At 39.0% G+C, this 957679-nt stretch overlaps 6 protein-coding genes and 1 long non-coding RNA gene across 33 annotated transcripts; 4 read left to right on the forward strand and 3 right to left on the reverse strand.

Annotated features, from left to right (window-relative positions):
• Nucleotides 1–120706: 120706 nt before the first annotated feature.
• CACNA2D3 (calcium voltage-gated channel auxiliary subunit alpha2delta 3) lies at nucleotides 120707–672289 on the reverse strand. 5 transcript variants are annotated; one of them, XM_063348451.1, is made up of 41 exons: nucleotides 672161–672289; nucleotides 670471–670610; nucleotides 669322–669450; nucleotides 644447–644539; nucleotides 577774–577855; nucleotides 483939–484055; nucleotides 442415–442474; nucleotides 403953–404115; nucleotides 382109–382240; nucleotides 380669–380729; nucleotides 380429–380579; nucleotides 371602–371676; nucleotides 357165–357254; nucleotides 351308–351421; nucleotides 286563–286641; nucleotides 280718–280851; nucleotides 257290–257307; nucleotides 244772–244843; nucleotides 243895–243975; nucleotides 239821–239895; nucleotides 227059–227142; nucleotides 220842–220913; nucleotides 220550–220611; nucleotides 218573–218640; nucleotides 216689–216734; nucleotides 216438–216535; nucleotides 215538–215631; nucleotides 213727–213822; nucleotides 212304–212425; nucleotides 211629–211709; nucleotides 168576–168637; nucleotides 167581–167625; nucleotides 161470–161532; nucleotides 157808–157878; nucleotides 148767–148842; nucleotides 145018–145070; nucleotides 143367–143422; nucleotides 139424–139535; nucleotides 122763–122878; nucleotides 121974–122053; nucleotides 120707–121114 (listed from the first exon to the last, which is right to left on the reverse strand). In XM_063348451.1, exons 6-41 carry the CDS (start codon nucleotides 483975–483977, stop codon nucleotides 121022–121024), a joined length of 2994 nt encoding a protein of 997 aa, XP_063204521.1. In that variant the 5' UTR covers nucleotides 483978–484055; nucleotides 577774–577855; nucleotides 644447–644539; nucleotides 669322–669450; nucleotides 670471–670610; nucleotides 672161–672289; the 3' UTR covers nucleotides 120707–121021. The 5 variants fall into 5 exon arrangements, 4 of the variants coding, with proteins under 4 accessions (XP_063204521.1, XP_063204517.1, XP_063204519.1 ...); XM_063348447.1 differs by lacking the exons at nucleotides 644447–644539; nucleotides 669322–669450; nucleotides 670471–670610; nucleotides 672161–672289 and adding an exon at nucleotides 578473–579548; XM_063348449.1 differs by lacking the exons at nucleotides 257290–257307; nucleotides 644447–644539; nucleotides 669322–669450; nucleotides 670471–670610; nucleotides 672161–672289 and adding an exon at nucleotides 578473–579548.
• Nucleotides 194337–198957, forward strand: LRTM1 (leucine rich repeats and transmembrane domains 1). Its single transcript, XM_063347763.1, has 3 exons — nucleotides 194337–194463; nucleotides 194961–195557; nucleotides 198524–198957. Exons 1-3 carry the CDS (start codon nucleotides 194337–194339, stop codon nucleotides 198955–198957), a joined length of 1158 nt encoding a protein of 385 aa, XP_063203833.1.
• Nucleotides 672290–672327: 38 nt separating the features above from the next.
• Nucleotides 672328–674727, forward strand: SELENOK (selenoprotein K). Its single transcript, XM_063348453.1, has 4 exons — nucleotides 672328–672484; nucleotides 673020–673110; nucleotides 673881–673961; nucleotides 674631–674727. The coding sequence occupies exons 1-4, from the start codon at nucleotides 672466–672468 to the stop codon at nucleotides 674725–674727; spliced, it is 288 nt and encodes a 95-aa protein (XP_063204523.1). The 5' UTR covers nucleotides 672328–672465.
• On the forward strand, nucleotides 673917–687588 carry ACTR8 (actin related protein 8). Its single transcript, XM_063348452.1, has 15 exons — nucleotides 673917–673961; nucleotides 674631–674723; nucleotides 675823–678446; nucleotides 678605–678775; nucleotides 679660–679770; nucleotides 680015–680119; nucleotides 680756–680929; nucleotides 681502–681595; nucleotides 683383–683515; nucleotides 683826–683979; nucleotides 684527–684622; nucleotides 685220–685360; nucleotides 685780–686044; nucleotides 686350–686513; nucleotides 687144–687588. The coding sequence occupies exons 3-15, from the start codon at nucleotides 678324–678326 to the stop codon at nucleotides 687285–687287; spliced, it is 1875 nt and encodes a 624-aa protein (XP_063204522.1). The 5' UTR covers nucleotides 673917–673961; nucleotides 674631–674723; nucleotides 675823–678323; the 3' UTR covers nucleotides 687288–687588.
• On the reverse strand, nucleotides 678784–691087 carry LOC134521707 (uncharacterized). Of its 2 annotated transcripts, none has more exons than XR_010072844.1 (3): nucleotides 690990–691087; nucleotides 690714–690821; nucleotides 678784–679468 (listed from the first exon to the last, which is right to left on the reverse strand). It is a non-coding gene; the product is annotated as an uncharacterized LOC134521707 (long non-coding RNA). The 2 variants fall into 2 exon arrangements; XR_010072845.1 differs by lacking the exon at nucleotides 678784–679468 and adding an exon at nucleotides 687795–687932.
• Nucleotides 691088–701871: 10784 nt separating this feature from the next.
• Nucleotides 701872–758881, forward strand: CHDH (choline dehydrogenase). Of its 5 annotated transcripts, none has more exons than XM_063348344.1 (10): nucleotides 701934–702007; nucleotides 702839–702903; nucleotides 704185–704310; nucleotides 707714–708522; nucleotides 708939–709090; nucleotides 712774–712903; nucleotides 713573–713707; nucleotides 714834–714976; nucleotides 715824–715926; nucleotides 716495–720370. In XM_063348344.1, exons 4-10 carry the CDS (start codon nucleotides 707769–707771, stop codon nucleotides 716911–716913), a joined length of 1836 nt encoding a protein of 611 aa, XP_063204414.1. In that variant the 5' UTR covers nucleotides 701934–702007; nucleotides 702839–702903; nucleotides 704185–704310; nucleotides 707714–707768; the 3' UTR covers nucleotides 716914–720370. The 5 variants fall into 5 exon arrangements, 4 of the variants coding, with proteins under 4 accessions (XP_063204412.1, XP_063204414.1, XP_063204413.1 ...); XR_010072824.1 differs by lacking the exon at nucleotides 702839–702903 and adding an exon at nucleotides 758797–758881 and having other exon boundaries at nucleotides 701946–702400; nucleotides 716495–718553; XM_063348343.1 differs by having other exon boundaries at nucleotides 701946–702400.
• CACNA1D (calcium voltage-gated channel subunit alpha1 D) lies at nucleotides 720550–921637 on the reverse strand. Of its 18 annotated transcripts, XM_063348338.1 has the most exons (50): nucleotides 921307–921637; nucleotides 918797–919115; nucleotides 916258–916363; nucleotides 847613–847752; nucleotides 843938–844080; nucleotides 842387–842539; nucleotides 841247–841443; nucleotides 828322–828425; nucleotides 814302–814471; nucleotides 805391–805478; nucleotides 804630–804656; nucleotides 798525–798685; nucleotides 797703–797928; nucleotides 797351–797558; nucleotides 795329–795449; nucleotides 794155–794269; nucleotides 793378–793447; nucleotides 792679–792748; nucleotides 791727–791871; nucleotides 790544–790673; nucleotides 787673–787732; nucleotides 787533–787592; nucleotides 783200–783306; nucleotides 782009–782096; nucleotides 781406–781513; nucleotides 781180–781232; nucleotides 780791–780937; nucleotides 779866–780067; nucleotides 778550–778708; nucleotides 777142–777252; nucleotides 771571–771654; nucleotides 771159–771242; nucleotides 759284–759322; nucleotides 758737–758865; nucleotides 758037–758102; nucleotides 756499–756590; nucleotides 755441–755600; nucleotides 754107–754234; nucleotides 753896–753992; nucleotides 752225–752327; nucleotides 751019–751120; nucleotides 745645–745775; nucleotides 735180–735296; nucleotides 733297–733664; nucleotides 732960–732986; nucleotides 731898–732047; nucleotides 730004–730167; nucleotides 725517–725638; nucleotides 724426–724746; nucleotides 720550–723463 (listed from the first exon to the last, which is right to left on the reverse strand). In XM_063348338.1, the coding sequence occupies exons 1-50, from the start codon at nucleotides 921341–921343 to the stop codon at nucleotides 723170–723172; spliced, it is 6603 nt and encodes a 2200-aa protein (XP_063204408.1). In that variant the 5' UTR covers nucleotides 921344–921637; the 3' UTR covers nucleotides 720550–723169. The 18 variants fall into 18 exon arrangements, with proteins under 18 accessions (XP_063204408.1, XP_063204395.1, XP_063204393.1 ...); XM_063348325.1 differs by lacking the exon at nucleotides 787533–787592 and having other exon boundaries at nucleotides 791727–791868; XM_063348323.1 differs by lacking the exon at nucleotides 787673–787732.
• Nucleotides 921638–957679: the final 36042 nt, after the last annotated feature.

Here is a 957679-nt window from a genome sequence, read left to right on the forward strand (position 1 = left end):
GAACTAAAGATGCAGCTACCCCAGAAGCTGCGTAAGAATTACACAGGAAAGCTTAAAAAGATCTCATAAGAGAAAACAAAGACACTAGATTAGCTTTGAACCTGGGAGCTTCCCACACCGCAAATCAAGTGCATTGTCAGAAAAAGCACAGGTGTACACCACATGTACAGGTTAAAATGTAGTCTTGAGTGCCATGATGACAGTTCTGTGTTCATAATGTATATATCTCAAAGAGTATTTATGCATCTGTTCCAAATTCAGGTAGGTTAGAGACAGGGGAATTTCTTTCTAAGTTACACTATTGTAAATACAGCGTTGGTCTATTGGTATCAGTGAAATTATTCATAGGTGAATTTGTCCCAGAGGTTTTCATTTTCCTTGTAATAATAGTTTTGTAGACACCAATATTGAAATACTTCTGTATCTCCCCCACTTTAAGACACGGAGAAGGGTTATCTTGAGACTTTGCTGTGGTCTGATAAGAGCAGTGAGGAATTCTCTGCGGGAGCAGGTCTCATATGTGGTAAGGATAGAAAAGGGCTGAAAAGCCCTTGGAGGTTTCCCAGCTTTCTCAGTGACACAATGCAGCAGAGATGGAGGAGATGGGTTAAAACAGACCAGGAGTCTGAAGAACAAAACCAACACAAAGCTGTTTATGTCCTGTTGCCAAAATAAAAATGGTTTTGCGTCTCAAACATGCAGAAACTTACTTTTCCCATCTGATACCACAATGTAGGTGTTTCAGCTACAAAACCGCAACCGAAAAACTCGCTGATTTTTTCCATAATTACCAAAAGCATGTGCTAGTTTCAGCTGCTGTGCTACATACGAAAATTAGCTGGGTCCACGTGATCAAACATGATGGGCTCAAACTTTAAGAGCTGAAGCCTTTTGGGAATGTGGGATGTAGGGGACTGAACCCTTCCAAAAACCCCCAAAATTCTGGTGCTTGTGTTTGTGAGAGCCGCCACCCTGGATCCTGACAAGAAAGGGGGAAAATTTAAAGAAGGACATCTTATGCCAACTCCATGAATGAATCACTTTGTTGTTTTTATTCATAGCGTGCACCTAGAAGCACTGAGTCAGCTTCAGGGCGGTGTACCGGGCACTATATTCCACACATAAGAAATAAGGCGGTTGCTGTCATCAGGCTCGTACAGGCCAAAGAAAGATTTGCCAAATTGTTCTGCCATAAGAATGAGTTTGTTGGCCGGGCTGGAAATGAGAGAGAATTTGATCAAGAACCGAACACAGGTTTTGCATCAGCTCTGGTTAGTCCAAGCAACAATAATACTGAAAAAAAAAGAAAAAAGAAAAAAAGAAAAGATAGTGACCATTGTCCTTTAAGCATCTTTGGGAATTAATTGAAATACGTGACAGTGTTAGCAATGAGCTGCATGAACTTTGCTAAAAAGCTGATCAATATTTACATAATTTGTGCGTCTCACTGCGTGAGAAGCTGGCAGTCCGAATAGCACCACTTCTCCATAATACTACTGCAACAGGAAAAGGAAAATATTTTCTACATCCTGAATCAGTTATTTAAGCCCTCTCTACCTCCTTGGGAGTATGACAGAATCGATCAGCCAAGCTGAACAGCACTGGCATTGCAAACATTTATTCATACCATCTGGTACAGAGTCAAATCCAAGTAACAAAGGCTTTTATTTTCCCACAAAGGCTGAAGGTTACATAAATGTTACCCACATACTTGTGGCATCCCAACATGTTATTCTCACGTGCTGTAGAGAGATTGACAATTCCCAGACCAGAACAAGACAGCCAGCCACGAAGATTCCTGCAGCACAATTGCTTACTAATACCACTAAATGCACATTTTAGACCCCTTGAAGAGCATTAAGTTCCCCTTGTTCCTTATTGCGCAGATAATATACATGGTCCAACATGACAGGCAACATCTCCAGTGGTTAAATGCGAGGCTAGTAGTGTCGGCGTTGTTTTTTTACTTATCTGGGATGACCACTTACTTGAACTCACTTACGGCTCTATTTCATTCAGCTGCTCATAAATTAGCTTGGCATCCTGAACTCATCAAAGTAAATACATATTTGATGCTTCACCAATGTATCGTCAGTCTCACTTGCTGCTTTTTTTTCCCAAATATTCAGGTGCCCACATGAAACTTGTTATCCTTCATCATAACTATAAATATCCTCTGAATGAGTTTTAAGACTTAAATGCTTTGTGAGGGGTTGTTCAAAAATAAAAGTTTAAGAAATACAGACAGTCCTTCAGAAAGTTTAATGATGTGGGGTAACCTGTTAAAAAAAATACGTATTTTTTCATAACTTCCAGTTCAGATTCTGGTGCACCTTATTTACAGCATTACAATTAAGACATTTACATGAAACAGCTTCAGGCTGTTAGGGCACAAAGATAAACAGCTCTGAAACATAGCACTTTTCCTCACCTGCTGCCGCTCTCTCCTATTTCCGAGATGCTCTAATGGGCCAGTTCCTCCCGCACCTCCTGCTCCCTGCAAGGGGCCGCGTCCTGCAGGCGCAAAGCTGCCAAGGAAATTTTGTATTTGAGCATTCAGAAAGATAGACCTGGTCATAATTGTTTCTTTCCTGATGGAAACGTTAAAGGAAAATAAAAATAAAAACAGGAGGGGGAGGGAGTTCACATATCTTTTTTTGGGAAAACACAGATAGAAAACTTTTTTTTTCAACAAGAAATCAACGTGTTTGGCATGAAAAATGGAAGATTTGTTTCTCCAATGTGCAGTTCATGCTTCTATTTTCATGATAATAGATGAAAAACCCAGCACATTCTCACTGCTTCCTGAGATACGTGAGACATCCTGAATCTCTCTGAATGAAGAGCATCAAATGAAATTATTAGGGAATAGTGGCTGCTCTGCTTTGCTGGGAGCAGGATTTTAACCATAAGGCCAGGCGGATCACTATGATTACGGGGCACTGTATTCCCTGGCTCTGAAGACAAATCGGCGAGGTAGCATACACCACTGATTTCTTTTTACAGATTTAAAAAAAAATATCCTAAATTCAATTCCTTATGAAGCTGCTGAGATCGCGTGACGGTAGTAACAGAGAAAATGGGAAAATCATGATGAGAGCGTAAAAACTTTCCAATAACCCATTAAAGCTCTTCCTTTTAAAGCTGATCCGCGGCTGTTTTTAAGAAGCTGCTGTGGAAATTTCCGTTCTTAACAACAGGCCAAGCTCTGCTCTTGCCACATTCAGATGAAGCAAGATCTATCTCTTTTGGAAAAACTATTAATGTCTCGATTATGTGACAGGATTGAGTTTTATGCCTTGGAAAACAACTTAGGAAGTCCCAAAGCCCGATACTGTCAGAAGCTGCAAGGGCTTCTGGAGGAAGAAATCACTGTATACCTGCCCTGCTTATTTATTTCTTTTCTTTAGCCAGTAAAAACAGTTTGTTAGACAAATGTCTCACCCCCAACCAGGAGCATGTTTAAGAGTTTGAATTTCATAACAGCCCACAGCTTTCCAGGACAGGTAAAGCCTGGATGGTACCAGGCACTTCGTGCCTGCTAAGGGCAAATGAAGACTTTAACTTTTCTCTTTTAACAACTTTATCTCAATAGAAAACCTCCTACTGTCGCTTGAACATTTTATTGTTTAGTCAGTTAAATAATGCAGCTGGCAAAAAAAGGACCTAATTTATCCTTGTCTGACTGATTTCCAGTCACCTAAGAAAAGAAGCTGTCAAACGGAAAGCCAAATCCTGTGACACCTACACAACTGAAGAAAGCAATGGGAATGTTCCCTGGGAGATCAAATAAGGACTCGAGTGTTTGATTTCCATAGCAAGAATAGTGCACAATTTCCAGATGTTTATGACTTTGAAGAAAAACTGGTCTAGAGATAAGGATCTCGGAAGCGCTCACGCTGAGTGCCGAGTGCTGTGCGTATGAGACGTGCGATACTTCAACCTCTGATCCGTATAATAAAGGACAAGACATTCATTTAAGGCCCCAGACAAGACTGTCTGTTGGTCATGTAACTCAGAAGTGTCTTAATGGCAAAATTGCAGACTTCTGCAAAGCTAAAAAATCCCCAAAAAACAACACAGAAGCCCAGCCCTTTCTGCTGCCATTATGAGACAGCTTGGTCAAAAGATTATCACTCTTAACTGTATTCCGAGCTTATTCTTCAGACAGTGCCAGGTCCTACAACACACGTTTCATAAAATAGTATATTTGATTCATAGTCATGTACTGAATGAGCTGAAAAAAACCATTCTGATAATTTCAATTATTTTCTTAAGGTGCTGTAAGTAGATAGATTAAAGTTCAGGTATACAAGAAGAGCATTGGAGCATTGGAGAGAATATCATTATTACTTTCAATGTTTATATTGCTGTAAAAAGAGAAGGATGAAGAGTTTTGCAGGATAGAGATAAGAATGATAAAGAAAAAAATGTTTCAAAACAAAGTCAACCTCTTTTGTGTAAAGAGAAATCATTTTGCCAGAACAGTCAAAAGCAGGAAATTAATAATTTATCATTTGGAATACGATGGCTGGTGGTTTTTTTCTTATTTGCCATATAGCTGAAAGGTAGGAATGTCATATTGCCTTGGTACCTGAGCTCTAACCCAGAAACTCTCCCTCCCTAGGCGGAGAGTTCAGAGACAACACTGCAGAACTAAACTGGAGGACCTGATTTTTCAGAATATTTGGCTTTTATGTTTGGAGTTTGATAACATCAGTTAATTATGAAGGAATCTTTTATCGTTTCTCAATCTGGTTGACCCTAAACCATGCAGTTAGGCAAGAAAAGAGCAGTTCTCATAGTCTGCAATTAGAAAATAAACTAGTAATCAGATAGAGATTACTATCAGAGCAAAACATTTGGATTGAAACTAAACTACTTCATATACTTGTGTTTAAGTACCATGAAACGTAGCACATGCTTAAGTGTATGGATTATTAATCAGAGCCTTGAAATACACCCCCAAAATAGACTTCAAGGGATTCGTCCTTTCTTTTCCTAGAGATGAGAAGGGGATTGTTACCCTTGCTACGGGGAGACCAGCCTCGCCGAAATACCTGGAAGCCCATATCCGAATTCACTGGGTTCGCAAGTGCCGGGGACTAAGAAGCTTGCACAGGCCAGGACGGGGCTTGTTGAGGTTTTAATCTGATTTTAACACTTTCATTGACCAGGCTATACAGTTAATATTTTAAAATACTTCGCTCCTTCTCTCCCTGTAAATGTGCAGTTTAAAACAGGCATGTCCTTATTCAAAGCTTCCGTAAGAAAGAGGCTCTTGTCTTAAACATTTGTGTCTCACTGCTAGCTTTAAAAATTACTCATCTTTAATAAAGTTACCACAAACGGCACAATTTATTTTTGCACAACAGGAGTCTATCTTTTTTCCCTTTCCATAAAATATACAAAAACAGGTGGCTAGATTTCCTGAGAAAAATCTATTTTAAATGTTTACTTGTTTAAGGTATACTTAGGAATTTTAAATGCTCTTAAGAAAAACTTTTTATTATGTCAGGTTTCAGTAGTACTTTTTCTTTTCACCTGTAGTTTTAAACTTTCTCTAACTCTACATCTTATTTTATTTTGTGTGTGTGCTGTTCATATATTATTTTCAGATTAGGAAAAAAATTCTTCAAATAACAGTTGAGAAATACAGCATGCGGTAATGTTTTTCAAGTAGTTTGTTCAGTGGTTACAGTTCATAAGGAATGCCTAAACACATGGTTATGTGGCGTATTTTAATTTCTTAATTATTGTAAACAATTGATACTGTAAACACAGCACAACATGTGATAGGACTCCAGTGGACATTGTAGAAAAATGCTGCCCAGCCTTTTTTAAAAGTGTGAAAAGTCTAATACATTTCCGATGTATTTTCTTGGGTTTGGTTTTTTGTTTTGGTTCGTTGGTTTGGGTTTTTTGGGTGGGGTTTTTTTTTGCTTTTCATTGAAAGGTTCTGGACTGTAAAATCTGGATTAAACGAAGGGAGGTTTGGTTAATAAAACAATAACATCTTTAGAATCCATATTCCTAGATGATATCATAGTTTTACAAAGAGGCCTTTTTCCCAGTGAAGTTCACAAATTAGATTTTGTTACTGGTTATGTTGCCATTTTTGGCAAACTAGAGTTTTATGAGCTTTTTTGGCTGAGCCGCCCTGTAAATCTGAAATAGCTTTGCCCTCCCCTTTTCCCTCCTTGCATACAACCATGAAACGATGCAAAATATTGAGAGAAGTGAACCCTTTTTCCACGACAGCTTCCCAGCAGGTGGATGGCACCGTGGCCCCAGCAGCGGTTCCCGGGCAGCCTGGGATGGAACAGGATGCACAACAGCTTCTGCAAGTGCCCGAGCTCCCCGCTCTGCTGATGTTGTTGGGATCTGAAGGCATTTCACACCTTGCGGTCAGTCGCGTCAGGCCCCGTGGGCTCAGATCACCCTGCTTGTGAGGACTCCAGGCTCTTGCTTTCCATCTGGTTCTGCGCAGTGCTGCCACTGCCTGAACGAGCCACTTTTACTTCACGAGCCTCTTCTGATTTATGGATTTAGACACGCTTTTCATAGGCCTCCGAATGGAGGGACGTTAATCCATGATCATAGAATCACAGAATGGTCTGGGTGGGAAGGGACCTTAAAGCTGATCCAGTGCCACCCCCTGCCCTGGGCAGGGACACCTCCCACCAGCCCAGGCTGCTCCAAGCCCCATCCAGCCTGGCCTTGGACCCCTCCAGGGATGGGGCATCCACGACTTGTCTGATCCAAGTGGAGTGCCAGTTTGCACTATATTGCAGTTACTGGGTTAGACCCCCTGTTCTCTGGTATTTCTCTGTTATTTCATTCCTGGGTGTGTATATGAGTGCATCGTGCCGCACTGCTACCCGGGGATTTTCCTTCATCAGTGCAAATAATAAACTATCGAATAACCGTGACTTTTTTGATTCCTTTATTCTCATGAAGAAACAAATGATCGGATCCATATCAGGAAATCCCAACACGGGTTTGCAGAACTGAAGAAGCTGCGGGTGGGGTGGGAGAAGGGGAAGGCGAAAGGCAGGCGAAAATTTATTTCATCTTCTTTTTCTGGGAAGATGCCACGAATGTGGACTGCATTTCTACATAGCAAATTTGCAAGAGTGTTGTGTAACTCATGTTCAAAATAGTAATTGAAATGTATAGTGTTTATTACATTCCCATATGTTTGTAATCGAGGTACAACTCTAGTGGATGGGAAGCAAAAAACTATAATTTGCTGCTTAGCATCAGAGCTGTTGCACATTCATTTAAATAGCTTTATTTATCTTCTTCCCCATAAAGAACCTTCCATACTGTAAATTTATTGAATGGTTAATGGCCCAAAAGTATGGGGTTCATTACAAAATGAAGTATTTATTGCAGTGTTAATTAAATAAAAGCATTGTAATCTTTCCAAATTGAACAATTATGCTCATTTGAACATTTTAAACAGAAAATCTTTTATATACTAATTGAGTTGCATAATGAAAAGCACGTGTAATGGAAATTTTAATCAAAACAAATACTGAAATAATTTGAACACTTTTTACAATATAAAATGTCTACCTCAGTTTTTATTAGAAATATTATAACAGCCAGATTAGTTTCAGGACTCATGACCTTTGAGTGCGGTATATTATTTCTGAGCTGATAGGCCACCCTCGCATACCAGTTGGCTAACCCCTTAAACATCAAAGTTACTGCTTGGCTACCAGCCTCAAACCATGACAGACTGGCTGCAAGCCCAAAACTTGACAGCCTGGCGCTAGGCCTGTAGCCTTAGCTGACAGCCTTTTCTGCGAGGGGCTGATGAATGATTTCTGGCAACTGGTGCTGCGCTCTGACTGACTGGGAGAACAGCATTCAATCAGAAAAATGTGCACGGAACCTCCGAAGGTCTGTAAGAGATGGCGCTTTGCCGAACGCCCAGATCAGCGGCGTGTTCGCACCCAATTTTTTATTTATTTATTAAATTTCACCCGGCAAGCCTAGAATATTTGCAACTGCAATTGTATTTCAAATAGCTTTGCCGCCTAACATCTAAATTTTATTCAGAATTCAAGACTATTCTTTTGCTTCTCTCTGCTTCCTGTTCTGAACCCTTGTAGGCCGAGTTGGCTTTGTTTTTTCATTTGCGGACAAAAGCTGAATAACGCGTATTCATTTGTGAGTCTGAATAAAATTCCTAAAAGATGAAATTGCATGCCACGGGCTTGCAGCTGGATTTGTTTCTGTTCAGAGGAAGGCATGTCACCCAGCCTCTTTTCCTGGGAGTTTTCCTGTTTGTAGACTGGCATTTCCTAAATTATATTCCCATTTAACAATTCTATATTATTAAATTGAGGAAAAAGGAGAGGAACCATTTAGATCCTTTTCTTTGCTTGATATAATTGCACTGTAAGGGGAGCGGTCCATTAGTTGACATCAAGATTTTGCTGGGATTATCAAGAGATTTACGGATAAATCTCTAGAAAAAAAGCCCGTGTAATGAAAAGGTATGAGCAGTAAGCTGACAGTATGTTGATGAAAATGCTTTGGAAGCAAATTCCTACTCACTTTATCCTTAAAGTGAACAATTATTTATAGGAATATGTAATAGTAATCCCTTACAATGACTGAACATAGAGGTTTTTATAATAAAATGGGCCTAATTGAATACAAGTGAAAAAAAATGTAGTGTTATTAGGCAAAGGAGCTATATCCACATGGTGCACCGTGTCCAGAGAATGGCCACGAGGATGATCAGAGGGCTGGAGCACCTCTCCTATGAGGACAGACTGAGAGAGTTCGTCTTGTTCAGTCTGGAGAAAAGAAGGCTCCGAGGAGACCTTCTAGTGGCCTACCAGGATCTTAAGGGGGCCTACAAGAAAGCTGGGGAGGGACTTTTTAGGATGTCGGGTAATGGTAGGACTAGAGGGGACGGGTTAAAACTAGAGATGGGTCGATTCAGACTGGACGTTAGGAAGAAGTTCTTCACCATGAGGGTGGTGAGACACTGGAACAGGTTGCCCAGAGAGGGGGTGGAAGCCCCATCCCTGAAAGTATTTATGGCCAGGCTGGACGGGGCTCTGCGCAACCTGATCTAGTGGGAGATCAGTAGGGTTGGAACTAGATGATCTTTAAGGTCCCTTCCGACCCTAACAGTTCTATGATTCTATGATTTTGCCTCTGAACCGCAACAAACACTGTGACCATGAAATACATGTATATAAAGGGATTTTAATGGAGCTAAAAGAATATCTAAAATGTGAATTTGCAGTCGTGGTGAAAACACCTGTGATGGTGACTTTTTTTTTGCCCAGCGTACACTGACGCAGGTACCCGGCTCTGCAGGATAAAGCACGTTATTCCCTTACCTGTGCTGGTAACATGAAAGTCTATGTGCAGTAGCAGTTTTTTCCTGTTGCACAATATGTCTTTGTAGCTGTTTGAGCGACAGGTTGCACGTTCACGTGAGCAGGCATCCACGTGATACTAGTAAAGATGAGTGATTGCCAACGCATTATGACACGGATATTTCTAGATCGCGGCTAATGGGCTATGACAAGCCCTAGTGAAGAGTCAGCTACAGCAGCCTTTTATATTTCAAAAACCATTTTCATCCCTTCTCCCAGAAAGTCTGAATGAATTAGGAGAGGAACCTCTTGCAGCGAAAACTTGTTCTTATTTTTCTGATATTAGTGTGGAATAGATGTCCTGCTGTTCAGAGCAGAGAGTCGGTGCAAGCAGGAGGGAATCCAGCTGTAGGCTTCCTGAAACGATCCCATCACGATCTAGCAAGCTAGATGAAAAAAAAAAAAAAAAAAGCTATAAATGTGAAGCAAATATGCAGAACAATATATAAACAGATCAGAAAGCCTAGTACTTTTTGTGCATAAGGGTGATAAATGCAATGACCAAGGATCGTGTTGAAAACATTACCATGTTATTATTTATTATATAAAGCCTTTTCCACCTCAGACACTGCAGAAAAGATTCTTCTTTCCTGGGTTGCAGAGGGAACATTTCCATCCCAAAGAGATTTGACTGTTTAAAAATCCGGGTGAGCAAAACTAGAATGACTTCACTGAATAGTTTAACATAATATCCCGAGTGTACTTCCTAACCAAGATATCTAAGTTTCACTAAAGAAACCAAAAAGGAGAGGGAGTTTTTGTCGCCTTTTTTTTTTTTCTTTTTTTTTTTTTAAGGTGGGGAAACCACTTGCCGCCTTATTGTAACCATCTGTGAGAAACACCAAGACAAGTGAAGCCGAGTTAGAAGGAGCAGCAGACAAAACATCCCCGTGTGCACCCACCAAGGAGCACGTCTGAGGGTTCAGCAGCTCAGGGTTCAAGCCGGGGCGCGGGGGGGAGGCGGGCAGGCGCTGGCAGCCTCTCGGCAGGGCTGGGCTGGGGACGGCCTCCAGGGGAGGGGAAAGCGGGGGAAACACAACCGTGGAGAACTGTAACGTTTGCTGCCAAGGCAGGAAGATGAGGACGTTCCTCCTGGAAGAAGAAACTCTTCCTTCTCTGGGTAAAAGCTGCCACTCTGCAGGCTCTGACCTCCCGCGGGGCAGCACCCACCTGGCTTTCCAGGAGCGGCACAGTGCAGGTGTCCTGCCTTCTCCCAGGTCTCGGGCAGGAAAATAACAGATTGTTGCACCCAGGTTGAAAATACCATCCAGATGAATATGCTACCGATGAGCTTTCACATGCAAAACAGCAGAAGCAGAGTAATTTTTGCCTATAAGAACGAACATATTAACTGTTATCCTGCTAATAACTACTACAAGAAGGTGTAGGAGCTGCATTTCCATGGGCTGTCCATGAGCTGTGGCAGCAGCTCCCGCAGGTGAGACCTGCACAGGGCTTGCTGTCTGCTCCCCTTGCCCACTGAGGCAGGGCTTGGGGACCCACCAGCTCCCTCCTCTGCCTGACCCTCGGGGCTGGCAGCAGATTTGGACCTGCTGGAGCCTTTCCTCCTGTCCTTCCATGGGTATTCACAAGCGTTTCATTGAGAATAAAGAGGTAGCCCAGGTATTCCTGATCCCTGCTCGTTGCTGGCTCTGTAGGAAGGCGATGGGATAAAGAGAGGAAGCAAGCAAGTACCGTATCTGCCAAAGTGTTATTTAAATTGTGCCTGAGCCTGATGGAGCGCTGAGACTGTAGGGACCTTCACGGCGTTGGTAAGCCCTGTTCTCTAGGCAGAACTATATTCCATCAGAGAAACAGCTACAAAAATCTCTCCCCAAAAGCAAAAGCCCAACAAGATACGGGAGGGAGGAATGAGGGTTACACGATAGATCTCAAACGTATTAGCAGGTGTTGAAGGAAACTGAAATTTGCCTTCTTCCAGGGGTTATTTCAGGATTATGAAAAAGTAACATAAAGAAGGGCTGTTTCTCCTGCAAATTGCCTCAAATTAGTCATTTTAATCTTATTCTTACATGGTGTCTCACGTTACTTGGGATCAGGAGGTCAATCTCCCAGTTGTTCCCGCTAGGCAGTGTGTTTGCAGAGCACGAATCCCGGGGAGGTGTGCTGCAGGAACACCGCCGGGGCTGCTGGCACTGTGCGTCCCGGCCACGGGACCAGCCCAGTGCACATCCCCTTGCCCCCGGCCACGCGCCCAGGGTTGGGTTTGGGTCCGCAGCATTAGATCCATCGTGCCGGCACCGCTTGCTTGCTGCCACAGACACAGTCAGGAATATGCCCACGCGGAAGGGGCAGGAGCCGCAGCTCCGCAGAGCCTGCTCTGCCCTCACCACCCTCAAGGAAAAGGGCCTGTTCGTGTGCCCACCCCCCGGGGACCAGCCTGCAGCCCCAGCCGCCCACCTCCCGGGCGAGGACCGGAGCCTCAGAGGCTTTTATAGCAGCTCTGGGACCTTTTATGGCTCAAAGGTTTTGATACCGTTGAGGGGCCTGTCATAGACTAGTTTTTTAAATTTTACCCACCTGCCCTCCCAAATAAGAAAGCCCTTTTGCAAGCATTTCTATTTCAAATACGAAATTAAAATCAAAAATGGACAGTGGTAGCTGTCCGCTGGTGTCACTGCAATTTCTAGGTTTTACCATTTCTTTGCATTAAATTACTTCAGTAATTCCCAGTCTCGGTCAGGATTAAGATGGTCCCTGCTGAGCTACCTGCAGGGTGGAAGAGCGGGTCATCTCTTAGCAATCCCCTTTTTAAAGTACATGAAATGAAGTGAGCTGAGGAGAACCCAGGATGACGGTCTTACAGAAGTCAAGTGCAGGGACCTGAGTAGTGAGTGGCATATGGGTGTCAGAACAAATCTCCTGCTTTGCCAAAGCTGTCTAATGTGATTTTTTTCATCAGTCACTTCGGTAGGAGTCACTAAAGATGTTTAAGACTTAATTCTCATTGATTTTAGTGAGAGACAGGCATTCGGATCCTCCTGAAAATCCCAGAAGGCATGCATCTACGTTCTTAGGTAATCATATATAGCTAAAAAAACCATATTACTTCTCTGTTGAATGGAGAAAATATCTTCCTCACAGAGAAATTTGAGTTAAAAAGGCTAGAATATACTAAGATTGTTGGTTATTACAATGACGTGAATCAGCTTTAAATACCTAAACTGGACAGGAGGGACGGGGTCCCAACGCTGGACTGTTAATCACTGGTGTGGTTAAAATGGGCCAAATTCTACAATCCTTACTCAGGCAAAATTCATGTGAAAAATCAGTATAAGGTTTGCCAGGGTAAAGATTTGGACTTGCAGTGGGTGATTGCTTAGTCTTTTATCGTTTGCTAGATCAGCAAACTCCTCTCAGCATGCCGCGTGCACACAGGATATAATTCAGACCACCTACGGAACAGCTCGTCTGACTCCTAACTGCAAGCCATTAAAAACGAGAATGTAAATATGATATTTGAGCCAATAGTGCCATCAACGTAGGATGGATTTCTGCTGCAAAATCAGAGGCACGTCGTGCCTGACTGGATTTCACAACCCACCGTGTCTGTGGATGATCTGGAGACTCTGAAGCGAAAAAGACCCAGAGCTGGTAACACGCTGCAGGTTGAAGGACTGTAATTAGCTCAGAATACAGCCTGCCGCTGGAAGAGCTGCAAAAGCACAGTCGGAGCAAAATTCTTCTCACCTGGATGCTGCTGTGGATTAGGAGCAACTCAGCTTACAGCAGCTCCTCGGTGGTGCAGAAGAGCGTGAAGCCCGGTCCACAGAGCCCTACAAGAACAGTTATTTTTAATTAGTGCGAGAATAGGGCTTCAGGAGCTAAGTGAAGTTTAAGACCCTGTTCTCTCAGGAGCCATACGCGTGCATGCTAGGCCTTCAGAGCTGAGCAACGGGGGCGACAGCTGTGTAACAACAACCACTTTGGGCGCTGGAGGGAACTGAACGGCCGGGGAGCTGAAGCAACCTGCGTCTGAGGGCGCAGGGAAGGTGATAACGCACCCGGCAGCAGGTGCCGGGACGGCAATTAATGCCCCACGTCAACTGCTCCGCGCTGCCTTGGCTGGGCTCGTCCTTCAGTGGATGGCGCGTACGCTGTTCTTACCGTACTCTTGGCAGTTCGAAGCACTCTACAGCCAAAGCCGGTTATAGCATATGGAATTTCAGTGGTGTTTATATTTCCATGTGAAAACCACTGATATGATGACTTAGTCATTTATGTAACATCAGGGGATAGATGAAGATGGGGATCCTGGCCTTTTTCCACCCTCAAACATGTCTTCTGTTTGTAACAGTATGCCACGTTTCCCTGGATGTGCTTTTGCTGCATTGATGAATTTGTGATTAATGAGGTTTTATCATAAAAATTCTGTACACAACTATAAATTACATGCAATTATATGTGCAGAAACAAAGTAAAAAATATTTGGGTTGGAGTGCACAACTTTGATTTGGCCACATTTACTGGTTATATGCAACCAAATCTGGTCGTTTTTCTTACAAAAACAGAGTAATTAAATAACAGTAATGATACTTTTGCATGCAGACTGAGTGACATAATGTGGCTTATTAATGAGAACAACAAAGAACAGTGGGATTAAATGCATCCCTGGTGTAACACAGTTGCTAAAAATCAACATTACCACTGGGACTAATTTGGTCTAAAATGGATTGTTTCCCAGAGGGCGTTGCTATGTGAAAACTTCTTATCTTTGAGGAAAAAAAGAAAAATGACCTCACTTTACATTTGCTTTCTTTTTCACTTGCCTGTTTCCACTGGTTTCAGCGTGATTGTACAGGTGGAAGGGGGGGGTGGGGGGGGCATGATTCCATCCCACCATGTAAGTAGACACAAAATTTAACGTCCTGCTGGGGACACAGAATGCTTTGAATCTGCCAATTTTCAAAGAGTTTGCAAACAACGTAGCTATAAGATATTAGTCTAACAAATATTTCCAGAGATTGTATTAAACTTGTGAGCCTTAGACAGGAAACACCGTGTTATCTGGAGAATAAGGGATTCCTAGAAGCTTCAGCTGTACCTGGCAGGATGAAATGACTACACATTAAATATATATATACACACATACATTAAAAATAACCCTTCTTTCAGATTTTGGAGACGACAGGTCCAAATGACCTAGTGTTACCCTTGTGGTGGTCACGACTCAAACTCTGTAGGTCCAGGGTAACGGACCAGTCAAAAATGCACCTGTGTTCGGAGCATCGCCTGGTGCACGGCATTAAATTAATTGTGAGCTGCTCACCGAACAGGTTGTTGTTAATGGTTCTCAATGACAAACTTGTTAAATCCAACCTGCTTTGCTTGCAAAAGTGTAGGTGTAATTAAGGCCTAATCCCCCAGTCACTGTCCCTGGGAAATAATTTAGTTCTGCTCTGGACGGAATAGCAATTCCAGTGGCTCAGGATTCATCCAAGTGCTCTGTGTCGCTAAATCTTTATGCATGTGTGATACAGGAAAAATAAATTTAGAGAGGAAACCTATTTCAGATTTAAGTTTCTAAGAAGCAATTATAGGCAACAGTGAATAAAAATAAATTTAAATTATGAAGAACAGTTTGATGGTTTCCACTTGACAATTTAAAAAATAAATCTATGCATGGGATTTTTAATATAGACCAATAACACTGCGCCTTCCTGAAGGCTAGGGATTGAAAAAGAATAACACATCAACGTTATACTGATACAATACTCTATACCCTAATTTTCTGCAGAATAACATGTTTTTATTGGATAGAAAAAGTTTGTGTCAGCTCTTAACCATGTTACAGTTTCTTCTGGCATCCAGACTTGGGAAGCCAACATTTATCTGGTCGGACCAGTAGCACCTTACAGCCCAATCTGAAACTTTCTCTAGCCCTCTACTAAATAAACTTAACAAGGAGCCTGGGAGTCATAGTTTTCTCTTTACAGATGCCCTTTAACCTTCCCGACTGTTCCTAGCGATATGTTTGTTTACACAGAACACAGTACTTCTGTGAAGCGCTAGTCTGCCCACCTCTACGGTCGTTTCCTACGGAGGAGAGAAAAAAAGACGAAAGCTTGTTGATACACTTCACTTTTCATTTGCCTCAGTGTAATCATCTTTGGTGATTTACAGTCTGGGAGTATGTTGATCTTCCTTGCATCACTGTTTTAAAGGAACGATAACGTATACACAGCCAGCTTTTGGTTCACGAATTGGAATAACGTTAATTTTAATGTGAAAGTGCCCATTGAACAGCTTGACTTACAGCGTACCTCCGCTATGGATGCTGGTAACGGTTGGGATGGCGTTTTAGAGAGGCTAAAACTACAGCCAGCGTGGCTAACCATTGAACAGTTGTCTTCAGTGTAAAATTTAGTTTGAAAGTGTCTTACATAGGGTTTGGACACAGCAAGACTTTTAACGGTCACGCCACCAAATTTACCCGGAGCGAGGACATTCGTCAGACTCCGGCATCCCTTTCTAGCAGGCCAGTCACTGGGTGATTGTACTGCAAGACTACCTAGGTGGTAAAAAAAGTGAAATAATGATGAGATTTAAAAAAGAAATAAATCCACATACAACTTGGTGTCCTCGCTGTTTTGACTTCGGCTTACTTGGTCTGCGTCAATGCGAGGTGCTGCCCGGGGCTGCGTGACCAGTGCCCGCTCCATCCCAGGCTCCGGGACTGGCAGGGACCAGCCGGGGCCCCTCGCGGGAGCCATCCGAGGGAGGGGGTGTCCCCGGGAGAGGGACAACTATCCCGGCCGGGGAAGGGAAGCCAGCGGCAGCGCGGCAGCGCCTGCTTGCACCGTGCGAGCCCTCCCCATACGCATCTGTTCCCACCCGGCGCGCGGCAGCCGAGTGCCATTCAGTGCCGCGGCCGCGGTCGAGACAGTGTGTTTTGAATTCCAGAATGCCTCTATCTTCGTTTTAAGGAAATACGATCCCATAGATAATTATTTCACTGCTGAAGGATGGCTTTCCAGGCATGGTACCTTCCCTTTTATAAAACCTATGTCTATTTTATCTAAACCACCAGAAATCATAATAACTACCCTTCCCCCTTCCTCTTTTTTTTTTTACACATAAATTTGCTATCATTCCTTCTCATACTTGAATGTTCTCCCACCTGTCCTCAATTTAATCCGTGAATGTAAGCACATAAATCTTCATGACATTTTGGCAGAAAGTACCTATTTTCAGATGACTCCTTTAGGAAACTCTGAATCCAGGTGTTGTTTTTTGCATAAAGTGTTGCAAAAGGGGAATTTTAATGTGACCATACAACCAAAAAACTGGTTACATTTGAAATTCTGTACAGGGGTGGGCTGGCATGCGTGCGAACTTTGCATATCTTTTCCACACCCTGAGTTATATTCAGAGAGCTAAATTCTAATTACTGCGCCATCTGTAAAGGGGAGGAATATGGGATTTTACTGCTACAAGCATGTGATTACACACACTTTGCTATGGGTAACGAACACGCACGGGATGTTTAAAAGTCCTTTATCACATGTGACAAAAAGGGATGAAAAGTGGAATGCCGATCTCGAAACATATTTTTGGGATGGGGTGGGAAAAAAAAAAAAAAGAAAAAAAGTGAGATGAAACAGTTGGCTGTTTTTCTTTGGCCAGATGGTTCCTAAACAAAGATCAGAATCTATTTGAAAGGCTGATCATAAGGTCCGCACTAAATAGTTTTGACATAAGGACTGCAGGATGTGAAATTTGAAAAGCCTTTTACCTTTAGTTACTGCGGGGCCTATGAGAACCCCAGCGTTGTTTAAGGCTGTATGCCGAGTTCCAGTCGAGGTGCTCACGCTTTGCTTTCCACCAGCTTTTACAGACTGTACAGGGACCAGATTCCTTAGTAAGTGCGTGCTGGTCTAACCACTGGGGAAAAAATCTCACTCTTTTAAAATTAGTCTAATTTGTCACCAAACTGAAAAGGCCTCCCAGATAACTGATCACTAAAAAAATAGCCTGTGTACCTAAGCATGTGTGTATGGCTCCCATATTAAGAAAATACAAAAAAGTCCTTTGTTTCTGAGGTGGTGAGGAGAGCGTGGTCTTTCGCAGTCCACAGTCTTCTACTTTTCTCCCAAAGGTGGGATTAGCTGGCGGGGGTGCTTTCTCTATTAATGGGACAAATAACTGACTGGGAGAAATTCAAAAAGGGGAGGAAAAGAAAAGACTACCAAAAAGAAAAAAGTAAAATAAAAAAAAGAAGAAGAAACTTCGACAGGGAATTAGTTGGCTTGTCTTCCTCTGATATAAAATCTTAACACACACAGCCCTAAAAAAAAAAAAAAGTCCTATAGCAAAGCAGCTCTACATCTCACCCACACCTTTTTCTCCTGCGAGCGGACGGAGGAGCGGACCACACAGGGCAGCGGTTTCGCGCTATCTCTCAGCTCACGCTGCTGGCAGGCAGGCAGATGCGATGGAGATAAGGGCGGGACAAGGATTTAGGCGGAGGATAAGAGCGTGCATTGTTCCAACCTTGATATTCCCCACTATAGACAGCCGATTATTTTTTTTTTCTTTAAATCCCGTAATCACTTATATTTTGCAGAACAACAACAAAAAAAACCCTTTCTCCTTTTTGCTTCTAACGGCCTAATCCTGCAGAAAGGCTTTGCTCTGAATTCATACTTTTCTATAGGGCCACAATCTCTTTTCTAGTGAAAAGGTTAATTCAGAGGTCTTTTGACCGTGCGGGGCGGCCGGGAGGGCTCCCGAGGTGGCGGCACAATTGCCGGCGCAGGAGGGGAGAGGCAGCTGCGGCGCCCGCGTCTCAGCACCCGCTCCCCGCTGCCCGCAGAGTTTCTGGAGTCGGCCCCGACTCCGGGAGCCAAGATAAGACACCGGCGTAAGGAAGATTGATGCGTTGATTGTGCTGCGTGAGGCCGCAGCGTTCAGCTGCCGCCGCCACCTCCTCGCAGGGCTTTTAGCACCAGCCCCGATCTCTCGGGGGCTGCTGACACAAAGGGGAGGGAGAGGCCGCGTCGGGGCGATCCCAAAGGGGATGCCTGACGTACCTGCTGCCACCTTTACAGGCCACCTCGCATGGCACCCTTGCAGGTGAGCAAAGCCAGCCCCTCGCACTCGGTCTCCTCAGCGCACCTTCCCTGAGAGACAAAACGCAGATTTGGATGGGCCCGTGGCGTTGGCGGTTGTTGCTGCTGCTTTTTTGGCATCATCAGAACAATCCCTTTAAAATCCCAACTTCCCATGAACTTACCCATTCTGATCTGAATTTCGGGTGCAGGGATTCCCGCTGGCCACCCTAATCTCCCGCTTGGGCAAAGGATTCTTTTCATGCTGATGGCACAAAGGACTTTGTGGCAAGTTTTACACAGCATGCGCAAATGAACTGATCTTCTGTTCGCAAGCAGGAGGAGAATTTTCGTTCTTTCTTTCTTTCTTTCTTTCTTTAGTATTCAGTTCATAGTGGTTTGTTCCTTTTACTCACTCAAGCTATCCCAGGGTAGAGAGCGAGTTTCTTGCCAAAAATAGAAGCATATTCTACTTTGGGGTGGGGGGGAATAGCTTTACTATTCAGAAATAGCACTTTGCATTTGCTCTAGCAATCCGTGACAGTTTATAGAGAAACATTATGCTGCTGATAAAAACAATTTATAAGGTGAAGTTATGCCCCAGGTCCAATGGGACTTGTCCGTGAACATCTGAGAGCAGAGATTGTTTCCTGAAGGCTCATGTTGTGCAGTTCTTTGCTGCTGAACATCAATTCCAGCTATAGCAGATATTCCCAAATGGAAAAACTTGCTCTCTAAGGTAAAGATAAACTGAACAGGAGGCATTAAAATTAATCTCCAAAAAGAACAAAAAAAACCCAAAACAAACAAAATAAAGGATAAAAGAAGTATGTTCTTCTAAAGGAATGGTAGATATTTCTGATGTCCAAATGGGACTGCGTCTCTTAGCGAAACTGATCTGATGTCTCCTTTGACACCAGAGCAACGCTGCTTTCCAATCTCATAGACTCATAGAATGGTTTGGGTTGGAAGGGACCTTAAAGATGATCTAGTGCCACCCCCTGCCCTGGGCAGGGACACCTCCCACCAGACCAGGTTGCTCCAAGCCCCGTCCAACCTGGCCTTGAACCCCTCCAGGGATGGGGCAGCCACAGCTTCTCTGGGCAACCTGGGCCAGGGGCTCACCCCCCTCACAGCCAAGAATTTCTTCCTGATATCTAACCTAAACCTCCCCTCTTCCAGTTTAAAACCGTTACCCCCCATCCTATCATTACGCTCCCAGATAAAGAGTCCCTCCCCAGCTTTCCTGGAGCCCCTTTAGGGACTGGAAGGGGCTCTAAGGTCTCCCTGGAGCCTTCTCTTCTCCAGGCGGAACAACCCCAACTCTCTCAGCCTGTCCCCACAGCAGAGGGGCTCCAGCCCTCGGCTCATCTTCGTGGCCCCTGTTCCAGCAGGTCCCTGTCCTTCTTGTGCTGGGGGCTCCGGAGCTGCACGCGGTGCTGCTGGTGGGGTCTCAGCAGAGCAGAGCAGAGCAGCGGGGCAGATCTCCCCTTCCCACACAGTGGAGCCGAGTCAGGCTGCAGAGCGGTGGAAGCAGATGCGCGTTGCCCAGCCCCAGCGAGGCAGCACGACGCCCCTGGGCTCGCCACCCCCCGGAGCCTTCCCGCTCCCAGACCCTCTGTGCCAGCCCCTGACCCTCGGGCACTGGTGCCGTGACCTTCCCTGGACACAAGCCCGCTGGGGCCGTCACCAGCCAGCCAGGGGCCGTCACCTGGCTGTTCGCACCCACTAACTGCTGCTGGCCCTTGGGGAAGCGCTCAAGCATGAAGGTTTTCTGTCTGTATGGTAATAGCAGCAGCTAATATCAGGAAGAAAATCCAGCACAGGCACTTTTTTCTTCCTTTTTTTCTTTTGAACTTTGATTTCTTGAAACTGAAGGTGGAGGGGACTGGATTTTTGTCGGTAAAAGTGCATATGACAAAAATCACACCGGTCTCAGTGGCAAATTGGGCTTTTCATTTTCCCAGCTGAGTAAAACTGTCAGCAATTTCCAGGGCTTAGGTCCAGCCTGAGCATTTTCTAGGCGAGTATCCCACCGATTCCTCCTTTCCTTTCATTAGAAAGACTCCTTCATAACCAGTGCTAAAATATTAATTGGGGGAGGAGAAAATCCCCAGATTATTTCATTTTGCACCAATTATTAAAAATTTCAGAAGTTCTTAATAGAAGAGAGGACATATTTTGGACAAATATATTTATGTTTTCCCTAGTGCTTAGCAGCTCCAGAAAAGGATTAAAGTTAGTTTTTGCATTTTTTAAAATCTCAGAACTGCATAATACTCACAGGCTGTCCCAGCATAACGCTTCACATCTGCCATGCAGTTTTCATCATTTTAAGTGCTTTAGTAACATAAAGAGTAGTATTAGCAAGGTTTGATGTATAAAGCAGGTAGTTGCAGCAGTATAGTCAGTATTTCTCATACCAAGAGTAAATTAGCATGGTAATTAAATTCGTGTCTACTTTGTATTGTAGCTGAATTTTTGCTAATCTAAACTAATCATCTTGGAAGGTTATAATTACTTGTCTTTGAAAGTGCATCTGCTAGCTGGCACGGTGTGGCAAACCACAACCGACAGTTGTTTTGTCATCATCAGTACCTTTGCAGTCGGGCTGGCGCGCAAAGCAACAAGAGTCACCCCTGAGGTCAGCTGACGGCCCTCGGTGGGCTTTGGGCAGGGTTTGCTTTTCAGGAGCGAGGGAAGAGGCTCCATTTCTGACACGGCGGCAGCGTTACTACATGACCTTGCGCATCCCGTGCACGCTGGTCCCACCCCTTTCTTCTCTGCTTAGTCTCACTACAGTTCCTACGTGGTGATGTATTTGAGAATAAATTCAGCTGAACAGATTTTCCCCACTTCTGAGCCGGACAGTATACGGTTCAGGCACGTCTCCTATTCACCAGTCTGGTGAGTTTATCTGGTTATAAACCATTTCCCCCAGAGCTGGTACTGGGTACAAGCTGACAGGTCTTCCAGTAGATGTTCCGCTGGGTGCTTGACCAAGGTAGAGCCACGGGTATCTGTGGACATTTCTGCTGGCTGCTCGCTCCTTGCTCGCTGGAATGAGAAAGCCTCGTCAGCCCGATTCCTGCTGCTTGTTGGAGCTGGGGTCGTGTGTGTCCCCGGATACTCAACGCACTTCAGCCAGCTCTTCATCTTCAGTCCACGGGAGTTTTCCAGGATGATTACAAAAATAGCACTGTTGAAAACTGCAGAAAAAGCGTATCTTATTGCTGCGTATGTTGCAATTGTCTTCGGTTTGCAAACCAGAATTGATCCCTGTCTCTAGTAATGGCATTAACGGGTGCTTAGGAAGTGGCTTTATTGCAGGAGAATGAACCATTTCTGCACGTTTCTTGATGTTGCATTATCTGTTACAACAGTGACCAAATAGGACAGTGTGTTATCTGGCGAAGAAGAAAGCGTTCTGTATTTAGCATTTGCTGTTTATGCATTCTCATAGCAGTTTTTCTTAGGAAACCCATACTGGACCAGATCTTCCTTTACTCAAGCTGATGCAGTCTCATACGTTTACTAAATCAACAGAAGAGGAGATACTGTTCTTAATTAAGCAAACTAGTGAGAAAGTAGCGGTTGTGAGGATCTTAAAAAAAGGCAAACACATCCCTACCTCTGCATTTCAGTCCCAGATTCTCTCCGGATTAGAGTTGCTTCATCTAAACTACTGACAGCAATGTAATGGTCCTAAAATAGATACCTAGATCCTTCCTGTTTTCATTGCCACACTTCATGTAACTACTGCTATTTGTTTGCTCCTGTCTTTAATTTGGCTATTTTTGATCTGAGCTCAGTGCAAACGGCAGAGTGTTTTATGACCAAAAAAGCAAACGGACGGACAGGTGGCGGTGCCCAGCCCTCTTGGCCACCCTGCAAGTATCTGCGCTCTTGCGTGTTCGGACTCCGTCGCGGTTTAACCCCAGCCAGCGACTAGAACCACGCAGCCACTCCCTCCCCCCCTCCCTGTTTCCCCCACCAGAAGGGTGGGGAGAAGAGGAGGAAAAAAGGAGGGGGAAGGGAGGAGGAAAAAACCGACTCGTGGACTGAGAGAAAGACAGTTTAATAGAAAAAAAAGTAACAGAAAAGGAAAAATTAGAATAATAATAACAATAATGATAATGCCACTCTCACCGCCCAGTGAATTGGCGCCGTCCCGAGCAGTGATCGCGGGTTCCTGCCCCCCCCAGCTCACCCCTGTTTGTATCCCGAGCGTGATGTCTATGGTATGGACATCGGCCGTTCCACTGCTCTGTCTATGCTGTATGGGAAGCTGGAAAAAGTCCTTGAAAAGTGTAAACATCACTTAGCAACGACTGAAATCAATGGATATTATTGACATTCCTTTCACAGCATCACTAGAAAGAAAATTAACTCTTTCCCAGCTGAAACCGGGACAGACTCTCACAGAGATGCCGTGGCGATCCCTGTCCCAGGCGTGGGGGGGCGCTCTGTTTCTCTTGCATTGGTGGGGAGAAACGATAGATGAACTGCCGCTGCTCTGCCACGAGCAGTTCTGTGTAAAAGTGACCTTTACGGTTGAGGTGGATGAAGTTTTTGGACAATTTGTTTTACCCCCCCCCAAAAAAAAATCTGTTCAGGTCAACGAAAGCTAGACAGAAATAATTTCACTCAAAAAAGAAACTAAACCCTAAACACTTCAGTTGGAATGAAATACTTGTCTGGCCCCAAAGAAAGAGCTTTGTCCAAGTTAATGCTTGCTTGTTTTGGGGTAGCTGAAAATTCAGTCCTAACGTGCTCACTCCCATTATTTTCCTGTTTTGCCAGCAAACTGTCTGCCCAGTTCTGCTTTACAAATTTTTGTCATTCTTCGGAGATGTGAAACAACCCCAGGCAACCACCACCAACATCCAAAGCCCAAGGTTAACTGTCTGGTTGTCCAGTCCTCCACCTCAAACGCCCACTGGAGGCAGGAGTTACCACCTACGGACCTCGCCCGTAATCTGGGCTGCTCGAGCCCGTAAGTGTTGGACAACACATTTAGGCTTGAGCACATACTTATTTAAAAGCTTATTGCGTTTTACCGGAGGACAGCAGCAGGTGTGCTCGGGCTGCAGGTACAATGCAGGGTGCTGGAGGTGGGTGATCCCATCCCTGCGCTTGAAATACCAGCACAGAGAGGAGACGCAGCTGATGAATATCGCTGAGAAGCAAAATTCCAGTGCCAGATACATCGGTGCCAACTGGAAATGACTCACCTGCAACCACTCGGGTCATTCCAGATTTATATGTACTAGGGGAGTGGAATTTGATCTCTTAGTTCTTGATAACTTTCACACCATTTCAGAAAAAAATCTCCTTTCTCTCTTCTTCTGCAACAGTCAGGCTTCGCTGTAGGAGGGGACAAGCTCGGAATTTCTGAGATGCGGTTTGGGAATTAAAACCCCAACAGCATGATACACAGTGTTATGCCCATTTGTGCTGTATAAATAAATATCCCAAAATGTTTTTGAGATTCTGCCCTATTACTGAAACCAAAAGCATTTGTGCTTCCAAAATGATCCTCAGAGAGTTGCTTTGCATTTACAGAGATTCTGAGATTGGCAGGGAGCCACCGGGCAACTTACGGACAGTCACTGAACGCTAGAAGCGATGTGAGGGTTAGACACGGAAGCACATTTTCACAGATATTACAGGGCCAATTCAGGCTTCGATTACAGAGGAGAATGAGGGTAACAATAACACACACTTCATTATAAAATAAATATATTTATTGTTCCAAAAATATCCCTATTACCACTTCTATACCTAATATAATTCTTCCAGATGAAAACAATCCTCAAAAGAAAAAAAAAACCCCAACAATTCTGCTAGCTGTTGAGTAAAGCAATCACGAGGAGGACAGTCAGGGTGCAAACACCCAGCTATGTGATTTGGTTTTGCAGAGGTTAAGGCTGAAAGTATGAACTACAATTAATGAAAAGTTCTTTTGTTTTGTTCACAATTTTTTTTTTTTAGAATTATCCAGTCTATTTGTTCAAAATTACTTGCCGTTTCTTCAAAATATTGTTTTGCTTTTTGAATAGTACACAAGTGATTCACTGCAAGGGTTCACTATTCAAATGTCAGAAGGCTCGGCGTGGTTAGCTTCTGAAGCGACGTGGTATTGTTTCTGGCTGCTGATCGGGTGATTTATGGACTCCAATGAATTGCAAATTGCAAACATAACAATGGAGAATTAGTGCTATCTTCGACAATGTGACTCCTCATCCCTGTACGCCTCAAGTTCTCCATTTGCAAGTGGTGACAATCGCATGCAGCACGCTGGAAGGAGGTGTGCCCGTCTGCCGAGACGCTGTGGGGACTGGGGAATGAGAGGTGTCTTTGGTGGGAGCCACCAGGAAGAGCTCTGCTGAACTGCGGCGCTTGCAATGACGTTTGTCTAAGCTGCAGCTTTAAATCCAGCCCAGTTAGCTGCTTCACGGCAGCTGTGTCTTGTCCCCCAGGCTGATTTTCTCTTGGACCATCAAAGTTCCGTGGTGCTTTTACAGGGCCTTAGCAGAAAAAGGTGGCTGTTTTGACTAAAGCAAAGGAACCAAACTAAGGGAAATGCAATCCAGAGCCACCTGTGTGGTCCGTGCCCACACCTCGTAGCGGCAGGGGGGCTGGGTGCTCCCGTCAGCTCCTGTCCCGAGGGCCGGGCAGGCAGCAGGTGGCCACGGCTCCCCGCGGTCCCGGGAGCACCAGGTCTGGGGCAGGCGCTCCTCTCCCTCTCCCTGGCCACAGGCAGCTTGTGGGGCTGGGGGAACCCCCGGCTTGGTCCCAGTATGGCAGCCATAGGGGACCACGCGACCCCACACACCCTGCCCGCACCTGCCACCGGGCCACCACACACTTGTCCCAGGTGCCCTCGTTTCTCCTCCTGGCACCTCCCTTCAGTTTCCACGTAACCTGAAGCACATGATGGCTCATCAGCAGAGGTGACACACCCGGGAGTTCCCTAAATCCTCAGAGGTGAACCAGTATTTAAATTCACTTAGTTCCTAATCTCCGTGCCTAGCTGGGAAGCAGGAGAGGTGGCTTCAGGAGCCGCGGCTGCCCAGCACCAAACCTTGCAGTGAAATTAAGTCATGCTGGGTCACAGGGGGTACGCTTCCCAAGGACACGTGTGATTATTTGGTCTCTTTTAAATAAGATATTTTATAATAATAATCTGCCCCCTTCTGAAGCCCATGGGAGGGGTTTCTGTGGGCCAGTGGTTGGGCGGGATGTAGGGAAGCAGCTGGAGAGGGCAAAGTGCCACTGATGAGACTGGGCAATCTTACCCTTAGTTCTTAGAGAAAAAAAACGTGTCCAGGTCAATAAAGGAAGTGAATCAAACATAATCTACATCAGCATGCGGAAATGCACGGGACCACATGAGGGATGATCGGTACGAAGAATGTACTTGAAAAATAATTCTGCCACAACTGATGAAGCAGGTTCAGTATTAGTATAACTGGATAGAGGATTTGGGGGTCTAAAGAGGGGGCAAACGCTATTTAAGGACAAACCAGTCTGTATCTGTGACTCTCACGTATTACATGTTACAGATCCCAGCCTAAAGGCTGCAGAGCGACAGGCACGCCGGGTGCATGGCAACTTTCCGGGCAAGCGTTGGCCTGTAATCCCCTGCTTTGGCTATCTGATGGGAGTTGCTGTTTCGGTGCTACACTCAGCACGCTAGATTTGCTTTGTCACCAGCGTCTTGTGCTAAGACTGTGTGCTAAGCTGACTTTTGGCAGGGTGCAGGGGAGAACAGCTGTACAGCCAATAATTAATTCCGTAATTGCTTTAACCTAGACCAAAACTGAGACAAACCTTAGACAGAACGACAGTGCTGGCAATGCTGTGATCAGCTGCCTGCGGAGCCGGGAAATGCTAATGAAATAGGCTCAGCAACATCAAGAGAGAGCTCAGCAGACCTGATCTCCGTCAGTAGAAATGCAACGGGGCCTTTTAAAAGTAAGGTTTCCAAAACACGCGTATGATTCGTTTCCCTGCAAAAGTTAGCAAATGGTCCACGCTGACTGAAGAAGCCGTGAAAGGCAGAGATGAACCTTCACAGCTGTGTCCCTCTGGGAGAAGCTGTTGCCCAGCCTTTGCATCTGGGAGCGTAGTGGACAACACAAATGTCTTCTTTTCATAGTTTCTGCCTAGACGATTCCTTCACGCAGACTGCTTGGGTGTTGCCAGTCCCTCAACCGAGATCGAACTTCCTCTAGACAGAGACACACCAAGAAACAGATGTACTTTTTTCAGTATTTCTTCGCTTTTTTAGATATTTCTGCCAAAGTTGCTTCCAAACGGACCGACGTCAGTGCGTGGTTTGTGCGTGTTTCTGGTCCAGCTGCACAAGTCCTTCTCATTGCCGTACACATCCTATCCCAGCAGTGACACCCACAGCCACTCGCGTAGGCCTGAAGCTCAAGACCTCTCATTTAGACAATGAGTATTGGTGGGGTCAGACCTTCTCCTCTGGATCCAGACCTGCAGGATGCTCTTGTGCTGCAGCCTCCTGGGGACACGACAGACCACGCGCATGGGGCAGCTCTGGGGGTGGAGGGAGCGCTTCAGGCACAGGCAAGAGGCACGAGCAGCCCCTCACCTGCTCGCAGCGGGGCACTTTCTAAGCTTTGAGTGGGATTTTTAACCTGTGTGTTACCAGTAACCGTGCAAAGAATCCACATGGCAAAAGCTCCATGCAAAGAGCTGAATCGGCAGCTGATGGTGAGCTGAAGATCTTGAGCTCAACTGTCCTGTCCAAATGAATACTATGCCAGTTTTCTTATGAGATTCTTTAAATAACTGCATAAATAAAGTAGCTAACATATTTTCTCAATGCCTTTGGGTATCCATCTTGGATTTTAATTTTCTGCCTCATAGAAAATGATGTTTTTATATTACAGTGGTGAAACATCATCAAAATATCTTTACATGATACATAAAAAGGAAACCATATAGCAGAACAGAGCAAACCGTCAGTAACCGCAATACCAACTATACAGCCTTTCATTGCAGTGCTACTTGCCAGTAACGATGCCTTGCATGTATAATTGCTAGTTTCTAAATGTATTACTGGCTTTCAGGGGGAATTACTACAGAAATGATCCACAACAATTTTTCTGTGTTTCATTTGTACGAGTTCCGCAAGCTTTGCCCTTTCGCTTTGCTGTGAAACAGGAGGAAACTGCTGGTCTCCCCCTGGAAAAAACGAAGGCACTCATAGTCTGAATCCCAATGCTGGTATTTGTAATGACACCCTCAACAGACTCATTAAAGTGCTGTTTCTGGACAAGAGCTGGGCATGAAATAAAATAAATATATATATATATATTAAAAAATAAAAATTATCTACAAGTATTTATGTGGAGGTATTTGCAGTCCCTGACCGTTGTGCGCTGGCAGGCAGGTGCCCAAGGCTGCCGTTTAAGTGGCTGCTGGCTACCATGGCAGGGGTAGAGGCAAAAGCGGAACGGTGGTTGTATGAAGAAATGATGAAAAACGCCTGCCTACGATGAGAAGGTGGCACATTTGCTACGGCTCTCTGCCCTCTAAGTCAGTCTGTCCTTCGCAAGAATCAAGAAAGCTTAATAAACACCCGTTACCTTTTAATTTACAGTCTATTTAGCGCACTTCAAATACGGAAGCTTATGAAACCAGGGGTTTGGGTTTGGCCTCTCTTGACCAGTTAAATGCATATCATTTACATATGCAAAGGAATTGAAAATACTGTAAACAAAGGGGCAGTTCCTTCTGTGACAGTATCAGTCTAAATGGGGGGAAGTTTCAGTTTCATTGATGCTCTTCCCCCTTGTCAAAAGTATACATGAGCACAGATTCCATCTTTCCATGCTATAATCCGTGAAGTATTGTTAATTCATTATCTGGTGGACTAATGAACAACAGACATTTAGCTCTTGTTCGCTGCTACTTCAGAGTTATACTGTGCTTCCCAGAAGTAAATCACTTTACTCTAAACTAGAGTTCTGGAATTTATTATTTTTTCTTCTTGTTTCTGATGACCGCAACTATTTTTCATAAGCAGCCCCATTTCTTTAGTTTGTGCCAGCTATGGAGAAAGGATAATGGGGGGGAAATAAATCACAGACATGACAATGGTAACAGCTGGCATGGATGTCCTTTGCCAATGCACTGCATTTAGCTCCTCAATTTTTTGCAAAGTGCAGACATAATTCTTCATTGGAACAGATCACAGGAAAATTGACTATCTAGTAAAAGACGAGAGGCACCACAAAACAGACACGTTAGTAGCACAACGACTACTACAGCTGTTGGAATACAGTGGCGGCAACCATTGGTACCATTGACCATACTTTGTAGCTCTAAATCAGCAATTGAAGTTCCTGTGCCCTGGGAACGGCACCGCAAAGGTTTTGGTCCCTAACTTCTATTCCTTTCATATCCTTTCTATTTAAAGAGATCTTTTACAAACAAAAATGTACTCACTTTATACTCTGTGTGGGCTGACCACGTGAGGGCAAACGCCACCCCCATTCGCGTCCAGCACACGTGGCATAATTCCCCGTGGACGAGACTCAGCTGAGCTCAGCGCCCCGGCTGCCCCCAGGGATGGACGGGAGCAGGGGGTGCCTGGGGGCGGACACGGACACGCATTTTCACCCCCCGCAGCGAGGGCAGGTACGGCTGCCCTGTGCTGCCCTGCTCTTCCCACTGAAGGGGTCGAACATCGTCCACCACCTTCTCCAGAACACCTCTATGTTACCCAATCCAGGCTATTACCAGAGTTGACATGGTCACTCATTACAAGCGAGCTTAAAATTCAGCGTTGGAAATTTGTTACTGCACGTAATTTTGTCGTCACATTTCTGTAAGATGCAGTATGACTGACAGTATTGTAGTGCTGAGAGTTACCTGTTGTGTTGTGCTTCATGCTTGTTTTCTATCCAGATGTACGATTTGGGCTGAATAAATGTTTGTATTTCCCTTGCTTTTCCTGTTAACTACTTTTAAAGTAGCTAGTTTAAAATAAATTAGTAAAAATGGAATCTCATTAATGAAACAGAGAGGACAGGACATGCTTGTATTGAGATTCATGTCTGCTTGCATCAAGAAAAAATTCTAGTTACAGTTTTGCACCGACTCAAATCCGGAGAGATTGCAGCTTCAGTTTTGACTCACCTCAGTGATGCTGGCAGAGACGGCAGAGCCCAGATCACATCCTCGCGCCTCCCGTGAAACGTCCGAGTTTCACAGGCCAAGGGAAGGGAGCAGAGTGAGGGTCTGATCTTGTGAGCTTTTCTCGAGGGAGATTCCCGTCACACCTGTGAGAGAATTAAGCTAAACAAGTCAAATGCGCGGTTAACATTTATATTGATTTTTTTTACCAAGGAAAGAAGTAGGCCGAGGTCTAGGCTTAATCTAGTTGGCCACTGGATGTCACTGATGGCCTCAGAAATACAATGGTAGTATGTAAAAAAACATGAACAGGTATTAAAAGAAAAGGGGAGATTAACAGCATCTCCTTAGCTTTGAAAGATGTTACCACTGGAGCTTTGAAGTCGTTGGTGCGAATGTGTGCAAAACTTTCTCAATGTGGTAAAAGAAAAATGAATTCTTCATATAGTAACAGAATAAAATACCTGTCGTTTCCATAAGTTGGCACGGAACCTTGTTACGATCACAGATAGCCAAACTGGTCAGAGCTGAATTGTATCTGAGACTCACCCACCTCAAGGTCAAACATTCGGAAGAGGTCAAAATGCATAAAAGATTTTTTTAGTTTAGTTCTTTTCTCCCCCTTGTATAGTCCCCCTTTAAGTCTGAGTGGGATCGCCAATCTATCAAAAAGGAAGATGCCATTTGCGGGATTCCTGAGCCAGCCTGAAGCAGGAGGTACCAAAGGTCTCGTTTTGCTGGCTCGGAAGTTTGGGTAACTCAGAAAACTCCTCTGGTGTTTTGGGTGCTCACCCATGCTGAGAGGAACTCCCGCATTTGGGGAGATTTGCTAGTTGTCACTACTTCTAGCTAACGTGCCCTTAACTGACAGGAAAGAAAATCGCCTTTGTTTTGGTAGGTGAAAATACGTTAGTGCCTAATGCCTTAGTCCTCTGGTGAGGGAGGAGAAACTCCCCACGAAATCAAGCTCAGGCTTGTGCTCTGTAGAGTGGTTTCACCATTGCTGAACATCTGCCGGGCCTGTTAGTAACTAAACAGATTTCTGGAAAGAGCAAATATGATTGTTATTTCCCTACATTTTCTTGGGATAAAAGTTAAATGAGGTTGCATGAGGCTGCGAGCTGAGTTACTTCTACTGGGGTGCCTCAGCAAAAAAGAAGTGACAACTGCCGATGGTGACTGTGTGAACAATATCTTCATTAAACATTTAAACACATCCAGTGTTGGCCAAGTTACTTCCAGAAGGCAAAGCAGCTGAGCTGCTTCCCTAGCAATGCCAGGAAGACAAGGCTCCTGAATGCATGCTGAAGGGCTAGAAGGCTGCTGAAACCAAAAATTCAGGGGTTAATTTTCATACTAAGCTCACATTTAGAAAAACATGAAACAGATGTTCATATCAAAATCTGGTATTTTTCCGTAAGAGCCAAACATGAAAAAGAAGTGAAGTTAAAGCATGCATGCTAATAGCTCCTTTCAAATAGTTTAGTCTTTTTCAAATGCATAGATGTTCAGAAAATCTCAGTCTAAGCAATTCTGGGTAACGTAAAAAAAAGGTCTCGGCTGGCTTAAGCTAACAGAGTTGCTGCTTTATCTCAACAGGAAAGAACTTTTCTCTTGGGGTCTTCTGTCTCACCGTCGAATTCTTGCGCTAAATTAACTTATTAATCGACGTGTACATATGTCCGTATATATAAGGATAACATGTGGCGAACAGGCAACCTGCACGGGGAGATACCGACCACGCTGAGGCTGCTCACGGAAAGAACGGCGCAAAGTGTAGTTAGAACGGTCCTTTGCCAGGTCCCTCTATGATCAAAGCTATAGTTATAGTCAGACATGACACCATAAATGAGAAATGTAGCACGAGTGATACAGAATCAGCTGTACTGTACTCAGCATTTTTCCAGCACTTTGCTGTATGAGTACTTTGGTCATCTGAGACCCGGGGCAGCCCCTGGGTCCTTGGAGCCTCTGCAGCTGCTGCGGTCGCTGCAGCCACCAGACCTCGACGCAGCTCCGGTGACTGCACGTGTGAATCCCTGTCTGTACGTCCAGCTGGCTTCCACATAGACGCTGTAGAAAATTGGAGCTGCTGCTGCTATTTTTGTAAATCTAGAGAATACTTAAAAATAGAAAATTGCGTAATTATTGTGGGTAAAGTTAACGTCACTGACACTGGTATCTTTGTGAATGACACTGAGGATACTGCTTGTGCAAGCATGTTTTTGACAAAGTCTGCTCAGAACTGCTCTAGTTTGATCTAACTGCACCTCACCACTTCTACTGGCTGCAATCCTTTACCCAAAACATTTTTTCCAGCTGTGTTGACTGGCTCTTTCAGAGATTGTGGACATTTCCTCACTGTATTCTTCTCCCTACTTGGCCTGTCCTCTAGGTTTCCTTGCAGCTACTCAAGGCCATGCGGATCTAGCTCCATGAAGGATTTACACCTTAAAAGCCCCAACATGCAGGTCCATCAAGAGCTGCATTCTGTCGCTGACAGCGCTAATAGCAAGGGGATTGTGCCCTACCCACTCTGCAGGACTGACCCATTTTCGTAACCCTCTTCTGCACCTTTTCTGGTTCTACTGTTTTTGAAATGTTGGACACCAGGACCGTACCTGCTATTCAAAATATAAGTATACAGTGTTTTTTTTCCTTTCCTAATAATTCCTTATGTTCTAGCTTGACTGTGAACAGATGTTCTCCTGACCATAGCTATTATGGCTCCAGCCCGCATTCCTTGGGAGTGCTGGTAGGTAGGTCAGTGCCCCCCTTTCAGGCTGTGCAGGGCTGGGTGTTTGTTGCCATTTTGGCACCCAGCCACCCGGTGCCATACAATTCTTCTGCAAATGGTTTTGTTATCGTCCAGAACCTGGTATCAGAAGCGGATGTTGCCAGCTCCTTTGTTATTCCTTTTCCAATTCACGGTGGTTGCAAAGTCAGTTTTCTCTACTAGGGACTTTAACAATCTCTGCATTTGGTTTAAGATTTGCAGGTTTGCAGAATCTATTTTTTATGGTTTGGGAGTAAGGAGTCTGGCAGATTTAAGTTGGTCTCTCTGGCACGATAATTATACATGGTCCAGGGTAGGGTCAGTGAACCATCTAGGATACGTTGTGTGAAAAATAGGGATGCCACGTGGGGAATGCCCGTATCTATCACAAAATAGCGTGAGTGCACTGTATTGCTGTGACTGCTAGGTGAAATGGGAGTGGGAAGGAGCACACCTTCCCATGGTTATGAAGCCACTGTGTTTTTAAGCGACTTGGGCTGAGTAACCTAACTCAAGGCGCTCCAAGAGCTGCACCAGGACATAATTTTGCTAAGTTACAAAGACACTAGTTCAAAATTCATGGCATTGGGTTCTGGCAGGAGCAGCCAAGGCAATGTGAAGCTCAGTTCAGGTTTGCTGCAGAGGCATTATCCAAGCCTAAAGGAGGTAACAATTGCAGTCTGGGCACTTCCTAAGCCCGGGGAAAGAGGCTGCTCATTGTCGCAGCGAGCAGTGAAGTGACAGGACCTGTGCACACAAAGGCTGGGAAAATTACAATAGTTGGGCAAGGGGGAAGGAGGAGGGACCAGGTACAGTCTTTGGAATGACTAGGCTGACTTTGGGAACTGCTGCCTTCATTTTATACTGTAAATTGGTGTTGCTAACAGAGGACTAAAGCACATCTCACTCACTTTGCTATGGAACTCGAGACCAAAGCGAGCAACTGAAGAGGTATTTGTAAAGTGGGGTTTTCTTATTGAAGAAAAAAGAAGAAAAAAACCACCTGATGCTCTCTCACACCATCTAATACTCAAAAAGAGCCCTATTAGTATTATGACAGAACACAATGCTGAGCTTGCTCTGAAAAAGTAAAGCTGAGTGCCAGAAACACCACGATTGTGTCGGAATAGCCGTCGGTCTGGCCAGAGCACCTCTGCATGCCCCTGTGTTTTCTTCCCTATGCACATCGCTATTCCTAATCTCCGGAACCAAGTGTCAAGCCAGTGCCTTTATCTAAATAAGACTGCTAATAAAAATAACAATAAGCAGGTTATAGGTCCCAGTCCTGGACTTAGGCCAGGCTTCCACTACAAACTACAATATCAGTCAAAGAATATTATCCCTTGTGGTGTCAGCAAAAGTCCCTGCTGTGGACTTAGTTATGACAAAACTGTGTATTCACCAGGGTAGCTTATTTCACCCATATTACGCAGCGAAAGCGCAGTTTTGCCAGAATAAACATGTCTACGCCAAGTGCTAGGACAGCTCTCTAGAAATAGCTACACCGGGAAAGCACTCTGATATGGCTCAGATTTAGGCATAGGGAGATTGGGAGATCCTGCCCTAGCACAGATAAGACTACAAGGCATAAGGTCAGACAGTGAGAGACTGGGAAATGTCCCAATTCCTAACGTTACTGTCTCCTCGCCTTAGTAGCAATGAGGTATTGGCAGCTTGAGACAAGCTGCCTCATGCGGAGGAGCTACAGGCCAAGGGACGCTAACTATTTCTGTCTTGTTTAATTTGAACGCTTAAACAGTTAATCCCTTTGCAATGTCATTTTTTGGCATAGATACCACATCTGTCTATTTCTGAAAAGATCTTTTTACTAATGCAGCTTTTTAATATATGAAACAGTTTGCATCAGATTACAGTGCTTTAACAGTAGCAGACCACTATCTGTAGGCACGCACGCAGACGGACGGACGGATGTATGCATCCACACGTGCACATTACCTCTAAACATCTCTGCTCTGTCCCACCTCCTCGTTCTTCTCTGTGATGCCCGGTTTTCCCTCTTTGCTCCCCATCGGAAACAAAGCAGAACATGCCCCAGGCAAGTTGTATTCCTATGTGCTAAGCCTTTATGTGCAAAATCCAGGGTGTAGCAGATTATCTTTGATATTTTTTATTTGCGCAGCTTTTTTGATCTTCTGTTTCACTGACTGTGTTGCTGCCTTATTCAAGCATGTTTATTTAACCTAGGCTCTGCTCTAAACCCACCCTTACTTGCAAATATTGGGCATACTGGAGAGAGATCAATGAAGGGCCACGAAGATGGTTAAGGGACGGGAGCACCTCTCATGTGAGGAGAGGCTGAGGGACCTGGGACTGTTTTGCGTAGAGAAGAGAAGGCTCATGAGAGATCTCATCGCCCTACATAAATACTTGAAGGGAGGAGGTAATGAAGGTGGAGCCAGGCTCTTGTCAGTGGTGCCCAGTGACAGGACAAGAGGCAATGGGCACAGGTTGAAACACAGGAGGATCCATATGATCATCGGGAAACATTTTTTACTGTAAGGGTGACCAAGCACTGGCACAGGTTGACCAGAGAGAGTCTCCATCCTTGGAGGAGTTCAAAAGCCAACTGGACATGGTCCGAGGCAACTGGCTCTAGGTGGCCCTGCTCGAGCAGGGGGACTGGACCAGACGACCTCCAGAGCTCCCTTCCAACCTCAACCATTCTGTGACTGGGCGAAATAGGGTAGGAGGTTAGTACTTGTATTAGGTTCATCAGGGCATTGGTCCAGGAAATGAGTTTTTCTTCTCATTTTGTAAGAAGTTTGGGACAGCTGCAGGGCACACTGAAATAATTTGAACTTCTGCAGTAACAGCCACTGGAGTAGACAGTATATAAGAAAATGACTTTCATAATTAATATCAACATGCGCAATCCTGGTGCTGAAGAAGCAGCATCTGTAACTAGAAAAACAGACAAGAACAGCAGTGGATTTCTCTTCCACGATTCTTCTATTTATCCCTGCATTAAAGTGATGAAATGTCAGCTGTTTTCACATGTGTGAAAAGATCTTGCACAGAGGACTCATGTCTAAGAACGTGCACGTGGTGTTTTTACAGCAAAAATAATGTTGGTTTGCAATGCCTAGGTATATAGTATTTTTACTAGAGCTGTGAGAGTTTAAAAAAACATCTGAGAAGACATGCATGTGTGTGTCTCTTTTCTTGTTCTTTTCTAAAGAATTTAATTTCATTTTAGTCCATTCAGAAATAAGGACAGAAAAAGAGAGGGAAAGGGAGAAGAATGTAGACAAAGAGGGAACGAAAACCGAGCATAATTTAAATAGGAAAACTGAGTTTCACCTGCACTTTGGAGTTACTGTGAAAAGACTTGTCTTTCCAACAAACTGATTTTGTTTTAAAAAGGACATACAAGTAATAGGCCATGGGAAGGTTATGGAGTAACAGAGTAGCTAGAGTTGGCTGAAAAGACATTTAATTTGGAGCTTGCCAGATACCCTTCTGGCAACTTAATATTAAGGTTTTTATATACTGTGGGGTGTATCTTGTTCCCTGGGTCAAATTTGGGTGCATTCTTTTGGTGGAATGCATTCTGTGGCAGCTGAGACACATTATTCTCTGGCTATGTCTTGTGAAAGTAAAAGAAGTGGGCAAGAAAGATCTTTTGAGATAAAATTTGATGGAGGTATTGGGGTTTAGACAGTGAATACAGAAACATGCTTTGAGGGTTAGAGAAGACAACTCAAAACAACAACAAATCTGCAAGGCAGAAAAAAGAAAACTGTTGTGAAATTGTTATTAAACTGTTATTATAAGAGAAAACTGTTATTAAACTGACACTAGTCAATTTACTTTCTAGAAGAAGGTATGTAAAGTTTTCATTATCTTTCATGTCCTCAACTCTTATGCCACACTATTTAAGTATTTATGTGTACCTTATAAACCAGGTATATTTGATATTCACTAGTCTATGTTGATTCATTGTTTGGGGTCTAGTAATTAAAAGAGAAATTGTTTACAGATTGAAGTTGGTTATTCTGTTCTGGGCTGGCTAGTATGTTAGCTGTGGGTTCTGATGCCAATGACTTAATGGTTTCTATTAAACGCTGAATAAAACCCCTTTAGGGAAGCCAGCTAGAAATGCATGACTTATTCAGTGTGAGGTATCTGCAGATGATTGATTAAATAAAACTTAGCAGTTTTGGGCCGAGGAAGAATTTTAAAATAGTTTCATCTCCAAACATACAATGAGCAAACCGTTGGATTGTTTTAGATGTCAGCGAAAATGCTTGTATGCGAAACTTTGTCTTTATTGCACATTTGTTTCATAAATTAGAAAAAAGATCTAAGGTAAACGTTCAGCTCATCTGGTTTGTAACAGAAACCATGACTATGGTGGATAGGGTACAAGGATGAGCTCATTCAAGAATTCTTCTGAAACAGTAATTTATCATCTAGGTAATTTTAAAAGTTCCTCATGTCATTGCAAGGGTGGCAGAAGCATGCTTTTTGAAAAATATTATTTGTAGTACCCTGGTAAGCTGATGCCAAAAAATGGAGATTTCACTAATGACAGACTTCCCTTCTTGTAAATATTGGGTAAAAATTCTCAGTATAAAAATCTGTACTGAAATGGATCATAGAAAATTGTCTCTTCTTCCATTAAACAAGGATGACTTCCAGTATCATTAGCAATTGTTCCCGAGAAGATTCTGGTTTGGATTATATTATATATACAATGGGAATTTATTTGAGGTTTCCCAAGTTTACTAGTTCCATTCCCATGAGCTAACAGACAGTAGATCAAGTGCTTAACAGTCAAGTATTCCCATGGCAAATATCCACCAACGTCCCTTTCATCTGATGCAATGGCATGGTGCCCATTCTTCTGCTTCATCATTCTCTTTCAGAGCGCACAGTGTTCCAGGAAAGGGCCATATCATGTATTAGACTATGCGGGAGACATTAAGCCTAATCTTTAAAACCTTATGGTTCTGTTTCGGTTTTTGCTGACCACTGGAAACAATTACAGCACAGACAACACATGAGAATGTCTGACAGCTTCTTCAGTCCCTTTGCACTCAATCGCTCGGTGAGTCTCGGGTTTTGTTTATTATAACCACAGTCCAAAGCCTATGTTTGCATCAATATCCTGAAAACGAGCAAGAACCAGGCAGCTGGTGGTCAAGGTGACTGTCATTAGATATCTATCAAATAGGTAAAATGTATTTTTAAACAGACATTTTCTTATTTCTGTCATTATGCCAGGCAATACATTAACAACCACTCATACCCATTTATCTGCATTTTTTGCGCTTGCCATTGCTGAAAGCTCATAGCCTTTATGTTGGTTATAGTTATCATATCTTTAAAGCATAACGATAAAAGTTTATTTACTACTGGGAAAATTTTTCATAAGCTTGGCTTTCGCCTAACAGTTTTCAAAACAAGATTAGGGCATCCAGCGTCCATAGAAAGTAGAAAAATACATGGAGTTGGTAACTTTATATGCAGTACTTCCAAGAGATGCCATAGCTTTCATTCTAGAGAAGCAAAGTCTCTATAGCAGGTGCCTTCGCTGGAACACGAGAGTTAGATTCAGGAATGTAGAAATGGCATAAGGAAGGCTGACCTGTTCAGAGTGCTCAGGACCTTCTGAAGGAGAGTTTGAAGATGAAAGTCTAGAGGCTGTGGAAGTGAAAGGGGTGACAGCTGATCAGTTTAAAAAGAGGATCAAAAACCCCCACCAGCTAGTCAGGGAGACAAGCAATTTGCAGGCAATTTCTTGTAGGACAAGGGGAAAATGATAAATTAGGAGGACAGCATTTACTTTCCAGACGGGTTCCAAATCCTGACTAGGAACTAGATACTATTGGAGATTCTCCTACCTACAAGCTACTGAAACTGTGACCAAGAAGTGTGCTGCTGTTGGCAGAGCTCAGGGATAAAACTTGTGAGGGCTGGGTACTTTTAGAGGTTTGCCATTAGCTGGAGAAATTCTTGTTAATAGAAATGAGAAAAAAATCCCAAAACTTCAGGCCTTCAGAGACGTTTCCTCATTTTCCTCAATTAAAAAAGGGTAAGAAGCTATAGCAGCATGTTGGTTGGTGACCAAAACATCAAAACTAATGAAGAGGTAGGGATGGAGCTAACTGTATTTTTGAAGTTGAGCATACGGTAAGCAGATACTATAAGTCTACCTGAACTAAGATACAGACAAGACTCATCTCTAAGTGCTTCCGTAAGTCACAATCTATTTGTGCTCCTAAATTTTCCCATAATGTTTCTCATGTCCTGGATATTGCGGATGCTTTACATCTTCTGAGACTGGCAGGATGGCATCACGTAAGACCAGCCGTGTGACAGCTAAACAGGATAAAAGCTGAACAGAAAAGTCTCCAAATGTATTAACAGGGATAGTTGTAGGTGTACTCATAGTGTGCTTTTCAAAGGTTTGGTCTCTGTTTATTTTTTAATAAATAACCTAAAATGTGGCTACTTGCTGCGACTTTTGCAAACATCTTTGTTCTAAAGTGGCATGAAATTCAAAGAAAACTCAGATGTTTTGCAGACATTATTATTGATGGCTCTACTTTAGGCTTTGACCCCGTATACACTTCATGCAATAGCTCTGTCCCACTCTAATTGACATATAAATAGGCAAAAGCAAAGAAACATTAAAACCCCTGAATTTCTTAAATTATAAAAAATATTGGATTTCATTCAACTTTTTGTTCAAAGGTAGCTTGGTTTTCATGTTCCCTGAATCAAAGAAAATTTCTTCAGATGCATTTTTAAAAAATTAGTTTAATCAGAGTGTATTCTGTACCTTTGATCTGGTGTGCCTGCGTCTGCTTTCTTGAAATACCTCATATATAGAGGCCTTTTGATGCTTTGAGAATTTTACTTGAAATAACAAACATACACAGCTAAATTAATGTGAAATCCCATTCTCTTTGAGCATGGACATTGAATGAGACAAAGAAAAGGTCTGGTAGGTTTGTAAATAGTATTTCCAGAAGGATTCTGAAAACCAATACCTTGCTATAGCTTGCCCAAGACTGTCCTTGTATTATTTCTTTATAAAATAGCAGATTCTTGAAAAAATAAGCAGCAATGTGCACCCAGTCTCTTAGCACTCCTTTCTAGGTAAGGTTCCCGGTAGCCCTATTACATTCAGCAGAAGAACTTGTTTAATGTATAACTCTGCACAAAAGTGAAGTAAAGATAATAAAATAAGAATGGGCAATCTCTAGAAGTAATTTAATGTTTCTTTTGCATATGTGAATGATGATCCATTCTTGGCTCAAGAATAGTATAAATACACATTCCTCAGAGGAGAGATGAAGGATTGATGTGGATTTTTCAAGGAATTTTTTTTTAAAGAGGACATTTTGTTGAAAATGATTGAAATAAATTACAGAGGCTAGGTGTGTATTCTGTTTCTATCATTCAAATGTCTGAATAGTGACTGCTCTTAGTAGGAAAAAAAAGATGGCAATTATTCAGGCACTGAATTCATATGCTGTTCATAGTTACTTATACACTGTAGTTCTTTACAAATAAATTATGACAGTAGAGGTTACCATCACGCAAAAATAAAAGCCTACTAAGCACCACATATATAGCAATGATTATTTTGCAAAAACTGATCTTACTGCAGATTAAGAAAGACTCAAGTCTCTTATTGGTCTTCAACAAATCACAGATTGTTCATAGTGAACTACATAGTGCCAGGAAGAGTGCTGGCGTACTACAGTGTTTGGGCTCTTCGTTCATACTCCATTAGGATCCCTGGCAAAAGTGCAGGCAAAGATAAATTGGCTTTTTTGTATATCCACCTCAATTTGTTGGCCTGCCAAAAGTATGCTTACTGACAGATGATGTAGGCATTGTAACTTAAAACGTGTAAACAAAGAAGACTGGGCTGTATAAGGGTAGCAGATCAGAAGACTGATCCTGCCTCAAGTGTAATAATGCTTTGCTCTGCACGAAGTCCTACTCATTTCATTGAGCTGGAATAAAGCACCAGTCAAATTTGCCACGACAGAATTAAACCCATATACAGAATTCATTAATTTTCTGCTCATTTTACATCAGCGACACAGTTGTAGTAGATCTGTCCCACATGGGTCATGAACCAGCTGATAGACCTGCTGGCAGACCCCTTTTCTCTCAAGTTTACCCTGACCCAAGTGGGGTCCAGCACTGTCCCTTCCCCAGACCCTGGCACACACCCAGGCTGCATCTCACTGCTCCAGAAATGGGGTCTCTCAGCCCTCCTGCTGAAGGCTTTGGGGCCAGTGCTCCTCTTACAGACTGGCCAACATTTGGCGTGGGTTTTTTCCATAGCTCCAGGCTGTTCAGGGCAGTTATGGCACAAGTACTTTATAATTTAGATGATAGTGCAAGAAATTTAACAAGCAATGCAAAAATCAGAAGTCACTTGAATGTAATTTCTTCCTGTGAATTCTTTACTTCTCTTGGAAGTTCCTTGGGTTTAGGAAGCCAGGATGCTTCCTCTCGTCTGTTCTTCGCAAAGCTTTTCCTTCAGAGCCTGCCACCAGCCCTTACTTTGAGGCTTTGCCTCCTGCTTCACTTTTTGTCTCCTGTCATACTGCTCGCTCTGTTTCTCTTCCTTTTTCTTTTTTTTTTCCTTTTTTTTAAAAGGTGGTGAGAGATTCTTTCGTTTTGAACGGCCTCAGCCCCTCGGTGAAAGGATCAAAGCTTCCCACTTTGCTCTGTCTCCCTTTGCTCCTCTGCCTCCCCCGACTTTCTTCCCACCCTTTTGCTCTTTTGGAGTTCAGAGATGAAAAAAATGGTTTTGTCCTAAGTGGAGCAATTTCTTTGCATAAGGAGATTCCCTTCAAATGGATGATTAGCAACGTTGAATGGCCTTCAAGTATTAATCCTATGCCAAGCATCAGAATGTCTTCTGTCACCACCTTTAGGTTTTAATTCAAAGTAAAAGCAAATACAAATGAGGCACTAATAAAGTCCTAGTCTCCCGAGTGGAACATTTGATCTGACATAAATGTAATATGAAACAGAATGCTTAAATCGTACATGGAAGGACACACTGAATCATCAGGCGTATGACGTTTTTAAACCCTGTGAATCTTTTCACCTGCATCTTTCCTGCATGTTTGTACATCATTTACTGCTATTTTTTTCCCTGGAGTATGGAGTTGGATAGCATATTTTACCAAAGAAGGATCTTAACAGAAAACATAGCTGCATTTACATGGGATTTCCAGTGAGTATTCAGACATTCCTTGGCTAATAAACTTATTTACCACAAGTGGTAATGTGCAGGTGTGCATTCTTAAACAAGCAAACATCAGTTTAAAATGGGTTACACAAAACCTGTGAATACAAGATGAATCTTGCATACTGTGAACTTTCATATGGCTTTCTTTTATGGTTTTGTGTATATCCATGAGTGGAAAGAAATTTGATTAAAATAATAAAGAAGCATTGCAATAAAGGAAACTCTCATACCAATGGCTCTTTTCCCACCTTATTGGGCCTGAGATAAAATGTTCTTCGAGGAGACGATCTGATATATACTTGGCCTTACTGGTGGCTGTTTGTCTACTGTACCCAAACTGTATTTTGCATTTGTACTTTCTTCTGTTTGGCTTTTTAAAAAGAAGTGGGTGCCTTTTGATACCTATTTTTGGACCAAAGCCAAGCCCATTTTACATTTACCTGGCCCAAACATCACACCGTGAGAAACCCAGTAAGGACAGCTAACGCACAGAAGAGACCACACTGCCGCAAGGATGTTGTTGAGCAGGGAACAGGCTTCCACAGCTCTACCGGCCTCGTTTTGTTGGCTCAGCACTGCTGTCCCAGACATATCGGCTGCAATGCCATATATCAGTAATGGCTTGTCCTGTCATGCCCTTCACAAGGCGACTCAAGTTTATAAAGCCTTAGCAGTCTCTTCACCAAACAGAACCAAACTTGGGATCCCTTGGGTGAGAGTAGATTGACCCACATGGCTCCGGACTCCTGTTACCCTCCTTCAATCTATGAAAAGCTGTGCCAGAGGAAGCATGGTGGTCGTGTGCCCTCTTATAATTAACACATTTCTCCTATGTACAGCGCTTACCTCCACTCCAAAGTCCCAATCGCAGCAAAACCTGTGTGACCACAGATGTGAGGTCTGGAGGAACCCAGTTGACACTGCAGAAAGGTGCAGATCCCCGCAGGTCGCGGCACAAAGCTGCTTTTGTGGTCCTCATTCCCATGGTGATTCTCCGATGGGCAGCACAGAGGCAGACCTTCCAGCTGGCAGCATCTTCCGCTTGTAATTCCAGTTCCTGTTCGAGAACACGTAACACCCTGGGTTAATAGTGTGCATGAAAGTCAACAGGAAAGGAACTAAAGGATAAAGTTATCACAGAGGGTAGCGAACAATCACAAACGTAGGTCTGCTTTCAGCACCCACGCTCTATCACGGCTTGGCATTCTTTGATCACCAGTGGGAGATCTGACAAATGTTAAAGGAAAACAAGGGGTAGGTTTTAAATGCTTGTGAGAGATTTCAGTTCTCTGGAGCCTGTTTACCTAAACCAAAGCAAACATTATCTTCAGTGACTTGTGCTCGTGACTTATTTCCCATACGCACCATAGATTAGTAAAGCATGTTTTTAGATTTGTTGACATTTAATAAAAGCTGAACACTCCAGGGGAAAATAAATAGCTTTTATTCTGTAGCCATAGCTGAATTTCCTTTTGGTTGGAATCTTAGCTGGGTGCTCCTAGCGTTTATATGCAATTAGAATCAAACATAGCCAAGAAAACTGAAATCAAGAAGCAGGTTTGTATCTGTATATGGAGATCATCATTCTATGACATCCTCATGTGCATTAAGAGAAGAAAATATATTCCTATTAATTTTACTTGTATTAAAGTCTTAAGGAAACCTGGCAAAAATATAGATTTGCATGAGTAATCAGAACAGTCATTTGGAGGTTTAGAAACTGAATCACTGAGTTAATCCATATGTTTTAGTTGGATCTACGAAACGTACCGTGCTTGTTCTGGTCTTAAGAAAGTCAACTGGAAAAAACATAGCTAAGTTAAACTTCAAACTATCTGATAATAAAATATGAAACAAAATATGGGATGTTTATTAGCAACATTTGCAAAGACAAGGCATTTATTGTGGGGTTATGCTAACGCTATTCTCTTGGAATTTTATTTTGCATTTCATAGAACATAACATAACCCATTGAATGTAATTGTACGAAATAATTGGTGGGAGGATATCTACATGCTGGCATCACCACGCTGCCTGTATTTGTGTTCAGCATTGTAAGGGTTTAAAAAAGACAGCTAAAAAGGCTGTAATACTCATTAGCAAGTCTTTCCACAGCTTTCAGGCCTGGCCAAACAGAAGTGTTAAAACACATTTTCACCTAAGACCATTCGAGCTGATCGCTTCAATGGCATCAGGAGGCATCAGGCAGGGAATGAAAGTATTGTAAAGTATGACTTGAAAATGTAAGCATTTTATGAACATTTAATACAGGAATATATACATACATGCACACACATATATAAACGTTTCATATTTAGTGTTAATTTTGGAAACGACAAGTAGAAAATTTCTTCCCCTTTAAGTGATTTATAACGCCCATGTGCCAAATAATCTCTAAAGTAGGCATGTTGAACCGAAACTGTATTTTACACTTTACTTGAACTACAGAGTTCCTAGTGTTACTTCTTGCTTTACCAAAACTCGAGAACTTATCTCAGATTTGTGTTCTATTTTAATCATAAGTTTTTTTCATTTCCATTATCCTGTGATCTGCTGCAAACAACCACCCCACTTACTGCTGCTAAAATAGGCTGGCTGTTACATGAAAGGACAGTGCTGGTAGTGAGCTGGATATGAAAGGTATGTTCTAGTAATAAGAAAACCTTTTTCTCAGGACCACTTTTTCTTACTCGCTCATAGTGGTGGAAAGATCAAACACTGTCTTAAACACAGTAGTTCTATACTTCGGCAACAAAATGCTACTTTATAATGCGAAACCAAAAAGAAAAAAAAAAAGTCTGTTGTTCAATAGTCTCTCTGAAAAAGCGTTGGCTTCTTCTCTCATCTCTGTATAATGAACTCCAAATCTGTGCCCTATTACTTTGCAACTCTGCACACGTAGCCTCCCCCACACGTCTTCCCACCATCAGACATTTAAGTCCTAGGCTAATAGCAGATCCACAGTGCTAGTATTTGTTTCCCTGGGATTTGGAAAAAGCCTTTAAATAGATTTTTATTGGTTCTTAAGAACAAGGTTATTTTGTGTTAATAATGGGCATGCATTAGGCTTTAGATAATTGCTTTATGTAACGTAAAGTTTTGCCTTTCAGCTAAATAAACACTGTATGTGTTCACAGGTGTATTGTCCTCAAGGGCATTCTGCTTTTCAGGGTGGCAGCTGCTGCCAAGGTGTTGCTGATACAGCTCTGTGTATAATTTATTGGAAACAGGTGCTGGCTTATGATGAAGATAGACAGGAAACTAAAGCAGACAACATGTTTAACCACCATTTTAAAAGTTCAGGTTCAGAGAGACAATGTGTCTGAGATGTTTGGTTGATGTTGCCAGCGTCTTAGTGAGAGTTTACAAGCTCCCAGAAATCACCATAAGGAACAGATTGTCCAGGAACTGCAGGAATTGCATTCTAACGAGCATTGCATGCGATGGCGCCAGTGCTTATTGATCACACAAATCCTGTCATTTGTAACTAACAAAAGTTATGGAATGTATTCCTGGGCTGATGTGAAAAGTGACTCTGAAACGAGGTTAATATCCAGAAGAACTCGCAGGCGGAGGGATGCTGTGTGGTGCGTAACACTGTTACGTACACATGCACAGCGGGACATTGGTGCATTTGCAGGATTCTACGATTTTCCTCCCATATTCTGCTGTGTGAGGACTATAACGAATCACTGGTGGGCACTGATATGCCACAGCAAAAGTGGAAATCTGACTCAAATTTACAGAGGAAGGAAGGACACTCCAGAGAAGAGTTCCTTTGCCACCAGTAATTTAGCCCACGATCTATGTAAGGCATACGGCAGATGAGTGGGCTGCTGCGTTACACGGGCTGCTGCTGCGGCCCAGCAGCACGGCACAGCGAGGGAGCAGCAGAGCAAGGACCGGATCCAGTGCACAGGGGAATAGGTGGAAAGCCTTCTTTTGACCTCAGTGGGCTTTGGATTAGATCCCAGGAGAAAAAAATGAACTTCTTCATTTTCTGTGGCCAAGTTAAACCATTAAAGTTACTTAAACGTTGCTTTTTCCTCCCCCATCTTACTTCCCTTTGCTTTTATTGTAGTTTTAAACAACATTTTTTAAATAAGAAACTTTCAATAGGAGTTCATGAGGATGTTTATTCATGGACAGCAGTTTGCATATTTTAGCAAGTAATCTCCAGTTTAATCTCTAGTCTCTATAAGATACATATGTAGTAAATATGCATACTAAATATTTTTAAAAGAAGTTGTTAAAGTGTCTGCACAGTTCTCAAACCTCAAACCTTAAATATCTCAATGATTTACATTTAAAAAAAATACCCAAAGGCATTAGACCACATTATGGACTTAATAGTCTGCCAAATTTCATTTTTTTGGAAATGTTAGAGTTACGATATATGAGTGTAAAAAGGCAACTGAAACAACAAAATTTAGTCAAGAAAATATTGACCCCAGGCTGAGACCTTGTATGCCAAAAATGTTGACAAAACTTTATACCAACCCTAGCAGGCATGTCATGTTTAATATTGGCAGTACATGGAAAAAAACTTTGGCAATTTAATGCTTGTATTAATTTGAAAAACTTTTATGCAGCGGGTATAAGCTTTTACATTACCATTCTTAATTTATACCAGCCTTCCTTTTCTTTCTCAAAGGATAAACGATCTCCAGTAGTGGGGAGAGAAGGGCATGGAGAGAAATACTCTGAACGTCTAAACCAATGAAGCCATTTGCTGTACCCCACCCAAACCCCCATACCTGAGTTGGAGTGACCACCCCTTCCATCGGATGGGTAATTCCATTTTCATGCCATTTACGCTTCTGGATTATTTTTTCACATAAATTTTTCATAGGAAAGCAAATAGTTGAAATAAAAGTAAATCTTTTTTTAAGAAATATATGCAGAAAATCTTTATTTATATTGAAACCTCTTCAAATAAATATTCCGTTAACAAACTTGCATAAAGAATGATAATGTTTCATACCCTACCAAGTGATGAAATACAATGCCACAAAACAAGTGGAGAAATTTGATGATTGATTATTAGACTCCTTAAGCAAATAAATGTGCACTAGTTAATGATAGTTCTTTGTGATGGGAGTTTCACTGCACCAGTGCTCCGTAAGGAAATAAATGAATGGCAGGAATCGATCAACTTTCTAACCTAATGCTTTGCATTTTAGAGGTCTACTCTCTGCCAAGAAATCATGTTGAGAAATGTGGTGACTTGAGCTCACACATCGTTATATACCAGTGATTAAATGATGGTGATCAGGCTGCAAGTGCAGCATGAAACAAGGGGTGAGCACGCCCTCTTAGGCCATGCTGCCGCCATGCCCTTTGTAGTCAATAGGAAGGAATTGTGATGGAGCTGTGTGTCATGACCACACGTGATCAAGTTATGCCCTGATGATTGAAGACTGAGTGAAAAAGGCCCCTGCTTGATTACTAAACAAACAAAACAAACAAGCTCCACAGGACGAACATGGTGGCAGCTGAGAAGGGGCAGGACAGCCATTTTCCCAGTGTTGGCTTCAATCATTTCAAAACACGTATTCACAGTTACACACCCAGGTTGCATTCTAGCCAAGTACTGGAAATAATTTAAAAAAAAAAGGATAATGCAGACATTAAATATTTCATTAGGGCCAATGCTGTTCTAGGATACGTAAAACCCACCTGTATGGTCTGGGCACACCTGCTGACCTCGGTCCTGCTGGTCCCAAATCAAGCTTAATTCAGAGGAGTATCTTCCAATGTTATGGAAACCTGGCCTGCAGTCCATCCTAACTCAAATCAAGAAGGAAACTTGTTAACATTGTCTACCAGCACTGTTCATCCTTCAGCTAAAAGATTTGTGACCTGAAGCAGCGAGTGACTGCACTTGGCTAGAGGTGTACACAGTCTACACTGTGATAACCCAGGCATCTGCATGGGCTTCGTAGGTGCTGCTGGGACCATACTCAGATGGCGATAGTGGGGGGGTTGGGTCTATGTCAGGTGGACTCCCCCCTTCTTGGCATTATTATGATGGGTGACTCATTCAACGTGGTTGAATAAATAGTTATAAACAATTCCACACAAGCAATTAGAAATTAACAAATGACTGAAACTCATTTCCCAACAATCTCATCTGTGAAGATTTCAATAATTCTACTTTCAAAGTGGTATCCTCAGTAGATGCCATTTTCCAGTATTGTTTGACTTAAAAGTTTTGAATGAGGTATTTTATTTTGCATCAGGTTAGGTGCATCGTATCAAAAATATAATCAAAGTCAAAATAGAACATTTCAGTTTTGACAAAGCAAAATGATTCAGCCAATCTGGTATAAATTACTTTTCTCTGACATTTTTCTTCATTGAACATTTGGAAATTTTGGATCTTTTTTCCAATTGGGAACAAAGCCATATTTCAAGACCTTGCATGAGATGGATCTCCTATGTTTGACAGAGCTCTAATTTGCATCTTTTTCTACTATAAATAGAAAAAACCCAAAGTGTATACAACTGTTCCCCTGCTTCACTCACTGAGCCTTGTCGAAAGTGAGCTCTGCTCAAGCAATAACTGCAGCAAACTTGTACTTTATACCCATTATTCATATTTTCATATTCAAGACATGAAATCTGCATGCTCCCTGCACCCTTCTCATGGTATGTAAAATTCAAAGCTTACCCATCTTCCCAGCAGAATAACTGAAAGCAGTTATTTTTTCCTTCTTCCACCTCCTTTGCTAAACAGGAAGACAGTACATGTAAAAAGAAAAAAAAAAAAACACCAGAAATAGTGAATCTATTTAAGGTATGACTGAGGCTATATAAACCAAGTGCAAAAGATAAAGCTTTCTGCTTACTTTAAGACAGGGACAGAGGACTGTGGCAGAAATAGGAGAAGGGTGACTTGAGTTGTCTCGGTGAAAATGTGCAGTATCTTCCTCCTCCTCAGACCTGGTGGAATTCATGCCAACGGTCACAAAGCTTGACTGTGACAAACATCTGAAGGCATTGCTGAAGAGTGAGAAAATAGTTATGCCTGGAAATGAATGGAAAAGTCAGTCACCCCTAGTCATACATTGAAAATCTGACAGCAGACAATGAGCAGGCTTTGGGCAACACAAAGCAAGAGGTACGGACTTCAGACTTCCTGGAATTTAAATAAGGTTACTGAATAATGCATGTTTATCTTAGACATCATTCTTAATTTGCCTGCTTCAAACCCTTTTGTTCCATTCCCTGCCCTAAAATGCTACAGAAGCCAGGAGCATCTCTCAGAAGCATGGGTGGCTTTTCATGATGTGTCAAGCACATGGGGAGTACTGGAAGGGCGCTTTGCTTCCCGTATCGGCTAATGCTATGCAGAGGATAAATGGAAATGAACAAATGAGCAGCAGACAAAGAATAACAACCAGCATCTTGGCTCCCTTCACAAGCACTGAAGACACAAAGGGATTTTTAATAATGTTAAGGGTGCCTTAAATAAAAAATTTAACTCATCTTACTGGTAAATGTTGACATTGCTGTTTTCCTTGAGGCGGTTCAGGTATCTTAGAGGTGACTGCTTCTCTTTTGTGGTTGAGATTTGCAAATGAACTGCCTCAAAAACCTCTGCTATATTTGTGACTGAATTCAGAAAAGGGCTCTTGGATTCTGAAGAACGAAAGCAGAGGAGAAAATAAATGAAAAGATGCATTTCTAATTAAAATTCTAATCACTGTTAAGATTTATGTATTTCAGCAATTAAGTATTGTGGAAAGGAAAATCTGTTGCCATTCTCCATCACGACAGAAATGCTGAAATCCACCTATTCACCCTCATATCTCTTTGTGGCCATAGAAATCATAAAATGCTGCCTCTATATTTCAATAGCAAAAAGGCATTTTGCACTGAGCAGTGAAGTATGAACAATATTTACTTCTGGATTTGTATGTACGCAGTAAGGAGCTACATGTTTGCAACAGTTCATTTGCCTTAACACGTCTGCAATGTGAAACTCACGAATTATGCGTATCACTGGTGCCAGCAGTCTTAAAAAGTGATTAAAATTCTGAAGTTTATGTTTCTGGAAACATGTGCATCTCCAGAAGACCTGCAGAAGAGGCTTAAATCTAAAGATGATTTCAGGAGATCAGATCTACTGGATTAAATGATTCCACACCAAATTCAGTTACGGCATAAACAATGCAAATCATTTTTGCTTTACACCTGCTTATTCCACAGCTTTGTTTACTTCTCAGTGATTAAGGTGCTTGAAAAGGAATTCGCATTTACACAAAGTGATGTTCCTTGCAATTTTAATGTCTTATTTTCATGAATCGAAACATGACAGACACCTTGATACCTAATTGGAATAATTTACTCTTTTGCGTAATGACCAAAACACACTTTTTTCTTTTTTTTTTTTTTTTACCCAAAGAATTTGTATCTGTTCAGGACAGAGGTTAAAAATTTCCATACTTTCCATGGATATCTTACACATTAGACACAATCCTCCTAACGATTTCCTTAGGTCTTCCTTGTTGGCATTCTTGAATGTCAATATAAAAGTAGCTTTGATTTTTTACTTTCTACCTAGAGCCACAGCAAAAAGAAGTGCTTATAATATTTATAGAGTAAAAATAATTTAGTACATACCAGCTCAGTTTTGTCCTAAGCAGGATGACACCATTCCATAGGTCCCAGTCCACCTTGTCCATACAGAAGTTATAGTGTATACTCCATAAGTGCTTATTCAGCTAGAAGTCAAAAACATCAGACTTTTCAGAGTATCAATCCAGATAAACACATTGTGTTTTAAACACTTATGAGACTTGCTTTATGAAACAGAATAACGTGTTAGAAATGTGACAGAATAAGCTGTCTAATTATACAGCTACCACATATAGCATGGGAGAGGACGGAAATTTCTATATCATCCTCTTTGAGTTTATACCAAATGATAGTATCTAATGTTATCTTTTTATTATCTTATTTTCTTGATGGAGGTTGGGCCATCTTTACCAAAAAAGAGGGCAGCAGAGAAGGCAACTAATTTATGATCCACCCACCTTTCAGGCATATTTACCTCTGAGCCTTCCTCTTTCCCTTGTGATGGATGTGTGACTGTGTGCTTTTTTGTTCAGGTAGGAACAGTGAGACCAGGTCTATGCACATCTGTTCTGTAGCAAATAAAGCATAACTCCATGCAATCAAGTCTTTGATGTTTTGAATCCAAAAATAGCGGAGCAGAAGGTGGTACAAGGTGGTCCGGAGAGGTAGTGTTGGCGCTTGGAGCTTCAGCATTTCTGACATACAGACACATTGTCACAGCAGGCTCTCGCAATCATCTCATGCTGAGGACATGCCAAGGGAAGTTCAGAGCTGTACTGGCTGCCTCATGCTCTCAACGGCTTAATATGATCCCTAGCTCTTGATTCATGCTGACTCTATAAAGATACACACTTCTTGTCCTTATTAGTGGCCAAGATATTTCCTGGAAAAAATGTACATTCAACGTTCAGAACAGGTCCCTCTTGTCTGGAAACCTACTTTTGGACAGAGTCCACAGAGGTGGCAAAAGCTACTGTAAAACACCTCTGTGATGGCTCATCTGGAGATGCACTGGGTCTTTTCTGGTTGATTCAGAAATAGCAAAGAGAGAACCAACCTGAAATTACACCAGCAGGAATAAAATTCTCCAGGGACTATTCTGCTGACAGATCTGTTTCGAAATACTGCAAATTCTGGCTGTGTCCCATCACTCTCCAAACACTAAAAAGAGCAGATGTCCTAGAGTGGCTAAGGAGCACGATGACTCCCCTATACCACAGGATCACCAGATGTCCTCTCCAGGCAGCTTCAAGATTGCTTCTCAGTGCTGGGCCAGAGGAAAGGTCTGGCATGGCTTTAGAAATTATTTTCCTCATAAGTGTATCCTGTGGTTTTCCTTTGCTCCAAAAACAGAGTCCTGTTTGAAAATAAAGTCTTTAAAATATACAGGCAGAGATGAGTGTGCAGCCTCCCTTTATTCCAACAATTTCCAGGGCTGGTCCTTCTGCAAAGCCAAAAACGTTGGTCCCTAAACTGGAAGGATCCAGTTTTCTCTTGGCAGTCTGACCCAAATGTCATTGATTCTAGCTAAAAGCGCAAAGACCTTAGAGGAAGACAGACAACAATACCTCTAAGCGACACAGTACTGGAAAAAGAAAAGAGGGTGGGGAGCAGGCCCCAAAGGCATTTTGAAACAAAGTGAGAAAGAATTGAGACAAAGAGACCGTGAGACGCTACCCTTACGGGACAGTGAGAAATGGAGGAGAAACTTAGTTCATTCTCAACAGATGTTAGTGAGAGAAACACGAGAGGCTTTGTTGCCCCTGGACTCCTGGGCCTGCACCTTTCTGCCAGGTCGGCTCCCGCTGCTGCGGCCGGGGCCCACACGTACCAGCACACGCCTCGAGGAAATCGGCTCCGCGGCAGTTTTCTTCCCAAACACCGTCCTGTCACCTCCGTCTTCCCCACATGCCAAACGTTACGTTTAAAGCATGGAACAAAAGCAATCCGTGAAAAAAATGAAATCCATGGAACGGCGACTGATAAGACAAAAATGCAGCGCTAGCTCTGACTGCCCACAATTAAGTTTTCAAAGGCCTGACTGCTGACTGAAAATATTACCCACTCATCTTCTCCCAGTTTTGTTTAGAATGGATTTGACAATTAGGGGTGATATTCTTTTGTCAAAACAAGCCTTTTGTTAAGCCTTTAACAGGCACTTTAGGGATTCTGGCGAAGTGCTAACTTTTTGTACAGTTTATCTGGAGAAGAAACCTACATTTTATCAGCTGATGCTATAAACTGAGGTGAGAAAACAATTTACTCTTGATTTTTCTTTTGGTTTCCTAATTCAAGAAAATAGTGAATCTGCACATAGGATGGAGGGAATCTAAGCAGAGAAAAATGCTTGGAAATTTAAATCAGTGTCAGAAAAAAGTTTTAAATATTTTCACAGAGTGAAATACATGTCTATATACACACCAGAATTTTTTTATTTGTATACAAATCTTACAACATTTACATACATTTCGGCATGCAAGATTCACATAGTGTCTTACAACAAAGTTCAAAGACAGATGGGACGGCATCCCACGCCGGCTGCTGAAGTAGGAAGAGGCCGGAGGCTAAAACTCCCCACGGTTCCCCAGGAGGCCACCAGACCACAGCATTTTTAAAGCACACTGTGCACACAAAACCAAGATAACACAGACTTACAACTTTGGAGGGGAAATCCGTTTATGGTAGAGACAAGCACAGCCAGCACGATCCATGTCGCCTCACTCAGTGCCTTCTGGATCCTTGGGTCCGTGCCGTGCTGTGGCAGTACCATGTGGCATTGCTTTCAAGCCAGTATTTTTTCACAACATCCATTTCCTCACAAACATGGAAAAATGGCTGCTGCTCTGGAACACAACAATCCCCAAAGTGAAAAAAAAACTAAATAAAATGTATTCCATACAAGCAGGAAATTTCAATTGGCTTGACCCAAGGGACCCGATGACACCAACGGGAGTACCACCTCCACTTTATGAGTGCAACAAATGGGTGGCTTCTCGTGTCACAAGGGGAACATGGGTAGGCCTGAAATCTTTATAGTGGACCAGGGTAACAAATTTTTCAGTAAGTTAGTTTAAAAACCTGTAATTACAGACTCGTTTCACATTCAGTTACAGCAAAATGTACTTGTAAATATGGTTCTGATGCACAAGATCATCTCAGGAACAGTATGACTGGTAATGATTTTTATTGTTTTTTTAAATACAGCAGACATGTTCTTGGTGCAAGGAGGTCAAAGTAATACCTTTTTCTTGTCTGTGAATGGAGTTTGGATAAGCATCTGAATGAAAGAAAAAATTCCCAGCAATCAAGACACTCTTTTTTCTTTTACTTTACTTGATCCACCCAAGAAGGAATACAGAAAAAAAAATATCTTAAAGTAGTTGTCACTTTGAAATTTTCCAGTGTTTTAATTAAGTTCCAGAGTCTGGCCAAATTTGTCAAACTGTCCCTTTGAAAATAAGGCGGGCTTAACCTTCAAGGCAGTTTCCCTAGGTTGGTAATACAGCTCTGACCAAAAGTTGTGTTAAGTAGCGAGGTAAGACTAGGTGTGCTTCACAGCCTTTTGAAGTTGATGGAAAGACTCCTGTGGTCTTCAGTGGGCTTTGAGTCAAAGTCAGAATTCTAAATTTAGGTTCATTTATAATCGTCCCTTTTCCTCCACTAAGTGCTCCATAATTAGCTTTTTGCTTTTTTTTTTTTTTAAGTCAGAAGACACAGAGAGAAGTATTCTGTCCCTCTCATGCATATTCATGCTTAGCCCAGGAAAAACACCTTTTTACCACCCTTTGGATGAGACTATGTATTTTCACTAGAAGAATGAGAAAAAGATTGGAGGCAAACGAAAGCTGAAAGAAAGCTGCAGAGGCCTCACTAGCTGATGCACAGGGAGAGGACAGAGACTGAGACAAAACAGATAAGATGAAAGAGAACAGAAATGGTGGCATCAAGAAAAATAAGTCAAAATTCAGAATCTCATTTCCTTGGTTGGAACATTATTGAAGTCAACAGTCATGCACTAGGTTTAAATTAGCATAAACAAGGGTGGAATCTGACTAAGATTGAGGCTGGGACTCTAAACAGTTAGTCTAGCCCTAAACTCTGTCTTCTGAGGGGTTTTAAGAACTAGTCTCTCTTGGTTTTGACAGTCCTTATTCAGGAGTCAGAGCTGAGCCAAGAGCTCGGGAACCGGTGGACTCTGCGGAATCTAGTGGGAACATTTTTGTGCGAATGGCTGCTATTCTCAGAGCTTTGCTTTCTTAACAAAGGTTTTCTTTTAAGAATAATACTTGAAAAGGACAGATATCCTAAGAGAAATTGACATTAGAAAGTTGATCTTGTGTTTTTCTTTGATGCAACTTTAAAGGTGAGATCTGCATTCCACAGCGTGAGGACAATAGTCCCGTGCAGGTGGCAATGTGATTTGGCAACCCAAAGCTGCATATCAAGACTTTAGCTCTTGGCGACAGATGCACCATTACGCCCGGAGTGCTGTACGGGGAGACAACAGAAAACGGTTTGGCATGTAAGAGGTAATAAAGCCCAAGTGACTGGAGATTCCATAGATAAACCTACATTGTCTATAAAGGGAAGGCCTTTGGCATGCTAGATAATATTTGAGATTAATTAACAGTTTGTTTAATAAAGCTGCAGCCAGACATCTTTAATCCAAACACCTTTGTAGAGCATATTTATATGCAGAGCTGTGGGCAATTACCGAAAGTATTATTCCATAATAAGAAAACAAAACTCATTTATGAAATAATATACATGTGTTAATACACAAAAACAAAGAATAATATACACTTACATATAACATAAAAATAACTGTACATGCCAGACACTTTTGACAAGATCTCCTGGACGCTTAAAAAGCACAATAAACATCTGTTTTATATCTGAGTGCCAAACCTTAAAAAAAAAGCGCACTCTTGTTAAAAGTCCAGCTCCTTATTTTAACTAAATTACCAGGTGTTTATAAAATATCATTCTCTTGTGAAGCTACAGTAAACAGGAGAGATACAAACCCCAGTAAATGGAGAATGCAGGCTTCAGCTGTCAGGGTGTCATTGGCAAGCTTCAAGCTGCTGTGGTGGTACGCATCGGTGCAGTGACGGGGGTACACTGACCATTTGAAGGAAAAGTGAGTGAGTTTAGGAGAATAAGTAGAATTTCCAAACAAGTCATGCTTAAACAAAGGAAAAAAAGGACAATGGAAAAGGAAACAAAGAGGAGATTGAGTTGAGGGTGTCTTATGATCTTTACTGGAACATACTAGAATAAATGCTCTGGGCTGTAAAATAACACCATTCGGCACAGAACGGATTAAATTCAGTCAGAACATCTTTTCTGATCATTTGATTACATATGAGCAGTGTTTGTGATTATGTCTCTGTTTTTTGGCAGAAAACACCAAAACATAACACGGCATTGCTGCATAACATGGAAAACCTTCTCTCACTTGTATATATGTACATACACATATATCAAATTAGACAGTGTTCTCTATAAATTACCAATGAAAAAAATGTAGAAATATCATAAAGAAAGATAAGGAAATATATGTTGCTAGGATCAATAAGAAGGCTTTTCAGGACTTTACTGTCTCCCCTGCAATTCCTTAAAACGGTATGAACATACTGCTGGATTGCTTAAATCAACAGTGTTATTAATATTATAGATAAGACAGAAATAATATATGCTGTATACAGACACATGCAGACACACACACTCTACTGTTCAGTATTTGAAGAGAAAAAAGATGATACATTCCTATGACACAATGATAATAAACTCCCTTGCATCACATTGCCCAGGAAGTCACTGTTAAAATCCTTTTATTAGAGGTGAATATTTTTATATCAAAGAGCCCATGCACTATGAATCCAAAGGTTGCCAGAGAACAGTAGAAATATGCAACGTTGCCAAAAGCCAAAGAGAGGAAGCAGAATGATCACAGTAATTACAGGTCAGTTAGTCTGGCATCAGTCCCGAGCAAAGTAATGGAAAAGCTGATAAGGGATTCAATTAGTATAAAATGAAAGGGTGACAGTATAATTGGTGCCAGTCAAGACACCTTTATGGAAAAATAAGTCTCATCAAACGATTTGACGAAGGTAACTACACAGATGTGAGACTTGTATAAGACATTTAACTTAGTACCTCTCTACAGCCTGATTAAAGCATTAGCACTGAGTAAAGTAGTTCATGGGAGGAGTGGAGAATGAGGGAGATACCTGCACGGGGTGGCAACTGCCAGTCTCCTGCCTGATATGGCTCTTGCTAACTGTGCGGAGTCAGGCTAACCGTTGGCAGGGGAAGCGAGCAGGGAAGGAGACCAGAAACAGTCTATCGCCAGAGGACCACAGCAAGAAACAGGAACGGAATCCTGAAGGCAGCGGCAAAGCCCCACTACTTCAATAGGGATCGTTTTTCATATAAGGTTTGTAAAGAAACCAAAACCGAGGAAACTTCTGCAGAGTTCGTTTTCAAGTAGAACGTATTATGAGGCATGTACTTAAAATCTGGATGGAGATCAGAGTGTCCTAAAATCTGAAGTTCAGTCCAGAGTAATGGACAGGTTCAGCTTTTGGGGGGATTTGTGGCAAAATATATAGACTGATTCCTTAAAGTTACAACAGGAGATCGGAATCCTAGTGCATTCCAAGTCCTACCGAACAACTAAGTCTAGTCCCAACAGATTTTGTGTATGTACATCACAACACAGATGCTTTCATGTCTCGAGCCTCTTGGGAACACTGTATGTTTTGTCTGCTTTCTTTCTTAATGATTTGCAAACTTTTAAAACTTGGCTGTGTTGCTACTTTGCTTGTGGGTTCAAGAAAAGACAAGAATCCATAAACCTTTGATCCACATGCTACAAATGTAACAGGAAAAAAAGAAAAGAAGAGAAAACACAGTGCTGTCAACAGGAAGATATAATGGTTGGTGTGTATGAATGGGGATAATTAGTTCCAAGAAATGTGATATGGGAATTGTTTTGCGTGTTTTTTCTTTCTGGAAAATATATTTCTTTGTAAGAAGAATTTTGATGTGAAGTATTTTAGGCTACATTTTATATCAGATTAAACCACAAAGATACTTTTTCTGGTCTTGCCACGAAGCAAAGAAAGGATGTTGGGTTTCATGGTTAGCTGCAGGAAAGAATATTTTAAAAAATATCATTAATGTTTTTATTAGCCATAGGTGTAATACTCTAAGAGACTAATAGATCGCTTAACAACTACACTTTGAAGTATCACGTTTCAGAAAGTATGGGCTATGATTTTTGTATATCTCACTGTAAGGAATTCAGCCTGCCTACAAGAGAAACACAAAAATCGCACTCAGAGGCACCTCTATTTTAATAGAGAAGTTTAGGCAGCAGAACATGCTGCTGTGCAGCAAACAGCCCCTTAACTGGCTGGTCCAGCTGAGGGGGCAGTGGCTACCTGAGGATGGCAATTTTCCTTCACCTCATCTAGATGGCTTTGAATTTAATCCTAAATAAAAGCTGGGTTTCTGGTCCAAGCCAGTTGTCTTGGCTCCCTCTATAGTTGAACAAAAGAAATAGGCACTTCTGGATGGCAATTAAGCTCATTAATACCAGCCGTCTCTCTTTGGTGGAGTGACACGTCCTGATCCCCGATGACCACAGAGGGAACCCCGATGAGCAGCTTAGACTGGAACTCAAACCTTTGGCAGTCAACACCAGGTGAGATGAATTATAACGAGTGGTACAACTGATACACATGTTTAAAGCCAAAGTACAACTGTGCCCATTAATTTAGTCACGTGGGTCAGGTTTCAAGAATCCAGATAAGCACTTGAGATTTGAATCAAGCTTTATAAATATCCATTTCATATTTGAGTCAAATGTAGCTATAAACTGAAATGTGAGAACCTTATACATATATGGGAGAGGAGCGTTATGAAAATCGCTAGCTGAGAGGGGAAAACGAGGAGGGTGCTTTATAGCTTTCCCTTGACTCAAGGGAGGCAATGGGGCGAGGCTGCAGTTTGCAGTTTGCCTACAGCCCTCTCCAAGAAAAACGGGAGGATGCTTGTTCTCAGCTGCTCCGCTTTGGTACAGGGTTTGTGCAAACTATAATTTGAAAGTAATTGTGGTAATTGCTGTAACTACAAAAGTTAACACACACAAGCTTAATTTTGTTCACATAAAGCTGTGCCAGTAATGGCACCATTCATCATTTTCTGTTAAAACAGTAACAGGTGTTAATCTCTACCCAGCAATGGGTGCGATGCGAGTGAGCAATAAGCAAAGTGCCAAAAAAGAAAAACCACCGTCAAAGCTCTCTCTCACAGAAAAACAATTTCTAGTAATATCCTTGTAATTGGAGTCAACTGAAGAGTGAAGATTTATTTGACTTTTCAGTGACGGAGATTGTTAATGAACCCAATTTTTCTCTTCTACCTTGATTAGCTTTCTGTAGGAAGATCCATTTTAGCTCTGTACAGTGTAGTTTGGAGTAACAGACACCCAGCTGCTGTAATCTTGTCAGTCCTCTGATTTACAGAAAAGTAATCTTTTTTATTTCTTTTCTCTTTTTGATAGGCTGCTGAACTATTACCAGGTTTTCAAACATAATGGAAAACAGTGCAGAGTAGAATTTAAATAGGACTTTAACAGCAATTTTGCTATTTTTCTGGTTTTAACAGAAGCCTCATAAGATTTTTAAATGCCTTACACACCCTCTCCTCCCAGGCACATAACCTGTCCTTCCAGGGTTCTGGATCTTACCGGTGAGGTACCTTGGCACCGTATTGTTCAGTCTTCTGCTCACTGCCATGCAATTCTACCTTCCAGAGCAAGAGGATAGCCAAAATCTGTGTGTTTGACTGTGTATAAACTAGTTCAGTGGCACTCAATTTATCTACGTGGCTCATTTTAAGCATGTAGCAAAGCATTTCCCGTTTAGTGGACCCAGCACCAGAGCGGTGTACTGCACAGTCAGTTCACCCTACGGATCTGAGGGAGTCCAAAAGGTAACGCCAGGTGCATCTGCCTGGTTTTGCCTAAGTAAACGAGTGCATTTGTGCTGCCCAATGCCCGCACTTTTGGTATCAAAGGCATACTCCAACTGTGCACAGCCAAGAGCCATTTGGGTTCAGAATGCAGCCTGGGATCCTGATCTTGCCTGTCCCGTGGCACACACTGCAATAGCGTTTGGGAAAGAACAAAGTGAGGTGTCTGCCCTGCCTCCTGCTTCAGGCCATGAGGGTACTTACAGCCCTGTCTGGAGAAGCTGAGTCAGGTGAATCCAAACACGATACGCGCTGTCAGAAAGACGAGGTGAGATGCTGGAAAGGGTGAATGCTTCCTGAAATGTAGGCAGGAAGAAGCCTCAGGGCACAAGCTTTTGGGTAGCTTCATGCTTCTGAGAATCTGGTCCTAGAAGACATGGTGAAAAAAAAAGAGCATGATAAGAAAGACCAAAACAATTTTCCATAAACAATTCATGATAAGTCAAAGTACTTCACAATGCAAGACCTATATTTCTCCCTTTTACAAAAGAGGAAAACGAGGCACAGAGAAAGGATGTGAATATAGTATATAATATTGACTAAATTCTTAAATTCGAAAAGAACTTCCTACTAATATTGACGTTGTGCTTTCTAAAGATGATTAGAAATCAGAACTTACAACTCAACGGCTATTTTAGAATAAAAAAAATTATTGCAGGGCATAAAAATGAGCTGAAACATCGATATTGATCTGAGACTGAAAGCTGCAAGAGATTGAGTTTACAGCCACTGAAATATTCTGACTGTTATTCATCATTGTGTTATGTTACAATCTTAAACAGATATAATTAATAATATGGTATAAAAATCAAATGCAATTAATTAAAATGATGAAACATTTCTTATTGTAACATCTTTCTCAGTAAAAAGAAAGTGTTGGTTTTTTTCTATCGAAATTATTTTTTATATAAGCACATTTCTGCAAAACTTTTCTACTCTGAAATACTGATTTTTTTCATAGAAAAAGGTTCGGTTTAAACTTTCTCTCAAGTCTTGCATGTGTTGATATTATATTGGGTGAGTTTTGTGCTGTGGAATTACTGTCATGTCCAGTGACATCAGCATAGACCATGTCATTAATTCAGGGGTTCACCACTCAACCACATGTTTGGCTTTCTGGGTTGAAGGGTTGGAGAAATTTATTCATGTTGCTAACACAGGATGAATGGAGATTTAGGCTGTCGAAGCATAAGTGCTGTTTGGAAAAGATGTGCTATTTACATTATACACAAAACTATCTGATACACAGAGATATGAATGAATTACTGTGTATACATCTGATACAAATACACGGCATTTAAATATTGTGTGCTTCATATATGTCTGACAAAATGGGATCTTGTTAGACAAAATTTTGGGTAACGATCGTACTCAAATGCTCCAACCAAACAGCACACTTTGAAGAACAGATTTTGTCCTAAATGGCAAAAGGAAGAGGAGCTACAATTTAACTGAAGCTGCTGAAGGACAAACTAAGCCACATATTTGCCATCAACAACTTCAGTGTCCGAAGACGCGTGCAGTGATGCAGAAGCAGAAGGGAGAAGCGCAGCCGGCTCAAGCACAGCTGGCACCTCCCCGGGAACGTGCCAAAACTCCCCTGACACGCTCCCGGTGCTGGAGAGGACCGAGAATACAGGGGTGAAAGCTGGCAGCTACTTATCAGCAAATGAGTTAGGGACGTAAGAGATCTAAGCATATAATTACATTTTCTTAATTCCCAAAACAAAACACAGACTGCTGGTGCACACAGCTCTCTTGGACCACCAGGAAGGAATTGCGTGGACTTTCCAACTGCGGGATAAAAAAGCTGACATAGTCACAACGATGGCATTCAAAACAAATCACAAATACGGCCTATAGCTTGGGGGAAGAATGATGGAAAACATAAGAAAGAAAAGAGAAAGCGTTGAGGTGGCAACACACTGTTTGAGTACAGGTGAGTTAATAAAAACATCTGCTTCTCTCGCTTTGGATTAATGCAGGACTCCTAGCCATACCTAGAGAGTGTCTTCAACACACCTAGCGACACAATTGGACATATGATTAGCAATGAACCTATTAACATACAAAATATATTTCCTACGTGTTTCAAATACTAAGACTTCTATGTATTTATTGAGAAATTGAGCCAGTTTTAAAATATCAATGAAAAACAACCTCTGTATAGCGTTGCTTCTGGCGTGAAGGGATGTAGCTCCTTCGGTTTCAGTGAAGTCGTGGCTGCGCGGAGCAGCTGGCACGTCTGATCTTCATGCATGGTCTCCCCTTGATTTCACTGGATTTGGGATCAGCTGCAGAGAGCACACGCATTTGGATAATGGATCTGCCTCATTTGAAATTTCAGGCTTTGAGAAAGACCAGCAGCCAAGCAGCACAGCCGCAAACTTCAGCAGGAAATGAAACTTTTTGCAACACAGAGGAAAAAAATGTGCATGGGTTATGTTTATATGAATATAATTCGATGTCGTAGATATTCCTTCACCTCTCTGGCTGATCCTTACAGATTAATCAACGAGCGAAAGCGTTCCCAAGTGATCCTGGGTTTGTCTGTTTGGGTTTTTTAAAATTTCTTTATATTTAAAAAGAACTCTGAACTGTAAAATCAGCCCACATCTTTCTTTAATCATAGATCTTACTTAAAACCTGTTATCAATACTGGAGATTTTAAAAGGAGACCTAACAAAAAAGATTTCTTGCTCTGTTTGAGAAAATCATTAAATGCAAAACAATGTAAATCACAGCGATAGCCTTAGTGCTGACAAACGGACAAAACCCAGGAAATTTAAATGTAAATTCCACATTCCTTGTCAAGAAAAGAAACCCTCCAAAAAGATAAGAAGAAGGGGTCATCGCTCATTTTTTCACAATACTCTATTAATATAAATGGCCATTTGTGAGGTAGGGGAAGGGTGCGTTTAGAGTGGTAGCATATTGTGATATGCACTCAACTTTCAGCTTCATAATTATTTTTAATAAAGAAGTTTAAAAATACCTGTAATTTTAGCTGTTTATTTCACAATTTGCATATTTTTTCTTATGCCTTTCAACTGCTGAATTTTTTCTGCCAATTATTTTTTTTTTAATAATAAATTTCTGTGCACAGGTAGATTAAATAAAAGAAATTATGTGTGGGATGTGAGCTCTCATTATACAAAATGTTTCTATCCCTCTGGCTTTAGAGATAACTTTCCAAACATAAATTGCTTCAGTAATTAGTTTTCCTGAATATATTACATATTATTGCATAAATTTGTGGGGAACATTTATTGTCTGAAACACAGAAAACTTATACAGAGAGTCCTAGGATAAACAGAACTGTTTAATCCAACTTAAAAGAAACCCCCAACACTACAATATTTTTTTATAATTATGAATCTTTTTTACTTGCATATGTTTTAATGCTGTCCTTGTTTTATATGGCTCTTTCAGTCATCTTTAAATTAAAAAGAATTAAACATAAATTGCACCTTTTTTTATGCTGTTGTGGCTTAGCTCTTCAACTGTGGTAGTTCTAATTCAGGAACTACAACAGCACTGACTGTCCTTTAGGTGTCTGAGGACAATTTTATTTCCTTTCTCCTTTTACCGTTTGCATCTCTTCAGAGGACCTGAAACTCATAAAATACAGTAAAATTCTCTGCATTTCACTCTGATTAATTTTCAAATGATTGATTATGGAATGCCCATGCCCTAGACATGGAAATCGATTTTTTTCTTTTAATTTTGATATCTGCACTGTTGGTTTTGATTGAGTGAATTTAAAACCTCGGGCAGCCGTGTGCCGCGCAGCTGCCCCTGGGGCGGTAGTGAGCTGCGAGCCCCACATGGAAACTTTGCTCCACCTCAGTGCTGCAAAACAAAGAAATCAATAAACTGAGATCGAATTACAGAGAATTTGGTGCTATGAAGGAGGAGGGGGTCACTAGAAAAAGAAGTTTGGGATGGGAAAATGAAGTAATATAGAGGACCCTTATTTAACCTTTTTGAGTCAAATGATGATCCCATAAAAATCCATGGTAGCTCTTCCACAGCCTTGTGTGGGGCCTGGATTTCATCTTCTACAGCCATGAATACCCTACAGCAAATATTTTTGTCTGGGAGGAGAGAAAAGGAAAATACCGTGCTAGTATTCCTAGCACACAACGTGAATGGATTAACAGCATTTAAGCCTTCAGAATAGAACAAAATCACGTATTTTTATTTTTTAAAATACTACAATCGTGTGTTGATATGTGCAGCTAAGGCATTTCTTTCTTTCTTTTTTAAATATTGCATAATGACATCACTTAATGATGCATCACTTCTCAGGGATTTTGTGCAGAATCTTAATGTTTACACTTACAGCGTAATTTAAGAAAGTATCTTATGTAAAGCCTTGAATCTCCTAGGGTCTAGGAATGAAATGTAATGCTAATTTGATTTAGTAATTTGTTCTCTCTCCCCAGAAACACACAATTACTGCTTTTGAAAGACTTTTTTCTTTTTCCATCACGCCAGGACTAAATTGAAAGTTGAGTCGGCAGCAAAGCCCGGGCTGGGAACGGAGCAGCCCTCTGCTACTCAGCCTCCTACCAGCCAGAACGTACAGTGCCAGGAGATTTAGTTCTGAAAACCGAATGTTCATTTTTTTTCTTTTTTTCCTTACAAAAAACGGAACCAAAATAAGTCTTCTTGAAATTCCACAATAATAATCTAAATGGGAAATGCGAGCTGAAAATGACACGTGCCTCCGAGTGTCTAAAAGAGAGAGGGCTTGTAGCTCTCTGTGTGTCTGCAGGAGAGAAGGGGGAAGTTGTGTGTGTGTGTCTGTGTGTGTGTGTGTACAGTAGTGTAGAAATAGTTCATCAAATGAGTGGTTTCCTGTCCTGACCTGTAGATTTTCTTTCTTCCATGAAAGGAAGTGGAGATAATTGACCTGACTTCCATCAGCACATAAAAGAGATGGTGGGCAATTTGTTTTCTGCAGGGCTACTTAAATATATGGTGATGTAGCAGGCAGAAAAGATCACCCACAAATTCTGCAGCAATCACAGCTACATGGTAGGCACACCCAGGGGACCGATGCATTCTGTCATTTGCAAAGTATGACTTTCTTTTCTTTTTCTCTCCCTCTTTCTTCTCCTTTAAGGATACACGACGTCCCTCCAGGTTCTGCAGTCTGGGTTTGATTAAATAATTATAAACTTCAAGCAGCAGATCTATCATTTACATTCCTGAACATGCCAACATATGCCTTTTGTGGGGATGCCAACCAATACCAAAGCTTCTCTCATTATTGTCATTGAAAATACAGTGGTTCAATGTTTGTGCTATTTCCTGGATTTTGGCGATATAATGTTGCCCAGCAATTTGCTGTCAGTGCCAACAACACTAAAGAACTTCATAATAAATCCTTTCTATATTTACTCAGTCCACCACTGTGTCACTGAAATTAGCATTTTACAATCTCATGCTCCAAAGCACCTATTTTCTCTCTTGTAACTCCATACTATTATGAATCCTAACAGAAAATCCATCAAAGCATGGTTTGCTTCAGCTTTTCTGTGTAACGAGTGCTGTCAGTCATGTTTATTTTCTGAAAGGATGCGGAGCTCGTAGCTTTGTGGTAAATGATAGTCAAGATAAACCAAGCTAACAAACAGGAAAGAGTGTTTAATTTAGAGATGTTACAGAGGTATTAGCTTAAAGCATCGCTTCATGCAAGCTAAAGTACCGAAGACAAAATTTACAAAGATACCACAATGCGATAGGACCAGATCCTGCTCTGAGGTCCAGACAGGCCAATTCCGCTCATCTGAGTGAGAGGCAGAGTGAAGAGAGGGGGGTTGACTCCACTGAATGAAAATATCACGCAAATGGAAGAAAATAATAACCAGTGCCGGGGCTTTAGCAAAGGACGCTCTCAGGGATACTCCAGCCAACTCTTTGCAGAAACCGTGGGACCACTGGGCCTCAAACACTGTTTTATCTGGGTAACGCGGCCCTTTGCTTAACATGGTGTGGAAGGCAATAAAACAGTGCCTTTTGCCCTGAAATCCTCAGAGGGGCAACTCCTGTGAACCCTGAGGTTGGAGTCCTGTCCAGGTGGTCAATAAGGGGCCAAATTCCGCTCGTTTGTGGTCTTACCAACGGATGGTGCCACTGTGGGGTCTGCCCATTGGGAAAAAGAATAGGTATGGTTCGAGCAGGGGAGCATCTGGTACTAAACAGATTGAGGGGAAGATGAGAAGCAAGGATTTTCTAGGAAAGGGAACAACAGGTTTGACAGGAGGGAGAGCAGAGGGAGATAGTTCTTGTTTTTGTAGTGGGGAAAGTAAAAGCAATGCTTTCTGGAAAGAGGAGCGTGACTGGAGAAGAGGAGGACTGTGAAGAGACACGCTGATGAACCCACACTAGTTTTATGTGTTTCTTGCTGAAATAAACGGCGGTTGCAATCTTTCAACTAATAGGAAGAGCATCATCGCTATCCTCTCATAACCCCCACAAAGCTCAAAAGATTTTGCTGAATGTTCTGGCGTAGAGCAAGTCCACCAAAAAAAAACCCTTATCCCCCAAAACGGAGTATTTTGGAAATGTGCATGTGTGCGCGCGTGGAGTCACGGGGCTGGGAAGGAAACCGCTCTGTAATCTTAACCCTCGTGGCAAAGCAGCTCCCACAGCGCCGTGTGATGTGGGTGCACGCAAGCTGAGTTACAAGCTTGCACAGGCACAACCCATCGTTACGAAAATCTCACGGCAGAGAAGTCATTTAAGCCGTCCTGTCGTGCCCCCTCACAGTGGTCCGAGTGCCACGGCTGCACCGGCATCAGGGCCACTGCGTAGACCCACAAGGAGAGGACACGCTTTGTAGGATCAGTGCGAGCATTTGCATTAATCCCAGGGCATTTTGAATAACAAGGATACTTGCAAGGGCAATAAGATACTGCATGGCAAGAAAGACTGATTTATAACATAAAAATAAGGGTTATTTGGCTCAGCAGCTTACAGTGCCTACAGACCCCCCTTCTCTCGGTGCGAGACCCGCGGGATTTGCAGCAGGGTATCAGCCACCAGAGGACACTCTCATTTCTCCTGGAAAACAGTGCTCTGGGCAGCACTGAAACACCAACAGGAGACTAAGCTGACAGGCTCTTAAAGCCGAAAACCAACCTGATCTTCAGGTCAGACCAAGATCAATTTTGTAAACAGCTTCCAGAGCATAATCTACATTTTGCTTTTCATGAGACAGGATTTTCTTATACTGGGTTGTACACCCTTGGACTAAGCCACCTCTTAGGCTGTTTACTTAAGCGTGATAATGAGACAGGCGCATTTGATTACATGAAGAAAATGTTTCATCTGGTTGAATTGTTAGGGCAGTAACCTAGCTTTTTCTCTGTTTTGGAGTTTTGTCATATTCATGCAACAGTAGTATTTTCATAATTTTGTTTTAAGCCCCCACAGGTGATGGAAAGGGGTGGAAAACAAACAAACACAGAAAACAAAAATGTTCATGCAATTCTGCCTGCATAGCTGGCTGTCAGTGTATGCAGTTTAGCCCTATGTCAAATGTCAAATACATGCATTAGGTGAAGACACGGGAGCAGGTACACAAAAGTGCCTGGTTTATGCCTCTGCTGGGGCCTCCTGCCCTGGCACAGGCGTTCAATTTCCAGAAGCTCTGGGAAGCCAGCATATAAAAGAATAAAATGACACAAAAAAGAATCCAAACAACAAAACCCACCCTGGTTTTCTGTTTCTGATTTTTCTACTCCAGATGTATTGTTCAGATTCTTTCCTGGTTTAAATCTGTTGAGTTCAGGGTGTCAGGGCTAGAATTTGCATGGAAAGGCATTTCTGCTACCATTAGAAAACACGCCAGTCTCTGGGATAAAGAAATCTCTTCCGGTGTGACGCGCTATCGCGGCTGTATCGTGCTTACAAAAGGATGCGTCGGCTCCTGCCTGTCGGCAGCGAGGACACAGGTAGGGAAAGGCGGAACAGGGGCTCGTGCATCTGGTTAGAAGTAACCCGGGTGAACGGGCGGGCACGGCTCCCAGCTCATCACAGCAACTCCCCTCAACTACGCGAGGAGCCTACACATTTTATGAGTTTAAACAGTAAGCAGAGACTGATCCCTAATTCTCTCGACTTGTGGTGTGACCAGAAACCACCTCCTTTTCTGCTTCTGATTTTCCTCAGTAGTAAGGAAAACTGAGCTACAAGAACAATATTTCACCAACAATTTCTTCTAAAAGTATTCTAATAAAAACATCCTGAAACTAGCATTCAACTACTTCCTTTTATAAGTTCTTTTTTTTTGTTCTCAGTTTTAAGATGGTGCTTTAAATCAGTGGTTTTAAGCTTAAAGAGCACAAAACAAAGTAAAAATTATTACTGAAAATAAAAAAGTTTTGCCGTCTCACTTACGATTAAATTACTAGCTCAATTAGTTATGGAAGTTATAGTAGTCCTTCCCTCAATTTTTCATTAAATGACAGGCAAAACATCTGCGTTTTTAAAAAATCTTAATATAAGCAACCGGAAAAAAAAATATGGGAAACTTTTCAGAGCCTCTGAGATACTGGGGAATACAGCAGATAACAACATTGTTCTAATTTATTTTGTCTGCTTCCATCTGTGCACACTGTGCTGTTGGTTTGTTGCGATGCTTGATTTGTTATTTCATACCTCTATGTATGAAGGTCACTTACTCTACTTATGTTTTCACTTATGGGACCTCATTCGTTTCACAAACCACTACTGCTAGGATGATAGAAAAGTCTGTTGAAAGATATGAAATCCCTGTGATACAAAGGTGGCAGTGATTATTCTCACACTGTGACCACTGGGAGGAAATTTCCCTGGGCTGATCTGGGCACTGTGCTCCTGGATTGACATCTTTGGTAGATTAGCAGCAATACAGGTTGCGTTCTACCAAAAGACCTTCATTAACAGTGTGCAAATACCCTTTTAAGTTGTGCGATTTCTCTTCCCATCACCTTTGACGATACTCAGGCATTTCTATGTACTGCTATGCCCAGCAAAGCACTTTAGGTGTGCTAAAAAAGGAAGCAATGGCACCGATAGACGTTAACAAGAGCAAACATCCAAAGGAAGCAATGGCACCAACAGACATTACCTTCAGTCCGTTTCAGGCTTTGGGAATTGGAGCTTTCTCACATCGTTCACCACATAACATCCAGATGTCACGTTGTCACCGTGTGCCCCTAGCTTAGCATGCTGCAACCCTGATACGGAGTCCACTCACACAGCTCAGTCATGCGACCCAAGGACAGCTGGGCAGAAGAGTGTTGCCTATTTCTTAACAACAATCCCTTCATATATCTATCTCCCCTAATCTATCCACAATGCCAATTACTATATCCCTATTTGCCGCTTCTCCAGCCTCCTGAATCCCCGTGTTCGTGCTGCCCTATCAAACATGGTATGACCTTCTAGACTGATTCTCCAAGCCTCTTCCAAGTTGCTCCTTTAGAAGCATAATCTCTAGACAGGCTCTAAGAAGGGAATTAGGCAACTGTTTTGGTAAAAATTCAGTCATCCTCTTAGAACTTCCTGTGTCTTACCTTAGATATTCATGGGCGGAAAATGAAGTATGTTCTTTTCCACTTGCATCCCTGTTCTTAGCCATGTTAGTCAGCGCACATCTGAAAGTGGAGCAGAGATGCATTTCAGGCCCTCAACTCTGCCTTTCCTGTTATTCTCTCGAGCACTTAGTACTCCACTGATGCTTTCTAAAAAAAAGTTTAAAATAAATGCAAGATTAAACAGGACTTTTTTTCCCTAGTGTCTAGCAAGAGAATGCTTTACGCTAGGAATTACCTCTGCCATGATCATCATTAAACAAATATTGCTACAAGCAAAAAATTACATCGTGCAAACCAAATAAAAACAAAACAAGCCCATTCAATCCCTTAGAGTTCTTTCCACAATGTCGTCTCCAAAATCATATACTTACGCTTCAAGAAAGTAGTGTAAAAAATCTGGTTTTCTGGGTGGGTGAGGTCTTCGCGAGTGCTGTGCCATGCCATACATATGGGATTCTGCCGTGCTTGCTGGGGTTTTTATCAGGTAAAGAGAAGAAAAGTACATGGAAGGCAACAGCAAATGGCAGCCTACAAAATAATCAAACTCCTATCTATCATTAACCTTCCTAAAAAAGACAACTAGATGTAAGAACAAGGCAGCAGTAAGTGAAAGAGTCTAAATATCAATGATTAAAAATGTCGTAAGATGTACACAAGAATGTATGCAATCTCAGAGCTATTTGGGGACTCAGTCCTCTGATGGATGCAGTACACACTATTTGCGGGGTTAAGTGGAGAAAAAAATACAAGTTATTTTGCAATTCACATTTGTTTTATCACTTTGTGGCATATTTCCATTTATTTACCTTAAATATTAGTTATATACCTTTATCTTTCAAATACGCCATTGAGTACACCGGGATAGATTACAGATGTGTCACTGTGTCGCCTCAACCCTCTTTAAGGCACGCGGGGCTGCAATGAAGTGGTAGGCGTGGATTCTCTCACCGTGTGGCCCTGGAAAACATTTTCTCCTGGGCCCACCTAATCCAATGGAAGAGTCTCTTCCTTCAAGTACTCATGGTCACTTGGCTGTTAGCGCTTGCTGTACACTTTAACAAGGGCTTTCTAACCTGTTTCTACCCGGTTGGTATGAACTTTCAAAGGCCTATTGCATAAACTGTTTCAAAGGACCTGGCTTGTTTTAGGGCTATAAGAACTATAAGGCTGAAACAGTGCATTAGCTCTTAAAATCCAGTCACCTGAGAGCCTGGAGAGTATTTGTCTACGCAGCCCATCCACCGTGGCCTGCAGTGGTTTCTCAACACCCAACTAGAAAACTCAAGAAGTAAGGTAAAAAACAAAAATTACAATGAACTTCATTAAGAAAGCCGGCGGTCAATGACATCACCAAAACCCTATCTCCCCTCGACAGCAGAGTTTATTAAACGCGTATCCAGAATCTTTTGGGAATTGGCTTGCATACCATGACACAGAAGAGCTATTTTTTAAAGAAAGCACAGCTCCCAAATGCACAGCCTCACGGGCCTGGCACGGAGGGAAAAACTTCCCCCTAGCTCCAAACGGGGAGGCTGGCTTTTGCCCCGGCTGAAGGCACCAGTCAGGCACCGGGGAGTCGCGCGTGCCTGACTTGCTTGCTGGCAGCGACCAATATCCCCAGAACTACCGGGTACAGCCAGCAAACCCCAAAACATTCCTGAGAAGCCTCGTAACTCGTGAAGGCCCCCACAGGTGACCAGCGTAAGCAGCGTTTGCCCATGAGCTCGGAGGCAAGCAGCCTGCAATGCAAACGCGTTTTCGGCAAGAAGGAGCTGACGCCTGACCCTGCACCAGCCCGCGGGACGAGGAGGAGGCACCGCGCTCCGACAGGCAGGCGTGTGGGCAGGCAGGGCCGAAACACAGTGTGTTCCAGTAATTTGGGATGACAGGGGAGACATGGCAGGTTATTACATCTAGCGCACATCGGAGCTTTGTTTTGTCTAACTCGTGTGATATTCTGGGGCTCAGTGCTCTCGCCCCAAACTCTGGGAGGAAGTATGGGGGGTAAAGAAAAGGTAGCAAAAAGGAACAAAACCACTACTATACTCACACCGGCCCAACACAGAGACGGGCCACATTTGGGACTGATTTAGAAAGCTATTTGGCAGCATCTGTGGAAAATGGAAGATCAAATGACACCTTTCTCTAATCTAAGTAATTTCTACAAGTTAATGTGAAGCACCCCAATCAGCCACAGCGATAACCCTTCTACTGCTGAGCTCATATTGTCTCCGTTTGTGGCTGTATATGTCCATAGCTAATATTTGTCAGTCGGTAGGGCCTCACAAATTTCACAGTGGATATGAAAATCCTGTTCAGAAAATGTGAGCCTATAGTAATGGATGGGCTATTTCAGTTACTTCTGGAGGTCCATTAGTGTTAGTCCACGGCATCACTCTCTCCCCCTAAGCACCTGAAAAATAATTGGGTTAGAAAAGGGATACCAGACTTGATACCTGAGTTAGAGGTAAAGCATCGCTAAGGTTTTTGGTAGGACTGAGCAGAAGAACGTCAATGGAAGAGAGGTCCTTGGGACCATTCCTTGAAGACCATTCCTTCACTCTTGTTGTGGTGACGAAGTGAGTGAATATTCTCAGAGATAGTTATTCTGCTGTTGAAAGAACACGGGACAGAGAGCTATTACTGTCCCCATACAGGACAGTGCTTTAGTCTGTGTGTTTTTATTAGAGCTGGGAGAGTTTAAGAAAAGAGCCCTGTAACGTGCATGTGCCCCTGGTGAGTTTGTGCATGCTCTCACAGCTCTAATAAAAACATACGATGAAGGTAAATTAGGGCAGACGACTGCTTCTGTCAACACTGAGCAAACAGCATCTTTAAGGTTTATGTGTGACTTAGAATTCAAGAATGCAGACTTTGTTTTTCATTGATGGGCTTGTTAAAGAAAATACTTTGATAGTTCCAGAGGAAAAAGAAATTATATAGAAATGTGAAAAGATTAAAGAAAAGAAAGAACCTTGACATCAGACGGGAGCTTGTTTGATTAGGTCACCCTATAGACTAGAAATAATTAAAAATAAAGAAGACAGATGGAGGATGTCAGGTGCTTAAAACAACATCTCGAGTCTACCAGTGCTTGTGTTTGTGCGAGCCAAGACTTCAGGCTTCACAGATGTCAAACGTGTCTTTTGGCTGAGGATCTCAGGAGGATGGGGAGAGGCACCAGAATGTGGTGTGAGCAAAATGGAGATTGTGCAAGTCTGACAGCAACGAAGAACATTTGCTGCTATTAACAAGCAGAGAAGGAGCTTTCCCATCCCTCTTCTGGGGCAGGCAGACAAGCTTGCCTCTAGTCTGGTTCCCTGTCTTTTGCTCCTCACCTGCTGCTGATTGCTCAGTCTGCCTTTGAATTAATGAAGTGGGTATTTGCCTTAAGGAGCAACTTGTTGGGGTCCCAGGGGAGCTGCTCCCGCCGGCCTGGTGGCTGCAGCGGCAATGCCAGCAGCCTGGCAGGTGGTGGCAGATCAAAAAGAAAAACTCCCACAGAGCTTCTGGGGATTTCCTCACTAATATGCTGATACATACATTAGTTGACTGACTGACACTGCCTAAATATTTGTCCTTTACTGCTATGTTTGGCCATGATTTTATAGCAACTTTGGTGGTTTGTGACTTAACCCACTTTATGCATGAGCTCCTTTGACTTTTGCCTGCTGCCCATCCGCTAATCACCGCTGCAGGATTAGAAGGGCTGACATCAGGCCATTTCACCTGAGTTTTCTCTTTCTCAGTGAGAAACGAAGGAGTTTTCACCTCCCACCTAAGTGCTGCAGTCAATAATGGAACATTAATGGACTTTGACGGAAACTAAGGAAGTCTATACCCGTTTATTTACCTTGCACAACACTATATATTAGTCCAGAAGCAGGAAGGAGTTCTCGGTGTCTGGACATCTCTCCAGAAGGCATTTGTGTGTTTGCTCAATTCCCACTGAATGGAGGAGCCTGGAAATGGCACAGATAAGCTACTGTTTCCCAGCCAGCACCAGGTTCAGCTGCAGCCAGAGCCCAGGGCTGCTCCATAAAAGACCAAGACAGACCAGGACTGTTAGAGGGAAACAAAGCAGAAATATCCTACCTTTTCACTGTAGTCACTGGGAAGCTTGATGCTTAACCAGGAGGGACAAACAGGTGGCATGACTCTTCAGGTGATCCTGGAAATATACACGTTATTTATCTTCCCCAGTCCGACATTACTTAGAACAGATACCACTTGTCCTACTATATAAAATGAAATAGGTAACTTCCTTTTCTTTTTTAAAAAAAAAAAAGTCAACTCGATAGGATCATGCGTGGTATTTAACTGCAGTGATAAATACATATGGTTTAGGAATTCAATTATGTTTAAGTTCTTCTCTAATAAAGCTAGAACAGCTGGCTGCCAGATCCTTGGAGTGCTTCAACTTTGTCAGGAGCATCCAGCATATTTTAAAACCATCTCTTGACCCTACAGAGGAGGTCAATGTTTCTCCTGGCAGCCCACTAGTTATTTTTTAAGTGTCTTGATTTTTTTCTGTGGCGTAATGCAATTTTACTCATTATCACTACAGATGTCAGACCAAGACTAGCAAGATTACAGCAGTAGCTGGAGCATATGGTTGAGTCATATGAATAATAATCATAAATCCTTTTTGACATTGGCCCATTATTACATCCTGATCATGTCCCCTTGGAATCTCTTGTTTGGTGTAATGTTTAAGTCATTATAAGGTATCTCTGGAGGCCTAGATTTATAGAGATCTCTATTGGAGAAACACAGTATTAGCAGTATGTTTGTACAAACATAAAACACATGAATATTATACAACAATATATCTACACGTAATGTTTATGGAGACCTACAGGAAAAGCAATTAATGATTGGCAGTCACTAAAATAAATGTCTCTGATGACATCTTAAGACCACTGTGTAAGTCAGGATGACAGACACGTTGCCTGAACTGACGTTGTTAAAAAAAGAAAACAAAGTATACACATATAAAGAAAAGCGGAAAGAGACAATCTTTATAGTTTTAAATGGTAACATTTTTCTAGCTTTTACGTTTTATTTTGGGAGAAAGAAGGGTGGAACAAGTTGTGAAGGCAGCAATAAGAGTAAGGTTCTTCATATCTCACTAAACGACGTTTGCTCTTTTCAAGAGGATTTTACAATTAGAGGCTACCAATTTCTCGGCCGTCTGCAGCAGGCAGTAGTGACGGGTCAGAAAATCCCTGGGTAGGAGAAGTCCAAATTATGGGGAGGTTTTGATCCAGATTTGAATTGTGATGCTCACTCACTGTATCTCTAATGACCTGACACAATATGCTAAATTAAAACCCTCAGGGTTTTAAAAACCACTCAATCTAAGTATCAAAATTACCAAACTGAAGTCACAGTAGTGTGACAAACCCTGAGCAGCTTTCCCAGGGATGAATTTTTGTGGCAGGAGCCCATGCCACAACTACAGTGAAAAGAGGCTCATTTAAGACTAGTGTCAGAGCAGCCTGCATCAAATCCCCCCTCAGACGTAACAGGGATACCCTAAAACTGAGCCTTTTGGATTAAGAAAGAAAGGATCTGCGCTGAGATACCATGTAGTGGGCAGTCCAAATATTTCCAGGCTAAAGCCAACACAGATGTGGTAACTGAGCATCATTGGTTAGCATCATTGACTAAGATGTGTTGAAAATGACTTCATTTTTGGTAAAGGATGTTTCCTCAATCGTGGCAGATTTCTTTTTGTAATGCCCACCCCCCAGCTGTCCCGTCTGTGTTTGAAAACCCACGTTAGCTGCTGAGCCGGTCTCGCCGGTGCCCGGGACGACACACAGCCGCACCAGCCAGCGCTGGGAGGTACACCCTGTCTGTTCTCCCTCCCGGTGTCTCTCTCCCTTCCCTTTTTCCTCCACTCTTCTGCTGCTGTTCCGTTTTTAAAGAAGGGGAATATTTACAGCAAATTTGTACTGTTCAAAAACTATTCAGCTTCTTCTTGCAGTGACTCCCCTTTTTTTCACTTAAGCCGCTAAGCTGGCGTACCAGCAGGCAGCCAGAGCATTCACCTGTTCTAGGCTGTGCCTCAAGCGCCTCTTACACCGAGTTTTCATGAGACGCCAGTGGGTAAAACCTGGGCTGCTTCCCCGCACAGGTGCGCGCTGCCTGCGCACAACACCCACCGGCATCCGTCCCGCAGAGCCCAGGGGGAAAAGGGCTGCACAAACACGTTTCATCCGTCCTGCGGATGAAGCCTGGCGAGAAGGTGGCCTCACCACTGGAAGAGGGAGCCTACATCTTCATTGGAAAGGGGTTTATTTGGAAAGGACACCTTTTTTTTGTTCCAAGCACAAAAGTGATAAACGGAGTAAAAGGAGTCTAACCACCAAAATATAATAAAAGGCAGTCTCCAGGCCTGACCAGCTGTCCTGGCCCTAGCTGAGAGACCAGCCAACGTGGTACAGCTGTGATCACTAAACACGCCGAGGCAAGGACCTGAGTGCTTGAAATGAGACAACATAGTTGTGTTGAAAAAAACAGCCCGGCTCTTGAATTAAGTGCAAGAGTGTTGTGGGTTTTTTCCATTTTTTTTTTCTTTTTAATGGAATACTTCTTATTGGGAACTGATTCCCAAGAGTCAGTGTGCTCCATTTTTGTTTCTTGCAAATAAGCGAAATATTTTGGTATTTGACAATTAACAAGGCTTTTGAAACCGCTTCCTATTTGCAGAAATGAAGCAGATTGCGATATCCAGAAGTTATCCAAGAGGATACTTTAGACAGATGCACCAGAGATGACATCTCTCTTGTCATCAGTAAAAATGATACAGAGCATATTGCTGAGTTATTCAGCAATTTCCAAAGAATCCTCTTTAATGCACAATAAGAAACAGACCTCGGTTGTCTTTTCATGGATGTCAGACTTAAACAAAAACACAGAATGCACTTGCAACCATTGGTGTGAAAGGGGACTTTCAAGTGCAGGCCTATTAACTGAAACATTCTGCTATAAGATATCAAAAGGCTGCCTATTTGCCACAAACTGCGCAAAGTTATACTCATTTTTCTTAGTGGCAGTAAGTGGTTTTAATGCAAGTAATGGAATTTAAAACCAGAAAGTCCTTATTACAATTCAGAGTGCCCTTTGTCCTTTGATAATGAACACCATATTAGCGTCTTGAAGAAAAACCAAACCTTAAAACAGGGCACGTTGTTTCAGCATTTTGAACTAAGTGACCAAAACTTTAGTACTGGAATTTGATTGCATTTAATTGCATATAGACACAAATCTGAAAACAAGTTCCAAATTCTCAGTTTTTCCAGCAGTAAGAACAAAATGAAGATGGACTAACATACTATGAACCAGAAAAATATGCCAGAAAGGGATAACCTTTGTGAAAAAAAAAAAAAAAAGTCATGTGTGATATTTGGTATAAAGCAATTGTATTTGCTGTGCTGGAAAAAGACAAGAAAGGAAAGGAGGGAAAGGCAAGGCCAGGCAAAGCGTGAAGTGCATCCCAAGAGGCTGCTGGAACCAAATGTATTGCAATTTTAATTACTCTTACCATAAAAATCTCTTGATTAAAAAATGAAAGTAAAATCTTGAACTTAAAAAATATTTCAGCTACAAATGTACAACAGGGATATTCCATTTTTGGCGTGTGTAAAATTGATTATCATACTAAAACAGAAAAGTATTTATTTATATAGCATGTAGAGTGTTTAAAAAAAAAAAAGCATTTGCATCTAAAACATAACGTGAAGGTTTAAAGCGTATTTCCCAAGTAAACAAGCTCTGGGACACAGAAAAAAGGAGGGTAACAAATTGTCCTTCCCACCAAATCAATGAATAAGGAATACTCCTGAGATCAGAAATTTCAGTTAATTCCAGAATTATTTGCAATTCATTTAGACCAGATATATGTGTTCCTACCTCCATATATACATATGGCACATATATACGGCTTATGAGATTTCAGTAAAATATTCCTTCTCCATAAACTTGCTTGATAAAATCTCAGAAGTTTGGATGAAGGTTTTTTGAGAAAAATATTCTGAAATGAACAAATTTTCACAGGGATTTTTTTTTTTTTTTTACCTCAGGATATTTTGAAATTTAATTTATAACCTAAATTTTTCAGGCAGAGATTTGTATCTTTTCTTCATTTTTAGTTTGTGGCCGATGAGTAGAAGTACCTGGCGTACAAAACTGCCGATGCCTGACATGACACAAAGTAGTTGTGATTGCTGGCTCCTCCTCAGCGGGGACTGGAATACGCTGCACAAGGATCAAGAGTGGACAGACAGACACGAACCTGAATTCCACTAATCTCTGCAGAAGTCTTTGGACTACGTTTAAGGGGTTCACAAAAGAAGATAAAGTGGAGCAAATCCATTACCTGATGCTGTGGACCTCTTAAAAGGAGTTCAAAGGCTTCAGAGCTGTTGTGGACTCTTTTCCAGCACGGCTCTGGTGAGTTGAGGTCCCTCATTAACCTCCCGGCATCGCTCTGCTCTGGACCATGCAGACACACCAGTCACTGCGGAGTTTCTGCTGGTGGTGTAAAGTGCTGTCGGGGGTGGTTAAGATGTACCCACTGTGAATGAAAAGAACAGAAGAGACTTTTAATCAGATGAGCCCTTCTCCTTAATTAAAAATGAACAGACCATAATAACTATGCTATAGTAACGATTACTATGATTGAAACAACACAAACTACTGAGGAAAAAAACTGGTTTAGAACAACAAATATGTTGCAAAATTATAAATATATCTAAAGATTGAGAACGCATTTCGCAATTCTAGAATAAAAATGCTGGGGAAACCTCTTTTCCCCAGGATTTTGATTTTGTGTAAAATTTAAAAAAATGCTTTGTTCCTATTTCAGGACGAGTTAATGTTTGTTAAGAATTGGGCACTTTGAATACTAAGCAATTTTTAAAAGAACTGGAAACTGTGAATACTGATTTGCCTAAGAAATGGAAAACGTGAACAGTGACCAACTCAAACGAGTTTCAGCTGAAAAGTCTGAGGTAGGATTATTCTTGAAAGTATATTCTCCTTTATTTTGTGTACTTCACTTCTAAATCAGAGAAGTAAAGGGTTATTCAGTCCATCTATTTCCAGGTTACTGCAGTGTCGCATCATCTCACCAAAGGGGGAAACTCCCTCTCGCTTTATTCCTTATGGCTCTCCTGCTTGAATTCATCCCCCAAACGCTGCCTGCCAGAGGCTGGCGAGGGGCGCAGAGGGACTGGCATGAAGCTGGAGTCCCACTGCAGCACACGAAAGCTCCTCACAGGGAGCGTGGCCACAGGCTTTGCCACTGCCTTCTAAAGGAATAAAGTTACAAAGGAGAAACAGAGTGATTTTGGGAACCAAATCCCACGTAGTTGTGATGAAGTCTCATTTGAATGCTCCCCGGATCGTATTTAAGTTTCCCCAAAGCAACACCCTGCTGTGGAAGGTGACGGAGTTATGTCACAGTTCCCTCAGGTGACCTGTGTGACATTACCCTGCTTGACTGCCAGGAGTTAAACCAAAGGAGGCTCCTGAGGCAGAAACACAATGAACACACACACACACCCCAAAAATTGGGGGGGTGGGGGTGGTGAGAAAGAAAAAAGAAAACAAGCAAGAACTTGGATAGGTCCGAGGTAACAGGGGTTCCTGGGAAGTAGAAGCCCACCTGGCGCCCTGCGGGCTGGTCAGGTCCACCCATCAAAGAGCGTAGGCTTTGCATCAGAGGTGGATGGAAGCCTTCTGGCTCGAGGGGAGGAGAGCGGCGGCAGAGGCGCGAGCAAGTCGAAGGGGATGCCAGGGAAGCGCAGGCGGGAGGCGCGGGCAGCAAGGCAGCTCCCCCCAGCCAAAGGAGATGGCTGGGGCCACCTGCCCGCACCAGCTGGAGGTCCCAGGTCAGGATCAACACAGGAGAAAGGACTCCGTGTCCTGCAGTGCTCCTGGCCCTGGCACGCAGGGACTGCTATGGTTTGAGGATGCTCTCTCTAAGTCACTTTAACCAGTTGCTACCCTGGTTGTCAGAGGAAGTACTGATTGGAGGTGAACCTTTTCCATAAACGCGAATAGTAAATTATGGGCGACAATCTGGAAAAAATGGACATAAGAGTAAGGAGCCAGAAGCCAAGCTATTGCATCAGCTATAACCCCAGCAATGAGAAGAGAATTGGATGCAGCTTGCCATGTAATGCCCAAAGCTGTTATGTATTTAAGGAAATGATATTTACTGGAAGATAACATTCTTCTACCACCATCTGGATTACTGAATGTAACATGTAAGTCTCTAAAGATTTACAATTAAGTGATAAAGCAATGTTTTTCCATGAATTAAAGGGTGTCTTTGATTCTCCTGGCGATGTGATGCCATCTTACCGTGACGAGATTTTTAAGTGCTCATATAATTTTCATTATTATTCTACTGGAGGATGCACACAAGCTCTCTGAGAAGAGTACAGTATGTATAAGGAACGGACAACACTATTGCCTGTAGGAACTAATATTTCTTTAATAGCAGTTGAAATATTTATTGCTAATCAGCTATATACGGCTTTATGCTAACTTGAAAGACAAGCCAACTTTGTACAGACACCACTAAAGGTACGAGACAGCTTTCCTGTCATCAGCAAAATGATATACAGCAAACTATTGAATAATTCCACTAGAAATGCTCAGAGATCACCTTTACAAAATATGAAACAGAACCCCGAGTCTTTCTTTGATGTTAAGATTTTACAGAGCAACAATAATGCGCTCTGGATGAAGAAGGACATCGCTTTGATAAAATATATGATATTCGGTCCTACATACCTTTTTAGCCATGTAACACTGCATTCCCTTTACAAGACTATTTTTTTTAGTGCTATAGACACTTCAGAAGAGTAAAAATGTGATGTGTAATAAAGCTGTGACACACAGAAGAGTAGTAAAAGACTAGTCTATATTTCCTGGCCCCAGCCAACTGACAGGGTTAAAAAGGTTAATACCCTGACACAGGACACCAGCGGCTACTGTTATATGGGGAAATCTTTTATTTTTTATGTTACTTGTCATAAGAAAAGGCAAAGAACATCTTAAAGCTCTTTAAATCAAGCCAAGCATCCTCAAACAAACAACTCAAAAAAGATCCAGACCTAATGGAATTATTATTTATTTTTTCAGTGTAGTTTAGAGCTCAGTGCTGCTTGAAAATAATCTTCTAAAACTACTAGAAGATATTCTCGTACATTACGCGTGATGGTAACAACATGATTGGACTTCTGACTTTCTTTTTATGGAGTTTCAGGTAGTGGATTTGCTTTCATGCGCACACTGTTTAAGGAATATGACTGCTTCCATATTCATTTTTTTACACTTTAATTAAAGAAAAAGTTGAAAAAAAAATGCAAAATTCTTAAGAAGCTCAGATTTAAATTAATAATAAATAATAAAAATAAACACTGATTTATACTTATGGTCCTAACTTCCATTTAATTCCATGGGATTTAGGTGCATGAATAATTTCAAACCTCTCAAAGGGACTTATATCTACTTAAGCATAAAATCTCCAAATTATTTGCACAGAAAGTAGCTTCATAACTTTCTCTTTTTTCCACATTATATATTAATAACTTTGTGTAAAGTTTGAAAGGTGCTAGCTACTGCAATTTGCTATTTGTATGGAATATTCAGTGTAGTTTTCACTGGAAGTTATAAGCCTTTGGCTTCAGAGACACAGCATTTCCAAGGATTCCTTTTCAAAGAGAAATTCCAGCCATTGGTCTGGTAACGATACAGCCCTTATCTCAAAAAAACAGACCAAGAATATTTATGCTTGAGGAAAAGACCTGCCCGTGTAAAAGAACGCTCAGTTTTTCTGTATTCACGTTTATAGGATCTCTTGCAAAACACTCTGGAATATATTATTGGAGCTGGAAATAGAGCCATCAGAGCTGAGCTTGCTTCACCCCTCCTCGCTGCAGAAACATCATTTACTATTAAATCCATCCACAGAATTCTAGAAAAGGCTTTTTAAAATATTGTTGTTGGGGTTTTTTTGGTTTTGTTTGTTTGTTTGTTTTTAAATCAGTCTAAAGGCAGCTGCATTATCTGAAGAAAAACATTTACATTTGGACAGTATTTTATAGAAGGTATTTTTAACTTCTACTTCAGGCTTCTGTTTCCAAGGGAAAATCTCTTGTCTCTCATATGCTAAGATGATTTGAATTTCTAATGCACGTTCTTGCATGTATATTTAAGTGCAAACCTTTATATCATGACTGAGATCACTGTTACGGGAGTAACAACAGGTTGTGCCGTATACAAATAGCCCATATAATGCCTCCAGAGGGCTACACGGTTATCCATACATCCCCTAACCCTGCACCCTTACCACAGAGACACCCACGGCAAGGAGGATAACTACCACTCCGGTCATCTACTATTCGTGAGCTACATTGTTTCTTTCTCCAATAATAAAGTAAGAATTGCCAATCATCATTTTATCCTTAGTTGGGTTTTCATAAGGGATTGGGAGAAAAAAATCTCTAACAAGTAAAATCATGAAGAATCCAACGCAAGAATTGCAAAGAAAGAACTGCAAAAAGAACTGCAGAAAGAACTGCACAAAGAACTGCCCAGAGCGGCAAAGAACTGCATAAAGAACTGCACAGAACCGCGCAAAGAACCACAAAGAACCGCACAAAAAACCTGCGAAGAGCTGCAAGGAACCGCACAGAACGGCACAAAGAACCGCAAAGGCGGCGCCCCCGCCGGGAGCCAGGGCTGCCCGGGTCCGGCCCAGCGGCGCTCCCGGGTCACGCTCGGACGCCGGCCCGGGCGGGGGCGAGCGCCGCAGGGACGCACCGGCCGCGCCGCGGCAGCGACCTGCGCCCAGCGGGGACCGCCCGCGGGGGACGCTCGGCCACCGCCGGGACCCCCCCCCCGCGCCACGGGCCGCAGCGGGTCCCGCAGAGGGACCCTGGGGGGCAGCGCGGATGGCGGGGGGGGGGGCGGGGGGCGCTGCGCCCGCGCTGAGCGGCCGCGGGGGCAGAAGGGCCCTGTTCGCACAGCGCCTTATCGGGGCGAGGAACCGGCCCATTCAGCTGCTCGGGGCCGCGGCAAAGATAATCCCTAGGCCAAATAAGCGACCACGGCTCATTGAGGTTTGACAATGCAGCATTATTCACTGCAAGTCTAAATTATCAACACGGTGTATTTATTCTGACTTGTATCGTTAGCACCGTCCACGATACTGAGGTCCTGGGAGCGGCTTCTGTGGGACTGAGCTAACTATAGTACAGCCCTTGTTAATGATGCATAAACCAACCTGGAAAAAAAAAAAAATCAAGAACTGCTTAAACCTTGAGCTGACGCTCCAGCCAAGACAAACATTTTCTGGTGTATGTAGCTACATTGCTGCTCTGATTTTTTTTTTTTTTAAATACGTATAATTTTTTCTATTCTGCATCTCTCTCTTTCTGCAGGTCACCTAGCTCTAAGGCCGGTTTCCATTTCATGAGTCGAGATGAAACAGCAGTTAGGTAGGAAGGCGTCTGTTGTGCTCTCTGCCAGACGCTTTGTTTCTTTTCTTGCTGTTGTTAATATTTGGTTCCTCTTTGCCTGTCTCTCTTCGATCTAATTTTAACGTCACAGACAGTGTAAATCTGAGGTTGGGTGGTTTTAGTATGGAAAAATATGGATTTTATTTATTTTTTTTTAAGTTCACTCACTTTGGATGATAGTCATTCAAGAAAAATGTATTTCAAATAACAGGCTATTTTAATCAAATATTATTTTGTCTGGTTTTACTAGATGCAATCAGCAAGGAATACAACGTACGTAAAGCACATTTGCTTAAATAAAAGCAGCATTAAATACTAACTGAAACTCCAGCTAGCAACAATTACTCCAAGTTTCCTCCAGCACCATAAAGTCATGGGGATCTTATTTCCCAGGTCAATACATTTGGCATCTCTTGGGCCCGAGAGATGCTATTTTGTGAGTATGTTGTGGACGTGAGAGGAACTGATGCTTCTGCAGCCTCGCAAGCACCGACCTGACTTGTGGGGAGAAGAGGACAACAGTCCCCTCTCCCAAAGACAGACTTTGGAGGTTCCAGTTACCTGGTTTTGGCCAGTCAATTTAAATCTAAATGATCAAAATAGAGAGGAACTAGAGAAAAGGGGAGTGGGACATTCCAGGCCTGGTGGAAATGGCAAAACTTCTGCATTAATGGAAGAGGAGATCTAAAAGTAGAAAACTGTAAAAAGGTTAAAAAGCCAGACGCCCCATGCTTACTGGAGTTTGGCACGGCACAGCAAAGCAGGAGTGATAGACAGAGCTCCCTTTAAAACTATTTTCCGTTTGATAACAGTTAAAAATAATCCTTGTAAATTTTACAGTAACTTTTATTCAGGTGAGAATCCCTAGCTCGTTACCGATGCCTCTGGAGTTAGTCGCTGCCACAGCAAATTAGCAAGGGAAGGCAAGGTGGTGACTTACCCCGGCGGCGCGGCGCTCGCCACCCCACGCAGCACGCGGGAGCAGGACCGGCGCGAGGAGCTCCAGGGCTGGGAGAGTAGGCAGCCGATTCCAGAAACCGATTTTTTACTATGTCGAAGTGACCCTGCATGTATGTATTTAAGAGTCAGGGGAGCCAAAGCAAGCAAATTGAAGAGTTAATGCGAAGCCAGACATAAAGTGAGCAGCAATGTAGCATTACAGCTACCCAGGCTCCCTGCAGATTATCGCCACGCAGAGAAACTATGTCTTGTGGTTTCCTGACATGTTCTTTAGTGCACGATCGGGCTCCAAACGACTCCAGCCGCATGGTGCCAAAAGCAAACCTTCTCGAATACGCTGCGACCTCCAACAGGCTATCGGTGCCTACGGAACCCACCAGCCTCACCCGCGCTAATGCACACGGGAAAACAACAGCCCTTGAGCCGCCTGCGGATGGAAAGGCTCCCTCGGGTTTCCATCACAGACCATCCCTGCCCAGGTCTCCTCAGCTTGAAAGTCCCGGGCTGGCGTGAGCCCAGCTCGTCCTGCCTGCGGTGGAGGAGAAGAGAGATTGCACAGGGTGACAGGTGCTTTCTCTCCTCTTTCTCCCAGCATTTCTGGCATCTTCCGCAACGCATCACACTGTTATACCAAGGAATGGGGAATAAAATTGTAACAATAATTTTTATCCCCAGGGGAAGATTTCATATCAATGTTCCTTGTTTTATAGACTGGCTGCAATAAACTACAGTGGAGGGAGATATAATGGCAATATAGTGTGGGGAGAGCACTTGCCTTTCTAGCAGGTAGGAAGTAGGAGCCTCTCCTGCGGCTGCTGGCAGGTGTGGCCACCCACCCTCCTGCCAAATACTTGCCCAGAAGCACGCGAGGAATGCCCTTGCCAGCTGCCAGCAACAGCATCTGTGGGCTGTGGATCAGATCGTTCCGTGAAGGTAAACACGGACATTCCTCCACCAGAAGGTGATGTTGCAAGCGCTGGCACACCACAGCTCCCGGCCATCCTCTCTGCCCACCCCCTCGGAACTGAGGATCACTAAAACCCCAGTGATTTCCCTGACTTGGCAATAATTAAGTATGTGGCTACAGATGGCTTATATTATCTGATAATTAGTTTCAAATGAAATGAAATGAATGGCTTTGAGGGTGTTTTTTCTCCTCCTTTTTGTTAAAGATGTTCTCCTGGGAGGACATTGTGATTACACACCTGCACTAGGGGACACGAGAGCGTGGGGCAGCAAGAACAGAGAATGACAAAGAAGCCGGGACATCCTTGGCTCTTCCTGGCAGTGGTACTGCTCCGCCGTCTCAACAGGCTCCCCTGTAGAAGGTCCTTGGCACCGACTCTGTGTTCTGGGGATACAGTTGTTTAAAGCAAAATTGTGATATTTATCCATCTCCCATACTGAGGTCATTCTGCAAATACACTAATTTAAAAGAAAAGAAGAAAACAACAACAAAAAGGCAAAATAAAAGCTCATTTGGTTTCAGAGCTTCAGAGCCTCCCCAAGGTTCCACGCTTGACCTGCAGGATGCTAAAGGCTTCTTACGGATCTTTAATAAAAGTGCAAAGTACCCCTGATAGTGGTAGATACTTCAGCGCCCAGAACCACGTCTCCAGGCAGGGTCGTGCTGCCCGGGAGGGGAGCGGGACCCGGGACTGTCCTAGCCTGGCTACAGCACAAAACGAGAAGGAAGATGACGAAAGACGGATTCCAGAGACGTATAACCTCTACTATGCTGGGGCTGTTCGAAGAAATCCCATAGAAAAATTAAGAACTGTTAGGAAACAGTTCTGGAGTGGGTACATGCCGACTTCACTCACTGCTGTCCAGTTGAAACGAGAAGAAAATTACTTCTGTAAAATTAACATGTAAAAGGAAATTTTACATTTCTCTTTCTGTTTGTATTAATGTTACTATAAAAACTAAGAAAAGCCAAAGGCTCCTGACGTAGCACCCATATAACTCCTAGCGTAGTGGAAAAAAATTCATCCTAGAATAAGGTTCTGTGGCCTGCCAGCTGTAAGCCCTGCGTTTTGTGGGCTAGTACTATTCAAATGTGTTATTTCTTTTTAATTATCATGCCAAGAATAATATTTCTTCCATTATATAACATGCTCTTGCACAGGGAAGGAAGAACTCTTTGTTACGTGTATATTTACTTTCTCACACATCCTGAAGACATTTAAGCTCAGCAGAATTCCTAGGAAAGTGCTTTCAAAACGTGTGTTTTGAAATCCACGGTTTGCTTCGTGGTTTGTACTGGGGAGGGACACACACCAGGGGGAGAATAAAGCACGTTGTAAAGGCACTACCTGAAAAATACAAATAGATGGTCATTCTCTGGCAACAAAATTAAGAGGAAGTTTAAAGAGGATTATATGCAAATTCCTCTGTAGAAATGAAGCTTGTATGTATCAGAACTTAAAAAAAACCCATCAAAACTAGACCTTGACCAGTTACCCATGTCTGATATTTTGTATGACAGTCCCAGCCCCTTTTTTGTTAGCAAACTATTTCCGAGTTTAGCATCTTTTACAAATCCATTTACTTAAAAATCTCCTGTTAGCTAAATGAAACTACAACTCCCCTTGGGGACTGCGGAAGAGCTGTTGGCAATGGGCAATATTTCAGATTAATGGCGTGTGATAATTACTGCCCACCTGAGCCCCGTGCTGTCGCTCCCTTTGCAGATTAGAGAGTACCTAATGCAGATACGGTATCCAAGATAAACAGACATAGAATCGCAGCGTACATATTGTGCCTGTACATGTTTACAGCCTTTATTCTTCCTATCGCTATGCCCACAAATGATAATAATTTTAAAATCCCTTTTATGAAAGTTTAAAGAAAGTAAATGAAATGAAGTGCTTGCAAATACCAAAATACATGAACAGAACACTATTCAATTCCTTTCTCAAGCAGTATTCACTCTGCCTTATTTGAAGAGCGTACTAAGAGAAAAATGCACTTTGACCAAAGTAATCCCCACCAGAAATTAGAGAATAAGCCATCCACAGAGTCCACTGAAAAGAGGAGTTGAGGCATAAAAACTACTAAAAACAACTATGGTAAAACAGCAGGAAAAGGAGAGAAACGATGACCGATGCTGAAGGATGGCTCCTACTGTGAGTGGCGGCTCCTCCCTTTTCCAATGATCAGTGAACCCGGCGGCGTGCGACCCGGGGGTCTCCGATCTGCCGGCTTCTGGGCTGGGTGTAGTGGCAGTGTCACTGCTGCTCTGAGATGCCCCTTAGTGTACGACAACGGTTTTGAGGAAAGCATTGCTATTTGAAAGGGAAGATTTTAAACAGCGTGTTAAGGGAAATCACGTATTTCAACTCAGATTTCATTTGCAAAGCTGCTGGGGGGAGCACATCAAACCTCCTCACAGGGGACCCAAAGGTGCCCCTACAGCAGGAGGCTGTAACGCTGCCGTGCCCGTAACGCTGCCGTGCCGTGACCGGCTGACAATGCAATGTGTATTGCAGGGTGGCTTTGGAAAATAGCATCTCCGGCAGCGTCTCCATGGGTAACAGTAGGACACAGGGAGGCAAAGGCAGGAACGGAGGCATGTACATCACTGAAGGACGTTTGTAGGTACAGCACAGGCACTAAGGCAGCTCCTGCCGTGCCGCTGTTGGCTGGCGCTGGGGAGCCGCGGTATTTCCTCAGACTATTCCTAACGGCTCCTGCTGCGCCGGGCAGTGGACATGTGGGATGTTAACTTGTCCACAACGTGCTCCGTTACTCTTAGGTAGCTGAATACTCCCGTGCATCAATTTCCTTCCCAAAAGCCGGTTTCTGTCATATGTCCTCCTCCTAGGAGTAACTGATCGCTCTGAAAATTATTCTCATTTTAATACTTAGAAAGATATATGGTTTTAACTAATTTGTGGGTTTGTTTGGGTTTTTTTCCAGGCTCATTCAGGAAACTCTGAAGTAGGTAGGAGTTAAACATTTTTGATCCTACTAAGATACGAAAATAGCACATCTTCCAGAGTACCCATAAAAGTAAGCAGAAATAAGAAGGATTTTAGCATTCTTTAAAAATATAATTTCTTATCATCAACCTTATACATTGCAGCAGTCATCCAAAAGGACTAGAAAAAACAAGTGGCAACGTAATACTACAATGTAAAATAAAAACACAGATCAGTAGCAGGAAACTACAGACTGACTGTTCCATCTGAGATTGCGTGGGGAAGTCTCTGAAACTATTTTAAGTGACTCCAGCTTTTTTATTTATGGGAAGTACTCGGATGTTGACATTGAAAACAAGTTTTGCAAATTCTCAAATACAGAATCTACAAGAGCAGTAAATAAAGGAAAAAGTTGCGAGATTAGAATCAACAACAAATCCCCCAAACTTTTGATCTTTAACTTACATTGACTAATGGATGAGAAAGTGACTTTCAGTTTAGATAACAAGAGCCAGCTCTTTGGATCAAATAAATGCACAAAAGAAAAACCAGAGCCCCGTCCCCAGCCTGCGAGAGACAACAATAAAACTCTACTGACTGCAAAGGAGAAGGAACAAACCCTTGAAGTAGACAACAGCAGAGAAGCAAAGGCCTCTCAGATAATGAAAACAACCCGTAATTTGACTCCCAGGTTGCATTGCTGTCAAAAGGCAGAGTCTTGAGAGAAATGGGAACTGACAATATTGCCTGCAGAAAAATCACAATTGTTGTAATGGGGCTTAAGCAGCAAGAACAGAGTCACTTCCTAAATTGCCAAAAGATATTCAATACAAACAATTCAATCACTCACTCAAAAACTCAGTCAATCCACTCTGCAATTTTTAAACTTAACAGGGAATTAAAAGACTGGCCCGCTTCAGCAGCGTGCTTGTGTTAATCACGTGGACAGTAACATGCACCTTCCTTAGCTCTGCTTCATTTTTCAAGGCAGTGTTTTTTCCCAAGAAAATAATCCTTATTGTCTTCTGCCTTTTTTCATGGTATCTTTCTGTCACCAAAACCAGCACAGACTCATGGATTTTTGAGGCCAAAAAGAGCCATTACAACAATTTCCTTTATACCTCTATAACGCAGGCCATACATTTCATAGAGCGGTCCATGCCTCTGGGACAGCGTCTCGTAGATTGAACCCAAACGTATCTTCTACGAAAGTTATACAAATTTGATGGTAAAACTTGCAGTGGTAGAAAACTTACCACCTCTTTTGGTAGTCTGTTCCAAATACCAATTGTTACTATTCCATGTGCAAGATCCCTACATTTGCAAAGAATATTTATAAATAATACAAAAAGAATTCTATGGCTATATTCTTGCATCTAAGACCAAAAAAAAAGGCCCGTTTATTGGCAGTAAGAGCACCTCTGCCTATTAGCATACTAAACTTGAGGTTACAGGTCTGAGAAACTTCTTCACAGAGATAAATGAACACCTGAGAAAACACGGGCTTGTTAAAAAATGAAGGTGTGTGGCTCTACTATGTGGCCCTGTGCCAACAATATGAAAAAGCAACTCCCAGCACCTGCACGTGCATGTACAAGTTTGGATTTTAGCAGATAAATGAGGGTGCATGCCACCTATTAAAGTGCTGGAGAAAAGCTTTGATCCCATTGACATCTTATATGTGTGTGTGCATGCGTGTACCTATTATATATATTAAAAGGTATTTTAATAATTCGTGTCGGAGCCTTTTTTAAGATGCCATTTTGTTTCCTCAAGATTTTTGTGTTTATCACTTAGTGATACCTAGGATGACTGAGAAGTTGAGAAGGAGGGAAGGCCTATGCTTTGTAATTTTATATGCTTTATTGAGCAAAGCAGCTGGAATGCAATGCTTGCTCTATCAAAATCAGAGCCAAAACTTCCACCCATTTCAGCAGGGCCAGAATTTCAAACCCAAGTTAAAAGGTCAGCTCAGGTGCTGAAAGTCAAACATCTGCTTAAGCAGAAAAGAAAGTTCCCTCAGTGTTGGCTCAGATGCATGGACAAGACAAGTCAAGACACAGCAGATGAGGCTAAATAGCAGGGTGAAGGTTTACTTGTCACTCTTAGAAATAGAACTATAATGAACAATGTCCAGGGCCTGAATATACGGTCATTAGAGATACCAGAATCCCTAAATAATTATTTTGGAAATATAAAGATTTATGTGAACTGAACCAAAGGACCTGAAGTTCTCCATTGCCTCCATGAGACGTGTTGCCCCCAAAGCTCCTGCGCTGCTGCAGCGCGTCCCGAGAGCCGCGCTGGACCTGTCTCCAGACCTCTCAATACCCTGACTCCTCTTGCGCTGTGGCACATGAAGCAGATACTCTTTCTATTTTAGCTTCCCTTCCATGCTACAAAGATCAGGGGGTAGCGGGGGAAGAAGGTTCAGTTTTTACTAGTCTTGGCAAAACTGGCCTCTTTTGGCTTCTGCTACTACAGACACCTAAATGCTCAAAGCTCGACTGAGCATAACTCACCCTTTAATGGTGAGTGTGCTGGTCTCTGCTGTTCACTCTCACCCCAGGAACCAGCCGAGCACGTTCCTTCAGCGAGTTATGACCTCTGAAACCTCCTGCTTGCCTCCTTCTCCCGTCAGTTCCTGCCCGGAGCCTGCTGAGGAACAGGAACGGAGTCATTTACCTGGGAACAACTCAGCCAAATGCCCCAGACAGCACCAGAGAACGGCAAAACTTTGCAACTCAGAAATGACTCCTAGGCAATCTCTTTTACTTACCTGTTAGTTGGGTGTCAATCTTCTACACTACGTTTCTAAAAGCCCCAGTCATTTAATTTTTAAGTGTCTGAAGCAGGAAGACTTCCGCACTGAGTTCCACGCTCTCAGCTCTGCCTCTTCTGCCTTCGTCCCGAAGTGCTAAGGCAGCTCCTCAATTTCAAACAATCTGCTGGAACAGCAGAAAACCAGAATTCCTTGCCAGGGAAGCCTTAACTCTTAGGGTAAGAAGAAGAAATATTTTCTTCTTACGGGTATGACCCTTTTTTTCTTCTCTGTAGTTAATTGCAGGGATTAAAAAACTTTATCTACAAATAGATTTTTATAAAAAAGGCAAGAAACAGAGTCAGCTTTTCCTGCATACCCTACTGCTTCAGGTACTTAGGCTCTGGTTCAGCCAGCGAAGCAAGTAAGCATATGCTCCTCTGCGTGAATTTAGTCTCCCATGTCCAACAAGCTCAGAACTGTTAAAGCGGGAACAGCCCTGATGAGGCCACCCCACTGGACAGGCTCCACACGACTCCCTTTGATCCGAACAGGCAACAGTGACGCTTTCTTACCTCCTTCTTACCTTGGCAGATGTCCTTCGCACAAGTGCTCACGTACTTTGGGAAGGGGCCTGGCGTCTGCCTGCTGCCCTGCGTTCCAGGAGCTGGCTGGCCTTCTCCCTAGACTTACCCTGGCTAATGAAAGCCCAGTGATGCTGGTTCAAAAGTCAAACTCTACAGTTCTCCTTCTCAGGGACACTTGAGAGCAGACGGAAATGAGGATAACCAACTGCACAAAGTAGTAGTACACGATCTCAACTCAGCCAAATAGGTATGCATTTTATCCTTCACGATTCCTGATCATTTTCAAGCAGTTTTTGCTTAAGCAAGAGTTTTAGTTCCTTTCTGCTCAGTGCTTTCTCACCAGACATCTGTGGCAAATCAAACCAAACTTCCTCCTCACTGACCAATGTCCTTATTTGATCCCATATTTAAAAGAAATCTCAAGTCCAAGATACGAGCATTTTTTCCAGCCTTCTGAACTCATCTTAAATTTCTTAAAATTCTCAGGATTTCAGACTATATTTTCCTCCTCCTATTCAAGAATTTTTCCATTCTTCAGATTTGCTGCAAACAACTGACATGAGATGTGGCCGTTCCCTCACTCAAAAGAGCTCACACCTGGATGGACCTCCACCTCTTCAGGAAGGTTTAACTGTTTCGTGATCTCCAGTCTGGGGATATCACGTGTCGTGGAGTCTTTGCCACAGTCATTCAACTCGTGTTATTCAATCCAGAGGCTAAACACTGTCGTTTCATAAATTTGAGATGTCTCAGGACATGTTCTTAGGACAATGATAAGCAAAGCTGCCTAGGGGATGCTGAGAGAAACTTCAGGAGTCAGTCTTGCTGGTGAGAAGGACGAAACCATAATCCTGCCTATGTTAAGACCAGTCTAAAGATGGATCATTGGAAGAGTTTTGTCCATTTCTAGGAGGAAGAGTACAATCTCATGAAAAAAAGAATTTCCTTTTGTCCTAATTATACTTAGCCAAAGTATCTAGATTACATTCAATGGATTCTGACCTCATTAAAAGTCAGAACTGGGAAACAGTAGGAATTTCATGACTGATTTCTATGGTTGGGTTTTCACTACTTTTTGAGGTGATTGCTGCGTCTCCATAGTTTTGTGTTTGAAGAAAGACAGGGGAAACACTGTCATCTGAAAGTGGTTAGACCTACTGTTTTCTTCCAATTGAAAGTTGACTTTTTCCCACAGAAGGACCATATAAGTCTCATTCAATATATATTCAAGGTCAGCATATAATAGGAGCAAGACGGTGCCTTTCAGAATTGGGATGTTAGACTTGGAATATCTCCGTATCTAGTTTCCTGCTTCTGTGCTTCTGCACTAGCATCTTTGTTTAAATCAGAAAATCAAGGTACATGAAAACCAAAGGAGCTATTTTGCCTTTTTGTCCTTTCAAGGATACTGCATTTTCCTACACCTTTTGAACATTTTTGTCTACAATTTCTTTAACTACCTCTTGAATGAATTGATTTTGCCACTCTTAGTGGACCTTTCTTATAATCCGTTCAATATGTGCATTTCCCTTTGGATGAAATACAGTAGTTTCATGTTGAGTTCCTATCTGCTCCTAATTTCCTAGGATGTGCATTATGTCATCTTGTTTTTGTGGTTTTGCCAGTGGGAAAAGTTTGTCTAGGTCAATTTTATCAGTCTTCTGCATATGAGGGAAAGGATCAATTAGCTCACCACAATGTCTCCCCTTCCCTAGTGAGAACAACCTTATTTTCCTCAACCACTGCTCGTTACATAAATCTTTCTGGTTTGCAAGTGCCATAGATTTTAGCATTTGATACAGAGATTTAGATCTTATCACAAAATCACATGGAAAATTTGGATTTGTAGGTAGCAGCAAGAACGAAACTCAACTAAGCAGCACGCAATTCTTTGGCAACAACTGGTAACTTTTGCTCTCAAAACAGAATTACTAATTTTCACTATCTTGAATTTCATGGAAATATCACAGAGAGACGCTTGAGGTAAACATGATTAAATGATGATCGTATTGTAGTTTGAAAAGTCACACATTAAGTGGCAACAGGGGTTACCATGTTTATTGCCTCTCTGTGGCTTCCAGATTAAATGTGAACAGCCAGTGAGGTTTACAGCAAACTTCCTAACCACGTTTATTGCAGTTTTTCTCCATGAAACTAAGGCTCTAGCTTTATTAAAGTTCTCACCATTACCAATACATATAAAACTAAAAAAAAAAATTAGCAAATGTGCCAGAGGAAAAAGAAGAGTTCCACGATCCACATTTGCAATGACCAAAACACCATTCAGCATCTCTTTGAGAAAGACAAGATCAGGAGAAAGAGACCTTGAAGAACTGGAAAAGGGAAATACAGGATGAATTTTTCTCCTCAGAAAGAATTTCTTTTTCTCTTCCACTGGCCAGCTGAAAAGAGGAGAGAGACAATACGTTTGGCATCCTTTTCCATCAGTAATTATGATGTTTGCCTCGGTGTCTTGGCCCTGTTTAAGTCCATCTGACACGGAGGGATGCGTTCTCCTCAGCTGCTTTCCAAGCCTGTAGGATATGAGCTGGCTGGTACAAAAGCTGCGTAGCTGCTTTAACCTGGCACAGATCCCAGGCTCGTCAACCCTGCTGTTTGCACTTCCCAAGTGTGTTAAATTTCTACTAATATTCTGCAGAAAGAGACTGCCAGCAGAAATATTTGCTGATACAGCTTTCAGAAGTGACCACGGTGGTATTGAACACGAACGACGTACTCACAACAGCTCTCGCATACCAAGTACCATCCTCACGTACCCCACCAAAAAGGATGGACTCTGTAACCTGTGTATCATAGGCTGGGCAAGGTTTAACTATGACCGAATTGAGAATTCATGTGTATATGTATTTTAAATAACCAATGCATTTGATCAGATAAGCTGCCCAGTAAGTTAGCGACAGAGTAGTGTTTCTGATGTAACTTCATACACTTCGTCTGGGACAACAGCTACAAGAAGAGTTAAGAGTCCAGAAAATGTCAGAAGAACTATGAACATGTTCTGTTTTACTGACCGTATCCAAAACTGTTTTGTCCTCAGATCCACTCTGTATCTAGCTTGCAGCTGAAATCTTTCTGGAGATAATACTATGATCATTGTCTTATGTGGGATTCACTCACTATCGACATGTTCCTTTGACAGATACACGTGTACTGCCGGGGGTATTGGTTATATCTACCATGATACCATCCACAAACTGAAGTCAGCTGATATATTGCCTCTTTTCTAACTTTATTTGACTACGGTTAAAGGATTTTCACTTGTCTGAATGTTTCCTAACTTTCCTAAGGCTCCCCGTTATATCTGTGAAATGCTCTGGTTTGTAATGCCCGTGTGCCCTCAGATGGGCTTTAAAGCCAGAATAGCAATAGCGGCTTTGCAGACTGCATGCGCTTTCCTCAAGATAAGCAACCCTGAGTGTAGAATTACAATTCTTTTAAAGCTTTTGTAGCGCACAAATAGTGCACTGGGGGAACACAAAGCCCCCCATTCACATTGATTGCCTTCTCTGTGTCATTTCTCACTTACCCGCACGCTTCTTGGGGCATTTTGACAAGCTCTGTGGATTTAAGCATTTTAAAAAATTCGTTCATCTGCAAAGTAGCGGTTTGTCTCTTATTTTCATTCTCTCAATTTGAATTTTCATTAATCTCTCTCATTTTTCTAGGTTAATGCTCATATTCAGAGGCACAAATGCCAGGGTTTGTTCGATGGGTTAAATAGTCTCACCGCGTGACAGATCTGTTTGATGAAAGTCACCTTCCTTCCTGCCCATGCAACACTTCTCCATATTCAGGAAGCATTTTTTAAGAGGAGACAGCACTGAAGTAATTCTGCCCCTACTTAAATCCCGTGACACCCATATCCGAAACTTAATACATGTAGACCTGAAAATAAGAGCTCTTTAAAAGCCTAAACTCCTAAAAAAGGAGTTAAGAATTACACACAGGAAGCATTTAGCCCTTTCGCTTGCATTTTTGTCCTTCTCCTACCAGGTACGGCAGGCAATTCTTTCCTCTGTACTCCGAGCACTGAAGTGAATGATACAGCACCACAAACATGCACAACACTTTTTCACTCTTCTTTTTTTTTTTTTTCCCTGACACATATGAATAGAAAGCGGTAATTTTGACCTGTACAGACAATAGCCTGCCAGATAGTTGTGATACAAATATCAAGGAAGAATGAAAAAAGACAGATACGCGTGAAATCCTGGCTCCATTGAAGCGGATGGGAATTTTGCCATCGATTTGAATGGAGCCAGGATTTCATTGCGAAAGCATCGTTCAGCTGTAAACGTTGTCACTTTTAAGTCTGTACACCCTCATGCAATCAGTCCCAATCTCCTGATGGAAGGATTTGTAATTTTTCATATTGCCCAAATATTTTTTTTAACGGCTGACCCTTTCTCTTACTTAAACACAACCTCCTTCTCCAAGACATGCACTGAATGCTTTTGTTGATTTTAATTTGACTTTTAGCAACTTTCCCACATTCCAGCAAAGCCTACTTGAGCTATTTGCTTCCACTCAATTCCTCTTCTTGTTCTTTTCACTTTTATTAAAATCACTGTGGACACAACTGAAACTACCTGACAATGATACGGAACCTGGTTGGGCTGTGGCACTTTCTGGCTTCCTGATAGCAGCAATAATTTACCATGTTGTCTGCTTTTGTTCTTGGCAATACATTTAGATACACTACTTATCTACTGCTGTTATCTTCATTATGCCAAACACGTAAGTTACAAGCGTAGGGGTGGATGTTTGGGGAACTTTATGTGGTGGTTTCATTGGGGAAACTTCTTGCTTGCTATCTGTATGGTCTGCGCATCTGTTACCCTCATGCCTGACTTTTGGAGAGGTAAAAATGTGGTTCCAAGAGGAGAAAGAAGAAAGCAGAGGGCAAATATTTTATACTACGCTGAATATGAAATAGTCATAGAATCACAGAATTGCCTAGGCTGGAAGGGACCTTTCAGATCATCGAGGCCAACCGTCGACCTAGTCAGTGATGTAACCTGCAATAATGGAACATCACGTGACTTCCACAAACAATTACAGCGAGCTCACAGAAGGAAAGGCTATTGCATTATTTATTATCTCATAAAAATAAATAGATCACCCAAACCAAGCAGAAATAACCTTAGACAAAATAGCAAACGTACAAGCAAAATACCAGCACAGCGGCAGTGGGGAGCTTGGCCTGGGTAGGCAGCGCGGGTCCGACAGCCCGTGGGGCAGCTCGCAGGAGCGCAGCGAGCAGTGCCCTCACCTGCTGGCAGCTGCTGACAGCCTGCAGGAACGAGAGCCCTGGGAGGGTTTCCCTTTAGACGCCTGACAAGGAAAACTCTCCTCCACAGAAAGATTTATACGAAAATGATAATCGTGTGCCCCACGCCGTCACTGCGCCAGCATACACTAGAGGAGTAAGATGCCTGCCTGAAATGAGGAAGAAAACAAACATAGAATCATAGAATCATAAGGTTGTAAGGGCCCTCTGGAGCCCATCCCGTCCCACCCCCTGCCAGAGCAGGGTCACCCAGAGCAGGTGGCACAGGAACGCGTCCAGGCAGGTTTTGGATGTCTCCAGAGACGGAGACTCCCCCACCTCTCTGGGCAGCCTGTGCCAGGGCTCTGCCACCCTCAGGGTGAAGAAGTTCCTCCTCATGTTGGGATGGAACTTCCCATGCTCAAGTTTGTGCCCGTTACCTCTTGTCTTGTCCCCGGGCACCACTGAAAAGAGCCTGGCCCCATCCTCCTGACACCCACCCTTTCAGTATTTATAAGTGTTGATAAGATCCCCCCTCAGCCGTCTTTTTTCCAGACTGAAGAGACCCAAATCCCTCAGCCTTTCTTCATAAGAGAGGTGTTCGAGTCCCCTCATCATCTTGGTAGCTCTCTGCTGCACCCTCTCCAGCAGCTCCCTGTCCTTCTTGAGCCGGGGAGCCCAGCACTGGACACAGCATTTATGCTCCACGCTTCCTGCAGACAAAATGGGTATGATGGCTTTTAAACAGCCGCAGCAACCAGCAGCAAGGCAACAGCCAGACTCTGCCTAATGCACCACAGGGAGCTTCCTGGGCGGTCTCCACCCCTGCACCTTTACTCAAACCCAAAGGCAGCCGTCAGCTCTTGGCCCTACCTGAACTTCTAGGGTCTGCCGCGCATTTTCCCGTACCTTAACGCTATGGCAGTGGTTCAGCCGTGCAGAGCCTTACATGACCCCAGCTCCTAATGAACGCTGAGAAGCACCCTCGCACAGATGTCAGAAAGGCGGTGGCGCCTGCCGGGTTCCCATTTACGCCAGTGGGCGAGGAGAAAAAGTGAGGGTGAAGGGCTCCTCCAGCCACCGCTCCGGCGAGCGCCAGCTCTGCGTTGGCAGGCTCTGCCCAGCAGCCGATTGCGGCCCAGGGCTCTGCCCTCCCCCCACGAGCTCCTCCGAGGCGAGGGAATGCGGCTATTTACCAGCCCGATGCCCTGACTGGAAGCTCAAGGTGGTTTTGCCAGTGAGACAACCGAAGGGAACCCTGCGAAAACATGCTTCCCAGCTACATCCAAGAGAAACCTACCCCAAGAACCAGTCACGTGAGTTTAATAAACACATCCTTAAAATAGTTAACACTTCTACTGAAAATCTTCCAGTGATCCTCGCCCCTGATGGAAGTCTCCTCGGGGGTACACCTATGGCTGTCAGATTTGACATATAAAATCAAGTTAATCTGCTTCAAATTAGATTTGAGGAGAAAGAGTAAAAATTAAACACAATTGGTTTAGAATGAAATGGCTACTTTGTAGTTCTTGACCCTTTTATTTATAGTAAATATTTGGCTTGCCTTGGAGTAATTTTTATTTTGAATGTCTGTAATTAATGACATGGTTCATTAGTTGCAGGGAAGCTAATGTAGCTCTGCTATACAGTAGTTCACATAATTGTGGGAGGTAACTCGTTCCACATGCTCGAACATTGTAATTTCAAAATATTTTCCTAATAGTTCTCAAATAGAAATATTTCTAAGTGTGCATCGAAAACTGCCTATATCCAAGTAACATTAACAGACATAGTTTAAGCATAACATACCAAGAAGTATTATTTTTGGCTGTAACGTAATTGATATCACATGCCTTTGCTATTTTATATACTCTTTTCCTTTTTGCCTTAACTTTTATTATTTTATATGGGCACAGGTATTACCTGAGGGTGACTTTGCATAACAAGATGTAGGTGTGTACCAAGTACTGGAGTTTTAGCCATTTAGTTTTCTTGTTTCAAGCTGCAACAAATACATGAAGCAGTTAAAGAAACTAATCTAGTCGATACTTCCCCTTACACTTGGCAGAATAAACATAATTTTAACATGGCATTTTAAAAATCAATGTAGATAGGAAAGTGAAGTACAAGATCTAGCATAAGACTGAATCTGGAAAAAATGAACGCAGTGAATACTCCTATAAATCTCACTTTTATGTAGAGGTATTTGACTTCAAATATTTCAGCTCTTTTGTCCCCCTTACCTGTAAGGTCTTCGTAAGCCCGACAAATTGCAATCCGCATCCCGGTGGCTGGCTGGGTCCTTACCCAGCCTTTGGGATGAATCAGACGCTCATCTTCCACCCTATAAAACTCTTCCTCTGTGTGCCCACTTAAGATGTAACCTTGTCAGGCAACGGCAACACTGCGCGCCCAAGCTACGGCACAATTACGAAATCCCAATAGTGGACCCGGCAGAGGAGATTACTCCTGTTCATCCGGCAGCTATTTAATGGGGGATCTGGAGGGAGAGCAGATACGGCACAGTTAAGGATGTGAAATATTTCCCGGTGTTTACTCTCAACAACATTACATAGATGTGATAGTGTCGATGTAATAACACTGATGTGGCGGTAGCGGATATTACTGGTTTCATAGACACATGAGAGGGACGTGCTGTGCATGTGTTTTTAAAGCAACAGTTGTTAAAGGCTTTTAGGATATACTCACAACTGTTGGCTGCCTAGCTACTGAAACAGAAGGATTTACTTCCAACCCTGCTAAGTAAATAAAGTCATTATGTGACCCGGCTTATGCTCGAGTCTTCCCTGATCGTGCAATAAACTCATTAACAGCCCCAACCGACCCAAGATCGATTATCAATGCTTGCCATACTTTGAATACTTAATATTAACTTTGAATAACTTAACCAATAACTTAACCACACCTGACCTCCACACTTCAGGTTGAGGTGTAGATCTCATTAGGAGCCCATCCCCCAGGCTGAACGGCATTTAGGTCGAGACACTCTCCGGCTGAGGGCAGAGTGTGTTAAGTGAGGGCTGACTCACTTAACAGGTGTGTTCCTGGCTGTGTCCTGACTCCAGAGGGTGGGGACAACCTGGTCTCCTTGGGATGGAGCCGAGACACACAGGCCAGGCAGGGATCCGGACACTTGCTGAGATTTCACGGTCTGGGCAAGTGAGAGACCAAGACAGAGGTTGGTACCTCAGGGGTTACCTGTCCGGCCATGCAGAGGTGGCCTCTGGAAGTAAAAGCAAAGTTACAGACCTGAAAAAGCACCAGTACGTTAAAATGCTTTAAATACACATTTTATACACACAGCTGAAAATTTGGTTTCATTCTGGAAAACTTTAGAGAAAAGTGCTAAGTGTGGCTTATTACGATGAACAGGTGTATTATGTAGGCAACGCCATTTTTCAGGAAACAGGACTGGGATAAAGATGATGAAGAAGTGAGAAGTGTTTGTCCACTTCAGGAAAAAAAACCCCATTCAGTGAGTTTGCTATTTTCAGGTTTGAGCTATGTGTCAGTAAGACTGAATTGTCTCACTTAATACCAAGGATCCGTAGTGATCTTTCCCGTGAAGGTCTGTTTCTTATTTGTTTGCACATTCCTATTATATTCTACCTAAAATATTTTGGCGCCTTTTCCACATTAAGGTTTGATTTCAGTAAGTATTCATAGACAAATTAAATTCTGCAGAAGGGAAAAATATTTATATTTGAAATAGCCAAATGCAAGAAAAAAGTTGGTGCTATTTTCTATACAATTCTTATTAATTAGAAAATTAGCTAAAATAATTTCATTTGGATAAAATCAGAACCATTATATATAAAATTTTCTTTTCACCTTGGTGTGAAGTACAAAGTTCTTCCTAAGGGCATTTTAAGACAAGCGTAACGAACAAGAAAAATACTAAAATTAGTATCAATTTTTATAGTAGCAAAATAGTGGTGTTTAAATAAAAAATAACAGGGAAATGTAAATTACAGAAATGGTCATTACTGAGAGCCTCCTCTCCAAAAGCTTGTTTTCAAGATTAGTTGTGTGATAAGAATTACTACTATTATTATTTCTTTATAGAAACATTTCTATTATACAAACAAAACAAAAAGTCCCCAGCCAAAAGCTTATCTGGTGCCATGAAGCAAAAGAGAAGTTTTTCTAAAAATGACTATTCAAAGCTGCACGGATTGCCTGGGTTTTGCCGTCACCATTTGGGCCGCAAGGGAAGGTGTTAATTGCATATCCCGGGAAACACCCCCAAATTTTACCCCTGCATCAGCAAAGCAATGAAAAACATAATTCATATGACACATTCAGGTACTTCGAAAAAATCATTTTGTCTAATTGTAAGATTTTAGAGTACAGAACTGTAGGGTTTGGAAGGGGCCTACAGAGATCACCTAGTCCAACCCCCCCACCAAAGCAAGATCCCCCAGAGCAGGTTGGACAGGAACACAATATATTAGTTATGAAATCTCACGTATAAAATTAAAGGGCTTCCATGTCGACTCAGTATGGAATTCCTGCACAGCTTGTAAACCGGTGCCCTTCTCCCCTTTTTCACATATTCTCAGGATAATCCATCTATCTCTTATTTTAAGCAACAATCAGAAGTAGTGCGGTTAATTCATAAAGAACTACGGCAAGTATTTTCCACAAATAGATTTTACACTAAGGCTTTCTCTTCAGAAACTATCTTAGAATGTGTAACAGCAACATCAACGTGAAACAAAGCTATTTTGTGTGCACTTACCTTAGCATTTTTTTGGGATCAGTTATGCACCTGTTGAAGTGACTCCCCCACTTGCTCGGCTGGGCTTCACGCCGTCAAGCTGTGGAGGAACCCAGGATACGGATGACCCTGAACTGGAAGCTGCTTTTCAGAAGCCCCAGTAAAATAACGGAGCTGTTGATGGGTGATCTGCCACGGGACTGGGCGAAATCTTGCCCAGAGTTAAACTCCGGGCTTTATCCATACACTGGGACGTCAGATCCTCTGCACCAGCCGTGTCGCGTTGCAGACTTTCTCCTGCTGAGCACACGGCTTGCAAGTGTAGATGCAGCGTATGTTTTTCAAACACAAATGATGCAGTTTTACTAATTACCAGTGATCTGTTTCCAGAAAGTCACATAGTTCAGCTTCTACAATGCTCGGAAAACAGAGCACTTCATTCAGTAGGAGACGTATTTTTTGCCATTACAATGGAATTTATTTGTCCCACATTCGCCAGAAAACATTTTTAGGTATCCCGAATACTAGTATTTACCAAAAAATAATTTAAAAAACCCCAGACTCCCTCAAAAATGAAGATGGAAAGACAGTATTAACAATGAAAGAAAGAGAAGTATAGCTAGATTATGCCTAATTCACCATGATTTGCAGTTGCAGCCCAAACCCTTTGATACCAGAAACACAAGTTGTTCTACTTATGTCAGTTTGTTTTGGACTGGGACTTTTATTACTTAGAAGGGGAGTGCTAAACCGTGGTGTTTCCTAACTCGTTTAAATCAAAGGGGTTTTACTACTTCTCATGTTTGATTCGGCAGCGCTGGAGCTAATGGAACTTTGTCCTCGGGTTCCATGTAAGCTGATTCAAGGGTTACCATTAAAAATGTCAATATAAACCCACAGATACTTCGTAAGTACTAACAGGGATTTGGGACTTCTATCCTAAGTCATATATAAAATAATACCTGAAATTCAGAGATAGCATTGTTTAACTGTTGGGAAAAGATTTTTTTTTTTTTCCTAATCAAAGTCACTGTGTAGGACATCCAAAAAGTTGTCGTCTTCTTATCCATATTTATGAAGGAAATTCTCTATTTTAAAGTTCCTGGTAGAATCCAACCACTTGAGCTAATTTTAATTTCAGAATGGATTAGGCCTGAAAACTCAGCTGGCTATACCAAGAGAACAGACTTCCTTGTCTTTTCCCCACACACCCCAATTTTGGATGTATTGAACATAAAGCAAGACAGGCAGACAGTCATGTTTACTTATAGCAGAGACATTGCCAAGTTTATAGAAACAACCTTTATCAAAAGTTTTTTTGTCCGTTATATTTCTCTTCCAGATACATTTTGAATTTTCATTTCTTTTCATATTCCCTTAGATACTGTGTTGATTTTTCTGTCTTGGCAACACAGTCTATCATTATATCTTGTTTTAAAATGTGTTGAGTGATTCGAGAGGAGTCAGCGCAAAAATAGCAACAGCCGTGACTGCCTGTGCCTGACCGAAAACACCCAACACTGCGCCTTCAGACACATCGAGCTGGTGAGGCCACCCTATGGTAACGTCCGATCAGAGCCAGGCTCGCCGAAAAGCTGGATGGCAATGATAACACAGCATTAGCCAAATTAGGTTTTCCGTCTCTCCTTCTTCATTTCTCTGGGGATAAAAAAAGCCTATTTACTCACCCTGGGTAAACTACAGGGGACGAGTTCAGGTCTTTCTTCTCTTCTCTTTCCTCTAAGCCTCTATTCCCAATTAAAAAAATAAATGAAATAAAAAAGCTCTTGTAGCTAACTGTCTGTATCATATATATTTCCTCATAACGTAGGTATCCACCACCCCCCTCCTGGTTTTGTTCCTGATTTTGCAGAGACGACGCCTTTCAGTTTTTCACAGAATGACCCACCACCCAGAGACTCACTCTCCCTCTTAAACCCCATCACAGAATTACCCAACAGCCAGCAATCTGCACTCTGATGATGCTTTCACAGTTTGAATTGGTTAAAGGCCTATCCCTTAAATAAAATAAAATTTTTTTAAAAAACCACAATTGGGCTTTTCCCAGCAAAGCCACTGTGAGATACAGGGGGCGTTTATTTCACATGTGCATAAGCACAAATCATAACTTCATTCCCACCCACGTGCCCCCAGTCTATTACCTTTTCTGCCTTTAAATGTATTCGCTGATTAAGTTTGTTTTACTCATCATTTTGTGTCCCTTTCTCATAACGGAATTCTTGTCATGGTCTTTCTACAGATTTTCAGGATAAAAGCAAACCAACTACCATATTTTCTTGTGGATGAAGCTTTGTGTCTTGGCCAAAAGCCATTTATAGAAGGAATACATCAGTTGGAGGCCTTCCTCTCCAGTCTAAATGAGAAATCGCTCCTTATGTTGTCTTTCATCTTTTAAATATGCTCTGATCTGATCTGAGCAGCTGTCTACATTAGATTTATTCCCCTGCTTGTTCACTGATGTTCTCATCTATGCTAATCACTCTTCCTTTGTACATCTTGAGCATTATCTTCTTAATCAAGTTTATTTTCAGACCCCATTTCTTGGCTTTCATGGTCCAGTTCCTCCATTAATTCTTGTAGATTGAGTTTTCAGACCAGCATGATATCTGACAATCTGATTTACTTAATTTTTTTTTTTTTTTTTAATGCTGGGTGTTCATTTCTTTCATTCTAGACATTCCTTTTAGAAAATTGCTATAGAATATCTGCAAACAGCTTTAAAACAGTAATATTACATTGTTTCATTCTCTCTCCCTACAAATACACACACACGCACATATATAAATAATCCTACACAATTTAAACATGTGGTGGATGTTTCACATTACTGTGTGCTTCCTGGAGACACAAAAGAGTGTAACATTTTTATGTGCTTAAGCTTTTCGAAGCTCTGATTTTCGAGTTTTTCTCCGGCAGAACAGCTATGCCCGTGCAGTTCACGGACACCATACAGAATAATAGTTAAGTCTATACTTGTTCTCCAGTAACTCATTAATCATTTGAGTATTACCCGTTACAAAGCGCCCAGAACAAAAGCCCGTCTGTTCCCGTTGTTTAACCAGTCGCTCCAGTGTGGCATTCCTGGAGGAAGTGTCCTTACACATTCCGTTTCTGAAAGGACCCAACCCCACCGAGCTTCTGGTCCGAGGCATCGCTGACGTGGTTTGGAGTCCTCCACAACCCCCAGCATTAGTGTTTCTGTTTGCTGCCTGGTTCATTGCTGCTTCGTCTTTGGGATTACAGAAAACGCCTGTCATGATGGCAGAAGGAAGACACTGGGACACCAAAGGGACTCCCCGTGCAGCAGGCAACTACTTCCACTCGGTGGCGGGGCTGCGGGTGGCTACAGAACCGTTCCTCCTTGTGTCTCACACAAAGCTGAAAGCGCTTCAACCAAAGAGTCAAGGAGCTGGCTTGTCTTGCTTCATCCTCCTCCCAGCACCATTTTCCCCAGAGAAATACTCTTCCTCTTGTCTATCTCTTCTCTCCCAGGCAAAATTTCTGTAGGATTTTGGGAGAGGACGGGCAAGCGCCAGAGCAGCTAGCTCTGCACTGCCCGCCGCCTCAGCTCCCCACCCAGGCCACCTCCTCCCGCAGCGCCATCAAAGACCTTCCTACAAAGGGGCTGGGGGTTGCAGCATGGGAAGCTCGTGCCTTCGTCCTGCAGCGCCGAACCCTTGCTGCCAAACTTCCCAGCTGCTGAGGAGAGGCTTCACCTGCGGAGCAGCTCCGTGGCAGTGCTGCCATTGCCATGCCATAGTGCAGGCACACGGAGCGGCTCCTCTCGGGCCACCACTTACTGCTCTCTCCATACTTCTGTCTTTCTTCAGGCACTCTGCCTCTTTCCCCAAATGCTTTAATTCAATGGAAATTGTGAGGGAAATTTGTCTCCATGCCCAGGACCCACAGAGGTCCCATAAACCATTTCAATTTTATTACCTAATCCTGATTATTGAGTGTTTTGCCACTTACCTATAGTTTGCCAGGGTTTGGGTCCAAATGCGAGGCTTAAATAGTGCATCAGGCCTTGGAGTGGAAATGAGCTTCTCTCTTTACTTGAAGGAAAGTCTTGACTGCTGCCACTAATGCCTGTCACTCCCTGACATAAATGTGCATTTCATCAAAAATTCTCATCTTCTAGCAAAGAGCATGCAAGCCACTGCTTTTATAAGAGCACTGAACTACACGGCACTGTAAGAGAGACTGCCAAAGAATCTTTAAAAAAAAAAAGGTGAACTGGCTTTGTAAAACCCAAGTGGCAGCTACAAGTCAAACACAGTGGGTGGCTTCCACCTACCCTGCTCTAATGCCACAGCAGGATTTATGGCAGATCCCCTTCACGGTTGCAGCTCAAGGTGCTGTTCTGCGCTTTCACAGCCCGGGAGCCGCGTGCTTTGACATCACCAGCCTGCGTCTTCCTTCGGTCTGCAACTCAAGATCAGAGAGGGCAGACAAATCGCGGGGGGGGTGATGCGCTGGAGGCACCCCCAGCACCCCCTTTCCCACCTGAGCCAGCAGGGCGATGGCCGAAGCCCGGTCCGTGCCCACTCGCTTCCCTTAAGGGGAGAGTGGAAGAGATACTGATTTAGGAGGGGGCTTTGTTGGCCGCCCTTGAACAGCATGGGGCAAACAGATGTTAATGCTGAAGTTCCATTGTATTTTATTGTGGGCTTGCCTCGATAGTGTTCAATTACACCCATGCGAAAAATAAATAAAACCACATAAGCACATGTCTGGTACGGCTCAGGCCAGTTAGCGTCAGGTCCCTTGTTTATTTTCTTTTAATTGAAGATGCTTAGGCATTTAATAGCTTAAGACAGAAAGAGGTCCCTCTGCTGGCTCGTGTTCAGGCTCATTTGTATTCAAATCCACATTTTGGAACAAAGAATCCAAAATGAGCACATATCGAAGTCAAACGATGCATCAGTCACTGCGCGTGGCTCTGGAACGCATTGTGCGTATCATCTCCCCGAGCGGGGTCTGCGCAGCGCTGGGCTTCGAGGGGGTAAAGCCCCTTGCGAAGTTAGGCTCTGCTCCAGCAGGCATTTATGCACATGCTTAATTTTTAGCAAAAAAGCTCTTCTACCAAAGCTGATGGAGCTGTGCATGAATCTGAACAAACCTTCCAGTTTAGTGCTTGCTGGATCAGGGCCACCGACGGTTACACTGCACCACAAAGGGGGAAACTTAGGGAACGGGAACAGCATTTGCTTTTAGGAAAGTGTCTCATTCTTCATCTGCTTTTCCCAACGCTAATAATCAGACATCTGAATTCTATCTTCTTATTCAAACATGCTGCTATTTATATACACTTGAAATTTTATGTAGTTTTACAGCTCTCAAGTTAAAAAAAAAAAAAACAGGTAATCAACAGAAAGATAACATTTCCCATTCTAACAACATGACGTAAAATTTAAAATTACACACTTTAAGTGGAACAGAAACTGTTCGTTTTGTTTCACAACGTCAGTTCGAAGCAAGCATTTTGGGATTTTACTTTTTCTTTTTTTTTTTTTTATAGAAAGAAATGTTGGGGTTTTTTTCCCCCAAGGAAAAAATATTTTCCACAGAAAGAAAAAGGTTACAATAAACCCATACTAAAACTTTTTGTCCAAAAACGTTGACCACAACTTAATACAACTTAACAGCTACCCGTATTGTTGTACAACTGCCATCACTTATTCCTGCGGCACGCAGGCTTTCCGCAGAATCTATTGTGTCTTTTATCTGTAATGTGCATAAATGATTTTTTAAGAAGTAATGCATTGTGACAACTGCCAACACACAAGCACATTTAAGCTGCCGTGACATTTAAAAAGACTACGACAGTTTCTGAGAGAGGTACCGTAATTGTTTTTCAGAATCAAACAGGAAATAGAAAGCCAAAGTGTACAGTGTATTATACATAATTGGCCAATCATCAAAATGACCAAAGAGGTTCAGGACTCAGCCCGTGTGTTAAACACAGCTAAGGAAGTGGCATAAATTAACTAAGCTGCTGTATTTTATTTTCGTTTCAGACCATATTACCAGAGCTGTAAGAGTTTAGGAAAAAACAGCCTGGCAGTACACACTTCTCTAAGAAGCTCTTCAAGCTGTAGAGCCTCGGGAGAACTTCATTAAAGCCGCACGCTATTGCTTTTACATATGCCTCCGACTTCGGTTCAAGAAGTTCTGCCTCTCTGTGCCAAAAGCTTAAGCATCCATTTTTAAATGAACAGTTTAAAACATAATAATTGGAAGTTATATAGCACATCTCATCCCAAAGGATCCTGAAGCACTTTACGAAGCTAATCAGACTAACGCCACCATCGTCTCGCAGCAGCCAGATTTCTCTTACCTTCAGCTGGAGGTTTGCCTGTGCAAAGGCAGTCAGAATTAGGCCCCACAATCAAGTGAGGAAACATGAAAGTATGAGAAAATAACTGAACTTGCAGCTGGAGAATGAGACAAAGCGCATCGCTCCCTGCAGAACGCCCCTGCGTATCACAGGCAGTTCTGCCAGCAGTGGAAAATTTCTCATTGGAGAAACGATACGCAGAAACTATCAACCACCAGCCATTTCTCATTTCAAGCGTTGTTGAGAAAAGCAATAGAGCTGAATTAAAGCATTAGCATCCATCTCTGTAAATCATCAGCTGTGTGCTTCTGCTCCCTTTGAATCAGCGGAAGACATGCGCCTCATTTGTCAGCTCTAGATTTTATCTACAAATGTTGCTACAGTTTCTGTCTGATTTCCCCAATTCATTACTTACTGTCTGCAGCACTCGCTGAATTGTGATTAGAAGTCCTTCCCTTCTGGATGCGTTCAACAATTTAGAGGATTTATTCACTTTTTGGGTCTCTTTTTCTGAAGTTGCAAAGGTCTACTGATCTTTTATACTATTTTCAGTGGCCAAGATCTAGTATCAGAAAACCAGGGTTAGCGTTCCAAAAATATACATGTCCTCTAGCAATTCTTCCATGCGTAGTACAATGCGTGTTCCTGGACACAGATTGATTTGTAACTATGAAGAGTCAAAGGGTGTTTCCCATAACAGCTAGCTCTCTAAGTGTATACAAATTCTATATACAGTTTAGTAGACTATTCTACCTACTACTAAAATATAACCAATTCTGAGGTCAAAGGTTATCAGTGCCTCTGACAGTAGATGTTTAAATATTTATAGAAATTGTCACAAAGAATGAGCACTTGCTCAAAATCTTTCTGTACCTTTTAAACTACCCAGACAAGATTTAAATATCCACATCCTTCCTTAACAGCCATCGGGATTAAGCCTGAGCAAAACTCCCCCACCTTCCATCCCTTGCAGAACTCCAACTTCCATCCCAACACGTAAGCTCCAAAATTCGTAGAAAAGGATGCGTTTTGCAACGTGCCCTCAAGATCAGCACCCTAAAGCTCTTCCAGTAAGGGATGACATTAACGAAGGGTTCATAGACACCTACCTCCTTTCTGCAGAGTGAAAGGGGATGCTTTAGCTCATGTTACCCATGAAAGTATGGTGCCGGAAAGTCATTCTCTTCTAGAGAACAGTCCAAAGCTGTGTGGAACTTTCTAAATCAAAACCAGCGTCTTAAATTCAGTCTGGGAGCTAATACCTGTAGGTGAAAAAGCAGCAGGACTTTGTACTCTTACAACATCTATCAGGTAGCAGAGAGCCTTCCTTATCACGCTCCCGGAGCGACGGGCTAACCAAAGGTGCGCTGCAGCAGCCTCACCTGCGAGCGGCAAAGGCTCCTGGACCACTCAGAAAGAGCCGGTTAAGCTCTTTGCCAGGCACGAGTGTGACCCGAAGAAGAATCCCGACCAAGCACCCTTGAAAAAGGTGGGGAACACCAGAACACCAGACTGGCCACATCATCTCCCCATCCCCCCCCCATTCTACAGCTCTACTTTCAGTTATATTAGGAACAGGTTTCAGCCCGTAAAGGTTCCCCTCTGACCTCGGACTCACCCCACGTCGCACTAGGCACAAAGGGCTGCGTTGGACACGGTGTTGTTTTAAAGCTGGGTGGCATTAGCCAACTGAAAACCTTTCAGGCTGTACCTCCTAATTAAGGGCTTCTCTACACTGGCAAATTTACCAGCATAGTTACAGTGGCTTAATTATAACTGTTATAATCGGGATATGAATATAACTCTCTACTTGGACATTTGTATAAGGACTGTGAGTGCTTATCTCTGGTTTAGCTTATGTCACTTTGAAAGCTGTTTAAGGAGAAAAAGATATCTTTATTCCATACTAAATATATCCAAAGGAGGAGTTATACTGGCCAGACCAGTGTAATTACAACTGGTGTAATTATACCAGTATAACCAAACCAACAAACGTTGCCCTGTGGACAAGTCCTTCCTAGCAGACTCACGTACATGTTGAGAGGATGAGAAAGCAGAAGGAAGCCCGTGGAGTCCCACCTGACAGTCTCCTTGGGCAAGACGTGTCCTTTGTCACTCACCGAGACTGTGCAGCAGGGGACAGGGACAGACAGACTGACAGCGGGCGACACCGGGAGCACCGGCTACGGATACTTTGACTTGCCAATTTTATTCGCGCAAAGTGCCAGCATTCAGCAGTCAGAACCGATCAAGAACTCTACTCGCATCTTAGCGAAATAGGAGCACTTGCAGCAGCTGGCCAACGCTCGGAGCCGGGAGCCGGGAGCCACGCCAGCCGCGCAGAGCTCCGCGGGAGACTCGTGCAAAAATACAGGCTTCTGTGGTGTACTGAGGAAGCAGCTCTAATATTCTAAATCCTCTACTTAGGAAGCAGCTACAGTGTGAATCCAGCATCACTATTATTTGTTTCTTTCACTGATAAGTTCCTGACACGTCAGATTCTTACGTACAGACACGGCCCTCCATATACGATTAATGTTGGTCTTCATATCGACAGAGGTGCACAGAAACTGGAATCTTTTTGTGTTCACGGAATATTGAAAAACTTATTAGAATATTCATTCAAATTTTTAAGGAAACATGTTTAAACTAACCTTTCACTGGGCTCGATCCATTATTTTTCTCAACAAAACAATCGGAAATAATTGCTGTAATAGTTCTAAGTGAATTCTGAAGAATATGCATCTGTCTTTGTCACAACCTGATAAACACTAGCAATATGCAATACCTTCTAAGACTTTCACAAGAAAGAAAAATATCTTAGGATATCATTCGCTGCCAATTAGTTAGACAGCTTTAGCTCTGTTTCTTTTTATCCTATTGGACCAAATAGATCTCACCTGGTAGAGAGCTGTCTTTGAACGGAAAATCAGCTAGACTCTGTTTTCTGCTCAGAAGCCATTTGCTCGTATTTGCATGATCTCAGTTGCTTTTGATTGCTAAAATTTAAGAACTCCAACTTAAAGCAAATGAATTTCAACCAGGCAGAAACCAGTTCCACCTGGAACAGGGATACAGAGCCCATGGCATGGGTGAAGATTGGATGACATATTGCTAACTTTGGAAATCCAGGAAATCATCTCCTGAAAACCCAGGAAGATTTACGCCTTTCTAATCCAATCATAATTCACTTCCACAAAACATGGAATGAAATCCACAGAGAATCATCCAAGGAAATTCTTTGAGCAGACATATGGGGAAATTCCTCAGTAAAGGTAAAAGGTCATATATTAACCTGAGACAACTGAATAAAAAAAAACAAAAACAGAACAATCGTGCTCTCCAGTCCTCATAAGAATGGTCATTTTTGGAGAACTGAGGAGGTTCTCCAGGAGGAGGTGAAAAAAAGGGGGAAAATATAGCAGCACCAGACATATAAATAGCATTTTTTCTTGCATTTTTGTTAACCGATAGGTAAAATTCACTGCAGTTGAAGGAGTTAGCAGAGCAGTGAGCCTGAACCAGCAGACCTTAAGAAGAGCCAGGAGGCTAACACGTGATTTAAAACTCTGTTAAGAAAAACAAACTCTAAGTTGCAGGCTCCCAGAAACAGCAAGGTTCCAGTCCTACAGTCAGTGGCCACCTCAAACACCCAATTCTTGCAATGGAATACAGAATCAGGTCTATATGTACTTTTTTTTCCTGCTGAAATTGCTCTTAGTAAGCGTAGGTGTCATTGGCCCTTCCAGCAAACTCAGCGGAACCAGAAGGAAAAAGCATTTTGTTACAGTCAAGCCTCAAGATCAATCCAATGTCTTTTCTTTCCCTGAGACCAAAGGAAAGATGAATCGACAGGTAAATCTTAAAGCACTATACTCTATATTGCATTTAAGAACGTAATTTTAAAGTGCACCATGGACTTCGGTTACCTCTGAACGGTCCTGCCAAGCCACTTCAAGTAGGGCAAAAGTGCTAAAGAGCACATTATGTGAACGTATAAACAGGGACTGAACTTAATTCTCTCCAACAAATCCTTGAAAAATATCAAGTGAAAGCAAACAGAACTGAAAAAAATGTTGTCATCTGAGGCTACTCCATCGACGTTCTTCCCTAATTCTGCCCCCCCAGCCCAGCCGTTGCCATGTTAGAGGCAGGGCACGTAGGGAGGGCAGCTGGGACAACGCGCAGGGAGCCTTGTGCAGGGCAGAGGGAATGCTGCCGCACTCTTCACATTCATCGGGGAGGGAAAGGAGACAAGGATTTACATTCTCTGTTGAAGACCGGAGCAGGAGATTGTGGAAGAGTTATGCTGTCACTTGAGAAGCCAGCTTGAAATATACGTGGCCGATAATATTTCATGAATTATTGCACTCCAGTGCATAGGTATAGACTAGGTTAAGAGGGTGTAATCAGAACCAGAAAGTAAGGATGTTCTAGGATGACATGTTGCTTATCAATATCTGCATATAAAAGAATGGTCTTTACAACATAACTTTTTTCCAGAACTGTAATATATACAAATATATGTACATATATGTCCACACACACATCTCCCCTGTAGCACTGTGAAAGTGATCTTTCTGGTTCTAATGGTAGCAGACTATATGTAAAACTCCAAAAAGATTCATTGAGCCCTTTTTTATCTTCTTTGATCTGATGCTAAGGTTTGGTGGTTTGTTGGGTGTTTTAGGATTTTTTTCAGGACTTGTGGAAAAAAAGTAAGTAGGACTAGAAACACAAAATGGAAGAATTTAAAAGGATCTAGAGCCCTATAAGCTATGGCAAAAAAGATCCATCATGATAAAACTATGGAGAAGAAACAGATGTGGAGTACAGCAGTCTCTAAAGACTGGAACAAAGAATGATATGTCAATTTTATATCCATTTGCTTTCTCTTTTCTTCTTCATGAATGCTGTGATTGTGTTTCCTCAGTGATTATTCAGCTATTAAAAAAAAAAAGCCAAACCTGTTCTACTGATACGTTAAAGCGTTGTCTGTTTGATAAGCACCTGTTTTTCCATTTATAGGAGATGCAAATCTCTTCCAGAAGACAATGCAGGCAACAGGAATTCATGTTTCTAGAAGTTCAGTAACAAATGGTCCGAGATGCTTGTTGGGAGTATTTTGCAATGTTACGCAGTTACCTAGCTATGTTAAGGCTTTAAGAATAGTTTAATATTCTCTTCTTCCAGAAAGTAGACTTTTAGGATATTACACTTCACGTCTCACAGGTATCAGTCAACACTTCTTTCTTTGAGAGAAAACGGGACTCCTGATAAGCATCGTAAACATGACATACTTTAGGAACTATTTTTCAAATCAGCTTCTTTATTTATAGCACTGATTTTAAGATAACAGATATTTTAGATTAAGGACTTCAATGAACTTTAGCTGGGAGCATATAAAGACATGGAAAAAGATACCTGCACCTATACCCTCTTATCTCTATTAAAACATTGATGAGACTCTAGTAGCATTTGCAAAAGATATGAGATTTCTCACTTGATTTCTTACTCTGGGTCCATTTAAATGATTATCCTACCTTGTCCCAGGACGCTGTAATTTAATAGGTAAAATTTGATAGGTAAAACTCTTTTCACATCTATTTACATTGCTTGGTCACAACTGACTGAACAGGCTCCTCAATTTTAATTCCTGATTTGATCAACGTAGCGTTTCAGAGGCAAAGTATTTACAGCCCAGTCAGGTCGAGCGCGAGGCTACTTTTACTTCCTGATTGAAACACAAACGCAAAATCTCCAGGGCCTCACGTCCTGAGCTCTCTGCATTTCCGTCTCCCCAACCCTAAAATGAGGCCAACATGGGAGACGAATTCAAGAGGAACCCTCTGCTGAACCAAGACCAAACCTCGCTCCGTGGGCAGCTTGCCTTTTTGTTCTTCTGTTTTGCAAAATTTACTGGGAGCCAGCTTCCCTCCCCTGTTCCCTTGTCTTCAGCTGCTTCAGCCTTGAGTCTGTGCTGTCTGTGCTGCTGCTCATTCGTGGGCAGCAGATGAAGCTTCTCGTAAGATGCCTTGCTCGTCACACACACGCGCATGCACCGAGTTGCCTTGTCTGCAAGTTGGCACTGAGGCACGGCCTCTAATAATACACGGTTGTGTCCCTTCGCATAAAAACTGCTTTATACTAAACCCATGAAAACGCTGTCTAAACAAAATGTCATTTCTCTCTCTAACACCTAAAAAAGCTGAATCTTAGATGCCCTACCTGTTCAAAGGCAGTTTTCCCAGTAGGTCTACATGAAAGCAAGAGTATTTCCAAGAACGTGGCACAGATATTTCTTTTGACTGTTACAACAGGACAGGAGGAAAAATGTGTCATTCTTCCCTTTCAAGAGGCCATAATCTTTCCTTTCTACGCCTGTCATGTTACAAGGGACTTTTCTTCTCGCGTAAGACAGGCAAAAGCTGGACAGGCAGGGAAAGCTGTATAAAGCAGATGTATTTTCCTGTTTGTTTTGCTCATAGAGGATTTCATTTTTTTGCAACGGGGTATCCTCCACTAATCTTAAATCTGTCAGACGCTAATGAAGATAGGGTTGCTGTACTTGGAAAGGAATGGGCAGGACAAATTTCCAGGTTTTCTGCCATGAATATCAGAAGGATAAAGCCTTCTTCTCTCAAGTGAAACAGTTAAGAAATTCATGGTTTGTCCTAATCTGAAACAGCATTGCCTAGAGGTCCCAAATGCAGAGCTGAAAATATGCATCAATCTTTGGTGCATTAGGAGTTGTAGATCATTTACATGCTTGGCAAGGCAGTTTAAGATCATTGTTTACTGTTAAGAAGTTCTCAAGTGTTTATTGAAAAATATGTTAAATGTGAAACTTCTAAGTATCTTCTATTAGGAAAAAATCTTTCAAGATAGACAGATGCAAATACATAATGACTGCCATATGTCAAAAGGATTTCATGGTTAAGAAATGGACTTAAACAATGCCTCTCTAAGTTCCCATAAACCCAAGGTTTTAAAGTTTTTTCTTTTAAATAAAATCTGGCAGTTTTCTGCCAAGAAAAGTTTTATCAGTGGAAAATAACAATTCTTGACCTTCCTATATCTCACAGAATATTTATCTTCCTACAGAGATCTCTGCTTATATCATTACTAGCGGACCTAAAGGATATTAACTAGATATCCCTTATTGAGGCCCTACTTGTATGAATTTAAGTGTATCACATTAACTTCAGGTTTTAAGTCGAGTTCGAAATACTCTTTGTTCACTGTTTCTCCAGAGGACAGATTTCCTGGGAGTTCCTGAAATTATCTGGGTTTGGACTTTGAAAGACCGAAGAAGAAATGGTAGGAAGAACGTCTGCTTTAAAAGAAAATGCCTTTCTGAAACCCACAGAGATCTGATGACGGGAAATCACAAGCCTCCATTAGAGTTTTTATCACTAGGTTTTGCGTCCTGCTTTTTCAAGTCCGTTAGAGATAATGAAATTACAAATTAATTGTGGCTCTGGTTTTGGTTTTGATGCTTAGAAACTAGCAATGCAAGTACATTTTTTTTCCCTAAATATTTCACTCACATCCGTAGGTATGAAACAGATGTACCTAAACAGCTTCATTAACTGTAACTGATAATAAAATATTGACAGGAACTTGGGATTCTATCTTAACTATTGCACATATCACAGTAACGCCTCAGAGGCGGTATTAGAAGATCTAGGAACGCAGCTGGCTGCTTACAAATTAATTCTATTTTTTTCCCGACAAACATGGGCAAAAGAAAAATAATCTTTCATTTTCCAGCTAAACCCAACTGCCCAGTGCCAGAACACTAACAAAGAAACGAAACAAAACAATTCTTTATTTCCTGTCTCAGGAGCCATCTGCACATTTGCATGTCTGCCAAAAGCATTCTCGATTAGTTCAGCTATTCCAACGAGTCCCGACTAGCTTTCCCTACCAAACGTGTAGCACTCTGCCTAAGACATTTCAATGGCTGATTCAAAACACTTCTTGCCATGAGCTGAAACCTGATCTTCCCTTTCTCCTGCAAGTGAAATACCCAGCGTGCTAAAGCTGCAAACTAAATCCTAACACAGTCAAACAAACCCAGCATTAACCACTTGAACTTCTGGTGTTAAGGTTCAAATTTGACTCCGAATTGTCAAGTGCAACCTTTTCTTACAAGGCTGCTTTAAACACATATAAGTGCAGTTCAAGACCGCATCTGGAACAAAAAAGCCAGCTTTCAGGTTTGATCTTACAGAGGCCCTACTAGCTGCCAACTCCTTACAACCTTTTGATAAAAGAATTCCAGTAAGAGATAACCAAACTCCGCGCTACTTGAACGAACTGGAGCTCGACTCTCCGCCAAGCCCCTCGGATGCTGCAGCACTCTGACACGGCGACTGGAAACTCAGCCTCCGTTCCGTTTAACGTAAAGATAACAAAGAACTTTCCGTTAATAATAAAAATATCACAGGGAACACAGTAGCTTTCGTGCCACTTATCTTGGTACTACATTGATTTTTTTTTCAACCCTATTTTGTCAATTTTGGGTGAATTACCTATAAACCGCTGCATCAACAAGGCGCCCCACGTGCTGCCAGAAACTGTTAGCAGCAGAGCAGAGAACAAACGGGAGCTTTTGACACCCGGTGAGGTGTCAGAGGGTAGCTTGACATAAACACAATTACCTGGTTATCTCTGCCACAGCGATGAGCAATCAAATCTGTTAAAACTATTGAAATGGAAATCGTCTTCTTAAGGTTTCAGCATCTCATCGCTTGGATGGCTGGTTCAGTTCACAGCTCTACAGGCTACTCTTAAGTAAGGCCGCCTTCAGACATAGGAGAAAATCATAAAAAAAATTTAGTTACCACCTTTAATTCTTTTTTTCTGTTTAATTAAGGGTGCCTTTTTTAAAATTAGAGAACTAGAGGAAGCCTCAGTAACTAGATATATAACATAACCATACATGGGAATGCAATGCTTTCACAACGAAAGAGCGTGCCGTGTTTACACTCATTTCAGTTTCAATTAGATCTAATTCTGCAAATAAAGCTTCACGTTCTTCAAACTGATCATTAAGCGGTCATCTGGCATTTAACGAATGTTATGTAAGGTATATATTTTTTTTAAAATGCACTGCATACATTTTGTTAATACTAGTTACTGAAGGGTAATATACATTTGTTTTACCATCTTTAACCCGGATCTAACTCAACCATAATGCAAAAGTACCTCTTGTTCCACGAAATGTCCAATGAAAGTCAACGGGTTCTTTCTAGATTCACATCATGCTTTGAAATTCTTCACAGCATCTACCAGGCAGAGCTGTGGAATTTTAAAATCATTTGTGCTGTAATTGCAAACAATAACATTTGCTTAGTTGACCACACTTATTATGGGAAGAAGAAAGAAAAAAAGTCTGAAAGAGTTGGAAACATATCCTTCCACTCAGAGCATCACTAGAATACGCTACGACTTGGTATTTCCATGTTATAACATCCAGATCCAAAAGTATTCTTGGGAATAAACACAGGACTGGCTCTTGAAGATGAGGTAAATTCTCCCAAGGAACTATAGCAAGAATATTATTATATTGGAAGAAAAATGATCTGAGCGTAATGGCCAAAGGCTAAAGAGGAGAGAGAAGAAAATTGCCTTCAGACTGGACTGTGATAAACTCCAGTGAGATCTTCTGAAGATGCTGTACATGGGAACCATATCTCTCTCAGTAGGTACATGGGAGCTGGACCTGTCAGAGAGAGTACACTGTCGTAAAACAGAGGAACAGCAAGTCAGGTAAATACATACGTGAAACCTTCAGAACCATGCGGAAGAACTTGGACAAGAAGAAGAAAACGTACTAATGGAAGTATCTTGGACAGCTCAGGGAAAAGAATAATCAAGTAGGAAAATTAAATAAACCTAATATTTTCCACAGTTGTGAGATTTTGATGCAGTCTTCTGCAGAAAACTTTCCAATTGTCAATGCCTATTCACAGTACAGTTGGCACTAGTCGGAATTTCTGAGGCACAGAAAGTCCCAAGATGTTCAAAGTCCTCAGAGGCCATAAAGGGCTCAGGAGACAAACGGAAAGAACTGGCGTCTTCTAGCCGCAAACCTTCCGAGCCAAACTTCTATCTTGCCTTTTGAACCCAAAGGGCGAAACAGGCCAGTGCCTTGTTCTGGGGCTCTTGCTGTCAGAAGAAAACAGTCTCTTGAAGCCATTTAGGCAATGCAACGATCACTGCTGCTTTTAATATCTTCTTGCCCTAGGCCACCACCTGTTTCGCCTAGCATATATATTGCAGGATTGGCCCCAGCAGCAGAATGCAGCGGGTCAGGCAGTCTCCGTGTCACAAAAACAATGAGAGGAGATAGCACAGCTGCAGAGACCTGCCCGAGGCTCTCTGGCTTACAGGATTTTAAAGGAGCGTTTGCAGCACGGACAGTTATGGGCAGACACTTTTCCCACACAAAGCCGTTAGAAAACAGAGTGTCCATGGCCAGCCCTGAGCCCCCAAACAGCTTTTGCTGTATCGAGATTAAAGGAAGAAGAGGCAGCTGGGGCTAATAAGTTGAAAATCAATGCCATTAGCAAAGAGAGAAAAAAAGCAAAAAAAAAAAAAAAAAAAAAAATCCAGGCCCTGCAGAAGCTGAGGCTTTCAGCTATGCCTATTGCTGTGTAGAAACAGATTGTGTCTGGTTCTGCTTGGATTTGACCTCAGACTCAGGGAGATCAAAAGTATAGATGATGTCTGAATTTCCTGCTTATTAAAAATGCGTATAGTTCACGTTCATGCGGCTGCGTGTATGCATACGTATACATCTGTGTTTTGCTATTGACTACATCGGACTGCACCAGACATTGCATGCTATTTTTAGGAGTAACCCCTAGGATTGGTGAGGTTATGAAACTGAATTCCACCTTCTGTGAGCTGCCGCAGGTTACGGTATGACAGCACAGACCCCTCCACGCTATCTTCACGCTTTCTCAGTGTTTCAGCACTAACGATGACATAGACTGGTAAACTCAACAAGAGTCGGGAACATTCCTGTGCGTTAGAATGAGACCAGCTTTTCTGCAAAACTGTTTCGAATACCCCTTGGCATGCTTTCCGCCTGGGTCAGCTAGCTGTGTCCCATAAAACTCGTGATCATCCTTTGTGTGTTCGGACATAGGCTGTTCGTACTGCTGCTATCCCGTTTTGGAGACCAAGAGACCTCACTAGCACGTACGCACACCACCCCCAGCCAGTTGGCCTCAGCGCCACGAGGTGTTCCCAGACACGCTCCCTTTACCAGTAAAGATGCAGCCAATTAGTTCCAATAAATAGAGATCTCAGCATTATCACTGGCCCACTGTCGAGCTGTTTCATGCACTCATGACTGATGTCGGAAATTCTGAAAAAACGACACGAATGTCAGCGACCCAACATACTCAAGTGAGTATGCGGACCTGTACAGGCAAAGATCCACAAACGTCAACCCAGGGCAACACTTCCATTTCTCCTAACTGCCGGCTTTATGAACCTGAATTCACACTGCGTCAGAAACTTCTACACGAATAAATATAAAATTAAAAAGCTGCCTCCGTTACTAAAGAAATTTCAACTCGTAAAAAATGTTTTTACACTTAGCAACTTACTTGGATTATTCTATTTCACATAGCGGCTTGGTTGTGTACACCAAGACACTCTGTCTTCATAACTTTGTCTTAATGCCTGAAAATGAGCTGTCACATTTCTTGGAGCAATACTCATTTACATACCCATACTTTAATCTTTTTCACAATATTAATTTTTACTGTCATACTTTAATCTCTCTTTTTACTCCCTGGCTCCTTTCTAATTACAAAACTGTCCACCTCCTTCCCAAATTAACAATTAATTATTATTATTTTCATCTTAGTTCAGTAGAAAGAAATTTTCTCCTTTAATGTATGTCTTTTCTTTGTAAGAGCAATGATGATTTATACATCCGAAAGGACAGGCATTTGTATGCAGAGCTTGTCAATGGCTCTAAGGAGAAAGATTTTTCTTTTCGCTTTCTAATAACAAGGAAAAATCACCTGGATTCTGTTGGTTTATAAACATTTCCCTATTTAAGTTGCCTTGAGGAAGACCAAGCGTCAGACATACAAACACATTATGAGGCTGTAGTGTTGTGCACCCCGGAAACTCAAAAACTAAATTAAAAACTAAAATACTTTATTTATAAAGTATTGAGATTAATTCTGGGGAGAATGATGGAGGGTAAGGGGGAACGGTGTCCAGAGAAAAACCAAGCAAAGAACTGCAGGGCATCTGCGTCAGTCCAAGTGTAGAAGCAGCCCTGAATTCCCAATTAGCCTAGCAAAGAGAGCACGGCGCTAGGACAACGGATCGACTGAACGTCAGCTGGAAAATTATTCCCACAGTGAGTGATTTTGAGACCAACAGGGAAGGACAGAGAAGTCCGTAGGAAAACACTCCTAACCAAAAAAGGTGAGGAAAATAAAATCATGAGTGCAGACAAAGATCTGCATGGTTTCAGAGGAAGTACAAGCGCATTTGAACCCATTAAAGCATTGAAGTGGAAATTTTATTTCACTAGTTCTTCCTCTTACGAGCTGGATAGTATTCCTCAAAACAAAGCCCCTCTCAGTGGCTTAGCTCCCTATTCTCACCTAAGATACACAGCAAACCTGCTTAACATTTATCGAATGCTAAAAGCATACTTACTCCCAATCAGGAAACTGCGATCTTCAAGCACCAGATCTAAAACAGTGGCATTTTATTTTGCATCTAATGTATTATACCGTTAGAAGGTCAAGTCGTTCTCTTGATAGTATTCTACTTCATGTAAGACTCCAAAGACAAACGGAGAGATTAACAGATTTCGAAGATCAAGATCTTCAGCAAACGTATCCACAACAGGAACATTACTCCCAATTACAAGAGGAATACAGTCGTTATACTGGGGTAGGATAAAGATCCCTCTTTGTGTAGGGTTTTAACAGACTCAAAAATCTTATTTTCTTTATCTTCTCTTTTCCTTTACAAAGAGGAACGGTAAGGCCTAGAATGAAAATATTGGTCTTGATCTTTGCCCACTGAGGGCGAGCCTCAATGAATTCTCAGTGAAAACCATAACGAGTTCTGCTGACGTGCTCTAAGTGTTGTAAGACAAACTTTCTCTGCTTATGCACTTCCTCATAACGAGCTTCTGCTAGCTGACATGGCATCTACATATATCCATTTATAACGGTTATTTTACATATCTTCCCACAAACTGTCACAGATTAGAAGTATTTAATTTTGCCATCTGCAACCAAATCGATCTAAAGCTTGCCCAAGTTAGGGAAAAGGCTTTAATCGGGTTTTGGCTCACCTTCTAAATGTGGCTGAGATGTTTTATAGCTATTTCCAGAAACCAAACCTTCACTATAAATCAGCACGGCATATTACCTGCTTAGCTTCATACATGCACATGTGCTTCCTGGACTTGTTAATAAAAGCTGTTTTGCCTTATTATAAAAGCTAGCTCCACATTTTCGTCTCTGAATCTTTCCAGAAATAGGCTAAAAGCATAATAAAACATCTTCCATTTGTTTTATTCTCTTCCCATCATTAATTAATGGAACAAATATATTATCATACTTAAAATACACTGAAACTGTGATTTTAATATACTTTATTGAAAAAAGTACACAGTTTTAAATTGTTTTCAATGGGACAAAGCAATGGTCACCTCTATCTACCAAGTCCTTTTTTGATGAATCATGACTACCATATGCCAAATTCACATCTGCATGACTTGCAAAGTAAAAAGATAAATCTTTTTTCAACATATCTTTAAGAATTTATATCACCAACAGTGTAAAATCATGAAATGCTGATGCTCTGACTATATTTCATGTCCTCTATGTTGCACCATTTCCAGGTTCACAGTTTATCCATGTATTAGCATGCCAATTGAACACTTCAGTCAATGTCACCTTGAGAAAATCATCAATAGCAGAGGAAGAAGAACAAGAGGAGGTTTAGCACTAAGGCCTGAGACACCACCACATTCTCTTGCATTTTCCTAAAGTAAAAAAAAAAAAAAAAAAAAAAAGGAAAGGAAAATAAATACAAGCCATCACACTCAATTGTGATACATGATTCTTTACCAAACTACGCAGGCAGAAGAGGATTGGTGCCAACAACAAAACCCATGAACTAAAGACAGGCAGGAAGTAATACAGGTACACGTTTTCACGTGAACAAGTTTAGATTGTAGACTGAAAGTGAGTGTGGTCAACCAGCATTACTCAATCCCTTCCATGCCATATTTTAGGTTTCATTATACATTGCATTACACCGTCGAAGGCATTAAATGAAGTTACTCCAGAGTAAAACAGACGTCTGTGAACATGTGCTGTACAAGCCACTGTAATCACATGCCGGTCTCTATCAGATCTCCTTGGCACTGTACAAATAAGAGTACTACGCAGAACAGAGTAGTAAATATGCGTATTGATGCCTCCCAAGCAATATTATGTGTAAACATAATGACTACAGCACGACAGCTGAGATACTGAAGCTAGTTACTGAAAAAACCAGTAACAGCACAAGATTCCCAACCATCTCCAATGAGGAATCTTGTGGTCAGTGCTTGCGCCAGAGTAAGTTCTCAGATATTCCTGGCTGCCAGTTTGTGCTCACATCCTACAACGTCCTCTTATATGATACAAAACAGTCTACAAAAGCAGCAAGTCAAGACAATGTCTACAGAATTACTAAAGAGATTATTTGCAGCACTTCCCTTACTACGCTGTTCTAAGTGTTCAGAACATTACCTGATATTTCATCTTAGACGACAGTTTACCTATTTTTATTTTTTTTTCAAAGAAATAACACATCTACCAGAGTCCAAAAGAAAGGAAAAGTAGATAGAAACTTACTTCAGGGTGAAATCCATGACAAGATTCTGGGCGTCTTCTTATCTTCTGAGATTTCAAACGTTCACATTTAAGGGATTCATTATGTACAAGGTAGTTAAGGAGAGATGTTCTGAGCATTGCATTTTTATGTGTTTTGAAATGAATATAGCGAAAAATCTTTCAGCTCTTTCCTTCCTCTCCATCAAAAACCCAAGGTGATACGAGCCGTCAACACAAGAAAAGGAAGGTAATTCCAGTGCGTTCTCCTCGGTGATCCATAGCTTAGAGAGCACCGTTTGCACTGACACTGCCAACCTCCCCTTCTGTGATAAGTCTGCCATAGAGGCACGCTGCGGGCTGCTTTGGGTAAATTCCATCTTACGTGAGAAAACAAATCCTGAACTACAGAATACCGCAACATAAAAACTGGGGCAACTAAAAATCAAGTGACATTTCATTTGCTACATTTTGGTATTTTTGGAAAGTGTGATTCTGAAACATTTTCAGTACCCCAGTCCAACCCTAAAATAAAAAACAGGTAACGGCATTGTAAGGAGTTTTATAAGTTCCAATATCAGGACCTTCGTTCTTACAAGGAAATTACATACTTAGGGCCTAATCTGAAAGATGTTCAGCTGCCTAAAGATGACCATGACCTTATGATACTTAAAGATGTACATACATGTCTGTGCTTATTTTGTGTTGGCTTTTCAAAAAAAAAAAAAAAAAAAAAAAAGCCAAAAAAACAGTGAATTCTCCTTGAAAATAAGTAAGAATGCCTCCTCTCTAAGAACTTTGTAAATAAAAGGATATACCTTATTTCTATAGGTGCCATGGTAATCGGTGGGACAGAATCACAGAAGCATTCGTTATCTACTACCACCATGAACAGATTGCTGCTTGGGATTTGCTGGATAACAAAAGACCTGCAAAATAAAAAAAAAAAAATTAAAAAAATCAAATAACGGTGACATTATCTGTGTCTCTGAGCAACAGGTTCTGTCAGGGTTTTTTGAACTTGTCAACAACACCTGTACTACAGTCACAAATATTATTGACTTTATATATCACACTATCTCTCCACGCCTTGTAGAAGTAGAGGGCCTTGGGCAATGCTTCCCTCAGTTCACAGAGTAGGGCCGTCCCTTCTGAGATGTACCTCACGCAGGGGAGGCAGAACGGACAGGCTTGTACTGCCACTACCGTGGAGACCGGGACACAGCGGAAGCGCCAAGGAGTTTATCAGATTTTTCTTTTCCAGACTTCCATACTGAATCTCTGCTCTACTATTGCTCTACCTAGCTACGTACTTATGATCTGGAATTTTTAAGTACACATGAAACGGATCTGCAAAAATAATGACGGTTCTTCTGCAACCACGTAGCGGTAACTCACGGTCCCTAACTTTCGCCACTGCAATCACATTAGGGGCTTTATTCACCCTGGGTCTCGCTTGAAGCAACATGAACTACTGAGAAAGATCTCAGCTTTCATCTGTCCTCTTGAGAGTCATTTTATTACTGAGCCAACAAAACAGAGATTAAGCCTCAAAATCTTCCTAAGCGAGGAGATTTATTTTAGAATAATGACGACTATATGGTACAAATATGGTGATAACTCAGCACCACATTCAAATTAAGACAAAGTAGGCAACTCAAAGGGAGAGTGAGAAATAAAGACATTGCTTGTAAGAAGGAAAGCACCCAGGGGAGACCAGGGAAGGATCCTGTGGGCACTATTCAACGATCCCCATTAGTTACAATGAGCTGAACTCTTAAGCACATATCAAAGAGCAAAGGGGGAGGAGGCAGAGCCAAACAGGCACTGTTTATCCTTTTCTTTGAAATTCAGGACACGATACAAAGAAAGGCTTTAAGGCTCAGACCCAATTCTCGATATTTTTTTTTTAAATCTGTCCGAATTTATATATTGTATCAACAGAATATCTGCCGTATCGAATATCATTGGAATCTGGCAATTGCAGGACGAGGTGTTTTTCAATGTGGTATGCTGGTAAATGTACAGAACATTAAGTGAGGGTTTGAGCACCAGGAAGATGTGGAGAGAAACATATTTTTCCTCAGACATCTTTATTTAAAATACATATTGTCTTACTAAAATAACTCCCTGCTTTTTCCAAAGATCACAGAAGATGAAATAGCGGAGGGGGCAGGGAATTATTCAAACCTAGCTTCAGAGAAAAAAATTTGGGAAACCGACTATAAAAATGTGGCCAACGGAAAGATTAAACACTTTTCAGTATTTTTTAAACTTACTGAGCCTCCATTAGAATTACACTTAGAGTGATCTGCAATATGTTAGCTTTATGTTTATACATGAAATATACATTTATGGCATAATGTAAAAGGCTGAACTTTATAAATGTACCTACCAAACAGCTGGAGCGTGTAGCAAGACTGACATCATTGTAATGGAGCATCTGTGGCTTTGTGGATTTGTGTGTGGGAGAAATGGGGCCAATAAAAGGAAAGGAGGGGAAAATCTTTAACAGACAATTACACCAAAATTGTACTGCAAAAATTTCTCAAAAGAGTTATGAATAAATCAAACCATAAAGGATAGAAAAAAATACTAATTTTATTCCCACAAAGTGGCACAATTTGGATTTTGTGCAGTCTGAAACTTGTATTTATTGTACCTTTAAAACTAGCTCAAAAAAGGACCCGAAGGGCATAAAGTGTTGTAACGATTAACCGTATGCTAAATGATCCGTTCCTCTCTTTGATGAGAAGGGACTAATCACTCTTCGGTTGTGCCTGTGGTGTGCCTGACTCCAGGTCCTTTGGTGACCCCCAGGTGAACGACAGAACCCTAGGGGTGGAAGGGACTCTGGAGATCATCTAGTCCAACCCCCGGATGGTGGGGGGTTGCCCACCACTGGGCACGGGAATGCTGAAGCCTGGGAGAAAACCTGTACCACAGAGCCAGGGCTAAAGGTGCCGTTTCATGAAAGGTGGGCACATTTCCCATTTCGTTTCTTCTTTCACCCATTTCTCTGGGGTGGCATAAGGGCTGTCCAGTGCAGGCTATTGCTTCCCCAAAGAAGAGAGGGTGAAAAAAAACCAACCAAACAAGTAAAAAAGATTTGGGAGCTTTTCCTATCACTTCAGTAGCCGAAATGAAAAAAAGAAAGCACTTTAACCCAGACAAAAATTTCCACTGCAGAACTATGATGCTGGGTAAATTACTATATGGCTTCTCAGAAAATAAAGTCAAAACCTACAAAGGTTTGTAGGAATTAAGTGATACGGAAAATTTTGCTAGACCTGGTAATTTGGGGAATGCAATATACGCATGGATTGATGGAAATTATGAATTAAAGGAACTGCAAAAAACAATATATTAGGTTAAGTCAAAAAGCTTTTCTACTTTAGGAATTATATGAAAGATATCGAGTAATTACACTGGTTCGGTTTACCAAACCGTGACTATTTTTACACATCTACAGTCTCTTTATCTATTACAGATGTTCGTGAAGTATCTAACCTTATGATGACTGCCACAGAACATGGGACTGTCATCTAAAGAGCCATAAAAAGATGAAACTTTTGGCTCACTGCAGCGTTTTTTTCCACGGTGCACAATAATATCTTAACTAACATCTTGCAAAGCGGAACAACTAGCTTCTCCTCTACCATACTGAAAGTACATCTAAAAGAAAATGTTATCTTCCACAGGCAGTAAATGAATATTTTCCCTTTCGCAATTCTCAAACGTAATCCTGAAATGAAGTTGTAAAGCCAAGCGTGTGTCCTCACCGGTCACTGCCTTGTGAGGTCACAGGCAAAGGATTAACATATCAGCAAGCGAAGACAGAGGATTGAAGACAGAGACTGAGTAGAGCAAATTATTAAGGGTGAAAAACATTGATGTCCAATTTAGCTTTCTTTTCTATTAATAGAATGTGCCCAAGCAAATTGTACTTCTTTCAGCTGCTGCAATTCAAGATCATTTCGCAGTCACGAGGCGTTCCTTCCCTCGCTAGATCAACGGCAACGAAGTTTCCGCCAGTCACAAGCCCTGCAGTTGCTCCGTGCCTGTTCCGGTAATTCACCCGGCGCTGCCCCCGTGCCCACACTGGATGAAGCACACGGTCATCCCAGCAGCGTCTTCTGCTTGAGCTCCACTTGCAGTTTCCACGGTGACGTGCACACGCGTCTTTGAAATTCATTTTGAGTGAACGTTCATGCCGGTAAGTCTCAGGAACTGAACATTCACAGAAAACAAGGGGTGCATAAACACAGTCAGAACGAAGCTTTCAAACACTGAAGCGTTCCACCAAAAATTTTCCTGGCGTGCACCAAGATTCTGTTGCAAGGGAGGAAAAGCTCTAGCAAAACAGCCCCCATGGCCGCAGCGGGAACTAAAGTAAGTTGCTGACAAAGTAATCAAAATGGTTTTGTCGTTTAAGTGAGCTCCACTGTGAGTCTGTAAGGCGTACGTTACAATAGGCATTTCTGGACACCTGCTGGCATTTGCGTCACTGGCGATAAGGGAGCCAAATCTCGGGGACAGGGTAAGGGGGTTTATTACTGGTTTAACAATCAAAAGAAAGTCTGTGTCTAATAGTCTATGTTTAAAAACATTACACGTTTAAAAGGTAAAGCTCTTCTTGTATTAAGTAATGTAAATCTTTTGATTTAAACCTTCTTCCTTTACACCAGTGTCATCACCAGGATTTGACAGGGACAGCCCAGAAAAAGCCTTGCCTGTGTCTCCATACGTAAAACGGGATAAATGGTTAGCGTTCCTGTTATGTTGAAGCCACACTGAGTCTGTAAGAACCTTACTCATAATTTCTCCCCCATCTTTCATCCGCTGAGGAACTAGTTTGGTTTATTTGATGTGCAGGTTCAGAGGCTTAAAACAGACCTGAGCACAAACTGCTTCTTCACTTTGCTGGAAAGGTGAGGAAGGAAGAAATTTAATAGTTGAAAGGTGTAGAGAGAGAAGGAGGAAGAAAATCTAGTCATGCCAAGCTATTTTGTTAATGAAGAAAAAATAAGAACAAAGAGTAAATCGGCAAGAAAGTCTGTATCTCGAGTCAAGAGCCTTACACAACGCTCTTCTCACACTGCACACACTTTATCTGTTTCTTTCTGACCTACTTCTGTATTGGCCCATATAAAAACATCTACAAAAATATCATACAAATTGTTTTGGAAAAAAACCCCATAGCTTCACATTTTACTTGGAAATCGTAATTATTTGCTCAAAAGTGCAAATATTTATTAATCTGTTCCTTGAAAATTATTTTTTCATTGTGGAATGAAACAGGAAAAGACTTGAAATTCGAGTACTGCTGCGTTCATAATTATATTTGCTAAAGTCGGGCTTAGGAAGGCACGATAAGAAAGCACGCTTTCAATGTGTGTCTGCCGGCTAAATGACTTCCCACAGAGAACCAGTTCTTTCTAATCTCTCAAGATAGCCTAGAATTTGGGAAGCATCATATAGGGCTGCAATAGAAATCTTGGAGAGCAGTCCCGCCAGCTGCCTTTATGCGCGGCCTTTCGTTGGGAGGGTAATCACCTCCAACTCTGAACAGAGCACCTGCAGAGACACGGGCTATTCAGGGATAATTCGGAGCAGGAGCTTGGCTTCGGTGACGTGAATCATCCTCCGCAGGAGGGTCTGTCTCTCTCTCCACGGGCTGAGTAGTGATCCTGCAGAGAAACGTATCCTGAACGGGGTGAAATGCGGTGCCAAGAGCAAAGTGCAGACGACGGCACCTGTTCTAAGAGACCCACACTCTACATCCAAACCCGGTTGGTTTTGTCTTTTTTTTTTTTTTCCAATTTGAATCTTTTCCTTTTGCTTCTAAGTTTTCATATATTTATAATATATATTTTACTGTTATCATAATATTTTTTTCCACAGCAAATGTCTAAAAAAACTAACCACAAAAACCAACCTAATTTCAAAAAATTCAGCTCTTTTCCTTATTATAAGAATTACTTTCTCCTGTAAGGAGGAATAATTAGAAAATATACTCAGGGCAGTGAGGAGCAGGGACTGAGCTGACACCACCCTTGCTGCAGTATCCTCTTTCCACATCGTGTGCTTCTTTCTCTTCCTTTCATCTTCCAGCCTCCGAACTTCTGGGGTGGCAAAGTATCAGTAAGGCAAGTGGGAGAGGGACAACCCTCCCTGGAAAGGAGGGAGATGTTCCAAGACAGGGGGAAAGGGCAGGGATGACAGGACAAGCGGTGTCGTTGCCCTCTGGGAAGGGGACAGAGGGAAGAAGGTTACCAGTTGCTGCAGCAGGTGGCTTTGTTGTGGGGCCTCCGCAGTCTGTCCCCTTAGGAATTTCAGAGCATCTCCCGCGTTGATGAACACCGGCACAGCAGTCGCAAGGCAGGGCTACACCCTGTAAGTCCCTTATCCTTGCTTCACTGCAGATCGTTGCTTCACTACAACTACCTGAATCATAAGGTGCAAAATCCGTGTGCGGCAGGCTTAACGTCATGTCTCTGAAACGCTGCTGGCTTCACTTCCCTTTCCTACCGTAGCTGGATCCGTAACAGGCAAAGCTACGGTAATTCAATTTCAAACATGCAAGAGATGTGTCTTGTCCAGCTAAGCAAACTTAACCTTTAAATTGTTTAATCTCTGCTATTTGACTATAACATCTGCTATTAAAGGAAATCAATGTTACTCTTGAACAGCTTAGTCTCTGTAATTCCATGCAGGAGAGATAATCCATGTCCTCGTCCACTGATGTTAAGTTTTGGACAGGATACAAACCGCACACACACCTGAGGTTTCCCTACCAATAAGCGGCCGCCTACGTAGCCCCAGGCGCCTCCAACCTGAAGGACCCGCGCTGAATGCAGCACAGCGTGGCTGGGACTGCGGGCGGCCACGCATGCGGAGGGGACGCAGCCGCTTATCGGACTGCTCAGACCGAGCACCCCAATTACCACCATTTGTCGGTCACTCGCACTGAACTGTTTTCCTTGTCCTGGCTTACAACCATGCTGCCGTTAGCTGGTGGGCACTGCCACCGCTACACCTCTTGTTTCAACAACCGAGAACGGTAATAAACCTCCTAACAGCACAGAAATCTCCGATTATCGGGCTCATTTCCCCCGTCTGTCTTCAGACAGTCGCAAAGGTGGCAAAGTGTCTGAGGGAACAAGACGAATGACGAGCAGCATGGAACTCTGAAGACACTTAGAGGGTAAGACTACACTTGAGGAACCAAAAAATTTAGGGAAAATATCTTCCCATTGTCCTTCAGCATGGAAGATACTTCTTCGTAAGTCGAGGATGATTTGAGCACAGCACCAGCAATTTAACTTGCTTAAAAACAATGCTGTGTGTTTCCAGCTAAAACCTAATTCCTGTTTTCTCTCAGAAATACTGCATTATTGTGCATTGTTTTAAAACACACTTTCTCATAAGTAAGAATTATTGATCCGTATGGTGCATTTTTGCAAACAATATACATTTTTCAATCTTACTTAATACGCTGCTGTTGTATCTGTGCTATGCAGCGGAGTATGTGGTCATGACAAACACATGGCTTAGGCAGGATTTTAATCCTATAAACATTTAAATGGCTGTTCAGATTCATCTTTAATTTCATGTTCAGGAGCTTTAACAGCCTGATGCAAGAGGGGAAAAAAATCCATATGTGTATTTTTCATTTGTTTCTCTAATGACCATAGGAACACTTTAATACTATTGTTTAATGTTAGTGATGACTGTGGGACTTACGTTCAAACTATGACCAGAATAATATCCGATTGTTGGCTTAGCACACGTCCCTCCTGCACATACTTAATCCTATCAATCATTTTAGGGGGCAACAGAAAAGATCTTTTAGCTACCAGCCGTTTTGCCCATGCAGACGAATCCTACAAAGCATGGAAAAATTTTACTGTGAGTAGTTTGAACTGAAATAAACGTAGGGCAGTATTTTCAAAGTGGCCGCCTAAACACAGGCCCAAAGACGCGGAAGAGCAGTCTGAATTTCCATGGCCCTCGACTCAGACAGCCCCACCGGGCACTCTGATGCTTGAGCATCTCTGTAAACTCAGCCATTTCCCCCCGGGCCTTTCTGCGTATTTTTTGAGCGCAAACCTGTATTAATGAAGTTTGAGTATTTTGAATTAAGATGAGTTGTTATTTTGGGAATACATTTCATATCTGTCAAATTTGATCTTTCCTATTTTTTAGAGAAAGAAAAAACATACCAGCACCAGGGTACAGTAAATGGAAAATATTGTGCACTCTGCACTCAAATATGTGTTACTCACATAGCTGCTGGTCGCAAACGTTCAACCCTAATGGTCTGGAACAAACTTTAAGCGTTCAAGTGAAGTGCAGATATCCGCTGTGCTGTTTCCCAGCTCCTATCATGTGCTTTCCAGGCTGCTGGCTACATTTCCTAACCCACATTTCTCTCACTTATCACATTTTTTAAATGAATGAATGAAATGTTTATATCACAGTCAAGTTGGGCTACTTGTTTTTTGTGTTTGTTTTTTTTTTTCACATAAATGATGATAGAGAATGGAATATCTTTAATGCAATTTATAAAAATAAGATATATGCCAATAACAACATTTCTGAGAGCTGGAGCAGTTAAAGTGTATGAAAAAAAAAAAAAGGCAGCTAGTGGTTCACTCGTATAAAAAGAGACAGATAAACTCTCAGCCTCAGGCCTGTAACCTGACCCCATGCTAGCAAAATACCGCTACCACGTACAGCCTGGCCGACTGTAGCACAATTTGCTGTCAGTATAAACCTACTTACTGAAAGCAAAGTTTATAATCAAGGATTTAAATGAGCAATATCATCCTCACCATTCCCACGCCTGCCAAAGGCTTGCAAGCCCAGAGAGCCGCGGCACGGTTGGCAACCACCCTGTTTCAGCTAGGAAACCCCAGAAGTGCCATTCCCCTTCCACCATCCATCAGGGATGCTGTCTCAAATAACCGACGCTCAGACAAGAGTACCTTACCAACTGCATATTAGAAAGGCTACAAACATCCAAAAGCTTTGCGCGTACAGACTTCAGGATGCAAAAAAGTACTTTGTGTGATGAGGAATTTGACAACCCTCCGCAGCTTTCTAGCCCGGCCACCCATCGTGAGAATGTAAGATAACAGAGAGGTTCATATCGCTAGGTTTAAAACAGGCTGCAAAACTTTTGCAAAAAAACCAAGCTCAGAAATCCCACAAACCTCAGAGTCAAGGTTCATCCCCCTGCACAAACCCGCGCGGAGCGTGTGCCCGAGGTGGGTCTCCTTAGGCAGAGCGGGTACCTGATTCTCTGAGAAACTGCTCACAACGAACAACAGAGACACAGCCATCAGCACAACGCGAATCGTATCAGAGGTCTCTTAAAGCTCGGACTTTGCTTTTTGACAGCGGCACCCGGTCAGCAGGACAAGGACAGGGAGGCCAGAGAAGTTATCCGGACTGGAAAATGCAGTTCTACTATAACATGTTAGCCAACATGTGTTGTTAGCAGAGTTTTTTTAGACTTACTTCAGTAGCCGTGGTTCGTATTGAGAGACATCTCAGATGATGTTTTGAAAATACTAGATGATTTCTAAGCTAGATTCTAAACATAATTTAAAGATTAAAAATCCAGTTGATTTCCTCTGATTCAGGAAGGCTCACAAATATCACACGACGTTGTAAAAGTAACTTTTGAATTTCGTTAATTGGTAATTACTCTTTTCCACAGCTTCAGGTCTAGTCTAACCTACGAACACGATACGGCTCTAGCAAAGAGCTACGCAACACAAGCTGAAGTATAAAAAGCAGAGAGGATCAGGAGATTCACATTGAAAGCGTAATAAATCCTAGAAGTACAGTGCTCATCAGATATGCCCACAGTGTGCTTTGCGAGGATGTTGTTAATTTATTTCTGTAAACATAAATTTTAGCAATGATTGAGAAGGCCACATCTGAAAGAATTAAGTACACTGCATGTCATCTGTTCCATAACTAGTTAAAACTCGATCATATTTTAGGTAATATATAAATGTTCCCTGCACAGAACTCAAACCTTAAGATTCATGTTGTTTTTCCAAGTTAAAGGCTATTTAATATTCATTAAGCTCTCAAATCCTTCAGAAAGTGCTACATGTACAGATGCCTAAGTCAGTCATGTTTGCAGTTTTTCATCAGGCTACAATATAATATGAATATATTATAAACTGAAATGAATTTCCTAGTATTAGCAATTTTTCACAAGTGTGCCTGGCTTTAAAAATTCACTGCAGTGTTTTCCAATTTCAGTAAGTTTTCCTGTTCCAAGCCATCTTTGAGATATAGATATTACCACTCAGCTCTAGATTATGGCATTCATACAACTTTTTAAGTCTACTGTCATTACAAAACATCCTTTCATTGTGTCAGCTCCTATCTATCATTTGTTTAATATTTATTACTGCTTGTTTAAAATGTAAAATTATGCTAACTTTTAAGTAGAGTAATATTTACATTTTGCGGCATTACTGAGCTTAACTCTGAAGAGTGAACGGGTGGAGATCACCACCTTCCCACGCAGCTTTCTTTAGAAACTTCTCAAGCAATTCAGCTCTAGGCTCATTTGGGAGACGTAAGTGGGGCAGCGGGGAGTTAGGAGAGAGGGCACATCTCATCCTACTCGTCAGAAAACAACCTACAGCGGCACTAACGACAACGTTAATGGGCGGAATTGCTCGGAAGCTGACCCGCGTATCTCACAGTGGGTACAGGTGGACCCCTGGGCAGTGCTATCCCGTCTCCTAATGAAAATGGTGCACACATCTGAAAGAAAAGACCGCTGTACGTTTCCTCATCTTTCTCTTCCTTCTAGAGAGCATTCCTCTCATTCAATACACGCTCATTGCCATGAAGAATGCCCTTTGAAAAAGATTACTATGGTTAGAATTTTTTTTACATTTAATATGCTTTTTCTCCTTTGATGCGTCGTGATATTTTTTTAGTCTCTAGCTTTTTTATGATTATTACAATGCTGAGCAAATTGAGAGAGAATCTGTCAATTTTTTGTCAACTAAATAAACAGACTCCAAGGTTTTGATTTTGGTGGGGGAACACTCTGATATAAAAACTGAGATAATAATGAAAGACTATTTTCAGTATAAGGTGACATCCTGAGTATAAGCAGCTACAATACTCCAGAATTCAACAAGCACACTAAAAAAGTTCTGAAACAACAACAAAAAAAGAAAATTTGTCTATTTGTCTTTGTCTATTTAAAAACAAAAAGCCTAAGCAAACAAAAAACCACCCCAAAGCCTTGAAAACCCTCCAAAGGAATGTTAAACTAATGACTGGCAGGCACAAACCTGCTCTGTAACTTATATGTGTCTTGCCCTATTATTTCATATACCTATTTTCTTAAATGAAAATAGTAATTTACAGTGTTTCCTGAACTGGTCATTCAAAATATACATTATCAAAGGGTAGAGTTAAATTACCCATACAGTGACTTTAAATTGCACCTGCATGACAAACAGTATAATCACTGTTGCCTTTGGAGTGAAGAGGAAGTTACGAGTGGAGATGTGTGGGTAACACACAATATAGGATTTTAAACTAAGTATAAAGACCTTTAATAAACAATTCCAGCAGCTTAAATTGCATAATTTGATACTTTTTATAAGGAAAGAACAGGAAAAAGAAATCTTTTGGGATCTTCTAGAGTTTTGGGGTTTTGGCTGCAATAAGTTTCTACCAATACTGCTGTTACCACAAATGCAAACAGCTTTTAACACGCCGAAGTATTCTGCAAGTCCGAAGGTCTGACTTTCAAAACAGAGGCTCAAGGTGACTCTGTAGACCAGCATTTTTATTCTTGAGACTTCAACATTTAACTCCTGAGCCCTGCAAAATACTGGGTCTCCCCTGAAGATCCTGAAGACACACCTAAGCGAGTGCCCAGAAACTAAGATCTGTTCAACGTTGCCGAGACCAGCGGTGAGCAGTCTGACTGTAGCCCACCTGTGACTCAACACGGGCATGGGCCAAACCACCATCTGTGCGTGGTATCATACGTGGACTTGCCATGAAAAAGCCAAGCACGCAAAAACGGGCAGTCTAAACAAAGTACGGTGAAATACAGAGAACACTTGGTTCTCCTCAGGGTCCCACAAGATGAACACAATAAAAGGAATACAACCCGATATGTCTTCTAGAAGACTGACTGCAATTTACTGCCCAAACTACTCCAGGAAATTTATAGGGATATTCTGATGCACATAGAGAGAGCTCCAAATGAGAAAAAATTGGCCCTTGATGCTTTGCTTGTTTTATGTGGCAAGCCGATTTGTTTAGAAATAAACTAACTACATCTGAAAAGGCAAATGATTATTTATTTCATGGGAAATTGAACTGGGTATTTATTTACACATTTTAAACACGATCAAGTACAGCAGTTTGGCAAGCTTCTACTGAGAAAGAAATGCATTTTAGCAAATGGTGGTATGTCTCAAGATAAAGTGGTTTTAAAAACCATTACCATTTTAATGTCTGCAGATTTCACTATTCCTGACACTAATATACTCATGCCCGAAACAATCTGAGTCTAATTTGTATCGTTATTTATCTGTTACTGCCAAATAAGTGCGTTCAGTGGACAAGTCTGAAATCTGCCATTATACATCCTACATTAAGGGTGCAGTGTCATCCTGAATTAGAATTCCGCTGCCATTTACCTCTTTTTATTGACAATGAGCAGCATGCAATGCCCAGTCTATAAGAGAGCCAGAGAAGGCATTTGGTTTATTGATGATTTTCCCTGTTAAATAATTATCTGCTCACTAGCACTCCAGTGGACCAAATATATAATACATGGGACAGTGTTTAATCAATTAAGTAGTTCCTATCGATTTAACAGGCGATTTCCATGTGATACGCATCAAAGTAAAGGGAACACTTACATTCATCTTACATAATTAAAACACCCACGTAATTTTTTCCCAGGGTTAGGATGATTGTAGCTACATACTTCCTTGTTTCCCTAGTGAGAATATGGCTTTCTCACGTTTCCTTCGATCTCTATTTTGTGTCTTAAGACTGTGCACAAAGAACCAACTGGGAACAAAACAGTTTCTTTGGATTTTTGGTACTGACCTTGCGGACCCATGAGGGCCGCAATTAAGAGAAGGGGGCTTTGCTCCCTGGGTCACTGGAAGTAAGGCCAGATTTTTGATCTGCATCCAAGCCCAATATGTCATCACACATGAACAGGAGAGGTTAAAAGGGCAGATTTTTAAGCATTTGACTGTGCAACTGCTGCCTGATCTGTATACCCACAGCTTTTACAGTTGCACACGCAAATTTGGCAACTATGCACTCAGATGGCCCCTCGCAACTTTGAAATGTTAAAATACATCCTTAATGGATACGCAGTCAGATAAGTAAGTTGCTGTGCCTACAGGAGATCTATACACACATTCATAGCAGCCTGAGTTAATGCGAATTTAATGGTATTGTCCTAAATGAAGACAAATGAAAACATACAAATTTTCATGCAAAAAGAAGATTTGCAATTAGAGAAAACTTTTTTTGTTTATTCTACAAACAGGTGAGTGGATATACTAAAAAGATCAGGTAAATTTCTGACATATATATATTTCTGACATATATATATAACAGCCATCATCCTTTCCAATTTATAACAGCAGCTTTATCTTTCTAAGGATGCTTTCCTTAGACATTTTTAGTGCTTTTATAATACCAGCAATTAAACTCTGCAATGCTGACATCACCAGAAGCAGAAACTGGTAATGCCCCCAGTGAGAATTGCTGAAGAACCCTGGTTGACACACTTACTTGTACCAAAAACTGGCTAAGGCATTGGGGCAATACCTCGTAAAACGGCAAGCGGCATTGAGATGCTTATTTAGCCGAAGACTTCAAATTTAACGTCTAAACAAAAACACATCTCCAAGCAGCACACCAGCCTTAAAACCCATACCAAGAGCGTTTGGCATCAGCGTGGTTCTGACTCAGCAGAAAGAGGGCCAGTTGACATTGATAAAGAAAAAACATTTCTTTTTAGCAATTAACTATTTCCAACACTGCAGCTGCCATAGGACATTCAACAGTCTATCATCTGAGTTTTCAGAAGTAATGCCTTTTTTTTTTTTTTTTTTTTTTTTTAAGTTTTTTGCCATAAAAGGGAATAGCTTACTGGAAAATATGAAAGCATTTCAGATTTTTTAAAAAATCCCAGTTTTTCTCTCTTGTTGACAGTGCTTAGAAAATGTGGGTTGACTTGTTTTTGATTGCTGTTTAAATAACAGATTAATTTAATAATAGTTGGGATATTGAATAACAACAAATTATGGAGTGGGACAGCCAAACCCCGACCCTAATGACATTCTTATGTTAATTCTTATTTTCTTTTAGGCTCCTGCTTTCTTAATAAACCCTATATTTTTGAAAATCATTTTTAAACATTGCAAATTATCCCAAAGTAGTATTTATGCTTCACTAGTAAGAGATAAGTTTACATACAAAGAGTGTATTTTATAGGTCTGTATACATTTAGTGCCAAAGTCCACCTAAGTATATAGGTGCCCTTCCATTGACTGAACAAGTTTTCAGCGATGGCTGAAAAGGCGAGCCAGCTGTTTACGAAGTAATTAGCATGCAGTCCTTTCTACTCTGTGTTATTTGTGAGGATACTTTGATTTAAATCCAAGCACCCATGATTAAAAATTGTGATTGGAAACATTTATAAGGAGAAGGCTTAGTTTTCACAACCGCAGTCGGGAACTGCTCCCCTCGGTGACTGTGAAGCGCGCGGCACTTCTGTAAGATCAGTAACAGCACACCCAGGACGGAATAGAGCCTCTGGCTCTCACTACGTGACCTTCTGGACTATGACTGTGACTTTGTTAGCAATAACACGGTATTTGTGCTCCAAAATGTCTTATCTAAGTAACGTTATATGGTTTCAATTAACATCAGTCATCATTTTTACATCTACTAAGAGACCGCTTTTGGTGGCTTTTTTCAGACAAGGGCTCTATAGTAGTGCCTGACATCGTAGGAACAAAAGACAGTGACTTGAATGAGTAACTTGTGACACGAACATTCTTACGGCAGAGCATTTGCACAACTTTTGCTTGCAAACCTCTTCACAATATACCGACTTCTTCAGTGTCTTTCAAATAGGTTTGCAGTATTAGAGTGGGCATGTATTCAGCTAAATATTTACAAATATCTTTTCTATTCATAATCAAGATTTGCAAGTACATATCACAAACAGATTAATCTATAACATGATCCAAGGAGGACACAGAAAATAATCCCGCTGACTCAAAGGGACGTGAATCGAGAGTCCAGCACGCAACCGATGCCGTGCAGAGCAACCACTGAACACAGCGTCAGTGCAAGGCTCACTCTATAAAAGGCCGAACCCTAAATTTTGACTGATTGAGCCCATCGTTCTCAAATTACAAGTATTAAGCAATACACTTGCTTGTAAAAATATTTATTGGGACTGAGGCTATGAAACAGAAAACTGGGTCAGAAGATGTAGGTCTACAAAGGACTTTGGGTCAAATTCCTTAGCTGTTCTGCGGGAAAGTGTCCTGGGTTATAACAAAAATATTTGGAATCCAATGCAGTCTGCAATCTTAGATGCAATTTGTAGATTGTTAATGACAGTGGGTAAACGGTATAACGAAGAACTTTCCCATGAGAATCTAATAGTTCTTCTGGATTATTTCTTTAGGTTTTGCCATTGCTTGTGGAGAAAAATAATGGGTGCCTTGAGATCAGTTTGTAACTTACAGGGTTTTCTTTTTATTTTTTTGTTCCACTGTGGAACACAAAATGTTTTTCTATGAAAAAGATCTTAGCGCATTATTTTTGAAATACTATAATTTTCACTAAACTCAGTTTCCAACTCAGTGCTGTCCAAGTATTGCAGAATTGTGTTATTTTTGAAAGTTATTTCCTTTGACCTGAAGTTACCTAAGAGGACAGACTGAAATCTGCATTCCTTTGAGAAAACCTGGTCCTGTTAAATTTATCCTTTTTCATGGAATCATGTCTGTTTGCAATATTTAAACGTAAGAGAAATATGATAATTTGTTGCACAAATTCTCAGTAATCTTCTGTAAATAGTCACAAAATAAGGCTGCCTGAATTTTACAATTCTGGCACGAAGCCCTTACAGCAGTGTAACATACATTGTATTTGATATGTCAAGTGGAAAAATCACGGCTTGATTTTGTTGAGTTTGTACTTTTCAGGCAGTGGGACCTATCGTTACACTTAAAGGGCTCCCTAGGACCAATGTCCAAAGCACTTCCATACTACTATCCCACGAAGCCACACCAAAACAGTTATTCATACGAGACACTGATGATTTCCTTAGAATTGAAAGTTGGTCAGCAGCAAATTAAAAGTGAATATTAGCCCTCAAAATATATCTCCAGTGTACTTCTGTTTCCCGTTTTAAAACAATGAGGATATTGAGGAGAAAATTTAGGAGCAAGTGCAAAAGCACACCTATTGACTTCAAAGAGAAGCTTTCACCTTTATTTGCTAATTGCATATTGATTTCATCTAGAAAGGGAGAGTTGCAGCAATTTTTGTTTAACTTAGAAATACTTCCTGACATTTATATTGATAGACAAATTATTGCTGTGAAGACTAATCTCCTTTGCGATGACGAACTCTCAGCATAAAGGAAATCCAATTAAGAGACTTACTGAAGTACAGATATTGCATGAACAATACCTATGCAATTCTTTAATTAAGACGTACCGTAACTACAGTAAAAACGTCACTGCACATAGGCACTACATGCAGAGAAAAGACATTTTCAGTATGAGGGAGGAAGGCTAGACTGGTCTTTCTCTTCTTCTAACCGCAGCAGGGACACCTCTGCAGCAGCGCCGGTAGAACTGACGCGGCTGCAGCACCGACACGTGAGAGCTGTTACGCGTAACTCGCTTCCCAGCACTGAAAGTCTGGAGGACAGATTTAATCCTCTCCCACTCTTTCAGACTAACAATTCTAAGAAGGAAACACTGTTTGGCATTCAAGTGAAACAACCAGATCTCACTGTACCACAAGGGAACTTCTAACCTATCCAGCAGGGTTTCGCTCCTGTCTAGCAGAGCTCACAGCGCTACCCTTTTTGTATCCAAATCTTTACAGAATATGCCCTTAAAATGCTGCCTGTGTCCAGGAAAAGTCTTAAAACATTCACTATTCCTTGAAATTAGCATAAGCCTCTACTGGTTTTACATTTATTGGTAGAAAATAACAGGCACTGCTTTAATTTAAGAATATCAAACATTTAAATGACCCCTGTGATAAGAGAAATGACACCCTGACAGAGGTCATCATACAAGATAAAACATAACAGACTCGTACGTTCTTCAACATAACCTTGAATAATTCAGTTTTATTGCTTTGTCACAAACAGTTGTATAAAAAAAATTGAAAGGGCTTACTTGAAACAGTCATCGCAAGCAATATTCCCCGTGGTCTCCTTTATAGTGCGTTCGGAAACAAAAGCTGGATATTCAGTATCACAGGGCTCTAGGGTTTGTTTCAACCTCTGCGCTATAGGCACAGGAAAAAATATCTTGATGTTAACATGGGAAGAACAGCACACAAAATTCTGAACAACATGAGATGCGGTATTACAGAGCGCACAGAGAACGGAAATGTTACTCAGCTTCTGCCACCCTGTGAGATTTCCTAGGCAGTGCATAACACTATATTTTCAATTAAAAAAAAAAGAAAAGCTTATCCATGGAATGTAATTTTGTAAGACATAACTCTTAAAGTAGTTATTCATGGTTTAGCCATTGCCAACCTACTTTACATTTATGCTCCAGCTTTTATTCTTTCTCTGTATATTCAAGACGGACTTACTGTCGGTTCTGTTTCAGTGGTGCCGTGCCTCGCTAACAGTTACGTATGGGGCTTTACCTTTATCTGGTAACTAAACTGTGGTACGTTTTACTGAAGCCAAAATGCTTTTTTGGATTACAGCTTGGGGATCTCTGCAGAGTTTCATCAGTTAGAATAACTCTGCGGGTGGGGGGCAGAAGTGTTACTTTGCCCCGAACCAATGCTTGTTACCTGCTTCCCAAAACAGTAATAATTAATACTCCGTAACACTTTTAATCTGAAGCCCCTGCAGCGCAAGTGATGAGAAAACGTCACTATTTAAATCTTAAAGGCTGGGAAATTGAGGTACGAGGGAGCAGGGAGACTGGGTCAAGGTCAAACTACAGGACAGTGGGAACTGAAGGCAGCTCGCCTGCCCCTCACCCCGATGTATCTGTGGACAATGTCTCTCCCTCTTTCCCTTTCTTGTTCTTCCCCCACCCCTTCATTCTTCCTGAACACGGAGGTACACTTGCACATCAGCACAAATGTTAAGCCTATCTTAAACTAATTGCTAAGTGAGAAAACAAGACAAGGTATGACAAAAATAGATTACACTAACCAGGCTCTTGGACTCGACAGATCTTCCATTCAAGAGAATCTGTTCCAAAGGCAGTGGCGTATCTATTGCCCCGCGCCGGCGGAAGGAGCAAAACTGCACTTGCAATCACGCACTAGGACACGCATTTCTGAACCGTTCATAGTTTTTGTATATAATTTAAAAATATTCCCCCAAACGCACAGAACTCAAGGAAGGTACTGAAGCTGGTCAGAAAAGTTGTGTTATTTCCGATGTTTTCACGATGGTTGTGACATATTTAACAATTTAGCATTTTCTTATGAATTGTCTGACTAGCTCTACTGCACCTTCTCCATTTCTCTTCTCCTTATCTGTTGCCAAGAATGACTGAAATTTATCACCTGTATTTTGGGTCCACCCTCACTTGTATCAACATATGGCTTGTGTAACAGAGAGACCGCCGGAGATCCATGGGTCTCAGATTTCCAGCACCTCGTTGGAGTCCAGAAGATGAGGGGGGCTGCCCAAGGTTTAGGGCATCATGTTCTTCTCTCTCACTTACAAACGTGATTGAGATTGCAAGACTTTGTGCAGTATTTTTCATACGAGGGTTTGGTAAATTGGCAGCTGCGTGGGGACCCTCTAAGATCTTTGTAACGTGGTGTTCCATTAGTGCCGCAATCTGAGCAGGAAGCAATTTCCCCATTAGAGGAACTGGGTTTTTTCCTGAGCTTTGTTAAACGTTGTTAAGTAAAAGAAATGTACGAGTTCATTAGTCTTAATTTCATGAAGTGCAGTCGTAATTATTACAACTCTTTGTGGTAAGGTAGCATCTACAGGAGAACATCGTTAAGCATGTGCTTTCCTCTCCTGCTGCCCTCTCTCCTGTGAAATCGCTCTTGCTTTTGCTTTGCTAACACACGTTGGTTTCCGAACAACTGTCCCTTGCTCCCTAACCAAACCTGAACTGGGCAAGCAGTACCACAAAAACGATGATATTCCAATGAGCACGAGGGGGTAGTTTCAATACTCTTACTCATCAAAGAAATGGAGTAAGTAGTTAAAACTGCACTTTCAACTAAAACATGAATGAAAATCCCTCAGCCACGCTTGTCTGTCAAAGTGCTGTAACGATAGTTTTATCTTTAAGAAAGTTATTAATGCCTGTCTTCTGTAGCTACTACATGCTTAAAATATAAAACAGACATTCATTTGGATGAGATGAAGAGGGATGCTGTCTTTAAAGGGTTATTTTCCCTAACATACAATGTAAGTGCCATGGGATGTTTCATGTCAGGATATATTGAGGCAGATTTGTACAGTACACTTGAAAAAACATCCCAAAAGGTTACCCTTTCCCTACTCAGGCTGCACTGCGCTGTTCTGCAGACACCAAAGACTAAGACCGGCGTACCTGCCGTTCTTCTTCAGATACAAGGAAGAGTTTTGCGTTTTCTGGGTCTAGCACAGCAAACCCTACTGTCCTTCACAGCCATCAGCGTAAGAGACATTCTTCATCGTGGAGAGGGAAATCACTGGAAGCTTGGCCTTGGTGTTTAGCAGATCTGTCTAGGCCCTGCTGATTACGAAGCAGCCCTAAAAGCCACGAGCGTCTGGCTGGTTCTCACGAAGCTCCATTCATGTACCTGCATCCGATCTACATCGGGCTCACAGTCCGTGTAACAGAGGAATTGGTCTGTGTTGCAATGCGGTGTACACTTTACGTCAGTATGGGAAAGGCTAAGTTCATGCACCTAAATCTCCAGAAGGCTCTTATCAAACCTTCACCTGCCGCAGACGCCCGTCTCAGCCCCCCCTTCTCCCTGCACAGCATTTGCCACTTGTCGGGCAGTAGCCAGACACGTGCTTTGCCATTTACTGCCACACTTCCCCGTTGCTCCAGGACAGCTCTTTCTGCTAGAAGAGCTCCACCATCTTATTGCTCCAGGGGGTACTGGAATATTCCAGGGCTTCAGCACGTTCCATTTTCCCGATGCCTTGACTTCAGACAGGGTACTATTTTGGCGTAAAGACAGCCCAGGACCCAGGCAATGCAAATATAAACTGAAGCCTAAAGCAGCGATTTTATCCCCTGCTTTGCCAAGGAATATGCGAATCTGAGGCTGCAAATGGAGTTTAAGTCCCTACACCAGTAAGCGGCGTGCGGCACAACTTGCCTGTGAAACAGCCCACTGAAGAGCACTGCTCCTGCAAATTACCTCTGTACTTTTGAGCAACACTTCCGAAATGCGACAAAAAGTCTGCTAAAGTATAAGAGACAGTTGACATTGAAAACTTCCAGTTCTTATGGGAATTGTTAAAATTTCATTGCTATTTCAAATGAAGCCTCCACATTTTTAAAAATTATTGTGAGTAAATTGAATTTGAATTCATCTAGATTTTATTACTTTAAAATGTCTGTTTTGAGCGGAATGATAAAACAAAACGCAGTTTTAACCAGTCTTGCTTAAAAATAAAAGCATAACATTTATTATCTTAGGCCTTAAAAATCATTTTCAAATGAAATTATATTGAGATGGCTGTGGACTTTGGTTGAAATGGCATTTTCCAGCACAGTAACCCCCTACATATTACAGCAGCTCTAGAAAAAGTATAGTGTGAGCAGAAAAAGGCTACTGTAATTGCTTTATTCGCAAAGACTGTTTTGGAATGAAGAGAAACATTTCAAAAAAACCCCCATATTTATTCATTATCTACTATTTTAACTTCTCCATTATAGTAGTGTAGTGTATCCCTAGAGTACAGAGAAGCACTTTGTGGTTATTCGTAGAAGATCTTAATTATCTTGTGTTTTGGGAAACATTAACGAAGAAGAGGGTGCTGACTCGGGAGACAAACTATTGTTATCAGATGTCTGCTATTTAATCTAAAACATTTTACGCGTATCTGAATGTAAAAAATCTAATTTAATCTAGCCATTTCTGTCATCATGGCGAGGAAAAAAAAATTACACTTACCTTTTGCTGTTAGATCAGAGTGCCACCAACTGCATAGATTAAATTCCACAAGGAACCTAAAGAAATCATCAGAGTTTTCATATTATCCCACAGAATATTTCCAAAACTCTAAACTGGCAGTAGTTCGATACCATTAATCCGATTTTAAATAAAGGCTAACACAGAACTGAAATTCCTGTTACTAGCATAACTCCGGGATTATCAGCTGCTGCTATTCTCGTATTTCCACTGCGTTGTATCTTGCCACCGAGAATCTATTCTGAAATTAACCCCATCTATAAATAATAGATTTACCTATTATCCATTTAAATTATTAATCTTATTTAAAGTGTCCAAAAAAATTCTCAGTGCATGGCAGCATACAGTGTTTTTACTGTTCAACATTATTTAACATTACTTCTTCGTTACGCAGGGTATTTGGACTCTAGTGAAATGGCACAGGATTACAACTGTCCTGGCTCAGTACAGGAGTGCACAGGAAATACTTGCTCATATTAATTCTGGAAATAAGATAATAAACCGAATTTATTTCTAGGAGCAGAAAAGATTGATTAACCAGTGTCTAATCAACTCTAACTAGACGTGTAGAGGACGCATTTTCCCACTAAAATACACTGCAAATTACTTTGAAGGATGGACTGAAACGCGTCAGTCTATCACTTATTGTAAGCGTAAAGAATGCGAAACCAACATCCAGTTTATCATATGGACACGAAGCCACAATACTTATAAGCACAGAAAGTTTCTGGAAATTTCTGAGGCTGTTATAGGTAGCATCAAAGTCTCATTTTAACATTATTTCTTTCCCTGACACTTACTTTGAAAGCTACATTTAAAATCAATCTCTGCCTTCTGGCAATAGCCATTCAGTTAACTCTCCTTAACGCTCATTCCAAACTTTGATGAAAGCTCGTATCATTTACAATTAAAACAAAATGACTACAAGAAAAAAATTATTTCTATTTAATTAAAGATAAAATTCACTTAAATCTGCAACTCTGCTCTCTGATAAGAATAATAAAATATATAGGTTAATAATACAAGATTCATTTTAAGGCTTCCTGTTCTGCATATGCTATTTCTCTCTGATTTCTTAAGCAATCTCTCTTAAAGGTGATGCTCATTATGTATTAACTTGAAATTTTAGAAGAAGATGAAAAAATTCAGCAACATCCAGAGTACACCTTATCTGGCGCATGCTGTAGAAGGCCCATCCTACAGAAACCCGCGAAGCGACAAACAATGCAGTGAGTCGCTGCAAGAGTTTGCCCCGCGGACGGCAGCCCACCCAAGCAGCGTTACAAACGGCCAGGCGTTTCTGTAACATTTAACAGTAACCACAATAATAAATTTGGGTTGTATATTGCGATCTGCTAGAGTTACTAAGCAAAGACATACGGTTATAAGTGAAGACCGTGAATAATGTAAAAAGTGCAACTGTGCAGTCGTACAGCCAAAATTTTGTCAGATTTTAAAAATGCAAAATTGGAAAGCAAAAAATTAACAAATATTACTATATTTAAAATCATATAATAGAAGCAGCACAGTGTATGTAAAAGGCGAGAAGTACAAAGATCATTAAGTATTCAAAAGTACAAATATTCATTAATTCATACAAATATTCATTAAGTTCTTGATGAAATTTACTTACAAGACAAGCTCGGTCATAATCCACTTTACTGCAGCAAAGAAGGCATTATAAGGCTGAAGAGAAGCAACTCGTTTAATGAAAGGGCAAAGCATACAGCATTTATATCTTAACTGAATTCTTCACATAAAGACAACGTTATGACATTCAAATGCATGGCTAGCATGAGGAAAAAGAATAACAACTTTTTTTATGAAGAAGAAAATATTATCGACTACTATATGAATATTAAAATATATAATAATGAAATTCCCTTTTGATGTAGTTGGTCATATACACCGATTATCAGTTGGAAAAGGAACGTTTTGCAAATGATTCTTAAATATTTAACCTCTAGGGGTTCCTATTTCCCAGGCTATTGCTGGAGGAACAGCTCTGGTGGATAATATGGGCTTTTCTTAGGCTGCAGTTCACGGGCCTGCCTCTCTCGAACGTAAATGTCCATCACCTCCGTCTAATTACACTAGGAAAAGCTTCTGAAGTTTGACTTTATCTAAATTAAGTTATCCGTGTGTTTCATATTGAAGGCCCCGTTGTAAGCACTTGAAGGAGTTTTTAAGATTCTTCCCTTCTCCCTGTGTTTTTCTGGATCATAACAAATACAGAAAATACTTTGGAAAACCTCTGTTTACAGTACTTCTACTGCATTTTGAATATTTTATTTTTGAAAAGAATATCAATAGGATTATTCTTTTATGAAAGAATCGCAGGCAGAAAAGTCAGTTTCCAGAAATCCGGAAAGGAATCTATCCTTATCTCACTCATTTGTGTTAGGGTCTCCCAGCTGCATAAAATTTCACAGACTTTTCAGATTCAATATCAACAGAGTATTTTAGCACGTGTAAGAAGTCATATCGACTTTAAGAGAACTACTCGGATATCGAAAATCAAGCTCAACTGTCCTGAATCAGCCCCTCACTGAAGCAGTGCCGCTTTGCACAGCAGTAACTGCCCATTTCACGTTTTGGGAGGTCACAAAGGGTATTTCTGCACGGGGCTGATAACTCACGGAGCCAGGGCCCTCGCGTGGGTCCGTGGCACGACAGGCTGAAAGCGCCAGCCAGCCGAGTGCAGAATGCCCCAGACACTAAAGATTTTCACCTATTAAGAAACGTCTTGTAGGAAAAGATAAAAAGCAACAAGTCTTTCCTGGAGATGAAAAGAAAACAAAATTTCAGCCCTGTGCGACATCTTATTTATTTTCATTCCAAATCAGAAAGTCTGAAATTTCACACCCAAGTAATTAACTTTGTTGCACACTTTTGTTTTCATAATGCCAAATGACTGAGTGTAAAACAATATATTTATTATTGCTTATGAACAATACATATTTAATGTAAAATATGCATAATATAATATAATGTAATAGATATAATATCATTAAACTATTTTAATATGAGAATTAAAAGAATAGAAAAAGAATAGAAAACGAGGAAAAAAATTTGTTTTGACATTTCAGTGGAAAAATATTTAATTACATTGATATAAATGCATTCTCATGAAATACGATTTTCCTATGACAGCCTTTTCCACTCAAAGACCGTTCCTTCAAAAACTGCAGCAAAAACTGCAGGAGTCTTACTTATTCTCTGTGTGTGCGTAACCCATCACCGAGAGTCACGGGAACCGAGCCGGGCGACTCTACGGCACTGACACGTTTGCAACAAAGCGGTTCTATAGAAACTTACCTAGGACTTGAATAAATTAAAACAAGAAAATATGCTAAATAACAAAGTATCCGGATATCTTTTAAGAAGCAATCCTACGCTGGTAAAGACAAGGACCAGATGATCTAGAAATCTCTTCCATCCCTCATTTATCATTTTAGTCCCACAGCCTAAAAAGCTGTGACAGAAAGAGGGGTCCAGCCCTGACAACTGCTTTCCACCACTTTGGCAGAACGCTGTGACAGACCGACCCTAGCAGTCCTACGGTCTGCGGTGTCTATGCTCCACTTCAACGCTGTTTAATACAGGAACTTTTTAAAGAGCCTAAGTCTTCCGCCTATATCTATTCCTCTATTGATAAATCCATAATTCTCAAAGGGAAGGATAAACATTTGTGAACAAACATGTTGCTTACGTAGAAACTGTACCAAATGCTGCCTAATAACCTGATTATATGTACAAAACTGGACATAAAACCAGGAAAAAAATACTTTTGAGGAACCTAGCCCTACCTGCTTTTAACGTAAGTTCTCTTTATACTTTCTCTGTAGCCACGGCTACTAGGAGTGACTGAATCAAAAGGAAAATAACAAAATAATCAAAGCTCTGCCCATCTTTCACACCGACCACCATAAAAAAATCACTTGAGGTTTAAAGAAGAGTTTGGCTATCTTTAAAAAAATAGAGAAAGAATACGCTCGCCATATCTCCCACAAGAGTTGCAGTTTTTTTCTCTGAAAACACAGCACGGACAAAAAGTGGAATAGCGAAAATCTCTTGGATTAAAGTCACTTGTAAGAGCTCCACGTGCCGGGTGCGTATGCAAACTGAGCTGAAGCCCCAAAGCCTTGGGATGGAAGGTCGTCGCTAACAGTTTTAATATATTTTAAGCATTTTCATGCAAATATGATTCACAGCATCCTGTTCTATTGCACTGACAATTTAAGTCTCATTGCACAGTCTGGTACTTATTATAATGTCAAGATAGTCTTGTTTCAGGTTTAGGCTGTAGCAGAAAACAGCCTGATAAGTGCAGTAAATCCAGACTTGTAGGTATTTGAAAAACAGACAGTCATGTAAATATGTAAATGAAAACATCCCAAAACCGCATATGATTATTAAACAAATCATAGAAGCTATATATAGATATTTGGAAGTTACCAGAAATTTGATATTTACCCAACAGTTTACGCATAGGCTTATTTTTTCTAGGTAGATCTCTGTGCATTTAAAAATACTATCAGATAACTTTTCCAGACTGGTAAAATTGCTAGTGTGTTTTGCTGCTGTCTTTACATGAGAATTTTTCTTGCTGTTCCTGTCATATATTTGTTAAAACGGTTCCTTTTTAATATGCAAAATCTATACTTTATCTAACACCTTATCTGTTCTGATAGATTACTATAGTAATCAGTAAGACATATACATGATTATAAAATACCCTTGGGCTTATAACCTAGAAATGTGATTTGGCAGGAACGAAGCGCTGCCCTTGCGAGACCCACCCAGCTGGACCCTGAGCAGGTCTTGGGGAGGGGGGCGTTGTGCTCAGGTCTCGTTGCAAGGCCTTCAATTCAATGCGCTGAAACCGCAAAAAACCTTAGAAGACGTCTTCTGTAAATACTAAGGAAAAGAATGGGTTAAAATCACTGACTTGAATGCCTTGACAACGAACCAATCCTTTCATATAAAAAAAAAAATAATCTCAGTTTTTAATTTGCATTGCATTTCTGCATTTGTGTATGCGTTCACATACGGTGATTCCAGTCCCCCAAGCAAAGCACAATCTACAGCCAAATTTACAAAGTCATAAGAAGGAGGATTTATACGGTGCAAAGAACATTCTGACATTACCTCAGAAACGGTGGCCCAGTGTTAAAAATGAGTGCAGGGGTATTTGAACTTGAAAATGCTTAACACTTTGCATTCGTTTATAATGAAGCGTTCCCTGTATGCACTAGGATAAACACAAGAGCTGTAAGCATTCCAAACCAAAATGATGGGCTTACAATGGCGATGAGATATTTGCAACAATTTTCTTTGATGATTGCATGGAAAGGTGCTCAGAAAATTTACTATACTTACGTCCAGTAAGCTATGGGCACTGTCGCTACTCTCTTTGTTTGTTCTACACATGGCCTGGTAGTCATAAAGTGTAATTCTACAGAGAAGAACAGAAAACTGCTTGACTAAAAGAAGAAAAAACAGTGAAACACAAATGATGATATGCAACAGGCTGCCCACAAAGTAGACAGGAAAATAAAAACTGTAACGGCAGCAGGGAAAAGAGGGAAAGCGATCATTAAAATACAGGTTACACAAAGGAGAATAAAGGTAAGAAACACTATGAAAACTTTGGAAAGATTTTATCAGACTCCAGAACAAAGCAAAAGCATAACCGGGAGAAAACAGGGAAGATACACATACAGCGTGACACACGATGATATAACCAATGCAGGGAGGAGGAGAAGACACATTCAACACGATGCTTAACAATTGGTTCTGGACTGAGATCAGCACATTTAGCCCCAGAAGGTGAAAGAGCCTATGCATCTGAGGGGCTTCTCACAACAGACGACTCTCCAACTCCAGTAAAAGCAGAAAGACACTTCTACAGTTCCAGCATCTCAGTGCACAACTGGTTTGCAAAAACACGGTGTTACTTCCCAAGAAGAGAGAGGATTTCAACGCATTCACAGTACGGATAATTGAAGCAGGATGGGTCTGCTTTTGCTTCTTTTCATGAGGGCAAAATACTCCATGTCAGGTACCTGCTCTAATAAACATATGCTAGAAGCCTCCTCAGATGCATAGTAAACGGACATTTCTTTCTGCTTGTGATTTTACACACCATTGATACACCTCAGAGATCTAAATGTAAAATCCAGAACTCAGTGCATGGAATTGTGATTATTTCTCTAAATCTGTCTGTCCATAGAACAATTAATTAACTATATCCATCCACATAAAAAGCATTTAACATCTACGGCAGATGTAAAGAATCTTTAGCTGATAAGTTGCAACAAGCGTAAATATATAAAAGTTACTCGTACTATTTGAACATATCCATTTGACTGTTGCATCATCAGAGGGACAAGGGAACACAACTGGACATAGATGGTTCATAGATGTATGAGATGGGACGTCAACGTTTTGCAATGTGTGCCTTGCTTCTAAGTGAAGAGGAAGGGAGAGCACACAAATTCGGCTACGGAAAAGATGTCCCAGAAGCTGCCAAAAACAGGTCATGAAATGCATTCAGCATCACCATGAGGCATTCTGCACTGCATGCCATGAAACCTTGCAACCTGTACCAATAAAATGTTGTAATCCATTGTGGTAGAAACTGCACATAATTTTTCTGATCTAATTTTGTGACAGCAACCATCACTAAAAGCTTCTTTATTATGCCTATATGTTATTTTTTGGCTTACAGGCAAAATATCTAACATAATGGATCTCGCAGCTTCAACTAAACATTCGGTACATGGTCATATTGCTCACATGATTAATTTTATCTTATGTTCAGAATAGAAATGGCTAGGAAGCCATTGTTTTGTGGACCGGCAGAGAGAGGCACATGGTAGACAAACGCATAACTAGAGACCTAAACATGGGTGTAAGGTGAACACTGACCATCTTTGGCAGAATCACGCCCACAGCCAGATCCGCGCACACAGATCTGCCAAGACAAACAGAGCAGTACATGGTGTAAGCTGTGCTGCCTGTATGGCATGCAGTAATACACCACTTTCCCTAGCTCCTTTTTTGTTTTCCTTTATTTTTCCCCCCTTTAACCGTGGCCAGAATCCAGCCCCTGTAAGGTAATCTCTACAGCTCAGCCTTTCCAGGCTTGGTTGGCTTGACTATTTTATTGCCCTAGATCCAAGGACCGTCTTGCATGTCCCCTTGGACCCCCTAGCGATGGTGGCAAGTGATACGTGCACAGACAAGGGCAGCTTTCAGATGTTCATGTGCTCTCTGCAGAGTAGTCAAGGAATTCTATATGGATGAAATGGTCCCATCCTGCTTCATTCGAAACCTAGTGTTACAAGTAGAATAGCATTCAGTCTTGTCTTTATTCTTTATAAACAGTGTTTCAATAGAATAAGTTTGGTGACCGTGTTTGGTGTTCGGAAGCGTAATCGATTTCTCAGCTTTCACCTTCACACACCAGAACTGCTCAGTCAATCTGCGGACTACGTTCTGCTGCTAAGAAGTGTTAATCAAATACTATTATAGAGCGTCATGTGGAACATCTGTTATAATTTGAACTCCAATTTAAATATTGGAAAAAGCCTTTGCCCTCCTCAATATTTGTACTTGGATTATATGTCTTATGTAATTATTACATTGTAATAGATGCAATAGTTTCTTTAAATGTTCAAAGGTAAAAAGTCATTAAAAGGTTCAAATACGTACGCACACAAATAACCAGAAATATAATTAATATTACGCCCCAACATGCTAGATTATATTTTTTGTAGATTGTCTGTTGTACTGGAGGGAGTATACACAAGCTAAGATTGTATTATGAGCAAGAGGAACAAAAGTGATACATGTACGTAGTTAAAAAACTTTCCCTTTAACAGGGAAAGAAATTCTAAGCTTTAGAGTAAAGGCAGAGGGGAAGAGTTGTAATAAACAACCTCAAGATCATTGTGGAACACTGCAAAATTGTTTGGAAATACCTGAATATCAGCTGTGCATGATATTATAATGAGTTTAGTTTTAGTAAATACATTTTAACGTGTTTCCAGTGTGAAGATTCTGGTCCAGGAACAAAGTAGAAAACAGGTAATGTACCCAGGTTAAAAAGAAAAAAAAAATTAAAAAAGAGCAAATCCTTAGAAAGGTACACAGCAGGCAGAGATTTCTTAACCAAAGCCGGGAATGAGTTCTGTTTCTTGAACGATGTATTCCCATCCCAGTAACTTTCCAAGTGGGCAGGTTCAACACCTATCTGAAAGCTCCTAAAGATGATTCAAACAACTATAACACGACGTGCAAAATATGCCAGCAAAACATTATTGCCAAATGATCTTAAAAGACCTGATTCTTCCGCACTAAAAACAAATAGGGATTTTGCCATACACGTCGAAGATCGGTGTATAAAGCCCATAACCACGTTGAAATCTGAACACTGCAACATACTGGATAAATTCTGGAAAATCTGTCACTATAAGCTCATTATCATTGGGTTCCGAGGCATTCACCAATTCAAATCCAGTTTTGTTCTGTTTTTATTCTTGTAAAGGTAATAGGAAGTTAAAAGTCTTCCAGCCCTATTCTTTATAATGGGGACTACAGTATTTGTAGTCAAAACAGTGGCATAAGACACCGTGGTGCTTCTGTACTCAGGTGTCGTTTACAGAGTGTTATTTTATTGCTAATGTCTTTCTAAAATGTAGAGAATAAGCTTTCTTCTCACTCAGAGTTAACTCACTGGTGCAGAAAGAAAGGCTTCCAGATTGCCCCTTTCTGAAGTTATTGTGTTACAGTTTTAGATAACTGTTTGCAGCTAACCGTATCCCGTTCAGCTGACTATGGTTAGTGAACACAACTGCCCGCTCCCCACCATCCCGTCTGAAGTCCATCCCGGTGCCCAAGTCCAGGCATCAGCACGTCACAGGAGCGCTCTGCTGCTGCTGCGGATGCCGTCCTTCAGACTTGCTGACATTGCCGTGCTCTGAACTGCCACAGCTGCCCCTATTTCCACACCTGCGACTCAAGTCCACAGAGCAATTGTTTTCTACGTCACTCATAGGACAGACGCGGACTACGTACAACCCTCTTTAACTAATGGAAAATAACTTACCAAAACCTGAATGTGCACCTCCATTGAATATAACTTCAGGGGCCAAATACACTTGAGTAAAAACCTTTTTATTGTCAGTTTCCTGATACAGTAAATTCCAGTCTTGTACTCTGCAATGTAGTTACAATTGAGTATGAATCTGGCTCAAGAAAATTAAACTTCTAAGACCTACCAGCAGCACAGGCTATATTAGCAGATACACTCTATTGCTTTCAGCTAGATTTTCAGCACAACTATGGATTTCTTCTTGGTAGTGCAAAATACCCTCACGGGCAATTGTAACAGCTGAAAGGTCTTCAACGCATAGAATTTCAAATGTTTTGCCACCAGTTCAAGATTTGGGGATTTTCATATAATGTGTAGGAATAATAAGCTTCTTACCAGCGAAGTAAATGTCAATTCCATTAAAAAAAAATCACAAACAATAAAAACCCCAAACAAAACAAAATAAAACAACAAAACAACAACAACAACAAACAACAAAAAACCCCCAAACAAACAAGGAAGAAGTGCTCCAAAGAATCAAGCGAAGGAAGCCAATAATACGGGATGCCCTGCCTGCTGACACTATGCTTTACTCAGTCGTCTACGGCAAAATTATTAGTAACTAGAGCTCACTTGTGGAGGAAAGACGTCCGCTAACTCAGACGCAGGGTCTGCAGCCTGTCTGGCATTCTCGCAAGGAGGGGGAGGATACACAGCGTTGAACGGTACGGAGAGTACGCTGGTTTCTAAAGCCTAGAGAGGGTCCTCGTGGGGAGGCAGCAGGACACCGTAAGACATCCCATACTGTTGCTGCTCTGTCTCTCCCGCCTCCATTGACAGACAGATTATTAGTGTCCAGAAACTGTCAGATTAACACCCTTCACCACCGAGAACATCAATGAAAAGCATAAAAACAAATTACAGCATCCTGACAAAACAAACTTGTCATCACATATCTTTCCCCTTATTGTTCAGCTGTCCCCAGCTGCAAAGGTGCTCCAGAGCACAACACGGATAAAAACTACAACTCAACCTGTATTTCCAGCGCACAGAATGAGAACTCATTTATATGGCACCCATGCCGGGGTTTCTTCCTGAAGTGGGTAAAACAATTCCCGTATACTAATACACTGCATTAAATGAATGGTAACATTTACAGAGCTATAAACTCTAGCGATGCCCAAACGCAGTTTTAAGACATTAATTTTAGATGTCACATGGACAAAGCGTGAGCAGAAGACATACCACACAGCAGTGTGGGAGTTTCAGAGCACAGGTACCAGATGCGCATCTGATAAATGAAAAAATAAAATAAAATATCAGAGCGGAGCTGCTCTTGTTGGTAATGACGAGAGGGAAGTGACAGGTATCATTTGGTTCTTTTGTACCTACTTGTAAACCTGTACTAGACACTCTGCTATATTGTTGGCTTTCGGACAGCCGTTTCGATGATGAAAATGGAGCCATCCTTCAGGGCAGTACAATTACGTATAATTCATTTAGAAATCGAAGATTAAGGGTGCAGGCCTCATACCTGCTCTGCAGTGGGCACGACAGCTAACACAGAAGATAATGATTGGAAATAACCTGCTCATTTTCCTACCTTGATAAGAACTGCTACTTTGCAGAACTGCTATATCACAGCTGCGTTTGTCTAATACCAAATCCACTAACTCCAGTTTGAATTGTTCCTTCAGTCCCCCACTGATCTCCAAAGTATACATCTACCTCCAGAAACACTGCCAAAGTAACAGAAGGTCAAATCGATTTAACACCGTCACCAAAAATTCAAGAATATTTTATTAAAATGAATGCTTAAATAAGAAAGAATGGCCTAAACTAAACAGAAAAATAGCCTTCATTTGGAGGGTGCGCTGCCTCGGTGGAAATTAGAGTCCTGTTGGGAAGCAACGAGTTGCTGTTTTCATGATTTGGCTTTGGGAATGTTCTGCTCTTTGCCAGTAGCTTAGTAAAGAGTTATGAATTTTTTTTTATAATCTTATAACCTGGAGGCAAAACACTTGCTAGTTTTTGCTTATGAAGCAAATCACGGCAGAGAGATGAAAGCCTGCCTCTATGTGCATGCATTTGGAGACACAGGTGAAGGGTCTGGGCTGTACTGTGCCGTAAGGGCCCAGGGAAGACGCACTATTCACTAGGAAGCACGTCAGTAAAGACAAAGGAACAGAGCAGGAAAAAGCGAGGAACAAAGAGCTGCTCTCAAAGCAACAAGAACTTATTAAAGAGAGCCTCAGCATCTGGGAAGGCTGGAATTCAGGGGTGCACCATCTCAGTCACATCTTCTGACAGCACGGTGAAATACCAAAGCATAGATGCCTCTTCGGAGGCCAAGAGGATGCCTGGTGGTGAGAGGAAACGATGCCGCTTCCAGACCTGTCTCACAGAATCGCTCAGCGTTCCTCCTACTGCAAAGGACTAAAGTGTTTTGAAGTCACGAGATATTTAATTTTCTCTTATAGATTTATTAAGTTCATTTCTTCGGGGATCTCATTCCTCCTATAGCCCTTGATTTTTCTGACGTTCATGTGGTTTATTTAGATTTTCATGCTTTGAGCAGTTGAATCTATTTTTTCCACTGTTTGTGGAAAAAAGCGCTGAGGAAATTATAAAGAAACTTTTTTCTAAGTTATGTGAAGCAGATACTTTTCCATAAGCACATCCTAATTTATTTAATAATGAATTTAAATTATATTTAAATTATTTAACTTCATGCAATATTTAGGGTAGAAGATAAACATCATTTTGCTAAATGAAATCACAGAACATGTCACGTTGCTGTGGAGGCACTGATATAATTTTTCTCCCTAAATATAAAACCCATAAACTAAGAAAATATACATACATACATATGTACACATTATTTAAAAGAAGTACTGAGTTTAAAGAAATTAAGGAGGGAAGGAGGTATTTAAGTTCAGTTTAAAAAATAAACAGCTAACACAAAAATTGAATTTCATCCTGCTGCAGGTTGAAAAGAAATATAGTCAGCAGCAAACAACCCCCTTTTCTTTAACACTTCCAGCTCAATCCTAAAAAGAACTTCTATATCCCTCCAAATTAGCGGTAGCTGAGCGAAGGCACAAAGGGTTATTTCATTCCTTTTGTGGGCAGGGAGTCTGAAAGCTGGCACGGATCAGCGAGGTGGTGGCACCTCTCTGCACTGCCACCCAGGTCACTGCGGCGAAGGCAGAACGGGCTCCCACCCCCGCGGCTACCGGGGAGGTTCGTAAACTCTCCTGCAGCGAAGATCAGACACGACAGAACCTTCTAAACTGAACAAAAAAGGAGCAAGACCGGATCAAAGCGGGCAAAGTTCTGTAACTCACGTGCTGGATGGCGGGCGCTGTGTAAGATGACAGTGCAAGAAAGGATGGCTCTGGATATTATCAGAATGAAAGCTAACGAAGAGAGCTCGCTCTCTGGTGGTGTCTGCATGGTAAGAGCGATGACAAGTATAACACGTGCAATAACCATATTGTTGTGCTCTCCTGGAAATGGCGCTCGTAACAGATTCTGCCACTGCATCCATTCAGTGCTTTTTTTTTTTTTCTTTTGTTCTTATTCCATGTAAAATAAAATTTGGAAAAGCAAAATACAACCCCACCCAAACAAATTAGTAATCTTCAAAATACGGTGTCTTGACTATTTTTCATGAGAGTCAGCAAGGATTTCTTCTTCATACTGCTGGAATAATTGATTTTAAAGGCCTCATCTAGCACAGCTCAAAGACAGTTTGGGTTTTTTTGTTGCTGCAGAGAGCTATCTGCTGTACAGCGGGAAAAGCAGGTGGCTCATTTAGTGCAATTACACCACTCTGATTCTCTCCCATTTTTAAGTGATTGGCAATGGCCAGTTTATTGTGTTTAATAATCGGCTCATCGTGTTTACATTGTCTTTAGCATGCAGCTCAGTTGCACCGAGCTAGTGGCTTCATTATCTGTAACTCCCTCGGAGCTCAAGACCAGCAAAATCATAAGCCAATGATCCGTGCCAAATTGGCGCCCACCGCAGTTTAGATGGAATACTCGAGCCACGCAGCCTTTGTTTTCTCAATGGTGGTGCCTACTACCATTGATTGTTCAGCAGAACAATCAATTTTTTGCTTTGCTAGGCAGGAGAAAACAAATTGGGACAAATTAAAGCATTATCCCTTGATTTTGACTGTATCTTTTTGTTTGCGTTAAATAAAATGTTTCATCTCTTGTATAAGCAGATCTTCTCATTGTAGAACCCATTCTATAAATACGTATCACTTCACTTCCTTTTACAGCATACGTTAAGAATGTCGTGCTAAACACAGAAGGGTCGCCACCCTCAAAAACTAGGATTTGGGATGATTCAGTGAGTGCTAGATCTTTCCATTTCAGGTTGGCCATTTACTGGACGTGGCATTCAGCTATAATGTGCGGACGCGGCACGGAAAGCTTTCTGCCCGTAAGAAAGCTGGTTTACCAAGGAAGCACACCAACCGTCTGTTTTGGGAGCCTCTGTATACACCCTCACATGCAATAACTAATTTTAGTGGTTGATGGGACCAGTGATGTGGCTCTTTTTCATTTATACTAGAAATGCGCAGGAGAATAAAAGGGAAAAGTATAATACATATAGTCTGCACTTCTGCCGTGCTGTAAGAGGACAAAGGGGTAAGGAAGAGTTCTTCGGCTGTGTGAAAGCCATGAAGATTCCAGTGTTGAGTTACAGGTTAAAGGGAAAAGCTCTTTCTTACTTCCCCAGGATGCATAATTTATTTCAAAGGATGACACATAAAATCACTATTACTTTTTATTGTCATCTTGATAGTAAGACCAGGTCAAGTCACAACAGTGTTCCAAGGTGAGCCAGCACGTGAATGAAAATTAATTACTGGCAGACCACTCTTTCCCTTTAACAGTAGGGCACTTTGCACCGCCTAATTTGAGCAAGCTCCAACTTTTTACAGGTCAAAATGTTTTAACGTTGCATCAATGATCTGCTTTAGAGCCATTTAGAATTGTACCGTAGTAGATACGGCCGAATCTCTTTCCCACTTGAGCACAGCGGGAACAGGAAAGGCACACAGTTTTAGCTTCGTAGTCAAATAAACTGTTCTTTGAACAAGAAACTCACTGTAGGCTGTCTCCGATACTCTTAACATTCAACGTGCATGGCATCGAGTTACACTCAAATCATATGGAAAAGGGGTATAATGAGAATCCGGTCACACTGACAGTCTTGGCCTTCTTTTACATGACTTCGGGGTTGTTTTATTTCATTTTGTTGTTGCAGCATTTTTTAAGAGATAGAAAGTTGAGTTAATTCTTACCTCTTGAAAGAGCCCATTGTTAGTAACTTGTTCATCACAGCCCCTTCGACCTCCCCAAAAAAGTAACCAGTCTGCAAGGGAAAAATGCAAGAAGTTACCAGAAGTCTGGATAAATGCAAACCAACGTTGGATGCAATTTAAACTGGCATATTCTAGGATCCGACAAGAGTGGCTTTGACAGTCACACAGATGGGTTTTCAGGACTACTGCTACATAAAAACCGAAGAGGACTTCGCAGTCATGGCAAGTGATAGGGATTACATTATTACCCCCGAGCAGATGCGAGGGCTTATACAATATATTGAGGTACATTATATAACATCTAATATCAGAAATAAAAGCCTTTCAGACCCAAAGCTTGCAAAGAAAACACACTAATCTGATCACAACCCCTTGTGATTAAAATGTTACTCAAAAAATACATAAACAGGCTTTGAGAGGATTTCATAAACAGTCATAAAAAAGCATTGTTTGTAATTCCTGCATGACCTGTTTAAGGAGCTGGAACAGTACATTTCATCGGTCCTGTAAATTTTAACTCCATTCAGAGTCATTTCATACTTAAAACCACTCAGCCTGATGAATTACTCATTTCGTCCTTGTTCAGTAAATGTGGACTAATAAAAATAAATCTCTGTTGAGAAAACAAACATCCGTGTTATGAATTTGGTATGTAGTGTGGAAGCGACTCCATCATCTGCAGCCATTCATATGACACTGGAAAATCTTGCACGTACAGCCTTTTTCTAGCTTGGGAATACATTTTTTATTTTAGAGCCTCAACTCCCAGAGGGATTAGACGTGTTCTCCGCATTGTTTAAAGGGAGAAATCCCACAATTTATGGGGGGGAAAGGGCACTACACTCTCAAATTGCACGGATTCCATAGGTTTTGTATGAACTAAACCCCAATTCCATTACAAGGAACTTAGCTGACCTCAAGTATGCACCTGGGAGTTCGCAGGCAGAAAAGTTACAGCCCCAGCCAAGAAAAGGCATTCCTCCACCTAAAAAGCAAGTACTGCCTTTTTTTCTTTTCACTCAGGGGAAACTTGGAACATTTTCCAAAACATGCGGGTGTGTAAAGTCTCCTAGAAACAAGAGGAACATTTGTAGCTTATATGACTAAAAATACTAGCTTCAGTAGCCCTAGCTGACTGATGAGGAAAGATTAGCCTAACTATCGGAGAGGCAGTCAATGTCAAAAAGCCCAAACCATAAATGACTAGTATAACCTTAGATAGTAATAAACCCGATTTATCAAGTTGTGTTTCGTTCTCACAGAGACATTTCAGTGACAGTTCTCTCCACAAAAACTCCATTTGTAAATGCGAGTTCTCCTCCAAAGCAGGAACATCTAGATTATCATTATTTTTTAATACATTAGGATTTAGTAGTAATTCAGATGAAGAATTACACTGCCCCTGAACAAGATTCCTAGAGTAGTGCAGGTAATTTTTGGAAAGTCCATAGCAAAACAGTGCTGAAGCAACCCAGACAGGCGAGTAATTGATAATGCTTCATCCCACCTACCTCTTTCCCCATCTCCAATAAATATAGAGTATATATGTACATACACATATAAAATAAATAAACAAACACATACTATTATAATTATTGCTGGGAAGCAGCTCTGAGGAGAAGGACCTGGGGGTCCTGGTAGACAGCAAATTATCCATGAGCCAGCAGTGTGCCCTTGTCGCCAAGAAGGCCAATGGCATCCTGGGCTGCATAGGGAAGACTGTGGCCAGTAGGTCGAGGGAGGTCATTCTCTCCCTCTACTCTGCACTGGTGAGGCCACAACTGGAGTACTGTGTCCAGTTTTGGGCTCCCCAGTTCAAGAGGGACAGGGAACTACTGGAGTGGGTCCAGCGTAGGGCAACCAAGATGATTATGGGACTGGAGCACCTCCCTTATGAGGAAAGGCTGAAAGAGCTGGGACTCTTTAGCCTGGAGAAGAGAAGGTTGAGGGGGGACCTGATTAATGTTTACAAGTACCTAAAGGGTGGGTTTAAGGAGGACGGAGCCAGGCTCTTTTCAACGGTTCCCAGCGACAGGACAAGGGGCAATGGGCACAAGCTGGAACATAGGAAGTTCTGTTCAAATACACGGAAAAACTTCCTTACGGTGAGGGTGACAGAGCACTGGAACAGGCTGCCCAGGGAGGGTGTGGAGTCCCCTTCTCTGGAGATTTTCAAGACCCGCCTGGATGCAGCCCTGAGGGATGTGCTGTAGGCAGTTCTGCTCTAGCAGGGGAGTTGGACTAGATGATCTCTAGAGGTCCCTTCCAACTCTGAAGATTCCGTGATTGTAATATTACTCTAGAGTTATATAAGTATAGAGACAACTTTACTGTCCATCTTAGGCTTAACACCTGCTTCTAACGTAATGCAGTCAATATTTAAGCAATGGTACGTTTTTAGTTCACATGGGATGGAAGAAATACATTTAATAAAGTAAAACAAAATAATAAATTTTGATGCTCAATTTTGCATATAAGAATATCACGAAGAATGACTACTGCATGACACAGTACAGCATGCTCAACAGTTAACGCTCTAGTACATGTTGGAAGGATAACAGTTTCAGAAAAGTTGTATTTCCCTTGTTTATTACTTGCTTACTGACTTTCCCAGGTCTCCACCAAAATGGAGCAAGGAAGAAAGGGATCACAAGGAAACATGCCATTACTTTTGCACTATGCAAATGTGAAAAATACCTGTATCTTTTTACTTTCAGAAGTGCCAGATTTGAGGTGGCAATAATTCAAGCTTATAATCTAAAATCAAAATACTCAGTTTGGCTTCTTTTTTGCCATTCACTTAGAGTTTTTTATCTCCTCTCCAGTCACTCTTCCAAGTCACCCAGAGCTCCTTCCAAAAGCCGTTTCTCAGTAACTAACCTAGTCGTAACAAATTTAATTCACCTGAGGCCTAAGCAGGAGTATGGATGTTCCTATCCACAATCCCAACACATAAAAGAAATTCAACTTCAGACAATTCTGGCATAATTGGTGCACCAATTGGCACAGTTTTCAGGCAAAAGTTAATGAGAATGGTGGTGGTTTCCTCATAAGGTTTCCAGGACTGACCAATTATACATTCGTTTTTCAACATTTTTTTCCATGAAGTCAAAACAAATTAAAGTTTTGAATGATCTTCTCATTAATCATGATCCTTGTCCTCCCCGTTGTGATGCTGAGTGCTTATTTTTAATCCTTCAATGACTCTAATCTACTTCACAACACAAACTCCTCAGCTAATGAAATTTTACAGAGCCGTTATCTCAAGTTTAAACGTGTAAGCTCTGTGTCCCCAGCGTCCTCCCTCCCTCCCTCCCTCCCTCCCTCCCTCCCCAACCTTTCCACGTGGCAAAAATGCCACAGGGAATCTTTTTTCTTGGGCTAAAAATGTTCTGTGGAAGACAGACACTTCTGTGGCAAAAAAGCCCTTTAAGAGACCATTTATGAGCTTTAAGAGCAGACCCTGCCCCAATGGGAGACAGAAACTGAGCTCCTGTGAGAAACCGCTTACATTCTTTGGTGAAGGATTTTATTTAATTTTATGTTACTGATTCCTTAACATTTTAGTGGCCCATTTAAAAAACAAGTAACTTTATATAACGTGTTACATGAGAAGATTGGAAAAAAAAAAAATTACTTACCTGTCTATAGTCTTCAGACACTAAAATAAATCCATTGTTATCTATTAGGTAACAGTTGATTGCCTGAAAAATAATAAATTCCAAAATTAATTTTTTATTTTAGGATACAGCAATAAGTTAATTACTTCCTTTACCCTAATTCCAAGTGACTTCTAAATGGGTGAAGACTTCATGTTGTTCTAATGGCTCACATAACTTCTAAGTGAATGCAGTCTCAGCTTACGGGATGTTATCCGATTTAATTTTTATGCATTTGATTCATGCAAAACAAAACAAAGATGTGTACAGAAAGGGAGGATATAAGATAATTATAAGCAAACATAAAAAGAACAAGGTCATTGTTTTTACAATCCATTCTTAAAAGTTTTCCTTACAACTAAGTTTCCAAAGGCATAGAACTTTGTTACTCCTGATGGCTTCTCCTGCGTTTGGCGAAAAACATCAGCACGATGTCATTACCCTAATGATGTATTAATGAAAACACAGTGTCAGCCTGGAGGACCAACAGGGGACCAGGTAATATTTTTTAATTTGTTCATTGGGGGATGGGACCAAAGACTTCTGTGAAAGAGGCCCCACAGGTCTCCTAAAGCTTTTCAAACTGTGGTTTTAATTGGGAACTGGATTTAGAGTTAGGACTGTTAGCTTTTCGTAGGTCAGACGTATAAACTGTGTAAAACAGGGTAAACCCAAAGCAGTGCTTCCCTCCATACATGCATGCACTATTTTAACCTCAACTGAATTACTTGCTACAGGCAAAGTTTTAATTACTGCGCTTCAGAGTCTAAACATAAGGTTCAACTCAAACCTCGATATAACTCACTTTCTCTTCAGTATTGCCAAATACCTACCTCAGCGTTAAATCTTTAACATATTTCTATTGTTGGTCTAAATCAGCAAACATTTTATCATTGTTTCCTGAATTCTATGTGAAATTTGTGTAAAAAAAAAATGAAAACAGAGTATGGCTTCCAGTATAGGAATCACCGTGGCTTTGGTTTTAATTCAAAACCTTTCCTGCTGCAAACGGGCTGCACAGAGATATGACAACATACGCTTTCTGCTACGCTCTGCACATCCAGCAAATCTCTCTACAGTTGTAGAGAGGAAAGCGGTTCCGTACAAGAGCCGTTGTGCAAGATGTGGTGAAAACGCAGTCTGATTTTCCAAGAGATGCTTAGATGTGTCTGATTCTCACTCTGGCCACATAGCAGCACTGTTCGGTGGGGCTGAAGAAGAGGAGAGATTGGAAGAAATGCTGGCTTGAAGCTTAGTTTTTAAAAAAGCAAAAAGCCCAAATCGGGTAAAAGTTTGGAATGAATGTCATTCCCTAATGCAAGTGCAGGGGATTCATCCTAGGAGAGGAACCTAAGCTACAGACACCCCCAGGGACAGAAAATCTGTCAAAAAAGAAGTTGAAACAACTCATTTCCAACCTTTGATTTGCTAGAAGGCCAAAAATTGGCAAATGCAATGTGAAAAGCTGACGATGCTGGCAAAGAACCGAGTAGAGCTAATGCGTTCAGAAGAGGCAGCTACTTAACCTCAGTGGCGTGCGACGGGTGGAATTTCAGCAGTCGGCTGTAACACCGCAACACTGCTCTCCCCAAAGCCCGTCATAAGCCTCCCACCAACTTTATTGAGAGAGGAGCTAAATCAACACAGAGCTCTTTTGAGGATACACATTTGCAGTCCTCGTGCATGAAAGATTAATCTAAAGATAGTGCTTTAGAAGCAATATTTCTCCACAGTATAGAAAATAAATAAAAGTAGTTATGCTGGGCAAGAAAGAGTGTAGGCTTAATTTCATAGTTTATGGATTAGACGGTGTTGGGAAAACCCTGCCCTGATTCAAGAATTAGTGGCCATGTCTCAAATCTCTAAGCTATAGTCATTCACTAGCATCGTTCAGAATTTAAAAAGGTGCTAATGTTTTAGCGTTATTATTGAAAACAGGCATTACGCAATAAGTGGAATGTAAAGATAACAGGGTTTCTATTTCAATCCATTTTAGAAACATTAACAAGGGAAAAATATTCATTCAGGACCATTCATTCATCTGCTTGCCAGCAAGATAAATAACGTTCAACATTCCGCACTACCTTAATCAAACAGTCTGCAAATTAAACTTAGCACTGACAAAGGACAGTGAGGTGCATTTCCTTGTCCAATACTTTAGCAAATCTCACACAGAAGATTTCAGATACAAGATTAATGCATTGGATAACGGCATTTGCATAGACTAGAGCCGTACGGAAGAGGTTTAATTCAGAATGTTTCACAGGTATTGGAAATTAACTATGCGCAGGTTTGCCTAAAGGTTCAAGTTCAGCAAACTTCAGATTTCAAGGGGAACGTTCTGTAGGTGGAGAGTCCCTGAGCTTGTAAAATAGAGTCGGCATAGAGTCCAGCATAAACACGGGAAGAATGTTGACTGAGGTCTGAGAACACGCTTGGATTACAGTAACTTTGATCAAGTTCAAGTTCCCTATGTATTTTTCACAGCTCCAATATATAATAACAATAATGGAATGTAATATGGGTTAAGAAACCAAAAAGGAAGAAGAAAGAAAACAGAACATTAAAGTAAAATGTGAGACACCAGGAAAACAAGAAGAAACGAGCAAATTCAAAGCTCTTAAAAAAAAAAAAAAAGGAAGAAAAAAAAAAGGATTTCTAATTAATTGTATGTCTGTAATTTAGAATCAAAAGTATCACACAAACTCAACTAATTCTCCGTATGACTATTGTGCCACTCTATTTGCGTTCATGTCTTAATACTTTTAAATGCTTTGATTTATACCATAACTGTTCAGCAGATATTTTCTTGCCGTTGAGAAAAGGCATCTGTGAAAATTAACAGACTCAATGGAAGAGCTGTGATATTTGATTGAGTCCTATCAACAGTACATTTTGCCATTAGAAAAAAGTCTGGAATCTCTAAATCACCAAGGTTCGCACCATCACTAAATTTTTCCATATGTTTATATGGCTCCTGCTGGTGTCGAGTGAAAGTAGCTGAAAAGACTTTAGACCGCTTGCATTTTCTGTGCACGCGGATGTAAGACCAAAAGAAGTTCTGCATGAATATTTCGCAAAGTATACGACTATTCTTCTTAACTGCCAACGCGATAAAAAAGGAGAGTGAATTGTTTCTGGCTGCACTCTTGGAATCTTTATCAGCGTGTACTTGCCTCTTAGCAAGGTCAGACCAAACAAATTTTTGCAGTCATGATGACATCCTTGTTTTGATGAAGTATTTGGACACTTTGTAGCAGGAGCATGTCTTAGACATGTAATATTACTACCCTATTGCAAAGGTTACTGCAAATGAAGGAAGCCACCTCTGCCTAGTTTTAATCCCCAAAGCATGGTGGTTTAGGCTAAACAAGGAGATTTTATACGGCACTCTGCCCAGACTGCCTGCAGTTCTCCCTCTCAAGCTGGTTGGCTCTGACTGGAAACCCACTGATGAAAATACTTAAAGCCGCTGGAGACAATTCAAGGTAAAGTTGCACGTTAAGTCTGCAGCAAGCTACGGTAAAGCAAGGCCATGAAACTTAAGTAATTAACAGTTCTACAGGCCTTCTTTGTCAAGGGATGTCTGATCGCTCTTAGGAGAATGGGGTAATAAACATTGTAAGCTCACCTTAAAATCGGTTAATGTGCAAATGGCAGCCTGGAATTCGGGCTAAGTAAGCACTTTCGCCCACACCTGGGTGGAATCTGATTTGTTTTTCATTACTTCATATTTGGAGAAGTTTACTTAATGATTACAATGATACAAGCTTTAAATGGAAGAGTCTGTAAATTGTTAGAGCTGGAAATGCAAAAGATATGTTGACTCGTGTGGTCCATTCCATTGCTAAAGACGGCATGATCATCAGGCCTTTGTGTCTGGGCTTACTGTAAATTTTATTTTCTAGTATTTATCGCTATCACTACCCTGCAGCTGTTAGATCCCAGGGTCCTAGCAGATGAATAATAGTTTGCTGTAAGTTTTGCTGATTTGGTATGCTGAAGAAGTCAGTGTTCCACTCTTATAACTGCTGATGTTTCAAGTTCTGTCTTTCTTCCCGGAATGGTTTTTGTGATCTGAATCTCATATGAGCGCAGACACGTATTTTAAAAATTTTATCACTGCGCCTCTGTCCTGCACTCGCTTTTCAATAAAGCACTTCAATGTCCCAGTGCATGAGGTTGTGTAGTGGCATCCCAGAAGTGAGATTGCTAGGACTGATGACTTAAACTTTTTACAAATTAATTTACACAAAAGTAACCAAAAAATTAAAACGACGTTGCGTGCCTTAAACAACTAAATATCCAGTACAATAACGGTGAATGTTAGAAAGCACTCCTCAAACACATCCATGAACTTGTTTTTAGCGCAATGATTTAGAGTTTTGAATTACCTATCCTTAGGAAAGCCCAACTCTGCTAACTTGCACGACAGGAAACCTCACACACTACTTTATGCAACTATTATTCTTAAATTTTTTTATGTGCTGGAACAGCCCTGAACAAACTTAGTGCTACACAACACAGAGCACGCTCCAGATGAACCGACTAGCGCACAGGCGGGAACACAGTCAGGGCAGCAGTTCAGGTGGTGGAAGATGTGGAGATTTCATTGGAAATACACTAACACATGGGGAGCAGCACCTCCGAGATAAGAAGTGGGAGTCTATTCCAAATGCTGGGACACTCAGAAAGAGACCTGTAAGGCAAGGCTATAAGAAAGATAAGAAAAGACAGCAGAGAAAAGGGAAATAAAGACTTATGGAATAAGTGCTAATAACGTACGTGGGTTCCTGTTGTCAAAAGTAGGGACACAAACGTGTGAGAACTTGAAGATATTGAGAAGAAATGGCTTCAGAGAAAAAAGAGATGAGAAGGCACTGGTTAAACCCCTCTGTTTGCAATGGCGGGGGCACCTGCTCAGTTCTTGCTGCTTCGCTCTGAGTACCATACGTTATGTTTTGTTGAAAAAGGTGTAAAAACTAGCGCTGTACTGCCTGCTGACTCTTGGGGACACAGAGAGGAGCTTTCCTGAAAGCAACTAAGCATGTACAAAAAACTGAATAAAACTGGATAAAAACTTTTAAACTATATAAAAAAATGTTATCCTACTTAAAATAGGATTGCAAAACATTGCATTACCAGAAATTACAGAGCCAAACAGGCTCTTGCCTTTTATGTATGTTTTGCAGAAGTTCTTCTGGCCACTATGTGAAAAGTATCATACAAATACAGCCTGCAGGTTTTTTTTCCAGATGTATGAATTTACATTTTCTCATACTTAATTCATATAGTTTTTTCAAGCAGAGTTTATCAGATGATCCAGATCTCCTCAAACCGTTCACTCCGCTTAGAGATAACACGCGGATGTTATCAGTAATTGCTTTGTTTGCTTCCAAGTCCCTGATAAGAACTATATGCGATACAATATCTCAAACCCACCTCTGATTTTCTAGAATCTTGTATGCCTAATTCCTCCCCATATAGCAATACAGTTTGTTCTTTGTCTTCCACTTTTTAATTCATTTAACCTGTGACGTTGCTTAACCAAAATATTATATGGTACAATGTGAAATTCTTTGTAAAATCTATGCATAAGATATTAAAAATATTATTTTTATCTACCAAATTAAATTCCATAAAAAGCTACTGTGGTGAGTTCACGAAGCCAAACTGCCTGAAGTTACTTCCTTTTTTATTTCTGAAGTGCTATTACTGTGTTAGTGCTGCATAGATTCAACTCTGAATTCATGTCTCATTCTAGCGTGAACATCAGAGATTAGCTTCTAAAATGTACGATAAAGTAGTAAAAAAATGCCTTAGAACAGCTTCAAATGATTTCCAAAACTGGATTCACAAAGCACAAGTTATTACGATGCATATTTGAGGTACCACTGTCAGCCTTGCAATTAAACGGATGTGTGTAAGCAGTCATAAAAAAAGCCTCACTATCTAAATAGCATAATATTCAGAAGGTGATTCCAAATTACACCAAGAGATTGATTTACTTTGAACATCTCACTGTACATTATGATCAACTTTATGTTCTACTGCAGTAGAGACAAAAATGGTAAAAAAAATAATGTTACTTACGTCATCATCACAACTTATAGCACATCTGCCATCGAGAGACGCACACTAGAGACGATATCAAAAATCAATAAAACATTGTAATTTCGAGTTTGACGATTACAAAATAGGACATATTAAAAATCAGTATGAGCACACTTATAAAGAAGTTGATATTGATTGCTTTTTTATCTGACAGCCATTGTTCTAAAAAAGACTGGAACAGTTTTAAATGTGTTCACCAACCCTGTCGCGTTCCTCTCTTCAGAGAAAGGGTGCATTCACACTGTAACGATTCAGCTCTTTTAAACACCATCCTCTCCCCCATGTGTTAGAGGCTTTGGGACCATTCGTAGACAAGAACACAGGACTTTCAAAAAGGGGTGGGGCAGGACCTGCGTTTTAGGGGTTATTCCCTGAAAGAGTACAGTTCCAATCTCGTCTCAAAGTAAGGATGGCACCTCCTAATCTTTAGAAAGTACATGATTATCCTCTTCAGTAAGTACAAATCCTATATCCTGAATATCTTTGGTATAGTTTATTGAAGACCATGAATGCCAAGTATGATTTAGTAATCTAGTTTAGTTAATTAATCTGTGTGATACTTCAGTTACTGAATGTTAGAGGATCAGTTCCTAGAGTAAGTGAGGAGGCGCAATTCTGCTATCACTGAAAATGGGTAAATTCCATAGTTCAGTTAGCTGTTTCCCCTTTTTCTGAGGGAGAAAATTAACGTGTGTCAGGCCAACGAAGTAACTCCCTACGTATAGGGGCCTAAAATTCATAATCTACTTGCTTCCGTAAATATGGGATGAAGCAACTGGTTTTGACCACTGAATTCTCTTTTTGGTGACGATGAACTAGAATGTAAACCAGAAGAACTAGCCATTACACATTTCAACCACGTTGTCTCTGTACAATAGTTTTGTTTGTGACATAAAAACCTGCAGATCATTGTCTGAAAACTTAGAAAGCTGTTGTGGATTCAATGACAAAGAAAATTTCAATTTAAAATGTACCTGTCTGCTTGCAGTCCAAAACTTCCGCTGGAAAAATTCAAGTTTCATCTGGATACCTACAGCTGGGAAACACACAGATAAAAACAGTGTGTTATAATTCCTTCAAAATGATTGTTTAAAATTAAGCAGAAGGGAAAAACAGTCCTAAAATAAAAAGGGAAAGTAAGCCCAAAAATGCAAAACCACAAGTAATTAAATTAAATTGAAGAGATTACACAGTCACATCTTAAATCATTTACAGTTTGGTTAAACATGAAGATGTTGCTAATATAATCTGAAGAATACACAAGGCAAATGTCATTCAAATAGCATAGGTCTCCACAATTAACATAAAACCCCACAAACGGAACATATTTATGTTCGCATCTATCTCAAACGTGTATTTTATTGATAGCAATATATTTGATTTGTGCAGGAACTATATGAAAACGTCGGTTAACGTTTCAAGCCAACATTTTTTATTCAGTCATTTAATCCCTTAATTATCAATGGAACACAAGAAGCTTATTTCAAACATTAAAAACATCTTTAAAAAAACGAAATCAAGAGCATTATGTGAAATTCTGTCAAATGAAAGTATTTGACAGACATCGCTGGTTTTCAAATTTCAAAAAAAGGTGGTTCTTTTTTCAGAATGACTCATGAAGATACCGCTGGTTTAAACAATACATTTCTCAATACCTCGGGTGGGATTATGTTTTTTCTAATATCAGTAAACCTTTCTTCCGCTCTAGTCTGAGGTTCGTATCAGCACTAGTACTACATTGCATTCTCTCGTCGTTCAACAGAAACAGCGTGGTTTTCATAAGCTCCCGAGGCACTTGATTCTTCTGGTTTCACCCGCCTGTACTACGAGAACGAGAACACATCCACCCACCTCTGCTGGAAATTTCTGAATTAACTTCCTCTTACTTACAAGAAGTTAATATGATGAAGAATACGGCAGGAAAGCAGGGAGCGAAGGCCTAAAGACATCTGCTTCGATTGTTCTTACCAGCTATTGCCACATCCCTGGATCTTCCCCGCTGGCGCTGATCAGAGCACGCCTTGTGCTGGGCTCGTCTGCAAACGCGTTTCAGGGCTGGCCCCGTACCAGGTGCTATGCCAGCTGCTCAGCACAGTTTATCAACGGGTTCTAGTTCAGTGCCCTACAGCTCCTGGTCAGCTTAGAGGATACCAAACTGCTGGAGTAAAATGAGTGAACTCGGCCCTAATGACTGATCTGTAACCTTAGTATACCATTTCTTCACAACAGCTACACTTTTTAAAGCCTTGAAGGTCTGAAGACCTAACTTCTAGCAAATTTATTGCTACCATGTTTTGTTTAAAAATAAGCAAAAACTTAAAAAAAAATCTAGTTGTTTTGGAAAATTGAAGAAAATGTAATTTTTTCATTCTTCCTCTAGAATCCACATCAGGGATCATTTAAAAACATATTTACATTTAGATTATTTGTACTTGCTTTTGCAGATGTACGTATGCTGCTGTCATGAATAGATTTTATTTTGTGCTAGCAGATAGGGAAAAGTATGTGAAATTAAATCTGTAATGAACTGATACAATGGCATGTGAAATTACATAAGGAATTCTCTTATTATAAGCAGGTTATAAATAGTTTTCTGCTATCTGTAACTCATGGACATTTTTGCTTAAGAGTGTAAGTAGATAAATCCATTTCTCCTTTTGAATAAACTCCAGAGGAAACTCTCTCCAGCTACATTTTATTATCTAGTAATTTATTTTACGGTCAATGAGAAGATGCTATCTGACAGCCGTGCAGCACATGTTTTCTTCATCTGTTCTTTGCCTTTAGGTTCATTCCTAGCACGCAGGTGACCTACACGTTTTAACTCCTTTTTCTGAAACTGAGGCAAAACACACACATTTTCAGGAACTTTTCACAACTTTTCCGGATCCTCTGTCAGCATTTGAAACATCAGTCTCATATGACATTTCTACTGATCTATTTAATGACATAAGAATTAATGTAAAACCATTTGTATCAGTAAAAGTCGTCTTGATTTCAGCAAGCAAAGTTTATGCCTTGTTTTTTGCATGTGAATGTTCCTGTTGAATTCCGTGAATAAAGCCACACGATCAACATTAGAGACACAGATAAGTAGGTACCTGTTGAATCAAGGCCTAGATTTGACTCTAATAATCTAAGACTCCAACCAACAAAGGAAGCAGACTTCGGGTGGAAACACTAGCTTTCTGATCACGGAGGATCAGACTTGTTTTCCAAAAGATACAGAATGAATAAGGTTTCTGAGCAAGAAAGAATTAAGATATATATCCCATAGAGCTGCACCTTTCCCCGAGTGAGTTTATAATGGCATCTTCTGTTTTAAATGGCTGAGTTCCTGAAAAAAAAGTATTTTCAAAGTGTTTACCTTCTTAAAGAAGCAGATTTTCAGAAGTGTTTATGCAGCGTAAACTCCTACTAATTTCTGTGGTTCCGTAACAAAGCAGGTTCCTAATCTGTTTAACTATTTCTGTAAACCCCCCAACATGCTTGTCTCCATCGCTGGACTTGCCTTAGGAATTCTGTTCCTGACTCATTCATAAGCACTAACGACTTCAACCACCTATACTTCCTATAAAGTACCTCTCAATAAAGAATCTCAAAATACTCACTAAATGTGGTTAAACCTTAAGATTCTTATTTTACTGCTCGGAAAATGACGCATAAAGCAGACGAATACCAGAGTTCACACAAAGATCTAACAGAGAGAGTCACAATAGCGGGGTTTAGAATGAAGCGCAGATCTGTGCTCCCCAAAGCCTTGCTCTATCCCTTAGAAATACGGCTGCTCTTAACAGACATAGAGGAGTGGACTGTGGTTAGATATTGTTCACTTTAGGTCCTGATAAGGCCAACCCTTTGGAACTCGCACTCTAACTAGGGACACGACCAACCAGAGCAGCGAAGCAGTTGTCAAAACTGAGGAAATTATCAAATTCATTATCCTGACGATGTAAAAGAACAGACTTGTTATCAAACGTCAGTGTAAGGTTTAAACCTGTATGAAACATTTATTAAGCTTTAAAGGATGAAGACAAGATCTATTCACTATGTTTATGGAAGTTCATCCATTTGTGCTTATATATCCAACACACACAGCATCTACCCAAGACCTGTAGTAAATCCAAACTGCAAACTACCCGTACAGATGAGTAACAACGACACTAGAATAAAAAACATTCCACTACATGTCAGTGATAATTCTCCATAATTTAGAGCTTATTTGATCTGCCATGGCTGGCCTGTTTAAAACTGCTGTCAAAGCAACTTTTGATTAAACGTCATTTTTGTTCTTCTAAACTATTAATGAAAGTATAATAAAAATTAAGGAACAATTAAACCCACTGTTGTCCCATAATGAAGTTGTGAGAGATCCTCAGGAGATCCTTCGCAATATAAATTATCTTATGATTCTAAGATTTAAGTGTAAATGTTTTCTAAAGAAGTGCGAAATACATAGCCTACGATCTTCCTTAAATAAAAAGAAAGTGAATATGTACCGAAGGTTGTCTAGTGTCTGGTATAAATTACTTACCACATGAGAGAGAATCTGAAACAGTAACAAGATAATTACAACAAAGCTCATCCGTAAAAGATTCCACGTGCATGTTGTAATGAACGGCACAACGGAATGCTGTAATACAAAGACAACTGAAATACTGGGACTCGTGTCTATGAAACGTGGAGCATTTCTCTTTATGAAGATGAGAGGAGGCAGGCAGCTGCAGTTTTGTTTTCACAGAATTACTCCATGAATTTTGATGCCTTCTTGGACAGACTGTGAGGGGAAATAAAAGATAGTGAGAAATACTGGGCTTGCTCCCACTTGAGCAGATTCCCATAATTTCAGCAACAGTTTGTGTAGAAACTGAAGGCCCGGGCATTATCAAGTTAGTTACTGTCTTCCTCTTTCACAAAAGAGTCGGTTTGTTTCTCTACCTAACTTTTACAAGAGCTGTATCACTAATCTCTGAGGTACAACACAAATGCATCTTATCCTTGGTCTACTCCGGTCAAGGTAACACAATGTAATAACGGCAGCCTTTTACCTCTAACACACCACAGATCACCTGTTTCCCTTGTGAAGTACTTCCTCAGTTAGACTTTTGTAATTCTTTTACTTGTTATAAAATAATGAAGTGCTACGGGATGGTTGGACTCGATTCAAAACCGTTGGACTCGATTCAAAAACTGGACGCGTTCCTGTGCAACCTGCTCCGGGTGACCCTGCTCCGGCAGGGGTTGGAGGAGACGATCTCCTGGGGTCCCTGCCAACCCCTATCGTTCTGTGATTCTGTGATCTACAGTTGGACTCGATGATCTTAAGGGTCTTTTCCAACCTAAACGACTCTGTGGTTTGTACCCACGTTGCAGGACAGGAGAAGAACACGCCGCTCCTACAAATGCAGTACGGTGCAGGCAGCAATAAGCATTTTCTTCAAAGAGGGATACCTTAATGTGAGATTTTAACCTCACTGGTTTAGTTCCTTTACATTTTGTTCCTTGCACAATTCCATATAGAAACTTCTCTGTAATCTGAAAGAGTACCTTCTAAATATTCTATATCCTATGTAATACGTAATGAATGACAATTATGAATGCTTCCTACAATTCAGCTAATTGCATTTGAATGCCTCTATATTCAAAATTATTAACAATGTTAGTGTATGGGAAAATCATTTTCTTTTCAACCTCTGAGGTGATACTAAAGCATTTTTGCAGGCTTTTTTCCCCCTGAGCTTCTCAAGAACACTGTAACCAGTACAGGACATTTTTTGGTCAGGTCCTTTAGCGCTTTGAGAACCATTCAAACACACTGCAAAAGGTTTTAGAGCCAATACATTCGACTGAGCCATCCCTCGTCTTTCAGCATTTCAGAACTTCAGAATGAAACAGCTGTGCGCCAAGCTGCTTTATATTTAAATCTGTTTTACAAACTGGCTACATGTGGAAAAGAGGGAAAAAGAAAAACTTCAGAATTCTATCTCCCATGTCACCAATTCCTCGTTAAGCCCCCTGGGTGTAACAGTTACCACAGAGGTTAGAGAAAAAAAAGTAGCGTAATCGCACTGATTTTTTTCTAAATACTGTTCAGCAAGGCATCCAGATAACACCCACATTTTTAATTAAAAAAACCAAAACATGAGCAACAAAAACAATAATTGATCTTTACATGGAATATGTATATATAAAAAAAAGTATGCTTCAACATTTGTAGGCCTTGTTCAATCAAAATGGCCAAGGGATACAAATTGTATCATCCAGGAAGAAATGAGTAAAGATGAGAAGAAAAGGTTTTGCCTTGCTGCCTTTCCTTGTAACGTCCCTGGGGAGCGTGGGCTGGAGCTAGAGGTATTCACGAGAGCCGCTAATGTGAGCTGACGGAGGGGTATTAAAACTCTTTCTCCATGTAACACAAAACGTGTCATTTCAAATGAATATTGCAAATCCAATTTTTTGTTTCAATCATATTAATGATTTTACATAGGCGATTCCAATGAATATCTTTAACGCTGCCTATGGAAAACAGTTAACTCCCTGAGATTTCTTTCCTTTGTTTAATGAAGTGGCTGCTATTCTGTAGCGCATCCCCTATGAAATAACAGATGGTTGAGAATTAGAAAGTTAAATTCTTGGCTCAGTGATAATTTTTGTTAAATAAGTAATTTCCTTATGCATTCATTTCATGGCTGAGGGTAATATTTCACTCTTTTTGTGGGATGCTCTGAGGACAGAAGCATCGGGAAGTGTTCAACTGCTACATACCTGGGGGCTGCTTAGTGTCAAGGCAAACATGAAGGAAAGCAAACAACGACTCAGAACAGATCAGGATTGCTTGTCCGCATTTCAAGATCTCCTCGGTTAAGCAAATGGACAGAAAGATAAGGAAAACCTCAACAAATTACTTCTGTGCACAGAATTACAAGAGCTCTTAGGCTCTAAGTAAAAAGAATCATCTCCTACTTAAAATAAGAAAGAAAAATAGATTAGACTGATTTATTTCAGGCAAGAGAGGAGCTAAATCTGCCTATAAACCTGGCAGAGGGATTCCAAATACATAATTAAGGGAGAAGCAGTAAAAGCTAAAAGGATTTCCATTCTGTGAAACATCTATAGAATGTTATACTATATAAAAGCACTATATCAGCAAGGTTAGAAAAATATCTTACGGTCTCCATTCCCTTCTCCCACGGAATATGGTATACGCTAAGATTCTTTCTCATACATAAAAGGCACTCAACGTTTTGAGGACAGTCTGGGCCTCCTATTTCTGATGGAATTATCTTAAATGAGGTTTAGCTTAGCTTCAAAAGAAGAAATCTTGGAGACAGATTTGTAGCAGTTTTTTTTTTACTCTATATCGCCTTCGTGTATTAAGCTTAGACTCATGATTCTCTTCTTTCTGCCTACTCATATTACCTATTACTATCTTTTAAAATATCTAATAACTGATGTGAAATATTCCGGAACACCTTTAGCTACTTAAAAAAGGTTGACTGCAATTCTGTTGTTTACACTCTAGATCTGTTTCACTTCAAAATCGCTCTGTCTTCAGTTTTTAGCTTAGCCAAAAATGAGACACTGAATATTACACCCCAACACATAACATGGAGACACCGTAACTGCCAAAAAGTACCTCTATTATAGATTAATGGAAAACTCCCACCACCAAAGATGGTGCCCTTAAAAATACTTATAAAACGTATGTGTTATGTACTGTAATTAAAAAGAAAATGTACAGATTTTTTCCCCTCAAATCCAAGAGGTCTTAGCTAATAAGCTAGAGGTATCCCAACAGGCACTCCTACAGCAGTACAGTTATGCTCCAGCATCATCCAACACAGCCACACTCCCAGTGAAAGCCATTCTTTCAGCACGTGCAGGATATACAAAAAAATATGAATGAGCACTCATCCAACGTGCACTTCCCAGACTACTTCTAATCCCAGTTTCAGTTTACTTGCACAGTAAAATGCAGTCTCACCCTTCCAAACTTCACACTTCATTCAGTTTCCTTCTTGATCTCGGTGGGCTTTTCCATTCTACCTATACCTTCCTCTTCTCACTCCAGCCTCTTTTCTTCAGCTCCTCCCTTCAAACAGTAGATCCCCAGAATCTTCTTTTAACGTGAAAAAACATTAATTTTATTATCCAGAACGTCTGAACCTGATTCAGACACTCAACGCAAAAAAAATCAGCCTAACAGTTTAGGTCTGGCTATTTTCTAATATAGTGAAATCATGAGCTTATAATTGAAAGCGTTGGGCAGCCTCAGTGCTTGGTGGTGATACCAGCCACCTTCATAACGAACTGTTCCAAGTAGCCCATGATGAGTTTAAAATTGACAAAAAGCTGGGCCAAACTACTGAGTAATTGTGCACTTTTTTCTGTTTTTCTTATACTAAAGCATAGTTCCTACCCCAGCAAAAATAAAACATCAGTTATGCATTTGGACGAGATACGTTACTCACAAACTGTCCTCTGCAATGGGTTGTTTTGTTGGTTTGGTTTTTTTTAATATTTCATTATTTAACTCAGTGGAGATTTCTGATGTCATTTACAACTTTTCTTGTAGCTTCTCCAACATGAAACCTTCTTGTCTAACTTCACAATGTTTCTACTGAATATTTAGGTACTTTTAGATTATTTTAATACTAAATCCATTTGAAATCCATACAAACGTGCACCTATGTTTTCCATCTAAATTCGAGCTACAGTGCCTCATTAACATTTACAGACTGATTTTTCCAAAACAAAGTCTTTTATTAACCTAGATATACTGTAAAATACGAAAAATCTCGAAGTGCAAATTATCACATATTTTTGGATTCTAAGCAATATTCAGGAAAAAATCCTGTATTATTACTGGTATCTTAATGCTATCTTTTTTTCATCAAATAAGTGGAATGACTGCACATACACATACATTTGTAAGTCCTATATAGTGATCAGTTTGTTATGGAAACGGTTTTCACATGTTGTAATCTGTCGTAAGGAATTAGCAACACAAAGAATACTTCCTTCATCAGAGCTATCAGGATGCAACATATTAATGAGTAAATTCTTCTTAAAGACAACAATGGAAAGTTGAAGATCTGCCTCTCTACTCATGGACCTTAAACCTGTTATTTTCTTCCAGAAGATTTTTAGAATTAGTGGTGGAAGCAGTCGTCTGGATGGAAACTCCCAAGACAGAGGGGAGGCAATGGCAACTGGTATTTCCTGGAGGCCAAGCTCAGGCAGAAGGGGAGGAGATACTGGGAAGCTGATGTGAGGCCAAGCTGAAAGGGGAGCAGGATGATGATTGCTGGGAGGCCGAAGTTCATCCAAACTCAAACCACCAGGGAAAGCTGAAGGGCTTGGTTTGCAGCCAAGCCCTGACAAACTGAACTGCGGAGGGCAGTCTGTGAACATCATCATAAACCAGACTCCCTCTGACTCCCCGACGTAGCTTCCTTCTGGAGGACTAATGAAGTAGCAGCAGGAGCAGGAGGAAACACAAAAAGGATATAAATTGAGTGAAAACATAAAAAAATATAGATACTGTTGACTGAAAGTCCATTGCCTTTTCCGGAGGCTTCACGGAGAAGCTTGGAGGGAAACAGGTTATCTGTAAATTATCATTCAGGCAGTTACGCTGTATTCCAAACTTTACAAGATAGTCGCCGATGTGCTGCCAACGCTCTAACAAAGGGCTCCCACAGAAATCTACTCACTTACCCCGTGACAAACGTTGTGTACCAGGAGCACAGCTCAAGGGAGCTAATTGTGAATCCATTTGTAATTTAAAAAACAAACAAACAAACCAACCCCATAAAAGCAACCAACAAAATACCAAGAAAAAACCCCTCCCATAAGCCTGGAGGTAGGTAACCACTTGGCCTGCAAAATTACACTAACCGCACTCTGCTGGAACAATATATACCTTGCTCTGAGAAACACAAGGAGCACACTGCACTGACAGCGTAAACCAGTGCCTTCGACTGCACGATGTGAAGGGGGTGAGGTGGGGCACGGTTAAGCCCTGTCTGGTGTCTGGAGCATCCTCCCTGCGACTTTTGGAAAATACCTGACACCTACTAACGCCTGGTTCGTTGCATTACCAAGAAAGACAGAAAGAAAAAAAAAAAGTGGGTAGGGTAGTATTTTTCTTAGCCTCGGGAACGCTTCGGTAGCATGCAAAGAGAAGGCAAGTGCCGTCATAAAGAAAACTGTACTGGCGGCAGAATTTTTATAAGGAGTTCCTATGAGCCTTCAGCTTTCTTGCAACATCCCTATACATGGCCACTGGCCTGACAAATATTTCTGAATTCTGATAGTACAGGAAGCGTGGGAAGACTGAAATCTGATCACAATAACACTAAAATAATGAAGCAGTGATGGTATTTTCATAAGTCCCTAACCATTTTTTAATTTTATAGGGTTTTCTTGCTCATTTTTTGGCAATATTCAAGTATATCCCATGGCTGAAATGAAAAATAAGAGCAATATATATATATTTGTAAGCACATATATAAATCTTAAGGGAGGAACCATGACTTGTCAAGTTCTCAAAAAAAGCTTTACTTCTCACAGCTGAGGTCCTAGTTCAGAGTAGCTTGGCCAGTATGCCTTTCACATCTCAGCCAAAAGGCTGTGGTTTCGAGTTTGCAGCTAGTGAACCCTAAGAGGCTCAAAGTTCAGACAAACATCTAGAAAGTAGGATACTTATCTGAACTCTTGGAGACTGCGAACAGATTCTCTTAGGACATGTCAGGCTTCTGCTTCCACTTGTAACTAAAATACACCACGTTCAAACCTTGATAGCATTTTGGTTTTTTCAGACTTGATCCTGGCCACTACCTAATCACGTGGACAAGGAAAGTCTGTAACTACATACCTCAGCATTGTGAGAAAGGCTGATTTCAGAAATGGGCAACAGTTCTATTGCTGTCATTTCCAAAGAGGTTTATCCCTCCCAAACTGAAATCCTACCACAGCAGAACAGCTACAAGTTGTTGTACTGCCAGGCAGAGGATGCTTGGATGAGACATTAAAGAGAAAAGCTAAGGCATCCACTGCAAAACCAACTCATGAGGTCTCTGTCCAGTCTTTCCCACGTCAGTTCAATACCTTCTCTCCTACCACTGACCCAGGAGCCACGACTTGGAGATGCCACTGCTACCAATCTTAGCACAGAGGGGAGAGATGTACGGAGTTCAACACTTCTCATCTCCAGAACACCCCGACTACCAACTGCCTGCTCTGTCCAGTGATCATTGTGGGTACTTGCGTGCATACAAGGTCTGCGAGCACAGGAAACCCCAGTAGTCAAACCAGTCTTCAGACACTGAGTGAGAAAACACCAACATTTTATCAAACCGCATAATTTGGAAGTAAGTCTTAGATCTCTTATTGACAGAGTTAATAATAATAGCGCCATTCTCTACAAACTGCTTGTGCTATACTGTGATTAACAAATTACTTTGAGTTACTAAAAATATGAATGATGTTATTTAAAGTCAAATAATAAATCAGAAATGCCTCACCGTGAATACAACTCTCCAGCCTTTCAACACCATACCTATTGGATATTTTGTAAGTTGAATATTTACCGTACCGTTCCAGAATCGTTTTCATGGTTTTATTTTCCTAACTTTTTTCCTAAAAAAGTTTTATTTTCCTAAACTTTATTTAACCACATTTCTGCTGTTTAACCACAGGGTGGTAATCTATAGTTTTAGACAGCTACCAAAAAAAGCATGTTCCCAAAAAACTCAGTAGGCACATTCTCACGTGTTTGAAATAGACTTGAGCAGCAACACAGTATTCTGTAGTTGCAAATACAAAGAAAACAGCGCTGGTGGATGTGCAACCCACCTGTATTATGTTTGTGTCTTTTACTGAGCAATTTTAAAGGACAGTAATAGCAAAAGATACAGACATTACACTATTCCATGAACAGTATTATCTGCAAAAGTGGCTTTGTTTGCCTGTTTTTTTCATTCTTGGATCAAAAATGCATTTTTATTGAATCTCTATAGAAAAAAACTCAAGAAAAATAGGAGCTAGTATTTGAGCTGGAAACCAGCGTGCTTGGAATATCCTGAACTAGAGATTTAAACCATCTCAGGAATGGAAAGTAATCTTAGATTAATAACGCCGAAAGATTTTCCAGTGTATTGAAATATAAATTTCCTGTTTTTTCATATTCTCCTACTTTGTATGTATAAAAGAAATGAAAATACCATCTTTCAAGATGTATTCAGTAGATTACATATAAACATCTCCTTAATGCCACAAAATACAAAGAACAATCTATTGACTAGAAGGAGGGAATCTATTGACTAGGAAGGCTCTACAGAGGGACCGGGACAGGCTGGATCCATGGGCCAAGGCCAACTGTGTGAGGTTTAATAAGGCCAAGTGCCGGGTCCTGCATTTCGGTCACAACAACCCCAGGCATCGCTACAGGCTTGGGGCAGAGGGGCTGGAAAGCTGCCCGGCAGAAAAGGACCTGGGGGTGCCGGTGGACGGCCAGCTTGACATGAGCCAGCAGTGTGCCCAGGTGGCCAAGAGGGCCAACAGCGTTCTGGCTTCTATCAGGAATAGCGTGGCCAGCAGGAGCAGGGAAGTGATGGTGCCTCTGTACTGGGCACTGGTGAGGCCCCACCTCGAGTGCTGTGTTCAGTTCTGGGCCCCTCTGTACAAGAGGGACATTGAGGTGCTGGAGCGTGTCCAGAGGAGAGCGACCAGGCTGGAGAGGGGTCTGGAGACCAGGGCATGTGAGGAGAGGCTGAGGGAGCTGGGCATGTTTAGCTTGGAGAAGAGGAGGCTGAGGGGAGACCTCATTGCCCTCTACAGCTCCCCAAAAGGAGGGTGTAGAGAGGTGGGGGTTGGCCTCTTCTCCCAGGGGAATAATGACAGGACCAGAGGAAATGGGCTGAAGCTGCGGCAGGGGAGGTTTAGATTAGAGATTAGGAGGAATTACTTTACTGAAAGAGTGGTCAGGCACTGGCACAGCCTGCCCAGGGAGGGGGTAGAGTCACCATCCCTAGAGGTGTTTAAGAAACGTGTAGATTTGGCACTTTAGGGCATGCTCTAGTGGCAGAGATTGTAGGGGTTTTTGTGTGTGTATGGTTGGACTCGATGGTCTCAAAGGTCCTTTCCAACCATGAAGATTCTATGATTCTACTTTACTATGGACTAATTCATGGCCAAATACATAATTAATAAATGTTTTGAACGGATACTCCAAGAAAACAACAAAGAAAGGATGCTATTTAAAAATGTTGAGACTGATAAAATTAAAAGGGACTGACAGATTTTTAAAATTTCTCAATAAAATATCATCATCATCATCCATGTGCCAAATTATGACCATAAGTGAACTTCTCTGGGTGAGTTATTAACTTCTGGAAATAGCGTAAGCGCTGACACGACTTCCACAAGAGAAGTACAAATGTAATATGCTTACATCACATAAACCATTATCCAGATGCTTCAACAAGTAGTATATTACAATTTATATCCTAAGGATTAGTAGGATTTAGCTGTCAATACAGCAGTAATGCATATTTTAGAAGTATAAATTAATGATTTTTGAGGAAAATCAATATCATGGATAACAGCTGTAATCCTCTTTAATAGAATAGCTTTGAAATAAATCAGGAAGGTTTGCTGAAAGGTAGCTGTCTTTGATATTCCATTAAACCAAGGATTTATCATACCAAGTAGCTTCTGTTTCTGCTAAGTTGCAAGACAGGTGCAGATTCAGCCGGGGCTTCTGCCTGAAAGGTGCTGAGCACTGCTAGTGCTCACCGAGGTCTGAGAGCCCTAGGGGACGCCCCGCATGTGATAAGAGCACTCAGCACCTTCCAGAATGGAGCTCTGGAGGATGCAAAAAGTCCTCAAGTCCCCACTCATAAGAGGATTTTTGGCAAGAATTTTCAGAAATTATGTTGTCGTATAAAGGCAAACCTATTATTGACTTACAAAGAAAGTTAGCCTTCCAAAGGCCAGATTTTTATCGCTGTTAAGGTATATACCGAAGGAAGGCTGATACTGATGGCGTTGCCAGAAGCACTTATTTCACACTGCAATTAGCAAACATTAGGTTGTTATTCTGAAGTACCTACTGTATTCCTAGGCACCAAAATAACTTTGAAATACCACTTTCCAAAATGCAGACATTTCTAAATTACAAAGATTCTCTTGGAAGTGTTGCTATAACACATTTTATAAAACATATTTAATTTTCTAATAGGGTCGATTCAATCAACTTTGCATTTTACGGCTATTTTACAAAAAAGGATGCCAGAATCTTTTTCGGAATTAATAAATTTTCTCAGCATGTCTATAAGGGAAGCAAAGTTTATCTTCTCCATTCTTTCAGAGTACAGAGCTGACACGTCCTACCCTCAGGGAAAAGCCCTTCTCACTTTCATTAAAAAAAGGAAATCAAACACGTCCATTAGAGATGCAGTAAGCTACAACCCACTTCAATAAAATATATTTAAACATATGTATTTTAAATTCTGATCTTGATTTTTGTACTTAAAAGGGTACAACTGACCATAGAAGGAAAAAGAGAAGGGTCCCACACACATTTCCCTGCTTTATTCCCTGCTTGTACGTGCAGTCAGAAAGCATCTATTAAGGATGGAAGACTAGGACTGCTGCATGTGTAAAGATACTTCTATACCGCGCTGACTTCATAACTCAGACTTTCATTTTAATTCAATCAGATTAGATTGTGGTGCTGATTATGATCATATCCACAAACAGCATTTTAACCGAGTTTCCACGGAAACACTATATGCCCCTGTTTTCTTTTTAGACAAGGCTATGCCTGTTTAACAAGTTTGCCGAGGACAACATGTTTTGTTTAAGTTACATTAACTGGAGCCAATATTTCCTAATTACATTACCAGAAGAAACATTTACAGCAGTACTTTCACCATGGGAAACCCTCCATCGTCCAGCCCATCTTAATCTCTGAAAAACAGGAAACATCAGCACTGCCATTTCTTAAAACGTGTTAACTGCTCTTACATCTATAAAACACTGTCTTTTATTAAATGACAATATTGGTCTCGTTCTACAGTCTTCAAATATAAGGACGTTATCCCATGGCATCTGGATTTCTGTGAAACTTCCGTCAGAGAGCATCTGCCTACAAAGAGAGGGGGTCCAGTGGCCAAAGCACTGAAGTGGAGTTTGAAGGCTTAGGGTCTGTTCCTCCCTCTGCTCTTTACCTGTTGTGCAACTGTGACCAAATCACCTGAACTCTTCTGCGCTCCATTTCCCTGTTTGTGGAAGGATACTTCACATTCCATGAAAAGTGATTTGAACTTTATGAACGAAAGCACTAACAGCTAAGTATTCTTACAATCAAATGTTATGGACTAGGGCGCAATGCGGAAACAGGCATACCAACTTGCATGAAGCAATTTGGGGCGAGAAAAATATGGCAGGATTTGATCTTTCAAACTGCTAGATGGAATAGGAAACCTTTTATCCAGAAGCAAGGGTCAGTCTTTCAAAACCACTGGACCTACTGCTTTATAAAAGGTCAGAAAATAAGAATCTTTTCAAAGCATATCCTCATGAACAGCACAAATAGCCTGTAGCAATCTTTCTTTGTCTCCTAAATAGTGTACTTTCTCAAATCACATGGAGGGTGTATACTAACTCTAATAGAAGGTGATCACAAATAAAAGAGGGTGGTTTCTTACTTGTGGTTGCAGAGAACAGCTTGAACATCTGAATCCTAAAAGTCCGAAAAAAGAGAAAACACAACAAATAGGTTTTTTCAGAAGATTATTAGAAGTTCCAATTTACAGATTTTACACCATTGCTCACCACACTGGTAGAAATAAAGGAAGTCCACTCATAAATGGTTTCCTTCTTCTAAAGGCTGACGTTGCCTATTTGAGTGTTCTCTCTTGTTGTCTCTTACCTTCAGTGGACAAGTGGAGTATTGATTAAAAGACTTATTTTTGTCCACCATAATTATTTTTTCATCCTAATTTACCCTAATTATCCATCTTAAAGATACTATATAAATAGCAATAAAAATCAAACTACTACTCTCTTTCAGAAGCGAGGGGTTTTTCCCATGTTTAACCTCACAAGAACTCTAGAAACCTAGGCCTGACGGCTGCCATCATCTGTCCAAAAAGGCCCAAAAAGTTTTGTATCTTTGAGTGGTCAGTTTTGTTTACCATTTCATCCTATTCTTATTCAGAAAAACAGAAAGGTCGTATCATACTCACACTCACAGTTCAAATAGCATGTTGATGAAAGGGTACAAATTACACTTCATCTTATCTCCACTGAGTTCAATGAAAGATTTCCCTAAGATTTTAGAAGAACCAGGCCCAAAGTCTTAATTCAGAATACTTAAAGCTTCAAGACATGCCTTGAAACACTTTTGCTAAAAGTACTGTGACATTACAACGAAGAGGATTGGAGACAAACAGTTTTTTGACTTCTGTAGTGCAGATCTGCACTGTACTACGATGTAACCGACATGTCGTTCTCGGCTGACAGATTTCAGCCAAGTTGCGTTCAGATGAAGTATTACAGAGAATCAAGCATTTTGCAACTCCTTCACATAGACTGGTGTCTACTGTTTTCACATTTTCAATTTACGGAAGTCTGCAGAACTGTCGTTCTAAAATAGGTATCTCTTAACTCCAAAGTTAAGAAAGCAACAATATGTAAAAATACGATCGGCTGATGGTCTATACTAGAGTAGACTAAGTATTTCGTTTCCATGGAAAAGCCTGTATTACAGCTCCTTTCAGTTGCATGAAATAAAAATGTTCGCTTAAGTGCCCGTGTTTGGAACATGACGTCTTCAAATCATCACGAGCTACAAATTGCAGAGACAGCGCTCTGCGCTTTCTTCTTTCTAAAGGGTTTATAGAAAGGAAACTTGTAGCAGTAACTAACAAAAACCTATTTAAAATCTTACTGACAATGAAAAACAGAGGTATGGAAATGATGAGTTTCACTAAACTAGGCATATGATGCGTAACTTCAGCTTCTAAAAGAAGTTAGCCTACTTCTATCAATGAGTACTTTAAGAAGTGGCAGAGATTGTTGGTTGTTTTTTGTGTGCGTGTATGGTTGGACTCGATGATCTCAAAGGTCCTTTCCAACCATGAAGATTCTATGACTCTATGAAAAGGAGAAGCCAGTGGTACTGTTCTTTGAACTCATCTGTTCTAACCCTGCTGAGACACAGAGATGGAGAGAAAATGGACACTGAGCAACGTACCGTTGTTTTGAAAAAGGAAAAGGATAAAAAGTCTCAGCCAAAACATGAGTAACCAAGGTTAGCCTTGCCATTATGGTCCAAAACAACACACTGCAGAAGGGAGTGAAAGCAAACAAAGCAGATCAAAATACACCCTTTTTGACCAAGAGGTCATGTAGCTACATGGACAGAGGAAGCTCAGCTAGGCTGGGAACTTTTGAGATCATACCCTAAATTAAATAGTATTAAAATAGAAGTGCCTTTGATAAAAAGGGATTGTAAACAATGATAATACATATTGCCTGTATACTTTAGCATCACTCAGTGGTGATGAAGCAGAAGTCAGATATAAACATTGAAGACAAAAAGATGAGGTCAACATTAAATGTTGCATAAACTTTAGGAGTAGTAATCTACTTTTATACGGTATTTTTTCTTTATACTTTGCCCACAGGCATTCCAACTGCTGTTATAAATTTGTTATTCCCTCAACTAATGCATGTGCTTGACCTGGAAAGTTCATCCTTCAGCATCTTCGGGGACAGTAAAATAGAAGCCACAGTTTAAAGCTTGCAGCTAGCTTTGGTTAGTACACACGAAAACTAGGATGGCTCAGTATGATGACTGGCAGGACTTCATCACTTACGCCAGTCTTACTAGAGCACTTTGCTTCTTACCTAGCAGACAGCATGTCAGCCGTTTGGTATGATCCTCCTAACAGTTGTATTACACCTCAGGAAATAATTTTCCTTTTCACTTAGTCAAGAAAAGGCAAATGTTATACACTCCGGATACTTTGTATATTGTAAACACAATTGAAAAAACGTAGTCTATTAATGAGAAAAGAAATCATAGAACGAGGGCCTTTTGTGATTCTCAGTATGAAAATAGAAAACCAAACCAGACATACAGAGGAACATATAGTCAAAACAGACAAGATAATAATGAACAGGTACAGAAGAATGTAAGAATAGTGAAAACATGATATTCCTTAAAGATTTCAGTCTTCAGTGTCCTTTACTTGCCATTAGATTATCCCAGCCAAGTGGCTTCATTACTGCTGGTATAAACCACACAACTATATAAACAGGGTTTTACTAAAGCTTTTGTTAATATTTTATAGCTATAGGATTTAGGTTTGTTCTTTTTTTTTTTTTTTATTAGCTTCACTTAAATGTCTATTGTTTTACTCCTGCATATATTTCCTCCCAGGGTATCTGAAAACCTTAATCATCATCCCAATGCTTCTCTCCCACATTACACTTTTAGAATCGAGTTCCATGACTTTTAATAGTTATGCTTACGTCAGAGGGATCAAGAGGTTTAAATTTCAGTACCTATTAAAGGAATTTAATTATCCAACCAGTTCCATTTGTATACACTGTTACTGTTCTCTGCTAATCTATACCAGATTTTTCAGTATTGTAATTCTCATTAATAAAAAGCCGTCTGAAAGAGTTATTTTCTTTTTCTTTTAAAGACAAAAGATCTATCGGTGGCCTATTTTACAAATTCTGAACAGAAACATCATTATCCTTTATAATAGCTAAGTTTCCCAAAGATTTATCATGTCTGAAAACAGCACAACTAGCTAAACTTGAGCAATGAGTTGTTTATCTATATATCTGGTTTACTCTGTCACTTCTTTTAAAAAATTTTGTGGAGAAAAAGGTATTTTAAAAACGCACTTGGTGTTTAAAACCTGCTTACAGGTTAAAAATAGGAGAGGGGGAAAAAAGGAAAGAAAAAGGATAACAGCATGCCACGTGATCTCAGAGGGCTTTTGGTGCCTGCTGCTGTACAGGGAAAGCAGTAGGGATGACACGGAAATCCGGAGAGAACAAAGAAACAAGAAAAGCAGCAAACCGTGTCCTGCCTTGCACAACTCACCTGCTATTGAAATGAAGAACAGCAGCAGCCAGTGTAGCGAATCTGGCGCATTCTCGGTCGCTGGAGTCACACGGAAAAGTTTACCCTGGCTCTGCTTGTGAAACGGCCCCGTAAGCAACGGCCACCGACATTCCCGCTTCTCTTCACCTGTCGCGTTCCGAGGCCTGCCGTGACACAGCTGCCACAGACCAGCACTGAAGAGGGTCCCAGTCTGGGATCACGCGTGTTGTCGTGTACCTGGTGGATGGTACACGGCACTGTACCTACTGCAAGCCAAGTAAGGCTGCTTCAGGAGTTACAGGCTTCAAGCTTTTCCCTCAGAAAAGTTCCAACAAAACAAAATACTCCATTGAAGCTTGAATCCAAAGCCATGAGGACATTGGTCCTGATCCAGTAGAATACCTAAGTATATGCTGACGTTTAAATCCATGAAAATTACGTATTTAACATTTATCAGCTGCATAATTTTGATGTCAGGCTATTTAGTACCTTGCTTAAATTAATGAAAAAAATTCCCATGGCTATTTCAAGTGTTGCAAGTATTACATAAACTTAATTATTTGACTTTTTACTGCAGCAAATGTCATATCCCTGCTTCTGCAAGTTCTTGTGTTCAAGTGACTGCTGTGTAGATACCAGGGCAAAGAGAGAGTCCTTTTGTGCCTGTAAATACAGGAGTTCCCAACATCTAACACTGACTTTTACTTAACTACTACGATTTGCCTTAAAAGCACAAAAGGAAGTAATGAAGTACGAGCAGCACAATTGGTGAGCAGCAGTTTAAGAAAGAGCAACATCCTTCCAACTCCGAGAAGAACTGGCACACTAAATCAGCCTTTCAGAACGCACAGGCAATTTATGTTTTGCTCTTACATTTGTGTCCAGGGTGAACTACTACCATGAATAGAAATTTCTATTAAATATAAAAATATGAAAATAAAAACACTAAGTAAAAGCTTAGAAAAGAACTTTATCTTCAGTGTAGAATGAATAAGCTGCCTAGAACAATAGTGAGTGATCTCAATTTTAACACCTTTACGAGCGGACAAAAAGCACCTAAAATGTCGAGTTAAAACAAAATGTACACCTGGCCTCATTTTTGCATGTATTTTTCTAGCTCCTGTTTTTATTCCTCTCATTTCTGTCAGCTTTATGTCAAGCAATATATTTTTCTATTTACAATAACGGCAAAATGAATTAATTAATTACTCTGACTACACTGGAGATACATTTCATCTGTGGATGCTCAGCATCCAAGAGGTGGTTGTCATTAGCCAGGAAATGATCAAAAATTGAATCTGCACCCTTCTCCGGCTATTTGTGATGGAACAAATATTCTGCTGACACACAATCTGCCCCTTGCTGCAACTTCATCTAATTTGCAATTAAGGTAAAGAAGCCCAGCATCTCTACTCCCGATGTTTCTCCTCATTCTGAAGGTCTTCCACCCCTTCTAATAGATTTTCTACCTACCAAAGCACACTGTAAGGCTGCGCCTTGAGCAGTTTCCCAGAAACCTCTTCTCACCTTCATACATTTCTGCTCATCTAGTTATGGGAAAAGGAGTACAAGCTGAACCGACTCCTAACGACATTGCATTAGAGTTATAACGTCGCAACAAATGGCTGACTGATCTCCCTAATGGACTGAAAGTCTTGTGTCACTTTAGTGCAGAAAAAAACCTGAAAAAAACTGCAAAGAACCGATCCAAACAGTTGTCTATAGATTACCAGCAAAGGATATGAATGTTAAAAGAATGTTCCAGTCCAGACCAGAAGAGTAGTCTGGGGGGGAACAGAGTTCTGACTAAACTGAGAAGGCGCTCAGGCAGGCAGCCCCAGTGACACCGCGGGCCACCGCAGCGCCCCCCTCCCCAGTCTGCAGCTTGCTGCCACTAGCAGGCTGCCGGTCCCCCCATCCACCCCTTCCCCCGCTGTAAATTTCCACCTGGAATGCAGCGTGTTCCAGCTCATCTAGTCCACTATTACATCTCACACACTGGCCTCTTCTAGAGGTGTCAGAGGAAGGCGTAAAAATTCCCATAAATAATAATTACGGAAAAAAACCCTGCCCAAAGGGAAAGGTTTTTCTCCATAATTCGTGTCATTAGTGGCTGATTAAAGCCCTTAAGAGTGAAAGTTTATATCCTTCTTAATGATTTTTTTGCCCCTTGAGGTAACTATGGCTCCAGATTATATATGAATCCTACTAATCTTTTGGCCCAAGGATAACTTCCAACAATGCGTTTCATAGATTAATTATGCACTGTACAAACAAGTACCAGATGTATCTAAGTAAGGCAAAACAAGCCACTGAAAAGAAGAAAACTGGGCTCTTCCCTTCAAAGTCCGTCATCCAAAATACAAAATCACAGCTCCCTGCCTGCTTCCTCATTTCTAGAGTTACAAAATATTGTTTCTCACCTTAAAGGACACCACCAAACAACTCACCACAACTGCCAAGGACAGGCATGAACAACTTTTTAGACGTGATGGTGCCTGCTTATTCTGTCTGATAACCAGTATTTGATGTTATTAAACCCTAGCTGGTATTACTCTCCCCTTATCCAACCTAACCTATAAGATGTCTGAAGAAAACCGCACACCCACCTCTTCTGTAAAACACGGCCAGCTTCTTAAGGTATAAATCTTCCTCAAGCCAAATTTGGTTTGATCCACTGGCTCATACTTCTCCTGTGAAAGGTACGCAGAAGTAGGATCCAGGGCCTTCCTCTAATTTTTGTTCAACTTTTGAAAACCTAGTACCCTGCCAGGCAAAAGCTGAGAGGCTCCTGAGCCCTCAGGGTGCAAGGACTACCTTTGTAGCAAGAAAAGCATGAGGGATGCAAGGGTTCCTGTGCCCTGTCGCCTTCGTTTGCGCTGCATTGTGACTCATAGCTGGGAAACGATAACATCTTCTTCCATGATACAGTACTGTATTTTTTTAGGTGTCAGTTTAAAGACTTTTAACAACAAAGGAATGGGGTGCTTCGCTAACAAACATGAATTATTTTGTGTCCTGACCCAAAACGAAGAGGAGTCCGCACTGGAGTTGAATTTAGGGTCTTCAGCAAGAGTTTAACTGTTTTTCCAATCCGGAGACACGTTAGTAAGGAGAAAGCTCACACCATTTCCATGTAAGTGTCGCAGTTTTAATACCTCCCCAACTCAAAAGCATAAGGAAAATAAAATCTAATAAAGAGAACGTACACAAATTGTCTGCTGTGGTCTTAGGAACACTTTTTTATATAATCATGTCTGCCTGATCTCGACATCCAGTGCAGTGGAATCCAAATGCTGTAGCTTTTAAATATTTGAAATATTTATATCGTTTCCTTGCTGCTAGAGTTTAACTAACATAGTGATCTTCTGTAAGAGATGATTCTCACGCATAAAGCAGACGGCAACAACTGCTGCAACAAAGCGTACGCTGGCAAAGCAAACCCTGAACTGCCCCCACCAGGCAAGAGGGACGGGATATTAGTCCGTTGGGCTGTCTTGCCATTTGCAATGGGAAACATATCTTGTTACAACAGCGCATAAGTTAATTTAAGCAGTCACAATAACACAGTTGCTGCACCACATCAGACAACTGCAAAGAATCTCGCTGGTTGTTCAGAAGGCCAGAAGCAGAGCAGATTTCATGGTTATTCCGTTTCTGGCAAATCTCTACCTGTGTCACAACTATAATTTTCACCACATCAGACTTCTCTGTCATAACCAAAGTATTATTACTAATAAATGGGAATAGGACATGGATTATAGGTTGGGGAAACTTCTGTTTACAAAATATGTGCATTCAGAGTTCTCAATATAAGGAAAAAATAGCCACGTCTACACGAAAAGCAAATCGACAGATTTAATCATAGGTTTCCAAATCTGAACTCGGCATGAAGATTTAAAAAGAAGTAATAGCTTCTTCTACCACAATTCAGAGTACATAAAACAACCTCTGCATTATTGTTGGAACTGAACCTCCCACAGTGCTTAACTTTCAGTGACCTTGTCCTACAACATCTCTTTAATATGGCACATGCTAAAAATAATACAATTACAGCAGCAAAGACTTACCTAAAGTAAGAAAGGCCGTTAACAGACATTCTTTAAGCCCTCTGTTAGAAGACGCAAACTGCTGTGGGAGCTTGTGACCCACCTGGTCAGCAAACGTTAGTTAAGAAGGCAAAACAACTGAAAAAAGAAACCTTTTGAGTTCATGAGCCAAAATAAAATTTTAGATACCAAAGGGAATTTAACAGTCTTATCATAGCAGAAAACAGTAAAATAATAGCTAGTACCTCCTGCAAACCAATCAAAAGCCATGAAAAGGGCTATCAGTGATGTAGGGGGTGAGTTACTGCAAGGACAGAGGGATGTCATCTCAAGCAACAAGTACCTGAGATAAATTTGTTCTTCGAAAGGGCAAGGCAGAGTATCTGCAGCTAGCGAGGCTACCGCTTCTAAGGACGATGATATTTTATAATAGCCTTTTTTACATTTAGTTCTGTCTTCATTAAAATGATTCACTGGTACTATTTAAGATAGGTCTGTTTATATGTTTGTATATCTGTGCACATACCTGGGTTGGGAAAGGAAATAGCAAATAAATGTATTGTGCAACAAAGGCGATAGGAGAAGAGGAAACGGCCTCAAGTTGAACCGGGGAGGTTTGGACTGGATATTAGGGAAAATTTTTACACTGAAAGGGTTATTAAGCGTTGGAACAGGCTGCCCAGGGAAGTGGTTGAGGCACCATCCCTGGAGGTATTTAAAAGCCAGGTAGACGTAATGCTTAGAGATGTGGTTTGGTGATGGTTTTTGTCAGAGTTAGGTTGATGGTTGGACTCGAAGGTCTGAAAGGTCCCTTCCAACCAAGGCAATTCTATGATTCTAAAGGTTCGAGAAGCATTTCACTTTAACCTGACCTTCGTTTAAAGTACATTGCAGCTGATCTTTAAGCTTATCTCCCTCTCCCTTTGTAAAGTTGGAGTTATTTAGTATGACTATGGTACAGGTAATCTGTATCTACAGCATTCCTCTACACTAAATCGCAGACTTTCATCCTCTATCAGATGATGTGTCATTCACCAAGAGTGTCAAGGACAGTATGGTCTGCCATTGGTAGCAATAATCCGAGTACCCTTGATATGAACAGTCACATTTACTTTACAGAACATCGGTTATTCTGCGTTCTTCATTACACAGCAGGAGTCACTGTTCCTTCGGGGACCCTGATTGGTGTCAGAAACAATTCAGCAAAGCATACAATAAAAAAAATTACAGCTCTCTCCTGTGGGTGAGGGTGGCAGGGATCTAAACACAGACCTCCAGTACCCAAAAGGCAGCTATGGAGAAGATGGGGTTACTTTCTTCACAAGGATGCACGGTGACAGGACAAGAGGTGATGGACACCAGCTGCTTCAAGGAAAGCTCTGTCTGGGTGTAAGACAAAATTACTAAGGCTGACAACAGTGAACCTTGCAGTAGGTTGCACAGAGAAGTGATGGAATCTCCCTTGCTGGAAATATCCGAGCCTCAGCTTGACAGGACCCTGGATAACCTCATGGAAGACCCTGCTTTCAACAGCAGTTTGGACCTGATGATCTCACTTTTCTATGATTACTACCGTAGCATTGCCTATAGCATATAAATTTTGCCCTAGAAAGCGAGCTTTCTTTTCAAAAGCACCTAAAGGCCAAATTTGAACCCAAGACAGCTGTGTTACATATCGGAATAGGTCTGAAAGCTTTTGATTGCACAACTTCCTTCTCCACAGGACAGCTAACAGACGGAGCGATCGTGTGGCCACGAAAGAATCTATGATACACCAGATCTCTCATTCCTTTAAACACCTTTGAGTTCCTTCATAGTCACAAGTCATTAATCCTTTTATTGTTGCAGAGGTACGGTACGAATGAGTTATACCAAAGAAGTAACAGAGGGATAAGTCAGGGCACCATACAAACACATGAAGTACAATTTTAATATCGACTGCCATTTCTTTCCAACATCTTTGAAAATAAACAAATCTCTTCATTATTCTTGGTGATCGTATCAGCATGTATGCCATTTTTACATACGGAGACCCCAGTCCTGTGTTCCCGCGCAAGAAAAGCCTGTCAGCACAACTAATGGATGTCAGATGAATAAGCTTAGAAGAGCAAACAAATGCACTGTCAAAACCATGTCATCAACCCACGGGCCTATTCGTGGTGATATTATACACTCCACTGCCCCCAGTCTCAGCCCAGGATAATCAGAATCCATGTTTAGAGTCAGCTGATCTTGCAAAAAATTGACAGAGGACAGCTAATAATCTACCACAATTCAGAAACTATGCCGGATTTAAAAAAGCAGCTTTATTTTTGTGCCTTGCATTTGAGGCAGATTAAATAAATGGAAAAGGCAAGGCTATCAGGTCATTATTTGTGTGTTACAGCTGTCCAGCTGGAGTTGACAGATACTCTTTGCATGGCCTGCTGACTGATTAAGAGGCAGAGTAACTCTCTCAGAGTCGTAAATGGACGGGGGTGGGGGAGGCGAGGAAGACTGTGATAAAGAAAAAAATCAAAGGCTGATGGAATAACTCACTAGAAATAGTTGCATTTCTATACAAGCCACAGATACCATCTAAAAAACCCAAAAAAAACGCAGAAAGGAAACTGGACGGACACATCGCAGATTTGAAGTGGGAATCAGAGCAAAGTATTTGTTACTGTTCTACTTCCGAAAACTGGACTGAATCTTCGGCACGGTGAAGAACGAGCAAAGCAGAATGAAAGGTGAGATACTGAAGCATTCAAATTAATAATGAAATTTTTCTGTTCTCTACGCATCTCTTGCCGAGTAGTTTGTTTTAACTCTACATGGGAAGCCGCGTCTGTTTCTGAAGCCGACTGTTGCAGACCAATGTAACGAACTGACGGTATTGCTTACCTTGCTCGCCAGAAAGCTCACTTCTTTCAAGTGAATGCTCAGTGCGGAACTGAGTCATTGCAAAAGATTATGTATCATTTTAATAGAAATACAATTTCATTTCTGAGTGAAAATTAATGAGTGGTTTGTGACAAACTAGTCTCAAAATAAAACTGTCATTTATACATCTGTGATATTCGATGTTACAGTCATGCACTGTTATTCCTTTAATATGGTGTTCCCTGTTTCTAATTAATGTTTGATCTCATTTGATTAATCATTTGATTAATGTTGATAAGAAGTACGTCTAATTTCCAAAGGTTCCAAGCAGTAACAAACTAAAATGTTTTTCATTTTGAAACAGTAAATAGTAAAAATGATTTGAGGTATCTCAAAAACAATACTACAAAAGGATTTATCATTCTGACTCTCTTTTGTCAAAGAAAATCTGATTATTCAACATCATCTGATTATTTTTTTTTTTAATATTTTGTGCTGTGTATACAAACATGGCTTTAAGTGGCACCTTGTTTTCAAAGCAAGGTCATTAGCAAGATACGAGAGGCAAAAACTATTATTTTTTCAGTTAAAACTGACCTGAACATCAGGGAGCAGATGATAATTATAAATACTAAATATTACTAAGTAGTCCTGTCACTTCATTTATCTTTTTAACAGCTTCTTGAAAAATGTTTGCTGATTGTGTAGAAACTTGTATCGATGGGAAGTACAGCCGGCATTCGGATAAGGGAATTAAAGCAATAAGAATAAACATAGCTATTTCAAAGGACAAAGAGAATCTGGAATGCCGAAAAAGTAACATTAACTGTTTTTATAGCAGTGTCTTCGAAGCTTGACGGCACACTAACTTAATTCTTTTTAGGTAGTACAATTAGTAAAAATACAGAAAAATAAAATTTCTACTTGCAATTCTTCTGACCTAAGATGGTTCAAAGTTGTTACTACCACAGGAACATTCCAATTTCATAATTTTAGAAACTGCTGCATTCCCTTCAAACATCACTGCTCTGCTGACGGCAAATCCTCCTGAAAACCGTTTGTACTTAAGAGAAAGCAATCGTACGTACTTCATTTCAAGCCCATGGAAGCACTAACTTCATCTGTGTTATAGAAGTACTTCAATACTACCTGTAATTTACTCATGTATTGTAAAATAAATTAACTCTCTTCATACTATCTACATTAATGTTTATTACGGAGCCGTATATCCTTGGCCCTTGTTAATGACCTGTATATAACCAAAAGACAAACATCTTCAACTAATGTTAAATCTCCTTTTACTTGTGATACAGGCAACTGGCACGTGGTTTTGAGCGTCGCCTTATTAATACACACAGCTCACGGATGTCCCAACAAATGCCTATGCTACACAGCTTCAAAGACTGCAGACTGCAAGAACAGAGGATTTACTGAAATTCCTGCCCATTTACCTCCTGAAATTCAGATACTACAGCTGCAGAATAACCGTATTTGGAGAATCAACCAAAATTCGTTCACTGGAACACCGCTGCTCAAAATCTTAGATTTGTCTAATAACTCTCTCTCAAGTTTGGCACCAGGTGCTTTCCAAAAATTACGGTATCTACAGGTCCTAAATCTAACCAGAAATTTGATTCATTATATAGAAAACAAGACTTTCAGTTTCCTCCCACACCTAAAAGAGCTGGACCTGTCATCCAACAGCATTATACGCTTGCCTGAGACTTTTGGGAACAGCACAGGGAATATAACGTTGCTGTCTGTGAAGCGTAACAAACTGCAGAAAATGGAAAGAGTTCTGCTGGAGTCACTTCCAAACCTGAAAGTGGTTCTTTTCAAAGATAATCCCTGGCAATGTAATTGCAACGTCTTTGGCCTGAAACTGTGGCTGGAGAGCTTTTTATACAGAGGTAAGGAATTCTTCTCGGTACGTACAATGCACACGGAACACCTAACCAGCACCAACTGATCTGCACCGCCATGGCGCAGCTATTTACGCCACGCCTTAGACCAGCCCCTCCAACAGGAACAGTAAAACACCTTCTCATTCACAGGTCAGAATACAGGTGCTTTCATAAATACAGGCGGCCAACTAGAATCACAGAGGAACTTTATATTGGCACGGAGCAAAAGAGAGAAAGCACGCAGGCACACAATCACGTAGTATGTATGGAATTCTGGGAATACGTATGCGTAGTGCGTGCATGCGCATGTATCCACATCTCTATATAACAAGCATACTGGTGCACATACACTTTAATTCTACCAACTTACTCTATAAAAGCGTTTTACCTGATGCGTGGGGGTAAACATCAAAACAGATACCAATACCAATTTCACTTTAGAGAACTCAGGATTCTAATTCCTCTACAAATTAGCATTTAATAGCTCTTAAAATTTTTTAAAAGAATACTTTACTTAAAAATGTATGTTACACCTTGGACAAGCTTACTCTTGCCTGGTATTGCTTTCTAATTTGTTGTTAACCAGAAGAGGTAGGAAATCCATTGACAATTTCCTGACGGAAAGGCGTAATGCCATCACGTGGGGGAAAGTGAATTTTATAAATAAAAGTAGCCTCATCTTTTGGTCACACCCGCCGTTAAACACATTCAGGAGTTATGCTGTAGAAAAAAGAATATGATTTAATTCTAAAGGAAGTAAGTATGAGAAGAAATTAATTTTTTTTCTCCCAGGAGGCACGTTCAGACTCTGGGAATTCAGAACAGCAGGGCAATTTGCTTTTCTCTAACTCAGGCTTTGGTGCGCGCGTGTGATCCAGCTGCTGATTACCCAGCTGTGTATGGAAGTGACGTGGAACATGCTGCCAGCCAGCCTACGTGAAGACGGTCCACGCTGCCCGTGAGTGAACGCATTGCCGTTTCCAGGCACCAGGACTCTACAGGCCAGCTGGGAAACGGTACTGGCCACGCAGGGACACAGTTAATCCCAGAACAGTCTCTGAGTGAGGAAAAGTCACGGCCAGAAGCAACCTTTTAGAAAAGAGAAAAGCCTAAACTCCTCTCAGGGTTAAAATCTTAATATTTTGGACTGGTAAAATATTACATTATCCCAGAGCTTTAGTTGTATTAAGCTGGAACCATTCCCTAACAAGAAATTCCAGCAGGGGTTCTGACTTCTCTGTGCAGAAGAACGTAATGATCCAAGATAAACATATCAGATTATCTTAATTACTCTGCCAGCAGCATAAGTATTATAGCTTATTTGAAAAACCAACATTGTTTAGAAATTCAGTGATGCCCTTCCATCTTTCCCAACATTGCACAGATTACCTAAACTAAGTGACTAGAAATTACAAATTCATTTTAGCAGCAAGCTTTAAAGGAAGCCCAAATACTATGTTCTCGTCTACATTTATATTTCCATAAAATTTCTTGTGTGAATCGCGTGAAGAAAAATTAGTTACATTGCACATTAATCTTTCCCATCACTTATGTTATATACGTATGATAAAACAGTACTGTGGCCCTACTGATATTTCTTGCAAGTCCTAACAAAACATCGCTGGAGACGGAACATTGTCTGCATTTAAAAGTATTGACCGTTGTGTCCAATACAACTTTAAAAGATCTCAGTATTTTTAGCTGAATCCAGCTCAGGCAACTGTCACGTGATGCCTACTCACAAATAATTACAGAGAATGCTTCGGTCCAGGTGGGACTCCAGCCTTCTATTCCAAGTACACCTATCTGAGTTACTTAAAACCATAAAAGAATCACAGCTGCAGGAGCTGGAGTTTTATCTATATTCACATTCAAACTAACACACTGGAGGTGTGTCTGGAACCATGCTTTGGGTTTGGCTATTAAAGACCAAGAGACAAGTTGCTACGCTTGTATCTCTCTTGGAATATCATCAATATTTGGGGAGTCATCTCCAGATGTCAGTTTGGGTCCATCTGTATTCACTACTTTCTCAAAGTCTTTTCAGGATGAAAGTTTCTATGCCTGGCTTTAGCTGAAAGGTGGGTTATTTTGGATAGAGAAGAGGAAGAAAATCCAGCTGATTTGATTAGTTAATTTTTTAAAACACGTAAACGTTGGTTTGGGCCTTGTTGACTCCTTGACACACTACAGGCCTAAAGCCGTGGTGTATGCACTAATTAGAAACCTGAAGCCTTCGCTGGGTGTGTGTTCCTCTGTATGCCCAGAAACGACGCCTCATTGGCCAGGACTGAGGCTTCCTACTTCCCTTCCCATTATACTCAAAAAGTCCTTTGGGAGAGAACAGAAGCTGGCTCTAAGCAATCACAAAATTTACCATTTGAGCAGGGTAATAGATTGATTAATCTTAACTCCTTTAGACCTCAGTATATTTTCTCACCATAAGCCTCGCTTCAAAAAATTGCCCACGCAGACGTAGAACTTCCTGAACTTCCTCTTTGCTTCGTTACAGTTAGCATATGGCGTCAGAACCATGGCTATTTCATGGAATATTTGAATCAAGTGGGAAATCTTTACTAAGTATATTGTTTCCATTTCTCTTTATAAAAAGAAGTAATGGTATGAATTTGAATGGAATGACTTGGCTGATAACAATACCTCTTCGTTTTCATCTATGACTTATTTCTTACTTTTATACCACTGTTGTTCTTTACTTTTACATCCATAAAAACATAGATTACTTAATTCCTGACGAATTCCTTCTGGCAAATACTCCCTTGTTTGAGTGATAAATTGTAATAATCTCACCACTGATCTAACTGGAAAAAGATCTTAAAGATATAGTTGTAAATCTTTAGAAGTATAAAGTCAAAGCTGACGGTAAATTTACTTCAGGTTTCTGTTGATTTTACGTTAAGATAATTCAGAAGCCACCAGAATTTAAGACGATAAATCTGTGGTGTTTTTTTCAGGAGGAATAAGCGATGGCATTATCTGCTCAACGCCAGGGATTCGGAAGGGAAAGGACCTCCTCAAAGTCCCCTACGAGCTATTCGGAGCCTGCCCCCTCAGGACAGCTCACGTCCACCTGGCCAGCGCTCACCACCACAGCTTTGAGCACAGAAGTTCTCCGAAGTACGCTCACCACAACGAACACGGGGAATACAGCCGCTCCAACTGCGAACCCAAACCAAAGCCAAGGCCTGTTAGTTTGCGTCACGCGATCGCCACTGTCGTAATAACTGGAGTTATCTGTGGAATTGTGTGTCTGATGATGCTGGCAGCTGCCGTTTACGGTTGTGCCTACGCTGCAATTACTGCTAAATACCACAGAGAACATTTGGCCCCGGCCAAACAGCATGGGACTCCTGAGGAAAAAGAGCCATTTGATAGTTCCTTGGCTTGAGTTACTTTGTCTTTGGTTTCTTGAAAATAAAGCCCCCACTTCAGCTAAAAAGCCTGGAATCTAAACAGGACTGATATAGAAATGACTGCTTTTTTTGTTGTTGTTGTTTTTTCACATTTTTTTTCAATGTAAATATATATATTCTTTGGAATATATATTAAGAATTTATGTAGAAGAATGTAACTTTATTTATATTTTGTGCATGTATAGTCTGAAGCCACTATTTAAAGCTGAGTGTTTGAGATGATGAAACCCTGACGTGGCCACTGTAAAGCAGCCGTTCTCCATTACCAGCTCTGTGTAATATTAGTACAATAGATGCGTTATGGTGCAGCTACAGTCAGCAGCTCACACGAGTGAGCTTTCTGCAAAGGAAAATACAAAATAGCTACAAACGTCTGACTACATTTTCAGATCTTAAAATACCTGGTATATTTCCAGAAATACAATTCACAATCGGTTTTAGAACCAGTCAGCCTATAGTCTGCGGTCACTGCCACTGGTAACTTAAACATGTGTTAAAAACATTTCCACGTTTTTTCCACCTTGCAATCGGCCCTAGAAGACAACAATTAAACATTACGTCCGTTACCTACCTTAGAAAATAGGAAGTACCTTGTTAACTATCACATTTCATTTTTAAATTACTTAGTAGGGAAGAAAGAAGAGAGCTGAGAAAATGCTGAAGAAAGAAGAAATGCTGCACTGTTCAACGAGAAGCAGTGACAGGAGCACATAAAGCACACACGGAGAGAGGTGACGCTTCCCCTGCTGGCACACGTGCTTGCTGCAGACATCTCTGAAGCCTCTTATTCCCAAATCCACACACAAGTGTTCCATTTTGCAGATGCCACGACTGCAGCTGCAGCTGCCATCACAGTGCCGCCCTTCAGCGCGGAGGACAATGGAGTTGCATGTTTACGCGCTCCCTCTCAGAGAAAACGTTCCGCTGAATTCATGCAAGGCTCCCCCCGACCTTTCTGCAGCGCAGTTTTGCCATCAGAGGAAATCAGAGCCAAAACCACTTGAGTAATACAAGTTTAGGACAGAAAGAGTATTTTAAGTGTGCAGAAGTATTTTTTAAATAATTATTAGAAATTATCTTAAAGCATCCAGCAGAGATCAGTAACTCCATCTACCTTTTCCGAGACTAGAAAAAACGAATCTAGGCTATTTGTGACAGATATTTAACGCGTTTTCTAAATCTCTCCAGTGACACAGGGTTGAAGACCTGCCCAAGTAGCTAATGCAGAAATCAACTTCGCTCACAGCCTTGGGGATTTTCTCAGCATCTATCCTCAACCCCTGGCGAAAACCTCGTCAGTTTATTCCACTGGGCAGAAAACTAGAGGACAATGGCTGAGCATCAGCCTGCAGCACGGGCATCCAGAGACCTCCCCTTCCCTTCCAACAGATGGATTCCAAGACGAAGTTTCCAGCAATTCTATTAACAGCCTCCACTGAGTGATGGGCTATATGGCAGGAGTCACGTAACCCTTGCTCTTATCTACTTAGTAATAATTGCAACCTAAATATTAAAGCCCATTCCTCCATCTGTAGTTACTTTCATGTCCAGAGAAAATTAAGCATCTCACTCTTCAGCTAAATCTAGCAGACACTGAAAACAATTAATTACTGTCTAGTGGGTTTTTTTAACTGCTAAGTACTTCATATTATTATTAGGCTCTCTTCATTCCTCCCTGTCCTGAACTAAATAAACCAAGCTGTGTCAAATTTTCCTGTAAGGCCAGATTCTCCAAACTTTTATTTTCCTGCATTTTCTGGAACTTTTCCGGTTCTTCTATTTTTTTATTTTTAAATGTGGTACCCTACATTGGGCATATTACTTCAGCTGAGACATCATCAGCACAGATTTTTTAGAATATTTATATTCAGGCTCTTTAAATCTGATCTCTTGATGATGTATCTCAGAAGCAACTTTGTTTTTTTCCTTTTAAATATTCAGTAAAGCTTAATGAATAATCGATTTTCAGAGCTAAGCCATTTGAGTGTGTAGATTACATTTTCTAGACTTTTATCGCAGTAACATTTTACAAAGCAAAACATAGTTTTTCAGACAGAGAAGACTGAAGTAATACAGGATAGAACCTTACTGCCCATGGGCCAAAAAACGAGTTCAGAGCCAAGCCAAATCAGTGCTTTTCTGTGGTGACGACCTAAAGCGACCACCCTTGCACTCAAAGCGCAGACCCTAAGACGACAGCTAATAAACCTCTGATGTGCAGAGAGATTTCACCCATGGTGTTTCTAATAGGCCCAGGTAGAGCCATGCCCCTCCCATCACACAGGCCTCCACGCTGCTGATACCTTCAAGCAAAGGAAAACAAGAACTGACTTGATTTTTCCTAGTCAGGAATAACCACAACATCTTCCTAGTCCTTAAAAAACAGCCTATCAACGAAAACCTCTCAGGCTTTCCTTACTGTAAGACAGTTTAAAAAAAAAAAAGAAAAAAAAAAGAAAAAGGTGAGGAAGAGGCAATGAAGGGCACAACAGCATTTAAAGAAACTCTTTCTAAGTCACATTTAAGATGCTTCGGGGATTTTCATGCACACATAAGGCTGTAAATTGATACAGAGTTCTGCCAGAAAGCAAAGTAAATCATATTTCCATTAGTTCACTGTGCTATGGGAGTAAAGCAAGCCAACCCATGCACAATCTGCTTTATACTTCCTAACTTGCTATTTGTTAAAGGAAAAAAAAAAAAAAAAACCCACAAAAATCCCAGAGAAATTTTTCATTTAAAGTTTGTAAGACTATATGTAATATTTACAAATGTGTCTGCAATTAACAAATTCCAGTTATTTCTGATGATAAGCTAACAGCAGACATTCAATAGAGAAAAGTATTGATTCAATTGCCTAAATTGATAAATGCAAAATTATTTGGTTTTCAGTAGAGGAAACAGAATGTTTGACTACAGAAAATAGAGACAAAGGGCACAATTTATTGCCCATAACAATTATTGACTACGACGAGTGGAAGACTGGGTATAAGGATTCCCCACACAACTGCCTTAATTTGTAAAGCTTAGCAATGGACATCTGCTGCTGAAATAAGTTGTCTGCACAGATTAATTTTTCAGATAAAGGTTCCTGAAAAAGCTTTGTTATTTTTCCAGCAACCTCATGAGAGGTATTATAGTGAGCACGGCATTTTTTTATAATCTCTGTGAAAAACACTCTTCCCCCCGAAGTCAACAAAATATGAGGACGCGCTGCTCTGCAAGGTATTTACAAAGCCAGAGAAAGTCCAGATACGATTGTATCCCTGCCTTTCATACAGAGGCTCACCATACGACTTTGTTCTTGGAAAAAGAGGCTTTCTAAAAAAATCAATTAACAGAGATTAAAAACAATACACCGATGTTCTTTACAGAAAATGTCCTTAATATCTATATTGAAAGAAATGAAGCTTAAACTGAAACATACTTGCTTGCCATATGTGCCTCTCCATCCAGAGCTTGCAAAAAGTCAATCAAAATTCAGCTTCATTATTCCCTAGTAATACAACGTCCAAATAAAATCAGGATCCCTCTTCTTGAATATCGAAGTCAAACATTTAGCGACATTATACATAGCTTATCTATCATTAAAACATTAACAAAAAAATACCAACTGTTGCCTACTAATAACCACCTATCTTTGCTGGCCGGAAGACAAAGACACGCAGGCTTTAGTTAAGCAGAAAGTACGTCTACTTTGCCAGCTTTGATCGTTGAACGTGGCTGAAAGGGGCACAGCGATAATACTCGTAAGAGAGTCTCGGTACCTCCTGGGTTTATATTACCTGAAACGTGACCGTGTGCTCCCCAGATGAGACAGGCAGCAACATCGGTCACCTGGATGTGGCGGTTAAGCCACAACAGGGGAGAAGGAGTAGGAATTAGAAACCCATAACAAACAAAGCAACAACTACTACTTCGTAACTACCTCTCCCGGAAGCTGCCGTTGCTCGCTCTCACTGGTTACAGAGGGATGCCCCGACGTTTTAGGGCTGCGTACACTATACGCTCAACGTTTTGCATAAGGCTGCCATCCTCTTTTCAAGACACAACACACATGAGAAAAGACTGTTAATATTTGGAAATACAGTCTACAGGGGAGGGAAATAAATCGGTTAATCCACAGTACTTAAACTGGTATTAATGTATTCATATACTATGTCATTGCCGCTTCCTAATTGCACAGCTTTATTTGATTTTTTCAAAAGGACCTGACAGCTCATCTGCTGCTTTGCTCTGAAATCAGGGATTTATTTTGCTGGCAGCAGAATTATCTAGTAGAATGCCCCTAGAGTCTGATTGCTACTAGATCACAAGGATCTTCCTCATACCGAAATTACGTAGTACTAAAATCCAGCCAAACAAATAAAAAGCCCCAACTGCAAAGTGCAGAAGCAGAGAGCAGAATGCTCTATGCGATTTACTATACGTGTCAATTCTATACGTGTCGGGATACTGTTCTAATTCAACCACCGAGCTCCAGATTCTCTGAGAACAAGTGGTGAGGAAAGCCCAAGAAATAGATAAATAGGGGTTAAATTCTCAAGACAACGCTAGCAGAGAACTATCTTTAAAATCCCTGATATTCAATTATTTCACACGCTAATTCTGTATGGTAAAAGGACCTGAGAACGAAGACAAATGATTACGAGTGGTTGGGGATATGCCATCTAGCTTCAGATTGCCCGGTCAGTCAACGGAGAGGGGCAGGACGGTACCACACGCGCTGGAGCATCCTGGCAGGAGTCACCTCTCTCCACACATTACCTACAAACCCCTTCCTAAGCCACGGCTCCTAACCGAAGTCTGGGAGTTGTTTAACGTTAGACTGTGCAAATGCACATTTCAGTTTTCCTGAAACTGAAAACATTAGTCTATATACTAACATTAGATTTATGAATACAAAGAGAATATTCAAAATGAACAAGAAACTCTGGAAAAACATAAACTAGTGGTTTTCCACCAAAGCATGAAAAGCATTTTGAGGGATTTACTAAATGCTACCGCTGAATATAATCTTATGTGGCTTATAATGTGGAGTCAAGATTAAGTAAATCACTGTCTTGCCTGACAAGGAAAACATCTATTTTAGAACGCTTTAAAAATTTGGTTGGTGTGTCATTGTGATGACATATTCATTTTCCCTTAGGCCTTCATACTAAAATGCAATTTTATAGACGGTATCATAAATTCTAAGGACCGTGTATTTAAGGACAGTGACATTTGCTTGAATGTTTTTAATAATATAGTAAGACCAAAATAATACATGTGATAAAAAAGGAAAAAAAAAGTCTAAGCAGTACAGAGCAGATGCGTTTACTCTATGTGCTATTGTAACAACAGCAGATTTAACTATTTGTGAAACATTTACTATTATCTGCCGCTCTTAGAAATATCACTAGTTCAAGCTACTATTTTGATTAAATTATTGGGAGCCCTTTTTTCAAAGCATGTTCTGGGATCTTGTTCAAAGAGAGATGTGCTTGCAAACTCCATTTGAATTCACTCAAAAAAACCCGGAATGGAGTGTCGAGGTCACATTGTATATACAATTATTAACACACTCAAAAAAAAAAAAGGAAAAAAGGGGATGAAGAACAGAATTTTTGTATTATAAGGGCATTTGTTCTCAGATACAATGTGCTTATTTCCCTCCATGAAATCATAAAAGAATCTTCCTTACTCAGAGACCGGCCCACCAGCAGCATCGGTTCCAGAAGACTGTTATATGCACAAATTTTCCTTTCAAATTGCTGTTCTGGAGAGGCCGATTCAAACAGGAAGATTAAAAAACTGAAGCGTGACCAGCCTCAGTAAGACAGATCTGTATTTTAAAAGTAATATGAGATTTTGGACCTTTCCTGTTTTCAAGGCAGAGTTTGAAATACCTTAAACAGCAGGATCATCAAGGTCACTTCACTCTGACCAGAAGAGAAGCGTTCAAAATTGCATGCCATTTTTAACAAATTAGTGACGAAATGAAACCTTTACCATATCTGCTTCAGCTTATGGATGAGAAACAAAAAGGAGAACCTAAATCTCCAGATCTTCAAAATCTTCAAATTCGAAGTACTTGAGCGCTTTTTGCATCTTGACTAGGAATATTTAAGATGGACCAACTGAATTTATTATTATACTAACGTTTGTTCTTAAAATGATGTAAAAAGGAAAACTATGACGGTGATGGATGAGGACACTTGTAAAAAATCTCTCTCTAATGAGGGTTTGGAGAAAAAAACCTCGAACTTGTATGTGGGCTGGTTATAAAAATAAAGGATCAGCCTTGAAAAGTTAAATACTGGAAAGGGAAAAGATCCTGGCTTTACTTGGGACAATTTGTTTGCCAGTACAATAAGGATTAGTTGTTTGCATAATAAGAATTTTTGGTAAAAGCATTTAAAATCAAAACTGCCAGTGCACAGAAAAGGGTCAGGCTGCCTTTTCTTCAGATTCGGTAACACCTCCTACATCTGACTACAAAGGCTTGCTTATTATATTTTAAATATATATTTTTAGTGTATATTTAAATATAGATAATATGTACATAAAGTAAAACTTAAGCATGATCTGAAGTTTTAGCAGAAATCAACAGTACTATTTTAAAAGGTGTTGTTTTTATTCTGCTAAGCCGTACGGACATGTTTCTTTCCAAGAAATCTCACATGTGAGCGGTGACGTCTCAGTGTCACCGCACTGCTGTGTGGCAGAGAGCACGGCAGAACCTAACACTTACGGCGCCCTTGGGTTATGCCACCACCTACTACGGAACTAAAGGCACCTGCGCCCCACTGAAGGGCCGACTGCCTGCAACCTTCTGTGCCACATTCCTACATAAAGACCAGACACTATATAAAGACATGAGTCGTGGCTGGTAGAAAGCATCTCCCATTTTCTTCTCAGCTTTTACTGCTTGGCAGCAGAAAATAATGGCTGCGAGAAAAATTTGGCCCTCCGTAATCATTCTGAAATTAACAGTAAATCTATTCTCTCAAAAGGACTGTGTAACTACAAAGTATATATACATACACTACAAAGTATGACTATTATTCAACGTGTTCATGGATAGCAGAGGCTGGCCCTTATGGGTCTTGTATTCTCACAAGAGCTGTAGACTTCGGTAACCTTCGCTGCAGAAGATCCTGAGAGTGGCTGATCTTCAGGCCATCTGGATGAGAAATGTTCAATACACAGACGGAAAACAAAAACACCCATCAAGAAGCTTGCAACTGCGAAGGAAAAGAGGGTTCCCTCCGTGCTGATTTTTTCTCTTCTGTTCAAAAGGGAATTACTGCAGTCTTTCTTTTTATGTAGCTTCAGCAGAAAAGAATGAGTGCGGGTAGATTCACAGAGCTATGGCAACGCCTGAATGCACATCCCAGGCAATCACTCTCCTTTGACAGAAAATGACTGTAGAGATGCCCGTGCACAAGAACAACACGGATTTCTGTTCTTTCCAGAATTATGCTGAACAAGAGAAATCTCCAGATTGCTGGAGTACTTTCATTTCTCTCTGATTTAGCTACACTGGGTTTCCGTTAATCTACTTTTCCAGTTTCGTTGACACGGAGCAATGAGGGCTAGCCTCTTTTCTGAAACTACAGGTCCGACTCTATTGGTAAATGCTTTTCATGTTTTTAAAATGAACAAATTAAAATATTACTTGATTTTGATTGAGAGACCACAGAAAAGCATGTGTGCAGGCAGGACTCATTTAGTGTTGTCTGTGTCCTCATTTCAACTTCGATAAATAGGAAGTCCAACACAAAACTGATCATAAAATATTCTGGTAGAAAATAAATATAAAGCCACTTTATATATTCTTTACTCTTTGGTACCATAGAAACAGAACTCCTTTGCAATTCTACATTTTTATCAATAGGTGGCAATGGTAATAAAAACCACCTGGTTTTCTATCCAGTTACTATATGTAGTTACAGCTAATAGTTTTACATCATTTTCTACTTCACCCTTTCCATCAAGGAAAAAACATGCTAATGACACTCGCACTGGGTTTCAGAGTAGTAGCATCTTTTTATATGCCTATTTTTCAAATCTATGTTCTTAGGTCCTTCGCAACCGACAGCAGAGCCGTCAGTTAAAATGAAAAGACTCCCACACCGACCCTCGGTAACCTCACTAACTCAGTAACTCACAGTGCTGGGCTGTGTCCTGCAATACTGGAAACGCAGGCACATTCCATGCTCTTTCTGTGACAAATTTGCACACCTATTTGCAACACAGACCTGGTTTCATAAGAAAGAGAAAACAATTATTTATTTTTGTCCAGCCTGGAGAAAAGGAGGCTGAGGGGAGACCTTATCACTCTCTGCAACTCCCTGAAAGGAGGGTGTAGAGAGGTGGGGGTCAGTCTCTTCTCCCAAGGAACAGGCGATAGGAGAAGAGGAAACGGCCTCAAGTTGAACCGGGGAGGTTTGGACTGGATATTAGGGAAAATTTTTACACTGAAAGGGTTATTAAGCGTTGGAACAGGCTGCCCAGGGAAGTGGTTGAGGCACCATCCCTGGAAGTATTTAAAAGCCAGGTAGACGTAATGCTTAGAGATGTGGTTTGGTGATGGTTTTTGTCAGAGTTAGGTTGATGGTTGGACTCGAAGGTCTGAAAGGTCCCTTCCAACCAAGGCAATTCTATGATTCTATGATATTTTTCTACTGTGAGGGTGGTCAAACTCTGGAAGAGGTTTCCCAGAGAGGGTGCAGCCTCTCCATCTGCGGAGACATTCAAGGCCTGCACTAGCTCAAGATTCTGCTCAAGATCTAGTCCACTAGGATTGGACTAGATGATCTCAAGAGGTCAATTCCAACCTCAACCATTCATGTATATAACTAGTCTGCACAAAAACAGGCACAAAAGAATTAAGGAAAATTTGTACTTAATTTCAGAATTTTTAAGCAGCCTTGTCTTAAACAAAAATGGACTATTTCTCCTCATCTACTTCAAACTCTATGTTTCAAATGACTATGAGACTAAAGACTGTGCTGTGTGTTATTTAATCCTTCATTCTTATGACTAGGTGTCCAGAGCTTTTTACTAAGCATTGCTATGTACTTTTTCAATGAGCTTTGAAATTCCAGGTTCTGCTTGTTCTATGAAGAAAAGTTAAGAGATCTTGACAATTTTCATCACATTTTTTTTCAGTGTTCTTTAATAAATTTTTGCCCTAAAAAGATTATGTCAGTTCTGTTATCTTTAATTAAACATCCCAAGGGTCTAATTTTCATGCTTTCTGGGAACAGCGATAGCCTCTTTCAACATAAAGGGCTTTTAGGGTCCTATATTGTACCGTAGCTTTTGAGCTAAAACGCATCTATAGGGAAGTACAAACATGAAGGTTCATGTAGTCTCTCAACTCTCTCAAAATCATGAGAAACATTTTTCATTTTTTAGAGCCTGCCTCACTCCATGATGACTTTCGTTTGCTTGCTTCCGTCCCCATCTCTTGCCCAGAACTGTCTGGGTGAACAGCATCTTTAAAAAATCTATTTCAAACAAAATCATAATGATGAAACCTTCACCTTTCCACAAAAGACTGGAAATAAAAAGAAGCGTGTACATAACATATACAAATCCTATGCTGTTTTTACCCAGATGCCCATATACTCACTACTTCTAAATAAAGGTTCAAATAAGAACGTGAAATGCGTTCACCCACCATGCAGTAACAAAAAATACAAGACTGTTATGCTAAATTCTATTAACAGGTAGCGTGAAATGTACTGTCTTTCACATGAGCGTTGGAAGAGATATTTCAGTCTTAACTTGCCTCATTTTTAATAGCTAGATTACTACCTAAATTCAGATATCCCAGATTGACTGGCTTCATCTTCATAATTGAAAGGAATAGTGATCTTACATGAATCTCATGGAATTTCAAGACTAGGGTGATTCTACAATTTTTAGATCACGTTGAAAAGAATAAAAAAATAAAATTCCACCATCTTTTATTCTCCCTCACATCGTAATATGCATAGTTTGAAGAAACTTAACATTTCAATGTAAACTTGATATAGGAGACATGGTCATAGAGAACACTAAGACAAGGCAATTTTGAGCATAAATGTGTTTAAATCTAAAAAAACCCCTGCATTCAGCACTACTGTCCCTTTCTCTCCTGCAAATAAATTGAACTCTACATACACAGTAATAAATATGATGCTACTACACTTATATATTAAATACTTATCTCGTTCTTCCCCATTTTCTATAGAAATTTGCATTCATTTAAGTAAAAAAGAAAAATCACAATCTCAATTGAAAGAGGCAGGAGGGATTTTAAAAACAAATTACATGGGGTTTTGCCGATAATCAAACACATTCTGACAGTGAACTGGTATTAGCAGGTACAGATGGTGAAACAGCAGCACTCAAGTTCTCTGGAGCAACAGTCTGGAGACTCATTGATTTTAGGATTTTCTGCCTATATTAAAGGGTTGAGTCGTCCCTACTTGCAATAAGCCTTAGTGTAGATTTGCATATCAAGTCTGTAATAACTGATGTTTTTCTACAAAAATCAAATTTAAAAAAATTACAAAGAAAATAAAAGAGACCACAGATTTTGTAGTAAGAGTTGGTTTTGTTCCTTTTTTCCCCTTATGGGCAGGTCTAACTCAGGTTTCCATTTTATAACAATGTTCTAGTTTCTCTCTGCCAGTTTTTAAACTCTTGTAGTGATCTGTAATAAACAACATTCTGGCACAGCTTTATTTTCAGTCGAATCCCTCTAGGGAAGAGAGTGATTTTACACGAAATGTGTATCCCATCCTGCTGCTTTCTCTAATCCACTCAGACCAAATGGGGATGAGGAATACTTACTTCACACAAATTAAAATGAGAAGTTTTCGCCAAATTTGAACTTCGATGTAGGTATTTGAAAATGTTACCCATAACCCTATTTTACTCTCCCAAGTCTGGCTAATAAAACTTCAAACTTCTTCCACTTACCACTTATCCAGTTTCTGCCTCCAAATCCATTTTGCTTAAAACAGATTATTATCAACATTATAATAAAACCTAAAAATTGAACTAGATACTGGGTACTTTGTTGAAAGCCTTCTGGTGGAAAAAGTAGGACTGACAAGTTGGATTTATGACCTCCAATTTAAAGAGGACAAGAATAATACATATACGTTTTTGTCTCTGAATAGCTGTAGCTGGCTGAAAGATACTTTCATGGAAAATGGGGTGTACGGATCCAAAGAAGCCTCCCCCACTCTCGAAAAAACCCTGAACGCATGCAACCATACATAAGGGAAGGCAAAAAATATTCAAAGCAAATTCTTAAGAATGCTTCATACTAAAAAAAAAATCTAGCGGACGGTTTCTAAAGTTTACAGAAACAAAAGCAAAAATCCACTGATGTGCTTCAGAATACAAATACACTGCTCTCATCTTTCATAGCATTATGCATTTATAGCTATCATGGAAATCTTTTACAAGCTTTGCTATTAAAAGGCTTTCAAGACCCTGTCTTTATTTTAGTTAGACAGTACGGGACCCAAGGAATTTTGCATGTTTGACACTAAACATGATTACAGGGGAAACGGAAGCAACATCCGCCTCTCTCTTTTACAACTACTACAAAAAAACGCCCGAGCTTGTTGACACAGTATTAGAGTTGGTTATATGTCATACCTGCTCCAAGCCAACAGCAGCCAGCTCAGGAAGTTGTGAAGAATGTTTTCACACAAACTGGAGTGAGAAGGATACTTTCCTATTGACCGTACAAAATCTATTATTATCAACGGAGGTATTCGGTGTCAGAGGAAAGAGATTAGAGATTTCCCAATTATCTGGCACATTCTTGTTCTTTCAGGATTCTATTCACTGAATCTTACTGCATTTTAAATCATATTTTAAATATAAGAAAAACAGGCCGGTTCTTGTTATGTGTGGTAGGTACCTAATTTTCCCTGAGATAAGGGTGCCTGGTTTCTGGCACAATAAAACATAAGACTTCTCTAAAGTAATTCATCTTTCAACGTCAGTAACCACTGGGAACTAGAGAAAACTATTCAAAAACGCATCTGAATGTCCAACAATTTACAAATTACCTACTCTCATTTTTAAATCTGTGTGGTTTATTTCCAGTCTGTAGTTGTCAAACTTCATCTTTTAGTTGTAGAACTTTTTTATTCAATTTATATGCTCTGATAAAATCACATCTCTGGTAATCTAGACAAAATGACCGCTCTGTATCATTTGTGATAGGACAGGCTGCTCAAACCCGGCGACTGCGTGGAACCTTTATACATGAGATAGATCTTTCTTGTATTTCCTTTTTCTTAACATAACATATTCTGATTTATGATGATATAGAATTGTGTCTACCAAAAACACTTCACTGATAATGGTTATTTCCATTAAGTCAAACTCCAAACCTCACACAGAGCCCGGACAGTCAATTAATAAAGGATCAAGTTCTTAGGGAGAGGCGGCATTAAGTGTTCTTTACACTCAGTCATTCAATTATATCCTATAGGTGCAACTGCATCTTTCCCTCCTCCTCTCTTCTCAAACGATGATATTCCCACATTAAATTCCTGCCAACCTGGAGTTACTGTCCTGAGTTACAAACTCAGACACTGCTTTAAAAAAACTTCACAAAACAAGTAAAATACAACAATTTTACCTGCAACAACTGGAGATTTTCTGTCATCCAACAGTTGAATAGCAGTACTGGCTGTCACTACATTGCTTTTGTTTGCTGTTTCTGCAGGGTGTATTAAGAAAAAAAAAAAACAAAATAAAACCAAAACCAAATTAAATAACATATTGCAGAATGAGGAAATTGAGCTTTTACCCTCTGTTTTGAAGTAACACTCCATGTGGATTTAGTGCTCAGAAAAATAAGCTAATAAGACAGCCAATGCCATGTTCTACGTATGCACAGAACATACCGGCACTGGCATTTCAAAATTCCCCAACATCCAACAAGAAGCTTAAAACACTGAAATTAGTAGCCATTTTTTGCCTTCTCTGTTAAAAGTGGGAACCAAAGTGACAACCGGTAGGGCTTCTCATTAATGCGGACGCTTGCTCTGTTGGACTTGTCTTGCTTGAAACACTAGGCTGTAAGTTCAGCCTGTGCAAATATTAAATGAAAACTGTTACACCACATCTCGGGGCTTTACGTGGAGCCCTATAAAAGATGCACCTGGTCAAAGAACCAGTAAATTAGCTGCAATTTTCAATGCACATTTTAGATTAACATTTGTGATTCGCTACAGAGCCCACTCAGTACTGACATGGAATCCTTTCAGCGTCATACGTGGCTCAGCACTTAAAGAATAACAAAAGAACAGACCTGTGCTGAACGGGATTGAATAAACAAAGCTCCCAGGTATTTGCTCAGCCGCTCTTCTGTACCAGAGTGGAAAGTGGTCAGCATTAAAAATGTTCTCCTTATCTTCAGCTGTCAGGAAATCTCTTGAGAAAGAAGAGAGAAAAAAAACACTTGTTGTTTGTTGCATGGCACACAATAGTTTCTAGCTTTGAAAGGCAAGAAAAAACAAAACACAATCTTCTGGGAAAGAACATGGTTTTGGACAATTTTTCTAACACCATTTGTTCGACAAAAGATTAACTTTAGCCTCTAATATTGATTTGTGACGCACTTGCAATTGCATTTGTTGTGAAGGATGGAAAAAGTACCAAAAAAATAGTGCCTCTAAGTACCATGAAAAACATTCACACTGATGTGTACAAATAAAAACGCTTTGTCTAAAGAGCCTTTTTCTCTCAGCACAACGCAAGCTCTGTGAACCGTGCAAAGTGGACAAGACACCGGAGATCTGGTAGTTTGCTGCCACTGGTATTCATTCTTAAGTAATGAAAAAAATTAATTTAACAGCCTACTTCCCAACTAATATGTAAGGGGTGGTAGCGGGCTGCTACGTACTTCGTTCTTCAGTAGTCCCGGGCAATGTCGACAGAGGAAAGTTCGTGTCAGTGAAAAGAGCGCGCGCGGTCTCCACACTATTGATCCGGTACGCTGGCTGACCACGACAGTGCTACCGATCTCACCCGCAGGCTACTCACGCTACAACAGTATTTTGTGGTCATACAAGCACCATATAATTTTATACTCAACAAACTTAGTTTATGGTAAACATCAAGTGCAGATTTTCTTTTACATGCATAATGCACGTAGATTTGCCTGACAGTATCAAATTGCTGCCCGAAAAAACGTCATTAACTATGGGACCTTATTTTATAGCTCTCCATTTTAAGAAATCTGTACCTCCGCTAGATTACATCTTCTCCAAGCAAGATAGGAAACTTCTGAGTGATGACGTGTCCTAATAACTCTTTCACCCAGTCCACTTCTGTCACTTGGCTTTATTTCAACACCAAAATTTTCCACAATGATGCAAAATCCCTGAAAAAGCCTACAGATTTTTGGTTTTAGATGGGATAGTAAAAGAAAAACCATCATCTGCTGATGTAGCATATTCATAATTCTGCTCTGGAGAATAAAGATGCGAGGCTAACCCCAAGGAAGTGGGTGGAAAGTGAATGTATGTACTACAGGTGTAAAATAGCTCATTGCTCCAAATGTTCTAGCTGAGGGAAGAATCGAAGGGATCCTATAAAATCCTAATTCATTCTATTTATTTTAGTGTGCCAGTGGAAAACCCTGGAAGAAACAGTAGGTGGGCTTCCTAAAAATGAATATATTTTTTTTCTTCTTTTCTCACACGGTTGCCAAACGTAGCTTTGTTACTTACTGATTAGTAAGCTGCTCCGGACCCACAAACAGGTTGATACGAGATAGTCCAGTCCGTGTTCCGAGGAAGGCAACTTCCACTCCCTTGTCAGAGTTTCTGAAATAGAGCAGAACACAAGCAAAGATAACGTTTCCAGACAGTAAACAGATAAAGCTATATTACTGGTCACAGAAAGTACAAGCGTTCACATTTTTGAGAAAGATTATTTTAAGTATAGCTCCCTTAATTTTTTATTTTTTTTTTAAATGCTGTTTTTTAAGTTAAAGTCATGTGGATTTTGGAAAACATGCAGCGTAGAAATGCTATTTAGACCAAGAGTCACTAAAAGTTAATGACAGTAAATTTTGTAGGATTTGTGGTGAGGGATTATATGGAAGCCATAGAATAAAGAGGTGTGGCATAGTTACATACCATCTATTTAATAACCACTGGCACCCAGTGATTCAAGATGGGCAGGAATTCCAGATCTCGCCCCCCGTCCATTCAACACTTCTGCAGTACATCTGTGCTGCAAGTCACAGGCGGGACTGTTGCTCAAGGAAGCACAAGCTAAGCTCGATTTAAAACAGCTAGCTCCAACGTAGCTGCCCTTAGGACAGGCCTAAGCCTCCAGACCGTAGGAAGAAAACGTGGCGGGCAGCTCAGGCCGAACTCTGTTGCTGCACTGGTATCAGCGCCAAGCCAGCTACTCTAAAACTAGTGCTCGTATGGCTACAAGAACTTCAGTCCTAGCACAAAACCAGGGGCCATAGCCTTAGCCCTCTTACTGTCTCATGCTTCATCCTTCAATAAATGGCCCGTCTCCTTAGCGTAAGTCAGCATATGAAAGGGGATCAAAAGTTTCCCGCTAGTATCTCTCCACAGGTGTTTACTGGATGTTCGTGTTTACTGGATCTGTTATTTAATTGTGGAGGAGGATTCCAAGAAACCTTATCCCTCTATATAAATTCTTCAATGTCTAAGTATATCAGCATGCAACAATTTCTTATCTTCTAAGAGAAGACTGGATAATCCTTACTTCGATGAATCAGATCTTATTCACATTGATTTTACTCATTCAGTATGAGTATGTGCTTCACAGCAATATATTTTTTCATTCAACTTTTTTAAAATGGTTCAAATTTAACAAAATCTAATCAGGATGATCTCCAGAACTGCCCTTCAACCACAGTATTTCATGCAAACTGCTAATCTTAACACCTGTTTTCATTAATATATAGAACAATGTGTTTCTTCACGCCTTAGTATATCATAACATAAATTAATTAAGTAAAACATATAAACTCTAAAAAGGACCAGCTAATCTCCTGATTATCAATCTGTAACAGGAACCTAGATCCCAGTTAGTTCAGGAAAACAAACAAAACACACACACACACACCCCAAATTATTAAATAAATTTATTTTACCAGTACAGATTTTTCTATATATGATTTGTTCTGAGACAAATTACCAATTCCATCAACAATGTTTGTAAATTTTGCATTAAATTTCTCAAGTACTCTAAACCGTTCGTTAGAAATACTCAGAACGGTAAGGTGTCATCAGTATGCAATTTCATTAGTATACAAATTAATTTATTGAGAAAATTGGGTAACCCTAAAACTACTCATCATAATGTACACTGCAACATAAACACTTAACACTGAACTCAGAATTGGTGTTATGTGGGACCAAATGGTTAATAAAATATTTTCATGCATATCAGGATTTGTTAGGTATTCCACCAGTTCACCAACATAACTATTAAAAGTTCACCCATGACGGACACATAACGACTGACACATAACGACTGACACAAAGTTGCTCACTCTGATTTATTTAATGCCAGACTGGTCCAATAAGCTTCAATTGGTGCACTCACGACTGCATCAAACAGAACTTCCTGGATCAATTCTTTATCACCTATTAAAATACATTAAAATCGGTAAACATATGTTCAGAGATTATTTTTTTTTTGTTAGATGACTATACGATAATTTTTTTGACACTGTACTATATTTTATCTGTGATATGCATTCAACTTTTCGCACTATTAAGCATTTACTACGTAATATTACATGGTATTTTACCACAATGCAGTTTTTTGTATAGCATTTCATTGCACTACTAACAATTGTAGATTAAAAAACAAGAACGTGATTCTCCACTTCATGGAACGCATTCACGTACATACTATCTAATGCTCGCATTTGCATATGACGTAAGGTTAAAACAGTTCCGTTTACTAACAGTCACAAGCGTTCTACAGTTCTGCAAACAGACATATGCAGCTATCCATCTGAACTTTTTTTATTCTGCTTTGCAGTTCAGAAATGTTAATTGCATACATATTCTCCCTAAAATACTCATGAAATATCTGGCATATTCTTTAGAGGCATGATCCAAGGATTGATTCAGACCAATCCCGTTCAACTTATAAAACCAGACGGAGCGATACTATCGCATAGTATAGCCACACCATCTGAACAGAAACTTGAGTGCTTGGCTCAGGCGTATTGTTCACCGTAAAAGTCAGAAATTTGTGTTGTCGATATCATCATCGATACCCTGGAAAAAGCTCAAAACCAAATGAAATTCCAAAATGACATCAGCCAAGCAATCCAATCTCAATTTATCACTGGTTAAACTACTACGTTCTGTAGAAGGTTGAGTACGACAGTGTTTAGCTGGGGGAAAGCCTACTCATGCACATGTAACAAAATACTTGCATTGGAGCAATGGCTCTTTTCCTGTGAGGTAGCGTTTAATTGCCTCTAACTGAGTCATTTGACGGTGCTCAGGATGTAAGTCAGTGTTGCAATAGGACCTGTGAACATGTTGTCAAAGCATTAAAACGTTAATATGTATAAGCATGATCTCTCTTTGTCTTTGAACATAAAGAATCAGGCTCAGCAAGCACAAACAATATGAAACCAAGAAAGGTAACAGACACCAATTTCATGCTTTGTTTAAGGCTTACCATTCATCTGCTAAAGATACATCAGGGTGTTCTAAATCATGTAAACCTGTAACAGGAATAATGATGGGTTATTCAGGGAGCAGTCTGGGTAACAGATGGTTATTTACATACGCTCCATAACATAAACCCTTCCTTCTTGGAAAGTGCATTATTACCACAACGTAATAAATCACAGTAAACTATGTTCAAATACGCTTTAGGGTCTAACAAACTGGCAAAAGCCAACTAAATCAGATCTAAAACTGAAAAGGTAGGAAAAACTTTTTTTTTTTTGTGCTGATATGTTTAACTCATACAAATTACTCACATGATGTATTTGAAGTTTAGAAGAAAACTTGAGCAAAGAGAAGGACACAATGGTAACAGACTCCTATTTGTATTTCCTTGTTCTATTTGACTAGTGAAGTTATTTATGCTAAAATACATACTTCTCATTTCATGAGAGTTGTTCTCTTTCTCTTTAAAAAAAAAAAAAAATCTTTAAAAACAACGATCCCCTCAAAACCTAAGTACACAGCCCATAAACACAAGCAGCAATTTACGGGATCGGTCAGAATAGGTTTATTGTACTAACAGGTCACGCAAATGCTTGTAAATAAGAACTATATCATTAGTTATATAGCACAATAAAAATGTACTTTGGCCATTTTAAAAACTCTTAAAACATTTCTCAATAGACAATAAGCAAAGAGGGTTCAGAAGGCAGGGTCTGGGTTTAAACCCTCTGAGCACACAAGCAGCAATGACAGAGAGGAAAGCAGGGAAGTCAAAACGGGAACTGCAATGACAGTCCTTGGGGAGCACAGTGAGGTGCCAGTGACAGGGAACCAGCGAAGGTAAGAGTGGGAGAAAAGGAACAGTCACTTCTGGTTTTGTTAACGTTTCTGGTGATGCGTCTGGGAGGAAATGTCAGCCAGACTGGCTGCGACGTACGGCTGGGTTACAGAAAATAGGCAAGAGGTATGTTGGGAACAGTTGGAGGGTCGGCAGCTCCCGTCTCCTGCTGTGCTCTTCTTCTATCTAGACGTGGATTTGCTGTGCAAATGGCTCAAACTTTAAAACATTTCTTTTTACATCTCTCCTGGGAATGGGAACATATTCATTCCCAAAATACAGCTGAGGAACAAAGACCTGAAGAAATCAGCTATCTTGTTTAACATCACTGACAAAACAAGAAGCAGAATTGGAAATGGAGACTTAAGCACAAAATCAGAAAGCATTCCTCTACTGAAACATCGTTTTGCTCAGCAACTGCTAAAACCTCTCAACCCTCTCTTCACTCCTACGAAATGTCTCTGCTCTTCCTTCACCTTCAGGAACTTTGGTTTTGATCTGATTGCCAAATGACTTTATCACCACTCACAGCTGACTCCTCCACGCATTTTAATTGTGGACTTATCAAAAAGCGACACCATAAAGAAAGAAGAGTTCTTCCCCCAGTTACTTCTACTGTTATTATAAAAATGCAAAATGTAAAATCCCGTGGACAACGCCCAAAGTGGTTATAGCTCTGAACGACTTCACAATGTGCAGTCTGGGAACAAAAAAGCCAAAACCATTCCAGTGCTCTCAGTGGCTACTTCATTCAGAAAACACCACAAGTAATTAACATTGGACCCTGAGCGATTCTCCGGAGCACAGGGAGGGGAGGACGGAAGATGATGCCCATCTAAAGAAGCTTCACAAACAGTCCGACTGTGCTTAATATAAACGAAGGGAAAAAATCCTATGAAGTAAAAGATCTTTAAAGAGAAAAAAAAAAAAATTGAAAAAACCCAACATCTAATTCCCTTATGGAATCTGCAGACAAACATACAAGTTTTAGGTCTACCAAATCAACAATAAAACTACTGTGTAAGCAACATGAGAAGGTAGGTATCTTACCTTCTTCTACAGTTACATTCCCTCTGAAGAAATATTTTCCATGTCCTCTAGAGAGAGCCACACCTAAACTGTGCAGAGAAATAAAGCAGACCTTGAAATCTGGGAGACAAACAGTAACAGACATTCAGAGCTATGTTCATTTCTAACGTTTCCAGCTAGTGTACTGTGACTAACTTGAAAACTGTTTGTTTCCAAACCCTCACTGGTCATATTTATTGTTCAACTAGCTGCTTCAATGCTGTCTCAGTTCTGGTGCGTCTGCGAGAATCGGCTGTATTTATGTGTTCTTAGAGGTGCAGTAAACCGTTATTCTCTGGCAAACTACTAAACGCGCCCCTCTAAGCTCCCTGCTTCACCCAGCGTGAGATTTCTTCAGCTGAGTCTTGAACATGCCCATGGCCTTACAATGAAGGAGACAATTTTTTTGTAAATCAGACTAAGCTGTTGAGAAACTACATGAGGGTGGGAATCAATGGAGCTACTGAGAGGAAAAGAATTTCATATGTGACAACAGCATCATGACTCCTCTTGGACTAATTTTTCTGTGATTCATATTTTTAGCTAGTTTAATGGTTTTTGCATTGACTTCAGCTTCATGAACTCTCAAGAGTTACGTACCCAGTTTTGGTTTGGATTTTAGTCTACCACTTAAACTACTCAAATTGAATGAACTGGCTGGGGGATTCCACGCCTCTTCCTATCGAACACGTACCCGGAACACCTTCTGGCATTCATTCGCTCATGGGGATTACATGAGGCCAGGAACCTGCCAGCAATCGGTACGACTGAAAACGTACGGGCTGGTACTTTAGGTACGAAGAGGCACCAACTCCTGGGAGCACCCACGCCGCAATCAACAGCTCGATCGGGAAATGGGCTGAACAGTAAACATCTCTGACACTACAGTATATATTTTAATAACTGTTGCCCCCCCGTCTTCCTGAATCTGAACTCCTACCCACCAAAACCAGATACAAACCACGCTGAAAAAGGCAGGACAGTTTACCTACTATATTTCTGTCCTAAGAATCAGAGCTCGCACTGCATGCATACACGTAGCCCCATATCTCCTTACTAAATAGGATAAGAATGCCAGTGTCGCAGGAAAAAAAAAAAAAAGAAAAACCCAACACAAAAAAACCCACAAACAACAAATAACAAAAAATGCCCTAAAAAAAACCCCCAAACAAAAACAACACTGAGTTTTGCCACCTATGTGTGAATTTTAACAAGAATAAACACATGCATTATAGATCAGAGAAATGTGCCTATACTTTCTCTATGTGGAAATGTAGCTGAGGTTCTCTGAAACAGTTCCATTGAAGAAAATTTCAGTTGAGTATTGCAGCTATCAGACTCCTGCTTTAAGCATAAGGAACAGTTAGTATTCTTTTATTAATGGATTATTTCTAATTCAAATATGAGCATTTTTAAAGTGACTTCCTGTCTTTCTTTCCTTTTCTTTTTTTTTTTTCCTCCTAATGCATGCCAAAATAACATGGCTGACTTACTCAGTTTTAGTTATACAAATACACTGAAGGTAGTTCAGAGAAACAAAATATCCAAACCTCAAATTGGAAGTGAAATACTATCTCATTTTACATTACATTTTTGTTGTGGAAAAAAATGAAAATGGGGCTCAATATGTAGTTACTTAAATGGATTATAGTATTTATAGCTCTCCAAGCACTTGCTAAAGCCTTTCGTTCAATGTAAACCTCAACTGAATATTTTTTTAATGAAACGTAAGCCATGACAAACACTGTGAGTTTGCCTGTGTGAGCTTGCACAAACTTTCCATCCCTGGAAAAGCTGAAAGGAATGCTGGTAGGCTCCTTTGCCTTGCTATTTTCAGCATTGTCCAAGGATATTTCATTGTCAGCTTTTGCTGATGAGCTTTTAATGAGATCACAAGCTCTGAACAAATGCAAGTCCAATGCGTCTGATGAAACGTCCATTTATTATGGTCGGCTCTACCTGAACGGAGTACCCTTGATGTCTGTGTAATAGTAGTCATTTGTCATCACCAATACCCGCTTCTAGATTCAGAACAAGAAAGGCAGAAGAGGAGGGGGGAAGAAGTTAGTTTGCTATAACAAATGTATAAAAGATCAAGTGGTTAGTCACGGATAAAATTACAAACGATGTTTATATTCAGTGAGTGAAAAAAAAGATACTGCAGTGAATCATATTTACGGCAATCTTAAAAGTTGTTAAAAAAAATGAACTGCTTGCTTTATACTTAGTTGGAATATTTTATACATTGTACCCCTTTGTCCACTGTCTTCTTAACTTCCATGGAGAATTTCCCTGTTTTCCGATTCACCATTGCATTTCGGAGCTGAAACGAAGGAAATGCATGTCAATTCCTTTACTTGCATTTTCTGGAATTCTTTCGACTCTGAGCTTAATTTTCTTCATGTCTTCATTTTCAGTAGTTCTACTACCCACTGAACAACCCTCTTACAGATTTTATTATTGCCTGTATAGGCCACACGCTTCAGGCAAGTTGCTGAAGTACTCGCCTAAAGCATCGGCATCCTTCATGGTAAATCAGCTTTTTGTGTAGTAATCTGGATCTCATGGGGGATAAACCGGGTAACTGACCACTGTTCTGCAGCTAACCCCCTAGGAAGATAAGGACTAGGTTCCCAGCTGGATTTAGCTGAAGTTAGACCAGGGTTCAGCGTTTAAATACATCAACAATTATAACCAGAATAAACAAAGCAAAAAGAGGAAACCCCACTTACCCTACACTATTCGTTCTGCTTCTGCTTGATACTCAACAATGGGCTGCACCCTGAAGCAGCACTAGAAACTGCACCCTAGCTGCGCCAGGAGTTAGAACTCGCAAAAGAATGCCAGCCCATTTGATGAGCCACCTGTCTCAATGCGGGCACACAGCTGCCGGGCCCTGCGACTCCCCCAGGCTGCCCATCGGTGTCCACGTGCCCCTCGCAAGGTAATACATTTTCTCTCTGTAATGGAAGCCCTGGGTCAGTCACAGCTTTCAGAACTGGCCTGGACCTCTCACTCTCAAAGTCGTCCAAAAGACTTTTTAAATCACCTTCAAAACAGTTTTCATTACTATATAAACGAAAAACTCGAAGCAGCTAGGGAAAACAAAAAATAAACACAAGAGAGTTTATATACAGTGATTTACCTGCTGCTCTGCAAGTTAGATCTGTTGCTTTTTAGATTACCGCAAGCACCGCTTTTCAGTAACTTTATTCTTGCCTCTACGTGAGCTGCAGGCTCCCAGACCTGTGCTGCAAAGTCCCTCACCCATCACCTCCAAAAGGTCTTCCCTCGGCACACCTATCTGGTGTCTAGGAAAGAAGTGCCTTCCTCCCAGAGGACTCCAGCTGACACAGCCGCTCTCCCAGGAGAGCATGCCGTGACGATGAAGAGAGAGTAAAAACCCCAACAGCTGCCCACCAGGCCCCCGAGCCGAAATGACCTGCAGCGTCCCTACCAACGAGGCCACGCTGGTCTGAGAGCCCGGTCTCTGGGCTGAAACTGCAGAACAAAACGACAGGGGTTTGGAGAAGTCCTCAGCCTTAGCGTTTTGAATTTGCCTATTTATCAGTTCAGGACTTCAGGGAAGAAATAAGAAAGTTAGTGTTCAGCAGTGATACCATCCATGTATGGATGTATTCTATTTGAATGCTATTAGATTTAAGAACGGAAGCAGCGTCTTCTTTGCTTATATTTTTAATGGCACAGATGCAGAAAGTTTAAGGTGGTTGTTTCAGGATATCTTCAATTACAACTGAAATCGCTATACTTGTGGGATTATTTTTTTTTTTGTGGTAAGAAGCACCTATAAATCTTTCGCAGCTGTAATTTTCATTACAATAGGGAAATTCCACTGTCACTAATCAATTCAGATTCCCTCGTCAGGGATATTCAAAATGCAGAATAATACTGACATAATGAGCATTTTTACGTCTCTCCTACTGCTTATCTAACTGAACACAATTTTGGATATTGTGTTTTTGCTGAATAAACATCTCCTGTTCTCCAGTACCTCATGCCAGATTGGGCAATTCAGTCAGATTTTAACGAAAAATTGTGAAGACGATCATATCAGTGCACTCTGCAGGCTTTTTGAGTTAGTGTGGAGTGAAAAGAGGATGCCCAAACCTGCCAGTGAAATACCTGGGTTTATCCTCACGGACGAGCTGAGCATGGCTGACCTATCAAAAACTGCAAACTTTGCAGCTCTTTAAATTTAATTCTGGGGCATCTAGATTTGAATTAACAGTCTTACTCTTCTGTCAGTGAGTGTAAAAGAATAATTTTTAGCTGGAGGCATGTATAAAATAAAGCATATATTTCACTGTAGATTTTTTTTAACAATACATAATAGGCAATTCTGGAAATATTTTCCCATTTTAAGTTTTGTGGTTTGGACTTGGAGATCTGGTCTTAATTAACCATCTACTTTCTAACATTTACAGAACAGTTCCATTTATCTTTAACATGGTTTTCATTTTTCTCCTATTGGTGCCTGCAGTTGTCTCAGACCCATTCCTCCCACAAGCCTCAGGCAAGTCATAGATTTACTAGAAGGGCCTCCAAACTCTCAGCAGTGTTTAAGATCAAGTCTGCATGTGGGATTTAGAGTTTTACTTTTCTTCTTTTTTTTTCCTTGCTGTGATTACATTTCTTGGCTTTGTAATCTGGTTTCTCGGCTCTTCTGCAGTTTCATCTCCCTCCTCAAATGCATAAAATAAATACTGCCTCAGTTGGCTTCAAGCCCCAAAACATTCATTCATGGTCTTTTTTATTTGGAAAAAAATATTTCATTCAGCTAGAAATTATAATAAAAGAATTTTAGAAGTGAGTTAATGAGAAAAAGGTTTCTGTCCAAATTGAAACTTCTCGTCTTTGGTACTGCGTATTCCCAAGCTTTGCTGGAAGACACTGTTAGTTTAATAAGCTGTTAAGATTTCTATTTCTAATAAAACGCAGTGACAGCAAGATAGCAGGTACTGTTAACCTGGAAAATGAACTGATGAATATTTATCTCCACCAACTCTATTTCACAGTGAAAAAAAATTCCAGCCTTAGTTCTGCCACCTTTTCCTTCCTGGATGACTAGAGAAAACCTATTTCTTCACCTCTTCCGAGTAGTACGCATTACTACTCCTCCAACTAAATACAGCCAATCAATTGCTAACACCCCGGCTTCACTGCTACAGTACGAGATCATTCTATGTTCTTGGGAAACTATGTAACCATTAACTTAATGTGGTAAAAAGTAAGAAAATGTCTTAATCAGCTTCCACATAAGTATTTCGTGGGAGCAAAATACACCATTAGTAGCCTATGTTATTAAAAGCGGCTACGTGAATACATCAATTCTTTCCCTCTACAGTGGAATAAACAATGCTTTACTACCCAAGCTTGGAAAAAATCAAGAACATCAAATCCAAGGCCTTGGGTGAAGCAGAGCCACATGCAGCGCTCAAGTCAGTAAGTTACTTCACAAAGTTTTAAGTCTCCTACACAACATTTACCATTTTCACTCAAAATTAACAATATTTAGGACCTGCCTATTACAAAAGATCAACAAAGTAACATACACTTTTTGGACGCTCATTTGTATCCTTACATCAGAAAAGCTGAATAAAGAGTTGATTTTTACTACAATAAACTACATAACTTCCTTCAAATTTCATTCCCATTCTAGCCGTAACGCTTATAATGACTCTTCCTGTAGCTCCAATACTACTTTATATCACATCTCTTTCTGTTTCATTCTTCCATTAGTATTTCTGGCCATCATCTCCTCTGAAGGCTGGACTGACATGGTATGCACACGTACACGACCTACGCAGTATTTCACACAAGCACAAAAAAACTTGTAATGATATTCCAGGCTTACTCTTAGAAATACCTGTAAAAATATTATTTGTTTGACATTGCATTTTTTCCTATTTAGATATTTGCACAAAGGCGTCCACCTGTGTGTGGCATTGCTGAAGTATTAGGACAACGTTTGGAATGTTAACACATTTTTCCACAATATTTAAGCTGCTGTTTTTTCAGAAAACACTTGGTCACTAATCCTCAAACAGTAGCTGTGTAGGCTGTTTTACCAAACCTATCTATTGGGGGATCGTTTATCAAAGAATGCACTAATGAATTATGAGCACTGACAGATGGGGATCGTTCAAAGCGGTCACTACAGCACACCTGTATTGTACACGGGTACTGAAAATCGTGTTTACTGCTGCTCCAAGGCTACAACAGAATATCTAGGGGGTTTTTATTATGTATTAAATATTTATCAAAATTTATTTCACTTACAATTTATCTTTTTTTTACTCATACATATTGGGCAATGGACCTGGATCTTTTCTACAAATGTAACGCTCCATTTAGTCTATTTGTAACGTAGTTTAACTTCTTTTCTCCTTCAAAAGATGAAACAACTGGAACGGTGAAACTGCTTGTTTCTATGTTACAATTAAAAAATACTTTTTAACAAACTTTTTTTTTTGGTGAAAGGAAACAGATAAAATTTATGTATGTATCTTTCATCAAAACGTGAAATAAAACTTCTTGCAGCCTACGGATAGACAAAACTCGATTTTTGCTAAAAATTTCCAAGAAGTGGTGACAACTCGGGTCTCAAACAAAGGAAATACTTAGAAAGAGCTGAAGCTGAAGAACTTTTTGCTTTCATGTGTATTCAGATATAATCTCAGTTATCAGTAAAACTTAATTTTCAATATCACAGAAATAGCTCAGCGTTACATTAACTGAACCACTGAATTTCTAACTAAGATATGATTAAAAATAGGGGATTAAAACTGTAAAAATGAAGCAGAGAAAGTACTGGAAGAAATAAAAAGGGGGAAAAAACCCAACACAAACCGAAGAGAAATAACAAGAAAAAAAAATTCGTGAAGGTTTAAAAGCTGTACTTAACTACAGCAATAACATTTGAAAGGAGAAAGGAAATCTTAAAAGGTCATTTGCAGAGGAACTGGTTGAGTAATATGTGGTCAAGGAGAAGAGAAAAGGCAAGGTATAAAATATGAAGTCCAAGTGATTGCCAAGATTGCAGAAGGCTGCTACAGAACATGAAAATCTAATGAGGAAGCCTTGAGTAGAGCAGGCATCGAAAACTGCACAAAGCTATACAAGAAACGTGAAAAAAAGTTGGAGCGTACACTCCAACAGAAAACTTCAAATGGGGAAGTAAGATGGGCTCCTCGGAGAGGATGAGGACAATCTATCACCTGATGAAACAGACATTGCTTAAAACAGAAACGAACTGTTTCACTGTTCACAAAGCGGGTGGAGAGAGGGAGGAATGCAAGATATATATTTTTTAAGGGAGAAAGAAAATATAGACTTATGTCAGAACAGGGATCAAGAAATTAGTACATCTGAAGACTGACAAGACTCCAGGGACAGCTGTACGTGATCCATCCCAGATTTCGGAAGGACATGACAAAGTAAATATGGGAACCTTCAGTGGATACATTCAAAACCTCTCTGGAAAAGTAGAGGTATGAAGGACTTGAGAGAAGCTAACACAGTGCTGATATTTGAGAAGGGATCGAGGAGACATCTATGAAAAATAGAGACATGCAGTCGTGACTTTGACAGTAGGGAACTTATGGGAAAAACTAAATTACAGGACAGAAAGGGGAACACCTGGAAAGTTACGATTTAATTAAGGACAGTCAGCACAGATTCACACAAAACGAATCATGCCTAACAAATCAGATTTATTGAGGAAGTAACAGAAAGACCAGGCAAAGGTTAAGCCATGGACATAAGGAAAGCTTTTGATACAGTACTGCAGAAAAGGCTAAGCCTGCAAGGTAAGAAAGAATAAGATAAAGAGAGAACTACAGAGTCGATAGAGCACTGAAAAATGAGTTTAACGAAAGGATTGTGTGCATAACAGCTGATAGACAGAGAACGCACGCTTCTGCAGCCACCCATATGTCTGAAATTAGGAGTTTGGAGTGAATCTGTGCTCTGAACAGAGGTCAAAGAATCCCATTTTGTTTATTCATCTGATGTTTTTTGATTTTGTACATTAAGGAAAAGAGCTCTCGTTACTCCCATTAAGGAAAGAGGGATCTCACGGAGACAAGTCAAACTCATTCCTTCATTTCTGAGTTTCAGCAGTTGTCGGGGCAGCCCTTAAGAGATATTCTATTCCCTTCTCTAGCACTATATTTGCTATCCAGCAAAAACACGCAGTGGGATGCCTGGAGAATGCAAGGGTGATGACTTTTACCAAAGGTACAAAGAGTCTGTGTTTGGGGTATATGCATACGTAAGGAAGAATCAATACAAAACAGTTATAAAATTCTAAATGAAGTAAAGGGGCTACTGTCCTTTGCTTGCTGAGAGCAGCCAGACAGCCTCTCTAATGACTGCTTAAACGGTTTCCAGGTCCAGTGGTGGGTGCAACAATGTCTTCTGACAGGGTTTTAAAACACATCACTTACCACATCATCTCTGTCTTCCCACTCGACCTCAGAAAGATCCACACTACTGTAGTTGGGCTTTCTTCGTTTCTTCCCCTCTTCATACTGGCATAAAAAGGGTGAAATATTTAGCACATGCTGGTTTATTTGCACAAAGATTTTGTATCAAAAGATTTAAAAAATCTGCTGGACGCATCCTAATTGTATGCAATACACATAACAGTAGGTAGCTTAATTCATACAAAGCGTGCCATATTGCTGCACACACGTTGCCTGGGAACTAAAACCCGACGTCACACGTGATTATTTGCATGGTCTCTTGCCATGATACAAACCTTTTCTTGATGGACACACTGGGAAATCAAACTCCGCAGTTCTACCTTCTTCTCCCCATATGGAAAATACATGAGACCTTGAACTTGTAGTTTATGTTCGGTGTTTCAAGCTAGCTCTTTCAGCTGTACGGGAAGTTGTATTTACTATAATCTTATCAACAAGATGTTTACCCATTTCTCTTTAAACAAGATAAGATGCAAGTCTTGTGAAGTATGGTGTTAACATTTGCTGATACTACATTTTATCTACAACTTCATGGGGGGAAAGTAATATACTAATAATGCTAATTTATAGGGGTTTTTATCACTAGTCGCTGTTACACTGTAAATTGCACATTTAAAATAAACATCCTAGTGACAAATTCATTTGACATCGAGGTGTTTATAACGTAGGAAATCCTGCCCTCTGCTGAACATTCAAAATCAGAGAGCCTACCAGTGTAAGAACAAAAATCTTGCTTGATGGAAGAAGTAAAAAGTATTTAGGAAGATCTGTGAATAAAGAACTGCTTAAGAAAAATTATGAGAATATATTTGAAAAAAATTGAATCTGGGAGAGGATCAGCGTAATGTGAAATCTGGTCTCTTACCTCGTATGATACAGATAAGGGGGAGGGAAACCCACAAGTCTTGCTATGAAGTATGAGAGGAGACACTGGGACATTGTGAAAAATCCCCAAATTGCTTTTGTGACTCCCCAACACCAGCGTCACAGAAGGAGAGAAGAGGTAGCTGTAAGGCAGCACATGCAGCTGATTCTCCTCCCTCAGGGCAGGACCAACCGTACCATAAACCAAAGCTGTCAGTGCTCGCCACAGCCAATCCATCACTGGGGCCAGCGGTGCAGGAACCTTCAATCCCATTCAGTGAGACTAGCGAGGCCGAAGAAAAAAACTTGCTCTCTGGGCATTTAGAAGGTTATTCCTATCCTGACTTTTTCCTCTCTAAATTAAAAGATTCTCACGTGAATCCCACAGTTGCTTTTGTAGACCACAGTATTTAAAAATAGGCATGACAAAATCTTCCTGAAGAACAGCAAGTTTTTAAAAATATTGACTACCGTATCATAATCACAGAGAGATTTTGAGATACTTGCAGCACTGTTTTCTTCTAGCACAGGCTTCACGGAGCCTCCTTAATTTTGCTTGTAATAGCTTGGATACTCCAATTATTGCTACAAATAATTCTTTTGGGAAACTACATGGGACAAAATCCTGAATCAATTCTCATTCTTCTTTTGAATAACAAAAAATCCTAGCAACTCTGTTGGTGTAACTCTTAGTCTAAGTTCTGAGAATTCATGCAGACGCAACTGAAGAGTACTTTCATGTGCTTTTTTTGCTCCTCTGCTAGAAGCCACCATTCTTGTAACAACAAGGTTATCTACTTCTGGGCCAACGCGTGGCGAGACGTAAAGAATGTCTGCTTTCAGCACGTGCTTCTACACTAGACTGTGAATTCACGCAGCTCAGTGCTACGATTAATTCTTGCTACATGACAGCTCTGATAGCCAGAGAGAGAACTATACCCATATAGCAAAGGACAAAATTTGCAGCTGATATAGTTAAACCTCACAAGAATAAAATATGAGAGGATAACATCCAGTTCATTAGCAAGGCTTGATTTTTGCAGCTGTATTTTGCAGACCTTTCATCATAGCTGCAGCTATATCAACATTACCTTTAATCTACTCTCCGTGGCTGCACCAATTACCCAAGCAAATCTTTGATCTGATTTAGTCATTCTAGTATCGAAATGGTTATAGTCAAGCTCTGAAATACTGAGAGCTGAAAAGTGTTACATAGAAGTTAGCTGGGATCATTTGAGTAGAGCAAACGGCTCCTGTACTGGTTCCAATGTTTAATTACATCCTCACCCACAGATGTGGAAGAGCTTCTGGGCTGTGCTGCATTCTCAGACACATGTGCAAACCCTTACGTACGACAATGGAGTTGATGTTGTGTGTCTGACAGCAGAAGTATGCTTCAAACATAAGGCAAGCCACTTCCATCATACTGATTATGGGGTTTGCTTTTATGTTAATCATCTAGATCCCACACCTTGCACTCAAAAGAGCAAAAACAAAATCCAAACCAAATCAAATGAAGAGCTGGATAAAACATTCATAGTTCTGCAGCAAAGCCAGAATTGGAAGCGTTCACGTCTGAAAAATTCAGGTAAGCAGCAGCAAAGCCAAGCAAGGGTTAGGCTCTATAAGCACTCAAAGGAACCAAAAGCGCAGTTCTTAAACACATTTAGGACAGGAACTAATAAAGTATTGAGACGCCTAACCCCTCATTCAGCTCTCACACTTTAGGGGCTACTGTTTAATTGCCTACACAGGAATCCAATACGTGAGGAGTAGATTTATGTTACAGTTCAAAAAAGGATGGCACAAAAAACAAAAACCAACTTCCAGCGAGGAACAGATACCAAAAAATAGCAATTGTTTGTACATCTTGGTAATTTTGCTTATAAATATAATCTTCTTGGAGATACTACCTTATTCACAGCAGTAAATTTACATATCTTTATGCTTATGTAAGTAGGGCCTAAAACATAAATGCCAGTGGATCAAGTCTAAAATACTTCATGACACTACTGTTCAATTGGCCATTCTTCTCTAGCTTCTTTCTAGCTTTATTGCGTAACTAATTTCTTACTAAAAGTTATTCGCGGACATGGAAGCAATTCACCAGCTTTTAAAAATGGCATCCATCTATATCTTTTTCTCTGGTAGCAAACCTAATCTAACGTTTTGTCTCTGAGACTCCTGGGTGAAGTATAAAATACTGCTTGAAGGCTGAAGCCAAACCCATCTGCAAGATTACTACAAAGCGTTGAAACAAATTATTAAGGGACCCACTGGGAAAGATAGAAACTAGGAGCTCTACCAAATTACTCTGATTTAAGTGCATGAGACAAAGAGCTGGATTTAAACTGTTAATCTACTTTGGCCAGTACAAAATGTGTGGTGATATTATACAGTAGCTCACCCCTTGGGAGAAAAAAAAAAAAGATACTGAAAAATTTTTAATATCTGGACTGCAATTGAAGAATCGTTTACTCTGCTCAACACTACATGATAGCTCCAACATATTTTTGTTTGTGGAAAGAACACAGGAAATTATTTTGTTTAGTAATCAGAATGAGCTTTATCTTCCTCGGGATCTTTTACGTGAGGCCTGGCCAAACTCTTCGAGCACCGGATGATTCAAACAACATGCGACGTGTACTGTTTAAAGGCTGAATCACATTTTTTCACCACCCCGTATACAACCATTTACATGTGCCATTATTAAATGCTTTGCTTTGATTTTTTTTAATTTTTTTTTTTTTTAAAACACAGGCAGTCCCATACCATCTGCATTGAGTGTGACCTGCCACGTGTTTATAGAGTCAGAGTGCAGCCATCTGACCACGGGGGCAGCAAGCTACATCTTAACGGCTGCAAGCCTTGGCTCTAAGGTGACTGGAATTTCTTAGGCGTGCTCCATCTGGATAACGGGGAGGTAGGAGAGAGTGAGCTGCTGTGACAGCAGCTTTGGAAGCATCAATAGATTTTATGAACTTGCTTAGCCACACTTGTGGAATCATCCATGAGAAAATATTATAGCAAGGAAGCATCTACTAATCAACAACCAAAAGCCAGAGAGGTGAAATAATTTCAAGGGAAAGCTCTTCCTTGCCAAACTACTATCCTACATACAAAAGCAAGGAATGAGGAACTAATAAACGTAGCATCAATCAATTAAGTTTCACCTTTTTTGATTAGTACTTCAAAGTCAGGATAATGCATTAATCTAAACAGGATTTGAGAACTGTCCCTTTTTTGTTGTTGTTTAGAAGAGACAAACTTAAACATACGCAAACATGTTTTGCTGGGCTTGAATTCTACATAATACAATACACAATCCAGTTGCACGTATAACTGTAACTTACATTAAGCCATCTTGCAAAGGTATTCTTGTCTACAAAGTTCGATAGGAAAGGTCGAATGAACAAATATCGGAGGAAAAGTGTCATTAAGTAAAATTACACACTTTTCCATATAGTTTTAAGTAAACAGACACAGACTGAATACAGTGTCATTATTGCAATGCCCCCGGGCCAGCCAGTTATTCAGGGACCTCCCTTCTCTAAGAGCCGGGACACTAACGTTACCACTTACTGTCTAGTGTAGCTCTGAGTGACACAATGCAAAGACTGCAGCTGTTCGAGTGGAAACTGCATTGAACCTGACTTTACGCGGCCAACGCAAGGGCTGGTACCGAGACCCTTCCCAGCCAGCCCCGCACAAACTGCTGCCGCGTCACACTGCTCCTCCTTGAGGGACCCCGCAAGGAGAAAGCTCGGATTACGCCAGCTTCTGGAGCAGAATCAGCCGTTTCTGCCACCAGTCCTTCAAATGTGGCACCTTTGCCCTTTGCATAGAATAAGGCAGGAGTATGTTGCTGCTTCCTCCCCTGGCTCCAAAGGGGCGTACGTCTCCGAGTGTGGTTCAGAAAGAGCCACGTCCCTCTGCTACGTAGACGTGCACAGAAAGGAAGGGGAGGGGGCACTTCCTTCCTACTTTTCAGCAAGGACTGTATTAATTCCGAATTGCAAATTCCTTTACTTATGGATTAAGTCCTTCCAACATTAGTCCATTAACAAAATAATACTTCTACCATAAAACGTTCAGAGTTTAAACGCTACGGGACAAAGTCCAGATAACGTCTTTCCACGACAGAGGAAGGTCGTGGGAAGACAGGGGAAGGGATCACTTCAGTAGACCGATTCATACTCTGACTTTTTAAAAAACAAAAAACCAGTGAAAATTTCCCTTCACCGCTTCACCTGTCACCCGCCGTGACTGAGCTTTCATTCGCCATGTCCTACGTAGCTCCAAAACATTCTGCCTGGGAATACCTGTGAAGCAGCACCCTTTCTCAATGTAAATCACTACTGCTTGGCCTTTCAGCTCTTTATTTCATTTGGAATCTTTTTTCCTGCTCACATGATCCTGATCTGTCTTTTGTGATACTTTTATTTCATTATTTGTATCTAGTTTGCAACCACAAATGATCTTTTATTGATCTGCACTTACTCTTGAATTTGTAGAACACTCACAGGTGTCCAGTCAAAAACCAAAGTTGCTTTCTATAGGAAGCTCCTTATTTTAAGATTTAAAAAGGTCACATCTTGGTTTTCTGAGGAGAATAGGAAGAACAACTTCCCTTTCCAAAAAGAGACTTTCATGACAAGCTTACTATTTACGATGTTAATCCAGAAGTCCCTAGGTTATGGTTGGCAGCAAAACCCAGTTATTTTGGAGTGATTTTTCATGTCAGATGGCAGTGAAAAACTGTCACACTATAAAATTTGCAGAAACACTGCAGAGAAAAGCTGATGACAGGAGCCGTGTCATTTGCTAGGGAGAATAATGCAATTCTAAGTTTCCAGGCAGATAAAAAGTAGGAACAATTAGATGTACCATGCGCACAGAAGAACCGTCTAGCGAAGTAATAGAAGAAGAAAATTCTCATGCCACGAGTATTTAAATTACCCCCTCTACTTACACTCATAACAAGAATTTGCAGTGCAAATGGTGCAGTAATGTTTAGATTGATAAAACAAACCATGGAAATACACAGGGTGAGATAAAGGGAAATACAAAACCCAGCTTTAGTCCCACACCTCCAGGCTGGACAGAGAGGACGTGGGCTGAGCTCGCTTCTTCAGGTGGATCGCAGCTGATTAGCAACGCGACATGTCTGTGATTTGCTCCACTGAAAAAAACAACTCCTCCATTTAGGATTTTATTTGCATTCTCAGGACCTTATCATTTGGGATTATGTAAAACTGGCAGCTGCTTATAATTATTTGGGGTTTGAGTAGAAATAATTAAAAACATCTGCCTTTATCTTAATACTACCAGACTTAAACCCATGAGCTCGGTTATACCTAACTTCAAAGCTGAAAGCAAAGAATAAAAGAAAGCTTCACATATTGCTAACAAATTTTCTGTGATTCATTTATATGTACAACCAGTTATTCAACAGCCTTCAAACCTTTAATTATCTTTTAAATATATGTAATTTTGCACTTCTAATTAGATAGCAATTTAATGCTCTCACAGGGATTCAGATGGGCTGTCTTTTTTGAAATGTAAACTGCAACAGGAATAATCATTGGCATTCAAGTGATTGAATTCTTCAGTTATTTAAATGAACGTGAGGCATTTACACTGTTCAAATCATTTAAATATTCTGCTGTCAGCTACAGCTGTAGAGTTTTATGGAGTTGCTGAATAAAGCAAGGGTAAGTGTAGGTTATCTTACGTTCCAGGCGGGACTCCCCAGAGAGAACTGAGATTTGCTGCTTATGAAAGGCTAACACTGCTTAAGTGGGGCATTAATGTCTCCCCCGAGACTTGGGTTTCTCTGTTTTTCTATATTAGGAGAAACAAATTTTCCCAGAATTTACAGCTACAAAAGACTTAATACTGTTCTAGCAATCTTTAAATACTGCAGGTCCTTTACCTTAATACGATGTATCGGGACAGCCAACATTTTAAGTTTAAAATGGTGACTTACTCAGGCAGCTAAACCATCCACATATTTCAGTGAGGGGGTTGTGACGGATACACGGGCTTTGATTTCTATGTATAACTTTCCCTATTAAGACCGAGGAGATTAAACAAAAATGTGCATCATTTTAAAGAAAGCAAGTTATCAACTGAATTGCTTTACAGTGGTAAAAAGAGCATTCCCGTATAACCATTCAAAAAATGACCATTACCAGCCTTCCAGAGCTTACACTGAGAGTTCAAATATATGCCTCGATCTATTCAGAGAAACGGAGCATTTTGATTTAAACTCAGAAATATTACAAAATTCTCAGTCATCATGGATGTTATTAGATTAATTCCTAAGTCATAACACATTCCTAATCTTACATTTATCAAAAAAATCCAGAATATGAATAGAAGATGCAATTTCATTCCATAACACATGCATTTGTCTTTAAATGCATATTTTCTTTAATTAAGGAACTTGAGCTCCTTGTTCAGGAACTTCAAGTACCCTAATTGAACCTAATAATTACCAAAAAAAAGAAAATCCCTCTTTACTCCCCAAACAAAAAATACAAATTCCACTGCCAACTGTAAATCAAAAAAGCCACAGACTTCACAAAATCTTCTAGCAATCTTGCTATTATTCACTAAGAACCACCCAAATATTAGGCTTGAGAGCAACCATAAAACCCCTAACACCAGATAAAATTCACAAAGGTGTCAATCTGTCTGTGGCAGACACTGATTGTTCAGTGGCATTCCTTAATTTCTCTGTAATCCCACTACACTTTCCTAAGAAAGCAGTTTTCCTCTGGCACCTACATTTAACAGATTGCACGGTGACAGTTACGGGAATTAATACGGTGGTTGCTTTTAAACGTATGTAAAAAGTACCTATGGCTTGTTTACTACTCTTCCTTTACATTCAGTAAGCTCATTTCTTTGGCAAACCGTAACATCATCATACCGTATTTTGCTTTTTAAAATTCAATGGAGTAACACCTAGCGCACTGCAAGTGCTGGCAGGGTACTGAGAAGCAAGCAAATAATCTGACATAACTGCCTCTGAGAAAAACTTTGTCCTCGTACGCGCTTTTCAAGCGTATGTGAGGAGCCTCAGGAGCCAAGTTGCTGCCTTGAAAATCTGAAAATTCACTTTTGAACTCCCAAGCGATTCATTTTATTTTTTTTTTTTCTAAACAGTAAGTCATGGTTTCAAACTAAACATACAATTCAAAACTACATCACGCAATTTGCAACACGCTCTCATGGAAAGTAAAGTATTCTCTCGTGGAAAACAAAACACTATTCTCTGAAAATGCAGACTTTTTAATCAAAATGCAGCATTTTGATAATCAAGGAGCATTCTGGTACAGCAATATTTTTTTTAAAACAAATTTCGAAACATCATTACCATCAGGTATAGTTCCTTGAGTTACCAATGGAGTATTTTGCATAGGAAATGCACCCTAAAAAGGGTGTAAGTGTGTAAAAGGAAACACACACCCTAAAAAGGATATAATGGGGAAAAACATTTCGAATGCAATTTAAAAAAAAAAAAAAAAGTCCGAAAGCCTTTTTTTTTTTTTTTTTTTTTTTTTTAATAATTAAAATCCCACCGGAGATGAGTTTCTGGATTCTAACCCCGCGGTTTGGACCGCGGGATGTCGCGGAGTGTCGCGGTGCTGGGGCGCCACCGCATGGCGGGATGTTGCGTGTCCAGGGTTCCGCCGGCATCCGCGGGTACCCGCCCGCTCCGCCCTCCGCGCCTCCCGGCTCCGCGGATGCCGGCGGAGGATGCTGCCATAAACTTCTTCAAGTACCTTCCTCATCATCCCTCCTTCAGCGACTCCCCCGCCAGCTGCCCAACCTAAATTTATTCAAAAAAAAAACCCAAAAAAAACCAGCAAAAGAGGAAATCGCCGAGGGAAAAAAAAAAAAAAAATTAAAAAAAAAAAAACCGCATTTTTAAACATAAACCCAACAGGATAATCAACAAAGAAAAAAACAAACAAAAAAAACCAACGCCGCAGCTTCATGACAACTGGAAGCACTCTCCCGCAGCGCCCGGCTGCTCTCCCGCCTGCCTGCTCCGCGTCCCCTAAGACGATTCCTTCAGAAGCGGTACGTCAGGTTCGGGACTAACAGATACGGCCGCTGGGGTTAGCAACTCGGGAGCCTAGTAATATCCCAGCTTTCCATCGCCATAGGAAAATCTAACAGCGACACAAACCAGCGCAGATCGAGTCAGTAATGAACGTAACTTGAACGTAAACTCTAACTCACCCAAATAATTTTACTTTTAGATAGTATCTTTGGCGAACTAACTCTAGTCCTACACGCCTGTTTTCACATACTTGCTGTCACAAATTTCATGCAGTTTTGCCACTTGGTACAACGGTATCAGGGTTTGGCCTGCAATATTAATGTAAGAGCCCCGGCCAGCAATCACTTCGCTCTCCAAAACTCCACTGAAGTCCACAGAAGCCTCCCACTACACGCTACTGACAGAACCCAGAGGTAAAAATGACTCTTCCCAAAAACTGGAGTGAACAGACCATGAATATATCACAATGAGCTCCCCGCAGCTGACAGCTTACGGGCCACTGCCCAACATTTTGATTTGAGAGAGAGAGACTGTCGTATAAGGTAAGGAAATAAGTACCTTCAAGATGTACACTGGGGCCAGGAACAGAAAACCACTTTTGCCTCACTAAAACGTGCCACCACAGAAGAAATAAGGAAAGAGGATAACACCCTTCGTCAGTCTACCTTAAAGCTCTCTGCTGTTCCTGATTTTCATTGCCTCCTGTTTATTAAAATATCTAATCGGTCATGAATAAATACTAATATTTTTGAAGGAAGTAATTTGCCAGAAAAAAAAAGGGACAGTACAGCGAATGCACGTGCTGTAAACTCTGCGATGTAGATAAGGAACTTTCAAATACATATTCCGATGGCTGGCAAATACAGGCTGTCGGATGTACCTGGGACGCTTGAGGGTTTCAAAAGCATTTTTAGGAATCAAGACAAAGGCATGATTTTAGTATTATGAAAACTGGAGAATGCCATAAAAAACACTGCATTTATATCCAGTACAGAGTGGGATGTTGGAAAAATCCCGTGGATTTTAATACATACACAGATAAGGAAAAAGATTGTGAAGGTAGTGGCCGATCACGAACTAAACCCAATCTCCTATCGCACTTTCCTGTGCAACAACAAAAAATTTTGAAGATAACTTCTCACCACACTGGCATCTCACACAGAAAAAAGAAAAAAAAAAGGTTTAATATAAAAAGCTTACATTAAAGCAGAACAACACGTATTTCAGCATTTTAGCCACTGAGGATAATTAACATAGCAAAATAAAGAAAATAGCAAATATATGTATATACAGAATGCTATGACAGGTAAATTTTAAATTGAATCAGTTTTCTTGTAACTTTGGCTCTTTAGAGCAATTTTGAGGTTATGTCTATGACGCGGCTGGATGTGAGATAAAAGCAAAGTTACAAGTAGTCACTTGCCAGGGACGAGCTGGCTGAGGTAAGGCGGCAGCGAAGATGCAGCAGAGGAGCCTTTAGTCTGTAATCCAGGTGCTCTGAAGAGGTTCGTACAGCCCTGGGGCCGCCTCTTCTCTGCTACGGTTACCAAATACAGCCCAGCAGGCAATCGCGGGCAGAAAAGCGAGAACACGGAGACTGGATGACAAATAAGAGGTCAGAAAAATACAGAGAACGCGACAACAAAAAGCCAAAATGCAGAAAGGCAGGAGTAGAAAAAAATTACAGCAAGACTGAAAATATTGTTTGCTTACTGTGATAAGAAGATTCAATGAGATAACGATCACGTATTATTACAAAAAGTAACAAATTGAAAAGAAAAAAAAATAAATCAGGAGCTCCTGCTTTTCACATTCATAATATAAAATCTACTTCTCATGAAATATCAAAATTGAATTCAAAATAAAAACTCAAAATAAAAAATTAAAAAAAAAACCCTGCATAAAATGGTTACAATTTGGAAAATCATTAGTGTGGGAAGTGGGAAGTTGAGAAAAATGAATAAGTTCATACAGATAACAGAAGTATCCACTATAATGAGTCTTAATGTTAAAATATCAAAATGAAATGTTTATAGGCAGCAGCCTATCTGAAACTGTGAGAAGTTACACTGAGTGCTGTGAGATTTTCCACATCCTCTAACCAGTTCCTGCATCTTCCTCAGGAAGAGTCTCCTGCTGGATACTGCTGGCAATGGGATTCTGGACGGGAGGGTCTAGGCGAGGTGACTCAATCTCCCGAGCGCTGTACTTAAACACCCGACCAGTACGTACCATCTCCCAGAGACAAAACACGTTTTGCCTGAGAGGTGAAATGCTCCAGTACCCATTTAGAGCTTTCCGTCTTCCCTAACGGTAAACTGCTCCTACTGAGGCTGGAAGGTTTTGACTCCCTAATATTTACATATTTGGGTAGCAGAGCTCCTGCTTCCCATAAAATGAGAAGATACAAATTCATCATTATGAGACATCATCTGTGGGGGCTGTGGAGGTGAAAAAAAAAAAAAAAGTCCGTGGAGCATGTTACCTTAACTGAGCAGGGTCTGAGCTGGCTATACCGGGATACATAGCTCTAGTGACTCACCACCGGAATGGTAAAAAAAAAAAAAAAAAAAAGATTAATTTGCAAGAGCCATTTCTGAGAATTATTTTCCTTATTGATCAGTGATTTGCCAAATTCTCTACAGGTATTGTCTTCCTTTCCACAGCTGTGAAAAATTCTACCATGCAGAATCACGGGTGATATTCTTAGAAGAAAAATGACAATTAAAGCATTTATTCTAAAACTCCGTCCACGATACTGCCTGCTCTGTCATTAGATTGTACGCCTGTTTTACAGTGAAGTTACTGAGAAAATGTTTTTCCATTGACACATGGGAGTCTCCCTATTGAGCTTTTCATAAGCTCTACTCCGCTTAAAAAATAAGTGGGGAAACAGTAAGTGCAAATACAAATGTTAATTGTGTGATTTGTAGCCCAAATCTTGGAAAGACAAATTCTTTTCCTGAATGGAAAGAGCAGATATGCTAATGACTCAATAAATCATGCTTTTCAATAATTTTATTTTTATATGAAATTATCCATCCAAAAACTATTTCTGTTTTCTACTAAAATATTGTTGAAATCGGACATCACTTGAAGTGTCTGCATGGGAAATACATATGGCATCCACGCGTACACAGCCCCGGAATCAGTCATACCGGTGCTCTGCAAAGAGCCGGCAGTGACGGAACACCGGCAAGTGCTGTCCGAAACCACCGTGCCATCGCCAATGTACCGGTCCCCTGGGGTGTTAAGTTGATAAACATTTGCGTAACAGGCACTTCTATTTTTCTTTCTGTGATTAATGCAAACAAGATGATACAGGAAACTAAAGGTAAAATTTGCTGCTATTTCTCTTTTAGCACAAAAATCCCCTGTCCCCTGTTTTGCTTAAGAATATGCTTTATTGAAATTTCTGCACATATATTAAATTAGCTTAACCGCTTTACCATGACAAACAGGGGTTATTACACAGCAAATCCAGCGTTCCATTTCAATGTAAAATGAACATAATTATAGCAATTTTTGGCTTTGCCATTTTGCAGTAATGGAGGCCTGCATCTTTTGCAGAAACAACTTGTATATTTATTTTCCTTTATTTTTTTTCATGCTAGCCTTTGCTTCCAGACGTAAATTTACCAAGAATTATATGTTTTAAAGCAATATAAGTAACTGGTCTGTTGTATTTAATTTTTAATGAATATTACATTATTCACACTGAAAGAAAAACAAACATGACGTATATAGCTAGATAAAAATAGATCAGTAAATAGTATTCTTACCAAAGGCCTAAGTTCTGGATGAGTCAAAATATATCCATTGTTCGTAATTGCAAAAGCGTATCCATGAATACCTAACTGTAAGAGTAAATGAGAAAGAAATACTAATTAGCATGGTCTTGAGGATATTCTTAAACAAAAAAATCAGGCAATAATTTAGTTATCAAGGGCTTAAAGCTGGCATTCACAACCCTCATCCACACGGTATTTCATTTAACATATGCAAAGCTCTGATCCTTGACATTTTGTGAAAATGAGAACCTGTCGTCGTGATGAGTTCAGCGTATAGCCCGATTTACAGTCGTCACACACACTTTGCTACCTAGGGCACCTATTTCTATGTGCTTTAGAGCCAATTCGATGTACGCGTATACGTGAGACACCATACAATGTGCCAAAGCAAAGGGATACCAGAATTTAGCAAATTCACGTGTACCCGGGAGCGGCTAGGCTCAGCCCCCCGCAGTCGCTCCAGCGCTGCTGTAACAGCATCATCTACATCAGTGGCGAGCGTACAGTTACAGCGAGCGAGCAGTGGCCTGCCATACGTGGTATTTACATCCACCAGTCGTAAAGGTATTTTACTTCTCTGTTAGGTCATCTGGAGCCCCAGAAGAAGGCATATTTCTATTAAAGAAACTCATGTAGTTTACATATTTGTACCAAGTGGAACTATGGGAGATCATTTGAGAGCAATGAAATGCTTTATGAGGCCTAACGGTATAGGTAGTCAAATTTAGCACTGGACTTATTTAAATAACAATACTAGTCTTTTAACTATATGGCTGTTACACAGTTGATTGCACCCACCGAATGCAATAAATGTGCCTTCAAATCATTCACGTGGTCATTCAAACACCCCTTCTTAGCATAAACTTGCTGCTAACGTAGACTCTTTCTGCAGCTTCAGTAGGTAACTTTTACCACGCAGAGTATCCATTTTTTTTCAGTTCTGAAGTGACGTAATATAACATCCCATACACCTTTATTTAAGCATGCTGATGCACTGAGGTATTAAAAAAACCCCAAACAAACAAACAAAAAACCAAAACCAAACCCCAGACATCTCGCTTTGGCAATTGCTTTACATTTCTCACCACTAACAACCTTTTTATTTTACTTCAATACATTCCTAAACGCTTTGCTGAAGCGGGCCCTTAGGAATTTGTCTGGCATCAAGCAACGTGAGCAAGGCTAAGTCAGAACCGTTTCTAAGACACAAGAAGGACAGCAAGTCTGTTGGCTTCTGTGATTTTCTGGAAATATAAACCAGAGTGTGATATTACGGCAAGGTCATAGAGAAAACATACCAGATCCATTCATACCGCGTCTCTCTGTGAATGACTGTGTATGGCCAACTGTATCTGCCATATAGAAGACACTTTCACAAATTAGCCATTTTCCTAAAGCAATAAACTTCAGTGGAAGTAACAGAAGGTGATATGTTCTTGGCATCTCTTCATAAAGGAGAGATAAACAAAATAATAACAGGGGACGTATTTTACTTATTCTGGTATGACAAGTGAACTAGCCGCTGGCTACACATCAGATCTCAAGTATCACTGTCTGTGTTGGTAACTGCAGATCGACATCCAAGCAATGGAAGTCAGGTAAGGAAACAAATGTGGGTGGTACGCTTCAGTGGAAAAAAATATTTGCCTATTTGAAGCATACCCAGATTCCAAGGGTAGAATTTTATTGTGTGTTGTGCAGTATGTGAAACTGCACGCTCTCTGCACTTAAAATGCTTTGATTTGAGAGATCCTACCACTTACAGCAGCATTGCCATTTTAAACCTTGAACTCTGTCTCTAAATGACAGATTCAGAAACAAAAAACTTTTTCTAAATGCCGTAAAATGCCACGTGAAAGCTAAGTATTACTAATTCCAACCCTACCTTATTCAGCAGAACCTGCCACTGACATCTGGGGAAGTTTAGTCTAGATAACGACTGCTGAAAACAGCTCATTGTTATTATTCATCTTCCTCGGCATAAAATCCACCTCATCCAAGCTGAGAGAATTCCAGGTCAGCAGAATTCTATTTCCAACCAATCATTTTATATCCCTGTGTGAATTTTATTTCACATGCTGCCTCTACAGGAGTGGGTCCCGGGGGTGATTATGCACTTGCAATTGCATGGTCTTTTTACTGTTCAGAAATGTTTATGGTATGTGAGACTGGAAGTTATAACTCCGGTGATTTCGCTAACCTAAGTGTATTGCATGATACCGCTGCCTCCCGTAATAATCCTCTCTTGCACTACATCCTGTAATATCAAACATACCTTCAAATAAAAAGTCTAATATTCAGAAAGTGGATCGTATATTACTTCCATAGAAAACTAAGTCTTAAAAAATATAATGCCATATGACAAAACCAGAAATTTCCCTGCCTATCATCTTCTTTTCTGAATGGCTCTAACTCTGCTGCAGTATCTGTTAGTCAGCCCCCACGCGCTCTCTGGGTTCTTGCATCCAGACTACGTCCAGACTTTACACGTGGCTTTGGAGTAACATCACTGTGATATGGTCTTTTCTACCCAGCCGTGCACAGCCAGGCTTTCATTTCTGCAGTTACTACAACATTGTTCTTCCTTCTCATTACAAGTGAAACTTGGTCTACCCATAGCTCCTTAGAAGGCTGCTCCGAAGATCGTTCTCCATTGCCCCAAATTTTGCAAAGGAACCAGTTTTGCTCCTTTCTCTTCTACCTTCTACTGAGTCTGTACTTTTGCATCCACAAAAGTTCACTAACTCTGGTGGTTGCTGTGCTGAGACTGTTCTTTGTTATTTGTCCTGACCAGCAATGACTCCGTTCGCTGTGTTCTGGTTTCGGTCTGTGGTCACCTGCTGCCTCTTCCCATAGTCTGCAAAGGCATTTCCAGTTGGGACAGCCTTCGGGGTCTCTGTTTGCATAGCATCCATCGCCTAGTGGGACCCAGGCCCCAGGAAATTACTCCCATAGACACTATCAACATTACTGCCAGTATTTTATGCATTATTTTTATCAAATTCTCATTTAATTTAAACTTTCCAGTTATTGCATATTGATCTACCAAATCATTTGGTAATTGCTAATGTATTCAAATTAGAATTAAAATCACTAGTAGGATCTTTATTCCTCCTAACTAGAATTATCTACAGAGACATATAGGAATATACAAAGGCACTCACAAGTCAGCTTATCCTTCCACCCTCTTAGAAATCAGTAAATGAGAGCGTGGCAGCCAATTAAGAGGGACGTATGACATACGCATTTATGGTCAGTACAGGTACGTGACAAAATGTAGCTCTTCCAATAGCTGGCCTCTTTAGTAAAGGCCGTGTACGGCTTTGTGTTATGTGTTCGTTTGTCTTGCAGAAAGATTCTGCTAGGAACTAACTGGAAAACATTCGTTTAATTTTCATTTGTGACTAAAACAGCACTCTAGTAGAGCACTTCAGACCTAAAGAAGTAGTGAAATACCAATGCATTGCATCAAATTTAAATGAAAAGTAATTAAATCTTTGCATTTGCCTGAAGCTTACTTTTACTGAGTTACAAAACATTTCGTGATAGAAGACATGCATCAAATTTTGAAACTTTTATGATAATTATTTTTTAAGAATTTTATAGTAGAGTTGTCTGACTTTGGAAAACTAAGTAGAGGGAAATGTCTAGCAAATACTGGTTAGGAGAGAAGAAACCATGAGTCTGGTTAGGCAGGAACTAAAGCCATGTTAAAGATAGATTTTAATACAATTTCCATACAAAGTTATGCAAATTTTCTGTATGAATTCCTGGTTATTTTGTGGGGTTGAATAATTTCATTGATTTCATTATGGACAATACTGATACTGAGCACACTGTGACCTGCAAAAATGTGACAATCAAGCCCTATATTAATTCTGGCATTAAAACCTGCACTTGATCTCAAGACCAATGACATTTAGCCATCGGACTATACAGAGCGAAAATTCCTGATGAAAATGAGTGAAATAATGGAGCTATATCAGTATAAATGACATTAACATGCTGAATAAATTATGTTATATTATATCACGTGTAAAGGAAATAGTATCATTTGTGTATCACCTTGTATTTTGGAATAGTTTTTAAAAGCTCTTTAACGGGAACATCTGTGCCAACGACTCCCAGAAGAATCCCTTTAGATCTCTGAAAAGAACAGTAAAAGACATAGTTGGAACCACAATAATAACGAACATTCTCACCGCTCATTTCACATTGCGGCTGCTCTGCAGAAGTGAACAGATAACAGACGAATTATTAAAAAAGTGGGGAAAGCAGAGGCTGGTACGACTCATCTGATCAAATAATCACTTAATCGATAAAATTGCTTCATTCTACTTTATCTGCAATCCACATAGAAAAGGCATGCGAACTGTTGGTAGCTGAGTGCCTCAATAGAAAACTTCCTCATGCAAAATAGTTTTTAAATGAAAAACTACTGTTAAAAATATGTTACTCCCTTCTTTCCCAATTTCTCCTGCCATTTGATAAACAAAAGAGAAAGATCAACCATTAAGGGGAAAGTCATGTAATTTTCTAATAACCTGTTAAATTAGTAAAGATAAACAGATCTATACATAATATACATATGACTAATTAAATTTTGAGTCTATGATATAGAAGCATATCAATGCAAAGAAGAAAAGGATATAGGTTATTTCCCGTAAAAATATAATACAGAAATAAGAAAACCCTAAGGCTTAGCATCACCTGAGATGTACTCTTAGACATAGGGTTTCGTTATTTTACTATGATTTCTAGAGTATAGTTATTTGAGATTATTTGTCCACATTTTTATGCTAACAAAGGGATACTAACTGCAGACAAAATAATAAGAAGAGAGGAAAAAATTTTAGGGTAGGCTAAAATCTTATTAGGTCTCTGAAGCAACTTCACTGCCATCACCCGTTTATCACATGACAGAAATATTCTGAGTACTTACAGTCTCATTTTGCTTACTAAATACTGGCATGGCAACAGTTGTCATCAACACCAATCCCTGATCATCAGCAAGCTATATTTAAAAAAGAAATACTATCTCTGAGAACTAAGCAACAATTACAGACACGCGATTGCATTTTTCAATTACATTCTCTTCATTTTCAATGATACGGCAGTTTATCTAAATGACTCCTATGCAGTTGGACTCGCAGTCAGCGCACCCTGCCCAGCCCCGTCTCAGCTGCACCAGCTCTGCCCACCCCACCATCTGCACCGGCGGGAAAGATGCCCCATCGTCACTCCTATTGCAGTCTCCCACCAGAGCTACGAAGGGGCTGAAATGCGGATTGTGGAAGCAGCATGTGCGGCAGCAAAGCAGCTGGAGCTCTGTTCTACATCTTTCCCAGCGTCAGCTCTGCCAACATTGCCTCGGGCTGTTTTCTCCCAGCAAGGAACAAGAGGTCATGAGTTGTATGCACTTTGTTTCTGGTCCAGACTCAGATCTCATCAGTTAACACAGCGGCAGAAAAGATGACAGCCAGTTAGTATCCCAGGAGCATCTTTGCTCCATCCAGTTTCAGTTTGCCAGACAAAGAGATGGCATGAAGCATTAGCTGATTCCGCACATCAGGTTTCAACATATTTCTTCAATTTAGGGAGAAAACAGACCTCCTGACCTTGGTTCCATTCAAGAGAAACACGTAGAATGCTTATCATTGGCCACAGGAGAGTGACGTTGCTCAGACTGTCCTCTCTTCACACCTCTGGCCAGGCTACATCCTTGCCAGAAGGCAAAGGCTGAGCGATGCTCCAGACCAGCAGCGCTCTGCGTGCTGGGGGCCTTCACCACCTACACACAAAGATAACTCACGCAGGAACGGGGGCGTTACTGTTAAACTCTTCCTGCCCCTGTAATTTGGGAAGATGTTTAAAGTTGAAGAGGCTTACCCAATATTTAACAGCATGACTTATCCAGTTATAATCACAACTGGAGATTTTCTAGAACACAGTTAAAGTCTGCTTTGATGCATCTGTGTTTGGCCAAATGACCACAGAGAAAAATCTTCCAGAGAACTACTGCAGGCGGCAGTCATGCCCAATTGCAACTGCGATATTCTCCTACTACCCCTGCATCAGTAGCACATTTTCTGTACTCAGGCAGTATTTCCAATGATTATTTTTTTGAGAATTGTTGCAATTTTGATTTTTTTTTAACAAAGCTTTTGTTATTAGTGAAGCAACTGCTATCAGCTCCCCAAATTTTCAGAACACAAGTCAAATATTATGACCAAGATATTTTATGAAGCATGTTTCACATTAACAAATCAGACAAATAAAATCCAGAACATTGCATGGCTTGCAGCTCCCAGTCTGCTTCAGGAGGGTTTCGGTTTCCCAAACAAATCTATTTCCTGAAGCATGGCACTATCTCACGGTGAGGAGGAATGTTTGCAGACATCGGACAGGAACAGAAATGGAGTTTAGGATCAAGAAGGTTTACATCTGACGTGGAATCAATAGGGACATGAGGTGGAACCAACAGATGATCATGTTTGCTTTTTTTTGGCTTGTTTTCCTTTTTAATAAGGAGAGATATTTCACGCCCTGATATAATCCTTGACCTATTAAGCAATGGTACATTATTAAATAAAACAACTGTCAAAAAACCCAAACCAAAACAAAAACTCAGCAAAACACTGGAAGTTCAGAGGTTGCACTTGAAAGTCAAATGCGCCTGAACTAGCGTAAGAATTTGCTCTCCTTGGCCAGAGTAGTACAGTCAAGCACGCCGACGTGATTCGTGTGGAGAGGAGCCTTCTGTGGTACAACAGTCAACAGTCCCAAACACAAGTACACCAGGAAGTGAAAAAGCCTTTTGCTGATTATGGGGTGACATCTTGGAGCGTTTAGAGATTTTATATGATTGCCCAGGGTTGTTCTTCTCTGACATTATGTATTTGTCAAATATCAGTACGGTATTATTTTACGAGTCCGCCCACTCTCAAGAGATTACTAGAAACAATTTATTGGATAGGATCCCAGCCAAGGGACTGTCAGTAAAGTTTTAAGGTGTTTCAAATTCTTTAAATGCAGAAAGAAAACCAGTCTGGAGTTCCTGTGAAATTCTGAGAGAAGAAGCCATTAACTCCCAAAACTAACTATGGGCGCGTGCAGAGAATGATTGCCCTGTCACTACTACGCCTGCCCAGCACCAGCCAAGGGCTGGCCGCTGCAATCATTTCCACGGAAGCGCAATCTTACAGGCCAGCCTCTTTGTTTCTTTGTTTGGCGGACGAACAGGTTGTTGGCCCCTTCCATTAGTGCAGTCAGCAACTAACTGGATGATAGAAGGCTCGTACTTGTGGTGTTTCACCAACTCAAGCTGCAGTTTGCGCTTCACAAAAATCGTTAGATTGTGTGCCATTATCTGCTGAGGAGAAGCGCAGCCTTATACCCTGGGCAATGACATTTTGTCAGGAATACTTTGAAATAGTAGAATGCTAGCCACTGGGTATTTCTGCTAAGACAATTAATGCTAGAGTCCATTAATAAACTGCAAAGGAAGCCATGATCTAGGTATTTTGCATTGTTGCTTTGCAAGTCTGACAACTTCTTACATATAGCAGAACTGTGTAATGGCTCATGCAAGTTTTTGAAAAATTTAGTGATTCTGAGGAAAAAAAAAAAAGTAATATGCTCTCTAATGACTGATAAAACTTCAGCTTATAGTAGTTACATTCAGAAAGAACAAGTATCACTGATATCCCTCAGGACTGGCTAGGAATGAGCGTTGCCTTTGGTTTTTTTTAGTATGCACAAAATGCATGCTTTTAAGCAGGCAACAAATAGCTTGGTTAATCAGGGTTTTTTCGGTGTTGTTAGCATGATACTTATCCTACTATAATGTAATAACATCACCAGACGGATGGTTACTAGTTACATACAGTGCAGGGTCCTCGGGCATGTCTGAAACTTGAGGCACCATGAATTTAATCTCCATCTTTAAATAGGCTGTACCTCACCCGATTTTGTCCTTCCAGCCTCTTAGCAATAACTAATACGAGTAACTAATACTAGCAGTTACTGCCATTTTTACAAAGGCATGCCTCATGTGGCACAGTACTTCCCCCCAGTCTGACGATTCTATATTGTTTAAAGCTAGATGCTGGGCTTACTTGGCTCATCCTTACTAACCCCCGCTATTCTGGGGGCTGGCAGGGTTCATGGCAAACAAAGAGCAAGGTTGGACAAAAATATAGTCACACAATACGTTTGTTACGTATATGGTTTCTGCTGGAACAAAATGCTGCTGGCAGACAAACCTTGTTCACAAATAAGGATTAAGCTGAACCAAAGTTCACCCAAATGTTGGAACCTCATCTAAATATAAATGCAGAGCTACCGATCACTTTCAGTTCCTCCAACACTCTGTTTTGAGTTCTTGTTCTGTTCTGAAAGAAAACCCTCTATTTCTCCTCTTCCTCTCTACTACTGCACTGGGTTTTTTCCAGTGCTTAATAACGTCTCTTTAGGCATCAGTCTAAGCATTAACAAATCAAGTTCCTTTCTATCTCTTCAATTTTTATACCCCTAAGAAGTGTCTAAGTTTATTCCTTACCTGGGGCACCATATTATTAAACACACATAGGCTCTGACTGACATTAAAGTCCTCTCTCTCACCTATTTAGCAGCATGTCAATTACTGTGGTTTTATTTCCTTCAAGTAGTTACACAATATCAAGAAAAAGGCAAGGAAACAAAAGCTGTGCCATCCCCAATCCTCCAGGAAAATAAAAATTCCACTGGAAAGGTCCAGCGCTTGAGGCTACCAACAGATGTGAACTAAGGAAAACCTGTGTGCTCTGATGTGCCTTTCGAAACACTTTATTGCTCAGTAATTCTCCTATAAAATTAAATATAAGAAGCAGCATTCAAATGCATCTAAACACTTCGCAGATTCAGCACATCATCCTGCAGGGTAAAAGATGGAACCAAATCAAAATTGTTGGAATAGTACAAAAACAGTCTCCAATAACGGTTTTGTTGGATATTGCTGCCTTTTCCTAGGGATGAAATTTTCAAATATGCTTCAGGAAGTCTAGTTTCCAAATACCACTGACCTCTGCCAGGACCTGGGATCTAATTTCATTAGGCCTCTGAAAATTCTAGACAGCTGCGACTTGCTGTTGCCTTTTCAGGAACATTGCTAAAATATAACCATAAAGTAATCACCGAAGAACAGATTTAAGCCAGTGATGTTATCTGTGCACCAACTTAGAATTTTGTTCTACTCAAAGGTATCTGCACAGACAAACTTGTTAAGGTCCCTTGCAACGTTTCAAGAAAGTACTTCCTTGTTTCAGGAGTGGACGTGAATTCCAGTTTCTTTAAATTCTTGGGTTTGGACTGCTGGAACCGGAAAGAAACTAACACAAATAAAAAATATGATTTTCAGAGCAATGCTTCAGGCATTGTCAGATGCTTCAGTCAGCACATTAAGATTAGTCAAATGAAAAGAAATGAGAAAACAGATAGAAGTCACTTTCTTAGAGAGTCATTTCTTTAAAAAGGCAAATGGGGTCAGGCCTGTGTTATTTATTATTTATATTTATAGAATAAATTTTGATTTCTATTTTCCTATATTTATTTAGATCAGTATTTACAAAAGCACTAACCATCTTAAATGTCTGACATCAGCAACCCTCCACTCTTGCAGAGTAAGTCATCTTCACGCTAAACAAGGCAGGGCTGAGCATATGCAGTACGGCACTAAGTGCCGGCCCTTTCAGATTTTCCTTACTCTGTTAAGATATTTATTCCCCATAGAATAGCAAGTTCCTGCTTTTCCCAAAAGCCAAATTAGCGTGCTTACATGAGCCTTATGCATTTCAAAACAAACCCCCGAGTTTACCTCATCACAGGAATTCTGCAAAGGCATTTTATTCAAGAAACTGTTTATCCATCCAAATATTGGAATGTTTTAATTTGCAAGCATGGAATGTAATACGGGGAAGTAGGCAGCCCCATAAAACAAAGTGGTCACTGTTTAGGAAAAAAAAACAACAAAAAAACAAAACACACAATGAAGAAAAAAAAAAGAGAAAAAAGAAATTACCTAAAGTTTAGTTCAGTTTCTTCTGCTCCAATGCAATTAAGTTGTTCTCCAACTGATTCATTTTGATTAAGGACTGTAGTTGATGAGTACTGTAATCAGCATTTGCCTTAATGAATCAGGAAGATACCTTCCTGAGAGGACGCACAGGCTGTCTGTGCCGGTTCAGGTACGAAGGCATCTTCCCTCACAAACACAATCAGTCCGTGCTTCCTCTCCTAAACGCAGTTCTCTCGCACCTCAGCAGCCTCCACTGTTCCACCAGCCAGACTAATCTATTGATCATTATTGGTCTGCCCATTTCCTCAGACGGGACAGAACCGGTGGACGTGTCTGGGAGTCCCCAACAATGTACGAGACTTGAGGGGCTTCTGCTACATCAGTGGTTTGATCCTGAATAAATTCTCCACAGTAATCTGAAAGCAACGTGAAGGCCCATTCCAGCCCTCGTGGCAAAGGCACACCACGCACCGGAACCCCTGAAGCCTGTCTGTGCACAGTTCCTTTGCAGAAGGTGTTTTTTCACGTTCAAGTTTCTCCTCTGAAAACCAGAAAAAGGACTCCTCCCTGTGCTGAACGAGCATCTCTTCTCCAGTACGCTTAAGTTTTCATACCGCAGCAGCTGTTGTTCCACCAGCCATTTCAAAAGGTCTTACATTTTCTACCTTTCTGCTGAGCTGTTAATTTCTGATTCAGTTCTACATTTGAATACACTTCAAATTTCATCTTCTGCTAAGAATATAAACTCACAATAACATAATTCCCTCTAGGGTTTATTAATAAACCAAAAGCAACAAAACAAGCCTTAATTTAATCTCTTTCTGAGCTTAGCTTCTGCTCAATTCATTTTCTTTCCTTCTTGCCCTTAGCAGAAGGTACTTCCATCTCTTTTACATCACGAGTAAAACTAGCGTACCTCTTCCGTCAGGTGATTCCGGGAGTATTTAAGCAGAACCACCATTAGAAGAAAAATACAAGACAACTTTAGTCTCAAAGAGCTACGAAATGCCAGTGATTTGACAGTGCTTGACTGGATAATGAACCTACAAAAATGTTAAATTGGAGCAAGAACTCATGGGAATTCGGTTCAGTGAAATATTAAATGTGGGTGCATATGGCTGTACGTGCTTATGGGAGACTACTGAGCTGTACAGCCCCTCAGATGTTTCTTCTTCCTTCAAGTCTGGAAAGACACCCTCACATAAGCACAAGCAGTTTAACTGTTATTATTCCTATGACTTTCTAAAACATGGGATTACAATGGTAGGGTAAAAATACATGTATTTCAATGCTTGAGTTTGGTTTATTTGAAGTCTGAATGAATTATGCTATGGAACATTAATTTTTCAACATGTTCATCTAATAGAATTGCAGAAAAGTAAGTTCTTCTAGTTTCTCCAGCTTGCACCAGCATGTTTTGTCTAAGAATTGCTAGGCTACGTTACGTGACGCGGGCAAGAAAAACTAAAACTAGACCTCCAAAGAAAAACACAGAGTTTTCAACTAGATCCCAGGATTTTGTAAGTTATCATCTACAGTCGAAAATGATGAATGAAAGAGACAGTGTTAGTGGTTTGCCCCAGAAAGTTATTCTGTTGAAAAGACCTAGTGGTAACAGTTTGAGGCAGGAATCTATACAAGGGCCGCGGACACGCAGCTTGATAAAATGCTTAGCAAACAATAACAAACCTTTAAAAATCATCTCAAGAAGGAGGAAAAATGCATTCCCAGGCTAAATGACTCTTGGCTGCTCAGAATAAGGAAACAGAACTTACTCTCTGAGAAAGTCACAATCTGCAATGCCTAGCAGTAATAGTTTTATAATTGGAGAAAAACTTCTCTATTTTAGAAATAGATTTAACTGCTACAGTTTTCCCTTCAACTCCTTGCTGTGCAGGGTTACCCTCCTCAGAACATCCCCAAATACACCTCCAGAAACAACAAATAAACAAGCATGCACTTAATTCTCACATGAAGCCTATAAACCAAAGAGAGTTTAGCCTCAGCTCTAGCACTAACATCCCTCTCCCAGGACAAAGAATCAGGCAGACTCCAGAATTACTCCAGAGCCACTTATACAGGAAAGAATATCCATTTCACGAGGTGTTTCCATGATGGTCACAGGAATTTGAGAAGGATCCCTGAAATATTTTCCTTAGGAGTGTACAGTCAAGAAGATTTACAGCAGTTGTCCAGAATTTCTGACACGGAGTTAGCAGTGTCCCTGTCTATTACCGTTGATCCTGTCTACACATTCTGTGCCGTGGCTGTAACGAAACAGGGCTCTGCCACCGATGGACCGGTGGATGTCTCCTGAGATGGAAGAACAGTAAGGACAGAAACAAAGCCCACATCCTTTTTTAGATGCTATTCCTCATTTTTTTCAAAGACAATGTGCCATATTGTTTCACTTTAGATGAAGTGGTATTTTTATATTTTGTTAAATATACACGTTCTGGAATTATTACTGATGAATGAAAAAATGCAAAATAAACAATATATAAATTAATTTAAATAAAAGGCAAATTTGATGGGGCAATTCTATATTTTGTTGCTAATTTTTGAACTACAATTAGTCACAGAAAGGAAACAAATTTTGAGATCTAAAACTCATACTTTTTCCAGTATCTGAAAGAGAGTTTAGACTTTGTGTTTTAGAAAACCATAACTTGCGTCAGGGTTTCTAAAATTTTTCACCAACTTCCACCACATTAAAAAGATTCTATTCAGTCTTAATTTCCCAATTTAAACAATGCCTGGCAAAACAAAATGAATTTTTTTCCATTAACTTTTTTGTTCCTTGACATATTCCTCATTTTTGCGCTTACATTGGACCGTAATAACCACAGTGCATTTCCACAGGACAGATCACCTGTTGCAGCAAACAGCGTCAAGTAAAGCAAGATTCATCTTCCCTCAATTCTGATTCATGGAAACCGCCAAATAACCACAGCAATGCCCAAACTTGCTCATAGACTAATCTCTAGCCCAATAATATTCCTTTGCATTCTAATCTCTCTGGATCTACAGCGTTCCTAGTTGATTTTTCACCATCCCACACAGGAGATTTGATTTCCGCAATATCTAAATACATTACCAAGAGGCTGAAATGCAGAAAAGGTCCACAGGCCATTATATCTAGAGGACAGAGCTTAAAAGTGGTGCTAACATTCGGAATCAAAAACTGAAGCAAGGTTAGGAGATATGATGGGGCTACACAGAGGCACTTGATGAATCGTCTGAGGAGGGCTGTGCAGCTACGCTGACACAGGAACCTTTGGTCTGTAGACCTGGAAAGAAATAAGACTTAAGGGACTTGAGCAAGGAAAAAGGTCAAAGTGAAGGTCTGCTGGCATAACCTGTACAGCCTTGTGAAAAAAAAATATTGAAAAGCAGGGGAGAAACGCTGGTTTATTCAGAGGGACTGAATGTGGGGCGAAACCGTGGGGCACGGGAACACTGCACACCCTCCGACAAGGCACCAGTGTGAAAGTGCTGATGAAACCTTACCCATAGCAGACAGCAGTTCTGTAGGGATGTATCTGAAGTATGAGGTTCACGCTGAAGCTTTTGGTTTTTCTTCACTACCTTGTTATAGCCCTGGGACCTCCCCAAGCCACCCCCTTTCCTCATTTCCTCCATCCCCATGGGCTGGCTTCAGGAGGTGGTGTCTTCTCCTGCCAGTGCTGTGCTTTTATGTGCTGAGTAGAGTCATAAGGCAGGCTGGAAGCACCACAGAACTGGAATTTGACCATTTAATTGTGGTTTATATAGACTGCATGAATAAGGAATAGCTACTATTTTGGCTTAGATTCAAATTATGGCCTGGGACGATATAGGAACCTGTGTGAATGTATGAAGTTCGACAGACATTTCTGTGTTTACCACACAGAAATGAAACACAACACACCCCTCATATTGTAAAATAGTTACTTAGAGTTTACAAATTGCTGACTCAAAAATACTATTACAAGTCAGCTTGCTCATTGAGGAATGCGAGAGAGAAATTTGGAAACTAAATTTAACACGTAAGCGCAAATTTTAATGCAGTTTTCTGAACGCATCACTCATCTTTATATACACTCCAAAACTGAAAGACAATAGCCTCTCGTCAGCAGAAAAAAGATCCAAAAGAATGCTAAATTAGGGTCAAAATGTTTACTTTGTGATTATTTTGTACTTCATTAGATTCAATTTCTCTCCTATAATTTTATAAAAATGCTAAAATCACTAGTCATGCACTTCAATGAAATAGCAGCTTTGCAAATTTTCTATTCCCAGTGACAGTTAATTCAACACTTCAAAGTATAAGAAGGTAAATGATGCAGGGAATGAGAAATGATGCTCCCAAATGGCTGAAAGATGATAGCATCAAGGTAAAAGGAGGGCAAAGCACTACTTACAGAAGTTAAGGGATAACACGGAAAGAGAGAAGAAAGCTGTCAGGAACTTTTGGGCAACAAATATCATCAAAACATTTCTACATGGAGGAAATACGATTCCATTCATGAGAGAACCATTACAAAGAACTTTCCTAACTGTTCATAAACACAACTATCTGCTTCTGATTTGTGTGCCTAATTTATTCACTTCTACCTCTTCACACAAGCTAAGTAGGACAAAACATCACAGCAGGAGGAGGACAACAGATTTGGAATCCTGCTGTGTTTGCTCAAGGAAGCAGCACCTAAAGCTTTCCTACTCGGAAACAAAACACCTTTCTGAGCTATTAAGGAAGAATAGCCTTTTCTCATCGATGAATACAAAAGCTGCTTTTCAAAAGTGTTTCAAAGATAAGGGTCATTTTGCAAGCCAACCCAAAAAAGTCTGAAGATCGGTACATTTGAGTTATTAGTTTGTTTTGTTACTATTTTCACAGCCCCGCAAGATGCTTACCTAAAAACGTGCAGAAAAGCAACATAAAGGACATATAAAATTCACATTAATTTCTTCCATTTGTCTGGATAGTGGCTCTTTCTTTTAGATACATTATATCTTCTTAGATGTATTTTCTTCTGAAAGCTACATAACCATATTAAATCAGCATTTCTGTCACCTGAAATTATGGTGGGTTTGGGTTTTTTTTGTTTTGAAGTATTTTCTATTTTAAGTATCGGTATATTACAAAGATCTTTTCAAGAAAAATATCATGATGCAACAGACAGCCACCTTAAACTCCTCATACTTCATTTCACTTCGATTCTGAATTTGCAACAATTTGATTTAGAGCAGATAGGATAACTGGAACAGGTTTTAATTGTTATTTAACTGCCATAGACAGTCCAGAACCTACAGGTCTTGAAAATCAATAGCTAATCACCATAGGACATTGACTAAACACTGACAAGACTGTAGCCAAAGTGCTTCATATAAAAGACATAACACATTTCATCAAGACGACCAAGTATTTATAACAGATATAAAATAGTAAAGGTAAACTTGGAATGCTACGTTTTTCTTTCAGATCACTCAGAGATTAAAGGGAGCGTGTTTAGAGAGACATGACTGTTTGAAATGTTTATAGAGAAAACATTTGCAGGATGATACATAGATTCCAACAAAAATACAGTACAAGTTCAGACACCATATGGCAAAACACGTACACTAGTGACTAAGTCATTCATAAAGGCGTGCATCAGCCCTGGGCCGCTTCCCTTCACCTCGCAGGGAGCCAGAGATTCTCTGGGCTTGTCCAGACGCTGTTAGCCATGCCTAGGAAAAGGCTTATTTCTTACCTGAAGCTACCAAAAGCCCTTGTGGATTACTTGGATCTCTCCTCTCTCCCCATCCCCTTCCTTCCTTCCCTCCCCTCTCCTTTTCTCTGCATTAAAGTAGTACATAGTCGAGTAGACATTACGCACACATGTGCAAAATACATAGCTTTAGTTCTGCATGTTTGCTCAAGGGGTAAACAGGCTGAAAATTGGCATTTTTGACCTTCCATTAAAACTGTGTGCTTTTTCAGTAACCTCAAACTTGAGTAATTTGTACCAGGACATTATTTACTAGCTCAGAATTGTGGACATGAGAACATACAATACAGCGCCACATGACATGACGTGCCAAACAGCCTGGCTGCTTATATCTTTCTGCGCCGTCATATTATGACCTCGCTCTGTCTCTTTCTGCAAACTGTTAAGAGAAGCATTTGGCATAAACTTTTAGACAAGTACGTGAACATGAAAAAGGCAGTTAGTCCATCTAGCAGCCAGTCTTTTAGTCTTACTTTTCCAGGAAGCTGTAAACAAAAGATTTATTTAAACTATATAGTTCCAGAAGAAAAAAAAAAAAAAAAGCAACAATTTTTGTTGCCACGTCCCATTTGGTAAGCTCTGCAACTATCGAAACACAAGAAGAAACTATGGACACATGGACAAATAGCATACTACCTGCAGATTTGAAATAGAAGTTTCTGAGCTCCACAAGCAAGGAAAATTCAAGTCTGCATAGCATCATAAAAATAAAAGCTCCCATGCTCTATTTCTTGCTTTTTAAACTAAAAGTAGATGAGATCCATTAATTAACCATTTTCAAGTTCTGAGTTCCATGCACACCCTCACCATTCTACAAAAGCTATTCATTGAAGATGACTTAACTTATAAGCTTTCATTAAAAACTGAACTTAGATCATCATCCAAGACCGTTAATAACAGTGATCTTTAACTGACTAACTGCTATGAGTCTTGGACAAGCGATCGTTGCTATTTCCCAGTATATTCCGTTCATTTTTTCATTTTAATATTTTTCACCACAAACCAGCATCTAGATTTTCTATTTTCTGTAAGCTTTAATTATATTTGTGAAATATAGAAGGATGATGCAAAGGGCATCAAGCAATTCTTTGAGTGTGCCACAATCATTGTGCTATCATGATGTGCAGTGGTGACTCTCGTACCATACCATATCGATGCAGAAATTGTTTAAAGGCAAGAGCATATTATATGAAAACTGTATGCAACCTATTCGAGAAGTCAAATGTGGGATGTATTCAAAGGTGTGTCGACAGATACAGTGGGGAGCAGCGAAAGGGCACCAGCTATACCGTGGGTTCTGCAGTCTCTACAATAGAGACAAAACGATCCAGAGATGTTTCTCATGGAGTAATGGAGTGATTTTTTTTTTTTAATCCTTACTATTATTTCAAATTGTTGATAAAATAGCCTCCCTGTGGTTTTAAAGTTGTAGGCTACTATATGCCTATGATTTTAAAATAATTCATCTGTTTGAAGAGCTGCTCGCAGCAAGTACCTTAGCTGGCCTTGATGTAGCTACCCTTCTTGCTGCTCCACCCCAGCGCCCCCGCGACCTGTTTGACTGATCACCACTGCACTATGCTCACACCACCATGGAAACATGAAGGACTGGTGACTACTTTGAATGACTAAGATTTGATTAAAATGTTTTACCTTTTGAGCCTGAGGGAGCTGGAAAACAACAAAACAGAACAAGCAATCATTATACATTAAATTAATCTGAACAGCTACTTTAGCTGTTGTATTCATAAAAATCACAAACATAGTATAAAACAAATAAGCTAGAGAAATTAGGTTTATATTGCCAATTGCTTCAACTTATTGAGGGCTTATTAACTTAGTTTATTAGTCGACAGCTTCTCTACTAGGTATCAGAAAAGCACCATGCAATTTGTTAAATACCACGACACTAAGAGAGGGACTGGTTTCTCATCAGATATGGTATCACACTTGAACTGTGAAGTAGTTCCATCTTCCTGTACACAAATATAATTCGACATAAAGATAGTTTTAGTTTTAAAACCAGCCATTCTTGGTTTGAAAACATCTAAACCTACACTTATTATGAATGAAATCAACATTAAGAACAGTTTATGATATTAAAGTAGGAAAGAAAAACAAAACGGTAATAGAGACTTACTGACTGCTTACGCAAACGTATTATCATATATGCATAATAGACAATAATGTATGCATAGGACAATACATTTCTGTACCGTAAACACAAGTATGATTATATGTATATAGATGCAAATAAAAGGTAAGAGTTTATGCATATATGCATTTTTATACCACACAGATGTTCTTAGACATATGAGCCATACCTGGTTGTATGCACAGTATTTACTGTAAGCAACAACGCCTGTGAAAAAGGCACGGGGAGCAGGCAGCAGACTCCATTACACATGAAACACCTTCTTTATCAAGAGGTGAAAAATGGGGTCTGTTTCCACTTTAGGAAAAAGAAAACCCATTGTAGGTAACGGAGAGGAACGCAGAAAAATAAACTATTACAGGCATAATCCAGTTTTCCCTTTTTCTGAATTCTTCTCTTTTTACTTTCGTACTCATAGAAAAATTGACCACACACAGCAATTTAGCCTTGTGCTAAAGCCACCTTCTCAGAAAATACCTTGTTCCAATACGAATTGTTTCTTTACAGGCATCAGCTGAACACAGACACAGGGAGGTGAATCAATACCCAATGCAAAAAAACCCCTTCAAGATTTCTAGTGAGTTTCTGACTGGCCTTTTGTCCTTGCTCTGAATTAAAATAAATAGAAAAAGTAACTCCCATACAGTACTCTGCTAAAAGCTCATCTCCACATTAGCACATGTCGGGAAAGAGAATGGCCACATGATCTCTAATGCACGAACACTGAGAGCAACCAGACAGAATTTCTCTGGTTTCACAACATAAAATGTAACAAATTTCATGGCCGGGAGAATTGCTGCAAGTAAAATTCTTTCATCCTAAAACTTGAATGATCCAATAGCAAAATACAAGCAATGATCACATTAAAGTATCATCTATATGTGTTTCTTTAAAAGCCAGTTGTTTAAATAGTTGATTATATAGAACAAACCACAAGGGTTTCTGCAGAAATTGCAGATACTTGATGAACTGTATGAGCTAAATCCTGTGTAAGAGTTTAAAGCGTTACTTGGAGCAGTTTAAAGCTTTTCTGAATGCTTATCTACTTAATAGTCTTTGACTTCGGTAACTACTTTGACTCTGCTAAATGGAAGCTTTTTCTTTTTTTCATTAAAACAAAAGGAAAAAGCTACAACATGAATTTTTAAATTTCCTATCGTGGTACTGAAAATGGTTTTCTCTCGAATAGGTTTTTTTTTTGGAGGGAGAGGTTGTTGGTTTGGGTTTTGTTTTTTTTAATGCCACCTTCTTGCTAAATACACGTAAAAATGACAAGCATCCTTTCATTGGTACCTCAGATGAAGTCAGGTGCAGTAAAGAACGATGTCCAAATTTCCACCTTTGGAAGAAATACAAAAGAACTCTACAGTTTGCCCGAGCCCACTACACATAGCAAACTCATACGTGTTGATAACGAGCTGTTTTGTATGCTGTATTCTACACACCAGTACTTCCAGTACAGGCATCCAAGGAAACATACGCAACGTTAGGCACACAAGTATCATCGCAGAAATACTTACTTCCAGATAACATTCAACCTAAAAGCTTATAGTCCACATAGCGTGGAGACAGGTTCCGTGAGGATGGGGGCGGTGGGGAGGTTGGGTGAGAACATTAAAAACCTGAACACACACAAAAACCCAAACCGCACTTGCATTCACACAAGCAATGCTCTATCGGGGCTTCAAATTTTAGTTGAATCTTTATACAAATATTAGTACTCTTTGATGTCGTTTTTACTACTCGTTTTCAGAACTTGAGTTTACTCCTGATTTGAGCCCACATCCCTTCACATACATACGGTTTGGTCAAGTTTTGCCATGGGAGGGAATTACAGTCAGACAGAACGCAAGCGAGGATTTCCCATTAATAATTACCATACCAACTAGATGCTACACACTCTTGTCTATGAAACTACCCCTATTGCTTCTACTGGGATTATTTTCAAGAGCACATTAATAGGAGTTCCACATTATCCGTTGCTGAATTCAGTTTGTCAATCCCATTTATACCCTTTTATAAAATCTAGACTGTTTCCTGGCTCTGAAATATTAGCAGTCAAAGCCTTGATTAAGAACAATAGGGTCAGCGGATGAGATTTACATTCCATTACGCTTTTTCCTGGGCTGGCATTCTTGTCACTTTTCACCTAAGCTTCAAAATCCAGGTTCGCAGTCTTTTCCTTAAAAAAACCAAGCCTGCTCTTTGTTACAGCCAGGCAAATCTTCATTCTGTTGCTGATTCGAAACTTGGCTGTTACAAGATCCTATATGTCAGCAATTCAGTTTAATAATTGCTACAAATTCCTTTGAAATAAACTATGGAGGTTTGCCTGACATTACCCCTTCTGGGAGGCCATAGGAAACAAATAATTTTCCTAACAATAACAGTAATAGTCCTTTGGTCTGACCCTTTATTGCATAGTCTAAAAACTGCCCGTCTCTGTGTAAAACCCAGCGGGTACCTCTGATTCCTGTGGTTCGCTTGATGTGCTGCCAAGAGGCAGTTCTGCAGTAAACTACGGGATCTTTCCCCAGCTCTCAAAAAGCGCTGCGGGTCTTTCTAGGCTCGTTGCACCTATGGTAGACTATGGAGTCTTTATGCAGCTCCAGCCATACCAAAGCATCTCCTGTTCCTATTTGTTTTCCATCCGTCTCTTCCTCCTGCTGGTGGTCGTCTCTAAAGAAGACAGAGATAGGGCACCCATCTGCTTCACTCGTTCCTAGTTCACCAGCTGGGTAACACGTGTTTTGTCAAGAGGACCGTGGCTGAGGCGCGGAGAGGCGGCCTGGCCATCTGCTGTCTGCTGGCCGCTGCGGGGGGGTGGGGGCAGCCCTCCCAGGGGAAGCCTACCTGCCCTTAGCAAGAAGGGGCTGCTGCCAGGGACAGGAGCCTGCAGACCTGTGAGCACCAGGGGAAACCCCAGAGGATTTTCTGATGTAGAAAAGCGGACTTAGGGATCTTGAAGGAACCATGTAAATTTTGCTGCAACCTAACAAAAATTAACAGATTAAACAGCAAGATGAGAGTATAAGGCCTCGAAGGACACAGTGAAGCAAAGGCAGGGGGATTTGCTTTCAGACTCTTTTAATTTCTCTTTCCCAGAAAACCCAAATTTTCTTTGCCAAACTAATTTTCTTATTCTATTTCGTATTGTAAAAAAATACCTTCAGAGACTGCAAGCCCCCTGAGGTTCACAGTATGCTTGATTCCAATAAGACACGTTGAGAATTCCACCTCTAAGTTCAAGTCAACTTGGTGTCCCGTCACACAACGTAACACAGAACAAATAATTGTAGGAGGTTTTTCAATACTGTTATTGCACACAGTGTCACGCTTTCCACATTTGCAAGTAATCTAGGATTGTTTTGAGCCCTTCATGGAAATGTGTTTGGCATTATCAGAAAAAGAAAAATTAGAGACACGACCAACGTAGTAAAACAAAGCAAGACAGGCAAAGGAGTCCAACAACAAGGATTGTATCAGGTGACCGTGAGGCCAACATGCGTGGAACAAATAAAACCATAGACAGATGTCAAATACTGTCTTCAGAAGCAGGAGGCACAGGTTACGGGACCAGTAGTTCTGCTAAGTACTTCGTGCCAGACCTCAGAGAAGCCTGTCTCCTTTTAACCTTAACAGAAGAAGTTCATAAAGACTGATTTTGTAAATTACTTCAAGATAATTCTGAAACAAAAAGGCCATACAATGCTAAAATATTTATAGCCATTTCAACAATTTATTCAAAACACGTAGCTGTATGTCCTAGATTTCCAAGAAAGCAAGCCTAGAGGTCTTAAAGGAAAACATACTAGAATTATAAAGTTATCGTTCTTTGGATTAGAATTCAACCTTACGTTTGTTTGAAGAACAGCAAACAAAAAAATCAACTCCGGCAAGACTAAATTATACCAAAAAACCATGATTTCTATTATTAGAGGAAAAAACAATAATAAAAATCGCTATGAAATTAATTTTCAATTTTCTGTTTTTCTAATATTGATTGCATGAAATTACATTTGTCAAAAAAATTATACTATTTTAATGTATTCATGTTAAAGCATTCAAAAATAAAGAACTAACTCTGCTTTTACACTCACTGATCTGATTTCCACAGCCCTATTCTCCTGCTGGCATTTCCAAGTCTCAGAAAAAGGCAACGCTACTGATTTGATTGTTCCATGATCAAATCCAACACAAATCAACAGAAATTAAAGACAAACGTGCCAGTAAACAATCAACAAGCACGCAGACAGTTTTGATAGTACAGCCATTTCTGCAAATAGTTTCTGGCCTGCACCAAATTTTACATCTATGCATAGCTACGTTTATGGTGGTTTGCAATGTTCAGACTCATTCTGTACGTGTCACATGTACGTATTAGAACTTTTACTTTTCGGAAATACAGTTTCAGGAAAGGTGTGAAATATTGGGGCAAGCATGTAGGTCCTGTACTTCCCATCACAGTAAGCAGGAAGATGTCGCACAGATCAGTGAAGCTTCTCAGAAAAGACTGAAGCAAAAAAAGAATAAACACTTATGCGTACGTGTGCCAGGTGCTCTATAACACAGGTTGTCTGCTCCCGGCATCATATAATATAATAAAAGGCAGGAGCAGATAGTGGTTTATTTACGTGTATAAAGAAATGCAAAGCATTTCATACATTGCTAAGCAGCCTTCCACAGCTCTTCCCATGTATGGCAAAAACTTGGGAGAGAATAGAAAGAACATTCAAACTCTCATTTTTTAGCAGAAAATGTAAATTTTCTGCTTTAAAATCTACTTAGTTGCTATAAGAAACAGCATTTAAATATCACAATTTTTGCAATTTTTCTTTTACAATCTACGCACTTATTCTCTACTTCCTAGAACCATGTAAATACTAGAGGCATTATAGATAATTACGTGCATACAGGGAGGAAGGAAAAAACCTCAGCCTCCTACTGGGATCTTCCTGACGGTAAGATTTCAGTATAAATATTAAAAGAGTGACATTAACCTGCAGCTAACTGGACCAATATCTGTAAGGAAAATGCACTTGATTTTTCACGGGATTCAATACCAAATCCTTCTTTGTTCACATAATTGTTTTACTGGGCTACCACGTATTTTGCAGTAACTACAGCAGTTCAGTCACGGACAGACTGTGCACCGCATGCAAAGTATGCCAGTCAGAGGAAATGGAAATGTTGCTATGGAGAAGGGAGTCATAAAATAGAGATAAAAACTACAATTCTAGTTCTCTCTTTAAAAAGAATTCCAAGATGACAGAAAAGAGAGAAGTTAGCTCTTGTGAAATATGCAAAAGAGAAAACACAGGAACCACAAAGGTATCAGACTGGAATTAAGAAATAGCAGAGCACACTAGAAAATTGCACATACATTCCAAACTTTGTAATAAAATGGCTCCACCCTTTGAAGTTTTTACACGTGTTCTAAAACACATAACTTTTTTCTAATGTAAATGACGGAATAATCTCTAATGCACCGTCTAGCAATCTTGTTTTTAAAATAAGAATCACTTACACCAAAAAAAATTAAATCTAAATATGCTTAACTTTTCAAATGGTTGACTAATTAAGTCATATCTGTCTGCATCTGCTCTCTGAACTTCGTGTTGAAGTTAACAGAAAAGAAAGCCGTACTCACAGGAGGATTCTTACATTTCACTGCGGGAGTGACCAAGGCTGGAGCACACTGCCCAGAGAGTTCGAGGTGATGCTCCAAACCCAACTGGACGCAGTCCTGGGCAACCTTGCTCCAGCTGATCCCGCCCGAGCACAGGGTTGGACCAGGTGATCTACGGGAGGTCCCCTCCCAGACTGTTATTTTGTGAGTCTGTGGCTGTGATGCGTTTAATTGCATCAACTGTTCTCTCTTTCTAATGAATACAAAATATTTACAGAAAAGATTGTATCTAAATTACCCAGAGTGATTACTTTAAACGTAAGGTTTGGTTAGAAACTTTAGTCGTAAATCATTATTTTTCTAAAAGAATTACGCTAATTTCACAAATAGGCCACGCGACTAAAGATCAAAGTAGCAGAACTGATTCAGGAAATCAGACACCCCATGGACAACATTTTGGCCTCATGCATGTGTGTTTAAAGGGAGTGAGTTCTAGTTCCATTATTACATCGATAAAGAAAAAATTGTTAGTGCAAAATAGATGTCCATTGTTAATTCTGCTTACATATGCAAACACATATTATGTATTACTATGTTTAGATTTCCCTATAGAAGTTATTGATATAACTATTCTCTTATCTGTTATATAGTAGATATTTCCTCCCTAATCAAAAACTGTACAAACATTAATGGATGGAATTGGAATATTTTCTAAATATAGACAACTCCAAGTAAAACTAATGGTTATAAGCTATACATCATGTAATACTAAGTGATACAATTTACATTAAAATCTGCACATTTAGTGCTTTTATCTCATACACAAAACACCGAAAATAACAGTTTCTAAAAATGGGATCATCAATATTAGAGTACTGCCAGTAACAGTACTAACAGTAACTTAAGAACAGTCTTTTCAAAATGCTGCTGCTATTTGTTTGTTGGATTGTTAAGGTTTATATTTTAAGGGTGACCTTCTTCAAGTTACAGAGACAACTAGTTCAATTGCACTTCAGCTGTGGACAAGAGGAACAAGAGAACCAAACGTGCCTAAGACATTTTCCTTCCAGCACAGAGAAATTTAATGCTGTTTTGTGAGACTGTGAATCATTTTTCTACAAAACCTGTTCTATTGGGTTGTTCTATGGGGGAATACATAAACCAACCTTGCATAAAGGGGGAAAATATTTATTTTAGGGGCTGGTGGTTTTGATAGTCCTTTTTGTATCTCTTCTTTTACTGTGCTTGCTTTTAGCATTAGTTGTTTTGCTAAAGCACCACAAACAGTTTAGAAAGCTCACAATTTAAATCACATACATTTTTATTCGGAAGATGAAAAATTGTTGGAATCCCTGGATACCAAAAAGGTGCAGGTAAGTGGATTAAGAGCTGGATATGGATTGTCAAATGATAACGGTTCTTTTTTCCTGCTGTAGGAACAGAATTTTTCAACTCCAATTTATAAGCAAATTTATCTTAAACGTTTAAATGATAACTTTTCAACGAACTTCTAGACATACAAAGAGAATAACCACAGAAGCCAGAGCAGTGTGCAGAAGTGAACTAAGGCAGAAACTGACAAAGAGCTTCTGATCATACCTCTAAAGTCTGGTAAAAAAACCAAACCACCCTCAACACTACACTCCAGGCAACCCTGTACCATTCAACCTTAAGAGCACTGGAGAGGTTTTGCTTTGTCTACGACAATAATACAGCGTCCCTTTTGTCTACACGCACAGGAGAACTGAAAACAATCCACCTACATTCTAGACAACAAGCATTTAGCCTCGATTTACTCATAATATCAAAAGGAAAAGAAATTTCTAAAACTGACCATCGTTACACATAACATGACACTGTATGATTCTGGTTCTCGTCCATGTGAAATTGCATCACATTATACAGTTAGGCTCTTTCTTTTTATATATCCTTTAGTACATACTCTTTAGTGTTCATTAGCATTTGTACCACCTCTAGGAGAACAGATAGCATCATTTTAATTATTGCTAATGCTAATAATTTCTAAATGAGACATTCTGAAAGACTGTTAGGAAGTCAACAGATAGCAGCATGAGAATCCTTCGCAGAGGAACAGTTCTAGTAACTGCATGGTAGTAAAACAAGAGCTAAAAAAAAGTCATACTTGTCTTTCAAAGAAAAAAAAACAAACCAAAAGCAAGGTCTTTGTACTATAAAGTCTTGTTCTGAATTACCAGGAGAGCAAAAGAGGGAAGGGTGGAAGAGAAGGAAGGGAAAAAAAAAAAAAATCAGCCTCAGAAGATAGGGGCATATACACATATTCATTTATTCATCTATTCTCGCATAAATGCCCTTTCGCATTTGGAAAAAGGGAAAAGTCTTTGACAGCCCTTCTAGAAACAAACATTTCTTAATCACAAATTCTTTTAGGAACCAGACACCCATCCTCTTTCTCCCACAATAAAATCCACACTGGCCTCAACGCAAAACTAAGCAAGAGCCTTACCCAATTATTAGAGTCAATGATCTTGATCTCGGTCTATATTAAATCTTACTTGCTCTACAAATCAATGTAAGACCAACATCTAAAGGTAACCATTTTCTGAGGAGGGATCAAAGTATGAATGTGTAAAGCAAGCCAGAACTTCTTCTAAAACTTAATTGTGTTTGTGATTTTTAGCATGTTACCGTGATTGCATTAAATGGGATTGCACTTCTAAAGCAGATGGATTTTTCGATAGTCTATTTTGTGATCATCCAACGTGCTTTAAAAAGGGAACAGCTATAAGAACGTCTGTAGCTCCATTATGTCAAACCACTCTTTTCTCCATCTTTTTTTCCCAGAGTACCACGTCTTTGGTGTGCCCAGAGTGCGGCTCTCCCAGAAGGGGAGGGTGTAGCAAGACGCTGCTTCCATTCCCTTACCCTCTGTCCCTCTCCCTTACTCTCACAGTCAGTCCATGCCTTTTAGGGGTACAACTTGGAAATCTGAGAACCCTTCCCTCCTTGCTGTAGTCAGTATTCACAACCTAACAGGAGTGAAGGAATTTACCATGATGAAATGTTTTTAGGACCTCGCTTTGAAAGTTTGTATTAAGCAAAATTCATACCAGACGCTCAGTGTAACCTTGTGGAACGTGCATTTAATAAGGAAGAAGACTCTTTTGCTGCCATTTACTGTATTAGGTGTAAACAGCATCATTTCAAGATCAGTACAGTTTGGACCGTGAACACAAAACAGGCAATGGAGAAACATATTGTAAATTACTTGATGTTTAGCAGTTTCCTGTAGAAGCAAACACTTACTTATTTGCAGGGACGCTATTTACAGGTATGAAGGCAAAACTGACCTATTAAAAGGTTTATACATCATTTTGTGTCAAGGACACAGGGTTAATAATAAAAAGATTTGTATTCCGTATAAAACCTGCCTTGACATCAGTAGACATAACCATTTACAATATTTAATTCAACGTGATTTTCCTTTCCATTATCTTTATGTAAGCTTCTTTTTGTTGCAGCTGTTGATTTGTTAACTTTATGATGAAAACCATGAACCTGTAATTGAAAAATGAAATGTTTGGCTAACGCCAGGACAAAAGCAACGCACTTGCAAAACTACTGTGGAACACTTAACACATAAACATGGGGGAAAAAATAGGGAAATTACGGATCAACTTCAAATGACTGAAGGTCATGGTCCTGAAACAAGGTCCTGAAACAACAGGACCACGAGAATCAGGCATAGGGGAAAAAAATCAGCACTGTGAATCTCTTTAGTAAAACCGTTACACAGAATAAAAGTCATCTATCTGCTCTTGATAACTAGAGGACTAAATTGATCTTGTAAAATCATGAATCTGTGACGCAAAAGATTCTAGGGATGTCAAAGCAAAGAAAAATGGAGCTGGGTTTGGGGAAGGGGAGGTAGAAATTAACTGGACTTCCTCTTTCTTACTTGCTTAGTAAACAAGTCCTTCCAAAATATTTTTAAATCAACTAGGTGTTTCTAATAGTCTGATGCAAAGACTGGAACGAGTACAGGCCTCTAAGTGCTGTAACAAATTACCTTTTACAATTAAAATACTGCATGTTTTTATAGAGCCTAACAAACACATTCACAATAATTATTATATTTTATTCTTTTTTTCCCATTAATCACTTCTGAATCAGCAAAACTCTTGGACAAGTTTTGTATTTCGCTAGCACAAAATACCTGGAAGGTTATGGCAGTAACCAATGGCCCAGAACGGCTTTGAAAGGCGCAGTATGCTGCAGGGCATGCCGAGCCAGATACCATCCGCTCCTAAGATTATCTGAGCTAATAAATAGGGGATGCATTCGAAAGGAAGAAAGAAGGCACAACGGTGTTAGCACAATTCCATTCCCTGAGTGGAAGAAATCCACAGATACGGTAATAGATCAAGGGCACTAGAAAGCAGCAGGAAAGGCAGCTTATGCACAACTACTAAATGAAAAGCTTCAAACAGTTTTTCAAAGGGAATCACCTTTTCTCTTGTTTATCAATTTGCCTCTGAAAGGGCAAAACACGATGGATCCATCTTAAGGCACATCTGCAAAAGTTCGGATAAAGCATAAAGAAAAAGAAGGAACAAATGGCATGCAAAAATACTGCATAAAAGCTGCAGTCAGAAACCCAGGAACTGAGCTCAAATAGATGTAGAAATGTACTGTTTCACTTTGTGAGGGAAGGAGGCATACTCCCTAAACGAGAAAACAATCTCCATAAAAGTTGTGTCTAGGCTTTGTAATAAACACTTGAGAAGCAAATGTCCAACGTGTATTTTGGAAATAAATTACCAAAATGCCAAAATGCTATTCTCTAGTAGCAAGGTGACCATCATGCGTCCCAGATTAGAAACGTGCCCTTCAGGTTTGCATGCACAAGCAAAGCCACTGCTTTTATTAGCTAACAGAGATGTACAATATCAGAAAGCAGGCTTCTCCAATGGTTACAAGCATTATTTTTAAAATATATCGTAAAAAAAAGAATTGTTTAACAAAGCTTAGAAAATACCCCATCATTTAACATTGTGAAATCCCTTACTTGGATAAACCTCTAACCTATCAATATATCCTTTCTCTTTTCTGTAATATTTTTATATCAGTTTGTGGGTAGGTTGGTACCACAGACCTGGATAGTGCTGTCATTGTACGTGATAAAACGGCATTTTCAATGCTGCTCCTTGTTCATTAGCTCTGTTTGGAGGAACAGGTTCTGTCTTCATACTCTCTGATAAGTATGTACCTAACGTATCTCACCCTTCAAGTTTTACACCGAGGTGTTATAGCTACACTTCATTAAAATAGCCACGGAGCATTTTATGGACTCTTCATGCTGCAAGTTGAATTCATCGGGCCCCATAAAGATTCGCTCACTCTGTCAAAAGAGCTACATTTCTCTTGCTTTTTAATTTTGGAAGAAGCTTTCTGTTGTTACTCCGCACAACTTGAAAGTTCAAAGCTTCCTAAAAGCCAATTTGACCTGACGGCCAATAGCTAAGATTCTGATTTGTTGGAAGATCATGAAATTGAGAGCATTTCTAGATGATCTAAGTTATTTTCAAATATTCAGTTTCTCATTATTTGATATAATTCTCGTGAAATCTAGCTCACAGAAGAGTTGTGGCCTGAGGCAAATTTCTTCATCGCTTTCTGCTCTTTTCACCTTATTGCATTATCTGGCAGGTCAAGAAAATGTTACCACTTCTTCACTCCTTCACTATAAGAACTCACAAGAAAAGGTCTCAAAATTCTTTCCGCTATCTCAGAGCTGGAGCTGTTTGCAGACATTAAGGTCATTTTTAGGCATGCTAGAACGTAAAATGTGATAAACCCACTATTTTGTGGTTGGCTACACAGCAAAAATTTAGTGTACATAAAAAATCTGATTATTGCAAAATCAGTTTTCACTGTATCTCCATTTGCTTAAACACAAAAGGGACAAGGTGAAGGAGGGAAGAAAAATTAAACTTTTCTTTCTTATGAAGGCAACTTGCTGTTCATTGTAACTCCTGAATTTTTGAGGCTTTAAGGCTTTAATCCAAGAAAGAAAATGTTAGAATTATTCCATCAGCCAGCAGAAGTATAATCCAAGCCCCTTAAAATGAGATCCAATACAATGAATCTGTCTTCTGTTTTACATCAGTATAACTCCAGGTACAGAAATGGAGATACTTCTGATTTACTGCAGAGTAAATTAAAGAAGAAGAATAATCAACAAATGTAACCCATATGGAATGCAAGTATATAGCTGACTTAGGTAGTTTACTTTTTTTTTGTTTTGACAGTTTATTAGGTATTAGTATACTGTTTCTAATGCGTATTTTCTTTTAGCATTTCCGTGCCACTAAATAAACACTATCATTAAAAAAAAAAGTTACGTAAAAGATGACCTTAAACGGAATGGCCCTGTAGGCTCCTTGTGTCAACACCCAGTACAGAGTCCTTAGGAATTTTAACAGTTTACCTAGAACTAGGCAATGTAAACTAATATTTAGGGTGAGTACATTTTCCTCCCAAAAAATCTGACATCGGTGCAGGTAAAACGGCTCTTAAGAATTCCAGACAAAACACTTCAAAGTGTTCTAAGCCTTCTCCTGCCGGTACTGATGTTGCTGAAGATCATGCATTTACTGACTGGTGAGGTCATCCTTCAACTGATCATTAAAGGAAATGCTTGCTTGGAAAGATCTGACCTGACAAAATACAACGGCGTGGACAAAGGTCAAATGCCTTGCTGTCACGCAGCAAGAACATCAGTTGGAAACATCCTATCATTCCTTGCACATTAAAGTGTATTTCTGAATAATTTCTCCAGAAATTGCTAACTTCGAAGTAAATATTAGTCATAATGACTGTGATAAGCATGAAGTTTAATGTGTATACTGCATTGTATGCAGGACTGAGTTGGTATGTGCAATCTCCTCATTATACGAAAAGGAGAGCTATAAATAACAACTTCAACATCTGCAGAATAATAGACAAGAGAGAAGATAATTTCCTTTATTCTCTCTTCTTCTTTTCCTTTTTGCACTGAATTCTGCCACTGCCGCAAAGCTTGAATGGCACCAATAATTTAATAAGTCTTTCTTATTATTTCAGGTTTTTACTCCAGCAGTGCAGATAAAGTGTATTTCATCTTCACCGCCCTCCTTCTTCCACAAAGTCAAAGAATGATATATATGAGATCAAAGGATGGGATTGTACTAAATTCATTGCTTTCCCACATTATCATTTACCCTAAAAAAAAAAAAATCTGTTATGTGAAAACTAAAGACAAAAATAGACAGTAAAAGGCAATACATCTGACAAAATAGCTACAATTTCCTTATAATTAACTCAATTTCACTCAGAGTGGAGGCAATAAGATCAAAGAGAGAGAGTTATCAGCTGTGAGCGTCTTTAGTTATTTTCACTAAGAATAGCTATATTCTCCTAAATGTTGGATTCACCATAGCGTATAGAGATCTAGAAACAAATTCTCCCTCTAGCTAGTGACTTGTCACCTTTTGATTTTTTTTTTCTGTGTCACAACAAAACCAGAAAACTCCCTGTGGAACAAGCTGGAAATGCAAAGCATTTTCTGTCCCCTCACCTAAAGGCACTGTATGTCACTGGCAGGCGGCAGCTGGAAATGGTCCCAGGCTGCTCTATCTCTAGTGCGCAGGTGTCCGCAGATGAGAGCAATACCCTTTTGCCATGAATACGCCTGTTAATCAAATTCAACAGCAGAGAAATTCTCTGTAATTTGTATATAGTCGCTGGTGGGAGAACATCCAGCAGGCGAAACCTACAGACATTTGGAATTCTATGGATTCTTTTTCACATACAGCCAATCAGTTTTCATGTGAGAAGAAACTGGAATTTGGTGCAGAGCAATCACGTCACAAGACACACCGTGCTTACAGCAAAAGCAGCAAAGAAAAGCTTAACAATTCACAACAAAGTCCTAACATAGTATCATTGCACTTGACAGCTCTCAAAACAGCAAAGCGTGTTCCTTTAACATTCAAAACTTACTGTATTTTACGATTTACAAAATTTAATCACAGAATGTGTTTTGTGAATGTAACCGCTTTGAAACACTATTAGACCTTTAAATACTGGATTGCCCAAATACTCCCATGAAATTAAGTTTCCCCAAACACAAGCAAGGGCTCCGTGCTTCCTAAGACCTGGACAAAGAACACTTGTGTGGGAGCCCTGCAGAAGTGGACACTACAATTTGAAAGACTTGAACCTGCATTTGTGTGTGTTTTCACACACTGCCCTTCATCCTTGAGATCTCATAGACCGATAAGTGCTTCTTGCGTTGACCTATACTGTCTTACTGTGTCCTTACACTCTCTGCCCTTTCTAAGCAACTGCTGATTTTTACCTATTACTTTGAATGTAAGCTACATGAGGAAGCTATCATTATTTAATCCTGTCATCATACATCATCTACCATAGTAGGACTTTAGTGGTTTATTAAAATTTGCAGGTCTTGATAATATCGGCAATGGTCAGTGACAAAATCGGAGTTGAAGTCAGTGACGTGAAGAAGGGGAAAATCCGCATTACAATGGTCAGCACAACCTAAAATAAGAGTGACCTTAGAAAAGAGTAAAAGACAGCGTGGATAGTCACGGCATCTTGTAGGAAAGGAAATGGCAACAGAAGAGCACTACTGAGAATTACAGTGTAAAAGAAACTGGGTTATTTGTTGAAAAAAATGATGATCAAATATGACAAAGTTTGTAAAAAAGTAATTTAGTTTAAATATCAGAACACGTAAATGAAGAGGTGGAAGAATGTTAGACAGATGTCAAAGCACTTGAACATGGTAAAACTTCCCTGTTCTCATTTGAGACCATTTAAAATCAAAAAGTAAATAGCACTAAAATATTCCTTTAGCTATCACATTCTGAGAATATTTCAAAAAGAGGTGAGTCTTTACTCTGTTTAAAGCAATGTTTCTGCGGGAACTACTCTGATTTGAAAGCAGATATTGAATCTCTCTGTGCTCCAGTGATGAAAGATGAATAGAAACCAAGGTCAAACCGTAGTTACCCTACCATATAAAATACTAGAAAAGAGAATTAATATATAGCTAAACCCAAGATGTAACACTGCTCTGATTTCCGTTCTATGGTTTAACATAACGCTTGCCTTATTTGCACCACACTGGGAGCAGAGCTGCGTAAGACCTAGCTTTGCCGTGGCATTACAGCTGCACGCTGATGTCTCAGGAAGAAGATAAAAATAAGTTCTATATCAAAGCCTCCAAGTGCAAAGAACTGTAAAATGCATTTAAAGAAATCAACTGCATATCTCAAAGTCTGAAAAAGTACAATTTGCATTCTGCATTTCTCATGTAAATGGACGCTAGGAAAAATAATTATAATAGTAATCCGTTTCAATGGAAATAAAGTACTGTAATATTTATAGTCTGTGCCAGAGTTATAATGACTGTGGGGCGAGAAGTGAAGTGTCTCAGCATGTTCCACATGTTTTTAACACTGTTTCTAAAGGCTCTGGAGGCTATTAAATTTAATGAACCCATCTGCTATGAAATAGAGGTCCAAACATAATCAGTTTTCTCAGTGCCATATAATACAGATGGCATTCCATGTTCCACATCCCCAGCAGGAAATTTTATGTTCCTCTTTAAGTGCAGGACTTTTGTTTTTGTTTTTGTTTTTGATGTTTTAAACATCTTTTTGATGTATCGCATATAGCATTTTATAGTGTAAATACCGAATACAGTGATACACATGGAAAGTGTTAATTCATTAAAATAAATATTGCTATTTCCTGACAACATTTTTTCTAGTGACTTTGACAACTAGCAATTAGCTCTCTGTAGTAATATTCTTTGCTTAATGCAATCACTGAAAATTGCCCTAACAGCATAAGTTCCAGCGCTAGCAGTGGAGTAAAGCAAACATGTAATTTATCAAATGAAGCAGTTTACTTCAAAAGCTGAAAGGTACACGTACGCACACATACGTGTGCAGAGGTGCTATCTGTGCTTATGCACGTCCTTATTCGTATATGCTGTCTTTGTGTGGAACAATACACAAATCATTCTTATTTAAAGTATCCGTATTCCCATTAGGTCGTTATGGACTTTATTTTACTTCGCACACCCCAATTTTCATTTCAGGGGCCTCGATTTGTGTGTTTTATTGGGGGACGCTGCACCACGACTCTTGTACTGGTGCGGGAGCGAGGGCTCTAAGCTCCAATTTAAGCGGCACAGCACTCTGTGCACTGATTAGCACCCTGCTGTCTAACATAAGTAAATCAGATGTGCATTTTCTAACAAAAAAGAACAACATCCATTGTTATTTTGAGCTGCATCTGAAAGATAATGACAGTGCATTAATTCTATTCAGTTGAGAGGTTTATTCATTGACGAACTTGAGCACTCACTATGTTATGGCAGTTGACACAGATCTTACTGAATTTGAAACAGTTAATGTTGTTAATGGTAATTCATTTATTCTAGATCCAGCAGTAAAACAAACAGATTAGAACTGTTTAGGAGAAAACGAGAATACTTAATTATGGCGACTGGAACTTTTGGGCCACAGAGCTCATAAAAGTCATGGCTCAAAGGTTTGTTTTATCGGACTGTCAGTGAAGATTTCCACAGACAGCCCACTAATCATCAGCATAAAGGGACGTTGCACCTACGTATAAACGTGTGCCTGATCTTTCTTTACTGTGTGCACAAGTAGCTGCATTGATCCCCACTGTTAATGTTTCAAGCACTGCCCCAGATCTGCAAGATCCCAGTGCAAATACAGCAGACCAAAACTGCTGGACCAGATGCTCTGCAACTTCAAACTGCAATCATGCTCTTATAGAAGCTTCAGAAAAGATTAAATGGTCAGAACTATTATATTTTTTCCAGGAAAATTAATCCAGACTGAAGTGCTGATAAGAAGGCATTCCCTGGGCTCCTTTCTACTTTTTCTCCCATATCAGAGTCTTCAAAAGACCACTATAGATCTGCAGGAGACAAAGCAGAGCTTGAAGAATCTCATTTTAAGAACAAACCTACCTGATGGAAGGGCTGATATCTACGCCTGGGATTTTCCTTCCCTAACCCAATTCATTCAAATGTCAAAGCAAGACAAGGAAATTCTCCCGGGAACCTGAGAGTCCGTCAGCAGTGATGACATTCTCTGATAAAGAGCTGTAAATTACTAGAGGTTAAGAGATGCTGGCCGCAAAGGGAGTGTTAGAGCATGTAACCAAGTCCAAAGTGGGACTGGAGAAAAAGCAACACAGATTTCTAGTTTTAAAACATTAAAAAAAAATAAAAATTACTGCCTGTGTGTAAATTTTCTTTTCACAGCTGCTGGTTAATGACATTTCCTGCCATTCAGTTCTGCAGTGATTACCAGTATTTACTTGCTGTAGACATACAGGAGCATTCTGAATACTCCGATGCCTTTTAATGCATACCAGTACTCCAATCTAGAAGTTAGTTTTGAAACAGAGGCCCAGGGATCCTTCTACTGAGATAAAAATGCTAATTACAGCCACTTATTATAATAGCACAATTAGCTTGTGCCACCAAAAGTAGTTGAAGATATCTCTGGGAATACAAGTTAGTGGAAACTGGGTACTATTTAATTTTTGTTACTTCATAAAAGCTCCTCTGTGCATTGAACACAAAGAAAACTGTGTGAATGGAAGAAGCACTAAACAGCATTTTTATGCCTCACCAGAAACTCCTGGATGGAAAAAATGCCAGCATAATAGCTCTCGGTCTGTAGGACTTTCTGTTATATCTCTGTACATTATACATCGGACTTCCCATACAGAGCTTCCCTTGCTTTTCTGGGACTGGCTGAGAATTCAGCCTCTGACAAAGAACTGTATCCCAGGACCTAAATTTCCATATTTAAAACATTTGGATTTTGATGTGACAGCTATCTGAGAAGCGTAAGCTTCCTACACTTCCTACTGAATTTCTGCAAAGAAGCTGAACCAGAGTAAAAAGTATGCCTATGTGGTATTTGATTTTATTTTTTTTAAGGAAGATGATGAATAAATTGAAAATTTTTGATCACATATGTAATAATGTAATTGTAACATCCATCATAAGCATTTTAGAAATACTTTGTCCAAGTTTTAGCTCAGTGGAGCTACCTCAATTTACCGCCCCCATGAAGGGAAGCGGGGTTCTTGGAGAGGTGCCTTACTAGCACACGATCAGCCTCTTGGTCAGAAAATATTTCCAAATCATCCCTGCTTCAAAAAATGAAATAAAAGAGGGTTATCATTTATATTTTTTCAACAGCAATTGTAGAATTGAACTAGAATCCACAATTTGTCTACAAGAAGGTAGAGATAATGCAAATGAAGAATCGACATATAGTACTTTAACACTGAAGAACAGTAGAAAAAGTAAAAACTACTCACCATTGATATTACGATGAATCATGACCTGTAATGACTTAGAATGCTTTTTTTTTTCAAATGAACTCTTAAATTCTGAAGCATCGTACAGTCATCTCAAAATACTAAATTAAATAATAATTTGCTCTTTTTATGCAACAGAATCCTCCAATTGGAAACTGAACAGAGCCAACACGGTACCGTATGCCTGAATCTGCTCACGGCTTGAAACTAATAGCCTGAAGGAGATGAACTCAACGGTGCAATGAGATCCAGAGATGTTCAGGTACACTTACGAGAACCAAATTTCACCAGGAAGAGTCAACAAAGGTCCAAGTAGGTCAAACTATATGCCCCAATAAACAAATTCTCAATCACAAGCTTTTAGACAGCGGGAACTCAGGAGCCAGTCCAGTCTTTTTTCTTTATTTCCTGCAGCAAAAAGCAATGTTTCTCTACATTCCAGATGTTACCATAAGAATGAGTTAAGGTTAAAGTCAAAGTTCAGTGCTTTATAGATGATTACGCACAATCACAAAAAGACCACCTCTATACATTACTTGAATATTCTGACGCCCAGGCAATTTTCCTTTTCCCCCCAATATTTTCACTTGCATTGACTTGCTGTAGATCCACAATATGCTTGAAATCATCCACCACTTTTAAATTTTTCCCTCCCTGAAATACTTTTGTCCTTTTAGAATTCTTTTCTACTCAGGAAAGAGCACCTTTGCAAGCTTTCAATTAGAAATCCAACTCTGGTTTTAGGCACCTATTAAAGTGTTTTATTTTCTGAAGCATTATGTACTTGCAGGCCTTACTGACGCTGACGCAGTGACATCAGATCCAAATGTGAGCTACTTTGGAGGCAGAGAAGTTATGTTGAGGCTGAGGAAGTGCTGTCCAGACCTCACCATCTGAGGCCCACTGTACACATGCCCCATCTGCAACCACCTAAGCCAGCCCTTACAGCACCTCGAGGCTATACAGCTGAATGTGAACATGGAGCAAGACAATCCCTTTTCCTACTAGACTCCACAGTCAACTCTTGACATCCCCAACACCCTTCCCCACAGAATTGCACAGATCCAAAAAAGCCTACCCATTTGCAGTGCGTACCAAACTGCTGACTAGAGAAGTACAAATGGAAGACAGACCAAGCCTAGGGAAAGGTGTGGACCTTGGGATCAGAGGACTTTGAATCAGAAGACTAGACACTGGCTGGCATATGTCACATACTTCAATCCCAACATTTTAGCCTGAAGTATTGGCAGCACTTAAGCTCCGAGCCTATTACAGGACTAACTGCTGTGAAGCCGACTTTAGAATTAGCCCAAGATAAGCCTGCAAAGACTACTTCTCAAGTGAATGACTAAACCAAGCACAATGAGCCCAGTTCTCCACAAATCTAAGTTCAAATGATTTCAGAAGTCTGAAGTCTCTCTGAGAGTCAGGGACAACTCGTAAGATTACATCACTCCTATGTCAAAAGGCCTTTTTTGGAAAGAAACGAGGGCTTGAGTCACTGATTATAACATTTCCGACATGAAATCCTGGGTTTAAGGGAAGAAACACAAAGAATTTTCTGATGGAGGATAACTAAAACTGACCCTAGGAGCTGGCTGATTACCTCTTCACGAAGGCAGGAAACACCGGGGAGAGATCAAAGCCTAGGGCCAGAAAAAAGGAAGCCAGTTCAGTTGCCTGCGAAGCGAGGAGTCACCCAGAGAGGCCTAGTGTCAGTTGGTTTATAATCCCTTCAGCTATCAGAGGTGCGATCCTGACAGTGTCAAAGGCAACACAGACCCGACATACGTACAGATTCCTCCATGTTACATTTTCTGCATATGGTATCTTGCCAGGAATTTACAGTTCTATAAATGCTGTACTTTTTTCCTAACAGTAAGTGAAGCACCTGAGAATGTCAAAGCTAGGCTGAAGAGGCAGCTGTACGAACATTTTGCAGACATCCTCTTACAGGAAAGATGAAGAGACGCAGGAATTAGATGCCTTGTTTTAGTAGCGAAATTCTTCTGGGAATATTCCTAAATGGTATCAAACACTTACATGATCTAACTTCTGGCTTTCACAGATGACTTTGTCCTGGACAAATACTGGATGAGAACAGCCTGGGGCACCAGGGGAAACGTTTTGTATCCTGAGACGATTCCTGTCCAGCTTCTTTCTGTCTGGATCCTAGTATGTTCCAGCCTAATGTTGCTTGCTCAGAAAGAGCACAGCTGGCCAATCAGCCTTGATGGTGAGAAGGGAACGGGGAAGTATACTCCATGCTGTTAGGGCACAGTGACACTGATTACAACCATGCATATATAGCCCTGAGAATCAAGCCATGGCTGTTGAGACCCAGCTGGGTGATAAGAGCATTTAAGCTGTCTGGAAATACACTACTATTTGTAACCTGGCAAGGTCCAAGCAGCAGCCATGGAGGAGCAGGGACACAAACCGTCTGTGAAAATCAACAAGTTATGGGATCAAGAGGATTATTTAGATGGCGCTTCCAATGCCAAGACACTAGCGATGGCCAGGGAATCTGTCCCTGAAAAGAGCACTCAGGCAGCTTTAGCTAAGGCACAAGCACATCTGGTTTCTTACAAGGTTCCCTTCATCGCTATTTCCAGAGTTTTGCATGTGACTGCCCTAATTTATCCTGTTCCTTTGTCTATGAGGTTTTTTGAGGGAGGAGGATGGAGGAGGGACAAGAAAGGTAGTTTGCAACTAAGCAGACCACAGTATTCTATTTTTAAATCTTTTCTTACAGCACACAACCCATTGGGATCCTGAGTGGAGTTTTCAGACACTTAATAATACGTGTGTGCATGTGAGTATGTATATGAGTGTGTGTGTATATACATGTATATATCCATACATATACGTGCGTGTGTGTGTATAGTGACATTAATTAGCCTTAGCCAAGAGAGTGAGAAAAGAAGAGAAAGAGAACCTGGAAGTATTTTATTTTGACTGCGGTAAAACAGCTTTTGTTTGGATTTAAACAGCTCCTTTATTCAAGAATGTAGCAGCTCCATTGTTTTTTTATTTTCCTGTTTTCTCAAGATTCCTTCTCTACGCTCCCTCTAGTGTTCTTAAGTTCACTTGCATTTACTCACCCCTGCTGTATTCATTAGCATTTCACACAACATAAGTGGCTCGTTTTCCTTAGCCTTTCCATAACCTGTGAGAGAATCACTGGAAGTTAGACTAACTTTTCTGAATATTTTTCTCCCTGCAATGGTTGAGAAAATACAGATTAATGGACAAAAGAGAGAGTAAAGTGTAAAATTAATTTTGAAACGGCGGTTTGTACTTTGTTGGTAGGTTAAGGGGAGGACTTGATGTTGAGAAAGGAGAAAGATTTTGTTTGCAGCACTTTCAATGCAAGATTCATAGGCAAAGCTCAAGGAGCCGAGTTGCACTTAAGTACCACTTACACCGTACCTCCCGCTACTTGCTCTTAGCAAATACACAAACTCCCTTCAACGTATACACACGCTGATTACTTCAAGCATGTAAAAGCAAGAAGTGAATAAGAACTAGGTCTTCCTAGTCATCTCCCCTGTTCACGGGATACCCTGACGGGACAGCGGTAACAGGTAGCTTCTGTCTGTCTCATCCTTATGTTTCAACAAAAGAAAGAGAATAAAGGGGAGACTGGATTAACATGGTCTTTAAAAAAAGGAAACAGAGGTAAGTAAATTCGCTCCAAAGCAATATTTCCAACCAACTTTTTGTTTCTCCTTCATAACTGCAGTTTTAGTATTTATTTACATTACCCTGGCCAAAACTGAAGAATAGAAAAGACCTAAGCAATTGTGAAAATGAAGCAAAATTCTATTCCCAGAGTGGGTTTTTCTTCCTAGAATATTTTTATATTGATTTAAAATGAAACCTTCTAGAAGCATTACAGACTCAAAGCAAAACAAACAAACAAAAAACCCCAAAATATCAAGATGGTGAGATTCTCCTACCTTGCCCCATCTTCATGAATGTAAAAATTTAAAACAAAAAGAAAGAAAGCTTACCCATTAATCTGTGATCTCCTATTAATTCTATTGAATGCTTGGCCTCACTTGTACTAGTGACAGATATCTGCTACAAACTCTTGTTTACAGATAATATACAAACTAAAACGTTTTAATTGGATCAAAAGAAACGTAAGAAAAAGAAAACAGATAAAAAGCTATTTCAGACCAACCCCTGAAAATGAACAACCTTTATCTGCAAATCTGATGATTTACCACGAATGACAGAGAAGTATGATGGCTGCTCAGTCACTGCATACCGGAGAGTTCTGTTTCAACTCTACATGCTTCTCAAGGATGTAAAATTAAAATTGGACGTTTATGACAATTTTGTTTGCATATCACCCATTCAAACCACTTTAAAAGGAGAATCCTCTCATTTTTCTTCCCCAAGACATCACAGTTGTCCCTTAGATGTTGACCCACCTTTATATACAAAAAATATCGATTCTTGTCAGTCTATGCTTTTATATGGACATATTCACAGACATGTTTTAAAATATGGTTACTCAATCTAATAAATTTCTGTTCAATCCCCACTTTTAATTAATGAAAGAAATGTACATTTGGAGGTCATAAATTTTTAAAATTATGCTGTTACTCATGTTTGTTTCAGTATTTCCTATGTAATTTACAACATATAATATATGCTATATATAACATATCTGCTGAAGTTCATTAATCTTGAATTATTTACTTGTAACATGCAGATAGCAAGTCCTGATTCTTACACTGAATTGAGACATTCCATCAACAGAAAGCAGATGCACAACTAGCGTTTCTACCTGCAACACTTCTGCTCCTAATTCCTCGTTATATGCAGTAAGCCTATATTAAATGTTTATCATGCAGACTTACTGTGCTGTCAATATATGCTTCAGTCCACACTACATCGTGCTCTTGGTCAATAACTTTTGGTCGGCTAAGAACATGGAGATATTCCATGACATTCTCTTGAACATCAGCTAAGGTAGAGATCTGCGTAAAAAACCCTGTGAAAACACACAGTTCCAAGTTATGAGCCAAACAGAACAAATTAGGGAAGACTGCAACAAGGAGTATGATGTGGTTCGTGTCTGTTACGTTTTCTGCCTGTTCATTTCCAAAGAAGAAATGCAAAGAAGGAATGTGTCATAAGAAGCAGCCTCAAACAGTAACAATCGATGAAAACTGCGAAACTTTTGCCAATCTTGAAGGACTGGGTTCCCAATATTGCCACGAACCACTGCACTGCCTGTCCTCAACTCTCTGTTTCCAGAAAATGTTTGTTGTTTAATGGAAACGAAGTTTGGGGTAGTGGGTTTTCTTAAATGCTGCATGCTTCAAAAGTTAAAACTGGTATTAACCTTGCTCAACAATGCCTCATCCAGTTTGTCCAGTTTCAAGAAACATTAGAGATTAGAACTACAGTAACAAAAGACTAGATGCATATGCTCTAAAAAGCCCACGCTTACCGAACGTGACTAAACATCAGATAACAGCAGTATGTTATTTACAAATGGCAGGTCACAGAAAACAGAGACTAAAACTAGAATTGCTTGGCTTAGTGACCACAGCTTTGTTAATCCTTTAAAACATCTCCTACAACTCGACAGCTCTGAGCGCAGCAGAGGCCACCGCGATTTGAGCTGTCACCACTTCCTTGTCAGTGCTTAGATGTCAAGTATCTTTATACACCACAAACTTGGCATCTGGAGCCACATCATGCAAGGGTGACAAAGGACTGACAAATTTCAAGGCTACAGCTTCATCAGGCCTTATTTAAATGCATCGCTTCCCCTTCATATACTTTCCTTTTCTTTAATGAGCAAAGACCAATACGGAATTTTCATGGAAGAGGCCTTGGTACAATTTGAGTCTCTTGACAAGATCACAACTTCTGCGGAGTTGGAATATTAAGCTTCATCAGAAAACATGGCAGCTGCAAAAAACTTTGGAGCTGTGTTTATTGCCAATTTTGGCAAGATCGCAAGGGTTCTCTGTAGCCTGATTCAATACACCTGCTAATAATTCCTGTAGTACAAACTGGATCTTTACACACACATTTCATCTATGCATGAATTAAGACACAGTGTAAGAACAGACTTTAGAGCAGACATCTACAAAATGAAACAAGTCACAGTAGTACCTTAATGCATATTTTCAACTTAATAAGAAAAAGGGGGGGTTTGCAAAACTAACTTTATTATACTATGATCTCAAATGTTCCTAGTGTCATATATATACTGTTAAAATATTCAATATTCTGCTTGAAGAATTTTATTTATTTGATTTTTTTTTTTTTTTTTTTTTTTTTGCTGTTAAGTCCAGTATTGCATGAGAATGTTAACTATTACATATGCTACCAAGGTTTAACTCTTGCTTCAAAACAGGGCTATTTTTTCTCTAAGGTTCTGGAAGCTTTTTCAGTAAAATGACTGACAGAAGTTTAATTAGGAGATCTGTACTTGAGAAAGCAGAATTCCATGTATACGTTAAAAAAAACCAAGAAAATTATCTGTGTGAATTTTCAGGCATTATTTTATATGCCTGAATATAAAATTTCATTTATATTTAATATATATAAATATATTTTATTTTGTTGTATAACAACAAAGTATGTATTTCTTGACGTCCTACTTGCAAACCGTATCTCTACACTGCACAATAGAGAAAACAGTTTTTAGCCTGATTTCCTAAGACTAAATGAGTAATTCTGAATCAATTGCATATAAACTTAGCAAAGAAATAAAGGTCTCAAAGACAACTGAAAATTTGCGTCTACCCCGAGGCTGGAAGAAGTGACATTGAGCAACGTGCCTGGAAATACCCAGATGGTAAGTCCGCACAGGTATGTGGGCAGGCGAGTCGCTGCGGGCCGGCCACGCACAGCTCCTTGCACGATGAGTACGACAGCTAAAACAGTCAAGGTTATCAAGTGGAAGAAACAGGGTGTGAAAAAAATGCTATTTTAATCATATCTACGATTCACAGATTTATTCATATATCAGGCTGTAACAGATGAAAAGGTGAAAGAAAGAGTGTTTTAGAGACTTCATTCCTTTTAATCAGGTTGCTTCAAATAACTGAGTTCAGTGAGATGTAAAAATCGCTGCTAAAGAGATGTAAAAGACAAGACTTAGACGAAGATGGTGTCAGAAGACACAACCATATGGATTCTCTGTAGGTTTTTTATAATGTGATCTCAGGGGTGGGTTTCATTCGTAATTTTTAGGAAGAGTTCCCTTCTTGCATTGAAGATTTTGTCTGTTTAATCTCCTTATAAATATGTTTTTTTATAGCTCACATTAGAAAAATCTACAATGGTTTTACAGTTTTCGTAACTCGTGTAATATGAACAGTTACCTATCTTCTGTGAATTTACTGTTCCTCTATTTACTTTGTTTCTACAAAGTATTGCTTTCCTTAAGTTTTAGCTTTCTTTACAAGTGAAAGGAATCGCAAGCACTACATGAATGATCTTTCCCATATTTTTAATGCTTGTTCTAATATTTATTTTTCGATCTTCTCCTAATGGGAAAACTCTACCGAAAGTTACTATATATAGGTAGGGACAGCATCAGGTAACATTCACAGTATATTACACTTTTTGATGATTCTTGTATTTGTAGCTATGTGCAACAAATGCCAAACCTCACAAGACGTAGCTTCCTACACCGCTGAATTTCTCTCTCTTATCTAGAGATCAGAGGTACCCCGTGGACTTAAAAACCTTCCTCTTCTGTACCAAGTTTGATCATCAGATAAAGACATGCTCTGGAGTTGGTGAGCGCAGCTGCTGAGGCCATGTAAGCAATAGCAGCAAACGCATGCTTAAATTTTAGCCTTCTAACACCTGCCTCTCAGCTCCCTGGTGTGGGAATGATGCCACCTTAGAGCCCCTTACAGTCAGTGCTACTTTTGTTTTCCTCCCCAGCAGGAAAAAAATCATGAAGGAAATGGGTAGGATTTGCTAATGACAAGCGTGAGATATGTATAATACTGTGGTTACAGACAGACACTTATGCTCTGCAGGTGGGCTGCCTTTCCATATTGCACAGTCCTTGCAATGGTTTTGGATGGCTTGTTTTTCTCTGCAATGTCCACCCTTCGACTCACAACTTTTCAAAATGCCCGGAATGGATTTTTGCGTGGAGTGCAGTATTTTCGTTTTCTGGACACTGTGCAAAATAGATGCAATGTTCTTGCAACTAATAAAATAACAGAATTAAAAAAATCCTCTTTGGTTAGTGACTAAGGAGGGAATTCACTGTTTCGCTGCAGCTGTAAAACTCCCATGGAGACCCCCCCGCCCCCCACCTAAGAGGCCTCTCAAGCAGGTGAACACTGTCCGTAACTGGCTGCCTGCCACCCCCCACCGGAGCCCGCGGTGCAGGGGGTGCTGGGGTCACGCTAATAGTGGGAATGGATGTGACCGGGGCTGCTGCAGGCAGCTCTCCTCTGCCGGTACAACAGCCCAGAAAGTGCCACAGCTGGGGCACGGTTGGCCTCGGGGCTGGTCTCTCCTCTGCCGGCAGTCGGGCAGGAGAGCCGCTACCAGACCTCCGACACGCAGAGCATTTTTCTCTACGTTTCGTTCTCAGCCTCTGCTCCTTTGTACTGATGAATCCGCTCCTCTGTCCATCTTACAATACGCCAACCACAGTGTTGATCCGTAATAAAAAATTTTTAAAAAAATAATAATTAAAACAGACACTGTGAAATTACTAATGCAATAGAGAATTTTACTGGGGAAAAAAAAAAGTTTAATCCTCATTGTTTTGTTAGTAAGAAATGCATTTAACTCCCATCTTTCCCTTTCCGGCTTTCTGCTGGAAGCGGCTGCTGAGGGAAAGGTAGCACCTGCTTACTTTAACATCTGCCGCATGCACGCTAAGCACTAGAAACTTTTACCTTTGTTCACTTCAGGATCTTAGTAAATCTTTAGTCTTTTCCTTTACGTGCACTTGCTTACGATACAGCAGAGGAAATCACCGCAAATTTCACAAATAGCTCCAGAGGGACTTTGGGGTTCTTGAACGTTTTAATGTATTTAGAATGGTTTGGTGTTTTGCTTCATTAAGCCATCTCCCTCTAGATGTGCCCTACTTATACATAAAAATGTAACGGAAAAACATGTTTGGGGTTTTTCAAGGTTTCACCATCACAATTGAGAAGCTAAAGAAGTTTTGCAAGGTGGTACGAATTTCCCCTGCGACCCGTTTTGAAGGCAAGGACTGCTGTCCACAGCCCAGTCAGCCGGAAACCCTGCAAACAGCCTTCCTCTGTGTTGTGCTTCCAAGTGGCAAATCACTGCAAGGAAAACTGATTTTAGGGTCATTGACCCTCAGTGACAAGAACACACTTTGGCCCACCCATGCGCGTAGTAAAGTGCCGTCCAGCCATTCAGCCAATCTTTAGACCAGCTTTACTACGCTCCTCATCAGTTGTGCTGTAATCCCTCATTTCTCTAAAAGAAAATGGACGAGCTGTAGCTGAAAACTGTAAGAAAAAAAGATCTACATCCATACTGCCTGACATAATGACTCATGCTGTTTGCAATTGTGATTTTCAAAGCTATAAAAAAGTATTTGATTACTGCTTAGAGGTAGAAGGTTTCTGCATTGCAAGCTATCAGAGGGCAGGTATTGTAACTATTAAATTGAGAGAAAAAAAATTCTAGAAGAAACAGCCATTAAACTGTTTAGTTGATTCATATGAGTAAGATTCTGTCTCCAAGCAGCATGGCTCCGAAAAGAACAAAGTGGTCTTGAAGAATGACAAAGGTGACCACTCTTCCCCCTCTGGGAATGAGGAAGCCGTGGACCAGATGATCTGCTAAGGCAGTCTCTATTGCCTGGTCCTAATTTCTGAGTTGCTGTACTTAGATCTTTATGAATCTCTAGAGCTGAGCTAAAAAGCTAAAAGATTTTGTTGATTAAATTGTCTTCAAAAAGATGCTTCAAAGGATTCTTATACTATTATTTAAACTAAATTATGGTGTAATATTAGCTGATTAAGACAAGACTTCAAACTGAGTAATTTCCATCAGCTGGACATAACAGTAGTTAAAGAAATAATGACTAAATGGATAGCACCTGATGCAATTCATCATAATGTAATGTGGCACAAAGGAAAAAAAGAATATTTTCTTTTCCAAGAGGAAAGGAAAAGAAAACCTGAAGATTAATTAGGGTTTGGGGTTTTTTTTCTGAATCGTTCTTACTTACGTTAGTCAATCCTTTTACTGTAGCATCTCGACATCTTACATGTTTTAATACTCCTTCCTTAAAGAATATAAAACTGTTTTTTCAATTACACTGTCAGTTCCTCAAGGGACAGGATGTCTGGTGTTTTAGAGACTGTGCCTAACTCAACAGGACTTGTACCCGATGTTCTTAGGAACCAAACTCTGACTGAGTAATAACAGCTATAATAGAACAAATGCTTTGAAATTAAAGTTTGTTCTCTGAACAAAAATTTAAGATCACATAGTTTAATAGCTTCATACATATTTTAAGAAAAAAAATACATTTCAAATTGTGTTTTTTGCTTTTTAAATTGTATGCTACAAAATACATAAGCCTCTTCATTTCCTGGAAAAAGCCAACCCATCCTCTCTGGTTAGTTGTCAGTGGCACCGTATCTGCAGGTGGTCAGTTATGCAGGAAGGCTCGGTCATAGGGTTTGAAAACAAGGCTTTCACAGGGGAAGGTGAACTAACCTTTGTTAGCACAGGCCATCCACTTCAGGTTATCAGCAAAAGCAGCTTCTCTTCCAATCAGATAGGTAAAAATACGAACCTGAAAGTACGATGCAAAAGACCAAGTCAATTAATACTGCATTTAAAACTTATACAGTGGAATTTCAGACACGGACGTGCAATTCATACGGATAGACCCTTTTTAAGAAAGTATCACAGGTTAAACAGGCGCAGTGGGTTAAAAAAAATAATTCTGTCCGTAATGTCTTCATGACAAGACGTGGCTTTTGTTCTGTGTAACAGAATGGCTGATCTCTTGGGATGTTTTTAGTATCTGACATTTAACTACAGTTTTGGTTAAAGCGTAACTGAGAATAAACTAAAACCAGTGGGGTACCACAAAAAACGGCATCTTTCAGAAATCTGTTCTGCACTTCAGAATTCAGAAAATTGCTATGGTGTGGAGGAAGAGGCATTTAATTATCAAATATACTTCCGTAGATAAAGGATCTGAAACCACCAGGCAAGCAAATTACCCTCAGTTTTCAAGGCTCACGTGACACAGCATCCTTGTCAACTTCGACAGGTACCCGCAGGTGGCACATGTGCTACCAAGTGACAAACTGCAGCATCAGGTAGAGGGTTGCCAGCTTTCCCAAACAGAGCTATATGTGCAAAAAGCAGTGCAGCTGGTGCATGCATGGGCGTGCACACTGACATACACGCAGAGACACAATCCAGAAATCCTAGAAAATTGCCGCTTTCCTTAAAATTCTGCCCAGATAACACTTCTTGGCAGAGAAGGAGGACATGCTTTGGAAACGCCGTACGCAGGATAGGCCTTGATAGATGCTAAATGATAACACTTGTTTGTCTGGACTCCACAGTTCCATGTTATAATACTTATATCAAAACTGCATTCTTGAGCAGCTTCAGACAGCTGCCATTTAGAAAGCAAAGAAAAGTTTCCAGTGAAATATTTCTCTCTTCACTGTACCATTTTCTCGGTTCCTTCTTATCAAATAGAGATAGCTTCAGGGTTGTGTTATTTTACAGCCTTGAAAACAGCTGCAAATTTGTCCTCACAGTAGACTGATGACAGCGTTTTCTACCTCGTACCTCCTGCTCTGAACCCTTATTCTATACACGGGAAACTACAGCAAAGATAATTGTGTGGGGTTTAGCTATATAAACAGGGAATGGGGAAAGGAGCGTGCTGCCCAGAGCCTCCTCTGCCTCACTAATGCAAGTCTGCGTGGCACTCACAGCCCCTCTGCTCAGGCTGGGTCTGTAACCCCAGCCCCCGTGTGTGTGCTGAGCAAAGAAATCAGTCCCGGGAACTGCCATATTCCCACCTAGAAATCCCACACGTACAGTTCCATACCTTTCTTCACCTACCATCTGATGTACCTGGGTAAGATGGAGCATCGCGAGTCTCACTTGATCCCCAAAGTTCCCAGCAAGAGAACTGGGACCTGGGACCTGACAGCTACAGCCAATATCCTGCCCACTGTAGCCTTTGCCATGCTAAGGCTTATGTCTCTCATTCCACGTGCCTAAACTTCCACAACCATTTTCCCAGTCCCTAATGATTTGTCCAGGCAAAAGAGGCCGGGTGCACCCTGGGCCATATTGGCAAGATTAATACAAGGTGATTATTTCCCTCTATTCCATTGTAAGACCAAATCTGGAGCACCGAGCTCTGGTTTTGGATTCCCCCATGCAAGACAAACGCTGACATACTGGAGAAGACAAACTCTTCTTGAAGGCGGACCCTAAGAGGACAACACAGCAAGGGACAAAGGTCCTAAACAATTAGGATTTGATACAAGGAAAAACATTTTTATCATGAGGGTGATAAAATATTAGAAACCATTGCCCAGAAATGCTGCAGAACCTGCCTCCTGGGAGATATTCAAAATCTGACCAGGCAAATTCCTGAGCAGCCTCATCTAATTCACTGCTCTGAGCAGGGCGTTGGACAAGATGATCTTCGAAAGTCCCTTCCAATCTAAATGATTCTATGAAATTAGCAATATTTTACACAAGACATTCAAAATGTCACTGATTTTATAATAGAATAACTTGCTCTCCATTTTGTGTATTTTGAAGCTAAAACAAACAAATCACGTTAGGATTGGAAATGGACAATTTGCACCTGCGAACATGGCGTGCTCATTCTGCGGGAGAAAGAAAATTATGAACTCCACGTTGTAACACTAAAAATTGCAACTAACCCCCACATCAGATCCTTTTGTCTTTTTATCAGTAAACTTAATCATCATTATCCAAACTTTTTACAGAAGCTCTATTATCATTACTAAAAAGCTGTACACGACAAAATATGCTCCAGATCATGTTATTCAATAGCTGACTGGATCTCACATTCACAAAACAGACACCCTTAAACTATACAGAAAGCTAATTACACAGAAAGAAATGTCATGATGTGCGAAATTTATGAAGACCTGATTTAATTCATTTGCAATTAAAGAAAAAATCATAGAATTAAATGTCATAGTTTTTTTCAATTAGCACTTCTTTCTCACTCACAGTGAGACATACGATTTGTAGAATATACCAACTTTATATTAAATTGCCGTAGTTTTCTTTTCACAGAAGTTTTAAAATGTCTTTGAAAGTTTGCCTCTTTACTGTCAGTTGTGATACTAAATTGCCTCACTGCCCTTTTGTCCATTTGCTTAGTGGAAAGATCCTGTTCCAGGCGTACGTGCTGTTTTGCATTATCATCATGCCTACAGATCAGATTTCAATCACAAAACTTTTCCATCTTTCAATTATAAAATGCACATAGAACTCAATCATGATTCATATCATTTAAAAAGTATACACACTGATTGTGTAGTGTCGTTAATTAGTTTGAATCAAACAGTATGCATAATCCTACTCTAAGACTAAAGAACGCAGCATTAAACAAAAGAATGGTACTTAAATGCTTTGCTGATGGCTACCAAAAGCATCGGTAAAGAAAACGTTTATTCTCTAAACACACGTGGAAGGGCACAGTGAGATTTATACCATCAAAATACGGCATAAATCACTGTCACAGTTTATCTTCCTGAAAATGATGCTCGAATATAGCCTACGATGAGACTGAATACATCTGAGAGATTTATATTTAATGATCCATTTTAATCTGTAAAGAATCAAACTACGCTGTGTTCCTAATAAAAGGAGACCAGCCTCGTCTAAAAGGATGAGTGATAAGCATGATAACAGGCCTAGGCAGCAAACGGTGTTAAACCTACAAAAAATAAAATTTCAACAAATCAGTATCATAGATCATCCTGAGGAATGGGCTTCCTCTGCGACGCTGTTGCAGGGATTGTGATTATTTTTCTCTGAGTACTTTATGCACATAGTTTACTTGGTATCTGCAGTTTTGCTAGAAAAGTATTTTAAGCATCATAAAAAATACTGCTAATTCTTTGGCATGACTTGAAAAAATAAAAATGAAAGCTAGAGACAGCTAGCGCTGAAGATGAGTGATCAGAGTTCACTGAATGCTGCTTTCCTTCCCCATCCCAACGAGTTGGGTATTTTTCTCTGTGCCCTGTTCATGTGCGTGTTATATAAATGATGTTCACCGGGGTCAACATAAAGTCTTTTATAAAATGCAATGTAAGGTAAACTATAATCTTCAAATACCATTTGTATACTGCTCATTACTTAATAGAATGACTTATTATTCATAGTAGCTTTATAAGAAAATAACCATGTAAGGTCACAGGAAGGTATTTTAGTTAAAAATAACGCCACTCATACATTGAAGTTTTTCTTTTACATTGACTGTAAGGATACATTAATAGGTTTTATGAATATTGTTTAATAATCCATTCAGAAGAGTGAGAAAAATCCTCAAAACCAGCTCTGATGGCAAACAATTCTGATTACAGCTCTACTTCTAAAAGTTTCATTTGATCAGCTCATTGAGCCCACCAATGTAAACTTAATTCACCGTAAGCTTGCAGTGGGAAACACTCACGAGCACCTAACCATTCATCGTAGGAGTCATTTTACAAAACAAATGCTTGCCATATTATTATCTGCTTTCAGAGATCATAGAAATGACTTAGGTAATAAATGATTAGAATTGAAACTTGCCTGAGTAAGTCCACATTCTAAATCCCATTTTTCAAAAGAAACTTGGACCTACATACCTCTTTTGTATTCTTCTGAATAGGTATTTTTTTCAATAATTCTAGATATGCTGGTACCATCCACGGTATAATACCAATTAAACAGGGACAAAGTTGCTGTGGTCATATACCTGTCTTCTGCATCTACATAAAAATATGTAGATATTTTTATATCTAATATTGACCAAGTCAATATCCTAGAAGTACTACATTAATTTAGCAGGATAAATTCAAATTACTTTAACTTCTGCGTGTGGTCAAGACCTATGCAGTAACGGGCTATGTACGCTGCAGAACAGGGCACACCACATCACAGTTACCACAGAAATTACCATTGTAAGTTGACCTGATGTTAGGCGCCAGATTTAATAGCCATCAGTACTCTCAGGTACCATGCAAGGTACACGTTGTTAGGTAAAAACTGTTAATAGTAACCACCAATTTTTCTTCCTTGTACATCTGAAGTAACTGAATGGAAAGCGTGTTAGAGCCGTTCTGCTCTGATTGCATGAGATGTCTATTTGATAAATATATATAGTACCGAGGCATATGATTGAAATCTCTACCACTTATAATAGATGATGAAGTATCAAGTGTGTCTCATTTTGTGGTTTGTATTTGATCTTAAAGAAAATAACACTATAGAAATTATGAGCTTTAATAAGTATGTACACTATATACCACATATACACCAATACACATATATCGGTATCTTATGGTACAACACTTACTGTGAGGACACTAAAAATTCTTTTGAATCCATATGAAGAGAACATTTTAATCAAGGCAGACTGAACAAACTCAAAATTGTTATGGGCCATTCCCAGAAGATCCAGTAACAACATTTACATAGTCTACATGTGCTCTGGCTAACTGAGTATAAGCCAAATGAGAAAAACACCTTTCAATATCCACGTGCTGTGACTGAATCAAGAGACCGTTTTCATCTGAGAAGGAATGTGCATCAGAGGCTATAAGTACCTCTCTGGCAAAAAAATATGACAGAAAGAGAACCCTTCAGTTCGCGATAATTTTGAAAGCTTCGAGAGGGATACCTGAATCGAAACATTTTCAATGTCTGACCTGTAAAATATGGTATCAACCATATTAAGGCTTAACATGAACTGTTAGGTGTGGAGAAAAGAAATATTCTCAGGCAGAAGCACTAGCTTAGAATTGTTACATCCTACCTACAAAACTGAAAGCTGTAGATGTTATCATATTCACTGAATGCGAAGCAAAGCTCACACCGAGAGCAAAAACTGTAATCTTTGAAACCATACTTGCTATTCCTGCACAGTACGTAGCTCCTACAGATATGCCACAGACTACTAGTTTTTTAAGCAAATGTCCACAGCAAATGGAGTAAAAGCTCCACGGTAACATTACAGAAACTGAAAGGACAGCGGAACTAGAATCTTTAGTAGTGCTTGTGACTTTCTCACTTCATATTTTTCTGTATTTTTCTAAAGCGGGTGCTGAATGGCGAAGAGTGCCATTTGAGATTGATGTATTTTAATTATCTTTAAAACAGCAGCTGTAGACACCTCTTACCTTGTTCTTGTGTCTCATTCCTGACCTGGAAGGATCACCTCTGGGAAAGAGCGCTCCATTCAGTTACTATTCGTACTAAAATATTGCTGCATAAACTCAAATGATTCTGAACGGTCGAATCATACTCATATTAAGCAACAGACTAATTTCAACCGCTCATTTTATGACGGTCAGCTTCTACGTACAAGCTCGGGGATTCTGGCGCAAACCTCTAGCCCATCGTGAGCTGGTGAGGAGCAGCACAGCATGTCAACAGCTGTCGCAAGTTGTGTTGGTAACTACTCCCGTGTACAGAGCCAAATTAAACAATATTAAGGCATTGAACCACCAAGCTCAGTAGCTCAGACAAAACTGGACACAAATCTTACACCGACTAAAATACTTAAATCAATATTTAGTAGATATTTAACTGCATATATTATCATTATTTTTAACTTGCTTTCTCTCTGGTTTTCCAGTCTCTTTGTTTTACGCTCTCGGCTTACCTAGGCGCAGATCACGGTGTGGATTACACAGATGGTTTGCTCTCTGTTCCTTGTTGCATTCCCTCAGATTTTGAAGAATAAGAGAGTACTGTTAACAAGTTTCTTGCCTTTACAGCTAGGGAATATTCTGAAGTTTGAACCTTTAAACTCTGGACAGACAGCTTTTATAAAAGCTCTGAGATGCATACACTCAACCACTAGTGAGGAAACCTAAGAATGATGATTTAAATGACAGCTATTTCAGTGCTAACCACTTCATCTGAAATATCCACTTAACAGTTTCATCCATTATGCATGGACTAATCTGCAGTCCCCGAACTGTCCTCGCCTCTGAAACTTCATTTAACTAGCAGTGCAGCAAAGAGAATAGGGACCTTCTTCTATCTACGTTAAGCAAGACGCCTCAATCTGCAAGATTCTACACACTGGAACTGTGAAGTCACATCTTCATGCCAAACAGCTGGTAAAATAGTATTTCCAGAAACTTGAAATACAGTATGGGAGGGAAAATGGGACTTCTGCTTGCAGCTGACAGTGCAGACCTCTGTTTGCAGCTGCAAACTATTTCATGGACACCTTCAGCAAAATAGTCTTTCCTTTCTGGCTCAGCAAGAAATAAAAATAGTCCTGTGGCAAGAGCGATGGAATTTAAGTAATAAGTGGGATACAGGGATGAAATTCAAGTTCCCATAGTTATAAGTTATGGTGGGCCAGAAACGCCCCAGCTAGTTTCTGCACAGATGAGCAAATGGACTAAATGGGAACAATGGATCAATGTGAGACTAAGCGATCACCTGAACTCCTAAGCAGTCTCACCACAAAGAATTGGCTTAATTGTTACAGGAGCTCTCAAGGTGGGAATTTGGGACGGTCCTTGAGGTTTTCCCAGGCAACGCACGCTATGGCTAGACCTCCTGATAGGCATTATTTGCATACTTCAGAGTGTTAATTAACTTCTTGGTTGAAGAATCTGGCCATCACAGAGACTTCTTCAGGCAATTCCTGCTGTAGAATTGGCAAAACTGTATAGAGAAAAGATACTTGCACAGTATCATGGTAGAAAGCCTGAGGAACAGTCATGTAGGAGAGTCTTTTGAACATACTTAAGATAGTTAGGAAATGTTTTGTGCATAATTTAAGATAATAAGTAGCGATGCATCATTCCTGTGCTGGAGCAGTGATATACAACCACAGGCCAGCTGGAAACAAAGATTCAGCAGAACAGCAGTTCAGAGCATCTCACCCAATACAGCTGAAGACGCTGTTGCAAGGACTCGTATCGTCCAGACAGCACATGACCATCCTGTTCGAGATTCTTGAATCCCTACTTGAGTATTACCCTACCCAAAGACCCCACAAAGTTTAATATTCTGGTCTTTGCAACACTCTCTATGATGCATTGATCAAAGCAGTTTGATTTTCGTTTGATCAACAGCTAAGAAAATGACAGTAAGGAGCAGAGGAGACCAGCGCTGGTCTAGATTTGATTTACATGCAGTAATTCAAGATTCACAAAAGTAATTCTCTAATTGATCTCTGAATTTTGTGAACCTAGTAATGAAAAAGGCTACCATTTATTTAGGTCTCTTGCACTTCTTAATAGAACTTTTCAAAAAGAAAAATCACCAGTCTCTCTTTAACATAGTTTAACCTGTGCTGCATACTGTCATCTGAAAAGTGAAGATGGGCTTCCAGGAAAAAGATGACTCATTTTTGTATTGACATTTCTTTTCCTACTCTGTCTAAACATACTCATGTGTTATCTGAAAGTCACTGAACATTTGCACAGGTTAGTACATAAAAAAAATATTGAAGTGTTTGTTTATCTGTGATTAAAAGCAGAGCAGAATGATTAACAATTTTCATTATGAGCTGGTGCCACTCCTCTAAATACAACCCCTGAGCTACGTTCTCAAAGTCCATTGCTGACAAAAAGCAAAATTCTTGTTCACTCTGAATATGACTAAGAGAGCACGTGGGAAGAATACAGGGAAAATTAACAGAGCCTAAGGTGAAAAGAAAAATGTTCATTTTGAAATTCTCATGCTCATGTACATCCCTTATGGGCAGATCCATTCTCCTACTCAGAAAAATAGCATTAGGGAGGTTCCCCATTCCTTTAAAGTCTACCAAGAGGCAAAAAAAAAAAAAATTAAAAAAAAAAAAGGGCAAAAATTAACTTTACAAGCTGTAATTTTGGTGGCAGAATAGACAATTACATCACATTCCAATTTGCCAGGGTTAACTTCTGATTCTATCCCTTTTGCTATTTCAGTTTTATGTTGTACTTGTCTCTTCAAACCAGCTTCTCTTTCTGTTGATTATGGATCTTTCATGCTCCATTTCTCCTTACCCTTCGGTATAATTCTTAAAATTAGTTACCCAGGATAAACTTATAAACTCTTCATCCTTTCAGACTCAGTAACTGGATTCTCTTCCTTGGGGTCCTGCTGCTTTATAATTTTCTGATGTCTTTTTAGGTTCAAACTCCAAAAGTAACCTACACTTACTTCCAAATTTAGAGAAAGCCTGAGGTTTTATTTATGCTTCCACTGCTTCTCACCCAACATTACACTGTGCCTGCCACCACTTCAAGATTCATCTTTAATATCACTCCTCTCTACATAATCTCATCCTCCCATTCTCTCTCCAGCACCCTTTGGTACAGTTCTACTTCAGAAGACACCAATGGAAAAAGGGGAAATCGATGCTGCGGTTGGTCCCTATGTTAAGGAGACAGCATTACCCTGCCACACTTCCCTGTGAGGAACAGTCTGGATGCAGTCATAAAGGTTTTTGAGAGTCATACTGAAGAGAGTCATACTGAATCTGTTCATCAAGACCAGATGATGAACAAAAAAAATCTGAATGCGCCACAGGTCTTTGCACAAGTAACCTTTCCAAACCTGAAAAGGCAAAAATGTTGAGTTTGTAAAATGTATTGATTTTTGAGATGTGTTACAGCTTCTAACTTTAGCCTAACTTTACACACACGACGTAATCCAAAAATAATACATGAATTCCAAGTGTACTCCAGCGTATCTGGTTGTTGCAAAGGGCATAACGTACAGGACAATGAACAAGCATGGGAAAAGAGCAGCAGAAGTACAAGGTCACTCTAGAAACTTTACCTTCTCTCTGAATGTCCTCCTAACATTTTAGTTTTAGTTCTTTTTTTTATTATGAAGTGGTGAAAAAACACGTTAAGGATCTATTTGCATTGATAAGTTAGCTGGAAGTTCCATTCAGATAATGCTTTAAAGGAGCACACTAAATTCTCCTGGTGAGGGCTCCACGGCCCTGCGATACCATGCACGATAGCACCGCGGCCCTGTAGTTCCTGCCCTACTAGAGACCTTTACCCTTTGAGGTGCTGAAAGGCTCAACTTACGCCGCACTCAGTGCAAGGAAGCCATGAAACTGAAGACATTACCTCATGAAACTGAATCTTTAAACATTAAGTTACTTAGTAAAAGGTTCTTCATTGTTATTTTTTCTCCTGTAGTATTTAAAATACCTCTTTTGGAAGAGCTTGCATTTGTACATTTCCTCATGTTTTCACGTTCCTGCAATTGCACATTGTACCCAGACAATTCTGTAACAGTGCTTTCTATTATAGTGATACCCGAAACACGTTGTACCCTAAATACTGACGGAGCAGTTAACAGAAACAAACCCCAAATAATTAATAGGTCTGTTTAACTGGAAAACAAGATGTTGTAAGGAAAAACAGTAACAAAGAAAAGCACTTAATCTGTCCGGGGATCATCAAGCAGCTGAGCCCTGCTTTCCCAAACATCCGCATCCCCAACAGCTCTTGGTATAGACCTACCTCAGAAAATACGTGCAGGGAAAAAGGAAACTGATGCTGCAGTTAATCCCTTGTGGTCAGGGGACAGCATTACCATGTCACACTCGCCTGCGAGGAGCAGTTTTAGATCCACCCTCTAGGTCTAGGGCTGCTGAGGGTCACTTTTAGAAAAGTCAAACAAGCTACGTGTTCTACACGTAGACATCAAGTGAGGATATTTCTTCTAGCAATGAAAATGTGTTGACATCTTTTGTTGATTTACAGAAAATTATAACACAACTCAAGATTTATGAAGAATAATCTCCCACTGTCAAAATTCACCCAATACATTAGGAATATCGTTAGCAGAGGAAGATGAGTTTACGCTATTTTTCACTGTGCAAGGATAGGGCAAGTGATGAGGAAGTGCCCAACACATATTAGCACAAGGCTTATTGCTTCCCTAAAGGAGTTTGATGGTTGACACTGTTCTGAAAGGAACGAGACATTTCAGGTCTTTTCCACGGGACACAAGGTCTGGCTGCTTTATACATCCTGAATTATTGGTCACAGAGAACTGAGCGGGATCAGTTCGCTCACAGGCAGATGAGCTTCAAATGGCACAGAAAGAGCTCATCACTAAAGAACTGTGTGTAAAGATTTGGCTGAGCAAATTGGTTGTATTAAATAACTACTTAAGATTTGGCATTTAACGAAAAAAAAAACCAAACATAAAACCCCACAAAATAGGTCTAAGAAGCATCTAATACTTTCTAGCTTATCTTTCATGCTTAGCGTGCAGCATATATTAATGATGTTAAATAAGCACCCAGTAATGTACAAAGTGTAATACAACAGTTTATAACTTGAGTGTACTAAATTCTTCTTAGCAGTTTAAATTAATTTCGCAAATAAAATTTTCACAGATTTTGAGAATATTAAACTTTTGGGCTGAGACCATGTCTGGAAAATGACATCCCAGAGACACCTTTTCAAAAAGTTATGGTTACTTCGAGAAAAAAAAAAAAAAAAGATATTACCAAAACCCAACTTTTTATCTTCACTGTAACTTTTAACACAACTTTTAACAACAAACTGTAAGATTTCTCCCACCTTTACAAATTACTTTGAGGCCAATGTGTTAAGTGTGTTATAAATATTTCAGATATATCTATAGAGTGCCAATAAAATCTTTATACAGCACCTCCGAATATCGTGTATATACTACACACTTCTACTGAAGAACTATTTTAGAAATATTTCACTGAGTTTTAGAAAATTTTATTTATTCTACTTTTTATATCTTTCCACTGGTAAAGCCAGCCATGACACAATGAATTCAACTATATGGGGCATAAAGGGAGACAAAAATTTTACCTCACACTTTTATAACTTCCAAAAATTACCTGACATCAGTTTTCTACCATAACAATATTACTATTTCAAAGTAAAATATGATACTATTTATTGGAGCTGGGAACCAGTTCTGTGCTCTCATCTGAAAAGCTAAAGAAATTTTCGTTCCCAGTCCTGATATGCAAGATTCTAGATCAGTCATTACAAACCATTAACAGCCAAGCCTGCATGAGCCACTGAAGGATGATTCAACTGGACCCATTATTGCCATTCTTCAAAATGCTGGTGGATTTGCTGGAATGTAGAACAGACGTTTTCTTCCTTAAATGCAAAACAGCAGCCTAAACAAATTAATTTGTCTGAATGGCAAGGAGGGGAAGGGATTACAGCAGAAACCATCCCATAACCAACTTTCTTGGATCTAACTGAAGCTTCTGTGGAAAAAGCAGGCTCATACAACTTCTGCTGCCACACTACTTAACTTTCTTGTATATCAACTAATACTTTTTTGCAAGAATCCATGAGAAAAGATCAAAATCGGCCTAAATTCTAAGTAACCAAATACTGCCAACGTCTCCATTTCTGTTATTGCAGAGTTCCAGGACGTAACATAGACCGACGGTAACTCACTGGCAGTATAGTTCACCGTGCATGGTGCAGACACAGATTAGAGGATGACATAATGGATAAAGCACTGGCCTTTCACCCCTGGGACTTTGTCCAGCCTGCAGTCCTATCAGATAATGGGTTTGGCAATCTCCACGAGTCTCTTTTGGACACTAATCCCCACTACAGAATCTCTATAATTCATCATATAATTTAATACACCTGGCAACCTTACCACCAGTTCATTCTTCTGTTACGTAATGGCCCAAAGTGAAGTCAAGGGTGGTTAATGCTCTGACAACCCGCTATTATCTCCCGTAACAGCTGATTTTGAGGGGATTATTGCAGTCATAAACCATTTTATATAAATTGGCAAGTGGGAAAGCAGTGTAACAAAATAAGGTGATATTTAGAAGTTTTAGCACTGATTTTCTACCAATCCGTAATGGAGTTTCTAGCATCCAAAAAATGCTGGAGAGGAAGCTTGAGATTAAAGGTACAGATCACAAGCCAAGAATCTGAGGTCTGAACAAGCTTATAGCCAGAAAAATTTGACTATTTTGAGGTTACAGACACTTTTTTGTCTCTTTTTCTGTATGATATATATAGACAGTATATTTCTTCTTTATTTTGTCTCAATTATAAGTTAACCTCTTCCTTTTACTAGCATTCTTCCCTTTTCACTTTGAAGAATTTCGCCACTGTTATTACTCCGGTTTTAGATCCGCAGCCTTGTTCATAAATGAACACGGGACTTCACTGCTATCAGGACCCGTTGCTGAGGATGTAAGGCCGTTGGTCAGGCAAGACAAAGGGGAGCTGTACGCAGTTTATGGGATAAGAAATCCGCTCGCTGCAACTGTGGGAAAGGTTAGGAAGAAGAGGAGCAGTTCAGACTCCAGTCTAAACTACACGGGCATTAACATATGAGCAAACAGACAATACTACCAAAGTACTGACAGTCAACCAAATTAGCGTGCGCAATTCTCACTGGAAATAAGAATCAGTTCCACAAATTTGTATGAAGGCTTTAAAAATTTCACCAGCTAAAAATCGACATAATGTAATCGGTGTCTGAGCACTAAATTCTGCTACCAAAGGCAAAACGATTTGGTGGACATCAAACTGGATCTGGATAATTGAAAAGGATATCAGACGCAAGGTCCTTCTGGGCTTTCTGGTAGGGTCTACCCAACTACATCTGTGCAATGCCATTTTATATAGAATAGGGGAGTAGCATTATTTGGATACTGTATATTTAATCAACAAAATTGTTTCAGATAATAAACTTTGCACAATGAAAAAAAAAAAAAGAATAAAAGCCAGAAAAATTTGAACTACAGCCACTCCTGCTCTGACTGAGAGGCATGACTAAAAATGTCTAGTCGAATAACGTATGATCTGTGTCGTGGAAACTTTACAGATTTGTATTAAAGTGAGCTTCTGTGTTTCATGACTCAGGATGTCGTCTACCTGTCTTTTTGCACGCAGACTTGACTTGAGCAAGCTTTCCTTCACTACAGGGAAATGTAAATCCCTGCCTGCGCTGTGAACCTACCACTTTAGGTAAAAGTCAACGTGGTGCTGAGCTCAACCGTGTAAGCCTATCCTTGCTTCTGTACAACTGAATTTTATGTTAGGTTTTACGCTCACTTCCATGGCGGCAGGTTTAAGCTCTAAAAGTCTAACCAGCAACAGGAAGAGTTTTATAGAACAGAAAAGTGTACTGAGGTCTACTCACAGAACACAAAGAATTTTGCAAATTACAAGCATAATAGAATAAAACTGAAGGCTTTATCTCCAAGAACAGGAAAAAAGGTTGCACGTGGAATTTTAAGATTATCTTACTAATTCGTTGAAACCAAAAATCAGCTAAAGCAAAAGCTGCAAATGCAGATGCTGCTCTGGCGGAACAGCAGACCCACTGTTTGGCAAACTCTGGTAGGAACGGGTGTTTATTGTTGGACTTCCTGCGATTAGAAGCACTACAATTTCTTTAAGAAAATCTTTCTGAAAATGCTGAGTTAGTGGATAGAAAAATAAATGAGATTTTACATAAAAACTGTCTGCTATGCTGAAAAATATTTAATCCTTCAGACACTGTGTATATATACCATGAATTGTTTGAACCATCAAAGCGTTACAGCAATGACATTAAATAGACATCATATTCCTTTATCTTGACATTTCAACCAACTGAAGGCAATTGCGGCTCAGACTGTTACAGTATACCAGTCAGTATTAAAATTACTATACAGCCTTTAAGTTTATCTTTGATTAAAAATTAAATTTAGCTCTACTTTATCATTTCTGTAGCCCTACAGCATCCATGTGTTCTCACAGTTAAGTCAAACTAAATATTTAATACACTGTTCTAATTAGCTACAAACTATTACCTGATTTAAGTCTGTAAATGAATGTGAAAAGACTCTGGAGGCCTAACGTTAACCTTCATCCACTCCAGTTATATGAGAGAAATTACAGGCTCTAATTAGACTCTTTAAACTGCAAAGAAATAGAATTTTCATAACCAGCTTATTAAAAAACGAAGGCCCCCTTGGGACAGGGCAAATTGCTTCTACCCTGATCCGCTTATCCTTGTACAACACCATACAGAAGACTCGTGTTGTCTGACTTACACAGCTCATATTTCTCCCAAATTAATGAGCACTCAAATTATTCCAGCTGCCCCCTTGGCACGGGGAAAAATTGAAAATCCATGGCTGCCAAGTGACGTGTATAACCCAGCTGCTAAATAAAATGTGCTTAAGGGGACACAGCTGTTGAGGTGCCTATTTACATTAAAGTAAGTCCATGGATACAGAACAAATGCCTGAAGACAGCAAACAGTGTATAACACTTTGCTTAACCCTTTCATTAAACCAGGTCACAAAAATTTGCAGCATCATTTATAGGTTAGACGTAAAAGCATGGCCTTTTCACCTTATGATTTATTTCTTCTAATTTGTCTAACCTTGAAAACTTTCGGATTTTTTTTTTTTTTCAGAACTGGTAAATTCAGAGGAATCACACTAAACAGTACAGTTCACATGTCAGAAAGGGAAGCTGATTTTTCAAGACAACTCTACTTGGGAAAAATACAGAAAATTTAACTCCATTCCCTGCTCCCTGCCCTCCGAACACGTGTGCAGTGCGACGATAAGCATTATCTTCCTGCCAGCAGAACTTCTCAAAATGATACTTGCAGAAGATTCACACAGACTTGCAGTGTCAGACCAAAAGGAGACTATTAAATTGTTGTGCCTTAACCTACACAGTTTGCCAACTCATTTCCGCATGAAATTGAGGATACCAGGTATCAGCTTTAAAATACTAAATAGTATAGGAACCGTCTTCCGTAAGAGTTAAGTGTCTTCTAAAATTCACGATGCTATAACTCATAGACCACCTTTTAAAAATGTTTTATAAAACGTGATTGTAATCCAGCTGACTTGAACATTACTGTGCCAGTTGCGGAGCCATTGAAATAATAGGGGCCAATACAAATTTTCTCTTTACTAATCAGGAATACTCGGCCAAAGGACACCTTAGATCTAGCACCAAAATGCAGTTTCAAATTCACACAGTCAAAAACGTTCGCTTTATTCAGCAAGTACGTACGAGGTCCAGGCCATAAGAAAGTTTTTATGCAAGCTAACTGTAACAAGAATTGTACAAAAGCCAGCAGATACTGTAGAGACAGTTCAAGTAGTCAATGGTTTATTTATTTTAGCCTTCACCAGAAGGTTTAACTTGCGCAGTCACTATGACACAAGTATTTTTAACTATGGGATTAGGAGCTGAGGTCATATTTGGAAAAGAATGGTAGATAAATAAGATGTGTTTAAATCAATGAAGCCTGCTAAAGTTTCCCATAAAGTATTCAAGAAACCAATCAAATGAATCTTTAAACCATTAGTAAATAGTTCTGAAGATCTGTGGGCAGCAAAGGAAGTGCGAAGGACAAGAAAGGGAAACATATTTTTGAATATTTTTAAATTTTATTTTCCAAACCAAGAAAAAGGAAAAATCCTGTAGAATTACTTCCTAGTTTTTACTGCCGAGAAAGACACTAACAAAAGTGATTAAACAATCAATTCACAAGCATATACAACATTATAATGTAGAAAGAAATAGCCAACACCAGTCTAAGAGCCATTCTGTTAAACCAATCTGATTTGCTTTTATGAGAAGTACCTTCTGTACTACATAGGAGAAAAGAGGAGGAGAAAGATAACTTGGTTAAATTCTGTAAGTATTTTTAGGAGAAACATGGTCACCCACACCAGTGTAGGACTCTTGGGCAGCTTATCATCCATGAGAGCTTCCAATTGGGATTGACAGAAAGCTAAGCCACAGCATGTTACCTGCTCAGCGATGTTGTCTACCTCTAAGGAATACTGGCCTAACGAGACGAACATAAGGGGAATGCACTTTTCAGACAGCTGTGCTCTCAAACTGTATTTGTTATTGTCATATTAGGAAGTGAATTTGGTGGAGGGGATAATGATCTGGCCTGTTTTGAGTGCAATTTAATAATTTGATTCAGGATTTGGATGACTGACTAAAGAGAACACTTAAAAATTTGTCAAATGACATGAAGTTGGAAGTCATTCCAAGCACTCTGGAATACAGAAGTAGAATTCAAAATAGTATTTTTGAGCAAGAGAAACAGGCTGAAAAGAACAGGATTAAATTCAGTTCAAATAAGTACATAATTAGGATCTGAAGTTATAATGCATTGACAAAAGATGAAGAAAATGTTAGTAGAGCACCCGAAAAAGATCTGGATTTTAGAAAGAACAACAAATTTATTGTGGGTCAACAACAGCAAATTACTGAAATAAAAGCAAATATCAACCACTTGCTGCATGTAGCTGAAAGAAAAGCAATACGGACTTACTTCACGTGAATGCAAGATAAAGGAGGTGGTTATTCAGCTCTACCCATGGAAAAAAAAATAAGGAAAAAATGGAAAAAAGCTTTGGCTGCACTTTGTGTTCACTGTTGAGCCTGAAACTTTTAGAAAAGTCTGTGATAAAGTAGGAACCCTGCACGTCCACAAGAGTTGGGGTTTTTTAACTTCTAATTAGCTATCCTAGCTAATTTGATAAGCATTGTAAATTAGAATGTCATCCAACAGTAAGATACATTTCACATAAGCCTACATACGTTATAACATAATGGTCATCCTAGTTAATTAAACATTAAATATAAAAAACCCCAGATCTACTTCATCATAATTATTAATTAATTCTGACTGCATTCTGAACAAGTCATTTAATGACTCCACCTGTGGCTGCCTCCATGTACCGTGGTTACGGAGCTAGATAGATGTGTGTCTTCCTATTGAGCCTTTTATAATGTTGACAAAACACTGGGGGTTTTTACCTGTCAGTTTGAATTCATTCATGTTCCAACACTTATTAAGTCTCAACAACAGCAGTTGAGGTGTTTGAAAAGAACTATTTTGGCTATTTTAAACCTGGTACTAGAAAGAATGAAGAATGAGGAACAGAACTTCTTTGGACACTAAATATGAAAAACAGCTTAGGGAGGTCCATCCTTCGAGACCCGAACTGCAGGGAGTGCTTGGGTTTTTTGGTTTTTGTTTTTGTGTTGTTTTTTTTTTTTTTTTTTTAACGTGACTCACAAGCTATGCTTTAAGTTCTGTAGTTAATGATAAAAACATGCTCTGTTTGCTCTCTCCATTTGCACTGCTGCTTTTGCATTGTCCAAACCATATAAAAGTATGCAGTGATGTCACCATATGTATCATGGACAAGAAAAACAGATGAATGCTCTATAAACACTCTTCACTCTTAGAACGTGTAGCCTAAACAAAGGGCTTCCTCCTCCTTTTAGGGAAACATGGGAAGAGTGAGAACTGGGAAACAGAACGAGGGCTTTGAGCATCAGCATACTTACATTTGACATTAAGAAACACGGGACAGTTAAGTTAGTGGTGAAAAATGGGGAACTCCAAAGTAAAGAAATAAAAATAATTCATTTTGCTGAAGGAGTTTTGACATTGAGCAACTGATTTCTTAAAAAACTTCCTGACACGCTACATCGCTGTATGCATGTTTCCTTGTGGCAATCTTTTTCAGAAAATAATTGAATCTATTCAAAGAGTACCTTTTCTGGCTTTTTACTGCCAATTACAAGATCCAAAATCAGACCAGTAATTCAGAACTCTAGGGCTTTTTTAACATGTAGAGTTGTTTTAAATAACTAAGAAACTCCTAAAACTTCAGTAATTTTTTATTACAGTTGCTTGATGCTGCCTTTGGGGCCCAAACGCAAATAAAAAACATTTTTCCCACAAGTAGAATGATAGTGGTCTGCACAGAGAAAATATTTTCAGGAAGCGACTGTCCCTTCAGCACACAGCACTACCCTCTACGCGGGTCATACCAAATCTGTCTGTGAGGCACGATTCCGTGATCCCGCTAGACCAAAGGCCAGCCTGGATTCAGGCCTGGGTTTCAAAGAGAGCTCAGATGCAGGGCAGACATGGTACTCCCAGGCGATAGCTTCCCTACACGGCAATACATGGCAGGAGACGGCATCCTCTTCACCCGAGCGCCGAAGGGAAGTAAAATGTCACAATTCTCAGGAAACAGTGAACTGCCATGCATGCTAATAGCACTTCTACATTGCAGGGTAACGGCTAATGACGGAGGAAGCACTGCTGAATTTGAAATAAGCTTTCAATACGTGAAATGAAAGCCCAGGCATATCACATCTTGCATGATTTCCTTAATTAAGTGAATTTCAGCTGATCATTACAGATGAGCCAGAACAAACCACCTACAATTCTGTCGTCTCCAGAGAAATTATGAGTGTTTTTTTGGAGAGACAGCTGTCTGTAGATGACAAATTTGTCCCTAGGATCAATTATCTTAAGGATAAAATAAGTGCTTAGCATATGTGTCACTACAATCATATAAAAAGGATATTTTAGAAATAAAAAATAAGATTAAAAAAAATTAAGAAATTGAACAGAAGATTAAGGGACTATATTGGAGTAGGGAAGTAAAGACAAAAGAACAAAGAAAATGCCCTCAGCGTCAAATAGAAGACAAGAGAAGCAAGAATGAAAGTAAGTCAGAAGAAAAGACCAAGACAGCATTAAAGAAGAAAACAGCTTGCAACAGAAGGAAGACAGCACTTTTGAGAACTGTAAAGGACAGAGTTTGCTCAGCAGAGCAAAATAAGTTTTCAGAAAACAGTGAGTTTAACAAACTGCACTGAAAACTAGACATTGAGAGCTCTTAGCGTCATGAAATAGAATAAACATCCTTAATGCAATGTCAGGCGACACAGGGAAAAAGTCCCTGAGACATAAAAAGGGAATGTAATAATAATAATAAACATTAGGAAGTCAAGATATGAGCCTAACATTATATCTTATGATCTAGTAAAAGGAAATATATCACTGCATATAAAATGAGAACAAAAAGACAACGGAAAACACACAAATACAGAAGAGAGAAGAGAACACGTGCGCGTGCAAGTTCTCTCTGTAAAAAGCATGCCTCAGGAAATGAAAATCTAATGTGCAACAAATTAAGACACAGATTTTATTCAACCTTTTAATGAGACAGCCAAAAGAGAAGAAGGGGTTATTCAATCAAAGGTAGAAGTAGGTTAATTAAGCCGGACAACGTTTGACACATGGAATTAAATCCCTGCCCAGCTGAGCCTGAGGGCCCAGCAGTCCCAGGGGCCACAGCAGGGACAGCTGTCACAGAGAGAGGGCACAGTCCCCAGGACTGATCCGTCACTCTGACAGAGGGAGTCAAGAAACGCAGGTGGGTACCAGAGGAAAAGGAATGGCCAGTTGGGGGCAATGAAACTCCAGGAATCCTGGCTGATGCCAGAGAGCACGGAAACAAATGTAGCTCCACTGAAATTGCTTGCCTGTCTGTCCATCATCCCCTTCCCATTCTTGTGCCCAACTCCACAATTCCTTTGGGTTCGCCACCGCCTTCCCCTCCACAGGAAAAATATCTGGCGTCTGTAGTATTTCCTCTCACCATCACGCACAGCATTTAAGGACTGCTATATGTAAACACTGATCGGAAATAAAGATATATGTGAACTGAAACACATCTACTCCTGAATAAATCCATGAGTAGGCACTTAATTCGGAGTAAAAATGCTGATGATGTTCTCAGTTTAATCCATTTGGAAGATATGAGGTTAAGAATATCTGCACGTGGAGTTCAGAAATGCTCATTCCAATTCTCCACAGATACTTCTCAATATTGCCATGCACAAGCTGTAATATATGGTGCTCTGCGCTACACCGATCTGAGATATATTTGTATAGTCCCACATATGTCCGCTAGAAGGATGAGGAAGGAAGAGGAGGCGCTGGACAGAAAAGCCTTGTTTGAAGTGAAGCACACAATTATGTTCCTATGAAGAGTCTGGTTTCCCAGATTATTCTGGAAAATACATTTTCATTTACTCAAAGTAAGAAAAAAACCAAAAAGCCAAACAAACAAACCCCCAAAACTTTTACTTGAAGATTATCCACTATAATAAAACTTTATATTCCTTTAAACTACATGCAAGAGCTCCATCATGTTGAAATCCAATAAAAAAGATGCAGAGATGACGTTTTTCTGAATCATAGTATCTATACAGCTAGCTCTAGTTCAGAAATCTCACAGAAGAATAAATACAACTTTCAAATAACAGTGCATTCATTTGAAGCAAATGGCACGCAGATGCTATCATCTCTCGGTTTATAGCTGTCAACTTTGACACTTCAGATCTCAGTCTCCGGTCAACCCAATGGCGCTAGAGACGCAGTTCAGAACGGACATGAACCTCCCTCCCCATTCAACCAATACCTACTGCAAATACAATGGACACACCAAGCTGCAAACATGTTCCATAACCTTTTTTCCAGGATAGCTATTTATGAGCTTTTACCCCCAAATGCCTTCCCCTACTGCGCTCCTGTTCCTACCTCTGAACTTCAGCTTGCAACGATATTTGGTGTATCTTTTATTCACTGCCAGACATTTTCTTTTTTAAGCTATGTTCTTAGAATTATGTTATTTCCCATAATAGCATACTTCCTTAAGTAACCTTTTTCTGAAAGCAGAGTGATAAATTGTACCAGGGTTTTATTTTAAAGCATTGCTAGAAGTAGATAACACATACAACCCTAAACCACAATTCAATGTATTCCTTAGACAAGGAGATGTAAAGAAGGTCTCTGAACATCCAGAAAACGTTAGAAACTCCGTATGTGGGAAGCTGCACATGGACTTCTAAAGTGCTCTTTCATTTGTTCTCACGTATTGGGCACATGGAGCCATTAGTCTCAGCCCGCCGTCTAAACCTCCCTCATCCAGCCAGTGCTGTTGGTTATCTGGGCCACTGTCAGAGGGAGATTAGGAGAAGGCAGGCAGTTAGCTGGCTGATGTTGAATCAGGAGAAAACTCAAATGATGCCAGTGTACTTGACGGAAGAAGTCAGATTATCCACTGAAAAGGCTATGTTCCCTTTTTATGCAGCATGTATTCCTACCATTTGTTACGCACATTACTAACGCGGGAGCTTCATCAGATCCCCCAGCTGCTCTGGAACCAGCAGCTGAGCCCAAGCAAGCTTTCTACATGGGCAATGAGCCAGGGAATTGCCATCATTTATTTCAGATGTCATCCTTTCTATGATCACTCTTTCTCAAAATCAGGTTATGGCAACACACTCCACACAGAAACACATCTTGAGTCAACTCAGAAATACAAGACAATATAGAATGTAATTTCTACGTGAACTTCAAGATGAAGGTTGAATCTATCAATCCCAAATAAGTGGAACAATGCCAATTTGAGAGTCTCATCTGGATTACTCTATTTGTAAAATTATTGAAGCTGCCTTGTCCTTTAATTTAAAAGAGGATGGCATAAGAGCATTTTCAATTAGAAACTCTTCGTTTTGGAACAGGTTCCATTATCTGCCCGAAATTGTCCAAAATCAATGACCTTCATAAAAACATAATAGAAGAGCCATCTTTTTATGGCAACTTGGAGCAAAGCGAGTCCCTCAACAAACACACATAGACAGAAAAAGAATTTGTTGTTCTGCTGGTAACTTAATATTGGTTTAGCTATTTTATGCAAGGATGCCCAAGGCATTTTACTATTACCTACATAATAAAAAACTAATAACAAATTTATAGAAGGCCCAATAATTGGATAAGTGAATTCATTAATATTTTGCCTCAGGAGATACTGGCTGACCTTTTACGTCACCCAGGAAACTGACTGTGGCTGCCACCCAGACAATAAAGAATAATGCAGGAATCTGGGATACAAAGACCCGACATTCGTTCGTATCCCTGTCGGTAACGTACAGAAGGTGTCTCTACATGCCTGCCTAATATCCTATTTGCAGTCTGACTGCATTAATCGAAGAACAAATTTTCCAGTTCAAGACTGTCTTTTCATACACATACACATCATTACTAACACCACAGAAAAAAACCAGTAATATGAAAAATAGAATTTTTTGTGTCTCACAGGAATCAGAGCAGCATGTTAGTATCAAAACAAATATACACCAGTTCGACGTTACAGGAGGGAGATGTATGACAAGAAGTAGCTGGTGTTATTTCTGGCTTACTCCATGCTATCATCGTTCCGCTTTCACGCATGCTAAATGAAACCAAAATTATAACTAATGAGATTTTTAAAGAACCGTTATTTTAAAATCAAGATGCTAAAATTCTTCATGGAGCAACTGAAGAACGCAATTTCACTTGAAAGGATTTAAGCAAATGGCAATAGGCAAGGACAAAAGCACTTCAGAGTTTGAGTCTTAATCTGACAGTTTATGTCTAGGTGCTGTTACAGAACTCAGTACTGCCAAGTACACCTATATGGGAATTTGCTACACAAAAGTTAAAGTTCTTCTGTACTGCACGACTTTCCTAGCTAGTTTCAGTAAACACTCACGGATTCATGTTTGTTACAGTACCAATAATTTATCTGGTAAATTTTGTTTCCATTGAATTTAACAGAGCTACTTTAGACTTTAAGCTATCTAATAAAGCAGACTTGAGCTTACCCTCTCGTTGTATGCATCTTTGGTACTCCTGTTCCAGAATCTTAAAAATAAATCCTTAATTCATTCTAATTTCCCCACATAATTCAGCCTTCTGGTTATTTCCAGAATCTCAAAGCAGACTTTGTAATCTCATCCTGCTTATCTCTTTATAACTTTGCTTCTGTCCAGTCTGTTCTACATAAAGTATTACCTCTAATTTTACCAACAAATAGGGACTTTTCGATTACTGTACCCCTTGACTTGGTTGCGGCTTCTATCAGGACAGACCATTTGCTTCATCTTTGGTTTTGCACTCGCTCTGTTGTTTCACCTCGCTAAAGCCTTTTTCTTCATTGAAGCAATCCTCCTGCACTGGCATTCCTGACAGTTCCGCCAGGGGCTCCGCAGGCCTGCTCCCCTGCTGGAGGGCTGGCTGTGCTGGCCTGGGCGGCACAACGCAGCACCTCGCCAAAATCAGGTTCCAAGTAGGAAAGTCACAACAGTAAAACATGTCCCACAGTAGAAAACTGGTCAGATTTCCTAGGGTTTTTTAGGAATAAAATTCACAGTCAAAATTAAAATTCTCAAAAAATACTTTCCATTCCAAAAGATAACCCAACGCAAGATTATCAGAAGTTAAACATTGCTGATAGTGTAAAGCAAAGCAAGCAATAATTTTTCAAATGTACATTTTCGTGTCCCATTTTGCTTTCTATCTTCTGGACTGAAAGCATGACTGCTACTCCAGGCAACCCGCTGCTTCTATCTAGTGCACCAGGCGTTATTTCCACATCAAGAATATCCCTTGGTTACAACTTTAATTTACCAACATGCTTCAATTTACTAACTCCAGAGCCATTTTACAAACAAAACGTGTAACAGCTCATTTTTACTCCAGGTTTTACTGTTGATAAAACTAAGAAAACACAGGAACTGTCTATCTGTAAGGGACAGAGAAAAACAATGGTAACTACTTTTGGTTTTTCCTTTGCAGTGTCTTCTCTCTTTCTTTAAATAATAAGCCCTTTTTAACCTTTAATTTTGTTTAGGCGTTTGTGAATCAGAATGGTGAAACTGTATTTCTATAGTTCGGATTACAGTTCAGCCGTGACATTTTGCCAAGATTTATTTATACAAATAAATTGGATTCAAAATGTATTTGAATAAATCAAACTTAAACTGTGTCTGATCTGAAACTGAAAGAAAAGCTACATCACCACATCTCCTTACAGTCTATAATTAGCAGGGGAGAAGAATGAATTTTAAGTGCTCGGCCAATTCAAGAGCTACATGGTTGAAAAGAAATGAATCACTGAAGACCTAGGAGAGTCTGTTTCAATGTTGATTCCCCACCAAGAACTCACTGGGTGGATAAAACTTCAGAATCTCTTGCGATTAAAATGTTTAGGTTATGTCTTAACTTACAAACATGCATTTTAAAGCATCCTGTCCTACAAGGTTTAATTGATCTGTCCCCTGTCCAAAGGGCAGTCCCTACTTTCTTGCATACTTTGGCATAGGTTGGGGGTGCTAAAACTGTGCCTTTCATGCTCCTCTCCTCAATCAACACATAACCTACGATAAACATCTCAAAGTCCAGCCTGGCAGTTATCCCAAATGCTCCAATCAAAGAGATGTTGTTCAGGTTTATCCATTCAGTGTTGGGTTTATTTTTGTTATTTTTTTGGTCATTTTTGTCTTTAGTAGCTGTAGAGACCCCAGAATCAAAGGGCCCACTAATCTAAACATTCCAGCCAACTACTTATGAATTTCCATATTATATTAATACTTGTATGCAAAACTTGGGCTACACTGAAACAGACCCCATATACCTCATTTCATTTATAGCAGGACAGACCTGCCAGGTATTTCCCATTCAAGTGGGGTACAAAGCAGTGAAATAACATGAGCTTCTGCAGACAGAATTGTAAAAAATGTGGAAATTTCATGGGTTTATTCATCCCTCTGTTTAAAAAAAAGCCAAGATATGCAAAAGCTCCAGGGGTCTAAGCAGACTAACTGTTGGCCTTAAGGCAGGAACAGACCTCAGAAGATCTCATTTTTGAGCCATGATCTCCATTGCCTTTTATTTCTTCAAACCTACTGTGTTTTAAGCATAGGGCTGATTTCACACGTACAGTGTTTGCAAACAGAGATTCAGATATGAAAATCTAGGCTGCAATAGACAACATCTGGTCAAGCCAGGGAGCAGAACACATACAAGTGAACCATGTTAGGTTTTTCATGAAAAAAGTTCCTCAAAATAAACTCTCCTGCTAACTTTACTCGACTTTACAAGGCAGATCACAGTAATGACGTATCACAGGGGAACGTTAATGAGAATTCTCTCTTAAAAATGTACAGGTTGTGGTTCCTGGCTCCTGAATAAAGTTTATGAAACTAAGTAGATAAATATCTGCAGAATCTTTTACAGGAAACACATAGTATTAAAACACAAAGAAAGCTGAGAAATTTTCTGAAAAGTAGAAACTCATTTTCTAGTTGGCAACTACATATATTATGTCAAATAACTATTTCGTATAACAACCAACAGCACTCCTTCCTTGCTTTGGAGACAGTAGGACAAGGTCTTTATACCTGAATTCACAAACTCAGGCCCTGAAGACTTGCACAGATATAGGCAAATACTTCATTTTATCTCCTGGAATTTTTCCACTGCCTACAAATACACTATACAAACCAAATTCACTACCCAGTCTTCCTATCTGACCACTCGGGAAGTTTGTCAGGCACAGGCTAAGTTACTATTGAGTAACAACTTTTTGCAGCAAAAATTCAGGGTGCCCCATGAATGTTTAATGCCAAATGGGTGGGTTTTATCACTCACTGCCTGATTTGACAATTCTCGTCTGTCCTCATGGTCACATTGCGCAGATATCATAACACAGAGAAGGGTATGGGGTGCCTGCTGGACTCTAATATGGACACGTTAGTAGAACCACAATATCAAATGATATCAGAATTATTTGGTACCATCATTGTCATACTACGTGAAATATCAGTTTATTCCCCTACTGCATATGGCTGCTATGTACCTGGGTTTCTACCCTCGTCCTAAAAGTTAGACAGAAATATTACATGTTCTTTCTTCCAAAAAGCTGCTGTTCTTTATTGATTCCCAGTGAAGAACAAGCAAAGGATAACCTTAAGCTGACCTCAGATATTCCATATGCTCGGCAGCTAGTGAAGCTGAGAAAGATCCCAGATCCTGCATCAATTTCTGATGCAATTCCCATCCTGAGGGAATCCTCTGGAGACAGTACCCAGTGCTTTCATCCCATCATGAGGTCAAAATGCTAGTGAGGTGTGAGCTAACGAGAAATTCATAGTCTCCTGACATACAACTCTTTGTTCAAAACTGCATTAATGTCACAATATTCTTTTTTAAAAAATTATTTTATGTGGAAGATTCAAATGGTTTCACCTATCACTATCCTCCGGTCAATAATATGTGATGCCAGATTTGATTTCTAGGCATCCTAAGCTCAAATAAAATTTAGGCGTCCGTGAGGGACTTACAACCAGTAAGGTTCCAAGGCATCTTAGGGAGATCTGCTCGCAGAAGCGGCAAACTCAAATCCATGTATACAGACAATGTCACAAATTAAAATGCTTTTCACGGAAGACTCAGAATATTCCCAGCACATAAAGCTAAGCACACGCTTAAGCCTTTTCAGCATCGCAGCTGCATCTTGACTTAAAACAGAGAGCAATGCCAAAAGATAAGAGAATTAAAAAGCAAGTTGGAACTACAGCAATTGTGTTTGGTTTTGTATTAATACATGCCTTATAGTGGTTGTTAATGATGAGTAATTAATGAACAGTAATTGCATTTCCCTCCAAATTACTTGCTAATTAATTGAATTTACAGTGGACATTAATACCTGAACATTGGGTAATCTTCCACTGACTGCAGCGATGTAGTAGTATCTTTTACGATGTATCTTCACCTCATTTTGGATTAATGAACCATTTTTTAATAACACCCACTATAAAGAGTTGTTGACTAATACATTTCTGAATAATGCCTTTAAAGCAAAACACATATATAAATATTAATAACTACTTAAGTATAACCAGCAACTAAAATGAAGAAAAAAATTTAAAGACCAAATATGTAAAAGTCACATGAAAGAAAGAGCCACCTCTTCTCTTACACCTCTAGAGTTTGGTAACTCTAGAGAAGAAAAATTTTCAAGTGACAAAAAAGGAAAAGAATTTGGAGGTTGGGGAAAGAGTTAGTACCTACCAGCATGAATCCAATCCACAAATGTCAAAAATTACCTGCCTTTAGTCTAGAACTCTTCACTACTCTGCAAATCCCTTCACTTCTTCCTCCCACATTCACAATGTGACAAACTACTATTTGTTCCATAGACGGTATTTACCTGATGGCCAATTTACAGATTAAAGAATTAGCAAAACCACTTTGTTTCAAATCACAAGAACATTCTTTTTGGAAAATCTCCTGCTAACTGTTTTTTATCATCACGCAAATATTCTGCAATTAAAGCTTTTAGACAGAGAGGCTCCTGTTCGTCTATTTTAGGAGCCATTCGAAAAATGCAGTTCTCCCTCCACCCTTATGAACATCATCAATGACAGCTAAGTACTAAACCAGGTACTTCCTTCTGCCTTCTTACTCCTTCAAAGTGCCAAACGTGTAATGCAAAGCTTGAGTTCTACGTTAGTAGTAGGCCGTGAAAAACGTCTGAATTTACTGTAGGCAGTTTGGGGTACTTGCTTTTCCTCTGCCCTATGCAAGTCTGTATTATTCTCATCATCAAGGGACCAATGGCCCCTATAAATGTTTCACTTATTTTGATAGTGTCATCGCCATACACCACATATAAACTTTCTAGATTACACGCATTTTCAAAGGTTTTCTCCTCCAAAAAAGAAATAAACCCTGCAATGGGGCAGCAGACCATAAAATCCCAATCTGGACTATACGCAGTTTTCTAAACGATGACAGAAAAACAGAAGCTGGAAATTACATTGTGCAATATCATAGCATTTACAGTAGCTAGCGGAAACGATCCAATCAATATCTTGACAGTTGGCATGTTCAAGGCTGCTCAGGGAACACAATGTGCTGACTAGAGAGCATTAAAAGGTATTCCTTTATTGATCATCAAATGCACGACAGTCTCCTTTTAAGTCTTGCTTGTTAGAGTTTACACTGTTCGCTGACATCAACTCAAATTGGACTGAGGCAAAGCATCGGTCGGGACTGTAAAGCAGCCGGTGAGAACAGTAACACGCTGCCTGGCTGCGGCAGAGGAAAATTTAGGCCACAGTTTAGATCACTGCCACGCTGCGTGCAAAAGTAGTGAGACATACGCCCTGCGCTGGGATCCCCCATTACTGCCATAAATAAATAAAATACATAAACCCTCACAACTTAAAAAATGAAATAAAAATAAATCAAGCTTTGCAGAAAATTCAAAATGCTGAAAACTGACAGAAATACATGCTTAAAGCCTCTAGGCTCGATCAGATTGACAGCTGTGTGTTTTTAACAGAAGTAAACAGAAAATTACCTGCCCCGTCATCTCCCTACTACAGCTACCCTCTTTGAAAGTAAAAAGTCAACCTAACGATCAAGAGAGGAAGTAAAACTTCCTATTTACACTACAGACAGAGTAGAGAGAGTTGCACATGAACAGAAACGCTCAAAGTACTTTTTAACCTCGCAAGGCCGATGCACAACAACAGCACAGACGCTGGTAGGAGCGGGGATGCAGAGCAGTTGTGAGAGTCAGCCCCAGTCCCCAGGGGATCTGAACCACCCCACTTAGCTCAAGTCTTCAACCCCTGCTGCAACACACCCACAGCCTGCCAGGGAAAGGCGGCTTTCGACCTTTCTTTCCCTGCCTGTCTGCAGCGCTGCCGTTGCGGGCGTCCCCCCAAAGCACCACAAGTTCTCTCCTAAACATCATAAATGCCGTGGCACGACACAAGGATTTTAAGTGGCATCGGTGCCACACAGGGAAGCAACTGACAAAGCTAACGCCCTCCCTTGTAGCTGCAGCAGGCAGCGCCGCGCTCCCTCAGCGCTTAGATGATACCCGGCTGGCTCAGGTAGGACAGCTATTGATCGGGATCCCTCCAAACCCACAGCTACGACGAGGGAACGGCGTACCTTGTGATGACTCGCTCTGCTTTCGTAGTAGCCACCACAGAAACATCTGTGTGCGTCTATATGCTTAATCATTCAGTACTTCAGAGATATTGCCAGTGTTAATGGGGTTTCTGTCAGGCTGCAGGGCTCAGCCGACTATGAGACCAAAACCATACAAGTACATATAGTTACAAAAAGCTACTTATAAGTAATGTGTTTACTTAAACATGCATACTGTCTGCTGGAGAGTGTTCTTTGCTCTATAACTAAAACTGTAGTTGTGTTGTACGTTCACCTGTGTTATCGTTGCATGGTCATTTCCAATGGGATGTGATCCTGGCTATATTACCAGTTCATGGATTTTGAACAAATTATTCTACCTCTCTGCAATTCTTTTTCCTATCCATAAACCAGGGATAACAAAGTATTTTGAGGATTTTGGATAGAAAGCATTCCATAGAAGCGATCATTATCACTATCACCTGGTCAAGTGTGAAAATTTCAAAAGCAATCCAAACATTTAGAAGACGCTTTAGAACATTTAGAAGATGTTATGAAGTTTATCATAAAAGCCGAGAGTGAAAAATGTTTCTAATAAAAATGTATAATACGCACTAAACTTCAGTTGTACTCAGAATATAATTTTAATTTATTCATTCCAGTGCTCTTTAAAAAAAAGACAATTTTCTATGTGATACTCAGAACCAAAGAATTTCATTTTAGTTTTAATTTTGACATCCCTCTTAAAATTTTAAGCATTTGACTTTTAGCATTGATATGCCTCTTAAAATAGGCTTCTCTTAATGAATGTATATATGTCAAACAGACGAAATCAGAAACATGACAAAGAACGATGGTGAGCCAAATAAAACATGTGTTGGTCCTGAACATAATTGTAACATTCTGAGCTAATGAAGAACAAATATGACTTGAAAAATTCTTTGACAGTGAGCACCGTTCCAACGGTCGTACAGCAAAGCGGTATTAACCACCAAGGGGCAACGAGGAGCCTGGCCCTACAGCTTTGAGCACTTCCCTCGGGAATCTAAGCAAAATCAGGCCAAAGCAGAAACAGCTCCAACATGAAACTTCACACCAGGCTGCTGACACGGATATGCTTCTTTGGGCTTGTTGCAAACCTTGAACCTTTTTTCCGTATACGACAATAAACCAAAATCTACTGCAAGACATTATTTTAATTTAGGAGCAATGCAAAGGTATTAGAGAAACAAATTGATGCTTTCTGCTAATGTGGCGAGAACCAGAAAAGGTTTGCACTTATTAAATAAAAATATTTTGGAGATACATACATATATTCAAATCCTTATATAAATAAAAATTACAAGAGTAAAATATACCATTCAGTCCTGTAAATAAGAGGATATTATACACTTGCAGCCCGAGTTCCCAGAGCAGCATTCCAGTTAAATGCTTGTGTAACTAGGGTCATTTCTAGCTATTCCCAACTCCGAAAGAGCGGGCAAGAAATTTTGACAAGCTACGATCTGTCACCTCCTTTGATCATCCATATATTCACTACAGCCTGTTCATTTTAAGGAAGATTTCTAAATTACAAAAAAAAATAAAAAAAGGTGAATTATTACTTTATTGTTACAACTCTGCATCTGTGCTGCTGTAGAAAGATGACTCAATTTTCCTTGGTATTTCTCTTCAGTAAACACTTTCTTTCCACTATCTCATCTTTTCCCCTCCTTTTCATTTGAATAATAGAATTTTCCTGTAAAAAATACATCTTCTTTTCATTAAAAACATTTGTCACGAGAAGATGGATCGTATTTTTTAAATCATTCACTTCCTACAGCTAGCCTAACTTTGGGTTGTGCCTGTTCAAAATCTAAAAGGAGGGTGGGGAAACACTATCACAATGAACATCAGATTCTTCTAAGCAGAATCCTCAGTACTAGAAGGGTTGGAGGATTCTTAAACAACTTTTTACCAGCAAACATAGTAATAACGTGAGTAGAAATATTATGAAAGCAGACACGTTCTGCTGCATTCTACTATTCTGTTTGTAAGATAGTCATTCCCTTCAGTATCTTCAGGGGCGAGCTGAGCTGTAACTCATCATTAAATCCGCCCCAACCCCCCAGAACTCCTGTATGCCAAAATTTAACTTCTCCCTTCATTAATTTCTACTGTAAGAAGCTACAGAAAATAATTTAGATATTTCCCTGGTGCTCTGTTTATTGAGTTTCTGATACCTTATTGTTTATTTCGCTCACACCTACACCGCAGTCTCCAGTCAGGCCAGAAGGAACAGACTGATAAAGTCTCATTTTCAGGAGATGGCAGATCAGTACATTACGGATGGAACCGTTTCTATAGAAATTAAGCAATGAAACATGACAACGTCAAAGTAAATGTAATACTATAGGTTGCGGAATTCAGATTCATTTCTGTACTACAGCACTGCATAGAAAACTATGCTACTAAATCTATATTATTACATAAATGGTTGCTTACTTTATCAATGAAGAAACATGATTTGCCAACATAGGAAAATGTTTTTCCCTCGTTCACTTAAACTCAATTTTATTCCTACTAAGAAAAACCTCAGTTAAGAATACGAAAACAGGGGAATCTACAAGTTTGCTGCTACAACTTCAGACCATTTAAGAAAATACCACACCCACTCCCCTTTCCATCCTCCAACAGTAGTTCTGGTATCTTTTAAAGTGTGTCACTTGAACAAGCTGAGAATAGCTCTCATCTATTCAAAATTAATTGGCCCAAACATCTTTGTTCTTAGAAATGCATGAAAAATGAGTGAAGCCTGTTCTATTTCTGTTCTTGAAATCAAGAGTAAACGCATGCACGCACATGCGCACACACAAACTATTTTAGGAGATACTCAAGACAATAGGTCAAAGACATCATTCGTGCTGCAAAGCTAGCCATTTTAATTCTATGCCAGGCAACTGTTACTCATCAGTGAAAGCTGGTAATGACGAATGTTCACTATGATCCTCTACAAAACTTATTTTGCTAATGGACTGAAAATTCTTTTTAAATTTTACATGTGGTCACAAAAATAACATCAGAAAAAATCCCCCTTCAAGAAAATATATCTAATTGTTTCAAGTCAGCAAATCTGGTAATTTAAAAAATGTTTTCTATTTTCCTTGGCTCTTCAAATCTCAATTTAAATTAGTAGCATATGATAAGGCACACAGTCAGGTCTTCAGATGCTGCTGACACACAAACACTGGTGCTTAGGCATGGCTGTGCAAAGGTAGAATTGATCCTTGCTGTGGCTAAAATAAGCCCCTAGACTCAAATCAGAGGCCATAAAGGAATAATGTAGACTGGGTATGTTCACATATATATATATATACACACACACACACACATATATATGGAACCAAAACCTTTGCCATTGATGGTTGCAACAGAGGATTGTACTGCCCGTATCTTTCCCACATCAAAGGCCAGTTTCCTCTGCTGTTGCCAAAAAGAGGAAGAGCGCTGTAAGAAAGCGCCTTTCAGTTCTATGACGCGCTGACACTCCAGCTAACTGTGAGACAAAGGTAAATGTGCAGAGTCTCCTAGAAGAACTACAAATCTGTGCTGCTCCATAGAATAAGTCCTTTACGCATTATCAACCTTTTACCTGCTCAAAGTTCTTTAAAAATAGCAACTAATTATTAACAAATACTAACAATACTAACTAGCAATTTCTAACAAATTCCTACAAATAGTAACTTAGCAATGGCCAGCTAATGCCATTTTCTTTAATTAATTCTCTGGCTTACAGAAGGAAAAAACAGAAAAGCAAGTCATCGGTATCTCTCAGGACTGAATGAAGTCTGGCCATCGTAAACTGGAGAACAGACAGAAGGGAGCTATTTTAGGCTGCTGGCGCTGGTAATATCACTGTTACAAAACCTCACGCTTGTTCAGAAGTGTATGAAAAGGAGCTGTGCTCTGTCACATCCCTCTCGCCGAACTCTCAAAACTTCACATGGCCTCCTCCTATTTTTTCTGCTCATACTTTGTTTCACTTGGAAAGTGACAAAAAAATTATTTTCAAGCTCTGCTCTTGCGCTGCTGGACTGGGTGCAGCGGCAGTGCGCAGAGCCCAAGCCAGGGGGGCACAGCGCACTGACTGGCGGAGAAACACACACATGTCTAAGGAAAAATAACCCCCCTTTCTTAATGCATCTCCCTCTAGGTTTCTCGCTTTTTCTCTTGTTAATACTGCACAGATGTGACAGCTCGAGTGGAATTCCTTCCTGGATCTCTCACTGTCAACAAAGTGATGACTATGTGTTCACTCCTCCTTTCCTTATAGTCACGATGACTCTCTTATTCCCTTTTTTGGATTCTGCTCTCCCCTTTCCCATTTCAACACTTCTCTCTCAACTTTTGTATAGCTGCTTCAGTCGAGCTCTAGCATGGTTAATGGCATGCATATATTTACTATTAATTTTAATACCTAGCTTCCTGTGCAGTAGATTGAGATAAACCCTAAGCCAGACCACAAGTCAAAGAAACTTTGAATATTCAAACACATATGTTATTAAAACAGCATGCGATGAGGTACAGGATTTTTCTCTATAGCATGATGCTTTTGCAAAAGGAACAGAAAAACGCTGCTGTCAATTAATACATTATGTTCTAAAAAATTCTACAGTATGCAGAAATCCTAAAGTTACAGAAACTCAAAACATTTGCAGTTAAAAATACGTCAGTGTCTTAATCCTATGGTATGAAAAGAAAGATTTTTTTTTTTCATTTGACTTACAAGAGAAAGATGCAAGAGTGTTAAGATCTCCCACCCTGACTTAAGAAGCGCCTTTTCAAGGTAACCAGAGGTACACGTAGGTGACACTGTGACTCCCAAACCCAACATCCACTGTGTAAAAGTCCTGAAAATGCCATCACCACTAACTACACATTTAATTAGTCACTGTACAGAACTAATGTGACTAATCAGTCACCGTACAGAACTGTGAGCATGTTAAGCATTCATGATTCCTAAAGACTGTGTTCTCTGCAGCAGCATAACTGCTCCGCGCAGCCCTGCTGGGAAAGGCTGCCCATGGGCTAATTAGCCCAGGCAGGTCAGCCCAGGGTTCCGACAGGCCAGCGAGGAATACTTCGGTCACTACCACTCTCTCTCAGATGCAGCAGCAGGAAGTGAGCTTAATTAGGAAAAAAGAATAGGGGTAAGACAACACTGTGCCACAGCCTTATTTCGTGTACTTTTGGCTCCTTATACCTCAGTGGACACTGGGATGCCTGAACCACGTTAAAAATCTGATCAAAACTTAAAGCAGTAAGATGGAGCTGTTGACATCTCCATTACATCTCCATTATATTACAGTGATGTCACAAAGCATTATTCTACAGCTTGGAGCGAAGCTTCGTGTACTCAACAAAAAATACAGAATAATACTATTACTCGCTTTCCTTCAAAACCCTTCCTTACGCATTGGGAACACGCTTCATGGTTAAGCCGGTGCTCTATATTCGAAAGCAAAGCACTTGCCAAGCACAACAGAAATCAGTTCAAAAAGCAAGATAAGACTGAGCACCAGCAACCTGTCATCCGATTTCCTAGACTGCAGACATGTACTGCATACCAGTGCTGCTGCAGAAATATGCTCGACAGCCAGAGTTAAGATTCTCACACTGCACAGTGGCGCTTTAGAATGCTGACATCTATGAGTCTGTTCCTACTTCTGTATGCATCCTCGGTTACAAAATTGAGGAAAACTGGAAAAGTTTGAGGACTTTCCTATTTAGGCAATTCTTCATAAGCCGTACAGATGGAAGATAAAAGATAATGCACTGAAATGAAGAGATCTAATATAGCTATGATGCTGTATTCATGTGTGCTATTTCACAGCCAGTGTACTATATTTGAAACCCCTGGCACTGGTTCCTGCTCTGTTTTGCTTTATGACTGCAGCTAGTTCCAGTGTTGAATTAAATATCTGTGTCTCGCAGAGGATATAATCCAAAAGAAAATGGAGCCAAATCATTGATTTATAACAAAAACTGACTAAAGTGCGAGACTTTTTGTGCATAAAACACAAAACTTATGTCCCTAAACTTGTATAATATGAGAGGGTACCGCTTAAAAAGAGAAGTACCTACAGAAAGCTTTAAGAGGCTTGCTCTCTACACAGTGCAAGGACTTCACAAATGCTCACCTGAGCTAACAAGAAAAGGAAAGGGCAAGTCTCCCCCTTCCTTTACTGTGAAGTAATCCAATAATGTTTGCAACATATTCTGATGTGGGAGGAGAAATGACAGAACTTGTACATCTGTTGTGACAAGTATTTTTACATCCTTGAGACGACCTGCCTTGGCTCCATCCCTGAGTATTCACACTTCTGTCCCAAGGGAAACACTACCCATTTAAAGGTCGCAAAAAAGAAAGGCTAATGAAGTTTGTACACTAACATGATCTTTTTATGCACATACTGCCTTATTTATTGCTCAATTTAGTTTTTCACTTTAGCATGCATCACTCATGATGATCACGAAGGTCTATAAACATGTCCTGGTTTCAGCTGGGATAGAGTTAATTTTCTTCCTGGTAGCTGCTGTGTTTTGGATTCAGTGTGAGAATAATGTTGATAACACATTGTTTTAGTTGTTGCTAAGTAATGCTTATAAGTAAGTCAAGGACTTTTTCAGCTTCCCACAGAAGCTGAGCGGGAGCACAGACAGGACAAACTGGCCAAAGGAACATCCCACACCACAGACACCATGCTCAGTATACGAGTGGGGGTTGGCCAGGGGGCAGGGCTCCACGGTCACCGCTTGGGATGGGCTGGGCAATCGATCATCGGGTGATAAGCAATCGTATTGCATCACTCATTGTGTATATTCTTTTATCGTTATTATTATTGTCTGCTCTTCCATTACTGTTCTATTAAACTGTCTTTACCTCAACGCACAAGGCTTCTTTTTCTCAGATTCTCCTCCCCTGTCCCGCTGAGGGGCAGGTGGAGCGAGTGAACGGCTGCGCGGTGCTGGTTGCCAATAGGGGTTAAACGACGACAAAACAAAAAGCAAACTAAATTCATCTTAAAAAAAGAAGTCTGGAATAAAAATGTTGTTGGGTCTGAAAAAACATGCAAGAGAACAGATGGTCAAAAGCACACTTTAAACTATGCACATATAGGTAACGCAAGAGTAATTGTTCTTCTATTAATTAAAGTTAAACCAATGCTTTAATTAAATAATGGTAGGAAGCAGACATAGTCATCTCCTCCAACCATTTAAAAAAAAAAAAAAAAAAAGCTTTGTGAGCGTTACCCAATAGAAAAATCAAAGAAAACATGAACATTAATATCTTAATGTGCATGCAAAGTAATTTATTAATAGATTAAAATTTTAAAAAGCTGTTCTAATGAGATGCAGCAGTAAGCCCTCTGATACGCAAGCAGTGCAACTGCCTTAGCGTATTGACTTCTTCTCTTAACGTTATTTGAATATATGCTTTGAACTAGAGATTATGAGCACTGATTCAGCAGAAAGCTTTCTTTCAGGAATATGTTTCTAGCTTCCTATTTTTGTATAATGATAATTGCCAGGGAAGCTTTTCTAGCTGAACGCTACAGTACAAGACATACATCTTCTTCCTTTTTATTCCAGGTGTTTTTATAGAATCGCTCTACTGATCAGGTAACTTATCCAAGAAACCCTTCACCTACCTTGATGTCGTATTCAAATGACGGATCAGAGAACATGCGGCTATTCAGACACTGGAAATAAAGGACTTGGATACTTTCAGAAATTTGGTAAAGTAGGGCTGTAGGATCAAAACCTAAAATAGCAGGCCATGCAGAGTATCAAATCTGCTACAACTAGCAAGCGTAATACATAAACCACCTACGAATAGCGGGTGGACCCGATGGTGTAAACATATCTTGATCACAGGGTAAAGGGGACTTTTATACCCCTTACCTTTGTGATATCTTGTTACGTAAAAACAGCTTTCAATACTATGAAGCACTCTGAACTACATCTTGTAGGTCCTGATCTGGAAGTTGCCTTCCACCTGCTGCCCACACCCACTAGCATCTCCACAGTATTTCAGCTGCTGTTCACAGCACCCCCGCCACTCCCCCCCTTATTTTTTTTAAGAACTAAATCAAAGCACTCTGCAATTCGATCAAATTCTGTCCCCATCCTCACAATTCCATCACCAGTTCTTCAAAGAAGGGGTAATGGATAGACACATCGTCTCTCCGTTAATACGGGTACAATCTTTCACTGCAAAAGAGATTCTGCGTTTTTGCCCCATTTTGGAGCCTTTTCTTGTCTCCAGTCTGGCAATAAAGAAAGAAAAAGACTCCTACCTGCAGTATCTCACTCAGTTGTGGATAAATTATATTACCAAGGGATTTATTTAATCTTCCATGCATTTAAAGATGTTTTCAGCATTTTTAAAAGATTTATCTCAGGATAAAAGGATTATAAAAAGTCATAAAACATCTCTCCAACTTGACAAAATATATAAAAGAAATCCAGAAAAATCATGCAGGAAAAAGATAAAAAAAATCTAAAACAATCTAAATCACACTTCAGAGAAATATATAGCAGTAGCATCACATGTGTACGCCTAATGATTCGGACAGTATTTCCAAAGCCCAAAATTCAATTTATAAATTTAATGGAACATCTCTGCATTAACAGGCTGCCAAATCTACACACATCTCAAGGATTCCGAATGCCTTCATCAGTGAGCTTGTATTAAGAAACAGTGAAAGAAACTTTGTATTTGCTTTATCCTAGAAGAAGTAGAGGCAAACAAGTTTAGCTTTTTTTGTAAGCAAATACCAGTTATTGAGCTGTTAGCATAGCAAACCATGCAGTTATCAAAAGAACTAAACAGGGGAAAGGAGAAATATTTTTGGGTTGCCAAAATTTAAAAGTAATCATCATTTGATCTTAGATTTATTGCAAATACTGCTTTACCTACTACTAATTTTCCTGTGGACTGGAAAGTAAAATTGATTGAAGCCACTGGTTTTTTTGAGATTTCTTAAGTATACCATAACGTAAAGGACACTGCACATCTGCATTAAAAAGAGGTCTTGCCCACATGCAGCTCTGAACACGGGAATTTCTCCATGATCTTCTAGCACGATTAAGCTAATGCCCTCAAACCGCATTTAGGACTTGCGTTATACTGATGCATGTTTTAATCGCATTTTTGAAAGGGTATTTGTTGCTAAGTCAATACTGACATCCTGATCTCCTGAAGATGGCTGGAATGATTTTCCTGCCAGCAGACACTTTGAGTAGGGTATACAAACATGCACTGCTGTTGTCAAAATCTTTGCATGCATTTCCAAACAGTCTTGTTAGACTTCCACTTTCTATTTGGAATAAGTATCTCTAATAAAGACACACTTAAACCAATGCGTATTTGAAACAACTACAATCTTAGGACTAACACTTCATAACAGAGATTAGTACAGTATAAACCTCTTTCAGAAGGTCATATTATATAAATCCTACTAATTTAAATGGAAATGTTCTCTTTGAACTGAGAAACGATTTGGCTTGTGAAACTAGCTTTTACTACTAATGCTCAGCACGTGTTTTGAGGCACATTACCATATAGACACAAGCCCAGAAAAATCAGGTTTGAGTGCCTCATCAGCCTGGTGTCCGAAGGCCCCGTACTTGCACACTGATGGCTGTTTCTGAACTCACCTGGGTAGGCCTAGGGCTATACTTCATGTATCTCTTCTAAGAAATAAAGACGACTGCTAGTTACCTGTGGAAAAGCCTGCTTGTCTGCCAGTAGGAATTTTGTAAGGTCACTATCCAGGGATAATTCAGTATGTAACTTCCCTGAGAAGCTGGCTACCCTCAACCCAGGCTGAATTCACATCCTAAACCAGAAGGTTCTGCATCTCAGCCTAGGAAGAGGGGATGGACCCCGGAACCCAAATACGCTAAAATCATCAAGTTAGATTTTAGTTCTTACAGGGTACGGGTAAGCAGGAGTTAATCAAGATAGACAAAGTGCAAGTGCACAATCTGTGATTAAAACATTTATGAATGGAACACAAGTGGGAGACAAATAAAGCTTTAACGCTGTGCAGCATTCTATAGTTTCACGCTTTCTACTCCACTTGATTTAGACTAGAAAAATGCAGCTATTCACATGCAAAGTGCACTAATTGATAGACGACTGCAAGCAGAGGAGCATGCCTTAATCACTTCTACCAATACTGTTTCTTTATTTTCTATAGGTGATGAAAATACTTCTTGGAGAGCATACATCTTGGTCTTCCACTTTCCAGGCACACGTCACATCATTAAAGTATACCCAGACAGACACTTCTTCATGTTCCCTCTCTTCTTCTCTTGCTGTGAACTAATGAATTATTAATTGTATAAAAACAGAACAGGTCTAGCAGGGAAATTTAGCGAACACTATACTTGTGTAGTGTCTAATCTGTATTATAGCTGGTTTAAATCAGAGACATTCAGTTTAAAACACCCACGAAAAAAAATCAGTCACAAGAATCGTAAATACTCTAAATTAAGTGGGTTTCTCTCCTACATGTCACTTTCATATATTCCTGCAAACCATTTCAGCTTGACTAATTTTACTTTACCATTTCTTAATTACTTTGTTTGGCAACTCCCAAACAGGTCTTTTAAGGTAGATAAAAATATATCCCTCAATATCAAAAAAACATACGGATTCTATTTTTCCTTTCTGGTCTTACAGCATAAAACATCTGAAGTCCCAAGCGTGACTGCAAAGAAATGTGACTTAAGTCCAGTGAGAGCAAAATCAAGTGAGACTCAGTGTTGCTTGCACTAGGAGAATCTTCACCCAACTAACAGCACCGTAAAATGACATGGCTTTAATTTTCTTGTTTCAATGTTGCCAAGCTGTGTATTTCTTCACGCATGTACTTTATTGAAGAAACTAAAAATAATACAAGTCATAAACACAGAAAGAAACAAACATGAAAAATACGTGGTAATGAATCAAGTTATTTATACCGAAAGCATTTTGTTTTATTATTACACAAACCAAAACATTCTGCCCCACCCTCTTCCCTTTTTTTATTTTGCTGCCATTCTTTTTCTAAATTATTATCCTTCCTCCTTTAAGTATTATTTTAAAGCAGAAAATTCTCAAAAAGTTATCCCTAGACATTATTTTGTAATACCAAGCGGAAAAGATATATTTCTCTGCATTAGAAAGGGGCTTGCCCATATATCCACGAAACCTTTCCAATGAGCGCTACAGCTTTTAACCAGGGAGAATATTGCTGTTACCGGTAGAACATTCAGCAGTAGTTCTACCAGATGTCCGGTAGTGTTTGCTACTGAAGAAAAAAAGGTTTACAATGTCTAGGGCTCCCCTACCCTTTTCTTCCGTGTTTCAGCAGCATCTACCCTAGAAATTGTGCTGCCCTGAATCCATTACATCAGCTTGGTTTCTCAGAGAGGACTAACTCAGTCCAGCCACCTGGCTGATAACTTCTGTCTACCTTACACAGACTCTGGCCCTCCTCTGACCCCCTCACCGAGACACGTTCAGCTCCCCAAAGCATTCGCTTCTTTTTGCTGGGTTAATTACAGCCTGCTCGCTGCTCTGAACTTGCTGTCTGATCTGCCAGGCAGCTCAGGATCGCGCGCTCCAAGGGGAAGAGGGAGGAAGGGGAAGGAGGGGACGTCCCTTCGGCAGCGGCAGAAATAGCTGCATGAGGATGCACGGGCAGCTGCTGCCTCCTGTTTGTTAACCAGCCCTCCTTGCTGACGGTGGGGTGTTACTGCTTGCTCTGGTCCAGGGCCACCTGCGGCCGGTCACAGCTTGCCCTGCACTGCTAGAGCAGGACAGAATATGCAGACAAGATGGGGTGGGAACGGGGATCAAGCCCACTTCCCTCTGCTGGCCCTCTCTGCTCCTTTCTAAACCAAACTCTCTAGGGATGGAGAATGCTGGCGCTTGAACAGGCCACCACGGGGCTGCAGTGGCACCGATCTGCTCCGGCTGCAAGCACGCGGCTCCTGGGAGCGCGGCTCCCCCAGACTTGCCCCCAGGCAGCACCACCTTGCTCCCTCCCTGCTCTCTCAAGCCCCACACTTCATCAACGACTCTAAACTGGCTCAATCGTCTCATCAAACCCCAGCCAGAGGGATATCACAATAAGTTTAAAACAACTTTAAACCATGGCGCTCTGCTCTTATGCTCTTGCCATCAAGCACGTGGTTTCATTCACCTTTTTGCTTCATATTTCATCTGATTGGTCCGAGTATATACTTTTTTTTAGTTTGGTTTTTTTACTGTAGTAGGACACAAAACACTACTGGCAGTAAAATGGAGATGATGCAACCATCCAACGGTACCGATGTGGTATCACGCAGTCAATGTGACTGCGGGTGGTACCACGTATTATAGTGGCACCGTAGTCTTAGATTCGTTTAAGCTGCTAATGAAATGGTAACTAAAGAGATCCTTCTTTAGCACATCTGAGACACAGGCACGTTGGCTAAACTTCTATGCGTAGAAAGTGCAGACTGAAAACTGCAAAATCTGCAGAGCTCAAACTTATTCTTGCTACATCACACCACCAAAAGCAAAATACGTTCACCTCTGATCCAAGAGCAGTGACTTCTAGGAGAAAGAGCGGACTTAAACTACGCTGAGTACAAGATACAATATGTGACAAGGAAAAGGATAATAAGGAGAACATTTTGATCTAAAATACTTTTTGGGACAATAAGATTTAAGAGCTGTAATTAACAATATGCTCTTTCACTAAGGCACCAGTGCATAATTTTTCAAAAAAATAGAAACGCATTTGTCACTCAGACTTGGAGTCAACAAAAGGCAATACTTTGGTGAAAGCCAGAAAAGATATAAGCCATAGGAATTGACACAATACTAATTTTACTTTCTTTGATCCTTCAACTTTGTAACTGAAAGAACTAAGAAAAGGAATTTACATAGAAACTTCATAACCAGCTTATTTCACGGCTGATGAAATAAGCACCACGAATTCTATGCATTTCACAAAGGCCAGCATGTTATCACTCAAGTTATAAAAACATGTATGTAGGAAAAAGCAGACTCACGAAGCGATACTGCACTATGAAAGGGAGCTTGTACATCAGCAAACGAAGTTGTTGCCATGACGCAAAAACTGTAAAAGTATTTTTTCTTCCCTGCATTTTCACGGATGCTGGCACAAAGCTAGTGAAAGTTTGTAGTGACTTCCATCACAAGACAGACAAAATAAAACCCACAGATAAGTATCTGTCGAGACAGCAGTTGAAAGGTATAATCTTTCATCTTGTCAGCATTCATGTATGGAAAGGAAAAAAAAAAGGATAAAACACGAAAAGCTTACAAATAGCCTAGGATTTGTACATTTGCTTCTTGTTCTTAAAGAGCAAGTAGGTTGCCTGAAGCTTTTGCTGCTTGTATATATTGGGAAAATTTGTATGCTGCTACCTAAGGACAACTTCAGCACTTACTTTTCCTTCTGTCCTGCAAAAAAAAAATTACTTTGCTTCGGGATAAATTTGAATACAGACATGATTGTTGGAGAGCTTTGAAAAAGCAGATTATTTATTTGTTTCTTTTTAAGCAATACAGAAAGAAGACAGAATTTTGGTGACGAACTGAATCAGAAAGGACTTTGCTGGATCAGGCACTGGCTGGACGGACGGTCCCAAAGAGTGGTGGTCAATGGAGTTAAATCCAGCTGGTGGCCGGTCACAAGTGGTGTCCCTCAGGGCTCGGTGCTGGGACCGTTTCTGTTTAACATCTTTATTGATGACCTTGATAAGGACATAGAGTGTATCATCAGCAAGTTTGCAGATGACACGAAGCTAAGCGGAAGTGTTGATCTACATGAGGATAGGGAGGATCTACAGAGAGACTTGGGTAGATTGGACCGATGGGCCAATGCTAACGGTATGAGCTTCAACAAGGCCAAGTGCCAGGTCCTGCACTTGGGCCACAACAGCCCCACGCATCGCTACAGGCTTGGGGCAGTGTGGCTGGAGAGCTGCCTGGCAGAAAAGGACCTGGGGGTTCTAATTGACAAGCGGCTGAACATGAGCCAGCAGTGTGCCCGGGTGGCCAAGAGGGCATCCTGGCTTGTATTAGAACTAGTGTGACCAGCAGAAGGAGGGAGGGGATTGTCCCCCTGTACTCAGCACTGGTGAGGCCACCCCTTGAGCACTGTGTCCAGTTCTGGGCACCTCAATACGAGAGAGATCTCGAGGTGCTGGAGCGAGTGCAGAGGAGGGCAGCGAAGCTGGTGAAGGGCCTGGAGAATAAATCTTATGAGGAGCGACTGAAGGAGCTGGGACTGTTTAGTTTGAGGAAGAGGAGGCTGCGGGGAGACCTCATCACTCTCTACAACTGCTTGAAAGGACGCTGTAGAGAGGTTGGTGCTGGTCTCTTCTCACAGGTCATTAGCGATAGAACAAGAGAGAATGGCTTCGAGCTGCAGCAGGGTAGGTTTAGGCTGGACATTAGGAAAAAATTCTTCCCAGAAAGAGTGGTCAGACACTGGAAGAGGCTGCCCAGGGAGGTGGTGGAGTCACCATCCCTGGATGTGTTTGAGACTCCTTTAGATGTGGTGTTGGGGGATATGGTGTAGGGGAGAACTTTGTAGAGTGGGGTCGATGGTTGGACTCGATGATCCCAAGGGTCTTTTCCAACCTAAATGATTCTATGACTCTATGACTTTCCAAATAGAGACAGTAGCAAGGGAGACAGGAAAAAACATATGAGAGTAGGAATCAGTGTGCAGTGGTGCTAGGTAGAAATCAGATTTCAACAAAAAGCAGCAAGAAGAGATGAATTTTAAGCATTTGGGAGTTCATGCAGGGGCAGACTTAGGATGAGAGGGCAATCAGTGAGCTGAGTGCAGGCAGAGATGACACAGACAAAGAAAAGTTTGCAACCAAAGGTGGAAAGGAGCAAGATCTCAAAGACTATTTCTGGTGCAGCACCTTATTCAGCCGATGACACTAACTATGCCACCGCTGTAATTTTCTTGGAACACTAGCTCATCTTTTACAAAAGAGATGACTTATTTCCCCATCTAGATAGTGAGTCTTACCACGTGTAACAAAAGTACAGCTCTTGCTGTACGTAACATTTCCACTCATCAGGTTCATTCACATCTACCTTTACTCTCAATTGAATAAAATTATTTTTTTCTTTTAAAGTTTTGTTTTCTTCTCTAATGAAATTTAGCATTTCCTCGCTGAACTGCAAACATACACCTAACCTCCTCATTCTTAGATGTTATATTTCATAGATGTCATCCACTTGCACCTCAACCTCATTGAAATGTACTTCTTCCTTCACCTTAATTATTGATATTCTTCAGCATTAACATTTCCCGAGTCATATTTTCAGTTCAATAGTTTAATTTTTTCTTCATCAAAACAGCCCACTGGAACAGCATTTGTTAAAAAAGAACAATCAGCAAGAGGCTTGCAGTACATAAATAATCTCCGGGGGCATTTTACAGCCAAATTTTCCAATTTTCTGCCTTAAATTATTTTGCTATAAGCTTTCTACACTGAACAATTTGCAAGTAATCAAGATCTTCTTAGTCTCTCTCACATCTTTTGGTGCTGCGATGGATTTGATTTCGGGTTGGTTTTTTTTCAGTTGTTTCTCATCTTTTCAGGGCTATCAGTGAGAGACTGGAATAGAGTGCAGCGGTACTCCTGACAGGACAAAACAACGCACTAGAAGGTCTGGCTAGTAGGTTTTAGTCTTACCCAAACATTAGATTTCCTCACATCAGATTTGTCAGGACCAGCAGGAAATCGCTGCTTTCCTCTGTAGCACACCACACTGTTTCCTAGGATCATTTAGACAGTTTCACCTAACAGTCCTGCGCTACAGCTAAGACTAGAATAAAGCTGCCTCCTCTCTCTCTTGCCCTCTTCCTGTAACACACCAGCATTTCAAAGCATTCTGGTATTTCATAGCAAAACTCTGCATTTGTCACAGGATTCCATAGACTGCAAACGTGTGTGGAGGGAGTATCTAAGTACATGCTCTTGTCAATTCTTTTGACCACCTTTTTACAGCCAAACCCTCCCTGACTGCTCCTTCTCACCATTCCCACACTTCATCTTACTCAAAACTGCTCCTTCAGGCTCCTTTCCCTTCCCTATAGCTATCCTTGCCTTCACTGACCAACGCACTCTTCGGCCCTTTCCCTTCCTTTAGTGGCTCCGGCAGGGAATTCAGCCCAGTAAGCCCAGAAGAATTTTTTAATTTGAGCAGCATTTGACCCAAGCTGTTTCTTCTCGACCTACATTCCTATTTTAGGATCAAGTATAGTTTTCATTATGTACTTTTCCATGCTTGCAATTTGGAAAAAAAAAAAAAAAGGAATACCACAAATAATAAAAGATACAAATAACTTTTGTAAGGGTAAAAAATATAATTTGTAAGTAAAAATGTTATAGCATGAGCATATAGCTTTCCGGTTGTTAATAATAATACAATTATGTAAAATTATAAACTTAGAAAAATAAAACTGAGTCCCTACTTTCCTGTGGTTATTACAGAACACTTGGTACTTCCCACAAGCATGTTACGGTGTCCGTATTCTGGACAGATCTGTACTCAGGCAATTGCATTCTCACTGTGTGACATAACCCTTGTAAAAATTTAAACTGGAAAAAAATAGGTTTTAGACCTTACCCATAAAAAAAACCCTGTTGTGTCAAGTTGTTGACACAGAGCGAATACCTGCAGTCCTGAGATGAACAAGTGATCTTTGAATATACGGCCTGTAAAAACTTGTACTGTAGATGAAGGGAGAATTAGTACAAAGCTGGTCACATTTAAATTAACATAAACGTACTTGCTTTCTCCTCTGATAGCCTTTCCATATCCTGCTGAATTATGCCTACAGAAACTGCAGCATTTCAGAATTAGAAGAAAATAGTCAAGGCAGAATAGTGAATGTATGCACCTAGAGACATTTAAAATACGTTGTGTACAAAATCAAAACGCGAAAAGCTGATGATTTGGGTGTCATCTACTCGGTGTCACTTGGTGGCGCTGTCGGGAACGGTACCCAGCCCCGTTTCCTGTGCTCTCACCACCTTTCCTTACCATACCGTTTTTGCAGGACTACCATAGTACTGGAAAGGAAGGAAGAGGGCAGCCCTCAACTCCTCCCCAACAGAAGAAAACCTCTTTTCAGTGTGTAGAAACCCAAACTAAGCCAGGAGAAAGTACTTTACCTTACAAAAGGAAGAAATCAGACACAACAGTGATATCAAGCAGGAAAAAGAATGGAAGAAACATGCTTTAAAATAGAGATGCTGTGCTACTGTTGAATGCAGAGCTGAGGCGGTCGCGAATGTGGAAGGTGCTTTGCAATGGGCCCTGGAAAAATCTTCAAGGGTACTTGGTGTGTATCCAAGTTGTGCGCTGCGAGGACTTTATTAACCAGTGAATAGCGTAACAGCAAAGTCAGACCTAAGAACTGACGATTTTTGAACAGGTGGGAAGATTATCTGGTCGCATACTGCCGGCGGCGAGGCAGCAGGCTCAGTGGACCCCCTGGCCAGTCTGAGGTGACGTATCCTGTATTTCTGCCCTACGTTCCTAAAGCAGAGTGAACCCCTTTGATCTATTTGCTTGTAACTAGTACACAGCATCTTTCGCGAGTGTTTGCTCTTTCAAGGCAGTAAATTTCCAGAAATTATTTTTTAAAAAGTTACTGTGAGAGACCTTAATACTATCACTTCAACGGCTGATTGAGCTGATTAAATCAATTCCTGTGCAATAACTAACAGCTCTCCAAATAATCTGCAGAAATCAGTTAAGGTAGCTTTTGATGCAAGAGCACACAGACTTGGTAGAAGGGCGGGGAGAACCTTGGCAGCACGGCTAATAAATGTAATTATAATGATAAAAGCTCACAAATGGCTTCATTCTACACTGTCACTCACAGCCCAACCTGCTATCGTTCACTCCTGCTGCACACAATGACCTTTGTCACGCTTGAGAAAACAGCTTCCCGCTGTGATTTGACTCTTACTGAGTGGCCAGATGGGGCAGTTTTGCTTCATTATTTGTGTCTGTGAAGTGGAAATGCCAACAGAAAGATTCATTACTGTCAAGATCATCTCTGCAAAGCTCCTCTGATTTATTAGGGCATAAACTGCTGTACTGGCTGTAATGAGACATAAATGTTCTGTAAGGCCTATGAACTCAAGAAGGAAACACACACTGCCATCAAGAGGCTCTGGGCCTAATTTATTAACCGCCTGTGCCAGTACTGTCACAGAAAATCACACAAGCAGACTGCAGCAGTTGGAGGAAAAGAAGTAACAGATTAGCCAATGACACGTTTACATAAAATAATTTCTTTCATTTTTCTGAAATTTGTACAGTGCAGACAGGTGAAATGCAATGGAAACGCAAAATACGTTAAAATAGAGCTACAAGATCACCCAGACTGTCCCCATGCAAGATCCGCCCCCGACCCCGACTGAAACTACCCTTTACAGCCCCGCCCGGAGGATTCTCTGCTTCCATCAGCCACTGGTGCCTCAGACAGTTGGAAAACCAAAACCAAGCAAACAAAACCAAAAGACCCCAAACAACAACAAACAACAGAAACAAAAACAGACAAAAAAAGCCACACGAAGTTTGCACAGCACAAGTTAAAACCGAGTCCAAACCTGCAACCATAGTCAGGTCTGTGCTGCACTTTCAGAAAGGATGTTTACACTCAATTAACACGTTATAGGATAAATGTAAACATCTCACTATAAATTTACACAGTTTACAGAAAGAATTGTACAAAAGTTCCGTACTGAAATTTCATTAATTTTTCATGTACCTCTTCCAAAATTTAGAGACATATACACCCACAGCGTAGGTCAATTTTAAAAAAAAATTTGTTTCCAAATGTTGTTTCAGAGAACTTCTTACAAGAAGTTACGCCTTGAAAGAACCTTCCCTAGTGGGAAATGTATCACAATCTGAGCAGTCATACACTGACAATTAAAACTGCATAGCGCTTTTTTACTGTTGGAATTTCAGCAAAATTAATTAAGTAAATTAAAAGTACAAAGATATCTGCTTATGATGGCACGGTAACCTTGCCTATGCTTCTAATTTAATAACCCAGTCTCACTTGGAGGGCAAGTACACTCTGTACTGACACAGCTCCTGTGAGTAGTTGGAGCCTGGTAGATACTGAAGTGCTGTTAGCACTTGATTAAATATTAATGTGGGAATGAACACCAGGCTCTTTTGCCACTCAACAACCCATTAATAAGTCGCTCTGGAGAAAGGGGGAAAAGACACATGTTTTGTTGAGCCACTTTCATTTGGGAAGGCTAAATCCATATATTAGAAGAAAAAAAAAAACAAACAACAGTTCATTAGCAGTGTTTTTTAACATACCTACACCGTTTGCTTTACAGTACTATTCCCTTATGGCTATTAAATGTTCTGACATTTAAAAAGGAGCAAACTAAACCATAACTAAACCAGGCGTTTACTCACCTATTTCTCACTAACTGATGGAAAGTTATCTAGATTGTTTTCTGCAAATCTGTATTTTATTTCACAGCTGACTAGCTGTTCAAAGGTATATCCTATAAAAAGTGATCTTTATATAAAAAATAGAGAACATAGTAACATTAAATGTTCAAACAGTTATTAAATTTCCTTCTGACTCCACTTTCTGTTCATTTCTAGTGATTTAATAGAGAATATGCCTTTGCAAAATGCTTTTTCACCGATACGCTGCATCATACATGTCTCTTGGACAGATAATACGGCATCAACGGTTCAGTGCAAATGTGGGAAAATTACCAATTTGCCTTATAAGTAAGAAGAAATGGTCTGGTTTTAAAAGATAAAAACAACCTTAATCGAGTCTCTTCTCCACAAGGTAAGATGAAAATTCAAGAATCATCCTTTTAGTTATCAAGTCGGTTTTACGCTGAAGTTCAGCCCGATTTTAGGGTCCTCGCTTCCAAGAGGGAACACTAGTGAGCATTTAGCTTCAGAGATACCAAAGCTTTCCAGCGCCCCTTGCAGCAAAGAAGGAACAATTGCTGTGAAACGCCTCCAAAATTTGTAGTAACTACTCTCCTTCCCAGAAAATTCTGGAGTACTGTGCACCTGTACAATTAGAGATGGAGCTGTTGCTGTATCAATCTTGTGCAGAATTCATACAAAAAAGGGCAAATAATATTAGGTTTGCATGAATGCAATAAAAGATCTTAACCTCACCAGGATGCGAAGCCCGTCTGCCATTTCCCTCCTCTTGTCTCCACACAAATAGAGCTCAAGCAAGACCGTATTGCCACCTTCCACTGTTAACATCTACCAGGAAAACCCTCTCAGAAATAAAACAGAACAACAACAAAATGAAACTTCTAAAATGCATGAAAGATGGCAACATTATCATCCCTTAGAGGCCGAGGTCGAGTTCTACTTCCCCCACACACACCTCAGCTGTGGTTATTTCCACAGCATGACCACGTGCCCGCTCCATTCCTCTCCTGTTCCTGAGAGTCCCTGGTGGTTCACATCGCGTGGAGATCCTGTCCACCTCTGCTCAGCGGTTAGTCTTAAAGGTAATACTTCGTAGTTAATGGAAACGAGCATCTGGCACAGAAGAGCATCTCAAAAAATTGCTCTGGCACAGAGCGGTACAATACTTATCAGAGTTCCCTAGATGGACTGAGGGGACTGATGGAAGGATTCACCTTTTCAAGAAAGGACTCTGCTAATTCCCTTAAAGGTTCAGTATTTCAGAAGTTGGTTCTGGCTTGTTGGCAATGATTAACGACTGTGATCTCCTTGCCTGGGAGAAGAGACGCCATTCTGAGCAACCTTTGTGAAGGGGCGGGGGGAGACATTCCCTCCATCCTTGCTGCTCTCTGACCAAAACCGGACTGACCTCGGTCTAGTCGTGTCTGCGAACATGGGGAGAGTATGTGAGGATTTCATTATGAACCAAACTAAGATTTTGAAAATTATGTTTATTATTTCCTATTGCTAATCCAAGTAGAGCACGCTCAAAGACTTCTTTTTGAGTTCCCCCTTTAAACACAAGTGAGTATTGCATGTAACGCTGGTGTAACCGTAGGGAAAAACCCACCAATTATATCCATCTACTGGCTTACTAGATGTCACTCTTGCTGCACACAAATGTAGAGCCAAGTGCATTTTTCTGGCTGAAATTGCACAAACATGACGTACCACAAAGGCATCCTCAGATGTCTGGCTCATCGCTAGTTTCCATACATGACCTTTTAAGGAAAATTTAGGTCAGCCTAAATAAAACAGTTTGCTTCAAAATGGGGTGCCATATGTCAAAACGTACTTAGTCAGCCAGTATAATTTTTAGCCGAAAATTCAGTATTATCAGATATGGTGCTGAAATCTCTGTACTCACAATTTTATCATGCTGTTTGTGTACACATTTGAATATTTTGTACAAATTTGGTTTTGTTTGCTTAAAATAATCAAAATATTAAAAAAATACTATCATAGTTATTAGAATCATACTGATATCATTGTTTGTTAAAATCATTAGTAAGTAATACTGCTAAGTTTCCATTATGCTTTTTCTGGACTAAGTTTTGTCACCCTTTTATTTTTTTAAATTCTAAACATTTCCATTTGCTACATAGATATCATGAGTACTACTCATCATTAAATCCACGACAAATTGGGGAGATAGTCCCAGAATAGAAGATAACGCCCATTTTGACAGGATTGTACTTAATAACACACAAGAAGGTGCCATAAACTACCTCTAGCTAAGAAAAGGAAAATTTATTTCACAAGGCAGCTAACAGGTCCCGTTGTCTTGGCAAGTATTCCTCCCTGTGTAGAAGACAAAGAGGGAAGGAAATTCCAATTGGTCACTTAAGTAGAGCTATTTTCTAAAGAAATTACTGTAGCAGAGAGGAACGCGACAGTATTGTTACACGGACCAAATCTCAAGCAGTGTGTGCTGCTCACATGCCAGTCTCCCAGGGACGGCACAGCTGAGGGCACAGATTTTCTGGTTAAACAAAGGAAACCCAGCTAGGATACTGGATGCGCCAAATACAGACCCAGCGGAGGCAGAAACACTGTACTAAAAAAGTGTGAACTCCTCTGATGAGCAGGCCCCATCAAAGCTATGAAGAGAGATTTTTAGATCCTCGTTAATCCCCACTGGCTGTCTTCCCAACACTGCACAGAACAAACGCACGAAGTACTAACACTATAGCACAGGAACAGGGGGAGCGGGAGAATGGGGGCAAAATAACTCGGTCTCAGTAAAAATCCATATCCATTGAAAAGGCTGGTTATGCCTTTTCAGTGCAACATAAGCCACGGGATCAGACTCAAATTCTACAGAAGAAAACGATGGGAATCTCAAACAGCCCGTACACCCTACCACATCCTGTGGTCCCCCCTCTAAGGTGCCAGCAGTACAACTGCAAGAACGCTACATCGACGGTGCTCCCACAGACTGGTGGCTGAGGAGGGACTCTCTTTGAATTGCAGGTGACAAGAAATGGGAGGACAGAAAGATAATCTTACCATAGCCATTTCTGCACACAGGATGAAATTCATCTTCCATGAATTTTTGCGCCTTTAAAACTCGATAGCGTGAATATTTGTTGAAAACTCAAGCCCTAAATATGATGTAAACTCAGCCAAAGCAAATGTTTACAGTTTTCACCCATCTCTACCACAGATGTTTCAGTATGTAGACAAAACTCTCATTTTATGGAAAATTCAGCCATTTCTTTTTCACAGTGAGAGTAAAACTAACAAATGCACACTCAGTTAATTTCATTCTTGGAGATTAAGTTAATAGAGTACATGAACTGCCTAGGGATTTTCCCCTTCATTTGTAAAAAGAATTGAAAACAACTGCACACCTACTACGGACCAACTTCAACAGTAATTTTCAGGCTGGTAGATGTCTGTAGATAACGCAAAGTCTGGGGGAAGTAGGTACCTCCGCAAGAGGCAGACTGGGATCTCAAATAAGTGACATGCTGCACTAACTTATAACCCAGCGTGATATGATGAGTACTTCATGTATCTGGGAGCATAAGGCACATTGGAAGGGGAGGCCCCTTCCAAAATTTGCAGCCCCAAATTTTATAACCAGTTTGTTGGAAGTCACATTCAGTGGCAACACCAGCCCACGGCTTGGCAACACTCTTCTTCCAGGCGTGTGCATATTGGTAATTGCCCACTGCCTGCAGCCAGCCTTCCATGCAACACCACAGAAGACTTTTTCCCAGAAGGAAAGAAAGTTGTGTGAGACATTCTGAGAAATCCCCTTTTGATTCGCATTCTGTTTACTTCATCTTCCTTCTTTCCCTCTCTTATTCTTTCCATTATCCCTTTTCCTTGTAATTTTGGGCATGATTTTTTACTCTTGGCAAGTCTAATAAACAGATGGATTTAAAAAATAACAGAAGTTAACTTTCAGATGGTCTTCCATAATTTACAATATGTTAAACCTGTTCCTTTTTTGCATGAGTTTGTTTACTATTTGGGGAAGAAAAAGTCTGTGATAATAGGAGTGGGCGTTCTTGAGTTGAAAACCTGCTCACAGCTTTCTACCTGACGTATTGAATATATATTTCAGTTTATTTATTTAAAATGCATATTTGTTTAGTAAGAGTTAAAGATGTAGACTGATCCAAAGTGATGAAATATAAATGATGAATTGAAAGATTAGTATTATTCTATCTTTTTTCTTTTCTCCATACCTAGGAAACATTCTTTATGGTTTTACTAATATCTCGTATTATTAAATCAACTAAAAACCACAGAGACAGACCATAACTGATGCTACCTTGGACATCACTAAAAAAAACCCAAACAATCCAAAAAAAAACCAAAACAACAAATTCTCCTTCATCAGAGGCTGAAAAACAGAACTATGTGATAGAAATTTCTTGGAGTAACTACTGTATTTCACAATTCCATCTTATTTTGTTCATACCAAGAAGAATGCCCAGGAACTTGCCCAGCAGATATGTCTGTTGTCTCCATTCACGCATACTTCCAAATTTTCCTTTAGGTTTTTCAAAAACAGAGCAGTCATCTTTCTGAGGGTGCTTTTTGTGGCAATGTTTTTTCTCAAACAAGGATAACCTGTTTCTATTTATTTTTAAAATAGGTGACATGAACATAAAAACGTTACCAGGAGTTGCTGAATATTTCCAGATCCTACTGAAGCATAAGAGGTATGGAAGTTGACTGTACAATTTGCAAGACACACAGTTCTCCACAAAACCAAACCCTAAGTGTCTTCTGTCTTGAATTTTCCAGAAAAGCCAGAATTAAAAAATAAATTCCTATTGTGTATCCAGTAGACCCCTCTCTCATTATCTCTCTCTATATGCATACATGAAAATACACAAAATGACCGGAATAAAGTTACGCTTCTGATCTCTCTTCCTCACAAAAAGGCCTGTTACAAGTCTCATAGGCCCTGTAGGTGTTCTATTTTATGAACCTCACTATGTAACATTTTGAAATTTGTGTTATAAGTAAGTATTTATAGCTTCTTCTATTTTCATAATGACATGCGGAACAGCAGCCATTGGGATATACACTTCACTACTATAACGGATTTTAAAGCCTTCTTCAATAACAAGTCCCAGATGATTCAAAATCCTACATGTTCTTTTCAAGATACAAATGTCTAATGACATAAGACAGCAGAAGAACAACTTCGGTTTTCCAGGGGATCTAACAATGCACTAAATTCAACTTCAGTGTTAAAATCCAGCAAAAGGGTTTCAGGAACTCATAAGGGGAAACCTCTGCGACTGAGCTTAAATCTTAACAGAAGGCGGTGCACAAGTGTTATCCCACAGAAACAGAACATACTTATTCAGATGTGCAAATCGCATTCTGTCCGTTTTGCACACAGACAATTACAGTAAGGGTAGTAGAGAGGATTATGAGATGATGGCATTTAGAATCTCATAGAGAAGAACAGGTTTGTATCAGTTTTGCAGCAGATGTCTGCATCTGGGAACAGAACACAAAAGTGAAGTCTACAGAGACTGCCACGTTTTTCAGAAGTCTAAGAATGTAGTTAATGCTGTTACGCCAGTTTAGAAAAAGTAGGCATAAATATAGTGAGATAAACAAACAGTGTCCTAAATGGGTATTCTATAAAATGCAGAACAACTAACACAGTTAAAGATTCAACTAATAAAGACTCAGCAGACCCACAACAGAGTTCTAAAGACCGGACTGTTTGGATAACTTGTTTAGTTCTTAATTCAGTAAAGCACTTTAATGTATGCCTGAATCCATTGCTTTGGTTAGCCGAGATGTAATAACTCACATATGTAAGCGCTTTGCTGAAATGAATACGAAACTACACATACATGATCCCCTGCATGTAATGAGTCTTCCGTACTGTCTTGATATATGTGCATGTATTGCAGGATTGTTCTATAGCCAGACACCGCGAAGGGTAACAGAGGTACTCGGGGAAAATGGTATATATGAATAATAATTTCATATATAAACAAAGTCTGTTATACTTCCAAACCAGCAGAATTTGGCCTCTCAGAGCAAAATGAGCAAGAAATACCATTTACCATATGTAATGGGATGCCAGCAAGAGAATACTATACCAAACATTTAACTTCCTCCCTTTGTAACATTCCCTTTCCAAACATCTCTTGAGGTTTGATATTTAAACATGCAATTTACCAACCTTCTCAACTTAATGTAAATATCCAACAGAAGTTAACTTAAAGTCTCAGTATGTAACGGAACAACACACTATGGCTTATTTTAATTCACTGAGAGTTATATAAAATAGAAGTATATGAAGATGTCATTAAAGGAAAAGCGATACAGGAATGAACTAAGAATGGAACATACAAACTGGGGAGAAATACAGTTCCGTACTCAGATGAAAATGTCTGAAAGGAGTTATTTCTTCGTGACAGCCTACAGTTTTCCAAGGTACTTACCAATTACCTACAGGCTACTTGGAATTGCCATACCTCATTGGACTAGCAATGAATCTGACCTATTGGTTAAGAAAAAGACACAACAACGGGTTTTCCTATTTAAGCCTCACCATTGCACTGGCTCCTCTACTTGTGTAACTGTGAACATTCTTGTTAGTCATAAAAATATCTTGAATCCTATTGATGCGTGTCCACTACATAATATTGTGTTTGATTCAAGCTTAACCTTGCATTTAAAAAAAAAAAATAGAAAATTGAAATTTTATTGCAGTATATTCTAAAGCTATAACGGAGGCCTAAAACATCATAAGGACAGCTTTTTAAAACTTATGCCAAAATACAAACTAAGATTTCACTCTTCCCTGTCTGTAGAATCACTGAAAAGTTTTCACAAGTTTTCTTGTGCTCTAGAGAACAGAAAGTGCCTATAAAGCAAGCAGGCTTGTAGGTCTACGACATCCTTCCGTTTCAGGCTATAGGTGAAGGAAGCAGAGGTGGCTGAGCACAACTCTAGTTTCGCCTCTTTCACCCATTTATTTTTCACCAAGGCTCTCCTCTGTAATGTAACCTTTAATAGAGACTCAGATAATTCCAACTGCTTCCAGAAGCCAAACTTCAAACCGGTAATTAAGGAAGACATTCAGTCTAACATCATCTTCAGGGGGTTTTTACTATCTGTACCTTTTTGTTGTTATTAATCCAAATTAATTGATTGGAATGCCGTGTTCTCTCTTTATTGTCAAAAGCAACCAAATGGGTTTATAGTCACCTTTTTGGGTATAGTCACCTTTTTATTGGTGGATTACTTACAATTAACAACATTCTTGATATTTTACAGATAATGTAGATACTCATCTAAAATCAAACAGCTCTGCCAGCCTTCAACATCTCTTTTCCGCCTGTCGTGTTTAAGTAAGAAGATGCATACATTATAAAGAGAAGTAATTAAAAGCAAGCAGGCTATGAACTGTATCCTGGCTTTCAGTATAATTGCAGTATTGTTCACTTTAAACCACAGAAACTAAAATACAGTTTTTTATCATGCTGTTGAAGAACTTCAAGAAATAAATGATCTCACTATTTCCCTAAGTGGATGACATAATTCTTCACAAAAAACCCCACTACCTCAAGAATATACATATTCCACAGAATGAAATGGGCATATTTGTGCAATTACTGTGCCTACTTTAGCTGTCTTGCTTCTGGCATAATACCTCCACAAAAATAATTTTTTAAAAAATTAAGACCTTACAGCAATTCAAATATCAGGTCAGGTTTCATTATATTGATTTTGTGGATTAGTAAACAGAATCCCTAAGATACCAGGTTCCTATTATGATATTTACTTACAATACTTTGGTTTCTCTTGTTAATAATGGCTTTCAGCCACATATTTCAGTGATATGGAGCTTATGGCAGATGCAACTAGCGACTGCTTGCAGTCATCTAGGCATGTTTTATGTACACATATTTTATCTTAAATTTTTGAACTCCTTATGTCTACATACACCACATAAATTTAACTTATTTTTTACAAGCAGAAGTAATGATTTTTGTGTTACTGGTACTCATGAGTTCCCCAAAAATGCTTCAGACAATCTATTTGACTGTGGATTATTGTCCATTCTGACTGGCTATTGTTTATAAGGTACTTGGTATGACTCATAGTTAATTTACTTTTGTAGCTAGTTCTGATGACATGACAACCATTAACAGGGTAACAGCACTTTGGATATACATTTACATGTGTATCATGATCTAAAACCCATGATCATCCCAACTAAAATTCTTAAAACATTCAAAAAGCATTAGCCACTATACGAGTCCAACCAACGTAACTCTGCATACGAGAGGCAGTAATCCTTCCTCTGGCAACCCACATACACGCTGAAGAAAAGATTCAATTACTCTTATCTTCACAAAAAACATCTCCCCACATTTTGTTTTTAAGCACTGCAGAAAGTTTCTTTACGGCAAATTAAAATTTTCCAAAAATAAAATTGCAGCTGGGGCAGGAAGCTGGGACTACAGCGTTTCTGTGAGGAGCTGTTTCTCCTTATCCCCACATCAAGAACTTTTGTTTGATCTCATACTCCGTGTTTCATAATACTGCTTGGGTGCCTAAAAAGACAGCTAATTAACGTAAGTTATGTCATAACTTGAAAGGCCTATAATGTGTCTGGACCTTCTTTTGTTCTGGAGATATCCAGTAATAAATAATGCACACGGTTTGTGTAGCTGTAATAACATCTGCCTTTAAAGTACTTCAGTCTTTTTAGCAAAAAAAAAAAATCAATTTTGTAACATCCAGACAACATCGTACTTGAGACACTCAATTTGCTGCACCGATGTTCCATGTTGCCAACATCATCAGGTTCCTAAGCTACAGGAACTTGGTTAAAAATCTGCGGAATGGTTTGCAACCTCGTGAATAGCAGGCAAAGAAAAAGATGGTTTGTCACCAATGCGATGCCACAATGCAGCCACCCAGTTTCTTGTAGCCCGTTTTCACAGCATCCACTTGATCTCGTGTTTGGTTTTAGGGTAGATTTGAGACAAAGGAAATGAAAACATGTGATGTTTTAATCTTCCTTTATTAAAGGAGGGTAAGGAAAACATTCTTTCCCATCCTATGGTAGAATCTAAACGGTTGAGCAATTTTACATATACCCAAAGCTCAGACTTCCATTTCAGATACAGCAGTTGAAGCCAATAGATCACTGGTCATCTTTAAACTCACTAAATAATTTTGAGTAAAAAAAAATAAAATGCAGAATTATTAAATATTGATTTCAGAGATCTCTAATATAAAGAAGCAGACTGAAATAAATACCTTTAGTGACCAAGTGACCAGTAGTAACCAGTAATGACCAAGTATTTCCTTAAGTATTTAAGAAAGCATAATGCTGTATATTACGAAATACGCTGTAAGTATTGATTCCGTAAAAAGTATGCATTAAAGTCCCACATAGCTAAGGAGTTATGAACTGATTATTATTGTCTGCAAATACAGGATATTATTATGAAATCAAATCTAAATCCAGCAAATTTGGAGGTGCTAATCTCTGGATTCAATTATAACTTTAAGTATTGTATGTAGACCTAGAGACCTTCCAGACTCTGAAATTTTTCATATAAAGCAGATGGAAAAGCAGGTATAAACACTTTAAAGTCGTGGAACTGTTTATCTTGTAATTTCAACAGTTCTGTTGAGACATAGGCAGCATTAGCTGTTCGGTCTTTCTGTTTCATAATCACTTAGCAGTAGGAATAAAGATGTTATTGCAGTTATTCTTTATATTCACCCTACTCGAAGTCTTAGTGGTGACAGAAACCATCTTAAATCTCTGCCTTGTTGTAATGGTTCATAAGCATAAAGAAAATATTTCTCTCCCATCCAAAATGAACTTTCCCCAGAGCCCTCAGGATAATAGAAGACAGACAGATGACGTTTTATTCCCTGTTATTTGCCCAGCAAGTGAAAGACTGCAGAATAATGAATAAGGTAATACGGTGAATGTGGGGGTACTTTTAACTCAGATTTAAAAACAAAATAAATAAAAGGAAAGCATGAATTCTAGAGTATAATCATCCTTCCTTCTTACCAGAGAAAAAATTCAGGAGAGAATTCTGGCCAAGCCTAGCTGGATTTGATTCTAGAAAATGAGGACATTTTAGGTGGTATTTTGGTTTTCTTTTCACTTTACTAAGTAGCGAAGGATTATTGCTTCTCTTTTTGCATATATCTACCATAGCATAGAGCTATTTCAGATGATTATGAAAACAAATGCTTTTCAGGATCAAAGGACAAACCCAAAGGGAAGGACATCGTTCAATTAATACAATGATTCTTTTGCTTTCTTTTTCAGATATTGCATGTGGTACAATGTCACCGTGAAGAGCTCTCAGGCTAAAGGAGCAGAACATCCATCTCTGAATGCTGCAAGTCACAACAGCTCACAAAGATGACATCCTCCTTGACCCCTTGTGAGTGCTGCATCAACCCATATGGAAAAGGAAGACTAGAATGTATGCAAACTGAAATGTCACAAAAATAGTTGCTTATATACCTCAATTATGTACCTGTTTCTCCTTGATCTTGATGGGATTTTAGACTCTGCCCTGAATCATGGTCATGGAAGAAATGCTTTTGGGATTCTCCAAAACAATGAGGAGATGGGCTTTATAGAAGTATAGAACTTGACAGTCACATAAAAACAACGGGGGAAAAGCGGAGAGAAAAGGACCCATGCTGCACACCATGCAGGCACTTGGTCATTTTAGCCAGTGGAGAAAAAGGATCACGAGACTCCATGGAGCTGTTGGTGAGTCACGAGGGTTTTAAAGTGCTTCCTCAAGCATTTATACAAAAGGATTTACTATATTATTTTTCTTTGCAGTGTCACAACATACCGAGAACAGTCTTGCTATATTTAAAATGCCAGAATATGTTAAATATTATTTAAGTAGTTATTTTCTGTTCCAAGTTTATTAATTAATGACTAAAATGGCTTTCAACAGAGAGCATGACAGGGCTTGTAGCTCTGATATCTCTGATCTCATTGTAATTTTGTTTTTAGATGTGCTATTGCATGTCAGCAACATTTACGAGGTTAATCTTCCTGGAGTTTTCCAATAGAGAGGAAGTAGGATTGTGTTAATTAAGGAGAGACAATTAGTGGTACTACTTACTTTCTGGGAGCAAATCTGTACTCATGTCTCTTTGCCTGTCCACCCCCCCCAACAACAACGTCTTTTCATGCTTTTAGATTAGAATAAGGCGCCTAGTGAAATAACGTAAGTGCAGTATTTTGCTTGGTTTCTACAAGTGCATTTGGATGTAATAGTAGAAGCAATAATATACTGTAAAAGTATGACTCTCTCTGTTCCAACTGACACCAAAAAGATACTTTGAGACTTAAAGGCTCCCTTCTGAAATAGGACCTTAAAAAAAAAAAAAAACGGGGAACGTATTGCAACTATATCACAGTTGTACTTGTAAACAAACCCTTTCTTGATGCTATTGCTTTTAAACCTTTATTTCTGCTACATGGTGAAAACATGGGCTTTTATATGACAGTGTAGATGGATTACTCTTTCAGATTAATTGTTCTGGTTTTGGTACTTCATTTGGCAGAGCTGTCACGAATGAAGTACAGAAACTTGAAAATACTGAATGTCAGTTTCATGAATGAGAAAAATCACGTACATAGCATAAACTTATTTATAATGTATGAGAATCTAGCTCCTTAAGGTGCAAGATTACATGTATGGACTCATAAATAAAAGGAAACAGACATTAACAACTTAGATCATGTCCAGAACACAGCACTATACCAGCTACTAGGAAGAAAATTAACTCTATCCCAGCCAAAACCAGGACAGATCCTTAGTCATACGAATAAAACCTAGTGTCTTATAAAAATAGCATCTACTAGATTTACATTTTAAGTAGTAGAAGATATTAAGAAAACATGGGGAATTGGCTTTTTTTTGTGAGGGAGATAGGGACTCGTAAAATATAGAGAAAAATGAAAGTGTTCTTCTTTCAAGGAAACAGTCTTATAGACATAATCCGGCTGATATTCCCCCCAAAAAACTCAATTAATTAATTTAAGCTACTCTGGGGTTTTAACCATAGCCATGTTATTCTGTTTCAAAACACAATTTTTATTCAATACATTATCAGAAAGAAGCAGCTTTTTAACCAGCAGTCAGGCAGAATACATCTACAATGATATGTAATAACATGCTCTTATCCCTGTTTACACAGTATCTTTTTTAAAAACAATACAGGTGGCGTGGAAAAAAGAAAATATAATTGTTGTATACGTCGTGACAGTAAGTTTTCACTCTCTGTTTCCAGAGATTGTCACTGACAAACTGGCAAGGCCTTCAAAGTTATATGAAAAATTTGTGCCTTCCTGTAAGAGAACAAGATGTTTCTGCTTGAACTAATGATGACATATTTAATATTATCTAACATTAGATAAAAGAGAACTGAAATAGGTACTTTGCTGACACAGTAACCGAGATACACAGAAACTTATCTCGGTTAGGGCTAATACTTTGTTCATCAGTGTCCATGACAGTATCAAAATGGCAGGAAAAACATAAATGATAAGAAAGATGGCAAGGCAATATATAGATGAATAGACAACAAAAAACACGAGGAAAAAAACCTACTAAGCAGTTCAAAGCTCTGATTTACAAATACGTATATAAAATGGCTCTGGAGAGAAGAAAGATGGTATAGTGAAAAAGTGGGGGATCGTAAGTGCACCACATGCATGATCTTCAGGCACACTGACATTGTGAACACGTAGAGTATTGCATTTTCAAGAATTCTTCCTTTCCAGACCAACAAAACCAACAAACAATGTTGAAAGCTCTAATGCATTAAAGCATACATATGGAAATCTTTTCATTTTTCATACTGAAATATTTCAGCTTGAGAAGAGCACAAGCTGATTTGATTTTCTTTTCTACGTACCTTTAATATACACTTTAGAAGCCTGCATAATGTGCTAAATGTTTTATGAAGTTGGGTGGAATACTGCATATCAAGTAATAGCTACTCCCTAAACACCATGTCCTCGCTGAACAAGGTAGGATTCTTCATGCTAGGCCTTTGCAGAATTATACCCCGGGGGAAACCTGTCCTGCTGCTTATTGCAACAGCTGTGCTAACTATTGTTGTCTCAGATATAGCTGTTGACTTGCACATGAAAGATATATAGCACGTGGTTTTGGGAAAATAGCTGACTGTTTCAGAGAGCTCTTTCCTTACTGATTTCATATGACAGAGACAGTTTCCCCGTGGCGTCTTCCCATTCTTGAGGGGAACTGACTTCATAGTGTAAGAAAATGCCAGATGTCAGAGGTACATCCTTCCGAGAGATTCTGTAAATCTCCTTAGGCATCAGTGTTTGCTAGATAAAGCAAAATGTTCTCATGGAACACCTGAGGACTTAACAACTTACTTCAGATAATATCCCATTGAATAAGAGAGGAAAGACTTTAAAAAAAAAAAAAATAAAAGACACCAAAAACTTTTAAGCCTCCTTTCCAGGAGGCTCCAGCCTACAAAGACACTCAATCCCATCAAAAATGGAAAGGAGACAAAATTAGTGGGAGGGGGAAGGTGCTGGAAATATTAATTGAAATTCTAAAGGTAATTTAGATGCAGTCATATTCCTCATATTCCTGAATTTACTTTGTTTTAATTTAATGAAAATTCCTCATACATCAACTGATCATGGAAATCTTGAACGAGTACAAGATTTAACTGACTGAAGTATTGAGTAAATATTGAAGCCTATAGCTGAAACTAACACTTTTCAGACCATCAGACCATTTCTGTAGGGATAAAAGCACGTGCAAACATCTGGGAATTACTCAAAATAAAATAAAAAAAAATTGTCTGTTGTTTATAAACATTTGTGATCTGAAGAAGCAGCTATTAAAATAATGATTTCACAATCAGGTTATATATCTTGTGTTTCTCTCAGAAAACATTTGGAAATAAGTGTGAATACGAAGAAGGAATTAAGAGATATATTGAGACCATATGACTACCATGCACATACGCGTATTACCAGACCATGTTACTACCATGCATTTATATAAGCACAGCCAGCTGATAGAGGACTCGCCATATAATATCAAGGAGTTACACTCCTTTACTTAGGAAGAAAAACATAACATATGACCTGTCTGATAAAAACAGATTCCATCTTGAGTACTTAGATAACTGAAAAACAAGCTACAGTCTAAATATGTTACCGTTTCCAGAATTATTCAGTAATTTCAACAGACAAATATATTTTATAAAGCCTGTACTTTCCAAATGTCTTATTAATCAGCAGAAAAATCAATAAAAGCTTTACCCTTGAGGAGTCACCCATCTTCAACAGTAAATACAGAATAAGAAAGGAGATATCTTCATGCAAATAGCAACAATAAATAATCTCAGTAAAAAGCACTGAAGAAAATTAGGGAGACGAGGATCAAAGGTCACGTATTCTCCCCTGATTTGTAAACAGCTGATCACCACATTTCAAGCAGGTACGTCTTGCACGTAACAGGGTAGAAACAAATATTTCTGTTCTATTTCAGCAACAGTGCCACTGCCAACTGAGATGTGACCCAACATAGTACAACAGACACCAAAACGGACAAAAGCTGACATCCAACGGAACTTCTTTCATAATATCTCATTCTACATCTTAATGCATTAATTCAATATTGAACTTCCTCATCTCTTCCGCTACACAAAGTCTAGCATCAATTCACGCAAAAAAGAGTTACAGCTCTCCTCAGAAAACGCAAATACTGATGCATCCTTGCATTCTTTTAAAGATGACAGACTTCTGGCACGTCCTGGTAACATCACAAAAAGTATGAACTTCCTTCTTTTAGAGAATGCAGTTACATAAAAGGAGTGAGCAAGGTATCGGAAGAGAAAAACAGATCTTCAGATTGCAGTTAATTATTACTCTACATTCTCTGAATAAAAACCTCGTAAGCAACAAAAAGTAGAATACTTATATGTCATTTTTGCTACACAGAATGACAGTAATTGACATAACATTTTCAGAAGATCAGTAAAAAAAATCACCAGTTTCCCATTTTCTCTTGCTGACTGATTGCTAATAGATGAGGTTTAGTTCAGGTAAACAAGAAAAGGGAGAACATAAAACAAATGCAATTTTATAAAATAGAGGAACGTGACTAAAAACTACAAATCAAACCTACTACTTTTTTCCACAGAATACTGAAACCCTATGCAGCACACTCATATTAATCAGTTACTTGTTCAAATTGCACTTTGAAGAGTGAGGTGGTTGCTTCTACAGGCATATATCATGGCACTTATCTCAAAAGACAAAAACTACTAAAATAGTCCCGAAATTTGCTTTAGCAGAAGATAAAAAGTGTAGAAGGAAATTATTTCACATCCAAACACGAGGCCTACTAGAACTTTTTCAACAGGAAAATTCAAGGCATTTCTGCACCGCAGTGTAACATCCACATGTTATATAGCCAGGTGATTTAATCCTGGGCAAATTTCTTTATACAGATAGATAGAACCAAATACATTTTTAATAAATCTCACCGATTGCCAACTCTATCCCTCACTTTGCCAACTAAAGAAATTAAAAAACCTGCGAACTACCTCTGCTCCTTCTCTAGTCCTAGTAAATTGGTCACTGGCCACAGTACGTATCCCTCTTTAGCTCCAAAAAGCACTGAATCATTAATTAGTGTTTTGGGAGGAGGAAGAAGTTTTTCATGTTTAACGATGTCTCACAGAGGAAGTAATATATAATGGTCAAAAACGTACCCTGGAGGGAAATATTTCCTTAATATCTTATTATCCTACGTTCATTACTACAGTAAAAGGCCATCTCTATCCTCAAGCAATATCACATAAGCATCATTTTTGTCATTAGTGAAACATCCAGTTATCAAAAATCATTTTCAGATTATTAGAAAGATTGTTACTGACTTTTCACTAGGCATACACTTTATATTGGATATGAAGCTTTGGGGTTTCCATCAAATAAAGGTGATAACACACTTACTTTTCTGTCTGGCCAATTATATTTTGCAAATATTGTATCGTATGTGTCCACAGCTCCATCGGTAATCAACATTATGGCTTGGCTGCAAATACTTCCTTGTCCCGTGTGATTGAACTGTGAAAGGAAACATTAATTTAGTTACAGCACATTCCTGTTGATGAAGATAGATAGGATCACGCTGGATAAACATGGATCTTGCCAAAAACCTAGCACGCTTAGAAGCAGGTGAAAAAGTCTCAGGTTGAAAACATTTTATCATAGATATTACGTTCTTACTGAACTGTAACTCCAGTTGTGTAACAGAATCTGGATTCACTATATATCCCCATTTTATCAGCTTGAAAAATAAGGAACATAGATAAATATAGCACTTCCCCAAATTAAAAGCGTATTCCCTTGTTTTAGATAGCTGATATGTGTTGATGTACCTACATAGGGTTTGCTTTGATTTATAGTTTTAAAAGTACAAGCTACTCAAAAAGAAGAAAAGAATGACTGATAATTTTACTGCAAAGTACAGAAAATACACCACTTAGAGAAACCTATGACTATTCATATGGCATTCATATTCACTCAGGATTACATTCCCTATGTTATTTTTCATAAAATGTTTCTCTGGGAGACCAAGCTAATATTTATATATTCCTAGATTCTCCTATTACTCAAAATGAACACATAGAAGTAATTCAAGCTGCTGAACTGCAGTACTTGAGCACAGGTACTTCGACAGCCACCTACACATCCTTTGGAGTACGCAAAGACAGTTTCATCATTGCACAGACAGGATTTTCTCCTGGTCAAAGAGCAAGTAAACTGGATTGAGCCATAACATAAGCTTTGATCTCTTTATTCTGGAGTTGATGCCTTAATTGTGAATCCATTTGTCTCCACTTGCTCTCATCACAGAACAGGTTCTTATTTGCATATGTATTATTTTAAATATACAAGGAACTTAGGTGAAACATCCAGCTTTTAGCAAAAAATGCAGAGCTGGGAAATGATTTGATTTTTACTTTGTACAAACACTAAAAGAAAAATAATCTGTGAAAAGATCAATAAACTGAGGCATTACACACGGCTGTATAGATTGGGCTAACATTTGAATACAAGCTAATGAACAAACAATCTCCTTTTGTTCTCTTCCTATGTAGTTTTCAGGTACATTTACCAACTTTGAGGTCAGACAAGGCCTCATCCTACCACCTTCCTCTTGGTACTGAGCAAACCGTGCAATAATTACCTTATGCCACCTCACCAGCCTATCTGTGCTGAACAGTGCCCAAAAAAGAGTGCTCACATTTGAGAAGCAGTATTTAAATTTAAAGGTGAATTACCTTGCAGGGACTCTGACTGCTCCTGGAGTCAATAACACTTATTCGGACTATTCTAGTTAAATTTGGGCTCTGCCTTTAAGCTTTCTGCAGTCTACTCGCCCTTACTTATTTGCTGTTCTTCCCAAACTCTAAACCTCTTTTTTCTAGAAAAAGTTCTTAACTTCTAAAAATGTCATCTTTGTAGACATGCCTGCAGTAGGAAAGGGAGCGGATGGTGGGTTCCAGCAGTGCTCTGTCTTTTTTTCTTCTGCCATCACATTTCCATATCTGAGTAATCACATCCACAAACATCACTCAACAATCGTTTATATCATCTGCACCTCTCCTCCAGATCACTTTCCTTTTGATCAAACAGGAACCTCAGCAAACAGTAATAGAGACACGTTACTTAAAGGGAAACTGATGTGCTTTTACGGAGTTAGCTCTATTTGGTCACTGCCTGTGTGAAAACTCTTATCTGTGATACCTGCAAAGCACTCTACCCTTAAAATTCTTCAGTCATGACCATTTTTCCAGTCTTAACGAGACCCAGAATTATTAAAGTGGGATTCCTTTGTTAGTATGATCTTAGACACAATATTTTCTCACCAGGATGAAGCTATTTTGTCAAGGGGTATATTCTTCATATGGACAACATGTTTTGAAGGAGACAAGGGAAATTAAATTAAAAGGGAAATTAAGGCAGGTGGAATGCCTTCGTATATTATTTTAAAACATGGTACTGTATGCATCTGCATTATTCTACAGTTATCTGTTTGAATATTTTGAAGAATGTGAATGCTTTGATGAGTAATATCTTCTCATATTTGTCTAGAACTTTAATTTTATTGAATAGCAAGAGTGATGAAAGTGTTTTCCATAATAATAACAATGACAAGGGCCTTATGATGAACTACAATTAACTCAGTGATTCATCAGTTAGCAGCAAAATTTTCAATGCATCCTGACATTTACAGCATTTGGTTGTGATTAACAGGCTTTGAAATGTCACAAAATTTTATTTAATTGGCTATGATTTTTTTTAAAGGTAATCACTGCAAAGACCGCATTTGTCACCAAAAGAGATAATTGCAGCCGTCACATGACACAGTAGGTGCCTAACTACTGTACCAAGCACTTCTATGTTCTTACACTGTATAATGAACACTGCATAAATTGATGATTGGAAAGAATTTGGAAGAGGATTTTTAAACATGCTTTCAAGGACATCAGTATCAACCATCTTCAAGTCTTAACAACCTAGGCAAATACTGAAAGGTAACTGCAAGACAAAAGTAACTGACTTTAATTAGGGTAACCCCTAAACCATTCTAAAATCCAACAAGAATTTTCATAGACTATTTGTGTAAAACAAAGCTTTCCCCCCCCCTCCTTTTTTTCCATCTTCCACCCCCACCCCCTTTTTGTTTTTTTAAACGTAGATGAGACATCCTTAGCTAAGCTATAATTCACAAGAATAGATTTCTGGCACATGAATGTCACATACTGTAAGACAAAGCGGAAGATGGTTAGCTGTATTCTTTTAAGGAGAGATTAAGCAGCTCTTATCCGTTGATAAGATGTCTGTCCGTTTCCTAAGACTATATTCAATGCCCACAACGGGATTCTTAATAAGCCCTCTACAAACACCTAGATTTTTCTTTACTTCATGCAGCTGTTCCCATTGTCGTTTTCGGCAGGTACCACATGAAGGAATTAGTTCCACACCGTCTAGGTGAACATCTGGGCAGTGGGTGAAGGAAAATCCTCATCTTTTCATTTTAGGATTTTATGCCCAGAAAAGAACTGATCAATATTGTACTTCAAGATGAATACAAAGGAATTAGAACCATTAATTAATCTACGATCCTACAGTATAAAGACAGGCACACTTGTCAAGTGAAACCCTTTGGAGAATATTTTGATTTGAGGTCTCACTTGCAAGGTACATCCTTCAATCAAAAGACAGTTTGCTACTCATTTGAGACGAGATTTCCTTTTTCCAGCAGACTTACAGATTTCATTTTTTTTCCCCAAAAAAAGAAATAGCTATACACTTTAAAATATTTTCATGAATATAAGCTCAGTTGAAAAAAGGAAAAACAAGAAGGAAGCAGAAAAGGAAAGGGGTGGCGGGGGGGAAGAAGGGAAAAAAGGAATCTGCTTGTTTTATTTGTGACTGAAATATTTCTTTCCAAAACAACTCTGTTAAATGTGAGTGACAAAAATAAAGTTTCTAAAAACATCAGTTGTCACAGCTCAGTCTTTATTCAATCTTCTGTTTATTTATGAGTCGTTACTAGTTTGTCTGCATTCTTAAAATCCAATTGAGGTTAGTTATGATGTATATTAATTCTAAAGGTACATGATTTTTTAAGACATGGGATTGACTAAGGCTAGATAAGCTGAAAAATAGATGTTAGGCAAAAAAAGAAACTAAACTGTCTTCATGACATGAAAAAACAAGTCAGAATATGCCTAAATTGCATCTTTTTTTAAAAGGAAAAGTGTACTATAAAAATGTTTTTCCAAGCTTTCTTTACTAATCCTTACCAACCTTAGTCGTAGTACAGCAAGTTTTACTGAATTTAATTTGTGAGACAGGAATTAAGTCCCTGAAACTTTTAGACTGAAAGAAATGTATCTCGGTTTAAAGGAGAGACACTGTAGTCTTTTAAACGCTGCCTCTTTTCAGATCCATACCTTGGCTAGAGAGGGAGGGTGCACTCGTCTCTAATGACTGTATTCCAGTCAACACTCCAAGGCATTGTTCAAACCCAGAACGATAAACCAAGCTAGTTCTGGATCTGAACTATCAAGCAGCAAGATAGGGGGTCTAAATTGTCATCCCTAAACTCAGGCTCTTCTGTCATACGCACCTACAGATCACACTAACAGCAGTTATTTGGAGCCCCCTCACACAGAGTTGATAGATGTCTCGGGAACAGGCTATCACGGAAGGACGTCAAGAGGCCAGAACCACTCTCAGTTTGGCTCACTGAGAAGAGATACCATGAATATGTCACAGAGGTTCAAGCGGTATGAAGGAAGCACCGATTTGTTTATTTTTGAAAGCTTGTGTCTAAACACTGTAAATTACTTTTTACCTTTAAAGCTGATATATACACACACAGATAAAAATATATATTTACTTTCCTGTATATGAAGTGTGAGTCTCTTTCGAGGACAAGTTGTTCTTAGAATGAAACACACAGTGGATTTACTTGGAAGTATCCATCACTAACATTAACATTATACAAAATTAACTACTACCAGTTGGACTGCCACCATGATAACCATATCGGAAGAGATTCATTTCTATCTGTAGCCAAACTAGAATTCCTAAATACACATGGAGCTATATTCTCATCGTAATATCAGCAGACATTCAGTAGAAGAAACTGATCATCTAAAAACCATAGTCCATACATTTCAACCCAATAATTTGGGCATCAAATCACTATCTTGCGTTTGAATCGCATTGCATTCCCCCTCTTTTGTTGCTTTAGAAAAGCTTTTAAAAGGCTTTAAGTAATCTCGCTTGAAAAACTCAAAGCAACAGAGGATTTTGCATCATCTATTTAAAAGGTTATTTAATGACCAAGAGTCCGCATGATTTTAATTCACCTGCCAGGAATTTGATGTTACTCTGCCTTTCTAGATGATACCTCCCTCTTCACTAAAAAAAATAAGTATCTTCCTCTACACATAGGTGTTCTAAATCAGGATCAACTCACCTCTTAATTGATTTAGATTATTAAAAAGAATACATACATAATCTTTAAATATGTTCTTTTCTTTTTTTAACAAAGAGAAAGATTTTCTGGAAACACCAAAGTATTTTCAATCATATCTTAAGCTGCTAATATTAACTTCTTCCTGGAGGAAGACATACGCTTATAATTAGTTATTAAAAAAAAAAAGCCAGCGCTCTCCTTTACGGAAACTCTATATCTGAACTGATGTTAACCGAGGTTGTAAAGAAATGGCTTTAGTCCTACCACACTATGTACGGTTTTCATTCATAATATCATGAGAAATATTTGATGGTGCATTTTATTTTTATTGGTTTTCTCCCTCATACTAATTCTCATTTGTTACTATTACTGTTCACTTTTCTCCTTTCTTTCCTTGAGTTTTCCAATATACATTCCCAAGAAAGTATATAGTCAGCTGAATCAAAATATTGCTAAAATTGTTCTTTGCTGGAATCTGTAGCATGACGGTATATTTTACCTTTGCCAGAAATGACAAAAAATCTCTCTGAAATACACTATATAAAAGTCATTGCATGATAACCACTAAGACTGATGTGCACCATTGGAGGAAAAGCCTTTCAGGCAAAGACTATAGGTCTGATTTTAATTAAAATATCCTTTGAAGGACAATTTCCTGGACAACTAACATTATATACAATTCTTGTTCTATAGATATTTTATGATCATCACATTTCTGAGTTCTAATTTATTATCTTAAAATTGACAGTAATTGCTAAATAGCAAGAAAGGTGTCAGAGGCGTAAATCTAAAAAAGCATTAACTTACTTCATTGAGCATGTTGAAAGCTTCATTTAAAGCAATGTCCAGCATTCCAATTCCTTTCGCAAAAAGTTTGTCAAGGTGTTCCCTGAAATGCTGAAACACGATCAAGAAGGGTTATTCGTCAGTATATTGTTACAATATACATGGTGATATCATTGATTCAGGATTTCTGAATCCTTCTTTAGACTTACTTCTTAAGCTTAAATGACTGCATACACTAATTCATAAACCAAAGTAGTTTCTCACTAAGCCTTTTGACTCTTGAAGTCACACTAAACTAACATATTTTTTGTTATGATCCCTCCCTACAAGGTGGTACACCCTAATCATTAGGCCATTGCAGTTCAAATGCAGTTTATCAATGTCAATATAATGTTTAGATTGATAAAGACTGCCCTACACAAGAAGAAAGACCGGGCTATCCGCTTGCTAGCCATATGTGACTATCTTCAGTATGATGTTGCAAAGTCACACTTCCAATTTTTTCAGTTTTCAAAGGCTCATCAGTTATGCACTGTCACACCTGCTGGCCATGAGCACGGGTAAAATTTTATAACTAGCAGTTCTTAGAGGCTGACGGGGCAGAATTCATCCTACATTTTACTCTTAGGTTTATAAGAAGCAGCAATATATATTTAAAAGCAGTATCACGAATCATGCTATCATAAAGGGACACTGTATGCAACATCAACAAACAAGTACTTTACTCCCCTGATTTTCCGTGATGGAAACATTTTTTTTCATTATTTCATAAAATAAAAAATAAAATAAATTTCATAAAATACACTGCTGTATATTGGAAGGCAGAGAACTTCCTATTTCATTATTAAATTTCAGTAAGTTGAAATAGGAAAATTTACATCCTAGCTTCCAGGCAATTCTGAAGCCACAAAAAAAGCCTGCTTTTTCAAAACAATTACTTTACAGTCACCTACTGAATGGGGTTCATTGCAGCTCAATACTTCGAATAGATGAAAGGCACGCTCTTATTTGTCTGCAGCTAATAGCCCATACAGCTAAAATGCAAAATGGTTCTATTTTTCCCCAACTGAAACATAGCTAACTTAATACTAGTCAGTATCTCCATCGTACTAGTAATTACTGTTTTAAATACATTTTAAAACATAATAATTAATTTGTAAGATGAAAATGAAGATATATGTGGCGTGAAATAACAGCAGAGGCAATGCTTTTGTGAAACGTTATTTCAGCCTCCACAACTGGATTAAAAAGTTACCTCAATAGGTTAGGAGGAGGAAATTTTTTATTTACCAGGCCATTGCATTATAATCAAGAAAACCAAATCAAGCTAATTATCTGTGTAGAAGAATTAAAATACAACTGTCCCTTGAACTATCCCTTTTGTGTTTTTTTACAAGCAATAATAAAAATAAGAATGCATACAAAATACCCAAACACTCAATAAATGCATCAACCTCTTCTTTTTCTATATCCAACTTGTCATTTCAAAGTACCTCTGACATTTAGGTACAAATTGATCAAAAGCCACATCAGCATATTCTTGACTTCAACTAATGCGGCCTGGAAATTGAGAGCAGCAAAGCGAAGGTGGCCGTTCCCCAGATAAGGGCTACTTCAGCTGGCACCAGCGCAAGGCAACGCCTTTTCCACAGCTACCTCAAAACACAGCAACTGAGCAACAGTCAGGTTCAGAGACCACTGACTTCAGTACTCAGGGTGGCTTTCATCCACGTGGCCATCGGTCCATATGCAAAAGGATTCACTACAGCACGGGATTGTTACGGTCATTAAAGTTTTTCAGAAACTCATAAAATACAACCGGTTTTCATGAAACATGTAAAGTTCATACGAATTTAAAATTGTTCATTGGAATTCTTCAAAAACAAAAATATATCATGTTTATAAAATTCTCCAGGAAACATCTCAGTAAAACTAGTTTTACATATAGCTGGTATTTTTAAACAGAAAGTGTTGTTAACAGTTAAAAAAATATGGAAAACAAGCAGTTTACTACTGTTTCATCAATGTCAAAAACAATTTCCTAACATCAAAGATATGTGTTGACCAGATGTTTCCGAGCTGCTGAAGCAGCCCTATGCCCACAGCCCATCTCTCCCAGATACACGGAACTAAGATTAGTTTACAGTTACCACATAAGGATCCACCCCGACACAGAGGAGTTCTCTGAAAACTGATAAAGCCAAATTTTTGTATTGGAAATAAGTTTCTATTCTTACCTTTTCATAAATCAGGTATGTTAAAATATTTATTACAAATCATATTTCTCTTTGGAATACATTACTGTTTTATAATTAAACTAGAATTATTTTGGTATTTAAAAACGACAATAGTTTATTAAACCTCTGAATATTTCAGAGAGAAGTACTGTGGAATGTTTACTACGATGCATACACATTAACAAGTATGAACATACAGCATAAACAGATTACCAAAAATTACTAGTAAATGGTATAATCTCTAATATTTAAATCAGTTCACATGATCTGTCAGAAGAACAAACATTTCCTCCTGCCATAGCGCTATAGATAGATAGATAGATAGATAGATACAGGTTCTGAAAAATACACTGTTGACATATGAAGAAACCTAATAGTGACGTTTGATACAAAATAGTAAAAATCTTAAAAATCAATTTCATGCACTATGAATCCTAACAAATCAATGTTTTCTGCCTCTAGGCTTCAGAGGGAACAGATGCTACAAGGTGATTCTGCAACAGGATTAAATAACTAAAACGCATGTGCGGTTTGGTCTTTGTTTGTCTGGAGGGGGTTTATGGGGCTTTCGCTTTGTTTTTTAAACCAATTCCATTCTTTGTCTTGTCTTTGTTTTTTTGAGAATTTCAGCACTTTGTCCACTGGAAAAATCCCATAGCAACATGCAAATTAAATTCCCTTTTTATTATACCAGATGCCCTGGATGTGTGGCACTAATTGGATCCATGCCAAAAGAAATCATATTTCATTTTACAGGCAGCTCAAAGAACAGCTTCCTCAGATTGTTCACTCTACATCTAGCTGAGGCTGTTTATTATTAAACAATCAAAACGTACTGTTCTAGTTTCATACGGACTGGGCTTTTACCCTCAAAGAGTGGTGCCTTATTCTGACTTCAAAGGACACGCTATTGACACAGCTATTATCTATCATGCTGCTGTTTTAAGGACAATTTCTTTTTAAAAAATCCAAGTCTCCAAACACTCAATTTTTTTCCTATTTCACATGTCCAGTTAGTACAGCAATGCCCTGCCAGTAATGCTATAGTGCCTGGTTTGTTACCAGAAAAGGCATTTTTTAAAGCATTGTATTGTTTGTGTATGAGAAAAACAAAGTTTCAAACTAGTACGTCTCTCAAAATTTCTCTGCAACTTGCCCACATGCGTCTCCAACTGCCACTCAATAATTTCATCCCTTACAAAAGCACTGCAAAAAAAAAAAAGAATATTTCAACCATACTAGTAATGAAAAAACATCAGGGCAGGACATTAACCACTGAAACATCAGAATAAGTGATTTTGGAATGAGGTAACAAACACCCCAATTCCTCTCTTTCAATAACTTTCAGAAATCAAACAGATTCCATAAAGCAGGAGCCTCCTGCTCATAATGAGTCAAAAAGAGTCTTTTAATCTCTACATCCTAAATAACTCTTTTAGTAATAAATTGTACAAGAAATAATATTGCTTTATCACAGCTTCTCTTTACTCTCCTACTGGAGCCCTTGTAGAGTAATATCTGAATTTCCTAGAGTTTGAACCGGGTATCTGTCTAACTGTGCGCACAAACATCCGCACGCAACTGTATGCCTGATTTCCATGTGCAATTACCAAAATGTGCAATAGCTAATTGTGGACTCGAATACCTAATTGACATGCATAATCTTGGCAATTCTGAATGCAAATTAGGCACACAATTATGACAATCAGACTCTGATGTCTGATTACAAAATTATAGGGCCAGAGCTCAACAGGAGAAGTTATGTCTCATTACAGTGAGGAAGTACAGATGTGTTCAGCTGTGGAGGTATCTATGATCCACTCAGAAGGGGCTGAAAACCATGAGCTGAAGAGAGTGAGGATACAAATCCACTTGGCATGTCAGCCCGGACAAGGTCTTTGGCATATTAGGTATCTATTATCTATCAGCGACGCATACCCTGGGTCTTGTACCCTTGCATGCTGCTGATTTTGTCTGGTTATAAACACTATCCACTGCCAAACCCAGATGGTGCCGGTGACCTTAACGCCTGATAATAATCCATGTATACAAATCAAAATGGTTCCCTCCTTTTCTTTTTAAGCTGTGTAAAGGTTGTTAGGACCCTCTAAGTCAGGAAAAAAAAAAATACATTTGACGGGCCTAGAATCAGCAAATGAGTTCTTGTCCTAGGTACAGTTATAAATATGCCTATCTGAAGAACAACAGGGTACACTGAAAGGCGTACACTGACACTGGTTTTCCAAAGATGAAAAATAATATTCGCACACCTATTTCTTCTTAAAAATCCAGTGGCCTAACTTGACTTGGACTATTTCAGAACTTAAGTGAGGAGGAACATTGAAAGATTTTTAATGGTCTTCCTATTGTATGCTTCATGGGACAGTTATACAGAATATTAAAATCACAACACTGTTGCATATGGCTTTGGCATAACTGAACAAGAGGATAAATTTATAACCATTTATCATGGCTGAACTTGGACTTTCTCTGATAATGAGATTATTGAAAGCGTTTTTTGGTACACCCCTGGGTATTCACCCTTTCTAGCCTCACAGCTTAATCAACAATTGTATGGATTTTGGACCATACTCAGATGATTACATTAAATTGTCAGACTTCAGGGATTAGGGTAAAATTGTCTAGCAAAATATGATAGCAAGTCAAATTTCTGTTACTTCATTTTTCAATTGCCTACTTTGGATTTATTAGGGTTTAATAGTGAATAAATTTAAATAATTCAAGTTAAGTAATTTATTTCAACAAATCTGAGCTTGGTAGATGATATGTATGATTTTGCAAAGATTCAGGGCACTTCATGATTTGGAACACAGAAGAATTTAAGGAGGTAGAGGGAGCTACACAAAGATAGGTGAGAATCTGATGTTCCTTTCTTAATTTCAGGTCACTGCAGGCAAATTAAAAACTCTTCTGAGATGAAGGCCAGAAAACTGTAAAAACTGCATTTTTCCTTCATGGCAGAAGCTCACAACTTTGTAGCCAAAATGACAGACTGGTTTATCTAGCCCACAGTAAAGCTGCAGAATAATTTTCTGATTTGGAGGCAATTCTGAAGAAATTCTGAGGCATCTCCTTTTATTGCTCTCTTCTCTTACAGGCTGTTCTAAAGGCTTCACAAGGTTTACTCTCCGAGATTATAAAAGCTGACAGGTATCTATAGTCACAACAAGACAACAATTTTTTACATTCTGGAAGCGAACAGAACCCGGTCACGCTCCTAACAAGTGAGAAAGAATCCCATGTCTGCGCAACAGGGAAATTTTTTGGCCCCCATTATGATAACATGAGGATACTCCATAACCTTCAAGGTTTTACCCTTTTTAAACAAGAAAATGAAAGGAGAAGAAAAAAGTACGGCCATCTTCATTTGACATCTGAGGAAAGAAACACATCTGAAAGGAAGGAATTATACATTAAAGAGAGAACCGAGTTCCAACTCTCAAATGCCAGGTAAGTGCGGTAGCAACCATGCCACCTCAGACGTATACAAAAAAGAGAAGACAAGTCAGCTAATGTGATCCCTAAGGTCTGGCATTCGTGTTTTGGTATAGCCTTTTTTTTTTTTCACTGTAGCAGCATTCGTGTTTTGCTATAGCCTTTTTTTTCCACTTGTAGCAAACATTTGCAGAATTTCACTGGTGGATTTTTTCTTGGCATCATGACAAAGCTAGTCCCAATAGTGGCGTGCTCGACTCCAGTTTTACTTGGCAGTCTGCAAGACTCCACAGGCTGTTTTAATGCATCTTAACATGAGGACGCCACCTAAAGCCTCACAAATAGAGATACATCACCCAGTAAATTCAGCTCGCTATGGCTTATAGCAGATGCTTTTTCTGGAAGACCTGAAAACCTGTTTGCCTTTATATCATATTTCTCTACCACTGACAATATGGAAGTACACTGGTAGTGAGTTTACTGTTGTAAACTTCTGACTTAATCAAGCCCCTATTTCTTATCTTTCAACTTACCTAGCTAAACCAGCCTCTTTTGGTTGTTTGGTTTGGGTTTTGTTTCCTGTTTTACAGCTTCTGAATTAGTTAATTGAGTTATGCCAAACTCCCCTTCAAACTTCATACAGTTTTCAGCATTTTTAGGACAACCAAGAAACTTTCCGTTTCCTTCTTGTTATGGCAATATGCGAGACAGTAGTCCCAGTACCCTGTACAGATACGTTTTATTACAGCTTACTTGTGATTTCCAAGAATAAGGTACTGTTTATGATGAGTAGGAATACCCAAATTAGATGGGGTTACAGGACCATGCATTCAAGTCTAAGTATACATGAATAAAGCATTTTCCACTGATTCCGAAGAGGGAAGCAACAGTCCACAACAGATATATGCAGCAGAGTTTATACAGTTACACTGGAAAACTATGATATTTGCTATTAATTGTCTGACGAGGGTGAGCTTCCTACAGAAAAAGCATTGTTAATGGGTTCGACATTCCTCCAGACTTCTGTTTTAGCGCAAGTTTTTGCTGCTTCTAGTATTAGTTCCCATACTCATCCATACATGCTGTAACTGTAAATGTTCCCGAGACATACTTGGCAAAGATTTATCAGATTTGAGAAGATGAACTACATCAGCATATAAACCAGTAAAAAGCCCCAAAACAATCAGGAGGCATATGTGTGAGGTGGGAGAGTGATGTTTACTGATGTGTCACAGGGAAGTTTACGCCCACATACTAACAGTTGATAAATGCGGATAAATTCATATCCGTAAAATGCATTTAGGCATCATCCCATTTAAAATCCATTGCCAGGGCAGTCCCAGGTTAGCTTGCTGGTGATGATTATCCAGCCACTTGTGTTCCCTAGCACGTTGTGTTGGCAGACTGGATTTTTTTCAGGAAAACAGTCCTGAAAATCAATGCTGAACAAAGACCTCAAGATTCAATATACTCAGATCAAAAACAAATTCTTGTTAAGTAAATTAGTTGCCTTGGGGCTGCAATAGAAAACTTCAGACCAAATTTCAGCGGTCTGGTGCTAGCTGAAAGTTTTGGGCGTCTATAATGGCTAGCCAGTTTTTAAAAAAGTACGATTTCAGTGAGACTTTCCATTTTGGGGTTTTTTTTTAACAGCTAAGCAATGCAGTCAACAATCTTTTTTGGAGATCTAACAGAGATGGACAGATAAATATACACCTAAGTAATTTGCTTAAATAAAATTCAATATGAAAAATTTGTATTTACCAACCTCTTATTGGCAACATCATTCAGCTTCATTGCTGAATCAGTCTTCTGGTTATTTAATTTCTGGTAATTGCATACCAAAATAGAAGCTCATTGGAAGTTATACACTACATCTGTCTATTTTTGCCATTCTAATTCACACAGGGGTAAGTTCTTGATTTAGTTTGGAGTTACTGTGCCTATCTGTGCATCTAGAAGATGATATATTTCATCTGGAAACATTTACAGAGAAATGTCCTCAACCCATATATAGTACATTAAAACAACATATAAAAAAGGAATGTATATTGTAATATTGTTACTTTAAATCTGGAGTTACATTAAATCAGATTGTCATCCGATTCCTTTGGGGTAGGTAAATTGTAACATGGAGTTTCTCAAAGACGAAAACCTCTTGGCCCAAGAAAACTAGTATTAAAATAGGCAGTTCCACATGTTTGTAATTTGTGGAGAAAGTGCAGACGGTGACAGAATAGTGTCTGAACTATTTCCCACTCTTTTTTAAATTTGTGTATAGCAAATTGATACACTTCAAGGTAGCAGCTGTTTAATGCTAATGCCAAATTATAAATTAGTCTGGTAAAATTCAAATATATGTTACATATTTTATATTACTAAACCACATTTAGGATCACAGATTAATTTCAACCTCATTTATGCTACTCAATATAATTACAGATTTAATCTTTGTGATAAATGAAACCTGAAGCAAATTTTGAAAATTAGAGATAGCTTAGAGCGTTCTGAGAATATGTCTCCCCATACCTAAACCGAACCTTCAATGCAGGTATGTGCCAACATCAAACTTCAATGACAAATGCTAGGGTATGAAGAATTTTAGAAATTAGTGGATGCAACTTGATGCCTACCATATCACCTGAAATTACAATTATTCTTAAAACAAATTAATATATTCTCCTACTGTAAAAATGAAAGCAGAAACACTGTATGTTGGAAGAAATTAGCACTGGGATGCCTACTTTTTATCTTAGTAAAACTGCTGGCACATATATTAACACCACTCACATCACACTGTCATGTTTTAAGTTGTAAGTTTGTCTTTTATAAATACGTAAACAGACTTGATTCGATAAGGTCTGTCAAAAGCAGTATGCTTTCTGAAGTTGCATCTGACAGAACTTCAAGGTGCAGTTCGATCCTCACTGCTCTGAAACCTACACATAACATAGGCTTTTACAGAATCAACAGTTCTGCAGAAAAAACCCAAAACCAACCAAACTTGATCAAAACCTATGGAAATTTCTAAACATATCATACTAGCATCTCTTCCTTGTAGGTTGTCGCTAGCAGTAAAAAAATAAAGTTAAATGAAGATTTACACTCAAGACTGCATTGCTTTGCTGTTTTTGAAGGTGGTAGGGAACAGCTTTAGATGCTTAGGAATCATCACTTATTTCAATGTATCCTCACTCTTTCTTAAAGAAAAGCACGTTACTTGATCAACACATTAGACATTCAGGGCTGAAAACTTGTTTACCCCAACCGTCATTCCCTTCCCACAACAAAAAATGCATGAATATGTTAAATGTTTAAATGCTTAATTATATTAAACTTATTTCATGTCCTTTAAAAATCTGCTCTAATGCACCAGACAGACACTTACTAGTGCTTTAATCAAGGAGTGATCTTGATTAAGTAACCCCAACAGGTACGATGAGGCTTGTTCAAAAAAAAAGAAAAAAAAAATATTCCTGCCGTCACTCCGCCAATCACTATGAAATCTGTACCAATCTTCAAAACATACATTCAGCTAAGTTGAAAGTTACAAAGGTTAAAGTACTCATGCTGTGTTTTCTAACTGCTCTCACTGCTTAACAGAACAACGTGGGATCTTTGGCTAATGTGGGCCTCTGTACCATATAAATTAACAAGTAAATCTAACTTGTTACCCCTTCTAAAACAGCTGTGAGAAGACAGACCTACAATATTAACTACAGGGGTAGGGAAGTAGTAATTTAAGTAAAGATGCAACCAGAATACTGATTGCACATTATAGAGGAAACAAATGCAGCTTCATCAATAAAGCTTCGTTGTCATTCAAGAGAAATGCAACTTCCTTGCTTTGGAGGCACTTTGTACAGATTTACACCAGCATCAGGCCCGTGTTCCTACCTGAAATACAAAGAGATCAATATGGGGGGGGGTGGGGGTGTAGGGAAATGCGGGCTTTATCTTTCCTGACGCTTGGAACAGAAAACTGAGCCACATTACTCAAGGGAGAGCGTCACCACAAAGTGCATATAAGAGGGTTACAATGTTTAAAACACTTGTTCATACTTTAACAAGAGTGGATTCTTCTAGGTAAGTAGTTCCCACACTGTGGTCCAGAAAATAACAGTAAGCGGTCTAGAGCCAATGTGTGAAACTACACTGTGTTTACAATGCTGTTTCCCCCCCCCCCCCCGAAAAAAGAAGAGATGCTGTGGAGGTAAAAAATAAAATAAAAAAAAAAAAAGGCAACAGTCACACTGTTTCACTGAGCGTGTAAACCAGACAGGAGAAGAGAAGGCTCCAAAGAGACCTTATAGCCCCTTCCAATACCGACAGGGGGCTACAGGAAAGCCGGGCAGGGACTCTTGATCAGGGAGTGTAGTGATAGGATGAGCGGTAATGGCTTTAAACTGAGAGAGGGGAGATTTAGATTAGCTATTAGGAAGAAATTTGTTACTGTGAGGGTGGTGAGACACTGGAAGATGTTGCCCAGATAAATTGTGGCTGCCCCATCCCTAGAGGTGTTCAAGGCCAGGTTTAATAGGGCTTTGAGCAGCCTGGTCTAGTGGGAGGTGGCCCTGCCCTTGGAAGTGGGGGTTGGAACTAGGTGATCTTTAAGTTCCTTTCCAACCCAAACCATTCTTCTATGATTCAGCACCAACGCCATTAAGAAGCACTCACTTCCCAAGCTGCTAGAGCCTTAAAGCTGAAACAGTTTCCTGTAGCCTACCAAAAAAAATTCCTTATGCTCCATTCCCTGAAGATGCTCCAGGTTTCTTCTTACCTGTGCAGGCTGTGCATGAGAACAGAATAGGCTCTGGCTGTAGCCTAACTGCATGCGGCAGCAGACTGCTGTGGGTGGCAAACCAAACTATTTTACTTATGCCTACATCTTCAAAAGCCAGGCTGGCGGCTACCGCAGCAGTGCAAGAGGTCAGGATGACCCAGGCAGTGTCTGGGCTGGCAGAAGGTGACCCTCCCACACTCAGCTCTCCGCAAGGACGAGGGAAGGAGGAGGACCCGATCTCTCCCCAAGTCCAGCCCTGGCCCATCTGCCCAACTTTAGTATAATTTAACTCTATTTAACTCTTCTGCTGAGAAGCTGGTTTGCCCTTTAGCTCACTACAAATGAAGTGCAAGTCACAAGGAAAGTCTAATCTTCTAGATTTTCTTTTTCTATTTCTTTGTTTTGTTCAAGTTTAGAGATGAAAGAAAACCTGATTTAAAGAAAGACATTCAGCATGTTTAAGCAACATACTCAGAGCAGAAAGATTCCATTTGAAAAAATCCAAGCCTTATATAAAGACAGCAAAGTAGTTCTTCAGTAAATACTCTGAAGACAAATGTAGGCTGGGGTGCTGATCCTGTGAAAGCAATTTTTATTTGGAGTTATTCAAACAGCTGCTTTCATGAGATAAAAAGCTCCAGTCAAACATCTCAAAGTAATTTCTTATCTCTGCTTCTAAGTACTAAGTATATTTTTTAAGGGTCATTTAATGGGAATTTTTGATACTGGCACTTATGTATTAAGGGTTTAAAAAAAATAAAATAAATATACTGCCAAAATGGTAGAAATTAAAGTTTATTCAGCATAAATTAATGGCTTGGTAAAACTGTTTTTAGGCATGCTTCCAGCAACAAGTGCTGCATTAAGAAATACCTGTCCTTAGAAAGGTCAGGTGTACCTACAGCAATGTAAAAGAGTGGTAGAGTGAACGGTTAAAAATTCAGTCCTTCCAATCATCAGCAACATACATCTCCTCTTTCACATAAGGGAAAACTATAGCAACATGAAATACCATTAGGGCAATTTCTAATTGTTTCTGTTTAAAGTTAGCATACGGGAATAGATATTTGCTACTTAAAGAAAAAAACATTCTAACGTGCTTTAAAATGCTTGTATTTATTTTGCTGCTAATAGAGCTTATACTAGTAGTAACAGATGTCTTCATCCTTGTTCCCATTCAATTGAGAAGAATATTTGACATTAAAAGATAAAGAACAGAAAATTCTAGAAGGAATATACAGTTACATCTTCAGACCTATGTGGGACTTCCAAAAATCAGGCACATATATAAACATATAAACTGAAACAATACTATGTGTTTTAAAACATTGCCTGTCAATCACCTGCTCTACCAATACAGAAACTTATGATGTTATAATGGCTGTTGGAAAAAATACATATTACAGTGTTTGTCATGATATTTTCCTTGTTTCTGTTTTATAATTTAATAAACAAAAGAAAGAGCTATTATTACCAGTGAACCACAAGAGAGTATTTACCTTATAAGACTGGTTGAGAAAGTGTAATTTCATCTACTTTCGTCTGATATTACAATGGACACTTGACAATCACACAGAAAAAAAAAAATACAAGAGAAGCCTGATATATCTGTCAGGCTCACAGAAATGAAAGTAACAGCCCAAATGATTGAATTCTTGTTATGAGTTCCAAAATACAGCTAGATACTCTGCTAGATCTTGACCAGTTTGAAAGTGCATAGTAATAACATTTTTCTATGGACCTGACCAAAGGACCCTGAATTCAAGAGAAACTGTTCCAGACAATTCAGTAAGTTTTTCGTGAGGCCCCCCAGGTAATTTTGCCGTGTTGGTATATTCAAATCACACAGTTTCAAGTCTTACAATAACATCAGACAACTCAGAAAACTGTTTGTAACTATGAATCAGGAGTGTGATAACCAAATTACTCAATTAGGATTAAGTGGTCGTCCATGTGCTTGACAATCTTTATTTTATACCCTGCGCTCTACTCATGACAATGACACTTTTGTGCCCTCCCAGTGTTTAGGCAAAAAAGTTGTTAACACAAACTAGAAAAATAATAAGAACATATAAATGCACAGAAATAAAGACAAAAAATTAAGACTGACAAAGCCATAGTACATAAAAATACATGGAACTATTACATGCTACCTCTCTCAAGTTTATTCTCTAGTTTTGTCCTTTCAAGGAAAAAATAACTAGTTTGCTAATATGAATAACTGGAAAAAAGGTCATATTTAGTTATTCTTCGAAACCTTGAATGTGTTATTCAATTTGTAGCAAAATAAAGCATAAAGTGATTCCAGAATTTAAAAAATAACAAAAATTTAGCTAACCAGAGCTTACTGGTTATCGAAGCTGGTTACTTACTTATCGAAGCTTACTCTGAAGAACAAAATATGAAATTGTACTTAGCTATTTTGAATAATTGAGCACTGTTAATAAAATCTGAGCATCATCTGGGTGGCATAAAAACTTTTTGATTAATTAAATTAAAACAAATCTGACATTAAGTAGCATATGGGTGTATGGTAATCTGCATTTTGATCAGTTGTAGAGTGATGGAAAGGTTAACAGGAGGATTAATTCCAGACAGTACAGCTGGGCAATATATTTGAATCTTTAGTTCTAAGTCTAGAACTTGCACAGCTTTCATATGGTTAATTAGATGCACCCAGAACAAAGCACTCATTTAGAAAACTGCATCACAGTTCACAAATAAGGGTCTTCAGCACTAAACGATTAGAAACAATTCATGTAATTTCACATAAAAACCAAATGATATTTAGATAATCTAAAAATTAACAGAGAGGAACATCAAGTATATTAAGGAAGCGACCCACAAAGAATAATTCCTATAGAACGTAGGTATATATGTAGGCAAAATGCAAAGAACTCCAACAATACAATGGAGTAAAGTTCAGCATAAACGAGACCAAATTCATTTTGTCTTGGTACACTAAAAAGACCTAAGACACTTAGAAGCTTCAGAGCTATGTTTTCTACTCCCTGCAACATCTCATTAACTTCTTGAGGAAAAACGAACCACCACACTGAACATTACACACAATTCAGTGCTCAGCTGAAACTCTTGCGATGTGCCTTCAGTAAAAAGAGAGAAGTATCTAAAGAAAGATGCAAGACCGTTGCCTTCTCCAGCCACAAGCAAGGCTTGGTATAGACAGACAAGTCACTTCAGGAAGAGGGCAGGCTTTGGCAGGGAGGACGTTCTACAGTAACACAAGTGGCTAATTTTAACAGGCCTTTCTCTCTACAAGAAACACAGGACTTTTCACCTATCTTATTTCATAATTTTACATGGTATAAACAATCTTACCTTACCCTTCTAATAAGTGTGATGCAGTAATGCTTCCACAGAGCAACTGCATTTACATGACAGGCAATAAACTAAATTCCAAGCTGCAGATTCAATCTCCCTTCAAACAAAATTTTCACGGAAATCACTGTATTTTTTTGTAATTTTTTTCTGAAAAATGCCAGCAGGATGCAATTAATTTGAACACTTTCACAGAACTTTCTTGAATAAATGCATTATTATTTTGACACATCTGTTTGAAATGCTATTTTTTTTTATTCTCATCGCATTATATTTGTTTTCATTTGCTTTGAGATTTTGTTTCAACTTTAGTGTTACTTTGTGTAAAGAATGCAATCTCTTCCTCAGTAGTTATTGGTAACAGAATGATAGTTCAATTTAAAGCAGCTGAAGTATTACTAAACTTTATTAACAGTATATTGTCAGCGATTGCTGTGTTTTTCCATTAAGTTTATTCAATGAAACTGACTAGGAGGTTATTTCTTTTTCTTCCTACTGAGTCACATAAGGCTCCTTTGAAATAGAATAAGAGAATAATTAATAAATTTTAATAATGGAAGGCATTGTACAAGGAAAAGATCATTATAGCACATTGTTAGGCACTGCATCCTATCTCTGCTGTTTTGTTACTTTCATTCCTTACCTCTTTGTTGGCTCTGTCTGCTTGAACTAATGTTCCATTCAGACACGGCTCTACATAGTGAAGTTCTTCATTATACTATAGAGAGAAGTAAAAATTATGATGAAAAATTTAATTAAAGGCTTTGAAAGAAACAATTTAATTTAATGATTTTGAACTATAGTGAAACATGCACATAAAGCAAGAACAAAAGGATTTGGTTCATTTTTAAAAAATGGCTGTGGTATTTTTTTTTCCTTTTACATGATTCTTAATGTTTCAGAAGTTTATACTTTTTAAAAGGAGCATTTAATTGAATGGATGCCAACACGCAGGTGGAGTTAATGGGTACTATATACATTAGCTGGCATAAATATCCTTCGAGTTGAAATCCGGATAGTATTAAGAGGTCATGTTTGATACATCACAGTCAGAACTCCCAATTCTTTGCTACATATAAAAAAAGTCCTGACAAATACTTGAGGCACTGTCTAACATTTTGGAAGGTTAATAGTGGAACAACTGTGGCAAAAAGCCTGTAAGCTTGAATCAATCCTGGACATGTCTGACAGTGGTCAGAATTTCAGTCACGCACAGTAGCTTATTATACACTAAGTCATGAAGCTGTGACAGATCTTTAAGGAATTATTTGCTCATCTTGCAAGGTCTAGGTAAGTTAGATATCCCAGTCCTATTTTCAGAAGCATCCTAAGCATTAAAAGAAAGTCTCATCTGCAGTCAGTAGATCTTGCAGACTCCTACATGCTTAAGTCACTTGATTGAAAATTGCACTTGACCGTTTAAATCTTTTAAACCTTTTAACACAGGTCAAATTAATACAGAAGTGCCTTCAAAAAGTCTACATTAGTGGTATAGATAGTTTTAACATAATTCCTCACTCATTAATCTACTCTAAAAGTTATCACAAATCAAACTATAAGGCCTTTGCGTTTAGGCTCTACTCAGTATCACCCTTTCATAGGCATTAAATGAATCAGAACACCCATAGTAAACAACAAAAGACAACACATTAAGTCAAGCAAAAAATAATTAGGAAAAACATTTCATTAGATTAATATATGCATTTACTCCCTTCTTCCTCCACCCCAGTGGGAATAAAAAAAAAAAGCCTTACAATGACTCATTACAGAATGCTCCTTAGACAAGATCCTCTGTCCCTGCAAGTTCTCACCGCCTCTGTCTGCCTGCAGCTCTGAATTTGTTCTACTCTCTTCAATTTAACACCACTCCTTTCTCTACACATATGTGTAACCATAGACCCCTGCAGCCTGTTCCACTTTGGACACCTGTCATCATCATTCATTTTAGCAGCGCCCTCCTCACCACACTCGTAATTACTGTTGCATAGGGAAGAGTGTTTAATTTGAACTGCATGAAGTTACCCTTGTGGCATCGTGCTAGACTCAGTCAGCTATAAGGAAATACAAACCCGGAGTAACTCCACTTACTATTGCTGGTTATACAGACTATTTACATCTTGGTTGGTTGTACAGAAACAAACAAAAATGCTCGAAAGATACACATAATTTCTGCAGCAGACTTGCAAGCTTTCCTAATTATTTTATTCCCATCAATGTTATTCCAGTATATGAGAGTCTGTGGACATGTCTATTGCTTCAAAGGTAATACCAAAAACAAGGCAAAGACTTCTGAAATACTTTAGAGTCCCTGGGAATGTCCCATGTGCATCTCTGTGTCATAACAGTTTATTGAGCTGATAAATTATGTACTTTCCCCTGTAGTTTCTCTCTTCAGACTGCCTTCCAATCTCTATGTCCTGACAGTCATTGCAAAATAATAATGTGAAATCTACACAGCATCTCTTATTATAGGCTAAAGTCAAGACCATATTCCATTCTATTGTAAAAAAAATACTGAAAATCTGTAACAGACACCAGTACCCCAGCCCCTACTCCCAAGCTTTTTCCTGTCTTCACACAGTTTTTTTTCAGCATGTTCTGTAATCAATATACTTTCTGGTCAAGACTCTTTTCTAGCTTGATTTCTGTAGCTGTCATTGGAAACTATATTAACATACATAATTTTCTTTACTTGATAAGAAGCACAGAGTCTATAATTGGCCAACATGCAATAAAATACTAAAGTCTACCTGTCTCTCAGTCACGGTCTCGCTTTCAAAGACCTGTATGCAAGCAAACTCAGAATTTTCTAACGCTGTAGTAGTACCATAATTTTTTTTCCAGGCCTACCACCACCTGCAAATAGATGAAACAACTTTCTAACCTATCAGACCTTCCATCTAAGTAGCATAATTTCACTCCATTACATTTCTATAAGATTTATTTTGACTACTATTTTGAGTAACTCATATCATAAGTCTATTCCCACAGATGCGTAGCTTGCATGTCTGCCAGCTGCACCATAACCCAGACTCCCAGTAGCTTCCCATTACGCCCAGTATAAAGCATGGCCAGACTTTCACAGAAGACATGCTTTAAGTCCCCTAGCAGCCCCATTTTACAGAATCAACCTACTTTAAAAAAGTATGAATAAAAACGTTCATTCACACATAAAGAGCACAATTTCATAGATGGCATGTGGCAAAGAACTTCTGCTGTCATTATGAACATAAGAAAATGTAGATATTCATCCTTTTGAAACCCAGCTAAATTGTGACGTTATTTGCATTTGTGGCATCTAATTCACCTTGGGATTATTACTAGTAAAAATATTTTAAGTAATCTGCTACGTATGGCAGAAGAAACTGAATTATGCCAAGGTGTGTCAGTGAGTATTTTATGTAACGGTGTTCTGTGGATATCAAGCATAACCTGGAAATGTTCAGTTTGTTAGCAGTTCTTCCTCTGCTGTATGGATACAAATAAAAGCACAGTAAGAAAAACCTTTGTATAAAAAGGTTTAGCAGTTCCTGATGGTTTGACTTCTTGCAATGGTGCATTTTTATGATATATTTTAATTTTTATACTCTTTGTTAATCGTATACACTTTCTTTTCCTTTTTAAGAAACTCAAATATTAAGAGATTGAAAAAAATTACTGGACAAAATTATTTCAGTTCCAAAAGAAATTCCCAAAACGGCAAACGTCTGCCTCTCGAAGTGCATGGAAACTGTAGAATTCTCATACGTGAAGGCATTCAAACAGTGTTTGCTGCTTAAACTAGCATATCCACCCGATAAGATCTTTAGTGTAACTGTCAGCTTCTAGTAAAATACCCAACGTGTGCTTCATAGCATATATTCGATTTCTTTGTCATAGGGTTTTTTGCAGTGTTCTTGGTGCTGCCTTTCTTTTAACCGTGCCAAACTTAAGCGGAAAAGGAAAAAATTCCACACACCCCCCACTTCTCACCATTTTATCAGCAATTTGAACTCAGTTCTGCAGCTTTTCTATGACATTTAAAATTTTGTATTTAGTGAAAATAGCTGATTAGTAACTGCTGACTTTGCCAGCAATACCCAGTGTAGATCTCTTGTTAATTTACGTCAGTAAAAGCCTGCATTTAGCTTAGCGAGTCTTGCATCACACTGTTTCCTTGTGTTTCCGAGCATTGCATAGTCCCATACCCCTACGCTCTGCCGTATGACATCTTTGTATGTTATAGCTGTGATGCAACAGCTCCTTTCTCAGCTCCTCTTCGAAAACCTCGGTCTACTTTCATCTCTCTTGTAATTCAAACATTTGATGACATTGGTTTTTATTATTCTTTTATTTACTTAGTTACGTTTATCTGTTTTATTAGCTCACATTATTTTGTCACTCTAGTTATTTCTTTGCACAACAGGTATAAAATAAAACGAGTGGGCTAAAATCTGAACTAGTATAGATAGTCAGCTGCTGACTAACACTGTACAATCAGATACTGTTCATGTTCTGAAAACATGACATATATATGGCTCTAGCACACCTACGCAAATTCCCTTATGATTTTTCATGTTTATGCTTTATGATATTTAAGCCTTCTGGAGCAAGGTCCACAGAAACAAATTAAATTCACATTTTGTTGTGCAACACCACACAGGTAAAAAATTTCATGCTGTATTAGGCATACTTGGACATCCGATACAGCCCAACCTAAGATCTGGCAGTGAAGCCAAACCAGCAAAGAAACCAAAGGAACTGATATTTCCAAAGTTCCACGAGTGTTACCATGTGCAACAAGTGGCACACGAGTGCAGCTGACTGCTTGGAGCAATCCTATGCAGGCCAGCAAGTGCCTGCCTTTCTCTTTCTCAGCCTGCTCACACATCAGCTGTACAAAATGTGATTATTCAGGCAGACTGAAAAGTAAGTTTATCCATAAAGTATTCTGTATGACTACAAGGAGTCCAAAGAAGAGACTATACAGAAACCATTCATAATGGAAAATTCTACAAATTAAAAACAGGGAAGTATACTACTGTGCTTTGAATTAACAAATACTTTTCTTCTAAACAGTTTTGCTAAAATGGTGTGACTAAAGCATTAAAATTAATTTAACATTCTTGGCTCAGTTAATATTTTGTTAATTTAACGTAGAGTCTACATTTTTATAAAAGCATTTTAAAAATTTCAGCATTTGGCAAAATTAGTACTCGTTTTATGATAATATTGTTAATTTAATGCATGACTTGGAATTATACTTCAAAGTGAGTTGGAAAAATAGGCCTTTTCTCTTGTTGCTGGCATCTCTGTTCATGTACCAGTGAACTGACCTTAAATTTTAACACAGGCAGCACAAAATCGCTTTTGTATTTCAAGACTTTTTTTTCAATTCAATCATCTAGTCCATCAATTTCAGATAGATTTTGCAACAAACTAACCATGAAGGCTAAAATGATTTTTAACATTATCCTTTTCTGTTTGTTCTCTGGGAAGACCTGAATTCTGCTTTCTGCTATATATACAGATAAAGTTAAAAATCAAATGGATATGAAACAACCCAGCTAATGTACTGGTAGTGGCTTTTGGGTTTTGTTCTTGGATGGCGTGTTGTGGGATTTTTTTTGGTATCTGACTGCATATTTATGAGCATTAATTGAGTTTTCAACTATGCTAGTATGCAGTGACCATAATTCCCATTACAGACAACAAGAATCCTAAACATCCTTTTGTATATGGAATACTGAAAGATATAACAACCTGAAAAGTATATTCAAAAGTCTTAAAAACTTTTTGTACAGTGAAATATTGTAAAGGGAGAACAAAATATTACCAGAGTTGATGATCACAAATTTTGCACAAATGCTTTTCAGATATCACTTTTTGATCTCCTGTTTCCTCTTCTTCCACTGACCCAGATACTGATTTTCTCAACGCTCAATTCCTTTCCATCCTTGACTCCCACTGTCGACACAGAGCCCTGTCTTACACCAGTCCAGCTTCTCTAACCTCATGTTCTCTTTTGGCTAACTTAAAAGTGCTCTCCGTTCTTACTGTAACACAAAAGTTTCTCATCTGCTTGCATAACCCTTCCACTTGCTCCATTCTGGCTGTTGCTCATCTGTAAGTCCTCTCTCACATCTTTCAGCACTATTTTCCTTGCATTTCTTTCTTTTGCCTCAAGATGCAAGCATGCTTTAGCGTTCTCCCCTCTTGTAAGTATACAACAGAGAGAGAGCTCCTTAACTTATTTGACTCCAAATTCCTAACCCAGTTCCTCACAGAAGTCTTCTGTTGCAAGTATTTGTTCTGTTAATCACTGTGCGTAATAAAGCCATCCTGACAATCACTCAGGCGCTTCAGCTGGTAAGTGTATGCTTTGTCCAGATTTCCCACATAAAGCTCTTATTCCACCTCAAATTTTGGTCTGGGAAGAGAAAGCGGTACTTGGTCATTTGTCTCAGACTTCCAGATGTCCAGCAGCCCTCACAGAGACACAATTTGGACAGGCCTTTCAGAAGAACATTCGGCATGAGCAAGTATCAGCTGTGTGAAGAGCCTTAGACATTTAGGCACAGTGGATCTATTTTTGCACACACTGCACAGCTGGCCAGCTCTAGATACAGAGACTTGCTATATACACACAGATCCATGTTACAAACGGGATTTCTCATACGGACATACGTGCATCTTACCTTCAAATTGAACCATTTTCACATCACCAGGCTGTATCTACATCATAAACAGGTAAGATGTGATCTCACTCCAACACATTTATCTATAGATAAAAGCTATGCCTTCACGCCAAGAAGCCTCTTGTGTGGGCTTTGTTGTCTCACGTTTTGATCACTCAAACATCCTCTCCAGTCTTGACAAAGATCATTTACCCTGCTGGCACTTACTCAGAGCAGTGCTTCAGAAGTAATTTTTGCTCATCACTTAGACCACAGTGCACCCTCACTATGTCTTCCTCTAATACATCAAATTTTAGGAGTTCATAATCCACCCCAGACTACCAATGCCACTCCTCATTGAAACGTCCACTCCTTCCTCCACAGCACCAGTCTCTGTTACCAGTTTGTTACATTTTCAAGGAAATAAGTTTTGTGTTTTCTTTACATTATTGTTTTGTGCCTTGTGAGAGAGCAATGATTATATTGTGACATTTAGCCCAAAACTAAGGTAGCTTCAAGGTGACATGACAGCACTTTCCATGCTCATTGTCACTCCTGTCACAGTCTCCCTGCTTTCCCCTGCGTTTCTGCAGTACCTCTTTTTCTATGCCGTGAATAATTTCAGGTTCACATTTGCACAGTAACTAAACCATCAGTGACCTAATGAAATTAAACAGCTGAGCTGGTAAGAATAAAACTGCATTCTCAGTTGCTATTTCTACTTATTTCAACAAATAAACACATATTCATCCTAAAAGAGGTTAGAGAGAAGAAAGAGCCTTCATATGAAAAAATTACTTCAGAAAAATACTATAATTACCACAGTAATTACATACCTTTCTAAATATTAAGAATTTCTTATACGAGCCAAACTACATATTAGGCGTCGGCAGGAGAGGGCTGCCACCGCAGGCCGCGTGGGACAGGCCGCGTTCCAGCCAGCGCTGACACGGCTCGGAGCAGCCTGTGAGGCACCAACCCCGCCGCAGCAGCAGGCCTGAGGCGGCTGTGGCATCCCCCCGCAGGCAGGCGTAAGGGAGAAGCCATCAAGGGCTGGAAACATTTGGAAACACCGCTGGAAAAGTGTCACGGTGAAAGCGGTGTGCTTCTGGACACCGTGGCCTGCAGGTGACTGACACCAGGGCAGGGACAGCCCTGAGGGACGGTGGCTATGGGTGACCCAGGCTGAGGTGGGGACCGTCCTGAGGGACTGAGGCCCATGGGTGACCCACACTGAAGAGAAAAAATAAAGAGCAGAGGAAAATCAGTGGGCAGGGAAGAGTGGCACTGAGAAATTAATATGCACAGAGCTGCTGGGAGAAACCTACACAGGACCCCGACCCCCAGCACCTCGCCCAGGAGAGGGGAGGGACTGAAACAGGCAGCGAAGGCAATGGGTGCCGAAACCAAGGCGCTGGGGGGGCGGGAATGCTGGGCAGAAGCCGAGCCCAGGCAAGGGGCAGAAAGGCTCGATTCGGTGTTTCTTTCCTTTTCTCAATGCCCGAATCAGTGATCAGAAGTTTGTGTTAATTACGTAAAAATTATGTGACTCCATGCTGTTTTATGCACAGCTCAGTTAATTTTCAATTAAATTTTAAATTGAAAAAAGTAGAGTTTATTTATTTCATTTTTGCTTTTTTGGAAGTATTTACACAGTATTTCTGCTGTACTACTTAGGCAAAATCATGAGTTTGGATTCTAGCTACATACATTTTTACATTTTTTGATATAGATGAGCTTTTTGCTTTTCCTGAAGTAAAAACTTCACTTAAAGAAAACGTTTCTTTTTTCTTCCTACATCATTCACAGTAACTGTCACAACTACTGATAAACACAGAGATTATACATCAAAAAATGGCTGGTCAAGTATCTTAATAATTACTTAGCTGAAATGTTCTTTCAACTGACAAAAGCTATTTAGATTACAGTTAATCACAATTTTTTTGAAGGATAGTAAATTTTTTTTATACAATATGTAATTACATCTTTCTACTACATGAGTTTCTGATAATTATGCAATTATCATGCAAGGAGATTAGTATGAAAGATACTCTGAACTAACTGCTTGCTATCTGTTGAAAATACAGCAAATGCACGTATACCTCAGGCTTACGTACTTAATTCTCCATACAATCTCAAGGATTTGCACTGCTGTCACTAAGGTCATTTATTTTAGTACACAAAGAGCACTTCCCTTGTAGCAAAAAAAGCAAAATCCTCCTTACAATCAAGTATTTGAAGACATTTTTAGGATCTATACATACGATAAAACCCCATGTTTATAAAGTGTTAGCAAAAGAATATCAGCAAAGGAGAATTTATAAAACCACTAATTCCTACTCCCTCTCCCTCCCCCTGCAAATTGTAGTTCTGATGTCGGTTTTGGACATGTTAAAGCCATCCTTACCTACATGATTAATCCCATTACTCTTAAATACTGTAAAACTAGCCTCTTTTCATGGATCTAAAACAGATACCTGTACCATGGAAAATAAACTACCATACACCATAAATTTCAGGCAAACTACGATGCAGATTATTATTCTTTGCAACTCCCAAACTCAAGAGTTTGGGGGGGTTTAAGGGGTTTCAGATTGCAAGTCATCGAAAAACACTTTGAAAACACTGTCAACGTGGAAAAGCTTGCATTGGAAAATCACAGTATCTGTCCAGTTGGTTCAGATGGCATCTTATATCCATCACCTGCCTGCAACATTGTTCAAGCGTATTGTGTGATGTAAAACATGACAGATAGCAAGAAATGATGGAAGAAAAAAAAAATTGGGGGAGGAAGAAAAGTCATGAGATACTCACAGCAATTATATTGAAGAAGTCATCATCTCCAAGGGTATCCAAAATAGATGAAACTGTCTGTTTTGCAATAGTCAAGCGAAGACCTTTCATACTGCCACTGACATCTACTAAAATTACCACATCTTTTGGAGAAGTCGCTGCCTGGATGTACCTAAGAAAAAAGACCAAACAACTTGTTCTTTTCAATACTGAACTTCTTCCTTTCAGATTTCTTTAACACTGGCAGCCATCATTACCTACCATTTTCGATTTCTGCAGTCAAATGCAATGACTCCATTCTCGTCGGGTTCCCATTTAATTCCTGTTTTAAAATACATGAGATAAAAAGATTAAATTACATTTTCCCAGTACCTGTTCAAAATGTATCTGTGGTATTGGGGCTAAGTTGCACTTAAGGGAGTTTCACACTTTAAACTAACAGGCAATGGTATTATAAAATAGGAAATACTGGGAAAAATAATTTAATAAAATAGAACCACCGGAAAAGATTTTTTTTTCCTCCTCTCTCCGTTTTAGCCTACTGTAAGGTGAAAACCTCTTCAAGCCTACCATGTTCATCATATTACTGTCACTAAAGAATTGTCATACTTGGTCACTAGTGCTGGCAAGCTTTATGGGGGCTTTATGTTTTATGGCAAGCTTTATGCTTGCCAAGTCCCTTTCAAATCTTGAGCGCTTACTGCCCATGGCCGACCTCCACAGGTTATGCTATCCTGCTTCACTCACAGGTCATAAACCTGATGCTTTGCTCACATCACTCTGAAGAGGTAATATGTCCTGGCTGTGGATCAAAACAAATATGATAAAAATCATCTCCAACCAAAAAAAAATAATTAATAAAATCGACAGGACAATCCTTCCTGCTTTTTACACTAATTTTCTAGCACAAATCAAGAAACAACCTTTAAAATAAGGACTATCTTCTACACTTGAAATATTTCTTCTACACTTGAAATACCATGGAGCTTGAGAACTGAACTATAATCTAGAACTAAGACAGATGTAGTAGCCATTACTTTCAGTTACTTTCAGACATACAAGCTTGTAGTAAACCTGCTCACATTAAACTCAAGACTTCAGGCTTAAAAATCCATGGGTTGCTAAACCACGTCCGCTAAAGCAACAGTTCCCACTATGGGCCTGATCCAAAGTTACAGGAGCTGAGGATCAGTTTATTTAACTTTTTAGTTTAGTTAATATGTAGTAAATTTGGTATGTGATTAAGCATAAAACTTAATTGTTAACTACACATTTTAACCTATTTCTATAGAAATAATACAAGCATTTTATTACAACTGGTGTGAAGTAAACTTTAAAACAAGTTTTTGAGATCTTTAAATGTAAGTATGTCAGGTTAAGTGGAAGTCTAAAAACTGAACGATAAATTACAATTAATTCTTACTGTATGCATCGATAGAGCTCATTATCTAAGTTCAGTACTATATGACGGGTCTAATCCTTTCACTCTCCTTCTTCACAGTCTGTTTAGAGTTTATTTTGCAAATTGGTAGAAAAAACCCAGAACACTGGAAACGTTGGTTAGATATCTCTCTCTCTGAAAACTAGGTAAAGTAAAATCAAACCTGCAAACATGAAAGTCACGATTTGTGACAACATTCAGTGGAAATTTGCAGCCATAGCATTCGTTAGTGTATTTTAAGTAAGAACTTTTATTCTTACCTGGATATTGTCTGAAAAATCCTTTTGCGCTTCCAAAGTACTGCCAGATGAGAGAAGGGTCACGATCAAAATTATCAACAAACACCTTATTTAAAGATTCTGACCAATAAACTCCATTTACAATGGCTGGATCTGGAGGGGCGGTGGGGAGAGGGAAAAAAAACAACACAAAGAAAAGTGATTTTACCTAAAAAGAATCCCTTGAACTCTGTCATCTTCAGCTTATTCAGTACCCAAAAATCTAGTGACTGCAAACTATTGCAGAATGTCTTGCGATTTCCTTTGTTAATTAAGTGATTCAAAATAAATGATACACTTAAATAATGAAAGTATGGTTAAAACACAGAAGAGACACCACATATACATTTTTTAGATAAGTTAAAATGGCTCATTAGACCATTTATCTGGAACTACTGTATCGCTTGTCTGGAGAACATAAATAAGTTAATCTAATAATAGATTATTTACTCAATTTACTTTCCTTAAATGCATGGAATGTCTCATGGCAAGACTTCATACTTTTTTTTTTTAATCTTCAACTTGGTAAGAACTTTCTCACTATATTTGAAAGTTTATGTATGGGAACAGAAAGTGAAATATCTTTTATTTCACACTTGAATGCATTACGATATACCTTCAAACACAAAATTTCATGACAAATGACACTAATTGTTATTTGGAAAACACTGGACCCAGATTTCACAACAATTACCTCATCATGTTTTATTCCCATAGGAAGAGGAACTACAAAGCAAAAAAACTAGATGTTGAAAAAAAGTTATTCTTGTTTAAACATCCCCATCTATCAATTCTTAAAAACCCCGGCTGCCCAAGTATATTTTAAGGTGCAGATTCAGTTTGATAGTGGGTAATCAGAAATAAATGAACATATCTTTAAAAATTACTCCAAATTGTGAATTTTGAAAGACGAGAAACAATTAAGATATACTGTATTCCCAATTCAATCTGTACGTGAAGTCAGCAGAATAGAAAGAACAAAACTAAAATCACAGATGTATTATTTTCATTCATGAAAGTGTGCATACATGAATACGCAGTAACATTTTCTCAAGCATTTGAAATGATGCTTCCATTAGCTTGCAAAATAATGTCGCTGTACTGATTTCAGAAGATTGCTTAGAATGTGATTTTAATGGAGTGGAAAAAAGGTGAATTGTTATCATTTCTTACATTCATCAAGAAAAACAGCAGAAAAAGGGAAATGTCTCAGCTACAAATCTGTGAATGTTGCTTTCTTCTAAATATTTAGGTTTACATAAATGGACTGCTGAAAAAGCAAGGTCAACAAAGCAGATGTTGTTTTTAAAACGTGTCTAGTATAGTTACTTGTTTCCCTGGAGGATGAAATATAGATTTAAAATCTGTCCAACTAGACACATATCAAACAAACCTATGTCACCAGTCTAATGGTAATACTTCAGTTTTGCCTAGCTGGCAAAATCCATTGTCCAGTTGCTTCCAACTCTGCAGTTACTCCAAGAACAAGCTGTTGATTAAGACATCACAAATTAACTGTCAAGACTGCCTATCCTGGGATCTATCATCAGTTTGTAAAAATATGCTGCTATTTCAGCACCAAAATATTGATCCATTGTTCAGCATTTAGACATTACACGAGAAACAATGCACTAAAATGAGAATCCTATTCTCAGTCCACTGGAACCTCCCAGTAATTAGCTCAAACATTGCTATTTTGGTTCTGCTCCTACACACAAGTTCTGGTGGAGTATCTTTATCACTAAAGAGTACAGTGGCATTATTGACTCAGCATTACAATATTAAGATAAGGTGATAAGTTTAATTCACCTTTGAAAAGAGCAACACAGTGAAGAGGGTTGGTTTTGTTGGGGTTTTTTTGTTGTTTGGTTGTGGGGTGCTTTTTCTTGGAATCGTTGCTAGAAAAGCCTGTTTATAGGAAAACCAAGGAACCTTTCCTCAAGCCTCTAGAGAGCTAGAAACTCTTCATATGCCCTTCAGTCATCAGGATTAGTTAAAAGCCAAACAAATCAAACTGATTAATTCTATCTTAATTTACATTTAAAATAAAGTGTAGTGGTTCTTAACAACTTATTATTTAGATCTCGTTCCAAGGCTGGACACTGTACCTTAGTATTTTACAATATCATCAGTTCATCAGATGTCTTCTATTCTGGATTCCTCAGAGGCTAGTTTTTAATTCCCTTTCCTGATGAACCTGTGCTATATAGTGCCGCTCAGCTAAGCAGAGCTTTCACTCTGCCTCCCAACCCAGCGATGATTTCCTTTGAACTCTGCATACACTCTGGCTCCATGAGGCCATGAAGTCATCCATCTGCTAAGCTCTAAACTGAATGTGAAATCCTTCCAGTGGCATTTCAAAAAATATATTTATATGTTTTTAGTTTTACATATATAAATTACTTTAAAAAAAAACCCAGACACATTAAACTATCCATGCCACCACAACAGCGGATTACTTTTTTTAGCCCATATATGAAGCGCCACTTAACATGTTTATACATCTGTACTACAGATTAGAGAACTCCGTGGAAATACAATCAGGAAATTTTCCTTGAGCATGACTGGTGGAGTCGATATGCTGATCACTATAAACATTAATCCAGTGACTCTGAAACTAATAGGAACTTTTTAGCTGAAAGGAGCATTAAGCAGGCATTTTAAATAAGAGGGCACAATTAAAACGTGAACTATGACGACTGGGTTCCTTCCTTCAAAATGAAACCCAGTGACAACTCACTACCTTCCTACACGCTGCGTATCTATTATGCTGGCTGTTCTTTTTATAATATACCAAATTACATTTTATGCATCAACCATTTTTAAAAGAAAGTAAGTAAGGTCACACTCAGTTTAATCCTTAGAATACAAAGAAAAGTGAAGTGGGGAAAAAATGTATGCACACCACGAAACTGCAGGCGTACAGACTTCATGCGGAAATCCCGTGTCTTTACTGGCCACTGCATCTTAAGGCAGAAGGATTTCAAACCTGAGCTCCTTGTTCTAAATTTGATAATGACTGTTATGTGGATGCATCTCTGTCCACACGCATCATCCTAAATACATCCGAGTTCCTGACCATATATCCTCATTAAAATTTTACAGTCTCATCTTCTAATAACCTATATGTTAAGTTTGTAGTTCTGGGCAATTTCCAAGTTTAGTAATTACACTTATTTGCTTAAATTGCCCCCAATACTTCATTTTGAAACAGTATTAAGTTTTTGTATTATTGGTGAATGCCATCTGCATCCTCAAAATAGTTCTATGTCAATAGTGGTAAATAAATGCTTGTGAATATTCAGAAATCTGGGGAGGGAGAAAAAGAATAAATGATAAAGCTTAATATAAATGCAGAATCATTAACGTGATATTATGGGGCTCAAAGACAATAAATGTAAATAGCTTCTGCCACCATTCCTGAAACATAATTTCTGCTTTTGCTTCCTGATATTAACAGCTAAAATATAATTAAAATATTCCCTTTCCCTCGCCTTTTAGATGAGCTGGCTTGCAATTATATGGGATTTTGCTCCACTGCTGTTTGTGTAGATGTTACCTGTTTTTTACTGATATTTAATATAGAACCAACCCCCAGGCAAATAGGTACACAGACATGAATCTGAAACAAAATCGCCAAAGAACAGTACAAATGCATGTAGCAATTAAGTTGCTGTCATAGATACTGCTGACCCACAGAAACAGATCCGAAGTCTCGACAAAGGCAACCAAGGCGCGCAGACTGGAAGACGTGCAACAGCATGCCAAAGGTTAGCACTATAATGAAATGTATTTTAATTCACAGAATCCATAAAAACATCTAGAGTAGAATAAGTCTATGCAATGAAACTAATACATACACAATGCGTTTTTCTTTCTAATTATTCCAGCAAGGTTTATAGAAAATAAGAGAGACCACTGAGGAATTCAGTGACTATGAAGAAAGTGTGGAATGCTTCTCTTTCTTGCCATACTCTGCTTTATTACCAAGAAAGAAAAATGTTACCAATGGTCCTTAGTTTTTTCACTATTATATTACCTCTGTAATATAATCACTAATTTCTCCTGGAAAGCTGTCAAAGATGCTGACATCCAAAATTATGTTCTTTCTTGTAATAACTGATGACCTCAAGAGCAGCCCCTAACGTTGCATAGCAGTACCATCATACAATGCAGCAGTACAAGCACAGCCTATAGGACCAAGCCCTGGCAAAGCAATGCAAAATCCAGCACCCTTTTGGCTCAAAGATAGCAACAATATTAGCTTAGTTTTGATGACACTGACAACATATTTAGTCTGGTCATATTTTAAAGAATAACAAAATCACATACTTTGCTGGGACATACACCAACAATCTAATAATTATACTACTCAACACTAATACAAATGCTTTTCAGGGTGGTCCAACATATTCAAGAGCTGGGGCTAGATGCCAATTTTGGCAACTGCCTTTGCTTTTTTCTTTCTCTTCCCCTCCCTCTGCCTCCACTGGGTAATGTGGACGCATCAGCTCACAGATCAAAGCATCTGTCCATCTGTAGACACAGAAGAAGGTGTTTGTCCATTTTGCTTCATGTACTGAGAACCATTCACCAATGTCAGAAATCACAGTCCCTCCTCATAAGTATATGGGGTGGTAAAGACTGTATACAAAGGCTTAGTAGTAGGTGTTTAGTTCTTTCAGCTTCCAACGTTGCCCTAATAGCATTCCCCTTCTCTTTTGAAGTGTCAGCAGAAGAACTGGAGTATGGCCAGATGTGTTTATTTTTATGATGAGTTTCATGAGTAGGTCTGGGGTTTGGGGGGGGTTGGGGGACTTTGTGTTTTGGTTGGTTGGGGTGGGGGGGGTGGGTTTGTGAACAAGGTGGTCTGAGATTCAACTTTAGTTTATTTGAAAGCCAGAATTACAGCAAACTTCTCACTAACACCTTTCTGGAATAGAGATTCAGTTCTGACTCTGCTAAGAGCTTGTCACTTAACAAATTATAAAAAAAAAAAAAAAAATGTCCTGCAGCAAATCAGTGTCACCCATTTGGCTCCTGACCTGGTTGGACCCTGCTTAGCTTATCACGTGTAATAGCTAAAAGCAACCAGTATGTGAGGAGTACCTGCGAGTCAGAGCAGAGCTCTCGAAACAGCATACAAGCAGGATCTATGAACACAGAACATTATCTTCTTTTTTTTTTTTAAATTAAAGGAAGAACTTGGAGCAAAAGTCAAATGCTTCCCTTACTGTCCACCCCAGAAAGAACTAGAAAGATGGTGCTTTAATAGAGCTGTTATCACAGGAGACAGACACACGGGGCAGTCACGCCTATCACTAGGACAGTCTAACAAAACAGGATTGCCTACCCAGCGATTGCTAAGAGGCCTTTAGCTGAGGAGAGCTAAGGTCAAAACCCAGTAATCCTGACAGATGATCACTCCATAAATTAATGTGACCACAGATACCAGGATATTTCTGTATTTTCGGGGAAACACGCTCATTTCCATGTTTTTGCAGGATGCAAATTGAAGACTATGAAACTTGAAAAATCAGTAAGAAAATACCACACCACAGAACAGGATGCCACGGTGTGACTGACAGACAGCACGAGCAACATGAAAAACCACTGTTAGAAACAGTTTTCCAAGTAGGAAAGGAGAAAAAAAATGCTCAGAACATAGGAGTTAACAAAATTGAATGGATACCCTATATGCACTGCAATTTCATCACAGAAGCAAAATTAGTCTTGAATACTGAAAAAAGAACCAGTTCTGACACATGGCAAAAAGAAATTTCTGCACTGGCTGATGGAACAGTGGCTATCAGCCACCAGGAAATCCAAACCCCTACAAGTGGCAGGGCAGGAAAGTGTCATGACAAACAATACAGAAAGCCAGTGGAACACACTGCAAATTAGAGGAAAAGAAAGTAAATGTGACTGCTGCTCAATGAAGTCAACTGCGCTCTAAAATATTTAACACACAACATACCAAAAGGGACCATTTTAGCAGAGCTGTTGTCGAAGTGATAGATGACAAAGGCAAGGCACAGCCTTGGAAATAAAAGTCATCCTTATGGAAGTTTCTCAAGGGCAGGCCTCTTCACAAATCTTTACAAAAGCCATTTTGACCACGCAAACTAACATTTCATTACAAATGTCTAATTCCTATTGCTCAGGCATTCAGAGAGGGACAAGGAATTACAGAAACAGGTCAACTTAGTTACATGACACAGTGCAGTAGGGACCAACAAATAATGCTTTGAACCGGAGATGTTAGAGACCTCCTAGTTTTATCAACACATCGTGCCTCCTGCATACAACAAGTGGCAGCATGAGAACCTTTAGAGAGAAAAGTTTAAGGCACGTAAAATGCACTACAGTCATACTGGGCCATAATAAACTACACCTCTACTCCGACATTCCTGGGGGTATCAACATAGTATGAATGTGCAAGGATCAGATACGAGAGCACACTTAGATATTAGCACGACAAGCCATCGTCCCTCATCCTCTAAAAATCAATAGTCCCTTACTGCTGTAGTGCTTTATAGTCCTTGTGTGGTACTTCTTCCTCGCACAAAAGGCTGTTTGCACAATGCGAGTGAAATGGAAGTTTTACTCAAACGAAAAATAGCTGGAAAAAGCCTCAGAGATAAGAAAATGTTCAGCTGGTTCAAAACCTCTGAAGGTAGTATTAAAACATACTGAAAACACTGAGCAGATGCACAAAAGCATCTTGAGATGAATACATTGCAAAATCAGTTATGGATTCTTAAACACTATTTGCTCCTTCAGGAATGTGCCAAATAAAAGCTGCAAGAAAGACACCTAAATAAACAAAGTACAGTGTAAAAATGTCTTTGTAAGTTTTTAGCCAAACAATATTTTGAAACAGTTTATATTCTAGCCAAGCATACTAATACTTAACCAGAAGAGCAAGCCACCTTTTCTCCTCTTCACACAACACAGATCCAAGAAAAATCAAAGGAGGTCTGTGTTATGTAGCAGGATGGAGAGACAAATTATTACTGTATTCTAAAATAGTAGATGAAATGAAGAAAATGTATCTTTAGATAAACTTCTGTAATTCTTTGTCAAATGTCAATCTTCTCCACTCCATACGAAACAAAAGCTACAATTTTTACATTTGCCATACAACCATTTAATCAATTCTTTTTGCATATTCAATCCTAAAGGTTCTCAGAAACCCAGAACTATTATATCAATTACCACTAAATTACCAGATTAAGAATGCTTTTCCAACATAGGTCATGGAGAAAAAGTCTTCAAAAATCTTTAAATAATGCAAAATAAACTGAAAAGCAAATAAAACTCCTCAATGCATTCCTAGAATATAAACTCAGTCCATTAAAAATAATCTTGTCTTGAATCATGAGATTTGTTTTTCATGCATATATCCCACACTACAAGATAGCCTGGGTACTTTTACTTGTTTGTTATTATAAGCCAATAACAGAACATACCCTGTTTCTCTGATTGCTTTTTTTCTCATTAAAATAATGAAATAAACACAAGTAAGGAAAATTAGCAGTTTAAAAGATAACAAACCAATTATAATTAATTTTAATTATTTTTTTAAAGGTATATTACTGTTGGAAAAGAGGGAAACAGTTTGCACGTTAGAGGCTAATGATGAGCAAAAGCCTAAAAGAAACAGACAGAAAGTGGAAGTAACTGCTCCCAAATAATAATTAGGCATATAATGTCAATAACATGTTTAGTGTATAATATATACATTTACATACACACGTATATAGCCGTAGACAATAGATGTATGGTGGGGTTTTTGTTTGTTGTTGGTTTGGGGTTTTTTTGATGACTCAAACCTTTCTTCGGGTTACAGAGTGATTATACAAAAATGGAAGACGGCACCAAGAAAACCTCAAACCCAGTATTTTTCCAGACTCAAAATGCAGAGAATGAAGATAAGGAGGAGGGTACCTTGTACGTTTAAAGCAAGTAAATTTCTTTGCACTTGGTGCAAGACAAAGGCAACTGCTCTTGGGACAGGACAATGATGCCCTAATTGATGTTCCTTGAACCTGTTGGGTGGAATGAATTCCTATTGCTGCTGAGAGATGAAGAACGAATCTTTTTGCAAACACAAACACTAAACAAATAATGCCTGGCTTTGGGCACTAACTTCTGCCGTGCTGATCACAAGGCAACATAAACCTACTTCAGTCTCACAAAAAGGAATAATTATGTTTAGAAATTATTTTTGGACAAAGTGAATTTCAAACTTTTCTTAAATTTAAAAATGTATGTCTAAATGGTAATTGATACCATTCCCTTTTTATCTTGCGATATAAAGTGTATTTCATGTAAGAACTTTTCACCATGGCATTACAGACTGACCTTTCAAACAAGCCACGTGTTACCAACACATCTTTAAAAGCCAAATGCAGCTGGATGTGGCAACACTAATTAAACTAGTCCAATACGTTCAACTGTCTCCTTACTGGTTCTGCAGTTATGACTGTCTGGGGACAGATTCCATAATTTCAGTGCTGACATGCTTAAAGTTTCTTTTTCATTCAGTGTAATTGGAAACAGGTGAGAAGAGAACTTGCTTCATGTAAGGGATGCTTGGGTAAAGTAGGTAATAATCAAATCAGGATAATCAAAAACGAAGCTGAAATAACTTTTCAGACTTCGATTCAGGTAAGCACCCCGAACACAACATGCCTCCAAATCAGAGCTGTTGAGAGTACGGACAGTAACAGTGCTTGGGTTAAAGCTGGTTACAAAGTCTCAGTTAAATATCGATTAAAATGCACTCCCTTCAAGTTCAGTAAATTCACTCCGATTCAAAGAGAGCTTGCCAGTGCCTTGCTGCTTATTCATGTTCTCAGCCTAGTGATACTTTCGCTTGTGCTTCATTTACTTCATTCTTGAAAATTTTGTCTTTGTAGTCCACACTCTCTCCCTATAGTTCAAAGGGTTCACATGCCATTTATACAACATCCCTCAAAGTAAAACAGGTGAATTACAGCGAGGACAAAATTCAGTTTGAACATACAAACCCGAGACGTTTTCTAGAGAGGTAGTGAGTGGGACCCAACGGGAACTCACGCTTAGGAAACCTGTGGCAACAGACCTCCCTGTGTGCGCTTACGCATCCACCCAGGAACGTGGGGCGCAGGGCCACGCTGAGATGTGGTTCCAGGGCTGGCAGTCACAGAGCTGAACTAGCATGGCAGCAGGCAGGGGCTAACGAGCAGCCCTGCAGCAGGATTCGCTATCTGCACCTCCGCGCTCGGCATTACCCTTTAATGCTCTCGGTTAAGCTCCACTACGTCCTGTGGGTATGCCTTCATACACTCCTGTATGGGTTACGCAGTACCCAGGCCCAAGTGGACAGGAATAACAGCATTAAACAGCTGTTGCTTCCAACTCTTCACAACGGGAACTAAAATGGTGGCTCCACAGCTTCGAATCAGTCATCAGAGAAGTTAATACTCATCAGAGACAATAATGCAGAAAAAGGAAAGATAAAAGAGAATACAGAGTAATTTTCTACCATTACAGGCCTAAGGTAAATTATTGTCGCTTTCTTGCCACTGGAACAAGAAGGAAGTAGGAGAGGCATTATGATTAACAGAAATGTCTCGGGTCAAAAAGCCTCTTAATATTGTCCCTGAAATAGTGTGCATTAACAAACCTTCGCTGGCTCGCGTTTGTCAAATGGCAAAACCCAGCGCCAAGTAACTAAGCAACAGCTGCTGAATAAGGAGTGGTAGAGAGTAGGGCTTTTTAGAGGAAAAACTTAATGTTACCGTGTAGCCTGTATCTGACATCTAGTTGCCATGGTGATGTGGATGTATTAGAAACATACAGATTAGCGCCACAGCCAGAGACAGACAGACTGGGATACAAGAAAGATAAAGCACAGTATACGTCTTGCGTGGTGATGCCAACATTTCCAAAAGGCTTTCTGTTAAAGACAGAGAATTGAATAAAGGAAAAAAAATATCTGTGAAGCTAAAGCCCTTTGCAAGAACAAAGCAGCAGCCTGAGTAGACTCTGGGAATCGGATCTGAGGCAGAATTTGAGCAAAAACAGATGGAACAAGTGGAGAAGTCTGTGCATCTTTGTCCAATAGCCAGTAAGAGTTAAAACAAAGAAATATGGGAAGATAGGAAATTCTCTGCAACCCTGACTCAATCAGTTAGACTAAGAAAGTTCCTTTTAAATTAAATAATGACCAAAGTTAGGAAGACAGTGCAAACACTGTTCTAGAGATCTTAAAATGTGAAGACAAACGATTCAGGGGAAGGATTTCAAAGCATAAATGTAGTGGTCCAGGACAATATGTGGCCATGACTATTTAAATAAGAACTCCAGGATGTTGAATTTTCAGAAGCATAGTCCATAAAATCATATATGACAGTGACAGACAAGATTTTATTTCTTAATTTCACACCTTGCAGGAAAAGGGTTTTACGTATCTGCTAGCTGCAGATTATAATCTTTCTGCATCACTTGAGAAATGAATTTTTTTGGTTCTAATATTCTAGAAAATAGGTAATCTCGATTTTGACAGCCACTTGGAAGGCATTGATAGGAAAGTATGACTGAACAATATTCATAGCTCTTTTTAAGTATCAAATTGAAAAAACCTCATTTAATCAAAAAATGGTTGTGGTTCATCACGTTTCAATATCTTTTAGAGAAGGCTCTATTACATGCGGCAGATTTTTTTTCCTATGCAAGCAAAACTTTTGATTAGAGTCTGCATTTATTGACTTGTACTGCATAAACTCATCTTTTAACACGCAGTGAAAATCATGCAGTGGAAATGCCATTTGACACAGGTGATATTCTTTGCCAGTCTCGAAATTGTTCAAGCGAAACTTAAAGATAATTTGTGAAGTCTAAGATCTGCTTTTACAATATTTCCAGCATTCAATAAGTAAACACGGTGAGCAGAAAAGCACAGACTAGGCCTGATGCTTTTGTTACTAAAGACACCGAGCTCACAATTATTCAAAGCTGTATTGCATTCATACTGTTTGTAAACTATTTCTTAAAGTACTAGTGATTATGAAGACAGAAAGATAGGAAGGAAGGAACCAACTGCAAGAAAAGAAAGAAAGCATCTTGCAACAGGACAAGGGGTATTGGTTTTAAACCAAGAGAGGGTAGATTTAGACTAGATATAAGGAAGAAATCTTTTACAATGAGGGTGGTCAAACACCAGGCCAGGTTGCCCAGAGAGGTGGTCAACGCCTCATCCCTGGAAACATTCACAGTCAGGCGGGACAGGGCTCTGAGCAGCCCCATCTGGTTGAAGATGACCCTGCTCATGGGCTACATGACCTTTAAAGGTCCCTTCCAACCCAAACCATTCTACAAGCCAGAAAATAATATGAGAGCACACGAATAATTGATTGCCAACTTTCCATAATAATAATTATTATCATAACACAAAGCTTTTGAACAAAGCTTTAAGTCACATGATAAAATCTCTACTTTCAACAGCCAGTAAACAATAGGTGACAAGAGAGACAAAGAGAGGCACGAACGACAGTACACACGTGCTACAAATAATTGTGTCATGAGCAAAGCTGTAAGAGAAATAAAGCCTATTTCTGCAGAAGAGTATCACAAGCTTGTAAAAAAAGACCAAATCAAACACATGAAGTCTTGGAAGAATGCTAAATATTGGCTGTACACAAGTAAAGCAACTGCATTGTGAAAATAACGAGAGCAATGATAAAATTTGAATTGAAACCTATAGGAAAATAAAGGATATTTATAGTCCTCTTGTCCCTGAAATGAGTGAAGTCCAAATATACTTCAAGACCTGTAAGAGACTTTTTAATCACTTCTTTTACAAATCCGTATTTACTCAGAGCAATCATTGTTGCAGAATCAAAACATTGCTAATACTTGAATGTGTTTCAAATACAACGGCGCTGAATTAGTGTGGTATTACTTTAAAGAAAAATCAATTTAGACTATTATTAATAAAGATGACTTTATCTTTTTTACATATTATTGAACTTTTAATTGTATTTTACATTCATGAACCATTTTTTTTAAAAATGCTGATGACACAGTTTGAGACTCTCAGCAACATATTGTGTGCCTTATGTTTGTTAGTTCGGTTGACATAAACCATATCTCCTGTTGACAGACATGCTTGAAAATATTCAAGGACTTCAGCATCCATCACAGAAGAACTTTGCAGTTATGGAAAGCACTGATAAAATCCCTTCCTGTACTTCAAAAACACCAGAACAGCAGCTATACCACAGTATGAGCATGGAAAGAACAGGCGGAAGACAGTCAGACAGACTTCTCTACGTTAAAATTTATGTTACTGCTTTTCTTTTTCAACGCAGCAGATTAACTCTTGGGCTGTATAACACTGATATCAAATTTTATTTTCTATCTTGGTTCTTCTTCTCTGTCAGCAAAGACACAGCAAGACCTTGCACTAAGGCTACTACTTCATTCGCTAAATATACCTGCACAGATATCTGACAATCTGTGATCCAGTGTCATGTGTGTTTGGGTTTGGGGTGCTTTTTTATGGTTAGTTTGGTTTGGGTTTTGGGGGGTTTATTTAGGGCTGGTTTTGGGTTGGTTTTTTTAACACCTCAAACCAAAAGGCTTTGGATAAATTAATTTTTCACCTGATTATGCCCAAACTGTTCTCCAGCTTCCTTAAAAAAGATCTTCCCCGTAACATACCTGTATTTCCTAACATAACAGTGATGTAAAAATGTGAAGATAATTTACACCTGACAATTTATGATAGCAAGGATTTCATAACCTAGCCGGTGTCTGGGCTGCTGATAGGTATTTGCCAAAGACGGGCCAACCTGATAATAAGAAAAAAATCCTTCTTAGTGCCAAAGCAGCAACAAGCAGAATGCACATATCACGGTCTAACGTCAGGGGTAGGAAAGAGGGAACTGTGATTAGGGAGAGATTTTTAAAAGTCAGTTATGGGTATTTGATTTAAACCATATTGTTCACTTGCTCCCCTTCTCAAATACATTATAGTAGGGAACAAAGACTTAAGTCAATTGCAAAATTCACAAAAACATAACTGTGACCCCAAAGTGTATTTCCAAATCACGTGGCAGTACTATGAAATATAACTTGCTTAGTGTAACTAAGGATGGGAAAATTCAGTCTTTTATACTGGTAGACATTACGAAATGTCAGACAAAGTTGTAGGAAAATGCTAAGAGAAATATATTCGGTATAAATAGTGTCAACATTAAAAAGAAATCAATATAAGCACTATGCTAAAAGTTCGGGTAACTTCCTTAATTTAAAATGTACTCACATAAGGAAAAGTTGAAACATGGTTCAATAGTATAAGCCCCATTCTCCTTTATAAATGAAAGCTGGAGAGTAACTTTCCAGACCCAACACTTTTGAGGAAATTTTATGCATTATTCTGACATTTCATTATTAAAATCAGTAATTGATTCTAACATAATTTCTTCTCCCTGCACAGACATACTTCCTCCCTGAAGCAGAGTCCACTGCCTTTCAGATGGGGTCGTCATTGATACCAAGTTTCTAAAAAAGGAAAATGCATTTGAATAACGATCTGCCCAGACATTGGTATTTTAATTCAGTTTGAGCAACAAGTAGGAAAGCGGAAGGTGCTTCCAAGTGGCTCCCTGAATCAGAAAGTCATTTATGGAAGATAGTTATTTTTGTGGACTTTACTACACGTAGTCATGTTAAGATGCTCCTTTTGCGCATTAACCATTACATCCTGCTTTTCCACACACCAATCAACATTTGACCTTGGGCACTTCAAATACAATAATCGGTTCTTTTCAGAGTCCAAGAACTACTAATTCCAAGCTAAGAGTAGACATTACCCTGGTTCAACAGGGAAACTGAACATACATTAACGTAAATCAAACTACGAAGAAAAATTTCCAAAACTAAGTCTGTTCAGAAGAAGCCTGTTCATGGTGCGTCTGCTGTGTGCACCTAGAATGACTGGCATTGAAGTATTTATGCGATATTCACCCCAGGACTTTACTAGGAGTAACGTGCAAAAAGCCCAAGCTAAAAGATGTAGATATCAGTTCCACAGAACTTTGAAGCACAGGCTTCCATCTCCCCGCACAGAGCACAGTAGTTCAACAAGCGTTAAAATTTAAGACCATGAAAATCAACGGAACATAACTGTTTGTGGGGAGGTGGCACGCACTTGGTGCTGTGCTGAACAGCCACGTCTAAAACTCTTCCATTGACACAGAGTTTGAAGTGAGATACTGTGCCTCAGGGAATACAGTGGAACCCCGCTGGAAACAAACTATGAGAAAAGAAGCAAACACTAAAATACTGGTGTACAAAAATATTGTATCTCCGAAAAGCTCTATGTCATATGCTCTACAAATGGAAGATCGTGCAGAGCTGCCATCTAGCTATCTCTGGATGGAAAGTAAAATAGAGAAATTAACCTTGTGCTGCACTTCAATAAATTAAAATTATTCTGATCCAGGACTCGACAACTTAGTTGCAGAACCATGGTCGCAAAACTGTCTTGCATCCATGATATTACCATGCAATACTCCAGTGAATCGTGCATCTATGTCAACAACCTTCGGGGTAAGAACAGACTGCACAACTCCGCACCACGTAGCATAGATGTTCCTGTACGTCTTTTCCTCTGACATTCACTAGTGATGAAAATAAAAATACATTTTGAATAATTAAGAGTATTTAGAATTTGAAAATCTATTGCTTATCTGGTAGTAAGTTTGGACTCTCTGCTCAAGGACTTTTAATAAATAGAAGAAGCTCAGTGGATAACTAAGTCTTGCAAAGCTGTAGAATACATTTAATTCCACTGTCAGCTGTGTTAATAGGATGAAGGTTTATCCTCTAAGACATATTCCTCCATTATAAAACTCAGCAAATAAAACAAGATTATATATATAGTAAACTAGAAATGACAACAAAGCAAAAAACTCCCATTAGTTTAAATCAACTTATGTAAACCTACTTCCTTTCTATTGCCAACAGAAATTATTTCTCTCTCTCCCTTTTTGGTTTGGTTTTTGGTTTTTTTGGGTTTTTTTTTTGTTTAAGGCAAAATCAGACTGATCCCACTAAAGAGATTATCCTCCTCCCCCAGTCTGCCTCTATTGGCACATGTCTACCTGCTCCCCATCTCTCGGAGACTACTGTCCAGAGCTGGTAGATAGATTCACATACAGTCAGTCACCCCCACCCTAGCTCTGTCAAAATTATTCTATTTTCAAACACTCCGCTAGGAGAAAATGCTGAGCTGATGCCTTTTACCGAGGCAGTTTCGGGAAGAGCGTACAGAACAGCTTACGACTGCTGGCTTCAACGGGACAGCAACACCAGCAAGCACAAGCGGCAGAGAGCAGTAATTTCTTATCCCCCAACAACCTGCAGCTGACATCGTACATCCAATTGTGCCCTGAGACACGTCACAACTTCTTTATAGGTAATTCATCTCCAAAGAGGGACTACAGAAAGCCTTGTCATAACCATAAGCACAAAGGAGATCAAGCAAGAACTAGCTCATACAGCAAACGAAGAATGAAATTCAGGATTGAAAATAGGAGAAAGTCGTTCTCAGTAAGCAGCAAAAAAAGTGTAATGCAAAAAGTAATACAGTGTGCAATTGCCAAAGTGTCGGTACAGGCCTAAAAGGGAACAAATGAAATAGTCGGTGCAAGGACAACACCGCGCAGGTTCACCTAAGAGTTAGTACAAAGCTCAGCCCGAACCACCACATTCATTCTTTGTGTCTTCTTGGGAAAACAAAGAAAGGAAATGGAGGTAGCAGATACCCAACTAGGACAGTAGAACTGGCCTCATTCTAAAAGGCACTTTTATTTTTTAAGAACATTTAGAAAGGTTTTCTTTGTGCGTGTAACGTTTTAGTCCAGACTGAATCTGGAGGCAGAGCCACAGTGAAGACTTTAGGAGACATAAGGTTTTTAGAAATAAATAGTATTTTTATACTTGAAAAAACCTCTCAGGCAGAGAAGTCTCCCTTTAGAACTAAATTTCTCACAGTGAAGGAATGATTACACTGAGCACATTTACTCTAAATAGAGTGGGGTTTTCTATCCAGCTGTGATTAGGACCCATTTAGTCTTGTTTTTCTGTTTCTACAGCAAACAGCCTGTGTGACTTCACTTTCCATTTTATTCATTTGTATCTAGAGGTCTGAGTGAGATAGTGTTTACCCACGTAAAAACCCAAATTGTTCAAGGCAATCAAATTAGAGAGTTACATACCTAAGAATCTTACTATCTACCCTTGGTTACCAAAGCAGAGGCCGTAGACACCGAACTTCTTAAAATCCAAAATTATAACTACTTAATTTTTGGTAACAACAAAAGGTGGTTAAACAAAAGACTTGATACTTTTTGAGAAAACATATAGTGCATCATCTGTCCCTTTAAATCTCTACAGATCCTTACACTTTACAGTTATTCTGGAAACGTACTGCACGTTCAAGTCCCAGAAACAGTCAAGAAACAGTGGAGTAATTCCCCAGAAACGGAACAGGATTCAAGAGCCGGCCAGCTGGGCAGGTGCCTGCTGTGACGCATCTAAGGAGCCTGTTTGCACTCCTAGGGATGGAAGAGGCAACTGCAGTCTAATACTGATTTTGCAACAATAATGTCATCGACTTCAAGAATCTGACCCTTCAGTTTGCAGCAGTGCTTGATACAGGAGAATTTACTGTTAAAATTAGAATTAAACTAGTTAGTCGATTATGTTAATTAGTGAATTAGTCTAACTCTTTTTAACGACTGAGAACTAACTAGGAGAATGAGAGAGTAAAATTTGCAAAATACAAACATCCACAACGCTGAGGATCTAAGGGTACAACAGAAAGATAGTTTAAAAGGCAAAGGGAAGTGTTTGCGTCTAGACATGTCGGAAGTATTGAAAATAAGAGAACCTGGGCTTCTCCCCTTTCTACAAACTACAAATGTAAAGTTTACCTTATCGTATAAACAAAGACTGACTGCAAAAGCTCAAAAACAGGAGCTGTTTTCAGTTGATATTGAGATAATGCATTTATCAACATCCTGTTGAATTTGCTAGATTTTATACAACGCTAACATAAGCAGATGAGATCCTGCTGTGTGTCCCTGCTGGTACTGTACTATGCTATACCTCACTCTTCAACAAGTCCCATATTTTAGAATTGTCTGAGTGTGTGTCACCAAGACACATTCGCCCTCTCTCTGGCTTTGGTTTTCACCCACATTCCTCTGAAATCCACATTTAGCCAATTACTCATAAGCCTCTTCCAAGAACTTGAAAAATGCTGAGTGTAAACTCAATGGCAGAAAACATGTCATTGCTCTCCACTGCTGTAGGTGAATACGAGGTGACCCAGACTTGGAGAAACAAAACTGAATAGGTTCTTAGCTCAGATACAGCACGTACTCTGGACAAAGAATGTAGGATTTTAAGAAGTTAAGACTACCTACGTTCTCATACTAACAAAAGGTAAAATGCTACCCCATATTTCTTTTATACACTGTCAATACCCGCAAGACCAGATTTCAGGGTTCTGAAGCCTCCGTTTACCATCTCCTCCTGTACATACATCCATTACAGAATCCTACTTTTTCCCAGCGGCAGTCCCACTGCCAGAAACCATGTTCTCGGCGGATGGTTGCCAGATAGCCTAGCCCACATTCCAACTGCCTACTTTTTAATTAGATGTCACATTCCTAGGTTCTTCTAAATATACTACTAGCATCTCAGAAAGTAATAAAGCAATTGTTGAAACTGTGTAAACTTTAAATCATTAATCATTTTTCATTATTATTAATCTCTTCCACAATAACTGTTTAAAATACACCAACTGATATGTAGAAAGGTATATCTGAGTATATTGGGAAGGTATACCTATGGAAGGATATATGCCACATACGTCTGAGACAGTAGTGTGTCCAAATCACTTACATTCTAAAATAATAGGAGAGAGAGAAAAAATAAGAGATACAAAAACTCACTTTGGTGCTGATATGAAACCCACGTAAACAAAATATTAAAAGCCACCAGCAGCTGAGTCAGACAGTGCCTAATACACGCTTGTTCTCACACCTGGACTTCTGCCTTGGTACTGCATTGTCCAAACTGGATTCACACTGATTCTGTGCTTTCCAAAACTGTAAAATTTCCCTTTAGTATGAAAAAAGTAGCTTTCTTCCTCCCTTCCTTTTTCATCTATGACTATACCCACGTTATACAGCTGATCAATTCACCAGGAGCCTTTTTCTGCACTCCCTGTCAGGAATCTGTACACAGTTGATAATTGCCAGTTACCAGATTTGTGGATGGAAGAGCGAGCTACAGCTTGCTAATACAGTTACCCCAGAACTCCTTACTTAATTATTTATTCATTGTTTAAAAGGATACTGCCTTGCAAATCCTGTGACTACAGGCAACGAATACACTTTGTGCTAAGAAACAGAATGCACTGACAGATTGAGAATCCCGATGGTGTGCTTAAACATTTCAAAAGCAAAACATTATCATAAGCAGTCATTTTCAGGAAAAATGAAGGTGTCCAATTCCATCAGAATGTTCTGCAGTTTAAATGAACCGCCAGCCTTGCTGTGAAACTGCCCAGCACCGAGAGGTCTCTCTGTAGCGACAGACAGACAGGCACACTTCTCTGTAAAGCACACACATCCCGCTGGTATGTTCTGAATTCCTTCAGTATAGGAACATTACAGGAATGCTGAAATAGTGTAAAGCCCCATAAGCTTTACATTCCAAAGATCAGTAACCTTTCTTTTTCTAACATTAATTGATGTGCGGATGAGGGAGTGCAGAAGAGGGCAATGAAAATATAAGAGCACGTCAATAACCAGACCTGCTCTTTGTATTTTACAATGATGATCAAGAGTACTGTAAACGCAAAACTATGATTCTTTATTAAATTCACTAATTTACCTTGCTTTCTACTTTTATATTAGGCGCATGCAATCTGTACTCAAAGATGGCACCAGCGTTACATGAATGCTTACAAATTAGGTTGGCATCCTTTTTTATTGGCTCTCGTTTTCCTTCTCAAAATGTTCCACATTAAATTTTAGTATCATAGTCTTGATGTTTATGGTATTTCAGCTTTCTTGATTTCATCATAAACATTATGAAATCTGACTTTTCTTTTTATTTTCAGGTTCTAAACTTGATGATTTCCTTAGAATGGGAATTATTTAGTTGTGTTGTTAAGCTTTTCCGGTTAAGCTTTCCCATGCAGAGGCTGAAAGAGCCAGAAGATACATCAAGAATAGCAACGTGTCCATGTACCATGATTTTTAAGCCAATCTCATGTGGAGCCCAACAAATGGAGTCCTCATTAGGGACCACAAACACTCGCTTCCGTGATTCTGCAGCTGGGAGGGGTCGCTGTGATCGTGCGAGCCGACCAGGACAAGGCTTTCCCCAAACTAATTCTAACCTATGTATTATTTCAAAAACAAGCAAAAAAAGAATCTGGTCTTGATTAACGGCTCGAGGGGGTGGACATGGGATGGTATGAGTAATTAATTAGAGATCGCTAGAGATCAACTAATTAATCCTTTAATCATCTCTCAAATAAAATAAGTGGACTGAGCTCCTGGAGTCTTTCAGTATAAGGCTCATTTTTTAAACCCTTTGATGAGTCCTGCGACTCTCCTCTGAACCCACTGCAAATCATCAATATCTCTATAACTAAAAAACCCGAAATGAAGGAAAACCCTTAGAATTAGCTTACAAATAAAAAGTTCATTTTTCTATGCCGCCTTGAGAGTCCTGTTTTAAATATTCAATGATCACGCTTGTCTGTTTTCAACTGTGAGTTTGGGCTGTGGTTTTGCCTAGTTAATTTCAATAAAACAAAACATAACCTGGAAACGAACAACAGGTATTTTCTAGAGAAACGGTGTTGTGCAGATGCTTGGTTGTAAACCTATCAATATCTACTGCCTGTATCCTCAGGCTAGGATTTAACTAACTTGTTATCACCCCTCCGCACTACAGAACCAGAACTGAAGAAACGGGCAGCAAAAAACCCTAAGTGTACAGACCTCTTCTTGGTAAGACTAACATTTCCAGACATTGTCAGTCTCCAAGCCGAGACTATCATGTCCACGTGTAAGGAAAATGTCAGCAACATACCAGATTTCAGCAGTTGGAATACATTTAAATGCTAAAAAAATGTTTTTCCGCAGCTGCATAAAGTGATGATTTTTGGCTGGTTTGAATTAGACAAAGTGGAAACAGGAATCATCACAGAGCTCCATCCTCCCCATCTCTACAGGCAGTCCCTGTATTAGAGGCCAAAACAAACGAACAAGCCCTTTGACTTCAGCCTTTACCTGTAATTAATCAGCGTATAAAAGTGTATTCTACACATAGCAGTACCACAGATCGCGGAACTGAAGGTCCTTTAGTTTTACCGCTCTCACTAACTCCCTCCTCAGGTCAGTTTGCTTCTCCACAAAGACACGAGGGCCTGACCTCTATATCTTTTTGCAACCATATTTTTTTTTTCCTTTTTTCTCCTCCTTAGCAATTCTGGAATGAATGAATGGACAGACAGGCTCAGTTAAATAAACATTAGCAGTTGCACAAAAAAATAGTTTGGTAGCTTTAGAAGTTTTAAGCATTTTCCAAATCCTTTCAAAATATCCCGTATTAATCATTTCGCAACCTTTCAAATACTCTCTAGGAAGCTTTGCCATTTTGTAATCCCTAATTTAAGACATTACTGTACAATTCTTGGCTTCTCAAGATTCTTAAGTCTGAATCATAACTTCGAAGAGAAGCTGTCATATCAATTGCTTCTCTTTCTAGCCCAACCTATCCGAATTAATTCTCTTTCCACTTGTGATTACACAATATCCTTGCATCAATTACCACAAATGCTAGCCTGGAATGTATCACGAGGAAGGGATTTAATGTATTTTTAGCTGTCTTTTAGTATAGTTAAAACAAGGAAGAGGAACCAGATAATGAGATTAGGCAGGTCTCTACAGACCAATGACAAATACACTGTAGACATTGTTTGGAAACTTTGGCGCTTTCCTTTTCAATTTTTCTTTTATTGCTGGCTTGAGAAAAATAAGTAGATGGGTGCTGCATAAGCACGGTAAACATTAGAACATTCTGCTGCCTGTTCAAAGGGAAGCAGCAAAAGGAAAATGAGTAAGCGGGTACCTGACTTCAGTTTGCATTCCCCGTTTTTAGACTAAAGTCCATCGTTCCTAATAGCTAATGGAGCCACTTGTTCGTGCTATGTGCTACCCAGTACCGATCAGAAATAGTTGGGGCAGGAGAAATTTTAATGTGGCTTATTCCTCCTAAATATTACCTAAAAACTCCCAGCAGCTGTGTATGCAGTCATATAGAGCTAGAATTACTCCCAGAAGCTTGAAAGCATAAAATTTCCCCTCCCGTCTACCCTGTATCTTTCCCTTCTAGCTCTCGGCAAAGACCGAATATAACTTGTAAGTGATAATGTAAGATCTGTTTGAAGATTCCGGAAAATAATTCATAAAAATAAATATATTGTGCCATATTCTATGGCAGATTTCATGCAAGTCCAATACGCAAATCATTGTTCGCATTACATTGCTAAATTGCCACAGAACAAAAGATATTACAAAACTGTCATACTTTCAACACTCTTCCACTGAAATTTCAGTTTAATTGCAATCTGGAAAACACACGCAATATGTGGTTATCAACAGCTTCATTTTAAAACTAAGGAAGTTCCTAATTTACGTTCACCCAGCAGAATGATGAAATGGAACAGCTCTTTTCTTACCCTTATTGTACATATTGGTGGGTACTTGGACATCGCTCAGACTGATGTTCACCGGCAAGTTATTGAAGTGGTCGTTTGGCACTAGAATGAACTCCTTCCCCAGCTCCAGGTAGTTTCCTTCTTCATCTCGTTCATTTATGAGCACAGCATTGAAGTATTCATACTGCAACAGAAACCCAACATTCAGTACTCAGAATTCACGTTCAGCATAAAAATACGTGGTTTGAATATTTTTACATATCTATCAATCCATTGATTAACATTTACGTGTATCTCCATCTAGAATAGGAGAACAAGATATTTGTATCGTCTCTCAGATTCCTTCTATACTCCTAGTACAGGTACCTTTCTGAAATCACATTTATCGACACATCCCAAGAAAACTCCGTATTCCCTCAGATCTCTGGCTGCCCCGAAAACGTTAAGGGCAGCCGAGAAAACAACCTGCATATAAAACAATGTATGCACTGATTTTAACACAGAGCTCTCTAGATATAGATCATTCCCAGGACAATTGTGTAATGATGGTCCGTTTGGCATATCTCCATCAGTTCGAGAACTGCTATCAGTGCTCAACTTAGGCCTTGACAAACTAAAAGAGTTTTTACTTCGCAGGAATATTAATTAAAGCTGTTGTTGCTTACCCGATGTGTGCTGACATTTCCTAAAGAAAAATATTTGCTTTATGCTGAATTTTACAAACGCACAGCAGAGTAGGTTTTGTAAAACTATATGTAAACTTAGCAGTGACTTATTTTGAACAAGAAATCATTGTCTGCCTGTTACAGATTCCTGAAGAATATTTGGCCGATTTTGTACAGAACTATAACCAGATAAGCAAAAGCAATTTAGATAAAATTATTGATTTCCTTACGACCTAGTTTAACCAGAAATTCTACCAAGCTTTGAAGGCCACAAACAGTGAAGGCTACTTCTTAACCTCTTAAATAACCTTAACCCTTGGCAAGTCTCAAAGAGACCAAAGTTTTGTATCTTTGAAGAATCTCATTAATTTAAATCCAAGTCTCTGCCCTAACTAGCCATATTACTAGAATAATATATTACTAGCATATTACTAGAGTAAATCAATATGAATAACATTTAGAAATAAATTCAGGCATTCATAGATCACATACATCTCTACAACCCGTACAAGGATAAATATAACACACCATTTACAGAGCTGACACAGACCAGCAAGTACAAACCCGTAGAAGGCTTTTCACGAGCGCTGTTTCCCAGTGTGATACGCAACTCGTTCGACTAAAACAAGACTTAGTTCAAATCTTACAATCTATACACCTCCATTAAAAGCTTGATAATTTAACCACTATCTTAAACGGAGGCTTACTTGGGAAGCAACTTTCCATATCCTGCTCTTTTAGCTTTTAAGTTTTTCAAAATGGCCAACCTGCAGTTTGGATTTTAAATGACAGTGAAATAAGCCACTGTGTATTAACTAGAATTTGAGGACCTTCTGTGTATGACAGAAATATTCAGACAGGTTCAGTGTTCCACACAGTAATCAATCACGTATAACAAAGACTGAGACACGCCAGTATTTGAAAATCAATTTAACAGAAATTGATCTGACATGATTAAACATTTGACCTTAACGTTATTTTACTTTAATTGGTTTATACTGAGATGAGCCAAATAATCTGCTGCATACATATCACAAATGTATTCAGCTACTGAATTCTAAACTTCTGGGGAAAACCAAGGTAGTCTTTTTTTTTTTTTTTTTTCTCCAGGAGCCAGAGGTAAAGAAAAGAGTTGACATGTAATTTCTATAACACTGCCGTTTCATTAAGTAATTAATTAATTCCAAAAATTGTTAGAATTATCTAACACACCCACAGATGTTACCCTTCTCTATACCATTTGGGGGATGTCACTGTTACAGATTTGATTCTTGTCATACCAAAAACAAAAGGATGAAGAAACGGGGTCGTTTCCAAGAAAACTCAGTTCTCATTCTGTTTGGGAGAAACCTTCTCCATCTCTGCTTATTATCCAGGTTTATCACGGATCATTAACTGCTCTGCGTGCCTGCCGCCCACGTGTGACAGCAGCTCTTTCAGTTCACCCTTTCTGCAAAAGCCAGAGACAGTTGGCAGAAGGCTTGAAAGCCCAACTCGTATTTCCCATTTTAGTAAGAAATAGAATATTCCTTCCAACATTAAGCCGTGCACTAATGACTGTTGTAAAATACATTCCTACTCCAATTCCAGGCAAGGAAGAAGTAAGCTGTGTAGCTTTTCCATGATAGATTAGATAGTATCTCAGCCGGGAAGAAAGGCTGATATTCCATCCCCTGGGAGTACAGTGATAAATAAAATTCTATATTTCATGCTTCTTTCTTGCCAGACACCTCCCTCTCCACGCCCCCTGGACGGCTGCGACCAGCAGGGTGAGGATGATTGTTTCGTCTTGTTTCCAAACCGCGTCTTTTCTTGTCCTTAAAGACATGGGTTTGTTTTCCTTCTTCTCTGTTGAGCACGAGATTGCCTCCACAACTGCTAGAGCTACAGACGAGCCACGCTGTTGCTTTGTAAGCCTTAATCAGGATCGTCACAGAGAAGTCAAAGGGGTTTTGGTGGTTTGCTTTGTTATTAAACACCACCGTTGAAAGCATTCGCAAACACCTAGCTCCAAATTTTAACACAAAAGTTCTATTTAGATATTACATTTTAAGCAAAAGGAGAATATATCTGGGGATAAAAGATTCTGTACGAAAATATGCAGCAATACACTCTTCCCCTTTAACTGCTTGTAAGTCATGTATCACGGAATACTTTCTACAGTAATTCACACACAGACTTCGTGACTTCCAGGATGTAAGTTTACTTTGCCCATGGGTTTGTATAATACTCTGGAAATTACAGGAAAAATGGACAGATTTCAAATAGGAATGTCAGAACATACATGGCAATCACCTCCAAAAGAATATTATTTCCTTTCATTCAGTGTGTTATTTCCTTTTCCAAAGGAGTTAATTAGTAGACATCCTCATTCATCATATTCTGTAAGTGGCAAGGCTAGCCAAGTATTAAAATCTGCTATATTCTAAATAAATGAAACCACTCGTTTCACAATTAAGGGTATTTAGGACTGATTGTTTCTTTGGTCGATTTAGTATTCACTGATTTATTGGTCTGAGTCTGTATTTTCTCTTTTCAATTCTACAAGTGTATACAAAATATTATTATTTATATGGGATTTTTTAAAGCAAATTGTAGCATGAAACATTCCTTACGGTATTACAGAAAATTAATATTTTCCTGGGTTTTTTTCTGTTTGATTTACGGAGCTTTGGGGTTAGGTTTGTTGGGGGCTTTTTGTGAGTGAGAAGCCTACAAAAATTACATCTTTAAGACAGTTGTGTAAATTCTAAGGATTAAACGTCAGGAAATATATACAGCTCAAAACTACTACTGAAAAAGAACAGCATTTAAGCAGAGCTGTTTCACAGTGGCTTCTTTTGGGCACTTTCCTGCCAAGGAAATTATTGAGTGCGACAGCTGAAAGGTGATAGAAGGAAAATTAAAAATAAAAATTGGAGGAAAAAAAAATATTAAAGTAAATCCACCTGGCATTCTGACACTGCATTGGAGATAATGCCCAAGGGAAAGAGGATCAAGTCCTGTTTGCTGACAACACAAATACTCTACCTGCTAAGCTCTAACAGAAAATGACTTCAATTTAATCTTGTCAATGGAGGTCGATCTTTGATGTAACCTTAACTAGGCGAGTTCTGAGTGTGCACAATATAACGTGCCGAAGAGTTATTAGTCTGATAAATAACAAAATAATTATCCAGGTTGGGAGCACAGCCGGGCTCTACTGTGACTTGGCCAACAGGTGAGTCTACACTAACCTTCCATACAGACTTGCACGGTGAGCAATGAACTAGAGAAAAAACAGTCGGGAAATGTCATTCCTGTAATCTATTATATGCATCTCAAGATCCAGACATTGACGTTTATACTTTTGTGCATTTAAATTTGCTCAAGTAAATACATTGGGGTTTTTGCTAGTACGTTCCTTAGCAGCATCTGCATCATTCTGAACGTCTGATCAACCATTTTGAGAGCCCCCATTGTACCACAACGAAGACGACCTAGAGCAAGGTCATAAAAACTGGGGACAAATAGGAATCTCAGCTTTCATGTGATCCTAATGTTTTACCCTTGCAAAGAAAGCATTCCCAATGCAAACCAACATAAACTGATCAGTCGTGCTCAACAGAACAAGCGCCGGACCATTCCTCCTCACCAAGGAGCTGACCATATTTGAGCCATCCCAAAGAACCACGTTGCTAACGGTCTGCAGGACCCCGGGCTGCTCTTACCTACTGGTCGGCCGCTAGCCTGAGACTCGCGGGGCTGTTAATTGTTTTACAGGTTCAGGCAGGCTGACTGGCAAAGGCAAGCTTTGTTTTAAAACACCGTAAGGTAGCCTGAGCCACAATACACAAGCGCTGTAGGATCTCTTACGCTGGCTGACACAGACCTACGTTAATGATGACAAAAATGAATCCATTCAAAAGGCGTCATCGAAAAATCGTGGGGAAGCACAAAGTTTGTGGTACGCAATGAGAACCACAGCAGTAGGTTGCAGAGGAGAACTGATCTGCAAGGCAAGAAAGAAACTCTGAGGCTATCTGTTCCAGTTTAGCCACTTATTTTGGCATGATTTCTCAAGCAGACAAGCACCTGGATTACAATGGATACTTTGCCGAGACAGACATCAGTAATTCACATACAACACTGAAAAGTATTGCGTGTCTTGCACAATTGCAGCATTGTATGAACTGTGGTAGATGAGTGACATTCTCTATTTCCATTGACATTTCTCTTACTGTAAACAAATATCTTGTGATGCTTAAATTATTTAGCAAATATTTGTTAACATTGTAAACAGCATATTTATTTAAATATAAATATTTACTGCGCAATTTAAAAGAAAGATACATTCTAATGCAACTTGCCTTTGGAACTTACAGAGTACTTGGCACATGAAGGTAAACATATATCAGTTGGTTTCATCTTATTTTAAAACCAAGTGGTTTGTTTTAATAGTATGAAACAATGCAAGCCACAGTTTTAGCTTGATATATATTTTTTTCTATAGTATAGAATTTTTTTTTTTTTTTCCCAAAAAGGCCCTAAAAGGCTCTCAAAAGTGTTTTTAGCAAGACAGCACTAAAAAAGTCCCATTCCCAGAGCTAAGAGGACTAGGAAGGTGTGAGAACACACCTGGGAATGATCTGCACTAATGGGCCAGCACTACAGGAGTACTGGGGTTACACAGATAATTTTTCACTACACGAGAACCATTTCCACAGTGTTTGTGCAACCATACAGCCCATCTAAAGACAAAGCTGGAGGTCTTTGGAAGACGCTCATTCAAGGAAGGTTTACCACATTCGCGTTGAACTCCAAAATGCTAGCAGAGAGAAAATGAAAAAGTAGCAAATAACATGCAAAGTTAAGACGAAAGCAAAACCTAGCATTAAAGAGCACAGGTAGCTAGAAATGAACAATAATTTGAACACTTTGAACAATAATGAACAACTATGAGAGTTTCAGCAAAGTAACTACTACCAACAGGGAGTTAAAAAAAAAAAAAAAGAAAAAAAAAAGGAAGATTCTTTTCTCAAGACTGACAAGCAGGACACATCCCTGAGAGGGCAGAAACGTTCACGACACATGAAAAGCAAAATGAGAAAGGTTATCCACTCTGAGGGAGGCTTTCCTACTACAAAACGCATTGACAACAGTCTCCACTCTGGTATTCATGTGCTAACAAAGCAGCAGATGTCTGAATGCCTATCAGTTTCTAAGGCTCAAAAACATCTCTTCCGACAGTTGTCCAGTAAGGAGAATTTATGTTTTGAAGCATATGATTAAAGCTCTTGTATTCAAGTACTTAGTCTGGTGTTTAGCGAGCAAGGATAGAAGGTCGTAAAAGCAAACTGCCTCAATAAATACTGTTCTGATTTTTAAAAAGCTTTTAAATTGAGAAAACTGGCATCTCTTGTGGTAAGATACAATCTTTGTAATTTTGGATTACTCCCTGAAAGGTTGTACTTGCTCCTCTGTAGGAACTTCCGATACTTTTTTCCCCTTTTTTTTCACATCTTTATAACAGCAAGGCTCAGCAAACACCTGGGATTTGAAATGTTGCGATCAGCCCCTCTCTAACCATGGCAATAGGACAGAAGTGTTACTTGCATCCTTGCAAAAACAACTAATTTGTTTTCTACACAATCAGATTAAGATGACCTTTCCCCAGGCTATCCATTCCCTCCCAATATGATCACCCTATTAAAATTGTCTCAAAACAGGTTAAGTAATACTTTATTATAGTATAAAATCAATTATACCAGCACGTAAATTGATAACACATCAAGGTCTCAGAGGTCTTGTAAGGATTAACTGACTCATTGAAAGTGGCAAGCAGTAAGTAATTATGATGGCTATTTTAAGTCATACCCTAAAGATAAAAAGAGTCAGTTTAGGTTACAAGTAGCAGATGAAGCCTCCTTTTGCTTTATAGATAAATAACTTTAAAAATCTCTATTTTTACATACAAAAGCTCACAAGATTCTTTTCTTTGTCACAAGGCTGAACAAAAACTCCTTGGTCACTTAAATTTAGTAAACACAAGGAGGAGAGAAGGTTTCCCTAGCAGGCTTTCGGTTTGACGTTTTGGACACCTGCCTCACAAGCCTTACGGAGATGGAATGTTTTCACTGAGGCCAGAAAGGCACGTGTTCAGCGCGTCCATTCTCGTGCACGCAGAAACCTCCCGGGCACACTTGCTGCTAAAGAGCAAAACACATCCCTACTCGGGGGGCACTGCGATTTCTCCCTTCTCCCAACGGCCGTATGTTAAAAGATACCCGTTACCTCGGTAAGTCAATTCAGAGCCAGCTGCGCTCCCACAGAGCTGGTGAACCACGAGGAAAACTTACTGAACATTTCTACAGCAACTTTAACCAAGAATTTCAAGACTTAAGTGAATCGTCTTGTAACCAGAATACACTAACGGTAGAGTCTGTGCATTTGGGAAGGTTGAGCATTTCAAAACCAAGTAATTACCAGAAAGGCTGCACCCCAGTCAATGAGCTTACGCTCTAATGCTTTGAAACAATAAACCGGCAAAAATCCCCAACCTGGAAAAAAATCTACCAGTACAGCAGTGCGGCCTTTTGATAAGGCTTATCATCTCCTGCACACATTGCCGAGCGAACACGACAGGACGCTTCTGGGGCTGGGGGAGCCCCGTCGCAGCTGCCCCCGAAAGGCTCCCTCCTGCGGTTCCAGCCCAGCCTTGGCAGAGCTCCCGTGGCTCCGCGCGGCTGCTGAGGTCCCACCCTCCCAACGGAACACAGCGGAGAATCCACACTTAATGCTTCCCGTTCAGAAATATACTAATAGAAGAGGCTCCTTTTTCTTGCTAATAAACGCGAGTGTTATTTAAAGCACACTATGGAAGAAGGAGCAATTAGCCTAAAGCTTTTCTCTCCAAAAGGAAAAGCTCTGTGCGAGAGCAAAGAAAACGAGGGAAAACTAATAAGCACTCCCGAACACTTGGAGGATGTTAAAACATTTTTGAACACATTTGTATCAAGCTTGCCATTACTTCCATGCTACAGTAAAGGTGATGACCCTTTTCAGACTAAGGAAACAGAGACACAACATTACACAGTAATAAATTAATATTTTTCAGAGCATTGAAAACCCTCACTATGCCTCATTTCATTTTTAGATTAGAAGCATTATCCCACTGATGTGGGCATGGCCAAAACGCAGATGCAAAACACCTACAGGAAAAGACATGCCGAGAGGCTGTCGGGATGCCGGGGGCAGCTGCAAACACCTCTGCAGGTTTGTTGGGCGGTTAAGACGCACTGACACTCCCCGGAGCAAGCTTTCAGCTGCTCTTCTCTTTTAAAGTCTAAAGACAAAAATAGAAATGCAGTTTGACACATAACAAAAACAGCACCTTGATTTATTTTATTTTTTTTAAACGCTTACTGAAAAAAGTGGGGGGAGGGGATCATTGTTTTTCAGCAACTGGGAAAAGAAGCAAAAATCAAGCAGGCGTGTGTTTTTATGGAATTAACTCCTGACTTTTACTGGCCATGCTCTGGGCATAAGGTTATAAGGGCATAAGGCACATTTTAAACTCGAACAGTATTGTGAAGGCACCTGACACATTTGAAAGATGCATCAAGTGCAATTTAAAGTTTGTTGCATTTACCCTCTCAGTCCTTTTCCGAAAAAAGCTGTGTGTCTCAAGCCAACAATCAATGGATTTCTTCCCGCTAAAGTCCACTAACACAAGTATTTCCAAAACCAGTTTTATGGGGCTGACCTTTTAAAACAAATTGTATCATTTGTGCATCTTATAGATGCAAAATATCTGCAAGACTTTGCCTCGTATTTAACACCATTTTCATTACTAGCTAGAAGCACAGGACTCCTTCATTTCTCTTAAGCCCCTGTAGATCATATCAAGCACCGAAGAGGCAGGATCAACAACTTCTATCAAATAATTCTGTAAAAGAATATTCTGTAAGAGAAAATACCAAAATTACAGGCTGGCTTCAAAATCAATGCAGTAATCTTTTCTCAAGTTTTCCATTTTACCGCAAGGTAAACAATGAATGGCATTCAATACAGAACATTCAAAAGCTCTCCATACAGTTGAAGATATGCTACAGAAATAGAAAAGCAAACTATTTCACAAACGGATAAGCTGAAAAGTTTTAGTGAAATCAGTTTAGCTCCATGCACGTTCAGCTCATCTGACACATTCAGGTTGATGACAACCTCAAGGCTGCTTCTAATTATCAGTGGCGACGTATCTGACTTCTTTGTGCCTTTTTACAATCCTGTGCCCTAAGTACTTCATTCCTACTTTCAAGCAGGAAGAAAAAAATATTTCTCAAGCTCCGCATCTTCTCCGTGTCCCATGAGAGGCCACTTTAAGCCAGACTCTTCACAGTCTGAGGCACGCATACAATGCTGCTCCGCACTCGGCCAGAGCCGTACCGTCTCCTCCAGAAGATATGCCCAGGGACAGCAGCCAGCCTATAGATGGTGTTTTGCTGGGTTGGGGGTCAATAACTGTCCCTAACAAGACAGAAAGTAATGACAAGTTCATATCCAGCAGTCAACAACATCTGAACACTAAGTGTGGCTCTGAATGATGAATTAAACATGTACTTTACCAGATATTTTTCTTCATACCAACAGGGGATAATCAAAATAATTAAATACTGAAGAACTAGAACAGAATAAAATTTCACGGTGCTCAGTGCAACCCAAGGTTTGTTTTGTCACTCCCAACCACCCGCCATACGTAGGAGGTTAAATTAATACTATTGACTACACAAAGGAAAGCAAAAGAACACATGCAACATTATTGAATTTATTTGGGAGTAAAGTGAGAGATGAGATGTTGAGCAACTGAATGTATACAAATCCTCTTCAAATGATTAATGACTCTCTCATGCAATATAGAAATTTGGTCAGCTAAGCCCACAGTTGAAATAACAAGACCATGACGATGAGTTAATTCAATAAAAGAAACACATGTCTCCCAAGTCACATAGTTCGGGGGGGTGGGGGGTACTCTAAGTCTTTTCTTGACTCCTTTCAACAAGCCTGAGTCCTAGATCGAGAAATCAGAGATCGCATAAACCAGCTGAGGCAGATTTGCCTCAAATACTAGTTTAAATCTGGGCTGGGAGCTCGGCTGGGGGACGGCGGGAGGATGGACAGAGGGGCAGCTTAAGAACTTGGATATCGCAAAATACATGTGTAGGTAAAATGAACTCCAGCATGCTATTCACTTCCTGAACTTGTGTGAATAAGTACAGTCCAAGAGTTAAGATTATGAAATATAAAAATGGTCTCTTCTTGTTCTCAACTTTTAACCATTCTTCGTATGGAGCAAGGACAGGATAACAACGATAAATATAACAGCAGCAATAAAGGAGCAACATTACATAAACTGAACCTGTCAGAGCAACACCATGAAACTACGTGGAATCTGTACGACTATTTCTTCACTACATTAAAATCCCAGATACTGATGGAACAATTCGCTAGTATGCTTCCTGAGCTGCAGGCTGCGTTGCTATTGTACCGCTACACATCACTCCAGAGCTACGGTCAAACCATAGCGTAGCGTAAGGCTCTGGGAAAGCAACTGAAGAAACCATTTAGATTTCCAGAAACATTATCATTTTCTATGTTCCAGCTGTAATTTGCGCACCGCTTTTACCTATTCTGAATAAAACAGCTAAACACTTTTAGAAAAGATGATCAGGCAAATGGAGGCAACCAAAGACATAACATTCTAGCTTGACCCCCGCCATCTGGGCAAGGGGATAACTGGCAGCTTTACGAACCATCTACCCCACAGTCTAGCTTGCTTCCCGGTCTTGTTTACAAGCATCAGAAGCACAGGCTAAAGAGGTGGGAGAGATAACATCTTCCAAAGGCTCTGAAGAATCCAAGAACCATCCCTAGGAAGGGCCTTGCGTGAAGCGACCCGCTGAGAGTCGAGGCAGCCCCAGGGGACGATGGCAGTCCAGACTGGGTACACCGTGTCTTTATGCGTTTCCCCCAGCTCAGCAGGGAAGATCACACACGTAGAGGCCTCTCAGCCATCTAAACAAATTAAAAACCATTTTGCAGCTCTCTTTAGTTACTCTCTCTAAACATCCTAATTTCCTATTTCACTGCTCCCTTCCTGTCTCTGCTAAAGAATAAATTGAAAACAAGAAGACATGAGGGAGAATACAGTGATCATTCAGTCACAAATGAGTCTGAAATGCTCATCTAGCAGAAAACATGAAGAACCCTTCATTCCTACCAGATGTTTATCTAAGATTCTGCTGCTTTTGTTCCCAGAACATCACATGAAGAATGACATTTTTAAGGACATACACACAGGAGTTTTTTTCTTAATTGTTACTATTCTTTAATAGAAAACATGATATACAGATCTATAAATTCCCCTGCGTGTGTCTACATTGAAGGAGAAGAGCTGAATGTAAAAAGATTATAAGTTGTTAATGATGATTTGCAGGAAAATCCTACGTTGCCTTCAAGCATTTATTGTAGAAACAGAGATTAGTACAAATATAATGTTCTCTCTTATAGAAAAGATTTATCAGTTCAATATGTTGGCTCTGAGCTTATTGTCACAGCTAAAACAAAATTCATAAAAATATAATCATACTTAATGTTTTTAAATGGTTATTCTAACGGACAATTACTATATTTCATGTCTCTTCTGTGCTTGCTTCATGTCAAGTCTGTGACAAAAATGACATGTAATGCCAACAGCCTTCCCTGAAAAACACCGGTCGTAAGCCATCTACCCACTGCAATTCAGCGTCGTCTTGAAGAAAAGGCTTAAGCAACAGGAGAAAGTATTTGAAATAATGAAAAATTTGTGAGGCTGACCCAGAGGTTATTAATTCAGGCTTCCTGGACATGAGTTTACTACACAGATGACTTACTGTATGTAGGTTCCAAGGGAGAAATTACACTAGATATTGTTATGCTAGTCTTCAACTGCCAGAAAAAGATCCTCCCTCCTCAATAAGGTGCCATGAAAGCACTTCGTTAAGCAACCAGCTTGTCATTAGCTATTTCATTGAAATAATATATAGAGTGACCAGACCACACAGGGATCTGAACAACAATACATACAACACATCAGGAAGAAACCCTGAAATGTAATACACATCTCAGCCATTTACTGATCTGTAGTTTAAACAAACATAAAGACTAAACCAGACTTATAAACTCCAGCGACAAAAAATATTTTCAAACACAGAAGGGCTTATGCTAATGGGTACCATCCAAAATACCTAATGTAACACACATCATCTTAAAAACAGAAACACGCCATGGACAATTCCTCAGCAAACATTCGGGTACTTTAAGTGCAAATATGAGCTCAGGTTTACCTGAGCTATACGCTGACACTGAAAATTTGCAGAGTCTGTTTATAGTAAAGCTGATTGGGAATAATGAAACGGCATCCTGAAATCTCCCCGGTTCCCATTCTGAGTATTACTATATTTAGAAAGAGTTTTACAACAGGAAGACTTATTATTAATACAAGATTATTTTCTAATCAGAATAATGTCTCTACTTATATATATATATATATGTCCTGTACTTTAACTGCTTTACAAATGACTTGCATATTTGTCAGCATCTTGGGTTCACTTAGACAGTGACAAGCCCTAAATACTTCAAGGAAATTAGATGTATTCAATTAAGAAAAGCTTCCCATCTCTGTTACAGCTATACAGAGACTTTGAATTCAATGTGAATGCTGGTTGCTGCTGCTGAAAACAATAGCTGTCCCTTTATCTTGAAATATATACATGAACAAGGAGCTAATCTGATATGATACCACTTTCATGTACAGAAGAATTAAGAGGGTTTCCAACTGCACATTTTAACCCCCACTCCCCAAATCCTCTGTATGAGTGTGCCTGAGAAGGTGAAATAATTTTGGCTTTTAGTGCTTCTTTGCAGCAGTAGTTCTTAACAGCTCCCAGGCATTCATACAGTCAGCAGTGGCCAACGAGCACATCACCCTCCTGGTCGTCACTAAGGACGTTCGGAAAGAGATCGGCGGTGCCGAGAGTTCAAGACTCACACGTGCAGTACGTCTTCCTGCGCTCCCAGCTCAAAGTATTAATGCCCAACACTTGGCATCTTCCAGACAAAGTTCAAGTGTTACGTTGGGCTTTCTCCTAGCTGAGCCTCACAGTAATTTCTGAAGGCCAGGACTTTGTCAGGCAAATATTAATAAATGGAAAAAGAGAAGACAGCCCTCAAAATACAGCCAGTCCCCTACAGTTCTCCATGGAAGGCAGCAAGATTAGCTCACCCACATTTTTCCTGGTCAGCTCAGATATTCACGTTTCTCAAACCTTCAGAGTATTTCCAATGGCGGTACTTGTACATCCCATGGTACTGCTGCCCAATGTTTCAGCAGACCTGCTGAAGAACTGTAAGATGATAGCAGGCGAAGGGCTTCTTCCTTTGTTTCTCTCTTATTCTATTCATTCTTTGTTTCTTTCTATTTTTCCTAAACCTAGCTTATACAAAACGCAGATGAAACTGAAGCAGAAAACATATCCGTCATGAGGCTGCCAGAAGTAAAAACTCGAGCAAGTCAGCTAAAATGAGAAACTTCTTACTTTACGCCAGCCTCACTGGAGTCTTACTATTTGAGGCTCTGCTATTATCTACAAATTAGTAGGTTAATGAAGTTCAAGCAAGAATTGTGACATTCTAAATGTTGTTTCTGAAAGTTTTCTGTCCCACTTCAAGATGACAGCAATTGCTTTTACTTCAAATTATAGACAAGCATGTCTATATATTTCCACAATGAAATCTTGCTGAAAATTGATTTTTCAGTAGATACTGGTCTTTAACCACTTTGTTAAAAAATGCAGAAAAACCCATCAAAATCAACATTTTGTCTCTCTCAGGGAAGAGACCAATCTTGATTCCCCAGTTGTAAGATGGGAATTATCACATTTGTCGTTCTTGCAGGACTGAAAAGGCCTGATGCGAACTGCTCCATAGCATGACCAGCCCTCCACAGCGTCACCGGTGCTTCCGCATCAGCAGATCCTCCATCCAACAGGCACCCCCAGCCGTACTCCCTGAGCTGCTCCCCGAGCACCGAACAGACCACGCTGCAAAAGCCCAGTTCAAACCCGCCATTTCTGAACGCAGCACCCGCAGCGCGTCACCACCCAAGTTCAACAGGTTCTCTGGGGTGAAACCTAGACACAGTAGTTTGCCTAAGACTTGGCCCAGGCAAGAGCAAACTAGCAACGGAGAGAGTTGAGTGCTCTCTCTCCGACTGACCTGCTGAAATAATTCCACCAATGCAGTCAGGTGATGGTTCTGTGTTCAGCAGCAACAGAAGAACTACCTGCCTGTGTCCCAGGCCTGAAAAGAAATCCTTCGTTTGACGTAATGCTTACAGGCAAGCTAATCAGGGCATCATTAACTCAGAATGATAAGTAATAAGACAGCTTCCTAACATGTTGTTAGCATCTCAGAATCTGTCTCACTTCTGTGGATGCAGGCCAGAAGACATCCTAGAATAGCTAAAAAACCCCTTATTTTTACATTTTCTACCAGCCAACAGCTTAAGCATCGCCATGAGTCACAGAGGTTGACTAGCTGGTGACAATCATGTGTTGAAATTATAAACGTCAAAAGGCTGTGATTCACTTAAATCAAGCGCCTGTGTTTAATTTATTTATATTAAGCTTCCACATTTCTGAGACGTGGTTTCACCCAACGGCTTCCCTAGGAGCGTAAATCACCATCAAAGTACAGAAGAGTAAATCTGCGGAGCATAACTGGCCTTGAATATGACGCACAGCAAACAACTACAAAAGCACATATACGGATTCATTGTTAAAGCTGCTCCAGCCTTGGAAACGCCTTCACATTTTTCCACAGTTTATGCAGGAATTTAGAATGTTGCAAGTATATAATTAGTATTAGATGTGATTAATTCATACTGTGGGAAAATAGAGAAAGAACTGAAATAGAGCTCTGTGGATCTCCTTCCTCTCCACCCAAACTGCAATCAAGCATATGCCTGTTCGACTCTCTGAACGTACTGCCAGAACTCAATTTGGGGAGCTGGCTTTTTTCTCCTCTGGCTGTAACACTGCATGTTTCATTTTTCAATGTCACACTATTTACCATGCACATATTTTAGTCGTATCATTTCGCAGTATGGTTCTGGGGCTGGCTGGCTCACAGCTTCGTTGTATCTATTTTCCTTCATTCTCTTTTTCACTTCTTTCTCACAAGGCTGTTTGCCAAGTCTTATTTGCCTGTATTTGTAAAATAGGAACAAACTATTATCAGTCCTTTGAAAGCCATATAATACAGAGTTCTAGGGAAAAAAGCTGCAGGTTTCGTCTGCGTGGTTTGAGAAGAATCAGTTTTGATTTCTACTCTGGTTCACTTTGGGTTTTGCTCTGAGCTGTGCGTCAGGATCAGATCGAAAAATCTTCAAAGTTTACTCCTCGTAATGCTGAAAACGTGAAACCCAAACCTTTTTAGAGTTTGATATAGAACAATAAATCAGTCCTCAGATTACTGCAGTGGGGCTCAAACGTGCTTGAAGAGTTCTGTGAACCTTCGCAAAAATCTCATGGAAATTTAGCTTTTAATGATAGCCGAAGTCCATCAGTGCTTGGCACGGTTCCACGAGTTTTAACATAAAGTTTGCAAAGCTTTGGCAAGCACGTGCTTTCACTGGTGTTTACTTACCTGCAATAAGCAGCAGTAATACATTCCTACGTACACTCACTTTGTGAATTTGGTGGGTATTTCACCGTGCTAAGATTAAGTGAAAGCAAGATGACAGAGAAAAAACTGATATAAGGAATAAAGCATGGGAAAATAAATTAAGACTTTGGTCCTACTCTGCCAAAATTGCATGTGCCTCCTGAAACGATGAGAAGTGAAATGGAAAAAATAAATGCCTGAGTGACTTAAATACTTAAGTTTCATTCTCAAATCTTGCATTTGGCTTTAAATTTGGAGCGACCTCTGCTGTGTTTCAGGATAACCGTGCTGTCCGACACAGCCCAGGGCAGGAACTCTCTTAATACGGAGACTAAAAACAGCGACCTGGAGGCTGTGTTACTTTGCCTGCACAGTACCGTGCCCGAGCTAATTGGCATCGTTAAGAGAGGAGCCTACAACATGGGAGGCAGCCTCGTACCGCTCAGACCTTCTGCTCTCAAGACCACGGCTAACGGCCTCCTCGTGGCGCCGCGCTTGGCCGCGTGGATAGCCCAGCACCTCACACGGCGTGCATCACCAAGGATGTCACAGACAAAACAGACTTGGGTGTTTCTAATCATTTTACCCAACAGTTAGTTACGAGGCTGCCTTTAAACTGTCCTGAGCTACCACTGTCTTCTGCAGTCTATTGCTGTACGACTCCCTAAAAAGAAGCATTCTGTACACTGGGAACAGAAAAACATATGAATAAGCAAATTATAATATTACAAATGGCATATCATAATGCTAAAAGTTATTTTATAACACATTTTGAATTCTAGTTACAACTTCCTACTCTGCTAATAAGTATAATTGTGTTGATTTTAATATAAAATAATCCCTAATTCTTTACTACTATTACTTTTATTACTTGTGTTAGCTAAAAAGCATATAGATCATTGATTATATTCATAAGCTGATCAATTATCACATTGTCGTCATTCTGTAGTAAATATTTTTAAACAGGTTCGACATATTAAGGGGTGCAAAAACTCTGAAAATAAAATCTGGCTCTTAACCATATTTGTCTGTATTTTTAGCCCACAGTTGTCCAGCACTTATTGGCCTCCAAGTTATATACTTGCACTAATGGGGCAATAAACCTCCTCGTCCCAGTATTCACTAAAAAAACCCGTTTGGTTATGTACTCCCCCCTTCTCTTTAGTGTTTCGTACTGTATTTGGCTTTATTTATAAATAAAAGGTTACGCTTACTGCAAATTCTAAGTCTTGGACAGATTTTATTAGATTAAAATTAATTTCCTTCAAAATGTCTGCCTTTGTACATCTGAGGAGAACATTCTAACTTAATATTTAGAGAGGAGGGAAAAAAATAGTCAATGAGGGGGAAAAATCCGCACACACGCCCCACTCTGACAAGAGGCAGACTTTCACCCTTGTGCAGCACAGCCTCCCGCCCCGCGGCTCCCTCCAGGCTCTGCCTGGGGCTTCCCACGAGGGACACCCCAGCACTGGCCGGGCCCTGCTGCCTCTGCAGGTCCCGCGGCAACTCCACCGAGCGAGGGCTCGCTGCCTCCTTCTGCCTACCAGCCGCTGCCTGCATGCCTGCGCTCCTGCCCCTCCACGCCACTCTCAGCCCGCTGCTCTGCTGAGACCCCACCAGCAGCACCGCGTGCAGCTCCGGAGCCCCCAGCACAAGAAGGACAGGGACCTGCTGGAACAGGGGCCACGAAGATGAGCCGAGGGCTGGAGCCCCTCTGCTGTAGGGACAGGCTGAGAGAGCTGGGGTTGTTCCGCCTGGAGAAGAGAAGGCTCCGGGGAGACCTTGGAGCCCCTTCCAGTCCCTAAAGGGGCTCCAGGAAAGCTGGGGAGGGACTCTTTATCTGGGAGCGTAATGATAGGATGGGGGGTCATGGTTTTAAACTGGAAGAGGGGAGGTTTAGGTTAGATCTCAGGAAGAAATTCTTGGCTGTGAGGGTGGTGAGCCCCTGGCCCAGGGTGCCCAGAGAAGCTGTGGCTGCCCCATCCCTGGAGGGGTTCAAGGCCAGGTTGGACGGGGCTTGGAGCAACCTGGGCTGGTGGGAGGTGTCCCTGCCCAGGGCAGGGGGTGGGACTAGATCATCTTTAAGGTCCCTTCCAACCTGAACAATTCTGTGATTCAATGATTCTACGGACTGTGAGAAACACTGCAGGAGGTTGTATGCAGTTGTGGGATTGGAAACGCCTGTACCAAGGTCTGTCCTCTCTCCCTTTCAGTTGCTCCAGAAGTGGCATCAGCAAGGTAGTTTTAATGCCCAACTAGAAGTTTCCTGACACGGGCAACTTGCCCATGATTCAAGGTGGGGAGACGTTACTCAGAGAAGACCCACCTTCACCACAGAGAGGAAGACTGTACTGGATACTCAGATTTCTTTTTTCTTTTAGAGACAACAGCAGACAGAAGAGGTGTTCAAACCATAGCACACAAACTGTTTCGGAGCAGTAAGGCGGTGCTGCAGGCAGGGCAGCAGCGCTCAGTCTTACCTGGATGAGGAGCCAAGGCTTCGGCCACCCCTGCCGCATTGTCCGCAAGCACAGCTGGAGCCCCTCCACCCCTCCTTGGCCCCGCAGCGCCGTCCCACACCCACGCGTGCTGCCCGCGTGCTCTGGCTGCTGGGAGAGGCGAGGAAGGATGCAGCCGGGGCTCAGCTGGGGGACGGATGCTGCTCGGGGAGCACAAGGGGCGAGCTGCTCCTCACCAGAGCTGGACGGGCTTGCGGTGGGTGTGGGTGAGGGTCCCGGCGTGGGAAAAGAGAGGGTGTACGCAGGCTGCCCAGGAGCTGCTGCTCCATCTGCAGACGGTGGCTCTTGAGCAAAACTGGTGTCTGCAAACCCTCGATGTGCAGCTCTCCAACTGAGGGCACGGAATTACCCTGGACAAAGGGAACTGCCAGCCATTGCCCCTCGGGGAGAAACAAACTAAATGCTTCCTCCCATCTGTGTGAGTCAATACGGCTTTGTAAGAGACTTATTTTCTCCAGGTATGCTACATGAAGACACGCTTTAGAGAAGCTGGTACAAAGACTCTCTTTTCACCACCGCCACTTAAATATTCATAGAAAAGGGAAGTAATGGGGAGCTTATTGGGAAGAGATTGTAAAGGGAAGATCTGACAGTAAAGGAGATCTACAGAGTGACCTTTAACAAATAACTGCCACGGTCCCAAGCGAGTTAATAAATTTGCAGACTAATTTAACCACATCCCCTTAACTTGCCCTTCAACAACTGCATGGTCAAGGCAACATACACAAACGGAGAGGTCAGCGTTTGCTAATGACCACAAAAAGCTTCCTCTCTGCAGTATTGCAGACAGACTGTAGTTCGAGACTTGAGCGCTGAGTCACGGACTATACCCTTCCCTACATGTGTAAGACATTAAGGGTTCATCACAGAAACTTAAATAAATTAAATCATTCCACTGCAAATGACAAAAAGGGAACTTTCAAGTTGCGCAGTTATTATTCCGAGATATGGAAGCAATAAAGTTAAGGTTCCACACGCATCCTTAGCTCTGTGCTTTGGTCTACATCTAGTGTGGTTAATTCCATAAACCACTAATAGGGGTTTTTTTCCCTAAAAAGAACAGAATACTACTTTTATCTGCATACAGTCTATAAACTCTCTAGAAAGACAGCTCTACTTTTATTTAAATAATCCCGTCTCCTCTTTACTGACACATTTTTATGCACTAAGATCTTTTTCCTGTATTTACACATTTTGACGTTCCAATCACATTTCTCTACACGGAGCCCCACCAACAATCCTTGCCTCTGAGAATCTCACCGGACTACAAAGGGCTTTCTCAATGGATGCATCCCTCTGCGTCTTTCTATCCATTCACAGCATTCCCCATACCCTGGAAAGTACTCAGATAAATCTAAATCCAACCTAATTGAATGTGCAGGAGGTCTTTATATGCCTATAATTTTTCATCGTTACACAGCCTTGTTATCCACAGGCTGTTGCAGGTTACTTACAAAACACTGCGTATTTTTCAAGCAAGCAGCTTCCATTGACTCCGGCTGGCATACAAGTAGTTTACAGTACATAGAAGCTCTCTCACATACACTTTTAAGGCTGCAATAAAAATATTTGATGCTATATGGAAAACTATTAAAATCACATATTAAAGGCTATATCAAATTCACACAACCAAAGGGGAATAGGTTCCATCTTACCAACAAAACAGGATATATTTATCCCTACTGACATCATAACAAATTTCTTTTGGTTTTCCTTTTCTTGCGAGACAGACAAGTTTGTGAGAAATTTTCTTATTGAATTTTGAGTGATCATTTTAAAAGACATTCCAGAATATGGAAACATTTCTCTGGAAACAAGTGACCGCTATATTCCACATAGTTTGCAAGATGCAGAAAGGAGTGATTCTTATACACGTATTCAGAACTCCACTGTGTTTTCTTTGGAAGACGTAGACGAACTTGGAAGAAAAGCTTAATATTTTAATTGTGCATCCATTTGGGTTGCAACGCTTCCTTTTATGAGATTAAACAAAGAAATTCAAATGTACTATAACTGAGGTCCAGGTCTGCATTATGCCTTGGGCAGATGAAACGTTACAACTTTGTTATGTTGAAGGTTGTAGGGTTTGGTTTTTTTAACTTTTCCTGTATTGTCTCAAATAACTTGAGCATTTTTACACTTATTCTTCATCAATTACCTGCCTAAGAAAACCCTGAAAGGTGCAAATTGGGGGATAGGCATCTACAGACAGGCAACTTGCATGGAAATGTCACGACAACTGCAGCAGAGAGATTGCCAATGGCAAAATCTGAACATACAAGAAGTACAAGAGTTTCCTACTGTACCTGGTGTAGAAAAAATACAAAGGTGAAGTTTTTGTAAAATCTGGGGCAAGCTTCTTGCACCGTAAGTGGCTGTGAAATCAATCAGAAACACGGATGAACACACACTTCAGAAGCTTGTGAATTCCACCCAAAGAGAAAAATGAGACATAGCACAACAGAGCTATGCAAGAGGCCCGCGACAACAAAATTGTCTTGGGATAGCTCTGAAATGTTTATAAACAAGTGTAACATTACTGAGGCGGGAAGGAATACTATAAACAATAGGGTCATATTGTAACTTTAATTTAAAAATTGCAAAATAGCTGAAATGCCAAGGGAACATCTTTAAAGGGCTTTGGGTGTGGGAGGGCGTAGTTGGGTTTTTTAAACAATCATAAATACTCTCAGAGTTGTACTGGGATGAGACAAGAGTGGCATCTAGTGGCTCGCAGTGTTATGGTACTTATTCCCATCGAACAGCTGGGACATGTTCCAGCCCCGCGTTCCTACAGTATTCATTACCATCGTCTGGGCCGTAAGTGAGTATCTGGCGAGTATCGGGGAGGGCGGGGGGGGAACATACAAAGGAAGAAGTAAAGAGGTATTATTCTCTGTTCATCCGCGCGTTGTTAGCGACCTACCTTAGAAGCAAGTTGATGGAATTTTTTATTTATTTATTTTTAAATCTGGCAAGAAGAAATTGCACAGTCTTTAAGGAAATATTTAGGATCGCTATAGGACTAATAGTGGTCTGCCCTTTATGCACGCACAGGTTTGGTCACCACTGACTTCCAACTGTAAAGAATGTTAACAGTGCACTTTCATACATCATACGCATGTTTGGTGACTTTTTCCAAAATTTACTTAATGCTATTTTATGAGTTGCATATTTTTACTGCAAAAATATTGGAAAGAAGTTCCCCAAATGGGAATTTTGGACATTCCTTATGAGAGGAGACAGTGTATCTGCAGGAACAGACTTCCTGAGAGTCATTCAACATCCCCTGGGGCAAGATCCCTTTGTTTGCCGAGGAAAGGGTACAGTATTATGGTATTAGGGAGACTTGATGAGTTCTTGATCCAGGTTCCATTTTAATTACGTATTATTAATCATTTTGCAGTTGGAAAAATCTACCATTGTCTATGCGTAACTAATTAGGAACTCATGTTTTTTTAAATTAAAGAAACATGTAGAGGTTTCTTTTGCAATCTGAGGCTGAGCTGAGAATACACAGCACTAGAGCATAAATTTTACTTCACAGTTCAAAAAACGTTCCTCTAGAACAGCAAATAAACAGGAAATTAAATTGCGTATTATATTCCAAAATTAGCGTGAGATACTACAGACATTCCTGATTCTTCAAATATCACCACTGAAAAGGCAATTTAAGTAACGTAACCTGCTTTGTGTTTGCAGTTCTTATCTTTTTCAAACTGTTTTCTGATAGTAAAAATAATGTCTCTAATAATCCCCGTACCCAGGAACCACACAAGCGTAAGCACATATTAATTGATGTGGCTGTTTCTGACTGGAAAGGCAATGAAAGGGAACGGTACGAAGGCTGCTATTACTATCAGCAGCTCAGAACAGCATGCAAGGAAGATCTGAATTGCAATCAGTGTCAAACACAAAGCCATTAAACCCATATTTATATTTAACCTATATTTAACAGAATTGAAGTGTTGAATATTAATACAGATATAAACAATGATGCAATGTAAAACATTTAAAAATTTATGTAACATAGAATAAAATACAAAATCTGTGTGTGGTGGTAATTCATTGTTTTAGAATTCAAGTTACCAAACTGTCTATACACTTTGGAAGTTATTCTTTTTATTATCAGTTTTCAGATTTTAAACTGAAACTTAGTGCTAAAATTTCAGGTTTAAAACTGAAATACAAAATTATTGCAGATTTTTAGAAAGTATTTTGATCCTGCCAAACATTGGCATTCACCAAGTCCAAATGGCAGTTTGTTTTCTTCCCCCTCCTCAAAACAAAAAAAAAACAAACAACTTTTGGTTAAGAAAGCTTACACTGGCTTAATACGGCTGAAAGCTGGAATTTAAATCCCTGGAAAATAAAGGATTTTGAAAGTGAGGAGGTTACCCATTTTCTACCGTTTCAATAATATAGCTGCTGACTCACAACACAATACAACGAATGAGATTTGTTGGCACAACTTGCTGGAATTGCAAGCTTTAAGTACAACCCTAGTCTCAGTAAAGAAAGTTTAAAATAAAGGCAAAGGCGAAGCCTTATTATTATTAGTGCATTATCTGACTGTATCGTGTACCTCTATCTAGTATTTCCAACATACCAATTTTACATCATTATAATGTTCTAGCTATTAAGTTTCCTGTATCTGTCCTTTGAGTATTTAGAAGACAACAGCTGTATGCCTTTTTGAAACACCCACAAAACTCAAAATTTAATTTGGCTTTTTAAAATGTATTTATTTTTTCCCACATAGGCCAGCTATCTCACTTTAGAGTGAGATATCTGGCTAGATCACCCATCCGACCTTCCCTGTAACCTAACGGTTAGGGCAGGTCGTGTGTCCAAGAGTTGAAGTACAGCTAAAGTGGCAACTGAATTGCACTATTTATTTGGGTAAGTAAAGAGCATGCAGGAGTTTGAGTCACGGAACAGGACTCAGACGTGCTGTTACAAATGCACATGCGACCACATGCGTGCATGCAAAGTAATCCCCGCTGTAGAGTCTTCCATGTAAACACAAGCGAAGAGATTAGACAGATAGGCAGGGACATCAGTAAATAATTAGGTAATACCGATCATGAAGATACGCAACGCTTTCAGATCATCAACCACCTTATTCGCCGGGAACAATTTGGGGGAGGTGGGGGGAGGAAGGAGAAGCACAGGATCATTTGTTGGAAAAGGATGATCAAAAAGAAAGAAAAAAAATGTAATTAAAGTGAAAGATTCGAAATGTAAAAACCAGCCAACTCCCATCTGTAATCACCCGTGAAACCCAGAAACAATGACTGCGCCGATCTCCAGCAGCGTTGGCTTTTGCCAACTCCAGTGAGCTGAAGGAACTGACCATCTGCAGAGACGGACGGGACCTGCCCCGAATGTGTGAATGACCGCTTTTGTTCAAGACCTGGAGACATGTTTAGAGTTAATGCAAGACAGTTCTACTGGTAAAATGTTACTAAATCAATTGTGTATCAATATACGCTCTGGTATCGCAGCAGTTACAGTTCAGCGTGTAGGGTAACAATAATGGAAAACAGAACTTGCCATTATGTATCATTAAAGTATAATCAATTACAGGAATCTGTTAGTGCTTTCCTTCGGAGAATCAATCACGAGGAAACACAATCTACTTAAATGTGCAGATAACAAACGGAAATGATTTTTAAAACAAGGTGATTGGGCTGAAAACATTTTTAAAGATAAACTTTAACAGATTTCCTGACCTCATTTTATTAATACAAAAGTCAAAATAGACAGAAATGCTGGCTTTACATTCCAAGAATGGAATATGAAAGTTCCTATTAAATCTGGGCCTGGAGCATGCATTTTCCAGCCAACATCCAAGATTGCATTTGCAGTATTCGTCGTTATATATTTGTGTGTATATACAATGATGTCACTGTTTATGGCACTATAAAGTCCAATTCAAAAAACAGTTTTTATGCTGTCCTTCTGGAGTTCACTTACACACAGGCTGAGGAGCAGGGCTCACCAAATTCACAAGTTAATGTCAGGGTTTAGCTGGAAAGAGGAGCCGAGAGGTGCCTGTACGCAGGGGCGAGCACGCTTGTGCCCTCGAGGAGCCAGGCAACCATGGTAAAAGCTAATGAAACCATCAGACACATCCTCAGACGTGCTCCGGAGGATCTCTCACTGCAGAAATGCTTTATCAGGGAAAAGCAGAGCTGAACTGCAGCCCGAAGAGAAAGGGTGAGACAACAACGAAACAGTTTCACACCCTGTAAATTCTCTCCTTGTGTCTCTGCCCAGATCTACCCCGATACACCAGGATCACTCGTGGTTGACCCAAGTACCGTGGGTACGAGCCACACGTGTAAGACACAACTGAATCAGCTGAAACACTTTGGACTCGACAACAATCCCACTCCCCGGTTCTGTCTCCTCACATACAACGGGAAAAATTGGAAGATGAGATGAAAACCCGTGTTGGGATAGGATGAAGAGAAGGAACAACTCTTGAAACGTTAGGGGTGGGAGGAAAAAACACTCTCCAATGGAGGGGAAAAAAAGCTACCGAGGCTGAAGAGCTTTCACTCCAGCCAGTCCCAAATGGTACTGAAAAGCATTACCTTTTAATTAAAGTGAGCAACGTTGAAAACCTGCGTTCCCCGGATTGCAAGGGGTCCTCTTTAAAACTGCTCTGTCTCCACCTTGTATTGGTCACTGCCTTCTTTCAGCAGAATCTCCCTAATTACCATTTCGTTTCTCCACAAGCCCAGCAACCCCCACTCAGAGGAACACCGGTGCTGCCAGCATGCAGAAAGGTCAAGGATTGGGACATTATTTGGAGGAAATACGTAGCAAGGTATTTACCAAGAGACCACAAGGAATTTTTTAAAAAATAACAATTTATTTCTCTATGGGGATAATTGTAGAATCTGACTGGGCTGCTACTTTGTGGAATTTGGTGCAGAACTTGGACCAAAAATGACGAACATGTTGGGATTCAAGAATTTTTATTGTACATACTACGCATTCTTATTTTCTGAATTTCAATTAATCTTTAAGAGATTTCCCTTTCTATAACCTGAAATAGATCCCAATGAATATAGATCCCATAAAATCTGCAAAAAATTGCAATTCTGAGAGATGGAATGTAGTAGGGAAGGGGAGCAGGTATAGAAATCGAGTAATTTTTCATAACACCACCATCTTATATTTTACCTCCTGTCTTTTCATATCATTGACCTTTTACAGGTAGTTAAAGCCTGGAAATTTGAGGTTTTCTGGGAGAACAATAGTCACTTGACCTCTAGAGAGCTACTTCAACAGCCACGTACCTGTACGGGAATTTCAGTAAAAATTAGGACAATTTTCAAAAGGTAACATAGGATTTACTTCTTCCCTGAGAGGTCTGCGCTTAACTTTGACCATCCCTACCTCCCTCATTAATCAGTGACACTTCATGGGACTATTAATTTCCGAAGCGTTCACAGGAAACATCTGGATCCCCAGCTACTACATGAATGCACTAGAAGACACGATACTTGTGTCAGGGAAAGATCTACAGGGATCTGAAGTGGTACACGGTCTTATGAAAAATAGTACACAGCTTGAGGATCCTCATGTAAGATTTGGTCAACGAACAGCCAGGCACTGTGCCGAATACAGGCAAAAATGCCCAGGGCAGCAGGCTGTCTATGCTGCCCACGGCAAGAGAGTGAAGATGAGCTAAAGGTAGCACACGCTTTTGCAGAGCAGATCCCCAACCTGCCTCCGCAGCCCCCTGCTGCTGCCGCTGCCATGGGGGCAGAATTTGAGCCAGGCACGCTGGTGAGAAGGGAGGTGTGACAGAAAGAAGAGACCACGCAGAAGAGTCCGGAAGTGTGCTAGGGTGGCAAGGTCTACCAGGGGGCTGGGGTGAACGCCTTGGAAAGCCAAGACCTCCCACAGCCTTTCACAACCTTAGGTGACCTCCATCCAGACCATTTTACGTCACCACAATTCCATACACCCTTTCCAAAAATCACAAACCCAGCATAAGCTCCCACAAGCCTGACAAATCGCACCAGATCTCCTCACCTTGCTGCCAACCAGCTGCCCTTTGCCAGCTCTATACCCAAAACCTCCACTGTCCCTTCCACCATGACACACACCCCCCAGCTCCACTCTTTTTCACTGCCAAATTCTGTTTTTCATATGATGCTGAAAGCTCTTGAGCTGACTTTGTCAGCAGGAGTTCCACACGTGCACGGAATATCGATTAAACCTTTCACTAATATCTTTGATAGACACATTTTGGATCCACAGTGATATTTATCTGAACACATGCTCCTCATTTCAGAAAGCTAACTGGACACAGAACAAGATTTCAACTCCTTTTTTACATCTACATTGAATACTCCAAAAGCTTCAGCTATATAGCTGTTAGCTTAAATCTGAAATATGAAACACATAAATGTAACATTAAATCAAATTAATGTTATTGTAATGTTGCTTTTTTTTTTTAAATGAACCACAAACAAACACTTATTTAAACTTGGCCTCTATGATTTTTCAAGGAACATACCATCATTTTTTCCAAGCTTTTCCCACAGGCAAGCGCATCCTCTATTTTTTATTTCATCTGTTCGTCTATTTATCCATTGCACTTTGTTGCAATAGCCCTGGGCCTGATATTGGACATGGTCTTTCACCAGAGGAGGTTTTTTGTTGTGGGTTTTTTTTGTTGTTTTTTAAGCAGGACATCTCCCACAGCACGACCCGCAAAACCAGTGATAAAGGTGTGTACACCAGGCAATATATGTAAGGTTGAAAAGCAGAGCATTCAACAAAATTATTAAAACATGAATACTAAACTAGGCATGCACATAAATATGCATAATTATTTCATACTATCAGTCACAGTCAAAACCGTTCTAGTACGTAGAGTACAGCGTAGAAGACTATACTTCTAAGTCTGAAGTTTTCACACATAATCACGGAATTGTCATATTTGGAAATTTTCAATTTTTTTTTTTCTTTTAAAAACCTGCAAACTATTAACTGTGGCCCTTGACATTGATCTACCTATTGTGTTTTCTGCTATTGACTATTATTCATGGAAAAATAACTGCTTTTATTTTTTCAAATAATTTTCAAAAAAACCTGAGTTTAAAAGTCACCAGTGACTATTTCACAAGCAGGAGCTTTCAACTAACCATTAAACAAATAGGCAAGTGTATTTTTCTGATAAAAAAACCCCATAGCTCACTGAATTCAGACAAATCCTGTATATTCTCAATCGACCAACCAAATGATTGATGAAATGATGCGTGAAAATAGAGGCAGAGACAAAATAACCTACTTGAACCCAGAAAATTTTCAGACAATAATCATTACCAGCTTTAATTAACTTCAAGACAAAAGCAGGGGCTCCTTCTGTTTCAAGTTAATGAAGCTCAACACACAGACACTACAATTAGAGACAAAGCATAAGGCTAAAGCAAGTTGTATTTTAGGATTGAAATAATGAGCTTGGTATTCTAATTTTGTAGTCAGCAATTACATGAGACTCAGAAACAAAGAAACAATACGCGCAATCGAAGTGTTAAGGTACAACTGTAGCTGGTTATCACTCAATATCTTTCTTATAAGCTAAAGGCAAGAAAGTAACTTTTTCGTACAATAAGCAGTATGTACAATACCCTGGAAATATTTCCACTATGATCATCTAAGATTTACTCACTTCCATACTACACAAGTCAGAAATGTGACCTCATCTAAAGCTACGAACTGCTCAGTGACTTCTATCTTGCCTTTCTCATATATATTCATTAAATCTTTATCTATAACACTGTTATTTCCATTTAAAATTATTGTTGTGTAGCAAAAAAGCGGCTCTCCCACAAAAATGAATAAACCTAGATTACTTCCACCCTTTTCAATAATTTGCCTATTCTTAAATACCAGGTTGGAAGAATATACGACCTTTAACTTAATCTCATCACCAAGCACCTCAAAAAAAAAAAAAGCGCAAAAAGAGAAAAGATGGTCTGCCATTTATTTCTTCCATTTATAGTTTATTAAACCTAAAGATAATAGGAAAAAGGTGGAAAAAAGCAGAGAATGTCTGGGCCGTAGTATCAGATATCACTGCTTATTACTGGCTATCTGCCTAGTAATCATAAATCCATAGGGTAATATTCTAAAATCTTTTGCTTTTCAGGTAGGTGTGAGCCAAAAAGAAAAAAAAGTTTAATTTTCTACGAAGAGCAGAAAACAGCAAGCACAGCACAATTGGGTACCAGGATGCATAAATATTCCTGATTACAAACCCTTTCACATAAAGCAAACAGGAAGAGTTTGAAGCTAACAGTGTGTACATCATGCAAAAGGTATCTCTGTCCCAAAAGATAGATATCACATAGACTATGAATGAACTGCTCCAATAAATTATATTATTCCTCAGAGGGGAAAGGAGAGCGATGTTATAAACAGTGACTTCAGAAAAGTGAGAACAATAGGGCATTGAATTTTGCAACAGTGAATTAAGGATCTTTTTTTTTTCCTGGAGGAGAGCTCAGTATCATTGACCAATGAGCCTTATAAATGAGAACATTAACTCCAGCACTGCCTGCTCCTCGAAGCGCCTTAGCATCCCGTCCTTTCAACGGATCAGAAACTAAACGTAGATACAAAGGACGTACAAGTAAGCACAGAAGTAAATAGAGGTTTCAAATAGGTTCTTTAAAATATACTTTCCAGACCGTTCAGAAAGGCTGGGATTCTGGCAAAACGCACTTCTCGAACGCACAGCTTTGATGATAGACTGTGCTGCGTGTCTTTGGTGGAGAAGTCTTAATGAACCACAAAACAACAATCTCTGTACACCACCTCCTTGTGCTGCCTGATACACACAGAATACCCATGGGTAAAGGAAAGCTAAGCCAGAGCAGCACTTTTCAAAAGGAATCTTGACAGGATCAAAATCCTCGGAACTGCCACTTTCCCTCAGCCTCGCTTCAAGCAAGGAGAGTCGTTTTGTTAAACCATCCACCAGTATCTCGACGGGAGCGAAGGAGCGTACAAGCAAACCTGACTGCCGGTGTGAGATTGCTCAGAAAAGGCACGGGGCTCAGAGCTCAAGCCGCTGAGCAGCTGACCTTTTCTGCGGCAGAAAGTTCAAAGCTAATTAGAAGGCATTTTCAGAAGGTGACAAGCTCTTTTTTTTTTTTCTTTCCCCCCTGAGAGAGGGATGATGACTAATTTCTAGGCCACAAGTCTCGACAAACGAGTCAAACGACTGCCCACCATGAAGTGATTTTTAGTCCCAAGTTCCTGTTTGCTATCACAATATGCCAAACGTTAAGCACTGGCAATTCTCACTGCATCTTCCATGGTCATTTCTCCTTCTCTCTGGCTCTTTAGCTGCTTTCTTGGTTACTTAGAATTGGAAATTGACAGTCCCATAAAGGTCTACTAGAGACACGTTTTTAAATGCGTCATCTCTGTCTGCTCTGACAATGATGAGACCAGTTTCTCTGAGGTTTATGGCAATCTCAAGGAACATATGTTTTTCAATGCCATTGTGATATTTTTCCTCATCTCCTATGCAGCGTTCCTCCCTCACATATTTGTTTTGCCAAACTTCTCTGGAACCCATTTTTAAATGGTATTTGATATTTGAATGTTACCTACTACTATTCTCTCCGAAGGTTTCTTTTGTTTTATAATGAAGCTTGTGTCAGGCAGCTTCTTACTGTTGATATGATTGCCTAAGCTGACACAGGGGAGGACAGAGGAAAGAGGGTTTTGTCTCCTTTTTTTTTTTTTTTTTAAAAAAAAAAGCTGAAAATGGTTTCTCCATTTTAGCCTCACTATAAGCAAAGGTAATGGTTTTAGAGAGACTTGCAAAAAGATTACTGTCAGTACTCTTGAAACACAAAGATATTAACACTTAACAGCTTTGCCTTTACGCATTATTTAGTTATTTCTCCTTCTCCAGCCTCCTTTCCTGCACTTTACGGTCTTCTGACACCTAACCTTTTACTGCACCGTGTCTGCTTTCGTCTGCGTCCTCCGCACTCTTCCTCTCACAAACCTGCCTCCCCTTGCTTCCCTTAACTCGGCCTGCCCAGAGCAGTGGACGTGGCCCCCAGGAGCTGCTCACCTTCCCAGACACCAGGCTGCTGTGAAACACAGGGAAAGCCACCGACTTCTCCATTAGAAGTTGTGGCACGCACGGATGACATGCTATTTGACCGTGTGGAAAGGCAATCGCATTGGCGGAGCTATTCTGGTTTGGGCGTTTTTGGAAGGAATGCTAGGCATTTTGAAAGAGGAAAATTTTTTGAAGCCTCCGGTGAGGTTCTTGCAAGCTCACACTAACTCCCAGCTCGATGTGACAAATTTCAATCCAGTTTTAAGGCTGCAGCATTAAGTATTGTTATTGATTTTCTGCTAAATGTTCATTTCATAATGTCGCTTTTTTCTTTCTTTTTTTTCCTGCTTGAAAGTGAACGTACCTCTTTTCATACGACTGGCTCCTTCTGGTGCATCACTACCCCGGTATCTGAACAATACTAGCTTATTTCTCTATCCATTCTCTTGGAATGAGTTAAAGAATTGCCTTACAAAAACAATAAAAGAAAGAATTCCGTGTTGCGAACTCCAAGTTTTATCACTATTTTAATGAGAACTTCTGTTTTAGTTATAACCTTAACCTGTGAATTTATGTGAATATGCAAGAATCGCAGCTTTTATTTCTTTTCAACATGTCTCTAATTCTTATAAGATGCTTACGGAGAGCATAAAAAAAGCAACCTGGAAATACTTAATGATTTAAGCATGGGAAAGGAAAAACTGTATATATGTATCATACGTATGTAAATAATTTCTGTTCCATCTTATTATTGCTGTTAGACCTGACCTGTGACTCTTCTTGGGTTTGGAACATACATTCCTTTTTTGCAGAATTGTGCCAGAGGAAAAGTCTTACACTGCAGTTCAAATCCACGCTCTGCATCCAGCCGAACAGAAACTCAGACCAGGGCCTCTGCGATCCAAAGCGACTGCCCCATCCATCAGGCTTTTCTGGGCCGACTGTCTCACAAACTCTTCTGCTGCAGTTGTTTCACATCATATAAATAATCTAATATTCACTAGAGAAGCAACTTGAACAGGTTTCTCATATCCTGAGAGCCCCACCTATTTGATTATGAGTTGTTCCGAAGCGGAGGCTTCTCTTGCTCAGGAAAACCTTTGGGGTATCTCAATGTTTAATCGGAAAACTAGGAATTCTGAAAACACTCATGGGATGAAAATGCTATTTCCTTCTCATTTCTAGTAGCAAGCGAACACAATAAAAGGGACAAACAAATAACAGGAAAAGCCTCAGGAAGACATCTTGTCTTCCGAGATTATCTGCTCGGTCATACAGTTCTTCGACAATTCTAGGTTTCAGATTTCTATAATTTTTTACAGCAGATTTCACCAGGCAAAAGGCACCGTGTCCATATTTGATGGCAGAACTGAATTTATAGCGTGTTCTTCATTCCACGTTTCACACGCTTCAGATAGCGATTGCTATCACAAGAGAGGTAGGCAGGAATAAATCCAGAACTGTCTGAAAACTACTTCTGGTAGCTGTTTAATGAGTCTAACCTGTTAAGGCTACCAAAAGGACGAGTCCCATAACTGCAGTCAGAAGAATGAATCTCCGGAACTCCGTGCCAAACGTTCTCAGAAGCAGAGCATGTTATTTGCAATAGCAAATTCGGAGCACGGCTGCTAGCTCCTTTGCTGTTGAGCCCCATAGATAGATAAGAATAACGAGTAGATAGAATAACCAGTCAACTAAACCAGCAGAGTATTACCCGTTCTTTTTGATGGCTCCCTTTTATAAGGCCGAATGGCACCAAAAAGCCAAACAATTATTTACAGCAGAAAAATTACAAGTTACCCGAAAAATCCACTCCTGCTTCTCTGCTTCTAAAACCATTAAACTCCATGCGTTTCTGTGCTTCGCTATCAAACTCACTCCTTGTCAACAGAAGTTATCAACATACATAAAAATAAAATAGTTCTAGTAATTTATATTTGAATTTTTTGCAGTAAGAGAACTTAGAAATTCTTAGAAAGATGCATGTGTGGAAGGGGGAAAAGTAATGAAAATTATGCACTTATCATAGTTGTTTTTAAAAGCCAAAAATTTCCCTCAATTCTCAAAAAAAATCTACAAAACTCCAAAGTGAAAAAAACTAATGAAGAAGTTCATCATTAGAAGATGAACTAAAATATCGCTAGCCTTTTTTTTTTTTCCTGGCTTCGTAAAACCTTGTTCTCTTTTTCTGTTCACTTACCACAGAGGCAGAAAACAGGTAAAATCTTGGAGATTAAAATAACCCAAAAGGTACATGGCCCCTCTTCTCTCCGTACGCTCTTTCCGACGCCTAATCCCTGCCACACGCGCAGAGTGAAAGGATGTGGAATCTTCCTCTGAAGGTTACCTTACACGCGTATCAATTCTAGAGAATTCTTAACCAGTAACATCCGAATTCACTGATGTCTCCACAGTCCCATAGTCATTTCAATTTTTCTCTTCCCAACCTCAGCAAATAAATAGGAAAGAGCAGACAAGCTAAAGTGCTCTCCGCTGAAAGGGCTCATCCTAAGAGCTAAAAATCTGGAAGTCAATTTGTTGCAGTTCTGGTATTACAGCAGTTGAGAAGTCCTTAATTTGAGCTCACAGAAATCAACAAGAATAATACTGAACTAAGAACTGCAAAGCTGAAGCTTCTGCTTTTTCTTTCAGAAAAAAAAGGGATACAAGTATTTTCTGAAAGAAAAAGAAAATAACAAAGGAAAACCTAAAACTGAATAAAGACTCTAAGAGATGCTTTTATCATTTAAATGCTGTGCCTTGTAGTTCACTACCTCAGTAGATGCTCATGCTTCTATTCCCTTTTGCCTTCCTCTTGGCCCTCAAAGCGCAGTGTAAATTTTAGGAGTTTGTGGCTTTGCTGTTGGTTTTGAACGGCATTCAGAATTCTACGCTTACTGTTTTTCCTTGATCTCCCTTATCTTTTGATCAGTACTGAAAACTTTCAACTGTCCAGAACACTCAATAACAACAAGACTTCTACAGGTCCTGTCAGCATTTCTACGTCACGGCTGTGTCCGAATTTTGCCTTCGGTTGGACGCACAGAACCGTACAGAAGAACCTCCTGCAATATCGCAAGTGTTAGAGGAACTCAAAGACGAGCCCCTTGAGAGCAAGTCCTGTGAGAGGCACCTCAGGAAAGAGTTCTAATGGCAGATTTTACAACTGAATAAAGTTTCCAGGGTTTCTAGCTGCTTCCGCAAGAGCTGCGCAGGGCAAAATTAACAGTTTAGATCAGTGCAGGTTAAGGATCTGTTCCTCGTGGCTTCTTACAAGCTACAGGTATGCAGTCCATATCCCGTTCAAATATATGTACCTTCCACTTTCCATTCACTTTGGTCCGCAAAATATTTCAAAGAAAGTCTAAAAAGGAATTTAGACTGTGTCAGGTCTCATATTAGGTTTTCAGGCTTGGAGTTTAGAGAGACTGATTTCTGATTGAGGGAGTAACAGCTGGGATAAATACCCCAGGACGCACACCAAACTTCAGATGTTCCGCTGCTGTTTGAAATGCGCTTTTCAAAAAGTCATTTCAGCCCTTGGTGCTAAGTGCTTGAAGTCCATGGACTTCCCTTTCCGTCGTGGATGTTCAGAACCCTTCAAGAGCTGACTTCAGTCTGTGGACGTTATTCAACAGCCAGAAAAATATTAATACCAATAGGCTGTAAATCTAGTTTTTATGTGCCTCATTCAAAATTAGTGAGATAATAAATATACAAACAGACTTTTCTAGAATACTAACATGAAAGTAATACACGGGTTATAATAGGAGTTTAATAACATTATGTAGAATAGCTATTCTCAATTATCTTTTATCCTCGTATTTTCCAGCAACTGATATCAATGTAATTACCACCTATTTGATTAAATTGTAATTAAAGACCTGAGAATTTAACAATCCATCATTATAAATTTTTGCATGGTATCATTATACTAAATAAACATCTAGGTCAGATTTTTTATATTTAAGTTATGGGTTTATGTCTATATTTAAGCTCTGTATCTAGCAGTTGAATTTCAAAATCAGGGCAAGTCAGGTAGCTGCCCCTGAAAGACAACCACCACCTACCCAGTAACGTTAGCACGTGAGGGATCAGGCCCAGAAGCCACCGAGTTTGTGAACTGGACTAATTCTGTTCCCCAGCCCTCTTTTGCGATTTGTGCTTTCTCCTTAAACCTTTGAAGTCTCACCTTTTCTAGACTTTCAAAAATCATTAAATGTGAATAAAGTACGTTGTTCACCTGTGCAAACCACTGGTAAATCCTTAACTATCCATCTGCTCATTTCACAAGATATTTTCTACAGCCAACATACATGCTCCAAGAGTAAGGATGGGATTTTCAAGGACATGAAATGCAATTAAGAATTAACAGCCAGCAAATACTGGCAGACAGGTACCTAACTCCAGTATAATTTTGAAAACTTCTTCCTTAAGACACAGCCATATGTTATAGATCTAAAAAAATAAAAAAAAATAAAATAAAAAAATAATGAAAAGCAGCCTTATACCTTTATTCCTTTTTTATCCCATTCAATTAAGAATATTCTTAGAAGAAAGTAACCCTTTCGTAAAAACTATTTTATTCATTCTCTTCGAGTCTTGTGACATAAAACTGAAATAAGGTCCACAATCTCAAAGTATTGGCACTTGAACCTCTCCTGTCTTATACAGAAAGTGAAAATACCACAATCTGAAAAGAAAACATGTAGTAATTCAGGTGACATCTACGGTGCACTAGTCTTGATTCTGTTAAAAAGAAATAACGTTGCTTTTTTATTATCACATCACACACGCGCAGCGAAAACCCAGCTGGAATATAAGGCGAATGAACTAATGAACTTAATTAACACACAGAAAATAAAAGAACTACCCTGCAAACGTGGGTGTATAATGAAACCATTCAGCAAATGAACCCGTAGTGATAACAAGATTTTGTATGAATCCCTCCTGTCACTGGGGTCAGAGGTATGAAAACCAGATAGGAACCAAGCATTATAAATCCTTATTGATCCTAAATTATTATTTTTTTTTAAACGTTTGTAATGAAGTGCAAGTTACTTTTACTGCTCCATTGAGAACTCCCACATCAGTTCCACTGCCGAGCATCCGCCTCCTGAGATTACTGAAAGCCCGAAATACTACAGCAGTATGATAGGTCTTGTCCTCAGTGTGCTCGGATGGTAACAGTGCTGTGTGCGTCTCTGTTCTGCGCTGGGTACAGCCACACGAACAGATGACGCTGTAGAGGACTCAGGTGCCCGCACAGAGCACACGGCTGCAGTTTAAACGTGCTTTACCTCCTCACTAGGAATTGCGCAAGAAGAGCAGCTGGGTATCACATCGGTGTATTTTTACACAACAAAATCTGCCCACTTTCCAGGGGGTTGAGGAGACGTGGTGGGAGGAGAAAGCCTCTAAACCTATGTGGTTGTAACGGCTGCATATGCAGTAAAATCTTAGGTGTATGACAGCTCCAGGGAAGAATTTTCCACTTCAGAGCCTCTTCCAGGGGTCTGAAGACAAACTCCACAACAGTGTTTCTAGGAATCGTAACAAGGCAGTTGGTATCGTAGGAAACACGTCCTCGAGCACAAAGGAAGTAAATGATCAGGGGGTCAAATTTCAGTTAACAGCAATGATCATGAATGATTTGAAATTTCTTTTTAATAGATCACCTCCTAACAGAAGGGTTTACCCTCTTTTTAATCTTTTCCCGAAAATTTTTCTCTGGCAAACAATTAAGTCAAAGCTAAAAAGTGATTCGAGAATCACTTCAAAATCCATAACATCCACTTTTGCTGGGTCTGTGCTTGGCAGTTGGCCCCTATATTGTTTTTTTCATCGTGTTAATGCCCCAATATCAGGAGGAATTACTCCATCTTAAACAGAGGCAAGCACAGAGACAGCCTCCTGTATAAGGCAAGATGAGCAAACCTTTAAGACTATAGCAATGTTGTGACAAGGCAACTTGCTGGCAATCCTGGACTGAGTTAAAGGTTCGAGTATAAGTAACATTCAGAAGGTCATTTCCTCTAGCTTGCTAAAAGCGCAGCTCTTGGTTCACATCCCTGACAGAAAGAAGAATCTCCTGAAGCCCAAATACTGCGGGATAAATCTTCAAAGTCAGCTCTCACCGATTCTTAGTTTGGCCATTACTCGAACATGCGATATATAATGCTGATGAGTTGAACATCATCTCACCCATTTTGATTTATTTCTTTCAATTCACTGGGAATTTTATTTATGTTTATAACGACGAGGTTTTTATTGGTGGTGCCAATAGATTCAGTCCAGGGATAGACAGTTGAGTGCTTAGACCATTACACAGCATTACAGTGTATTGATTAGAATACCTATAGGATAACTAAGGACAAAACTAACGATGGGACTAAGAAAAACGCCCAGAAAGGATCAGGTCTAGCTTAACCAAATCATATAGTTTCAGCATTGCTGAAGAGAACACCAGCACTCAAAAAGATGAACTTCCAGTTATGATTTTCTTTAAATTGGTGTTTTTTCACAGTCAATAAAAATATTAATATAATTTTATTTCTCCCTTACATCACTTTTATGTACTGACACAATATTATCTATACTGTTCTCAAGACATAGAAGGTGATGTTGGACCAATAAAAAGCACAAAAGCACTTTCTTTATGTGCTTTCTGAGTTTCCAGAATATCTGAGCACAAAGAGCGCAGACTGGTGCTGTGTCACATACCACTAATTCAAAGCATTTAATCCTGTCTTCCACACGTCAGCCAAGGCAATACAAATGCCAAAAACCTCCTCTTTGATAGCAGAATTATATACACTATTATATAAGCCTTCTGTCCCCCTCCACTTCAATGTACACTATCAAATCATTCTGGCCATTATTTTATATTGAGCAGATGGTATTATGAGATTTTTGATAAAGAACAACAATCACCCAGCAAGGGTTGCAAAGGGGTCGCTGAAACCAAGATTAACAATTGATTAGCTTTAATGGACCGTGACAGTAATAAACAACAGAGCTCTACACAAAGATTTGATTGTCCTGTTAATGCTGCTGACACAAATGGCTTTTAACTGGCTTCCTCAAAGTGTTAATATCTTCAAAGGCTCAGCAAACGAAGGACTTTGTCAAAGTGAGAACTATCCTGCAGTGAAAAAGCACTTACTGTAGACCTCTAAAAAATCTGCTATAAAGTGTGTTTCTGATTTATTCAGACAATAACTCCTATTTCTCCAAGGCTTAGAGTTCAAAGAAAAATAAAATGCTGCACACCTCTGCAAGGCTGGAATGTAATAGAACTCTAAAGCATTTGAATACAGAAGCCAGCATTCATTGAATACAACAATAACATGAATTATCACTTTCAATGCGCTCATTTTATCCTTACTCCAACACAGGCTGACAGATCTCAGTATCATAGCCTTCTAAACTAATTTTTTTATCTTTAGTCTGAAAAGTTCACTTTTTTCCCCTTTCTGCACAGAAATCAGTAATTTGCATCATATTTTTAATAAAATAAAATGTTTTATGATTACCGGAAGTAACCATGGTAAAAGCTGAGAACAGAACTTGCAGAACTGTGTATCTCAGATACACGCATGGGGAAAAGTCCACGCAAAGAGTCTCTGCTTCCCTTAAAGCTCAAGCTCAAATTTTAAACGGACACATGGCAAATATTCACAGGAGGGTTTAGAATTAAATCTAGATAGGCTAGAGACAAAGTAAACAAAACTCCACCTAACGCGGCATTCAAGAAACCAAGGATATAGGAATTCATTACAGCTAAGGAGGTATTTACTCATTTCTATTAAACTTTCCATTCTAGGTGAGATTACTTAGTTTCTAAATTATTTTTTTTTTTTACTTATGTGTCTTATTCAAGCAAAGGTTTGTCTTTTAAACATTTTTAACCGTGAGTTGCCGCAGTGCTTCTCCGACCCGTGTTATTCCTAACGGCAATGTTTTGAGACAACAATGGTATGGCTCTGAGGGCTTCTAGGTAAGAGAAAAAAGGGTGTCTGGGACTGGGATGCAAAGGGAAACCATTAGCACAAATCAAGGTCATGCTAATCCCATCCCTGTGGGTCCCACCCCATCTGCAAATTCAACTCTCTACAGAACAATTCCTTGCCAGTACACTGCAACGATGAAACATGCTGCTAATTACTGTGTTTAAAAATCTTGACCTAAGCAGACATGTAGGGAATTTAAATGAAATCTCTAAAAGAGTAAAATCCACCTGCTTGGTCTCCCAACACACAACCACTAAATGCGTGACCTGTCACAATACTGAGCCAGCCTTCATTAATTTCGTTTTCTGTAATCAGCATCCTTCTGCTACTCACGTGCTTGGCTTTCTACAGCAGTTCTTCAAGCAAGCTATTGTGTAAACTGTTTAGTATACTCTGATGAGAAATATTTAAGAAAATAATTATTAATTACCTGTAAGTCAGCATCAAACTCATGTTTCAGGTAGGCATCTTCTGCAGCTTCAACAAGACGCTGAAAAAAAAAAAAGAAAAAAAAAAGGTGTGTTTTTGAAATAATAGACAACATCTTTCAATCCAAGCGTTTCTTCCAGTATAACAACAGGCATCATTTGAGAATTGTGTAATTCATTGTCACCATGTGATATCAACTATGATACTTCATAAAACAGAAACAAATTATATTTAAAAACAAAAAAAACCAAAAGCCAACAAAACAAAAAACACCACCCAAACAAGTTTTTTAAACCTCAGCATCTGTGATTGGTGGTACAAAACTCTCAAAACAGCTCAACTGCCAATAAATAAATAAAATCACTTTTTCCACTAGTGCTCAACACCCTGCAGCTCCCATTCCGATACTGATTTCTGAAAGACCACCATGTAAAGTTGCTTTCACACTGGACCTTATTTTGCACACAGGTGACCTTTTAAAATCTCACTTGAAATAGCAGATATTTCCTAATAATGCACTCGATTGCAAGCAACTGAAATAAAAAGGCATTTCTAAACAACATATCAAATATAAAAGATTAGACGAATAGAGGTCAGGTTTGTTTGCTTAGCAGATGTTGTACATCCTGCCTTAACACAGTGCCTAAGCACAAGAAGATTTTTTTTCTGCCATTACAGACGTAATATTTACTGAACGACAGGACTTCAGTATTTTTCCTCTTAATATTCAGATCTCCCTGTAGTGTTCCTTACGCTACCATCTCAAGGAAAAAAGGGGTTGCACTAAAACACAGCGACTCGAAAAATTAAATTCACATAGGTGTTTGCTGCAGACATTCTCCTGTGAAAAGACATTATATCCTTTCTAAGGTTTTATTCAGGGTTCTTTATAGTTCTGAATATTTTAACTACAGAAGTAACTTTCTAGTTGTCATTTATTCTACCTGAGTATTCACATATGTACAACCCAAAATTAATCAAAGGATGATCTGTCACAAGAATACTCAATATGTTAGTTTTATTTTCTTGGATTTATCAGACACTGGCACAGATGTATATTTTCAAATATTTTGTATCATGAACCAAGCGAGCTCCAGGCTCTCATTAACGACACGCAGTGTGAGCAGCCTGCGCACGTTTGCTTCCCTTTTCAGCTTTTATCAAGTCTTTGGACATAAATCAAACTGGGATGGAAATACTGCTATACAATTTGAACTATAATGGAAACTGAACCAAGAAAAATATTTCTGGTTGCCAATTCAGAATAAATCATTCAACAAAAACCTGAGAGTTTAAGGCAGAGCCTGGTTGGTTACAGGGAACACCTGTGTTCACCGAGGTCTGCCATGTCACAGCCCCTCCTTCCACATCTCTGCCTCATGGCATCGCTCACCCAGGGCGAGCACAAGCCTCACTAAACCCTCCGTCCTCTGCTGGGCTTCTGCATCTTCCTGCAGACCCCGGTGGGAAGGATTTTCATACCTTTTTTCTTAGTGCAGCATTACAGATCTCAAAGATCTGATGACAAACCGGAAGCGCTACCGATGCCTAGGCTGCTGCAGGAGAGCAAGAGATAGCAGATGAAGGCCACCTTCCCAGAGCACTCTGCTGCGCCCGCATCCCTGTCCTGGGACTGTTTCCACCTTTAAAAATCTTGTCCCGCGTAAACCTAAAAGGGTTTGCTAAAACCTAAACTGGAACTGAACCGCAAAGGTTCCGACCCCCCGCAAATCAAACTGGAACTGAAAAATGTACCAGTCGCCTTCCCGCACAGACGTGCGCGGGCAAAAGAACCCACGACTCCCGATGCATCCCAACAGGCCACAGGAGAAAGCCATGAACAAGTACTTCAGATACAATGGCGACATTCTGTGGGATTGTTCCTACGGCTCCTGCACTCTGTGAACAGTGGTAAAAACACATCTTGCCATGTAAAAGGTTATCAAACGTTAATTTAACTCACAATTGTTTTGCATTTAGAAAATTAAAAAAGTAGCAGAAACTAACTATTCTGAGGGGGAAATCTCACAACTGAAGCGGATTCTTAAACATTGGAATGGTTTCAGAAGTCCATCTTTACACATTAGTAACCTGCTGAAGGTATTGTACAAATCTAGCCCTCATTTCTTAAGTAAGAAAAAGGCATTTTATGTAAAATAACTACCCTAATTCAGTGCATTTCTGCAGATGTGTACTCCTTTATATTAAAACCATAGTTGCAGTACTGCTCAGGGCACATCTAGTACAAAAGATCATGACTGATGAGTTTGAGAAGAAAAAAGTAAAAGAAAAAAAAAATTCTTCAAACAAATGAATACAGGGAAAAGAGAAACATGTTTTTCCTTTCTGTGCTGAAATATTTACTCATGGGAAGAAAAATTATTTTAGTATTTCATGAGATACCAGTGCCTAGATATTAGTACCTAGTGGGCTAGAAAAATAATTCATGACTTCTTATATAGTTTGTATTGATCCCAATGTGTTGCAATTACATTTTTGTCTCAGTGAAATAAATTTAAACTAAGATTTATCCCCCATGTAAGAAATAGCTAGAGAAGCATAAGACAAGTAATAGTAGAAACATCTGGTAAGGAGAGCAGCTCAGAAATGAAAAGTAATGATTGATACTTTATTGATTTATTCATTAAGATTTCAGCTGTCCCATTTTTTTCTTTAAAAAAAAAGGTACGTACATTTCAGCAACATTCTCTACTGAACAACAAGAAAGTAAACAATCTACTGACACGTATTTTCCTTGAAGATGAAGACACAAATATGCAGGCACACTACATGCTTCACCCTCACAAATCTAATAGGAAAACTACAGTTTTGGTACACTGAATGCACACAACACAAGCATATGCTGCATTTTCCAATGTAATTGTCCTTAACCACAGTTTGCTTTAAATATCTCAACACTGTTACGAAGGAGACTGTGAGAAACCTGTGAGAGCAACAGAAAATGTAAGCTAGAAATAAGCCTAAATCCACCAAATGAGATATTAGTGGATAGACACAGATGACACTTCAAACAGAAGATGGTGTGAAGAAGAGACGAGACGAGACTGCGGTGAGCAGAGACTGCACCAGTGAGCTGCAACTTCAGAAGGGGAACTGGAACGAGATGATAAAGAATCACCTGAGACAGAGGAATTGCATGGACTTTTGAAATTACTAAAGAACAGAGAACTGAGAAGTCGTGAAGGAACATCCAGACCCTCTCAGACAAAAATACCAGTTATGTAATGTTTGTTTTAACTGCATATACATGAGATTATTCCTTGTCAGTCTTTGCCCGCTCACCGAGGTGATGGCCCAACTCTGAGTTGTCAATAAAGCACACCTAGAGATACCCACCGTCTGGTGAAATCCTCTAACACGACGTGGCATGGATAAAAACAGGGCATGAACCAGGAGATGGAACAATATCACTCCCAAGAAGTCCCCCAAATGATCACCAAAACACCATGTCAGTGTTTGGTATTTTCAGTAGTACTAGTACCACAGATAACGTAGAGAAGGCTGAGAGAAGAGAAAGAAACGTCTCTTTCCTCTCAATAACATATAAAAAGGAAAATCACTGAGCTATCTCTGAATAATTTTCTTGACAAATTAAATTTTCATTTCAGTGAACTGATATTCCCAGATAAATTCTCATCCAAGTTAGGTTGTTACAGAGATAGCAAAGTGAAAGCTGAATGAAACAGAATGAAGGAGGGAAAAATAGAATCCAATAGAAAGTAAGGGGAAATGGAACAGGTGGGCAGAAAGGTGAAAATAAATGAAGAAGAGAATAACAGTTTGAAGGAAACATTCAGAACGCAGACTACCCATTTTAGCTTCTGAGAAGATCTTTACGTGTGCCTTGTAAGGGTTTCAGTTCACTTCTCAATGATTCTTTTTCATTAGAATCCTGTTTTGAAGTTAGATTAAGTAAATTCATAAGCATAACAAAGTTTGAACCAGTTTCTGAACAACTGAACAGCCAAGGGTCACCAACCTTTATCCATAAATGGTGAATGAAGTTATGTTCCTCCCTCTCTCTTCAGCTATCTTGAAGATGCACATTTATACTTCACTGTTTCCTTTCTATTTTTCTAAGATAAATCAACTGCTACACATAAAACCAGAAATGCTGCTAGAAATTGCTCTTCTCCAAACCAAACTGCTGCAGATTTTAAGAAAGAAGACTGCTCAACCCTTAATTATAACTAGTACCAACTAGCTACTGATACTATCTCAGTCCATAACAATACTTTATATTTCATAAGATCGATATGATAAAATTTCATTTCAAAAGAGCAACAAAACGCTTAAACAGAAAATTAAAGATCTACTCTTTCAATTGTAGCTTCTCCTTCTTTACTCAGTCCCAGGCTCAGTTCTGTTGGTTAAAATATGTGAGCTTGTCAGCAGCCCTTCTAAGAACATATTCTTCCCAAACTCATTAGACTATGCCTTAACGTTTCTTTCAGACCATCACGTGAGTCTCGCCAGTTACCTCTGTATTGTCTGGAGCAATGCAGAATTATCGCTTTAGGTCTATGAGAATTTCAATCCAGAGAACGCCCGACACGGGCCACCAACTCTGACCCTGCTCTGAGCAGTGGGATATCACAGTCTTTTAACAAAAGGGTAGATAAATCTGTAGGAGGCTCTTACATCCCAGCACCTGAATGCTAGCAACAGCAAAAAATAGCCCTCAACCCTAATAAACTTTCTGATTGCTTTCCCGTGGCATCAGTTTGAGGTTCAACTCCTCTACAAACTGTGTATGTCTTCAAGGTTGTTTTGAGGTTTTGGAAATAAAAAACAATTAAAAGCCATTCCTATTAAAAAAATGGCAAACAGTCTAAACTCAAGAAAATCCTATGAATATACTGCACTGAAAGTTTCTCTTGAAAAACAACAATATGTAAGAAAAAAACCCAGGAATTTATGTAACTTTAAAAGCTTGTCTCCCGTACTCCTACATATGGAATTGTAACAGGGATTTCGATCTTAATCAAACGTAAACAAACCTTGTCAACAAAGACAGCAGGGTAGGAAAACAACGGAAAACTAACGCCTGTTTTTAAGATCTTATTTCTGTCATATTTTGCAGCAAGTTTTCTGGTATATTACCAAGCAAAACGCAGCAGTATTCGATATATGGAAAATACTTACAACTACCAACAGTTCCACTTCTTCAGGTGAAATACTCACTGTAATTTTAATAACCTTACTATTGATTTGAACATCTAATTTCCAATCAAAATTTATGGTAATTGAGCTGTGAACATGCCAAAAATATTTCTTAAAGTGTAGCCAGATAACTATTTAAAACATAGCTCAGCAGTTGAGTATATTCCTGAGAGAGAAACCAGAACTTGTGTTTCAATCATCAGAGCAATTTTCTTCACTGGCTTCTTTGCGAGAAGCCTCTGCAGTGCACGTGGGAGCACTCAGTAATAGATTACCGAACTTTAAAAACACTACCCAGGTACCTTCCTGTGACTTCCCCATTTTGGGGTTCATTTCAGAAGAGAAAAAGGCATTTCCTTTCCAGGAAACCTGTAAGGCTGCAGGTGCTTTGAAAACTTCTGAAAAGGTTGGGCTGTTCGTTGGGAAAGAGGAAGATTTATTAGCATTAAGTAAGCTTAGGTAATATTCTGGCACGGGTGGTAATTCTGCCGCAAGTGCTCCTTACTTCCATCAGCGTTCTGGGGTTTGCTTCTCTCACAGTTCATTTAGTGGAGAAGGTAAAGGAAGCCAACAGAGAATATTGACGATGTTCGTCAGTATCCCTATTATTTCCTATGCTTGAAAACAGTATCACGTAACATGGCAATGACTGCACCGATGTGCAAACAGGCCTCTCGGTCTTACTATTTTATTGCAAATAGCTTTGCACATGTTTGCCGTAACCAACAGAGAAGCAGTGTAGATACCAGAAACTGAGGCTGACCTTGGAGGAATATTTGCAACCACCAGAAGCACGCGAGTTTTTAGGCAGGCCAATGACAACAAGACTTGCAATCAGGCTGGGTTTATCCTTGAGATTTGGGAGGAGGGGCGGGAGGAACACAATCTTTTTCAGAAAGTCCAGCAGCATATTTTGTTTCCCACTCTGTTCTCCTCAGTTACAAGGTATTTTCTAGGAAATTCTATCACTACAATTGCTGTTGCTGTGGCTAAGACGGACTGAAAATTATTTAGCTCCTGTTATCTCAATATTAGAGTTCCTAGAGCTTGTAGCTTAAGACAGATACCAATCTTGGAACTAATGACATACGAAAAGAAATGACTGGGCTATGACTACTATCAGATTCCACTACAACAACTCACTAGACAATGCTCTGTCACAGTAAGTGCTGCATCAAAGCACAAATTATAAATAAAAGAGAAAAATAAATTAAAAGCCTAGCAATTATTGCAAATAACTTCAATTATCCACTTACATTCATTCAAGACTGGCAGATTTTCAGGTTGATCGATGTTAAAGTGCTAGCTGGTTTTTCGAATCAACATAAGGAGTTCAGCTTGGCAAAGAGCTGGACAAACAGAAGTGAAACTGCAGATGGATTAAAGTCTGTGAAACTCACACGTTGCATAAAAGCAGCTAAGACAATCCTGGAGTAACTACACGCATTTCTAACTTAACTAGGTCAACACTATATTTAGTTATGGCATGCGGAGATTGCCATGGCGTGGAAGGAAGACTGCAGATGAAGAAGGTAACACATTTGTCTTGTACCAAGTTCTGCTGTGCTCCAGGCTGCGCAAAGCCAATATCTCAGATACAAAACATGCAGATTGTCAAATCTGCTCCTACCGTGTTATTATGTCTACCACAGAGCAGAAAGGAACGATGTACTAAATAAGGGTTTACTCCATACTTTTTATTCCATATGTCACAGCCACCAAGGAACCCATTTAACTTCAGACACAACTTAAAGCTGTTTCAGGTCTACTGAAAATGTGATTTGCCTCCCCGGGGTACAACAGCAACCAGCTCCTCCAGCCACCTCTCCCACCTCAGGGCCAAGGGGAAGTTTCTTCAGCATTCCACACCAATCATGTATGTGTCCAAGGTTGGGTAATTCTCTGGAAATACCTTTACGTATCTCTTTAATTCCACTTGCAACACGGCAACACAACTTGTAAAGCTTTGCTTTCAAAGAATAATTCACAACTGGCACCTTGCTCTCTTCCACATAAATTTAAAAATCCATTTACAATGTTATTTTGTAAAACATCTTCCAAAATCAAGCTGACCTGTGTATGCATCTAATTATCTACTTATGCACATGTATGTTTATATGTATTTATTCAATACTAACCTGGAAGTACCACTATGATCCTTATTCCTATCCCCGTGCTGAAATCACTAGATTACGACATCTGATTTATTAATCTTTTTCACACATTCAAGCTACCATAGGCCACACTCTTTACCCGACTGTCACAATCACTACCCTGTTTGGACAACGCCAGACTGTCTGCATTACAGTACAGTGAGGACTCACACAGTGCACACTCTAACAGCTCCCAAAGCTATTGCTGGAAGCTTGGCAGATATTGCTGAAGAAAGATTTGGGATAACTGTTTTCATGTGAGTTCACTTAATGCAAATTCTCCGTTGGTGGTATTTATCTCACCTAACCTCACCAATTTCAAAGTTAATCATCTCTCTACACAAGTTAACTAAACATCCTTCGTATGACAGAAAATTCGAGAAGTGCTGCTTGTCCCTTCTAAAATAGCTCGTAAGATATGGGAAGAACTTGAGCTTTTCCTTCACTCTTTCCTTCCTTAGATGTTTAACTTTCTATGAAGAAAGTTAAGGGACATGAATCCCACACCATATGTGCACCGTAAATGAGCTAAAGAAAATGGAAATATTCCCATGCTCGCTCAATAGGGAAAAGGAGTCTTGAGGCAAAGCTTTGTCCTGACAGCAGTTCTGGGACTAGTCGAGGTGTTTCTGTTCTGTTTACATTTAGAAGCACCAAGTGAAACCAATTGTCTTTGCTTTGTTCCCTCACCTCTGCACTAAGGTTCAATCCCCCAAGTTAATTCAAATTCAGCTTGCAATTTGTGGTCCAGTTCAACAAAATCAGCTATGATATACAGTCCTTCTTCCAGTTTCCAAGCAGATTACTATCACACAACAACAGCAAAAACCCCTCAAGATTTATTACTCAAAACAAAGGTCAGCTCCAGAGTTTGCAGGGACTTATTTCCCTTGCCTAGCCCGGCACTCAATCACAAGACACTGAGCCTTGTCTTTGCTTCCAAACCAAGACACGAAAACAGTAGGTATATTACACCCTCTCAAGTGAAGTCAATTGGGCTGTTGTTTTTTACTTCCTACGGGGTCAGGATTTCAGTTGCCAATAGACTAAATTAAAGGGAAACTTTTTTAAAAAAAAAAAAAAAAAGGGGGGGGGGATCAAACTCTGAGTTTTCTAACTAAAAGCTTCACAACTCCCTGTTGCAAGCAGAATTCTCTAAGTATTATTGCAAAAATGTGAAGAAGTACTTCATGAAGTAAGGGGGTGGTGTCTCTTCAATACATGGAGCCAGTTTAAAAAGTGGATACAGTGAAGATACTGCAGCAAATATTCCATCTTTCACAATAACTGTCCTGAGAATTTAAACAAATCAGTATTAGCATTGTTATATTTCTATAATTTTACAACAAAAACATTACACTAAAAAGTTCAAACACTATTATGGATGCAAAGCCAAACTAAGCACTCAGCTGGGAAATGCCAGAATGGAGTTGCCTCTAACGTCAGCCCCCAGTATTATAGTATCGCTTTGTCCATACGGTGTTGCTCGCTTAGAACACTGAATAATACCATCTAAGACCTCTGCAGTCCTCGCTAAGAGTGGTGGCAGTTGGCACCCATTTCCGTATGTATCAGTAACGGGTTCTGCAAGCATTCACTCAAGACTTAGAAACGCCGTGTAACATCTCAGGTTATACAGGTGCAGATTCTTTGGCCCATGTCGATGCTGCAACGCACCCAAGTCCTGCCTTCAAACATAACTATAGCTGACTCCCGTTTCTTTCCTATCTGACCATGGCGCTAGACATACTCCTATTTCTTTCAACATGTGAGCTCATTAAGCTCCTGCGGTGTGTCTCAAACTCCAATGCTAAGATCTTTTCATACTACTCTCCACCTCTTCTCTAGCACCTAACAATTATTCTTCCTTCTTTGTATAAGCCTTGGCGTCCAACGCTGCCAAGCTCGCTCATCGCCAGTCTTTTCCAGGCCCCTACCACTACCCCATTCCTCACTCTCTACAGGGAGTAGGGAAAATTGGAAATACAGGTTGGCCGTCTCATTGACCTCACCTAGAATATCTTGCGGCATTTATAATTCTAAATCCCAGCACAGTCCAATCCTATTCCCTTTGTCTCCCTAAACCATTTCATTATTCTCCATTCTCTGTTCCCCTTGTGCCAGTACCTTCCTCAACCTCTCCTAAACCCACCAACGGACTCCCTTAGTCGCTGACCCTTCCATTTTCCAGTGTCCTAACATGAACGCAGAGAGAGATGAGACAGAAATCTCTCTCCTTAAATCTCCTTAATCTCTCTCCTGCACCTAGAAGGCACATGGATGCACTGACAGTGCCTTAGGACAGAAAGACCTTGTTTCCCCTGCCTGCTGCTGGCTCAAGCCGTAAGAGACCAATGGTGCAAACGCAGGAAAGTCTTGTTCAACCATGTACTGAAAAATCACACCACAAAGGATTTTCAAAGATTTCACTTACAGACAGTTTTGCTCTGATACGTTTCTAGTGGCCATATGCCTCTACGTGCAGAGCTTCCAAATGATAACGACTTGATCCAGCTGGAACAGATTTTCAAAGAAAATCTTGTGTCAAGGCCAGATCCCTGCCAATTTCGAGAGTTGGCTCCCAAGCAAAGAAATGCTATAGACTTTTAATGAAAAGAACATCAGTATTATTTTTAAAAGACTAAATCAATGCATTTCCCCCTAGTTTGTTTCTTGAAAACAGTTGAAGTTCAAAGATAAAATTCACAGTTTTTTGGTCTCCTGAACTGTACTTTACCATTCTGAAGACGTGATTGCTGTTAAAGATGCTGGAATTAATTACAAAAGCAATTTTCAAAGTGATAATTTAGTCTTTTCATAATTTTATATATTCTGGCAGATCTTGTAAGAAAAAAGGCTACATTAAAGCGCTCTGGTCACACATTTATCTAACTGACTAACTCTGGGAGCTTACGTCTATACTTAGAAACTGGGCATTGGGCTCTATGTACCTAGAAGGATTTTCTGGTATGCTATGAATTAATGCTGAAGTCACAGAATAACACAGGGGTATCACTTCTCCCAAATCATGCTTATATACAGATTTACACACCTATATATAGGTACAGGCTCCATCCCATCTATTCATTTATTTTTTTTAAATAAATCTATTTTCAATAACATTATTTTTTGCTCTATCTTAAGAACAATATTAAACTGTCCTTGTAATTAAAGGAACATTTGCAAATTCCCAGATCCAAAGGAAAGGCTGCATTGCATAGTCAAAACCTTATCTGCTTTACTTTGTGAAGGTAATGAGTTCAAATCCAGCGGGTGTTTTGGGTTTTATTAAGAAAAGTCTTGTAACTTGTACTGTCCTAGCAACCAAACTATTGCTATACTTTCACCTCTTAATTAGTTTTTATCAACTGAAACATTCAGCATTTCATTATCATATGTAGCTTTATTTGGAAAACGAAGTGAAACATGCAAGACAGCACACCTCATTTCTATTGTCTGACACACCGCTAGATTTGCTATGACCTAGGGAACTCATTTCGTAGAACACTCCCATTTTTCTTAATAATTTTTTCTTGTGATTGTCAAAATACTTCTAAAATGCACTTGGGGAGTAATAGCAGTCTTTATATAGCTAACCAACACCTGCAGGTTGAAAAAGTGACAACCGAAGACTGCAACCAAGCTATCAAAAACGAATACATGATGTTTGCAGAGGCAGTGACCAAATTATAAAAATAGTTTTTCGCTTAGTTTCGATTGTAGGAGAGTAGCGAACCATCCCACGCTGCTGGCAAGGGTGACCAACTCCTCACCCACCACCATAGGCTTTTCAGCCATACATTCACCTACAACCAGCAAGCGTGTTCCAACCTTCAAAGCCCTAACAAGGACAAAACCACCAAGGTCGTTTACATTGCTACAAGCCGTTTTAACTCCCAGTCAACTCTGATCCTAAGAAACATGTGCAAAACACTTTTTTTCCTAACAAACCATGAAGCCCTGAAGACCTGTAAGTGCTGATGCTCCTTACCTTCTCTGTTTTTCCAATCAAACCCACACGCTAATGTTGGAGAATCACAAAAATGAGAGACGCAAAGGAGAAAGAAAAGATCTAAGCTAGCTCTTTGGTTCCATATGGAGGTAGATTTCCCTTTTATTAAATCCTTATTCCGTGAAATTGCCTACGCTTTGCAGGCTGAAGCCTCTGTGAACACCTTGACTTTGTACACTCCAATAAATCTATACCAGGTGCTGACAATGGCATGGCCAAAGCCAGGTACGAGAATGGGTGACAGTTCCTCCCGCTCAGGGTTTGTGGGGCGATGGCAGGAGAGTGCCATAAACCAACACGTAGGGCCAGGCCTTGGTGTAACCCCACTGATGCCAGTGGAAGGGGTTTATGATAGACCTGGTGCATTTGTGCAATGTCAGACCGTGAAATACTATCAGTTATTAAATCTGCTGGGCAATCTCTCTTAAAGACTTGGCTTTTAAATAGTGTCTTTCATGCCCTTTTAGCAGTCACAAGCCATTCCAGAGCAACAAACTGAATAAACTGATCTTTAGTACACGTCATGAAAAATACGTAACACTATTGAAATCAAGATTAAATGAAATATATTTTCTACAACAAAAACATTATAATTATTGTTTTTACTACACCAGGATACAAAGATGAGTCAAACATGCTCAGTAATTAGGCATTCATCACAGGCCCTTGAAAAAATAAACACTGAATTAGAATGAAGAACACTTCTGTGTAACACTAAAATGGTTCAGAATGTGTTCTCACCAACTGAATTTTTTCTATTTCTGATACATGACACAGTCCATATAAACAACAGAAGATCTCAATTATATAAGTAGCAATAAATAGTAATAAAAATTACCAAAAAAAAGACAGAGCAATGACTTCTTGCATCGGAAAATTTCTCAGTCATCTACTGTAACTATTGGTAGAAGATCTGAAATAAGAATTGACTGAAAAGCCTTAGGAGAAAGATTCAGTGTAATTATAGAGAGAGCATACAGAGATAGTGCATATATAATAAACACAAATATTCATAAAAGAAATTACAGCTCAGTTTACACTCTTCTTCCCATGGTTCTGTACCATCTTCAATTGTCTACGAGCAATTTGCCTACCACACTTTCCAATTCCAAGTGCGGAATTTTGAATACACGGGTAAGTTCTCCTAAAATTTCTTACTCCTTCTCATCTGTATCTCAATAACAGAAGGTCATCAACAAACGTTGTCATGTTACTAATTTTCCCAAGCCTTCTAGACTACTCGGTTATTTCCCGAGCTAACTAGAAGACACCCTTGCTTCAGTACAGGCCTGCCAGAGCCCTACCAAAAAGCCCATCGTCTCCGCACAACCTGCTCGCCCAGAGAGCAGACAGACAGCTGTTCAGCATTTGACTCTGCAAGGGGGTTTCAGCACAACGTTACCGGAGTGCAGAGGATTTTTCCAAGTTTTGCTTTTCCTTGATCAGTTTTTAAAGACACGGCTTTGTGCAGTCAAAGCCCACCCCTGGTGACCGCAGGGCTGCTGCAGGGGTCTAGAAGGTGCAGGGTTTGATGCAGACACTGTGCCACCGGGGCAGGGACGGCAGAGCTGACCGGGGCCTCGATGAGGCAGCAAGTGATGCAGATACGTGTCCTCAGCTGTGACTGCTACACAAATGCGGTGTATACAGTTGTATATATCACTGTCCTCAACTCTCCCCAAAAACATGCTTTAAGTTTTACCTGTGACCATAAAGACAACAATAGTTTCATATAAAATTTTGGTACTTTCTAGTCAATGGTTTAATATAGTATCATAGCTTTTTTTTTAGGTGTCTGTGTAGATACAAATAAAGGTAGTTAAACGTGATTGCAAGGTTGGAGTCTTTCTAAAATGAATAAAATCTTTTTGCTTGATACCCTCTCCAATCATAAAAAAAAAACTGAAAAGAACTACTTAAAATACTAAATATCCACCCACATTTTTTGCATGTCTTTAGCAAAGGCTATCATTTATCATCAGATACTTTTTTTTTTTTTACACTAATTTTTAAGGAAATGAGATGTGTTTTGCTGGGATCTACCTGAACACTTGGAAAGGAAAATCAACTACTGTACCATGAATTCTTATGAGAGGATTATTTCTACACATTTCATCATGTTGACTGATGAACACAACAACCTACTGATCCAATGTGCCAGATCCTACTGACAGCTCTAAAACCTGAAATACTTAAAGCACTAACTGCATCTGAAACGTCAGGAGTTCTTGCTCAGCAGTCTACTAGTGAAATGCTCTTTCCCCATCACTGCTCTCTTCCAAGTCCTGTTATTTAACACTCCACTGTCAAAATAAAATATAACTATAGCTATGTCACCCTTAAACTTTCAAATATCGGGTTCTTTCCCCTCTATGTCTACTTAAACAAGTAATTTTTTTTATCTAGTGTAGGTAGGAATAGATTATGGTTGCTGTACATAACATTTTCTAGGCAGCACAAAATTTTGGGGACAAATACTGCCACCTTTTGGCAATAGTCTATAACAAAAAAAAGCCTGTTTTCTTATGCAAATTAATACTGGTTTAGTAAACATTTTTATTGCTTTATTTTAGCAACTTGCATCTAGCAAACAAACTGAAGACCAAAACATAGGGTTCAACTGAAAGTAACATGAAAAAAACCCCAACTTTTAGGATTGCCATACACAAGTTTTCTTAGCGTAAATCAGAGAAATTGGAGCTAGGTTTTTTCCCTGGAAGACACCATAAGTAGATATCCCTGCTACACAATGTTGACTATTACACAGAAAAATTCATTTTTTTAAAGATAAAAATATGAAGGAAGGCACATATGAATTCTTTTACACACCATTTTCTTTTCTGTTTTAATTTTTCAATTTTCTTTTCCGTTCTAGGCATTCGCTCAGAAGACCTAAAGAAAAATTATTAAATAACTAACAATTGTATCATAATACAAATAATATATTGCCAACCCTAACTCTGGTATTTCCCACATTTTCAGTGTTTGACCTTGGAAACAATGACTTTCATTTGGGGGTTTGAGTGATTTTTTTTTTTTTTTTTTTTTTAAATAGCTGAAATACAAAAGGGGTAAAATCAAATTCCATCATCCATCACGACAGTTACACTGGTATGGTTACAACAGAAAGACCCTCACAGCTGGTAACGTATCTGATGGAAAAAGCCATCAGGGATGGTTGAGTCACCAACCCTGGAGATACGCAAGATGTGCAGATGCGGCACTGAAGGACGTGCTTTAGTGGTGGACTCGCTAGTGCTGGCTCAACAGTTGGACTCAATGATCGTAAGGGTCTTTTCCAACCTAAACGATCGTATGATTCTACCTCTTTTTTTGTCATTGGAGCAAAGTCGCTGTAATAGCAAAAGATGAGACCAGCATCAGAAAAGGAAAGGACAAAACAGATTCCCTAGTTTATGGACTTCCTATTCATTTGCTGATGGCAAAGTAACAATCGGGAGTTACGCTGCATTCTCACAGGAATTGTTTCATCATACTTAAAGGTGTGCACATGAATGGCCAGATGTACCCTGAAATGACATTAGTACCACATCTAAGCTTATGCTTATTGCCACAGAAAACCCCCAGGAGGTATTCTCAGGGACAAAAAGAACTGCAGGTGACCAGCCTAACTCACAGCTGTCATCTTATATAGCAAGGCAAATGACTTACTGCAATACAGAAATTAAGAGAACAGATAAGCCTTAGGATTCCTTCTGAGAAATGCAAAAAAAATACAGGTAGAACTCTCCTTCACAGGCAACCTAAAACATGGACAGGAGTTCCTGGGGAATGACTAGGAAATGGTTTGAGGCTTTAGAGCCTCAAAAAGGCTCACAGAGGCCTCAGAAAACACCGACAGAAAAAGAACAAACCAGCCCTTGTGTATGAAATACGCTGAGAGGTCCAAAAGGGGTAAGAAATAGAGGACAAAGGAAGGTCCAAAACAGGACAAGAGACGGCCTAAGGAAACTTTTACAAGTTTGTAAATCAGCAGCATGCAGAAAAAAACCCCAACATTGTTGTTATTTTTATTTTCACAAGGTAATGTAAAAGGCAGAACTTGCACAGACCAGCAGAGAAGATGAACTAAGATAGTAACAATAAGGCAAGACTAACTTGTAAGGATATCAGTATGCGAAGAAATCCTAGTACTAAGTTAAAGAATGAACACAGAAAAGCAGACATATTCTTGTTAAAACAAATGCAATTATAGAAAGATCAGAAGAGTATTTTACTGAGCTCCTCGATGCTGAAATTCACAGCAGCAACAAAAATCGGCCTTTTTCCAGACAGCTGAGCCATTTGTAGAAGAATGAAATTGTGAAGAGCTTCAAGAGGCAATCAGAATGCTGAGGAGCAACAAAAGCACCAGGTGTGAGTAATCTTGCCACTGAGTTATCAAGAACAAGAGAGGAAAAGGAAGTCAAACGTTTTATAGGGCTATTTGGTTGGTTTGAGTTTGGGGAATATTTTCAAGCATAAAAAGGAGAGATACATGCTGTGTTCCAGTTTTAAACCTTACAAAAACAATTCATCTACTCATTTTGCAGAAAACTAATCTGATTATTGGAGACCAGCATTTGGAAGTTTAGCTTAACACACTATTTTGAAAATCGGTTACATCACACCAGCATGTTAAACATGTATGTATCTTCTACAAATATTGGAGGGTTATTTGGTTGGGTTTTGTTGTTGTTGTTGTCGCTGTTGTTTTTAATTGTGTTAAACACACATAATTTACTAAAATGGGAACTTTAATAGAACTCTACTTCTAAGAACCTAAATATCTTCACAATTAAAAGCTCACCCACCTTTAAAGGCTAGCTGTATTGAAAACAAGTGACTAACCTCATACCACATGGAATTTCATTGATTTAACGGAACTTCAGCAGTATAATTCTGCGTTTACTAGTGGGAGTTATGAAAGCAGATGAAGGGTAGCAGAGCACAGCAGAGCCTACTACCTGTCTGGCACCACAGCCATCCTGCACAGATGGAAGAGGGATGGGTACAGGCTTCCAGGCTTCCACATCGCACAATTCGCAGCTCTTTGGAGCAGTGTGACAGTCCATACGGCTTAAACAGTAGTTTGCTACTGTCAGCAGGACTTCCATACGGAGATTGCCGTGTTCCCAATGCACATATTACACCACTTGCTGAAGAACGCGCCATTTACAGTCTTTTCAAAATCATGTCCTGGTGGTCAGGCTTAATGACTTTAATATCCTTCCCTTGATAGTTTTCAGCTGACTGAGGAATCTTTTAGGACTCTTAGATATAAAAGCTAGGCATAGGGGTATAGGAACAGTATCATTACCTTGGCAGCCTCTGATTTTCTGTTGGTATTGGGTTTTGGTTTGGTTTGCTGTTTGGGGGGGGGTGGGTGGGGGGGTACGGGTGTTGTTTTTTGGGGTATTGGGGTTTTTCTTCCACACGCTGCTTAGTCTGATTCTCATGAGTTATCTAAGCCTCTTTTTTTCCAGTGGGTGTTTGGAGTGTTTGAAAATTGTATTCAAATAAAAATACGTAGGCAAGATGTTTCACATGAATCTTTAAGAAGTATGAATGATGGCTAAGTCATAAACCAATAAAAATTGCAAGGTCAATTTTATTACACAGACTGTGTAAATGGTAATTAAATCCTTGGGTTTTGGAAGTCGTGATATTGCTTTCTTCTTCAGACATTCAGTAGGGATTTCCAAAAGCAGACACCGAAACCCACAGTTCTCAACTGATGTATCTAGGAAAATATTCCAGTTCCTTATTAACGCAGTTGAACAGCGTTTGACAAAGGATAAGCCCTTATCCAGTAGTGTGACAGTGCAGTAATGCAACACTCCCACGTATAAGCTTGGGTATTGATATAGTAATTCAGATCACATTTTGGTACAAAGGTTGCACTGACCACCGTGAGGCTTTACTATCTGATGAGATAAGGTACATGGAAGAATAGCATAATGTCTTAATTATACTTTATATACGTGTGTCGTATATATTAACTTTTAACATCTGCAAAAAGCACAGTCACAGGAAATTGCAACTCCAGCCCGTTTCCCCCTCCCCTGTTTGTGCAGGCACCAGACCCGCCTGACCACCCCCGAAGTAAGAAAGTTATTGTGCCGTAGTATTTTACCAGGCAGGTACTTTGTCTTCAGTTCTACTTTCTTGTTCTTATAAAGTGAATCAATGCAACAAAACCATCTTAAAAGAATGGTTTTGAGGAAGATAGCTAGGATAGAAGCCAACAGAAACTCCCAATATGATAATTTTGAACATTTTTACTCCCATCCTTCTAAGCAGTTCACAGATAATACTTCCATTTATGCAGATGGTTTGGGCTGGTTTCCCAAATCATTTACATTGTGATATAGGTTTCTACTGTTTTTAAAATAATTTTATCTCCATTTTAAAAGACTTGTTTTGTCTCCCATCTCTATTTTGCTTCATGTTTTACATTTTTTCTGATGCCACGGAAGTGCCAAAGGATATGGTAATGATAAGCCATAGTGGCAGCGACAGACAGCACTCTGCAGGTGCAATGCGTAATTCTCCAATCCCCTTGGTAGCACAGTCACCTTCCCCGAAACACAGTGCGGAGCCACTCTTTCTGCATCACACTACTCAGCCCCAGAAATTAAGAAACAAATCTCAGATCTTGGTCCTTCTTCTGTTTTTGTTTTAATACAACTAGAGCTAAAACTTATTTGGAAGTGTTGCTTCTTCAGAATGGACAGTATTTTGTTTCAGGTTCAACCATTAATGGATTAAAAAAAAAAAAGAGATACCTTTAGCACTGTAAGACAGCTACTTGTTTTCTGCAGGTATACTGGTAAAGCTGCACAAAAATATCTGTTCAGCCGCCTTAAATTGCAGTATTGAATTCTTGAGTTTTGCGTGGCAATTGTTATATTCAAATATTATTTATGCATAAAGATCAAACCTTGAAAAATTACGTGGTTTGCTCTGCCGAGATGTCTAACTATTTACATCCCCAAAGTAGTTTGGAGTCATTCATTTCTCAGATCATTTAACAGATTTTACACACATTTCTTCCACCTCAATTAATATTGCCTAAAACAGTACAAATTGTGAAATTCTTTCACATGAAAGAGAAAACAAATACTAGAAACATTTCCAAAAACCTGCATCTAACTACCATCACCTTGACGTTATAACATGAAACCCTACACTCTCTTCACATCACTTCACATTTTGCAATCAGAAAGCATACTTTATTCAGCCTAGTTTGTCTTTGCACATTATTGTAGGCAAATGTTTTAAAAAGCTTTTCTCTAAAAATTCAAATGCAGAGGAGCCCTGTGTTTTCAAGCCATATATTAATATTATTGCAGCACAGATTTTTCAAGCCATATATTAATACTATTACAGTACAACTGCAAGAATGAGAAGTTTACATATACTGACCAATTTGTGTTTAAAAAAAAGAGATGTTAATAGGCAGTAAGAGAGCTTAATTTCAAATATGAATAGGCTCAAATCGCACATTTCAAACCCGAATCAGGATATTGTACCACCTCTGACACCACCCAGCAGCGGCAGCACGTTAGGTTCCAGCAGCGCGCGAGCCTCCCACTCGTCACAAATACACCCTTTTCCTCTTCCCAAAAGAGGATACATATGCAACAGCTTCTTTTTAATTTTAATAATGCGGCTTGAGTTGATGTTGCTTTTTAGCTGTTACTTTTCAGTCATTCATGCGCTTTCCTTAACCTATGCATTAACACTGCCTACAGCAGAGAGAGCAAGGACAAAGGAACGTGCTTTATACTTGGAGTGGACAAAAGGAAAATTGGAGGCTATTTGCCATGCATTCCTGGGAGAGTTCATTCTCCTCTTGTGAAAGGTAAACCTACCTCCCGCCGGCTTTTATTGTGGAAAGTTCCACTGCACCACAGAAATGAAGCCATTAATGATGCTTTTCATACTGGAATTGCATATTCGTTCACAGCCATTTGCAAATCTCCAGTGGCAATTTGAAAGCAATTTTTCCCGAGTCCCCCGAGTGTGGAATTCACTCAGGGACCTCTCGGAACTGCCTCTGGCAGAACCCAGATTTCTCCATCCCAGGAGTTTAGAAGGCAAGCAGTCAGCGGTCAGTATCGGCTACAGAACACATTCATTCAAAAAGTTCGGATTCATCTTTGTCCAAATCAGGGTTTAGAAGTTTGTGAACACCAGACAAAGCACCAAGAGCCCCACTAGCTCTGGGTTCCAGAGAACGAGTTTTCCCATATGAAAATTCAGTCAAGTTCCCAGAATAAACTCCTCACGTTGTTCACGTTGCCTACCGATCAAAAGCCTGCTCAGGAAAGCCAAACATAAAATCACTTTCTGAAAAATGATTGCAAATCTTTTCTTTTGCTTTTTAAAGAAAAATAAGAAAGCTCCAAACTGACGTAGGGTGACAGCAAAGGCATTTGCCTGACTTGTTCGCAAAGAGCTCTGCGTCACCGGGGCTGTGCGAGGGAGCCGGCACGCAGCTGTCCGAGGGTACAGACTGCTGCCAAGTCCTTTCGGAGAATTCTGTGTTGTTGGGGTTGTTTTACTTCATTCATTTTGGTTCCCTAAGGAAGTAATAAGTAAATAAACAGGTAAAGATTTCAGAGTACTTTCTATCAGCTCCCGGGGTAAAATAATCACCTGCACAGAAGCTTTAACAGCACCGAGAGGAGCCGGTTCCGTCAGAGAAACAGAAATCATTCCCATTTCAATTTCACGTCAAGTGTTAACGAAGGACCTCAGAGCAGGCGTCTCTGACCCAGCCGGCAACTGCTCTGGTCTCAGAGCGATCTGCCTTCCACGGAGGCTCCCTTTCACAGTCACTTGTTGTAAATCTCTTACTCAGAATACAGGTTTGGGGACTTCAGAGCCCATTAATTCTGTCCTTTATTCCAAGAGAAAAATCACAAAGCTTACTGTGTCTACAGCCTGACTACGGATTCAGGCAAACAAAACAAAATCAAACAAGCTGTTCCTTCAGGTAGCAGAGGAGGTGCACTGTGGAGGGGGAAGGCTGAGGAACAGCATGCCTTGCTCAATAAGAACACAGTTAGATTCATATCACAAGTACATCTTCTGTAGCTGTACTCGTGGAATTAGCAGCAACCAGCTAAAGAGCGCGTGCAGAGCTCTCTAGATCCTTCCTGGGCATACGGGGGCTAACATCAGCCAGAGGAGAGCCCCAGGGATGGAAGAGACCGCTGCTCACAAGCCCCTCTTCGCAGAAGGCAGCTACCTAAGGAACGCAGCACGGCTAGGGGAGGGAACACTAATTCTGGGCTGGTTTATTACCCGCTTGAAGTAATGAAATGAGCCGGGGTGGCACTTCATCCTTGAGGTTTAAGGTTTATTTTCAAATGCAAAGAAAATGAAGTTCCAGGATACTGTGAACTCAGACTGACAGGTTTCACACAGCTTACCCCAAAATTAATAAATGCCTTGGTGGTATTCCTTTCTTTCTTTTTTAATTAAGTGATTTCCAGACAGAGTAGATCAGAGTATTAAAGACTACACCAAATCTTATTACTAGTTTCGCTGTTCTGCAAGTCCAGTGAGAATTTTACCCTTTCTAGAGCTCTCTATATTTTTACTTAGTTTTTGTCTTGTTCTGAGGCAAATATGATGCCAATTCCAGAAGATAGGGAAAGTGCTATACAGAATTAATTTCAGCTGCAATTCCTATTTCAAAGTATCTCTTTGAAGGTAGTACATGCAGCAGATTTGATATTCTCAGAACATATGCATCACGGCATATCTACTTTGCCTGACAGTTTAAGTGAGATACTTTAGAATTCTCTCTTGATTGCAGTATTCCACGTTTCACCTAAGTCCCACAAAATCCTTTGCTGTCAAGATTTCCCTGCTATATCACACAGTACTTACCATGACACATTCTGAATTACAAGGAACATCCACAGAGCAGAAGTACTAGGTATGCCCTATGGCAAAAGTCCGATTAATTGCTAAAATGAGAAAAAGATCCAAAACACTGCCTGGGGACCCCTTTACAACAGTATCTCTTGCAATCGTCAAAGGCAAGTTTCTAGGGAAGAAAAAAAAAAAAACCAAACCAAAAAAAAGCCAGGTCCTTTATGAACCCTTTAAACTATCAGTACAAGAGCTGCGTATACATCAAAACTACAGAAAAGGAAATAGCCCTCAGGTTTAAAAATAGAGCTTGATAAAAAGAAAAAAGCACAAAGCTGACTTTTGTCAAGAATTAAACTCAATTAAAAACTTGTCAGGTTTTTTGTGTGTGCAAGAAGAGAAGGGCATTTCTAGCAAAAATGAGACCTCTGAACACATGACAGCCAACCAGTGGGGGCTCTCATCCAAAGACCTGGGAAGCTTCATTCATATGCTCCTATTTGGGCATTATGGATCCTAGATTGGAGCTGACCTTATAAAACAACCTCCCTGCAACAGAAATTGATGAGATCTAAATTTTTCGTACTTCATTTTAGTTTAATCAGCTTTCTGCATAGAAATCTATTTCCTTACTGGCAAGGTGCTGAGTCTGGGCTTTTCAGGCTGTAACTACTGCAGAGCTAGACTATACACCTCCTCCTGCACCTGAGAGCAGGCGCGCGCGCTCAGGTCAGGGAGTCCATCTAGACCAGCATTCGGGCTCAGAAGTGGCCAAAAGAAGAAATCCAAGGAAGCACAAACTAAGAATGTAACTATAAACAGTAATGCTCCAGAACACCCTTGCCAGGCTTCCAGTCTGCAGCTCTGGGACTTCAAGAGAACTGAGCACCCCCCCAGGCATTGCACCGCAAAACCGAGCGGCCGCTTGGCCCTCCACCTTCCTCCTGCCATTTATGATGGTACCGACCCCTTTCATACACCCCGTCCCTCAGTTCTCTTATTTCCAGCCTGAGGAATCCACGTGTATGTAATCCACTTGCATGCAGTTATTCAAACCCACGACTGTCTTTCCTTCCCTTCTCTGGACTTTTAAAGTTCATTATTGCCTTCCTAAGACAGAAAGACCCAAACCACGCACTGCTGAAGGTGCAGCTAAGCTGTAAACTCTGGTTTTCCTTGGCAGACAGCTTGCACAGAAATTAGGGAGTTCACAGTGGCCTTTATCACACCAGAAAACATGAGGTGAAGCGCCTCGGCATAAACCAGAACACAGCTACCAGGGCGCGAGTGAGGCTTTGAGTGTAAAACACCATCACACAGACCGATCTGATAAACCCAAAGGCTGGAGACGAGCCGGGTGGCTGTCCGTGCTGCGTCCCTTGCTGGTCCCATAAGACCTTGGCCACCACTAAATGAAAGCTTGTGGTCTTTTCTGTTACCTCACTCTTGCATCACGATGCCATTCGCTATATCACAGTACCACTTCCACTCACCCACTAGAAACATATACACATATTTGAAAAAAAAAATAAATCTGTGTTCTAGGATTTCGAATGTCTTCCCTGAGTATATACTTCAACGAGAAATTTAAGAACTAAAGTCTGTATTCAAATAATTTTTTTTTTTATTTCATTTTCCCCCATCGCAAATAAATGTCAAGTTTGACCATCCCCAAGGCAAAAATCGGTTCCTTGTTACTTTGAGGGTGGGATTGTCCCTGCATTTTTCACTTTTTAAAAACATAATCTAGCTTTCTATTACCTCACATCTGAGAATCCCACCCTTTTTAAAATAAAACAGTTGCTTTCTCTTCTGTGCTACCTATTTTGACATCAAAAGGAATTAGAGAGAACAGAAATATTGAAAGTGCCGTTCAGCAGTAACGGGAGAAAGTACTTTTCAAGACAAGTGAAGCACTGAACAGGCTTCCCGCGCCCCAGACAGGGATGGGGAAATCTCCAGCTCTGCATTAAGACAGCGAAAGTTAAGGCATGGAATTGAGTTCCTCTTCAACTGTTACACATTTACTGTCTGATATGGGACATTTTAATTTATTCCAGTTTACAGTTTATAAAATAAATAAAATAAAATTATTTCTCTATTCTCTTCTCCTAAAAAACTGGATAGATTGAAAACTCTGAGGTTCACAACAAGCCTTGAGATCTTTAGGGATGATTAGATAGAGAAGCATCATTTTGGCAGCATGATTGAGGACGTTACAAAAGCTGAGAACATCACCTTTATCAACAATGAGATTATATTAAGTTTAAAAACTTTAAATGGAATGCAACTTTTACTTAACATTTATAGACCTTTTCCTCAAGACTCAAGACCATAAACAGAATGTTGCCCAACTGCCTGTGCTATAAGGTCTTCGTGGAGCACAGATTTTATTTTTTTTCTCTTTCAGTAACTACAAAACTCCATCTTGGTATGAAACTGCCAATGCCTGGGAAAGACCAAGTTTATTTACGCTGGAATTTGGTAGGACAGTGGAGCACACCTACTCAGAGACTGCCAGGTTACGATTCACTAAGCAGAGTCAAGGTTAGACCCAGATGCCAATAAAGATTCATTAAGTATGAAATACAATATCAGCAGTGTCTTTGTAATAACCTGAGCGCTAATTTTGGCTCAGAGTACTCCAATTCCCCAATGAAAGAAAGACAAAGGGGAACAATTTAACAGCTTTTAACCACAAATGTGATAACATGTAAAACATTTGAAAAGATACTGGAAGCTATATAAAAGTCAGAGTAGGCAAGTCATATACAACATTGCAAATTCATAGTGTTTACTTAGATTTTTCTTTGTTTATTATAGTGCAAAGAATGATTCGTTTTCCTAGTTATTTTAATGTTGTTATGATTACCGCACCAAAACAATACATTAAAATTATTTGCATCATCTAACTCATATACCATGCCATTCCAGAAAACTAAACCAGTTAGCTAATGCAAGAGCACCTGGAGAAAGGAATAAAATTCGTGCATAATTGGTCTAGTCTCAACTCTCCCCAAATAGATAGCATGAGAAATAATCAACTAGTAGAAAAGGAAGGGTGAGTTTTCAAAAGAAGCATAATTATGTGGGAAGAAATACTGAGGTTGATATACCCTTTTTAAAAGAAAACCAAAATAAAATAAAACAACAAAAAGCAAGCTTACAAAGTTGGTAGATTAATAGCTTTGTGGTTTTATTAAATTTTATAGGCCGTTTTCATGCCAGTAGGTTATACTTGCTTGTCTCCCAAGAAGCATTATAAGCAACCAATAGTGAAATCAGACTGAATGAAATTTCATCCTGGATAAAATTTTATGTTCTTTTAGTTTATACTGAAATTAAATTTCCAGCCCACTTTAGATTGCAGTGCAATTAATTTCTGGAGTAACAATCACCGTACCACTTTCTCATTTCACTTTTTAAAGCATTAGTGTTTTGTACCACAAATAAGGGAAACCGAACAGCAGACATTTATAAGAGGTAACGAAGCCCTTTCTCTTCCAAAACATTTTCTTAAATTCAGTCCCATTAGCAATAATTCCAAGTTACCATTGCAGGCTGGTCAAAATCCTCTGTGAACTAAGTTGCCGGCCCTAATAATTTCTGACTGGACAAACGTCCATATCGCAGTCAGTGTCACCTGGTAAATACACGTTAGCTTCGACAGACGCAACGCAGAGGATTAACTAGGCTTTGCTACTGTCACCATAAAGATAATAACTAAATACAGTCACCTTTACAGTCTGAAAAGATGCTTTCCTCGATATTGGCACTAAGGAAAACATGCAAAATACTTTACATGATTTAAAGAAAAAACACTTACAACCGGTTGGTTGTTTGGGGTTTTTTTTGGGGGGGGGAGGCAGGCAGACGTTTATACTAATGGGGCCATCTGAATGATAAATTTTATATAGGCATCACAGGCTACACTGGAGGTTTAAACCAGCTTTTGCAGGATCACAATCAGTGAACGTCCGTGAGATTATCTTACCTTTTAATTGCCCTGGAAGACTTTTACTCCAACAAATTAAAATTAACCTGAAGCTTAGTGCTTATGATTTTTATTATCCCACGTACTTACCTCTTCACACTGGACATTTATGCACCATGCAAGAAGAAATAAAGCATACCATCTACATCAGTACGCCCAGGGATTCCAGCCTTGTAAGATCTGCATGAACAGCATGGATTTGTCTTGTCTGGGAGCAACACAGAGGTAGGGGTATGCTGCACGGAGCTTCACGGGACTGGCACTAAATTCTCCTTGAAGAAATGCACAATGTTTATAGCTACTTATAAATTCCAGGTCCCTGTCTGAATTCTGGAACGACATTGCAGAGTTTATATTTACACCTGGAATGTTGTGCATCCCCCTGAGTCTGTGCTCTACAACATAATCAGAATAACGTAAGATCGACTGCCTTTTTGACATGAAACATGACATTATACCATGATTTAAGACTGCATCTAATCATGCATAATATATGAAAGGCATCTACTTTTGACTTTGTCATTTTAGATGCAGTATTTCAGTTATGGCATACAGAAACCCTAGATTTTGTGTTGACTGCATCCTGCATCTCCTGAACATCTGGAATGCTCAGCAGGAGCAGCCGGACCGTTGCAGTTTCGCAGCCACATAAGAGAATGTTTCTCCTATGCCTGCCACGCATCCTAATGACACACTAGCAGTAAAAACATGCGCCTATAAATTTACACAATAATATGTTAATATAAAATCTTTAAACAACGTCTAACATAGAAGCCATTAATTTGTATTACTTTACTTTTTACCATTTTAAAAATCTGCTCTTTTTCTTTGTTGATCTTGTAGTCAGATCTGTGCCATCATCGGTATCACCAAGGGTCACGCTGACACAATTACATTTTTTCACCTGTTCCACTCTAGTACTCCCATCCCTACCAGAAAGAAGCCTTGCAAAGTCAGTCTGGGTTATACCTGCATGGTAAAAACTGACTTTCAAATCTAGTCATTAGCAAATTAATCTTTAAAAATATTCTACACTCCTCTATTCCTCCTTCAGTTCCCAGACCATAATAATTTGTAATCATTTTTCATAAAAAGTGACTTGCTTCACTAAGACTTTCCAGACACGTGGCAGCACAACAGTTAAATAACTGATGTTTAAAAGTGTGTATCAATATACTCTGACTACAAAACCAGTTTGAGATAACCCAGTTCTACACGCAGGGAGTGGCTGGAACCATTCCCAAATTCATGATAGCTTTCTTAGGGGACAGACTAATGATAAAAGCTAACGCTACCAAACTAAACCAAACCACTATGCCTTAGTCATGACTATTTTGTATAAGAAATACTGAAAATTCACGTAGCTTCAGCTACAATCGATTAGCTTAACTGGTTTAATTTCAGTCATCATTTCTAGCACTCTTAAAGGCTAGAAGCCTTCTTTTCAAACCCTTACCTTCAAAATAAATATCTCTTTTAAACACAAAATGTGTCTTGTGACTTTTTCTACCTCTTCCATTATTATTGACAGTTGGAAAGGTACAGTTGTCTTTATTTCTTCATAGGAAAAGTACCTGTCCTGCAAACGCAGGCACTGAAAGCAACACGCACCATAAGGGCTGACAGCCATTGCTTCTTTAGCAACGAGTACGCTCAGACAAGTATCAAAAGAGAATTTCACCTCAGGGTAATCACAACACACTCACTTTGCGTTATCTGTTCACAATGAACACAGAATTCTAATAAGATATGTTATATTCATAAATATAATGTACATCTGAAAGATGAAATAAGAAATGCAATGCTGATTTCATTAGGTTTACAATGGCAGAGATAAATAACTGGTTTAATTACGTGAGAAAAAGTACACCATCATCGTTTTAAAATATTTAAGAAGCAAGGCAGTGGGTAAACAGATCAGAATGTAGGATGAAGCCTCATATGAGAAAAACCCAGCACTGCAGACAAAGTCATCTTAAGCACGATTGAGAAAGAGTAGTTTAGAGGATTGAAGATAAACAGGGAAGAAAATCAACAAGTAGCCCAAAAGTTAAACATCCAATAAAATCTTAGAAAGGCAAGAGAAGTTCTTTAAAAGTAGGAAGCACGTTGGCAGGGAAGCAGCCAGACCACAGAGGATCCGGGAAGAAAGTGGCAGACAGGACTGGCGTAGCATGGAACCCGTGAATTAATTGCCTCAGAGTTCAGCACAAAAGCCACAAAACAGTGACCAGAACCCTATTTATTTTTCTATTTTAATGAGAACATACGCTTAAAAAAAAAAAAAGAGGGAAGAACTCAGGTAATTAAATCACTTATATGAAACTCAAAACCAAGAGTTACAGTAGCTGCTGAAAGTCGATCAAGGCACTGATAATTCCTTTGGTGAAGACCGTCACTTGGAATGGCCTAAAACAATTAGCTAATCTCCTTTCCTACAGCTTCCCAACTACACACACCATCTCCTTAGTCACGAAAAATGGCAAGCAATTCTGTTAAGTGTTTGTGTGATATATTGCATTACAGTAACGAGGAGAGAAATGGAGTAATAAAATGTATTTCTACCAATTAATTGTGTCCTCAGTGGAGAACAGAATGTAAGATACTGCTGTATTCTCACAGAGATGTAGACCTGGTTGAAACAGTTCAACAATATTTTATTGTATCTACAGTAATAATATACCTCTTTTTCAGCTGATCAAGTCCATCAATGTTCATGGTACTCTGTAACAAAGCTGAGTTTCAACATCAAAGAGAGAATGTAAAAAAAAAAACCCAAACCGCCACCCAAAGACCTCAGACCATTATAAACCAAAGGCAGCTCTGTTTTTCTACTTCAGGGTTGTGCTGATCTAGTTCTAAGGACCATTTGCTCCATTCTTATCATGCCGTACTCATGAGCTTCTCCTGAGCGCTGCTCTGGGTTTGCACAAAGCCAAGCCAGTGCCATCTGCCTCCTCCGCTTCTCTCTCTGGGCAGAAAAGTAAGAGCTGAAGATTCAGCACGTGGCTGTGTCTGACACCGTATCACACTGATTTGAGCCCAGAAAACAAGACGATGAACAGGGAGAAGACAAGAGACAGAAACACGCAGCATTTTGTAAAATAAAATGTAACTTTTTAGTTAAAAATTACACCAGCTCCCACAGAACTGTATCGTAAGCTCAGCAAACTACTTAGTCTTTCAACAGCACAGCGTCCATCTAATAGCTTTTTAAGTTCAGCTCTTCAAGATGTTTACAGAGCCACAGCAGCGAGTCTAATGTCACCACACCACCTAACGTCAGCACGCAAGAGGCGGCCCCGAGCCCCTCCCCAGCAGCGCTCAGCAGCACCTGCTTAGGGAAAGAACTTCAGAAACAGAACAAAATCCTTTTTTAGTACACCGTTCCAGCTTACGGCAATCGGTATTTTATGGGCTTCTTGAGTTAAAGCTTGTCCATCAGTATATTAATTAGCCACCTATGGACTCATCTTTTATGAATTTATCCAATCCCTTTTTGAACTTCGGTCAAAAATAAAGATCAAGAGGTTACCGACTTAATTTCTAGATCGTGAGCACGGAATTATCTAAAAGCAAAATGAAAATAACTATTCTCATTTCTATAATGATTCATAGTGACATTTAAATGAAAACTGCTTAATTCACAAGTCAAGGCAGTATTTCCATTTTTATATGTCAAAAATATTTGCATTAAAATAAGATAATTTAGTCGTCTTAGACCCATCTCAAAAATAACACTGTAGTAATATTTTTCAAGTGTAAAGAAGTAAAACTCCATAAATATCCATAAATGTAACACAATTAAGATAAATGCAAAATTAATTATTTAAGAATTACTAATTTACTGGCACATTTACAAAGCGCTAAATTATCATCTCACCACAAGATATGAGAAATGAGTGATAAAATTATTTTCCTGACAAAACTAATTTTTTTTTCCCAATATAATGAAAACTTACAATATAAGCCAATCTTTTTTAATTACAGATTTTATTCTAGTCTGCTCAGTGTGTTAAGGAGGACAAAACCCCCTCATTGTGCTAGCTCCAAATGGTACCAAAACCAGCAATCCCACTGGTGAAACAAAGTGAGGTGTAAACTAGCAAATAAATCTGTTTACCAGTGTCGTCTCTTAAAGCCTTCCCTGCCTGCACCAAAGATTTACCCGTAAAGTGGTTTTGAATAATGTTTTATCCTTACTATGAACTAAAGACTTAACCTCAGGTATCTGGCAAATTTTTTCTGACACGTATAAAAAGTAGTCCCGCGATCCGTTTGAGGAGGTTGCAGTGTATGGCCCATGCTATGGTAAATCTGGAAGGGTGATGTGAAGACACATGAAATCTCTAAGTGCAGTTTAAGCGCGTTTTTCTGCAGCAGAGCTTGCTTCTCCAACTCCAGCTTGTTTTTAAAACAAAGACTCACAGGTACAGAGCAGTCATTTTCTTTTTTCTGGCATATAATGTTTTTGTTGCATTTTTTCGCTGCACTGAAATGACCCATCAGAAACACGGGGCAGAGGATTTTTCTATAATGTAGTATTTCTTTAGTGCTTTGTGCCACAATGATTGCTGTAATTTAACCTCTGTAATAAAAAACAGATTCATCAATAAACTGCAATTTATAGTATTAGTTTGGAATGGTTTATTTCTTCCATGAAATACATTTTTTCTTATGATTTACTCAAACAGTTTGTCGCTCTGGAGTACTTGCGCAGCGTTGCCAGAAACAATCATCGAAGATATGCTGTGCTATCTTAAAGGACAGAGAACTGTGTTTAATCCAAGAATACATAGCTGTATCTACTTATAGGGACAGTAAAATAAGTTATAAAGTGTTCTCTGTGATTTATTGTTTGTTGCCTTCAGCGTAACTAATTTTAAAACATATACAAAAGTTAATGTGGCATAATTACATGGTACTGAAATCAAGATGCCACCTGAGATAAATGACTACACTGTTGTTCTTACTATTGGTACAGCACAGAAGACAAAGCTCCAAATGACACAACACTTAAGGAAGTTTGAATGTGAGCTACACGATATTCTTCCTTCCAAACTTAAAATACCACAAAACCAAAAATCAGACTTCTGCTTCCCTGCCCGCCGGGGATTTTTAACTTTGTACCATCTGAAAAGAGAAAAGCAATCTCACGCACCGGTGTCCCGCTCTGTGCTGCTCCTACAGAAGTCGCTGCAGAACTGCTTTACGGAGCTGCGCTCCTCAGCTGTTCCTGCCACGAATCCTAATTCTGCAACATAAACGTTTCAGGATCCTTTTGTCTGTGTGCGCGGACAGAATCGCCTGGACGTTCTCATGGAACTCCACATTCAGAGTCCGTCTTTGGAAGTGATTTGAAATCGACTAACATTATTTTTAAGCACATTTTAATCACTCAGTAAAATCAATCAATAGCAAGGCCATGTTTCTAGCAGGATTCTCTCCGTCCCTCGAGCTGGTTGATGTCCAGTGTCAAACACTGAAGTACCATCAGAATTTGAGCACTATGAGATTCAGGCTTCAGTGGGTTTATGTTGTTCCAGGGATGTTGCCCTTTTGCCTAGCAAATGCCTCAAACCTAACAATCAATACCTGCTGTGTTTGAGCCTTAGTCCCTCAGAAAGTGAAAGTTCAAACCTTGTTTCTTTTTCCTGAGGGTCTAGATATTCAGGTTACCAATTGGAAACATTTTTGATCAAACATCTACAGGTTGAGCTAAAGCGCCCGGCTTTCTGCGGCTAACGTACGTAAGAAACAGATTATCTGCAGATGGGCTGGAGGAGAAGCTCACCTGCAACAGGAGGGAATGCAAAAGCAAAAGAGATTTAGCATGGTAACACATACAACATCAGGCCCGAGGCATCTCATTTACAGACAAATGATTAGACAGCTTCCCTAAACAGCTGCGGAATCGCCACAGAGCTTAAAAAACATCCAAACAAATAGGAAGATGGATCAATACGGTTTTAAAGCCATCGCTGCCAACCCCACAAGAAAAAAAAAAAGCAGCGTCCACCATACGATCCCACTCGTTCCTGCGTCCTGTCTCCTTCCTCTGCTTTGCTGTTACAAGTATTTTTCATCTCATGCAACGAACAAAATCTGGACTAATCTAAGGGAAAGAAAGCCTCTCTTAGGTTTCTGTTTTGGGGTTTCTGGCCTGGATAATGATTCAGTCTTATAAGTACAGGCCAGCACAAGCCACAAGTCTAATGAGCCGCCTTCTTGGTATTCATCAAAATGAAGATTAGTTTTCTAGTTAGAGCATCAAGTCCGATGTCTTATTACAGTTGCGTTTCACACAGCTGTTAAGAAACAGTTCAAGCCAAGAATGTTAACTAAATGCTTCATTTATCTCACCCTCAAGAAAACCCCACTTTTCCAGTTCAAAAAATAGCATCTCGCCTCGCTTTCAGTCTGCTTGTGTCTCCCAGAAGCGTTTCACGCAGCACTAGGCCGGCCGTGATAATCCTGCGCTCCCCACTGGCTCGAGCTGCTGCGAAGAGCTGCTTTACCCCCACCTTCGCTGGCAGCTGCCTGGAAAGATGAGAGCGCCCGGGCACCCCAGCAGCGCACCGCTAGAGCCCATTTAAAGCCTTCCCAGCCTTAAAGAAACTGTGCAGCTGGCGGAAGGAGCATGATGGGTTTACTGGACAACTCTATAAAGTAATAATTCTATTCAAATAAGAAGATAAAAGTAAATCCAGTGTCCAGGGCAAAAGAGATGTGGCAGAACAGCTTTGGAACCAGTAAGTGTTAACAATGCAAAAGGCAAGAGAGCAACTGTGCTGACCAGCGCTGTGTACGTGTGGAATAAAAACCAGCTCTTAGAGACGACATAACAAATCAACTACGCTCAAAGTACTTTAGATTACGCAGGCATCTTCCTACCCAATTACACTGAAGTCAACTAGACTAAAGAAAGGTGGGAGTGAAGAGGATAAAGGGGTATTTGCCCTCTCTTATCCGTGCAGGAGGCTCTTCTCTCCCAGCGGTGTCGCGGGGGCAGTTAGGGCTAAGCTAACACACTCAACCCAAGGCAACACCCGCTGGAAGCTCTGGCACGAGTAAAGAGTGGGGTGAAGAGGTAAAACTCTTAAAAAACACTAATGAATTCCCTTATACAGCTCTTTTCATTGAAATGCTTCTGAGCACTTTGAGAGCTACTCTGGAGGAAGACTTGTAGCAGTTTTAGGTGGACACAGACTTAAACTGCAAACAACAGCCAAACTGTTTTGCCACTAGTTTATTTCTAGCTCAGTACAGCCACTTTTTGCTCAAATCATTTGAAACCCAGCACATGAGACCTGATGTACCTGCTGACCCAACACTGGGGTGAGGCAGGACAGCAAGGCGCGTTTGGGAGGCAAGCGACAAGCTCCAGGTGGCTGTAGAAAGCAGTAGTTACCCAAAGCACACCCCAACGAGCCCAGGAGCACACTTCAAAAACTTCACAGAGTCAGGGCTATACCATTTCTGTGAGGGCGGTGAGCCCCTGGCCCAGGGTGCCCAGGGAAGCTGTGGCTGCCCCATCCCTGGAGGGGTTCAAGGCCAGGCTGGACGGGGCTTGGAGCAACCTGGGCTGGTGGGAGGTGTCCCTGCCCAGGGCAGGGGGTGGCACTGGATGGTCTTTAAGGTCCCTTCCAACCCGAACAATTCTGTGATTCTAGGATTTAATTCATTTCACAAAATGAAGAATCACACAGAGGTGATAACCTCTCTCCTACTCAACATATTGACAAACAACCGTTCGGCAAATCCCTCCGGGAAAGCCATTAACAGGCTCCTCCTTACTCCTGCTCCCAGCACTCCCGCGTCCTCCGCAGACCGCACAGAGGAGTTCGGCATCATTCGTGCAACCAGAGAAGGAGACAGCAGCTTGAAAACCTGCTCTGTACAAATGCAGCTTACCCCGAACTGAGCATTCTAAGAAGATACCTTTTTCATTATCTAAGCATTAAATAGAACGTACGCGAAGTTTCAGGAAACAGGCTAACGTTACACGAACAGCGAGCTACAGTGTGTTTTCTCAAGAGAGTATTCATGGACAATCAATAACAAGTATCAGTAAACACTCTAGAAGTGAGCTGACTCTGAACATTTTTCATTTTTTTATGACATGAAAGTACCAGTATTAATAAAATTTGATAACCAATTTTATCATTCCAAAAATAGATTTGATGATATGTATATACAATATGAAATAAATAAGAATTATAACTGAAAATTAAACACATGATAGTTGTGCAAGTGGAATTAAATTTTAATTATAATACATTACTATTTGAAGTGACTAGTTTAATTCACACATTGAACAGCAAGTTGGACAACAGGACTATTTTTGTTAAAATATTTAATGTTAATGTAAAATATTTAAATATGCTAATACCCTAAAACAGTGATAAGAAAGCAGGATACACAACGCTAATTTATCCTACTTCATTCTTCCAAACCCACTTTACTGTTTTCTTCCTGCTGTGTGGAAAGCTATTTTATGTTGTTGTCGGCAAAGACTGAATGTTATGCACTTTTGCAATGAAGTCTAATACAAGAATTATTCTATGAAGTGGCTGGTTTGATTTTTCTCTCTGCCTGTATTTTCAGATAAGTGTTCTATATTCGAGTGTGCTATCTTTAAATACTTTTCATTTCTTTTCTCAGCACTGAAGATGAAACCGTCATAATCATCTGCAGCAGCAAATGCTTTTAGGTTTTCTCTAAAAGTCTTTATTTCCCCCTCCCTTTTTCATAAAAGTATATTTTCTTTTTTTCTAAATTTTAACTTCCAAAATAAATTCACTACATTTTCTAAGACTGGCTAGACTATGTGGACTTTTTTTTTTTTAAACATACAAACATGCCAGCATTTTAAAGTCAGCCAAAATTCAAAGCATAGTTCAAGTTGCTTAATTTTTTGTAGATATTTATTTCAAGCTGTACGAAGACAATGCAAGCTCCGATTTTGCACAGCCATAAAAGCGAGCAATTAGGTAACACTAGTTCCTAGATACTGCACGTGCCAGGTTACGTACGTGTCTCCCTGAACATCGTGGCAAATATATTGCCCCGAACCTCTAGGCACGATTAACATGAACTACTGCTCCTTCCTCAAAAACCATACCTAGCAGGTTCCCTTTCTCGGTTGAAGTTCTCTTTAATACATATTAGTACTTGGACACCAAAAAGAGAAAATTCATTCTGAGTAGAGAAAAAAAGTTTGATGTACAAAATTCTTTTGATCTAATTGAAGTCTTTGCAATGAAGGTATTCCTGAACTGTTAAAAAAATAAATTATTAAGCATCAGATGAAAGATGTCCCTCAAGTTTTTGTTGGTTTTCTTTTTGTTCTGTGGAAGTTATAAACACTGAGAAATGCAACGCATGAGAAAACACAACTGAGTTTTTAATGTTTTGCCTTCCTCACCCCACCTATTTAAAGAATAGCTTTCTGTAGACTCCGCTAACCTGGATTTTAGGACATAGAAGAGTTAGACAAAGATTTCATCAATGCACTTGGACTCTCTGCTACGATTCAGAGAGGTCCACAGAAAAAATCCCTAACTTTCATTAAACCGATCTATTCCATTACACAGGTATGAGATAAAACTGATTGTACCTTTTCCCTTCGTTTCTCTTGTTCACCAGCAAGACGCCCGAGGATGGTCTGAGCACTCATACTGCAGTGATGTGGTGGGAACGAAGGCTAACGGGAGAGAGAAACCTACCTACGCTACACTCCAATAAAAATAAATATTCCCCCCACCCTCTTTCAGAATTCTTAGCAGTAACTGTTTGCAAGTTTCTTGGGAAACTCAAAGAACTAAAAAGCAAAGCAGCAATACGTGATCTAGCTGATCTGCCCTAGAACAGGTTTGGCTAATGCTTCACTTGTCGAAGATCCCAACTGCTACACATTCGGCAAAAGCAACCCTTAACTCCACTGGCAATAAACAAGCAAAATATTTGCTGTGCCTTTAAACATCCTTCGAACTATGACTGCCGAGGTTATGTATTGTGCTACTGCGTTCTCCACGGACTGTCAGGGGATTACTAACCATCTTTTCATTTTCCAGTGTAGTCTAATTTGCCAAAAAGTAAATAAAGCTCAATGCTTTCAGAACAGAAATTCGTCACTTACATAGAAAATAGACCAATAGAACTGTGAGCAAAATTCAAATTGTACCAAAAGTAACCAGCAACAATTACAGTTAAAATGCTAAACGTGAATACAAAAATATTGCTAAAAACCTTTAATTTCTTGGCAGTAATTAACACAACTGTAGCCATACCTCCTTTATTCATTATGTCTTTTTTCTGTCATTTAAAACTATTTATAGTGACACTGAGTTGGTTCACCCTGATTTCCTTCCACCCACAACCATTTATGGTTTTTTCCTCCAGTAGTTTTATAAATATAGTGGTATTTCTTTCATTTCCATCTGCTAACAAAAACCAACCTGTCTTACTATATCAAAAAAAAATATTAATCTGGGGTCACTGAGCTGCCATTGAGCAGCATAATTTTGAAGAATGCGTGTTGATACTCATTTTCCTTTCTTCTAATTCTGCAGATGCAAATTAGCTCAATGAGGGAGCAGCGTGGATAGTGAAAATGTGTTTATTATACATTTAGAAATAGTGAGCGTAGCAAAGTAATACGTTTTGACGTTTAAGACCTTTCTATCTTCTATTATACTATATGAATATGAAATGTGAATGATTATTTGCCTCTCTTCTCAAGAATGCCATTCCCAATCTAGCCTCGATCAAAGTGATTTAAAATACACAGTGGGTACTGAAGAGAGTGTACATTTAAAACAGTCTAAAAAAAAAAAAAAAAATTGGTTCCAAATTCACCTGGAATATTCCTCAGCGTTGCCTCAATTTTTCTTTAGGCACTGCAGGAAGCCACTATTTTTTATCTCCCAAGTAACAAAAGTACAAATTAAATTACTAAACCCCACCATGCAAAAACGTTCTGTCTCAGTAAATGCTCTTAATTGGCGTAATGACATAGCGGTGACAACCCCAACTTCCCTGATTTAATAGGTTTTACAAAATTCTCCAGCATGCACGAATGTAAACTGGAGATTACACTCCAGCAACTCTTAATTCACAGCTACAGATGAAGAAATAAAAGGTAGAAAATTATGTATATGACTGTTATTTTAAAATCCCGTTTAAAAACCACAGTGGAAGGGCTATCAAACAGATTTGTTTATACATAATGATGTCTGCACCAGAGACACCTGGCTGTGAGAAAACAGAATACACAATGGACCTGGGACACTGGCAATGTCTCGTCATATGTTACATTCTGACATATTTGCTATAAAAGTAAGATAATGATACTGCTGGGAAGTGTTTGGAGCCGAAAGGTGCACAAAAGATCTCCTTTGTGGACTCTTCAGAAGGGAGGCCCAGGAAGACCTGAATAGGTTTGAAGAGTGCGCTAACAAGAACCTTATGAAGTTATGAAGAACAAGGACAAGTGTAAGGTCTTGCACCCGGCAAAACGTAATCCAGAAGTGCAGCACAGGCTGGGGAGCGGCTCTGTGGAAAGGGACATGGGGGGTCCTGGTGGACAACAAGCTCAATAGCAGTGGGCTGCTGCAGCAAAGAAAGTCAACAGGATGCTGGGTTGCATCTACAAGGGCATCACCAACAGAGAGAAGGAAGTCATTATCCCGCTCTACTCAGCACTTGTCAGGCCACGGCTGGAATACTGCATTCAGCTTTGGTCCCTACTGTACAAAAGAGATGCGGACAGGCTGGAGAGGGTCCAGAGAAGGGCCACCAAGATGATCAAAGGACTGGGAAACCTGCCATATGAGGAAAGGCTGAGAGAATTGGGTCTTTTCAGCCTTGAGAAAGGACGGTTTAGGGAGACCTTATCACCACATTCCAGTATTTAAAGGGTGTCTACAAAGAAGATGGAGATTCCCTTTTTAAAAGGCGTCGCATGGAAAAGATGAGGGGTGATGGGTACAAGTTAATTCTGGGGAGATTCTGATTGGACACAAGAGGAAAATTTTTCACAATGAGAACAATCAGCCATTGGAATAATCTCCCCTGGGAAGCGGTGGATTCCCCAACATCGGACACTTTTAAGATTCAGCTGGACAGGGTGCTGGGCCATCTTGTCTAGACTGTGCTTTTGACAAGAAAGGTTGGACCAGATGATTCCTGAAGTCCCTTCCAACCTGGTGTTCTGTGATTCTAAGAATATCGCCCTATTAGTATCTGAAAGCAGTTTGAAGACTGGTGTAAAAATCATTGGTGGAAAAAAAAAAATAATCCATTTCTCTTCATTGCAAATGGTTGTTAAATGCAAATGCTGATATTCCACTCATTGGAAGAACGTTTGTCTGCATGTGGAATTTCATGATAAAAAGCTTTAAAGTCCCAGGTTTCTCTAGATAAACCCCACTGGCTTACTGATGCATGAATGCACTGGAATTGAATTACTGTACAACAGCAATTACTTTTCACAGTACTGTTATAACGAGAATCAGCTTCACAATGAACACCAGGTAGCGACAGTGGGAAAAGTTAATAAAAAGAAATACCTTTTATTTGCATTTTCCGCTGCAGCAATGGTAGTTGCCTTAAAGAAAAATAATCCCTAACACTTGACTTGCCATCTTACAAGGAAATCAACAATCATTTTTACAGGATTCTCCTTACTTGCAAAGAAACACTGATAACAATAGAAATTTAACTGCATAGCTAAAGTTTAATATTAGCTTTTTGACTATTCCCTAACAACTTATCTATCTTTCATTTTGCTTTATTTTTCACTTCCTTCTGTCCCCCTTTTATTTTTTCCTATTACACCATTAACCAGGAAACGTAAAAGCACCAAATGAAGAGGTTTAATTCCACCCCTTTTTAACTATCGGGTTTGTTGCAGTAGTCATGTGTTACTGAGCATTATGTCATGGTGCTCTGTTCTCTTGATTTTCAAATGAGTGAAGTCACTGAAGTATCATAAAACCTTCTAATTAAAAAAAAAAAAATATCACAGCTAACTTTAAATTAAGACTGATCAAGCACATTTCCCATGAGTGAAATCACTAAAAGTCCAGGAAAAGCAACTGAAGCAATACCACAAGTGAAAGCGGACTACGCGAGGCTCTCAAAGGGATTATTTGGGTTTGGCTGTAACATTAAACCCACTGCTGAATAACGGAGGAAACATTTCCACTTATCCCACCTCATGGGCAATCAGATTTTTCCCCACTCAAATGCCGTAGTCCTAAAGGTAAAAGGGATACATCTGCATTCGTCACAGCTACAAACAAAGCATCAGCGACATTGAATCAGAACTACCCTTCAGTGGTTTTAACTTAAATCATGTCACAAATAATTTAAAATAAAATCTGAAGTTGCCTCTCTGAAATTCGATCAAGTAGGGCTGTATTAGGAAGGGAATGGTTAAAAGGAATATCCTGTACTGCCACAAATCTAAGGTAAACAGTGAACACTGTGGGGGGGACGTCGCTTGCGAGGGTTTCCATCAGCAAGTAGATGACAAAAGGTTATATAATTGGTTTAGCACTTTCAGTTTTCCATTTATTTTATGTATCTGACAGCACAAAAATAGGACATTCTGTGATAGGATAATTGCATACTGAAGGGTAATTCAAACAGGGGATGAATATGATAAAAATCACACTGAACCAACTAATCACTATGAAAAGTGATGAGACAGAAAAGATAAAAATTCAACCAGACTATAAAGGGGGAGGAGGGAGAAGAGAGTTCAAACATGATTAGTAGCTTTGAACAAGTTAATGTGTTTGAAAGCATAAAGCAAAACAAGAAAACTGAAGGCCTTTCCTGTTCCTATACTTACAGGTCTTTCCTCTTGGCCTTTTCTACAAATTAAACGTCTTGCATACTCTAGCTTTCTGAATAGTTGTCACAGATTGCTACACATGCAAGAACCTGAAAAAAGTATGTCGATTACAATGCTTTATCTAAAAAGTATTTTAAATTAAACCATGGATTTTGATGTCTACGTGAAGCTAACTCAATGAGCAATGCAGGGCAACAATTTGTGATAACACTGGAACGTGTTTTCTGAGCGCTTGGGTTTGAACCCTTGCAATGGCTGCCCCAATATTTCTAGGGCTGAGAGATGTTGTAAGGTACTCTTCATTTAGTACTTACCCTAATATTACCACCAGCATATCTAAAAATCTAAAAATATTACTTGAAAGCTAAGTTTCAGTGCTCTTCCTACAAGTTGCCACCAAAAGCTTATGTCAAAGTTCTATTATTTTAGCGGCGAGGGGATGCAGTATTACTTTGTAACTCCTATCTTGCCTCTACAGATATGAGAAGAAAAGCAGCTATGATGTACCAAAGATGGAACTCGTGTAAAATGTGCACCGTACCAAAGGATTTTGTACTTACCAGAACATAAAATATTGAGCGCTACTGACTGCCAGAACTTAAAAGGGGGATTGACTGCTTCTCTGCAATGCATCTCCAGCAACCAAGATTGACCACATCGTGTAATTGTGCAAAAAAGAATAACTTTATTGGAAGGCACACTAAACAGATAATTTTTTAAGGTGACCCTGTCCAAACCAAGATTCTAGCTTCCTTTCCAAAGACGGAAACCTTCCAAAGGAGGCTCTGGATTTCAGTCAGTTTTTCCAGCACTAAAACCCTTTCACACAATACTATACACAGAGTTTAATTTCACAGAATTTGGTTTTATTTTCACTCAGAGCACGGTGGCCTATATTGGTCCTATGTTTTTTTCCACCTTAGACAAAAACGCCATCTGTATGAAGAGACCAAACCAGTTCTGAACACTCACAAACATTAGAAAACGTTCACTGGCAGCTCTAATCGAGAGACAAACTGCTCCTCCCCACAAGCACTCCACTGACCGAACAGAGCTCCGCTCCCCGTGTGTGCAGCTTGCCGGTCACTCCTCGCTCTAAACAAGTGCTGCTCAAAGAATGGGTTTTTCACATCGTTATGGTCTCAGGGCAGCAGTTTTCTCTGCTAAGGAGCAAGGAAAACAACCTCCCCCAGAGCCAATATTCTGCAGGCTTCTAGAAGCTGTTGCACACATCTTAAAGTGCAGTTTTTCTCTGAAAAACAGACTGTAAAAATAGCATTGCGGGGTTCCATGTTTATTGTCTTTCTCTACTTCCCTGCCAAGTGTGCTCAGTTTGCAAGCTGAAATATGGTTTACTTTGCTGCCAGCCCAGAAAATTCAACCTCTAAAACATAGCCAAATTCCTTCCTCCCTTTTGCACCATAACAGAAAATAAAAGGCTGAAGGCGAAATTGTATGTACAGTTACACAAATGGAGTCCCTCTCCTTGGGCGATGCCTTAAGCTTCACAGTCAAGACAAAGACCTTCAACTCCACTGAGCAGACAAATCTGGCTGAAATAGAGCAGCGGGTGGCAAACAGAATCACCACATTGTCCTGTTATTCTGCTGACACGGGTGATGCAACAGGAACTACTGTTACAGGCAGTCTCCTAGATTTCTAGCAAAGAATAACACAAAATGAAAACTACAACAGGAACACCTGTTATTCTTTAGCACATACATGTTACAATGAACTTCTATTTGATATAGTAAAACATAGTATTCAGAAATATTTTTTTTTATGGTAAACCTAGATTTTTTTATGGACAAAGAAGGATCAGAATGGAGATTAAAAAAAAAAAAAAAACAAAAAACAAAACAAAAACCAACCAACCAAACAAAAAAACCCCAAAACCTACTTATGTACAGAAAGCTCAGTATAGCTACTTAATGATCACTAATGAATTGCCTTTAGAGTGCTGTAGTACTTACCACAGTTAGAGGAATTTGCATTTAGTCCCATTTGAGACATCTCATCATCTTCTGGTTTTGAACTAAAGGACAGTTATTAAACTCAGAAGACTCCCTGCACTACTATTTTTATAACAGCGACCAGTGAAATTAAGTCGCTTTGGCTTGACATTTTGAAATCGAACCTTTTAATGCACAACCACACGTAGTCATGTTTTACCGAGTACGAGTGATACCTTACAAACTCATATGGGAAACTGTTGTCCAAACCTAGTTACACTCTCTCGCATTTATCTACTGACGGTTTAAATAATTTAGATCTATTCTCTTTAATACTGATCCTAAAATACTTCTGAACGCTTTAGCATTTCCATTTCAGCACCCTCAATCGCTAGTACAGCCTTCAGAGCAGAGCCTAAATTATATATTTAGTTTTACATCACAGAATGAAACAGCAGATTGATCTGCTGCTTACCCGTACAGCTTCAGACTTTTTATGAAACATCTCTTCCATATTCTTTGCTAACTTCTTCACAAGCTGGAGGCCATCAATTTCTTCTATTGCAACATCCTTCTCATATTCTTTGTATTTCTGGAAGAAAACAAATGAAAAAAGAATTAGGGAAAAGTTATTCAGAGTGAACAAGCTGAAATTTTGACAACTAATTATTAGTTTCATATTACACTTTTGCTGACATTCTTCATTTATTTGATGTTTATTCGTGTGACAGAAGGCTGCTTTGTGCCAAGATGCAGTCAACAGTGAATAGAACAATTGGGTTAGAACCAGAACTCCATTAAGAAAATAACAGAAATATTTATCTTGTGCCCTGTAGGAAAACGATAATTCCCCTTCACAATGTTTAAATTAGCCCTCCCCGCAACTGAACAACAGCCAAAAAAAAGTAGTAAAAAATGATTTTTGGATGGGATATGAGGATTTAAAACCAGTGATATGCTTGGTGACCCACTGTGCCTTAGCAACCTAGAATCCTCCTCCTCCTCCTCACTGAACTCGTAGCTGTCTATTTCACGAGCTTTATACAATGCTTACATTACGAATACTTATACTACAAACTTATCTAGACATTCTTAGCTTTCCATGCAAATAAAACCCTAAATAAACTACATAAACATGAGTCTATCTAAACACAAGCTGGAGAGTATCCTTTATACAATATGGATGAGCTTATGGTCTCCTTTCACAGTGTGAATAACTCTCAGACTGCCTAAGCACTAAAAATATTTTCAAAACAATTTTTATCCTCTATTTTCTACATTTTTTCTTTATCAGTGTTTACAATGAAGCTTCTAAGAATATCATATACCAAAAAAAAAAAGCATAATATTCTTTGGAGTCAATCTTCAAAACATTTAGTACCGAGAACATTCCTCTTCCCCGTATCATTCCCCTACAGTCTGTACTCTAAGTCAATAAAATGAGCTGGTATTATTAAAAAGATTTATCAATAAAATTTGCCTATGGAATTACAATTATGTCCAAACCTCATATAACTCCAGAGAGAAAAGAAAGAATAACAGCATCAAAAACACTGGCTCAAAGCACCTGGATGAACACTGAAAACATCAGAACAGTGACAGAGTCAGGACCAGCCGCGTCCTGGCTGACGATGGAAGGACGGACTCTATTGTAAGCGAATGTCTCCACATATTGTACCCATTTCTCCTGACAAAACTAATTTTCAAGACAAAGTGACATTTTGGAATTCCTTTAATCTTTATACTTCTCTGTAAAAACTTGTGTGAATATTTTGATAGGCAAATAGTATTTGATAAAACATCATTTGCAGACAATTACATAAGAACATTAAAATATACAAAGTTGCCGGTAAATACGTAGGACGCTAAACTTATATTCTGTGATTTTCCCATTTCAGTAATAATTTCATTTTTTTCCACACTATTACCCGTTATGAGGCTTTATTCTAGCTGAGATTTTAACATTAGACTGAGTAATCTAAGAACCCTCAAGCAGACCACCTGCCTTTTGCTCCCTGGAGGCAAGATATTTCTTTCCCCTTTTTGGTCTGCATTTAAATGTCATAAGCAGAGTTCTGATTTCAACTCTTCAAGTCCATTTACGCCATTACTAAACTCACTACTCTCCACTCTGAAAAAATTAATTTAGGACAGCACGGTTATCTGTCTAAAACAGAAAATTATGTGTTTTATTTACCGGAGAAAATACAAGAACACAGTAGACAACAGAGAGGTAAATGTTATTGTAACAAATACTAACTGTGATAAAATGTAGTAAATTAAAAGTAAATTGAAAACATTCCCAGTTAATTAACGGTGTCAAAGTCTGTTCACATCCCACAGGATTTGAAGCTTTGGAGAATTTACAACAAATGAAATAAAATGCAGTGTCATGAACGACTATCATATTTGTTATGCCAACAGATCCCGTACAAATTTGAATCGCGTGTTCCAAGCTGCACAGATCATGTTCAACATATCAAGTTCTGATAAAAATGGTTTCCTTCAGACTTGACCTTTGAGTTCTTAGAAAGTGCTCTAAAATGCATCACTTCAAGAGACTCTTTTCAGGTCATCAGATTTATCGATTTAAGCTTTGCCATCAAGTGAAGAAAACCAGGAGATTATTCACTGCGTTTCTCTGAGAACTGGATGGTACGGCTGAAGTCGACAAACCGTCTAGGCACAGAGAGTCATACCATACAGTCTATTAGGCTGTTGTGAGAACATCTTAAAAAGTCACCCTTCTCATTTTTGAGTAACTGGTGCTTTTGAAAATTAATGATGACTCAAAACAGATGGGAACGATTTCTTAATTAATGATTTATGATTTTATAATTATGCTAGTTCATAATACTACGTTCATTTATTCCTAACTTAAACGCCAAAGTGCCAACGTTTAAAAAAAACAAACAGAGGAAACAGAAGATATTATTTAAATTGTATTTGAAAAGACCACACATCTGGCAGGGCACGTCTAGTCAATCGATGGAAACCTTCAAGAACATTTGCAACAACCTAGGAGTGCTCAATTGATTTGGAAAACCTTGGCAACCCAGAGGTTTACATAATAAGAGGTTTACATAATATGTATTTTACATTCGGTATTTCATTGCCATAAAAATACTTCTATTATTTTTTCAGCCACTAGTGGAAGGTTCCAAAACAGGAGAAATTATGTGGTTGGAAAAAACACCAGCTGTTTTTAGTATCCTTGTGCTCCAGTGATTGTGTCTGGAGGGAGGAGGTGCCAACTTAATCTGTGCGTGTCTGTGCACCTTCTCGTAGTACTCAACGTGCGTGAGGCTGGAATTCAGACTCCATCTAGAAAGCAGCTGATTTTATAATAACTGTCAATGCAAGAAACCTGAATCACAGCAGACAGGGAAAAAACAAAAATGCAATAAAACTGTAACAAAGGACATCACTGATAACAGATTCTCTTCCTTTCACTGCAGAGGCTGTCTGACCTCCAGGCTCTCAGCATTTCCCTATCATTAGATTTTACATACTAAATTGGTTTCTAATTTAAATAAATTAGCTAAAACAGTAAAGACATAGTTCTTTCAAAATAAATTTGAAATAGTTTTTGAATGAAATTATGTCTTTTCTTTTAATGTAACCTTGAGAAAACAGCAATGTGCCACTAGGGCTGCAATTAAGCAAAATGTTATCACAGACAGTGGTGAAAAAACCTAATTTATGGGCCAAGTGTCCTTTATAATTCCCGGACTTGCAAAGTGGCTTGTAGTACTGTTACTCTGACTGGATATTCCAAGCGATGATTTGAATAGCCATTTCCCTCCACTCCAAAAAATATGAAGTTGATGATAAAGTTTTTTGGTTTGTTACTTTATTGAAAAAAAAAATTAAACCCTCGCTTTTTTTTTTTCAATATTCTATAATTTTATTCCAGTAAGAGATACTGAAAAAATATCAACATTTGTAACGTACCCAGTAATACATTTGTACTGTTATTAAAAGGAGAGAAAACAGCCTTAACTTTGCTATAAATTATTGACTTGCATAACAAAAGGGTATGAAAATTTAGTCACAGCTAGACTTTTCTTTAGATAAGTGGACTTCCAATTGTCTAGAAGATCGAGCAGATAGAAATTCTGATTTGCTGCATTATTAAAAAAATAAAAGATACCTGAAGCGCCGATTCTTTCTGCTTGCGAAAATCAGCATTTGTTAAGACGACAAGAACATTTATCATTTGAGAACGCACACAAAAATACATTATTTCTTCAGTATCTGTTTTGCCAGACCATTTCACCCAAGCGTCAGGGACAGACAGACAGTAATTCACTGTCAGAACTCTTAACACTGTTCATGGATTTAGGCGTGGGGCTTATTTCTTGCATGATAACTGATCATCTAGAAATAACCTACCAGAAAACAATCACACAAAGCTCAGGTCTGAAGCATTTTGTGCAGTCCAAGTATTTGGCACTGAAACACCAACACACACACAAAAAACCCACACCAAAAAAATCCAAATAAAAACCAAAAACAGCAGCAACAAAAAAAAAAAAAATCAGAAAAAACCCCCCAAATTAAAAAAAAAAACCCAAACAAATAAAACCAGCACACCAAAACCCACATAGTTTGAGTGACCAAGAGAGGAAAGAAAACCCACCCTCTTGAAGCAAGACAGCTTCAGAAAGGTGCCATGTCAGCTACAGTTTTTCTCCAAAGAGCGGCATGATCTTTGTTTTCCTATTCGTATTTGTATCTATTAACTCTTACCAAAATCAAGATAATTGCCTTTATGCCGTATATAAAAGTATTTTGAGTTACTTACAAGTGTGTAAACAGTTCTTGGTCTCAGCCTTTCAACAAGCCCGCGGGTGCTGTGTACATGAGCAGAGCAATACAACATTACAATGAAAATTCTTCCCACTCCCCAGGATTTTCAGAGCAATAAACATCACAACCATCCAGCTTAAAGAAATTTACTCACTCAACAGGAATGTTATAATAATCCTTTAAAAGTAATCTGTCGGTTTGTGTTGCCTGTTAGGAATTGATGTATGCCTCTGAGGTGTGTTCACAGCTGCAGTTGACGTTGTTGTACGTACTTTACTAATGTTGCTATTTGAGAGTGGGTTTGTCACATTCATGTTAAATACGTTAAATAAATATATATGCATGTATACATTTTTTGTTTTATAATGAAAAAGTAGAGGCAGCATGCAAATGAAAGTTGAATTATCCATTCAATCTCTCCATTGTTTAAAAAAAAAAAAGTTTAGTCCATGTCATTTGAAAACAAAACAAAACAAAAAAACCCAAAAAAAGGCCACGCAACAAACCACCACCCCAAAACCTCCAGATTAAAACCACTTTCAGATGTTCAAGTGCAACGTAAAACAAGATTACTGGAACACACACTTTTGATTAAACCACCAACTTTTGATTTCAATGAATACTATTGCCCAGCAGAAGGGCTGGGCTAGGCATTGCTTGAACTGTTTGAACATGCTTCAGACACTGCCGCGTAAGTCCGCACAGGGACTCCCTCCACTGCACAAGTGCTGGTCTGAAGCGCCGCAGGAGCCAATTAGCTTACTGGAAATATTTTAATTCTATATTTGAGATGTCCTGACAATCAAATGTAATCGATGAATGAGTCTGCAAGGCTACAAAGAGCTTACAGCTAATACAATTGGCAGCTCAATGTGGTTTCTTTATTTACGGAGTCAAAAGCTATGTCAGTCTTAAACAGAGTCCTGTCTCAGTCAGTTCTTAACCCCTAAACCCATGGAATTCTTCAATGTTGACTTTCCTACCCAAAGCAAACTTGGATTTTTAGGTGAGGTTCTTCTAGAGCGTAGGGATCAGAAGGCTGATAGTCTACTACATTTTCATGTACCAAGAAAAAAGTTTTTTCTTTCACTAATCTATTCATTGCAATCTAAAAATAAAGCTCACATTCATTTTTATGCACTTCTCATTGTATAATAGCTTTTTATTTATTTATATGTTTTTAACACTACTGCACAAAATTTAAAACAAACGGCATTTATTCAGGGTGCAAAACACCTATTCCTTTTTACACTTTATAGGGTTTTATCGTTTTAAATTATAAAGCCCTAACCTAAATCTATGTGCAGCAAACTGACAGCTTACACCATTAACAGTCCTGTTGAAATTAAAGGAACTACGCACGGAGCAAGCCTTCCCACTATTACCAACACATGGCTCTGAGCTTTTGAATCAAAACTAAGAATATAAATTGCTCTTGACATGGAAAATCAATCACAGCACTTTATAAGACAATATTATTTTAAAACAATAATATCCACATTCAAATTGATGGGACGCAAACCGCGAAAGTTCAGACCTTATGTGGCTTAAGTTCTTGTGGTGCCCTACCACAGCAGCACACATCCCTTCTGCACGCGAGAGGTGCTAGAGTAATTCCCAGCAGAAGACTTAAAGATATCCTGCACAGCCTCTACATGCTTCATCACAAGTGAGGGGTCGCTAATTATATACACACTGTCGTAATAAACCTGAATTTGAAGCCAAATAAAAAGCAGCCTCCAGAATTACACGTGAGTGGGAAACTGAGCTTCTCCACTGAGCAGAAGGGTGCTCAGCTGGCACCACCACAGCAGAGATACCAAATACAGATGGTGCACTCCTCTGGCAGACTCATCGGTGAATCTCTCTTTAGTAAAAGATTTTGTGTTTTCCCGTTGTCACATTGACCCTATGATGGTGTGGGGTTTCTAGAGTGCCGCCATTATGTTGTTGTGAGCTGGTCCTCCATAGTCTAAAATGCATTCAGTGGAGCAACTTTAAAGGCCTTAACAAAATAAGCAACATGAAGAGCTGGGTTTATTTTGTTGTTGATGGCTGGTGAGCATTTATAAACAAAATTATTTTATTTCAGAGCCGGTATAGAATTTTTCCGTCCATAGAGCTCCAAAGACTTTATAAAAGGAATATATATGATAATCTCTATTCTGTACGTGAGGATATTGATACATAGATGAATTCAGTGACATGCCCAATGTCACACGGCAGTTCACGACTACAAAGAGAACAAGCTCTCTTGGTTCCTCTGCCAGTGCCCTGCCCAATAGACCACAGATAACCGCGTTAAGTTCAGGCTGATCTGTACGGAAAGATGAGTCACAACGGCATATTTCTCCTCACCTTGACATTAGAGAACTCCTTGATAATTGGGAGTTTGTGTTACACCACATTACACACTCCTATTAACCTTTACTGAACCTCTTTGTGTTGATGAAATCCATCAGCAATGACCAATGTGATGGCACACTCATTTTCTTTTCTGCAGAGAAATTTTTATTCACTTCATCGAATGACTCCAAGGAGCTCTACATTAGCCTGTCACGTTTGACTCTTGCCATGCACCGGTGTCCTAGGAACTCCTGCTCTCTCAAACTCCCATTTAGTTACTCCATCAAATACACTTTGCAATGCAAAATATTGACATTTTTGTTGCATACTGTATTATTCTGATTAGCTACTCAAAGCTGTACCTGGTATATTATAGCCAAAGACCAGCTATCCTGGGAAATTTGTTATCAGCAGACTTGACAAGGATAGTTACTGCTTTCTTTGCAAAATAATTTACACACAATGTAAGTATTTTACAGTCATTGCAAGGGCACTATATCCTCAGCATATTTAGTTTCTACAAAGATATTTATTTCTGGCCTATTTTTACCTCATTACTAAATGCAAGTGCTACAAAACCAAAACAGTTAAAGTATTAAGCTGAATGGTAATCAAAACCAAACAAACTCAATACCTGATTTAGCAATATTCCTCTGCCATCTCTGTGAAGCATGTCCACACAAGATACCTCCTCAGACCTTTGCACAACTAGATACGTGCAGGTACAGCCCGTAAACAGCAATAATGGCAAAAGTCTTGAATATACACCGGGTCAGAACAGCTGCGCTAGTGTGGAAAGACACAAGCGCTGTAGATACTCTACGATACAGGGTATTTCTCATCACAAATAAAATTTAAAAGCAGCAGTCATATCGGTAATGCATAAATTATAATATTCTCTAACAAATAAAACGATAAGGAAACACACTCCGGGAGTTTCAAATACTTGCTCTCTAAGACTAATTCAGTATTTCAATTTTTACTTGAAGTAGTTAATAAGCCTCCACCTAAACAACCATCACCAAAACTGGGTGACCCAAATAACAGTCTAGTTAGGAGATCTAGTTCTAAGCCATCGAACAGAGGTCAGGAACACGCTCCCATCTTTCCCTTTAACGGAGTTGCTCCGGGTCAGGGCTGACCAGAGGAACGAAGACCGTTGGAGAAGGTTTGCCGTGCTGCTGCCTCCAGCGTCCAGCGGCAGAGGCTGCTGCAAAAGGAGCGCCAGCTCGCCGCCCTTCCCAACTAGAAACTCAAACGTATGAAAAATGGCTGAAAAAGCAAACTACTATCTTGTAAATTCTTCTAGCCATCTGAAACACCTTCACAAGCCAGCATGGGTGTCTTAAGAGCCAGTTAGCCAAGACTATTAAAATCTGCTTTAGAAATATATTCTACAGAAGCTATGAAATTATACATACCTTTGCTTCCATTTTAGAAGAGAACATAAAGCCCTCACTTAAACCAAAAAAAGAACATTCTGGAACTGCCCTGGAGACTCCTTTTTCCATAAAGATGTACTTAATACTCTTGAAAACTCACTACAGTATTTCACATGAACTGCTTTAAACAACAAACAAAAACCCCACCAGTATAAATCTGCGGAATCACAATATGACCCAGCGGGCATGTCCATCCAAGGCAAAGCCATCACTATTATTTTCAAGTGAAAGCAAGTACATCAGAGGCATGTACACCTAATCTGGTCCTCGGAAAGTCTGAGGAAACATCAGAATGCACTCCTTTCATCCCGGAGAGTTATTTGAAGTCACTGAAGGTTCCGAAGTAGGGAACCTGGTAACTTACTGTGTTCACCAATTTCTCAGCTGGGATGAGATACTACGACATTTTCTTTTGTACACAAACTGCACTGGTCTTCTCTGAAAGCCTTTACGGTTACTGGAAACAAGAACAACCAAAAGAGACAGCTTGCTTTGTGCTGTAAGGTCACAGGACACATCCGCAAACTGATTCTTTCAATCAGACATTCTTTATAATGTTTTTTCTCATTACACTTCCTTACTTCACTGCGTGTGTCTCTCCCCCTCCTTTTTGTTCCATTTCTGTGGACCTGTTCCTGCCTTACGCCCAGCTGTTGTTCGGGTTTATTAAACAACACTTATTTTCCACTGCAGGAAAAACCAGGCAATTGTCTCCCCACCTTCCATGTTTGCCCCTAAATGAGCAATAAAATAAAATGAGGAACAAAGAACGCTAGAGACAAAGTGAGCATCGACACAAAACCTGAAGTGCATTCTGAAGACAAACCTTCGCTCAGCAATACCTGTGTCTTGTGACAAGATTTAAAAGCACTGCTCGTCTAGAATAGCTAATGATAATTTTTCCTCAGAAAAAGAAATGTGTAATCTCATCTCCTTGTGACACAAACTTTGTTTGCAATATGCAACTTACACGATAACTAACATTCATCTGCTTCGATAATGCTTCCAGAACTTTACCCTGTGCATTGTGCGGGACCTTCAACACTAGCTCTAAAATGGGCTTTATTTCTTTGTTTGTCACTCTGAAGGACATGGCATTGATCCCTGCTGCTATACCTCATCGTTGCATTTCTCTGCATCCACCTGATAAACGTATTTATATTGATTTAGGGTTTTACACAGGTATCACAACACTATGTATCAAAGTGGACTTGTAATAACAAGAAAAAGCATAACATCGGAATATCTGAACTCAGATGCCTAAATTTAGGCTTCCAATTCTTCATTCCATCACTGAATATGAAATTTTTTTTTTTTTTTTTTCCCAAAAATCTAAACTCCCCTCAGCCATATCAAAGCCAGGACTGTCAAACATGTTCTCAGCACCTCTGAAAACCAGACCACCTGCATGTGGTCTGCGTGCAGACCTCTTGAGAAGGATTCAGCAGGCTAACCATAGGAGGGGCGGGGGAAGAAGAGGATGTGGAAACCAAACTGTAGTATTTGGCACTGCCTGGAAGTGTAAAAACACATTTGTGTTTTTGCCACACAAGCTAATGCTTTTCACTTTCACGTGTGATTCTCAGTCCCTTATAAAGGCACACGGGACACAAGACTAGCCTTTCTGTACACGCAGGCAGAGTAGTATATTCACCACGATTCCTTTCAAAGCCTCATAAAACTAACTGGTAAACACACAAGGAAAAACAAAGGGTTCGATCCAATATTTAATAACTGCATTTGAAGACTGTGATAGGATACAAACTAATGCCCTGTACAACAGGACATGCCCGGATCTCTTTCTCTTTGGACCATTTGGCTATAACACACATGTTCTTAGACGGGCATGCTGCTAGCTCCCAGTATGTTTTTTCCTCTCGCGCGCTTTTAAAAATAAAGCTTGAAACCTATTTAAGAAAAAGCCCTGTGCATTAAACAACAAACACATCAAAACTACAGCCAGGGCTCTGTTTGTAGCTCTTGCTTTGTTGTTTTTTTTTTCTTAACGAGAACTGGATAAATAATCTACAGAATAATAGCCTTTGTATCATATCACACCCATGCTATACCATAAGCAGGTATTCCAAAATACCAGTACACAAAGAGTAAATAAACACACTGAGCAATTTAAAATTTTGTAGAAAGGAGGGTGAAGAACATCAGCCTCAATCTCAGCCCTTATTTTTCCTTGAAACCAAAAACATGACATGTTACTAACATGTAAATAGTTCCCTAATGATTTCACCTTCATCAAGATGTATGTCAAAAACTACCCAGATTCAGACCCTCTGCTTAGAAATTTGTATAGTCTCATGCCTGTGTTAGTCTTGTAGTCTCTCACAGAAAAAAAACCCAACAAACAAAAAAACCCCAAGCAAATAAGTTGACTACCAAGCTAGAGTAGATTTATTTTTGTGTACTTACATGTCAGTATTTGATTAAATTGGAAACATCTCAACAAATCATCAGTTCAGTGCTGTTTTTGCAAAATTATAAAACTTTTGCCCAAATTTAACAAAATTCAATCTGATCTCAAGTTAAAGTGTAGGGCACATTCTTCTTCTCTTATTTACAGAGGCTTCTACGTGCAGTTAGTTGTACCACACGTACACAAACACGGAGATGTTTATTCAGCTCTTGTCTGATGCTCAAAGGACAAGAAAGTATCTGTAATTTAGGAACTCATTACGTTACCAGCAGAGTTTGGCTCACCAAGAACTAAAGCATATTACACGTGGCGCCACAGTAGGCCATCGCCATAGCACACAGAAACAAACCACCTGACTCCAGAGCTTATAGTAGAATGCGTGAACTAATACATTTACCAGAAAAAGTACGGAGCTTTTGCACTAGAAAGGACCCAGCAACAGCTTTATTTTGCTTGGTCAATAAACCACTATTAATGATAATGTATCTATGAATTAAAGATGCATCAATCTACATATCAGAGAATAGAGGCCATGAATAATAGCCAAATCAATACTATGAAGTCGTAAGAAATACAGTGTGCTCTCCTCAGGCTGATGGCAATTAATTTACTTTTGCTCCCTTCACACATGAGGAAGCTAGTAGAAGAACACTTTTATCACATAATAGTTGTTAATTAGAAAAAGAACACATACTGTTATCTCCTTACTGTATCTTTTCTGTTCATATGCTTATAGCACTTTAAAAAAATATTACTTTATTTGCACACATCTAGAGAAAACAGCTTGTGTTGTAGGACCATATGCATATACTGGCTGATATTTTCAAGTACTGCAATTTGAAAGTTTGTTTCTTAAATAAAAGATCTTGTTCTAGTTGGGATGTTCATTAGTATAAACAGTCTAATATCGCATTTCTGCAGCACAAATATGCTACCAGGGAATATATGTATAGAAATGTTTTAAGCCTTACGTGCTTCACTATAGCATAAAGGAAAGCCTTAGAACTGAAAAATTACGTTTGCTGATGTTTGGGCTTAGTTTATTTGACTCAACTGCACTAGTTAATTTGTAACGAAAATGTGCCTTTTTTTGTAACGAAAAAGAGACCAGGTTTAAGTGATCAGCATCTAATAGAGGCATCCCCTTCCTGGGAACTAAAAAAGATTTGGTGGTCCCATTACTTTGAGGGAATAGCCCTAGACCAGGAAGCCTCTGGAAGAGGAAACAAGACAAAGCTCCAGTTTTAAAAACCATGCCATCGCTTTCTGAACAGAATTTTAATATTCATTGTGTTTTAATTCTTTTAAGTACTATTTTTGCACAAAGTAAACTTCAGATTACTACAATTAACAGTACATTTTCACAAAGACCTCAAAATTAAAGTTTCCATTTTTAAGATGTATTCTTCAAGATAACGTTCGAACGGCCATCAGCAGACTGCTACTATTTCATAGCTTAATAAAACCACACAATTTCACTAACCCTCAGAACATCAAACAAAGCCGCCTGAATCACAGGTTACTGCTTATTGATACATTCCTCTCTGCTCACCACAAAGCAGTGACCTTCTTGATGAACTGCGCTCAAGCCTCTAAGACAGCGGAGTAATTAACGTGTACTAAAGTTAAAATCACAAGTGGTCCAACTGAAGCAGGCAGAACGAGTTGGCACTTAAAGCCATCTGGGTGTGAATTAGGGTCCCAGTGGTCGTTTCTGACTCTCAACACGTCCTTATGTAGTTTTGCTAAACTCACGTCATCAAGCTCAAAAACGCCAACGTCGGAGACTGAGCTTGACCTTTGGTTGTTTACCAGCAACTGCGTAAAAGGTTCATAATGCAGGGTCACATCTCCATCTTGCGAGCTTTCTGAAGAAGTTTTGCTGTGAAAGAACGTAATGCACATAACCAAGGGCAGAACGCTCTCTAAATTTCCCACACCAGAGTTTGTCATGTTAACTCACTGAAAAATTATAATTTAGATTCTTGTCAAACTCTACCCTGCAACGTAAACACCCTGAATTTACTTGCAGGTTTCCTCCTTTCACAAAAATACAATTTGTCCCTTATTATTACAAATTAATTATTACAAAGAACCATTACATCAATAAAATATATTTGTGGCAACCAGACGTTCTCCTTGCATTTGGAGGTAGGGCAGAGCCTGTGCTGCACGCCCAGGACTGCCAGAGGCAAACATCTGTTTGTGCAGTTCTAGTTCAGTAGTTTAAGGAATGAGGGATCACCTCATTACAGAACTGCCATGTATGAGTGAATTTGTGGAGCCTGCCCTCCTCACGGTCAGACAGTTCTAATCTCCTGCAAACCACGGCGGCGGCACGGAGATGAAGTGTTAAGCTTATCAGGCCTCATCTGTACCATCACCTACTTAGTTAAGCCCAAGCCATCCATTTCTCTGTCATTTCTTTGTTCCTGAGGTGCCCGAATGCATAATAGCCACTAGTGAAAGATACAAGATATGTTTAAGGCTTCACAAGAACACAACCTACCTTTTTTTTTTTTTAAATGCAAACTCAACACAATTCACAAGCACCATTTCAGTTGTAGGCTGCACTACCTGCATTTTTTCTTACGCTAGAATTCAACCTTGTACTATCACAACATAACCTGTTACAATAAAGCTATTCATTTATTTTATATTAACTCGCAATGTTTGCATAGAAATGCCAAATTCTGAAAAAGCCTGCATTCCTACTACAGAACAACAGTTGGGAAGGGTTCTGGTAACTGAAAATCTCATGGCATAATAAAAACTGCTTTGTATTCAACTGTTCTTTTTGGGCATCATCAAGAAATCAACAGAGTTTCGTTTCAGCCACAAAATAAGGACTGTTTTTCAGTGGCTTTAAAGAAAGGAATGAAAAAAAGGCTGTCGTTAATTCATTCAAAATAAAGGTCCCTTTTAAGCATTTCTTTGCAGTAGCACAACTCTGCTTTCAAGATCATAATACCTTATGGATTGTTATTTCAGGAGTAAGGTCTTAAACTTTACATGTAAGCAACTGCACCCACAAGAGACTAAACACTTGGCAGAGAAAACTTGAATTGGCCTCTAGTGAAGTACTCCGAGTTGGGCAGAAGACTTGCCGCCAGATCCGAGTCGTTCCGCTGTGTCAGGAGCACCTGAGCCAACACGGTAGCCTCTTGGTGACAGGTTTGACCACAGGAGACTCCTCTTCCTAAGCACCTTCTGGAGCCAGGGAACTAAGATGGACTAACCTCCGTGTTCCCAGTCACCAGCTGAAGGAGACTTTTCCTCTCTCCCGCAGAGATGGCAGAAGGACAAGTAAACCGGTTTGATTAGGCTAGTTAGCCAGACCTGCCCACCACATCTCCTTCTGGTTTAACACACCTTCCAGATTGCTGTTACAGGTGTACAAGTGCCACTCAGAGGTACATATGGGGAAACACCAACGCCACCAGAGCCAATGTCACCGACAGCTGTCCACCACAAACAGGGAAAAGCGATTACAGGTGTGTTCCGCCTCTGTGGTGCTGGGAATAGACAAGCAGCACGTTGCTTCTCCCCAGGTAGCCTGTACAAACAACGCAGCAGAATTCTGATCAGATTACCTGTCACGTACACCAACACCCATCTGAAGGGATTCGGAAAATGGGAAAAGTCCTTTTGCAGGAACAGCCCAGGCCTGCACACAACACTTCACTAATGCACGTCCACAGAGCCTGTAGGGATTCCTGAGCATTATTTATGCTTTAAAAGTATTGATGGTGCCACCTTACATCTCTAGATGTCTCTAGAACACCCTTACCAGCCCTACGTTGAAAGATGCTTTAGTTGAAATATTTTCTAGCTTTTAAAACCAAAAATCACACTGTTCATATCAGCAATTTGCTTTTCACTAATTCTTCAAAAATTTCCCATTCCAACTGGACATTAAAATAAGAATTCTTCCAATCGCTTCATCGTTAGCTCCTTGCAAGTCAGAAAAATAAAATTATATGTTTATAAGAGAGATACAAACAGAGAGGGAGCATTTATTGCAGTAAATTAGATAATTTTGCAATAACAGCTTATATTAAAGAATGTTAATTTGATTCACGTCAGTTTTACAGCTTTCTGTCGATACTGCATTTGACAAAAACTCAAGGAGTAAGCACGAAAATATTCCAATCACACTCGAGCCCATTTATATCCTTGCTTCAAACGAAGAGGTTTTGGTGATAGCTTTAGAAGAGACATGTGGTTGATGGAAGCTCATTCCCAAAACAATGAATAGAAAATTGCATAATCCACTTGCTTAAGTAACTACCTAAAAATCAGAGCTTAGGTGCCACGAGGTGTGAAATAGTACACACTACACAAAGAGCCAGGAGGAGCCCCAACAAGGTGACGTTACTAAATAAAACAGTGGAGCAGAAATGGAAGAAGATGTAGGCTATCTAAACGTGCTCTTTCTAATCTCTGGTACTCGGCATTAGAAGTGAAAACGTGCTTCTAGCAAACTAACCCTCTACCATATATTCTGGCTTTCCAGTAAAAGTAACGATGAGTTACCAGATTTAGAACTCATTGATGACCCTGATGGCTGGGAAAATATCCTCCGCTATACATGATGATCTCTTGCCAAAACAGACTGAGGATATCCAAGTTACCACTACCTATTTTTGAAGAGTGACTCACTTCACCGTAAACTGTTTATTTCACAATTAGTGGTTAAAGAAATCACCCATCCTCTACCACTTTTGGTGAGCCATTAACATGCCACCAAGAATACCAACACTGGATTATTTTCTTCTCCCCACCTGGTTCTGCTGACCCAGTGTGTACGATTACTCTCTGGAAAAGAAAAGCCCCAGGGACCGAACGAGGCATGTTTCTGTGAGGCCCTCATAAAAGTCTCTGGCTACTGCGGGATGACAAGAGGAGAAGTGCCAAAGCACACAACAGCACAGCTGACAGGAAGATAACGTCCTGACGCAACCGTTCCCGGATATTTTACTGTTATTGCTTCTGTAATCCTCATCTCTTTGTTCCCTTAATTAGCATGCAGTGGCTATAATCCTGTCCAGAAAATGTCTTTGTTCACAGATAATAATTTCACTAACAAGCAGAAACATTTTTCAAATTTTATAACAACAAATACGTTAAGGTCATAATCTGCTGGTCATCTTTGGCTTTCTCTGGAATTCTTCCCTAATCCAATATCTAAGTAATATCAGTTAACTCTTAGAGCACAGGAAAGGATCAATAAATTTAGCAAATTTAGATTCTGTGACTCTTAGAGACGAACTTCTGTCTATTGTCCATAAAAAGGTCGTAATCCCCTTCCCTGCCTTCAGAAGTTGGAGGTGGGTTTAAGGGTCATATATGGACAAAAAGAAAGGATAACCAGGTCCTCTTTTTTGCCCTGTACACTAAGAGTCAAGGCAAAGCACTCGCTAAATGACAACCGGTAGGACACCACAACGCTAAGCGGCGTGGCTGCCTTCCCAGCACTGCAGCAGTCTTCCGATGGAATTATTTTAACTTCTCTGTGTCTTCATTTCCTCATTTGTAAAACAAATTAAACTTGTTTTACAGGAATAGTTTGATGCTGAAGTTGCTATCATTCTTCAATATCCCTGTACAGAAAGGATGTATAAACAGTTAAAATATATTATTCATTCATCCACTAAAATATTTACAAAGATCTTCTGAAGATGTTTGAATTTAAGATCTTCTGAAATAGTTTCAGAGGACCAGGTATTAGCATACATTGCAGAGCAAAAGGAATAAGAATGAATAAATATCCAAAAGTACCGTTAAATTTATTTCTGCTCCAGCAGGATATCTTAACAAACCAGATCTTTGAAGCTGTATCTGAAAATTGAGTTATCTCGAAAGTATTTCGGTAAATAAAAGACTAGCTTTTTTCCTAAGACAGCACTCTCACATTAGGTATACATTATTTCAGACTTATTTAATACTTCTGTTTCTTTCCCAATAATTGTAGTAAGCATGTTTAGACTCCTAATTATTTATTGTTCTTCCAGTTACCGGTCGTGGCTTTTTACCCTTTACCAGGGCTGATTTGCCAAAAAAATCCCATATTATTCCAGGTTTAGTTTCACAAGTTGCATTTGAAGAAATCATCATTTTGCTCTATACTAAAACATCTTCTAGACAGGCAGCATATGCTCGTGCTTCATTTTTTTTGTCTTGTATATGAGAATTTTAATTCTTTAAAGTGAGAGCTACAATATAAATCACGTCTGAGTCAACTGTCCCTTTACAGAGGCTTTAAATTTTAGAATGCTGAACTGTCACATTATTTATAATTTCTTCAGAATTTAGCTTTCATTTTACATATAAATATAAACCGACAGAGAGAATAAATATATCAAAACTACGCTTTGTAGTTCAAATACTGCTGAGATAAACACGATCTGTCAGGCAATGGCTACAGTAAATAATATAGTTATCTGTAATATTAGAGGACAGACAAACGGCTCACAGACAACATAGAAAGTCTTACTATTTAAGCTTAAAGATGCTTTGAAAAAATCAGTTATTTTACCAATGAATACGACTTAATAATAGTCAAACAGATTTTGCAGAAGCAGTTTTTAACTCCCTTATTATTTGAGAGCAACGATGGAAAATTCAAGTCAAAAGGATTTCGGTTTTGCAGTAAAATTAACGTAAGTGAAATTTGGGGTTATAACGGAGGCTACAGTCGTAGCGGAAGAGTGGTCTGGTGGTTGAGATATTAACCTTGGACTCAAAAGAACTGGGCTCAGGTCCCAGCTCTGCCACAGAGTTTTGCATAACCTTGAATTAGTCACTTAATTCCTCAGTGCTTCTGTTCTCAAGGTATTAAACAAGGATAATAATATTTCCATATTCAGCTTCACCTTGCTCTTAGGCTTAGTCTTGTAAATCAGGCAGAAAACAAAAATCTGTGAAAAGCCCCCAGCAGCCTCCAAGAACAACCTGTTCCAGGGCTGAGAATTAGTTTCTGTTCTGAAGACTTGCCATCAGTCTCAGTTCGCACGGCGCGATCCCAAACACCATCCAAAATCCCCGGAACTACAGTAATAGAAACAGTCAATAAAAATAACATCCCAGCAATAATGTTTATACTTACATACATAGACTGCGTATATTTATACTTACATACATATACTGCATCTGCATAAAACACAAAGGTTTATTACACCGCGTGCTAAAAAAAAAAACCTAGCTAGCTTCACAACTCATATAAAAAGTCAAATGACAAATAAATATTTGGTTTTTAATAGATTACTGTATTTTCAAGGCTCTCTGCGTGTATGTGTTTAAAAAGTGAAAAGAATACAGAATTTTGAGTAAAACTTGCATCTGATGGAATAAATCTTACTTTGCATAATTCACGTGCAAGATATACACAGACTAAGAAGCAATGCTCGTGATGTAGCAAGAGCACAAAATACCTGTCATTCTGAAATACTGTGATAAATCCAAACATAAAAAATTCTTTGTGTGCTTATCTACCATGAAATGTTTATGCACATAACCAGTTTGCAAAAATAGTTATCTGCTTCCTGAGCATATGGTAAATATCGTGAAGCATCTCAAGGACTTTATATCACTTAAAAATAAAAACAATAGTTTTCAATATAAATGCCCTATTTTTATTTGCCCCATCAACAAAGAATTCTTAAGAAATGCACCAATAAAAGTATTTTCCAACCACTGCTTAATTGAAAACTGCACAACTCCACAAGAAATGGAGGCTCAAATAATTGCAGTTAGAATCACAACACACTTATTCTCAATTTAGATTCCATAAAATCATGCACATATCAAGCTTAAGCTTTCATCAAACACAACATCAAAATTTAAGCTGCCTGATGAGCAATCAAACTTTGGACATTTAAAAAAAAGACAGCACTAAAAGCATTCCAACTATAGCTTAGATGTTAGTTTGCAGGAGTCTGAAAATGAAAGCGATGACTGATCCTATGCATAAGCTTAGAAGAAAAAGAGAATAGAGAACGCACGTGAGAGCGCTCACACCGTCATACGGCCGGAAGATGTAGAGAGACGCTATTTCAAACGGGAAAGGAGGTGAGGTTCACGTGTCGAGCAACAAAAGAAAATGACATGAATTTGGAATTATCAAGCTTGGAGGGGAATTAATTCCTCTCCGGGGCTTCAGTGATGGAGCATCACAAACCACCCAAGCTTTGCATTTGAAGTTTATGTCATCTGCAGAACTCCTCAGTGGAATTACGGGTCTGTAATTCACCATTGTCACTATTTATTCTATACATTATAGTTGCCCGAACTTCATTTGCACAAAGCATGCACTCACACCCTCATTACCCATGGACCATTATGTACTGGCATAAATCATCACTTCTTTTCTTGTAAAGCAGAGCGCGCAATCCATCCCGCTGGAGAAACAAAATCCAACTGCATAAGCAATTTTCTTGTATGTCAGATTTCTCTAGTCCAAAAATAATACAGAGAGAATTCTGCACAAACTATTTGCTTCTCCTACAAGCTCCCACTCAGCAGTACAAAACGTCTAGCAATACTCAGTTTCTTGGAAATTATAATAAATAAACCAAATGGGGAAAAGAGATTCACATATTCTACCAAAATAAACCACAAAGTTAACAGATCAAACTTTTTTATTAACCATAGGTAAAAACCTCTGTGAAAGTGAGGAACAAAGGTAAAGCTAATATTATTAAAACAGTTCGAAAGAAACCATGACTTTACTAACCAGTTCCGTAATGCTACTGTGGGGGGAGAGGGGAAGGAACGATAAAAAAAAAGATTATTTAATTAGCCTAATAAAATTTCTCAGGTAGGAGTGGATGAATCTTTTTTTTAGGGTTGGTTTCTCTTTTTTTTTTTCTCCATAAAGATAGAAGGAATATTATTGCTTAATGCATTTGATGCAAGTGTTGTGAATCATTTTAAACGGAAAGAAATTTGCATACAGCATACGATACATTCCTGCAAACCCTCCTTCACCTGCTTGATCAAACTGACATCAGCACAGCTCCTACTTGTGCAAATAGTACTCACAGGAGTAGGACTGCCAGACTGAGATCTTTAAATTTAAAGGCATATATAGACAGCATGAACTAAATAGTCCAAAACACTGTAAAAGTAGTATGAAACAGAAGAACCTATAATTCAAGCAGCAGCAAGAATCAGACTTACATACGATATAAATGCAACACAATGCAAAGAGCAAAATACTACTACAACTAAATAAAAGCTGTGAGTGGTCTACCATGAAGCCCCAAAACCTGCAGAGGTACTGCAGCGAAACGGTACTTTACAGCACTTCACAGAGGGATAACAGGAATATTTTACATTGCTTTTCTTTGATGAATATATTTATATTTTATCTACCCCAGTTGCAGTGCTTGCTTACTGCAGCTTATGGAAAAGGCGAGAGGTTTCAAAATACAGTTATCCTATAGTATCCTATAACCAGAGGACAATTCAATATTCCTGCTAAGACTGAAAGTGTACTAAGCAGTGCCTTGGTGCGATCACTATCATCAATTTCTATTAAAGCACTGTAAGAATCCCTTACTGCATTATGTATTTTGCACTGTGTTCTATTTAATCAAAGCATAAAAATCAGTTTTCTCACTATCTGAAGAGCTCATTCAACAATTACAAATCGCTACCGAAGACTGTATTCTTTTTCAGGAACTGACATTGTACTTCCCATTCCTACAGCGTCTCCAACACCCTCACTGGCAATTTTGTTTGAGGACTGCAGGTCTGAAAGTATACCAAACCAGTCCTCTCCTTGAAAAAACACTGAAAATACAGATCCATAAAATTCTAGCTCGAAAATTCAGTCATCTGTAAACAGACATTCATCTATATTTACTATACGGAGCACTGATCCAGATCCAAAGAAGTGACTACATTTTACCGTGACAATTTGGCAACCGTGCCTGCTCGATAAATCTGCCACTGAAATTTTTTTGTTGGAAATAAGTTCCGGCACAGACACGATGGCTGCTTTTCAAAACATAACAAACCAGGTTCATTTCCATGTATAGTTTGTTTATATATTTCCTCAAATTTCTGGTGTAAATTGTCCATATCATGCACTGAGTCTTCACATTTTCAACTCCAAAAAAGGACAAATCGTGAAGTCTCTGCTTTGGATCATTTTAAAAACTAAAAATACAAAATACATTACTATACTAGAACCTGGTGCACTATTATTTTCAGCTCTGATACCAAGTACATGAAAGAATTAAAAACTTTCAACTTCTGTAGGGCAGAACACTGGGCTACACACAATACCATCAGCTATACACGTACAAATCAATTGAAACCAGGAATATTCAACAGCAAACTGGATTAGGAGGGGGAAAAAAACCAAAAACATCTCAAGATCCTTCTGTGGCACAGAGCTTTTTCATTCCCTCCAGCCTCCCCCAGCTGCTGACTGGGCTCCACTTCGCCGTAGCCGCAGCTGCCTCAGGAGCCGTTCCGCCTGCACAGGCCCGTCTCACATCCAACAGACGCGCTGACAGTGCTCCAGGCGGCCCTGCTGGCGAGAACTCGTGGTAGCAGGACAGCTATGTTCCTGCTGCCTTGATGGCTCAGACCAAGGTGAGGAGCCCTCACCCCCGGGTCAGCGCGTGGGGGTCGGCGTGCAGTAGACGGTCCATGCCCGGCCCATCTGCCCCAGCAGGAGCTAAGTCCCTCCTGCGTTTGTGCTACATCTGCTCTCGGCTCCTTTGCTCCCGATACAGTATTACTATGCATTAGCTCTGACTCAGGACAACAAAACAGGAGTTTTCCAGCATAAAGCTGAGGGTGTGTCCTCAATGCCTTTGGGAGTATGGGAACATCTGAGCACACACGACCTGCTGTGACACCTTTGAGGACCTCCTAAGTGGAGGGACTCGGTCTCAGCGCGGTACACAGCACTCCTGGAGGGCAGCCTACAGCAAACCAGCGCCCACAATTCATCTTGCAGACAAGTCGTCAGTTGCTCTCAAAGGCAGCCCAAAACTAAAGTCCTGGAACAAAACAGGGAGCAAAACACGTTCCTAGTGTAGGCAGAGCTAATGTCAGCAGAACACACCCGTGTTCATTCGCTGCTATGGTGCTAACACGTCCAATTGCTCCAGCTTGTCTGTTTTTCAAAATCAAGTCACTTTAGCTTTATTCCCCAAATCCTCCGATAATAGAGGCATAGAGAAAGAAAAAAAAGTAATTCCTACTTATACACTAAGCTTCAGGCAGACAGGCAATTCTCAGCTGACAGTGGGTATTTTGTGGCCATGTCAGATGCAAAACCAGGACCTGTGCAAGACAGATTTATGATGGTTGACTCGAGTGAATGAAAGCGGAATTTTGATCCATTTTTCTAACAAGTTTTAATCATATGATGCACTGTATGTGCCTCCTTTTATATTATCCAGGATTACAGCACAAATAAGGAAAGAAACTACAATTTCTGAAAACTAGCATATACATGCAGGTTTTTTAGAAAAAGTGTTTTCCAATTCCAAAACAGACAAACATAATCCTCAAATCTGCTAATCCGATCAAAGGAGTTATATACTGAGCACTTGCTACTTCAAATACGGCTGTTGGGAATGGAGACAAATTACTAGTTTTAATGGCAGCATTAGGTCCAATATCAATAACACACTCAAGTACCATAACTGTACCAGACCCAGAGCGTTAATAGCCACAAAATCCCCTCTGTCCAAGTTTTTCCCACTCACTAGTATTCAGCTGTGCGTTTTTCTTTATAGCTGCTTCCCTTCCTTTATTTTTTTAAAGCTTCTTGCTCTGAGTAGGCAGCCTGTTACACAAGAAGGGTGAATTTCCACTGCGTATCACAGTGCAAAATGGACTTCAGACGGAGAGTAAAAGAAGTCAAGGCACACCTGGAAACACTCTCCCACATAGAGACTCTTTTTTTCTTTCTCCTTTGGTTTATCAATTTGCTCTGGACATTACAGAAATAAAACAAGCCTCACAATTTCATGTAATATTTTCATTACGATCATATTTTAAACAGTAATTGCATTAACACTAGCGATAAATGATAACAGAATTTTTACATAGCAAGCAGCCTTTAAATGGAAGGTTTAATGCTGATTTCAAGAAGAAAAAAAAAAACATGACAAAACCAAGAAACAAAACACAATGTGTGCAGGTAAACAGATCAGCCTGTCCAGGCTCAGAAAATAGCAAGCTCTGTTTTTATCATGTCTAAATTTGTTTTGATGTTCAGTTCTTAAGAATTCATAGCCAGTTTTTGTTAAAATGAAATATATCAACATTTAGTAGTGAACTAATACAATTTTCTTGTTTCTAAAAGAGCACCAGAAAAAAACCCCAGATGCATACTGCTACACACACGAACAGGCACAAAACGCTATAGAGAAGAGAAACTAAAGCAGTAAACCAGCTGTGTAACGCTGTTCGAATACAAGACCCGCCAAAAGTGAGCATCTTAAAGACTTTCAACAAGAAAACTTCTTTCTGCCATTCAGAAATGGAAAGCATTACTTGAAATTCAAGCAGGGGGATACGTTCTCTGCCCAGAAAGTTTCTGTCTCAGGTGAAGCTGCCCAGACTGACAATAAATAGCCGTTATCCCTGTCTTTGGGGCAACAGCAATACACTTCAGCATCCTCGGTCCTACATACCTGTTACTCTACCCTGCAACCCCCCCTCCTTTGATCTCAAACGGCAAACCATGTATTTTGATTTTCTTTTTCTACTTTGTGTAGCTGATATTCCTTTCCTATGAGAAACTAGAGTTGTAAGACATTTATCAAGCAAGCAAGCTTTTGAATTTCTTCTACATACAATTTAATAAAACAAGCTAAAAATCAATACATGTAGAAACAATCTTAGAACTATAAGTGACTGAGGGTGTATTATATTTGATACCATTGATAAAACAAAACTTGAGCGATCACAGATCACACACCATAATGGCAACAAAGCGGACAGGATTATGGTAATTAAGAAGTAGGTGGATCAATGGAATATCTGTTATATTGGGGAAAGTCGGCGAGTAGCAGTTAACTTTGCGTTTTTGACCTAGAGAACAGCCTGATACATTTTTTGTTGCTGTGGCATAATCTATCTTTAGGAAAGAGCTTTGTTGTGTGTTTGGCCTACGGATGAATTAAAGATAAATGTTAGATTTCAGTGAGTTCGTTGCAAAAAACAATTACATTCACGACAACCAGACAAAGCTCAACAAGAATAATGAACTTCCAAAAAGGAAAGAGTTAGGTGTTTGGGGGAAGAGTGTGTTCTCCCCCCCCCAGATTTTCAATTCATGGAAGCACAACAGCAGTTGATTAATTTGTGTGTGCACTTCTTCAGGAGAAAGCATCATTTTTGATAGATATATACACCTGAAATTGTATAGCAAAACACAAAAAAATCAATTGAATTTCAGAAGTTTTGTCTCAAGATATAATTGAAAGAACAAGATCCCTGCTGACAGTTTTTTAATATTTTTATATTTGCTAGAGTTGAGCCACAACTGGCCCTGGGCTTACGTCATTTGTTTTTGATTCATGCCTGCATCCTGGGAATCCAATTTACTGGTTCAGGCAGAAAGACACCTAAAATCTAAACAATTAAAAAAAAAATCCTCTCAATTAACACAGGATAAATTTTGAGCCAAACATTTCATAAAAGACTTGGGTTTTCTTTCGGTTATATCATACAACTCAAAGTTGGGGGGTTTTTTCCCCACATAGGGAAGCGGATTTAACCAAACCACTTTTTCCAGGGTGTAACACTTCTTAATTCTACTCGATTCTCTGGACCTGCTGATACGCACTCCTAACCTCACACCTTAGAAGGAACCTCTGGGCTCACTCACAGCAGTATTGTCTTCTATACATAGCTCATGAACACTTGGAAAACACCTTTTAAAAGTTTTTGGTGGATTTAAAAATAAGTTCTAATTAAATGTACATTCAATTATTTGCTATGCATCCTCAGTCTAATCTTTATTCCTTTCCTATTTTCTAACATGAAGCAGTATTAATGACTGCAAAAACCAGCTTTGCCGTTAGACAAGCGTTCCATCAATATTTTGTAAACATTTACTCAGGAAACACCTTTTCAGCAAAAGCAGAGATTTTCAGTCACAAGCAACACCCGTCTTTCCAGTCATTTTACACTGGATCATTTTCCTTTAACGAATCCTCGTTAACAGAGATGTCTCTAACATCAACGGGATGAGTTGAGAAATGCTAATTTAGAACATCAAGCTCGAGATGTTAACTGGACGGTAGGTTTAGACAAGGATCAGAACTACTAGATATTATTTCCTCTTACTGCGTTTTCCTGAGTCTTATACAATATTTAAGATTATTTCCTCTCTGTCATTACTTTTAGGCATATAAAGTTTAAAAAAAACCCCAAGACTTCAAAATCCAGCAATACAGCACTACCAACTACATCACCCACTCTTTGCTTAGGGACAGACTCTCTGCTCTTATTTTCATTAGGGGGCGTTCCATTGACATTAGAGTCCAAATTTGGAGGCCAGGCCTGAAACCCACCCATAAGCAAACTTCTGCCAGTCTGAGTTCAGCAGTTACCTCGCGATGCTCCCGGGAGCACGCTGGCTGCTGCCTTACTGGTGTCCACCACTGCCTTTCTCCCACCACTCAGCACTGCCCAGCCTCCCCCGCGTTCCAGGTTTCAAACAGGCATCACCTCTAACCTCATCACTACAAAAGCAAGAGGGCGTACACGCTATATGCTTACATACTTGCTGTGAAAGACAGAGCGCGGAGTTGAATGGTACAAGGTGAGGCCAGACTGGATGACATGGTTCAGTGAGATACAGCATCCGTGACATTTGTTGATAGAAACTATTGAGATCATCAGTGCGTAATAATTTTGGTACTTAACGTGTTAGACTAGGACTACGTGTTACAATGCTACTGCTCATCACCAAAGCGTACGGCACAGCACCAATGTGGAACACGTAGCACAGGGCACAGACGAGGAAGAGGCCTCACGGGATCTGTATGATAAAAGCTGTCAGAGTACAGCTCAAGTCCTTGAAGAGTTTTGTCGGGCAAGAAGCAAAGGTTTGTCTGTTAAGTGATATTCTTGGAAAATAAACCATCTGTGCATCTGCTTAGGGAATACTAAAAACTTGTTGGTAGTATTCCATCACTGGAGGATTCCCGGGGAAGACCGTAAGACAGCAATGCCGTTGGTGACATTGAAACATGATGAACTCACCTCAGCAGCGCAACTCCCCCCCCCCCCCACCATTTTACACAATATATCTTCAAAGCACTGGAATTACCGTCACAAGAAACCTACCGAGCTCAACTAGATAAGCAGTATTTAAAAAGATTGACTGCTTCCTGTGCTGATAGTGGCTTTAAGACAGGACTTTTTTTTCAATAAGCAGAAGAGACATGAACCTTTATATTTATGAAAATAAATCAGGGACTTTGTGCTGGGCTCTTCCTTTCTGCAAGAAGGTTTTTCCCAGCAGTTCACAACACAAATATTACCATCATCCTCAAACATTTAAGTCCGACACTGACAGGATGGTAGACTGAGAAACGGCCAGTGATTTCCACAGCTATTTCTGTATTTTCCATATTCAAACCAGTTTACTCACACCCAGTTATGGCTTTATTTTGTTAGATTTTAAACAGATGCAGCAAACTTACATATGCATAGGCGCATGCACACCATGCCAATTTATAATAAACTTCCCTTTCCATTGAGAGAGAAAAGCTCATATAAAAGAGAAGAAAATGACAAAACAGAAAAGGATAAAGTTGAAAAGCTTTGAGTTCAAATATTTTACTAGCATGAATATTCTTTAACTAAACCTGAAGCTGAAACATAACATCCTTAAAGTAGAAGCACCCAAAGTGTTAAGGGGAACACAATTTCGTGAACTGTACTAATAACCATCACCACATCATCACAATTAATGCTGTATTACTGAGCTTCCATTACTTAAGAAACCATTTGTCCAGCCAACCATCAGTAGACCATAGTGGTGTGGCACAGTTTCCAAGTACTTGCTTTCACTGAATGCAGTCCCCATTTTTCCACCAAGGCAATTTGAAGATAACATTTTCAGTATAAACATCCATTTAAAAAAAAAATAAACTAGAATGATGCAAAACTGCAGATGGAAAAAAAAAAATCAGCTTCCAAGCATTCTCTCTCTCTGCTATACTTTCATATACAAGGATTTGGGATTTTCTTGACTCAGTGTTACTCCTATATTTTAAAACCTTTCAATAGTTTGGATCATAAAGCCTATTTTTCTCTTGCCAAGATATGCAGTTCCTTCCTCAAAAACCTGAAAGGATACGAATTTTGTCCGAGCCCTTGAGTCGTGAATTCCTTTGCTTATGTTTAAAAGGGTGAAAGAGTCGATCTTGTGGGGAAGAGACAAAGACCAAGAAAGCCCCACCTAACATGGCACCAAGGCTGTCCTGTTCCCAGGCTACACACAGCAACAAATTACTCTCTCAAAAGAAGAATGCAGGTCTTACATGAAGTGGAACAATTAATTTCACGCTTGTCAGCCCAGTCTCAATAGTGTGTTGATTTGAATCAGATATTTGTGGCGCATTACTGCATGCAGCGGACAGTCTTGATGCCTCCTGAGCAGACATACTGCAATGATGACTATCATTGTAAAACAATCCATCAATAAGAGTAATTACAGTATTGATCAAAATGGCTCGTTGTTTCGTATCAGAATCAATTCTCAGGAGTTGCCAGAAACAGAAATATCTAATGGACTATTCCATCACCGCAGCAACTGAAACAGCTAATATTCTGGAAAGCTCTTAATAATTACTCATTGACTCTAGATTTCTGCTTCAGTGGTTAACTATACCCTGCTTACTGTTGCTTGAAAGTCAGTCCTGGTGGTTGAAATAAGATTCCAATGCAAATTTATAAAGTGCTAACATCTGCAAAAAAAATTCAAAACCACCTTCTATAATTTCAGTGTGTTCTGCTAATCAGAGAATCTAATTGTATTTCTTATTACATTGTTTCTGGGTGAGAAACTGCATTCTGGGTGCCGACAGCTCATTTTACAGTGGCTGCTCTTACAGTACTCCACAATAGGCAGGGTGGAATGCATTATGTCCCAGATTGTAAACAACAGAAAGCATAACACCATTAATGGGATATTTTCGTGTAAGTGTCACTCACTGAATTACGGATGGTGTTGAGATAGCACCGGCTCTTAATGCTGCACTATAAACCCTAGCAGATATCTTCGTAACGTGTTCCTGTTTCGTTTCGGATTCGTCTCTCCTCACACCTAAACTAGTGAACAACACGTAATTAAGACTATATTAAAGTACATTTGCATAGTTATATAATTTTAAATTGCCAATAAAACCATATTTAAATTAATAAACTGGCAGATTACACAGGCACTGCGAGAGACGGTATTACACCATTTCTAATAGAATGCTTTTATATAACGCATTAGCGTTATCATCAATTGGAAATCACTAATATTTCCTCTGATGTTTGCTGAAGTAGCATTAATTATGCTCACTTTCTTTTGGTATTCATGTACCATCAATGTAATTAATTTGGAGTTTACTGAAGTGTGAAATGTTCTGCCTGATAATAGATTTCCCAGAACCTCGTAACAGCCGTCGACCTTAAGCATTCCGGTTTTGCTACGGCTAAACAGAGAGGTCGAGTTCAACACCACAGCATCCTCACTGGTAAAGCAGCAGCATAGCAAACAAGAGCAATCTGGAAGCCTTGTTTTTAAAATATTTTGCTGATATGGTTAGCATAAATATTTGGGTATCTCAAGAGACGAAAAGGTAAGCTGAAACATGGAAAGGCACCAGCGCAAACAGCATGGTTGAGATCTGACTGCAGGGTGAAAAGAACTCGACTGCTTCAATTTAGCTTTAATTCCTAAGAGTATCCTTTGGAAATCATTGAAGGTCTTAGGACTGGACGTAACAACACGGAACGTTTTGAGCAAGGATGCTTAGGGCAAAATAAATGAAATTTTGCAAAGTAAGAACAGCAAGGAGCAATTATTATATTAAATATCAGCCCCCACTTAGTCTGTCATTGATGGTAATGAGGAAAGCTTATATAGGACCCATTTCACATCCCACTGAAGTTGAGAGGAATTTTCTTTTTTACCCCCATGTAGGACCAGACCGTATAATACAGAGGTCTCCATAAATAACACAGTGAGAACATCAAATATTTTAAGTATTTAGATATCTAAACATTTTTCTCCGTATTGTTCTATTTATACTAAGTTGTGCTCCACTTAATTCCATGTTACTAATGGGGCCTTGGTTTTTTTCCCAAAGGGATTACATTTCCACCTTAACGATATCATCAGAAAGTTAATCTATGGCTCATCCAAGATGCTTTAATCACTTCCTGCACCTAACAGCTGGCAAAGTCTGTCAAATGCAATATTTAAAAAGCCCAGGAAACTTAGTACACGAGCTGCCTGACACTGCTGCTCTCACAATTTTGTAAAGTTTAATTGGGAAAGCACTACAGTAGCTCAGATACTACCAAACCACTTCTGATAAATACTGACCCTAAAATCACAAGGATGATTGACCAGCAGTTTGGAGTTTGGACTGTTCTCATTCACCTTGCTTCCTTCAGAAAAGGAAAGCTTGGAAAGAGCTTCTCCAATTGGAATGCCTAAAATTTACAAAATTAAGTTTAAAAAAATACATCCCTCAGAAATCCAGAATACAAAACCAGACAAAAGAAATGGCTCTACTTCTTTAGAGAAGAGGTGTTTTCCTCTGTGCTCCCCATCCACACGTATTGATTCCGTGCTAAGGGTGCGGAGCGTGGCTTAGCGTAGCAGGACTGGCTTTTACAAGCCCAGACTCCAAACACAGGAGCAAAGCAGGCTAAACAAAAATGTTTATTCTGTAAATGCAGGTAAAATTTTATGACAGTACGCTTTCAAGCTATGACAATAAAGAGTGTTTGTGAGATAGCTATAAATCGTAGGATGTTTAGAACCGACAGGGAAACTCCCGCAAAGGCAGGTCTTCTCTAAACCGAATTCATGCACCGCACTCAGGATATGCATCCTTATGTCTTTATAATTTATACTTTTAATTCATCATAATATTATCTTTTTTAAAAACCTTCTTTGAGCAAAAGCTGTGCACAGCTGGTGAACGAATGTCATAAAATCCTTGCCCTCTGAAAACAGCTGACAGAGAAAACAGCTAATGATGCCTGAGGTGTCCGTGTGCCACCGTTAGCACAGAATTAGTCCATTCTATTTCAACAAATCATGCCTTAAAAAAATGTAATTTTAAAATGCTAGTGAGACACTGTTTGCTTGCTATGCTGTAGGAAAAAAAAAAAGTACCGCTTACTTCCCTATATTGTTTATATCACTATCATTTAAAATTACATTTTAATAAACACAATAAAAATGCTGACAGTGGCATTTATTATTGATAAAGACAAACAATGTTATTAAGCAGGGAGATGTACTTTTAGTAATTTACAATTAGCATTAGATTTCACTATCATCACAAGCCACCTTTACTAAAAAGTGGCAAAGGAATTCGGTTTGTCTCAACAGTTTTGAAGCAACTCTCTTTGCCTCAGCATTTCCAGTTTCTACTCATTTCAAAGGACCAGAATTTACAGGTAAATAACGCCTAGAGACAACGTCACAGTGTTACTGCCTTCCACAAGGCTGCGTTTCACAAAAGCCACCGGAGACCAAGGTTTGCAGGCAGGTTATACGCCACCTGCCTACATTTTCCTACCCTAATGTTTTACCAACAGGTATCAAGGCAAAGCAACAGAGGCTCCAGAGCTCCTTGAGGGCTCCTGTAACACAAGGTATATGCTCTGAGAAGCTCCCACCTACTGTCCATGTAAAGCGACGCAGAATTTGTGACACATAATCAGAAAAACATTTAAGAATTCTTCAAATTTTTGGACAGATTATTATTCCAATTAATTGTCTTGGTTCTACAGATTTGACATTATAGATTCAGTTTCATATTATTACTTCGGACAAAACATAAGTGGTTTAATAATTGAAATTTTATCTTCCCACAACATTTTGTGGATTTAACCTTTGTTTAATGACACAGTTCCAGTAGAGGCATGCGCGCTTGTGCAGACTGCTGATTTGGATTTAATGCTGACTCAACAGCAGCTTATTACACACAGAGGAAAATCCCCATTGCTGCACCAAAGAAGGTGGTAGAAACTGCTTGCTTTCTTGAGGCTCGAGACATACAACAAAATTCGGTCTTGTAATAAAAGCATCATGTTCTTACGGGAAGACAGCACGTCTGACACGTCTCTGCTCAGCCACAGCGTGAGCAACCTGCACAACTGAGAAACCTGCGGCACTACGCCTGCCAGCACCAACACCCGACTGTCCTCTTTGAAAACAAGAGGAGCAAAATTCATCTGTCATAAAATGGGCATAAAAATACCGCTTATATGAGAACTAAGCCGGGGCAAAAGGTTAAACACTTGGCACAGCAGGTATGATGCCGTCATATCCGAGTAAGAATATCTTCCCTGGTCCTGTTTCCTACGTCAAGGTATACTGGACAGTGACAAAGAGGCAAGAGAGACTGAGTGGATGACCAATGCTTCCAAGAAACCAGGAAAGAAAGAAAACAATTAATATTAAAAAAAGCCCACGTTATCATTCAAACATACCCAAATGCTAACATGCAAAGCCACCAGCGTTTTTCAGTACAGTCACCGTTAAAGACAGCAAAACATACTGTGTACAAACAACAGATGCAAGTTTTTACAAAACCATTAATTATTGCAACTCGCTTTCTTGCCATCAAAAAGGGTGAGATGGTGGGCAGAGCAGCACTCCCTGTGTCTAAACACATACAAGAGTGTGGGTACCTGCACAGACACCTCCTTACAGTTGCATCTGAAACACAAAGCACTGGTTTAGCTCTTCTCTGAACTACTTGCAAGAGTTGAGGCTGCACACACGCTTAGCCCAACATCGGAACTAGTGTTAAGTTCTGGAGCATCTTATACTCCTTCCTATACTTACGAGTGCAAAGCAATAATGTTGTTAAGAAATATTTGTTCTTTGGGGATTCTTGCTTCATACGCGTGGAGCACGCCTTGTGGACCAAGCCTGCTGGATGCAGGAGAATGCAGAGGCACACCCCTATGAAAATTAACTGGAAGCGGGTGCAGTAAATACAGTTGTCAGATATTGCTCAGAGTTACAAAAGACTAAAACCTATTAAAAGTTTTTATGCAGAAAAGTGATCAAGTTGTACGGTATTTCATTATGCCCTGAAATTTGTTAAATACCATCCTCTACACTCCCCTGCTTCGCTTTATCCTTATAGAAACCTCTACCGTTTTGAGGATAGCATACCAAACTATAAGAGAAACATCTTCTTCTGAACCAGTAAAGAGTGGCAAGAATTGCTTTTATTTTTTAATACAAGGATTACTATAAATCACACATTTGTCTTTTTCTTAAACTGCCTGCTGGGATGATCTTTTTTTCTCATCTAGTAAAGAGGATAGGTTCAAATCATACAATTTCACTGGAACTACTGAAGTATGCACAATGTTTGGGCAGATTTGCCCATTCTATTAATTACTCTCCAGTTATTAAGGCAGCTGTTTATGAATAAGGGGGTTATAAAATCCCATCTGAGTAGAAAGATTCTGAAAAATAAGTTAGCTTATTTACAAACAACTCATGATGCAAACCCACTGCTCCATTTCTAAATAGCAATACAATTTCAATGTGGAAGTTTCAGCTCTTCAGCGTACCTGCAATTTCAAAGCTATTTCTACCTTTTCTTTCCAAGTTATATGCCTTTCACTGCTATTTACGGCGCAACAGCAGTTTCAGAACGGACCGGCTTTTAATGCAAGCATTAAAATTTCTTTTAATGCAAACATAAACCTGTGAATCTAAGAAAAAGTGCAAAGTTACTGTTTTGCACTAAAGGGCAACATACTTTTCTCCTCCAATTGTTCTTAATTGTCTCAGCATTTTGAAATTCATTAAAAAAAAATACACAGTAGCAAAGCCATTGAAGCTGAAATTGAAAATGCCCAAAAGTCTACAATGCAAGACTTTCATTATCTTCACTCATTTTCTTACCACAATCAGTACAAAAATTTCAGGATTCAGGGTAGCGGTAATTTCTACTCAACCAGTCGTAGACTAATTTTTCATATTAACGTTAATGCTTTTTATAAGACTGGTGAAAATGGTTTGGAATAAAACACATTACTCTCCAAAGCTAGCCAAAACAACATGAGAAATCCATCAAGACCTTGTCCTTTACCATGGCGTTCCCAGTTTTCTCCTTTGGGGAGAAGGAGAGACACATAAGGAACCTGTAGATCCCTGGAATTTAGACTTCACTGATATCTGCAGTCCCACTCGCTCTGAGTTACGATAAAATTACAGTTTTCAGTAGAAATAGCTTGTAGCATTTAACTGCTCTTCTTTTTATCACTACAGCCACATGAAGCCTTTACAATTTTCAGTTTGAGAGAAGCAAAAATTTTGATTTAGACTACATATTGTGAATACTCTTGTTAATGTCTTATACTTTTCCCTAGTATGATAAACAAATAATCTACATATTTTTGTAAAATAATTTTCAATGCTCATTTTCAGGGCACCATAATTTATCTGAAGAAATTCAAGGATTAGTTTGAGGCTGGCATATCTTTTGTTAAAACTGCTGTAAATGGGAACAAATTAAAAAAAAAAAACAACAATGAACATTCTATTTGTCTTGCAAGTATGCACTTGCAACACAAAATATTTCTTGCTATGTGTATGTTGAATCAGAGATGTTTTAAAAGAAGTAAATTATTAGTTCTGTAAGTAAGACTGCATGCAACACTATTTGCAGACGTGCAAGAGGGAAGATTCCATGCTTACAGAAAACTACAGGCATGGTTAGTAGTAGTTTTCATCTAAGTGCCTAATTAGACACGCAAGCGTACTATTTAAGGCGTGTTAGTTGGTAAACTACTAAACTAATAGTAATTAAGGTAAACACTAATAGGAATAGTTAGCAAGTGTCATTGATGTACCTGCTGCTATACTCTGGAAGCACAAGCCTAATTTATCTTCTATGCAAAAATTGCCTACGTGGAAGAGAAAACTAATAGTTGCCCACAGTGACACATAAGACACGGCTCTACGATGCATTTCATTGTGATTACATATGGATATTTGCAGATCGGACAGGGGAAAGACAGAATTAGACTAATTCAGGACTAAATTTAGCCTTCATCTGACACAGACAAATATGCTTTTTCCCAACATCAATAGTACAGGACGTGGCAAACCGGGGCACCTATAACCTAAACCAGACTGCAGCACGCCATGCATGACAGCAAAGCTTTGCCTGCAAATTATTTTTTCCCCTTCCACATCCAGAGCATTATGTTAAATAAGCTGTTCCATTACATTTACCATAGTAAGTCTCTCCAGTTCCAGTTTTTACCACGTGTGTTACTACAAAGCACACAAATGCAGATTAACTCCGCTAGTTCAAAGAATCTCGCTTCTTCTAAAGACACATAAGAGGATGACAATAAACAGAACTGTTTATCTCCAGACTCTCCCCAACCACATTGCGAAGATACATCCTCGTGTTGTTTCAGCCACTAATAATTTCTCATTTATCGATCTGACAAGTCATAAATTCACTTGTAAGCTTTAGGACAGTAAACCAGAGAAGCTAAACTCATGAATGTCTAATCCACTTTAAACTTTGCTTCACGTTGGTGAGACAGCTGGTGTGCTGTGACCACTGCTTATTACGCTAATCACAATTAGTTCACTCTTTCTAGAGCGCCTGTGCCGCTGCAATGTCCAGCTGTTCTCTCTCGTGTTATATTCAGACTGCAGACTTCTGGGGCTGCAATTGTCTTTTCATTGCCCATATGTAACTACACACAACCGAACTCTGAGATGCTCTAAAGCAAACGTGTTAAAATAATTCAATAAAACATACACAGTCTGAAAAGTCTATGATTTTCATGCTGTCTCAGATTCGTTGCCAGTATTATTATTCGTATTACGGAAGTTGTACAAACAATAGACTTCTCAGTTCAGTGGCTAAATAAATTACTTCAGCTTGGGTCAGGATGAGCTATGCCCTTCTTGTCCTTTCGTTTTGAAAAGGAAATACAAATGTCAATTCTGAAAGAGAACTGGAGTTTGGAGACACATTTTGAGGGCTGAATTTTTACTTTTCCAAAACTTCCTGAAAATGCAAGAATTAAATGCTTTACATTTTAGAATACCTTCCCACTACTGAATTCATAATCTCCTGGGTACAAAAAAGAAACAAAATGCAACTCTGTGTAGGAGGAAAAGACAGCAACCCCTATGTTTACTTTGCCTAAATAAAAAACTCCTGTGATCTTTCCTATTAGAACTGCTACTGTTTGCTGCAAAAGCTGTCGATGTTCTCCAAGGACGAGAAAACAGGCTACAGTGTCGCACTAGTTTTCACCAAGATACTACAGGACAGTAATGCGGGAAGAGCTTCTCCTTTCTCTTCCTTGGATTTGTCAAAAGCGTTTTACCTTGTCACCTCGTCAAAGTTAACACTGGAAAATGAAAACTGTAAATTTCTTAGGTAGTGGCTCCCAAGATCACTACCACCAGCACCACCCTCGAGGGCTGGGAACCCTTGGGAGGGACGAGGGCAGCCGCACGAAGGGCAGAGAGAGATCCAAGGCTAGAGGCGCCCTGTGGAAGCAGCACAGGACCAGAGCAGCTTAATGCCCCAGGTGGCAGCCCAGTCCATCTGTTTTTCTCGGCTAATCATCTTCTCGAGCCACGGGCCACTACCATCAGTCGGAAAGATTAAGTGCTCACCACCGAGCAGCCCTTGAGATCCACCCATCACGGGGTGTTTACAACTGGAAACACAGGAATCTGTTTGAGGCTTTATCTTTGAAAATGAGCAAACAAAAACCCTCAGGGAAATAACAAATGAACAAGCTACACTAAAAAAACAATTTAGCTGACGAACTCAAGCACTTGTACACTAAGAAAAGCTGGATTTACAGTTGCAAAAGCATTTGAGCCTGCCTACACAAACGCTTTACGATGTAAGCCTAACTGCTTAGTCTGTTTCTTCATCACAGTGACTTTCAGTGCATGGATGGTCTCACAATCTCACAAACTAAGGTTTCAAATGTGCAATTTTGCAATTGTAACGATGCTTTTTATGCAAAATTATTATATTTAATTGCTATTTTATTTCTATTCAGTTCTAATGTTTTGCATCAAGGAAACATTTCTATGGATGCAGCAACATTTTATAACTCCAGATGTAGAGCTGAATCATTAACAGAACCTCAGAGAACCAGACACTAATTCCAACAGCTGAAAATTACTGTGAATAAAAGCAAAAGCTGCATCCTATGTACTCCTATAAACCTCTTAAGAAAATACACCCCTAAAAAGACTTGCCTTTGCATCTTTCGTTTGAAAAAGAGATGCTTAGTGGTTTGATTCTACCCACTGAGATAATCTTCCACAATTGAACATGACTTTCCCAGAAAGAACTGTCTACAACCTGTATGAAGGTAAACGGGTTGAATCCTCGATTTCAAAAGACGACACGCACAACTGATCTCAGAATGTAAAGGTGGCCAAAGAGCAGCTTTGTGCTCTTCAAAGCCGATGCTCAAGGTGCAAACTGAGGGTGACCTAGTTTCTGGATACCGTCTCCCAGTTCTGTGAAATAGCTCCGTACTGGTAGAGCTGCAGAAAACGCAACTTCAAAATTTTATACTTGTACAGTACCACAGGAAACGTCAAAAAGTTACTTTGGCAAGTACTGAGGCTCTCAAGGTACTTCTGTAGAAAACCTAGAGGTTTACAGATTTCCAGCCCACTGCCAAACCGGCAGAGACTATCAGCTGCAGTGACTTTATTATTTAAACTAAAGCAAAAATCTCCGTGTTAATGAGATACATTTGGGAACGTAGGGTCAAACCCTATGATGGTTAACACAGTGAAAAGATACGAAACATCACAAAGCACTTGAGGGGAGTTCCTCACAACATTAATTTTTAGCCTGGCAGAATAATACTCATTATAAGATCCCACAGATGAAAACTAATGTACTGTGAATTTTATACCACTTCATTATAATTCAAATGACTTTTTCTTCCTTCTTACATTTTCATTGTTTGATATACTAAAATGCCTCTGCTCCTTTTATAAAGCATAGGAATAGTGTCAATGTTCATCGTGTAACGTATTAAGTAAGTAATATTCAACAACTACATATGGCTGAATATTATTGAACTATGTTATGCTACAAAATTGTCATTTCATATCAAAATATGACTTACATAGCGAGGCAAAGAAAAATGAAAGAGGCAAGTGTTCTTTTAAGGGAAAGAAAAATCAAACCTTTTGTATTAGTCACGTACTGTTTTAAAATCTGATTTTTATGAAAAGAATTTCAAAGACACTCTCAAACTTTTAACATTTCTTTTCAAATCCTCAAGTCTTACCTACTAAATAAGCATATTAGGTACATTAAGTCAGAGCCCAGCTTTTTGTAAGCCACTGCGTTTTACACAAATTCACAGACCATCCTACTGGATCGTGTACTTCTGGATACCTGATACTTACTCAGCACCTTCCTTATTTTCACAGTAAAAAGTCAGTTTTGCTGCTCTTCAGAAACCAAAGAGATGTTTCAAGTATTTGTGTATTTTGCCTCTCGATACCTTAGCCTGCAGTCTATCACAAAAATATTAACCTCATCACTATAACCATACAATTAGGTTGACAAACCATTTTCCTATGCTAATTTGCACAAACTCAACAGTTCACTCCCAGTCTCTTGACATTTTATGCGCAGAGTGTGAAAGGTACTGAGCTTCTCCCAGTGCTACTGAGAACAAAAGTGTTTCATTGTGGGCAAAACAATTTCTGTATCACACCACGGAATGGCTACTTTCTTTAATCTCTTAACTTAAAATCCTTCAAACTCTACCACTCCCCAATTTACCATGCTTACTGGAAGCTCTGGGATTTTCTGTACAAAAGTAATGTCTTTCATACCTCTTCAACTGCATACAGTAAGTTTTTCCCTTGCTTTTCAGAAAGTGTTTTTGAGCCGTAAGTATAAAACAAATTTACAAGTGAAACAAAATATAATTTATCCCACAATTACGTGTTTGCTTTTACACAGATTTTTTTCAGTAGGTCAAAACCTTTTAAGTGAGTGCTGACAACTGAGACAATTTTACTCCATCCTTAGAGTCCCTGTGTGCTTATCAATCGAAGTCCCAGTCTACCCATGAAAATTTGTCTGGGCAAGACAGGGTCTGGCCTGGCTCTTGGTCAGTAGTACAAGATCCAGCCCTTTAAAATCATTTTCAGTGCTTCCTCAAAGAGCCTGCGGAGGACAAGGGATCTGCAGTTCAGCACTCCCCTTGTGCACTCCCAGTTTGCCTCTAAATTCCAGCCGATCCGACCAACGCTCTCCATGCAGCGATGCGTATCAGCACCATTTCCTCGTCAAGGGCCAGGGTTTACTGCCGCGACAGGCAGCGGTGCTTTGAGTAGGCTGCTCCTAGGCTGTGTGCTGCGTTCATTTACAAAACCAACTGAGTCTGGTGTAACCTGCTAACAGCTGGAAGAGAGACAGGGGAGGTGAAGGGACGTTGCTCCTTTTTAGGTGGCCATGGAGTGAGCAGCTCCAGAGGTAGTGAGTGGTTGAGTGGAGGCGTGAAATGGTCTCAGCAAAGAGCTGGTGGTCTCCCGCTTAACCAGAGACACTGCTGAGAGGAAGCCATGCTTCTCTAGTTTACAAATCCTTCTGTGAAATTCATATGGGGAGGATTAAGCCATCAGAATACGTCAGAGTCTTATCATAACAACCTAGATAAAAGCATTAAGAACATCTTGGCGATTTTGGAGCATATTTGACTGACTTGGGAATGTCAGTGCTATTGGGAATTGGGGGTCAAAGATTCTTTAGAGACAGATAATGCCCCTGTTCTGGCTCACAACTTTGTATGGGGGAGGAGGGGCATTTTCCTCAGACCACTGGATCAAAGATATGGGAGGCAGGGGAAAGGCACTCTGCCAAGGAGCCACTGGGAGCGGAGCAGCATGGGCAGCTCAAGAGTGGGTGGCTGGGCAGGAATCATCTAGGAGAAGGAGCTAGAGAAGCCCAGGGCAGAGGAAAGCACCAGGAGGACAGAAGAGCAGAGGGATGAGGCAGCGCCAATGCCAGCGAAACCCTCAGCAGCTGCCTGCCCTGTCTGCCCACAGTGCCTCTCCTCGGACTGCGTAGACCTTGGCCACCTCCACCCAGATGGGTCCGCACGCCTCCTTCCCTCAGCTAACCAGAGATGCACCAGCCCTTAAAAAAAGCGCACGGTCTGCGCCTTTCACTTAATGGTTCTCTGGCTGTGCAGGACAGAGAAATGACAGGTGGAGAAAAAGTTTAAGATTCAATGCCTCGGCGCCAAAATGTCCAGGGGAACAAATTATCTCAGTCTGACAGCACTCGCGCCGGGAGGGCAGACTGCTTTAATGCTGCATTGCTCCGGCTTACGGTCTGAAACAACCTGCAAATAGGCACTTTTGAAAGTATCGTCTTCTACTTAATAACACTCATTTTCTCAGAACTTCATTTTCCTGCAAATTCTTGAAAATTGCTTTGTTCCAATGGAAATGTCTGCTAGTGACACACAACCCTTTAAAATATGCTGACCATGTCATGAACTTCATTTGCATATTAATAGATCTCTCTTTCTCAAGGGATTAATTGCTTTCCCAGTAAAATCACACAATCCCGTTTATGCAGGTTTATTCTGGCTCTGGGATGGGGGTGGGAAGTTCGTTGACTGCAATTCTATTGTTTCAGAATTTGGGATTTCTCGGCACTTACCTTTTTGTGTTCTTAAACACTTCTCAGTGATCATGGGCAGCACGAAATAGAGATGGACCTTTTAAACCAAGCTTATCCAATTCAACACTGGTTTATATTCTGCAATTATTCAATTTATGATTTTTAAAGAGGATGGCAAATTAAATCATTCGATTATAGAATTCTACAGAGTGGATAAATTGCACATTAAAAAGTAATTGATATACATTATAAATGTGAAAACTAGAAATTTGAGTACAGTGATAATCTAGAACTCCTTCCTTTGCAAAAAGATAAGTCTATTGAGACAATGTGCTGCCAGGTTATTCTCTCACACAGGCTGTTCTCCTATTCTCGACTAACACATGCTTAATGAGGCCACATGTTTGCGGTCTCTCCTACGGTCAGTTAGGAGGACATTTTAAAGCACCCTCGCAATATTCTCTGACTGAAATTATCTAAATGTGCAATAAAATTCATTTGTACCCGAATCCTGGCAACCATGGACTTTGCAGCTTAAACTAAGAAAATATCTAGCATACACAGCGTTCATTAGCGAATATGACAGAGGCTACAGCAAATTTCTAAGCTACTGCAGTGACCTGCAATACAAGAATACGCCAGGCAGATTTCAGATTCCAAAAAACCTCTCCCAACGACAACCTATTTACTTTTCCCTTAAAAGGGATAAATGAGGTGAGGGGGACCAGAGCCTATTTCAGATTAGACACTAAAACCTCTTCTGTCAGAATTATTGTAATAACCTGTAATAATTGTAATAACCATTAATTTATTACAAAATCATTGGGAAAATATGTATTCATCTCAGTTTACCTTTTTTTTTTCCCCCCAAAGTATTTTCCCCACTCACTCCTCCGGTTCATCCTTTCTGTAAATAGATCCAATACCAGTTGAAACACTTTTCCAAACGCACAGGCAGAATTTCTAGAATATTGTGCTTGGCACAGCTGGGAATACACTGTCTTTAATGACATTCATCTCAGTGCTTTTTGGGCCCAAGGATATGCAGATAATAATAGCAGAAAGTAGTTTTTAAAAAAACACCACCACTGTCATTACCATATCCTTTTCTTGCACTACTGCTGTTTCAAAGCCTCTGTCACTCCTAGTTAGGGCATTTCAGAGGAAGCAGATAGTCATAATAAAATTCTCTGCTTTGCTGTTCTGAAGTTATCTATGAGCAACTTTGATAGACTTCATAACAAAAACATAAGATTTTAATTAGCTAATAATGAAAGCTTGGTTGAGGTGCACTTGGTATTTATCTCAGATAGACCAGGGAAAATTATTTAAGGGGATAAGGAGGAATAAGCATTAAAAAAAAAAAAAAAAAAAAACAAACCAAAAAACATTATTCAAGATTCTAAACATAACTCCAGCATCCCTCACGCAAAGATCTACAGCACTTATGTATGTAGCCCAAGGGTGCCCTATATGGGTAAAAGGCCAAAGACACCGCCCCAACAGTTCAGGAGGAGAATGCCCATCTCTCACCTCCTCCTCTAACATGACGTCACAAACATGCTCCTGAAAGACGCCAGCCAGCAAAGCTCCCCACCCCACCCACAACTTAACTCTGGAGTCCAGGGATCGTGTGCTTCAGAGTCGTGCCTCCAACTACTCCTTACCATTAGGCGAAATCACCTCAGTGAGAGCTATCGCAATGGCTACGCTTACAAGCTGACCCATGCGCAGCGTAACTACAGCAACTCGAAACAGGTGAGATACTGCTAACGTCATTTGATAGGATATAAACACTTAGACTTGAAAACTGGACATTTTCAGGGCATTTGCTCCACCCCAGGCCGGGCTCCTATGCATCAACTGGGGCCTGCGAGTTCCTTAGAAGGGTACAAGGCTCATTTTCTCACCAAGCATCTGCCGAGGTCTGAGCCAAGATTCCAGAAGGATTTTTTCCCTCTCGCTATTCAGAGAAGCGGAGCGTTTGATAGACTATTTATCCTGCCCATTGCACTCTGTATCAACTGGCATTACTTCCATGCTTTGTAGGATGTCTCAGGGTTATTATGCAGAAGGAACCTAGAAGTGATTTTATAGTTTTAAAGTAACTTTTAAAATCCACTTGAAATAAAAGAAAGCAGAATTTATGTGGTCAAAAGGTGTGAAATTTCACACAATACTAATTTTACGACCTCTAGACTTTCCATGGATTAATTATGTGATTTCTCATGATAATTGTAATAGGAAGCTTTTAAATCTGATGCTTTCAATACTATCAATCTTATACTTTCAATACTTAGAACTTCAATACTAGAAATATTGTGTTGGGATATTTCCCTTGGTAGGAATGTACATAAATTGCACTAAGAGACCGCAAGCCAAATTCATACAACCCTTTTTGGCTTTACTACAGCTGTAGCTTTAGTGAAGATTCAGAAAGGCTTGAAACTCCCGATCAAAAAAAAAAAAAAAAAAAAAGGATTGCAAATCCTATTAAAATGGATTAAGGGAAACACTGCACATTGCTAAAAATATCAAGCATAATTTAAAAATCCTTCAAATGTTGCCATTCCATTACACTGATAACATTTTAGCAAAAAAATGCTAAAAATGAAGTTTAAAAAAAAAATAAGAGTTGTGTTTCAGTTTAAGCATGCATTTCCCATGGACTTTATAGCATGTATCATCTGCCCTACTGTCTTACAAGCCTCTGTGCAGTTGATGTGTTATCAGCAGCAGCTTTTTTCTGCAGGTTTCAAACTGTTCCACAATCACACATCAAAGAGCCGTCTAACGTTAAAGACACAGGGCTACCTACTGGCACAGGCACGGGGACCGGCTTCTGCCTGGCATTATACCCTACCTTGAGGTGGAGCAAATTTCACACAGGAGCCACTGATCCGTTGCTAAAGGCTGAACACCCTGAGAAAAGCTGGCAAGTCCGAGATGGATCTTTTTAACAAGGTCCGGTATATATACTGGGTTTTCTTTTTTTTTTTGTATTTCCATATTTACATAGGAAATGCAACACACAATCAATAAAGACTAAAGGCAATTCTGTAATAGGTTCATTTTGTTGAAATCAATTCAAGACACAGTAGGAAATATCTTGTCTATTGTTATTTTACGTTTCTGTTCCTCATGATAGTGCCTGCATGACATGCGTTCTCATCTATTTTGAGCATTTGATGTGGCTTTTTGGAGTGAGCCCTATGTCTATAGTACGATTATTTTTTCAGAGATCTTAGGTTTTGGGGTTTAGGTTATTTCAGGACTTGTTTTATATTGTAATTGGTTAGGATTCACAGAATACAGGTGCTTTTATAAGAGCTGACAATGCTTGCCACTAGCTTTCCTGGGACCAAACACAGCTTTGTGGTGACTGTAGCCTTACAGCTGCATTAGTCAGCTCTTCATCAGTTTAGTCACTAACCCGTTAAACAATTCTGCATGGGCCAATGGGACCATTTATGTTCAGAAAATTCTGCACTTCCATGCCTGTTTATGGAACAGAATTTAATACATAGCAGTCCCAATTTTCCTCTCATTTAAGGCAGGAATGATTCAGAATATGTGTAAAGATTTGCTTACACTAAAACTCTAGACTCATTAGATGTAGTTAATCAAGATATATGCAACTATTTCATCGACATACACTTTATATTCTGATATAGCCAAAAACAATTCATCCCTTAAAAATAGCCAAAGGCAAGATTTGTCACCCTACAAAATACACTGAAAGCAGCTAAAAGATGACAGTCATGAAACACAGACTTAGTACAGTCAAAGCCAGACTACCCCCAGTTCTGCTGGCTTCTCAGATTTCTGCAAAAGAACAACCTTAAACAGAAGGTGCCTCCCTGCTATCATCCAAACCCAACGTTCATTTAGATGGGCATTGCAAACACAACTTTAAAGAAAAAAGAGGATCAAAGTGCTTCTCGCTTCCAGCTGTCCACTCGGTTACACCGAAGGGATGCTGAACAAGACAATTAAATTTGCTTCAACACCACAATTGACAGCTCAGGACTTTAACACAGGATGGTTAAAGGGGTCATCAAGCTGCACAGAGATATTAGGTGTTACTCCACCTCCTCTCTACCATCTTGCAGGGGCTGCAATTTCCAAGAAAAGCTAAGGGCAGGGCGGCAATAAGCATTTAGCAATCTCAGTTTAATCTAGCACACAAGCAACTCCCATAGTCATTAAGAGCTTTGGTCCCCGCCATAAAACACAGTGAAGATGACTTTCACAGAGTGAGATTATGCTACTTGATGCCAGTTACAAGCTTTTGCTTGAATAATACTACATTGATATCAGATAGATCTGTAAAATTCAGTACTTGACAGAGTTAAACAAACAGTGTCAACTAACCAGTTGTTTAAACCAGCACTTGTTTAAAAAGCTGAGGCATTAGGGACTCAAAGCAATAAACAAAAACAAAATATATCAGAACAATTTTTTGCCTGCAGCAGTTAGCAGAAGCAAGCGTCCAGCCAGTATGCAGGAGCAGAACTTGGTGTCTAAACTCATCTCCTGCTCAAACACCTTTTCTACTAAGTACAACAAAGGCAGAAGCGGGTCATTTATTTCGCGAGGAGGCTCCCATCGGCCAAAGAAAGGGTTTAGCCACATGGCCTTCAAGTGAAGTAAAAAGCTCAATCCTTTCTTTGGAAATGATGAATGGAGCATGAGGGAAACAAAGCCAGTGTGCCTGCACCTCCAGCAGCCTTTGCTGTTCCTCCTCCACAGCCACCAGTGGCAACCCACACCCGGAGACAGCGAGAAGATACTTGGCATTTTGTTTTGGTGACGCTGCAGGATACCTGCCTGAGTCAGTCTCCTACCAAGGGTGGAAATCACATTACGAAGAATTAAATACATTGCAAAATAACGTAGCTTCCTGCATAATATTGGCTTTGTGCTGCTCTGCAGGCAAAACACCCTTGGAAAAGGTTTTTTTGAAACTTTAATACTTAGCCCCGTTCATCTGCTAATACTTTCGGTTCTAACACTGTTACAACAGAATGCTTTCTAAAGCCATTTTTTTTCCTAGGATTTGGGGCTTATTTCCTACAGTCACCAAGACATAGGGAATATGGGAGTTGGTTAAATTGCGGCTATGTTCGGGATGCGGGTGAGACCTGCTCCTCGGCTGCCGGAGCGCATCACAGCCATCTCCTTAATTCGGCCGAGATTCCTTGAGCAATGCCAGCAAAAACACACGTCTGTGATTACGGCCACGGGACCAGAAAAGGAAAAAGGCTGTTATCATCTCCAGACAGACTCTTATCAACACTTCCATTAAAGCACAGTAAACTGCTACCAACGATAAAATTACCAGTAAGGAATTTTAAATGCATTATTGATGTACTCTTGGGGAATAGAGAGAAGTTAACCCTTTGCAGTAAGCATAAGTGCTAATACCGAGTGAACAGAATAGCACTAAGCTATGATTATTTTTTTTCCGGTTAAAATACTTTTCACTGCTACGGTTAGCGTGCATGTTTCCAAATACGCATTGCTGTGGGTGCCCTCAACGTCTTTTTAAGTAAATTAAAGTTGAGAGCAATCAGCATCTCATAAGTGATCCTCAGTATCTCACTACATGCAGTTCCTGGGGTTTGGTGTTTTGGGGTTGTTTTCTTGGTTGATTGGTTGGATTTTGTTTTGTTTTATTTTTTATTTTCTAGTGTGTGGTGCTTTGTTTTGTTTTGTTTTTAACAGAAAAGCAAGAGACTGAACATATCACACCTATTGCAGACATTTCTGTTACTTTCATCCACAAAAATCTCATTTGTCCTATTTCAAACAAACAGCACATGCAGTTACTTTTTGTCTTTGCAAGCGGGCATCCATTAAAGCACAAATTAACCATGCATGATAAATCACCATTTGTCTGAACCTGTAAATATTGATGGTTGTTTAGTTTACAAACCTTACTGTAATTATTACTTGGTGCTGTTTTGAATCACCGTGCCCCCTGGGTCCATTACTTCACCATTTAGTTTTAAAATAATTTTCCAGATAAGGTACCTTCTAAACATTTTAGTTTTCCCTCTAGATAAATCATTACACTAACTGTTTATCTGAAAACTGCAGGCTGCCACTGGATTAGGAGAGAACAGAGGGGCCATATTTAATTCTATTTCATAGAACTCAAAGGGGAAAAAATTTTAAAAAATTCAAAACTGGAAGTTACATATACCTTTTCTTCACAGGATCAAAACTGAAACAGAATAAATAGGGACACTTTCTAAAATAATTTTCTTGACAAAATACAAATTCTAATAAGCAAAGGGTGAAATGTAACTAATTCCCTTAAAATACAGTATGGATACAAAACTGACTTATGGTCAGAATATTTAATTTACAACAGAATTTTTTTTTCTTTTTCCCCGTAGTTAACTGCAGAGTGAAGATCTAGCAATCATTTCATTTCATAGCTTTTATGAAACTATTAATGAAATCATCACTACGGTGACTTTTACTGATCAGGATGCGCAAAACCATCTTACTTGATTGTTACGATTTCCAAGAGAGAAAGAAAGGCCACAAATGGAGAAAAGCAAACACCATCACCCTCTTTTTTTATTTTTCCCGGCAAATTAAGCACATCTGACATGAAATTCAGAGAAACTCAGGTCAACAGTATTCTACAGCATTTTTTATACGATAGCAATATTTTAATACACCTACTTCAAAGGTGGTCACTGAAAATTTATACAGCTAACACCTACTTCTCCTCTCCCTCCCCCCCAGTAACATGTATTTGAAAAAAGACCTTACTAAATTGCATGAATAATGACTGACTAGTTAGGAAAAAGATAACTAGTGTCCTCTAAAGCATTGCTCCACTTCTTTCCTCTTTAATCAGGCTCCAAAAATGGGCGTAAATACAGTAAAAGCTAATGACTGGTACAAAATCTTTAGACTTTGAGGCCTAACCAAATAACATAAATGATGATAAATAGGCCATCACACCCTTTGAAACTGAAATCCAGTGTACTGTCCATTACAGTGCTTTCATTTTTATATTAATGCTAATAACAACTTCGCTAGCACCAGCTTTTAACCCTAGATGGCTGAATCTGCTTTTCAGGATCAATATGAACTGCTTTCTATCGTCTAGCAGGTATTTTGTTCTCTATTGTATATTAGTTCAGGTTTCATAACTATTCTTTTTAATCACATCTGAAATTCAAGCCAGCCAAGTTCCTGCATTTATGAAAAGATCTCAGGGAATGAAAAAATTTGAATAGGTCAAGTGATGTGAATATGCATGGAAAATCATTATCTTTCTCTTCTTCTTTTGGTAAATGGGTAGAGGAGAAACATAAATCATTGCTCAGCATGTATTCAGCTAGCTCCTCTTGACTCAGGGACCACCACCGTCTGCAGAAGCCTGCATACAGGAGTTAGACCGCTACACACCAAACCGTACTATGGCTGCTTCGTTTAACTTGTCAGTTTAAAGGGTAAAAAAACCACCAGATTTTAAACATATGTAGAAATTTATCTTAAAATTGAATTAATTTAAAGCTGCCCTTTTCCATTTTCCCTCCCGGATTTCAGTGCTAAGCACTGAGCCCTCTACCCCTTCAATTGAACAAAACGTGCATATTAACATTACTTACAAAAGTTTTCCTGAAATAAATACATATAGCTCGGATCCAGACCTGAACTGTATATTCTCCTTTTATGGAGCAAAAGAAAAAACTTTCCAGAAGAGACATCAGTTCTCACACTGCTTTATAAATAGGGGAAAATGAAACACTTCCAAAATACTTGTCAGAAAAGGGATACACAAAAGGTTTTCAGGCATTTGCTTTTTCTTGCTGAATCCAAGAAAGAGAAAGGGGGATGAAAAAGTTAAAATTAATCAACTGAAAAAAAGTAACAGCTTTCCAAAATAGCCTGGCTGATAAGAAAGTTCTCTGATTCTTAATTTGGTAAGAAAGACTGATTATAAGTATCTGATGGCAGAAGCATATTATCCCTCAAATTTCCTAAACAAACTTTTTCTAACTTCCACCAATTCATTTTTATTTTTTTCTTCCAGATGTTGCTCAGAAACATGGTGACTGTGAACTGGGCGGACATTACTGAACAGTCTTGAACAACTTCCAGCATTTCTCCATTCGTGCCTCATTTTGTGTGCTTTATGAAATACCTTGTTCAACCAAGTACGGAGAGAATTTTCCTGGAATCAGTTCTCCCAAAGCCACATGTCACCTCTGCGTCTCAGCGCTGCAGTGTTTTACAGCAGATTCAAACGTGATGCCTAAACAACAAGTGAACTTTGCCAGCCCAACTGAGTGAAATAAGTAATACGGAAAACGTATCAAAATAAATACGAATGGTTAGGTAGAACTTTAAAGACTCATCAGCTTGAATAAATAAGTGGCCACGCTCTCCGGGAAAAACGCAGAATGAGACTTTAACACATAATTGCCAGCATAGCTTTAAAACGGGTGCAGAAGTACTCTCACAGCATGGGAAATATATTTTGCATGCGAAATAAAAACTGACAAAAGAGCTATATGCCCACATTGTCAGTGTGTTCCTTGCTGCCAAAAACCAGTCTGCCATCAAATAGATTACGTTCATTTGGCCTTTGGGAACGGTGGCATCTTAGAATTTCAATTTCAAAATACAATTAGAAAAAGGGGGGAAAAAAAAACAAACAGAAAAGCCACAAACATTAAAATGGCTGGAGGAAGAATACCTCACATAGAATACTTAATTCAGGATCAGAATTTTTATTTGGTATTTTACTAGAAACCAGTGAAGCACCTGGAGACTGGCACATACAAAATGTTACGCCAGTACTGCACAGAGCTGTTTTCCTCAAAAGCTCAAGTATTTCAATGGGAATAGGAGCAGTCATTGTGCAAGTCTGGGCACGAGCTGAAGTACCAAACTTTAGCCACAAACCCACTCAATGAAGAATAGCCATGCGTACGCAGAAAATATTTCCACTCATTAGAAAGAAAGTTAAGAGTGATGGTTCAAAAAAAACCAACCAAAACCAAACTCTGCTTTTCAGTTTCTCCATCTAGGTGACGACAGGACTACGAGGAATGTTATCTAATACCGCACTGATTTTTTACCTCAGAAAGCAGAGATAAATGTTGAAATATGTTTAAAAAAAACCCAGATGGCTCTAAGTGAATAACAGATTCACTTAACCAAACATTTTATTTCCTGTATCTTGAATAATTAACAAAAAAAGTGTTTACCAACAATTATATAACAGCTTTTATAGTAACACAAGGAGGAGAAAAACATTTAGCACTGACTCTTATAAATAATTCAAAAGGTTTAATTTACCATAATCATGTCTGGCATTTATCTTCAGTAAATAATGTATTAGGCGTATACTGTGCACTATTTCCTACAGTAAGTACTAGAGAGCATTAGGAACAAACCCATCTGTGTTTAGCGTTCTGTAAATCAGGCCAGCTCTTGCATGCATAAAATGATTGCTGATGAAGCCATTTACCTACGCAATGGATAGAAATGACATCTTTTAATGTTAAATTAAATAAAAATTATAGAAACTGCAACACAGATGAGGTTTTTCGTATACCATAAATATTCATAGCTTCCAAACTGACAAAGCATACCTCAGAAACCATAGGAACCACTCTAGGAAAAGAGTTGGGTCTTCCACATTCACTGTGCCACTGACAGGTTAATTTGCATAAGAGCAAATTAACATCTCAAAAGCCTTGTCTTTGCTAGCATTTTCAAGAAATCACCCACTATTACACTAAAACCACTGCAGCTACCTTGGCACAACAGAGATGGCAGTTCTAGCAGTGGTCCAGACTCATTTGATTGCTTAAAGCACCACCGTCCGTCCCAGCTCCTTCCTTCTACAGCGGCAGTTCCGAATCCCCAATAAGCGGTAGCGTACACACAACCACAACCAGGTTTCAAGGTTTTCCTCTTGGTTTTCGATTATTTCCTATTTTGCCTGTCAAGTCTGCAATTTTCAAACAACAGAGAATTTGAATTTATCACAAACACACCTCCCTAGAATTAAGGGATAATCTAACGCAATTACACTCAAAGTGATCAGCCACATCCTCAGTTTGTGCCTTACCTATCAGTAAGAATATAGAACACAGTATACAATCTGCACAAACAAGGATTACTGTTCTGTTAAAAGGTCACTTCCTGTTTTGGTGGGGGTTTTGGAGCTTCCCCCCCCCCCCCCAACGCTTTGCAATGTGTTTAACAGATATTCAAATGTAAGCAGACGCTTCCAAAACTCTGTGCATGTTACCTCTTCGTATGATTTTTTGTGTTGTACATGCCCAGGACTTTGTAATAGAATTCTTACATTCTGGAAAATACATGCCTGAGTATGAAGTTTTATATTAATGACTCCAGTGAAATCAAGAGCATACTTTCTCACATAAATAGAAGATACCAGGCAGCTAAATTAAGTGATCTAATGAAATTTCACACATCTTAATAAGCGCTAGCCTTAAGATCTCCAGGAAGCCTACATTAAGCCTGCCATGGAGTACATTCAGCAGGATTTTCTGTATTTTTCAAGCACATTTAATTTGTGCTTTGTATTTCTTTATGCATGTATGCTATTTCTTAGGCATGTATAAACACCAATGCACACCACAGCCATGTATTTGTCCACTCCTCTCCTAGGCTCATTTCAGCATTTAAAGAAAGGGTTTAGTTCTATGAAGTAGTTAATGTTTCACTTTAATTACAGCATATATTCCTGTATATATTCCTTTTGTTAAGACTCATTTTCTGAATAGTAGCACTTTACATATTCTCCTGTGAAACGAACCAGCCTATGATCATGAATTACATAAGAGGCATTCCAGAAGATAGAAAATGTAGAAATATTTCAAAAACTGTTGCTTCATTCACATTATTTTACATTACTGGACCACTGAAAATTGGTTTTAAAAAGCCAGCACAAATGGGCAGAATAACTTTTTCTTTTATATGTATATTGAGAGACCAGGAAAAAGTGGAATACCTGCAGTTTCCAACTGTCTCTCGGTTTCTTCAAAGCTTAGGTGGAAACAGGGCATGTTAACATGAGCCAGACTGCAAAGAACAGAGCGCCAGAGCGTGGCTCAGCCCACCACAACCCACCAGAGGCCAGGCCTCAATGGCAGCTCAGCAGGATGGAGGCGGCCTTCATTACTCAGCCTGTCTGAATGACAAAAAGGGTGCATGAAAGAAGATGGCCTGCTAGTTATCCTTACAATCTCCATCCCTATTTTTTCTGCTGCTCAACATTATCATCGTAAATTGTTTTTTTGTCATCGAGGTAGTAAAGTTTTGTGGGACCAAAGCCAGTGTCTCCAGTGGGCTAACACACCAGATCAACGGGAACTCAATTCAACCTAGGTTAAATAAAAACATCGGAATGTTGGCGTGTAATAACCACCAAACAGACACGTGTTGACTGAGGCCTCCCACTGACAGAAAAAACACCTTTTTAATCGGAAAGAAATTCTAAATACATTTGATTACTGAAATCTTTAGGTCTCCATAAAGAAATCACAGAAGGATATTTTAAAAATGGAAATAAGCATCTTCAGCAATAGAATAAATAGAGCAGGTTAGATGAACGCTCTGCATCTTGTCGGGAATCACACCTCTATTACGTACGGCGTGGGGAGAGGTGCACCCTCGTTGTCAAAGAAGGGCCCTTGAGAACAGACAGAAACATACAAATACGCATGCTCCAAAGACTCAGTCAGAGAGCAAAAAGCATAAAGGTAATTTACAGAGATATTATTGAAGGCAATACAGTTTGGATGACGCTATATAATTTAATCACACACAATGCCATAACAAGGCTTGCATCAAAAATATCTTTCAGTCATGAATCTCAACCAGCACAAAAATCTCAGTTAGTTGCAAGCAGTTTCTTAACCCTTGCTTGTTTAATTTCCCTTTTAGTGTCAACGCTGGTTGAGAAACTCCATATGGAGCTCAACTACGAAGTATCAACAGTGCAGAAAATACTTCCTGTAACAGAGAAATGTTTCATCTGAAGCTACTACGTATAAACCAAATAAAACTGCAAACACATAAGTTACTACATGTAAAACAGAATACAAATTACAGTTGTTCATCATGGCATTTTATAAAGTCAAACCAAGACCTATCTCCAGCTTCAGCCTCCTCATCAAAAAAGGAATCGCTTTCACAGTAGAAATGCCTATTGTCAATTTGTCAAGTCCAGATAAAACCTAATTTCATAATCCACGAAAAAAGGGAAATCATAGCAGGAACCCAACAACAGAAAATTATACTATCAGGATAAATGTCAGGCACTAAATAAGCGTGTCCATGAAAACTTCATGCTGTAGACTGCTGATATCTCTGAGCTATTGCCATATTCTCAAACTGAAGGACAAAGGCCAACTGTTCTGATGCCTAAACAGACCATAAAGGAATTAGCGATTAGAGGGTCCTTTCACTAATAGACTTCAGTATAAATAGGCCACCGTGGCATCCTGTCAGTAAGACCGAGCTAGTAAATAAATGGGCGCTGAAACCTCTGAAAGCCAGGAACTGTAGGATGTGGGACTGATCATCAATAGCACCCTTTTGGTGGACAAAAAAAGTAAAATAAAAGGCAGGCAAGAAGACCACTTGAATAGTCAGTTTTCGTCATTGTAGTTGTCTTTATAAAACTACAAAATGAGCTGCCTACCATGCATCTGTCATGTAAAATTATTTAATTACAGATTATTTTTAGATTCTTATCATTGTATTACAACCCACCTGTATCCCTTACCACACAAAGACCATATCTACTCATGCAACACTCTGAGACACCTCTAAAACATCCTTTGTACCCTCACACTCACAGAAACAGAGGAAATCCAAGACAACTCTCTGCATACCCGCACAGAGAGGCATAAAGACCTGAAGGAGCTTTGATCCTCCTTCCAGCCCTCATGGGGGCAGGCAGATCAACAGAAGATTTAGAACTGGAGTCTTCTAAGATTTGGGGATTTTTTCCTCCACAATATATACACTGTCAAATTCCTGAATAGCTAATCCACACACAGCAGCTGCTTCCTCCCAATTCCAATACTTGCTACCTATTTCCACATCTATTTGCATCTTCTCTTAGATAAGAACATGCTCCTGAAATTCCTTCTGCCAGGGCGGTCACCAATACTTATATGGAAGTTACCGTACAATGAAAGTTTATTTTAAAAGACAATCCAAAACAAAGAAAAGCCAGAGTTCCCCCGCAACTCACCTGTAATAATATTGTCCATATCAGGATTAAACCATACAGCTATTATAAAACACAAATCTACCTATACCATAAAAGACTAAACTCAAACCCAAAATTCCTCATCATATTTCTAGGATCTTTTTAGGGAAAATGCTGGTTTCTCTGGATTAAATTTTTAGGGGAAAAAAATATTTTGAAAGTAATTGCAACTGCTATGCAGACTCTTGATTGAATTCACATAAGATCATGTACTTTTTAAAAAATACCCCTATTTCACTATTCTGAAAGCTTTTATGTTTAAATACTGATTTATAAAAAAAAGTACAGTGCAACACAACCAATAGATATAAAATAATATAAAAAATAATGTAATATAAAACCTAACAATATTAATTTATGCAAATTACATTAAACACAGATGAAGTCACTAATTTAAAAGCCAAGAACAGTTACAGACACAAGGTAATAGCAACAGAAAACATTTGGGGAAAAAACCCAGCATCTTAAAATCTGCGAGTTGTAAGACTGTATGTCCTGAAGACTGAAAAAACCCTTCGCCTTTTGTTTAACCCTCGTAACTTTGCAAGATGCTGCTTTTCAGCATCATACACAAAATCACACATTGCTACAACGTAGTTCACAGCTGTTTAACCTCCTTCAACAAGAAGCGTGCCTCTTGAAAACCGAAGTGACATTCAAAGGCCAAACAATAATTAGAACATCTCTCAGTTTCCTTTTTCTAAGCTAAGCTCCCCTGCAGCACCGTAACTCCTTACTGTCCCCTGTATATCCTGGGCACTAAGCCGCATTTGCCAATCTGTCTTCCGCCACCTTAAAACAAATATTAAGACCAGAATTAGAATTGAGACCCCAAAAAAAGCGTTCTCTATCTGCCAAAGTATCACTTGAGTACTCCACTGTAAATAATTACGGTTGGAAAGCAGAGAGAGCATATTTCATTGTATTAACCCAGAATCACAAAGGCTGTACAACTGGATTGAAGCACGCGCTGAAGATCTCTTTCATGGAACACGTATATCACAAGTTGCACGTACAGATACATACAAACACTTTGAGGAAAATGGAAATGCCCTAAAGGTTTAATCTTAAATCTATCACACGTTTGCCTTCTACTTTTTATCAGTTCTCTGTGAGCTACTCACAAAGTTCTGTCTTAGATGATGATCTTGCAATACAAACAGTAAATGCCAGCCAGGAGCAGAAAGCAAGCAGTGAGACCAGGTGGTCTTTTGCCCTACGGTGAATATACCACGTTTTTAAAACATGAAATAAACTATAGTAAGTAGGTAAATACTTGAAACTAATGGAGTGATAATCTCTCATTTTACTCCTCACCAGAGGAGGGAAATCTGCAGCAATACCACTGCTATATTAAACCTATTGTTTATTCTTCATCATAATTACTGACTTCAGTTTAAATTGTGTTAACCATTCTATAGCAACAGCAGGTCGTAAATAAATGTGGTCTTACACGGAGAAGTTAACACTTGAATATAAAATGAGTTTTGGAACAAGAAAGTATGTTAAAACATAATTTTAGCAACTATCACAAAGGCATAAGATGACAGCTATAACCCACAATATGCCTCCACACATCTGCAAAGGCTGCTGAAAATTAAGCACATTAACAATTCAGTCAGTAAAATACCTTGTTCATGTAACCAGAACTCATCACGATTGAAACAGCTCTGCAGACTGGCACTGCAAAAAAGACTATACATTCTAAATGAGATTGTTTGAGTGCTCTTTTTATTATGAAATCCAATTTTATCTCTTTGTCCCATTTAATAACAAGTTTTTGACAAATATTGTCAACATTTATTATATGTGTGAAATGTAAAAAAACGCCTTCTTAGCAAGACAGTGCAGTAAATGAAATTACAGAACTGATGCTGCAGTTCTTAGTTGATATTTTGCATTAAACAAGAGCCTCACACATTCTGCCTGGTTGTTTTAGAAAAGAGAGTGTTTAAATCAGACTGTATTAACAAATCTAAGAGGTGCAAAAAAAAACATGCTCAAAACTAGTGGTGTTAACAAGGGGAGCAACATGCTACTAGACATCACAAAGAGGATGAGATTTCAAGGAACGCAATTTATTAATTGTTTGTGAAATACAGACAGATACTTTTTAGTTTGGAATATAATTCTTATATTCATTATCAGTTTGATGCAGCTAAGTTTTCTGAAATGCTTGACAGTAAATTAGCTTTAATAAATGCTGTGATATAACACTGAACTCCAAGTTTCCAGAGCAGAACAGCATCTGCCACATTTTCTTATTCATCGTTGGAAATCTTAAGCTGTTTGATGCCTTTTGAAAGGCTGGTTTTCTAGGCAAAAGAAGCTATTATATATAAATTGAGTTCTAATTGAAAAGTATTATACCGATTTCATGATTTTAGAGTAAGTCCTGAAAGTTGGTCAACTCCAAGATTAAAAACTAGCAGAGCAAGTAGGTGCGATGTACGGGTTCTGTCTCTAGTCCTCAAGCCCACCTCTTGTTTTAAGGGGACAATCTCACAATTTTTAATTGCTTAGGACTGGTAATATTAGGCAAGAATGACGTATTTCCTTATTGCTTGCTTGATAGCCTAGAAATAGATCCAATGGGTAGGACAACAAGACGAGTCACACGAGCAAAGAACTCAAATTGCAGCCTTTGCCTTTCTCACTGTGTATTTTGGAGCTTCAATTCCTTTTGGTGCTTTTTCAAAAACAGTAAATCTCTCCCTCCTGAGTATGTGAACCACGGCAGTTTTCAGAGAGGGCCAATTCTGCCACAACTTTGTTACAGACAAGCAAAGCCTTTAGATCACTGAGTGTTCTCCTCCACTCCGTTTCACTTGCTATTTAGAGGTAAACTCACTGTTTCACAGATGTATAAAACCAGTTTTGGACTGTTTGGACTCAGAATGCAGGGAACTTTCCTTTTTAAGTTATTGCTTTCTTTTACGATGATTACCTAAAAGTAATCTCAATCTTCAAAGCTTATTGGAACACAAGAAAAAGAAAGCCAAACCTAAAAATCCTTCAGGATTTAAGTGATAATTATTCTCTTCCTTTGGTAACTTTATCACCATATGGTGGTTTTAAACATCTATTTCACTTGAGAATATCCTGTTAAATAAGCCACTATTTTATTTAGCAATCCATAAAAGGGAACGGAAAAGAATATATCCTAGTTTGCGCTTTTCCCCAAAAAGCAAGAATAAATGCAGTTGAGGCTGTAACAGATGCTGTGGTCTAGTCTCATTCAGTGCAGCTGTAATTATATAATTTTAGCAATTAATTCTGACTGGGGCTTTGCTCAGCTCTGACTGAATGTTCCGTGGCTGGTTCAGAAAGTGGCCTCGTGCGATTCGTTTCCTCTCTGCAGTGCCACATTCAGATGGCAACATTCAGAAATCCTGAAAACTCTTTAGGATTCCAGTGATAATTTGAAAAGCACAAGCAAAGCAGCAGACACGGTTTCTACTCAAATCCTGTTAAAAAAGAGAATGGTAGAATACGTTCTGTATATATCAGGGTAAAGTTGAACTTCAGATTTCTGCCACAGCTCAGAGAGTTATCTATGAAAATGCTAAAGAAAGACGACGCAGATGAATGGAAGAGAGTTTAAATCTCATTATTTGGTTTATGGCACTGGTCATCCAAATAACTGTATTTGTTTAATATTCAAAATTTCTTAAGTGACTGAAAATTAATTCAGAGAGAGGAATTAATATGGGAGAATGGCTTTCAAAAGTTAACGTAGCAAATGACAATGCTAAAATACATACTATTTTGGAGATTAAATAATGACATTAAGATCTTTCAAACAGATACGAGATCTCAACCATTTTGCACAGTTGCTACTTGACAGGAAGGTCTCTTTCTTTTCCGCGAACATTAATGCTCTCGGGGTCAGAGCATTTTCTGAAAAATCTGCAATTTGTGAATTATTTTTGCAGTCTCAAGTGGAACGCACAATTTTCACGTTGCACATCATTTCGACAATAGAGACTGCCTTGCAGTGGTGCTACGCAGCAATAAAATACTCTGAGATCCACTGCCTCTACAGTTTCTGATTTTGGTTTGGTTTTTCTTTTTGTTTGTTTGTTTGGGGGTTTTTTGTTTGTTTTTTAACTTACATCAAATTCATTAAGCTACTCAGATTTCATACAGAAAGCTTCGGGAATTACAGGAAGTATGAGTAAGACCCAAAAAAAGTATCTGCCACAGAACTATTTACAGAGAATTTCAGTAAACTTATGTGAAACCCTGTAAGTCATGACGATGCCTACCACACAAGGAAAACAACGTTAGAAACTTAAATTGTAGAGATTCATTAAAAAGATGCGCAAAGACTTCTCTTTCTGATCAGTTGGAACATGACACACCGTTCTCATCATTTGCCAGTATATCCTTTTCATATTCTCATACAATGAGAATACAGCTCCAGAAACAAGAGGATCATCTTAAGAACGAATACTAGAACTCTCTGTAAAATATAACATCACAACTCACGAGGAAGACAGGAAGAGACAGTGAAACTCGGGGTGATGCACGTGTTCCCAGAGCACGCAGGGCAAGAAAGTTTCTCATCCATCATACTTTCCATTATAAGTGTTTCTAAGTTAACTTGGCAACATTCGCTTCCAGTTGTCATCTCATCAAATGAATGTTTCGGATTATAAAGCTCACAAAATCATATATATGAATGTGAACATATGCGCATTTCTTCCCCACAGAAGTTTAAGTTCACAGTCCCTAGTCCATGTTAACTACGGTTGTAATGATTAATAGCACCACAATAATTGGTGTCCAGTGTCTATTCATCATAGGGGTTCCATTTCTTCGTGGAGTTCCTCTTTATATAATAAATATAGGACTTTCACATTGTACCTGACAGCTTGATTAATGATGGTACACTTAGTTTCTTACACAATAAGCATGGGGTAAGTATTGTACGTGTCAGTTGTTCAGCCCAGTTTCAAGTCGATTTACTGCTCTTCACCATTAAACAAAGGGTAAAAGAGGTGAAAAAAAGGTGTACATATTGTAAAGTGTTCTTTTAAAATTAATTGTAGCTATACCCAGGCTCTGCTATTTTAGCTATAAAGAAAAAACATAAAGAAGTCACCAATACCTAATTGGTTAAATAGACTACATCAGCTTGTATTTCCGATTTGTTTTGTTGTTGTTGTTTTACAACACAAAAAAAAAATGCAAGCAATAAATAGTAAGGAACTGACGTGAAATGACACAAGAAGAAACATTCAGACATAGAACTCCTAACTCGATGCCTTTCACAGTGCTTCGGCGCAGGTTTCCCATGCAAGTTCATTGTAGATGGGCTTCCAAATCTGCATATCCAGTTTTGGTAGTGAACCAGGCACTTAATAGTGTCTTCAAAGATGTTTTTCATCTTCATCAGTTTTTCAGATGCCAATTGATTTCTCTGTGGCTAAGTAATTTTAATTGACCTTTCCAAACAGTCACACTAACAAATTATTTTATCAACGAATTTAAAAGTAATTGAACCAACAAATGTAATCCACAACGACACAGCAAATTACTCCAAGTAGCAGCAGTAAGAAATTGTTTGGTGCAGTTGACAGTCGACAGCAAGAAGGCAGTACCTGTTTTATGTCCTTCCTTTGATGTTTGTTAAGGATGCCACATGCAGTTCAAGAGAGACGCAACGCAAATAAATCGTTCCTCTAGCCTAGTGTGCAGCGATCAAAGACGAGTTATACTAGAACATTACCAAAACTTCCAATACAATGCTTAAGTCACACACTCTACTCAACAAGCTAACACACACGCAAAACACACTTACAATGGAAAGCAAAACAGTCAAGCTGTAAAGAAGAGATACAAGGCCGCGCTGTGGATTTGTTTCTGTTCGGCACAGGAAGTTGTGCCCTGACTCCGTTACTCTTCATTGCCCTGAAGCAACCACGAACTATGTTGTCAACCAAAATTAGCATAAACGAACAAGATATTCTTTATGTAGCCTACGAATAATCATTATGAACACAATAATAGTCATACTGCACGAACACAGTATTCACTGATACAGTGTCCAGCAGCAGATGCTTAAATAACATGCTATAAAGATGAAAGAAATATGTGTTAATATTCTCCCGATACATCCTCCTAGGCATCAATAATCTGTGATGGAAGAACATCAAGACAAAACTAGCATCTGCATCAATTTAATATTTAATGCTCTTTGGTAAACCTTTCCTCTGTGCACTTGTCTAATTGTTTTTTGAACTTATTTATACTTTGGCATTGGTAATATCCCATGACAATGAATTACACATATTAATTATGTCTAATGGAAACAGCATATCCTGAACTTCATATGATGCTCTTCAACTCTTCTGTTAAGAGAAACTGTGAATAATTTCTCGATCACTTCTTTCCTGTCACCAGTGATTTCACACAGCTTTCAAACTATCCTTTCCTCCCTTTTCACTTCTTTTATATGCTAGTCTTAATTTCACCCCACAAAGGCGTCCTGTTCATCTCATCATTGTAAAGATTTGCGTCTACCTTTTCTCGTTCTACTGTTACCTTACTGAGATGCATATGGATGCAATATGGATGCATATTTTATTCAAGATTTGAGTCCAACATGGATTAATAGCACAGCATAATAATTTGTTTCATCCTCTGTTCCCTTCCCAGCAATTCTTACCATCCTCTTTGTCACTTTTGACTTCCACTCTGCATAAAGTGTGGCTCTACAGGTCTTAGTTGCACCACCAACATCGCTCTTGCTGTAAATTCATAGGTAGCAAAGGGAATCAGAGGGTTCAAAAGAGCACGTTGTCTCTTTGTGAGCTTAGTAGTAGTGCATCCCCCTAAGAGATGCAAATTTCAGAGAGATGGAAGTTTTCCTCACCTGAGATCTAACCAGGTGGAATTATTACAAAAAGGTAGAGATCAAGACTGACCATGGCGTTTGTTGAACAGACACCGCGGTGTTTGTATTATGGAGCTTGCAAGCATCAACTCAGTGTCATAAAGCCAACACTGTGATTTAGCAAAACATAACTGTAATGTAGCACTTCACTATTCTGGAGTCTGTAAGTCTACAGAAGTAGTAAATACAGGAACTAGGTCACACTTGAATGTATTAGGTACGCTAGTGGATTGCACAGTTTCTGTATTGCGCTGCTTTCTAACTGTAAGGCATATAACCAACCGCACATTTAAAATTGCACTTGGTCACATGAATATGATCCCATTTAACTCTATTCCTTGGAGTTACTGCTTTCAGTAGTAATCTTAAACTCAGGAAAGAAATCCATCAACTTTTTAAATCTTTCACCTTTAAGAATATACTAAAATATGCCATCCTAAGGAAAAGTACTGTTTCAATCTAATTTTTAAATATAAAATACGACAGATTTCAAAAATTAGAAGAGCCAAAGTAACTGAAGAGATATTTTTAAGCTCATTTGAAATTCTTTCATCTTTTCACTAACTCGTGCAGCTGAAGGAGCTCAGTCCACAATACAACTGAGTTGCTAGGCCTTATTTCCATTTCTATAGAGGCATCTCTTGAATCCAGAAATAAATAGCAAAGGATTTAAAATAAGCATAATTCTTTTTCTGCACATGGTCAACATCTGAATGGATCTCACTTCTAGAGCAGAGCGTAAAGAAGAAATACGAACAACAGAAAATATTAACCCAAGACCGGAACAGGACCAAAGCACTATGATTATGACCAAATACAGAACGTCTGATGCGTGCAAGCAATACTGTATCTCCATGCTACAACTCAAATTCCAGGGCTGATACAACAAGAGATGAGAGAGAAAGTCTGAAAACAGAGATTAGTTCTTTGTAAGCGTTGCTTTAAGCCGTACTGGTGTTCCAGTAGCATGTACACTTCCCTGTCCTTTTCCAGAGACCGCATGTTAAAATTTAAGAACAATAACATTAAATGAAGCAATTAGGAAAATAATATATATACACACACACGTTTTTGTTTTAAACAGTTTGAGTTTTAAGAAAGACAAGGAAAAAAGTAACCAGCGATTGTCCTAGGGACCCTTAAAATTGTGCTAGACTTTTTAGAAGTCTCAGCCTGACCTAGCAAGAGTCCTCAGATTTTTCAGCTGCAACATTCTCCACACATGTAGCATTAAGCGTTTAAAAAGCTTTTGCCTGAGCAAAGACTTATTACTTTTAATCAAACACTGCAAGCTTTATTGGTTTCTGATATACAACACAGAGAACACAAATTGGATAAAATGGCGCAGGTACACTTTGGAGAAAAATGATATTTACGGGAAAATTAAGAATTGATTCAAGATAAGTTTTAGGAAGTCCTGCTAAAGAAGATCCTTAGAAGCTTTTTGCATCTTGAATCATCCTGGAACCATAGAAATATTTTGAGAACTGTTATTCCTGGCAGAGCTCTCTGTACCTTACAGAAGATTGTTCCCATTGAAGTTTGCTCAACATGATCTCCAATTATTAGAATGCTATCCTCAGATGTCTGAGCTATTGCAGTTGCTATAACGACTTAGCTCAACCACTGTATCACAGGCCGTTCTTAGAAATATATAAATAAGTATTCCCAGAAAGAATAAAATTCCATTGGCAAATGATGAACACTGACAAATGAAGCAATCCAAATGATCAGTCTGAATTTTGCCCTGCAATTTCAAGTTACATTTCCTATATCCTGCAACTACCCATCTTCCATGCCAACAGCAAAGTCATGTTTCCGTGGGTTCTCCGATACCTGTTAAGTGAAAACTGCTTTTCCTCCCGTAGCATCTATTCTGTAAGGGCTCCGATTTCACAGCAAGTATGAATTCCGAAGGGTAAAGCTTTTCTGAGCATTTGCAGCCCGCCCCTTACAACAGAAGCCACTTTGCAGTGGATCCATAACACTCACCGGAATGGGGACAATTATTTGGGAAATCCAAACTCTGTGCTGCAAACTCGCTTTTCTTCCCGTAACATTCTACATAAAATGTTCTCTAAATGTATTCCCACTATGTTTCTTGAAAAAACCTAAACCAGTATCTTGATCTATAATGTACACAACACTAGGCTTGGAGCACACCGAAGTCCCTGCCTGTCTCTAATAACGATGAGCTTCTTTCCAAAGCGGGCAAAACAGCAATAACTCCCCGGCAAGCCTGGGGTGCTTCTCACCACCTCACATACCCTCCTCCCCCCAAGATTTTCCGTGGGGGAAGGTCAGAATGTATTCAGAAATATAGAAGGAAAAAAAAATACTTTACAGAAATTGAATAGTATCCATTAGAGACAACAGCTTTTCAGGAGAATAACTTTTTGTGAGAAGTCTGGCTTTAGTTGTTGGTGATAACAGACCCTTCTGTACACTCCAAAATATGAAATACTATGTCAACTATCGATATTGAAAGAAAACTTCATAGCCTGGCACAAAAGACAGCAAACAAATATGGCTAAGTCTAACTTTGCAAATACAATTGATTTGAAAAGCCTTGTCCAAATTTGGAACCATGTGAAATGAGCTGAAACCCTTTGCTGCTTTCTCAGAGCTGATCCTAACAGGCTGCTTTCAAGTTTAATCCCTTTCCAAGACTATGGCAGAGAATGCCTGTGCTTTATACTTTTCAAACACCTTCCCTCAGTTTTCAGAAAGTACTTTACAAACATTAATGTGCCCATATCCACAGGCAGATAAGGAAAAAATTTAATAACAGAAAATAAATAACTTTTACAAACTCCTCCTAGCCGAAGCCAGTATCCACTAACTGCAATCATGGCCATAACACCAACCAAGAGATTTTCTGGTTTTCTGCGTCAAGAGAGAACACTACGTGACAAGAAGCAGCCAGGGAAGCGCATGCCCAGGAGGGGAGAGAGAAACAACAGGGGTGGGGAGGAGGGAAGTAGCACAAGGCTGTACCTCTTTTGTATGTGTCACCTGTCCTCCTCCTCCAAAAAAGAAAACAAAAGCCAAAACAAATACCCCCCCAAGGCAAAACATTATTTGTCTCTCACACATTGAAAAAAATGACTGTAAACTCAGAGTAACTATTCTATTATGCAGTTATTCCAGTACAATAAAGCATCATACCCTACAACTGAGACACATGTACAATCGTGATTATCAGAACTCATAAATTTAAATTATATGAAAGACATTAGTTCGACAGAAATTAAATTGCAAAAAGAGACAAAGCAAGACCTGTTAATTCAATATTTTCATTTAGAACCAAAAGAATAACTCCAAATTTAAATTCTATTTTCAGAAGCAACTTCTAGGTCTAGATAAAAACCTCCAAAAAAATCAGTTTGAAAAGACTTAGCTGTAAAATAATTAAAAATATAGGTTGTAAAATACTTTTTTTTTAATGTAAAGCCCATCTTTTTCAGGAGATATCCCTTTTTTAATTATCAGCCATATTAACAAGCCAATAAGTTTATCAGACCGCCCTCTTCATTCTTTGAATCAATAGGCATCAGGTGTACATAATCCTAATTTATTCTTTCCTAAGCAAATTTTGAAGGTTGGCAATGATGATGCTAAATTCTTCCTGCAACCACAACAAAGCAATGCACATAAGAGTCCGTAAGTCTTTTCCTAGCAGGCTCATGAACTCAGGAAGCATTTCAGCTTCCAGAATCCAGCACGGAGTGCTGTGAGAAACCAAAGAGAATAGTGGATGCAGGGGGGTGTCCACTTGCTAAACCAACCCTAGAACATCCTGGTGCCTCTGGTGATGAAAAAAACCAACCAAACTGGGGAAGATAACTCCTTCAAGATACCAAAGCGTACGATTTTATTATTTACTTCAGTTACTACCTAACAGCTGATCTAAAACAATACTTTAACTGGCATTGTCTCCTTCCTATTGTTAATGACAATTACTGAATTTAGTAACACATAAATTATATATTTTCAGTATATAATACTAGACGTCAGGATACTTTTCATTTTTATTCACAGGTTTTCAAGGTGAGCAGCTAATGACCTACAATAAGTTAAATTACTCACTGAAGATTAATGGTATTGAGTGTCGAGTGTAACAACTGAGCGCTGCAATCCTTCATAGGATATATGGGTGAATGAACAAGATAGAAGACACCTGCCAACGGTCCTTGGGACACACAGACACACATGGTACCAAGAAGTGACTTTTTCAACCTTGGGTTTGCCCTTTGGAATAAAAGATCCTAAGTACAGACTATGTTCATGCACGGAACTTGCATTTCGCTTCCGCACTTCAGCTACCTGCCTAGTAAGCAACAGTAACGGACTATATCCACCCAGAGATGGCAACTCAGCGCTGCTACCCTGAACAGCACAAAAAAGGACCTACTCCACCATTTAAAAAAAAAATAAAAATTTAATGACTAGCTGAGCATGCTGTTTTAGTAATTCAAATAACATTTTGATCAGGCAATTGTTGAACTCGACAGAAAATTTAAGAATCTGATGCAAAAGCCGGTGAAGTCACATGATTTTTACTGACTGCAGCGTCCTTGGATGAAGTCCTTAGATGCTTTAAAAGGCTGTTTCTCCATTTACTTTTAGAATGGCGCCATTAGAACTCTGCATCCTCTCAAATCTCATTTGCAAAAAACTTACTATTGGTGAAAGTTGTTGTTCTTTCTGGTTCCCGGTATAGAAGGAACAGCAAGCATTAGAACTCGTGCGAAATATCTCACATCACGTAATCCACCTTACTGCACGATAATAGCCCACCTTACAGCAGTCCTTACATTGAAAGGAAAAAGTGAAACATGCATTTCAACCTCTGTAAGCATTCTCATACATCAAGTCATATACAACCAAAATCACCAAAAGCCGTGTTGGACTGTGAAAGGTTAAACAAAGCTGTACACAAACTGCAGACAAAATAAGGATAATGTATCTAAAATCTGCAGAACGTTAATCTTTCTTTTGATGTTCAGCAATAAACTCCAGTAAGTTTAAACACTTGATTTGCATTCAACTACGCCAGTATATACAAAACTAGAACTTTATCCTTTTAAAATAGGCTTTGAATTTAAATGAAGAATAGTTGAATTCTGTATTTCTAAATTTATGAAAGTGGTTTATCTCTCTCATGAGATTGCAGAAAAAGAAATCTGGTAAAATAAAGAGATAATCTTAGGCAAATAAAAAGCCAGTCACCAATAAATAGCATCACAGATATTAAAACCAAAACTCCATTTAGGAATATAAGTATCGGAAGGAGCATTCATAGTTTTCAGATTACTTTGTACCAAAGATTTAAATTTCTACTACACATTTCAACACAGTATTTTTGGTAACAATTTCAAAATAAGCTTTGGAGATTTCACTGTGTCATTTTTCACCTCTAATATTTTTCAATTTGAAAAATATTGGCATGACACATTAAACCTGTTTTGCATACTTTTTTCACACCCGTTTCACTGATAATTCTCTTCGAACAGATTATACCAATTTATAAGCAGATGTGAATACTCTCTAACATTATTTTTTAAACATAATTTTCATGAAAAACATTCAAGGACATCTTTCACCATAGTACAAAAACCAATGCAACCCCAGAAGACAGCAGAGCCATCGCAAAGAGCTATAGGCCAAGGTGAAGATAAACCCAGTAGTTGTGCCGAAGTTTAATATTAATCACCAGCCTGGAATTAAAGTCTTGTTCTCTGTATGTGCCCAACTAGCAACAGTATGTGTCTCAGACACCACCAACTACAGAGCAGATACTACAGAACTCATCTCCATTATTTGAAATGAAAATAGTGCACTCCAAGTTCAAAGTCAATCATTTTCTTTGGAATCACACAGAAAGTTTAAAATTACATATTCTAGTCAAAATAGTTGTGGATGGCAGTGTAATAAATAGAATCATGTTTGTTAATCAAATCAGGCTTTCTTAAAGGCTGGTGAAAAATTACACTGTTTCGACTCTTCACATACTCAAATCGCAGGCATCCGGTGTGCTATCTGGTGCACTTTGACACCGCAAGGCCTAAATCACAGGCATCCGGTGTGCTTTACCACTTCAAAGGGAAGAGCTAAGTTGTGCCATAAGCTGAAAAGAGTCTCCCCAAGGACACTGATAAAGATGAGGAGCCTTCAGCCTCACGACCACCAGGAGGCGGGACAAGACCGACCCCCTGGCAACACGTCGCTCAGACACAGAATACACCAGGATTGACACATATACGGGAACCAGAAGAGTATAGAATCAGCTACTTTCGGGACGTGGGCGTGCGCCATTGGCGGAGCAAAGACTCCCCGGCCGCCCAGCGCTGTTTTGCTTGCTGCCGCTTGCTTAATAAACTAATTTGATTAATTGGACTGGTTCCTGTCAATTATTGGGCCACGATCTATAACAGGCAGCTGCCTGGAGCAGACTGTTGAAGACAACATTTGGTTGCTTTTTGTTGAAAAGACAAGTGCTGTTCCTCACAGTCCACTTTACAGCTCAATATCCCACTTTAAGGAAAGGAACTAACCAACTCAAGCGCTGAGTTTTACAGTTGTCAGCTGACGTGAAAAATGCAACATTCAGGTGTTTTGCAATACCAATCTGAATATTTTCTTTGGTCAACAAAATAGCATGAGAAAATTCAATATTCAGCCACCCATAAGTTTATCTTCTCTATTAGTATTTTTTACTGTGTAAATTTAAATTGTAAGTGCCTTCAGGAGTTTGTGCGATAACTGAACTGACTTCACTGAGCCAGAGCCACGTCAAGGCAAACATTTCAAGAACTCTGTGTCATGAATTTCCCCAGTTCTCTCTGAAGAGTGAGAAGTTACACAAGCTAAAGACGATGTCCAATTAACATTTCACTTAAGCTGATTGTGCTCCATTTTGCAACTGTGATGCATTTCAACTATTTATATCAAGTAGCTCATTCACTAGCTTATACATTACTAGCATATACTTGTTTTCCTTCTTGCTTCGTTACTATTTTTTAGTGAGATTACTGGTGGCAGCACACTCTGATCCTGCCGAGAACTCCCACATGCTCCCTGTTCCATACAGTTGCTTCTGTAAAAGACACAGACTTGCCCAAAATTCAGCTGAGGAAATAAATGTTAACAAGTTGTCATTCTTAGTTCTTTCTTTCCAGGGGATCTTAGAACGTGGACTTTGCAGCTCTCTAGTTATGCTACACTGAGATCCCTTTATGTAATACCACTTACTACTGTTAGAACCTTTAACCAAAAGGACAAAATAAGCATAATTTCTCCCTCCTTCCTGGGATACTGAAAGCCAATCTCCTTATGCTTGTACTTCTTCCAAATATGCAGAAATAGCTCTGTAAAAAAAGAGGCCGATAAGAAGATTTGTGTATGTATTTTTATCATTGCATAATAAGGTGTACTGTACAAAGCCATTTTTAGTGAAAGAGCAATACAGAATAACTAGAGATTTTAAAACTCTCTCTCTGGTTGATTCCACACTTCTTCACATGGAAATGTCTGGAAAATGGCAAAATACTTTTCGCTCTATTTCTGCTCATGATACCATCGTGGGGCAAGGGATGAGCTCCCCAACAGAGCCAGTGGAACTGCAATAGTACGATTTGCTAATGGCTGTGATCTACAAGTAAAACTAATGAACATAATGAAACCACACATATTCTCTGCATAAGTAATGGAAGTAATTACTTTCAATTTCTGGTCACTGCTAGCACAACATACAGGTCCTTGAAGATGGCAGACTCATTCTTATGCTGCGTCAGCCTCGCAGAAGAACGTGGCCACATTATCATTTGAAGAGGCCTAACAATGGTTGGGGGATATATTCAACTGCTCCTTGTATATCTAATAGGCATATTGTACGGCATCAATAGATGAAATTGTTCACATGTTTTTCTGTGAATACAAATATACTACTAGCAAGAATGTCAAACAAATTAGAGCTGAAATAACACTCGATACGCAGAAAATGAATAGGAAGGACATGAACCACTAACAGAATAAAATGGACAAAGTAATAGAGTTTGTAAATGTAAATCTGCATAGTGAGCAATATAGTTAAAGCCTCTAAAAATTACTGGCAGCTGGGAGCACTACAGAGCAAGTTCGCTTAGATCCCTAGCAGCAGCAGCAAAGCACCATACTGCTGTTCGATGAACTCTCCAGTGGACCAGAACCAGCACCGATGGCATCTGGAGGAATAATGCAGAGCCCTCTTCAGCTGAAGGGGGTCTTGGCTTGATGCAGGATTGGAGATGATTGCAGAATTCTTTGATGCTTTCAAAAGGGCCCAGCAATTCCCAAGAGGAAAGCGACTAATAACACCACAGAATTGATCAAAGACATTGTTAGCTTTGTGGTTGATGCAGCTTTATGTGAGAAGATACGACAACCCTAAGTGGTTTATAGCAGAATTCTCTGTAGGGACAAATGAAGATCTGATATGGAAGCTGTCTGCAAGGGAAGAGAGATTACCTAGTCAGAGTCACACTAAGTGATACGTGAGCACATGTATCACCCAAAACTCACAGGAAGTCTAACATCCCCTCACCAATTCCCCCCTTCTATTGACAATGCCCTATAAAAATAATTCTTGTTCCTACAAAAAAGAAAATAAATAGATCTCAATCTATTGCATTGCACCATTCTGCTTTTACTGCTAATAGCTATCCGGGAAAACAGTTATTTTGCATAAATAAATACTAGGAACTACATAAACAAAGTTGATTCTTCATATCATGCACCAAAATTCTGCATAATTGGGTGGTTTTTTTCCCCTTACGGTAACCCCATTCCAAAGTTATAACAACAGTTTTTGCCTGCAACCCAAAGCAGAAAAGAATAAAAGAAAAAAGTTCATTGATTGTTGTTTTGGTTTTTTGGTTTGGTTTTGGGGTTTTTTTGGTTTGGGGTTTTTTTTGGGGGGGAAGGGGGAATTGTGGGGGTTTTCCATTTTTTTTTTTTTTTTTTTAAAGATGCCTGCAAGCTTCTCAGAAAAAGAAAGGGAGATTTGCTTCGTTCATCTCTGATTGAGAACCTCATTGGAAGGGAAAAGAGACTGCACAAGACAAGTCTGGTTTTCCTATTTGTGTACCTAACATTGAAAATGCTCGCTTGCTTAATCAGTAACTGCCAGAGCTATTCTGGAAGTTGTGTAACATGATGGCAAATGCTGGTTTTATTTCAGACTGAAATTGCTTCCTGTAGGCACAGATGAACCCAGACCACCCTCTGTACCCAAGCCATGAACCTCCAGAAGGCACAGCACTTTACCATGAAGACGCATCCTAGGATCTTTGTATTGAATTCAGAAGAATTCCGACTACAGTCCAGAGAGTTTTCAGGAGGAAAACATTTTTTTATTTGTATCTCTCAAAGTTGGAACAAGTGTTGCAAGCCTGAATCTTCAGTTATAAGGCTCCTAAGCACAACGGTCAAGCAGGACACAAAACCAGCAGAGAGTATAATTCAGAGGAAACTGAGGCTGTTAAACTTGGAGAGTTTAGATTTAAGTAACAGAAGTAAAATCTAGAAGTATTAGGTCATGAAGAGAAGGCAGCTTCCCTCCATTCGTATCCTAGCTTTCTAAATCAACCGATTAAGGCGAGAAAAGTCAATCATAATTCTGTACGACTCAGAACACATAGGTACATGTTCAAGAACTGTTTAACCTGAAAAACAAGTGCTTTTTCAGTTGAGAAAGTTACAGGCTCATTTGTATTTTTAGAAATATAGTATATTTTTGAGATACAATCACTGGACCTGACGTGGGGATGTCTAGCAGTAGTAGCTGGCCTACACAAACCTGTGATTTTGTGAGAGCTCTTCCCCAGGACCTGGTGAAACCAATGAGCAAGTAACTCATTTGAAAAATGGGTTTGGTCTACAAAGTTCTACCAAGCTAAGCTTCCCCAGCGTTCAGGGATCCAGGCATTTGTTTCAATTATACGTTTTATGAAATACACTCACAAGCCAGAAGTTTGTGACCTAGTAACGAAAAAGATTTCCAAATCATATATAAGCATGCTCAAAATGAACCCTGGATTCTAATCTGGAAAATAAAAGGCCAATATATAAAAAATAAGTTAATACCATTTAAAAAGTCTGATCTGAATGGAAACTTCATCTTTCAAATGAAATGTTTATCCACTTTATCCCCTCACAATTTAATATTCAGATTATACGACGATGTATGAGCATTAGATATTCCCAGTCTTTAGGACGGAAAATTATATCTGACCCCTCCCCTTGCAGGGCAACAAAGCTAACCCTGTACAAATCTTTAAAACATATCAAAAGGACTCAGCGCTATACCTTCTTAGGGTCTTACACATGCTGCCATCCTGTGACAGAAAAGAGTAAATGCAAGAGAAAACTTCCACAGAAAGACACCAGACCGTTATCAAAATACTTCTGAAAATCCTTCCCATTTTCTAAGCTTAGAAGAAAGTCTTGCATTAAACATAAAACTTCAAAATACAATGCCTTAAAGGGCTGTGTAATTGCTTTATCATTTTCACACTGATAAACTGACAGTTCTCCTAATCTCTATTATGAAATTGTCACAAAAGGAAGAAAAACTACTAAATGGGTCAAGCTAATAAAAGCTTATTATGGATCCAGCGTGGGCTGGGGTGCGTTTTTTCTGCTATAACAGCGTAACAGGTAAAATTTTCTTGAAACACCTTGCCTTGTGGCAGTGACAGAACATTAAAATGCTTCTCCTGACTCGGTGAAATAAAGTACCCATAACACATGAAATGAGATGGAACTGGGCTGTAAGGAAAATCTACACATTAGGCTGAGCCCTCCTGAAAAGAGGAGCATACAAGCAGTTCCTCCAAGTCAAAGTTTAACTGAATATTCTTAAGGTGTTTTAATTATTCCTAGAAAGAAATACTAGAAAGGTAAAAGAGTTTCACAGTATTTGGGGTTTTTTTCCTGTGTTGACAAAGTACCAAGTTCACTGTTTGAAACATGACTTGAGAGCAATGCAGGTTCCCTTCGAGTATGAGCACATCAGCAGCGGCACTAAAACCGAAGGAAAGGGACAAGTGGTATAAGAGACTCAAACGGTATATAGGATTTCTCTGCACCCTACAAAGTCATCAGAATCTTCAGTGGTTGAAAGAGAATCTGGGCTTAGAGGGAAAAAAAAAGTAAAAAATAATACATACAGGTGACAATTTTTTGGGAAACATCAGGACAAACTTAATGACAAGCACCCACCTTGTCTTACAGAGGTCATGATGCCAGACACCCACTGAGCCACTGAGTCACCTCTCTTGAGAGGTGACAAGCCCTCGGACCAGATCTCTAGACAGGCAACCTGAAAATACAGCTGGAGAATGCCTTTGGGACCACAGAAGGCGTCACCTGCCTGAGCATGCCTGGCGGCTCCCTATACAGTACAGTTCAGTAGCTTAACACGCTGCCCAGGATCTTCCGACTGGCAGGCTGCAGGCAGGCTGCTCTCCAGAGCAGTCACAGGAACGGAAAACGAACAGCTCGCAGGCCATGCTGTTCTCCAGCCGCTCTTACGGCGGCCTGTCATAAGGCTCTGTGGACACAGGCTTTGAGTCTATACCTTATCCGAGAAGAAAGGCTGGCAGTTCGCCTACTGGAGTCAAAGCAGACTGAAACAGTCTGTAGGTATTTTCATTTGTACTGAAGATAGAAACTGTCAAATTCCACAGCCACTAGCCAGAAGTTTAAAAAAAAAAAAAAGGAGGGGGGGTGGGAAAGCACAGATCGTAGATGGAAGATGCTCAGGCAACTACAGAAATGCTGAAGGGTTTATTTTTAAAAGTTGAGACAAGACAGATTAGCTAAAAAGTCTGTCTTGTACATGGCACCGGTTAAGGAGAACCTCCTGAAAAATTGAATAATTTACCTGAAAATTTGCATCCTTTAAGTAGGAGGAGAAGGGCAACTTATCTTGAGTTATCAAAATAGATTAATAAAATGTTAGAAAATGAAATATTGATCAGTGCACAAAAAGATATTTTGCGTGTTCACAAATGTGTAATTTGCATGTTCGTAACTGTCTCTTGTTTATTGCTCCACCCAGGTGAGAAAGGCCCGACACAGAAACACGTACGGCAGTGCAACCTGAATACAGGAAGGGTTCGAGAAACAGGGATGAAGTTCTGGAAGGCTTTTTGTCATTAATTTGATTCCAGGGATGAAACTTAGTGATGCCCAGGTAAGGACGTGCTCAAAGACAACGTGCGAGCTGGACACCAGGGATGCACTGCTGAGGTACTGGTCTTAACGCAGTCAGTGCAATGAAGATTCCCAGTGTGACTTAATACCTTCTGGCACTTCCACAGTTTTACTATCAGCCGATTAACTAAAAGCCAACTGTTCCCAAGAGAAATACATTTTCCTTTGGAGAGAGGGGGGGAAAAAAAAGGGACAGAAGCACACGCAGACAACGAGACAAACACCTACTGTTAGAGAAAATTCTCCATACTCTCCACAAAGTTCTAAAATTAAAGCCTCAAATTCCTAATGAAAACAAGCGCTTAGAAGAGACACCTAACAAGTAAAAAGGTGTTTTATACAAAATATAATACTCTTTTATTCAGATACCTCTATATAAGTAGGTCTTAACAAGTATCATTGAGTGGATAGCATAGCCACAGAAAAATACAATTTTCATTTTTAGCAGCAAAAGATCCCCAGATTTCTTAACTCATATATTAGTACAGTATTGTATATTAATCCAGTTTATCTGAAACTTACATTGACCTGGTTTTTACCTACCCAGAACAAAAATGTTTGAAAGCTAAAAATATTACAAATTTTTGACTTCTTTTACCTATTCCTCTTGCGGTCATTTCTCCTCAGAATATTTTGGTACTGAAAACAAACCTAAGAGTCCTACTGAGACAGGCATGAACAGTCCAGCTACTAATTGATGATTGTAATGCCCAGAGGTTTCTTTTCCAGAGATATAATGTAGGGTTAATGTAGGGTAGGAAAAAAGAAAAATAGAAATCAAACCACATACAAAGAAGTGACTCTGTGCTACGATTTTTCAGAGTAAGAACAAAATTAACAAGGATCACAAAATGACCTACAACTAGGTCAACTTCAAGAGCTCAAGACTGAGTCAAGAACATAAAGTGTCCAAAGGTTTCAGCTTATCTGAAATAAATCAAAATAACCCAACACATTAGAGCTTTCAACTAGTCTGGCAATTCCCAGAGACAGTCTTTTCCCACAAGGTTTGACTCCAAACTTGCACAGAAACGTGATAACACCGCAGCTTGTTTTACTGGCTGCCATTCCCAGTTCTGGAACAGGAGAGCTGAGGGAATGAGAAATGAGTACCCACTCTGATCTTCAGAAACACATTTGTCTGTGTGTCTGACGCACAACGGGCAGCGTACATCAAAAAATATGTGATAAGTCATTAATAGGCAGCCTTTGATTAAAACTTTAATCTTAATTTGATTAAAGTTTTAATCAAAAAATTGCTTCCCTTGGAGCATTTGCTCTACATTCTGATCCAATAGCATTTGGGGCAAAAAGCAATCTCAGACTTGCTGAGGGTGACACAGCCACCCACGGCACGCTTCTGCACTTGGCTACAACGCCAGCCGTACAACCTGAAGACTCCTGCGTTCATAACCCTCTCCTTTTCCAGTATTTTCTCTCAGAGGTCAGCTACACACCAAACCTTAGGAGGAGGACAATTCCACAAGTCAAGTTTTCTTTACAATTTTCTATTTTAGTTTGAATTTGTTTAAACTGTGTACCAAGCAAAATGAGAACTTTATATACCTATACCCCCAAAAAGCATACCGGTGAGGGGTAGACTAAGGGAGCCCTTTCGCCTCCCCCGCGCTGGGGTTTTTGAGGACTATTTACTCCTGAACCCACGACAGAGCAGCAGCTCTGGGCTCTGCAGTTCCCCAGGCAGCAGCTAAGCACTACTAAAATACCACTGCTACACTTACTCGATGTACGTGGTTTAAGTACCTAATTGCTACTATGCGCAATAGTTTAATAAACTTGGGGGGGTAGGGGGGTGTCAGCAAACAACAAAAACAACTCATGAAGCCAAGCCGCGCTCCAGGCTCCCCCCGCCACTGGTCAAAGTCCTCACCCCGGCGAGGGAGTCGGCGCCAGCCCAACGCGGCACTGACCACCGGTCTTTACCTCCTGCTGTCTGCATCGCATACTTTCAACAGTGTTGTGCGGCACATTCCAAAGGATGGAGACCTTTCATGATAAAGCACACAGATGCTCACACGTATACTTTTTATGTAAAAGCATAGTTAAAAGTATAGTTAAAGCATTCTAATATTCTTCCACTGTCTCGGGACAAGAAAAAAGGTCAAATTACTTTTATATCTGTATTGATAACATTACCTTTACAAACCATTACAAGTCATATCCAACCTCAAAAGCTTCTCAAGCAACTTTGATTAGAGAAGTCAGACATTACGGATTTTGCCTTCTCCTTCAGCTCAGCAAGCTTCAAATTCTACTTTTGAAGCTGTATTAATGTTGAGTGTTTACATTTAAAAAATGGAAGCCTAGCTCCACATATTTTAAGCTAATAAAGCCATTGAAGAAAATATGGCTAAATACCCATTGTCGTTAGTTTAAAATAATACATATTAAAACAAATAAACTTTATCTCCCAAATAAAACACCCTGAATGAGCTAAAGGGTAGACCGATTTCTAAATAACAGATTCAGTATTTTTTATTTTGAGAGGAAATCAAAATACTTATAATCCAGCTGATTAAAACCTTTCCAGTGTATTTTAATCTCTAGAATGTTTTTTGGTTGCTTTTGTGGGTTTTTTTTTTTGTTGGTTTGGGGTTTTTTTGTGTCATTGCTAGCTTTGCTGAAAAACCTTGCAAAATTTCAGTGTCAAGAAACAGAAGCGAGAAGAACATTTTTCCACATGTATGGGAAAGCGATTTGTCAAGCAGTTTAGCTCAAGAATCGTCTTTTTTTTTTTTTTTTTTACAAGTATGCAACACCTTCTCAGTAAGGGAGCTGCAAAGGGTATTTTTTATATGCAAAGGAATTTTCCTTTGAAAGGTCAACAAAGGATCCAGAAGATATCTTGAAAAAAAAAAAAAAATAAATCCTGCTCTGAGAAGGTCAGACAACAAGAGACTTGGCTTGTCTAGTACAATGAACCATGGTATCCACTATCGCCTACTGCCTTTTTCTTTTTCCTTTACTTCTCTGTTTCATAATGGACTACCATTAATAGTTTTATAGCACACACAAAGCAAATCTTTCTTCGCAGTTTCTCCACATTCCAGAAAGACCAGAGTAAGGGAGATTTTTATTTTTTTTCCATGCCTGGCTGAACACCACCTGCAATACATCTTGCTGCAGTACTTGGGTATTTTTATCTCTGCACAGGTAGAGCAATCCTTGAATATACAATGAATACATGGGAGGGTGGGGAGTCTGTACAGGGCTGGTTTTTTTCTATCATCCTTTTTCTTGTCCAATAATGTGGTTATCCAGGCTACAAAAATAAATAAAAAGTTTGTCCTGTAATCCTTGTCCAAAGTTGGAATCATATCACAGTTCTATTATTTGATTTTTAAGGACTATTTAGATGGAGGAAACAAAGTACAGACAACACAGAAGGCAACAAGGCAACACTCAGTGATAAACTTCACAGATCTCAGACAATAAGGTGTATTAAAATAGCTCTGTAACTTTTTATATCTTCTTTTATCTAACCTCATAACGCTTTACATAGTTACATATTACAGACAAATTAGTACAAGATTTTCTGAGATTTGGAGGGGGGGGAGTGTTCATTTTGGTTTTTTAAGGATGGCATAAGGCCACTATATGACATATCTTGTAAAAGCTTTCAGTCAGTAGCAATGAGAGAAAACTTAAGATGTACATAGGACAAGTAAATAATTTAAAAAATGTAATTTTAAACATGGAATAAAAAAAAAGAGGCATAAAACTATACAAAAGCTATTGCTACCCCTTTTCAGGACAATAGTTAGCTCAAGGTCATATGATTTTTGCACAAAGAAACCAATCCAATTATCTGGTTTTTAATGGCAACCATGTTCATTTAAAGAAAAAGATTCTTTTTCTAGGGCTTTACAATTGCAGGTTGTTTTATGCCTCCTCTATTCCCTTTTCCATGGAATTAAGTGTTGTTTCTTACTCTTCCTCAAACACTATTTCAATATTTCAGAGCCCAGAACACTCTTCCACAAGCAGTCTGGGTTTTCAACTGATCCTGAAAAGGGCTATTGTAATGTGACAATCCTGTTCTGCTTCTGTTATGTAAGAGTATTTTAATTGCTTTTAACACTCCTCATGAATAAATAATGATGGTTAGCCTCCTCCACTTCCAAGTTTTATCCAAACACAAACATAACTATTGCAGACGAGATCCAGAAAAACAGGTTCTTGAGGGGGATGGGGGGGAAGTGCAATAATAAAATAGGAGGGAAAAAATACTATTTCAGTAAGAAACCCATCTTTCCTACATATAACAAATCGCTTTATTTAAACCTCCAAAATCTCACTACTATACATTCAAATACCTCTATGTTCAACGAAGCCTGTGGTTACAAAATATGACCTATATACATAGAGAGGAGTAAGAATAAAACAAAGCGAGACTATGAATCACTCTTGAGAAAGGCAAATTAAGTTAGAAAAAGAAAATCTATTTTGAATTGGTCTTTGAACTACCTGGAGTTACCAGAAACTAGCGCAGTGTAATTGTGGGGTTTGCAGCAAGCGGCAACAGGTGACAGGAATATTCCGAATCAATCATGCTGGAGGACTGGGCTCCGATCCTCCTGGTAACAGAGACGTAGGTACAACGGCAAGTCAAGAAAAAATTTCAGAGAGGACCTTTGCAACTGTTTGGTAGACGCAGAGCTCCAGATAGCTATTTAAACACAGAACTGAGCTAGACTGTCAAAGACATCGCTGCTGGACAGAACGGACGAAGGACACAATCATTTGCTCAAAACCACCCCGCAGCTCTGGTGACACGCGTAAGTAACAGGACTTGGGTCTCCTGCAGTCCCATTTCCTTATCATCAAATTAAAAAAGCCACCACTAAGGAAGTTAGTAGTGAGAGAAACAGTATGAGAAATAAAGAATGTTATGAAGGTTTTCAGAATTTTCCTTTAATGTTTCCTCTTCCCACTCCCTCCTGCCTGCCCTCCTTTGTATCCTGAACAATTCTTTCAGCTTTAGAAAGCTCGAAGAGTGGTAAATTAAAAACATATTTTCATGTTTTACTACTTTTTCCACAATTTCCTTTTGTCTGGAAGTATTAGTGGGGCACTAGAGATAACAGAATGAATTTAGGGCAACAGCGAGGAAAAAGATTCACCATGAACAAACAGAGAATCATTTACACTTCACAAACAAGATCACATTCTCCAACCAAGGAGGCATTCTGGACTAAATGTAGTCAAAAGAAAGAGGCATTTAAGAGGTAGAATAAGACTAGTAGAGATGGAGAGGTCCATGTACATCAATGCTAGATATGTTTCTTAAGAGATAGGTGTTGGGATACTTCAAAGAGCTGAGAAGGTACTAATGCTTCAGAATTCATCAATATAGTTTTACTACACATATGTACATGTATATATTTAAGTTAATAAGTAGGAGTAAATCTGAAAACAGGGTTAAGAAGAGTTGTATTCTGAAAAGCCAATTATCAAATAATATCAGAAATCTGAAGTGAGGGCAGAGGATTTGGCAGAGGCGGGGGGAGGAAATTAAAAGGTATCAGAAAGGAGAAGAAAAATAAATGCTTAAGGGAGAAGATACGTTCTGTATCAAGCCACTCATATTAAAAAGGAAAAAAGCAATTCCTTATACATGACGTAACGAAGGAGAAGAGCTAGTGCCATAGAAGGATTGCCAGCTCCTCCAGGAGGGAATGAACAGAAGAGTTAGTGCATACACTGAAGTCACTAGGTGAGAGAATCTTATTGTTCACCTACAAGAAATGGGATTCTATTCCAGTTACTTTTCTTTTTAGGCAATTAAACAAGGAAACAAAAGCCATTTTTCAATTCTAACCTCCTACCCACCAAGGAGAAAAAGTAAAAATCGGCAAAGTACATACACTTTTGCAATTAAAATAAATTGCAGCTTGGCTTAATGTGAAGCCATCAAGGAGATTTACAATTACTCTTCGTATTTAAACCGTAGCATTTTTCCAGTCTAAAGAACATTGCACCCTCAAATGTCCTACACCTCTTTTCCAACAGAATACAGTCTCATTACAGGTAACAGTCTCACTACTGTGTATGACTACCGTGAATATAAAAAAACCTTCCAGATTGCAGATCCAGTCCTTTTGCAATTTATACAATAGTCAGCACTCTAAGTACTAGTTCAAAGGCTTGCAAGGTGGCATACAATCATGGTAGATACAGACCCACTCACATACCCTAGACATCCGTGGAAAGTATTTTTCCACTTGTGTGTACCTTAACTAGCTGCCAGTCCAGCAGCACTTCTTTTCCTCAGCTTTCTTTACATCATTTCTCATCAGCAGTCATGTCTTCAGCCCTAGACAGTCAACACAGAAACAGCTATTCTTTTACAGTATTTGAGCTAATCAACATTTTATGCAAGTACTTTTCATTAAAAGCATACATACTGTTACCAAAAATGACCTTATTTCAGGCACAAGACTACTACAGAGGTGCTATTCCTATCAACAAGCAAAGTAACTCCCACCTGCATTTGCCTCTCTCGCTCCTGAACTGATGTGAATTCAAACGTTGTGGTAATTAGTTTATTCTCAAATGAGACTGAAATAATGATGTTAATCCTGCACACATCTTGTTTTCATTCAAGTTCCTAAGCCTTTGGAAACCAATGCTATATTATCCAGGCTCCAAGACTTCTTTTTTGACAGCACTGCTACTGTATGGGAAGTTACAGAAAATTGACCTGTTCAGTCAACTAGGTCAATCATTCATCAATACATATTAGTAAGTGATATTTGATGTCATTTTATTTAAAAAAAAAAAAAAAACAAACAACAAAACCACAAAACTGAAAACACCGCACCAAAAAAAAATAAAAATTCACGCCACAACAGCAAATTTTACAAGCAGGCTGTTATCAAAGCCTCTTTTTTAAACTGCAGACAGTAAGCATAATTTTCCACATCTTTATAAATATGGAATCAGAGATGTATCAGAATTGATTTGCACAAGGTCAATCAGCAGGTCAGGGGCAAAACCAGGACTATAGGTTTTTTGGAGGCTTCTAAAATGGAAGGAGCATTTAATTCAACGTAACGATTGCATCAACTAACCAACAACATATTGACATTTCAACCAGCAACTAAGATGTGAAAGGATCATCTCTGCCAAATTACAGAGCTGTCCTATAATACTGAGGCCTTTCTTTAAGCACGTGAAGTTCAAGCAACGCACGCCACAGTCTGCCCGGATTTGTTGTCCTCCTAGCCACCAGACAGCCACGGGTTTTCACCAGGCTCTTGAGAGGAAGATATTTAATAGGCACAGAGGATTTGAGGGAGGAACAGAAATTTTCTACTTTTCAAGACACTTTTTTAGGTTGTGCATTTTACTGAAGATTCTTGAGAAGAGCTGAGTTGGCAGCTGGTTTTGTCTGATAAATTATGTTCAGAATAATTAGAGTTTTCAGTTATACAACTCCTGTATATTTATAAACCAAGATAAATAAACAGCATGCAATCACATAAATTTGGCCATACTTGTATAATTCTATACACTAACATTTGAATTATTCCAACACATAAGTACAGGTCCCAATCCCACATATAATGCTGTTTTCTACCATGCTTTTTCAGACAAAATTCCCCAGACATCTTGTAACGCTGAGCAAACATATATTTACATTAATAACATGCTTAAGGTGGACTGGACAGGATTAGTGACAAGATACGAATGTAGTTGAACTCTATTCCCATTGCTCTGGGGCTGTACAGAATAAAGGACTTCAGCAGAGCAAATGTCAAGTTTTTAGAAGTGTTAGAGCATTTAAGTTTTAAGCATCTGGGAAGCCAAATACAAGAGTCAGAATTATGTCATTACTAACACTCAGTTTAATTTCAGATGCCTTTCCTGAATTGAAATTTATGTTTCTTAGCACATAATTTGCTCTTAATTTTAATTCTTGGCAAAAGTTTTGAAATCATGTGGTACTCAAGCATTTCAAAAATAGCAAACTTGACTTTCTGACTGTGGCTTATATATTTTTAATATGAAAATTTTTCATTTAATAGATTTGTCAAAAATGATTACCAGAATACAGATATTGACTGAATTTCCTACAAATGTATTTTTGTCAATTGTATTAAACCATAGAGAAAAAAATACCACTTTCTTCAGTCATTCTGCGTCTTTGCTCCCAACACGTTCCATTCCTCTTCACCTCACTACCTTTACATGTCCCTGTTCTCACCTTTAGCTTCCTCATTCCCTGCAGTTTGGATTGTCAGAAAGATGCTGTAAAACTTGCCTCCCCTGCTACAACAGAAGATTTCCATTTTATTCCAAAGAGCACCCTGTCTCCATTCCCCGCCCCCTCCCTTCCTGAACACACCAGCCAAGGAACAGCCAAGTATATCAGCTGTTACTGGGGATACAATAACCTTCTCTTTCCAATAACGTTCACAACATGTAAGATGCGTCGGTAGATCCTAATGTATTTATTCTTCCTTTTAAAGGTTCAATCATCGTAACTTAATGAAAAGATAATTTTAAGAATAGCACTTGTATTTGCATAACCTTCCCCTATTCTTATGTATTAAAGTGTTATTAAGCCATTACTCATTTTATTTCTGCATATTTTTCTCCAGCTGACCGGATCCTCACTGCAGCATTATGATTACATCTGCTCAAGGCACTGAAAAAATACATTAATGGTAAAAATTTCCAGAGGAAAAAAAGCAACAGCTATAAACAAGTGGGGGCATAGAGAAGGACAGAGTGAGAAAATACGCATAGAAAATAAATTTCTGAGGTAATTGCAATACAGACAGAAATAATCAGCTACCCATAAAAGGATAAAGAAAAATGTTTGATTCTTAATTTAACTGCATTTGACATTTGTGAGTTTGAGTCTCGGTGGTTGGATCTCACTTAGAAGAAAATCAAAAAAGGTCAGAAAAAGTCTGAAGGATCTAGATGGAAAAAAATAGTGCCAAACTGTAGTTACGTGGAAAATGGATAAGAAAAAAATACCAGGGTGGGGAAAAAAAGAAGTAGTATAAGGGAAAGAAGAAAATGTTTGCAAAATTGAAAATTGCTTTCTAATATCAGCATAGCATATCACTTTCTAGTCAAAGCACGGGAAGAATTAATTCTCTGACAAGAAAGGGTTCAATTTCACTTGAAAGCACAATACCATATGGAGATTTATTGCCAACTACAGATACCAAATACCAACAGCAGAAATAAGAGGGTTTCTATCAATTTTGTAGTTATTCAGGACTGGTACAGGAAACCATTTATCTTTTCAGTAGTGAAAGAAGTTTTATTTAAAAAGTGTGTTAAAATTAATGCTTTGTAGCTCTCAGGGCTGATCCATTCCATGTACTTTGCTTTACTTCCATATCCATATGCTAATGCTATTCTTCACCACCTGATCCTCTCCATATGCCAAACGCTCTACAAAATGCGTTGCTCCTGATCCAAACAATTTCAAAGTTTAGAAGTTTAAAGAAAAAGGCAGTATTTCTAGGCCCTTTTTGCATGGAAAAGTTAGACAAAGATGCCTCCATTTGGGGGTGGGGGGCAGATGACAACGGGACAGGTGGAATCCTGCTTGCAGTTCTAACATTCAATTCAAGGCTTCTGGCGCTCTGGATGAAGTCCTGCCACCACCACCACATGCGCCGGGTTTTGTGTGTGACATTACAGGTTCAGCGTTATCATGCTGAAGAGCTTCACTGAATTTTGGCTATCAAGATTACTTGGCCCAAGCAGACCATCAAGAAAGTTATCACAGACCTAGAATAAGCAGCCAGATATATCCGAAATTCAGTTTGCTGTCTTGATTTTATTTGGGAAATTAAAATCTGAGTCGGCCAACAGAAATCCTCACGTTTTCTTTCATATTCCCCATTCCTCCCCCCACAGTGTTTTTCATGGAAAGTTCCAGAGGAATATCAGAACTCATCTCTGCTTTTACTGTGAAATTGCTTTGCGGTTGTTAGCGATAGGTGGAAGTCTGAAGTGAGTACTCAGATTTTTTTGTATCGTGGCATCTATAATATCATCTTTCTTGTTGTACTTTGTTGAAGAAATGGCAGAAGATATTGTAAAGGGCACGATGTGCGTAGGGGGTAATAAATCTGTTGGATGCAGATAGTCAATGGCTGCAAGTCATAACATAAAGCTTTACTTTTAGCCTCCCACCAGTTTTCATTATCAGTGAAAATTTCTATTAATGTAATACGATAGCATCATGTACAAACAGCTCGGCAGTCATACATTTTGCACAGCTGTCAAAATGATAGTCATTTAGCTTCAAGGTAAAGCTGAAGTTTGGATATTCCTGCTTTTCATCTTTGAAGCTTTGTGACTTTAGAAGATAATTATCTAATTTTGTGACCAATGATTGTTCCCAACACATCAAATTTTAATACCCATAGTATGTAGATCCTTTTTTGGTCTTGAAAATTAGCGACTTAGATAGCTCGACGCAAAATCTTGGAAGTATATCAAATAGCCAAAAATTACAATAGGACCTAGAGGAACAATAGGAACTGTGTCCCTGACCAAAGTTTTCAAAATGCCTTCCAAATGGCATTTTCACAGTGCTTTCATCTAACGGGCTAGAGATACTATGACAGCATAATTTTGACTCCTGCATTTTAGGAAAGCAAGTCAAATCCTTGTCTGTGGATAAAAGCACAAAGAAGCTCCTCGCCAGCTACTGTAGAATAATTTAAAGTAGAAACAGGTGATAAGACATAAAACCTTCTACCAGCTAACAACACTATTGTGTTACTATTTCTGTACAACGCTAACTTCACTTAAGATACCGTGGCTGATAAAGATAATAAAAGAAAACGGCTACTGAAGGAACTGGAGCTAAAGGGTTGGGTTAGCCCTAGATTAGAAGGAAAATGCCCATGTTACCATGACAAATTATTAAAAAAAAGTGAAATAAAAAATCTTCTCCAATTCATGCAATCAGCTTAGTGGAAATTACTCTTGAGACTTCGTAATTATGAGAACAGCTACATACAATTGTGAGGAACAGGAGTGTCTGTGGAAAAAAGCCCACCTGAATATTAAACAGCAGAGAGTTCAGTTTAAGGGCTTGTAATGTTAGTGCAAACTATTTTAAAAGAATGGGTGAAAAAATAAAGTGTTGAGACCTGATGAAGCAACTAAAAGGTGGTATAATATTGTCTATCACTGAGGCCCAAGAGAGGCCCGTCATGACAAAGTGCCATGCCTTTCAATACCTACGAGGAGGTTGTGGAGAAGATGAACCAAGGCCGTTTCTGGAGGTACACAGTAGGAGAACGACAGACCACCATTATAAATTGAAATGGTAAGTTCCAGCTTCGTTACATAACTTTTCAACCAGAGTCAAGCACTGGAACAAAAGAGGTTGTGGGATCTCTGCCCTTGAAGGTTCTCAAGATCAGACTCAACAAAGCCTCAAGAAATCTGCTCTCATTTCAGCATTGACCTCACTTTGAGCAGGGAGTTAAAAGACCTTCTAAATCTACCAAGATGACTTATTCTAGGATCCCAGATATTAATAAAAAACAGAGTTCCACAGTGGAAGAGAGTAAGACAGTTGTACAAAGGGGTAAAATGAGGGTTTTTTTCCAGAACCAGTTTTGCCAAGTCATTAGTGCCAAACACAAAAGTCTCAGTTATAAGAGTACAATAAGAATTTTAAAATTCAGTATCACTACTCAGAAGAACATTAATCAGAGGAGGTCTATTCAACTTTCTCACTATAGAGGAACAGTGTCAACATAATATATAATCTGCCAACTGCACAAAATTCAGGGAAGCCTCTCAACTCTACCTTCTGAGTACACCAAAGGAAAACATTTCATGAGGCTACTAGAAGCTCACAGGTATTTTCCACCTTTTCCTAAAAACTAAGAGCAAAGCTTCAATGAGGAAACTACTGTCAGTCATGCATATAAGCAAGCTAACCGATGAAACAGTGAACAGGATCCACGCATTAAGTCCCGATATACTGAATGAATTATACATACATACTTCTTTCATTATATCCCCAATGTCATAAACTAGATTAGGTCACCGTATGATTTGTTTTGTTAATGGACCTGAGAACAACTTTTTCCTTGCATCTTTTACTTCCTTAACTTGGGTGCGCTAAGATCTTATCATCTAGTTTGAAGGATGAATAGTAATAGCTATCTTTTTAAGTGCCTCCTGTACTGCAAACTGATTTATGCAAAACATTTGGCATCAATGTCATAAGAAAACATCTCTCTCTCTGGAACATCTGCCCATTTTAAAACTCAACTATAAGCTAAATAAGGTGGTTCAGAAAGAGGACAGGAAGAGAGAGACAAAGACAACAATAAAACATCATGTCGAATTAAGGAAGGCAAAAGCAAAACACAGGAGTAGGACCAAGTGCTCCAACAAGGAGAATGCCTTCTAATATTTTAGAAATTGTTTTGATCACATTAATGAAATGAATTGGTTTAACTCTTTATGATTCTCTCGGGAATCTCCACAGACAGAACAAATGGCTAGAAACAACCACCTGTCAAACAATGTTCTGATTAAGAGTCGTTACCAGAACCTATACACCTTTGATGACTCTACCAAACCAAACAGGCTCTACTAAGAAGGCAAAAATTCAGCATAAGCAGTGCTTAGGAAGAACTCTTCTCAAGAATAAGAAGAGATAAGAACAAACTTTGCTAAATATCTACAATTGCTGATACCAAAGCCCTGAACATATAAGCAGATACATAAGGAATAAAGCAGGAGTTTACATCTAATCAGCTATTTCCTCCTCTCTCATTGATACATGGCGCTTACAACCCCTGGTGAAGTGTACTTCCTAGTTATAGCTACCATAAGAACGCGTTGGAACATCTTGAAGAGCTAACCCTGCTGAAGTCTTACCATGCAGTTGTTGGACTTCAAGTCAAATGGATGAAGACTGCTCCCAGATTTAATCTGTTATATTTTAATATATTTATCCTTCTACAGTAAAAAGCCATATATTTCAACAAGATCATTTGAATGTATGCTCCTGAAGGGTAAGGGGGGAAGCAAGCATTCAGCCAACCTGCACAGCAATAATTACAGTGGTTTATAACTTGTTTCTGCTCTGAATGTTGAAGGACTCCCCAGCTGTGTGTCTTAAGGAGATAAAGGCACAAAGCTTAACAGTGCACAGATATAGACATCAAAGAAGAAATACAGTTACCTTCTTTGCTTATAGTCCAAAATAAAAATAAAAAAGGACTCCAAAATAAAGGATTATGTAGCTCACCTTCCTAACTTAAGGCAGTTCAATGAGATCTACATAATGGCAGGTAAACTGTTCCGAAAAGCCACCCTGCAAGAGTTCCACACTATTCCACTGTTTTCTCTCAGTTTAAAACAAAAAAAAAAAAAAGTTTTAGATTGCAGGAAACTAATTCTTGTGTTTAAAGACCAGTTATTGTTTATCTACCATGGATGTAGAAAAGACTTTTCTTCTTCTTCCTGGTTTTCTGCACATGAAGGCTGTTGCTGTATTTCCTTTCAAGTTTTCACTAGCTTTGCTCCGGCACAGCTTGGCCCGTAGCACTAAATCACTGTCCAGTGAAACAGGCCTGGTTCTCCTTCCTCTCTTTCCTCTCCCCCGCCCTGTTTATGTTTCTCCACACTTTCTTCCTCAGTTCAAAAGGAAATAGACATTTTTTTTTTAGTTTGGGGGTTTCACTACCTCCAGTTTTCTAGCTTATTTGAAGGTTATTGTCTTTTTCACACAACACACCTGTCTGCATCAGACACTGAAAGTGGTTTTGGAATTCAGGACTGGTTTTTCCCCTCTGTCTAGATGACATAAGAATCTTACCTTTACGGGTTTCTACAGTTTAGAACATTTCTAGTCTCATAAATATGGATTTGACATATGCTTTATCACACATGAGGTTCCCAGTCAATTCTCAGCTCTCTACAGAGATTAAAGACAGCCACATCAGCCATTTTACCAGAAAATATGGAAGAAATGGGGAGCAGGTAAAACGTGTCAGATCAGATGAATCTTTGAGAGTAAAACATTCCTCATCCCTCAGTATATTCACAATAGCCACAGATACCAGAAGCAGAAAGAACACCTGGAATCTGTGACCTCCTCTGCTGACAGCTTCTGTAAATCAGTGTCTTGCCACATCTATAATGGGTTATGATGGGTGGAGCTGGCGGGGGCTGGGAAGGGTGAAGAGAGAGAGGGGAGAGATTAACCCTTGCTTATCATGTGCAAAGGGTATTGGTGTGAAAAGCAACACGAGAGAACTGATTTGTGCTTCTAGCAAACAGAAAACCTGAAGTATAACAGAAAGCTGGTGCAGGAGTTTGGTCTCTCTGAGGGCATCTATACAATATCACAAATGTCTACTTACATAAATTAGTTTAGGAGCAGAGGCAACAATTCTGCCCACCTCTGCCTCAAAAACTCTTGTTAATCTGCTTTCTCATAGGGTTTTGAAAGAGTCTTCTCAAAGAAAAAAAAAAAAAAAACAAAAAAAAACCCCAACATTTTCTTGTGTTAGGGATCTTCCAGGAAATAAATTTGAACCTCATGTGCATGAAACGAAAATCATATTCCTATACAAAGCATCCAGGAAAGCATATTGTGTCTTCCACTACAGCAGTCGCCTTCGCCTCCTCAACCTCTATCTCCTTCCTGAGAATTGCCTGGCACTGGCTGTTGCTCAGGCATCCCTATTTTGAAGATACATTTAAAATACACACACCCCACCAACAGGTTTATCCAAGATTTGAATCCGGATCATTTCAAACATATAGTGAAGTCAGTGTTAGGTGCATCACTGTAAATTCAAATCTGTTTCTCCCTTTGTTCTCAAAGAGCACCGCTGATGAAACGGCCTTGTTTTACCTTTGTCTAGCTAAACAATTATTTTCTTCTAAACTTGACTTCTATCGCTATCAAGTCAAGTCTAGCTCCTTAAAGCAATCCAAGACGCTCTAGCTACTGCTAAGACCCTGATAAAGACTGCATGAAGCCAACTCTCTTACGAACGAGGGATTTATGACAGGTTAATTCTGTACATTGTTATAGCTCTGTATTCTACTGTCTACTATTTTATTCCCACATTAAATTCAATACGCTGGTTGTAACATCTGTACTGTGTGAACAAGTGTCTCTCTTGACCAATCACTATCTCCTCACGTCTCATATCACCATCTTCAGAAACAGCGTAGCAGTTAACTGTAAAATGGGTAACTCCACCTGCATAGTCCTAAAAGATCTGAGAGCAGGATGCTTTCAGAAAGTACCTGTCCCTGGAATTCATCACCTCTGGAAAGGCTTCCAAGACCCTTCCCAACTTCTCCCTAACTATGATTAAAAAAAAAAAAAAAAAAAGGCATTTTTGCACAACTTCCCCTTTAAATACCAACCTTGCAATGTTTTTTCATTCACTCAAAAAAAAAAAAAAACCAAACAAACCCAAAACTTAAGCTTTACAAATGAACTGGTTAGATGCTAAATAGGCTCACAAAAACATTATATGTAGAAAAGGCAAAATGGAACTTCATGAGAACAACATATTAATCAAAGTACTTCATGAAGATCTTTCATTGAAGCTTCTGCAGCAACCTAAAATACAGTCTATCCTATCAATATATAACTTGTGTTGTACAATGTGTAACCACTTATTATCAGCAACAAAAAATTGTACCCTACAGAACAGTAATGACATTTGGAAGTGTAGAGTATTGATTAGCAGTTGCTTAAAAGTGAATCACCACTACAATGCGGCATCTGTTCATGGCTCTACATACCTTCACTGTCAAGATAATTTGCATGGAGGCTGGCTCTTTTAACCTTGAAATGTAAGCATTTTCCAATACAGGATGAGAAAACAAGCAACCATAGATGCATTAAGTAAGGGAATTAGCATTCATTTCCTTTCAAGATCTGATGTTTTCCAGTTGGATTGTCCACTCAATAATTTCCATATTAAAAGACATTATTGAAAGTGTAATGCATGTATCATAAACTTACTGAAGCCATCTCATATTTCTATTACGTATTAACAATAGAACATATTTACTTTCAGTAATACAAACAAGAGGATCATGCTGTGCTTGCAAAACCCAGAAAGACACAGAAAATACTGCAAAATATAGAGTGCTGATGGCAGAAGAGCATGGATACACCATGGCTTAAAACAGGGCTTTCCTTTTAAAGAGAAATATAAAACATAACGATTGATATTCAGGCAGATTTAGACTACGTTTGAAAACGTTACCGACACCAAGAAGTTATTAGTCCTGCCATAACATTCAGACAGGAGATGAGAGTGAGCATGGATCATTCAAGGTGCAGGTCTAACTTCATTGAAAGCAAAGAAAATTTTCCAGTACCTTCAGAGAAGGCAGAACTTCATCACGAGGAAAAACTCTTCTCTGTTATGGAGAAAAAGAGACCACGCTATTGGAAGTTTGATAGCACTATGATATTTTCCTCTGCAGATCAATATGCTACCTGAAAATTAGCATTGGCCCCAGGAGGTTTTTCCACCTAATACATTAGTAGCATATGAACGCATTTGATTATTTTTTCTTGAACAAAGAAAAATTAAAATACATAACTAAAATAATTTACACCTTTATGTCTGCAGATAACAACATTAAATACTTCACCAAACACACTAAAATGCTCCATAACTAGTTTGGCACGGAGAATAACCTTGTGATTTATGTAGCCCAAAGATCTGTAAGAATTAAAGGGGACGGAGGTTCAAGCTCTGCAAGTTGCAAAACATCATTTGCATTAATCAACAAAATTAAACTGATTTAAGATTCTCAGATGCATATTTCTTTTATTTTCTAATGTTTGATTTTAATTCAGTGCTAGGAGACACATTTTACATAATCCAGACTTCCGGAGTTTGAATTATAATGAATTAACTCTGAATCGAGCTTTTGGTAAGCTCTATACCCTTTGCCTGGCTGGCGTTTTTTTGAGTTTGAGTTTGGCGGGGGGGTTGAGGGGGGAGGTTTTTTTGGTTGGGGGGTGGGGAGGTGTTGTTGCTGTTGATTTTGGGTTTGTGCAGGGGGTGGTGGTGGTTTTAGTTTTTTTAAATCATAGTCATGTGTTTACAGGTTTTTTGGATAATTTTTCTCCTATTTTTGATATAAAAAAAATCATCATTATTTTTGCAGTTTTAAAATTGATCAGCTGGCAAAAGTTTAAATCTCTATCCAAGGAGCCAGTACATACATAGATACACCTTAAACTGCACATCTCAATCTTACTGACCCTTCCTTCAAAGCAGTAGCTGCAGCGTCTCAAGCAAAGAAGAAACAGCCTACAAAGACCAAAACCAACATAAGGCTGAATAAAAGAAAGGCAATTAATGTCAAGATGATTGGACTAAATTTCTCTAAGAATTTAAGGCACTATTATATGGTTTAAAACTAAAGATAGATGTACTGCATGAATCAGATACACCAGCTGAATGCTAATTGTTCTAAATAACCCTGTTATATTAGTTTTGCACTGACATTTCTGTAGTTGTAAGAAACTAACGAGGTACAGCACCAAATCTAGTCGGTGAGACGAAATGCAGTTCTGAACCTTTCAAAATAGGAATGCTATTCTGATTGAAAAACCTGCTTTGAGAAAACACCGTGATTTTGAGACGTCCTAACACAATGCAGAATCTGGTGAGAGGAGCAGAGAGATGCAGACTGCGACTGCGGAAGGCCCGGCAGCCGGTGCTTACCTAACAGCCCGGGCTCCCGCGGACGACTTACATAAGGAAAACCTGAGACAGCCTTGAACAAGCTTGTCTTCAGTAAGAAACCTCTATGGCCAAACCGATAAATCAAAGTTTCTTTTCAGTTAGAAACTGTCACTACATTAGCAATAAGATACTATTGATGATTTAGGACCAAATCAAGGATTACCAAAGCTCAGAATATGGGGGGAGGGGAGTAAGTAGTCTCTCCGAGAGAAATCTGAGGAAGCATAGACCACCCTGCATTTTTAGAGAATCAGACACTTCACTGATATTCAAAAAGCTTTACTGTGTAACAACAATTGTTTTTAACATTAACAGGAAGCACATTCCCTGCATTTTTTGCTTCCATTTTATTACTACTATTATTTTGCAACAGCGTTGAACTGAAAACATACTATTATCATGGACACTATAATGTGAACAGCAGCATTCCCCAAAGTGTCTTCCTCCAAAATTCTAATTGCAGCAGCTGAAGTGAAGAATATTTTCCTGGCGCCTAACCCTTGCTTTGCATCCTATACTTAAAGCCTGGCTTTGCCCGCAGGCTGCTCTCTCGCATTTACTACACTACTAACTAAACATAATCAGAGTATTTTAAAAAAAAAAAAAAAAAAAAAAGATTTTAAAGAAGTGTCAAGATTCAAATAAGGCAAGAAAAAAAAAATATAAGCACCTAGGAGACAATTAAAATTTGAATCAATTCCTAGGCCCCAGCAGTATTTACTAACTAGGTGAAGAGTATGCACGTCTCTACAGCACCAAGCAGCTTCTTGTTCGCTGCCAAATCTATGAGACAACTGTAAAACCTCCATAAATCAGATAACTTGGGCATAATTTTGTCTTATTTTCTTCTGTATGGTTTTTTGGAACATTGAATCATCTTCCTTCGCTCTGAAAACAAGCAGGAGAACATTAAAATGCTAGATTTTTAAGTGCTAATTTTGCTTAAATGCTCATCATCATTTCTGAAATTATTTACTGAACCATTATTATTAATTTTCTGAGTTATTTACAGGGTTTGCATTTCATCTAAAGTCAATTTCGTGAAAAATCATATATCATATATACTCTTAGGAGACATAGCAACATACTTGGATAAGATTATCATAATACAATAAAATAATTAAACATTCAGTTAAGGCAAGTAGGTTTTTTTTAAAAAAATAGTTTCAAAAAGTGACAAAAATATTCTTACGCATCTTTTTGAAACTCAAGAGGACAGCAACGCTGGTTACTCATTTGATGTTCACAGTACAGAAAGACTTAAGAATTGTAGTAACTAAATCAATATTCACAGCTATAACCTGGCAAAGTTTTGCTTTACTGAGTATCTCGCGTAACTTCATTTGCTGAATGAAACTGTAGTATGGGTCAAATGACTCTTAATGTGTAAAACATTTGGGCAGCAGAGAGTGTCAATCATGCCTGGATTTCAAACGCGTTCCTTTGGAAGCGATGCTCACTATATATGCTAACAAAATGGGTCAAGTAACCTTTGCATTAACTTTTCATTTAGCAAGCCTTTATTAAACTAAATGGCACTACAAAGCGGTTGGTAATTGAGAAATCTGTACTGCCCAGATACATAATTATACGCATATTTGGTATCTTCATTTGTTTAACGATGTTTAATTCATAATCAGAAAATGCAGATTCCTCCAGTAATATGAGAAGTCGCACTGCTTCTAAAAGTGGAATCTTGACTTTAAGACGATGTTGAGTCTGATCACCTCGAGCTCACAGCAAATACCAAATGGATTCTCGATGCCTGGCTAGTGGGGAGGGACGGGGGGAAAAGCGTTTGCATTTAGAGCCCTACTGTGCCATCACTTCCTTAATTACTATGACAACTTCTGCCACTGACTTTGCATGTTGAAAATACTTGTAAATCTTCAAGTTTGGTATGTTTTTATTCGCACAAGTTTGTAGAAGAAATGTACTTTATAGCAATACGAAAAGATACATGTTAAAGTCACCTGTCATCCAGGCTCATTTGCCACAATCAACAGCAAGGAATAGTGAGCTTAAAAGGACAGAGACCTTAGAGTTTTAAATAAAGAGCACCAGAGGTTTCCTAAAACCACTGTAACCAGAAGGGAAAAAGAAAAAAAAAAAAAAGAATAGGGGATGTGACAAAGGAATAGAAGTGCTCTAAATATCTGTCAAATCTGCGTTTTGTCTTTCCTCTTTCATTCTATACAGAAATATCATAACAAAGGCAAGAAACAAAACCAAAATAGCTTGGAATGAATATACACTGTCCACCTTCAAAAACAGGAGCACAGATTTGTTAGTGAAATAGAAAGGATGCTGATGAAAAGGTAAAATGAATAGCTTCCAATTATAACAATTATAACAACCAATAGGAAGAAATCTTGCTACTTCAGAAGGAAAAAATGCGTTACAGAAGGGACGACAGCAGTATCTACTATGAGGAAGAGAAGAACAATTAAGGGTATCGTACTAATTCTTTGTAGATTTTAGCACAATTGCAAAATGCAATATATTCCATATTTTTCTAGTAAACATTGGACTATCTGTATTTGGTAGATTTCATTTTTAAAGCCATTTTGGTGCAAAAATGGCTGCATGTGGAACAGCTCCAAAGTTAAATAAAGATACCTGTTTGTTATGGCCCAATAAAAAAATTAAAGCCTTTTAATAATACTTGACTAGATACTAATCAAAACTGAAGGGTCCATCTGCTTTATAAATTTAAAGAGTTCATACAAAAATGTGATGATATAAGACTATACATACTTTAAAGAATGTGAGCTAGAAGTATAATAAATACTGAATGTCCAGATTTTCAGATTAAAATAAGACCCTATACATTGCCCTATACATTGAAGTGAAGCTATTGAATGGCCACGAAAGGTAGTAAGAGAGCTCAAATATTTCTGTTCTCAATACCTCTGTATTTTAGCTTAGTGAAGTTCATGTTTTGCATTCCTGGGTATACAACACCGAAAAGGCAAATACTGTTAAGGAACTCATATGCCTTTAGTAATCACTAAGTCAGTTCCTTTCATTTTACATCGATAGCATAAGCTTTTTATTTTAACTGCTACACATACTGTCCGTTACGTAATTTCACACATATACAAGCCTTCCAAAATAAGTGCTACAAGCTAAAGGAATCATTTCCTTTATAATCAGACCAAAAAAAAATTTATACTTTAGTCAGAACTAAAAATCACATCTAAAAAGCCAGCAGAAATTTAACATATGGGTTGAATGAGGGTTTCTGTTGTCAGTGAATGTCTCAGTGTTTTTCCATTTCCATATTACATTTTGAGGATAACATTAAATGCTGCAAAATCGCAGTCTTAAAGTCTTTAACATATTCCTCTTAGTCTCTCATTGTATTTTTTTTCAGTAACTGCTGTAAAATAAATTGTCTAGAATACAGAACTTTACTATAGGTTGCATATTTAGAGTAGACACAGTCTTTGGTATATACCTAATACTCAAATCCGCTTTCTCATTACCCTCTGCCCTAATTATGTAGACTTACGCCAATTTCTCAAGTTTTTGCAATACTTCACTAGCTTATTACCCAGCTGCGCAGCTGAGCAGGAAGATAACCACATTCATTCCTCTTATCTATAATGATGTAATACATCCCAGCACTGGGTTGAGATGATTGGGGGAATAATGGGATTGTAAAAACTGCAGAGATGACAAACAACAGTGCAGCCGCCTTCTCCCGATACAGTGAATTGCGTACATACAGCACAGGGTGAAAATACTACAATATGCACTAATTCTGCTCCTTGAATGAAGTTAACATCTTTCATAAGCAGCAGCTGTTTCTACACTGAAACATCATCATCACAATGCAACAACCAGATTAAATACCCGCAATCTAGGCTGAAGCCTAGACTTCAAGAAATAAAAGTGTTTGGAGTTTACTTTCTAATGGTAACAAAAAAATTAATCCAAAAAGAAAAATATCAGTTTAATCAAGGACTCTCCACATAGTGCAGTGCAATGCAAAGAGTCATCAGGGACTAGTATGCAATACAAAAACAGATCTTGGACCAAAGCATGTACAGCACTGCTTTCCTATTCATTTAAAAAATTAAATCTACCTCCATTTTCTCTGTTAAAACCTTCCTCGTTACAACTGAAGAGATCCTTACCTTCTGCAGGAGCTGGGAACCTGAGTACTTGGCTGCAATAGATTTGATCTCCCCACCAAACGCTGAGGCCCAGAGCTTTACACTGTGAAGAAAAAAAATGAGACAGGAAGAAATGTAATACACATGTCATAGCAAGCAACACAGACTGTAACAGCTTCAGCTGCACTCAGAAGGATCCTAGCAATTTTGCACTGAAGAGCTCACTAAGGAACCTAAGCACAGCAAAAGATTTGCAAAGCTGTTCAAGTAGAAGCACAGACTAGATGCTGTGCTAAGGTAAGGCCTCTGATATCAAACTACCAAACCCGCACTGTTTAAATTTAAAGAATCGACTTGTACAGAAACATGCTTTGGCATAATACAACACATATCCATTTAAAGGAAAGAAGCAGATAAAATGGCAGAACAGTTCCAAATGATAAATTCTCACATGAGAAGTTAATATAACAGCATCAACTTCAGCAAATACAAACACTTAAGTTAAGACTCTGCGTCCACAATACTCCACCGACACATGGTCCTACAATGAAATTAAAGTAGTGCTAAGCGCGTTAGAGACTATCACTTTAAACACAGCTGACAGAGAAGCAAAGGTGCCTTGAACAGTCAAACATCCGCAATATAAAGAGATAAGAACTTGAGCAGTCAAGTTCTCATGCTTGAACATGGTCCTGAGAGCAATAGCATGAAAGCACTTACACAGACAAGGGGATCTGCTGCTCCGATCCAACCACATCCACTAAGGCTGTGTTAAAAGCTGTCCAGAAGATAAAGAAAAAACCCCAAAAAGCCCGAAAAAGATTCAGATTCTCTGGCATTGTGCCTCTCTGTGCCTGGAAAGATTTGGGGAAATTCAAGTAAAGCTGAATTCAGCAGCAGTGGGGTTTTGCTTCTAAAGCCTCTTTCCCCACCCTTACCCCCTCCACTAGAACAACACTGGAAGAAATCACAGCTCCATCCTCATCCCTCCAAAGAATGAGACCCTTCTCTGCGTAATGGAAGGAGAGGACCAGAAGCGAAGCTCTAATGACTTGAAAACTATTGTGTCCCTGGTAACAGCAAAGCGTTTTCCACCACTACTGCAGCCACTTGCATGTAGTTCTTTACAACTCCGCAGTCAGCAGTGTGCTGGAGTTACTTCAGTGACCTACTGCTGCTCCAAAGTGCCCTTAGCAGCAAGAAAGCAGACTATTGATTCCAACTGGGGAGGCTGTCTTCTTGCAATTACTGCTCACTTTGCAAATGGAAAGCTGCCGAGAGTTCTCCTTTCCCTCGCCGGTAACCTCCAGCCTTCATCCCAGATCAAGTCAGCCAGTGCATTGGTTCAGCGGAGCGGGAGCAGCAGCCTTTTAACGGGATAGCGCGGAGACAGAGAGGCAGGCACAGGAGGAGCTGGACCAGAGGGAGGGTGCCTCTGGATGGCAAAAAGCAGAGAAAGTCTAGAGGAGCTGAAAGTGTTGTTGAGCCCTTCCAGGAAGGCGAGGAGAGAGCGCTGCACATTGCCGGGGGCTGAGCTAGGGAGGGCTCGGCGGGGCTGGCAGGGGAGGGGGGTGGAGGGGGGCCGTGCACACCCACCGGGGACCCGGCCAATTCAGGCAGGGCACCGCTGCATGACAAGCATCTGTCACACAGCCCGGAGAGGCGACGGACGGACGGAGCTCAGCTCTTCGCGCCGAGGGCGCCCAGCATCCCGGCCGCCGAGCCGCACCGAGCAGGGCGCCGGCAGAGGGAAGGAGGAGAGGAGCGATCCCCGCCGCGGCAGCATCGCTGGTGAGCGGGAGCAGCGGGTTCCCGGAGCCAGCCCCGGCTTTAGGGCAGGCTCGCACATTTGGTTGAGGCATATAGAGCACGTCCTTGTGCATAAAAAGGCAGGTTTGCTGCTTCCTCCCACGCCTGAGCGCTGCAGCGAGGCACTATCCGAGAGATCGGGACTAGCAAAGGCTTATGAATGAAAAGAAATGCAGCATAAGTAAATCAATGCGGGCTAACGGACTCCAGCCTATGAATAAATTATTAATTTGTGCTCATAGAAGAATCCTCTTGGTATTGCAAACATAAGATTACAAGCTCCTCCACGGAGAGAGCAACGTGGGGAGCAGGAGGGATTGGTCCAGGTATTTTTGTTGTTGCATTTTAAAATCTACCCTCCCTCCTTTTGCTTTTATTCTTCTCCTTCTGCTTGTTTCTCACCTTCTTTTCCACTAAATGCACAGACTTAAAATAGCAATTGAACTTTAATGTAAATAAGTATGGCGAGACCTGGAGATGATCTGAGCAAGGGCTGAGTCATCCTTGCATCATACAATATAGCTCCAGTGCCCGCTCCAAAATCCTGGTTTCTTCCCTCTGTAGTTAGAATTCACACCTCAAAATATTCAGTCTGCCTTTGTATACTGTTCTTATCTTAACAATTTCTGTCTTGAAGCTAGATATGTAGTACCGGTATTTTTTCCACATTAACATTTCTAAGAGCACTGAACAGTTTGCTTTAAATATCAAAACCTCTATTCAACACCTGGCTGACAAAAGCTTTCTGCTTTCTCAGAAGAAACTAGAAGTTTAAAGACAGAAAGACTACCTCAGGGAAACCGTGCAGAACAGCGTAGCCTGGTACGCTGCAACTTTCACCACCCGCTGGCTGTCCCCACCAGGAACAGTAAATAGATCGTATTTCTGTCTGTACTATTACTTTCATATGAAGACAATAATGAGAGTTTTGTTAAAAGGGACACATTTTGTGTATTAATCAACCATTTTGAAAGTCCTATTATCTGTGCTGTTCCTGTGAATTTTCAAAGCAGTGTTTTAAATAGGCTGCCATGTCACCAGGTGTTCAGCCTACCTACAGGCAGAAACGTAAAAATGCACATGGCTGACTAACCGTATACAATGAATTATGTGCCCCCTTGAACATATTCTATAAACAAAAGTATCTTTTCAAAACTAGGAATGAAACAGGAATTGTGGACTGTCTCACTACTTGTGCCGTTTAGCTTTTTTACATGCTAAACAGAGAGATTCATAAGGCTATTTTTGTGGAACCCAAACTTCATTTTTACATTAACAACAATTCTTATCTGCTTCAAGTCAACACAGGGCACTGGTGACAAGTAGCAGCTAACTTCATTCTTCAAAGAATTACTGTAAACCCTAGAAACTTTTTGAAAGCACATACAATGTGCCTGTGTTCAATAGGCCTGAGAAATTTAACACGTATTAAAACCATCCCTAATTATTGGCAAGAAAAGATGATAAAAGTCACATGTCAAACCTTGACTTTTTTTAACATTCATTATGCATTCAATACCACATCAGATCTACAACGTATGCATTTGGCATGTATAACTGGGCACTCACATTTGTTTAATATAGAAATCCTATTTCTACTATCGCTAGTCTCAGGAAAAAAAATTCACTTGAAAAAGAAATTTCTACTTGACAGTACAAGTATGGACACCTCCTTTTGTGTTAGCAAACACTTGTATGCATTATGCCATAGAGCGCTTTCAGCATCTCTCATTAATGCACAGTGGTTATGTTCATGCAGTTATTTGCTTCCTCTTGATAACTGGGTGAATGGAAAGCGAGCCTATACTGTAACAGTGCTTTAACACATACAAACCATACATATAAACACCACCACTTTCCATCAAGCTACTGTATCCTGGCCTGACCACTACTGACTATTTCTGCTCTGCAGATCTCGCTGCAGTCAAGACCCCGGTTCAAAACTAATGTTACCATATCCCCCATGCTGCCCTGGTGAGGAGGATGCAGAAACTTTCCCTAAGGGGGTTTGCATTAAGGACCAAAAAAATAAATAGACAAAAAGCAGTGGTAAGATCTGCTGAAAGGTTCAAGTCTTTTATACTGGGGATATAGCAGTGTGCTTCATTATTTGGTGTCCTGGAGCAGCCAGCAGAAAGCTAAGTCTCAAAGAAGCACAGCAGTGAGTTTATATTTTGGACGTAACGTGACATTTCTATCATATCCTGTTATGGACAACTGCCGAATCTGGAAGAATCTGTAACTGCTGGTCCCACTAGAAAAACGCACATGCAGATAACTGACCAGAGAAGGAAAATGTTTATGCACTTAGCAAGTTTACATTCTCAAACCAAAGTGCATCTTAGCAGCAAGTGCAGGTAAGTTATTACATGCCTGTGCTCGCAGCAGCAGAGCTCCCCATACAAGCGTATTAAGTTGGATCGCCCGCCCCCGCATTTTTAAGGGATAAAAATGGCATCTAATCTCCTGCTGTGTCTTTGATGATCAAGTACAATGGCGCATTTTAGTATGTCACAGAAAATGAAAGAAGGTGTTTTCCCCATGAAAGCAGAAATAAAATTTGGACACGCGAGTCATCAAGTGTTGTAACAGAAAGTCACAAGCACTGTCACAGACAGCTGATGAATCCCCAAAGCTTTTGCAGTGGACCATATTCAGGCAAATAACCAAGGGACTGGGGGGAAAATAAACAACAACAAAAAAACCAAACCCCCCACAAAAAAACCCAACCAAATCAAAAAACCCCCGCCAGGTCAAGGGCAAAGGGTAAGATGAAACATGACACAAAGGCTGAAGTACAGAACACAGACTAAGGGAAAGTCCTGTACATAAATACTTACAGTAACTTTACCTGACAAATTAATCCCATTGCTCTTTCCTTTGTCTACCTCCAGATATATTTACACTTATGAAAGGGTGCAGGAACAGGGTCACATTTCTATCATCAGCGCATACTTTGAGGTCTTCTGATAAGATACATATCAAGCCGTAATAAAAAAAATTAATTAAAAAAAAAAGTCAATCGAGAGGCATAGAGAGAAGAGAACATATGGTGCAAGGGAGAAGAGTAGGAGGAAATGATATAATTAACACAAATGTTTATTGTATTTCTTTTTTCAGCTGCTTATCTACAACGAGTTCTAAACAGAGGAAAAAATGCAGAAGGCTAAAGTGCTAAAAGCCTTGCTGAAGATGCAAGCCACCTCCAAAAAAAAGGAAATACGTCAGTTTATCTATATTCCACATATATTAGAAGATTCAGATACTGCAAAAATAGACAAGTCCTAACTACACTGCATGATGTGGTGTTAATACTTGCTTTGTAGTATATTCCTCAGCAGTTCTAAATACTGAGATTATATAATCCTCAAATGTGTTCTCCACAGTGCCTTTTTTTGGTTCAAAGATTAAAATGCCCCTTCCCCTCCCTTTTCCCTTGTTTGAAATACTTCTCTTAAAAAGTGATCCCTTAAATAAAGGTAGTGGGAAGGCAAAAAAGGGGCAGAAGTGAAGGGATATAGCCACCTCATGCAATAAACAATTTAATATAATATTCTGTATTGAAAATCCTTCCAGCCTTCAACAATTGTATGCAACTTTTCCCTTACTTCTCTGCAAGTATTATATTTCACATACACTTACACATAGAAAATGAAAACAGGAGAAGTAGAGGGATAACAAAAACCTTCTCAGCTTCACAAAGCACTTTGAGATTGTCAGATGAAAGGCAAAATCTAACATTCACGATTTATTATTTGGCAACAACCCAACGGTGGAAGGATTCATCAAGTAGTGTTTGCATGCTGTGAGAACACAGGCTTACTCGTTTCAAGTGAGCTGTACATCTAAGAAAGAGCAAGAGACTGCGCATTAGACCTATTCTGTAGAGACTTAACACATGTACAGGTATTCTTCGAATTTTATGAAGGTCCCATGTGTATAAATCTAAGTGTTTCATTGGTACGGGAATGCCTAGTTATTGACCAATTCCAACCCACTTACAGAGACTGAGGTCAAGTAACATTACTCACTGGATTAAATGAACACAATTTCACATAATGGGCATGAGCTAGTGACTTGTAGAAATAAAAATACCGCAAAAAATTCTAAGCCATGCCTGTATTTTGTAGGCAACTTGGCAATATTATCATCTTGTTTGTGTATACTGTTCAGGTCAAATCAAACGCTAGTATTTCAGTTCATGAGAATATTAAGGGTATATGCAACCTACGTTTACATATACTGAAAAATCAGGTACATGAAAATAAATACAATCTCTAAAGATAGAAAGAAAAAAACGCCCTAATATACACTCACAATTAATATGTTGTAAGTACAGCATTTTAGGTTACTGTCACGTTATCTATAGCACACTTCAACACCAAATAAACCTCACAGTTTGCCATAAACCCCCCAAGGAATGCATGGTTAATTTAGCTTCTACAAAGCCTATGTTCAGCTGGCTTTAGCATCTCCACAAGGAGTTAAAATGTAAAAGAGCAAAGCATTATCACATCCCAGCCTATGAGAGCTCACACTGCACGGTAAGCTGGAGTGCTTTAAGCTAATGATGTTTATAGCTAACCAAATCCAATTTCAACAGTCCACTGTAGCTCGAGTCTGTTAGTGCCATTTTACATAAGCTTCATTTATTTTGAATTTTCAACTATTAAGACAAAGTCCACATTTGGCTTCTTTCGAGTGCCATGCTAGGAAATGAACTCTTTTCTAAGGAAATAAATTACCTTTTTACTCCCAAGGCTAGTGCTAGGTTGTAAATGTTAATGCTCTCAATGCATTCAAAATACTTGAAAACGGAAAACAGAACTTAAAAATGAGAAACTGTAACTGACAGCTCTAACATAACGGACAGAATACTGTAGAAACAACCAAACCTAGCATTCTTCCTCTGATGATACAAATGAAGAGTACAGGTCACAACGTATTTAAGTGCTAACCCATTGCTGCCTACACACTAAAATGAAACCTCTAGTCGTATCTATAATGGCCTGTGAATGCTCCCCCAAACCTTGCGAATTCCTCAGAGCCACTTTAAGGTTATCCTTGTCAAAGCCCAAAATACGCATTTCAAAGGTTATGGAAAGCATTACTTTTGCTTCAGATCTTGGCAGGATTAGTGACACACTGGGTACCCAAAATGATGTATTTGAGGGGGGAGAAAGAGGGGAAGTAGTACTGAGCAGACTCTCTCGGAGGAGAGGTCCTTTTGCATCACTAGACGAAGCGTCATCTATTGACCCACTGTTATCAGTGAGGTTAAATTTCCGACCATGCAGCTGAAAGCAATCTGCAAACTTTAGACTAATAACTATTTTCAAAATACTGTCCTTATTGCAAAGTTGAAAATATAACATAGCTTTTGATCCAAGAAACAGTGCTATGTCAAGTAATTATGTAAAGCTATTAGGTACTTCAGAGGCCTATAATTCTGTCGCTCTCCAATTAATTCCTGCATCACAAGTATGAATTTTGAGGTAGAAATGTGACTTTTCTGAATTCTTGAGTATCAGGTCAAGAAACTGGTAGTTTAGGCAGCATAGTGCTGCTTATGAGATGTTACAGAAAATGAATTTTGTGATAATTCTATGGCAGCAGTTGCTAACCTGTGATCTAGTTCTGCTCTATCACTTTGGTGAGCCTGATTTATTTATCATGAACATTGACTGACGCTGAAAATCAAAGTTACCTCAAAAGGCTATTGGAATTGGCATATATTAAAAAGTAAACACATTATGGTAATGAATTCCAGTATCTTGTTATATTAAAAAAATAATACATCAACATAAGAAAGAGTCCTGAAGAGGGAGGATATCAGACTGTCTGAAATATCTGATCACAATTGCAGAGTAAGACCACCAGGAATTATCAAAAGGCAAACAGGTTTCAGTAAGACTAAGATAATATTAGGAAGTACTAAATACATTTCTTAGCTTTTCAGAGTTTAAAATTGATTTTTTTAACTTCAAAAAGAGCATAGGCAATTCATTAATTGTCTTAAGGCCACAATAGCAACCTGATAAAACCTAGTTAAGACTTGCTGCTGTATGCAAATCAAGTTTTGCCTCTTCAGCGGTTACTGTTACTTTGGGTAAGAACCAAATTTAAGATTGCACGTTTTGCCACCAATGCAAGTGGCTACTTGTTCTAGTGAACATTAGTTGAAACCTTGCTACCTGCAAACAGATGAAACAATCTATTATCAGGGCATTCCTACGATACCCTAAATCAGTGGAAAAAAAGTGGATTTGGGCATAATGAGTAACTCCAGCATCACATAGAATAATACCCTACCACAGAAAAAAAATTCAAGATAGTCTCTTACTCCAGGGTTTCAAATTCTGACTTGTGTACAGTTCTATTTTAATAACATAGCTTGACATTACCTACCATGCAAAGCTCAGGCTTCACCTGCTGAAGAACAGCAGATTTACTAGGTTGTTGTGGTTTTTTTAAAATACATTAAAGCATGATTATGCTTAAAAGATGCAAAGTAAAAGCAAAATTTATACCCAAAAATATACTAATAACTGTCAGGTAAAATATTTACCAGAGCATGCATTTCTATTTTACAGACTGTTAATCCATCATAATGCCACTATCATCGCAAGAGACACACTCGTACTGCTACGCTCATTACTTTTTAATGTATCACTCCATTTTAAACACTAAGACTAACAAGTTCAGGCCGTAATATAGTCACCCTTCCTATGACTGACAAAAAGTAAACCCCATCCACAAATGCCACTATGATTCTACTTATAAGCAACCAATATTAGATAGACTGTAAAAAATACAGGAAAAGCAGCAAAATTCTGAGGCAAACTTGTTATTACTTGGTGTTATGCCACTCCAATGCTTTGGTTTACTTTTTTTGTTTGGTTGGTTTTGTGTGTCTTAAAAACACTTTTGCTTAATCTCCAATTTGTTAATAAAATGGGGACTAATACACTAAATTTAGATAATGGATTCAATGATATTTGATCAAAGGCCAGTGACACCACCCCTTAACACAAATGCAATGTTTTGTTAATAAATAACATACACCATTTATCAAGAACCTCTTAAATAAGCATAACAAAAGGTTTGTAAGGTTCGTGCACTGCAGTTCAGCCCTCTATCTCTCAAACATTACTAGAAATAACTGTCCCCATTTTAATGGATGATGAACTTCTTAACTTTCCCCAAACTGGTATTTTTGGAATTAGCAACGGGCTGCTGGAAAAAATCCACAGGACATCTTGTCAACGTTTCACAGGAAAGCTTAAGAAATATATCAGACCCTAAGTGCTTCTCAGCGTTACACAACCTGATACATAATTTGGTACTTGAAAACCAAGGCTCCCTATTTTTCCTCTAATACATTTATTGCCCCACCATCTTTTTTTTCCTGCAAACCCATTGCTATGTGTCTCTACCTTCAGTTCTCACCTTCATCTATCGCAGGTCCCACTTTTCCAGGCAACAGAACGGTACTGCCCATTTTCTCACAAAAGCGTATAAGATTCCCTAAACAGTTTTCTGACTTCTCTGATCCCTAAATTCAATACTTCCATACTCCTTTCTAAATGTAGTAAAGGCTGTTTCATTCTACATACCCTTCCAACTCATGCAGTCTGCTGCCCATAGACTTACTGCTCGAGAAGAGAAAGTCATCTAAATCACAGCCTATGCTCAATTCTATCTAAAATTACCATAAATCCAAACTGCAGAAGCTGCTCAGCCTCCAGAACAGGAGGTGTCAGCAATGCATGAAAAAGCCTTCTTTATAAGGTACCCTGTGCTCATCTGACACTTGCCTAGTAATCGAGTGGTAAAGCTGCAAGCTCATAGGAGTACCTATTACCATCCATCACCAAACGAGACCACTGACCCACTCATCAGTGCGCTGCTAATTCGCTTTGGTTTTATTTCTCACCAGGGAATCTCCACCCGAGGTGTCATCTACTTACACTGTTTAAAACGCTCCTCCCAAGCAGCTGTTCTAGGAAACTCCTTACTTTGTTTCAAGCTTTAAGAACTAAAGCGAGATCTTTTTAGCTGCCAAAGGAAAGCAATACTGTGAGCTTTTTGTTGTTAAGGAAAAGAATTAATAGTTATCACTGCAAGACTTCAATAGAACTTCTTATTAACAGGTTTGTGGTAGTAATCAGAGAGAGAAGATAGCTGCATTTCTGGAGATGCTTCGTATCTACCTATTTTCACTGAACGTGTTAACCAATACACATACTTCAGTGCATTTTTATTGCAGATACCTTTGTAATCACAGCAATGGATTCGATTGGTTATCACTTCCTAGATTCAGAACAAGAAAACCTATGAGGAGATTAAAGCAGCACAAGACATCCACATTCTATACAAGTTTATATAATGGTTGAATATGAGAAATCATTGGTAAGTCAGCATTCTTGCTGGTGTGTTTTATCAGGATGCTGCACCATGCCCTACAAAGCTGGTGCCATTCCCTCACTTCCAGATAATGAGTCTCCAAGCTACTCAGTCCCGATGCAAACATTGCATTCCTAAGTCAGCTTCTCCCCATACAAACTGTGCTTCCTACGCATAAGAGAGGGAGTAATATTTGGAATTACTAGTTCTCCTATTCTTGCACCTACCCTGCCAAGAAGTGACTAAAACTAAGTTTTAGGGAAGGATAGAAAAGCATATATATGTGTATATATAGAGAGAGATACATGTCTGTCTATGTATCTGTGTACATACACGTAGCACCGAGCGTAAGAGATTGGGGAGAAAAAAGTTACGACTAAATGCCTTTTCTGGACATTTACTTTAGTCCAACAGAAGTTATTCACATCAATAAAACCGTAACTGGAAATTCTGGTATTGCATTTGTTATAAAGTTACTGGACCTACTCTGGTTAAGCTATTGCTTAATCAAATCGCACCTAGGCAAAGAAAGACAGCCATGGCACACAGCTGAGAAGCTGCAAATTGCTGAAGAAGTAAGTTCCCCAAAAATCAGGTAAACAAAATGCTTCCAACAATTTCCTGAGACAACATTTAAAGTTATCCTGGATATAATCAGCACATGCCCAGCCTTTAACGAACCGATGCATATAGCCAACACAATTCTTTAGCAAAGCTGAACAGCTCTTTCATGCTACCCTGGGTAACATCTGATACCGCGGTTCCGTTGCCAGGGAAAAGCAGCACTCCCCAACGGCAGGCACTTCGAGCAGCACTTCTCAGAGCAGCAGTTACTGCTTCAGGAAACAGGCAAGACCAGGGAGCTGCAAGAGTTGAAGATGACACAAGTCATCTTTCTGGGCATCTTGCCTTTAATGTATTACCGAGAGAACTGGCAGTTTACGTTTTTAAGAATTGTAGATGAAGTGACTAAGGATATATTTGGAAAAACTAGTGTCCTAATTGACCTTATTTACCACAATTGGCACGGTATGCACCACCCAGCATACTGCCACCCCCATCCGGAGACTGAAATACAGTAGCGCACACACACTTCAAGAATACAAATTGCCAACGGGGAAAAGTAATAATCTCAAGGCTTGCATCATTTCACAGCCGAGTTGTTTGAAGACAGGCTAGCCATTACATAAAGCAGCTGTGTTATCTGGCTTTTCTGTTCATTCATTTATAGTCTCGAGCCGTTTTTCTAAGTCAGTTGAAACTATTCTCCTCATTACAGGTTTTTGTTCAATATGCAAGGAACTTAGCTATAGCAAAAAAACCCACAGAGGCTTCCGTTCTGTATATGTCAATATTTTAGAGACTTTGTTAAACTGGAAGCTTGTTCGGGTCTTCCAGATACGTTACGGTATTGGCTGGAATTCACCACGACACAACAGAAAGATCTGTCTTCGCAAGCTTGTGCAACCTTCCATTTCACAGAGCTGACTAACAGTATGTCATTGTGCCTCTTGGTGTTATCGAACCATGTAAGGAGCAAAGACACTATCCTTTATTTGCAAAACAGAATAATCCAACAGTAATGAAAAAGCAAGTTTTCACACATTTAGTTTTCAGTGCCCAGAAACAAGGGGCGTGCTACATTATTCCAAGTAGAAAAGCTTCACAAAAACACTGCAATCTGAGGAATGAGTGTTGCCAGGTGTTTTTTCATTTGGCTGAGGCTTTTTTTGCATGCCAGCATGCAAAACTTGGGCAGAAAGCTGCCATTAAATATGAGAAGAAATTTAAAACCATATTGTCAGACCCACACACAAAAAATCATTATCTCAGGTTAACCAGGATATCTTTTTAGTTCTTTAATATTTCATTCTTCACGATCCTTCACCAACAGAAGACCTGCTTACATTTTTCGAACTGGAATGCAGTGCTATTACTATTTTGAAATATTTGTTGATATCTCTGTACCAGTACTAACATACACAGATAGGGAAAGAAATACTTGAAATAAACCCTATAAAGTTCAGGATTTAGGAGGAAGCTTCCTATGTTTTAGGCATCGTTCTGGTATTACCACAAACAACTGTGCCTTTTCACTTTAATTTGTGCTCTTCTCCATCACATCTTCTTAACCCTCCGTTCTCTTTCCCTTTGTTTAGGGCATTACGCGTCTCTTTTTTAAATCCCGCTCCGTTCACCTTCCATGATCTAGATGCTTAAAAAAAACAAATAAAGAAAAAGAACAATACAGTCTATCACACCAAATAGCCCTTTGGTTGGTCTTGTGGCCTGCCATCACTGCTGAATCAGCATTTCTAAATATTTAAAAGCATCATCTCCTTTCAGTGTCTAAGAATTTTTCCACTGAACCACTGAGCTTCTTGGAAAAAAACTGGGAAGTCCGCGATGAAAGGACCCTTCCCCCGTCTCCCCCCAGCAGTAGGTGGTTATATGTTTGAAAAGTCAGGATTGTTCTCTCCAAGTCAGTCCAATTTACAATAAAACGTTCTAAGTTGCATGCTTAGAAGCCCTGCTCCTAATGGACACTGTTAGATTGTTTTAAAAAACAGTATTCTATGTAGGAGAAAAATATTCTGCAAAATCCATTACTACTCCATAAAAGTCTCATACAGAGGTATTTACATAATGAACTGCAATTACTCACATTATATTTATCTAGTGAAGAATGAACCTATTGTGTGCAGTGAAACATATCTGTTCTGCACTAATACGCGCACACAGTAAGTTACCTAGCGAAATAACACATCAGTCACAGGTTAACTCTAAGCCCGCATCCGTATAGTGCCATTTCCAGTTCATTAAAGAAAAACAGCTGCAGAGTCTGCAGTTGTGCCAGACTGTCAAGGCTCAGCAAGAGGTTAGGAAGAGATGTGCAGTGAGCTTGCCAGTTGTTTGTCGTGGGCAGAGAAACTCTTTCTGTTGAAAGTGCCATGACAATGACCATTGCAGGCTGTAAAGATAATGCAAGCACTGTAAATACACCTCCACTGGAGCAGAGCCCTCGGCTCCCGGCTAACAGGCATTATGATCTATAAATAGCACCACAGTGATAGCTGGAGTAGGAATCCACCAATTGCTGAATCCAAACCCTGCCAGCAGAAGTTATTTTCTTCGCTGACACCACAAGCCTGCATACGTAATTTAAAATTTAATGATAACTTGACAGTGAAAGAGCCTGCTCTTCTTAGTTCGAAGTTCACAGGGTAAGGCTGGGTGAGCCTTTTGTTAGCATGTGTGCAACATTCAAAAACGCACATAAAATCTGTTGGCAAGCTGGACCTTGATTTCTGGATCGGGAGGAATTTGATCAATTTTTGCATGCATCTGAACATTGTCAGAATTAGGTATGCACACTTTTACTCTACTTTGGACTTCTAATAGTACATTCATAAATAAAGAATCATTCACTAGGGAGTACATGCAGATCAGAGCGGTTCCCTCTGTACTGCATCTTTAAGCGTTTCTCCTCAAAAGAAAATATTGGGAGACTATGAAATCCCTTCATTTTACTTGTCAGAATGAGACTGCACTTAAGTGCTCCAATAAAACAATAATCAAGCCACCATTAGCCTGAAAAGCATCAACCAGATACGTTTAGAGTTTTTGTAGCATTTTTTAATTCTATTCTTTAGTATTAACAAACTCCATCATTTAGCACTAATTTTCCTCTACAATGGTGTTTTAAAATGACACGATCTTTGCATGGTACCTCCATGTGTGCAGCAGGTCTCCACACATATAAAGACTCTCACACTTTGTTAAAAGAAAAAGTAAGGAAAGAAACTCTCACTTTAACAACTCCATGCAACTGCTGTTACAGCATTTCACAGCACTAAGGCACGGCTGCCGAGAGGCGCGCTCTGGGACAGAGGAGGGGAGGAGAGGCAGGTACAGAAGTTCGGCACATGTTGTAGGCCAAAGCAAAGTGGAGTTCAAGCAGCTGTAACCAGGGATCTTTAAACTCAGAAAGTTATGCTGTTAGTTCTATGCACACGTCTCAGCCAAAAGCAAAACTGAAACAAAAAATATTGCTACAGCAACCCACCTTTCCCCTTTTCAGTGGTCTTTAGTTTCCCTTTCCACGCTCACCACCACAGCTGGGCAGAGTCAGTGGCTTGGCTCTCCTTGGCACGCCACATGCTGAGCAGGTCCTTTCCCCCAACAATCAGTTTCTCAGATACCTGCTCATCAGCAAGGGCAGGAACTCCACTTACAGCTATGCTTTACCCATCTCATTTCTCTATGGCTCTGTATCTTCAGCTACCCCAATTAGAGAATTTAAGAGATTGATTAAAATATATTGAAATTACCTTCACAGCATCCATTTGAGATTCATAGGAATGTCAGTTTACGGTACCACAGAGCCCATAATCTACTGAACTACAATACAAGATTTCAAATTAGTGACATATTTCCTTCCCCCAGCAGTCCTAAATTTTCAGTGCGAGAGTTTATCTTCACGATGAATTTCTGCATCCTGTAAGTATTGACCAGCAGCAGACATTAAAACAGCAGAGAAGCGGTCAAGCAGAAAAAAGGATGACAGTTGGGAACTGGCAAGCAAAAGCCATTCTAATTTTACCTATGGCTTCAAAAAAATTAAAACGCAGCAGAATCACCTTCTCAAATCAGGATCTGCAGACACAACAGAAACAGCTTCAGGGTGCTTAAAGGAAATCAAACCGGTCAGTCTGCTCTTCCTTTCCTCAGCCACTGCTCTTTCAGGGATTGGATTAATTTACAGACAAGCAATTATCTACTGAAATAAAAATTAATTTTCATCCAAATGCCTTCAGTTTAAAAAAAAAAACATTTTCCTCAAAAAACAAAGGTAAATTGCAATTCTATGTAAGAAGAAAAAAAATCAAGCTCATATTGCATTTTTTGTCAACAATCTTTTTCACTTTCAGAAGTACTCAAAAAATACTCTGAAGTTCAACATCCCTGTTAAATAAACTCATCTTCCCACATAGGAGGGCCAACACAGCGAGAGACTATTGCATTTGACAAACGGGTTTGTACTGTGCGGGTCAGCAGAGCCCCTGACTCAGTTTTGTACTTTAAACCACAAGATGAGTATTTCTGAGATAAAGCATAAGGAAAGTCACGAGTCTATTTTTCTCTTACTGAAAGTTAGTGAAAAACCTAACACAGAGCAAGAACAATGAAGGACAATAGAAAAGAAGAACAGAACTTTGTCACAGTTGTGGGAAATAGGAGCCTGGACGCTAAACCAACAAATGCACTGCCATGCAAGACCCACGGACAGTGCCTGAGCGCAGAGAAAGAGATAACTGCCCCAACAGCCACACGAGGAACAGAGACAGCAGTTCTTCCCTTAGGAGTAAAGGGGAATTTGGTTACTTTTGCAACTAAGTCAGACTAAAAACACAGTGAAAAAGAAATAAAGTTAATTTGAATAAGGTATATAAACATAAAACTTCTGAAGTATTTTGACAACAGCTATTTGAATCAGATGAGATAAAAATATGGGTCCTATGAGAGGAAGAGCGAGGTACACGGTTAAGAATGACCAATGAAACGCTTAGTCATAAATTGTAATTAAATACTTAAAAAACCCACCAAAACCTAGAAGCAGATCCTGTTTCAACTACCATGTCCTTAACCGTAAAGGTGAAGGATATTATTCTGGCTGAGACAAGCAAGTATGAAAGACAAACAGAACCCTCACCCCACAGGGGGGCAGGTCTGTCAAGCACAAGGAGATGCTACCAGAGGAGTAAATTAAGGGTACTAATAGCTCTGCTTCCCCCCCCCCGCACCCCCCAAAATGGCACTAGCTCTCTTTTAGTAGTTCAAGCTCACACCTGACCTGTTCTAGTCAACCTCTGCTCTCCCTCCCAAGCTCCGCCTTTAGTGGAAGCTAATGTGAAAGGCACACTTTCAGTAACAGAACTTTCAGAGTTCCCCTCAGTCTACGCAGCCTGGTTCAGACCCACTCAATTACTGTTTATTAATGGCTTGATACAATGTAATTCTAGGACTTGATTATTTTAGTTGCTTACATCACATTTAAAACTCAAAACGTAAGGTTCAAAAAACCCCAATCCACTGCTAAATACATCCTAAAAACAGGAGAGAAAAAAAAAAGGTGCAACTGAATCACGTCTTACAGCACTATTGGCAGGCATGCCTGCCATCAATCGGTAAAGTTAAGACTACTCCCAGTAAAAAAAAAATAATAATAAACAAAACAAAACCACAACCAATTTTTTTATTAACCCTGTGAACCTGATCACTGAGGACATGATGTACATGAGCCCTCTGCAACAGAGAAGGAAAGCACAATGTTGGGTCACAAAAATGAAACTGCGTTTAACTGCACTATGTCCCACATAAGTCCAAGAATTCACATACAATTTTTCACGCTCGCAGACACACAAAGTAAGTTTTTATGAGACAGTCAGATACAATAAACAATTCCTTACAGTTTTATAAAATCTGTAAGTCTGCTGCTTAACAATGCATGGAACTAGTACACAACAGTGGGAACAAGGACTAAGTTGATTTTTGTTGGGTTCTTTTGTTTGTTTTTAACAACTAGAATTATACTTTAAGAATTGGACTACAGCTAAAATGAAGCTACTGCACACTGGAATAACAGCTGGAACTAATTCATTACTACGGGTCTCAAATAACACTACGACAAAGCATATACGAAGTTATTCATTTAATGGATACAGGATTGCATATAAAAACTTTGCATAAAACGAAACTGCAGGCAGATATGTACTCTCAGCATCAGCAGGTGGCATTAGCAGAGCATATTTAACGTATTTCTTCTTAGCTGAAGCCTTAGGCTACATTGAAAAAAACTTGGCAACTTTGCGTTAATTCACTTGTAAAGTGGCAAACAGTGATACTAGTAATAGTTATACGCCCGCAGGAGCCACTGAGGAACAGGCTGGTAAACCTTCAGATTGAGAAAAGCCTATTACCTATGAGTGGGAAATACACAGTACTTCCTAGTTCTGGCAGCCGAGTCCCTTCAGGAGAGAATTATTCTAGAATGAGACTATAGAAAATACAGAATAACCTACCAGTTAAATGTTAAATACTCCTCCTAGCATCGTGGTTCACGTAACAGTGCCAATCAATACAGAAATATTTAGGGTAAATGTGTTATTGCTTAAGCAGGAGTTCACAGTATCAATAAAACGGAAATCTTAGCTAAAACTTGCAAGGCTTTGAAGCCACCAGCTCAAAAGATCTTTACTTCAGAAAAACTTGCCATTGCAAGATACCAATCCAACCAAAACAGCACACTAAAGTTATCGAATTCTTTTCACCAATTTCTGCTTTTGTTTTGTGCCCCGTCACTATACTTGCTCTGTAATGATTACTAAGATACTACTACAGCAGTACTTGCCTAGAAAGACAACTTGTTCTTTCCTCACTTTACCTGTGATTTATTTCAAATTCTTTCCAGACTGAAGACTCAGAAAGAAAATGCATACTTTGAAGAAGACACTTTCACACCTATTCTAGGAATGGATTAGAAAAAGGAAGTGCTATACAACGTATATGCAAAAGTAGGACAATCCTGTTAAACAAGGAAACAGTGCCATCACATCTGCGTACACTCGTCCTCAAGAAAGCGCCCATCCTACTGCACAGTACCTCTGGTAAGGCATCGAGAGAAACAGCAGCACCCAGTCCCTCGGGAAGGCACCACAGCCCAGTCCCTGACCACCACCACCCACCAGGGAAAAAGAGGTGAGGCGAGACAAGTACTTTTGCAAAAAACTTATCTATTATCATTTGCATGCTCCTCCCCATTTCAATCTGTTTCAGATCTTTTTTGTTTACTACAGCTACAAAAAAACCCTCCCACAAAACACCACACACAGCACACACGGAGTTCCTTACAGAATTTTAAGCTAACAAGCTGTTAGTTTCACATGCCATACTAGGCAAATTCCTCCTAAAATACAAAACACTTACAAAACCCATTATATACTTTTAACATCCTGTAAAGATTGTCTCATTCACTTCAAATTTGGACATTCTTGCAAGCAGTTGCAATCGCAATCGTGAGCCATTACACTTAAACAAAGACCTTTACAAGTCAGCTAGATGTAAGCCTAGCTTCTTCATCACATTCTTCCTACAGAATGAGGAAGCCAAAAGGGGGTGGGAGGGAGTACAAGACTATTTGAAAACAGCTTGGTTTGGTTTTAAGAAGCTACAGCCAGTTTGGGTTTTCAGGGGTTACACAGATACACTTCTACATACAGTGCTCATTCCAGAACTTTTCATTGTGTGAACTCTAATTTAGCTTTATGAAACTGTCTAATGACAGAAGTTCTATTAAAACTCCAAAAGCAGAACTATAAACTATGTCCTCCACATTATTAGAAGGTGCTGACCAAAGGATACTCAAAAGAACTTGCATCTACCATATCACATAATCCATTTTTATTTATGAAGCCTGCCTCAACACTCCCCTTGCTCCTTTAGTAACAAAGAGGAAAGCCTGTGCCTCATAATAGATGAGGTAAGCTTTTGTACAAGGTACATATTTATTAAAAACACACTTTTAACAGGACTGAATGACTTTGCCTTTCTCCAGCTTCCCACATTTTCACAGAACCGAAATACAATTTAATCATTAAACTGTCTCCACAGTGAAGTACTCAAGCAAGACAATGCTTCAAACGCCACACAGAAACCCAGAAAAATTGAAAACGAAACACAACAAGAATCCATGCTACTTTTAATAAAGGATCTTTTACAGCTAAGTAAATATCTTCCTAACAAAGAATTCTAGATTTATCTTTGAGCCTTGATAGCACCGACCTGCAATTGTAATACAATCGTCAGCTCTCCACTTCTGCTAAAGAACTACAGGCTGGCATCTGTCGGCAGTTCAACGTTGAAATAAGTATCAGCTAAGTAATTTGCCCCATTTTTGCCTACACCTTTTCCACACCACGCAAATAACTCTGCTCTTCCTTTTGAGGAAGGCATCAAGCTTACAGCCATGCAATCGTGCATCCGTTTTGCAAGAGACCTGGGGGAAATAGCAGCCAGGCATACCAGCAGAAGGGTGGTTTGATGGTGATGTGGTAAGAGCAGCACAGCAGCAACCAGCTCACACCGTTCCTGCACTCTCATGACAAGTTGCGTTAATTCAAATCCTGTTCGTCTGGAAATACAACTTTGAGAGTTCTCTGTTCTAGAATTGATATCAAAAGGTGAGTGGTTAGTCTATGCTTGCCAGTCAGAAATCCATTCCATATGGCTAGCATTGCTGCTGGGCAAACATGATGCTGTACCTTCAAATTTTGTATTATCATAAAAAAACCTGCTTACCAAGCAGCAAAAATTGTCTTTTGTGCAGCATAGTTATAATATATGGATGGGAAGAAAAAGTTAGTTGGAGCCATTAAAGTGGCTAAATGAGTTAGAAGGCTGGATTCACAACCAGCCAGATGAAGCACACAATGAGATTTAGCTACAGTGTACATATGTGCACCGGGTGACATAGCCCAAGCAAGAGATTTAAAACAATCAGTCAATCAGACCCTCCCACGACCAAACAAGCTATTCTACCAAACGACAGAGAACACTGAATACTGGGGAGACAGATGGGAATCTTCAGCTTTGGAGAAGAGAAGCCCAGAGAGAGATCTGCAGGGCTAGAACCATCCCTGCCTGCTACAGTCCTCGAGGGCATCTAGGGGTACTCGGTATCCTCCAGCAGCGGCAGTTCAGTGCCATGCTAAACCAGGAACCATCCTTTGAGATTGAGATCTTTCACGCATCTATGAATTTCTGAAGAAAATCGTAGCCTGTCTATACACACCCATAGCAAGGTAGGTCTGGCTGCTCTGGTTCAGGCCGAGTTGCAGTAATCCTGTGGTCTACATCCAACAGTATCTACAAACAGATGGTTAGTGAAGAATGGTGCCATCCTTTCACCAAACATCAGTTACAGCTTTCAACTCTGAATATGGCGTATTTCCTTTAGATTTAGACTTTACATACTTAGACTGATCGAATTCTGTAAAATTTGCTCAAAGGAAAACCATTCAAGTGCTGATGACAAGCAGCACTTCTCTCACGTGACTAATAGCTCGCAGTACGATCTTCAGAAGTACTCTCTGGTAATATACTTTTCATATAGTATATAATAAACTTATTAAAAGATCTTATGTTACTTAGTATACACAGAAAAACAAGCTAATTGGACAACTGTCTCACCTGGTCACTTCATACATTGCTCCACAATTTCTATTTTCCCCTCATTGTGCTATTTGAAGACCGAAACCTCTCATGTACCACTTCACACAAGAAACAGACTCTTTGTTGAAAATTTTGCAAAAAAGGGAGAAACATCTATCAGATAATTTTAAGTTATCATAAGATAAAACAATAGATCTGTGAAAAATCACAATCATATATCAACTTCTTTTCTGCTGCCATGAACGTAATTGTAATTAAGAACAGTTTCCTTCCTGAAGGCCCAGTATGTAAAATAATTATACTTCAAAGCATGCAAATTCGTGTAAGTTTTAAACATTTATTTCTTCAGTCCATCAGATTCTTCTGGGAGTAACTGTTTCATTATCCTGGCATGTGGTGCTAACAACAGTACATCGTAACACTTCAAATTTTAAGTACATTCTGAGAGATAAGTTAAGGGATATTTCCATTCTATGCCACATTTAAACAAAAAACATACACATAATTATTCTAGGTGCCTACTGCCCCATAAAAATTAGATATAAGAAAAATGTCTATGTAGTAATTCACCTTGCAAAGTAATCTTGAATACATTAATAGCACCCTTTAAATCCTTGAAGGTTGACTAATTTTTACCACTTCCATGGTAATTTTAATGACTTCTTTCTCACTTCCAGAGTTTTGTTTCACTGTTAAGCTGCCGTTGCCTCCCATCCATTCATAACCTTTAAGAATAAAATTATCAGATGGACTTTATTCCTCATGGGTGAATCATTTATTCTACTAAGACCAAGCAGGCCAGGTGGCAGAACAACATCTGAATGGCTAACAAAAGTGGTGGGACAGAATTTAAACAACTTAAGTGAACGGCGTAGGGCCTTTAAGATGGCAACAGATGTTTAACAGCAGCTCACTGGAAGGCACCAACCCCCAAAGGATACCCAATTTATCTGTCTAGTTACATCGATGATTATTTTGTTACTCTCTGTGCAAAAGAGCTGGAAACAAAGAATACTTATTCTGGCACAGACATCACCGAGCTCCCAAAGCTTTGAGCCCCCAGTGGTCCAATCAGCAGCAGCTTCAGGATTTTCTCTTAGGTTAGCAAGCTTGCTGCTTCAGCCTAACCCACATGCTTTTTTATTTTATTTTATTTTTTCATTTTTCTGTGGAGCAATGGCCAAGGGTTCTTGGCAGGGAGTTCTGGACAGCATCATCCAGAACATCAATCAACTTCATCCTAAAGGTCAGAGTCACCACATGCCAAGGCCCAGAAATTTTCCATTTCACTGATGAACCTTCTTTCACATCCCAAAAAGGAGTTTCAACCAGAGGAAGCAAAGGGAAGGTGCCTGCCAAACCACCATCTCAAATTAAGTATTCCCCCAGCTATTCCTTACCACTCTGTGTGTTTTTAGGAAAAAAACCCAAACCAACACCGCAGCACCAGAACCTCACAGCAGCCACCTAACCGACTCTTAGTCCTCAGCAAACATAACCGATGTCATCTATGGGAATATCAAGTAGAATAATTGTTTCGAGAAACCCTCAGTAGGAGAAAGGAGAACAGAGTTAACTAAAAAGGTACATCTTCATCAGCTACTGTTTGAAATACCCATTACCTTATATTTAAATTACATTGTGGATGCTTGACACTTCTATCCTCGTTCCAGAATTTCTATTCCAATCTCTGCAAACCAAAATACAGGCAGTGGACATAGTCACTGAACAAGCCCACCTGATCATGCCCTTTCTGGTACTGGACAGGGAGGATTAGATGGTCTATCTGAAGTTCCCAGCAAATTAAGGAAAATTAGATTTAAGTGTGTTTTAACTAAAATTAAAAGAAGTAGGGTATATTCACAGAAAGGTTTATCTACTAATTTTTCTTGAAGAAACAAGAACGGAAATAGCCTCACAGAGGGAAGGCTTCTGGAAAGAGATGACAATGGAACAAAGTAGTCCGAGGCTTTAAGGTCTGTACTCCTATCATGACCAAAGCAAAGACCTCCCCGCTCAAAGAAGGTACACATAGCCTAGACGGGTAACAGAGATGTTGATGGTGGTACCAAAGGTAAAAATAAAAGTAAAATCCGAAATCACTTTTATGAGTGTTTGTATGTAAATAATACCATGAGGAAGAACCTTTGTTACTATTTCAGTGAACAGTAAGTTTCTGGTAATATCCCATTGTTTGAAAGTAAAACATCCTGCAAGTCTTACAAAACAATGACAGCATTTACAGAAAACAAGTTAATAAAACAGATAATCTCTGTAACCACTTCAATTTACCATGAAGGTTCTAGAGGAATCTTCAGAGGGCTTTTAGCTTTTTCAGATCAGATTCTGAATTGTTGTTCAAGCACCTAAAAATAGAGTTGGACATCTGCTAGAATTTTCAAAAGCATCTAGCACTTCAGATGCCTTACTTGGTGAGAATTGACTACAATTGCTTTCCACTCAAAACCAGCAGCCAGCATTTCCCACCCAACAGAGTAATGATTCTTGTTCAATTCATCTTAAGTGCTACATGAAAACAGTGACAGGCTCTAAAGTCGATAACCATTTCCAAAACAATACCAACCACTTTCATTAATATCAGTGCATGTTCAAAGCACATCAGAATAAGACCAACCACAAACTGTACATGCCAGCACCAGCAGGTGTGCATGTCCTGCGCACCCACGTAACCCAGAAAAATGTTTATTCAGCATTATGTCATCGTGTCTTTTAGACAAGTAAGTTAGCGTGTGAGCTGTTTCCAGAGCACGTAGCGACACAACTATTAGCTGACTTTACAGTGAGGCAAATTTGTATGTCAACAGGATCTACCACTGAGAAAGTGCTGACGATTTGGTTTTTGATTTTATACTCCAATTTTGATTGTAAGTTTTTCCAATTACAGAGTCAGTTTTAGTTAAAAATTAACTGGTTTGTACAAAGAAGTTTCCTATAATCCAAGAAGCGTACCTTTTACAAATTCTATTTTACTTTTTGAATAAATGCTTTATTGTTTGGTAACTGAATCTTTGCAACTGAACCCCCTAGCATCTTTCTTTTGTTTCCTACCACACCATCATATACACTAGAAATGCTCCCCAAATGTGAGAGTTATTCTATGTATTCCTGCTATAGACTCTTTTTTTATCCTGCTGTGTTTTCCAAAACAGCTGCCACTGATCACTATCAGATGCAGGTAGTGAAGCAGAAGAACCGCTGCTCCAGTCAGAGATGACAGTTTCTAGGTCAGCGTTTTCACTGAAGGGAGTAAGTCAAATGAGATCCAAACACCAGGCAGCAGCTGTTTATACATTACACCAACCTGTACAGAAGTAGTGCATCCAACTTAATTATTTATTACAGGCTTACAATAAAGATGACAAGAAAGCAATTGTGACTAGACTTGACTAAACATTAAAAATAATTTTGCATCACTGTTTATTTGGACCTTTAAAAGCATTTGCTACTATTCTCTTTTCCCTTCTTTTCTATCCTCTTCACGGAAAACTAAAAGAAGGTTAGAAAAATGAAGTCTCAAAATGGAAAAGGCAGGTCTTGAATGCTCTAGTATTACCTGGAAAATGGAGAGTTGTATTCTGCTACAGAAGATAGCACTGCAAATTTGAAAGGTCAGCTGCAAAGCTTGGCTTCGAAAGCAACTCACAATCACAACATCAGAGAACAGAAAGAGCTCTTCCTGGGCCAGAGAACAAGTACAGGATCCTGGGGATGATTGTTTTCAGGCAAAACTGATGACAGAGCCAAGCATTTCTTGATGCAATCCTGCCCATCTTTAGTGAGACAGTATAAAGTCCCATTTCCCTGAAGACAGCAAGAACTAAGCAACAGGAAGGCATTTCCCTGCTCGTTGCCCCTGCTCCTTTCCCAACAGCTACAGGCACTTGCGCACTTTGCACTGACTCCTCTCCCCTCCCAGCTGCAGGCTTCTAATGCCACTCGTCAGGAACGGCTTCCTCCACCAACCGATATATATTGCTGTTCTTTCTACACCCCGTCTTCCTCAAAGGTCTCAGTTATTCCCATGCACATCGTAAATGGTAAGAGGATCTAAACCACCAGTCTGAGATGCTTGAGCCCAACCCTTCCCCCGCATTCACAATAAAGCAAAGTTCCAATGTAGAGGCAGATATGGAAATGGTAGCATCTTTCTTTGATGAAATTCACCAACTATAGGTCTGTTAGGCTGATTTTTTTTACCCTCCCCAGTAAGAGCTACACATAAGAAATTCACAGCGTATTTCGGTAAATATGTTTATATTTATCTAATATAATGTTTGTTTACACTGGGCATGAGCATTGAATAGTTAACAGTCCTCATTCTTTGCAAAGTAATGCTGAATCCGTCACCACTCACCTAGTACGTGTTGGGTAGATTACTACTACTGATTTATGAATAGTCTACTACCAAAAATTTAATATAAAAAAAGGGTAGCCCTACAGTGACTGAAAATTATTGTGTAATACGATTTAGTCTGCCAGAGCCCATAAACGTCTTCAGTGGTACTCGCAGACAGCAGAACATTACTCTGCAAAGCCACACATTTTGCCCCCCCCTTTTCATGTTGATTCATTTGATGGAAGGATCAAAGCATTATGTCATTTTTTTTCACTCCAACTAAATCAGGCAAGGAATTCTTTGAAGTATTTTTTTTTCCTTTCTAATTCCCCCCCTTCGTTTGAAAGAATCGTTCCAAAAACATCCTGACATTCTGAAGTTTCGTAATGCTAATTCTACAACAGGTGTGGCACATCTCTGAAAGCAATGCTCTGATGGTTTATTTATGGGCTTTACTCTTTCCTTCCACTTAACAAGAGACCTTGAATATGTTTTCATATGTCCAACATATATTTAGAAACTCTAAAGGCAGCATCCATTCATCAAAAACATAAAGACTAAAGACAAGAGTTCAAATAAAAAAATCTAAAAAGCCATTTGTGGCTACAGCTTAAGGCTGTCACGGAGAGAAGTATATCAAAATACCCCCATTAATGATTGCCTCGCAAGCACTGCAAAGTTGAAAGCCTGTTACTAAGGTTTTTTTCTTTTCTGACGTAAAAGGTGAATAAGAAGAGATGCAAAATTCAAAATGGTTTAATTTCAGAAGTGTAGAAATATGGCACTTTGTTCAGCAACACAAAAGAAAAGACACCATAATTTTTTCCTGACCCTTGGTAACACAGAGAAAGCAGGAATCATCCAAAGCAATAGGAGCCAGAAAAGTCAATAATCACCGACAATCTGTACCATTAAAAAAAAATTGCTGAATTGCTGTATCGTTAATGTGTGCTCGTCACTGAAGATTTTTTAACATATTTCAACATCCTCATTACAAAGAACAAAACCCACTATTCTCGTTTTGTAGTCTGACCATATTTTGAAACTGTTTCTTAATTTAAATAGGATTACTAAACCAAAAAGCTAGCAGAGGATGTTAAACTGAGAACTAGTGCATGCTGGCCAAGTGGCATGTTCATAACAGTCAAGAGCAAATCAAGAGAAGCGAGCAGGAGAGGCACAGCCAGCCAGCAGAGGTCACAGGACTCAGACCTAAGCAACACCTGCAGTACCACGCGCTTCTAGTTGTTACAGAGCAACTGCACAACCGAACAGCCTCCGTTTCTCCATCCAAATGGTGGCTTAATGCCTCTTTCTAGATCAAGGAGAGTTGGTTGAGATTTATCTTGACTTGTTCCCCACAGCTGATACCACTGAAGAAACATCTGAATGAAGAATCACACACCTTGGAACGTTAAAACATGCAGCTTCTATAATCATTCAAAAGGATGTTGAAGCTGTTGAGTATATGGGGTTTTGAAATAGAAGCTTTAATCATAAATACAATCTGATTTATTTTAATAGCATTAATTTACATTCATATAACACTGGGGGGGGAGAAGAGGGAGACTTTAAAATTTCATTATTCCCTTATTCAGGCGGAAATTTTTATCACCAGCTTGTAGACCTTGAAACTGAGGTATAGCAATTTGCACAAAATCAGACACACAGGTTTTAAAAGCAAGGAACTGAAAACCTGGGAGTGTGAAAAATACAACTAGTGCTGTGCTCTCACAAAACAAACCCACATTTGATTTTTTCCCATTTTTACATCTTCAAAGAGACTCTTCAAGTTTACAGTGGAATTACTAATTTAAGTGCAGGATAACAGAGCAGTGACCTTTGAGTTCAAATGAGAGAGAACCCTGATAAGAATTATCATGTGCGGTTATTTCTGAACCATACTCATTATGGAACGAAGAAAAAGCAAGACCTGTTAAAAACTCAGACCTATTTCATCTGGGAAGAATCTCTACAGAGTATAAGACAAAGGCGGGGATAAGAGGAACTAGAAACTGCTATTGGAAGAGAAAAACAAGGCAAGCATCCAATTCCCTTGGCTTCATTTTCTGTGTAAGCAATGGACAAAAATATATCACTTCAGTAATTTTGGCCCCATAGCTTTTATACTGTGTTTGGTTATTTTAGATTTCTTTTTAGATTGCCTTCATCAAGATGCATGAATTTAAAAGCAGTTCTTCAATATCAATGTATTCCCTCTGTCTCTTTCCTCGGGGCAATACAGGGTACCGTGACCCAGTGCCTCCAGCTCACAAAGACTGATGCTAATGGTAAATCCATTTCATTTAAACTGTTAATTCAGCTGCATAAGGGAGGTCAGAAGGTCCCAGCTCTTGTTTTAATATTGTCTGCACATTTAAGATAGAAATCAGTAATGCATTTCAAGATGTCATCCAGTTTCCCTTAAAGCTCCACTGTAAACCTCAAATGAACTAGCAAAGTTTGGAGCAACACTTGTTCCAAAGAACAAATAGCTATTTATAAAATAAGTGTTCTATAAACAACAGAAAATTTATATATACAATATAATAGTATATATAAAATAGAACATGTATAGATAACAATTGTTCCGTTGTTATTTTTGTGAGTTACAGCACGACAAGGACTCAAAAACATAGGCAAGCTTTAAGAAGTCTAACATAAACAAGTGATAGCTCCAGAAACAGGCAGGCAAACAAAAAAGCCATCAAACGCATGACGCTACTGAAATATAACAAGTGAAAACACTTTGTGCAGGTCAAGGATTTTCTTATCCCTAGTCACTTAAACATAAATTATGCTGTTTAAGTGCATTAGAAACAAAAAATACAAACAAACAAAAAAATTATGGTTGGCTGAAAGGATGTTCCTTTATTTCTTTGCCTTTGTGGCTTTGAGGAGCACCAGGCCAAAATACCCACAAGTAACACGCGGAACTAAAGAATGGAATATGTGCAAAGTCAAATCTTTCAGGATGACAGTAAGGGTTTTATTGCTCTGCTGTAAGAGTTCAAGCAGTTTTAATACCTTGATATCATTGAAACTAAAAACTTGTGAGTACTGCAAGAACTAGAGGATTGTGTGTTCGTCACGGTTTAACCCCAGCCAGCAACTAGGACCACACAGCCATTCACTCACTTTGCACCCCCACAGTTTAATAGAACAGTAACGGAAGAGAAAAATAATAATAATGGTAAAAGAATACACAAAATAAAGTGATGAAACACAAATTGCGCTCACCACCTGATGGTCGATTGCCCAGCCCATCCCAAGCGGTGACCGTGGAGCCCTGCCCCCTGGCCAACCCCCACTCGTATACTGAGCATGGTGTCTGTGGTGTGGGATGTTCCTTTGGCCAGTTTGTCCTGTCTGTGCTCCCGCTCAGCTTCTGTGGGAAGCTGAAAAAGTCCTTGACTTACTTATAAGCATTACTTAGCAACAACTAAAACAATGTGTTATCAACATCATTCTCACACTGAATCCAAAACACAGCAGCTACCAGGAAGAAAATTAACTCTATCCCAGCTGAACCCAGGACAATATTGTAATACCTCACCAAGATATAAATTATGGTTACAATAGTTTTTAAAAGGCGAGTCAGTTGCACACACACCAAGAATAAAAATATGGGTTCATTAATGCCTAGCTCCATTGCCCAATATTTGATCTACTACAGCACCATCTGCAAACTGTTTTTACTGTCATCCTTTCCAAGGAGTTATCATAGAATACTACTACATTTGTTGCTTGGGTTTTTTTGTTTATTTTATACTGGCCATTTGAAGTTTAGATTTTCTAATTCTATCTTCTTTAATTATCACTGTTGTTACATAATTCAACTCATACCAATATCAACTTGGTATAAGCTTGAAGTTTCCATACATTAACCAATCACATAAGTTATGTGGAACTCAAAAAAAAACAAAAACCCACTCACAACAAAAAACCCAAACAAACAAACCACAAAACCCCCCCAGTTTCTTTCTGTGAGGTGACACAGGCCTGTTATTATCTATCACATCATATAGTACGCAAACTATAAATAGCAATATTGAGTAGACTTGATGTTGTATACAGAACAGAATTTTTTTTAATTTATCAATATGATCAGCTATGGGATCTTCAAAATAACATATTACAGTTATTGGCCATTGCTTCCTTACTTACTTTAAAAGTGTTTTCAAGTACAGAGATTGCTTAACTAAATGGAAAACAGGCCCATGCTGACACTTGCAGGTCCAAGAGCATACAGCTTTACAAGAGATATTGTTTATTATACTTTATCTTCACCTATCAGTCTTAAGAAATCCCTCAAACGTATATGAAGACATACTTTAATTTTTTTTTTCCTACCTTCTTTTTCTTAATTCTTTTTTATGTATTCTTGCTAAGGAATTAAACCCCAATTTTTATGCACAGAATTCTAACAAGCCAAGATTTCTCATGAGTACTATGGAGAAAAGATGTCTACCCACCAACAAAGCGTGTGGATGTGTGTGGGGGGGGTGGATGTGCGTGTCTCTGCCTCCGTGTGTGTCTCTACGTCCGTTTGTGTCCCTGCGTCCTCCAGGCCTATTAAAAGCTATGCAGACCACTAGCATTGCAGAAGACTTCCTTGTGTTGGTTGGGTTTTTTTGTTAAAAATATGCCTGTAAATAAAAGTGAAGCTAGCTATGTGCAAGATCTCCCAGATGTTAATTCTGTTACAGGAAAAAAAAAAAAAACCACACAAACAACCCTGCAATACCTAGGCAAATTGATAATGCTGTTTGCTGAACTAAAACATGATTTTCCAGGTAACTCCCAGTAACAGCTTAGCTTTTATGAGTGACAATAAAAGAGCATATTGTAACCTTTTTAACCTACTTTCTTTTCAAAGAAAATTACAGCCCAGAACACTTTTTCCTTCTTGCACTTTAAGAAAAAAAAGAAAAAATTTTTTTTCAGCTGTGGTTAGTGTTGGTCCATAGACCTTCACTTATTAAAAAAGGAAAAAAAAAAAAAAAAGACTGAAGTGTGTTTTATAGGTAGCAGAAAATTGGAAGCAATGGAATAAAACTAGCAAGTCATTTCTGCACCTGGGAAAGCATTATCCTTCTACACCATACGTGATGTTTCATGAAAAGGCTAGCTAATGGTTCCACTACGACAGGACTCGCTGTGTTATTTTTAAATGTAAAGGTTCAGCCTGTCAAGTTACGACTCATCTCTATTTCCTGTTTTCTTTTAAAAAAGAAAAGAAACAAAAAATTCCTTCAACACCACAATTCACCATACTTTCAGCACACACACAACTAATTCAAGCACTGAAGTAGAACAAAAGTATCTCATTACTTCCTAATTGACAAGTCAGAGGTACCTGTAGTTTACAGGTCTCCAGAACCACAAGCACTGAAGATCATCCGTAGAAAAATGGGACTCGATAAATTCTCCACTACAACCATCCAAGAAAATCCATAGGTTTGAAACTTATTATTAAATTGAATTCTTGGAATAGCTGGTTGTGCTCCAGATGGGCTTTTATCTGCTATTTTAGATATGTACAAAGTCACAGTAGATTTCAAGCTAAGTATTCAAACTTTCTTTCATGAGTAGTAGAATGTCCATAAAAAAGGAGATGATATTTCAAAAAAGCATGAAAGATCCTGAAAGTTGTTGAGTACTACACATCTGGTGCTCCTACAGATAAGCACCACCTTTGTGCTTTACTGATCACTGTGAAGAATGTTTTTCTTTTCTCAAACTCAATTTCTTTTATACTTTATGTTCTTCTGTGCTCAATTGGAACTGAGTACAGAATTCCAATATACTATAAATATATCAACAAATTACACAGAGAATCCAGAAAAATCCAGACACCGGCAATAGACAGGAAATTACTTATTTTTAAATGAAGATTGAAACCATTCATCAGTATAGCTTGTCTAACCAACAGGGAAAAGGAAAAGCGGAAAGGTGCACTGACTCCTGTCAGCACACCAAAAAAGAGTTGGTATCATTCAAAATGCATACAGCTTTCAGAGTTAGAATACACAGAGTCAAAAACAGACTCTAAATTGAAATTAATAGTCATTTTACTTCAAGCTGTGCTAAACAAAGAAATAACACGCTGAGTCATTTCAAAGAATAATGAACAAAGCTTTGAGGAATATACGGCCAGATTCACCAAAGATAAAACTAAGTATTTGAACAGGTATTCTCCTTATCTAATATCTACAAAGCTATTAAATTGAGAGACACATCTATTTCTCATTTTAGGTGAAAATACTACAGTGATGAAGACAGGTAGAAATAAAGACGAATAAACCTGCACTTTGACTATTTAAATATAATTTTTGCATATTTCAATGCCACCAAAAGGCTTCTTTAAAGCAATCCTATTTTTAAAGGGATCTTTTATTTCTAAGAAATGAGATTTCATCTACACATACTCACTTAAACTATCTTCAATTTGCATAGAAAGAAAAAAAAAAGGTAAATTAGAAAGGAGAAACACCATGATGTTTCACAAAAAAGAAAGCAACCAAATTTGAAGTACATGTGTTAAAAGGAGAGGTAAGTAGATACAGATCACATTAACGGCAAGGTTTGTTAAGAGCGTTGGGTTTTAAGTCATGCAGAAATCAGCTTTTCCTTGCTCCCTAAAGCAGTAGATAGTCTCTGGTTCCAGAAACTTGCCCATGACTCTTCCAGGACCTTCTACACGGGCTGTTACTGCCCCAGAGACTGCGCCTCAATACTGCTGTTCTATCAGCTGCTTCATGAAGCGGCTGTTGAAGCTAGTGAATGACGACACAGTTGCAGGAAACAACCTACTGCTGCTACCGTTGTTCTTCATATAGAGACTAACTACACCATAGTGCTCCAGGTAGCAGAATATGAATTTGTTACCCCTGCTACATTTAAGGGAGGAAGCCTACAGGCTTCAGAGAGAGAGAATCTAAACTGGAACAGTCAAAGCAAACCCACAGCTGTATACATCAAATATCTTACTCATTTTTGTTTCTATAAATTCTTCAGGTACCAGCTTCTTTCTCAACTTTAGCCAGAACTGGAAGCAACTCTTCTAAATAAACGGAGTAGATGATCTTTAAAAGTCCTTTCCGACCCAAACTATTCTATGATAAATACATACTACAGTCCCGCTGGTAGTTTCATCTTACCATAGCCTAGACTAAAGCTTTTTTCCCCAAAAATGCTAGTGAAATGAAATGATGACATTTATGAAAAAGAACAAGTTGTATTATGAAATTATATTTTTATTGGCACAGATGTTTATAAACACTTGTACATAGTAGCCATGAAGTAAAGTTCATGTACTTGAGAAGTCTTAAAGATTATTTTTCATCAGTAAATTCCTAATTGTTGAGCAGAACTGGACAGTTTCATTAGCGAATTAAAGATATTCATACTTTTATTTCTATTCTCACAATTTAGTGTATGGTACATTCTTCTCTGTACCATACATTACTGTCCTGGCAGAAATGCTAGTACGTGGCATTTCCTTGTTGATTTTAAGACAGTGACATATGTTGGCGTGTACTCCTAAACTCATTTTCATCATTTAAGAAATCATGCTTTTCCTGCTTGCCTGCCCACCATCCCTCCCAAAGTCATTCTTTCCTTCAACAGAAAATAAACAGATGACAATGCAAGGGCTAGAGAAAGCAAGAAACAGCATCACTTTTTTTTTTTTTTCCAAATAAATGAATAAAATGCATACATACACAGGTTATCTGACATACTAAAAGCAGATATATGTAAACTCAGTCACCACGAGTATCACCTGCACACAGATTTTTACTTTAGGATTGCATAAGACATGCAGAGCATGAGCACGTCTGCAAACTCACTGCTGTTGGCTTGACGGCCAGTCGCGAGTTGTGCAGCTGTCAGCTGCAGCCATCTACCAGAGTCAGAGTCTGCAGCAAGCAGATTGTAATTTGGTCCCCAAGAGAACCGGGCAAGGGATGCCAAAGGTAAGTCATGTTTATCCAAGGACTGGACTGAAATGCCAGGCATAAGCAAGGTATTATTACATCTCCTTTGTTTTCCAGTCCTTTTCTTTGTCCAGTCTGTGTTGCTCGGTAAGTGAATCACAGCTTTGTTCTGAAGAAGCTTTAACATATATTTAACTTTGTATTTCCTACTGCAACCCAAAGTAAAATTCTTACAGGTACCAAGGTCACTGGACCACTTGATCACAAGCAAAGGCACTAGCAGATGACACAGGATGATTCAGCAGCACAAGGAGTTAGAGGATAATAACTGAACATAATAATGCAGCAATCCAGGCTGAACTGCCACCTCAGTAGGACCCAGACTAGGAGGAGCAGATGTAATTAGCACGGGAGGGGGGAAGAAAGCAGCTTACTGTATCAACTAAATTGGATGGCTTGTGATGAACTTGAAATTAATGGTATACCATTGAAATTTCCTAACGCTTAGATGCGCCTATGTCGGATTGTAAACTTAAACACCACAAAAGTGAGTGAAAAACACTTCTCTCCATACCGAGACAAGAGAGATTCCTGTAAACAACAGAAGTCCAACTTAAATTCTTAAGTCTTAGCAGTTATGCATTCCAACAAGATGCCACTGCAAAAGTAATTACTACTAATTGCAAGACAAGCTTTTCCTATCAGGACTCCAAGGTAGTAACTACATAACCATTGGATGAGGACTTAAACCTTCAGAGCAAACATACCATATGAAGGAAAGGAAGAACGAAAGAAGTCTCATGAGTCATTTTAGAGACCAGAAGGGCATTGCCTGCTAAGTCAGAGAATACGCATTTATATGATTCAGCAGGAAAGTTATAGGCAGGAGAGGAAGGATAAGATAGCCCCTAGGGGATGCCCTAAGCCAAACAGCTTTTAAGGAGTTACGAAGAAACTACAACAAGGAAGTTCATGCAGGTGCATTATTGTCTAGATCAGTCATTTTCAGCTGTTTTCAACTAGATTCCCCATAGAGCAAACACAAGTCTCCTGATGGTACCCTACTTTTTCCTCAGTTACCTTTCAATCACCTTTTAAAAGTAGCCCACAGATATCCAATGTCACCAGTCTATAAATAATTCTAGTGCTTTATGACATGAGGTGTAAGGGAAACTAAGCAATTAGGTCCAGTTCCCATGCAGTGCCAATAGACAGAGATAGGTGACGTAGATGGAAAACCTAGTACAGTTAATAAAAGATGCAAGAAGTGAGAAAAGTTGTATCATCAGCCTTAATGGTTCTCTAATAACCTTTGAGAAAGTCTGATGTAAAGCACATGTCCACAGCTAAAGACTAATAAGGCATTGAGTGCAATGCAGAAATGCCCAAGACCGCTCATCCGGACAGGCACAGCATTTATACCAGCATGAGCAACATCTCAACACCAGCACAAGAGCGAAGAACTGGTTCGCTGAGACCTAGGTCTGCACTGACACACCTACATTGCTCCCTGTAAAAATCTGAGTAACAGCAGTTTGAGATACTTAGCGCTGCACTTCATTCATGCAGCATAGTCCTGCCCTTAGACCAATAGTTTGGAATAAGTGCTTTTCAAATTACAGTTCTCTGCAGGACAAGCACATGAAAAGCTGAACACGGTACCTACCCACAACCAAAAAATATCAAGGAAGGGAACAGGGAGGGGGGGAAGAGGAGAGCAGTTTACGGGGTAACATATGACTTGTGGCTAAAGTGACAAGCCTCTATTTCCATGCATTTATGAAATCTCAGAATGTTTTCTCATGCCTGATCTTGTCAGCAATTTTACACTTCTCTTCTGCATAAATGCAAAGCGTTATCATTACAAGCGGCACTTGGAAAGGCAATGATGCATTACTAGAGACTTCTCATAGCACACAATAACATCCAGTCTACTCAACTTAGAAAGAAGAACTTCTGTACCAGGAAGGAAATAGTAGCGGACAAAGATTATTAACCTCTTCTTACTTGCTCCCACTACAGTACAACATTCCTCTATCAACAGATCACAGATTTTGGGTTTATAATTTATTTTTTTTTTAAACACCGTTGAGCTTTAACTTTATAGGAACTCAGAAACCTCATAGAAAGCATATTTGCTCTTCATAGTGTGATACTTATGGTCTAGAAGCAGCACATCTTGAAACATTAGTGCTCAATGCCTTAATCAGTAGGCAATGTTAAGCTGACCCTTAAAACTCAGAGCAATATGAACAGCAGGCGGTACTACCATGTGCACCGTTATGAGGAGAAACTACTGAGGGCTGCGTAATAACGTAGACAAGTTTTATGAGGCAAACGGACCTCAGACATTTCTGTTACATATGATAATGGTATAAGCAAGAAACACGATTTTTTGTACAACTTTGTAGGGAAATGATGGGTATGACATATCTACGCTGTTCCAAAACATATTAGAGATAGTAAAGAATGTCAAGGTGCATGTGAGAAAAACAAACAAACCCTAAGAAAAGTTGTTTCACTAGAAAAATTGATACAGCATAGCTACTTCGGAAAAGTATTTTGTTTTAAAGAATTATGTTAATAATTCAAATAACTTTCAATTCTTGGCAGTACGTCCATACATGAAAACACAAGCTGGCTACCCAGTTATGCTTATACTGCCAGGATACTATAAACTTGCCTCCTGACACTAAGGACCGAAGATGATGCAACCACTTTAAGACCCACAGCATTCAAGTGAAAACATTTGAAAGTGAGCTACATACAATTTTTAACATTCAGTTTAAGTATACCTTGCCCAAAAATAAGTTAAAGCTACAGTTCGATGTAACAAGTTCACTTGAAATAGCAACTAGAGACTTTATGCAAATGTGGAGAAAAGACATACGGTTGTATTTTTCACTAGTTGCTATATTAAAATTTCTTATTCTTACAAAGCTAATTCACTTGTTATTGACATTTAACGAAGCAAAATCAAGATCCCTGGAAGAATGATCAATGGGTCTACCCATTTTCAGTTTAAAATTATGAACCCAAAAGATTTGGAGATTTTTAAAAAAGGGGGAGAGGATAAAGGGTATAAAAGCCTGTGACAGAAGCTCTGAAGATCTTTTAAGCATTATAAAAAGAAAACAAGAAGAGTTAGATAATCCGGAGTCAGAATAGAGAAGGAAAGCTTACTCAGAAGACCCAGTTTGTCAGAGCTCTCTCACAATATCACCACACATCATTGTTTTCACACCCAAGACAGAAAAGTCACAACCACTACTGTTTTGATGCAAAACTAGGAATTCTACATCACCTTACTGCATTTTATTTTTAAATAAAAAGCAATATTTCAACAAGCAGGTCTAATACAAAAACACTGCTAACTACATACACCCATATACAAAGGCTACTAGAAGACTGAAAACCACACTTACTTAGCTTCACAAACAGTTAGACCCAGCAAAGCCAGGATGAAGAGAAGCCAGGCAGACAGCAGGCCTACACAGCAGATAGGGATAGGACCCTGTACTCACCCACACGCAGGCCTCACACATCCTCTCACAAATCACAAGAATACATCCTTCTCACAGCAAGAAGACTCAACAGCACAAACTTCAACAACTCCTTAGTATTACACTCTACATTCTCTACTCACCAGCTTTTTCTTCCACTGCACCTCTTTCTCCACAGCCAATACACTCTCTGATTACCTGGGCTGTTACTTCTAGATCACCTGAATCTAATGGGTTGATTAGTACCAGCTGGGGAAGATAATGAGGCACTCTGAGGTCCACATGTGTGTGGTACTGTTTTTTAAAGCAACCACATAAAATCTGTTAAAAGATTTTTACTAGCTTATACCTTTCTGGAGTTACTTACTACAAATTGCATCTCTGCAATTCATTCTGTAAGGTGAACCTGAACTTAAATTAAGTTTTCCTTACTAAGTGAACATGCTATTATGAATGCTTTAGAAATAACCCATTAACCTTCGGGAATTACCGGATCCATGATATCCAACAATGAAGAATTTTTATTGTTGAAAAAACTTTTTATTACGATGTTTTCTTCAGGTGAAGTTTTTGTTTGTAATAGTAATTTATTTTACTGCTCTAGAGAGGAGCAATTTGAATATCCTGAATTAGTGGATTCCTATTTCTTTACAAGCAGAAAAAATCTTGCCCTCTAACAGAAGAGCCAGCTGAGGCACTTTGGGGGCACGTGTGATAAAACATCAAAATAAAATATCTCTAACATTATCACTGATTTGTGTCGGTCCCTAGGCACTACTGTGATGAACATGAGTAACCTGAGCTCAAGAATGTGGATTATCTCAACACATGCTGCTGATAATAGGCTAAAAATATATAATAGACATAATTTGGGGCCAAATAAATGTAATAAACAAAAAATATTTTTCAGTTTCAGGTTTAGGTGGGTTGAGCGTGGCTGGACGCCAGGTGCCCACTGAAGCCACTCTACCGCTCCCCCTCCTCAGCTGGACAGGGGAGAGAAAATATAACAAAAGCTCGTTATAACAAAAGCTCGTTATATAACGACAGGGAGCTCACTCAGCAATTACCATCACAGGCAAAACAGACTTGACTCAGGAAAATTAATTTAATTTATTGCCAATTAGAAGTCAGTGTAGGGTAAAGAAAAATAAACCCAAAAATCTTAAAACAACTTCCCCCCACCCTTCCCTTCTTCCCAGGCTCAACGTCACTCCTGATTTTCTCTACCTCCTCCTCCCAACGTTGTAGGGGAATGGGGGCTGCATTCAGTTCATCACACATTGACTCTGCCACTCCTTCCTCCTCAGGGGGAGGATTCCTCACACTCTTCCCCTCCTCCAGTGTGGGGTTCCTCCCATGGGAGACAGTCCTCCATGAACTTCTCCAACATGAGTCCTTCCTACAGGCTGCAGTTCTTCATGAACTGCTCCAGCATGGGTTATTTCCAGGAACAGATTGCTCTAGTGTGGGTACTCTGCAGGGTCACAGGTCCTGCCAGCAAATCTGCTCCAGCACAGGCTCTCCACAGGGTCACACTCTCCTTCGGGCATCCACCTGCTCTGGTGTGGGGTCTTCCACAAGCTGCAAGTGAACATCTGCTCCACTGTGGACCTCCATGGGCTGCAGGGGGACAGCCTGCCTCACCATGGTCTTCACCATGGGCTGCAAGGGTATCTCTGCTCCAGCGCCTGGAGCACCTCCTCCCCCCTCCTTCTTTACTGACCTTGGTTTCTACATAGCTGTTTCTCTCATTCCTCTCTCCTGGTTGCTGTCATGCAGGATTTTTTCCCCCTTCTTATGTATGTTATCCCAGAGATGCCACCACCATCGCTGATGGGCTCGGCCTTGGCCAGCAGTGGGTCCATCCTGGAGCCAGCTGGCATTGACCCTATCGGACGCAGGGGAAGCTTCTCACAGTTTCTCACAGAAAGCAGCCCTGTAGCCCCCCTGCTACCAACACCTTGCCATGCAAACACAATACACAGACGTTCTAATTAAAATATCTGAAGCCATTATTGCTGTATGGCAGCACCGAACTCCATGTCTAAACACCCAATACACGTATCCTAATATTTAAGCAGTGTTCAGGTCTCCTGACTTGAATAAAAAAAACCTTTGCATGCAACATGTGCAAATTAAGCAACTTTACAAGTTGCCTAAGTACAAGCTTACATGGGTGTGTTACCCTAAATCTTCCATAATTCTATCCTTAATATTACTGCATTAAAACAAGCCTTCCTTATTCTATTAGTGAATGCTGGTCTTGTTATAGCATAAATGTTTTATTTTGTTCTGAGGCTTACTGTAAGAGAAATGCAGGAGTTAACCAGATAATTTAGATCTAGCAAGACGCATGCCTATGAGAAAAAAGTCAGAGTATAAGCACTTATCCAAAGCCACTGCTGTGACCTTAATAAAACAAGGCTCAGTCTCCCAAATGCAACTGCCAGAATCATTAAAGCAAGACCTTAAACACTAAAAAGTATTTGCATCTATCAACCGGGTCTAGTGGAAGGTGTCCCTTCCCATGGCAGGCGTATTGGACTAGATGATCTTTAAAGGTCCCTTCCAACCCAAACCTTTCTATGATGCTATTCTATACTTGAGTATTTCAGCTGGTGTCCCCAAGAGGCATTTGGAGTTATTCAAATCTGAGATTCTTTGCTGCTTCTTCCTTGTTCTCTTTCCATTTCCCCAACCAACCAAATTCAAAATTATGTCAACTTTCATAAGAGTCATGGCCATCTTAAAATGAGTATATATTACTGTTGTTCACAGCTTAGTCCCTGGTAAGGCCCAGAGGAAAAACAAATCATAGATGTGCTCAACAGAGTGCCAGAACAAAGAGCTCTTTAGTAATTTTTCAATTTCACATCACTTAAAATACATCCAGAAAAATAATTCCATGGGGAAAAATAAGCAGATAGGGTGGCTTAGTGAGATTACATGGATATGTAGTCTGAAACCTCTTCCTTAGAATCTGCTGTGCATAAGCAGACAATCCTATACAGAAAAGTCTTAGTTGAAGTTATGGAGGTGCTTGGGGGAAAAGGCTGGCATCTGCAGTTTAAATGCAGCTAAGCAAGCAGAGACTCAATGCAGTTGTTATCCCTGGCTATTGTTCATTGCTCTGTTTAGTGTGACCGTTTATCCCACTCCCAGTCCTGTAGGATAGGTTTTCACATCAAAATCACTATTCCTATCCTTAAATTCTCAGTAGAAATGTAATCTAAACTCTAATACCAACTCAGTGTTTCTCCAGGCTGAGGCATTTCATAGAACAATTTACAGGGAACTTGCATGAGTATTGGTTGTGCATTATCTGCTGGAAGGATAAATCAAGGGACTTCTGACTCCATAGGTAACGATCAGTTCAGAACTCTTTACCAAAGCTGAAGTAGCACAATGAAGAAATGAAATAATTCTGCAAACAAATAATTAAACATGTAAAAACCGTAAAAGAGGCTAGAGGAACTTTCATTAATGAAGAGTCGGTTAACCAGAAATGGAACATATCTCTGGATGTCTGGTTTCAGAACAACATATATTTGCTCTAAAGATTCTTTGGGGGGTTTTTTCAACAATTTTGCCATAGGCTTTACAATTGACCTAAATCTGCACTGAAGTACTTTCAATGCGGTTTCTATTAAAAGTGACTGTGCAAAAATATCTTTCATTTATTGAGCAAATCTATAGATGAGACTTTTTATTAGGTTCTGACTCAAGAAATGAGTTTTGTCTACACAACGTAGAGGTTCAATCTAATCTCTATTTGAATTCTGGACTGCTTTGTCTAGCAGCTGCCTTGCTGTTTGCCCAGTGCTTTCTAGTCTTCTTCACACAATAACTTACATGTTCTATTTTTTATTAAGCATTAAAATACTTACCATATATGACACAGATAATTGTAATATATATTTGAGCTAATGACATTTTTCCATCTTTTTTTTTTAATGTAATTGAAGTAAGAAGTTACTCTCTAAGAGCCTCATCAGCATTCAGCAACTGAAAAACACCTTTGGCATTTCAGGGATTTCATTGCAAATTCCTCATTAATCCAGATATTCAGAGGAAAAATTGTAAACCAATGCCCAGTACAAGTGAGTAGATTGGAAGCTGCTTTGTACTGGTAAAAACTACAAAGTAATGGCAATACAAGAATGAGTGTTCTATCTGGAGCAGGATGTGAAAGACACAAAGGAATATGAGGTTACAGTGGCTTTCATGTTTCTCTCAAGATACTCAAAGACGGACACTTTAGCCATTCAGATGGCTGGGTCCACGACAGCATAAGGAATCTTTGCTATAAACCTTACCACCTTTGACTTACTTTCCCTCTCTGCTCAACGTAGGGAACAACTGCTACTGTGTTTGACATAACAAACAATACTACCTGCAAATAAATCCACTGAAAACAAATTTTAAATTCATTGTTGACATCCTCGCCTTTCAAAGATACTCAGACTTTCAATGTTCTGCTCTTCAGTTCTGGTTCTTTTTATGAACAAGGTGTTTGTCTTTTCTAAGCGTGTCCAAGCATTTAATTCTGCTTTGGTGTTTCAGTTTATGGCTGATGTATGTGCTTGCAAGGCACAGAGGTAAGAGATAAAATTAATTTACATCTATAAGATCCAGAAAAGGAAATGGCTATTCAATGCAAAGAAATATTAGTGTTCATTACTATACGTCATATAGTTTTAGAACCCACATGGTTATAGAAAATGGCAAAATTTAAAGAATAAGAGGGAACTATAACATGCTGCTTTAATAGTACTTTAGTGATCCCAAATCAACTCCACTCAACACAGTTGTGTGTATTTTTCCCAAACGCCTTTACTATGTATTGGAACAAGCATTCAGAGAATTATTTATGACGTGACCAGAATAGAAATCACTGAAGTATTCAGCTGTAGTAGTGCTTGAATGTGTACTAGGTTTCCTGCTAAATTCCTCAAGGCAAAAAGAAAAGATGCACAGATGGGAACTATCTCTGTGCAAACTGATGCATTAGGAAAGAAAAATCTGATTAAATCACAGCTAGTCTCACCCACTTCATGAAAAGCAAGAGACCTATAATATCAGTGGTTGTAATTTAAACCTATCCTTGCAAAATATTTGTAAAAAGATGATGATATTCAGGTACTTTGATATAAACACTGACAAAAGATTTGACCAAGGCAGGGATAGACACACTCTGAGACGAGCAAGAGATTGATCAGAGCCAGATGAAAGGGGTGCACGTGCTACACTAGGTCGTTCTCAGTTTCTTACACAAGGTTATGCAGCGTTTGCTTCCTCAGGAGATAACACAGACTGTAGTGTTAGAAGCCTACACCTACCAAATGTCATAGGAGAGAAGGCAGAGATAGAAGCTAATGAAGAAGCAAATGTCCCATGTTTCTTCTCCTCCTTCTCTCCAGTAAATCCTTTTTTTGGGAAGATCCTAGAAATGAATGAATGAATGAATGAAAAGATTCATTCTTTTTAATGAGTTTTAAATCTAGTTTGCCTTCTGCATCTAGCCAGGCATAGCAGCAAGGGCATTTTCATTTGTATGCAAAATTTAACTCCTTGAAAAATAAATGGTAACATAAATAAGAATGGAGCCAACCAGATCTTATAGAGTCATTTCAGCTTTCATTTACAATTTCTACGGTCTCCCTGCATTATACGCCACTGGTCAGTGTAGACATACCTTTATGCTGATATTTATACATTATTATGACATTTCATGGGAGCAAGATTCTATGACAGTGCAAAATACTTACTATTTCATGTTTATATTAAAGTAAACCACACATTTAATAAACAGCTTTAGGCTTTTGTACAAGCACAAAGAGAGCAAGAGAATGTGGGACCCAGGAGTGAATACAGGTGGAAGCTATTTGGTAAAAGTCTGCATTTAAATCCCTGAACACCTGTGACAGAATTCAGCTAAGTGCTGCACCAGTGTGTTTCAGTTTCAGTCCAAAAGATTTGAAAGCATTTGAAAGTAATAGCCATTGCAGATAATCACGCAAAACCAGCTTGGAAACTGTGAACATTTATTGACGAGGTTCCTTTTTATTCAAGTCCTTCTAGTACTTGCTGGATGTTCCAGCCTTAAAAAGCCATTACTAGGATCTATAGATGTTCTTTGTGATGTGCTTTCTCCTACTGATTTATCATCTTCTATTTCACTGTAAAACCTACACTATAGGACTGAAGTGATTTCAGATTTGCACCCAGCTTCACTAAATTATTTTAGAGATACTTCAAGTAGCATTAAATCAAGGCATTTGACCTTGGCAAATCATTTTATTACAGTTTTGTTAGATGTCTCATAAAGATTACCCACCTTTCTTACTGCTAATTTCTCAATACAGCACACATTTCTAATTTTAGACTTACAGAGCTATTCAATTTCTCCTGAAAACAAAGTATCTGAAGTCCTTCCAACACCCAGTCTCGTTCTCCTTTCCCCTTCTTCTCCTCTGTCCCTGCGCATTTTGACTAGCATAAGAAAGATATTCCTTATTCAAATTGACCTTGTTCTATTTCAATGAAAATAGCCAAGTTTTATCAGTGTCATTCATTGCGTAGCAGCAGCCAAAAAGATTTCCATACCTCAAAAGAAAGAAAAGAAAAAAAAAAGGCAAGGAAAAGAATGTAGGAAACAGCTCCACTGCAGTTTTAGGTTTGAACGAAACAGTAAATTAGTTTCTAACCTGTGCAGAACTAAGCTATTTGAAGAGAATTAGACAATAGTCTCTGCCATCTTAAACAAAATTCACTTCAGCTCAAGTAAGCCTTCTAAATTTTTCATTAGAATAAAATACTTAACTTTGCCTAGATCCTTGAATCCCATCTTACTTGAGTCTAATGACATTTTTTTATGTAACCGATATTACTATTAAAAAAGTGCGCTTGGGTCTATATAACTCCAAAGGTAATGAGAACACACAGTCACTCACACGTACTCTCATTAGTATAAAGCTATGTGAAGTATATTTAGGCGATGGCTCTGCAAAAATATTTTGTGTTAAAACCACAAAAAAATTAAGGGAAATTTTTATAATATATTAAATATGACTTTTCTTAGCCTGAATTTTCACTACTAGGGAACATTTTTTGTGCAGGTGTGTCATAACATTTAACTTTAAAATTGCTAGGTCTATGTTTTTCAGACTGAAAGTGTGAGTGCAGTTATGTCCGCTGTCCTGCTTCATATGTCCATATGTAAATGTTGCAAAGCTAATCTTTATATGGTTTTGGGAAACAAAACATTTTGAAATCTGGAAAGTGTCATCGTCTCTGTGGAATGAAGTATCTTAGTAACATCTACTGCAACAGCCAGGCTTATATTTATTGATAGCAGCTATTCCCTGAATCCACAAACTTGTTTGCATAGCAACAGCTTCCCCATTAACTCCCAGTCAAGAAGAGTTGTGAGAATGACTTACTTCTCCCATGACAAAACACATTTAAGGTTCACAATTTCTGGCTTTCAATCTTCACCACGTAGGCACCTTGAGTGTTCTCTTTACTTTTTGCCTAGAAGCAACAGAATACTACAATATAAGAAACTGGTTTCTATGTGTGTAATACAAGCTTGCAAAAGAAATCACAAGGTGCTCATCATGGCAAGTCCCTTGTAAAACACCGTAGCAGTTCTTGGGGCTGCTCTACCTTGCAAAGATGACCACATCTGTCCTGGATGCACCAGAATGAAGTAGAAGCAAACTGGATTAGCCAAGGGAAAGCAAATCCAGGCAGACCCCATCACATGACTATTTAAAAGCACTTTACCAGTAACACCTTCACCTATCTGACAAGTGACCCTATGGGCTAGTCAGTATATATCCAGTTACGGGCTTCCATGGGCTACTGGATGACATTGATCCCGGACTTTGTCAAAACGGCCATAGACAGAATCCTTTTCACCCCATGCAGAGCCATACATCTACTGAAGTATAGGTTCATCCTAGGACTTCAAGAAAATTCATGGTTACCCTGGCAACTTCATGTATTTCCCTACGGATACAACACACCCACTTAGAAGGAACTTGCCTTTATCAATATGACAAATTCATCAGTTGTTTCTAAATCAAACATTCAAGCAAGTCAGAATAAAGTAGCTATACTGTTTGAAAGATCTAGTAACTTATTCAGACATATTTCAGATGCTGCCTTGGATGCCTCAGTGTGTACTCTGTGCAGCTGTATAGGTGTCCATAGACACACACGCTTACCTATATAAATTGCATCTCCAGGAATTCAGAATTCCACAAGTTATTTAAAAAATATAGTCTTATGGTAGCTTGAGAAATAATACTGACCTTATTTTCTAAGGTTTATTTTAGTCATCTGTGTACTCCTGGTGTTTAAATCACTGTAAAATCAAAAATCCACCTCCCTCAAAAAAAAAAAAACAAACCCAAAAACTGAAGGGGAAAATCATATAATCTTCATGATCCGAACATGAACATGTTCAGCAAAACCTGCTTTCCTTCAGTAGACCATGCAAGTGTGACATTTTGGTCATTTGCATGCAGCCGTTCTGTCATTCCTCACTTAATAACTCTAATTTTACATACGTAGATGTCAGAACTGTAGAAGATTTAACCTGACCTGTATATAGGCTTAGAAGTGACCATAAACCCCAAGTAACCAAATGCAAGCCAAAATCCAGCATACATAATCACATGTTCCGATTCAATTTCCAATACTCAATTTTTTATTTTTTGAGGTATTTTGGAGAATCAATAGCTATCTTGATTTCTTCTGTAAATAGTTTCCAATGATTCTGACATACGAGTTAAGTTGATTTGCTTTGCCTGAACTTTTTGTTATAGTAAATCCCAGTAGCACTTCTATACCAATTAATGTCTTTCTGTACTGCCAATCACTGTATTTGAAACTTGTACTTTGCTTCGTCTGCAACCCACTGCTACCTACCTTCAGTTTCAGTATTTGTTCTCTGCTTTTGAGTGTATTTCAAATCGTTTGCTTTGCAGAGATATTACCTTCCAGAGGCAGAAAAGGCATTATCACTAATGTCAGCTCTCTTTAGTTTTCCAGAGTTATTATTCACCATAGCTGCTTCCTGTAATGCTCTTTCCTTAATGGATAAGGGAACGGTTATCCAGGGATATCCATAAGGAATGGATAATGGCTGCGGTTCATTCAACTGTTCCAAACTTTCTTCTCTTCTCATTACCTGCCCCTTCACTAGCATGTAGTAAAAGCAAGCGCACTTCATAGGAACAGGCCTCCAAGCACCATTCACGCCCTGAAAAATAGTATCGATGATGAGTCTGTGAATGGGTGAATAGGAAGTGCTTCCTTTTCCTGAGACATCATACGTGATAACTTTTATTTTCTTCCTTTTACTTTTTGTCCGTAACCAAGGGACAGAGTACATCAAATCCCCTACCAACATTTGCTCTTTCTCACCTTGTTTTTTATGTAATCTGTTATGCTGGAAGATGTGTCTGAATGAGAAAAAATTCCATTTTGGAAATCCATTTGATTTTAAAACAAGCCAAAAGATCCACCTGACCTATACTCCTCATATATCCATTTAAAGCAAAACTAGTATCGAGTAACTACATTTCTCATCTAGGAAAAAGGATGTTCACAGTTATTTGGAAGAAATAACCTGCCTTCCATGGTCAAAATCTGTCAGATTTATTAGGTCAATGAGAGACCCAGGACAGACATATTTTGAAGATGAATTTGGATACAAACTAGTGCCACAGAGACCAGAAGCATGAGCGAAGACAGGAGTTCTGTCATATCATCAAACAATACAGCAAGATGATATTGCAAGCAGCAGATGATATTGCAGAAGATTCCGTGACTAAAATATTTACAGTTACACAGGGACAGAGGTTTTATTAAGAATGATTCGAATAAGAATTCTGAATTGCACTAAGGCCAAAAGTTCATTTAATGCACGCTACTGTAAATCTACCACTCTGGATTCCTGCAGAAACACAGACAGATGAAAGGCTTCCTGAATTTACCTTGAGCTGTCTGATACTTCAATGTCTTGCATTTTTTTCTACATATTGACTTGCTCATACCAAATACCTTCTCTAAGTTATAGCTAATGTCGAATATGCAAGATTTACCTATGCAAGTACCACTGAAACTACTAGGGAATTCAATCTCTGAAACTAAATGAATTGCTCTAACACTTTAGTCATAACACAGAGGAATTAAAAAATCTGTCACTTGGCAATTTTCATTGAGGTGTGTGATCTTTGAATGATTGCTCTAAAGGCAAATCAGAGAGGCATTTTCACTATTTGCATTCATTACTTAAACTTTTATATAGCATTTGTGACTGCAGGCCAACAGACTGGGAGCTACTGTGGCAAGACGTATGGGAAGTGCCCTGCAACGGGAGCTGCAATCAGAACGTGTTATCCGCTGATATTTACAGAGAAACATGAAAAAGGACAAGTGTCTTATTTTTGTCTGAACATAAAAGCTAGCACAGACATGATGAAAGTATTGATCTCAGAATTAGACAATTAGCTTGTTGACACTTTTGATACGAGATCAGAGGTTGGCCATGCTTCTTCCTTTGTAGGGCAACAGTGACCTGTTGGATATGAGAGAGTGTTAATTGTGAAAGACCTTTATTTACCTAAGATTTTGATACAGTCTCACATCACACCTCATTAGTAAATGAGGGATTTAAATAACATCCCCTATCACATGGCAAATGGTTGAAAAGCCAATCTGAAAGAATATTTCTGGAGGCTACACCTAATGTGAGTCCTGCCACAGTCTTTCCTTTGTCTGAAGCTTCAGCAATGGATAACTTGGACACTTGGATAACACCCCGCTCACCAGGATTATTCATCATGCATAAAGCTATCACTCCAATAATTTCCTTCTAATGTTTTTCCATGTAAACAATTTCTGTTGTCATAATACTCCAGGTGTTTGCAAATGATGGTGGGAATACTGCAAAGTTGACTTCTCAAGCTAGGGCTCTGATTCACACATACCAGTTTCTGAAGCCACTAACAGAAAAGAAAGTGGTATAGAATCTTTAATCCCTTGTTATAATTAGTTTGACTGGATTTGCTTTTTCATCTCTAAATCCATTCTGGGATGCCATAATTACCCTAAGTTTTGGATGAGGGCACAAAATTATACCATTACAAAGAAATTTGAGAAGAAAATGCAGAGCACACTTTGCATTCACTTAGGTTTTGTTCTTAACATTCAGCTAATAGACAAACTCTCATGTCAAAGGACATCTGACAACTTTTTGGCTGAAAACTCTGGGATGACTGATTGGCAGACCCTAAGGGTAATGTTTATGTGACTCATTAATATTATTTGTTGATAATGTGCATACAGTTAGCATTAGAGATCTTACATCTCAATTATTTTATAAAATAATCAATACTGTTTATTCACTTCAGAAAGCATTTACACATTATACTGAACTAATTAGCTGAGGATTTTATCTCCTCTGAAAATGATGACTATGTATCAAAAGTATAAGATGAACATAAAGAACGAAAACGGAAAAGGTCACTCATCTCTCCCTCTCCTGACTCACCACTCCTTTTCTCATGCAGTCAGCCTGTTCTTCCCTAATGTATAAAACGCCGCATCTACAAATTTTCACCAAGGTATATCAGGTTGCATCACCACAAAAGAATTCATCTTAGATGATCTGAATATTTTAGGGGAGTGCGTTCTTTTAAGACCAATTATTTCAGATCAAAAAAGCTTGCCACAAAAGGTAAGTGATAATTACTATAATAGGTTAACTACTGAAAAGGTAAAAAACCTCATGAATAATATATTGTACATTTACAGAAGATGTATCCACCAAAAGGAAATTGCCTCTCATACAATTATAATTAATTATATATTCATCTACATATGTTACTTACGAAAAGAACCTCCATTTTCTAACAACTTCCCTATGCTGTTTGGTAAAGTTTCAGTATACGTGGCTGTTTCAGAACTGCAAGGAATAAAACACAGCCCAATACTGAAGAGATGATTAGCAGAACATGCATTCAAGTATTTAAAAACTTGTACAGGAAAACATATTTGGGGGGCGAACTGGAGAGGGGAATCTCCATGTGTTGTGCTTACAATATTTTTAAATCTCTTTTTTCCATTATTTTTATTTTCCCATAGCCTCCCAAACTTACTCAGAGCTGCCTGTATACACCCAAAAGATACATCAAATTTATATCTTCCCAGCTCACACAAATTGCTGAAGAAACAACTATTAAGGACTAAAACGTCTTTTCCCATTACTGTGCAGTTACTCATTGAAAAATGTAAGCACTGAAGACAATAGGACTAAACAGCCAACAACAGGAGTAAGGCAGTCACAGCCGGGTCCTAAGTAATGAATCCTCAGTTTCTAAGATCTCCTTGAGTCGCTCACTATGAATTCTGTAATGATCAGATAAACAGAGTATTTTTCCATAAAAGATATCATTACCACATCAGTTGTCATCTTTTTATTGGCCATCACTCCATGAATATTCACAGAACCCTCACTAACCTCTCAAAGCTTTCTTTCAAGAGCCATTAAACTCACTTAAAATTCAGAAAAGATTTTGTCTGTATCATCTTTTCTTTGATTCCAAATTCTTGGGAAAAATATCTAGAAAAGAGTCTAGATGCAAATAGATGGATACAAACTAGTGTAGCATTACTGTGTTTAATGTTCTGTTACTAAAATATGGAACCACAACAATGATTAACATTTTAACTGTTTGCACAATAACAACAATATTATTGAAGCAGTAAACTAGAGAGTCTAAATTACCATTTCACTACTACATTAAGCACATTACAGCCAGAAGGGCAAGTCCAGTCCTTGCTATTATTCACCACCACATGATTCTATCTCCTTACCTGGAGCAGACATTAGATATTCTATCACCCTGTGACATGTCAGATCAACTTGCCATTTTTGCAAACGCTACCCCTGTGGCCACATCATCATCGGTGCTAATGCAAGGGAAACAGCGGGAACATACAGATGAGGATAAGTCTTGGATCTGCTCAGTCCCCACCTCTGTGACATATCTGACCCATCAGGGGAACGCAGACTAGGGCAAAAGTTTTCCTTAAACACTGAGAATTAACGATGTAGCATTTTCCAACAGAACCGTGTTTTATGGGATAACTCCTGTCCAGGTCTACTTCTGTGTTAACTCAAACTGACATTTATTCCATTTAGTTCAGTTTACATCTGAGAAGTTCATAAATATTCAGTAAAGGGGCACTTACAGAGCATCTGGATTTAAACACCTAGTCATCTGAGTACATCAACTTGAGTTACAAAATTCAAAACTGCGTAAGAATTTTCATTAAGAAAAGTTCATTAAGAACTTTTCATTCACAACATTTAACAAAGCTCAACAGAAAAACCTAGATGTGCCAAAAAGAAAAAAAAAGTTATTGTATATATTACAGAACTTAAAGCCAAAAGTCCAAGTTTTCCAAACTCTGACACCTAGAACCAGTCTCTGGCATCTATACCATGGAATTCCATCTATACAATAGAATAGTTTCCATTGCTATAGTACGGCTTACTGATGCTCAACTTCATGAAAATAAGGCCGGTTACATTTAGGCACCAATCTATGGACTTTGAATCTGATTTCAGACTTCTGAATTGAAAATTTCCTTCAATATTCACAAGACTCTACTCAATGTTCTTGACAACTAATAAAATGACCAGAGAAAGTTGAAGTTTCAGTCTACATAAACTTTCACTATCCAAAGGATATTGATGCAGATAATGGGGCTTTGGCTTTCCTTCTAGCATTGACTGTATGGATATTGTATTCATTTTTCCATATGATTTGAAATATATAGGTTTAGTAATTTTGAAAATAAAGATCATGGTAAGCGATAAAAAATGTGTACAACAAAAGCAAAATAAAACCAAGCGATAAAGAATGTATTCTGTCTTCACAGAAACATGCATCTCTACTTCACCGAATATCAAATCGCATTCACATCACTGTAGCTGAAATATAAGTCTTTCAGAATACAGAAGGATAAGAATACTAACATGGCACAGCTTCCTCAGCAGATGCTATTAACCAAACAAATCCAAAAATGAAGTTGCACAGAAAGCCAACAATTCTGTTTTCCACAAGTACACTATTATGAACACAGTAGGTTTAGTATAAGATGGACTGTATCTTATATATTAATATATGTTTAATATATGATTTATAGTACAGTTAGGACCAATCAAATTAAAAACTAGCCCTGCTGTGCTAGTAATGTTATGTGTCTGGCAACATTTATATGGCATATTGTTGCCAGCACGCAAAAACTATATATAAGGAGTTAATATAACTGTCATTCTCTCTACTAACCAGTTCTCCAAAATTAAAGTACCACAGTCTATGAGTATTTGCAATTAAAGTACCACAGTCTATGAGTATTTGCAATTAAAGTACGACAGTCTATGAGTATTTGCAATTAAAGTACCACAGCCTATGAGTATTTGCAGAGAAGGTAATCATAACCCCTATCAGAGACTGACAACATCATAGAACACAAAATTTCTGAGAGTAGTCCAAAATTAACTTCCCACAGGTCTAGCCATGGCTCCTGTTGTTTGCTGTCAGAAAGCTTTGGCAAACGCAAATGAGAGGACAGATTTGGGAAAAAAAAAAAAAAAAAAAAAAAGCTTACAGCACTCTGGGGGGTTGTCCTGAGATGTTTCTAAGCAGCAAACACCAACAGACAGCCTTACAGTGTACTCTGCTTTCTCAGAGGCTCCTGTCTCTTCCTGCTGTGTCTGTGATAGGTGACCTCACCTCATCTCCTCCTGACTTCCATGCATTGTATCCATTTCACTAAATAAGAAGTATTAGGTAACAAACCTGATAAATTTCTTACAGCAAGGAGGAGTTCTTGAAATAAGGGTTTAGGCACGGGGAGTAATTTGCAGGGACCGGAAGGAGGACACACTTGCTATCAATTTCACAATGGGAAAAATTTATTTTCGCTTCAGTCATCTGTGCAAAGCTGGTACAAATCTTGATTAAATATATTACTGGGTCTGAGATACAGAAGTCAAGGTAAGAGCTGAAAATTCTCCATACTCTATAAACTCTTAGAGATTTCAGGCAGACATTTTTTAAATCTACACTATCACCAATAAAAAGTAATGCTTCTTTTGTTCACCTCATGTTAGGTCTAGAGAAAGGCTGGTTATGCTTCACCTATAAATAAGAAAAGGAGGTAAGAATATATTTGGATTGGAGAGCAGCTGAACTTCCAAGAGAGCTTTTTTCCAAAATAAACTCTTTTATACCAAACATTTTTTATATTAAGGACAGAAATTGCAGTGTCAACTCTGATGGCAACCCTGCTTCTCTTGTAAAGAACTCTCCATCTTTAACAGAAGAGTAGTGGAATCATCCACTACATGAAGGAAAATAGCTTAAAAGCTGGAACAGGAGCAAGAAGAAAGAAAAAATGCTACACACTCATGTAGCGACATAAAGCTGTAACAAAAGCTGTCAATAACTTGAGTGAAACAGAAAGCCTCCTTCATCATCAGTTCTTCCACTGTATCACATTTGCTCTATGTTCGCGATGGGGGAAAGAAGTTTAAGAAAAATCTTTGCAAATTCTTTGGTATTACTGCAAATATTTTATGTTTAAAAAAAAATTTCCATCCAGATAGTTTCACACAAGACTAATGCAACATATAAAGCGTATTATACATACTTACTCTTCTGTGACTAATTTCTCGAGTGTCAGATTTGTTTTAGAAGCGACATGCAATGCCTCATCCTACCACAAAATCCAGATGAAGGATTGTATTTTCAAGTCTGGGTTAATTTGGAATTAATTGTAAATACTCAGAATTCACAGCAATATATGATGAACATCCCCTTAGACATGTCCAGTACAAAGGGCACTAGAAAATATAGGGAATCTGTAGTTGCCCGATACGTTGAATGATATAATGTTGCTTGTAATTTAAACAATATTTTTTCTCTTTTTTTCCAATACTAGACTAAAAAAATAGCTGACATACAAGAAAGTGAACAAAACTATATGTGGCAAATATATTTTTATTAAACAAAAAGGCTCAGTCATGAAGCTTGATAATAAAGCCTAGTATATTATTCAGCATTGAAATTTCTAAAATTATAATGAGATGGTTCATGAACATTCTCATTATGTTAATCCAGATTCCTTCAGGAACATCCAGGATAAAAGCTGAATCTGACAGAAACCATTTGTGGCTAAGCAACAGTTTCTGCACTCACATATCTGAAGCGCATGTTAGTTCTGCAAAAGTGCTTTGTTCCTAATCTTTTGAGCTGTTCTTCATTAGACATGCAAAGCTCACTCTTGTATAATTTGACTGAGTTAAAAAGGCAAACCAGAAAAATTGTACATACTATACAACTATAACAGGAAATCTGCAACTGAAATTCTATTCAGATGGCCAAGCAAGGGAAGAAATCACTTATTCTTTTTTGCAAAAATCCCAGTACAGTTTTCAGAGCGCTGTGGTTAGCACATAATGATTAAACCAGCAGCAGCAGCAACTTCATTACGTAACTTCAGCTATTATTTCTTAAACAAAGTCAACATACGTGTATTTTGTCAGCCGAAGAAAAGTGTTTCACTGCTGCAGGAATTTGAAGACATTTCTTCTTGCGATTTTCAAAGGGACAACATATGTTTTACTAATTATTCAAATATTGAACAAAGAGTTTAAGGAATAATTCTAGTATTACAAAAATTTTCCTTCTTATTGGAACCTCATGGTCCTTAGTCTTGTAGCATAATTTGCAAACCTTAATTAAAGTTGGCATTAAAAATGCCTCTTACAAGCTGGAAGCAGAGTCGTTCCTTTTGCAGTTAGCAACTTTCCAACTTACAAACGCAAATATTTCTTAAAACTCTAGCCAGCTTTTCTCCCCTCCAGTAAACACACAAAAGGATGTGAAAATTTCAGGGAACAACATATTTACATTTTTAATCTCCTCACTAGAAATATAGTATCTTTGTGCTTAGCAAATACAAACACACTTTCATGAAAAAAAAAAAATCCAAGAAATAAAAGATCTTCTCTTGATGGTCAGTGGTATGGCACCCTCACTAGAATCACCAAGGCCACCAACAGCTGAACATGGATCATACTCTAATCTGACCTCTGATCAATATCATAGTGAAGAGGTTTTAGGAAAAAAGCCGTTGGAAAAATAGTAATGGCGTGCAAACCAATGCTGACACCCCCCCCCCCATTTTTAATTCAACTACAGTAGTTTATATTAAAATAACTGTAAATGTGTCAATAGCTACAAGACTACAAATCTTTTCCAATTACTACGTTTACATTGAAGGAATTAGCTGTCTTGCCTGCTTAATATTTAAAATTTCTATGGAATTCTCCATACACGAAAGCATTTCAAAGCATTTACTATAATTTATTTTAAATTAATCAGTGTCTTGGGAATATAATTATAAGATATAATCCAGTACTTTACTTTTTCAAATACTGAGAAATATATGTATACACGTGTTATATGTCATCACCAAAAAAAAAGGAATTAACATCTGATTAAATAGCTAATAAAGCTAAGTGATAGAGATGAGTTCTGTATATCTAGGTATTAAAATTACGCAAAATGTATCACAGCTTCATGACCAAAATAATCTAGACCAAATTTTTAATCAGCTGGGTTTAAATTCAATAAACATTATATTTCGTGATAATATGTAGGTATTTTTCTCAAGAATCATTAATAGATTCATATCTTATTCTAAAAGATGCTGGGAGAAGATGCCAAAGAATGGCTGCAGGTAACAAAGGTAGCTCTTTCCATGAGAAGGGGCTGAAGGCAGCGCAATCACGAATGGAAAGCATTTTTCAAGATCTGATCCTTTAATTATGCTGGAATAAAGAATGCAGTTGGGCAAAAATGCTGGATCTTCAGTTGTTGCAGTGAAAAAGAAAGTTCTTCAGTACTTCTACTTCAACGATCCATACCATATAGAGTAAGGAGAAAAGCAAGTTACTATGGAAGAGTAGTAAGCACTGAAGTGAATATAAAGTCATTCAACTTTCTATTATAAATAACAGCCATGTTACTATCCCTAATTTTCTTATGTGTTATATACATTTTCAAGCACTAACAGTCCCAAAATCATGCAAGTTTCATAACACACCTTTTACTAGTAAGTAAACAAAACAGGGATGCCTGACTACAAAATTCTTTTAAGAATACGTAACACACAGCCTAGTGACATGATCTTCTATCATCATCTGGCTCAGGCTCTACATATCTAGAGAGGTTTGGGGTTTTTTGTTCTTGCCGCACACGGTTCTGCAAACCTGTATTTGTTTTGCTGTGCCTCACTACCTCTGCTTTCCTTTGGGTTTAGGTACCACAGTAATATATCATCTACAATATGAAAAGCTTAACAGAGCCCCCTGGCATTTAGAAATTTAGCCTTATAGTGAGTGCCTAAGGAAAGCTAAGCATGAGTACAAGCATACCTGAAGACAGCAACTGAAGACCAAATGTTCTAAAGCAAAAAATTGAAGTGAAAGAAGATATCATATATTTACAAATATCTAGGTAAAGCTGAAAAATTAGAATCATCGATATGTAAAGAACTTCCTGTTTTTCTTTAAATGCCCCTGACATATGTACCTTACTCAAAACTATTGCATATAATTGATGGGCCGCTGCAGTGAATATAATGCCAAAATGCCACATCCGGAGGGAAGTTCTCTCAAAGCAGTTCTGCCTTCTGACTATTAGGAACTTGTACAACTTAGCATTCTCTGGCTATCCAAATAGCACAAGAAATGAAGAATATTTGTCTACCCACCCTCGTTTTCATTTTTTGTCTTATACTAAATTTGAAACACTGCAACAGTACTCATTATCACATTATGGATAGTGTTTGGACTTAAAAGTAAACATTCTTGCAGAATTGTATCTAACTGTGGCTATCCATTTTAGTGTAGGTTTGAAAGTAAACACTTGTGGAAATTCCAGTGCTGAAATAGTACAGTATGCAGCAGCTTATCTTCTAGACAACATGCGACATAAAGAATGCCTCATGTGGTCATTTCTTATTTAGTTACTGATTTAGTCCTCAAGTCTTATTCTCCAAAATATGATATAGTCAAAAATTCATAAACCCAATTTCAGAAGCATTTGTTCTCATCAACAGCTTCTGAGATTATGAAAGAAAAAAAAAAAGGAAAACCAGCAAAAAACCAACATCTACTCTTGCAACGTGTTAGCAGTCACAAAGAAGAATGATGACTAAAGACGAAGAGTACTGTTTCAGAATCCTGGTAGTATTCAGACTCAGTGACACACACACCTGATCGGTTACAGAGAAAAGCTTTCCTACAAAGCTTTGCTGGAAAGCAAGACATAGCATGTCTCATCCTTTTCCAGAAAAGAACACTCCTGGATCAAGGCAGACATAAATCTGTATTATTCATGCTAATCATGGAATCACGGAATCTTCAGAGTTGGAAGGGACCTCTAGAGATCATCTAGTCCAACTCCCCTGCTAGAGCAGGACTGCCCAGAGCACATCCCTCAGGGCTGCATCCAGGCGGGTCTTGAAAATCTCCAGAGAAGGGGACTCCGCACCCTCCCTGGGCAGCCTGTTCCAGTGCTCTGTCACCCTCACCGTAAGGAAGTTTTTCCGTGTATTTGAACGGAACTTCCTATGTTCTAGCTTGTGCCCATTGCCCCTTGTCCTGTCGCTGGGAACCGTTGAAAAGAGCCTGGCTCCGTCCTCCTTAAACCCACCCTTTAGATACTTGTAAACATTAATCAGGTCCCCCCTCAACCTTCTCTTCTCCAGGCTAAAGAGTCCCAGCTCTTTCGGCCTTTCCTCATAAGGGAGGTGCTCCAGTCCCATAATCATCTTGGTTGCCCTACGCTGGACCCGCTCCAGTAGTTCCCTGTCCCTCTTGAACTGGGGAGCCCAATACTGGACACAGTACTCCAGTTGTGGCCTCACCAGTGCAGAGTAGAGGGGGAGAATGACCTCCCTCGACCTACTGGCCACAGTCTTCCCTATGCAGCCCAGGATGCCATTGGCCTTCTTGGCAACAAGGGCACACTGCTGGCTCATGGATAATTTGCTGTCTACCAGGACCCCCAGGTCCTTCTCCTCAGAGCTGCTTCCCAGCATGTCCGCCCCTAACCTATACTGGTGTTTGGCATTCTTCCTTCCCAGGTGCAGGACCCTACACTTGCTTTTGTTGAACCTCATTTGGTTCTTCTCTGCCCAGCTCTCCAGCCTGTCCAGGTCACGCTGGATGGCAGCACGGCCCTCTGGAGTGTCGGCCACCCCTCCCAGCTTGGTATCATCAGCAAACTTGCTGAGGATACACTCTGTCCCCTCATCTAGGTCATTAATGAATATATTGAACAAAATTGGACCAAGTATTGACCCCTGAGGGACACCTTACATGTTTTGATGAGTTACCAGCAAGGGATCTAGAACTTAAATGTGGAAGCTATTACGAAACAAAGCACGTGAACATCGGCACCATTTTGCATTGAAAAGCTCAAATTTTTTCAAATGTCAATAAGGTTCTGTTTCTGGCAGATATTTGAACAACTGAATTATAAATTTGAGTATAAGAAATAATAAATAAAAATTACATAAAGGGTATGAGTTCTTATCCTTGGACTCCTGCAACAGTTATTTTCCTTTATCTGGTGCTATTTGGGACCACTTCCTTTTCTTTGCATCCATTGGTCAATTTTCACTTTCTGTGAGCCAACACTTTTATCCAAACCGATTTAATCAAATCCATTCCGTAAGTTCTTTAGTATACAGCTGCATGCTTTAAAAACAACTTTCTTCTCTCTCTTGCGGCATATGCAATAGCCTGCAGTTATCAACTACTCACAGCTACAAAGACTGACAGGGCTATTAATTGCAACGTATCTTTTTAGTGAAAAATTTCACTTGCCAATTTATGTGCTAATCTAATTGTTTTGAACAGGAAAATAAAATATATTTTGTTATAAACATGATTTACAGTAATGGAATGGATGAGCCCAAATAAAGAATGGATAAGTACACTTGAAACAATTGTAAAGAAAAAATGCATAGGTATGTCCTCAGCCATTGTGATTATTTTTTAAACCAGCCTTAGAACCAAATTTAACATTAAATCTAGTTCCTTGCTCTTCAGTATACGGAAGACTGACTGTCAAAATAGCTAGCAGTTCTTATTTTTAAATTACACTAACAATATATCATGACGTCATTAAGAAAGTATGAGTCTTCACATCCTTTGTATTTTAATATGGGGGTTTCAAAAGTGAGCATGGTGGGACAGTAAATTAGTATTAACAAAATGCTTAGACATTTGCTGTCTCTGAAGACAAGTGACATTTCTGGTAGTATTTGGTGAGCATAAATTGAACTGACCTTGGAAGAAACCTTGATGTCCTCATGTGCATAAACCAGTGAGGAGCTATCTATATGCAGTTTCACACCTCATGAACTTTTACACATTATTCATTTGAATCAGAGATCCAAATACAAAATCTGGCACTTGGGACATCACGTGGATTTCTGATATTCCTTGGCAAACGTAGGGTCCTGAAACGAATGGCTGTATTTAAATGATTTACAGATGTAGGGGTAGGATAGTGGGGAAGAGGATTATTTTCATATTTTATTCCAGATGCATACCTAAAGTAGAGATAATCATTGTTCTGCCTAAATGGTGTTTCAAAACACCGCATTTGAGAGAGCACAATGGCGCGGAAACTGATTATACAAAACATGAGTGGAGACTGCAGAATTTCCTAGCATCTGGCATACTCAGTTAAATGAAGAGCTTGTCATATGCTGGCTTTTCAACTGTGGCATGTCACCTAAAGTCTGCAATGCTACAGCGTGGGTGAAATGACACAGCTGATACGCCACTACGTGACATACCTTTAATTTCACATGCCATGCATAGCTGCATCCCCCACTGGGAAATGTTGCAGGGTCATATATTTTAGGTGACACTACATTGTTTTGCTGGACTATTTGCTCCAATTTAAAGTCACAATTAGCATTTGAGATGAGAGGAAAAATGTTAGCCAAGCTGTTTGAATGGTATACTTTAACTGGAGACTGTTTTTTATCCTCTCATAATGCTAAGCACCATTGCTACAGTCATTTATTTCATGTACAGGAGATATCTGAATTGCTATCAAAGAAGGCACGTGGTAGATGCATGATAGAAACCTCTACATAACTATTTTTGGCAGAAGTTGAAACAAAATAAAATGGCAATATATGCTCTATAATCAATATACACAAGTCAACAAAATATGTGATTTAACACAATATTTCCAGTAATATGTTACGCTTTCATACACAAATGGCAAAACATACAGAACAAGACTGCTTTAAAAAGCTACAGCAACAGCAGAAATACCAAAGGAATGTAGTGCCATGAACACAATTACAGAAATAATCTTCCATGTTGTGTCATTCAAATTGTAAAATAGTAAAAAAGATTGTAAAAATATAGTCACAAACACATAGCTGAAACAAAGTTTTTGATAGGGCTCTTCATAAAATGACAGAGCAAAGACCTATATCACTTTGCTCCGAAACTTTAGGTATGATGTTATGCAAATGAATAGGCTATTCTCAGTCCCCACTTCAGGAACTTGCTTCTTTAAACATGACCTGCATCTGCACCTCATGTCTGCCTTTGCATCTCGGGTTGGAAGAGTATTTCACGACTTTATTTGAGAAGGAATTTAAAATGCTGACCACTCGATGATTAGCAAACAATCCAGATAGGTTATGGCTTTATTTTTATAAGTATGCAATATTAAAAAAAAAATCTTTTTCTAAACAATAAATGTTTTTTTAAAATATAAACAAAATTTAAATACTCCTATAAGTACTTTTTGAGTAGCAATGGAAATTTAAAGTTATGTTTGAGAGGACAGGTCCACCATAAGGAAATAGCCATAAAGGCTTTAACACTGACCCGCAATATACCTCAGTCGTTGTCTGGATGTACCTACCGTAGGGTAACTCTGTCCATGCCTATTTAGTCCTTGGTCTTTCTGCTAAAACAAACATGTAATGTGAAGAGTGTCTGGCAATCCAAAGGATTTGATCTGTTTGCCACAGTGTGGATCAGTATCACCAACTCAGTCACTATGTGACAGTCGGGTGAGCCAGTGTCCAACTCAGGCCAAAGTAAAAGCAGCTGAATTAGTGGCAAGCTCCGTAACCTATTGCTGCTCCAATAATCCCATTGTCACCATTTTGATACAGTAATGGGGAAGCTAACAATCCATTCAGGTCTGACACTTCATCTCTTCAAATTCTAGGACCTATAAAGCATACATACAGTCGTTCCCGCATATATGTAGAAAAAAAATCACTACTCCCTTCTCAGAGAAGAACAAATGGTATTGAATCATCAGTAAATGCAATGTGAGCAGTCTGTAAAATTTACACTCAGAACTATCAGAGAAAATAATTTTGAAATATAAAAAGAGCTCTGAAAACTAGATAAAAGAATGTAAACAAAAGCTATTCTTTTTATTCTGAATTACCCACCTGACTCAGTGCCATAATTTTCTAGGTAGGAGGAGGAGAAAGAAAAGAGAAATATCTTTAATATCTTTCCCCTTTACTCTCTCTCTCAGTGAAGAAATAGCTGAAGAAAACATAACAATCTGAAAGGGCGCATTTTCCATTGTGATTGCAAAAGCCGCTATATACTGTAAAGCCTGGTACCTTTTAGCTGTGTTCAAATTTGTGATGCTACTTTGAAAATGAATAATTTATGAAAAATTATAAAATTAAAATGCTTCCCACAACTCCCCTAATGATTTCATGCAAATACCTTAACTGCACATCCCTTGTTATTCATCTCCTATTAACCCTTTACAGTGGAATGAGGAGCTCTCTACACTGGGTTGTATGTAACCCTGGGCACGAACAGCCTTGAAGTTAAATTCGTAGACTGGGACGTTTCTCTCACAACAATGATTATGCAGCAAGAAACCAGAAATGCATTGATTAAATTATTTTTCCTAGAATTTTAACTGAAACTATCATGCATTTAACGTAGTGTAGAATGCATACACAATTAAAATGCAAACAAATCTGTGTACCACACGAGTACACTGTAAATACTTCTCCACCAAGACTGGCTGAGGAGTGGGCTGGCTGCGCATTCATTGGTCTGGTCTTTTCACATAAATCATAGCTGTCCAAAGTCTAATCGGATTTACACTGGCTGCCAGCGTTCCCAAAGGCTTCTGCACTAGCCAGCTTGGCAGTTCTGTAAGGAAGGCCCAACCGCACACTGTACAGCCTCCAGGGAGAATCCTTATGTTGAGCACATCCCTCCATGGCCAATTAAACTGGCTTTAGAGTCACCTTGCACTGCTGGCATGGTGCAAAGCGCCTGCAGTGCAGCTGAGGACTGGGGCCAAGGTGTTGTCAGTTCCGATCCTAAGGTTGGGAAATGCTCTATTAGAGAAATTTTAGAGTTACTTTCACAGCTCATTGCAAAAGCACCACACACATAACCGTCTCATAAAATAAAACCCTTCCCCGTGACAAAAGCTGCAAATGAAAGCATTCTCACCTCAGCACAGAGCAGCTCCCACACCCAAGAAAGCAGGACTGGAAAACATTATGGTTATGGCTGTTGACTACAGAAATTTCTGAAAGAAGCCTCAGAAAATATTACATATATCTTTTGTAGGTATAACAGATGAAAAGATATTTAGAAAGCTCTTTATTCTAGGAAGCATTTTAAGGTTTATGTTGCTTGCAAAAGTTCTACATTTATTATATATACATATATGACGTTATTCAGTACAGCACTTTTACTGCCACACTATACAATGACAATCATCTATAAAATGCTGACTAACCAGCAGCAGCTGTTGAAGAACTTGCTGGAGTTGCAAACTGACCTTTCTCAGGAGTTTGAACTACAAGCTGAGAAAACTGAAGTATTAAGGAAAGAGTAAACAGAAACAACAAATAAAAACCGGCAGCTGACTTCACAGTTGAAGATTCAAAATCTAACACATCATAGTCACCTGTAACCTCAAGAACCTTATGAGAGCATTATAAAAATATGGAAGTACACTAAAAAGACTCAAGGAAGCAGCTGTTTAAATAGTAACATAAGCATTGCACATTAATTAATAGCCAAATACAAGCACAAATTATTATATGCAGAATTCTTTTTAATTAATATATATGTATATATCCATTTATGCCCCTGCATCTGTGTGTATATATACATATATATTTAAATGCAAAGCCTTTTTCATAAGGTCATTTTTTGAGCTGAAGCAAAGCTATTTGCACCAGAGTATAGACGGCTGTATCATGTATTTCCTATTCATGTGCGTATATATGGCACGGCTCTTCTTGGCTTTAGTAAGAATGTGCTCGGGCTCTTTGTCAGCTAATTAGTTAGAATCAGGAAGCTGTGTGAATGTCTATTATGAATTTAATTAAAGCAAATTGCAGAGATTTTCTTTGAAGCATATTTTTAACACGTGTAGCACAGCAGTGTTTCATGTTGTTTTACACATCTTCACACCAACACATTCCTCTGGACCACCAGTCCTTTGAAATGCCAGGACTACACTTTACCAGGCATACTCATCAGTCCTGTACCAATTTCACAATGGAAGGATCTTTCCTTGCCTCTTATTTTACTTTCTTTGCATCAAATTATAGCCTGGCTTATATTAAAAATGATTGGGTGTATTTAGCAAAACGAAAATTAATGTCTTTAACACACTACATGTTGGTGACATTTTTCTATGCATAATATACGTTCATTTTCGGTCATGTACTTATGGTAAGAAGAGGCAAAGTCAAAAGCAGAGAATATCAAAAGTGGACTAATTTGAGAAGCTTAATAGCATCAGGACTGTGGAATTCAAACCCAGATCATCTATTTGCTCTGAGAATAGAGCAAACACCGAAAGGCAGACAAGTCTGCATGCGTTCACATTTACTTTTGAAAGTGTCCTTTCTTGAATGGAAACGGACAGTATTTCTTTATACAAGTGGACTCCTAGGGATAAATGTCTCAAATCTTAAAAACCCAGGCAAGGGGTATACTGACAGAATTATTTACAATTGCCATGATGCAGTCATAGAAATAAATGTCAATGAGCTAAGATACCTTGTAGACTAAAGCAGTATGTATTCCTTTATGAACAATGTGCTTCAGTCACAGATAGCAGCTCCTGAGAGGCTGCTTTCCAATGCAAATATCATGGATTCTTACAGGATATTCATTTCATTCTTTTGATCATTTTCCAAAATATACCACTTAGGCATGGACACGCTAAAATGAAATTTTTCTTTATCCTTTCTAGTATTCTAAATAGTACTCAGAGTAAAGTAACAGGGACATAAAGAAAAAAGACCATTTCTTTGTCTGAATCCAGATATTGTTTTCTGTAGCTGAATTAGTTTCATTGATACAGTTTTTGCTGAGTATCAGGAAAATATACTCCATCCAATAAAAAAAAAAAGACAATTATTGCTATTTACTATTTAATAATACACGGGAAACACAAGAGAAACACTTGTACATCATACTGTGATGAATCACCATCCAATCAAAAAGTTTCTTTCTTACAGTCTCTCTCTCCTCTATGCCTCTCAGCAGAGGGAATGGGAATTTGAGATTTTGCACAATGTCAAGAGCAAAATCAGCACTGAGTAGAAATAATACATTTTTCTCGTTGTAACTTCATGGCACAAAAAACCCGAGCAATTTATTCCAAACAAGGAGAGAACTCAATCTTCATATTGTGGATTCAGTAACTTATGCTCATTTGCATTTGTTACAGGGTCCTCTATTAGCAGGAACATGTTCTGTTTAAACAAAAGTAGGGGAAAATAACATCTTGATTCCCTTATATTTCAAATAGGAGATGATAAGGATCAGCTATGAATACTAAAGTAGGAGCGTAAGAGTCCACATTTGAGGTTATTTCTAGCTATACGACAGCCTTTTTGTGGACTCTAAGTGAACCTTTCTGCTTTTATGCTTCAGCTTTCCTATCTGCAAAACGGGAATGAAAAGTGTTCTTCGGATGTATTTCCATATTTTTAGAAAACACCAGGCATATGAAATGCCATAACACACTGTTGGTGGGATAACAAAATTATACATTGTTTAATATATACAGCCATATTAAAACTCTTAAATATAATTAATATAAGAAGGTAGGTTACAACTGACAGTTTTTGCATTCAATGTGTCTCGTGGGATACCCAACAGAACATGGACAAAAAGCATTTGCAAAAAAATCTGCTTCAATTAATTCCAGTGTAGTTGCATACAAGGGACAGAAACTATAAGCGAATGATGGTACTAATGGAAAGATTTTGTTTCCCTATTGATTCGTTCAGAGAGACCACAAATGACACTGTCTATCATCTGTGAATATAAAGTTGGAAGCATGCAGCTGCAGAACTGTGTAGAAGCAGGCATGGTGTATCCACTAAATGTTATGCCCTGTAGACCACAACTCACTATAAATCCATCTATCTAGCAATTAGACACTGCAGCCTGAAATTTCTGTTAAAAAGGGCACTGGTACAGCTTGTACTGAAACTAATAATTATTCTCACACATGCCAATTCATAGCACGTAGAGAAAAGAATGTCTCAGGAACCGACCATTAAAGGCTTTCCAATGGTACACAACAGTACCACCAGTTGCATCTGTCTGTGGGTTTTTAATGAATGTATTGTATGTTCTCCTGATGAAAATTAATAACAATGCTTAGTTGAAAACTGCTTTTTCTTACAGGAATATTCATGAAACACAAGAGCAATTGTTTTGGTGTGAACATTGCTGAAACACATGGAGAAATGCTTTGATATAAACAAGCACATTTTATTCCATGTTCTCTCTCTCCTAATCGATAAAATTTGCAAAAGGACACAACACTGCTTGCTGGCCTGCACGCCAAACGCAGCAAGAAGGTAACCAAATCAATAGGGAAGTGACTTTGAGCTAAGTGATTTATAAGCTGTGTTTTACTATCCTTTCAAAAATATATCATTAAAAACACACGTAGACTTGTAAAAGAGAGAGTTCCACTAACTCTGTTGCAACTTCCATTGACCTGCAGCAACATCTCTATACAGTAGGTTTGTACTTGCAATAGAGAGGGGAAAAGATGGCAGACCCTGAAGGGAAGTTAATAGGCAGTAGATTGTCTTTTCATTACAAAAGAAACTGATGAAATCCAGACAATAAGGGATGAGGAAAATGCCTACATCGGCAATCTGGTATTCTTCTTATATGGGTTCATGTTAGAATTTAGAAATAACATCCATTTCATTGTAGATTTTTATTTTTTAAAAACATAAAATTCCAGACAAAAACTATGAACGAAGAAGCTAATGGTTCCTGATGAACTGAAAGACTCCTTTTCTCAGCATTAAAAGTTCAAAATGTTCAACATCCATTCAAGGGTTTACTAGTTTACCAGTCCTAAAACAGATTTCCCTCAGTGCTACCCAGCTGTGCCTCTACATCTATGAGCTGCTTAACAGCTAGTTAAATGTATAAAACAAAACTCAAAGATCTACAGAGGCAGTTCAAAAATGTTTCACTTCACATAAAGGAAAAAAAAGTAGGTTTAATACATTTTTTAATCTCAATCGGTTTACTTATTATTTTTTTTTGTTTACACTGGTCTCACTTGGTTGACCTGTCAGGATGCACATTATCACTATAATTTACAATTAGTATTACTACGAGGTAATAAGATTACGGAACAGCAGATCCCATTCTACACGCTCACCTTTGACCTACTTTGGTACTTACAGTTCATTGCAGCAGCAGCCTAGGAAATACTTTGAAATTTTTAACACTTAAATTTTTCCATTGTATATTTACATCTATCAAGGACTGAATATGGATTCTTAGACTACCACAAAATGGTCTTTTACTGTATTACATGCCACAGATTTTCATCCATTTAGCTCTTTAAAGAGCTCTTAGTCAAGTATAGCTGATGCTAAAAAGAACCATCCAGTATTAACATGAAAACCATCCAAAAAAACCATCCAGTATTAACATGAAAACAAGGCATGTAAAGCTTTACTTCCCTTGGGGATGTTTCTCCTAAGCTTCTTAGCCATACTGGTTTCTTGCATGGGCTCTTTTGCCCAGAAATCATACACAGGTGAGGTTCTCAAGGTGCTCTTAGGATTGACATTGCAGTAAGAGGCCTTCCAGGATACAGCTTCCCCCTTTAGTCACATAGTTGGAGGGACTCACAGGTGTGAAGTATTTCACTAACTGAAATGCATTATGTCAACAGTAATCCAAATGGTACGACTGATGCTGGAATTAAACCTACCCCAAAGGTCTGTAAGAACTGCAGAGTTTGGCAACTATGATGAAATGATACCTCTTCTGATTGTCAGAATTATTGATCACCCCAAAGAGAACCTGGATTACAACATGTATCCTGTCTACCATGCAGAGGCCCTTTGGTTTCACCACATCTGCAGAAAGTGTCAGTGACAACTTTTTGTGACCCCAAACAAAAAGCAAAAGTGGATGGATAATCTGGTAGGTACTTCTGCGCGACACTGTAGCCAGCATAAGGATGCTGGAAGCCCTGACAGTGTGGGTGTTGAGAGGAAAAAAAAATAAAACTATCAGGACAGAAGAGTCTCTCTGTCACGGTGCTCTGGAGAATACTAAAGAGCAATGAGGATATGGCCATTATGACTGCAGTTCAGAGTGTGGCTGAGAACCCACACCCAGGAGAAATGGGCTCCAGGGATTACATGGTGGTTAGTTGATTTCAAAGCTATCAGTCATTGTCATTACAGCGTGAAATAGGAACGACTGTCTGTAGCCAAAGGTGAAACAAAATTATAAAATGCTAGCAAATATCTAATTCAAAAGAAGGGTCTGGATCAGAGTTCGGTAACTAATGTACAGAGGATTTAAAAATAAAAGACAGCGGGATTTTGGAATTTCTCTTTCCATTGGAAACCCACTTCCATTTTGACACTACGGTGGGACAGGAATTCCTCAAAGTTAGATCAACACAGAAAAAATAACTTTATCAGCATGCATTTCTAAATACTTTGGTGAACGGAAGAAAAGTCAGCTGCCACTCAAGGCTTCAGATCTGGAATACAGGGTTCATTTAGATACGCCCATTTTCTATAATTTACTGTTGAACTGTATTCAAAATATGCTTTTTAGTATTCACACATTCCCTCTCACGTATTTGCTTTGAAAAGAAACACTGCCTGAACTTCCTACGTAGTGTGGAGACACCCAGTGGAAAAAACAACGTAGCACAGGACTGAAATGACACTGGTAACTCGAGCTGCTATAAGGAAAAATGGGCTGTATCTCTTACCTATGCTGCGATTTCCAACAATTTGACTGTTGCCTCTTGGCTATCAATTGTGAGACTAAGAAGTTCTCATTTAAAAGCCTTCACAATCCATACCTGAAATAAACAATACGTTTTAATCTTCCCAATAGCGATTTCTTCTTTGAGATTTTTTTTTTTCCTGTGATTTGGAAGGAAGAGGTGGTGATATAAAACTACAGAAGAATTAAACCTCATACTTTTTCTTTTTTAACAATCATAAAAGTCTCCACAAAATTTTTTAGGTTTATATTTTGAATAGAGATTTTGGTTTTCATTCTATTTTCCGATTTCATTTTATCTTCCTTTCCTTAAAATGTACTGTAATGCAGAAATGGGGAAACAGTTTAAACACAGGCATGCTACTTACTTGGGTGACCCAGAGAGAGGGCAACTTACCAGCTGCTCTTCTCTGTAGAAATCTAAACAATTAATTTCCTATTTTAAAGAAACATTTTGCGTAAAGTAAGTACTCCTTTATTGTATGTCTCGTGACTAATGAGATCCTCACAAATCTTTGTAGACGTTGCAGGAGAAATAGCTTAAAATACTTAGTTTCACATTTCCCCAATACTTTCTTAAATTATTTTTTTAATTGGGCAACCATTACTCAGAGAAATGGTAGAGTCCAAATTCTTCTTGCATTAAGTTCTCTCTTACATTCTTCATCTGATCAGTGCAGCAGATGAAAAACAAGGAAATAATTAGAGAGCCACAACTCTGTGGGCAAGCCAACACCAACCTAATGCCCTAGCAACACATGCTTTTCATAAAACATTACACGTCAGCTGAATTAACAGATCAAAATTTTGTCCCTCTTCTGATGTCAGAGAGGCAGAAGTGTTTGGAGCAGAAGCCAGCTCTGTGTGCTTCATTCCAGCTGAGAGCTTTCCATCAACAGAACAATTCTCTACTGATTAATTACAGCCAGCATCTGGCTCCTTTATATCACCTGAACAGTAAAAGATGTCAGATCAGTGTGGAGATATCTGTCCTTTCATGTAGCAGTTAGTGAAACCAATACTACAGGATGTAGTAGTTAATTATTACATACTACGTAATTCTTTGAATAAATTAATGGTACGAATCACAGCATTAAGTGTCAATAGAAATGACTGATGGAAAGGAATGGCAGATTAATATAAAACAAAACAAAGACAGTCAAGCTTCTCACTTTACTGGGTATTTTCAATTAATTTTTGATATTTAAGTATCTTAATTTTCTTTGACTCATTTACTTTAAAGGAACAAGATGGTCACAAGAACACTTTTAATAAAGTTTTTTTTCCAAGGTGGATTTGCTAAGAAAGAAAAAAAAAAAAAGCACATATGTTTCATCAAAAGCCACTTGGAATCACCCAGTGTGTAAACCTTGAGCTGACCGTTTTGCAGAACCATCCAGAATACTTCAGAGATTGTTTTTTTTTTCTGAATAACAATAGCCAATTTAAAGATCACTGTGTGGATCTATATTTGGTTTTCCATTTCATATTACCTGGCACTTTTTGAAAATTTGTTAGTATATTACTACATCATTCAGTACCCAAAGATCCTTCTCAAAATCTCTGCAGCCAAATTAAGTTTTCACTGTTTAAAATAATTGAGGAAACAAAATTTGCTGTTAATACATATTATTTACCCTTTTTGATAATAATTTATGAAAGTATAGAATTATATAGAACAGCACAAGTCTATTGACAGATCCTTGTGGGACTTCGTGAGTAACTTCATCATGAACATGCATAATTCATTCCTCATCTCTCTTTAAAAAAAGAATATTATTTCAAATACTCTTCTAACCATTGTTAAGCCACAGCAATGATCCTTTTTCAATGATCCTTTAAATGTACGTACATTTGGAAAACGCACATCTAAATCTTAATACATATGGTTTTCTCTTTGACCACTTGACAGGGGAAAACACGAAGGTAACAGGAGTATTGAACTACAATTCCATTAAACATAGGCCTTGCCTCTTTCAATAAGCACAGGTAATCACGTATTCAGTAAACTTAAAATAGCCATCCAATAAAAAAATCATTTGAAGAGAAATATGCAAAATCTTACCCTATATGACTAAAATCCAACAGATTACACTAGCACTGCAGCTTTACAGCTGGATCTCTAGACACCCATTACATTTTGTGAGCTGTTTGTACTGTAGCTTTTGATATTCTTAAAGGATTGACGGCATCCATTTCCTTTCAAATAAGGTCGTTTTCAATTTAGCAGCATTCAGCAACCTGCAAATCTGAGTCTGCAAGGCACTCTTAAGAATATCACTTTCAGACGATGGATGTTTTCCAGGTGGTTTTGCAGAGAACCATGAAATGCAGCTGCTACAAAACCTTTGATGAGACATAAGTAGAACAACATCAAAAGTGCGCTGCTTTTTGAGCAAATACATGAAAGCACAAAACTAGCTGACAGTGTCACATCATGGAATTCATTTTAACTTGCAGACAGAAACCAAGAGGAAAGATGATTTCTATGGCCATTGCTTGGAGCATGGCCTATGCAGTATCAAAACACAGAGACAGATTTTTAACTCATTATATAATCTGACGCAAAGCAAGAATTAAGCCTTTCAAATTGAAATATATACACACACATAAACACATATATCTATATATGTATGGTATCACAGATCATACCAACTTCTCAAAAATTTCATTTCACTGCAAACAGCAAGGTGCATGAACAAAATTCCCAGTGTCAACTCTCCTCACAGCCTCACCCAGCATCCCAAAAGGTTCAGCAGCTGCTATAGATAGCAATGCTCAGTAAGCCTAAGGCAACACAGTATACGTATATTCATTTATCTAGTTCGTCAAAAACAGCTCAGTCTAAGTGCTTCATCAAACATTTATAAAACAAAACACTGGCTGCTATATAAAAGGTCAGTTCTCTAGGCAGAAATAATTGATTCTGACTTTATTATATGCTTAAGGTCCTAGCATATATTTCTTTATATCCTTTATAATTTTGTTTGGAAGATGGGAAGTTTAGATGAAAAAGACACCTTTCTGAATTTCCTGTGCACGGTTGGACCCAGTAGACTTGTCTTAGTTATGTGCAGAGATGGACAAGATAATCTTATCTGTAATTAAAAATAATTTTTTAAAAGTCTGTTCATGAAGAAAGTATAATCTAGGAAGTACCACTGGAGGTATACTATTGAGATATACTATTGAGGTATACTATTCAACTCACAGGACAAGATTCTGTGGGGAAACACATATTTAAAAATTAATGCCTTGACTAAGTAAACTTGACAGTGAGTATTTCACCCACTTTGAATGCATCAGGCTTTATTTTGATCAGCATTTGGGACCATCCTGATGAATGAGAGGAACCTGAAACAGTGTTTACCTGAATTCTTGCAAAAGTTGATTCCTAATTCCAGAAAAACAGAAGGATTTCTTAACGTAGGTGTGGTTTATAGCAAGGAGAAAATTGTTGCTATTGCAGCCACAAGTGTATGTTCCATGGCAAGGACCAGTAAATAAAATCTTTTGCTTTAATTAAACTACAATAAGCAGTGCATTTTGTTTCTACAGTAAAGGATGTCAGCATTTCCACTGAAACCCTTTATAGCCATGTATGTAACCTAACTACAAAACATGCTCAAAGCTAGCAACTTGTACATCTCAGCTACAGAGAATTTCCTGTATTTTCTAAACATTTCTTTCAACCGTTTTTCTCTTAAAACTTCTTCTCTGGCTAAAACCAGAAGTAGGAGATTGACTGGAAGATCTGCCACTGCCTTCGGCAGATATAAGTTGGATCCAAGGTAAATAGGTACTGGGTATCTCTGCTGCTGCTAGAACTAGCCATCACTGTAATCATATCTCCAACTCTACCACTCATGGTCTGCTCATGAGCACACTCTACACCAACTGAAATGGAGTTTTAATTTTTACGGACCGATGATACAAACTGATTTTTCCCCACAGGAATCCAAACAGACACTTGAAACAAAAAGGCTGAGCAGCTTATGCAAATAAGCTTCTGTCATATTTCTACCGGCAAATTTTATACTAGCAGAAAATCTGTATGCCAACCTTTGGAAAAACACCACTTGTTTCTTTCTGGCCTTCATAAGAGAAAAATCCTAAAGATTTGCTTCTTGCCTTCGGAAGGAGACTTTCACAGCTGATCTATAGAGACTGTTCTTTTGCTTGTTATCCTGAAACAAACTTGATCCTGTAGCAAGGATGAGAGCTACCAGGCTGTTTTCCTAATTATGATTAGGAAAAATATTTTTTAAAATTTAAAGTGTGCTTTAACTGTATAGTTAGTCATTTTTTCAATATCTGGATATTTTATTTATTTTCACCTTAACACATATCTTTATTCATATTTGCTCTTCACTATCACTGCAGTTGTAAGTACTGTATTTTATTTTAGTCCACTAAACTCCCTCAGTATTTTGCACTGAAAAGATCAATTTTATTGGGCTCAGAAAACAAAACAAAAAAAAGTTTCATTTCAGTGCCATTTACAGCCTCTTAATTGTTAAACATTAAGTATAAGGTCATTTCAGATCTGTTATCCTGCAAGAATTTCTTCCAATAAAAACAGAAACTGAACATACGCAGTTCATGGAGTCACCTACTAAATCACAAAGTCTTGGCAGAGTTTCAGTAGTTCTCTCCCTTCTATTGCCACTATCCTCAGGTACCGTTAGACTTCCTGCCAACACCCTTGCCAACACACAATGGTCTCACAGCCATTCACAAGTTTCTTGTTCTGGTCAAACTCATTCATTTCAGCTTTTTCTATTCATGGTTCTTACAGAACAGCCACAAGAGCAAAAGGGTTCTCATCCTAGGCTTGGCATACGTATCCCTTCACTCTTGTCTATACTCCGTGTTATCCTGTTACCCTATCCAGAATTTCTAAAATATTCTTGTGGTTTGGGCTTTGTTTTGTCTTATTTTTTAAGAACCTCCATCATAGTGATAACTTTAGCCCACAAGACATGTAACCAATTATTCGTATGGCTTAGTTGAGTCTTGTATCTGCAACAACTTTTCCATTCAATTAACTTTTCCAAGCTTGTCCCACTCACATGCAAAGGTGAATTTGCAAGGCGCTTGTGATTTTTTGTGCATTTTACACAAACTTTTTCACAAGCCGAAAAGTAAGTGTCCCATTTATGGTGCTAAGTAATGACAAAAGGCAGTGAAGAGGATATAACCTTTACAGAAAAGCTGCAAAGCAGCACAGAAGCACAGCAATGTATTTCAGAATGCTATCCAGAAGGCTAACTTTAATATTGTCACTCTATGTCCATTATCAGAAAAATGTCTATTGTCAGTATCATAAACGTTCAGCCTGGCTCCGGAAAACTATATACAAAGCACTTCTTGATGAGCACAGAAGGAATTTTTTACTTGTTGCTTTAGGATATTTACACTTTCAAGGACGCCCTGATTGGAAGCAGCACTTAAAATACATCAGCAATATTTCTTTGACATCTGTCATACACATTTCAGCATAGTCCTTTCCAACAACACATTCTCATGAATCATCTACTTAAAATCTACCTCATGTGCCAAAGAGATGGTGATAATGGAAACCTGACAGTTTTTTGGATTTGTTACACTGATGAAACCAGGAGATATGCTGAGACAAGTCCAAGCACCTATAGCGAAGGGGATGGAACGATACAGTTGAATTCCATCTGTGCTACAATTATCTGTCTTTTCCACATGATAAACTAAATTATTCACATTGCTTCCTGTTCCACACCAGGTTAGCAACTCAACCACCACTGACCATCTTAAAAACAGAGGAACTCCAGTTCTAACCAGGTAGCCTAAGCTTGCTGGTAGAACCCCAGCAACCAAGGAGACAGCAACACAGATATTTTGATTCAAGAAGATACAAACTTATTTACCCTCAGTTCAGAGGCTATCACCAGCCCCACGTATCTGCTAAGTGCTGAAGCACCCATAAGACATTTGAAAAAGACGTTGTTACTAAATAATTTTAGATTTAGATTTTCTGGTGAAAAACCTTAAAGTATTGTAAGAACCAGGCATAAGAATCTTTGCATTTAGCTAGCCAGCCAACTCAGTTCCCTGCCTCCAACAGATACCAAGGGTGGATGTAAAGAAAAAAACCTGAAAAATAACTTGGAATGATAATTCCAAAGTACACTCTCCCAACGTACAGCAGTTTGCAGCTCAGACTTCTTGACCCAGAGGTTAAATCTTTGTGCTTCCCCATCCTTCAAGAATTTTTCTTTCACAAATTTGCATAACCACTACTGGAATTCACATAAAATCTACAACATGATAGAAGAGTTCCACAGTCTAATTGTATGGTGAGAACCACACACAGTTTTTTTGTAAGCCTGCCACTTGCAGCTCTTCTGTGCCAAAATGGATGAAACCAACTGGAGTTACTTCTGCAGTGCATGCTATAATGGAACTATTACAGCATGTACTACACACAGATTATCGATCAGTAATTTGGAGATGATCCCTGCAATGAAAACCTGTTGTACAGAATCTGCCAGGATACAGTTAGATAAATGATGCCACAGATGATCTGCACATTTAGTGAATAACTAGATCACTATCCTTGAGATTATGAAATGAACTGCATCTGCACCTGCCAATCAGTGAATGCATATGCATTAACCACAGACTGAAACAGAAATATGCAAGCTGCATGTTTTTTTTAGCGACGAGACTGAGGAGAGGAGGAGAGCGTGAAAGGTCATTTCAGTGAAGATAAGAAAGAGGATACTCATGTTTGAAATGTATATCTAACATCTTATAAGTGCCTCACATTACATCTGTAATGCTTTCATGAAAGACCATCATTACAATGGGCCTCTTCAAATAACACTAAGAGCTGACATTGTTACCTTACCTTATTGACTATTCATTCTACAATTTTCTCCATAATCGCTATTTTACAATATAGTCCACAAGTAGCAGGGTTTTTTGTAGATGTACTTCTGAAGTTCAGTATTACTTACATGAATATATGCTTTGCCTTTTAACAGTTGTTGCTGGGATTTGTTTGCTTGGGTCTTTTGACAGTTTTGATATTGCTTCTGACATTGAGTTTGCAATGATGCAGCGAGAACACGACAATCAAATTTTGTTGCTCTGTAAAACTCTGAAATCCCAAAATGCAAACTGATGTCCATTATCTGTGAGGATACCCACTGGAAACTCATGCTAGACAAGCCATGTCATGGGACAAGTTTCCATTACAGCAGGAAAAAGACCTATGTCTTAATTGGAAAAGCAACAAACTATCACAAAGTATACTTGATTTGTTTCATGCTACCCCACTCTTCCTAATTTGCTGGAAACCTATTGCAGACAGTGCATTGGCTTTATCGGTTTTTATGCCTAAAACTCTCTTATCTATAATGAATTTGCTTTGCAAAGGAAATTAACTTGATGGAAAAAGTCAAATATGGATTGCACAGGAGGGCCTGAAAAGTCTCCATTTTTAAGATTTTTTTTTTTCCCTAAGTTTTTCACAAACAGGAACAGCACATGCAAAAGCGACCTGGAAAAGAACTTGTGGTTTTCACATGACAATAAGTACGAGCGTTAAAAAGAGAAGCAGAAAGGTAGTTATTAAAGGTAGTCTCTACAGACGGACTTGGATAGATTGGACCGATGGGCCAATGCTAACGGTATGAGCTTCAACAAGGCCAAGTGCCAGGTCCTGCACTTGGGCCACAACAACCCCACGCATCGCTACAGGCTTGGGGCAGTGTGGCTGGAGAGCTGCCTGGCAGAAAAGGACCTGGGGGTTCTAATTGACAAGCGGCTGAACATGAGCCAGCAGTGTGCCCGGGTGGCCAAGAGGGCCAATGGCATCCTGGCTTGTATTAGAACTAGTGTGACCAGCAGAAGGAGGGAGGGGATTGTCCCCCTGTACTCAGCACTGGTGAGGCCACCCCTTGAGCACTGTGTCCAGTTCTGGGCACCTCAATACGAGAGAGATCTCAAGGTGCTGGAGCGAGTGCGGAGGAGGGCAGCGAAGCTGGTGAAGGGCCTGGAGAATAAATCTTAACAGGAGCGATTGAAGGAGCTGGGACTGTTTAGTTTGAGGAAGAGGAGGCTGAGGGGAGACCTCATCGCTCTCTACAACTACTTGAAAGGACGCTGTAGAGAGGTTGGTGCTGGTCTCTTCTCACAGGTCATTAGCAATAGAACAAGAGAGAATGGCTTCGAGCTGCAGCAGGGTAGGTTTAGGCTGGACATTAGGAAAAAATTCTTCCCAGAAAGAGTGGTCAGACACTGGAATAGGCTGCCCAGGGAGGTGGTGGAGTCACCATCCCTGGATGTGTTTAAGACTTGTTTAGATGTGGTGTTGGGGAATATGGTGTAGGGGGCAACTTTGTAGAGTGGGGTTGATGGTTGGACTCGATGATCCCAAGGGTCTTTTCCAACCTAAATGATTCTATGACTCTTGTCTCTACCCAGAATCACCATAACTTTGTATGCATGATGACAGCTACTGGCATGTCTGTTATCTGTTAGTTATCTGTACACATACACTGATCTTTCTACTGTTCTCGCATGCCATTTAGTCAATGTAAGTTTTATGTGACGTGGCCACTAAGCTCCAAACATTCCAATACATTTAGAATCAAAGTCACAACGTAGTTTGAAGTGCTAGCAATAGCTGTGAACTAAGCAAATTCCCTAAGAAGAGATGGTATTCACAATGAAGGGGCAATGCACACAATCTAAATTATATCTTTTTTTGTTCACTTTTATGGTACAGTTATTTTATTTTACTCATTTTTCATTTGAAACATTATGACCATTTTATTCTGCTTATAAACTACTCCACATTGATTTAAATACAGCTGCTTAAGTCATTCTTTCTAAGAAGCCAATAAAAGCAATTTATAGAAACAAGAACAAAAGCACTATCTGACACTTAATTTATAAAACAGGTTTTCATTTATTGTCATATTTTTAATTGGATGCATCTCTAATTTATTTATTTTTACCCCAAGAGAAAATATATCATAAAACGGCTACATATTTATGATGAATACGTTGATCAATGAAAACAGTCTATGCTGATTATAGAGGTTCTTAAAGTTGGTGTAGTGAGTGAAATTAGCGAACCAGTAATGAATTAGCACCAGGATATTAGACAAGAGATCCCCACAAACTCTTTGCTATGCCACACTGACCTTAATATTATTAAATAACAGTGCTTGTCTGCAAATAACATTAACTGTACTTCCAAATGTCTAGGCTAAAAACAGACAGAACTCCCTAGAGTTCTGTATTATTCTGTATTATAAATACTGAATGCAACACTAGTAAGAATAATAGTTTAAAAGGCCTTGTCTAGAAAACACAATTTATGCATGTTTTTATATACTCATCTCATTACAATAATCTCTTCTAACCTTGAAATGCACATTTTTTTTCAGTTTGCATCATTTCCATCGGAAAGATTTGAAAAATCGATCCTGGGGATAATTTTTCACTAGTCTGGGACCTAAAGTCTCTTATCGTCAGATAGCTCTGTGCTCTCTGAGGAACTAGTAAGTTCATCATATCTGAAAAAGAATATATACACAGAATTTGGATATTTTTTACCTGAACCTACAAAAAATAATATCTAAAGGTCTTAAGATCACTGCATAATGCTTCTTATCTCCCTGAATTTGTTTAATGTGCCACAGATCCTTTGGAATGAAATCAAAGCAGGCTGCTACCGCTTTATCTTGGAGAGATACATCACAGAGTCATTCCTTTCTTTTTATCCATTAACGAAGCCCACGGTACCTTCACACAAGTCTGCCTTTCTCTTCTTGTCTCAGGTGAGGATTTCACAGGGTCCCTTTTTAGACAAGTATCTTTTTACTTCCCACCTGCCCTCTACGTTACTCATGACAGGCACATACATGCCATAAAAAAAAAAAATATTCAAGGTCCAGCTAGTTTTCACAGAAAAAGAAAGTCCTCTGGGGACTTGTGAAGTATTTTAACTCCTTTCAGTTGATTGCTGTGCAGGAAAGCCTTTGTTTCCTTAAAAGACATCATACTGCTTCAGAAAGATTAAAATACTAGTTGTCTGAATCAACCAGTTTGCTATGCACCTGAGTCAGTTTTAAAACATTAGGTGTGGTGTTGACCCTCCCCGGTGCTGATTGCCCAGCCTTTTATATGGTGAACACTACAGTGAAAGGGGCCAGACATCTGCCCCTTGTAAGCAGATAAGCTGTGCAAGGAGCGATAGACACCTAGAACTTCCGATAAACAAGTGCATATTTTCCCAAGCACCCGGAAAAGGGAATCTCCAAAGAACATTTGCTATGTTTTAAACATAGAAAATTTTGTTAGTATTTGAGGAAGATGCAAAGGATAGAAGAGCACAGATACCTACTCTGCACAAAAATGTATTTTCTGGAGGATTTTGCCCAGAAGAGGTCCAATTTTCTCACAAGGATTGGATTAGCTCATTAAAAGGGAATTTTTCTTAAGTATTATATATTCTTGATCCGAATTTTGTAAAAGTTTGGAAATGTCCAAGAAGTAAGAAATTATCCTACCTCCCACCCTCCCTCCAAAAACATAAAACACTAAGAGAATCTATTGGGAAGAAATTTCTAGAACTATGTGACTATTGGATCAAACAAACAGCTGATGGACCGGATGCTTTAAAAATCACTAACTAATGAAGTGACGGTCATCACAGATTAAAAACTGAAGTTAATCTGCACATTAGAAACTAACCATTGCCAAGATCAGACTGTGCAATATGGAATCTGTAGAATACATCTGGCTAGAGCCACAAGAAAAACTCCATCTTCTTTGGTACTTATCAAGTCAGATGATTCTACAGAACTGTGAAAGTTCCCTCAGTTTATTTCAAGATACAAAGTACTGCAGACATATGCTTTCAAAGGCCGCCTAGACAAAAAACTCCACAATTTTAGAACAGAAGGGCTATTAGAGGTAATTCAGTTTATGGTATGCACCAGGGCTGAAAGTGAATAAGCGAACCCCTATCCAGAACTACAACCATTTCTCCAGAACGTATTTTAAGGAATGACGCAGCTATGAAAAAAGTTAATTAACACAACACGTCTCCTGCTCTGTGCCAGGGAGACAGAATCCACTATATTCTTCACAAGGTCTATAGAAACAGTTTTGTATTCATTCCATTCTGACCTTCCAGGCTGAATTGCAAAACATAGGGAATTTTTTTGAAAATTACAACAACTTGGGGGGGGACAACCCAGGAAGAGGTTGAAAGCAAGCATAATTATTGACATGTAGATTTTCACGTAGACTAGTACATAAAAATATAACACTGCCTGTTCCAGAAAGAGATCCAATTGCTTTATGTGCTTCATAGGTTACACATTTTTAAAAAGAAGTATCAAAAATAAAATTAAATGTTTTCACAATCAGTTTACACTTTGATGTGAGCTCTTCTTGTATTTAATGCAGTACAAAATCTCACTTATTGAGGTCTTACCTTTCTTTAGTAAAGCTACCTTAACGATGATGACTGTTCCTATGTATACAAGCCCTTAAACATCTACATGCTTTTCTACATACGGAATGCTATAAGCTAGGGAGGACTTCACAGTGCCCTCACCAGTCCATCCTAACTCCCTTTGGGGCATTCTTTTACCATTCACTATGCACAAAAGAGCCTACTCTGATTTCTGCAGGAGGATTTATAAAGATTTAATGGAAAGTCAGTAGACTGTAAGTGCTCAACTAAGATTTTTTTCTATTATCACCCTCTGAAAATCATTCCAGGCATATCCGACCAATCCCCCAATTACTCAGGTTATATATCTTGTTTTTCCATAGCCATGGCAGATTGCAGATATGGTGGCCTAGTTACGTATCTCCTTTTTCCCACACAACGTCCCTATGCACAATCTCCCTAGGCTGGAAACGGTCTGTGCCCCTGTCTGCTAGGAGCTCTGGGTGCCCTTTCCCATATTCCTGTTGACTCCTACTACTCTCTTTTTGTCTCTGCTTCACATTGCAAGGGCACTCTATAATCTGCATGATAACCTGCAGCCTGTGTACTGGACACTATTCTTAACTTCTCTATTTCTTTCAGATGAGATCAATACTTTTTTTTTTTTTTTTTTTTTTATTGAGCTTGCACTCTTGCATCATTTGGTCAAGAACTCCCACCTCCTATCTCAGAGTTGTGAATGTATTCTAATCTTAGTGGAAATGAGTTGGCAGATTAATTTCCACACTAGTTTCTAACCAGCTTCACATGTCATGGTGGGTGGACCCAACATCCTTGAGATTTTAGTATCTGTCTTTACTTGGGAGAGTTTTAAAAGTAACTTGAACATTTGAAGATCATTTCTGGAATCTGCTACCAGACATACGTGCTTACTCAATGCTTTTCTAGGAATTTCTTCAGATACAGGGCCACATAAGGATACTTCCTCTTGATCTTAAGTTCAAGTCCAAGCGCTTGTTCCCCTAAGATTAAATATATGCAAATTCTAAACTAAGAATTTATTTTAGTCATTTTTCTTACTCTTGTCCTCACATGTGAAAAGTGAGAGGGGTGATAGGCTTGTCTGCAATAACGAAAAATCAATGCACTCTTTTTTCTTCTTTTCTTACAGTAAGTTTCTAGCATACAGATATTTTTATATGTGATATTAATTCACTTCCTTTTTTCAAGTACACGACGTATATTTCGTAAAGACTAGAAGCCACCTGCCTCAACTGCTACCTGAATAACTGTTTCTATAGGTTCACTGCTGTGGAACTGACATCAGAACCTTTCCCCAAGTCTCTGCAGAATGAACTTCAGTTACATGAACATGAATTATCGGGACAGTTCCAAACAAGAATCAGTTTTCAAAAACCAACCAATTTTCTGTGCATTTTTTGCCACTATTTATTTATAAAACAGATTTAATCTGTATCTAGACATACTACCCACTGCTGACTCACATCCAGGCACCCCTTATAGCCACCTCCATCCAGTCCCAAGAGTTCTTACTAGAAAATCCAGCATGCCTTGACCTATCTTTTGAATAATTCTGCTTGAGAATTATCTGATGATTTCTTCTGAATTACCTTGCATCGTATCCTTTACAGGACCTACAAACAGCGCTCTTGGGTTTTTTTTTTTATTCTAAGCAACCTTGAAGGTAACCTAAAAGAGCATCCATCAAGATAAAAACCACACACAACTGGCTAAACATCAATAGGTTTGGAAATTACGGAGCTAGAGATGCTTGCTATTATTTCAGCATGCGTTTCAAGTGCCTAAGGGATATAGAGCTGAATTTTTCTTCTCCATTTGGTCCAATATAATTCCTAATACATGAACAGTTCAATGTCTTGAGAACTAGAGAAGCATTAATATATTCTTGATCCAAGTGAATGCTAAGTATTAGTATCTTCCCTAAATAAGGTAAACGCAGTAGGGAGAACATGATGACAGTGTTAAAGTTAATGACCCAGTGCAATAGTATTTAAAACAGATTTGGCGCTAGCTTAATCACATTAATTGCTACATTGGACAAACTGAAGAACAATGAATACATTGTCCCCAAAAGTCCTGAAGCAGCATCTTGTCCACTATCTTAAGGATGCAGTGACATTCACGAACTTCAGGTAACTGGAACTTTGAGTCTACTTTGTTTGTCCTGCTACATCAGCTAACTATGAATTATTAATCTAAGCAGCCTTCAAATTATTTTTTTCATACTCTGTGAAATACCTTTAGTGAGGCAATCTGTCTCCTAATCACAGCAATACTGGTCAAAGACTACTACTGATTTTGGGATAAGATGGTAAGAACAGGAGAGAGAGAGATGTAATCTAGTGCTACTTCCCTAAAATGACTGGCACTCAGCTTAAAATACATGCACTCTTCTCTTTTTTTTTTTTTAAAAATTCCATCATGAAGGAACTAGCTTGTCAGAAAGCACCAGCAGCCATTCCCCCCAAAGTAACCACACATACTTCAGTTCCACCATGGTCAAGACAGTCTGGGAAGATTACAGAGTCTTTTTTAATGCGTAGTTTCAAGATGATTTAGAGCAGTTGGTCTGTGGTCCTAGAGCAGCCTATTACTGAGTACCACTGCAGTCTCACACTACCCGTAGCCATCTGAAAAGGCTGCGGTGGTTTGGCTTTGGGGTGGTGGTGGTGATGTCTTTTTTTCCTTTGTTCCTACAGTCTCAGGTAAGCATATCAAAAAATTCATGGTCCCTCAGACATTCCTCCCCCAAGACTATCTAGCTGTCCTGGGAGCATGAGAATTCCCATAATTCCTCCAGAGGCCCAGAAACAAAGAATGAGTAGACTAAATAAAAAAAAAAAATTAATTATAAATAGCACTGTCTTGCTAGCCTCTGTGCAATCACAGGAAAAGAAAGACGTGGTAGCACTGAACTAAGTCAGAATGCTATAAAACAAAAACACAACGTGGCTGATGACACTTAGATATGGTTTGGTTAACAACAATAAAATAAAGATATGTAAAACAAGATACGTGCTGGGACAGTATGAATCAAACTTCACATAACCTGACTGCTATCACAGCTGCCACGTATTTAAAATAGGATCCTTGACAAAAGGAAGAAAGGAAATAATTGGAATACGATTTCAAACAATACAGCGAACATGGTCAGACTAAAATGTCCTACTTTCACTTAAGAGGGTGTAAGGACACATACTCACTGATGAAACAGATAATATAATTAATCCGATAACTTTATAGAATAAAGAAAATACTCATTTTTTTTAATTAGATAAAGGTTTGCATGAAAAACAAAAATAAAACCAAAATCCTTATTTTATTTTCTTTTTTCCTCAGTAGATTTGCTGCATGAGATGGAATTAATAGATATAAAAAAGTAGAAAAATCTGTATTTGTTCAGATCTCAGCGCAATTTTTAATAACAATTTCTTAGAAAAAAAAATCAATATAGTTACCCTTCATGTCAAGTTCCTAGACTGTAGCTTATTTTTCCTCATTCTTCATAAAAGCAGTCAAGTTTGTGTATAGGACTATCTACACATTGTTTGAGCTACAAAGATAGGAAGCCTTTTAATTACATCCAAGGTCATAGAACTGAAGTGGGCAACAAGTCTTTCAGGGTTTTTTTTCTGCTTACACTACCATATTATGTTTTCTTTTTGCAAGCATTATCTGTTAAGGGAAAGAATCTGCTGTCAGCAACTGCAGTAGTTTCTGCTAAGTCATTCCACCACCTTGCAAAGACATTTGAAAACATAAAAGTGATTTACAACAACATTTTACAACAAAACACTGCACTAGTTATATGAGAGATGAGCACAATATATCAATATGCAAAGAGTAGGAAAGGTCCTGCAAAAAACATTAACAATCTATAGGAGTTCCGCATAGTCACGGCAGGCCTAGGAGCCCAAAGACCCTTATGATTTCAAATAGTAATACCTTCTGATGAAGCAGTGATAAAGCTTAAGAACTCCGTAAAGACCCTGCAAAGACCCTACCTGAAGAATTATGAATTAGAAAAATTAAACTGACCTTACAATACAGTTGTGAAAACTATCTCTAATAACATACATGTAGTAATTTCTTCAGACAAGACAGATATACTTTTGCCTTGTACTAGCCAGTAGAAGCCACAACATAGTCTTATAGAAACAAATTCAGTTACAGACAGAGGCTTGAGGAGCCACAGCCATCTACTTCAAAGGGAGGGTCTGCAGACTTCAGAGGAATAACTCTGAAGAGGACCTGAGCTTTCAGCGCCATCCACACCAGCAAGGAGACAGAAGTAGCTGCGGCACAGACATAAACAACCACCTGTCCGGAAAACACTTTTTTCCTTTGTTTCTATATTTTATTCCTTATTTATATGCTTCCTCTAGTTTCTGCTTATCCCAACTGTTCTGTACTTGCCAGTGGCTATACACAGGGGCCGTAAAATACTGCAGGAATTAACTGCTGAGATGAGGGTAAGTGCATAATTTGCAGGGTATCTATTACTGCAGATGACATATTGCAAAGGAGATCTATACTTCCCAGTCAGGGGAGAGAAATTTTAGGAAGGCCAGCAAAAGGAGAGGAGGGGGGAACAACCCCAAACTTGCAGGAAGGAAGGAATGACGTACAAAGGAAGCTCATTTTATGTTGAAAGACTGAGATGATTATGGATCCCCACAATATCATTAATACAAATTCTCTAGGACAAAAATCACACTATAGAACTAAAGTTCTTTTGTTCTCCCTGTTAATATCTATTGAATCTATTCTGAAGCAGTTATGTTTTCAGTGCACCAGCTGCACAGAGGGAAAGTTTATGTGATGAAATGGAGAGCATTGCAATCCCTGTTCTGTCCCTTTTAATTCTGGCTTTTCAAATGACATGAGGAACCCAGGTGGAAAGATACGCTCTGCATGTCTAGCCATGTGGCAGAGAGGAAAACATAATTGATTATTCTTGTTAAGGAAACTGGTTTTGCCAGAAGTATCAAGTTTATTCAGTTTCATCTTTAAAATGAAATATGAAGCGTACTTAAATATTCCATCTTTATTTTATACATAGCTTGAGCTGACTGTAAGTATTTCAATGATAGCAATAATGACAAATGCAATATTAAGTTAATTAGAAAATTAATGGAAAGAGAAGGAAGGATGCTGTGATCAAAACCTCAGATTTTTAAATGCTGATAATCCATATACTCTTACTGCTTCTGTCTATAAAAATTTTAAGTTGCCTCAAGACCACCAAAAGGGAGGAATGGCTAGAAAAAGACAGATATATTCAACGTTAAGAGATTCAAACTGGCTTCAGAGAGTGAAAGGAATAAGCTGTCTTCCAGTTTTTCCTTTATAATAATCTAATAATAAAGAATTAATCTTCTGTGCTTAATCGCTCTTGGCAGAAATATTACTTTGTGGGTACCAAAATACTGGATATATTCAGACACTGGATATGTTACCAGTGTAATATTTGTAAACGTATCAGAATCTGCTGAAGCTAACGTTCAAGAAAGATGTGGAACCATATGAGCAATTTACCCAACAAAAGAGACCCTCAGATTTTTATATTGTTGTTAAGAAAACACTCAGAAGAGATCTCTACATTTGCATCCCTAAAGGACACAGGCTTTTCATCAGTATACCAGGAGTCTACTATTGGCTATGCAAATTGGGTAACTTACTATGAAATTATGAAATTTCCATGCAGAAATATAGATTGCATAAGCTACTATTAAACTTTTATTTTTAAAAATTTATTAGTGTAGTCAGGTGCCATCTGAAAGACAGCTTTAGAAAATAAGCCTTAGACAAAAAGGGAAAAATCAACACATGATGCTGTTAAGTAATGAAACATATCTGAAATTTGAAGGCAACAGCGTCACTCTTCTATGCATGGAAAGCTACTAACCCAAAGTAACAGAAGGAACTTTAAGAAGCCCTTAGTGAAGTTTCTGTCTCTTCAGAACAGCTGTAATTGACAAAAGAAAGCATCCTGACAAAATACAGCTCACTGGTTCTAGAATTTAGACTCTGCCTCTCAGCATTAAGCAAGTAAAGTCTGATGGGACCAATCACATTGCAGCAGAAGAGCAAGTGACGGCCAAAACTACTCTCTCTATTGATTTTTTATTTTTTTTATCTTGCTCTCAGGAGCAGGTTTTGAACAGCTTCAGGAGGAGAATCTGTAAACATGCACTTTCTAAAGTCTATTAGGCTAATAAAGCATTGTGATCTATTGTGAGTTCAATTATTTGGAAGCTTCCCTCATATCATTTTAGTTTTCATTTCTCTGACCAGGACTACAGTGATTCATGTACCTGGCTAACAGCCTCGAAGAAAATCGTGTAACATAAAGGAGAGAGAAGACCCTACAAATAAGTCTTTTTTGAAATTGAGAAATAAGCAGAATAGAGAGCCAAAATGTTCAGGGTGGAAGTATAAGCCCAGAGGAACCAATTCTCTTTACCACTTGTCTCTCTTTCTTCATGACTTAAAATTATGAAAGGTTTAAAGGGTGCAGAAAGGATCTTTAAGTTAAGGAAATACCCAAGAAAATACAGAGGTTCATCACCAACTATCTCCTACTTACCTTGCTGCCACACACCTGGAGACTTTTTGCACAGTGACCAAAAGCAGATGTCTCAAGCCTGGCACCCTTGTCCTTCTTGTTCTCTAGCAGCTATGTGAAGGGCCTTCTTTGTTACTTACCAGGGAACGCGTCTGGTGTGTTGGGTCTGGGTAAAGGCTAGCCTACAGGCTCACCTTGTACGTGGGGATCATTCAGGAGCACCTTCTCCATGAGTCACACCCACCTAAAGCATTATACAAATTATATCCAATATCATTTAGAGAACTTAAATAGATATTGTAGCCTTGCTGCTTTGGCAGCATTTAAAGTTCGATTGAGGTATATGCTTAATAAGAAAGACAGCCATGGGACCCTTTTGTTTAAAATGCTTGCATTTACACGCTGGTGCCTGATTTCACTCTCACAATTAACATGAACTGATGCTTACTGGTTCTCAGCAAGACCATGCCACACAATGGGGCCATGCAGTACATTATTATCTCGCCTGAGAAACAAGTTAGACAAACACTGCCAAGACAGCATGTGGAAACTGCTGTTAATGGTGAAAAAAATGAAGCTGTAACACAAATAGAATGAGAGAAGCAAATACTCCAGAAGCCTGATGACTGCTTCTAATATCCCTAAGAAAGGCTGCAGATGTGCAGCAGTAAGGTAAGCAGGCGGCAGCAATGATGACTGGAAAGTCTCTGAAAGGAATTCCAAGCATCAAATGCTTTGCTATAACTCTTTCCAGTACCTGACATCAGATACTTCAAAGAAATGTATGAGAGATACCATACAAGATAAATACAGCAATAAGCTAATTCAGTCAAACGTCTCAGCTTAATTCCTACTGCTTGGAGACTCAGACGCGATTATTTATATCCCTGACTTTTTCTGAAGCATAAATTAAAATTCTTTTCTTACTCAAAAGCATCCCATTCATTTTGATTCTTACTGATTTTTATTTTTTTTGTCCCAGGGCAACAAGAATGAAGGAATTCAATGCCTGAGGAAAAAAATGGGCTTTTTTAAAAACTCACCTCTACTTCTTCCAAAAGAAATTTCACAGTAGCCTAGAATGCGAATATCCTACTATGAAAGCATAAAATCTAAAATGCTTGTTTTCCAAAGCCTTTTTAAAGAAAAATAGTCTTACAATGCAGGGTTTGGTGGGTTTTTTGTTCGAAGAAGCACAACCTCCTTCTGCCTGGAAGTGTCTTTCTGGCAAGACAGTATGAAGGGCTGTCTGATACCTGTTATCACCCACTAATTTTCATTGACATTAGATGTTTTTGTTACCAAGGAAAATGCAAAACTTTGCGCTGCTTAATCTATTTACATATATATATATTTCAACTCTCTTGTTATTCATCTTCTCAGATACTTAGGTATTACTACATATCTGGTTTTATGCCTGACTTTGCTTCTAAAAGAAATCAGCTTTTACTACCATGCTCTGTACAACTATAGTCTCTTTTTTATGATGCAGTAATTAGTACTCAACATACTACTCTATGGAAGAATTTAACGAGAAATTTTATCGTCTCATAATATAGACTGACTTGCATTCTTTTTCTCTACCATTGCAGCTCAGCTTTGTGCTGACTGGATTCCCAAATAACCTTGATTTTTACCATAGTTATTGGTGAATGACATCAGCACTTATCAATTCTTTACAGGCTAGGTTTTTTTCCTTCCTTGAGTGTGAAACACAAGACAATTCAGTTGCAATTAATTGTCAACATAAAGAAGTTACTGAGGATTCTTCTCAATGTCCTGAATTTGCTCCTTCTGATTTAAAAACTACTTATTTAAACAGGCAGAAAAAGGACAATTTTTAAAGTCAGGAATATGTGAACGTAGAGAACTGAAAGCATGGTTTTGTCACCCACTCTGATGGAGTGGACAAAGACATTAAATAAGTTTATATGCAATTATTTCTTTCTGGGCGCTAGTTCTGCTTCTGATAGCACTGAGCCAGTGTACATTATGTTCTAGATTATGAGGTATAATGCAGTGCACTACCCTGAGAAAAAATGGAAAGTACAATAAATAGGATAATAAAGAATTTCAGCTCTATTTTAAAACCAGATTCTTTTGTGTCCTCTAGCATGTGCTAATGACAGAAGCAAATGTGATATTTAAAAGCTAAACTGGGGGTGAGATACATGTTCCCCAATTAGATATTACATAATATTTCTTTGATTAACTCTACTATTAAAAGTCTCATATGTGCCTACATTGATTTCATGTGGTAACTCAAAACTATTTTTGCAGCCCAGGAGACACTGTACAGCATGGTGTACCAATCTCCTGCAAAATGTGGAATTTTTCTGGGAGTGTGTTGTCCAGATTACTTCTATAGCTTTGTCACTGTTTAACCCCAGCCAGCAACTAAGCACCACACAGCCGCGCACTCACTCCCCTCACAGTGGGATGGGGGAGAGAGTCAGAAGAGCAAAAGTGAGAAAACTCGTGGGTTGAGGTAAAGACAGTTTAATAGGTAAAGCAAAAGCTGTGCACCCAAGCAAAGCAAAACTAGGAATTCATTCATTACTGCCCATCAGCAGACAGGTGTTCGGCCACTCCAGGAAAGCAGGGCTGCATCACACGTAATCGTTACTTGGGGAGACAAAATGCTGTAACTCCGAACGTCCACCCCTTCCTCCTTCTTCCCTCAGCTTTATATGCTGAGCATGACACCGTATAGTCATATGGAAGATCCCTTTGGTCACGTGGGGTCAGCTGTCCCGGCTGTGTCCCCTCTCGACTTCTTGTGCAGCCCCAGCCTACTCGCTGGCAGTGAGAAGCAGGGGTGTGTACGCAGGGTGGTGTGAGAAGCAGAAAAGGCCTTGAGTCTGTAAAGCACTGCTCAGCAATAACTATAGCATCGCTGTATTGTCAACACTGTTTCCGGCACTAATCCAAAACATAGCCCACACTAGCTGCTATGAAGAAAATTAACTCTATCTCAGCCAAAACCAGCACAAGCTTCTAGGGGATTTTTCCCACCAGAAGACCATTGTTTTAAATACGCCTTTCAGATGAGGCAATGTATTTTTGCGATTAATCTTTGGTCATGTCTGTAGCTTCCCTTTTATGTTCGTTAAAGCCAAGAACAGCAATGTTGCCTACAGAGAAACACCAAAATCAGGAGTAATAAGAATGGAGTAATAAAGCTGCAACCTCAACACAATGTGCTTTTAAAACCTCTACAGAGTCATCATGTTAGCACCCATTCCAGGCTTCACAGCATCCACATCTTCCCAAACACCACGTAACAAATCATAACTACGTGCTTTTTAAACATCTATGCTTCTTGCACCCATGTAAAGGTTTTTCAATTGCATGAACATATTCCATTAAATTAATAACTTTTCAGAATACAAAAATTCATATTAATACTTCAACACAACCTTAAGAGCTCTCCAGAACAATGTGTCAATTATCACATCGCTGTTTTATTCACCAAATAGATTACAGAATTGGCTTCATCCACCTACTTCTGACAAGTACCTTAACTGTTATTTTTATCTTGGCTGTTAAGTGTGAAACGGTTAAAGTTCAACAGCTAAAGCTGTAGATCAAGTATCACAGATGCCTCTAGCAACAGTTAGAGCCTTTTTTAATTTGTCACCTTATTTACATTGCCCTTTCTAATGCAGTAATGGGCATTCTTAAAACTTACATTAGTCTTGTCATACACAGTTTCCATTGACCAGTCTACATCACTGGCCTTTATGCTGCAAAAAGGGAAAAAACAAGGTTTCATTTGCTGAAATCTGGTATGATTCCAGGACCACATATCCACATTACATCTTTACCAGCAAAGTTCATGCCAGCTGCCAGTCCTCAGTGTGCACAGCACACGAACAGAGAGCTAATAACCCTCTGCCCACACTGCAGGAGTGCTCCAGCAGCTGTGCAATCTCAGCCTTGGTTCATCAGGAAGGAATCCACTCTCAGCACAACAGCAGCGTGTTCAAGGGCCTACTGCAAGACTCCAAATGCAGACACAAAACTCCAAACATACCATAAAGCAAACTTGCATCAAGAAGGAACACTCCCGCTCCCTCAATCACCCGTGTAGATGCAACCCATGCAGATCCAGCAGAAAACAGCACCATCTGTATCCTAACTGCATATATTTTCAGGGACTCCATTTCAGTTGAGTATATGAGAAGTTAGAAACAATTAGGTGAGTTTGTCTTTGTTGCTTAACAGTATTTAACAATTTAGCAATAGGAGTGTTGATTATTTTAAAAGGACTAATATAATCAAGAAATATAATTCATGTATAAATATCTCAGTCTCTAAATATTCAGCAAGTGTCCCAAGAGCTACAGCTGGAGATAGTACTGATGTTCACTAGAACTGGACTAGGCTGTGGGACAGAAACTTTCTGATAAAACCGACCACACTAAACCAGGTGTAGGAGCACAATGGGCAGCAGCCAGCTAACAAAAACAACATGCATACAAACTAGGAAGTAAGAACTTGAAAAATACAGTGTGATTCATGTTTCTTTTTTTCAGAAACATGTATCCTTCAGCACAGACTTTCCCAAAACTCACTCCTACTAAAATCCAGTACCTTTCCAGCTATGGCTTCACACGCCTGCCCCAGCTATCCCATGAGGCACTGCCCACACAAGGCTCACCTGAACTTCAGGGAGGCCAGAGGATTCCATTACATATTTTGTGTTGTAGTCATCTCAGAAATAAAAATAAGGATAAATGACAAGCAGTAGTGCCTTGTTGGAATTCAAGTCTTTCCAGCTTCCTTTCCCACTTCTCACATGTGAGCCTTCTTAGTCATACAGCCCATACCTCTCCCACCAGGTGGCTGATAAGAAACTTCCAGCTATCTACAAGCAGCTCCACAGCATCAGTGAGCTAAAGCCTTTTTTCCTCCTTGGACTGTACTCATAACCAAGCTATCACCTAAACTGAACAGTCTAAGGTATGCCTAACATTTAATACAGTTTTTACAGACAACAGAAACACGCTATATTCCTTAACAGGAGAACACATTCAATGTAAAATGCATTGTTAACCAACCTTTTGAATGAAACCAGGCTTACTTAGATATGATAATGTCTGGCATTTAAATCGTTCTTCAGCACTCTGACATGACATTTTTCTGCTTTAATATGTTTATCTTTTCACAGAATCACAGAATCTTCAGAGTTGGAAGGGACCTCTAGGGATCATCTAGTCCAACTCCCCTGCTAAAGGAGGACTGCCTAGAGCACATCGCTCAGGACTGCATCCAGGCGAGTCTTGAAAATCTCCAGAGAAGGGGACTCCACAACCTCCCTGGGCAGCCTGTATTTTCCCAACTTTTACAATACCTCAGGGCTAAACAAATCAGTACAAGCAAATTTTTGCATGCAGGTAAGACCAAAATCACAGTAGATTACAACATCAGTTCAACCACATTGCCATCTGCCGCTGATGGTCTGTGGGCTAAAAAATCTGGCAGAAAAGCCAACACATCACACCACCTGTCTTAACAAATCCATTCCTCTGGTTAATAATTACTTTTAATTTCTAAAGATACCACTACAGGATAATGATGTCATTTCCAGTATCAAAGTAAAGTGTGGGAAGCGGAAATAGCCATTTGAAATCTGTAGGTGTACTTACAAGCCAACTTTTTACAATCAGGATTTAAAAACGTAAGAACGGTAATGAAAAAGGATAATCCCTAACTTGAACATTTATTCTTCAAATTTCATTGCACTAAATTTTACTTTTCACTAAACAGAAAGCCCGTTATTTTTAAATGAGTTCAGAAAAAGAGCAGGAAGAAAAAGATGCAAAAGCAGACATTGTGTGTGTGCATTCATTCACAATCCAGTCCCATCAGGTACATGACAAATCAAATCCTCATGCATTGGCAGAAAGCATAACAAGGCAAAGGATATTTGCCTTAAACCTAAACACTAACAGAATCTAAGATTGCTTTTGTTTCCTCTACCTGACAGATGCAAGCATATCCTCCAGAAATTAACACATGCATGAGAATAAGCAAGTCAGTTCTATTTCAGGCTTTGCCATTAACTTGCTGCATTGGTTAGAGGATGCAATTTGTATTTTCAGTTGACCCATCTGATTATCATTATTTTGCCTACCTACTATACTTCAAAAGGTAATTATTACACTTATTTATGTTCACCTTTTTTCATTTATACTAAAAAATTGCCAACAGTACCAGTAACAAAATTGGAAGTCTGCTATTCCACAGCAGAGTTCTCAGCTTCTCCTTCAACTAACTATAGGGGAAAAAAAACAAAACAAACACCAAAACCAACAAAACCCCAAAAACCAAAAAATCCAACCAACCAAAAACCCTCCAATCTTTCCCATATAATCACATATAAATATACAAGCATTTCTCCAACATTAGTCAAGACTCTACCTATATGAGACTCCTAGAAAATTCTCAGAACAGTATACATCTGTGTATTCAACGCTGGTCTTTAACCCAGTAAGAATGTGCCAGTTCTGCATTACCTAAGTGTCTAAGTAGCACTAGACTAAGGATTTTTATATAAAGGAGAATCCAAACACGTTACGACGAACTCAATAGAAACTTTGCAGGGTAATTAAACAAAGCAGATAGCGTTATTTCACACTTATGCTGCCACCCGATGGATATTCGAAGTATCGCCACTACTCAATAACCATGCATGAAAGGCGGGTATTTCTTCACTGTGGTCGGGTAGTTTCACCAGTTAGCTCTTACACGCCAGTAACCGCCCAGCACTATTCCTCGTGGTACCCACCTTCAGAAGGGCAACACAGCTGTTTCGTATTTCTGTTGCTGACTTCCAAAACACCTTCTACTGATTTTCATTAAGCGCAGGTGCACTGCTGCTGTGGTCCTCTGAACTTCAGGGCATCAGGCACACAGACTGAAAGCAAAGGGGCAAGTCACTGTAGGACTCCAACTAGCAACAGCCAGAGACACCCATCCTGCCCTTCGTGAAGGAGCAGCTGCTCAGAGTGGGGCACCAGGGCTGTGTCGCTACCAGAAACGAGCTCCCAACAGAGCTTGTATCCACGCCTGCTGTCCCAACTGCACCATAAACTGCAAGTGCACACGAATAACTGTTTTCCTATTCCTCTTCTACTCCATTCCTGGCCTAAGGACCGGCCAATGGATAACAAGCTTGACAATGTAATACTACCATTGATTTTTAAACACATCTTTTAAATCTCACATTTTTGTGTCTAAAACTTAACTATGTAAATAAATAAAGAAATAATAGATATGTAAGCATTTAAAAATAGTTATAAATACTAAAATTTTCATGTATCATTTTATGCAATGGTAGGTTATTTTGCCACTGTTAAGTACCTGGACATGCTTTCTTGGAAAAATATAACTATGTTAGGAATATACACACACTAGTAATCTCAATTTTAAAGTATATTTCTTCAATTTCACTCACTAGGAATGCATTTCACAGAGAAAGTTTGCATTGTAATTTAATAATTTTAGGGCACTGAGACAATACTTATTACTACTTTATTATTAAATAAACCAAGACTATCTCACATATGATTTTACTTTTCTTAAAAAAAAAAAAAACCAACCCGAAGAATCCACTAACCATCTTTTTGTTGTTGGGGTTTGGGGTTTTTGTTGTCACTTGAAAAACAAAAAATACATTGTTCCTTTCTGCATAATTAACACATTCCCTCTGAAAAATAATACATCAAAAAAGGGAATAAATTGTTCAAACTCTTATTGCATTAATCTATGCAGGACAACGCCAACTGCATACAGAGCATGACTTCAGGTGGAATAATTACCTGCTTGTATTCAGGTTCACCATTATGTTTCTGTCTAAACTACAGTGGAAAGTCTGGACTGTGACGTTTGTCTTTATACTAGCAAGAGTCAGTTTGTGACACAAAATTCACAATACCTCTTTTTAACTCCACTTATCGCCATTATCTTCCCATTGCCATCCTCCCTCTTTTTTATTTTCTTCTTGGTAAATGCTGTATCTGCAACTTGTGCAATAGTTCTTCAAACATAAGATAATTTGATATTTTATCTCAAAGCCTAGTGAAAAGAAAACAAAGTATATTTATGAAAATTATTTGAAAGTGAGACTGCCATTTTCACGTTAACACATTAATAGAGGTATGCATTTGTCATATACTTTCCTATTATTTGACAATACCTTTTTAAAGTAATGTTTTCACTTTCCGTATAAAGTTAAAATGTACATAACAGTATCACCTTACACACAATATCAGATATACTATGCATTCCATAAATTGAAGTACACCCATACATCTTTCTTCCAGTTTATTGCTCCGTTTATCTGTTTTCACTGAGAAGCTAAAAACAGCGTTCAAATGACTTGCAGACTGAGTCTGTTTTTCTTCTATACCTACGTAGCCTGTGTTTTGCAATTTTTAAACTGAAACTGATCTGACTACACTTTGAAAAAATCATCATAAACATAGCTAATTTATTAAAAGGATAGATGTTGTCCCTGAATAATTTTAACATACTGCCTGCATTTATGCCCAATGTGCACCGTGTAGCAGCCGCTATTTTCTAAACATTTTTGCATTTCCCCATTTATCGAGTGCTACATTAACTAGCTCTTATATTAATGATAAATATTTATTTTATATATGTTGTTACAGATATTTTTCTTTCACAATTGCTTTCAGTTGTTATCAAGAGTTTATTTCTGGAATATCGAACATTTATAAACACCTGTCAGTTGCAAACAATTTCTTTACTAGGGCTCAACTACATTGTCAGAGGCAGATTATATTATAATTTCAACTTCAGACAACACTCTTGCATTAAGAGGTTCAGCAACAGACTTTACCTCATAGTTACTAGGAAAAGAAAGATCTTGCAAAGGCAGTATTAAAATACTTTTATATTCATTTTTCTTACTGCTGTTTCACAGCAGAATTACACATCCCTCCTCTACTAGTGTGGGTTATTTTTAAAAAAAGAGAAGGCATTACATTAAATTTGCCTAAAAAGCTATATAGTTACCTCCAATTTTACAAGCATAGATTCTCCACGAGAAGAAATGCTAGCCACTATTTGCAGGGCAAAGCTTTCTAAAAATAAAATAAATTAAAACAAATGCTCGACTTTGGGCTGAACATTCCCACCGATGTAACGGGAATATACATTGCCACATACCTGTCATTACAGGAAAGGAACAGAAGTTCCCTTTGGAGAGAAACTTTAAATAAGTACCTGCATTTGGTCAAATTTCTAACATTACTACAGCGAGTTATCACTTCTAACATTCCATTAGAGAAACCACAGGAATGGACAAGGCTCTCTTCAACAACTAGAGAAAACTGGGGCAGTGATAAAGGACGAAGGCAGTTGCTTTTACCTAATATCCAGCAGAAGTTAACTATGTAGACTACTCAGAATATGTAATTTTTATGAGAGCTACCTTGGCATACCACTAACCACCGTTATGGTTTCCTCTTACTTTTGGTAAAACCATACGCTGACCGGGCACCGAAGCTCTGACACAACCCGCCGCAGCGCTGTAACCACTACAATAAAAACACTTCAGGAGCGAACCAGAACCGCCCGCGCTGAGGGAGGAGACGCCCCACCTGAACACCGCCCGCCCCGGGCCGCTGAGGGGGATTCCCCGTTAACAGGAGGCTACGTGCCGCTACGGTTGCTGTGGGAAAGGAACCGGGAAAAGGAGGGCCGCCCGGGGCCGCCATGGCCACGGCGGCTTAGCACCCCTTCACCCCACCGCGGCCTTAGCACGGGCCCCCCCTCAGCCCCTTCCCCTCAGCGCCGCCAGCCGGAAGCGAGGGGCGGCCCCGCGGCAGGTTCTGGGCATGCGCCGCCCGCGCAGGCGCAGTGGGTGCGAGGGCAGGTGACGGGGCAGCGCCCGCGGCCCGCCGCCATGGTGTACATCTCCAACGGTGAGGGGCGGCCGGCGGGGGGATCGCGCTTTTTCCCCTCAGCGGGGTGGCGGGGGGCAGGCTGGAGCCCGGGGGGCGGCTGGGGGGGGCGGCTGGGGGGGGCATCGGGCCGGCGCTGGCTCTGCGGCCCGGCACACCGGCCCGGTCTCGGCCCCGCGTCCATCCGCTTCCCTGCGGCCTGGGTTTCAGCCTTACGCAGTTCTGAAGGGGTTTGAAGGACTTTGAAAAGCCGGAGCGTGTCCTGCATAACAGGGAGCGTAACAGAGAAGCGCCTTAGTCACATACAGGGAAGCAGAGCCCGTACCGGGGGGGTTTTGGTATGTTTGCCCTGACACGGTGGCGCTCTGGTGGCGGTGATCCCATTATTTCACGTACTTGGACAATACCCTGCAGGGAGCGAAACTTGCCACCTTTGTCCATGAAGTGTAGTTTCTCCATCCCGTTTGTAAACCTTAGACTCAGGAGATGCGGTTTTGGGTGATTTACTGTACAGTGTCAGACACTAAACGTTGCTGGATGTTTTGATACGTTACAGGACAAGTTTTGGATAACCAGAGTCGGGCTCCTTGGAGTTTGTCATCTATAACAGATTTCTTCTGGTCGATAGCAGATTTTGTGGTTCTGTTGTAAGTAGAAATTAATTCTTTTGATACTTTATTTTAGGTTTGCCATAGGTAGAAGCTACTCAGTGCTATGAATAACACAGCAATAAAAATGTTACATTTGCTCTTTATCATTCCGTATCTACTGTCCCCAAAACATATGAATGCTTTACTATGACTATGTGGCTTTGGTTATTACACACTGTAATATATTAAATAAAAGTGAATGAAAAGTGGTGCTAACTTACTGGCAGTTCAAATAATTTTTCTTACATTTCTTCCATTTTAATACTGCAAAAAGAAAAAGCATATAGTTTTGTTAAACAGCTAGTTTCTAACAGCTGATCAAATAATTGAGGTATTACTTGGAGGATTTCTACTGATGCCAACAGAGTCTGGCTATGTAAAAATAATCACATAGCAGTAATCACAAATCTATGGCCTCAGATTGAAGCCAGTTAAGAAACAAATTTTCTTCTGATGTATTCAACAGTTCTTCATTATTTCAGTTATAGGTTTATACTTTATTCATTTCTTGCACTTTATTTACCAGGAAAAAAAAAAAAAGATTTTATGGTTTGAGCCTTACTGTAATTTGGAATTACTTCAGGTTTTATCTTGAATCATAGGAGAAAAATTGCAAATATGTATTAAACAACAGTAATCTTAAGAGGATACGCTGTTCATTTCTGAACATTACTTATTGGTTTTCATCCCATTTCTTATCTTGTAATCCAAAAATTCAGCAACTGTATCTAGCAATCAATTCACCTAACTCCTGTTTTATTTTTCAGTTTCCAGAGCATTATTCAACCAGATTTGAGAAGAAGAGGCTACACATCTTCCTCCTATTTAGGATACAGTGATGGAAGAGGGTATTTTTTCATATTCACTCTAGTTATGATTTTTTTTTTTTTTTGCTATCTTAGCAAAATGACATCATGTATTCAGATTACAGTTGTGATTTGCATTGAATCCGGTCACGTGAGAAGACTAAGATGTTGTTTATCTGTGGTATTTTTTCTGAAACTCATCGATAATAGTACATAGCTTTGGATGGCTGTTTTAACAATACGGCCTGACTCTCACTGAAACAATTTTTCAAACCTGCCTAGTAGACAGTATGTATCTTTGTTGAGATTCTGTTTTGTTAGACTTACTTACACTCAGCATTTGATTTATAGTAATTCAGTCATTTCACGTATCACATTATCTATAGATAAAGCAAAACACTTTGTTATAGGGATATCGTTTCTTTGTTCTTAATGGTTTGCCTAACTTTTGGGGTTTTTAGGATTGCGTAAAAAGCCTGTTGGCTGTAGCGTTCTCTTGTGAGACAGGAGTAGTTAGAGCAGTTTGCATAAGCGAAATTTCCAAACGTGGGATTGGGGTTTTTTTTTTTACCTTTTCACCCAAAACCCAAACAACTTTTCCAGAGGTTCTAACTTCATAATTACTATCATTTAGAGACAGTGTTATTCTGTTTCTTGTTTAACAATTTAATGTCAGTTGAATAGATGTCGCTCTCCTTGCTTTCTTGTCAGGCCTCCAGCACAGCCTCGCCGTAGGATGGGTCGAATAAATAACTGGGGTGGAGGCCCCAGTCCACCACCAATGGCTGGAGGTGGATGAGGAAGGTAATTCCAAGTCTGCTGTATCCTGCTTTGAACTTCCTTGTTTGTTTTTTTTAAATATCAATGATAATTTTACATTAAGGTAGAACCAAGCGTTTTGTCCTCCTTCTGCAGAAGTTACCAAAAGAAGAAGAGAAAGTGGTTAGATACTTTCAGTAAAGAGGGAAAAAAGGATGGGGGGTGTTAATAGGTTTTGGCTCAGAACTGGTGAGCTTCTACTTTTAATTGCGTAGAAGTGGATATACAAAGTATAGCAAAGATTTTTGAACACAGCTGATAAAAAAAATATTTAGAACTTTTCATCTTTTTTGTCTTCGAATGTAAAGTCCTGTCCAGATCAGTTGTGACTGAAACTGTTTGCATTTCTAATTATTATCATATGACATGTGATTTTTTTCTTTTGCTTAAATACTTACCAATAGAAAAGAAGGAAAATTAATAAAGCTGCTAGAAGACTATGAGTAAAAAAATCGCTTTTCCTGTTTCAGTGGTATAGCTATGCAAATCTTGAATTCTAGTATCGCATAAAAATCAGAATTGCTTAAAAAGAGGGGACAAAAACCATTTAAAAAGCCATGGTCATTAAATTTCTTACAGCTTCCTGAACTTTATTTCTCTTTTATTAATTAGGTTGTCTGGTGGTAGTTTCATCTAACACTGAACATATATATAGTATGGTTTAATTTACTTCAAGCAATCCTTTTTCATCAATCACTCCCCATTGATACCATAACAAAAATTAGAAGAAAAAAACCCACACATATGGGTGGTTAATACCTGTAAGTCTTGCAGGAAAATGTTCATATTCCAAAAAGCACATACACCAGTTACTGCAGTTCCATAGAAAAAGGATAAACTTCTCCCCATGATTTTTTTTTTTATTTCATTTGGATGGGTTTTTTTTGTTCTTGGCCAGCAAAATCTGTGGGGAAGGCTTTTGGGTAATAATGTGTAATCTGCTCAGGAACAGAAGTTTACAAGCCTTTAACATGTGTTATTTAGCTAAATTTAAAAAAATATTTTAAACTTGTTACTTAAATAGTTTTACCTTGCAAAGAAAGGCATTGTTTTTAAATGTACTGTTAATACTTTTATCCTGTAGGTAAACGCTTGCTGAAGAGGCAGGCAAGAGCATACACATCTGCAAGATGAAAGGGAAGAGAGTTTCGTGGTGGACCAAATGTGTTTGAATGTCGTGGATGCGTATGTCTAACTAGAGACTGTTCTGTGATATCAGCAGATTAATGAAGTTGTACTGGGAACTCCTTCTTCAAGGATCTGGTGTAACTGAACTACAGTTTTATTAAATGTTTACTGTCTAAAGTCTTTGTATAGTTTCTGAGCATTTTACTGTAGTTGCAGAGTAATAAGTAAATTATATTTGGCTTGTCACAAGGCTGACTTTCTCATCATTTTTAGAAAAAAAAACCTGTCTGAGGAAGGATACGTATTTATATTTGATACAGAAGGTCCCTCAAGAGTCAAATATAACGCAGTGCTTCCTAACAGGTTTTGTATTTACTCTATTTTTGTCAGTACTAACATTCTGTACTTCGATGTATTTTCATGATATTAATGATACTCTAAAAACACTTTTAAAAAGCAACTTACAAATAATTTTGTTTTACAATCTTTGCCTTTTACAAACTCACTTAAGGCCCATAATGGGTTTTATAACACGAGTGTTTCATAAGCACCTCTTGAAACAGCTTCTGTCTCCATTATAAACTTACTCAAACGTATAAGCCTACTTGCTGTACAAATTTTGGTAAGACTTTTTTCAATAAAGTCAGGCTTTGTTCTTATTACATGAGAAAAAGGTAGTGAACTCAAATACTGAGGGCTAACACAAGAAAAGGTATTTTCTTTCAAACAGTAACCGCCTTTTAATTTATTTACCCCATTTCAGAATGGGAGTTTCTGTTGTTCATGGGTTTTGTTTGGGGTTTGGAGGTTTTTTGTTCAGTGGGAGAGGGCTGCATCTATTTGAGAAAAGATTATCTGACAAGAATCCAGATAAATTATTTTCTACAAGGTGCTGCTGCAAAATTTTTACTTAAACCTCTCTTAAAATCTCTTTAGCAGGAAAATATAACGTTACAGTTTGAAGAAATCACAACAATTTATTGTCTTTTAGATAATCATTCTATCACCCAATGATTCCTCCCCACCCCAGAAGAGGGATCAGGTTAAAAACAAGGAAACCCAAGGGTTGAAATACAAACAGGTTTATGGAATCACGGAATTTTTCAGAGTTGGAAGGGACCTCTAGAGATCATCTAGTCCAACTCTCCTGCTAAAGCAGTATCGCCCAGAGCACCGTAACTCAGGACTGCATCCAGGCAGGTCTTGAAAGTCTCCAGGGAAGGAGACTGACAAAAAGAGACAATATCGGTCCCGAAACCTGCATGAAATATACGAGGACACCCAGCCCATCCCACCAGCAGAAAGCTGTGCGCACCCAGCAGTGACAGTAAATGTGGGACACTGCAGCTTCGGGAGGAAGGGACGGGCTCAGGGGTCCAGCAGCAGGGCAAGGGGTTCTGGGGATGGCAGCATCAAGGGAGAGAGAGCTTCTTCAGCAAACTTTCTAGCTTAAATTGAACATGGCCTTCATGGTACAAAATAATCCTGTGGGCCAGCTAGGGTCAAGTGCCTGGGTCTCAGTCCACCTGGTCCCCACACTTAGTAAAGCTCAAAAACACTGAGACCTTGAAACCCGCACACTAGCTGTCTATTATAAAGTAAATACTTAAACAAATTCAGGCAGTGGAGTCTCCTAAAAACGCAGTTTTCCCTGGCATTAGATGAGACCTTACTGAAAATTAAAATTGCTGAAAGAGAAATTGATCCTGTGTCACTCAAACCAGGACAAACATCCAACAATGCCCCTTGGTTAACATTAGCATTTGCTAACGAGCTGGCTTTTGCCAGCTAGTTACGGTAAAATCGCCCCCTCGGGTGGCTCCCACCTTTTAAAGTCACCTTTTAAAGTTATCAAAGTTATCTTTTAAACTTGCTGTGAACAGGAGCCTTCAGGCTAATGAACGGATCTTCCTCAACTCCACATCTTCATCGTCTGTAAAGGAGCCCACAGACCAGGCGGGTACAGGCCGGTAGCTCCGCGTCAGTTCTTCACGGGTGTATCGCACGCATCAGCGGGACTGTGATATTTTTACAGGCAGTATCTTTTACGTTGTGCGGAGGGCTGTATTGCCCTTCCCCCCGCAGGAACCGCCCGGCCGGCAGGGCCTGCCTGCCGCTACATCAGACCTCCCGCACCGGCTGAGGCGCTCCCCGGGCTCCCCGCTGCTCCTGCCCCCGCCGCAGCGCCCGGGGCGGGGGCAGCCCCCGGGGCAGCCGCTGCCCCCCCGCACCCCGCTGCGAGCCCAGCCCAGCCGGCCCGGGGCTGGCGCTGAGGGGCCGCCGAGCCCCCTCCCGCCGTCCCCACCTGAGGGGCCGCCGACCCCCCCGCGGTACCTGCCTGAGGGGCGGCGCCGGCCGCGGGTCCGCCCGCTTCCGCCCCGCACGGAGGCCGGGCTCGGCGCCGCCCGTCCCTCGCAGCAGCGGCTTCCGCCCGGCGCCGCTGGCCCGGCGGGGAGCATGACCCAGGCGGAGAAAGGCGAGGCGGAGAACGGGAAGGACAAGGAGCGCGACCGGGAGCGCGAGCAGCGCGGCGTCAAGCGGCCCATCGTCCCCGCCGCCGTGCCCGAGTCCCTGCAGGAGGTGAGGCCCGGCCCGGCCGCCCTGGGAGCGGCGAGGGGCTGGGCCGCAGCGGCGGCCCCTCAGGGCTGTGGGGCTGGAGGGGTCCGGGCGCGGCCTTTTAAAGGGCCGGGCGCGGGGAGGCGGGCCGAGGGGGCTGACTGGCGTGCGCGGTGTTTCAGCAAATCCAGAGCAACTTCATCGTGGTGATACACCCCGGCTCGACCACGCTGCGGCTCGGGAGGGCCACGGACACGCTGCCCGTGGGCATCCCCCATGTCATCGCCCGGCGGCACAAGCAGCAGGGACAGGCGGCCTACAGGGACAGCTGGCTCCTGCGGGACGGGCTCAATGTAAGCCGGCACCGCGCCCCCGCGGGTCCTCGATCTTGCTAAAACGGATGCTTTAACTACGTATTTCTAGTGCTTTTTGTTGTTGCTGTGTAATGTGTATCTTCGTCTCATGCATGTTTTTTTCCCAGAGACGAATACGTCTCAAGACGAACTTTTTTCCCTTTTAATGTGCTGCAGATGCCACCTTACTGAAGTCAGTAGATTGGCACCATTCCATGTTTGTGTTTTGATTTGTTCGCAGTGAACTAAATCTCATAAATTGATAGGCTGAGGGTTTGTACACAGGGACTTCACTCTGGTCTGCTATCACACACACTATTCCTGTTTATAGTGGAACAATTCTGTTTATGGTGGACAATTGTGGAACTAGAACCAGAGCGCTCCGTTGGTCAACGCGTTGGTTACAAGTTGGTTTGTAACTTGGATACCACAGCAAGTCATTTTAGTCCAACCAGCTCAAAAAAGATATGTAGTCATAATTTGAATCTGTACAAAAAAATCATTAATCAAATTAATGTCTCTAATATTATCTCACCTTTAAATAATTGAGATCTATTAAAACATTTTTGCTCCTACTTAATATTTCTGTCGCCAAATAGATAATGTCCCGAGCTCATCACTGGAGATGAAGTCCAGCAGCCATTACAATCAGTGAGAAGATTCAAGTTGCCTTAGACAAATAGGTGTTGGGAACTGTAATATAAAGAAGAGTTTATTTAAAAATCAGCATACATTCATTTTACGTTGTACAAACCTCTCTCCTTTCTACAGTCTGTCAATACAGTAATGATTTCATGGTTTAATAATAGCTTCAGTATTACCATTATCCAGACATGTAGTCAGGAAGTAAGTATTCACGTGGCATATTTGTGCGTTTTGTTTAGAAACCTGAAAGTACTGAGCAGAGACAAAATGGCCTTAAAATGGTGGACCAAGCAATATGGTCCAAAAAGATGTCAAATGGTGCAAGGCGTATACCAGTGTCACCTGATCAGGTAACTCATTCTTAAGATTTTATTAAATTGTTCATTCATATGGTAATGTGGTGTGATGCTATGTTTCAGTGGACAAGAATACAGCACACTATTGTGTGACCTAACTCTGAAGATCTGAGAAAATGAAGATTTAAAATGGTTCTTTGAGAGCTGGGGTAGGGAGGGGCGTTTCTTTTTTTCTTTCATGCATAAAAAGTGATTAGTAAAATATTTATCAACAGCATTTGTTTTGATTACATTTCAGGCCAGGTCATACAACAGACAGATGCGGCCGGCTATTTTAGATCACAGCTCTGGGGCCAAGTGGACAAACACATCAAATCATCCCGAATTTCTGGTAGGAGAAGAGGTAAGATTCGTTTTTCCCGCTGAAATGAAGCGTAGTATTATGTTTTAACGCAGCTATGCAATCAGTAGCAGTTTGCTACATGTAAGTATGTATTGAAAAGCGTATAAATTTAGTCAAGCAATACAGGAGAAGCTTTACTATGGACTAACTGAGTGCTTCTTATCAATTCAGCGAGACCAGACAGCTTCCCCCATTTGCCTAGCAAGTAACCTGAGCCTTTCGCTGCTACAAACCAGTGTTTCTGCAGGGACTAGGTGAGAGCTTTGCCCATGTGGTATAATTCAGAGAAAAGGCAAGACACCGATAAAAGAATCAGTATGTGGAATCACTGCTGAGTGAGTAGGTCTTCATGAGCTTCAAAGAGTCTTTAAACTATTTTAGTTGCTAATTTGCGATAATGGAGAAACATACTGTTACGTCCGTGGATATGAAAATTCAAACAGTTCAAACCATGTATTTAATTTTTTTTAATGCTTTATAATCAAGCCCTGTTAAAAAGAAATCCACTGTATTGCTGTCACATAGGTCTGAGTGCTGCTGCACGTCTTGTTCTATCTGCTCCTGAAATATTTTTCTAGTATTTGTTACTAATCTTTTGTGAAAAGCTATGCATAGAACACCATCTCTTATTTTCAGGCACTGTACGTTAATCCACTAGATTCTTATAATATACACTGGCCGATCAGAAGAGGGCAGTTGAATCTCCACACAGGACCTGGTGGCTCCCTCACTGCCGTATTAGCAGATCTTGAAGTTATATGGTCACAAGCAATACAAAAATATCTGGAAATACCACTGAAAGACTTAAAGGTGAGCTGTGAAGACATTAATGTGGGCTGTATCCGCTTCTGTAAACGTTACTATAAAAGAGAAGCAACCTGCTGTTACTGGTAGCATCTTACTGGTGGTTTTCTTAATGAATAAGTTCTTTCTGATGCTGGTGAGCATGGTTCCTAAGGACATGCACAAAATTCCAAATTAAGTCTTAAGATAAAAATTGTTAATTGAACTACCAGGGAGGTTTGGAAATCCTATTATAGAAATTTCACAGTCTTAGTCTGGGGGTGGGGTTTTTTGTGTTGACTTAGGAGGAGGCAGCTGAGGAAGAGGTGCCTAATACTTGCATAAATTTCTTCTCCTTGCAGAATAGGTGTTTTTCTCATATCTGATGTGCTTTTAAACATTTTAGTGGCCTATAAACTCTTAACTTGGTACTTACTCTGAACTAATTTTTCAAATTATTAAAGACCTTCCCCCTTTCCATAACTGTGCTTCTTTTAATAACTTTCAGATAATGCTTTCTTTCTTAGCATCAGGTATTCAAGAATGCAAAGAGAAACATAATTTGAGAGCTGGCTTTAATTTACTGTTCTTATCTTCAGTATTACAGATGCATTTTGCTAATTCCAGACATCTATAATAAACAACATGTGAAAGAACTGGTAAATATGATCCTAATGAAGATGGGCTTCTCAGGTAAAACCACACATAAGCAAGCACTTAATGATTAATAGCGTAAAGATATTTTTTTTCCCTCTAAGGCACATTTTTGCACATCAGTCGCAGTTTGGCTGGCACTAGCACCTTTCATCTTTTGCTATTCCGGTAACTGCTGTCCCCGTTAATGGGGCAAAATGGTTGGCTTGCATTGAAACAAGTTTCTTGGTTTGCTGTGACGTATTCCAACTGTGGGCTTCTCACTTCAGCTGAGATAGAAGTATCAACAGTCTGCTTTCTCAAGTATTTCTAAAATGCACAACGTTAACTCTACAGAGCATTAAGATTCTCAGACTTCAGAACAAAAGTATACGATGTAAGATGCTGCTACTGTTCTCTCTACAGGATGACGTAATAGGAGGCTTCAGAGCTGGCTTACGTGCATACACTAAGCATAGAAGAGCAATAAAATTTAAAAAAAACCCAAACAAATAATTTTCAGCTGCTTCTGCATATTTGTATTTAGACTGGAAATCCCTGTGATGAAAAAAACCAGTGCAGTTTCCTTTGTTATAAGGGAAGTTTCCAGTTAGTCTTCTGGAAGAAAAACTGCTGTAGTCTTAGCCATCTTTCTCTTGATTTCCCATTGAGAGACAACACAGAAAGTTATTACGGAAGGCGCAGTAACCCAACCATACTTAATTTGAAGTACGCCACAGTAATAGTACCTTTGGTGCTGCAGGCTTTTTCTGTAGTAGGTATGCAAGGAATGAACAGGAAAGAGGCTTAAAAAGTGGACAAGAGTAATAAGTTAAATGATAGAGACTAGTCAAACAGTAAGTTAGTTTTAAGATGTTGGAGATTAAAACTGCTGTTGTTTAATAATCAATCAGTACAAATTGCAAAGAGTTTCCAGGTATTACACTCAGCAGAATATGTGCCTAGATACTACTCTTAAATAGCAAACCTGTTTAGCCTTTTCTATATCTAATAGAAGACACTCATTTTACAAAAGAATTTTTTACAAAAATTTTTACTCATTTTACATTTTACTGTACATTTTACAGCTTTCTTCCGAGCTGAAAGAATTAAGTAGGTGGTAAATAAACACTGCGAAAAGAGAGACCGATCTCATTTTGATTTGTTTCATCATGTTAAAATGAACACGCCATATTGGCTTGGGTTTTGATCAGAATGGTTCTAAATCATTTTTTTTTTGACCCCTCCCCAGTTTTTGCATAGAAGTAACGTGAACAGTACCTAATAATACTGTGTGAAAAATGTACTGGCACTGGGATAGCAGAATTGGCAGTGGAAATGAGTTAGCTTCAGAGGAACAGGAAGAATACTGAAAAAAAAACCACAAAGCTTCATATTCATCTGATATGTGAAAGTCAGAAAGTACAATTAATAACTCTTAAAAGTGCCATTTCCTAACTAATAATTTGGTGGAGAGCTGAACTAATTATACAGCATAACAAAATTCTCTTAATCTATCTAAAAATATTTGCCTTTAAAACAGCAATTTTACTTTTTGTCTACAAGGCACAGCTCAATGGAGCTATTTTTGTCCTTCATTGGCTAGAAAGATGGGCTGAAACCTCTCAGGTTCAAGTATTGGCTTGTGCTGCAAATACAAAGGTACTCTTACAGAGGTAAATGTGGATTGAAAGGAAAACAGAGGGTGAAATTCGACCTTGTTTTGTAACTACTTAAAGAGCATAGCTAAAATCCTAATGGTAATGGTATTTGATGTCATTTAAATGTCGGCAATATGGTCTGGAGCTTGGCGTAATTGGACATAATGTTTTTTCTCATATTGCTAGGAATTGTTGTACACCAGGAGTCTGTCTGTGCTACCTTTGGAAGTGGTTTAAGCAGTGCGTGTATAGTCGATGTGGGAGATCAGAAGACAAGTGTTTGCTGTGTAGAAGACGGTGTTTCCCATCGCAACACCAGGTATCTTTTTGTCATGGTTTAACCCCAGCCAGCAACTAAGCACCACGCAGCCACTCGCTCACACCCCCTGGTGGGATGGGGAAGAGCAAAAGCAAGAAAAATCATGGGTCATCATGTTACAATATGAACCTTAAAGAATTCTGATGTCTTTAAAAGAAGAAAAGAGGCAGAACTGATACTGTGCTCTGCAAACTGTGGAAGTCATGATCACAGCATGTCTAAAACGTGCCTTGTATTCCTATGTACGCTACTGTAGAAGGCCAGTATTTCAGCAAATAAATAAAATAATCTTTTTCTTCTCTGTCCTTAGGCTGTGCCTTGCATATGGAGGATCTGACGTATCAAGGTGTTTTTACTGGCTTATGCAACGAGCAGGGTTCCCATATAGAGACTGCCAGTTAACTAGTAAGTTGGACTGCCTGCTGCTTCAGCACCTAAAGGAGACATTTTGTCATCTAGACCAGGTGAGAGGGAAAATAGTGTATTCTCCGAGTAATTTTTTTTTCCCTTTACAGAATGCTGCTCTGGGGGACCTTTTTGTGAGTCTACAATTGCTTGCAAATGGAATAAAATGTATTATTTTACTTAGTAGAATACTGGCAAAAGCTGGAGAAGCTTTAGACTTGAGGTATTTGTAACTTGTTTAATTTTTTTTCTCATCGAAAGGAATCCCGGCTCTTAGAAATTTAGTTTCTTTGTTCTTATTACTGAAAGAAGCTGATAGTAGCTGCATATTTGCTGTTTTTCAACTTCAGTTTTGTAAGATCTGCCAGCAGGTCTCTTCTTTCTGCACAAACCCTCATTTTAGAGGCTTAGACATGTAGAAAACTGTTTTGGCAGATCATGCTACAGGGGAAAGGCTTTAAGAAGAATTCAAGAATAGGTGAATGAAATTCATAGTTTTAAGAGGTTTGTTACATCTTGTTGTTTCCTACAGTTTAAATGGATTATGCGGCTTGATAGAGAGAGATAAAAGATATAATGTTTTGTTTACATTGTTTTTGACCCTAGGATATTTCTGGATTGCAAGATCACGAGTTCCAAATTCGTCATCCGGATTCTCCAGCTTTATTATACCAGTTCCGATTAGGGGATGAAAAATTACAGGTGATTTTTCTAAAAAATTATAAGAATTATAGTGAGCATTCAGGCTCAGGACCTCACTTTGTATTGGCCCAGTGCTGCTAAGCCCACACGATTTATAGATTGTTCTTAACATAAGCTTGTTGATAGTTTTAAAACTAACTACTATATGTATGAGTGGGCCTAATGCAGCACTGGTGGATGCACAGGACTTCCTAACTAGCTTTAGCCAGAATGGTTGTAGCGTCAACTAAATAGAATATTTATCCTTCAAATGGAAGGAATTAACACTAATTTTGCAAGATTTTCAGCTCACCATTTAATTTTCCAATTTTGTAACAAACTACAGTTAAGGACTTATTTATCATACAATGCCAGAATCTGTAAAGAAGCTTATCTGTATGTACAAGCATAGTTTTTGCTGTTTGTTTTTTTCTTTTTTTTCATCATACAAAGCTGAAGACACTTTAGCCTTTTACAAAACTGTTTGGAAAAAAATGTATATTTAATTTTGAATTGTGAGAAAAATAGAACAAGGGTTTGTTGGGGGTTTTTTTTATAGTAAATGCCAAAAAAAGAAAAACTGTGTCGTAAAACTATGCCATATCTCTCATTCTTCAGGCTCCAATGGCTCTGTTTTACCCAGCAACATTTGGAATTGTTGGACAAAAAATGACAACTTTGCAACACAGGTCACAAGGTGACCCTGAGGATCCTCATGATGAACATTACCTGCTAGCCACACAAAGTAAGCAGGAGCAGGTGTGTGAATAATAGTTTTCTTTTTCATTAAGTATTATTTAATTGGGGAATAAAATCACGACACAGTAGCTCATCTCAGAAACCAAAGTTTGTTATCTGAGTCAGAAACATTAAAAAATAAATTTAGAGTAAGGAATTATGGATGTCTAGACAAGTCTTTAATTAGAACTGTGTATGTTCAGAGTCTAAGAGGGCTTCATATTATGGCATTGATAAATCTGATGGAGTTCAAAATAAAACCCTCACTTTGCAAGTGGAGATTAAAATGAAAATTATGTGAGGTAATAATGCAATGCTTAACCTTTCTGTGCAAAAAGGTGAAGGAAATGCAGTAATTAGTTAAGTCTTTATATTGTTCAGTAATCTGCAGAAGATTTTTTTGCATTTTTCGTAGTTCAACTTGTTTTCTCATTTTTAAGTCTGCAAAAGCTACAGCTGATAGAAAATCTATGTCGAAACCTGGTGCATTTGAGGGAGACTTGAGAGGCCAAGCCTCAGACATTTCAGAGAGGATGTACCCACAAGAAGTGGAACTGGGATCTTCCCAGAGTGATTGTATGATATCTGGAAATGACTCAGAGGAACCTTTAACAGCACACATGTCCAGGAAAACAGCTATTTCTCAGTTTGAAGGCAAAGCCTTGGGCCTTGACAAAGCCATTCTTCATAGTATTGACTGCTGCGGTAAGAATTACATTTATACAATTCTGTAAAATATGCATGTCAGTGTGGATTTATGGTAACTCCTATATTTTACCAAAGTAAGATGTCCCTAAGTTTTATCATCCCTAGAGTAGCTACACTGTTCCTTGTACTTGCATCTTTGTTGAGGTTTCTTGACCTGAACATTTTGAATCTCCAAGGAACATAAAAAGATTTTTAAAAGCAAACACTATCTGGTTTGACTTGCACTAAACTCTTTATAGTACAAATACAGGCCATATTAACTTTAAAAATCAGACCTATTTCTATATATCCATTAATTCCAGCATCTGATGATACAAAAAAGAAGATGTACAGCTCCATCTTAGTAGTGGGAGGAGGCCTTATGTTTCATAAAGCTCAAGAGTTTCTTCAACACCGAATTCTCAACAAAATGCCACCTTCTTTTAGAAGAGTCGTTGAAAATGTGGAAGTCATCACAAGACCTAAGGTATACTGTTAACTGATAGCTAAATGGTTAACATCCTATGATTGTTTGAAATCTTTGAAAAATTAAAAATATCTTTCAGTTGCATATCTGAGGAGATTTAGGAGAGCTTTCAGCTCATAACATAGCACTCTCCAATTACAGGCAGGAAGTCAGGGGTATAGCAAGAGTGTTACTAGTATTGATCACTGAAGTGTTTATTAGCTAAAGGCCCTATTCTTAAAAAAGCAGTTAGTACTGCCCCGTGAAGTTAACCTGTCTGCTCAGCAAGAGACTGTGTTATCGTTTTTTTATTACTATTAAGGTAAAAGAAAATATGGCATTAAAATAGCAATTTTCATTTGACATTAATGAGGAAAAATCTGTAAAAATCAAAATGAGTATTTTTCAGAGCCTCTATTGCTGAGAGCAGGATTCCCACGACATGCCTAGAAGGCATCTTTTTAAAAAAAAAATTCTTTCCATATTTTTATCTCACTGTTTCTTCCTGAATAATTTTGAAAAACTTCTTTTCTCCTCCCCTCACCTCTGAGATTCTAAGTAGTGAATACTGTTGGAAAAATTAGGATACAGGTTTTGAGAACTACGCAAATTTACACCAGTGATTGTGTAAAATCTGTGTTTTGAATTTAGGATATGGATCCCCGCTTAATTGCATGGAAAGGAGGTGCTGTTTTAGCCTGTCTTGATACAACGCAGGAGCTATGGATATATCAGCGAGAATGGCAGCGCTTTGGTGTCAGAATGTTACGAGAACGAGCTGCATTTGTATGGTAATGGATATGTCGACAGTGGAACGTTGAAATGATCCTCAAGATTAACTGAGGATTCCTTTCCCCAAATACCCTCTTTTTCCAGTGCAGATGTATTGATCTTCTGCTGACAGATATTTTTGTATTTTATTAAAACTAGCTTCAAGTAAGATTTTTCCAAAAGTGGTGCAAAAGTCTTCAGTATTGCTATACTTCATCTTTTGAATTGTATGCATTGAATTCTGTTTACAGAGTATCACAGTCATCTCCAAATTCACTACATTCATGTTATATAGGTTATGTACGTTAAAATTGGAGTGTGGGGGAATCTGAGGTATAAAATATTGATGTGGCAGATGTTAAGCCAAGATTCAGTCCAGACACGTGTACACAGAAGCAATAGCTGAAGAGTGCAGACTGTGCGTTTAATGCCTGATTCACACTCTAATATTAGTTACCAGGAGATGAAATTGTTGTATGTTCATCATGGAAAAAGTGAAATGGAGAACCCAAACTACAGTTGCTGTTGGTATTTTGCTTATATAATAAATTTTATTATTCAGTGGAAAGACTTAAGAATGTGAAAGTGGAGTATTTTTGCTTGCCTGTTCTCATCATCAGAAGCTCTCGCTAGCTTTTCATTATCCATGGTAGTTATCCACTCCTTTCCCTATTTAAAAAAAAAATCCAATATAATACAATCAAAAGAACTAGATGCATTTTTATATAGCCAGCACCAACCTCAGTCCTGCAGTACAGGCACACAGGCATTTTCTCCCAACAAATAATCCTTAGTTACAGAAGTGCTGTTTGCTGGGTTTTTTTCCTTCTGTAATGAAGGCTCCTGCCACCCTCAGATCGCACCTCAAATCCATATCTACAATTATAATCTAGATTAAAACTATTAAAACATTTCTAACAATAGAATAAATATCAAAGATCAATTAATGTAGTTTCCACAAAGCGCATGAGACTTCCTTTTAATCTGCTTTCATTTAAAGTTGTAAAGGGAAAGGATATTTCCACCTAAATTGTGCTGTAATCTTATCTGGAAATATTTTACTGCAGGCTGTGATTACATTCTTGTTTTTCATTTAAGACTAGGACGTTTGGGCTCTCTTTTATTGAAGACAGCATACATTACTTCAAATTTTACTGTGGCTGGGTTTGGTTTTGGTGGGGGGAGGGGGGAGAAGGGGACATTCCCTTCAAGAAAAGGGTCAAGAATTCCTGTTGTAGACTAAAAGTACTTTTTTTAAGTTGTGCGATTGTGATACAGAAGAGAAAGCACATATGTACAAAGAGCTTGTTCAGATTTGTTGATACACAAATGGTTCTCCATGGCAAATATTTCACAACTTCACATCAGTGGGTGCTGACACTTGGAGACACTGAAGGGTGAGGTAAATTACTCAACTTTAAAAGATACATTATTCCTACAACAGCATATCAAACATGCTTTAAATGCACACTGTAACTCAACAAAGTAACAGAATCACAAAACCAGTCTTTAAGTCACGTTGGAAAACCTGTGCTTCTTAACTGCACTCCCATCGGTTAACTTCACAGACTACACAGAGGAGGGCAGTACTTCTAAATTACTTGATGGACTGTGTTCTGGTATTTACACAACTGTGTTTTATTTGAGCACAAATTTCTTATTTAATTTCTTATTATGGAAGTCATTTCTAAGTTTGCCACAACTCAGAAATGTTTTGTTCAGGATTTATTTCAAATAAGTAAGCTTGCATTAAACATGGCCCAGTAGCTGCAGTCCCCTACTGTTTGTTCAGCTATTGATACTTTCATCCTCAGTTTTGTAAGACTAGAGCTCGATATCCAGACACCTGTTAATTTCCTATTTCTCGCCATGCACCTCATTTCATGAAACAGAAAGATCTCTGCAGAAGTTCTCAATGTCCTCCATAAGACAGTATTTTGGACAGAAGTGTGGAGCACTCAGTAAAGTATCTTGTGAACTCACCTCATTGAAAGAACCAACCATATAATTTTGTACAGAGGACTGATTTGTCATGTCACAGCACAAGAGGTCTGCTCCAAGAGTGAACATATTTTCCATGTTACTCTGGTTTCTCATGCTTTTACAAGAAACATCCCATGCAGCAGTGGTAGGGTTTGAACTGCAGAAAATCACCTTCTCTGCTGCCACTTTTTGAGCGCCAAGCCATTGTGCAGGACTTTTTTCAGCAATCCTCATTTTCTCCCACAATGTTAGAATAACATCAGTCTGACAGCCCTCATGCAGGAATTCAGAAAAAAAAAAGTGTGATGAAAACACACTTCTTCTGGATATATAACCAGTACTTGTACTTATAACACCTAGTTGTAGCTGCACCTGATGGAAGAATTGCCTTCTAAATGAATCTGTTTAACAAAAAACACACCATAGCTCTTTTAAAATGCCAGTATTTCTAGAAAAAATGTAAACAAAATTTGAATGGCATTCTAAATTGGTATGGAGGGGTTGACTCTGTGCCTCTTACTTTTTCCTAGAAAAAAATCAGGTACCTTTGTATAAAAGTATGAAAAGCAAAAATAGTGAACTAAAATTGTATTTAGAGCTCAGATTTCCATCTTTGTGTTGAACTTAGACAACTTATCTGGACTTCCTCTCTCCAAGAACGTTGAAAATAATTTAGCAAAACAGTGTTCAGTAGCTAGAACAGTTTAAGGTCCACTACACCAAGGGAGCAGCCTTGCATGAGAAGAGGGTAGCAGATGCATGGTACTTAATCTGCTAGTCATTCTGCAAAACTAATACTGTGAAAAAACGTGCTAAGCAAACAAAAATTAAACAGCAGAATGCTTACATGATCCCAGTTAATGTTTGCTAAAGAGGAAAGAGCTAAACAAAAATTGTCCACACTCCAAATGATTCACTGTTTTTCCAAGTGTTTAAGAGATTAAATATTTACTCTCCATTTCGGGAAAAAAACAATGGAAGGAAAAAGGCTAGGTCTACATCAGCAAGCAGTGTGGTAGAACGGCAGAGACTACAGAGCAAAACAACTGGAGCCCAGGAACAGATTTCTGCACTAAGTATTTCAGAGGAGATACTGCAGCCTAGCCCTAGTCCAGTCCTGGCATACTCATTAGTGGCTGGACTATCTTATATTCATTAGAGCACGTCTTCCAGTGTAATTTCACCTGAGAGAATCAAGGCTGCACTCCTCAACCACCCCGCAATACGAACCAAACCGTAGTGAGGCTGGTGGGCAATTCCCTTCAAAAGCACAATACCGATTTAAACAAAAACAACGTAGCCACATCTGGAGTTGCCTAAACAAACTCCAGACAATTTCTATTACAATGATACCAAAAAGGTAGTCTCTTTCATATGATCTCATCTCATCTAAAAGGATGCTTGCAGAAAGACTCAAGGAATGGGAATTACAGAAACACTAAAGTTCAAAAAAGTGATAACCCTTACCTCAGTCTGTGATGATGCAAGCTACCACAGCAATAATGCATACTATCACAAGTAGAAATGCGAGGAGGAAACACACAGATCTTCCAACTGAATTCATTGTGAGGATCTCTAAAAGAGAAAGAACAATGACATTGAATCAAGTCTTGCACAGCTGAAAAAGCTTTCTAATGCTTGTACATGGAAGAGAAATTGTGCTAAAAGGTAATACAAAATGGTTAATAATCACATTGAGAACTACAGAGCTGTTGACTAAAGTTACTTAATTTTCATCCCTACTTTGAAAGAACCAAGACCTATCAGTCTGAAGCTGCTCCCTCCAAGTTCTCCCATGTTTCTGGAATGTACCTCCTCCTGCAGCCTGACATCTCGTCAGTTGTGTTCCACTCTTCCTTTTTGTTTAGAGTTTTACTGTGTGCAATAGTTACAAAATAACTAATTCCCGAACTTCGGCATTCCTGCATTAAGCATAAAACTTCAGCTTTCAAGAGGAAGGGGGTGAAAGGCAAAATTTGCCAAGGCAGTGTACATAAAGTTATCTAAGACCAAAGTAATCTGCTTTTTAACAGGATTTTGACATTCATATATCTGTACACCAAAACATTTATTTTCCCACATTTTTGCAAACATACCGGAGCAAATCTGCTGAATATACACGATACATAATGCAACAGAAAATATCGAGCAGTTTCTGTTTAGTTTGCATTGAATATTGACTCAAGAATGATTGATACTCAACTAACCACTGACTTCCCTCTGCAAGCAGTTTGTTAGGTTTTCTGTAGGCCTCGGGCAGCCATATCCACACTTAGCAAAGTAATGAATTATCTGGGGGGAAATAAAAAATTCCAATACACAGTTAAATGGGATTTCTGCACAGATTAATTCTTTTTATGTATTTCCTTCTGTACTATGGCTCCTTACAGGAGTACTGTGTTCCATAAAACTGTTACCAGATTTTCTTGAAATATAGTTTCCTTAGAACTGATACAAATAACAAAAATGAAGAGAGATTCATGAGGTAAGCAAGAATCTAAGAAAATCCACTGTAAACATACCAGGTATGTTTGCTTTAAGCTTTATAGCACAGGGACACTCTACAGAAGATTATAGACTTAAATTATCACCATGAGAAGAGGCTTGATATCTACCAATTCGTAGGTAAAAAAATTTAATAAGAAAAAAAATTATACACAATGCTATGCTTGTGCGTTGTTTGTTAGTCAGAATTAGTACAACTCTTCACACCAATTAACTATATAAAAGCAAATACCTTTTTTTTCACTGAAAATAAATCAAAAATCTTACCTCTACAAAAATATCAGTGCTCTGATCACGCCCTGGTATCCTCACAGAAATTCTAGTTTCATTTATGTAATAATTAAATGAAATCCTGAAGAAGAATGTGGGAGGGAAAAAAAATCTGACTTTTATCACAAAAGGAGTCATTACTAAGTTAAATCACATTTAATATTTAATTGCATTTCAAATTGCATTTAATAGGCTTCAAAAGTATTACATATTCTTAACACCAGAATTATAAATAGTACATATGTTTATCTTTAAATCTACTAGTTTAACATAACAACACAGGGTGAATATCTTAGTAGGAACTACAAGCAAGGTGCATTTCATGTTACTGAAGCCTAATTAACTAGTTAATGTATATTTCCTTATGTTTTTATGTTCATTGATTAATTGCATTCTGAACAAAATATTGTTTAAAAACATTCTTAAAAATAAAGAATATTATTTCAAAAAGTAAAATAACACACTGTACCAATGGAGCAGAGCCCTCCTAGAAACAACCACAGTTCTTTTAGACCACGTCCTCAGTGTCTGTGGCCAGCTCTGCTGATTCGACTTCAGTGGAAGCACACGCTTCCTGCTGGGCTAATACAGGAGGAGAACTTAGAGAACTATGCTTTCAATTCATTATGATTGAACAGAAGATTACCTTTGCTTCTGTGTTTGTTTCAAGAAGAACTTCATACTTTTGATGCTCATAAAGCAGCATTAAATATTCAAGCCTAAGACTGCTTGTTGTAAAACTCACTTCTGATTCTCTCTCTATTTTACAAACGGTTATGTTTGGATTCCACAAACCTCCTGAGGATTGAAAAGATTTCAGTTTAAAATTGTTAATAACTATGTAAGTGATGAAATGGATTTCTGCTATAACTGTGCTTGGATGGGCACCATACACCCTGCAGGTGGCACCTTATGACCTAACAGAGCATTTGTGGTTTTGAAGGGGCAAATCAGAAGTGTTAGTTACAACAGGGACCCCCTGCAGTTGTATGAATACAGGCACTGTTGCTTGAAAATGTATGTTGTAAAAATATCTAGCCCGTTAAACCTCCAACAGATTTAGAAACAGTAGTACTTTGTATTAATGACACATCTGCGTGCGCAAATACGCAAGGAATTTGTTTAGTCTACTAAAGGTACTTTTGTTCATGTCATAGTGTAGCAACCAGTAACTAGACTAAATTCATCACCTCAGAAAAACCAAGAAAACTTCTCAATCCCATATTCACGGATTAAAATATGGCATTATCATCTAAATTAGCCTGTACAGAATTCTCAAAATTCCCATTTTAAGGCCATGAGTATGATGGCCTTAAAGATTCAGAATATTCAGGCAAAGATGATATTGTGAAACATTTTTGAAGAATCATTTTTCCCCCTTCAGTATGATGTCTCTGTGTGTACATAGCACCCATTTCAATACAACTTTCACTGTATTTCATTACATTATCTTTACAGCCTATGAATTTAAATGGATGTTTAAAATTTTAGGCAATGCATGATCTGTATGCATTTTCACTACAGTCGCTCAAAATCTGCATCAATGAATCCCTAAATACACTATATTTTAGAAAGCACAAATCAAATTAGCTCCTGCTCTGTGAACAGTGGTTTTGCCTTATTTTCTATCACCACCCTTACTTCTATCACCACCTCCTCAAACACACGCACGCACTCACACAAAACACACTCCACTTACATAATCTTCGTAGACAGCTGCCTAAAATGTGATAGTGACGAGTAGGCATTAAGTAAAAAAATCCCAGTGGTCTTTCTCATGGCAACAAAAGCTTGCTTACCAGTGATTAATTTACTGCAGATTAAAAGAAACAAAAATAAAAGCATCCCATTATCAGGCTGCTCTGCTTATTATCTCCCTATCTCTCAACAATACAAGTCAAAATAAGAAAGAAAATGAACTGGTATGACCTATTTCAAACTATAGTTAATTCAACCCCATCTAGCTGGGGAACATCCTCTGTATGGAAGAGTACTATGTACACAGCAGCTATGTCTTGATCCTGACCCAAGAAGTCAAATCTTTAAGGGAGGTATAATAATTATGGCTGCCTTCTCATTATTAAGGACACCCGCTCTCCTGGTGGAGAAGTGTCGTGGAGAACAAGCACCGAGCTGGGCCTTGTCTTTGTGTGGAGACACCAATTCTACAGTCATCGAGCGAAATGACCAGAACAACATGTTCTTTAAAGCGCCTCTGGACTTACAGGCTGCCTTACAATTCTAGAGAACTAATAATATTCCTGGATAATATTTAATAAAAACTGCATTGAAAAGCTGTATAGCTAAAACTGTAAATTCTTTTAAAACTGACGGCAGAAGAAATACTTTTTTTCTTTGAAAAACAGTATCCATTGTTGCTAAAAGATAAATGGCAAGCAAACAGAAACAAAATAAGCATGGGGAAAAAAACCAAACCAACAAACCACTGCTAAAGAGCTGGCTGCATGTGAGTTCTCAGCTTTAATGACTGTGTGTCTATAGGGTGTTAGACAGATTTCAATACACACCAGAAACAGAAGCCATTTCTGGCCTTATTAAGGAAATCTGTGCAATAACGTGGATGAAAAGAAAAATAGTAGTATCATTTAGCAGAGAGCGCTTGATAAATTACCTGGTGTAGCTAACAAAAAGGACTCTGACAGAAAATCCTCTTTTATATTTGCTGGGGGCAGATTGTAAGCATGGATGAAAGATTTTGTTTCCAGTTCTACAGGGAATCCCATATAATGGAACTGCCATTAAAATAAAAATAAGAAAAGTTCACTTGAAGGACTTGATACAAAGATAGATATATACAATCCTAATGGGACCAGGTTTAACAGAGGAGAGTTTATATAGGTTAGTAACTGCTAATAGTTACTTTAGAAGTGCACTTAAAAAGGACAAAAAACAGATTTTTAGGAAAAAACAATTCCATACTCAGAGAGGGGAATAAGATATCGAGTGTCAACTTCATTATTATGTATATGCACAGCTATAGCTTGCAGCCAATATGAAATAATTAAAATTTTATTCCACAATGAAGGAGGGTTGTCCCCTATCACACCATCCTCTGTCCCAGATAATCCAACGACAGATCACATACTTCTGGCTTGTGTAACCCTAGCTCGAAGCATCTGTTTGAGAACAGAAGGAGAGATGAAGTTATGGAAAAGAAACAGGCTAATTTTCGTATAGCTTTGTTCTCGGTCTCCCAAAACACAGGGCTGAAATCCGTCTTTCATTAAACACCTGAAGGCAGTATAAAACTACTATTTTTCTCTTTCTTTCGCCGGTGACACAAATCTTTGTGGCTGTCATTTCTTTGATGCTGGCTAGAAGTAAAGATGACGTTTGCTGATCAATAAAACAATAAAAGTTGTTTCACCTCATAGAATATTAAACACAGAAAGCTTCTGGGACAATTGTTTCTCTGAATAAAACTTAGCAATTTTAAAATTTGCCAGGTACTTGATCCTTTGGCCTGTTTACAGAACTAACCCCAGAGACTGTAAAATACCTTTCTCAGTTTGTTTTATCCAGTTCATGCCATGAACTTTTAAGGATTGTTCACCTCACAGTGATCAGATATGTTTCTATTAATATAGTTATGGGAACTAAGCATTTTTTGTATTGCTTTTTATAATCACTAACTATAAACAAAGCTTTCCATTAAGGCTTTCTCATATATCCATCAGTATTTTGATTCTCACGTTGATAAAATTAGGTGTTGATTCCACTGAAGTAAACCAAGTCATTCCAGTGTAAAAAAAAAAACCACAGATGTAACAGAAAAATCCACACCCTGTCTCCAAACCGAGAAATAAACATTTGCATCTTTGATATTACAGCCCATTGGTTGAATAAAGCAGAGAAAGACAAGTTACACAACTGAATTTACTTTGATACCGCTTTCAGTTTTACAGCCAAATAATGTGCCAACTCCAAAACCTCTATCTTCCGCTACAACACTGTAATAAAGTATCCTTCAGAATTCTGTAATCGAGACATTAAAGCAGGAATACTATTGCCTTCCTAGATAACTAATAGTGCCACTTGTTGAACTCGCTTTTTCAGGATATAAACATAAGTAAGTTTATTAACATTTTCTAAACATACCTTTCTGCATCTAAGTCCCATTCTAATAGTTAGGACTAACATCAGCAGGGCAGCAACCAGCATTGGTTACAAAATCAGCCCTCTCTATTGTAATGCATGCCTTGAATTGCATGGTGACTGCCAGTGACACTTGTTTTTACACACAACTATTCCTGCAAATATTTAACAAAAATGTGAAACATCAACTTCTGTTCTCAATTGAAATGCAAATTCAAGGATGCAAACATACTCCTAAGAGCAAAGGTTATCCATAATGCATTTAATGAAATGAATTTAATGAAATGTGCTAATATGAAATTTTGAGTGTCTCTTTAAAAGATTACAATACAAAATTAATGTAAGAATGCTATTGTATTTTATGTCTATATGTACTTTTCATCATAAAGGATTTTAAAGTGCTTTAAAGAAATATGTAGGTACTACAGCCACTTTTGAGGTTTAACAGATGACAAAACTAACCATTAACTGTACTTTGTGAAAGTGATTATTATCTATTTTGTGAGAACAATGGAGAAAAAAATAGGATTAACTGGTGTAGAAGTAACAGGATGCTATTTATTTTGAAGTTTACATGGTCACTGCAAAAATATTTGAGCAGTTTACTAAGAACACATTAGGGAACATATCCGTTTTGTTTAAGCCCCAAATGAAGAACTGAAGGAGAGACATTTAACAGCTTTCTCAAAGGGAGACTTGCTCAAGATCAAAGAGCTCAAACATATGTAGAAACAAACCCTAAAGATCAAGTTTTGCACTGTATCCCTATTTGTGCCATTGAGTAGTAGGATACCTATGAACAACGAGTAACATATGGGTCCATGCTATACATGGTTGGTGTGCCAAGTGACAAGGTTCAAATAATTAGGTACAGAAGTTTAAATTTTGTATGATCAGCTCAACAACACAACATATCAACCATGTATAGGCTTTGCATGTACACACATATATCCAATATTTATTTGTACCCTTCATCATTATACTTATGCCCATCATGCAAGGCCATTTTTTTGGGGCATCTCATCAAAATTACTTACAGAAGGCCTTATTAAAAATGAACATATTTTTGCCTCTACTGTCAACATGGCTGAAGAGAGATGGGTGCCTTTTTGTTGTATGCTTACAAATAGGATTGATTCAATAGGGCAGAAGCCCTGTCTTCATGCATTTTTATTTTCTTTTTTTTTAACAGGGCAGTTCCAGCAAATGGAAACTGAAAGGAATAATGAAGACCCTGTTAAAATAAAATAAGTTAGTGTGCAGCAGGGCCCTGCACAACAGCAAATGGGTGATGACACTACCGGAGAAAAGCAACAGAAGATGACTTAAAAGATTCAGATGATAATGATGGGACACAGTGATAAAAAAGATCAGAGGTTAGTTCCCTGAGCCAAGGACAGAAGGGTCAATCCTCTGAGTAGCCAAGGATAAGGTAGCATCACCGACTGATAAAAATTGACAACAAATCCATGAAATACTGGACACCTGCAGGAGGAGCCCTTGCAATAACATGGGAAACTTCTCAATTTTTTTGTGTTCAAAACAGTGAACACAGACAAAATTTTATGCTACAGGTCTACACCTGCCTACCTGCTGAAATTACTCTGCTGCTTCATAAAACTTTTTTTTCTTTTTTCTTTTTTTTTTTTAAGTTAACGTCTCATCAAAAGAGAAGTCATCGGGCATCAGGAAGAAGGAACACTGAAGAGCTGGGGGAAAACTCCTAGAGTCCCGGCAGAGGGTTCCTTCGTGAGGGAATTGCTATTTGAACAGCTGACTCTAATAACTATTTCTAACCACCCTTACCAGAGCTGCTGGATACTTTTTATTTCATGGTTGGTAAACTGTATAGTGAAATGAAATAATTTAAACTTGTAAAGTGTTTTGAACAGTATAACTGATTTTTAATAATTCTAAACCTGATTACTGTGCTCCACTACACAGAAGTTCACATCACAGGCTTTTTTTTCTTGCTGTTACCAAGGTATTGGAAAAATACTCCTAAATGTGACAACTGCTGTAGTTCGCAAACATTTATTGAAAAGACATAAGAAAACACCACACATAGAAAGGATGCATCAAACTTCTAGAATGTTCCCTGCTTTCTGTCCGGTTAGATTTTATAGCTTCGGTACAGGAAACACGGGATTCAAAGTAAAAAAAATTAAGATTGGGGGGGGGAAACAGTTAAAAGAGTACCATGAAATCCTGAAGTTCACTTCTACTAAGAGTGAATTAAGAAATTTTCATCTTCATTTGAACAGCCAGACATCAACAGGCACAATGTTGTGGCTGAAGTCTGGCTGTCTCACCTGAAGTTTTCCCTTGCACACAATAAGAAAAGTTTCAATAAAGACAGGCTAGAAAAAAGTGACAGGATTTTTAATTACCATTTGCTTAACGTGAGAAGGGAAGAATCAACATTATTAACATGACTTTCAAAAGTGGCTCATGATTTTTAAATTTTTCTTTGCTTAAGGTGACAGATTCGGAATTAAACTCTAGAAAACATTCTACTCAAATTGACCTTCCACTAGCCAAGCTTAAAAACACAGCAGCTGAGAAGCATCAGCCTGAATTCTAACGCTTCATTAAGGACTTACATGTAACTGCTGCTTTGCACATTTAAACAGTAACACATGCTCCTGACACTTGGTGCTCTGCTAAACAGAACAGTAATATTGAAAAATCAATTCTGTCTTCTTTTATAGTCCTCTCAAGTTATTCATAGTTGAAGACACTTTCTTGTAGAAGCCAGAGTAGAAATTAGTACAAGTTGTTAGTATTAACTGCAAGAAAAGACAACGTAGCAAAACTGGAGCAGGTTAAATTATAGAAAATCCTGAATAGTCGCTAAGCCTAGCATATCCATACAGATAATACAGAAAACTCACTTTTAATTTGTTTCTTGTCTACTTCAGTTAGACCTTTTGCAGCTTGTAGCTTAAAAAAGATAATGTCCTGCTTTCATTTAAGTTTCTGACACTGCAGATAATTCTGATTTATGCTAATCTGTTTTCAAGAATTAGGACCACAGAATTTTAGCATGTGGACCTGTCCATTACTCTTTAGCGGGTTTGGTTCTTTTCTGTTTTTCTGTATTGTTTTATTCCTGAGAAATGCGTACTTATTAATTCCCTTTTTCCTGCTGTGACTTGTATTTACAGTGACTCTTATAACTAACTTAGTTTTTCTATGGCAAAACAGAAATAAGAATTATGCCCTTTACACAATAATTAATTTTTTCTTTTTGTCTTTGAACTATAATCTCAAGCATAACTGTTTTTCCTGGTAATATATTTCAAATTTCACTACAGAATATCCTGTTATCAAACTCTAAAAAACAGGTTAATAGAAAGCATACACCACCGACTGCTCAAACGAGAAGATAAATCTGTAGGGAAGAAGCTCTCTAACGAGACAAAGTTGTTTAATAATCTTCTCTTTCACAATTATTTCAAACTTTGATGAAGATTTTAAAAATCAAGCTGAAAAGACCTTCTAGAAAAAAAGTCTTCTACCTACTACATAAGAGTACCCATCAAATTTCTATGTGAATATAACACTATAGACAATACAAGTTAGTACATTTCATATTCCCATAATTGATCTACCCGAGCAGTACTGTATAAACAAAGTATGGTCATCCATGCAAACTTAAAGGGTCCACTTTCCCAAGAACATAACTTAAACATACTGTGACACAAACAATATCTATTCTAAATTTTCACTAACCTTTGTGCTAATTCATGTATTGGTTTATTGTCTTACAAAGACTTTTGACGTAGCCTGAATCAACTGCAGTAATACATATAGCAGAATCCACCCTGCTCTCCCACTTCTCTCTAACAGAAAAACAAAACACCAGTTGCCGTAAGATCCTAATCGTCAGCTCTAGAGACTGGTGCTTGGAAGTCTGTACCATGCAATTCCAATTACTGTTGCACAACAGTAATTCGGCCTACACTTTTAGGTCTTGCTTCAGCCACATTTTATGGGCAGAACTCATTGAAATTGAAGGAATCAACAAATTAAGAATTTTATTTTTTTTTCTGTAGGAAACAAAAAATAATTATTGATTCTTACTAGCATCATCAGAGTGCTTAAGAGCTCTAGCAAGGGACCAAGACTAGGACTCCACTGCAGCTAGTGCTATGTAATCAGAGATCAAACCCCCACTATCCACTGAAAAGAAACAGAATCGTTCTTAAATGTATATATTTCATGCATATTTATATAAATATTTTTTGTATATTCTTATACACGTTGAATGCATATTTTCTATGGATTTTTATTTCCTTACTGAACAAGAGCATCAAAGGTGTACAAAATTATTCAAACACTGCAAACACCCATCAGCTTGGTTTCAAGCATTCTTAATCACTGCGAAGATTAAAGACTACTTATATCAACTACCCATTTATTCATAGTTCCACAGGGGACAATCGCTCTTTTCCATTAATGAATAATTATTCAGAAGTTCACAGTCTGGTGCCTAAGTATGAATAACCAACCACACAGAGGCTGTCCATTATTTTCTGCTTATCCAACTAAGAGCAAAAATATTAACAAGCAATTATCCCAGAAAATTATTAATCATCCAATACATTCCAAACAGAGCGATAAGGAAGGACTTGAGAAAATAATCAGCACCTACAAGCAATATTGAAGATATTGTAGCAGAGACTATTGTCATTACAAGATGTATGGAGAAAGTATAAGTTCTCACAATGAGTATCTTGATTAGTCTTCATTATATCATCGTTATTCTACCATGAGCGTTTTGAATGAGAAAACAAGACTCTTGGGTTCATCCTCCAGCAGCCCAGAAGAGCAGTGGCACAGACTCTCTGCACAATACCCATCCTTGGCCATTTCCAAGGGACTTTCATGGTATCTTCTCCCCACCACCACCTTTTATGGTTTAGCCTACAACAAATATGCACTGAAGTAGGGTGTACTGAAGATACTTAGAGGACAAAGCCAATAAAAACGTAAGTTATGAGACAAAGGCCCTATAGCATTTTGGCTACCTAGTGGGACACTGTTGAGAAATGTTGTTGAACGCACACTTATCAATGATGACTACTCACTGCTGAGGTAACGGGTTAGTTAACACAGACTGATGCAGTGGGGCAACTCGTTTTGCTATTTGCTCGACTGTCAGGCTGACGTGTTCTCCTGGAAACACGCATTGCACAGGTACGGATGGCAATTAAAGTGTGTAACTGCAGGTGCCGGCTCAACTTGCTCAGGCAGTCCCCCAGGACGGTGCCCGAAGGCCAACGCCGCCATTGCCCGCTGAGGGGGTTCCCTCACGGCGGGAGGTTCCCGCCGCTGCCCCCCCCCGCCCCCTTCACCTCAGCTGCGCCTTACAGCTCCCAGCGCTTCCGCTGAAAAGAGGTTTCGCAGCCCAGGTGACAATGCTGTCGAATATGTTTGCGTTAAGGGGGAGGGTGAGGGGGGAATGTCTTTTGTCTACACCACTTCGGGGGTGGGTGAAAAAGTTAGAGCGCTCCCGGGATGGACACGGACGTCGCCTCAGCGCTGGGCCTGGCCGCCCGGGGGCTCCATCGGGGCGGGCCAGGCGGCGGACTTCGTCCCGCTGCCGCCCCGTGCCGTTTCGAAACGGCACAAAGTTTCTCCCGCGGCGGCCAAAGGGTGCGTTCCTGTGGAAAGTTCCATCCGCTTCCCCTGCCCTGCCTCCCCCACAGACCTCTCCCCACTGCCGGGGCCAGTCCCGAGCGCGCCAGCCCCGGCCCAGCCGCGCAGCACAGCCCGCCCTCCTGCCGGCGGCCCCCATCGCCTCACAGGGAGCGCCCCCACCCTCAGCGCCGGGCAGCTGCGACGAGGCTTCCCGCGGAGGGCGAGTGAGTGTGGCGGCAGCCGGTGGGCTGAGGGGGCTCTGAGGGGAGAGTTCCTGCGAGCCGTGAGGAGGAAAGGGCGGGAGAGGGGAGCGAGGCCGCGGCGGGACTGGAGCGAGCGGTGGCTGCGGGCGCTCGGCCCTCTCAGCTCCACCGCCGCTGGCAGCCCCCCCCACACAAGCTGTTCTCAGGGAAGGAGAAAGACGTGGCCCGTGCGTGCCCTCGTCCTGCGGAGGGGAGCGGGGCGGGAGCCCGACACGGCCCCGGAACTTTGTGAGGAGCAAGAGGCGTCGTGGGCGCCCCAGAGCAGGGTCTGGGCTGCCCGCAGAGCTGCGGGGTTGTACGGCAGCCTGAGGGCCTGGGCCGGCTGATAAAAGTTTGTTCATAAAGGAGGAAATGGTAAGTAGGCTTGAGCGGTTTCAGCCGTGGTTGTGAAACTTACCACAGGCTTTCTGTAAGTGAATGAACTTTTTTACTAGAAGGAGTGAAGGGAAAAGTTAGTCCAAAACGCTCCCAACAGTAGATGAATTTAAAATGGTTACAGTCTGCAATGGGTGGTGTGTGTGTGTGTGGAAAACCCCAAACCCAAGAGCTGCTTTTACCTGCGGAGCTGTTCCTCCTGTGTCTTACGGAGACAGGCCTGTCAGGATTTGTCAGCACAGTGCCATGAAGCGTAAATGTCCAGCACAGGTCCCATCGCTCTGCTGCACCATGTACTGGCCATATCCAGGAGAGGGTCGTATTTTACATCTGCCAGAGAGAATATTGTTTTAGCCTTGGCAAAATAGGACAGTGAGTAAAGTTAAAGCCACAGCGATCATCTCTGCTTTGTTTCAGGATCAGTTTAGAGGAATGGGATAGGACAGTGCTCTTGCAGGAGGATCACGTGTAGATGAGAGCAGGTATGGATCAATATGACAAAAAGAACCATGCATTGAAACTACTGTTTTCATCCATTCAATCCAACTATGTATGTTGGTTTTAAATTAAATCAGAATGGCTTGATTTTTGACCTCTGCATTTCAGGCCTTAAAAGCAAAGAAATCTGGGAATCATCTACACGCTGATTCTCAAAGCCACTTGAATATTATGATCAGGACAGTGTTGATTGACTTCATTCCCAACTCCCTCTTTGCAAGATAAAAATTATCTCAAATGTTACTCTGCAAATTCTGTTCCATTTGATGTAAAACAACAACAAAAAAGCAAATAAACCCATGAAATAACGTCGAACTATAAATCTGACAAACATATGTGGTGGAGTAGGTTCAAAATACTACTTCAGTTACTTAAAAGGAACACTAGATTTAGCTTTCTGGAGTGCTAGTTCAGTCTTCCAGTGGGTACCCTAACTGTCCTTGTATATATTTTTTGATCACCCTTATTTCCAGTTTTATCAGAGAATGGGACAGCTCTGATTGGTTAACAGTAATGACGCACAGGGCCCTGTAACATTTTTAGATTAGCCACCTCATCCACCTACAGAACCATTTTGTTATTGTCCATTTTTCAATATATCGCCTCTATGAATGCAGGATACCTGCCTTCCTCTCTTTGCTATGGAATGTGAGCCCTTTAAATCTAGAAGTCTAGGAGGAAGGATCCTAGGCTGAATCCTAGTGCTTTTGCTTATCTTTCTTACAGAGTGGGCAAGCCAATTTATTGCTTAGATGCCCTAAGCAGCCTCTTGCGTATCTTTTTCTCTCCTTTTTGTTTCTTTCCTAAAAAAAAAAAAAAAAAAAAAAAAAAGTGAAGTAACATATTCTTGGCTTTTCAAACTGTCACTGTCCCTTAGAAATCTGTTTTCACACATGACCCCAAATCAACATCTATAGAGTTGCAGTGGTAGGTACCTATGGGTTCCATCAGGGTTTATTTCTCAGGCAAACCTGATACTGCATTCAGAAATGTGTTACAATGATGCAAGGAGCCCCAAACTTCAGAATTCCACTGCCCTCTCCTAGCTACCTGGTGTACTATTAGATACTAAACTGTAGCAATAGAATTTTCCTGCTGAGATACTCCTGCTCTCCTCATTCTTGTAAGACGGCTGTCTATAGGCCCTGCTCAATAGTAATAATATCAGTAAATACGTAGGTTTTTTTAAAATGAGCTCCAAATTTTGAAGCTCTAATACAATACAGTGAATATATTTTATGTTGCTGCAATATCCATTTCTGCAGGTCTGTTCACTGATTCCTGAGAAGCATCTTGCTACATGTTCATAAAGAGGTCTATGATAAGTGAGAATCCAGATGAAGACATGCAGTAATATCCAGTAAGGCCCAGAAGACAACTTTTTGTTGGTGGTAAGTACAGAGCATTGCAGTAGAACCGTGTCATACAAACCTCCCTATTTCTAACATATTTTGTTTTGACATAGATGCTACAATAATAGAGCTGGCCATAAAACTATAGTTCCCCACTGGGTAAATTGGGCCAACTTCCCCAGCACATCTCAGAGCCTCACATGACTCTACCTGTTAGGATAACAACTTTATTTTTCCAGTTACTGGAAAAAAACACATTCTTGCTGAAATACAATTCTTAGGAACACTGCACAGGTTATAAATTCTCCCTGGCAAAAGGGCCAGATAAAACTAAGGGTAACTTGAGAGTGAAGGTGCATTAGGTTACGTTTTGACTGAGTTCTTTTGTTCAAAGAGGGACTCCTGCAAAGTTCCACAAGACTATCTTTTGTTGGAGAACTTGAACTTTGATAAACCCATGTATAGAACTACATAGATTATTTTAGAGAGGTGTAATGGTGTTCTAATTTGAGGACGTCATGATCTCAGTCCTTGATACAGACCCCTTCAATACAAGGTTGAATTGGTCAATGAGTTTCAAAGCCTGCATATGCCAGAGGCTTTTAACGCATCAGCTTTTAAAATGGTCTAGACTTCAGTATTATATTAATATTCAGTATTCAGGTTCTGGCATAAGGCAAGACACAAACACTTAGTCCTGTAACATCAGTGCTGCCTTTGGAGTGTCACTTGAGATAGTAATTCCAGGAGCTCAGTGGCCACTGGTTATGCTATAACAAGCTGTAGCAGTACAGGCTCCAGTGCTACTAGAGTAAGTCAGTCTCTGAACATGATTGCAGGGATTCTGCAGAACTTACTCTCTTTAGAGCCAACAGCTCTGTCACTCGTAGGCTTAACAACCAGCATTCTGGTTAGGAGGCACAGTAATATTTGATGGCATTATAGGTCCCACACCAAAATAAGCAGGCCAGTACTTGTTCCAGTCTCTGAACCCTACCTGTCTAAATAATGTGTTAACCACCTGTAATACCAAAACCTGAGGGTTTACTTCCTCAGGAGTAAGGTTGATCATTTCACCTCATCATGGTTAATCTCCACAGGAAAAAAAGAAACAACTCACATTATAGGGACAAAGTACCTTTCCCAAATTATCAGGGTCCAGGCCCATATTCTACCCACCCCCTCAGCCATCTGCTATTCCTGAAACAATGAAGTCCTGTGACCGACCAGTTCTGCAGGTTAAACATAGGTGCTTCAGAATTGGGTCTGTCTTCATCACAAACAAATCAAAACAAGTAAAAGCCTCTCTACCTTTGTATCTTCCTCTGCTGCATCACAGAAAATTGCCAAACCTTTTTTTCCAAGAAAGAATCCTTTAATATTTTCCACCTGTAAAAGACAACCCACACCTTCAGCTGTGATCAATTTTGCATTAGCTATGTGAGAATCAGCTGTGTGAACTCTGGGCTCAGACCTATCCCCTGCATCCATTTTTTTATTTTTTTAACAGAGCAAACTGTTCTCCATGGTTCAGAGGGCTGGAGTACCTCTGCTATGAGGACAGGCTGAGAGAGTTGGGGTTGTTCAGCCTGGAGAAGTGAAGGTTCTGAGGAGATCTTATAGCGGCCTTCCAGTACCTAAAGGGGGCTACAGGAAAGATGTGGAGGGACTCTTTATTAGGGAGTGTAATTACAGTAAAGAAAAAACTCTTTACTGTAAGGGTAGTGAGGCACTGGAGCAGGTTGCCCAGAGAAGGTGTGGATGCTCCGTCCCTGGAGGGGTTCAAGGCCAGGCTGGATGGGGCTTTGAGCAGCCTGGTCTAGTGGGAGGTGTCCCTGCCCAGGGCAGGGGTTTGGAACTAGTCGATCTTCTTTAAGGTCCCTTCCAACCCAAACCATTCTGTGATTGTTCATTTTCCAGAAATTTGAGGCTTTGTACAGCTTATTACAAGTTTTTCCTAGAGAAGAGATTTGTGTTTACTCCCATCCTTTCCCTGAGAGTAAAAAAAAAATACTTTTACATGTGAGATTGTACGTCAAATTGTAAACAAATATAGTTGTATGTGGAAGACTTTTAACATTTATCAGGAATCTGCATCTAATTTTGTTACAGAGTTGGAAATTAAGGGCTTGTGTGTGCTCTCACACATTTTACATTGTGAAAAATGTACAGTTTTTCACCCAAGAAAATGAGTACAGTTCTGTTCCACATTTTAGTAAGAAACAGCTGATTATTTCAGTGATTCAATAAGACATATTTTCCTTTAGTGAAAAACCCCAGACATTTTACAAAAATACAGGGCTTATATTACAAAGTATTGGATAACTATGAAACTTGAATGTATGAAAATCAACATTAACAACCTAATTCATTTCTGAAAAATTAGATTTCACAAACATAATACAGTATTCAATATATTTCCAGGCGAAAGCTTGCTTATCTCTTTCAGATGGGCAGTAACAGCCTCTGGATAAGTTGCCGTCTATAGAATCCAGAGCAACTGCTCAGATAGAAGACATGGGTTAGGGGGAAATACAGCCCAAGGGTATCCATTTTCACTAATTGTTTATAACAAGGGGAGTGGTTTCAAGGGGAGAGAGCAAGAGAAACACACTTCAAACTGGCCCACTGTATCGGTACCTGTGACATTTAGGCAGGCTGTGAAAATCTTGCATTTAGTCCCTGTACCTGAACCTGTGCAACACAGAGCTAAACCTGTGTTGCTTGCAAGGCTCACAGGCTTTTCTGAAGGTGAAAAAATTGCCATTCCTACTCCGCCTAAGGATCTGGTGGTATTAGATTGTAACTGTCCTTAGAGCAGGAACTGGTTTTAGTAATAAGGTAGAAAGCCACAGATGAACAGATTTTGCCTTTCCTATATTAGGAGACATACCTCAAAGCGCAGCAGTTTTTCACTGTTACACATGTGTTTTGTAGAGATGCTGTCCTAGATTTGGTCTAGCAGAAGCTACAGGGGGCATACTCATCATTTCCATTGTTGTGAACTGGCTAGGCAATATGACTTACTGTCACAAATCTACAGAGAAGTTTATGAAATTGTTTTTTTCTTAAATTCTTACCTACTAGAGGCAGATGAATAGAGACTACAAAGTAAGCAAAGGTTTCCATCCTTTATGGTTTTGACAAAAATTGAAAGCATGCTTCATGTATCTATCTCGGGAACAAGAAGCAAATCAAAATCAGCCTGCATAATACAAAATAGTGTGCTACAACTTGGTGCATAGACTGCATTAAAAGACTAATAAGACAGCAAGTTTCAGAGTAAATGTTCCTTGGTTTATTGGCATTGTTGTTAACCTTTTGGATAGTGAGAATGGCTAAAGTACACCAGTTTTACCTGAAAATGACTGACATTTTAGAGGTCATGCACTGTATTAATGCTAACATCTTAATTAGGATTTTTGTTCGCTTGTTTTTCCAGGCTGAAACACTGGATTTTTGTTAGCAGTTCGGCAAGAGTGATACTATCAGTAAAGATGTCATACTTAATGAAAGGAGTGAAATGTTGCAGTCCTATGAATCAGATGCACAAAGTAACAGGAACTCTATTTAAGGCACACATATTAAAGAACACATTGGGCATCAATGAACAACAATTCAAAATTTCACGTACATTATCTCAACTTAGTTCTGAAAAGGCAAACTCTTACACTTACGTCATTGTTGGAGCTGGATCAGCAGGGTGTGTACTAGCCAACAGGTTGACTGAAGACCCTCTCAGTACTGTACTACTTTTGGAAGCAGGCCCTAAAGATACCCTTCTAGGTAGTAAAAGACTGATGTGGAAGATTCATATGCCTGCTGCATTAACATACAACCTCTGTGATGAGAAATATAACTGGTATTACCACACAACATCACAAAAGCATATGGATAACCGAATTATGTACTGGCCTCGAGGAAGAGTGTGGGGTGGCTCCTCTTCTCTCAATGCCATGGTATACATTCGTGGGCATGCAGAAGATTATAATCGATGGAGCAGGGAAGGAGCAATAGGATGGGACTATGAACATTGCTTGCCCTATTTTAAGAAGGCACAGTCACATGAACTGGGGCCAGATCAGTACAGAGGTGGAAATGGACCCCTGTATGTGTCAAGAGGGAAAACAAACCATCCTCTTCATCATGCATTCCTGGAGGCAACCCAGCAAGCTGGGTATCCCTTCACAGATGATATGAATGGCTATCAGCAAGAAGGATTTGGCTGGATGGACATGACTGTACACCGAGGTAAATCATAAAGTGATCCTTAAGTAATTTGTATTTCTGACCCACCAGTGGTACTTCTGAAATCATTCTGGCATATGGATATATAATCTGCACTGAATGCCGTTTGGTTGTTGAGATTACTGAAGAGCTGTGACACTTTATAGTAACACCCTGTTCATTTCACACTAGCTTGCTATCAATCTAGTGTGTATTTCATTGAAAATTGCATTGGCATGCAAGTTGATTCATAGTTAAATTTCTCGTTGTGAAATCTGTTATGTTAAAATAAAATCTTTAGTCATTATGTCAATTCACATTTGCCTCGAACTCTCGCTAAACTCTATGAAGGCTTTCCCTCTGTAAACATCCTGATGGTTATTGGCCAAAATCTTAAAGAATACTGAGCATTACTATTTTGATGTTTGATGACATTGTAGGTCAAAGATGGAGCACAGCTAGTGCTTACCTTCGCCCAGCCATGTCACGCCCAAATTTGTCAGTTGCAGAGAAGACACTTGTAACAAAAATCTTGTTTCAAGGAACAAAATCCATCGGTGTCGAGTATGTGAAAAATGGGCAAAGGAAAAAGGTAAGAGATTTTTCTTTTCCAGTAAGAAAGGTATGAGTCAAAGCAAAATTAAATTTTTGTTTTAAAACAAACTTCGATTAAAAGTGGCACTTTACTATGCAAAATGTCTGCTTTTCAGATGCCATGTTGTCTCTTCCAGTATATGATTTCCTGTCAATTATTTTACAGCAGGTGATATTTCAGCTGTATCAATTCAGAGATTAGCATCTCCATATTTCCATCTTTCTGTATTGAGAGGACAAGCCATAACTTGATGTTACGCAAGAGTGTTGTGTAAGGTTTCTGTCTGGAACCTATGGTGCAATCATGCACTGTCTCTGCGTATTGACTGGTGTGCTGACATGCTGATGTTCCTGAAAAGAATTCTGAAAATGATGTTCTGGCATTGGCAAATCTGTAAAAGATACTGAAATCTGAATGGTTCAAGGGATAAGTAATGAGTCATTCACTTCTACATTGCCAGTATGTGTTGAGTTTTGGGATAGTAATGATGAAACATAACGATGAAATGTTCCTTATGGTTGGTTGTGGAATGAATATTTTTCGGTTTCAGTCCAACTTCCACTGAACATGTGATCATGTGGAAAGAAGCTTGAGTTGCCATTACAACTTAACTCTGTGGATAAACAGTTCATCTTGTGCAGCTTTCAATCCATTGACTTCTATAAGACCTAAAACATTCTTATTTCCCTTAACTCTTTAATATTAGAGCTGATTATTCCAAAACTAGGAAATTGCCTAAAAGGGATTTATATGTTAATAAATTAAGATATTTAGTCACAAAAAATTATAAAACAATTAAAAAGTGTAATAGCAATATCCTAAAGAGAGGACAGTACAGATTTTGGTGGTTTGAGTTCAATAAGGCTTACAAGACTCAACAGGCAAGTGTTCTGTGACTTGAACACCTGTTAAAGTTAAAATGCAATATAAATAAACTGCTCTTGCATTTTCTAATGCACAAATCAAATCTGTTGTTTTCTAAGTGGATTGCTAAAATGACTATCATTAACAATGCAAAACAGAAGATGCAGAGAATTTAATTGATTTCATGAGCTATTAAATGTCTGCAAAAACAGTGTCTCTACTTGCTGTTTTTGTGCCATTATCAAGAATAATTATGTTGAAGAAGGTCTTGGAAAGCCAATTACGTATGATCAAAGGCTTTCTGAATACTGGACTACTTTAATTGCAAAATAATTGCTACGAATTTTCATACATAGTAATACATATATGAGTTACACATAGTGAATTAATATATTTATAGCATATATCATAAGTAGTACACATTCAAAGTATTTCCCTTTCTTCCCTCCCCTCCAGATTAAAATTGCAGGACTTGTCTGCTTTTACTTTCTGGAAAATTTTATAGCTGTCAGGATGGAAAAGCTCATGACTTTATTACAGTATGAACATCAAGAGGAGACACTTCATTACATTAAAGGGGTTTTGGTTTTATAGTTTATTTTAGGTAGGATCTCTTTTACGTCAGTCGTCCGTAAAGTTAAAAGATCATCAAAAGCTGATTCAAGCATGATTCAAAATCTATACAAGCCAGTGGAAAGACTTAATTGTGGGACATTGGGGTCCCAGAGAGCTCCCAGGACTCCAGTAAGCCCTCTGACAAAAATAGGGAAGGTAGACTGATCATTCCTGGGGTTTCTGAGTTCAGAGTCAGGCAGAAAAGTGTATGGGCTCGGAATAACTACAGTGCTGACTGTGCAGTGAATGTAGACCGAACAAGCATCATTTGAACGCTATCTGGAACAAACTGGCACCATTTCAGTGTGTACCGTAGAAAACATAAAGAAGTTATATTTGTATAACATGCAAAATACAGATCTAGGTATTGATTCAGCAGTCACAGATATGCTGTGTATTAGACTTACCATACTAGTGATTGCCCAGAGCAAACAAGAACAAACAAAAAATATCAGCACTGGCTATCTGTCAGCAATGTCAGAGAAATAGTGTGGAAACAATTTATCAAAATTTATCTTCTTACTACATTATGATCTAATTACTAGCAACAATCTCATTCACCATCATTCTGTATAGCTGAGGTCTCACTCAAAAAGGATAGGATTACTGCAAGTTAATATGCATTCCATGCTAATCTATTAACACTTCACCATGTTACAGGAAAAAATAGTATTTTTTAATGTTGCTTTAGAAGCTAAATGTCTCATCTAAAATAAAACCAAGCAGCTACGCATGATAGCACCTTACGTTCTACAACAGTGGAGAATGCAGAAGAATAATACCAGATATGTTTCCTTGAACCCTTGTGGGTTTTGCTTGCTAATGAGAGGAAGTTCAGGGACAAAATTGTGTGCTTCATCTATTTTTTCCTCACTGTGGCCACACTAATATATTAGAATTCACAGATAAATGTTATAGTATTACTTTTGCAAATGTGTATTTCTTTAAATACACATTGGACTAGCTTAGGTAGCACTAGAATTTGCATTAAATATAAATTGTTGCTAACTTTTTGTTTCTTTGGTGTAGTTGTTCTTTCATAAGGACAGGTGAATCTTGAATCTTTTTTCCTAACGTGCAAGAGGTACTGCCCAGTTTGTAATCAACTACATAACTCAGTGTGTATACAAAGGATACCTTAAATTTCAACAGGCAACATACATGCAACTAGGGAGGATGGAGTGCATCCAGTGCGCGTGTGTTCATGAGCCAGCTCACTGGAATAGAAGGGGATAGTTTGAACAAGGTTGGGTTCACCCACATCATCCTTTTTCAAAGAGTAAAGGCAAAAGGCGTGTGTGGGGTATCAATATTTTCTTACTCCACAGAGTTTTTGCTTTTAACAGTGAAAAGCACTAAGTGGGGTAGTAATGATCCTAAATTTAACAGACATGAGAACAGGGAAGAGATATCCCCCAGATACAAATAACACAATGATTTTGGTATTGCTAAATGAGAATATTTTGGGGCAGAAATCCTTCAAAAGAAGATGTGCTAAAAATACTTGCAGAAGTTGTTCTAGAAAAAGAACTATCCATCACAGAAAACTGAGTCAAATGTGGAGGAATAGTTTAGCAGCCTATATCATGACCAGCTCTGGGCTCAGACTCAAACTGTTTGATGAAAAATCCATCAGCAAAACAGAATTACATAAATGCCTGCAGTCAGGGTCATCTCAGTAGCACTTTTGTGGTTGAGGGCCTTCTGAGGATGACGATGAGCTAAAAAACTACACATTAATCTTGGTTCAATTAAGAAAACAAGCTCTTGCGCATTTTTGAGCTAGCATGTATCTGAATTCAAAATCTTCCTTAGGAGATTCAGTTTTAATTTACAAACCATTATTGAAAATGGAAGACATGCTTAGCTGACTGATCCGAGTGTCACAGGTAGTTTTTTCCTGGCGAGTAGCACAGGAGTTTATTGGCAGCCATGGTACTGGCTGAGCTGAATGTTTGTGTGCCATACAGTTTGGACAGATTGTAAACATGAGAATACAGAAATTATCAAAGTGAAAGCTTGATCATTTCTCTCTGCAGAAACTTCCGTCAAGATAGGAATATATTTAGAATGAGAAAAATATGAGGGAAAGGTGTCTAATCTGGATCAGGATGGTGTATCTGATCAGAAGCTCTTGACATGTTGCTTGCATTCGGATCAGGCTTAATAATGTTAGGACATTTGTGCTCGTTTCCTTTTAGGCTTTTGCCAGTAAAGAAGTTATTTTAAGCGGAGGTGCCATAAATTCTCCACAGCTGCTTATGTTGTCTGGGATTGGCAATGCAGATGATCTAAAAAAACTGGGGATCCCTGTTGTTTGCCATCTTCCTGGTAATTTTATTATTTCTTTTAACCTTACACCTTCCTATGGATGTGATTCAAAGACCATTAAATGAAATGAATCCATGAAATTCATTTGTCTTTATGTCAGGTTGCATGGTCTGAAACTATTAGAAATCAGTGGAAACTCACATGGGTTTTAGAACTGAGCAATAAACTCCTACACTTTCTTTACTACCTTTGATAGTGGAAAATGCCTTTCTGAAAAATGCCACTGAATACTTTTAAAGAAGCATACTTATAATTTAGAATTTTGAATTAGTTTTGATCCACAACAGATTGTATAAACTCCCACTGTCATATATATTCAAAGATAGAAGGAATAACACAAACTTTTCCTGTAAACTAGAAAAGCTAGTCCTGTATTTAGAAGTCATATCCGGCAATTTTAGAACAAGTGATATGTCTGCCATTTAACTTTCTATTTTCATTCTAGTTATGCTATGTTTATGTAAAACCTTATTCTGACATGAGCGAAAGGCTGATATAAGTCATGGTCTTGGTCTTAGTCATCACTGCCCTTGTAAGAGGTTAGTTTAGTTCCCATTTATGCTGTTTCTTGGTTGCAAATGTTGTGTGTAATTGTTCTCTGTGAAATAACTTTTTTTTTTTTTTTTAATTCCTGTCTTCTCCTTCCACTCCCTTTCTACTCCCCCCCAGGAGTAGGACAGAACCTTCAAGATCATTTAGAAGTGTACGTCCAGCAAAAGTGCACCAAACCTATTACTCTATATAATGCGCAAAAGCCAGTTAACATGGTGAGGATTGGTCTAGAATGGCTTTGGAAGTTCACAGGTATGAAACAACATATGCAGTCATTGATTGCTTTGAATTATTACAGCCTTTTATCCATGAAATTTCAAAGTCTGGGAGCCTTCATATATAATTTTTTTTGCGTCCTGAGAAATAACTGGAACTTGCAAATGGCCTTGAACTATTTCTTTTTTTCTAAAACAGTTATTATATCTTAGGTAGCAAGGGAGGTTTCTATACACTGTTTTTTAATGTTATTATATCTCTCTCAGTTTAAGAAAAACTCTATGCTTAAAAATCTTGGTGTCATTGAGAAAAGCTGTTGTAAAAAAAATGGAAAAAAATTCTATTTGAAATCGATATCGTGTCAATAAAAACATATTGTTGAGCTGAATTAATTGCCCCAAAAGAATTAGTTTGTTGCTCTGATCAGAACCCTTTAAGCTTGCATGTAAATTAGAAGTGACTTTTGTTAAAATGACACACTTGTTTTACAGTAATCCAGCTGTAAGTTGTACTTTAAAAAGAATCTCTAAAAGTAACCCTTAAAATCAGTAATCTGGTTTGGCTAAATTTGAGGACCTCATCAGTTGTTGAATTATTTTGTTAGTAGGTCACAACTTACAGCTGGGTATTTGTGGCTTTTTACCATGCAAGTAAATATCGAGAGCTGACTCACCATTTTAAATAGATGTGAAAATCCATAATAGGAGGGGCATTGCAGGGTCTTCATCTTTCCCCTTCAGGGCAGTCACTGTGGACAGCTCTGCCTATTACATGTTGCGGATGGGACAACTGCACTGCATGGCATGGAGTAATACCAGGATTCTGCAGTGGGTTCCTTCCACACCTGTTGGGATCCTGGAACCTAATCTACTTCTGGAGTTAGACGCTAGGCCTGCCAGTTGCACTGAGATAACTGTAACATCCTACGCTCAAATAAGTAGGATTTCTAAAGTTATGCATACTTAACATTTGTCTAGTGATTAAAAAACAGATGAAAGTAATGCATTAAATCGCAAGCTGTTCATAATGGATTTTTCGTTCCTTGCAATTTCCACTGTACATATGAATTATTCATAGTAGTGAAACCAACGGTTAAGAAGAAGTGGATTTCTTGCTTTTCTGAGGTCTTCTAATAGCATTTTTCTCTTCATTTACACTCTAGGTGAGGGAGCCACTGCCCACTTAGAATCTGGTGGTTTTATCCGAAGTGAACCAGGGGTTCCTCACCCTGACATTCAGTTCCACTTTCTCCCTTCTCAGGTGATTGATCATGGTCGGGTTGCTTCCACAATGGAAGCTTACCAGGTAAGTTGTTGAAGAACATACTACAGTAATGTTCTGTAGTAATTAGCAAGCAGGCTTATGCTCTATTATAAATATTGATAACTCTTGTATATATTGAAAGAGGCTTTGTTCAGTATAATACAAAAGAGCTGGCTTAACTTCCTACACTGGGGAAAAAAACATGAGCTTGTTTTTTGATATTGCTACCAAAATTTTGCTACTTTTATCTCTGGGAAAGTAAGCAAGTATTGAATAGTTGTTTAAGTATTTGCACGACTGAAGTGCCATAGTGCTATTGATTAGGATACCATTGTGCTAGATGCTGTGCAAAACTAGAACAAGGTGTTCCCTCTTCCACTGCAGTTTAGACAGAGGTTTAAGTAAGAATGTATGAGGCCACTCATTTATTCACTGGCACAAATCCAAGCCCCATTTTAGACTATGATTTTTGATCCAAAAGTCTGTGCTATTGCCGGGGGGCTGTCACTGAGCATACATGTTTCTTCTTGCTAATCTCTTTTCTTCAGTGATGATAGTAATTTGGTCTGATTGCTGATTGTATTTGAATGCTGTGCTACTGCTAAATTGGAATACTTGTATTCTAAATTAAAAGAACAGCTGTGAGTTGATGATAGATGTATTCCCTTTCCCTTATGAAATATCATATTTACAACAAATTTATATAAAATGGAAAAATGTTGAATGGAATTTTCCATTATCTCCCTTTAATGTTTACATTTGCTTAATTTGTAAAGACTGTCCAAATTGCAAAAAAACCCCAAACAAACCACAAAACCAAACGAAGCCATACAGAATTTGGAAATAGGTCTGGTGGGATTGTGTCATGAGTATAGTGTGGGTGTTGCAGGTCCATGTGGGACCCATGAGGAGCACAAGTGTGGGCTGGCTAAAGCTGAAGAGTACAGACCCAAATGACCATCCTATCATTGAGCCTAACTACATGTCAACAGGTAAACGCAGCCTCTCCTTGCTCTGATGTCAACTTATTCCCAGCCTGTTTCAGTAGCAGATTTTCATATCTACTCAACACCAGTTCAGAAGTGCTGGTTGCTGCATTGTTACTTATTTCTCATTTATAAAATTCAGTATCAGAAGAGGCCATTGTGCAAAGCACTGTATAAGCCAAAAAAATAATTCCCTGTTGGGAATGCAGTCAGGGTTTCTTTGTGTTTGCTGCATCATGCTGTTCATTTCATCCCCTCCTCTGCTTGTGAAGGAATGGATCTTGTGTGCTGCTTTGTGCTGAGATTCTTGTCCTTGGCTAGACAGTGGGTATAGCAAAATATGAAGAACTGTTCTAGCTTACCTGTTCCCTTTTGGGATTGTGCGGTGTTACTGACAGTTTCGTTCACAGTGAATGTAAATACCTGTGACTTTGAAAATATTATGGTTTTCAGCAATAAGTGAGACTTTCCCTCCAGCCTTTTTTCTTTGATGCTGTTTTTTTCTATTATATGTTCTGTATCTATTACTAAACTAAGGGCGTACCTACAGTGTTCTTATTTTCTCTCCCTACAGAAAGAGACATTTGGGAATTCCGCCAGTGTGTCAAGTTGACCAGAGAGATCTTTGCTCAGAAAGCTTTTGAAAAATTTCGTGGGCCTGAAATTCTACCTGGAAAACATGTTCAGTCTGACAACGAAATAGACGCTTTCATAAGGCAGAAGGCTGATAGTGCTTATCATCCTTCTTGCACCTGTAAAATGGGTCAGCTTTCAGATAGCACTGCTGTAGTTGATCCCCAAACAAAAGTAATTGGTGTTGAAAACTTGAGAGTAGTAGATGCTTCAATAATGCCCAGTGTTGTCAGTGGAAATTTGAATGCTCCAACTATCATGATAGCAGAGAAAGCTGCAGATATAATTAAGGGCCTCCCATCGCTTCAGGAGAAAAACATTCCTGTATATAAGCCCAAGACCTTGGAAACACAGAGATAAACAAACGTTCTCATCCTTTCACATCTTCTTACTTAGGCTTTCATCAGCATGTTGGTATCTCATGCTGAACATGCCAACAAAATAAATACCATGCAAAACAACATGCCCTATTAAAGTAACTGTTAATTCAAACCATTCTCTTATATTAGACTACCTATTCATTCTTTTAATCAGTTGGATTAAGCTGCTTACTTTAGTTAAACATGACCTTTTGCAGTACAATTCAATTTTTTTGTTGACGAGAAGCTATTTCTAAATGACAAGACAGTTATGCACATAATCCAGAAATACTACACAGTTGCATGAGGAACGGAAGAGATTAATGTGTGCTATTCTGAAAATCATTATGGTATGGTTTGTTATTTAAAGGAAGGATTTTAACTGCTGTGAGAGAGTCACCCAGGATAACAGTTAGTCAGTAATCCCCACAGCCTGCAAGGAATCTTAAGCAAATGTAAGCATTTATACAATTGCATATTCATAGGCCAAAGTAGTACGTATCAGAATTCATAGGACAGAGAGGAACCTGCACGTGTTTGGAATTTGTCAAATGTGGGGTTTTATGAGAGGAATGCAGAGTTTACAAATCCTCACTTAGATTTAAGACTTCACCATACTTAGCAGCCCTAAAACTGTATAGTATCGATAAAGAATACATACATTGTATTTATCAGAAACTTATTTTTCTAAAAAATACAGAACAGGAGCTGATATTTATAAAAATATACTGGAAAACTGAAATTTCTCCTTGCCTTTTTTTTTTTTTTTTTTTGCAAGGAGGTTAGTAGAATTCAGTTCACAATCTGATTTAGTTGCATCACTTTATCATTTAGCACAGTTAGAGATCTGTGCTTCCTATAACGTCCTTAAAGTTACTGGTCTTTGCTTAAAGATGAGTCTTTGCAAAAGGTATTTCTCAGGAAATATTCTGAATGGTGCCTTACTATTACTCAAATTTTAGTAAAAAAAATTACAGCCAAGGTAGGTTTAAAATGAATGCTTACTCAAAATAACTACATAAGTTCAGATATCGATGATACAGGAAGAGATCTTTTTTGAATTAGAAGGCAAGTAACTTATGCAGTGAACCAGTGCTGTGTTTTAGTTAGGATTTAAATCTTTGTTTTACTGTTTTCAGATGTGCAAAGCAAGATATGTGATCTTTCATGGCTGTTTTCTGTGTCAATCTAACTTTCAGATACTGATTTTTTTTTTCAAAACCATAAAGAAACTGAACTCAATGAATCCATTGAATCATTTGAATTTGTTAAGTATTCCAAAATAACGTCTGAGCTGCTGTCAAATTATAAAGCAAAAGCTTCTGTAGCCTAAGATTACTTAGGACTTGTGGTAAACAGAATAAACTTTTTTTTCAGAAAAAGTGGAATTTTGAACCATTTGAGCAGATTGAGCATTGAGCAGAAAAAAAACTTTGCTGACTCGGATGTTTGCTAGAGGGACAACTGCAGCTGTTTAAGGCAGCCACTTCTACCTGGTGCTGTGTGCTGTAAGGCAGTGGTTGTAAGCCCCGCTGCTAACTGAGGGAAAGGACTTGATTCGTTAGAGTATCTGCATAAAGACAAACAAAAATACTGAAGATGGAACATGATAGCAGTGCACTCTGCTCCAAAAAGATACAGGTAAACCCTTTCTATGTGTGTAATGCATTCTTTTGGAATGAGGGGAAGAGCAAGAATATTTTAAGGCATAGGTGATTGATTAGCTGTGTTAGTAAGACAATTCATCTGATGCAACTGTGCATTTGGGGAAAGCATGAACTGTGTATGGTGCACCTTTTTAGGGCAAAGTTTTTATTCAGCACCTGTGCTTTTGAGATTTTCATTTAAAGGTATTCAGTAGGTATCTTAGTGTCATTTGGAATACAAAGTATTAGGATACTCAGAATAATATATACTGCTGAGACTTACCGCAGTTCTGTGCAGTTGAGAGGGGAAGCAATTTGGAAAGATGGAATACTGAAGTTCCTGCATTTGTAGATTTACAAGACGGGTTTCCACTCTAGGCATGCAAGATCGGAATTGTTATTATGCAACTGCAGAGGATTAACCAGCTACTGTCTGACATAACTTATTACTGAACACACACACAGAGCTACCCTCTGCCATTATGTAAAGCTCTAAAAGATGAGGAAATGGCTCAGTTAGATATACATGCCAAAGTGCGTGTCATGTTCAGGTATACATTGCTGCATTGTGCAATCGGATAATCGGGCATTTTTTCTGAAACATCATCACCTTTTCTTGCAGTTCTAAACATACATAGACACCTTGCAAACTCCTCCCCTTCTAAACATTTAAATGGTTTCATTGCTGTGAACTGCAGTTGCTTTATTAATTTAGAGCTCACTGCTATAGGATGTTGAGGCACCTTCATGACATTCCTTTGATGCAGCACTAAAGAAATGGCTCAGGTACTTGAAAGTTCTGTTGCACTGGAGAAATCTTTAGGTAGCATCAAGCTACCGTTAGTTTCTCCTGCATTGTATCTGGTTTCCGATACTGAATTCCTGTTAAAACGCTTCTTCTAGCAGAGTCAAGTCTGCTAGGGGATATTTAGAACAGGTACAAGATATTTTTACATGGTCTGAAGAGCAGTGGCAGTCTGCTAGCTAAAATTAACCATCTTTTACACTTATCGGATTGCAGAGCACAGGCTAATAATATGAGAATTTAACTCATTTAACAAAATAATACAGTGTATAATTGAATATTATTCCCGGTTCTGCCCACACACAATTTATTCTATAAATGCATAGATGATACTGCATTATGTATTCAAAAACAGTTAACTGTGAAAGCTGTTTGATGTAAGAATTTGGAGTTACTAGACCTGCCAGCATGGCTTGAACCAGCAGTGGTACTGCGAGTGACAACACCAGCATTTCCATGGTAATATCTTGCTGCAGATGCTGCTGACGCAGTTGGAGGTCTCTGGCTGGGGACAATGAGATTAAGAAAGAAAAGTGACCAAAAAATGCTTATGTTGTACACATATTTCAGTTCAAGTTGCTTCAGTACGATTAAGTGCTTTTAAAAGCTGCAGAAAACAGCAGTATTTATAAAACTGCATTATATTTAATTTATGTAAGGCCACTCAAGGTTTTGTACACCAGAACTTTTCATATTTCTGCAGCTTAAAATCCTTTCCAAGTGTCTGATTTCATTTAGTCTGCAATCAAATGAGGCAGCTATATATAAACACCGAAAAGCTGGAAAGTGGGCTTGGAACATATTTTGAACGAAATACAGAACATAAAAATATAATATAGAAATTATATATAAAGAATATAGAAACATATTTTGAGGAATAATAAAAGCATTTATGCATTGTTTAAAAATATAGTTAAAATGAAGTTATTGTAGAGAGAACACAAGCGTATCTTATTACAGTATTATAATTTTTAGTCTCAATTCTTCTGTCATCCAAGCTCCAAAAAAATGTTCAAATATGAATATATTTTATATATTCACTTTTTCAGTGAATTTACTTCACCACAGAAGACTTAGTTATTTTTAATTCTTTAATAATGTTTTTTGTCATTTTATATATATATATGGTTTTTTATATATATATATATATATATATAAAAAATATCTGGAAACTCATGATCTATGCTTCAATTTTTGAGATAACTTCTAGTTTTTCTGTATTGAGTAATTACTATGACTGGTAGTATTTTAAGCGTGCCAATTATTATGCAATTGCACAGATATTGATTACATTCTTCCATATACATCTGGAATAAAACTGAACAGGTGTTCCATGTATCCATATATATACGTTCTTCATTAAACCATTAACTATATAGACCATGGTTTATAACTGAATTATAGAACAGGGTTTGTACCCAAGTTTTTCAGAAGTGGGTATACCACAGTAGGTGGAACTTTGAAAACTACACTTGGTTATTTCACAGTGATACCAAATCCTGAAAGCTCCATTTTGGTCTCATAAAGTTTGTTTCTGTGGGCTGGGAAAGCGTAACAAAGTGCCTAATGCCAGGTGACCTACCCAAGTGCTTCGTGGCAGACAACCTGAAAGACGTGTTTTGATGTTTTAGGGGATTTTAGTCACATTTTCCTAATTGTTTCCATAGATCTGTATCTAGGAAGCAGTAATCCCCTAGATATAGGGGAGTAATAGTACCCTTTTTCTTACAGATACCCCAGTCACTTTCTTTCTTTCTGGTTAACAGCAATCGTTCATAAAAGACTTGCACACTACGATAGCGTAGACTGATGACTATATCCCACACATTACCTCCCATTCTTCAAACAGAATTTAACTTTTGGAGCTTCTTGGTGAAAAACTATTAGTAAAAGGAGTCCCAAGTATAATAAAATTATTACACAGTTTTATTTTGAAGAACATTTTGCATTTGTTTTAATACAAAATGATGTAGGTCAAGAAATAATTTACAAACCTTTAAGTTCTTATCCTGGCATTTGAAATAAGAATGATTTCAGAGGAGGTCTGTAAGCTATTCATAGGAAACCGTCATTATGTACAAAATGTTTATTGACATGTTTTAAACATCACATTTGTAAAAATGTGAACTGGATTGCTATCTAGCATATGAACTACAGGTAAAACCTGATAAGATAACTTGTTAGAACAAGTCACTGTTATCCAGTGCTAACAAAATAGACAGTCGCTTTCAGTACTTTTTGATTTTCCTCCAAGGTTGTATTAGCCTCAAAGTCATTTCAGGGTTTTACTGCATTGTGAACAATATCTAAGCCCTCTCTTGATTGCATAAAAATAAATCTTTGAAATAGTACACATAGAACAACAGAAAGGTAGAGGCAATAAAATAGTATACTTCTTATATAGTTTTTGGTACTATGAAGAATCATTGTATCATATTTCATTTCTTTCCAAGCAGAGTAAGGAATACTGAAGTAAAACATTTTCATTTACTTGTGAAATATTTTCTGCCCAAGATGCTTCCTATCAAAGTACGGTATGTAGGTAATACACTTTGTCAAAACTAATTGTCTCATCACCAGTAATATCCTGGCATGAACTTGCCAATGTTTTAATTATTTTAGTATTTATTTTTAGCATGGGATTAATACAAAAATAAAATCACAGCTCATCTTTCAATCAAAAAAGTTAAAATAACTTTAAATGTTTTACCTTTCCAAGTGTAAGACTGTAAATAGTCAACTGTGCATCCCTTATGCAGAGAGATTCATTTGACTCAATTATTTAAAAAAAAAAAAAATCTGTTCTGTTGCCAAGTTCCAACTTGACACTTTATCCCAAAAAGAGATTTACACTGAAAGGTGGCTCTATTTAAATATTTATGCTATAGATCTATATAGTCCAAGTAAAAATACTTATATCTAGAATTCTGTGGAGAGTTACAATAATTAGGGTCCATAAATATTGCTGCAGTTCAATTACGGTACAATAATTACAAAATATAGAACATCTCTTTACAAATACAAATCATTGTATATTACAATTCATTTACAATAATTTCTACTATATAATTTTTAGCAAACTATCTTATCTAATTCTACTATAACCTGGTTGCAAGTGCATTAGTAAGAATGCAATTATTCCAGTGTATTTTGCCCTTAACGTGATAGTCATAAAACAGACTATCTGAATGATATTTTCCTATGTAAACTGGTGTTACATATGACAGATTATTCTTTATATAACTTATTTTTCCAATGATCTCTAACAGCATGACAAACTGTGTTTTAGAAGAGCATTAAGAAAAAAAAATCAGGAGGCAAGTTTGAAAACAATGTTAGAATGGATATGCAACGGGTAGCTGATATGCTATCGACTACTGAGGTAATGACATTATCGGTTGTCATCACTCATCTCATGTTGCTATTTCCCACGCAATTTTCTGCCAGACTTATACAGACATTTTCACTGACAAAATCCTGCTCCACTATGAAGGACAGCAGCACAAGGCTGAAAGACAGGCAAGATATTACAGCTCAGAATCCCACCCCAGCCCTCAGAAAACTGATTGTCACAATCTGCTCAGTTTCAAAATAACCTTATTCCTAGAGAGAAACTGAAGATTCTGTGGGAGGAGACTGGATCACATTTCGGCAACCTGGAGATAATAAATTTATTAGTTATGGCTTCCTTGAGGTGTGACATCACTTGTACAAAACTTGATTGGTTATTTACTCCAGCTAGTGCCTAGCATCTTTAAACTATGAGGCACTTTTTCTGTTATTAAAATAATTTTCCTTGTTAAATACTATAAGCTCGTAATGCATATCATTTCATCAGCTAAATCTTCTTCATATCGTCCTGGTTCTGGTTCTTCATCGCTGTAGCCAGGACCAAAATCTTGAAGTTCATAATCTTGTCTGCTTAAAATGGGAAACATATCCCCATTGGTCCCATTGCTAATGTTCCCATTGAGAAGATTACTTGCTGCACTTTCCATCTCATCAATAGTCATGTCACAGGCATCAGCAATCTCATGTTTCGTAGCCGAAACGAATTTCGGGTCCTTTGCATACCTTCCTAGGCCTTCAGATATAAGTACCTGGAAGATGGAGGAGAGAGAATGAGATACACAGTGGAATTACAGAACAGACGGGATTCATAGCAACATTTCTCATTTGTGGAAAATACTGAAAACCCCGTGCTGAATCACTACAGCAACGCACAGCAAAACTGCGCCTGTAACGAACAATCAAAGGGCTCCAAACCACACTGTATCAGTTATGTGATAATGTAATGGATAATACAACACATCTGACTTTTCTCTTTAAATAAACGTCAGTCATCAGGCTGATACACTAAAGACAACAGTTAATATATCGCAGAAGGTGCAATTAGAACAATTACCTGAAACACAGAATTAGAGACATGTTCTTGATACTTTAGCATACATGGGAGAAAGATGACGACGTCCCATTTGCAAATAAAATTTAACAATATATATTGTTTAGCTCATAGCGATGGAAATGAAGGGATAGATGGAAGCAAGAACAGTAACTGTGATTCAGAAATGCTATATACTCTTTATCTTCAAATCTTTTTCAGTACGAAAACCCTACAAATCAGTCCTTGTAGTTATTATTCACCTCTCTGCATTTAATACACTGATTCATAAACCTCTTGTTCTTTGATCGAGATTACTGCAAAAATGGTGATGTATTTCCACAGAAACAACACAGAGAACAGCCGTATGCATCATCCCTTCCCCACTGTGGAAGGACACTTCATAACTGATCCGCATCTAGAAAACTTAAAATTTCGTTTCAAATCTCTTTGAAATCTCTCCAGTTCTCTGACACACTAATGTTAAGATTTGGATTCAGCAGAAATCCTTTACCAAATGTCAATTACAAAGAAGTTCCCCTGTCTTTACCTAAAAACAGTTTTGGGCTTTGAAATTTTCAGAGAAATAATGTAGACTGAATGTTATGCTTTTTTTAAGTTAACGCATAAACTGAGCAGACAGACACTCTTGGCTACTTCAGAGGTTTCTGTAATACTTACCGCTTCTACCAAACTGTCTGCACTCCTCTGTTTGTCACTATGTTTATGCCTGAAGTCATTCGGTACAGTTAAATTGGCTGGTGTAAATGTTCGGTAGGAAATATCGGGGTCATCTGTGTACCAAGAGCTCCTGTGCAAGGAAGGCAGGCTACCATTCATATGCTCTGTAGATTCAGCCCTATCGACCTGGATGAGAGGTGTGTAATACGGAGTACGGTCCCTGTTGGGAGGGGTGGCAGGTGGGGTAGCCCAGGAACGCGTGGAACGACTTGGTGAATGTTTATGAGCTTTGCTGGAATCCAGACCTGCAACAGCCATGACCTAGTAAGGGGAAGAATTTTAGAAATTAGTGATTTCAAATGCTCAGTCATACTCATTTCTCATTTCAGCAGTTACTTCAAACCAATTGTTCAAGCAGCAGCTATGCAAAGTTAACGTTTTCTGATGTTTAATAGTCATGTAAAGTAGGAACAGGATTGAAATTGGTAAATTGACAGGATAAAACAGTATTTTTTCTATTATTATTCAGATCACAAAATATTGGTATTAGCATTAATAAAGAAAAAGAATTGCTTATACAACATATTAAACAAAGAAAGCAAAGTATAGAAACATTCCTCCTGTCCTGCGGGGACAGGATAGGAAGCTGTCAGCATTTTCCAAGCACTCTGGATGGTGTCTCTGGGCAATGGAAATGGCCGTCTTCTCAGGCCACGTCAGAGCTGGGGACTGAGTGTCAGGAGATGGGCATCTTGTCCTTGCGAATTCTCACAAGTGGAGCCGAGTAACTGCATAGGCAAGGATTAATAGACAGTTGCCACATTATGCAGTCCGGGTCAAAATTCTTTAGGGCGTCCCAACTCTTTGTGGACACTTAAGGAGTCAAACTACGCATTTTCAATGTTTTGTAGAAGGTCGATGTTTGAGAAGCCTCGTGTCTACCAACTACAAGCCTACACTTGGCCTTGAAGTTGTGGAGGCCAACTACATAATACACTAGTACTGTTTCAAACAACAACAAAAGTCAGAAGTACAATATAGAAGCTAGAAAGATGTAATTCATTATTAGTTAAATAAGATTTTGTGTTTACCTGCTGTTGCATTAAGTGAAGCGGTAAAGCAGTGCGATGGTGGAAATTAGGAGAGAGTGGTATGTCATCTTGACTGCCTTGTCGGCGGAGGCATTCGAAGTTAAAGGAAGATCGTCTATTTGCTACAGGGAAACCATAATTCGTTAGGAAAATAAAATACTTTTCTCCTCAAAGTCTATTATTTCCAAAATTCCAGTGTGAGTCAGCTATCACACAACTAATAACATATCCCCCAGTAAGAAATAAGTTGTTCTAATAGAAGCAAGCAGCTGGTTCTGAGAAAAAGGACTGATTCGTCAGATGAGCAAATGCAGTCGTAGGCAGAAAGCAGACGAGCAGCCTAACACAAGAGAACCTGAAGCAGCTGTTTCACAAATTGAGCTTGTGTGATGCAGCAGACTGGTTCAGACTATTTATTTTTTTTGCTGCCGTGAATAGTTACAAGGAAGAGTTTCTTCTTTCTTCTCCATGGTTTTAAACTCTTCATTCTAATGAACCAGACTTCCCAAAGGAAATAACAAACCCCCCGTTCCTTGTAAGCAATGTGCAATATGAAAAACCACATCCGAGTCAAAGTGGACTCATGTTGTCAGTTCCTGATATTTATTCTGTTACTTATGACAACGATAAGCATGGTCTCTGCTGTTATGTATGCTGTTATTATTCATCTAAATGTTAGAAAGGAAAAAGTAGAAATCTAAACTGGATCAAGATGTTTGGCTGATGTGGAAATGTTTCAGCTGGTCCCGGTGAAAGCCTGCGGGAGGATGGGAAGCAGCACATGGTACCATTCCTCTGCGTTAGCTTCAGTGTGAAGAAAGCCTGGACACTGAACAGCAGCTGGAATCCAGATACGTCCTCACAGCTGTGAGCATCATAGTGGAAAACTGGAAAGAGCCTGACTGTACAAAGCAACGATACAAAACTGTGCTCTCTTGAAACTTACTGAAACTATTCTTGGTATCTTTTTTCCCCCCCCAACGCCAAGAATTTTGTGAACAGAAGTGAAGAGTTATGTGCCATAGACTTAGGATTCCTTGTAGTTCTCGCCAGACACTTAATACTGGATACTAACAATCACATTTCCTTAAAAAGCCGTTGGACTAAAGTAGGCACCTCAGTCCACTTTACACAAAACTTTGTGTCTCTTTCCATTGTCTCTATGGTAAATCCAAAGACGGGAATGTAAGCCTTGGCTCCTGATCCTAACAAATGCCAAATGTCCCAGTACCAAAATGAATAAAAAGCAAATCCAAAAGTCCTCTCATCCAAAACAAGACACTTCTTTGCACATGCTTCTCCCCCGGAAAGAGTCTGAAAGAACATCTTAATAATTTCTCAGTATGCTTCTGGAAGTTGCTCGAATACTGTAGTGGTGAGTTTGGTACAAAAAACTCTGGAAAGCTTGACACAGAGCTCAATTTACCAACTACAGTACTCAGCCACAGCTCTGTATGTTACGTGCACTTGGGCTGAACCCAGATGCTCGCAGAAACTCTTTAGTGCAATGGGGCAGGTTCTTTTCTTTCTTGCTTTATGTGAGAACATCGAGGCTTCCTCCCCAGGGCAAACAGCCCCTACACTAGTTATAAATAATAGGTTTGAGCTTCCTTTAAAATCTGCTGAGATCCCAAGCCTCTAAAGTTTCTCAGCTGCGTTCCCAAACATTAACTAAATGGTTATGACAGGAGGCCTGACTGCGCTCTTGTGACACTATACTGGTGTAAGTCGAAGGACTTTACTTCCTACATTACCCTTACGCAACTTAGATCAGAACTAAGTCCTCTTATCCTAGGATATCAAATACCCTCTTATCTGGTACACTTATCTAGACTTTTGTACACGAGATAAAAAGTGTAAGCTTCCTCTACAGAAATATCTGCTTAATGCTGTCATCAAAACTTTCTCAGGAAAGTTAAATGAATCCCAAAGGCTGCAGTCACAAGAAGCCTTCAGGCCTCCCCTCCCAACACTTCCATGGGAAGACCCCAGAGGATTTTTACAAGAAGGTTGTTCTCCTGCAACATATGGAATGGAAACACAAAGCACCTTGCTATTTATTCGGCTTAAAATTCCTTTGCTGTCAGAAAAGCTTGTAGAAAGATGTACAGGAGTCTCCAATTAATACTGAAACTTCTACGACTGTAACTCTGTAAGTGATTCTCGACAAGACAACGGGATAGAAGGAACACGCAGACTTTAAACCAGGCAGCAGAAACTTCAGTGGGCTGATTGCCCAAGAAACTTAGCTATACTGCATGAAACGTGTCCTTCAGGTGAACTTGACTAATTATAATTATAATATCAAAACCACTCCTCTAGAAGTTGGGATACCCACCTCTGCTTGAAGACCCTCACCCACTGAGCCTGCGCAATAAAATTAAGAGACACTGTACCTTTAATTGAAGACAAGGACATTTTACACCAATCAGCTTCAAGATAAGGAATTGTGAGCACCAGTAAAAAGTTGATAATTAATATGTTAATTATGCTAATTTATAACATATAAATGAATGACTGTTTCAATGCTGGGTGTGCTAGAAGTGCCCCCTAGCACCCTTTTCTGCAGAGAACTGCTGACAAATAGCTAATCTCGACTCTGTGTGTTATTGGCTTGCACACCCGGTAAACCATCCCATGAGTTTTGAGACAACACCTTCACAGTCTCCCCTTTGTCTGATGTCTTTTCCTTGTGCTATGGCAAGAGAGCTAGCAGCTTTCTGTACATTTCACTCTCATTCATCCAAGTTATTTACTCTCTGTAGTGGGAGACTTCATATTCTTTCTGCTTTTTCCATCGGTGCCCCTTAAGGTCAGAAAGCCAAACAGCAGAGACCATTCTTAGTCTTGTCTTGAGCTGAGTGCCAAAAGTGAGGATCCAGCACTGACAGTGTTGCTGAAGAATGTTTCCTTTACTATATAATAATATATTTTGCTGCTGCCCTTTACTACAGCTTTCTGTAGCTCTAAACTGTACCTCAGACATTGTGTAATGATCCTGCTCCATGAGATCTGAAAGACTTTTATTTTTTAAATCTAAACCTGCATTTTCTTTGGGGTGTCTGAGATAAGAAAGGACCGAAACCCATTTTCCAAGCCCCAGGGTCCTTACAGTCGTACTTCCACAGATACACGGGCTGTGACTCTGGCTGGTAGCATCACCAGAATGAAAGACAACCCTGGTTTTGATAGAAAAGCCAATCCACCTGATGGCAGACAAACCGTGGAGACTCTTCTAGAAACGATCCTGTATTGTCTTGCCTGGGTGGCCCTGGTTAGATGGCATCATCCAAAGACAGACGTAACAGACCCGGCTCTGCTGACCACACTATGGGTAACAGTACTTTTTGGGGTTGCATGGACCTGTCGGTTGTTTCTTGTGCGCCAAGAGAGAGCATTAGAAAGAGGTTTATTTTGCACTTCAAAACCCGAACTCTCTGAAGTGTCAGAGGTCCAAGGTCAAAATCCAAGAGCTCTGAGTCTGTGCCTGGTTTCACCAGAGGATTACTGCTGATCTCTGCAGTATGGCCCGGAACATACTAAAGCAAAATTACAAGGTAGGAAGCATGAGAGCTTTTAGGAATGCAGATAAAGCGATATTGTGCTTGAGATAAGGAGATACCAAGGGAAAGACCTAAGGAGGAGAATAAATGAAAATCAAAGAAACAGGTTAAAAAAAAATAAATCAGTTGACAACACGAATTCCATCTATAAATTGAAACATTTTCTGCTTCAGAAGAAACACAGAATATTAAGCATTGTTCCTGAGGTGGCAGAATAAAGTACCAACGTGAATCTGAAAATAAGACACTTATTTTTCACGGAGACTTAAGAAACTCACGTTAAAAACCTAAAGACACTTCAAAAGCAAGGAAATAAAAAATAAAAACCCAAACCAAAGCACCATTAAGCTCACTCTTGTTTGTTTTTTTTTCCCTGAAAATTATCCTAGTTCAGTCTCTAGTGCTGACTGAAAGAGTACGAGGTACGGACGTAAATGGCTCTGATTACACTGTCATTAGGCAGGGGCTGCTAAGAGACAGGGGAAGTGCCAGCCGGTGAGTCACCAGAGAGACTGCGCCCTGGCTCAGGACCTTGCACGTCTGTAGCTGTGAATAAAGGGCACAGGGACTGAAACCCTCTGATCAAAGCTCCAAAGCAAATTACTGCTGCCTTCTACCCTCCTCTTTCTTCATTTAGAGAATCAAGTTAAAACTGGCGATTAAATTGGTTATTTTTATATTATTGGACGAGTGAGGCAAGAGGTATTAGAAAGACTGACTTGTGAGCTAGGATCCACAGATTCTCTGAGCAGTCTCTCAGGATGGAGAGATATTTCTGCCATAGGCAATAACCCACTAGCAACAGTAACCAAGAAACGTCATGTTTGAAATCCAAGTTAAAAAGAAGCCTTTTTAAACTGGAACATGTCTGAATGCATTTAAATAATTCTAGATCTGCTAACAAATTGTTGTTAATGTACTTACGTGTTGGTGTCGGAGGTAGCAGCCGTCTCCTAGGAGATCTTTTTGTATCATAACAGATCTGGGAATCGTCTTCCTCAAAGAAACCATGTGGGTGATGGTAACCTTTTGGTCTCTCAAAATCTGACTCATGGCAGTGATATCTACAGTGGTAATCATATACGTGCCTGCATTTAAAATACAATAATGAAAATGTTATTTCAGTGAGTTTCTGTAAACTGATCTATTAGATTTCTTCTAGAAGATTTTCAAATCTACTCTTTCTCCAGCAAGAAAACCAAATGTTACATTATATAATGACACGACTCAATTTAAAAACGCAGTTTCTGTATACAAACTGATTTTGAGATAGTGAGCATATGCTCTTGTACTAGTATAGCTACATAGTAAGTTCTCTGGAGAAATTTTTATCAAATTATATTTTCAATGAAGTTATTCTTACCAGTAAAAGCTAAAATGTAGGATCTCAGTTGTATATTACTTAAAAAAAATAAAACAACTCTGTTCTACTCCTGCCATGGTGTCTTGTGAACCCTGCTTAATGTGCGGAGCACAGAAACTCAGAGAATAGATTTAAGCCTTTTATATTCTGGATACTTCTCTTGTTGAAAATCAAATCTTGGAAGGGTGTTATTTGACTGTAACTACATAAAAAAATTAGTGGCCTGAGAATTCTGTAAAATTTAGCTTTCGTGCAAATCTTAGCTTTTATGCAAACCAACCAGATGCAGATCAGGGTGCCAATCCTGCCAGAATTCAGATGGCGAAGAAAGACAGTAGAGGAGGAGAATTAAGCATGTCTGGCACTCATGAATATGCACTTACAGGTCTAAGATAAAATGGCAATCAATTCCTCTATTGGGCTGGACTTCAAGATAAAAATTTATTGACAGAAATGGAGAATATTTTTGAGAAGTTATTGAATTTATTCAGCAGAAGGGAAACACAGCAATTTTTACCAAAATTAAATCAAGGCCTTTTCTTCTTAGATCTGAAGTTAAGATACTGAATGCAAAGATCATGGGAGTTAAATACACAGGAACAGGCAAGAGTTGTTAAACACACTACTGCGCCTTGGAAGCACCCTACTGGACAGAAATACTCTAATTAACTAGGAGACTAGTCCAAGTTTGGGCTGGAGAAAACAGAAATGAGTTAGAAAACTGAGAGGAACCAATTTACTAAAGTAGAACTCTGCAATTACAGCAAGGAGCCTCACATTACTACAGATTTGGACATTAGGCAGTAATACAAATTTGTAAGAAATGCTAGTTGTTGACTAAAATTCAATTGATAGCATTTCCATAAAGCTTATGAATAAAACTTAAAACACATCTATTCCAAACACATAGAGTCCAGGACAACTCTGACACTGCTAAGTATTTGCACTAAGGAGACAAAGGAGGATTATTAATAAAGAAGTAAAATGAGAATTTTCAAAAGGAAGTCCTCCAATTCTTTATCAGTCCAGGTAGTACCACCTTATGATCTTAGTCCAGAGATTACCAGCTTCACCTTTCTTTTTAAGTTAAATTAAAAGAAGAAAACCATTTCTAAAAGTTCCTCTATCTGAGCTTGATCTGTCTTTCCTTGTACGTGAAATTTTATTTATAAATGAAACGTTTCTTTGGTTATGCACCATCCAGTTCATACTCGGTTCAAGGGAACTTTGTGCTTTCCTTTGAATTTGGTAGAGAAGCTGTGCTGGCATCAGGACACGATACAAATACGGAAGATCTCTGGTACACACACTAGTCAATTCCCCATTTCACTTGCCAGCAGTTGTGGAATATTAACTTAATTAGAGAATTTCCAGTGTAAGTGTGCTTAGCACAGCATTTACGGATATGCAACTCATTTATTGAAATGTTTTTCCCAGTTTAACAAATATCCTCACCTGTTTCCTGACAACATACTGTCTTCCTCATAATATTCTTCTCCACTAAAATATTCCTGCTCTCCCAAATAATGATCATCATTGCAATAGTCTTGAACTTCACGTTCTTCACGGCGAATAGTAGGTCGACGCCCATCACCAGAGTCAGATCTGTAAGTAGCAAGCAAATATTTATTTTATTTATATAAATTATATATTGTATATTTTATACATAGTTCTTTTAATATGCTTCCAAGAAAAAATAAAAAAGGCAAGCATTAGCAATGCTCTTCTCGTCAGAATGTGGTGTTATAGTAAACTCTGTAGAACCGCAGTTCAGAACATGACTATTTTATGCGTTTCTTAAAGATGACCTCCCTTTATTTCCTTATGGTACAAATAGGAAAATAATTACTATGGGGATGCTCAGTGAAGTCAAATACATTTAAGACATTTTTACAAAATATAAATTCGGAGTATTTTGAAGAAACACAGCCCCTCTCAAATGTCTGCAGTTTGCCAAATGGCCAAAATATTAAGAAGCACTCACTGAGTTATTCCAAGAAAAATCTGAAATGGATGTGCAAATCCCGACATTAAAAACTAGCGCCGAAAGTTCATTGAGCAATGCACTTCAAACAACACAATACATCCTACTTTAAAAAGTTGTCTTAGAAAATATTCAGACATAAGACTAGGAAAGATTTTGGGTCCCCTATAAATGGAACTGTACACATTAATAGTTATCAAAGCCAAACCCAGTGGTTTTTCCAGTCTTTGCAAGTCAAGTTTCAACAAGGTCTACCGCAGATGCGATCTACCAGGTGTGATCTCTCGTCTGTTGAAAACTGCCTGGACTTTTAAAATGGCTTGAATAATTTTGAACTTTACCAGAAGTTTACCCTTTTAGAGCAGGCAGTGGAAAATCCAACTTCGAAATTGTCACTTAAGTTATTTGGCATATGCACTGTCATACAGTTAATTTTGAAAATTCTATTGTAGAAGGAAAAAAGAAAAAGAAAAAAGGGAAAAAGAAAAAAATACTTTGTCCTCTTCAATTATGTCAGAACAATATCAACTCACCTAATATATGTTTCATAGTAGCGCGTTCTATCCAGGTAAGCCATGACAATAAGGAGAAAGATATTTTAAAATAAGGTAGTTTAGAGAAATTCATTGCTGATTACAATGTCTGTGCTGAAACTAATTTCACCTTAAAGAAAATTACTACTTTCACACTTTGTTACAGTTACATAGATTTCTCATACGTCAGAGCTGTATTTTAAATACGTTTCATACATCAGTAGGCAACAGAAATGAAGACAAATATACAAATCAGTTTCACGTAGCATAAGTTTTCTTATAGTCTATTTATAATATATACATTTATTTAAAAGCAAATACATATTTGTAAGTTTACCTCCTACTGCTTGGCCTTCTACGCTTCTCATAATCCGTTCTGGAGTAAGAATGGTAACCGTTCTCAGATCTATGCTCATGATTTCCAAAATTTGTGTGTTTTCCGTGGACAACTTTGGACACGTTGGCATTATTGAGATTGGCGTTTGTTGAGTTTGGAACTTGCTTTCCTACCGAGTTGTGATTGTGATGATTGTGGTATACAGAATTTCCTGCCTGAGAATATATGTTTTTCTCGGTATCACTTGCAGATGGAATGGAAGGCCGCTGAACATGTAAGGGACGGTGTGTGGTGTTGATCTGTTGAAATGAATCTCGTCTGTCACTGCTAATATGGTTTATGTGGTTGCCAAAGAGGGCACCGTTCCTCTGTTTTAGGGGAAGAGAAAGAAAACATTACATCAGATACCTTACACAGAACATGTTTTTGACAGTGATAACTTACTTTTCTCTCCTACATGCATTCAAAAGTAGCAATTCAAATAATCTGTGATTTTTCTTTCTAATTTTATGATGCTTCAGATGAGATCTCCTGAAGTGATAGAGATGTGATTGTGATAATGACAATATTTGTATTTCAGAGTCAAATCAACATTATGCTGTGATCATTATTCTTTTTCCATATAACTAAGTGTGACATCCAGCTTTCTCCACATTTTATTACACAGGAGAAATCCGGATTACCATACATGAACATGCACCAACTTCCTCAGAAAGGGATGTGTCTGCTTAATTTTTGCGAACGCTTTGGTGGAATTCTCTCCTATTCTCCCAGAGCGTCAGTTTGCACCAGGCGTCACTCAGACAGGATGGAGTGCCATGCAACAGCTCGCAAGCATATCTCAAGTAGGTAACATTAGGCTTCAGTGCCTCCGTTCTTTCTTCTTGCAGAGGTACAAGAAAGAGGAGTAACTCTTTATCAGCCCTGAGGAGTGTAATGGGTGGTGAAAGAGAGAATGGAGTGCTAAGTTATGACTATGCCATGCAGCTCTCTTTTACATCTGACCCAGACTGCGTAGCCTCCCTGTCTAGCCAGGTGTGGGTCCTGGATGACAGCAGTCTGTCCTGAAGCTCAATCTAGGGAAGACAGGAGGTAACGATGGTTGGCAGAGAAATGCATCTACTGGTGCTAGCTGCAGCACTGTCTCCAGTGCCACATCCTCCTTTCTTTTCGCAAAGGCCACAATTACTGCAGAAGCATGCTTTTACATCTGCTTCTTCTGAAATGCTTGTGAAAAATTAAGCTTTCTTGCTGGCTGACAAACGGCTTGCACTTCGCTCCTGATTATAATACCAACTTTACACATTCACCATTAGGCTGGATATCTGTAGTGCAAAAGAGAAAACTGATCTTTTTTTCTGATTGGTTCTTATTGATAGCCCTCACAGGAAATTGGAAATGGCATTTATATTTAGTTGACTCCTGCGTAACTCCAGGCACTCATTTTAAAATACGCAGCTCTGTGTCTGTTGCGGTTTGGCTGCATAGAATTTCATTTTCTTCCTATCTGCCACTGCAGAAGTTAAGACACTTCCAGTTTAACCTTGCTGCTGTCAAAATTTGAGATGGGAAGGTTCATACCTTGTCTTGGGATTTGCTTAAGAAAAAACCAAGAATTAACAAGAAAGAATTAGGGGCAGGAGAATCACCCTGCAGGAACAGCTCCCTAAATTTAGGATGGGATGCAAGTATCCTGGTAATACGAGTTTTATCCATAGATATGAAAAATATATTTATTTATAAAATATTCATATTGTTCTGGTTTGAGGGGGCTAATTATTGTTGTTGTTATTATTATTATTATTCCATATTCAGGGATAAGCTCATTCTTTAATCTCATATTATATGATAAAACAATTCACATAGCTGTGTTCTGACATTACTTTATAAACATCTTCCTCCTCCTCTGGATTGTTTTCGTCTGGTTCATCATCTTGCAAGTCACAGGATATAGCTCGGCGTATTTCAGGGCCAATATCATGAAGTGTCCTTAGTCCTGCCTAAATCAATGACAATATCATAATACATTAGGAATGCATATTCTCTTTCGTTCTTTAATTACAGGCGTGTAAATTTATTTTAAAGGACAGTTAACAAGTTTTTGTATCCTGACATCCACAGAGGATGCATCCTACTATATGTCCCTTTACTGTTATTAATAAAAGCCTTATATTCCAGTACAACCCTGCTGAGGTGATCGCGTCTTCATTATCACAGTGTAGGATCCTGACTAAAAGACCACTGATGTTTATGGAACCCTAAGGAAGTAAGATTCATCTTATAATAAGTTAAAAGTAATCAGCAAGAACTATAATAAAATGCATTTCAATGAGATGTACATTTAATGTTAAAAACATGTTTGCAGCCTGTGTCCACAAAGGAAACACAGGGAGATCTTTGCTATAGCAACAGCAGTTTTAGCGGAGCTCAGATGGAAAAGAAAGCAGTGAAATAATTCCAGCTCATCTGCACTGCACTGGGATATACAGATATTTGACTGAAAGCTTTGGTTTAGGACAGAAAACCATGTAGCTACAGCAGCACGGACCTCAGCGTATGTCGGTTCATGCTCCTCTCAAGCCTGGGACAGGAAACAACCTTCAGGAAAAGGGATAAGGCTGGAACTGCCATGGACAGACCGGCACATGAGAGACAAAGCAGACATCACGCTTGGGGCCAAGAATTCAGTGCTCTTGTTTAGGCTGACCTTACTTCAAAAAGGAGACATTCTTCCCGTTTTAACTCTGGCTGTCATGGTCTGAAGCAAAAAACGCAATCTCGTTCTTCCTAACTCTTTTTTTAAACTCCTCACATTCAGAAGAAATCAAAGATTTGTTTGTTTAGCCCATTACTAACACTGCACTTATACTACTAATAATCATGCACAGCACTTCGCTGAATTCCTGATTATAACCTAAAAGCCTGATTTATTACTTTTCTGCATTTTTTGATGCAGATGAGGGCTGTCCCAGCCCCATCAGCGCTGTACTTCTACAGCATGACATGGCGTCTTACTCGTCCTGGGGTGGCATGAAGCTGTGTAGAGAATTTTGCACGTTTCACAGCTCCAGAAGGAGCTGAAGGACCTCGGAGGGCACCAAAGGTGGCTTGGTCCCATTCGCACAGCCCGTCACACACGTTCCCTGGAGTACACCACAGAACTGCTGCCAGGTTCAGCTCTAAACAGAAACACCTGGTTTGCTGGGGAGCAAAATGGCATTTATGCAGTGTGGGCAATCAGAAGCTGGGAAGGGATGAACCAAAAAGCTTTGTATCTAACAGTGCAGATTTCCTACAGGCTCCTCTCCAGGATTCACTCATACCAATATCTGACTTCCTGAAAGCAACGCTTGACTGATCATATTAGCTACATCTATTTGGCAATTATATTTTCTTCCTCAGGGATGAACTTTGAGAGTTATGCTGTAATTGAACAAGGCTCTAAAAATTACCTACTAGTGAGTTAATATACAATATACCTTTCATGAATACATTGTGCTTTCTCCCACTTCTTATGCTAATTGCATAGTCAAGACCTCAGCAAGGTTGCTAAAGTCATCATTTTGTAAGGTGCTAAAGGAAAGTAAAATTAACACTTTAAGGTACGGATTTCAAAGTAGAAGACCGAAGCCCTCTATTTATTTCACAGAGGCAATGGCAGTATTTATTTAGCAGAGGATTACTGTTATATTTTGGTTATTCAATCATCAGCAAGAACAGGTATTTGCATTTCACACTCTCTACCCGCTTATTTTATAGCAAAGAAAACCAAAAGAAGAAAAAAACCCCAAAGCTACGCTGACACTTTAACATAAAAATAAACTGGCGTTAGTATGAACAGAATACAATGCAGGAACGACTAAGACAAGAGAATAAGCATGCAGAAAACCAGCCGAATAGACCTACGCTATAGCAGTGAAGGTAAGAGACACAGTGGTCGAGCCCGGCTCCCCCAGTGCTCTGCCTCTGCCTGGAGCCCATCTTCTCACCCCGAAGCTGCGTGCTCTGCTCCACATCTACACAAGGGCTCTGTGCTTCCCCTCACACCCAGGCTCCCTTCAAGCTGAGCCTTTCTGGGAACACAACACTCTCGAACACAATCTCAGTATTTTAGATTTTCACCCTGGCAAAAACTACCACCTTATATTTCTGGCTGCTAATAGTGACATAGTCCCATAAATATATGGCTAAAAGCTGAGAAAAACCATGTGTTTGGCAGCAACATTTTCAATAGCAATTTAATTTTGACTATATTTCCAGCTGTTTTCTGGTTTACTTCTTGGTGAATTACTCCTTTATTCAAGAGAAAGCACGCTGCTTTTATCATCTCATCTCTCCTCAGTAATACTCATTTTCACGCAACAGATCTCTTGCAATGACACAGTCAGCAATGGAAGACTAAAACCTGGATCGCCCTATGTGAAAGTATATTTTAGTTAAACTAAACTGATCAGCTTTATTCACTCACAACCAGTACAGAAGCCACAGGTTCTACAAGCAACATCTGCCTGCAGAATTAAAATATTTCTCAGTTCATTTGCTCTAACAGAAGGATCTACAACAATTTTGTGAACTCTATCATTAATGTGATTATTCCCCAGAACGATCTCATTTTACCTGGTGTAATCTAAAAATATTCTAAGCATTCTAAGAACAATTTTTAGAACAGGAAAATACCACGTAGTGAGACAAATCCTCACACTGAGCTCTTACTGATAAGACAATTCTCAATGAGATCAGTCAGCTACCACTGAAGGGGGGGGGCTGATGTGAAAATGCAGGAACTGGTACTTATAAGTCAGTAGGAACATCCCTCCTCTGAACACACTTCGTGTCTTCTGTGAAGATCACAGAGGTAGCATGGACTAATAAAACATTTGACTTCACTTTCAAGCACTTCAGAACCAAATCAAAGATCTCTTAAATAGAAGAACACACACAAATTTCAAACCAGCCTTCCCACATCCCTCCACTAGTTTACCAGGAAGTAGAGTCCTCCTGGCACGCGTTTCCCTGTATAACGTTGTCCATTTTAGTCTACCCAGCAAGAACGTTAGAGACATTAGAACACACGAGGGGGCAAGGGGAGTATACGATGTTCTTCACTTGTGAAGTTCTAAAAACTTTTCTATTTAAATTTGAGATAATTTCTTTTCTTAGAAGAGAACCTGAGTAGATGAGACTTTTCAAAAAGGCAGCCTGGGTAGTGATTTGTCTACATTTGCCAGAGGCCTGCTTGTTTCTGTTTCACTACGACTGCTTAAGTTCTTAGGAGGCAATTATTTCCCTAAGCAGAACTTTATAAGACCTTTTGACAACGATTCAAGACTCGCCACATTCCTGAAGCACCATGCCACAATGGTTTAAAAAAAAAAAAAAGAAGTTTAAGTGGTATACAGCAATTACTTCCTCACAGTCTTTGAGTAGGGCTTAAGAGAGCTGCAGAGGAGAGGAAATCACAGCTAAATCCTCTTTCCTTTCCCCAAACAGAAAAACAAGTAGACACCAAAGACTGATATAAGAGCTTTCGTAACATTTCCTTTGGTTGGTAAAGATTACCAACGGGGTCACACTCTCTCTAGTCTCCCTTATCTCCTTAGTCTTTATGGCAGATTCTTAATTCCTGAAGATTTTCTTATGTCCAGAGAATTCTTGCCTTTCCTTATAGGAAGCTTCAAGATTTTTTTATGCCATTTCAGCAGTAAAAAAACACCTTTAAAATTTTTTCCTAAATAAGTGGAAATGTGAATAATAAATACTGATTTATTTGCCATTTTTTGAGGGCCAAAATACAATTCACGTAATTTCAAGAAGCAAGGGGCGAGCTCCGCCACCATATATACATCTAATATCTACCTGAGCTCACCAGACTGAAAGCCCGCCTGGTTCACAGGCTGTTAAATCAGTCAGGCGGATAACATTTCTAAGAAACCATGTTTAATAATCCCAGTATATTGCAGAACACAAAATTGTTCAGTTCTGTTCACCTCTAACTTTCCAACACAGAGCATTATTATTTGCTATACCCAAATATCCTTGTCTGATGTACCTGTAACTGGAAAAAAATACATTATTTTTTTTTCCTCACATGGGTGTTAATATTTATGTGCATTTACCCTATACCTTTTAGCAAATTTTGCTTTCATCAAAGACATTGGAAGATGAAAGAGTCTAACAGAACAGATAAAACATTCAAGAGGCATTTAGGCACGGTCCTATAAGGATACCATCGATCACAACTGCACCAGTGAATTATTCATGCTGTTCTGCAAGAGGACACCTGTTGTTTCTACTCAGTTTTTTCTATTTTGTTGTTGTTTCTTTGAAGCGGGGGAAGAAGAGATTAATGCTACTGTGTTTGATTGCCTCTAATTCTATTCTAGAGATTTCACTAGAAGTTTGCAAAAGTTGTTATTTCTTATTCAGACCCTTTCTCTGCAGAATTTCATTTTTGACGCCCTCCTTGCTTAATTTTTATCTTGTAGGCATGAGAAAGATGAGCCATTATCAGTCCAATGGCTCGTTAGCAAACCAGTGACACAGTGTGCTGAGCAACATAATCACATAATAAACCCAGGAACATCCTTAAATAGGCTTTCCTGTAAACGCACGAGATGACTTCAAATTAACATGATAATTGGGTGCAGCTGTGCTTTATGAGCCATAATAGCACCTGCAATGTTTTCAAGACGGCACAAGGCACTAATACACCAGGGCTGTGTCCTAAATAGCATCTCAAGAGACAATTAATGACACCCCTGTCTCTGACACACATGTGCTTTCAAATGCTGAAATAACAGAGCTGTAGAAGTCCCTCAGCGAGAAAAAAAATGTCATATGACTAAAAACTGTATTTCTGAACTGGTTATTTAGAGAGAGAAAAGCTTAAAGATGCTTTAAAAGCACCTCACGCCATAACATCAAAACATTTAAAAGTTAAGTTAAACATTAAAACACTAAACAGTGAAACATTTTAAAGCCTACTTTTAACAAATGCCAAATAGGTTTTAAATCATTTTTCTACACCTATAGTATGCATAAAAGAGTAACACCATTTTAGATATATGTCTTATATTAAGAAATTTGTGTATAATGCAAGAATCCAGAGTCATGACTTTTAGAAAAATATTTAAATGCTTATAAATACTAAAACTACAAAAAGATAATTTTCCCTGTACCCAAACTCAGCCCACATCCATCTGAGGTACGGTGCAACCTACATATACATGCGATTTAAGCTTAGTTTAAGAACTGCAAGCATGATACCCTTATTTAAATAAAAAGAATCACTTTCACCTAAACTATTTTGGGTCATGTAAAATACACAGTGCTCCCTCTTTTGAGGCATCTTACAGTGATACCAGGAAAATGGAAGAGACACTTGTAAGCTTTGCTTCACAGATTTTAGAAGAATGATGGATATTTAAATATACTGCTTTATAAACTCACTAGATCTGAAATAAAGTAGAAACATGAATTCTAAGTACTTAGGTCTTCAGAGCTCCAGAATACTGAAAGCCTGTGACTCTGAAAATGTCCATATAAACCATTATATTTGTAGATAATGAACATGTTTTTACGACCTGCTTATTTTATAGCAAAGAAAACCAAAAGAAGAAAAAAACCCCAAAGCTACGCTGACACTTTAACATAAAAATAAACTGGCGTTAGTATGAACAGAATACAATGCAGGAACGACTAAGACAAGAGAATAAGCATGCAGAAAACCAGCCGAATAGACCTACGCTATAGCAGTGAAGGTAAGAGACACAGTGGTCGAGCCCGGCTCCCCCAGTGCTCTGCCTCTGCCTGGAGCCCATCTTCTCACCCCGAAGCTGCGTGCTCTGCTCCACATCTACACAAGGGCTCTGTGCTTCCCCTCACACCCAGGCTCCCTTCAAGCTGAGCCTTTCTGGGAACACAACATGACCTTGGAAGCACAATTAAATCGAACTCGAGCAACATATTAACCCCTCAGCTGATACCTACTAAAAGGTTTTTTCATTTTTTCTTTTGTTGTTTACTGCAGGGTTGGTATTACTTACAAAATTCTCAGTGAGAAAAAAGCATAATTACTTTAATCTGAAACGTGTTCCCAAAATCAAGTTCAGCTCAATGAGTCGGTGCTTTTTGTGTACTTGTGATGTGAAGGGAAATAGCTTTTAACTTCTATTTGCATCTATTAACAAAGAGGGTTATATGTAAATAAATACGAAATATAGATGCAAATGTTACAGTTTACAGTAAGTGTCTTCCCTAGGAAAAATAGCGTAGAATTAATTCATTCTCTCTAAGTACTAGATGAAAGTAATTAAACTTGTTCATGCTTCACTTAACATTTATTTTACTAGCAATGTGACGACTGTTTGGCTCAATACAAATTTCCATCACTACAAAAAGACATCTGTTAAACTACTGCTATAAATATAATTTTTTTGTGATTTTACCAAGAAAATACACGTGTTCTCACTGCTTAAGTCTCAGTCAATAGCACATGAAAGGCACTGTGAGCCCCAAGGAATTTTTCTTCTCCTGGAGCATCTATACCACCCCAAAACCGACAGCAGCTAGCCAACCTGAACTGGTCACCTACCGCTTCAGAGCCACTTGCTTTTCTTCCCTCCACAAGGAGTGAAACCCCCAGGCCTGCAGAAGACAGACTGTTGTAGTTCCAAGGGACATTGGTATTTAATTTCTGGAGATGTTTTTGGTGACAATATGCAAGGTTAGACAAACTGCTGTTGATTATAATTTGAAGTGTCCTTTTGTGAGTCAGGAGGAAGCAGAAACTTCGTGGCAAGACGACTTTATTCAACAGCCTGAGTAGATGATCTCCAGAGACTCACTTCACCTCCTGGAGTGCCTCCTCTTCCCTGACTGCAAGTACCCAAAGAGCAGCCTGGGCTAAGCTAACAGCGAACGCCGCATCCTTGAGGAAAAACCAAGCTGAGCAGAATGAAAACCAGCCTGAGTGCAATTATCGTGGAGAAAGGCGATGGTTTCCTGCCTGCAGCATGCTCCGGCATTCACAAAGCAAATCCAGGTTTGCAGGGAGCTCCATTCTAATTTCCTGACTCAACCCAAACTTTTATTGTTCCTTCTCCTCCCCAGACATTTCTCAAACCCAGTATCAGAAGAAGCTGTTTTCTTTACTCCAGCTGGGTCTAGGTTCTGGCCCCAAAATAGTGAGGGGCTGCATTCCCTTGACAGAGTAGGCAAGTTTTGGTCACATGCAACCAACTAAAATTCAGGCAAAGGATGCTGCTCTCATCTCTTCTAGCAGTCCAGAAAGCAGAAGCTGTTTGCAGTGGTATTATCAAGACTACTAGATACTGTGAAATCTTAACTAGTTTAAAGGAGAAACTAACGAAAAGCTGCTGCTGAAGTCACATCCCTGCTCTGGTTACAGGAAGTTTCTAGTTTCAAAAATGAAGTTCTCAAAACAACAAAAAAATAAGGTAAATACAGCCAAGAATAAAAATAAAGGTCCCATCCTTACTGCAGATTTCAATGACAGGAACTCAGGTGTAGCGGAGGATATTCTTCCCCTCCGTAGAGGAAAGAAGGCTGACTAATTTAGAACTTCTTTTTCTTCACAGTCTGTTCCACCCATAGCTTAGTAAGCAAAGTCAGGTGCTGGAATACTGTACGCACACTTCGTATGATTAATTTATGCAGAGATGTATAAACAAACAGTAAATTCATCTGGATGAACTGGGTAATAAAGATGTGAGTCCACTGTGATTTCTATAGGAAGTTCCTTCAGTGTTTACAACGGAATTGCGGCATCCATTGACATAACAGTCATCACAATTTCCCTAAGAAATTGCATGAGAGAAAGAGTGATATTGCAGGTTTCTGCTTTTCTTAGTATATTGTTTACCAGAGAGATCTGCAAACACTGGTTAAGTTAGAGCATTTAAGAGAATAAACGGGAAAATAGCTACTATTAGCTCTCCAAGAACTGAAGTAACATCTTCATAATTACAAGCCTTTCACAGATCGTTCAACAAATTTGTGCAGTTGAAAAAGAAGTTTGATGGTATACCCATAAATTATGCAGCCAAAAATAGTTGTTAAGAACATAGGGTTTTGAAAACATTTAAGTTTTGTAAGCATTTAGGTTTGCACAAGCAAGCCTGGAATGAAGAAGCTGAAAATGGAGAGATATCAGATGTTTATACACCATAATGCCAAAAGGATCCCTGCCATGATCATTTATACTGCCTTCCCTACCATACATCCCACAGGACTGTTCTCGGGGGGACCGATCAGAAGAAATCAATTCCTTGTTGAAACACAACATCTCTTTCAGAAAGATACCCAGGTCTGTTTTAAACCTCGTATAATTAAGTATTCCAACAAACATGGCATTTTGACTTTGAATCTGACTTGCTGTAGCTTCCCATATTGAATTATATTATTCCTTTACCTGCTGGACTGAAAACCTGTAAGACTGGGCTTTTTCCCAACCAGAGGTTTCAGCTTTCTTTGAAATGGCATTTCAACTTTTATTTGGTAATTCAAGTTGAGTTACTACTGATTTGTTAGGAAGACAAAAGTAGAACAGAGGAAAATGGGGAGAAAGAAAGAAATAACCGTCCCATCTACTAGAGCCTGGCTCATTTTATTACCACAGGAGCATTGTTTTAATCAGCAAAAAAAACCCAGGAGTGCCATGCCTCAAATCCCGTAAGCCCTTGCAGACTCCTAGCAGAGATTCATGGCCATTTTTTTACCTGTTCCTAATTGAAGAATATTTGTCTAAAGACAGAGGAAGAGCTAATTCTTTCCAGTTTCATCTTGCACTCCATCTTCATTACTGAAAAGGAAGTGCAATCTGATAATAAACAACAGAGCACACTCACATTTAGAAAGTTGGTGTTTGTTTCTATATTGGTACGTGTGCAACTTAAAAACACAAATGGAAAACTGTAATACTGCGGCTTAAAACTAAGTTCGAACTTCTTATGCTCAAATACTTCCGAAATGAAATCTGCAAAGTCCTTCCTAAAAATCTGATGTCTTTCATTTCTCTCTCAACTGTTTCCAGTCTTTTTATCCCTTCCATTCCCCATAATTTTCCCTTCTCTCATGATATGCAAATACAGCTCATACTGTCCTGGCAAGCCACGTGCTCACACGTCAACAGCAAGAGTTGTGATAGTCTTTCTCCGCCCGTTGCATCTCTTCCACTTACGGTGACTTGGAACAGATGCTTCAGAGCAGAGACATTCTCAGGAAATAGGAATGAAACAAATTACCCACTTAAGACAGCAAAGATCACTCTGCTGGATCAAAGTACAAACCTGCAGCATTTTTAACAAAGACAACAGTATCTGAATCAGGTTAACGTATTCCTCCCCTTTTAGAAAGTGATTTTCACAACATATTCCTAAATTTTGGCACCAGAATAAAAAGCTAACAGAAACATTAAATATCTACATTTGTAAGCATGTACTTAGCCCTAACTGAAATTCAAAAAGTCCCAATCCAATAAAAATGGTGCAGTGTATGATGTCTGGAATTATTTGAGGACAGCCTTCCATTTGCCTGTTTCAAAGCTCATAATACAAAGGGTATCGCTGGAACGAAACGCTCAGAAGATACTCTTTAGATCCTATGAACTCTATGGACTGCTTGCTGCAGGCCTCTCGAGAGACAGATGGCCAAATCTAGCGTCCTGGTTTCCATTTGATAGCTTGTTTTAAGAGACAGAGAGAAGTACATGACATTAACGCCGTATGCTGTTATTACTGCCTATAGAAGAAATTGATGAATGTGAAGGTCAAAAATATTAAAAATACTGGTAATACAAATACAATAGAATAATACAAAAATTAAAAAAATGCTGATAGGAAGGTATTTCACCAGTAATCGTAAAAGGAAAAGAAAAAGAACAATGAGAATTAAGAAGAAAAATGATACCATATAAAAACCTCTTTAAGATTGTGCATATTAGGAAGTTTTCCGAGAACTGGCTTACAGCATTGTAGGAACACAAGGAATTAAACAGTTAAAGCAAAACAAAGGATGGAAATGATAATTCAGAACTTCATTTATCTGATTTTACATCAGCAACTTTAGACTGTGATGTACCAACTAGACTTGCTAAGAAATTTTATAACTGTTGCTACCATTTAAGTAATCCCCAGAGAATAACGTTTTGCACTTACCTTGTTATAGACAGAATAGCAGGATTACGTTTTACCTTTCTGATGAGTAAGGGCCAAAAGTGTCCCAGCTAAATAAAATCCTTGCGGCACTGCACAATCACCAATATTCATCTACCTGCTATTTCGAGTAAGCTCACAAAATGGTTAGTTAAAAATGTAAAAACAAAATCACCTGCAGAGCAATCGTGGTATTCTTCGCAGGATATTTCCCCACCAGTCCTTGTTCTTTGCGTTTCTTGAATTTCCTAAAGTAGTCCTGTATCAGGAAGGTGGCATAGAACTTCCCCACGGTTACCTCATCATCTAAATGAACAGACCAGACAGATCTCTCCCAAGTCAGCACATTTATCAATAGCCTGTACACCCGTACCTGATTTGGGGGCAGAAACGTGATGGGTGCAATAGGTACTATGCTTTCAGCTTACAACAACGAACCTGTAACTAGCGTAAAAGCAATGTTTTAGCAAGCAGCTTAGGCTCAGTTAAGTGAACTCATCCTTAATAAAGAAGCAAACACAATCCTTCACCGAGTCTCATGTACTTCTAAGGAAGTTCGTGTAAGTTTCTAACAAAGCCATAAACATGTCTGTATATGCATAAAAGCTGAAAGACCGCCTTTAGTTACTTGGAATAAACAGATTAAAATAAAAGCTACTACGACTTAAATACACTTATGTTCATAAGAGCGACTCTATTTAAAAAAAATAAAAGTCCTGCTAACAACATTACAGCATCTCTCTTTTTTTTCCACTGCTGAAGCAAATTCGCTTAGTCAGTGTATCAATACAGCACTGTTGTTACTGCACAAGGACGTTGACATCTTTACAGCCAGCTTTGCTATGCACATTTTTATTTTTTTACTGGTGTCATGCCCTCACTGTGATACCTGAGCATCAACCAGTTCAAATTTTAGTTGTGTCCCAGATGCTCATGTTTGGCTGTATCTTCTGCTATCTTATTGTCACCCAGTAAGACAGATTCTAGACTCTGCGGAAATCCCACAGAGGTTACCATTTCACATATTTCCTATGAGATTCTTGTTTAAGTGAAGATGTGGTCCTTAGCCACCTTCTAAGATAGGTGATGATGACAACAGTAAATATGAAACAACATGGCGCTTTCCTGCATTATTGTATCAGCTCTGCAATGCTGATAGAAATGAAAATCACTTCCATCAGTTAATTTAGTACAACTCAAAAGATATGCAAACAGCAAGTGCAGTAAAACCTACCATTTTTACAGTGTCACTGCTTGGAACAAAATCCAAATTTCAAAGATTTCAAAGTTCAAAGGCAGGTACCATATGAGGGTATCGAAATTGCCTAGTTCGTAGCATGTCAAGAATGTATGTGCCTGTTTTGAGTCCCATTGAATGATTCAGCTGGGCAAGTTTGGCCTCTTGATGAGTAACGCTTGCCAGAAAACTAGGAACAGTTTTCTATTCAAAAACATTGCTTTTGTTTTCACACACTTTTTTCCCCCCTCAGTTATCTGGCATTAAGTTGTCTCTTTCCCTTTCTGCTGTGTTGCCTCGTCTCCCTCCCAACACATTCTGTTACGCAAGCTTTTTCTCTAATTGTTGTCAATCAAATTCTCTAATCGATTGTCAATCAAATTCTCTAATTGATTGTCACATACTGTAACGTCATACATTAACAGTCGATTAAAACAGAGTCTCCTCTTGTCTTCATTTTCTCAATAATAATATTTCCCAATGTATCTCACTAAGGACAGTATTTCTAGTAGTACTTTTACCTATAATATGACAGCTTTTGCTAATTTAAATTTAATTAACTTTCTTCTTTTTGTGACTTGCTTTCACATCAATAAAAAGGATGGGGAAATCCAATCCACATGCAATACTGTTTAAACTCATTTTCACCCGTGACAAAATTTGCCTCAAAATGAATCCTCTCCCATGCAAAACAAGCTCGTCTCAGTATAACGTCTGACATGGGCTGCATGCACGTGAGAAAGTACCACAGGCTTTAAATTCAGTACAAATGCACCAGGGATATATTCTCCCAGCGCTTTAAGTGTAGGAAAGCATCTTGGTTGGGAGACCAGTCCGTCGCAGGAAGCATCTCAGCGCGTCAAAGAGCCTGCTCTGCCCAACACCGACATCTCTTCAGCCCCAGTTCCCGGTAGGAAACAGCGGGAACTCCACAGCTCACCAGAACAGCTCACCAGTCTACAGATTCAGTCTCAGCGGCAAAAAGCTCTTCAATCGACTCCCCAGATCTAGTTTCTAAACTTTTTGTGAACGTTTGCTTTGATGTTCATCTGTAATCTCTCTTGGCAGCTCCTCAGGAGACTAATGGTGTATTGTATTAGGAAGAGATCTCTCTTATAAAGCATCTAATCTGAACTTGCCTTCCTCAGCCTAGCTGAATCCACTGATCTGCAACGTAGCCTTGGTCAAAATCCCCAGATAAGCCTTTCCCCATCCTTTATACTATTTTTTTTCAAGTATTTGAACAGAACTTTTAAGGAAGTGATATAGCAAATGGCTCCTAGAAAGAACAAGCACATAGAAGTGACAGACTCGCTGTAACATAGACTATGGGGCGCACTTCGAGCATGGCTGGAGTCAGGCTACGACATTGCACGACTGACTGTACCTGAGACGACCGTACCTGCAAAGTCTCAGTACGCAGAAATGAAGGGCTCTTATTGATCACTCTGGCCATGCACCAACTTTTTATAAGCGTATTGGACGAATGCATCACAGGTTTGCTGGATTATACATGCCAAGGTCTGTCCGTACAAACAAGATGCGTGTGTGCCTCGCAGGCACAGTCAGTTGTACTGCAGACATGTGCACACGAGAACCAAAGCCTGGCCAAGGGGAGCCGTCCTTGACTTTGTTTTTTGAGTAACACACATATAGCCAGATATGGACAGGTATAGGGAGGCAGCTAAGCATAACTGACCACAGAATAGACAAATCTATAGCTACAATTACTCACAGCAAAAGGAATTATTTTGGAAGAGGGCAAAAAGTATTTGGCAGGATTAAATGAGCCTGCAGGTGGAGACCGGGGCATTTAGAGAATACAGGTGAATCTTTAGCAAGTTGTATGTATTTCTCTTACTCTCTAGTCTCCTAAGAATGTTAACTCATTCATCCATTCCGGCATTTGACTGACATTCTATGGCTTTGCAAAGCAGTTTCAGTTTTCGGTACTGAAAATGTGTTGCTAACTATTAACAGTTTAATTAAGTTGTAGTAATGAGTTATTTAACCAGTACCAATAATTAACTAACTGTCCATTTCTAGTGCATCTATTTATCATTCTATACCAATTATTTTCATTCTGCTCTGCAAATATTTGTTCTGTTTGTGTTCTGGAGGCATGGTCACGAGCACAGGAAGGATCTAGCATTCAGTAACACCAGCAAAATTCATACTGGAGAAAAACATTATAAACTAGACCGCTTAGTATTTTTAAGTGCAAGTGATGTTAATGTACTGAATTTGGATGCTTTGTTGATTTATACTGAAGAGAATTTTCTGTCTCCTAGCAGATTGTTACTATCAGCTGTCACTGGTGTTGTTGCCATACACGTTTTTCTATTGACTATTAAGCACCAATAGAAACTAATTTCTACTGTATAACAAGCTATTTTGCGCTCCTCTGGCATAGGAATGTAAAATAGCTGTATTTCTCTTCCTTCTAGGTGGGTTAGAATATTTTCAGTTTTCATGTTAAGTCATGACACAAGGTCCGCAGAGAAACAAACCAAACTGAAATAAAAAATTTGGAAAGCTTAAGGACTTCCCAACATGTTCTTATTTATAGCGGGTTGTAGAAGCCATACTGTTTCCTATCAATCGAGCAGTGATCCAGGTTTTCAGCCTTCTAGCTATGCCAAAGAGCTACATTTGCAGAATAAATATTAGCAATGAATTTTAGTACAGCCGAAAATAAACATACAGCTTATATTCAGCCATGAAATGAAGCTGAAGTTAACGGTGAGTTACTATGTAAGATTAGTTCTAGGCATGTAATCTTTAGAGATTCTTTGTCAGATTGATTTAGGCAGGCACAGCTCACTATTCTGAAGCATGCATCTCTATTTCGATTAAAAAATGGAGGGGAATAAAGTTGGCAAGAGGCAACACTAATTCCATGCCACCACCCTAAAACAGAATTGCTTCAGAATATTCGGAAAGACTGATAGTTGAAAGGAACAGAGGCTGCAGAAAAAGCTCAAGCACATAGTTACAACAATAACAAAGCAATTCATCTATGCCATGCAAGCACTTAGGTGTAAGGCTAAAACCAACAGAGTAGAACACAAAAAGTTGTTTTAAATGTGCAGTATCAGTTCCCTTTGGAAAGTCGAATTTGCTAGACTTTTGCCTTCATCTCCACCGTTCCCTGGCAGCCACCACACCAATAGCAAGTGGCTCCGTCCAGCGACAAAGCTAATGCTGCTCCTCGGGTCATGCTGAAGAGCAGCGCAGCCAGCATGCTCCTCGCCCCAGAGACTGAGCGCATCACCTTCGGAAAGGGAGCAGCCTCCGCCGCCACCGGGCCAGGGATCTTGAGTCTGCTTCCAAACCTGAGCCTGAGCAGTCTTGAAAGCTGCCGTAACACTACAGAAGTACAGTAAACTACAAGAAATACCAGATTATTACAATGGATCTATGTGTTGGATGTTCAGACAAATATATCCTGGGTGTGGGTGACAATGCAACAGATCCTGCACCTTTAAAACTTGAAAAAGCGAGTAAAAAACAGTCACCTAAACCTACACTACAGCATATTCATAAAAATGTATGTATTGAAAAGGGCTAAATATATATATCTGAATATATATATTTAAAAAGAGAGATATAACAAATATTTGATATGTCATTTTACAGCATGTAGGAACAACTAATTTACGTGCCTTGTAATTCTCGCAAACATATTGGCGTCCTTAGAATTTAGGCATCTCTTTACATGGGCCATATACATATCTCAGTCATACGGGCATAAATCTGAACCATTTCCATTACCAGTTGACTATGGAACTGCTTTGGTTTAACCTAGCGTAACTGAGATAATTTAGCCTCTTACTTTATTAATTTAGCAAAAAAAAATATTTTTAAGCTGGCTTTTTTTTATTTTTCTCCCAGAAGTATCCAACATATGCAAGGATATAAGCTACAATGCAGTGTACATTGTCAAGCTTAATTAGTACAAAACATGTTATTTTGCTCAATGCATTGAAAGCAAACTAAGTTTAGGTTTTTTTGCTGAATGTCTTGAAATCAAGACTAGATTTAGGTCTAACAAAGTATTCTTTTTCAAGCAACGAAATCAGCATAACATTTTCCTCTCTTTGATCTAAGGAAGTTGTACTTATCAGTCCTATATGCATTATCTAGTCTAACAGGATATAATTTTCTCTATGTTTATTTTTTTATTATTGTTTGTTGTCCTTTAATGACATCATAATTGCAAAATTCAGTAATTTTATTTCTTTGGTTCCTAACAATCTAGAAACACCAAAATGCACAGAGAATAGCACATTGCAAAGTTTAGCAGACTGACCGCCAGCTGGAGGGACAACTTGGTCAAGTAACTTCATGCTCGTTTTCTTCCATATTTTCTTTATAACTGCTCTAAGTTCTTCATTTGCTTGCTCTAGGTTACCTGTGGCAACGAAATAGAAAAATGGAGGATGGCATTTAAGTTTCAGCCAGCTGCAACGAATGATCCTTTGGATACTAATTAGCTGTATAGAAATAAAGACTGTGATATGGTTGCTTTGCAGCAAGCCTAAGCTACATGAAGTGGCAGATAATAATACTCCAACAATTAAAGAGAAGAAAGGGTGCAAGACAGTGAGCTCCTGGGGCTTCCAAATCAGTCTCCGGAGTACTGCAGAGGTCAGCGGTGATTTACAGATCTTGGCTCTACTCTGTCGCTGCTTACTAACTTCTGCCTAAACTGTGCCGAAAGTGATGACTTGCTCACTTCTTCCTTGGTCCAAAGCAGATCATTTACTTGTTTAATCATACTAATTACTCAGTTGTACAAGCTTGGAAGTCCAGGCAGCTGACTCCTGAGCAGTTTTGCATCTCTTGCACCTAAACAGCAGCAATGCCCGAGGGGCTTAATCAAATCAGTTTGTTATCACCAGTGGAACGCAAATTCTGCTGAGAATAGCAGAAGACATGGAACAGAAAGTAGTAAAAGATGGTAAAATAACGAAAAGAAAATGTATGCAAATTCAAAGCAAAATTCTTTAAAACGTACCACTATTTTTTAAAACTTTTCCCTCTCTGATGCAAATGACAGAAGTCCATTCAACTCAGTCAGACCCGGCCTCCACTAAACTGGGGATGTTGCTTTCAAGTGTGCAAAAGTTGCAGTTGCACCAGCGTGGGATCCAAGGCACCAAGTTAAAGAGTAGTGAGGAAGGAGCATCTTGGTTGGACAGAAAGGGGAACTCATTCCGTCTCTGCAGTGGAACTCCTGTTATGCCACTGTTACATGTTTTTATCTGACCAGGTAAAAGCATGTAATAATTTCTGAGATTTCTTGGGCTTTGGCCTCACTACCCCTTTTCTTCCATTTTCTAGCAAACCGTTCCCACCAACAGTGAATAAAACCCATGATCCAAAAGCAAACCGAATCCAGTGAGACTAAAGCAGCCTTATTCATGTTCCGACAAAACGAATAAAGTAAATTGTAACTTTTCCTCATTGTACCTTCTTACAAGGGCAGTAAAGGCTTTACAGCTGAGAACCTTACCTTCGGTTTTTATCTTTAGAGCAGTCCTAACCAAAGCAAACAAAGTAGCATTGAACATGACGGTTCCATCACTGTTTAGTGGCATATTCATGGCTACTAACCTCTGTAAATGAGAAAAGGAAAACAAATTTTGATGCCTCTTGGTTTAAAAAGAACAAACTCCTGTCACATTCATTTCTGAAAAGCTGATTTATTCAAAGAATAATATCCAGAGAGGCATAAGAATTTTATAAGCCTTCCATCCTAGCTGTGTATAATAACCACCCCGTATCACTCCCTTCCGGTATTAATCACATGCATGCCTTTACAAAAGCTAAAGCTGGCCAGTGGTTATCATGAGCGAATTATTGAGTTAATTTGCAAACACTGAAGCACAGTCCTTGGCTACAAGTCACACTGTGCAAGTATTAAGACAAATGCAGGTATTTAAGAGCATGCCCTCCAGGTGCTGTCACATTCCAGGTTTCCCATGGGTTCCTCCGGCCTCATGCTCCATGAAGACCACAGCACCTGGTCTGCCGTGTGTAAGCTGTCTCATTTCTCGGGTAACTCTTCAGTGACGCTGTGCAACTCTCATGCTATCTGTACTGAATTAGTGGGAGGGATTTTCCTCTTTGGATTAGTCCATCTCTGCAGCACAGTGTTCACCTTTTACAGCAGTATTGCTGTGACCCTGTCTGTCAGAAAAACACTATTTCATCTATCAAAATCTTTTCCTAATGCCTGACTTGGATTTTCTTCTATTCTAGTTTAAAAGCACTACTCAATCGGATCATTTATCTTAACATATAGATATAGGTTTGGCATCCATTTGAACCCAGTGTTTTATACGTCAACTTACCTATTTATAAAACAGATATACGAGAAATCAAATGCCAGTGCTGTTGTAATGATCCTTCAATTAAAAGGCTTGATCTTATTCCAGCGGAAATTGCTAAAACCACAATATCCGTAGTTCCAAAGTCGTCACAGAACATAATAATTATTCATCTCTTTTGTGTTGCTTTTCAACTTTTATATTAAAATGCAATTAATCCTCATCTAAATTACATATTGTGCCTGACAAATTCCACGCCATTTTATATTCCCTTTACTTTTCAGTCTTCTCACTCACTGCTACATACTGTATCGCACAGTTATTCACTCCAGCTTGGTTTATCATCTTCCAGTCCCCACCCTTCAATCTCATTTCTAGGTTTCACACGCAGCAAACTTCTCATGAATGCAACTGTAAAAGTACTGTATCAAAACTTAATTGTCACTTAAATGCGTGATCGCCCTCTTCTCCTTAGGACTGAAGAGAAATCAGAAATGTCAGTGAGCTGAAGGAGTCTTGTATGTGACACTGGGTCCCCAGAAATGCTGGGATGAGGTAGTTCATGTACGGGACGATAACAAACTAAGGATAGATTTACGGAGACTGACCCCTTTAACTCTGATGCTCTGGGAACAATTTTACACTGGTGGTAACTACTCAAACGAGCAGGCTGAAATAAATGACACTCATTTTGCTGGTTTACGTTAAGCCTGCAAAAAAATAGGAAAACTTGAGGGTGAAAGAGACCTTGTGAACAGACAGGATTATAGTACGTATGCGACACATATTGGGCAGAATTGAATGAACGAACTAACTGTGAGAGAAACCTAGAAAGAAAACAGGGTAAAACCTACCTTGCAGGCCACTCGGTGAGGGCATAATTTGCCAAAACCTAGCGGTGGCTGAATGCGCCTCAGCAATGTAACCACATCAAGATGCTTTATCCTTCCCCTGGAACGAACACACATCAGTTACCAAACATACATCCATTCCCAAACAATATACTATGCTCTGCTTTTATGGGTTTTACCAGATAAATCTTACCAGAGAAATAATCTAACTTACTTTGCTTCAGGGTCATATTCTGACCAAATCCTTTTGAACTCATCCAAGTGATGGGGGCCCAGAATAGACCAGTCACGTGTCAAATAATCAAAATTATCCATAATGACAGCCACAAATAAGTTTATAATCTAAAAAAGTAATTAAGAACAATCTGCCTTAATTATTTTGAAATTTTATAAAAATATTCAATAATACGAGGAAGTAATAGGTTAGGAATTCAAAGTGATCTCATAAACAATGATTTTTTTTTTCAAATATGATCAAATATCACAGAAAATACTTGCTGAGCATTTAACTGAGTCACTGAACTCTATCAAGTAACGATATGACACAAGCGTGATTCTGTCTTACTCAGTCATTGACATAGGCTGTAACGTGGTTTTGTTTCTCCTCCTTGATTTGCCAGATCCCACTACATCAAATTAAAGAATGGATCCAATATGTGTGTTTGAAAAAGTGCAGATCTCAGGAAACAGCTTTTTAATTAACAGGATTCAATGTCATGACAGTAAGACTTTGCATATGTTCTGGTAACACAGAAGATGATACAGAACAGCAGAATACGTATGTTTGCATTTGTTCACAGAATTCTGTTCCGCCACTCCTTTTGCAAGGAGAGGAGTACTGTGAATACAGCACACCAACCAGCTTAGACCAGACACCCGCAGCGAGGAAAAACGTGTTCCAAAGATTATTTTAGAGCAATGGATTAGGTTATTGTTCACATCTCTTGTGCTACAGTTTGAGCACACTTGCAGAGACATGAATCCAAATTCTGCTAAGTTTAAATAATACAAATAGCATCACTAGTAAGCCAAAGGAACTGCAGCTTTATTATTAATGAATAATTAATAATACTATTGAGAAATGCCTAAAACAATAGATGATGAAAAGACTGTTAACTTGGCTTTCAAACATGCAACCAATCACTCCAGCACACGTGCAGTCAGAAGAACATCTGCACATGCGAATTTGGAATCACAGAATGGTTTGGGTTGGAAGGGACCTTTAAAGGTCCCAGCCCCCCTGCACTGAGCAGGGACATCTTCAACCAGCTCAGGTCGCTCAGAGCCCCATCCAACCTGACCATGAACGTTTCCAGGGACGGGGCATCTACCGCCTCTCTGGGCAACCTGGGCCAGTGTTTCACCACTCACATTGTAAAAATCAGTATAAGATACAGGATTTAGGACTGTGTATGGAAAAATATAACCTTGCAAAAGTATTTTAGAGATGAGATTTTCAATTGTTCTCTGAATCTGCTACTGTTTTAGTTGAGCAGAAAGTCAAAATGCCAAAGCTCATCTCTGTTTATAAGCACGAGCTAGACTCACCAAAAACGCACAAAGCATGTAAAAACTGATAAAATAAATGATGGCAAAATTGCTTCCACATGTGTATTCTTCCCCTGGATTATAATCAGATTCTGGATCACAGCGTTTTCCAGGCAGACACGCCAGCATGATCTCCTGCCAGGCTTCTCCAGTTGCACACCTTTACGAGGTCACAAAGATATATTACGCATTATTTGATCAAAATGGATTAAAGACATATTCATTTTTTAAGTTCTGACAAAATGCTTGGAGCTGTACAAGCACAAATGTGAGGACAGATCGTGAATTTTTCAGAGCAGGAGCTAATTAAAAAAATACAGAGCACGTTTCAGAAATTACAGGCTTAGATCTGAATTTACAGACACATTTTATAAGGTAGACTAATGCACCACAAAGGCTTGCATGTAAGAACTTGAACCCCAAACTGTGATTTACTAGTTAAGTACTTATTGCAGTGGAGCTGCTGTGAACGAACGCGGTGTTGTGTATGAAAACCTTTCATAAAAGCTCAAAGTATCTGTTTGTTATCCTTATTTCCCCTATATCAAGATTTAGTTACCTTTGCCATCAGAAAGTTTTGCCTACCGCTTATCTGATATCGCCCTTCTGCAAGTTACATCCTCTACTTCTTGTCACTTCTTCAGCAAGTGTAAAGAACAGTTTATTTCTTTATCTTTGCAACAGTCTTTCATTTTTTCCAACTTTTCATGCTGGCTGTGCTTCTACAGAGTACAGTAAGCGCACAGTCCTATTCGCCTTTCACAACACCCCCGCCGTGATACCAGGGCAGACTAGGTTTGGACTCTACCTGAAGACAATTACTCCACAAACAAGATGTTTCACCACAGCTGTAATGAGTTTAGGTGTGTATCACCTGGTTAGAACCCTGCTGTGCCCATGGACGCTCAGCACACAGCCACAGGGAGCATGTGCGCGTTACGCTAAATTGCTTCTCGCTTGTACTGTGGATTTGTTCAAAATGTGTTTGCAAGAGCTACGGATGTTTTCCATAGATCGATGAAATGGGATCCATGAAGTAAGAGTTAAGGTTTACTCACCTGAACAGAAGCAGCACAGCTTGGGGGAAAGTCTGAAAATTGTTGTTTCTGTTTATTTGATTGTTGTCCCTCATGGCCACTTTTCCAAATACCTACAATAAAACCGGATTTTGACTTTCATCCTAGTGACCTGTACTGTCAGAAGCTGCCTTGCAGTCTAAATTTGCTTCAGTAGGTATGAAAAACACTTTCACAAATACACTTTCTTTACTCTTTAGTTTTTCCCAATAATGATGTAAATGCAATGAATATATCATATGTATAAGGTAATTCTTAATCACTTAATTTAGCATCAGTAAACCATTACAGGACTAATACATATTCCTTTATTTCAGGCGAGAAAATATTATTTGTTTTAAACTAGCACCCAGAGTCCTTTATGGACATTAAAGCCCTACTGCACTAAATATTGTATATGCTTGCAGTAAGAAATAATTGCTGTCCTGAAAACCTCAAATCTAGAGAAAGAGAGATGCAAAGACAGAAACTAAAGCAGAGACTCTGAGCATTGTGTCTCAGCCAGAGATGGAAACGAGTTCTGTTCCTCAAAACTGAAATGCAATTCCTTGGCCACAAGACCATTTTTTTCCCCAATATAATACATTTATATCCTCTTACAATACAGTGAAGGCTGTTATTTAACTCAGAGGTATTAACATGATTATGGCCTCTACACGTGCAGCTGGACTGTAAGGACCTAAGTTGCTTTTGGATGAAGAGAAAGAATCCGTAAACAAAACCCCTCTCCACAGCATATTTCTTCTATTCATCCCATTTAATTAGGACCTCCCTTTCTGTTGATTTGAAGGACGTTACAACTTTGAGAACAAAAGAAAACATCTGTAAAGTTTTATGGAATGCAGAGCTATCCTAAGACCTTATGACAGGGGGGAAAAAAAAAAGAAAAAAGAAAAAAAAGAGAACTGCAGCCCAAATTCAAGAACTTCTGCCAAAGTGTTGATGGGCACCCAGCCACGCTCCTCAGGCACCTCCTTAAGCAAGCACGAGGTCTCACGTGTGGCACAGCGACTACGGTGCAACTCAACAGCTCCATGCTCAGTGCCTTTATCTGCTGCTTTCCTGCAGCCTGTGCAGTCCCCTCAAATCTTTTTGCCTAAATCTTTAGCTAGATTCTTTTCCTAGTTCTATTCTTTTCATATGGGAAAGACTTAAAAAAAAAAAAAGCTGGAGTTTCAATGCCTGATTCCCAAAACAAATCTATAGTGGAAAAAAAAGGCAGGCATTCTTTCATACATTCATGCATAGGAATAAACTTCACAGTATATGTAAGGAGAGTGGCTCCCGTCAGCAAATCAAGACACTATAAGCTCACACCAAGCTCTTCTCTTGCATCTTTTTGGATTTTCCGACTACCAAAACCATAGCTAAAAAAGATTTTTATCTTACTCTGAAAGCTCTGCCCAATATATAGCAACACTATCAAAGGACTGTTTCAATAAGCACCTTAGTAAATAAATCGCAGAGTAGCCAAAACTGAACGTTTGTTTAATGCTAAAAAAAAATAATTCTATAATTACCTGCATTCCAATGACAGCATAGATGAAGAACAGCATGGCTATCAGGAGGGCAACATAAGGCAGAGCCTAGAAACGGGACAGGTGCATTGTCTCTTAATCATTTCACACCATAATTTCAACTTCTATTTACAAAAATAATTTCTCTGTAAAACACAGGCTTTTCCAAGGCTTTTCTTCCTATGCAAGTGCTTGAAATGTTATTACCTGTCACTCTTAATAATCTGCCACATACAATGAACACAAGCTTCATTATATTTTAAATTATTTCTGCCAGCAATCCAGGGGCAAGAATCATCGTTAGCAGTTTTTAATTTTATTTTCATTACCAATTCTGACAACACAAACATACTTCCTTTCTATACTGTTATAGAGTTCCATTAACTTCACATTCATCAGAGTTTTCGGCAGCAAGCATTCAAATACCTATTTGCTACACTTATGAAATCAGTTTTATATAAAAAATTACATTAAATTCCTCTCTTGTAGTCATCTGATAATGACCCTTGGACTCACTGAAGTAACTGATGAAGCTTGTTTTGCAATTAGTATGCAAATATATTTAAATATGTCATTACTGATAGCACAAATTTCAAAAGAAATGTTTTTTGCACTCTACAGGGTACTGCTCCATAAAATTTGGTGTATAATTATGTAAATTGGTGTTGTAATTCTAAAGCAAATTTAAATAAATTTTGCTAACCTGAAATGACTTAATAAATGTCCACAGTAAAGTTCTGATTCCTTCTCCTCTGCTAAGCAGCTTCACCAACCTCATCACCCGGAAGAGGCGGAAAAAAGTGATGGAGATTCTAGCGCTGTCTTCAGAGTTCTGAAGAGCATCATGGAGAAGTCAAACCAAATACAAACTCAAACATGCAACACTTCCAGAAAAACAACATCAAATGCAAAGGTGGAAGAGGTAAGATTTGAAAATGTGTCTTGAGGGCCTTTTCACCTTGATAAGCATGATATGAAAGGAAAAAATTACATGCTAAAAACACAGGACCTGTAGAAATGCTTCACACATCGCATGCATTTCCAAGTTGTCTGGTTTGTTAATAAGGATCATATTGGGTTTATTTGTAGTAGACTTCAATAGTACATTGACAATGAATGCAAACCACTGCATAACACCTTTGTAGTAAGACAGTTATGAAAAATACAGAAAAAAATTGGTGGAAAATAGACATGGTAAAAAATAAACTCAAGTAGAGGTAAAACCACTGGGGTCGGTTTACTAATCTTACCCCAGACTCATCAGTTGTGACTGTTTCAGTTGGCTTTGGCTTTAAGAAATTAAGAACATTAAATATTAAAATCAAATAAAACATCAAAAAAAATCAGCTTAACCATAAACAGAAGGAAGGACATTTTTCATTTCTAAATGTAAATTAACATCTTTAAGCTCAATATACTTCCTGAACAGAACATTAATATCTTTATTAAAACCTTCCTTTTAGCATTTCATGTTGGCTGACTCACGCTAAAACACAGTTGTCTGACTCATACTAAAATCTGCTTGTATAAAAAGGCTCAATGGAAAGTAAATACAAAACAAAATATCTGCTCCTACGTAAGCCAAACAAAATTAGCCATTGACTTCTGCAGGCCGTATCAAATTCTATCAGTAAGCCCAAGTAAAACTCAAGAACAAAGCTCTGGGGTCAACCTAGCCTTTCAAGCCCCCTTTTCTGCTGTGCTCTTCTTGAAGATTCATTACTCCATCACTGGAATCTAACCATATTCAAGTAATTGTGTTTTATATCACATCAGGAGCTCCCTTAAAGCAAAATAATTCCCTTGAGTTAACTCAGCAATGGACATCGGCTTCTGCAGTGCTTAGCAAGGACAGATTTTTCACTCTGCCAAAGCGATAGACAAAAATTTTTAGCACAACGATGCGAAGGCTGATCCTCCCACAGAGGTGCAAGTGAGAAGGCAATACTTGTACTCTCACCATCCTCAAAGTACTTGTATACCTGAGCTGATGTAACAGGATCAGGCATGGAGAAAAGGCTTCAGGATCTGACTGACCCTTTTGGAACAGATCTGTACAACCCTCAGGAGCTACAGGGAGGAAAGGAGGCACACACCAACGTCTTGTTCACAGAGCCAAACTCTATGTCCTGTGAAGAAGAAACTCGTTCTCTCTTTATAACACCCCGGTATGTCCGTCTTTGGAGAAACTGTCACAATATCCTAAACGGTCAGACATTTGGCAAAGCAGCCAGCAAAGCTTAAAGGACCAACTGGCTACGCCTGCTTGTGCACTCATGGATTCACAGCAGCTTCTTCCGAAATCGAACAGAAGCCTCTTTAAAAATATTGACAGCACCAGAACAAACGGGATTCTGGATGTTAGATCCAAGGGGCACCTTTCAACAATTACTGTCACATACAGCGGCGATAACCACGATGCCTCCTCAGTGCCACTTCCAACACATTGTGGATGCAGCAGAGACACTCGCAATGCCAGGCTTCACTGAGTAAAAGCTCAAGTATTGCTGTTATCTCAGGTAAAACTTGGGGGAAAGGAAGGGAAAAGTGAGTAGCTGATTCTGCTGAAAATACTGGCAGTATATTATACAAACATAATCTGGTAAAAAAACCAAGAACAGGTGGCACTTCGTTAAATTCAGATCATTAGCGATATTTATTAAAATACTAATTGTTTTGTCTATTACTTTTTTGCAAAACATATATAATATAAAGGTATCACAATGGGAAAATAAGGTAAAAATAATTGTTTGCTCAGCTCTGCGCAATCTACATATGCATACGTTACTGCCCTGACAGCGTATCAGTATCTTCTGAAACAGAGAGTTTTAAAACTGTTTAAGGGATTATTACTAAATTGATGCATTAATATTAGTCAAAACCCAGATCTCCTCATTAGACTTCAGTAAGCAGAGCGTTTGTAAGATCAGCTGTAACGTCTAAGCTTTGTAAGCACTTACATAAAATATACAAAAAATATGTTGCCAATGAAAGACAGCTGCTGCATTAGAAATTCCCTGCATATTTCAACACTTTGAAATAAAATCATCAAAATAGAGATTAAGAAGAAATTAATAATCACAAACATCGTAAATGCCAAAATATCACAAAACATGGCAACAGTCTTGCAAAGCTCTCTGTCTACATCAATGACAAACCTGTACTAGCGTACACAGACCCATGTTGCTATTCACTTTTCAGAACAGAAAAGTTCTTTTAATCTGAAACTTTTAAAGAAAAAGGGTTTCATTATACTGCCTAATATTTCCTTAATCTTTGGTGACTGACTCGTGCTGAGCTTGATACTGTCTTAATCAGTAAATTACTTAATTAGCATTCAGTATTTTGTATCATCAAACATTAAATGAAGTATGACAGATACAGAACTGATTAAATTACAGTATCATCATAAATTGGCCCTAAAAAAAATTAAGTAAAATTCAGGATTTTGCATTTGGGCGTTTTGCCTGACAGCTTTTATAGGAGAAGGATTTGGCCCCAAATAAGCTAGGAACAGTATTAGGATAGCAGTATGTAATGGGATAGATAAGAACAGAAAAAGGGTATTTTATTCCTACAGATTTTTATTTAATTGCTTTCCAAAAGAAAAAATAATGAGTATACACTATGATTTGGTTATGAAAAAAACCCTCGCAGAAAGAAAAGTCAGTAAAAAAACCCCTTTTTCTACGTATAACTATCTTAATGATTCTTAATTCTCACTTTTGAAAATGCAGCCAGAGATCAGATTACCAAAATTATGTGAAGGGGAATTATGAGTGCAAAATCCCTCACTTTTTTTTTTTTTGTCCGATTTGTGTATGTACATTTGTGTGTGCTCAGGACTGTGTAACGCACGCTCCTCTTATAAATCATTCTCAGCTTCTTTGGGCTAAGCCGCCCTAATTGCCAGTTTCTGATGGCTGATCTGCTGCTGCTGCTGGGAAGCATGAGGATGTCATATGCAAGAGATTATATATTATGGGCACTGGAAAGCGCAGGCCAGGAATAAAAAAGGAAAACACCCTGTTCACAAAAAGTAAATTGCACAAAAATACCAAGGTGGAGAGAGATGCTAGAAACAAACAATAAAAATGAACTCCTGATACCAGAGGATTTTTTTTTCTACTGGAGCTGAAAATATTCAACATCTGCCCATCACTGGCCAAGTGTTTTGGGCACTGACATTTTAAAGTGAGGGTATCTAATTTTTTTACCCTCTCTGGCATTTCCCTGTGATAATACAGCAGCTTGGCTTATACTAGTAATACTAATTATAATTAAGCTAATGTAGTGATATACCACAGAGAAAATATTATTCATGCTTATTTATAAAGGAAATGCTTATCTAAGAGACAAAGTTACATAAGGTTTACACGTGTCCATCCAGCATGAAGTAACACTAAGATCTGGGAAACGAAGATTAAGATAACACAAACTTCAGTAACAAGAGCAGACAGTAACAGAGAACGTCTGCTTCCTACAGCTAAGGGAAAAAACATACACTACCCAAATACATCACCTTATTTGCAACTTCAGTAATACTACTTGACATGTCCACGCGTAAGGAGGTGGCACCTGATGTATATGTAGGGCCAGTACTAGATCAGACTGAGGGGCAGGTTGAGCAGAGATTGTCTCTTTGGATGACGGTTGCTGACAAGAGTGCAAATAAAAATGCGTCCTGCGGTCAGGCAATCTACCTACAACCTCCTCCTTCCACCAATCATTCCAACACTACTTGTGTCCCAAACATTTCGGGACCGCCTGGTCATTATCATGCTTTTTTTGTCCCCGTGGGACTATGTGATTCCCACAATGACAGATGTGCTTCTGGGATCACTGCTAGAAGTCTGGTAACGGGAACAGGCAGAATAAACAAACAGCTTCTACTTTCAGTGCCTGGCCACCAGATGCACTGCAATGAGGTAAATGAGGACAGAGACTGGCTGAATTATTCTACCTTTTCTGTCAGCCACATGCCAGCTACGCTGAAGGTCTAGTTCAGCAGAGCACTTCATAACTATGTAATTTTAAGCCAATTCTTAAATACTTCCAATAGGCAGTAACGTGATTTTGCTTTTTTCTTAATCAAAGTTCAACACAGCAGCTTTCTTCCCCAAACAATCCCAACCCTCAAAAAAGATTAACCAACGATCAACCTAAGTTTCTGACTCACTGATTAAAATGTTTGCAACCTGCTGCCAATTTTGGTCAAGTATTTATTGCTGCTTATGAACAATTAAGCACATTTCCTAAACAGTAAGTCCTTATTACGCTCTTCATATTGCAACAAAAGTTCAAAATAAACATCCTAACTGAAAAAACCTTTAACGTCAAAACTGTGAACAGTGTGAAACAGATTGCATTGTGCATTGGAAGCAAACTGTAGCTCTGTGTTTAAGAAAAAATAAACATGGTGAAAAACAGTGGATATTAGTGTATGGTGTTGGTCAAATGCTTCTCTTGTCCAGATTGTGCCAAAGGGTACGAGAGTGTGCCATAACAAACGGACACGTAATGATGATGTGATCACGATTACAAACACAGAAGGAAACACCTGAATGACAAATACAAATATGATGACAATAACATATATAGGAAAGCATTCAGGTTGCCAAAATATCTTTAGAAATGTGTAGCGTATGTGTGTCTGTATGCACTTATGTATATACAATATATGATTTTTTTTTCAGAGAATAATCACTGGAATTCGAATGTGCTAGTAAGTAATTTTCTTCATAGTCTTATCAGTGCTCTCTATATTCCCTGTTCAACACGAACCAAATGCCTGTATACGTAATTTAGTAAAAATTTTGAATCAATGTGAAGGACCCCAGAGCAGATTAAAAAAGTATCCTTTCCCTTGTAAAAGACGCACTTAAAACTCTAAGTTCATAATTAACATGCTGATGGCATAGGGGTTTATTATTATAAGGGTTCTATTATTATGAGGGTTTTATTATGATAACTTAGTTTTGCAGTAAATAAATTATTAGCATTAACACCTTCATGAAAGCAGCTCAGAAATGTACTTCTATTTCCCAATTAAATACTGCAACACAGTGTAGATTTCATATTGCAATAAGACTTCATACTAACGAAAGCAAAGCCGTATGAGATTGTATTTTTCTGACCTATCTTACACCTGAAGAGATACATTTGCAAAAGTTTACAAAATGTATTAACGGTATTCAAAACTAGCAATTACTAGCAACAAAACGTACGTTCTAACATATGATACTGATGCATAAAGTAGGATTCCAACTGAATTGCAATGCTTTTGTTCAAAATTGGAATCCAAAATCTCTTACAAGAGGTAGAGAGGAGGTTTTTATACCTACTCCTCCACACAAGCAAGATCAGCTGTCCCACCAGTTACCAGGTGAGCGCGCAACTACCTAAAAATAAGCACCAGCCCTCCAAGCACACACTCCACTACCAGCCCGGCAAACGGTAAGAGCATCCCATCATTCCCAAGTCAACATTATGCGCTGCATAGTGCCGAAATGGCAATAACGGTGCTCCTTCTTGCCAAATGGCAGCATATCCAGCTCTGGGTTTGTGGAAGACTTTTTTGATGTATGCCATTGCTACTAACCACTGTTAGTTGTTACGGTAGCGTAAGCATTGAACAAGCCTCACGTGCTTCCAGTGGTGATTCAAGACATGTAGGTTTTGCTGAGGGCTCAGGAGGAAGATACCAATGCTCTTCCTTTAAGGCCTATTGCCGCAAAGAACTCGAATTTTCCTTAACTTCAAGCATAAAATTAGTCCCATAGGGACTGCACTAAGCATTTGCACAAAAGAACAACATGAACTCTCCATAACTTTCTTGACATTTTGGCAGAACATGAATGATAAAAGAAACTTAAATAAAAAATGTGAATTAATACGTTTGTAAATACTACTGTAACAACGTGATCATGCCTCTAAGTCATCCAGTGCTGGTCATACAAATGGTTTCTTAGCTGACAAAATTTCTATCAGGCCAGATTGAAACTTGTCTGTTATTGCTGTGTAAGAACGTACCCATTTATTCCAAATTTATTTGCAATTTATTTCTCTCTCATTGTCTTAAGTTATATATGTCCACCTCCCAGAAGGGACTGACCACATCTGGTGTCTCACAATCATCACTTTGGCTTTTTCAACTGAAAAGGAACCATTTTCATGACCACACAAGATCTTGTGTGTCATGTGAAGATTTTAAAACAAAAGGTCAGAAAACCCAATAGTAATTATATAGGTTTTAGTAGTGTTTTTATTTTTTTTTGTTGCTATACCATGTATATTTACTTATATATACTTGCCTCTAAAAATTTCTAAAAATAAAATGAACATAAAAACCAATTAGGTTCATAAAAGAACTGATTAAAGGAAGGGATATTAAATCACAGAGAAAATAAAAAAAACAATCATAGAAAATAGTGTATTGCCAAAATATATGTTGCTCTGAGGTGGTTCATTTCTGCAGTTGGTCACTGATCCAGTCCTTGAGGATGCTGAGCAGTCCTGTAAATTGCTGAACTCATTAAACATTGATTTCCACAGGCACCAGAAATTTTCAAAACACAGTAATCTCCTGTATTATATGTGAAAAAGAGGTTACTGGATCAGAAGAATCAACCTCAGGGCACCATATACATTATTATAAAACATTAAAAAAATGAGAAAAGGAACAACAAAATAAAGTGAAGACATTTAATTTCCAGAATTTAATACCAAAATCAAGGTGATATGTAACTAGAATGTCCACTCTCTTGGAAAAAGTGGGTCGGACACAAGCATGTTATACTCTATACACTTGCTGGCCTTTGGAATTAGTCTGAGTGCACACAGCTAGACCATCAGAATGACGCCAATGATGTTTCCACAGCATGAGGAAATTATATATGCAAAACTATAAGAATGTTTAGTTCGTGTTGAGTACATTATTTTAGGTATTCATATTCTTTCAAGTCACCTTTTACATTGATCAATTAAGATGGCTGTACTCATGCAGTTTCAGCTGCACCAAGATCTGATCTTACATTAGTGCCAGCGATTTACACGGTGCCAGATCACCCCTCAAACAAGGCTGAGCTTTCTCAGTTTCAGAAGTTTCTATAGTGGGAATTTTCACAGGCGCCATTTCAATCGTGGTTGAAATCCCATTGAAAACAAAGTCTTGTTAGCACCTCAGCAGAGCTCTTGACTTCCCAGGATCACTATCAGTGTTAGATTAAAAGGGACAGGTGGAATGGCACCATTCAGAATGCCAAAAAAACATTATGAAAAATATTTTAAAATACTGAATTTGGATCACATAAATTAACACAAAACTAATGAAGTACAAATAATTCAGCAGAATCAAAACAATAACAAGTAAGAAGAATCCAAGAAATTTCCCTAGACACTCTGCAGTATTCACTGTTTCGTGTTGCAAATGGGAAATCAAGCCCAGAAATATATTGAAACTGGAATACATTAATGACGTTCACAAACAAAGCACAACAAAGTGGAAAAGACCACAAACAGACAATACTTAGTACACAAACAGTGCACTGTGCGGTACTAGAAGACACCAAAGATGAGCCTTTTTTCTCTCGTGAGTATAGCATGAAGAACTAAGAAATGACAGTGCTAGTTGTTTACTGTGGTGGGTACTTTTCCTGGAGAAAAGTATCTCCAGAATATTTTCAAGACAACTGTGTGAATTACTGAAATGCCAGTGTTCTTCACAGCTGAAAGCTCAGCAGTGACCAGTTACAAGTAATGCTGTCAAATTAACCCTGTCCATACAGTGTGAAACACGGGGTTAAATACAGGGTCTGTGGTCACAGAAGTATATTTGAGCTATTTTTTCAATCTCTTCACAAACAAGTACATTTTGCAGTTATTAAGGAAAGCTATTCTAAATAATTCATCTTTTTATGCTCCTCAGTTTTACGCTCATCCACACCAGTACTACTGTGAATGGAAATAGCGTGTAAATTGTAAATACTTGAGCTGAAAGTCTAAATCCAAACTTTTCTGGAAAAAAACCCGAACAAAAACAAACAAACAAATTCCAAAACCAAAATAGAGGCAGCTTATAAAAGTCTGCTCCATGAACTGTAGTTATACTTTGAGAAACGTCTCAACGGGACAATGCAGTCCTGTGCTGATGACCCTCTGAGTCAGCTTGGGTTCCTTCAGCTCAGACAGAACGATCCATCGCTCGCTGAGAACTGAGCAAAATCAACCTGAGACCTAAGGGTCAGACTAAGCTCCTTCTGCTCACGCGTCATCACATCACTCCTCCATTGTTCTGTCCAGTAATGCAGTCAGTCAGGAGATTCTCATAGTTTAACGTAACATCAGGAAGGAATTTTCAAGTGAATCAGCCTTAAAATTATTTTGATTGTCTTTACTCTTTGAGATGGCAGTATAGAATTTGCAGCTTTGTAAAGAAATCTGAAGTCTTTGATGAGGGCTAATAGACTGTGTATGCTCTGTATTCTGCCATCTTAAAAAAATTATGAAAGAATACATTTCTTTTCTATATTTGGTTGAAATGCCTTTATAAAAGATATTACTATGCTTTCCAACTAGACTAGAACCAAAGCAGATTAAAAACTACGTACATCACTGTTTCTCAACAGCAGCTACTGCCACTAATTGATGCTGCCTGTGCCAATGCTGTGCCATGCTCCCAAGGGTGACCTGTATGGGCACAGCGTAAGAAGCATTTCCTTTGGCAGCAGCCTTGTCCGCTCTCCTCTGCCATACCGCAGCCCACACTTTTGCCAATACTTTGAGCTCAGCACCTCATCCAGCCAACTGTGAAGTCCCCAAACTCTTGTGGAAGCACAGCTCGCATTGCTACGGGGGTAAGGGGGGCCGTGGGCGAAGGCTGCTTAAGCTTCACGGAGATGCCAGAAGAAATCCTCATCAAACCAGGGCCTCAATCAAGATAAGCATGAAAAATCCAAGCTCCTAGTAGGTGGTTTGCTGATATGAACAATGCACTGAAAGCCAAAAACTGTCTTCTAAGACAGATCTTACTTGGGAATTCTTTCTTCTTTTTTTTTTTCCCCTCATCCTGGAATGCCCAGAACAGATCACAGTTTTTTCAAATACAGTTTCTATTCCATGTTCCTGGGCACCTTTATTATCCTGGTATTCACAGTTACAAAACCAAGGTACTGTCTAAATGGAGTAAAGGGTATCACTTCTGCTATTCACTGGAGGAGTGTGATCCTAAGAATTGGGTTCCTGACATGAATGACTTTGGAAAATAAATTTTAAAATGTGTTTTCTCTAAAAAACTGTTTCAATCAAATGGCAACGATAGCCACAGGATGGATTTTCTTCCCCAAAAGATGATAGAGATATTGCAACTTAAATACTCACCACTGCAGAGTGTTTATTCAAATTTAGGATGATGCATATTAAATATCCCTACTGAAAAGAAACCATTTGGGTAAGTAATGAAATGCGCTGGGGCAAAAATGATGTCTAGCAAGTAGCTTACTAAAACAAATTTAAGAAAAAAAGTAATGTTATCCACCAGCTCATAAACTGTGACTGCTGTAGAAAAACATGCAAGCTAAATATCTTCAAAGAACACCAAGGAACTCTTTATATCTACAGCTTCCTCTCATTAATCTGTTCTGTGCTACAGGGAAAATATGTGAATGATGGTGATCTCCTGCATCATGGGTATTTCTGGATAACTTAGTTCTCAGAATCACACACAGCCAAGATCTTCAGCAGGTGGAACACTAAACCCACCTACTGAGTCACAGAATCACAGAATCATTCAGGTTGGAAAAGACCCTTGGGATCATCGAGTCCAACCATCAACCCCACTCTACAAAGTTGCCCCCTACACCATATTCCCCAACACCACATCTAAAGGAGTCTCAAACACATCCAGGGATGGTGACTCCACCACCTCCCTGGGCAGCCTCTTCCAGTGTCTGACCACTCTTTCTGGGAAGAATTTTTTCCTAATGTCCAGCCTAAACCTACCCTGCTGCAGCTCGAACCCATTCCCTCTTTTCTATCGCTAATGACCTGTGAGAAGAGACCAGCACCAACCTCTCTACAGCGTCCTTTCAAGTAGTTGTAGAGAGTGATGAGGTCTCCCCGCAGCCTCCTCTTCCTCAAACTAAACAGTCCCAGCTCCTTCAGTCGCTCCTCATCAGATTTATTCTCCAGGCCCTTCACCAGCTTCGCTGCCCTCCTCCGCACTCGCTCCAGCACCTCGAGATCTCTCTCGTATTGAGGTGCCCAGAACTGGACACAGTGCTCAAGGGGTGGCCTCACCAGTGCTGAGTACAGGGGGACAATCCCCTCCCTCCTTCTGCTGGTCACACTAGTTCTAATACAAGCCAGGATGGCATGGGCTTTCTTGGCCACCTGGGCACACTGCTGGCTCATGTTCAGCTGCTTGAGTCTGTGCTCCCCAAGCATTTTCAGTGGCTGGGTTGGATCCAAGCCTCACCTTCCTCAGTCTCCATTTTTGATATCTCGAAAAGCATTAGAGGGAAGGGGCACTTTCCTCTGAGATTTTATTTTGACTAGTTAAACAAAGAAACATATAAGTATGGGAATGTCCTGGTTTGAGGTAAAACAGAACCAATTTTCTGATTTGTAATTTTACTTTTTAGCTGGGCCTCTTCTAACTGACTAAAGTCTGAAATTAACAGCATATTGTTCAGACACTGGTCACTCTCAGAGTGATAAGACCTGATTACACCAAGGAATGGTGCGCACAGAGGCTCTTGCTTATACTTATTGCTGTAACAACCAAGGTCAGCTAACCGCTATTTGCCCCGTTAGATGGTTGGAAGCAGAGAAGCGTAGAGGGGTCCCACCTGCAGGGAGGAGCAGAGGGGACAGGTGATCCCAAACTGACCAAGGGGGTATTCCATCCCATCTGCATCACGCTCAGTATAAAAGCTGAGGGGTCGAAAAGTCAAGTCTCTTTCTTCAATGGCCGACGTCTGAGGAGGACCCTGTCTGTTCGTGTGCCTTTGATCCCGATCCGAGCACTCCTGACTCCAGATCTGGAATTCAGCTCCTGTCCGTCGCTGACTCCAGTCTGGGACTTTCCCTGTGTCTGCTGGTGACGCGATCGTCATCCTGGGAGCTGGATACAGTTTTGTATATATTGTATACCTTTTATTTTTATTATTATTATTTACTATTCTCTTATTTATTATTATTTTCATTGAAGTAGTTTGTTTCTTTTTCTAAACTTGTAAATCTCCTGATCTCTTCCTCTCCTCTCTCTGGAGGGGGGGCCCATCTGTCATTCTGGTTGGCCAATCCGGCCAAACCACCACAGGGAAGCACTTGCATATCTGCTACAGAACTGGTATGTGTTTTGTTATCTTTCATTTATCGTTTTTGTGACACAGCTTTCCTTGTTAAAACCAGCAAGTCAGATAGAAAACAGGCAAAAATCAGTATTTTCCTATTTTTCCCTTAGAAGGGGATCTTTCTGTTGTCCAAACACCTGTATGTGTAACGGCCATCAGTCAAAATTTTGGTGAAAAGATTGATTTTTTCCAAGTACTTTAAGAGTAATTCGGATTTCAAAATACCTACTGCAGGATAGGAAAAGCAAAAGGAATAGGAAAAAATAAACATTCTATCTTCCTCAGCATGGAAAGCCTTACTTTCTCTTTGTCGTCTTCTTCTGCTACCTCATGAGATATGAATGCTAACATCACTCTAAAAACCCGACCTCCCACAGAAAAAAAAAAATAAATCATTATTTGTTAAACTCAGCCACTGAAACAATTTACAGTATCTTGAATTATCTGGGTCAAACTACCTACAAAAATCACTGGGCTTCAAGTAAAATAGTAACTTAATTCCTTTTTTATATGTAAAATGTTTTAAAAATTTTCTGTACATATATAGAAAAATACAATTCTCATTCTCTCACTATGCTGCGTTCATGTGCAACTATACGGGTGTATAGATTTATAATAACAGCTTGAACAAACATCTGTATCAATGTTTCAGTCTTTGATTCCAGGATAAAACATAGTTTTCTAAAAAAGGATTTGGGTGGATAAAGTTTACATTTTCTGTATTTCCTGATGACAGCAATTACTTTTTAGTGCATGAACAGTTGCTACTTACATTAACTTCTGTTATAGCAATATCAACGACGCTACCAACAACAATTAAGGCATCAAAAGTGTTCCATGCATCAGTGAAATAGTGCTGTTAGGACAAGCATTCAGCAGAAAGAGAGCAAGAGAAAAACACAAACAGAAAAAGAGAAGAAAAGGACAGCGTTATAACACAGAAACACTCTAGGCTTCTCTGATGTACCATTATACAATCTAATCTTTCCCTTTCATAGCTCAAAAAAATTGGTAGAAAAAAAGGCTATTTATTTCCCATATCAACATAATTGACCTACGACTGGTCTGTACGCAAACTTTAGAAACATCAGATCAAAATCTGTGACTTGTCCAGATGATGGAAATAGTGGGGAGACAGAGAAAGAGAAGTAGGGACTGGGGAAAGTAAGCTGGGGTATACTCACATCAGCTTCACTGAGAACGACGTCTACTATGCTGCCAATAACGATGAGGGAGTCAAACGTATTCCAGGCATCACTAAAATAGCCCTGAACAGAGCAGGCAGGGTGCAAACGTTTGTGATTACACATGAAATGTCAAATATTTGCATACTTCTGTTTAGTTTTGCATAAACAGAAATTAGTTAAACAAAACCTGTGGTCTAATGAGAAAACAAAACAAAACAAACAATATTGCCTACTGAAGGAAAAGCAACATATATGTGCATGTGTGTGTATATATATACTTTATATATATACACGTACAGACACACACTCAGACACACACGCGCACACACACGCAGTACACATGCAGGATACACCATCGTATAAGCACAACGTTGGCAAGCAAGCCATCATCCAAAACTGCTGTTGGACCTCTAGCAAGGCTGAAAACTTCTAACATGTATACCCTAACAAGCACGACAAAATCCCTTGAATAACGTTTCTACAAGACCAAGCCAACCGAAACCTCCTTAACACTAATGACTTTCTGGCAGTCCTACCTAAGTGACTGGTAAAAATATTCAAAGGGTCAAAGCTCATCACTGGTTAATCATGCACAATTTCTAATGCCGAACTGTGCATAAATATTAGAGAACCGACAATCTTCTAGTCATAAACTAGGTTTAACATAGGAACTCACACTACATTTGCACTCGGGGCACAATTTCTTAATGCTTTTAATGCAGCCAGGCCAATGCCTGAAAATTAATTTTCATAAATTGCTTAGTTACCCTTCTGACATTTTATGGCTTTAATATGTTCCCTATGTGTATGTTACTGGCACACTGCGGCAAACGGTTATAAAGTGCTATCGTACCATCAGCTGTCTATCGGTATCAAAACTGCCTGTTTGAGTAAAAAGGTATTTCAGAAGAAACCCTGAGGTAGGTTCCAGGATCAGTCTGTCACTGGGAACGAATCGAGATGTATTATCCTGGTGAAGGCAAGCCTAAGGAGACAAGATATGTAGCTTTCCTGCAATATGTGGATCTTGCCTAGTTATTACAGAAATTCAGAACTGCAAGATTTACTGAACTTGCCCTTTTTCTCAGATATATTAATTTATCAGCCAACCATGACTAAGGAACGTGCCATACATGACAAAGGCTGAAATATACATTTTGTACAGGTACGTTCTGCTTTCCTGGTAATTAATTTAAAAATAATAACTTGTCAGCCACCGTTGAAGCTCTAAAAAATAAATTTAGCAAAAAGTTTAAAATGACAAATGTGCTGATTTAACCTTATGTCTAGCTACAGTTATTATTACACTGTTCACTATAAGATAATGTTTTAGCTGAGTAGTTTAAGCCGTTACATGTGTTGTTACCACAGAAAAGCAAAATCAGCTACAAAATTTTTTAGAATTGGACAATTTTTTTTCCTCAATATTTTAAACTGTTCAAAGGTTACACTCGGGTGCATTACTATTTGGATAAAAGCTAGTTTGATGTAGAAATTTGCTCTTGGAGACTATGAGAGAGCTGCTACAGAAGACGACGTTTCTACAGCATATTCCAGGAGAGCCAGCACTGAGCAGAGGCAGGAAAGCCCCATTATGTTTCTAATGCTACTCCCTTTTAAAACATAAATTACTATAATCATTTCCTTATTTAAGGAAGGGGCTGTAAGAGGAAACGAGATCAGAGTATGATTATCACTACAGCCCTTTGTGCCACGTGCTTTGGTTCTTTGGGATTAATCATCAATTCCAGTTTTGGGGCAAAAGCCAGTGTTCATGGATTTGGCCTCCTGAACAAACGCATCCATTTCTGGGAGCTTCTGCACAATTCCCTATTGCTCCTTCCTTACTCATCCCGCTTCACGAGAAGCGGCCATTCCTGAAGTTTCTACTAAATACCATGATGAACCACCTCAATGATACTGAAATTTATAATCCTGAAGAAATTAGCAGCTGCCAACTAAAGAAGGGGAGCTACGGTCATAATATTCTTCCTGATCATTCACATTCCTTAACTCTCTTATTTAAAAGAAGTATCTTCTTGATTTTAAAATAGTGGTATTTATATACATACATAAAATAAGAGACTATTGGCAAACAGCAAACAGATAATCAGCACAATCAAGAGATGCGCTATCCATCTTCCTCTACAACAATGGGAACCGAACAAAGAGCCTCCAAATAAAGTTTCATTTCAACTATAGAAAAAGTGACTTTACCAGACATGCTACAATATAAGGCACTGAAATAACAAATTCACATTTTGATTCAATACAGCAAAAATACTTTACACGTTTATTTATTTTATGAAACCTTTTCCATCAGTATAGACAAATATTGTTCAAAGTAATATGTAAAGCAAAAGCATACAAATAAACAAAAAAACTAAGAGAAAATAAAGATGGTTTTGGAAAAGGGAGGAATGGACAAGTCACAGCAAATAAACATCATGCAAATAAGTTGTTTTCACCACTGCAATGACCCAAGATCAATTCACTTACTAGCCATCTTTCCTTTTTTCTTACAAAAATCTGATGTAAAACGACATGGAAAATCATTACAAGTTTAAGTAACAGCTAGCTGTCATGAAGCTGTACATACAGTATGTGTTGATGTATTATTTCAGATTTCATAGCTGTATTTTGTTTTGTACTGTACTAAACCATGCTAAGTAACAGGTTTTAGCAAATGTGAAGAACAATGTGAAGCAAAAAGGCCTGCTCTTTTAACTTACATTACAAAAATTGGTTCATTGAGAAATGCTGAAGGATAAAATCACAACTCCTGGGGAATATGTAGGCATAGCGAATTAACAGCAAAATATGTTTCTACAGATCTACCACATTTTAGTGCTTTTAGTACTCTGTTGGGAAGTTTAGGGCCTCATTCTCCAAAGTACTCTGTGCTCCAATCTCCCACGCAAGAAGCGTGCCAGACACTCAGCATCCCCCGTAATACCTATCGCTTACCCAAGTTTTACAGATTTCAGAGATGGAGGGCAGTCTGCAGTACCTTGGTTTTAAACAACACAATATCATAGTAAGAGTATCAATAATTTATAGTAGCCTTAAGTTTGCACGACCAGCAAAATCAAAAGATCACAGTTTTCACATTATTTTTGTCAATGTTTTAAGGGGACACTGTCAAGCAGATGAGATAAAAACGAACATGTTTTTATCTATTCTTATTTTTACAGGGTGAGTAATGGAGTTCTTATTTGCTGCTTTGAACATCTTTGAAATAATTTTTTTAATGCACAAAATTAATAAATAAAACTATCCATTCTGCCAGAGTAGACTAAGGAACCCACCAGTGACACAAACATTGAGGAAATGAATCAGTCTTTCCTCACGGACCCTAAAGCAAAACATTAAATTAAGTTTCAGATTGTTCCTACTATTATTAAATCTTAGTATGAGTTAAAGCAATTCATTGTTGTTTAAGCACGTATCTAGTTTAAAATTTAGATTACTAAAAGACATTCACATTCTGCTTAAGACTGCTGACTGATTTGCAATTATTAATGAACTATGTAATACATGTTGCCAATAGGTGTTCTGTTAAAGACTCTGAGAATTTAAAAAGTTACAATCTTCAAAGAATAACAGGAACAACCTTAAAGATATTTAACTCCCTTCTTGCTAAATAATCTCTGCCAAAAGTCTGATAAATACCATGGCCCTTTAACCTCGTGCTGCTAATTAACAAGTTTAAGGTGTTTTGCATCTATGGGGGAAGAAGATTCAGGAAATGAGGACCTTTCACTGGCAGTGTTTGCCCTTCAAACTCTCAGGGTTCAGATCCAGGGATCTCTCACAGTAAAAGCATCTGATCAGACAGAGAGCGTGTTGCAACAGAGTTAGAACTCAAACTGTACGAAGTCTGAGAGACCAGCATTAAGGCATTGCATTTGATAGCGAGCAGGAAGCCCGTAACACAAGTGGAGCACTGTGATCTACATGCTCATGATCAGCCCGCTATGTTTTGCATTAGGTGCTACTTCTGACTACAGTCACAAGTGCATGGAGAACCACACAAGGATTCACAGTCTTCCTTCAAAGAGCAGATGATAAAATACAGCAAAGTCTTCTGAAACTTCAGTGTGAAACACGGATATAGAACAGGAAATACGAGTCAGGAAACACAATCAGCATACTCATGACACTGTGGGTCCACATATCTGAGCTACCTCCTCTGGGGCCTCATATTGTGTTATTCTGAATGTGAAGTCCTTAGCATTTAAATAAGGTAGGTGACACGAAAATACAAATAAATTCATTAGAAATGTACAATGGACTGGACGGTGCAGAGCGAGACTACGGGAGTGGGTAAGCATTCACCCTGAACTCCACACTTCACATTTCAACACCAGACCTCAAGTGATGGATAATTTCTTTACTTTTGCAGGCAAATACAAGCTTTGAATCAAGTAGCTCATGACTAAATGCAAGCTGAATAAATAGCCTGAAAAGTTGGAAAGAGCTCTCCATATCCTCCATGCTGAGCTCTGGGCAGCCATGACTTTGATGCTCCCAGTGTCAGAGCTGTCTTGTTTAAAGCAAGAATTAAGATGGCCCACACAGCCTACAGTCGTTCAGTTCGTTACTGAACACCAAGAAAGGGCACAGCTCGCAGCCAGCTGCAGATGCAGATATCCTGATTACTTTAAAAGAAGGCCAATGGAAAATGAGAAGTACCAGCCTTAGGTGGTGAGATCAGTAAACTTCAAATGGCATGACTGGCTTTTTACAAATTCCATATATGATAAGCGACCACCCTTTACTTACTTACATAGATATAAGCCCAGAATAAATATTGATTTTATTGTACTCAAAACAAAATTTAGTTTAGTTTTTCATTACTGACTTTTGCACTGTCATAAATGGAGTATGAGAACTGAACAAAAAGACTGCATTAACTGTCACAGTCTGATTTTTTACAATTAGTGATTATAGTAATCAGTTTCTCTTGCAAATCTACTTTTGAAAATGTGTCTGCATTATTCATTTTGACAGTGTCCCTTTAAGGCTCAACTGCTTGCTGTGGGGCCCTCTACCAAACAGTGTGTTTGTATAACTGAAAACATGAAAATCTAAAGAGACTATTGAATATGTAAATTATTTATGCGTATGTTTGTAGTACTTGGCTATATTTTATGCAGTAAAGAAAGAATTTTGCATTTCAGAAGAGGAAATCTAACAGAACATACAGGTCTTTACTGGAGATAAATTTAGTGTAAAGTTATGAATGTATTACCACGAATAGAAGAAGTGGTAATGCTTGTAATAGGAAATGATTTATCCGATTTACAGAGGGACATTTTTGTTACCTCAAAACATTCCAGATCTCATCAACCACCTTGTAATATTTTTTCTGACATCTGTATTTCATTTCCTGGAGTTACGTATGTAAGTATTATAAGATTAACATTTCTATTATGATTTCACTGATTAAGAAACACGGGAAATGTGGGTTCTTTTTGTTCTTTGAATAATACATAGCTAATGTGAAACTTACGTTACATTTAATTCCTGCGGTGATGACCTAATTAAATCATATCTAAAACTTACCTTGGGTTTGAATGCAATCAGTTTCAAAACCATTTCAACAGTAAACACTCCTGTGAAAACCATATTCATAATGTCCATTGCATCATTAAAGATCTTAGACTGTCCATAGTGCTGTGAATGAAAAATACAAGACTTTTAGAAGTAAAGGCTTTAAAGCAGTAAGTGAAAATAAGGCAGCCTAAGACAAAACTGGCAAAAACGCAGCACAGGAAAATATACATACAAGACTAGTGGAGTATCTCTGGTCAAGAATGGAGTTTTTTAAATCTAATGTGTTTAGGCATTAAGTGGAACAAAACTGTCATTCCTCTACATCCTAAGGAAATCTCCAGAGAAATGGTTTTGGGAAGAAAACTGTTCCCTCAAAAAAGGACAACAGCATTTTCCCAAGTCTTTTGTGCTAGGTTTTAAAATTACATAAACTTGTGTCACACCTGCTTAGAAAAGCCTGCAGTGTGTTAGTCACAGGGTAACATACATTGTGTAGGAGCGGCATTTTTAAGAGGATACAGTGCATGCAAGTTTACTGAAAAAAATGGAATGGTTTTGTAAACTGAATTTGAACCATTCCTTTTCTTATCAAAATCTGAAGTACCAGGGAAAAGAAAGAGACAATCTGGAAAAGTAGATAAGAGAAGCAGTTGGCAAAGAACTGCATACATAATATAGAAAAATTAGGAAAACAAAAATATATATACAGAGCAAAAAAACCCCACATGCAAAAATACACACAGGTATATAGAGATATACAGCCAATATATGAAAATATGTTTGTGTAACGTTTGCATTATCACACAAAACTAGAGTTGCTCCATATATTAAGTTTTTAAACTTCTGAAGAAGATACAGACACAGAGAATAGAAGTATCAAAATGGTTTGGGTTGGAAGGGACCTTTAGAGATCATCCAGTCCAATCCAACCAAATACGGAGTAGTACATGTACAAAATGAACCCAGAAGGAGTACAGAAGCTACACAGAGGTGAAGTAATGCTGGAAGGCACTGCATGAAAGAATACATTACATACAAGAGTCTAAGGCGTTGACAGAAATGTTTGCTAACAAAATTAGACTTTGATGTTCTCCCCAGATTTTCTTGCACATGGATTATCTTGGGAACACACGCATGCAATATACATTAAATTACACTGCAGGTACAAAATAAAGCTCAAAGAGCTTGATTAGGTTAGGAAGAACTTTATCAACATGAAGCTGTTTTAAACAATTTTACTTCAGGGAACTGATGAACAGATTAGAACATGTCACAGAAGTGTACTAAGATCAGAGGTGCTTTTTTTTAAATTTCATGTCATAAAACAAATATAGGTTGCCACAAATGAAAGGCATATCACGTATTCCTTCCCTGCAATTTATGCCAATAGCTTCCAAAGAGCTTCTGGTTTTCTTACCTGCATAGCCAAGCAAAGCGTGTTCAGCATGATGAGGACAAACATGATGTATTCAAATCCAGTGGAATTCACCACATACCAGAACTTGTACTGGTAAGGATTTTTTGGAATATATCTACGAAGAGGACGTGCCTTCAAGGCATATTCTACACACTGACGCTGTAAAAGCAAATACATCAAAAACTGTCAGACTATACCAAACAGTTAATCAACTGATAATATAATTAATAAGTGCAAATTGTTACATCTAAGTCTTAAAAATAGGCAGTCTATCTACCTGATATAGCGTGTTTTATTATTAAGTGTTAATAAAGTAATCAAGAAGCTTACCAATCCTCACTTGATTATTTACAACTGTACCTCATCATATACACCACTCAGCCACATACAAATACTCAAATAATGCTCACAGAAATTCTGAAGTGTTTCACCTGTATACCTTTTATATGCAGTAGTATACAGGTGTATATCGCCGACTATATGTATGTATATATATAGCATGGAGCATGACTATTAATTCACCTCTAAGTCATGTTTTGTCTTTACTAAGTTTTCAACAACCAGTGTAACTGCATAGCATAAAACCCTAGAGCCTGCAAAATAAAGACCGAGGAAGAGTTACTCGTAAAAGTTTGGTTAAATTGCCCAGCAAAATCATGTCATATATGTAGGAACATCATGGCTTCATCTCCTACTTTATTAGTGCCTGAAATCTTCACGTAGGCTGGGCCTTCCACTTGCCTTTCGAAGAATGCTTCTAAGAGCTGACTGACAGGGCACAAAATGCAGAATGAATGCTGGCTAAAGTACCTGGAAATCATCACTGGTAACTGATGAGTTTCTCAGTCAAAGGACGAAACAGTAAAAAGGGACAGATTTTTTTTTTTTTTAATTTGAAACTGAATATCTCCTGTGAATTTCTAAATAACTGGTGGGAGCAGGGGCGGGGAGTAGAACGTTTTGAACACTTTCAAGACTATTCAGAACACAAAATTTATTTTCCTGTTCTTATTGTAAAATCTACCTCTGCCTATGCATAATCTGGCAAGTGCTGTATTCTTCTTAATGTGACACCAGTGAGACACTAAGAAGCTACAAGCTTAATGTAACACCTTTCACAACAAAAAGACCGATACGTTTGGCTTACAGAGGAAGATACAATGACCTGAATATAAGCTGACAGTATGTACTACTTCCATTTCTTTACTAAGACATGTGTTTGGTGCCCTCTTCTGACCCAAAGCAGAAAGCAAGCTCTTCATGCATAAATAAAAAAGAATACTTCCAAAAGTTAAGAGTTTATTATTAGTTTTAACCTGATTTTTGTCCAGCTCACAGTTCTTATACTCTTGTTCTCCCTGTTCTTGGAATGTAACAATCACAAAACCAACAAATATGTTCATCATAAAGAAAGCAATAATGATGATATAGATGATGAAAAAAATGGAGATCTCCACTCTATAGTTGTATACAGGTCCTACATTCTCGCCATTTGAGTCAATGGCTTTGTACAGCAGCCTGAAAAATAAACAAAATTTTATCTTCATTAGCATTAAAATGGCAAAAGAGTAAAATACGTAGACTCAGAGATTTCAGAAATTGTCTGCTGTTTATTGTTATCTTTTCCTAGTTACTGACAGTGCTTACAAGCATATTGAAACCAGAGGAATGACACCACACAATGTTACATACTTTTTTCCAACAGAATCAGGGTAATGACCAGATGGTTGTATTTTTTACACCACCACCCCCCCAACCCCTCCCCGCCCATAAAGCTATCCTCTAAGACTTTTCTCATTTAGGGAAACAATGAGTGGTAGAAGTTTGCTCTTCCTGGCCTTTTTATGTAGTGTACTATTGCCTGATTTTGTAGTAAAAGTTTTACTCAAAGGGGTAAAATTTTCATATGATAATTAAAGGGCATTCACGGATAAACATCTAAAAGGATTACTTCCGTTAGAGCTAAAGAATAGTTCATTATAGCAAAAGTATCTGAAAGATTAGGAATCAAACAATGTAACAGAAGTTTGCCCTTCATAGATTGAGGTGAATGAAGAAATACAGGAAAAGTGCACAGATTCAGAAGGGTCGTAGGGTATTTTCCTTCCTCCATTAATAAGTTCTTATACCATCACTTAAGACTGCTTTGTTGCCCAAAAAAGGCATGGTAAATGATAACGAACTGTTCCAGAAAATGTAACCATCTTAATAATGCTGTGAAAACTTGGAGAATTCACTCACGCTGGCCAGCCTTCAAAAGTGGATACTGTAAAAAGGGCCATCATAGCAGACAGAACGTTATCAAAGTTGAAATCACTATTTTGCCAGACCCTCTCTTTGACCATTGGATTATCAACATCTCCATCTTTATAAACGATGTATATCCCTCTGTGGGAAAGAAACAATCTGTCATTAGTGAAATATCAAAACAGCCTCTATTCAAAACAGTTTATTTTACTCCCTTCCCTAAGGGAAGTATTTCCTTGCTAACCTGTGTTTTCGGGTGTACTTAAAAATATAATTCCAATTTACACAAACCTAAATGGCCTGATACATGCCTGCCCATTATCTGCTACAGTTTAAATTATTCAAAATATAATGTGACGTTCTTAGATCAAAGATGTTCTCACCGGCATTCCTCAGGATTCTGTTTTGCCTCATCGGTGCACCTGTAGAATTTCCCCTATACACAAAACAAAAAAAAACAAAAGACAAAATGCAGAATGTGCAAAATAAACACATTTATCCTATGACTGGTTCAGAACGGGACCAACCCAGTTCCAGCAGAAGGCACCAAGAATTCAGCTCGGCTTTGCTTTCCTCGATGCAGCGTGCATTTTGAGCATGTCTACTCACCTTGAAGAGCTGCACTCCAATGCAAGCAAACATGAACTGCAGCAGAGTCGTAACAATCATGATATTACCAATAGTTCTAATAGCCACAAAGACACATTGAACAACATGCTGGAAAAAAAGAGAAAAAATACATTTTAATACAATTTATTAGTATCACAGAATACATACTGTAAAAAGCCTATTTTATCACATTCAGAGTGTTTTTTAAAACTCCTATTTTTGTGTTGTCAGTATTATAACTACTGCCATAATTAAACTTGTTTTCTAAATTTGTCTATCAGTCTGTTGACACAGACCTATCAACATCAACTGACTACAAATTACATAAGCATTCTAGAAAAACAATTAAAATATTGCTCTGGCATAGTGCTTCACAGAAAGTATTACAGTCCAGATCTGCTCTCCACAGCACTGATGTTCCTCCACACATAAACTGGTGTAACTGTGGGCAGAATCTGGCCTAATATGTTTAAGAATCAGGAACTGATTTATGTTGCTGGGTGAACTCCTCAATGAATTCTTCTTCTGTGAGAATTTTTAACCTGAGGCAGGACTGAAGAATCAGGACGACGGAAATGCAACTTAAAAAATAAAAATAAACACCTTAAGTCCTTTTGCTCTGTTTATTGCCCTTAGAGGCCTCAAGACTCTTAAAACTCTGAGGATCTTCACAACTGAGATAGCGCTTGATCTAGGGAGAAAAAAAAAGTTATTCTGTTACTTTTAAGGTAACTGATTTTGTTACTAAGAATAAAAATGTTCTTGCAACTTCCTTATACGTGAAATTTCAAAGTAGTCTCAAGATACATATACAAGATTTTTTAAAGTATTTCTTCACTGATCCTTTATTAATATTAGAAAATAGTATCAATCTCATAAATATCATAACATTTTGATTTCTGGAGCAACTTGGGAACGAACAGCTCAGCAGCTCGTCTGACACTGTAATGCAGTTAACTTTGGTCAGGAGCAATATAGTCCCCAAAGAATTTTTCAGTGTTGACAAGCGCTTTCAAAGACAGCGTGGAAGTCCTGTAAATCAATGAATACCTCAATTTCCAACCCGCTGGAGATGAAAAGATCTCAAATGACTCACATTTTTTTGCTTAAGTAGCTAGGACTGCGTTTTGAGGAAATAATAGCAGTTAAAGCACGTATCGTGAAACTGAGAGCTTGTGCAACAGATATTCCAGTACGAGCAGAACGCCAAGTGGGAAGCAGCTGACTGACACCCAGCCCTTGCTCTTTTCTAAGTCACTAAGGGTTTCACAGGTGATTTGAAATGTGGCACGACTGCTCAGTGAATCAATAAGCACCTTCCGACTCTTTTATTATGTTTAAGCCTGATCTAAACAAAGGGAAAAAAAATCTCTTCACTACCACTTACAGTCCTGAGTAACTCCTCTCCCCTTCAAATACTGTCAAGTTACATATCCCAGGAGGTCAATGCTGAAAGAGCAACCTTGTAGAACTAGACTGTAGATGTGGCAATAGCACAAAAGAGGGTATATAAACCTCCTGAAGCTTCAGGAATTACTCGTTATACAATACAGCGTCACGGTGCTCTGCCTTGTTCTCTTGGCAATAGTGGGAAGCAGTAATTTGTTTCCAACCCGTATCAGTAATGAGTGACAATGCTCTCCATATAAAGCACTACCTCTTGCCAGTCCCAACCCTGAACACCGATACTGCTCACCCACACGCAACAGCGGAACAAAAGGAGCCGAACACTGATTTCAGCATAAAACCCCAAAGCAAAAAATAAATCATTCACATTGTAAGTACAGTACTTACTGAATACCAAATGATACCAGAGAAACACCCACAACCAGCAAATCCAGCAAATTAAAATAATTCCTGCAGAAGGACCCTTTATGAAGGAATGCTCCAAAAGCTGTCATCTAAAAATAGAATTGTTACATGTTTAGTCTATATTCCAATTTATTCAAATTCACATTTAGGCTGTTTACAAGACACTTGCCTAGAGTGTGAATGCATACAATGTTATTTCATTTTCTAAAAGCAGTTGAGATATAAAACAATCCCTCTGTGTAGATTAAATATTTCATTTAAATCATAAAAATTCTGCTCAAGCAACACCAGCAAATGCGTTAATTGCTTCTGATATCAACAAATGTTATATTTTGTGTAAGAACTGATTAGGCTGAGCTGATTACACTGAATTGATTTGGCTGTTGTTAGAAAAATGACTGCAAGAACCATAAAATTTCCATGCTTACTAAACAGTAAGGTCCAGATTCTGACTCCTAATTATTCATACTGTCTTGAGAATTGAAAGACCTGAAAGCGTATTGCAAAAGCCTGAGAGTCAAATCTGGTACAGAACCAGCACAAGGCAACATTACACTGCTATTTGCCTTTGGCTCACAGGAGACACGCCAAGACGATGGGTGGTCTGTTGAAACAACCCGTAGACTGGTTTGTATTGCGTGTGCACAAGGGTCCCTAAGTTTTGCTTGTCTTTGGGGAATACCAAACACTGCTCTCCTTATTGGACTTTCTCTTCATTTTTGGCTTTCTGTGCCTAGATTAAGATGAAAGAAGGACACCAAGGGCATCTTGTGAAGGAACCTGCACGCATCGTTTGCACATTTCATTAGGACCTAGTGATAGAGACTATTAATTACGGCTGCAGACAGAATCTGGGCAGATGTTCTCAGCTATCACAAAGTGGAATTTGGCTCCTAAATCTATGAATTAGACCCTTACCATAACTGAGAGAAAGTACCAGTTAAAAAAATGCACAGAGGAATCCAGTTAAGCCATTAGAAGCCCAGAATCTGCACTTGAGTAGAATTTTGCATGGGTTTTTCCACAGTTATGGATTAAGATTGAAACATTGGAACTAAACTTGAAATTAAAATAAGGATATCTTTGAAAAATACCTAGTAGTCAGTTCAGGCACATGGATTCTAATTTCTTCAGCCCTATGGTCCTCTTGAAGTGCTCTCAGCTACTGATTGCTCTCCACAGGTAGGAAAACTCAATGCCAGCTAGAGAACATCTGATATTGACTGTGCATTTTCAACCTGTTACTTTCTGTTCTGTTCCTCAAGACGGAGTGAAAAGATTTTATTTCCTTTCCTCCTCTTGCATCTTTCAAGACTGTTCCACAATGTAGAACAGAGCTACCGACTGATAATGGGCATCTCATAGTCTACTGCGTCACTACTCATGTGCACAAATTTGCAGGCTTTTTGCATGGAACACCATGGGCATCAGTGAAAGCTGTATATCTGCAAAGGAATGGAAACTACAAAAGACGCATTTTTCTTGGAAGCACTTTCTCAGGTTAAACTTTCTTTTGTCATGATGAAAATACTAAATGCCCCTCAAAACTAGAAGAAGAAAAATCCTAAAGCTTTAACCTATGCCATGACATGAGAGAGATAACATAACTATGTTATAAAGTTTCCAATAAATTCCTACCTCTTTTCACTTACAGCTGTACAGTGTATGGCTAAACTCATTAAAATCAGTGGGAGCTGAACACTAAAATAACCTTGAATACCAAACACACATTACAGTGTAGTACGTTATCAGTTAGCAGCACAAGAAGTTTCACGTAAAGACAAAAGTAAGGATACATTGACCTGAAAATAGAGGTGGAGTACCTAACTCCTCATCTTTATATGGTGACTCATATTTCAATCCCTACAAAACTCAGCGGAACAATTTGACTACAACTCTCTATAGCAAATCATTCCATCTTTTGCACGCACTGTCACACAGCGGAACAGATGCTGCAGGACAGTCTCTGAGCTGAACACCTGGGGCATCACTGGAGCCGCTCTTTTCCTCCTGCCTGCGATTCCACACCAGTGGGGACTGGTTTAAATGGTGGGGGATTAGCACAGCTGGGGTGAGGTTAAAAGCACGAGGCCCTAACCTGACCTCTGCTCTGATATTTTAATGTTTGCCAAACAGAATGGTAAACTGGATTTGAACACCATGTAGGGGTTATAGAAGACAGAATTCTTAAATGGTTTAAACTGACGAATTCTTAAACAGTTTAAACTGATGCTGCAGCTTTTCTGTTATTCATATCCTCATTCACACACCCGACACCATAGAATGTGGAAATACCCATGTCTGTAGACCAGTCAATAAAACAGAGTACAGAGAGATTCTCCACATGCTGAGAGTTATTTCGCTTTAATGCTTGTTTTTTGGACAAGTTTCTTTGCTGCAGCTGATAATATTGCCTATAGTTATCTTAACTTCAGTTTCATATACTTTTTGCCTGGAAACTAAGGAATGCTACTGTTACTGCAGGTCTAGTCTTGAATTTACTCCTTGCACAACACGCAGCTTCTGAATGACAGATACTGTGGAAAGCACAGCGCAAAACCCTGCACGGAAGATGTGGAGGACTCCAGCCATAAGCAAGCAAAGCCAGTGTCTGAGACATGTTAGTAAAGCAGGCACTGTATACATAAGTGTGTCGCGTTCTGGTTGTCCATTACATTTTTTATGGTACATTTTTTATTTTCCTTCATAAATACACAGGAATGTACTGCAGGGCAGAGCTTCCTGGAGAAAGCTGAGTCAGGAGCATCAACATTTATGGCTATGATGGGCCTCCTTGCTCCTTTGTAATATTTTACAATGCCAGATTTCAGCAGTCCAAGCTCTAGTGCTTCCTACTGCCCTTCAATAACTCGAGTTGCTCAGTGTCAGAATCTTGCAGTTAGCAGGAATGTCGCTCTTCTTAACACATCCAGTTACGCCTCTGTATGCAATGTTTTATAATTCTTCTTTATCCTACAGAAACACAACTGGAACTGCAGGGACTATACAACCTGCTGTTCAGAGCACGTGGAAGTTTTCAGACTCTTCTGCCGCAGAAACGGTGGTAACATTCAAATTCAGAGTTGGGAACTCATTTGATCTAATGCTGCAGTTCTTTTCAGTGCTTTGTTCTTTAGTTTGGCCTTTCTCTAGCAGTGAAAAAACTGTATATTTATTTGAGGATACTACAAATGTTGCAACGTTAATCAATTCTATAGCAAGCTCCTCCCTGCTGGAAATGAGAAATAAGGGGATAAACGCAAGTCTGGGAGAATATTTGCAAGCATAAAAATAGTCTACTACTTACAGTACAGCTTATCTTGTAAACAGCCCAAATATTGCAACAATTAGTATTAATAAATTGCATTGTGAAGAGTATGCACAGCAATATAAGCAAAAGCTGGGAGAAGAGTTTTTGTTAAGCATAATCCTCAACTGGAAATGCAAAGTTTATGTACAGATTTTTAGTGTACCAGAAATGTTCAAGTGTATAGATCAGGGTTACTCAAACTAAAATCTCGTGGTGAATATGCACAGCATGAAACTTTCAGGAATCACATGTAAATTTCTGAAAAAATGTTTCACAAATTCCCACCAAAAATTTTGATTTCTTTGTTCAGCATTTTCTTACATGTGAACCTAATCCTCAGCTATATGGCTGCTTTGCCAGGGTAAGGTTCATACATCTAAAATCTGAGTAACCCCAATGGATATTCTTAATAATCAGTACACAAACCATACATTAAAATGCCAATTTTTGACTCATGCATGGGCAATACATTTAAGCAAGCGTATTTATGCGTTTCTGTGTATTTAAATGTATGCCCAAGATAAATGCAAAGTATCTTAGTATACAGATAGATAAATGCAAGATATCTTGCAAGTCCTATTGCAAGAAAATAGTTATCTACTATTTTAGCTCTGTGAGCATAGTTCAGCAAAAGAAATGAGAAATTACATGCTCCCTCCTTGAAAGACTGATTATCTCTTTTGGAAATGCCAGAGCAAGGAGAAGGAAAAGCTCATGCGCAGTGAATTATTTTTCCCTTTTCTGACAACTGTAAGTTTAAAAAGGGTAAAAAATGGATTATTAAATTGATGTAATGATAAAAAAATCAGCTTCTTCATGCATCCAATGGTAAAAAATAACCAATCAAAACTATGAGGAACTGTCAAATAAAAAACTCCTCTGGTTTAAAAAAAGTTTAGCTTTGATCGCTTAGAGAAAAGGCGAAGAACACTTCAAGTGCCTTTTCTTGGCAGGTGACACACAAGGAAAATCCCTTTAAACAAACTTCCTTTAAAAACCTGTTACCTTCAAAATGATCTCAAATGTAAACATACTAGTGAAGACATAATCTGCATACCCTAGGATCTGGAAGGTAAACAAAAAGTTACAAACATTATTGCTAAAGCTGCTTTTGAGCTAACAAGGATCAATTAACATTGCATTACCTTTAACAGGATTTCAACAGTAAAGATGGCTGTGAAAGCATAGTCAAAGTAACCAAGTATCTGCAAGGTATAATATGTGCCACAGTAAGAAATCCATCTATTAATAAATTTTTACAATTTAGACCACATGCACAACAACACCTGAATTAGTCTAAGCAGGGAAGTGGGGAATTTAGACAATGTAGTTTAAAATTCCAGCTATTGTGCAACCATTTTTATTTACTTAAAAATTCATCAGACACCACTGTGCTTAGATATTAAATTTCATTACTAAAGAGTTAACAGGACCTAACAGGCAACATTTTCTTTCAATTCAGATTTTCCTCTATCAGCTTTCACAGGTACTTTCTTCAGCCTTTAGCAAAGATACAGAATCTTAACAAAGAATAAATACTTATTAATAATAAGTCTTTTTTTTTTTTGCATCAAAAAAATCAACTTCAATGGATGCTTCTAGTTTGCACATCATTCTACATTCTGCTACATTATATTGTTCCTGTATAGACTGGGCTAAAGTGTCACAAAACAAATTAATATATAACTAAATTACTTAAAATCATCACTAAAACTCTTTGTTTGTGAACACAGAAGATACAGCAGTGATTCATTCCTAAGGAATTTAAAAGAATCCACAACAGTCGCACAGTGATATGCAAACTTTTGAAAAGATTGCAGATGTGATATTGACCTCACTGCTGTTGACAGGAACTACAACCAGGACTTCACCCTTTCAAGGTGGCCACATTGCTAGCATCTAATTTAGCCATCAACATGCACTGCAGTAGTGTGCTAGTTCAGTTTCAAGGATCTGGGATCAAATAGCAAACAGTTGTGCACAGAAACATGTTTCCTGTGGTTCAGCAACTAATAAAATGGGAAGGAGAAATAAAATAAAGAGATAACGCACAAAGAAAGTATTCTCATTAGATCATAAAAAGGAAATAATTTTTTCCTTGTGTTCAGTTGAAGACCACATCCTTCTCTCCCTTGCTGCGGATGAAAAAATAGGCAAATATTAAAGCCATTTAACAAAGATTAATCAGTAAGGAATTCTAGAGTTAAAATATTTAAAGGCATTGCAGTTTGTAAACTTTCATTCCCTGGCTGAGCTGGCTGGTTGAAGGAACATGGTCATTCAAGGTAGTAACAAGAAAAATACACAGGTCTGGTGCATTTATGAATATTTACAACAAGAGGGCAATGCCTTCCTGAAATCGCCCATGCATTTTACCTGCATGTGTCCCAAACAGGAATAATCCTTTCAGTTACCACCACTCTCCAGTTACGTTTTCCTAGCACTCCTCTAGTTACAAAAACAATTATCAGCCCTTCAAGCCATTTCTACAATAACAATTTCGGTATTGCCCACCAGCTCTCTTTTCCTTATCCATTAGTGTGATTTAGTCGTAAGATTGGACTTGTCCAGTTTTGTAGATATGGGAAGCACACAGCTCTACTGAATAGTACATGAAGAGTGTCTTTGTGTTTTGACCTCTTTCTACCTTTGAAGAAAGTTTTAGTTTTTCAGTTTTTACTTATGTTACTGAAAAAACGTTCAGAGAATGTCAACAGCCAGAAGAGGACTTTTAGAGGCTGCATCTACACCAGGCAGAACTAGAGGCATACGAGCCCTACTGACCTAGGAGGCCCATCCTTCCTGTAAGAGGTGGAAGAGTTTCTCTGCCTCCATGGCAATCTCGACAGATGAATTCATATCTAAGGCAGGAGAGTCCTGGAAGTTCTGTCAAAGTATCCCAAAAGTCCCCACAGACTATTACCAAGTTGCATCATCTCAGCTATTTCATACCTAATCTAAAGCGTGCACAACTCACGTGAGAGGCTTGCCTCACCACTAATACAAGTGCAACAAGCATAAAACAAACATTAGTGTCATGAGAGTGGATTTGCTTTTGTTCCTCTGTGTAATAACTCTGCATTTGAGTAACAGGCAAGTCTTCTACGACATTAAGAACTTAAAACGGGGGATTCGGGGATTTTTTTTAGAAAAACACAGATATTTACTGACCACATAACCTACATTTATACTGAATAATAGAGACATTTCTGAAATGAACATTCTTACAAATATTTTGTTTCTACAAGTATATCTAAAAAAGGATGCAAAAGCACTTCCAAATTTTTGGGTTTGTGTATAGGCTGAAATGGCATTTGACTGTGAATCAAGGCAAGAGCTGGGCATGCTCTGATCCTCATCTTACACGCGAATTTAGAAAAAAGTGAAACTAGTTTAGTTTTGGTTTGGACAATCAGGAATCCAAGGATCTTCAGGCCCAATGTGGTGGTACTCAAACCCATTAGTGTGGCCACACTAGTTTCTTTGAAAGAAGGGGTAGTATCCTCACAAATGTATACACTCACTAACAGAGTGATACTCTGAGTCCCCCAAGACCATATATCAAAGAAGAGAGGACAGGTCAGAGTCTATACCCAACATGTTATAAACAGTCATAATTTTAACTGGTGGTTATAAATCAGTGTCAAACACTGAGAGGCACTAAGAGTGATTCAGGAAAATTTATATCAGGTACACCAGCTGAAAATTATGAAAAAATATGAAAATTATAAAGATTATGCTCATCTTGAGCATATTTTATTCTGACATATTATTAGCCAACAAAGGAAAAACATAACGTACATAATAAATGGTTCCAATACCTACAATGTTCCATCAATAAAGTTACTTGTCTTTGAAGATTTATGTTTTTTAAAGCAAAAAAAATATAAATGTATGACTTGAAAAAGGAAAAGGAAAGTTTCTTAGCTTGAAAATTAAAAACCAGGCACTAGTCCCAAAGGATTGTTATCCTGAGAGGATATATTTGTCTTCAGACACAAAAATGACGGGCTTACATTATTTCGAAAAGAGTGGCTCCGAATTGGATCTTCTGCTGCTAGGGAAACACTGCTCAGCATGATGAAGACAAGGATGAGATTGGTAAAGATGTGGTGGTTGATGAGTCTGTGGCATCCCACTCGAATTCTGGAGATACAAAAATATACCACGTGTGCAAACAGAATTCAGCAGATGGCTAATATACAACATGTTTTCTATTACTCTGACAACAATGACAGAATAGAGCAACCATCAACAACTAAAAGCAGTGCAAATGCTGAAGTTATTGCTCTGATTTCTAAAAATGTAAATAAATTCAAAATCCAATCCACCTGTAGGGAAGATGCACTTATCAAAGGCATCTGAGAGAGGATTTCCCAGCTCCTGTTGGTTTTCAATGGGTTATGAATGCCACTGTAAGTTCCAGTGTTTGTACCACTGCACACACACAGCAGACAATGCCAAAAGGGCCAGCGCCAGACAAAACCGTTTCAGATTCCTAGTTTGATTTGATTCTTATTAAGGCTGTTAAAAATACTCCTATGGCGAGATGTGGCTTAGGCTGCAGATCTCATTGTGCTACTTAAGAGACTCAACCCAAATCAGAATCTCCTCTGAAGATTTTCTTATAGAATTGTAGGACAAGCGGGTGCTGAAGATTACAGAGGTGCAAAGTTTCAGCCACGTAACATAAGTGGAACCGGATATATGGTTTTCGGACTTTATCTTCAGTGTCGGCTTGAATCTGGGAAAATACCGTTACCCCACAAAAGGAATATATACATCCTTTCTGCTTCTTTTCTCTTTATCTTATTTTCTCTTCTCCTTCCTCACCTGTATTGCTCCACAAAGGTTACTAGGGTTACTAGCAATCCCATCTCATGTAGAAGATGCTCAAATCGTATGTCACACCTTTTATATCCAGTGACTAACATACTAAATAGCTAATATATACTAAAGGGTACTTTTCAAACACGTACAGACTTGGCAGACTATACGTAGAAAATGCTATTATCTTCAACAGTGGAAAGCGAATCAATATATTTATCAAATTCTTTTCATTTACCACGTCACTCAGAAAATTCTAGGAGAGAAGAGAATCTCTTTCCTCTTGAAGATACTGGAGTTCTATTCCTAACCTCACTGGAAGGAGGCCTGTTCTTTCACTACTAAACCAGTATTTTTCAAAATTATATTTACGGATTGGTGCTGCTGAAAATGAAGAAGGCACTCCCTTCAGGGATTGGTGTTATCTTCTCCTTCATGTTTAGTTCCGATATTCTACGGGGACGTGGGCCTGCTGGTACCTCTGGTTCATCCTCCTCCTCTTCTTCATCTTCACCTACTTTAAATTAAACACTTTTTTACTATAAAATAAAAAACACTGAGGTTTTGTTCATAAAAATATAAAACATGGCTTGTATTAAAATATATACGGCTTATAGGAAATATATATTCATAGCATGGCTTTAAAAAAAAAATATCTATCGATCAATATATGTTACATCCATATAGTTGTCAAGAGCTTATTTACATGCGTGCGTACGTGGGTGTGTGCGTAAGTGCCCTGAGTGCACTAACAGGTTTTCCTGGCCCCGAGCAGCCCCATCTGGGGTCTCCAACACCCCCTACACACAGGCTCCGGAGCCCCACTTAAGCGCAGCCCTGACCGTCATTCCATGCCTGAGCCGCACTGTAGGGGCACTGAGCTCTGCGCAGTGGTGGAGCACTGAGCGCTCAAAAGATAGGGCATGTTTCTGTAACAGGCATCCAGACAGTCAGGCAGAACTGATTTTTAGAGAAGTATGTTCACTGGACTGGAAAAAGCCAAGACAAAAGTGATTCAATATCATCAGCCCTGTAATGTCGTTTTTTGCCAAACATTTCAGAAAAGTTTAGAATTTGCACTCACACCCAGGTAGTATTACCACAGCAGTCTTCGGGCTCACAGTACTAACTCTCATATGCTCTTTGTACTTTCTAGGAAGCTGCAGGAAAAGATAATACTTAGCTTGCAGGCCCATTTATCCACTGGTAACAGAGCACACTTTCACTGACTTCAAAGGAATTGATGAAATTCAGCAAGAGCAAGTTTAGGATATTTTAGCAAACAAACTTAAAAGTGTTTGTCTTCTGGATGGTATTCACATACCTGGTACATCACAGGGTGGATAGGGATCTTTATCCTCATCCTCTCCTTCTCCATATTCAGCAATTGTCACCTACAGCAATGAAAGGGACGCACAAGAAGAAAAAGAAATTTAAATATAGCTTGGAGTGTAAAGTTCGACAGAAAGCAAACCAAATAAGCCTCTGAAGTCAGGGAAGTGATCCCTATGCTTAGTCAGAGTTTTCTGAAACAGGGTAATCCTGAGAACAGAGAGCTGAAAGTTTAATACTTATTTGTAAAAGATTATGTTTCTACAGTACCCACGTTCTTCTGGCTGTGTAGATCACAATGGGAATATAAGCAACAGGCTTTGGTAAAATTTACCAAGAATGTTTGAACATTCTCCTAAAACTCCAGCATTCATTAATCTCTTCCATTGGATTTATCAGGCAAAATACATACAGGGATCCTAAAATAACATCAAAGTTTTCTAACATTAACTATTTCATGCTCTAAGAGCTTTCTTTCTCAGGATATCCTGAAACCAAAAGGTTTTTCTGGGTTAAGAGATTCTATGAGGATGCAAGGCATCAGAACTGAGTTTCCTTTGCCTGGAAAAGAAAAGTAGGGATGACAGGTTCATAAAAAAAATTGTACAATGCACAGTAGTCTTGAAAAGTACTCCCTAGCAAAATTAATAAAACTGCTTCTCAGAAAAGACACAATTTTTAGAATAAATACCTTACTATCCTTGGGCTTCTTTTGGTCACCTTCTGACTTCTCACTTTTTTTATTTTCCAGACTCTCTTTTCTACAAAACAATACAACAACAATTACAAAGCACGTCATATAAAGACAGAAGATTTTAAGTGAACTACACCCATTCTCCAAAAAGTTAAGAGAGCATACCTAAAACCACAGAGTAAAATACTTAAAATGAATTGCACAGCTGCAGGTGTCAGAGCAATAAAATCTATTGCATTTGAATGCAACGATCCGTTTAGAAGATTAAAATTTTGAATATAATTCCAGGAGCTAATCCCTAAAAAATTCAATGCATGATCATTACTCCTTTCTGCAGGGATAAACTGTGCCCTTGGACTCATACAAACAACTTGCATTGACTTCAATAGGCCTGCACTGATTTCAAAGGAAGGTTTTCTTCTTGTCTATATAAGGCTTCGAGATCTGATTCCACAGGGAGCTGTGCACTGGCAACAGCAGATACATTCTTGTTCTAATTGCACAATAAATCCTACCATTGCAATGTTTAAATAGCAACTGGCTTATCATTATGTCCCTAATTCACCCCATTTTCCCAATTACTACCCAACTTCTATATAAAATCATACTAATTGGGTCTTATTTTAATGTCTAGGTAAACTCTTTCATTTTTTTCCCAAGTCCAATAAATTTTGAAGATGGTAAAGACATTTGTATAAAGAAAATCCTTGTGAAAGAATTCAGTACCCTCCTCCTTCTCTCTCCTGCGTATTCAACATGCCTGTGCTATTTTACCTCGCATTCTTTTTCCTTTCTTTTTCTTCAGCTTCTTCTTTCTGAGCTGTATTGAGACTTTCAGCATCTGCCAAGTTATCCACAGCAATGGCCAAGAAGACATTTAGCAAGATATCTATTTCAAATCATTTTAAGGACATTATGCCTTACTATACTTGTTTGGTTTATTATCAGCAATCATAAACACTGACAACGTGAGCGATATAAAACGCATGTTCCCAACCTACAGCGTAGAGATCTGTGACGCTGGAGTGCAGTGCAAATAACACTCATCTAATGGACTAGATTAATACTGGGCGTCAAATGAGCAGAGCTCCATTAGGGTCACTGACTTTAAAGTAGCGGAATACTTGACATTTTTTAAAGAAATTGAATTCGACTTTATGCTAGCCTGAGCAAGTTTCAAATATGAAACATTGTCTATTAAAAGTGAAGACTGTTCAGGCATTTTGAAAAGTAAATTTTAATAATGCACTATCTTCTGTGTCTACAACTATTTACATCAAATTCTATACTTCAGTCTGTATCAGTTAAGTACAAATACTGATACAAGTACCATATAATACAGAAAATAGAATGTTTTTGCCCTTTTATCACCTTCTGACCTTTTAAGAACGACACTAGTTTCTGTTGCTACATGGGGCCAAGGAGAATTCCCAGTACACTGAAGGCAGGGAAGGGGAATGCTTCAGCAGACTTAATCCTAACTGACTCAACATTTCTCCGTGCAGATGTCTCTCGTCTGGCCCCCGCACTACACAACGGATCGCTGGCTCCACTGTCAGTGCGTGTCAGAATTAACAGGGCTACATTGTGCGTCAAAAGGATGAACGGGAAACTACTGCCACAGAGATCAGACTACATCCATCCATGCATCTGCAGCGGGAGAGATGTCAAACAGAGACAAGCAGGTAGAATAAGACTGTTTTCCCACTGAAGGAAGGAAGAAAAAATCATCTGGTTTCTGCCATTGCGGTGGCTGGAGATGGACTCAGAGATCACTGGAGTCTCATTTGTTAGGGAACGTGTCTGCAAAGAACAGCCTGTTTAAAGGACTTAGCACACGCAGAAAGCTCTTGCGTGTCCATTGCAATTTACTCCCTCCTAGAGAAATCTTGCTTGGCTCTGGCACACAGCCCCATTTAGAGATGTTTCCAGGGACTGTAAAGGATACAGTTACCACAGATGAAGAGGATAATGAAATATATACAGACTATCATGCCTGACGATGATGGGCCACCATATGCCATTATGCCATCATACATAACAGCATTCCAGTCTTCACCTGTTAGAATCTAAGAAGCGGAGATATTATTAGTAACTTAACATCAAAAACAGCAAGAGAAAGATACATTTCTTCCGACCACAATACACAATAAGACTAACCTTCTGTATACAGAAAGCAATACCATAACCTTTTCATGCATTGTTTTAAAATTTCCATTTAAATAAGCATCTCCTGAAAGCCTCGGTTTAACTCTACTAGTTTTTATTTTATGCTACGCATTTACATCACTGAATTTCAAAGGCAAAAATAATAAAAATAGAAGCCTATATTTTATTGATTTTGGCACGCAAAAGTAAGAGCCCTGATTTTCAGTAACGCCACATATGTAGTAATGCCTGCAAATGTTCATTGCTCTTGGAAATCAACTTAGCATATGTTTTAATGTTCTTTTTTTTTTTTTTTTTTTTTTCAGAATAGTGGCTACAAATCTTTTCTGGTGTATGCCGTTTGTTAGTCCTGAAAACTGGTCTACCCAATTGCAGTTTTCACAGGGACTGGCCGCTTTATCATAAATTATGTGATACCAGACACTACTGTTACAGCTTTTGAAATGGAAGCTATTTTAAACTGAATGGAGTTCAATGCTGTGGGAGAATTACATTATTTTCTTATTGGCTATTCTTTCACATAATTTCACAGGCGTGTAAAAGAATTTTACAGAAATCTGTTGATTAGTTAAAAGGATAGTTTACAATGAGGCAACTGCACTTTATCTGTACTAGGACAAAAATTCTGAGTATTACAATGGAGGTTGTAGGGGCACTTAATATATTTCTAAGTAACTTCTTAAAAACTATCAATTTTATCCTCAGAAAACACGTAATACTGACTCTCCTTCCAAGTAATTAAGTGATTGTTCAAGGAAATTATATGCATGCCAATTTCTGAAGAAAACTGGAGAGCTAAACTTTTCAAGCTGATTTTCATAACTGCTGAGCACCCAACAGGTTGTTTGCTCCTGAGTGTATTCGGAAACTGAAGGAAGTTTTCCTCTGAAAACGAGGCAGCCTAAAATCTGAATAAAATCCAACTCAGCTGAGTTTGAAAGGATAGCCTTAATGTTTTAAAGGGGCAATGTCAGGTCAAGCATGGACACTTCTCCTCTTAAGGAAATTTCTCGTTAAGATTTCCTTATGTTAAAATTACATGGACGGTTTTTTTGCTTGCTTTTGGCAATCACCAGATGAAACTTTTAGCAGAGACAGGAAGCTGACACCAAGTTGAGTCTTGCAGGGTCAGCTTTAAACACTCACCTGCAAAGTCTGAAACCAAACATTGTGGTAATGTGCAAAGCTAAATATGAAAATGGCTAGAAAAATAAAACCTATTAGCCTAATTACAGTTTCCAAATTGAGGAAGATGAAAAAAAGGATCATAAAATAGTGAAAATTAAGCTATAAGTATGGACCTATCTTTTCACAAGTAACAGACAAGTTGCTTTAAAATTTTAACAAACCTGGCAGTGTCTTTTTAAAGCAATTCACACTTATTTTTCTATTACAGTACGTTATATGACCCCTATGCAACTATGCACTCTTAAAATACTTCTTATTTTTTCCTGCTTGGGAACAGCTGAACTTTTATATAACTAATGAAGTTAAAGAAACCAATTTGACTAAAATTAAAATAACATTCCCCCTCTTTTTCTTGTCATGTATTTGATGGACAAAGGAGAATTAATTTTGTGCATTGACATGACAGCTATGTTGCATAGATAGATCAAATAAGACATGAAACAAATGGTACAAATGGTGCAGAGTTACCAGAGTACTGGATTTAATGAACAGAATGCTACTTAAAGTAAACCGAACAAATAGTAGTCGTGATTTTATTTTCAGGCAACATGATCATTTAAACAGTTTTGTTGATCAAAGGTAAAATGTTTCATACGGGATGAAAGAAAGTTACCTGGAATACAGTTAAAAGAGCTTGTGGAAAATTATCGAAGGTGCTCCGTTTTGTTTGAGTTTCATCAAAATTAAATTTGCCTCCAAACAGCTGCATTCCAAGCAACGAGAAGATTATGATGAAGAGGAAAAGCAGAAGCAACAGTGAAGCAATGGACTTCATTGAGTTTAACAAGGATGCTACCAAGTTGCTCAGGGATGCCCAGTGCCTATAAATTAAAATGCGTGTGTTAACACACACCAAAAAAACTCCAAACAAAACAGTAAAAGAGCAGAGCATGATGAAGTATTACAAAAGAATTGCTGATCACCCTTCAGCTATCCCTAAAGTTAGCAGTATTAGTTAATCTTACCTTGTTACTTTAAAAATACGCAGGAGACGAACACAGCGAAACACTGAAATTCCAAGGGGTGACATAATTTCCAATTCCACCAAAATGGTTTCAACAATGCCACCACAAACAACGAAGCAATCAAAGCGGTTAAAAAGAGAAACAAAATAAGCCTGTAGGCCCAAGCTGTACATCTTTACTAACATTTCACAGGTGAATAAAGCCAGAAGAACTTTATTTGCGATATCTGGAATAAAATATCAAAAAAAAGGAAAAAAAGAAAAAGACATTCCTGAATCGTCTCATAGATTCCTTTTTTATTTTAGCATATTATTACTATACTTTCTATATTAGTTTGCAGCCTTTTGCTTAAGAAGGCATTACTGGGGTTTTGTGTTGGACTGTATTGAAGCCTAAGGAGCAAAAGTTACACAAGGATGTAAAGCTTCCTGCCACCTATGAACTATTCGCCTTTCCCATCCGTTGTGCAGTTCACGGCTGCTCAACTCACAGCTTGAGTCCACACTGTAACTTAAGCAACACAACCCACAGCGCGTTCTGCTGTGCCAGTTACCATTTCCTCCCTCAACTTTCAAGTGTGATTTAACAATAAAAGTACAGGTATTTGCAATTTAGTATTGTCAGTTTTTCGCGGGTATGCCATTAATCTGTGTTACAGTCATGCAAATCAAATACATTCAGTCATTTCTTGCATCTCCCCTTGGCTGGGCTGAACATCCTTCAGGACAGCAAACAACGACAAAATGGCCAAGTACAAAAGTAGGCACTGATAGACTGCAAGTATCTACAGTCAAAAACAGGACAAATAACTTTTGATTGTACCTTGGATCTGGGTCAGCCAGTCAGGTTGATTATAATGTTCTGATGAGATAGTTAACGTGTTCAGAAAGACCAAGACAATAACAAGCCAATAAAATGTGACAGATTTTACTGCAGCTCTACATTTTCTTCGATTAAATCGATTCCAGCGACGCCAGCGTCGACTGAAAGTTCAAATGAAAACAAATTTATTATTATAGAGAAAACACGTACGAAATTACGGAGGGTTTCTTCTATGTAGAAAACATAGTGTAAGTATCTGTGTGTGAGCAGATGTATTTTCATAAATATGTGCACAATACTTGTGTAAATTATTACCAGTTGCAGATTAGGAAGTGCTAATTTGTTATTCCTTTTTTAGACTTCATTATAGACTTTTAAATGTAAACCACAACTTTTGGAGACTCTATTGCCTATGACATAATTAGATTAAGCTGCATTTAACATTTCATTGAGTAACAAGATATATGTCTTCCCAGGCCACATACACTTAATAGCAGTAAAGAGAAGCCAATGAAGCACAGAATTCAAATTACATCTAGTCTGAAAATGTAGGCTTTGAGCTAAACCACAGGCACAATTCTGGCAGGATTAAACATGGCAGGAGTGTCAACTTTTAGAAATCTTCCCTATAACATTAGAAATCTCAGCCAGTGACTCCCAGAGATTTCTATGATGTGCCTTGAAATTGTGTCAGTGGGCAAATGTTTGTGAGATGCGCAAGAGTGACAATCAAGGACAAGTAAACAGGACCTGCCTAGATATGAGCCGGATTCACAGGCAAGGGTATTAGCTTAGGACTCATAAAACTCTATTTCTCTGCTTCACTTCTGGGAACTTTAGTAAATCAATTAGTTTCCCTAGGGTTGCATTTCCATTTGTGAAATGGGAAGAAAATATATTGCTGCTCATAGGAAGGATTAGGAAGCACTTGATATTACCTAAAAGGGAGGCATATAAAATTCACACGCCCAGAACTACAGCCTTAGACTCAGATAAAAAGTTTTAGCTTCATCCCAAATTCAAGGGCCAGAGCAGGCACAGACTCCAATGAAAGCCTGAGCTACCCTTAAAATAGCAAAGAACTGAGAAGAGTGTGCATGGATATGCTTCCTTCTTCCTCTATAGCTACGCTCTCAAGCCAGTCTAGCGGAAAGCAGTTGTGATGGAAGGGACTGGCCTGCTCTCCTTGTTCTGCTCTCTAGGGCTCTTTTGCCAAAACTAACCCTAATGAAGTGAGCCAGACCTGAGAACTGACTGGTGGAAACCAATCTCTTTTCTTCTGGGCTGGTTTTTTAGCTGGTCAGTTGTCTGATCCAATTCATTGTACTGCTTCACCACAGAAAGAACGAGTGGCTGAGACAGGGGAAGGGCACTGCAGCCCATTTGGCAATACCACAAACATGCAACTATGGCTTTTGAAAATTACTACAAATAACTAGGTGAATTTCTTAATAGTTTCAGTGTCTGAATTAGCAGGTATTGTATTTAGTACGTATAAAATCAGAAATACTTTAAATCTGCCTCAGAAAATAGAATCAATATGCAATAACACCACCATAAAAATAACTGAGCTTGGCATTGCATTCAAGCATTAACTGAGTTTTCCTTACACACCTTAAATTTGCACTTGTAGTAACGTACTTACATCTGTACAAAGATGTTTCAGGCCTTTGCAGTATTCTAACCATATAAAGGAAAAACACCACCCTGTCCTGACCTAAAGCAACATGGTATTTAAGAACACTCTAATCTTGCCAGTGCCCCGCTAAACAGCACTATGTCCATGGCCATCATCAGGATGGCTCACTCCCTGGTAGGTAAAACAGCCTCTTTTTATACTTATAGAACATCCTCTCATTGAAGTACATGAGACAAGAGTAATATTGCTTGGATCTCTCTACTCATAGGAGCCGAAAGCAGTCTCAAAGTGTGTAACCCATAGCTCTCTGAAGCCAATGGCGTTCTTTTTTCCCCAAGAGGTTTGTGGCATCAGTGACAAAAGAGTGGCACACATGAAAATGCCGTCGAAGGGTGTAGAATGGCACTCACATGTAGAAGTGTATGAATAATGCAAGCATAGCTAAAAAGCCTACAGAAATAAGGCAAAACTTAAAAAAGGAGAATAGGAGCAATTTTCTACCTTCGTTAGATTGGTACAAGTAAAGAAATAAATAGTAAGTAGCAGACTGAAGTATATGGCCTGTTGTGTCAGGAAAACCCGCAGCTATATAAAATAGAAAACGAAATGACACTATTTTCACTCAACACTCTTACGTTTTTTAGTAACCGTCCCTCCTAGTTTTAACTAAATAGTATAGTTTTTTTCTGGAAGAATGAAAAGTACCCTTTTATTTCAAAGAGAAATTCCATTTTCATAAATTTGCAATGATATAGTACTGCTTTCATGAAATTATCAAGGATTTCTCACAAAATATAGCAGTTGAATAAATATTAAAATCACAGAGGACCCTTATAGTTAAAATAGTTTGTTACAACAAACCAAATTATTCACTGCCTTTGTTCTCACTAAATAATTTATCATTTTTTCTTCATTACTATTTATGAGCAAATCATTATTCTTACAAACGTGTTACCAGTTTCGTTCACTCGGGTCTTCAGGTTTGGGTGGTCCTTCAGGCCTCGGTTTTAGATTTGAATGCACACATGGGAAATCCCGCCTTGCATTGAGTCTGACTGAACTCAGTGTCAGCCAGTCACGCAGAATCTACGAAGCTTAGTTTAATGGCTATTCATGCCTGTTTCTGTATTGCTACTAGACCTTTGCAACAGTAAGAACATTCATTTTCAGGTTTTGTATCAGTAGCCTTTCATTATAACATGTCGTTTTTCTAAACTGGACTTTCTGTTTAGAACCACACACATAATCCCTGTACCTGTGAAACTGGTGTGTCTCACATTTTCACCAGTAACCTCACAGAGAAGTAACTACTAATGCCCAAGATGAATTGTTCTATAATTGTGCGTGCTAACATCTGCGCAGAGACACAAACCTCACTACTCTAATTTATAAAATACGGGACAGAAGAACCAGAGCGCTCATTCACGATGAAAAAACAGAAGCCTTTGAGACTATTTTTCTATTCCTCATTTTTGTAGCTACAGGATTCAGCGTTGAGTACCAGCTTTTTAGCATGACTTGCTATTCTATTTACCCATATGTATCCTCGCATAATGTGCAGTTCATATACATCTTCACTTAATAAACTGGCAGATAATTGCTATACCTTGCTAGGACATAATTCTCTTGACCAAGTATCCATTGACTTTATAGAAATATATTTCCAAAGATTAACTTCTATTTTCACTTGTGGTACAGCAGGTAGACTAGCTTGCAATAAAAAGCATTGTCTATTTTGATCCAAAGGCAAAACCGTTTACCATCAAACCAGTATCCTTGATGAGCTATGTCCTGATTTACTTTGCCCTGAAACACAGCATACTGCCGTTGCAGAATAGCATTCCCGAAGCTGGAGCAAGGATCAGGCCAGAAGAGTAATAATTAGACCATGGTTTACCATTTGGCTTAGGATGTGCTAGGACAGCCCTGACAGCTGAACACATAACCTAGGGCTTTGCTGAAGAACTGTGAGTTGCTGTATTTTAGGTAAACAGAGATTTTTAGAAACTACTGATTCCAACGAGAACCACCAAAATTACATTCTTCTGACATATCAGAAAAATGGATTTTGCAAATATGAGATGTTATGTATCCAGAAGCAATGGGGTGAGAACCGTGAGTGTGCAGATCCTTACAGAGACAGAAGAGCCGATACACCCTGCTCTTAGCAGCACAGCAAAGCCAGTAGCTCTTCAAAGTGCTTTTTCTCTCTGATAAGAGACCTTGTCAGCTGTTTTTAGGGTTCCAGGATATGGTGCAAGCCACATCTGTTTGGAAGACAACGGCACAACTATAATTCTGAGCTCTGTTGCCTCAAAACTACTCCTCGCATGGACTCATTAAGTTAAAACGCAAAGATCTTTCTCCAACACTGCAAGTAAAGACATGAAAGTAGAAGGGGGAATTCCCAAATTTGGCTTAAAAAGTTTAAGTATGGTTGAAGATCTCAAGCAGCTGCAGACCCCTGCAGCACTTCCAAATGAGAGACACCAACATCCCGTTGCCGACTGCCAGGTAGATGCAGCAGTACAAGTATTAATGAACTTTCTGTGTGACTTGTGTTTTTTAAATGCTGCAAGAACAGGTTCTGATCAAAGAGCTCATGCAAAAGACATTAGGACCGTGACAGAATCTAGACAGCTGAAGATCCTTTGGCCACTTCCTGGCTTGCAAATAAGTTTTCTTTCAAATGGATATGTTGATTAAGAAGAATAATTGTAGAGATGGATAGCACTGACTGCTTCTTACTCGCTGCTTGGACTATTAAAAACACCAGGTTTGGGTAGAAATTTTCCTTTCTCAAAGATGATGTAGCAGCTTTCATTTAAGAGAGCTTCTGGAGTCCTCTTTTTCCTTAAAATAAGAATAATGGGCATGGTTGAGAATGTAGGCATTATTTTGCTTTCTTTGTAATGCTTCTATGAGTCCCCACTGTGCAAACAGACCAAACTTGGACAATGCAATACAACGGCAGTCTGTCGCAATGCCTGGTATTTGAAGTTTCACGCAACCACTTCATATTTGAGTTTCTCCTTTAAAACCAGCATGAGTTGCCTTCATAGCAATATAGCATGCGATAAGGCTGATTGGAGACAATCTCATGATTCAAAATAATCATGCTTGTTTGGGATTCTCAGCTAATGAAATACTAAACAAATTGTTAATTTTGTTCTACTGATATGGTAACTGGAAGCAATGGCAACAGAAATTACAGACTATCAGCACCCTGAATCGCTTCTCTTTATTAAGCTAAAAGCAGTCTCATCCCTCATAATTCTCATGAGGGGTTAAGCTCAAAGGTCCACATGGACATAACTGGTCCATTCAGTCAGTGTAGCTAAGGCCAGTTTCTGTAGCAGAAGGCATACAAGAAATGATAGAGCTTTTATCGCTAATGATGAAACTTCTAAAAAATTAGTTGCGTATTCACTACCATCCTAAATGTCCAGATCTCCACTGGCCACAATCTTAAGCAGAGTGAGGCACATTTCTATGCTGTCACCAGTTTGCTGGCTGAAAGGGATGACAAAATAAAGCTTGATCATAGCGTCACATGAAAAAACTCACAGTGTAGAAAAGCACCAGCTAAGTGTTGCCTGGGAGCTCTTCTTCAAAAAAGAAAAGACTCTTCAGAAGGAACACTAGTCCACTCCAACTGCTTGCAACTGGTCAGCGCGGGTAGGTCCCTAGGGCTAGTAAGGCTAGTAGAATAAACCTGGGTATGCTATTCCTCTTCAGTGCGGCAAGGAGAATACACTGCTGGTACCGATGAATTACTTGCTGTACATCCAACACTGAGATCGGTTTCACTAGGGTTAAAAAATTGGAATGGTTCCAGGTGTTTCCAAATCTGCCAATGCCAGATGTTGCCAAATCTTCTCGATGGTCCCTTTTTCTCACTGAAAATTTTCTGTGAAAAGTATTTATTCTGTGGGTTGTCTGCAACTGTGGGAGTGTCTTTGCCCTTCATGATTACTTACCTTAAATCAAATAGCTACTTTTTTTGTTTCTTCATGGAGTAACCTAACCTTTTTAAACAGAAAGGTATCTCTTCTGTGTTTGCAATTATCCTTTCTAATTACTAAATATATGTCCTATAATACTGGAAAATAAAATCAAAATAAAGAAACCTATTGGCACATCCAGTGCCTACAATAACCATGACTATTCTTAATTTTGCTTATAACACTTCCTTTCTGCAATCATACTTCAAAATAGAAGCTCATATTCACAAATTGTCCTAGTAAATGAAAAGAGAGCCATAAATATCAGCAAAGCAAATCAGGGAATTTGATTTCAAAGACTGTTCATGGATGCTTTGCTTTTGTATTCACCAGTAACTGCTATGAAGAATTTTCACACAGTAAAACTTAAAGTACAGTAAATAAAGAATAATCAAATGAGATCATCATGATGTGCAAATAGTCACAAGAGAAAAAAAGTGATGAAGAGAGGAAAATACTGACCTGAACTTGGATTTTGAGATGGTTTGACTAGAAGAAAAGGAAAACACATTTTTAAGAATGTGGAAAAAATAATTAACACAAATTTGTTCTCTTTAGAATTCTGCAAATCAATACATTGGATTTACATATAGATAAAAACAAGCTTTTAACAAAAGGCACCATGAACGCTGAAATTCTATTGTCTGTTATTTTCTGAAATACCATTCCTAAACCTTTACAAATTTTCTAAGTGAAAGAAAGGAAATCTCCTTTAAAACTAAGTAAATAAACTGCTCATGTAGAAGCTGCTTGGAAGGCATGAAAATCTGAGCAAATGAAGAACACCACTGGATATAGAAATATTCCCATACATTTAGTTATTGCCTAAAAAATACATGTTCTCCAAATGGTGCACAATTTAACAGAAAATGTTTCTTTTTACAGTCAGGGGACTGTAAGGGGTCTTCCGTCACGGGACTTCTGCCCTTTTCTTATTATTTTGGACAATAATTATATTTTATAAAAGCTTTCAGGAAAACATAACTCTGCTGGAAGTTTAGTTGAATTGTTTTATATCTTCTTAACTTGAGAATTTTAGGAGTGCTTTAATGCTGTAATAATTGGTCCAATATTAAACTACTGAAAGTCAAAAAAAGCCCAAGTGTCATACAAAGCTTGACTACCGGAAAGCAGTTTTGGCTAAATAAACAATGGGGAAAGAAAGATTCTTTTAAATTTTGAGATGGTGAGGGCCGGTACCTGAAAACAGTCCGTGTACTCACCATAGACTCCCACAGCATGCTGGGCTCTCCCCTTCTCCACTGACATTCTCTGTGTTCACTGATTCAGTTTCACTGGTGGGCATGCTTGCTGTTAGGAGACAGAAACCACTTCAGACTGACAGCCAAGCGAGGCACGAGACAGAATGTGATCTCCTGGTCTACTGCAAGAATGCCTCCGCTTTTTGCGGGTCTAATGAGAGCTTGGAAGATCTGAGGAATAGCAGATGAAGTGAGACACCTCACCAGTCCTCCTCTTGTAATGAAAGAGAGCACACAGAATTCCAGAGTGTGTTGTAGCTTTTTTTGTTTCTTTCTAATGATCCAGCATAACTGTTCAAAATGCACTACAGAGTACAATGTAGAGGAGTTTTGTAACAAAGAGCATGCTACCTCTAGTAAAGAAATAAACCTGAGCTAGATTTTGGGACCTGTCATTTTAAGAAGTGTTCTGTTAACACTTTGGGGGTGTTTATCAGTTTAAGTGTTATTAACATGCTCGCTAATTCTGAGAAATGCCATCAAAGTTCTTCTGAAAATAGGAACCATCACACTCTGATCATACTGACCACTCTATGATTTTACTTCCATTATGAATTACGAAGGCAAGATGCTAGAAAGTAAATGCGCCTGCAAACACTGTATGAGCAGACAGACAGGAAGGAGCACCGGGAATGGCTGAATGATGAGAATCATACAAAGGATGATGAGAATTACTACTAACAAAAAGGGGATTATTACATTTGTTACACAGTGAATTACTGCAATCATTACTGAGTAGTTAGCAGTTGTAGCTAATGGCCCTTTAGACAAAACTCATTTGCAGATTCGTCATCACAATTTATCTTCAAATCAACTGAAATACAGAGGGAGGACAACATATGTCAAAAGGTGTTAGCAAATGATGAACAGCCAAAGTTCCCTGTACTTTCTAAGGGAGAACACTATTTCCATGTCTGCAAAGCAAGCATGAAAGGAAAACCTCAGAAACAAGAAAACCGTAAAATTAATGTTGCTGGTTTATACAATAGAAATACCACATAAAGTAGGAAAAAATAAGAGAGGTGGAAAATGCACTGGAATTACTGCAGAACAGCAAGAACAAAAGAAAACCAGAGTATCTTAAAGGTATTTGGTGTGCACCTTCTGCTGGTTTGATGGTTTGCTTGGTTGGTTTTGTTGTTTGGTTGGTTTGTTTTGTTGTGCAGGGCTTAAGACAATGTCTGTGGACTGACAGTACTGAAGACAGAAGGGCTACAATGCTTATTTCTGTTAGGGATGTCTCACTATTTTGGTAGCCTAAAGGAGGCTTAAAGCAGGCTTAATTACACACGTCTTAATACCAGTGAGACTCAAGAATCAGGCCCTGAATTTTCTGATTTGTCTGCAGATCAGGTACGAAACAGAACATTAGTAACGGTTTCTCTGCACAGCCTCCCTGTTGCCTCAACACTGACATAAAGACACATGGAAGTGGTAAATGGTATTTGGTTTCCATCCCCATCAATTCCATCCAAGATGAGAGACCGACAGGTTTATGCAGGCTAGACACTCAGCTACTATTTGCAACAGCTGAGAATCTGTCCCCGTAAACATAAAGTCACCATTACATGAATTTAGTTAAACACAGAGTTGGCATAACAAAGAAAGATCCAAAATATCCATGCAGGTATATTCGAATAAACAAGGCACTTCAGGCAGTAAGCACAGCAAAACCCTCTTTCACAAGGTTCTTCTGTTTTGATGATTCTTTTAAAATATTACTGTAATTGTTTTATAGATCAAAAATCCCTCTTTAGCACCTGCAAGTGCCGCAGTTCTAATATTATGCTTCTCTTTATAAATCAGTTTTTAAAAAAATGTATATTGCCAGTCTTGTGTGAACTTCACAGCTTATAGTCGCAGACTTCAAAAGGTATTTCATTCAAACAATCTTTGATGATATCCAAATTCAAGTATTAACATTTCAAAGGTTTTTAAAAAAATTAAAAAGCTATTTCAGACATAGTCGCAGATCTTCAGAACTAATAGTTTTTATTTTAAAATACCAGAGTCTTTTGCAATAAATGCCAGGACTTTCCCTGCCTGATAAAGAACTGAAAGAGTTGTCTTGGGCTGGGTGACTTGCATGCTGTTAGGAAACACATCATTATAGCCACCTAATGATGAACATTTTAGCACTTCTGATGGGCAAATGCCAAACATGAGCACAGAAGTCTTGTTTCATACACTGTTATTAAGAACTGCCAGAAAAACAGAGCTAGGCCCATTTTTGCAAGCATTACATGTGCAATGTGTTTCTAACACTTGTGTTTCATATTTACCAACCCTTCCCTCATCTAAAAGCAGTACCTAGAATCATAAAGTGTCACTTAGTGTCACACAAATGCTATTTGTTTTAATACACGCCAAATAATTTTTAAAAGCGCAAGTGTAAAGTAATATAATTTTAATTCAAGTCTACACAGACTCAATACATTAACCCACTGTAAGAAATACCATCCCTTTTGAACACGACTACATGGAGAAAAACGAAGTAACAAAGAAAAAAATCTTTCTCCCTATTGAAGCCAATTTCAGTTCTGCTCATTATTAAATACAGCCAGAATGTTACTCTATTTCAGACAGGGCTATTGCTCTAGCTCTATGAGTGACTTGCAGGTGCTGTGTTGTTACAAAAACAGAAGAGGAAAAAAGAACTACAGACAGTTCAGTTTACGTTAGAAACTCAGCTATCATTATACTGTAATTTATATGCCAAAAGAAAAACTCGACAGAAGTACTGAGAAAGGCACCACGTGGAAGCCTAGCTCCAGCAATGCTAGCAAGTCATTAAATCTTTAGCCAGAAGAAAACAGCAACAGCACTGCATGACCACATCCACTCTTGCTAAATGCAAGCAACCCGGCAAGCCTCGAACAGACTCAATTTCATGCTCACAGCTTTTTAAGGGCGGTGTTCGTTGGGCAAAGTACAGCGCACAGAACGAACTTTTGAAAGTCTGCCTGATCTCAGTAAAGCCAGCTTTGAGATCTTTAAACTGGTACTCCAGTATTCAAAGCAACGTACCAAATTTTCTCTATTCACCTTTTGCCCTTATTTTACCATCATTCTCCTGCAAAGGTTATCTAGATTTCTAGATAGTATCAGCTCTCTTCAATTATGGTAACTGGTTTCAAAAGAAAGAATGCTTGCATTAGGCAATATAAACACCTTATATAGCATGCAGCTTAATACTTTCCTGAGTACATAGAAAACAGGTCAAATATACCAACCACTACATTTTATTTCTGCAGGTAAGAAAATAGATTGGTTTTCTCATGTTATAAAGCTCACTATTTACTCTAAACAGGTTTCAGATTTTGGAGCAGGGATTTCAAACTCCGCTCCAGGACATAACTAATGCATAGCTAAGAGCAAGTCAGTGTCCACCAGCATTGGCGTGTCCTAGCCAGCTGGAGCTGGAAGAAATAAATTCCATAATCCTGCAATATGACAATTTAGTTTCACTGCAGAATCCAGAAGCAGGCTGAATTACACCCTGAATTATTGAACTGTGGTGGCAAGTATTATCATTGGAAATGTCTTCCTCGAGAAAGTATATAATGAATATTTTAATCTGGTTCAACTTCAGCTATGCATTTTTGATCCATAGGCTGACCTCATTTCCACACTGATGCACCTTAGGTAGCTTTCTGGTTACCTGTGCTGAAGGAAAAGAGCTGCAGAAGCGGAGTGATCAGCACAGCTAGTCAGATAATCAGTAATAGCTACTGAAGAGAATCTTAAAATTATTTAAAAGGTACAATACTGGCAGAATCTTAGATCAAATGGTCATCTTCTGCCTGCTAGTAATGTGCAACCAAATCCCTGAGCTCCAGAATTCTCCTAATTCTTTCTTAAATCAGTGCAGGGATTTTCTGAATCCTTTACAACAAATCTTTGAGGGAGTCAAACAGGAAAACAGAACAAAATAAATCACCAAAGAGGTAACTTTATCCCTGCAAATTCATCTCAAATTTTCCTAAATCTGCTGTATGCCCAGAAAACACATCAGAAGTAAGTGGTACTACCTATTCTGACTGTGACGCTCCTCAGGGTAAATTCAGCTTAAGGAGGGGCTGCCTGGAAGATGTTCTACATCTTACTGTAGGGAGGTATCTGTTTTCATGGTGCAGATTTACTCTTGATACTACCAACAATCATTCTCACAGGCTCTCTCTTTTTATAGGCAGCCCACGGAAACTCAATGCAAGGTTGAATGGTTGCATAGCAGTGGAAGGAGAGAAAAATAATCAGTCTTCATTACAGAAGCATCACTGAGCCAACCACTTCTAGCCTGAAGGATGGCACTGTGAATTTTGGGAATGTTGTATATTCTACAGATGTGGTGCTTTTAATAGAAATAGAGGTAGAGGTAATACAAAGAAAAATATTTAAGTTGGGGTTTCTAATGCAGTGGTAGCCTAAGTTTGAGCTCCTTAGATCAGCATAATATTCTCACAAATACAGAAAGAAACAGACTTAGGCCACTGATTTGTACTTTAGAAAAATCCTACTCATAAAAAGTATACCTGCCCTGCCAGACAGAGATGAATCTAAGTCAGTGCACATATGCTTGAGAATGCTTTTGACTAGCAAGGTCAGGTACTAGTAGCAAGACAGCATTTGCAGCTGGTGGCTGACAGCGAGTTTTCGGTCGGTTCCATGCTGCTTCATGACTGACATCAGAACCTGAACCTGCCAGTTTAAAGGCTACGTTGAAACACTGCCTTTTAGCAATTTTTATGGAAAAATTATTCCAGCCTGAAAAGCTGTGTGAGCTGTTAGAAAATACACATCACAGTTACACAAATAATTCCAAGCAGACTCAGTTATTTGTAGAAAATTAGTTCACCAGGTCCTAGCAATTTCTGACTTAATATTCTGCATTCTCTAAAGTAACTGGATCAGATTTTTCAGCCTCAATAGTGATTCTTAGGACAACAAGGAAGTCAGTTGCTGCAAGAACTTTCTTGTAGGTAGGACTGGAACTAAATCTAATTACTACAATTCTGATTATGTCAAATCAATACATTTGCCAGTATTAAAAGAGTGCAGTTTTGAAAATAACTATCGTACTCTAAAACCCCTGTCCACATGATTGTGGGGGGAAAATAAACTGAATAAAACACACATTACAGAAACAAAGCCACTAATAACAAGAAGAGAGACAGTAAAAGTTTGTTATGTTTTGTTAGATTCGACATTAGAAGTGTTATAAATAAATAGTAAATATTATCATCGTACTGTTCTAAACTTACACTATGATCCGTTATAAAGCCTATAGAATACTTTAATGTCTTCACACCTGAATTTAAACTACATGAGCTGGTTTACCTGACTTTTGAAAAAGAAAACCTGTGCCTCAACAAGAAGAGTCACAGACAAAGGCACTTCAGTGGAAATCTAAATGGATTAAAGACTATGCTTTAGGAAGGTAGAGCACTGCAGCACCAGTCTATTTCAGACATGCACTTCAAACAGCAGAGCTGCATGCACGAGTGTCTACATGCTAAAGAGGTATATGTCTTTGTTACAGAAAATGCATACAATATGTGCTTTCAAAAGCTAACACATCAAATGCAGTATTTGCACAAAAGAAAGTTCAACTGCAAACCAGAACATCTTTTTACCATGTTTACTGGAAGAACGGCCAAAGCAACTAAGTCTGCTTTTCTTCTTTTCTTCCATTAAGTCAGCCAATGTAACCCCTTCGCGTTAAGCACATGTAATCCCAGCATTTAACGGCAGATGGCAGCAGTGGCAACGCAAAAAAAAAATGTGTCCATATATGCAATGTTAGGCAAAACAAATTGAAATTACCGGCAGCATAACTAATCAGAGCTAACTCCCTCACCTCTCAGTGATTTTTGCATTTTGAGCTAAATGCGCAATGCTTTGAAGTCAACGGAAATTCTTCACTGACTTCAGGGTAACTAGCTATTGGTTCATAATAAAGACTTACGACTTTTACTAAAGGCATATTTACGACTCTAGTAGTTAAAAGGTATTCCATTATTCAACAGCACTGAAAACCTGCCCACAATCCGCAACACAGACATATGAATACCAGGGGCTCAGATATAAATAACTTGACTTAATGACTTCTCTGGTTAGAAATTTTAAAACGCTGGGGTTGCAGGAACCTAAACAACATTTTTAAAGGATTACGCAAGACGCTATTAATCACTGATTTAACTGCCTTTGAAATCTGTACCTTTTCCTGTCATAAAGAGATCTCCTGTATCCTAAACCCAGAGCTCTTCCACATCACTGAAGAGCATTATGGTGATCTTCCATCACCGTAAACCAGCAGTAATCTTGATCATCCAGAGGTTCAGGTATTCAAAGTAGGGACATAGCTGCCTAGAAGCCTGCAACTGATTATTTGGTGTACCTTGGGACCCAGCTCCACCTTATGCTTCTAAGACAGTTCTAGAAAGACATTACCAGTATATTTAGTCTAAATTTATTTCCAAAGCTTACTACTCAAGATTATTAACCTGGCGACAACTAGCTAAGTTTCAGCTTATTTCCAAACAGGTAGCTCATTAGAATATAACACTGCTCCTAACCCAAAACCTTCCCATGGAATAACCGGATAGATTGCTTGCACTGCCTCTCATCGAACCTCTCCACGCAATGTCATATGCAGCGGAGCATGTCTTGAATGCAAGGAGGTCGAACACTTCACCAACCCTTCCTCCTTTACACCCGGTTCCAGCTGATATTAAAAATTAAATTCCAAGCCACACACTAAAGCACATGAGCACAAGCACAAAGGAGTGCTATGAGATTGCCTATTAGCTGGAAATTTCCACCCAAAATACATATGCATGCCTGAAATTAAATTACTGGGATTTGTTTTAAACTTAATTACTTTCCTTCTCCTATTTTTACTCCGCAAGTCTCCTCCAACTCTTAACCTAGCCTAAAATTATGTCTAAATTAACAGTTTAGAGCCAAAAGCTCTCTCAAACTCAACAACTATGCAAACAAGTATTTTTGTTTATGAAAGACCTGTATGACCTAGAAGCTGTTTAAGGAATGCTGGAGCAAATGGCTCTTTTCCAGCATATTAACACCCTATTAGAACAGGATGCAAAAAGTTCCTGAGATTTCACCTGCAGGCTTACAAACCAAGTTCCTCAGCACCAGAGCTGACCGCATGGCTGTCCAACGCTCTGTGCCAATTCCGCATCACCTACAATTCTGCATGGCAGACTTGCACGAAGTGTATTTACTCCATAAAATGCACGGTCTTTCACTTGACAGTCTTAGGATTTTATGCTGATACTCATACACACAGTTTATGTATTCCTTCCACTCAGCATTAGTAGCAGTAAGCAAGTATAGTGAAGTCTTTGGCTTTTTTTACTCTGGTCTAGATAAAAACTCTGTTTGTGCTACAGATTTTCAAATAGACATAAATTATTCCTTTTCTGGCTGATGCTGGCATCAACATCAACCCACAAGTTGCTTTCCAGCCCCTCATAAAATCACCTTGTTTCCTTCCAGTCAGTAACACAAATTCATACCCTGGTTTTATCGCAAACTAAAGGACTAATAAAATTGTGAAACTCAAAAATATAAAGATTTAAAAAAAACTTAACTACATGCAATACAAAGATAAGTTTAAAAACAGATACCTCAATATCAAACCACTTTATTTTCACTATTTTACTATTTCTGAAAAGTACTATGGTTTAAAACAGTTCACAATAAATTAGCAACACTAGAAGAAAAAGTATTATTTCATTCAAAAAAATATTATTTCAACACGGAAAATAATGTTCTGAGATGCCTTTGGCAAACCACTTGTAGATGCATTTTCTTATATATGCACAATTGTATCTAAATAAATATCATGACTCTCCAGAGCATCACATAAATAAGGTGCTATTTAGCATTAGAATAGATATTGAAATTTGGACTTTAATCATACATTTAGTATTAAATCATAAACCACATCCTGAATCCATGCTCTAAAAGTTCTCATGAAAATTTTAACCGCCACCATGTCAACATGCCTAAGAGGCTAAAATAACCTCTACTAAATTATTACATTAAGACTCTGCTGTTACTCGAAATCTCTGACAGAAAAATCAATTTAACTTTTACAGTTGTTGCAATATCATGAAATTAACTTGTTCCTTTAAGCTAAGACTCAGGTCACAAGCACTGGAGGGCCACTACATCATAAATTACCTTTCCCATAATACAGTATACACTGCTGTCGAATAAATACATTATAAGTAAGTGGTAATTATATTTCTTAGCGTTGAACAAAAATCCCACAGGATTTCATTTATTTCACGCTCAGTTAACCCATCTAGTAAAAAATATTTTATATAGTTTCCTTGAATACCAGAAAAAAGATCCAGGATATCATTTCCCTACTTCAAAACTCAAAAAATCCTCACTATTAGCACAAGGTTATTTCTTGACTGTAATTTTGGCCATATTTTTTAAGCTTTTTCTATTATTATTATTTCTATTCCATGCACCTACAGGGAAACACATATTCTTCTTGACTAAGGATTTATAATGATACTTAGTGGCACGCAGCTTGCAGGCACTAACTTTTCACAGAACACAAATAAAGCAGAGTTTTTAAGTCTCAGTAGTGACGGAGTGCAGACAATGATTTCTACATGGACAGCTCAGCGCAGAATTTTCTTGTAGGATTCTGAATTATCTTCCATGACTCAGTATCAATATATTAATGGATGTGACTGCTCTGCTACCAAACACTTTTGCAAACTGGAAATCAGAAAGCAACATCATGTAGGCTGCGTTCACCCCAGCGTAATACCCTTAAAAGCAGCCAAACTGTCCCACACAGAAGTAGTACAGAGTAATGAACACGTACTGTTCCGTTTGCCTTCTTCATCAACCTCTTCATCATTTTCAGGGTCAATGTCTTCTGCCTGTGTAATCCAGTCTAGATACCCCTTCAGATCTTCTTCAAGCTGCTGTTTTTCACGTAGTTTCTGAAAGTCCCCTCGGGCCTTGGCTTTTTCTCTTTCCTTGGAAAATTCCCTATCAAATTCGGACAAAGCAGAAAAAAAAAATACTGATTGTCAAACTCCCAGGCATTTTGACCAAGGTCTTGACGTTGCAGAATAACATACTAACATAGAAAATGAACTGAATAAACTACACCAAAGAGTTGAGAACTTCTTTGAAAACAAGACAGTGGTGCAAAGAAGTCATGGCAAATCCCTATCACATTACATCAAAACTTTCACAGCTTTCATGATTTAATTGAAAATTAAGCAGTATTCTTGACTCTTCCCCTATCAGAAGAGGTGCCCCCTTCCCCCACCCCCTTTAGGTATGTGCTCTTCTATACAGACTTTAAAATCAGTTTTATCTAACGGGTACAAAGAGAAAGTGACTTGCAGTGATGTCAGAGAGATGACTAGAAGATGCAGTGAAAAGGAAATTCTGGCAGCCAGTTCCCAAAATCCATCCTCTTCAAGCCACAGTTTATTGGCCATGCCCAAACATACTGATTTCAGTGTATGGTTCACAGAATTCCACTACTAAGCTCTCTCAACTACATCACGCACAGACACCCGTGCTGTTTGAGATCTGACTGTTTTGCCCTTTTGCTCTCTATCATAGAGCCTAGAAATCCCGTTCTCGCAGATCAGAAACGCATCCTTGTATATAAATTGAATCCTCTGTCTCATTGCCCCAGCCTCAAGACAATGTATTCAACTGTCTCTCTAGCTTAGCTTTGTGATTTGGGTCGATCCCTAAATTACCATGAAATGATAATTAAAATAATTAAGTCATGCTCTTTGAGAAGGAGATTGGATAAAATGGCCTACTGAGGTCTCTTCCAACCGGAATTACCCCATGCATGAATCTATGATTCCCCTCATGATATATGACTCAAGTCAATTATCAAGTAAATTCTTGCACCCGCAACATTTCATATGCCAACATGATTACAACATTTGGTGTGATAAACAGCTCCAAACGCCTAACTCGCTTTGCTAGAAGGATCAAACCCTTTCTGATTTATCCGAGTATCAATTTGTACGATCAGCGGTAGACAAGCATCTTTTGAACTGTATTACAACTATGTACTGATTCAGTATTTAAAATTAAGCTCATTCTGACTACCTTGTTAACCTTACAACAGAGCTGAAATTAAACATTAAAAACGTCTATAGTAATTTCATTTACTATGAATTTGCAACCTCTATTTATTGTGAACTTTCGTTTGAAAATATTCCCTAATTAATACACTCTCAAGGGGAAATTTATTAAAGCACTCAATAATAACCTTTTTCAAGTGGAAAAATACTAGGAAACTAGTTTAAGACTTGCAAAATATTTTAACAAGGTGATCACAATTATCAATATGATGCTGCCCTGCTAACAAGATATTGCAGAATAATAGAAAGTATCCTAATTTTTTAACACAGTATTTCAGTTAAGTGATAGACATTACTTATTTGGAATTGCAAAGATACAATCTGTCCATTTTTTAAAAAATTTTTATTTGTTTTATTCAGAGTCTTCAAATACATCTTTTAAATACTAAACTTCTGCTTTGACACTAGTAAATTTAAGAGTTAAGTTCTTCACATGCAACCAGATTTTGTTGGGTTTTTTTTAACGTTATGTTGCAGAAGCTAAAAAGCTTTCTGCTGCAAAAGCTAAGAGGCAGGCACTACGCTTTTTGCAGTTGAAGACTTAATTCAACAACAATTCGATTTGGAACGTGGAGATCACCCTGTTCCATCCGACGGCGCTGTAATGCAGCTGAAGAACGCCAGTGCTTGCTTTGCATTTGCTACCCTTCACCTAGCATCCAAGGACGAGGTCTTTCAAAAGGCCACCTCTTCAGAAAAACGCTCACGGAAGAGAGTGAGCTCAAAAGATCTCCCTGAGGGATAATTGCTTTTTAAAACAAAACAAAACGTTTTCATTGTTTTGGCAGAAGATGTTACCAGCCTGCAAGAAATTGTTTGTTTTATGGAATGCTGAGGTTTCAGCTTCTCTCAGAGAAAGTATCAAAGAGACCGTCCTTTACACCCGATTGAGACAACATACTCGTGACTCTCACTCCATGGGCAGTATCTTTGAAAAACAAGCTATCATGGCATAATATGAAATCAGAAGTACCAAGCCTTGCTAGCTTCTACTAAGTACTCATGGTTTTTTTTCAGTTAAGTCCTTCGGGTGTTTTTCATTAGGGTGAAGGATGTGTGATCTGGGTGGGTAAAGTAAAAAATCATTTAAAAATGAAACAGTTGGCAAGGCTGATACTTTCAGCAGCACTCCACCCATGACTGAACCACCTTTTAACTTAGACTTTATATTAAAATGGCTGCACACAGAGAATTAAACAGGTTTTTTTATATACGCAGCTAACTATGAACTTTCCCTTTAATACAGCACAGAAGTCAGACATTGTCTTGTTAAATGCTGCTCCAATTTGTCAGTAGGGAGAGATGCAATGGTGCTTGATTTCCATGACATTTAAAAGTTTTACTTTTATTTTTAAAACCTGACTGTTTGTAAGGAAATAGAACACCTGAGAAGACTGCATTTTCTTTAGGGGATGGAGGAATCTGGCTCTACAGTATTTTTTTTTCCTATCGCAGTCACAATGAAGTGGCATCCCTCGGACACACATACGTATGTATTCCTTTTACTGAAATACCACAAACAAGAAAGTGGAATTAAATGGAACTGGAATGTAATGAGTTTCCTGTTAGCAGAACAAGAGCATTTTTCCCAAGAAACAAGAGGTCATTTGAAAAAGATGAGGGGGGTGAGATGAAGAAGAGACGTTGGCTCTTTAAAGCTTCTGACAAGGACATTTAGACAACAAGATATTTGAATATTTAGACAAAGATATGTAGACATTGGCTGATCTCCTGGAAGGAGGAATAAGACAGCTGTCGTGCAGCATTTCATGGCTATGGAGAGCACAGGCTGGGTCCAGGGCAGAAAGAAAAAGCTCTTGGCTATGCAGGCAGCATAAGTACCGACACAGACAGACTAATGGCCAGAACCAGCCTCCCTGGCTGCCATCAGCCCCGTCTAGAAGCCTCTGACAGTTGACAGGCTTAGAAAGTGGCACATTAATTGTGGTAAGTGGACTTAAGCTTGGTAAATATTTGGTTTCGCAAATGCCTGTGCTAAGAGCTAACTTCAAAGTACATATTTCATTCTGGTTTGACAAAATGACCTGGATCTGGCATTTGAAATTGTGTAACTGGGGGGGGAGGCGTTGTTCATTGATTAAACTGACAAAAATTGTATTCAAAGGGCTGTTGTAACTACGCTAGCCTTCATAAGGGTCTCTCCACTAAAATATGATTTAAACCAGTCTCCACCCAAGTTGCAAACTGAAAAATCCTGAGGAGCTACTCTGATTTGACACCTGCATATGTGAAACGAAAATCAGGCCTATTGCGTGTAAGATTTCAGTTTAAAAATAAAACAGATTTAAGTAGTTTTCATAAAGGACAGGACTCAACGAACATGTTTTTGTCCTAGTTTCAACAACTAGAAAAAGCCAAGCTCACTACTGTCTCGTATTGTAAAGGATAATACGCTTCAAAATTAAGACTTCAGGCTAGGAGGGCTAGAAAGCGCTTTTTTTGCAAATCTCTACTTCTGAAGAATCTTATAAAGCAGACCTGCAGAACTTCTATAACACCACCTTGTATAATTACCTGTTTGCCTTCAAAATATCTTTTCTGCAAAACAGTCTATTGCTACCTAGATGGAGGCAATTCAGCTTTAGATTTCACTACAAATGCAAATAAATCAGATGACCCAGTCCCAGCCAGCCTAATTTTGATCTAGTTAAATATGACTAAAAATTGCAGCATATGACAATATCCCGTAAACTGAGCAAAGCTTCAGACTGCAGCCCTAGTGTAAATAACTCTATTGCACCTGCAGCAGAAAGGAGACATTACTTGCAAAATAAAGCATTACATGGAGACTCATCTGAATAATCTAACCTATTTTTAGTGATAGCTAAGCTACTATATAAAATGCAAGTTTTATTTCTATTGCCCAAAAATTCCTTGTCTCCTTGCAGAAAGACGATCTCAGTTCTCTGTGTAGGCAGACCACCATAATCACCAATGTTGCTGAGGCAGAAGCATATAAAATGCAGGTTTTGCATTCATGCCTCCATGGTGTGTGGCAATCATTTTCATGCCAGGTTTTTCTTTCTGCAGAGTGAAATAATTCGGGTTGGTACGCATCAGCTGGGAATGGCTTGATGCAACAGGGTGGAGGTGGCAGCTGGGAGTACCTACTGGGACTCAAGTACAGCGCTCTGATTCTCACACCTTAACTTGATGCAGGGTCAGTCATATGAACCAAAAAATCTTAAGATGACACTTTGCTTAAATGTATCTGGTACACTCTCCCTTCTGTCTGCAATTCGTGGACATAATAACTAAGGGGACACCTACACTGGCCTCCTATCGGCTGATTGCTCTTCCATGCCAAAGGCTAGACGCTTTTCATACGGGAGATTGTGCAGCAACAGGAGTGTTGCTGTATCTCCTGTGCATCACTAGGCACTGATAATAGGAAATAAACAGTTGCCTTCGACGTCTAAGCACAAACCAGGACACTAATTCTTCGTTGGCCATATTACTGCCCTTCTGTGTCACTGCAAAGGCAGAGAGAGAGAGAATTCATCTACTGCAGTACACAACTTACTGCACACAGGGTCTGGTACGTGGAAAGTGTTATGCTAATGCTATATGTAGAACTGTCACCCAGACGTCCTAGACTCTCGTTTATTCAGTGAGAACAGTCACATAATAACCCAAATGTACTCGCAGGAGTACAGCGTTGGCCACCACACTCACAGCAGAGGTTTCACACAGTGGTAACCATACCAACTAGCCAACGAATTACCAGAATCAAGTCAGAGAACTCGAACTGCTTAAACTGTACAGATAAGCGCGGACAACAGCTCACAGCTGGGTGTAACGTGTAACAGATGTAGAGAGACATATAAAAGGCTAAGTAATATCACAGCTTTAATTACTGGAGATTTGTATACATCATTGTTACCCCTTCTTTTAGAAATAATAAAAACTCATAGGCTGAACACTGCAGAATTATTTCTGCAGCATAAAAAAAAACTTCTAGCAGGAATTTTCCTTGAGCAAGGAGCATTAGGCTCTTGATGGGGAAATGCAAACTGGTATTAACTACCCACAGTTATTTCTATACAGTTCATTAGGAATTGATAAAATGTATAATCAATGGCTCCAGCACCACCTCTGTGTAGCAGAGGGCCTTGTACAGCATTACTGCGCCAGACTGCACATGAATGCAAATGGGATCACCTGTGGGAACAGCAAGAGAGGAACAATTTGATACAGCAACAAAACCAAGCTCTAATGTTTCAGACTGCTATTACATCTGCATATTAAGACGTGCTCATTTTGTCCTGCCTAGAGACCTGTTTGGCTCAGGACACACTGGATTTCTTAGTGGAAGAACCGGCATTACTGAGGGTAGGACCAAACTGCAGAGCATATTCACCCCACCATCGTGATGTGCACCGTCAACACTGGTTTTGAAACGGATGTGGTTTGTTACCTGCCAGGAACTCATCGGCAAGCATCTCACAGGACTAACCCCTAAGAAGCTTTGATGGGAAGAGTTCAAACAGGACTGAAATAAAATCAGTTCCCTTCCAGCTCTTATTCAAGAGTACTGAACTACTCCCACTGTCTTTAGTGGTCTCTGTTTAAAGCAGTTGGAGTTACTGCTGTACGCAGCTGAAAGTAAAAGTATTTGCTCATTATTTACTGTTAGTACATTCGATTGATCAATCAAGGATAACATTTCCTTGTTTTGAATCTATTTGGGTTTGAGTTTTATCTTTACCAGCCATACCGCATTCAAAAGAACCTGCCTTAGCTCCTAACCTGTTGAGATCTAGAGCTGAAGTCCCTCTCCTCCTCTTTGAAGGGAGTTACATTTTTACCCATAACTGGGTTTTTTTGTTGTTTTTTTTTTTTAATAAGCCTTCCCTCTGCTGTGAAAAGAAAAAACTGTCAAAACCAGTTCATTTCCCTTTTGCTGAAAGACTATGGATGACAGTTCACTGCTGTTTTCTATTTGGTGCATCATTATTCAAATGTCTCTTTCTACGAATTTTTCCATATGTACTGCAGACAACAGTTCTTAGGTGTATAAGCTTATCTGTGCCAACATATTTTATATGACATTAATTGACAGACATTGCTGTGAGATTAGCATGGATGAGTACCCTTAGCTTCTGGAATCATTATGTACGTACATTGCAAATAATACTGTGGGAAAGAAATAGAAAAAATTAACATTCTCTTAGTAACCTGCAAGACTTGCATGTAGGAGGATGTATGTTAAGGACATGTCAAAGCTTATGCTTTGTTGTCCTTCAGCAAGGCAATAAATTCAACTTACAGAGATTTATTAAAGTATGTTTGAAAGGTCTTATTTGTTCCCATGGCTACCCAAGGAAATACTAATGCCTTGAGCAGAAAATGCCGTCAGCGGAAACCATCCCCTAATGATAAGGACTATCTTGAGGAATAGATTATCATACATCATTACAAGCCATGCCTCTTAATAAATAAGTTATGAAGTTTTATAATTTATTATTTTCTCTGTTCATAGTAAAACAGTTCAATGCATGCTGAGTTACCGGCATAGTTATTTTAACTTTCAACGCACTTTCAAAGGTACTTTCAGGGTGGATGAGTATCTCTCAACCCCTTTACTTTTTTATGGCTTAGCTTTATTTGTTAACTTTCTAATAACCTTAACTTTATGATTTCTAGCTTAACTTTCTAATTCCAGCTCACTGTCTCTTGCACCAATAGCCATGATACGCTCTGGTCTTTTATCCTGGAACATTTGGAAGAGGCCTATCCTCAGCTCCCAGTTTCTGTGCCTGGTATTTCCTGACTTCAGGCAACACAGGTTCAGTTCATGCCTATTAACACACACTGTGTGTAGCCAAAGCTACACGTAAAGGCAGGCTCCTGAAGCAGCTCACCACCTTTCACAGAGCTAGAATTGCGGGGTAGCTCCTCAGGGGCAATTTCTGTGCCGCTCCATCAAGCGTGAAGTTGCCCCAAAGATGCACGGCCTGATCCTCGCATCATAACCAGAGGAATAACAAAGGAAAACAAGGTGCTCTAGTATCTCTAACAGACTGAACCCACTCCCTGCTGCTGGCTCAAAAGACATAGCAATCAAAACGGAGTTTGATCATGTCGTGATCACTCTGCAATTTCTAGAAGCTAAAACAATTATTAAGAGCCACATACAGCTTTAAATTTGCAATGTGAATGAGCAAAATGCAGACCAGCGCAGAACAATGAAAATACAAAGATATCTGAATACACCTATGGCAGCTTTCCAGAGCTGCAAGCATTTTGCTCTGTATTTCCAATTACTGAAAGAATTAAAAAATGCAGTGAAAGGTCAGCTGAGAGTTCCAGGTGTCCAGCTAGATTCCTAAGAAATTCACTGTGCTGAAAGAAGTTAACAACATGTACATGTTTTGAACCACACTTCCAAAAACATTTCCAGGTACGTTTCTGGAGCTAGATCTGGAGACAATTTTTTCTAGTATGTTTAGGGAGGAGCCGTTAGTCAGTTCTGTTCTCAGGCCAGAGCTACAGTCTTCCTTTGCTAGAGCCACATCTATAGTTAGCTCTAGAGCCGCTTCTAGAGCACTTTCCAGAAAATAGCTCTTACATCCAATTTAGACCCCTTTTATAGAATCACAGAATGGTTAAAGTTGGAAGGGACCTTAAAGATCACCTAGTTCCAACCCCCCTGCCATGCGCAGGGACACCTTCCACTAGACCAGGTTGCTCCAAGCCCCGTCCAGCCTGGCCTTGAACCCCTTCAGGGATGGGGCATCCACAACTTCTCTGGGCAACCTGTTCCAGTGCCTCACCACCCTCATAGTGAAAAATTTCTTCCTGATATCTAATTTAAATCTATTGTCTTCAGTGTGAAGCCATTGCCCTCGTCCTATCTCTACACGCCCTTGTAAAAAGTCCCTCTCCAGCTTTCTTGCAGGCTCCCTTCAGATACTGGAAGGCCGCTATAAGGTCTCCCTGGCTCTCACCAGAGTGGAGTAAAGGGGGAGAATCACCTCCCATGACTTGCTGGCCACACTTGATGCAACCCAGGATGTGGTTGGCTTTCTAGGCTGGGAGCGCACATTGCTAGCTCATGTTAGTTTGTCATCAACAACATCTCCGAGTCCTTCTCCTCATGGCTGCTCCCAATCCAGCCTGTACTTGTGCTTGGGATTGCCCCCACCCACATGCAGGACCTTGCACTTGGCCTGGTTGAACTTTATAAAGTTCATACAGGCCCACCTCTCAAGCCTGTCCAGGTCCCTCTGGATGGCATCCCTTCCCTCCAGCATGTCAACCGCGCCACACAGCTTCCTGTCATTGGCAAACTTGCTGAGGGTGCACTCAATCCCACTGTCCACGTCAACAACAAAGATGTTAAACAGCACTGGCCCCAGTACTGGCCCCTCAGGAACACCACTTGTCACTGGTCACCACTTGGACATCCAGCCGCTGACTGCAATTCTTTGAGCACAGCCATCCAGCTAATAAGTGGTCCATCTGTCAAGTCCATGTCTCTGATTTAGAGCCAAGAATGTCATGCGGGACAGAGTTAAATGCTTTGCACATATCCAGGTAGGTGACATCAGCTGCTCTTCCCTTATCCACCAACGCTGTAACACCATTGTAGAAGGCCACCAAATTTGTCAGGTGTGATTTGCCCTTAGTGAAGCCATGCTGGCTGTCACCAGTCACCTCCTTATTTTCCACATGCCTTAGCATGGTTCCTAGGAGGATCTGCTTGCCAGGCACAGAGGTGAGACCAGACTGTAGTTCCCTGGGTCTTCCTTTTTTCCCCCCTTTTTAAAAATGGGGGTTGTGTTCCCCCTTTTCCAGTCATCAGGAACTTCACCAAAATCCCATTTACTTCTGGAGAGGACCCACATTTTCCCTAGTTTTCCTTTTGTCACTGACATACCTATAGAAGTTTTTCTTGTTGCCCTTGATGTCCCTGGCCAGATTTAATTCTGTCAGGGCCTTAGCTTTCCTAACCTGCTCCCTGGCTGCTTGGACAATTTCTCTGTATTCCTCCCAGGCTACTTGTCCTTTCTTCCACCCTCTGTAGGTCTCCTTTTTGTGTTTGCGTTTCTCCAAGTGCTCCTTGTTCATCCATGCAGGCCTCCTGCCATTTTTGCCTGACTTCCTCTTTGTTGGGATGCATCGCTGCTGAACTTGGAGGAAGTGATCCTTAAATATCAATCAGTTTTCTTGGGCCCCTCTTCCCTTCAGGGCTTTATCCCACAGTACTCTACCAAGCAGATCCCTGAAGAGGCCAAAGTCTGCTCTCCTGAAGTCCAGGGTAGCGAGCTTGCTGTGCGCCCTCCTCACCGCCTTAAGGATCTTGAACTCCACCATCTCACGGTCACTGCTGCCAAGGCTGCCCTTGAGCTTCACATTCCCCATCAGCCCCTCTCCTTGTTGGTGAGAACAGGGTCCAGCATGGCACCTCTCCTCGTTGGCTCCTATATTTCTTGGAGATGGAAGGTATCATCAACGCATTCCAGGAACTTCCTGGATTGCTTATGCCCTGCTATGCTGTTGGTTGAAGTCCTCCATGAGGACCACGGCTTGTGAACCTGAGGCTGCTCCTATCTGTCTCTAGAGGGCCTCATCCGCTCAGTCTTCCCGGTCGGGTGGCCTGTAGCAGACCCCCACTGTAACATCACCTGTCCCTGCCCTCCCTTTAATCCTGAGCTCTCAGTTGGCTCCTCATCCATCCCGAGGCGGAGAAGAGCTCCATGCACTCCAGATGGCCGTTGACATAGGAGGTGACACCCCCTCCTCATCTCCCCCTGCCTGTCCTTCCTGAAGACCCTGTAGTCTCACTTTCTCAGAGTGGGACTAGGCCACTTCTTGAAGTCTTTTCCAGAGCTGGATTCTAGGTTCAATTTCTCAGCCATTTATTGGAGATGGATTTAGACCATGTTCTGGAGCCCCTTCCCATAGCACTTTCTGGAGCTCTTCATAAAGGCCTTTACTAGAGCTGCTCTAGAGATGTTTATCTCACATTCCCTTTCTAGAGCTGAATATAGAGCCCATTTCTGGAGAACATCTCTAGAGCTGGGTCTAGGACAATTTGTACAGGTCATTGCTGGAGCTGGAACCATTTCTGGTGTCTTTTTTAAAGCTGGCTCTGTAATTTCTGAGATGAACTAGAGCCTGAGCTGGATCTGGAGCCATTTCTAAAACCTGACCTGGAGTCTTTTTCTAGAATGTCTTTCCCTGTAAATTCCTGCAAACTGCGATAGCTATTCAACTGAGAATTCACTTTGAGAATAACGTGAATAATACTAGTGTCTAATACAGAGTGAAAAATAAGAGTATTTTGAAAAAGCTGAATTACCTCAAGCCTATGAATTTTCTACATGCTTATTATTCAAGGGAATATTTAGAAAAAATATCTCCGCAGTCAGCTTCCATGCAGAAATTAGAATATTTGCTTCGTGCAGATTCCACCCACACATTATTTATATTAATTTACACATCTGCTATTAAAAATATGAACTCTGTTTTTAAGAATGTCACCTTCAGCAGGCAAATCTGACATGGATCACCAGGAAATACTCACCTTCAGAAACAGCTAGATGTAAAACAAAAGATCTCCCAAATCATCATTCTCATTCATTTGTACAGTATCTAAATACATCAAACATGCAGTGCACAAGAGGCATTACAGGAATACAAAGGGGCAGATGGTCACAGAGTAACAAAGGAGCGCAAAGAGAATGAATGAATATTTCAAAACTGCAAACAGATCAAAACAGCAAACACATTTAAATTTACGCAGCATAACGTGACATTACAGGAAGTAACACTTTCATACAGAAAAGATGTATTAGGCATTCAGATTCCACTTCCAAAATCTGTATGCAAAGCCATGCTTTTCAAATCAGTCGGCATAATTTTTTGCATTCTTGAAGTTTGATTGGTTTAGTAAAATTTAACTTTGTAGATTTATCATAAACCAATTTTCATGCTATGGTTTGAAGAGCATAAAACTAAAAAGCTAGTAACTCTTAAATAAAAAACAAAGAACACACGTGTTAGATATTCAATGCCTGTCTTGGAAAGAAAAATATTAGTTTTTCTACTAAGGAATACAAACATAGGATTTTATATAATTTTTTCCCATAAAATCTAGACAGGTTTCTAAATAGAAAATATGTGAAAAATATTTATTATTGATATACAAATGGCATTTAGTGATCAAAATAAATCAGTGTAACAGTATTCCACACTGGCCCTTGTAGGAATTTCAAACAAGTATGCCAGGACATTTTCTTCACTTACATACCAAACATTAGTTTGGTATGATATGTATCTTTTAAGAATATTTTCTCTTCCTTTCTCTTTCCGCTCTGAATGTCAATCATCAGTGATATTTATATATCACATGTCACAGTTCACTAGTATCATTTTCTTAAGCATAAAAAATAAAAAGCTGGAGTGTTAGGAAGGCTCTTTCATGTATTTAGGGCAAACACAGATTCAAATAATTCATCAAGCATCCCAAGCACTCAAGTGACATTGCAGTTAGGTGACACTACGGCAGAAGACAAATTTAGGAATGACTGAATTTATGAGCTTAGGGAGAGGTCACATCACACTTGGCACTGCTATTTCTGTTCGCTGGAAATGGAAGGCAAGCCAGTAAGGGTTCTGAAGAGCAGTAGAGCTCTAGGGATCAAGCAATCCCTAGAAACCAGTGGTGATTTCTTGTCTGCAGAATGGAACCCAAGGAAAGAGGACACCTCTTCCCCTGTATTGTAGCAGCAGCTAAAGAACTCCATATTCCAACCAATATGATACGTATCATAATGTTGCAAACCTTACGAGGTATTTTAAATGTATTAAATCAAAGGTAAAGCTTAGCTGTGAGGGCCTCCCTAAATTTTCAAGGCTTCAGTAGAAGACATGAACATGTGCAACAAAATACCAAATCCAGCATTACCTTCCCTACAACTTATTTTTAAAAACATAAAAATCTGAAACCATGAACAATTCAAGTCATGCAAGGGAAAAGGGGAATATTTAGTTAACTGTTACCACAGGACACTTTCACACAACAGGAAGAAAACTAATTGCTGCATATGACCTTCTTAAGGGCCAGGGAAAGGAACTGTGAGAACTTAACCCTCTAGTAACTTCAGTGGATGTCTAGTCACACAGCAACGCTAGGTAACAGTACCAAAAGAAGAAATAAATTACACAGGAACTACCCTCATTTAGCTGTCCCTCCCCTTGCCGTTTTTTTTCTCCAGTGTGCCTGTGACATAAAAGCTAGGCCCTTAGTTTTGCACTGATTTACTCATTTGTCCCTGAATAAAACAAAGCCAATGCGACTGCATAAATCAGACTTTCGAGGCAGGTCTTTGAAGGAGAGACTAAATCTAAAAATCAGCAATGTGTTTTTAGCATTCTCTCTTTGCTTTTAAACATCTGCTTTGTAAAGTGATTCTGACAGTAAGGTAAAACTATGCTTTCCCTACTTTCCTGCGTGCAACAGTAATCTATCACAGATAAATGACTTACAATTTTAAAAAACACGTTGTAAAACCACTCATCAGATAAAAACACTCTTGTAACATAGTTGTTATATCAGCAACTGGGAATTTAGTTTGATTGCCTGATTTCCAGGAATATAATAACGCATTACAACTCCTTTCGAATCCGATGTACAACATGGCAAAGCCGTGAACAGAGCTGCGCGCACAATCAACAATCTGACGACACCAATCAACCACAGTATCAGGCTGCTTTCCACCCAAGACAAATTATTCTGTTGGCTAACAAAGGTGGCACAGCTTGCCTAAGATTGCGCGGACATTATTGTTTGTTTATAACTAAAAGCTAATACCTACAATTATAATAATTTTATTTTAGTATTCAAATGCTAGCAGGATCTTTTATTTATCCATCAGAAAATATCTTTATCATATTTCCTAAGCTCAAGTGTGTTAGAAACCAGGAAATGGCAAAGGAACTGGAGTCGTAACCTCAGTAAATGAGCTTCGCAAGAAGAAAATCTTGCAAACTGTTGCCATAAACTACACTTTTAAACCACGCTATACAGCTAAAACTGACATCGCTTTAGTTCTTGGCTGGAGTCTGGAGTACACAAACCAACAAAAAGCTGTGACAGCCTCCCACTGACAAGTATATTAAATTGATACTTGATTATTGATAAATCTATCAGCTTGCTGGTGCAGGTTGTCACAGCAGTACACAGCTCTACAACAGGGAAGCACTAAACACTTTGTGCCGAGGCAGCCTAGCCATACCCTTTCTGCGAGACAGATCTTGAAGCAACCTTTAAAAATATTTTGCAATGCGACTGCTAAAGACAAATCACACTTCATTTACTTTATGGATACTTTAACAAAAGCAACAGTTGGGCTTTCAGAAAAGAACACATCTATAATCACAGGGGAGAATATTTGTACAGGTGTACCACCCATCTCTGTGTGCAAAATAACGTTTTCTCCCTGCCGAAATATTATAGAATAAGGAGATTAGTGCTTCATTTAATGAATATTTTTGGCAAGCATGGTGAACGTGATGTCAGACAGATAAAGGCACTAGAATCACACAGTTCAGTCAAAAGAGCAAACACTGGTAGGATGACATAAGAATCTCAAGTGCATGCAAAAAAAGCCATCGCTGAGAAGCTTGAGTAAATGCAGAGGCCATCTTACAAGTAGCAGTAGCATACACAATGTTAACTCAACTGCTTACCCACTAAGTACACCAAGAACCAGGTTAAGTACGAAAAATGAGCCAAGGATGATAAGACTAACAAAATAGATCCATGGCCATTCACATCCTATTGCATCATTTACCTGTAAAACGTAAGGAAATAAGTTATGATTCAGTCATTCATTAAACAGCAGAGTCCTTTTTGCAGCTGCCAGATCACGTAGGTTTCAACACTGAAAATTTAGGACTTATACAGTTCTTAAAAAAAAATTAAATAAAAATCAATGAACATTTGTTCAATTTCTTTACTTACCCAAATTATGTTGTAGATGTGATGCCTTAGAAGATGAATTTAAATGAGATAAATAAGTGCAGGAAAATTATTCATCCCTTTTATAATTTTGCCACAAGTATGGACATGAAGAATGAATATCGGCATGTCTAAGCTCTGATTTTGGTATTTGTATGTCATTCCTATGATAGCTACAGAAAACTGTTTCTGTTCTAATTAGAGAAGGAAGAAATAGAGCTTTATTAAAGACATCATCACAACTGAAGTCTCACCTGTATAAGATAACCTGTGTGTTCATGGCAACTGAATTCAGGACTCTGCCTTCATGATGAAAAAGGTGTATGCTTACCCGCTCAATACACCAAGAACAAGATTTAGTACGAAAAATGACCCAAAGATGACGAGACTGACAAAATACACCCATGGCAATTCAAATCCCATAGCATCATTCATCTGCAAGAAATAAGATGATCTTATAGAGTAGATCACTATAGTAATAGCAACGAAGAGTCAGAGAAAAAGAGAATTTCATCATTCAGGTGAGATAGCATTCTATACATTCCTTCAGTATTCAAAGAACAACAACATAAGAAAGGAGGCACTGGCCATATTCACTTCCCATTTCTAATACATACTCTAAACCAGTCTAATATCTAGAACGTGAACTAAATTTCAGATCTCACTTGCTTACAAAGTATATTGAAATATTAGGATTTTTAGTTCATATATATCCTAGCTACATGAATCATCCTTTAAAAAACAGTAATATGTACGTCAACAGTACAAGCAATATTATTTTTTTTTCTGTAACATGGAATGTCAGTATTTTTTTCCTACCATTGGATGCAGTCAGACATTTTAAATTAATTCAAAAAGAAATAAATGAGAATGAGTTTTGTGTAAAAACATGAACACAATTTTAAGAAAATGAAAAACTGAAATCAAACTTTAGAAACATAGTGGAAACACAGAAATATTCCAGACACACTTCTGAACAAAAATTATATCAAGATCAAAGTTAAGTGAAGTTTAAGAAGTTGTTACTTTTTTTTTTTTTTTTTTAAAGTCAGGTTGAAGTAACTGAGCTGTAAATACACTCTTTATAGACTCTCACAAGCTTTCTCAAAAAGACCTTTTCCATCGCCTGTTCTTAGTGGGCTCATTATACCTATCAGAAGAGGGAATTAAGCAACATACCCATGGAACTCTAAAAAGGCCTATTCAGAAAAAAAAGATACTTTAAAACGCAGGGAAATTGTCTTTGTTTGTAGCATCGAGGTGCAAAAAGACATTTTGGTAAGTTACAAAAATAATTCTGACTTGTAGCTTCTTGGAAGTGTCTCCTGTGGGAGAGGAATTATTCTGGCTTTTTTGTTTATACTGACAAGTTTGCATTAGATTCTTCTTAAGATGCTTTTTAGCCATGAAAATTCAGCAGACAATAAAAATTGCATGAGCATTCAAGACTGGATATGGTATCCAATCTGCGGGCAAACATTTTTTCTCTTCTGTGAATGCTGTTGTGTTTGCCATATCCGAAATTCATGATTAGGCTTTCAGCTCTATTGATAGTCAAGTTTGACTCCCATCTTTAACATCATTTTTGGAATAAACATATTAAACATGGGAACCATTGGTTTTCAAACTGTACTGATTTTATTTTTCCCCGGTCTTTTAAAAATGTATCATGATCTCAGTTTCTGCAAGGTCGCCCTATGGATGGTTAGATATAAGCACACGCGTTAAGTCTTTGCAGGTTAAGGCCCATAGGCACTTTTCTTCAACAGTGATCTGTAATAATGCCGCTTCATGCTAACTAAAATAAACAAACTTGAAGATTATTTTACACAACTTCATGCATCCTTTAAAATAATCTATGTGTCATGTTTTAAAATGCTTTAGTAATTGAACTGAGGTACTGAGAAGTAACTTAAAATTACTTAAACTGCAAAATATATATTTAGAAATTTTTTTTCTTTTAATTTCAATAAAACTATATTTTGGAGAAATTAAAATGCAGAAGGGTTATAGTTATTCAGAAATGCTGGGATCATTACTTCCAATTTTAAAAGACTCCAAGTTTCCACAGTCCAATTCTGTAACAGCATATTCATATGGAAAATAAAGTCTTTCATAATGCTGCCATTAAACTGACCTACTTATACTTAGTCTCCTCTACTAATATACCTTTAGCAATACTCAGCATGTCAGGAGCCTGTGCTAAGGAGATCACTTGTGGTGGGTTTGGGTTGGTTGTTTTTTGGTAGGTGGTTTTTGGTTTTTTTAATCATCCATGCCCATTCCATCAGAGCAAGTCCCCCACATCTGACAAGTCTTAACAACGAAGACACTCAGCTATTTAGTAAAATACCCTATCGCCCAGAGTGAATTTCTGCTGTGTCCCAGTGTATGCTGCCCTTTGCATCTTCTTTCAATTGTAGGCATCCGGCCTTAAGGTTTAGGAATAAAATTTACCCAATGTTTGGGGTTTTTTTTAAAATGCATATTCATAATTATTTTATTACTTTAGAATTGAGTTTGCTTCATAGAGATGATTCATATGATGCAGGCAAAGTGTTTTTCTAACAACAGCTGGTCAGAGTGAAGGTTTTGATTAAATCTCAAAGACGCATGAATGCATTTTGCCTCTAACTGAACTGTACCATTAGCAAATAGTTGTTTGCAAGTCACCAGAGGTCAGAGTGAAGGCATAAATTCATCTGGCATTGATGCCAACAATTTCCTTCTATAAATCTTTTTGAAAACCTGAAAGATTTGCAATTTTACTTTAAGAAAAAAAGAGCTGTGTGAATCACTGCAATCCAACTTGATACACTCTTTTTGCTCACAAACAGAACGTATTCCAGACGCCAGGCATTGTGCTTAGTAACCCAGCAGCAGAGCTGAAATTTGCATGCCCTGTCATAAAGGCTCTATTAGCATAGGCAACTCTGATTTGCATTTCCTTCATTCACTTTATAGTGCGTAACATATGAAAAAAATTCCTTATCATTTATGCAGTTTGATTTTAAGCCCAATGTTTCAGGCTAATCTATCTAGGACTAATGCCCCATGATGTAAAAGTTGGAAACTGCGGCTAACCAGTGCTAGAAAAAATACTTTCATTTGGGCAGATACTGAACTAATTCGAAAGCATTCCTAACTAGTAGAACTTAATCTAGTAGAACACCTTGGCACTAATCTCAGACTGATTTCTAAAAGCAACAGCCTGAAACTGCATCTACTCAAGAATTTTACCATTTAATTCTACAGACAATTAAACTCTATTCAAGTATTGCATTGTATTTTCTATTCATGAAGTAATATTTCTGGTTGCATTGATACCAGAGATGAAAGTAGAAAAAGAAGTCCTTTCCTTTTGGAAAACTTAGCTGCTCATTTCATGCATGTCAAGTGGCATTTTCCATAACTTTCAATTAAAGAAAGATTAAAGGAGTCAATTTGCTTTCTGATGATAAATTGAGGCAGAGCTTGGTTAATATATAAGCACAGGAAAATCTCCATCCTGAGAAACAAGGTATTTTCAGTTGAAAGGATTAATGCTGACTTCTCACACAAGTGCAGAACAAGGAGTTATGAAGACAGAAATTCCAGATGCATTGGAAGTTGCAACTAAGAAACAATAAAAGCCCCTGAATTATGCTAAAGTAACACCAGGAAACACATCTCAAATCCTCAGCAAAAAGTCTTGCAAGACTGCCATGGTCTGTGGGGCAGGGATGTGCCATACCAAAGGAGGTGTCATATTTAATGGCTCTCAACGGACTGGGCCCATCGCTTTTCAAGTGCGTTAAGCTTTTAGCATCCGTAACACCTATTGCAAAGACACCCCCTAAGTAGCATCCTTCTTGCCCTTCTTTGTGTCTTTTTCCAGATCTAGCCTTACTGTTTGGATTTCAGTTCTAATTAGTCTGTCCATCATGTCAACCCGGGTACAGAGGAGATGATGGATGAGACAACAGGCAAAGTATTTTTCACATCACTTAATTCTGTTTCACCGCAACAGTAGAGGTGTACTACTCAGTTAAGTGTTTAAGAATGCTTATTCTCCTGAGATGCCACTTTTGACTATGCTCTGGCATTTTCACTCCTTTCATAAAGGTATTAGATTAGACCTGTGTGTTTAAAAAGCCTTGAACTGAACTCTGCAGCTCTTCCTATCCCTTTCATGAGTGATTCAGTAACTAACAGTTCAGAAGTCCTTGTAAAAGGTCGCATTTGTTGATGCTACCAATCTGGAGACAAGTTGCTCTATGCAAGTTAAATTGGTGGAGAACAATTTATTTTCATTGTATATTTGGCTCTTTGTATTTACATGCATATGTTTGTGAGTATATGTCTGCAAAACCCTGAAGAATTATCTAGAGCTGATAGGACAAACTTGGTACAGTCTGAAACTGCCTCATCTGGCATTTGGAGTGAATTCTCTTGTTCGCTCTGCTGTAGTTGGAGTCAACTATGAGTACAATGAAGTGTAGATGATCAGAGACCAAGACTCTGAAGCGAAACAGGGAGAAAGTCAAATTTACAGCAGATATAAACCATTAGTATTACACAGCAGCAGATGGCACACTCCAATCTAAAACATCAATTATAAACCATTAAAACATCTCATTTATCTGTGGTAATTGTGAGTAAAATCCCCATATGTAATTGAGTGCAGATCAGGGTCTTACTTCTATGTACACCTGGTACTGGTTTACTGAAATTTGTTGCAAGCTCTTTGTATTTATCAATTAATACAAGCTCTAACTGGGGATAATGATAAAGCAATGCAGTAACACCTCTAATTCTGCATTTGTACTATTATAGATATAATGTACTCATGCATGAAATGTATTTTGAATTATTTGCCACAATGTTTCAAACTCACTTCATTTCCTGAATTTCTTAGTTCCTTTGGTTTCAATTTTACCTTCCTGCTTTCATAACATTCCAACAGACACATAACTGGTGGGTTAAATTATTGTTACCTATAATCTACGTAATCATCCTAAAATTAAGACTGACAAACTCAGTCTCTTTATGGGTGCAAAAATCCTTCAGAAATTAGTATTTTGTGAAATGGGACTAATCCCGCATTCTTTGTAGCGTACAGCTCCCAAACCCTCAGATCACAGGCTATTCTACTCACTTCTCACTTCAGAGCGTACCAGACAGCTTTTCAAAGCCTTCTAGCTTCAAAGGTTGTGTCCTGGGATATTCTAGGCTGAAGTGGAGTTCACTTACAGCTGATTTAAACCAGCCTGTGCTTGAAGCATAGCAGCCTCCAGGCTGGTTTGTAAAAGCATATAATTTTATCGTCAGTCTCCTCTGGGTGCTGGAGTTAGAGCACAGATTTCCCTGACATTCTCCTGGTTGGCCAGACTCAACTTTGTTGTATTGCCAGCACAGAAACAAGCCGAGACACGTTAACAAATCTAAGGGCTAAAAAAACTATTGAAATGAATCAGCTAATGTGACGAACGGTGTTTTTATTTTTAAATATTTAGCTACAACATATTAAAATGCATAGAGTAATAGTATCCACTTTAATGATATATACGAAACTTTTTTCTTTTCATATCTACTTATGCCACCTATATATGTACCGTAAAACGTTGTATACTATTGGATGTACTCATTATTTCCCATATGCTGGATACAAGACATGCAAGCATAATAGAATGTACTATTTGGAATGATGATGTAGAATTATTACCTCAGTTTATGTAGAAGCAATGAACGAACCCCAATACTCAAGGTAGATCTGAATGTATCTACTAAACTGTTATCCTGGGACAGTTTGGGAACTTGGATGGTTTTAAAAGGATTGTTTGCTTCTTGTGGCAAAGTTTTTGGAAGAAACTGTACCTGTTCAACTAGTGGAGTTCTTAGTACTCCCTGAAGTCCAGCCTACTTCTAAACCAGTTTCTATCCATTTTATTTAAGCTTTCTGGGGAGAAATAGCATGTTATTTGAGTATTTGCAATGATCTACGACAAGAATTGAGTTCTATGCTTCGACTGCAGCACAGGCCAGCAGTCAGCTAAGACTAAGACACTAGGTATCTTATCAAAGCAAATCAAGTTCACTTCATGGGAAAGATACTACCCTGTGAGGTAGCTTAAAATCCTCCCTCAGGTGGGTTCTTTCTGTTAAGACACTCACTTGAAAAAACTTATTATATGATCATTCCTTTCAATGCCAATTCAAACTTTTAATATGTATATTCCTTGGCTTGGCAGCTCTGTTTGCATGTCTGAATTTGATCATTCTCTTTTCTCTCTTTCTGAGGTTTCTAATTTATTGGCAATTTAAGTCTTCTCTCTTTGCAATCTAAAATTGGTTGATTCGGGGCTTTTTATATCTAGAGGATATATATATATATATTTAGAGAATATAAAAAAGAAATTAGTCCAAATCATTACCTAAAAGGTGAGGGGGTTAAGCTAGATTTTAAATGAAATTGGATTCAAGTAATTAACACGTAAATTCAAAAAATCCTGCCTGCAATTCCTGGCTGTTAAGTGTGATTTATGCAATATATTAATACTGTCATCCACAGTTTCTATCACTCTTTCTCCAGCTGGATATCATGTGTTAAATTTCTGGCTATGTAGTCAAAAGCTGGGTGCACTGTGCATCCAGCACATCAATGCCCTTGGGGATGAGCTGCCTTCTTTCACTGAAGAGTCTCCCTTAGATGACCTGTGAGTGGTGTTGAGTGATGCTAACATTCAGCTATCCTTAGTATGTAACAGAAAAAGGCAGAAATAAATATTTTCTAAGATTTTTCTAAGATATTCCCTCGCAATTTTTAACATTGTTTGCTAAACATTTGCAGCTGTTGTACAAAAGGAAAAAAGCTGTCAAGCATCCTTTGACTTCTCTCAGAGCGTAAGCTGAAATTCATTGCTGACAAGTACTGTTTGGATGCAATAACATGCCTTCCATTCTGCAGCTGCAACGTGACAAATAGGACTTAAATCACTCAAAGTAGTAGTTTCTCATTGGTTTATTCATTCAATTCAAAGTCCTAGAAAAAGTTCTAGTATTATTGCTTATTTGACTGTTGGTCATGTTTTTTGAAAGATACGTTTTAGAGATTACTGTTCAGCACTCTGATGACAGTTTTTATAATACTTCAAACCTACTTAGCAACTTTTTGGTTATGGACTAATACTACATTTTGTGCCTGAGCCACGGGGTTTTCTTGTGAGGTATATTTGCAAAATATTTGCTTGTGCTTAGGAAAAATCTTTGGCTGCACATCAGCTGGTTTCAAGTACACTACATCCCCTTATTGTACTTCTGAGTAGGCTGTCCTTTAAGATTCTCGAACTAGGAGCATTCTAAAAAGCGAGGGGATTAGAAGATTGTCTCAGTTCCTGATCATCTGACTGACATTCTGAAAAATCAATAGACTGCTTTGTTTTATTATTGTAATTATTTTATTTTCTATGCATAGGTTTATATGGGAGTTATAATCATTCTTTCAAATTCTCATCCAGTTAGAAAACAAACATGTAATGATTTTCTACCTTTTAGTTTACACACAATAAAGAAAGTTGTCTTGTACTACCAGAAAGCTAGTGGGGAAGCCACAGCTCTTTTACTTGGTTATGGAAATACATTCAAAGAAATATTGATACTGTCTTTTCTATCTTGATATGTTACTTCCAGTAACAATGCAATGGCTTTGTAGACGCTTGCATACTAGACAGATGCAAAAATGCAGTGCAGCCTAAACAGACTGCGTCACAGAAATGACTGATTTTCTTCAAATGTTCTAAGATGCTTCAAGGAGTATATTGGGGCATATAAAGCTTAATTTCTAAAGCAAAAAAAACCCAGATGTCTAGGTGCATGCTTCTGTTGTTATAAGAGCGGAGGAATTATGAATGAAGTATTTCTTTGATGATAACATACGTTACTATCAAAGAGTAGTGAAGGACACAGTCTTAAGAAGTTGACTTATTAGTAAAGGATATATGAAAAAAAAACCTGACACCCCTTTCCTCAAACTTTATGCAAGTTTTAGAGGTATTTTAGATTACTTAGACATTTCAGGTAATGAATTGTGTACTTTAAACAAGAATCCTTGAGAGAATATCTTGTTAACATATCAGTAGGTGTATTAATAGGTAAAACCATATAAGACATCAATGTACCGTTATTCAGCAATTTCAGCTTGAGTGCTTCAATCTCAAAAACCTCCAAGATCAATCTGAACAGTGCTAGCTAGGTGTCAGAGAACCGAGGAGCTGTTAATATTTGAGGCAGTAATGCAAATGTCTGTCCATAAAATTGACTTAGTAAAATTCAGTAGCCACTAATACAGTTGCTCTATCATTTAATCAGCTGTTCCGGCAACCCATCACACAGTAGTTTGCTTCACTGGGGCCCTGCCCATCTTTCATTCAAGTTACAGGAGCGTCAGCGTAGACTATTCAAGTGTAGTAACTCAAGATAACTTCACTATGGTCCAAACAAGAAGAATTAAATGTGGTAATTCTGGTACTCACAGGAAAACTGGGGGTTTACTGGCAACTACTGCTGCTCATTATGTGTGTTCCTACGTATCAAGTGAAATGGCTAAAAATAAAAACCAATTTACAAAATACATGTTTGCCATTAATAGACTATAAATCTAGATGTCTGAAAGACATGGAAAAAATCTAGAGCCAGATATGCAAATGCAGACTCAGATTTTGTAATTCTTGAGCGCTTGCTAGCATAAATTGAAAATAAGGCAAAGACGACTATGCTCTCAGCTTTAGAACGTGAGCCAGAGCATTAAAAACATGGGCATGCAGAGGCTGCCACTTTGCCAACAGGGAGGACTGCACTGGGAGCCAAAAGTAATAGCATAAGCCTTCAGCTCGGGCTAGAGAGCAAACAGAAAGGACTGTGACTGGGAATAAACACAGTCCTGATATAAATGGAGAAGATGTGCAGATGTGCAGCCACAAACGTATTATATGATTTGGGAACATGTGCTGCACTGGCTGGTCAAAACAAGGACGCTAACCCTTAACCTCTACAGTTAAGTCTAGCATTTGGCACTAAGAAGTCACGTTTTTTGTGGATGAAACATGCAATACATGCTATGCAGCAAGTTACATGTAAGTTAGAGAGAGAAAAGTAGCCAGATGAAGACACTCTAAAAAAATCATAGGACATATGGGATTCAGATGCAAACTCGTGAGCACTAGGATGTCCATGTGAGTCACCAGGATCTGAAGGGTGCCTAGCAGTGGCAGGATCAAGCCCTCAATCTATAATAGATACGCATAAGAGAAAAATCACTATTGATGCTTGGAGAATTTTTAAGCTGAGTTTACTGTTGTTAACCAGGTGACAAGGAGCTGTGCTAGTAAGCGTTACTGGAAGCTGTCATTTTCAGCTGTCATTCTTGCTAACAGAATGCCACATAACATGAGGCAAAACGCTGCACGTATTTCACCCACTCAGATTACACCTGCTAGTGAGATAAGCCTACATACTTAATTTTACTGTTCACACAGTGACCAAATGGAAATCAGAATTTTGTGCAGTTTCTAATATTTATGGGTTTGGTGTTATTTGTTTATGTTTTGTATAAAACTCATCCCGTCTGCGTACCATCAACAGATTCCTAAGTAAAAAGCGACCCACAAAACCCATGCACCGCTAGCTAAAATGGGTTCCTTAGATTCATTGGACATTTTTATTACAATCTGGTATACCCCTAATGTTTTCACAATTTGCAATTAAAACAAAATCTTTTCCAATGTTTAGCTAGCAATAGCTAAATCTACCTCAGCTTAATCCAAGGGTAAAACTAAAACACATAAATTGTCATTTCTCTTGTCCTCAGCAAGTAATTTCATCTTGACAATGGACAATTTGTCTACAGATAGAAAGAATTCACACCTATAATTTAATTATACAAAAGCCAGTTAAGACAGATTCCAAAGCCAGTTGAATATCTGACTTTGATTATATTTCACTAGGTCAATTTCCTTCTCTGTCTAATAATCCCAGTATTGTTTGTAATAAAATGAAAACTGACATCTGTGTACCTGCAAATATCTTCTACATCAGGAACTCATTATAGACAAATAAATAACTCATGCGTGCAGCTTCGAATTTTTTGTATTTTTAATTTTCCTATGCCTTGCATTTTGTCTGATCATGACAATATTCAGCACTCTATTTTAATAGGTTTTTCTTGTGCTGTCAATGGAGACTACAAAGTTTCCTTAAGATGCATCAGATCAACTAGCTCACTAATTCCTAGGGCAAAAAAGGTTTAATACTGAGCCACTCAGCTTAAATTGGTTCTGTATATTTTGTAACAATCATATTCTAAATATAGTAACTCCCCAAAGTTTTTACATTAATTTTCTTTGAAAAAATTCATGACCAACGATCGGAGGAATTATCAGATATTGAAATGTGGCCATACTTTTACCTTGAAAGATGTTAAGTGTGTCTTTTTTTCTAAAGAATCATCGAAAACCTTCCCTTTACTTTCAGGAGGGAAAAAAAGTAAGTGTCATCATCATTCATACAGTCTATTTGAGAAAATTAGGAAGAGTTGGAAAGCAAAACCCAAAGAGTTAATAAACCTACACTATGAGAAACAATGTATTAGCCTATAAGTAGCTATCCATTATTATTAGACTCCTCATTATTGAAGGCTTGCATGTTTATAGCCAATTTTGCATCTCTGACAACAGACAGTGGAAGCAGAGATTTATATTTTGCCAATTTATTTTTTTTCTTTCTATCCTAAAAGAATGCCAGTTTACCATCTTAATTAACTTTACAGTGACATTATCTTAAAAACATCTCCACATTCTATAGTCTAGTATCACAGATGTTATCTGAGACTACATTCGGTTGTTACATTTTTTAGCAACAGCATATTTGCAACAAATGACCACATAAAATTAAGTGTGCATTCACTGAGTGAATATTACACCCTTAATTGCATCCAATACTCCACAACAGACGTGCTGTTAGTAAGTAGTCCCACTTGGCCAGACAAACTTGAAAACATTAAAACTGTCAGCTGCTGTGAGTAACATAACCTAGAGTATAGTTCTGGTAAGATACCTCTTGAGAGAGCTCATCCATTTTTAACAGCTTGCTAATAGTGATCTTTACTAGTAATCAGTTTTCTTATCTCATAAATATTTTCTAATATTTCAACTGTTAGAATTATATTTGCTATAAGGTCCTAATTGCTGCAAAGACTTACTGCTGAGTGCCAAGTAGTACAGAATATTCTCATTGATTTTCAGCACCTATGGTAGGTACATTCTGTTACAGTCTTTTTGAATGACCTTGGACAAATCACTCACATCAGATATTTAGGTACTTAAAGTTCACAGAAGAATGTAATGTCCTTAGATTGAAATGAGGTTAGGCAGAGAAATGTCCACCTGCATATTTAGGAGACCCTGGTCCTTTAAAAATCCGTGTGTCCTTTTTCCTCCGTTCTTATTTGTAAAATCAGTACTAATGATATCTCAAGTCTGTGTACAACTGTCTGTGTATATGTTGTAAGATTGTGGAGGTTCGTCCTGGTTTCAGCTGAGATAGAGTTAATTTTCTTCCCAGCGATTGCTGTGTTTTCAGATTTGGTATGAAAGGAATGTCATTAATGCATATTGTTTTAGTTGTTGCCAAGTGATGTTTATATTATTCAAGGACTTTTTCCAGCTTTCAGTAGAAGCTGAGAAGGAGCATAGACAAAACAACCGAATGGCCAATGGAATATTCCATAGCATAGATGTCATGCTTGGTACGTAAATGGGGGCTGGCTGGGGCAGGGGGGAATCCATGATCTCTACTTGGGTCTGGCTGGGCAACCAGTTCACCAGACAGTGAGTGTGACTTGTGTCTTGTATATTCTTTTACCATTATTATTATTGTTATTTTCCTTTTCCATTATTATTCTATTGAACTGCCTTTATCTCAACCCACGAGGGGTTTTTTTCCCCGCTTTCCCCTCCTTTTCTCCCTACCCTTCTGAGGAGGGGAATGGGAGGGTGAGTGAAGAGGCTGCATGGTCCTAAGTTGCTGTTGGGGTTAAACCACAACAAGCGTCCGTACCTGATGCCAGAGGGACATTTAAGGGCAGGAGTTTAAACAGTTAGGTTTTTTAATACCTTTTGCTGCTTCTACGGAGACAATGTCAGGCTCACAGCTCTTGTGATTTGTTGTTTCTGAATGGTTAACAAATGGTTTGCAGTCCCCATAGCAAGCAATGATGGTTGAGAACTTGCTTTGTTCTAATTTATGTTAATATCCTGAAGTATTTTGTAGAAATACTGCAAAAAGAGAGCTCTTAAGCTTAATCAGAAAAGACATACTCATACTTAAAAACCTTAGGCTTGCACGGAAAAAATGCTAGTCCAAAGGATATAAATGTAATACCACATTTATCCAAATGGAATAGGCAAAAATAAGCAATGAATAAATTTGTTTCGAAAAATGTCTTTTTAGCCTGAGGAGTCCAGTAAGATGCTGTGACTGGAAAAAGTATGCAGCTGAGCTCGTCTCCTGCAAAACTCACCAAGATTTCCCACTGACAGTATGGTAAAACACAGTCGCTTTCTCCCTTGAACATTGAAGCTTGTTTAAAAGGAAACAAAGCTCAGTGATTTATGAACTTACCCAGTATAACACATCAGTCCATCCTTCCATGGTTATACACTGGAACACAGTCAACATCGCAAATGCAAAATTATCAAAGTTGGTTATGCCTCCATTTGGTCCAACCCATCCACCCTTACATTCAGTGCCATTCATGACACACTGACGCCCATTCCCTGAGAACGCACAAGGTGCTGGATCTTCTTCAACTAGTATATCTGAAAAGAGACCATAAAAACCAGAACTTTAAGTTCTCAAATTTTTGCGAGTTAACTCTCTGCATGACAAACTATAAACCCTGTTGGAATCAACCTGAGAAATGCTGAGAAAGGCAACCTGTGGGAGCTTCAGAGCTTTTAGTGTCTCTCGTATCTGGGCCTTAATAGCCTTAAAATAAGGCTGAATCAAAACTGATTGTATAAAAGAACTTGAGGATTTAAACAGTAGAAAGAAACATGTAATAATACAACGTATCTTTTTAGAATCTCCCCGTGCTATTTTTTTTTTTTCTCTTCATTGCCATTTCTTCACTTCATACTAAATACGGACCATCAGGGAAACAGGCCTGGACTAGTTCTTCCTACATATAGTCTCCTTCATTACTTAGCTGACAGAAACATAGGTTTAGCCGTCAAATACCGCCTTGTGATGTTTCACTCCTTCATAATTCTCCCATAACAAACACTTGCATTTCATCATTTCACCTGGACGGAGGAACATTATTTTCTTTCGTTGCTCATTTCAGAACTGCCCTTCTTACCTCACAGCCCCAACCTTGAAGGAGAGACACTGCCAGATTGTGAAGTCGGGAGACTGTATCTTCCCTGTAAAACTATCTAGCTCTTCAGCAAGCAGAGATCAGAAAAAACTATTGAGTTGTCTTTTGAGGATAGTCACACTTACTATTTTCACTATTGACATTTCAGTTACACATTTCAGAAATGAAAACCTATTCAGAGCATGTTCCAGTCTCCAACTAGTTTATGTTGTTGTTGTTTTTTTAAATTTAATGCACTCTTCCTAAAATTACGAAATACTGTGAAAACTGGGGTTACAACTGTTCTAGTGCTTTGGCCCCTGTTCTCTTTCAAACTGAAATGCCACAGACTTGAAAGAAAACAGAATTAGTCCCTTAATTTAGTCAACAGTTTCACGACTTACCTGAATCAACAAGAAAACAAGATTTGTGCATTTTTCCAATAAAAAGTTCCAATCCTATAATAGCATAGATTATGATTACAAACAATACCAAAAGGGCAATATGGAGGAGGGGGACCATGGCTTTTATAATGGAGTTCAGGACAACTTGTAAACCTAAAAGAAAAAAAGAGAATAGAAGAGATGAACCAGGCTTCTCTGTATTGCCTTACCAAATTTTCTATAATTACACACTATTAGAAATTAATGATACAGGCACACAGAGTGAATCAGTTTTAAAGAAACTTCTACTGCCCAGAGCCAAAAACTGTTCCTATAACATAAAATACTTTGTAAGTATTTGACTTTGTGTCAAAGTCTCATTATTTCCTCTGTTAATAAAGGTTATACCAGCGAAGTCAATCCTTCAAATGCGCCACAAGAATTTATGGCTTTTTAGAAACAAAGAGCATGTAGTCAGTGTGTGACTGTAGGTCATTTTATATGACCTTTAAAAAGTTCTGTACCACAACCACAACTTTGTGGCAAGTCCTGAGAATATGTATGTTCAGCCAATTGCAGAACTACTTTTGATGTGGAGGGATAAATGAAGTAGTTACCCAGGAAAACACTTTTTTACTCTGAACCAACTTACTTTTTCATCATTTATCCCTCACATCACTGTCAGAACTACTTAATTTTTCTTTTCTCCTTAATTAAATATTTAGCCAAATTTTTGTCTTACCAAAAGAAGTAAATCCTAGACTAATGAAGCTGCCACAGTGAGAAGAAAATATGGCTCATTTTTATTTTAATAGACTTCCCTTCTGACGTTTCATAAGACTGTTTCTTTCTTCACTGAAGTCCTTTTGCTAAATATATACCACCACGATCCTTTCCATGTAACAGACTATGATATAATAAACACAGCATTAGGATTCTTTTGAATGTCTGGGAAGAGCTGAATTGTAAGCCTTGAACCTCTTATTCTGCCCAAATAGCTTCAGTAATTAATAATGTGTTAAAAGAAAACAGGAAAGATTCTCAGAAAAATGAACTGCTTTCTTTAAGTAATATTGTTCTATTTTTTAAGTTTCCTAATTTATCTGTTAGCTCTGAGATAAACAGAAGGCATTCATGTGCATTGGAGGGGGCAGGAAATATGAAATGCGTAATGTGCTTTGGCATACACTTACCAACATATAAACTATTTTAGGACCACCTACACTTTCAGATCTGCAGGGTTTTGGAATAAAAAAAAAATCTGATTTTTTTTTCTGGTGTATTTGCATTTTAACACGTAATTTACTTTTATATAAAGCTTCTAAAAAGGAAGTGTATTCCCCTGTCTGCTTATTGAACTATGTAAGAAGATCATACACTGAATGAATTCACCATCTTTTGTTCAACTTGAAATAGGTTATCATTCATCTCAAAACCCACTATATACATAACCAGATAACAAAAAATCAACTTTATATTATCTCATTTCTGTTAGTGTCTGGAACAAGAAAGTTAAATAGTCAGACCAGTTACAGTATTCACTCCAATGGAATTAAATAGAAAAGAGCTTACTGGGCACTCCTGATACAAGCCGGAGAGGTCGCAAGACACGAAAGGCTCTTAGGGCTTTGACATCAAAGCCTCCAGGTTTGCCACCTGAGTGGCTGCCACCTTCTGTTTCTTTGGTTAATTGTTCCAATATTACACTAAATAATCTAGAAAATGAGATGAAGGGTAAGGTCATCACCACCCATTTACCATGCAGTCAAAGGCATTAGGAAATTACTTGAACTACAGAGAATTCTGAAAAGCTGTTCAGCTGTCAAAATGAGAGGTATATTTACACATTAAGCCATGACAGGAAGAGTTATGAAGTGCAATAGTTTCTAATCCCTCCAGAGAGCAATGATCACACAGTATCAAATAAATTAACATTCTGCTTTTATACACAATCTGCTATTTTTAAATAAATGAAGCTACTTTGCCACTTCTTTGTTCAAACATTTGAGCTGTAAGGTTTGGAGAATTAGTTGTCTTCTCCTTACAACATGAAATAGATAATTACAATTCCACCACCCAAGTTTGGTGGAATATATGAACTCCAAGTGACACTGCGGTTCAATAACCTAAATACAGTCAGCGAAAACTGAATATATGAAAAATAATTGAAGTCCAACATTTAATAACACCAAAAAGATTTGTTTCTTACACATAACATCTTTGAAGATAAAAATATTCTCAGATGACTCACTTATTATATTGTATTTCTTCACTGCAGAAATGAACTAGTCACTCATTAGAACACTTTGTAAAACAAGAGTTTTATTTTTCTTTCCCGCTTCTGGTGGCAATTCAAAGTGGCACAAGTGGTTGAAGTGCAAAGTAATCTTAGGTTTATTTTTGTTTGGACCTGCATTTCAGACGCATGGTTTTCTAGACTGTGGCTAGACCATGCTAACTCTATTATCCTTTGCACAGAATCTGTAGTTCAGTAGTTGCAAAACTGAACTTCTGAAAGGATGAACTTCTGAAAGGATTATCAAGTCAGAGTTTTGTAATCCTGAAAAATGTTTCACACTTCTAAAGGACTCCTGAAATATGCAGGTTTTTGGATTTGTCAAGAAAATTTTTCACAACTCTGGTTCACAACTCTGTCATGCTGAATAGTTGCTAGAAATCATGTAACATTTAATAGGTTGCCCAAACTAGGATATTGAAGACTTTCTCTCCCCCCGGTAAGCAATTGACTTGTATCAGTCAAAACCCATTCCTATTCTGCTCCATCCCCCTTCCAGAGTGAAACCCAGGCACAATAACTACAGAATTTAGAATGAACACCAGCAACCTACATACTGCGATAACCATGGAAATCCAGACATTTAATATTTCAGGTCCTGATTCAGCCCTATAATTTAATAGAAGCATAGTTCTAAGAAAATGAGCTATCTCAATGATTTCAGAGTGACTATTCATGCTCTAAAGGCAGACACGATTAAACAGACTTCTGAATCAAGTCCCGAATTAAGAGAAGTTGTTTTCAGTCTGTCAGTCCATACATCATTCAGAAAGTTAAAAGGATACAGGCATAGGAAGGTGCTATGAAAGCCTTCTCAACCAGGAACTTATTCTTTCACAGAAATCAATGGAAATTATGTGGCATAGTACCCAGGCAATCTGTAGACTGCTCTGAAAGTAATTCATACTCTGGTTTCAGAAAGAAGTGACAAAGACAGGAGAAAACATCATTCACAGCTATGTCTACAGCCCTGTCATTTTATGCCTATCCTATACATAAAGCCATTTAGCTATAAAACCATCGATCTCCTTTATCACTTTTCAAACTGACATTTATATTCATCTAGAGTTTACCAAAGTTTAAATGACAAATTTGATGCAGTGGAAAAAAAGTCTCTATACATGCTTCCCTTTTCCTAGCAGAGATTTCTTTTGGTATAATTAAGATTTATGCATTTGGACTGCTACAGCTTCTGCTGAGAAAGCACATGAAGCAAATTTCATCTAATACATTCAATAGGGGACATCACAGCAGCTCTTTTAAAGCTACTAAAATACCTAATGAAATTTCACAATGAAACTAGTCAAATGGAATCAGATCTAGAATTGATTCCATATCCACCTTGGGTTATATATAAAAATCAATTTTTCACCTGGCTTTTAAGTATTAATTAAATAAATGGACTTATGCTTGCTTGCTTACTTGCTTATCTGGATTGTATTCTTCTTCAAAGAAGAAACAAAAATATTGCTCACAGAGTGCCAGAATAAAAACACTGCTCAGTTCTGTCAGTGCCTGATAAGTTATGAAGGGTCCACCTTGTCTTCCAGGCAGACTGATGACAACCTACACAATAATTTTATATTACAAAGCTTCTGGTCTTGAGCTAGGATTTAAATCTTAGTGTGGTATTTTAGGTATCTGATAAGATGTACTCCGTTTTTCTTTGTATTTTCCTTGTATTCAGTTTGAGCATTTGACCTAACTAGATTTAGCTTCCAATAATGAGCATTTTATGAGTTAATGGAAAATTTTTTAGTTATCATGTATTTAGGACACAGCCAAAGATAGAGGTCATGTTAATTAGACTGCTCCAGGGTTACTGTAACTCCATGGTCACTTGACAAGAGGGAAGAGGTCTATTCAAGTGACTGCCTGGCAAGAGAATAAAGCTCTTATGTGTGGTAGTCTCCACACCCACCCACCAAGCTTCCCCTTCAGGCACAGAGGCCAATCTGTTGAGAATGACCTGACCTGATGAAGGATCTATTTATATACAAATTTTAGTCCTGGACCAAAACTGCCCGAATACCAAGCAACTGGCCCAAATACAATCTTCTCAGCAACATTTACTATCTCAGAATCAAACAGTTATAAATTGGGTATTCATACATTCATAATATTTGCCCACATTTAACAATGCTTTACCGCAAACTCCTTTACTTTGCGTCTTTTTCTTTCCCTTAATATAAGGACATGAGCACAATGCTTCTGGGCCCAAGCAGTCACTCCTCTGAGGAGCAGAACAAACTCTCCAGGGTTTCCTAGTGCAGCAAGGCGCACAGGGCAAAAAAAAAAAAAAAAAAACCAACAAAACAAACAAAAAACAACAACAACAAAAATACAAACTGCATTTTTAACATACATTCTCCCCAAGGCAAGCCAAAGTCATATATATATGGGGCCTGATGCACAGCCCCTCAAAGGAAAGTACTTAAGTGTTGTATTTTCCTCAGATTTTGGGAAGGTCAAGGAATGACTCAGTTAACTCTGTCTCCCCTGACCACTTGCTTCCACTTTGAAGCATGTGGATTCTCCCAGAGGTCTTCATAGACTAGATGAAGGCCACATAACTGCAGCATAGGGATAAATGAATAAATGACATAACAATGTATGGACCTAAACCTTTATCGCACATCAGGAGTTCACCTTGGAAAAAATCAGATGGAAAACATTCTGCAAAACAACAACCAAGGAAAATTTTTGGCAGAACTCAGAATTCCCTGGGAACTTTTACTATAAAGCTGATTGTGTGACATAGCCTGCAGCAACAGATAGCACTGAAAACTTCTAGGACTTTGTTTTCAGTTTTTCGCTCATATCAGTTCATTCTTTTACTCCAAAGGAACAGAAATCAAGCATAGGCCACTACTCACAGCCAAGCAGACCTGCATCTACCTCACTGTAAAGAAGATTTTAAATCTTTGTATAATGAAGGATAAGTTACTTACCCTACTACTACTATTACAAAATCCAATAAATTCCATCCGTTTCTAACATACGCATTAGGGTGTAATAATAATCCATATGCTATAATCTTCAAAAATGTTTCCACTGTAAAAATTATCAGGAAGGCATATTCTACTTTTTCCTGTAAAAAACAAAAAAAGTATAATGAAAGACAACGTAATTTAACAGCTCTTTTACTAGTTAGAATTTGCAGTAAGTGGTTAAGTTATATTGATCAGGACTAAGGACATACAATACTTCATGGCAATTTATTTTACAGGTTTTAATTGCATAGTAATTAATGACAGCTGTACTGACAAGGTTATAATTACGTAGTTGCATGAGATTTTCCTGTTTTCACATTCTGTGAGAGAAAAAGGCTCTATTTCTGCAAACATGGAAGTATACTCTACCTTTGCTTAAGCAAATAGTCCCTTCCAGGTCAATAGGATTCTTCACATTCATTAAGACCAGAAAATGCTGCAGAAGAGGGCCCTGGTAATATCCTTAAAAAGGTATACAGTGGTATACTTACTTTCACTGTTCATTACGTCAGCCTTTATTTAATTAGGACCCACAGAGTTCTGCCTAATAAGGGAGTTTGAGACAGCATTATCCCATACTAAGGGGATTCAAAAAGTTACGAGCTAATTAAGAGTGTCTTCATTTAATTTTACAGTCTTGCAACTTTTTCATCTTGATGTGGAAGTTTACATTGACTTAATCTTCCTTCCACATCAGTGGAATTTCTTTAAATCACCCTAATGTGCTTGAAGAAATTTTAAGTTAATGGATCACCACCTCGCCATCACTGAAGTTACAACTTCAGATTTCTTTCACTGCTTTCTTTAAACATTATTAGTTTCTTCATTTTACGAAAATTCTTACTTAAAAGAGAGTTATACGTTGAATCTCTTTTCCGGGCTAATTGGATAACATATTTTTTGTGGCTCCTTCTTTCTATAGTAACAGCATAATTGATTTGCATAAATTGTAAAAGCCACTGCTACCAAAACAGATCAGTGAACACACTTGTTCTTTTTACCTTCAGAAATCATCATCTCATCCCTTTGTATAATACCTTATTTAGTTATCTGTTGCTATGCAAATATTAGAGTAGAGAATAAAAGACACAAAGAAAATGATTCACTTTTTAAAGCTTGTTCAGGAACACATGATGTTGCTCACTTATCACACACAGCGTTAATTATATGGACTATAATTGCTCAGTAAGGATTACAATCTTCTACTATCATATACGCAAATATAGCACAGACATTACACACAAAACTATGTATTTGTTATTTCTTACACAGCTTGGCACTTTCACATACAACCAAAGAAACCCCAAGCCTTGATCATTTGCAATTTAAACAAAGATCTTTATATTTCACGTGCAAAGTCTTTGAGAGGCTAGGTTTCTTTTCCCCATGAAAAGGCCATTTAGGGTTAGTTATGTATAGGCTGTGATATACCCATTTATAAATCTGACACTGGTGACTTAATAAATGAAGAGGCTTATCGATAAACTAGATACTCCTCTCCAGGTCTTCATCTCCAACAAGCAACACGCTGGCATCACAACGAGAGGTAAGGTGTACTCCCAGGGCAAAGCAAGGACTCCTGGATCTCATTCTCTACTCAGCTCAGTCCCATACTCCTGCCTTTTTCCTCTGCTTTGAGTACACTTCATAAACTCTGGAGAGCTTCACCCAAAACAGCTTCTCCTCAGCTGCATTATATTTTGCATGAGAGCTCCTGGCCCAGTCAAACTGATGGACATCCTCCTTCTCCTCACTCCCTTCTCCAGATTTTTTTCTTAATTTATTTCAGTTGTCCCTTCTACTTAATGTATCATCAATAAACTGGAAGAATTACTGGATAACAAGAAGTGAAATGACCTCAGAGAAATGTGATGGTTTGTGCACCAAAAGTCATCACATTTGTTTGGCTAGAGAGCACCACAGATGTTACAATAATATGAATCATCAGCCTTCCTGAGAAACATACTGCAATAACACTTAAATTCAAGCAAATCCTACCATGTACACGTTTCACAGTAACGGCTATTTCTGTCTCCCTGCATATAACAAAGTCTGCAGCTTCGATATAGAAAGATAAATAATGTAAGACAACATAAGGAAGACAAAAAATATTATGGTTGGCATTTGCTATGGGCAAAATATATATCAAAATCATAGTAAAAGAAAAGGTGAGACAGGAGAGAGAGGAAGTTTCATATATGCAAAATTTCAACAGCTTCTTTACATAAAAGAGAACATAGGACACAGGACTGGATGGGACCTTCTGGGCCAGGATAACTTCTTGGGTCATCACGTCCAGTGTCCTGTTATTACAGGCAAATATATACATTTTAATTCCACGCATCAACCTACCAGATTCCATCCTAAAAAGCATCTTTTCCCTCCACTGTTCCCCTTCAAAGAATGTTCTAACGCTCTTCTGCTATTTGGGCTAGGCACCAGTCCTAGTCCTGGTGTAACTTGCCTAACAGTCACATACCCTTGCAGTTCACTTCAATGTGACAGTTCAAGTCTAACAACTCTACCCTATCACTTAGCATCCATCTTTTAAAACAATATTGGTCTTGTTCCTGTTTATTTTATTTCCCTTGTATGGAAGCAGGACCGTTTCTTACTTCCTGAGCAGTATTGCAAACATTCTATTCAAACAATATGGGATGTAAGACAAGCTTATTTTTTAAACCCAGTGGTGGGCTCAAGGTCAGTGTGTGTCACTTCACAGGTGGACCATAAGAAACCTTGACAGCTAGAACAACAGAAGCCACAAGAATCTCAGCAAGGAAAAATGCAAAGTTCAGCACCCCAGTTAGATAGTCCCACCTAAATACAGGCTGAGAAAGGACTTGGAAGTCACACTGGGCACTGAGTTAAACAGGCGCTCACTGTAAATCAGACAACTTCCATATTGGGCTGTATTAGGAACAGCGTGGTGTGCAGAGAGGGAAATTATTATCCACCTCAGTGCTGTGAGGCTATGATGCCGTGAAATGCCGAAGTTAAGACTCAATAGCCTCAGTGACTATTAAGCAGGCATTCTTTATTGCAGTGCCGGGCGCACAGGGGATTGCTCCACCTAATGTGCGCGTGGACGGATTTAGGTGTACAGTTTAAATACATACGATGTACGCATATTCACCAGTTTTCCAAGAAATTATTACCTATTCATTAACTCATTATTACAGGTTACTGCCCACTCCCACATGCGCACTAGAGTCTCTTGGTGGTCTTCAGAGACATCTGGTGGTCGTTTACTTCCTCCACTCCTCTTCATTGTTGTAACTTCTGGGTGAACTGCAGGCCTCTGCTCAACCCCTTTATTCTTGCCGGCGCATCAAAAGTGTTAGCTTTGACTAGTCTCTGCATTCCTTAGTAACCCTGGGCCCCTTGTTTTGAGAGATAAGCTTCTACTACAAGGTTATATTGACCTAAAGCATTCTTTCTTAAAAGATAGGAGATAAGTTCTAACATTTAGTACTACAACTGTTGCATCTGCTCTTTGTACAGCCTTAAGGCACCCAGTCTCTTAAATGAAGCTCCTACTCTAATTTACAGTTCTAATATATTAAGCACCTACTTCAATTAGTTTAAAGCTTTAATATATGAAACCCTACTTCAGCTGCAACACTACTACAGTTTCAGGTCTCAGTTTAAAAAGGGTGTTGAGAAAGTGCAGACTCCAGTGAGGAAAGATCTCCTCTCCAGCAAGGAGGAAGCTAAGTGAAGGTCTAACAGTAGACTAGAACTACTTGAAGGGGGGTTAAAAAGACTATGAAGCCAAATGCTAAGTAGCAGCACATGGTAAAATAAGGGGAAACAGCCACAACCTGCAGGTTTAGAGGTTCACAGAATGTTAGGAAAACTTTCTTTATCAGAAGGGTAGTGCAGAATGGGAACAGGCAGCTTCAAAGCAGGAACTTCTGAAGATGCAAGTAGGCAAAGGTACAGCTGACCTGACCTACTGCTGGCAACAGTCCTGCCAGGAACTGAAGGACTAGGTAACCTCCAGAGGTCTCTCCCAGTTAACAGTTCCGTAATTTCTATTATTCTGATATGATTATGATAATTCTTACATTATCACAGGGAAAGTACAGATAAATTCAGGGCATGTACAACTACGTACACCCGCTACACATTCAGCATGTAAAAGCCCCTGCATTCTACATAATGTTGAACACTATGAAAGTTTTCCTTTCTTTCTGTGGAAAAATGTAAGTGTTTCCTTCCATCCTTGCTCCCTGTCGTAAAGCATATATACGCCTGGTTCCAGAATTTGCCCCTACAAACATATATCCATAATGTATAAAAGATACAATCACAGATGATGCTATTAACAGAGTCAATGGCATAAGGGAAACATGTTTTGTAACAACAGCCACTGGGCAATCCAACAGCCACCATTTCTTGAAAATCTTGAGAAAACAAACACAGGTATCTATATATCTACAATCAGAGAGGCCTATTATTTTCCAGCATTTCATTTTTCCTCCTTTCTTCCTTTCCTTCCTTTCTTTTTCTTTCATGCTATCATGGTCTCAGTTGGGATACAGTTAATTTTCTTACTAGCAGTTGGTGTAGTACTGTTTTGGATTCAGGATGAAATGTTTTCAGTTGTCGCTAAGCAATCAAGGCCTTTTCTCCTCCTGCTCCCACTCTGACAACAAGTAGGCTGGGGTGCACAAGAAGTTGGGAGGGGACACGGCCAAGACAGCTGACCCCAGGTGACCAAAGGGATCTTCCATACCACGTGACACCATGCTCAGCATATAAAGCTGGGGGAAGGGGGGACATTCAGAGTTAGGGCATTTTGTCTTCCCAAGTAACTGTTACCTGTTATGGAGCCCTGCTTTCCCGAGGATGGCTGAACACCTGCCTGCTGATGGGAAGCAGTGAATTAATTTCTTTTTTGCTTTGCTTGCGTGCGCAGCTTTTGCTCTATCAATTATCTCAACGCAGGAGTTTTCTTCACTTTTACTCTTCTGATTCTCCTGCCACATCACAACTGGGGGGAGTAAGCGAGCAGTTGCATGGTCCTACCTCCTGGCTGGGGTTAAACAAAGACACATGCTCTCACACACTCACTTTTTTTTTTTTTTTTTGCCTTTTTTTTTTTTTTTTAAAATTGCAACTTGCGTCTTTCTCAGATGCCAGATGAATGATTTGGCCCAGCAGTTAACAATATTCAAAGTACAGGCTGTGCTTTATTTACAGCCTGTTGTTTTGGTTTTTTTTTAAATAAGTAGGCAGCCAACATGTTCTAACAAAAACTGCAAAGTTAACAACCTGCTCACCCTCAGGAAGGTACTGGCAGTCCCTTCTCACACTTCCATAATTTCTTACCAGTCACTATGGACATCAATTTTTGCCTTTGCAACCAAGATACATCTGTAGGCCATACATCACCTAGCATGTCCAGAGTTCAAGCAACCATTACTCAAAAGTAAATGAAGTTTAATCTATCCTACCATTTTCAGTATTATTGGAAGAGCTGCTAATGTAGAATTGCTATGTAAAAATAAATCTGAAATAGTAAGAGATTAATTTAAAAATACAGACCAAAGATTGTAATTCTAACAGTTTATGATGCACATATTTATCTGCTTTCTTTTCTCTGTAGTGGAGAAGACTATCCCTGCACATCTTATTTTGTTTGAATTAGTTGAGATCTTTAAGCGAATACTTGATTTCATTAAAAATGGAAGTAAGAACACTAAGAAACAAGACAACCAAACAAAAAATAAGGAAATACTAAGAGTAATTGACTGCCTGAAAAAAAAAATCTGTATTAAAAGAAACTGAGAAGACAATTTTAGTTCTAAGAAACTGCACAGATTAAATTAGATATTGTACATAAATTCTAATATCTATTATTGCATTTAGGTCTGTATTGCATCAAATAAGTAGCAGAGAAAAAAACCTGCCAGCTGTAAATCTAAAGAAGTTATGATGTACAAAAATATATCTGTATTACTAAGGATCTAATCCTATGGCTGTATAGATTAATAGTAGTTTGTTCACTGATTGGATATCACCCAGAGATAGGTCATCTCTCTTTACAGGCGGCTGATTCCTGCATGGCTGTCTAACTCTTGTTAATGTTGCTCAAAATCTTCCAAGTCTCAGCAATTGTTTTCTGAATAGATGATGGAACAACAGGACAGATAAGATACACTGCCTTTCTGATGGAGACCCGCGAGCTCCATTTTGATATTGATCATGGAGTACAAAACAAAGGCTACCCTTATCCACTGAGTTTCAGTGAAGTCATTAGAACTTCATTTTCTCAGCAGAAAAAATGCATTTGCTTTCTTATTTTAAGTAGATCAGCTTAGCAGAAACCCTGTTGCTCAGGAAGAAATCTTCCCCCCCCACCACCAGATGGTGTATATTAGTCATCATTTATTATCTTAATTTTTTCAAAATCTCAGAAAGAAATAATGCAAAGCTACTGTTACATGTTGCAGTATGAGGCACCAAAACTCTGCATTTAGCTTAAGATGTCTCACAAGATAATGGTTTCAAAATAAAAAGCCATTAATTTGCAAAACCTTAACCTACTATACTATGTAATTAAGTCTTCTCATATTAATTCTACTTTCTGGGCATCAGAGATGGGAGTTATTTCTTAACTGGGGAAATACACTTTTGCATCAAGAGTAACACACAGTAAAAACTGCTTAGCAGATAAAGTGACTCAATTTAAGAGAAGTAACCAAACTGAGCAACTTTCTGCGGTTTAGACATACGCAAAACCAGATACATTGACATTCTTGATTTGGGAACTAATAATCAATAATGTGCTATTAAACAAGATGTGTGACTGATGCCTTGACAACATACAAAGCCATTTATCTTTTTGACAAACAGCCATTCTTTCCAATTAAGCCATTGGCAAAATGCTTTTATAACACAGAAAAGTAACTGGGTTTTGAATTTCAAAATAATTTAATTTTTCACTTCATATACCTGTGATCCCCTGAAAATCATTTGTGAGCTGCACCACAGTAATACTAAAAAAAGAAAAGGAACGTAAACCTATTTATTCCCACATGTGGAAAATGCTGTAGCAGTTTCCCAATATAGAAAATAAAAAAAAAACAAGAAATCCATATACCTCGCACAAAGAAAACGGCACTAAAGCTTTGTTTCTGCTTTTATAGCTGATGAAATAATTTACTTCCTAGAATAGACATGGAAATTACTCTCCCTTTATTAGAAGAATTAGAATTATTTATCACTCAAGAATTCAGTGATAACTATTCAGTTAACTATGTCTTTAGATACATAACAGCAAAAAAGGGAGGGAGAGTTTGACAAACAATGTTTTAAGGATTTGTGTTCTGATCAATTCAATTAAATTATGTTGCGTCTTCCTGATCAGTCCTGATGCACCTGAGGGAATAGACCTACTGCTCTCAACTGCATCAGATGTCTGCATTACTGTTCCTGTAAGCGCAGCTTTGCTTTTTGACAGAGGAGCTCTGCAGCAACTTTAGAAAATATAATTATATATCCATAATTATACTTTTTTAATACAGATATGGGCCAACAGCCATTGTTTCCATACTTCAAGTGCACATTCTTTGTACGTGAGACCATTTTATGGTTGACCAGCATTGTCCCCAGGACACACACATCCCCACGTCTCGAAGTACAAAGAGCTGGACAGACCTCAGAATTCCTGAGGACTAGGATTCCAGTGTGTGAAAGGACACAGCTTGTGTAGATATTGTACTTTAAAGAATCATTTAACTGCTCATATAGATTCCACTTTTGGTGACTAAATTATCTCTATGTTTCTAGTTGAGTAGTAGCATTCCTCCTTAAACAGTAACTGATGAAAAACTTTATCAAACAGGCATCCCATCAAGATACATATGCTAAAGAAAAATGTTTCCTGAAGGTATGGACAAAGATTCAAGTAGTTCTTTCCAAAATTCATAAATTCGGAAGGAATTTAGTGGAAAGAGTACTGATGTGGCTAAGCCGCTTTCATATATTAACTTATAATATGTCTTTATGCATTCAGAAGACTGTTTTGGGAAACTTTGAGAATGCATTTCCTAACCCTTATGATACGGTTCAGCAGTCAGAATCTCAGCAGATTCTTGAATTTACAAAAGTAACTACTACAAAAAGCGTAAGGAACATAGCTTTAGTTGTGAGAGTCTGGAATAATAAAACTGAAATGAACACATTGGCTCACATGTAAAATCCAGGGCAACTCTGGGCAGGAATTTGGCATTAGGCCCAGAAATATCTCCAGTCTTCTGAGGCTCTTTACAGGACACCATCATCGCAGTGCAGATCCAGACGCTTTGGCAGTTAGCACTTATAGCAAGGCTGATACTTAAAAGTCAATATCAAATGCAAACTCCATATTTAGGAGTACAACTAAGTAGGTGCTACACATCATAAACATTCATAAACCAGTTTTATATAAAACTGAAGGGATTCCACATTCCTAGTACCACTGCCAAGCAACAAATCTTACTCACAGAATTTTCACTGTGAATTCACAATCACTTGCTATAGCCCCAATCAATAGCAGTTCTACCCTCTGCATCTCAAGTTGGCCTTTACGCTTGCAAGAAAAGAATGTTCAACAGGACATCTCAAGTACTGAGCACAGCAAACAAAGTGGATGTGCAAGCTATACACTGAAGTGTAATTGAGATGAAGTATAATTAAAATTAAGCATAATTAAGTTTCTTAAAGCCCCCTTTTTATCAATGTAGTCTGAAGTAGCATTTGAATAACATATCACTGAAATAGTACCTCAACCTTCAAAGAGTGATTTAGGTAGCAGTAATGCCTATACTTTCATCTGACAGATTCTGGGAGCCAGAGATAGATGAATAAGCAGATAATGTTTAACACTTTGATTGCTCTTTTTCATTATTTCCTGTAATCACTTCCTCTGAATGCACTGTAGACCTGCATTTCATCTTTCAGTGTGATTGCTTCTCATATTTTTAATCGTGTATTTTCCACATTACCTTGTGAATAACACAACAACGGAGGTAGAGTTAAACACCTCAGTTCTGTAAACAAGCATTTGTACAGACTGGAACATGCTGCATCCAAATGACACATTTTCATACTGATTACAGGCATCTGTGTGGATCCATGCTGGTTTTGCTCATGTAAAAGTTCTATTTAGTACATACGCTAAATACGTTATTTTCCACTCATAACATTAAGTAGGAAAAACGCCAGTTCTTTGTCTAGTTTTTTGCGACGCTATATTTAGGCGGAACTCTCTCTGCTGTCTGACAGGTAATACATAGCTTTGCTGAACAACAGCTAGGTGGAAACAACAGACATAACCATTCTGTATGCACACTATTAAACACACTACTCGCAGTCTCTTACATACCCTTATAGTGGCACAGACTATCCTTCTGTTTCATAAGTGTTCTGAACACAGTCAATGATATGATTTTTGACATCACCTCATAAATGACTAAAACTGCAACAGACCTCCCATAAATTTACCATATACTGAAAAATTATCAAAGGGACAATGAACCAATCGCTTCGCATTGACTGTACACTTGCAAGGTGTGAAAGGTAAGTTGTAGAAATGCTAATAGGCAGTGACATGTGAGATTCAATCCTAAATCCGTACAACTCCATTTGAAGATTGAGCACAGTACGCCAAAGAATCTGAACTGCACAACAGAAAGCAGGCCAAGTAAGTAATAAAGAATATAACTGGAATAGAATCCAAATTATTTGGATGTCTTTCTGCCACCCACTAATTGATGATACTCAAGAGAATAAGGTCAGCAAAATAACGAAAGTAGAAGAGACAATATTTATGCATACTGTCACGTTGTCACATAATTTTACCTTACATAGTTGACTAGAGTCAGTGTCAAGTGATGAATTAAACCTGCATCTAGTCATAAAACATTAAAGTAATGTTAAATATATTTTGTTACTTGCTAGCAGTTTTATTTCTTTGTAAGATAGCAGGTTTGGGCTAGAAAACAAGTGGGTGAGAACATTGCTAGGTGTCAGATACTTTAGCAAACATCTTCAAATTCTCTGAGAATTTATAAACCGAGAGAATTTTCTAATCCCTATAAATTCAACTCTTACCATGGAGAAACCCACAACTAGAAAACAGACAGGAACACTGACAGCAGTAAATTCTCCACTGAATTTTTTATATATAATGTTGGAACTTGGAACATTTTCAAATGTTAAAAGACTAGTAACAAGCCCACTTTGTGTGTTCAACAAGTGTTGAACTTGTTGACTTCCCAGAACATTCAAAGAGAAACTAAAAAGAAGGGCAAGGGGGGTTGCGGGGGAATCTCCAGAAGCCAAAATAAATTATTTTTCCTTAAAACAGAAAAATTCTAGACCAAAATCTCACCAATTAAATCACAGCAATCACATTTCAGCATTTCAATATGAAACACACAAGATAAAAAGCTCTAAAAATACTCCTATGTGAGTTTTCCTCATGTTTTCTGTGAGTACACAGATATTTTCCTGCTAACCGTACTTAAAACCACATATATTGATACTATATAAAGTATAGTTTTTCTTTAAAAAAATGTCATAAAAATGTGGTCAACCTATTCAGGTGATACTGCAATAGCCTGGATTTAAGCCTATCTCCACTTTTTCCTATGTCCACTTTCTGATTGTTTCATAGTTTTCCAATCTGTTTATTTCATTCTTTGACCACTACAGTTCCAAAACGTGCAAAAGAGTGGCTCTTCTATGTCTAATGGTCACTTTGTGCTCAGCTTTTATGTAGGTGAGCTTACCTAAACAGAAGTCTATCCCAACAGACAGATTATTTTCCAGAAGACACTTCATGCAAGCTTTCTTCAAGTCGCTCTAAAGAAATACGGCATCCCAAACAAAAAGGAAGTGAGGAGATCAAAAAGCTAACATTTTTGTGGGTTAACTATTCATTGACAGCTATACAGTGTTCCAGTGCTGTGTTTTAAGAATGCCAAGGACTTTTTGTAAAAAAAGATTAAAAAACAATACGGAGAACAGATTGGTTCTGTAGAGATGTTCTGCACTGCTAAGTGTCAGCTGGGAAACAGAACAATGACATATTCATTGAGTAGGTGTTTTCTGCCCTAGATTTATCCATCTGATTGCAAATCTAATTTCCACTTTGATTACAAAAGAACTGGGGAAGACCAACAGAATAGTTTCATTACCGTACTTCACTCATTAATCTGTCAGATATATGACTACAGAAGAGCTTTACCTTTGTCAGTTTAAAACCTACAGAATGGTTTGTTACAAGCCTACCCAATGGGACAATCTGTTTTTCTAAACACCTTTAGCAGGACAGAAGCTTTCATTATGTAAGGCTAAATAATTTAGTCTTAGTTTGGGTTTTTGTTGGGGTCTTTTGAGGGAGTTGGGGGGTGGGGGGTACTACAGTGGAGAAAGTTAAAGAAATCCCCATGAAATAAGGCTTTCAAAAACTCAAACACCCAAACAAGATCCGTAACCTACCGTATGTCCCGGTCTGACTGTGAAGTCTCAGAATATGAAGGGAGGACATGGTTAGGTCTATTACTTTATTGGAATTTTTCTAATCACCCTTCTCAAGTTTTACATGGAAGACTCCTTGACCATTTGTCTACCAGGGAGTTATGTCCACCTGTAGTCCAGCATTGTCTCCTGCAAGCCAGCAAGATCAAGGAAAGAACGCTGTCCTCAAATCCTCTGCTTTTGTAGAGCAGTCAGCTTCCATGACAAGGATTGGGTCTTCTGTAGCAGAACAGGCTACAGAATTAAAGTATTATATATATTAAAAAAAAATAATCAAAAAGGGCTTTAAAAAGTACTAGCGGATGCGAATCCCTTCTATTGGGATAACAGTGTTAAGAAAATTCATCAGAGAAATATGTATTTAGTTCTTAATTTCTTGTTTAATATTTCCTAACATCAGATCATCACTAGAATTTCATACAAGGTACTGAGTGCAATACCTGATGTGTATATGACAATTCCATACTGAGGAGAAGGTATGATTGGTAAATAACATCTTCCACTGTGAAAGATGTAATGCCTTTCTGGTAGCGACATGCTACATGCTCTGTCATCTCTTCGGAATTTTTTTTCCTTCTAGAAAGAATTTCTTAACTACTTAGATACACATTAATTTACTTTATATTTGTTAGTAGGTAACGTGCAGTACTGCACTATAAAAGGTAACACCAAAGCAAGTCCAGGAAGACTGCATTACTTAGAAGCCGACAACCTGCCAGAGCATTAGAAATCATAAACTATAAAAACGTCAATGCAATGATGTTAGTGAAATAAACTTTCAAGTATAGGAGAGGGCAGGACAGAGTACTCCTTGTAGACACTGTTCAGAACAACAATGTGAAGAATAAAAAAAAAAAGTGTTTATGTAAACTGACAGGAGAACGGCCTGCAATATCCCTGAAAATCTTAAAGCACCACTTTATCCTGGATGGTCTCAGTTTACTGAAGAAGTCCTTCCTAGTACTTTTCTTCTCCTGTGGTTGTTTTTGAACCAAATGCTTGAAGGGTCTATTTAATAAAAAATTTATTCTGCAAATTATCAAAAATCAAAGACTTTACACTGATAAAAGACTTCGTTATGAAATAATATCTTGTAGAATCATAGAATCATTTAGGTTGGAAAAGACCCTTGGGATCATCGAGTCCAACCATCAACCCCACTCTAAAAAATTCTCCCCTACACCATATCCCCCAACACCACATCTAAACGAGTCTTAAACACATCCAGGGATGGTGACTCCACCACCTCCCTGGGCAGCCTATTCCAGTGTCTGACCACTCTTTCTGGGAAGAATTTTTTCCTAATGTCCAGCCTAAACCTACCCTGCTGCAGCTCGAACCCATTCCCTCTTTTCTATCGCTAATGACCTGTGAGAAGAGACCAGCACCAACCTCTCTACAGCGTCCTTTCAAGTAGTTGTAGAGAGTGATGAGGTCTCCCCGCAGCCTCCTCTTCCTCAAACTAAACAGTCCCAGCTCCTTCAATCGCTCCTGTTAAGATTTATTCTCCAGGCCCTTCACCAGCTTCGCTGCCCTCCTCTGCACTCGCTCCAGCACCTCGAGATCTCTCTCGTATTGAGGTGCCCAGAACTGGACACAGTGCTCAAGGGGTGGCCTCACCAGTGCTGAGTACAGGGGGACAATCCCCTCCCTCCTTCTGCTGGTCACACTAGTTCTAATACAAGCCAGGATGCCATTGGCCCTCTTGGCCACCCGGGCACACTGCTGGGTCATGTTCAGCCGCTTGTCAATTAGAACCCCCAGGGCCTTTTCTGCCAGGCAGCTCTCCAGCCACACTGCCCCAAGCCTGTAGCGATGCGTGGGGTTGTTGTGGCCCAAGTGCAGGACCTGGCACTTGGCCTTGTTGAAGCTCATACCGTTAGCATTGGCCCATCGGTCCAATCTACCCAAGTCTCTCTGTAGATCCTCCCTATCCTCATGTAGATCAACACTTCTGCTTAGCTTCGTGTCATCTGCAAACTTGCTGATGATACACTCTATGTCCTTATCAAGGTCATCAATAAAGATGTTGAAATAGTTGTAGTAAGATGTTGTAGTAAATTCCAGATATGCAAAATTTAATTTGGCTGCAGAAATTGGTATTTCCCTGCAGCAATAAAACGCAGGGAGATTTCCATTTTGTGTGCCCAGGAAGTATTTGGGTATCTATGACAGGGAAGACCTCTGTAATTCTTTCAACTTGAAAAAAAGGCTCAATGAACATGAGAACATTTTCATCACACATCTGAGGGTCAGACTGCTCTGGCTGTTCCAGAACCAAGAAAATGTAGATCTGTAGAGAAAATACAGTTGCAATGATAGCGTTCAATGGAAGCCCTTTGCTTCCTAAAGTAAAAGGACAGTAGCCTGGACATACATTGCAAACATAGAGCACAAGGTAAAGAAATATTAAGAGGTGGAATGGCTCCCTATAAATATAAAGGTGCTCCAAGAAAAAAATCGAAACATAGCACAGCTAAGACACCAGTTTGTACCCAGTCCACAAATCAGATCAGTGGTAAACCCGTTCTGATTCAGCTCTGCTCAGCTACAATACTGGTCCACTCTTACGGAAAGTCATTAAAAAATGGAAACATATTTAGTTTTATATTAGTAATAGCACCATCAGGAATCCTTAGTCTTTTCTTCATTCTAACCATGATAGAAAAGCGTTCAACAAAAGTAACAAAAAATGTACTAATTTTGAAAGAAATAAACATATGTAATACTACTGATAGCCATTGCTAAAGCATCAGGAAAACTTGCCACGCTAAAAACAGAACTGAAATAACTGAATAAAGTTGAAAAAACACTTTTTTTGTTCACTTCCTGTGATCTAGAGATCAAACTTCACTGATGAAAATCTTCAATTTCTGATAGAAAGTGAAATATGACTCTGCCTGCCCTGAAGCCAAATTTCTTTCTTCTCTATGGATGAATCAGTTTTCCTTCTATCTCGTGGAATGTTACTAACATTAGTTAGCGCCCTTCCAGTGGCTGCTACAATTACAGCTCCAGATTCTGCAAACAACTACACGTGGTTTTTTCAATCACATAGCCAGCCATAATATTAAAGGCAGTAAGCAGTACTCAAATATCTCAAACACTTCTAAGCACATCCTTGCAATTTCAAAGTTACAACGCAAAATAATTTTCTTCCTTTCATTCCTATACCATTTCTCATCCCAGAAAATGCATTTAGGTTTTGAATTTCTTATTTCATTTTCCACTTCTCCACACAGAATACTATTTAACAGGAAGATTATTTTGTTATTCTTATTATTCCCACCTGAACTGCATCTTAAGTCTTTTTTTTCCTTTATTCCTCTACCTGGGGTATCAGCTTTGATTTCTAGAGAATTCACTGACCACATCAAGATCTTCAAGTATAGTCAGCCCTGCATTTTTCCAGCTTTCATGTACTTCAATACTTGTAAAAATGAAACAGCAATCATTAGGAATTCCCCAAAAGCTAGGCTAATTTAATCTCATGTGCATACTATGTAAATGTGCTCATGAATTCCTATTAGACATTCCTATGTTCTTATATATATATATACACGACAGAACTTGATGATTCTAGTCATGACCCTCGGCCCACATGGACAGTCCATCCAGATTTTCACATTTTGTTGGGGAGAGAGGAAGAGTTGTTAGGTGGCATGTAAAGCCAAAAAGTCAAATTCTATGTATTGCAACTAAAAACACTCAGGTACCATTAATACTTTTAAATAAGGACTTAAATGCACAAACAGAAGACAATAAATCCGATAGAGTTAGTTGTAAAGCTTCTCTTTGGTTTGGTGGCATGAAACACCATCGTTTGTTAAAAATACATAAAGAAAATTACTAAATTAATAGCATGCATCACCTCCAGAAACAGGAGAGAACTCATTGTTATTAATGTGTTATCTGTTAACCCATACTGCTTTGTCCATGCGGGCAGAAAATAAGGATTGGGCCATGAACTCCTTTTTTTGATTTGACCAATTATAAACCATTTATGTTATCTCTCTGGTATCAAACTTACCACTTACAACAGTGGAGATACTCAGATTCACCCCTAAATCTTCTCTTTTGTTGCACAAACAAAAAAAGAAGAATTGTGATCACTTTTAGGGAATCTGATTGCCTAAGTAAAGACACTTCACAGCCAGAATAACCAAATTGAAAATGCTATTAGACTCCCACTGTTTCAATAATTTGAAGAAAGCTCTAGAAGTTTTATGATTCTATTTTAGGTTTTAATAATAACAACGAAGATATAAATCTTTGTACCTTACGGCCTGTAAGTTGCTAACATATAGATTTAAGTTTATACTGCATATTGGTTTTTAAAATAGCTATTGTAACTTTTACAACTATTTTCACAATCCACTACTATAACATCAAACATGAAAATATTGGAAAAACTAACATTTGAAAATTAGCCCTTAAACATGAGATGAAGACTAAAAGGCATTTACCCTACACAGCCTTAATTCAGAATCACTTTGGAATAAGCAACCACCATTTTTTGGTCTCTTTCCCTAACTGTCAATTTTACATTGCAAGTTTTCCAGTGTGATTCCACAACAGAATCCCTTGAATTTAAAAAGAGGATCTTCATCTTTGCAGAAAAAGTGCTCAATACACTGCAAATCAAGTCCTCAAAGAGAAACAAAATGCTTTAATTAAAGCTATTTCTTTTGCTTAGTGGTCTTTCTAACTTATGATTTGCCAAAGGCATTGTTTTACTCATGTTTCGATGGAATACTTAGCACAGCGTGAAATAGATGGCATCTCCTCTGCAGCAAAAGTGAAAGGTTGGCTTCTGCCCTGGGCATCTTTTATTTTCTATGAAAGCTTAGAGGTAGAAACTGAAGCATGATAATTGAACCTTGGAGGAAAGAGTAGTGACATTATAACAACTGCTTCTGTCAGTGATAAATATCCCGTGTTGCAATATATTTAATTTGTAAGAATAAATCGATGGTGTTAATAAACATTAAGGGAGTTACGCCACACCAAATGGGTCATGCTGATAGCTAGTAAACCCCACTTATCATAGTTCGAAGTAAAGGTGCAGGTTGCTATCTGGAGGGAAAAAAAAAAAAAGGACAATTTACCTAATCTTTTTTTTTAAGAAAAAAATCATCATTTACATTTATTATACATGGCATATTAAAAAGGTGGTTTTCATATTCTCCAGTGCCCAAGGCATAAACCTGAAAGTGCCAGTGGAAATAACAAATGATGTAATAGAAGTGAGTAACACCTGAGGCAATTAACACATCGTAGTCAGAACCCAATGGTTTTGCTCAAGTGACGTACACATTTGCACTCAAAAGTTGTGCCTTTTCTTCCTTTGGTTAAAGCTATCAAAGCAGCAGTCTCCTAGTGAGGTGTGTCAGAACTAATGTAGCTGAATGTAGTTCACTGTAATTGAAAGTAATTCATCCTGTCACATTTACTGTAACGAGAGGTCACATCTCGAGGGCCATAAATGTTGTTCACATTAATCATAACCGACACCTTCCTCCTCCTTCAGGGAAATTCAGCCATATTACATGGCTTAGTTCACATCCTTTTTAAGCATCTGAACTTCTTTATGTTTGGAAGATTTTGTTGTTTATTTTGGGTTTGGGGTTTTTTTTAAAGACAAATAGGCCAAAATACCAGCAACAAATTCTGCCTTGTACATTATAATAAAGTCATCTCACAGAAGAATATGTAACAATAATTACAATTAAAGACCTCAAAAAATCTCACAGATTACTAAAAATTATAACTTAAAATCTGCCTATTCTAGAAGCAGAAACAGTCCTTAAATTATATATACATATAGAACATATTCAAAAGCAGTAATTAAGAATGCAACATACTGCATAACGACCACCGGGACCGCATGCATTTATTTTTTTACTAGTACTTGTATATATGTTGATTTAGGAATCACAGTAAAACACGGATTTATTTTGGAATGTTAAAATCTGTACTGACCATGCCAAGGAACAAACCTCTATTCTCAACATGATCACATATTTCAAACCTGATCTTTAAGATACCATTTCCTTTTTAAATATTAACTAGCCATTTGGGTTTTTACAGCATATAAGACTAAACCTTTTCTTCTGTCCTATTTGACAGAGCTAAAGACTTGAAGAAAGCTCTTCAAAGCACTGAATACATGTGTACTCCATGTATAATTAATAGTTTACAGAAAACGACAAGCTTTTAACCTGCATGCTTAGTTTATGCTGGAAATATAGTTAAAAGATGAAAGACGCCAAAGAAGAAAAAGTGGCATGTAAAAGCACACTGGGAGAGAGAACGATGTGCTCGTTGACTAGAGAATAACCTTAATTTCTTAGTTTTATTTTTGTTGGGTTGACCAAGAATCTGTCTTTTCTCCTGGAAAAGTGACGTACCCGAGCCACAATTAACAAGTGGCATCTTAGCTCAGAATTAAAAGCTTAGGGTTTTTTTCTAACAGACATTTATGAGAATGTAAAATACAAGGTTTCATTTAGTCACAGCAACAAATTATAATATTTACAATACAAAGGTTCACTGATTACTCTCAGCATTGAGTATTAAACCATTGAAGACGACAAAAACAGGAACACAAAGACAGCTTCAATTCTATAATAGGTTAGAATAATTTGTTATTTTTGAAAGGCAGATTAGCCTTAAAGTTTCAATTATTTAAAATGGAACATAGCCCCACAAGAAAATCAGTTGCTTGATTCTCCTCTAGTGCAAATCAGTACTAATACCACTAAAATCAGATAAATTAGATGAGTATATGAATTTTAGAAGAAACAACACTGAACAACTCCAGACTCACTATCTATCACAGAACATGACTCTTCAGGCATAAATAGAAGTTATTCTTTTAAAGACCTATTTTTCTGTTGTCTGACAATGTCATTTAGTTTTGGTGAGGCGTACAGCAAATGTGTAATTTCCTACAGCAGTATTTGGTGTAGAGCTACATAAAACACTCCTATGATCGCCATAGCAAAAGTGTGCTGAAAGACCTAGTCCTACTTCAACAGAAAAGAAACATCAAAAACAAAAAATGGAGGATTTCACTGAAATTAGAAGGCCATATTACACTTACTCCTCTTATTTATGATTAACCTTAACTATCGTTAGATTCTTAACATCACAACACTTTTCAGAAATAAATCTAGGTTTTGTTTCAAAACAGGTATGCACTTCACATTTTAATATTTTCACACTATTAGATAATACTTGTCCTGTGCCACTATCTACAATACTCGACTGCTCTTGTACCAAACATACAGTCAAGAAAAAAACATGACTTACATTTAAAATAGTTCTCCATCTTTAGTCGTACCTGCATTATAATTCCATCAGTATCTTTCTCTGTATGAGACATTTCGGCACTTCTGCCCAAGCACCTCATTTATTCCTAACTTCACAGGTTATCATTAATCTGTATGTTTCCAATATATTATCACTTAGGAAAGGAGCTCAAAAATCACAGTGAAACTATATTGCAATAAATCATCACTGCAATTAATCCCTCATCATTACAAAAAGTATATATAATACCTACAGGCCTTTCTAACTTAGGAAGTGACTTTTGCTTTACAAATACTATCTTTCTTATTCTATAAAGAATAAGACAGAAAGTAAAAATACATTTAGAAAACAAAACATGCACTACTATTGAATCCTAAGAGACTATATAGCTATTTGAAGTAGGTGAGTTACTTGCTTAGAACTCTCAATGTACTTCAATAACCCATCAATCACTAATTTCAAAGTTATTGATGAGAAGAAGCAACAACACCAATTATCTGTTCTGAATAAATTCTGTGTATTTCATGTTTTTGCAGATATTTTAAAGCATATTTTTGTACAATAATTTCATAAAGAATATACAGTCTAGCACTTTATTAGGTTTGGGTGTAGATCAAGAGACTTTTATTCATATGTCAGTAGATTCAGATTTGCACTTGTTCAGTTTTTTATTTCTTGATTCTTTGCTGCACTCATTGGCAGAAGCGTTGACAGCATTTAGGTAATATTTGAAGTTGGGGGGCCCAATCCTGCAAAAGGCAATGTCCCATTCACTCCTACTGGAAGTCGATTCCCATATCTCATCCTTGGGTGTTCAGAAAGCTCGTCTAATCTCTAATGTAACTTTACTCACATCTAGTTGATACCCAATTGTTCTTGTGCCGACACTATCCTTTAGCTTAAGCAGCTGTTCCCCAATGAGATTCTGTTTCACTCTTCAATTTTCCTACCTGAAAAATGTCATGCTGCTACAGTTCCCTCTTATGAAATAAGTTTTCTTTACACAGTCATCCTATTATCCTTCCTCTGCACCTATTTATTTGAATTGATCCAAAAGAGGATGATTAATTTACCTTCTGTCAGAAAGCAATTTTCCCAGTGTGACAAAGCATGCACGTAAATTTGTTACGTAACTTAAAAATATGCATTTCTTATATGTCTCTGTTTCAGTGAATCTCTCTAAACTCCCTGCCTTCAAATCCTTACTTTACAGTCAAATTTGTCAGCACTTGAACTCCACCAACGAATCGACACTATTTTTTCCACTCACATTAGACCAACATTTCTTATGGTAGTTTTTGAAGCGTCCCAGGTTTCTATATTTCAGCAGGGCACCTTAGCCATTTATCCTTTCTACAGAAACATAAAGACCTTCATAACATTTCACACACCGAGAGTCTTTTCAGGGGATCCTTGAAATGTACATGAATTTTCATAGAAGAGAAAAGGATTATTGTGGTTGTTTCCGTCAAGTTGTCTTTTTCCATGTTACATAAGCCTTGATGATGTCTGTGCTGTTGTGTATTTTTCATGTCTAGAGTTAAACAATACTCTCTTTTAAGCCAAAAGGAGCAGGACTGAATCCAGAATTTGGAAAGTATCCAGCGATGCTTTGTTGTAGTAATGTTTTCTCTGGATGAAAGATGTTGGACAAATGCAAAGCCTTTTCATTATTGTTAATAAATATGGTTAGATTAGGTCTTCAGGCTACATACCTGTCGTTTAGATTCTGTGACAGCAATGAGCAATAAGAGCAGAGAGAAGTTAGCCAGGCAATTAGCCCTTGAGATTATTGAAAAATCCCACATTTCTGTAAAAATTAGTTCATATTAAAGGGAAGAACTGGTTTTTTTACCTTTATTTGTAGTCTTCCAGAAGTACAATTATCAGGGACTATGCTATGAAGCTGTTTATTTTCAAATGTTTTCTATAGCATATATTGACACAGATCATTTAAAATGCTGTCATTTGTTCTTTATCTCTTGAATTACTGTACCCTTTCAAATTAACTTGCTTTCCCAGAAGATAACAAAATACTACAGACAGCACCATTCTGATACTACTTAGCTGAGCTGAAAGATGATAATTTGGAAGTTAGACTACAGATTATTGCAACTATTATCCCATCTAACAACCAAGAATACTGGAGTACTAACAATGTTTTATGCACCAATAAGGTTCTGGTTCATTACATAAGAAAGGGCAGTACAGATGTGTTATCAAACAAGATTAAATTACAAGGCATATTTTAATTTCTGAAGAATTATGTGTTGAGACACCATATGTTCTCCCCTCTGGAAAAGCATAAAAGGTCTGAAGAAAAGGCCAAGATAACCCAATTCAGCTACTGGGTGATCCACGGTATTTTCCAGACCAAAACCCCCAGCCGCTGACCATGTAGAACACTGCTGCTTCCTTGGAGGACCTGGGACACTACGAGTCAGGTACAGTTTGAAGTCAGGCAGCAGAATGTTACTACAGTGATGGCACAATGAAATTCATTTGATATGCTGAAGACAGAAAACTGTAGACAGGAACTGGTTATCAAGCTTTTTTACCTCCCTAGTTTCCCTTTACCTCCAAGTAAAATTCCACAAAAATTCAGTGCAAAAGACATTTGCAAAAAGGAAAGAAAAACCACACCGTATCTGCTTATATTTATTGCCTTCTCCTGCCTTTCTCACGTTATTGAGTATGTTTGCTCTAAGCTAGAGAAAAATACTCTGCTTTCACCTTGTGTGTCATTACTTTAGATTATCACAACAGATACTTCCTTCTAAACTACTGCTAAGCTTCAATCATATTTGTTCAATTAGTTTAACTTAGTCAAAAGTAATTAATACACATATATACTGTAAACTTGATTGTATCAAGGACAGATGCATGGAGATGTATTTATCTTATTAATATATGTTTTACCTATAGTGCTAATAGCAAAGTGACCATAGCATATATAGGTAGACTAGCATCAACTGAATCTCGTTGACTACTAATAGCCTCAAAGGTGTAGCTGCAAGACACCAGCACAGGTTAGTAACCTGCAGTCTGTAGAGAGAAGTCACCAACACCGCAGCTGCACTAATCTTCATGCCCAAGCCAGCTAGCTTTAAATCTACCCTATGTGTTCTGTAATTAAACCTCTGGCTGCAGTATATACCAGCTAGATATAGCAGCTTGATTGCGCCATAAAACCCAGTATTGGCTGGCAAATAAAGTAGCCTGATAAATTACAGCATGGCTGTCTAGGGTCTCTATTCCAGCATCTAGGAATCATATGCAGAAATTCACACTCTCCATCTACCACTAGCGTATGTGGTGGTGATGAAATCAGGCACTGCAAACTGAGGCCAGGAATCCAGCCCAGCACCACTCTGCTGGAGTTGGACCAGCTAAAAAACTGCTATGTACAAATTCTATGTGCTTCTCATTTTCTTTAATATTTTAGTGGTAGCTTAGATAAATATACAAACAATAATCTGTATATTGTAACATACAGCCTGTATATTACAGACCATAGTCTGTATATATATAATACACCAACTATTGGTACAGCAGAGAATGGAAAGTGCAACACTTTTTAGATGGCGTAACTGGTAGTGACTCCTTGTAGTAGCACTGTTCTGAGAAGTGGGGAGAAAGTGAGATTTCAAACCAATCCCCTCCATTTGGTCTTATTTCCAAATGCACCTAAAGCCCGGCACAAGGATAGAAGAGTATTCCGCTGCCCTTCAAAAATAAAGTAGGTAGGTCAGTGTGACCTGGTTGTATTTCCTGACATGTTTATGCTGGTCAACTATTGTGGACTGCAAGGGAGAAAATTAAAATATATATGTATCAGAAACTTTTCCATATGTTTACTATAGCATTACATATAGAGCCAGAGGAAGCAAGCAGAGGTAATTGAAAATGCAAATGCAGAACTTTCATCTATTTATATCTAAATTATCCCTGCCCCCATGCTAACCTAGAGAACTTCCCCTTGCCAGACCCGTATAGTGCAGATGAGTGTTTAAAAAATAATTTTGCTTCTTAGTGTATTGAATATCTTCACTCTTTAAAAGCAAAAGGCAAAAATATAAGGCTTTTTTTCCCCTCATGTGAGACAGCAGCTTCCATATGGTGTTAATATTAAAACTACATCAGTAAGACTCTTTTCATAAAGATCTTCACGAAGTTTTGTTTTTCAGCAGGAAAATGAGATTAGGGCAGAGTCCGAAAACCCTGTGTGTGTGTTCATTTTAGGATGAACACAAATACAGAAGTTCATCTAAGAAAAGATTAGCAGAGGACTAAAACTTTAAAGCGTAGCTGAAGACTAGGTTGTAACAGGACATAAATCCTTTCACCTTTCAATCATTTGTTTAAACTCAATTTAGGTGCACAGTGGCTGAAATTTGATTCTTTGGATGCTCTTCCGTAGCCTACAGTATAATCAACTAGTATGCTCATGGCAAATCCTACCGTCTGTGTTCACATAACAAATAGCTGGACAATCTGTTTGGCAGAAACAGTGAAAAAGCTAACACTCTAACTTTAACCTTGACTGAACTGTGAATTAAATTATTTTCTAGTTGGGAAATATTATTAAAATTTAAATATTATACCCAAAAATTAAAGATTGTATTTAACTGTGGAAAGATTCAGTCTGTCACAACTTGAAGTCAATATTTACTACAGAAAAAAGACTCAATTATAAATATGACCTCTAATGTAAATGGAGGATCGTACATACGCTTACAGAAGGCAATTAACTTTGTAAATCATAGTAACTGTTTTTCTATTTTCTGTTCTAGCACCAAACGTGAAAACAGAAGAATTCAAGGAAAGAGCTGAATCTTGTTATGTTGGAGGAAATCTGCCCTGAGTTGTAGATTACATGGCAGGAATCTTGTAATCCTTACATTGTGCCTACTTGAAAAATGTCTGTATATCCATTTAATAAAGTTTAGGTCAAGTTCTTCAGAATCCATCCTAATATCTGCCTTTAATCACTTGCCCAGCCAGACCAAGTTCTAAGTAGATAACAGTAACTACAGTACTTGAGGCTCGCAACGAAGCATCTGACAACTTTTATGAAGACTGTCTGGATAGTATCTTTTTGTAGATAAAGAAATTCAGTTTGCTTCAAAGCAATAAATTCACTTTCCATAAAGAATGCAGACGGTTAGATACCAATACGATGGATGCATTACCAGCCTTACATGAAAGATGTAAGCAAGCAGCTATTCTATTCATCAGTTATGAAAGAAATTAAATTCTTTCAGCATTTCAAGTTAATTTGCAAGAGAATATTTATTAATATGGCATCACACACCTACATATGACATCACACACCTACATATGACAAACACTTCACTGTGCTAGTATGTTTCTATGTTACCTTTAGCCAAATTTAACAGAAAATGTGCATTAAAAATCATCATAAAACCATGCCAACATTTTAAAATGTAGTTTAAGACTTTCCAGCCCTGAACTGTACAGCATATACTGAGACTACATCCTTAACCTGCTGTAGAATGGATGTCATTACATTCATTCTAAACACCATGGAATGCAAAAAAAAAAAAAAAAAAAATCTTTTAAACTAGTATCCTTTTGCCTGAAGATTTTCATAATTACCTTCCAGTAAAGCACTACAAGTGCCCAAATACTGGATGCTCTGCAGCTAACTTGTACAGTCGTTACAATACTCTGAGTCACTTCACAACTGCACTTTTTCCAGTGACAGAAGCAACCATGATAACATACTTCTAAATCAAACTGTCAACACCAAAATCAGTTCCAAATGGAAACTCATTACCTACAAAACTTAAAGACACAGAGGAGAAAACAGGATTCAGAAATATTCTTTAAAATATTATGTCTCAAAAAAATTATTTTTACTTTAGTGTTGGGGGTTATTTTTGCAATCATTTCGCACGTATTCATTCATACTTCAGAAATCCACAGCTGGAAGGTCTGAGCCCAAAAGCCCTAGTGGTTTGCTAAAATGTGTTCTGCCCTTAAAAATTCGGCTCAGAGAATTCAAAACTGAGACAAGTCTGGAGGCTGAGGCTATAAAAATCACAGTATATCCATGTCAGTTCACCCAGTAGTAAAAATTTCCATTCACATCAGACATGGCCCATGATCATCTACCTCTTCAATTATTCACGGCATGCAAAACAGAGCTTATACAAGTTTTTGACAGCTATAGCAGGTCAGATGATCCCTAAACCAGAACAAGAACTAGTAGGCCAAAGATACAATACCTGCACTGCATGAAGTGTCAATGAAAAGTTTACTTACCAAAAAAACATTTAGCAAACTTGAAACAGCTACATGAATTTACATGAGCTCAGAATGCTACACCATGTGTATATGGCATTTCTGGTTTAGTACTTCCAGCCTCTAAACCAAACTTTTCACTGGTCTTTGCCTTAAAGGTTATCTTTTCCACATTTTACATTAGTTCTATGTACAATGAAATAGCTATGGGTTCAGGTCCAGTCTGCTACAGGATAAAAAATGCAGCGAAGGACACTGACAAACCTTTTTTTCCAGCAGGGGTAGTGGATTAAACCAAGCATTTTTCCCTCTTTACATTTTGTCACTCTTTTTCACAAAGGCAATGCCATTTCAACCACATGAGAACAACTACTGGGCATATGTTGATCCAGTTAATTAAAAAAAGGGTATTAAAATTGTGAGGAGGGGCCATTTTAACACAAATTCCTTCATTGATCTGTCTCAACACATCAGTACACGGAGCTACAGCAGCACATCGAAGCAGCAGAAACAAGCACTGGAGGACGAAGGCAATGCTTAAGCAAGCAGTCAAACGGAAAACTGTTCCTCAATCTAAAATCTTAGATGTTCTGTCTTTGGGGGAAAAAAAGCAGTTTTCAGAAGATAAAGAGTCCATATAAAAAATAAAATTACACAGGAAACCATAACTGAAAACATATCATCTAGCAGGGGAATTGTTGTAAAAGTATCAAGAGCTGGATCCTTTAAGTAACTTCAGCACAAGGAGAAAAGAAGAAAGTAAAGGTAGCTTGATACCAGATTTCATCTTCTAAGAATTTGAAGATGGGACCACAGAAGTCACCAGTAACAGCAGGAGAGCTATAAAACCAAGCAGAAATCATCGTTATCTGATCTCCCATATGACAAAAGCCTAGATTGGTTTTGCCTCTGGCCAGCCTGAAACAATGACTGCCACAGCAACCCAGGGAACTGGTGTTTAATCAGACTTGACTTTATAGTTACAAAAACAAGAGGGTGATTCAGCTCAATGAATAAAAGCTTCTCCCCTCCTTGAAGCCAAAAAGCAGTGCCCTTCAATCAACCTAGAGGAAAGAAATTAATCTATGAATAAAGAAATGTTCTTTAGTAAGTTTAGTAACTCCATTTTGCCCTCAAAACATACCTCTGACCTTCTCTGCTCTTTTTGGCTGAGCCCCTATGTAAACTTGTCAGAAGAGAACCACAGCACATGAATCTGTGTTTAATATTAGAAGTGAATACTCAAGCCTTATGTCATTCACCAGAGAGCTGGGTCAAAAGCTCTGATGGGTCCCAAAACAAACCTTGTGTACAATTCCAAACCATAAAATTTCCTTCTGCCCTCTTTGGGCAGCATGTCACTCAGCAAAGAGCATCCCATCCTGATTTTCAGACTGGCCAGACGCATGTGAGGCATCTGCTATAACCCCTGTCAAACAGTGGCTGCAGTGTTATTTATGCCACTTGTTCAAAATTTTCACCTTACATCTCATTTTCTATAGCTTCAGCTTCCAGCCTTAAGGCATTCACGATCGCTGTATCTGAGACATTTAGGATTTGGATGGGAAAAAAATGTAATAGACGCCAAGTGTTTCATGGCTATCCGTAACTCTTTCAGTCCTGTTACATGTAGGCATTGATGTATCTTGATAAAAAGTCCTTAGGAACTCTAAATCAGATTACTCTGAAAATGAATAACAATATACAATGACCTATCTAAAACCACATGGAATGAATTACAATATTAGCAAACAGTTGCATGTTAAAATGAGAGTGATGCAATTAAGATTAAAGAGGATACAAATATCTCTATCTAGACTAGCAAGAAAAAGAACCTTTAGCAAAACAAAATTTAATGAACACTTAACAGTAGTCACAACTAAGCCAGCCTACATACTGAGCGAGTCTACCATAATTTCACACAGAGTAATTTGCACCAGGCAAAGTCATGAGATCTAATGCATAATGGGAACAAATTGGATTAGCACCAATTGCATTGCAATGAAATGCAAGAGTACTCAAGGAAAGAAAAAGACATGCAAATTGCTTTCATAAATTACAATTTTCTGTGGGACTGCAGAGATTAACCTAGCATGTTTCAGTAACTGACGGGGAAGTGACTTATCAATAGTTTTAAATAAAATAATCAGTTTTCGATGGAGGAAAGTGAGGAGTATTTTTTAGGAAGCCTTTTAACTGTATGTTTAAGAGAACATGATGGGAAAGATTTTTACAGCCCAGTTGGAAAGCAAAAATTAGATAAAATAAGATTTTGATTAAATTATTTTTTTCTTCAGATGGTCTTTCATTTTTCCACAGAACTCCTTCAGGTTCTCTTTGCTCCTACAGGTATATTTGTAGCTTACGGTGGTAACCTTGTTCAATCTTCTAATCTCACAAGGTATAGTTACACAAAAGTTTCACTTTACCCAAACACAGACTTCTTTGCTTCATATTCACTATATTTAATAAAATTGCACTAGCAACAACAGAAGAAACCCCAGTGGCATGTGCTGCACAATCTCATTTTAAACAAATTTTGCATTAGATTGATTATTTTGCTGTAACAAGTTTCTTGAAACGCATGATGAAATAATCATACATTTCTAGTGCACTGAGAAAAAACTTGCAACTTAGTTTTATGTTACTGAAATTTTTTTAAACCTACCATAAACTCTATTCAAAAAAAAAATCACTAGATTCATGCTAAGGAGACTGAAAAAGGGAGTTTAAGAATACAAAGCCAAATTATTTTTAACTGCTTATACTACTGCATCAATATTTATGTCAAATGGCCTGAAGAAAGTACAGCTTATTTTGTTGAATAGTTCGTATTATTTAAACCACCAGGGACACTTTAATTAGTGAAGCAAATTTTATTCATCTTTACTACAGTTTCACGAAGTTGTTCTAGCTATATAATTTTTTTAAAAAACTTTCTTAATGCAGATATTTTCAGTAAAACAGGTGACTACCTATCAAGGACCCAAAAACTCCAATATATAAGTCAAAATTTATCAGAATGAATTTCATTCATATCCCCACACCATTAAAATATTAAGTTTCTAACGTTGTTTCTTCTTACTATCTGAATGCCCAAGTACAAATAAGCAAAAAGATTTGCCCACGTATTTAATCAGAACACCTTCATGATAGCTTGGTGCTAGAGGGAAAAAAAAAAAAAAAAAAAAAAGAGACAGTCTCTGGAGGCTTTGCCCAACAGTGATGTCTGCAGAAAAATATGGAAATCACCTGTCCACAGAAATTATTTGTATCATTTTTTAAAGCTTGTTGCTTTAAAACTAGCAGGCTAATAGAGTCCCCTCCGGAAAAGCATGTAAATCACCTTCTGCTCCCAGAGGCCTCTATTCCCGTGCATTAGGATTCTTAATTCCCTCCTAACAGCCATGGAATAACTTTCTAACTAGAATTTTGGCAGGACTTTAGAAGGTCATGAGCCTCAAACTCTTTCTTGTTGACTACAGATGCATTGCTCAAAGAAAAGTAACACATTCTCCACTGTGATCACAGTCCCTTCTAAGGAAATGATTGAGAACATGATGGAATCCTAAAATATTTAACAAGGATGTATTTTAGAAGCTGCTGCTGACAACTTTACTATTTCTGTGAGTATGTTTTACAGCATGATTTTCATCCAATTTTGAAATATTACTACCTTATTTGGGAATACTGAGATCAAAATCTTACACAAGAGAAAAGCTCATAAATTGAACAGAATGGAATGTAGGTAAATGCCGAATACGCTTTCATCACCTGTTATGATATGATCTTTAATTTACAGCATGATGAAAGACTAAGACAAAGTAAAAGCTTCAATGTTCTGAAGAACATCAGCACAAGTCAGTGCAATGCCAAACTGAGAAAAAGCACCCAAAAGCCTGTGCTTTCAGGATAACAGCAGTGCAGAGAAATATACTCCCACCAACCCAGCAGAAGCAAAACAATGTACCCATTAAACCAGTATTCATTGAATGATACCAATATTCACAGAAAAAAAAAAAACCAAAACTGTGCATATTCAACAAAGCAGCTCCACCTCTGCATTACTACATTTTTCACCCTCTATTTTGCTGTTATACAGAAAGTTGAACAAGTAGTCGTCTCTCATATTTCTGCACGTATCTATAAAGAATCCCTAAAAACTACCAACATGCTCAAGGACATTGGCAGTGGACATATTAAGTACAGAAAGTGAGTACGTACCTGAAACCAGACAATGATTTGAAACGTCTTTGAACTTCATTTCTTATGTCCAACTCTTAGACCCTTGCTCACATTCAGTAATAACGTGGTCTAGAAAATCCTAATTTCATAGAAGCTAGTCATGGGAAAAACCCCTGCTATTTAATCTACACCTTAGAACACCTCCAGAGTACTTACTCTTTCCTCTGTCAACATAGTGGGGTCCATTTCTTTTCAGTACCATGTAAGAATATAAATATTTACTAAAAATAGTTCAGTGTGAGGATGAGTCACAACATCATGTCCTTGGAGGCTAATTAAAAGTGGAGTCATTCTGATCAAGTGTTACAATAACCATCTAATAATCAAAACAAATAGAATTACACCTTGAGTAAGTACTATTTAATGCAAGAACAGCTGAATCATACCCTAAGTTTTAAAAGATCCCATTGTGTGCATAAATAATTTCACTACTTATAATGGGTTACACGTGATAACCAGGTTTAAAATATTGGTTCTCACTTTTGGAAGTAAATTATAACACGGGTGGGACATGAACTTAATGAAATTTTGCTGAAGAACCCACTCATTTGCTATATATTATGAACGGAAAAAACTGGCAGAAGCGGGCACTGCTCCATTTGGTTAAGCAGATCAAGCAAAGGCCAGTTTAGGGGAGAAATTTTTTTGACCTTGGCTTACACAAGTCCGTATGATAGCGAGCCTGGTGTTTTGTGTGTAAGGTTAGTGAATAAACGTGCCAGCAGAATTATTCCAAATCATAAACCTTTCCAGTTAACACCATGTGTTAACACCACCTAAAGAGCGGTCAGAACCTACCTGTCTATTAGAGGCAAAGAGTGACTGAAACTGGACACCTCCCTTCAAAGGATCAACTTTTTTTTTTTTTTAACTTGTCAGATTAACCTGAATTATAAAACCAAACAATAATTCCTGGGAATCATGAGAGTTGATACAGAATAATATTAAACAGGTGGCTCTGCCTTTTACTCCTGCACAAGCCTGGAAGGCAAATGTTTCTCTCTCTCTTTTTTTGTTTGTTTGTTTTTTGTTTTGTTTTTTAAAAACTCAGTGCAACAAATCTGACCTTTAATGAACAATGTTTCTACTTCCAAGTGAATTTTCAGAAGAATATGTGGAATTCGGAGCGCCTCAATTTCAGACACTTAAAATCAGCCACCACCTTCAAAAAAAAAAATTATTCTTTGCAGGAACATTATTTAATAAACAAATCACTGATACCTTAAGAAACACATTCCTACAGAAAAATGTAATTTGAGAATTCTGCATTAAGACTTCTTAATGAGTCCGCACAACCTAGCCATAACTGAGTGTCCAACAGACCAGTATTCTTTCAACAAGCTCCTCTATCACAACTGCCGTGCTAAGTGGAAAAAATGGATAATGAAAATTTCCCCCAAATTTCCAAGAGGGAATCAAAACAGTGCATGCCTCAGTATACATAATCAAATCCTTTTTCAAAAAAATCAGTTTCTTCAAATGAATCAACATTTCCTTATCTGGAAGGCAACAGAGACACATGGGATATTTACATGGGGCTCAACAGACACGTAAATGTTTTCTTGGATATTTTCTGATATTCACAATGCTTCAAACAAAACAAAAAATGAGCAAAAGAAAAACGTCTGTACAACAGCTAAAAAAAGACTGTCAAAAATGCTGAATGTAGTAAATAATTTGTTTTAAAAAGTGATAAACAAGTAAACAAGTTTCAAAGCTTGTTCATCAGTATCCCTACTACAAAAATGTTTGAATCCTCAATGAAAATTAAAAAACTGACAAGTTCTGATTATGCTGTTGCAAACTCTATGTGATAGGCAGTTAATGTTGTTTCTGCAGATTATAATTTTTTCGTTATTCATGTCAGAAAAGTTTTCAGCAACCGCAATTTAAATGAAGATTCAGAATAAATAGGAGAAAACCAAAAGGTTGTACAATTGACGAGTCATTGACTAAGGTTGCACGCTGTGTGTTCATTAGCTTCAAAGAAGCTATGATTTATTACAATAAAGCTCTGCACCACTATAACTGAGTATTTAGAGTAAAACTAGCTGAACTTCATTCTCACGCCAATGTATACTCATAGGCTGTACTTTTGTACTCATTTACGTTTGAATACCTATTCTGATACTTAAGTAAATTCCTACAGAAGCTATTTTATTAAATAAAAGCAGTTCTAGTCATTCTAATTATGAGTATTTGTTATTCTATATGGATGTAATGTACAGTACGGATCATAAAATAAGTTATGATAAAACGTGGGACAACGTTCCTCTACCACCTCAACCTGACAGGTATCACAGATAAGGTGGTTAATATTTAAAGTTCTCCTCTAGCAAGAATAGTCCTATTCTTGCTTCAACTGGTTTTATGCAAGTTAAAAAAGCCAGAGATATGGTACCAAAAATTGCCAATCCACGTGCAGAATTTTGTTGGTTCAACTACTGCAAAGATACATATACTACTGCCTACAAAATAAAATGTTGAGCAGTTAAGTGTTTAAATGAACATGCTTAAGCACTGAAATTAAAAATCAGGTTTTTTTACTTGCAAAAATCTCAAGCACTTTGGTTAACACAATGCTTGAGATAATATTAGATGGATGTCGCCTTTTGCTGAACATTTCTCCTCTGAATTTAAATTAATACAGTAAGAGTAAATAAACCTAGGTATCCTTAACTGTAACTTAACAAAATATTCTGAATCAATAAAGGGTGAATAAAAATAAGTTTGCAATTGCATAGAGATCATACTATTACTAAATTAGTAAGGACTCTTAAAATACATGTCTATCTCACAGTTAAACACAATCCATATATTTACCCTTTCCACAGAACTTTTCTTTACTTTAAAAAGTTTAATGGTTTGTTCAAAAGTTCTACTCATTTGACCACAATCCAAACATTTTATATAAGTGGAAGCATAAAAGTAGCTTTGAAAAACTAAGGGATAGTAAACACATCAATTCAAAGATTTCTCCCAGTCTGGGCTGGACCAAAAAATGAACAGCGAGATTTTACATGATAAAAGTAATTCTGCTGCTAGAAAACAAAATACATTACCTATTTTTGACAAAGATGTCTTACGGGTTTTAAGCATGTTACTCAATATCACTTCAAGAGCAAAGAGTCATCTGTAACAAAGTAACATTCAGAAATTGCACCTAAAGCAACTCCCATTACATAATTAATATAGGCCTACTTCCTAGATTGTGCCTTCACAAAGGGAGTTTTCTTTATATGGAGCTCTGATTACAAGATTGCAGGAAAGCTAACGAGTTCCCAGGGCATGTGACTTTGGCATTCATTGTCTTTTACTCCTCCACAAGGAAAACTTCTACAGGGTAACTACTGAAGGAGAAATGCAAAGTAATTCACACCAGAGTATAATTAAACTATCTTTGATTTACCATATCAGTAAATAAAACAACTTTAATCATAAATGTCTAAGAGAATTGTGTTGGTTTTTTTTTTTAAAAAAAGAAGACCCAGATGACATTCCTGTAATTTCTTAGCTGTCCATCTCAAAACATGTAGAAACACTAAGCTGAAAGTGTTACAAAACGTGGCTTTTCAAATGCATATAGAAACTGGGAAAAGATTCTGTCCCATAACAAGAAACATGCATATGTTATGAATAATCTTTCTTCTAGGTTAGCAACCTATCACCTTCGTTCTGTCAGATTAACTATTATTAATAGTTCGCACTTGTATCGCACTTTCCTTATCAGAAGCTTAGGTAATGCCTTAAATCCTATAAAGTCCTATATGGAATTACTGTTTCCATTTAAGATAGGAAAGTGTTTTCTCCTCTAACTACGTACTCGGAAAAGAATTCAGAAATTTTTAATTTCAGACATAAATACAGCTAAGAGGCTCATGCTTTATATTCTTCCAGTACATGTTAAAAGATTTCAATGCAAAATATTACATAATTAAAAGTTATTGCAGAAGGGATGACAATTTCAAACATTTTTGTGACCTGCACAGCCAGTACGTTTCCCACAAAGGTCGTAGGTGGTGACCTGTGCTACTACATAGTCTTATTGACCAAAAGCCTGAAGGTTTTCCTGCAAAATCAGGTCTTTGCCAATGAGCCAGATCAGTTTGGCTTCCTGTGTAAAATATTCTTTCAATTTACTCTAGTCTGTGATCAAACCAGGATTATATAATTGAGCTCCCGGCAACTGGCTTGCAAAACCATCCACAAAAGATACCAGTAAAAATAGTACATTCCATTGAGAGCGATCTAAAGTGCTGCAACAGCTGCTGTCTTTGAACTGCTCAAATTTCCCATAGAAATGCTTATGTGCTGTAGAGAAACGCAACCACTTCCTTACTACTATTTTTTTAATCACAGGGAGACATTAAAAGGAAAAAGAAGTCATAATTCTTCATGCTTTGGACCTCTATACCAGAGTTTTAAAAGCAACATTAGGTGAGCAGATAGACTTAGCCAAGATCAGAAAACAGAAAGAGATCAATTGCTTTTCAAGTTTCAATGGCAAGTTTTTTGGGTTTTTTTAAATTCGTAGCTATATGTAAGAAAAAAGGTCACAAGATTTGCAAAAATATGAAATTGTAATACATTCATATGCAAGGTTAGTGTTTTAAAGAAGGGAACTTCAGTTTTGTGTGGCTTAGAGATCTTACACGATGTGCAATTCACCTCCTTAGAAAGCTAACCTGACCAAAAGGTTAAAAAGGAAGAAACTAGCAATCAGGAAAAAGAAGTGTTCTGCCAGTGAGTCTCTACACCAGCGTGGTACAATGTTCTTTCCACCCCGATCAATCTTACTTTTAAGAACGTGATTTTTCTAACAGTAGAGAACTTTATAGGGAGACTCTGTACCTAAGTATTCAAAACCACTGATTCCCATCTCCTGAGAAGGTACAGCATGTGAGAATACATAAATCATGACCACTTTAACATGTACACACTCAGCAAAAGCTGTATGGATCACGTTACTTGAACACATGTTATTAAACATGATTCATTCCTTCTTCTGATACAAATTTCCAACAGCAGACTTCGAAATACAGGACTCCAGTATTTTGCAAGAAATTTTGGAAATATTTCCAAGAAACATGAAGGGCACTCATATTAAGTGAAAAACATTAAAAATCAAACTAGACCTACAGGCCTAACCAGGCCTAGCACATTTATTTGGTGATAGTCACAGTACTGTTTATAATCTACGTTTATTGATCTGCACCTTTGTTCCAGTTGAACAGAAGAACGACTTGGTTTGTTTTTTATTAAAAAATTAAATAGGCATTTAAAAGACACCTAAAGAGAATGTTGCTGACTAACTGCATTCTTTAAAAATGGGAAACATTAATCTATTTAGTTATAATAAAAAATATCTGTTGTCTCTTAAGCAATTCTTCAGCAGTATCAAGCCGAGGCAATGAGCGTACTTACAAGCTTCCCACCAGTCTTAAAGTTTCTCCATGTTTTTCCCCCCAGTTATTACAGTATCAGGTAAATCTTCTAAGGAGGTGAACTGCAGCTCTGGTAAGACTGTAGAAGACACACAAATGTGTGAAATTCCCTTCTTTAGGGAACAAACCTTGTTGATGAACATCGTATCTTATCATTATTCCAATACTCAATTCATCGATCTGCAGTCATGCACACTCACACACATATATATGTATGTATACATACACATATTTCTTCTGCTTTCTTCTTGCATACTTTCCAAGTTTCCCCATTTCTGTGCTCTTCTTTAGTTAACTTGGCGCAGTAGCAAGGGCTTTTATGAGTGATCATTTTTGCCATTATTCTTATCAGAGAAAAGACACCATTTTTGAGAATGAACTTTGGAAGCATTCTCTTCCAAAGCTGATATATTCCTCTTTTACTCTCTGTAAGACTGAAACAAAACTGAGTTCAGAGAAGAACCACTCCTAGTCACGGAGTAGGGGGATAAGGAACAGGGCTAGATATGCTGCTACTTTGAACAAAAAAAAAAAAAAAAAATCCTCTAACTTCATTCCTTAAGTGAGAACTTTTATACACACAGTGTAAAAGCTGCATTTTGTACAACACATTCAATAAGGACACAAACACACGATTTGACCCTGCGAATAATCATTAACGCAGTCAACAGATGAGAGGACAATACTGTTATTTCATCTTGGTGTTAATTCTTCTAGTCCACGTGTACATCCAAGCTTTTGAGCACATTAAGAAAAAACAGAAGTAAACAAAATCTGATAAATAAAATGTAATGCACGTAAGAGCTGTGGTTTCTCATGTGTGATTTCTGGTACTCCAACTTTTGTTAGAGAACATCTGAAAATTAATCCTGTGTGAGTAGCAGACACTGAAATTGTCTTTTTCTGTCATTTTATATGCATTTTAGTTCCTTTTGAAATGAACAGACAATCTGTTTAGTTTATTACCATCACATTAAACAATCATGACTGTTCCCAATTTTAATTTAAAAAACTACTGCAGCAACACTGAAAAGCTATAGAGTTGCTCAAGAGTAACATTGCTGCTTTGAAATTAACTCTATATTCAAGTAAGGAATCTGATATTATCTAAACTGTTACGTTAGTCTCAGGATTTCTCTGAAGGAAAAAATTCAAAGTTATTGCCTAAAAACTACCATGACGGATACCTGCACCACCTTTTAGCCATCAACTATGCAAGTGTTTCCTTCCTACTCTAAAACCTATATAGAAAGTGAGAGCAGGTAGGCTGGACATGTAAGGTGTCACTATATTAGCCATTTGTTCCCAGGTAATATTTAAATGGATTAGTTAACTAAAAAGAACTTTGTCATTGCATTTGCACTGTGGTGGTTGAAACATCTCCTTCAGAGACAGCTCTAATAGCACGTATTTTGCCACGAGGATATGCCTGCAAAACTGAGGGAACAGGACACAGGAAGAGAACAAGTGACAGCATTATCTTGGGCAAACTACACTTGCTGAAGGTCAATCCCTATTCAACTTTAATATGCAGACACTCCTATATTACTACAGCATCAGTGCGTCACTATAAAGCACTGGTCCTTTTTTCCCTGTAGTTAACTGTCCCCAAAGGGACTGACCCAAGAAAAAATTCACTATTATAGTTTGCAGAGTCCCACATCACACCTTGGAGCAACAGTTATGATCTTACTGGGTTGGTTCTAAACTTTTCTTTGCAGTTCACGTACACGCATTGTATTTCTAACGTATAACTCTTAAGTTGAAAGAGAGTTTATATAACATAAATGTTATAGAATATTATACATTTGTAAACCCGGTAATTTCTACAAGTGTCTGTAAGCATGTGCTCCTCAAAGCATGCACACCCCTCGCCAGTCCCAAACTGTTTCTGATAAATGAGAGTTTTGGGAACACACCTGCTGCCAATATAATTTACACACCTCTTCAGAGGGACATCTCAGAAGCTGTACAGGTTTGCAACTAAAAAAATTAAAAGATTAATTAATTACTCTTATGATTGCAATCCATTCTCACATAACAACTTTTCAGGATTACTTTGACCTCTTCTCTGCCACATTGCAGAGACAACTGTAGCCCCATAAATACAGTATTGCCAACGACAGGGCATAGGCTCTGTACCCAGTATGCTGGTCTCGGGAGCAAGGCTTGTCAGACAGGCTTTGTCTAAACTTGTCTCAACCACTTGAAGCTTTCTTTTCACTTTGGTTTAGCTGTAACAGCAATTCTTTCTAACAGCCAAGGATCTGTGCCCGATTCATTCTACTTCTCTTCATATAGCATAACCATAGCCATATATAGACAGCAGTAACAAGTAGTTATTTTGTGTAGAATGAAACACTTATGATTAGTGTGGTGGGATACAAGGCCTGGTATGATAGCAGAGGCCTTGAAGAGTGGCAAGACAGGCTGCAGCGCAGAGGTGTGTGGGCATGGGATGAGAGCGCAAGCATAAGCTGACAGGGGAGGCTACAAACAACTCGCCTGTGGCATGTTGGAGAAATGCAGACTTGGAGTGGGGGAAACAAAAAGAACAAAGTAGTACATAACTTGTGTAAAACACCCTATATACTTAATTTTGATGTAACTTGCAGACCACTGAACAAAGAGACAGATGTAAAAGTATAAGCAAACGTATAAAAATGACGACCAAGAAGATGCTAGAATGAGAAAGAGGAAACCATCAAACAGCCCCCGAGTCACAGGTGCAACACCATACAAGCTTTAGCTCTGCAGTCATAGGAGAGAACTGCCCCTGCATTGCCCAAGTTTCAGGAGTATAAACACAAAGGCAGGTGGCTAAAGCTGGACTCCCACACTACGTCAATATCTGTGTTTCAAATGTAATAAAATATTTACCTAGCACAGAGGGACAGGAAGAGTAATCAATAAGATCCAATTATACCATGTATTTAAAAGATCCCTGGTAACACATTCTAACTTTGAGCACCTTGCTTACACATCTAAGCAAGACTAAAGCCACGTTGTGTGAAGACACACTCCTCCATTCTCCTGGCACTGCCGTAGCACACCAGCAAAATTAATGGCTCTCCATACAGGGGTAGAGGTTGGTGTGCCCAAATGAGCTTGCAGGACCACAAATATATAATCTTAGCAGTGTTTCAGAGAGGCTGTACTTTACTTCGTAAGGAAGGGCACTCAGATTAAGTTAAAAACAAACTCTGTACCCTACCAACCAGAGTACTGTGCTGAACTGGATCTGCTTTTGATCACCAAAACCACTCTTAGAAGAAATGTTACTGCTACTATATGATTTAGAAGTAAGATCTGACAAGAAATGGATTATTTCACAGTAATTTAAGGTCATATGTGCCTCCTGTAATTATAAATTAGCATTTTAATTAGAAGCAAAGATTTTGTCCTATTTTTTTTTCTATACCTACTTAATTAAATACCCCAGGACAATGAAGAAGCTCTTCTGGTTTACTGTTGAACCACTTAGAAATTTGTTAAGCCAAAACAGACTCTAGTGATAATTTCACACTGGGGAAGGGGGGAGGAAGGGGAAATTCAGTTTCTTATGCTTTTCATGAAAGATACATAGCATATTCATTTCTGGTAGAGTATTACTAACAGTGTTTTCACTGGTACAGGAACACCTTTTAGGTTCCTTTTCCTCCAGAAGCATCAGCAAAACGTGCCCAGGAAAGTACATTTTTGCTGTATGATTTGCTATGGACACAGCTTTGCTGCATCAGCAGAATGTCACTAAAACAATACAGTAACAGCAACTGTTGATCACATACTCCTCCTCTGCTGCATCCGGTGACACAAGGGGCTGCTTTCAGATCACCTACACTATACCTCAGTTTCCTACCCGTTATCCTTAGTAGCTCTCCCTGATGCCATCTAAGCCCTCATAATCGCTCCTCAGCAATACCAAACACTGTCAGCTTTGGTGTGATATAATCTTTCTGAGCACAGATCTCTATTTTCCAAGATCCAAGTTTCAGAAGATACACTACATAGATGAGAATATTATCCTGATGATCAAAGAAGTTGAACTCACCAGAAGCGTGCCTGACAACATCTTTTATATTTTATAGTCGGACTGGAATACTAGCAGCTTCTCCTATCTCTGAGTGCATAATAAAAACCAATGTGCAAATATATGTAAGGGAACTACAAACAGTACTGGTTTTTATAATCAGACACATCAGTGATGGTGGTGGAGGCAAACACAACTCAAAAAACAGGTTAGAAACAGAAAAGCTTTACCCTGCTCTTTGCTAAGTATACATAGACCATAATACCATTACTGACCTCAACCTCTGAGAATGTCAACAGAGAGCAGATGCTCTATTACTGGCAAAGCACACTGTTAAGATAATGGCAGCTTGACACAACATGCTTTAAATTATATCCACACTCTTCACATGTAAGTATGTAGATTGTTATAGGCATTCGTCAGCTTACCTTACAAAACATGAAAATAGAGGAGCTGCTCCTAACTGAAAACTGTACATATTTAATGATACAGAAATTTTAAAAAAAAGATTATAACTCCCAAGAGTAGACTTGAGCTCACTTCATTGTAGGTATGCATCACAAGAGAATTTCTCACTATGGGATAAGTTAAATGCAATCATTAAATCATCTGTTTGCATTGGTACCTGAAAAAAAGCACTAATCATTTTTCAGATACTATGTTTGGATTTTTCCCCTCCAAAGCCAGAACTAAAATCAGATATAATTCTAGAACTGCAGAATTATAGTCAACATCAGTATAACTAAAAGAAGAACTTGGCAACATGTCTCTTCATGCTTTGTATAGCATTAAAGGTACCATCTGTGCACTTAACAAATTGATAAAGTCTCGTTACCAAATGTTGCATGCTCATGTATGTATTAAAGCTTCTACACTGCATACGCATTGAAGCATAAAAAAAAAAAAGAGACATTAATTCTGAATTACCTGAACTAGTACAATTCACATTTTAGCCATGTACTAATGTAAGTATCATTTATCTACTAAACAGAAATGGTCCACAGAGAACAAAACCAAACCAAACAAAAAAACTAGGTTTCCATTCCCAGAATTTCAGTTCTTTTTCTTCACCCATGCTGAAATTGCAAACCTCCACAAATGAAGGAAGCCTTACGGCATTCAAATGTTGCTGTAAATTTATTGAAAGAGAAGACTAAAGACTATAGACATCATAGGCAATTCCATGCAAGCCCCTTGCTCAAGCCCTTCTGCCTGCTTTAGTCCAATCCTTGCTCCTGTATAGTAACAGAAAGCTCTCAACCTCTGTCACCTCCTGTGTTTCCAATAAAAGGAGGGAGATTATGGTTGCAGAATCCCCCACAGAGGGGAATATTTGTCAACTAAAGATCATGTGTCAGACTTGAAATTGTGGGAAAACATCTTCTGGATCCAGCTGTAGAGCAGAAAGGAGAACCCCATTCAGTCTATTCTTAGCTGCTCATCACCACTTAGTTTGGGAAAAAGCGAGGCTTACTGTTTAAACTGTTTTACTTAACTCACTTTGAAACATTAGGGTAGGGAATAGCCACAGTAACAGTTCAGCTGGCAGAGAAGAGACAGTGCTTTCCTCTGGCAGAGGAGACAGGAGCTAATGATGAATGTGGATTTTAATACCTGCCAATATAATTTTAAAACTACTCATAACATCTTTACTATGTATAATTGAACTTGACTTCAAATTTGAACATCAGTCTTAACATAGCGCTTAACAGGTTTCTAAAGCCTGTCCACATGAGTTTATACAAAATACATTTATCCCATCTTTGCCAATGTATTCTATCTTTCAAGCTAAAGGTAATGTTAAATTTTAAAAGTGCTCAGATTTAAGAAAAAAAGTAACGCGTTTCATAAGACAGCTCTTCTGAATATGCAATCATAAATGCTTTATATAGTCTTTGTATTTATAATATTCATTATGCAAATTAGTCCTAGCTAACCTTTTTGACAATTATGAATGTTTTGGAAATTCTAAAATTTAATCATCATCTTTCTCTTTCCATCCTTCCTCGTCAGCCCCATAAAAATAATTGACCCAAAGATATGGTCATTTAGCTTGCCAAAAATCAGAACTGGAAGCCAGGAATCTAATAACTAGTCTACACCACTGAGCAAAATCCTATTCTCATTACTTCATTTTATAACACAATTTATCTAAAAAGCTAGATTTCGGCACAAAGATTTTATACATTTTTCATCATTTACCCTTCAATCAATATATTAACCTAGAAGAATGAGCATATAAAAAACAGATTTGTACAGTCTTAACACACACCATAAGCAAAATTTTAGCCTCCTTCCAGCTTGAAAAGCAGCCTGACACATATGTAAAGAAACCTTTTCCTCTGAAAATAATTTTTGAGTTTGCTTTTTCTGAAGAGTAACTAAGCCCTCTATTCCATCAGAGAACACTATCAGGCATTCTAGCAGGAAAAAAGAATAAAGCTAGCATCCAAGACTACAAACCATCATTCATCAATGCAATTCTTACTAAAATGAGAGAGTCCTGTTAAGCCCATCATGTCTGCTTAGGTAAACCAGCCTTCAAAGAATACTTTGTTGGTAAGATTTGCTCATTGGGTACTGATAAAATAAAGGAGACCGAGATCTAAAATTCTGATGTTCAAAAGCACTATATCCCATTATAGAAAGGTACCCTGTTTCACCTTTTAGATACCAATAGTTATAACTGCAAAAAAATTTACAATTATGAAACTCTTCAGACTGCTTTCCTGAATCATCCATGCATGAAAACTTTAATGGTATAGAATACCCATTTACTCTCGTGAAGGGTAATGACCTTCCTTGTCATTACATTAACTAACTTCACATCAAATGAGGCCAGAAGACTTACTGCACTGTCATCATAAATGCTTAATAGCTCAAATGCGATATGTATACAAAATATTCCAACTCCCATGCTAGTACATATGGACATTTTAAATTGTATTACAATGGTTTATAATGCCAGTAATACCAAAAATTTATTTTAGACAGGTGGAAAATATTTCCGTACATGTACACCTTAGAAATAAAATCCTAGTTTACGTGACAAAAAAACTGAATCAATCCAGTTCTTCTAACTTTTAAGGAAACAACCTTTTGTCATATCAAAGTAACAAAGTTCACATAAGAACACAGTTACTTTCCACTGCAAGCCATTTGGCTGGTGAATACTTAAAATGCCATCAATATTAAGGCCTGTGCTGTGGCTTTCAACGCTAACTCATTCTAAACACTTTCTCATTTCAACAGCATTGCAAACTGGGACACTGCCCAGTACCTGAATGAAGCATTCAAGTTTATTAAACACTTACTTTCAAACAAGAATATTAAACACAGACAACTCACACCAAATATCCTGGCACAAACTTAGTTTAAGTATGAAAATCAGGTCTGAAGTAATACATTCAGTTCGCTCTGAATTCACTCCCAAATAACTGCATTAGCCTTGCCTCTACCGTCGACCCTAATTTCCTTATCATCCATTTATAGGCTCTGATCTCTGTTCTGCAAGGAAACCTAATGTGGAGCATTTTTAATTATAATACATGTCCTTAAGCCTCTGTACGTTACATTCCCTGGCTGTATGGGTAGATGAAGTTCTACAGTTGACAGGCTGAGAGAGTCGGGGTTGTTCAGCCTGGAGAAGAGAAGCCTCCAGGAAGACATTATAGCCCCTTCCAGTATTAAAGAGGGCTACAGGAGACCTGGGGAGGGACTCTTTATCGGGCAGTGTAATGACAGGATAAGGGGTAAAGGTTTTAAACTGAAAGAGGGAAGATTTAGATTAGATATCCGGAAGAAATTCTTTACTGTGAGGGTGGTGAGGCACTGGAGCAGGTTGCCCAGGGAAGCTGTCAATGCCCCGTCCCTGGAGGTGTTCAAGGCCAAGCTGGATGGGGCTTTGAGCAGCCTGGTCTGGTGGAAGGCATCCCCACCCATGACAGGGGGTTGGAACTAGATGATCTTTAAGGTCCCTTCCAACCCAAACCATTCTATGATTCTGCTCAAGTTCTGCTGCTGGCCCTTCTTAATCCCAACGAAGAACTCTGTCAGAAGTGTTAGCCTCTCTCCAAAGCCACACGAATGGGCTTTACATCTTTGTTCTATCAGCAAGGGATCTGACAAATTCAGTCAAGCAATCATTACTAGTTTCAAGTCTTAAGAAAGGAGTACCATAATTAGTATAAACAACACTAACCAGAAAGATGAGCAAATATCAGACAATCCAACAAGTGTCAGACAGCTAGGAAATGCTGGTAAACTATATTTTCCTTCAGCATAATATAAAATGAGGAAATACTAAACATCTTCTACGTACATAGTAGGAGAAGGTGTATTTTTCCTTACATGTGCTCTACATGGCTCAAGCAATCACAGTACTTCAAATAAAAAACATTTTCATGGGCAAGCAAACGCCAAAAAGCCAGTCCAATACTCATCAGGTAAGACATGACAATTTCAGTTCAAAAAGCACAAAATAGAAAGGAAGCGGGTAAGAAAAACAGAGAAAAGAGAAGACAAACCGAAGATTTATAAGCAAGGAACTAGATAAAAGAACAACAATGTCAGGGATAAACTCAAGTATTTGTTCCTTTAATCCCTTTTAAATGGAGTCCAGTGTTAAATAAGCAGCACAGAAAACTACACAACTTACATCTTCAAGTTACTAATTTTTAATTGTTTAACATCTTGAGACAGATTAGGATCCCTTAAATTATACTGTTAACAGTTACTGAAATAAATACGCTCATTGAAATCAATAGGGTAAGTCAGCTAAATGCTTGTACATTCATAACCAGGCCTCTTGTTCAATGGGCAATAAACTCTCCTATTTAACAGGCTGAAAAGCTAGCACAGATCATATATTCAGGAAAAAGGGAAAAATTTGCTAAGATTTTGGCTAATAGAATTCAAGTGTATTGCTCAAGTCTCACAATGAATGGATAGGAAGTAAACTGACAAGTTCACTCTCCTAAATTTCACTGTGTATCCAAGACATTGAGGAAACTAAATGGGAAGCTGACACTTAAAAGGAGGAAGAAAAAGGAACTAAATGTTTCGGTGACCATCAACCACACTGAACAAAAGTGATTTTTGAAAGTTCCTAGTTATCTTCATGATTCTTATTGGACATTTTAGCTGTTCATTCTTACAATTCTCAACAACTTTTTTCTTGCAATTCCATAGTGAATAACCTACTCCAAAAAAAGAAATCGTAAAAGCGACAGTCTCACGAAAAAAATAAATTTCTCAGAAGAATGCTTGGGTTCCACCACTACGCATGTGGTGTGCTCTTTGAAAAATCAGAACAGATACTATGAATAAAGTCTGGGATTCTTGAGAAACATGAAAGAGTTTAACAGTAGTTTGATTTCAGAAATGCCAAAGCCTTATGTTTAAAGAAGGAAAAAATAGTGCTACAATAAAGAAAGTTCACCACGCGCAGTTGTCTGTAATATGCAAACCGTCACTGTATGGTTTCTATTCTTGGAAGGTTTGGGGTTAGTTTTTCTCCCCCTTCGAAATGAAGCCTGTAACTTCCTTACATATGCAAGTTTATCGGTAGTAAAAGAGAATCGGTAAATAGAGTAATTATAAAGCAAATATGTGTGATACTATCTATTATTTTTAAAAATGACAGACGTTTCTGAGAAAATGGCACTGAGGACCCCAACTCACAAGTATATAAATTTACATTACATGGCACGGTTTGACACCTGAAAACTAAAGAATTACATGATCTTGAAATCCCCCCAGGAATTCCAAAAGCATATTCAACAGTATAACTAGAAAGCAACCACACCTCAATTCTGGCAACATTCTGAATAAAAGATGGATAAAATGATATAACATAATTCCTGTGCATTGCTTCTGCTGTCAATCAAAGTATCTATATTCCAGTAACCTTCTATCCCCCCCTCCACCATAACTGCAGGCTCAGGAATTGAAAACCACTGAAAACCTGGAGATCATTGACACTTCAACTGTTAAAAGCTGATGGACCACATTCCTATCGCAGCTAGGTTTCTGAAATCGGGCTGCAAATTGAAGACTATACTGCTAAGATATAAATTAATATTTCAGATAAGCATTTACTACTAGTGACCTTTTTAATCCTGAATCATGCAATAAAGAAAGACTTAGAATAAAGACTAACATAAAAAAACATTTGCTTTATGAACTTCTAGTCACGAGCTCCCCTCTGCTAATTGCCAAACCTTGTGTTAAATGAAACATATTATTGCCTTATTTTTCTGTATGTTGTCACTGTTTACAATACGAAAAATAAATTATAATTTCAATGCATCACAGTCCATTTTTTCCTAAAAATGTTCCATAAAGCAACTGATGAAGCAAGCAAACTCTGTAATACTAGTGTTGAATAAATGTGATATCAGGAATCTCATTTTAGAAAGAGACCCAAAGAGAGAATCGTGGTTTACACATAAGCATCTTGACTTCGTATAACGTGGTATTTAATACATTTTGCCAGTGCAAAACAGACATCTGGCTGTAGAAACTTGACATTTCTTTACAAGCTATCCAGAAAATCTTCATATGGGCCAAAGTTTTGACACAAACTAAAATTTTTAAGTGTTCTGGTCCAAAGCAAAAAGCTTCTAGACTATATAATTGAATAACTGAATTTTATATTCACTGCATTTCCTACTGCACGTGACCTTGATCCTAATTCCACGCAAAGTGTCCAGTAAGGACTTGGTTATTCCTTCCCCTCTCCGCCCCGCAAACAAAGCTGGATTAATACAGAGTTTGAGTTGCGAGCTCACTGTGTAACGTGCTGTTTGCAAGGGATGCTGATGAGGGATAAAAAGACATTATGATAGCTGAGAATAACGCTAAAAAATGGCAGGCTTATTCTTCTAGAGGTAGTCAGCAGATTTGTAACTGACAATGTTAATACTAATGAGACACAGAAAATCTTCTACGTTTTCATGGAAGGCCAGACAAAAAAGCAGGGTTTTTCCGCGGCATGAAAGAGCTTCTCTTTAATGATTTTTGAAGTATTTATCAGCAATGAAAGCAACCCAGAGCATTCCTCTCCCAGCTGTTGTCTATATCTGAAGATAAAAACGAAAGTTACATCTGACTGATGAGCTAAATTAAAAGACTGTTATAAGTACAAGAACTTTTACAGCCATCAGCCTTCAGCACAGAATAACTTTCTACTTTTAAAAACATGGCAAGTTGTACTATATAAAAATAATGGTAAAAACTTCAAGAGATGCATTAATCAGCATTTTGGGGGATGAATGAAAACAAAAAAACACAGAACACAAATGTAAAGGTAGCATAAAACACATTAATTTATAAAGACTGGAAAATGATGTATGTGTTCCAGAGAGTTATTTCCCCATTTTCTAGTACCTTTTTTTTTCCCTAGACCCCCAACAGGGTATGTAGCAAGGGCAACTGAAATTCATTGGCATCCTGCATGGAAGCTTTCTTTTAAACTGTGGCATGCCGATTTTAAGTTACCAAAGTCCTATATCCACTTAGCGTGGGTACACCAAACTGACCCAGTTAGCTCACTGATTCCTGTCCAGCCTCCTAAAAGATCTAAATTTACAGACAAAAGCAAAAAGCTCATCTGAAATGAATAATCTGCAAGATTCCTCACTGAGTCTGCTGACCTTAGCCAAGCAATGCAGTTGCTTGTGAAAGGGCTCCTTACTTAGTAATCTGTACCACTTAGAGACAAAGTCTCCTTTAAGAACTCATAGGAGCTATTATCAGTGATCCAAAAGCATCTTGATGGAAAAAGGAGACTGTGCTGTAACATAGTTTCATCATTACTGTACTAATTACTACATACTTCAGTAGTAGCTGCTAAAGAGAGAGCTCTTTTCAAGGAAGTAGAACAATCTCCCACTTAAAATTTGAGTTCTATCCAACAACCAAGGCAAGGGAAAGAAGGGGTGGGGGGGTGGCGAAGGAAGAGAAATTCTGGTTATTCTACCAGCAGGTCTACCAAGCCAAAAAGAAATTAGGACAAGTGACCATTTTGACTGGTCTAGTTCTGTCAAAAAAGTTTCCACATATCAATTGCTCTGTTTTCTCATACAGAGGAATCATTCTGGACTGATGTGCTATCATATGCATATTCTTAAAAATGTATAGTATATATGTATATTTATGTGCATGCGCACACACACACAGATCCTCTACTAAAAGAATATCAGCTTCAGTGATAACAATTTCCTGAATAAAAGTGGCAGACTTCCAAAGCAGTAGTTCTGAAGATCTTATCCACTAAGGGCTTTCTACACTGTACATTAAATTACAAATCTGTGACCACAAAACAGCATCCATTTACTTTATCTGCAAGCAGCCCGAGAAGCTCCTGGCAAATAAGGAATTTAAAAGTGTTAGGAATTTTTCTTTAACATTCCTATAAAGGACAGGGATTTTTCTAAGCTCGTTTACCTGGCTTCTAACTTCATTTCTTACTTTTACGCAGTATTAAGGCATGTATTTTCCCCAAATTAAAATGCAACATCCCTATATAAATGGAAAACATTTACTTTATTCTGGAGATTTTCCCATTTGTTTTATGGTAGTAAAAAAAATAGAGAACCTTTCGTAAGCTAGGTGATTTTTAAATGTGTTTCACTGATGAAACAAAGGACAGAGAAAAAAAATTGCAGAAAAAGAGAGGTGTAGGCATAATTTTGTTGGGGAACAGCATTAAGTATACAGGCACGAAGCCCATACACCAACTGCCAAATAAAATCCCATGTTTTTAACTTTTAGAGTTTGGAAGACTTTGAAGTTGACAATTTTACAGATGAGCCGTGTTCTCTGGGATGACTCTATCCCTTGCTTGTTATTCATCGTCTCTGCTTCATGTAGCTACCTTTCTCAATGAGATAATGAAAAGATTCTGCATAATGGAGAAATGTTAGAAGAAATAAATATGCAGTGCTCTCCTCCTTAATGCCTAGTTTGATGAATTTTGGGTTTTTCGATAATGGGATGGCCTACACAGCACCAGGCTTGCTGGCATCAGATGGGATTCGCCTTTCTCAAAGGGGTAAGAGGGTCTTTGCTCACAAGCCAGCAGGGCTCATTGGCAGAGCTTTAAATTCAGCTTGAAGGGGGAGGGATGACACATCAAGGTTAAAGGGACAGGGTGCTAGCAAGGGCCCTCAGCCTGTTGGTCTGAGACATGCTGGGTACTTGAAGTCCTACAGAGATGAGCCAGGGGCTTCTGAGGTCATAGGAGCCAACAGGGAAACACCAGTGAAATACCTCAAAGGAATTAAGGGGTGTTCCTCTAAGAAGGTGACATGGCCAACAGCCCAGTTGAAGTGCCTCTACCCTAATGCTTGCAGCATAGGCAACAAACAGGAAGATACTGAAATCAGACACTTGGTCTGTAGGCTAAAATAAGGACCTGATAATGAAGATTGCTCCTCAGAAACATTCCCATTCCTCCTTCCTGAACAGCGTTTCTAGTAGCAAATTCAGCATCACAGTCATGAAAAGCACGTCTGAAACACGACTGACATCACAGTCATGAAAACCAAAGCTCTTCCAATGAATAATTAAGAAGGTTCTATTGATCTGGACCTCATACAGAGACTTCAGTCAATCTCAGTGGAAAAAAACAGTGATGGGATTGACATCATTATCTCTTACAGGACGGGGAAAAAACAGGTTCATGAATCACAGTTGGAGTATTGTCCCCTCCAGGCCTTCAACACTTCTACAAAGATTCTTATTTTTAGGAAGCATGCAAAAAAGAAACAAAAAACCACCCACAGAAACAAACATAGTTTGGCACAATTTAATTCTAACTGAACTTTTGTTTTCTACTGTTTAACTACAATGTCTTATTTTCTCCTAGATACTTCCATGCTAACCACTTCATTAACTAATTCACTATTCATCAGGTAATGAAGATAGTCTAAGTGGGCTGAGAACAGAGCAGCTGATTTTCTTTTAACAGCTGCTGCCTATTGTTGACTAATTTCAGTCCGACTGTGTTTTCCTCCTCCTATTTCAGCTAGAATCACCAGCTTCTTTCATTGTCTTTTGAGACTAAGAATATGCTACTGGTTTATTGTATACATATGTTAATTTGGTGATCTGGTAATAGAAAATTGTTTTTAAGAAAACGACACAATAATCAGTAACGTGCAGTGCCAAATTAGACTAAAATCTTGGGACAAAAAATAAAGCAAGACATAATTGCTAAATTGTATCTACCACACATTTTGATTCACAGACAATTTTTCAATATTCTGTAACTTACCTTCATCACTACTGGCTGCTTTCTTTACAAAAAACACCAGAGAATATGAACAAATTTATGGTGGCATGATATGGGATATGTTTCTCTTTACTAACAAGTAAGCTAGGAAGATATTTCATAATACTACAATATACTTTTATGAGAAATACTGCAAGCACAGTATACTCAGAAGCAGTGTTCTGAGCCATCATTATGTGTTGGTATATGTAATGGGGTATCATTACCAATAATGTGCAAAAGCTGTATTTAAATATCTAGATATCATCTGATTTAGCTAAAGTCATTACGAGAATTTGTCCAGGATCCACTGGCTTTACCTTCTATCGATAAAATTACTCAGAAGTGCTACAATGAAATGATACCATTAAAATGAGAAACTTGTGACAGTGTGAAATCTGCTGAAAGGCACAGCTGACACAGCCCTAAATGATGTAGTAAGTTGCACACACAGATGCTCTTTATTTGTGCTATAGAAGAAGCAGATACATTGTTATCACAGCTGCTACTTGCTCAAAATGCACTTTTCTTACTATCCCTTCTATTACACAATACTGCTACAATTCAGAATCTCAGAAACAAAGAAAATCTATGTTGGGGGGGCAGTTGCAGTATGCAAAAAATAACTCTTAAATTGCAGGGACTGCTAAGGGGGAAAATCAGACCAACACCAGTATCAACTTTGCTGTTGGATTCTATTTGACATCTGACAAAGAAAAAAAAAACTTTGACTAGTTTTGAATTTCAAACTTTATGCTTCCCAAAATAAACATTAGATTAATCACAACAGACAAGATACTATTAAGCACAGTTTTTAAAAGACATCATAGAATCATAGAATTGTTCAGGTTGGAAGGGACCTTAAAGATGATCTAGTCCCACCCCCTGCCCTGGGCAGGGACACCTCCCACCAGCCCAGGTTGCTCCAAGCCCCGTCCAACCTGGCCTTGAACCCCTCCAGGGATGGGGCAGCCACAGCTTCTCTGGGCACCCTGGGCCAGGGGCTCACCACCCTCACGGCCAAGAATTTCTTCCTGATATCTAACCTAAACCTCCCCTCTTCCAGTTTAAAACCATGACCTCCCATCCTATCATTACGCTCCCAGATAAAGAGTCCCTCCCCAGCTTTCCTGGAGCCCCCTTTAGGGACTGGAAGGGGCTCTAAGGTCTCCCTGGAGCCTTCTCTTCTCCAGGCGGAACAACCCCAACTCTCTCAGCCTGTCTTCATAGCACAGGTGCTATGTTCATCTTTGTGGCCCTCCTCTGGACTCGGTCCAACAGATCCATGTCCTTCTGCTTTATTTTAATAGAAAAATATTTTTATTCCTCCATAAATAGTATCTGCTACTGAATAAATAGCATCTATCTGCTAAATGAGACCAGAAAGCCTTCAAAGGCAGGAAAAAACAAAAGCAGAATACTCTAGTAACCTGGATCACTACTTGGTAAATACTGGGTCAGAATTAATCTGATACAATATTGAATTATGACACACTATACATGACTGCATCTCAGATCACCTTTCCAAGGAATCTAAATGTCATCACGTCATGAGCAGTTCTGGTTCAAAACATTATTTCTGAAGAATACCTTTGCAGAAACTGCATTCTTAAATTTTACTTCCTTACTGGTGCAGGAAAAAAAGGCAAAAAAAATCTATTACAGTGATATAAAAGAATAAAATAAGTTGTTAAAGGAGCAATGGAAAGAGTAACAAAAAAATTGCAGGTGAGTGGGAAATTGCTCCATAATGGAAGGGGTTTTTTTATGAAGGAAATGTTAGATAATTTGAGCTGAAACATCTTTAAAAAAAAAATTGAGAACAATTAATAAGAAAGCACAACGACCAGATGATGCTCTCTCAAAATCTTTAAAGAAAGTACGGCATGAAACTACTGAATTATTAACTATGACATGTACTATATCATTTCAAACACAAAGACCTTCCCTCTGCCTCAGAAAGTTCTAGAGACAAGATCTGCTGGATCCAGTACTATGCATTTATTTCATTCCCTATGCAACCCCTGTTGGTCAGTGTTAGAGCTAGGATTGGGGGCTCGATGCTGTGACCCAGTACAGATGTTAAAACTTGATGTTTCTATATTAAGGAAAATCTTTCTAAAACACAGAGTTGCTTCTAGCATGACCAAGTTGATTTTGGGGCACATCCAAACTGAAAGAAAAATCTTGACATTTAACTTCCAACTAATTATGATGTTTAAATTATTGATAAAAAAAACATCTAGTCCTTTTTAGAGGTATGTATGCTTGTCAAATATACATAAAACCAATGTATGCAGACTAGAAATCTATAGGTTAGAACAAACACATTGCTCTGTTTTTAGGCTGATATATATATATCATATATATATATATATCATATATATATATATATGCGGGATTGCAAAATAGAAAGAAACTGAGTGCTTGATTCTGCCCTTTGAAAGATCTGTCTGTCCAAGCTGAAAAGGTCTCCAATCACTATGCACAATTAGGACAGCAGAAAACAGGCCAGAGTTAGCCCTCCAAACAGAGAATTTCTAAGCATGTCTTAGATTTTTCTTTTCTTACAGTTATTCCCAGCAATGAAGGTCACTGGAAGCCACACAGCGCTCATTTTACTGCTTGTTACCACTTATAGTTGCTAGCTGTGAGTTTGTATAAGCTAAAATACGTGATATTTTTCTTAACTCGTGCACAGCATGCTTGAATAGATACAGCATCAAATTATCAAGTAATCATCACATGTATTAGTGGAAAATATAGCAGCAGCAAACTATTACTCAAGTTGAGGGAAACCATTCACCAATTTTCATGTGTTTTGAAGTGTTATTATTTTTGTCATTGAAATCTCACTATTTATAAAACTCCATTACTATGGGAAGAAAAACTGTATTAGGAAAAGCTATAGAATAAAATGCACGAGAATCCAATTATTTTGGTAGAGTGAATATATGTGTAAACATGGCTAACTTACAAATTAGGGAATCAATTCTCATAAATTTTTATCAACCTAACAGCTACTGACAGAGTAAATTCTATGTTGAAGCCATGACATTTGTCAAAAATTAATCCACTGTGATTCTTCCCTCTGATTTTTTTAACAATTTTGCTGTAACATGTACTCATCCGTAGGTTTTCAAAGCTGAGTGAGTTATTCTATCTTCTTCTGGGGAGCACGGACTTTGGTATTTAGCCATTAGCCTTAGGAAAGAGTTAACTAGATGCAATGAAGCATCCATAATAGAGTTAATACTACAAATCGCAAAACAAACTTAAACTTAGGCAACCTTCTGATTTGAAAACAAGTACAGTAGTTGAATTATGAAGTTAGTTATTTAGAAAGGCAAGTTCTCTATACAATGTCCACACTCTAGGCTTGGCTTAAAAAAATACAAACCCTTGAGACTCTATATCCTACTCAGAGTTGTAAGAATTCTAACATTTAATTAATTAGAATCCGAAAGCTGAAAACTGGTCTGCTCCATAGGAGTCAGGTATTTGCATGTGATCGTAAGACCACAGCAGTTTACCACTCATTAATGAAGTCATTATACTTTAAGTGTTCGTGTTTAACGTGTTTTAACTGCAACTAAAATGCATTAATTTAAAACTTGAACAGCCATCAAAATGGTGGCATAAGTTGATTCACTCTGTAACTGGAGTGTTTTAAGAGCACCATTCAATCATTTCTAACCAAATCAGTACACAAAGAGATATAAAGACTGATTCCTATTTAGTTTAAGGATAAATAATAATTTTAAAATAAACATTTCAGTCTCAGTTTTATCTTCTAGATAAAATGATAAAATTCTTTAGTGAAATTTCTTCTTCATGAAATTTCTTTTTTCACCTACAAACCAAAGCTTTAAAAATCCATTTCCAGTGAAGCATCTTGCATCATTACTACTGCAAAGCTGTCAAACTGTTAAAATGCAGAAGAGACTCAAATCTTCAAGCAATGCAGCTTCATCCGTAACACACGGAAGTCCAGAACCTTTGACTTTTCCAAAAGAGAACTACATCTTGAAACAGAATAAGCCCTTTTAACTTCCCTAAGTCAAGATAAACGCCTATAGTTACCCCTTTTCATTTTTAGAGGAACAAATACTCCACCACAAACTTAAAAAATTAATCACAGAATAGTAGGGGTTGAAAAGGACCTTCAGGGATCATCTAGTCCAACGCCCTACCAAAGCAAGCAGGTTGGACAGGAATGCATCCGGGTGGGTTTTGAGTATCTCCAGACAAGGAGACTCCACAACCTCTCTAGGCAGACTGTTCCAGTGCTACAATAATATATATAATACAGTAATATAGTAACATTCAAATTCAAGGATTCAACTTGAAAGATTTTCTTTCATCCAGTAGGGCTTTAACATGCACTACTCATGACTGGAGTAACAGCAAGTAAAAGTGAGGAAGCATTTGCAACTTTGCAAGTCTTTGCTAAAATACACGATTACAGCTTCATAGGGTGCATCCTGAAATGCCCCTGCATACAGTAAACCCATGGACTTTAACGTCATGGACTTTTTTTACTCATGGTTACTCCTCCAAAGCTTCAGAGAAGAAAGGGTAGGAAAACTTTTGCTCTTATACCCTAAGATTTCCCTGTCTTGTCTTCACATACCGAGAAGGGGTTACAAATTATACAACGCAGGAATGTTTCACGGTCACCTTACACGCTGAGTGCTGACCCTCTGTTGGAGTGTCTGGCACACTGAGCACTGCCTGTCAGTTGAGGATATGCCTCCTCCAGACAAATGTGAGCCTGCATATCTGCCCCTTTCCCAGGAAACTGGAGTGTATCTGTTCTCAGTGATCTCCCTAATAGTTTAGTACAGAGCAGGCATCAGCACTATATCAGACTGGGAGTGTGCAGACAACGACTATGAAGAGACGTCCAAATCCTGTAAATTCATTGATAGCTGATGAGGTTACCTATCAGTTCACATCCTTCAAGGTTTGGTTCACAGAAAAACAGATGGGATTCCACCACTTGCCAAGACAAAAAGTTTGTTATTGTGGTGGAAATATCAGCTTGGAGCCTCCACTACCAGCTTTCTTCTCATGAAGAACAGGAAAAAGTGGAAAAAGGAAATGAGTAAACAACTAAGTGGAAAATAGGCTGAGTACCTGGACCTCTAGCACCCCAATTTGTCCTTTGCATTTGCCAGGAACTCATTTTGACATTACTGGCTAATAATAGGACAGGCTGTATATCTCAAACACAAACTCTCTGAAATGACATACTGGAAACAAGAGTCTGATACAAAATATTAAAGTTTTGTGGTATAAAATGGCCATACTCACTTGCATTTTTAATAGTTTGAAGAAGATTTAAAGATTTTTGTGTGTTTACACGTTTTCTTCCACATTCAGCAAAGATGTGGTTTACACATTTGGTAGAAAAGTTTGATGATCTCTCCTAGAAACTAAATCCTCTTCACAGGACTTATTTTTTCTGGCATGCACTTGTTTCTTTCTTTTCCCTGATTTATAAACAAAATTAAACACGCACACATTCATCTTACAAAAATAAATAAATTCTGCACTCCAAAGATCCTAAATCCAAATATTGAACTATCTACGTGTAAAATTTTTTCTTTATTAGAGATGAAACTTTTGAGTAAGAACATTAGAAGTTTTGTACTTCTGTAAAAGCAAATTCAGAAGTATTTTATCGTTTTAGTAGTATTTCACAAAAGTTACATATCAAAGAAAATAACATTACTGTTTATGCCCCCTCCCTGGAAGTGTTCAAGGCCAGGCTGGATGAGACTGAGCAACCTGGTCTGGTGGGAGGTGTCTCTGCCCAAGGCAGGGAGGTTGGAACTTGGTATCTTTAAGGTCCCTTCCAATCCAAACCATTCTGTGATTCTATCTTTTTATACTAAGTGATGGAATACGGAATTTAAACTAACACTTCTGAACACAGAAACATGCTACCCAAAAAGATTGCATTGGTCTTGCAACTTGAGGCTGACAAATGGGCCAATTAAGCCTTTGCCAGCATCACCACCTTGACTTAAAGATACTCTCTTTATAGGCAAAATAGGCATTTTCAAAGTACACTTTTCCAAAGTAATCTAGCTAGAAAATAACACATCTAATTTTCTTACATGTATAACCATATTCTTTAGAAATACATTTATATTGATAAATGTTGTATGAAGGACACTGATGCATCCTTTACAATTTATCACTTCTCTAACCATTAGAAAACAGCTATCGCACAGGAGCCCTTAAGCACAGGGCTTTAATCCATCTCTCTAAATACTTCCAGTATCCTCAGCCCAGAAATCTATAGTTTTCTTAACTCAGTCATCATGATCAATTTGCCTGAAGGTTACCTGCTAACACATTTGTATTTTGTTACCTCTACGCTTGTTTAAAGGCAAGAAAAAGACAATTCTAACATGCTTACTTAACCCTTCACTGGAAACCCTCCATTCACTGAACACCCACTCATGTCAAGGGCTCAAATCGCCTGTAAATCTTCCCCATATTTTCACTGGAATAGAACAAAGCATGTGCAAAACAATCTAGCATAGCCTTATCTTTGTTCAAAGAATGGGTCAAGCTCATTCAGATTATTTATTAAAACGTGCTGTGTCATACTACACTAAAACATACTATCTTTGTGCAGTTGCTCTTTCAAGTTCGCTTTCTTTCCATTAGCCCTTCCAATTGTTGCTTTTCTTCTGGTACTTTCTGAAGCAGTCTCATTCCCAAACACGGACAAAGGGGACAAGATCAACCCTTGCACAGAGTCCCTGTGTGGACACTAATTCCAATAGTCAGTGCTTTTCATCCCCATCCCCCTTACTGTGCAACACAGCAGAAGACAGTTTATCTAATCCATGCTTTAACTGATTAGATAACTTTCCTGAAAGTTTCAGTGCAAAGAAGTCTCCAGAATTCTATTCTCCCACAACTTTTGTCTGAAATTCATTTCCTACCCTGCACTTAATGCCCTATTCCTCCTACTTCACACTTCTTTATTTCAAGCAGTAATTATTACAAAAATGAAACTTTTATTCACCTAGTTATTTGCTTAGTCCATAAACTAAAGTCCTTAAATGACTCCAGAACTTGCACTGACCAGTACATAAACAGAGGGGTACACACAACATCATGCAATGCATCAGCCCTAGCACTCATTGAGTAAAATGAGTACTAAGGTCCTGTATTTGAGCTTTCATACATCTATTTAAAATAATTACTTGGGTCTAAGAAGTATATAATATTTGGATCAATAGTAACATTGCTATAAGGGTTTCTAGAAATATTCTTGTCATACATGTGTCACACAGTCATGCTAAAAACACCTTCAGTGGTACCACTCCCACCAGCTGGGCAGTTCACATGAGCCTATTTGTGAACACCCAAAACATGATGCTTTCTTTTGCCATGTGCAATTTCTGATCAATGGGATGTTGCCTGCCTTGGTTTCATTCACAGATCACCTGTTCAAGGAAGTCACTGAACTTCCCACCAAACAAACACTGACGGATGCTTGTGCTACTAATATAACAAATAGAAGCTTAACATTACCATTTTCAGATACACATTAAACACCGTATGGAAGCTTACTGTATCTTCTGAGACATCTAACATTAACTCCCCCAAATTTCCTTTCCTACTGCTGTTTACCTAAATGTCACTGCTTTTGCTGTATCACTATGGAAACAGTGGCTGTTCCTTATGTTCCTATATTGCCACTACCAATCACTTTTTCTTCGCCAAAATGTGCTGCCAAAACAGTCTACATTCTCAAACTTAAAATACAGTCTCTGACAACAAAATTCACCAGAAAGCATTCACCAGAAAGTCAGGCAAACCATTTCCAAATAAAGACAAAATAAGAAACTGCTTTAGGAGAACTCCCTAGATCTCGTTCTAGTGTTCATGTGAATGCTATTGCCATACTTGAACATTTCACAGCCTCAAACTTGCTTTTCCTTTTGATATCCTTTTAGAGCAAAAAAACTGTTTTATAGGTGGGAAACTAAATACCAAAGAGGTAAATAGCCCGTCCAAGAACACACAAGAATTTAGGAGGAAACTAAAAAATTCAACGGCCATTTCTGAAGTTCTTGGCTAGCATCTTACCTACTTTCTCTTACCCTTTCCACTATGGCAACGAACCACTTTACTTCCTTAACCCACATAATTCAGTGTTCCTCGTAGAGGAGACAAGCAGTTCTGTAAGCATGAAAATTAATAAAGCCTCATCCCTACAGCCTGGCATTGGTTGATGAGTTTTGGTATGACATGTGGACTCCTGCTGCAGCCTGCCTTTGGGGGAAAGAGGGAACACAAAGTTTCTCTCTTCCTGTTCTCAAAAAACGTGTAAAAATAACTTGGAAATCTTTGTTTCTGCTGTATTTGTTTGAAATCAGATGCTCTCAGAAGTTACTGAGCTCAAAGAGATACACGTATAGCATGCGACTGCAAAAGCTTCTCTTTTCTTTGTTTTTTTTGCCCCCTTTTTAATAGGAAGCTCCTGGAAGAACAACCTGAGCTACTACATCACAGCTTGTGGCCCATATATTTTTCAACCACATTGATAAATGCTCTCAGCCATACAGTGCTTAGGGAAAACACAGACGTTGAGAAGCGGCTGATAGTCTTTTACTACAGGAGACATAGTCTTTCAAAAAAAGTCACAAATCTAACCGATGCTGACAGACAAGGCCTGTGCATGCTCAGTCTACCTACGTGCAATCGGCATTAACTACGGGTCTTAAGCTTGCAAAGCCTCCAGCAAGTTTCAGAGTTCAGGGTAAGGTCTTCTTATTGTATTAAGAATACAGATGGCATGCACGTCTGGTCTTAAAATGGGCTTACACCAAACACATCCATGACAATGCAACATAAAACTGAATCGTTAGCCAGTAAAATAACATGGCCTCTGCTGAAACCATGTTTTACGGAATTTCATTTAAATGTGACAGTTTCATTATATTTAAGACAAAACGTAAAAATTTTTAAGTACCATTCAATTTGTTACTAGAACGTAGAGAAACTTTCTGTTCTATGCTGTGCCTTGAGAATTATGGCAGGCGAGGCACTTCAACAGGAGACAGAGGTAGCTGCATTGCACTACGAATGCAGGCCAGACACAGAGACTTTGTACCCTGAAGTATTCACCTTTCCTCTAGCAGTCAATCGGAGCACAGACTGCAGTAAACATCATTTAATGCTATGAGAGTCTTAGGTACAGCTGGGTTAACCATTGCTCCTTTTTATTACTGATTTTTTTTCATTTAGTTTTTCTGAAGTCAGTGGAGTGAAGAGGTTTTGAGACCTTATTTTAATAAATTTATAAGCTCTACATAATTTGGTAGGTTGTTTTCCTTCAGCTTTTTCCTTTGCTATAGCAAGAAACTATTGAACAATAAAATCTACCTGAACTCAGAACTTCTTGGGATGAAGATAAGCATATAATTACTTAAATATCATTTCATGATGAGTAACTGACTTATGCCACACATCACTGGTATGTGTTTTAAAGGATTCTGGATGAATGTTTGAAAAAAAAAAAAAAGTAATGGCATAATAAATCCATCAGAGTAAAAACTGCACTAACAAAATGTCTGATAAACATAATACAGCTTTGGGGTATTTGCTACTCAGTACCTTGGAAGGACCGCATTTTTCTGATTAGCTGAGTGGCATAAGATGTGATCTTGCTGGAGGCTGCTGCAGCCACCGTCAGCCAACCCAGAAAAATATAATTATTAAACTATTGAACATTTCTTATGTTTACGTTCTTACATTGCAAAAAGCTTTCCAGCCTTCATGCCATAGAAATGTAATTGTTCTGTACGCTCCTTTGTGTCACTGGGTCTTCTGCAAAATTTTACTGAAATGCAACCTGGTAGTTCAGTATGACGTATTTAAGCTGTCAAGTGTGATAAAATTCAACATACCACCTGTTTTTTATCATATGAGAAGAGGACAACTAGAAGAATTGGCCAAATGAATCTTTGGGCTGAACCACTTTCTTCAATTAAGATACATCAAATATTTGTTTCTTAGAAAATACGCAATAAAAATAAATTTGAGGATAAAGTTCTGATCTTCAAGTTCTTTGTCTAGCAATATCCCTTCTGCTATACTGACCAACACTGATCAGTTTGTATTATGTGATTACTACAGTAACAAACAGCAAGATTCAGACATTATCAAAAAGTGTAATTTTACAAGTTTTCAAACTTGTAAGGAGCTCTCCACACACAGGAATCGTGACCACCGTGAAAATCATGTAATAGCAATAGAGGAGTTAGACACTGCCCAAAATTTTAGCCGTGCAACAAAATTGAAAATGTACTTGCATACTATCTTTTAATATTAAATAAGTGGAAAAAATCTTGGTTTGTAACTATGAAAATAAATCCATGCAAATTGATCTGCTCATCATGTCAAGATTTTATAGTACTATCAATCACTACAGTATTATTCTAGAATAATATTTCCTACTAACACTGAGCAGGCACATGATGTATCCTGGTCAGCTGTGTTTATTTTATTGAAAATGTTATCTTCATAGTTAAATTTTGAGCATAAATCTCAAATCTTTATTTATAGTTTGGTTTCAAGTGCTGAAGTCAAGCACCTAGGTTTCTGAGAAGAATCACACTCTGTTTCATCAAACCATTCTTCAAGACGAATGGAACTCTAAAAGCAGTTTTCTTCATAAAAATTACTATAAAAAACCACAAACAGTGAGATGCTAATCAGTGCTACCAAGTGAATTTTATACAAGCAGAAGTAAGGGCATGCTCTGAAGGGGGAGGAGGGGAAATGATACTGTATTTGCAATTCATTAAATGAAAATTTTATTGCTGAGGATTACACAGTAACAAAATAAAAACAACCTAACATTGAAAAGCAAATCCATCCTAATTAACATTCTCCCACTATCACTATATACTCATTTAACTTTCCTTCATGGCCTGTCCTTCCACACAGCCCAGCAAAGGAAAGGTTTTGGTGCATGACAGCAGGATAAACAAATCTGAATTCTTGCAAAATGAACGGTAAATGAAATCATACATTCAATTGACCATCACTGAAAACAGTTTGTCACTTAAAGCCCAACAGATTAGAAAATACATTTTTGTTGATCTTAACAGCTACATGAGTCTTCCAAAGCACCCAGGGACTGGCTATTCAAAAGCACCCAGAACTTCTCCCTTTCTGCTCAAATTAAGCAAGCAAGCCTTGACCAGCACTTTCCAAAGCCACGGATCCAAACTCCAAGATATTTCAAGACACAGTGCTCACATAAACACAGACCATATTTAATAAATAAACAAACAAAACCACAGTTCTCAATGCACAATACACTTCTTATATGAATCATGTTTTTAAAAGAAAGAATTCTAGGTTATGAAGAATACAGGTGTTAAAACAGATTTTATAAAGCAAATCCAAGCAATATTTATGGTAATCTACTTTTGGTATGGCACTGATACATGGCAACACGTAAAGATTCTGAATTTTATGTGTTCATTTTTTGAGAAAAAACTTCAGAAAATTTTCAGCGTTTCCTTTAGCATAGCAGCTATTATCAATTAATAAAACTGTAGATTCATATTTTGTTAAATTTACATGCTCAATATTGGAGCAAATTAGTAATTCACATGTTTACATACAGTCAGTAATGGCTTTTATAATCTATGTTTGTTCATGTTTTTTTCAGAGCATTTAAAAATCAACTTTTACTCTATGCCAAAAGTTTGTATGGTAAGTACGTATTTCTCCCACTCATCTTAAATGTTCCCTTTAGATTTGAATTACAATTTTAATGTCAAATCTACTTTCCCACTTACCATTCAACTGGCATAGTAACTCATAAGATTATTCTGTGCATTTGGAAGTACATAGATTCACTTTTATTGTGACCAGTCTATACTTTAAAGTCTTGCAGGCATGCCTTTATCAAGCAGGGAGTAAGGGAAAAGAAGGGAGGGGGATCACCACTCTCCACAGCACAATTAAATCAGAAAAAAAAAAAAGCCTTCTACCAGTGCAGCACTATTCTGTTTGGGAGACTGACTTTAGGCTATAATAGAAAAAGAACTCTTTCTGGTGTATAATGTATCTCCCTAGGCAGTTTGCCAGTAATACACTACCAGCAAACCTTTTTAAGGAGAGACAAGCTCTTAGTAAGAGCTCCCCACAGGAACAAGCTTGCAAGTTTGAACATGGAAAAAACATTTCCTTTCAAACGGGAATGATTAAGTACATCTTTTTGTAAGGCCTTATGGTTTGGATATCTAAGAAGTTCTCTCCTGCATTAAAAGAAAAAAAATGGGAAATTACCTTTGCAGTGTCATTAACTGAAACCTGTAAAACTAAGTTGTGGACCTTCTCCTCATAACCTTGCACTCCAAACAGACATTTTTTTATCTGTGCTGAAGTAGCTAGATCCTAAGTTGTATTGCGGCACACAAAATAAAGAACAACGACTAGCCTATGTTATTCTCAAATTTCTACAAACCAAAGTGACCTTTCTACTAGTTGGAAATTGCCAGTCATCTTGGTCATATCTTTCAGGACCATCCCTTTTCCAGAGTGTGAAATAAAATTTCTGTTCCATTAACCCCTAGAGATGGGCTTGACACATGCAATTACAATTACCAAGAAAATTCAGGAGCTATTTCACACTACTGCTACAGTGCAAAGCAGACAGACTAGGCTGCAGGACAAAGTGGGTGTAAAACACTACCAACTCAGAATTTTCATCTATTTTGCAGAGGTGTGCATTACAACACAAAGGGAAAAAGTTTTCTAAATACATGATCTGCACTGACAGAATTCAAAGCAATCCATAATAATTAGCTAATGCACACTACTGAAAGTTTTGGGCTGCCAGTAATATTAAAATATTGAAATATGAAGATAGTGTTGAGTACAGCATTACAATATTTTTTAATAATCCCCTTACAGAAATGTCATCTATTAAGAAATTCTTGCAGTTGTGCAAAGGTTACTGATGCATACTGTCTCACCTAATAACCATCAAACAGCTTTACTATTCATTTTCAGAAAGACAAGTCGTGCTGCTCCAGTAGTTAAATAGTTACCAGGTTTTTTTGAATAAGAAAACAGATGTCAAGGTAATCAATGTAAATAAAAAGTAGCAGAAGAAAAATGATCAAAACTATCCCTTAGAGCATTTACATACACATATAGACACAAAAACCAATGAGAAGAAAACTCAACATTCGGGGTTTTTTTCAAAATTAAACTACTGACTTTCTTGCAGGCCCTCCTGGCCACTCATACATAGAACTATAAATACATTTCACTGACCTGAATCGATATGCAACATAAAATTCCTGTGTTATATCAGTTACAATTAAATCCAGTATTTCTGAATCTTTTTTCAAATTAAACTTAATCACATTTTCCCTTAAAAAGAACTAACCCAGTACCTTTAGTACCAGTAGTTAGGTGCTTGGCTAAATACATACAAAACATTGCAATGTCTCCATCATGTTTTCCCATATGCAAAATGAAGTATTTTCAGTAGAATCCAAATTATCTTGCATCTTTCCTGAAAAGTTTGCTTGGGTGACTTTTATGCCAGCTAGCAGATATATTAGGATAGAGCATTAGCTAAAAATCCAACGATAGAAAAAGATCAGAAACACAGAACATCTTCCAATCTAAGTAACTTTTTGATACTAAATGAGGGGAGAGAGACCCAGGCCTCTAAGACCCCTGAACTGAAAAAGTAAACACAGCAAAGACACTAGATATACATACAGGCCTTTCTAAAATACATCATAGAACATTTAGCAATTAAACACAATCTTTAGAATTATTTACTAAATGCAGTTAAAATTAGTAACATTCTACGACTATTTTCAGATAAGCTATGTATAGAGGATAACTGGGTGCAAGGTAAAAACCAACAACCTTTTCAATGGATGGATTAATTAGTCATATGGCCTTAGAACTGAATGAGTCATAAGGTTGCTAATGAGATAAGGACAGGAAGCCTGACACCTCTTAAGTCAAGAGTTCAACTGGTTCTTCTCAGAGTACTCCCCTGCTGTGCCCTAGATTGAAGGCACAACTAACAGTTCATAGAATCATAGAACCATTTAGGTTGGAAAAGACCCTTGGGATCATCAAGTCCAACCAGTTCAGGGATAACACTGGCTTTCCTATTGCTGGAGGCACTGAAAGATCCACCTAAATCTACTTACAGAGGAAATCTTTGCCTGAAAGAGAGGATGTAAACATTACCTTTCTGTAGCAGTGTCCCCCACTATGGCTCTCCCAGTCCCAACTGCCTGGGAGAAAGAAGAGAAGGTATCCAGGACCATCACCTGACCTGCTCTGCATGCACAGGCTGGAGGGACCTTCTTTTAATGCAGAACCTCGCTCCGTGAGAGGTTTCACACTGACAATGGTAGTCAGAAACAAGGCTGAAGAATCCTGCTATCAGGGGCACAGAGTCCTGAATTGTCATTAGGTTCCAGCCCTTTATGCATTAGGGTCATGCCCTTTACTTACATGACTTTGCACTTGTGAATTTTTTGTAATTTATGCAACTAAGTCTCCCAAAATGCATAGGCTGTCAATCTCTTCTCAAGTAGGACAGCGTCACCAGTGAAAACCTTCAGGGTCTAGTCACAAGAGATGTAGCACACCCAAAGCAGACACAGACTTCAGGGGTGTACTTTTCATAGACTCTGTATGGATGGATGCCTTCTCATTGCTCACATTTACTTATTAAAAAAAAGGGAAGAAAAAGAATAACCAAAAATGTCTTGATTGTGGCCAAAATCCAGAATTGTACTGTGCCAGCCTGCCTGCACACTATAAAGTAAGCAGACCAGTGCTAGTCAGACCAATCGGAAAGTCAATAGGAGGCAAAGCACAGGAGAACAGAACATGGCACAGCAGGATGATACAAGAAAGAAAAATTGAGGTGGGAGAGTGAGATACAGCAAAGCATGCTGCAGAAGAGGACAAACAGAAGAGTAAACACAGAGGGAAGCTAGAGGCCAAAGACAAAAGATAACAAGAAAGAAATGAGTGGGAAGTTAACAAAGACATGAAGGGAAATAACATACCACAGATGGGGAAAAAAATGGAAAAGACAGAAACAGAAGACAGATATATCCAGGAAACCCTTCCTGCCAGAAACTGCTTCTTATCAAGCTGAGACAAGAAACACTGCCTAACGAAGAGCTGAATCAAGCATGGAAGGTTCAGATCACCTGAAACTTCTGAAGGCAGATGAAAGAAACTACATTAAAATATGAAGTAGTGGGCTTATGAGGATTTTCATCCCAGAGAACACTGTCCCTCTTCTGCTTTAAGAGAAAAATAACTTCTCTGGTTCAATAGTAGTTTCACCCATTTACTTACAGAAGAACACTAATTAATTATTAATTAAGTAGAATTCAGGATCAAGTTAAATAGCTGGTTTTGAAGTTCATTAGTCTGTATTACAAACTATGCAGTATAGAAAAGCATCAGAGAACCACTCCAGTCAAAGTGCCCCTCCTACCACACACCAGACACACAGGTCAAGGTGTTTTAGACAAAGGATTAGATAAACTTTCCCAGAACCCAGGACTGTAACACCAGCAAGCAGTCAAGCACAGTCCAGTCTGAATTTAACTCTACACTTCTGCTTTGTTTGAAATGCATTGTTTTGTATGACCCAGTACTAACACATCATTCTTGAGAGAGAATAAGGACGACCATGAATCCACTGTGCAAGAAGATAGCTGTAGTGCACCCTTCTGCTCTCAGAGAAAGGCAGAACAGAAATTTAAGCTTATCTACTCGGAAGATGACAAGGCAGACAAAAAACTAGCAACGAAAGGGACTCCTATCGTACAACACCAGTGGTTTTCATCTGCTTAACTGAGTCACTGATATCATGAAGAAACCTTTCTTTGCTTCCTTAAGTTATCCTAAGCATCTCATAGAATGCTGCTGGCTCTACCACAAAAACTTCAATAATCACAACTTGCATATCAGCAAAGATGAGTGACCAACACAGGAACACACAATTGTCCCATCCTTACACTTAGCTTGCACTGTCAATTTTCTATAAACTCTACTGTTCCAAAAACACGGGTGTCGAACCTTCTCACAGACACCTATCTTAAGATACTTAAGACTAAAAACTGACTCATATTCAAGGATAAAAGATAGCCAAGATACATCCTATTTTTTTAAAAAATACATAAAATATGCATACATGTGATTTGCTATTTCTCTTAAGAGACATCTACCTGTTTCTTAAAATGTTTGTTATATTTTTGGTTAATTTGTGCTAAAATTTCTTTTGCCATTACTACTGAAACATATAGCTGACTTGCGTTGATTAGACACAACACGTTGAAACATTCATGAAGCTCACTCACAGCTCAACCAGTGGTTACCTGGCTGACATATGGTCAGCGTTTCACTGGCTCAGGCACAGGTAAAGACAGACTCAGAAACTGTACCTCAGGTTTCTCTTACAAGTCTTGGAAATTCCATCACACAGAAGCTGTCTTCTAACATCCCATCGCAAACAGGAATGAGTACCTGTTCTGCATGTGTACCCTTGGATTGAGGTTGCCATTGCAAACTTCTTGAAGTCATAAAGAATGAACACTTTGACTGCTCCAATTCTCATATATGCAAAGAGTCTTCTCCCTAGCCCAAACAAAACTGGAAAAGTTTCCATTTCTAGTTCCCACTTGCCAGTATTCCACTGGTTTTTGCCCTCTTGTACCATTGCTTCCTCCTTCCATGGCTGATTACAAATTATATATATTTTGTATTCAAAAAAAAAAACAAAACACATGCATAAATATTTTTGTTTACAAATTAAAAAAAAACACGAGCCAGTTCAGCTAGCTGATGGAAAGCAATTAATCTATTCAACTCAATGAAGCAACATCGATTTACTCCCTGAGAACCAAGCCCTAGATATAATACCCACACGCAAACTAAAATTTATAAAGCTGAACTTCTAGGGTTTACATAATGAGGAAATGAAGGCACTGGAGGCAGACCATGTTCCTGTTCCTCACTGTGGTCTCTCCCCCCAAGGCTCTAAATGACCCAAGTGCTGCAATCTGTACAGTGCCAATGGATGCCTGTGTCCAGAGAGAGGAAAGGGGGGAGAGGAGGCTGTGGGGTTGAGAGGACCAAACACTGGGCTGGAAGGAAAGAGGAGATTATCTTCTTTTTCTCAACTTTTGAACTTGAATTCAAGACAGAACAGGGTACAGTCTCCTAGCAAGATCAAACTGGCAGTGCAGGGCTCATAAAAGACAAACATGTCCACATGCAGGGGGTTAAAATCCTACCAAACCTGTTCATAAGATTTAATACTGATTTTTAAGATTTGGCCTGTTTTTCAGACCAGTATCACAAAAGATGTGAACATTATTCAACAGAACAATCCCCACTTCTACTATAAGACAACTGACAGCCCTCCCTCTCAAACATGTATCTACACATACACGTCAAGCATCTGGAAATGGATGCTCAAGCAGGTTCCCAAGCAAGCCTTAAGATTTCTAGCTCAGCTCTTCTATTATATTCCCTCACAGTACACTTGAATCCACACTAAGAGTTCAACAAAGGAAGTGGGTCTACAGCAGGAAAAATTTCAGTGAAATAGCAGAGGAAGAGACTTGAACCCAGACTACTAGTTAGTGTATTTCATGATGCAGAACCTTAGTCCTAAGAAAAACCAATGCTGATCATTCCAGAACTACTTATTTTATGAGAAGATCAGGCACACAGGATGTGCCTGTATGATCCCTTAGTGTGCTCAGATCTGTCCCAGCACCTCAAAGTACACTGTCAGGATAAACTCTGTTCTTTGAGTAAACTTAGTGGAATTACTCAACCATCAGACCAAACAGGATGAAGATTTAAATGGGAATTTGAGAGAATTTAAATGGTCAATTAAACTTCATATACACATAATTGGGGGTGTTCAAGACACTTTCAACTTAAAACTTATAAGGATCTCTTACTAAAAAAAAAGAAAAAGTAATTTATTTTTACTTAGACTAACTTGGCCAGATTAGATAAAACCAAAAGCCATCAAGGATGAAAATGTCCGTTTCTTTCTAAATACTAGCACATTGTAGAATTAGGTCAGAAATACCAGACGTTAGCCTAACAAACCTAATGCTAAAAACATTTCTTTCAAAATTATTAGCCTCTGACACAAGTAACTGCTTTACCCTTTTCATGTAATGCTTTATGAAACTGGTTATTAGCAGATCTCTTGGTGGACTGACAGCTATGGAGATCTGTGCCCTGAATTTCTCGGGGGAAAGAAAAAAAAAAAAAAAAGGAGAGATAGACTGTTGGTTGGCTAGATACACAGCTGCAGAAATCATTCTTTACATTGACCTGAATTATTCTGCCTTTCGCCAGCATTTTTTATTGTCCGTATTTGCTTAATCTTGATAAACAAAAAATACATAAACTGGGTCATACGCACAGAATCATTACTTTTAGGAAAATAAACAAGCTTACACACCACAAATTACACAAAAATGTTCATCAATAGAAGACCCCGTATCAACCCTAACTTTCCAGGTAAATAAATCCAAAATTACCTACTTACTGGTATCCAATTCTTTATTCCGTGAACAAACTTCCCCTCCCCCCAAAAAAGTCACATGCACATTTTGAATGCACAGGCCCACTGAACTTCACTGACTATTTCAATGTATTTAATATAAAAAATGAAATTATTGCAACGTAATTCACTATCACGTGTAAGCCTGATAGCCTTTATAAGTTTTAATAGGCAATTAAAACAAAATTAGTTTTCATTATATATTTTCAAGCACAACACTAGTATACTATTTTCAATTGAAGAAATACATCTCTACACGCTGCTTACTGCCATACCATCCCTTTTTTGAAAGATCACTTATACCAGCAGTGACTGCTTTTAAGATTCACATTGATGTTCCTATCGCTTTAAAACGTATTAATGTAAAATTTCCCACCATTGCCTCATTAAAAACTAAAATATCTAGTAAAATACATAGCTAAATAACACCATTAAAAATTGAAAACAGACAAGTATACTAGGAAAGGCAGTAAAACTTTAGAAGGACCAAAACAAGTGCCAGAAACACAATAACAGCTAGTAAATACATTTAATTGATATAAGTAATAGAAATTCAAATTAAAGTTTTTATACCATATAGATATACATGCAGCATGATGTTAATGTACGGTCCCCTCCAAAGGATCTCACCACTGAAGAAACTTATTTTTAACACATAAGGGAGCACATATTAAAAATGAAAAAAACCCCAAAGTAATTCCATGTACATTTTAAAGTATCGCTATACACCAATTTATTTATTTTTTTACTAAAATTACCTATACTTAATACAGTCTCAAACACTAGCATCTCATCAAGTTAAAAGTATAGCAAACACATACAAAATAAAAACTCAAGAGTACTTACCAAATTATGATTAGTTGAATTCGAATCATCTTCTGGGAATGGGATGTAAACAGCTAAGGCCACACAATTGGCAAAAATAGACAGTAGTATAAATATGTCAAATGGTCTGGAAAATCCTGTTAAGGAATTCATGAATTACAAGTATCTACAAACTTTTAAGTCTAGTTCTCCTTTCAGCATCAACACTCGTAAAACAAGTCTTACTTTTAAGGCAATCTTCTGACTGATAACTGTGACAAACACTTCATCACCTTTAGTTCTATCACTATACCATATTATTTTCCGTCACAGTGATCTTTCAACTTCGTCTTCTTTTTGGAAAAAAAAGAGAAAACTATTACTCTTGCTGCCACAGAGCAGTTTAGATTAAATTCCAGAGATGAATATAATTATACACTCTTAAATCAATACATGGGTCATCATGACAGGTAAGGAATACTTATTGAGCTGTTCTGTCCTCATACGCTCACATAAGTTTTATTAATCTTAACAGAAATGTGTTTGTCCAAAGGAGGAAAATCATTGGGGACCCAGTTTGTAGTAGGATATGAGAAAGATTCCCAGCAAATCACAACTGTTCTCCTGTATGAGACCTGGAAAGCAGGAAAATTCTGAGCCCCTCTTCATGTCTCTGACAGCTGGACTCCTCAACAATTTTGCTTTGGCCAAGACAGAGTCATGCATACTAAGAGGCTATAGGCTTTCACACTGACAATAGCATGAATTGATGTTACACTTTTTATACCTTATCTGGATGACAGCAGTTGAAACATGGAGATACCTCTTGTCTTCCAGAAAGAAAAATATTTCTTAAAATTCACAGCTATGAAGTTCATCCTTCAGTATATCTTTAATTTGCCTTTCCCCCGAAGTATTTCATTATTTTCTTGTAACTACAAGCACGGAGGTACCCAGATGAACCTACGTGTGGAAATTTGGAAAGGGAGCAGTTGGGGCTTTAGATATGGTTTTTGACATCCTTTCCTCAATTCAACACACAACTTCCTGACACACGTCCGTAAAAGTTCCATAAAAGACTGAGAGAAGAATACTGAATATACTCAATGGAACAGTACTGAATATACTCAAAACCATATTTTTGTCAGTTTAAAATATTTTTCCTGGAAAAAAAAAAAAACTACAAAGCCCATATGCCCTGTAAGATCTGTTAAATTTTGTTGGCCTACAAAAAGTTTGTCACCTCAAGGGCTGAGTTTATGTTCACAAAGCTTAACAACATCAACAGCTGCTATGTTGCGTACAAAATGAAGTTACAACACACATCTTAACATGCGGCATTCTCAAGTATGAAATAAACAAAAGATACCAGCACAAAACTGACAACCTTGTTTTATGGCGTAGTGCTACTGGGACAAATTCTGCCCTGAGTTACTCTCCCCTAGATCTATAGCAATTTCATTTAACTGACCTTAGCCAAGGAGAGGCGAATTTACTGAAATTAGTTGGATTTCTACCAGTTTAAATGAAAGAAGAATTTGTTTCACTATCTTTAATTTGCAATTGAATTATGTTCAAAGAACTGAAAAAACCAAACCCTATAAATGAGTAACAGTTCCTACTGCCAGGTTGGCTGTTCTGTTTTAAGTAACAAAATGACTTTTACCTCAAGTAATCTACTCTTTTGAACAGCTGTTTCCCATTACAGGGATGTTGCCATGGCTAACATTTTTCTCCTTGTACCTCAACAAAACTATTTTCTGTTTCAAACCTTTTCTTGAGAATTAAATAATATACCAAATCAACGTGCTAGCAGTTCTGCCGACGAAATCCACATACTTCCACATCACCATCAAGATAAAGCAATCCTTCCCAGCATACAAGTTATCATGAATACAGGCCAGTACATCTGATTCCCCAATTACAGAAGTACATGCTTCCAAATATGTTTGGTGGTAGATATATGTGGTAAAAGTACAGAAGATTAGTATCTTTCAGAGACTTGTATGTACTTAGAGTGAGTCCTTGGCTTAACTAAAAAAATCTTCCCTACTTCTAGCAGTTGGAAAAATAATCTTTTTTAAAAGACTTCTACATCTGACTCATTTGCCCTAACGGCAATACACCAAAGTGCAATATGGAAGACATAGGTCTGACATCTTGGGTCATCTCCCAGTTAACACTGCTAGATGTACTCCTCTCCAATCAACCTGATTTGGAAGGGCAACAAACGGAATACAGAGATTTGCTGGAATATAATGTAAGCTTGTAACTTCAAAAACTTCTGAAAACATTCCCCCGTCTCCTCCAAGAAAAAAGGAACAGCTATGAGCTCTTCTCTGACTTTGAACGACTTCAGTAAAATGATATTCTGTGTCATTATGAGACAAATTAGGAGGCTATCTTTAACACTAATTTAAGCAAAATTAACTACCATCAACATTAACGATAGTTATCCACACATGCAAGTGAACTAACATGTTAGCTGTGATGCTGTAAGAGATGCTCTAAAACAATCCCCTTGATACATTCAAAAAACCCAAGGAACAGATTGTCAAAACAAAACTGCATCAAAGGATACTTCCATTCTACTAGACTAATGCAGGCTCTTCGTATTGGGTTGTTGAGGGATAAACAGAAAAGGGCACGGGGTGGCCGACTATTAGACGTATTACCCTGTTTTTTGCTCTTGGCATATTGCTGGCGTTTTCTTTGGGACAGCGATCCTACAGGCTGGGCTGTGGTGGTACTCATATTTTGGGCAGCCTTTGCTTGTCTAGCAGCATCAATTGCAGCTTGCCAAGATAGAACAGTTTGCTTGGATGGTGCTGAACTGTTTGACTGAATAGCTGGTCCGTCACCAGGGAGAGGAATTCTGGTGCTACTTGCATAGTTCACCTCTGTGGGACAAAAAAAAAAAAAGTACTTGGTTATTTTTTTAATGCTAAAACATGTCATGATATTTCTGACAAAAAGATTATTTAAAGACCTCTTGGCAGTATGATGCTTCCATTACATACACTACAGAACACAAGAGTATCCGCATATATATGTATATGATTGAACAGTAGCAAAAAAATGCCCAGGTATCAGTATTACAACTTTCAGTTTAATGCAAGCACCAAGACACAAACACTTCACGTTTTGATTCTTCCACTTGCTGCGTTTCTTCCTAACTGGATGACAGCTTTCCTGCTACCATGTTTATCCAATGAAACATAGCTACTCCTTAAGATCAACTTTGCCGTAGTACCTTAGCATTCACTATTTTCTCACTTCATTTTGGTCAAAAGAGTAGTTGTTTAAAATTCTTACACATTATTCGATTGAGAATAATCAACACGGGAGGAAGGAAGTCCTGTAAGCAAGTTAAATCTTGCCCTATTCTGCATTCTTAAAGAAAAATGCGTGGATGCCTCCCACAAGTGAAAAATCCAATATTGTCTGCTGATAAACACGTTTAGAAAGCACTGGTATCTTTCACACTAGAAATTACAACCGTGAAACCACTGTAAAGGGATGGGGTTTGGTTTTGCTTTTTCACAAAGATTTCAAAAATAAACTGCCCCTTCCAAATAATAATAAAGTCCTCTATATTCAGATGACAGCAAGGAAGGCAAAACACCACCTCCTCGCAAGGATCTTTCCCCGCGAGCTCTCTGACTAGAGCAACGGAGTCTACTCCTACATGCACCTGTAGGAAGGAGGGACTCCCGAGTGAAGTGCAAAACTTGAAGATGCCTCGGTGGGGAGAAAAAAAAAATAAAAATGGAGGAACACCCGGCACAATATACGTGCAGGGAATTAGGGCTGGCGGGCGGCATGACTGTGACATGGATCTACACAGGCAGGAGAGGGAAACGGCTCCCCAGCCACCACTGATCGTCAAAGAGGGGACAGACACAAAAAGCACACCCTTTTTTTTTTTTTTTTTTTTTTTAGACGGGGGGGGCGGGAGGACACAGCAACAACGAGGAAGACGCGAGAGCCGCGAACACGGGTGAGCGCGGAGGAGCCCGGCCTCAGCCGCCGCCGCTTCCCGCCGCCCCGCTCCGCTCGCGCCCCTGCCCGCGCGAGGGGCGGCCGCGCGGCGGGGGCACTAAGATGGCTCCCCGGGATGGCGGCGGGGCGAGGCGGGTCACTCCCCGCGCCCTCGCCCACGGGGGCGACCGAGCCGCCGCGGGCACCCGGCACCAGCGCGGCGAGCGCTGGCCAGCGGCGGGCGGGCGGCGCATCAACAGCTGGGTGACACGGAGGGCAGCGCCGACGCGGGGGTGGGCTGGCAGCGGGGGGGGGGGGGGGGGGATGCATTTTATCTCCAACATTTTTCCGGAGCGTCTCTGCTCTCCCCTGCCGCCTTTTTTTTTTTTTTTAAATAAAAAAGCAACGGCACGGCCACCTCCCCCGCCTTCCGCCTGCCCTTTGGGATGCCATGAAAACGTGGCTCGGCGCAAATAAGCCGCCCACCCATCCATCTATCTATCCACCGTCTTTATAAATCAATACTTGACAGGGAAACAAAGCCCAGGGGCCTGCCTTCCCCCGGCAGGGGCAAACCCCCAAACTTACTGCTAATTGAGGAGGGAGTAATCATTTAAAAACAAGAGCGGGGGATGCGGCGGGGATGAAGGCGGAGCGGCCCCGGCGGGGCAGCGGGCCGAGCCTAGCGCGCCCTCCGCCCGGCCCGCACCCCTCGCTGCCCTCCCGCCCCGGGGGAGCCGCGGCAGCCGGCGGGTTTATCCACGATTACACAAATAAGAGGGAAAGGCAGAGCAAGCCGCGTCCTCCCCCCGCGGCGCGGACGGCTGATATTAATGGCCCCGGGGCAAGAGACAGACGCACATAAACCCGCTCCCATGTTGGTCACACGCCGAGGGCACCACCTGAGCTCGCCTTCACCTCACCCCCTGCCCCCCTCGAACCCAGCCGCCCATCTCTTCCCCATCCCAAACCCACCCCCCATCCTCAACCCCTTCCCTAATCCCCCCCAATCCCCGACTCCCAAATCCCTCACAAATCCTCCCCCGCTCCCCCCTCCCTCCCCTCAGCCCCGGGCACGCCGCTGCCCTTGCTGGGCGCTCCGGCTCTTACCTTCTGGGTGCTGCTCGGGCTGCTGCTGGTGGTGCATTATTCTCACTTTCTCCAGCGTGTGAGAGGAAAACGGAAAAAGAAAAACCCAAAACCCCACGAAAGGGCAGATTCGCCCCCCACCCCACCCCGAGCCAGGTGTGCGCTGCCCCCTGCGCTCCCCGCTACCCGACCCCCATGGTAGTGACTAGCGACGCGCGAGGGGCTGCTGCTCCTCCTCCTCCTTCTCCTGATGCTTCGCCGCTGCCAAATCCCTCAGAGTTTGGGCCAACATGACACTCACATCCGGGTGACACGGGATCTCTCCATCCCTAGCAACCCGGCTGCTGCCGCCGCCGCCTGCTCCTCAGTCCCCCTCCTGCCGCTGCCTGCTCCTCCTCAGTCCCCCTCCTCCTGCTGCCGCCCGCTCCTCAATCCCCCCCTCCTCCTGCCGCCGCCACAGGGTTAACTCCCTCGCTGCTGCCACCGCCACCTGCTGCTGCCGCGGCCGGGCGGGGGCGCGGAGCCGCTCTCTAATCGCCTGGAGCTCCGGCAGCCGCAAATAGAGCTGCCGCCGCCGCCTTAACCCCTCTGCTGCCGTCTTAAGCCCCTCGCCGCCGCGTTGCCGCTCCCGCCCCACACGCCGCCTCGCGGGGCTCCCGCCCCTCAGCCCTCCCCTCAGGCACCGCCGCCCTTCAGCCGCCCCGTCCCCTCAGGCCGCCCGGCGCACCTCGGCCCTCTCCCCGCCCGTCCCACGGGCGCTGCCCCGCACGCCGGGTACCGGGACACCACCGAGACGTGAGCGGCTTCAGCGTCTCCCTCTCCACGCACGACCGCGTCCCTCGCTATTGACGCCTCTACCGGGCCGGTACGACCTGCACCGTCCACCCTGCCCGCACCGTTCCCACACAGCGCGCTCGCGCTCTTCCCGCCTCCGCTCCGCGCCTCTCCGCGCCCTGCGGCCTCCGCTCCGCGCCTCTCCGCGCCCTGCGGCCTCCGCTCGCCTCTACCTTCACCTCCGGGGCAACCCCAATAAGTTACCCCAGGCTCGGGGTCCCCGCCGACCTGTTGAAACGCTGTCATTCCGACTCCAAACTAACCCCGACATCTTCAAAGTTCATCCAAATATAAATTTTTCAAAGCCAAATTCATTGAAATTATTTGGTTTCGCCATTGGCTTTCATTGCAGAACCCTAAAACTTTAATTTCGGGTTTGTTTCGGAAGCCCCGCAGGACACAGGTGGCTGGCGGGGGGGGCTGCCTTTGTTACTGCGAGGCGGTGTTTCAATCGCTACGAAAAGTAATTAATGAAACAAAGTAAGAAGTACAGACATACAAACTCAAATCATCATGGATGCGTCGAAATTAAAGTTTTCTCTGCAATGAGCTTCTCCCGATTTTTTGAAGAGTATTCCAGGATACCTTTTTGAACAAGCCATGATCAAACCCAATGGTTTTGAACCTTTATCTTTGACAAAGGTGGTATTTTGTTAAGAAAATATTTCAGTGAAACTATTTCTACTATCCCTTTCCTCTACCGCGTCCTTGTCCCTGTCCATTCTTTCAGCCATCCTTCATCCACAGCTATCTCCATCTAATTAATAACAACTAACAACTACAGACAGTAATCAGAAGAAGAGCAATAAAACCTTAATACTACTGACATTCTCCCAGCCTCCAGCTTTGTAAGCAGCTCCGTTAGGCAGAGCCTATCCCTTCTGGTGTTACCTTTGTAAGTTAAGGGATGAAAAACCTTAGCAGCAATGCTTATTTAGAGAAACCTTTTTAAAGAAGGAGAACCCTCTGTGCCACTTCTCAACCTTGGTTTGAGCCTTTCCTTTTTTTATAATCTTCTGATTTAGTGGATTCAGCTGTTGTGAATCAATCTGATGGGTTGGTTTAATTGGGAAGGTGCCACACCTGCTCGACAGGTTTCGGTCATTACAACGCATTTTCTTCCAGATTAAAACAGTCTATGTACTTAGGTACTTGCCTTAAATGCCCATGAAAGTCATTAGGACTTCTTTTCTTGATAGTCGGATATTTAGGTGTCAAAAATGCTTGGTACGTTTTCAAAAATATCTAAATCAAGCCTAGTTGCCTAACAACCACTGCAGGCACTGGAAGTAGGCACCTAACGTGCTTAGCAGGAGTTAGTGCCTGACCTGCTTAGGCACTTAGTACCTTTACAAATCTAGATTTGGGTATCTGAATCATATTTTTAAATTAGGCTTGTGAAGTTAAGCACTGAAGCACTATTGAAAAATTCATAACTAATAAGTCCTGGATCTAATGTAAGCAAAAAGCATCCCGTAGAAAAGGGCTGCCTCCTTTGCAAATGTTTTAATGAAGTTCCTGGATTCTGACCTCGCCAATGCCTATTTTCTAACCCCCAGTCCTTATAGCGGACCACAGCAATATGTACTGGAAGCTACCGAATACTCCTTCAAACCAAACTTCGTAAGCCTCCCAATAAAACCATGAAACAGAGAGAAAAACATTTTTCACAGTTGGTCCAAAACTGTAAGCATATGGTTTTGCATATTTCAACAGCTAACTGGCCTTTTATTGCTAGATCAAGCTATCTACTAGATTTGCAAAATCAAAATTACAGTTAAAAAAGAAATGAGAGTCCTTTTAGAAAGTTTTGAGAAAGTATTCCAGAACACTGATGCTGTTTAGTCACAAAAGCACTAATTACTGAAGCCATCAACTCGTCTCTAAACAGCTGTTTTCCCTTCTCTTTCTAGAAACTAGTGTCTAATCATTTCGCTGAGATTGCTTCCCTTTTACGTCCCTTTGATATTAGTTACTCATTCCTGAATGGCCAGCTTTATATCGGTGTTTTAGAATGTATACCAGCTACTACAATAAGTGATGACATTTTGAATGGAAACAACCATTGTTCAGAGAAAAAAGGAGTACGGATGTCCTCATCTGTCATGCACTCTGTGCTGTCCCGTATTCAGTGTACTTCCTTTATATGTTAAAGAACAGTAGGGCAGGGAACAAACACGTTTAATACTGTCATACTTTTTTTTGCAGATTTGCAACTAAATTACTATCATTTCCCCCTCAATAGCATTTATTGTTTGTCAGGCATTTATTCTCTGTAAGGGAAAGAGGTGGCCGAAGCAGCAGACTCTTCTGGACGTGCCAGGAGCGGAAGCCCATTAAGGATTTCGGAGCGTTGTGCAGAAGGACAAAGCTACTTAAACAAAACTTCAGCCACTATGAGCGTGCGGAGCGGTGCACAGCAACGGTGTGCGGCAGTTCATTGCAGCAAGAAAGAACAAATGCAATTGCAATGCATGCGGGAGGAACTTGCGTAACAAACACGTAATTTTATAAAAAATGGGAAGCGACAGAACTAGCCTAGTCCTTAACAAGGCAGGGATTCTCACTCATGCGGGTTAATCCGCTGTTAATTCTCATAGTCGAGCTGAAGTTATTTGTATGCTAATATATACTAAACTATTACTATCTTTATACATGGGAGGAACATTTTAATGAAAGACAGCTATGTTGCAAACAAGGACTTGCAGGATCTCATCCATGTTACATATTTCCTTTTAATTTTGCATATATTCCAGGTGCATCCTCTTTTTCTTTTTGTGTAAAGACTTCTATTTTCATTCTTTTCATCTGAAGTATGATAGAGCTACAGCTTGAGTTTGAAGATGTTGTTTGAATTTTTATCTAAAAAGACCATAATGGAATTTAAATATGTCCATATATTCTTTATGTCAGATCAGTGAATATCATCTTTCTGATGTCAATACAAGTAATGGTGACTCTCTAAAGAACTTAAAATAGTGCTTTGTTATTATGAATGTAGTTTATATGGACAACTATAAAAAGGGCATACTTCTGAAAACCCATTAACTGGGATCTCAAAAATAGATAAAAATGTGCATAAATGGATTTTAAAATACATTAATCCACTACAGAATAAAGATGATGAGAGGGAGGCCTAATTGTCCATGTTATGGACCTTATCCACGCTTGAGATTTAATAGGTAAGAAAAATTCCAAGAGGATATAACACTGAAGTGTTATTTACCCTCTGCAAGAATAGTCTTTTATGGGTTTTGCATCATTTTTTTAATTAATTTGCACGAGCAGAGTATCCTAATACTAAGCATAATTTTGATTTTCTTCTTCCTATTTAGTGTTTGACAAAACCATTCAAGATACAAGAAACCTACCACACCGAGGTCTTACCATGTAATCATTTGCATATAAGCTCACCAAAAATACGAATTTTTGAAAGCTAAATGTAAATGAAGTGAGTAACACCACTTCAGTCTAGCTGGAGATCTAGCAGTACATTTTGTGACAAAAATTTCATTGTGAAAACTTGAACAGAAACAGGGAGGGAGGAAGGGCGGGAGAGAAGGAGGGACGGCAGCAGGGTGCACAGGCAATGCTCTTTGCATTCTTTTTTGGCTGAGCTACAGCTTTAGGTATGTCTCAGATTGCCTGTCGGTTAGAGAAATGGGTGATGGTCTCCAGCAATGCTTACCAAGTCAACTAAAGTCCTAATTTATTTTTTCTGTCCTCTCAGCAGAACTTTATATAACGGTACCCAGATAGTAAGGGATAACTGCAAACATGCTTTTGAATTAAATGCTTTCTTGTCTATGTCTCTGAAACTATATTTTTCATTTTCTCTATATGCAAGTATAAACAGTGTAATCTGCTCTGAACATGCTGAAAATCTGTTAAATTTAAAATCCAGTTGGATTTTTTCAAAACAAATTACTAAGAATGTAATTAAATGTGTTTTCCTGACTAATTAGATTCTTTGGCTTTCTGTGGCTTCAATTAGGATGCTATTACTCAGCAACGCAGTTTATATTCTTCCAGCACTTCCCTCTCCTAACTATAGTTCTTCACTGTTTGCAGTGTTTACCATATCTTTTCACTAACTTGCTTTGATTATTTGATTGAAAATACAGCCACTTAGAAGTTACTGGATATTCTATTGTTCTTTATCTCCAAGCTTCATTTCCTAGTAGTCTTCTTTTTCACCCTCTCCCTGTTCCCCTCTGATCTACAGTCATGGATTGTCTTCACATTTTCCTCCAGTGATCCACCGTTATTAATAAATACTTTCCACCCCTTGTGTTAGCCACCTTCCAGAACTCCTACATTCCTATGCCAGTCCTAGTCACTTGAGGCACAAGGGAATTGGCTTTGGTGGGCACCAGACTGGATTCCTAGCCAGAAATTATTTCCAAGTATATCACTGTGCTAGCAAGGTGAACTGAAGTGGTGATTGCAGGACTATGTCACCTTAAATTTAGAGTATCCATATTTAGGATAGAAAATATTTAAACTGTTGACTGCAGGAACACATTTCAAACTGTCATTTAAGTAGATTCAAAATTTTCTCTGAAGAGTTTCATCTCTATTTTTAGTGCTCAGTGGAATGATGATTTCACAGATGGGCAACATAGCCAGCTACCAAAAAAATTCCACTACACATAATTGTGCTTGGAAATGTCACAGTAAAATGGACGGATGACTCAGTATCAGCGCATGTGCCTCCTGCAAACAAATAACTTTTATAAATACAAGCCACACTCCAGCTTCTGCAGGATATTCGGACGGTGGCTTGTGATGGAGTTTCAAAACCCCGCACCGGAGGCTGGAAGACTACTAAAAACTGCACAGATTTTAGCAAGAAGCAAACACGTTTGTGTGGGGGCTCTCCCATGGCGCCTGCAGGAGACAACAGCCCTCAGCGGGCGCCGTGGGAGGCAGCCGGAGAGGGGGCGTCCAGGTCCGACAGCGTCAATTGGGAATTCCAGCCCTGGGAGCTTCTCCCTCCGCACCCTCCCGAGTGGAGCCCAGCCCAAATGAAAATACGCTTTCAGGCAAGAGTCCTTGCTCTTCCTACGAAACCCTTTGATTTCTCCTATGAAAGCACAAATGTATACTTTCAAATGTAAACTTACTTTGTGCTTTTAAACCAACTTGTTCTGCCATGGTATCTGGAAGTATTTTTGCCAGAACAAGTAAAATTCATTAGCTCTGTATTAAATATTAAGAAACTGACACAGAGATTAGGGAATAAATAAAAATTCCTGTTATTTTAACATATAGTGGTGTACAGAGTCAAATAAAATTCTCAAGTTTACCCGTCTCTGCTCCAGTTACTAGACACAACACATTACCTGGGGTTCAAAAAGTGTTTCTCACTTGCCAGATATAGGAAACATGAATTTAGCAAATTTCTCTGCAGAATTTTTTCCAAATGGATTTTTTAAAATGACTTTGAGAGACATTCCTTGTCAAAAGTAGCTCTTGAAGAAGACTACAGCCGCACGGTTGAGCACACCAAGGTCAAGAAATGTCCTATTTCATCCTGGGCCTGCACCATGACACAGTTTCACATGATCCTTTCTTCCTTTTCCAGCAACACGCACTACGTGGTGTGCGAGACAGCCTACACTTACAGCAGGAAACTGACAGGAAATATTTATCTTTTCATCCCACTAATTCATTTATGCATTCAGCAATGGATACGACACAAGCTGTATTCCAAACTTATTCTGTTGGAAGGCAAAATTCTATTGCAGCAAAGGCACGCGGGATTTGCCTGTGTCTGTCTCGTTAGCAGTAACCACAAGCAAGAGTGAGAGTAAGTAGGAGCTAACTACAACTGTAAAAAATAAAGCTTTCTATCTATGCTAATTGGTACCTACTGGAGAAAATACGGTCATGTCTCTCTGTTGGTCTTGGCACTCCAGACTGAAACAGAAACCCCAGATAATAAGAAAATCACAGGCCTATAGAATGAGGGAGGAGTTGCAGTAACCGCATTAGAGAATGGGGAAAAAAAGTATAAAATGCTACTGAAGCAAAATGCAAGTCTAGGTTTTCAGATCTGGAGCAAGCTTTTGAAGCCCTTTTTCTTTAAAATTTGACATTCTTACAAGTAGATCCAGTGAGCTGCATTACTCACAGAAGTAAAGGATTACAGTTATTAAACATTTCAGAAGTTGTAGTATAATCTCAACAATAGATGATATGACAATCATTTTTAAAGTGCCTCTCTAGGTAGAATGGAGACTGTCACGTAAAGATCCCATCTTTGGCTTTAACATTAATGTCTCGTGTGTGTGTTCAGTCGTTGTTTTTATGGATACACAAACGCATTTATCACTTGGATATTGTTCGAAAATTCCTTTCCCTGTCTCTCTGAATGGCTATGAAGATTGCTACCCTACCAAAAATTTTCCTTCCTGGCGTTATGGTGACATTCAGCAAAACACGGAACCATGTTAAGTCAGATCTCTGACAACTGTGCTTTCACTGCAGTTCAGAGAGTTTGAAAGGACAAAAGCATAAATAAGGAAGCAAAGTAAATATCCTTTCATATCATAAGACTTCACTGTGTAGCTCTTGACAACACAAAGCCCAGCTTAATAGACTAGGGAAACAAATCCCTATAGAAAAGCGCTGAGGGATCATGCTAGTAGTAGACAAGGCAACAGAGGAGCTCTCAATCAGTAACGGAGTAGCTGCAAATAACAAAATTTCTTTAGGACACAATGGATTCTCTCTTTATGTTTTTCAGCTAGCAGATGCAATTATCGAGAGGTGTTTGTGGGGTACGGTTGTTACTTAGAGGGTTTGGGGATTGTTTTCTTTTCATCAGAGACACCGCTGCCCAAGCACGTCAAATGAGGATGTGCTATGATGTGTTTAATTTAATGGAAGTGTTCCAGTTTTGCATCATATTATTATTTCTAAAACAACTAACAAATTCTGTCACACTTTTGCTTTCTTCTGCATGCCCTTGAAACTAATTGAAAATCAGTGACTGCAGCCAAATCTCAATATTCCGTCATCACCTGCCTCACACAGTTGGCCTGGGGATGCAGTTCGCTCCCAGCTCTGAACCTGTATGTAAAGCTCCTTCCTGTGACCGTGGAACCGGCATCTCGAAGTAGGGTGCCCGTTCCTGATGAAGGGGGTGTATCCCATCGTGGATATCTGTTTGACAGACCTGTCAACATACTCTGCAATTTCAAACACAATAAAGCTCTATTATGCATGCAAAATAAAACTTAGGCTCAGGTGCATTACGTCTTGGGGCTTTTCCAGTTTATACTGCAGAGCAATTCTCCAAGCATTTCCTTATGCGGAAACCTAGCTATGAAAACACTGGACACTAATATCTTCAGTCATTTAATATGCATGCTGCTTTTTTTTTTGCCTGGGGTCTTTATTTCCTGTCAAATAAAAGGATTATTCCTGAAAATGACTCTCACTAGACTTGGCAAGATTTTTATCCATTTCTGCATCTGAAAGGTTTGCATCATCAAATAAGAAACTAGAGATTACAGCCATGGAAATATGTGAATAAAAGGAAAGGGACAGATGCCGAAGCCATAAAAATTACTAAGGCATAATCTGTGTTTGCTGTTCCATATAAACACACAGTTTAAAGCAAAAACAAACAAACAAACCCCAAACAGACAACAACACAGAGTACAATCTCAAAATTTATTTTCAGCTTCTAGCAGATTTAGTACACAGGGGTTTTTTGTTTTGTTCTGTACAAAGGCCAGTGATTGAGCTTATTTATGGGCACATTTTAATTCGCTAAAAATACAGACTGCTTCCTCCTGTCTTATACTGAATTTAGAAAATTGTAAACAAACCAAATGGTGAATTTCACTTGGAAGTTCAATTTAGATTAAGTTGATTTAGGTTTAAGGGCTCTGCTCAGCTGTAGCACATTTTGACCTACTTTGTGCACTGTACAGCGGGTAAAACAACACTTGATGAGACAGAAAGGATGTTTCGTATGCCCCCTGAGCGCTAATATAGCTAATACAGGTACCTAACCATATAAAACACATTTGCGTGCCCTACGCACACAAAATCCTATTCTAAAGTCACACAAAGTGGGCATGTTACAGCTGCACCTTGTATGTTACGCAGTCTCTCATAAATTCCAGCACAATCTTGACAAAAAAGTTCAAGGTTTAAACAAAGTTGAAAGAGACAAACACAACTATTTAAAAAATGCTAGCAAAGACTTTGTCTTGCTATTTTTGAAGTTTTGATGTCTCGGAGGAACCTCGGAACTGCTTTCGCCCTCAGTACACAGTGTTCTCAATGGAAACATAAGTGACTGTGACCTTTGCCAAGGAGATCCCTGGCTAACGATACAGCTTCTTAGCATCTTGCGGTCAGGCATATACTTGAAGAGTCTCCAAGGTAAATTACTGTATATGTCAGATATTAGACTAGCCCCTAGATGTAGTCCCGGATTGCCAGAATGTAAAGACATCGGCAAAGTACCTCTTTCCATCAGTGCCATCTCTCCACAGAGCAATTCTAATTGAAGAACAAATTGCAGTTGAATGTTTTCTTTCAGAGTAGAAAGGAGAAAAAAGAGCTCAAATATTTCAGGAAGTTTTGACAAGAAGAAAAAAAAAAAAAAGACCGTAGATCTTTTATTACTTTTAGGATGTGACACAAGAAAAGGCGGCTAATGCTGACTTCCCTGCTGCCCGTGTTCTTGAACGGCACATCTCACCTGGAAACGCGCTGCAGGCCGGTACTGAGGTACACACAACATACACATGCCCACACATAAACACTCACCCCAGTTAGGGAGTAGCTTATTATAATGGAGGCACTAAAAATGTTCCTCACTGATGGCAGCGAGGCATGGTGCCGAGGTGCTGGGCAGGTACAGCTTCAGAACTATGGAGCCAGCAAACATAATAGGGACCTCAAAAAAGCGTTGTGATTTTCTTTCTTTTTTTTTTTTTGATCATAAGCTGGTAAACTACTTAGAAAACATAGGGAATCAAGCTATATGAGAACAGACTTCTTCAGTAGGCTGGATTTTTGTCAAATAGTCTACGCTGTAAACCCATGTGAAATATCCTTTTTCTCCATCCTTCCACTCTAATTCTGTTCTCAGGTAACAGTATTTCACTGTTATAACTTCATCAGAAACACTACTTAAATTGTACTCAAACATGAAGGCTTGGGGTTGGAGTATGTGTATAGAAAATGGATTTGATCCCGCCTCTGATGCACAGGTGCCCACTGGTTTGCTTAGTGCATTAGCTGATCGCTCTACAGAAGGACTTCTGGCTTCCTAGAAACTCAGCACATTATCTGACAAACACAGCAATTTGAGTATTTTTTACCTCTGCCTAAGCATCCTGCTTGCATACAGATTCACCTTTTGGCAAGCAGAATCTGTGTCTGTCCGGTCTGTGCCTGTTGCATCACCAAGCACCACCTTCTCTGCTGTTCAAATGAGCCAGCAATGCGGCAGTGGCCTGGGGGCAAAGGCTGACTCAGAACCACTGAAGCCAAACATCGATGCTTCCCCTAAATAGGCAGAGACTTCAATATCATTGACTTCCATGAGATCTGGTATTTCTTTCAATCCAGCCCCCACCAGTGCTAAATAATGAACAAAACAGGAGTCGGGGCAAGGGAGGGAGGTCAAGGGATTGTGAGAGCACGAGCACGATCAGCTATTCTAGGCATAAAAGAAGGATAAGACTGTTGTGGATGACTAAGAATGTCAGAAGAGCTCTTGAGGAAAAATAGAGGGTATGTGACATATATAAGAACGTGAAATCTGAAGAGGATTAAGAGAATTAGGAACTGAAACTGAAAGGCTGCAAAAAAACCCCAAACCCAACAACAGCACTGTTTAACGCTGCCAGAGTTGACAAAGTGAGAAGATTGCTCAGAAAGGGAAGAAAAACAATAAAGGATCTCAAAATATTTAAGTGATGTGAAGATCAACAAGGAATTAGCTACTGAGCTGTTAACAGAACCTGTGCCTGAGAGGACTTAACAAAACGACAAGATAAACCTAGGAATGTAAATGCACGGTTCTATTCAATATCCATGCAGTAAAGAAAGTGAAATGCCAGAAAAGAGAACGCAACTTCCAGAGGAGGATACTGTAAAAATAAGATTTTAAGAGCAATAAAATAAGAACTAACCTTTGTACCACCTAGAATAAGCACTAAAACAGGGAAGCTGTCAGGATAGATTATTTGTGACAAATATACTTGAAAGAAAATTTCAAACAACAGTGACCCTTTAGCAGTGATTTTGCAGAAAGAACTCCAGATGAACACAAAAATAAGTGAATGTTACTCCAGCCTTCAGAAACCAAATCTGAAAGAGTGAGGAAAGCAGAGATGACTCATTATAAGCCCAGTGGCCAGAGTGATCCCACCAACATTAAAGCATGAGATCAGTAACCATGTTTAGCATTAAGAAGAAATAAAAAGCATTCCATAGCAATCCACAGCAATCCACAATGGGACAACCTTTGCAAGTATAGTATGTTTGCAACTTCATTTTCCATTACTTTGAAGTGAAGTCAATCTGAGACCACGGTCTGCAGCCTCCCCCCAGTTTCTGTCCTTGTTTTTTCACAGAAACTAGTGTCTTGCTACTTAAGCAGAACCACTGGAGAGTGGCAGCACCCATACTCACGATGTCAGGGAAACCTTAACATTGATTCTGTTAAAATCTGATGGCAGATCTGAAAGAGCGGGTATTTCAGGGTCAGTCGTGAGCCCTATTTCAGCACTGTAAAATAACCCCAGAGCTGGAAGACCTTCACATTTACCTTCTATTCTAGCAGCTGTTTGTATAAAAGGTCAGCAGGCCCATCCCGTGTCAAATCACTGGCCCTAGATTCAGCAGCATGAAGGAAGGAGCTCACTGACCCTCTTAGATTCAAAGGATATTGTCAGACAGAATTAAAGAACATAATATTTTGTCGTACCTTATAGTTTAATTAAACCTTTTGTATCAAGTAATTTAGTCAACCACAGAAAAAGAGAGAAGCTAGGGTCTTCTTAGCTTCTCTACACCAGAGCATGCAGTAACACTGTTTACTTTCTTTGATTAATTTATACATTTTCTGCTACAAAGAGGCTATTGAACCGATGTCTGAAGCCTAAGAACTGCCAAAATAGGCTGCAAAATACAAATTATCCAACTATTCTCTTCATCAGATTCAGAACACTTCTGCCCAGATTGTGCACACTAAAACTCACCACGATGTTGTTTGCATTGCTTTTTCTCTGTAGATACCCGTCTTTCCAAATGCACGTTCAGACAACCTTGTGGTTTTTTCACCTGTATGTCATTGAGTGCTACTTAATTTAAATGTCTGTGGATATGCTTCTTACCCACATACTGACCTTTCCCAAATAGCCTACACCATCCCGTGTTTCAGGCTGTACTAAAACTACTATGGATGCTCTGTTTGATGACATTATATTCAAGAGATGCATGCCAAAACTCTTTGGCCACCACCATCATTGCTGATGTCAGCATAGCTTTAAGAGCAGGGCTAGTTAGCTAATTGCGTTACAGAGCAATCACAGGCAACACAGACCCTGGAGCCAAGTGTTTTGCTGGAGCAAGCAGGCAAAACGCCATTGAAGACATCTACTCCATCAGGCCAAAATTCACCCTTGCAGTGACAGCTGGGCACAAAGGTTTATCTGTGTGCTTATGAAACCAAAGAATAAGGTTTCCGTCGGCTTGCATCCCACGTAAGCACAATGCTAATTGTCTGTACTAGACTGAATTTTAATTACAATCAATCTGGTGATTTGTGGACACCCTAAAACAGTAGCCTTCACTGCTTTATATTGATTTTATCAACACCAGGAAAGATTATGCATTTAGGATAAAATCATGGAGTTACTGAAAGCAGAGGGAGCTTTGCTGTTAATTTCAATAGCATTAGGACTGAACGTTTTGCTGCAGAAACTATTCTGGCAATGTCATGAAGATTAAATGGAAGAAAACTCACTGATTTTAGATAGCAAGCCAGTGACAATGCAGTGTACAAGCAGGCAGAATTCAGATTTGTATTTTTAATAGTCTTATTTATATCAAAGAACTTGTTACATAAGATTTGTCGCAATAGATTCTACATGCTATAAAATATACATCAACCCCATGGTTTCCAGTGGAATCACTACTAAAACTAGTTGTAAATAAAATAAACCACAGCAAAATTTATTATCTAAATAGATGAAAATGGCACATTTTAATATTAAGTGATGCGATTCATGGAAAAGGAGAAGGAAAAAGTTAAATACCCCCATAATATAGTAAAACTGTGAAAAATTATGTAATAGTATTGAAGTAACTTACAATAACTTAAAGCCATTAAAATGGCCACTGAAATAAAATGGACATATATAGAATCAAATTTGTAAAGATAAACCAACAAATCTTCAGGAAAGTACATTGTACTGAATAGCCTAATACTTTTTAATGGAAAAACAGACTTCAAATTTTCCATTGGATGTTCTGAAAAACAGACAGTATTTTGGCAGTGAAGTTGCCGGCAGGAGAAACATCAGGGCTTAGTTTTAATCATCATCTACTACTTAGTATGGGACATAAAGTATTAAAATAGTAAATCTCTGGAAGTCTACAGAGAAATCTAAAAGACTAGCATATTAATTTAAAAAAGTTTCCTAATCAACCTTTTTTTCCTCTTTCTTCCTCAGAGAGCTTTAGTAATTCAAAGACTTTACTCACTATCTATGATGATATAGTTACTTTAAGCAGTAATAAAATTAAAATTTGATTTTGTTTGTCTGTCTGCAGCAAAGAAAGAATGAACACGGCCATCCCAGAAAAGCCCTCAAGTGTCTTTTACTTCTTTGATATTTAAAAATGTAGTGAAGTACTTTGGTAAACCAGAATGGTCTCTTGAAGGACATACACATTGAATTCATAATCAACCCATGGTGGTTCTGAGTTCTCCTGAAGATTAATTTGCTCTTGCGAATTACTTAATAACTAGCAAGACGGTCCTTTTCTGTTTTAACTTGTCATCATTTGACCTCTAAATCAACTATTATAAATCTTTAAGTAGTAATACAACCTATCATCCCAGCTTGCACTTCCGTCTGCAGAAATTCCAGCACCGCAAACTCATCCTATGCTCCCTGACCACTGAATTAAACACTTCAAGAGAATAAGTATTCAAATTCTTACTTCAGCAAAGTTAATTCTTAAAAAAAGTTATCATATTTTAAGTTGTCCTCCATTGCTACAGTTTTGTTTTTTTAAGATGTAAAGCTTAACTATTTAGAAAACTGTTTTGTATCTCAACGACATACGCTGATGGTTTCATGATGTGAACAACACAATGTCAGTTATTATTTTTAAAATTTCCAAGGACGATTTCCTAACTTGGAAGGAGAATTCAGCACTAAAATCCAGCTTGACAGAAAAAAAAAACTAAATTGTGCCAAATTTGAGCAGAGTAAATGGAAGGACCAAAGTAATTATAGGTCTGTCAGCCTGAGAGCAATCTTGGGCAAAATAATAGAAAAGCCAGCACTGGAATTTTTAAGTAACAAAAAATTAAAGGAAGGTAATCTAATCCATGCAAGTCAGCAGAGGACAATGGAAAAAAAATCTTTCAGACTACCTTGCCACTTTTTTTCTTCTGAGACTAAGAGATGTTTTGATAAAATAACTTCATTAATGTATTATATTTAGACTTCTCTATGGTGTTTGACCTGTCCTTTTGATTACTTAAACAGGATGATAACATCAGCGTGGCATACAATGTATTAAAAATTGTCTGATGTACCTTGTAAAGAAGGTTTATACTGTGGGCCTGCAAAGGACTTGTCGTCACTGAAAATCTTCAAATCAAAGTTGGTATTTTTCTAAAATCTCAGCTCTCTTTCCGTCGTAGCTGTTGGATGTGACACAATGATTCGTTCACAAAATGACATAGATCGAAATAGACAGTCGCAATGGTTTCTTATCGTTTTAAAATCTACAGCTCTATACTTTACATTTTAAAATCTACAGCTCTATACTTTATATACTGTCATGTAGAATCACTGTTAAGTGAAGATCATTCTTTCAACATCTTTTCAAGGCACAAATTAATGGTTCATGTATCTCCACTTACTCAAAAGCTATTACTGAAAACAGGAAAGACTATTACTGGGGAGGTGGGATTGTGGCATTTTTATAAAAGACACTGCAACTTCTTCTTTAAAGTAAACGCAAATTCATTTGATTTGTGTTTTGAGTTTCAAAAAATAAACAAACTCAGCAATGTCATGAATCCAAGCAGGAAAATGAGAATTATTTTTTTATAGATCAGTATAGGAAATGCAGTAAGTCTGGTAGACGTATCAGATGTCTTCCTTTGCATTATATTAATGCATCAGTATCTCAACAGAAACCTTATGTTCCATTACAAGCAGACATATTTACCTTACAGAAAGCACCAATCCTGGATTTTATAAGATTTTACAGAAAGCATTCAAAAATTTCTGGAGAAACAAGGAAGTCAGCTCTTGACCAGAGCTCCTCCTAGAAAGATGCAATAAAATTTTTCACCTGTACATTCAATCATTTCATTTCAGCTAAGCAATCAAATATTTGTTTCAGCCTGTGAAACTTTGGTGTAACAACAGTTACCCATTAAGAAAGCCAGGCATGTAAGACAGCATAGTAAACTATTCGACGTAATTTAAATATGTATACAGATGCTCACAGTGCGAGGCACTAGAGGAAGTACAGGCCTCAGACAGCATCATTTTATTCAGCTAAGCGAGGAGGGAGTAGAACAGCTACAAAGCATCAGAAGCAAGAAGTAAAAGAATTAGCAGTGTCAACATAAATCAACCCGACTGCAAAGGACAGAATACATGTGTCTGTGTGCCCTGTTAGGTTAAAGTAACTCTACATTTGTGAAAAGATAATAAGAGCTTTGCTGTGAGTTGGTGTTTCTCTCATGTTGAATTACCGTTGTTGGAGAGGTTTCCATCGAGAAGACATAGACCTTCTTCAGCTGGGTCTGGTAGACCTTCAGCTTCAGCGTCCCTTCCCGGTAGGCTGGCAGCCTGTTACAAAATCCTGTTTGACATTGGTAGGTGCGCGAGTTTTGTACTTTAGTCACACATGATTTATTTATAGAGCATCTATACTGCATTGTACTTTATTTACTCTTTGTCTCCTTTTTTTTAGAAAAGGTTTTCTTTAAAGTTATTCTAAATTTACTGTGATGATTGCCTAGTTCATTTGGGGCAGGTGCCTCAGAAGTAATTTGTTCCCAGCCCTGGGTATGAATGGGATTTTTGCAGGTGCCTGCAGAAAAGGTACGGCTAATGGCTTTGCTGGAGACTGCCTCCATCAGCGATTCAGAGACAGCAGGATTCATAATTAAAAAAATGCACTGAAAGAGAGGGAAAGATATCACATGATGGTGGGCTGGGAGGTTCTACCATCACGTGCTTAAATTGGCCACTTCACTCACAGTGCTGAAGGTACAAACTAATGCATCTGGGCACATTCATGCTGCGCTAAGTTAAATTGATATTTAAAAGACCACGCATTATGTATTATATATATTATACTTTTCTTAAAATAATATTCAAACCTAATTTTTTACCAAAATTGTGACCACACATTGAGTACAAAGCTGACTAGAAACAGCTTCTTCATATATAACTAGGACATGCCTTTAATTCCCTTTACTCCTGAAACTACAACAGACAAAAGAATATAGTGATTACGCTTCCAAAAAGTAGGGAATTGTCACTTTGTGATCACATTGTTTTCCAGTTCCCAGAACAGCAGTACTGGGACCTCATCTACCACTGCCTGCTCTTGTTTCCAAACTCACATTTTAGTGGTCATAGCAATACCCATTTGCAGGGAAAGCAAAAGATATTTCCCTGAAGGCGTCTTTTAGAAAAAGCGTTTCCCTGCACAAATCCATTAAAAATCTGGAAACAGAAGCAACTATTCAACTTCCCATCGTTTCTTCATAAATGTTATTTAGTATTGAAAAACTGAAGTAATAAAACCTTATAAATAGGCTTATACAGAAAGCAGTTAAATACATACAGGAAGAATAAAATTTTACTAAACTATTCTTTTAGTTCATTAAGAGTCTCTTTATGGCAATTCTACACACAATGAACACTCCTTTTTCTGAAAAGTTGTTTCATTTACGTTAGGGAGTCAATCAGTGTGAACAGGGTGAATGACGTGGATGGCAAAATAGCGCTGATCAGTCCACCATCCCTTCAATTTCTGAATTGTTGTGGCTGCGTTTCTCACTTTTTTTCAAACACAGGAATGTCCCACCAGGCAACCTCTGTCATCTGGATACATCATCAGTTGTTTCCCATTAACTGCAGTTCTTTAAATCTGGAAATGAACTCAAAATTGCAGGGTTTGAATTCTCCATCAGTTGTTAATTAGTATCTATTGTGAGTTTCTAATAATTTTAGAGTATTTTTAAAATAGATGCTGTCTATGTGTTTTCCCTCTTCTTTTTTTACTCTTTCTCACACTAAACAAGATTCTCATTCAGTTTACGTGTCTCTGACATTACTGAGTGTAAAGAACAATGAGGGAGTTAATAATCCAGATTATTGTGTAGCCAAATGTCAACAGAAAAATGTCTCCCAGCTAAAGGCACGTAGATGAATTAACTTTTGTTAGGAATGAAATGGTTTCAGAAACGTTAATTATCTATTTCTCTATTTTTCCTGCCCCTCAAGTCCTCTCTAGTCATTGTGGCCCTTTGTTAAGTCATTCCTCAAATTGCATTCACAACAGCGGGTACAATTCGCGTTTCAGTGTGCGTGCGATTTTGATACTTATTTATCGCAAGAAAATGATTTCTTCTGTTTGGTTCTCTGAACATTGCTTCACACCCACAAAGAGAAGGATTTAGTGAAGAAACTAAATGTTCTTGCTAAGTACAGTCCCTACCAGGCTTCATCTCGACCAGGAGTTCATGCAGGAACTTACAATTAGCTCTGACACCGGTGCAGCCAGTTGCAGCACTGGCCATTTTCATTTATCCTCATTCTGGACTGGGTTAAGAATAAAGCTTAAATTCCCAGTGGACATTTGTCTTGGGGCTCACCCTGCACATTAGTCTCAAACGGAAATACAATGAGCAAAGCTGTGCAGCAGTCATAAGAACGAAACCTTCCTTAACTGCCTTAGAGGAATGTCTCAAAATGCTCCCTGCAATATTTTTTTTAGCTCAGTTCATGAAATTATTGCCTGACCTGAATAAAGCTGTTGTTCATAATGAAGAAAATGCTAGACTCTTGAAAAATTGCATCTTCCAGGAGACTAGCTAACTCTTACTTCAGTAGCAGAGTGCCCACAACCCATCACTATAAAGAACGGCACTGAAAGGTCTACTGAGTGTAAGAAATAAATGTATAAAATAATCTTTTTTGTCACTCGGCTCTTACAGAATATATTTGTATGCCCACCCATTAACACACAAGAGTAAAGCAAACTTCCACAGAGAAATGAAACAGATATTTGTCAGCAGATACTTGTAAATTGGCTAGATGTATAGCTTGAATGGCACTGTCAAAATGCATTTTCACTCTTACCGCCCAGGAACATAAGAGTGTCTTGAAAGCTGAACCATCGTGTTCTGTGAGGTTTTCAGCCAGTACACTACAAAATGAGTGTGAAAGATATAACCAGAGTTAAAGGTTTTACCTCTTCTCAAGCATAAAGCACTAAGCCTTTTATATTAAAGAATGGCATCATTAGGAAAACTATGTGGATTTATTCCTTTAAAATTGAGACAAAAATTATATACCATTTGTGTCAACACAACACAGCGTTCCAAACCCTTTTGCACGCTATGTACAGTGCATTGTACAACAGTGGATCTGACAGTAAGAGCAGACAAGGTCAACAAATAACTTATTAAATGACCTTCTAAACACAAAACCCAGTGGGATTATACTTCATAAAACAAAGAGTTGTGTGAAGGTTTACCTCTATAAGATTACTAAATTACCTTCATCTGCCTACATCTTCTGGGAAGAGTATGTGTCTGTAGACACACTAGCTGTCACAATGCCACAAAGCTTTGTGCAGAAAAAAAGTGTAAGCAAGATTTGGTTTAAAACCGAAGCAAATAGAATTTGTATAAGACTGATTCTCATAAACCAGAAAAAGATCCTGAAAACAAAATTTGCCATACAAGTGTATTTAACTTTAGAACATTTGGATAACATTCATGTATCTCATTTCAAGCCACATAGAACAAATATATAGCTTGTTTTTCACATATAAAATATGTATTTGTTGAAGTGTTCTGTACAATGGGAATCCTTTCGCTGTCCTTCTGCACTGAAATCTGTGGGGAAAAAGACAGAATGGCGCTTCCTTGGAACAAATACTTCTAAACAGAAGGATACCAGGTCTTCACTGGAGAAACAGAAGACTCTCCAACTCCTCAGGGAGAGGAAAATAAGTATCTCAGTGGTGGTTATCCCGTAGTTTCCACCTATGCTACCAGAGTAATCTGGAAGCTCAGTGCCACTGGTCTCCCCGACTCCTTCACAGATACATCTTCCTTGCTTCTCTCCTTTGCTCCTAGTCCCCACACGTGGTTTTGTATTAGCGGAGAAGCAAATGTAGACTCCAGGTATCACAGGACAATCTCGTAGCGGTGTGGAAATGGAGTGGGCTGACCTGCGAGATCTTTCCCTCACTAAACTTTGTAACTCTGTGCTCTCTGTAGCAATGATGAGAGAGCTAATTTATGAATGGCCGGGTCACAAGAGTATTTATGTACCACGGCAACGGAGTGCAATATGCAGATTGGAGAGGGAGGAAGAATGTGGAGCTCAGCATATCGCTTCTTTCTCATAGAAGCTGATGCTCAGCTTAGAGAGGAGAACCATACTAATGATGCAGCTGATGTCTTGTTAGAAAACATCGGAACTGTGACCAATTTTTCTTGACAAGAATTTTTATTCTGTATAAAAATGAGATGCTTAGTCATTTGGAAAATAAAGACTAAATCAGTGATGTAATTTCATTCAATGATGGAATTTCAAAGAGGGGTTTTTTTCCTTTATTATAAAGAAAATCTTTTAACAAGTCTATTGAACCAGCCCATTAATAAGCCTCTTTCTCATCAGCATCAAAAAAGAAGTGAGAGCATAGTGCCTAGAGGATAAACAAGGATATAAAGCCTTTTCTTGGTTTTTTAAAATTCAAAGTTTCCATGTCTCTGCATAAAGCCGTATGTCTATGTTCATGGACAAATAATAGTGACAAGCAACAAATATCCTTGACAATTTTTAGCCTCTTGCTGTACATGAACGAAGGGCAAATATAGAAGAAAATGTGATGTGTCAGACATCTACACGTTTTTTTTTCCCCACAAGGTAGATGCTAGTTCTCCATAGGGAAATCTGCAGGAAAGTAATTCTCGGAATAGAATGCAGACTTGCTGATGACATAATGCATACGTTTCAGTGGCGAAAAGGGAAACAAGCTCAACTTGTCAGGACAAGTTTTAGCAGCACTTAATCAAAGTTGGTGAGTGAGCCCCAAGACAGGGAGGCAGCTGAAGGGACTGTTGTTTCCCACGGGTCTCTGCCATGGTCCCTCTGAAAATGCAGTTCTAGTTTTCTCTTAGCATCCAGTGAAAAGGCGGCTGCCAGAAAAAGGTCACTGGGCAGAGGTGGCTGAGAGCACACCCACATACCTGTGTCTCTTTGCAGGGCGTTTCTGTCCGTGCCTGTCTGGCTAAGCCACATATACAGTGTCACTATGACCCAATGTGGGTTTACATGTTGCCATTTATACCAGAATGTCCTAGTGTCAAATATTGTCTCTGTATTCAAGGATGAAAAATTGTCTGGCTTCTTGGGCAGAATATATATAATTGCTTTTCTAAAGCTTTCGTCCTGACTTGACACATTGGACTTCCCGCAAGCTATTGGGAATAGTGGTACAAAGGACAAAAAGTCTAGAACTTATTACACTTATGCTGGTGTTTGGGGAAGTTTGCTCAAAGATTACTAGACACTCAACAAATCAGTATTTGTTATACTTCAGCTCACACCTGTGTCTCAAAGAGCGATCATTATGAAATCAGAATAATGCCTAACACTCAAGTCTTACTAATCATTGCATGATGTTGGTTGTACACTCCAGAATATATGTGTATCTGTCTCCTGTACCCGTACTCCCAACCCAGGAGCTACTGAGATCATCACGTATCTGTTCTGGAGGTGCTGTATAACTGCATTTTCTGCCAAGGTTTCTTGATGAACTCTTTATGTCACACTGCAAAACAAGAGTCCAGAAAAGCATTCACAAAAAACGCATCTGGGTTTTAATACCATTGTCACCCAGCACAGCAGGCTGCTAACCAGCAAAACTTTGGACTCACGTGTCGTCTTCTAAATATTTCAAAATACTTTACAAACATGAATGGATTAAGCTTCTAATCCTCCTTTTTTATATAAATCAAAAATCCACATTTCACGTGGAGGCAAGATGAGGCAATGAGAGATGAAACAAGTTTTGTTGCAATTACAGGTCTGGGGTAAGAATAAAACCCCCAAAGTTCTGACTTCCCTTCATCTGCTGTGATCTGCTCTGGAGTACACTGACGGTGAAGTGAAATAAAGCAAGCAAGTTACTTGGGGTTTTTTCCATACATTTTCTTGTGTTCATATGCTTTATGACCAGCAGAATGTTGTCAGTGAAGATCCCAGAAATACAGAGAAGTGTTTTAGCTGGAGAGTGAGACATAATCCAGAGAGAGCTGTTATCACCTATTTTGCAATTCTGATTCTCAGAAGCTTCTTCTGATGATTTTTTACCTTCTTTAATCAAACCTGACTCAGAGGAGCATGATATCACCCCCACTGCTGCTCTTCTCACTCTTATTAGCATTGTCCCTCAAAAGACTGTTAATGAACAACTGGTGGTAGTCGTCAGCTCAAGAACCCAAGTATTACACACAGATTTACAGACAGCGTGTCTGCGTGCCTTCTTTAGGTAGTGAAATCTCGAAAGACAAGGGGAGTTAAGGAGAGAGTGATCTGAAGAATTTGTGCTGTTTCTTACAGAAAGCAGCTTGCAGCAGGTTGCCTGGGGCAGCCACATCTGTGCAACACAGTTCCAGGAACTCTCCAAATCATACCCCAGAGAACTTGAGAAGTGGGTGCAAGGCCTGCGATAGTGCTGTCACGTGCGAAAAGCAGAAAAGAAAATGAGAGCAAAGGCAAGTATGATGCACAGTAATCTCTTTTCTGTGAATCAACGTCGTTTCCACGCAGTAAAGCAAAGGAAAAGTGGGATGATTTCAGACAAAGCAGGTGAATTCTTTAGGCATAAGCATTTTGATTTGATGATCATAATAAAGAATGAGAGAAATACAGATCTCATAGTGGCTGGGAAGCACAGGAGATCAAATCAAAGTTTGTATCCTAACTTTACTGGCAGCAATGGGCTAATCTGTTGCTGATATAACACACTTGAAGGGTCTTCCTTCAGTGATCCTGCCAGAGCTATTCATCTCCCTCTAGGCAGGTCTAAGCACTCCCTAGTCAGATTCACAACACAAAGGACAATGATTTCACTCCTAATCCTTCCTTTAATAGACTAGATTCATAGAACGATATCAGCTGGAAAGGACCTCTGAAGGGCACCTACTCCAACGCCCTGCTCAGAGCAGGACCAACTTAGAGCAGGCTGCTCATGGCCTTGCCCAGTCACCTTTTCTTCATATCCAAAACCGAGGATTTAATTTCCCAGTGGGGAAACAGGGCTGAGCTTCACGAGGCTCGTGTCAGTTGATGTCCGTAGGCTATTAACTTCCCTCTGCACATAACATCTTGTTTTATCTTTTTTAATATATGCATACTATACTTATTTTGTTCAAATTAATACAGTGCTAATCTCAGTCACCATGGGAAGATAAATGATGGAGCTAAAGGGATTATAGTTCTCCTCTTCTTTAGCATTACCTGGTCACATGGTACAGCGAGAGCCACACATCCGCCCGCACGCTAATTGCATCCCATTGGAATGAGGCAGATATTGTCCAGAGGCAATTCTTAGCGCCAAATCCTTGTCTAGTATAAAATGGCTGGGCATATTCAAAATGAAAGGACTTCTGCCATTTTAGAAAAGCTAGAGACCTAATCCAAAAGGCCTCTCAGAAATTTGTTTCTGCTTTTACTGAAATCAATGGGAAACTCCATGGGATCATTACTTCCATGGCTGCGATGTCAGGCATGTGCAGACAGAGAGCAGGCACTTCAGCACGGATTCATTTCTAGTCTGTGCATTATTTGTGCTGTGGTAATGTCAGAAATGTTTTGGACAGCATCCACACACACAGGAATGCAGACATCCTGCTTCCAATTACTTACAGTGTAAAATATTAATGCCTACATCATCAAGTAATACTTCTTTAATATGAGTTAAATTTTCTCACTCTGAAAGCTTCACTCTTTTCCACTTTAAAATACAAAACGCGCCATTTCTTCCACCTTAGAGGACACGGAGCTTACCTCAGTCAGGGGTATACAAAATCAGGTGTCATTAGAGTGAGCGGTCTCAGGGGGCAAAACTGATGGCAGTGCTAGAATGGCAATGCAGTACCGAACATCTTGCTAACAGCGTTTTTCCTCCTCAAACCTTAAACTTTTCCACACCTCTAAATGAAGAAGGTAGCCCCCAGAGAGGACTCCTTCCACCCCACTGAACAGCTCACTTAACCGCACGACTTCTAAGCCATCAACCACTTGAGTAATCCCGCTGCTCAAGACATGGTAAAAGGAGAAAATAGCATTAAAGATTTAAAGTAAAGAACGCAGCAAACTCAAATGATAGCTGCGCCATTCACGTCATTACAGCTAAGGGTTTGTCAGCACTTTCATTATAATGCTCATTTCTGTGCTGTCACTCCAGGCTAAAATTTGGCAGAGCATAAAACTTAAAGCCCAGACAGACACAATAAGAACACAGTGAAAAGGAAAGCAAAGGCTTCAAGGATGGCATCCTAAGATACCTTCACATGTCAGGAACAAACAGTATCTTAAAAAGCATGATGCAAGCGGAGCTAGGAGAACTATGCCTTCTCTCAATAAGATGGTGTGAAAGAGAGGGAACAGCCCTGAAAGCTCAGTGAGATATACTGTTATGAAACTACTACGGATGGCTTAAAAGATCCAGAAGGCTAAGTATTAATATGGTAATTTAAGTTAAATTTATGCTGCAGTGCGATGGAAATAAACAAGCTAGAAAGAAGAGGCAGACCACACGCAAATATTACATCTGAACAGTTGATATCAGACTTCATTCAAGGAATGTTTGAAAGTATGTCTGCTAGGGCTGGTGTGGGGAGTGGAAAGTGCCACGAAGATAAGAGGTTTCTCTCAAGCAGCGTGGAGTACCTTTCCCCCTTTCTCCTTTCAGTGTTGAGAATGTTGCTCCAACAAATGTCCAAATAGAAGAAGAAAGCAGGACTGAGCATAGCATCAAAGTATCTCTCATAGTCCAACATTACATTGTAGGGTGGCATGAATTAGTACTGCCACTGAAAGAAATGATCTAGCTTGCCCCTCTGCTTCATCCCTAAATTTGGCAGCCTAAATACTGGTACCCATGTGGATGCAGAATGACCCAGAGTAAAGAACCGAGTTAGATTAAAACTAAGCTATGATGGTGGGTCAGTTTTAACTTGGACAAAGCCCTGAACAGCCTAGCCTGAGATCAGTACCGATGCCCACCTTGAGCAGGAGGCTGGACTGAGTGACCTCCTGAGGTCCCTTCTGACCTGTGAGAATCTCTGCTCCCACAGATCAGCTTGTGGACAAGGTCAGAGAGGTTTAGGACCACTTCTTGCAGTAACAGAGCTAGCTAATGCCAGGTTAAAGTGTGTGTAGAACCACAGTATTCATTACTATTTTTTATATTTTTAAAAAGTTTTTAACAGGTTTGATTAATAGAAAATGGTGACAGCAACAAAGATGCAGTTACTGTTCCACAGACTGGGTGTATTGGGTGGTTCATTCACTCCCCATTTTTGTCAGTGAGTGCTGTGGGACTTAGCATAAGCTATTCAATTTTCTTTCAGCATCAATGAAGATGCTTCTTATCTTTAAAACGCACTTAGAGATGAACAGTACTATCTATGCAACACATGACTGCTATTATTATCTCAGTAAAATTTTATGAGGATTTGAAGAATGCCAGTAAGTCAAAAGAAGGTGTTTAGTTCCCATGTTCAGCATTAGTAATAACGAAGACTTCAGGATGACAATTATATAGGTCACCTAATCCCATTGACTTTGTTAGGGTAGCATCTTCCTTGACTTCATAAATGAGTGCAGGTTTGGACTGTGATATTCTTTCAGCAACTCTTGAAGAAGGGCAGCCGGGCGTAATCTATGTTCAAGTGTTTGAGAAGGCTAGTGCATCATTCCTAAAGCAGTGCAACTGCTGAACATGGATAAATTCCATTGTGCTCACCATAGGAGAGCTCTGATGGCTGTAAGGAACAGGGAATTAAAGGCAATATTAAAACAAACACATGACCACACAACATTAATTTGGTAGCAAAGGAATTATTTTCACTGTAGCAATTAACAATGCTGTTGCTTAAGAACCACAGTTCTGTCGTAAGTTCATCAGGACATACGTGCATGTTTTAATATAAAATTTACTGTCATTTATCACAGAGAAGAGGTGGAACTCCATTCCCCTGCTTGCCTGTGTTGTCAGGGAAGGGCATGCTGTTTGCATAAGATACGGGTCACACGTTCAAAACCATTTTCCTGGCACTCTCAGGCTGCTTCCCCTGTGCAAAATGCCGATGCTTTTGATATGCAATGATTTGGCGTGTCACTGTGCTCGTGTAACAGATGGCACAGGAGCGTAGAATGAATGAACAATGAATGAGGGACCACGTTTCACTTTTGTCAGTGTGCGATCTTTCAGCGGTTCTGATAAAAGGCATCTATTCACTCTTTTTAGATCAGTCTGCTCCCTTTGTTTAACACTGCCCAGTTAGTAGTGAGATACGTTTTGGGAAGAAATTGGCAAAAGGTCAGTGCAGTATGCAGAATTAACAGAATAGCCTGGTCTTTTTAAAGCTGAGGTCCTCGTTTCCTTCGGATGGGACCCCAGAATGATGAGCATTGTCTTCATCTTGTATCTGAACAAACAGCCCCCTGAATCAAAACCAAGTGCTTCCTAGCCCTCTGCCTCCAGGCCTCCTGTGCAAAGTCTGGCACAGCCTCTCTGCGTCACTGCAGGTAACACCCGAAGCAAGGTTTCTAAGTGAGGTTAAGCACTCTTGGGCAAGGACCTTAGACTTTGCATGACTTTATACAAAGATAAAGCTATACAAGGATGAAGCTTATAAAGAGTAAGAAAAGGAGAAAATAGGTTGAAAGTCTTCAAGGCAGCATTCAGACGGGTGGTCATATTTATCCACTCACTAGGCATGAGGAGCAAAGACAGTGGATTAAAAAAACCTGTTCTTACCTGCAGGTAAACTGGAAATAGCTGCAAGATAAAACGCAAAGGATAACTTTTCCTCTGGCGCAAGTTAAGGATCGCTGAGGCTCAGCAATATTCTTACATTTTGTAAGACTCAGGCAGCTGTTTCACATATTTCAATGAGTACAGAAAGGAAAGAGTGATAGTCTTAAATACCAGTGTATACATTAACATGGGAAGAGGATGTATCAGGTGGAAAATAAATTATAAGCTCTTCAAGTGCAGGTATTAAAAAATCAAGCTATGAAAAGCACTGCAGTGTTCTATAGTAACAGCCCAAACATTACAGTCTAAAAATGTTACAGAAATGTTTACATAACCGGATCTAAGGACCTAATCCAATGCTCATGGACTTCAGTGAGACTAAAAACCTTGATGCAACTTCTTTTCTTCTTTAAGTAATCCCTTGGAACTGTAAAAACAGTTCTGTGCTATGTATTTGGAGACCAAGGGCTTTCCACTGATAAAAATCCTGGAAAAGCTATTATTTTCTGAAGTTATTGCTGTCTCTGAAGGTTAATTAACATTTGTTTGATTCAGTGTTAAGGTGAAAAAAACATGATTTCTTTGGTCTCAACTTCCTTTGATTTTAAACAATGTGTTGCTGATACACAGTTCTTACGTGCTACACATTTCTTCTCACCTGACAGCTCTCATGGTTTAACAGGCAAGACTGCAGGAGGAAGCAGACTGCTTTGTGTAATCGGGGTACGGATCCTACGCTAGGGAGATCTGTGGCAAAACCCCTTTTAGTTAGAGTGATAAATTGTTTATCCTTTGGGAAATCCAGGCATTTCAAAGTCTATTTTCATCCTAACTGGGTAAAAGTACTGAAACACCAAAATGTTTAGTGAAATGTGTATTCCACTCTCTTTTAATTTGGAACTACCAGTCAGGCCCTGTTGAAGTATTTTTACACTAATATTGAAATACTATAGTCTGTACATCTAGAAGTTTGAACATGAAAAAAGATCCAAATGAAAAATGGAAATGTTCAAATGGAGTATTCAATTTTATTTTTAAAATGTTTTGGATGTTTTCCATATCAAGTTCTTCCATATTACTATAAGACATTTTGAATTAGGTGTTTTCCAACAGTAAAAATTCTTTTTTCTACAGCTTATGGGAAATTTTTTATTTTATCAGATTTCAAAGAAACAGTAAAATTAAAAAAGAACTCCCTGAAGCTGTCCTGCCTGTTAGGAATGTGTCTGCACTTGCACACATTTTATAGATTGTACATCCTGTGTCTGTGATCCGTATTCGGGGGGAGGCTAGAAACAGCTGCTACTAATTTAATGCCTACACCACATGCAGAGAATATGAAATTCAAAGGTGTTTAAAAGATAATGCACTGGGCATTTTCTTAAGTTGATATTTTGTATTAATAGAAAAAGGAATTAGAGTATCAGTCTTCAAAAGATATGAACTTTTTTTTTTTTACAAGCTTCTTCCTCACAAACTGGTACAGACACCTAAAAGTCGATTTTCTCCCAAACCTAGCTTCCGCATCACCTTTTTTTACATAGTTAGTGTCAAAGCCTTAAATGACCTACCAGTCAGTCAGAAATGTGTGTCAAATTATTCAGTACTTATTGCCACACTATTCTCCAAACTCAAACCCCAGATTTTTTATTGTGACTCTGAGCGTATCAAGAACGTTCAAGCACGAAGTCTGGGCAAGGTGCAGCGTGCTCTGCCAGTGTTTCTGCCCAGGCTGGAAATGGTGTGGGAACTTGCACTTGATTGGTCTCGGTGCAGTTTCAAAACAGTACAAAAGGGAGAAAGGGGTGCGAGGGGCCACAGGGGACACTCCTCCATAGTCTGCACGGTGGGAACTCTCACATTAAAAGGCATTATTAGCTTTTCCGGCAAGGTGTCCAAATTTGTATCATGGAAAGCCTGAGAGATATGGGGATATGTAACAGCAGCAAAATAACCTTATGGTGGATGCCTCATCCACTATTTAGTTCCTGTCCAAACCCACTTGTGGCACAAGGAAAAGGAGCCAATTTCATGCAGATTTCATGCAGAATGCAGGAATAGACCCACTACACCTGCTCCGGCATGGAGGGTGACAGAGCAGAGTGCCTCTGATGCAGGGTGAAACACAAATACTTGTCCACAAACGGATGAGTCAGAAAAGACATTTTTCACAATAGTTTTGCAATTGTTTTCCCAGTAGAAAGTTATATTATATTCCTGAAGGCCATTAGATTTTAGATCTACATGTAAGATCCATGAAGTAGATGATAGGAATTATGGTGAACAACCAGCAGCCAGAACAATCCCTTGCTAGTATATTTTTGGAGAAGGTTAAAGGCAATTCAGCCTTCTCCATCAGAGAGCAGGTTGTGCAGTTGTAAAACCTCTCGCATCCAACCCTCTAGCACATCCTAGACCAACACTATCCCAGGGCTGATCCTTCACCTGGGCAAACAGGCTAGTTAAAGGCGTCTTTGATCCCCTGCCACATAGAAAGATCTTGTTGCAAAAAAATAGACAGAGGGCAGGACTTTGAAGATAATCAATTCACTGGAGAAAAAAAACAAAGCCTCCTAGGCTTTGGCAGGTCTTTTCTCATACAGATGGAGTGTCTATGCATAATAAAATGTGAGTGAGATCAGTCAGCATGTCATTATTAATGAACAACAGTAAATATAAAGGAAAAGCCAAAGCCTGAGTGCAATGGACAATAACGGCTTCAAATGACATTGTCTCAGAAGTAATAGATGTGCTTTCTAAAATATCAGAAACAAAAATGAGTTACAGAGTCCACAATACAAGATGCAAGTCTTACGCGACATCAAATATAAGGAATGGAAATTGCTTCCCTCAAAGTAATGATCTTCACATATGCTGCTGAAACACTTGAAAGTGTGTCTCAAGTCAGTGTAAACAACCCAGGATGAAATAAAACTTCAGCTAGTTTTGCAAAACCAAAAGACAGCAGCTCCAGCTGTCAGTGAGAGACAAGTGCTGCAATAGTAACCACCCTGATGGCCGCCCTTCAGATCTTCATAAAGAGCAAACTGGCACCACCATCTGAAAGTTTTCTGCATTCAGTGCAACTCTTTACCTCATTCCACTTAACCACTTAATCGAAACAAAAACATTCTAAACAGCTTTTAATAACATTTTAGTAGGGAGAGATTTTTTAAAAATAAAAAAGGAATCCTCATTTTTTAAAGGATCATTACTAACCCTTTTTGCCTTGAAAACTAACTACTCCTTTAAATAAATAAAAAAAGCGTTTAGAGGACCATGAGATCCTGCTTCTCCTTTGCCTGTAAGACCAGTTCAGTTTCGCTATTCATATGAGAAATGTTCTGATCTGACCTAAGGTCAAGCCTGCCAAAGCCCAAAGATGACCTGGTCTGTGTTGTGCACACCCGTGATTTCTCATCTGTTGCAGGAGGACAGGGCAATGTTTCAGCCTTGTTGTTTAACACATTTTGGTCCTGGTACAAGTTAGTTGCCTCCATTATGCAAAAAAATTATTTTCTCTATTATTTCCTGCTTTAATATTCTAAAACTGTGGGATGAAACAGCAGCAAAACTGCCCTACCACAAACACCTCTCAAGAATGGGCGGGTGTTTAGTCAAAGAAGAACTAACAGACATCAAAACTTATTATTTAGGTCTCTGCCTATTATGCATGAATATCTAAAATGAGAGTTTCTCTCTTTGTACCATACACATTTCATTGAAATCACATTGTGGTTTCACAGAAATTCAAAATGTGGCAGAAAAGTTCCAGATAAAACTAAAACATAAATTATTTCAACAAATAGACCACAGGGTTTTAAAAAAAAATTCATATGTTCATACCATGAAGTATAGTTATATAAATTTAAACTACAGTAACCAAGCTAGGTCCCCAATTTGCTGGTCTACTTACTACTTTGCAAAAAGGGCTCTCTTCAAATTAATCTTTTGCAGCACATTAAATTATTCAGTATAGCAAGATATGGAGTTAATCCTTGTTTTCCCTGCAGAAAGGCTGCAACAGATGAACTACAATGCTGTGTAGAACAATGTTTTAATACTCCCGTGTTCAGTTTGGTAGGAACCATGTATTGGAAAGGAGTACCTGAAAACTGGACTGTGCTTCCTCCCCAGTTAGCATATCCCAGCATTAAAACTAACCATGGGGATTACTCATTAATTAATAGCTAGGAAATAACTCTGTGTACCTTTTGTGTACTAAAATACTTTAGATATGCTGCAAGGGTTGGTCCTAAAAGAACAGGGTTAGACCTAATCATCAAATCCACTGACCTTCCATTTTCACAATTTATACAATAATATATTTCTATATATATATATAAAAACAATGAATCATCTGATAAGGCATGAGAGTAACAGAAAGCTTGTGCTTTTTTCGAATTGCTGAGAAGAATGACTATGGTACATAGCCTCTCTTTTCAAAACAACAGCTGTCTCTACCCTGCAGGAAAGAGAAGAAAAGAACTTGGGCTTTTGGACTCCAGGGGGGGTTCAGCAAAAGAGATAACGAGCCGGCAAATTTCAAAGCACTCCCTTAACACATACCTGCTCACACTCACCAGCAGATTTTTCTGTTTATAAAACAACAAAAATTATAATTTGGGGGGGGAAGGAGAGTGTGGTGGTGCGACTTGAACAGACAAAATGAGGTGTTGATTCCAGGCCATATGTACTGAATTCTCCCCCAGAAACAGAAAGAACAGTCACTGAGTCCATCTGGTCCCCGTACCGCAGAATAAAGCCTCCTTTGCTCACAGCGCTCGGTGCAGTACACGTACGCGATTTAACTTCACCTTCCTGTAATTATCCCCAGGACATTCCCCAGGAAGCTTGTCTTATCCACTTGACAGCCACCAAGTGATGCGGGCAGACCCCAGTGCTCTGTCTGAGCCAGTGGCATGTTAATGGACACCCGCACCGCAGAAGATGTGACAGGGGAGCCGAGAGAAAGGTTTATCGTGCATTTCCCCCGCGCGTTTCCCAAGCCACTACACAAGCACCAGCACTTAGCGGAGCTGATTCTCCCTATCTGAGCAGGCTGGCTAAGGCTATGACAGTGACTCCTGTCTGAAACGTTACGCTGCTTTCCCCAGGAGGCCAAGATTATGTTAAACGCGGAACAAAAGGGTAGTCAGTATCTCCTCCGGAATTATGCCACATCCTCACTTGAGGAATAACTGGATCTAATCCACCGAGCTCCGTGATGCAAGAGAAAGGTGTAAGAGAAAGGTTTGTGAGCAATTGAAAATGTATGCCCTGTATTTCCTCACATCCCTTTTTGCCATTAAATATACCAAGTAATTAGTGCTGTGTTATAAAATACTATTGGGGCTGCCTGAATAGTCTTGTGGTTATTTAATAAATTACTCAGCAAAGGAGTTAATTTAGCCAGGCATCCACTGGTGAGGAGACCGCTAATTAACTGATATCCAGGCAGGCAGCAATTACCCTTCTCCTCCCAGACAAAAAGAATATCTCTATTCCAAATATGTGTCCAGAAAGAATTAAGAGCTCTGAAATGTACATCTCTTCCAGTAGAAAGCGATTTGGAATGGAGAAGCAGTCAACCCAAAGATCTCAAATCATTAGAACTAAATACAAAACAACATAAAATAAAGAATCTGCGCTTTACGAAGGGAGTGAACTGGCTTCAGAAATAAGTTTCCAGCTGGGACCAGATTGCAAATGCTTTTATTCACTCTGCGGGAGTAGTTACTCACGCGAACAGTCCCTGTAAAGCCAAGGAAACAAACGCACGTGAGCATGTAGTCACGACTGTGAACATGAAGCTTTGCCATCTGACCTTCAAAACCAATGCAATTTTGTGGTGCTTTTACTGAAAGCACTATAGGGATGTTGGGGGTTGGTTTTATTTCCCTTAAATATGATTTTGCTGTCATTTCATGTAAAATATCTTAGGAGGAAATTAACTGATTTCATATTAATTTATGGAGAGTTTTTCATTCTGACACATTTGGTCAAATAAGCCAACTTACAGGTTGGTGTCTCAGCAACAGATTTGTAGCAAACAGGATGCTGGGATTTATCAGGCTTGCATTTGCTTTGGGTTCTGGAATGTCCAGCCATAAAGCAGACTTCCCGTGGCCGCCTGGGGCTGAGGCTCTGCTGATGGGCACCCACCCACCTGCACGGACGCCAGGAGCCATCCTAAGAGCACAAAGGCAACCAAGTGACTACCCACGTTGAGTTGGAATGACGGACTCCTGGAGGAGTGTCCAAACAGCTCTGCATCCTCAGTTTAATGACCCATGAGAGAAAGGATATGTTTAGAGTAGAGCTGTTCTGATTACAAGAGTTTTGACTCATTTACATAAAGGCTGAAAGTAGTACAATGAGTGACCTAAGGGGAAAATTTCAAAAGCACAGATAAGACTTAAGTGCCAAGCTGCAATAAGCAGTTAGAGCTAATACCCGAAACCAGAACCCAAGCCTAGGACAAGAGGCGATCTGGCATCCAAAGACCAGCAATCAGGCTAAATACCAAAGGTCAAGAGCCTGGCTCAGAAACCAAGATACAAGCCAAAGGTTAGGACTGAAATAGGTCCTGGATGCAAGCTGAAGGTCACAAAATGAGCATTTTCAAATAGCCGCGCACCTCAGCTACTGACTAGTCAGAGAACAAATGTAGATGCTCCCTTAAATAGCCAGTGAACATTCACGGGGTGGCCACAGTCATCATGGCTGCGGACACACTGGAAGGGTCGGCCCAGCCAGCAGTCCTTAACAGCCCACCACCGAGCTCCGGCTGCGTCATTCAGATCTGGGCTAAGGCTGGCAGCAGCTCCCCCTGATTACATACATGTGTGAGGCCCCTAACAGCCATACGCATCTTTGCAAAGTTTCCCATCGGAAAAATAAGTTATGGAGATTTGCAAAGTTCCTCTCTACCATCAGCTCGGTGGAAGTGCAAAGAAAAAAGGCAGTTCCAGTTGAAATAAGAGAAAAAAACTGGGCCCCAAAGAGACTGTAGAAGCCTCAAAAATCCATGAACTAACAGAAGATCCTGCTACAGATCTACATTTTAGTTGCCTTTTTCCTCTATTGCTGTTTTGCTGATTATAATAGCAGTATATATACAAGCCCTGCTGCTACTCTATTCCTTTGGCTACATACAAATAAGCAAGTACTCTCTTTTGACAATTTTACAGCGTAAACATTTTCTAGTATTAGGTTATTTTTAATAAGGAACAGGTTAAAAAGTATCAAAAATAACCTTTTTATGTATAAATTAGAAGAACAAATTCATCTTGATGTCCTATTATATGCCTCATTAGCATATCCTCTTGAACGCTTGATGGCTTTGGGAGCCTTTCAAGAACCATTGCAATGTTGCTTAAAATTACAGTTAAGAGATATCTTAAATAATAATCTCAGTGAACAGTTTGCAAATAGCCCATATACCAGAATATGTTTTTATGAACATTAGTAATTAAATTCTGGCTAGAGATGCAAATGAAAAAAACCAAAGAGATAAAATATAGACAATTTCTTTATATTCCAGACAAAAACTTGCAAAGTTGTGGCTGCCCCATCCCTGGAGGGGTTCAAGGCCAGGCTGGATGGGGCTTGGAGCAGCCTGGGCTGGTGGGAGGTGTCCCTGCCCAGGGCAGGGGGTGGCACTAGATCTTTAAGGTCCCTTCCAACCTGAACAATTCTGTGATTCTATGATCTTCCTCTCTGAATTTTTTGTCAAGGTTATAAAGAACTAATGGGGATTGGAGTATGTTTAATAAGTCCCTCTCCCTGCTCTGCTGACATGATTGTAATAAACACAATACTTTTGTACAATTACCTTAATTATTATACATTTATTTTTTTCTTTCTTAAAGCGTTTGCTGAAGTGTCCTTATACTGGCAGCCATGCCCACCAGGTAAAGTCTGTGTTTCAGTTACTAGCTTTCACTTGCAGTGGATTTTACTTAGTAGGTCTCTCATTATTTAAAAATAAACAAATAGTCACTACCCACCACACCTCTCAGCAGTTGGCATGGTGCCACTAAGCCATGGAGAGCACTTTGCAGAACTGTGACCGTTAAACAATCATCATGAAGCAGTTTAGGTCCTATAAAAGGTATATTTGAAGTTGAATAAATGTAAAACCCCTGGTACTACAGAGTAATATTTTGGGCATTTTCTAAAGGAGCAAGACTAACAGATTATTGCTCTTTTAACTTCAGCATTCCCTACAGCTGTTTGTAAGCCAACAGCATTGCCTAGCTCTCATGTCACAGAAGCTCATGAATCACATGGTGGCCCTGAAGTGCTAAATCTCAAAAGTTTACACAGCCTACTTGGCCAGCTCCCCATTACAGCTGGAATTTAAGTCTGAGTCCAAAAAAAAAAAAAAAACCAAGAGAAAACCCTAAACCAGACTATAATGGGAGAATCTCACAAAAAAATATGTGCCCGGGATATTACCAAAGTCAAACGGCCCCCTCCCACACAAGTACATAGCAAAGACACGGCTGTCTGCCTGCCAAGACCTGCCTTCAGCCTGAGCTCCCCTGCTGCTCCCGTGAGGACACTCTTGCTACCGAGAGCTAAAGCAAAGGGCAGGAGGAGCAGTTCGCCTCCCCCCCAGCCCGTCCCGCACTGCCCTTCCACGCACCGCAGGTACACCAGCAGCTCTCCCTCCCTATTCCGCTTACCTCCCAGACATAACCACTCGGGAATTATTCAGGTGACAAGTCCATCAAGAAAACGGAGCTGAGCAGAATTTTTCTTAATCCAAAATAGGCAAAAAGAACGCCAGTTTTATCTCAGAGTGAAAACATTCTACAGAGGCAATTTTTTGTTCTGTTTTTTGGTAACTGGTTTTGAATTTTTTTCTGTTAGGGTTAATAGTGGAATCTGCTCATTCCTGCCCTGCAGGATAGTTCGTCACTTCTGGAACTCAGTTCTCTTGGTTGGCAGGTCTGTTTTGTCATGGAAGTGTCAAGCCTCCTAAAAACACTCTGTCTCTGTCTGACCAATGTCAGCTGCACACATGCACACAGGGACAGGGAAAAGGCATGGAAAGTTTGACCTACGCATCACTGATTTCTGTGCCAGCTGTTGTTGGCCACCGATTGCACTCACTGGTAGAGGAGGAGCTGGGCAGAGAGGCAGGAACTGGGTTTAGACCTCCAGGACTGCAGAGCTCATCTGACCTGGCCAGCCCTGGAAGGCACCACGCCAGAAGGAAAAAGCCAGAGGAGATGGGGTCCTTCAGCTGTTTTTGCATACGTGCATTGTTTACACTGCAGCTTTCAAAGGCTATTAAAATTAATTGTTTTGAAAATCACATAGCTTATATAGACTTCAGAAGAGCTAATAATTTTGAAATTGAGAAATAGCCATTGTATTGACCATGAGAGTTTTGAAAGAACCTGTTAGAGCCTGTCATGTAAATTGGTACTCAAGAGGTGTTTAAATAACTATGTGTGATTATTACGATCTATGAAGAGCTCTATGATGAAGAGCTCATCAGCTCTTCAATCCTTACCTGTCAAAATGTATGACCCCTACACAAGCTCTTTGGAGTCATCATTTCAGTACACTAATTCCACATGCAAAAGTAATTTTTTTTGTGAAATACCACTGGGGGAAAATTACTATATGAATGCAGCAGATGGTTTCAACACACAACATATTAGTTCTTTTTCCTTTGAAAACATGCCAAAGTAAGCAATCTAATTTGTAAATTAATCTCTAAAGTTACATTCATTTTCAAAATGAAAATTCAGTAAATCCATAGACAGAATTTTGTAGAAAATATTTTACTAGTTGTCTGCCATTTTGCTTTACGCACATAACTGCACACAACCCGTTTGAAATTAATTAAACAAGACGTTACTGCTTTTGTGCTTAAATAATTTGTTACTATCAGATCACTTATTTTCTAACACCAGAGTCAAAGGACACGAGCTCCCAGAATTAAAGGCTGCAATTGCACTTCCATCACAGCCCTTAAGGCCTGCCTGAACTCCAGCAGTTTCTT

The sequence above is a fragment of the Chroicocephalus ridibundus genome, chromosome 10 (genome assembly GCF_963924245.1).
Source record: "Chroicocephalus ridibundus chromosome 10, bChrRid1.1, whole genome shotgun sequence".
NCBI classification, from domain to species: Eukaryota; Metazoa; Chordata; class Aves; order Charadriiformes; family Laridae; genus Chroicocephalus; species Chroicocephalus ridibundus.

What these genes read in the sequence shown, in the direction of transcription:
- CACNA2D3 (XM_063348447.1), bottom strand. Translation starts at nt 578,591, where the DNA reads ATGCCAGAGAATCTGAATCTTTTTCGGGCTTTTTGGGGTTTTTTCTTT. An exon ending in CTATAAGTTGTGATGATGAC is followed by an intron (nt 161,533 to 167,580) that starts GTAAGTAACATT and finishes ATTATTTTTCAG; the next exon opens with GCAATCAACTGTTACCTAAT. An exon ending in GTGCCCATAGCTTACTGGAC is followed by an intron (nt 145,071 to 148,766) that starts GTAAGTATAGTA and finishes GCTTCTCTTCAG; the next exon opens with CCTTATAATGCCTTCTTTGC.
- CACNA1D (XM_063348338.1), bottom strand. Translation starts at nt 921,343, where the DNA reads ATGCACCACCAGCAGCAGCCCGAGCAGCACCCAGAAG. An exon ending in TTGCTATAACAGAAGTTAAT is followed by an intron (nt 759,323 to 771,158) that starts GTAAGTAGCAAC and finishes AATTTCTTAAAG; the next exon opens with CCAAAGCCAACTGAAACAGT. An exon ending in TACTATGAAACATATATTAG is followed by an intron (nt 732,048 to 732,959) that starts GTGAGTTGATAT and finishes TGCTACTTACAG; the next exon opens with ATCTGACTCTGGTGATGGGC.
- ACTR8 (XM_063348452.1), top strand. Translation starts at nt 678,324, where the DNA reads ATGACCCAGGCGGAGAAAGGCGAGGCGGAGAACGGGAAGGACAAGGAG. An exon ending in TACCAGTGTCACCTGATCAG is followed by an intron (nt 679,771 to 680,014) that starts GTAACTCATTCT and finishes ATTACATTTCAG; the next exon opens with GCCAGGTCATACAACAGACA. An exon ending in AATTTCTGGTAGGAGAAGAG is followed by an intron (nt 680,120 to 680,755) that starts GTAAGATTCGTT and finishes TCTTATTTTCAG; the next exon opens with GCACTGTACGTTAATCCACT.
- LRTM1 (XM_063347763.1), top strand. Translation starts at nt 194,337, where the DNA reads ATGTTTGCTGATTGTGTAGAAACTTGTATCGATGGGAAGTACAGCCGG. An exon ending in GAATCTGGAATGCCGAAAAA is followed by an intron (nt 194,464 to 194,960) that starts GTAACATTAACT and finishes CTTGTGATACAG; the next exon opens with GCAACTGGCACGTGGTTTTG. An exon ending in GGAGAGCTTTTTATACAGAG is followed by an intron (nt 195,558 to 198,523) that starts GTAAGGAATTCT and finishes TGTTTTTTTCAG; the next exon opens with GAGGAATAAGCGATGGCATT.
- CHDH (XM_063348342.1), top strand. Translation starts at nt 707,769, where the DNA reads ATGTCATACTTAATGAAAGGAGTGAAATGTTGCAGTCCTATGAATCAG. An exon ending in AAAATGGGCAAAGGAAAAAG is followed by an intron (nt 709,091 to 712,773) that starts GTAAGAGATTTT and finishes GTTTCCTTTTAG; the next exon opens with GCTTTTGCCAGTAAAGAAGT. An exon ending in GCCTAACTACATGTCAACAG is followed by an intron (nt 715,927 to 716,494) that starts GTAAACGCAGCC and finishes CTCTCCCTACAG; the next exon opens with AAAGAGACATTTGGGAATTC.